This window comes from Myotis yumanensis, unplaced genomic scaffold (genome assembly GCF_028538775.1).
Source record: "Myotis yumanensis isolate MYYU_CA2020_CCGP unplaced genomic scaffold, mMyoYum1.0.hap1 SCAF_3, whole genome shotgun sequence".
In the NCBI taxonomy this organism is placed as follows: domain Eukaryota; kingdom Metazoa; phylum Chordata; class Mammalia; order Chiroptera; family Vespertilionidae; genus Myotis; species Myotis yumanensis.
In genome coordinates, this window is record NW_027223754.1 from 118,671,281 (window position 1) to 119,777,648 (window position 1,106,368).

The 1,106,368-nt window shown below is 45.6% G+C and overlaps 7 protein-coding genes, 1 non-coding gene and 3 pseudogenes across 20 annotated transcripts; 6 read left to right on the forward strand and 5 right to left on the reverse strand.

Annotated features, from left to right (window-relative positions):
- Positions 1 to 9,087: 9,087 nt before the first annotated feature.
- CACNA1C (calcium voltage-gated channel subunit alpha1 C) lies at positions 9,088 to 700,577 on the reverse strand. The gene is made up of 49 exons (XM_070409470.1): positions 700,166 to 700,577; positions 548,893 to 549,215; positions 543,935 to 544,039; positions 235,705 to 235,844; positions 227,721 to 227,860; positions 197,216 to 197,374; positions 189,805 to 190,001; positions 178,820 to 178,923; positions 171,219 to 171,391; positions 142,111 to 142,201; positions 134,719 to 134,745; positions 130,079 to 130,239; positions 128,330 to 128,555; positions 117,115 to 117,322; positions 116,047 to 116,167; positions 114,403 to 114,517; positions 113,527 to 113,647; positions 113,151 to 113,220; positions 109,050 to 109,182; positions 105,890 to 106,019; positions 104,649 to 104,708; positions 104,449 to 104,508; positions 100,515 to 100,621; positions 98,235 to 98,322; positions 97,570 to 97,677; positions 96,754 to 96,806; positions 96,290 to 96,436; positions 94,691 to 94,892; positions 92,973 to 93,131; positions 92,238 to 92,348; positions 74,396 to 74,479; positions 73,719 to 73,802; positions 59,842 to 59,874; positions 56,449 to 56,577; positions 54,530 to 54,595; positions 53,019 to 53,110; positions 40,323 to 40,488; positions 39,598 to 39,725; positions 38,836 to 38,932; positions 36,925 to 37,027; positions 30,893 to 30,994; positions 28,625 to 28,752; positions 28,065 to 28,199; positions 26,210 to 26,562; positions 23,207 to 23,335; positions 20,860 to 20,963; positions 20,432 to 20,535; positions 18,653 to 18,988; positions 9,088 to 16,647 (listed from the first exon to the last, which is right to left on the reverse strand). Exons 1-49 carry the CDS (start codon positions 700,302 to 700,304, stop codon positions 16,345 to 16,347), a joined length of 6,654 nt encoding a protein of 2,217 aa, XP_070265571.1. The 5' UTR covers positions 700,305 to 700,577; the 3' UTR covers positions 9,088 to 16,344.
- LOC139005175 (L-lactate dehydrogenase A chain-like) lies at positions 592,239 to 593,292 on the forward strand (annotated as a pseudogene).
- DCP1B (decapping mRNA 1B) lies at positions 672,168 to 725,993 on the forward strand. 7 transcript variants are annotated; one of them, XM_070409472.1, is made up of 9 exons: positions 672,173 to 672,375; positions 676,617 to 676,657; positions 680,954 to 681,081; positions 704,074 to 704,140; positions 708,213 to 708,348; positions 717,099 to 717,227; positions 719,627 to 720,475; positions 722,633 to 722,875; positions 725,048 to 725,967. In XM_070409472.1, the coding sequence occupies exons 1-9, from the start codon at positions 672,226 to 672,228 to the stop codon at positions 725,126 to 725,128; spliced, it is 1,824 nt and encodes a 607-aa protein (XP_070265573.1). In that variant the 5' UTR covers positions 672,173 to 672,225; the 3' UTR covers positions 725,129 to 725,967. The 7 variants fall into 7 exon arrangements, with proteins under 7 accessions (XP_070265575.1, XP_070265573.1, XP_070265579.1 ...); XM_070409473.1 differs by lacking the exon at positions 672,173 to 672,375 and adding an exon at positions 672,469 to 673,318; XM_070409475.1 differs by lacking the exon at positions 672,173 to 672,375 and adding an exon at positions 672,471 to 673,088.
- Positions 725,994 to 757,429: 31,436 nt separating this feature from the next.
- Positions 757,430 to 867,579, forward strand: CACNA2D4 (calcium voltage-gated channel auxiliary subunit alpha2delta 4). Its single transcript, XM_070408754.1, has 38 exons — positions 757,430 to 757,542; positions 760,579 to 760,660; positions 762,419 to 762,535; positions 764,940 to 764,999; positions 766,307 to 766,469; positions 766,834 to 766,965; positions 772,024 to 772,084; positions 772,701 to 772,851; positions 774,233 to 774,307; positions 775,161 to 775,250; positions 775,357 to 775,470; positions 775,868 to 775,946; positions 777,465 to 777,598; positions 779,188 to 779,265; positions 780,011 to 780,091; positions 780,854 to 780,928; positions 788,239 to 788,325; positions 788,866 to 788,937; positions 799,426 to 799,487; positions 800,192 to 800,259; positions 802,472 to 802,517; positions 802,618 to 802,715; positions 804,203 to 804,296; positions 815,454 to 815,549; positions 817,628 to 817,755; positions 821,358 to 821,438; positions 850,623 to 850,684; positions 851,774 to 851,818; positions 852,053 to 852,115; positions 860,352 to 860,422; positions 860,807 to 860,882; positions 861,309 to 861,361; positions 861,637 to 861,692; positions 862,005 to 862,025; positions 864,459 to 864,576; positions 866,250 to 866,362; positions 866,660 to 866,742; positions 867,475 to 867,579. Exons 1-38 carry the CDS (start codon positions 757,430 to 757,432, stop codon positions 867,577 to 867,579), a joined length of 3,303 nt encoding a protein of 1,100 aa, XP_070264855.1.
- LRTM2 (leucine rich repeats and transmembrane domains 2) lies at positions 824,903 to 841,327 on the reverse strand. 4 transcript variants are annotated; one of them, XM_070409480.1, is made up of 5 exons: positions 841,234 to 841,327; positions 840,785 to 841,015; positions 833,016 to 833,146; positions 829,974 to 830,564; positions 824,903 to 827,228 (listed from the first exon to the last, which is right to left on the reverse strand). In XM_070409480.1, exons 3-5 carry the CDS (start codon positions 833,080 to 833,082, stop codon positions 826,774 to 826,776), a joined length of 1,113 nt encoding a protein of 370 aa, XP_070265581.1. In that variant the 5' UTR covers positions 833,083 to 833,146; positions 840,785 to 841,015; positions 841,234 to 841,327; the 3' UTR covers positions 824,903 to 826,773. The 4 variants fall into 4 exon arrangements, with proteins under 4 accessions (XP_070265581.1, XP_070265580.1, XP_070265583.1 ...); XM_070409479.1 differs by lacking the exon at positions 841,234 to 841,327 and having other exon boundaries at positions 840,785 to 841,126; XM_070409482.1 differs by lacking the exons at positions 840,785 to 841,015; positions 841,234 to 841,327 and adding an exon at positions 833,636 to 833,707.
- Positions 867,580 to 872,380: 4,801 nt separating the features above from the next.
- ADIPOR2 (adiponectin receptor 2) lies at positions 872,381 to 934,359 on the reverse strand. The gene is made up of 8 exons (XM_070409483.1): positions 934,198 to 934,359; positions 908,064 to 908,320; positions 885,899 to 886,018; positions 884,431 to 884,602; positions 880,722 to 880,908; positions 880,084 to 880,271; positions 877,040 to 877,233; positions 872,381 to 875,224 (listed from the first exon to the last, which is right to left on the reverse strand). The coding sequence occupies exons 2-8, from the start codon at positions 908,232 to 908,234 to the stop codon at positions 875,096 to 875,098; spliced, it is 1,161 nt and encodes a 386-aa protein (XP_070265584.1). The 5' UTR covers positions 908,235 to 908,320; positions 934,198 to 934,359; the 3' UTR covers positions 872,381 to 875,095.
- Positions 922,602 to 929,608, forward strand: LOC139006309 (protein SDA1 homolog; annotated as a pseudogene).
- Positions 934,360 to 955,313: 20,954 nt separating the features above from the next.
- Positions 955,314 to 955,401, forward strand: LOC139007848 (small nucleolar RNA SNORD35). Its single transcript, XR_011470993.1, has one exon. It is a non-coding gene; the product is annotated as a small nucleolar RNA SNORD35 (small nucleolar RNA).
- A 44,528-nt stretch (positions 955,402 to 999,929) lies between these two features.
- On the reverse strand, positions 999,930 to 1,036,324 carry WNT5B (Wnt family member 5B). Of its 2 annotated transcripts, XR_011470648.1 has the most exons (5): positions 1,036,200 to 1,036,308; positions 1,034,098 to 1,034,345; positions 1,028,628 to 1,028,920; positions 1,001,929 to 1,003,428; positions 999,930 to 1,000,384 (listed from the first exon to the last, which is right to left on the reverse strand). XR_011470648.1 is itself a non-coding variant. In XM_070407552.1 (4 exons), exons 1-4 carry the CDS (start codon positions 1,036,274 to 1,036,276, stop codon positions 1,002,970 to 1,002,972), a joined length of 1,077 nt encoding a protein of 358 aa, XP_070263653.1. In that variant the 5' UTR covers positions 1,036,277 to 1,036,324; the 3' UTR covers positions 1,001,830 to 1,002,969. The 2 variants fall into 2 exon arrangements, 1 of the variants encoding a protein (XP_070263653.1); XM_070407552.1 differs by lacking the exon at positions 999,930 to 1,000,384 and having other exon boundaries at positions 1,001,830 to 1,003,428; positions 1,036,200 to 1,036,324.
- LOC139005243 (ADP/ATP translocase 2 pseudogene) lies at positions 1,015,061 to 1,015,969 on the reverse strand (annotated as a pseudogene).
- A 50,585-nt stretch (positions 1,036,325 to 1,086,909) lies between the features above and the next one.
- Positions 1,086,910 to 1,091,163, forward strand: FBXL14 (F-box and leucine rich repeat protein 14). 3 transcript variants are annotated; one of them, XM_070409484.1, is made up of 2 exons: positions 1,086,910 to 1,088,838; positions 1,090,187 to 1,091,163. In XM_070409484.1, the coding sequence occupies exons 1-2, from the start codon at positions 1,087,640 to 1,087,642 to the stop codon at positions 1,090,248 to 1,090,250; spliced, it is 1,263 nt and encodes a 420-aa protein (XP_070265585.1). In that variant the 5' UTR covers positions 1,086,910 to 1,087,639; the 3' UTR covers positions 1,090,251 to 1,091,163. The 3 variants fall into 3 exon arrangements, with proteins under 3 accessions (XP_070265585.1, XP_070265586.1, XP_070265587.1); XM_070409485.1 differs by having other exon boundaries at positions 1,086,910 to 1,088,833; XM_070409486.1 differs by having other exon boundaries at positions 1,086,910 to 1,088,791.
- Positions 1,091,164 to 1,106,368: the final 15,205 nt, after the last annotated feature.

The following is a 1,106,368-nucleotide window of genomic DNA, read 5'->3' on the forward strand; positions in this document are numbered from 1 at the left end:
CCATGCTGTACACCTGAAACTAATACAAAATAATATTGAATGTAAATGTAATTGAACAATAAAAGAAATTATCTAAATACTTTTTTCTATTATTTCCTCAGCAAACAGAAATGCAATGGTCATAACCATCTAACCCTAAGTCCATAAAATTGGGGGGGGGGGGCTGTTAATCCTCACCCAAGGACAGTAGTATTAGAGTTATAAACATGGGCAAGTTCTTTAACCTCTCAATATTTTCATTTATAAAATATGCATAATAAAAGCACCTTAATCATAACAAAACTGGAAATAATTGCCTAATGTTGTATAATAGCATCACAAGTAACAGCAAATCCTTATACTAACTGGCTCACTTAACACTCCGGTGTGGGGTGAATTTCCCGCCAAAATATAAGATGGCGCGGGCAATTATTTAGGTTTCCCGCGCAAAATCAGGGATTTTTATGATACCTATTACCCCAATGGGTATGAAACGGTTCGCATACGCAGGTAGGTATCTTTGTGAACGGCAAACAAACAAATATTTGGTAATACGCAGTTACAATCGGCCCGAGTTTACACGTTTCCCGCACTCCACCGCAAATCTATATGAACCGAGTTAAGACGGCTCCCGCGGAGTACGTGCAATTCACGCGAGCCGACTTAACTCGTTTCCCCCACTCCAAGTGTTAATAAAGGGAATTAACTGACACACACACCATTAATTGCTCATTCCTCTACAACTGTCTGGGTTCTACTCTGTCCCCCACCAACAGTCCACAGCAGCTGGGCTAGGCTAGGGACAGAGCAGGCTTTAAGCTGCTAAATTTAAGCTGTGAAGTATTGCTTTAAGATGCTAAATTTATGTGAATTTGTTACACAGCAGTAGACAACTCCCACACTGACTCCAGGGCCCCCACACGGTACAAGAGCCCACGGAAGCTGGGTGGTTTGAGCATCCAGAGACATGCTTTTCTTCTACCCCAGAAACAATTAGTTTTTGCTTTCTTCCAGCAGCTGATCCAGCCACAGTCTAAGGGGGTTGTACAAGTCTCAGCAGAGAGTACCAAAGGAGGCTACTGCTACTTTCCCCTTCTCCCCAGATAAGAAAGTGCTGGAATATGCTCACTGTCCTGAATGACCCATCCAGTTCTGCAGTGTTCTCAGCAAGGTGGGACCTGAGGTCCCAGAATCTTCATCTGCACATCCTATCTAATAAAAGAGTAATATGCAAATTAACCATCACTTCGTGACAAAGATGGTAGCGCCCATAGCCACAAAGATGGCAGAGCTGGCCAGAGCCACAGAGCCAGCGGACACACAAGCCCGCACGGGGGTCCGGACCCTAGCCTCAGCCCCACGGAGGCTGCGGCGCTGGGCTGCTGGGGCCAGAGCCAGCAGACACACCCTGCATCCCTAGGTCCCCTCCTCTCATTTCCAGGAAATAAAATGTCCGCTGTGTGCCCACCTTTTGGCACAGCCCCTGCCTGCCACAGGCGCCCCCTTCCCCAACAGGCTCCCGGGCACCCATCTTCCCATACCTTACATGGACAAATGAGTGCAGGCAAAGTCAGGAATTCGGGCCCCTGACGTCAGCTTCCAGGTCTCAGGGCACCGCATGGGAGACCAAGGGGAGGGGGTGGGGACAGTGGGAAGGAAGGAGGGGGAAAGGCACCAACCAGCAGTCTCTCCAGCCCTGCCAAAGTTTCACTTTTTGTCTGTGGGTTTGCTCCTGGGCCCCACACAAGCTTTCCCAGGATAATTAGCTTTAGCAAGCAGTGGGACAGCTGGGCGTTGCAAGGTAAGGGCTGGTTACACGGTCCGTGGCATGGAACACGCTGCAGGGCATGGGGCCAGGCCTTTCTTGGGCTGGGGACAATGGGAGGGGGAGTGCCTGGGCACCTCTTCCTACGCCTTAACCTCCGCCTCCAGCTGCCTCCGCCACTGCTGCTACCCTAGCTGCTCCTCCCAGAGGTATTGTTGCAAATCCTCCATCCTTCCCCCTCACCCTCCACCTGCGGGTGCCTCGGGAATCCCCAGCCTCCCTGGACGCGAGTGCCTCTGGGGTGGCAGCAGCGCGGGCGCAGGGTGTGGAGTGTGCACCCTGCCCAGGCGGAAGGGCCCGCGGTGTGGAAGTGCCAGCCGTGGTGCAATCACGGGGTACACGCCATTGAAGGGAGACCCTGAGTTTTTCGGGAAGCTCAGACTGTGGTCTGAGCAGGGTTGGAACCCTTCCCTGTGTGACCCCAGCCTGGGCCTTTCTGGGCACCCACGGGGCAGGGCCACACCCAGCTGCTTAGAGCTTTCGCAGAATCCCAGTTGGCACTGTGGAAGGGGGCTAAGAATCTAGTTATCCAAGCCCCCATTTTACAGTTGGGGCAACTGAGGTCCAGAGAGAAGGAGGGCCTCCCCAGAAGTCAGTCACTAAAGGCCCAACTGTAATGAAAATAAATGGCTCCCGATTCCTAATTTCTGTTCTCCAGCACTTCTCCAGTGCCCACAGGCCGTCGGGGTGGGGGTGGAGGGCGCAGTTGGGGGCAATCAGGCTGGCAGGTAGAGTGGTTAGGGGCGATCAGGCAGGCAGGCAGGTGAGCAGTTAGGAGCCAGCGGTCCTGAATTGCGAGAGGGATGCCCGACTGCTGGTGTGGGATCAGGCCTAACCAGCAGCCTGACATCCCCCAAGGGGACATGCTGGAAGCCAATCCACCCTGGCTGCTTGAGGCAGTCACTGCAGGGATGTTTCAAGGGACTTGGCATATATGGCATGCTGTTTTTGGTATGTTTGCTCCCCTTCTTAAGTGCTGTGTGTTTTAACCAAGGTCGCCTCTCCGAGAAAGGTTGTTTCCCCAGGTGAGGATTTTTATCAATAAACCCTTTAACTGAGTGTCAGAAGGGTGGTTGGTGGCTTTGATCTTTGCTTGGAGTGACCTCCTTCAGTTACTTCCTTGTAGCTTAGTGGAACAATAGAGTAAACTTTGAATGGAATTGGGAAGCCCCCTGGCCTTTTGTATAGAATGGATAGAACTGGGACCAAATAGTATATATACAGATGTTAGATGACAATAAAAAAAAGAGGAACCTGGCTATGACGATCACCTGAACATTGCCTCCGTGTCATTCCTTCTTCGCCGACTCCGTCCACACCTTTGGGAACCCCTGGACCCGCTGGGGCTGGACCCCAGCAGGGACAGATTGGAGAGGGTGCAGGCCAGGCTGAGGGACCCCCCCCCCCCACCTCCCCCCCCCCCCCCCCCCCAGTGCACGAATTTCGTGCACCAGGCCACTAGTACAATGATATGAATACATGACCTTGCTAGGCTCACACAACCCCCAGCAGGAACAAAGCCTGGCAATTGAAGCTGCTAGGTGTCACCTTTGACTCTCATTCTAGGCTGGGCATCTTCGGGCACACTGTGTGCAGGACCCTGTAAGGCCCCCTTTGAGCTTCAGCTGGGCTTATGGGGAGACCACACGCTGTGAGTGAGGCTTTATCTGGTGCATGTTTGAACTTGTGTAGAAGAGGTGTTACTCACCAGATCTGCTGGACACTTTAGGGGTAATCAGAGCCAATAGTTGCTGTGCACCCAGTGCCTAGAACAGTTTTTAGTACATAACAAGGTGCAACAAATACTTTTTGGGCAAATGGAATATGACCACGTGCTCCCAAAGACCCTCACTGATGTTTCTAGGGCTTGTGAGTGGTGATAGTCTTCTCAATCAAGTTCACAGTCAAAACTCAAGGTCTGGTTTATATCACAGTAAACATTTCTTTAAACAAATTTTTTTCAATTACAGTTGACATTCAATATTATATTAGTTTCAGGTGTAGAACATCTGAATGTAAGTGGTTAATGTGGACAACCTTGTATTGTTCCTGATATTAAGAAAAAAATGCATTTAGCTTTTCACTGCTCAGTATGATGTTAGCTGTTGGTTTGTCATACAAGATCTTTTTAATGAAGAGGTATGTTCAATTTATTCTCACTGTGCTCAGAGTTTTTATTATAAATGGGTGCTGGATTTTGTCAAATGATTTTTTCTGAATCTATTGATATAATGATATGATTTTATTCTTTATTTTGTTTATTTGGTGTATTATGTTAATTGATTTGTGGATATCAAGCCAATCTTGCATCCCAGGAATAAATCCCACTTGATTATGGTGTATGATTTTTTTAACGTATTGTTGAATTTAAATGCTAATATTTTGTGAGGATTTTTGCATCTATAATTTTCTTTTTTTGTAATGTCTTTGTTTGGTTTTGTAATCAGGGTAATGTTGGCTTTGTAAACTGAGGTTGGAGCCTTCCTGCGTCTATTTTTGGGAATAGTTTGAAAAGAATAGGTGTTAGTTCTTCTTTAAAGGTTTGGTGAAATTCACCTGTGAAGCTATATGGTCTACCTTGTGTCAGACAATTATGTGCTATCTCTTGGCCTCTGTTACTCCAAAATTCCATTAATGCCATTGAAATCAGAGTAGCATCCCCCATGGTCATATCTAGTCTGCAAATCAGAGCAACTACAGAGCTTTTAAAGGATGCAGTTACTCCTTCATTTACTTACTTCTAAAAATCTTAGTGATAAGAGGTGTTTTCTGAACCAGAAGATGTGGTTGGGGCATGGGTGTGCATATTACACATGATAAATCCACAGAAATATTTTTATCTTCCTAAACCTTTGGATTCCTTCTTCTACATCAGGCCATGGAAACTATGGAATTTCACCCTCACTAAGCAGAAGACATATTGAATACAAATGCCAATCAACTAAGTAATATCTTAGAGCCACTTCCATCTACATAACTTAAAAAATGAAATCTGGAATCTCTAGTAAGGACACACATATAAATTAATTTGGCCTGATATAGTGCTATATTCTACCCTCCTTGGTCTAACTCCCTTAGAATATATTCACACACACATACCCCAAGTTTTTGCCAACATATATATTAGAAAAAGTCTTGCAATTCTTTTAGTGTGTAAGCTGTTTCCTTCTGGGTCATACTGTTGTAGATAAGAACAGGTCTCTGTAATAAAGTTAAGTAAATGACCCCTCAGGCTGCTCTAACCACAAAGTCCTATCTGGGAAGGTCATGGTGGGTGGTCGGGCGCCAGGTCTATGGCCTCTTGAGTGAAAGGTTTAATCAGTGCTTGTCCGTTGTTTCTGTTAACACACCATTGAAATACATTTTTCTCTCTATCTATGAGTCTGTCTCTATTTTGCTTGCTCAGTTGTTCATTAGATTCCACATATGAATGAAATCATATGGTACTTGTCTTTCTCTGACTGGCTTATTTCACTGAGCATAATGTCCTCCAGGTCCTCCCATGCTGTCACAGAGAGAACAGGCTGACAGCTGTGGTGGTGGTGATGGTGGGAGGGGAGAGGGTGACCTGGGAGGGGTGATGGAGCAAAAAAGCTAAAAATGAAAGGAAAATAACTCATTGATGTGGACAATAGCATGGTGATTAGGAGGCGGGGGGGACAGGGGAGTAAGTGGAAGTGGAAGAGGGTATAGGGGATAATAAATGGTGATAAAAAATTAAAAGAAAATTGAAGATACTAAAAAAGAAGAAAAGGAACAAGAAACGCCTTTTTTTTCAACCTGCCCCCCCCCCCCCCCCCCGCCCCGCCTCAGAAGCATAATCACCCTCAAGAGAGCACCTAATCTTATTAACTGTCTTGTGATCCAATCATAGAGATTTCCCTGCCTTGCTTTATCCCTTGTTCATGTGATGTTCCTCAGGTTCTTTCCTTAATTCCAAATGTACAAGAAACTGCAAACTGTCATCAGGGAAGCATTTCCTGTCTGTTGGGATCTTGCTGCGAGGCATGTCTTCTGTTTGGCTCAACTAAACTCTAATAAACTCATAAAAATTTTCTACACATTTGGACCTTCTTACATTGACATGTGTATACGAGTCCTTGAAACATGCGGTAGTTGAGCAAGGTGTGGGTCTAGTGGCAACAAGAGGTGATAATAGTGGGTCTTGAGGAAGATGTGCATCTCTTTCAAGGCATCTGCCCAAGGTGAAGTTATGCAGGGTTTTCCAGCAAAAAGAAGGCTAGTCATTCTAGTACTGACCTACTTTCATTGTTAAGGGATGCTCAGAGTGGCTCATAGGTGTCAGATTCTCAATTTCATTGGAATCCTATCAGATTTCTCTATTCCATGTTTCAAAATGCCATTATTTTTCAATCAATGTCATAATTTTCACATAAAATTTGTAAAGACTGTGAATTCAACTGCTGTTGTAATTCAGCCACTTGTTTAGTTAAATTTTGTATTTAATGGTCAGAAATATTAGCCCTGTGGTTACAAGAAATAAGAGCTTATCATAGGACTTCCACAGAAGCTGATTTTCAGACTATAATCTTGAGCTTGTCTTTCTGTTAGTGGTTGCAATGTACTCAGGAAAGTTAATGACAACCATGTACAGCAGCCACTTGGGCTCCCAAGGCATTTGTTTTAATTAGCACTTCATCACAACCAACCATAATTAAGACTTCACTGTACATCATGGATAGTTGGCATCAAATTCCCTATTGGCAAGGAGCTCTGCTCTGCCCTCAGACCCAGACACAAGGCCAAATCCACTCTCAAATCCCACCTCTGAGTGTCTGTCTCTTCAGACTACTCCCAGTACCAGTTCTATATCAGGGTCCAATCAGGAGGCAGACACCACACCAGTAATTTGAACAGAAAAAAATTTAAAGAGTTGTAACTTATACTAGTAAACGGTGACTAACAAACTAGAAGTAGTAAGTAAAAAAGCAGTTACTACTTCTAGGGCCCAGGAAGAGGAAATTAGGAACTTAGAACTTAGAAAAGCTCCCCCCACCACTCACCTCAAGGCTGACTCAGACCTCCTTGGAGAGGCCTGGCTGCCACGGGAGCACGCATTGCTGTGTGCCTGTCGCTGCTAAGGAAACTTGCCAGAGGGCATGGGCCAGAGCTGGTCCATAAACATGGCCTGCGGGGCAGTGGGGAACTTGCTGGAGGGTGTCAGCAGCCTGGAGCTGGTCTGCAAGGGCTACTGAGATGAGCACTGTCTGGCCAGTGGAGCTGTATGTGAGAGGCCTCATTGAAGCACCTGGGCTAAATGGCCAACCTATTCAATGGGGTAATATGGGATTTTGATGCTATTTAAGCTATTCAAGAGTGCAAGTCCTGCTCTGCCTCTTCTCCCTATAGGATTCCCCAGGAAATCATATAAATGCAATTGTAGACCATTGGAAATACAAGTGCTATGTTATTGTTAGCTGGAATAATGTCTAACAATGTACAGCGTAGGGCTCTGTGAAGGCTGGTTTGGGGCCCATCACTTTGGCTCATAGTCAGTTTAGGGTCTTTTACTCCCCCGCTTCCTACAGCCAAAATTCTGGGGCTGATTGTCTTCAAATGTGTCTGTGAAGAGCAAGAGGTCAAGCGACTTCTGAGCCCAGGGAGCTGGCAAGCCATATGGAAGCAGGGAGAGAGAAGGAAAGAGGCAGAGATATAGAGAAAGAATCCTTTTTCTGCTTACTATAAAGAAGCAGGAAAAATAAAGTACAAGAGAGTGTCATGTATGTGTATTGACTTTCTGTTGTTAATCCCCACCAGAGAACATTTTTCCATTGATTGGAGAGAGTAGAAGGGAGAGACACACAGAGAGAAACATAGATGTGAGAATGACACATAGATTGGTTGCCTCCTGCATGCGCCCTGACAGGGGCTGAGGATTGAGCCTGCAACCAAGTACCTACGTACTTTTCAGTCTTTGGGCCAACACTCTAATCACTGAGCAAACCAGCTAGCACTATATACGGACTTTTTACCATGCAGTCATTCAGCCTATTAGTAACTGCGGCCCAATTAATATCTAATACTCAAGCCAATCAGATCAATTACCATGTTCCCCTTGAGGGGAGGAAGGAAGAAATGGTCAGAAGCAGACTTAATGTTGGGAGAGGGGGTGAAAGTCAGGCCAGACCTAAACAGTTAACACCAAATTATAAAGCAAAAGTGAGGCCCTACACACACCAGGGATGACTCCCTTGGTGACATGAGCCCTTGGTTTTGTTTAATTCTGCCCCCAGCTGTACCCCTCTCCTTTTACTGCCACTCAGGAAAGTATAGCCAAATCCAAGACAGAGTAACTTCATCCTAGGGTAGGTCTTGAACGTGTTATAGCTGATTACAAGTAAGATTTGCAAACTTTGGCACTTTAATAACTACTGGTAACAAATGACCTCTCACAATTGGCTGTGGTCCGACGATGGGTTGAAACCTGTGGGCAGGTCCCGGGGGAGCACCCCCAACCTGCTCCAGGAGCTGGGTGAGCAGCAGTTTAAAGGAGGCTGGTCCTCTGCTGCTTTCCCTCCAGCGCTTTCCCTCCTCTCTTCTTCTCATACAGCCCTAGACTCCAGAGCCCAGGGTCTGGGTCGTGGGCAGGGCAGAGGGAGGCTCTAGTGGAGAAGTGAGGAAGCTAAGGTCCTATAGTTCCCCTAAGGGACTGGTTATCCATGGCGGGGGGGGGGGGGGGGGGGGGGGGCGGGGAGTGTGTTTCTGTTCTTATAACTATAGACAACTAAGACACGTACTCTGGGGCAAATTATTTTTACACAGGGAATTATTCTGGAAGCTTTGTCTGAGTCAGTTTAATAACCAAAAAAAAAAAAAAAAAAAGAACTTACATTTTTATACTCTTCAAAGTGCTTTAATATATATTATCTTATCACCCCTCCCTCTTTTTCTCTCCCCATCCTTCCCTCCCTCCTCCCTTTTTTCTTTCATTCATTCAAAACCAATTTTGTGTCTTTCCAAATATTTGGGGGACACCTCTTCTATTTTGTGGATTATCCACTTAATCCCTCCATTTCATCTTCTTGACAACCTTTGAACATTTTTCTGTTAACCTTTTCATTGGAAGGAAGAGGTGGATAGTGAGATTCACCCAGAAATAAGGTTAGAGATTTCCACCATATTCTGGTTTCCCATGTTCTCCCCAACTCTTCTCCTCTTTGGAGAATAAGATGATAATTTGAGAGGTAAGTATATTTCGTGACCTCTAGGAAACAGGAGAAGAGAAGGAATATAGAAGAGGGGAGATACAATAAACCAATATAGACGTTGTTAAGAAATTTATTTGCAATTCTTATTTTTTTGTTTTTGTTTTTGCTTTTTTAAATAACATTATTCCTCAGATAAAAATGCAATCTTACAGGAATATACATAGCGTCTCACACAGAGATCACCACCCTGAAGCTCTTCTGGAAAGGCCGCCCCTTGTAGATTCCCTGGCCTTTCTCAAGGGCGAGAAGGCGCAGCAGGCGAGGCCTTTGACAACGGGATTATTTGATGATTACAAACTGTACAACAATATTTACAATAGTAAGACTGCAAATCCGTGGAGCCTGGAGGGGAAGGAGTGGGGTGTGCAGGTGTGTGGGGATGATGACAGGCATTGGGGTGACCATGGAGGCACTGTCCATCTTTCTACATCTCTCTGAGAACAAGCATGACACAGCTTGGTTTGGGGGTATGAAGGTCGGCCTGAGCAAGAGGATGGAGGAAGTGAGGAGAAGAGGGATGGATGGGCGGGCTGGACCTGGAGCCTCTTACATGAAGGGAAGTCTTGCTTGGTACCTCTGGGGTTAAAATAAAACCGGAAAATTATGAGAGTAATAGACATTCCAGTGCTTCACCAACTGGGGACCTGCCACCCTATTTCTTAATGAACGTGTGTGTTTTTCCACAGGTTGTTCTCACCGCTCCCATCCCAGGCTGTGAATCCTGTGCATGTCTTTGATATCCACAGCCTACTTCTGTGCTAGACCTTCTTCCCCCGGGCACGGGGAGACCAGCATATGCTCTGGGTGGTGCACAGCCTGGGTGGGGAGTCAAGAGATGGAGTCCAGGTGCGGGGGAATGGACGTGGCTGATGTGTGATGTGCGGTGTGAGGAGGCGGAGAGGTGCCCACAGCGTTGAGTTGCCTTCTGAAGGAGCCCTTTGCACGGGATTGTTGGCTTACAGCTGTCTACCCTTGGTTTTCAAGTTTTGTTTTCTCCTTTCAAGCCTCGGTATAGTTTCTCCATGTTGGGAGTCCTTGGGGGGAGGGGCTTGGGACAGGGCCCAGTGACCCATCCTCTACTTCCTGTGACTCTGCAGCAAGTGGCCTTCTCTTCTCTCCTCCCGGCTGCAGGCTCAGGAGGGACTTCCCGGGGCCTGGAAATGTGCAGCCCTCAGGCTCCTGTAGCAGCGCCACCGCCAAGGCTGATATCTGCTCACCTCTTTCCCTTACCCCCCTGCTTCTAAACTCAAAGGCTCTACAAACATCAGAGCAAGAGTTCTCAGGCCCAAACCGTGAACAGGAATTATTCTGTCCATTTCTGTATTTCCTTGCATAGAAATCACCTCTTACTACTTACCCACCAAGGACTTTGTCTGATTATGGCATTTTCCGATTTATGAGGTGTGTGCGAGTGACTTTTAGATGGTAGGTGTGTAGCAAATGACTGATTCATGGAAGATTAAGTGTCATGTACCCTTTCTAGGAGCCTGATACAAATCAGATGATTCAGGTCCTGAAAACTGGGAGCATGGGCTGCCCCACAGCGGGGAGCACACCTGTGAAAAGGCCAGCCTCCTTGGAGTGGAAGGTATTTGACTGGTGGTGTGAGACTTCAAGCTTTTGTTTAATTGTATGGTCTTGGCTGTGTCTTCCTTAATTTAGTAGAGAACACTCTCAACGCCGCCTCTGCTCTCAGTGGTGAGCGAGTGCCTTTAACTTAGCTGAGGAGAGTCTATTGGTCTCGAGTTCCCTTCCAGAGACAGAGTCCATGCTTCCCAATCCACCAGAAGGCAGAGGTCTTCCCCCGCATCTGATGGGGGCTGAGCCCCTTGAAATCATGTGAGGAAAAGGCCTTGACTTTAGGAGTAGTAGCATTTTCTTAGTGTAGATGAATTAAGATGTTTACTTAATTCCTAGTCATGATAGGTTCAGGCACTATTTCCACCCTCTCCCCAATCTCTGGCTATACAGTGCTCAGCCTTCTGGGCGGAGACAAAATCATTTGTCTAGAGCTCAGCCGTGGCACCAGCACTTGTCCCTCAAGGATGTTGGTGTGTGTGTGTGTGTGTGTGAGTGTATGTGTGTGTGAGTATATTTGTGTGTGTATGTGTATTTGTGTATGTGTGTGCACGTGTTGCTCAAGTGTCTTCCCAACAACGTGGAAACCTGGCAGATACCCGTTTACCTGTTGTATTGGTATCTGGCTCCACAAGGCAATGCTTCATTGCTTTGAAAAAATAAATAAATAAATAAATAAACAAACAAACAAACAAATAAAGTAAGAACCAGAAATGGCTTCACAAAAAACTATGTAAGAATTGCACATGGGACTCCTTTCATTCTCTCTCACTAGACTGGTGGGGAGGGGGGAGGGGACCTGGGGAGTTGGGGCAAGAGGCTGAAATAGAGAGAGCTGCTTAGGGAAGGGGACAGAGCCCCCAACAGTTGCAGGACACTTCCTTCCCTCATCGCCTTCCCTTATGTCTCCTCAGCTGTATTGCTGGAGAAGTTGGGCGGTGGTGACCTTGAGCCTCACCCCCTGCCTCTGACCGGGGCTCGCTTCAGTGGTGCGCTGGCTAACACGAGGGCGGGGTATCCGCAGAGAGGGAAGACAGGGTGACAGCACCCCACATCCAGCCAGATAACTTTGACTTGGTTGGGAAACAATGTGAGAAAAAATTTTACTTTTATCTTCTTCCACAGTAGATCCTCGAGACATGGGCCTCTCCACTGGCCATTGCGAGTGGTTGAACTGGACACTTTTTTCCATAACATGGGAACAGACACACAGGAAGTCAAAACATGCCCTTAAGCCCCTGTGCTTACACTCTCCCCAGACCAGAGCCATATCTTCAAAATCAGAACTGGCCTGGACTCTATCAGCAAGTTTTTAGCTTCCCTGGTGCTGAAAGAGGTCCTTCTAAAACCAGGTTGTCCTTTCTCTTGGTCTCTTTGCTAAACTGCTTCTAACTCTTAGATGATGATATTTCAATTCTTTGGGTTCTGTAGGGATGGAGAGGCCGTCATCTTCCTTAGCAGCAGGTATGATTCTGGTGTGATGAGGCTAAAACGCTGTCAGGGTTCTTTATGTCTCATTCAAGTTCTTGTTCTATTCCTTGGCCTTTAGGAGGGATGAGCCTCTATAAAACAACCATCACCCTTTGGACAACTTCCAAACTCCTCCTCTTTAGGTGCTTATTTCTCGGAAAGTCATTGCTTTGGCAGAGAGGCACATTTCTCCCCTGGTGGCCGGCTAAGCCGGTGCAGGCTAAGCAGGATTCCCGAGGAGATGGTGGTGTGCGAGTGACAGGCAGCTTCACTCCAAACAAGCTCCTGAAATTTGAGAGCAGGGCCCAGAGGAGAATAAGACTGAGTAAGGAAGTCTTGTTCCTTTGCCCTTGGATTGCCCAGTCAGAGGGATGTCTATCAGACTAGAAGCTGAGGAAGGGACTGGAACTAATAGCTTCTGAAGCAAAGCAGAGAAAAATTCATGAATCAAGCCCAAATCTAGGGGGAAAGTCTTCTCTTTTTACCTGAAGACCCAAAAGAATCTTCTAGGAACAGGCAGAAAGGAGACAGCTGGAAACCCCTCTGCTTCATGTAGCCATGCACACGAATAATTGGTAACAGACCAAGGTCTGGATATGAAAGAGGCTGGGCTCTTCGGAAGAAAATAAAAACAAAGTTCACCAAAACCCAGGACTTAAGCTGAACTTCTCCAAGTCCTTCTGGTCCTCACTCAGCACCGTCTGCTTTTCTCCTGCTGCCCCAAGGTTTTCAGAAGATTCGACCACTTTGCTTTTCAAGGTCATGGGGAAAGTTCTACATCACCCAGTACACGGTGGATGAGGCTCATTGATTTCACAACTGATTTTACTAGTCTGTGATGATGACAGGCATCAAATGTCCATCCTGCACGAGTCCAGCATGAGGTCAGGTTCAGAAAGACACTCGACTGGGCGCTGTCACGGAAGCTCCTTTCCTTCACAGCCACACCAGGCAAAGTGCCCTGGTCACAGCTGACACTGTTCTATGGGGCAGGGAGGACGGCTAGCTGGTCTTCTGGACAGAGTTGACTATAAAGGAGAAGGGAGCCTTTGGGAGTAAGTGGTGAAAAACAAGGGGGTCGTACTTAGGCAGGACCCTAGGAGTAGCTGGAACAAGCCAGCCTGTAGCCCATGCTGCTGGCCAATGAGATGTGGCGATGCCTATGAAAAGTCCAAAAGGAAAAAAATAGAACGCAGCATGAAAAGTGTGTGTGTGTGTGTGTGTGTGTGTATGTGTGTGTGGTAATTAAGATTCCAAATGTTATCTAGGGATCAAGTGTACAGCAAGAACCAGATATCAATCCAAAAGGGCTCCCCTCTCTATCATAACTAACATCTTAGTGGCACAGTGGCAGGCATTTTGGGAAACCAGACAAAGGGTAACCCCTAAACCTAGTGTCTAGAAGACCTTGATGGCACCGAGAAGGAGCCAAGAAAGCTTGGATGAGTTGGGCTCAGAGAAACAGGAAGAAATGCTTTTGTTAGTTTCTGGCCCATTTCTCCACATTTTCATGAATCAGTTCATGAAAATAAAACTCATCTTCACTGAGGAATGGACTTCCCCAATTTAAATTTCTAGTTTGCTTATATAAGTGCCAGGAAAGGCTGAGAGTGCATGGGACAGGGAGAGATCCAGTGGGTAAAATCCAGATGAACAGCTGGGTCCCATTTCCCCCAAGTGAGTCCCTTTTTGACCATCACTGCTGAAATCTATTCAAAGGGCAGCATCAGTAGGGTGATGCAAACGCATAAGAGAAGCTCCCACAAAATCTCTGGTTCCACCACCCCTGTGAACCCCCGATGCTGCGTCTCTTGCCCTGGTCCCCTTCACAGCTGCCACACACACCACGGGAGTCTGCGGGAAGTCCTGCCCAGAGTGGAGGAAAGATGGAGAGATGAGCAAGACAGAGCTGACTTTTGGATGGACAAGCATTTTACCTGGTTGCCCCTTTCTAGCCCCTGCTGTCTGAGTTTGGGTAGAGCAGCTGCCAGAGCCAGGATGTCCTTCCCCTCCTGCCAGCCCAACTCTCCTCCTATCCTCTTGGTCAGTGTATATTTTCCTGAAAAACCACTGAGCAAAACTTGTGCCGTGGAAGTGAAAAGTCGGCCACCTCTCCTCTCCTCCAGGGGACGCGGAGGCTAGCGCAGTGAGGAGAGAGGCCGGTCAGAATGCCTCACGACCCCTCACAGTAAGGGCTGTCCCTAGAGAAATACCCAAACAGAGAACTGGTGCAGAGTAGATGGAGTGACGATTGGAGTGAGCTATGGCCTGGTCTCTCAAATGAGATGTAGTACAAATATGTCTGTCATAGTTTTGGGAAAATTGAGGGAAACGGCAGCAAACACAAGATATGCAAAACAGTAATGTCCAAACCTGTCGGTGGGTAGCAGAATAACGATTTACACTGGTGATACCCTTGCTCATTGTACAAATTAAAAAAAAAGCCTCCCTTCCCCCAACCACATATAGAAAAGCACTTAAGAGTTCAAAGGTAAAGCTTGTCACACTCCAAATACAAAATGATTTACTTACATGCAGCAAAATATACAAGAGGTGAATTCAAAAACAAACTTAATTCATTATATTCGCTTGGCACAATTGCAATTCAATTTTAAAAAAATAATTGTAAAATACTGAAACTGACCTGAATTCAAGTATAACGGTTTCTTCAACAGAAACATTATCAATGCAATAAAACATTACACGGAATATATAGAAGCAAAACACCTTCTTGAGTTTTTCCTTAAATTTCTGTGTTTTTTTAAAATACAGTTTTAATGCCAACAAGACTCACAATTGTATTTTTAAAATGAATATTATTGCATTGTTTTTGCATATCTTGTGGGACAGAAAATGCAAAGTTACTGATTCCTGTTTCAGAAGCAGAGACAGTGATTTGTTTTTGCTCTCAAATGGCCCTGGATTCAGATCCCCCCAGTTAACCCAGAAATGGGGCGCTGCACACTCACTGGGCGCAGGGCCCCCGTGTGGGCGCACGTACACACGGCCGACACACGCAAACAGACAACCCACTACATGCGGATCACACTCAAAGACTCTCGAACACGCTTCCTCTCTTCCGGCCACCCATACACCCAGCGTGGGAGAGAACCCCTCAGTCACCCATCTGTGCAAGCCCCTGTGAAGTGCATTGCTGATTACCTTTAAATTATAAAACCAACCGAAAACCATGTTTACTACCTATGGAAACCATACAAATTACTGGGCATACACAACATCTGGTAAAACTCTCCCACAGGGACTGCAAGGACCCTCTGTAGGAAAAGGAAACCACACCCGTTTAATAACAGGATCAAACTGAATCCGATTTACATTTGCAAGAGTGAAAACAATAAGGTGGTGGCTACTGAACTTCGTAAACACTCCTCTTCCTCCCCTCCTCCTGGGAAAATAAAATAAAAAACCCCAAAATAACAAAATGAAAACTGCAACATGCTGTCAAGAGAAATGTCAAACCACAGAACAAAGGAGCGCTCAGCAGAACCCAGCTCCTCCTCGCGTTGTCCAGTGCTGGCTGCCCCTTCCTGCAGGACGCGCCGCTCCCCTCACCGCCTCTGCTGCAGGCTGGCCGGCTGCGGGCTGGGCTGCTGGGCTGGGGGCCATTGAGGGGAAGGTGATCCTGACATAGGCGGGCAGCAGGCGGCTGGAGGTGGGAGTGGGGCAGCTGCCTCTTGGCCAAGCGCCCTCCCTCCTGGCTCCCAGCTCCTGGCCTCCTGCTGCCTGCTATTCCCTCTCTGGTGGGGTGGGGGGTGGGAGTCATGCCTGCCTCCTTCTGCAGATCCACAGGGCCCTGGCTCTATGGGGACAGTGAGGCTCGTACACAATATGTGCAAAATGATTTTTGTACAAGCAAAGTTGAAAGACACCCGTTTGACAAAGGTCCTTTTCGGTGGGGGCTACCACAGGAAGCTGAGGGTCTCTTTTGTGCCCAAGGTGAAGGCTGGTTCCTGGCACAGGGCTTGCAAAACCACAGGAGAGCAGGCAGCCTTCTCTCGCTCCCTCCCTGACCCTTCCTCCTCCTCCTCACCACTCTCCCTCCTTGGACACAAACTGGGGTTGCTGCTTTTCTTCCCCCCAAAAAGCTGACTCTCCATACCACCCAACTCTGTGTCTTGTCCCAACGAAATGAATGAAGACGCTGTTCCGTTAACTCCAGGTCACGAGAACAGTGAGGCACTTCTGAAACGAACCCTTTAGGAACATTGAGACAAATAAAAAACCCATCATCTCCCAGCCCAGCTCCTACAGGCTGCTGACGTAGGCTCTGCTGTCCTGCAGCTCCTCCTCGCTCCTCTGCGGCTCCTGGCTGGGCCCACAGGGCCCGGGCTCCTCGCCCCCTGCTCTGTCCTGCCCCTGGTCCCTGCAGTTAACAAAAGGTAAGAGGGTGCCGTTGGGGCTCTGCTGGGCGCCCCCACTGAGGATGTTGTCTGCAGCGTTCTCCATCTCCTCGATGGTCATGTCGCAGGCGTCAGCCAGCTCCTGGGTTGTGACCTCGATAAACTTGGGATCTTGGGCAAACTGCCCCAGTCCTTCCGAAATCAAGACCTGAAGGGGGGAGGGCCATGAGGAAAAACCAAAGAGGAACATTATTCCTGCAGCTCAACTCTTCTGTTTAGGGTTAGAGCAAAGGACTTCTGACTGGAAACTTCAGGGTGTGTGCGTGCATCTGCGTGCGTGTGTGAGTGCATGAGTGTGTGGTGGGTGCTCAGAGGAAAGGAGTGAGATTCAGGATGTACAGGCTGGAGGAGAGAGCATGGGGCTGGGGTACTCAACAACTGTTACAAATACATGAAAACTTGGCTCACCGAGGGGCTGCAGGGGGTAGTCTCACAGGAGAGGGTTCTACCCTCTGCCCTTGTCTTTTCTCCTCCCTGGCATCCCATATCATTCTCTCCGAGAAACCTTCATTCTCTTTTGGTGGAACTGTTTTGCCCACTGCCCGTTGCCTGTCTGTGGATGCAGATCCTGAGTATGACGTGTGCGAGCACCGTGCTTGCCCCTGCTTCCTCTTCTGCCTCTGCTGGGAAGGGCCACCGGGCAAAGCCAAAGCTCCTCCCCCCTCCCTAGAGGCTGCTTCAGTGACCGGTGTGGGGAAGTCACCCCGTGGGCCAGTGGGCAGGGGAAGCAGTGGAGGGAAGCGCGGAACACTTTTCTCCAAGTTCTGTTAGTCCTCCTACCCCCCCTCCCCTTACTCTTTATCTTGTGTAATTTTTCTTCATCACTCCACCCTTCCCAGCATGCTTATTATCTGTCTGTCCTCACCACCATGTGAGCTCATCAGAGCAGAAACCCTATTCCTTACCTAGAACACAGTCTACACATGACAGGTGCTCAGTGGAGATGTGTGGACTGAATAAGAGGCAACAAAGGCCCTGGAAGCCAGGGTTTTAGAGGTAGAAGGCACTTGGGAAGTCATCTGGTTTCGTTCCCCACCTCCTGCCACAGCCTGACGACTGGACAGGCATCGTCTCTGCTTGCACATGTCAAGTGATGGGGGCTCCCTGTTTTATAGGAAAGCCCTCATTTTGGAAAGATCGCCTTGTGTTAGCTACAGTCTGCCTGTCAGGTTGGTCCAGGTGCTCCAGCCCTGCATTTAAGACCTCTTGTCCAGGACCCAGAAGCCTTACAGGATGGAGATGCATGTCATGGCTTCTTTATTTTAGTCCTCACCCGAGGATGCTTTTATTTTTAGAGTGAGTGGAAGGGAGGGAGAGAGAGAGAGAAACACTGATATGAGAGAGAAACATCAATTGATTGCCTCCCATATGCACCCTGACTGGGGAGTGAACCCACAGTCCTTTGATGTGTGGGACGGCGCGCCAACCGGCCAGCGCGGCATATCACGGCTTCGTTAGTCGTCACCACCTCTCTAGGTTTACTTTCCGAATTCCCTCAACCGGTTCTCATACAAAGTGGTTCCTAGGAACCTTGCCAACCCAGTCATCCTCCTTTGGGACTGTTCCAATTTGCCAGAGGTGCCCTGAGATATGGTGCCAGGGTAGCAATTGGCGGTCTGACCAGGGCAGAGCAGGGTGGGCCCGAAGGTGCTCTTGTTCTAGACTAGAGGCTCTCAACCCTGGCTGGGAATTAGAGTCATCTAATTAGAGTCATCTAAAGAGTTTTTAAAAATACCCATTTAACTGGTCATAGGTTTCCAACCCCCGCCGGTTATTCTATGAGCGACCAGGCTCGGGAGTCAGACCCGACTCTGTGCGCACAAGGCAGCCCACGCTCACGGCCGGGGCGGACAGCACGCCCGGTGTGTGGTGAACCCCGCAGCTTTCTCCGCTTCACTGGCCTGTGGTAGGGACGTGCGCTCAGTTTCTCCCTCCCTCTGCGTCAGCCCAGCCCCCACAGAAGTCCAGAATTGCCTGCCTGCCACGCCGTCCTGGTCCTGCTGCCGGCTCTGGCAGTGAGGGCCTTTCAGGCCAGGAGACTGACACCCGGTCCACTTGGGAGAGAGCTGGGTACCCCCTTCTTGATCTCCATGCAAAGTGCCCTCTGCCTCGGGCCTTTCCTCCCCCTGTCTGCCGTGCTCGGGGTCACTTACTGCTTCCACCAGACTGCTGGCACTGCCGTGGAACTGCCTGCCCCAGGCCCCGGCCTGGCTGGGCACAGTGAGGGACACCGGCCGGGCTCTCCGCGTGGCGCTGCTGCCCCCCTCGCAGGGTGTGGGCTCCCCCGACCAGGAGCTGCAGTGGACGGATGGGAAGCTGCTGTTGAGTTTCTCGGTGGACTCAGTTCCTTCCAGCCGAAGGGTGGGGATGGGCTGCGGGGGCCAGCCTCGGCTGCTGGGCATGGCCGGCGGGGTGGCACAGGGCCGGGGGAACGTGGTGGGAGAATGGCTTCTCTGGAGGAGGGGGCTCAGGCCCGCCACTGCCAATGCCTGTGGACACACAAGGAGCGCGGGTTACGGAAATGGTCAGGCCGGAGGCAGGCCTCTCGGCAGCGACTGCTTCCAGCTGGTCCCAGCTGCCTGGAGCTCATACGCCATCATGTCAATCGATCAGTCACTATGACGCATACTTCAGCGGCCAACCAGCCTCGATTGGCCCCTCCCCAACCTCCCGCGGCCCCTTCCACCCAGCCAACCCAGCCCCCGATTGGTCCTCACCATCATGATCGGGGGCAGGGCCAGTCAGCCAACCTTCTGCATCCCCTGGCCCCGCCAGCCCAGGCCCGACTGGTCCCTATCAGGGATGGATGGATGGACCCCACCCATGCATGAGTTCGTGCACTGGGCCTCTAGTCTATATAATAAAGCCTAAGCAACCGGTATGGTGGAACGACCAGAACGACCGGTTGCTATGATGTGCACTGACCACCAGGGGGCAGATGCTCAATGCAGGAGCCGCCCCCTGGTGGTCAGTGCACTCCCACAGGGGGAGCACCGCTCAGCCAGAAGCTGAGCTCATGGCTGGCAAGTGCAGCCTCTCCCGCCTCCGTGGCAGCACTAAGGAGCAGCGAGCTGAGTGGTAAGGAGCAGCAAGTAGGTGGGCGGTAAGGAGTGAGGGGTCCCAGACAGCAAGTGGGCGCAGGCCAGGCTGAGGGACCTCCCCGCTCAGTGCACGAATTTCATGGGCCTCTAGTGCAGATCATAAACTTTAATCAGCCGTTGAATGCCTTTGTAAAAAAAAAAAAAAAAAAAAAGGAAAACATATGCCAGTGGTAAGGGAGTGCATAATTAAAGAGGTAAAAAGTTTAGGAAACTGTAGGTTACAGCCTAATTTTTCTGGAGGTAAGAGACTGCCTTAGATAATTCTTTGAGGACTCCATTAGTTCTGAGATACTAAGAGCATTTTGGATGCTCTTTGGATTTTATACCACAGAGACATCCATGCTAAAAGAAAAAGGTCAACAGTCAACTCTCCCTGGACCGTTTTCCTGGGATATCACTCCCTACTTCTGACCATGTAGCTGGCTGGTTCTCTGATCATTTCTGTATTTCAGTGGACGGATTTTTGTGCCGCTCAATTTCTAGGTGTCTTGCAACTATAGGTAGAACCACATCTGCTTGAGTGCCCTATGGTGTAAGCTAATGTCTTGGGGGTGGGGGTGGGGGACACCTGTGCCACTGTAAGAAGAAAGCTCAGGTGGATCCTGGGACCGTGTGGGGAGCTCCTGCTCACCAGTATTTCCTAGGTCCCCACCTTGGGAAATGACAGACTTTGTTAAGGCTCTTATTTGGGTAGAAAAAGCCCCTCCCCTGGGGGCTGCTAGGCCAGGGGTGGGGATGCAGCAGTGGTCTGAGACAGGGAAGACTGGTGTCTTGGGGACTTTGTCTAGCCTACTGGGGGGTGGCCAGTGGCCTGTCCAAAGTGTGGGCTACCTGGTGATGAACCAGATGCAAGGGCAGGACTGTCTTCTGAGAGATGTCTCCCCCTTGATTCTTCTGTCGCTTCAGACACTCGAGGTGGAAGGAGGCCCTCCGACCTGCAGAGGAGCCAAAGAACCGGCATCAGAACTGGGAAAGGAGACGGGGCCTGTGCCGACTTGGGCCCAGGGAGGGAAGAGGTCTGGATACACCTCCTCTTTACGCTTCATCTTTCTCTGACACATACCACGCAGCTTAAGTCCAAGTCCGATGCCAGCAAGCCCTGCCCTTGGATTCCCCCTCGTCGCTTTGGAAATCTGCCCAGCCCGCTGTGTGGGGTTGTCAGAGCCAGGCCGCCATGGTTTCTGTCACCCTGAGTGCCTGACCAGTCATCGGAGGTGCCCACTGGCTGACACATCTGAGAGCGAGGCGCGTGGGCTTACCCAGGGAGGCCGAGCGGAGGAAGCCCCTCTTTGGAGATTGCCGGGTGTCCCTCCTGTCCTCTGGCGGTGCCAACTGTCGGCTTTCCTCATCCTGGTAGGAGAGCCTGGAAGAGAGAACTCCTGGGGCTTGCTCCTGGAGGCTGAGACATGCACCCCACAGGGACAGCTGCTACCCCCAGAAGGCAGTTTCCTTTGCTCCTCAGGGAAGGGAGCCCCCACTTTGTGCTCCCAGGAAGGTTTGGGGAGGGGCAGCAAGGATGCTCTGAGCCCCGCACCTCTGATCAGAGGCAGTGAGGGCGCTCTTGGGTCAAAGTTGTCGAGAAAATTGGGAAAAAATTCTAGGCCCACAAGGTTCTTTCCAGGCATGGCCCAGGCTCCTCTCTTCCACACGCTGATGCTCTTTACCAGGACTAGTCCCCACTTCACCCCAACTCCCCACCCCTTTCTCCCTGGCCTGCCCTCCCCTGCATCAGCACGGGCTCCACACAATCACCCCTACTTCTCCCTACTCCCTGGACCCGGGGCATCAAGTCAGTGGTTCCTAAGCCTTTCTGATGGGACTCACAGGCAGGCACACACACACACACACACACACACACACACACACACACACGACTGAACTAAACATCATGAACCACACTCACCATCATGCGCCGCACTCTGACACTTTCCATTCTACTTTAGTCCATTCTATTTCTTTTAAAATGTCAGTTGCAGTCCACTAAGTTGACTTCACTACCCCTGGTGGACACAACTGTCGCTCTAAGGTTGCATTCTAACCCCGTCCTCTTACAGAGGAGGCCACCGACTCTACTCCTCTGGGACTCGCGTCCTCGGAGGGCAGAGACCAAGTGCCTTTCTGCTCCTAGCCCCTGACTTCCAGCATCTGCAGATGTTCAGGAAAGTTTTTGAACCAAAACCTCTAAGCCAGTGGTTCTCAACCTTCCTAATGCCGCGACCCTTTAATACAGTTCCTCATGTTGTGGTGACCCCCAACCATAAAATTATTTTCGTTGCTACTTCATAACTGTAATTTTGCTACTGTTATGAATCGTAATGTAAATATCGGATATGCAGGATGTATTTTCATTGTTACAAATTGAACATAATTAAAGCATAGTGATTCATCACAAAAACAATATGTAATTATATATGTGTTTTCTGATGGTCTTAGACGACCCCTGTGAAAGGGTCGTTCGACCCCCAAAGGGGACGCGACCCACAGGTTGCTCTAAGCCTTTCCTCTTGTTCTCAGCTTGGTAAGCCCTCCCTATTATACTTCTTTTAAACAAATCGTACCCATTCTTGAGGACCCAGCTTCTGTTTGACCTTGTGCCTGGAACCTGTTATGGCCACCTTGACTTGGACCTTTTCAGAATGCCTGTACCCCTCACAGTTGTACCCTCTGTGAGCAATTAGTTAGAAAATCTCTGTGTCATTCTCCTCTTCGGAGATCATCTTAGCTCCCTAACGAGTTTGCAGACTCTTCTTGAATGCGGAAGCCAGTTTAACCATGATGTAGCAGAGCACTCTATAAGAGCCAAAACGGATGGAACATATGCTTTTCCCGATTTCCAAACTATGTGACCATGTACTGTATTAATTTGCATTCTCTAAAAATCTAAAGGCTAAAAGAGCTGGCCCTTCCTTTTTATAAAGTGCTTTCAGGAAAGCCTTAAAACAATGCATCTTAAACTTTTTGAATGCAACCCACACTCATAAATACATTTTATGGGACTCTGCAAACACATACGTTGGCAATTAAGCAAATGTTTCACAAAATGATACTTACCTTTGTGACATTGGATATGTTATTTTATGTCCTCTTATTTTATCCTAATCTGTGCTATCATGTGCTATGCTTTCTTTTAAAAGTGCTGATCATAACGAAGTAAATGTCACAACCTCCTAATTGGTCTATATCTGCAGTTAAAAACTCTTCTCTTAAAAAATTCCAGCGCTGACAAAAATCTCAGCCACCATTTGCCAACAGTGCCCTCTGCTGGCAGCTTTATTATAAGTAGTTTCACAAACATTTGTTTACTGGTCAAAATGTGTATGTGTGTAACTGAGTCTCACTATAAAATATATTTATTCGTTGTTTAGAAGTTTTTTTCTGAAAGCACTGTATTGTGAGGAAGGGCCAAGCTAACTAGGGGACTGTGTGTGTCTGTGTGGGTCTGGGGCTTCTGTCCCTAACGAGCTGACAGCTGCCTTGCGGGCACTCTTCTGACACGTGACCTCTTTCCTCTTCCAGATCTCTCCCAGAGGAGGGACCCCAGGGCCTGCCTTTCGCCCAGATCCCTCTACACACGCGGGCCCGCGGGGCAGAGGCCACAGGGCTCACTTGTCTGTGGAGACCAGGCTGGGCTCACTGCAGTACTCCGCGTCGTCACCCATCTGCACGTCGTAGGTCTCGTCCTGAGAAAACTCCTCCCGACACACCATGGCTATCTGGCTCTCCCGGGAGTGGCACCTAAAGTGTCCAAGATGGAGAAAAAATCAGAAACTGCCAGCCCCCTCCCCTTCCTCAGCAGCACGGCATCATACGCATGTGCACACGCGCTCACACACAGCAGCCAGGCCCCGCCTGCGACCCATCGCGGAGGAAGCACAGGACTGGGCTTGAGATTCCATGTGGGAAGAGGGTTAGGACCAGGGAGACCTGAGTTCTGACCCCATTCAATTACCCTCTGGCATAAGTGACTGAGGCCATCCCAAGCCTCAGGATCCCATCAATAAAACTGGAATAACATATGCCCTGCCTGACCCAGAGGCTTGTTGTGAAGAACAAATGAAGCAACACACGAGATGGTGCTTGGAAAGGAGAGGATCAGCCTTTAAGGAAGGGTCCTGGGCTGCACTGACGGAGAGGGGGTGGCCGATGAGCGTGCTGTCCCTTCCCTTCACTAGAGGCAGTGGGCCTTTGGGCATTTGTTGGGCAGAGCTGAGAGGTCCTGGTGTCATGTTTGGCATTGGCTCCCTGGAGTGCAGGCATGGAGAAGAAGGCTCAGAGAGCGGCTTTGTTCTTCTAAGCCAGTGATAGCGAACCTATGACATGCGTGTCAGAGGTGACACGCGAACTCATTTTTTTGGTTGATTTTTCTTTGTTAAATGGCATTTAAATATATAAAATAAATATCAAAAATATAAGTCTTTGTTTTACTATGGTTGCAAATATCAAAAAATTTCTCTATGTGACACGGCACCGGAGTTAAGTTAGGGTTTTTCAAAATGCTGACACACCCAGCTCAAAAGGTTCGCCATCACTGCTCTAAGCAGACGGGAGTGTGCCTGCGGCCCTGCTGAGCTGAGTCTCCATGGAGCTGGCAGCACACATCCCTGCCATGCCCACATGTGCCTGGGATTCTACCGCCTTCCCTGGGCCAGCCTTTTGCTCACCTGCTCACACCTTCCTTAGCTCCCTTTCCTGCCTGTGCAGGGTTCACTAGCCCCTCCATCATTCTTCCTCTAGACCCAGAAAGCCAGGGCCCGCATTATCCTCAGACTCATGAGGCGTCAGAGAAACATCCCCCTTCATCCTCAGAACTGAGTGCTGGGACTGAGCGCAGTTGTCTGGGGGAGGCCCTCACCGGTGGCTGCCCACCCCACGGTCCCAGGCTCGGAACGAGGCGGGAAGAGAGGGACAGGGAGAGCTTTGGTGAGGCACACGGGATGCGCTGGACACAGGGAATGGCAGCAGGCAGGCAACGCCACTCCTCGGAGGCCACTGTGTGCAAGTTGCGCTGGTCTGTCCCCAGCAAAAGCAAGGCCAGTGCCGGAGCCACCTCAGCCCTGAGCTGTGACACGAAGGACAAGGTCCCAGAGCTGGAACTTTGGTTAAGTTGTCCCTCTTCACAATTTGAAACTTACTGCCCTGACTGTTGTTTTTCCCAACTGTGATGGGAGGTAGGAGCTGAGATTTAGAGAGTGCTTACTATGTGCTAGGCGCTGTGATCCTGTTTCCCTAACAGATGGATCTGTGGGGAGAGGAAGAAATCCCCAATGTCCCTCCCTACCTCCTCTCTAAAGTGATTTTTACCTTCCTTACTTAATACAGAACAAAGTCTCATATGAAAATTCCCTTTGAAGGAGGGGTTAGTTTACACTGAGACAGTGGTGATGAACACAGCAAGCCTTCCTTGGAGGATAAGGGGAGCAGGGAGAAGATGGTACTAGGACTGAGTCCCTGAAAGGCATAGGAAGGGGGAAGGGTTGCAGAAAAGGGAGGGGCCGCCAAGACAGCTTGGGCCAGCCACCTGGATGTTGACATCCTTCTGTGCAAACCAGCCTTTCTGATCAGCACACCAAACCCAGGGCTCACGCATGGCCCTGCAGCTAGAAGGCATCAGTGTGAGTGGGCAGGACTCGCCAGCACTGCTTGGGTGGTGAGCCAGCTAATCTTAGGCAGCAATGTAGACGGATGGCCGGCTTGACTTGTCTGCCGTCAGTCACTGGTAAGTGGCCAGGCCATGTGGACGTACAAGGGTGCCACTGGCTCCTTGAAGGAAAGCAGCTCAGGACACGTGCCCATGGATTGAGAAAGACGCTGGGACATTTCAATTTTTCTGAGCTCAAGGGCAGAAAAGGAGACTGGCCCAAGAACCTGGCATGCTGGGATCTGCCGCCAGGCTCTGGGAGAGCAGTGTAGCTAAGGGTGAGGTGGCAAGGTGCAGATGTGCGGCCTCTCCCACCAGCCTGGGGAGCCAGAGCTGCCCACATAGGCAGGCAGACCCTCTAGGCCAGGCTGTGCTCCCGGAGGCCCAGAGCATGGCAGCAGGAAGCAGGCTATCCTAGCACTGCCCCCTGGAGCACCAGGGAGCAGAGAACAGGGAGAAAGAGCCGGTAAGGAGGTGGGAGGTGCAGTCAAGACCAGGAATGAGCTATCCTGGGACAGATGAGCAACTGCTACAGCGAAGGGCCTCCTGCCACCAAGAGGCCCTTCCCTGGAGGGGTGAGAAGGGTAGAAAGAGGAGACGGTAACTTCGTTCCCCTCCCACTTGGGGAACGGTGTCTGTAGTGTAGCCAGGATGCAAACATCTTGGGGCTGAGAGGCCAGGGCCTCTGCATGGGCGGGGCTGGGCCCAGAGCACAGAGCAGGCTCTGCCAGAGGCGTGCTCTTCAGGACGCTTGCTGGCAGTGGGGCCACACGCCTTCCCTGAGCATGACTGCCACCTGTAGTCAGGGCAGGACCTGGGAGGCGGCCTGCACCCTGCTCTCTCCCTGGATCACAGGGCAGCAGCGTCCACCCCAGTGTGAGGGGTGAATGCAGGCCAGGGGGCCAAACTCTCCTCCCCCGACCCCTCTGAGCTGGAGTGTGTGAGGCCCTGCAGGGCCCTGGCCTGCTTACCTCTTGGAGCTGAGCTTCCACGCTGCCTCCTGCACCCGGATGGCGGGAGACAAGGGGGGCCCATGGCCCTCCACGGCGCTGACGGAGCTGGGGTAGCGGGTGGGGCGGGGAAAGCGGCCCAGGGCAGTGTTGTTGGCGTTGTTGATGTTGGCATTGGAGCCAGTGGATGAGTAGCTGCTGGGGGTGAAGGTGGAGTCCACCAGTTTCTCATGGGACGGGGACTCGGTGTCGCCTGGGCTGTTCGTGGCCTTGTTGATGTGCAGCGGGCGCTGAGTGGTGAAGGTCTGGGGGAAGGTGCTCCGGCTGTCGCTTTGGTAGTAGCTGACGTGGTTGCCGAACAGGCCACCGGCCCTCTGCAGGCAAGACAGGAGGGGTGGGTGGAGGAGGACGCCTCCGGGGCAACCTCTCCTCCGCAGCCACCGCAAGGGGAGTTGTCCGCCCTCTGAGAGCGCAGCCACGTGGGGCAGCACGTGGTGGGGGATTCTTCACCCACGTGGCCTGGCAGCTGGAGTGGCAGGGACCCGTCAGTCCCCTCTGGAAGGGCTGGGGAATAGTGAGGGACACGACATCCTGTGGGAGCCAGCCAGGCTGGGCAGCCGCTGCCCGGGGAGTTTCTAATGAGCCTGCGGAAGACTGGGGTTGAGTTCAAGGATGAGTCTAGCGTGCCCAGCCTCCCCTGCACCTGAGAGGGGTGGCAGCTGAGGCGCTGCGAGGTCTGAGGGGCGGGGAAGGGCCAGAGGCTCCAACAAGATTTAAAAATGGAACTCCAACTGGCTCACTGGGCTAGAAACTGTGTTAGCCAAAGGCTTTGAAAATAAAGATGATGGATTTACTACCTCTATTATGGCCTCCTTTCCTGTGTGTGTGTTTGGGGGGGCGGTCGGGGGGGGGGGTGGTCTTAGAGATTTCAGATCTGGAATCGGGCTCATGCCCAGCATTCTTTCCTTGTCCTGGGCAAGTGGGCAAGTAGCTATTGGCAAGGTTGGTCGGCAGGGTCTGGGCAGGGCCATGTCAACCTGCTGCTGTGTCCCTGAGGCCATTCAGTAATGCACACTTCGCAGTGATGAGCATGAGGATGTGATGACAGGTCAGCTACAGGCAGGACCACTTCCTCTCGCCTCCCGGTGTTTCCACAGCCTGGGGACCCGGGCACGGGGCTGGGAGGGACAGGTGTGCGCTGGCCCTCTCTGGAGAAACACTTAGATAAATGTCTTCAGGATCAGGCAGGTACCACCAATGAATGGAGAGAGCTGGATGTAAGAGCCCAAGCGGTCCAGTCATGTTGTTTCTACTGTGAACACTGAAGCTCAGCCTCCGGCCCAGGGGAGGAGGGGCAAGGCTGGAGGGGCCCTGTGACCTGAAGAACACATGTCCCATCTAAGGGACAACTGCCACTGGGCTCCAGCCCTCTGCTGCCATGGGGGCCACAGCCTAACATCGACAGGGCTTCGCATGCTTTAAAGAGAAACCAGAAGTCTAGATTTTTATTTGAATGTGCCCAATTTTCAAATGTTGGCGAACTAAATGGGCCTGCATGTTAGCTGAGGCCCAAGGGCCATCACTTTGCAGCTTCTAATGTACTTTCTCCTTGGAAACATTTCCCTCGGAAAATGGGTCCCTCTTCCTCCTCCCAGAGCCCGCGATGCCCTCAGAGCTGCCATGTCCTGGGAGCCCTGGCTTGAGAGGGAGTTGGGCTTGGAAAAGAGGAGGGGGAGGAAATAGCTGGTGGGCAGAGCTGGAATCTGCCACAGAACTCGGGCCTTTCTCCCCGGGTTTTCTTGGCAGGACACCAGTCCACCCTCCTGCTTCAACTGAACTTGATTAAGGTGGGGAGTGCTCTGTAGCATCTGCCTACCCTGAAGATGTCGTCTTCAGAGGCGGCAGACACAGCCTCCTTCATGGCTTTGTCTAGTTCCTCCTCGGCTGTCAGGTCTCCGGAGATGGCCCGTCGGATCTCGGGCCCGATATCGTGCAGCGTGCGCAAGCCAGCCTGGAACCCAGAGGGACTCGTGAGCCCGGGGCCCCCGCCCAGCCACTCACCCGCGTGTCTCCCCAGGCAGGGAGCCCCCATAAGGCACCCTGTGTGTGTGAACCAGGGCGTCTCTGGGATCGCTCTGTCTGGCTCCGAGTGGAAGAACCCAGGCTCGTACCCAGGAGAGATGAAGGCACAGTAGGTGGCAGGGGCTGTCAGGGAACCTCAGCCCCGCTCCAGAGCCTGGGCACCGCGGAGCAGGCAGGGCCATGCGGGCAGTGTGTGTGGAGAGAACACGGAGGGAAAGGACTATGTTCCCTTCGCGCATCTACCTTCTGAAGGGACCTGGCTCCCGCCCACTGGTGAGAGACTTGGACCCTGGCCAGAGGTCAGAGGAAGGTGGCCAGGCCTTTCCTTGGGGTGTGGCCCCACTGGCCCCTCACCTGTAGGGACAAGGCGTTCCTCTGGGAGGGCTTGCCCACAAGGCCCTGCTCTTTGCGCTTCTTGAATTTCCGGAAGTACTCTTGGATCAGGAAAGTAGCATAAAACTTGCCGACCGTGACCTCATCATCTAACATTCAAAGAGAGAACAGGGAATTGGAGATGAACAAGGGGAATTCAGTTGGGCTTTATTAATTTATTTTTCAGCATCCAAACTTTAAAAATTTTTAAATTTATATTTTGAAGAGATAGTTGGTTCAAAAAGACAAAACTATATAAAAAATTATATAGTGAAAAGCCTCTCTCCCACAGTTCCCATCTGCCAGGTTACCACCTCCTAATAGATAAGCTTTTTATTCGTTTCTTGAATATTTTTGCAAAGATTCTTTATGCAAATGCTTTCCGTAAGTAAGCAATATATTCTTATTGTCCCCCCTTTTAAAGAAAAATACCATATTGTCAAAATTATTTCCCACCTTGCTCCGTTTACTGAACTGACATTGCTACGGTTCCCATTTGATTCCAAAGCTTCAGACCCCCAGCAACCAGTCCCCTAAGTGCAAACATAGTTCTGCTTAAAGACCAGCAGGAGGGGTGGTGGGAGGAGCCCCTTCCTCCTGTGTAAGTTTGGGTTTTTCTTTCAACCAGACAGATTGGGTTGGCTGGGTCCCCTGTCTTGGGAATGAACCATGTGATGGAGAAGCCAGGAAGTCTCCAACGAGAATATTTCATGCCCTATAGGTACCCCCTTTGCTCCACCTCCTAGGTCTCTGTGAAGGACAAGGCCATGGGCCTGGGAGTCAGCTGGTTGGGTCAGATCTAAGGGCTTGCGATGGTTCTCCTGCTTCTAATTGTCCTCAAAGAGGAGCCAAATCCACAGCAGCGATGGCCTTCCCCCTGGAAAGGCCTCATTCCCATTGGGAGGAAAGACCCTGAGCCCCTGTCCAGGGCAGTCGGGGAGGAAGTGTTGCAGGGGAAAGAGCTTGGCGCTCTGGCATCCCTCAGACCTGGGTTCGAATCCCAGATCTGCTAGGTCCTCACAGCGTAGCCTTGGGTCAGCTACTTAGTTTCTGGGAACTTTGATTCTTTGAGCAAGCGTCATAGAAGCGTTGTAAGGAGCAAATAAAATACTGTATGTAAGCCGTCAGGTGCTGCCTGTCCATCTCTGTGACTCCACTTAGTCCCAGGCCTGCCTTCCCTCTGGGAAGTGGTTCTCAACAGGGGTGGTGTCACCTTTTAAGAAGTGTTTTGAGGCTGGTGGGATGTTTTTAGTTGACATGGTGACTTGGGGTGCTACTGGTACTAAATGGCTCTCGGTGTGGCCCTTAAGCACAGACGTGTTTTGCACAATAAATAATAGCTTCGCACTCTTTCAAGTATTATGATAGGACATCTATGTGGGGGACAACCTGCTTATAATTATCCGAGCTAAGAACCTAACTTCATTTTACATAGTTTTAATATATCCAGAATTTTCCAGGAACATAACTGCTGTGTAAGTTGACAGAAGACTTTGTTTTACCTGCCCCGATGGAATCTGAGTCCCCACTGTCGTTGACCTGCCTGTCTCAGTCAGCATGTGTCCTTTGCATGTGCATGCATGTAGGTGTATGTATATATGTGTGTGTAAAGTTGTTTAAATATACTTAGGCCTTATACTTCAAAATGACAAAAACAAGATGTTGACAATATTCAATCATCTTACTTCCTTTAAACACTTACTTGTTATACGTGGGTGCATACAAGCATTCCTTCAGTTAGTTATAACTTTATATATTGAAAGCCATTAGATTTCAATACATTTTATATTAGTTAAAGCGTTATATTAATATTTTGGAAATTACATGTGTGGGAAGGCTGTTTTACCTATGACTCAGGACAGCGGTAGGGGTAGTGGGTGCACAGGGCTGAGCAACATGCCCTGGGAAGGACACACACAGCTCCCACCAGGAGGCGCTCTCAGGACCCATTTATGACAAGAGCCATCAGGCCAGGGGTTTATGGGGAAACTTAAAAGTTTACTTGAAGTTCTGCCAAACCTCAAGCTTTGAGAGGCCTTGCCTGACTTCATCTGCGAAATGCAGGACTGGACTCGATCTCCAACCCAACGGCCTGTATCTGAGTTTGTGGAGGGCGTGGCACCCTCGTCCCTTCTAACCAGGAGGTCCTTTCAGCCCACAGGCAGGGTCCGGGGAGAGCGGGCTTCCCACAAGCCTAGCAACTCAAGAACCAGGCAAGTGGCGAGTGTGCGGAGACCGGGAAGCACTTACCACCCGCCGGGGGCACCACTTGGTCCAGCAGCTTCATGCTGGTCCGCTTCCAGATCTTCTTGATTATGGCCCGCAGCTCCTCATTGGCTTGTTCCAGGTTCCCTGAGGGGAGGGAGACAGACACAAGGCTGAAAAGATCATCCGACTCTTGGAGGCCCCCCATGGGGTGTGCTCTCAGCATCAAGTGCCCCACAGATGGTCCTGATCCCTTGTTTCTCTCTTTCTCCCCTGTTTTGTGCTCTGTCCAGTGCCATTCCTTCTTGGCCTGCTACTCAGCCGGCCAAGGGCATCCCTTCACCTCACACACGGCTTTTCCTTGTGGGCGGCACTTAGGACTGACAAGGCTGCTGGTGCGGGACAGAGCTCAACAGCCATCTGGCGGAGAGCACAGGGGCTCTCCCTGGATGGCATTTCTCAGGCTCCTGTGGTTGCCAGGGAGACGTGGGTGATTGGAAGAAGAGCAATCTCCCCAGTGTCAAAGCCCTTTGCTGAGTCTCCTGTGGGGAGCAGGTGGCACAGCCTCAGTGTGGAGGCAGAAATTGAAGACACTGGATTCTCTGGGTCTACCTTCCCCACTGGTGAAACAGGCTAACGAGGTGCTCACCCCATGCGGCCTCTGGGATAATGGCCTTATTGCCATATGAGAGGAAAGCTGAGGCCTGCAGCTGTGAGACAGGATGTAAGATGCCCCCAACCTTCCTCCTACCACCACTGATATATGCACCCCTGCACAGTCCCTGGCCTGTGACCAGAACGGACTTCACCCTGTGAGTAGGTTATATTACATGGCACATATGACCCTGAGATGGGGAGGTTATCTAGGTGAGCCCCACCTAATCACATGAGCTCTTTAACAGTAGAGAGTTCTCAGGTACAAACTTCCAGTATAAAATAAGTAAGTCCTGGGAATATAATGCACAGCTTGGTGACTGTAGTTAGTACTGTATTGCAATTTAAAAGTTGCTAAGAGAGTAGATCTTAAAAGTTCTCATCACAAGTCCTGGATGGGTGGCTCAGTTAGTTGGAGCATCATCCTGTACACCAAAAGGTTGCGGGTTCAATTCCTGGTCAAGGAACATACCTAGGTTGCGGTTTGGTCTGTGGTTGGGGTGCTTACGGGAGGCAATCAATCAATGTTTCTCTCAATGTTTCTCTCAATGTTTCTCTCTCTCTCTCTCTCTCTCTCTCACCAATGAACATAGCCTCAGGTGAGGATTAAAAAAACAGTTATCATCACAAGAAAAATATAACTATACATGGTGATTAATGTTAACTAGCATTATTGTGGTGATCATTTTACAACATATACAAATAACAAATCACTAAATTGTATACCTGAAACTATTATAATGTTATATGTCAATTGTACCTCAATAAAAAACAAAACAAACAAAAAATAAACGTGTGAAGGGGGTCAGAAGGTGGAAGTAGAGAGTTCTCTCCAGCTGGGAGCAGGAGTGAGAGATGGTGGCGTGGGCCTGGAAGAAAGCACACACTGTGTTGTGAGCTGAGCTGAGAGAGGCAGCCTCTGGGGCTGAGTAGTCCCAGCAGAGAGCCAGCCCTGCAACTGCAAGAAGTGAATCCTGCCAACAACCTGAATGAGCTGGAAGTGGATTCTTCCCTGCAGACTCTGGGAGAGGACACATCCTGACCAATATCCTGTTGGCCTTGTAAAGCCCTGAGCACAGAACTCAGCTACCCCATGGCTCCACTCCTGACCTACAAAACTGGGAGCCAATACCTGGGTGTTGTTTCAAGACAAGAAATGTGTGGTAATTGGTTATATAGCAATAGGAAACCAATACTGGCAGACTTCTATGATATTCCATTTTAGACCACCGCAATAAAGCGAATGTTGCAATTAAGCCAGTCACAATTTTTTTTTGGTTTCCCAGTGCATATAAACATTATGTTTACACCATACTGTAGTTTATTAATTGTACAATAGCATTATCTATATATATAAAAGCCAAAGTGACTGTTACGACTGGATGACCGGATGACTGGCCAATAGCTATGATGCACACTGACCACCAGGGGGCAGACGCTCAATGCAGTAGCTGCCCCCTGGTGGTCAGTGAGCTTCCACAGCCAACCTCCCTCAGCCAGCCAACCTCCCGTGCTCCCTGCCCCCCGGACAGCCCCGATTGGGAGACGGCCCTGATTGGCCCGATCGCCAGCCAGGCCGAGGAACCCCACCCATGCACGAATTCGTGCACCAGGCCTCTAGTGTCTATATAAACAATGTAAATACCTTAACTGAAAAATATTGCTAAAAAATGGTAACCATCAGCTGAGCCTTCAGCAAGTCCTAATCCTTTTTCTGGTGGAGGGTCTTGCCCTATCTGCAAAGAGCAATAAAGTGAGGTCTGTGTGCTGAATCGCTTAGTGCTACTCCGCAGGGAGGCAGCACGGCCAGAGCTGGTCAGGCTGCCTGCGCTGGAATCCGCTCTGTGGCCCTGCCAGAATGGCTCCCTTTGAAGGAAGCCCAACAGGAGCAAGCAGAGGAGCAAGGGAGAGTGGCGGACACCTGAATCCCCTGTGGGAACGTCGATCCAAATAGCACCTGAGCCAAAGGGCAATCTTGGCATTCTAGTTGTGGAGGGAGTCCTTCGTGGTTATGCTCCCTTCCTGGGTAAGGCAGCTAGTGGTTTCTGACATATGCAGTGAAAGAGTCCAAATTAATACAATGCTCAAATATACTTATCTTATGTAGTGGGTTGAATAGTGTTCCCTCCAAATTCATGTCCACATGGAACCTTGGCATATGACCTTAGTTGGAAATAGAGTCTTTGTGGATGTGATTAGTTAAGATGAGCTTGTGGGCCCTAAATCCAGTGTGACTGGTGTCCTTATCAGATGAGGAGACATGTGGAGACACACAGGGAAGAAGGCCAGGAGAGGATGGAGGCAGAGACTGGAGTGAGGCAGCCACCAGGAGCCAGGAGAGAGGCAGGGAACAGAGCCGAAAGGGACCCCCACTGACACCTTGACTTTGGGCTTCTGGCCACCTGAACTGTGAGAGGAAACATTTCTGTCCCGTCTGCTACAGTCTGCTACATGGACTTAGGCAACAAATCCATCTTCCAAAAGAACTTTTAATTTTTTTCAGGCCTCAGTTTATTCTCACCATTAGCTGTGTACCTGGGGAACCTCACTAGCAGTTGTTGCACATCATCTAAGTATTTAAACATATCTTCCTTCTGCATCCCAAAGTTTTGTGTGGCTTGGGACTGGTTCTCTGAAGAAGGTGATAATTTCTGTCCAATTCTTTCCACACTCAAAAGTCTGAAGGGTGATGACTGGTGAAGACTTTATCCTCACAAGTTGAGATGCTTTCTCACATTTCTTTCCAGTGGCTTCTAAGAACTTGCCTTTGTCTTCTAGACTTAAGAGATTAACACTATGGGGGAGGGTTTGTCTCTGATAAAGGTTTGCCCCTGAGCTGGCACTGTGGGCCCTTTGGTAGCTATTCCTCCCCCCCCCCCCCCCCCCCAAATTTCATGTTATTCTGGTAAGAACACTTAACAGGAGATCTACCCACCAGACAGAATTTTAAGCATACAAGAAGTGCTGTGAGCCATAGGGACAATGCTATGCAGCAGATAAATGTCTTCGTGTTTCAAATTTCCTTTAATTGCTGACAGCAGTTCCCATGTGGCTGGCTTCTCCCGCCCCAGAGCGCTCATTTCCTGGAGCCTGGCCATGCGTCCTGGGTATTTCGAAGCAGCGCCTTGGGCACTGTCAGCAGCGGTTGGTATTCTTTAGCTGTGGCTTGGTTTGCACTGACTGCGCATCTTCAACAGTGAGGACTCGGGCCTCCGTGCACCAGTGCTATTCAGTCCTCCAAGGAATGAAAATGTGTTCCCTCAATTTACATCAAGCTGTAAGTCCTGCACAGTATTCCTTCTCGCCGTCATCACACCTTCTCCCTTAGAGAAGGAAACCTTTCCTCCTGGACATAACTGTAATAGTCATTGTAGAAATTTGGAAAGTAACAGAAGTAAAGGAAGAAGGTAAACATCACTGCTCATTCTACTACTCAGTGAGAATCATTTTAACATAATAAATGTCCTTCCAGTTTTTCTCCTTGCTATAATGTGTGTTCAGTTGTTCCCATGTGAAGAATAGGCCTACTACTTACATCCATTTCAGATTGAGCTATTGCATTGGCTACTGAGAGTATATTCGTTGTTTCTTTTTACTAGTAGCTTAGCAGCAGAACTTGAACCATTTTTAATTTTTTTAAAGATGAGCTCATTATTTTTGACATGTATTGTGATGGCCTGTTTTTGTTTTCTTTCATTTAGGATGTTTCTATTATTTTCTGGAAGGCTTTAACCGAGAGAAGGCACCTCTCTGGGATACTCACTGAAGTGACTCCCCTCGTATCAGCTCATTACCCCTCTTATTTGACGATGAAGAAGCTTAAGCAGAGAGAGGACACACAACTTGTCACAGATGTGATCCGAGTCAGGTCTCCCTCTCCCTGCCCAGCTCCTTCTGTTGCGCCCAGGACGTGTGGCTGGCAGCCCGCACCGCTCAGACTGAAGCATGAGAAGGGAAAGAAGACATACTGCTTCTCTCTGTGCTTTCTTTGTTCTCTAGATGAGGGTTTCAAACTTCACTTCCTGTCTGAATCCTAATGTGGCTGGTTGAACGTGCAGATTCCCGAGCCTGCTCTGAGCCTCAGATTTGGAGATCTGAGCTGGTGCGTGGGACTCAGTATTTTAAAGAAACTCCAATAGTTGAATCTGAGGCAGGTGGTCTTTTGATCACTCTCTGAGAAACACTATATAACAGGCTAGAAGGTCTTACAGCAAATACAACTCTTAGGTACATTTCATATAGCCTTTCCCACAGATGGTTCAGGAAAACATCAGTTACACAGACAGCCGATTACTGCAGCCAAAGCGGCTGCAGCCCGCAGGGTGCTTTTGTGCAAACTAGAAGGTGTCCCTCATGTGGACACGGGCCCAGGGAGCACGGCCTGCCTAGTGGAGCACAGCTGCGATCTTAACCCCTACCCGTGAGCTGGCAGAGCCCTTGTGCCACTGTATGTGATGACTTCGACCATTGTCACCGTTTGCCACTATGACCCTTTCCCCACACAGGACTTTTTTTGTAACCCTCACCTAAGGATATGTTTTTATTATTTTTTATATATTTTTTAGAGAGGGAGATAAGAAGATAAGAAAACTGGGGGGGGGGGGGGGAGAGGGGGGGGGGCGGAGAGAGAGAGTTGCCTCCCACACACGCCCCAAATGGGGATTGAACCATACAACCTAGGTATGTGCCCTGATTGTGATTCTTTTTAAAAATATATATTTTTATTAATTTCAGAGAGAGGAAGAGAGACAGGGAGAGGTAGAGGTAGAGGTAGAGAGAGAGAGAGAGAGAGAGAGAGAGAGAGAAACATCACTGATGAGAGAGAATCACCAATCGGCTGTCTCCTGCATGCCCCACACTGGGGATCGAGCTCGCAACCTGGGTATGTGCCCCAACCAGGAATCAAACTGTGATCTCCTGGTTCATGGGTTGATGCTCAACCACTGAGCCATGCCGGCCAGGCCCTTATTGACTCTTGTATGTGCCCTGACCGGGGATCGGACCCGCAATCTTCACCTATCAAGACAACTCTCTAACCAGCTGGGCTACCCATCCAGAGTCCACACAGATTTTTTAATTTAAAAAGAATGTTGAGCATTTGAGAGGCCCATTTGCAGACAATTCAATTTCATTTAGGTGAGGCTTGGTCTTGCTTCAGGTAACACTCACCTTTTTCTGCTTTTTGAACGATACCCTATGACTTCAAGATGGAAAGCTGGAGTTCAAAATAAATAAGCTAGAGGCCATTCAAGAGGCAGAGGGAACAGGACGAGGCCCCGTTTATAACCCCGAGGTGGGGTTATTGCTGAGCCACAGCTCCGCGCAGGACGGGAAGGTCCTGGGCCTCTGCAGGTGCCGACCGCCGCTAGCTGGTGTGCCAGGTCTTCCGGGCGCTCTTCCAGTGCCCTGTGGGCGATTCTTACCTTCTGTTTTGATCCTCAGGGCTGTCCGGACCAGGGCAAATAGGGTGGCATTGAACATGACCGTCCCATCACTGTTCAGAGGCATATTCATGGAGACCAGGCGCTGGAGGGGGAAGGGAGGCAGAGCTGGTGATTACAGCAAACGGTTCTCAAAGGACCCACGGAATCACCAGGGCAGGAGAACGCTGGGAGGGAGCCTCTGAACATGTGTGCATGTGTCTGGAGTGGGCGGGCGTGTAGAAGCAGGAGCCACTGAAATGTATTCAAAACCTGTTCTGGGCGAATCTTGGCTTTGCCACGGATACTCTCACCCAGCTGCACAGAGTGAGGGAGGGATGGAAGTTGTCCCTGTTAGACCCTTGCTTCCAACCCCTTCCCCGTTCAAATGCTGCTCATGCGTATGGGTGTGCTCTCTACTGGCAACAGAGAGCAGCTGTGCGCAGGCATTTGCTGGGAGCCACCTGCCAGCCCACATTCATCTAACGCCTGATAAGAGAGACAATAACGGGAGATGCTTGCAGGAGATGCATGTCCTTTTTTTTTCTGTATATTGAAAAATCTACCTCTACATCAGGCTGGATCAGAGGCTTGCTGACACCGGACAGGATTGGGTTGCCCTATCTCCTCCTTCCCCACCCCCTACCCCCCAACATTGCTGCCATGGCACTGTGCTCAGTGTGGGGCCCTCAGCATATACCAGGGTCATTGTGAGAAAAGGCACCATGAAATTCATTCCGGCATCTGCTCCCAGGATGTGGTCAAGGCTATTATTCGTTAGATCACATGGTGTCTCCTGTCAATCGTGGTGCCAAGAAGGGTTATAATTGCTCTGAGTGACTTTTCCAGCGGTCTCTGGGAAGTGCCAGCTCAATCGCAGCCTGTGCAGGCCCATCTGGAGGCCCCGATGGAACTGCAGCCTCACTCATCGCCACTCTTGTTTCCCACTATGCTTTCCCTGACGTTTCATTTGTGCTCTTTATTTCTCATATCTTTTGCACCCTGGGAAATCTTCTAAAATCTTTTTTTTTTTTTGGAATGAAGTGGAGGTACAAGTGAGGAAAAACTGAGTAAGACAGAGCACAAGTAGAAGGTTCTATATTCTGTCAATTCTCCATTTTCCATGAGTGGGTTATCCACAGAGCTGAATTTTTCTACTTGTGTTTCTTCCTCTGTACAGTTCTCTGACATCACTGCCCCCCAACCACTTTTCAACCTGTCACTATTCCAACATGGAAGTCAGAAGGGTGATCATGAGAATTAAAGAAAGAGGGGAGAGAGTGGCAACAAGACTCTTCAGCAAGTGCTGGGCTACATGGTTGGGATTACCGTGAGGCAAGAGAGGGCACAGACTTAAGGGAGCGCTCACTCTCAGGGTCATGCAAGGGCCACACAGGCAAGAGTTAGGTCTAACAGAACCTAGGATCTCTGTCCTAAACATCATGGACTCACTTGGAAATCTGATGAGCACGATGATTCTCTCCCTGGTACAATTTGTGAGTGTCTCAGTGACTTCATATACAATTTTAGGGCTTCGTGGATCCCTGAAGCTGATGCATGGACCTTCTATTGGCCCTGTGATCCTAGGAGAGCACCCTAATCCACCATCCTAGATGGAAGTCTGTGAGGTTGCCTAGGTAGCACAGCGTGCTCTGAACAAGGGCCTTTACTCAGGACTGGGCACAGGGCTCACTGGGACATGAGGCATTCACTTCGCTTTTCCTTTATAGAGGCTGAGAACTTATTGCTGGAAGGAACCTTAAAATATAACCTGGCTCAGGCTCATTTCTTTAGGCACATAAAATACTGTCTTCACTCCCTTAAAGCATTGGCCTGACCAAGGTTACAAGACAAACAGGCATCTTGCCTCCCATATTTTCTCTCTTGCTCCCATGAACCCAGGTTGTCTCTTACTTTGCAAGCCACACGGTGAGGGCACAGCTTCCCAAAACCCAGTGGGGGCTGAATCCTCCGGAGCAGGGTCACCACATCCAGGTGTTTGATACGACCCCTAGAAGAGGAAGAAGAGGAGGGAAAGGCCAGTCAGGAGCCATGGTTTTAGCCAGCGGGCCAGGACTCATGTTCCTGAGAGGTGGGGGCCCACCTATAGGAGGGACTCTCCATAGCTGGAGTCCTATTGGTCAAACTCAGTGCAGAGCTGCAGAATTTCATGGTAAAACTCCAAAACCAATATATACATGTTTAGGTTTTAGTGAGCCATCCAGTGGTGTATGTTCAAAATGGAAGGATTTAGTAGTGCAATGAAATTCTCAACATGTACTTGCTGCTTCAGTCAACTAACCACCTGACCAAAAGGTATTTATTGAGTGTTAACCAAATGTGATTGATTGAAAAGGGTATCCTTGGACTTGAGGCAGGAAAGGAGTTGAGATGTACCTGGTCCTATTTATCCTAACTTGAGTATCTACCAGTTATTCCAAACACTAGGATATTCTATCTTTCCATTCAACTGCAAATTGCAGATATGTTCATGACTTAATCAAAGTGCCTGGCTTCCTACTTCTGGTCCTTGATCCTGGACCCTGGGGTCGGGTACAATTCAGTGTTTCCAGTGGACCCACCCCACGCTAACCCATCTAGACCCTCTTCTATAGGTATGGTTGTGCAATCCTCCCTCTTGGCTTTGGGAATCAGAATTTCTGCCTGGGAACTTACTTGGCTTCAGGGTCATACTCTGCCCATATTCTTTTAAATTCGTCCAAATGGTGGGGACCAAGGATTGACCAGTCCCTTGTCAGGTAGTCAAAGTTGTCCATGATGACAGCTACGAAGAGGTTGATAATCTGCAGAGAACAGAGAGTATGATGAGTTACCTAAGAGGACCTTCTTACACACTTGCCACTTGAATCTACTTTGCCAGCATGGCAGAAGATGACATTTCTAAAGATCAGCCATATGTCACCATTTACACCACCAGTCCCTGAAACTTGGGCCTCTTGGATATGATCATAACACAGCTCCCCTCAGAATTGTGTGTGCTGAACCCACATGTGGGCTGGACAGCTTCCCTCCTAGGCTGCTGGGCAGGGCTGCCAAGAAGAGAGGGCAACTTTATCTACCACCTTTCCCTCATTCTCCAATCAAAGGGTCAAAAATGTCTTAAGTTGCTTTTAGGCCTCCACAGGCATCTCCTCTGTCCTCTGGGACAATGCCACCATGACAAGAGCCAAGAATGGACAAGAGAGATGCTGGCTGCGGTCACTCTGGCTCAGGCTTTCTGTCCTTGTCTCAGCGTGGTTGGACATTCCTACTAACTCAATCTTTCCGCGGCAGCTCTTCTGCTGGGGTCGCCCTTGCCATGAGCTGCGGAGATGGCAGGGTCAAGCTGCTCCGACCTGCTCGCTCATTCCCTGTGGCTATTTAGTCCAACTCCAGCTTACCAGGAAGGCACAGAGCATGTAGAAGCTGATGAAATAGAAGACGGCGAAGCTGCTGCCACAGGGCGCCTCCCCTTCCGTGCTGTTGTGGGGCTCAGACTCCGGGGCGCACTTCTTCCCTGGCATGCAGGCCAGCATGATGTCCTGCCACGCCTCCCCGGTGGCACACCTGGGGCAGAGAGGCGAGAGAACCCAACACCCATGGATTCAAGCCCACATCTCTGGCCCCTTCCCCGGCCCCTTGCAACACAGTATTGTCACTATAGTCACCATGTGTCACATCAGATCCTCAGACCTTATTCACCTTAAAATTGAAGGTTTGTACCCTTTTACCAACTTCTTCCTATTCCTCTCCTGGAAACCACTTTTGCATTCCATGTTTCTGCGTGTTTAGATTTTTCAATTCTATTAGTGAATTAAAAAAATGTTGCTCATGTGATGGGTATAAAACATTTCACTGCTGTTTTAATTTGGTTTTAAAATGACTAATGTGTTGAGATTTTTATTTCATCTTCTGTTGAAATTGTTCATATTCTTGTCTCATGGGCTATTTGTTGTGTTTGTTTTTAGGATTCTTTCTATATTTTTCATATTAATCTTTTTCAGTTATATGCATCACAAGACCTTCTTCCAGTCTGTGGCTTGCTTGTCTTTAACTTTATTTGTGGTATTTTTTGATGAATCTAAGTTTTAAATTTCAATGTGGCCAAATTTATAATTTTTTCTGATTTTTTGTTTTTAATAATTTTATATAGTTTTCCTCTATGGTTTTTTTGCATCTTGTTTAAAATATTCTTCTATATTATGGGTCATAAAAAAATTCTCCTCTGTTCTAAAAGTTGTAAAATTTTGTTTTTCATAATGACCCATGAATCTGAAATATATTTTTGTACTCTATATGAGGTAGAAATATGCTTTCTCTTTTTCTGTATAGATAACCAATTTTCTTAATACAATTTATTGAATAGTCCATCTTCATCTACTGATTTGAAATATCTTTTCTGATATAACTGTTTTCCCATACATGTGTAGGTCTCACACTAGCCATTTCATTCTATTCCTAGTAGACCACATTGTCTTGACCACTATGACTTTACAGTTAAGGCTTGCTGTCTCGGAGAATGACTCTAGCTTGTTGTTCTTGAAAACTGTCTTGGCTATTCATTTTCCTTTTCTATTCCACGGACATGGTATGGTCAGCTTATCAAGTTCCATGAATAATCCTGTTGAGCATTTCACTGAAATTGCATTAAAATATAGATTAAGTTGGGGAATTTGACATCTTTGTAATATTGTCTCTTAGCCAGGAATATGACACATGTCACCATTTATTTAGGTCCTATTTCATGCTTTTTAATAACATTTTATAATTTCACCAAAAACATCTTTGTTAGGCTATTTCTAGGTATCTTATTTAAAATAAACAAAGTATTCTATTATAAACGGTATATTTAAAAAGTTTTATTTTCTGTTTGCAGCTAATGTAGAGGAAATACAGTAAAACCTCGATATAATTGATTAATTCAAGTGGGGGGGGGGGTCTGTTAAAGCCGAAAGTCTGTTATATAATAAAGTAGGTTTTCCAAATGTGTTGTTAAAAAGTTGACAAATTAGCCCTATCCAGTTTGGCTCAATGGATAGAACATCAGCCTGCGGACTCGGGGGGTCCCGGGTTCGATTCCAGTCAAGGGCACATGCCTGGGTTGCGAGCTCGATCCCCAGTAGGGGGTGTGCAGGAGGCAGCCAATCAATGATTCTCTCTCATCATTGATGTTTCAATCTCTCTTTCCCTCTCCCTTCCTCTCTCTGAAATCAATAAAAATATATTTTTTAAAGTTGACAAATTAGTTTACCTGGTTTTATTTATGTAGACATATTTGTGTCATTAAAATTCAGTCTGTATGAAAAGTTTAATTTCAAAGAAAAGTTTTCTATATGTATTACTGTAATTTTAAGTATATACTGAGTAGGTCTAGTAAATGCATGCATTCACCAGTTACCGGGAGAGTAAACGAATGCACATGGCTGGGCGGGGCTTAGCGCAGGTCTGGACATCTGTTGGCACCAGTTAAAAGGGCTACAGAAAGTCATGGAATGCCTGTGTGACCTGGTGATCCCACTTCTAGGAATATATCCTAAGAAATCAGGTGCTTCTCTGTCTCTGAATCTATTTTTGTTCATCAGTTTATGTTGTTTGTTAGATTCCACGTATGAGTGAGACCATGTGGTATTTATCTTTCTCTGACTGGCTTATTTCACTTAGTATAATGCTCTCCAGGTCCATCCATGCTGTTGCAAATGGTAAGAGTTTTTCCTTTTTTTTTTTTTTTTTTATACAGCAGCATAGTATTCTATTGTATAAATGTATCACAGTTTTTTAATCCACTCATCTGTTGATGGGCACTTAGGCTATTTCCAAATCTTAGCTATTGTAAATTGCACTGCTGTGAACATGGGGGTGCATATATTTCTTACAGAAAAGCATCCACTTTATTTAGATTTTCAAATATATTGACATAAATTTGTAATAATATTCTCTTATTGGGATTGTCAGATTGAATTAATAAAAAATGTTCTTACTATGTGTTGTCTATAGGAGACACTTTTAGATTCAAAGGTACAAGTAGATTGAAAGTAAAAGAATGAATAAAAATCCCTCAAGTTAGAAGCAAATTTGTCAGACTATATTAAAATATAGGCTACTTAGAAGAGATATATATCTAAAATGTAAGAATATAGCAAGGTTTATGTTCAAGTGTGGAAAAAGTGTACCATATAAACACTAAAAACAAATAAACAAAAAGCTGGTATAGATGTATTAATATCACACAAAGTAGAATTTATAATAAAATTATTTGTAGGCGTACATATTTTATAAGGTTAAACGGCTCAAATTGCCCAGGTCAGTGTTGCTGAGTGGTTAAAGCGTTGGTCTGTGCACTGAAGGGTTGAGAGTCTGCTTCCACCCCTTGTTGTGTGCTGGAGGCAACCAGTCAATGTGTCCCTCTCACATCAATGTTTCTCTCTCTCTTCCTCTCTCACTCCCTTATACTCTCTCTGAAGAGCCATGGAAGAAATATCCTCAGGTGAGGATTAACAACAAAAGGCTCAAATCATCAAAAAGATATACAAATTTCAAATGCTAAAACAAAAGTTGTTTCTTTGAAAATATTTAATAATAATGCTAATAAACCCCTGGCAATACTGATTAAATGCTGAAAGAGAGAGAGGGAGAATGAGAGCATATAACCAGGGATGAAAAAAAGGACAACACCCCTATAGACATTAAAAGATAAAAGGGTATTATTTATGAATAACTGTACATCAATAACTTTGAAACTTTAAATGCAATAAAAAATTCTTAGAAAAATACAATTTATAAAAACTGACTCCAGAGTAAAAGAAAATTTGAATGGGTCTTTGATTGTTAAAATCATTAAATCCATAATTGAAAACCTCCTCAAAAATTAAATACCAGGCCCAGATCACCACATTGTCAAATTCTACAACATACTTAAGGAAGAAATAAAACCAGTGTTAAAACTCATTACAAAACTACATTAATTAACACAATGTGATATAGGTGTAGGATTTATACCAACAAATTAATGCAAAAGGAAAAGATCCATGCCTATATAGATACTTGATATGTGGAAGATTGGATTGCAGACAACTGAAGAAAGGATGGTATTTTCAAATGACTGGCCTTATGTCAACCACATATCCACATCCATATCGACAAAAATATTAAATTTGATCTTTATCTTATGCTATACATATTAATCACTTCCAAGTGGATGCAGATCCAAATGTAAATAAAAAATAAGAAAACTTGTGACAGATAGAGAAAAATATCTTCATTAACTTGGGAGTATGAAATTTAAACAAGACACAAGATAAAAAGAATGATTAAACTGCTCTAATAAAATTAAGAATTTCTGTTCATCAGCGACAGGAAACAGGAGAGGAAACAGGAAAGCCATACAGTGAGAAAAATATTTACAGCACATAGAGTGCACACAGGGCTCATAGTCAAACTATATAGAGAACTTCTACAATTAACTTCTGTTAAAAGAAAATGGAAAAAGAGACTACACAGGCACTTCATAAAACAAAAATTTATAAAAGATGCTAAACCTCTTCAGGCATTAGAAAAATACAAATTGAAACTACAATGAGAAACAACTACAAATTCCTCACATTAGCTAGCAAACTGAAAAGAGCAGTTTTCACGGAAAGCAAAGCAGGGGAATGCTCATAATTGCAACCACTTAGTACAACCACTTTGGACACCTATGTGGCAGTATTTACTAAATAATACATGTAACACCCATGGCCCCCAAATTCTACTCTTTCTAATAGAAATTAGTATACGAAGAGTATGAATAAGAATATTCACTAAATAAAAACACAAACTAAATGAACATCAACACAGGCTGAATTAATAAATTAAAGCACATCTATTCAGTAAGTTACATGCAATGACAATGAACTAATGACTGATACATTAAAAAACATGCTTGAGCACGGCCAGTGTGGCTCAATGGTTGAGCATCGACCTATGAACTAGGAAGTCACGGCTCCATTCCAGATCAGGGCACAAGCCTGGGTGTGGGATTGATCCCAATAGAGGGCATGCAGGAGGCAGTAAATCAATGATTCTCTCTCATTACTGATGTTTCTATCTCTCCCTCTCCCTTCCTCTCTGAAATCAATAATAATAATATATATTTTAAAATAATGCTTGAATCTCTCCAAAATAGTACTGAACAAAATAAGGCAACATAAAAAAAATACATTGTCTCCTTTCATTTCTATAAGCAAAGAGTAGTGGCTACTTTTGGGGAGGAGGAAGGGAAAAGTGACTAGGAGGAGATGTCTAAGGGGTTGGTAATGTTCTATTGCTTAATTTAGATCTGCGGTTCTCAACCTGTGGGTAGCAACCCCTTTGGGGGTCGAACGACCCTTTCACAGGGGTCGTCTAAGACCATCGGAAAAAACATCTATAATTACATATTGTTTTTGTGATTAATCACTACGCTTTAATTATGTTCAATTTGTAACAATGAAAATACATCCTGCATATCAGATATTTACATTATGATTCATAACAGTAACAAAATTACAGTTTATGAAGTAGCAACGAAAATAATTTTATGGTTGGGGGTCACCACAACATGAGGAACTGTATTAAAGGGTCGCGGCATTAGGAAGGTTGAGAACCACTGACTTAGATGAAAGCTACATAGATGTTTGCTTTGGAAAAATTCATTGAGAAGCATATTTTTGTTTTAAGCACCCTTCTATATATGCTACACTGCACAATAAAAATAATCAGAAAAAATAATGTTCTCTTATTTTAAAAATCACTTCCACATCTGTAATTATGTTGCTTTCTTGTTGTGTCTTTTTACAAAATTGGATTTGAGGGAGCATTTGACCTTGCTCCCTGGCACAGGTCATCAGCCTGGCTCAAATAAACCCATTAAAAAATCTCTTAGACGTTTCTTATGTCAACATTTACTTGGCATTGTCAGCAAGATTTCAAAGAAGCCCACCCAGGACCATCCTGCAGACCTGGACTCAGCGTTAGGTACAAGAAAGGGCCCATTATGCCCCACCAGCTCCCTACTTTGCATTGGGTGAACTTGGGTGAGTCTCTTGCAAAACCCCAGGCCTCCTTGCTTTAAGTAGCAGGCCATGACTTTATCAGAGCTGTTCTTAGAAAATTCTTTTTTTTTAAATATTTTTTATTGATTTTCTACAGAGAGGAAGGGAGAGGAATAGAGAGTTAGAAACATCGATGAGAGAGAAACATCAACCAGCTGCCTCCTGCACACCTCCCACCGGGGATGTGCCTGCAACCACGGTACATGCCCTTGACTGGAATCGAACTTGGGACCCTTCAGTCCGCAGGCGGACGCTCCATCCACTGAGCCAAACTGGTTTGGCGTCTTAGAAAATTCTTGAGGTAGATAAGGGTTGAGATAATCTAGGGAAAGGAAAAGAATAGGCTGCTGCTTTTAATTGGATTGCTTACTGAGAGTTCACAAAATCGTTGGTGGTTAAATGAGAGACTGAACTATGAAAGAGAAAGGACACTTGCTTCCCCAACCTGAATAGTCAATGGGGTAATGATAATAGTTCAGATCTCCGAATCCAGAGGGGCAGAGATGGGTGCTGGGAGTTGTCCAATGCAATAATGCAGCTAATCCTGGAGAAGATGGCAGGAGCCATGGGGAGAAGCAGAGGGCACCTGCAATGGGTTCACCCCAAAAGAGGAGCCCAAGAGAGGGGCCCAGGCCTTGGAAAGTGCCATGGCTCTGGCAGCACCCAGGAAGCTCTCAGAGGCTCTTGTTCAGGTATTGTTAGGTGACTAACAATCTTTGTTGCCTGACGAAAAATATCCATGCATTGGCTCATCTGGAGATGTGCACATAAGTGCTGGTTTTCCCTAGAAGTTTGTTCAGATTCTACAGATCTCAAAATTAACATGGGCAATAGGCCCCACAACAGTCAGCCTCCCATTCATAACTAAGATAGCCATCATGAGGACTCTTTGGTACTTCTAAATTGATCTTTTGCGTGCACAATTAGAAAAAGCCATCTATAAAATTAGGCAGAATGCATGGAAAACATACATATTGGTCTCTTGAAGCTTCAAAAAGAGGATTTATATAAATGGATCAACCTATGATATCATTCCAGGCAAGCTTGGAGGGGGTTGCCAGAGACACACAGGGAGAAACTCAGCTGTGTTGCTTAAGGTGAGGGCGTCTTCCTGCATGGCTGACAGGCACTACCTTTCCTGTGTTAAGCCCTCCCTCCATATGGCCAAATCTAAATCTGCTGTATCCCAATGGATTTACTAGCTCCACCCTGATGACTTCAAGACTCCACTCCACTGCCAAGTTTCACAGGCCCCAGGCTGATGGCTACTGGTCTTGGTGTACCCTGAGACTTTTGCTGAGTGGCCTCAAAGTGGTGCCAACTTTGAATCTGTATTAACATGGTGAACACCACTCGCCCCTACCTGGTGACTCCCTGAGAACCTGCCTCATGCAACTTGTGTACCACCAGTGGCTCTTTCAGTGGCTGAACCTAATGGGGGAAGCCAGAAGGTGACAGTGTGGCTCAGGGTGCCTTCAGCCTTTGCTGACCTGCCCCAGACCTGGCACAGACCCTACTGGGGAAAATTCCTCTTCATGGGGCCAGTCCCCACATAGCTTGTGGCCAATCTGTACACTAAGCCAGCCTGAGGGTCAACCCCACCCATTTTCATGCTATTAAGGCTCAACCAGACAGGAGGGCACACATAACCCATACAAGGAACACTCTTGGAGCACTCGACTTAGGGGATCAAGGAGACTGTGCCACTGGGCCCCAAAGGAAACAATTACATAAGGCCAACATACCAACACTGGGAGACATAGTAGATCTACCATATACATAGAAACTAACACAGAGAGACAGCTAAAATGGGAAGACAAAGAAACATGTCTCAAATGAAAGAACAGGAGATAGCCCCGGTGGGGGTAGGCGGGTGGAGGGGGATGGGGAACCTAAATAAAAGGAGGCAAGCAAACTTCCAGATACAGAGTTCAAAACAGTGATTATAAGGATGCTAAAGAAAACTTAGTGAGAACTTCAACAGCATTAAAAAACACACAGAAATAATGAAAAAGAACCAGTCAGAAATAAAGAATGTAGTAACTGGAATGAAGAATACACTAGAAGTAGTCAACAGCAGATTAGGAATCAACGTGCTGTATGGAAGTCTCCCACTGTGTGTGTGTTCGTTTTCCCTTTATGGTTCACTGAGAGGATCCAATCCGTGATTTGGAAGACCAAATAGCAAAAAACACCCAATAAGAGCAGCAAAAAGAAAAAAGAATAAAAAAATAAGAATAGTTTAAGGGACCTCTGGGACAACATCAAGTATAACATTTGTATCATGGGTGTACTAGAAGGAAAAGAGAGACAGTAAGGGATTAAAAACCTATTTGAAGATATAATGGCTAAAATCTTTCCTAACCTATTGAAGAAAAAAGGCACAGAAGTCCAGGAAGTGCAGAGAGTCCCAAACACGATTAATCCCAAAATGCCCATATTAAGACACATCATAATTAAAACAAGAAAAGCTAAAGACAAAGAGATAATCTTAAAAGCATCAAGAGAAAAACAGTTACCTAGAAGAAAGCTCCCATAAAACTTTAAGCTGATTTTTTAATAGAAACTTTTCAAGCCAGAAGTGAACAGTATGAAATATTCAAAGTGATGAAAAGCAAGGGCCTACAACCAAGACTACTCTACCCAGCAAAGCTATCATTTAAAATTGAAGGAGAAATAAAGATCTTCCCAGACAAGAAAAGCTAAAGATCTTCCAATAGCCAAGATATGGAAGCAACCCAAGTGCCCATCAATAGATGATTAGATAAAGATGTGGTACATATATACAATGGAATAATACTCGGCTATAATAAAGAATTAAATCTTACCATTTTTGACAGTATGGATGGACCTACTACTATAAGTAAAATAAAGTCAGACAGAAAAAGACAAATACCATATGATTTCATTTACATGCCAAATCTAAAATAAACAATCAAACAAAATAGAAACAGACTCATAGATACAGACTGAGGGTTGCCAGATCAGAGGGATGTTGGGGGCTAGGTCAAAAAAGGTGAAGGTGGTAAGAAGTAAAAATTGGTAGTTACAAAATAGTCAAGAGGATGTAAAGTACAGCATAGGGAATGTAGTCAATAATCCTATACAATAAAAGCCTAATATGCTAAGTGTCCAGTCAACCGGTCGGCTGTTCAACCAATCAAAGTGTAATATGCTAATGATATGCTAAGGCTGCTCAACCACTCGCTATGACATGCACTGACCACCGGGGGGCAGACAACCAGTAGGTTAGCTTGCTGCTGGAATCCAGCTGATTGGGACTGAGTGAGACGGGCCGGACATGCCCTGAAGCCCTCCCGTGGTCCCTCCCTGACTGGCTAACCTCCTGCGTCTCTCCCCCTAGCCACAATCGTGCACTGGTGGGGTTCCTTGGCCTGGCCTGTGCCCTCTCGCAATCCAGGACCCCTTAGGGGGATGTTGGAGGAGAGCGGGTTTTGGCCTGATCCCACAAGGGGTGCACTGCTCAGCCAGAAGCCAGGCTAATGGCTGGCGAGCGCAGTGGCAGTGGTGGGAGCCTCTCCCGCCTCCACAGCAGCGCTAAGGATGTCCAACTGCTGCCTTAGGCCCGCTCCCCCTAGGGAGCGGGCCTAAGCCATCAGTCAGACATTCCCTGAGGGCTCCCAGACTGTGAGAGGGTGCAGGCTGGGCTGAAGGATCCCTCTGAGTGCACAAATTCTGTGCACCAGGCCTCTAGTATTAGAATAACTATGTATGGTGCCAGGTGAGTGCTTGATATATTGGGAGGTTCACTTTATAAATTATATAATTTGATTGTCTAACCACTCTGCTGTACACATAAAACTAATATAAAATAATATTGAATTAAGCTGTAATTGAAAAGTAAATAAAAAAGAAAGCATGTAATCTAGTTAACAATCCTGTAATCCAATTCCTACCCTGCTTTTTCACACCTCTATGTAATCTTCTCTAAATTCCTTCTTTAATTTAAAATGAATAAAAGAAGCTGGAAAACTTGGGAGCATTAGAGATCTTGCTCCTTGGCATCTGTCATCAGTTTGGCTCAAATAAACTCTTGAAAAATTCTCAAAAAATTTGGATTTGATGAAAGTTTGTCTATTTACTGCTCTTTTCAAAGATTGTTTTAAGGTTTATTAATATATTTTAAAGATATTTTATTTATTTCTGCTTTTATTTTAATAAATGCATTCCTTCATCCTTTGGGGTAATATGGCTGTTCCTTTTCCATCTACTAGTTGAATTATTATAAACTTAAAAAAATAAATTAATCTTGGCTCCAAATTTTCCTTTTTCATTGATTAGTAAAGCTCATAAATTTAAGATATTATTCTCTCTCTCTCTCTCTCTCTCTCTCGCTCTCTCATTTCTAAGTAGTTTGTAGCTTCAGCTCTGAGTTATTTAGAACACAAGTGAATAGATTTTGGAGGGACTACTAATTTTACGGTTACTCTCTAATTTTTGCTGTATTGAAGTAAGAGAAATTTTATTTTTTTATTTTTTATTTTTTTTATATTTTATTGATTTTTCACAGAAAGGAGGGAAGAGGGATAGAGAGTTAGAAACATCGATGAGAGAGAAACATCCATCAGCTGCCTCTTGCACACCGCCTACTGGGGATGTGCCCGCAACCAAGGTACGTGCCCTTGACCGGAATCGAACCTGGGACCCTTGAGTCTGCAGGCTGACGCTCTATCCGCTGAGCCAAACCGGTTAGAGTGAAGTAAGAGAAATTTTAGAATTTATTGAAATTTTCTTTGTGACTTACATCTTGGCTAATTTTTGGAATGTTTCTGGGTGCTTAAAAAAGTAGTGTTGTTTTTTCTTGCTATTTATTGAGTACAGAGTTATTCAATTAGGTTTAATTATGTTATTTAGATGTCCTGTTTGGTCTGTCAGCTTCTATGTGCTGTATGGAAGTCTCCCCCTGTGTGTGTGTTCATTTTCTCTTTATGGTTCTATCAGTGTCTGATTGATATATTGCCAAATACATTGTTACATGCATGTGGTTTTATGATTGTTACATATTATTGATGGATTATATCTTTTATCAATATTGAATATCCTTCTTTCACCTGGAATTTTATTTCTTCTGATATTGCTTTTATTACATCTACATTTTTGGTAAGCATGGTCTGGTATTCTTTTTCTATTCCTTTATTTTTATTCTCTTTAGGTTATTTTATTTTACTCTACCTATTATAAACAGGCTAGAGCTAGACTTCTTAAAACCAACATTAGAATATCTATCTTTTAATAGAGAAATTTAATTTTTCGTTATTATTAATTTTTGTTCTTATTCCCACCATCTTAATTTATGTTCTAGTTTTCTTTCTCTTCTTTTCTTTCTTTTCCTTCCTTCCTTCCTTCCTTCCTTCCTTCCTTCCTTCCTTCCTTCCTTCTTTCTTTCTTTCTTTCTTTCTTTCTTTCTTTCTTTCTTTCTTTCTTTCTTTCTCTTGCACTCTCTTTCTCTCTCTCCCTCCCTTCCTTCCCTTCTTTGCATCTCTGTCCTTTTGCTAAGTTGCAATAGTTTATGTGTGTGCATCCATTTTCCCCTCTAGTGGTTTAGAATGTACATATTACATTTTTTTTCTTTGTAGTTGAATCCTATCTGCTTTCTTCTACTTAGGAAATTCTCAATATTTCTGGCTCACCAATAGCGCCCTTTCATGTTTGCTTTTCTTCTTCCTAGTACTGTTACAGTTTATTCTTTTAAAAATATCTCTGTCATCAAGGATTTGAGGAAAGGAGGGGAGATAGACCCATGTTCTTGCTCTGTCATCTGTGTCTAGTTCCCCTATTTAAATGTGGCATAGGCTTAAGTGTTGTTAAGTTGCAGTCGACAGTGGCCCTTGTGTTCTCATAGCCACAGTCTGAGGGAGGGCTCTGTCATTTGATTGAAGACATTTAAGCAATAATGATACTTAGGCTTGGTCATGAAGAAAGGATGCTCTAGAACAGTGGTTCTCAACCTGTGGGTCGCCAACCTGTGGGTCACGACCCCTTTGGGGGTCGAACGACCCTTTCACAGGGGTCGCCTAAGACCATCGGAAAACACATATATAATTACATATTGTTTTTGTGATTAATCACTATGCTTTAATTATGTTCAATTTGTAACAATGAAAATACATCCTGCTTATCAGATATTTACATTACGATTCATGACAGTAGCAAAATTACAGTTATGAAGTAGCAACGAAAATAATTTTATGGTTGGGGGTCACCACAACATGAGGAACTGTGTTAAAGGTCGAGGCATTAGGAAGTTTGAGAACCACTGCTCTAGAATATGGTGAAGGTGGGCTATCTGATAGAGAGAATCCCTGGATCTTCTGGAAAGGAACGCCAGGGCAATGACTAGAAATCATGTGGCCCAGGATAGGGTTAACAATTCTTACCTCCCAGCTCTGGACTAGGTGGGGTCCCAGGAAAGTGATAAGAACCAAGGGGGCTGACAGGGTGGCTAGGAGCCAGAGGAGGAGGAGAAGCAGGCTGCAAGTGGCAAAAACTCGCTCACTCACAGGCAGGCATGAGAACCCTGCCCTCCCCAGCTACACCCGAGGGTGGCTTTCTAAGAAGTAAAGGTGCGTGGCTGGCCTCACCGAGGAGGAACCAAGCACATGGACATACCCACCCAGCACAGCAATGGCACCGACATTGGCACCGGCATTTGTTTTATGAGGAAACTGAGGCTCAGAGAAGTTAGATTCTTACTCAGGGCCATAGAGCAAGTGTGTTGCAGGCTTGGCTTTGAGCCTGTTCAGCTCCCAAACCAGGGTGCTCTCAGAATTTGACTTTTGATCCCCTACTGTTTTCAGATGGTTACCAGCAGCTGTGCTATGTCCATGGGCTGCCTGACGGAAGGTTGTAAATAACAATGAAATGACTGCTTCCCAGTCCATGGAGGGAGACCCAGCACCAGTTCACCCCCTGCCCACTCTCCTGGAGAGAGTCACCTCTCGTTCTACATCCAGACTCTAGGGCGGCATCATGCTGCTGATTCTGTGTGCACGGTCCTCAGAGACCCACCTGAAGAGGAGCAGCACAGCTTGGGGGAAGGTCTGAAAGTTGTTGTTCCGGTTGATCTCTGTAGTGTCATTCAAGGCAATTTTCCCAAACACCTAAAAGGGGAGAGGAAAGGGATTCGGTGAAGCATGGACCAGGAGCACCCTAGTTCCCACCCATCACTCAAAGGTCTCCTCAGGGTCAGAGCTGACCCTGGGACAGGCTGGCCTATAAACTGAGCAGAGTCCCCTCATGCAACCTGGCTGGGCCTCAAGGAGGCAGGCACCTGCTTCTCTGTGTCAATCCTCCACACTGGACAGGTAGGAAGAGCCCATGGGCCCTCAGGAGAGGCCCGGTGGCCCGGTGGGCGCTGAGGCTGAGAACAGGCTCGCTGGTTTTCAGGGGGGAGGGAACTGCACATTCTTAAGAATATTTTCTCTTAAAAACTTTATTAAGGAATAACTAACAAATATAATTGTATATATTTAAAGTGTACAATGTGGTGGTGATTTGATGTACACACACACTATAGGATCATTACCAATATCAAGACAATTAGCATGCCTCATCTCACACAGTTAACAGCTTTTCGGTGTAAGAACGCTTACGATCTGTCAGCAATGTCAAGGCTACAAATCTGTATTATTATTAACTATCATCACCATTAGATCATCAGAACTTATTGATGCCTTTGCCATTTCAGCTCCATATGCCCAAGCACACTTCCAAATTTCGTTCTTGGACTCTGGAATGATATGGAATAAGCAATCTGGGGCTTCGACAAATTTAATGCATTCTTGAAATCAGAGGCCTCCTCACCCCATCCCCCAAACTTTTAAAGCGATGCTTATCTCAGAAACTGCCACCCTTGATCAATGGCAAGGTAGCTCTTTTCATCTCAAAGGTTTTGGCCTATGCACCTTAGGGTCTTTCTGCAATAAGCAAGCAGGAGAATCGTGCTCAAGGAGCTGCTGAGGAAAAGCTCCTGGCCAGGGTGCAGTGTGGGCTGGGTGCTCTTCGGGAGCCCCGAGGCGTGGCTGGAGAACTCGGGGCTTGGGGCAGGAGAAAGTGCAGTGGCACCTGTGGGGGGCCTGGAAACTGCTGTGTGTTTGATGGGGAGAGCCTGCCTCTCTCCCTCCCTCTCTCCTGAGCAACACTGATTGGGGATAGTCAGACCTGGGCTAAGGGAGGGATGCTGTCTGACGCACCCTTCCTGCGGTTTCCTGAGAAGGGCCCATATCTCTTGAGCCCAATGAATAATTTGGAAGTGTTTTTCTGAGCGCAGAACCCAGGCCTGGGAAAATGGGGAGAGAAACTCTCTGAACTGTGTATTCCACTCTGGGCCGTTCACCCTGCTACCTATAGGATACCATTTCGGGGGAAGTTCCAATTCCTGTGACACTTGGGCCTCAGAAGGTGAAAGAGGAGGGAGCGGGGTAGTCAGGAGCAGGGGGGAGGTGAGGAGGCAGAGGGCGTCAGGGAGTGTGGGGCTGGGAAGCAGGGGACAGAGGAGCCGAGCACCAGGGAGCCCCTACCTGCATCCCGATCACGGCATAGATGAAGAACAGCATCACGATCAGAAGGGCCACGTAGGGCAGGGCCTGGAGGAAGCAAAAGACTTCATGAGGCGGTGAAGACGCCGGGCTGGCTGGACCCCTTCCCAGGGCACGGCACCTGCCACCAGCAGCTGCCTGGCTTGGGGGGCATTTCCAGGAGCTCCATGGTTCTGGGCACCTGGGAGAAGGCCTGAGTGATGGCACTGGCCCTTCATTTTACTTGGTTTTAATCACCTGAGAAGCAGTGTAGTCTTGAGAAAAGCAGGTTGCAGAGTAAAGAACATAGTGTCATATTACTTAGTAAAAACAATGAAAAATGAGCAAAATGTCCTCCGAGGAGACATGTATCTTTGTTCAGCAAGGAGAAAGGCTCGGAGGACACACACCAAGGCTCCGCGGAAGGTGCACGTGGAGGCAGCTCCCTCCCTTGCTTTGTATGACTGTATGTTGTTCCACTAGTTGTGATAAAAACATCTACTAAGGGAAACTTAACTAAAAGAAACATGATGGTCTCAAATCCTATTTCTGCCACTCTCTAGCTATGAGAACTTGGGCATATTACTTAACCTCGCTGAGCCTCATTTTCTTCATCTGAAAAAATGAGAAGAGCAACATGACTTTGTGGGGCTTTTGTAGAGTTTAAATGATGGAAGGCTTACGAAATGTCTCGTGCATTGCCTTGCACTTGGGTTCCACACATTTTATTCACTCAAGGTATTATCTGCCCAGATGCGCAGACCACGGAATTTTCCAGAGCCCCTGCCACTTCTGGGGAGGCCCCTGGGGAAATGCCCGGCCAGGTGCCCACACACCACTAGATGGCACTTCGAGACCATGTGGACGCTAAGTGCCATCAGCGCTCCAGCTCCACAGTCCAGTGTCACTCTTCACAGGCCCGGGGCCTCTTCCCAGCCCAGGAAACATGGGAGGCCTATACGGTCACCCACAGCTGTGGGTCTCCAAAGGTGCCCGTTGGACAGGGTCAGCCCAGTCTGCTTTCCGAAGAATCCTCAGCTTCCCAGGGACTAAGAGTGGCTCAGGGTGGGTGGGGTGGCAGGGAGGGCCCTGCTCCTCCTGAGGTGGGCAGTCAGCCTGGGCTGGCTAGGAGTGCAGCCAGGCTGGAGCCCTCCCTGGGGCCCGTCTTGGGCGGGGATGCTGACGCAGGGCAGGAGGCTCTCTGTGGAGGTGTGTATGCCTTTGGGGTGGGTTCCAAAGCAAGCAGGTGCCTGATGGCAGCGCCACACCTGTCAGGGATTCAGTGACCTGACAGGGCTTTGCTTAAGCTAATATAAGCCTCACAGAGATGGCCAGAGGCAATCGTCATTCTGCTTTTACACATGGAAAATGATGGCTGAGCCAAGAGAATTGATTCTATGTTGGGCAACCCTGTGCTCATTTGAGGGGCCATCTCTCCTCGAGAGCAGTGACATGGGGTCCTGGAGAGTTTAGGCAAGTCCCTAAGTAGGAACAGCAGTCACTGCTGCAATGACAGAATTGGGAGGGTCTTGGGGGCCATGGTTTTCAAATTTGTTCCACCACAAAGTCCCTCTGTCTAATCAATTCTTGCAGAAAAATACCTAAGTGAGAGAAGAAAGCAGAGCCATTCAGCCCCCCTGGGCTTTCAGCCTTCCCCACTGGACCTCAGGGAAATCCGGGGACCCAGACATGCTTTTGAGAACCACAAACTGAGTCCAAGAGACTCATGTCAGACACGAGCAGCAGTGAGCAGCAGAGCGAGCCCCGTCTTGACTCCTGGATACTACTCATTCCTTGACTGTCTCCTCCCGCTCAGGGAGCCCGTGGGAGCTGGGGGGGGGGGGGGGGGGGTCCCGTGCAGCCCTGCAGCCCAGGAGAAGCGGAGGCCTCCTCCCGCCAGTGCTCAGGGCAGAGGTGGCTACCTGGAAGGACTTGATGAAGGTCCACAGCAGCGTCCGGATACCCTCCCCACGGCTCAGCAGCTTGACCAGGCGCATGACCCGGAAGAGGCGGAAGAAGGTGATGGAGATGCGGGAGTTCTCCTCTGCATTCTGGAATCCATTGGCAACAGGAGGTGGTAGTTAACACAGCAACACGGAGGGGTGGGCGAGAGCGGGGTGGGCCCTGCTCCAGCAACACAGCCCTTGGCTGGGACGGACCAGCTCAGGGCGGGGTTGGCTGCACTAGGTCTCTCCCTGGCCACCGAGGGAAGGCAGCGCCCACCTTTTCCAGGTGGACAACCCAACCCTGAGGTCTCTGCAGAGCCAAGCTGTGCCCAGGCCCTGAGCCCATGTCCTTTTTCCTATTCTCCTGCTTTACTTTCTTCCCGAGTCCTTGAGCGCCTGGGTGGGGCGACAGGAGAGTCCCTGAGGAATTTCCATAGGCCCTGTAATCAAGGCGGGGAGCCAGCCTCTGAGGGCGCCCGGCCTTGGCCACGTGCTGAGAAAGCAGCGGCCTCCCTCCCGCCTGGCGTGGCCGCGGGTCCTGCATCCTGAGGGGATGGGTTTGCAAGCGGCCGGTGGGTGTGGGCCCCTCCCAGCAGGGGGACGACTGCACTGGGGCCGGTGGGCAGGCAGTGGGCTGCCCACTGCAAGAGCTGGCTCTCGGGCTCCTCAGGACTCCAGCACTTCTGTGCGTCAACTCCCACTGCTCACAGCCCCCGTCCCACATGGCTCTGGTGTGGCTTAGTGCTGGGCGAGTGTCTGCTATAAAGCCCTTGCCTTTTCTGGGGCTCTAAATCTGCCCCCCCATCTCCTCCTCTCTGCCCTGGGCCTCTAGGAGGCACCCCCTTTCCAGGAGAGGTGGGGAAGGCAGTTGGAATGAGAGGACCAAGGGGTCCTGCTCAGGGCAGATCATCTCCTCAGGAGTCCTGGAGGGTGAGGGCAAGGGCAAGGGGAAGAAGAATGGAGCAGGCACTGCCGCTGAGGTGGGAATATGGCGCTGCGCTGCTGGGCTGCTGGCCGAGGGATCACTCGGCATCTTGGACCTGGAGGGTCCCAGGGCTTGGGCACAGGCCTGGGCAGGGCTCAGGGGGACAGGAAAGATTTCCCTGTCACCGTCTGCCTCCAGACCCAAGGCAAACATGGACTGACCCGCTGGCCCCTTCTCCTGCCACGTGGGCCTAAGAGCTGGGGTGGTGACCAAGCAGCCACTTGCCTGCTCCCAGAGCTAGTGCAGCTCACCCAGCCCTGTCGGCACCGGGAGAGAATGGACCCTGGGGCTTCCTGTTACTGTTCCCATCGCTGCCTCCCTCTGGGTCATCGCTGGGACCCTGCGTTGCCTCCCGGCTTCTCCACCCACATTTCCGGCTTGGTGCTTAGTCGTTTTCAGGTGGGAGCCCCTCTGGCCCTCTCCATCTCCACATCCCACCAACATGGTCGCCCTGCTCCCCCAGGCCCTGCGGCCTGTCCCGCTGTCACTGACGCGGCTGCTGGCTCCAGAGGCCAGAGTAACCCAGAGACAGCCTTTACCCGTCCTGGAGGGCTGCTCAGAAATCAGCAGGAAGTCCCTCTGGGTTTTGGACTCTCCATGCAGGGGAAGAGTCACAGTATTTCTCCTACATCCAAGCCAGAGTCCTCCCCAGTCTCCTTGGGCGCTTGTTCCCCTCAGGCAGGGCAGGCTGTGGGGGGAGGCGGGGAGGAGGGGCAGGCAGCGTCCTCGACTTGCCCCACGCTCTGCCCTGCGTGGATTCTGAAGTCTTTGATGCCCTTAACCTCTGCATTTCTATTACCTGTGTATCTACTTGAAATTCTATTTTCTTTCCTTAAAAGAGGAGTATGCAGCAGAGGCTCGGGGTTTACAACAGCTGTCAGTTCCCCATGTCGGGGAGGCGGACAGAAGAAAGAACAAGCTGAAGCGGGAACCTCAGCTGTGAGTGTCAAGAGTCTGGGAAGTTGTGCCACAGGGGCGTCTGGGTCTGACGGGTGAGGAAATGAAACCGAAGCCTGCAGTGTGGCTTCCAGCCTGGGACCAGGAGCCCCCCGGCTGCTGCAGTTTCCTGATGCTCTAGAGGGGAATACACACTCCGCGTGGACATGACCACTTCTTCTAATAAACCAAACGACACTGCAGTGAAGAAGCAGAGCCAGTGGCTGTCCCTGCAAAGTGGGGAGCAAGCCCAGGAGCAGCCCTGCCTCGGCCGCCTCCACCCGGCCTGGGGCGGCGTGTCAGGAAACACCACCAGCCCACCCAGCCTTGTCTCGTCTGCTGACTCGGGGTTCAGGGAATCACCCCACCACTAAATGTGTGACGATAGCTTTTCGGAGAAGGCTGTTCTAAGGAGACCTCAAAGTCACATCAAGTGGCATCTCTATCACTTGAGCCAAAGTGAACTGGAGTGGTCCAATCAACAGCCGAGCTTTTCTGCTTGCTGTGTGCTGCAGAAAAGTGGGTGGGGATAGCCCAATTTTATTTTGTTATTATTATTATTTTTTAAATATATTTTATTGATTTTTTTACAGAGAGGAAGGGAGAGGGACAGAGAGTTAGAAACATTGATGAGAGAGAAACACCGACCTGCTGCCTCCTGCACACTCCCCACTGGGGATGTGCCCGCAACCCAGGTACATGCCCTTGACCGGAATCGAACCTGGGACCCTTGAGTCCGCAGGCGGACGCTCTATCTACTGAGCCAAACAGGTTAGGGCGGGATAGCCCAATTTTAATGAGCTCAGGGATTTAGAAAATTCCACAGGTAACACAGTTGAAGCGACTGGAAATTCAGCCGCACTCTCAGTAACAAATCCCAGCTCAAACCTTCTGCTGTGGCCTTAAACTCAGCACAAAGGAGCCCAGTCCTTACAGAAACTCGATTAAGGAAGAAAGTAGTCGCCTGCCCTCTCACTTCCTGCTGGATCATCTCCCTCTTCTCTCTTTTCCAGGAGGCCTTACCATGGAGACCTTCAAGCGTCTGCCCACCCCATTACTGCTAAGAACACTGGGCAAGCGCTTGAAGGCGCCCTGTGCAACGTTCCCACCTCAGGTCAGGGCTAGAGGCTTAGCTAGCGGGTCTCAGGGTGTTTAACAGGAAATTGCCCTCGGGTCCAGTTCTCTCCCAGTGGCTCGTTAGACAGTCAAGATCACAGTGAATTATCACCCAAAGGGAAGTTCAGGGAGGGGGGAAGACACCATTACACAGACAGCACGTCACAGCTCCACGAGACCAGGCAGGCAAGGTGCAAGACGGACACGGTGGCCACATGCAGCAGGAGCCAGGCTGGGCTCTGAGAGACTCAGGGTCCAGTGGTAAGAGTGGGGGGGGGGGTGTTAGAGGAGGTCACAGAAGCTCAGAGCGTGGTCTGGAGGGTTGGTCTTACCATAGAGGGAGAGCATTGGGTATGTTCAGCTGGCTTTAAAGAAAGGCAGATAGAGATAAGCTGTAATGAGTCTCCAACGAAGAGATCGGCATTCTAGGTCTTGGCTAACACAGGAGCAACACAGTGGCAGGAGAGGGCAAAAGGAAACAAGTGACAGAAATACCAACCACAGGCCTGGCGGGTTCTGCACCGTGAGTGTGGGCTCTGCATAGCTGGGCCTCACGTCTACCATCTCCGTCATGTATTAAATAGCTCACACCCAGTGCAAATGAGATCTGGACTCTGGATGGAGGTCTTTCTCTGACTGGCTCATTTCACTTAGCAAAGCCCACCGCGTGTTCTAAGACAGCTTCGCTCACTCTAGCTCTACCCCAGCATTGCCGCAGAAGGAGCTGGCAAGCAATGGCCCCTCAGGTTTAGGGGGAGCCTGGGTTTTAATTCTCACTGTGGAGGGTCTAAAGAGGTGGCCCTCACCTCCCTCCATAGCAGGGGTTAGTCCTCAGGCTGAGGCTCAGGTGGGAGACGGTCCTGCTTAGCTACTAGTCTTCAGGTGTGAGAGCCTTGGCATGGCATGACCAATGTGTGGAGCTGTTTTTGAAGTTGGAAAGCTCTGCGCACAATTTAAGATATGGTTACTAACACCCAAGAAGCTGCTCTCATGGGCCTGACTGCTGAGCTCAGTTTGGGGCAGGTGCTGGGGAAAGCGGCATGTTGAGTGCCGCGCAGCTCTCTGCCCGGTTCCCCAGCCTGGATCCCGAAGACCCCCCACTCTCAGCAGGTAGAGCTGTGCGCCTGACTGATCTGACCTTCTGAGCTGTTAACTCTTTCTAGAAGGTCACGACTTTGCTTTTACCCTCCACTTACAGATGGCTGCTCTTGTGTTCCTGTTTTTAAGATATGAACAAACGTTGTAATGGATTTTTGAAGGATGAAAATGTGCACAACCAGACATTTGCTTGCAGACTTAAAACACTCCTTTGGCAACAAATTTGTCGGCAAGTTCCTTTTTCCCATAGCAGATTGGTGGGATGTTTTTTGGGGAAGGATGGAGATGCAGGGGGAGGCCAGGGAAGAATAGGGCAGGGGTGCTCTCCAGTCTTCTGCAGAACAGTCCCATCTCCATTCTGCTTCTGGAGGAGCACGAGCTGCCGGTCAGTCCACAGGCCTGGAAGCTGGGCTCACTAGAATTTGACTAGCAGGCTGCGATAGAACATGGAAACACACACACACACACACACACACACACACACGGAATTCAGGATGGTCAAGTGTTTGTGCACCTGTGTGAATGGTTCTGTGTTTCTGAGGCTTCAGTGAGCGAGTGTGAGGGTCATACAGAGGTCAATCTATTCTACACACTATGCCCAGGCATTAGGCAGAGTTCCCAGCAGGCTTGGGTCCACCCTGAAAACTCCTCCCACCCCATGACTGCTAAGAACCCTGGGCAAAGCTTGAAGGTCCTCTGGGTCAATCCCATCCCAAATAGGACCAGATTGAAAACAATTTAGAGAACTCACCTGAGTCACCTGGTCACATTGAATAACCCCAGCCATTAGCAAATTTAAACTACTTGTTTTATTGTATTTTACTTTTTACACATGCAGAATGCTTCATTTGGGATATTTAAAGGTCTTAACTGTCTTTTTTTTGGTTGATTTTTAGCCTTTTATAGCTCCTATTTAAGATCTATTCTATTTAAGTCATATTTTATTTCAAAATGTAGTTTTAGGTCTGTTCTAATCACCTTGATCCTGTCTTGTTATTTTAATAATATGTATTGATTTAAGAATCCTCATGATATGTCTCTGCAATAGGAGACAAGGAGTGGTCAGGGGAGCTGTGAGGGCAGCAGTGAGTGGGAGGACGGGGGCCTGGGGGCCTGCATTGGATCCCCCGTCCGGTTAATGAGACCGGCACTGTGGGAGAATCAGGAGACTCACAGATTAATCATTTTTCAAGCTTTAGGCCATGCTTTTCAAAGGGCACGTATGTCTCTTTTTGCTCAGTCCCTCCACCACCACCCCAACCCAGCCGCCCAACCACCTCCCACCCTGACAGCTATCATCCTGCTCTCTATGTGTCTGTCTCTACTTTGCTTGTTAGTTCATTAGAGTCCACATATAAGTGAAATCATAGAGTACTTGTCTTTCTCTGACGGGCTTATTCCACTTAGCATAATGCTCTCCAGGTCCCTCCGTGCTGTCTCAGATCCTTCTTTTTTACTGCTGCCTAGTATTCCATAGTGTAGATGTACCACGGCCTTTTTATCCACTCATCTACTGGTGGGCACTAGGGTCAGAGGGCACTTTTGACTTGCTGGGGCAGTGTTGCCTGTGAGCCTCTCACACAGCCTGTTCTATGTGCGGGGTTATGCTTACAAAGTGCACAGTCTCAAAAAAACAAACAAAACAAAACAAGACACATAAAACTAACCACTCATAATAAACTCTCAAAGCAATCACAGAATGATTCTCAGTGGAACCAACAGGAAGAAGCCTAACACACAGCCCTTGCTCTTGAGAACCCACAGTTCACGGACATACCGCCAGCCCCCGAAGGACATTCCTAGATGACCTGGTGTAGTCGGTCCTGTCTTTGGTCCCCTTGCCCAGCTGCAAATGGAACCCCCAGTGAGCTGGAAGGAAAGACTGGGCCAGTTGGACCCGGGCACCTGCACTTTCAGCCAACTGTTTGTTGGCTACTCTCTGTGAGTCCCGGTTCTCTTAAAAAAAACTACCTGGCGACGGTTCTACTTTTTGAGCTAAACTTAGAATCAGTTGGTAGCCTGGAGTACTTGTGCGATCCATCTCTGACCCTTTTCCAGAGTTGCTCCCAGTTCCTTGAGCTAGATGACAGTTTCTCCATCCACGGTCTCCTGGGGAAGAGGGGTAGGACTCCCTGAAGACGTATGCCCTGCGAGCCTGGAGACCCTACTGCTCCCCTTCCCCAAGAGCCAATGGAGCTGCACATCAGCCCTGAGCATTCAGGCTGAGCTTGCATTCTGCGCTGTACCCACTAATGGTAGGTGTGGAGTGAATGTCTGAGCAACCAATTTTTTCATCTTTGTTTTCTAATGATCCAGTAACTTTCAAGGCATTAAAGATATTAGGTCAATTAACTAAACTTGTTCATGCAATTTGTATACATTAACTCAGGTGATTATGCTGTAGTGAGGTAGAGGTGGGACATTTTCAGAAAGAGTCCTGGCTAGTGGTTCCAGCTAACATGTTAGCAGTGGTTCTCAACCTTCTGGCCCTTTAAATATAGTTCCTCATGTTGTGACCCAACCATAAAATTATTTTCGTTGCTACTTCATAACTGTAATGTTGTTACTGTTATGAATCATAATGTAAATATCTGATATGCAGGATGGTCTTAGGCGACCCCTGTGAAAGGGTCGTTCAACCGCCAAAGGGGTCGCGACCCACAGGTTGAGAACCGCTGGGTTAAGGGCAAATAGAGAGGAAAAGCCAGTTAACATACTGCAATTTACATGTGCAGATTAGCTTGGTTTGGTATAACTGGCTGGGACGATAGGGGTGACATGGGGCAGCTAGTAAGAGAGAGTCTCTGAGTGAAGTTTAGGATCAAATCAGAAGTGTTGCCTCAGTGGGTGAGTCAGTTTCTGGAATATACTCACTGCTCCTGCTCACTGCGGTACTATCTCCAGACCACACAGAGGCTGCTTAGGGAAACCCCGGGAACACAGGAGAGGCAAAGAGATTGTCCTAGTGGAGGGATTTCCCAGGAATATGACATCAGTGGCATGTGTTTCCCAGTTGTTAACATTACTTTGTCTCTCTGGAGAACTAAAAGTTGTTGAAAATAGCTCCTAACCATGTAAAAAGGGACGTTCTCCCTCCCCTGCCCCTCCTCCTTCTTGCACAGCCAGGAGGGGGATGATTACTAGGGATTTAGGGGCTAGGTGTAGATATCTAGGCTGGAATACCCAACAAAGTTGTCTTCCAGAATTCTCTTGAGATCAGTTGGTTAAAGAGAATTTTAAAGAGCTCAGAAGCCTCTGCTGCCCACTCCTGGCCATGTTGACCTTGAAAGGCACTGACTATCCTTGGGCTCCCTCCAGAGGAGGCTGGCTCCCCGCTGAGTCAGGAGCAGGGCCCACAGATGGGCTGCCAATTCCAATGGCTGCTGTTGAGGCGATGGCTATAACCTCATGGCCACTGAGGTTCCTCATTCCTCTGAATAGGAGGTGAGGGCAATGCCATGGGAGTATGTGAGTCTTTTACTGGGCACCCTGCTGAGGAACCTTGCTTTTCTTTTTTTAAAATTTTTTTGTCTAAAACTTAGGGAGTGGCTGTGATAGAAATTCCACTCCATCCACCTGAAGGGCAAGTTCCAGCTGGCATTGCCTACACCCCCACCGCATGCCAAGCTCTGCGTCTCTGCTTCTGCTGTCTCTACTCTCGTCTCAATTTGATCTGCAAGGCAGGATCGCTAGTTCAGTTGTGAGAGCACAGTGGTGTGGTGAAGGGCTGAGTGGCCGGGGCTTTGTTGGTGAAACCCCAGTGAATCTGTGGTGAGAGGACCATTATCAGGCTGGTACACACAGAGAAGACTGGGAGAGGCAGAGCCAGGGGCTTCTAGAAACATCTGACACCAGCGTCGTGGCCAGGAGCTAGCAAGTGTCAGTTAATTGGGAAGGGGGTGTCCTCATTATCATTTTACCTCCTCTTTCAACCAGGAGAAATGAGCACGCAGGGACTAGTGTGGCCTATAGATGTCAGGGAGTTGGGAGATGCTGCACCTTAGAGCCACCAGAGATGGCAGCAGGGAAAGGCACGTTTAAGAGACCAAAGTAAAATATGTTTTAACCTGTAACCTTCCAAAGTTGAATTAAGAGCTTCCTTGCTAAGGGGGATGCAAAGTTTAAAGAACCATAAGTCAACTGGGATACAGGAGATGTCAAAGGCTTTTAGATATAAGTGCAAATGAAGGAAATATGGGCACTTGCAAGTAATTCTTACACAGAATTTCCCTTTTGGTCTGGAATGAATGGGAGATGTAAACAGATCTGTGGAGGAGGAGTGGTAAGAAGAGGGAGATGGGGCATTATGAGGGAGGCAAAAACATTGGACAGAACAGAGCAGGGAAGAAATGAAGATAATAAGCCCAAAGATGACAAGGTGGAGAGTGGAAAGAGCAACACCCCCTCCCCCCATGTCCACCATGTTGAAAATTCCCTGCTGGCATCTGTTTCTCCAAGGAAAAATTCTAGCCAGAGGAGATGATCCCTCATGAATCTTTGTGGCTACAGGCACCCAGATGAAACACCCTTCAGAACCTCCCTCAAGGGGACTTTTGGCCCTGAGGGGACTGGTAGGAGGTGCAGGGCATGGGTACTGCTGTCACCTGCGAGGCACTCATGCTAAACGTGACTGATTATCATATTGCCAGGGCAGCTTTATCTTCCCTTGGGAAGGATGGCCCGTGCCCAGTCATGCAAACAAAAGAAACTCATAAAGAATAAATGGATGAAATCCATTGTCAGCCGTGCTAGCAGCATGAAAGAATTCCATAGGAGGGGAAGAGGGAGGGAGAGAGCATCCCAAAGGACAAAGAATAAGAGTGAAGACAGAGAGACCCATAAAGGAAACAAGAGGAAGCAGATGATTCCCAAGGAAGGACAGACATGAAGAGTAAATGGGTGTTAACAGAAGTGGCGATGCTTTGGGGGCACTTCTGGCATTTCTGAGCCCACCTGAGGCGTTGCTCTCTCACTCTCTCCACTAGCTCTGGAATACCCTAGGCCAGTGGTAGGCAAACTGCGGCCCCTTGAGTGTGGCTCTTCCACAAAATAGCACGTGCGGGCGCGCACGTACAGTGCGATTGAAACTTCGTGGCCACACTCAAGGGGCCAAAGAGCCGCATGTGGCTCACGAGCCGCAGTTTGCGGACCACTGCCCTAGGCCCATGGTCGGCAAACCGCAGCTCGCCAGCCACATGCGGCTCTTTGGCCCCTTGAGTGTGGTTCTTCCACAAAATACCACGTGCGGGCGCACACGTACAGTGTGATTGAAACTTTGTGGCCCATGCACGGAAGTCGGTATTTTTGTGAAAGAGCCAGTATTTTGTGGAAGAGCCACACTCAAGGGGCCAAAGGGCCGCATGTGGCTCGCGAGCCACGGTTTGCCGAGCCGCAGTTTGCCGACCACTGCCCTAGGCTCCTTTGCTTTAGAGGCGTCTGGCAAACACAGCAACAGGAACTTGCTCAGCCTGTGAGACCTGAAGTTGCAGACACTGGTCAGACCCAGGTGGCTGTCTGGCCAAACCAAAGAGTGCGTTGTGACAGCTTCCTCCCACTCTTCTGTTTTAGATGAAAGGAGAGGGTTGTATATGAATAGAAGAGAGAGAATAAAGAAGGGAAGAAAAATAGAGGAAAACAAAAGTGAAGGGGCCTTGGTCACAAGGCAGAGGACACGGGGAGCTAAACTGTCAGATGATCTGACAGCTGAATAAGAACCCAAACCGGGCTGTCCATCACAAACAAGCAAACAGGTTCCCACAGACCTTTCGGGCCAATCCTGCAGGCCTCGTCTCAAGGCACCAGCTTTGGGAAACTTGCTGGTACGGGGCTGCTTCGCCAGCCTGGCTGTCCCAGCACACTGCCTCCTGTGCTGCCCACCCAGCAGCCTCACCCTCCAGAGGCTTTTGCAGTGGCTCTTCCCTTTCCAGCTGGACTGCCTGCCGATGGCCACATGCTGCCTCCCTGCTGGGCAGAGCGGGCTCAGCCACGTCTCTCGAGGGCCAGCTCTATGCCCCAGCAGAGGAGGGAACTGTCGTGTCACACCGCTGGGGGCCAAGGCTGGGGAACAGCTTCCTCATTCGGTGTCATGTTCCCGAAAGCCTTACAGGAGACACACGAGATACTGTCCTTGGGGTGAGCGTTACCCTCTCTTCTTCAAAGGGGAGCTGATTGAGTCACCCCCACCTGAGTATGAATTAGTGTATTGGAAACAAGAGACCTTGGTCGCATTCGTTCTGTTGTGGGGATGGATGTCAAGAGGCTGGAAGCTCCGTCAGCGATAGAGGAGGTGTCCAGCAAAGGGAAATGGAGGTGTCAGGAGGTCCTCACCCAGCTGGGCCTGACACCACCCATCTTACTTTAATTTACCTTAGAAGCAGCCCATGCCACACTGACCACTGCCATTTAGACAACGTCTGGCAATGTCACTCTTTGAGCCCCTAACTAAACATGCCGGATTGCGCTCAGGCGCCAGGTTCTGGCTTGGCCTTGCTGTGAAATGCTGTGAGGATGAGCGAGTTGTTCCCTGTCTCTGCCTCCACCGTCCTTGTCTGTAAAACTGTGTATCTGGGGCTGCTACCCAGCAGGTGCTCGTGGAGTCCGTGGAGATGGGCTCCGGCTAGATGGGCTCCAAAGCTGCGTTCTCTCTAACGTTTTGGATGACCTCATTTTCTGCCTTTACCCTCCTCACACCTCTGGGGCACCCAGCCCTGCCTTTCTCACGCCATCTGGCCCCTTCTCTGCCATGGCGGGGTCAGGAAAAGGCAGACCAAGAGCCAGGCTGAGGGCCCACATAGGCATCCCGGCTGAAATGTGGAGGGAGGGTCGGCGCGTGCGGGCTGAGCGTTCTGACTCAGCCCTGGGGGTGGGTGTGCAGCAAACACTCTGTGACTCAATGGCTGCTTTCCCGTGATTCCAGGCCCTGAAGCCTGAGCAGGAGTCAAAGTTGCTTCATTATTTTTATGGGGAGCTGGTAAGGGACAGTGACTCAGAGCGGTGGTGGGAAAGTCCCACTGGCTCAGGGGCTGGGGGAGGGAGGATGTGGGGCCTCCATGTGCTCACCGCTGGACACTCCCCGGAACTGAGTCCCAGGCCCATCTTGTTCCCCCTCCCATTTTCTTCTCAAGTTCCAGCTGTCAGGTGGGCCTGCTTTACAATGGCTTTGCCCTTCTCTTCTGAGCCCCATTAACTAGGCGCATGAGCCCAGGGCAGCCTGGAATCCCTCGGTCGGGAATTGGCAGCATCAGCGGGCATAGAGAAGTTAGGTTAAGCCTCTGCCCCAGGCCGTGATGCTGGGAGTGCACTGAATGAGGTCCTGTGAGTGGCAGGGGCCCTTCGGTGATGCCATGCCCAGGCCAGACTGGCCCAGGGAGTTGGCTAATGGACTCTGTGGAAATGCAAGACTCAATTCTCCCACAGAAATGGATTTCAATCCCAGTCTTTCCACCTATTAGCTATAGGCAAACTGTTCATCCTGCATAAGCCTTGGTTTCCTTCTGCAGACACTACGCACCCGGAGGTGTTAATCTGACTGTGTGTGATGTCCTAGTAGGCTGCCTGGCACATGCTCATCCAAGAGAAGTTGTCATTTCCCTCTTCCCCTTCTGCTCCGTCCTCCTCCCTGACTCCCTTACTCTAATCAACTAAGATCATAGCCAGGACCAGCGTTACTTTGTTTTTCCACTCCGGTCACTTCAGTGGGCAAGTGTGTTGCCCACTCCTAAGCAAATCCTCCTGCTTTCACTCTCTCTGAACCTTCTGCAGGAGCTCTCCAGGCCTCACACAATCTCTGTCCTGCTCCTCAACCTGAAGATCCCTGCAGGCCTCCTCCGGGGAGAATTTCCACATGAGCCATCCCAAAGCCAGGAAGCAGATCCCCACGCAGCCCTGGAGCGCTATGAAAGGAAGTCCGCCTTAGAGCTGGAATCTGGCAGGGTAGTGAGAGGAAATGGAAATCTGCCTCCCACAACCAGAAAATGTCCCATTCAGAACCAAGGGGTGCTGGAGTCGCAAAGGCCCTCTGAGGCCGGCCATCTCCACCTGCCCCTGGCCCCTTTCACTTTCAAGGAAGTTGAGGACCAGAGAATGGGGTTAGTTGCTCTAAGTCACATGGCTTCACAGTGCCAGAGCTGGAAACAGAACACAGGCTTCTTGATTTGCAATTTGGGAATGTTGTCCTGTATCCATAATGCAAGAATCCAGGCCTCTCAGCACTCTCTATGGTGCAATAATCAGAATACAGAATGATAAAGAACAGTATTGGGAAAGGTGTTGAATGACCAGGGACCCAAATTGATTTCAACTTGGGATGTTAGGGAGTAGTTTCTGATGCTCCAGGAACTTACATTAACAATCACAGGGCCTATGTCTCAGGCTTTTCCCTCTGGAAAATATATTTCAGACCCAAGAAATAAAGGAAAACCAGAAGGCTTCCTTAGAGTGACAAGATGCTGCACTTGGACCTCCCAGGGGACACGGAGGGAGGAAGCCTCTGACTGAGAACGAGGTAAGGCCTCGGGAGGAGAAGAGCAGTGGAAGCAGGATCCAGTACAGCTCCACATGGTGGAGACTTCTGATCGCCCTCTGGGTACATTCTGCAGTGGTCAGAGGCATCTCCCAGAGGGAGCAGAAAGTGAACCTCAGACTGGCTCTGAGCGCAAAACGTCCTGCCCTCCTCTTGCTGGAGGCCCCGCCCCGCTCAGCCCTGGGAGCTCTTCACCACTGTCATGGCTTTGAATACTATCTATATGCTGACAACCCCAAGCCCCACCCTCAGACTATGTGTCTAACTGTCTACCTGCCATCCCCACTAAGGGGTGAAATAGACGCATCCCAGTGAGTTCCTCATGAAAACGTGCTCCACCTCCTGTCTTTCCCAGTTCATACCAGCTCCATCCTCCCACTGCTTAGGCCCAAACCTCACAGCCATCCTGGCCACCTCTTCCTCCTACTCCCACATCCAGTCTGTCAGGAGATACTGTTCATTCTATTTTCAAAACAGAATGAGAATTGGACCCTTTTCACCACCTCTATTATTGCGGCTTTGTTGCAGGCTACGGTCCCCTCCCACCTGGGTAATCACGTGCACCTTCTACATGGTGTTGTGCTTCCACCCTGACTCCTATAGACAGCCAATTGGCCTTCGGAAATGTAAGTCAGATTAGGGGACACCTCTTCTCAGAGGCACCAGTGTCTCCCCTTCTTGCTCAGCATAAAAGCCAAAATCTGCTCCCGCTCTCTGGTTCCCTCCCCTCTCTGTCTCCCCGGCTCATTCTGCACCAGTAACAGCTGTTCCTCCTGCCCCCAAAGCCCTCCTCCCAGGTATTTGCATGGGTAACTCCTCACTTCCATCTTATTTGAAATAGCACCTTCTTTCACTGCCTCTTAGCACCTCTGACCCCCTTACACGACACTATTCCTTTTCCAAAGCACTTACCAGCTTTCGATGGACTATGATTTCCTTGTTTTCTATACTCCTTGCATTGCTCACGGGCTTATTATCCTGACCCTAGACTGCCAGCTCATGAAAAGGGAGCTTTTGTTTGATGTACTCCAGGTGCCTACAATTGTACCCAGCACACAGAAGGGGAGACGATAAACATGGTGGAATGAGTGAATGCTGGCTCCTGGGATTGGTGGGAAACCCATTTCCCAGAGGGAGAGGTGCCATAGCCTTGTAAAGGCAAGGAGGAAAGAGAAGGCATTTATGGGGAGATGAGCTTCGATGTGAGGAATATTTGGAGGGCGGTTAGGATGAATATGGCAGTTAGGTGAGGGAAATGAGAGTCAATTTCTATAGGTGTAAGAGTCAAAGATGATGAGTTACAGGTGAAAAGCCCTCATGGATCCCTCTGAGGCCAAGTAGAACATATGTCTGCGAGTGAGTGTCTTGTGATGACAAGTAAGACGAGAAAATTCTGGGAAGGCCTGGAGCCGCCCCAGGGGACACCTGGAGCTGTAAACTGCTTGCACCAGGGAGTGTTCAGACCCAGGAGCTGCCAGTGGCCTGAGGCAGAACCTATGGGCAGAGGGACCCACCTCTGAGACTAAGCATTATTGCTTATACAAGTTGTCATCCACAATACTGACTGCTATGCAAGTGCAGGGCTACACCCAATGTGCTTGGGGAACAGCCCTGCCGAGGCCAGGGTATGGGCCGCGGTCAGTGAGCTGCACTGGCTTTGATCTGGCCCCACCTGTCAACCATCTCCAAGGATCTAATATATCTGGGAAACAAGGGCTCTAACAGTGCCTGTGGGCATAAGTTATAACTAAATATAATTGGCTAGAGCTATTCCAGCAGGGATTTAGGAAAAAATGTCATTTGCTTGGGTGCCAGTCTCTTCCATTCCACAGCACTTTATAGTTTACATAGAGTTTTAAAATAGATGCTCTTCAGTGAGCTTCAAAACACAGTCCCATAAGATAATCACATTCCTTTGACAGAGGAGGAAACGAAGTCTTCTTTTCCAGGAAAAAGAAGAAGCAAGACTCAGCCACTTGCCAGCTCTGACTTCACATCAACCCTCTCTCCTCTCTCCCACACCGCCCCTGCCTGGGGGTGTTACATTGGTTTTTCTGGTTCACAAGCCGTTCATCGGACAACGCCCCTTGCTCTCCATCGCACACACTGTCCCCATTTCGTCTCCAGACCACCCTTCAGTGTGACTCTTCACCTCGGTCTAGAGGAGGAAGAGCCCTGAGCATGGGGTAAGGGAGGCTGGTGAGAGGTTGCATCACAGCTCCGAGGGCGCTGATGCATCATCTTTTGTGTAGACTATCAAAACACGTAGGGTTATTTTGAATATAAATTACAGAACTTAAGGGCTGAACAAACCCTCGCTGGTGGAAGGACATGTGAGATGCATCTGTTTATCAAGGACATCATGGATTAGAGAGGGAACTCGGGCGGGGCCCAGGAGTGAGGGGCTGGCCTCAGCTGCACGGCACAAAAGGACTTCACCTCTCCACCAGCATCTTTAGCGGCAGCAAACTGGGGACGATAACTTCTGTCTGTCAAACTCGAAGGGCAGTTCAGTTCCATGAGACAAATGCAAGGGTGAATCGTCAGTAAAAAACCACGTATAAATGGAAGGGTCAGCATGGCGGCCTTACGCTCCTTCCTGTCCTGCACCCTCCCTCTCTACTGCCAACATAGCCACTTCTATAGAAATTTATGCCCTAAACGTTTCTTTTGCTTTGTCTTTCTTTTAGAAGCACTAACAGTTTGGGGGAAAACGGCAGGTTGAGTGTTGATGTGGGACTTGCCGACAGTGGGGAGCAGCTTGCTGTCACTGGCTGGCACTTTCCTGCTGTCTCTCAGGCTCCCGGTCCCTGGCACAGGCTTCACAAGGACCTGCACTGCTGTCTGAAACCTCCATCCTCAGAGGGCAGGGCCCACCGCTGCTCTCTGTCCCGTCCTCTCCTTGAGTTCGCCCTCAGTTCAGGGCACGGCACGGCACCAGCTCTGAGCTTGAAGCTCTGGCCTTTACGGACACATGACCAACTCATGGCTCTAAATAGCATCTGAGATACAACCTGGGCCATCCAGCCTGCAGAACTGGGAGTGAGCTCAGGAGGGGTGAGGCAGAGTATGAGGGGAGGGGGCACAAAGCATGTGTAGGAAGACTGTTTTTTTTAAAAAATATAATCTATCATTCACCGGAAGAAGTCAAGGGCAAGTGTACACACATACACACACATACACACATGAGACAAAGACAACTCGGGGGATCTGGGAGACAGAGAGGCAACCAAATCTGGAGCTACGGGTGAGTGGGGAGGGTGCTAGGGGCTGAGGGCGGGTATGGGAAGCGTGACAGCCTCCTTCAATGTCCATCTGTTGGGAGGGGGCAGACAGGGGCTTTCATCAGGGGAATCAGGCAGATAAAATGACAAGTCAGTTCAACTGATGGGGAGCAAAGTATGGAGGGAGAGGGGATGTGGAACACAGTGGGGAGATGGTGGCGGCTGGTAGGGCAGTTTTAAACATCTTTGATCAAAACTGGACAGCATCTGCTCCATGCTGTTATTCATGGTTCAGTGCATCAAAGATTTGTGCAAACATTACCAAGTCTCTTAATTAAGGAAAAATTATGACAAAAAATTAACACATGTTAAAGACTAACTGCAAGAGGGCTTGCCTATAGATAAAGAGAAGGTTTAAACATGCCAGGTAACAAAGAGACATGTGCAGGAACTGTAGGAGCTGTATAGGAGGAGGCAACTCTCAGGGAAGGCGGCAGGAGGCCTCGGAGTGCAGGGGCTGGCGTTCTGTCTGAGGCCAGGGAGCCAGGGCAGGGTGTGGGGGCGGGTACAAGAGTCCGTTCCCTGGGTGGGTTCCATGTGGGAGAGAGGTGCTGCTGCCCCAGCAAGAGGGAGGAAAGACCTCAGAAGAGCTCTCTCTCGGTGGGTCACCAGCCACCCGGCTCTTGGGCCACTCCAGGGAAGAGGGGTGCAAGCAGGGCAGGGCTCTGAACATGACCAGTTCTCTGCTTCTCTCCCAAATGGGCCTGGACGGGCCGGGCTGCCTGCATGGGCTGCTGATGTTAAATCGGTCAAAGCCCTTTCAGTGTGAATGTAATGGGCCGGGCCTTGGGCTGACAATGCAGGCAAAGACCAAGCCTTAATCCAGTGTCCCACTTGGAGAGAGCTCCTTTCCAGGATGCTGTGGGTGGAAAGGCGAGAGGGAGAGAGGCAGAGGTCTGGAGGTGAGGTGGAGTGAAAAGAGGTTTGGGTCCCTGCCCCAGCAGCTGCCCAGAAGTTGCAAATGTCCCTCGGTTTTCTCACTCCGTGGCTCCCCATAGCTGCATCCTCCTATACAGTGTGAGTCATGCCAGGCTGAGAGTAAAGGGAGAGAGAAAAGGATGCAGCAATCAAAACTTAAAGGAAAGGGAGGCCTAACTCGTTCCAAGGTTAAATAAATCATAAAAACATTTTCAAAATAAAGCAACAAGAAAAAATCCTTTAAACCAATATAAACAAACAAATGAAAACCAGGAAATGAAAATAAGGAGGCGGGGAGGAGAAAATAGGAAGAAAAACAATAAACTGGGGAAAGACAATGAGTATCAGAGCAGGCACGGACAGTCAGGTCCAGACGCCATGTACTTACGTTTACCTCGGTGATTGCTATATCAACAATGCTACCCACAACAATCAAGGCGTCAAACGTATTCCATGCATCACAGAAATAGTGCTGCATGGGGCAGAGAAGCCGAGGAAAGGAGAGAGAGAAGAAAAAAAAAAACAAACCAACAACAAAGGAGAAAAACAAAACAAAAAGGAAGAGGAAAAACAAAACAAAACAAAACAAAGCATGAAAGAAAGGAGAGAAGAGAAAAAAATGAGAAAAGAAAGAGGTTACGTGGGCATAGTAAATACTCTCTTACCACTCTACAGTCCTGGTGGCTCAAACCTGGGTCACCTGGTTTTCGCAGGGTGGAGAGGCCTGACAAAAGCTGGGTTAGTTCAAAGGTTACGCCGGGCTGTGGCCACTTGGGAGGGGAGATGGCGGCCTCCCACCGCCTGCTCCCTCCACTTGGCCAAGCCCCTGGGCCTGGCACACAGGGCTGAGCTGGGACTAGTGGAAAAAAAGGAGGAGAGGCTCCCACTTTTTTTCCCTCACAGGACGACGGCAGGTTCAATAAAAAGCATGACTGGAGGCGGGTAAAAACAGGAAATTAAAACAAATAAATAAAAGGAGGTAAAGAGAGAGAGAGAGGGAGAGGGAAAGAGTAGGCAGAAGAAGAGGAAGGAGAAGGTTCCTGGGGAGGGCAGAGTCATACTCACATTAGTTTCACTGAGAATGACGTCAATTATGCTGCCAATTACGATGAGGAAGTCAAAAACATTCCAGGGATCACTAAAGTAACCCTACATAAGGGAGGGGCAGGCAGGATGGGGATTAAAAAGGAATATTAGACAGACAAGAACAGAGCAACCATCACCATCAGAATCACCGTTCCGGCACCTCAGTGTTGCTGCTGGAGTTCCAAACACCCTCTCAGAGCCCTGGAGCCCAGGGGAAAAGGAAGTGCCAGGAGGCGACTAGTCCAATCCTCCTGCCCTGCCTCCCCATGGCCACACGGCTCCCCTTCCTCCAGACCATCCGCTTCACCACCCTCCTGCACAGAGGCCCTCTCTACTTCCCAGCAGGGCCTGGGGCAGGCAGCACAAGCTGCCACGGTGCAGGGATGTGGCCGGACTCTCTTTTCAGTCCACATTCAGCATCTCCCATGTCCCTGGTTCTCTTCATCAGAAGGGCCTGTCTGGAGGCAGGGAGGGACCACAGCTGGATGACCCCTTAGAGGAGAATGGGCTGTGGTCCCATGGGTGATCTGGGAGCTAAAGAGAAACGATCAGTGTGATCCAGAAGGGTGGCCAGGTCACCTGAGCTCAGAGGTGCCTCATGTAAAGTTCAGCAATGACAAGGGGACCACGTCATTAAAACAAAGTCTATAAAAAGCTGTACTTTATGCAGCTAGAATGAGGGTCACCTTGTTCCAGCTCTGGATGTGTCCAAGAATTTTCAGGGGCAGCTGTGTCATGGCAAAGGCTTTCCTGACTGAAAGGAGACATAGTGCAGGTAGGTCTCATAGTTGGGGAGCACAGGACATGGCCCTAGACAATGCTCTCCTAAGCAACACCTGCCCAGGCTCCTGTCCCAACACTGCCGTTCTGCTATAGGGTCCCGCTGAAATGCAGGTGCCACCAAAGTGAATGAAGTTTTCAAAGCCTTTCCTGAGAACTGGGTTGATAGGGGTGGTCTGGGTAGAAGGTATGGAAGGGAACAGGATTCTTAGGAAGGAGAGATTCTGGCACAGAAGAGGAAGGACAGTGTCCTGCTTTTACCACTTTACCCTGTACCTATGGAATTTCACCTCCACCATATTTAGAAAAGGAAAGAGATAAATTTTTTTGCAAGACTTTAAGGTACTTGGACAACTGGCCAACCAGGTGATAGGCAGTCCCAGGTTCCCTAGAGGATTCCAAGAGTCCCGGGTGGGCCATTTGCCTATCTGTGAGGTGAGGGATTTAGAGGGCAGTGCTGTGACCACAGGGACATCTGCTCATAGGTGAGGAAACCCTAGGAACAGGACAGCCACATTTCCCATGGAGTGGAAAGGAGCTAGTACTAAAGACACTTGTCTTCTTCAAAAAAGGACATTTGCTCTTTTAGTTTTTAAATAAATGTCTGCAAAGGGGACAAAACAGGACTGGAGCACATTTGCTGAGCAGGACCAGACCTTTCCTATTCTCTAGCCGCCAGTTGGGGCTTCCGGGAGATGGAATTCCAGAGCCTGGCGAGTGGGTCTGGAAGCACTAAAGTTCTCCTGAGAGTTTCCCAGGTCTCTCTCCCAGCCCTCTAGAAGGCTGCCAACTCTCCCTTTTTATTTTTTACTCACAAGAGCCATGAGTCTGTGTCTTCCATTTCCTCCTGGCTCTATCCAGCTCCCTTAACTTCCCCACTTCCCAGCCATGCCCTCTTTCCAGAGGGATCGCAAGACACGCTGTCCTAGGGCTGTTATTCTTAGTGTGGGAGGTCAGGTCACAGGGAAAGGGGCCTCTTGGTTCCCAGGCATTTCTGCCAAAAGAAAACAGAAGTGCCACTGTGGAGACTTTGCACAGCCAGGCTGGGGAAGCAGAGGTTGGCCAGGGCATGGGTTAGGTGAGGGTCAGCCTGAATACATGGCTCTCTTGTTGGCTTCCCAGAATATTTTTCTGATCATGCTAGACCCTTTGAGGCAGAGAGGGGCCTCTCTCTCTCATTTAAATCAGATGTTATGAGCAGGAAATAACCAATTCCCTCCCAGGTTCTCAGATGTCATTCTCAGGGCAAATGGAGAGGGCTGATTTTGAAGGGAGGAAGGTAAAGAGTGAAGGCCCCAAATGGACTATAAAGATGCATATGTTTTAAAATTAGAATTTGGAAAACATTGGGGGATATCTCTAGATAGGAACACCATCTTTGTGGTAGAGCTATTTCAGAAGGGAAGGGGAGAAGGTCAAGGGAGAGAAAGGAGAGAAACAGGAACAAGAGCAGAGTCCGGGATGTTCTGCATCCAGCCTAGAAAACGTGGTAACAAAACGCGATTTGGGAGTGGGGACAGGAGGAGAGGGAGGAAGGCAGAAGGCTCAGGGCTCAAGAAAGGAGGACGATTGGAGTCTTTTATCCACCAGAGACCTGAAACAAAATGGGTAAGTTGGCCTTGGTCTGCAACACCTCTGGGAGGAGAAAAGGGAAGGAAAGGAAGAGAGGCAGCGAATAGGCAAAGGCGAGGTTCACACACAGGTTAATCAGCTGGGAGCACCAGGGGCGGGGCCGAGACCTAAAGGGACCCTGTCAACCTCCTGGGTGTGCATCACTTGTCACCACGTCTCCTGGGTCTCTACGTGCGTATGCACATGGAAGGAAACACCACAGTCAATTCCTCCTGGACCACGGCTGCTTCCACAGCTTCATGGCTGCCTGCTACTGGGTTGGCTGGGCTCTGTGGAGATTCATGCCTCGTGCCTTGCCCTTGCCCTTGCCCTCAACAGGCTGTGCTGCTGGAGGCTTCTGAATGACTTCTCTGGTCTATGGCAAGCTACTTGGTGGGCCCAGTGTCTGGACCTCCACTGGCTGCAGAAACCAGCCATGCCCTTGTCGCCAAGGGTTCCAGGGGACCCAGCCCTGAGGAGAGTTTTTGCATGTAGCCAGAATGCATGGTCGGGGGACCATGTTTGTGGGAGGTTGTTGACAGGATCCCTTTAAGAGGCAGCTTTTAACCCTGACCCTTCCACCCACTTTCCCACCCCACTGTCCCACAGCCCATCAACCTTCCCAAGTGGACCCTGAAGACCCCTTCAGATCCAGCGTTTGGGTCAGCCTCCTCCTCCCACTCTTTCAGTTGTCCCTTCCTCCCACCCATTCCCACCCACTACCAGAAACAAGGCCCAACGCCCCCATTAGGTCAACAGGTGTCCAAGGGGGACACTGGCCAAACCCCTAAGCAGGCAGGGCCTGGGAGAATTACTTTTCCCCTAAACTCTCTGGAGTGTGAGAGCTTAGTGCTCTGTTATGCTCTCTTTCCCATTCTCCTATTCCCCCCTACCCCAACCCACCCCCGCACACCTGTTTTTGCCGACCTCCTTATTTGCTGGAAACCATTGGAAATGTGGATTTCGGGGGTATAATGGAAGAAAGAGGATGAAAACAAATTCATATGTGTTTTTTCTCTTATACCTGCCACTCCTTCTTTCCCTGGTGACAGGTCCCAAACGGCAGGGAAGACACCAGGGTTAGGGACAGGTTTTCCTGGCTCTCCCTGAATGGTAAACCAAACCTCTTCGTGTCCAGCTCCTCAGAGCCATGCAGGCCTGATCGCCCAGATGGGATGGTGCTTTCAGGGCTGGAAGTCTTTTCCTTGCAATCCTAGACCCTGCAGAATCAGTAGATGTCCCCTTTCGAGATGGGCTCTCCCCTGGCCATCCTCAGGAGGTCTCGTGCTCTCCCTCCAGGCTGAGCAGCAGCACCCCTGCGATTGCTCACACCCCAGGGGTAACCCATTCTCCTGAGTGCCGCTGGCCCTCCACTCAGGGGCTGACATGGGCTGAGGTAATGTAGAACAAATTGATGCAAAAGTATCATATGATGCATTTCATATGCACAAGAATTTTGGATTTTCCTCTCTTTTGGATTATCTGTGTCCTGATGCACCTCCTCCACTGGAGCTATTCCAAGTTGAAAGAGGCAGCGTGGTGGTTAGGGGTGGGGTGAGGTGTCTGGGTTCAAATCCTAACTCTGACACTTATTAGCTGGGTAACCTTGAACAAATGACATAACCTCCCATGCCTCAGTTTCCCCGCCTATAAAGTGGGATAACCATAGGGTCCTGGTGAGGAATAAACCAGAGGGGATCTGTTAGGTCGGATTCACAGGGTTAATCTTGGGGGTGGGACAGCAGAGGGGAAGGCAAAGCCCAGGTGTCTGTGGAAGGAGGAGGGAAGAGGCCGAAGTTTCTGGAATCCTGAGCTCACCTCTCATCTGTCTTTAAGGCCTTATCTGCCCATCTTGAGTTACTACTAAGTAGTGGGACTGTCTTGAGACTAAACTCTGGCTGGTACCATTTTGAGATTAGTGACAGTATGCAAGTTATCATGGCTAATTTTTGAGGCTCAAGTTCATCTAGACCAGTGGTCCTCAACCTTCCTAATGCCGCAACCCTTTAATACAGTTCCTCATGTTTTGGTGACCCCCACTTTCATTGTTACAAATTTAACATAAGTAAAGCATAGTGATTAATCACAAAAACAATATGTAATTATATATGTGATTTCCGATGGTCTTAGGCGACCCCTGTGAAAGGGTCGTTCGACCCCCAAAGGGGTTGCGACCCACAGGTTGAGAACCACTGATCTAGACAGTCAACTGCCATGTTCTTAGAAACCACTATTCCTACTAGGAAGGACTTCTGCTCCTCTGCCAGGAGGGCTGGGGAGCGAGGCCTGAGCAGCCGAGTGGGCCGTTTTCCAGTGCTGACCCCAGAGAGCTGCTGTGGGAGCGGTGGTAGGCTTGTGTCTTTGCCCTTGAATTCTGGATTCTTAGTTCCTTCGCTGCTCAGAGCAGAGTTCACCACTGTGATCTTCACGGAGGTAATACCAGCTTTAAAGCAAGGTGGTAAGAAGGAATCCATAGAGAATCTGCACACCTGGGATTGTGTTGTGTATTCTTAGTAATTTTGAGGCAAAAGTTGTTTCACTGCCATGACTTGTTTTTTTCTCTTCTCTATTCCTCTTGCCTATCGTCCGTGTGTATCTCTGCTGGTCCAGCAGAGAGAAGGTGAAGCGAAGGAGCACAGAGATGATGTGGCCCTGATAGGAAAGCGGACTCTGGACTTTCAGTCTGTCTGCGAGTCTCTCCCCAAAGACCGTTCCCTTCCAGGGACACGTGGGGTCTAAGAGTGTCGAAGTGGGATACCTGAGTTGAGATTAGAAATGGAGCTGCTGGAACTGAAGCGGAGAGCAGGAACAGATAGGAAAACTGACAGAGGAAGAGTGTCTGGGGGGTGGGAGGGAGCCTAACTGCCAAGAGATGGGGATGGCAGGGACGCGGAGGAATTACAGAAATCGTGTGAGAAGAACAGCTGAGAAGGGTATTGATGGGAAAGGTCACTCAGGTAGAAGGCAGTAGAGGAGAAGGAGGAAAAGAGGAAAGACCACACAGAGGGTCGAAAATGGGGAGAAGGTGGTGGGGAGAGAACAGGACAGAGAGAGGGAGAGAGACAGAATTGGAGAGGAGAGGAGGGGAGGGAAGAAGAGAGACAGGCAGGATGGAGAGATCCTAGAGTGGGCCCGGACCTCTGCAGTGACCATACAACTGGGACAGGAAAGCAGCGGGAATCCATGAAGCTGGAGGAAGGGGTCAGGGCCACCTGGGGAAGGCAGGACCTAAAATGCATTGGAGGGGGTAAAAAATGACTTGTACTTAACCCAGGGAAGGGGTTCCTGAAAGAGGGCAGAGCCCCACGTGAGTGAGCAAGCATCTGCATCAGGAGGCTGAGCGGAGGGGTTGGTGGTGGGTGGGAGGCAGTACCCAGGACCTGGACACACTGATCTCCCCTGGGCCCCAGGCTGTGGAGCGGAGGGATGGGCGGGGCTGAGGGGACAGGGAGAAGAGCTGCATGCAGCTGGGGGAGGCGCAGTGGCGAAGTCTCTACATTTGTGAAGAGTCAGTGCCAGGGAACATCCTGGAATACAATGGTAACTGACACCAAGCAGAGATAATATAAATTGTATTACATTAGGATGCCATTTAGGCATAACAGTAATCATGGAAATTAGCGGTGTCTCATGGAGAAGGCATAATGGGGCACACAGCTGCTCCCAGCCCTGGCCGCCTGGGAGGCAGCGAGGATCTCTGCCTTGTCTGTCGGCTCCCTCCCTGCGATGTATTCATTCAGAAATGCCTGAGGGCTCACACTGCACAGACAGCCTGGGGCAGCAGGGACAGAGGGCAGGAGCAGGGAGAGGGTGAGGTCAGGGCCTGGGGCCTTCTCTGGTGAGGGCCCAGGTGGTGGTGGTGATGGGGGCTGCTCTCAAAATTTTTATAGGAATGTAAACTCTGAACTGGACATCATCTGCTTCCATTTGCCTTTGGAATTAAGCTTTTCCCTCCCCAGGAAAGTTTTAAAGGCCCTCATTCATTTATCTCATCAATGAGTGCTTACAAGGTGCCTGGTGTGCCAGGTGTGGGCCTGCAGACATGGCCAAACCTGGCACTTTCGGTCTTCTCCTCTGGGAGCAGATGAAAACTGCTGGTTATGGACTAAGCATCTTTGGGAACCTTAGCAGGTTCATTCTCTGCCTCAGTCTGCACCGAGTAGGCTGCAGGTGCTCCATGCTAATGCCAGCCATGAGCTGATGTGTGCAAAGGACTCCTCCAGGATAGGGTGTTGCATGGACCTACCCCTGGGGTGGGCATGGCCAGCAGATGCACTGCAAGTACGCAGGCAACTTTACAGTCAAATGAACCGCATGACACTGTGGAGAGGCGGGGAAGGCAGAGACCAGGCATCCCTGGGAGTGGGAGGACGGGAGGAGCAGCCAACAAGCTTGGCCCGTGCAGCCTCTGTGGTCTGCCTGTCTCAAATCCTCTCCTGTCCAGTCCAGCTGCCCTTGACTCTGGGACAGTATTCCAAAGCCAGACCCGGCAGGCCCCATCTACCGTCTCCAGGCCCTTTCTGACCTGATGAGCAGACCCTTACTTAGCAAAGGCAGGTGTGACCCAACTGCGATCATGAGAGATGCAATCTGCACCCACTTTAGTGAACAAAATGTGAACGAAATGAGCAACTGTCCTCACTTCCAGAGGAGAGCCTTGAGTTGTGCAGGCATGTTACCACAACCTCTGCTTCCTTCCCGGCAGATGGAGGGACCACGGTGCACCCCCTCCGAGGGTTGTGCGGTGCCTGCTGGTGGCTGGGATTGTTCCTGTGACTGCTGCAGGGTTCGAGCCAGGCTGCCCGCCTGCATCCTAGATGGCCCCTCCCTTCCCCACAGCACTGGTGGGAGCACTGGCAGTGCCTCCGTTCTGGTGGGTCAGGGCTGCACACAGCTCCGCAGCTTTGGGGACCCCTCTTCTTCTCCCAGACTTGGTGTGGTCGGGTCTCTTTCTCAGCGGCAGGAATGGAGATGGAACCAGCGCACTTTCCCACCGGGCTTCTTTATACAGTGTGGATAATTTTCCACATTAAATAATTAAATGTAATAGCTAATACTACCCTTCCCACACAAGGCTTTATGCAAGTCATATAATTATTTTTTATTATTCATAGTGACTTTTAAGCTCTCAAGTGCCAGGCAAGAAGGAAACCTGTCATAGTGTTGCAACAATATGCAAATCCCTGGGTACGAGAGCAGGCGGGAGGCCCCATGACAAAGCCCACTTATGCCTGTCTGCCTGCGCTGCTCCAACAGGTACCCTGTGGGCACTCCACAAGTAAATAATAATCAGACTGATGCCCACTCACCAACCAGGCTGCTGAGAAACAGGCTGCCTGGCGCAGCACGCAGCTCCTCCCTCAGGCTGACACCCTTGCCGGGCTGGCTGACTGGCTCCCTGGCGTCCCCTTGCAGCCTCCCTTCCTCTCCTTCCCTTCCCTGCCGAGTTTCTGGGCTGAGAGGGTTCCATGGATGATAGGAGACACTGATTTCTTAAGAGCTGGGATAAAGAGGTTTCAAGGAAAACTAAATAAGAGGCTGAAGTCCTACCTTAGCCTAAAGCCGTGGTTCTGAGTGTGGGGAGTGCGTTGCCCTCTAGGGTAGCGGTTCTCAACCTGAGTTGTGACCCCTTTGGGGGTCGAACGACCCTTTTACAGGGGTCGTCTAAGACCATCGGAAAACACATATATAATTACGTATTGTTTTTGTGATTAATCACTATGCTTTAATTATATTCAATTTGTAACAATGAAATTGGGGGTCACCACAACATGAGGAACTGTATTAAAGGGTCGCGGCATTAGGAAGGTTGAGAACCACTGCTCTAGGGGGTGTTTGGGATCCTGCAGGGCACCACTATGATGCAGGGGGCAAAAGTGGCCTCTAGGAGTGAGGGGGTGGGGCCACCAGGGATGCCTCTGCAGAGGCTGGCTTGGCTTTGCTCATGCGGTGACATTTACAGACACCTGATGCTGCAGGTGCTACTGTGTTGGATCTAGAGGAACAGTAGGCTTGAACTGCTCCCCCGTCACCACACTCCCATTCTTCACCAGCACTCAGCACGCTGGTTCAAAACCACAATCAGATTGTACAATGCCCCACTTCAGGCCCCTGCTGCTGTGGTTTCTGAGGGCAGTGAGAGTACATCCACACCCCATACTAGTCCTGAAGGGCCTGCACACTCTGGCCCGACCCACACCTCCTCTTCACTCACTGCTTCAGGCCCCAGAAAAAGCTGAGCTCACCCCTGCCTCAGGGCCTTTGCTTTTCTCTCTGCCTGTAATGCTCTTCTCTGGTTCCTGTCCAACCTCCAGGACTTAGTTTAACCCAGCACCTTCCCGATCTCCTTCTCTCAAACAGTTGCCTCTTCCCCCACTGCTCTCCCTGTGGTAACTCATCCCCCAGCATGGCAATTGCCTATTCTGTAACCTCTTTTTTTATTGGTGTCATGACACCATGAGTCTTGTAAAGATGCTACCATGTCTCAACATCATCAAGAAGTGCTCAACAACTATAGAAAGGAAAGAAGGAAAAAGTAGTGCTAATGAGTGGAAATTACAGAGGCCGTTCAGTTCAGTGTAAAGGAGCATTCCCAACACAGCTGCCTCTAGAAACAGGAATGTGTAGAGATTTCTGTGGTGCAGAAAGATCCATGATCTTAATGGTGTTTTCTAACATTAATATTCTGACACTTTACCTTGTTCTTTAGTTCTATAATTCTCATTCATTCATTCACGCATGCGTTAAATGCTCACTGAATGCTTCTCATGGCACAAAAATGCATATGAAACAGTCTCTGCCTTCAAGAAACTCAACAACCTAATTTTTGTCTCTGCAATTTGAAAGTCTTCCACGGCAAGTGCATGTGTATATGCGTGTGCATGCATGCGTGTGTGCGTGCGTATGTGCATGTGTGTGCATACATACACGTGAATAGCAGGGCACATAAGGTTATTGTTTCACTCTCCTGAACCCACCTAATCAGGTGACTGTCCCATAGCCTCAAAGTACCTGTCACTTCATATTCGGAAAGGAAATCAGAAGGCAGAAGGCAAAGTTCCTTTGTTCTGAGTTAGAGAGCTGGGTGCAGACTCTCAGGCTGAGGGCTTGTGCATAGTACACACTCCATCCAGATGGCACTCTCCTCAGAAGCCTTAGTGACCTGCAGACACTGCTGCGGTCTGAATATTTGCTCCCCACCTCCCCACAAGGCACAGGCTGGGATCCTGACACCCAGAGGAGTTAGGAGGTGGGGCCTTTGGGAGGTGATTACTTCATGGGAGCAAAGCTTTCAAGAATGGGATTCATGCTCTTATAAAAGAGATTTCCCAGAGCTCTCTTGCCCCTTCTGCCACATGAGGGCCCAGCAAGAAGGCACCGGCTATCCAACTGGGAGAATGCGACCATGCTGGGGCCTTGATCTCTGGCTTCCTGCTTCCACAACATGAGAATACATTTTTGTTGTTTATACCTTACCCAGTGTGTGGTATTTGTTTATAGCAGCCTGAATGGACTAAGGCAGACATGACCTCACTGGTCTCACCATAGTCCGCTAAGCCAGTCTTCCTACTTTACAGAGAAACCGAGAACAGCGCATATAAGAACTATATGCCCTCCCTGCCCACCCCCAACTCATTCAAGGTGATGCTGAGGTAGGAGCTAGGCTTCCTGGTTCTCAATCTACCAGAATTTTCTCTCTTTGTGGAATTTGGGGCAGTAGATGATTAAGCAAATAAATGAAATAAAATTTTTGTTGTAAAAATATAAAGCCAGATAGCTCAGTTGGTTAGAACTTCGTCCCAATACACCGAAGTTACAGATTCAATCCCATCAGGGCACATACAATGAATGCATAAGTAAGTGAAACAACAAATTAGAGTTTCTCTCTCTAAAACTAAATCAATCATACATATGGCCTCACAAGAATTACTGCATCACTTAAAATTGTTAGAAGGGGGAATTTCTGTGAATGGTACAGTTAGAGCCAGAGGTGAAGTTGGAGAGAAAGTAGATTTTAGCAGGCGATGTCATTATCTGGTAAAAACACACCAAGACTCTAAAAGATTCTCAGCTTTCAACAAGAGCCAGTGGCCCCGGTTTGCATCCCTTCCTGCTAGTCATCTCCCTCTCTCCTTCCTTCTCCTGCTCTTCACTGGGCTCTAAGGGACATTTCTCTCAACAGCTCACGAGAGGGTGAGTGGGGATCAGCGTCTCCTGCCCGGTGGAGGGAGCCTGGCCTGGGGGAATCTTGTTGTGGTCTTCTTGGCACCTCAGCTGCTGTCCTGGTGCATTACAGGCACCCTGACCTGTGGTTCCTCTCAGTTGCCAGACCTCTCCGCTCTGCTGCTTAGTGGCTTGTCTAACACAGGGTAACGCATCCCTCTGTCCTGTGCCTCTGTTTCTGTCAGAGTTGGCAATACTTTGGGACCTATCCGCTGGTATGCTCCCCGCTGGCTTTCTTTGGGGGACAGAGGGCACACCTGATTTTGGAAGTTAATGAAAACCATGACTCCCTGGCCTGAGTAGGAAGGTGGGCTGGGCTCACAGTTGGTGCAGATGCTTAATATTTATTGGGTCAGATGAGTAGATCTGCCGCTGGACATGGGGTGGAGTCACCTGCCGAAGGGCTCTCCTGGTGAGTGTCAGCCCAGGTCCCTTCCCCAGGAACAGCTCGCTCGTGCAGGGTCAGAAAATGCCTTCTTGCCTGGATGACTTGGACCCTCAGCCTCAGGAGTGCCCTTCGCATCTGTACGGGGCATGGGTGTCCCAGAGAAAGAAGCCTGAGCTGGCTGGAGGGAGGGAAGGATGCCTTCAGGCTGTGCGAAGAAAGCTGTTTGCCAAAGGGAAGCCTGATGCTGGAGCTTTAAGGAAGGAGGTTCTAGGCATGGATAAAGCTGACAGAGCAGACCAAGAATTAAGCTGCAGAGTTTCTTTGCAGAAAAATGCACCCTCCCCGCTCCAGCTTTCCTGCTGCCTGTCCACGTGGGAAGTTGGACTGCCCTCACATGTCCCTTTTGCCACAAGCCCAGTGAAGAGGCAGCTGGTGAGGACTCCATACCTTGACCACACCCTCTGGAGGTCCCCACAGGCTCCTCACCTAAGCAGGGCAATAGGCCTTCCCTAAGAACAACACTGTATGCAGAGAAAAGATTACTCTGGGGCCACTGGGAACCATGGGATGCCCCGCACTCTGATAGGCACTAACATGCTAATTAGGAATAAGAAGAAGGCTGCCTTCATGCCCAGCTAGTCCAAGGCCAGCAACACTGTCTCTCAGGTTGAGACCTTCAAGATGCAGAGACTGGCCTTGGCTCAAGCACTCACAGTGCTGACCACTAGGAGGGCCACTCAAGAGCCTTTTCCTCCTCGAATCGCTGCTGCGCATGCCGGCGAGACCTGAGCTAGGCTGCGCCCTGTGCTGTGATGAGTGACCCCAACAAAGAGAAAGTGCTTGACCTCTGTAGTCCTGAGCAGCTGCTGCTGCCGCATCTCACTACCCACGCTCCTTCCAGCTATGGCTCAGCCCTTGCACCCAGCCAAGGGAAGCACCGAGGGGCTACCGATGGGCATCTCAGGGCAATAGTCTGAGGACAGGAAGAACAGGTTGTTTGTCAGCATCAGCCATTGCTGCCAACGCCACCTGCTTTCTGTCTCTGCTCTCCGAGGTTTCATGTCCTCATTCCTCAAAGATAGCAGGAGCTTCAAAAAAGCCTCTAAAGCTGAGAAAATAGGGTGTCAGCTGAATTACTACCCCACTGTTAGCTTGCATATAAAATGTTAGCCAAATCCCCCGTCTGAGCGCGGGTGGCAGGAGTCAGCCCATACAGTTTAGAAGGCATGCAGTGAGGCAGGCTGGAGCCTCCGGTGGAGGCCAGGCACAGTGGGCAGCACGGCTGGAAGTCGGAGCCCACTTTGGCAGTGGTGTCAAAGCTATCAGGCAGCAAGTCTCTGTCCAGCAATTGGGGTGTGCAAGGCCAGGCGCTGCATCCTGGGGAAGGGATGTGTAAGAACCGGGCAGGGGTGAGGGCTCACAGGTTTGAGTTTCACTGAGGCACTAAATGCTAATCAGAAACTCTGGTCAGAAGCCCAATGGCTGTGCTCACCAGGGACAGCCCTCTCCCCCATTCAGCCACAGCAGCAAGACCAACTCCAGACTACACCTGCCAGGGCACTCTGCCTTCCTCGGACCAGTTCAGGAACTGGGTGAGGAAGGGTCTGCAGAGGAACAGCCTCCACACTGACGAGGCCTGTGGGGATCCTGGGACAACTGGGAGCGTGGACGGACTCAGGAGAAAACCCGCACTGGGGACCCCAAGGCAAGAGGCTAGCTCGCCCTGTCAAGAGGGCTTCCACTATCATGAGTTGATTCCTGGTAGAAACTTACCAGCTGGGGAAAGAGTAGGGAGGGTGATAAAAACCATCAGCTTCCTGAAGCCAAAGCAGATGGGTTGAAGAAGCCAAGACGGACAGAGGGCAGCAGCTACAGAAGTGTCCTGGGCAGAAGCCATGTCCGAGCCGTGCTGCCCTGTACAGCAGCTGTCGGCCACGCGCAGCCCAAGAAATGTAAAGTAATTAAAGTGAACAAAATGAAAACATCCATTCCTCAGCTGCACTAGCCACATTTCAAGTGCTCACTAGGCACGGAAGGCTAGTGGCTATTTCGTGGCCAGGGCGTATGGGACGTTTTAATTACTGCACTACGCTCCATTACATAGTGCTGGCTTAGAGGCCTCACTCATCCCTCAGGTTGGAAATGCCCTTGGACCCTAATTTGTCCTACAACAGGAAGGTGAGTCCCGAGGTTCAGTTGCTCTTATTCAAGAAAATGGGGGGCCAGGAAGGTCAGTGAGTGCTTTCACTTTGGGCCCATTCACCTCTCCGGACTATTCTCAGGCTGGAAGAAAGCCAGAGAGACCAAGTCCTTGATGCCAGAGAGCTGCCAGGGTCAACTCCCCCCAGAGTCTTCCCCTTGGGGAGATGCTAGGAGGTAGTGAGAAGTGCATGCTCCTTGAGCGGACAGCAGCCACTGGGAATGAGGTAAGTCTCAGAAATAGCAGTTCCTGCCTGTCACCCCTCCATGACCACGGGCAGACCTGTGGGGGAGGAGAGTGGCTAGAAACTTTCTCTTTGGGTGGGCTTCTCCTTTCCTGGCAGGCGGACTTCTAGTGAAGAGGGGAAGGCAGAGCCCCATCCTGTGCTGCTCCTCACCCCCTCACCCTTGCTGAGTCATTGTCAACAGCAAATCCCAGGCAACGAAGTCGCAGCATCACTCTTGGTACTAAAACCCTGCTGACAGTGGAGTGTCGTGACTGGCACCGCTTCTGGAAGCAGGTTCCTGCCTCTCCTGATATCTGAGCGGCCCAACTGGATTGAAGCCTTGGGACCACCCACCCAAGGTCATCCGATTGGCCATAAAGCTCTTGTTGGGTGGCTCCCTTTCTCCTGCTATTCTCACCTTGGGTAAAGTTCAACCTGGAGCTTTAACTGGGATTGTGCTGTCTATGGATCAGTTTGAAGAAAACTGACATCTTTATAATATTAGGTTTTCCAATTCATGAACATGATATATTTCTCCATTTACTAAGTTTTCTTTAATTCATCTTTATGAAATTTTGTCGTTCTCTCTGTAGAGATTTGAGACGTATTTTGTTAGATTTATTCTTGGGCATTGTATATTTTTCAGTGCTTATCATAAAGTGTATCTTAAAAATATTTATCCATCATTTTTGACAAATTTCAGTTCATGATAGGAAAACAACCCAGCTATTTATTTATTTTCAGACCATGCTAACCAGTTTTTCATGCTGACCAACTTGGTCCTGCACAATCAAGTAGGACCAGGTGCTCTCTGCCCCAACCCAGGCATGCCTCCTGCTCTCAGGAGGGGATTTCCTCTGGCATGCCATTAGGTGTTCAAACCAATCCTACTGTCTCGGCTTCCCCACTCTTCCAGACATCAGCAGGCTCAGGCCCCTGAGGTTTGGTGGGGGGCTGAATTGCTCTAAACTGGTTTACATTCACCCATCGTTTTTGTGTATTTTTGGAACAAAGTGTGGATTTAAGGAGTGGGGCAGTTGAATTTGGGGCAGGGATTTACTTAAGTAATTCTTTTTCCATTGAGTGGTGTGAATAGATAGAAATGAAGAACTTGGGAACACCAATCGCCCTGAAGACAATGAAAGCAAGAGCACACACCAACCAACTGACTGACTGACCAACCAACCAATCACAGAGACAAAAAGGACAAGAAAAAGCAAGTAGTGGCAACTTGAGATCACTTCTCCCTGGCTGTGACCGTGTTGCTGCCTAACTGTCCTTTTACAGCGATTGCCCACAAGTGAAAACCCTTTCCTATCACACATAAACGATCATCCAGGGAGTGATAGGGTGCAACAGAATTCAACTAATGGGAATTAACTCCAGGTCACTGTCAGAAGCCCTGGTTTTTGGGCACATTCAACTCGATTTTTTCACCAGAGCTACAAGTTGTTTCTGGTTTGGTTTTCTGCCTGAAATGTTTGGGGAGGCTTTTCCTGGAGTCTATTCCTTAATGAAGAATATCACTTAGTAAGAATCCAGGGAGCCCTGCTTTCCCAATGCTCCTCCAAACTGGTCGACCTTCGCTGGCCAGCCAGTTCAGTGACCGGCACCCTCTCCTGCCAGGAGACACTTAGAGGCGTCCACAGGAAGGGTCCATTTCCTGTTCTCTTTACAGACTGACCCTGGCGGGTGAAATGCAAATGGCCCCAGGATGGTTCTCTTTCTTCTTTAGGAAAAGTCTCTCTTGTTTTTCCCATATTCTCACAATAGACAACTAGGGGTTGAGGAAACTAGGCAGCACTTTATGCTGTAGACCACAGCTGGCTACTTTTGGGAGGCTGGCTCATTCCTAGAGCTGCAGGATTTGGGCACAATGTCTTTCAGGTGGAGGCTCCTGCAGGTGTCAGTTTCATTTGCACCCTGGGGCAGGTTTGCTCAATACATCTCCCGTGCTCGTGAGACTGATTCAGGAAGTCCACTGCAGAGCCCTGCAGATTGCGTCAGGCATCATCAGAAACACATCTGAGTCAATTGTGAAATGACTCAAGGCTTTGAAATATTTAAACCATATGTCTCATGAAACTAGATGAAAGTGATGCCAGTTTCCCTACCTAGGGGCTGCCATCTGAGATTGAAGCTCAACTCGGCAATGATCCTGAATTCCTGGCCTTGCTCAGTAATATCGCTGTGGGCTGTGAACCTGTCAGTACTCCTGGCCCACAGGTGGGCAGAGGTACTGTGAGCCCTTCAGAAAGTGGCCAGGGATATTCAGTGGTCTTCTCTAGGCCAGGGCAAAAATTTATGTCCCTTAATGGGACTAGGATGGAAGAGAAAAGATTATAATTGCTGCCCTGGAGGAAGCAGGAAAACACCATTCTCATCACCAGATGACATTCATTAGGAGTCTAATTCTCTGAAAATCAGCCAAAACACCTAGGCATTCTTTGAGTGGAAAGAAAAATCAGCATTTTAAGAATATTGTCAGTCTTATTTTTGATGTATCTCAAAGGTTGTTTCCCTCTTTCTGAAATGTACCCAGCAGAACATTTGATGTGGAAAGATGCTAACAAGCTGATGTGGAAATACACTGACCTTAACTCAGAGGTGTTAGATTCTGTTCCCAGTTAAGCTAATTAGTACTGGTGTAATTAATATTACACCCAATTGCTCTGAACTTGACTTCCCTCTTCCCTAAAGTGGGGGTGCTAAGACTTATCGTATAGGGGCATTTTGAGGTTTACATGCAATGAGGTATGTGTAGCACATGGTAGGTTATCCAGAAATGCTGGTTGAATATTAATTCAAAAAAGATGATGGATAGCTTGTCAATGAACGTGGATCCAAGAGCCAAGGAGCACCCCCTGCCCCAGTTAGTCCTGGGACAAGTACACATTTGAATAGCAATAAAATACATGGCCAGGGACTCCTCCTTTTGGCCTTCTGTTGATCTGTGATGCATCTGGGGAAACTAACAAAGGAGGGGAAGAGAAGGAACAGAAAGCCAGAGAGTTTTCTCATGTCCGTATGGAACAATTCTCTCTGAACCAAATCTTTCCTTCTCATCGCTCTCCGACAGGAGTTAGGGAAGCCAGGAGAGCCACTGAGTTGTTACAGACCCTCCCTCAGAAGTAGCTGCCCATATTGTGAATCCCAGGTCAGTGGATGCCAGTGATTCTGGCTGGTCTTCAGGGCTGGAAGACAGAAGGTGCTGCTCAAACCAGCCTGCTTCTCCATTATCCAGGACAATGGGGTGGGGCTGGTTAAGGAGGGCACAGATAATCCAAGGTGATAGGTAATCCAGCTTTCCCTACCCTGCCTCATCCATCCAAGGGTTCTACTCTTGTCTCTCAAACTCTTTTTGAGGAGCTGCTTATAAGAAGCAAAGCATAGACATTTGCAGGTAACTGCCCTTCAGGTGCTGGAAGGTGCAAGGGAGCAATGATGTAGTCTCTGAGGTGGGGAACAGGAGGCTCCATGGGCTAGAACCATGGTCAGCAAACTGTGGCTCATGAGCCACATGCGGCTCTTTGGCGCCTTGAGTGTGGCTCTTCCTAAGCCTTAGGAGTACCCTAATTAAGTTAATAACAATGTACCTACCTATATAGTTTAAGTTTAAAAAATTTGACTCTCAAAAGAAATTTCAATCGTTGTACTGTTGATATTTGGCTCTGTTGACTAATGAGTTTGCCGACCACTGGGCTAGAATACTGAGCCCTGAGCAAATGCAGCCCTGGCTGGGCTTCTTACAATGGGGCTGGTGGTTGATGAAATGGGAGGAGGATAGAACAGAGGCCTGAGTGGATCTGGGGCACTGGGCCTGGAGAGGTTTGGTTTGCATAGTTTCTTCTAGATCATGTACTGGGGGATGGGCCAGAGACAAAGTGAGAAATGGGGAGGGAAGAGCATCATCTGCCTCCCCTGGATGGAAAGGCTCAGCTCAGGGGCGAATCTGTGTCCTGTCCATATCAGCCATGGTCCAGAGTCCAGGGGTCCTCAAACTTTTTAAACAGGGGGCCAGTTCACTGTCCCTCAGACTGTTGGAGGGCCGGACTATAGTTTTAAAAAAAAACTAAGAACAAATTCCTATGCACACTGCACATATCTTATTTTGAAGTAAAAAAACAAAACGGGAACAAATACAATATTTGTATTTGCATGTGGCCCGCGGGCCGTAGTTTGAGGACCCCTGGTCCAGACCATGAGCTGAGATTCTACTTCAAAGACTTGACCTGGTCCAATCTTGGAAGTTTAGGAGTTGGAGCATTTATCTATCATCAGAGAAGATATGGCCCTTCACTGATTATTTCTGCCCCTCACTCTCCTTCTTTTGACACTGGTACTCCATCCCTCTAGTCCCTGCACACCAGATGTCTTTTATTCAGAGGCTTACCTTGGGTTTAAAGGCAATGAGCTTCAGAATCATCTCCACAGTGAAGAGGCCAGTGAAGAGCATGTTGAGGATGTTCATGGCGATTTTAAACAGGCAGCTCTGACCGTAGTGCTGAGCGGAGGGAAGAACTGTGAAAATGAGGCAGGGATATCCCTACTCCTCACCACCCTCATCTCAACAGAGGTCTTCCTTGAACCATCCACTTCCTGGAAGGCCATCCAGTTCTCTGTGGGCAGTCAAGTGGATTCAGGAAATCTTACAAGTTCTTTCTTTTTCTGCCATCTCCGAAAACAGAAGTTGGCAGAGTTCTACGTTCCTGCTTTGATTGGTTATGACAACTTTATGGAGAATTCTGGCACTCAAAAGAGCACTAGCATGAGTTGATCTCCCCGAAGACAGGTAGATGTAGAATCAATTTCCACACACCATGTCTTATTGACCATAATGAACACTTCAAGCTCACCCTCTGTTCTCCATTTCCTCCACTTTCTCCATTTGTTCCAACCTAGGGGCCTATGGATTCCTAGGGTCCCAGAGAGGAGCCCATCCTTGAGAAAGAGAACTTGTCTTTCTCTACCTGGGAGAAGAGGACAGCTCTTCTGGTCTTTCAACCTCCTTTGGCCACCAGGGAGGTGACAAACCAGAGATGCCTGTGCAGCCCTTTTGCACTCCATTTCCTCCCATAGCACTCTCCCCCATGTAGGCATCAAGGGATCAAGGTCCCCCTGGACTAACCTGCATGGCCAAGCAGATGGTGTTGAGCAGGATGAGGACGAACATCAGGTACTCAAAGTAGGTGGAGTTGACCACATACCACACTTTGTACTGGTGCTGGTTCTTGGGTATGTACCTCCGCAGGGGTCGGGCCTTGAGGGCATATTCTACACACTGACGCTGGGAGGGAGGTAGTTGGTGGGGGGAGGTGGCGGAAATGGGGAGAGAGTGTGGTTAGTTACCTGGATATGTGCAGAGGAGGGTGGGATGTTGATGAAACTATATCCCTGGGGGGTAGTGTTCTCTGGGAATCTGAGAATAATTTATTGCTCTAGCTCATTTATAAGTTTGAGGTATTATTTGAACATTTTTTAGATTTTTCTCTCCCTTAATCAAGGAGATTATATCTTGTAGTTAATCTCTTTATTAGGCTTAGCTGAGGAGTATGTGTCTCCTTTCAACTCCCAATGCCTACTACACTGCTGCCACATAGTTGGCATTTTAGTTCCTATGCCACAGACTCTCTCTGGAGCACTTGTCTGCTCTATTTTTCTTTCTTGTCCTCAACCAATCTTCCTTATTACCAGTGTCCACAGATCAGAAGACCCAGATCATGGATGGTGATGAGATCTTGGGCTAACTAGGTTCTTGGGACTCCAGCAAAGTGCCTATCACTGGGCCCAGAATTTCTTAGCACTGTGCCCAAATTTCCAAGTCTGGAACCGGGGGGGTCACTCTAGCCTCTTCTCTTACACACACACCCGCCCCCATATCCAGTCTCTAAGCCTGATCCACCTTATTTCCTCCTAGTCTCTTCATCTCTACTATTGTTAACCTGGTAGTAGATGAGGGTCTAATCACCTTTCATATAAACTTTCTGACTGGTCTCCTTCTTCCCTGTCTTATTACCAACCCACAGTCCAAACAGCAGCCAGAATGATGAGTCTCAACCCAAGATGTTGACATCAAAATCTTTGAGGGGTTCAGCTTGCCTAACGGGTAGAGCTGAGTGTCTTGTGCCATGCTCCTTTCCATAAGCAGACCTGAAGTCACTCAGAGGGTTATATTACTGCATGGACTCTTCCCATGGGGGAACATGGCTGGGCACCTGACCTCGGTGACTGTACGCTGCAACCCACCCTAACAGCTTCATTCCTCACCAATTGCCAGTTCTTGTTCATAGGCTAAGAGAGTACAACATGGTACTGGGCATTACCACAGCACTCCTACTAAGCCTCTTTCCTGCCCCCACTTCATACACAGGCCTCTGGGTTTTACTTGAGAAACCATTTAATAGTGGTTTTTTAATACCATGCTCTTCCTAATCCTCAAAACTCTCAGTCCCTCACTGTTCTAGTTTCTTTCCTTTTTATCAATGGGACTAACCTACCATGGGCACTTTCTAATTTTCAGCTTCTAGACAGGGCACAAGGTTTTCACCCCCTCACACCCCCCTCCCCCAAGTCTATCACAGAGTCTCTTTAAGTAGATACTTAATGAATAATTGTTGGCTGAATGAATGCATTTGGTAGATCTGGGATTAGCATTTCTTTTGCTCAGTCTCCTCCAGAAGACTGGGGAGCCCCATTCTCATTTACAGGAGCAGACAGATGATCTTAGTATCCATATGGATCTCTCTCCTGACCACAGCCTCTCTTCTGGGAGGGCCAACTGCTGTCATTCCTCATGTGGCCCTACTTCCCCTCAATGCCTCGGTCCTCTCCTTCCTAGGAAGCTACCTGGTTCTTGTCCAGCTCACAGTTCTTGTATTCCTGCTCTCCCTGCTCCTGGAAGGTGACGATGACGAAACCCACGAAGATGTTCATCATGAAGAAGGCAATGATGATGATGTAGATGATGAAGAAGATGGAGATCTCCACGCGGTAGTTGTATATGGGGCCCTTGTCTTCCGTGTGGGAGTCGATGGAGCGGTACAGCAGCCTGGAAGAGGAGACAGGTCCCACAGAGGGAACTGGAGAAGCAGTGCCACCTCTGCGGAATGATGGCACTGCTGCTCCTAAGGAGTTCAGGGGTGCTGGAAACAGCTCTAGCCTGGAAGTCAGAAGATCTGGGTTCAAGTCCCAGCTATGCCACTTACTGGCCTTGTGACCTTGGGCAAATCACTTAATCTCTTTGAGCCTGAGATTCTTCATCTGTAAAATGAAAACAATAATTCCTGACTTTCCTAACTGGCAAAATAGTTGATATAATGTACATGAAGGTGTTCTGAAACTGTCAAAATTATTTTAATATTTTAATGTAATATGAATCATGGACATTGATTTCAAATACTATAAATGTTGGTAAATATTGAAATAGCTTTGCAAACTGACAGAGACTCGAGGATGTTACAATGAACATAAATCTATCAGAGATCAAACACCCATTTAGATAAAAAGAGTAGACAACAAAGGACCCAGGCTTATTCAGATCATCAGCAATGGTTTGGCTTTACACTTGGGGGTTTACATGTGTGTGTCATCCATCGGGGCCTGGGCTCCATGTCCATCATGCTTGTTCTCCTCTTCCCCTTCTTCTTACCCAGCATAGTACTTGGTTATCCTCCAGGTATTATCAATATTTTACCATATAATAATGGTGACTCTTATCTAAGATCATGTACCATTGTTGACTTAAAATGTGTAGAACTTTCTGACTGTTAGATAATTTCACTGGAATACAAAAGTGGGGGAGCAGGTGTCTGTATAAGATGTAGGGAGCACAAGATGGGCAAGCTGCCCGGTACAGGTGATACAGCATAAAGGCTGACCAGCTGGTGGTTTAGGCATGAAGACACTGCCTCTGCAGCGAAGTCTGGACCCACGCTTCCATCCCTTTCTTACTTTCCACTATAAATATCAACACACTTTCTCTACGGAGGCTGGGGTAGTCTCGTAAAACAGAGGCAGCTCTGCCATCTTCACCCGCACTGAGTGAACGCTGGGGGTGATGATCTTGAATCCTGTGGTGACTGAAGGGCCCACAGTGGAGAAACTTTCCCCAAACCCCCCACCCCATTCCCAGGTGTCATGAGGGTAACCACAGACCCCTATTGTTAGGGCCTCACTCTGAGGCTGGGAAGGAGAACTAAAAGGAGCTCATTTTTGGTTAGAGTTTCTGAAATGTTGACATCTCTAGAAAAAGAAAAGTGTATGTTTCAGCAGTGATGATGGCCTACAAATTGTTCTAGAAACACAGCCAGACTTCCTGGGTGGGTTGGTGGGGAGGCTCTGGTAAGTGACCTCTGGGAAGGAGTATGGGACAGTAATAAAACTTGGGGACTGTGTGTGAGGACCATGTCCTGGCCTCTGGTATCAGGCCTTGATTTGCATACTCACTCTGGCCACCCCTCAAAGGTGGAGACGGTGAAGAGAGCCATCATGGCTGCCAGGACATTGTCAAAGTCAAACTTGCTGTTCTCCCAGTTGCGGGGCTGGATGATGGGGTGGTCAACCTCCCCGTCCTTGTACGTGATGTAGTTTCCCCTGAGAAAGGAGAAAGTTAGTTGTGGGGGGGTCTCTCATCTCCTTTCACACCTGATCCACATGACTCTTGGCATGCTGGGTGGGAGGGAACTAGTTAGGTTTAACACCCTCAGTTCTAGCCATTGGCAGGACCTTCAGTGGGGAGAACCTGGTATGTTATGTCTGTGGGATCAGATTATCCCTGGGTAAAAGTCCAGCTCTACTGCTATCTGAGGAAGAATGGCTGTCCCTCCTCTCACACCAAGCCACCAACCTCCCGAGTCACCCAGCCTGGGCGCTGGCTCCCGCGCCCTCACTTGCATTCAGCCTGCACTCACTTGCATTCCGCCTCGGTCTGCTTGGAACTGTCTGAACAGGTGTAGAGCTTTCCCTGGAAGGCAGAAGAAAGAAGGGGTTGGAGATGTCCATTAATCAATGAATTAATCAGAAATGATCACCCCAGCACCATGCTAGGGAGGTTGGGACAACAAGTGTGAGGGGAGCAGAGTCTAGGTGGGCAGACCTGAGTCACAGATATAAAGTAGTCAGAGCCCGAGAACCAAATGCCTGGAATTCAAAAAAGGGAGCTCCAATTGCGAGTGCCGGACTCTGCAGGAGGTCTCGTGGGGAAGAGAGCGGTGGAGCTGGGCTTGGAGGGATGACTGGGTGGGAGGAAATCAGTGGAAGTTTAATTGGTGGGTAGGAGAGGGGGGAAGAATGCTTCCAATGGGAGAAGCACAGAGATAAAAGGATTATGGCAGAAAAGAATGGAAACCAAGGACACAGGGCTCCCTGGACCTGGGGGGCTTCTCAGGAAGCAGTGAGAGAGGACGTGGATAGAGGCAGGGCAGTTTGATGCCACTGCAGGTTTTACGCAGGTGCCTCACACGGAGGTTTCTGAGCATAGGAGTCTGTCTCCCTTTACTGCCAGAAGCAGGGGCAGGACCTGAAGGGCAGGCAGCACCTAGAGGCCAAAGGGTCTTCGCCTGGTGGGGCAATGCCCCCTTCCAAGCCTGTCCCTTTTCTGGTCTGGGAGCTGAGGGCAGGGTGACCTTCATCCCAAGCCTGACCCAGGCCACAGTCCTCTTCTGGCTGTATGTGCCAGGTCCCCTTCCTAGGAACGCTGACAGGAGAAGGAAGAGCCAAGGTCTTACCTTGAAGAGCTGGACCCCGATGCAGGCGAACATGAACTGAAGCAGCGTGGTGACAATCACGATGTTCCCGATGGTGCGGATGGCCACGAACACACACTGGACCACATGCTGCAGATGGAGAGAAGGCGGGCGGGGGAGTGGTGTCGGGAAATGCCTGTAGCCTGGGCTTCTTTGGCAAAGCACAGGCCCCTCTGAGGAGGCAGCACGGCAGCCCCTTGGCCACAGTGAGGAACTCAGACTCAAAGAGGCAAAGCACCTTCCCCTTCCCAGGGTCACATGGGAGGGAGCCCAGTGGCACACAAAGGCCCCTTTGGGCTCTAGGTAACCACAGGGACATAAGCCCCACTCTCTTTCTAATTCCTAGGGTAGGAATACAGGGACCTCATCACCATCTGGGCACTGGGTTTGTGTGTGGGTCTCCTTTTTGCAGAAGTGTTGCTGAGGAGTTCAGATTTTGAGTGGCTGCCTGTCATCGTTCTTAAAGGGGGAGTGGAGAAGCAGCAGGAGAGTGCAGGCTCCAACAGGGCAGCCACTGGAGCCCACACTACCTCCCCCCTGCAGCCCACCCCTCACCGCAGCTTAGCTCCCCGCTGCAGCCCACAGGCTGGCTGCTGCTTCGGGGGTGTGGGGGGGTGTTGGTGGCTCCCGCTCAGCCCCCCTCTCACCTTTAGCCCCTTGGCTCGGTTGATGGCTCTCAGGGGCCTGAGTACACGCAGAACTCGCAAGATCTTTACAACATTGATTGCACTGGACCTGGGAGAGAAGCAGGGCAGGGAGTGAGCTTCTTGTGTTTTTAGCAAAGCAGCAAAGAATGTGGTGAGGAGTGTCCTGGCAGGTAACCCAGCAAACCTGTTAATGTGACGGGGCTTTCTCATCCTGGGACCCTCTCTACTCTGTACTCCCGGCTCCCACCCCATGAGGACCTGAGGCGTGCCTGCCTGGACTGCCTGTGGGGGAGTAAGTAATATGAAAAGCAACTCACCAGGACTCACTAGCAACATCACCTGCCACCCAGGGGCCTTTAGAGCCATCGGAGACACAGCGCGGGCCCCGCAGCCCTGGGGTCTAACCCAGCTCTGCCACGCACCAGCCGTGCCACTGAGGCTCAATGCCCTAACTTTTCTGGGCCCTAGTTTTTTCACCTGTAAAATTGGGTAGTAATCACTTCGTAAGGTTGTTGCAAGGACTGAGTGAGGTGTGAGTGGTCTAGTGTATGAACTGAATACATGGCAGCTTTATTATGAGGGCTGAAGAAGACATGGCTGAACTTGAAGAAACACTGCACAAATGGCGGCGCTTCAGGTGAGTGGCAAGAGGTGGAGGGCGTGGGCAGGAGATACCATGCTCATCTCTAAACATGTCCTAGGTGACTGCCCCGTACACTTATATGTAAAACTTCTGGCTCATAGCAGTCAGGAGGAATGGGTTCTATCTAGCAGGTCCTGCACACCTTGAAGAACTTCAGGAGCCCCTGGTCACTGCTGTTCCCTAACGAATAGGAGGTCCCAGGGCCCCAGCCCCCACCAGCCCAGGTGGCCTGTTCACCACACCAGCTCATCAGCTCGGGGAGCAACTCTGAGGTGTGTTCTAACCCTCATACACTAACCACTAACCGTCTGATTGAGATAATCCCTCTGGCTTTGGAAAGCCTTAGACCCACCTTGGGACCTAAACAACCCATGAGGCAGGTAAGTGCTAACTTCATTCTTCAGGTGGTCAGGCTGATGTGCTCGCAGGGGGGTGGGAGGGGGGGCGGGGGGGGGGGCGGCAGAGAGAGCTGATTTCTCTGGTTCTCAGCTCTTTCATTCCAAAGGATTCAAAGGACATCCCTATCTATATGGTATCTGAGGGAGGGAGTTGGTTTGCACTGAATCACAACGGGAGGGATTTAAAGGTCAGATGGGAAAAGCACAGACTAAAGGAGGGAGTCCTTGATTCAAGGTTAAACGGTGACTTCGTGGTAGTGCTGGGTTAGAATCCAGCCCCGCAGGCTTGCAGACAGACGGTGGTAGGTCAGATAATTGGTGACCAGAGGGGAGAGTCTCATGCCTAACACCCCACTCCACGCTTTCTGGGCCAACCTTGAAAACCCCCGTGGGAGGGGAGACTCAGGGTCGTTTTCTTTGCCCTCAGTGATCTTGGGTATGTCTCACAATGTCCTGAACCTCAGTTTTGCTGTCTATAAACTGGGGGTAACAGCACTTGCCCTGCCCACCTTGTAGGTTTGTGTGGGGATCACAGGAGAATGTTGGTGAAAGTGCCTGGGAAGTTAAAGGGCAGGACTAGCACTATTAGCTGATACAATGTGAGAGAAACTTGTAATCAGATTCTTTTAAACCTGAGCAAGTTGGCAAACTTGGTTGTAGAGTGGAAACCCCTGGAGAGCTTTTAACAATCTTAAAGCCCAGGCTGAACCCCAGAACAGTTAAATAAAAAACTCTGGGGCACGTGTCTTTTTAAAAGTTACTTAGGTGATTCACTGTGTAGCCAAGATTGAGAACCCTCCCTTGATCCCTCCCTCTCTCTCTCACCAGGTGCTTTGACTGGAGAGGTGAGAGGAAGGGAGGGGGAATGGGCCGGAGACCAGGGCAGATCAGGGCAAAGACAGTCCCTTGGAGCTGAGGGCACCCAAAGGCCCTGGGCATATGGTGGAGGGACAGGAAGGCGCTGGAGCCTTTCTTCTCATTATAACGGGGCCTGGCCCTGCCTGCCACGGAAAGCTTCAGGCATTTATATGTGTTCTTTCAGGATCAACACACCACAAGTGTCACACCATGAGGACAGGACATGGGCACAAGAAATCAAAGCCGCCATGTTGTACAGTCAGAGGCCCCACCCCATTCACACCGCAGATCCATGGATGGGTGCGGGGGGCCCTGCAGACTCTTCATGTCCTGACATCCATTCCTAGTTGCATGCCCTCACGGCTGAGGGGTCCTACTCACTGGATGCCAAAGGAGATGAGGGACACGCTGACCACTAGCAGGTCCAAGATGTTGAAGTAGTTCCGGCAAAAGGAGCCCTTGTGCAAGAAAGCCCCATAAGCAGTCATCTGCAGGGAGGCACAGAGAAACACCCGCATGAGTGGTGCCCGTCCAAGCTCCAGAGACCCCCCCAACCCCCACCCTGCCCTCCCACAGCACCCCGAAGAGCAGTGAGGGGATAGAGGGCTGGGGGGTGGCAAGACTGGAGAAGGAGATACAGTGTCAAGAAAAGGGTTCTGCAACCATTTATACAACCACCAAAGAATCCCAAGCCCAGGGGCTATCAGTGTCCCCTACCTAGCAGGCAATGCCAGACTCTTCAATCCTATATTTGAAGCCCTTTCAAATCAGGCTGCCAGCCCTTTCCCATTTTCTACTGTTCCTCATCGCATAGCCGTGGCTCCAGCCCCGAGGGGCCCTTTGCTGATGCTATGCTGACCAGGTTTTCCAAACTTCTTTCAAAATTCCACTGACATCGGAACCAGCTTAGGACACTAGGCATCTGGGGGGAGGAGGTGTGTCCAGGAAGGTCACAACCATCCTGGTTCCCTGGGACTTCCCAGTTCAGTTCTGAAAGAATGGGTCCCTCAGTCTCAGGCAGATTGGAACAGGTGGGCCTCTACTGCCCAGTGAGAAGATCTGCCAACAGCTCTGGCACTGAGCCTCTCTCAAACTGCCTCTGATCTGGGCCACGCATTCTAAACTCAGTTGCCGTCTTGCTGCTAGACTGTGTGTTCTTCAAGGGCCAGAGCTGTGTCCAGAGGGGCTGTGTGGTGCGTGTTAAAGATCACAGGCTCTAAAGTCAGGCCACCTGGGTTTAAATCCCAACCCTATTGTATTTTATTTGTGAGGCCTGGGCAAGTTACTAACTATTCTGTGTTTCAGTTTCATCATCTAAGAAATGGGGAGACTGATAATATCTCCCCTATAGGGCTACAAGTTCCAGTTGAGCTATTGTATGTAAATCACTTAGAACAGTATCCTGCTGGTAGTCAGTGCTGTGTGCATGCTGGGCTCAGAGAGCTTGGATTTGAATTCTGGATTCTTTCTGCACAATGGAAGTTCAGTTTCCTCATCGATAAAGTGGGTGCACGATTCCCTGCCTCCCTGAGGCACACACTACGTACGGAAAACCACGTGAAACCAAAAGGGAACATGTGGACTGATGAGTATTATCAGTACTGGCTGTTATTACCTCTCTCAGAGCTTGGTATAAAGCCACTGTAGGTGCTCAGCAAATAGCCTTTCCAATTGTGTTGACCTGAATTAAGGGTTTCCAGGTGAAGGGCTGTGAAAGGCCACGGGCCACAAAACATCAGCCAAAGGGAAGCTTTGGAAGCTTCTGGCTGAGAGGCCGAGCGGCTCCCTGGACACTGGGTCTAGTTCATCCCTTTGGAGCAGAGCATGCCCAGGGCAGCACGTCTGCAGAGTGGTTCCAAGCAAACACAGGGGGAATGAGCAAAAATAGCTCTTGCAACCTAATTCTTTCCATTTATTTCTTGCCACAGGGGGTCACAGGGGATGCAGACACCTGTGTCCTGCAATCGTTTCTTGAAGTGGGCAGGTTATATAAAAGGTGGCAGGGGAATAGAGTCGGAGATCTCTCCCAGAGGCTACCATCTGGAGGGGCTCGCTGCCCCTCTCGGTGAGGATTTGGGACCTCAGAGAGCAGACTTGGGTGGCTCCCATGGTTCATGTTAACCAAAGTGCTCTGTGCCTACTGAAGGCTGAGCACCTCCCTAGCCACCCCCCTCTTATCTTAGAGAAGATGCTGGGTATTGTGAGGACGCTCTGAGCTCCAACGGAGCCATCTGCATCCAGGGGAAAGCATGCCTCCCTCTGGTGGATGCTGGGCTCAGAGCGCCAGCTCTGTCCTTTGATTTGGGTTCCAGTTTTGTCAGAGCCATTGCTTGGGAAAAGCCACTGATGGGCATTTTCAGCCCAAAGAGAGAAAAGCAGCGGGACACAGGGCCACTGACTCTGAGCTGGAAGGGCAGGAAGGCCCCTCTGTCCAGCCATGGGTGACCCACCACTTCTGGAGCCAGCAATTCTAGTTCCCAACTGCATCTCACCTTTTATAATTTCTGCTCATTTGTCCTGGTTCCAGCTCCTCCCTCCTCTATGTGACAGGCCTTTGCATCGTTCAGGCCAACTGTTGTGTCCTACAAGCCTTTTCTCTTTAAGGCCAAACCCCCCCAGTCTTTCACCTGCTCCTGGGACTAAATGTCCCTCCTGATGACTGTCATTATCTGTGCCAGTGGCAGGATGCCAGGCAGAGGCCAGGCAGAGGCCCGTGGAAGGCGGTGCAGGGAAGTGCGCTGGGGCTGGGATTTATATCTGCAAGCACACTGGGTAGACAGTAGAAGAGGTAGAGGGGAAGGCAAGGAAGGTCTTGCCATGACAATGCCTGTGCAGTGAGCTCTCACTCCTGTTTGTGAAATGTTTAGGCACAACAGTGCCACTGAAACCCCCAGGGAGGCTCTGCAGAGGGCGCTGAGAACTTCTGGTCACAGGAGAGGATTTGGGGATTTTGTGTGCCTCCCTGAGTCTGAAAATATCAGCTCTTCCCGGAAGGGGGCTCTGCAGCACCCCTCGGGCCCCTCTCCTCACCCCCAGAACCGGGACCTGGAGGATCCACTCTGCTGAGTAGAGAGAAAACCCCAGAAACAGTCTTGTTAGCTGGAACCAGGGACCGAAGCTGGGTCTGAACGGAAAAAAAAAAAAAGGAACAAAACTGCCCAACCCAAACTAATTGGAAAAGACAGAGCTTGTCCTGTATGTGACAGGCTGGGTCAGGCCGTGGGAGTTCCACCAGGAAGAGCAGGGGCTGGGGCTGCCCTCACAGGGCCAGGTTGGACGTTGGTTTGCACCAGCCACCTGAAGGGTGAAAAGGGAGCCTGGCCCCTTGGGAGGAGCATCCCTTGGGAGGCTTTGACCCTTCGGTGGGGGGCTGTTTGGGGTCAGGGTAAATCCCCTATGTCTCGGATGAACTGGAGTGGCGATGCATTGGTTAGAGGCTCAGAAGTATACTGGGTAAACTTAGGAATCAGAATAAAAGAAAACATAAGTAATCTATGAGTTATGTATTAATATAATTAATATAAATAATAAGAAAAAACTTGGAAATAATGTGCCTCATCCCAGTGCTTCGCGGAGGTGGGCTGTGGATTCTGCAGATGAGCTGCCTGCACCTGGGGCTGCTGGCGGCCTGAGCCCTCATTTCTGGGCCCTGGGGCCTGGGTGCTCCAGCTTCTTTCAGCACTTGGCTCTCACCCCTGCGCTTAGCTCTCCAGTATAACTCTCCCTCCTCAGGGCAAGGGGCATTGCCACAAAGCTTTCTGGCAGGTAACCGAGGCTGCAGGAGTGATCTAATCTAGAGTTGTCTATCAGAACTCATTGGAGAGTCTGGCCCCAAATCTTGTGTTGGGCCCACATGTCTGCTGCAAGTACTGAGGAGTTGATGATGGGCATCAGAGAAGGTAGCCAAAGCGACCCTGCCATGGCCCGGAGCTTCCCCACCACTGGAGTTTGTGTGGCATCTCCTCAGGGCAGGAGGAGGTCCAAGCAGGGTCAGTCATCAATTGCCCACAGACGGTGTGTGGGGCATGTGCAGGAGTGTGGGGGCACTGCTGGCGGGCACAGGGCCAGACCTGGTGACAGGACAGCCCAGTAGGTGACACTGGCAGCCAAATGCCAGGCCGGGAGGAGGCAGGTGTGGGAATGGGGGTGGGGTTCCTCTGGCTTCTGAGTCTTAGCAAGGCGCTAGCACAATGTCAGGGGCACTAATTCTTCTGAATTCAGGCTTGAGAGTAAAAGAAACAAGAGGAAAGAGGCAGGCAGGCAGGGCAAAGATAGAGAAAGAGACAGAGAGAATGCATTTCTCAGGTTGCATTACCTTAAGGATAATTTCTAATGTAAAGATACTAGTGAAGACATAGTCTGCATTGCCTAGGATCTGAAAAATAAGCACAATTGAATTAGTGGCTCAGAGAGGGAATGGACAGCAACAGGTGCACGTGTGTTAGAGACAGACAGTGGCAGAGAGCTAGTGCCCCGGAGGAGGACAGGAGGTGCAGGGGGAGGGGTGGGCTTTACCTTCAGAGCAATTTCAATGGTGAAAATGGTAGTAAAAACAATATCAAAATAATACAGAATCTGTAAAACAAAGAGAAATGGAGTGGGAACGGGGAGGGAAGGGAAAGGCAGGATGGGGGAGCGGTCAGTGGCTGTTCACCAGGAAAGGAATCGCTTCAAACCACGACAGACGCCGCGTGAGCCTTTCCACATGGAGACAAAGGCAAACAAGTTAGGAGCTGAGTGGCACACACACAGCACTGGACCCTGAAGCGGGCTGGCCTCAGGCAGCTGGTGGCTCTGGATAGAGGCCCCAGATGTGTGAAGGGAGCTCAGGGCAGGCCTCCGCTGGTCCCAAGTCTCTACAGCATCTTGATGCTTTTCTCATTAATCCAATCCTTACAAACCCAAATCAGTCCACTGAGACAACAACTTGTCAAAAGGACAGCAAATAGGGTTTGCTTGTTTGCTTTTGCAGGAAGATGCAAAGTGCTTAACTGATATTGGTGTGGCGTGGCCAGCTTTCCATGTTGGTGGGAGTGTGTCCTCTGGGCACAGGAGGTGCATCCTCCAGGGGAGGCCCACCCAGGCTGGGGCAGGCTGTATGGTTTCACGTTTTATTCCTTCTCAGTGGATCGGAGCGAGGCCCAATACCTTTCCCAGTAGAAATGCTCTGAACCAAGCAGGACCACCAAGTGGTTTGCGTGGACATGCCTTTAGATTGGTAGGCCCCTGTCTTCATGCCCACTTGGTTGGGATTTGTTTTGAGGCTTTGAGATACAGCAATGCTTATTTTCAATTTTAATGTTGTTCATCAGAGCCTTGAGTGGGCCTCCAAGTTTAGTTCTACTCCATAGGAGGCCACAGAAGCTCTCTTTTATTTAAGGTCAGCCTTATCATTGGCAGCTGTCTGCAGTGCTCCTGTCTCCCTCATGATTAGGACTGGTCAGAGTACCTTGGGAGCAAGTCAGGATCAGTGGATATTTCTTTATTAAGTTTACAGGAAACCAGGGGACATCCACAGGGCAATGAAAGTCCTGACCTTTGCCCATCAGGCCAGCCTGAGGTATCTGGGTACATGTTCTCTTACTTGTGGTCCTTATATGATTTCTACCAAAGCCTTAATCTCGTAAAGAACTGTTTATTTGACTATGAGATTTGGAGTTGGGCTCCTGACTGAACGATGAGGTCAGCGACAGAAGCTGTGGGCCCAGTCACGTTCCCGGGAGGAAGGGGTGCAGAGAACTAACGGGAATGCATACATGGTTCCTGAAGGAGGTGTGCTGGACCGGGTCCTCCGCAGCCAGGGAAATGCTGCTGAGCAGGATGAAGAAGAGGATCAGGTTGGTGAAGATCGAGTCATTGACAATGCGGTGGCACTGGAGGCGAAACCTGCATGGGGAGGAGAGAGAAGAGATGCATGTCAGGAGCCCCAGCTCCTCTCAGTGTGCAGAAGGTGCGCCAGTTGGGGGAGGGGGTTCTTCAGCCTGAAGTCTTACTCGCTGGGTGACGGCAGCCCCGGCACCCCCACCACGAGGCACGTCTGCACAGAGCGCTGCCTTCTAAAGCTCTTTCACTGATAGCAAGCTTTGACATTTTATAGGGTTACATCTGAGGCCTCTGTGAATTTCTAAACTTTCAAATACTGTTGTGACCTTAACAACTGGCTTTTGTTGGGAGACTTCTTTCCCCATCATTAAAAAAAACACACTCCACTTTGAGATCTACTTCATATTTTTATGTATAGGGAACAACAGAGCCACCCAGACACGTGAGAGGATGGCGGAACCTACACTCTACGGAGGCGATTTACTCTGTGTGATAGCTTCATGGTGTATTGTTCAATTCCACACCTCAGCACAATTACAAAGAACTACTACACACATGGATCTCTGGGCTCACACTGATAATACCACAAGTGCTAAAGCCTCCAATGCCAAGGGTGTTTTATGTACTATCTTATCGTGACGGTTTGAAAGGTGATATGGGGGATATCATCATTTTCATTTGGTAAATAAAAACAGTGCAACCCAAGAAGGAGAAGCTTGCCCAGAAATGTAACCTGTAGAGTGAGGGCTTGAAACCAGGCCTCAGACCTCGGCTCCTGGCTTGTGGTTGACTAAATGCTCTGAAAGACCTTACTGCTGCAGAAGCACCAAACGCTGGAAAGGACAAGTTCTTCGAGACAATTCTGGTTTCATGAGAGTTCAGAGGAGTATGCAATGACCATCCCCTTCAAACAAACAAACAAATCCTCCAATCTGGGGTCTGTGTGATAGGTAGGCAGGAGGGTAGAGCTGCCTGAGAATAGATGCCAGTAGCAGCACTGCTATCAGGAAGCTTCATTTCAAGCCAGAAATATCTGGAAAAAAGCTGCCCCAATAGTAATTAAGGTCACCAATTAATATGAGGTATTGAGATAACAATCAAGGATCATTAAACATATAAGATAAGCCACTAAGGTGGAAAATCAGAAAAAAGCAATAAATAAATAAGTGATTTAGACTCCCCCCTGCCAAAGACTTTGAATATTAAAAATATCAGAAACAAAATATAGGACAACTATATTTGAAATATTTAATGAAATAAAGGACTTGATCACAAAGATGATGAATTAATAGGTAAGTGTTAGATATAAACAGATGAATCTGTAAAATCAAGCAACAAATGGAACTGCTTGAAATAAAAAAAAAGAATATAACAGTCAATATAAAAACTAATTTAGCATAGACAAAGTTGAAGAGAGAATTAAGAAACTGGAAGATATAGCTGAAAAAATTATCAGCATACCAAAATAGAGATAAGGAGATGAAAGGTATGCAAGACTCATTAAGAGCTAGAGTAGGCAGATGAGAAGGTCTAACATACATCTAATTAGAGTACCAGAAGGAGAGGATAGAGAGAATGAGGACAGGCAATATTTAGAGTGATGGCTGCAATTTTTCAAGAATTAGCAATTATTATTTTAATCTTCAATATCATTCAAGAACTGAAGAAAAATATAAATCCATATACTTAGGAAGCATAACATATTCCAAGCAAGATAAGTAGAAAAAAGTCCATGTCTAGACACATGGTAGTAAATCTGCACATCAAAGGCAACAAACAGATGGTAAAAGCAGCTAGAAATAAGGGGAGATTACCTACAAAGAAATGATAGTAGGAATTAGGCATAACAGCTAATTATACAGTGGAATAATTCATCTAACATGCTGAGGGACAAAACCTGTCAATCTAAAATTGTGTACACAGCAAAACTATTTATAAGAGCAAAAAATGATAAAGACAATTATTACATGATCTCACTCAAATGTGGAATCAAATGAACAAAATAAACTGATGAACAATATAGATCCAGAGACATAGAAGCATGGAACAGACTGACTAATCTCAGAGGGAAGGGAGGAGAGGGGGCAGGAAGGGATTAACCAAAGAACTTATATGCATAACTCATACACACAGACAATACTGAGGTGAAGGCCTTCGGGGAGCAGGTACAAGGTGGAGGGGATCAATGGGGAAAAGATGGGGATATCTGTAACACTTTCAACAATAAAGATAAGTTTAAAAAAACCTGATTGATGAAAACTAACATGTGTACATGTCTAAATACATGGATGAAAACGGAAAACTTAAAGAATAAAATAAAATAAAAGAGTCAAATTTCAGTATAAAAAATGAAAACAATTACATATATAGATAAACAAAGGCCAAATGAATTTATCATACAGGAACTACAGGAACTTCTAAAGAATGTACTTTAGGACACCTGAAACTAATATAATATTATATGTCAACTGTAATTGAAAAGTAAAAAAAAAAAAGTGCAATTTAAAAAAAGAAGCAAAGAATGTACTTTAGGAAGAAAAAACATGATTGCAGAAGGATGGACTGGTAAGTTGTATGTAAATCCAAATATATACTGCCTATATAATAATACTGATACTGACAATAATGTCTAACTTCAGGATTAAATACTAATCAACAATAATACGTAAGGCAGGAGGGGTTGAGAGGAGTTAAAATAATTGAACTTCCTTTTATTTTGCAAGAAGTTAAGGATATCTGCACAAAGTTAAAGATCTTGTTAGCTTTAGAGTTTAAGTTAAATAGACTTACTAATTACCAAGAATAATCACTGAAATACTAGAAATAGGGTTTACGTATTTCAAAAAATGAAGAGAAATAAACACAGGCCTTCTGATTTGGAATCTAGAACTCTTTTCCCTAAAAAGAGATAAGGGGCAGATTACCTACAGTGAGTGTAGGAATGCCAGCTGACTGTACAGTGGAATAATATATTTAACATGCTGAATAAATATATTTAACAAAACCAGTCCCTCTCTTCACACAAGTTGTGTGAGCTGGTGGTCCTGGAGCCTGGAGAGAGCAGAGTCCACCTCCCCCACTATTCTCACACACCTGTTGCTGGGGCTGAAGATGAAAAATGCACTGGCTTCAGGCATGGGCACTGCCTTTTCCTTGAGGTGCAGCTCCGAGAGTGGGCGTGGGCGTGGGCCCACGGGCATCTCAGGCTCCTCCTCATCCTCCTCTCCTGAAAGAAAAAAAGCACCTTCTAAATAACTCCATTTACCTTCACCACTGTGCTGCCTACTTCAGATGCCTTCCTACTGACAAGAATCAAGACATCATTTGTATTTCTGAAAACAAAGTACAAACCAAGACAGACACTCCGCTTTCTCCCCGCGGGCACCGCTGGAATTCTTCTATGTTAGAGAAAGACTTTCCTGGCAGCACCTGATAAGGGGGGTGTAAGTAGGGTGACTGACTCATGCTGGTTTTCCCAGAACTGTACTGGTTTTTAAAATCATGATATTTACACATGAAATTAAAGTAAGGATTTTAAGTTTCTGCCTAGCTGCTTGTTTTCCTTTCACTTTTGCTCCAGATAATCCAACACTTTCTTATTCACGATAATTTGGTAACAGGTAATTTAATGATTATCTTAATCATTTGTGTTTATAGAAAAACATATTTACTAGCGTTGTGCTTTCCTAAGTTCCTCACGAGGAACTTCGCGTGCTCTTTCACCTGCAACAGTCCACCCGGGCACCGGCTCTGACCTGGCCCGGCCCCTTTGTTCTCTCTGCTACAGGCTCCTTCCAGCTCCTCCTCAGAAAAGCACATTCCACTTCAGAGATTCTGCACTTGCTAGACCCTCCACCTGGACAGCTCTTCCCTCTGATTTCCACATGTGTGGTTCGGGCTTCCCCATGATTTCTTCAGCTTCAGCTCACATGCTGCCTCCTCGAAGAGGTCTTCATGGGCCTAACAGCAAAGCAGCAGCCCCATTAACTCAAGCACAGCCCTCGGCTCTGGATCTGATGTTACCTTTCTGGCTGGCTTGTTTTTTTGCACATTGTCGGTCTCCCCACTGAAATGTGAGCTCCAGGAAAGCAGGAGTATCCGGTGCCTGCCACAGTCCCTGGCACACAGTAGGTGCTTGCTAAGTAGTTAATAGTGAATGAATGTCTCCAAGGTTTCTTCCAGCTTTGTGTCTTGACAATAGTGGTCCTGAAATAACTTCTTCCTTCTCCAGTTCTCTGAACTCAAAGCCCATTCAAGGCCACCCTTGCCCATGAAGCTTCCCTGGCATCCCCTACCTCAGTGCTCTCCTCAAACCCCTTGCAGCAATTTGAGTGACCCCCACATCTGGCCCTGAACTATACATCCCCTGATACCCTTCACATTTCTTCTTCATTGTCCTCATTAATTTTAAGTCCTTAGTGACTTTTAAGAACATGCGTATGTTCACGCAAGTAAATGAATCAATTGCATAAAAGCACAATCTTGGCACAATGCTTTCCTTCCTGGGCAAGTAGATATTTCTAACGTTGAGTGCATACGAAGCTGGGATGCTAAAACCACCCGGTGAGCTTTGGAGATTACACTGAGAGGGAAGGACTGACTGGCCACCTCTGGCCTCTGAGGCTGCTCTGAGGATTAGGAACAGGCCCCTCCTTTGGGTGTCCCCAAGAGGGCAGGGGCTGTGGCCAGCAGAGTGCAAGCTGCAGTTCAGCCTTACTCAGTGTCTCCAAACACACCTTTGGTGCAACTTGGACAAGTAAACAGAGCAGCCTACAGAGAGGGGTGATGGCAAAGGGAGCAGGAGGGGCAAGGAGGGAGGAGAGTGTAGGATTGCTCTCCAGCTCTGACCTTCCCCTCTGGAAGGCTGGTGGCAAGTGGGGCACAAGGACGCTCACCAGAGCTGCCTCCCAAGGGGCACAGCAGGGCCAGCTGCCCTAAAGCTGTGAAAGCAGAAGAGGCAGTGGTTGGGAGGACAACCGCAGATCAGAGGAGAAGCAGGCAGGAACAAGGCATTGACAAGAGCAGAGACAACAGGTCAAGTGACCTTGGAGGAGACATTGGGGTGTCTGCCGCACCTGGTACTAAGGGAGCCAGGAGCTGCTTGCCCAGGCAGGTAGGGGGAGCAGGAGCTGGGAAGCAGATGCTGAGTTAGCCTTGGAGGAGAGTGAGGGACTTAGGAGCTGCTTTCAAGGCCTGAACGGTGGTGGTGGGGAGCCGCAGAGGCAGCACAGCCTCAGCCTCAGTTATGGACCAGAGGTGGGAGAAGTGTGGGACCCAAAGAAACAAAGGCCTGGGTAGAAAAGAGGGTAGAGGAAGGTGGCCGCATGATCAGGGAAAAGAACAGATCCTAAAAACATCTAAAGACTCCTGAGGAGTCAGCAGTGTGGGAATAGCTTTTCAGTTTAAAAGCAAAACCGTTCCAAGAATCCTTAAAGCTGGTCAACAGAGACACTTCTTTGATGACTGATACCAGGACAATAGTATCCTTATTAGTCCTTTTCCCCTTGACCTGCTTCTTTTTTATTTCACTTCTTTTTTATTTAGAGCAACAGAGAAGAGAACAGCCATGAGTCTATTTAGAATGATGAATTTGTAGCTATTGTCCTAGGTTTGTGTCTGCCCCAGCCCTGAGGGAGAATGGCTGTGGGCAAAGCCTCCTGAAGGCTCAGGAAGGTGGGACAGACAGCTTAGGGCCCAGAGGTATTTGTTTTATTACTGTCTTTCCTTTTAAACGTTAAGAACAATAATCATCCTTATAATAATCCTATGAGTAGAGAGCCTTGCATGGTGGACCTCCATACCCAACTCCAACAACTATTGATAGTTTGCCCATCTTGTTTCATTTACTTCTGTTCCCATTTTTAAAAAATTGGATTATTTTAAAGCAACCTCTAAATATTTTAGACTCCAGCTATAAACACTTCAGCATTTAAAAATAGAATTATAATGATATCATTATATTAACAAGATTAACAAAAACTAAAATCATTTATTTCCCAGTCCATATTCAATTTCCCCTAATTAGCTAAAACAATGTCATTTCAAAGTTTATTTATTCATGCAGGATCAAGACAAAATCCTTCCATTGCGTTTGGCCAATATTTCTCTGTCTTTGAAATTCTGTGATGGTTTCCACCTAGAAGGGCTTTAAAACTTCCAAAAGCTCAGTGCCTGCACCTGGACACACCCTTCCGGCCCTCCTCCAAGGCCGGGAGCCCACCCTGCCCTATTTCCCTTGCAGAGGGAGGTGAGAGAAGGGAATGACCGCAGGGAGCCTGCTCCCAGGGACAACGTGGTTGTTGGTGCCCTTGCAGAGAATACAGCAGAGAACCAGGGGAGGGAAAGCAAAAGGAAAACCTAGCTTTGCTTATAAGTGCAGGAGGTTGTCAGCCACCTAAGGTGGCTACCAACCCAAATATAGCCTAGCCTACACAGAGCAGGAAATGTCAGTAAAATCAACAGTCCCTTATTGCATGTACTTGAGTGCAAGCTTGAAGCTGGTGGGAATATCTTTAATTGTAGGTAGGTAAAAGTGAGGCAAACCCAGGGCTGGTACAGGACGTGGGGTTGCAGGAGGTAGAGAATTGAATCCTGGAGGGAGGCGGAAGGAACTCTGACAACCCAAGCCTCCCAGCGGAGCCTGCCTGCCATGTACAGATCAGACAGAAGATGAGAAGACCGAGTGGTACTAGCTCTTTTTATAATAAGAGACCTGAAAGCGGTTTACAAAGCGACAAGTGGGACATCTGTGGTGGCAGCTGTCCTTGTACTCAGCACTGCCTCCTGAGTAAGGACAAGGCAGATTTGGAATTTACTATTATTATTTTGTGTGCATGATGCTGTGACATATGTTAGACTAATGAATTATATAATGTTAATAATGATTTTACAACGTAAGATATAATAAAACCTTAAATGTATACATAATCCATCTTCCAAAGGACATGACAGCACTGCTCAGACCTAATTTACTCAGTCTTATACCATTATTGTGAGCAAACCAGGAGCAGCGTTTCCCCCAGATGATCACTGGTAACGCTTCAGTGCAGAGACTGGAGATACTGAGCAACTCAAAGTCCTTGTAGAGGAAAACTGGAACCATTGGCCTCTAACACACGGTTATTTTCACATGGCTTTAGGTCTCCTCCATTCCCTTCCCCCCGACCCAACAGCTCCCCTCAGTGGCAGGCGTACCTGTCGCTTCCGGGTTGGGGTAGACACCCTTGTCCTCATTTTCATTGGGCTGGAGGTCATCCATGTTGATCTAGGCAGCCGAGGGAGAGAGAAGGAAGAATCCAGTCAGACATGGCCCAACTTTTAGAGGCTGCATTATAGTCAGTGGCTGAGCTGCTGACTCAAAAATATATCCTCATGACTTTGCATAGACCCTTGAGACATTAATAGAGGCTGGGATTCAATCACTCTGCCTGCTGTTCACATTCCTGCTCTCCTGCTCCGCCCTCACTGCCCTTATCCACCGGTCTCTTTCCCTCCTTGCTCTTTTCCGTGGGTGTCTGGCCTGGGAAGACGGTCCTTGCCCTCCCAGGTCCTGGAAGGAGATGGTGCAAACCTTGGTGGTGGGCGGGGACTCTCCGTCAGCTGTAATGGATTTCAGCTCAATTTTCTCCTCCTTGGTCTCCTCCACTGCTGGCTTCTCCACCACCTCCTGTTTCTTCTCTGGGCTGGCAGTCCTGGCCGGTCAGCAGGAGAAAACCATAAAGGGATGTTTACTGGAGTGACAGGGAACAGGGGTAGGGAACTGCCCTGAGGTCTGCTGGGGGCCAGTGGGAGCAGATTCCCGTGCCTGTGTCCATCTTCCTTCTCCAGGGCACAGGCAGGTGTAGTTCCATCACAAATGCTGCTGGGCTGGGCCCAGGATCCAGGCAGCTGGCCACACCTTGCTGTCTGTACTCAGTTGGCCTTTCCTAGCCTCCGTCTAAGTCAGAGAAAGGTTCTGGGATCTCATTCAGGATTGGCTCCTGAGAACTCGGCTCAGTACCCAGCAGATCTGTGGCCTAGGACAGTCCCATCTAGACAATGACAAGACAATGGAGGGCCCAATTTTGCCTTTAAAACAGTGAGGAGGAATCTCTCTTTCACCTGGAGTTACAATTCTTCACTGAGTGGTTGCTCCCACCTTCCCATCCTTTGCTCCCCTCACCTACGATGACCTCTTTTCTCAAAGGAGAAAACCACAACTTCCTACACAGGTGGGGGAATACAACGCCTTCACAGAGGCTGTAACTCATGCTGGTCCCCACTTTGGAGCAATGCCTAGGAATTAGGGGAGAGGCCCAACCTATTCTCGGAAGTCCCGAACCCAGTGCCCTTCTGGGAGGGACACAGGCCAGCAGAGGCCGTGCTCACACCTCTCTTTACCACCAATGGGAATGGCATTGCAGAACTGGGCCCTGGGGCCCTGGGCCTGGGCAGCTTAGAGGGTTACCTGGCCAGCTTCTTTCTCTCCTTCTCTTCTTCTTCCTCCTTCTGGGCAGATGTGAGGCTCTCAGCATCAGCCAGGTTGTCCACAGCAATGGCCAAGAACACATTCAGTAGGATATCTGTTTGTGTCCATTCTTAAAGAAAACGACCCTTGGCCTTGGGGTTTTTGGTGGGCATAGGGGGCCAGGGGGTGCAGGGCATGCAGGGATAGAGTTCCCCACAGAGGGAGCTCAACAGTGACTCAGGAGTGCTGAGCTCAGGGGTGTCCCTCCTCCATCTCTTTGCCTCCACATCACACTTCTAGCTACCTGGAGTTTTCTAAGGGGTGGAGAGTAGGCTGGCTTTCAGGCTAGAGCAGGGAGGGAGGAAGGCAGTGCTCTGCCTCGCTCTTTAATTGCTGGGCTTCATTATTGGTTCCCCCACAGAGACGGCTGGCTGTAATTGACATTATGAAGAGCATTGTCTCTAACAACGCAGAGGGCTCTTAAGGGCTGTTCATTACAGCTGGGCACTGAGGAGGTGGCCTGATATCCCTGCCAACTCTTAATGCGAGCCGCCCCTACAGAGGCCCTCAGGGGTCCAGTGGAGCTTGGCAAGTCCCGACTGAAGTGGCTGTTTGCCCTTGTCTTCTCCCTCTACCCCCAACTTTGAATGGAAACACTGGGTCAGAGAACTGTAGAAGCAAAGAAAGGATAGCTGAGCAGGGACTTAACATCTGTTAAGTCTGACCTCCTCCCCCAGACACGACAGTCATACCATTTCACACACAGGGAAATCACAACCGGGGGCAGGGGGTTTGTCCAAGAGGCTGCTGGGTACCTGCCCTTGGGCCTTACCCGTTGACCCTCACAAGGACCCACTGAGGAGCAGCTACTATCACTTTATCACCCCAGTATATCACCAGCAGTGGTTGCCCAGCCTATCTTTGGGGCCAGGGCCATGCTTTCTGAATTTCATTCATCTGTGATTTAGACCCCGGTCTACTTGGCCTCCCACCTCTGCACACAGCCTCACAGGTGACCACCGTGGGCAGAGAAGAGTGCCCACATGTGAGATCCTAAAATAACTGCCCGTGGACCTGCCTAGTGAGGTGTGCCCAGCTTTCCCCATGACCAAAGGCTGGCAGAGTGGCTTCAGAGGGAGGAGCACTGACCAGAAGGCAGGGGAAGAGATGACGGTCATGTCAAGGACGAGGTTCAGTCAACAAAGCCTCCCATCCCCATGAGGCCAGGGCAGCCAGGGCAGCTAAGGCGCTCACATCTAGGTGGCTCACATGGGAGTCTGTGTGAGCTCACATGGGGCTGCACACGATAACACAGGGGTGTTGGTCACCTGAACTAGGAGGAGGACACGTCTCCTGGAGTCGGGCAGCGCTGAGGCAGAACAGCACAGGAAGATGAACTTACATCCCGCCTCTGCCACAGCTCCTGGCTCCTTCCACCAAGTCCCTCCTCCAGCTAAGGTGGTCTGGGCTGGGAACTGCTTTCTCCCCCAGAACATGCCTTTTCCCACTTGCCTGGGGGCCCTGTGGGTGGGCAACCACAGTTTTCAACCCTGAGTGATGGCCTGCGGGCACACCTATTTGGCATCTGGCTGTAGGCTGAGGGAGGGTGAGTGGCAGGGGTGGGGAGGCAGGAGCAAAGGATACAGTTTCCACAGATGAAGAGGATGATGAAGTAAATACAGACTAACATCCCTGGAAAAGAGGGGCCGCCATAAGCCATGATCCCATCATACATCACCGAATTCCAGTCCTCCCCGGTCAGGATCTGAATGACACATTCCCACCAATAAGGGACACAGTGTTAGACCAACAGCAAACCCAAAACTCCCCTGCCCTGCCCCACTCTGCTAACAAGAACGCCTGAAATCTCCTTCCACCTCTGGCCCTTATGCCCCAGCTCTCCTCCCTGGGCCACTGAGCTGGACTTGGCAAGCTGACCCGTCCTCAAAGTGCATGGCCACCGGCACACTATTATTTGAGAAGTGACCCAAAGGGCTTCCTGGTCAAGGCACCTCCCACTGCCCACATATGCTGCATGGGATGGCCACCGCTAACCATTCCTTGGGTTAAGGCATCAGGGGCCCTTTTACAAATGTGAATGTGTCCATCGGGAGAATAACACACAACCCAGTTCTCTCCAAACATTAGTCATCTGGGTCCCAGCTTTAAGATTTTGGCAACATCCACATTGTTATTCATTTTTACCTGTAAATCATTCTACTTTTAAACTAAAACAAGTGCTACTTTAGCTTTTCCCTAAACCAAAATATCTATGGAAGCACAAATTTGATAGGCTAGCTATATATTTCTAGGGGCAAGCATGGTGGATAGACAGACAGAGCTCCATCCTCCCCTCCCACAACAGAGTAGTCTGCTTTTATTTGTTTATATTTTGGGCTTCCATGTAGAATTTATTTGAATAAAGGTCCCCAAGACTAGGAAGAGTTTTTAAACCTCTCAATTAGATCTTTTATCAATAGTCCACCCAACAGGGAAATTCCATGGGGGACTTCAGGTGGGGGAAACTATAGAAGAAACTCAAGGTTCCCCTGGCATGGACCCTCTGTGGCTGATCTAGCTGGCTTTGGCTGCCCATGCAAGGGTGAAGCTTCCCCCCACCTTGCCAGGCTCCTTCTTCCTGCTCCCCACTCCCCCCACCACTCGACCACCTCCACCCCTCAGGTCATAAGCCCAGCAGAGGAGAGTCCATACCTGAAACACGGTGAGGAGGGACTGGGGAAAGTTATCAAACGTGCTCCTCCGAGTCTGCATCTCATCAAAGTTGAACTTTCCTCCAAAGAGCTGCATCCCCAGAAGGGAGAAGATGATGATGAAGAGGAAGAGCAGTAGTAGCAGGGAGGCGATGGATCGCACGGAGTTCAGCAAGGATGCCACCAGGTTGCTTAAGGAGTTCCAGTACCTGAGGACCAAACGAGGAATCAACATCCTTCTCCTATGCTTTCCCAGACTTCATTCCTCGTTCACACACCCACTGGAGTTTAAGGTAAATTTCAGCTCCCTCCTCGTTTCCCCTTTACGTGGGGTGGTGTTCGGAATTGGGCTGGTAAGCTCCCAATTGGAATGTGCAGCTGGTTGATTCAAGGTCCCAGGATCGATGACGTGTAATGGAGAGGAGACGGAGTTCTGACCTAGCTCTGCCACTACTAGCGGTGTGTGCCTTTGGACAAGTCACTTAACTTCCTGTCCTTCTGCCTCCCGCTGAGGAAATAGAGACAATAACCCACACTTCAGTAAGTTATTGGGAGGATTACATGAGATATTAAAAAATAAAAATCTTCCAGTAGAGTGTCTGGTGCACAGTTGAAAAGGGTAGTTATATTGTTACCACTGTGGGCTTTAAATAGAAAAAACACTTTCCACTCCCCAGGAATGCTCCCCTCAGCCTCGCCTAGACAGCAGCTGTCCAGCAGGGGCAAGAGTTAGGTCACCCATGGGTAAGACAGGGTGTGTCACTTAGCAGTTTCCCAAGTGTACGCTGCCCAAAGAATTGTGTGTGTGTGTGTGTGTGTGTGTGTGTGTGTTTAAGCCTCTCTTCTGAAGCTCTTGATTTGATAGCTGTAATTTGAGGCTCAGACATCTGTATTTATTTTATTTTTTCATCACCACTTATTCCCATTATACTTTCTTTCACCTCCACCCACTCCTCTCCCCGACCCCCAACAATCATCACACGGTTGTCTGTGTCCATGAGTTCTTTTTCTTTCTTTTTTGCTCATCCCTCCACTCCGACAATACCCCCCTCTCACACCAGAGCTGTCTGCCTGCTCTCTACAAGTCTGTCTCCATTTGCTTGTTAGTTCAGTTTGTTCATTAAATTCCACATATGAGTGAAAACATGTGGTACTTGTCTTTCTCTGACTGGCTTATTTCACTTAGCTTAATGTTCTCCAGGTTCCATCCATGTTGTCACATGGCTGAGTATTATTCCATTGTGTAAATGTGCCACAGCTTTTTTATCCACTCATCTACTGATGGACACTTGGGCTGCTTCCAAATCTTGGCTATTGTAAATAACACTGCAATAAACATTGGGGTGCATATATTCTTTCAAATTAGTCTATTCAACAAATGGTGTTGTGAAAATTGGACAGATAATGTGCAAAGTAAATGAAACTAGACTACCTTCTTACACCACACAAGAATAAACTCAAAATGGATTAAAGACTTAAATGTTAGACTCAAAACCATAATTGTTAGACTCAAAATCATAAAACATAGTAAAATCTCAGACATTTCTCATAGCAATATTTTTCTAATATATCTCCTTGAGCAAGGGAAACAAAAAAATAAACAAATGGGACTACATCAAATTAAAGAGTTTTTGCCCAGTAAAGGAAACATCAACATAATGAAAAGACAACCCACTGAATTGGAGAACATATTCACCAATGATACATCCAATAAGGGGTTAATATCCAAAATATACAAAGAACTTATAAAACTCAACACCAAAAAACAACAACAATCCAATAAAAAAAAATGGGCAAAAGACTTGAATAGACATTCTCCAAAGAGAACATACAGATGGCCAATAGACATATGAAAAAATGCTCAACTCACTAATTACTAGAGAAATGCAAATTAAACTACAATGAGATATCACCTCACACCTATCAGAATGGCTATCACCAATAAATCAACAAACAAGTGTTGGGGAGGATGTGGAGAAAAGGGAACCGTCATGCACTGTTGGTGGGAATGCAGACTGGTGCAGTCACTGTGGAAAGCAGTATGGAGTTACCTCAAAATATTAAAAATGGAACTGCCTATGACCCAGTAATTCCACTTCTGGGAATTTGCTGAAGAAACCAGACACCTGTATTTTTAACAAGCATCCCAGAGGATTCTGATAAGCAGGCAAGTTTGAGAAAACCTGTTTCACTCACAGGGACAGTCTAGGCAGATGGGCTATGGGTGTGGTTCCTTATAGTCAACAACCTTCTCTTCACTGTAATTAAACACTGAGGTCCTGCATTATAGCTTGGGAAAATCCCTTTGGCTGCTGTAGTAGGCCTGGATACCCATGAGACGGTCAGTTTCAGAGAAGGAAATGCCCTGTAGCAAAAGGGAGGCAGCCTTAGTCAGCAGCACGTGTAACAACAGAGAAATCTTGTGTCCCCAAGCTCCGTGCTGGCTCTCTGCCTTCTTGGTCACCATCCAGATTTCCTCCACTTAAGACATTCCCAACTTATTAGCACATATACAGTGAAGTGGTTTCGCTACTTAAGAGAGTGACATACGAGTCACCCCCATGCAGCCTCACAACCACACCCTCAGCCTGACAGGTCTCTCCAGAGAACTGTTCCATAGGAAGTGACAGAGCAGGTGGGGCACCAGTTTGAATGTCAATATGAACTCCTTTAATGCTCCTTTCTCCTTCCAAATTGAGCCAGTCATTCTCCCTCTGTTTGCAGAACATCAGACACTTAGTTGTATCTGTTCTACAAACACTGTTGAGTGTTTTCATTGTGACAGTCTTGTCTCACCAGAATTGGCTCTGAGTTCTTGAGGGCAGGGACCAGAAGTTCTGTTCTCTTCATCGCTGTCCCCAGATAAAATCTGTGTAACCCAGTACGTGTGGCGGACTGCCTGGGGTCCCTATAGGCTAGAAGTTGTAGTCATTGTTTTGTTTAAACAAGAAGTGAGAGAACCTTTCTGGGGCTAGACTGCCCTTCCCGTTTACATCTGAGCAGTGTTCTCAAACGTGCTGGAGAAGAAACCACTGAGAACAGTGACCGTGTTTCCTAAATACTGATTTCCAGGACCCCCCGGAACCATGAAATCATAGTCTCTGGCTCTGGGCCTCGTGCGATTCTCACGTGACCACTCCAGCACTTGTCAGTCAACTAATGTTTAGAAACCAGCAACTTTAGAGCATATTTATAACGAGAATTCCCAGCTGTCAGAAGGGAGTATGTTGACACGTAGATTAAAGTGGGAAAGGCAGGGGGACAAGGTGTGCCTGGTCGGAACAGGTGGGGTGGTGGTGGGATTTCTCACATGCACATACTTGGCCCAACAGTGAGGAGTGGCAATTTGCACCTCCCCCACATCATTTCTTTCCCTAAATTCATGGGTTAAGTGTCTGAGATTCCTGACTGTTCCATTGCCAGATCTCATGTCAAATTGTAGGGTGTCCCCCAAAAATGTATACACATACTTTGAATAATTATAAAGTACATTTCACTTTCATTTAATAGGTATTGGCTATTAAAGTGTGCATATATTTTGGGGGGACACCCTGTATTATGCAGCAAGAGAAGAGACTGGTGGTTGCCAGAGGCAGGGGTGGGGAGATAGGTTGAATGAGTGAAGGAGAAGGAGTTCAAAAGGTTCAAATTTCCAGTTAATAAATAAATTGGTCATGGCTATGCAATCTACAGAATGGCTACTATCTACACTAATAAAAGAGAAAGATGCAAATTAACCATCACTCTGCCACTCCGCTACACCCACAAGCCACGCTCACCAGCTAATCAGGAGCCAGTATGCAAATTAACCCAACTAAGATGGCAACAGCCATGGAGCTGGAGTGAGCAGGAGGCTTGGGTTGCCCCTGGCGATGGAGGAAGCCAAGCTTCCTGCCTGCCCTGGCTGGCCCTGGGCTCCGCTCAAGGCTACAAAGTTTCAATTATAGAAGATAAATAAATCCCAGATACCTGCTTCCAGCCCTCCAAAAAAGAAAAGAAAAAAAGGAGAGGCTGGGAGCTTGGGTTGCCAGGGGGCGTGGCCAACCTGAAAACAGCCATCAGCCCCTCACCCAGGCTGGCCAGGCACCCCAGGGGACCCCCCCCGCACCATGAAGGGCAGCCTGAAAATGGCCCTCAGCCCCTCACCCAGGCTGGCCACACCCCCATGGGGTGAGGGTCCCCGCTGGGGGGCTTGGCCAGCCTGCAAACAGCCATCAGCCCCTCACCCAGACTGGCCAGGCACTCCAGTAGGGACCCCCACCCTGAAGGGGGTGTGGCCAGTCTGAAAACAGCCCTCAGTCCCTCACACAGGCTGGCTAGGCATCCCAGAGGGACCCCCACCCTGATCCGGGACACCTTTCAGGGCAAACCAGCTGGCCCCCACCCATGCACCAGGCCTCTATCCTATAAAATAAAAGGGTAATATGCAAACTGACCCTAACAGCAGAACAACTGGGAATGACTGGTCACTATGACACACACTGACCACCAGGGGGCAGACGCTCAATGCAGGACCTGCCCCCTGGTGGTCAGTACGCTCCCACAGGGGGAGCTCTGCTCAGCCACAAGCCAGGCTGATGGCTGCCAGCACAGCGGTGGTGGCGGGAGCCTCTCCTGCCTCCTCAGCAGCGCTAAGGATGTCCGACTGCAGCTTAGGTCTGCTCCCCACTGGCAAGTGGACATCCCCTGAGGGCTGCCGGGCTGCCAGAGGGATGTCAGACTGTTAGTTTAGGCCTAATCCCCTGGGGAGCAGGCCTAAGCCAGTAAGTGGGCATCCTCCGAGGGGTCTCAGACTGTGAGAGGGCATAGGCTGGGCTGAGGGCCCCCCCCCCCCCCGAGTGCACAAATTTTTGTGCATCGGGCCTCTAGTAATTAATAATACTGGGTTGCTCATTTGAGAGTTGCCAAGAGAGTTAAATCTTAAATATCCTCTTATCACAAAAGATATTTTTGGTAACTATGTGTGGTGACAGATGTCAACTAGACTTACTGTGGTGATCATTTCACAATACAGCAGTCCCCCCATCCACAGGGGGATACATTCCAAGACCCCGGTGGATGCCTGAAACCACAGATGGCACCGAGCCCCGTATATGCTGCTTTTCCTATGCATAAGTACCTTTACATCTTCTCTGGGGCATTTCTGAATTGCCAGCATCACTACTCTTGTGCCTGGGGTCATTATTAAGTATAATCAGGGTTGCTTGAACACAAGCACTGCGATACTGTGACCAGCTGATCAGTGGCATGGAGTGTGTATAGTGCTGGACTAAGGGATGATTCACATCCCAGGTGGGACAGAGCGGGACTGCACGAGATTTCATCACTGTCCTCAGAACAGTGTGCAATTTAAAACCTATGAACTGCTTATTTCTGGAATTTTCTATTTAATATTTGCAGACTGTGTTTGACCTCAGGCAACTGAAACAAAGAAACCGTGGATAAGGGGACTACTATATAGACACATCAGATCATTCTGTGGCCCACCTGGAACTAATATAATGTTATGTGTCATGATACCTCAATATAAAAACAAAGAAAGAAAGAAAAGAGCTATTATGTGCCCATTTGCCCTATAGAAAATTGGGCGGCTATGGTGTTGAGACCCTTGGCACAGGATCTCCAGAGCTCTGAGAACATGGGATTCCCTTTGGGAAGAACTCCATGCAAACCAAAGGCCGTGGGCTTGAGGGCACGAGGCAGCCTTTGTTTAAGAGCCAAACTGCAGCCAGGTTCACTGACACCACCGCCCTCCTCAAGAAAAACACCTGGCTGAACAGACGCCACGCTTTGAGCCAGTCACACAGATAAGATGCAGTTGAGGTCATGGTAGTTTGTGCTGTTTGCCTTCAAACCCCTGTTGCTTCCCATTCAACTCGGGCAGGGTGGGGGCCGCCCTCACTGGGCTGCCACCTGCACGTTTGTTCCTTCAAATATCATGAGGGTACCCAGCGTGTTGAACAGAAGCCTGTCTGTCCCTCATGTGCATGTGGGGGACACTAAGACTAAGACAAAGAGATTGCTAACGAGGCGCTGTGGCCAAGGACACCCAGGGCTCAGAGGGGAGGTGGAGTTGGGGCCAGACGTGCCTGAGCTGATAGCAGGTATGGTGTGGGGGTCTCCTCATCATTAATACCGATGAGATATGGAGGGGCCGGGCAGCCTCTGGGTAGGGTGGCATGAAATACCATTTAGGCAAAGTGGTGGGCAGCCCTTCCAGCTCCTCAGGCACTCTCCTTAGCGTCAGTCTGGCTCTTGATGGCCATTACAGCCATGGCCTGAGGTCTGGCGATGCACGGGTCTCGGAGGAACATTAGCTGGTGGTGAGCTAGAGAGGTTAATGGCATACTTGCAATCAACCGAGGCTTTTATCCTAATTCATTAAAACTATGAAACACACACTCACACCCCAAAAAAGAAAGAGCTTTGGAGAAAAGCAAGCAGCTGCAGAACCAAGTGTGAATGTCCCGGACCCTGGCGAGGAGCCCAGGAGAACTCAGCGCCCTCCCTGCAGAGCACCGCACACCTGTGTCCACATCCAGGTCGCGGGATGCAGCCCCGAAGCACACGCCACCCCATCCTCAGACACTCCATCTGCGCAGTCATCCTTGGGGTCAACTTTTCTTTTCAGTCCTTCGGGGGCTCTGAGTCACTGCCTCCAACGTGTGTCTTTGCCCACCCACCCCCGTCAGCCCAGCCCACTGCCTTCTCCTTAAAGCAGGTGCACGTCAGGGCTTTTGACCCGACCAGTTTCTTGGTTACCTCAATTCTCTCACTTGCCGACCCCGGCTTCACTTTTGTTACCTCCCCTGTGCCTCCCTGGGTTTAAGTTGCCGCCATCTGTTCAGGGGTACTTGTACCTCCGTCCCTCTCCTGCTCCGAGCCTGCTCTTGGTTTGAGTCCTGATGTCCCTGTGGCTGGTGCAGGAGAGGCAAGGGCAAGGCCGAGCTCCTCACCGATGAACCTGCTTCCCCAGGCTTTCTCACATGACCGAATCCTTTCCCCCTTGCCTGCCTCCGGCTCCCGTTCTTAGGGTGGTGTACAGAAGCCCACACTACACACTGAAATTTGCTTTATAAACATGCCACCAGCAATAGATCATTGCCACCAACACAAGGAGGTTTTCTTTTTCTTTCTTTTCTTATTTTTTTTTTTACTTCTCAGGACAAATTTAGTTACGGCCCTGTCTGAGACAGAGGGGAGGTAGGGTAGAGCGTTTGCAAAGCACCCAAAGCTATTGGTACTGTTACTGTGAAGGTCTTTCCCTTAGAGCAAGCGCAATGCTCTGCTCTGTACCTAGAATGAAAAGGTCCCAACCCTGAGCTATTTGAAGAAAAGGGTCGCTAGGTGAAAGTTCCAGTTCAAACAAGGCTCAGGTCACTTTCTGTCATTGGCGAGAAGGGAGAATTCCACAGGACTCAAGCCGGGGACAGGCTCAGAGCAGGAGAGGGACAGAGATACAAGTACCCTTAAAGGGATGGAGGCAACCAATTGATGTTTTTCTCTCACGTCAATGTTTCTCTCTCTCCCTCCCTCTCTTGCTAAAACCAATAAAAAGCATATCCTTGGGTAAGGGGAGGGGGGAAAGAAATCAAGGTTTCCAATTATATACAAAGGTTCACCTTTTAGGCAAAAAGTGGACAAAGGACAGCAGCAGAAAATTAGGCCAGTGTTTCTCAAAGCGAAGTCACTGGACCACCAGCACCGAACTGTCCACTGGCTGGTCAAGATCCCTAGAGGCGGGTCCTTAATGAGACCTACTAACAAGTCCAACTAAGTATGAGAATCGCAATCACCGGTTCAGAACACACTGTGGAACCGGTAGTGAGACATCGCAAAGTGTTCTCCGAGAGATTTTAACAGAATCTTGTTCGGTGGCAGGACCATGCACCGATGACCGACCCGCCTCAAGGCCCAGTGCCCACCCCAGGCCATGTCGCAGGCATTTTCTTGGTCTCTGGAGTGTACTGGGGACAAGGTTCAGAGGGAGCATGGGATTCCCCTGCATAGTTATTCTTTCTGTTGTTTTCCAAAAGCCCCCAGAGGGTTTGGAGACTGGAAAACAGGAAGATGATGGCCTCTGCCGAAGCTTCCAAATAGATAATGAAATTATTCTGTTTACAGGGTTTATAGAGATCTGAAAATAACACTAATCTTTCTCATGGAGGGACTATGGGAGGCTCTCCAATAAAGACAGAGTTAAAAAATAATTTCTTGGCAATAGTTCCAGATTATAAATAGATAAATCATTGATTAAAAATAGAATGAATGTTAAATCTCTTCAAGATGCTATGACGATATCTAAAAGCAAAGTTCTTTTATATAGGAATTAAAACAAAAAACAAAAACAAAACCCCCAAACACATGGACGTTGAGAATTATTTAAGAGGTTCTAGAAACTGCAAATTAAAAATAGCTATCACCAGACCCCAGAAGGAGAAAATAAAATCCACAATTATCTAACAAGCATCAGTATGCTAGTCCCTTAAGTTCTGTCTCAGGGACACAGACAACAAGACAGTTTAGCCATCAACTCCGAGTTTATGGTCATGAGCTGCACAGAACCAGAAGCCAGGCACACAGAGGTGCCTGTTTTTGGTTTTGTTAATCTTCACTTGAGGATATTTTTTCCCATTGATTTTTAGAAAAAGTGGAAGCGGGGAGGAAGGGGGGAAAGAGAAAGAGAGAAAGAGGGAGAGAAGAGAAACATCGATGTGAGAGAGACACTTCAATGGTTGCCCCCCACACGGGTTCTGACAGGGGGCAGGGAAGGAACCTGCAACTCAGGTGCCTGCCCTTGACCGGGCATTGAACCCATGACCCTCTGGTGCACAGGCCCAGCTTTGCCCCTGAGCAGTTCGTGTGGCCTTGGGAAAGTGACTTAACTCTAAGCCACAGTTTTCTCCTCTGCAAAATGGGAATAATGATCATAGTGGTGTATCCTCACCCTCTCTTACAGGTAATTGTGAGGATTAGTGGAGCAAATGCACTTGAGTTCGATCACACTGTCTGGCACAGAGCCAGCCTTGATGCACGTTAACAATGATTGTTACTATATTTCTGCTACTTTTAATCTAAACCAAGAATTTTCTGAAACGCTAAGATATTCAGGACATTCATAAAGAGCTCTTTTTTTGGGGGGGGAGGGGGGTAGGGGTTTGTTGCGCAGGAGTGTCAAACTTGTGGATTTCAATTCTGCATACACTTTAAGTCTATTGTCTGGTACTAAACCCTCCCCTCCTGTTCCCAGGTCCCCCAGCAGGGCTTGTCACAGTATTACATGGTAGAGAAATAAAAGTAAGAGAGTGTGTATGTGTAGGCCGTGTTCTCTGATAATAACAATTACAATTAGATTAATGATAAATGCTCTGGGTGTGTCTCCTCGGCCTGGCACTCTTCTGCCTGAAGTGAACACTTTAAATCATTTTCCCATTTGACCCCCGACAACACCGTAGCAGCAAGGTGTGCGAGGTGCTCGCTGAGAACCTAGGGGCGTTTTATGGGCCCCCGGCGACTCACTCAGTCACATTCAGAACACTCTGAGCAGGGTCTGCCTACCTCCAGGGCCCTGAATGGGAGATACCCACCCATCCCCTTCCTCTAACACAATCCCGATGATGGCCTCTACGCTCCTGCTGTCAGACCCCACAGCAGATTCTTCAGGAGAGGGGCTTGCTTCCTTCCAGGTGCTTCTGACATGGGCTGACCACAACCCACAGTAAGAAATATATATTATACTACAACTCAGACATATATCTCAAAGATTTTGATGAAAAAATGCATGCGTTCATGTGAGGCCTTCTGATGCTTCCTTATTCTATTTAGCTCTTTCATGAAAAGCGAGAATGTGGAGAAATTGGAACCTTTATACATCACTGATGGGAATGTAAAATGGCCTAGTTTCTGGAAAACAGTTTGGTGTTTCTTCAAAACCTTAAACACAGTTTCTAAATGACCCAAATAGTCCACTGCTAAGCACATATCCAAGAGAAATGGAAACATACATCCATACCAAAAACTAGAACATCAGTTATTCATAGCTGCATTATTCATAGTAGCCAAAAGGCAGATATAAACCAAATTTCCACCAAGTGAGGAATGAATACACAAATGAGGTACATATCCATACAATGGTACGTTATTCAGCCAAGAAAGGAATGGAGTATTATCCATCCTACCAAGTGGGGGAACCTGGAGACCATCATGCCAAGTGAAAGAAGCTAAACACCATGCACGGCCTGAGTCCACACAGGTCAATGCTCACAGTGGGCAGATCTAAGGGATAGAAAGTCAGTTAGTGTTGCTACTGGGAGCGGGGTGGGGAATGAGGAATGGGTCTGGGGTCTCTTTTTGGGGTGATGAAAATGGTCTAAAACCAGACAGTGCTGATGGTTGCAACGCTCTGAATACATATAAAAATGAACTGTATAAAGGGGTGAATTTATTCGTATGTTAATTACATCTCAAGAAAGCTGTTTAAAATGATGGTTGTGATCCAATAAACTGATTTCATCATTCCAAACGGGTCAAAATGCAGTTGAAAATGATTGTCCTAGAATATGCTTCCCACTCCCGACCCCTGCCCGGCTTGTCCTCTGCATGGGAATCACTGCAGAGCCTGGCAGATGGACAGACAGACAGAAGGGTGAGCGTGGGGAAGGAGGGATGAAAGCCCTCTGTGGCACAATATCCATGGCCCTTCTTCAGTTAAGGGACCTCAGAGCCAAGCCTGCACCTGCTAGGTCACGTTTCTGTCTCTCACAGCTGGGGGGTCATGAGACCAGAGGTGTGGGGAGATTTCCCGGGACAGCTGGCTCAGTGGGGTGGGTGTCCCCGTTGTTCCGCTCCTGCTTGCCTCAAATTCCAACAGGAAGGCTCAATCTCCAAGAGCCACCTTGTGACCTTGGGGTGGAAGGCAGGCCTAAGGCTGGCAAAGCGACCAGGAGACGGGGGTCCTGCTGCCATCTTGAAGCCACTGGGTCTTCCTTTATGTGGCTGAGCAAATCCCTAATTTGCTTACAGCACTGAGCTGAGTCACTGGTACTAGCAGTCAAAGGGACTTCTGAGTGATACGCCATGTAAGTGAATCAAAGCTCCCTCCCTGATGGAGCCGCCAGACCCCTCTGGGAACAGCAGCTGCTCTCCCGCCCAGGCCTTTCTGCCTCCCTGCCCTCCACGCCAACGTCTCCCCGAGTCCCGTGAGTGGAGGGCAATACCTGGTGATTTTAAATATCCTCAGGAGCCGAACACATCTCAGCACAGAGATGCCCAAGGGGGACATGACCTTGGTCTCCACCAGGATGGTCTCCAGGATGCCCCCGCACACAATGAAGCAGTCGAAGCGGTTGAAGAGGGACACGAAGTAGGCCTGCAGGCCCAGGCTGTACATCTTCAGCAGCATCTCCGCAGTAAACAGGGCCAGGAGCGCCTTGTTGGCCGTGTCTGGCAGGTTCAGGCGTGGGATGGGATCCAAACAGGTGTGAGAGGAGGGAACACGGGGAGGAGGAGAAAGAAAACACAGTAATAATCAGCACTGAAAAAAACTAATTCTCCCTTCCCAGCCAGGACACCTCTCCCATCCACAGCCACCAAAACAGATTAGGGGCAAATCAATGGGAAAGAGGCATCCATTTATCAAGTCCAGCAATCGCCCTTATCCATAGGAGATATAGTCCAAGACTCCCATTGGGTGCCTGAAACCGGAGATAGTACTGAACCCTACATTCACTGTTTTTCCTGTACATCCACACTTGAACAGTACAAGGCTTCACCATACTACTCAGAACAGTGTGCAATTTTATTACTTATTTATTTTTGTTAATCTATACCTGAGGATATTTTTCCATTGATTTTTATAGAGAGTGGAAGGGAAGGAGGGGGGCAGTAGGCGGGGGGAGAAAGAGAGAGAAACATCATTGTGAGAGAGACACATTGATTGGTTGCCTCCCACACATGCTATGACTGGGGCTGGGGATCCAACCTGCAACCCAGATGCCTGTCCTTGACCAGAAATCAAACCTGTGATCTTTCAGTGCATGGGGTGATGCTCTAACCACTGAACCACAATTATTTTTGGAATTTTCCATTTAATATTTTCAGATCATGATTGACCACAGGTAACTGAAATCCTAGAAAGTGAAACTGAGAATAAGTGTGTGTGGGGGGGCTATTATATCTACTACAAAAGCTTTGCAGCCTTATTTTCTTTCTCCTTACAGCAGCTCTGAGAAGTTAAGTATTATTGCCCATTTTCCAGATAAGAAGTGAGGTTCAGAGAGATGAGTACTCCACCCAAACCAATAAGCCAAGAGGCGAAGCCAGGCCACCTGAGTCTGGAGTGTACCCCTGTGTCTGCCTGATGCCTGGGGCAGTGCTGAGTGGCCAGTGAGGGCCTCTCCGAGGGGTCGCTCCGGGGAAGGGCCTGGGCACTACCTGCCGAGGAGGCTCCCCGTGTTCAGGCCACAGCTGCCCTCCCCCCTGCTTTTTTGCTCACCTCATCCTCACGTCTGCAGCCCACCTGGACTTACCGGCACGTATACCTGGAGGCAACAGGAAAGCTAAAGGATTGAAAACCCATTCTGGGAAGTCGGCGGCCAAGGGTCTGAGAGAGCCAAACTAGGTGCAGCATGTGTCCATGTCACCTGGGCGCAAGAGTGACTATTGGGGCAGGCAGATGGCATGGACCCAGCCAGGTGAGCCAGCTTGTTTATGATGAGGTATGCATTTTACTGTGGGACTTTCGAGCTGCCAGGCTCTTGGTGTCTCCAGCATGGCACCTGCCAAGAGCCACAGCCATGGATGCTTTCCTGTCCACCTTCTGCATGTGAGGGCTCACTCCCTGGGATTCAAGCATGTCAAACTTGTGGCCCGTGGGCCGCATGCTGTTTATTTGGCCCGTGTTAGCCTTTGAGTTTGACATGCTTGTGCTAGAGTAAACTAGGACAGCGCCAGGGGCTGCCTCTCACCTTGGACTTCTGTGAGCCAGTGCGGCTGGTTGTAATGCTCTGAGGCAATGGTGAGCGTGTTGAGGAACACCAGGAAAATCACGAGCCAGTAGAAGACATTGGACTTGACTGCAGCACGACACTTCCTTCTGCAGAACCGATTCCACCGGCGCCAGTAGCGACTGGAAAGGGGTGGGGTGGGGGGGGGGGGGTGAGGAGAGAAGGGTGGGAGGGAGATGGCTATGAAATTCAGATTTCCCCACATGATTCTACTGTGTAAGCATGACCGAGAACCACTACGCTAGATGAACCCAAGAAAACAAGTCACATCTCGTAATTCTATGGTGGCATGTTTAAAGCACACCCTTAATTTCATCCTTGCAATGCAGAGAAAATATGCAGCTGGATGTGTAACTCTGCTGACCAAACACTGAAACAAGTTCCTGTGCTGCAAAGGACAGAAGGCAGAGGAGGCCTGGGAGGCCATGCAGAGGGCCGCCCTAAGCACTTCGAGAGGGAGAATGATATGATGAGTTTTGATTTGAAAATAAAACAACCAACACAAACAACCACTCTGTCAACTTCTACTCGAGGAACAGTATGAAGAATGCTCTCTCGGCCATCCAGGTTGAAGAGGAGGAAGGCAGTAGCTTTATTCATGGAAAAGAGGACACTGAATTGATACCAATTTTGGAGGCAAAACCAATAGGCCTTTGAGCCTGCCTGGATGTGCAGGGTAAGAGAGAAAGGAATGGAGAAAGGTATGCAAGGGAGAGTGGAAATTTCTAGCTGGGGTGACTGGGAAGAGTGCTTCGTCTAACCGGTAAGGTACCCATACGGAGCTTGGGGAGCTCAGCTCAGGAAATCCATTTGAGGGGCTGGCAGGTCCCGTGGAGAAACCCAGCGGGCAGTTGAAGATGGGGAGAAATGAAGATGGTTTGGGTAATACAGAAGGCAGGTGAGAAACAGAGCAGAATTGTGGAGTAATGTCCATGAACATCTGTACTCACATCTGTATTCTAGGTTTCCAGGGAGGGAGACGTCTGCTGTTGATGATCCCTTCACTCATCCCAGATTACTTCTACCTACTGTCCCTGGATAATCCCTTTACCAAACACTGGTGCAACAAGATTAGAGAAGTGGGACATACATCTGGGAAGGGTGTGGTTTCCTCAGAACCACAGGGAGAACCTGGTTTTTTGGCTTGCAGAGCAGGGAGGGAAAAGCAGGGAGGGTTCATTGGGTCGTGTCCTGATCTGGCCCCTATTATCACTGTGGGTGCTGGAATGCCCTCTCCAGTGAGCACCACACCTTTGTGGGGGACACTTACCTGCTACCTAAAGAAAAGTCACTACACAGAGAAGAAATGCCTCGGGTCAGAAAATTATAGTTTCCAGATACACTTACTACCCTGGATAAGTGTGAGGATACGAGAGGGTGAACAAAGGGGTAAAGGAAGGGGACTGAGTCCCTGGTGGTTGGTCCTTAGTGAGCTGTGACTTTTGGAGGTGGCCAGACCTCGGTACAGAGGAGTCTTTCTCGCCTGGGCAGGACTCTGATTCTTCTATTATTATGGTTATTAATATTGTAGAGAAATTTGGTAACACAAATTTTTTTTCAGGAGAAATGAATTTTCAGGACAGTCATATCGGATCTTAATAGCTTACACTGTAGTTTCAAAAAATGTTTTAGATACAATGTCATGTTACAGAAGTCACTGATGCTTGTATTCAGAGTCCAAAGGAATCAAGTTTGCTTTCTTTTACGTGTTAGGAGCCTACTCGAAGTCAGTTTATGCCGAGAACTTAGATTAAGCTCCTCTTTCCCTGGGGTTTGCGGTTAGTGGCTGCAGGGGTGACATGGTCAGGCCTGTCCACGGGTCTGGAACTGCTCTGCTCGAACCCCTGAAGGAGAGGCTGTCACGGACAGGTGGTATCTCTAAGTTGTGCTGTTCCCCTGCACAGCCATTCACGAGAGTCACGTGGATTTGAACTGGGGTGGGGGTGGGGTAATTACTACCCCGAGAAAGTATTTAAAGATAATTATACACCTCCCACTCTTCAAAATATAGCTTTGCTTGACAACTGGTTTCCTGGCAACGCTTCCTACTGTATAATAAATGCAATGGTTTATTAGAATGTGTGAATTTATTTGTGTTTACATATGCATGGAGGATATAGAAATTAAATGATAAAACAGGGAGGAGAAATGTGCCTGCTGTTTAGTTCCCTTCACACTAACTGGGAAAGTCATCTTCTCTAGAAATAGAACTTTCCCCTGTAGACCTGGGAGAGAAGGATAGATATGACTGTGTCTAATCCACTTCTACTCCACTGCTTCCCCTAGGAAATTTCTGCTCACTCACCTCAGATCCTCCTCACGTCTTCCCAATATGGGCCCTGCGCTTGCCTTTCCACGTGGACTGTCCCCCGACTGTCAGATCCTCCCCTTCTACGTCCTATCCATCCCAGCTTCTCCCTGGAGTACTTTTCTAGTCTTCCAGGCTTAGAACTCCTGTCAGACTCATTGTCAGCATCATTGTTTAGTTATATATTCAAGAAGTACTTACTGAACACCTACGTGGGCCAGATACTAGATATTCAACAGTTAGCACGACAGACATAGCCTCTGTCTGCATAAAACCCACGTGGTGCACAGACCACTTAGCAAGCAATCGCAGAGCATGGTCAGTGCCAAGGTGGGTCAGCAGAGCACATACACGGGCATCCTAGCCAGTCACAGAGGAGCCAGAAATGGTTCCCAGAGGAAATGCCTTCCCAGTTATCTGGCACTGCACGTATCTCCAATTAGGGGAAGGGACTGTCTTGCACTTTGTGGTCGACTCACAGTACATGCCGTCCATTTCACGAGCTCTTACAGGCTGGAGACAAGCTCCTTGGAGACAAGCTTTGGGCCTCGGGGCTCTTGAGACCCAGGGAAGAGGGAGGGTGTGAGGAGAGGGCCGTGCTCCTGGGAGTTTGCTTGGCACATAATTTTTGACAGTCATCTCTAGAATATTAGACAACGTCAAAATATTGGACACTTCAGGCTCTTTCTAGTGGCTACAGAACTCAGAACAAGTAACACAGAAAATCATTAAATTTAATTATTTTATATCTAAGTAACTTAAAAATAGACTATTAGAGACAAGGGCAAATACGGGTGCCTTGTTGCTTATGAGACAGAAGAAGTGAAGGGAACATTGGAGGCACATTTCACTGAACATGGGGCAGATAGTTCTCCAAAATTCTAGAAACTCCATGGGACCCACTTCAGAACTCTAGAAAGTGGAGATCTGGAAGCCCCAACAGGTTATCTGATTAATCCATTCAGGTTGCGTAAGACTTTCTGAATCATTTGTTCCATCAATGTTTAAATCCTCTTCTGAACAGGAAGCCCCAAATGTTGCAAAGTTCCTCATTGTAACTAATTCTAATATTATAAGTCATTAATTTGCAGAATTTTTCCTAAAAGCTCTGCTCTAATATTTCTTTTAAATAAACTGTAACTTTGTATATTCAGTTTTGCAAATAGAGTAGGCCAGTTTTTAAGCTCAACTTCCATTATTTGTCATTGCTAAACTGAGTAAATGATCAGGAATGCTTTGATTTTTTTAAAACTCAAATTTTAGAGATTTTTTTTTTGAGTAAAACAGGCTCTTCACTGTCTACAAGGTTACTTCTGAGTTGCAAAAGTTATCTCTCCATCCCCCCCATGCCCCGTATTTCTTTGCTCTTCTATATTCTTCCATTCAGTCTTGGCTGCCACAATCAGACACCAGAAAGTGCGGACACATTTTTCTTGCATCTGTAGTGGAAACCTCAGTATACACATGTGCGAACAGCCTACCACTGGGCTGGCACTCAGCTATACTCTCTGGAACTAATACCTCTGGAGCATGCAGAACTTATTGAAGGCAACAGGCATGTGAGCCAATAACTGGTGTGTAGTATGGTAAGTGCTGTGATAGAGTTATGAGCAAAGCACTATGGGAATGGAAGAAGGCAGATAACTTCCCCTGGGGAGTTTGCAGACATTTTTGTAGTTTGTGACATTTGAGGCTCTTAACAAAAGTCTGAGTTCTCCAAATGAAGACATGGGGACACAGTGAATCAGGTAGAAGAGAGGCTCCAGGCAAAGGCCCTGATGTACGAGAGGACAGGGAACATTCCAGTAAATGCAAGTTCTATGGGTTGGAACAAAGGGTATGTGCAGGGGAGTGAGGAAGGTGAGACTGGAAAGGCAGAGGGGGCTGAAGACCATAGCCTCTGTGGAAAGTTCGGAGCCCAGCCGCGTGGTGATCCTGTGTGCTTCCCAAACCCTTGACACTCATATCTCACTGTGGCCCATGGACATGAAGCAGCAAACAACCATGTGGCAGTGATTTTAACTGGACTTCATCTTATAAGGGAGGGGGCACACTAGGCCTCACAGCCACCTTGGGATGGTGCTGCCCAAAAGACCGATGGATAAAGATAATTCAACACGTATCAACCTCTGGATTATTTGCTTGCTATAACCCCCAAACCTCTTCTTTCTAGCCATACAAAAGAGGGCAGTTCCCCCTTTGAAGAACACCCCTCCCTCTTCCACCCTCCTGGAAGGGCCCTGGATAGAGCTGGCGGGCAGAGGGAAGGAAGAGCCGCATGTCCTGCACTTACCTGAACTTTGACTTGGAGATCCGGTGGCTGAAAGAGAAAAGGGGGACGTTAGCAGATGACACATGTTCTCTTCCATTTCAAAGGTGTTCAGCCATGCCAGGGAAGTCGATGTCCCCTGCTGACTATCTGTGGGCACCCGATGGATGTGTGGTGTGACTTAGAACAACTCTGAAGAGAGAACCTATTTGTCAGCATCTTCTGGTGTGCTTGTGTGTTTCAATGTGGAGACTGAGGCCTGTCCCACTGACAAGTCTACAAATCCAGTGTCTTCTGAGTGGAGCGGGAGAGCCCGGTGCTCTCAGATAACCAGCATCTACCATGAGGTACGATGAGGTCAGGTTAGGCAGCGTGTTAAGAAGCTGCACCTTGAGAAGTGCCATACAGGACAGGGAGGCACCTTGGGAAGGGCCGTACAGGACAGGGAGGCACCTTGGGAAGGGCCTTACAGGACAGGGAGGCACCTTGGGAAGGGCCTTACAGGACAGGGAGGTCTCTCCAGCAGGTGGAGGGTCTCACCAGCCAGAGGCCGTGGCAGAAACACATCGGGGAGACTCCACTGCCATCTGAACAGGAGCCTGGCCAACGCTGGCTATGAATGAAGATGAGCACAAGAGCCAGCTGGGCACTGAAAGGCACTACAGTTCTGGTGAGGGCAGCAACCTGGGCCTGAAGGAAGCCATGGGTCCTGAGGAGAAAGCTAGCATGCTGGCAGCCAGGTGCAGCCTGGAAGCCCTGGGGGACTATGGCAGGAGCACCAGGCAGGTGTGCTGCTGGCTGATTCGAAGGGTTACTATATGGGGCGGGTCCACTGAAAGGTGAACCTTCAAGGAGGCCCTGAGACCACCTAGTTCACATAGGAGAGTCCAGGGGAGCTGGACGGAGGCAAGATGGGAGAAGATAGAGAGATAGAGGAAAGAAGAGAGGAAGGAAGGGAGATAAATATATGGAGAAAGAGAGAGAGAGAGAGAGAGAGAGAGAGAGAGAGAGAGAGAGAGAGAGAAACTTGAGACAGAAACTTGAAGGCAATGGGTCAGAAAGGCTTGATGTCCAGGGAGTAAACACTGGAGAGCTTGCAGGTGGATGCACAGAGAGATACAAAATCATCCAAGTTAGAGGTGGCAAAAGGGATGGAGAGAACAGTAGAGACAAAGAGATGCCAAGAGAAAACAGGAGCAGGGACCTGAGAGGCGACTGCTGCAAGCCTGTGTCATCCAGCTCAGCACAAAGCAAGCTCTGTTGCATAGCAAGAAAACAACCCCTCTCATTGTTTTTTATTTAAAAAAATTAAACCAGAAGATGTGGCAGGTGGCAAAGTCATCGAGCATGAGATAATTATATCTCTGGGGCACTGAGAATCTGAGCCAAGTGCCTTTACTGCTCTGAACCGTTAGCTAATAACCTTTTCCCGCCTCCAAAGACTGCCTGCCAGGGCTGGAGGGTTTAATCACATGTTAACAAAGCGTGTGGGAGGGGGAGAGGGAGCCAGGCAGCATTTTATTTAGAGTCACAGTTTAATGGGGAAACAAATGTTTTCCAGGTGCTAATTGGGTGGCGGGGAGTCCAGGGTGCTCTGTTCTCCAGCAGGGCTGGGCTGAGCATGGCACCTTCGGGCAGTTCTCACTCTTGCAGAAGCCAATGCAGATGACCATGATCTCCGAGGCTTTGTCCATAGAGCTTGGCCAGTCCTCGGCGTTCTTTCTGAAACGTCTCCATGACCCTCTCTGCAGTGCCCGTCAGTGCAGACCACAGCCCCTTCCCCACAAGGCTCTCTCTTGCAGTCCAAGGGAGTCAGAAGAAAATTGGGTTCTTAAATCCAACATATATGGAAACCGAAATCTGAATGTTCACATCTTCCAAGGAAGTCACTCGGGGAATTGGACACAGGGAAGGATTGGTGCTGGGTGACTTTGAAATGAGGGCCTGGCCTGAGTTTAGGCATGGTCATCAGCTATGGGTCCTCACATGGCATTCTGGCACATTCTGAGGAGGAGGAAAGGGAGCAGGACTTTCTTTTCCACTTAGTTGCATGTTCTGATGTATAACCCTGGACCACACTTTGAGACTGATTTTCGTGTTGTTGCTGTTTCAGGGATTGTGAGCTTAATTTCAGGCTTTCTGAGTCTGGAACATTCATCCCCTTCTAAGCACCATATTACTTAAGTGCTTGTACTTGGGAAGGGGAGAGTGCTGTTCAAGCGGCATGTGTCTGAGACCCAGGAAACCCAGCCCTTGGAGAGCTGAGGTTAGAAGTCTTGTAAAGCCCAAGTGCATTGATGCCTGCATTCTCCCTGACAGGTGTGAGAGGACAGTGGGACCCACTCCACAAAAACAGAGGACCCCATCACTCTGCAGCCTTTCACCTCCTGGGAGGTAACCACCGGCTTAGGGTTTGGAAAGCTGCTCGCACTGGTCCCCTGTGTGAGTAAGCCAGGTGGGGACTAGGTGGGTGCACTGCTCCATACCCTGGGCTGTTTCACGTGTGGCAAATGCCTCCTTCTACTGAACAGTAGAGCCTCCAGCTTCTCCAAACCCCAATGAGGCGCACACAGCTTGTTCAGAAGGCTTGATGGCTTTTTCCGTCATTCTATTCTATTCTATTCTATTCTATTCTATTCTATTCTATTCTATTCTATTCTATTCTATTCATTTCTATTCTATTCTATGCCATCCCATGTCATGCCATGCCATCCCATCCTATCCTAAAAACCCTATCTAGTGTTTTAAGTGGATTCTTAAAGAGTAGGGAGATGAGGAAAGTTAGAATTTAACACATAAGACCATCAGAACAGTTCCAATGGATTGGACCTGGGGTACATCTAATCCAAGATATTTTTTTCTGCCTAGGCCTCCAAGACAAACCTTCTAGGAAACTATGATTTTCTTTGATATTGAAGTTCAAAACTAGAGAAAACCCCAAAACTCTTTTTGTTTTGCTTCGTTACTCAATTTGCATTTGTCATTATTTGACAAATATTTGAACTTCTTGGAAGCCATTTATATTTTCAGCTTCTTTCCCCTTCTTAGAGTAATGAGCACCATATGTTTACTCCCTGTTGTGTGAAGTAGCATTTGCCAGAATTATCCCAATTTGCCTTTAACATAAATCAGAGGGCACTGGAGTCACCATCCAGGCTGACACACATCTGACTGCCTCCTCATCTCTATTGCTGCAACACCTCCCATGGCTGTTAGCACTGGAGCTACTAGGTACTGAAGGCAGTTGCTCCCCACCCCTGGCCAGAGTCTCCTTCTCTATTACCCCTCTTGCTCTTTCACTGAACCTACTTGGCCCTCACTGGATCTTCCCAACCACTCACTCTTCCAGAGCTCCCAGGCCAATGCACACATCACCTCCAGTTCTCAGATTGGCCCCATGGTCATGTCAGGGCTGCCCTCCACACCACACAGACTCCCCACTGCCTGGGCCTTCTACTGGGTCTGCTTGGCAAACCCCGCCCTGGTTCATGCCACTGTCGTGTTTTTAGTGCTGCCCTCAGGCCAAAGAGCCTACCAACAACCATGACACATAGTTCTGCAGGCCAATTGCACATTTACGATGTCAGTCTCCACGGTGGATTCGGATTCGCACTGCTCAGCAAGCTGTGTTCGATGTCCTAGTGACTCACTAGTTTGAATCTCCTGTCCTGAAGGTCCCTAGGACACCTAACCCTCCTCTGGGAGGAGCTGACAGATAATTTGCTATGACTCCTATCATATCTTCAGCAGAGCCTGTTTCTGATACTATATTCTTTATAGAACTTTTGGCTTTGAGAGCTGGATCTATGGTCCACAAATATCAAGTTACAGGGTGTTTTATTCCAGAAATCTTACATGGAAGCCCAATATGTGAAAGAGGTAAAAGTAGTCTCCTGTCCCAGCCCTGCAGCAGTTCCCAGGATCCCTGGCCTCTGCTGAGAGCACCTGAGGCACCATCAGGCCAGCCCTTCCTTCCCTAGAGGAGGAGACCGAGACTCAGAGCAGAAGTGCCAGCTGAGGTCCAGGGCGGATCAGTGCTGGACTGCAGGACTCCTGATGAAAGGTCTCTTCTCCCATCTCCTGGTGAGTCCCAGAGGTAAAGGAGCTCCTTCTTCCTGTGTGAATCCCGTGTCTCAAACTGTCTTTGAAGTCCACTCCCTCTTCTTAAGTAGTTCCTTCGTAGGCACTCCCATTTCCATCCCAGAGCCTTTAGCCCCTCCATTTTCACGGACTTCTATTTTTGCCTTAAAGATCATCTCTTTACTATGATGAAACAAGCCCCCTCTTTCTAGGATCCTACTCTCCTCTCTCCTTTCCATGGCCCCACTGGTGGAGTCAGCCCCTTGTGCTGGCTCATTTCCACCCCCTCTCCACTCTGAGACTCAGCTCCACCGCACAGAGCACAGAGTCCTCCACTCCTTTCCATCCTTTCCATCCCCACACGTGACTCTAGCCTGCACCTCCATCATCTCACCCAAACCACCAGGGAGGCCTCCGCACACGTGTGCTGCTTCCCCATTGGCCCCACCCTTAAACTTTCTTTTCTAAAGTGGTCTGTCAAGAATGCAAAACTAACCAAATCCACCAGCTCCTCATCCCATGACTTCTCACAGTCTTGTGACAAAGACCAAGGCCATCAAGGGGTCTCCCAGGCCCTGTCCCATCTCCAGCCTCGTCTCTGTCTTCACTCAGGCTGCACTGTCCAAGCTGGCCTTCTCTCAGTTCTTCCACTCCAGGGCCTTGACATGCACTGTTGCCTCTGACTGGAACATTCTTCCACACTCTTCACCTCAGTAATGTACTATTCTTCAACCCTTCAGTTCAGAGCTGAAATTTTATTTCTCCCCAGCAGTTGTTCCCAACCTGCCAGTCTAAGTCAAGTCCATCCCTGTCATTACGTGCATACTTCAGCTACTCTTCCTTCTTAACACTTACCCCAATTTTAACGACTTATTTACTTTGAATGTCAACTTCACACCAGATTATGAGCTCTAGTGAGAGGGTGTCAATTTGCTCTACTGACTGCTATGCGTCACCACCGCTAGCTCCACACCGGGCACACTACTGACTGAGTATACAGATGGATGGCTGTGTCTTGAAATTCTTCCTCCAGTGGTTTCCAAGCCACTGATGAGATCTGTACCCCTAACACCACTTCACCTGTTTCATTTACTTGTTCTTATTCTTTTACGTGTCTGTGTCCCAAGGTTCTGCCTCCATTCTCCTAAGAACAACCCTGGCCTATGACCTTAGAATAGTTTTTATACTGATAACCTCAAACGTGTGACTCCTCCCTGCCTGGAGCCGGAGCTGGACCTCGGACCTCCACATCCTGCTGCCTGCGTGGTCCCTTGGCTTGGTCTGCTTCACAGGGCACTTCAGCATCCTTATCATGTTCTGCCTCCAAACTTCGATGGCTCCTTCCTCTGCACACTTATCCTCCCTCCTTCCTTCTCCCCACAAATATCACATTGCAGGTCCTTTCTCTCTGCCGCTGCCCCACAGGAACCATTTTCATCCCAGCCTCTCACTACATATAAATCCTTACCCAGATCTCATCTTCCTTCACAACTAGCCTCTCACTGCCTCCCCCAACCACCACTCTCAGGCCCTGGCCTGTCCTCATGCTGCCTCTCCCACCAGGAAGTCTCCTCCCATCATTGTCTGAGGGGGGAAGGTGAGAGATGGGGAAAAACCGTAATTTATTAAGTACGTGTTATAATTCTGGCACCGTGACCAGGTATTTTACATGCACAGCGTAGGTATATGAATGTGGACCATTTCTACAGAGCTCTTGAAGGCTGCAGAGCCTGTCCTCAAGGCAATGACAGCTGCACCGGAGGGACTGCCAGCTCTCTCTGTGGGGGTCATCGTGTTCTTCCAACAGAGCTCAGCTCTCCAGTGGCCTCCTGCTGCCAGTCCCCGTACCTCCTGGCCTGTGCCTGGGCCATGCCCAACATCTAGAGATGCAGGGTCCTTAACCTTCTCTCCACTGCCTTGGGGTCAAGACCTCAAAAAGGCCTAGTACTGAGGGACTCCGAAGGCTTGCTCTCTGCCTTACTCTAGTGTGGCTGACTGGGCCCACCTTAGAAATGCAATTGCTTGTTTTGTATGCTTCCAAAAGAAGAGAAGGAAAAAAAGGCTTGGACTGCCGCTTAAAACATAATTAGCACCATATTTAACAACATTTGGATGAGAGTGCTCCCCAGCAATGCTGAGAAACCTGCAGTGCAGAGACGGAGGTCACAGGGCTGGCTTGTGCCTGGGCCTTCAGTCCTTTTTCCTTTGGCTCAGGGGTCATTCTTGTGTTTAGACTCACTAACTTCTTAAAAAGGATGGGTTCGCCCAGACCATTGCGCCACTTCAGAGAGGAAGGGTGATGGAGTGGTTTCATCAGAGGCAGGTCCTCCTCAGCGCCTTCTCTCGGTGCCTTTCAGTGTCCGGCGGAGCTGACAGTTCCTACGCCTCCCAGGCAGGAGGAAGCATCCCCACTTCCCACAGTGGAGCCCCTTCTGCCCAGAGGAGGCCTTGTGCTCACGGTCACTGCGACCCCGCAGCCTTTATCCTTTGAACTCCGCTTTCTAAGACACTGGTAATGAAGCCAGCAGTTTACTTGTTTTTAGCAGGTAAACCATTTTTCCCTTCTTCTTCTTCTTCTTCTTTTTTTTTTTGAGGGGCACATTGCCCAGGGACTACCGGTTTCCATTTTAAAGAGTGAACTAAGATGGGTGATGGCGATAATCCACCTGCGAGCTGTTCCCCTCACACCTGGCTCCGCTCCCTCCCAGGCCAAAGTCTGCTCTGGAAGCCAGGGCCTGGGCTTGACCAGGGGAGGGAAGTCCTGGACATGCAGGCTGGGGCTCCTGTTAGCGGAGCCAGTGTAGTCCAGGCTGAGCACAGGTGAGTTATGACTACAGTTTGCTTCCCTTCACTAGATGGATAACCTGGAGATGCCGACATAGACCATGCTTATCATCTCCTCATGTATTTTCTTATGCTTTCCTTCCAGGTCACTTTTATCAGAAGGAAAGAGAGGTGAGCGGCACCCAGGGGCCTATCACAACCATCTCTTGTGAAAGGGGTGGGAGGGGCTGGAAAGAGAGAGGCTTCAGAGCCACCCTCAACCCCTCACACTCTGTATTTCTCTGATGTGATGGAAAGGAGCTCAATATCCAACTGAGGAGTGGTCTCAATTTAAGACTCAATACCAGCCTAGGGCTGTACTCACCCCAGCCCTCTGCTCTGGCTCCCTGAGCAGGTTTTTGTTTCCTGCTGTGCTCTGACCTCTGCCCTCTCCCCCAGCCTCACCCCCTGCAGTAATGAGCTTCTCCCTCCCCATTCTGACTTAAGAACACAGCTTCCCTACCCGCCCTCAGAAAAGCCCAGCCCCTGTGCTCGCTGGAAGTGCCTACTCACGCCAGCCTTGCCCCACAGTTTTCTCCCTCGATGTCACCGCCAGCCACGTTCTCAGTGTTGACAGACTCCGTCTCACTTGTGGGCATGCTCACTGCAAAAGTCAAAGGGATGCAGAACAAGGCATGAGGGCGGGAGGAGAAGGGGAGAGAAGAGCATTAGTGTGCAGTACCCCAGTCTCAGGAGGAGGGTAGCCTGCAGTACCCGCTGGTGAGGGTGGGGGTGCTGCTGGGAGCAGGCTGAGGCCCTGCACTGCCCTGGCCAGGTCCAGGATTTCCATGAGGGAGTGACATGCCTGCTGCTTATCTAGGGTAGGTCATGTTGCTGAGGGCACTCTCAACAGTGGGAATGTGGAAGGGAACCTGGCGATCGGATGATTTACTCTATAGGAGACATAGTCAAACACTCACCATTGGACCTTTCTCCACCCTCAACTCTACACCCTCGGAGAAACTGTGCAAGCTTGTCCATTTGTATCCACTACTTACCATAAAAAGGGGATCTTTCCGGAAAATATTTTATTTCTCTTACCTTTTCCCACCCATTCTCAGGGGCTCCATTCCCAAACATAGGGTCCTGCTTATTTGTAGAAAAGGCATCTCCACCGCCTGCATGAACTACTAGATAGATTTAGCGGAAAGCCTCCTTTCTGTTGTGCATACGGGGTCCTGAGCCTGTTACATCTGGGACAATACCTGCCACCTAGAGCCTGCGCGGACCATGCACTGAGGCGCACACTGGCACTGCAGCCCGCAGGAAGGAGGAGTCGCCACACCTAGTTTACTGTGGCCTGACGCTCAACTGCAGGCACGCAGTCTCCCTTCCAGCAGCCAGGACATTCCCACCTCCACAGGCTGACCTGGGATATAAACTACCTATTTCCACTGGTGCTGACCTGCTGGCCATCTCCAGTCTCTCCCTGAGGTGGCGAGGGCTGAGCTTTGAAACCAGCAGGAGTTTTCACCTTGGAGCACATTTGATGGCTTAGAAGAAGCCATTTCTTTTATTATTATTTTTGATTCCAAGTAAGAATTTAATTCAAGAGATTTATTTTCTACCTTCTATTACCCTTTTAATATGACATATCAGTGAGTTCCTTGTCTGTGCCAACCTTTGTTCACAGCATGGGTCCTGGTTCAGCTCTCCTTGCAGGACACACTCCTCATGTGGGGAGAAAACCACTAGCCCTCAGCAGCCAGAGAATCTGCATCAGTGAGGGTGTGGCATCAGGTGATGTGGCACCATGTGACAAGTCCCCATGGGGCCACCACAGCCCAGGAAAAGACTTCTACTGGTTATATGGATTTCCCATTTCTTCTCTTGTGGATGAACACAAGATGGGCGAGTGGGAAGAGACTCATTTCAAGAACACCGAAGATACAAAGAGAAAGCCCATGACTTACCATGTGTTTGACTGTCACATCTGAGCAACCTGTCCACCTTGGGGTCATTTTCAATAAAGTTGGGTAATAAGAAATCTAGATGCCATTTTATAGACACTTGGAGCCGGATGGGACTTTAGACATTATCTAGCTCTAACTTGTCCCCTTCACCTCACAGGACAGGAAAACGAGGTCTAAGGAAGGGACAGATGCCCAAGGTCACACAGAGTTTGGGTGGAATTTGGATTGGAGCACAAGCGTCAGGACCCTCTGTACCATGCTCATTAGATTGTCCCCATGTTGACCAACTCCCTTTCCTACACTCTAGGACCAGATGAGGTTCTTAAAGCCAAATCAGGCTACATGGACATCATCAGAACATGGTAAATAGCCCAAGGACAGTGTTGAATTTTACAGCACTTACACTCTCCTTGCAGCCTAAGGTCTGAGGGAGCTGGGGAGCAAGACCAGACCTTAGGGATGGTTTTAGCCCTGGGAACTGGGAAGGTAAGACTTTCAGAATTCCTTAGTCCATCCACATTCATGAAGAAGTAATATAATAGAAGAGCTTTCAGTCTTTTAATCCATCTCTCTCCAGCGATTTCTGGCCGAGGTCCCTTTAATTCTTCCAACATCGTTATTTAAAGAGCTGAGTTGTGTACAGAAAGCTCTCTGACTTTCCATGACATGCTGCTCCCAGAGTGCCCCTTAGGTGTGGAGTGGTGTGATGATGGTGGTGCTGGGCATGGAAAGACAACCAAATTAGGAGTAGGCAGGCCTGGGCATTAGGAGGAACCATATTATCTTCTAAATCAAGGCACTGCCTGTACCAGTACCAAGATTACATTTACAGTGATCTTAATCTTGGCTGGCACTACTCAAAGGAAAGATTCCATCAAGGACTAGCTGCTGACTATTATGTCTGCTGACTTTATACAAAGAGATGACAAGGCAGTGGCTGTGAGTGAGACAGATTACCACCCCCTTACAAAAACACAAACATACATACAAATATATACACACACATATAAACACACACGACCACAGCATCACAAGCCATCAAGAAAAATACCCTCCCATCCAGTCCAGTATGTAGCAACACACATTAACACACAAAGCACAGGGAACGTTACCATGGGTTTCTGTGGAGTGACTAAACCAAGCAAACTTCCCTTTCTTCTGATCAAGCAAGCCTGCTGCAGCTCCTCCTTTCACAGACAAGATGGTCATTTTCAAGAACCAGGAACAAGACATCAATAGTGAGCATGCAGTCAGCCACGGGCAAAAGAAAGAAACAAAGAACTCAGCTTTCACAAAGAACATCCATTTCATCTCCAAAAATAAACTGAAAATTGTAAAAATCAATAAACCAAAACAAATAACACATAATAAAATAGAACCAAAACCCCAAATCACGTGAACTAATGACACAAAACAAATGACAGACATTGGGGAGAAGGAATTACTGCAGCAGAGGCTTCAGTCTACACTGGTGTGTCTGGTTAGTGGCTCTGAGGAGAGAGCTTCCAGGGAGGGGTCACCATGCATCCCTGCTGACTTCTGTGGGAGGTGCCCTTGAACAGGCTCCAGTGTAACTGCTAAAATCAAACCATAGCATTGGTGTCCTCCTTCACCCCCACCCAACAGCCACCTGACTGGACCCTCCCCCACCGGTATTAGGTTCAAAGGCTCCATCGCCACTTACAACCGAGACACTTGCAGGTAGAAAGCAACTGTGGATCTACCTGCCCCTTTGTCCAATTCAATCATTCAATGCCATTCAGTGAAGACCTACCAAGTGCCGCAGGCCTGATCACATCCCAAAGATATATGTATCAGTTTTTAATGGGTTTAAACAGCAAAGAAGTTGCTCAATTACTTGTCAATGGGTGGTCTTTTGAGGAGGTTTGTATATAAGAAAGAATTATGTGAGCTTCTCTTGGGCCTGGACTGTAGTTGAAGAGAGGGTGCTGGTGAGAGTGTGAAGACAATGATTGCTGCGAGTGGAACAGGGGGGGTTCTGTATTCTGCAATGGACTCTGAGATCTAGATATCAAATGCATTAGCAAATTCCCAAGAAAGACAGTTTTCCCACACCTCTGATAGAACTGGCATTAACTGTGCCATGGAGGGTGCTGAGGATGAGTGGGGAATGAGGCATAGTCACCGATGACTAGTGAGGTGGGAAACCCACAACTGCTCATGGACAGAAGCAGCGTCCTGATGAGGAATGGATGGGTGGCCCCATCAGTTCCAGGAAAGAGCATGAAGGGAAAGTCAATCCAAACTTTAGATGCTTCTTTATCTCATCCCCTTGCCCGAAAAGTCAGATGATGTTCAGTGAACATTCTTGAATGCTGTTTGTTAGTGAGAATGCTGAAGACTGGCTCATGATAGAAAAGGGTCAGGCTTATTTTAATCTAGGTGAAGGTCCATTTCCCAAACACATATTTAAAAGACAAAACTTGAAATAAGCAGAAACTTCACAAACTGTAGCATTTTAACTTTTGAAAAATCCTATTTGAAAAAAGCACTGAGAGTGAGGAGCTGACATGAATGACTTTTCTTCTGGAAAAGAAGATGTGTCTCAGTTTAGAATAACAGTCACTCAAGTGAACATCTCACGAGGGGTCTTCTATTCAGAGGGGATAAACATGAGGCTGCCATTCACCAAGTCTCTGTTCACACAGTTGTCTGGGGGTACAGGAACCCTGGCCAATGATGAAAAGCCAAAAACACTGTGACCGGTTATATGGAAGCATCATCCCATCCAACTTTTGGCTTTGGCATCAATATTGTCCTATCTTGTCCAACTTCAGAAATAACTGTATGATAATTTTCAAAACAAGAGATAAAGCTTGGTAAAATGATTGAATTTGACCAGGTTTGGTCCTTCATGCAGGCAAAGTTGGCAAGTGATTGGAAGAGCATCTAAATCATCTCCCTTGTCCAGCCAGGGTGGATCAGTGATCAAGTGTCAACCTATGAACCAGGAGGTCACGGTTCGATTCCGGGTCAGTGCATATGCCGGGGTTGCAGGCTCGATCCCCAGTGGGGAATGTACAAGAGGCAGCCAATTAATGATTCTCTCTCATTGCTGATGTTTGTATTTTTCTCTCTCTCCTTCCTCTCTGAAATCAATAAAAATATATTTAAAAATTAATCATCTCCCTCCACTAGACCTGCTATTTTAGGTGAAGTTATATCTGAAGGTTTCTTGCTGAAATGAAAATACCTCACCTGGAAGGAACAGTACAATAACATATTAGTGCCTATGATAGTTCACCCCATAAGCCTGTGAAGGAATAAGATGGGCGAGGAAGCAATTGTATTCCTATTACTAAGGGATTAGACAGCAGGATCATAGCTGCTTCTTGGAGGGACTTGCTACCCTAGAGAGATGGACTTGGATTCCTTCTTAGATTCACTAACAGTTGATAGTTGAGATTTATAAATACTGGACATGAATTCTGGGTATAAGATATACAACTTGACTCCTCCTTTGAACTGGTGGGAAATCAAGGCAGAAAGATGGCGATGAACCTAGCTAGGTGCCCAAGGACACTTCTCCTCTAAAGGCAGCCCTCTGCATGCCCTGAGAAGTGAAGCCTGAGCCTGCTCATCTGCAGACAATGTGATGATGATGTAGCCTCTGTGGAATGAAATGTGCATCATTGGATGGATTTAGGAAGAAGAATGCTGAGGAAGACCACTAGAGAGAAAGCTGGTTTTCTGACTTTCTAACTTCACTTTTATAGGTACTGTGGATCAAATCTGGGTCTCTGGGTTCTCCTGTCTCTTGGCTTCTGCTGAGAAGATTCCAGAAGAAAATGATATTTTCACGAAAGAGTAATTAACAGCTGTCATTGCAGGGGGTGGATACATAATTACATATTTGATAATATCACCAATGGCTACAATGAGTACAGACACCATCTTGCCCAAAACTGACTACATCTTGAATTAATGTCGTCTTTTCCCCAAACATCTACTCTTGTTGGCAACTCTTGCTTGAATGGTGCTTAGTAGGACAATTTCTGTGTCTCAAGGGAGGTGCACAGTTCTTGTCTCCCCTGATCTGCCTGGAGAACAGCTGTGTGGATACCAGAGGTATAATAAGCCACTTCTGAAAGGAGGTAATCTCCTGAAACCGGAAATCACATGACTCATACAGGGAGAGGAGCATAGGTCTAAACTGCTATGAAGATTGGTGTTTCCTGGTATATCTGGGTTTGCAAACCTTTTGAGGGTTTCTTCACTAAAATTTAGGAATCCTCCATTGAATACCAGGCAGTGCTTAGAAAACACGGCTGCATAGATCAGCTGGCCAGCCTTTCTGCTGCTGTGATCCACAGAGAAAGAACAGGTTCAGAGCACACGATCCTCCAGAAAACTAATGATTGTCTCCAGTCAGATCCTTCTGGGGTTTAAGACAAATCTCCAAGGAGTGGGTCTGCTCCAGGCTGTTGCTCCATGTTAACACTCATGCTTCCCATAAAAAGAAATTAGATCTCATTTAGCCATTTTAATGCAAACATGATGCAACATGTGCCCAAAGATGGCCAAACTCATTTACATGAATAAAAAGTGACTTCAGAAGGGCCCAAGGTTTGAGAGTAGGAGCACCTTCAGTATTGATAAAGACAATGCAAGTCACTAAGTTACTTAGCAATCAATCCACAGAGGACACGGAAGCAAAATCTTCTTAGGTATTCTGTCCTTTACTCTTTTTTCCTTCTCCTCTCCTTCCCTTCCTCCTATCTTTCCCATCCTCGAGGCTGGAGGAGACATGTAAAGAACCATCCACATGTAAAACATCTGGCCTTGCTTCTTGAGGCCTTCTGTCTCAGATCATTTTATGCATCATAACTGGCTGAGTGACGATAGAGCAAAACTCCATTGAGGGAATGAGGAATGAATGTGGGGAGAGATGGAGGAACCTGCCTCCTTCCGAAATCTTTGGTTATGCTAAACAGCTTTGACTTTGTCATGGGGATGGGGCTTTGCAGTGACCTGTTGTGACTGTCAGCAAGAATGGCTGGCCTCTCTTGTGATTTGCCATCTTCATCCTGGAACTCAGCTGGTAGCTTCATTAGCCAAGGTCAGAGAGCTCACTGACTGCTGTCAATAATTTATCTCCTCTTGTTGGAAGAGGGTTAGAGCATCAGGGCCAGACACCCAGGCAGTAGATGAAGGCATTTTCTGCCACCTTGTGCTGCTCTAGGGCTGTGGAGTGCTGTGTGGAGCCGAGGGGCTGAATCCTGGCCAGCCAGCCTGCTGGGACCCTCTGCCCAGGCTTCCCTGCACTCTTAGATGGGACTGAAGCACTTATTTTGCCATTTACTGGAAGATACCAATTTTATTATCTTTTTTGGCAGATGAGTGGTATAATAAGCATTCATTTCCTCAAAGTACTAATCAGAGATATATCTAACAAGCAAGAGGATTCCTAATTTCCTACCTTATTGACTCTAATCTGGAATCTAAAACTCCCTGAAATTTGGCTCCATCCTATCTGTGATGGCTGAAGGTGCCCCCTCAGAAATTCATGGCGATGTCCTAACTCCTGTACCTTGGAGCTGTATTTGGAGATAGAGTCTTTAAAGAGATAATTACCATTAAATTAAAATGAGGCCATGAGGTTTGGCTCTAATTTAATATGACTGGTGTCCTAATCAGAAGAAAACATTTGGGCACAGCCACTTACAGAGGGAAGACGATGTGCAGACATAGGAACAAGAGGGCCATCTACAAACTGTGGAAACACACCTGGGGCACATCCTCCCCACATGGCCCTCAGAAGGAACCAACCCTCCTGACACCTCAATCTTGAACTTTTGGTCTCCAGAACTGTTGAGAATAAATTCCTGTGGTTCTGTTGGTAGAGCTGCCCTTGCAACAGAACTACTAAAGTACTATCTATCCATTCTTGTTTCCTGTTACTTCCAGGAGAAACGCTCCCCGGAGTCAGGACGAGTGAGGCTGGGTGCGCACTCACCTGGTGCTTGCATGTGGGTTGGTGCAGATTACCCTGCTAATTGTCCCTGAATGTGCATCTTTATTCCAACCTCTGGGCTTTTATATATATACTAGAGGCTCAGTGCACAAAATTCGTGCACAGAGTGGGGGGTGGTCCCTCAGCCCAGCCTGCACCCTCTCCAATCTGGGACCCCTCAGGGGATGTCCGACTGCTGGTTTAGGCCAGATCCCTGCGGCAGCTGGACATCCCTCTCACAATCCAGGACCACTGGCTCCTAACCGCTCACCTGCCTGCCTGCCTGATTGCCCCTAACCACTCTGCCTGCCTGCCTGATGCCCCTAACTGCTCCCTTGCCTGCTTGATTGCCCCTAACTGCTCCCCCGCCTGCCAGCCTGATCACCCCTAACTGCCCTCCCCTGCCAGCCTGATAGCCCCTAACTGCCTCTGCCTCGGCCCCTGCCACTGTGGCTTTGTCCGGAAGGACGTCTGGTCTAATTAGCATATTACCTTTTTATTAGTATAGCTATGCTGTCCTATATCATATCCCCTCAAGAATTGCCTGCCTGTTTCCCCCACACTACAGCCCCTGGGCCAAACCCAGACTGCCACTTGCTCTGAAAACATAAAGTCTCGTGGAGTACAAGCACGCCCACCTGCATAAATGTGACCTGCGGCTGCTTTCACCCTCCAACCACGGAGTCAAATAGTTGCAGTAGCGGCTCTATGTGGCCTTAAAGCCTACAATACTTGCTAACAGATCCTTCAGACAAACAGCGTGCTGGCTCCTAAGCTAATCAAAATGGGCCCGTTCCTGGGGGCCCAGGTCCAGTGTGTGGGGCTTTCAGGACCACCAGCTGCCAAGTCCCCTCCTCTGAGCTCCATAAATATGGTGACCCCTGGGAATTACAAATAAAAGCCTGAATTCAAGGTTCAATCCCACCTCTCCCAGCTGTGTAACTCTGGGAAGCTATCTAATCTCTCTGAGGTCAGGTTTCCTATCTGTAAAAAGAAGATAACGATACTGTTCCTTTTGAGAGGTTCTGGCAAGAATTAAGTGAAACATCTATAAAATAACTTTGTACAATGATAAGTACTATGAGTATTTCCTAATATTACCAATTAATTTTAATCTGTTTTTATTATAGTTTGCTGAGTAAGTATTAGGCCTCTGTCCCTAACTAAATTTTAACTTCCTCAAGGCCGGAGACTTTATATCAGAATTTTCTGGATTTCCTTTCAGTTCTAGTGATACAGAATGTGAAGCTATAATAATAGCACTATATCTTCACAGAGTTTTAAGGGCAGTCCTGTATGCTGGACCTCACGAGGTTTGTCCTTCAGATGCACTCTCCATCTCTCTCCCCCACGCCCTGAATCCTGCAGGGAGCTTGTAAACTTCATCAGTGAGCTCTCTTTTGGGTTGGCCTTTGGAAGAACCAATAAGATGGACATCATTGAGGCCTGAGGTGAGTGAGGCTGGGTGCTCCCACCCCTGGTGCTTGCCTGCGGGTTGGTGCAGATTGGCTGCCTCTGTTGCCGAGGGCCACAGGTCTGCCATGTGACCCTTTTGTCATGACCACCTCTCAAACTTCTGAAAGCTGCTCTCTCCTCTTGTCCCTTCAGGCCTGTGGTGATAATAGCTCCCTCCGGGTGCTGCCCTCAGGGTCCTGCCTCCCTTGCTGACTCCTTAAGCCCTGCCTGCATTTTCATTAGCCGTTCCTAAAATCACCAGTTTCCACAGCTACCTGTGTGGGCAAGGTAGACAGTATTAGCCCACTGACAGGTGAAGGCTAGTCCCTAACAGTTGAAGGTGACTGCTAATAGCTAGTAATAGTAGAGAATGGCCATCCCGGAGCCCAGGCTTTCCCGGCTACATCAGGCAACCTCCAGAATAACTTGGCTTACATCCATATTTGCAGGTTGAATTACTGGTAAGAACTAGTGAGGTACGGTATTAGCACAGGGATTGCTTTAGCCCCATGGCAGGACAGATCAAACTTTCTGGTTACAGTCCCAGGAGACTCTCTTCAAAGGAACTTTATCACATTTCATCAAATTTAATTTTCTCTTGCTGAAAAACCAACTTGGGCAGTTATTCCTACTACTTTCCCACAGTTTGTTAGATCGAGCCCCTGGCCACGGGGAGTCCCAAGCTGCTGGTGAAGCTCTTTGCATGCCTTTATCCAGCTCAGAGTCTCGGGAATCTCCCTGTACTGGAGTCTAGTAAATGCCAGGTAGTCCGTTTTGGCCTTGCCAATAAATAGCTCCAAGTCACATGATGATTTGGGGTCTCATTTTCCTCATCTCTTATATAAATAAATTGAACTAGGTGATGAATTATAGATCTCTTAAAATGGAAAGAAAGAGATCAGGAAAGGAGAAAAGCAAATGCAGGGGGGAAAAGGAAAGAGATGATGAGAGAGAGAGCAAAACGGTTCCAGCCACGGCAGCCTGCCTGGATGGAAGGTCACAGAGAAAGGTGCCACCAGCCTCCAGAGCCGACTCAACAACTGCTGCAGCCCAGGCCCAGCGTGGTATCCTCCACATAAGCAATTAAAGCCTGGCTGATTTTAAGCCATCAGAAAGAAAATATAAAACAGGATTAAATATTAAGAAGCCAAACAAAGTGGCCTCATTAAAAAGGCACAATATAAGCATGATGTGCCATCACCATAATTATTATTACTGCTATAAACTGGGAGGAGGCGTGTGTGCCTGCCCTTGATCTGCAGCTATAAACCAGAGAAGATGAGGGTGGCTGTGCTCTCAGCAGGACATAAACATCCAGTGCTGGCTCCCAGGCAGAAAACATCTCTCCACAACTGTGGTGCCACTGAGTCAGGCCACCTCGGTTATTACTGGGGTCGAGGGGAAGTGGGCAGTGGCAGGAGGAGGCAGGGGAAGGAGGTTTGGCTGCATCAAATAACCAGCCCCTCGCCATCCCAACCTCACCTTCATTAGGGGCGACAGGGCAGCGTGGACATTCTCAGGCCCTTGGGACTAGGTGCAAACAGGACATCTAATCACACAGGAGGGTTGACACCTCCAAGGGAAAACAGCTCACCACATTCATTGGGGATATGACAGGGGCTTCTAGATGTAGATGATGGGGCCTCTATTTGTAGAATTCCTTTGGAAATCCAATTCTTTTAGGCACAAAACAACTTTTAGGTTGGAGAGAGGACATTATTCTGGTCTGCGAGGCCAGGGTTAGCAGTAGATGGTCACCCATGTGGTATGACATGAAAGGAACAGGAACGATTTGAGTCCCCAATCCCTCTCCAACTCAATCCAGTGATGTCTAGTGGTAACTCCTTCATTTTAGGGTCTTGTCCCTAAGTGTGCAAATATAGTCATTTCTATTTTAATAGCAACAACAGCTCAGTGTTGTGATCACTTGCTCCATGCCAGCTACTCTTCTGTGCACTTAACACATATTAACTGATTGAAGCCCCAAATCAACCCTGTGAGGGGTCATCTGTCCCCATTATATGTTCCCAATTTACAGATCAGAAAATGGAGACTTAGAGAATTGAGTTACTTACTCAACGTGAGCAACTAATGAGATCCAGCATTTGAACAGAGGTGGATGTTATGCCAAGTCAGCCCTCTCAGATACTACACATACTGGGTAAATTCATAAAAGCCTTTCCTAATCACAAGAGAGTCCTGCAGATGTGCTTGTACCTGCAGGGGGAGAAGAGAGGCAGAAGGTGCAGCTGGAGGTCCGGAGGGAAGCTGCTCATTTTATAATCCTGTCCAGGGCCTCCCTGCCAGGAAGGGGGAGGCAGGAAGCAGTGTGGTTAGGAGCAGGGGCTGGAGCCAGGTGGCCCAAATTTGAATCCTGGCTCTGCCACTTTGGATATGTTACATCACTCCTCTGTGGCTCAGGTTCCCCACTACAAAACAGATTTCCATTAAGCCTGCACTGCAGGGCTGGAAGGGATAGGTCAACCCTTCATTTTACAGGTAAGAATGTGAAGACCTAGAGAGGTTCAGTGACTGGTCCAGGGTCACACAGCTGGCTAGTGGTAGAGGTCCAGTCCTCTTTCCACCATCAATGATCCCTCCTTTTTTCATTTGTCACTAACTTACATCACGGAGAGGCGGAAAGCCCACCCTTGGTCATCAGGGCTGAGCATAGGTCCAGGGCTCCCTTGTCTGAAATTCAGAAGTTCCACAGTGGGTGAGTTGTTGACAACAGCTATATAGAGCTCACGGTCCACTCTTTTTCTTTTCTTTTTTTGGGGGGGTGGGTGGGTGTGGGGGTGTCCTCTGTCTTCTACTTCACTGCTTTCTGCTGCTCAAGATAATTTTGGCCCAGGTCACATTTCCAGCAAGGAGGTCCTACACGGCCCAGCACAGTCTCAAAGTACACACGGCGGGGAGCTATCTGGAGCAAGGAGCAGTACTTTCTTCAGCAGGGTCTCAGCCTTGCCCTCTCTTCCGGCACCCAAGTCAATTGCTGCCTTAAATTTTTAGGCTGCTTCCATTAATGGCTTTTATGTGAAGTGAGTCACGTTAGCTTCCAGCCCCATGGTGCCTCTTCCGCTCCATAGTTTCATGAATGAGTTTATGGGCAGCTGTCAGAATACCAATCAGCGTGTCCCCCTCTGCAGCAAGTCCTTTCCTGTCATTAATCTCCCAACTCTGCCTGCTGGATGCTTGCAGTTGTTATTTTCCTCCTTTTTCCCCTGGTTGCAAGACCAAGGATGCAGTGTGCCTGGTCTGTATCTTTCACTGGGCAGTCCTTAAGCTGGCAAATAAAGGCCAAACCTTGTTAGGACAGACAGTCACAGCTCAGGACTATGGTCAGAGAGGGGCAGCAGCCAGAGGCAGCATTTTGGGATGGTGAAGGGCTGTAAACCATGGTCTAGGAGCTGGAGAGGTTTAATTTAGATATGGTAGGCTGGGCGACCTCAGCACCATCTATCTTTCCACGAGGAAGGAAAGAGTAGTTCCACAAGGAATAGGCATTGAAGAATGAGAATTTTGCCTTAATATAAGAAACATTTCCAAATGGCCGAGCTGCCTTGAGAGACTAGGAGTTGCTCATTATTGAAAGGTTCCCAGCATTTGTTGGGGGTTTGAGAGGAGATGTCTAAGATTTTTTTTACCTTAGAAAACAAGGAAACTGAACATTATAAGCAAGGAGCTCCGCATGAGGAAACCCCAGATTGCTGATCGCTTGTGAGGGGCAGGGACTTGGCCCAGAGAGAAGCAGATCTTGAAGCTCTTACTGAATTCTCTCAGAGGATGGATGAGTCTCCCCTTAGCACTGTTTCTTCATATCACATCACTGTCACCGCACAGAATGCTCAGGCTTTCCCCCAAGGCCCTTTGAAATTCGGTTTCACTCTACCCATCCAACCTTTTCCCATTTCGACCCCAGCGTTCACCCTCTGGTCAGGCACTCAGCTCTACTCATGGCCTCCAGAACATGCCACACTTTGTCAGTGTTGGTTTGACCGCAGTTTGTGGAGGGCCTGACACGTGCATGGTGCTTGCCAAGGACTGTGCACCTCCCTCTGGTCTTTGCTTGGCTGGGAACTCCCCTGGGCTCCTCCGCAAGCCCAGTGTCTTCATGAAGCCTCTTAAACCACAGAGCCATCTTCTTCCAGAAACAGGCACCATTTGTGCCGTGAGGTGTAGAACTCTGCTGTGCACAGGGTTCTTCGCTCATTAGAAAAGGGTACAGCACTGTGTGGTTTAGAGCATGCTCAATAAGTTACTTCAGTTAATCTTCACAACCACCTGGTGAGACAGCCAGGAAGGTGTCTTCATTCACAAGTCGTAGAGGGGAAACAGGTCAAGGGAGCAGAGCCAGGACAAGGACACAGGTCCCACTCCTCTATTCCCTGTGGCTTCCCCAGCCACATGTGCCTCTGACTGTCGCTCAGGAATGGGTGGGAGAGTCAAGGCTCTCCTGGTCTCATCTCACCGACCCCTGCCCTTCTCTGCTCCACTCTCAGGCACCAAGCTGACCTCCCCGGGCAACCACATGGGAAGTGCTGACTTGTAACTTTCTGTTGGAGGCACAGGAGGTGTACCACATATTGGTGGGTACTCAGGCACACACACCTCATTCAGCTTTCTTCTACTCCTTCACCCTCAGAGTGGGGTAGGACTGCGCATGTCTGGGATGGGGCCAGGGTTAGTATTGTTTCATTCATTCACTGTTTCACCAGACCAGGCACTGGAATGCACACAGTCAGCCACCTCAAGGCTCCTTCCTCCCTCCTGTGCTGTTTAGTGGAAGGGCCAACATGTGACCATGGTGGGCAGTGGCTGCTCATGCCCACAGCAGCTGGGGTGACTCTGAACCAGGCACAGAGAAGGAGAAACCAACTCCAAATGAAATGTGCCAGAACAGGTGGATTTTAATGCAGGACAATGTCACTTTGAGTAGTAAAGTAATGAATTAAAACTTCCCGCAAATGCTCTTTTTTTGGCATGAAATTCGACATTTTTAAGTGTAAAAAATCTATGATGTTAACACCTTCAAAAAATTTGACATATGAAGTTTTGAAGCTTGTTGTCAATACAACAAAATAGCATACATATCAAATCGCATATATATCAACATATGTGTAACTCCATCTATTGAAAAAAATTCACATTATCAACCGGTACACCTAGTATTTCTCTACTGAGCAGCTCTCCCTCCAGATTCCTCCTCTCCAGACTGACTCTGAATCAAAGGTATTCATCACCCTCCACCCTCCCCTCCCTCTTTTCCTTAATCTTAGAACTCTTCCATAATGTCTCAGGAGGGTTGGGCTTGCTGGAGAGGCTGATTGTTCTATCTTTAGAAAAGAAAAGTTTTTTTGAAATATAGAGAATAGGGACCACAGTCTTCAACAAGCAAAAGGCCTGGAGGCACTGGCAGGAAGTGGGAATGCTAATGTTCCAGAAGTGACTGGGATGGGAGGCCGACCTTGGGTTCACCTGGGCCTCCTGCGGGGTGTAGGCTGCCTCTATATGACTGCTCCCCCTGATTCCTTGAGAGTCTATGAGGATTCTTGACCCAGGAAATCCAGAAGGAAGGAAAGGAACAGAGGCTGTGGTGAAGTAGGGTCTGGTCCTGGTGGGTGGGATACTGTACAGGCTTTTCCTGTGAGGAAGGGGACTGTTGGTTGCATGGACTGCATGATGGCAGGTGTGACTGTGTCTGTATAGCAGGGGCGTGGGGCCCTTGGGCAGATTTGAGCAACTCTATTCTTTGCTGTCAGCAGTGCAGGAGTAATCCTTATCTGATGGCTGAAAAGGTATGAAGACAAGGCCTTTGCCTGATTTAGGGAAAGCAGAAAGGAACAGTGGTCTTTTTCTAATTCCAATAATAAAGTGGGAGAGTGAGCCTCCTTGCAGATGGGAAGGACCAAGCACAGAGGTCAGCACCAGTGAGGAAAGGGGGCGGCATCACCAGGGGTTGGGGAGGAGAGAGGCAGGAGAGAGCTGGCCTGGAAGCTGTACTTTCCAGTCAGGACTCCCGAGTGGCAGGGCCCTGCTCAGTACTGACTCCATGTTTGGGAAGAACACACTGTTTTAACAGCTCAGTGCTTTCCTCCTGGGCTACTGGGAGGACCAATGAGAAGAAATGGGCAATGATCTCAAATGGGAATGTAAGACAGGAGGGAGAGCAGAGAGGAGAAGCAATTAGCAGGAGTCATTAGCCAAGCGAGGACACCGTTGCACCCATGACACCTCAGACCAGCTTGTGGAAGTTGAACAGCCCCAGGTATCAGCTCAGGAAAACAAAGAGTTTTCTAAGAACTGGAGTTGCACAAAAATGGGAGGGGTTTCTTGTGACCTGGTGAGTTCCTACCACAGAATGTTCAAGAAGGGGGTGGGCTGTAGAGGAGGGTCATGCATAATGGAGACCTGAGATGAGGAGAGATTCTACCATTCAGTGCTTTCCAGGCAAAGACAACGTTTTCAGGACACTGACTCTGGGAAAAAGGCAGAAGTGTCAGGGCATGAAGAGGCAGGCTGCTGGATGCTGGAGAGAGGCTGTCCAGAGTCCTTCCTTAGAGGACATTTTCTCTCTTGTCGCTACCTGCTGCCTGGCCAAGAGGAGAGAGCCAGTGTCTGCAAATGAGGACGAAGACATTCTCTCCCTGGCCCAGCCACACACCACTTCTGGACAAAGGCAGTGCCAGAGGGAGTCCCAGGATCAGACTGCTCAAGAATTTATAGAAAACCAGAGATTACCTGAGTATTATTCTTATATGTTAGAAAATTAAGGTCCAGAGAGGGAAGGGTTTGTTCGAGGTCACAGAGTATTAGAGCTGAGATGAGGAGCCAACCAGGTCTTCTGACTTCTTTTCCAGGTTCTTTTTCCCTCTCACCCCCATCTCACATTCCTATCAGCAGGTATTTTATGCTCACCTCTTTGCTGCCTTTATCATTAGATAGCCCTACTATTGGCTATCTGGCCTTGAACAAATGATTGGAACCTCATCTTTCTCATATAAAAAATGAAGCTAATAATTCTAATCTTGGAGGGTTAAAATTAAAGATTCTGTGAGTTAGAGGAGATGCTTAATAAGTGATAGCTGTCATCTGCAATATTCAAGAGTGTGTAGAATGCCTGGGAGATATATATATATATATATATATATATATATATATATATATATATTTCATTGGGGAATGAAAAAGCAAAACACAGGCCAAAGAGAAGACCCTCAGGATCACTTTTTGCATCTAAAAGATCATGTGGAATCTAAACAATTATTGGAGATGATCTATGTGTTCTCGAGGCCTATATGGCTAAGTCCACCATGTTCCTTGGGGGGCCATCAGGGTCCTGATGTCTTCATCGTTGTTGCCAGTCCTTTCATGAAATATTCATGAAGTTACTCATGTGTGCCCCGCAACTTACTGTGATATGGTCCCTGCTTAGCAACTTGTGAGAAGATAATTTGTAAAAATCTTTAATTAGGATTGATCATGAAAAACTATTTAAACACAACTCCCTTTTGTTGTGCTTAAATCAGCCTCCCTTTTGTGCCACTTTAATTCTTTCTATGAACCCTAAACTAAAAAAGGACCCATGAAAGATTGTGTTCCGGCCCCTTAACCTGCTCTCTGCCATCTCAGGAAAGGTCATTTGTGACCACAAGCTTGGCACCGTGGTGGTCCATCCAGCCTAACTCTGAATGGAATCAAGATGAAATCACATTCGGAGGGGCCCCTTCAGGATGGCCACTGCTACAGATTTCTACAGCTTTGCTTCTATGAACCAGTGACACTAGTAACAGAGCAATATGGGGCCTCAGTTCCATTCTGGTTTTAAATAGATTTTGGTCTAAACATGTTTTATAATATGCAATAATTGAGTTAGCCTCATGACAAATGTCATCCCTACCTTTGCCAGAGCAACATGCCATTTCCGTTAGGAATAATGTTTCCTGGCCAGAGTAAGGCATGGAAAATAATATGGGGTCATCAACAATTCCCTTCAGTTTCACTGATCAGATTAAACTTAGCAACGGAAAGAGGAATTTACAAATTAGATGCCATTCTCTATTTATTACCAAAACGGTTGCTTTCCACGACATCCAGGAGATACAGTTGAGATCTCATTAAGTCTCAGCTTGTGATAACATTTACGCTATAAATCTCCATTGCAGCCAGTGAATGAAATGAGCATTATGCCAAAGACCACATAATGAATGAAATCAAACCTCTGCCCCATAGAAGGCAGTTGACCTTTTCAAGACTTAAACGTGTGCAGCTTTCTGGTCCTACACAGCAGCTGGGGCTTTATTCTTGGTTCTCTCTTAACCATTTGCTGACTTTCATGCTGAGCTGGCTACTGGCCTCACTGAAAGAGACATAAAATAAGGATATTTCTGACATTTCTCTGGATGTATTTGAAGAAAAAAGGGGAGAAGAGGCGAGTACATGAAGTAAAACATCGTGAAATATTCCTGTCCTCTCTCAGAAGTTAGAAATTGCATTGACAGACAAGAAACAGAAGATGAAGAATTAACTTGTGTGTCTGATTCATTTTACACCCTCTGCTGGACCAGATCTGGCCCCATCTGATTTTAGTTCTGACACAGTGACAGGGCAGGCCCTCGTCATCTGTCCCAGGGGCAGAATTCCAAAGACTTCCAGGCCAAGAGCCCACTTTTCTCCCAGTTCCCGTTATGTTGCCTCTGAGCCCCTCCCATGCTCTGTCCTGAGACAGGGTTGAAACCTGCATGTACCCCTAAGAGCCAGTGAACCTGTAAAAACTGTGAGCAGGGCGGATCTGACCTTTTCTGTCTTCAGAAAACAAACCAGTTGACAGGGGACAGGGCCTGTAGAAACAGCCCCAGCAACCCTGACAGGGGCAAGGCAGGCCTGGAGGATATGAGGCTCTGCCCAGAGGCTGGGAAATAGACTCAGTGACCTGGGGATCCCTTTGTTCCAGGTTTCAGGGTGCCCTGATTCTCTGATTGTGATGGAGCCACCCGCTTGGCTACAGGGGAATCCAGGGCCCAGTTTAGGGATATGGAAAGATCATTGCAATGGACCGAATGTTTGTGTTGCCCCCAAATCCCCATGTTGAAACCCCAATCCTAATATGTAGTATTTGGAGATGGGCCTTTGGGAAGTCATTAGGTATGAGGTGGAGCTCTTACAAATGGGATCAGTGCCTTCTTAGATGAGGCCAGAGACTAGCTAGCACCCTTCCCACCGTGTGAGGACACTGCAAGGAGATGACTGGGAAGATGTGAACCAGGAAGACGGCCCACACCAAGGACCTGACCACGCTGCTTCTCACCTCCAGCCTCCAGAACTGGGAGAAACAAATGTCCGCTGTCTAAGCCACAAGGTCTGTGGTAATTTGTCAGAATAGCCAGGCTAAGACAGAAACAAATCTTAAATGAACCAGCCCTCCCCTGTCCAGCTTTCTCTCTTCTCGCTGCCTTCAGCCCAGCCTAACACTGACATTTTCCCTTCTGTTTTTAAGAATTCCATCTATCTCCCCAGGGGAGCCCCGTTCCATTAAGCAACTCCCTTTAGAAAACTCTGTTGTTCCTGACCAGGCTTCAGTCTGGCCGCCCCCCGCCCAACAATGAGGCTTACATACAAAGTGACCCGAATGCAGAACAGCCCAGTACTCAGGGCGGGCGCCAGGACTGTTAAGAGGACAGACTCTTTCCCATCACACGGGAGCATAAGCCTCCTCTGGAACCCTGTGGCTGTCACCAGAGGCACCATCTCTCCGTCCGCTCATGTAATCCTGAAGAGCAGAGCCCTCAAAGCCTCTGATTTGGGGCTGTTAACTCAACATTTTTTTTTTTTCATAAGCCACATCAGACAAGAATTAAAGGAGGCAGAGTTATTTGGAATTCTACAAGCGGTACCTTTCAGGGTGAAGGGATGGCTTGTTGGTGTGTTTATGGTCACAGACAGAAAACAGGCCTTTGAACAGCAAGGGACAAAGGGCATGACAGGGCTCCCACTGCTAAGCAGACAGGGCAAGCCAGCTCTCAGGAAGACAGGCCACTGCTGCAGCCAATCCACCAACCCTGACCTGGGGTGGCATGAGCTGCTGATCCCAAAGACGCCGGGGTCTGCCAGCCCAGGACTCTGTCTCAGTGGGAGCAGATGACCAAGAAGGATCTTGGCAATCCGTTCCTACGACTCTCATTTCAGCCCTGTCAGCCTCTGAAATGACTGATACGCCTGCTTCCAGCTTCGCCCTCCCTCCGACCGATTGTCCACAACCAGGGACACAGTGACCTTGTGACTGAACTTGTACCTCCACTTCAGTCTCTTCAGTGCCTCCTTCTTATCCAGAGGATCAAGTCCACCTCTGAGGCCCTTTGAGACTAGACCTCTGTCTTCCTCCTGCCTTGGTCTTTGCTTTCTTCCCTGTGCACCCTCCCCCGCAGCCCCTTCTTTCCTTCTTTGCTTCCTTCCAGCTCCTCCCCATTATTTGTTTCTATGCTTTACATATGGAGCTCCCTCAGCTTACAACGTCCTTTCTCATCCTCTTGGTCTGTAAACTGCTACCAACTGTAGGCAGCACTTCTACCCAGCTCAGTTGTGTTACCTCTGCCAACTGTTTCCCAGTCCTAGAAGCTAGGTGGAGCTGATAACTGTGCTCTGGCCAGTGGACTGTGGATGGGGGTGATGCCCACACTGCCAGGCCTGGCCTCCAAACCCTCCCGCATGCCCCATGCTCCCTCTCCCTTTCCCCTTCTGCTGGCCAGCTGCAGAGATCCTGGAAGACCTCTGCAGCCAGGAGGTGGTACAGACACTGGAGGGAAGGAGCCCAGGTCCCTGAAGATTGTGGAGGTGAACTTCCCCTCCTGCCAACACTGAACCCACAGTGAACTGTGGAGTAGAAGCAACCTCACTGCAACAAGTGAGCGAGATTTGATCTGGGGTTGCTATTACAACTGGCCTGTCCTGACTGTTTCCATCCTCAGAAATCACTCTCTGGGCGGGCAGCCCCTTCCACCTCCTTCTATTCTCTCTCCTCTGTATCTCTCCAGTGCCTTGTTCATGCCATCAGCTCATTGCTACAACCTGCTTATTTGCACCTTTGTCTCCTTAGCTAGGCGTAGGTCCCCTTAGGACACAGACTGTTATTTACCTTGGTATTCCCAGTGCCCAGTTGGTATTTAATATGTGTTGAGTGGGTGCACCAATGTCTCTCTCACACAAGCAGGACAGTGTAGCATGTAGACTCCAGAGGTCTCCCCACAATGGCCTCCTATTGAGGCCAGTGATCCCAGTTTCTCTGCTCTCCCCACTGGTTCCTGTGCACGCACCCCATGGCGGGACGCAGTCCATGGTGATCTTCTTCCATTACCAAATGATAACTTTCCACATTAGCAATGACAGAAGCAGGAGCTGTCACTCCTCCACTAACAGCCTCCGACAGATAATGTATCTTGATGTGACACGGGGCTTCTACCTCCTGTTTATGCGGGAGGGAGTGGAGGATGGTGGGAGCCCAGGGCAACTGTATCCTGGATGCTCTGTTTAGAGGCTGAGCACTTGTTACTGGAGGAAATGGATCAGAGGGAAATATAGGATGATTCATCTCCCCTTCACCCCCTCGGCTGAGCTACTCTCAGCTCTCAGGTGTGTTGATCTGTTTGCAAAGCACCAAATTAAAATCAAATCAGCACTTTTTGGGTGCTGACCTTGGGCGAGGCTGTGTGGGCAGATTGATTTGTCATAGGGGTTTGTGGCTTCAGGTAGGTGACAGGACTTCTCCCAAAACTACACAAATGAACTTCTCTCTGTGAGGCTGTCCCTGGCAGAGATCCCCTGCAGGGTCCCCTATGCCGGGTGCCTGGGAGCATCAGGGTCTCAGAGCCACTGCACTGTAGTGCCTCACACACCTGCATCAGCAAAGTCAGATCATACCACGTTCCGGGCAGTGAACTTGCCAAGGTGGGAGAGGGGATGGTCATTGAGCTGGAACAGCCTAGTCCTGAGCATGCTGGCTGACCACTGCACCCCTCTAATCAAGTTCAAAAGCAGCTGGAAACGAAAAGAAACTAACAGGTCACATGATTGATATGCCTCCTCCCGTGCAAGACTGTCTCTCAAACCATTCCAAATGGAGGTTTTAATCTGTTAAACATCTATTTTTTATTTTTATTTTTTTTGCTTTTATGCTTCAAGCATAGTTTTTATAATCATAAATCTTATCTTTTCTCTCTCCCCTTTTAAAAAACAAACAAATCTATACCTCTTTGTGTTCACATTTAAGGTCAGTTTTTAAAAGAAATATACATCCATGAACACTATTGCTTGATTTTATCTGTTATTGAAATTTATAGAAATGGATCCATAGAGTATGTGTGTGTGTATTTTCAAATCCTCACCCAAGGAAATGTTTTTATTGACTGTAAAGAGAGAGGAAGGGGGAGAGAGAAAAACATCAATGGGAGATAGAAGTATTGATTGATTGCCTCTCATACGAGCCCCAACCTGGAATCAAACCCACAACCTTGTGGTGTACGGGACAACGCTCCAACCAACTGAGCCACTCGGCCAGGGCTAAGGTCTGTTTTCCTACTTCTCTTCTCCTTACCTCCATCCATCTTGCTTTGCCTATTAAACTGAGGGTGATAAATGCCATAACAAGGGAGATGAAGAGGCTACTCTGGCTGAGGGATCAGAAGGATGCTCTTCCAGTTGCCCCCTGGCTGGAGGATAGTCAGAACGCTACAGAGGGAGGGACTGTGGTACAGGGAGTGTGCTACAGAGTCTGCAGAACTGAACTCACGGCCTACCTACCAGAGGTTAGGTGAAAATTTGAGCTGTGTTTCATGAACAAGTTAATTTCTCTGAACCCCAGTCTTCCCATCCTTAAAATGGGGATATTAGTACCCAAATGAGATGATCTTAACTGGAGGATTAAATGAGATCATCTGTATCTAGCTCAGTGATGGCGAACCTTTTGAGCTCGGCATGTCAGCATTTTGAAAAACCCCTAACTTAACTCTGGTGCCGTGTCACATATAGAAATTTTTTGATATTTGCAACCATAGTAAAACAAAGAATTATATTTTTGATATTTATTTTATATATTTAAATGCCATTTAAAAAAGAAAAATCAACCAAAAAAATGAGTTCACGTGTCACCTCTGACACGTGTGTCATAGGTTCGGCATCACTGTTCTAGCTCCTGCCCTAGTCCTGGCTCTGCCTTCTAGCCCAGGGGAGCCCACAGAGGCTGACATGTGCCCACTGTCCAACCTCAGAATCCAATAAGCAATTCCACACAGGTTATGGAATAATGGTTCCCCTCAAAGAGAGAATGCAAGAGCGAGCAAGGTCATGCCCCTTGTCCCACTGACCATTGAATGGATCTATTTCTACCTCCTTCCGGTTGTTCCTCTAGGCTCACTTTTTAAACTCTGAAATCATTTCTACCAACTCCACCAATGACAATACACTCTCCAAAGGCCTAGCATGAGTATAGTGAGAACAAGACAAAGGGGATTTGGCCAACTAGGTAGGAATCTATATATATAAAAGCCTAAGTGACTGGCCGACCGGCCGACCAGCCATCCGGTAGCTATGACGTGCAATGACCATCAGGGGTCAGATGCTCAACGCACAGGCATGGAAACATGGAACAGACTGATGAATCTCAGAGGTAAGGGGAGAGGGGGAGGGTGGGAATAGATTAACCAAAGATCTTGCATGCATAGTAGAGGCCCGGTGCACGGATTTTTGCATAGGTGGGGTCCCTTGGCCTGGCCTGTGGGGATTGGGCCGAAACAGGCTCTCCAACATCCCCTGAGGGGTCCCAGATTGTGAGAGGGCACAGGCCAGGCCAAGGGACCCCACTGGTGCATGAATCCGTGCACCAGGCCTCTATTGTAGAGATATAGAACCATAATTCTCTTGTTTCAAAGAGGATTCAATTTTCAACATTTTTTTGGAGAGGGAAGTCTATTAAATATAAATTGCTGTCCCGAATGCTGAGTGCGAGAGCATACTCTTCCTCCTGAGAGCTCTCTATATGACAACAGGGCTGGGCCATTCCCGCTCACACTGGTGCTCTGACCTGCCTGTGCTGAGAGTGGGGGTCTGGAAGGGCGTCAATGAAGACACACTCTCTGTATTGGGTTGGCAGGCTGAGTAGAAGAGGTAAAGGGTGTTCTAGGCAGGAGGGAGGAGGGATTTACAAAGGTCCAGAAACAGCACATTGCAGGCCTGTTTGGAAGGAGGAGCAGTCTGGTTTATTCCTTCTTATTGCTGAGTAGTACTCCATAGTGTGGATGTACCATTGTTTAAACATTTATCCATGGAAGTCTATTTTGATTGTTTGCAGTTTGGGGCTATTACAAATAAAGCTGCTATGAATAACTGTGCCCATATTTTTATGTGGTCATAGCTTTTCATTTTCTGGGGTAAATTGCTAAGAATGTAACTGCTAAGTAAGTATATATTTAGATTTTTAAAGAAATGGCCAGACTCTTTTCCAGAATGCCTGTACAATTCTCTGTTCCAACCAATAATGGATAAGTGATCCTGGTTCTTCACATCCTCACCCAAGTTTAGTGCTGTCATGAATTTTTATTTTATCTGTTCTTATAGGTGTCATGATGGTCTAAATTTGCATTTCCCTAATGACTAGTGATGTTGAACACATCTATGTAAAGACAAGAAGTTTATAATTGGTTTCAGAGTTTCTTTTGGCTAATTACCTTACTTTCTCCAAACCTCATTTTTTTCCCATCTGTAAAATGAGAGAATTTAACTATATGACCCCTGAACAAGTGTCCAGTTCTAAAATTCTGTGTACCACGGGATCCACCCTGGGGGAGTTTGTTTGCAAGGTGAGGAGCATTTAATTTTCCCATTATGCACCAGCTATTGCCATCTGCCAGGCTTTATTTTGTAGCTATGGAGAGACAGCCAAAGCTTTTGACAAGGGAATGACATGTCAACTCTAGGAAGACCGGCTGGCCTACATTGTACTAGATATGTGTGAGCAGTGCTGGGGAGCAGGGCAGGCAGGTGGCTGCTGGTCTAGGGGAACAGAGGTGGAGAGGAGAGCAGGGGGAAGGCAAGAGGGACTTTCTAGGAGGTCAATTGATAGACTTGGCAATTGATTGAATGTAGGAACTGATAACTATGGAGGGATCTATCTTATACTATAAGCTTTAGAGGGCTGGGGAAGCCTTTAAATTGTCTTAATGACATGAGCGAGAGGTTCCTATATGGATAGATGTTTAATAAATGCATTTTTTTTATCTTGAGGAGGAGGAAGAAAGAAAGAATTCCATCTTTATCTTTCTTCATGGCTGGCCTTCTCTCAGATGCGGCATTCGAGCCAGGAAATGGACCATGTGCCTTGCAACAGTGCTTCTCTGCTGATGACAATGACCTGTGCAGCAGCGACAGTTTTGTAGTTGGTGCCTTTAAAAGGGATGTTCATTGCTGCTCAGAGGGAGGGGAAAGACCTCTACATTATCCTGTCGAGCAGAGGGGTGTGGAGCCAAGACCCATGAGGCCGCCCACTCTGGAAGTGGCACAAAAGGCAACAGGGTACAAAAATGCCCCTTTTTGCCTCTTTTCTGTCTTTTTGGGCCCTAAAATGGCTCTTGAGTATCATCTTGTCCTATTCTCCATGGCTGTCTGTAACCAGCTGCATATTGGGCCTGATGAAGGGCTGAACGCTGACCCCTTAGGGTCCAGCTAGGCTGGGCCATGTGCTTCTCCTTTTCTGTCTGGAAACCCTCAGATGACTGGCTCCCAAAACAGGAGGTCTGCAGCGTGATGCCATCCTGAAAAGTCTCCAGACTCAAGACACTCATGAAATAGGACTCTGTTTGCCCTCAAGCTCTGGGCGTCACCGTGGCACCGAGCAGCTCTTGTCAAGGCACCAGTGACCCCACACTGCTAAGCCCAGTAATGAGTTCCCCGCGCCCACCATACTTGCCTCTCAGCAACACTGCCCTGGCCTTTCCTACCTCCTCTCTGCCATGCCCTTCTATCTTCTCTGCTGGCTCTTCCTTATACCCCAGCCTCCACACATCAGTAGAGGTGGGAAAGGCCGGGGCAGTGCTGGCCTCTCCCATTTCTCTCCATACTACTCCGCAAGTGATCTCATCCAGGCAAATAGGTTTAAATGCCTTCTATATGTTGTTGACTTCTCAAAATATAATTTGTCCCAGACCTCAGATGAATTCCCAACTGCCTACACACCATCTGCATTTGGATGTCAAATAGCCATTTCAAACGTCTGGGTGTGAGACTTTTCCTAATATTCCTGCCCTGACACCTATTCCTCTCGTAGCTCCCCTGGATCAGTACATGAGGATGCCATACTTTCTGCTGTTTAGACAATCACCTGGAAAACTTCTGGTTTTTTTTTTCTCTCTCTCTCATACACACATCTTATATCTGATACGCCAGCAAATTATGTCATTCTGGAGCCTTTCTGTATCACCTCATTGTTACCAGGGCAACATGGAGCCTCACTGTATCACCTCATTGTTACCAGGACAATGTGGAGCCCCACTGTATCACCTCATTGTTACCAGGACAACATGGAGCCTCACTGTGTCACCTCATTGTTACCAGGACAATGTGGGGCCTCACTGTATTACCTCACTGATACCAGGACAAGGTGTCATGGTCTCTTGAGGCAGGAGCCCCAACCCCTCCCCCGGCTCCCTGCTTCGCCCTTGCCCACCTCCATTCCATTCTGCAGATTGCACCCAGAGAGTTCCTGGTAAACGTGGGTCAAGTCATAGCACTTCTCAGCTAAAAACTCTCAGTGGCTTCCTAGCTCACTCCTCGGAAAAGCCCAAGTTCTTACAGTGAGTCTCATGGTCCACGTCCTGGTTACCTTGGACTTCATCACCTACCTCTCTCCCCCTTACTCACTGCCCTCTAGTCACATTAGCTTCCTCTCTGCTCCTCAAATACATCAGCTCTGCTTCTCCCTTGAGGCCTTTCCACAGGCTGCTCCCTCTGCCCAGAATGCTCTTTCCCCGAATATATATATATTTCCTTACTGCCTTCAAGTCTTCATTCAAATGCCACCTTCTCAGTGAGGTACTTCTGAGCACCCCACCTAAATTACAACCTCTCAGCACTTCTGTCTCCCTCTCGTATTTCACCTTCTCCATGGCACTTATCACTCTCTGACATACCATTTAATTGGTATGTCTCCCCACTAGGAGGTAAGTTCCATGAGGGCAGGGATTTTTTTACTGTTTTGCTCATTGCTATACCCCCTGCACCTGAAACAGTGTCTGGCACAGAGCAGACTTTAATGAGTGGATGGATGGGTGGAAGCATAAACTGGAACATGTTTTTTGGGTGTAGTTTACCAGCTACATCATTACTCTAATTACTTAGAAGTACCTCCTAACTGTGCCCTTGCTCTCTGTCTTCTCTACTACTGCTCTTCCTATTTCCTCCATGGTGTTTGTAGCTTTTCCTAGGAGAAGTGCATGATTGGGCTCCTGCAGGTATGCTTACTGTCCTGCCCTGGTGCCACCTCTCTGTCACCATGTCCTACTCCAGCAGCATCTGGCAGGTGCTGACCCGCCTTCTGCCCAGGGAAGAACAGAAGTTGCCAGAGCCGTTGATGAATAGTGATGATGCCTTTTTTCTTAAAAGACTACTTTGTTTTTGAGCTGAAAAGAACTGGCAGAGCTTACTATATTATAAATTTTTAGCAATTTCAAAGGCTAAGATACTACTTTAATTGAAACATACATATAAATTATAGCAGCATTTCTCCCCTTGTGTTTGCTTCAAAGGGCAAACTATGAAGTTTTGAAGACAAGAATATAGTTCCTGAGCCATACGCTTGCCTTTTCTGAAAATCTATTAGGTTGCCAATTCCCTAATAATTTAATCACTGCTTTTATTGGACTTCCCCAATAGACACAGTCCTTTGGACTGGTTTCCTGGCTCCATTACTACATCTCTCATATCCATTTCATTGCATGGGTCTATTTTACTCTTCATCTTGCTTTTTTATAGACTCATTTCCTTGCCCCACCCCAGTAGGACTGTTCTAGCACCATTTCAACAATTGAAGGTGGCAGGCTCCCGCTGTGTTCTCCCAGGACAAGGCTGGCTGAGGACCAGAAGCAGACAGCAAAGGCTCCTCCAGTCATCAGGAAGGAGTACATGGAGGGAGGGACAGCAGTCTCCAGAGTCTGATTTCATCCATATTCGGACTTCTGAAAATCTTGGCAGAGGTTCTGTCCACTGGATTAGGCAGTTCATCACGCTCATCCCAAAGCCTGGCCAGAAATGTCGGGGGACAGGCCTTGTCCACGTGATCTGGTCCAGCGGCAAAGAATTCTCCATGCTAGGAATGCCTTGGAATTTATTCATTTAATGGTCAGGACAGGGAAGCAGCACCCATCTAGGGAGCTCTTGCTTTAGGCAGAGAATAGAATAACTATGTGTGTCTGTGGACCACAACTGACTGCTAAGCAAGTAGTGGATGCTGCTCATTTTTAATAATATGCTAAGAAACTTGCTCATCAGCATTAATCATGACACTGGGCCTCTGCCCTGACTTAGGATGGAGAGGGGCCAAGATGCCAGTTTCTGTGTTTCAGAGGTAAGCTTCTCTGTGGTGCTTATCTACTGTACCACTCCGTGCCACAAACTAACTACACCACAGTTCCAGTAATAGTATAATAGAATCTGCCAAGCATTTTCCCAGAAAGACCCCAGTGGCACCATTGCTCACTATTACAATTCATTGAAAGCCTTGTCTTTCAACCTGCCTCCTTACGTTATTAAATTATGTCATTACCAGTCCCTGTTGTTTGTGTGTTTTAATTTTGAGTTTCCCCTTGAGCAGCGATCAGAAAGGGAGCATTGGTGGAGGGTTCTAGCGGTCTCTGCAGCTAAACCTTTGCTGGCTCCTTTCCCACTTCCTCCACTCGATCCTCCTCTAGATCCCCCATCAGGACTCAGGTGCTAATGAGCAGAAACTCACAGAAATCTGTCGGGAGTTTGAAAACATGGACATAACTCATGCCTACTATAAGGCCGAGAAACTGGACTCACTGTATTTACATGTATGTGCTAGGATATATATGTATACACATGTCTGCATACACAGGGATTTCACAGCTGATGGGAAGACCGTGCTTTTCTCAGGGCAGCTGGCCCGGCAGTCCTGCGCCTTCCTGGTTCCTTAAGGAGAGAAGCACCTGATCCATAGCAGCGTCCTGCTTCCCTCCATCAGCCTCCCTGAGACCCGGTGGGTACTGTCACCTCCCTTCCACTCAGGGAATGTTTCTGGCTGCCCACCTTACCTGCCTGTCTCCATACAGCAACCATCTTGCTGGCTTTTTAACCTGTTCGGTTCCTGACTACCCTAGATGCTCAAGGTTCAGGAGCATGTTTTCAAGTTATGCTGCTTGAGGAAGAAACACACCTATTCAAACATGCAAAATGAAAGGGAAAGAGTGCACCCAGAGAGAGGAGGCAAGTGCGTGGTCATCAGAGAGATGGAGGTCCAATGAAACAGGGAGAATAGTCGGACCTAACCCAGTGGTTCTCAAATGTACCCGGCAGCTCCATCATCTGCAGGCTGTTCAAACCAATTGCTGGGCCCCACCCCGGGATCTCTGAGCCAGCAGATCTGAAGTGCAGCCTGAGTTTGCATTTCTAGTAACTTCCCGGGTGCTGCAGGTCCAGGGACCACACTTTGAGATCCACTGGGCTAATCTGGTGAGAGCCTGCCCCGTGCAGCCCCAGAGGAAGGGATTTAGCTCAGTTTCTATAACCTGTCAAATGCCTCTAGGCTTCCTCAGTCTTCCCATTTAGTACTTTGAATCTAACCTCCTTTAAGAGAAACCTTTGGCTGCTTTTCCTGAGAAAGCACAATGGAGCTTGGAAATCTGCTCCAAAAGGGGTGAGGTTCCTGCTTTCTAGGGAGCTGCTTGGTGGAAAGCATTCTTTGAACAAGCCTGTGCAGGAGCCTGCCCTCTGCCCAAAGAGATGGAGCCCAGAGGAGGATGTCTGATTTAAAAATAAAGAGTACACCTTAGCAAAATCTAAACTGTCTTTAAGATCAAAGATCCTAAAAGAAAATGAGGCTTTACAGATCAATCACAGTTATTTCACTAACTTCTATGAGTAGCAAATGATTGCAAGCAATGAGACCAATGTTGTTCCAGGAGGACAACTGTAAAGAAAGGTTGGTGGTAAAAGGTTTCTGCTGTGCTCCCACCATCTCTTCCCTCTCCCAGAACCCAGCCAAGACAGAGGATGCTGCTCACTGTTTCGGGGTTTCTCCTCATCCATGCCTTCGTCCTCGTTCTCAGGGTCAATGTCTTCCGCCTGTGTGATCCAGTCCAGATAGCCTTTCAGGTCCTCTTCCAGTTGTTGCTTCTCTCGTAGCTTTTGGAAATCCCCCCGAGCCTTGGCCTTCTCCCTCTCTTTGGAGAACTCTCTGGAGAGAGAGTGGAGTGGGCAGGGCAGGGAGTGCATGGAAGGAGGGCGTGGGTGGGGCATGAAGGAGAGATGGAGACAAAGGGAAACAAAAGTGAGGATGGCTTTGCACTAGGAAGCCTGCCCACATGCCCCAACTTCCACAGATAGCTTTCTCTAGCCATCCCAGGTTATGTCTTGACTCTCACATAAATAGAAGGAGTCACTGAATGGGAGAGACAAAACCCATTTCCCTTTTTCCTGGATCATGATTACAGGCTCTGCCTTCAATAACAACTGTTCTCCAATGACCCGAAAACTCCTTCGAATAGTAACCAAAAAAACCTCCACAACAGTACAGAACATGCATTCGCCTTTCCCCGGCTTTGGACGGCAGGAGAAAAGTCTCAAGAGCCTCTGGGTGACAAAAGGTGTAGGAGCCTGGTGTGCTGAAGCCTGCTCAACCACAGTGGCTTCTGAGAGCCACCTGTACATGGCTCTTCCCAACTCTGGCTTCAGTGAGGCCTCTGTGGTGGCTTGAAATTGGCCATGGTGGGAATATTTACACCATGGGAATTGGCAAATGTTATAAACCAGGGCTTTCTCCCCTAAAGAGCCAATTGTTAAGTATGTATCAGTGCACCACTGATTTGAGACCCAGGGGAATGAACCCCCTCCTTCTCTATTCTTATGAATAGGGCTCTTCCTGCCTCTCTTAGCTGCCTGGGAGGATTTCTAATCTAGAGAAAGTGCTTTCTCACATGGAGACAATGAGGGTTCCAAACACAAGAAAATGTCCTGGGAGCTGCCTTTTAGGTTAAAAAAGAAATCTAATCATAATGGAAAAATACATAAAATCAAGATGATATAAAAGTTAAATGATGCGTTCAGTTTAAAGTAATAATGAGAAGAAATTGGAATTGAATTGGAGTTTGACAAAAGAAGGGCCTGCTGAAAAATTTGACAGAAGGGCTATTTATTTTCTATGATTCTGTCCTTATTTCTCTCTGATTTCAAATTCACTTTCCTAGCAAGGCAGGGCTGGCAGCAGAAGGCTGTGATCAGGAAGGCTAGTTCTTAACTTGCCAAGCAAGTTTGTGTCTTTTCTTCTCAAATTGTACACAGGAGCATTTCTCTGCTTGATACTCAGTCTATGGGGAATGGGGCCCTCAGTGGTGTGTGTGTGTGTGTGTGTTGCATTGGGCATCTTGTTTAATTCTTAGAAATATGATTCCTCCTTCTCTCACCAGTAAAGGTGTAGTTCATGGCAGGCGGCTGCAGAAACCACCTTGAAAGAATTCCTTGCATAAGCCAGACACTCTACAGAAGCACCTTGGAAGAAAGGACACACCAACAAACCATAGTGGGTACAGGCTCAGCCCCGGAATCCACTGGGTGACATTAGCTGGCTCTCTCACCACACCCACCGGCTGCTATGCGCATTTTGCTAGTGCTGCTTTGGAGAGCACGGGTGTTAGAGCTCACCATTTTTATGGTGAATGGGGTTGGGGCTGGAAGTGGTCTAGGGAACTTCTTAATTGGGAGATGTGGGAGCTCTCAAGCTAACGAGTTCTCTTCAACTGCTGCCTTAATGGTGCTCTGGTTTGGATGGAATTTTCTTCCTAAATTTGATTGAATTCTAATTGGACTGAACTTGTTTTTCATCGGGCTTCCTGCCAACTGGTGGGTACCTTCATTTCCTTCCCAGGGAGTTTAATGCCAAGGAAAAGGGGCCAGATTAACAGCTTGCAGTGACGATGGAGGCCTTGCTCTGCTTTGCCCAGCTGTCCTTTTGTTATTGAGGTGGACAAGGAAAGATACCAGCCACCTGCCTAGTCACACCTCTGTACCTAGTCACACTGCCCCAGGGTCGCGGGCCTGCTCTCTGGAGACAGTCACTTCATATAGAAGTTCCCTCCCTGTGAGAATCAGCTCCAAAACTATACTTCAAAGCCCCTCTCTCGGCTCTCTTTCTGCCCACACGCATTTGCACCTCCATCCCTCTCCCATGGAGTGGGTTTGAGTTGTAAGGTGACTAAATAGCTGAGGGTTTATTTAGGCTCTTTTGGGATATTTTGCAGAGGGTTCAAGTTCTAGTTCTAAAACAACTACCCATCCTTCTTCTAGGGTTGGGAGGATAGGACTGGGGCCCAACTGGAGTAGGGACAATTGACCCAGACCTATTACAGCATCTGCCCTGTGGAATAAAACTCACCATCGGTGGTACCCTCTGGGGACTCAAAGTAAACATCAAACATCCCTGTGATGAAAGAAAACTGAGCTGTGTGGGGGGTGTGAAGGGGATAGAAAAGTGGCAGGGTCAGATCGGAAGCCTGTGGCTCCCCTTGGCTTCCAGGGGTCATGGGACACAATCACACTACAGTCGAATGGAAGGTAAGCCAGGTTTCCCCCATCCAGACCCCATGCAGTAAGGGATTTTTCTGGGTGGCAGTGCCTGGCTCTCTTTTATCTCCTCGCCTGGATGCCAGCCAGGCACCTGCTCTGGGGACTGAGCTAATGAAGACATGAAGCCCCAGCCTGTCGGGCTGTGCTGGGCCCAGGGACCAAGTCGGCTAGACAATCAGTCACAGCTGTGGGATTTGTCATAGGCAGAAGCACTTCTCTGGCCAGCAAGGGCCAACATGAAAAATGAGGGTGGGGTGGAGAGCCAGAGGACCAGCACTCACTAATGTAAAGCGAGCACAGGGATGTGCAAGTGGAAAATCCTCAATACCGATGGCTGGTGCTCTAGGCCCTCTGTGATCCATACAGTCGAGCCTCATTATTCACAGATTCTGTATTTGCGAATTTGCCTACTTGCTAAACTTTATTTGCAACCCCAAGTCAATTACTCGTGTGCCTGTGAGGTCTTCTGCAGACATCTGTAAAATGGAAGAAAACTGAGTCACAGCCCCAGCTGAGGTCAGACAAGGTGACCCGTTGCCTTCTTGTTTCTGCTCTCAGACTGTGAACAGAGGTCTCCTTTTTATGGTCTGTTTATTGCCACAGTTTTTATGGTCTGCTCATTGCCACTTTTGTGTTTTTGTTGATGATTCTGCTGTTTAAATGGCCCCCAAGCATAGTGCTGAAGTGCTGTCCAGTGTCCTGAGTGCAAGAAGGCTGTGAGTTGCCTCCTGGAGAAAATACATATGCTAGATGAGCATTGTTCAGGCATGAGTTACAGTGCTGTTGGCCATAAGTTCAATGTTAATGAATCAACAATGTGTATTAAATAAAGTGTATTTAAAGAGAAACACACAAAATGCACAGTTATGTACTGATCACTTGATTAAAATGGTGTGATCAGAGACTAGCAGGAACCTCACCCTGTATCTCTCCTGAGACCAATGGTTCGGGATTGACACTCAGCATTTGTGGGGACACCACAGAATAATGAGAATCAACTGTCTATGCTGCCATCTCTTCTGCTTCCACCACAAGGCATGTTCACCCTGGCCTTTCTCCTGCTTCCACCCAGAGCTGGGTGTTGTGCCATGGTCCAATTATGCCTTCAGGTGGTAACATGCTTACCTACCCGGCTCTCTGCTTTGGGGGGAGAGAGACGTGCACATCTCCCCAGGGGAAAAGAACTGGATGCCTACCCACCTAGCGGTACTGGGCCCCTTGTCAACTGGAGGCACATGTCCGAAGCCCTCTGTTCACAATCACTTAAAAACAAAAAGTGACTGGATTCCAGAGTCCAGGGACTTGCAACTGATTACAGCATCCAGTGCAGTTTTGAGACTCTCACCGTCACTGCTGTTGTAATTCTGATAGGCTGGAGGGTGAGCCTTCTCAAGGGGAACACAAATATAACCTGATTCATATCTATAATACCAGGCCTGCGAGGACCAATAGGTAATGAACATGTAAATTCTTTCCACTGACACTACCCAGCCCTGTCAGGATATATGAGTATCCTAGATGAAGAACACCCAAAGGACCCTCTGAAGACCAACATTTCTGATTCCCACCTTTTAAATGGAAGCTTCATGGAGTGTCATCTTCCCTACCTTCATGAGCGGCAAGCTCCAAGCACACTTTAACCTTTTCTTGGTGCCAAGGGACATAATTTGAACGTGAGTTGCTCTTAACTGACAGCTGTAGGCTGATGCCCCCAGTCTCAGAATGCTCCAAGCCTGCAGTGCTGCTGAGTGGGGGCTGCTCTCTCTGAGGGACTGTTAGGACTTGCTGGCTGCCAGCCCCTATGCTGAACAGCCCTGCCCTGCTGCAGCCTCCGGCGCTGGCTCTCCACCTTCCTCCTGGGACTCTGCTCCCGCTGGCTGTTCCAGGAGCCTACCATGGACCAGGGCTGCTGCCTGCTCTCTCGCCCTTCCTCACGGCAGTTCCGCTCTTCATCTCTCTCCTTTTTTACTATAACTTCAGGACATAGGATTAACCAGCCAAACTGGTTGGGGGACAGTATAACATGGAGGTCAGGAATAGGGGTTATGGGTTCACATCGCTTAGATTTAACCTGGATCCTCCCCTTTAACCTGTCAGGAGTGAGGTAGGAATTCATGGAAAGCTCACTTTTCTTCTCTCTAACATGGAGGTGTGAACAGCACTAGCTTAGAGGGTTGTTGGGGGCACTGCATGAGTTAATCTACCTGATGCTCCCGGGACAGAGCCTGACAGAGAATGCTGGCTCCTGGTCATGCCTCATTGCTGCAGTGAGTTTCATGGGCTCTGAGACTTCCCTGAATGCTTCCGGCAGGTTGGCTTACCCAGGAGTCTGACTGATGAATAAGTGGGAGTTTGCTGCATTCCTGTGGTCCTGCCTAGACACTGATTCAAACCCAAACCTGCCACCACCAGCTAGTCAGGCAGCAGGAGCCTGAGTCCATGTCACTTCATGGACTCAGGGTGGCCCATTCAGGTTGGCTGGCTCTCTCGACAGGTTAGAAAGGGTTCCTTAACCCAGGAAGGGGAGCCACTCGCCCGCGAACATTTTTTTGTATCAGCAGAGGGTGTGCCCAGGGGCCCAGGAGGCCTTGGGCGAAGTTCTGTCAGATGTTGCGGAGCTCTGAGCAGCAGGCACTGCTCAGGGAAGGTCAGGGAGCAGGTGCGGGGAAGGTCTCCAGGACACCACTGCGGACCAAGGACGCAAGGTGCTCCTGTTCAGAGTCCACACACGCTCTGAGTGTTACTACTTGCCAGGCTTTGGGCTGGTGTTTTACACACCCTCTCACTGGGATGGAGCCAGGCCAGGTCTCCAACAGCTTTTCTCTCAGGTCAGCAGCTGCTGACAGCTGACATCTTTGCTCTGATACCACCAGGAAGATGATTTTTCTTGTGGGGCAAGGACTATGGGCAGGTTCTCTGCTTGAGGAGGGGTGTTTGTAGTCTAGTTCCCACTCTCCAAACCCGATTCCAGGGTGGGGTAGGCGTATTTCCCTTAGATTTGTTTCTAGTTTCTGGGGGAAGAAAATGGAATCATTAGAAATTTTTCTAGAGGTTCAGAGCTCTGGGTTGTATTTCAGTTCAAGGTCATTCAATGTGTACCCAATGGGCAATGATGGGAAGATGGGAGCCTTGTTCTGCTATTTACCAACCAAGTGACACCATGCAAGTCGCTTAACACCTCTGGGCTCACTTTCCTCATCTTTAAAATCTAACTTTTGATGATTCTAGTCACTAATTCCAGTTATGATAGTCACTAAGTAAGCAATAACCATTGTAATGGTAGCACTATTACTGAGCATTTACTATATGCTAAGTATTTCACATAAATGATCTTACTTTATCATCCCAACAACCTATTGTTATCTTGATGTTTTCTGATGGGGAACTAAAGCTTAAAGAGGTGACATCGCTCAACATAATGCTTCCAGCAAGTGCAGGGCTGGGATATCTAAATTTCTGTCTTCAGTGGGGGATGAAGCTGATTTCCATGCTTTCCTTGGTGATTTACATAGAAACCCAGGGGCATTTTCTCGTGTTGGAACACAAATATGTAAGCCCTTCCACCTTCCAGGCAGCTAATCAGAGGCTTCTCTTGTCCTCATCACTCTTACCCCTGAGGGAATACCCTCGTTTCCTGTGTGGTCTTACCTTGGCAGAGGCATGATGTCATCAAAGTCTCTAACAAGCCACCTACCAGGGGAAAGGGTGAGGGTGGAAGCAGAGTCCTTCCTTCACCCAGTTCCTAAGATTAAACCTGTTGCTCCTGCATCGCATTAGGCTGTGGCAGGAGGTGGGAGTAGCCATTCCTGGTTTATTACTGAGTAAAAATGAAGATCAATCTTTCTCCCTATCCCTGACTTTCCCCCAGAATTAATGTCCCTAGAGATCTAGGATAGGCTATTCAAAGCAGCTGACCTGTCTGGAGCAGAGCAGAAATAGACTGCACCCCTCCCTCCTAGCCAAGGCAGCAGAGCGTGACACCCAGGAGCAGGCTACCAGGAGCATTTAGGTGTTAGGCCTTGGCACGGCTGGGTGGGCTTATGAGGAAAGTGGACTGAGGAAATCCAGTGAGTCCCATGGCAAAGGCAGCCATCCCCAGGGCTCCTCGATACCCCGTACCTCTGCTGCTTCTACCACTTTCTAACTTCATCTGAGCAAAGGCCAAAATCAAGCAGGCTTTATACGTGGAGCCAAGTAGATAAACTGAAAGGAAACTACAGTGGGGCCTTGACTTACGAGTTTAATTCGTTCAGAGACTGAGCTTGTTAAGGAGCTCGTTAAGGAGCTAGTTAACTCAAATTACTCTGTCAACTCAATGCAAAAAATTGGCCGAGAGACAGCTGGTATTTCAAAAAACTCGTTAGTCGGGACACTCCTAAGTCAAGGCCCCATTGTACATTGCTTCTCCTCAGTTCTCAAATAATCTAGGGCTTCAAAGAGCTAAGTGCCCTTTTCATTCAGACATGGACTGCTCAGTCCATGAATTAGAATCAAAGGGAATTATATATTTAGTCTGCATTTGCTTATTTGTAGTTTAAATCAAACTCTTATTACCCTGGTTCAACACTGAAACTCTCATTACCCTGGCTCCCTCATCTTTACTGTGAGCCGGGCACACACTGGGACTGGCCCGATGGTCAGGCAAGGCCCCTCTGCAGGACTGCTGCATATGCTGAAGCACAGTCTGCGACTCTTCCCTCCAATTCCAGCTGCCAAAGCCTCCCCGGGCCACGGTGTCGCCATGCTGCTCCTCAGGTACAAGAAGCACCTGCCTACCCAAGCAGCTGCTTGAGAGAGGGAGGGGCTTGGATGAGTTGGCAGGAGACAGGTGGGCCACGGCATCTCCCGGTGGAGCCTGAACCAAAGAATTTATCATTTGTACATTTGACCCTCTGCCCAGCCAGGCCAAGGACATTCACTTCAAGGCTCCTGAGGTGGCCCCTTATCCCAGGTTCATCAGAGCCAGTAAAAGAATAAAGCCAGGAATAGCAGAAAGAGTAAATAAAATGGAAAAATCAAGACCTTTTTCCTTGGTCCTGCTTACCCGCTAAGGACACCGAGAACCAAGTTAAGTACAAAAAATGACCCTATGATGATTAGTGTAACAAAATAGATCCAGGGCCAGTCCCTTCCTACGGCATCATTGACCTGGAAGAACGGAATGATAGTTAGTGAGGTGCACACAGCAGTCGAGCATGGCCCAGCACCCATCGTTGGCTCCAGACACCGACCCATGCAACGCCAGGACCCCGGTCCTCTAGGTGAAAATCAGAGGCCAAACAGCCTGCCCGCCAATGGGTCAGAATTTGGGGTTTTCCCCTGGTTTTCCTGGGCCTCTTAGGGTCCCATCCCTGAGGATCCTGGCGATGGACAGAGTGGAACCTGGGACCTTGCTCGGCTGCATTGTAAGGAGGACATAGAAATGGTCAGCTTACCCGCTCAACACACCGAGAACCAGATTTAGAACGAAAAAGGATCCAAAGATGACCAGACTGACAAAATACACCCAGGGTAACTCATAGCCCATAGCGTCCTGCATCTGGAAAGATGAAGGAAAGTTAGGAAAGAGGGAAAGCAGAACTGAGTCAAAGCGAGGAGGCAGGTAGAGAGGCAGTGGAGAGAAACTGGAGGAGACGACTGGGGCTGACCTTGGTGTCTGTCTATGTGGGTCAGAGCCCATGGCTACCCCTGCATCACCGATATTCAGAATACTTATGGCCTTGACCTGAACTGTCAGGGACTTTTGCAGGCTCTGCCTTAAGAGAGATCTTGTCTGGTTCTCTCTGTTATTTTATTTTCTGGAACAAAAAAAAATTCCCCAATGTTTTCTATCCACTTGTCTAAGAAGGTGAGTTGCCTCAAAAAATAATTCCTTCAGCAAGGAATGATTTTAAATCACTTGGGTTTACGTGACATTAAATCTTCCACTGCATCCGAGCTTGGTGTTGGATGTGCCTCAGCTCTTACTGCTAGAGCCAGAGACCTGGAACCTTCCAGGATGTGGGGGAAGGAGACCTTCCCAATGGGGCCTGCCACCTGGACCTGAGCTGGGCCCAGCATTTAGAGCAGCGGTTCTCAACCTGTGGGTCACAACCCCTTTGGCGGTCGAACGACCCTTTCACAGGGGTCACCTAAGACCATCCTGCATGTCAGATATTTACATTACGATTCATAACAGTACCAACATTACAGTTATGAAGTAGCAAAGAAAATAATTTTATAGTTGGGTCACAACATGAGGAACTGTATTTAAAGGGCCAGAAGGTTGAGAACCACTGATTTCGAGAATTTAGAGAATTCAATGAGCCCATGTTAATCACCCAGGTGATCCTAAAGCAGGCTGAAGTTCGCTGACCACCGCCAGGTGTCTGAAATGAGCTCCAGGTGTGCTGGGACAGTGCTGCCCTCAGGGGCCCTGAGTATGAATGCTGGACAAATATGTTCTTTGCTTGCTGTGAATAAAAAGATTGACAAGTGACCTACCTAATCTGACTGGTAAAAGTGTTACCTACCAATATATTCTTTGCAAATCTATTAATATTTATCTGGGGTTACCATACTTTGGTTAGAGAAATCTACCAAATGTAGTCATGGTGCAAAGTACAAAAATTATGTCAAGGGTGTGGGGGTCATTTGTTAAACTGGGTCAGGGAGGAAAAGAAGAATTCTCAACAATGTCACTGAACCATGCCAAATTTAACTCAACTTAATACAAGTTTATTGATCATTCACACCTCCACACACCCTGCTGTTTTTTACATAGTGCTTATCACTTTCTAACTTATAATTTACGCATTTTTATTAACTTAATTAGGGTACTCCTAAGCTGGCCTTTGCTAAAAACGTCCTCAATCTGATTGAGGTACGTTCGCCGAGGTCGACCCCTTCCAACTCTCCCATCCACACTTGTCTTGTATACTTATTTCAGATAGGCGAGTGTGGATGGGAGAGTTGGAAGGGGTCGACCTCAGCAAATGTACCTCAAAACAATATACCTCCCCCGCGCTGTGTATCCCGCAGCCCGCCTGCACCGCGTCTCCTGTTGCCCGACCGACCGACACCCCCCACTTCTTCTAACGCCACTTCTTCAAAATAGACTCGCCCAGGCCGAAAACCGACTTCTGCGCATGGGCCACGAAGTTTCAATCGCACTGTACGTGTGCGCCCGCATGTGGTATTTTGTGGAAGAGCCACACTCAAGGGGCCAAAGAACCGCATGTGGCTCTCGAGCCGAGGTTTGCCGACCACTGGCCTAGAACAATGCCTTGCAGGCAGCAGGTGCTCAGTAAAGATTTGTTGAGTGAATGAATGAGCTTGATATGTGCCAGGCACTGTGCTGTCAGGAAGCCTGGGCTTGAAGGGGGAACAGATCAATAAAAGGCAACCACAATGCAAGGTGGTGAATGCAGTTGTAGAGGTAAACATGCAGGGTTATTGGAGCCCAAAAGGCAAGAGTGGCTTGTGAGGCATGAGAACAAGCAGGGCCAGGCTGGGCAAGGGAAGCAGAAGTAGGAGGGAGCCTGGAGGGCATATCATCCTGTGGTGGAAATGGGGCTTTCCTAGGAACTTGGCAGTTGTTGAAAATAGAGCCTACAACTGGACAGCCATCCTGGTTCTGGGATGGAGGCTTTTCCCAGTGGCTGAGCCATAAAATGTGCAACACAACAGCAGCAGTGAGGAGGCAGGGAGAGAGGTCCCCGTGAGTCAGAGCTGCCCCATTGCAGGGAGCTGGGAGCCTCCTTTAACCAGGTGACTTTCTGCACCAAGGCTGATAGGAAACCAAGCCAGCAGAAGGAAGTCCAGTAACATCTTCACTGCCAGGAGGAAAACAAAACTGCACTAATTCAAGCAGTGGCGGGGTTGGTGGAAGGAGATTAGGAAAGAGAAAAGCGTGAGAACCACAGTGAGCTGGTGGACCACAGGCCACATAATGATGGCAGTGATGGTCATGTGATACCAGCGTCTGTATGTCACATTTTCTTATGGGCATGGTGACATCATCCTTCTATTATTCTTGGTAGCAGTCTTGGTAAGAGTCCCTATTTGTTCAACAAGTATGTACCGAGTGCCTACCATGTGTAAGACATGTGTTCTGCGCCACAGTGAGAGCCACTGGGTTAGAAGCAGCCTGAGATGGGAGGGGGCATCTGTGAGGAGGCGTCTATGGACCCCGATGCAAGGTCAGGTGAAGTCTTGGGTGTCCCACCTTTCCTCTCTTAGATTAAGTCCTGCCGATGAAGGTCAGAGAGGTCCTTTCTTTTTCCTTAATTTAGTACATCTTTTCTCTTTTGGGAGGGTGGGGAGGTCAGAGAAGGCTGAAGAGAACTGTGGACTCTCACCAGAGAAAAGGCACATACACACAGCACACTACGTACAATCTCACGGCTGTTCTGACCGTGTGACTGACCAGCCAGCTTGTTCTGTGCTAACCCTAGGGCAGAGCTTCCCCAAGTGGGGGTAGGGGATCAAGGACTCTGTTCTGAAGAAGTTCCCTTGCTCCTCCTGAATCCCAGATCTCAGCTCCCTCAGAACAAGACCGCTGGGAACAGGCAGTTCCAGGAGGCAATGGCATGCTCACCAGTTCACCCTTATAGAGCTGCCTCTGGAGCCCGGGAGAAGGGTGAGTGGGAGGCAGGGCTGGTTGGCTCCTTGAAATGAAATCTCTCCTGACTGCTTCCTCATACTCCCTAAATTTTGTGACCACTTAACGGACAGAAAATAGTCTTCCAGGCCCCACAGCTCTGATGAGTCAACACACTCGTGAGCCTTGGAGATGTCCTTGGGCCCTTGTTTTTAGTTTGAATGTCTTGTCCTCTGTGCCATACACAAGGTAAGTGACTTTCAAAATCATTAATAACCTCAAGTGAATGGAGCTACAGACAACATCACCCATAGGTATTGCACAGATGCACTCAGGACCCATAGATTCCCCACAGCCAGGGCCACATCCTCTCCCCATTGCCCTATTTTCTGCTTTGTCTTCTTCCTCGGCTGTGGGAGAGTTCTTTCAGAGGTTCAGACGGAATAGTAGGTGAGGGGTAGGAGGACAAATGAGAGATTAGCGAGCTTCCAAGGTGGCCTTAGGAGCCCAGCACCCCCTTAGTGGGCAATGCTCAACAACCACAAGAGGGGTTCTCTGGTCGCCTGGCTCTGGCCAGAGAGAAGAGAGCTCCTTTGTTTCCCCTCTTACTTTCTCTTCTTTATTCTAGGCCACCTACTTTTGGGGCGGCCTGGGTAGAGCACTGACAATGCTGAGTGGCTCTGAAGTAGGGCAATGCTTGGAGATGAGATCGATGTCTTAAATCAGCTCTAATGGAGCTATTTAGAAGAGAGAATAAATACAGTCACGTTTTCAAAAAATGACCCAGATGGCTGACACCCTGATTTAGAGGTGAAAAAGGATAGATCCTTTCTAACCAAGAAAGCTAGTTGTTTCTTAGGCCTGCAACACAGCAGTGTTCTGACTTTCCTAGGGAAGGCGCGTGGAGAGACCTCCCGATGTGCACCGTCCACAGCATTGTGCCTCCAGGGCCAACAGCGACACGTGACCTGCCTTTGCTGAAACACACAGCTCACTAGTCCCAGAATCAGTGGACAAAGGCAATGCTGAATGAAAATACAGAAGACTTTTCTGAAACCATTCAATCTAATTCCTTGACAGGAATCCAACCTTAAATCAATGTATATTCCCCGCCCGCCCCCAAAAGAAAAAACAGCAGGAACACCTCTTGGCCACTACTCCCTCTAGGCCACTCTCAATATTAGCTGATTTCTCTGGGTTTTCAAGCAGTGTCTTTCTTCTGTAAGGCTTGGCATAGGCACCATGAATCTGAAGAGATTGACTGTTACAGCTAATGCCAAAAGAGGCTGTCACTTGCCAACAAAGGCAGGAGGTGTAAACCAATAAAAGTCACAGCACTTTATACAGTGTCATTAGAGGACAGGGTTTGCTGCTGCCAAAAATGCCAGGGCCCTGAGCAAAGACTCGATAAATCTGTGACTACTCGTGACCTTTGTCACCTTGTTTGCTGGGATATGGGGTATCCACCCACGGTCACTGAGAGAGCAGCATAGCAGATAACAGGTCTCACCTAACTCCTTTCTGCCCCCACGCCTGCTCATTGTTCTGCACAGAAAACCTGTTCGAGCCTCGGAGTGCAGTAAAAAGCCTGGTTTGCATGTTAAAGACACCCATGGGCTCCTAACACAGAGAAGGTAAGCCCTCCATCTACAATATCTTTTTTAAAATCCCTCAACTCAGATGGGATTGTGCACTGACTTCCCGGGGAAGGTCAGGAGCCGTGGAGAGGACAGAAGACATGTGTAGGGGGCAGAAGACATGCTTGTTGTCGCTGAGCAGCCACCAGGCCTGGGCCAAGTCTGATGCCTGTGACTAGACCCCCAATTGATACTTTAAACACTTGGTGATAGCACCTGGGCAGCAGAGCTATTTCTTGGGTCTGTTGAGAGAAGCTGAAACCCAGTTCTCTTCAATCTCCTGAACTGTTACAAAGTTTGTTCTCCCAGGCAGAGGAGCCCTCTTGCTCCTCATTCAGGCTCAAGGCCAACAAAATCCCACCTGTTCCTGGTCCCGATCCCCTTGCAATGCTCTCCCTGCTCTCTCTGTTGCCCTGCATTGTTAGGACAAATTTCTTTGTGTGGCCCCTGTGTCTCTAATTAGATCATAAACTCCTTGAGAGCAGGCCTTCTTCTCCCCACCAGCCCCACCCCAGGCCCTACTCAGGCCTTACTGAATAGTAAGGACTCACCTAACACCAGTGAAATGAATAAAATGAAACCCAATAAGTAAATAAATAATAACTTTGAGATAGGCTAATTCTCTTTCTTGATATGTTTATGAACCAACAGTTTACAGTTTAGATAACAGATTCTCTGTTTAAAGCTGGGTAAGTGGGTAACACTCTGAGACAGATTCCAAATTAAACACCACAGGGTCCTAAGTAGGACCTACCACCTTCTCTACTCTGGTACCTGTTAGAACCGAGAATACTGTTTATCGGTCACTGGAGGATTTTTTTCTCAACTCTTGACTTAGAATGACTGCTAGGTCATCAAGAGAATCCAGCTCCACCGTTCAGCTTTCCTGATGCCTTCAGAGACTCAGTTTCTATATTTAGTGAAAAGAGGTGGCCTTTTGAAGAAACCATGGAGGAGGGGAGAAAAACAGAGTAAAACCTGAGTTACAACCTGCCTGAATGCAAAAGGCCTTTGTCATAAACAAGGGGTGTTTCAGCAGCACTGAGACCAGAGATGAGATATCAGTAGGAATATCTTCCCAGCATGGGCAGACATGTACTGGAATGACAAGACAGAGTGCAGTGTCAACAACTGACTTGTGAAAAGTCAAAACGTGCTACTTGTTCCCAAGGTCTCCTGCTGAACCCAAACTAATCCAGACCCTACAGAAGACACTCTTTGTGATTCTAAAATATTTCCTTTACATGATTTCTCACTAAGTATTCTTTCTAATCTTATTTAAAAGCACAATTGCTAATATTTTTAAATCAGTGGAAGCACTGATCATGGAGAAACCAGTGGATGGGGCAATGGGTGGTGGGTAATGGTGACCCCAATGGTGGCAGGGTGGGGAGGAGCAGGAGTCTGGAAAACATAGACCAGAGTGTTTTCTACTGTGCCCACAGTCTGCCATATTCTTAGGGGCCCTAGATCAGAAGGGCTTTGGGGGAGCAGAAGTCAACATCATCCTCTTGATGAAGAATTATTCTGTAATCTTCTGTGGTGCGGGCTCTCACTGCTGCCTCCCTTTTGCACAATTCTCACACGTGACCTTCTCTGAGGGTTCCGAACTCCAGTTCAGTGGCCACGTTATTCTGTGTGCCATGAGCATGGATGGAGCTATTTCAAGTGCTGGGCACAAAGTCAGCACTGAGCAGATAACTGATTGATATTTATCTATTTAATCGTGACCTGGCTACAATGTGGAAGGGATAATGCTCAGAGTTTCAAATTGACCCTAATAGGAGAACCCTGCAGATCATCTTGATCTGGCAGCCTCTTATATCTTCAGGAAGGCACCTGGCTAAACCGTATAAGGAAAGTAGTCTTGAATTATATGTAGAAGGCTAGGGACATTAGGTTAAAAAAACCAAACACAGCTGGAAGTAGAATCAGAAACCAATGGTCATACCATACAACCCTAAATTCCTCCCTGCCGCACTTTTTATGTGATCACCGTCCTCTCCCCTCCCACCCAAGTTCATAAGAGGTGTGAACATTCTGGGAGAAAACGGAGAGGCTTTGGCTTAAGAAGCCATTGCCCAAGGAAACCATACCCCTAAACACACACCTGAGTTTTGTCTTAGTTTCCAAATCCCCATACCCAGCCATCTACAAATCTCTAGAACGGGCACTAGGCACAGGAAATGTTTTAAGCTAATTGTTCAGCTAGTTGGGGCCTTGACCTAGTGTATGGCCAAAGTTTAATAGCTGAGGAAATATTCAAGTTTGATCTTACTTTGAGTGCACTAACTCTTCAAAATCACAACAAGAAGATAAAATAATGAATGTTAGAGAAAAGGAGAAATAGACTCAGTATCTTCCATAGCAGAAGGCAGGTGCCTACTGTATGCTACTGGTGACCTTCTAACTCCCTTCTATCCAAGGTGGTATCTAGTGATTGAATCATTGGCTTCTTTAGTGCTGCAATGATCTAGTCTCTCCCTGCTGTTTGGTGGTTCAGAAGGAACCCAGCCCTGGGGTCTCCATTCACTGCCATACTTGAAAATCTGGATTGCTCCCTCCCATGTCCTCTAGACTTGTCCCTTGGACTTTAAGAGAAATTCATTCTTCTGAGTAGAGGTCCCTACTTCCCCAATTACTATGGAAACTATCTCCCTAGACTGGTTCAAATTCAGGGCACCAAAACAGCACCATTCAAATTCAATAGTTTAGACTTCTAGGGGTTTTCAAACTCCAGCTTGAGCATCAGAATCACACGGGGAGCTTTCAAAATGCAGATTCTTGGGTCTAACTTGGAGCTTCTAATCCAATGGCTTGAGGGAAGTCTTGGCATCTTTATTTTAGAAAGCTCCATGTTATACTAAAGCACATTGAGATTTGAGAGTCTGTGGGTTTAGAGATACAGACTAGAGGCAAGGAGGAGGAATGCTCAAGGGGAAGGAAGAAAGAGGGAAAAATAGGAAGAAGGAAGGAAGAAAGAAATGGCCATAGGAAGGTCAAAGCAATCAGAGAAATTATCTGAAAGCCAGGAGCTTTGGGCTGGGAGGTGCCTCCATCATGAATATCCAAGTACGAGGCTCTGTTTCAGCTTTAGGTATGTGTGTGTGTGTGTGTGTGTGTGTGTGTGTGTGTGTGTGTGTGTGTGACTGTGTGTGTGACCCCCACACAGTCACACACACACACACACACACACACATACACACACACATAACATGGCCATTTCAAAAAGGTGCTGGGAAAATCAGAGAGGCATGTCCCATGAGCCTGGGATTGTTTCTTCACCTCTGACACTTTTCCCATTTCCAGCCTGAGCTCTATCACACACACCCCAGGGGAGAAAGCACAACACAGCTGCTGAAAATTGGTAGTTGCATTTGTGTGCTTGTTCTCATTCCCTACTCGGTTGTCATCACGATAGTATTTCTTTGGGTCACATCTGGCTGGTGGGGTATCAGTGAGTTGTGGTTGGGGAGAGGGGGGAAGCAATGAAGGAAGATCACAAAAATACATCAGGGCCATTAGCAAAGTAAATTATACCTATTCCCCTCAACCCCACACTCACCCACCACTACCCTGCCCTCAAGTTGCTGCCATTAAAGGTGTTTCCATAGCAACTTAAGGCATGGATTTGAAGCTCCACCTGATGAGGCTCCAAGGCACCATTCCATACGCAGTTCCAAACTGCCCATCTGAAAAAGGATGCTTCTGTCCTTAGGACCACTTGGGAATTTGATCAACTTTGCTAAGTGAAATAAATTTGCCTAAGTATAATAAGTTCAATCCCTCTCTTTGTACAAATCATTTAAAATCAGTTTTTATTCAATATAGGCCTTAGAAAATATTTTCAAAGTTTCATTTTAGTTTGAGGAAGGGTTGATTTGGCTTTCATCTTCTTTTGAAAGTATGACAACACAGCAACTTTCCCAGCACGTGTTCTGGTTGTGTAGCCATCATTCAGTTGAAATTTAGTGTTTCCCTAGACCAGTGATGGCGAACCTATGACACGCGTGTCAGAGGTGACACGCGAACTCATTTTTTTGGTTGATTTTTCTTTGTTAAATGGCATTTAAGTATATAAAATAAATATCAAAAATATAAGTCTTTGTTTTACTCTGGTTGCAAATATCAAAAAATTTCTATATGTGACACGGCACCAGAGTTAAGTTAGGGTTTTCCAAAATGCTGGCACGCCGAGCTCAAAAGGTTCGCCATCACTGCCCTAGACTGAGCTTTTCAGTCTGAACTGGATGTTTTTCAGTCTGAATTCTCAGTCCGTAGGGGCACCCCTGGCATGCAAGGAATGCTCAGTAAATGTTTGCTGGGTACAAGGTGCTCAGGCAAGTTTCAAGTAGTCATTTGCAGAGAGGTGCAATTTCATAGCAACACTGGGTTTCAGCATGTCCACTACAACATAAAAACACTGGGGAAACGAGGTTTGAAATCAATAGAACATGATGCTTATAAAAAATTTAGAGGATACAATACCCTATATCACATCTCCATGTTGCTACAAACTTTTCTGATTCAGAAAGAGGTTAGCAACCCTCATGGCATTAGTTCCTGCCTGTCTGGCAGCTCTGCTTGATGGGGAGGCATCACCCCTCTTCCATGCTTTAGTGTGCAGACACTGTTCCTTAAGCAGGCTCTCACATGGCTTTCAGGATGGCCAAATACATATGACTGTTTGCAAAATGCTAGGTGAGATGGTTTTTTCAAGAATGGAACAAGCATTTTCACTCAAATGTTGGAGAACAACCCTGGATTCTGGTGAATCATTTCCTGCTAAAATAGGAGATACTATAAAGAATTATGTTTCCTGGAGTTTTTACAAATAATGGATTTAACTCTGCCAAATGGAGACCGCTCAGACATGATGTGTGTATTTGCCTGTGGGATAGGCTGCACCAAAATCCCTATCAGTGGCTCAAAGGTGGCAAAGTAGTGTTGGCTGATGGACAAGGAAAGGGGCAAAAGATTTTTAAAGATTTTAAAGATTTCCTGTCGACTGGCTGACACTTAAGAAGTATAGTTTCTAAATATGCATCACATAAGCACCAGCGTGTTTCGTTACCACTAAGAAAGCCAGCAATGTTTTTGTCTTGACTATTTTCATATGATAGGTAAGATTACTGTGAGAAATAAGAATATAATAGCATGCTGTAACGCTACACCATTCAATAAAAATGACTTCTGCCTGGCCGGTGTGGCTCAGTGACTGGGCGTTGACCAAGTCACGGTTTGATTCCTGGTCAGGGCACATGGCAGGGTTGTGGGCTCGATCCCCAGTGTAGGGTGTGCAGGAGGCCACCAATCAATGATTCTTTCTCATCATTGATGTTTTCATCTCTCTTTTCTCCCTTCCTCTCTGAAATCAATAAAAGTATATATTTTTTAAAATGGCTTCTTTTTAGAAGACCAGGCTTGATGTTTCTCTTTAATTATAAACGATCTGTCTAAAAATTATAAATGATGTATCTTTTGGGGACAGAGGCAAGACAATAGTAAGAAGAGAAAAACCCAATAGTGAGAGAGGAGTGAATGGGATCCTGTGTTACGCCTGCCATGTTTCTTACTAGAAAAGCGTAGCACACACTGAAAGGTGGCATTTCTCTGAGGCTGGTGGCAAAGAGAGTCTTGTCACAGGGAGTGTGAGTGTTTGCTTTGTCTCTCAGGAAAGGCCTGAAAGAAATCAAAGATATTCATCAGCCTCTCCATCAAAGTCGTGGGAGGTAAACAAGGGAGATGTCAAGGGAAGGGAACCTTGAAGTTTTCCGGACTCCCTGCCGCTGCCCATCGCAAGCTACGTACCCAGTATAGCACGTCTGTCCAGCCTTCCATGGTGATGCACTGGAACACCGTGAGCATGGCGAAGGCGAAGTTGTCGAAGTTGGTGATGCCGTGCCTGGGCCCATCCCACCCAGGCTTGCACACAGTGCCATTCTGACACTGCCGTCCATGGCCTGTCTCCAGAGCACAAGGGGAGGGATCATCTTCCGCTGGAACATCTCAAATGGCCAGGGGGAACACATAAAGGGCAGAGATGCACAGAGGGGAGGGGGATACACAATGCAGGGAGATGCACAGAGGGGGGAGATGCACAGAGGGGGGGAGATGCACAGAGCAGAGCGGGGAGATGCACAGAGAGGGGGAGATGCACAAAGGGGGGATGCAGAGAGGGGGGATGGACAGAGGGGGGGATGCATAGAGTGGAGGGGGATTCACAGAGCGTGGGATGTACAGAGGAGAGAGGGATGGATAGAGGGGGGGGGGGAGATGCACAGAGGGGAGGGGATGCACAGAGGGGGCACATAGAGGGGAGGGGGATGCATAAGGTGGGGACACATAGAGGGAGAGGAGATGGGCAGAAGGGAGGGAGAGATGGGCAGAGAAAAAAAATTGGCAAGTCAGAGAGGAAAGTTATAAGATAAGATTGATGGGATAGGTAAAACCACCACACAATGGTAATGGGAAAAAAAAGTTTTCATTTGTCCCCTGTATATGAATTAAAACACCATAAGGAACTAGGTATTCATTTAGGCTGTTGGTTTAGAACAGTGATGGCGAACCTTTTGGGCTCGGCGTGTCAGCATTTTGAAAAACCCTAACTTAACTCTGGTGCTGTGTCACATATAGAAATTTTTTGATATTTGCAACCAGAGTAAAACAAAGACTTTTATTTTTGATATTTATTTTATATACTTAAATGCCATTTAACAAAGAAAAATCAACCAAAAAAATGAGTTCGCGTGTCACCTCTGACACGCATGTCATAGGTTCGCCATCACTGGCTTAGAATGTTAGTACTTTCAACCAATTGTTGTAAAATGTCATTTTAAGCCCAGTAATCGATTTCAAAGACAGTAGGGACATGGCACATTCTGTTGTAGCACATCAGTATCATAGTCAAATGGTCAATCAAAAAATAATGATGATGGAACCACTCTGAGTGGAAGGTATCCTGGAAAATGAAGGAAGTCCATGTTTTCTTATTTTGGGGGTATTTCCATCGAAATAGCAGAGTTTCAAGTGAGAGCGTGTTGACTGGAAGACTATTCCACATAATTAGCCAACAGATCCCATCCCGTCGTACTTTGAGACTATAGGAGAGTCCATAGGTGTTACATGATGCATCAGCAGGGATGCAAGTCACTCTGTGGTGCAAGCCTTACCTCGGTGAAGGATAAGTGAACCCTGACTGCGGGGAGAGGACCGCCTGCAGCTGTCTTTATTATAACCTAAGTGCACCGCTGTGGCCTGTGTTTTACGCAGGTCAAGTGGAACCTTGCACCACTGCCCTTGCTCACCAGCATTCCTACCTTTCAGAAGAAAAGAATCGTTTTCTGACCTCTACTCAAGATAGAGGGGCAGTGGGTGACAGGGAGAATACTCAGTAGGTGTGGACAGGGCTTTTTCAGAAAACAGTTCAACATCTGTGGCTACAGATAATGCTTGGGCTAATTCCACATGCTGGGAACAGCTACTAAAAACCAATAAATTAAGACGAGGTTTATATTTTTGGTGCAGAAATCACTAGTCGTTTGAAATAAGACTTGATTTATTTAAGAATTTCTATTGTAGTAAAAGAATAGGGAAATGCTGAGAAAGGCTTGGCCCCAGCTGAGGAAGGTAATCGTGTGAACTTAAGGACATTGTCCCATGCTTGCAGAAAGTAACAGCAATAAGCATGGTAGACTTGACAACCAAATGATTGCTTCTGACAACAGGGAAAATATGGTCCCAGAGAGTGAATTTACTTGCAGTTCTTCATTTAGAGATTTCCATATGTATCAAAACAATCACAGTGTCTAGTACTTCAGTATTGAAGATGGCTGGTTTGTTGTTTCTTGGTTTGTGGCTTCAAATTAGAAATTTCACTCCCAAAAGGAAGACAGGAAGAGAATGGTAATCCATAACTAAGATAATTCTTAAGAGAATGGAGTTGAGCAGCATGGCTGGAAATATATGCTGGATTGTGTCTTCTTGGCTTTTTTTTCTTTTCTCCCTCTCTTTTTAGTTACTTTATTGAGATATAATTTACATTTCTTCCAGTCCATGAATGTAAATGCACAGCTCAATTATTTTTAGTAAATTTACATAGTTGTGCAGCCATCACCACAATTCATTTTAAAACACTTCCATCCTCCTCCAAAATTCCTGTGTGCCTGTTTGCAGTCAGTCCCTGCTCCTGCCCTACCAACCTGGTCTGCACTCCATCTCTATAGCTTGCCTCTCTAGAAATTGCATATACATGTTCATTTCACTGTCTGTTTATCCACTAGCTCCATGGACGGCAAACTGCGGCTCGAAAGCCACATGCAGCTCTTTGGCCTCTTGAGTGTGGCTCTTCCTAAGCCTTAGGAGCACCCTAATTAAGTTAATAACAATGTACCTACCTATATAGTTTAAGTTTAAAAAATTTGGTTTTCAAAAAAAATGTCAATCGTTGTATTGTTGATATTTGGCTCTGTTGACTAATGAGTTTGCCAACCACTGCTAGCTGATGGGCATTTGGATTGTTTCCAGGTTTGGGCTATTGTGAATAGTGCTACTTCTGGCTTATTCTTGGCCTGGTGCTTTAGGCTGTACGTGGGTGTCTGTGATATGACCCAGGTGAAGAGGCCTGCATCACTGGTCCCTGAGCTGTCTCAGAAAATGAGTGTCCTCATCATTTCCCACTCTGGACGCTGGCTCCCAAGGCGCTCTGTTCATACAGCTGAAATCCAGTCAATTTTTTGTGACTTCAAATTTCGAAATCCTTGGAGATTTGAATGTGAGCTTAAACAAGGGGAGACTATAAAAGGAGGAGAACTGAAAAGTGAATACCAAACCTGGAAAGTTAAAGAAAAAGTGGATAATACATATGTAAAAAAATGAGAGTTGAGAGACTGAATAGATCATAAACTCAGCTGTGTTCTTGCCCATGCTAGTGATGGCTTCCTAGAACATGTTCAGTCTCTGTTATGAAAGGGCTGGAATAATATGAGAGATGGGATGGAAAGAGAAGGGAACATAGAGGGAAATTTTGCATCTCCTTTTCCCGTTTTGCTTTTTAGTGCAATTAAGATAGTATTAATCTTTGCACTGTGGTTGCCAATCTGACAGCTTTTCTCAACCCCTGAAATAAGCAGAAATAAGGAAAGTGAGTTCTGAGTGTCCTCAAGAAAGAAAAACACAGTTCGGGGTTTTACAAATGTATGTTGAAAAGAAATAGCATGAAGGGGAAATGATCTCATTACTAAAAGAGAAAGGGCTGAGATTCAGAAAGATCATCTAAAAGCTCAAGGGCCACTCTGCTATTTTGATTTAAGTCTGTCTTGAACAACAGAAAAAAAAGAAAGAAAGATATGAGAACAATTAAGAAGCAGTGATGATCTGGTAAAAATAGATATCTATAAAAAGCAGTAAAGGGAGCACTTGAAAAATGTGAACACACAAATCAGCAGGTCCTGTGACATGCTCTGGAGGGTGAGGGGAAATGAGATCTAATGGGAAAATGTGTTGGTTTTCCTCTGGGGGGGTCATGAAGTCCCGGTGAGGGGGCGGTGGGCATGAGGGAGGAGGAAAAAACAAAGCAATGTGGGTGAAGCGTGGTAAAGTCATTCTGGAAAGTCCAAATTAAGTTCGAAGTAAACTAATGGAGGCCAGATTATGAGAGATTTAAAAAAAGCGGTTAATACCAACAGGAGCATGAAACCCTGGGACAGTGCCAGTTAGGGGTTCCAAGGAGAAATACCAGAGACAAAACCAATTACTTTTTTAGGCCCCAATTTTAATGAGTGAATAGAATGAAAATGATTTCATTTCTAGGTTTTAGCCAACCCATTCTTTGCCAGTCTCTGGGGTAATTATTGTGTTTGGGAGAGCCATTCAGAGTGACCTGGCTCAGAGCACCATCAAACAGATGGGACGCCAGAAACAAAAGGAGCCAGCATATGCTGGTGCACCTGCGGAGGAGCCTCGGGGGCGCCTGCCAGGTGCCTCAGGGACTGGAGGAACATTGTCTCTCTTGAGGCCACCTCTCCGGGGAACTGGTGGGGGCATCCTAGAGGGAGAATAACGGTTCACCTGGCCGGCTCCAGAGCTTCTTTATATATTTAGCTCAAAATCCAATGTATTCTAAAATTTACAAGCACATAAAATTCAGTCTGAAAAAGAAACTCAAAATGTATAAAGAAGAATTGGATGTAAATCCCATTAACAATTCTTTTTTCTTTTTTAAAGATATGTTTTTATTGATTTCAGAGAAAGGAAGGTAGAGGGAGAGAGATAGACACATCAATGATGAGAGAGAATCATTGATTGGCTGCCTCCTGCAACCCCACCCCTCCACCTGGGACTGAGCCCAATCCAGGCATATGCCTTGACTGGGAATGGAACTGTGACCCCCTGGTTCATGGGTCCATGCTAAACTACTGAGCCACACTGACCGGACCCATTAAATATTTTAACAAGGGCTCACAAACACTTCTGTATAATCTAAGTTTGCAGAAAACATGCTAATTCAATCCAAAGACCGGACTTTAAAAAAACACCCATTCCAAAGGTGGTATGAAACTCTCGAAAGCACATGAGATTGGTTTCAAAGACTGCAGGGTTGGTTTTCTCCTCTGGCAGCATCAAGTATGTCCAGATTCCTGTACATGTTCCCTCCTCATCAGGGTTCGTCACTATGGGTGAGAGAGGCCCTGAGGACAGCTGTGTCGTGTTCTGTTGGGAGAGATGGATGGAGTGGGTCCCAGGGTTTGTCATCAGACAGCAGGATCAGAAAGAGGAGGTGTGTGAGCTCTGATTGCAGTATTGGGAGGAAAGGCTCCTGCAGCCACCTGTCCTCTGTCCTCTCCCCAGCAGGAAGTCTGGCTCCACATGGAGAGCAAGGTCACCTTCCGGTGGAGCTCGCATGGCTCCCCTCTCAGAAGCGCTTCTTTGGTGTCTGTCCTCTGACAAACTGGCTCCCAGGGCTGATGGTCATTGCCGTGATGGGAGCTACCTTCCCTTGTGAACTTGGGGGTGAAGGTAAAACCCACCACATAAATAATCTGATGCATCCCTGGTAGGAAGTAGGCAATGTCTTGGGTACTTTTCCTGGTCCTGATTACTACTGAGGATGGACAATAATATGGCCCTAAATTGGCCACTGCAATTGGTGAGGCCAGTTCAGGTCTTTATCCTAAAAGCAAGGAGGCCACTAAAACTTTGAGCAGGCCTGAGGGGCTATTTCACTAGACTGTCCAGCTGCACGGGGCAGAGTATCCCATCCTGTCTCTCCCTGGTCTATCACGCCCACCATTTCCTGCCATGTGAGGCTACTGCAGGCCTCAACAAAGCCCAGTGACTTCCAACTAATATTCAGGGTTGCTTAGTAGCACAGGCCCTTACAGGACCCTGCCACCAGTAGAAAACACACTTTACCAGCAGGATGATAGGAGCCATGTGCAGTGTTGGGAACAGTGCCCTGTAGCTCAGCGGTACACAGGGCAGGACTGCCATCTTTGGCTTTTTGGCAGGACTTCACCATTTCACTCTTTCCCATTTGATATGTGGTTAGTGAGAGCCACACCAGCATCCACTGCTGAATTGATGGGGATCTTTGAGACTCAACATCCCAGTGACTGCCTGAGAAGTTTGGGCCAAACCGGTCATTGATCACTTCAATACTAGTACAAGTGCATAAACTTTAGACATACTACAGTAGCTCTTAAGTAGGACTCACAATGAGCTCTAACAAAGCCAGAGAATTAATATAAATTGACTGGCCTGGGGCTAGCTACAGATTAAACTGAACATAAGGAAGGATTTGAATTCAAGGGGAAAATATTATTCATTGCATTATTTGGTATTTCTTTAGGCAAGGCTGAAACCTCAGAATTTTAGCTAAAGGCAAGCCTGTTTGTTCCAATACTAAAGGGCTTCTGTGTTATTTAACATGACAGTTTATTTTATACAATTATGGTCCCAGTAATTTGGAAATTCTCTCTAGAGTGAAAAAATGGTCTCCTATTAAACACTCTCCATCAAAAAAGTAAAAACCATTGTGTGAGACTGTGCTTATGGGTTTATAGCTTTTTGTTTGTTTAGGGACTGTGGCCATATGGCAGCGACCTTGCAAATACCCAATATAGCCAATCAAATCAGATCATCCAGATTCTGCAACCCATTTCGGTTTCTGAATATGAATAATCCATTTTACTCCCTGTTGTAGGTCAGCCCCCAAAGCAAGAGGGGTCACACGGGATTAATTCTGGGCTGATAGAAATGAGGGGCAGTAGATTGAGAGACGTGCACAATCCTTTAATGCTTCAGACATGTTCCCCTTTCCTTATCAAGATGCCAAAAACTAAGATGAATGATGTTGTTATGAAAAAAATAACAAATCATGGAAGTTTAACACTACTAACTCCTTGGGGGTATTTTTCAACAAGTTCTTATGTTGAACTACTTTATATGTCTGTTAAAAAGCCTTGTCAATTTCTGTTTGAATGTTTTTTTAATGTCAAGTTGAGATTTTAGTAACTTAAGACAGTAGTTGTAGCATACTCCTCAGGCTGAAACTCTAGATCTACTCAAGGAAGTGCTTAATGAGCCAGCATTGCTGGTTAAATAGATTGATTTATGGAAGGAACACAAGAGCGAAGTTCTCAAAAAGGAAAGGACTACGAAGTCATGAGGTAGAGCGAAACCTTCTCCTGGAGGAAAAGAGGTTTCACCACTGGCCGACCTCCTCCCAGCATGAGACAGAGCCAGGGTTCTGCCTAGGAATGGAGAAGCAGAGGAGCCAGGATCAGCCCGAACACTCAACCTGCTGGTGACAGGCAACACCACTTTCCTGAAAGGACTTTTGATGGCCAGCAACACTGAAGAACTGACAGAGCATAGATTGACGTCCTTAGGTTAATTCTGATTCTTAAATTAAAATATTCAAGGTTGGCTAAGAGATGTTTCTCAAATCGCACAGCTCATTTAAACAGTGTTGAGTAGTGCTGCACAAAGCTTGCATTTAGCTATCTGTAATTGAGATCTATTTTAGTAAAAACAAAAATTATCAAGAGAAAAAGACAACCAATCTCTGCCTCTCCCTTAACCATGGTTTGGAAATGAGCCCTGGAATGGAGGCCTTCCTGGGCACTGCTGGTCAGGTGGAGGCCGTGTCCCTGGCTGAATGAAAAGTAGTGACAACACAGTAAAGTTTCTTGACAGCTGGCCAGTCAGCATCTTCCCTTACCTGCTATGCCCTCCTGGTTGTAGCAGGTCTTATGCATTTTCCCCATGAAGAGTTCCAGGCCAATGATAGCATAGATAATGATGACAAAGAGCACTAGCAGGGCGATGTGCAGCAGGGGAACCATGGCCTTGATGATGGAATTCAGAACCACCTGGAGACCTACAATGACAAATCACAGACGGTGACAATAGTGAGAACACCAGCTTCCATTATTGAATCATGTGCTGTCTTGGATGCCATACTGACATGATCTCATGCCATCTTCTTAGCATACTCCTTGCACCATGAGCCCCTTTTTTTAGATGAAGAAACTGAGTGACAGAGCAATGACACCCGGGTTGGCCTAACTCCAAATCTCTCTGGAGCTAAATCCAAATGAAAGGACTAGCAGGGCTATCCATCCAAGGGGAAGAACATGTTGTTTCACCCAGAACTATGCAGTTTCCTAACACCCCATCTTAGAGACAACCTACCCTCTTCATCTCCTGGAGCAGCGAATCCCTACAGGGAGGCTCACTTTGACTAGAGGCAGCCATGCAAGGACGTGGTGATCGCTCAAGAGACTATGGTTGACCCGTATGCTCTAAAACAGATTGGCCTGATAGTAGGGCATCAAGGGGGTGGGACTTCCTTTGCTGAAACTGATTCACACCCTGGGATACCTCTGGGCGGTGAGACCTCTGTGAGAGGGCTGAGGAAGTAGCTTTGAGGGCACCTTCTCTGGATTACATGGGTGGACTTCTCTTCCTACAGATTTCTCACCAGGCCACCTTCCCTTAGGACCCAAGTCTGAAGAACATTATAGCCTTTCATTCAAAAACCCCATTGAAAATCTGTGTTTAATGGGTATTGGATTTCAGTTTGAGAAAATGAAAAAAGTTCTAGGGATGGATGACGGTGGTGGTGGCTGCACAATGTTAATAGACTTAGTGTCACTGAACTGTACACTTAAAAATGGTTAAATGGTAAATTTATATCTATCTATCTATCTATCTATCTATCTATCTATCTATCACCACAATAAAAAAAAACAAAACTAAGGTACCCAGATCCCTTCAAGGAGAAGAGTAAATGGAAAACTATTTAGCACATGGGTCTTGTCAGTGCACCCCAAGGGCTATAGGTTTGTACTGTTATGGGGAGAAGGACCCCCTTACTTATAAGCTCAAGCATAAATAACATACCAAGAATGCTCCTTGTTTAAAGGGGATGTGGCAAGTTTTCATTTGCAAATGCCCAAGAGGTGGTCACCGGCAAGTCACCCCAGATTAGTCCTAGGAAAGCTTCTGCCAACATGAGCGCACCAAGTCTCCACATCCTAGGAAAGATGTGGGGGAAGGGCAGGCTCGCCTGCCTTACATCTAGGCCAGCTGTGCAGAAATCTTCTGTGGGCCGCCTCTCACACAGGTATGATAGGACCCCCACCTCTGAATCACACCCCAGTGTCGCTGTCTGACTTCCCCACTCACCATGGACATTGGACATCGCCCCACTTTTCTAAGCATTTGGAACTTCCCTCTGTATTCACCCATCGCCCTCCTCCCTGGGTGAACAAAGCCTAGGTCTCCCGCTCCCCAGACCGCAGCGGGTCACTGGCACTTTGTGATCTGGTGGATGTCTTCACAAGCCTAACTAAGGGAATTCTCCACAGCTACAGCCAAGCTGGGAGAGAAAAAATAAATAAAGGAAGAGAAAAGGTGGAATCATTTCACCTGGGAATTAATTTGCAGCCTCCCATTAGAACGAGATGTTTCAGATCCCAATGATTCCATTACTTAGCACGTTGTACACACATTAGTGATAAAGTATGCGAAGTCATGAGAAAGTTGAAAACTGAACTGCAAAGCAACTTTCAGGGATGTCTGCTGCAAGGAGGGGCCTTTGTTATCAGGCCTCCAGTGCCACGGCCTCAGGTGGCAAGAAAATTGTAGGAGACACAGGATGGGAAACTCTCTTCTGTGCCACAACCAGAGGGTCTGCTCTTAGAATAAATTCTGACATTCTTCTCATGCCCTATAAGGCCCCAGAGGGTCAACCGGCACACCTCTCCCCCCGCTTCCATCCCCTGCCACTCGCTCTTAGGACTCCTGGTTAGACAACTTTTCTTTTAGACTCAAACAAGCCATACTTCCTCCCACTACCGGGCGGCCACAAATGCTGCTTGTTCCCTCAGCTGGACCGCTTTTCCAATATTTCCTCCTACTTAACCCTTTGGCTCTCAGCCCAAGCGTCTCTCTTCCCAGGGATCCTTCCCCAATCTCCCAGACCAAAGACGTTTCCTTTCTTACATGTCCTCTTGGAAACACTTCCTTCCTTTGGAGCACTAGTCTCAGTTTGGAATCATCTGCTCATTAAATAATTTTTTAACATTTTTGTCTGTCTCTCATATCGGGTTGAGTTTTGTGAAGATGGCACTGTCCATTCTTTGACCATTTTATGACTAAGTCTAGCTTGGTGCTGAGCACACGGCAGCTCGGTAAGTGTCTACCAAGGAGTGACACACAGTCTAAGGAAACGCTGCCACTGTCATGGAGCTCTGGTGGGCTTGGCTGCAATGAGTCTGCCAGACAGGCAGGGATATGCATGGCCGGGAAGTTTCAGGTGTCACGGACCCAGGCAGAGACTACTGAGTGGGATGAGAAGAGGCCAAAAGGAAGTCACTGCAGCCCAGAATTCCTTTCAGCCACAGAGAAGCCACAGAATTCCTAAGAACCCCTGTTTGGGCTTGGTTGGTGGCCACCCTGCCCACCTGAGTATCCAGATCAGGAGACTGATCCCCCAGACTCCTCCTTCCATCAGTGATCAAGTCCTGCCAGTTTGATTCTGAACTATTTTAGACTAAATTATTTCTACTACATAAATAACATGTGCTCTATATAGAAAAAAATGGAAAATACTTATTATAGAGGAATTGGAAAACTCAGGGAAACAAAAAGGAGAAAGAAATCACCCATATCCCACCACCCAGACATAACCACTGTTAACCATTTGGTATAATTTTTGGACATTCTGGCCCATGACTCGTTTTCCTCCTCTCCATCCCCTTGGTGTTCATCATTTGGTTAACAATCTCCCTACATTCAGTTTTGCCCAATCTTCATGCCACAGTTAGAATAGTCTACTAAAGCACAAATTGGAACATGTTCCTCCCCTGCTGAAGTCTTCCAATGACTCCCACCACCTACAGGTGAAATTCACCTGCCTCATGCCACAGTTTGACCACATTTGATTCTAGTTTATACAGTAATTCCAATAATATACCAAACTGTCTGAACTTCTGTGGCTTCATGCCTCCCTATCTCAGCATATGTTGTTCCCCCTGCCTAGAATGCTATTCCCTGCCTAACTAAGAGCCCCCGGAGCCTCATCTAATATTTGTATCAGTGCACAGTTAGTGACTCAATGCACACGGAGTAAATCACATTTGTAAGGACAGGCTGCTTTCAGAAGACAGAAATGACAAAGGAATCCGAAACCATGACATTCAAAGGTCAGGAAAAGATAAGACTCATGGAATGGGAAAAAGCGTAGGTAGGGAGAGTGATGTCAATAATTTTTACATGATATAAACTGTGTTAGATAAATTCTGTATGACCATAGTGATGGAGCTAGGACCAACAAGGACGGATTCAGAATGGATTTAGATTCAACACAAATATGTTCAAGAAACAGACCTATGTGAAGGTGGTGTGGGATGCTTTAAGAGGTAGTAGGCATCCCATCCTTAGAGGCATTCAAACCTTGACTAAATAAGCTCTTGGAAGAGATGCATTGGTAGGGATTCAGCCATTGGGTAAAGGATTTCCCTGGCACACCAAAACCCCCTATACCCTCACTAACATGTTCTGAATACTTACCATGGGCCACGTGCAGTTTTCAACACTCTACTTGAATTATTCCATTCCCTCCTGGCAACAACTCTATGAAGTAGGTACTATTATTAATCACACTCTACAGTTGAGAAAAGTGAGTCCTAGAGAGGTTCAATGGCCTGTGCTTAGCTACATAGCTGGTGGCTGGTGGCATGGAGTTTAGTGCCAGGTGGCCTGGCTTCAGAGCCTATGGGCCTCACCACTGCTAAATGCCTCCTCATGCCCCAAGACACTGGTTCTCGGCCTCCATGATCTATGTCTATAGAGCAGTAACACATGCTTACAGCATCTTCCAACAAGGTGTGGGAGCCTAGTCCCTGCTTCCAGGAGAGCCTAGATGTTTCCAAAGCTAGTTCCAGGAAAGGCTTCTAATTTCTGCTGTTTTCTTCACAACCAGCCAGGCTGGTGTGGAAGGCATGGCGCCAGGACTCCTTCTCTCCAGTCCATCGTGAGAATTTGGCTCTCAAGGCCTGGATGCTTAATAGCTTCTTCTTGGAATTGGCTCACCACTGTCCCACAAACAGCTCCTCCAGCTCAAGTTCAAATTTGGAAAACATAGCAACATTTTTCCACCCAAGTGTTCTCCTCAGATAGATCATGCTTACGGCTGATAAGCAATTGCTAGGCCCTTCTTCAAGGTGGCCAATCATACTGGTGGAAGTAACTGAGCCCTTGATACGCCTGGTAAAGCAGCTGTTATAAGATGCCCTCTGAACACAAGATCATAAGGCTTACATTTATGATGACTCTCTTTCCTCACCAGAAATCAGGATATACGATCTGAGCACTTATGGATAGAATATTTGATGTGAAAAGTATACTGGAAAATGCAGTTCCACAGAGATTAACAAATAATCTATAAACCCAATCTCATGTTAGGTGACCTCTTCTGTGGATGAAAAAACTACCTACATGCCTGCCTGCCCAACCTCAGAGGGAGACGGGGCTCTGGGAAACAGCACCATTAAATGCTGGGATTAGGAAAAGGACAAAGATGGAGGTTAGCTAACACGTGTAACTTTACTTTTCCCCCCCTTAGAGTGCTGTAATGTATTCCTTCTGGTCAAATATATTCCAACTTGAAAATTCCAGGTTAGGAAAGGCTTCAAGGATCTGCATATATAAAATCATTCTGTTTTTCCTTAAAATATCAAGAGAAGCCACAAATTATGGAAAGCAAAACATGGCATTTTTCTGTAAGATAGTGTTGAGATTACCCTGGAAATGCCCAGATTGACTGAAGTTGGTGCTTACACACCTGTTACAGACAGTCCACCACTGGATGCATGGTCGAGGACACATTACATTCTTTTGTTTTATTACAGAGCATCCCACCAAGCCCTGCTTTTGCTGGTGGATTGTTCTATTCTAAGCCCCAGGGGAAATATCAGGAAGGAGTCCAAAAATTACTGTGTAAGAGCCTGAGAAATGAGGAGAATGAAAATTTACTGGCACTGAAAGGTAGCGTGCAGAAGTGTAGTCTGACCAAGCACTCTGTTCTCTTCATGCAAACTCTGCCTTCATAGTTTCCTCTTTTGAACTCAAGTTTTAAGCCATTCTGGTATAAAATGAGAGGGAAAAGGGGAGAAGTAATTGAAGACCTCAAATTGGAGATATTTGCTAATGTTAGCTTGATTCGCTGTTTGGATTCTATATTGACATAACTTTTTGTTGGTGGCTAGGAATGTACATTTCATGTTCCTAACTATTCAGACTCCATGGCTCCAGACAAGCATGAGGAAAGCAATAAAAATGATCAAGGAAGTCTGATCACAGAATCCATAAGGCAACAATACTGAGAATCACTGAACTAGGAAAAGAGAAGTTTGGGTGTTGGTGGTGAATACAAGCTTCTCATAGATGGACTCAAAGTTTGTCAAAACAGGAAGAGGACTTTGGAATCACCTAACTCAATTCCTTAATTTTCACTCCTTCAAAGGATATTTACTGAGCTGTGTACTATGGGCCTGCTATGTTAGGAATAGGGGATACAGTGGTGAATAAAAGGCCTTCAGGCCTCGCCCTCATAGAGTTTGTAATGTAAGCCAGACATTAGTCAAATAATCACAAAACTGACAGAGGATTACAAATTCTGCTAAGATCTTTCATGGAACAGAAGGGTATCATAAGGGTCCTCATTTAGCATGGAGAGTAGAGGAGGCTTCCCCAGGAAGGGAGGCTTGAGGTGAAGCTAAACAATGAAGATGAAGAGGACCTGGCCAAGTGAGTGGGCAGGAAGATGGGTCTAGGCAGAGGCCTCTGAAAGTTCCAAAAGAAGGTTGCCTGGCTGAGTGATTTTGGAGACTCATGGGAGACCCATAGCCTCCGTCTGTTGGCCTCGGGCTTTCCCCTGTTGTTTTTCTGCTTCTTTAAACAAGTGAAAGGAAATTTGGGAAACTAGTTTACCACTTCTGTCTGAAGTCTGAGGAAGCAGAAATCACACTGACTTTTAGAGAAAACAATTCAGGAAGCACATGAGAAGGGCTTTCCTGACAGCCTCCTTTGTGATATGGAGAAAATAATCCCCTATGCCACCGAGGGAGTGGAGGGAGGCAGAGAACTGGGCCAACAGCCCTCTACTATTCTGCTGGCTTCAGGGTCCCTTTATCACCAAGCTCTAGGCTGACTCAATCCAACTCAAGAGTGTGGCACCACCTAAAATGCTGCCAAACAGCAAGCCTAGATTTAAAGAGATGTCCTGCCAATCTCAAACCTGGAAAAAAGTCTTCTGAAATGGGACAGACCCCATTCCTAAAGCAGTCAGTTTTTCCGATGAAATTACTGTTGGTTTTGGTGTTGACTCAGGGCCGTGGTTAGGAAGACACATCTCGTCCAGGACTGGGGAGGATTCAGGACTGCCCTCACTAGGCCAGCAGTTTAGATAACTTCTTGATTTAAGTTGGCTGTCCTTTCCTCACAGAATGGCGGCCAGGAAAACACACTGCTTAATCCAGAGGTCTGATGAGCTGAATGATGATTAACTGAGAGGCTGGCCTCACCAAAGTGAGTTATGTCTTCAATATTAACCAAATTCAAACAAAATGGCAGTACATGGTGAGCCAACTCTAGGCTTCTTTACCAGCCCCTCCTGGGACGTGGATGCTCTCAGAAAGGAATGTATTCCCATTAAAACAGGCGCTCAAGTAAAGAGCATTGTCTTTACCATGTCTATTCTGCCCCCAGGCCTCCTTCACCTTGAACCTGGATGCTGACTTTAAGAAAGTGCATATGAAACACCAACCTCTCCTACGAGGGAAACCTAGAATGACTCTTTCCTTTGTCAGGTGCCTTCAGAGGAACTCCCCTGCCTAAAGGGAGAAGGTATACCCAGATGGTAGAAAGCTCTTCCTCAAAGTTCTAAGGTTTCCTTTCTCCAGCACCACAGACAGCTTTGCATCCCCACTTGGGAGCTTACTGAGCACCTAAGAAGTCCCCAGACAGTTGCCATGGGAGGTTGGGGAGGGAGGGCAGGGCAGTACAGTGGTTAAAGCACATGGGCCCCTGGAGCCAAATGACTGGGTTGAATCCTGGTTCTATCACTTCTCGGCCATGTGACCTTGGACAAGCTATTTGACCTCATCTTAAAGTGAGGAGGATGACAGTACCTACCTTATAAAGTTGATGTGGGGATTAAGCAAGTTAATTCATGTCAAGTGCTCAGAAAAATATCTGGCCCACAGTAAATGCCATTATTAGAAGTGTGGTGACACTATCAGTGGAAACTAAAGCAGTGATAATGCAGATGGGTTACCTGGGATTCTGTTAAAATGCACTTTGATTTGGTCCCTCTGGGGTGGGACCCGAGTTCTGCATTTCTGACCAGGCCCCAGATGATACCAAAGCTGCCGTTCCACTGACCAAACTTTGGGAAGCAAGGCCCAGAGCTCTGCAGTCATGCTGGGAGGCCACAATCTCAGCTGGCCGCCTGGGCCCCAGGCACCCTTAAGCAGTTCTGGCTTTTCACAGCTGGTGGTCCTTGTCACATCACTCTCCTCAGTAATGTGTGAACAGGTAAAGTAGGTGAACCCAATGCTGGCTACAGAAAATGCCTCGCTGTAACTAGTATGAGGGTCCTACAGGGTAATACACTAAATTTTTTTTATTTTATTTTTACTTTTTTAAAAAACACTTGATTATTGCAGAGGGCAAGACAGGGACATTAGCCTACACTGCGCCACTGGAGAGCAGGAGACATGTATGCTAGGGTCTCTCTTCCCAGCTACAACAGAGTTGTGGAAGGGGCTCTGCGACTGTGACTGATGGTAGCAGCGGGCTCGGCATCCCTTTCCCCTCTGGGCAGTGGGCCTGCATCATTACCACTCTTACCAAGCCTGCATCCCCAAATGCTCCTATGGCCTCCGACTGGCCAATCCATGCCTTCACATGGCCATCGATTATTAAACTCCCCTTGTCTCCATGACAGTGTACAATTTTAGTTTGCTCAACTCCATAATTAGTTCTTTGCCTCCTTTCCCGCCCTCCCTTCTCCACCTCTTTTAATCTGAGGAATATTACAAAGACAAAAGAGATGAAGTCCCTGCCCATGAGGAAATTTCAGCTACATGGAGAGGCAGACGTGAAAATAGCTAATTGCAGAAGGAGGTGATAATCTTCCTAAGAATTTGTCCAAAGAACTGTGAAAGCATAAAGGAAGGAGAGACTGCCCTAACCTGGGAGAGTAAGACAGACAAAGTGCCAGTGGGATGGACATGTGCGCTGTATATGTCGGGGGGTAAGCTTCTTTCTGCCATTTACTCACAGTTAATCTTTTATCCTTTTGTGTCTCTCTAAACTCCCCCTTTCTCAGGAAATTCATTCACTTCACTCTTTCCTAAAGGTTCAACAGTCACCATTATAAGTGAATCCAAATTTGCTATACATTTTCTTTGCCCTCTCTTTTGAGTTCAAGCCATGCATCTCCATAAACTACTAGATATTTCTACTGGGATATCCTACCATCTCCTTATACTCAATACATCTAAACCTGAACTCATAGCATTTCCCTGGTCCCCAGAAAGCTCAAAACTTGGCAGTCACCTTTGTTAACTTCTTCAGCAAATGCCAGCAATTCTTCACCAATAGCATCTGTCATATCTGCTCTTCCCACTGCAGCCACTGCTGTCCTTACTGTCTCCTGTCTGGATTGGTAGCCTGGGCTTCCTGCTTCTGGTTCCTGCCACTCAACCATTCTGCACCATTAGCCCATTATTCATCCTAAAATTGCCCTGCTCAGAAACCCCTTCTACATGATCTGCACATTGTAGGTACTCAAATTAATTTGTAAAAAGAATAAAACCAAGTTCCAAATATCAGGATAGTAGAAACACATGGGAAGGAGAGCAATCTGTTGAGGGAACCATTTTGAGATAAGCTGTGATGATTCCAGCCCAAGATGACCTGGGAAGGATCTCAGGACAAAAAAACCCTGATTTTCACTTTCCTCTCTCCTGCTGAGCTTCTGCTCTGCTCCCCATTTAATGAAACAAACTGGAAGCCAGAGTGCAAGGTAGCTTTTTAATGTAGTCTATATGGTTAGCCCCTTTGGCCAGAGAGCATAGTGGAGAAGGGTGGAGAGTGGATATGGTGGGGCAAATGGAACAATGTAGGGCAGACAGAACAATTAACTTACAGTAGTTGGCAAAGTATCATTGGCTTTCTATATGCCACCATCACCATTCCATTAAACTAGGAGGAATTACCCTATTTGTAGGGCTTCTGAGTTTTATGAGCAAGAAGTCCCCAATCTGGGAGGGTGATCAGATAAATGTCTAACTCACTAGCCAACTCCGGGTCCTCATCTTCCAAAGTCATACCTGGCTGGAATCTACAAATGAATTCTCTTATCAGCATGTGTGGTTGTGACTACCATCATTATCATCGTTGTTGTGATCATCATCATCACCATCATCAGATTATGACTACTGACTTACGCTTACTTCTGATATACAGGAACCAGTGTGGACTGGCTAGAAATTGGAATTAAGAAGAAATTCATGGATCATGTTTTGTATCTTCATTTGACTAATGGAGCAACATACACTTTTAATAGATTCATAGGCTTAATGACTTTCAAAAGAAAATAGACTATAACTACAAAGCAAGTAGGTCTCTCTTGGGTTAAAAGTAAGTTTGTCACATTGAGGGTCAAAGGTGCCTAAAACATTTTCTTACTGGAAGTCTCTCCATGAAGGGGAGAAGAATTCTTGCCTGATTGTGTTCCTGCAGTCTTAAGGTGTGTGTGTGTGTTTTAAAAAATCATGTTCTTATTAAAATGTCCTTATTCATTAGAGGTTTTCATTTATGCTTAATTGAACCTTTCCATGTTAATAAATTTCTGCATCCCACAAGTGGTTTGATGAACATTAAAGGAGGTTGTTGTCCCAGGAAAGAAATGGTGTATACTCTGTTGCCTAATAAATTCAAAACTATGAGAGTAATTAAAGTATCAACCTTCACATGGAATTATTACCTTTTTTTTGGTATTAGCAATATGGGTTGTGATGAGAAAAAATAAGAGACATCTTGATATTAGAAAAAAATAAATATGGCAAAATGGAGATAAGATGATCCAAAGCCAACAACAATAATGATAATACCAGCTACCTTTCTTAAGGACTCAGGATATGCTTTACATATATCATTTAACTTAATTAGTTGACTTTTAATAAAGATAAATGAACTGAGACTTAGGTAAGACAGATAACTTGTCCAAGATTACACACCTTGTAAATGCTGGAGCTGGAGTTAAAAGTTAAGAGAACCTTATTTTAAATCCTCCAATCTTAGCCACTGTCCAGGCAAAAATGGCAAATACATTCCACGACTTTCTGACCCTGTGCATGGCAGATACTGCTATTAATCATGGCCTCTCTCCTTCTGCTCCCATAAAGGGCTTCACGATTCTTTTCAACAGTGTATCTCCCATGACAACATGAATTCACTGGAAGCGATTAGATCATGATTTGGCACCCTGCGTGCCCCTTCCCTACTGGTGATAAACTGCATCTTTCAGCTAATGGCAAAATAGAAAGCAGACTTCTTTTGGTACCTGCAATGATATAGATGCCTAGACCGGAACCTTTCCTTCTTTTAAAAAACTTTGATAAAAGATGTGTGAGTTATGATATATACAGATGCATAAACCATATATTATACTTAAATAACAGGATAAAGTGTAATTCACCACATTAATAAAAATCCATGTATCTATCAATAGATTTAGAGAACATTTCATAAATTTCACCATTTATTTCCCAATCTTTTACTTCTTTTTTGTATTTCCCATTCTTTTGATTCTCTATGCTTGATTCTCAATAGCCTCCCCCCCCCCCCCCACCTCTATACAGGTCAATGATTCTATTTTCAGCTGTGCCAAGTCTTCTTTTAAATCCATTCACTGCATTTAAAAAATTATTATTGTATTCTTAACTTCCAAATTTTACATATGGCTCTTTTCCATATCTTCTGGTTCCTGTGGAACCCAGTGGTGCAGTCTCCCTGGCTGTCTGAGTTGGGTGTTCTATGGGTGTCCCTTGTGTGGGCTGTATGTGCTTTCCTGTTATAGTTGAGCCTTGATTGCTGTTGTCAAGTCAGTGGGAGGAATTTCCCCCTCAGGCTGACTGGCTATTAGAAATGGGCGTGAGTGACTACAGCAGACAAGCTACTGTGCAGGGTCTGACTCCATGAAGCTGGATTCTCTTTAGCAGAACTCTGGTGCCTGTTAAGTCCACCATTTGGATTTGTTGTTTGTGGAGCTGGTTGGGTGGTACTCTGGTGTGGTCTGAAGCCAGTCACCAGGTGTTTGTCCTGGGGCCTCTTGGGAGGGAGTCTGGTGCAGGCCAAGGTCAGCCACTGCCTGTGCCCAGTCAGGACCACCTGATAAAAGCTACAAAGTGATCTGTAGAAGGCTGCCACCTGTTCTGAGCTTGGAGGCCTGGGAGAGGCTGGCTGCTCCTAGTGTCAGGCTTAGGACTGCTTAGTAAGAGGTACAGGGCATGCTGAAGCCAGATGCTCTTGTTTGGAGTTTGTGAATCTTTAAGAGGTTTTCAGAAAGTGTTCGATGTGAGCCGAGACAAGCTGTGTAGAAAAGCTGCTGGAAGAGGTTCACACCAGCCTGGGAGCTGTGTGGGGCAGGTCCCAGGGAATCATCAGAGCAGAGTGAATGGTGTTAGTCAAGTTAACAGAAAGCTCTGATTTGCTGCCCACCTGTTCCTGCAAGCTGTGTGGGGTAAGGCTCAACAAAGGGAATGCTCCTTGATTGCCTGGCACTGGTGGCCAGGGGCGCTTGCATTCCGGGTTAGCACTATAACAATCAGAAAGGCAGTTCTCTGCAGGCTAGCAACCAGCCTCCCGCTCCGCTTCCCCCAGGGTACTACACAGGCAACAGACTAAAACCCACCCCCAGTCTTTCTGTGAGAAAGGCTATTTATTTGTTCTGGAGCTCCAGCCTGAGCAGCAGACTTCATGTTTGTTATGCATTTAGAGGACATGGATATGCTCTCAGGAAACATAGGCTGGTGGGTGCCATATTTGTGGTCTCCCTTGGCTCACTACAGCCATCTGGTACCTCCTCAAAAGGCGCTTATACACCAGTCTCAAGCTGCCCAGGGAACACCTCCAGATTGTCTGGTCTGGAGTCCAGCAGGTCTACCACTGTTTCCACAAGACTGTATATATTTGCATATTTTAAAAGCTAATGCCTGGGGGTCTGTCTTTCAATCTGCCGGAAACTAGGTGCTGCCTAAGATCGCTTCCTTTGGAATACTGAAAGATCTTGGTAGACCCTCAACAACTGGGACCTATTTAGAATAAATTAGGCTGCTTAAGCAATCACAAAAGTTTGAGAAACAACCAAAGCTAGGGCTAGGTTGAAAGATAAAAATGATCTCCTACACAATGATACTCCTTCAAGACTGGGAGGAGAGGTAGTTTTTTGCCTAATACATAGAAAAAACACACAAGAGACTCATGTCAAATAAGGAAGCAGGGGAATATGTTCCAAATGAAAGAACAAGATAAAAACTCAGAAAAATAAAAACCCTTACTGAATCAGAATAAGTAATTTATCTGATAAAAATGTTAAAGTGATGGTCATAAAGATGTTCCCTGAATTTGGGATAAGAATGGATGAACACAGTGATATTTTTAACAAAGAGACAGAAAATATAAGGAAGTAACAAAGAGAAGTAACAGAGCTGAAGAACTGAACTGAAATTTACACTAGAAAGTTTGACAGCAGACTCGATAAAGCAAAAGAAAGGATCATTGATATAGAAGCCAGAGCAGTGTACCTCATTCAAATAGTACAGTAGAAAGAAAAGATAATTTTTAAAAGCAGAGATAAATTAAGGGAGCTATGGGGCAACATCAAGAATAATAACATTTTAATTATATGGGTCCCAGAAGGAGAGAGAGAGAAAAGGTGGGAAAATGTATTTAAAGTAAAAATAACTGAAAACTTTCTTAACCTGAAAAAGGAAAAAGACATCCAGATTCAGGAAGCCCTGAAAGTTTCACATAAGATGATCCCCAAAATATCCACACCAAGACACATTATAATTAAAATGTCAAAAGTTAAATACAAAAAGAGAATCTTAAAATCAGCATGATACAATCAACTTGTTACATACAGGGAACTCCCATGTGACCATCAGGAGATTTTTCAAACCCACATGAGACTCCCAGGAGATTTTTCAGCAGAAACTTGGCAAGCTAGAAGGGAGTAGCATGATATTACTACTCATTCAAAGAGCTAAAAGAAAAAGTATCAACCAAGAATACTCTACCCAGCAGTTATTCAAAACTGAAGAAAAAAGAGTTACAAAAAAGCAAAAGCTGCCCAGGGGTATGGCTCAGTGGTTGAGCATCAAACTATGAACCAAGAGGTCACAGTTCGATTCGATTCCCGCACAGGGAACACGCCCAAGGTTGTGGGCTTGATCTCCAGTAGGGGGCATTTGGGAGGCAGCTGATCCATGATTCTCTCTCATCATTGATGTTTCTATCCCTCCCTCTCCCTTCCTTTCTGAAGTCAATAAAAATATATTTTAAAAAATAATAAACCAACCTTATAAGAAATGTTAACAAAACTTCTTTCAGCTATAAATAAAGGACATTAATTAGTAAAAATAAATAAATAAATAAATAAATAAATAAATTTAACTGCTAAAGATAAATATATATATATATGTATACATAGGGTATGGCAAAAATAGGTTTACAGTTGTGAGTACATAAGCACAGTTTATTCTTACATTATTTAAAACTATTCTATTATTTCCATAAGTGGATTAATTACTTATAAATCTAATATGAAGGCTAAAAGAAAAAAAGGAGTAAATATAACTGTAACTATAATAATCAGTTAAAGGGCACACAAAATAAAAAGAAGTAAAATGTGACATCAAAAACATAAAATGGGGAGCAAAATTTAGAGTTTTAGAATGCCTTCAAAGTTAAGATGCTATCAACTTAAAACAGACATATATATGCTGTTATATATGAGCCTTGTGGTAATCACACAAAGCAAAAATCTATAATAGAAACATAAAAGATAATGAGAGGACTCTAAGCATAATACTAAGGAAAGTAATCAAAGAACAAGGGAAGAAAGCAAAAGAAGAAACAGAGGAACTACAAAACAACCAAAAAACATGTTTTTAAATGGCAGCAAGTACATATCCATCAATAATTTAAAGAATATCAATAGACTAAATTCTCCAATCAAAAGACAAGGAGTGACTAAGTGGATTATAATAACAACACAAGATTCACCCATATGGGCCGAAACCGGTTTGGCTCAGTGGATAGAGCGTCGGCCTGCGGACTGAAAGGTCCCAGGTTCGATTCCGGTCAAGGGCATGTACCTGGGTTGCGGGCACATCCCCAGTAGGAGATGTGCAGGAGGCAGCTGATCGGTGTTTCTCTCTCATCGATATTTCTAACTCTCTATCTCTCTCCCTTCCTCTCTGTAAAAAATCAATAAAATATATTTTTTTTTAAAAAAAGATTCACCCATATGGTCACATTACCAAAAGCAATACACAGATTTCACGCAATCCCCATAAAAAATCCCATAGGCATTTTTAAAAGAAGTAGAACAAAAGGTCATCAAAATTTCCTGAGAAAAAAGGAACAAAGCTGGAGGTATCACACTCCCTGACCTCAAATTATACTACAAAGCTATTATAATCAAAACAGCATGGTATTGGTAGAAAAACAGACACACAGACCAATGAAACAGAATTAACAACCCAGAAATAAACCCTCATGTTTATGGACCACTAATTTTTTATGAAAAAGTCAAAAACATACAATGGAGAAAAGAAAGCCTCTTCAATAAATGGTGTTGGGAAAATTGGAAAACCACATTCAAAAGAATGAAACTAGACTGCTATTTGACACCATACACAAAATTAAATCAAAATGGATCAAAAACCTAAACACAGAAGTAAACAGCTATTAAACTTATGCATCTTGGTCGCAGAGAGAATTTTATGACCTTCATCCCAAAGGCAAGGGGAAGTAAAAGCAAAAATAAATGAATGGGACTATATCAAACTAAAAAGTTTCTGCACAGAAAAACAAACAAACAAATCAACAAAACAAAAAGGAAACCAACCAAATGTGTGGAGATATTTTCAAACAACACCTCTAATAAGGGTCTAATATCAAAAATATATAATAAACTCATACAACTCAACAACAAAACAAATAAGTAATCCTATTTAAAAATATCAGAGGACCTGAACAGGCACTTTTCCCAAGAGGACATACAAATGGTCACCAGATATATGAAAAGATGCTCAACTTTACTAGCTACAAGGAAAAATCAAATCAAAACTATAATGAGATACCAACTCACATCTGTTAAAATGTCTATTATCAAGAAGACAGTAAGTGCCGAAACCAGTTTGGCTCAGTGGATAGAGCATCGGCCTGCAGACTGAAGGGTCCTGGGTTCGATTCTGGTCAAGGGCATGTACCTGGGTTGCGGGCACATCCCCAGTGGGAGATGTGCAGGAGGCAGCTGGTCGATGTTTCTCTCTCATCGATGTTTCTAACTTTCTCTCTCCCTTCCTCTTTATAAAAAATCAATAAAATATATTAAAAAAAAAAAAGAAGACAGTAAGTAAGTGTTAGAAAGGAGAAAAAGAAACCCTCATACACTACTGGGGGAGATGAAAATTGGTACAGTCACTATGGAAAAAAGTATGGAGGTTCCTCAAAAAATTAAGACTAGAACTACCACATGACCCATCAATTCCTCGTCTGGGTATCTACCTGAAAATTTTGAAAACACTTATTTGTAAGGATATATGTAACCCTATGTTCATTGCAGGATTATACATGGTAGCCAAGACATGAAAACAACCTAAGTTTCCTTTGATGGATGACTGAATAAAGAAGATGTGATATACATCCTATCTAATAATAGACAAACATGGTAATTAACCGTACCTCCGACACGCTTCCCATTGGCTAATCAGGGCGATAATCAAATTAACTGCCAACCAAGATGGCGGCCGGCAGCCAGGCAGCTGAAGCGAACAGGAGTCTTGCTTGCTCCAGTGATGGAGGAAGCCAAGGTTCCCTGCCTGCTGCTGCTGGCCTCTGAGCTGCACTCTAAGAAACAATGTTGCAATTATAGAAGCTAAACAAACCCCAGAAACCTGCTTTCAGCCAGCTGGGCCTCAGAGCTGGAGCTGCAACAGTGTTTCAATTATAGAACCCAAACAAACCCAGATACCTGCTTTCAGCAGCCGAGGTCTCAGAGCTGGAGCCGAGACTCAGAGCTAAAGCCAGCTCTCAGTTCCAGTGACAGCTAGAGAAGGTAAATAAATCCCAGAATAAAAAGAAAAAAGAAAAAAAGGAGAGGTTGAGAGCTTCAGTCACCTGCCAGCCTGAAAACGGCCCTCAGCCCCTCACCCAGACTGGCCAGGCACCCCAGTGGGGACCCCCACCCTGAAGGGGGTGTGACCAGCTGCAAACAGCCATCATCCCCTCATCCAGGCTGGCCAGGCACCCAAGCGGGACCCCCACCCTGATTCGGGACACCCTTCAGGGCAAACCAGCCGGCCCTCACATGTGCACCAGGCCTCTATCCTATATAGTAAAAGGGTAATATGCAAACTGACCCTAACAGCAGAATGACTGGGAATGACTGGTCACTATGACACACACTGACCACCAGGGGGCAGACGCTCAATGCAGGAGCTGCCCTCTGGTGGTCAGGGCGCTCTCACATGGGAGGAGCTCTGCTCAGCCACAAGCCAGGCTGATGGCTGCTAGTACAGCAGTGGTGGTGGGAGCCTCTCCTGCCTCCTCAGCAGCGCTAAGGATGTCCAAGTGTAGTTTAGGCCTGCTCCCCGCTGGCAAGTGGACATCCCCTGAGGGCTGCCGGTCTGCCAGAAGGATGTCTGATTGCCATCTTAGGCCCAATCCCCCGGGGAGTGGGCCTAAGCCAGCAGGTGGTCATCCCCTGAGGGGTCCCAGACTGCGAGAGGGCACAGGCCGGGCTGAGGGACCCCCCCTTCTCCCCCTCCCCCCAGTGCACAAATTTTTGTGCACCAGGCCTCTAGTTTATATATATAAAAGCCTAAGTTACCGTTCGACTATTTGACTGTTCAACGGGTAGCTATGATGTGCACTGATCACCAGGGGGCAGATGCTCAATGCACAGGCATGGAAACATGGAACAGACTGATGAGTCTCAGAGTGAAGGGGGAGGAGGAAGGGTGGAAAGAGATTAATCAAAGATCTTATAAGCATACTAGAGGCCCGGTGCATGGATTTGTGCACCAGTGGGGTCCCTCGGCCTGGTCGTGGGGATTGGGCCGAATCCATGCACTGGGCCTCTGACATTCCCTGAGGGGTCCTGGATTGTGAGAGCGTGCAGGCCAGGCCCAGGAACCCCACCAGTGCATGAATCCTTGCACTGGGCCTCTAGTCTATATTGATAAAAGGGTAATATGCTAATTAGACTGGATAGACTGTACATCTTCTGTACGTCATTCAGTTGTCCTTCCTGACAAAGCTGGGGTCCGGGCAAAGCCGCCTGGGGTCCCAGGTGCCTGCCCAGGCAAAGCCGCCCAGGGTCCCAGGTGTCGGCCTGGGTGAAGCTGGCCCGGGTGTCTGTGGCCGGCCAGAGGGAGGGAAGCTCAGGTTCCGGGTGTGGGGACCAAGGCAGAGGCGGTTAGGGGTGATCAGGCAGGCAGGTGAACAGTTAGGGGTGATCAGGCAGGCAGGCAAGCTGTTAGGGGCTATCAGGCAGGCAGGTAAGTGGTTAGGGGTGATCAGGCAGGCAAGCAGAGGGATTAGGGGTGATCAGGCAGGCAGGAAGGTGAGCGGTTAGGAGCCAGTGGTCCCGGATTGCGAGAGGGATGTCCCACAGGGATCGGGCCTAAACCAGCAATCAGACATCCCCCGAGGTGGTCCTGGATTGCGAGAGGGTGCAGGCTGGACTGAGGGACTTCCCCCTTCCTGAATGAATTTCGGGCACCGGGCCTCTAGTAGATATATAATGGAATACTACTCAGTCATAAGAAAGGATGAAATACTCCCATTTGCAACAACATGGATAGATATTAGAGGACCATGCTAAGTGCAATAAGTCAGATGGAAAAGGACAAGCACCACATGATTTCACTTATATGTGGAATATAAAACAAATGAACAAACTCACAGACACAGACAATAGAATGGTGGTTACCAGAGGGAGAGGAGGTGTGGGGAGGATGAAGAAGGGTCAAATGTATGGTGATGAAAAGAGACTAGACTTTGAGTGGTAAGCTCACAACACAGATGATGTATTATAGAATTGTACACTTGAAATGTAGATAATGTTAACCAATGTCACTCCAATAAACAATAAAAATCTACTTCAAAAAGAGGATGGGATAAAGATATTTCCAGAGAAATGAAAGTTGAGATAATTCGTCAGACCTGTGTTATAGAAACACTAGGGGATGTGCTTCAGGTTGAGGGGCGATGATACCAGAAGGAAACCTGGATCTACAGAAAGGAATGGAGAGCACCAGAAATGGTGCATGAGTGAGTAAATATAAAACACTGCTTTATTTTTTTTTCATAATTTACTTTAAAGATAACTGACTGTTTAAGGCAAAAAATATTAACACTGTGGGGTAGGGTTTATAATACATGCATAAGTGAAAGATGTATAACCATCACACAGGAGGGGGCTGGGTAAATGAAATTATACTGCTGTAAGGTTATTAAAAATCCAACTATACAAGTAAAATTTGAACACTTAGTTGAATATGAATTATACTTCAATAAGGTTAATTTAAAAAAAAATCAAGGGTAAATGTCCCTCTTCCTCAGATCAGTTTAACTTGGAGCCTGGGGCAGGTAGAAAGGAAGTTGTACCCATAGGAATACTGACATCTTACATTTGCTGATGCTTCTAAGTGCTGAGCACAATTCTAAATGCTTCACAAGCACGTACTTATTTCATCCTCACAACAACTCCATGAGGTAATTGCAATTTTAACTTTGTTTTAAGGTCAGAAAACCAAGGCCCATAGCTAATAATTGGCTTTGGAATTGGAAACTAGCTAGTAGGACTCTGCTACCGATGTCCTCAACCACTAGTTGCCATGGATCACTGAGAGGGAATGAATCAAGACTAATAGGTGCATGAGGCTCATGTTCTGTGTATTGATCACTTCATGGGCCGCTGACCTCACTCTATCTTCACTTCCTCTCCCCTCGTTTCTCTCTCCAACATTTATAAAGCATGGATCACTGGTAAGCCTAAGTGGCCTTTATCATTACCATTATTTTAAATTAAATTACAGTGACCTTGCTGCTGGCTGTTTTTTCATGTTGGAGGGTCTCTAGGGAAGGGGGCATGAGGGAGAATCCAGCATGGAGCTTCCTGAGTTGAAGAAGCTCTCTCTCCCAGGGCCCAGGTGCATAGTCAGTGCTTAGTAAATATTACTGACTTACTGTGTGACATATTCTCCCACCTCTGGACTGACTGCTAGTGTATTGAGGTTCTGCAAGAGTGAAGGCATCTGTCCAAGGTCACACCCTAGCCTTGACTACATATAGAATTAGCGACTTAAGAAATTCTCAGTTCACTGCTATTCTCTGTTATTGGAGCACAGAATGACACTGCTGGGAAGAATTTTACGGCGAATACAGTTTAACCCTTTCATTTCCCAGATGAGGAAACTGAGGGCCAGAGGTCAAAAGGGAAGGTCACATTGCAGGCCAGACTTAGAGCCCTGGCCTCCTCACTGGCAAGCCTGGAGTGCCTCCGCCGTCATCACAAGTCCCTCAGGTGGCAGTAATACCATTCCTCTTCAGATCCTGTGGCAAAAAGGTTCATGAACCTTCAAAACATAAAGGAACCAACACTGGAACTATATCAACTGCCCTCACTCTTCAAAGCCAGGTGGGCATCCTGCTGAGAGAGTTATGTCCTCCTCCCAACAACAGGGGTGGGGATGCTGCAGGGGGTAAACCGGCTGGAAGAGTCTGAGCCCATTTGGATTACCCCGTTAGCCCATCTGCATTACTCTCGTCTAGAAGCACTGGCAACTGCATGTGCCCATCTATAAATTAGGGGTAATGTCTCTGTCTTCCTGCACTGTGGGGCCGATTAGTCAACCAATAAAGGTCTGAGAGCCTGGCACTGACACTGAATATGGCTTTTAATTGGTGATAACCCTAACATTTATCACCGCCACATTTCATTCTCAAATCAAAACGGGACCTTGTCATCGCTGGGGGAATGTCTGTGCACTTTGGTAAATTTGAGAAGTTACGGTGTGATTGGATGCATTCTTTGTTATCATCATATAGTAAGCTGCTGTATGTAGAGCACCACGTAATAGAGACTTTCCCAGGTTAGTCACATTCTGTTATTGTTAGTCAATAACTTCTCAGTAGAACTCCATGACGGCAGGAACTGGAACTTCTGAAATATGCCCATTGTTTACATTAACTTGCTTTGCTGCATTTGGGTGTCTTTCTTTTCTCACTACCTCATGCTGTGTCTCATCACAATCCATAACATCTCTCTTCAAGTGGAGGATAGAAGTTCATGACACTTCATAGGTGAAATCTTTTTCCTGTGTATACAATACCCATTATTAATCTCATTTTGTAGATAAACCTCGGCAAAGCACAAAGCAGAGGACAAAAAGGTTGCCAGCAGAGCTGGGACTATACCTGTGCCCCTGAAATCCAGTCTAGGGCCCCTTTGGAGGCACCTGGAAAGGGGGCAGGGGGACAACAGGTGGCGAATCAGTGGAGAGAGGGCTGCAGTGGAAGATGAGGAATCCCACTGGGTGAAGTGGGAGAGGGCGAGCACCACTAGGTGCAGGGAATATGAAAGGCATTGGGAGACTGGGGCAGGGAGTGTGGGGCCCTATTCTAAATTCTGTTCTGTGTCTGATAGGCAAGGCATGCCCACAACAGGGATCTAACTTCAGACTCTTCACAGTAAAACCAGCCAGCAACCTGTTTAGAGAGTTAAGAGGTCATGCTCTTCACCTCTGCCCCAGAGGGCTCTGTGGGGGCCTTAGGGAACACCAACCCAGGGCTGCCTAGGGCGGGAAGGTGGGAGGGAATATGACACTCCCAGGGCTTGCTTCCCTCTTGTCATGGCTGTAAACCAATGTGTACAAGGGAGCACTGCAACCTCCAAAGACTACAAAACCAGAGGGTCCCTTCGTGACTGCCATCAGTCTTCCACAGATGGTATAGGAATTGAGCCCTGCCTGCCTGCCACCTGTGTGACCTTGAGAAAGCTATTTAACTGGCTGGGCCGCAGCGCTCCTGTCTGTAGACAGGGAACTTGTTTGGACCAGATATCAGACATTCTACTTCAGGAACAGCACCATGAGATGAATGTAGGGAACAAGGTTTTATTACTTCCTGTGTCAGTGAAAGAAGTGGTAGAGAAGTGGGCCTAGAAGATGCGGCAGAAAGGATTTCTGGATGGGGTGTACAGTGGGAGTAGGCAGCCTGTGGCCCTCTGAGAAGTAGAGTGAGGGATGGATTTATGGGTGGCCCTCTGCTCATGTCCCTGTCCTTGCAAGTAGTCTTATAAGTGTCCCCTCATATTTGTCTCAGGTCCCCTGACATTTAAGACCTCTTTAGGGATGAAAAGGCACAGGAAGCAAAATAGGAAGCGTAGGGGAGAAGAAGGTCAGATTCAAGGAAATGAAAGGAGGTAAAGAGCAGAGGGTGGAGAGGCAAGAAGGCCTGCCAAAGGCAAGGGGTATTAGCTGCTGTGGAGAGGAGGATGTGGGGAAGGAAGACACGCAGAGCCAGCGAGTCCTGGCCCTTCAAGTCACAGATGCGGAACAGAGGTCCTGAGAGAGAACCTGCCCAAGGCCACTGAGCTGGCTGTGAGAAAAAGTAGGGCTGGGGTCGGAGTCTTCTGCCCTCTTCACTTACAGGCACTGTGCCACCTGCAGCATGTGGATGCTTCAGGGCGTTAGGTCACACTAACCAGGAATGAAGGCTGGCCTGAGAGGATGATGACAGAGGCCATGGAAAAAGCAGGGGTGAGGAAGGAAGCAGTGTGGATCCTCTCTGGGACTCAGTTTCCAAAGTGTGTCCATTTCGGGCGGTTGAGTTACTTGATTTCTGAGTATCAGCTCTAGGCAGACTGCTCCCCCTCCAACACACACCTCAAATCTGCATGGTGAGGTGTCTGTAGGTAAAGTGAGAGTGACGAACTGTTTCTGGGGACCATCTCTGGTGCTCAAGCCCTCCCAGCGGTGCAGGCTTCCCCCCGGGCCACAGGACACTGTCCTGGCAGCAGTAATGGTGACTGCGAATCCATGGTGGCCCAACTCACTGAAGAGCAAATTTTGGGCAGGATGGCATGACTACTTTTGAACTATCAAAGCGTGAAAACACTCAGAAAAGTTGCTTTTAGCAGCTCTAATATGCCCCCAATGGCAGTGTTAGCTAATCAGTGTGGCCAGTCTCACAGTTACTAGACCTGGGAGGGAGAACCCATTCTGGAGGAAAGCCTGCATGCAGGACAAGAGTGGGTCACCGGGGTACTTGGGCGAGTTTTTCCCTTTTGCAGCAGGAGGATCCACTCCCTCATGAACAATAAAGAGAGTGACAGGTATCCTGCAGCGTTGGAGCTAGCAGAGTGCTCCACGAGCAGGGTGTCCGGCCCCGCCCGGCCCACGGGGAGGAGTGCAGGGTGGGAGAGCATGGGCTGCTCTGGTCTGGCTCTGATTTAGCTTTGCTACCAGCTCACTGTATCCAGGGTGGATTAATGAATCTCCCTGGAATTCAAGATCCACTATCCATTCTGACACTCAGGGGATTTCTGAGACATTTAGCTATTTCTCTGCAGTGCAGTCTTTTAAATGTTTCTAATGAAGAGGGAACATCGGTAGCTGTTTAGAAAATTGCCTATTGGCTTGGAATTCTGGACCCACCAGTCTGTTCCCTGTTGACTTTTCTCATCTGGTTCTCACTTCTTCCTCCTCCATTGTCTTGGTTCATGCATAGCCTTATGTGCAGGCCTGGGCTGGCCTGTTTGGTGACACAAACAAAGGAGGTCTTTACCCCAATTGCCCTTCCACTTCCATCCCTACCTCTTCTACATAAGCCTCAAGGCTCATCTCAAATACTGACTCCTTCATAAGCATTTCTGGACTGCAACAGTCCCTGGGAAACTTGCCCTGTGAATCCATTTCATTTTCTATGCAAGTCAAATAGTCATGCACATGCCACTCTGGTATTTTTCTTGTCTCAGGTTGATATTTACTTCTTGATTATTCTTTACTAGAGGTCCAGTGCATGAAATTTGTGCACTCGGTGGGGGGGTCCCTCAGCCTGACCTGTGCCCTCTCGCAGTCCGGGAGCCCTCAGAGGATGTCAGTCGGACATCCTTAGCGCTGCTGAGAGGCTCCTGCCACCACCTCTGTGCTTGCCAGCCATGAGCCCGGCTTCTGGCTGAGCAGCGCTCCCCCTGTGGGAGCGCACTGACCAACAAGGGGGAGCTTCTGTGTTGAGCATCTGCCCCCTGGTGGTCAGTTCACATTGTAGCAACCTGTCGTTCTGCTGTTTGGTCGATTTACATATTAGCCTTTTATTATATAGGATGTTTGGTCTTGATAGTGATCTTGTCATATACTTCTATTTTACATGCATAATGTAATGGGATGTAACAGCCACCATTGAACTGAGTGCTCACCATATGCTAGGCAATGTTTGAGGGCCCCTGCGCCCCACCCCCCCCCCCCCGGGGGCTAGTAACTAATTAGCTAACACTGCCATTGCACTCATTTAGTTCTTCTAACAACATATGAAATAAGTTCTATTATTCCCATTTTAGATGAGGAAGCTAAGGCACAGAGAGGCTGAGTAACTTCTCCAAGGTCACAGAATAAGTCAGTGGCAGAAGCCAGGCAGTCTGATTCAAGAGCTCATGCTCACAACTGTCTTAAGTCTCTCCTGGTGCCTTCGATTGGTATCCACTCATCAGCTACTTGTCAATTGATCGGTGCTGATTTGTTGTCAGGAAACAGTCCTAATCTAAGCAAGGAAAACAGAAAAAAAAGAGTTTGACCCCTCTCCACACACAGTCCTCACTGCTCCTTCTCACTTTTCAATCAGGAAGCAAACCCTTGTATAATAACAAGCTGTTTTCTATTGTGTGTGCTTCCAGAAATAACACTTTTAACTGAGAAGGAGCTAACCTTAAACAAATTCATGTCATAGGAAAGCACGTATCCCATGAAAAACCCAAAGCATTCTAGTACCTGGACAGATGGGGATAGTATCCTATTAATCTCTGAGCCCCAGTGCCTTGCCTCGTGCTTGGCCCACAGAACATGCCCGATAAGTGTTCCTGGTGAGCGGATGGTGTTTGCCAAGGCTGGTGCTGGGTCTGCATAAAGGTAACTGATCCTTCAATCCCCTTCAGCGCTGGATCCAGTCTGGGCTGCTGTGCGTTTTGTCAGAGACCTCACAAAACCAAAAGACCCTTCCTCACCTCCCTCTGCCTGCCCCCTTTATTCAGCCCACTCCTGAGAGTCCTTCTCTGGAGGGCAGATGGGATTATATGAAAGGAGGAATGACCCCTTGCTTATTGCTCCACAAGCAAAGGCACTCCTTGTATACACAAGGCAAATATTTATTCACAACCTTCCATATTTATTGTTCATGTTCATTGTGTAGTGTTTATTGTTCCATATGGCTTGTCCTTTGGTGCCACCTGCGCTTACAGCACTGCGTGTGCACGAGTGGTGCTGCACAGGCGGCGGAGCTGATTTCCTTTATGCGGAAGAGTCTCGATGAAACAAAAGGGACAGATCTTGCAGTTACATAGAATTTCATTGAAAGAGTCAACTGACTTCTATATTACAGTGAAATCATCCCCTAAACCATGCAGCCTTACTGTGCACAAAACCAGGATCGCAGTCATGATTTCCTCGAATGCCCGAGAAGGAAAAACAAGTGAAGCAAGGGCACAACTAAGAAACAACAGTATTCCAAAAGCCTAGTGATCACAGTGGGTCAGAGATAAGCTGCCGATAGATCAAGCAAAACTGCACCAGACAAGTGATCACCAGACTCTGTAACATGGAAGTCACAGGGGCCTCAGCAGAGAGGTTTGGCGCAGTAGCGAGGGAGGAAGCCCGACTGTACTGGATTCAAGAGAGAATGGAAAGATGAGAATTGGAGATAACAGGTAAAGGCAACTGTGGTGTTTGTTTTTTTAAAAGAGTTTTGCTGAAGTATAAAAGGAGACAACCTTAAGTTATGAGAAATGGGAGAAGGAGGCATTTGTTTAGGTTTGTAGTATAAGAGATATTGCTGATATTTTCCTAGATGATATCAACTGAACTAGTACAGTGCACCTCTTCACCTTGGGCTACATACTTTCTCAAAAAGTCACACAGACACTATTCCATCGAGAAAGGGTGGAAGGCTGGATTGGCACTTTCTTTAAGCTCAAAAAAGATCCATTCTCTTTTTATTGGTGACGTACAGAAAACAAGACACAGTTGTTACTGCCATGCATAAGCATGGAGTCACCTGCAAGGCTGCCCACACTGCAAAACCATCTCAGTGTCATCATCTTTAATGACAAAAAATACCTCCCTGAACTGCATGACAGGTAAAACCAGGGCCTTGGATTTGAGGGGCTTTATCATGCCTTCATCTTCCTGATGAGAGAATTCCAAAAAGTCTTACCTCTTCCTGACCACAGTACAGTTCCACCATTATGCAAACGCAGGTGGAGACAAGACACCTTCATACGGAAGTTTCTTCTACAGTGGATCCCCCACTACTCTATCAAATTCTCCCTTTCCATGCACTAAAGCACGAGGGTTCTCAGCCATATGCATCTCTAATTACAAATCTCTGTACTAGAGTAATTAGTGTAACTATTTCTGTTAATAACACTCTCCTCAGTCCCTTTGTGACAGATTGTACTGCTTGTTCACAATTATTCCCCCATGCTTCTCTGTAAGTACGATATATTTCTTTGTCCCATTATCTTTAGGACAAAGATGGCCATGTAACCTGCTTTGGCTATGGGAATGTGAGCAGCTGTGATATAAGCCATATTTGAACAAAAACAAAATATGCTTGTGTGGTTTAGCTTCCTGCCCCCTCTGTGAGTGTCTATCTGCCCTCTGCCACGAGAACAACATGGCCTGCATGCTGGACGCTTCTTCAGGCTGGGCTGCAACCAGACGGCACGCAGAACCCGGTGAGCCCAGCAAAGCTCAGCTCAGCTGGCCAACATCCTTGCATACCACAAGCCAGGTACATGTGTTCCTTTATAAGTCACTGTGAGTTTGGGATTGTTTGTTCCTGCGGTAAAAGCTGACTGATATCCTCTTTATTAGACTACTAGAGGCCCTGTGCACAAAAATTTGTGCACTTGGGGGGGCGGGTCCCTCAGCCCGGCCTGTGCCCTCTCGCAGTCTGGGACCCCTCGGGAGATAACGACCTGCTGGCTTAGGCCTGCTCCCGGGTTACAGAGGACAGGCCCAATCCCTAGGTGCAGCCCCTGGTCGGGCTCAGAGCAGGGCCGATTGGGGAGTTGGGGCACCACCCCCTGTCATGCACAGAGCAGGGCGGATCGGGAGGTTGCAATGCCACCCTCAGTCATGCTCAGGGTAGGGCCGATTGGGAGGTTGGGGCACCGCCCCCTGTCACACTCAAGGCAGGGTTGATGGGGAGGTTGCGATGCCACCCCCTGCCACGCACAGAGCAGGGCCGATCAGGGGGTTGAGGAGCTCCCCCCTGTCACTCACAGAGCAGGGCGAATAGGGGAGTTGGGGCACCGCCCCCTGTCACACACAGAGCAGGGCGGATCAGGGGGTTGGGGCACCGCACTCTGTCACACTCAGGGCAGGGCTAATGGGGAGGTTATGGCTCTACCCTGTCACACACAGAGCAGGGCCCGTGGGGGGGAGGTTGGGGTGCTACACCCTGTCACACACAGAGCAGGGCCCGTGGGGGGAGGTTGGGGTGCTGCACCCTGTCACACAAAGAGCAGGGCCGATCAGGGGGTTGGGGAGCTCCCCCCTATCAGGCACAGAGCAGAGCTGATCAGGGGGTTGGGGCGCCTTCCCCTGTCATGAACAGAGCAGGGCAGATAGGGAGGTTGTGGCCCCGCCCCCTGTCACACACAGAGCCGCAGAGCGATCAGGGGGTTTGGGCGCTGCCCCCTGTCACGCTGATCCTGGTGCCGGGAGGCCTCACGGCTCCGCTGACCCCGGTGCTGGGATCATATTACCCTTTTACTATATAGGATAGAGGCCTGGTGCACGGGTGGGGGCCGGCTGGTTTGCCCTGAAGGGTGTCCTGGATCAGGGTGGGGGTCCCCACTGGGGTGCCTGGCCAGCCTGGATGAGGGGATGATGGCCGTTTGTAGCTGGTCACACCCCCTTCAGGGTGGGGGTCCCCACTGGGGTGGCTGGCCAGTCTGGGTGAGGGGCTGGGGGCTGTTTTCAGGCTGGCGGGTGACTGAAGCTCCCAACTGCTCCTTTTTTTCTTTATTTTTTATTCTGGGCCAGCTTTAGCTCTGAGGCTTGGCTCCAGCTCTTAGGCCTCGGCTGCTGAAAGCAGGTATCTGGTTTGTTTGGGTTCTATAATCAAAACACTGTTTCAACTCCAGTTCTGAGATCCTGGCTGGCTGAAAAAAGGTTTCTGGGGTTTTGTTTAGCTTCTATATTTGTTACAATGTTTCAAACTGCAAGCTCAGAGGCCAGCAGCCGCAGGTTGGGAATGTTGGAGTCCTCCGTCACTGAAGCAAGCAAGCCTCCTGTTAGCTTCAAGCTGCCTGGCTGCCGGCTGCCATCTTGGCTGGCAGTTAATTTGCATATTGCCCTGATTAGCCAATGGGAAGGGTAGCGGAGTGACACCAATTTGCATGTTTCTCTTTTATTAGTGTAGATCATATTCCTCAAGTGACAGAACCATATTTATTCTTTTGTTGTTGTTGTTTTTGTTAATCCTCAACCGAGGATATTTTTCCATTGATTTTTAGGGAGAGTGGGAGAGAGAGGGAAAGACAGAGAGAAACATTGATGTGAGAGAAACACATCGATTGGTTGCCTCCTGTATAAGCCCCAACCAGGGCTCAGGCCGAGGAGAAGCCTGCAACCAAGGTACATGCCCTTGACCAGAATTGAACTCCGGACCCTTTGGTCTGCAGGCCGATGCTCTATCCACTGAGCCAAACCAGCTAGGGCCATCTTTATTCTTTATGATATGTCCTCATACACACCACAATGCTCTGAAATTGTGGGCCCCTAATAAGCACATACACAACAGTGAGTCATTATGTCCATTTTAGCTTGTTTAGCTAAAGTTTGGAATCAATGCATGATTCATATCACTGACACGTTGGCTGCACCTTCATGATAAGCTCCTTAAAGTCATGTTCAAAGCCATTCTCACCCTGTCTTCTCACCCTTGATTTTGGTCTACTGAGATATGGCTGTTGACAAAGAAAACCTAAATAATTCAAGCTTCAGAAAAGGGGAACTGGGTCTTGGGCATCATATATAATGTTCTATCCCTACATGCCCCAGTGTTTAAGGCCACATAGAAAGAATCTGCTCTGCATGTGTTTGTGTGATTTAGCTCTATGTCCAGTTTAAGACAGGCCACAAGCCTTGCCCAGGGGGCCTCACTGCAAAGAAAACAGTCCAATTCTTGCTTCATTTACCAAGTAAACTGCCCTGCCTTGCACAGAGACTATTTAGACATTGTGCAGGAATCAGAGACAATATCAGGCACAGTTCTGGGCTTCAAGGGACTTATAATGTAATTGAAGAGACAGGATATATGTGTACAAGTCTAAGAAAATCAACAGTTAATGCTTTACCGGAGGTCTTGGGGTGTGGTAGGAAAGAGCTGGTTAGAAAGTTGGGAGACCTGGTCCTAGCCATGCTCTGCTGCTGGTTAAGTTACTTAGAGAGGATCTCTTCACTATTCTGTGCATGTACAAAAAGGACTGAACAAAAAAATAGAAAAAACAAACAAACAAACAAACAAACAAACAAAGGACTGAACAGGTTAATATGAGATCCTTCACATTTCCATGGTTTTATGACTCTAAGATATACCACAAGCAGCATAATGTCACCAAGTGCTCCGTCCCCGGGGTAGGTGGTAAAGGCTGGGTGTTCAGAGGACCTCTTTGTTTTGCTGACCCTGCCTCACCCCCAAACTAGTTTGCTTCCAGCTTGGTCATAGGGACCCCCTCTGCCTTAAGTCTTGAGCCAGATCTGATGGAGCTGACTTGAGAGTGTAAACTCTGCAAACAAGTCCAGAATTATGCTCAGATACCACAAAGCAAGCAAAGAGAAGAAGGAGAAGCTCCCCGAAAGCTGATTTAGCCCCTAGGAGCAACATGGGCTGGGTTTACTGGAACTGATGCAGGTGTCTGAAGCTGCTGTGTTCAGTGCCTGGGCCTCATCCCCAATGGGACAGAATTCTGGGGGCACCGTGGAGGGGGCTTTCCATGTGACTGGTGTCCTGATGGACGATATCTCCCTAACCACCCTCTGTTTGTTTGAGATTACTGAACACCCTCTACCCCTCAGGTGAAACCAGTTCTCATTACGACAGGCGGGGTCCATTAATAGGGCTTCTGAGGCCAGAGATGCCTCATTTGACATGAAAGGAGGAGGAACTGGAAGAAATGGAAAAATTAAACTTTTAGAACATCCACTGGTGCTTTTCTGATTGTTCTTTGGCAAAATACAGAGAGTAGAGTTAATCCCATTGGTTCAAATATCCTGTGAGCCTTGGGGATTAGCTGTCTCTGCTCACCTGGTGCTTTTGCCACAAATGTATTTAAATTCCCAGCCCAGAGCCTGGCAGGGCTGCTCAGCTGGCCACAAGACTCTTTGGTCTGTGCAGGCTTGTCCTCATTTGGCTGTGAGTGCTTTTGTTTTTTCCCCAAGTATTTACAGGAGCTGGACCACAGTGTGTTTTAATGGACTCACATCAGAGCTGGGTTTTTAAAAGCAAAGGATCTCATTTAGGCAAAACCTCCATTTATTGGGAAATCAGGTTCCTTTGCAAAGTGCTCTTGGCAATTTGCGAAGGAAAGTGGAGGGTGTTGACAACATAAGAAGAATGGCTCTACTTACTTGGAACTCCGGACACCAGCCGCAAGGGGCGCAGCACGCGGAACGCCCTCAGCGCCTTCACATCAAATCCAGCCCCTTTCCCTCCTAGAGCGTTTGCCCCATCAGCTTTGGTTGCTTGTTCTAAAATTGCACTAAAAAGCCTAAAAGAGAGGAAGGAGAGAAGGAACTGTCAGACAGTGCTTCTTTGCTCAGCTGGGCTCTGAATTCTCGGAAGGAGGCCTGGGAGAGCAGTTTGTGACCATCTCCACCTCAGGAGCAAGTGCTGAGGTGTGTGCCCAGGAGGGTCTGTGCCATCGGAAGGTGATAATGCATCATGTGGGTATACAGGGCATAGCCACTGCATAGAGAAGTCTGTGTGAGGCCACAGGCAGGCCCTTTGCCATCATAAAGCTGTGAAAACACATCTGGCTCTGTGAGCTGGGCAGCCCTAGACAGAGTGAAAAGCAAATGAAGTTTGCTGCCAGGCCCCCTGTCCCCTTGTGGTGCCCTTTGGTCCCTCCGTGATACCCTAGCTGCTGTCCTCATGTGGTCTGGAACCACATTCTTTCTCCTCCCCATCTATTTGATTTGTACCTGGGTGCAAATAAATGATCCCAAAGAAATCTACTTTGTGTGGGCACAACACATGCTCAAAGGAAATATGATGAACGAGTGAATAAATGATCAAATGAGTAAGTTTCCAGCAGGAGCAATACCACACAGTAAGGCATGTAACCAAGACATGGAAATTGCAGCCCTGCTGCTCTGTGTTTCTGCTTGTATGTCCATCCCTCCAACAAATGCGAACACCTATGCACCTGGTAATGTTCTAGACACCAAGGCCACAGCAAAATAGGCAGTCATTACCCCCTCTTGGAGCTTACATTCTAGTGAAGGAGTCAGACAATAAACCAAATAATCAATAAATGTATATCAGACTTACAGAGTGATAAATGCAGCAATGAAGGGGGGTCTGGAGGGGCCAGGGTGGGAGCCTTCCTGTTTGACATCAAAAGGCTAAGAAAGGAACTCGCTTCTAGGCTAACATGTGAGCAGAGACCTAAAGAAAGTGCAGGAGTGGACGCAGAGCTATGGGAAGAGGCAGAGGGACAGTCGGTGCAAAGGGCCTGAGGGAGCAGCATGGTAGTACGTTAGAGGGACAACAAGTGGCAGGGTGGCTGGTGCAAAGCAGGTAAATGGACACAGTGGAGATGAAGGCGGAGACGAAGCAGGGAGGCCTACTGGTTTTCTCTCTAAGTCAGAAGGCACTGGGAGGTTTTGATCAGGAGAGTGACATGATTTGACTAAGGTTTTAAAAGAATCACTCTAATGCTGTGGGAAGAATAGCCTGTAGTAGGACAAGGCCAGGGCAGGCTGCTGTGTTAATCCAGGTGGGGAGGCATAGACCAGGTGGTGGTGTTGGAGGTCATGAGAAATAGTCGGATTCTGTATTTATTTTAAGAAAGATGTGATGAGATGGGCTGATAAACCAGATGTGAATTGTGAGAAAAACAGAAGAATCAAGACCATTCCAACAGTTTGGGCCTGAGCAACTGGAAGGATGAGGTATGGGGGATGCACGTCTAGGGTTCTATTTTGAACTTTGTGCAGTTTGAGCTGCCGGTTGGACATCTGAATAGATGTCTTAGTAGGCTCTATTGGGTGTGGACTTCTTGGGGGTGGGGACTCCAGGCTGGAGACAAACACTTGATACTTGTGTCGACTGTATTAAAGTCAAATCCAACGAGATTGCCTAGGACAGTGGTCGGCAAACTTGAGGCTCGGCAAACCGCAGCTCACGAACCACATGCGGCTCTTTGGCCCCTTGAGTGCAACGGTATTTTGTGGAAGACCCACACTCAAGGGGCCAAAGAGCTGCATGTGGCTCACGAGCTGCGGTTTGCAGACCACGAGCCTAGGAGGCTAGTGTAGAAAGTGAAGATGTGATAGGACTGAACCCTGGGGCTCCAACACCGAGGGGTGAAGGAGAGGAGAAACCAATAAAAGAGACAATTAGATAGAATGGTGGACTGTGAAAGAACTGGTCATGAGAAGAGAGTGGTTAACCATCAAGTGCTACAGATACAAGGATGGACCACTGACCATGGAATTTAGTAATATGAAGACCAATGAGACCATGCAAACAGGTTTTGATAGAGTGATGGGGACAAAAACCTAATAGATATGAGAATAGGAGGAACACTAGAGACAGGGAGAATGGACAGCTCTGTCCAAAAGAAATATGATATAGGCCACAAATGTGAGCCACATATATAATTTAAATTTTCTAGTAGCCATATTAAAAAAGTAAAAAGAAACAGGTGAAATTAACTTTGGCAATATATTTATGTAACCCAATGTAACCAAAATATTTTATTTGTAATAAATATAAGTAAAGAATTTTAAATAAGATAGTTGTCACTCTATCTTTTATTCTAAATCTTTTAACTCTACTGTGTATTTTACATGTACAGCATATCTGAATTCAGATTAGCTACATTTCAGGTGCTGAATGGTCACATGTGCCTGGTGGCTACTGTACAACTCCTTTGAGGAATTTTGCTATAAAAGGGATTAGAGGAAAATGGTAGTTTTCAGAGGGGGTATGGAATCAAGTGTTTTGTTTTTAAATGAAGATTCGATAGCATTTTTAAATGTGATGGGACTCATCTAACAGAGATGGATAATTTGACGATGCAGACACAGAGGGGATAATTACTCAAAGGACCGATGTCCTTCAGTAGGCAGGATGGGACCTAATGCACACTTAGGGATGCTGGCCTTATATAGAGGTGGAGAGGTTTATCATGATTCAGGTTGGGAGGCACATTATAGGGCACAGATGTAGTTGTGAGAATGCATGAAAATTCTCTTTTGACTGCATCTGTGTTCCCAGGGGAACGGGTAGCTAAAAATGTGAAAGGGGAGGACGTATTAGAAGACTGAAGAGAAAGGCAAGGGCATTAAAGAATCATAGAGAAAGTGGAAGAGTGAGTAGGAACATGTAGCATGGTTGCCAGGAATCACCGTTGACCTATTCCAGGTTGGTGGTCATGAGTGTAAAGTGAGACCCATTAGCTTCACTTTGCATATGTCTCTCCCCCTTTCAATGGCACAGCTTCAGGTACCAAAAAATCTCCATCTAGTTGGATTTGATCAGGACTGGTGAGCAAGACAAATGAAGAGAGGAATAAAAGTTGAGAATAAATGCAAGTGAAGGATTACAGTGATGGGATGTGGCATCTAAGCCAGTTGGAAGGAGGAGTGCACATGATGGGAGGAGGAGCAGGCAGATGTGGCAGGACGAATGGATTGTTGGAGGTAAGTGCTAGAGGGAGTGAGCTGGAAAGATGGTGGTATCGCTTAGAGTAGAATGTTTGGTTTGAGATTATAGGGAGGGTGTAGTTATTAGGGAATGGCAGGGATATTGGTATAACCATGGGAGTGCGCAGCTGAAACAGGATGGAGTCTGGACCCTTAGGGAAGAAGCTCCCAGAGGGGGGAAGGTGGTGGCAGCAGCGGAGCAGTGAGTGCTGGAGAGTGGGAGGGAGCCAAGAGCTCACTCCTCAAGGAATGTGGAGTGACTCAAAGGTCTGTAAAGGACAATAGGAGATGTGGGCCACAGAAGTATCCGATGACACAAACATCAAAAGTGGAGGATTTTAATGGGAGGAACAGTGGTCGGAAGCAGAAAGAAGGGGAAATCAGAGCCACTCTCCTGACCTCTGGGCTGTGGAATGAAGCATCTGGGAGGGAAATGGGCCACCTCTAGAGACTGCAAGGGGAGCAGGACCCCCAGGTTAAAGCCAGGAAGTGAAAGGAGGGGTCAGAAGATAAAGTCTAACTGGAATTCGGCCACACCCTCCCCTTACATAATTGCTGTGTTCTCCTCACAGAGTTGAATAGCTGGGACAGAGACTGCAGGGCTCACGAAGCTGAAAAGCTGTTACCTGACTCTTTACAGAAATGTCTGCTGCCCCTGAGTGGAGATGGACTGTGGGGAACGGAGGGCACAGTGGGCACAGTGGGCAGGATTCAGGAGGGGGGTGGAGGGGAGAAGGGTGCAGATCAGAGGACACACAGCCTACATGGGATGGGAGACAGACTTTTTGTGGTAACCAAGAACAACAGGGAAAATTTCTGTCCTTTGTACCTTGAGATGACTACTGATTCACTGCCAGTGGAGAGTGTGCTGGGCCAGGGTCTGGGGTCAAGAAGGAAGTCCAGGTGTGAAAACTGGGTTCCCTTACCAGACAAGAACTCAGGGCCAGGGCAACATTGTTTTGAGGACTAGACTCAACCCTTAAATAACTCACGCCCACAGCAGTGGACCTGGAAATGGGAGGCTGTAGCTGCAGGCTTAACTTTGCAGAAGCTCAGATCCAGGCAGGGCCCAGCAATGATGAGATTGGTCTAGGTTAAGGATTTTCAAACTGTGCTCCATGGAACCTTGGGGGCATCTCCGGCAGGGAGGCCAGAGGTGAGTGACTGGGGTTCTGGATCCTTTCCCCATATATAACAGCGGGCTCCCTTTGATCTGTGTTTTGCATTGGGCCTCTGAGTAAGGCTTTGTTTAAAAATGAGTTCTGCAGCTAAAAGGAGTGAGATGACCCTGGCCAGACCACATCTAAAGTCTCTCTGTGCTCCATGATTCTTTCAGCTCGGCTTGGCAATCTGACGGCTTCACATGTTAGCTGGTGATGCCTGGAATCCCAGGCAGTGGTTTGCCAGGGTTGGGGAGCAGGCTCCTTTCTCCACAGAGAAATGTTCTTTCCACTGAAGTCTAGAGCATGGAAATGGAGACCTGCTCACAAGTTGGTCAGATAGCATTCCAAATCCAAACCAGATGTGGTTGCTAGTATTTCCGAAAAGAAAGCAATATGCTTATCGGAGTACAAGATGTTCACCATATATTATTCCGTGAAGGGAGCAGAGAGTAGACAATTTTCCTGTCTTTTAACCCCTGCTCCAACTTGATGCAGACTCTTTATTAAGTGTCTGTCTTTAGTTTTGAAGGGGTAGGAAATGCAGGAAATGCAGGGACAGGCCTGGGGGATGTTTGCCTTGGCCTGTGGGGACTGCTGTGTTTCTCCTCATTAGACACTGTAAAGGTGGGACCAGGCTTGGTGCCTACCTGTCCTAAGGGCTAGGTTCAGATGCTGATGCTTTGTGTGTGTGTATGGGGGGGTGGGGTGGGCGATTTCTGTAGGAGGTGTGTCCGGTGGTTCCTTAGCTGGACATTAGAGCTTTTAAAAGAACAGGGCATTGAGGCTCCAGAGGCCCCAGTGAGGCAGGACCAACATATGAGGAGGGAGACAGAAGCCTTTGTGGCTGCCGCAGCATGTCTGAAGCGGATGGAGCTACTGCGAGTCCCCAGTTCTCAGGGTAGGCTGGGGTCGGGGTAGCTCACAGAGGCCTCTGAAGTCCTCTCCATGTTCACTCAGCAGCAGCATCTCCCATCATACCAAGGAGCTAACCCCACTTTAGGATGGAAATGTGACAGGTCTGTGGGAGGAAGGAAATGCCTCATCACAGGCCACCGGAAAGGCAATTCAGAGGTGAGAGAGCAGCTCTCGACCTGGCCCTCCGGCAGCAGGCAGGTACTCCCCTCCCCGGGGGCACCCCCAGGCAGACTCTCCTGACCTGAAGGAGGCAGGAGAGACCTTCCCCTAAATAGCTGTGGGGGGGTGCCAAGGAGAGCAGATATTTACCAGGAGATGCAAGGGAAACAGGGATACCCATTTAATACTGTAAAGACAGTAGGAATGGGAGGCTCAGCTGAACAGAGGTGGTTGAGCTACACCTTCTATGGGGGGCGGGGGTGGGGGGATGTGCGCCATTTTTTGAGTCAGTAGGATTGGCTGAGATTTAGACTGGATGGAAAGCCCCCGGGACCAGTGCCCATGGAGAAGAGAAACTAGGTCCCAAACATGGCCACGTGTGATATTAATGGGGAAGAACTCAAAGGGTCACGCTGAACCACAAGGTGAGCAAAAGGCTTAGAGTCAACTAGAGGTGTCTTTTGGGAGAATGCCTGCCTTTCTCCATTGGGCTCATGGTCTAGACCCTAGGGAGATGTGACCAGAATCTAGATGACCCACAAAAAGTCCACCTTCTGTGGTTGTGAGAAGGAGAAGCAGTACAAGGGGTGCAGGGCAATCTAAACAAGCTGGAGATGAGCAGCGTTGCCCAGTGCGCAGGCGTGGCCAGCACCTGCTCCCCCATCCCAGGGCTCCTGTTGGATGCCTACCGGTGCTGCCTGTTCTCACCTCTTGTGCTCTAGTTAAGGCCGTGAATGGAGCACGGCGCTGTATCTGGTCAACTGTGATGCATTCATAAACATGAGGGAAAGCAGCATCCTTGCCTAAACAAGATTGGTCCCAGCAAGATACCTCGTCTCTCCATGGCTCCCAGAAGCACCCAAGCTCAGCCTGGGGCTCTTTTCCACACATGTATGAAAAGTTCCCAGGAGACTGAGGCCTTGCAAAAGATGCTGGATTTAAAAAGGATTCAGGGACATTTGGAACAACCCACCTTAAAGACCTCTGCTATGTTTTACTGAGTTAATTCAAGGCATTTGTGGAGTCACTTGTTGTGCATTCTGGCATGAAATTCTGGCAAAATCTCTTGTATAACTGCCTCCTCACTCCGAGTCCTCTGGAACCAGATATATTCCTGGCAAATAGTCTGATTTTAGCGCTCCTCAAGTCACCCAAATATCCCTGATGTTAATGTGGCCAAAGTGTGTCACTCATTGGTCAGGCAAAAAAGGCCAACAAAGTAAAAACTCTAAAACAGTTCCAAACCCTCACAAACCATCCAGATGGCCAGAGACAAGGACATAACTTCTAATTGACCTCGATTTGCCCCCGTGTTATTTCCTTCAGGAAAGACCAGACACTCCCATGAGATCACAAGCAGCGAGTGGTCTGGAGAAACTGTGAGGCCTTGGTCTTCACTGGGACAGCACAAAAGGATTCAGGAAAATAGTTTCTTGGGGTAAGAGCCAAATGACATATTGACCTTGACAATGAAGCCCGTCAGAACTCCAAGGCAGTGGAAACACAAGGTGGCTACAAGTTGACCACTCCATGGGCTCAAAGAAGCCAGCTAGTTCTTAAAGTGAAATCTTGCTGCAAAGGGACCCTCCCTTTAGAAGGAGTCGTAGGAACCTCAACCACTGTGTGCTAATAAGTTACATCTCACACAGCAGATGTAGGCATGTTAGGTAGAAACATTTCCTAGAGACTCATTCTGTGAAGTTACTAATTCCTCGATGACGAGATCACTTCTAAATTTTATTTAAGATTTTATACAATGCTTTTTTTTAAAAAAGCATATATTGACTTTGCCTCATCTGATACTAAAATCCAGCAGCATGTCAAGGGGAGGCTGTGTTTGATTTGGGTTTGGCTACTCATCATCTTGGTCCTTCATAGTTCCCTGTTTTCTTCTCACCCACCTGCCTTGAGCAGCCTGGTTCCTTGGCCACAGAACAAAGCTCACTGCAGAGGTGAGAGGGGGCATCCACAGCACTTGTGTGCCAACCCCAACCAGGCCCGGGGACTGCATGCTCACAGGCAAGCTGAACTAATCTGCTCAGTGATACAGCAGGGACATTGGTCAGAGGCGCTGTCAGGCCAGGTGTGGTTGGAGATGGAAGAAAACACCTTAAGCAGAGGACTCTCCTAAGTTGCATGAAGGACCCTGGGTTCCATCAAAAGCACTCACATTCAACTCATGCATGTGTGTGTGTGAGTGTGTGTGTGAGTGTGTGTGTGTGTGCATGTGGGAGTAGTGGTGAGGAGGTTCCTAGATAATGGCTCCTTTCTCTTTGGAGAAAGTCTGAATTCAAAGAAATATTTAGTAAGTCCTCTTGTTCTGCCTGAGCCCAGAGCCACTGTGACCAGATCAAAAGGAGATATAAACACAGAAGGGAAGAGAGATATGTATTGGTTGGCGGCAGGGGTGAGGGGAGGAAGTAGAGAAGGGTAGCTGTACTTACCCTACAACCACAATTATAAAATCTAGTAAATTCCACCCGTTGCGGAGGTAAGCGTTAGGGTGAAAGAGAAGTCCATAGGCTATTACTTTTAAAAATGCTTCCACAGTAAAAATGATGAGAAAGAGATATTCCACTCGTTCCTAGGAAACAAAAATAGAAGAGAGAGAAAAAGAAAATTGTTAGATTGGGGGTTTTATAAAGTTCTGCCCCATCAACTCTCACAAAAGGTGGAGGAGAATGCTATCCCCACCGCCATGGGAGGAATTAAGGGGACACTGGGTAGGACCCCCAAGACAAATTAGTAACTCCACAGTCTATTTCATGATTAGAATTCCAATGCACTGGGCATTAGGTTTTTTGTTTGTTTTTAAGTCTTTAAATATCTTCTGTTAAAGTGTAAATATTATAATGGTCAAAAATTACACATTTTGGGGGAAACATCTTACTTAATCAGTGAATATGTCATAATACCTTCTCAGGAGAGAACCCATCATGTCTTGATCTAAAGCAGTGGTTCTCAACCTTCTGGCCCTTTAAATACAGTTCCTCATGTTGTGACCCAATCATAAAATTATTTTCGTTGCTACTTCATAACTGTAATGTTTCTACTGTTATGAATCGTCATGTAAATATCTGATATGCAGGATGGTCTTAGGCGACCCCTGTGAAAGGGTTGTTGGACCGCCAAAGGGGTCACGACCCACAGGTTGAGAACCACTGAAAAGGGAAACAATGCCTGGACATAGGAGAGGGTGCTGAGAAAGGACCGCAGGAGAAGTGTGCCATGATTCAAGGTAACAAACCCCGGAGACAACACAGTCTTGGGAGAGTACCAGCCGAGCTCTCCAAAAGAGCAAGCACACAGCTGTGTTTGAGACACTGAAGATCTCTCAACAGCAGCTGAAACAGGCAAAACTGCTCACATACACATGTCCAAAAATTTGAACTCTCTCGAGAAAACAAAATTCTGTCCAAAGACATAGAGCAGGTTAGCAGTGAAAATCAGCATTTCCGGGATGGAGACAGGCACTGGGATGGGGATAGTGAATGGAAGAGGTTCATCTCTTTTCTCAGGGGCAGGAGGTAGGCAGTCATTTCTTCCCTCTGCCACCTCAAAGAAGGGCTTTGCATTTAAGGCTGCAGCTCCTGACCCTGGGAACCCACACTGAACAGGACAGACGCTTTGGCTGAATTAGAGCAAGCTGACTCCAGGCTGATTCGCAAGATTTCTGCACCACTAATTGCTTTCTCCCACAACCATCCCCAGTGCAGATCCTTAATGGCCCCCATCAAGCCACGGCTGCTGCCTGGTTCTTCACACTCCACTGCTCGCCTCTGCGGGACCCTCAGCCCATCTCTCACTGGAGCCACAAAAACAACAGTCCATGTGGCATTAGGCCACAGGTCCTCTAAGCAGGACAGGCCCGTCCACAACCTCCAGGAAGCATTCAACTCAGAACACCCAGACCTATTTTCCCATCTTCTACCAGGTCAGGTGGAACTCACTGAAGGTCTCCAGTCCCACCCACATTGTAGAGTGAGCATCACCCGGGAAGGCCCTCCTCCTTCCACCGAGCTGCTGGAGGGTGCTCCGAGATGGGGGCATTGGGAGCCTGATGGGTAGCTCTGCAGGAAGAGGTCTGTCCATGCATGTCCCTGTGCTCCCTTCATTCTTCCTGGATCCCCTACTGGCCTTACCCCTGGGGTGAAGCAGTTTAAGGATGCAAAGTTAAAAAAAATGCAGAATTCTAGGCCCCAACCAGACCTACTGAAGTAGATCTCCTGGTTATGCAGCCTGGAACTGTGCATTACAGACAATTTCCAGGTGTCTCTGAGGCATGTGAAGTTTAAGAACCACTGGCTTGTGTACAGATGCAGGCGCAGGTCAGGCAGCAATTGTGGGAAGGGAATGGAGAGATCGGATTGAATCAGCATCTCAGAGGCAGGCATCCATCCTTTACTTTCTACCCACTGGAGCATCATAAAGTTAGTCTGGGGATGAGACTGCCTAGGAGCTGTGACCCAGGTACAAATCACAATGTGTGGGAGCCTCCAATCTTCTAAAGTTAGGTTACTTTGTGTTAAAATGAACATCAGAGTAGTGTTGAAAAGGAAACAAAAGGGCATAGTGCAACCTGAGGAAACTTGTGGAAGGAGGGTGGGGGCTGTCAGACAGCCACACAGGCCCATCCCCATGATGGTCAGAGCTTTCATGTTTATGCCAGATGACAGACCACCTCCTCTGTATCCCAGAAACCTCCGTGGAAATCCACGGAGTTGGAGCTGGGATGAGAAGGGAAGACAAGGAAAGGGAAGTAAACATGAGCTGGGTACCCACTAGGTGCAAGGCATTTTCATATGTTCACATATGTGCTAATTACTTCTACATGTCCATCCGCCCACATCCATCCAGTCATTCATGGTCAGTGTGGAACAACCAGCCGAACTATCTTTTTTTTTTTTTTAATATATTTTATTGATTTTTTACAGAGAGGAAGGGAGAGAGATAGAGAGTTAGAAACATCGATGAGAGAGAAACATCGACCAGCTGCCTCCTGCACATCTCCCACTGGGGATGTGCCCGCAACCCAGGTACATGCCCTTGACCGGAATTGAACCTGGGACCTTTCAGTCCACAGGCCGATGCTCTATCCACTGAGCCAAACTGGTTTCGGCCAGCCGAACTATCTTAAAGTACCACTGCAGCTCCCTCTGGGGTGTCTAAACCTTCTGAGAGAGGCAGCACCCAAGCTTAGAGCACCTCTTCCCCAGGGAAGGGAGAACAGTAATATCCCAAAGGCTCTGAGGGCCCTATGTGCTGGGAAGCCAGCATTCCCAGACACCTCCTGTAAACAGCTGGCACCCCCAACCCAGACTGCCTGGCACCAAGCAGTCTATTTATTCCCTCATCTACAAGGCTGCTCTGCCTTGCTTGATTTCCCTATAAAAAGAGAAAAGCCAGGGGGCGGAGGGGTCCTGGTCCCCTCTGCTGCGATGCAGCCCCACACTGCAGACCAGTGGCTTCCTGGACCTAGCACACCTCTTTGTGAGGTGGGGGACTAAAGGGGGATATGTCTGTGGCTTCTCTTGTGACCTTTGGCCTTTTTAATTCTTCCAATAAAGTCTAAACTATGTGACACTTGTCCCACACCCTGGCACATAACACGTGGAGACTCAGAGGACCCATCTGACATGACAGTGACTCACTCAGACATTGACACACACATGTATGTGCTGGGTGGACTTCCCAATGGTCAGCATCTCCGAGACGAAGCTTGAAGGATGAGTGTTGTGCAGGTGCTCCACGTGGAGGGAGAACTAAGGAGGGGGGCAGTGTGGAGAGCTTCAGGAAAACCACTTCCTCATTGTGACACTTCTCTCCTAGGCAGAAGTTACAGGACCCTTCCTCAAACCAGGCGTGTAAGAGAGAAAGGGATCTTGGCAGTTATCCAATTAACCTCCTCATTTGAAAAATTAGGAGACTAATAGGATACCAAGGCCAGGGAGGCACAGGCCGAGAACAGGAAACCAGATTTCCTGACCCTCCATCCAAAGGTCACTTCATCTCACCTGGCCTCCCTGGTCACACTGCTCTTGCTAAGGACCTGGGATAGAAGTGAAAAGGGACCAGGGAGTCAGTAAGAAGAAGTGTGAACAAGAACCCAGAGGAGGGGCAGGTGCCCGTGGGTGCAAGATCTGGACACAGCCATCTGTGCTGACTGCCACTGGGAAAAGCACTGTATTCACTCTGACCTTAGGGGCATGAATGTCCTTACAGAATTAGTCTAAAAAACAAACAAAAACCAAACCAAAAAAAACCCTTAAATAAATGAAACAGCTTCAGTGATCCTTTGAAAATATGTGCTGTACTGCTATAGAAACATCTAAGGGTGAAAATGAATGGAGTAAAGAAAAATAAAACTTTGTCACAGGTTATTCTCTTGCTGTTGATACCCAGGTGTCTCCGGTCCTGTGAGGACACACTGTTGAGCAGCCCCCTCCTGAGGCCCGAGCTCCGTGTGCCCTCCTGAATCTGCAGGGGCTGCGGGGCTCTCAGAGAATGCACCCAACAGTCAGCATGTGAATGGCCCTTTCTGTGCTCTTGGGAACCAGGGAACTTTGGAAGCCAACCTGGAACAGACTAAGAGCCTCATTCCTACTATTCCGTGTTGAGGTTGGAAAGGGTGGAAGAGGTAGAAAAACTGCGAAAGAGAGAACAAACCATGGGACCAAGTCAGGGAAACACCAGACTCTCAAGGCTGCGAATGTGGGGACTGGATTCCCCAGGGCTCCTGGAGGAGCCCCTTCCTGGGGGCAGTGTGATGACCGGGCCCTGGCAGATGGTCCTGTCTTTCTTCTTCCTTTCTATCACGTCTCTTCCTCTCCAATGCTATATTCCTCCTACTGCTTCCTTTCATTTCCATGTTCTTCTCCCTTTCTTTCCTCTCTCCCTGCTCATTTCTTAAGGCTACCACTGGCGACCAGGGCCCATGGTCACACCCATGTTGGAAACATTTAGAAGAATTCAGTGGGGAGAGAGTTCAGTTCCCAAGAGTAATGACATCTTCTAAACACTCGTGGAGCTAATCAGACACTGATGAGTACTGGCTATCTTAGTTTTCCATTTATCTTTTCATGTGTACATATCCTTTTTAAACTTACAGAGGACAGAGACTCAATTATTTTTTCGACAGTAATAATCTTGATTTAGGCACCAACTGACTCTGTGTGTCTTTGGGCAAGTCATTTTACTTTTCTGGCTCTATTTTTTTTTTTATCTGTAAAAGAACTAGTTAAGCATTTTAAAAACATACAGTGCTGCAGAGAGCCCTTGGTTTCTACAGTGCTGTTTGGGAGCAGCTACAATTTAGGGGAAGACTGAGAAAGTGGGCCTTTGGCTGCCCATCCCTGAACCAGAGCAGTGCCATTTGAACCCACATGCTAAGTTGTCCAAAAGTCCTAACACAGTGGAATGCCATTCATTCAGGACAATTTGATGGGGGTGTAGACAGAGAATACGCACAAAAGGAAGTCGCCCCCTCTTCCTAACCAGGCTGGGAGGCTTTTATTTGGCTTTATATGCAGGGTTCTGCATAAGATTTTATTTCAGAAGAGGAATCACTGCTTTTTGCGTTTTTCTTGGAACACTGAACACCACTTCCAAAGTAGTAGATGACGTATAAATTCTCTCCAAAATTCTATGGCAAGTGAGGAGTGGGGATGCTGATGCCTGGTCTGCGTGCAGTTCTGCCTGAAGCACAGATTCCAAGACATGGAAAGGAACATGGAGTTCCTGTCCTCCTTGTCTGATGATCACCATGAATACAAATGGATTTTATAATAAAAAAATCCTTCATTAAAGAAATTAGTACTATTTGTCCTTGTGAGCAGGAGCCATGCCAAGGTAGAGCTCCTAGGACAAGGACAGCTGTAGAGAGCTTGTCTATTCATGGATGCACATTTCTGTGCGCGCGCGCACAAACACACACACACACACACACACACACACACACACACACACCACGGCACATCTTGGCAATGCCCACTGTCCATGTTGAACACTCTACAGCTTACATCTGCTATATAACAGACCAGGGTGTAAGAATTGGGACTAAGCCCATATGCACCCTCTTAAATTTAGGCAAGTGTATTTATTAAAGCTGCCAAGAATTCTACACCAAACAAGTTGATAAGAAGCCCAGTCATACAATTTCATCTCAGTACAAGGTGCAAAGACATTAAACACAATAATAACGCTTCAAGCAGCACCTTGGATTCCGGACTGTTTCATAACTTAAGTACCATTCAATCTGACCTCAAATTATAGCCGCCTGCCTATTCTCTAATGAAGGGGGGCAAAGAAACTGGAATACCATAGTTCCTCACTCTCCAATTCTTCTCTCATTCATTCATTCATTCATTCATTCATTCAAGTCACAGATATTTCCTGAGGGTCTGCTCCACCCCACCCCACTTGCCACATTGCCCTCTTAGGACACTGACGGACTTGTAGAAATAAGAAATAAGGACACACATTCCAAGCTCCTCATCATACAGAAGTAAGGGGACTTGTCCAAGGCCGAGCATCTACCCGATGTGATGGGCACTCAGGTTTCCTAACAGCTGGCTGGCGCACCTTCTGACACAGCAAAGCTCTTTCTGTCTGTGGACTGAATGAAACCCTGAATTATTGTACCCATCAGTCATTGGGCAGTAAAGGGCCATCTATATGGTATGGCTGGAAGGGTGGGTAGCAGGGTCCCAAAACCTCCTCCTGGGGGTCCCTACTGGTGCTTGAAGTGTAGCCATTAAGAAGCCTTCCTTCCATCAGTGGATGACTGATAAACACAATATGGTATATCCACACAGGATGGAATATTAGCCATAGAACAAATGGAATTCTGACACGTTCTACATGGATTAGCCTTGAAGACATTGTGCTACATGAAAAAAGCCTGACACAAAAGGACAAATACTGTATAATTTCATGTATGTGAAATACCTAGAATGAGCAAATCCAGAGACAGAACATAGATTAGAGGTTACCGGGAGCTGGAAGGAGGAACTGTTTCAGGGAATAAAAACCCTTGGAAATAGCGGTGATAGTTGCACGACATTGTGAGTATAATTAATGTCACTGAAGTGTACACTTAAAAATGGTTAGAAAGGAAAATTTTATGTTGTTTACTACAATGCAAAAAAAAACACATTCCTTTGGATCTTAAAGGTTTTCTAACTTTTAGTGGTCTCCATCTAAACTACCTGAGGTCATATTTAAACCTGTATCAGCTACCACCTTAAAAGGGACTGATTCATCAGAATGTTGACAGCATAGCTTTCATGGCGAGATCCTGGCCAGATGTCTGGGGTACCTGGATTGAGGAGAAGGGGGCTGGGCAGGGAGGTGGGAGCCCACTGAAGACAACTGCTTCGGTTTCTCAATTTTTGAGGGCAAGCCCTTCCCAAGGGTCTCATATAGAAGCCTATTTAGAAGGTGCCTGGTGGTTCAGATGGTGGTGGCCTTAAGACTCAATACTTCCTGTAAAGGAAGAAGGGAGGGGACAAACCATTTAATAGCCTAAAAGTAAAGCAGCCTTGAAAAGAATATTCACCTATTTATCGAGTCCAAATAGCAACTGAGGCTGAGTGAGTTGAAAAGTATGCCAGTGTTTTACAGTAGCTCAGTTTAGAAAAATAAAAACTGTCCTCCAACTGGTCTGTTTTCTTTGCACTTGCCCATGATACTAAGTTGAAGTGACTTATCCACTGATTAATTTCTCACATTCATGTCTTCTGCTCTAGATGCCGGACTAGCCTCAGCTGTCCCAGCCCGTTGGCACCAGCCTCAGATCCCAAGTGCACTGAGCATGCTGCCTGCCTACTCCTTCTGGGCCCTTCACTGCCCCTGTCCCTGAGATAGCATCTCTGTCATCCATGGAGCCCCCTCCTAGGCTCTATTTCTCAACTGTCAAGTCCCACAGGGCAGAGACTGGCCTGCTGAAGTTCTCTATCTGGAGTCCAGCTATGAGCGGTACAGAGGGGACAAGCAACCTTTGTCACATACTATTTGCATTGCTCTCTTGGATTCAAAAGAAGCCCAATGTTATACAACCAGCATCTGCCCACAGCAGGAGCTCTCGCCCTTGCTGGCCCCCACTTCAGAAGGTCACTTCCTTATATGGCTGCTTGTCCTGTCACTGGCAGCTCCACTGTCAGAGTATGGCCAGCCCCTTCCCTCCAAGGAGCTCTCTCTGGTTCAGGGACATTGCCTTTTCTTTTGGAGAAATGGAGTGGACAGGGTGACAGATATTACCAATCACCAGTCAGGCCTGAATTACTCCTGGGGACACTGGGACATTTGCTTAGTGACCTGTGGCTAGTGTGTAATTTCCCAAATAGAAGTAAGATGCAGCAGTGGCCTCAAAACTCTTTGAGGAGTAGACTAACACCTGACCCAGGGAAACAGCCCATCTTTTCTATCCGTCCCCACTGTCTGTCTCCTTCCTGGGCCCCCATCACTGGCTGTTTAGGTACCAAAGCAGCTTCCTAACTGGTTGCATTGACATCTAGGCTGTTTTACTTCTTTAAAACCTCCAAAGGCTCCTCTGCCTGGAAATGGAACCCAGCCTCCTGAGCCTGGCTCCCAGGTCTGCCACAGGCCGACCCCACCAGTCCCTCTGGCGTCATGCCTGGCCACCACCCTGCACCCCAGCCACACCAAATGTTCACCCACCTCACCCAAGCCAGACAGGTTGTCATGGCAACACTCTTCTTCATGCCCTGCCAAGCCCTACCCTTTCTCCTCAGGCTCCTGGACAGCACCCTGTCATCACCTTGTCACTGCCCAGCTACCCTGCCCCAGAAAGGACAGATTGGTTAGCACCTCCTCCCAGCTTCCGCCCCTCTCTTCAGATCACAGTGATAACACTTATCACACTGTGTTTTCTAGGGCTCCTCTCCCTCAGGACAGAGTGCCTGCAGGGCAGAAGCAAGTTTCTTCTTCACTTTTGGTTAAGAGGTGTCTTTAAATGAAAGGCAAAATGATAGAGGAAAGAGGGCTTTAGAGTCAGACACACCTGAGATCAAATTGTTTCCCAGTTGCCAGCTATGTAACCTCTCCAAACTCTGGTTTCTTCACCAGCAGACAGGGGATAGTTATACAAATTGACGGGTAATTTTGAGAATTAGAAATCACACAGTCATCACTCAAATGGCAGTTGCTGACATTACTGCAGCCCTAGCACCTGCATACAGTAGGTGTTCTGCCCATGTCTGAGGAGTGAACATCCCTGCTCCAGGTGGCTTTGTGTGTCCTCCCCAGAGGTCCTGGCTCTGTCTACTCCGTGGCGCCCCTCCTGGGCAGTGGAAGCCGTCAGCGGCACTAGCCCTGCTGCCTCTCTGTCTCCTCTGCTGCCCTAGCCACATCAGCTCTCCTGGCCTCTCAGCATATGGCTCAACTCACTTTTGTGCCTCTTTTGATCCTCTTGACATTAACAAAAACTAGAGACTTGAGGCCTCACATCTGTTATCAAAGAAAGACAAAATAAAAACTTCTCTGTATCCTATTTGCTGGGTTCCCTGTATTCTGAATGTCCTTGCCCCACATCCCTCCTATTCTTTAGATCTACAGTAATCGGTTCTATTCTGGCTTTAATAACCCCCAGGCCCAAAGCTGCGAGCATTTTCCTTGTGTCTCTGGGAACCTGCCAAACCTTTGCTCCCTGAAGTGATTTATTTCAGCTACAGTGGACAAGGGTGAAGGATGACAGTCAGTGCTCCCAGGAGCAGAGGACCCATGGATTGAGAAGGTTTGCTAACATGCAGTAACCCCCACAGTGCAACTCACTGGGAAGTACTCTACATTCACAGGGCACTTCCATACATTCAAATGTTGAGTCTCATGATCACTTGTAAAGCAGGAAGGGCAGATACATTTCTTTTCCTCATACTCCCACTTTCTTTTCCTTCTCACAAAACCACCATCGCCACTATTACCACCACCACTATCACCAATGAACACCTCCACCACCATCTCCACTGTTACCACTACTGTCATCACCACCACCACCACAATCACCATTATCATCATCATCACCATCTTCATCACCAACCACCACCATCAACACTACTGCCATCATCACCATCCTCTGGCTTCAGGAGAAGCATGTGACCCAAGCCTGGCACTGTAATCTTTTCTTTAGCTGGACATGCTCATGTCTATATAAATAAAGCCTGGATCCATGGCAACCATCATGAGATCTACATGCTGAGGGTGGCAACAAGAAAGGGTGAAAAGAACTGGCATCCTGGGTAAAGTTGTTGATTTAACTCAACCAACTTTGGTGCCATCCTAATTTGGGGCTTATTTTATGTGACATAAAACTTCCTTACTGTAGCAACCATTTCGAGGTAGTTTTCTTACACTTGCATCTGAAGGCATCCTTATTGATAGACTCTGTTTGCTATCTCTACACATCACTCCTCCTCCCGCCTCTACCCCACTCCTGCTCAGTGCTTCCACACCTTAGCAGCCATTTGGGCACATTAACACCAAGCTTAGTCTCATCAGCTGGGAAAAGCAGAAGCTCTCAAACACTATCAGACAAGTGCTCCTGTCTCCTGGTTAGCTTTCAGCCTGGGTGTGAGACGCTTATTTCAGATTACTATCTCAGACTAGATCTAGAGAGATCAGCCCAAATCCCAAGCAGAGGGTAGCCATGTAAGCTATGCTTAGCCTCCTGCTCCAGCACAGGGATGTTGAGACAAAGGGCATGGTTGCATGCGGCAGTAATGTTACTGTCCTAAGAGGTGGGTGGGAGGCACGGAGGAGCTCCTCCCATAGTCCAGTGGCAGAAGTCTGGAGATAAAGGACACAGATGCAGAACTGGTATTTCTCAGTGTGGTGTTGTGGGGTGGAGAGTCATAGACTCCTAGAGCAGGAGAAAGCAAACCCCAGTGTTGGAGCCCCTTCCCCCGAAATGCTAGAGCAGGTCTCCAGGTTGGCCATGTGAAAGGGTGATTAAGCTATTTTCACCCTCTAGACATTGATGGCAGCTGGCGCTGTGGTGAATACCAGGGCACCAGCCATGCAAAGATTCAAAGATAAGGTCTCTGCTCTGCAGGAACCCATGGTGCACTTCCTGCTCTGGGCAGTCAGGGAGTATATCCCTGAAGACTGCTCCTAGCTGCCCTGCTGAGCACAAGTCACCTAAAAAAGGGCTAACTCGCCTGTCCTCCAAATCAGGCTCGCTCCTCACACTTAAGCTCTTCTTGGAAACTGGCTGACGCCTATGCCGAAGGCAGATCTAATTTAATACGTGTTTCCTGCAAGCTGCAAACAGTCATAATTTTGGCTTTTTGTGGCTGTCTTCTTTCCCTTGTAAAAATGAGCTTGTTCTCCCTGCTGATCAGTTCAATTATAATGATATAAAACAGAGAGCAATAAAAAATGGGGACATGCCCTTAAAGGGGAGTGCGGTAAGAGTGATTCACAGTCTTACCCTTTGGGGACCCCGGCAGGGGTGAGTGAGGTAAGCTGTCTCTCCGTGTGAAGATGGATTTTGTGTAGGTGGGAAGGGGGATGGGAATCTCAGGATCCAAACACCAGAGGCCACGGGGCCCAGGGTCCTGCCTTCCTTCACCTGACACTCACCGAGCCCTGTTGGAAAGCGCTGACTGCACAGCAGCACAATGAAGCTGGACATAAGGCCTGCTGGCTCCTCCTGCCCTTTCGTGGCAGGCAGTGAAGTAACTGGACCTGAACAGCTCACAGTTCTTGTCACATGCCAGGTCCTGGGCACGGTACTTTCCAGAGGTTATCTCATAGCCATCATTATTCTCACAGCACAGGATGGGACCGTGGTCTGCCTGGCACCACGCTGGCTGTATGGACCCCTCAGCCTCCACCACACATGTGGACCCCTGGATTGCATACAGCCTTTTGTTGCTTTTTCTCCCTCTGAAAACTAAAGCAAGGGCACTGAGCACGCTGTGGCAGGGAGAGCACCATCCTGGGAGTCAGGAATCTTGGGCTCTAATTTTAGTTTAGCCATTATCAAGCGGGTGACTGTGGGAGGCTGCACAGCTTCTGTGAACCTGACTTTTTTCACCCACAATATCCTCCTAATGAAGAGGCTGGACTTTATCAGTGGATCCTGAATTTCAGTTCTCTGATAGCTACCTAGAAATGTCTTACACACTTGTTAAAAATATAGCCTCCTGGCCCCCATCCCAAATGGGCTGAATTAGAATATTCTGGGATGGGCCTAGGAATATGGATTCCTAACAGCCCCCACCTTCAATGTGATGCTCAATAAATATGTTCTTAAATGATCATCAAGGTGACATCACTGTTACGTGTTAACCACATTAAAAATTAAATTGCCTTGCTTCTCTCTGTAATCCACTTGGACAATCATGGGCCGAGTTCCTCATATCCTAGGCTGTGGGTGTTTAAATAATTCCTATAATTAAGCAATTTGGGGTCTTCTCTATGTAGATCAGCATTTCACCACATGGGGTTCAGGTGAGAAGAGGATGTGCTATTACAAATTCAGATTCCTGGCCCACACCCCAGACCTCCTGAATCTCTTGGGACAGAGCCAGAAATCTTCCCTTTAAATAAACCCACCTGGCATAGACTCTGTGGGTTTCTCAGCTTGGAATCCCTGAAGTGATGGGGCTGCTTGATCTGATAAAGAGTCACTAATATATTATAAACATTCCAAAGCAGACATTACTTTGCTTATAAAAACCTGCCTCTCAGAATGCTAGCCATTCTAGGACTAGTCATGACCCCCTCCCCGCCTCTGCTCAGGGACACCTTCCTCATTGTGTGGGTCTCTCCCTTCTGAGAATTCTTCACCTTAATCACTCACCAAGTGATTCCCAGGCTCTGTCAACATTTCATGGATCAGTAAAATAGCAAAAAAAAAAAAAAAATGTTAGGGACGGAAGTAGTGTTGCCAACTTTTTATCCTGCCAAGTAGAAATATTAAAAATAACAATGTCCATGTATTATAATTTCATAAAAGGAGGGAGAAACAACAGCAGAATAAAGGATGGTTAGCAACCCCACTGCCATCACTACACACACTGCACTCAGCTTCTTTTTCTCATCGGATGCAGCCAGCAAACCTTCACTGTAGGTCGGCCTGGGCGGCAGACTCGCATCAGAAGTGTAGGTCCTTCCTACTCTCCAGCTCACTGCATAAGTTCTGTGTCCTTCCTACTAAGGTGTTCTTTGCTCTGGCCCCCAAGGCCAAAGGATTTGGCTCTACCCAACCAATCTGTGGAAGATGGCAAAAAATGGCCACAATATTTTAAAGCTCTTCCTATCAAGAGTCAGAGTCTATTTTCCCATCTCTTGAATCTGTGCTAACTTGTCACTTGCGTTGACCAATAGAATACAGGGGCAGTGGCAGTGTGCAACCTCTGAGCCTAGGCCTCTGGAGGCCTCGCGGCCTTTCTCCCACCACATGAACAAGCCCCAAATAGCCTGCTTCAGAATGAGAGACCCTGTGCGGAAAGCGCCCAGTAGTACCAGCCGACCCAGCCACAGCCGTAATGAAGGACCCAGTTCTGGTAACCCAGCATCTGACTGCAGACACTTGAGCAAGTCTAACTCAGACCAACTGAGCCCTGCCAGGTCCAGCAGAACCACCCAATTGGGCTCAATCCACATTACTAACCTGCAGAAATGTGAGCTATGTGAATTGTTGTGGTTTAAAGTCACTAAATATTGAAGTTATTGTTATGCATTTGCATGGGTCTTCTATACCCTCTACTGCCTTTAAATACAATTTGGGATTCCCTAACTCTAAGAATTTGCCTAAATTGTTCCCCTCTAGGCTCAGGCCTGAAATATCTGTTTCCTTTCTCCTGATTTTACCCATTCTCCAAGATTCAGGTAAATTGCCTCTTCTTCAAATACTTCTCAGAACTGAAGTGCTCACTGTCTGTGCCACACCCTTAGCCCTTAATGACATACACATTACCTTGTGTCATGTCTTACATACTGTGTGTTAACTTTACACATGTTTTATATCTTACTTTCTTAATTAGATTGACAGTCCATCATGGGCAAAGGCTTGTCTTATATTTAGATTCAACTTTTAACCCAATGTCTTGTGCAGAAGTATATTTATTACTCATTGATTGATGAGACTTGGAAATTCAACGAGTATCTGAAAATAACCATGCTGAGTCAGTTTTTAGCAATGCACCTTCCATGCAACTCTAAGCTGGGTCCCCGATCCTCCTGCTTTTCCATGAGGTCTGAGCTCATGTTTTAGTCCCCCCACAGATGCTTTCTAGAACATGGAGTATGCCCACCCCCCACCCCATACCTTCTACACCAATAGCACAGAAAGTCAGCGAGCTGCCCCCAAACTGAAGTGAGCAAAACCCCCTTGACAAATTACTACTTGATTTTCCAAGTCTCCTGGGACCTTCTAGCGCTCTCCAGAAACTTTCCCTTCTCATTTCTGTGACCTTTCATTTGTCCCAGGCACTGGCATTAGATAATCTTGGCTTCCGGTGCCTTTCAACCTTCACTAAGTAAGGTCTTTAAAGGGAACTACAAAGCTTCCAGGGGGAAAAAAAAAAGATAAAAAGCTTAGCATTGCAAATGAGGACAGCATTAACCCAGGCTGGAAAAAAGGTAGGTGAATTCCGAGGAGCTCTAAAGACTGGCTGCTAAAGGTTAAACTGGGAAGGTAAAGGCCAAGGTTTCTCACTCCCCTGGTTCAGCCCTGTGGCTAGGGCTTCTCAGAGAGCCCAGGATACAGTCAGCAACTGTGCTTTGCTGTGCACCAGCTTCCTTCAGATGCTGCCTGCCCTGAGTCGGTGCCCCCTGCAGTTCCCCTACCTGAACCCCTGCCTTTCTGGTAATGTAGTTCACTTTATTTTCTAATAGCAAGTCATTTTAGAAATTTAAGAAAATTCTAAGGCAAAAAGGAAAATAAAAATGAGCAATGTCCTATTTCCTTTCTTTGTGTATATTGTTGTCTTTCCAAACTGTCATCATACTGTTTATATTATTTTACAATCTTTTTTATTTTTGCTTAACAATAGATTTTACATATCTAATAGGTTATCCAATTTTATTTCCACCATCACTTTCAATAACCTTATCACATTCTAGTAGCATGGATAGGTGCACTATTATTTATTTACCCAATTTTATGGGTTTGGTGCTTTATGTTTCTATGCCATATTCAATCTGGAGCAAGCCCCTCTTGGGGAGGTGGAGGGCCAGCAGCCTGCTTTAGCCCCAGGGCTGCTGATGAGCCCCCTTGGGCACTCGTCCCCCCAGAACAGAGTGCCCAGCTGAGTCCAGCACCCGCTTCCTTGTTGGCTGACAGGGTCTGGTTGTCCCTACAGGCAGCCCTTAGAGCTCCCTGAGGATCAAGCATTGCTGCTGGAAGGGATCTCAGTGAGCATCAAGTCTCCCATTTTACAGCTCAGGAAAATGAGGGTGAGACAGAGGAAATGACTTGTCTGGAGCCTCACCACTAGTTAGAGGCAGCAGACCTGGGACCAGGACTCCACATTCAGTGCCCTTTCCCCTCCATGCTCCTCCTCATGGATCCCAGCTGCACCCATGGCTCATAATCTCTTGGAACACTTGGAGCCCTCCTTCCATCCTTGCAGAGGTATCAGGGAGACCCCTTCCACACAGGGGTCCCTTTCTCCTTTTATGGAGAGGCTACCATGGAAAGTGGAGCCTTCCCCATCATGAGAACACACAATTTTCCAGGGACTTGGCTCTGGCTCCCAGGTGGACAGGGGTCTTTGTCACCATTCTCAGCAAGGCACAGGAACCTGCCCCACCTCCCTGTGAGCACAACTCCAGGCCTGAGCTTCCTGCAAAGTGTCACATTCCTCCCTGTCTCCGTCCCTAGGACACCATTCAGTTGACATACTTTTAGCCAAGACACCAAACATCTGAGAAAGAAGACTGGAATCTGTCTTGTGCTCGGTAAAGTAGCCTGTCCTCCCATCTCCTGTCCCCATGCAGGCGGGGTCTCCTTCTTCCGTTCTCCTTCTCCCTGCCTTACTGCCCGCTCTTCTTCACTTTTCCTCTCCCCTCTGCCTCTCTAGCTTGACTTTTCTTTCTCCCACCTATTCCTTCCATTCCCTTCTTCACTACTCTCAGATTTTCCTTCTCCACCTGAGGGATGGGCAGCTGTGCACATTCACCATTTGCTGAGTCACACAGGAGTTCAGCTAATTGAAGCATGTCTCATGAATTACTTAAAATTTGTGCAGACCTACTGAAAACAGAAAAACACAGCCGTGAACATTGGCTTGTGCCATTAACAAATCACCAGACACTGGTAGGTATGGGCTGAGGGAAAATTTCCTGACCAGTGTGGCACCACATAATGAACACAGGTTACTAAAGAAACACCACCTCTTACATACCCCTGCCCGAAGGCAAGGACGGCAGAGTGAGCTTGGTCCAATCACGGGACTACTGTGAGCCCACAGTGCAATGGCCTAACCAGCAACCCTCACCCTGCACCACTTCCTTTACTGGAATGATCTGAATTGAGGAAGGAGGAGTTGGAGCTCCCCAGCTGACATGCTCTCGTTGCTAGCTGAGTAAAGTATCCCCATTGTCTTCATTTTTCTTATCCTTACACTTTCCGCTTCTAACTTGTGACTGTCAATCCTAAGGCAGACAGTGGACAATGAATTCAGAGGCCCTATACGGGCCTGAGAAGAGTCCTGGTTATGCCATTAACTCGCTGGTCACCAACACCATCATCTCTACTGCTGTTACTGCCACCCCAGCCACCTACTGCTTCCATCAACTAATGTGATTGTGTGTGTTCTAAATCCCATCGGAGCCCAAGCGTCCTGCACCTGTTACTTCCTTTACTCCTCACAACAACATCATTATCCTACAGATGAGGAGATTGACACATGGAAAGATGATGTCAACTCACCCAAACCGAGCAGGTTGTAATTCTAAGGCAAGTGTTTGATCTCGGGCAGTCGGAGCCTAGAATGCCATTGCCTTTCCTTTCTTAGCTTTAATTTGTTCACATATAAGATGAGGATGGTAACAACCAAGCCTGCAGCACACTGACTAGCCATCTCCAGGGCTTTCTTTGCTGAGCAGCACTGGATCTCAGACCCCTTCTCAGCACAGCACTCTGGGCAGTCACTGTCAGCTGCCAGTGCCAACTCACTCACAAGGTGACACACACCCTCATTCTCTCCACGTGATACACAGGGCAACCATATAATTGATCATTCAAACAGGGACACTTCTGAGAGTAAAAGAGGCACTGTTAGTAATTACGTGGGGACACAGGTGTGAACTAGAAACTATGGGCACCCTAATTATACTGCAGTGAGTCTCCCAAAGCACCAGGACACCCCTCACTCCTTGCAGAGTAAAACTGCTATGGAACTGACTTGAGGGAATGATTGTTGGGAGCGACTTCCTCAAGATGGTGGGGAGGTGCCAAGGGGAAAGAAAAGATTCCTTTGGTAAGAAAGGACGAGAGCCTGCCTTTGGTTCATTGACTTGTTTATGGAAGCACCTCCACCATCATGGGCTTATCTTCCACTCCCCGCAACCTGCCCCGCCCCGAGATTCCATTGGCTCTGTGAATACTGCTGCTCCTCCCCCTTCCCTCCCTTTCCCCTCTGTATATTGAATAATTATTTCTATGGTACTTTAACTGGTCAATTATGAAAGTGTTCAGGTATCTTATGAAGGAAGACTCATTTAGTTTACTTGTTGGAAATTAAATGGGCTACATTTGATTTCTGTTTTGGGATATTTATGGGCATTTCATTTCTAGATGGCAATAAAACATGTATTATCTCATTATTGATGGATTTTTCCAAATAGAAAAACAGAGAAATATATTTCATTCATTGCCAAGTTCATTGTGTCTTAGCATGACCATAAGGGGTAGAGAATTACAATGATACTAAAGGCTGTTAAAGACAATCTAGGAGGGAGAAAAAGAAGTGCTGATGTTCAATAGAGAGAAGATCTTATTTGTAACAACACGGAATTAAACTCTTGGACTATCTAGTTGGGCTATGTGACCTTTTCCTTCTCAACCCCTGAAAGTTCCTCTCAGATAACTCTCTTTCCTATGATGAAACCCACTTGTTCCTCAAGAAAAGAAGTGTGTCTAAGAGATTTAATTAATAATATGAAACTTCAAGTGTGGAAGATTCTAATCAGATGTGGCCTATAGTTTGCTTTAGGACATCAACCAAGTAAGTCTTATTTTATTCTCATGTTTTCCTCATTTGTGAAGTAAAGTTTTCAAAAGTTATTAATTTATTGGGTTAATTGAGCAGATAAATGATTGCTAAGCCAGTTAACAGAAAATATTACAATTACAACATATTTTATAAATATTTATAAGTTTCCTGTTAGAGTGTTTTGCTAAGCTTTAAATTTCTGACTCTTTGGGTTGACAGTATGAGAAAAACAACTTGAGAATTGTATTTGAAGGCAAATAAAATAGTATCAACTGTGTTAGTCACCAGATACAGTATACCTCTGGCTATTGTTCCATTTTAATGTAACTCACAGGATCTGGCTGAAAGTGTGTTTCCTAACTTAGGTGAGAGGAAGGGACAGAGGGTTAGGGCTCCCGCTAGGACATCCTGGCTCCAGAACTGCACATGAGCTTCACACACAGAGCTCAACAACAGTAAGACCTGGGTGCATGCCCTCCAGGTAAGGAAAGCCGGCTCAGAAGGGTTAGTGGCTTGGGCGAGCCAGATTTTAGTCCAGCCCCGATTCCTGCCTAAGTCCTGGCTGTGTTCACACACTAAGCAGAGGTTCAATGTTGAACAGATTGTGTCTTCCCATCTCAAACGCATGCTCCAGTGTTTGAGATGATGTTCAAATTCACATGATGTTCTAGAAACCCTGTTTAGAGAGACAGTGGGTAGATAAAAAATCACATTTGTTCTCAGTTATAGGGTACACTGAAAGGGACTTGGGTGCCTTAGGTCCCAACAGTAACACTCTCCTCTCACCTTGGGCTCCCCCACCCCTGCTTCATGCCTGAGAGGAGCAATGATGCGCAGTGAGGGAGAGAAGTCGGTGGACACAGCTCAGCGGAGGCTTCTCCTTTAGCAGGATACCAGCTCTGTCTAATGAAGGTGGCCCCAATCAGCCCTCCCATCCCTCCCACTGCCTCCTCGGTACAGCCTGGGAGACACGGGTGGCATCTCCCTGGTCCAATCTCTCACATGAATTAACAGTGGCAGCTGAGAGAAAAGCCACTTCTCAGGGCGGAGGCAGAGGGGGCGATGAGGGAGGGGCAATTAGAGGGAGTGGTTCCATGTCCCTTTTGGCTCTTTAATCCTCTGGCACTCATTATTCCCCTTTACTACCACCCCCTGCCCCAAATGGTCGCTCACACACGGTTTTGCCTGACACTGGTTACCATGTCCAGCTGAATTCTCCTGGCACACAGAGGGGCAGAGCTATGGCCAAGTGGCCTCATCAGGAAAAGCTTGGCAGTGCCAGGGCAAGGCTGAGCAAGTGGTACGTAGGCCAGGCTGGAGCCAGACGGGAGGTGGTGGTGGAGGGAAAGACGCTGGCAGGGCAGTTTCAGACCAGCACCTGTGAGGGCATATCTCTGCTGCCCAGCTCAGCCAGCACCAGCTGCCCTCTCTCCAGCTTGGCTGAAGTTGGACTGCGGTCAGAGTCTCTTAAGAGGAGATGCAGTGTGCAGCCTTGAGAATACTATTTTCCTTCTTAACCACCCAATTGCTGTCATGGAGGCTCCCTGTGCACTGCACATGGGGCACGGGGCCTAGAGCTGCACTTGTGGAATACGTGGCCAGAAGGACGTCCACCCTGAAGGACCTCCTTGCCGTTCCTGTGCCCTTTGTCATAGGCCGGAGAGGTGGCCGCTTACAGGGGGAACTAACCCAGAGAAAACTCTCCTGCCCCAAACAACTGCCAGCCAGTTTCCTGACACCCCAGCATCCACAGAACTCAGCTAAGGGCCTTTTCAAGGAGATTTGAGTTTTAACTGAATTAGAACATGCTGCTACCTGGAATGGATGATCCATTAGCACGGATAAGTATCCGTGATTAACAGCATCGTCACCTCTCCCTTCGCATCTGCCTGACCTGGACAATTCTTCCCCATCTGAATGGCATGAGCTGAACACGATTTCATCATCAGACCATGTCACATCCTTGCCTGATGCCCATGGTTTACATGTGATAGAAATGACCGTGCTCCATATTTAGACAACTATAAACACACTTATGCCAAGTGTGTATGGAAGGAGAGCTTTCAAAACAGGGAGATGCATTCACTAATGTTGATGGAGTATCTCTCATGGGCAGCCGAATAGCAGGAGGAACACAGAGAACACTGGATTCGGAACCAAGAGTCCTGGGCGTGGGTCTGGCCCCCTTCTACTGGCTGTGTGACTGCAGCCAGCCCCTCAGGCTCTCCGATCCTCAGGGTCCTCATCTGTGAAAGGTGACGCTGCTAACACCCTTTTCAGGGGGTTGTGATGAAGATGAAGGTGAAGATGAAGATGAAGGAAATCCTGCATGTGGCCCTGACCCCCAGAGTAGGTGCCAAGTAAGAACGACCTTCCCTCCTGCTCCCGTGGACAAGTGCCCTAAAGTGCAGGAGGGGTCCCGAGTGCTGCCCGCCTTGTACATCTTACGTGAGACTCAGATCATGGTGGCTAAGAGCCCAGTCTCTGGTGTGAGACCTGGTGTGAGACTGCCTAGTTTTGAATCCAGGTGTTGCCACTTACTAGCAGTTTAACCTTGACCAAGTTCCCTAAATGTTGTGCCTCGGTTTCCTCATCTCTAAGGTGCGGTAATAGTAGCCACCCCATGATGCTGTTATGAAGATTCAGTGGGTTAATATTGTAAATTTTACAAATTATCCCTTTCTCCTTCCCTCCTTTTCTTTCTCCCCCTCATCCTTCCTTTTTTCTTTTCTTCCTTCCTCTCTTCCTCTCTCTCCTTCTTTCCTGCCTGTCCTTCTTCCTTCCTTTCCAAGGGGTTTCTCTAATGCGCCTGACACTGTCCCAGGCCCTGGGAATGTAGCGCTGAACAAGAAAAGAGAAAAGGTGGTGACCAAGAAGGAAAGCCCTGCTCTCGCACAGTCTGCATTCTGGGGAGAAGAGAAGACACTGGATGAGGGGGAAGAAGAATTTTTCATAGTGATGAGCTGTAAGCACAAACCCACAGAGGAAACAGGGATGGCTCTCTGAGCAGGAGGCACATGTGCGAGGACCAGAGGGACAGGAGGGAACAGGCTCTGTGCACTTGGAGGTGTCTGCCTCCCTGAAGCCCTGAGCCCAGGTAAGCCTGAGCCGGGGCTCCCCTGGGAGGACAGAGGGAAGGAAGGGGTAGAGAAAGGGGCAAGAGGAGGAGCTGACCTTGGACAGTGAAGACTCTAAGCTGCAGGGAAGGGTGGCAGGTACTGGGCTGGGATTGGGGAGCGGAGCGGGGGCGGGGGGGGGGGGGGGATCAGGAAACAGCAGTTGATGACACCAGAGAGGAATGCAGGCAAAGGGAGAAGCAGAGAAGAGCATCAGGGGAGAGTGGGGTTGAAGGGAGAAACAGCAGGGATGGAGGACCATTAGTTAAGCCACCATTCCTCAGTGAGAGCAGACATGCCAGCCTGACCATGGCGGGGACCCTAGTGCCCGGTCTGGGCCCCACACACTGAGGGCCGCCCTCTGATGCCCGAGGGATTGATCACATTGGAGGGTCTTGGGTTCCAGAGTCTGTTACCCATTGTCAATCTTATGGTGATTTTGTTGTTCCTGCTGCCTTTGTTGTTTTAAATTTTCATTGTCTGTGGGCTTGGAGAAAATAGTGCAAAGCATTTCTACGTGGAAGAAAAACAATATTTCATTTTCATGATCCCAGCTCAGGACAGCAGCTGCAGGACAGCAGGGGGACCGTCTGGGCCCCAGGAGGGGCGGAGAAGCCAGAGTCGAATTTGGAAACTTGGACAGAGTGTTAATGTGGCTCCCGGAGCATCAACAGGCAGGGGGTGAGTGTGCTCACTGAGGGAGAAAGAGAGGAGAGGTGAAAGACAGGTAAAAACTGCTAGAGAGGAAAATTGAAAAAGAAAATGGAGGATTAAAAGGCAGAACAGCCAGGAAGAGAAAACACATAAGAGCAAGGAAAACAATCGGAGTCTGTTTACCATCCAGAATGAACGTCCAGGGTTACGGTTTCCCCCGGTCACATTCACACACCCCAGGAGTGTCTGCCCAGCAGGAGGGGTGTGGGCATCTGTGTAACAGACACACAGCACACACAGGTACCATGCCCAACGTGCGCTGGAGAAAGAGCCTGATGGGCATGAATCCACATGTCCTTGTCCACCTGCCTCCAAGAGCCCACAGGTACCCTAACTGCAGGGGGAGGACCACTGTTTTGGCTCCTCTTGGTTAAGAGCTGGCCATTGTGCATCTTCTGTGGAGAAAGAAAGCCAGTGATCCCAGTGCCTCTGCCCATGGAAGCTAGGGTCCCCCGTAGATATCTGACTACCTTCTGGCTAGAAGTCACCCCTCTGGCCCGGGCTGGTCACCCTCAGTGAGAGGCCAGAGCACTAGCAGCATCTGCTCTAGGGCAAGCACCCACCTCCATGTCACTTTACCCCACTGCTGCTTCTGACTCCTGACTCTCCACTCCGTGGCCTGCGGAAATGGACTCCACGTGCCTGGCCAGTCTCAGACAGACTGCGGGTCAAGTCAGATGCCCAGGGGACTCGTGTGTTCATGATTCCAACAAACATCTATTGTCTCCATGTTCAGGGAACTATGCTGGGCACTGGCCCCACAGGTGAAGAGCAGTGCCTGCCTCCAGATGTCTAAGCCTGGACAAGGGTCTAGAGAGGGCGAGGCTGTTTCAACACGAGGAGGTGTGTGCCGAGGAGGGGTTCCCCAGGGAACTGGGGAACTGGAAGGCCCCCTTTCCCTAACACCATGAAGAAAGAGGGCAACATGCCTGACACTCACGGGACCACTGAATCCTTTTGTTTCTTGTTATCTCAGAACAGCCATTAACATCACAAATGACAGTGGCTTTCCTCTGAGAGCAGGTGGGAAGCTTGATCCAGGTGTAAGGCCTTGAGCTGAACTTGGTTAATACTTAAACCTCCTTAGAGTGAAGTTCCCGACCTTCACTCAGCACAGGCAACCAAATTCAGTCCTAGCAAAATGCGAGAGCTGGTGTCTTCCTCATCCTCCTCGCACCTCGCCATGCTGATCTCCCTGATGTGAGGCATTGCACTGAGCACAGGTCACACAGGTACGGGGGTGACCTAAGCATTTGTCAGGCAGGCTCAGCCTTTAAGGAGTTTATGGTCCAGCAGGAGAGCACATCATCTATGGTTGGCCCTTGAACAACGCAGTTGAAAATCCACATATTACTTCTGACTCCCCCCAAATTTAACTACTAATAGCCTATTGTTGACTGGGAACCTCGCCGAGAACATAAATAGTCGATTAACACATATTTTGTATGCAATATGTATTATATACTGTATTTTTATAAGTAAACTAGAGAAAAGATGTTATTAAGAAAATCATAACAAAGAGAAAATACATTCACAATGTTGATTGAAAAAAATCCATGTGTAAGTGGACCCTTGCAGTTCAAACTGTGTTATTCAAGGATCAACAGTATTCAAACGCTGACAGAACATGCAGTGTGGGAGGTGCCACAGAGTGAAAAATGAGAGCTCGTCTGTGGCTCAGGAGCAGGCAAGGCTGCACGGTGGCACCAGCAAGCGATCTGGGTCTTGAAGGACAGGTGGGGCTCTGATGGCCTAAATGGCAAGAGGGACTTTCAGGTGGAAGGAACACTGTGTTATGAAGGAGGCTCTGCGGACTCATGTAGCTCATCTCATATGAAGTTTATGAAGGGGGAAAGATGGCAGGATGGGGGCCACACCCAGCCAGAAGCAGCTATGAGGCCTCAAGCACAGCAGTTTTGCAGTGGCACAGTAAGTGGGCTTTGGAATGGCATGCAGGAGCATTTTATCAGAACTGTGTCGACACATGTCTGCTCCAATAAATTAACATTTCCATCTCAGCTGAATGCATTTGGCAGGAGCAATAAATTCATATGGTAATTGAAGCAGCAAACGGGAAGGGTAAAGGAGGGCATAGGGTTGGAAGATGAGTGGGAGTCATTCACAATTTATCAGATTGCTTTTATTTCTTCAATCATTCATTCATTCGCCAAGATTTATTTCATGAATTTCCCCTATAACAATTTTTTGGAGTTGGACATAACTACATGTTTTTTGGAGCCTTTCTCAGTGACTCCCATCTTACTTATTCTGCAATGCCTTCGTGTAGGACAGGGATGTTGGCAAGCATTCAACAGATGAGAAAAACCTGGGTTCAGGTACTGCCTTTTCTTCCAACACAGTAGTTTGAAAATGCATTAATCCCATTTTATAGGCATCTGTTAAATATCTACTTATTTACGTATGGGTGAAGATATTTATTTATTCCCTGGTTCAAAAAAAGTGAGATGATTTATTGAACACTTACTATGGACTGGAGAGGACTGAACCAAATTGAAATGAATTACTGGGAGGAAGAGAACCAGACCTCAGTTTTCTTTAAATAATCAGAGTCTCTAGGCCTGTGCTTGTCTCACCACCACACCCTGGTCTTTTATGCCTCTTACCTCACAGAGACCCATGTCTGAATAGCCAGGTCTGCTGGGCATTGCCCCCTGGTTCCTGATACCTCAAAAGACACAGAGAGGGCCTGAAAGGCATTTGTTGGAGTAACTCATCACAAAGAGGCTTTCTAACAGGTGCTGAGTGGAGGAGCCCCCTCTGCAGTACGTGTTACCCAAGGGACTCAGTTCCTGAGCCACAGCACATTCACTGAGGTGCTTCTGCCGCATCCCTTTCATGGCCTCCACTTCCGGGGCATTCTCCCCATTGTGTGACCAAGAACCAGGCTTCCAAAACCTTGTCACCACAAATTCGTCCCCTGGTGTCCACGGGGCACTGGGCAATGCTGTAGGTGATACATGTCAGGTAAGTATCTAAGGACAAATGCCAGCAGACACGGTGTATCTGTCTGTCCCCAGGACGCCAGGCTCTGAGGGGGAGTTGTGTGAGAGCAACTAGGAACGTTTTTTTCTTCCTTCCAGGCCCCCAAGCTGACTTGGTGGGATCCCCAGTGTTCCCTTGAACTGCATTAGACTGGGGTGGGTAGTGAGGATGCTGGGAAGCAAATGGGCCCGGCTGCTCTGGTTGTCAGATATGCCCTGTGTAGGCCCTAAGCTCATCTTCTCCCTGAAGCCGGCCCAGCCGCTGACAGGGCTATGTGAGGGTGGCCCCAGAGGAGCTGCTGTTGAATTTGGGTGGCCTTTAAAAACCTGGGCTCTGCCCATGTCCTGAGACAAAGACCCCTGACCTGATGGGGATGGGGGTGGGAGTGTCGCTGCTCAGCCCCCTGCCCAGGACAGCACTGTGCTGCTACAGCTATAAATCAGAGAAGGTGGTGATCCTTTCCACTGGGCATCCTTACCACCTGTCATCCTTCCTGGCACCTCTTCTAGCTGTGTCACCTTGGGCAAGGTACTTACCCTCTCTGAGTCTCAGTTTCTTAACTTGTAAAGAGAATAATTATAATAAGATAATAATGATGTTTACATTTTGCAGTTTTGTGTGAGCTACATGAGACATGTGCTGAGCTGACATTCATCTGGGATACTCAGCATAAGCACACAGGTCGTTTTGTCTGTTTATCTGTTCTGATTGGTCAGCGAGCTTCCCATGCTTGTTATATGTCTATCACTCCCTGAATGTATAAAAAAATGGTGTCCAATAAGAGCTCAATGAATGGTGATTACTGTTACTCCAAATGAAGAAAACGTCTCCCCGAAGTTTGTAACTTCACTGAGGACACAGAAAGTTAGTCACAGAAATGGATGAGAACCTAGGATCTCTGACTCCTGGCTCTTCCCTCTCTCCCACCTAAGCCCACAATTTATGGAGAATTTGTGGGGCTAGCTCAGGCTGACTCCTGTAGCAGTGGTTTGCTTGGATTCATTGCTAGCTGGGGAGGTGGATGTGGGCGGGGGTGGGCCAAGGCCACCAAACACCCCAAATGCCCCTGGGGGCCCTGGTCAGAAGCTGAGTCCCAGCCCCCCACACAGCACGTGTCAATACTTGAGCTGAGTTCTAGGTCCCCGCTAATCTTCTCAGACTGGGCCTGCCTTCCCCGCAGGGGCAGAGGAAGGCCTGGTGGGAGGTGCTCCAGGAGTCCAGCACTGGTCTTGGGCTGCAGCAAGGAGGGCAGAGGCACACAGCCTGAGCAGCCCATGCAGCTGAGAGGACCGAGGAGGGGCAGGCCGGTGGGGGTAAACCTGGTCATGGGGAGACAGGACCAAGTTTGATAAAGAAGATGGCTCTGGTCCACAAAAGAGCTTTTCCTGCCCCAAAATGAGAGCTCTGAGGGACCGCTGGGAGGGAGAGTCATGCAAGTTCAGAGGCCTGCACCTTTCACGGCCCCCAGGCTGCCCGGCTGAAAGGAGACACCTTCTACAGACCCTCAGGGTTCCACCACGGAAGGCAGGCAGGTGTTCTGCTTCTCCTCATAAGGAGTTAAAGGCACTATGGTGGAGAACACGGGAAGGAGCCTCAGGGGGAGTGGGAGGCTTGCTTGGTTGAAATACCCCCTCCTCTGTGCCAGGGGCTCTGCAGTCATTTTGTCATTGCAATGCATCTCAGCAAGATGGAGACCTCTGGGATCCCTGGTGGAGGTGAAGGGTAGCCAGGCCATCTAAGGGGCTAGTTTCCCTCATAGCTGGGTGGCCACAGCCAGTGCCCCAGCCACCCCAGGGCAGGCAGGGCTGGAAGAGTGCAGGGAAGTCCAATGCTCTGCATCTTCTGTAGGAATTATCTGTGGCCTATGAAGTGCCTTGTCCCCGAAGGCCCAGAGATCCCACTGCCTGTGAGCTGTGAGTTCTGAGGAGTTGCCCTTTCCATGCCGTCACTCCCACTTTGCTGTCAGTTCTACTGGGGTGGGGACTCGCACTGGGATGGGAATTCTGTTCTTTCCTTCTTCCCTCCTCCCAAGTGATGGAAACTCTTGACTATCCCATTGAGTTCAGTAGGTCAGGAGAGGTGGGCTCTGCTGGGGAAAGTTGTAAATACCCAACACACCCACCTGGGGGAAATCTGGTGTGTGGGGGGCACTGTAACAGAGACCCTTCCCAATCTGGCAGAAGTCTCTCCACAGAGTGACAGAGCCTAGCCTCATATGGACGGGGCTGGGGCTCTGCCCCGCAGAGGAGAGCAGGGAGAGAAAGACACTCCCCATTGAAGCACAGGCAGCAAGGAGGAATAAAGGGTGGGGAGCCATGTTCATAGCTTGTGTCATCTCCTGAAAAACATCTATGCTGAGCGCGCACACACACACACACACACACACACACACACACGGTCCAGGTGCTTTTTACTCCAGGCATGCTTATTCTCATTCACTTTAAATGTTTGGGTTTGACATCCTTTACACAAAACGGTCCATGGAAATCATGGTCCTTTGGAAATGAAAACAATATCATGCACCAAGTTCCTTGCAAGGGTCCATTTCTTGAAAAAGTTTTAAAACAATGCCTCAGAGATTTGGGGTGGGGCCTGGTTCTTGACATTCTTTCCCGTTGTGGACAATGGGAAGTCGGGCAACTGCTAAAACCCACCTGCGAGGAGCTAAGGTCATGTAGACTCTGCAGTCAACGTGGGCGTTTGTGACTGGCCGAGCCATGCTGCTCTCGAGAGTGGCCCTCTGTGGCCTATTTAATACCTTGTCCCCAGAGGCCCAGGGCTCCCACTGCCAGTCCCTCTGGAACAGGATGCCAAATGCAAGACTGGCAGCTAAAAACAACCTAGTCTGAGAGAAGAAGAGGCTGCCAGCTTGCTGAGGCCTGGCGGCTGGCAGGTGAGGATGATTCATCTCCACCCCATAGAAAATTCTCCTCTGTTTGCATTCCTGTCTCCCTGAGCCATCCACCCATTCATCTCGTCCTTCCGTTAGTTCTCCTGCATGCTTGTCTGTCCCTTCTGCCCCATTTTCTTCCTCACGCTATTTCTCCCTCTTGCCTGGAAGGGGTTCTGTGCATCATATGTGCACTGCTTCTGCCTCCCTTCGTGGGCAGCGGGCCCTGGGCTGGCTCTTCTTTCCTTCATTTGGTACAGAGCCATGGGAGGCATGGAGAAAACACAGGGGACCTACTTTGCTAAGGTGAGCACTTCCGCTTCAGAAAGGAAGGAATGAGAGAGGAATGCGAGAGACAGAATGGAAGCAAAAGAGAAAGAAGATGTGATTAAGGCACCTAACTTCAAAGGGGAAAATGGAAATCACTCATAATTTGGGTATTGCTCCAGGTGCAAGTGTCAATGAAAATAAAAAATTACAGTGACAAACCACAAACAGGAATCTTAATGGAAAGTCTACACAAACTGTCCATCAACTGCTGGCCCCTACCCATCAGCAATCAACCATCAGGGAGATCTGGCTATGGTGACACCTGTGTTTTCAAACATCCCCCTTCCCCGCCACCACATTCTGACAATGTCTTGGACTTTGTTAGAGGTGAGTAGCTCAAACATAAAGCTGGTTCATACAGGAAGTCCCCATAGGGATGACCCAATTTTCCTCCCCTCGTTTTAATGATAAAGAAATCTGAAGCTCAGGAAATAAAATGATCAGCTGGTTAATGGCAAAATGAGGACTAGTACCCAAATGTCCAAATTCAAACCCATTACTTTTACTGCAAAACCCATACAGGGTTTTTTATCCAATAAGTATTTTAAAAACTACAAGTTATGCCCTGGCTGGTGTGGTTCAGTTTGTTGGGCATCATCCAGGGCACTGAAAGGTTGCCAGTTTGATTCCCAGTCAGGGCACATGCCTGGGTTGCAGGCTTGATTCTGGGTAGGGGGTGAGGGGGCGTGCAGGAGGCAGCCAATCCAAGTGTCACTCTAACATTGATGTTTCTCCCCCCACCCCACCCCCGGCACCCTTCCTCTCTCTCTCTCAAAAAATCAATTTTAAAAAATCTTTAAGCCGAAACCGGTTTGGCTCAGTGGATAGAGCGTCGGCCTGCGGACTGAAAGGTCCCAGGTTCGATTCCGGTCAAGGGCATGTGCCTGGGTTGCGGGCACATCCCCAGTAGGAGATGTGCAGGAGGCAGCTGATCGATGTTTCTCTCTCATCGATGTTTCTAACTCTCTCTCTCTCCCTTCCTCTCTGTAAAAAATCAATAAAATATATTTAAAAAAAAAATCTTTAAAAAAACTGGCAGTTATGATGAGGACAAAAGGACAAGTCCAACCTAAGCATGTTGGATTACATATGCCAATAAAAAGTGTGAGAGGGCAGCTAACATAAGATTTCAGAAGTAGCAACCCTTGTTAAAGAATGTTTCAGCCATAGTTTTATACGCTAAATTGAAATAAAGGAGATTTCACTAACTACAGAAAGAAATGAAACTTGGACAGAACTCTTTCCATAAAGTGGTTTGGAGACTTCAGTTTCTGGAATGGTAGAGTAGACATATATTTTCTTATTCCTACCATGAAGTGTACCTAAAATTCATATCCTATATAATAAAGATGTAATATGCAAATGGTTGTTACGCCATGAAGTGTAATGACTGACTGCATCACGACTGGATCAGCAGGAGAGTGGGGCAGCGAGCTACAAGTGGGCGGCAAAGAGCTGCAGGAACGGGCAGGGCAGCAAGCTATGAGGTGGGTGGGGGAGCTACAGGAGAGCGGCAGCGAGCTACTGGTGCACGGATTCGTGCACAGGGCTACTAGTACACACACACACACAGATATACATGTCTATGTATGTATATAACATATATACTAGATATATACTAGATATATACTAGAGGCCCGGTGCACAAAAATTTGTGCACTCGGGAGGGGAGGGGGGTCCCCCAGCCCGGCCTGTGCCCTCTCGCAGTCTGGGACCCCTCAGGAGATAATGACCTGCTGGCTTAGGCCTGCTCCCGGGTGGCAGAGGGCAGACCCAATCCCTAGGTGCAGCCCCTGGTGGGGCTCAGAGCAGGGCCGATTGGGGAGTTGGGGCACCGCCCCGTCATGCACAGAGCAGGGCGGATCGGGAGGTTGCGATGCTACCCTCAGTCACGCTCAAGGTAGAGCCGATTGGGGGGTTGGGGCACCGCCCCCTGTCACACTCAAGGCAGGGTCGATGGGGAGGTTGCGGCGCCACCCCCTGTCACGCACAGAGCAGGGCCGATCAGGGGGTTGGGGCGCTGCCCCCTGTCACTCACAGAGCAGGGCTGATAAGGGGGTTGGGGCGCTGCCCCCTGTCACTCACAGAGCAGGGCCCATCAGGGGGTTGAGGAGCTCCCCCCTGTCATGCACAGAGCAGGGTCGATCAGGGGGTTGGGGAGCTCCCCCCTGTCATGCACAGAGCAGGGCCCATCAGGGGGTTGAGGAGCTCCCCCCTGTCATGCACAGAGCAGGGTCGATCAGGGATTGAGGAGCTCCCCCCTGTCATGCACAGAGCAGGGTCGATCAGGGGGTTGAGGAGCTCCCTCCTGTCACTCACAGAGTAGGGCCGATAGGGGAGTTGGGGCACCGCCCCCCGTCACACACAGAGCAGGGCGGATCAGGGAGTTGGGACGCTGCACCCTGTCACACTCAGGGCAAGGCCAATGGGGAGGTTATGGCTCTACCCTGTCACACACAGAGCAAGGCCCGTGGAGGGGGGTTGGGGCGCCACCCTCTATCACCCACAGAGCAGGGCCGATCAGGGGGTTGGGGCGCCACCACTGTCACACTCAGGGCAGGGCGGATGGAGAGGTTATGGCTCTACCCTGTCACACACAGAGCAGGGCCCGTGGGGGGGGGGGGGATTGGGGCGCCGCACCCTGTCACACACAGAGCAGGGCTGATCAGGGGGTTGGGGCGCTGCACCCTGACAAACACAGAGCCGCAGGGCGATCAGGGGGTTGCGGAGCTCCCCCGTCACACACAGAGCCGCAGAGTGATCAGGGGATTGGGGAGCTCCCCCCTATCAGGCACAGAGCAGGGCAGATAGGGAGGTTGTGGCCCTGCCCCCTGTCACTCACAGAGCCGCAGGGTGATCAGGGGGTTTGGGCCCTGCCCCCTGTCACGCTGATCCCGGTGTCGGGAGCCTTGCTGCTCTGCTGATCCCGGTGCTGGGAGGCATATTACCCTTTTACTATATAGAATAGAGGCCTGGTGCACAGGTGGGGGCTGGCTGGTTTGCCCTGAAGGGTGTCCTGGATAAGGGTGGGGGTCCCCACTGGGGTGCCTGGCCAGTCTGGGTGAGGGGCTGAGGGCCGTTTTCTGGCTGGCGGGTGACTACAGCTCCCAACAGCTCCTTTTTTTCTTTTTCTTTTTTAATTCTGGGTCAGCTTTAGCTCTGAGGCCTCTGCTGCTGAAAGCCGGTTTCTGGCCTTTGTTTTTCCTTCTGTATTTGATACAATGTTGCGGTCCGGCTGGCTGAACCTGGCTGACTGAAAGCCGGTTTCTGGGGTTTTGTTTAGCTTCGTATTTGCAACATAGCACACAGTTGCTTAGAGTTGCACCTGAGAGGCCGGCAACTCAGTTGGGGAACGTTAGAGTCAGCCGTCACTGGAGCAAGCAAGCCTCCCTGTTCGCTTCAGTGCATGGCTGCCGGCTGCCATCTTGGCTGACAGTTAATTTGCATAAGGATATGCTGATTAGCCAATGGGAAGGGTAGCGGTCGTATGCTAATTACCATGTTTCTCTTTTATTAGTGTAGATAGATATATACACACATACACACACACATATATCAAACATAAAAAGATTACATGATGGAGAGAAGAAGATAGACTGGCTAGGAATCCCAGGACCTGAGGAATGACACTAATGTGAGTTCCCTAGTTTCTGGGCAACCCAGAAATGCCAGTGGGTACAGACAGACAGACAAACTCCCAACTGAAGTCTGCTATCTTTAGCCAAAGGCCCACACTAGCAAGACAAAATCTTTTTTCAAAATCATAGTAAAATATACATAACATAAAATTTACCACTATAACCATTTTTAAATGTACAGTTCTGTGGCATAATACATTCACACTACTGTGCAACCATCACCACCATCCACCTCATGAGCTTTTTCATATTCTCCAACTGAAACCTTACCCATTAAATAATAACTTCCTCCACTCTCTCCCAGCCCCTGGTAATCACTATTCTCCTCTCTGTTTCTATTAATTTGATTATTCTAGGTACCTCCTAAAGTGGAATTATATAAAATTTGTCCTTTAGTGTCTGCCTTATTTTATTTTAAACGTTTTTTTTCAAGGTTCATCCATGTTGCAGATGTGTCAGAATTTCATTTCTTTTTAAGGCAGCATAATATTTCATGGTATGGATATACTACATTTTGTTTATCCATTCATCCACTGATGGACACTTGGGTTGTTTTCACGTTTTAGCTATTGTGAATAATGCTGCTATGAACATGGGTGAACAAATATTGGAAGTCCCTGCTTTCAATTCTAGGTATATTCCCAGAAGTGGAATTGCTAGATTCATATGGTAATTCTATGTTTAATTTTTAGAGGAACCATCATACTGTTTTCTATAGCAGCTATACCATTTTATATTCCCACCGACAATGCACAGGGGTTCCACCCTCTGCACATCCTTGCCAACACTTGTTATGTTCTGTTCTTTTGACAATATCCATTCTAGTACGTGTGAAGTGGTATCTCATTGTGGTTTTGATTTGCATTTCTCTCATAACCTGTAATGTTGAGCATCTTTTTATGTGCTAATTGGCCATTTTTATATCTTTGGAAAAATTTCTATTCGAATTCTTTGACCATTTTTAAATAAAGACAGAAAACTTCAGACAATAACCATTCTACTCCAGCTAAACACCCACCTCTTCTAGCAAAGGCCACATGGGGAGCCTAGATGTTCATCCTTGTCAGGCTATAATGAGGCACCCAATCCCCTTCTGGGGTGGTGTCAGACAAGGCCAAGCAGGGAGTAATGAGGCTCCAGTACCCCAATGGTATCAGTGGAGATCAGGTGGAGAGTCAGAAACTGAACTTCTACTCTGACTTGGCAGTAATGAAATGACATACACCTCCCTCTCCCTGCTGCATGGTGCCAGAGGAGCCCCCTGGAGAGGAGGACTTTCACACTGCCCGATGGTAATGAGCCCTCTCCCTACTATGATGTCCCCATTTGGTTGGTATCTGCTGAGCTCTTGGGAACTACCACCAGCAGCAATGAGGAGACCTTGCCCTGCTGGTTTCAGTGGAGGTCTGGTGAGGAACCTGGACATCCATTTCTGGGAATGCCATCTATAACAGAAGGTTTCAAAGAATATCCAGACTCTCATAACCCAGGATTTCCAGGTTTCAGTAAAAATAACTCATCATAACTAGATCCAGGAAAATGTCAACTTGAATGAGAAAAACAACTAACATACACCAACACTTAGATGGACAGATGTTAGGATAACTAACACCTTTCCTAGAGGGGGAGAGCAATTCCAAGGACAGCAGATTTCTCATTGGAAACCATGGATGTCAGCAGGAGGTGGCATACATTTTTCAACTGCTAAATGAAAAGAACTATCATCAACCCAGTGGAAATATCCTTGATGAATGAAGGGAAAATAAATGCATTTTCACAGATGAAGGAAAACTAATAATTTGTCACAGGCAGACTCACCTTTAGAATGGTTAAAGGAAGTTCTCTAAGCAGAAAAGAAATGATTTAAATAAACAAACAAAAAAGGAATTTTAGATCACCATAAAGAACAGGAAGAGCAAAAATGTGGGTGAGTACAATAGACTATTCTTCTCCTCTTTGTTTTCTCAATTATGTTTGATGGTTCAAGCAAAAGTTAGAACATTGATGTGTTCCTCATGTATGTACAGAAAATATCTAAGGCGATTATATTATCAACAGGGAGGGTAAGGAGAGATAAAGCATTGACACTTCATTTGAACTAGTAAAATATATTTACTAGTAAGCTGATAAATTGTGTATATATAATACAGACCCGAGAGCAACCATTAAATGAGCTATATGAAGAGATACACTACAAAAACTATTAAGTGTGGATAGTTTTTGTTGCCTCCCCTCCTCAAGCCCCAACAAAATAAGATCCCCTGTGCAATTTAGCAATGCTTTTATGGAAAATAAATAAAATGTTTGATAATCCACAGGAAGGCAACAAGAATTCATTCATACAACATTCTTAAAATGACAAAATTGGAGATGGGGTGGATGTGCTATAAAGGAGAGCATGAGGCAGGTCTCTGTGGTGGCGGAACAATTCTGTAACCTGACCGAGGTGGTGCTTACATGAATCTACACATGTGATAAAATGGCACAGAACTATATGCACATTGTGCCAACACCAGCTCCTGGTGTTGATATTGTACCATAGTTATGTAAGATGTAACCACTGGGGTACAGTGGAGCTCTCTGTACTACCTTTGTGTGGACCCCAAGAAGAAAGATTTGATGTGAACCACAAGAAGAAATTTATCTGCTGAAATAGACTCCCCATGGATAACTAAGGGCCCAAATTTTATAAATAGTAAGAGCCTAGCACCATGTGCTGACAAAGATTCTTAGATACTCTATACACTGGGAGGAACCTCAGACTGAACTCTTGACCTCCTGCACTGGGCCCTGCTGTCTATGCTGTCTGAGTCAACTGCCGCAAGAAAACCCTGGTCTCATCTTTCCACCAACAGACTGAGACCAGCCCTGTACAATCAGAACTAGACAAACTGCATCCTCATTTGCAGCTATACTGACCAATCAGGACTGCACTATTCAGACTAATCATAACTATAGAATTTGGATACCTCATTTATATAAAACAGACTTAATAGGGAACCTGGACAGGGACTTTCTGTATAAAAGACGGCCTCCCCTTTGTCTCAGAGGAGCACACTTTCGGTTTCTGTAAGAGGCTTCATCTCCCCGGTTTGAAAACTGTTACCTCAATAAAAGACTCTACATTTTCACTCCAATGCCTTTTGGATTTGTTTATATTTGAAAGCTCCTATAAATCTATAAGTATTAAAAAATAATAATAAAGTGACTTGGGTCAGTAGAACATATCCGTTTCTTCCCCCCTGCCCCAATTTTTCCCGATTTCCCTCAGGGAGTAGCTCAGTCCTCCTTCCAGGAATCCAAACCAGCAAGCTTTGGTTGTCAAGTGGGGAAACTGAGGCAGGAGGTGCCCCCACAACAAAATAAGATCCCCTGTGCAATTTAGCAATGCTTTTATGGGAACATCTATTTGTGTCCTGAGCACTGTGCTAGGCAATTGAGGGAAAACTAAGAATAAGTACCACATGGATCCCTCCTTATCATCCCAAAGCTCGTCTTTTTCTGGACTCCTTCTCAGTCTGTTACGCTTGGCTCTTTATAAAGAACACCCACAAAAAATATCGGCCACAAACTGTGTAATCTTTGAATGGGAATCTCCATTGCTTCATTTCTTCCCACACCAACAAGCAATCCCCCTGAAGCTGACAAGCTATGTTTATCCACTTAATCTCCTGGAAACCCAAGGTACTGCATTCATCAGGATGGGAGCTTGTCTTTCCTTTCCAGCGCCATGAGAAGAGCCCACACTGGGAGGGGCTCGCACAGTAGCCGGACCTCTGAGGTGAAACAGAATCTTGCCTTCCCACTCAACATCTAATTGTTCTGGGTTGTACATGCTTGAGTCCCTGATTTCATCTTGCTTATTAAATACTAATTATAAATACCTAGGGCACACCTCCCACGTGCAAATGCCTAGGATGTGGGCCCCATATGCTCTGGGTAGGGCATTCCTTCACCCTAAGGAAAGGAACACAGAATGTCATGCTGAGGAAGGGGAAACATGCTCTACCCAGAAGGAGAGGTCTCAGTGGACCCCTGTGAAGATTTCTGGTTGATATAAGGAAGAGGTGACAAGTTGCACTCTCCAGTGGCTTGGGACCCTGACAATTCTGAAGAGCTGAGGACAGATGCCCATATTTCCTGGGTGGTTTAGTGATGACCCTTGATACAGGCCTAGAAGTAGACTAGCAGTGATTCTCAACATTCTCACCCTTCTTCACAGAGAGCACACAGAGAAAATGACAGCATTTTCATAGCATCTGGGAGATGCCATGGATGAGGTGCTCCTGGCCAGCAGCAAGTAACCAGCCCAGGGACCTTGTGTCCCAGACCCAGCCTGGCTAGACTAAGCCCATGGTGTGCCCCTGAAACCAGCAAGGGCATTCTGACCAGAGAAGTTCTAAAGAAGCTGTCAAGACTGAGAATTTCGTGTTTCTCCAGGTAGCAATGGGCAGCTACAAGAAAACCCCAGGGGCATCAAGGCAGGGCTGTGGCTCCTGGGCAATGGCAGCCTTCCATAGGCTATCATCTTCATCATCTTGCAGTGGGGAAAGGCATCCCATGCTCCAGGGGTCCCTGAGTGACAGCAGCAGACATCTATCTACCTGGGGCTTGGTTATGAGATGTTATGAGATGGGAGGGAGGCCAGGGAGACCAGGGCGGGGGGGGTGTGGGGGGGGCTTCAGGTTGCTGACAGTCATTTTCTCATCTGTTATTTACTGTACTTGTCCTAATCATATAGTGTCAATGCATCTATAAATTATCTTGTCTCTCAGCAGCTGCCAGAAGTGATGAAAGCTGTCACTTAATCAAAAAAGTTTAAATTAATTAAAGGGAATAAAGGAAAGGAAAAGCAGCCTGGGAATGGCTGTCTGAGACGTGATGCCAGCGCAGGAGCTATGTGCTGCTGTCCCGTCACCAAGTGGTTCCAAATCCCACCTCTCATGTCCTTGCAAACACCACGCTCACTCTGCCTCTGACACCTTCACTCTGCAGCCCCACCCTCTCCCTCCACAGGAGCAAACCGAAACCTACCTAGCTGGTTAGCTGTGGGGCAAGACCACAGGTTAATAGTACAAGATGTATCTTTGGCCTGGAGTTATACCTGCTTCCGCTTGATTTAGGGGCTGAAAGACTGATCAGAAAGGAATGAAGAGCGTTGGAAAGAGGTAGACCGCTAGGAAGTTTTGAGAAGACTATGGCATGTCCTTTATTACTCCAGTGCTCCATCCTGGCTCCATGTGTCTCTGTGCTGCCACCTGGATACCCAAGTCCCTCTTTCCTGTCCCCTCAAGGCCAGTCTAATTCTCTTAACTCCAAGACCCTCATGATCTGGCTGTCCTTTTCAACTCTCACCCCTCTCAAAAAACCAAACAACCTTTCTCTTTGCAGGGGGGCAAATGGTGGGGCAAAATCTAATTAATTTATTATTCACATGGTATTATAGTAAGTGATAATGGCTTAAATCATGACCCAAAGAATAAATCCTTGGAGGCAGCAATGTTCTGGTGATGGTGGTGGTGCCAAAGAACCTTTTTGTGGCTGTGACCAGGCCACTGAGGCTCCCACTGACGCTGGAACCCACAAGGCTGATCGGTGACAGAAAGTCATTGCTAGCATACTGCTATTACCTCCAATTTAGAACAACGTCAGCATAGTGCTTAAGATTTGTAAATTTCACATGCGAAGTAGTCAGAGCCAGTATGAATATCCCCATTTCCCAGATAGGACCACTGAGACTCAGAGAGGGTAAGTGCCTTGCTTCAGGTCCACAGCAATAAGTTGCAGACTGAGGCCTGGGAAACCAATCTCCTTGTTTTCCACATCCACGCTGCCTCAATGCACCTCCTGCCTTCCTCTTCCAGGTGGCTGGCTCCTGTTCTCCAGAGCTCCACGTGGGGCCTGGTTCTGGCCCCTAGAAGCACATGGCATTCCCTCTTCAAACTGAGCTCTCCAGCCCAGGCTCCTAGCCAGCCATGTTGCACACGGCACTCTCCCCTCACTTCATTATCATCCTCAAAGTGCCAGGAACAAGAGGAGAGGTTTAACATTAAAAGCCTGGAGTGCTGCCAGCCAATAAGATAAACAGTCGGAAAGGTCAGGTACTGCTTGGATAATTATCTAGCTTTGGTGAAGTCACAGAACCAGGCTGGAAATCACGGTTTTCTCAAGCAGGATGTTCCCGCATGTGTAATTCACACTGGCATCTTATTATTGAGACATGGTAATTCAGCTCATGTTCCTGCTCTCTGCCCAGAGGCGCAGTCAAGTAATATTCACCCGTGATGCTTTAGGCAAGGGTTTCAAACCATGGGGTCTCATCCTCAGGAGGACTCCATATCTGGAGCCTCCTTTAATTAACAGAAAACTAAGGGACACTTTGTTCCCTTCCTTTTTATTATGGAGATGTTCAGAGGAACATAAGAGGAGAGGAACAGAGTATAAAGAACCCCATATACACATCAAGATTTGGGTTTTTATTGGACAAACATTCCATGCTTATTATACGCCAGGTACGTAAGTTAATACTTGCTTTCTAGATATTAATTCAGTTAATCCTCATAATAATCCTATAAGTAGTACCATACCCACTTTAAGATGAAAAACCTGAGGCATAGGGGAGTTCAACAACTTGTCAGGAAAACCAAATTAAAAAGTTGGCAGGCAGTCTGGCTCCATCACAGATGCATCACCCAGTCAGGGGCAGAAATTCTGGTTCAATCTGTCTGCTAGCTTTATCTTCATGCCTCAGTTTCCCCATATGTCAAAGGGAGACCTGACCTACTTATCAACCTCATAGGCTGGTTATGATGATCAGATGAGATCACAGACATGAAAATGTGTCTGTTATTACACATGTGTCTTACGGATATGAATATAATAAATTTTATGTCATTCATCTTTAAAAAGAGCTGAAGTCCTCATTGATGTGTCCGCTTTGGGATCTTAAATATGAAACTAATCAACATGTTTGTTAATCTCATTTGGTTCCACGCCTACCAGAGGACCATGTGTAGCCAAATAAATATTTTGGGATGCATGGTTAGATGGTGATGGAGCATGAAAAATAAAAAGGCAAATGTTAGCCCTTTCTTTAAACAAAACAGTTTAACACTCTTCCAACCTTGGTTATGAAGCTTCTAATAAGCAGGAAAGAAGCCAAAAGGTGATCACCCACAACCAGGTAACATGCTTTAAAATCGAGTTATAAGTGCCCCTATTTCCCATCCAACAGACTCGGTGCTCCTGGGGTTCGCCTCCCACTTGGCCTGGCACTAGGCCTGATGGCGGAGGCAGGAGAACACGTTCCCACCCCACACCCCACAGGAGGCCCAACAGACCCCAAAGGGCTGAAGAGACAAAAACACACATGTAGTAAGTAGTAAGAGCATAATTTTCTCCTATTCCGAACCCTGAGGTGTCACCAAGAGCACCCCAGTTGCTCTGAAAAGGTCATGGGGAAGCTACTAGGAGAAACCTAAGGAAGAAAGAGTGTGCAGAGTGTCCTCACTTTCCTGGGTGGGAAACCTGGAAGAAAAGGCTAAGGGGCGCGGCGTATCTGGCACGGTGGGCAGGGCTGGAGGGGAGGCATCAGGCTCAAGCAAAAAGCAGGGTTTCGGAGCAGCAGGGACAACAGCAATGATAGTTGTAGCTAATAGCCAGCCACCAAATATTTACTGACTTCTGACCAGGTGTCGGGCACTGAGTCAGCAGCTGGGGCTCAGCAGTGTGCAGGCCAGATGGGGCACCTGGTCTTCGGTAACTTGAGGTGGAGGCAAATGGACAAGAGGGAAGAGTGCCTCAAGTGGGAGCAGAGAATGCTGCAGGTGCATAATAGGGACCCTAAACTAATCTGGGTGGGCAGAGAGGAGACCATGCTGAGCACTTTATTTGCACTATTCTGTTCAATATTCAGAGCAGGCCTATGAGGGTTAGCATGTTACAGGCTCAGTGAGGCCAAGGTCATACAAATAGCAAGTGGGTGGTGGGGCAGGCTCTCAAACCCAGGTTCCTCTAACTCCAAATAGCATCCTTTTACCTCCGATGACAGCCTGTAGGTGATGGAGATAGTATGGAGCACTTAAATACCGGCTCCATAGAAACCATCTGAAGCCTGCTTCTCCGTGAACTGTTCCTCATTCTGGTTTAGCCTTTGGGTTAAGGCAATGGGACCTGGTTTCTAGTGTTAAGTAAGGCTGAGTTTGAATCCAACTCTAGCAGTGGTGCATTGTATCGGCAAGTTATTTAACTTTGCTGAGCCTCAGTTCTCACCGGTTAAATGGTTTTAACATTACCCATCTCACAGCACTGTAATGAGGAATAAATGAGATACTGCCCTTAACCCATGCTCAGTGATGCAGCTTAAGGAACCTAGCCCCTTTGCTTCCACCTTCAGGAGGTGAAATGTTAAGAAATGTTAAGAAATTGCCCAGCTGGTGTTGCTCAGTGGTTGGGCATCGACCTATGAACCAGGAGGTCACAGTTTGATTCCTGGTCCGGTCACATGCCTGGGTGGTAGGCTCGATCCCCAGTGTGGGGCGTTCAGGATGCAGCCAATCAATGATTCTCTCTCATCACTGATGTTTCTATCTCTCTCTCTCCCTCTCCCTTCTTCTCTGAAATCAATAAAAATATATTTAAAAAAGAAAAGAAATGAGCCATTGCTGCTGTAAGACTCATTGTCTAAATCTCCTAAATCCCTTGCAAGGGGGACCAAACCCCTGGTGCTGAAAGGCAGACATTTTTGCATTAACATTTCCAAGAGATAGGAAAGCCAGGGCTCAGATTCTGAAAAGTCAGCTTATTCCGAGTTCCTAATGATCTGAGGTCATGGTGAGCAGCTCTTTAATAAAACAGAGAGTAAACTCTGTTGGGGAGAAACATGGGTCAAATCATACAAAAAGCTCCGTTTTTTCAGGATGACATCTGAGTCGTTGCTGATTAATTTGGGAGCCTAAAAACCACTGGGCCTCCCTAATCCCCACGGGATGTTTGCCCATCTGATCCCTCCAATTGTCCTGGCTGAATTGAGATGCCAAGTAACTGTGCCCTGGTGACAAGAAGAGCCAGGGAAGTTCAGAGTGGATCCTGGAAGACCAATAGCCCACGGTGTTAGGAGAAGCTGTGGAGCAGGCTGGGGCTGGGCAACCTCCCCCAGGACATACCTCTCTGCTTTTGAGTTACAAACTCTGAAATGGTGGCTCCTAATAGGTTATTTCTGGGGCTAAATGTTTGGCTCTATGAGGCCTAATATTTTAAAGACAGAAAGGAATGAATTGCCTAATGATAAGGACTCTATCCATTCTATCCCTGAATCAGAGGGAAGGTCAGGGGCTAGGGTAAGCTGGTGGCTTCCCAGTTCTCAGTGAGGAGTCGGGGGGCCTCCTGCTTACTGCCAGTCCACAAAGCTCTCCACACTCATCTCCCTTGTCTTCTCAACCATCCCTTAGAGCCTCCATTTTCTCCTCAGTTAAAAGATCCCTGCAGAGAACAGACTGACAGCTGTCAGAGGAGAGGGGTGTTGGAGGCTGAGTGAAAAAGGTGAAGAAGTGATTAAGCAAAGAAAAAAATACTCATAAACACAGACAACAGTATGGTGATTACCAGAGAGAAAGTGGGGTAGGGGGCATTAATGGTGATGGAAGGAGACTTGACTTGGGGTGGTGAACACACAATACAATATGCAGATGATGTAGTATAGCATTGTGTACCTGATACCTCTATAATTTTATTAATCAATGTCACCCCAATAAATTCAATAATTTTTTTAAAAAGATCCTTGAAGGCCATTAAGGTTAAGCGACTTGTTCATGGTCAAACATCTGTGCTGTGAACCCTCCTAGGGCTAAGGAGCTCTCTGAGCCATAGTGCAGGCCTAGCACTTCCTGAAAAAGCAGTGGGGCTTCTGTCTTCAAAGCCACTTGCCCTCCCTGGCCAAAGTCGCCTCTCACCTTGCATGGCTGCAGGCCCTGCTGCCCACCCCCTGCTCCAGGCATATTTTCAGGGCCCGCTGCCAACTCCATGATTAATCCCCAATCTAATCGTCTTCAGCAGTGACATAACTCACCTCCCTGTGGGTGCTGGGATAATGTATTCAACATTACTAATAACCATCCTGCTTGGTGAGACAAGACTGGCTAAACACACCTCTGTTCTCCCATTTCCCCAAGACATTTCACTGCAGCAGCCTGTCCCCTGACTGTTTCCCTGATTTTCATGTTCTGTTCTTTGACAGGTCCTGGAGCCAAGTCACTCTTCTCTTTAGCTTCCTGTAAAAAAAACAAAACCTTCCCTTTGCCACCCTGTCTGCTCAGATCCCTGTGCAAGTTCTTCCCACTGAACCGATTCAGCCCCAAGCCTTTAAGCTTCGCGGGAGAAGAGCTGTGCTGAGACTGGAACAGTTTACTCCTGGGCTCTGTAGGCAAGTTGCTAGGGGACGGCCGAGGTTCTCCCAAGGGCTGGTTCCAACCAGCCGTCCTCTCGCTCTTCCTGAGCATGTCAGCAGGGAAGTGGGAGATAGAGCCAGCGATTAGAAATTGATGTCAGTTAATGGTTTATCAGGACAGAGGAGAGCCCACAATGATGATGGGTGAGAGTGACAGGATGGCGGGAGGCAGAGATGGCGAGGTTTAGAGGTCTCTCTGCCCCTTTGGTCGCAGGCACTAGCCCTAAGGCTCCTTCCAGCTCAGTCGATCCTTCACTTACTACATTCCTGCACCTTGTCTTCTCAACCATTCCTTGAGGGGTGCTGGGCCCACCTTGACAAGCCAAACCACTACTGTAGTATCCAGGGGCGTCAGGCTACAGGTTCCTGCTGACTTACTTAGACACTGAAGGTTGCTATGAGCCCCCAACCGCAAGACATGACCATTTGGCCTCAGAAGAGTAGAGGTTTGGAGATGGAAGCAAGACACAGACATCAGCCCAGAGCCCAGATCACAGGTGAGGCAAGGTAAGCAGTCAGCTGGTCAGGCTGCTTTCCCCGGCACTTCCTGCAAGTCAGACGCAGAGCTCAGAGCAGCAGTGCACCCACGTGGACCCTGCTAGGGACTCTGGTGCAGCCAGGATGCGTGCAGGAGAGCTCTGATCTGTGCTCACGAGAACAGCACCACCATGCAGGGTCAGGAGGGCCAGGAAGGCTTTCACCACAGGGTGGCATAGGAGCCACTCCCTCAAGGGTAGTGAGGAAGGGCCTTGGAGGCAGGGCACACAGTCTGTGCCGAGAGTCTGAGGGTGAGGAATGGCGGTGGTTTTGAATGGCTACAAGGTGCTTGCTGTGTACAGGCCAGTGGTTGAGCAAGCCAGCACTCCGAGGGCCTTGACTATGGTGCTCAGGAGCACAGACCTGTTCATTTAAGAAATCACAGGAAGGATTCTTAAGGGGAGACTGCACTATTAAATTTGTGTTTTAGAAAGACCCTATGAGTCAGACAGAGTACGGTTGGCCACACAATTACTGACACAGGCACCCAGAGCTGTCCAGCCTCTCTCCGGGAGTTTCTTCCCCTGCCTGCCCTCAGGATTACTCTTATGGCTTCACCACCACAACCCTCTCTGTTCTTAAGTTTCCGAGTGACAACAGGGCCCAGCCTGCTTCCTCCTCACTGTTTTCTGACCTGGTGGGCCTCTGCCAGTATCTGGCCCAGGACCTGCTCGGTGCGGCTCTAGAGCCTGCTCGCCCTTTTCCCTGGACCTGGCATATCCCTCTTTCTTTTTGCAGCTTTGGAACAGCCTAGGCAACTCTCTTCAGACCTGGAGTTCTGGAATGGCACATTTTAGTGTTTCCACAGACAGCATCTCCAGCCACGATGCCAACCTGGTGGAAGCTGGGGAGGACCCAAGCTGCCCAACTTGCATAGAAGGAGGCGTGGCTCACAGAGGCCACCTGGCGCCCAAGCGGCAGGTCTCCTAACTCACAACCCAGAGCACTGCCCCGTTTAGAGCCACCAACCTCATTGCCCTTCCATTTACAAAACCAAGACCATCTGTTTAGAAAACATCAATAGCAGTCAGACAACCCACCAAAATATTCATGAGCATCTAATGTTTGGACGAGGCTGGCAAAAGCAGCGACGTCACTCATATAGACAGTGGCAAACCAGCTGTGGCCACTTCTGCTCAGCTGAGGACAGGAGACACTGTGGGATAGAAAGAAAAGACTGAGTGTGCTCCCCACAATTAAACACAGTCAGGTCCCCACACTGACTCCCCAAGCCCTGCCATGCCCCTCCTCCCAGGCCCCTGTTTGCAGCCAAGCATCTCGGATGCTTGAAGGGAGGGATACATTCTTTCAGAGGCACCTATCCAAATACGGGCATGAAGTTTGGAAAAGCTTATTCAGTGTGATAACTTTATATGTACAGATGGAAAAAAAGCCTACTGCTTTTCTAATACAAACTTCATGAAGTCAAGCTCAGTATAGTTTTCTTGTCCCAGGGACTGGAGGTGTTGGGGGTCCTTGGGGGGAGGGGCCCTCAGAGCACTCAATAAGCTCTATTACTGGGGTTGGCCCGAGGGCCAGGGTACTCAGGAGATGCAAATATGATTTTAAAAGAGTGCATTCATATTTAGAGTACAAAAGTGAGAAGCCCTCTCCCACCCTTTGGAAAATGCCAAACAGCCTCTTCTCCTACCTGCCTCTCCAGCCTGTCTGAGTTTATCCCAACCCCGAGCCTGTCCTTGGGCCCGAGGTGGAGATTGAGGAATTGCAGGCTCAGAGACTGGTGCAGGAGGCCCCTGGAGCAGCCCTTAGAGTGTTCACACTCCAGAGCCCTTTCTGTCCCTCAAGGGCACCTGTTGCAGCTCATTTGGGGGACAAATCATGCCACCTGCCACAGCTAGCTGCCCAAACAGCTAACTATGCGTTCTTTCACTGTCCTCACCTCCCCCCAAATCGGAAGCTCTGAGGTGGGTGGTGGAGGGCAGTACATAAGATTTCTCAAAAAGCTCCTGGCTTGAGAAACCAGCAGGAAGCCAGCCTGAAGGGCATGTGTCATCTCCACCACCAAAAACCTCTGCTTGGATAGACATTAACACCGCTCACCTGGAACAGGGCGTGTCCTACCCCCACCATCTCTACCATTAGCCCTGTTTAGTTTACCGAGCTCCCACTTTGTGCCAGACACTTTATACAACTTAATCAGGCGTGGTACCACTTACAGGGTCAGAGGTTCTGGGTGTGCCCAGGATCACGGAGTCAACAGCAATCAGCATCTGAATGCAGCTGTGCCCCCTGCAAAGCTGTGTCTCCCTCAGTATCTGCCATTAGCACCAGCTGAAAGCGACTCCTTGCCCCATGCCTGTACCTGGCTTGCTCCCAGACATCTAAAGGACCTGTGGGCTCGGAACACTTGCCCGGAGTGACTCTGCTGGAGGGGCATGTCACTCAAATGAGCTCCCTTTCTTGCCTGTGAAGTCTGAGGTGATTCTTGTGGTTTAGGCCCCATTCTGCAACTCAAGGCCTTCTGGAATTTCAGAAACAAAAACCTATTTACTCTTCTCCATGAGATGACACCCCACAGTCCCCTGTGTCTAATCCTGGAAGCTGCCATTCAGCATAGGGGTTCTCAATGGGGACCCGGTTTTAGAGGGTGGCTTGTGAGCACCTTGTGATTCTAAGCAAAACGTTGCATTTCATGAGCATGGACCCTGCATTTTTCTGGGCAGAGAGTCCAAACCTTTCATCAGATATAAAAAGGGTTAGTGAACCCCAAATAGTTAAGAGCTGCTAACGGGCTAAATAACTCGGGAGAGACAGATGTATGGCAGAAGTATCCAGAAGAGGAAGGAGCTGAGATAATGCAGCAGCCCGCCCTGGGCCTCCAGCCTGCACTTCTAAGTGACCAGATTCCTGGGTTTGGGATCCTTCAACAGTTTGGTTTTATTAAGTGTTCACATACTTCCGAATGGCGCGGCCCAGCCAAGCTTGGACCCTTGCCTTTGGAAAACCACTAATGAAACATTAAATAATCAGAGAGGCCTAGCTTCATGCCAGAGTTCTTGGCCAGGAGGAGGCTGCTGTGTGGCCACAGGCCGGGGGCTGCTGGGTCCCCAGAAAATTTAATAGGTGGTGACAGGGCAAGTCCTGGTGACAACAACTCACCCTGTTCACATGGGCCTAGGTTTCAGGATCCTCAGCTAGTGTCTTGGAGGACCACAGGCCTGGGCAGCAAGCTCTGCTCAGCTGAATCAAAATTCAGCACATTCCCCAGGCCACAGGCCCCATCAGGCCTTCCCTAAGAACCTGGTTGGGCTGATCTGCCTTTCTGCCCCCCTCAACCACAGAAAAAACACACCAAAAGCCTCTGCTTGGATAGGCCTTTTTCTCCTCAGACTTGGAAATGGAGGGGGAACAGCTTTGCTATTGATACTCTCAGGAATAATCAAGCTGCAAATATTTCCACATTTCCTGGTGGGACCCATGTCTTTACCTCTTTCTCAGAAGCCTCAGAGAGCAGAGGCACATCACTACAACACACCCAACTGGCACAGGCCGAACCTCTGGGAATAACTCGGCCCCCTAAAATGTATCCTGCTTTGTAGAAGCTCTATTTATTCAACCAGGGTGTTGGACTCTATGGCTAAGACTGTACAAACATACCATTCACATGTGCTCCCTATGTCAGCTGCACCTCTTCAACTGGCCAGGGCTATCCACTGCTGAAGTTCAATGTCAGGAGAGCAGGCCATGGGGCTGGGCATTCAGGCTCCATTGAGTCAGACCAGTATCCACTCACTAAGTGATCTTGACAGATTAATCTTGCTAGCTTCAGTTTCTCCATTTGAAAACCGGGGACCCTAATACTTATTCCTGGCTTACAGTAAATGGCACATTCTAAGTTCTCAATTAAAGGCAGATATGAGTATGAGTAACTATTCACTTGGTTCAGATCTGGGCTGTACAAATGCAAAAGAGGTCCCTGTTCACTGCCTACCTTTTCTCAAAACATAGGACTCAGCGATGCACACAGAGGTCCTGCCTTGTAAGGTGTACCTGGTAAACTTCAGACAGGAAGAAAGAAACTGCTCCAGCCTAGAAAATCTGCTTTCTCCAGAACCTGCTCTTCTGGGGACTCTGGAGGAGGCTAGACACACTTTCCCGGTCATTACTGCCTATGGCCACTAGGGGCGCACTGATCCCCCTCTATCTTAAAGAAAGTCAAAAAACCTCCTTTATTTAGCTAAAACGAAGCTGGGAATTTTCATATGAAAATTTCACTAGAAAACTAAGAAAAAAGACAACAAATACAAACTACAAACATTTGGAATTAGACAAGTTGACAGTGAAGAACTTGGATCCTAACTGAAGTAAAGTCTAGCCTCAGACTGGCTTTGCAGATGCAGCTCACAGTATAGTTAGCCTAGTTATAAATGGGGAAAATGCCACTCAGATTTCTAACCAGAGGCAGACTGGGTGGGCACCACCTACTGTGTCTTCTCTGGGGGTGGGTTCCCATCCCCCTCCTGTACTTTTCCTGCTCGGCTGCCCTTTTCCCATTGTTTCTCCCTGGGGAGAAGCTTTCCAGAACCCCACCCTGGTTTTACAGTATTAAAAACACTTCACATTTACATATATAGTAAGTGAGATGATGTCATCTCCACAAAGGAGAGAAGATGTCCATTTTCTTCAGGCAGCAGGGAATCTGTTTATTTTATAAGTAAAAGATTTAATGTTTAAAGGTCTGCTTGGAGAGGGGAGGCCTCAGGTTTATCCTACCTCTTCCCTTTAAAATGAAGCCTCAAGAAATATATATTTCTTATTTTATTAGTCACTTTTCTTTGAGCCCTGATGTTCTGAAGCCTGAATTTATCATGGCTATGTCCAGGTTGACCTGGCAGTTAGGGCCTGGCTCCTGTGTTTATATAGCAGCGGTTCTCAACAATGAAAATACATCCTGCATATCAGATATTTACATTACGATTCATAACAGTAGCAAAATTACAGTTATAAAGTAGCAACGAAAATAATTTTATGGTTGGGGGTCACCACAACATGAGGAACTGTATTAAAGGGTTGTAGCATTAGGAAGGTTGAGAACCACTCAGAGAGAAGCCACAGTAGGGGCAGGGAGAGGCTAGCACTAGGCCACACAAACTGGTCTCCTCCCTGGCCCACCTGTGGCTTACCTGGGACCTTGAGCAAATTGTGTAGCTTCTTTCCCAGGCTCCCTTTTCAGTCTGATTTAGATGTAGGTACTACCCTGATGAGTTGTTGGAATGACAGAGTTTTAGACCTTATAACCTCTACAGGTTAAGAAAACTAGGACCCAACAAGGAATTTAACCTGAGAGAATAAGGGAAATTAATATTGACTGAGCATCAATTTTAGGCATCTGCTATACATCATTTAATCTCCACAACAACCCTGCAAAGTCAGTATTTCTATCATCTTTTACAGACTAAAAACAGAGGCTTAGAGAAGTTCAATAGTTTGCCCCAAACTGAATAGCCAGCAAAGGGTCCAATAAGGGATATAAGGCTCCAAAGCTCTTTCCACTCGTCACTTGTCTAAGGTCACACAGCTGGTTGACAACAGAGCCAGAACATGAAGAGCCAACAGTTGGAAGCCTGTATTCTACCTCTACCACTGGATGCCATGGTCTTGCCTGAGAAGCAGGTGTTGCAGGCCAGGCCAGCTGGGAGGAGCCCATTGTTGGGGTCTAGAGCTGGAAGTCACTCACACAATGCCTCACCCTGTGTTGCTCAGCTAGCAATCATGTAAAGAGGCCTCCTCAGCCCAGATTTCATGTTCTTCTGTTTGTCAGGCAGCCTCTGTTGTGACTTACTGGTCTGGGGGGTCTTGTCTCTCCCAGTGAGCCCAGATTTCTGGGGAAGATGAAGTTGCAACCTTAGTTTCTGGCTATGAAGCAAGGCAGTGCACTTTTATGGGCTGTTAAATCCAGGAGCAGCTACCAGGGTGAGGTTAGGCTGAAGGGCATGTGTCTATCTGGGGGCTTGAAGTGAGGGGCAGTACTTTGCTGTTAGGATGAAAATTAGAGGGTTAACAATAGCCATTGATGCAGTGTGTCTTATTAAATGTAAGGACTGCCCTAGGAGTTTAAGCAAACTAATGAAGGCCAGATGGACATAGAGTAAAGCTCCTTAGTTGCCACATTTCTGCTGAATGTGCCCATGAACACATCCATGTGGGGAGGGACTGACCTGAAAACATTCAGCCAATATGCTCTCCTCCCCAGGTGACGGCCACTGGGCAACTCCTCAGCTACAACCTTCTGTCTCCCACCTGGGCATCAGCAGCACTTCTCCAGCCTGTGTCCAAGTCCTCCACACATACAACAAGGAAAGGACCTTTCAAACACAAGCATCCTGGAGATGTAAAATTGCCCAAAGACAAATTCCTTTGAAGGATAAAAGGGAAAGTAGCTTAGGGAGAATGAGAAGTATGCTCTGGGCCTGTGCCCAGACACAGTGGTTTCTCAGAAATCTCTTACCATCTGATGCATACACCTATATAGCCAGCAAATTAGATGCTTTCAATGCCCACAGCTGAAGGTCTGCTCGAAGGTGCCCAGACAGGAGGAAAGTTAGCAGGGCCCTGTAGCTTCCTGGAAGGAAGAAGCTATGTTGCCATTTTTTTTTTAATGACCACACAACTGTAAAAAATATTAGAAAAAATTAAGTTACTGTGGATGAACAAAGGCTAATAATAATCAGATGGAAATAGTTTGATGGTAACTATGAAAAGGCTATAAATAGGTGTCACATAAAGAATAATCCACTTATTTACATTTCTCTCTCCCCCTCTCTTTTGTTTAACATCAAGAAATAATTTTTTATAGGTTAGTGTCAGGGATAAGGTTGACTTTAACATTATAACAATTCTTCAGCATATCAGATAAAAAAATCATCTGGCTTTCTTCACTTTAGAATTAGGTTTGGAAACCAGATAATACTGACAGCACACAGCATTCTAACAAGCAGGAGTGAGAAGATAAGCAAATGTGGTGACGTCTAGAGCAGTGCTGCCAACAGGACTTCCTAACGACGGACACATTCTGTACCTGTGCTGCCCAGTACAGCAGCCATGAACCATGTGCTTATTGAGCATTTGTTATGTGGCCAGTGAGATTGAGGAACTGAATTTTTTATGCTATTTAATTTTAACTGATTTACATTTACGTGGCCATACCTGGATAGTGGCTGATATATTGGACAGCACAGGTCTAGAGGGCAGAGTGAAGGCTTCATTATATCAAAGAGCCCAGAGTGGGTGTTCTTAAGAATTCTCTGTAAGAAGGAACTGCCTTAAGATTCCACTGACCTAGGTCACCCTCAAACTTCAATCTTTCTCCTTTGCCTCAACTCCAATGTTAAAGGAGCAGGCTACACTTTGTTATTACCTCCTCCCCATCTCCCACCCCACTTTAGCCATGGCTCCTGTCCAATCACTTTGTTAAAACTGTTCTTTTAAAGATCCCAAAATGAGAATCCAGTTCTGAGATGCAGCGGCCTCTCCTTGATCACCACGGAGTGTCCTTCTCTCCTGGCTTCCTTGACAGTCTTCCTCTTGGTTCTCTCCCACCTTGCTAGCTGTTCCCTCTGAAGAGCTTTTCATGGTTCCCTTTCCTTAGAGTTAGGCATTTCCCAAAGACCAATCCTGGGTTCCCAATTCCACACTTGTTTCATGCCTAACCTCATCTACCACCATGTCTTCAATCAGCCCACTGAGGAATCAGTATTTCCAGCACAAATCTGACCTCCCCAGCCCAGGCCAGAGATATAAGAGGCATCTCCTTGTGGATGCACTATAAGCGCCTAAACACAAGTCCCCCCACCCCTTTTTCACTCCATGTCTCAGTGAATGGAAGCCTTGTTTTTGTCCTCAAAGTAGACTCCTCACATCTTGGTGCCTTAGTGGTCCTCACCTTCCATAACAGGCACGAAGTCCTATCATTTCTACTGTCAAATTCTCCTCCTTTTTATCCTTCTTAACCCTGCCTTAGCTCAGGACCATGCCACCCCTTTTGCTGAGTGAAGAGTCTTCAAGCTGGCCTCCCCACCCCCAGTCACTCCCTATTCTGGCCTTTTCCACACCTTCACCTGATGTGTCTACTAACCTTCAGCATGCCACAGCCTTGTACTCATGCAAGGGATCACAAATGCATAGAATGAATGCCTCCAAAGGTTAAAACTCCTTAGCAGGGCCCCAGTTGTGTTTCCCAGCTTTATCTCCTGCCTCTGTCTTTTATACACACTCCTCTGGTCACACAGTCTTCACATCTTCACATTCCCCTCTCTCTGTAACCCTGCTCCCAGAGAAAACGTGACCAGTCACAAAGCCTGTCTTTTATGTCACCTCTTCTGACTCTTCAGCTCTGCCAACCTAGTCACTTCTTTTGCTGTGTTCCCAAAGCAATTAGTTTATAGAGTTATTCTTTATCAAAACTGAATTCAAAACTCATCAAACTGAATTATGCCAAAATGTGTCTGTGTTATCTCTTCCCCAACAATTTTTAAAGGCAAGGATTATATTTCATTCAACTTTGGCTCCAGTATCTATAACAATGCCTGTACTATAGTAGATGCTCAGCGACTATCTCCTAATGTTAAACATTAGCAAAAAAAGATTCCCTCAAGTTCTGTCCATCATGCTCATCATATGCAGGGCGACTGGATAACCTGGCTAGCCCAGGACAGTCACAATTTACCTCCGTTGTCCTGGTGTCCTATTTGGTGAGGGCCCCCTTTTGTTTGCATGTAAGTACCCGTGTTTGAATGCTAAATTATATGGTCACCTAATCATAAGGCCTAGGTTGTAATCTTTTACACAGAAATATTAAAGAAGAAGATCCATTTATAAAGTTAGAAAGTGAACTGCCTAGGAATAAGGGAATGGGTTAGATGACCTCTCAACCTCTACTCCAGTAATAAGGTTCTAGGATTCTGTGATTTCTAGAAGTGGTCTTGAGAGGAGCTGTAATGAAAATCATCCACTTTCATGTCCTTAGCCTGGGAATACGGGGCACCCTAAGCAGTGTTCTGTAAACTCTGATAAATGAGAAAGAAGTGAGGCAGGAATTACATGAGTACATTCTAACCCATTGGAACTCACCCAGAAAAGAAAGGAAGGAATGGAGTGACTCAGTGCCAGAGGGTTAAAGAGATGAGGATGGGTGGGCTGAGCAGAGCACAAATAGATGGAATTAATGATGCCCCCAAAAGGCTGGAGACAGGAGGCTTATTTAAATATCTGTCAAGAAAAAGAAAAATGAAGGCCCAAAGTGTGGACAATTAGAGGCAATGAAGAACCTGTAGAAGCAGTTATCAGTGAAATTAGGCCAAGCACGGAAATGTCTTTGACAATTCTAAGTGCCTATCAGGCAAACATGGGTAACACTGATCATATAAAAGATCACTCCCCTTTGTTTAGAGGACAGGTCACAGTCTTCCTTTTTATTCTAAATTTAGTCAGCTTGCTTATTCTATTTAAAAACAAGCTACAGCCCTAACCAGTTTGGCTCAGTGGATAGAGCGTTGGCCTGCGGACTCAAGGGTCCCTGGTTCGATTCCGGTCAAGGGCATGTACCTGGGTTGCGGGCACATCCCCAGTGGGGGGTGTGCAGGAGGCAGCTGATCTATGTTTCTCTCTCATCGATGTTTCTAACTCTCTATCCCTCTCCCTTCCTCTCTGTAAAAAATCAATAAAATATATTAAAAAAATAAAATAAAATAAAAACAAGCTACAAAACCAGAAAACTTTTCTAGATCCCACAGAATTCCCCTCCATAGACTGCCCTCTCTCACCCCTTTCTCCCAGGCCAGTCTTCTGAGTTCATCCACTTGTCTCCATCATCTCACCTCCCACCTACGCAATGCAGTATCCTGGCCTCTGCTCATCACTCCACCAATAGTCTTGCCAAGCTCACTAGTGACCAACATGTTCTGAATCCAATGGTCATGCTTCAGTCCTTAGCTTAGTGACCTTGCCTATCAGCAGGAGCATGCAACTGTGACCACTGACTCCACAAACATGTCTTCCCTGGCTCCCGTGGCCCCACACTTGCCTGGTGTTCTCTACACTTCTTACTCCATTCTTTCTATTCAACCATGGCCTTTGTGCCTGTGGTTCCAGTTACCATCTATTAGTTGATGACCCTCTGTCTGTATTTCTCTCCCACAGCTCTCCTCTAAGTTCCAGACCCAAAACATCTAACTGCCTCCTTGGTAATGACATTGAGTATGTCACAGACACTGCCAACACCACAAACCCAAAGCCGAGCCCATGAACTGATCAGCTCTCCCTGCCTCTCCAGCCAGACCCTTCACCCCCTCCTTCACCTCCACCACCACATCCTGTCACTATGCTCCATGATTCTGCTTCTTGAATCCATTCCCTCTATCCATCCCTATAGCCTCATCCCTTACTAAAGTCACAGTCTCCTATCCTGTTTGGTATCTCTTGGACCGCTATTGTGAGTGGGTCCACTACTGGTAGTGGGCTCCCTGCTGTGTGCTTCCAGTGGTATTCCACTATTTCAAAGACAGAATCCAGACCTCCCTGGTCCTGGCCCCTGATGGATTTTCCAACCTCAGCCATCACCATTCACCCCCTCGTATATTATGAGCCATCTTCTTTCAGTTCCTTAATCCTGCTAAGCTCTCTCTGGCCCTGGAGCATCTTTCCACCCTCCTCTTTCCTCAGGTGTCTGGCCAGATTTCACCCACTCCAGGAAGCTTTCGTGTAACCCACAGGCCAGGAGGTAAGCCTTCAGCCAGGCACTCTCCGTCTCGAGCACTTACCCAGTTAACAGAAAGAGCTTCCTTACTCCTCGGAGTCACCCTCAACTGGAGGTTTTGTGAGTCCCTCTAACCCTTGTGCACCACCAAATCCCAAGGCCCAGTGAACAATGAATGGAGAGAAATCCAAATCTAATTACACTCTATAAAACACATCTTATAATAAAAGAAAAAATGGGAGAAGCATCCTTGTACTGTGTGGCACAGCAGCAAGACAGAGCACAGTCTGGTCACAGATGTGGAGCCAGGAAAGGGCAGGTCAGCCGCAGTACTGGCTGGGCAGAGCCCTGCATGGGGCCGGAGACCTGGCCTCGTCCACCCATTCATTCACTCAACATGTGGCCTCACTCCCACTCAGCCTCAGACTGGGAGTCCTGGCCCTGCCCTCAAGGTGCTCACAGTCTAATGGAGGAGGAGGAGGAGAGACAAATGTCATGAGAGAGCATGACAAAATTCTCTAGGAACCATGATGGGAGTATGTACAGGTCACACAGGCAGGATGGTAGCCCTAGGGTGGGGGGAGGCACCAGGAAAGGTCTCCTACAGAACAAGATACTGAGCCGAGTTCTGAAAAGCCTAGAGGTGCTGGCCAGGCAGACAAGGAAGCAACAGGAGTTCCAGGCAGTATGTCAAGGAATAAAAACAAAAATGAGAAATAACATGACCTACTTGGGCCGCTACAAATGGTCGTATGAGGCTGGACAGAAGGAGTCTGGGGAGGGTGTCCTCTCAGAGATCAGACTGGAGAGGCAGTGCGGAGCCAGGTGCCTGCTGGGGTTCTCAACTCCGGCTGCTTGTGAGGATCAACTGGGGGAGCCTTGAAAAAATCCTGTCAATACCCAAACCCCACCAAGTTTTAGAAATGTTTTTACATTTCTAAATGTAAAATGCTACAAATCAGAGGGTCCTGATTTGTAGCATTCACCAATTAATCGTGGTGTGAACACTCCCATGGTGGCTGATTTCAAACTGCCAATGAGACGTCAGTGAAGGCAGAGTAGAGAGGAGGCACGCAGCATGCTGTTCTACAGGATTTCTATCCCAAGGTGCCATCAGTGTCAATGAGGAAAGGGGCCACATGCTAACCTGACTAATTCGGGGAAGGCCTGCGTGGTGGCCTTGCGAACTCAGAGACCTAAAGTAACCACAAAAAATGGTCTGAAATTAAAACATTTTTAAAATTAAAAAGCAGTTTATGGTAGGTAGTCATGTCCTAGGCCGGAATCTTCTCTAACAAAGGTCAATCTTTACTTTAACTGAGCCTATTGTCTTTTTGCATCTACGATAACATATCATTGGAATGTCTAAGTAATTTTCCTTTATTCAGACCCCTCAAAGCACAGGCACCGCTCTGCAGAGACCACAAATCTCCTCATTGTTATTGAGTTAATGGTTGACTATTAATGATCCTGCACCCACTTAAGTGAAAGACGTATGTGTCTATCATTTTACTTTTTATCAATCCCAGGGGTTTCCCCTCACTTGGCTTTTTCCTGCCTCCCTAATCTATCACCAATGGAGTTCATGTAACCCAGTTATCTCTCCTCTTTTGATTGTAATGTATAAAACAAGGTGCAAAACTGCCGTTCTCTGGAGCATTATCTCAATCTGTTCTGTTTCCCAGCAATTGTTGACAGTTTGGCGCAAATAGACTCAAAAAAAAAAATTCTTCACTGGTTTAAATGTTCCTTATGTTAACACAGGCAATGGTAACACAAAAAATATAATGAAATCATTAGGAAGTGATGAATTCTGAGTATTTATGACCTTTTTAACACATTGCGTACCGCATAGAAATCTCTAAGACATACACCAGGGACCGCACGTTTTTGGGCAAACTGCACGTTATTTAAATCATCATAATGCACTTTAGGTGTTGTTTTTCAATAATTTTAACATTTTTATTTACAAAAACAATTAAACAATTAAAGTTCCTAGTACTTTTTTAACGTATGGTACTGCGTAAAACATTTTCCTCTATGAAGAGGGACCAAACAAAATTTACATAAGTATCTAGATTCGCTCCTTTTTCCATGGGCGTGAAAAACGAGAACACTCATGAGCGGTCCTTAACAGATGGCTCGAGAAACACGAGAAAACTCCTGAGCGGTACGAAATGTGTTAAAATATGATGTTTTTACCTGTAAGCTATATTTCAATTTTTAATAACAGTTGTTATTAAAAAACCACTTGCAAAATTCCTGAAAATTTACCGAGTGGTTCTCCTGAGCCAGTGGCAGCACAGCACTGGCCGCCCGCTGGGATCCCCAGCGTGAGCCCAGGCCCAGGTGCTTTTTAAATCATCTGCAGGTAATGCTAACATGCACCGGGGCACGAACCACGGCTTTGGGGGCCATGTTAAGGAGTTTGATAGTTATCTTAAGGAAAAACTGGGGCCATCGAAGGATTTTAAAACTTTTAAGCAGAGAAGTAATTTTATCAAGATTGCATTTTAGAAAGGTAACTCTAGCTATAGAATGGCAGCTGAATTAAGGCTAGAGGGAGGCAGAGAGGCTGGTCAAGAGGCTGTTGCAATTTCCCAGGCAAAAGGAGGCTACGGTGGGAGGGTGAAGAGGGAGAGGCAGTGTGAGGGAAGCCAGGGAACACAGCTCCCAGGTTCCTGCTGCCCTGGGGAACAAGGTAAGAGTGGGTACAGGTGACTACTGAGAAAGTGGAGGAAGTTACTATCAAATAGACCAGGGGTGGGCAAACTTTTTGACTCGAGGGCCACAATGGGTTCTTAAACTGGACAGGAGGGCTGGAACAAAAGCATGGATGGAGTGTTTGTGTGAACTAATATAAATTCAAAGTAAACATCATTACATAAAAGGGTACGGTCTTTTTTTTTTTTTTTTTTACTTTTATTCACTTCAAACGGGCCGGATCCGGCCTGCGGGCCATAGTTTGCCCACGGCTGAAATAGACTCTCCCTTTTTTGTATCTGAAACAGGGAGGAGGTTCACTTCTCTCGGAGAGACAGAGGCGGGAACAGGACAGAAAACTCAGGCTAACAGTCCTGGTCCGGGTCCTGTGCTGTAACCAGCCCCGTGAGCCAGGCAGGCCAGCTTTCCAGTCTCTAAAGTGAGGAAGTTCAAGCAGATCTCTCTAAAGCAATGGTTCTCAACCTTGGTTGTACATTAGAATCACCTGAGAATCGTTTTAAAATCCTGATTTCTGGGCCTCATCCTAAGAAATTCTGTTTCTTTGTTACTAATGTTGTGGCCCCATCCCATAACAAAGAAACAGAATTTCCGGAGGATGAGGCCCAGAAATCAGGATTTTAAAAAGATTCCCAGGTGATTCTAATGTGCAGCCAAGGCTGAGAACTACTGCTCTAAAGTCTTTTCCAGCCTGCAGACGATGACTCCATCACATTGGTATTTGCTCATGCTTTCACTTTCTTAACTTCCTATCTGACTCAACCTACAACCTGTCAAGACGCTTTGCTCTGGGAATCCAGATGGTGACCTTGTAAGCCTTCGCACCTCAGAAGCGATTTCCAGCCCCAGGAATGAGCACTGGCTTGTCTCGTGCTCCATCTCATTTCTTTCCCCAGTTGGTTGGCTCCCAGGCCAGAAGCCGATCATTCCCTGACCCCTTTCCAGATGGCATCAAGCAGGGACTATTAAAGCCGAACAGGACACACACATGTCCTCTGAATAAATGCTTTGGCGGTAAGTTCCAAAGGATCAAGAAGTAGGAAGTATTTGCTAAGGTGAGGAGTGGGCTTTGTTCAGACTGCAAAGGAGTCTCTGCAGGCCTCAGAAACGCCCCTGCTCTGGAGAGTGCCCGTCTCCATAGTGCCCCTCACTGGCACCAGAGGATGCCAAGGTGAGAATTAAGTCTTCAAGAAGCTGGTAACCCAGGTTCAGATTGGCTATGTTGCTTACTTTTCCTTAGCTTCCCTGCTTAGATGAGGAACAGAGCAGGACTGTCTATCAAGAGAAGAAAAACAGAGGGCATGCACTCAACAGAAGAGAGGGAGACTGGGGTGGACAAAGGACTGTGTACCAGACAGGAGATCCATCCCCTTCTATTATACAACAAGGAGTGGTCAGCCTGGTGCTGGTAGACTGCCTGGAACTGTGCCCAGTGATTAGGGTCAGAAAGACGACTTGCCCAGACAAGGTGAGAGATGCACAGTTGTGCAGCTGGAGGAGAGATGGTGGGAATCAGACGTAATGACCAACTTTGAGAATATGAAGAACTCTTACAGAAAGGCTACCACCAATAGAAAAAGCAGAGGGCCGTAGGCAAGAGAACGTAAGCTGGGAAATTAAGTGTCCCTGGTGCTGCTGTTACCCTGTGTGGTGTGCCATCAAAAGAGGCCAAAAAAGTAGCTTATCTGAGAGTTTTACAAAGACTAGAGGTCCTTATCAGTTTGCTGGGGTTCAGCTGAGGTCCCCCAGGTAGGGGTGGCAACCCATGACCTCTTAAGGACCTTGCACCAAAGACCTGTGATGTCCCTGCTCATTAGCACCTGTGACAGAAAGAGAAGCCAGGAGGTGAAATGCTAATCAATTAGGTTTCCTGTGCATTAACAGCTCTTCTGAAGTGATTAAAGGAGGACATTAAAGCCAGTAGATAAATTCAGAACCTGGCTTCCTGTCTTCTGCTGCCCCTTAGGCCCGTTCCTTCTGCAGTGGGCTGTCTTGCTTCTGCGATGGCCACTGGGGCAAAGGGTACATCACTGTATTTTTGGTTCCTTGTTTTGACGTGGTTTGAGTATCTAACTCTCTCCCGGAAGGCATGGGAACAAGCCTCTTTTCCCTGCCCTGGCTCTGACACAAAATCCTTTCTTATGATGATGACTATTGCTATTAACATGATCACTACAGGCAAGGCAGTGACAATCCCCAACTTATTCTGATGCCTCATTGACTCCCCTCCTCTCTGTCTGGGAATTTGTGCCTTCTATTTATAACTCCATGGGTTTATTCCAGAGTCACAGCTGACCCCTCAGTCAACTGGACATGAAGGTACCATCCCTGGGAAACCAAGGACAAAGGGCACATTCCTGGTGTCTTGTCACCCAGGAGCTGTGATGATGAAATTGACAGTAAGAGCAGGTAAAAGCAAAGTTCCAAACTAAATGTTGCCACAAGACTCCCTGCTTCAGTCTCCACTGCTCCCCATCCACCCTTCTTTCCTGAGCCTTCCAAATGCTTCAGGAGATGCCCACTCTGACAGTGTGATAGCTGCATGTATTCAGTGCTCATGACAAGCCAGGCACAATTCAATGCCCAGCGTCCCATTCTGTGGGTGAGAAAGCTGAGGTACAAAGAGACTAAACAACTGGCCTAAGTCACAGAGAGTTAGTGATGGTGCTGGGACTTGCATCTCAGACTGGAAACTCATGAAAGCTGACCCTAGAGTTCATGATCTAACCATTAGAGACACTGCCCCCCCCACGCCCCCTACACACACACATCCTGGAGGCCTCTGGCAAGCCCTGCCTAACCCAGCACCCAGCTCTGTTGCAGGTGATGAGGACGGAGGCTCCCTGTCTCCGGTAGGATTAAGGAATAGATGAAAGGAGTTTAATGAGCTCTAAGTCAGTCCCACACTGATGCAAGTTCCTTTTCAATACTCATGGATTATTTTCTTATGAAAAAGGCGGTAAAGAGTGTCCAGGGCGAAATCATTCTGGGGTTTGCCGAGTTTGAAACCTTTCCTTGTAGGGTATATGGTCGGTTTCAATTCTTAGAACATACAAGGTTGGCTCCTAAGCGCCCCCTCCCTGAACTCTGTCTCTCCCATCCGACACTCATATAAGCTCAGGGTTCGACCCATCATATGAAGCAGACATAAGCAGCACAGGACTGAAAGTGAACTGTCCATTGGAACCTTTTGTGCTCTGGACGCCTTAAGCATCTCTTCTGAGAATACCATTTTTAAAAAGGAAATAAAGGATTGCAAAGAAAACCAATTATGTTGAAAACAGTTACCAAAAATATTTAAAAGACAAATTTGCAATCTGAAAATATATGTGCTTCTTTGTTAATGTATTAAATAAAAAAAATCTAGCAGGACACCAGAATTTCAAGGCAGTGGTGAGAGAAGCAACCCTTCCAAGGTATCTGCAACCACCTTGGAAAATACCCGTGGTTTTAGTGGTGGACAGTGTCACCGAACCTGCTGATATGACTGTGGCTTGTTACCTATATTCACAAAGAAATACCATTATACATTTCAGTAAGAAATCTGTGAAAATGAAGATCTGATTATTTCCTACCCAAATTCAAGGATTCTATCTACAACCCTTGGGCCCAGGTTAAAAACTTGTTTACAGCATGGGAGGGCCTGGGAAACAGAAGAGAAGGAACCTGTGTGCACTTGGCCGGAGGCAGAACTGAGATGGAAGAGAGAGCTGCTGAGTCTTGGAAAGTCCCTGGGAATCGGTCTCCCAGAATCTTCCCAGATGCTCCAATTCTCAAATAAAGTTGTTTCTATTTTCTCCCAGGGTACCTTCAAGTACTCTGGGAGGTTTTTCTCAAGCCTTCCCATAGTCAAACTCATTATTACTAATCTATTAGTAAAATTTCAAATGAGATATGTTGTCGATTGCTCTGCAGATGAGCCTACCTGAGAGAAAGCTGTAGGACAGGGGTGCTAGCGATGATGGAGGAATTAGGGTGGCGACCTTGGGGAGAAGGGCTTTGTTCTGTATTACAGGAAACCACTACTCTGCCCAACAGAGGAATCAGGGACCCCAGAATTGATACATGGTCCAGGAGGCTTGCATTGAGGATAACCTGGGAAGAGAAGCCAGCTTCCCAGAGTTGTTGGACACCAGAGCCACTCCATTTGGGGAGCATTACTGGGAGGCTACTTGGTCAATTGCTTTAAAGCAGTTAGTTTTGGGGCATTTGACCGAAGGGTCCATCACCCATCTCCATGACCCCGAGGCTTTAGGTCTGGAAGAATGAGATGAATCCTTGGGGAGTACCTCCTTCAGTGGCCCTTAACCTTTGGTTCAGGGGCCTCTTTGAGAATCAGATGCAAGCAATGGCCTTTTAATTCCTGAAAACTGTCCACATACATTCTCATTCTGCATATAGTTTTAAGAACTTCGAGGACTCTTTGAAGCCTGTCCAGGTTAAGGAATTTTTACCTACCTCACATTCCCTTATTCATACAGCACAGAGCTGGCACCAGAGAAGCTGGGGACCTTCCCACAGCCAGCGAGGGCTGTGGCTGCGTGGTCTGCACAGGCTCAGCATGGCAGATGGCCAAGTCACTGGAAATTGCTCCTCTTCGTCCACGTGCCTCAGCCCCCCTCCCCTCCTACACTCAGCCAGGAGAAAGCACAAATCCAAGGACACAGGCCTGTCTCTGAAGGAAGCTGCCCCTCCGCGAGGCTGTCCTTAGAAGATGCGCCACAGGCAGAGAACACCATCCATCTTACTTGCCGTAATGAGGACACTGCCTCCCTCCCCCCAGAGAGGGGCTCCCAGAGGCCAGCCCTGTTATTTAAGGCTTTATCTCTATACAAATAATAAATGCAGAGAGCATGGGTCTGGGCAACTTAATTAGTACTATTACGTCTTTAACTCTAAGGGTGTTCACTGGCAGAGCCCTTTCTTGCCAGCTTTCGGCCCAGAACAAACCTTTGTGATGCCCAGTCAGACAAATCCCTCTCCAGCAAGGGCTTTTCTTATAAGAAAAGGGGAAGTGTCTTTCCTTGGGGCTGATGAGCCTGGCAGGCGAGGCTGCTATGAGAGAGTTCCTCAGTGGGGGAGCCCCCTGAAGCCCACCCAAGGCGCTCAGTCAGATGGAATGATGAGGGCCTGAGAACAGGGTGTTCCACCTCATTGGAACAGGAGGATGTGTCAAAAGCTGCCCCAAATGGCTTGTGTATTAGTTCTGCGGGGATTAAAAGGGGAGGGGAAAACATCTGCAATCTCAGGAAGGGGCCAGTTTATTAGAAAAGTCTTCCAGGGAGGTGGAAAACTCAACTACTGTAACCAGATAGAGAATGAGTGCATGCCATCCTGGTTGGTTCCCTCAAGATGCACGGACTAAATGCTTGCATGCCCTCTCACGGTTGGTCCCATCTTTTGGAAACTATATTTGAATCACAAGACCATTTTCCAGGTCCTGCTTTTCAGCTGCCCAAATTGCACTGTACCTAGAAAGCAAGAGGCAGCTTCATGTGTAAGGCTTCAAAACCAAGTCCCCAAAGTGGCATGTACGTGCCAAGCCTGTTTTGCAGCAAGAAGGATTACACTACACAGATGCTACACACAGCAATTTACACAGAAAAAGAAATGACACCTGTTTCTATGAGTACACAATCTACCACCAAAACTCTGACATAGAAAAGTGTGCAAGGGATGCTCAACCATGCGGGCAGAGTTAAACACATGCTTAAACTGACTTGAGTACCAGGGGGAGGGGGCAGAGGACGGTATCAGGGACCCAAAGCCCACCGAAAGCATGGTGGTGTGGTGGGGGGTGCGTGGAGCTCAACCGCACCTCCAGATGGACCTGCCACAGATCTGCCATGTGACCTTGGGTACTTAACTTGGGGTTTGCTTGTCTTGGGGTTTGCTTGTTAGTAACCCTCTTGTGATCATTAGTTGTATTCCTTCTTTTGTCATCATCATTACTGAAAGCTCGCCAGTAAAATGAAGGGTGGACTGGACAATCTCTAGGACCCAGACAATCTCACACCCCTATGAAGCCAAGAAAAAGCATCCTAGCCTAGAGTGTCAGGATCCTCCCACCTCCTTACACTTTGAACAACACATCTTCTTCCTCACCCCCAGCCCCATGTGAGTAAAATTCTCAAGGTTAAAAGCTTTTTCCACTTATGCTAAAATGTGGAAGAGAAAACTGATAAGGGGATGTGAACGGTTACTTAAGATTTCTCTAAAAGCCTGAGGGAGCTAAATAAAGGGTCCGTGATTATGAGCCCAGGACAGCCTATCATCACTGTTACACGGACAAATTGTATTCTGTGTCAGAGCTCGTGGAAGACGCACAGTAATTTACCAGTCAGGACTGGCAAATTGTACAGTACAAGTACCTCTGCGGCACGGCGTCCCTGCTGCGCCGTCCCCCTCAGCGCTGCTTAAAGGGGCACTGCCAAGAGAAGCCCTGGATTTAGGCCTCGGTTAAAAAAAGCACTTTGCAAAAACCCAAAATGAATGGAAATATTTCTGTGACATTTATAAGTAAACAACAAAAGGAATAATGTAGTATTTTCCTTCCTGGCTCCCTCCACTCCTGGGGTTTCCCACCATTCGTGAGGTAGTTGCCTAAATACAACCACAAAAAACCTCAAATTGTGTAGTAAACAGGGGATTGACCAGGAAGACAAATGAAACAGACTGTTGTGGCCTGTTGGCTAAAATGAAACAAAACAAAACAAAACAACTCCGAGGACAACCAAACAGCTGACAGGGAAATGTAGATCCCAGAACACTCACAGGGGTGGTGGTGGGGATGCGCCGCATGCCCTGGGGGAGGGGTCTTTTATCACTGGTGTTGTTTAGCATTGCCAGGGCAGGATGGTAATAGAAAGCAGACCGACTTATGTCAGTTGTATTGTCATTTTAAAATTCTCCACAATGTGCCCACTCACTGCCCACCCAGGGCAGATAGCTCCCACCGCCTACCTTGGCATGTCCCTGGATACACTGGTTGACACAGATGTGCCTACATTTGATGGCTTGAAGGATCATGGGTAATAAAGATGGGTAGTTTTGTGGGAGGCATCGTCCAGCCCTGGGGGGGTTCTGATAAAGAAATAATTTTAAAAGCCTACAGGTTGGAGAGGCCATAGAGGTGGCTCACTCTGTCCACCAACCTGGGCACAATGCACTCAAACCACTCCTCACATGGGGCCCAGCCAGTCCTTGGGACACATCCCTCCTTGCAAGCTGACTTCTAGTTTCCCCACTTGCCTTCTTGAGGCTGTTTCTACCTCTGGAATCCATTCCCAAGACCCCCTGCTTCACTCATTCCCAAGCAGTTAGTAACCCTCTTGTGATCATCAGTTGTATTACTTCTTTTGCCACCATCATTACAGAAAGAAACTAAAATCCAAAAAAGGGCAAGTCACTCCAGCTGAGCAGAGGTTATACCAGCCCTGCGGAGGACGCCATCCCCCTGCCAGCCGCTGCTCGGTGGACACCAGTTCCTTGGCAAGTGCACTTCTCTCAGCTTTTAAGCTCGAAAGCCCATGTGGAGGCCTCAGGACGGCCTTCTTTCCCGGGATTTTCCACATGTGAAATTCTGCAATGTGATGCAGGGAGCTGCTGCCCTATCTGCGGGGCAGCACGCAGAAACAGAGAGGTCCAGGAGTCAGGCACACTCGAGTGTGCATCCTATCTCCTCCACAGTAACAGTGAATGTGGACCAGCCATGAGATGTCTGTGGCTCCCTTTACTCAGCTGTACAGGGGACAATACACACTGTCTTTCCAGGGTGCACTGCAGGTTACATGAGACAAAGACACAGGGCATGGTCAGCATACAGCATCTGTGGTTGATTTTGTCTATATTTCCTCGTTGTCTCCCCATGACCAAAATGTCAGTTTGAACAGTACTGACAGTAAACAAAATGAAACCCTAATTCACTCTGAATTCGGGGCCCACTACACATGCTGATGGCCTGGGGAGCACAGTCGGAGGGCACTGGGTGAGGCCTTGCTGGGAGGTAAGTTCCTGTGGGCTGGGCTGTGCAGGAGGCAGAAGTGGGTCTGCGGCTAGGGGAGGCTCATCTGTCTCCTGCCTTACTGTTTGTCCTCACACTGCATGGGACACCTTGAAAGCCCTGGTCCGGCTCCCTGAGCCTTGGGCACGACAGCATCATATCTCAGAGGCTCCAACCTCACTGGAATAAACTGTACTCACAAACAGGAGTGGGGGGGTGGCACCAAACCTTCACCAGGGCCCTGCTTCTCGGGTGAAGCCCTCAGCTCATGCTGAAGCTGAAATGCTAACTGTGGGTTCCCGGGACAGTCCATGTAATTTCTCCACTTATTGGCTGGGTCCCAGCAGCCCCCACTTCCCCAGCTGGGGAGCTGCCCCACCCCTAATTATTACCCTGGGTTGCCAAGATGCAGGCTCCACCATGCGCATGGCAGCAGCACGGAAGGTGACAACAGCAGCAGCAGTTGTGCCCCGCAGAAAAGGCCAGATTATCCTCTGTGATTACCGCCATCCATCTCCAGGCAGGCAGGCAGAGAGCATGCTCTGGGCTGGCTCCACGGCTCCGCTCTCGGCCGGCCCCTTCCACCCCTTCTCTGTCGAGCAGCCGGGGGCGGGTGCTATGCAAAAAGGTGTGACTACAACACACTCCTCTGGTGAGATGAAGGATCACTTACCCAGAGTAGCAGATCCCCAGGTAAAGCCTGGTGCCCAGTGTCTCTGGGCTGGGCCAGCCCTACCCACTTCTCCCAAAGGGAGATGGTCTTTGGGCAGAAATAGACAACAGGCACCTCCCCTGGCCTTTACAGAGAGACAAGAAAACCCTTTCAAGGAAAGTGAACTTTATCTTCTGCAGCTCCCAGAACATTCCTTGTCCATTTATCTGTCCATCTGTTCCTCCTTCTATTCATCTATCCACCACCCTTTTCTGTTGAGAACCTGGTAAGGGCTGGTCTGTGCCAGGTGGGGATGCAAAGGTGGGTAAGACCTCACCCCTGCTCTCTTTCCTCCCCCTTCCCAAGCTCAGGCACATTTTGTATGGACTTACAATAAATCTGAGAAGAAGGGGTGCTTGTCTTCACAAACCAAGGCTCAGAGTTCAATGACTTGCCCAAAGTCACGCATCAGGTCCAGAGCTGGGGCTCCAACCTGGACCGTTACAATCCAGAGCACTTTGGATGGCACCATGCCATCCAAATACCACTCACCCAAGGCCCAGACTTATGGGACTCAGCCTCTCCTCTCCCTGAGCAATCGGGAATTCAACTGATACTTATTCAATGCCCGTTAGTGCCAGGCCCAGGCACTGGAGTGTGGCACAGGGTCCTGCCTGCCTACCGCCCATTCCTTCTCATTTGCTTGCTTGGTGGTTTGGTTCTTCTCTGACAGTTTCTAGGCTGATTTACTCTTTCACAATCCTCCCATGTGAGAAGATCCTGATTGCTTTCACCCAGGAAGAGAAGACAGTTCTCAACTCCTGCGGTCCAGGGGGTCATCTCCCGCTGTGAACCGCAGTTAGCCTGGGGTCATTGATGGGCTTAAGCAGCACCAGGGGGCTATGGGTTCTGCACTAGTGAGGTCACCACTGTCAAAGAGTCACTGTCCCTGGCTTCACAGTAAAGCATACTAAGGCAAGGACCCAATTTAATAATAATAATAATTCTATATAATAAAAGCCTAATATACTAAGTGTCTGGTCATCCAGTCATCCATTCAATCAAAGCGTAATATGCTAATGATATGCTTAGGCTGCTCAACCGCTCACTATGACATGCACTGACTACCAGGGGGCAGACACTCTGACCAGTAGGTTAGCTTGCTACTGGGGTCTGGCCAATTGGGACTGAGCGAGATGGGCTAGACACACCCTGGAGCCCTCCCACAGTCCCTCCCCGGCTGGCCAACCTCCCATGTCCCTCCCCAGCCCCGATCGTGCACTGGTGGGGTCCCTCGGCCTGTCCTGCACCCTCTCACAATCCAGGACCCCCTCGGGAGATGTCGCAGAGCCAGTTTCGGCCTGATACCACTGGCCAGGCCAAGGGACCCCACTGGTGCATGAATTTGTGCACTGGGCCTCTAGTAATATTAATAAATAGCATCCTTACAGTGTGATGTACGGAGAGGAGAGACACAGGGGTGGGAAAAACCCAGAGGTGACAATTCATCCAAGAGGAAACATCTGATCATCACTGAAGAGCTTTCTAAATCGTAGAATATCAGTGCATGTGACTAGTCCAATTCTTTCACTTTGTAGTAAGAAAGCTGAGACTTAGTCTGTGTATGGCAGTTCCTTAAGATGCCTTGCTTAAGGAACTGTACAGACCCCAACCGAGGCCTGCCCGGTTGAGCCACAACATGGGGAGTCATTGTCATCAGGACTTCCCAAACTAAACCCTACCTAGGCCTGCTGAGGTGGCTCACAGGGGGGGACACTGTCCCTTCTTCTGCAGCCTCTCAGCTGGGCTATTTCCTAGCTGGCTGCTCAGCCCAGCTGTGGCCCAGAGCTCCCAGGAGGGCAGATGTGAGAAGTGAGCCTTGGAGCAGGTTTTCTTCAGCCAAGTGACCTGGGATGAATCATTTATTCTCTCTCAGTTGCAGTTACCCATCTGAAAAATGGAATAATAATCTTATGTTCAAAAGTTTTTGTAGAGATTGAAGCATATCTTGCCATTGAAAGCACTTTAATATTGTTATTGCCTGATTCCTAAACAATGCTGCACTCCTAGGCTCTCCTGCCTCAGGTCCCATGTGGAACCACTCAGTGCTCGAGGCCAGCTTCTGGTGGATAACTAAAGGAATCAGCTTAGAGACTAAAGGAATCAGCTTGGAGACTAAAGGAATCAGTTTCAACCTTGCTGTTTGCTTTCCCAACTGTGCTGGTTGGATGCAGCAGAGCTAACGTTGATGGGACGAGGAGGTTTGTGTGTCACCGAATGCTAATGTGTCATTCTCGCAGCTGTGGTTATTACCTATTATTACTATTGTCCAGGGGTGGGCAAACTTTTTGACTCAAGGGCCACAATGGGTTCTTAAACTGGACAGGAGGGCCAGAACAAAAGCATGGATGGAGTGTTTGTGTGAACTAATATAAATTCAAAGTAAACATCATTACATAAAAGGGTACGGTCTTTTTTTTTTTTTTTAGTTTTATTCATTTCAAACGGGCCGGATCCGGCCTGCGGGCTGTAGTTTGCCTACGGCTGCTATTGTCTGACTGCTAAATGGATGGCTAAGGAGTTCGCTCTGCAGTGGACCGAGGAGGGGGGAAGACAAACCGTGGGGGTGGGAAACTACATGTAGGTATGAGCTGGAGTGGGCTCTGACCATTCTGTCAAGGCCCAGGAGTGGGAAGACCAGCCCTGGCTGAATCCCCCACCATCCACCCTACAGCCACTCCAGATCAGACTGCAGGGTGTGGGCTGTGCTGTGCTACGGTGAGTGGCGGAGGGCCAGTTGCCTGGAAGGCCATGTCCCTGCAGTCTCCCTGGCACATGGGCCTGTTGCACAGAGTTAACAATGAACAAACAACAACACCCAGTTCCCAGTCAGGAAAATATGTGAGGCTCTGGAAGGCATGGCAAATTTAGGAGGACTCCAATGGGAGTCACAAATAACATGAAAGTAGAAAGGGGTAAAAACAATGACTGTTACCACAATAAAAAGCTCATATCACCAAAAATGATGGGCAAACTTCCCATATACTGCAATCAACATCCCAATTCCAGAAAGTTCTAGCACACTAAGGAAGAGCGGCAGGCCCTGGAGGAAGGTGGAGAAGACTAAGCAGAAAAGGAGAAAACAGACACAAGTGATACATGAACACACATGAGAAGGCTCTGCCCCCAGAGGCTCAGCCCTAACTAGCTGGGTATTGTTGGCCAGGCCCCTTTAGTCCCCTAGTGACTGAGGTTCCTTGTTTGTAATCTCTGAGGACCATGTTGGCTCCAGAATTCTGTGGAAAAGGAATTTAGGATGCCCCTGGAAGGCTGGCATAACAAAGTTTAGCATGCACAGGGAATAATGATGGGACTGAATTTATTGAGCCTGAATTTGACTCACAGATCATGTTCAAGCATATGGAGGACAGCAAGTGGCTTTTCTTCATTATCACCATTGGAAAGCAAGGAGATGGGCATCAAGAGCGTTAAGAGGCAGCTGAAGCAATTTTGAAAATGTGAATCTGATTCTGTCCCTGCTGCAATACTCTCAATGGTTCCCATAGGTTTCACTTAAATCCAATCTCTTCCCATGGCTGACGAACCCTACCCATGTGGTCCTTGGTTCCACTCCCACCACTCCTTGCTCTCCCTCCTTTCACAATCCTCCTTCAGTCTCTGCAGCTGTCCTAGGGCTCCTTCCTGCAATCAGATCTCAAGGTCATCTCCAAGGACCTCTGCCCGACCACTCAATTTGCAGCCCCCCTTTACTCTCTATCATATCACCCTATTTTATGTCCAGAATAGCACTTTTCACAATCCTGATATTTTCCTTTCTTTGTTTATGGTCTGTCTCCCCACTAGAATGTAGATGCCAAGAGAGAGGATACCTATTGGTGCTCTTCAAAGCTGTATCTCCATGTGTAGAACAGAACTGGGCATGTAGATGCTCAACGGTCATTTGCTGCATGAATGCATGGTGATATGCAAGTAATTGAAGTAGAAAAGCATGGAATGTTTTCCATAAACAAACCTGTAAGGCACTCAAATAAATGGTTGTGGGAAATCTTGGGCCCTCCTTCAATGAGGTCTTTAAAAGCCTGTGGACTTTTACTGTTAGAAATGAGCTGGGTAAACATCCCATGTTGCCTTCCACAGGCCCAGGTCATGAATGTTCCCCAGAACTGCGGGCCAGCTCCCTATTTAAAACACAGACTGGCTGACAACAGGTTTTTTCTTTGGAGATGAGGCAGGATGGTCTCTCCTGGGGCTGCTCCCCCATCGATTTGTTAATGTTGCTGATAAGCTTCTGGAGTGGAGAGAAGGCCTGCCCTTCATGCAGAAAAGGCCTGCCCTCTGAGGCCTGCTCAGAGCTGCCACCACCGACAGGACCCAGGCCAGGGCTCTCTATGGCTGAGAGGACATCTCCCCGACAGCCTGCAGGCCAGGTGGATAGGCTTAGAGGGACGGCAGGCTGATGGGTGGAAAAGGAAATTGGTCTTGAAAAGGGGGATAATAGGAATTGACCCTCCAAACTACACCTTAATCTGATAGACATTAAAGTAATACTTAGATTTATTTTTGTGGCTTAAGGGAAGGGTATGTGAAATTATTACTGTTATTAATTTTGGTGAAATGGGAGAGTGGAGGGCAGGCAGGAAGGACTAGGTGGATGGTAGGTAGGAAAATGGAACATTTTTCAGTACTACATATGCCCATCTCTCCCAGATGAACTGGAGATCAAATACCACTGCTTGAGATCTGTCTATGGCATAAGGTGAAACCAGTCAACCTGATGTTGCTATAGGAACCAGACTTCTCCCCAGCTCCATGGCAACTGACTCCAGAGTGTGTTAAGCTCACAGTCTGCTCACAGGCAGGAGGTTGGGAGAGGGTGGGGGGAAGGCAGTTTCTTCCTAAACCAATTAGCTAAAGATTCAAAGAAATGAGGATCACTTTGAATTGAGACAATCACAAGAAGTAGGCATCTTCATTAGAGTTACTCACACCGAGGGCATCATCAAAGTTTTGGGACCTGTCTTTGGTATTCTATGTCATAAACTACTGTAATCACAGCAAGGTGTTTAACTGAGGAAGGCTTCCTTCTAGGTCAAATAAAAGAACAAACAATAAACGGCCAACCCACCAACAAAAATACCACCCCCCCCAAAAAAAACAACTTTAATTGTGATCCATCTTAAAGCCCAAGACCAATACTATATTCCTTCATAAATGTCTGTGGCAATGATCTTCCCCACCTGCTTCCCTTGGAGACTTTTAATGATCAGCATCAATCTATTTGATCTGCTGATAGGGCTGTTCTATCATCAGGGTAGAAATGTGAGCGCATCCAGACCTCTGAACAGCCTGTAATTGAATTCCACAAATTTCAACAGTGTAGTCCAATGCCAGTAGTCAAGAAAGTCAGTTATTACTTAGCATGTGTCTGCCATATGCCATATATTGTTTCTGGGCTTTCTGTAGAAAGCAAACACAAACTGGGAAAATATCTGATGAGCTATAGGCTCAATAAAACCGCCATATTTGTTTCTATTGAACTAAATTAGTGGTTCTCAAAGTGTAGTCCCTGGGACAGCAGCAACAGCATCATCAGGAGCTTGTTAGAAATGCAGATTGTCAGGCCCACCTGCTGAATCAGAAACGGGGGTTGGAGCCCTGCAATCTCTTTGTTTGTTTTTCCCCCACAAGCTCATCAGGTGACTCTGTTGCACAGCAAATGCTGAGAAGCACAGGCCTAAGAATCTGTACAACCTTCATTTTTTCTGCCTAACTGCAGACTGTGACAGCGGGGTCTTCTGCCCGCCCCAGCAGCCTCTCATTATCTCTCCTCCACGGGGCCTCTCAGCCTCTGCTCTGTGTCCTGGTGAGACACCACTTTTCAAGATGAACCCTGGTTTGTTAACACATCTCATTGTTAGAAACCAAACCTTGCATGTTCTAAAGTCTGCCTCCTTTTACATCCTACCCAAGAACTAGTTCTGATCCTGAAGCCACTCAGACTTAGCCACATTTTTCTTCCTGGTGACAGCCCTTCAGGTCATTGAAATCGGCTAGTATGCTGCTGCCCCTACATTTTCTCCCTGCAGGTGAAACGTCCCTAGGTCCCACACAGGTCTTATATGACAGGGTTTTCAGATGGCTCCCCTGGCCTCCCTCACTAGATGTGACCAAGCTGAGATGAGGAGCCTCCTTGATCCCCTAGAAACATGCACAACAATGCCCAAGACGTGCTCTGACCTGCACGAGCACAGGGGACTGCTGCCTCCCCCGTGGACACCACAGACAACGGGAAGGCCACCCAGGGCTGCTTTGGTTACACTCACATCACCCAGCCTGTGGACAACTAAAGGCCCCTGGATTTTTAATAAAACGCAATAGTTAGGTCAGTCTTCTTCCATTTCTATTTTTGGCCTGAGCACAGAATTTTACACTTCTAATAATAAATTTATTCCATTAGATTGGGTCCAGAACTTTTTTTCATAGACTCTTGAATTTATTTTTATACTGTATAAAAAAATGTGATATTATGCCTATTTATTTTCCTTTTAAACTTTGTTATTATGCTGATTATATGTTTTATATCCTACTATTAACGTAAAATGAGCATTTTCACTTGAAGCTTCAAAAACATAAATTTTTTTAGCTCATCACATGAATTCTAATAATTTATTTAAACATTCTCCTTGATGTTAGCATATTTCTAAAGTTTTTTTGTTTGTTTTTTGCTGCTATACATAATATTGCCATGAACATCTTTGTAAATAAATATAAATCTTTACCTAATTATTTTCTTAGCCAGGATTCCTAGAAGAAAAATTATTGGTAAAATGGTATAAACATTTCAAAGACCTGATGCATATTACTAAATTGTTTCCAGAAAGGTTATATATTTTTCTATTTGACAATAGTATATGACAGCCCATATACCACACCTTTCACTAATGTATTATGTTTTTAAAATAAATATTTGTCAACTTAATAAGTGAAAATGGCATCTCCTTCCAATTTGCATTTCTCTTTCACTAGTGAGGCTTATTTTTAAAGTACATATTGACCAATGTTTAGTTTACCTTTTGTGAGGAAATCTGTTCATGTTCTTTGCCCAATTTTCTAATGGGGGTTGCCAGTGTCTCCCTTACTGATTTCTAAGATCTCTTTATCCAATAGAAATATTGATCCTGCGTCTGTCATTTTTAAAAACAAATATTTTCCCAGTTTATATTTGCCTTCTAAAGTTTCCTACAATTTTTCTGTGTGTAAAAATTTTATGTTTTTGCCCAGCCAGCGTGGCTCAGTGGTTGAGTGTCAACCTATGAACCAGGAGGTCATGGCTCAATTCCCAGTAAGGGCACGTGCCGCCCGGGGTTGTGGGCTCGATCTGAGGTGTGGGGTGTGCAGGAGGCAGCTGATCAATGATTCTCTCTCATCATTGGTGTTTCTATCTCTCTCTCTCCCTCTCTTCTCTGAAATTAATAAATATATATTTTTAAAAATTTTTTAAAAATGGCCCTAACCGGTTTGGCTCAGTGGATAGAGCATTGGCCTGTGGACTGAGGGGTCCCAGGTTCAATTCCAGTCAAGGGCATGTACCTTGGTTGCGGGCACATCCCCAGTAGGGAGTGTGCAGGAGGCAGCTGATCGATGCTTCTCTCTCATCAATATTCCTAACTCTCTATCCCTCTCTTTCCTCTCTGTAAAAAAATCAATAAAATATATTTTTTAAAAGGTGTTTTTTAAATAAATTCTATTTTTCTATTTTGTAACCACAGTTAACACAGTTATTTTTATTAATAATATTAACAGGATCAATAAGAGCTATAATATATGGGCACTTGCTATGTGTCAGGAATCACATCAAGCACTTTACCTACATTTATTTTACTTAATCATTATAGAAATCCCACTTTTCCAGTGAGGTTCAAAAAGGTTAAATAACTCCTGTGCAGTCCAATAATTAGTAAGAAGCAGAGCTGTGATTCATTTACTCATCTCTCTGATCCTGGGGCAGGTGCTCTTAACTATTATACCCGCGTTCTATTTAATTGGTTCCAAGTTCAGCATTGGTCCATTTTATACTGTCCCAGAGCCCTGGGTTTCAATGCATTCCAGTCACCTGGAACATTAGTGTTAATTGATTTACTGTCTCAGGAGGACAACTTGAATGGCTTATTGCTGAGCCCTTGCATATCTTAATATGTCTATTAAGACCTTTCTGTCTGAATTACATCTTATTTAACAATCCAGTTCATTGTGGGCTATCAGCTAGTAGCCATGTGGAATGCAGGCCAGGAATATGACTCTCAATCCATCATTCCATTTGTTCTTTGATGTATGCTCTTTACTGCTCCATAATTTATAATGTGATTGTCAACTTTAAACATGTTGTTATGTTTAAGGGTATTTTATTTGGAAGTTCTTAGGAAGCATATTAAATATGCTTGTTAAGTAAGAAGCTAAAATGAATTTTGTAAATATTGTTTTCTATTCATGACCTTAGTCATCTATCCCAACTTTGTGTCTTAAACAAATTTGCTAAGTTTCCTTTTTTCAGTTTCAATGGTAGACATGGTGAGCAGGCCTGAGCCCCATGGTATTGAAATGGAGACCTCTCTCCAAACTGACATCAACCTGTTAAGCCACATTCTTTGATCAGAGTTGGCCAATAAAAACCTCTTTCTCAATATTTGTCAGGAAGACATCATAGATGTTCCTACATGCCTTATTTAAATGAACACTGTCTTAAGTATACTTGTGAGATAAGCCTAGTAACCCCACAAAAAAAAAGAAAATTGAGTTAATTTGATGTTCCTAAAATTACTGATTTCTTTCTAAAGCACACAATGCCATCTTTTTAGGAATCTATTCTAAGAATTTGCCAGAGAGTAACATCAAGCTTACTCTTCTAGAGCCTCTGGACTTTAGAAAATCAGAATGTTTGATTTCTTTGGTCCCTATAAGTGTTCCATATTTCAGTGGAATCACTGTCAAAAGCTCTAAGAATATATTAGGAGGCTCTTCTCCTACTTCAGATAACATTAGTCAAGACTGACTTTCACCCTTAAAAATGGACAAATATTGTAAATACATTTGTTCAATTTGTCTGTCAGCATATTTGTTGTACTGAGTCTGGTCTGCAGGCCTCCCCCTTCTCCTTCTTGCCCTGGTCACTGCAGGAGCCCGCTGCCGTGTCAGCATTCTCCTCCGGCCTCTGCTCATCCTGCTCTCCCTGAACCAGCTTCCCTTTCAGAGACTCTCCTGGAATCACAAGACCGTGCTCTTCTCTGTACTTTCTGAAACATCTTTTCCTGACGTCAACGGGCTGTGTTACGTGCAGCAGTTTCTGCTTTTATGAGTAGGAACCCTAGGACTGGCCACTCTCCTCCACAGTGTCCTCCCTCCAGCTAGTCTTTCTCCTTGCTCAGAATCAGGTCCAGCATGGCGGTCTCTATGCTGCCCCCTTTCTTTCTGAGAGCTGGGACTCCCAGTAATCCATGGCAAGAGTATATTTAGATGCTCTGCTTTTGGCCCAATGAGACTCCTAGCAGAAAATGAGACTATTTTGCCTCTACAGCTATTTTATGGCCTCTGCTAAGAAATCATTATTCATACTTTTGTCTTTACAGGCGGTCTTGGTACATTTCCATATAACTTACGTTCTGCCTTCTTTTGATCCTTGCTAGGTCTGCACTAGGCCGCCATGCTCAGGTGACGGGTTTATGTAAGAAGGCAGCCCTCGCTGAAACATCCAGCGTCACTCCCAACCTCTTCCACTGCAGCTGCACCTCCCAAAGCTGTGCTCCATGACCACCACTGCCCAGTCTTGAATCATATACCCACCATCAGAGAAGTCTGTAAAAGTTGCATTTTCCCTTTTGCATGAACTTTTCTAATTATTTTCTTTATTCTTATATCCATTCACCTAGACACCTTCAGATTATACCAATTGTGGAAGAAAAAGCTAAAATGGGGGTGGGGTATCAGCTTTACTCTACTTTAGACTCACACTGAGGTCTGAAAACTCATACTAGAAGCATGGACGCTGGGGCTGGGACTGGGACAGCTGACTGATGAGTTAGGGCTGCCCTTGGAGGAGTCTGAGGACCCCTCCACATCTTTCGCTAATCCAGCACTCACTGCTCTGAGTCCTGGCCGTGGCCAGGCATGGAGCAGGTGGTGGCACTGGCCTCCTGGCTTCCAGGCATGCCACTAAGTTTGAGATCACACACAAACAATACTTCAATGGCAGTTCACATTTATCTCTGCCCCCCGCCCCCCGCCCCCCTGCAGAACCTGAGTACACACTTGTACTCTCACAAAGATGCTCAGGAAGATGAGGATTCTTGGCTGAAAAAAAATAAACTAGGTTATCGTCCTCAACCTCCAGCATATACCTCATGTCCACCCGCCCGTACAGAGAAGTCCCTTCAGAGGTAAGGAAGGAAGGGGGTGCTGGAAAACAGGAAGCTAGAGGGCAGCGAAGAGCCCATGCTGGGCTCCCAGTGAGCACTTGTAGTTACTTTTCCATTAACCGCCAGCAGACTGGAAAGAACTCAGAAGTGAGGAGAAGGAGCCGATAAGCCACACTCCTCTGACAGCTCTAACTGGTTTTGTTGGTATGGGTTAGTAAGTTATGTGAAATGGACTATGACATTAGTTGAGTCAGATCAAAATAATGTGGGATTTACAAAATGAGGAATATAGAAATAATACGAAACGGGGGGAGGAGGGGGGATCATTGTAGTGCTTTCCTTTTTTTTAAATTTCTTTTTTTAATATGTTTTTATTGATTTTTTACAGAGAGGAAGGGAGAGGGATAGAGAGTTAGAAACATCAATGAGAGAGAAACATTGACTAGCTGCCTCCTGCACACGTCCTACTGGGGATGTGCCCGCAACCAAGGTACATGCCCTTGACTGGAATTGAACCTGGGACCTTTCAGTCCGCAGGCCAACGCTCTATCCACTGAGCCAAACTGGTTTGGCTGTAGTGCTTTCCAAGACCTTCCCAGTGTATTATCAGATCAGCCAAGTTGGATTTCTAGAAGTGGAAGCCCGCCAAGGTGGCTTGTCTCCTGATCCTCACAAGTAATCCTGAGGACAGACAATGCTATGAGTCAGCCACAGAGAGGACATGACAAGGGGCAGAAGAGGCAGGGGTGGTTCCTGGGGTGAGGGCTGTGGTCCCTCTGAGAGCTGAGATGTGAATGTGTGGAATCTCATGAGTTCACTCCTGACAGAAGGAGACAGTTCATCGTGGCTGCCTGATGCCCACTCAGGCCAGTATGACATATAACTGACAGTGTGTTACAGGCACTGGGAGGGTTCTGATGAAGGAACTTCTTCATTTTTTTAAAGGTAGCATTTGTTAATGACATTACATATGTTTCAATTGTACAACATTATAATTCTACATCTGTATATGCATTCGTGTGTTCACCACCCGAAGTCTAGTTATCATCTATCACATGCATTTACCCATTTCATCTTCTCCCTACCCCATTTCCCCTCAGGTAACCTCTAATCTGCTGCATATGAGTTTGTTTTTGTTTTGTTTTGTTTCTTCAATTGTTTCATGTCCCACATATGAGTGAAATCATCAGCTTTTGTCCTTTTTCCATCTGACTTACTTCACTTAACGTAATACTCTGAAGATTCACCCATGTTGTCACAAATGGAAATATTTCATCTTTTGGCATTATCTACAATAGTATCATTGATGGATGAATGGAAAAGAAGATGTGGGATGTATATACAATGGAATAATACTCAGGAAGCTCTTTTATGTAGAGGTGTCCTTTGGGTGACAAACCACTTTGTTTTTTAGTGCTCATTTTACTTGTTTGTTTGTTTCTGTTTTATTCCACAGCACACCATCTGCTCACTGTATTGTGTGCTCAGGGTTCAGTTCACACCTGGGCAGGAGGAGGGCTCACCCAGGAGTGGCCAGCAATGTGTGCGCCTCTGACCCAAGCGTCCCTTGCTCTGCTTACTCTTTCCCTTTCTGCCTCGTTATATCATTTGCAGCCACAGGAGACAGAGAAGGACCATAGGCCTGGTAATCTCTCTCATGGAGGAAAAAATATACTTATCCTATAAAATTCTGCTTTTCAATAACAATACTGAGCATCTACCATATATTTCACATAAAAAAAATTATAAGATCTGGTCTCTGCCTTCAAAATTATAGTCCAGCTGGAGAGGATGCACACACACACATAAACACACACACACACACACACACAAGTAGCCACCACTTTTACATACAATGTGCTAGGTACTAAAGAAAATACCTTATAACTATGATATCTAATACTTATGAATAGCCTATAGGTATAAATTATTATTCTAATTTACAAATGAAGAAATTGACACTCGAGAGGATAACCTGTTGAAGGCCATGGTTAATTGGAGCAGGGATGTGACACCCAGGCTGACTTTAAAACCTGGGTCTATGCTGAGTCTAAAGTCCATGCTCAGAAGAATGCAGCTACGGCATCTGCTATCAAGGACGCTCTTTGACTTTTGCTCTCACCATCTAAGCCAGCTTGCCTGGAATCTCTATGTGACTGTTAATATTGGGTTCAGCTGCACAAATAAAACATAATAAATAGTGACTTTATTTTTCTCTCAAATAAAGCTGTCTGCAGGGAGATGGGCTGGGATGGCAGCTCCATATTCATTAGGACTCAGGCACTCATCTCTCTGCTTTGGCATCCTCAACACTTGGGTTCTATCTATAGTCCAATGTGGTTGCTGGAACTCCAGCCATTACAACGGAATTCCAGGAAGCAGAACGGAGTAAGAAAGGAAGAAAAAGGCTCATCCTTCCCCTTTAAGAAGGCTTCATTAAATTACAGCACACAGTAATTTAGTTTACATCTCTCATTGGCCAGAAATTGCCAATGGAGACTGGAAAATCTAGTCTTTAAAGTCTAGGTAGTAATGTGCCAAGCTGGAAATCAGGAGAAGGCTAGATTCGATGCTGGATTAGACAACTATAAATTTTTGTTATTTTAAAATTTCATTTCTTTTTTTTTAAGTACCAGGGTGTGGCTAGTCTCTGATAGCTCAGAAACAAAGTTAATAATTTCCATCAGAGCTGCTTCCTCTACCTCTTCCTCACCTCCTTCTCCTTTCCTCTACTCCCCCTCTTCTCCTTCTCCTTCTCACTCTTTTGATACACTGCAGCCTGGAACACATCAGGGATAAAGCAAATAAAGCTATGAAATAATGACACCCCCCCCCTCCCTGCAACATTCCTGTTCACCCACTCTTTGATTACAGGCTCCACATTTAAAACATACACAAACTGTTCCAAGGCCAAAGAACAGGATCTGTAGTTTGGTATGCTGCCACCAAGTGAAAGAAAGATCATCCATGTTCTCATGTGGTAAAGCAGCAAGCTCACACATGAACTGAGCTAACTGGACACAGGCAGAATAATATATTCTACCAAGACAAATGATGGAAACACAAAACAAAAAATCACTGAATTTAAAATGTTCCACTGTGGGCCTGGCCCACGTTGCTCAGTGGTTAAGCATCGACCTATGAACCAGGTGATGGTTTGATTCCCAGTCGGGGTACATCCCCAGGTTGTGGGCTTGATCCCCAGTGTGGGGCGTGCAGGAAGCAGCAGATCAATGATTCTCTCTCATCACTGATGTTTCTATCTCGTTCTCCTCTCCCTTCCTCTCTCTGAAATCAATAATTTTTTTTTTAAATGTTCCACTGTGAAATACTGCACTGCATCTGATTGTGTTATCTTCAAGATCTGTCAAGCACTGCAATCCTTCAAGCAGCCAGGAGAGGCAGAAAGTTGGAGCTGGAAGGAATTTAGAGATAATTTGTTCAGCCTCCTCTAATTCCAGGGAAGAAACTGCGACCAGAGAGATAAAAGGATCTGCTCACAAGCAAAAGAGACATGGGCTCTCAGCTTTCAGGCTCCTTCTACTCTAGCCCTCTGAGCCAGCAGTGGGGTTTGGGGGGACTTCTCAGTATTGGAAAACTCCACAAAGCTAGTACCAAAGACTTCAGATGGTGGCCAGTGAAGTCAATGAAGAGTGTGGAATGGGCGTGTTCTCCAGCACTTTTGTGCTTCTGCCTAAGGAGAGGCACAGGGTTTCTTCAGGGCTGCGGGCAGCTGTGACCCACGGGGGGCCAGTATGGACACTGGATGGAGCCACTTGGGCAGCTGTGGCCTGGGCTCTGGTGAAAGAGCTTGTGGACACTAAATGGAACAAGAGGCATTTGGGTAGCTATCTCCATACACCAGCCCTTGGTTCTCAATGAGCTAAGGAGTTAATGAGACTCCCCTGGGCAAACTGGTTAAGAACAGACTCCTGGACTTCCCTCCCAGAAATTCTGAACCAGGAGATCTGGTGGATCCAGCAAACTATTTTTAACAGGTGCCCTGGGGATGCTGCTGTCACCATCCAGGTACTAATGTGAGGACAGTGGTGGGATCCTCTGCACTGGAGGACTCATGGGCAAGCTCCTTCCCACTGCGGTGCCGTCTCACTGGGGGAGATGCTGTCTGGTGGGAGGTGCCTGACCCACTCCTCGCTGCATTTCCCACTCTGTGGTAAGAAGTCCCTCCTGCATTTCAGGCTCCCCTGCCTCCCACTTTAAGCATCTTTCCTTCTCTGGGGTAAGGGGGAGCCAGCTAATCACCAGCCTCCACATCCCAACCCTTCACACACTTGAAGCTGTTACTAGGTCACCTGTCAGCCTCTTCTCCTAGTTAAATAACCCCCCTTCCTCGCACCCTTCATCCGTGGTCCCATTTCCCAGCCCATCAATCATTTCCACGCTCTCTTCTAAATGCTCTCCAAGCTCCCTCTAGTCCTCCTGAGTTGTCTTTGTTCCCAGTTCTTCCCTTGAACAGTTTGTGTCTTGTGAGATTAAAAAAAAAAAATCCCTGCTCCAAAAGAATTCGAAGGCTATTTTGACAGGATTAATTTAAGAAACCTCCCTGCAGCACCACAGCAATCCAGAAAGAGGGCAGGTTGCATAAGACAGTCTAAGGAAGGGACTATAGGGAAGAAAGACTCCATCGTTTCCATGGCAACACACCCCAAAAGTTTCCTGGGTGCTTGCTGAAGCGGCAAGGTGCGTCCACAGGGCTGAAGGTCCACCAGATGGCCGGCCGGAAAGACAGGAGGGACTGCTGAGTTTTCCAGTTGATCCAAGTGAGGAAACTCGGGGCAGGCTGGGCTTCAGCAACAGAGCCAGTGGCAGAAACAGAATGGAATGTGGAGGCCAGAGAGTCAGCGAAGGGGTGTAAGAGGTGGGTGGGTCATCAGTAATCCCGGTGTGACATCATCTCCTCGTCATAAGCACAAGGTCACTTTGGGGAAGATTTTTAAGAGATGCATTTAAAATGTTCCACTGTGTATAATACAAACAGTCGGCAGGCGGGTAGGAAGGAGAAAGGGAAGCAACACAAAGAGTAGAATGCAAAAGGAGCAGCGTTCAGTGGTCCAAGCAGACCTACTGTTTCCAAAGATCAAGCAGAAAGGAAGCCGACAGCAGAGGGAAGAGGGGCAGCAGAGGCAGGGAAACGGAGAGAGTTTGCCTCTGCAGCCCTGGTGGCCAGGAAGAACCGCTGCATCACCCAGCAAGGAGGTGACCATGGAGCTTCACTGAGGGAGTTAGGAAGTGGCATGGGTTCTACATATTTCTTGAGAGGTGATCTCACAGGACAGCCAAGTGGGTGTGTGTGCTGCTCCCGCTCCCACGGCCACCCGCCGCTCCATGGTTAACCTGGATTGTGCAGCTCCCGAAGGCCAAGTGCACTTACAATCTCCTAATTTAGTACTCTTTTCTTTTTGAATCCTTTCCCAACAAAATTGGCATCTATTAGTGACAAATTCATGAGACTGTGAGCACTGCATGTGAGACCACAGTTAATTCCTGGTACTGCTACTTACTAGGCATGTCCCTGAGGAAGTCTGCAAGTCTTATATTCAATCTCTGGATTCAATAAATGGAAAGGGTTGTAATGGGATTTAAGAGGTGATGTAATTACATGCCAAGAAGTGTTAGTTGAATATGAATGCCTATATCCCTTTCTGGAGTGGATATATTGAAGTTTAGATAAGAAAAAAAAGAGTTGTTTTTTTTAGGGTGGAGAAAAAGCAGACTGAGGCCTTTTTCCTCCTTTGGCTCAATCCTAAACTATGGCCCAATAGCCAATTTTGTTTGTTAGCTTCTTTGTTCACTAGCTAGTGATTGTGAACAGCTGGAGAGGGATTGCTCACCTTGAGCAGAGGGAATTGTGTGCTCAAGCAAGATGTCATTTAGGGAGAAAAGTACCTCTCCAGTTACAAGATGAAACTAAACAGGCCCCAAATTAGATATATCTTTAAGAGGGCCAAGAAAAGAAAGCAAGCTTTATTTGCCTCCCATGTGGCCAATATGCCACCCCTGGATTCTGGGTAGTTCCATGCTCTCACATCTTACATCAGGAGACAAAAACACCAGCTGCCTGCAAGCAAGGTAATCTATACTAATAAAAGGTTAATATGCTAATTAGACCAGATGTCTTCCGACGTCCTTCTGGACAAACCTGCAACAGCTGCGAGGGCCAGGAAGGGCTGGTGGCTGGCAGTGGTAGCAGCAGCAGGGTGATGAGGGTGGCTCCTTCCCCTGATCGCCTGGTCGCTTCCCGCAGAGGGAGGCCAGACCAGCTTAGGCATCAGTAGGACATCCCCTGAGGACTCCCAGACTGTGAGAGGGGGCAGGCCAGGTTGAGGCACCCCCCACCCAGTGCATGAGTTTTCGTGCACCAGGCCTCTAGTTCTCTTATAATTTTAGATCTGCTTGAAACCAGTAGCTGGGGAACAGCAGGCTACTCTGGATGGAACAGAAAATTTAATCTTGAAAAAAAGGAAAAGCTCCAATTCTAACCCTGACAATTTTGGTTCTAGTCAGTGAGTGAAACAAAGAGCTCAGAAATCACTGTATATATTTCAAGAATGGTTTTAAAACACCTAGGCAGAATGGCCTTGTTTTCAAGACCCCATGAAGAGAATGGAAGGATGGGTAGAAGCTAAATTTTTGAGAAGTAGAAGGAAAGATTAAAGCAGTATCTAGAGTGGGCGAGGTGTGGAGTCTAGGTTTGGAACCAGGCCCTACCACGTTCTAGCTGTGTGACCTTGGGCAAGCAATGCAACCTCTCTATGCCTCATGGTCTCATCTGTGGAATGGTAATATTGATAGAGGAGTAAATGAAGCAATGCAAAGGGAACACTTAGTATATTTGGGGGAGGCACATAAAATCCAGCCCCTACCTCAAATCATTTGTATATAAGGGAACTAAGCCCACAGGTCACCAATGTAGCATGGATATGAACATTTTCTTTGTGGGTTACAATCTGGCAAGAATGCTGCTTTGCTCCACACCATACTACCCCTTAGTACAGATTTTTTGAGCTCATATTTTTTTTTAGAGAGAAAGAGGGAAAAAAAAAAAATATATATATATATATAGAGAGAGAGAGAGAGAGAGAGAAAGAAGGAAGGAAGGAAGGAAGGAAGGAAGGAAGGGGAGGGGAGGGGAGGGGAGGGGAGGGGAGGGAAACATCGATTAGTTGCCTCCCTCCCACAAGTGCCCTGACTGGGAACTGAACCCACAACCTGGGTATGTGCACTAACTGGAAATTGAACTCTCCACCTTTTGGTTTATGGGACAATGCTCCAACCAAATGAGCCACCCAGCCAGGGCTTGGTACAGATTTTGGCCAGTCTTGAACTTTTCCAAAGCCTCCTACATAATAGAATCAGGGCAGTGGTAGTTCTTAGCCCCATATTTTTTGAGGTGATGAGGTCACCAAGAGGCATGATAAATTAGGAGCTGAAACTACTCACTGTTACAGTTTATAAGCCTTTAAAGTCTTCACACTTGTCACTAAGCCCCCATGTCCACCTTCTCAGGGGCCTGGACTGGGGCTCCGAGATGGGCTTGACTGTGAAGCAGCAGAAACACTAAGCCACTGCGCAGGGTAACTGGTGTGTTTGCCTAATGATTGGCAGGGTAGCTTAGGTTCAATTCAATTTGATTCGATTTACCTAAATGAATTCAATTCAGTGCATTTATTGAGTGTCCAACTAAATGCGCAGGATTGCCCTGGTTCCTGAGGGTGGGGTAGGGAGGAGTGGGTTGGGCAGCAGTGTCCTGCCCACAAGGAGTCACAGGTAGGAGCTGGAAGACTAGGAGACACGGAGGTCTCTTTGGTGCAGGTTTCTCCACTCAGCACTCAAGCATGCTGGGCTCGATAATTTCTTGTTGTGGAGCTGCCCTGGGCACTGTAGCAGGGTGAGCAGCATTCCTGGCCTGCACCCACTAGATGCCAACAGGACCTGCCTCCAGCTGTGACAACAAAGAATGTCTCCAGACATTGTCAAATATCCCCTAGGGAGCACAACACCCCTGCTGTGAACCATTGTAGTAATCTGAGGTTAAAAATCATCACTTCTGTAAAAGAGGTATAAACCAAGGGTAATGTGGGTGATGAAGCAGGTGACTCGTTCTCTGACCAGGGAAGACTTCACAAAGTGACATTTGGGCTGTGCCTAATATAGCAACTGGGTTTTTATAAGGACAATTCTATCTTAATAAGGGAAAAATAAAGCAGCAGGAAATGTCAGGATCCAGTGTCAAGGAACTTTACATATCCTGCAGGCCGCAGAGAGCTTCTGAAAATATTTAACAACTAGTGTGGATCCACTGATTGGACAGGACCTGGGAATGGACAGCACCAGAGCCCTGCACAGCATCAACCTTTAGTTCAGCCGTGGGCAAACTACGGCCCGTTTGAAATGAATAAAACTAAAAAAAAAAAAAAAAGACCGTACCCTTTTATGTAATGATGTTTACTTTGAATTTATATTAGTTCACACAAACACTCCATCCATGCTTTTGTTCCGGCCCTCCAGTCCAGTTTAAGAACCCATTGTGGCCCTCGAGTCAAAAAGTTTGCCCACCCCTCCTTTAGTTGCTAAAATACGGGGAGGTGAGAGGGTCCTAGAAGGAGTACAGGGCCTTTGGGGGACTCAGGGCAGCTGAAAATTTCCAGAATTTAACAATTGCTATGGCCATGTTGGCACACATCAGCTGAGTGCCAGCTGCTTTCCCCTGCAGACCCCAAGCTTATTCCACTGTTGGTGTTAAATGAAGGCTTAAAACAGGCGTGGTCTGACAATGTTGAAAAGCCTCTTTCTAATTCAATAGTTCATGCTGATGGCACAGCCAACAGAAAGTCAATACTATAAATACTGGGGGAGGGCAAAGCTCATTTTGCTGCTGTAGTTTTAATACCCAACTTACAGAATGTTACAGCTCCTTGGCCAGTTCTCCCCCACACCCTCAGAGCCCCAAGCATCGGCTTCATTTCCTCCAGGCTCCTTAGGGAATGTGCCTCCGCGTGTTCCTTCCCCACCACTGAAGATTTGCAAATGTTCAAACCTGAGTTATGTGGAGTTCTTCACCAAAACAGAAGCTAAAACTGGACAAGCCAGATCTGAAATGCATACAAAGGGGGAGGGAAAACCAGAGAAAAGAGACTGAAGCAAAAGTCAAGGCCAGCCTCCTGTCTGGAGGGACAGTACAAGGGTGACAGAACAGCTATAATTCAGCACTCTCTTGCCATGCTCAGAAAAATTAAATTATAATCCATCCAGTGGGTAGGAGTGCCTGCTTTCGCTGCCAGCGAGAGGAAGAAGTGGATTCCATTTCTGGTCTCTTCCACATCACAGGCCTCTGTACCAATACTGGACCATTCCTGTGGCCCGGCAAGCGCGCGCGTGCGCACACACACACACACACACACACACACACAATCTGCAACACAGCCAGGGAGACAGTTCCCTCTCTGGATCCAGTTCAGCTATTAACTAGACTCAGTCCCTTTTTAAAGCAATCTCCCATCCCACCAGCGTTTCGGTGCTGGCCACACACTGGGGCAGCATGCCTGGCTAGCTGGTTTGTTTGCTCTTCTAAAGACTGATCTAGCTGATCAAAACGGCAAGCTGGTGGCTGAAGAATGACCCGGAGACCCTGGAGGGAACATATAGCCATGTGCCCGGTCTGCTGTTCTCCATTTCCTGTTCTGCACTGGCTGCGGCAACAGCTGAGGCCAGGGGCATAGGGGAGTGGGGTGCCACAGTTTGACGGGGGGACTGTCAGCTGCATGTGCAGAGCTGATATGGAAGGTGGGGCTTCCACCACTTTAGAAGTTTCTGGGAAATAGATTCCATCCATTTCTTCCTAACAACCCCTTCCTCATTCCCTCTCCAGCTGCAGTTCAGAAGCAAACCCCCAAGTCTGTCATCTTTGCTTGGCTCCTGGGACCAGAAATTATCACCTGATGGGTGTCTGTCTTCAGACTCTTTCCTCCACTCCTGTGAACACAGCTGCCAGATTAATCAGGTGAAAATATGCCCAGCATCATTTTATATCACCTTTCCCTCCTCACTCAGAAGAGCCTACTGTCTGCAGTGTGACATTGAAGCACTGTAATCTGACATTCAGAAGCTGGAAGGTATGGTTGCCCACCTGCCAGCCTCGCTCTCCACTTCTCTCCACAGTGCTCTGCTTAAACCATGCGGATCTAATCATAATCCCTCAGACAGGCCTTGTCCACCCCAGCCCCACCCCTGAACGTCCTTCCTTCAAATCCTGTCCACAGTTGAGACACAGTTCATGCTCCACTTCCCTCAGGAAGCCCTCCAAACCAGAGTGTGTTCCCTGACCCCCAGCACCATTGGGGGGCCTTTGGGCTTAGATTTGTTTAAAGTAGATTCTCCCATAACAAGCCCTCCCCGAGGTCAGGGTTAACCCTAAACTAGTTCTCTTTCCTGAACACTCAACTATCCATAGAATGTGTTTCCCTCAACAAATGCTCTGGTGCTGAGTCAGTGGTCCTTGGGGACAGCCAGCACGGCCCTCCAAGACAGGGCTTAAGGCTGGTACTGGCAAAAGCGGATAACACAGGGAGACAGGGAATTCACCTGGTTTGAAGGTCTTCAAACACTTTTTATCAACTCTTCCTGCAACCCACACACATCAAGTGCAGGCAGCTTGTTTTATATGACTGATGAAGACTCTTTTTTTAACATAAGAATTTAATTACAGGGGAACTGCATTCCCAGAGGGGCTGTGAATTGAGGACTCACCATATAGACCTTCTGACAACCTCAGGCAGCCAAGGAGACCTCATTAGCTGAGCAGGGAAGGGGAGAAGATGACAGAGCTGCATGGGGTGGCGTTCAGCAGGAGTCTCTTACTAAAGGCCCACCGTGGAGGTTCTGGGACATTAGGTGAGTGTCTAATCTAATGATGCCACACACTGCCCATCTTCTCACCGAGCTGCTGCCAAGTAAGGGCATGTGGCTCTGGGACACGGCAATTGTGTTGCTTAGGATGAAAGTCAGGCATTTCAGCCAACACATTACTAAGGCCACACGGAAGAGTGCAGGTGTCTTGGAACCCTGTTTCTGTTCTTAGGCCTTTCTGGAGATAGAGACCGTCTCTTTCTTGCTCCAGTTTCCCAGTTGGAGAATCTCTAAGCCCAGGGTGTGTGGGAGAGGAGGGGCTGTGGACTTGGGGCTGTGGTGGGGAAGGAACACTCTGAGGCAATGCAGAACTACCGAGCCTACTGTGAGGAAATGTGGTCTCCTGGAGCCAAGCCAGGACAGAAACGCTCACAACGTTCTCCACCCTCAGCACTGGACACACCGACCTGCATGAGATGATCACTGCAGAGAAATTGTGAGAGAGGATAAATGGGAAAGAAATAGAATCAACCTGGCCCCCATGACGGGCCTCTCTCGACCTCAGATTCACTGCATCCCTGGGAAGTCCTCACTCATCAAGCTACAGTAGCCTCCCTTGGGGATAGAAGGACAGAGGAGGCAGGGCAGGCCCAAGGAGTGAGTGACTCACCCATCCCACCTCCAACTCCCCACAGGGGCACTGAGGACACCAAACCACCTCGGGGCCAGGGAGCAGCCCTGCGGACTCCTGGCTGTCACCTGAAGCCAGAGGCAGCACATCAGCAGAGGCTGGATGGAAAGGTGGTTCTCTTTAGCCATGGGCATCAGAAGCTGGGGCGGGGGCCATTCTCTTAGCAGGTGGTGAGGCAGAATGAGAGCTGTGACTCTCAGCCAGGGAGGATCTGTCCTCCTTACCTCCAGGGGCCTTGAGCAGTATCTGAAGACATTTTTGTTGTCACAGTGGGGAGGAGTGGATGTCACTGGCATTTAGTGGGTGGAGGCCAGGGATGCTGCTAAACATCCTACAGGGTATAGGACAGCTCCTGGCAACAAAGCATTACCTGTCCCCAATTGTCAGTAAGGCCAAGGTGAGAAACCTTGGAGCGGTTCTCAACCTGTGGGTCGTGAACAATGAAAATACATCCTGCATATCAGATATTTACATTACGATTCATAACAGTAGCAAAATTGCAGTTATGAAGTAGCAACAAAAATAATTTTATGGTTGGGGGTCACCACAACATGAGGAACTGTATTAAAGGGTCGCGGCATTAGTGAAGGTTGAGAACCACTGGAGTAGAGTATCTGATAGCTCCTTCAGCAACTGCCTTCAAAAGGCCCTGAGGGGCAGACCAGAGGGCCTGCCTGACTAGCAGCTGAGCCAGGCAGCCTTTGGCTTGAGTTTATGTCCAAGAGCATTCTAATGATTAGATGGGCATTTGAAGGAGTCTCCATGATCCTAAGATGGTACCATAGGTCCTGCAAGAAAACTACAGAGAGACTACTGATTTGGGTGGAGAAAGAACTAGGTGACCTCCCTAGACCTTTCCAACTCAGAAGACTCTAGTGTCCAGCCATCAGGAGGCTCTGAGGCCAGGAGAGGATGAACAGGCTGGGAGGCCGACTGCCTGGTAGAGGGGGCAGAGTTCAGCTATCGCTCAGTGGAAAAGGGGGACCTCACAGTTCATTCAGGCTAACAACAGCTGAGCCTGCAGGGTGCATCTGTTACCCATTTAAAGGATTGTCCAGCTAACCGGTTTGGCTCAGTGGATAGAGCGTCGGCCTGCGGACTGAAGGGTCCCGGGTTCAATTCCAGTCAAGGGCATGTACCTTGGTTGCAGGCACATCCCCAGGTACATCTCATTGATGTTTCTAACTCTCTATCCCTCTCCCTTCCTCTCTGTAAAAAAATCAATAAAATATATTTTTAAAAAAATAATAAATAAATAAAGGGTTGTCCAGCCATTCAATAAACGATTTGGGTATTTGAGCATTTGGGCTACTCAGGTCCCTGAAATAACTGGCCATCAAATCCAGGGTACTTCCTTTTCCATTTACTATCCTGGTGAGGATATTCAGCCCCATTCTTCCCCCTTCATCTTTCTCTTTCTACTACTGAAAGGCAGTATTGCATAGTGGTTAAGAACACAGGCTTTAGAGCTATGTGCCTGGGTTCAAATCCTAGTACTGCCACTGACTATTTGTGTGACTTTGGGCAAGTTATATGACCTTTCTATTGCCTTAACATCCTCATCTCTAAAATGGGAGAATAATAGTGTCCTACCGCCTAAGACCGCTGTGAAGTATTCAGGACACTAGCTGACATAGCAATCACTCAATTAGTGTGGATTAGTATTCATACTGTCACAACCTATCCTTGAAGAAGGTCCAGTCAGGGACTTCTCTCAGCCTTGCATCCTTGGCTGATGGAGGCAAGGTGGGGTCTCTAGTCTCACTCAGTGGTGACAGAAGGCATATGCAGCAAGAAGGAATTCTTTATAAACCACACACACACACACACACACACACACACACACGGATGTTACTAGAAGAAAAGAGTCAATTCACTAGAGTTTCCATAATTACCCAAAAAGGAATTCTGAAATCTTTCTTGAACCCTGAGGCCATCCTCCCCCCCATTTTTTTTGGTCATTTCTTTCTTTGATCTTCTTGCAACCACTGTATCTACATACCCTGATTCATGGAAAATTACTCCTTAAGACCAAGCAAATAGCAAATTTCTAAGTTCCAATTCAGACTGCAGTATTTCCTGAGCACCTACTGTATGCAGAGCCCTTTCGAGGACACTGTGTGCGAGGCACTGTGCACACAGCCCTGTCCCCATTCTATGGAAGGGGATGGAAGGGGATGCAGGCTCAAGAAGTGCAATAGCTCCAGTCTCTGTATGGCAACTCAGCAGCAAGTCTGTGGTTTACAGACAGACCTGTGTGTGTGCAGAGAGTCCTTCCCAGCTGTCCACGTCCCTCCCTCCTGAGCCAGCTCCCACATGACATGTCCATGACCATGACCATGCCAAGCACGGGAGGAGGAAGAGAGCAGGGTGGAGGTGCGGGGCTCCTCTCCTCCCTTCGCATGATGCTCCTACTAAAATGCCCTGACCTGGCAGAGCCAGGCACTTGCCTGTACAAAATGTATCCCATGTGAGCTCTTCCATTTTCTCCTTAACCTTTTGAAAGATGGTTCCAATTGAGACTATGCTGGAGACACCCCCTGCTGAAATCCACAGATGGCTGAAACCCAGCCTGAACTGCTTCCCTATGTTGATGCTGTTACGGGCCACTTCCCAAACCAAGTTCTAGTTCATGCAGGACTCTTGAGCTGCATCTTGGTGACATCTCAATCCTTAAGGACGGCTTATTTCCTTTCCACCCTAGCAGTGATTTTACAATCTCTGGGAAAGAGCAAGCCAGTCCTGCAACCTAGAGCCTTGGCTCTGCTGCTGAAAGGCTACGTGACCTTGAACAGGTTACCATCCATCTTTGGGCTCAGTTTCCCTATCTATCAAATGAAGGGACTGGATAAGATTGCATGCAGTCCTTTCTTCAGCCACCATCCTTCAGTCCAATGTAGGTCAGGAGACAGCCCCTTCTTCACTGATCCTGGCTAACTAAACTCCACTCCAAAGCATAATCCTTGCAGTTAAGGCCCATCTGTCTCTGAGAAGACATCCATTACAGAGGCATTTGGGGATTGGGTGGACTTCAAAGAAGGCCTCTTCCTGATGGAATCTGAATGTTGACATTACTGGGTCACATCCACACACATCCCCATCTCACATCTGGGAAGTCCAGGAGAGGAGCAAGCTCCGGAATTACTTTCCTAACGTCCCCTGTTCCTGAGAAAGGAACCTTTCCCCGGAGACACTCCTAGCTCCTCCCAAGGGCACCCCACATTCCAGGTCCATCCGGGAAAAATCAGAGTGTGGCAAGCAGACGGAAGCACGAGTTTATATTCAGCATACCAAACATTCTCGGGAGGACTTCTAAACATAACCAGGCCTTAATATAGTGCCTCTTCTTGTGCCGACTACTCGCCTGAAATCCTGGCCCACCCGCTTGTGAGCCCCGCTCCCTCGGGGAAACTATTTGGGGCCCTCACCAGGTGCTGCTGCTCAGTGAGAAGACAACATACATGCCAGCAGGAAAGGGGCTCTTCAATATGCAAATCACCTCCAGTTTGGGTTGTCTGACTAAGCTGCTAAGAAGCTGCATGACTCAGCCATGGGCTGGAAAGCCCTGGAAGTCCCTGCACACTGGGTCTGAAGGGTCTGGCTCATTGTGGCCAGGACAAAGGCAGGCGGGGACTGCCTGCCTTTGTCCTGAGGCAGGAAGTGGGTCTGCAGACCTGCACTCCACCTGCGAGCAGCCTGGGGAGTCAGAACTTGCCTGGGCTTCAGGACCTAGGGCACCTCTGGCTTTGAACTTGGCCTCCCTCCCCCTTTTCCTGCAGGAGGAGAGGCTCCTTCCCAGTTGAGAGTGGGCCTGCAGAGTCACCTCACTGCTGTTTCTAGGACAAGCTGAGCTCCCTGGGACCTCACAAGAGATGGGGCTGGCATTGGCTCTTTTGCACATTCCAATGGCTGTTTCCAGTGGCCCTGAGACAACAGCCCTCACACTCCCAGCCCCTCCTCTGGAATCTGGTATGAGATCTGAGACATCACCCCACCATTCACACAGCGCCCCCTGCAGCAGGAGGGGATGGGGAAGGAGTGCAACCTGGGTCTGAGACCTGCTCCCAAGGTGAGAAGGGGCTGAGGAAACTATCCTGCTGCACAAGCTGACGAGAAATATCACCAGGCACATCTGGCCCAGGCCTGAACCAGGCACAGAGAGAATAGGCCTGACTGGGGTGCAGGCATCAGAATCCCAGAAGGTTAATGCACCCACACAGACAGGAGCTGTAAGGTTGGTCCTGCTCGCTCCTGGGTTCCTGTCCTCTGAGGTTCTCAGATCCTTGGAGTGGAAAACACCACTGACCAAGTCAGAGGAGTCCCTGAATTGCCAGCATATGGACGTCAAGCCCAGAGCCCGCTAACATTGGCAATTCTGAGCTGGCTGCATGCAGGACCTCTCCTGAGGCGTTTTACTAAAGCCACAAGTAAACATGTGGAGCCAGGCTGAATCCCTCCCTTCCTCCTTCCCTCCCTCCCTCCCTTTCTCCCTTCTTCCCTTCCTTCCTTCCTTCCTTCCTTCCTTCCTTCCTTCCTTCCTTCCTTCCTTCCTTCCTTCCTTCCTTCCTCCCTCTACCTCCAGAAAGTATAATCTTACACAGCTGGCCAATGCCCCACAGAGTTGCCTTGGATATGGAATGAAATAAGGAATTCTGTGAGTGTGCCCAGCACACAGCACCCAGATGTCAGCTAAACTGGAAATAAAAATGAAATTATCTGAAAGATAGGCAACCACAGTGTTGGTAAGTCTCAGTTCATTCCTCACTGATAAATGTGGTGAAAGTGCAGGGTTTGTGGGGAAGTGAGAGAGGGAGTGCTCATTCATTCATTTGGATATTAACTGCACACACAGGGCTGGCTGGCATCCCTAGAGAAAGAACTAGGAGCAAGGCATGGGAGAACTTAGGGCAACCAAGAATTACAACGAGGCAAGAGATGGCTAAAATAGGATATACTACTCACAAGGGCACCACTCTCACTGGGAGAGAGTCAGATGTCCTGAGTCCTAGAGGGCCTGTGGCACTAGCCAGAGGAACAGGGCTGCATGGGGGACTAGCAGGTCTGTGGAGGAATGAGGGGTGGCACAGACAAAATCCAGGAGTGAGAGATTCCTGGGGCACCTCTGGAATGAATGAGAAATCGAGATGACTGTCACATACACACTGTTTTGTATATATGTGTGTATATACCTATGAATTCCTATCATGGGGTGTATACAGAGTCCAGGTTTATCAGAAATAAACTTGATTTCTAAACGTTACCTTGTAAGGCCTCCCCACACACCCACTGAGACCCAGCAAACTGGTGTCTTGTCCTGTTGGAAGAGGCAAGGAGTCATTCTCAGGCTGGGAAGGTGTGACTGTGCCCTGCAGTGAGTGTGGGTGTAATGGGGGCATTCAGAGAAGCTGGGAGTGATAAGCTGAGCCACAGCCATCCTGACATAGCATCATCTCTTCCTGAGGCCTCGGATTTTAAAAATAGCAAGCCCTTTGTCCCAAATGAAAACATTTCCTCTAGGACCTGTGACATGTGAGATGCCTCAGCCTGGGGGCACACATGTGCACACATACACAGAACACACACACTCTTTACACACACACAATCACACACACAACCCTGCCTTCCTCAGCTCCACCCACAGATGGCCAGAGTATGGCCATCACCTTACAAGGGAAAAAGGTCTGTTTGCAGAGAGCCTGGGAGGGTGGGCTCCCCGAGACCCCTGAGACATCAGTGGTTCTGGATGGAGCACAGAGACAGGCTGGGCATCGTAAACGCTCTCTGAATCTCCTCTGATTGCTACCACATGGCCCGAGTTCCTTCACATACTTAGCAGGTGTTAGAGGTGATCAGTGGGGTTCCTATGCTGGGCAGGGTCCTGAGGGGTGAGCTAGATTTTCCCCTTTCCTCCAGGTCCTGGACCTTGGAATTTGGCATGGAAGACAGGAGAAGGGAACCCCATGAAAGTTCCCATACCTAAACATCATACCTTACTCTTTTTTAGGATCTCAGAGAGAGATGGCACTGTGACCCAACCTGGTCCATCGTCTCTATGTCACTGTTCTGAAATGAAAGACTTCTGGTGGCTAGCCCAATCAGCCTCCAGGGAGGGGCGCTGGCAGCTTGCATACAAAATCTCCTTGTAATTAAGAGCACAGTTTTTAAAAGGGGTTCAAATCCAGCTCTGCTACCTTCCAGCTGTGGGATCCTGGGGACGCGACTGGATGGCGCAACAGCATCATTATCTATGAAACTGCGATGTTAACACAGTCTAACTCCTAGAGTTATTTGTGAAGGTTAACTAAGTTTATATATTTAACTAAGTATGTAAACTATTAAGATAGTTCAGATCTGGTTGGTTAATAGCTACTGCCCTAAGTCCCCAAGAATCTCTCATCCCTGACCCTTCCTTGGGGTCCCAGGACTTCCATGATGTGGCTACTAAGGAGCTCACACTGGGCAGGCAGTGGGGGGGGGGGGGGGGGGGCGGGGGGAGGGAGGAGAGAGGGCCATGTCTGTGTTTGTGTCTGGGTCAAAGTGATGCTTGTGCCCAGCGTGGCTCCGTATTTTGGACGTCACCCCTGCTCCATAGACTCTGACTCCTCCTCTGCCTCTGTACACTCCACAAGTGCTCACAGCACCCCCTCACGGGGCTCTCAGTGGAAACAAGCCTTCTGTGAGCGCCAGCTGTTCCACAGTCCACTGGTGAGAAGGGCACTGCTGGGCTTTCTCCTGGTTCTGAGCACGCGGTTCCTCCCCAGATTGGGCAAATCCAGGGGCACGGGCTCACAGCCAGAGAGCTTGGCCTTGCGTGATGCCCAGCTTCATTTCTAAATGTTTGGAAAAGCTGGAATCAATGTCCACACTTCTGTGAAGCTAGGGAACCCCCAAGGCTAGTCTCTTGGAGCCACAGCACAGATTCATCAAAGTAAATATTTGTTAAAGAAATGGGAGTTCAATCTCCCATCACCACCATGCGCCATCCACCTCCCCTAGTTTGAAAGCACCGTCTGAACTGATGACAGGGCAGGTAACAAGTGCGACAGCAGAGTCAGAAGATGAGTGTTCGAATCTCAGTTTTGCTACTGATTAGCTGTGGGTCATGAGGCAAGTCCCGACTCCCTCAACTCCATACCCACGTCCCCTCTGGAGGGGCATACTGTGGAAGGAAGGGAGGGTGGAATGCTTGCCATGGGGGCAGGTGCCTAGTTGGTACCTAAAAACCTGGAGGGAGGAGGTTTGGACTGTGCACCTCCACGCTCATGTGGTGTAAGAAAATCACTCAAAATATTACTTGAATATAAATTTTAAATGGCAGTTGCTTGGTCCTGGAATCTGTAATGTAAACCACCCAAAAAGAAAAAGAGAGAGAGACTCAGTCAGGGCCTGAGGCACGTTCCTGCTCCCGTGAGTGCAAGAGAACCAGAGCTACCTTCGCAGACACGAGGCAAACACCGTGTGTGAAACACATGCAAAGACTGTCCTGCTAGATCTGACAGGCTGGCAATTTTCAACGAATCCCACAAACTTCCTTCACCTGGGCACTTCACAGGCAAATTCCCTCAGAGCAGGCAGCAAACAGCCTCCAAAGCAGGGCTCCTGAGATTTCAAGGAGACGTTGTTGGGAAAAATGATATCTGAGATTTTAAGAAATTGTGCACTGCTCGATGTCTTGAGTAACCTCATTCCATTTTCAAGGTAGGCTGCTCCTCACATTTACTTCCTGAGGGAAACAAAGATTTTCTAACAATCACCGTCAGATCAACTTGAGAATGCGGGGGAGAAGGCACGGTTTCCAACATTCCCAGTACAGGAACCAACTTTGGGTCATGACCTTAGGCAGGAGATGAAACACGGTTATACTCAAAAAGTAATTTACTTTGAGTCAACGTAAACTGACCCTTGTTTGGTTTGTGCACTTGTCTCTGGCCTCACCCCTCCCCAGTTTGCTGTTCTTTTTTCATGCGAGTGGCTCCTTCTCCAGCTGGCTGCCAAACCCTCTCCCTGCTGCCATGTAAACAGCAGTCCCAGCCCTCCTTCCCAGGAAGCACTATCTACGTCACACTATAGATTTTGCAACCCCAGCTTGCTTTCCCAGCCCCCCTCTTACTCAAGACCCTTCTGTCCTCTCTGTGCCGAGACCCAGCATGCAGCCAGAGCTCTGCTCTTGGGGCTGCAGATGAATACAGGCCACCCAGCTGGATTTGCGTTTCAAATAGACAAAAATAATTCTTTTTAAAACAAGTATGTCCCAAATATTACATAGGAAATATGTATACTTAAAAAACTGTCATTTGTCTGAAATCAAATTTAAGGGGGTATCTCAGGGGTTTTTTTTGTTTTATTTTGTTTTTGCTACATCTGACAACTCTATCTGCTATTCATCTTCCTTGCTTACACATCAGTGAAAAAGAAGGAAAGGGTCTGTGAACAGCCAATAAAAAGAGGTCATAAAGTCCATGCACTAAATCTCAAACACTCTCTGAGGGAGAGCCTCTTAAACCTTCACCCAGTCTTTTTACATCAATTTTAAATGAGGACTGTGGCAGGTCACCAGCACATGAGGAAGAAGGAGGCAGGATGCTGGCACAGAGGGAACCCCAGGCTGAGAAGCAGAAACCTGGTCCGGAGTCTCCTGACCCCCTTCTAGCCAGGGGATCTTTGACACACCACTTAACTCTTAGAAGTTTCAGGGTTTTTTTTCCCTCTTTTAATGAACAAATTGGCAACGATCCTACCTACCTTACAGAGTTGATATAAGGACTAAATAAAATAACGCATATAAAAAATGCTAAATAAGTATAAGATACTTGTTATCACAAAGAGACACTGACAGAATAAGTCGGCGTGGTTTGACACTGACTTATGAATCATGCAAGGAAGAAATTAAACCATAAAAATCAAACACAGAGCCACAAAGAGCACTCTGAACACATTTAATGCAGGCACAAAAAACCTGGACACCTCAGTAAAACAGTGCTGTCACTTCAGTCCACTAAGGCTCTGACGTTCAAAATAAGAACTTCGGGGCATCAAGAAAGATTAGTTATATTCAGTGTATTCTGTTTAAAAAGGCAGTGAAGGGTTTTACCCAGGCAAATCTATCTAGACCCAGGGGCTTCAGTATTTGACACGGCCCCTCAGGAACCATGAGAATTGCTTTCTTAAAAAAACATTTTATATATATATATATATAAATATATAAAATATATAAACTATATAGATATAGTTTACTATGTGCCAGGAATGCCCATATTCGAAAGCTTTGTTCAAATCAACTGGCTATTATCTCTCTAGTAAATACTAGTATTCACTGAATAAATGCAGAAGTGGATGGGTGAATTCCCAGGATGGATTTATAAAGTGCTGGAAACATCAAAAGGACTCAGGACATACCCATGCCTGGATTAACTCTCCTGATGTGCTGGTGACAGCACAGGGCAGGAAGAAGAAAAGGTAGCATATGCGACCAGGTGAGTACCCAAAAAGAACTCTGCTCCATCACCGAAGAGCACCCAGCGCGAGGTAGAAGGAGGTAATTGGCAATATAACTCACCAATTACATTTGTATTATAATTTGCCAGATTAGATGGGTTGATGGACCAAAGGGAAGACATTTCTGAAGATAATATTTAAGTGGTTAATATTTAATGAGTCATCCTATTTCTCTATAGTTAGAAATAATTTGTTTTGGTTTCCTAACAATGGATGCACCCCCTCACTACTCTCATGGTTCTAATCCCCTGTTGCTAGGCAGATAGAGACCTGCCTAGCAACAGGGGATTAACCCCTGGAAGGGTTCCCTTGAGCATTACATGCAACTCTAAGCTTAATGGGGATCTTGGGGCTGGGCAGATGGGCTGAAATAAGCCAATCCAGCAAGGCCAACCCATTCAAATAAATTCCCACCTGTCAAACTCCCTATTAAACAGTTATGCTTGAATGTGGTCATCAAGCAGGTGGCATGAGATTATGTGGGGCAGTGGGGGGGAAGAGTGTCAAAGAGGATGACTGAGAGGGGCTTGTCCTCAGGAAATTCATTTTCTAAACCAGACAACAAAACCCATGGAGGCAAAAAGATAACCACAAACTCTTGCTAAGGCAACACCTAGACCAGTGATGGCGAACCTTTTGAGCTCGGCATGTCAGCATTTTGAAAAACCCTAACTTAACTCTGGTGCCGTGTCACATATAGAAATTTTTTGATATTTGTAACCATAGTAAAACAAAGACATATTTTTGATATTTATTTTATATATTTAAATGCCATTTAACAAAGAAAAATCAACCACAAAAATGAGTTCAAAAGTCATAGGTTCGCCATCACTGACCTAGACAATGTCATTATAAAGGAGGACTGGGCAGGAGAATGCCTCAGGGTAGGGGTAAGGTTTGTGGCAACCTATGTGAAATGCAAACCCAGCAAAATATCATCTCCCTGAACAATGATTCTACAGCTACTCCAAAATATGCTGAAAAAGGCAGGATCTCACCTGTGCTGCCGTGAAATCCTAAGGAAATTGGATCTAAAGGGGTTCTTAGAGATCAGATCATTTAATCCCTCATTTGAACAAATGATAAAGTGAAAGGGCAAAAGGAGAATGATTATTAGGTGCCAGCTCTTAACATGTCCTCGCTTAATCCTCACAACAATGCCAGGAGGTACATAACATAATCGTTCACAGATCATTTGCCCGAAGTCAGAAGGCAGACAGCTCATAGGTAGTGAGGAACTCAGGACTGTTTAACAAATGCCCAAGCTCTTTCCTCCCTCCCTGCGCCAAACCTCCACCGGTGGGGACCAGAAGGGCAGTCCAAGGGTACAAGGTGCTGAGCAGCACAGCGGGCTAGGCCCAGGCCCTGACTGAGCCCAGTGCACTCTTCACTCCACACAGCCTCTCCTGACACAGTCTTGAAGGTGCCTACCCTGAATTCCATTCAAAGTCCAAAGAGGGCTGGGAAACCAAGGCCCCATGGCATCAATTAAACTATCAAACATTTACTAGTATCTTTTTTCCCAAGGACATTTCAGATATGGATCAAATCAATCCCATCTCACTACTTTTCTAGGAACTATCCAAAATTCCTTTGTTGTATCAGAATTTTGTTTGTCTTATCTATATAAGGATGCCCCTGGCTGGGGTCTAGCCATGTTTTGTTAAGGGGTAAATATAAAAATGACACTGTAGATTCATATTTAATGCCATAAAAGAATGGTATATAATTAAAGAAAAATAAGGTTACATAGAAGTAAGTGTCATAGGATTTTTAATTATATATTTCTGTGTTTGTATGATAAAGGCTGGAAAAATATATGCACGTAGTGTCTCTGAGGTCTGGGAATTTGAATGGACTTTTCTTTTTTACTTTTAAATGTCTTTTAATTTTTCTATAACGATTATGTATTACTTGTGTAATTATAAAATAAAAATTATTCTTTACATTAAAACAAAGGTTATTACTGAAATCTGGAAAAGAAAACAGGGAAGGAAGCATTTTTCCTGTAAACCAATATTGTAACTCTTAGTAAGATGATCAAGTTATCCCATACAATTTGTAAAACTGGTTTAAAGTGATCAATGTACTAGCTCTATTTGGGGGTTTGTTGGGGGAAGGGGATGGATTCCATGGGGGAAGGGACATGGAGAAGAGTCCTCTCATTTCCTCAGGCCCAGGACAAAGCCTTGACACCCCTATTCCACACCCAAGGACACACCTCTAAGGCATCCAAAATCCTCATGCTTCCTTGAACACTGGGTCACTCACTGGGCCCCACTGTCCAAGTTCCTGTCTGCTCCAAATTTACTCACTTTAAAGTCTCCTTCCCCACCAAAACCTATCCCCTCAGGTTTCATCCAGTCTCTGGGGAGCAGCAACAGGATGATTTCTGCCCAAAGAACAGCTTAGATGAGCCATCTGTGGTCACTGCCCACTAGCTGGAAGGAAGGTAGCCATGGCTCCAGCTACACAAAGTGCTATGAAGAACTCTGGCTTGCAGGCCACTAAACACACCCAGTCCTGCTGAAGGTACTGGCCCACTGGTCTCTGAACCAATGTTCCCCCTTTGCCCCTCAGCATCTATTTTTGCCAGTCCCTGCCCACAAGGGGCTCACCCTGGGGTCTCGTCTTGCTCTTGACTCCATAATGATGCTATTATGCCCACACAGATGCCCATTTCATTCATATTCTCTGACTTACTTAGGAGTAAGTACGGGGCTCATTAACCAGTCCCTTGTTAGACACCAAAGAGGCTACAAAAAAAGAAAGAAAGAAAAGAAAAAGAGTTGCCACCCTCTCACCTTACATATAAACAACAGTGGGGTCTGCAGCTGACCACGGCATGCTCCAGCAGTGGAGGAAAGCCCAGTCTGGCTGCAGAGCAAGTGGCTGGTGGCAGTGAGGGTGGGGTGTGCAGGGAGGGGACTCCAACATTGAGAGCTTGGACTTCATCCTCAGACAGTGAGTCTAGTGTTGAAGGAGGACAAGGGCACAATCAAGGAGAGTTTTGGGAAGATTTAACTGGTAGCAGTCTGTGCATATTGTAGCGACTAGAGGCAGAGACCAAATCAGGGGTCAGAGGAGGGGTGTGGTCACTGAAGCTTTCAGAGAGAGTGTCCAAGGGCCCAGATTCTGGCTCGGGACTCAGAGTCCTGCATCTGGCCTTTCTACTCATGGCCCTGCAGCATGGTCCTCAGCTCCTCTGGGCAGCTTTTTTCCATGGGTGACACCACATGACAACCTGACCTCAGATGGATCTCACAGGGCTGCTGGACAGAGCTTTGCTAAACTGTAGAGTGCTGTATCAATGTTAGCTATTATTATTAAATGGCCCAGACAGTATTTTGTCAGTGGCTTAGTTCTTCCCGGTTGAACACTACACTCTAAAATCTCACCAAATATCAAACAGGACTTTATTATTTAGGGAAGAGATTCAGAAGCTTTCATGGAACACTGGAAAATCTAAACAGCAGCTAAAAACACAACTATCCCAGCTTCCATGGAAAGCATCTTCACCGGATGGGGCTGGGAGCTCCTGATCGCTGGGACACCCCGCAGCCAGAGGAGCCTACACCCGGCCTGAGGGTGCTGAGCTCCAAAGAGGGGCCAGGGTCTGGGGAAAAAGTGTGAAGACAGAGGGTGCTCACATGGCCCCAGCCAATGATCCTGGCTTACTCTGGGTTTGCTTGTCTAGTGATTTACCCTGAGTGCTCATGTGCCTCTACAGGAGCAGAACCTAGTCTACAGAGACCACAGAAGTACCAGAGTTCCTGACTTGGAGTCATAGATCTTAGCCTTGGGAGGGCTTGTAGCAAGATTGCCTCTCTTCCTGTGTACCAGGTGTACCAGTTAATAATTCGGATTCTTTTCAATAGATGGAGTTACACATATGTTGATATATACTCGATTTGATATGTATGCTATTTTGTTGTATTGACAACAAGCTTTAAAACTTCATATGTCAAATTTTCTGAAGGTGTTAACATCATAGATATTTTTATGCTTAAAAATGTCGAATTTCCTGCCAAAAAAGAGCATCTGTGGGAAGTTTTAATTCATTATTTAATTTTGAAGAAAAGTGCTGCTGAAAGTTATGGTATACTTTGGGAAGCTTATGGTGAACATGCTCCATCTCAAGATACTTGTGAACACTGGTTTAAACGCTTTAAAAGTGATGATTTCGATATGAACATCCAGGTCAACCGAAAGTTTGAAGACCAACAATTACAAGCATTATTGAATGAAGATGTGTGTCAAATTCAAAAACAACTTGCAGAAAGATTAAATGTTTCTCAGCAAACCATTTCCAATCATTTACAAGCAATGGGAAAAATTTTAAAGGAAGAAAAATGGTTGCCACATCAACTGAATGAAAGACAAATGGAAAACCGAAAAGTCATCAGTAAAATGTTGCTTTAAGGGCACGAAAGAAAGTCTTTGCATCGAATTGTGACTGGCGATGAAAAGTGGATTTATTGCCAAAACCGGTTTGGCTCAGTGGATAGAGCGTCGGCCTGTGGATCGAAAGGTCCCGGGTTCGATTCCGGTCAAGGGCATGTAACTGGGTTGCGAGCACATCCCCAGTAGGAGATGTGCAGGAGGCAGCTGGTTGATGTTTCTCTCTCATCGATGTTTCTAACTCTCTATCTCTCTCCCTTCCTCTCTGTAAAAAATCAATAAAATATATATTAAAAAAAAAGAAAAGTGGATTTATTTTGAGAATCCCAAATGCACAAAATCATGGGTTGATCCAGGTCAACCCTCAACATCGACTGCAAGGCCACTTCGCTTTGGAAAGAAGACAATGCTCTGCGTTTGGTGGGATCAGGAAAGTGTGGTGCATTATGAGCTTCTAAAACCAGGTGAAACAGTTCATACTGATCATTACCGACAACAAATAACCAATTTTTTACCACACTTTGATCGTGAAACGACCAGAATGTGCCAGAAGACACAGCAAAGTCATTTTGCTTTATGATGACGCAACATCACACACTTCAAAACCAATTAAAGACACATTAAAAGATCTTGCCTGGGAAGTATTAACCTACCCGCCGTATTCACCAGAATTTGCTCCTTCAGATTACCACTTGTTCTGATCGATGGCACATGCACTTTCTGAGCAGCACTTCAAAACGTACGAAGAAGTGGAAAATTGGGTCTCTGAATGGTTTGCCTCAAAACAAGAAAAGTTCTATTGAGATGGTATCCACAAATTACCTGAATGATGGGGGAAATGTGTAGCTAGAGATGGACATTGCTTTGAATAAAGCACTTTTGATGTTTCTCTTGAAATTATCGTGTTTTCTTTGATTACAAAATCCACATTATTAACCGGTACATCTAGTATCTTTCACTAGGCTGTATCATTCCTTAGTATCTAGCAAAGGGCCCAGTACGTGGTATGCTTTCAATATAGATACTGGATGCTTGTATAACTAGATGCCTGGATGGAGAGATGGATGCATGGTGAATGAATAATTCTATTGCATTTCTGATCCAGTCTCTAATCAAGAAAATACCAACCTGCTGTTTCCCCTCTCACAGAGGAAGCCACCTTTTTCTTCCCGTTTCTCACTCTTAAAAAGAGAAAAACCTCCTCCCTGTGAGCCCCACCTGCCCCAATGGCTACACCCATCGGCTTCTTTCTTCCTTCATCTCTGCCTATGAGGAGGCTGTTCTGTGAACTCTTAGAGCTGCTGTGATCCAGAAACCTCCTCCCTGGACACCCTGGAGGCTCCTAAAGAGGAGAAAATGGCTAATGACTTGGCACGGGCTCTTCCCTGGGTGTGGGATGAGAACTTCCAGGGATGAGGAGAAAAACCCTCTGGGAGGTAATAGATTTCTATTTAAACATTATGTTTTCATTTACATTTTCACGAAGCACAAAGATTCCCTTTAAACCCTCATCTCTGATAAACAGACCATTCCTGCCCATCTGAGTCATACAACTCTGGGCAGCCAGTCTTCCTGACTCACTGGTATTGAAATCTCTTGATTCCCAATACCCCGGAGCTGCTAAAAATAGAAACCATGTACCTGGGCCGCCACATAGGACCAAGACAAATATGGCTCTTTAAAAACTGCTGCTCTGCCTGTACCATAAAAATCCAATGGGAACTATCATTGTCCTCTCTCATATGGTCTTCAATTTAATAAAGTCACCTCGAGTCCTTTGGGGATCAGCAGGCTATGTGGACAGATATAACAGACAGAAAAGCAGGACAAAGATGAAGTAATTATGCCTAATGCATCCTAGTTGTTTTTATTAGAAAATTCTAGATCTTTAAATTAGCACAGGGGCATTTTCACAGCAGTGGCAGGGAAATGAAACTTCTCCATCCATGCTGATGGTAGTTTCTCCCTTGAGAATCAATGTGGCTTAAAATAGTTTGGGAAATTGTCACTGAGAAACAAAGAGGGCGCTTGCAGGGGTTTTTTGGTGATGTTGTTTTTTTGAGTAGTTTTATACATCCTTTCAAGGCTTTTGAGATCTCCTTTTGTTAAAATCTTACAGCTTTTTCCACTCCTTACAAACTATTTGTACTTGGGTGGCCTTTGGACCCACCTTGATTTTATTTCAGCTTTACTTTTCTGGGCAAAGCCATCTACACCACTGTCATGTATTCTTTTGGGCAAAACTTGTGACAACTGACTTCATTCTGAGTCTCCACTCTGGAATTTACCACTGCTCTGCCTCACTGACCTCTCAACCACCTGGAAGGAGGTTGGGAGGTAGTCGTCACTCTGGTCAACAGCTGAGACTCTGATGCTGGAGGAGCAGATGCTGGGAGGGAGAGGTCACCCCTCAGCAAGTGGCAAAGTGGGTTCTAACCGAGTGTCCCACTGTGAGTCACGCTCAGGAGATGCATTTGGAAGAAGAGAAAAGAGCCGACCTGCTTTCCAGGGACGGGAGACATATGGATGTCACGCTCTGTCTGATAGGCTGTTAACCACAGAAAAATGCCTTTCCTCCTTCTACATCTCCATATCTTTTTACATTTCAGGTCACCTTTTAGCTAATGAGCTCAACGCACAGTAGGTGACCTAAAGAAAGTCACCTCTGGAGACTCTCTTCAAAAGGAAACAGCTCTTGACATAATAACTTGCAGCTGTTTGTTTTCATTTAATTCCCAATGACTTCCAACAGGTAGGAGGCTGTAGGCCCAGGCCCATTGGCCTAAATCGAGGCCACTTGTGCAGCAAGAACTGAAACTCTGGCAGCCAGGTGAGACTGCTGGGCGAGTGACAGCGATGACGGTAGTCACAGTCACACTCTGGCCTTTGGGAACTGACACACTATAACTGATAACCTCCAGACATCTCCAGATAAGGCTGGTCCATGCGTGGCCCCCACCAGCGTGGAGGCATGCGTAAGAGCCCTGAGTCGGGCTCTGGGTGCCACACCAGGGGCATCTTATAGACCTGTGGGGGTGCAGCTTGCAGAAAGGAGAGACAGAGGCCCTGGGAATGCAGCTTAGGACCTTTAAAAATGAATCATAGGCTTGTCTTTCTCAAACACACAACAGGAACCCTAAAATATAACATTTCCACTTAATTTAGGAGTGAAATAAAATTGATGAGAATAGATTGTGCTAGGCCTTTGGTATTTGCCATCTCATTAATCCTTGCAATCATACCACAGGTTAGTCAATTATTGCCTTCATTTTAAAGCTAAAGAAACTGAGATTCAATGAGGTTAAAGAATTTGCTGGAAGCCACACAGCTAAGTAGTGAAGCCATGAATCCTGACTTGTCAGATTTCAAAGTCCACTTTCATCTCATGATAGCACAATTCCTCTCAAAACATTCGCCCAATCTTCCAGGCGGAAGCTGAGTCATCCTAATGAACCAACCCCACTGTCTTTTCGAGCCTAGAGGGAGGTCTTCTGTCTCCCCCATTAGCTCTAGGCAGTTCAGCAGTGTTTGCGTGGGTTGACATGTGCTGTTATATTACTGAGACTCTGCCGTGTCTTCGTTTCAGGGTGGTCTCCTCTGGAATAGATCGGAGCAAGAGGGTCAGATCGGGACTTCTGCCCTCTCTCCCTTGATAAACCTTTTTGACTAGTTGGGGGCAACCTGCAAGAGAAAAGTGTGTAACCATGAAGAGCCCACCTACATGAGGTAAATTAGGATGTACCGGCAGGAGCAGTGCTGGAACAAATCTCCTCACCTTCCTGCCTGGGGTGGGCTGACTAGGATAACCCCTGGGGTAGAAGGAGTAAGGGTCTAGAGGCCATTGGACTGACCTAATCACCAATGACCCAAGGAATGTGACGTGATCTGTCTGAGTCTCTGTCCCTCCTCTAAGGGTAGTGATTCCTGCCCTGTCTTTCTCATGGCAGTCTTGTGGGAACTTCGGCGATAGTGCTTTGAATGCCAAAAAGAGATGCCCAAATGTGAGGCGTTTCTTATGAAGGCTCTCTGAAGAGAGTGCATGGTGTCGCTGTGTCATGTATTTCTGTTTATCCACTCTTTATAAAGTGCTCTGGATGCCAAACTCAACCTCTCCCTGCAATGTCCCCTACAGGTAAGCCCTCTGAGGTGACAGAGAACACGGGGTCAGCGCCATCCTAACAGCCCCGGCTCCTTGCTCCTGGAGGGCTCAGTAAATCACCTTTGGAAGTGGACTGGATGTTACGTTAATGCTCCTAACACTCAGGTCACTGTGGGATGAGAATTCCAGCAGAAAAAGAAGAAATACAGATGCTTGTTATTTAATAACAAGCCCGAGGAAACGAAGGCGGAGAGGAGGAAACAAGCAAGATGACAGGTCAGGATGGGAATGCAGGACCAGCAGCCTGACTTGCCCCTGCTGGTGAGGCCGGGGGCTGATCAGGTTGGGAAGAAGGAGCACATGTCTCGGAGTCATTAGACCTCACTTGGAACTCCAGGCAAAACTCATTAAGTGTTGGCCTGGGGTGATCATTTAATCTCTCAAAGACTCAGTTTCCTCATTCCCTGGGGGATGAAAGGAGATTCTGTAGTGCCCACCGTGAGGCATAGGAGGGCCGCCCTCCACATCGTCACCTGACATCAACAACCTGTCCTCTTCCCTCTCCATCTTCATCCCTTTCTCAAGAGGTGGGAGTGGGGCAAGTCCTAGGGGCTCAGGACTGCCCATGTGCTAGACTTTTCTCATGTGGCCACAGAAAGGCTCAAACTCTCATTGCTACTTTAATCGTTGTTGCTGTTGTTTTCTGACTTTAAAATATTTGCTCATGATAAAAAATGTGATTATTATTGAAAACTATTAAAAAGTAGGGGGAATACTGCACTGAGAAGCACACCCTTAAGATTTTGACTTATGTTATTCCAGATTTTTGAATTCATATTTTGAATGTAATTGAGATTCTACTGTATGTACATTATATTCTGGTATTTTGTAGGACATTGTAAGATAAGCATCTGGTAATATTGTTAAAAATTCTTCAGAGACATCCTTTAGTGTGGCACACCAGTCCCCATCTACAATAATAAAAGCGTAATATGCTAATTAGACTGGACGTCCTTCTGGATGACCTTCTGGACGAAGCCAGGGCTTCAAGGGAAGCCCGGGTCCCTGGTGCCAGTGGCCAGAGGGAAGCCCCCCCAGTGCACAAATTTCGTGCACTGGGCCTCTAGTATATGTATGTATGTATGTATGTGTGTGTGTGTGTGTGTGTGTATGTGTATATATATATATATATATATATATACATACATACAAACAGAAATATTTGTATAATTTTTTTTCTGAATCATCTAATACTAACAAAGGCAATGGCTCTTTCTAGCTAAATACTTCAGTGTGTATTTCATAAGAACAAAGTCATCCTCACATAGTGTGATTAGCAAATTCACAAAATTTACATCTATAAATACTGTATTTGATCTAGAGATCTTAAATTTCACCCAATGTCCTTTATAGCAGAAAAAAAAAAATCAAGTCCAGGATTCAAGATCATACCTCTTTAGTCTCCTCTAATATGGAACAGTTCTCTCAGCTTTTGTCTTCCATGACCTTGACATTATTTTAAAAGGACAAGCCAGGATATTTGTAGAATGTCCCTTAACTTTGGGTTTGTTTGATACGTGCTTATGGCTAGATTAAGGTCATGCATTTTAGGCATAAATACACAGTAGTGAAATTGTTTCCATTTTAGGGTGTCATATCAGGGAGTACATGATGTTGGTGTCTCTCATCAGCGGTGAGGTTAACCTTGACCACTTGGTTAAGGTGGTATCCAAGTTTCTCTTCTGTAAGGTTACTATTTAACCAACAAATAATTTATCGGGAGACACTTTGAGACTATGCAAATATCCTGGTTCTCATTAAAGGTCCACCTACTAGTTTTTGCACACCTTGATGACGCTTGTTTGAAGCTACAGGATGGTGGCCAGGTGGAGACTTTCTACTCCATCATTCCTTCCACATTTGTTAGTTAGCATTTTATTGCAAGAAAAGTTGTTCTCATTTATCCCCATTTACTTCCTCAGTAATTGACCTATATCAGTCTAGACTCATGGATTCCTATTTAATCTGTTAATGCCATTTATTTTGAAGCTCAAATTGTCTCAGATTTAGCCAGTGGAGTCCCTTCAAACTGGCTCCTGTGTCCTTTGGCATTCCCATTATTCTCTGAGCACTGCTCTCTGGCACCAGATGTTACAGGCTTCTCTTTTGGTTATTTTGCATTTCATTGCTTTTAGTTGAGAATAATATTTAGAGACCAAGATCTGGATGCTGGGTTTGTCAGTCCTACTGGGATGTCACTTCTAAGTGCTTCCAGCAGCTATAGAGCTAGGAAATATGTAATATGTGTATATTTCTATACTATAATATGTAGTATATATGTAATGTAATATATATTATACATAAAATGCATGCACATATATAATGATATTTATAATGATATTCACATGGAATTTATGTATAAATTAGAATTTTTTAAATTATTACTCAGGTCGAACATTTTCCAAGTGTTTATTAGGGCACTGTGTGAACTCTTAGCCCATTTCTCAATCAGAGTCTTTGTATTTCTTATTCCTTTAGACATATTATTTATTTTTTATTTATTTTTTATTCTTACTGGAGAATATTTTTCCATTGATTTTTAGAAAGTGGAAGAGAGAGAGAAAGACAGAGAGAAACACATCAATTGGTTGCCTCCTGCACAAGCCCCAGCCAGGGTCTGGACCAGGGAAGAGCCTGCAACTGATATATGTGTCCTTGACCCGAATCCAACCCGGGACCCTTTGGTCCATAGGCCAATGCTCTATCCAGCTAGGGCCTTTAGACATATTTTGAAAAATATGTACTAGGCAAAATATTACATTTGTAGTAATTACTTTCTGAAATTCATTGTTTGACTTTTTATTTCTGATTTATTGAAGTTAGAAGTATCATCAACTTTTGTAAATTGTTCCATTGTTTTGAGCTATTAAAGTTCTCCCCCAACCAGAGATTTGATGCTCACTTCTATTTTCTTCTTTTTCCATTAATTTATTTAATCAACTTGGAATATACTGTGGCAAACTGTATACGATGAGGATAGAAATTGCTTTGACATTTTTTTCCAAGTAGCTAAGCAATTGTCCTAGCACCATTTATTATATAATCCTTCCCTTCATCACTGATTTATCATTGTTGTTTTTAGAAATAGCTTTTTGTATCTCCATCTGGTCAAGTGGTTTTTAGAAAGGTTGCAGGGTAAGCTGTTTTTCTCTCCTAAGCTCACATAATTTAGAATCTTGGAAAAAGAGCATACTGGCTAAGCATTTGGGCTCTGCCTTATAGCCAGGCTTCCTGGACTCAAATTCAGGTCTACCACTTTCCCACCTGGAAAATGGTGATAATAACTACGTGAGTCAAAACACTTAAAGTGCTTAAAGCAGTAAATGTTAGTCATTTTTATTTTTATAATTATGTTGTTGTTTTTATGTTAACCCCTTTATGTCTTAGATGGGAAACTGAGGCTCAGAAATGTGTCCTGACTTTCCCAAGTCACACATCCAAGCCCTCTCATACTGAGGCATCTCCCACAAGAAAGCAAGAAAGACAGGTCCTCTCTCATCTCCCACTCTGGTAGAGTACCATCACCTGCTTATGCAAATTATATTCAGAGAGGAAGGGGGATGGAGACAAATGGGGAGAAGGGAGAATGCAATTCAAATAATGTGGGTGATACCATCTACCCCTACACTCAGCACAAGTGCACCCTCTGCAAGTAGGGAAGGTACCAGCTGTTGACCTAGTCTTCCTTAGCTCCAATGAACCTTTCCAGGAGATATCATCTCACCAAGTTGGGTGGGTTGCCAACATTAAATCTGTGTTTTCTTTTTAATCCTCACCTGAGGATATGTTTTTTCATTGATGAGAGGGAGGGAGGGAGGGAGAGAGAGAAAGAGAGAGAGAGAGAGAGAGAGAGAGAGAGGAAGGAAGGAAGAAGGAAGGAAGGAAGGAAGGAAGGAAGGAAGGAAGGAAGGAATGAAGGGAGGGAGGGAGGGAGGGAGGAAGGAAGGAAGGAACCTGCCCCAACCAGAGATTAAACCCACAACCTCAGTATGTGCTCTGACTGGCAATCAAACTCGAGATCCTTTGGTACATGGGATGACACTCTAATCATTTAGCCATATTGGCCAGGGCATAGAGATATGTATTTTTAGAAATATATGTATTTTTATTGATTTCAGAGAGGAAGGGAGAGAGAGAGGGAGATAGAAACATCAATGATGAAAGAGAATCATTGATTGACTGCCTCCTGCACACCCCCCACTGCAGATCAGGCCCACAACTTGGACATGTACCCTGACCAGGAATTGAACCTGCATAGGTCAATGCTCAACCACTGAGCCACGCCAGGTGGGCGAAGATATGTATTTTTAAAAACATCATGGCCTTAAATGCAAACCAACTACTGTACTTCCATCTGGCCCTCAACTGCCCAACAACAGACTTCTAATCTGTATGAAGCAAACCCAGCTGGTGGGCCTTATGGGGAAGTGGAAAGCCATTCTGCAGCCTGGCAGTGTCCTGTAGGATTTGTGGGGGACTTTTTGTTCACTACAAAGACCATGACAGTAATGCCATAGCCAACTAACTCGCACTTTTTTGTCTTATGTCTTGCTCCTGTCCAATTCTGTTCTCCAAAGTAAACTTCATAAAGTGCATGTGGGACATGCTTAAAACTTTCCCAAGGTTAAAACTTCTCACTGTGTCCTCACTTTCACACAGCCACACGGCTTCCACAGCTGGCAAACAAAAATGTTTTCTTGCCCTAACCGGTTTGGCACAGTGGATAGAGCGTCGGCCTGCGGACTCAAGGGTCTCAGGTTCGATTCCGGTCAAGGGCATGTACCTTGGTTGTGGGCACATCCCCAGTGGGGAGTGTGCAGGAGGCAGCTGATCAATGTTTCTCTATCATCGATGTTTCTAACTGTCTATCCCTCTCTCCCTTCCTCTCTGTAAAAAAATCAATAAAATATATTTTTTAAAAAATGTTTTCTTTTTGTTGATATACTAAACATAGATTTTTTTTTTGTTTAGAATCAGTCTGAGGTAACAAATCGGGATAGATTGTATGGCACATGCAGAACAGCACTGCTTACCTGATGCCAGGCCTGAAGGCACTGAGCCCATTCCTAAGGGTGGGTACAGTGGCCCACACCAACAGGTACAGAACCAGTGCGGCCCTGAGCCTTCCTTGTGAGTGAGTTTTCTTGCTTGACTTGAGTAGAGCAAACAGCTATCATACTATCAAGACGGAGGACCTGATTCTGGCTAATATACTATAGAGTTGCATGTGTTTAAAAAGTTAAACTAATTAACACTCCGGTGTGGGGTGAATTTCCCGCCAAAATATAAGATGGCGCGGGCAATTATTGGCAATTATTTAGGTTTCCCGCGCAAAATCAGGGATTTTTATGATACCTATTACCCCAATGGGTATGAAACGGTTCGCATACGCAGGTAGGTATCTTTGTGAACGGCAAACAAACAAATATTTGGTAATACGCAGTTACAATCGGCCCGAGTTTACACGTTTCCCGCACTCCACCACAAATCTATATGAACCGAGTTAAGACGGCTCCCGCGGAGTACGCGCAATTCACGCGAGCCGACTTAACTCGTTTCCCCCACTCCAAGTGTTAAACAGTAGAAAATGTTGATCCTATTATTCCACTAATCAAAACCATTGTGAAATTACATGAAAAGTACATGATTTTGGTAGAGAAAACACATGGAGACTAAAATGCAGTCATTAGAACAGCAGCACCTACCAGGGACCTTGGTGTCTGCACACCCACTAGACGGCCAAAGGGACCCAGAAGCCATTACACACCAACATCGCTATCAAGCACACTCTTCAGTTCTCTGTCACAAAACCAAAAGGTGCTCACAGCAAACTTTGCTCACACCCATACTGTTGTTGCTCCAGACAAAAATCCATCTGAGAGGTAAAAATAGAACAGCGTGTCCAGCAGGACTTATCTCACCTGGCTCGTACGCAGAGAGATCCCACTTGGTCCCAGGTGAGACACTGCACTGCTCTTGAGTCATTCTGGGAGTCTGCACTGATGGCCTTGTCTACCTGCACCGTTTTCAAAGTGTATGCTACAGTGACCAATGGCACAATAAAGAGGATGCAGTAACAATAACTAAAGTACTTTCTAATTGGGCTGACAATAAAACCCCCATCTAGTCATGGCTTTCTAGTCACAAGAGAATGGCAAGTAAGTGGCCTGAGAACAGACCCAGTGGTGTTCGTTCACTCAGTTCCCAACTTCTGTGAAAGTTATCAAGCTACATGCCCACTAGGTTCTCTGTACCAAAGAAGCTCACACTGGTCTGAAGAGTGCTGACCCACCGCACACAATGCACACATCTGACAATCTGGGCCTACCCACCATCTCCACCTTCAGCTCATTTCACCACCCATTCTGGGAGCAGAACTAAGTGACAACTTTGGACAATTTAAAAGAGAAAGAGATTTTTAAAAATACTAGAATTGTGGTGGATTTATTGCTATAATAACATCATGCCCCTTTGGGCAGACACTGTCCAACTAGGGTGGCTGAACATACCCAGGGACGTTCTGCTGCCCACGTACCAATAATAAGAATGAGCAGATCAGTCTGAGAGACCCATGCTACTTGTCTGAACCTTCAAAGGTCAGCGATCATTTTAGGGGCAACATATGTCACAGTAAGCACCCTCTGCGCCCTCCATGCTTGAAGAGAAAAGAAGCAAGCAGCCTTGCCCCTTTAATGGATCTAACAAGATTGCTCTTTTGGCTGAGTTTTTATCAAAATTCTCCTTTGCAAAGAACTGGTCCCCTGTCTAGCGCATATAAAAGATGTGTTCTCCTAAGAAGTAATTACATAATCTCATCTTTTGAATTAGATATTCAGGAAGACAGCCCACAGGTGAAGAAGGAAGATAAGGTGAGAGGAACCCTCTGTGAGTTTTCCCCCAAGGTGCCAGTTTTCAGGCATAACCTCACCTCCCAGGGCTTTCATGTCTTGCCCCTGTCCAATTCTGTGCTTCAAAGTAAACTTCATAGAGTGCATATAGGCCATGCTTAAAACTTTCCATGGTTAAAACTTCTCGCCATGAACTCACTTGTCACCAAGTCCAGTCATGTGTAATTTTTTTCTTCAGATTCCATCTTCATTTATGAGTACTTATAGTGAGGCAAATGAACTTTCATCTTGCTTTTGACAAGACAACCCTCCAATTCACTATCCTTCTTCCCACTAAACTGCTATATTGTCCCCCCAATTCCATCTCTTTCCTAGTCATGTTCCAACCAGCAGTGTCGCAAGGTGAGCTAACCAATCAAGTTCACGCATTCGGAACTCCTGTCTACACCACACAAACGCCTCGCAGAACTAAACTAAGGTCATCCTCATGGTACATTAGAAAGAGCTGGAGCATGGAGGTCCTCTGGTCAAAAACTGTCCTTCTACAGTGGACTGCGGTTAGCTCCACAGAGCTAGCTACTGACAGAATCGGGACTTCTGACTCTACCAATGAACTTCACCTTCTTTGTGTAGAAATGGAGGACAGTCACCTAATCAATCAATTGCTCAATCAGCCCAAGTCTTTGCTTGGTTCATTATATATGCCTGCAGTATGTTTCACTTTGTAAGATTTGCAAAGGAAGGATAAGCACAGTGGTTACCCCTCAAAAACTTCAGTGCTTCTCAAAGTGTGGTCTCCAAATATCTGCATCAAAATTGCTAGAAGAGTGTGTCAAAATGCAGATCCCTAAGCCCCAGAACAGACTTACTTAATCAGATTAAATTCTAGAATATGTATTACTTTTTTTAAGTTTGCAGTTTTAACAAAATTCCCAGGTGATATTTAATGAACATGAAACCAGTGTTCCCTCAGAAGAAAGGCAGGTCACATACCTAACTAACCTCCCCACTTCTAGTCTCTCTTCCCTCCTCTTTCTCCATTTTTCTTTCTCACTCCATGCTTTTCTTAGTCCTTCCCTCAAAATCCCTTCTTAAAAATTAGTAATGAAGAATAAAAATGTTCCTCCTCTGGTGAGGCCTGACTCCCCAATTGCTGCCCCAGAGCCTCTGAGAACCCTCACGTGTCCTTCCTCCACGATGACCAGCAGAGGGTGCAAGCAGGCTGGATGTCTACTCTAAATGGTGGGGAGGACCCTTGGGAAAAGCCAGGAGCAGATGCAGTGGGGGCCGATGTGGTGGTCCAAAGAAGATCCCACTTCAGTCCCCCTCTTCCTTCCTGCTCTAGAGAAAGCGCCTGCCACCGTAGAGCCAGCAGCCTGAGTGCCCCTACGTAAGAGGCTGAGGGCAATGCCATGCCATGCACGTGGCCAGAACTGGTCTTACTCAAGTGAAGTTGGCAGCTGTTATTGACTTGCAGGGAAAAACCTGCTTGCCTTCAAAAGGATAAAAGTGAAACTAACATGTCCTTGGGGTTTCTCTGTGTGCCAGGCTCCGTGCTGTATACTTTATGTGCATAATTTCACTTCTTCCCTGTGTTACAAATGATAGAGTGGACAGCCCAGAGAGTTTGTGTAATGCATCCAAGTTCACACAACTAGTGAGGGTCAGGATTTGGTATGTGACTCCAAGCCTATATTCCTTCCAATAAACCATATATCATGAGACAAAAAAAGAAAAAAATAATTCCACCATTAGGCAGTTACTTGTTAGGGACTGTCTCTAAGAGCCCTCTGTTAAAACAAATGTCCCTAAGGAAGTGCCCTATTAGTGAACTAATCTACCATTTCCTGACCAAATATTCATACTGTCCCAGCGAGTTCAGTGGATGATCTCTAATGTGAGAGGAGCTCAGGAGACTGGAGACTAGACGGTGCTAGTGGTGGGCAGCGATTGCTCAGGAAGGGCTGTAGGATGAGGGTGGTACCTCTGGACACCAAGTGGCACTGAAAGGAGAGAAGGAAGTTGGAGCAGGGCAGAGCACTTCACAGCACTGCGGAGGGTGCGCAGATGGCAAAGCTCTTTGGAAAGAGAGTCCACACTCAGGTAGAGCTTTGTAAACCGACCTGGGTTTCAATCCGTGTGACCTGGGGTCAGTCATTTAACTTCCCTGAGCCTCTGTTTACTCACCTGTAAAAATGGAGATGAAAGTGCCTTTCTCAGGGGGTTGTGGTGAGGATTAAATAACTAATGCAAAAGTGCTTTGTGCATAGTAGGTTCTCACAGCTTTTCCACTGGGTTCATCAGGTGGAGCACAGGACACAGGCAGGAGACAAGAGAGAGATCCACCTGCCCCCCAACACCCTGCCAGGCAGGCCTGTCCAGGAGCTGATTTATGGAGCCTGTTCATTTCCTTTTCACATTTTAGTGGCCTTTGGAGTCTAACACAGGCCTGCCCTATCCCCTGCTTCAGACAGGAGGGCAGAGCAGAAAGGCCACTGAAAGCATCAGGACCCTGGCACCACTCCTTCTCCAACAGGTGTGGGCTGCGGGCGTGTTTTCTCCTGGGCAGGCGGCCTGAGCAGCAGGGTGGGGGTGCTCCTCATGCACAAATGAAACTGTGGGGCAAAATGGGGGCAAATCCTGCATGCCATCCAGGCACAGGCTCAGATGCCATGGGGCAAGGATGTGCGCAGAAAGGTCATAGCTATTCCCTTCTTGACCCAAAGAAGAGAGAATACGAAACATTAAAAAACCTCCAAATAACAAAATGAATAAAGGAATGAACACTTGTCAGTGTCCACTGTCCTGTGAGATGCTTCACCTCTTATGCAAGGAGGTCCTGGGGTGACAACCCATCAGCCGCTCTGTTGAGGGAAACTGAGGCTAGGGTGAGTCACTTCTAAGCATCAGAACTGGGACTTGCACTTATATTTTTAGACTTGAAGGAAAAGACTGACAATTCTCTGGATATCTGGGTCATACATAGAGCCAAACTGGCTTGTTCTCAAATGGAAGTGTCCAGACTGACTATACAACCCAGACTCACCAGAGAAACGGAAAGGGTGACGGCCCTGGGGTTGGGCAGAAGGCCTCAAATTTCATTTGCTCAGTGTCCTTCCTTTACCACCACCCCTACCTACTCCAGCCCCTCATGCATCTTCCTCTGCTGGAAACAGGAGAGGTTCTGGTCCCAGAGAGACAGAAGGTCCACACACCCCTACCCCGCCCCCCCAGAGCGGGTCTGAAGGGGTCTTCCAAAAGCTTACCAAAACCAACTCCCTGCCCTCCATGCCCTCTGACCCCATTAAAGTCCCTCTTGAATCAGTGCAGTTTCCCCAAAGCCCCTGTTTCTAAGATACAACCTTTCCTAAGTACCCTGAGAGGTGAGCAGGTTGTCATTTAGCAGAGTCTGGTCCCCTGAGGGTTGGAAGGGGATAGGTGCAGGGCAGAACTGTCAGCCGTGGGGAACTGTGGGGCATGGCGAGCATGGGAGGGTGGTGGGTGGCCAGCCTGAGATCCTTCCTCCAGTGTGATTTCTATCCAATCCCATTCTGGATGGCCCACTCTCCATTCACTCACGTTGCCCAATCACGCCCCACCCCCATTCTGCCGGCACTTTCCTTTTCCACACAGAGAAGCCTGGACTCCTCCGCAGGGTCCTTACCAAGAGCAAGATGAAGGTGGTGAGAGCAAACCCACCTGGCCCTTTCTGGGAGAGCAGAGCCCAAGCACTTTACTGCCAACGAAGGCCACTCGGGTGTTTTGTAATTTTCTGATTGTGAGCATAAGAACAACTTCTAAACTTCAAACTTACGTAGAGATGGGATCTACCACATCAAGAAAGAGGGAACGAGTTCTGCTGGAAACGCTGCAGCTGTTAGTGCCTGGCTGTTTTTGTATGTATGTGGAGGTGAGATGAGAAGAGGAAGGGGATGGAGGCAAGCAGCAGACTTGAGGACAATACAGATCATGGTAGATAAATGGAGAGTCAAGAAGGACTTGGTTCAAAGTTGGGGGAATGTGGTGAGGGCCTTCAAACAGACATTCTTGTGGATGACAGTGTGGTGCAGGGAAGGGGCAGCCTGGCATATGATACAAGCGGGAAACGTTTACTGAGCGCTCACTATGGACCGAGCATTGCTCTAAGCACTTTACTTCCATCAACTCAGTTTCACAATTACTTCTGGAGACAGACACTCGTATAACTGCTAAACGATAGAGCTGAGGTTTGAGCCCAGGCTAGCTGGCTGGCACCAGCACCACACTCGTAACCACTATGCAATACTGCAGGTTCCCCAGGCACAACTCAGATGTCACAGGGAAGGGCTGGTGTGCAATTAGGTATGGCCATTACGCCTCGGCCCAGAGAAGAGAGATACTGCATGGTAAGCAGGTGCTCCAGAAAGGGTTTGGGATGACAGGAAGGAAGGAAGAAAGGAAGGGAGGGAGGGAGGGAGCAGGAGGGGAGGAATTCCTGAATGTGAGTCCCATCTCTACCTTGGACACCCAACTATGGCACTGTCTCACTTCTCTTATCTTCAAAATGGAGATGAACCCTCCTTTGCCTCTCACAGACTTGTTCTGAACTCAGGTGATGGGGTGCAGGTGAAAGTGATTTGAGACTGGACAGCTCCACATGCACAGCGGGCATCATGGCCATCAGGAGCCATGGGGCACTTCAAGGTGGTGGGAATACATAACCCCTGGAATTAATGTGACGGCCCCTCCCGGCCCCCAGTCAGTCCTCTAGCTCCTGCGTCTAGGAAAATCATTACTACTTTAATTAAAGACACCTTGATCTGAAGTGGCTCCTGAACCACCTGGGATCCACCTAGGCTTCAACCAGGTGAGAAAGTGTCCTTCCCAGGTTCCCAAGCACTGCTCCCTGTTCATCCAGAGCAGGCATATCTGCATGGCAAGTAACTCATTAAGGTAAAAAATATGCACACACAAGTGTAAGGCCACTCAGTTAACCAGAAGTAGATTAAATTAATTTCTTAAGATACCTCTGGCCAATCTGGGACACCTACACTGCCTTAACCAGGGGACAGAAGACAGAATCCATCATGTCATACCCAGGGGACAGAGTGGCCAAGGCTAGTACAGGCACCATCTCCTTCCCTCCTAGCCCATCACAGGTGGAGGTTCTCTGAATGTACATGTCCCAGTCGGGATTTAATGCAAACTTGAGCTGGACTATTCCTTTAAGGCAGGAACCAGTTACTAATACAACATAATCTAACTTTGTTCATTCCTGCCTCAAGGCCTTTACATTAGCTGTTTCCTCTGCCTAGAATGCTCTTCCTCCAGGTTCTTTTTCTTCATTCAGGTCCAGGTTCAAATGTCACTTTCTCAGCTACAACCCTGAATTATTTTACTTTCTTCACAGCACATACACTCTCTGAAATAACCTCGTTTATTTACTTGCTTGTCTGTTCCCTCCACTGCCTGCCAAACTCACACAAACCGCCAAATGAACGCTCTTTCTGCTTTATCCCTAGTACCTAGAGTTCATATCTGATACCCAGCAGGTGCTCAATATTTACTGAAGCACCAGAATTAACTAATTAACTAATGCCAACAACAGGCTAAGTGGTATTGCATTTAATCATCTCCTCTGTCTTATGAGATGGGTGTATGCCCCCATTTTACAGATGAGGAACCTAAGGTCCTGACTTGCTGATAATAGGACTCCATGCCTACACTGCCTTAACCAGGGGACAGAAGACAGAATCCATCATGTCATACCCAGGGGACAGAGTGGCCAAGGCTAGTACAGGCACCATCTCCTTCCCTCATCACACCCCTGGAAGCTGGCTAGAATGAGGTCCTCCTGGAAAGGTGGGAGGGTCTGAAGAGCCACCTGGGCTGAAGCCAGGTCAGCGGTGCCAGCTGAGCCCAAGCGGACAGGCCTCTGCTGGCTGGAGGACAAGGCTGTGTCTCACACACCTTTAATTTTCAATAACAAAGTGATTGTAAATATGTGATTAGGGGCTGCAGCCTCAGCCATCCGTAGCCTTAAACAGCTGCTGCTACAGTGGCCAAGGCCACTGAAGCCCTTCCTCTGATCCTAGGGCTGTGGGGGATCTAGCAGGTCTGGCTTTCGCCCAGCCATTAGTGGGGGGAAGGGTGTGGGTGCAGACAGCCTGAGGTTGCAAGCACGTCAGGAGCATCATTCTTCTTGCCTCCTGCTCCTGCCTGGCCTGCCTTTCCTCAATGCCTGGCTGAGGCTGCAAACCTCAGAGGCGTGTTATTAATACAGTCATTCTCTTGAGGGTTGCTGTGTCCTGAGGGTGGGTAACAGAAAAGCAGCCACAGAGGGAAGCTGTGGCAACCTAGAGAGATCCATGCACCCACCCACACCCCACACCCCACACCCCACACCCCACACTAGAAAAAAATGGCCCAGGGAACCAGCCCCCTTCTCCCTCCTCTGTGTCCCTTACAGTATCCATTAACGCCACAGGCATAGTAAGTGAGGGAGTGGGGGCCCAGGGGTGACTGAGCACGTGCACACTCCACTAATTGCCATTTAATGTTCTGTATTTCCTCAGACTGAGAGTGCATACGTGGCAATAGGATATATTGGTGTTTGGGTATTTGCTGCTTTCTCTTTTCTGTTATAAAAGAAATATAGATTCAACAAATACATAGGAAATAAATGAAAGCAAGGACAACAGACAGGCATAGAGGGCAGAGCCCCAGGCCGCTCCGGTTGCCTGGAATAAGGTCAAGGCTGCGAGCTGGGGAGAAGGAGGTTGCATCCCACAGGACCAGAGGCCAGGATTTGAGCGCAGGCTCACCACTGGAAATCCAATTTTTCTGCTCAGTTTGGAGCCAGAGGCCCAGGGGTCAGTAACAATGTGGCTGTCCTCAGGCAGGGGACACACCCGGTGGCTTGATCTCAGGGCCAGTTGGAAGTAGAATCCCCAGAGGGGCGGGTGGAGGGACTGGCTGACTGTGAAGGGAAAGGAAGTATGTGATGGCAGAGTTAAGAGACTGTCCTGCAGCAGAACCCCAAGGGGACGGGCGCTTTGGAGGGGTGGGAGTTGAGCCAAGACCAGAATAGCTCCTGGGGCTTCCTCAGCCCTGGGAAGCATTTGTATTTTCCCTGAAATGTCGAAATGACTCAAGCGTAAGGAATTGAAATGTCCGGTGGTCCCTCCCGTGTAAGGCGTGCCTTGCTGAGTTTTCTCAGGGTCTGGCCCCTTCCACCAAGTGCCCCTGTGGTATCCTTCTCAGAGAATGCTCAACCCAGCACAGAGCACCCCTATGAGCCCCCAATATCAGTAGGTGTATCAGATCAGACTAAAATTCACAGACACACAGAGTAAAGACAATGTCTGACGAGTGGAAGGAGAAGACGCCTGTGCCTGGAGGGAGTGCAGCTCTGTGTTGAGACCTCAGGAAATGAGCAGCAGCCATGCCCTCACCCCCAAGGCTCACCTCTAGGCTTAGCACGAGACCTTGGAGACCAGACAACCAGGCTGCCAGGCCCTCTTTCTGAGAAGCAAGGGAGTACAGGGCACAAGGTGTGTCAGGGGCCTGGGGCCGCGGAGGAGGGCCATCAGCTTCCTGACCTGCCGGTGGGAGGATGATCCACTCCTGTGTGGTTCGTGGCAGCTGCATATCGGCAGCTGGGGTGGCAAAGGGAGAGAGCCCATGAGGTCTCAGTAACCACAAGGGCACTGCCAGGCCAGGGCAGGCTACAGAGCCGTTGTTACACCCTGGGGTAAGCATACTTCTTTTCTAAAGAGGGGCCTGTGGAACTGGTACAGGAAAGAGCCGTGTAAGAGGCTTGTAAGCACCCTTTTGGAGTCAGGACTAGTCCTCTGGAAGATATCGCTACTGTCAGAAAGGAGCTCAGTTCTCAATTTCTCAGTCCTTGTTCTTGAGTAGCTCAGCGGAATAGGTCCGCCTGCATCCCTCCCTGCCTTCCTCTCTCCTTCTTTCCATCTCTCGATCTTTTGGCAAGTACCTCCCACCAGGCACTGTTCTAGGTGCGGCTGTATGAGTGCCTGCCTGCCATGGGGTATCTATAAACTTGACCAAGTCAAGTGTGCCCACCTGTTTCCAAGCAGCCACCTTGATTCCTTTGTTTCCTGGGACCCTCAGCAAAGACTTCCCTAGACTAAGAACCCCTGGAGGGCAGGAGCCATGTCTGCATAGACTATGTCGCCAGTGGCTAGCACACAGAGAAACTACCTGAAGAATGTGGCTGGTTGGTGGGAGGATGGGTTGTGCCTCTCTTTGGCCTGTGCTGCAATCCTGAGAATAAAGACTGGTTTAAGCTTCTGAGAATAAAATGTCTCCTCTGACTTGCAGCCCCTGTCAGGTCTGTAATTACAACTCACGGTTCTAACAAAACCTTTTCCAATTGTGTGAGTTCCAGCTCTGGAAGGAGAAAGACTCAACTGAGGGCCCAGGGATAATTCTTTGGACACCTCAAGAATTTGGTCAGGGAATGCCCACTGGCCAGTCAGGGCCAAGCCAGTGTTGGCCACCAGCATTACTCCCAACCGAGCAAACCTTCCAGTGCGTCTTAGGACCTCCAGCCCTTGTTGCTGCCGACCTGCCGCCTCTGAGGCACATGGAGGTGGCACATTTCCTCAAGCCTCAGCCTCCCTGAGCTCTGCCCGCTAATTACACCAGGATGTCAGTTATTTATTCCTTAGAATGAGTCCAAGTCGCTGCGTTCTCGCCTCTCCCAGGGCTGGTTCCAGTTTAATTATGAAATGAAAGGCTACCGTGATTGTCTCCCCGATCTCCTGAAATCTCCTGAGAGCACAAGGAACCTGAGGAGTGGCAGCCATCCCTCCAGAACCCACCTCTCTCCTCTGTGTCCCCCAATCCAGTCACCAGCCAGACCCTCCCGACTGCCCTGGCCTATGGTGATCACACACACCAAGATATTTCTCCTGTTAAGCTGGATTCAGATGCAGCAAATATTGATTTTTTGAGTTTCTTATATATTTTAAATGTTTTTAAATGGTGGTAAAAGACTCATAAATAAAAAATGTACCATCTTAACCATTTTAAGTGTACGGTTCAGTAGAGATAAGTACATTCACAGTGTTGGGCAACCATCACCACCATCCATCTCCAAACTCTTAATCCTGAAAAACCAACTTTGTACCCATTAAACAGCAACCCCTCCCCTTCCCCTGCCTCTGGCAACCACCATTCTACTTTCTGTCTCTATGACTGACTACTCTAGACATCTCATACAAATGAGATCATTCAGTATTTGTCCTTTTTGTGACTGGCTTATTCCATTTAGCATAATGTCCTCATTCACGTGGTAACACATGTCATAATTTCCTTCCTTTTTAAGGCTGAATAATATTCCACCATATGGATAACCTACATGTTGTTCATCCAGTCATCCACTGGGAACACTTTGATTGCCTCTACCCTTTGGCTATTTAAATTATGCCTCTGTGGTCATGGGTGTACAAATATTTCTTTGTATATTTTCAATTCTTTTGGATATACACAGAAGTAGAATTGCCAGATATGGTAGCTCTATTTTAAAATTTTGAGGAACTGCCGTACTGTTTCCCATGGAGGCTATATCACTTTACATTCCTATCAATAGTACCCAAGGGTTCAAATTTCTCCGCATCCTCACCAACACTTGTTACAATAGCCGACACTTCTGAATGTTCATCATGCACCCTGACCATTGCATTATTGACCGACTTAATCCTCGTAACCCAATGGAGTCGGTGTGATTGTCTCCATTTCACAGATGAGGCCTAGGAGGAACACAGGCACTTTTTCAAGGCCCTACAGCTAAGAGGTGGCAAAGCTGGGATCTGACCCCAGAGCCCAGGCTGTCAACTGCTCTGATCTGCCATCCTTCTGGATGTGTCCAGCTTTGAGGGCTACTCCCGATTAGTGGCAGGTGAACTGGCTCAGACCCAGTTCTCTTAGTGGAGCCAGTGGCCTCCTCGGTGGGAGCACAGGCCCCAGTCACCTGCTCTCTCCCCACAAAGCCCTGTCCTCTGTCAACAGCTTGTGAAGATTCTCACGCTCAGAGCTGGTTCTGTAGAGTGCAGGAGGACCTTTTATACAAAGAACTGTAATACTGCTCTTCGGTTGCTGCTGTTGTCCTTTTGCCTAATGAGATTTCCAGGGGTAGGGAACATTAAGGGACTTTGGCCAAAAACACTTATATACTTAGATCACTCTTACCTCTAGATCTAAGTAAAATCTCAGATTTCTGTTATGGGCAAGTGAGCAAAAGCTCTTTTCATTGAGTTTTAAAACTAATCCTTCATTCATTCATTTGATCAATCAACTGTATCCACATGCCTAAAATAATGCCCAGAACTAGTCTTTGCTAAACAAATATATTTTTCTTCCCTTTCCCAGGGCCCAAGTCCTTCTCAGGAAGTCGGAGGATGACTGGAGTGAGCCTGCAGCTCCGTGCTGGCACAGGGCACAAAGCTCTGCCTGCGTCTTTCCTTAATAAAACCACAGTGCATAAAGGACTGCTGGAGCCCACTCCCTCGCCTCAGTAGTCAAACACTGACAATACATCAAGAAAGGAGGGCAGCTGGAAGGAAAACCGCAAGTATGTGGCACGCTCACCTGGGCATCCATCAATCTCGCTGATGGAGGCTCATTTCTTGTCATGAATTCAATCTTAAGTAGACACTCATTTCTCTCTAGTTCCCATATCATTTGCAAAAAAAATGAAAAGCACATAGTTACAGATGAATCCATCAGGGCAGGGGCAGGGATTCATGCTTGCCCAAATCCTCCCAAAAATATAAGGAGAAAGTGACCACTGTGGTGTTTACTGTGTTTCAACATCTGGAGTCCCATCCAGGTACTGTGTGAAAAATTATCAATGCATAAGAATGGGATAGGGGAAAGTTTGTGGGTGATAAGGAGGCTGCATCCTTTTCCCTCACACCTATCAAAAGGAAGAGTCTTTTAGAGGGTAATGGAAAGGTTATCAGGTGAAAGGTCAAATGATCCGACCTTTCTGACTTTGAACAAGTCACACCTCTGTGTTTCCTTTTGTAAAAGCAGGATGGTGGGTGGGGGCTCAGGTAGAGCACTGTTCTTAGTTTTTTCTGCATTGGTAAAATTCCCAGTGGTACAACCATTTGCAAAACTGGCAATAATAAAGCTACACATACACACCCGATGACTCAGAAATCCCACCCCAGGAATTATGCTCAACTGAAGTACATGCATATGTTTACTACTTTAAAAAGCCAACTAATAGCCATCACCGCAGAATAGATAAAAACACTGTGGTCTATTCAAACAATGGAATACTATTGAGTGATAATTATGACCAAACAACAACTATAGGCAACAGCATGAATGAATCTCACACAAATAATTTAAATGAAAAAAGCTAGACCAAAAGTACTGTATGATTCCATGTATATAAAGTACCAAAAAAGGCAAAACTGATCTACACAGTAAGAAGTCAAAACAGTGGTCACAGGAGAGGGGGAGAAAGGCAGGAAGGTGACACATGGGGTGCCAACTCACCAAGCTGAACTACACAGTTTGCCATATAGACATTATACTTCAATAAAATTTATATTTAAAGGATTTATTTTAAAATATCAAATCATGGACCTGGGGAATTTTGAAATTAAGAAAACAACAAAACACCTCAGTAAGATAAACATGTGATCCTGAAGTAACCCTATTGGATCACAGTTTTAGGCATCCAAAGAGATGAGCAGCCCTGCTGGTCACAGGAATGAGCGGAGTGGGGGCTCCCAGCCTGGAGAGGCTGCTGAGCGAAGTGGGGGCTCCCAGCCTGGAGAGACTGCTGAGCGGAGTGGGGGCTCCCAGCCTGGAGAGGCTGCTGAGCGAAGTGGGGGCTCCCAGCCTGGAGATGCTGCTGAGCGAAGTGGGGGCTCCCAGCCTGGAGAGGCTGCTGAGCGAAGTGGGGGCTCACAGCCTGGAGAGGCTGCTGAGCGAAGTGGGGGCTCACAGCCTGGAGAGACTGCTGGCTCCTCAGAGAGAGCAGGTAACACGGCTATGGCTCCTAAAGGTGATAGGGTATAAAAATATGGCCACCGGCCCCAGAGAAACGAAGCAAGGGGAGAACAGAGCCAAAAGCGGAGGGAAGTCCTCCAGAAAGACAAACGGCATCCAAAGTTGGGCCCTGTGGCCTCAGAGCACGTGGGAGGCTGTTGGTTTTCTCCTCAGCCTCCTGACCACGAGATGCCTGGCATGGGATGGAGTTGCTTTGCTGGTAATTACATCCTGCTCAGACAGGGAGGTGATAGATCATCTCAGGGGAGGCTCCTTAATTGAAAAAGTGTCAATAGAGATAAAAGCTTCTTCAGCTGAAAGCCTGGCTTCCTTAGTTCTGTCTGCTTGCGTTTGGACCAACCTGCTAATGAGGCTCCCCCAGGAAGGGCCCTCTGGATCCTCTCTAGCTCCTGCCTGACAGGCTTGTCTCCTGAGGGAGCGGGAGCAAGCACGCGTCTCATGGCGGGGCAAGGCCTCCACCTCTCTCAGTCAGGAGAATCCACGCCCCAAATCGCGGAGTCAATGCTCTAAATGAGCCAGTGAATAACTGTCGTCCCAAACTGTGTTTCAGTTTATCCTCACTGGTTACAAGGATGATCTGGGGACATTCTAGGACAGGGGTAGGCAACCCCTGGCACGCATGCCAAACATGGCACGCCAGTAACTTTTGCTGGCACTCGAAACCCTCTCTTATAATCTTCCATTTACAATTTTTTTCTTAATATCGACTTTTTTATTTTTCAGATAAATTCAGTGTAGGTGCATCTTAGATAAAAAAATAATTTTACAGAACAAGTTATCTTAAAGACCATAGACATGAATTGACGAGAGAGGGGAGGAGCAATTTCTATGCCTCTGCCTTAACTCTCCCTGCCTTCCTAGATTCGACCAGTGTTTTGGTTTCATCCACATATGCTTGTGAATCTTTGTTCTCAGTGATGAATTTTGTTAAGTCTCATAATAGGAGTAGCCTGACGGATGAAAGTAGTAGCTTGTGCATATCTCTGAAGGTTACAAAATATAAACCTGATGTAAAATCTCTGTCATCAGTGATGTAGCAGCAAAAGTCCCACTAACAATATCAAACGGAGTCATAAAGTTTTCTGTCGGACTATCAGTGTACATGTATACATAAAAAATAAATGTATTTTTCATCATCATATACTGTGTTTTTGTCGCTCGAATGAATTTTATTATTTCTTCAAGGTTCTTCAGATACGTACACCTTAAGAGATATCAAGTAGGCATAACATGTTCTCAAAAAATTAGGGTTGGCACACGAAGAATTTTGAGTCAGAGATTTTGCTGGTTTTGGCACGCACTCACAAAAAGGTTGCCCACCCCTGTTCTAGGCCATTAGTCATGCATTACTTCTTTTTCCAAAGACCTGTGAGGTCGTTTCCTACCAGAGGGCACCAGGAGAAAACAACTCAAAGCCCCCACTTGACTCTGTGAGCAGTTTTGAAGATAGTCTTTTTGGGTGAAGAGGAAGTGGAGTCTGAATTATCACCTACCAAGAGGTTTGGGGATGCCCAGCATCTTCACTGATTAACTCACCCCACAGAATGTACTGGAATGTACTGGCCACCCACCTCCCACGTGCCAAGGACCGTGTTCACCTTTGAGCCTGCCTGGCTGACACAGAAGCACCTCCTTTAACCCGCCATTGCAAAGAGGCGCCATCAATCTTGGGAACAGAGTGGACAACCACAGACGGAATGATGGGGGCTACGTGGACGCAGAGCTGCTTTATCACACCCAGAGCAGTGACTCATGGTTCGCTGTAAATGGGAAAGGTGGTCTCTGCGCTTCCTGGCCAGTCCTGTGCAGCATTTCCATCAAAAGGTGATATGCAGAGTTAGGACTCAGATGAAGATACAGACATACCCAAAGCTAAGAAAAGAGAGTGAGTGAGGGAATCAGGGTTTAATCTCAATATCAATGGCCTGGTTCAACTTAATGAATTAAAATAAGATTTATGGTAAATTTCTAGGGTTAGGTTTAATAAATTTACCTAATTTCAAGATTGGGGAGCCCTTGTTCAACAGTCATTTATATAAAAAACTAGAGGCCCAATGCATGAAATTCGTGCAAGGGGCTCGGCCCTCGCAGCCCCAGCTTCGTCCAGAAGGTCCTTTGGCTGTCTGGTCTAATTAGCATATTATGCTTTTATTATTATAGATGGAAGGATTTAGGTAACCATAAGCTTTTTTTAAAAGGCAAAAAAATCATATGATGGTTAAAATGTAATATGTTGGACATATGGTGGTCAACAGAACAGATAATAAAATCCCTAGACCCTGTCTGAGAAGACCACTATTAGCATTGTGGCATCACTCTGAACAGCCACTGTGAGCCTAGAGGAAGTTGCCCAGGACAGTTGGGGGCTAGAAGCCATCTCTTATGAGCAGCATTTGAAAACTGAGGACCATCGGAGGAGGTTAAGACAGAAACAGAAAGTTCAAATTCCTTTTCAAATTCTAAAAGTATATTGGAAGAGGAATTGGCACTTTATTTTGTGAAACATAAGATGGTAGAAGGAGAGCCAATGAATAGATCACGGGATTTTATTTATTTATTTATTTATTTATTTATTCAATTTTTTTTTTTTAACAAAAGGAGGACTTTCCAACAATTAGAAACAACACTCAAGACACAGAGGAGATGTGAGGGACTGGCCTATTCCAGGGGCTTGGCTTCCTGATATTTCCATATATGCCCTAGAGACTCCCTGGCATTGTGTAAAACTGTCCCCAGGGAGCCACAGCCCCACCCTCTTATATCACATAGCCGGAGTGAGGGATAGTACAGGAACTCTCATAGTTTACATAATCCCAAAGAGCCTTTAAAGCCTGATCATCCATCCTGCTTTTTTATTTGGTGGGTAAAAACAATAAACATAAAAGTTGCCATTTCAACCATTTTTAAATATATAGTTCAGTAGTACTAAGTACATTCATATTGTTATGCACTACCACCACCATTCATCTCCAGAACTTTCATCCTACTTTTCTTTTTTTTTTTCTTGTTAATCCTCATCAGAGGATATTTTTTCCATTGCTTTTCAGAGAGAGTAGAAGGGAGTGTGTGTGTGTGTGTGTGGGAGAGAGAGAGAGAGAGAACCATCATGTGAGAGAGACACACCAATTGGTTGCCTCTCACGCGCACTGAACCAGGAGATGGGGAGGAACCCACATCCCAGGTATGTGCCCTTGACCAGGAATGAAACCCAAGACCCTTTGGTGCACGGGCCGACACTCTAACCACTGAGTCATACCAGCAAGGCTCATTCTACTTTTCAATGCCATCATGAAGTTAAAAAATTATTCCCAAAATCTGCTTCTAGTATTATCAGCCACATACTAGATGCCATGGCTTTCTCTGCAGGCCCACAAGGAGCATGAGTGTTCCTCTTTGTGCATACTTGCATTCCTAGTTAAACAAGCTTCTGACATCCATCTAGCAGGAAAGAGGGTCATGCCTGTCACCGGTTCCAGGTGAACATGTATTGACCACCACAGTCTGTCTTCTGTTTGCTTTGGTACAGAGGATGGCTTAAGAAACCTTTTTTTATGTCGGGACTGACAACCACCCCTGGGGAAACGGGTCAGCTTCGATCCAATTTCACTTTTCTCTGAAGGTAAAGGGGGAAAGTGATAATCAAGGGTTCCTGGAGTGTTCCAGTTGATCTGCCTGGCTCGGTGTTAATGTAAACAGTTAATTGCAGGCTTATATACCCTGGAGAATACAGGGCAGCTTTAATTAATTCCAGTACATGCCTTGCCATGTTTACATTCCAAATTACCTTCAAGTCAGAAGTATGTGGCCCAGAACCACAGTTTTGGGGCAATAAAATTCCACTGGCCGCTGCTTCTAGCATCTGGAAGTCATTTGCGAAAAGAGACAGAGTTTGCTATGTGGAAAAGTTAAATGTGCTTTGAGAGAGATGAGGTGACACTGGCTTTCCCCTAAGTTGCTGACATAAGGAAAGAACCAGGCTAGTTCCAGAGTAAAAGTGTGATGTCCGATGGCTTCTGAGCAGAGGGAGGAAACCCCACCATTTGCTGACATCAGCATGAAAGGAAGTCTAGGACAAGGGCCTGGGGGAAAGATGTTACTTATATCAGGATCCAATTTCTAGAAATTATTTCATGTTGGTACAGACACCAGCCCTGGGGTCTGCTAAAATTGGGGGTTATCTTCCTTTCCCCACTCCTTTTCTACCTCCCACCCAAGGGCCTCTTCCAGGATTCACAGAAAATTCCATCTGCATTAAGAAGGATTTCTGGAGACAATAGTTGGTTTTTCTGAACATTACAAGTGGTTGCACGATATCCCTAAAACACATGGGGCCCTAGGCACTTCTTACGTACTGAGAGCTGGAGCCCACTGAATGAAAGAATCCTGTGAGTAGAAGGCCCTTGCAAATTTAATCTAGTCCATTCCCCTGCCTTTAGGCTGAGCTAAATACAAGCCACTCTAGACTTTCAGCCACCTACCTTATTATTTCCCCCTTCAGATCTAAGAAAGGAGGGCTGGGTTATGAAAAATACTTTGCATCTGCTCCTTTGGAAGTCAAATTTCCAAATGAGTCAATAGCAGTAAAGGATTTACAATATTCCTCTAAACAAATCAAAACTTCATGCAAATCCTATTATCTGTCAATGTCATTTTGCCTCCCACTCATTCAAAACTCAAGTTAGATTTACTGGTGATACACTTAAGAGTTCTACATTATCTCCCTCTCCCTGTGAGGCGGGGGACAGGATGCTGTCCCATCTTCCCAGTTGCAGGAACTGAAGGGAATAAAAGTGGGCCGTGGAGTCAAACTGACCTGGATTGAGGCCCTGACTTGGGTTAACTTATTTAGCTTCTCTGAGTCTCTGTTTCTGTGTGTGTAAAGTGGAGATAATATGAAACTCCTCTGATGGGGTTGTTAAAGTATTAAATGAGTTGTAAAGGGCTTTGAGGCTAAGAACTCCCTGGATGGAGCCATCCTGACAGCTGAGTGGCTGCATGGCTCTGAGGACCATGCAGCACTCATAGGCTCCCAGACCAATGTATCTGACTGCAGGCGGCAGGGGTGCATCCAGATGCTCCCTCCTGGAAACTCCCAGACCTCAGCTGTCCCGTGAACCGTGTTGCTATCCGATCCGGCATTCCACTGCCAGTGCTGCTCCACTTCGTCATCCCTTCCTTCCTGTAAGTTGTCAAAAGGCAGGGACCACACCTGTGTAGATTATGGGGGCAGTATGGTGCTTACAATGCCACCTGCAATGTGATGCTCAGTAAATACGTTCTTAAATGATTATCAAGGTGACATCACTGTTATGTGTTAACCACATTAAAAATTAAATTGCCTTGCTTCTCTCTAATCCACTTGGACAATCATGGGCCAAGTTCCTCATATCCTAGGCTGTGGGTGTTTAAATAATTCCTATAATTAAGCAATTTGGGGTCTTCTCTATGTAGGTCAGCATTTCACCACATGGGGTTCAGGTGAGAAGAGGATGTGCTATTAAAAATTCAGATTCCTGCCAAACCAGTTTGGCTCAGTGGATAGAGCGTTGGCCTGCGGACTGAAGGGTCCTGGGTTCGATTCCGGTCAAGGGCATGTGCCTTGGTTGCGGGCACATCCCCAGTGGGAGGTGTGCAGGAGGCAGCTGGTCGATGTTTCTCTCTCATCGATGTTTCTAACTCTCTATCCCTCTCCCTTCCTCTCTGTAAAAAAAAATCAATAAAATATATTTTAAAAAAAATTCAGATTCCTGGCCCACACCCCAGACCTCCTGAATCTCTGGGGACAGAGCCAGAAATCTTCCCTTTAAATAAACCCACCTGGCATAGCCTCTGTGGTTCCAAGCGCTTCTGTTCCTACCCTGACCTTTTAGAATCTACCACAGTGGGCAGTTTTATTGTTCTTTGGGAATTCAGGGTGTGGCCAGTTAGTTACATATGTGGGCATAAGCCAGAGGAATTTGCATCTCCTGCCTGTCAAGAGAGTGTGCAAAATCAAGGCACCAGAGAGCAGGCAAAGTCTCTCAGGGCTCCAGAATGGGCAGTACAGACGGGGCACTCTGTCCAGAGCCTCAGAAGATGGAGCATCCTTCCCAGGCCACATCCCTGGGTGTGTCCTGCTTGGTGCTGATCCTTCTGGATGGATGGCTCTATAATTTTTATAAAGTAACCTAGGTGGTTGTTCTTCACAGTAAAATTGGAGAACCACAGTTTAAGGCTATGCGCCTCCACCCCCACTAGCTCTGTTGAGAGGCAGCACCGTGCAGAGAAAAGACCAAGGAACCCTGGGAAGCTGAGAGCTGGGCTCCAGTCCTGGCTCTGCTGTTCCCAAGGATCCGAGTGATCCTCCAAGATGCCCCTGAGCATCTTGGAGCCTTAACTTGTCTTAATTATTAAATAATGGAAGTCAAACTAAATCAGCAGCTTTTGGATTTTGTTTTAGCAATAAAATCCTTTGGAGAAGCAACCTTCCCAGTACCTGGATACAGAAAACAGGTTAAAGTGCAGAGACCGGCACCACCTGCAGCAGCCCTGGCGCTGTTCGGCAGGATCCTGGACTGTCCAGAACGCAGCTCTGAATCCTCTGGGCCACTTGATCTAACTAAGTTCCAGGTCTGACTTGTAGCTTTCACATCCCCAGACTCCACCCCAGGAATAGATGAGAGGGAAGACATCAGCACAACCACGAACAGGTGTGAATAGCTGGCAGGAGGATGTCTCATGGGTTCAGCCAGGTGTCCCACAGGTGGCTAAGAGCAGGCTCTGGGCAGCAGGTGGTGGTTTGGGAAATGAGGTCCAGTCCCCCCAAGTCTAGTCACAGCCTAATTCCCCTGACAGTAAGTGGCCTCTGTTTTGTTTCCTTTCACTGCCAAGCAGGAGCTGCTTCCAGAAAAATAGGCCTTGGAAACTCACTGTATATGAGACTTCCTCCAAAGCATGTTTGCATACTCAAGACCCCTTGTAAGTCTGGTGGCAAATCAACCTGTTTAGCATGTTTTTAAGCCATTAAGTTTCAAACTTTTATTGGCTGACAGACTCTTTTTACAAGTAAAATTTGTCCAACATTCTTTGGAAAATTGTCTGTGAAACACAGAGATATAGTTTCAGAAGTATTTGAGTGTGGGTTTGGGGAAAAAACTGACATTCTGCGAATTCAGAGGTGGGAAGAGGCAGAGATGGAATAATTTTTAGGGCTTTTGCCCCCTTTAAGTTTATATTCTACTAGTGGCCTGGTGCATGAAATTCATGCATGGGGGGCGGGGGTTCCCTCAGCCCAGCCTGCACCCTCTCCAATCGGGGACCCCTTGGGGGACACCCCCCTCTCAATCTGGGACTGCTGGCTCCTAACCGCTCACCTGCCTGCCTGCCTGATCTCACCCCCAACTGCCCTCCCCTGCTGGCCTGATTTTGCCCCCCAACTGCCCTCCCCTGCTGGCCTGGTTGCCCCAACTTCCCTCCCCTGCAGGCCTGATCTCACCCCTAACTGTTCTCCCCTGCTGGCCTGATCGGCCCTAACTGCCTCTGCCTGCCTGATCACCCCTAACTGCCCTCCCCTGCCAACCTGATCTCGCCCCCAACTGTCCTCCCCTGCAAGCCTAATCGCCCCTAACGGGCTGTGCCTCAGCCCCCATCACCATGGCTTTGTCCGGAAGGAAGTCGGACATCCGGAAGATGGCCAGTCAACCTGGTCTAATTAGCATATTACCCTTTTATTAGTATAGATAAATTATATGGGATAGAATTGCTTAAATGGGGGGAAGGGAGCCTTTTTCATCAGGAGGAGATGCTCTTGGCAGACAAAAACACATAATCCCTATATCTGGACTGATAGCCAGCCTTATGCACTATACTGCCAAACTGGTTATTAAAAAAATGAACTGCTTTCTTACACCTTATACCAAACAGCTGTTGCTCTTAAAACCCCTCCTCAGCCCCCACCTTAGGTTCTGCCTTCGCAGTTCACCCAGATTATTTTCTGATTGGTGGATTTTTATGCTAGTCAGTGTCAAAAGCTCCGCCTACTAGGCAGCCATTGGCTCCTTGTACTTCACCCAAATTTGGTTCTGTTTGGTCAGTTTCTATGCCAGTCAGCGTCAAAAGCTCCACCTCCCAGGCAGCCACTGGCTCCTTGCAGTTCACCCAGATTTGGTTCCGATTAGTTGGTTTCTATGCCAGTCAGCATCAAAAGCTCCACCTCCTAGACAGCCATTGGCTCCTCACACTTCACCAGATTTGGTTCTGATTGGTCAATTTCTATGCCAGTCAGCGTCAAAAGCTCCGCCTCTTAGGCAGCCATTGGCTCCTCACACTTCACCCAGATTTGGTTCTGATTGGTCAGTTTCTATGCCAATAAGTGTCTCCGGCCTATCAACGGGCTTGATCAGAGAGGCAGGGCTGATCAGCAGCCCTGGCAGAGGCCCAAGAGAAAGAGAGGTGCAGCTGCTGACCAGGCCCGGAGAGAGAGAGGCAAGTGCTGATCAATAGCTGCCATGGAGGCTATGGATCAGGCCCAGCTTCTCTCTCCTGGCCTCTCTCTGGGCCTGATCCGCAGCCACCCTGGCAGTCAGTGCTGGGTCACGGCACCTACAGCAATGGCAGTCAGTGCTGGGTCGCCATGGCAACCCAGCCCTGACTGCAGGACTGACTTCCAGTCGGCAGAGTCTTCAGTCATTTGGATGTTACATACCCTGGCTCTTTATATATATAGAGGATGAAAGACTACAGGACTTAACTTTATGAAGACTTAAGTCCTAAGACAAACTAGTTATCTGTGAGAAATCTGCAGGTCCCTCTAGTTCACATGCTCTCTCTGACAGAATCTCAGGAAAAGACAGCAGACATGACCAGGGCCATCAGCGCCTGCACCACTTTTTCCTAGAAGGCTGCCTGCTGGCCCTGCATGCAGCACCATGGGTGTTGGGCTGCAGAGTGCACAGGCTGGGGGTATGCTGTCAGCTTGTTCCATGCTTCCCACCATGGACCCAAGTCTGCAAAACAGCAATCTGCACAGCCAAACACAGCTTCTGGAAGTTTCCAAAGTCCTGTTCACATCTCAGCAGCCTATCACCCAGTAGGCTGAGTGACAAGTGGGCCTTTCTTCATAGGTGAGACAGGTACGGTTAAGAACACAGGATCTAGAGTAAGACTACATACCTGGGCTTAAATCCTGGCTCTACCACCTAGAGCAACATAACTGTGGGCAAGTTCCTTAACATAAGTTAACATAAGTAATAGACTTAAAACAGTGCAGTAAGCACTAGAAGGGTGTCTGCTGTTCTTAACATTATATCACAACTTGGCCTTACTGACAAACTGTTTTGGGGCAGTGAGAAAGGGACAGTCCAGCCTGAATGGTCTCTGAGCCTCTACAAATATGCAGAGCTGAAAGGAAGGCATGATGGTGGGGAGAACATCCAAGATAAAACAAATATGTTGTCCTGTAGGAAAGAAGCCCCAGAATGGGGGCCAGGAGAGCTGGCCTCCTCTTGAGGCTGCACCATGAACTGGCTTTGTGACTGTGGGCAAGTCTCTGAGCCTCTCTAAGCTTCAGCTTCCCCAGGAATGAAATAATGGGGTTGACAGAAGTGATCTCAGAGTTTCTCCCAGCTTTTAAATTCTAGGATCCAAGCCCAGGTACTGGGTACAGGAAGGGCTGGCAGTGGGGATGACAGAAAGAGCCCTACTGAGTAAAAAACTACCCCGTGGTGTGCATCTGTGGGCTGGACAGGAGCCAGGAAAATGGATGTCCAGACACTTTCTTCAGCCCTGCTGAGGAGTCTCCCCTGTCATCGTCCTCTAAGCAGCTCAGGATGGTGCTGGTGCCCAGGCAGATATGGTCCTGAAAACATTCCCACACAGCTGCCATCCAGCTCCCTAGAGCTGTTCCATAGGTGAGAAGGTAAAGTCATACTAAGAAGAAAGTTTGGTAACAATGTGAAGCTCATGAGTGCAGCTGCTCTCTTATTCACGTACTCAGTTCGCTGTGCCTGGCTTCTTTCCCCCTATCTACCTCCCTTCTTCGTGCCTAGGTGTTGACAAGGATCAAACCTCATCTTAGCTCAGTGTTTAGATGCAAAGAGGGTCTTTTTTCCTTTCAGTTTTATTTCGTACTAGAGGCCTGGTGCACAAAATTTGTGTACTGGCGGGGGGGATGTCCCTCAGCCCAGCCTGCACTCTCTCCAATCTGGGAATCCCTCTCACAATTTGGGACTGCTGGCTCCCAACCGCTCGCCTGCCTTCCTGCCTTATTGCCCCTAACCATTTCTACTTGCCAGCCTGATCACCCCCTAACCACTCCCCTGCCAGCCCGATTGCCCCCACTACCCTCTGTTGCAGGCCTGGTTGTCCCCCAACTGCCCTCCCCTGCAGGCCTGGTTGTCCCCCACTACCCTCCCCTGCTGGCCTGGTCACCCCCAACTGCCCTCCCCTGCTTGCCTGGTGGCCTCCAACTGCCCTCCCTTGTGGGCCTGGTTGCCCCTAAATGCACTCACCTGTGGGCCTGGTCACCCCTAACTGCCCTCCCCTACAGGCCTGGTCCCCCACAACTGCCCTCCCCTGCTGGCCTGTTTGTCCCCAAGTGCCCTTCCCTGCTGGCCTGACCGCCCACAACTGCCCTCCCCTGCCGGCCATCTTGTGGTGGCCATCTTGTGACCACATGGGCTCAGCCATCTTGTACGAGGGCATGACGGTCAATTTGCATATTACCTATTTATTATATAGGATTGGCTTCAGTTGTACAGCTTAGTGGTGAAACAATAGTATATTTTACATAGTGTTCCCTTGATATTTCCAGTACCCCAACTGGCACCATGCATAGTTATTACAATATTATCTACACTAATAAAAGAGAAACATGGTAATTGGCGTACGACCGCTACCCTTCCCATTGGCTAATCAGTGTATCCTTATGCAAATTAACTGTCAGCCAAGATGGCGGCCGGCAGCCATGCACTGAAGCGAGCAGGGAGGCTTGCTTCCTCCAGGAACTGCAGACTCCAACGTTCCCCGCCTCACTTGCCGGACTCTCAACTGCAACTCTAAGCAACTATTACTATGTTGCAAATAAGAAGCTAAACAAAACTGGCTTTCAGCCAGCCTGACCGCAACATTGTATCCATGTTTTCAGCAGCGAGGCCTCAGAGCTAAAGCTGGCCCAGAATAAAAAAAAAAAAAAGAAAACAAGGAGCGGTTGGGAGCTTTTAGTCAACTGCCAGCGGGAAAACAGCCCTCAGCCCCTCAGCCAGCCTGGCCAGGCACCCCAGTGGGGACCCCCACCCTGATCCAGGACACCCTTCAGGGCAAACCAGCCGGCCCCTACCCATGCACCAGGCCTCGATCCTATATAGTAAAAGGGTAATATGCCTCCCAGCACCGGGATCAGTGGAGCAGCGAGGCTCCCGGCACCAGGATCAGCGGAGCAGCGAGGCTCCCGGCACCGGGATCAGCGGAGCAGCGAGGCTCCCGGCACCGGGATCAGCATGCCAGGGGGCAGCACCCAAACCCCCTGATCAGCCCTGCTCTGTGCCTGATAGGGGGGAGCTCCCCAATCCCCCGATTGCCCTGCGGCTCTGTGTTTGACAGGGTGCAGCGCACCAACCCCCTGATCGGCCCTGCTCTGTGTGTGACAGGGTAGAACCATAACCTCTCCATCGGCCCTGCCCTGAGTGTGACAGTGGCGGTGCCCCAACCCCCTGATCGGCCCTGCTCTGTGTGTGATAGGGTGCGGTGCCCCAACTCCCCCCTCCACGGGCCTTGCTCTGTGTGTGACAGGGTAGAGCCATAACCTCCCCATTGGCCCTGCCTTGAGTGTGACAGGGTGCAGCACCCCAACCCCCTGATCTGCCCTGCTCTGTGTGTGACAGGGGGCGGTGCCCCAACTCCCCTATCGGCCCTACTCTGTGAGTGACAGGGGGGAGCTCCTCAACCCCCTGATGGGCCCTACTCTGTGAGTGACAGGGGGCAGTGCCCCAACCCCCCTGATGGACCCTGCTCTGTTAGTGACAGGGGGCAGCGCCCCAACCCCCTGATCAGCCCTGCTCTGTGAGTGACAGGGAGCAGCGCCCCAACCCCCTGTTCGACCCTGCTCTGTGCGTGACGGGGGTGGCACCGCAACCTCCCCATCGACCCTGCCTTGAGTGTAACAGGGGGCGGTGCCCCAACCCCCCAATCAGTCTACCCTGAGCATGACTGAGGGTGGCATTGCAACCTCCCGATCCGCCCTGCTCTGTGCATGACGGGGCGGCGCCCCAACTCCCCAATCGGCCCTGCTCTGAGCCTGACCAGGGGCTGCACTTAGGGATTGGGCCTGCCCTCTGCCACCCGGGAGCAGGCCTAAGCCAGCAGGTCGTTATCTCCTGAGGGGTCCCAGACTGTGAGAGGGCACAGGCCGGGCTGGGGAACCCCCCCGCCCCGAGTGCACAAATTTTTGTGCACCGGGCCTCTAGTTGACTATATAAGAAGTACAAATTGGCAGTTCCAAAATAGTCATGGGGACATAAATAGAGCATCTTTTGAATTTAAAAGCAACTGGCCATTCTCACAGGAACCTACATACCTGTGAAGTGTGAGAGGGCTCCTTCACTGGGAGGTGTGGACATGCTGAGCCCTCTGGGAATGCAGAGTGGCCTCCCCTGGACACTCACTCACTTGAGCAGGCACTATGCTTACAGCTTTATGGAGTCACTCTGGGTCTGCTCATGGGGGGTGCGGGGGGCGGGGAGACAAAGCATGTTACCATAGAGGTCATTTATGTGTTCAGAGAAACCTGGCACCAGGAGATCGACCAACAGTGCTGCCTCAGAACATCAAATGTGTTTCTCATTGCTGCCATTGCTTGCTTGGTGGGGACTGATTTGGAGTGGAGGGAAAGATGTGCAATTTCTTCTAAGGCTTACACCTTCTCAAATGCTCTGATGCAGGGTCTGTACTGATGCTGGTGACAGATTGGTAACTCACCAGAATCCACCTCTGATGTTCCACTTCCCACCACAGTTCAGAGCCCCTGACAGACATCCTCTTCTGAATTCTAGGAGCTCTGATAGAAGTGACACACACACCTACTCTCATCCTGCCTTCTACCAGCCCACATGCAGATCTTCTTGAGAAAGGACACCTCTCACCAGGACCTCGCAGGACCACCGCAAGCACCCCCTCCACAGCTCCTTCTCCACCCGCCTACGCAGACACAGTGCATGTGCCCTGTGAACAGGAAGGAATCGGATAAAAGTCCAATAAGACCTGTCTCTACCCCAAAGCAGCTCATTTTCCCCAAATACACTGGTTTTCAGGGCCACCACCAGTCCCTGGGTGCTCTGATGGGACTTATTAGACAAAGATGTTCACCCTGTGCACAACCTGCCAAGGCAGACTTGCCCATCCAGACATATCCACTGATGGGTTCTCTTACAGCTAAACGTGTCCCCCCAAATTCTCAAGCTGAAGTTCGAACCCCCAGTACCTCAGAATGTGACCACATTGCAAAGTGGGGTTTTCACAGAGGTAATTAAGTTAAAATAAGGTTATTGGCATTGACCGTAATCCAATTTGACTCGTGTCCTTATAAGAAGGGGAAGTTTGGACATGGACACATAGAGAGGGAAGTAACAGGGTGAGGACAAAGAGAGAAGAGAGCCATCTGCAAGACAAAGAGAGAAGCCTCTGAATGAAACTGACCTTGCCTCCACCTTGATCCTCGACTTCTGGCCTCCAGAAATGTAAGAAAATTAATTTCTGTTATTTAGGTCACCTAGCCCAAGGTACTTTGTTACAGCAGCCTTAGCAAACTCATACAGATCCCTTCACTCATTTTCCAATCTGTAAAATATTTGCATGGCTGAAAGCCACATTCATAGGCCAATAGAACTCTGGCTCCAACACTCAACCACAGTCTACTGGTTATTGCCCGAGCTCTACAGCATGGTGCTGGTCTCCATACTTGGCTAAAGAAGAAGATGCAGGGAGGTGAGGGTGGTGGCAGGTCAGAAGCAGGTGAGTCAAAAGAGGAAAGAGGGTCCAGAACAATGTTGCCACACAGCAGTGCCCACAGCACCCGGCTGCTGTCTCCCCGCAGCATGAGGGCCAGCTCTGCGTCTTGCTCTCCGGCCTCCCCTACGTGCAATGTGACTCATGCTCCACATTTACAAAGCCTCCAGGTACCACACATGCTCCTCACCAAAGCGAAGGCAGTGATACTCATCCAGGCACTCAGGCTGAAGGCCACCAACTCCGAGATGGAGCCAACATGCCCCCCAATCCTGAATTAGAACATGAAGGGCAGACAAACAAAACAGGCCAAAGTACCATTCTTCTAATGAGGAAGTGTTCACTGGATAGTTTATATATGAACAAACCTTATGTAAGAGTTAACATGTTCAAAGCACTAAAACTAGGTCCAAATACATTTTGATGAACAAGCTTTTGATGTATCTAACCCTTTTAAAGAAAGAGCATGTATGTGTGAGGGTAAGTGGCACTCCTTATCTATGTGCAGCCCACCCTGCCCCTAACCCTGGCTCACAATGGGCCATCGAAGGGGAGAGGACACAGACATAGGTAGGACAGCCCCTATCCAGCAAAGCAGTAAATTCCTCATAAAAAACCATAGAGTCACAAATACAAGAGAAGGAACTTCCAGGAATTGGTGGCTTCTAGAAACTCACCGTTGAAAGGCATGGAGAGTACATACGAGCCGAAGACCTCAGCAGCTCCCCTCCTGCCTCCTCTGGAAGATGAGCCTGCCATTTGTTCTCAGCAGTTGGGCCATCCTGGCACTCGTGAGATGGAGATGGAGGGAGGGCAACCACACAAAGCCTTATGTTCCTAATATCTTCCTCCACTCCTACCAAGACATAGGCCAGGCTTCTCCATCCCAATGGGCTAGTGGGGGAAGAGGCCCTCAACTGAGAGCCCAGGATGGTGGTGGAGGGCTGAGGATGGTAAATGGTTAAATCACTTCAGATGAGGACTCTGGGTAGAAATTCTCTGTGTGAGGTTCACAGAGTAGCCAATGTGGCCAGATTTTAGTTTGTAAACACTTGTCGGTCACAAAAGTCATCCAGTCTCAAAAGCTGTGTCCTTTCCAGAACCCATACACTTCTTCTTCTTCTTGTAAGTGAACCAAAGTTTTCAAAATTTTTCCTAAGAAATCAGTTGGATCATACGCCTTTTGTAAAATTACTGACCCAGAAACAAATCTAAAGTATTTTCAAAACAGTCTCCTAACCACACTGATAATTCATTCACTTGCAAAGCCTGCCTACAGTCTCCTCTCATTCTTACTTCCAGCTGGTTAACGGCTAAGGAACATTAAGTGGGAGCAGGACCTGAGCTCCCAACCACTGCACGGGCAGTTGGGCAATCTTGGGAAAACCTCTTCAGTGTCCAGGGCTTCTGCATGCCTTCCTTAGAAAATGATACCTGCTAGGCTCCTTCAGGCTCTGCTTTGCAGGACCTTATTATTCCAGTTTTTTCAAAGATTAGCTTAAGACATTCGTTTCTCAGAATGTTCATAAGTGCTGTCTGTGAAGAAGGGTTATGTGGTCCAGGCAGTTTAGATGTGACCTGGGTTCTTTGTTGCAACACTGCTCTGAACCTTGAAAATGCTAATGAGCACCTCAGTGACTCTCCAGGAGAACTAAGCCTGTAGCATTTCTGACATAAGAAATAAAAGCTAACCATTTTTTAAAGATTTCACAAGATTAGAAAGCCTTTAAGACTCACAGACAGGAAATCAGGATAGGCAGTTGTCCTTCTAGGACAGAAGGTTGGGTCGATGCCCCTTAAATGGTAGCCTAGATGGTGTTCTTGGGGCACACCACGCCGGGCCCACAATTGGCTGGGCAGACCCAGCCCTGAGGACCTGCTTAGGACAGGAAGTGGGTGCATGCCCACAGCCCACAGAGAGCTGTCCAGTGTTCACAGAGTAAAGTGACCCTGACTAGAAGTGGCCCTGTGGTTTGGGGATCTTAGGCAGGCCGGCAGCTGCACTTTCCTGACTCAGGCCCCTGGCCCCACTCCCTCAAGAGGCCTTCTCTAACCATCTTCAGGGCTCATTGAGTTCCTGCCCTTGAATCCTTTTGCCCTGGAGAGTCCAAATGACACAATTTAGCACTTAATTACACATCCTCTCATCTTGCTCCTGTTCTTCAAAGGGGGCTAATTATGCTTCCCAGACCAGATTGCAAAAGCCTGAAGGAAAGAATACTGTCCTATTTTATGTTATGCCACCAAGCACAAAGCTGAGCAAACAGTAGGCACTCAATAATGAGTGGTAACTATTTTGAGATGGTAATCAGGACCTGTTTCCCAATGATGGCTTTTATTCTTTATATATGTCTTGAGTGTGAACATATATAATCTTGCTTCAACCCTCCTCGTAGAGGTTCTTGGTTCAGGTACAAGTTCAACACCAATTTAGCCCCTAGAGCAGTGATGGCGAACCTTTTGAGCTCGGCATGTCAGCATTTTGAAAAACCCTAACTTAACTCTGGTGCCGTGTCACATATAGAAATTTTTTAATATTTGCAACCATAGTAAAACAAAGACTTACATTTTTGATATTTATTTTATATATTTAAATTCCATTTAACAAAGAAAAATCAACCAAAAAAATGAGTTTGCGTGTCACCTCTGACACACGTGTCATAGGTTCACCATCACTGCCCTAGGGGCATCACAAACGTCAGGGCCAGAATTTTTTGAGGTTATACTCTTTAAACTTTATAAATTTATCTTTTAGACTATAGCTTGTATTTGAGTTACAAAATGATGACGTTAATGATGATGGCAGTTAATTAAATATCTATGATGTGTCAAACACTTTAAGTGTATTAACTCAGTTAATCTTCCCAACACTTTCATGAAGTGCCTACCATTATGGTTTGAATTTTAGAGGTGAAGAAATGAGGCTCAGGGAGGCTGAGTACCTGTAGGTGCCCACAGCTCCTAAGGGTGTCTATCTAGTGGCCCCGAAGCCATCATGATCGAAAGGTAAGATATAAAGTTTCTTTCCTGGAAAATGAGGATTGAGCTTCCCTCCCAGTGGTTTCCAAATGTGGCTGATTATTAAAATCAAGTAATAATAAGAAAGACTCCTCATTCCCACTGTCAGAGATTCTGCTTCAGCAAATCTGATTAGGGCCCAGCAATGCATTTTCTCAGAGGTCATGTGGCGACTCTGACAATCTTTCAGGACTGAGAAGCATCAACTGTGCCTGTGCCCTTCCATCCACAGCATCTGAATTAAACCAGGACAGATGTCAGACAAGAAACCTCTGGGGAACACTTGCTGAACACCCACCAAGTGGGGAAACCCCTGGTTGGCACGCCAACCTCCCTCCTCCCTCACCCCCCTCACACACTGGGAAATGTATTTCGGTTGTCCAGTGGGCTGCAACCCTAGCTGCATGTTAGACTCACCTGGAGAACTTACAAAAATACAGATGTCTAGGGAAGGGGGGGGTGAGAGTGAAAAAGAGGTATGGCCCGGGGCACCCCACATTCATATCTTTAAAGTTTCCCTTGTGATTCTAATGTGTGGGTCATACACTTGTCTTTTTTAGGATGAAAGACTCTGCCTATTCAACTGTGGTCTCTGAAAGCTCCTTTCTTACATAAACAAAATGAAAGGGGGCACTCCTTAACAGTGCAACTGCTTTGAAAACTAATAACACTAAAATGTTTTAATAACCTCACTAGCTCAGCTCAGCCTCATTAGGAAGAGTAAATAAAAGAGAATATCTATCTTTCTTTCTCTCTCTCTCTCTCTCTCTCTCTCTCCCCCCGCCCCCCCTTAGAAAAGCAAGTGCCTAGGAGAGAGTAGCCACATCAGTGTCATTCTTTAAGTCAATTTTCAGCACACCGCCCTGCGCAATTGTAATTACTGGGCAGTAAAGGTTGGGGCTGGGGAGGGCTTCAGAGCCCCTCAATGAGCAAGCTGTGGTCCACAAGGAAAGTGACTTGCCTAGACCTGGTGGCAATCCTAGGACTGGAACCCAATTTTGTGGCCGCAGACAGCACCATGGCCCTGGTGCAGTCAGCCCAAGGCTTCCAGACTCTACTTTTCACTTTCCAAGTTCAGGGCAGAAATGAATAATATTGGTCATTGAGGCCTCAATGTCAGACACTGTCAGCAAAGGGACACTTTCATTTTAAACTCTAGTGCTAATCATCGCATGAGTGATTCTGTTCCTTGTCAATGAAACTTGAGACCCTTTTTGAGCACTTCTCACAGGGTAGGCGGGATTCATGTTCTCTACACGCACCTCCCTGAATTCAGCATCCTACAACTCATGAGCAGCAGGAAGGGCTGCATGCTCTTCAGACAGGGATGCTGAGCCTGGACCAGAGTCACACAGCACATCTGAGGATTTGCAGCACACTATCCAACTCCAAAGCCCTTGGCAGTAACCACTGGGAACACTGTCTCCTTCAGACAGGACAAGCCAGGAAGGAAGTATGTTTTGGAATAATTGCTAAGGGCCCTGAAAAAGAAAAGATGACCTCTATCAGATATTTTTCTTTCTCCTCTTTCCTTCTCTTTCTTTAAATATGTGGGGTTTGGTGTTTGTTTTTTGTTATTTTTCTGGCCATGGGTTGGAGTGCTGCAACACATCTATATATATCCAGCTGTTAGAGACAGATACAAGTATACACACATTACATACATATGTATATGCATAAGGTACGGAGAAATATTCAAATATAAAATATAGATGTGTATAGACACACACACATATATATATTTACATACATATATTCACACATATATGATTTTTGTTTGTTTGTTTTTGTTAATCCTTACCCAAGGATATTTTTTCCATTGATTTTTAGAGAGAGTGGAAGGGAAGGAGGAAGGGGAGGGGGAGAGAGACAGAGAGAGAGGGAGAGAGAGAGAAACATGGATGTGTGAGAGACATTGATCAGTTGACTCCTGCACGTGCCCCAACCAGGGCTGGAGACTGAACCCGCAACCCAGCTACCTGACCTTGACTGGGAATCGAACCCATGACTCTTCAGTGCACAGACTGATGCTCTAACCACTGAGAACACTAGCCACGGCCACAGATATATGTTTATATGTATATTCATACACATTATATATATATGACTGCACATATATATATATGACTGCAGACCAAGAAGAAGGAGAAGCAAAATTCTCAGAGATGCAACCTGAGTGATTTCCATGTTACAATATCACTCACAAAATTCACAAGCACACTGAGAGGCTTAGTGATGGGGGGAAATACAGCACCTGGGGTTCAAATTCTACAGAGAAGATTCCTTAGCATCTCTCTCCCATTGGTCTTTCCCCTTGGGAGCCAAAGGCAACAGCCCCTTTTCTCAAAACCTATTGTCTCTTGAGAAATCCTATATAATAAAAACCTAATACACTAAGTGTCTGGTCGGCCAGTCAGCTGTTCAACCAATCAAAGCGTAATGTGCTAATGAATGCTAAGGCTGCTCAACCGCTTGCTATTATTTTGGTTGTTATTTTTAATTAGAGGCCCAGTGCACGAATTTGTGCACCGGTGGGGTCCTTCAGCTTGGCCTGTGGGATCAGGCAAAACCGGCACTGACCACAAGGGGGCAGACAGTCAACCAGTCACTATGATGTGCACTGACCACCACGGGGCAGACGCTCCGACCAGTAGGTTAGCTTGCTGCTGGGGTCTGGCTGATCAGGACTGAGCAAGATGGGCTGGACATGCCCTAGAGAACCTCCTGCAGTCCCTCCCTGGCTGGCCAACTTCCTTTGTCCCTCCCCGGCCCCGATCGTGTACCAGTGGGGTCCTTTGGCCTGGCCTGCGCCCTCTCACTCCAGGACCCCTCGGGAAATGTTGAAGAGCCAGTTTCACCTGATCCTGCAGGCCAGGCTGAGGGACCCCACTGGTGCACAAATTCGTGCACTGGGCCTCTATTTTAAAATAACAACCAAAATAACAGCACTAATGAATCAAGCCAGTGTAGTTGTCCGCTAATGACAACCTACTGATTCTGCTGATGGTTTTCTATTGTCCTACCCTCCTGGTGCCAGCAGAATTTCTGTCTCAAAGCCCAGCCAATACTGTGGATGAAACAATCAGCCTTCAAACACTGCTGGTAAATGCTGTCAGTAAGGCAGTTTCAGCAGTGGCTGTCCCATGTTTCTGGGCTCTCTCTTTCTAGAAAGTAAATGAGGACAGAAATTTGGAGGGTCGGCTGAGGGGGTCACACTCAGGAAGCTTGGAGACATATGGGGGTTGGTTTTAGTATTGACTTCTTTGCTTCCTTTTTCTGAGCACATCCTTCCTCTGGCCATGGATATTTTCTCCCACAAACTAGCAGAGGGTTGTACCCGCAAGGCTGGACCCAGGCAAAGTGGAGACAAAGACAAAGTTCATTTCTAAGCCTGTCTCCATTTCCTCAGTCAGTTCTGTGGATTTATCTGATCTATGATGAACTAAGTGATTCTGATAAGAGTATTAGCAAGTTAAAGTTCTGTGTTTCCCTGGAGGATTATGAAATAATGGAAGCAAAGCAAAGCAATAATGATGACATTTCAGGCAGCAGGCATTTACAAGGAAAACACATTTCCACCCCATATAGATGGGTGTTTCCATATTGTTGGACCACATACCAACTGGGGCATTTTATACTATTTTATGTTCCTTATAACCCCTTTCCTCCCTCCATGGTAGAGAATTCAGATTGTCTCTGTTTGATGTAGGAGACCTCAGAGTGGGAGGCTGGGGACAGAGAGGCTGGCTGCAGTGTGGTGGTGGTGGTGGTGGTGGTGGTAGTGGTGGGCAGCAATGGTCTGGGTTGAGGATATTTGAACGCAGCTCCAAATATTTATTTGGGTTGACCTTAGAAGAGAAGGAAAAATGAGCTTGTATCTCTTTTGACCCCAGTAACCTTCCCCAGCCTTCTATCTATTCAAGGCTGCAAGTGGCCTTGAACTCCTTGAAGGTCCAGAGGCTTAAGAGCCAAATCCAGTATCATGTTTTCCTCAATAGCAACTGTCTTCACTGCCTATGCCTTGTCATTTGTCCTGTGAGGCTGGACCACTCTAGAAAAGCTTCAGCCCTTGTTTACAGTCAGGGATTTTGGTTCTCCTGTCTCTAGGGTGAAGATTCCTAGTGCTTCCTCATGACCATTAGAGCGGAGTGGCTATCATGTCCCCACCCCATTAGCATGGATAAACACTTGGTCTCACTTGTCATCTGTCAACATCACTTTTCTCCCCATTCCATTTTCATTTTTCCATCTTTACTCTAAGGCACAAGGCACAAGTCATCCATTTTTATGACACCTGCTGAGCAACCTCATTTTTCTGACCACTCTGGCATGTGACACTCCTTCCATTCTCCTCACTTCTCATCAAGGCTGCTCCCATATCCAAGAGGAGGGCAAAACCCAATCAAAGGGATAAAGAAGCAACATGCTCACAAAAACAAAACAATGAAAAAACCTATGCAATCTGCGATAGGAGACAGGACAGAGGGTGCGCACTGAGAGGGTAGGAGTGTGGGATTAGAAACAGACAGTTGTTCTACTTCCACATCTGCCACTTCCTAGCTGTGATCTTGAGCTTCCCGGAGTCTCAGCTTGCTCATCTGCAAGACAGAGGGAACGCCGACCCACATACAGTGATCACAATAATGAAATCATGTGATGACTGCAATGGGTCTAGCACTGTTACAGGGAAATGTAAGAAAACTCCCTGCCCTGGAAACAGCACACATGCACACTTGCCATGTGCCAAATGTGTGATGTGTACAGTAAGGGCTGCAGGACGTCAGAGGACTGCTGCACTGAACAAGGTTGGTTTGCATAAAATCTTGAAGGAGAGAGGTAGGCATCTTATGTAGAGGTGACCGGGGTGGGAAGCAGCATGGTATGAAGAAGAAATAAGGAATTAATCAGTTTGACCATTTAGGTAGATTCAGGAAGGAGAATAATGGTGAATACATTTGAGGGGGGTTGCTAAGGTCCACCAGTCAGATTAAAGATGTTTATTGTCTAGGTTTCAAAGAGCAAAAACAAACTTTTTCCAAAGGGGATTAAAGAGCAAAAGGAGTTTAGGGAGAAAACACTAGCAGAGGCATGCACAGAGAACTAAGTGGTATGAGGCTGCCTTCTTGGAGCCTGCTGGAAGGCTACTGCAATGATCCAGAAGACACGGCAGGCACGGCAGACGACACAATAGAAGAAACAGGAAGGAGGATAAGTTGGGAGACTAATGACAAACAAGCCCCTTCCCTGGGAAGAGCATTCCACAGAACTGTGCGCCCAGTTACTGCTTAACCAACCACGGAGATCTCACAACTGGGGCAGACATGACAGTCAGCATAGCAATTGCATACATGGACAGAGACTGCCTGGCCCACTCATGGCTCAGTTTCCTGCTTGATCAATGGTAAAAGTTGGCTTGACTGCTTGTCTGGGTCAATGTGACCATCACTGTGTCTGCAGTCCCAGCAGCCACCAGAGATGCTTCATAATACAGTGACGTATCATATATTAACTAGCAAAGCCACTGACACCAGCTGCTCCCCTGGACTTGTCTGGTTTGAATGGCATGAGCTCCACTCTCATTGGCCATCTTCTCCCTTTCTTGGTCCTGCTGGCATCCTTCAAACTCTATGATGTGCTCTAACAGCAGAGACCGAGTCTTCCCTGCCCCCACAGAACCACTTCTTTTTAGATCTGCTTTCTACCTAGATTCCCACTCTCACCACTGCCAGCCAGGTGCTCTTGACCTCTCTGACCTACCATGATGGCTTCTTGACCAGCCTCCCTATCCACTCTTCCTCCTCCCACCTGCTCTCCATGCCTCCAGAGGGGTCTTCCCAAGCCTCACTAGGCACTCCCCGACTGTCCACAGGAGCAGACCCAGTTCCTTCCCAGGATATTCAAGGCCTCCATGCTCTGGGCCCAGCCTATACCTCCAGCTTCCTCTGTCTCACTAAGCTCCCTCCTCAGGATTCCTCAAACACCAGCCAGACTCAGGGTTCAGGCCATGGGCCATGTACCCTTTTCTCTGCTGAGACCACTCTTGCTTCTTTCACTCCCCACTACTACCAACCTTTTTTCTGGCCAACTCCTATTTAGCTTCAAGATTCAAATCAAATATATCCTCCCTGGAATGCTCTCCTTTTACAGTAGGCAAAAAGCACTCCCTTCATTTTAAAGTACTAATACATACTCTATAATATTGTTAATTGATATTTAATTTTAAATTATAAAAAGACTATGTAGTTTATATCAGTTTGAATGTCTGTCTCCCCATGTAGATGGTGAATGCTCCACATGGCCAGGACTGTGCCTTGTCTTACCTTCAGTCACCAACACCTAACAATGCTGGTGCAAATAAATGGCTAAATTAATATAGTAGTGCATACAGTAGAAAACTTGATATTAGAGTTATTATAAGAGTTCCCTGTCACTTCAGGAATAAAGATAAATTAGAGGCACTGGCATAAACTAGAAGTGGCTGTAATCAAATGATCATTCAAACATTATTATTTACAACAATCAAGCACTATTCTAGGCTCTGGTAGAAATATGAATAAAAATGATAAATGTACTAGATAGTTTGGAAAATAAAGTGTGTATATATATATATATATATATATATGTAATAAGCCAAAGCAAGCTATTCTAAAGGTCAAATCATGAAAGATTCTAGGTTTAGAGGTATTCATGGAGTCACAGGATTGAAAAACACAAATTAGACCAACACTTATTAAGTGTTCTGCACATTCTGTTTATCCCACTGCCTACAGATAGGACCACACTTATATCATCATGTCACAGTCAAATCCCTCATATTTACCAAAAGCTTATTGTTAACAAGCAAAAGAGCATTTTATCTCTATCAGGAAAAAACTACTCATATCTTTTCTAGCACACCTATGCTATGGCTGGAGCCCCTATCTCTCCCTTTTGGTTTTCAGAGAAGATTTTAAAGCATTACTGTTTTGTGGTAAGACACCTTCACAGATGGGAGGACCACGTTTAGGGGATGAATGCTCATACATGAAGAAGAATCGAGATAACTGCTCAATGTGACACGCTAAACCATGGCTCCTGAGACTTCAGTGTCCAGATGCCTCCTTGCTTTCTCCCCTTCCACTCTTTTCCTCTCCCACCGCTGGTCCCAAAATGTACCACCAGGACTCCGATTTTACAAGAGCCCCATGAAAAACTGAATAATACACACAAGTATTTGTACCTGGGCATATTCCAAGGAAGGTATAAAGGAGCTACAGAGGGAAGTGGAATTTCCTGAGTTGCCAAGGGCTTTTCAAACTAATAAATACACCAGAAAATAAAAGAAAGGAAGCAATTATAGAGAGCTCCTTGGCAGTGCCCTGTAACCAGGCACACAGGTTCCCACCAGCACTCCAGTGGGCCTAGTGCCGCAGGGCACAGACAAAATGGAATGAGGAGAAATGCATTCCCACGTGGCCCTTCACTAGGGTCTGCCCATTTGGGGCAGAGATTTGGCTGAGAGCTAGAAGGTCCCCAGGCCACTTAGAAAAGGCAGTTGTGTTTAGATACTGCTCCCTGTCCTTCCCACCCTGCTCATCTACACCTGCGCATCCTTTACGCCTCTAGGTCACCTCAAGTCCTCTAGCTTGTCTGCTTTGGCCACCATAACACCCCAATGCCCTCGCAGTAGATACTCAATAAATGTTTGTTGATTGAATACATGAGACTGTAGAGAGGTTTAATAACTTGGTCAAGGTCACACAGCTAAGTGCTGAAGGTTTCAAACGTGGGAAGATTCCTGAAATAGTGCTCCTAACCTCCGTGCCATACCAGGTGGGAGTGAGAGAGCACAGTGAGTAGCAAAGGGTGCCCAGCCTTATCCTTCTCCAAATACCTTACAGCATCTACAACAACGATCTCTATACAGAGAAAGGACACGATAAGTGTACATGAAAATGAACCTCATCTTAGAGGTCAGGAACATCCTTCTGTAATCTTCCAGAAAAGAATGGACCTCTCTTATGGGACTCATCACCATTCACTTCACTGCTGTGAACTCACTTCCAGAGCTACCAGCTGGCTAAGGATAAGGGCAGGTCCTATACCTCTTTGCCTCCCCAAGAATCAGCATAAGGATTGGCACTTAGCAGTGCTTACTGGCTGTCTGTCAATTGATTTCCCCTTATTTCCAATCCTCTGGACACCCTCCTACTACATTACTGACGGAGCAGTCCCAGGTTGAGCAATAAGAAGCTGAAACCGCCCTCTCTCACCTCCTCATTGGAGAGATATTTCCAAATCAAAACTCAAAACGAAATGTGGCACGGCTCCCTAATTTGGATCTCTCCCTTCTTCTGGCTGAGGATTTCTGGAAATTTCTTCCTGTATATGTATCACTTTTCCTATGTAGTAAACAGAGGTGACATGAATAGCAAAGGAACCAACTCCAGGGGTTGGTTACACTTACCTCTTTTGTTTCTTAGAAGGAACAAACAGTCTGCTTGTGCTACCAGAAAAAGCACTTCCCAATGCTGCCACTCAGAAGTCACATCTAGCTCCTATCACAGCCAAATCCTGCGTTCTCCATTGCAGCATGCGGCTGTGACAAGTTTTAATAAAACTATATTTATGCCGAACAAAATCTCCAGACTCTAACATCTTATTTACAAACATCTCAATTTGAAGTAATCAAAACAGTTGCAAAACTACTAGCTACCTTCCTATCCCTCCCCCACCCCCCTCCCTGGTGTCCTACTCACCAGCAAGCCAAAGCCAGAAAGAGGTTGTAGTTTCAAGAAACTACCAGTAGGCAGTGCAAATTCTCCCCTTGGCTCAGGGCAGGGCTGGGAAGTAGGGAAGCAAGGGGCCCTGGACAAATACCCATCTGGGTTCCATTTTGGTTGTTTTGGCTGGTGTTTCTGGAGATTGAGGCTCCCTCATTAAAAAACTGCTCTATTTCCAAATAAATTTTTTTTGGCTTCAAAGGAAGGACCTTTTATTGTTTTGTTTTAATAAGGAGTACCATTTAAGTGCTTCCTATGACTCAGACACACTAGTAGGTGCTTTAGAGACTATTAATCCTATGATATATTGGTTATTACCTCATATTACAAAGGATCTAGGCCTCTGCAAGTTCAAGTGAACTGCCCACATGGTTGGCAACTAGTAGAACTGAGGGTTTAAAATCCAGTCAACATAACTTCAAAATCCATGCTGGAAACCACCATTTTCCCTCCATGCTGGTTCAGACAACCCATTTTGGAAAGCCAATGATGTGCTACCTTAGAGCAGTCAGGAAGTCACCCCTGTCCCAGAGATCCTATGACCAGAGCTGATGATACTGGCAACTTCTTTTCTGGGATTTCACTCCAGTCATATGCGTCTCAGATGCCTGTGAAAAGCATGACCTCTCCAGACAAAGGTAACATCTTACTCTGGTATGAGTCCTGGACTCCTTTCTCAGCACAGGGTTGACTCCTCATTCTCCATGACACTGAGTGGAGCAAGAGAGTCCAGCAAGAAAGCGCAGGTGGGAGCTATCTGATCACTTTTCATGGGCAGTGCCTGCCTTCTGGTCATCTTCCCTAGATCTGCATGGTTGGGAAAGGAAGTGCCTTGACATGCATAATTTCTTTCCCTCAAAGAGGGCATTTTCTCTGCCTGCAACCAGCACTTTCTCCTGCATTCTTATACTTATCCTCCAATATTTCACGCAAGGGACCACCACCCTGCAAGGCTTTCTAGAGGAATCATTAACATCCCTCTCTGGAAAGAGGCATCTGCTCTGCTGAGACCAGGGGACCAGAAGACAATGTCCCAGCATCATCATTTTCCCGATGCCCCAACCCCCAATTACCTTCACACCTGCTGAGGGCCAGGTGCTGGCCAGAAGGCTCTCTTTGATGTTGATTCTCCACCTGTCCACACCTTCCCACCTACAGACTTCAGCTCTGCTGTGCCAATTAAAACATTAACTCTTCAGAGTCGGAGCAGTTGGCCATAGTGCCCAAGAACTTCCCTGAATGGGCTTCGTTTTTGCAAAGGTGATAGAGTGAGGCAAAGTCAAAGGAACACTACGCTGGCAGTCAGCAAAGCAGATTTCCATCCAAGCTTTATTGCTAACTACCTGCATCATTTTGGGCAAGTTCCTTAACTTCTCTTGCTTCAGTATAGTGGGGCCTTGACTTACGAGTTTAATTCGTTCCGTGACGGAGCTCATAACTCAAATTACTCATATGTCAAATCAAAAGTGAACGAGTGAGACACGTGATGCTGAGCTGATGTGGCGTTTACTGTGATGTTCGCTGCGCCAACTAGCGGTGGGGTATCTGAAGCTGGCTCGTAACCCGAATTTTAGCTCGCAACTCAAAGCAAAAAATCGGCCCAGAGACGGCTCGTATCTTGAAAAACTCGTTAGTTCGGGACACTCATAAGTCAAGGCCCCACTGTATTCTCATGTTTAAAGTAGAAGGGGAGGGCTGGGTGACTTTCCAAGTGCAAATACTCAGTGATTCCACATGACCCGACACAAACTTCCTCTTATCAGTAGAAAAGGAACTTGAGCTGAGTGTGAGCATGTAAAAAGCAAAATAGGGAAGTTGTACTTTGTAAGCAAAACAAATAAATAATTATCTGGGTTAGAGCACTTAGGATCTTAAAAAGCCATTTCAGACCTAGGTGTCCACAGTGGGCAACTATAAGCACCTTTGAGCATGTAGCCCTGATGCATTTATCATGCACCTACCCTTTGATGTTCATAACCTCTAATGGTGCAGGAATCTCATTGAGGGCAGAGACCCAGTGCCTAGTAACATGCCAACACACTGTAAGAACTCAATAAATATTTGATGCACAGATGAATTTCCAGTGTACATAAATGATTTCCATACTATACCAGAGCCCAGGCAGCAAGCACACATTTCATAGATCTGTAGTTCTCTTCCATCCCTTCCCTGGAGGTTTCCATAGGCGATCATTCTAACAGTGAGCTTTGTCCCAGAGATTTGCCTCTGGAGATGGCTGGTTCCCCTCCTCTGACCCACTCCCTCCCAGGGGCTGCAACAAACTGGCTATGACTATTGGGCCAAGGCCTTGACCGTCACATCTCCTGGAACAGTGGTCGGCAAACTCATTAGTCAACAGAGCCAAATATCAACAGTACAACGATTGAAATTTCGGCAAACTGCAGTTCGAGAGCCACATGTGGCTCTTTGGCCCCTTGAGGATGGCTCTTCCTAAGCCTTACAAGTACCCTAATTAAGTTAATAACAATGCACCTACCTATATAGTTTAAGTTTAAAAAATTTGGCTCTCAGAAGAAATTTCAATCGTTGTACTGTTGATATTTGGCTCTGTTGACTAATGAGTTCGCCGACCACTGTCCTAGAAGATACACAATTTGGTGATGGGCCATGTACTCTTCTCCCACACAAAGCCCCGGCTTTTACAGCCTCCCTCTATGCTGCCTGCTCCTTTCATGTTGCATGAGAGGAAACCCAGCACTCCTCAGGCAGCTTTTGGTTCTGGAGGGCACACAGTCCCCAAATGGGATGCATTTGGTACACAATTACTCAAAGTCATCCAATTTCAATGAAGCTTTAGTTTTTACACTTAGTCCACTTTGCATGAGAAAACCCTCTTAAACTGACTGGCAGCCTGACAGGTTGGCATTGCTCTATCCTTACAGTCAGGCTGAGTTAGAGAACAGACTTTTAATTAAAATTTGTCTTTCTACACATGTGTTGCCCTGCCACTTACATTGCAATGTTCAGGTCCCACATACATATTAATGCTATTTTTTTGGTGATGGGCCATGCCAACAAAGACTACACTAAATAAAGAATCTGTTGACTGAGGTTCAGAGCCACTGGACATGGGCATCCTGCAGCATGGGGATTCATCCAGAGCCCAGGCAGCAAACACACATTTACTCACATGGTATAGATACAAGTGTGGGGCAGTGAGTGGTCCTGGGGAGACTGGGCCAAGGAGGCTCTGCCAAGGACAAAAACCACAGAACAGAAGCCTAGCACCAAACTGGGCAAAAGCAGTCATTCCTGAAGGCCTCAGGAAACACGGAGCCCAGCAAGGACACAAATCCAATACCAGAAGAGTGGCTCAAAGAGGAAAATGGAACTTCAAACACACTTGATGGGGAGAAGTGGAAAGGACACTTTTTGGGTGCAATCAACCTATTCCAGAGCAACTGATGATGTTTTCCAGATTGCCAGGGCCAACTGGCTGATTGGTGCCTGAACTGCCCAAGGGGCAGAATCTGCACAAGAGTCTTAACCTCCATTGTGAGGTAAACAGCGCATTATTATGTATTTGGCAAGAAATCATCAAACCTCAGAGGGGAGCTTTCTGGAGAAGGGAAGGAGGCTTAGGACAGATGGCATTGCTGTCAGCAGCCTGCTGCACCTTCACGCTCAGGAGAAAGGGACGGGAGGGCAGAGGTTAAATTCACTTCTCCAAAGGACAGAGCAAGCTGCCGGTGACCCTGGTCAGGGCTCTGTTCCCTTTGATGCTTCAGTCATGGGTGGCACTCCTAAAGATCTCTGCCACTTCAACACGGTGCCTGGTACACAATCAGACCATGAATGGTTATCAGATGATGTGATACACTAGGGATCTGAAACATTTTTAAGCCATGGCTGTACATTAGAGTCACCTGGGGAATCTGAAACATTTCGATGCCCAGGTCACACCAGCAGAGATTCTAGGCTGTCCCTGGGTTGTCCACACTAGTGATTCTCCAAGCGTGGTCCCCAACCACCAGCAGCAGCAGTTGATTACCAGATCATCAGGTTACACATTCCCTGTGATGTCTTTCCCACAGGGCCTATGGCTGATCCTTGGCATATACCTATAGACCAGTGATGGCGAACCTATGACATGCGTGTCAGAGGTGACAGGCGAACTCATTTTTTTGGTTGATTTTTCTTTGTTAAATGGAATTTAAATATATAAAATAAATATCAAAAATATTAATCTTTGTTTTACTATGGCTGCAAATATCAAAAAATTTCTATATGTGACACGGCACCAGAGTTAAGTTAGGGTTTTTCAAAATGCTGACACACCGAGCTCAAAAGGTTCGCCATCACTGCTATAGACACTGGCCCTTCAAATTTGGCTTCTGCCTAAGGCACATTTTCATCAGCTTGCTCCACCTCCAAAATATATATATTGGAGGTGAGAACCAAGGAAAATCAAGGTTCTTATTTCCTATTCCCTTTTCATGTAAACAACCAAACCTGGTTCTCAGGCCTGAGTTTTGAAATTAGCTCTATAAATGGAAAGTCAAACAGGCCAGTCTAGTTCCAAAGTTCTTTGCAAAGACAAAGAACAAGTAAAGACAGAAATGGCCAGATGCAGACAATGAGTATTTGGCTCTTGGTAACTGTTCCTTCTGACATCTCCAGCAGCTATCTCCAGTTCACATGGATGATGGCCCTTTCCACACTCAAGTGAGAAAACAGGCAAAGGGTCTGGGAGAGCTTACTTTTAGTTAGGGTTCAGCCATTGGGAACTTCTCTGCCTCAGCCTCCTTGCCTGTAAAATGAGGGCTAAAGATCTCTAGGTAACTTCCAACCCGCAATAGTGATGACTTAAAATACTACAAAGTCTGAAAAGCTATGCTATTTAAAAAGCATTTCCCTACCTGCAGTGTAGAATGACTGAACTTCACCATGAGTGTGGCATTCCTTGGACTTATAACTTTAATCCCTAATAAAATACCCTCACCCCCACCCCCAAATATACCTGGGTAGATATGCATTAATCTCTTTGAAAGAGCACACTGGCAACAAGTTGTTTTTTTTTAAAAAAAGTAGAAATGATGACAGGTAAGAAGACAAGGTTTGGGTTTAGGGCATGGTGGAAGGGGATGGAGAGGAGACTAGAAACACAGAAAATAGCAGTAAGTCTGTCTACTACTCAGCTTGGAGTTAGTCCAGCTATGTTCCACAGCGGAGGCCTCAAACAGAAGAACTGGATCAACACTCTGAGGGGAAAGAAGTGTCCAAAGAGAGTCCCAGAGAACAGAGATCCTAAGTTCAACCAAGCTGTTCAGTGGTGGCTGGCACTGGCGATGGGGAAGGAAGGAGGATTGCCTCTGCTACCTGGGCTCTCCTCATCTCTACATCACCTTCACAAGGGGTCATACCCAGAAGTATGCTGGTAAGTATTTAACAACCAGCTTCCTGGGGGATGGTAGGAGGGAAGCCTTGGTTGGTAGCATTTGCCAATTTCCATGGTGCAAAGCCCCTACTGTTGTCCATTTAGAGCTATCTATAATAATAAAAGCCTAAGCAAACATTGCAACCGAATGGAGGGGGCAGTTGGGGGCGACCAGGCCAGCAGGGGGGTTAGTGAGGGGCGACCAAACGACTGAGCAACAGGCTGCATGGGGTGACCAGGCCCGCAGGGGGGGCAGTTAGGGTGACCAGGCTGGTGGGGGGGGGGGCAGTGAGGGGTGACCAGGCCAGCATAGGGGGACAGTGAGGGGCAACCAGGCTGGTGGGGGGGGGGGGGCAGTTGTGGGCAACTAGGCCGGCAGGTGGGGCAGTTGGGGGTGACCAAGCCAGCGGGGGGGGGGGGGGGGGGGCATTTAGGGGAAATCAGGCAGGCAGGCAGGTGAGCAGTTAGGAGCCAGTGGTCCCGGATTGGAGAGGGTGCAGGCTGGGCTGAGGGGACTGCCCCGCCCCCCTGCACGAATTTCATGCACCAGGCCTCTAGTGAGTTTGATAACACTGAATGCAGAGTTCAGAACTATGAGTTCTCTCATGATCAACCTATCTGATCCAAGGAAGAGGAAATTCCCATCAGGTAAACATGCAGATGGAATAGAGACAGGAAGTATTTATCAAAAGGGAACAAGTTCTGAGAGACAAGCTGCTTCCAGCCTTTAGTGACCCCTTGCTCCCCAGGGAAGAAGCCAGGCACTACAAGAGGCCTAGCCAGGATCCTGCAGACCTGACCCCAAGATCACTGCTAGGAGTATTTTCACCAGAAGGTGAGGAAAGGAAAGGAGACATAGCTCTTGCCCAGCCCAGTATTATTATTATTTTTTAGTCAGGACCCAAGGATATGCTTTCTTCATTGATCAAAAGGGAAAGGGAGAGAAAGAGAGAGAGGGAGAGAGAGAGAGAGAGAGAGAGAGAGAGAGAGAGAGAGAGAGAGAGAGAGAGAAACATCTCTGTGAAAGAGAAACATCATTGATTGCCTCCTGTACATGCTCTGACCGGGAATCAAACCCACAACCCTTTGGTGTATCAGATGACACTTCAAACAACTGAGCCACACCAGCCAGGGCTGTCCAGGCCCATTCTGTACTTACCACGAAGGTAGCAGGGAGAAGGCCTGAGGCGTTGAGTACAATGAAGTTTGGGGATTGCCAGTAGAATTACTCCTGACCTTGGAGCAGCAAGCGTTGACTGCCGCCTCACATTTAAGGAAAGTTGAATTGAGAGCCTTATACCTGAGGGGCAGGAGAATTTTCTGGTCTGGCTGCCAATCAGTTAGGAAACTGAACAAAGCAAGACCCATAGACCACAAGACCCTGAATTATGGTAAATTACAAAGACACTATAATCATTTACATGTGAACGGGTCTTACAGTGTACACATCACTTTCACATACCACCCCACCCCCTTTTTATCCTTTTGATCATGGGAGAAAGATTGGTACAATCAGTTCTTTCTCTACAAATGTTGACAGCATAGAAGCTGAGAGTATGTCCCAACCAAGAACATTGCTTTGTGATGGCCTTGGGCTCTGTCCTGCTCACCCTCACCCTCAGCCCCTCTACCGCCTCTTTCTTCTGCAGCTCTTCTCATTCACTCCATCTTGGCAGCAGCCTCTTGTGTAACTGAAACCGCAATAAACTTTTTTGTTTGACTTTTAATTCAGAAGAAATTCCAGTAACTCAGTTCCTGCTACATAAAACAATTTTTTTTTTAATCCAAAGTTCTGCTATAGAGAATCGGCTTTCCCCCGGGCACAAATGTTCACACAAAAAATGTATTTCTCCCTCCTTCTTCCAGTATCCCCCACTGCCCTGCCTGAAGGCTACACTGTGCCAGGGAAGCTCAAACATCTAAAATGCAAGGGCCCCTCACAGCCACTGAGTCCCCAGCACTTCCGGAGGGTCAGGGATGAGACAGGGTGGAGTGTTCCTGTTTCATGGCTGGAGGCAAGCAAGTTAAGGGTTGTTGAAAGATTGGCTTGGCTTTTCCAGGTACGCTGCTCATGTTTCTTCGGGGCAAGCGTGGGCCCAGGGAAGCAAGAGATAAGATTTATAGGATATTAGGCTCCCTGAAAAAAGCACAGCCAGCGCCTCTCCTTACCACCCCCCCTCTAAAGTTTGACATCTAATATCTGCCAACATCCTTACATGAATGAAGGACAAGTGACCTCTGGTAAGTCTGGAAAAAGGACTTGACTCTGTATGTTCTTGGTCCTGTCTATTCAAAGTGGGGTCCAGGATCTGCAGCAGCACCATCACCTGCGAGCTTATTCAGAACACAGCATCTAGGATCTCCAAACTGGATGGACTGAATCAGAATCTGCACTTTGACAAGGTTCCCCTTGTTCAACTGGGCAAACTGTATACAGGCTACAGCTTGAGAATCACTATAGTAAGAAAATGCACTGTAACATTTCAGTTTAACAGACATTTTATTGGGCACTGCTGTGTGTTAGGCACTGTGCTTGGTGCTGGGGCAATGAGATTCTGTAAGTGGAATTCCTGCTCTGCGAAGTCGCTCACAGCCTGGCACACAGGACCACCCAGCTTGGGACAAAGGACACCCTGTCTTTGTGGGCTGGGTGTAGACATGTTACAAGCAGGTCTCTGGTCCTCCCTTGTGAACATAAAGGCTCTGACTTGTCCCAAGTCAACCTCGTGATTTCAGAAGCTTCTGTAGCCTGCATTTTCAGTAGAACTCTAGCTGGCGATTTCCTACCCAAACTCTCCCCTTCTCTCTTCTCTTTTGCCCCTTCCACTATAAAGATTGAAAAAGTGTTTTGTTAGCCTCCCTTGCAGCTAGCTCTAAGCATGTGACTGAATTCTGGAGAAGCAGTCTGGTACCTTGCCACTCAAAATGTGGTTTCCAACAGCATTAACATACCCCGGGATCTGGGTCAATATATGCAATTTCAGGCTCCCCCCAAAACTACAGTAGCCAAACCTGTGTTCTAACAAGATATTTATGCACATTAAAATTCAGGATGTATTACCCTAGGGGGCTTCTGGGAAAGCCTGTTTTCTGTGAAAAGGACAGTGTTACTGGCACCACACCTTCCTAATTGTCCATGCCTCAAATGTGGGTGTGATGCCTGGAGCTGCATCAATTATCTTGCAAGAATGCAAAATAAAGCCTGAGTATGAACAGGCTTAGTATGAGGAAGTGGAAAGAGATAAAGACACTTGGTCATTAGTGGCATCTTAAACTGCTGGACCAATCTTTAGGCTACTTCCAGACTTCTTAATATCCTATTACTGGAAGCTGAAAAATTCTTAATTCATGTACTCTAAGTCCTTGAGAATGAGGAAGAGTCTTAATGGAGTTGGCCACCCCTGAGAAAGCTGAATCTCCTATAGAGACCCGCCACAGCCAGACTGCAGGCCTCCCTGCCCTACTCCTTTTCTGATAGGAATTAATTGAGCCTCACCTACTCCAGCTCATTCAGTGGACCCAGTTGGTTCTGACATGTAAAGAGCATGCTTATTCCTCCTCCTCCTAAGCTCTTACATGGACCACCATTCTCCCCTCTGATGTGGTTGTTGGGGAAGAAGTGGTCATGATGACCTCCTCCTAAAGTCACTGTTTAAGGCCCTTCAGGGAAGCCTGTGTTTCTCCCAGGTATCTGACACTCAGCTTGCAGAGAGCTATCAGTCCTGCCTCACTCCTCAGACTGGATTCTTTCTTGTTGAGAAGGAAATCCAAGCATTAGGTTCTGAAATCCAGGAAGGCTTTCAGGCTGTCATATACCTTTTGGCTCACTTTGACTGGCCTTACTTTGGGGACAGGAAATAAAGAGAATGGGAAATCAGGAGAAACTGGATATATCCCAATCCAGGCTCCAAAGTGTGATGCCATGTAAAGTCCACCAAATCCCAGAAATGTCACCCTGGATTCCACCCCTCCAGAAACTTCAACTACTAGTCTGGTTTGGGAATAGAAGATATCTCAGCCTGCGCATTACAGATTGAAAAGTTTGGGTTTGTTTTAAAATAATAATCATTATCAAATTATTAGGTAAATCTACCTAGGTACTGCTAAAGGAAAGTGAGCGGCCGGAAGACAGGAGGGTGGAGGGGGCGTGAGACAACAGAGGGCAAAGGAGGAAGAAAGCATAAAAACTTAGGCTTGGTGCATGGAATTTGATCTTTTCTCCTAATAGCTATGGCTCTTTGGAACAATTACTCAGAAATCACTGAAAGGACCATGATAACATTCATGCAATGGAAAAATACTCAGCAATAAAAAAGGAATGAACAGCAGCAGATATATTCCATAACATGAATGACTTGCAAAAGCATTTTGCTAAACTGAAAGAATCCAGAGTCAAAATTCTATATGATCCAATTTATATAATATTCTGAAAAAAGAAAAGCTATAGGGATAGAAACAGATTAGTGGTTGCTAACTACTGGGAAAGAGGAGTTAAGTACAAAGAGGCATGAGAGAGCTTTTTGGGATGAGAGAAGCATTTTCTATCTAGACTGTGGTGGTGGTTATGTGATTACATGAATTTCACAAAATTCATAGAACTGAAGACTTCTGCTTCTGACCAAATAGGATAACAGGGCTAGATCTACACTCTCACCTGAAACTGTCAAAACAAACAAAACAAAAAAAAACAAAAACAGAAAACACACACATGTGAAACTATAGTTTTCAAGACACTGGACATCAGTAAACAAAGGACAATGCTTGAGATCCATGGAACATGGGAAACAAACAAGGTGAACTCTATGACTGCCCCAGCTTACTACCTTGTTAGAGTTTCCAAGCCACAGACTAAGTAGGGGAAACAATTTAATATTAAAAACATAAACTCATGGATTCATGAAAATTAATGAATTCTAAGCATGAGAAACATGAAAAAATTACACATCAAGGCACATGATAATCCAATTACTCAATATCAGTGATAAAGTGCAAACATTAATAAAAGTAGCCAAAGCATAAAGAAAAATTTATGTAGAGAAACAAAGACAAGGATGGTAGCACATTTCTTGTTGGATATCTTGTAAGCAAGAAGACAGTAGAATAACAGTTTTAAATTATTGAAAGAAAAAATTGTCAACTTAGAATTCTATACTAAGTGAAACTATCTCTCAAAAATAAAGGCGAAAAATAAAGACTTTTTCAGACATACCAGCATACTTGCACTATAAGAAATATTAAAGGAAGTCCTTTAAGCAGTAGAAAAGTGATACAAGATGGAAATGTGGATCTACATAAAGGAATGAAGAGTAACAGGAATGTATATGTAATTTTTTCTTTAAAAGACTGCTAAGCAAAAAGAGTAACAATGTACTGAGGTTCATAACAAAGGCATAAGTAGAGCATATGACAACAGCAAAAAGGTCATGAAGGAAAAAATGTAGGTATAGTATTGTAAGGTTCCTATACCATATATGAAGTGGTATAATAAGTCTTAAAGGTAGACCATAATGAACTAAGAATGTATAGTATAAATCCTCAAGCAACCATTACAATAACAAAACAAATAATTTTAGGTAAGAAACCAACAAAAGAAACAAAATGTAATTAAAAACTAATCCAAAAGGACACGGGAAAAGAGGGAAGAGGAAACAAAGAACACAAGGGACTAATGAAAAAAAAAATAGTGAGATGATAAACGTAACTACATGTCAATAATGATATTAAATTAAAATGGTCTGAATAATTCAACTAAATGTCAGACACAATTAGATTGAATAAAAGAGCAAAATCCAATTATATGCTGCTTATAAGATATCCACTTTAAATATAAAGACACAAATGGGTTAAAAGTAAAAGGATGGAAAAAGACACAATACTAACATGAATTTTAAAAAAAAAACTGGAGTGGCTAAATTAATATCAGGCAAAGCAGAATTCAGAGTGAAGATTATAACCAGGAATAAAGAAGGTGTGTTCACAACAACAAAAAGGTCAATTCTTCAAGGGGACATAGTAATCCTAAATCTTTACACACCTATTAACAGAGCTTCAAAATACATGAAACAAAAACTTTTTTGTAGAAATTGATAAGCAGATATTAAAAATAATATGGAAATGCAAAAAAACCTAGAATAGTTCAAACAACTGTTTTTTAAAAAAGAACAAAGTTCAAGAGGTAACTAACACTACCAAATTTCAAAGATTTATAAAGTTATAGTGATCAAAACAGTATGGTGTTGTTTTAAAGATAAACAAATGGGTCAATGGAACAGAATAGAGAACCCAGGTAGATCCACACGTATATAAAAACTGATTTCCAACAAAAATGAGAGAGAATAAAACAAGGCACAGACAAATAAAATATTTACAAGCACATATCTAATAAAGAATGAGTATCCAGAATATATAAAGAACTCTCAAAATGCAATTATAAGAACACAAAACAATTCTAAAAATGGGAAAAATATGTGAGCAGACACTTCACCAAAGAAGATATATGGATGGCAGATAAGCACGTGGAAATGCTCAATATCATTAGTCATTAGGAAACTGCAAATTGAAAACACAATGAATGAGAGACCACTTTCTACATATTCTAATGATTAAAATTTAAAATATTGACTATACCAAGTGTTCGTGAGGATGGAGAGGGACTGAAACTCACACACTACTGATGGAAGTACAAAACACTACAACCACTTTGGAAAATAGTTTGGCGACTTCTTAGACGTTAAACATACAATATTACATGAGGAAACCACTCCATTCTTTGATATTTACCCCTAAAAAAGCATTTCCAAACAAGATTTGTATACAAATGTTCATAGTGACTTTTGCCCCAAACTGGAAATAACCCAAATGTCCATCAGCAGTTGGACAAGTGTGGTATATGCATATAATGGAACATCACTCTGCAACAACAGAAAGGGATGAACTATCAATACATCCAACAACATGCATGAACCTCAAAGTAATTACACTGAATGAAAGAAGTCAAGGAGGGTACATACATAAAAGATTCCAGGCCTAGCCAGTTTGGCTCAGTGGATAGAGCATCGGCCCATGAACTGAAGAGTTGAGGGTTCAATTCCGGTCAAGGGCATGTACCTCAGTTGCAGGCTCGATCCCCAGCCCCGGTCAGGGAGTGTACAGGAGGCAACAAATTGATGTGTCTTTCTCACCATCGGTGTTTCTCTCTCTCTCCGTCTCTTCCCCTCCCTTCTATTCTCTCTAAAATGAAATCAATGGAAAAATATTCTTGGGTGACGATCAACAAAACAAACAAAAAATATTCCATTTATATAAAACTATAGGAAATATAAACTAACCTATAGTGACAGAAAAGAGATAGAGGAGAGTGGGGAGGATAGCTAGAGGGATTAACAAGAGGCAAGAGGAAACTTTTGGGGGTGACATATATGTTTACTATCTTATTGTGGCAATGGTTTCATGGGTGTATTCATATGTCAAAACTATTTAAAGTATATGCATAAAATATGTGTGGTCTGTTGTATGTTGATTATATTTCAGTAAAGCTAATTTTTTAAAAGTTCATAGAATTATAAACCTAAAATGAGATCATTTTACTCTATGAAAATTATACCTCAGTAAACAAAACCATCTTTAAAAATAAATGGCACATACAAAAGCCAGGATAAAACATCTGATATCTGGTGACTCCACTCAGTGTTCTGTTCCTACAGAATTTAAAATCAAGTATACTTTTATGCCCTGTGTAAATGACACCAGCAGCAGGAACAAAGTTTCTGGATCCATTCCCCCAGCACAAGCAGGGTGGGGAGTGAGGGTAGGTCTTTGCTGCAGACCTGAAGCATGCCAGGAATCAGGGTGCTGGGTGCTGGTGGCCAGGCCAGCCCCAGTCTTTGCTAAGAGTGCTAATAATATGTAATCCACCTCATATTAATGTAATGTAATACCTGAGGGCCCCTCTATTCTGCTGTCAGTGCAGGTATAATAGAATCGAGCCCAGGAATTAACTGTTAACATACAATAAAGAAGCATCAGAGAAAACAAAATAATGTATGGTAAGCAGTTGGAGTTGGAGGAAAATGGAGAAGACGGGAGCCACCTGTCTGCTAGGTAGAGGTGGCAAGAGAGAGAAGGCTCCCTCAGCTACCTGGGACACCACCTGGTCAAGACCCAGAGGTGAGGGACTCCAGCCATGCTGTGCTGGGATGATTGAGCTGAGAGTAGGGTTGGGAGGCACTACTGCCTGAAGATTTTTGGGTAGAGCTGGGGGTTCTGAAGATGGTTTTGTTGTTGTTATTAGAGAGCAAAGATAGAAAATTTATGTTGAGAAGCAAGATCTTTTTTCCTACCAATCCTCAGAGGAAAAAAGTGTGTTTTTCTGTCTGCTTGTCTACTGAAAGGAGAAAGAGACGAATAAAACTAAATGTTTGTAGGACATGAACTGATAAATATAACTGTTAGGAACAATTGTTAATGATGATGCTTCCAAACAATGGCTCATCCTGTGTTTCATCTGTAAAATGGGGATGATAATAATTATAGAGCCTCAGGTGGTTCTGGCAGAATCACCTAGTATGAGAGTCTTATAAAGTATCAAGTGCTGTGCAAATGTCAGTTTTCAATATTATTTGAGGGCATAGTCCTGATAGGAAAGCTTAATATTGTAATTTTTTCAATGATTTTGTGACCTGCTAAAGAAAATGTCAGCCGTGGCAGGGGTATCAGTGTTTGCATACTCTAGGCAATGTCATCGAGTAGCTAGATTTATGTTTGAGACTTTCTCCAGTCGCTCTGGTCCATGCACCCCTGATTCAGGCATCCAGCCTTTAGGCTCCCCTGTTTCTTGACCTACTCCACCCTGAACCCAAAGGCACCCCAGCTGAACTTGACCTCCCCATGCTGCAACCATTTCCTTCTCTTTCTAAGTATCTCTTTAATTCAAAAACAATCCTGTTGGGAACGCCATTCTTTCATAGCCATGGTCCCTGCTTTTAATTACTCTGACAAATAAACTCATGCTAAGATGTGGAAGCCATGAGTGTCTTCATCTATTCATATGCCCTGGTAACAGGGGCCTTAACTATCTTTTCACTATATTCCATGGAGCTGAAGGTTCTAGAGAAATGCCTAAGGGGCCTCCTTGGAGAATCAGGTTAGCTGAACAGGTGGGCTCTGGATCATCCCCACCTCCTCATGCACTTGAACCAGAGTGTCCCTGCTCTTTTCTGTTCTGTGTCACGTTTTGTCAGAAGAAAGGGTTCTTTAGCTATACAATGTTTTTAATCCCTGAAGTACTCCAAAAGGTGGTGCTAAAGTAGGAACCCCAGGGAGGAAATGGAAGACACCCCCCACCCCCGCCCCGGATACTAGCTTCCATCATGAAACCAGCCAGCCCACTTTTGGATAGAACACAACAGAGATCCAGGTGTCAGCCAGACACACTGCCAACTAGCTGCCTCCCTCAGGCCTCAGTTTTCTCTGCACAATGAAGTCATAGGCTCAATAACTGAGGCATTTCTTAAGCCTATGACTTCCTTATGCAGAGAAAACTCTTCTTTCTTGAGTGTTCACTATGGCGAGCCTCTCCAGAGAAGGTCTGAGGTGCACACCCACCCCTTGGGGGGACCGAGCCCCTCACCATTCTGCAGCATTGGCTCCCTTCTCCCCACCTAAGCTTCCATGATAGTGTGGTAGCTCCCTTCTCATTCTGTCCTGACCATATGAGAAAAGGCCACTACACCGTTTGACTGAGACTGGTCACCTTCCCATGGAGAGCGATGTGAAGGTCTGGTGGTGCTGTGGACTGAGGGATGTCAGGCCCAGCTCTCTTGGTTTCTATGAGTGAGTGCAGGCACCTGAAGCCGATGGTGGTGGTAGGTCAAGGGGAGAAACTGGGGCTATGTGGGGTCTGCTCATGAAATGGAAAGTGTGTGCCTGTGTGGTGGGGAAGAGTGGGAGCCAAAGAACAGGGGGAAAGATAGGGCAAAAGAGTTCAGGTTGGAGGTTCACTGGGCAATCCATGGGAGCATGAACCTTCTGAGAAGACACAGCCTACAAGAATGACCCCCTTTAGCATCATGGTGAGGAGCCAGGGTTCACAGACATCCCTTTCCCCTGGCTCTCAACATACACACACAAACTGCACAAATTGGGAAAAGGAGAGAAAAATCACGTTTACTGGGCTTACATTGCTGATGGTGACTACTCGCTATGACACGATTACATACCAAACTCACTGCAGCAACTAATTTTCAAACAAACCAAAATAAATCAGAAAACAAAACCATTCTGACAGCAGAGAACTGTGGAAACGTGTTAAGAGGTAATTACAGTCCTTTCCCCTTGTTTCACCCGCATTTCTCCTGCCACTGGTGCATGTGTTGAATCACAGCTGTCACTCCCTGTCAAGAGGCCTGTGCGTGCTGAAGGAATTGTGCAGGGTGTGCCGGGCCGGGAATGCTGCCAGCATGCCTGGCCGCCTGGGGACCAATGTCTACTGACAAAGACATCAGTCCAATGCCTGACGCCTCAGGATTGGGAGGAGCCCGCATCCCAGCCCAGCCAGGAGCTGCCATGCAGCCAGTCCTGCACTGCACCATCTGGTGCTCCTTGAAAGCAAACCCATCACCTCTCGCTCCAGAGTGCACCCTTGCAATAGCCAGAGAGAGCACAGCCTTGGAATCAGACTCAGGCTTGAATTCCAGCCCAACCACCCCCTAGCTAAGTGTCCTTAAGAAAGATATTGAAGCTTTATAAGCCTCAATTTCCCCATTAGGAAATAAGTTTTAGGAATGCCTACCTTTTGTAGTTGTTGTGAGAATCAGAAGTCATGCATGTACAACACCCCCAACTGGCATGCTCTACTCAGAGTCGCCATGTTCATCATGATTGTTATGGTCTTTCTCTCAAGTCTGAACTGACTGCCACCAACTGCTGAACCCTTTGATTCACCCAGTGAGGATGTGGGAGGCTTCCCGGTAGCTGGGGTGTCTCAGGACCTCTCCCAACTGAAGGGAATGCTCACAGTTCAGAGACCTCAATAGATACATCCCAGCTGAATGAATGAAGCCAGCAGTGGCTAAACCACTCAGGAGTATTAATATCTGGTGGAACCTGGGCTTCTCGGGGCTTTCTGAGGTGGCTGCTGGGTGTCCAGGTGAGAAATGGAATGGACTGAATGATGACTTGCTGCCAAGGAGAAAGCCATGTCGGAAGCAGCACAAGGCCTTAGATGACAATGACAATGCTGATGCTGGTCATCATCATCACTGGCTAAACTTCAGAGTGTAAATGTTACCCCTTAAAACCAGAACCAAGGTAATTCCTGCTGAGTGCTGCACAGAACCTAGCCCTGCCTACTAGAAGCTGCATGTAAAAACACATGTCCCTTGCACGGTACAATCAATAGCTCCCAGGGTCACCAGGGTCAAGGACAGAACTTGCATAAGGTGATGTCAGACACTGGTACTGAGAGAGTCCCCTTGCCCCGCAACCAGACCCTACCCTTTAGGTACAAGAGCCCATTTCATCTTTCAGTACAAACGCAGCTCTCCAGCCCCATTAGCACCCCCCCGCCCTTTCTGCCTTGTGATAGTTACTGCTATGGAGAATCTGAGTCCCGAAAAGCATGTGGATAACTGCTTCTCTCCTGCACCACTCAGAACCTAGCCAAGTTCCTGCAGTGATTCTCACGTAAACTTACGGGGAGTATGTTCCACTGAGCACTCCCACCTATGAGCTACACTTGCCTAAGCCAAAGATGGTTTCATTGATCATCATCTTTGCATCCTTCGCAGGGCTTGGAAAAAATATTTGTAGGATCCTCAGACCAAGCATCTAGTACCACCAAACCTGGATGAGGCAGCAAAGTAAAAGGGAATTGCTGAACTCACTTTAAGTCACTAGAATGTAGAACTTTCCTTTGACGAACCCTGAACACAGCAGTCCCCCCTTATAAGCAGGGTGTACATTCCAAGACCCCCAGAGGATGCCTGAAACTGCAGATAGTACCAAGCCCTATATATACTATGTTTTTCCCATACAAACACACCTATGATAAGTTAAGTGTATGTTAAGCACAGTAAGAAGTTAACAATAATAACTAATCATAAAATAGAACAATTATAACAATATACTATAATAAATTTATGTGAATATGGTCTCTCTCAAAATAACTTACTACACTGTACTCACCTTTCACTTAAAGGAAGCACTTTACGGCTTCTCTTTGGCATATCTGAATTGCTAGCATCACTACTCTTGCATTTTGGGGACATTACGGTATTTAGTAAAATAAAAGTTACTTGAACACAAGCACTGTGATACTGTGGCAGTCCACTTGATAACTGAGAAGGCCAAGTGACTAGCAGGTGGGGGCTGTATACAGTGTGTACATGCCAGACAAAAGGATGAGTCATGTCCTAGGCAGGATAGGGTGGGATGGTGCAAGATTTTATCATACTACTCAGAATGGCATTCAATTTAAAACTAAAGAATTTTTAATTATTGGAATTTTCCACTTAATATTTTCAGACCATGTTTAAACGCAAGTAATTGAAACCACATAAAGTGAAACTGCGAATAAGCAGTGACTACTGAAATAACAATAACAACTTCCTCAGTGCTTCACGTGTGTCAGGTTCTGTTCTAAGCAGGTAGCATGCCTTCACTCAGATAATCTTACACCAGCCCTCTGAGGTGGGCATTACTGTCATCACCATGTACAGACAAGAAAACTGGGACACAGAAAGGTACAGGAACTTGCTCAAGGTCACAGACAGGAAGTGGTGGAGCCAGCTTCCCAGGCAGGCAGGCTGGCTGCCGAGGTGACGCTGTGCGCTTCTCATGAGCCAGCCACCTCCTCAGGGACTCCCATTGGATGTGGGACTCTTCAACAGCCAGGGCGGTGGCCCTGTCCCTCTCTGCAGGCACACTCCCTACGCTGCCATTCAGATTTGCAAGTGTCCTCCTCTTAGCCCACAGAACAGCTTGCAGAGCTCCCCAAATACTCCTCTGTCTGCTTGGGCTTTATTTACCAAGTCACCTCAAGAAGTCTACATCCTTCTTCTGGTTCCATTTTGATTTAATTCCCAGGAAAGATCAAGGCTCTCTCCCCAGTTCTGAAAGAAACAGCATGTCCCCCTGGCTGCAGAGAGAAGCAGGTTTGGGGGGCCCAGGCTCTTCTCCACCAGCTCTATTTCTTTCCCTAATGACATTGATTCTCAACCTTCCTAATGCCGCGACCCTTTAATACAGTTCCTCATGTTGTGGTGACCCCCAACCATAAAATTATTTTCATTGCTACTTCATAACTGTAATTTTGCTACTGTTATGACTCGTAATGTAAATATCTGATATGCAGGATGTATTTTCATTGTTACAAACTGAACATAATTAAAGCATAGTGATTAATCACAAAAACAATATGTAATTATATATGTGTTTTCTGATGGTCTTAGGCGACCCCTGTGAAAGGGTCGTTCGACCCCCAAAGGGGTCGCGACCCACAGGTTGAGAACCGCTGCCTAAAGTCAATGTCATGGGGCCTGGCCTCTGGGTCACCACTTTGAGGTGCTGATGTTTAAAAAGTCATCTGGGCAAATAACCCTTAAGGATTAATCTATAATTAATAATCAAAGGTATCAATGAGACATTCTACTTCTGGTTGAGACAAAATTTAGTGTAATATATAATATGCATAGTTTCTTTTTAAGAGTCAACATCAAAGTCTTACTTGCTTATGAATTGATTCCTGTTAGCTGTGGACTTATTTTATTCAGGTTCTGGGCTTATGAACATGTGCTCAATAGGATAAGAACATTGCTACACTGCAGTACTGGCCATGTGGTAACCTGCCTCTGTTTCGGGAAATGATAGAGGCAGAGGTTGCAACCACTGCCCCTTGGTCATTATTGTTATTCTGCATTACAATAACTATGTATTGAGAGAAACAAGGAAGAAGCCACTGCCTGAGTATAGATACTCTCTATGAAAGCAATTGTGCCACTCTCTGTAATGCCAGGCCATAGGAGTAACATCCACCAAGTAGCTCCTTTCTCTGTATTCATAAGAAAGGCTCGAAATATAGAAGTAAAAGCAAATTTCTGATGGGAGCCCACTAAGATCTCCCTGGTGAGGCCGAGGTTTTGCAGTGAGGAGCAGGCAAGGTTGGGAGCCAGACTTCAGAGAGGATCCAGATTATATCTTCAAGCAAGCAGATGCACCAAAGGTTTCCCAATGGAAGAGAGGCTTGGGATGTTTTCCCCCTCAGGTCTCACAGATGCCCCATCTCCCCCCAGCCCCGCCCCCAGGGGGATGCCTTGCCCAGAAGGGTACACTTCATGATGACATCAGCAAACCTCAGCACTAAGTGCTGTTTGCCACACTATCCCCATCATCCCCATTTTACAGATCAGGCAACTGAGGAACTCAGATGTTAAATAATTTAACACCTGCTATGAACTGGCAACACAGAACGTGAACTCAGGCAGTCAAGCTCATGACCCTTAAGCTAGACTGCTTCTCAGGGGAGATTCTCTCTGGGTGCTTCTCCCAAGCACTGTCTCCACTATTGTCTCCATTTTTTGTTTTGTGTCAAAATACCAGCTCCATGGCTGAACCCTGAACTTAAATCTATTTTTTTTTTTTCCATTCAGGACAGAACTGGAAAAGAGAAACACATGTGTGGAAGAAAATTTGCATTTTGCCCAAACTGTGATTGGAAACCATGAACTTGGATTCCACACTCTACCCTACCCGGATCATTGCAGCCCGGCCTAAGCAGTGGCAGCCAGCCCCTCATAAAGGCTGTAGATGACAAAGCCTGCCTACCCCTGGAGGCCATGGAAAAACAATGCCCAGCAAGATTTGGAGAGCAAGAGACAGCCACATGAGGAAGAAGAGTGGTTGGCTGTTGTCCCTTACAGGTCCACTTTGTCCTCGGCAACGGGTGTGTCTGGTTCTCAGCTCACCTGGCACTCCACTCCCCAGCAGGGACTGACTGGCCCTAGGCCAGTGGTTCTCAACCTTCTGGCCCTTTAAATACAGTTCCTCATGTTGTGACCCAACCATAAAATTATTTTCGTTCCTACTTCATAAGTGTAATGTTGCTACTGTTATGAATCGTAATGTAAATATCTGATATGCAGGATGGTCTTAGGCGACCCCTGTGAAAGGGTTGTTCGACCACCAAAGGGGTCGCAACCCACAGGTTGAGAACCGCTGCACTAGGCTGACCCAGCCCCTTTCACCTGGCCAGGGAGTGCAATGACCATGTGGTCCTTCTGGATATGCTAATGACTTCACACGCCCCACCCTCCCTTAGATGGAGAAAAACCTCACCCCAAAGAATAATCTGCGTGGTGGCAGCACAGATACCATGAGCTCAGGTCAGCAGAGACAGGCCATGGCCAGCCTTAAGCCGAAGCACATTCCACAGTTTCCCACTTGGGTATCTTGGTTCCTGCCCTCCACTGCCATCTCAGGATGGTCTTTCCAGAATTGGCCAAACTAACCTAATATTACAAATAAGCTCTTGCTCCCTGCTGACACCCCCAGATCCACTCTCTACCCTCCCCATCTCTGCTCTGTGTCCTGGAAGGTGATATCTTGGACTGTGCCTCCCAGGCTCTCCTGCTCTCTGGCTTCTGGTTGGTTTGGCCAGTGAGAAGCACCAACAGGTCACTGGCAAACAGACAAAAAGACAAGGGAGGGCGTTTTCTTTCCATGGCCCCGGAGGTGGTGCCGTGGTCCTGGCAGAGGCCACATCCTTGCATGACCAGTTTCCAGCTCATGATTCCCCCACCGAAGCCCCATCCATCTCCCTCGGGGCTGCAGTAACACTATTTCCTCCCCTGGGACCTCAGGTAACAGGTGCCCTCTATCGCCAGCCCCAGGGGCCTCAACACCCTTGCAGGTTCCCTTGACCCTCTGTAAATATGCTCTTCTATAAGTCTTTTTAAATGAGCCATCAGTGTAAGCTTCCATTTCCTACTGTGATGCACACTGAACACATGATACCCATTCTCTGTGTTTAGTCAAGGGAAGTTTATGGAGAAAACGCAAAGCCTCCACTGTTAGAGGCTGATTCCTTCTCTCCAGAGGGATTGTAACCTAACCTGTTCTAATGAGTCCATCACCATTCTCCTTTCCAAATTCTACACAAGACAACCTTTCTGTTGTCTAGAGGGCAGCATGTGATTTCAAATGCAGAACCCACCACCCTCAACTTTGGTCAGACACTTTACTCCCACTCCCATCAATGGAGTCAAGACAGCTTTTCAAAGCAGATTGGCCCATCTCCTTCAGCACACACAGGAACGGCGATTTAGCCTGCTTGCTTGCTTTCAGCAGGCCTATAAATCAAGCAATAATCCCTATTACTGCTCCTGCTCCAGGATTAGCACTCCCTTCAGCCGCCATGGAATGTCTTTTGCATATTGAAGTCATTTTGCTCACTGCTCACCCTTCCCTGAGTAGATGCAAAGGCATTTTGTAACTGCCAGTGTTTTGACAAAGTATGAGTTTAATCATATGCCTGTTACACGCTTCCCCCATGACACAAGGTCTCACTGTACCTGCTGCCAGGGCAGGACAGTGGGCAAAGAGGGGGTGCTCCCCTACCCAGACCTGGGCAGGGTGGGGGTGAGCCAAGGAGGTGGGCTCCTTCCTTTATAAGATACCTGGTTTGCCCAGGACTGTGTTAGCCTTCGCTTCCACTTGAGGAAAGGACTTCTTGGCACGAGTGAACAGAACCAAGATTAACTAGGACAGAAAGGACCATCTCATTCTTTCCTTCCCTCTTCTGGATCTAGATCATCTTTAGCAGATGGTGTTTCTAGTTGTGGTCTCCCTAGGAAACCACCTCCAGTGCCTAGCAACCTTCAACACTGGAGGCCTAGCCTAATGCCCAGGACATGCCTGGCCTCAGGTATCCATACGCCTCTCTCCACCAGACACAGCAATTACTGGAAGAGGCCCTTGGAAGCTCCCTCACAAGAGTGTGGACACTACAAGTCCAATTGTTCCTGCCCAGGGAGCCCGGCCATCCCACCAATTAATGTGTGACCGCTACTCCCCTCCCCCCAACCCATAACCCCCAGTGCACCTGCCCAGGAGCATTTCCTCTGCAGCCACCTTCAAACTTCCCTTTCTTAAAAATATTGTTTCTGAAAAAGAAATAATTTTCCAAAGCGCAGGGAGTTAATCCATGAAATTGTCTGAACAAAAGCAGCTGGCCCGGGCCCTGGGTAAGTCGATCAACAAACATGCCAGAGCCCTGCATGGTTCAAAGTGTTCTTTGTTCCAGCCGACAGGCATGGGTCTCGCTGGTCCCGCCAGTGACCCTTGCTCCACAGAGCCTTACCTCGCCACTTCTCAGCCCCACTCGCAGCCTGCTCCTTGAAAGCTAAACTCTCTTCAGAGGGACCAAGTCATCATTTCCCCCGCAGTCTCTCCCTCTTTCAGTAAACACCCGATTAAAAATTTTTTGGAGAAAATCAAGGTTCAACAACCAATGAAAACAAAACTGGTCCCTTGCAAAGGGCACAGGCTGTTCAGTGTAACTGGAGGCCCCATATGGTTGTTATTCTCGGAGAGAACCAAAGACCCTCAAACCTGTTTCTTAGACAACAACAGGGAGTGAGAGTGGGGTAGGACAAAAATCCTGTTTTTAAATATTCATTCTTCATTTTACGTGAAATCATCCTGAACAGTGTCAGATGTTTGGCGGATACTCCAAGAAGACCAAAAGAACAGTCAGAGAAACAGGGCTGGCAAGACCAGCCAGACATCAAGATTTCCCAAGAATCACAGAGGGAGAATATCCTCGCCCAGATGTGCCACACAAAAGGAATTCTAACCCAGGCCTGCTTCTTTCTGCTCTCAGCAGTCAGACATTCCAACCCCTCTTCCTCCTAGGAGAGGGAGGAGCACAGTGCATGCAGGCTGCCACGAAGGGCTAAGGATCCAGCTCTGAGGTGAAAGAACTCAAGGGACATTCATTTCCTTCACTTGGACTCTTACAAGTCAGAACTGAGCAGGCCTTCAGGTTATTTCTCTATCTGGGCCTCCATTTCTCATCTGTAAAATGGGCATAATAAGACTATTTTATGGGCCATCATGAGGGATAAATGGTCTATCTTTGTGGGTGGTACCTGGTACATCCAGTGGGTGTCCAGTTGTTTCCTCCCTGCCCAGTCCTGTCCACACATCATTCCCAAACATCCAAGGGAGTTCCAACAAGTACTGTGAAATGGGGCTTACCTCATCAATTCCTAGCTATATGACTTTGGGCACATCTGGGCCTCATTTTACTTGTATGTAAAAATGGGCATAATAATCATATATACCTAATAGATTTGTTGTAGGAATCAAAGGAGAGATTGTGGGTGAAACCCTTAGTCTCTCTTTACTTCATGAACATTCTAAAGCACCTACTATGGGCCAGCACAAGGCTTGGCTTTGGAAACCCAGTGGTTGACAACATCCTTCAGAACCCCTGCTCTCATGCCACTTATTGTCTCTCCTCAGGGAGAAATCACCCAAGCCAATAAAAATCCACACAAGGTAATATGTGACTGCCAATCCTGCTATATTCTATGGCGGTGTTATGAATGAAAGAAACGAGTCCTGGCACATAAAAAGCAGTCTGCAAATAATAGCAGTTCTTGGCATTTTTAACAGTAACCAATCAGTGTAGTTTCAATATCCCTCAGTTTACAGATGAGTAAAGAAAAACTCTGAACAGTTAAGTATGTTTCCCCAAGTCGCACACCCAGAAGGGAAATGCCAGAATTCAAACCCAGGCCTTCCTAGCTCCAGAGGCCTTGCCCTTCCCTGGGTATGCCATGAGCTCCCACAGGACACTGTTTGATATGAACACTCCCTCTGAGCCTCCCTAAGTGCTTTCACATGATCTCCCCAGATCCTATGGCACTCCTGGAAGTGGAGGACCTCCTTAGGATCTCCTTTGCATTTACAGGCAGACCTCAGCAATATATTGTGGGCTGGTTCCAGACCACCACGATAAAGGGAGTCACAATAACTTCACTGAAGAAGGAACTTGCCTTCAATTTGTAAAACACAAGATATCTGTGCCCTGGCCTGTGCGGTTCAGTTCATTGGAGTGTCATCCCATAAACCAAAAGGTTGCCAGTTTGATTCCCAGTCAGGGCGCATAACTAGGTTACTGGTTCGATCCCTGGTGGGGGCATATATGGAAGGCAAACCTATTGATGTTTCTCATACATCAATGTTTCTCTCTTGCTCCCTCCCTCCCTTCTTCCCTCTCCCTCTCTCTAAAATCAGTAAAACATATCTATCCTCGGGTGAGGATAAAAACAAAAACACCAACATCTGTGAAGCATAGAGAATGAGGTGTGCCTGTATCGGAAAATTAAGGCCCAAGGTCACTCACTCAGCATGCCAGAGCCAGGTCTATTTAACTACAGCACCAAACCAGCTCTTACTTCTTTTGGAATCCAATGTGTCTTCCCAGCACCTGAGTCCATAAAGGGAGCAGAGGCACAAATGAATTACGCCAGCCCCAGCAGTGCCAACCTCAAGATTCCCAGGTTCCATCTAACAGGTGAATCTAAGCACGAGAGGGTCACTGCAGAAGGAGCATGACAGCAGGTGTCTGAGGCCCCTGTGCCATCCTGAATCAATATTCACAACTTAATTACTTTCAGAACCTGGCCAGTTACTAGCACATCCAACTTGGAGTTCTACACAGGAAAACAAGGCCATATGCTCCCAACACCAGCCCTCCCAACACATTTCAAAAGCCAAAAAGCTCAGAAGCATTATTCTGGAGGTACAGGAAGGGGAAAAGTAAGGTAGCTTTGGGGCTTTGGGGCAGAGAGAATGTGCTTTTGCCTAATGATGTGCACATGGCGATCTGCAGGCCTGCCTGTTCCTCCTTGGCAGCCTGTTTTCTGCGCTCTTTGATAGGGGGATAGGAGAATTGCTACCGTGTCCACAGAGCCCAAGCATGAGGCATTTATCTCATCAGATTGTTGAGATACAGTGTGGGTGTTTTGATGTCATTACTGCAGGGTGTGTGCAGTGGAGAGGAGCAGAGATACTGACACAGCACAAGATCCTTTAAAAATACTCTGAAAATGAGAAGACTACAGAGAACTGCAGAATGTCTGAACCAGAAGGGCCCGAGATTGCTGGTGGCCTGGCACCCCCTTCCTATAGGAGACTGCAATGCAGGGAGTGAAAGGACTTGTCAGGTAGACACCAAGAGGGAGATAGAGTACAGGCACACCCAGGCATCTTCCTCCTCATTTCCAGGCTCATTCCATAGCTCCATGGGTTTGAGCTTTGGAATCTACAACAGAGAAAAGACGATGGTAGAGAAGCAACCTCACCCTGTATTTGCAGGCAAGATGGTCTCCAGAGGTGCCATTCAATAACCAGAGAATGAAAATTGTCTCCATATCTATAAAGAAGGGATGTGGTGAAAGGAGAATGAGATACAGAAGTTCCTGATCCTTGCTCACATCCCACCTCCCCACTATCCAGCAAAGTGGAAGCAGAGGAGGACACAATGCAAGACAGAGGGAGAACCTTATCTCCTTGTCTTGGAATGAAGCATCAAGCACCCATAGGTTCAGAGAGGCCCTAGTGTAGGATTTCCACATGAAACAGGGGTGGAATAAAAGCCTCCATTTGCTGATTCCAGCTCTATAAGTTTCAAACCACTAGCTGGGGAAAGTGGGTCGGGGGCTCTTTCCCTAGAGAGGCAGATGTTCGTGGTTATGAGCCACTCCCTCCTAAAGGCTCAGGTGAAGGTCAGAGTCACTACCCACTTCCATAAGGGCCATGGGCCTCCCACCAGGCCAGCAAAGATGCTGATCTTCAAGCTCACTGCCCTGGAATCCCTGGTATTATTGCTCAATTCGCCAGGTCACTTGAGGGTAAGAATGACCTCAGCTCATCAGGCAGGCGTCCTGGAGCTGATATTTAAGGAGAAATCCAGAGGCTTAAGAGTAGTCAAGAAAAAGGCAGCTCAGACAATTGGAAGGATAGAGAGATTTGCGGAGAACAAAAGAGACTGATGTGGGATAGAACAGGCCAGAGAAAACAGCTCTGGGAAGGGGTGGGGTGGACTCTGGCAGATGAAGAACACCTTGGGCATGGAGAATAGAAAGGCAAAGGGGACACCATTGATTTTAAGAAAAGTATTTCTTGAGGAATTACTAACTACCAAGGAATTCATATTTTATCCGATTGGGTAGCTAAAAGGGCTGGGTGACCTCAGGGCTGCCAATTAGTCTCTGAACCCTGATCTGGCATCAAAACGCCCATGCAGAGGAGTGAAGGGGAACAAGAACTTGAGACCATAGCTAACTCTAAGCTAGTGCATTTGGGCAAGAGTTGAGTGATTTGCCCTTTATGACTTAGAAGTCCTAGGTCATGAAGCTTCTAACTTGGACAAGTCACCGTGCTCTCTCTGGAGTTCTGTCTGAAGAGAGGGTTGGACAAGATGCTCTCTTTGTCAATTCTGAAATTCTGCAGATCTAATCAAGAGCTTCTGATCTGCCAATTCCACCTCCCTGGATAACTGTAGTCATCTAAAGACAGGCCCAGGGGAGCCACAGTGCCAGAGGACCGGTCTGGGAAAAACAGAGCCTGATCCTCCTCAGAAAGCCCCCTGGGAGCCCTTGCAGAGGCAGCCCCAGTTTTAGGGAACACCATGACACACAGTGCGTCCATTCCAATCCCAGAAGGGACTCACCCTCCTGCCCTCTCCCTGGGAGTCAGCCCTCTTCAAAGTAAGACTTAGAGCACTGACTTCTGTAGCCCAGTAGGGAGCATCAACAGGGAGGAGGGAGAAGTGGCTGCTCTGAGGTGCATTTGGTCCCAAGGGTAGGGCTTGTCTTCACTGGAGCTGCTGTTGCTGGTTCTCTTTCTCATTGGCACCTCTCAGGTCATTTCCCTAATTCTCCCTGCCCCAGCCTGGCCCTCTCCAGTCATCTCCTTGATGTCTCCACTTGGAAATCTCAAACTAATATGTCCAAATCCCCATGCCTAAACTTTCCCCTACTCCCAACCCTCTCCTGTCCATCTCAGATAATGGCTGCTATCTTCAGAATTCCAACTGCTCAGGCCGGGACATTCAGAGTCAATATTTAGGTCTCTTTCTCCCATACCTAATGTTCGCTATGTCAGCAAACATTAAAAACCTAACAACTTTCCTCCACCTTCACCATCACCACCCTGGTCCAAGCTACTAACAGCTGCCTTCTGGGTTACTGATCTAGCCTCCTGACTGGTCTGCCTGCTTCTACCAGCCTCAACACCCTCGCCCTTCTGTTCCCTTTAAAAACATCATCAGACCATGTCACTCCTTTGTTTAAAACCCTTCACTAGGTCCACACTTCACTTGGAGGAAAAGCCGTAATCATCACAATGAACTCCAAGGCCCTAAGTATTCTTCCTTTATTCCTCATTGACCTCATCTCAAAGGACTTGCTGTACCCCAGGCATACCTGCCTCTTCCCTGCTCCTCAAACACACTCCCAGCTCAGGGCCTTTGCATCCACTGCTCCCTCTGCCCTTCCCCAGATACCTACAGGGCTACCTCCTCACCTCCTATGGGTCTTTGCTCAAATGTCATTTCTCAATGGAACCTTCTCTGACACCTCTATTTAAAATTATAACCCCATCCTGAAGCATCCTCTCTCCTTCCCTGCATTTTATTCCCCCTGTATATCTAATATATTTTACTATCTTTTTCTTTATTTTCTCCTTTCCATTATTTTCTTCCTCCCATGAAAGTATAAGTTCCTTGAGGGAGGGATTTTCTCCTTTTTGTTCACCAATGTAACAGCTGATGTATTGACAACGATGTCTGACACATAAAAGGCACTCAATAAATATCTTTTGTAGGTACTCAAAGGCAGGGCCACATCCACTTCCCAGATCTGCCATGTGTTTCTGATCTTCTATTCACTGTCACCTTTTCCTACCTCCACTAACTTTCTGGACTTTTACCACTTGTCCCACACTTTAGACATCCTCACCCCCACCTTGATCCTGTGAAGCATCACTCTGGTTCTTGGCCACCTCCTGGCCTTCTCCATCACCAGTCTCTGACTTGCTCTATCTCTGCCATCCACAGATGCTGATCTGTATGACAATGGGCATTGGTGTAGGTCAGCTTCCTGATCCCAACTCCAGCCCTTCAGCCTATGGCCACATACACTTATTGCTGATGCCAGAGATGCAGGCATTGGCCACAAGAAAGACTGTATATTACACTGATTGGTCAATGTTCCTTTATTCTTTCCCTTGGTGAGAGATGAGGGAAAAAATAGATTGGGGACTCAAAACACCAGGTGTCTAATAGATGGCTAAGTGAAAAGGATTTCCAAATTCCATGCAACACAGCAGCTTGCCACAGCATTCAGCCCACTGCTTGCTTCATAGCTTTCGGACTCAAAGAACGACCAAGGGAAAGGTGGTCGCGAGCGCCAGCTGACTGTCACGTGGCACGTAAATCTCCAGGTAGAAGGGCAAAGTCATGGGCTCAGCCCACATCTCCATCCACTGGGTAAGGCTAAGTTCTGTTTCCAGCCACTGAGTCCTGAAAGCACTACACTGTGCCCCCTGGCAGGCCCCTGCCAATCCCCCTCTTTCACTCCTTACCCTGACTTGGCTCTAAGTCCGGAAACACAGGGTCAAGTCTTGGCCCTGGCATTGACTCACCTTGGACCAGACTGACTCCCCATGGGGACACTGAGAACACAAACAAGATGATGGAAAGGAGATTGCTTTGTGACATCTTTAGGTTATGTTAACACCATTCCCGTACATTCCCATATTAGTACATGTGCACACACCCGAGCACTGGAGCCTGAAGCACCTTCCGGTGCTGTCAGGGCATGCACGGCCAGATGAGATGTCTCGGGGCTGCTCTGCAGCAGCAGCAGAAGCATCTGTGGGGTGTGTGGGTTGTGCAAGGGCCCTGCAGAAAGCAGAGCCAAGTTCTCTGCTAGAGCTCAGCCCATAGATGTGGAGAAACTGCCCAGCTAATGGTGGTGTTTGTAATCATAACTTACAATTCAGCACGTACTATGTATAAGGCAGTATACTAAACCCTTGTCATGATTTATTAACTCAGTGGTTCTCCAAGTGTGTTCCTATGAGGGCCCCTAAGATCCTTTCAATGTGTCTTGCAAGATCAAAACTATTTCCATATTAATTGTAAAATGGTATTTCCCTTATCACTCTAATGCTCTCACAGTATACAAGGGAGTTTCCCAGAGGCTATGTGACATGTGCTACCATAACATTTTGAGCCACAAGGCAGATATTAGAATCCAAGTGTCTTCTATTAAGCCAGATCTTAAAATTTTAGTAATGTAAAGCAGTATCACTTCTCACTAAATTTTATTTTTGTTTTGAAAAATAACTATTTAACATTTAAAAGATGTTATTTATATTAACATGCAATGGGTTTTCTTTTGTAATGAATTAAGTTTTAATTTGTAGTACAGTAACATAACCTACATAAATAAAAACTCTTTGGGGTCCTCATTAATTATTGAGAGTATAAAGGGGTCCTAAGACCAAAAAGGCTAAGTACTACTGCATTAACTCATTTAATTCTCAAAACAGTCCCACAAGGTATATATTACTATATATATTATTATTACCCCCATTTTATGATTGAGAATGTTGAGGATGAGAGAAGCAATGGTTTGTCTAAAATCCCATATTAACAAGTGGTTGAAACACAACCTGAGCCAGTTCCATGTGGATCCCAAGTGCACACTCAACCACTATGCCACACTGACTCCCAGTCGGGCCCGAAACCTCCCAGGCAGAAGCAAGTCCTTGCCTTTGAAGGGTTGGGCCATCTGCACTCCTCTTTTCTCCCCAGACTGTCACAAAGTGCCTATATCACGCACGTGTGCCCAGCACGGCGGGAGTAAGTGATCTTATGGAAGAGAGAATGCCTGCTTTCCTCTGGGCTGACTGAGGTTGCTGGACCAGTGCTTCTGAGGACAGTCGTTTCTCTTGGGCACTTGTGTGATATCTGGGGATGCCAGATGGGAAAAGGAGTTCTGTGAGTGTGACCATAAGAATACCCAAGAAAGCAGAAAATTTAACTAATGCTTTTTCTACTAAAAAAAAAAAATAAAAGCAAAGCCTAATTGACTAATTATTCATGTTAAAAACAATTTTATGTACAACTCTATATAAAGAAAATTTCAATCCAATACTGACAGGCTTTTGGTCATGGAATACAGGCTCCCCCACTTCTGCTCATCAAGAAGCCCTCAGAATGTCTCCTGCTCTTAACTCTCCCTCCATCACATGGGTCAAATTTTGCTTCTAAAAAAAAAATCCTAACAGGCAACTTACTTCAGGTCTTTAACCTCTAACTTATGAGGTGTTTTATTTTTGTTTGTTTGTTTTTAAGGACAAAGACATTAATTTTCCTCATTAGCATTTTTAATTTGTTTACAGAGATTTTAACTACCTTGTTCCTATCCAAATTAAGTGCCTTCTACTTGGCCTCACAGGCTGTTTTAAGCCAAAAGGTCACAAATGTCAGCGTGCAATAGAAAAGCCCGGTGTGCTTGCTGGAACGCTAACTGTTAATCCCTCCCCAGTGGGGGTTCTGTGATCTGAGATTCTGCATTTCCAATAGGCTCCTGGGTACTTTCTGATGTTGCTGGTTCTAAACCACATTTTAAGAACTGCTGCTTAAGCTACCTTTCCTGGCATCTTTGTGGCTCCAGATATTGTTTTCTTTCAGATGAAAAGGAAATATTGAGATAGCTGACTTTCCTCAGGCCCAAATAAAACTTTCAGTTAGGAAAAGCCATCATTGATCATCATGCTTACTCACAAGTGGAATTTAAAAGCGTATAAAAGTTCATTTATTCTTAATTTATAACATTATTTTATTAAATCATCTCTTAAATCTACTTTTTAAAAGTGCTTTTTGCCTCTTCCCATCTCTTCTGAAAACTTAAAAATTCATTTTAATGGAATAAAACTAACCAGAATTTGATAAAAAAAAAATATATAGTGACTTCCTTTTAAGGAGATAATGCTCATGCATCTATAATAACAAATAAAATAGAAAAGCATTTAAGTCTCTTCCAGTCTGAGAGGGAAGAGATTAAAGTGATGTGGGCTGTTTGGAAAGGCCACGCCCTAGAGAGGAAGGAACATTGGGGTGGGCCTGAGCCCTGCACCCAGGCCCAATTTGGTACCACACTGAACAGCTTTGAGGGCTTGGAAAAATCTTCTAAGTTTCATGGACCTCAGGTTCCACATATGTAAAACAAAGATAATAAAGTCTTCTTTAAAAGATTGTTATAATTAAATTTATTTTATATACCACATCATTTTTTTAAAGGACTTGAATCTCATATCTAAACAAACAAACAAAAATTTGAGCCTGGCTGGTGTGGCTCAGTGGTTGAGCATTGATGTATGAACCAGGAGGTCACGGTTCAATTCCTGGTTTGGGCACATGCTTGGATTGTGGGCTCAATCCCCAGTCGGGGGTGTGATTCTCTCTCATTGACTAGAGGCCCAGTGTAGGAGTTCGTACACCAGTGGGGTACCTCAGCCTGGACTGCGGGATCAGGCCAAAACCAGCTCTCCGACATCCCCCAAGGGGTCCTAATTGAGAGAGGGTGCAGGCCAGGCCTACGGACCCCATGGGTGTATGATCGGGGCCAGGGAGGGAAACAGGAGGTTGGCCAGCCAGGGAAGGACCGTAGGAGGGCTCCAGGGCTTATCCAGCCCATCTCCCTCAGTCCCTATCAGCCAGACCCCAGCAGCAAGCTAACCTACCAGTTGGAGAGTCTGACCCCTGGTGGTCAGTGTACATCATAGCGAGCAATGGAGCAGCCTTAGCATATCATTAGCATGTTATGCTTTGATTGGTTGAACAGCTGACCAGTGGACTGGACACTTAGCATATTAGGCTTTTATTATATAGGATGTTGCTATCTCTCCCTCTTCCTTCCTCTCTGAAATCAATAAAAATATATTTTTTTTAAAAAACTTGAGACAAAATGACAATTATCAAAAAGTAGTAAATGAAACATATTTTTTTAAAAAAACAAATATACTAACCGAAAGCACAGTGTAATTATTGTAACTTATCGCAAATGCAAGCCTAAGTTTCCTGGCAATAAAGCTAAAGAAGGAAATTATTATATAACTCTCATTACCTCATTAATTGAGAGTAAAAAACAAACCAATTCTTCAAAACAATTAAATGAGATAATATATGTGAAAGCTTTTAGCAAATAACAGAAGATGCCATTATTAAGATTCAAGGAAGAGGTGAGATATGAGCTCACTGTTATGGTGAGATAGGGCAGATTCAAACACATCGGGTAATAGGACTTAATGCAAAGAAATTGCCTACCTCTTCTCTCTCTTTCCTTTGGCTTGATTCTCAAAGAAATCTCTGCCTACTGGGCACTGGAAATGTACTCAACTGAAAGCAGATCCCAGGAGAAAACTGAGTGTGTAATATGCAACTGAACTACTTAAAAATGCCATTTTGTAGGGCAAAAAATATTAAACATCAATATGAAAACAATGCAATACAGTTTAGCCTAAGAGAAAGAGTAAATGAAGTGGAAGAAGAGGAAAAATGAGGGGAAGGAGGGACAGGTGTAAGAAATATACAATTTCAAGGACATCTTTGCAGTTCTGATAAGTATAAAGGCATTCTGAAGCCTAGAGAGGTGTAACCAGTTATGAACCTCACTGCTTGAGAGCCTGGGAAGATTTAGAGAAGGAGAGGCTGATGAAAATGCTTAAAGAGTTATGAAGGAAGGAATTGTGCTAGGGAATGTGGAAGAGCAAAGCTGGTTGTTCATGACACCCAGTTCCTGTTGCCCCTGGGTGCTCGGGTTGACTATATTTCCCAGCCTCCTTTGCCACACAAGTGACCTTTGGCCAATGGACATCAGTGGATTTGATCATCCCCACTTCCAGGCGTGGCCCGGAAGGACCACGATTATCCTCCCTGCTCATTCCTCTGGCTGACTGACTGCTAGGTGTCAACACCAGGGAGACTGTGGAAGCCACTTGTCCACAGTGGTAAAGCCTCCATCCCTCAATAAGTAAGGAGCAGAACCACGGAGCCCTTGATTGGGCTTACATGAATGATAAATAAACTATGTTAAGCCACTGTGGTTTCAGAGTTCAACTGCTATTCGAAGCTAGTGTAATAAAGGCATGGATAAAGGAACTGTGCCCAAAGAAGACAGAACTAAACTAAGTGGGGGAGGGGGGACCAACAACGCTTTTCACTATTTAAAAATATAGTATGCTGGTTTCCAAACCTGGAAACATAGAACCACCAGGGGAGTTTTTAAATAAGTACAGATTCCCCTAATCCCTACCCTCTTGAATTTTCCCAGCATATTTTTTTTTAACATCTATACCAGATTATGACTCTGGTCATCCAATTGGAATAAGAGGATGGCTGGACAGGATGTGGCTCCAGCTCTGCCCCCATCAATGTTTTCTTTTCTACATACCTGGGAGCTTCATCCACTCTACATCTTGGCCCTTCTTCTTACTCCATCTTCTGCTCATCTCTAAATGGTTACCTGGTATGTTTTATCAACCCAGGAACCCTGTAAGCTCATCATGGACCAAGATTATAGCTTTTATATTTCTTTTCTGAACAGCATGAGTTAGGCAGGTAATAAAAGCTTAATCAACACTTTTGTTCATTTGATTATGCAGTTATTTTCCATACAACCAGAATAAGAGGGGGGAAAGGACCTTTCTAGCAACCTCGACATAGGAGGCTAGACTAACAAAACCATTCCAAGTGTATATGTAATTCATTTTTCAGACACCACTGTGCTCAAGGAAGTGACTGATCATTCTTTGCTCTGATGGAGAGGCAATTAGTTCTCAAACTTTAATGTGCACAAGAATGAACTATAAAACTTCTTTAAAATGTAGGTTCCTGGATTTAATCCTTCAATGTTCTTTCTGATCTAGTAGTTCTGGGGTAGAAGTCAGGAATTTACATTTGTGACATCCCTCCTCCCACCCCATCCACAATTCCTATGCAAGTAGCAAGAAACAGTGGGTGTGGTTGTAATCTTGGTGAGGTGAGGTCAGGATCAGGTCTATCTTGTTTAATATTACATGCACAGGGCCTGGCTATACTGCCCAACTCACAGTACAGCTTGGTAACTACTTGTTGAATGATACTCATCTGTCAGACTTATCATAACTACAGCCCTTCCTCAAAGATAGGAAATGAAGTGGGGGGCCCCTCTGGTTCCCTGAAGGCCACCAGCTCACTGTCACACACTGAGTGAACTGGGAAGTGCCCCTCCTGACTGCCTCAGACCCATCTGCTCTGCGTTCTAATTGAGGAGCCCGACCTCCTTTGATTGGCACGTCCCTCTTGTTCTGCCAGAGACCATCTGTCCCCACCACCTCCCGACAGCTCAGACATCCCTTTCTCTCTGCCTGTGCAGTTGGGCAAGGGCACTCGGTAGCAGACTCAGACCTGGAATGAGAGCCTGCCTTTCACACTCTGGGATGACCTGCGCAGGTTCTCACAACTCCTTGCACCTGGGAAATGATACCTTCCTAATAAGCAGGTTTTTTTCTCAGAACCTCAGTAAGACCAGTAGGTAACAAGCGTCTGTGTCCACATTTTGCAGATGGCAAACAGAAAGGAAATCTAACTTGCCCAAGGTCACACAGCAGGTCACTGTGAAGCCAGAGAGGGCCTCCAAGCTCTCTGTATCCACAGCCACTGCTTCCCCACAACGTGCCTTTAGGTTTATGGGGTATCATGGCTGCTTTAACTCAAGGCTGGTGCTCCAGGTATTTTTTGTTGTTGCTGTGTTTTCTTTTCTGAGGAACAAAGCGTATGTTCTTCAGAAAAGAAATACCAAGCTAAGCTTTGTCTCCCCTCATTTAAAAGACCTTTGGGCTGAGTTTCTTTCAGACAGACCGTTCCTCAGTTGCCATCCCAGGTGAAGAGAGGAGAAAGGAATAATGCTAGATCTTTTCCATGACAGTGGAAGCAAACCTATGGGTCTCAAGAGGGGCAGGGGTAGTGGGACATAGAGACTCACATGAGAACTTTTCCAACACACATGTTCTCCCTTCCCCAGAGAGTCTGATGAGTCGACAAAACTGACTTCAACCCTGACTCCATAGCAAATAATAAAATGGAGCAGTCTTCCATCATTCTCTGGTAGGTACTAGCAGTCAAATGGAGAAAAGCTGAGCAGCAGAAGCCCTGACCCTGGACAATTGACAGTACAGGGTACTGCAGTAGGGATGGAACAGACACGCAACAGCCACAGGGGACCAGACAGGTCATCAAACTGGCTGTCTCAGATCCAAGAGATAGTCAGAAAGTGCAGGACCACAGACAGAGTTCACATCCAGAGCTAGGACAAAAGAGGCATGACACACTGTAAGAAAGCAATGAAATGACAGGGCTGCTCCAGGACCAGCATTACGAGACGAGACTTGGGCTCTGTCCTCAGAAAGCTTGCTGACATTCTGTGCAGCTATATGATGCTCTTTGGTGTTGGTATTCTCCTCCCTGTGAGCAACCGAGTATAGATATCTATATAGAGGCTCCACAGTGATGAGCACAGTGCTGGACATACACAGTCAAGTTCCAGAAAAATTGATTTTGCATTCCAAATTGTGGGAGAGAAAACTATATATTAACACTAGAGGCCCAGTGCATGAATTCGTGCATGGGTGGGGTCCCTTGGCCTGGCCAGCAATCGGGGCTGATCAGGGCCAGACAGCCAGGGGGAGGGACCGTGGGAGGTTGGCTGTGGGAGCACAGTGACCACCAGGGGGCAGCTCCTGCATTGAGCATCTGTCCCCCGGTGGTCAGTGTGCATCATGGCTACTGGCCCGTCATCTGGTCATAATGGTCACTTCGGCTTTTACATATAGATAGATAGATAGATAGATAGATAGATAGATAGATAGGATGCCTCCAGCAGCTTCTCCTGGACCTTGTTAATCTTACCTTTAAATAAGGCACAAACTCAAGAGTGCCCAGATGAGGTCAACCAATGGGTGTTCCAAGGCCCATCACCACATCTCACCTTATCTGATTACTTGCTGTTTCTTCGCCCACTTAGCACACATCCCTCACTTCAAAACTATTGGTTTTGAAGTTTTCTCTTTTCAAATGGTCCCATAAATCAAGTATACGGGGCATGGGGTTTTCTCATTATGTATGAAGCTTATAAACTTCATAAGCTTATAAAGTGCTCCCAATGAGATAAAATGACCTTCAATTGCAACAAGAAAGGTGTGTTTTAGACTTCAGAATGAACTGACAGCAAGCACTATTTAACCAAGGATAGGCAAGCAAGGAATGGGAGCGGCAGGCACTTATTGATGACCTACTATGTGCAAATGTGTGTTATTTCACTTAACCCTCAATGTCTTCCTGTCCGGCAAGTATTATTATTTCAGAGATAAAGAAAATAATAACATTTCTATAGCAGACATTCTCAAAAAACAGGAGCCATAGATTTAGGTTCTGATTAGTTCTAAATAGTACTGTGGGGGGAGAAAGGGGTCCACAGATGTTGCCTTGGCTCCATCATACCCAGAGCTGCTCAGACTGCCTTTTATGTGCATTAATCAATGAGCAAGGATGGAGTCTAAAGCTTTGGGCAGTGGCCAAAAAATAAGAATCCTCTCTTCCCTTATAAGTTCAGAGTCAATTAAGAAATAAGATATGGAGGCACACAGATTGAAATCAAGCTAAAAGCTTTATTCTGAGCAAATTCTAAATTGGAAGATATAATTTAGATGTGTGGTTATAAAGAGCTACCTAATATTTCACCCAAAATAAACTTACCCAACCAAAAAGTGGGCCATTGTAGACTTTCCCCAAGGCCAAAGTCAGCACCAGCAATTTGGTGAAAGCTTCTTTGGGAACAAGTAGATTCAAAAGAAAGTTTCAGAAGAGGCTACGCTAAACCCACAAATCAGATAAGTCACTTCTCCTTCCCTAGAGTCATGGGCATAGGAGACAGAAAGAAGTGGGAACTGTTCCTCCCATGCCTTCTCCTGGGAACCTGTGGTGACACAGGAGTAGGGAAGAAGTGGTAGTCCTCTGTGGAAGTCATTACACTGTTTAAGCTAGCTCAAATGCATAGGGAGGGTAAAAAGTAGTGTAATCCATGGACCAAGCAAAGGGACAGCCTCTAAGCCAGTGGTTCTCAACCTTCCTAATGCCGTAGCCCAGTTCCTCATGTTGTGGTGACCCCAATTTCATTGTTCCAAATTGAACATAATTAAAGCATAGTGATTAATCACAAAAACAATATGTAATTATATATGAGTTTTCCGATGGTCTTAGGCGACCCCTGTGAAAGGGTCGTTCGACCCCCAAAGGGGTAGCGACCCACAGGTTGAGAACCGCTGCTCTAAGTGGTAACACAGAGGTTGAGGAAAGACCCAAGAAGGTGCTGGGAAGTAAAATGTAAATGGGGAAGGGTAGAAGCTTAGAAAGAAGATGGGGCTTGGCCCAACTAGTCTGCAGTATAAAACACACACAGTCCAAGGACAGGTACCTTGATCCGATCAGGCATTTGCTCCAAGTAGAAACTGAATAATCTCCTGCACAAAGCAGGCCTCTACCACCTACAGAGACAACCTTGAGCTTCAGAGCTGATGAGCTCTTGTCCCTTCTTCTTGATATACAGTAAAGGCTGGACCTAAAGACAAGCCAGGAACCATAGCCATAGGCCTTGGGCCCGGCGTCAGTGCTTCCCAACCTCTCAGCTCTCAGCCGTCTGGTTCTCCCTCTCTGTCTCCTCCCACCTCCCACTCAGCACTCTGCCCACTCTCTTGCATCTTCCTTCCAGGTTATCCTAGAGACCCAAACATTTGTGAATAATATCAGAGCTGATGATTTGAAGAGGCCCTTGACTGTGGCCAGATCACAGAAGCCACTCTGAATAAACCAGCCCTTTTTTGGACTTTCTTCTTTAGGCAGACTGAATATTTACACACTGGGAGCAGGCCCCACAAGAGCTCCAGAGCAGATAATACATTCATGCAGGCAATCGTCTCTGGTGGAAAAATAATTATTAATTGGGGTTAGAGCACTCATTTTAACTGCAGCAGGAGCTGAGCTGACTCGATTTAGTGCTGTGCAGACTTTTTCTGAACTCTAGTGGATACTTCACAAATAACAATAAAAATGTTCATGGTAGGACAGATACGGAGTAGGCCACAGAGTTTCACTCAATAAACAGCCTCCATCTACCATGCGCAAGGATTCAAGCTGGTTATGTAGCTGGCCGCTTTGCCTGCTGAAGATGACAGAATCAATCTTCACAGCATAGAGTTGCAGGAAGAAACAGGTTTCATTGGCCTAGTTTAACAGATGTAGAAACCCAAGGCCGGAGAAAGGAAATGATTTAGGATCCTTCGAGGTGGTGCCAGGAGACCATCGAAGCCTCACCTCTCACCCCAGCCCTCGTGCTGCTTTGATTTCCAAAGTGTTTTCGCTTCATGGAGCCTAGTAAGATCCATTCTCTGGTGAACTGCAGGGCAACTGTTTCTGAGTCTTTGTCCAGGACAGACACACAACCAAAGGAGTATCTGAGTTATAAAGCAGTTTCTTATTCTGCCCACCAGGAGTTGTGTGTACCCATTCACAGGGGACGGGGGCTGGGTTCAGCTACACTGCAATGACGATGTCTAGAAGGACTCCTCTGAATCGGGAAGGTTAGTAATGGGGAACTCAGGGCTGTGACAGGTCCACATGGGTACACACCAGGGTATCTGGCTGCTACCTAATGGCCTTGCTGAGTCTCAACCTCCCTGCTTTGGAAGCTTCTGCCAGAAACCGCACAGGAGTTCTCCCCTGAGAGCGGAGCTTTTCGTTATGAAGGGGGTTTCAACCTGGTTCAGCAAGCCCTTCATCTTGTTGCAATCGCAAGCTGGGGGGAGGTCTGACTACCTGTCCACCTCTGTGCTGAACAGCAGTTCCCAGGTGACTGCTCAGATGAGCCACATTCTCTACTGTTAACTCAACTTCCCTTTACCCTTCACCCCCATGACCTTGTGATGGCTATAAATGTGTTCTATTTTCTCCTATGGTCTTCAGAAGCTTTCAGGAATTATTTTCCACTCCGTAGATAAAATAGAACTTAAATGATCAAAGGGTATTCACACACACATACACAACTTGGGGCTGATGAAATAGAAATTAAATGATCAAGGGGTATTCACACACACATACACAACTCGGGGCTTTCCTGAGTGACATGACTACTCTACCAAAGAGCTGAACTAATGCAGTACAAACAGTCCCCCTTCTGCCTTACATTGGAAGCTGCTCTGAGCGGGTGGGATAGTCTCTTTTTCCAGCAAACCCCTAACAACAGAAATGCTGGCCTAAACTCACTGGGCAGAGGACAACTTAAGGCTAAAGGTTGAAAAATAGAGTTATTATTTGGGTAGCTTCTCTTCATCTCTACTGAGAGCAGAAAAAGCTCCTGCAGCACAGAGAATGTCTGTTACAGCCCAAAAGAAGTATCAGGCTGCGAAGGTCATTAGACAATGGGATGAGTGCATGAAGGGTATGGTGCTGGCACGACCACAATGATCAAGTCAGGAGGCCCATTTTGGGAGGCGGGGGCGGGGGGGGGGGGGGCGGCTGGGGGAGAATAGCTGAATTGAGCTGGAAGACCAAGACTCCATTTCTGGCTCAGCCACGGAATTAACACATAGGCGTGGGTGAGGGTTCAGTCTCTCTCAGTTTCAGCTGTTGGCCACACCATCACTCATCTAGTCCTCCTGAGCTGATGCTGTGAGGATCAAATGAGATCACAACCCTAACAGTGCTCAGTGAGCCAGGTCAGCTATCACCAGCCACACCATGGCCCTGACAGAAAGTCTGAGGATGGGAGAGGGTCTGAGCTGTGCCTTGCCAGACTCCATGTTACACGCACAACTAGGGCAGTTCCTGCTGCTGTAATAAGGCAAGCCTCCCCTCACCCGCCCCCCCCCCCCCCCAATTCCAGCAGCCAGGGAGGTGAGCAGTCAGAGCTGCAAAAGTCTCTATATAGAGACCTCAGTGCTGGGGACTGGCAGGTGGGGGGAGGCATGAATTCAGCTGACATCACTGAGGCCAGCCCTGTGTGCACTGCCAGTGTATCGGGGAAGGGAAGATACAGATGGAAGCCATGGCCCTGGCTCTGGCCCTGAGGAATCCACAGAGAAGGCAAGGCAGATGACTCTGGTACTGTGCCACTAGCAGAGCGAGCCATGAACTGAATTTAGGGTCTGACCCCACCGTAAGCAGGTCACCTATGTCCTTTCAATCCCAGATCCCTCACTGGTAAGAAGGGAATGGCAGCTCATGTATACCTCCTTCACAGGATGAGAGTGAGGGTCTGCTGAGGCCACAAGCTAAAGGGACAACTGCAGTAATGACAGCAAGCACTTACCCAGCATTTACTCTGTGCCAGGTCCTGTTTAAACCTTTACAATCAGAAGTTAGCACACTTTCTCTGTGAAGGGCTAGAGAGGAACTATTTTAGGATCTATAGGCCAGACAGCCATCACAACTCCTCATCTGCTATAGGGGCAGAAGAGCAACCACAAACAACATGTATATGAGAGAGGGGCTCTGAGCCACTAAGACTTTGTTTTAAAAAAAACAGGCAGTGTTTTTGGCCTATTGGCCAGAGTTTGCCGACTCCTGCTTCACATGCATTCACTCACCATAACCCGGTGACATGTATCACTTACACTCTTTTGGCAGATGAGAAGGGTGAGGCCCAGAGATGTCGGTTAACTTGCTCAAGGTTGTACAGCTGGTAAGTGACAGAGCTGGGATCCAAAGAAAAACTGGTTCCAGAGTCTGTGCGCCTTACCTCTCTGCAGACAGCCTCCTCAGCACACTAATAATGAGCTGCAGTATTAGCCCCAGTGTTGGTAAACGCCACCGCCATATTGAAGCTGAGGCAGCCCACTCTGGGACAGTCCTCTTACCGCTCCCCAACCAGCCACCACAGCAGGAGGCTGCATCTGCTCCCTTCTCTGGTTCACCTCTCTCCCACTTGCTTTTGAAAATGGAGCTGCCCTAACCGGTTTGGTTTAGTGGATAGAGCATCGGCCTGCAGACTGAAGGGTCCTGGGTTTGATTCCGGTCAAGGGCACATGCCTTGGTTGCAAGCTCCTCCCTGGCCCAGGCCCTGGTCAGCAGGGCTCATGCAGGAGCCAATCAATCAATGTGTTTCTCTCACATCAATATTTCTCTCTTTCCCTCTCTCTTCCACTCTCTCTAAAAATCAATGGAAAGATATCCTCAGGTGAGGATTACAAGAAAATGGAGTTGGACGCTGTTCTCAAGAGGCTTTGGACACATGAGCCTCTGTGCACTGACGTGGGACTAACCACACCTGCCAAACCAGAGAGGAAGAAGGACCACTTTTGTTCCAAGGTGCAGCCATCCCTTCTCCAGCATCAGCTCTTGCTTGTCCTGGATGTCACCTAGCAACACACATCACCTGTCAGTTTCCTTGTACCATGGGCTAGAGTCTGCTAACTACAACTATGGGAAATGGAGGCCAGGGATGGGCCCAGCTCTTTCACAATGAAAGGATGTCCCCTCGGGTCCTTGGCGCAGCCATAGAGGAATGTTCCTTGGAAGGACATCATGAAGATTCCCAGCATTCCAGCTCTGACTCCAGATTCAGCCTGTCAGGAGTTGAGCAGGAAGAGACACTGATCACTGGTTGTATTTGTAAAGAAGACTCCATCTGCCAGGAAGTGGCACTTACGTGTCACAGTGTGAATGTTTGTGGTAGTATTTGGAGGTAATTAGGTTTAGATGAGGTCATGAGTGGTGGGATTAGGGACATTATCAGTAGAGAAAGAGACACCAGAGCTATTTCTCTCCACACACAGGCACCAGGAAAGGCCATGTGAGCACACAGCGGAAAGGAGGCTGTCTGCAAGCCAGGAATCTGGCTCTCACCAGAAACCAAATTTGCCGGCATCTTGGACTTCCAGCCTCCAGGAGAAGGAAATGTCTGCTGTCTAAGTCCCCCAGTTGGTGGTATTTTGTTATGGCAGCCGGAGCTGACTAAAACAGTGAGAGTGTACAGTATAAACAGAGCAGAGAAGACTTGCTTCTTAACTACTTTACAACAGACATCTGAGCTAAAACTTCGCAGGTTACCCAAGTTGTTGTGGTGTTATTTTTCCCTCAATAAAAAGAAACACACTCACACATGTATGTACATACACACATACATAGAACTTTTGAGTTAAAAAAAAAAAGGTTCTGAATAAAGGAAGATACCCAGTAATCCAGTTCAATTTTAGAAACAACTTTTGAGAATGGAAAGGGGAAAAAGAGTCTTTGTTCTTGGTCTACAAAGGTTCTCAATCATCTGTCCACCTTCTGTAGGGCTCACGGCACTTTTGCTCCTTTCCCCACATTGTGTTTTGTTCCGAAAATCCAAGTGGTCTTCCCCTCCCTTGCGGAGCAAAGAGAAAGAGCAGCAAGTGAAAAGAAAGGTACGTGGGGGTGAGAGAGAATTAAAGGAAGAAGGACAAATAGGCTTGGCAAGAATTTGGAATTTAAGAAGAAAAAAGAATGAGTGTTTAAAGACCTAAAACGTTTCTTTTGTTCCTTTGCAAAATCTTGCTATCCTCATCCACAGGGCACTGAGGAAGGACCAGGAAGTCTGGACCCCATTTCTGACTGCTCACCAGGGAGATCAGGAAGCCTGCAGCTCAGGGCAGGGACAAAGGACCCCTAGGAGGACGAACTTTGCAGTCACACTGCCCCGATAACTGCCACTCCATCACAATATGGCACCATCGGCTTTCTCCAACCCAGAATCCCTGAGGAACTTCCCAACAAAGCTGATCGCTCATTTGGCACATGTACACTTGGCTAACTAAAAGCCCATCCAGAAGATGGAGTCCAAGGACAAGAGGGCATTAGATTTATATATAAAATGGCCTCACTGGTGTTGACAGGGCAGAGGGGGTGCAGGGGATCCAAAAATGACCTGGGAAATGGGGGTGGGGGCGTGCCCCAACTTTCCTGGAATGTGTCACACCCATGTAAAGAAAGCAGGTTTAGCCTTAGCCAGTGCAAAAACAGTTAGAGCGTCAGCCCTCGGACTGAAGAGTCTCAGGTTCCATTCTGGTCAAGGGCACGTACCTTGGTTACAGGCTGGACCCCCTGTCCCAGTTCAGGCGCCTGCGTGGAGGCAACCAATCAATGTGTCTCTCACATCAATGTTTCTCTCTCTCTCTCTCTCTCTCTCTGTCTCTCCTCCTCCCTTCCACTCTCTCTAAAAATCAATGGAGAAAATATCTTCCGGTGAGGATTAACAACAACAAAAAGAAGGAAGGTTTATGAAAGGCCAGCCCCACCAGAGCACATTGTTAAGAAAGAATACAGCCGAAACCGGTTTGGCTCAGTGGATAGAGCGTCGGCCTGTGGACTGAAAGGTCCCAGGTTCGATTCCGGTCAAGGGCATGTATCTTGGTTGTGGGCACATCCCCAGTAGGAGATGTGCAGGAGACAGCTGATCGATGTTTCTCTCTCATTGATGTTTCTAACTCTCTATCCCTCTCTCTTCCTCTCTGTAAAAAAATCAATAAAATATATATTTAAAAAAAAAAGAAAGAAAGAATACAATTTATTTCTGGAATAATTAGGGTGAAAAATGGAAAGGGCAAACTCAGAATGAATTAAAGGAAACTATAGATTTTTATGAGGACTGAAGGAAGCAGAATTGAGTAGCCTTTCTTTTAGTCTCTTAGCTTTTCCTGATTTTGAAAGAATTTTAGTTCTATCTATCAGGGAGTTATCCCAGGGCACTTAATACAAAAAAAGTGAGTGCTTGAGGGGAGAAAGACCTGGGAGTGGGTAGAGAGGGGAAACAGGGAGTAGCCTCCAGGCATAAAGCTGTCAGCCAAAGGCACTGGTCTCCTTAAAAACATCAAATTACATGTCTTATTAACGGGGTCATAAACTTCAGGACATCACCCCACCCTTTGTCTAATGTGCCTTGGTCACCACCTGTCCTACTGCACCCCCTTCCACCACCCTCACATTTCCAAAGGAAGAGCAAAGTGCTCACTGAAATCAGTGGAGCTAATGGGTTACTCCACACCCAGGATGCAGTACTTTTATTTTTTTAAATATATTTTTTATTGATTTCAGAGAGGAAAGGAGAGGGAGAGAGAGAGAGAAACGTCAATGATAAGAGAGAATCATTGATCGGCTGCCTCCTGCACGCCCCACACTGGGGATCGAGCCCACAACCTGGGCATATGCCCTGACTGGGAATCGGTCGATGCTCCACCCTTGAGCCACACTGGCTGGGCCAGTGCTGATTTTTAACAGCTTCTCTTCTGGGGTATGTGGAAGAGTATGTTAAGGGAGTGGAGCAGGGAGCATTTAAAAGTACAGACTGCTGACTGGATTCTCATTACAGCCTCAATAGTCTATGCATGGGACCCAGGGCAACTGACCCACCCACCTAACTTCCGTGCCTCAGTTTCCTCATCTATAAAATGGGGATAATAGTATCTACTTCACAGAGTTGCTGGGTGTCAATTACCGAAAGCATTAAAAACAGGCCAATTACATAGAAAGTGCTATATCAGCGTCAGCTATTATTGTTCAAACACATTTCAGGAAAGGAACAAGGGAAGCCTGGAATTTAGGCTCTCACTCATTCTGGAGCCATCCAGAAAGCTCAGCAAAGCCCAACATTCAGCAGGTGATATCTCTGCTCAAAATTCCACGTCCACAGCACTGGGCCTGCTGGGCAGTCAAGGCCTCCAGAATCCGTCCCCCCTGCTCTCCTCCATCCCCACCACTTCCTGGTATGAACGCCGCCCTTCCTTGGATGTCCCGGATCCCGTGCTCACCCAGCTTCTGAGCCTGAGCTTCCTCCTGCCAGGGTCCCTCCCCCACTTTCTCTTCTTGCCTCGTTAGGGCCTATCCTTCCTTAGGATGCCCGCCTCTCATTAACAGCCCTGGCCCTGTCCTCCCAGCACTGACTGGACGCACCCGGCCTTAGCTGTCACCCACACACTGCCCTGGACTGATCGTCTGCACCAAACACCTTCTCTTTCTTTCTTTGTTGGCCCTTCCTCTCACCACCATATGGCAGGTGTCTAATGAAGACTCTGGACAGGTCACCGGGCTTCTATGACCACCTCACTACAGGCGCACAGCGTAGGCATGTCCAGATGCTGAGGTTTCCTGCTCACAGAGCGACGTGCTGCCAGTGCTCGCTGTGCACCGAGCTTTAGAGGGCCACAGTCCCTTACTCTTGGGGCCAAGTACACTTCAGAATTGAGAATGTCTCAGGTTCTAGAAAGGTATTTTGTGAAAATATTGTATGTAACAGGGTGAAGGAGCCCACAAGCCAACACGTTTCTGCCATGAATCATCTAGTCACTCTAAGCAGGTTAAATAAAGACTATAACCTCCCTGTGTCAGCATAGGTCCATTCTGGCTCCACCCAATTGTTGCTGGGTTTCAGAATTACAAAGAAAGGACTATGGATCTATAGTAGGCCCTAGAAATAAAAATAAATAGGCAATATAGCTGCTGCATTTAGGCGGCACAGTAAAATAAATACAGGCTCAGGCATGTTATAAATCACCATCTCTGAGCCTCGGTTGCTTCGTCTGTGAAATGGGATGGCACATACCTGACAAAGCGAGGTATATAAAAGCACCTGGCAAATTCTCGGCCAGAGATTCTATAAGGATTCTTCCCTTTACTAGCTGGCTATGGGAAACTTCTACATTGCTGAGTACACAGGGGTTGAAGGAATCCCTCAGGAGAACTAAGCAGAGAATTCATCTAAGAAGCTTCCTAGAGAAAACAGACTCAGCAAATCCTTATGCTTCAGTCTTGTTGTATACAAAATAGGAAAAATAGAACGCCATTAATTGAAGCACCTCTCTTAAAGGATGCAGAATGCCAAGTAATGCATATTGCATTTGCTCACAAATGGCATGGACCTCTGCACTTAGCCATGCAATCTCACCCTGTCTGCTCTTCAACACTTTTCTAAGACACTTTCATCTCTAAAGACTTCAAATACAAACACAATTAGACAATCACCTCAGCAGTAGAACCGAGTTTACAGGCCGTGAAAGAAATCAGTGGGAGCGGCAGGATAAGAAGACTGGATAAAGGCCCCGGACTTGAATCTGCGCTTACAGTTTACTCTGTTTGTTTTTGTTGATAAAAGTGAAGTCCTCGCCCCAAGTCCACTGTAAAGAGACTTCCTTTTTGTATAAATGAACCTAATCTCCCTGTTTATTAACATTAAGCTTGACATTTATAGCCCTAGAGCTTTACCGGCATTAACCAGTAATCCTCGGCGCATTCCTGTGGGGTAGTTCAATGGGAGGCTCGGAACTGCCCACCAAGAGCCCTTGCACATACCAAAGCAAGCACATGACTTTGCTCTCAGGGGGTAGGTGCTTACGGGACCTGCCCATGGCCGTACACTTCATGAGCCCTACACCCAGGACTCTGCATACCTTTCTGCCAGCTCCCAGGGAGAAACATGTATTGACTCGGCGACAGTGAGCACACAGTGGTTGGACAATCCTGAGCCACTGCTGAGACCTGGGGGCAGTTCCAGGAGGAGCGTCAGTTCACAGCAGAGTCCTGGCAGCCTGGCCATGCTGACAGATGGGAGGATGAGAGCTGTTTTCACCTGGGACTCCCCCTAAGGAAACAGCCTTCCCTGCTCGGTGAAGGACACAGGCTTGGAGTCTGAGTGCTTCTGGTTTAGAGCTGAAACCAGAGTCCACACCACCTCCACACTGTAATTCATGAAGCCACCGCGAAAGGATCTCAAACAGAAAAGGGGATCCTTGCAGAGAGCAGTTTAGATGATGGCTGCAGAGGATGGGTGGAGCCTCCCAGAGCAGCCAGAGACCATTTTCTTACTCACCCAGCTGAAGGCTTTAACTGGACTTAGAAAAGAGTAGCTGGAGTTTCATCATGTAGCCACAGTTGTGTACAATAGGCCTTAAGTTTAAGTAAATTGAAAATAGCTCTTTCCATTACATAGACCTAGTCATTTTCTTTAAAAATAAATTATGCCCAATCATCACTTTTTTTTCTTTTACAGAGGGAGGAAGGGAGAGATAGAGAAACATCCATGTGAGAGAGAAACATTGATGGATTCCCTCCCATACACGCCCCTACTGGGGGATCAAACTTGCAACCGAGATACGTGCCCTGACTGTGAATGGAACCTGTAACCTTCTGGTGCACAGGGCAATGCTCAACCAACCAAGCCACTCCGGCCTGGGCTCCATTTTTATTGTTTTCATAAAATCTCAAGTTTAAAAGCTCCTCCTGGTACTGTTTTAAAGAAATATTCGAATTGAATGAATCTCATATGACAGTTGCAGGGAAGAATTCAGTGCCCAGCATTGGCAAAAGCAGATAAACAGTGCTTCAATGAATATTGCTCTAACAAAGACATTTCTGACTGCTGTGCACTGCACTGAGCACCCTGTCTGTGCCACACACTGTGCAGATGCACTAGCCCTATGATGTTATTAGCCTTCTTCAGGTTCACTTGAGGTCAGCATTGTTATCCTCCTTGTGTGAAGAAACTAGACTCAACAGTTAGATTGCCCACAGCCAGGAATTAGTCAAACCCAGATCTGACCCCAAAATGCTACAGACATTCAGTCCTTCCCACCTCCCAATATGGTGGTCTTGATTGGTGGCATCTTCATGGCAGCTGCCACAGATGCTATGTTGTACATCTAACCATGGCTACCAGCAGACAGTGAAATGAGGGTTTAGAACAGAGTTGGGCAAACTTTTTGACTCAAGGGCCACAATACGTTCTTAAACTGGACCGGAGGGCCGGAACAAAAGCATGGATGGAGTGTTTGTGTGAACTAATATAAATTCAAAGTAAACATCATTACATAAAAGGGTACGGTCTCTTTTTTTTAGTTTTATTCATTTCAAACGGGCCGGATCCAGCCCGCGGGCCGCAGTTTCTTTCCTATTAAATTAAGAATAATAACACTTTCCAAACCTAATGCATAAGGTTCTTTTGAGGGTCAAATAAAATCATGCATATGAAAGCACTTTGAAATTATAAGCCAAGCACCTGAAAAGTTCAAATAGTATTACTCCCATTTACAAATGAGGAAACAGGTCAACAACAGAACCAGAACTAGAGAATAGGTCAATGGTCACTTCGCCAATGGTTTGTCCACTGCATGATGCTGGCTCTCAAGTTCTAAGGAGCACTTGGGAAAGGGAAGACCAGCTTGGCCTCAGTGATCTGGGAAGACTCTGGAGCAAAGTTTAAGCACAGTGACCAGCAGGTCCATGTGCCCCAAGGATATGTTTTATCTTCTCTGGCTGGCATAGCTGTTTTAAATTTTTTTTTGAGTCAACATTTCATAAGCAGTAGGTTTCACCTAAATTCTACATTTCCTGTCTTAAAAAAAATCAGGATTCTTAACAATAGGTGGGCATTCCCTCACAGTGGTAATCTGCTATAGCTGCACCTTCAGGGGACATGTGTTCTTGAGTTTGTCACAAGCCTCTCATTCCTTCCTATTTCTCCAACACAGAGGCCAAGTATCAGTAGCTCTATTTCATTATTCTTGCATTGCTGTTTTCATGCAACAATGGAATGAGCATACTTCTATGAAAGTGAACCGTCTTCCTATACGGACCCACTTCACTTAAGTAGCTTTTTTGCCCGGCTCCAGTAGGTATTTGATTTGCAACCTCTGACCTGAAGGACAAAGAGAATCCCAGAAGGTGGGGAGGCAGGACTGTGGCAAGAGCAAAGTGCAGCTTGGAAAATGGCATGGGAGTGTGGAAACCCTGAAGAAGCAGCCTGCCTGGAATGAGGGGCAATGCAGATGGGGATAGGGACAGCTGGAGGGCTGGGAAGACATTTGGGTAAAAAAAAAAAATGTAGTTGCATTATAGAGAGAGGATCATGAGTAATGATGGAGATGCCGATGGCCGGGAACTAGGAGAAATATTTTTCAAAGTCATTCATTCAACAAAATCTTACTGAGTATCCCCTGCATCCTAGGCACTGGGAGTACAAGAAAGGATAAAGCAATACAAAAGCCCTGCTTTCATGGCATGTATAGCCAAGTTGGGAGGGATCTTACCACAAACCCTCCTATTTTGTTCCCCATTAGCCAAGTGCCTTGGATGAGTGTTTTTGAGCAAGGAAGGACAGACAAATGGCAGAGTTGATGGTTTCCCCCCAGAGGACTGTTGAACAGATTGAGAGGAAGGTGATATGGGATTGAAAATGATCTGCCTGCCACTGCTCAGTCCATGAAAGCACAAAGCAGCTCAAAAACCCACTCATTAATCTTCTAGGATGTTGGACGAACTTCAGAATTACAGCACAGACACTGGGTCCTGTCATTCCTTTGACCTATTTTTCCAGGCTTCTCACATTGTGTGATTGATCACATACATATTCCCCTACACAGGGATCTCTTCAGCTCACCCACTGTAGTGCGTGCATGCGTGTGTGTGTGTGTGTGTGTGTGTGCGCGCGCGCGCATTGGTGTGTTGTAAAGTGTGTACCTGAAACCTGCATTCACACACACACACACACACACACACGTATCTTTTAGCTTTTTCAGATTATCTTGATACGATAATCTCATGTAAGGAGTATTCTGCAACTGGGAAAACACACAAGCACAGCTCATGGCACCTCATGACAATTTCTTTAGTTCCACTGGTGGAGGAGACAGAAAAAGTAATTATTGGGGCAAATAAGGAAACATGACCGAGTATTTCCATGTAAAGCAGAAGATGAAAGCTTTCTTCCACTGAAGAGTGGCCAAGAGAAATGCAGAGAGAAGTGTTCATAATATTTCTTCCTCTAAGTACACACATCCGCTAACTATATCCAACATGGACCAAACACTGTCTACTTGTTTTGCTCCCCAGTCTCTAGCAATCAATCACTACAGAGCTGAGAGGGGCACATAAAGAAGGAGCAGTTGCTGCAGTTGGTGATGTGGAGGAAAGGAATATGAATTGGGCATATGCAGTGAGGGAAGGCATTATAGGTTAATGCTTTCCATAAGTATGTACTGTATGATTGGCACTGTGCTGGCCACTAGGGCTTCTGTGATGATAAACAGAGTGGGAAAGGGTGGCCAAGGGCCAGAACATCTAAGATGGTAGCCTGACAGAGGATGGGCTGAGAAGGACAGAGAAGCTTGGAGAAGGAGAGCAGGATATGGAAGATAAAGAGGAGGTCTTGCAGATGAATTGAGCAGGAGAGTGATGGAGGAAAGGCTACTGAAGGCAGATATAGGAGAGTTAGAATCCACTGAGAGAAGTCATGTGTGCGCACACATGAGCATGTTATGTTGATGGGTAAGGAAAGAGGAAAATGAAAAAATGATGCATAATGCACAGATCTGAAATTGGAATAACTAGAAAGTGAACTCTAACTCTTCTACGTGATCTTGGGCAAGTTACTTAATTATTAAGTTTCTGTGTTCGCATAGTTAAAAAATGAGGGCAATACTCTGCACCTCAAAGTTTTGATGAGGGTAGATGACAACCTGTATGAAGGGACACAGCCAGTCCTGCACCAGGCACAGTGAGTCTGCAATAAATTCCATCCTTCTCACTGTGCCCCTCTCTCCCCAACTCATGGGAGGAGTTAGGCTTCTTCACCCATTTGTAAGACAGAAATGAAACTACTTAAACTTTCAAGGAAATGCCTGTCCTCTTTCCTCGGCACCTCAGATTGTTAGGAAAAACACAGTGAGACTGGTTGTGTGAGCTATCTCTCTGGCATTATTCATGAAATATTTGAAATCCCTTTGATCATAATTCCATTTGATTTATGACATATATACCCAATAACCCATTGTTAAAATGCAAACATAATCTCTGGGAGGGATCCCACACTGACCAAAATGCACACTTAGATGGTGGGATGAAGAGATGCCCACCATGGAAACCTGAGCTGCGTGGGCACATACCCAAAGGGTAGTCACTAGGAGAGAAATCTCAGAATAGACGCCACTGACCAAGACAGGCAACCTTGGTGAGTGCTACAGACAGGGCTTGGGGTTGCCAGAGGTTGGGGGTGGGGGAGGGGCAAGGAACGAGGGTAGAAGAGGAGGAACTGCGGAGGCCAGGCCAGTGTGGCCTACTTTACCATTTGCTAAGGACCAGTCATGGATGAAGGTATCCCATTCCTTTGACCAAAATCCATCAGTATCTGCCATGTGGAAAGGTCAATCTTGGGGGGACAGAAAGTGAACCCAAATCTGATATGGGCACCCAAGACCTTAAAAATGTCTTGCTCCTTTAGGAGTCACTCCAGGCGGCATAGGGCTCAGTCAGACCTGAGTGTCCAGGCTGTAACTAGCACCCCATTGCAGGCCCTGCCCTATATACTGCGCCCTGGTGAATAGTTTTTGTTGGGATTTTGCCGACTTCAGTAAAGTTGCAAATATAGCCTCACATATCATGGACCCCACTGGAAAATTTCCAAATGTAACCCAAATTCTTTTTCAACCTCCTTACTTGTCAAGATTGTTCATATCACTGACTTCAAGACGGGCTATGTTATGTCTTTTTTTCATAACAGGGAAAATTTCCAGAACCTCCACCCACCGTGAACTCCAACGAGAAAGCCAGTCATGGAGGGAACCCTATGAGGAGGCCGGGCAGTGCAGGCACAGTTCCACTGCATCTGGGCAGACTACAGATGGAGCAGAGCAACCCGTTATCATCCCGAACCATTTGTGCTTCATGTAATAATGCCTTAATGACTCAATTAGCATCGATTCTTCAGCGGCAACAATATTTTCTAACTGATCAAGCAATTTAACGCTCACTGATTGATACAATTTCTATGAGTAATAAAGCAGTGTGAAAGAAATTTGTTTAATTCTTCACAACTCACTTTTTAAAACATTTTAATTTTAACTTGATTTTCCTTTTCCTTTTTTTTTTCCACTGCTGCAGGTCATAAAGACCCTATACTCTCTCGCTGGGCACTCCTGCTGCTTTGGTCATCATGCAGCCAGGTACACCCTGCCCCTTGTCTGGGCATCTTCATCCTTCACCCCACCAACCCCTACCTACCCCGCAGATGCCTGGTGGCTGCAGCCAGAGGAACAGATGGGGCCCAATGGCTGAGGCTCTGTGAGTGGTACCCGGCATACAGCCATTGTGGAAATGGTCCAGGTGAGAGCCACTAAAGCAGGCTTTCTGAAAACCTGCCCTGGTAACACCGTTATATCTGGAAACAAGGCAGGGTGTATAGGAGGACAGGGTGGGAGGCTGGTGGGATAAAAGAGGGACAATCAAAAACAGAAAAGGGAGCTAAAAGAGACTGTTGGCAATAAAAACTATGCTTCCCAGGAAAGGAACTAAAAACCTAAGCTAGTGAGAGAAACACTAGGAATGAACAGTGTTTGTGAGGCAGGAACTGGGGAAAAGGGACAAAACCCTGTGGCTGTGGACCCCTCTGTAGGCTCCATGCTAACTCATTCTGATACTGTTTCCAAGCCCATCTCTTCCCACAGTTCTCCAGCTGTGGCTTCTACCAAGGGCCTTTTCCAGGATAAAATGTGTGTGGAAGAAAACGAATCTGTGAAAGGCAAGCCTCAGGGGCTGAGAGAGGTTGTGTTGTCCCAATCCTTGCTGTCACCTAGGGCAGCGGTCGCCAACCGGTGGCCCTCGGACCACGGGTGGTCCTTGAGGTTTGAAAGTTTGGTGACCGCTGACCTAGGAAACTCAGACACTACACAGTGGCCAGTGAACCCAAGGGGAATGGAAACAAACTGGGGTGTTCTGTAGGCAACTTCTCCTATACAGTTCTGCTGCTATTTTTGTACCAACTCTCATGTGTATATTTTGCTATCTACAGCTCCCTTCTCCTTGTCCCGATTGCACTTTCCCACTTGGACTATCATAATAGAACTACAAGTAGTAATAATAACTTCTAAAATTTCAAGAACTACTGTGTGATAGGCGTGACATTAGATAAATGACTCACATATTATATTATTTCATGTAATCATCTTAACAACCTTCTGGGAAAACATTATCCCCACTTTACAGATGAGAAAATAAAGGTTTAGGGTAGTTATGCAATTTGATCAAAGACATTAAATAAGCTGTGAAGCTAGCCTAGTCAAACTGAAGAACTCTGACCTCTTAAACAAATGACATAGGTTCCAGGATCCTGGATCATCAATCCCCACATTTCAGCCACAGCCAAGGAGATTTTCTCCTAACTTCCCCTCTTCTCCACTTCCTGCAAGTACAAGCCTTAGATTCTACTTCTCAAAAAGGATGAAGATGGACAACACCTTTTCAAACTCCCTTTGGACACAGTGAGTGACCTTTCATCCAAAGGACCAAGTAATCCAACCCTCCTCTGCCCACCCCCCCACACACACACCAGAGAATGACCAATCTCTTCCTCTCCTAGGTCACTTCACGGGTCCATTCCAAAGCCCATGTCATATTCACCTCATCCTTCAATGTCCTGTCAGAGCTATCTGTTGATTCTGACTCAGAATGACTGATTCCCTCCCAATTTTTCTATAAGATTGAATGTGATTGGCGTGGAATTCCTACCACAGCCTCCCATTTCCCAAGCCTTTCATCCTTCACCGCCCTCACAGCCAGAGAATGGGTTATTAAAACGTCTCGGTCTGCAGCCCAGACACCAGATTCAAGGGGGAGAGACACACTTTTGCTATGCTCAGATCTTTCAAAATTCAGTAAAAGTATATCTTTGCTCCAGTACCGTTATTTCTATAGGAAGATCATGTCAAAATTAACTAGTTTCCTGCCCTAACTGGTTTGGCTCAGTGGATAGAGCGTCAGCCTGCCGACTCAAGGGTCCCAGGTTCGATTCCGATCAAGGGCATGTACCTTGGTTGTGGGCACATCCCCAGTAGGGGGTGTGCAGGAGGCAGCTGACCGATGTTTCTCTCTCATCGATGTTTCTAACTCTCTATCCCTTTCCCTTCCTCTCTGTAAATAATCAATAAAATATACTAAAAAAGAAAAATTAACTAGTTCCCAGTTACTCATTCACAGGAAATACTGCTTGGTTTATATACACATCATGCTTACTATCTATACTGATTACTCTGCATAATGATTTCCCAGTTTCATGGGGATAAGCCTTGCTCCCAAACCTGATTCTGTTGGCTTTGATGAAGACTAGAACAAAGAGTCTCTGGAAGCAGCAGTATTGTTGGCTTTTAAATAAACCTACATAAAAGAGCACATGGACAGGAACAAAGTCATTCATTTTAGGTTTTTAACATTAAAACCAAAAATTGTCCCTTTTTTACCACTTGAAATGATCTGAGGTAAGAATATAAGAGTAAAATTTGGGAGAGCAAAGGTAAGCAATGTAGGGCTTAATTTAGACTGAGAGCAAATTTGTTAATTATTGCTCTAGCAAAGGATGTGCTTTCCTGAAGTTTGGCTTAGTGAAAACAGTGCTATTCACTAACACTGGTTTCTTGAAGCTTGGATATAAAAATTAAGAGTAAAGTGAATAAAATTAAAATCATTGGCTGTACCCATTTCATCCTCAGGTCACATCTTCATAAAGCAATATAATTAAAAATGAAATTCCACAGGAGTCAGGAAGGCTTTCCCAACTGATAATGTCCCAGGAGAGGTCACCCACTCACCACTGGAAATTGAGTGTTTGATTCCCATTGTGAATGCTCTAAAAACCCTTGGGGCTGAGATAAAATAGAACCAATGCTACTGACAGTATGACTTTGGTATAGCAGACTGGACTCTGACCCAGACTTCCAGGCCTCAACCCCTAGCTCCAGAAGCAAATGTTTGTGAGCAAATTTATTAACCTTTTATTGCCTTAGAGTTCCTATTCGTAAAACAGGGATAATAGTAATACCTACCTCAAAGGGTCCTGTGAGCATTAAATAAGTTAATACATGGACAACACTTAGAATACTACCAGTCACCAGTAAGCACTATATATGCTAAGCAGACAGATGATAGGATGGATATAAACTGAAACTGAAGAATAGACCTGGAAGTGGCTTCTGTATTTCCTATACAACTAATTTTCTCCATCTGGACTGACAGAGATAATTCTTTGCTACTTATTCATGTCCTACTCCTCCCCCATCTGACATGGTCCTTCTTTGCACCCTATTCCCGAGGAGTCATAGATAGAATCTGAAGAGTACCATACTTCATCTGGTCACAGCCCTAAGTAAACCCTCATCACCCGGAGATGGTCCAGGCATAGGAGCACTGTGAAGGCAGCATGTGGGAGAGGGCTGGCCCTTCCAGTGATCGTATAGCCTCCTGATCTCCTACCAGAAAATGAAGCTTTTAAATAAGCCAGAAATTTAAAAGATCTAATCCATGGTTTTCTGAGTGAAACAATTAGCCCTGAGTTGCTCCATCCCTTGGCATCCTCATACTGCAATGTCGAGGTTGGTGCAGTGCCCACCTGCAGAGCTGGGTGCGAAGGGGAAAGATGCATGCTGGATCCAGGCCAAATGGTTTTCCAAACTTGGTAGCTCCATATGTTAGCCCTTCATGTAGAGCAACTGAGTTAATTAGGAATTTGTGTGGAATCAGGTATCTAAGTGGTAGGAGAAAAATGGAAAACAGAAATGCAAGAATAGCTACCCTGTACTATGAACAGCATTTCCTCTCCACATCTTCCCTTAGGACCAGGATGGAGAGAGAGGGAGAGCACCACCCCTTCAGAAAATCACAGGTGCAGACAGCTGGAAATGAAAGAATGGGTGTTTGGAAAATTAAGGAATAATATACCAGAATCCTTCCCCTAAAAAGAATTAGCCTGCCCAATCCCAAGAAGATTGCAGATCCATAGCAAGGGATAGCAGAAGCCACCATCACAAGGAGTTCAGCCAAAGCAGGATGTCAAAGCATCCACGATGGCTATCAATTATGATTCCAACCCCCAACCTCTTGTCACTTCTGTTTTACCCAAGAGATCCTTTCCTCCCTGTCCTCCACCTCTTGCCAATCTATACTCTCTGTTACTTTTAATTGAAATAGTTAAACTACGTAGGTCAACTCATTTAAAATTATCAAGGGCAAACCATCACAGTACAAGCTGGATGGGGCTTACAAAGCTGCTCTCTAAACTGGATTTAATGTAAACACACACACACACACACACACACACACACACACACACACACACAGAAAATTTCTGTCAAAAGCACCAAATAAAAACTGAGACAGATACTGAAGTTCATGTCCATTATTCCCCACCCCACCCATGTCATCTCCAGGCTGAAGGTTGAAGGATCAGCCACCTTACATGATGACTCTACATGTTGAGAAACACGTACCTAGTTCTCCATCTTTGGCACCTCATGCAAATGGATTCTCAGATGCCTGGACCTTACATTGCTTTTCATGGCAAACGCATGTGGGATCCCTATTGCCCTCACATTTCTGACCAGAAGGCATGGCAGTCAACTTGACCACAGCTCCACTGTTTTGTTCCTCCCAAGAACAGGCAATAAGTTATATTGTGTATATACTTCACACGCTGAGAACACACATTTGTTCAGTGACATAAAAGACTCATAATTTAATAGACGCCAGAAAGGACCAACAGGAAGAGAGAACAGGGCTTAGCATGAGTTTTTTGTTTGTTAATCCTCACCCAAGGATATTTTTTCATTGAATTTTAGAGAGTGGAAGAGAGGGGGAGAGACAGAGAGAGAGAAAGAAACATTGATGTGAGAGAGACACATTGATTGATTGCCTCCGACCAGAGATGGAAATCGAGCATTCCACAGAGGTACGTGCCCTTGACTGGAATCAAACCTGTGACCATTCAGTCTGAGGGCCAACACTCTATCCACTGAGCCAAACCAGCTGGGCTGCTAGGGCATAACATGAGTTTTTAGCATTCGGATCTTTTCCAAAAGTAAAGAAGACCAACAGATATTTCCAGACAATTGACCTGAAAGGGTTGCATTTCTCACCAGCAGAATCCTCTTTGCCAGGGATTCTTTTCTGGGCCGTGAAAGTGATTCTTAGTCCATTTATGCTAAAAACAAAAACAAAAAAGTCAAAGGAAATACTAATAACCAGCCTAAATGAGAAGCATTGTAATAATGCCAGATTGTATTCAATCAGTTGGGAAGTATAAGAAGTGGGAATTAGGATAATGCATGTCCAAGCGACCTTAACTGACATCACTGTTAACCTCCTTCAACCAGAACCTAGATCCAACTTGATGTGTAGGTGAAGTAGATTAAAGTCAGCAACAGTCTCTTTGAAAACATACTTTGCTGAAGGGATCCTATTGGGGTCTGAGAGCAATTTGAAGGAGAATCCTAGCCCATACCCCAGCCTGGTGGGAGAGGGGAGTGCTGAAGATTGAGCCTGACTCTTGCAGCAAGCTTTTTCTCCTTCCTGCCAGCAGACTTTCTTTTACATGGTAGTTAGAGTGAGCAGTTAGATCCCAAAAGTCAAGGCATAGATCTCCAGTCTCCTTCAGGAGGCCAAAGAGAGTCAACCACCTATGTATCAGAATCAAGTTGTGAGCAAGGTTTTTAATGGCACCAAGAGGTGCTGCACTTAGAAATAGCCTCTTCATAGTCTAACAACTTCTGAATCTAAAATAAAAATTTTAAATCCTCTAGGCTAAACTTACAAGGTTTAGAATGCAGACTAATATGAAATGAGTTCTCATAATATTCAGTGACCAAGAAAAAGGAGTATTCTCTCCAGGATTTCATAGAAGATCCTATATAATAAAAGCGTAGTATGAAAATTGTCCCCTCGACTGGGAGTTTGACTAGGGAGCGGGGCCAGCTGGGGGAAGGGAGGGAGTACCCAGCCGCTGGCAGCCTCTAGCGACCCTACCAGTGCACGAATTTTGTGCACTAGGCCTCTAGTAATATTATAAGCTCCTCAGGAGCAGAACTTTACTCACCATTGTAAACCCAGCACCGACCACAAGGCCTAGTACATAGTATGTACTTAACATATATCTGCTTAATGCATGAGTGAAAGAATAACACTGATTCATGACTTTCATTTAATGGAATTTAAAATTACTACTAGATGGGTCATATGTACATGGTGACAGAACCACTGAGACTCAAAGTGGCAGGGTCACAAATTATGACTGGTCCATGACAAGATAAGGAGCTCATTCAAAATGTGAATCAAGGAACTATTGATATAAAAAACAACAAGTGTATGGCCATTAGCACACCTAGTGCCCAGATTTTGGTTTTTAAATACCATCCTATATAATAAAAGGCTAATATACAAATTGTCCCCTCAGGAGTTTGACTGGGAGTTCGATCGCTCACTATGATGTGTGCTGACCACCAGGGGGTGGCAGAGAACATGGCGGGCAACCAGCGGCAGCAGCGGGGCACTGAGGGAGCAAGGGAAGGAGGAGGTGGGGAGGCCAGGAGGCAAGGGAACCGCCTGGTAGTGGTGTGAAGGTGGTGAGGGAAGAAGGAGGCAGGGAGGTGGGGAACCTGATTGGCCCTGATCACCGGCCAGGCCTAGGGACCCTTCCCGTGCATGAATTTCATGCACTGGGCCTCTAGTTCTGCAATAAAAGGAACCAGGGCTCCTTGGAGAAGTGTTTGATTCCAGGGCTGGGGCAAGAAACATTCAAGATGATCCTGGAGCATCTCATGGTCCAAAGGCAAGAAAACACTTGAGAAAGGAGAGTCAGGTCAAAGGGTACAGGAGCCAGCCTGAAACAGCTCCCAATGGCCAAAGCTAGAATGATTTGAGCAACAAAATAAATAATATATTGGACTGTAATCCATAGAACAACATGGATTACAATCTGTGATGGTAACTAATAGTTGAATAAAGAGAGATGGGGAAGAAGGGAGCTCTTCCTGACAGAAATTTTCCAATTAAGGGAAAGAGGACAATAGGAAATCATCATTAGCTAGTAACTGTTATAAGCAAGATTCACAATACATGCTAAAATTATGAGCAAAAGTTTGAGAAGAAATGGGATATTTGCATATTCTCAAAATACCTCTTTCTGGATATCATTAATTAGAAATGGGGAAGTATCAGCTTTACAGTGAAGAAACTCAACAGAAACCACCTTCACCAAGTCATGAAGGCTAACAGCACTAGTAAAAAAACATGGCAACATTCTTTGCCCAAATAAGATAGAATGTGTAGGACACATCACTTCTGTAATATTCAGAAGTGATACATATATGCAGTACGCAAAAATGCATAACCTCAATCTAATAATAAGGAAGCATCTGACAACCCAAATTAAGGACCATTCTCCAAGATATGACACCTGTACTCTTCAATTCATGAAAAACGAGAACAGACTGAGGAACTAGCACAGATTGGAGGAGACAGAGGAGGCTTGATAAATGCAGTGTAGGATCCAGGATCAGATCCTGGACCAGAAAAAGAACATCGGTGGAAAAATTAGTGAAATTAAAATAAAGTCTGAGGCTTCATTAAAAGTATTGTACCAATGGTAATTTCCTAGTTTAAATAATCCTATATAATAAAAGGATAATATGCAAATTGACCCTAACAGCAGAACAACTGGGAATGACTGGTCACTATGACACACACTGACCACCAGGGGGCAGATGTTCAATGCAGGAGCTGTCCCCTGGTGGTCAGTGAGCTCCCACAGGGGGAGCTCTGCTCAGCCACAAGCCAGGCTGATGGCTGCCAGCACAGCGGTGGTGGCGGGTGCCTCTCCCACCTTCTCAGCAGCACAAAGGATGTCCGACTGCAGCTTAGGTCTGCTCCCTGCTGGTAAGTGGACATCCCCTGAGGGCTGCCGGGCTGCCAGAGGGATGTCTGACTGCCAGCTTGGGCCCGATCCTCCAGGGAGCAGGCCTAAGCCAGCAGGTGGACATCCTCCAAGGGGTCCCAGACTGCAAGAGGGCATAGGCTGGGCTGAGGGACACCCCCCCCCACCAAGTGCACAAATTTTTGTGCACCGGGCGTCTAGTTATATTATGTTTAAGCAAGATGTCAACAATAGAGGAAGCTGGGTGAAGAGTTAATGGGAACTCTTTGTATTATTTGTCAACTTTTATGTAAGCCTAAAATTATTTCAAAATAAAATGTAAAAAAGAAAAAAAATGTCAGGTGAACTAAGCAGTGTTTATAGATGTAGTTGATTTATATTCTGCCACAAGCTCATGATCTCGGCATGAATTCGTAACTGGCAACTGGTCTACCAGCTGGGGACCACATTTTCAGTAGCACTACACTAGATTGTCTGCAATTTTCCAGAAATTAAGGAATAAAAACACTATTGTTTATGCTGAATGAGTATGATTAGGTCCTGTGTTCAAGTTTTGTACCCCATAGGTATATGTATTTTGCTCACAAAATAGGAAATCAGGAGATTTGGGTTCTGATTTCTGCTCTGATTTAAAAGCTAAATTAAAAAAAAAAATTAAACAACAACCTGTTTGTGACCTTGGGTAGATCATTTGTTTCTATACTTGGTTTTCTCATAATTAAATTGGAAAAAAAACCTGTGCCATTCCCCATTACTTGGGTTGGCAGGAGGATGGAGTGAGATAAACTGTATGAAAGAGTTTTGAAAATCACAAAAACATTATTCAATTGTAACCATATTATGATTCACTTATTTAAATGTTCTCCTTTTCATTGTTTTCAGGAATGAATGGCTTAAGTGAGGATTGGTTACCAAATGCAACCATTCAACTTTAGAAATGATTTCATATTTAGTGAACATCTACTATGTTTAAGGTATTGGCTTATATACTATAGTAAATACAAAAAATGAATTCCACATGGACTCTGGCCTCAATTTAGTTTCCAGCCTTAAGAAGAGGGATAACATCCATGTCAATAAATTATAGCATAAAACAAGAAATAGGAATTGCCAGGCAGGTACCCCACATAGACATGGGGGAAAAGAAGCCAGCTTCTTTTTTCCTTTGGTGACCATACAATTCCTTTGTGTATATTTGTACAAATCATTCCCAAAAACTCCCTCACAAAATTTTACATGGTGAATAAGAAATAATAATGAGACTGACAAAGGAAAAAGAGATAAAGCTTCTGGAGTCAGAAGCATGATTTCAAATTGTGGTCCCAGCACTTATTAGCAAGGTCTTTGGACAAGGTCTTTAACCTCAGTTTCTCCCTCTGAAAAATGGGATAACAATGCTACCTATCTAGTAGGATTGTGCTGAATATTAAAGGAGCTAATACAAATCAAGTACTCAGAACTGCACTGAACACTACATAAGAGTCAGTTGTTGGTATTAGTACTTTCTTCTTATCTTGGGGAAATGTATTTATGGCTTATGACTGAAAGTGGGGAAAAACCCCACAAAATCAAAATAGAATAGAATTCTAGTTACAAAAGCCTTTGCTCTAGAAAGGCCCAGATCCCCTTGAGCAACCAGGAGAGAAGGAGGTCAAGTCAGCAGTTCCTGGTGCTGTTGATGATCAGGGTGGGTGTTGTGTAACGTCGTTCCCCACGTCCATCTGTCACCACTTAGCCTTTTGGACACTTTAGTTCGCACTCTCAGCTTTCCAGTTCTCAGATTTTTCTCGAGGAATTGGGGGAGATCCGAATACAACCCTTGTAATTTCTTGCTGCTCAGCCATTGTGCTTCCAGGTTCTCACCACCCCTCCTCTGCTGAGAACCCGCCTTCCTCCTTGTCAGACACAGCAGGAAAGCCATGGGTGACAGTCCCTCCTGCCTTCAGCACACCCTCGGTCTCCACCGTGCTCTTGTTTCTAACACACACCAGTGCAATGTGCCCTTCCCTGGCCCACTCAACCACAATCTGGATATGTTCAAGGCCCGACCCCGGACTGGTGGACAGGCCAACAGCCCCTTGCTTCCTGCTGCACGTTCCAAGCCCACAGTGATGAGAAACCATTCAGACAAAAAGCAAAAAAGGGCCAAACCCACAATGCAAACCATATTTCTCCAGGCTCCCCGCCTCCTTTTTTGGCCTTCTAACCCAAGGTAATCGCATTCCCAGCTGTGAACTATTGCTGAGATAAAAACACACGCATGTGCGCACGTGTTCACATAGTATCCTTCCCCCAAACATGATTTCTCCACATAGAAGCACACTCATCCTGTCATAACATGACAGACCATGGTACTCCTTTGCTCAAAATTTCCAGTGGCTCCTGCCTCATTTCAAGTAAAAGCTAATGTCCTTACTGTGCCTAAAAGGCCCTGCTCTGTCTGGCCTCTGGTCAGCCCTCTGTCCTCACCTCCAGTTGTGCTCGCCTTGTTCAGACCACACCAGAGGCACCAGTGCCAGGCTGCTCCCACCTCTGAACGTGGCTCTTGCAATTCTCTCTGCCTAGAATGCTTTTCTCCCAAATATCCACCTGGCTGGTTCCCTCAAACATCCCCTTGGGGAGAGTTCGCTAATCATTTTATTCACAATATAAACCTCCGCTCACACCCACAACCCCGTTTCCTGCTTGCTTTACTTCTTTTTCAATACCACTTATCACCATCCAACAAAGTATTTTAGTTATTTTATTTATGGTCTCTCCCTGCTAAAATATAAGTTCCCTGTGGGCAGGGATGGGGGGGCTGTTTTATTTACTGCTAAATCCCTGGCACCTAGAACAGGTGTTCAATAAATATTTGTTGAATAAATGAAAGAACTGTAAAATCTTCCTATATATATACAAACATATGTGCATATATTCCTATGCCCACATATTATAGCTGCTACTGACGGAGCACCAAGTAGACCCCAGCCACTGGATGAGGTCTGCATGAAGCACAGTACTTTAAATGAAGTCTAATTCATCCTTTCAATGAGCCTGCAAGAAAAATATACTTACCCACACTATAAAGATGAGGAAACTGAACTTGCCCAAGTGATCAGCAAGGAAAAGACAAAATTAGCTATACTTCAAAACTTCAAATCCTGTATTCTTTCCACCAACCAGCAAGGCCTCTCAGTTTTCACGACCGTTGGCTATGAATGATAATTGGCCAGTACATCCACTGCCTTTTCTACCCGTGTGACACTCCTGGAAGTCATGGCATTGTCTCCCCGTCTCTGTTTTTCCAGGACCTACATACAGAGTATGGTTCCTGGCACATAGTCGGTCTCAATTACTCACCACTGGAAATGCTAATTTTCTGTCCACCAGAGTTGATAGATTATCAAGCACTTAATCCTTTTTCCCTGGCAACTGGGGTGCATCTGACTCAAGGCAGAAGGAGAGATGCAACCTGCTGTTTTCACCACCCCCCCACCCTCCATCCACCCCCGTTTTGCCCAGGTAGGGGTCTGTTGCTGACACAATGAGAGAGGTAGAAAGATGACACCTAGTGATGCTGGAGGACAGGAGCTGACAACTCACTTGGGAAGGCTCACCATCTGGACTGTTTTCCTCCTTTCCATTCTCTCTTACCTGTATAGTCCCTAACCTACCGACCCCATGTCTTCAGCACATGGCATGCCAACTAGATTCTTAGTAAGCCAAGCTCAGATCCAGCTCCAATGTCGTTTTAGTCTTGCTGCTAGCTAAGGCAGGGTGGGAAGAATGCATTTAGCCAGCTCAGGCTGGGAAAGAGGAGCAGAACAGAGTGGTCCATTGGTCCACTGTGGACACTGGAGTTGGACACCTGAGTTCAAGGTCTAAGCAAGTGAGTTAACCCCTAAGCCTGTGTATCCTTGTCTGTAAGATAAAGATAAAGCGGTATCTACTTTATAGAGGTGTTGGACTAATAAAGAGACTTTATATATGTCAAGTGCGTACCCTAGTTCCGGATACACAGTGAGTGCTCACCAAGTGTTTGTCAAAAGCCTGACCTACATATTACCTGAGAGAGGATCTTCCTTTGAAAGGTGTTGGAAAGGCATTTGGGGGCCAAACAGACACAAAGCTGCTTCAAGCCACCTGAGCTCAAACGCAGAACGCAATCCTCAGTGCGGATTACCCCTATTCAAATGTGTCCCAGAAGCCCAGAAACTCCTCAGCTGCTCCTTCACCCAGACAGTAACCTGCCGCATGGACACTGGACAGGGGACCCAGACCAAAGAGCCTGGGAAGCGTTAGCATCAGGAGTCACCAGATCAAAGCAGTTGCTTGACACTTGAGAGGTTTTAAACTCATATTTTAAAAAATAGCTACTGTATTTCATCAAATCAAAAAAGTCATGGACTGTAAGACATACCCATTATTTTACATACCAATAAGAAAGAAAAATGCTACCAACCAAACTGTAATACAGCATCTATCATAAAATGCATCCCAATTTTAGAGGCAAGTGTATGTCTTAGAATTAACTGAATTAATAAAATACAGCATATCAAACCAAAATCAACTGACACCTGATGTTTATAGTCAGGTAGCAGAGACTACACCACCTATCTGGGAAACTCCTTTAATTCAATAGATTCCCCAATCAGCACCCAAATCATGAAATGCCAGTGTCCTTAGGAAAAATTGACACTGAAGTGCAAAAATAATTTTTCCAGAAAGCAGATCTTGTTGAGCAGGAAGAGGGAACCTGGAAGGAGGTCCTGGGCAAAGTCAGGGAGAGAGAATTTCAGAAAGGAGGTGATTAGCTCAAAGAGGAGGCCAGAGCATAGAGAGTGAACATTCAGCTGGGATCACCTCCCTCCACCATGGGCCACAGTCATAGCAGCAAGGGCAAAGCTTTGATAGAGCCCAGGACAGGTATATTTTTAAGTCTTAAGCAAGATTAGCATCTTCCACCAGGACATGAATCCAGAGGCAACTCATTTAGATTTACTGCTTACACAATGCATTCGTTAGAAAAGAATTGCACTATAATAGGTCATTTTTCAACAGACCTCCTCACACCAGTAGAATTCCTGAAACCTTTGCTGAGAAACAACAGAACTAGAGGAATATGGGAGTCAAGCTCCATGAATTTAATAGCTGCTGAAGTACATTGAAGGACAAGTTCCAGGATTGCTAGCTTTGATTTGGAGTCTCCTTGGAGGAAACAATGACACTATGTAATTATTAAAAGCAGCAAGTCAGCTTTTAGCCATACTGTGTGCTATGATGAGAAATAATAATCATTTTAAAATATGAGATGTTGAAAGGAAATCCAGATATCTACATGGGGCTTGAATTCTTTATATGGAAACTTTGTCATTGACAGGTGGCCTTTAAATACAGGTGGCTTTAATGCTGACAATCTTCAGGCACAGGGTGGAAGTAAATGTAGAGTTCAATGACCTGGTCTCCGTCTTAGATTTACACTGGCTCTGTGACCTTGGTCAAGTCATTTAACCTCTGAGTCTTACTGTCCTCATGTGTACAATGGTGATCATCAATAAAAGTGTCGCGTACCTTGAGAGTTAGCTTTTGGGGTCAAATGAGATCACACCAGCAAAAGGATGCTATAAACTATGAAGAGAAGCACAAATAATAGCTACTTTAATTAATTTCCTGGCAATCTCTCTATAAAGAAAACTGGTGTGTGTGTGTGTGTGTGTGTGTGTGTGTGTGTGTGTGTAAAGAGCATACCTTGGGGGTTTGGCTTCTCCAAGAAGCAGGGGATAATTTAGTGAGTCACCCAGAGATCATCACCTCCTCCTAGCACTGGGGAAGCAAATGGCATTCTTCGCTCTGGGGCTACTTTTCTATGTGTTTAATTGATGGGGAAGTCAGATGCATGCAGACTTGTGAAAGTTCCTCAGATGATTCACACACAGAAGATTCAGTGGATGCTTCTGTATGGCCACCTTGTTCTCCAGGGCTTCATCCAGCTTGATTTGGATCTCTTTTTCATGAAGGCCCATAACGTAGGACTACAATGTTCAGAAAATGAAATGGAAATTACCTACTGCCCCAGAGCACCCTCTATAAAGCACAGGCCTTTCTTCTTTCGGGATCTTAAGCCTTAATGTCTGAGCCTTAGTTGCATTGGGGGTAAAGAGACAGTGATAGAAACCTAAATACCAAAATCCTCCCCTTCTCTGGGTCCCAGTGGACAATGTTTGAGAATTTTATTACAGAAAGAAGGTTCCTGTAGGACTTAGTTCCAGATAGGCAAGAACTTCCCAGTCATGTTATCTACATAATTTTGACATGAGCTCCATCTTGATAACCAAATTTCTTTCCATATCAATTCTTCCTAATTATTTATACATTGTTATTTGTATTGCATGATACAATAATAGCTTTTAAATTATTGCTCCCCTTACCTTTTGAAGATCTCAGAATATAATTTAGCAGGCAAGGCAGAGACCTAGTCTTTACAATTCTTTTTTGCACAACACCACTTAAGTACTGAATACATGCTTTTTAACGACGCTGCAGCTGAAAAGGTTCCACACACATCTTATTCAGATTGAAGATATCCTGGCAACGTGAGCAATGTCTCACAGATGGAGAAACAAAGAAGCAGAGAGGTGCAATGCCTTGCATGAGCTCAGAAAGCCAATCAGAAACGACTCCACAGTCTTCACACTCTTCAGTTTAGAGTGCCCTTGTTTATTCATTCATTCTAAAAAGCCACAACTTACATATCCAAGTTCTCCAGGCCTGCAAATTCTGGGTGTAACAAAAAGCACTTTATAAATTAAAAAGCACTCTATTTTTTGTGCTAGAAAAAAAAATATCCCCCTAATAGTTGGCTCAGGTACATACTGTCTCCTTCAACTGAAACCACATTGTAAACAAATATTACATTATCATCCCCTCATGACAACAATGGCAACAGCACAGTGATGTTTATATGAGACCCCTCATCTTTGGACCCCAAGGTGCTTTACTGATCTGTTTGCTTATACTCAGCAAATTGATGGCAAATTATGCAACTGTCCAAGATCCCAAAGGGAGCCAACAAAAGATGTTGACCTCCAAAGTCACCTTTTAACACAGGACTTTAGACCAATCCTGTTACCATCATGAGGTGTCAAGCAGATCAGGTGGTTGGGAAGTGAGGAGCTCATGTTGAAGGGAGAATGAGGAAGTGATAAATTCTATTTTACACTTAAGTCTAATAAAATGCTTGGATAACCAAGTTTAGATGTACAGCCAGGTGTATTAGAAGTACAGGAGAGAATTCTAGAATAAAGAGAAAGTAGTGTGATCCACTCACATTCAGGTGATATGGAGGAAGAGATTAGAAATCATACTTCAGATGTCTTGAGACCAACCATGTTTATTATAATAAAACTCCATTTCTGAGTTCTCAGTTGTAAACATCATTGAGAAATGAAATTACAAAGAGAAACAAACCAGGGGCACAGGGGCCACATGCTGACCTGACAAGCTCAGAGACCTAAAGTAACCACAAAGGATGGTCTGAAATTAAACTTTAACTAAAAGCAGTTATGGTGAGTAGTTACATCCTAGGCCGGTATCTTCACTGACAAGGTCAACCTTTACTTTAACTAAGCCTATCTGTCTTTTTGCATCTATAATAACATACCCTTTGAAATGTCTAGGTAACTTGTAACTTGCCTTTTTCTGGACCCCTTGGAGCACAACCAAATGTGCTGGACGCCAGGACAAATACCACAAATTCCTTCATTATCATGTTAATTGTTCTTGTACCCACCTAAGTATGTGTCTATCATTTTACTTTTTATCCAATCCCAGGGGTGTCCCTGCTTTGCTTTCTCCCACCTCTCTAGTCCAGTAATGGCGAACCTATGACACACGTGTCAGAGGTGACACGCGAACTCATTTTGTTGGTTGATTTTTCTTTGTTAGATGGCATTTAAATACACAAAATAAATATCAAAAATATAAGTCTTTGTTTTACTATGGTTGCAAATACCAAAAAATTTCTATATGTGACACGGCACCAGAGTTAAGTTAGGGTTTTTCAAAATGCTGACACGCCGAGCTCAAAAGGTTCACCATCACTGCTCTAGTCTATCAACAATGGATTTCATGTAACCCATCTACATCCCTTTCCTTTGATTACAATGTATACTAGTAAATACAATCTCCGAAGCATTATCTCAATTCGTTGAGGTTCTGCTTCCCGGCATATGTCTACAGTTTGGCTCAAATAAACTCACAGAAATTCTTTACAGGTTTCAATGGTTTTTTTACGTTAACATTACTTGGCGTAGTCATGGCAGGATTCCAAAGAAACTCAGCCAGGACCATCCCTTGGACTTGGACTCAGTGCTAGGATCCAGCAAAGGGCCCATTGAGCCCACCAGTTCTCCACCCATTAGGTGAACTTGGGTGAGTTGTCTCTTGGATCCAGGACCTTCCCTTGCTTTGGTAGAGGGTCTGAATTTATTTGAGCTGTGTTTTAAAATCCTCGAGGTGGAACCAGGGTTGACAGAACCCAGGTTAAGGGTTGACAGAACCCACGCTAAGGTGGGACTGGAGGAAAAAATTGGTGGCTGGTTTTGATTTGGCTTTTCAGTTGGAATTGCTGAGAGTCTGAGCAAAAAACCTTCGCCGTATAAATGAGCTGGACTCATTCAGCTCTGAAGATAAAGGGGCACATCCTCCCTCCAGTCCAATTCTGGGGTGTTCTTAGGTGACTAAGAATCTTTGTGGAGGTGTCAGAAATGCAGGAGCCCCATAGGGAAATCCCAACGCAACTGTAATTAACTAAATGGCTCATCAAGGGGGCCACCATAAAGCTTGGTCTGCCTAGGCCCCGAATCTTTCCTATGGTTTTAGAAAGTCGGGAGAGAAACTGAGGCCACACTTGACCCGCTACATAACATGTCTAGAAAGTTTATTCAGACTACAGATATCCAAAAAAAAAAAAATTAACATGGGAAATTGTGCCTCCAAAGCCAGACGCTCTCAAAACCCCAGCCCTCATTTAATACTCCTGATAGGAAGCCTTTACTTGCAAGTACTTTACAGAAATGGGAAGATTTAACTAAAAAATATTAACTGAGAAATGGCCAAAATGCAGTTTGTTTTGGGTATCTAAATGCAGAAATTAGAAAATGCCAGCTCTGAAATTAAACTGAATGAGTATATGGGAAACATATCTTAATTTGGAAATTAGAAGCTCCTAAGGAAAAGCATAGAAAAAAAAAAACAATTCTTCCAAAAAGATGGAAATTAAAAAAGAATTTTAGAGACTGTCTCAGAACTATTCTGAAGTTAATAAATGCCTACACCCCGTTTTCCTCCCTGTAGGAAGCATGACTCTGATTTATCTCCATAGAAAAGAAACAGTAGGTAGCCAGGCCATTTACTGAATTTCCCCAGAGCAAACAGGATGTGGGGGTGGGGAGACACATGGCCAATGACACATGTCCTAGGAGACAAAGGGAGGTAGGGTTAACTAAAAAAGGCCCCAGCCCATTAATTACTAGGTTTCTTGGTGGTCCTGTAAAAAGGATGCCCGCTCTCGGGAGTGTTATTAAAAGTCTCATTTTCGCCATGTTTTTATTTTATTTCCCAGTCTGTCATTTGAAATTTGGCTAGATGAGACATTTCTCACAATTTAGGGGTGCTTCTGGGACTTCTATACCCATGTAGAGGGAAAGTCTAGTTTAAGGGGAAGGCGCCCCACCTGATTTTGGGTGGCCTCTCGGCCTATGCCCCATCTCTTCATGGATGCTATGGAATAAGCCCAAGACTGTTTTTCTTTGGAAGATAGCGAAAAATGACACAAGAAAAATATACAGGCTAGGTTTGGGAAACAAGGTTAGTGTTTCCATAATAGGCAGTTCTTGAATAATAATGGACCCCATTCCAAGGTTGACTCCCAGGTTCCGGGGTCACTCCTGTTTTTATAAAGAAAAATAAAATAATACTTTAACATTAAGACCACTGAAAACCAGTGAGTTATCTCTGTTACAGAATTTTCCAAGGATAATGCCTTGGGTAATAAAATTGGCTTTAAAATCTTAAAGTTGTTAAGGCAAAATATATATAACTAAAATGAAGAGTATATGGTAAAAAAATATTTTCCAGTAGTAATTATATATGACTAAACATAGTTTTTGAAAGTCTTTGGTAACTTAAAACTTTGAAGTTTGCTGAGTTAAATAATAAAAATTATTAAATATCTAGGTATTTTGAAATAACAGAATACTAAAATATTAATCTGAGTTTGCCTTGTATGAAAAATCTAGAGGATAGATTTGAATCTATTAATTAAATAAGTCTTGTATTTTATTTGAAATACTAGAGGCCCAGTGCACAGAATTCATGCACGGGGGGAGGGGGGTCCCTGAGCTCAGCCTGCACCCTCTCCAATCCGGGATCCCTCTTGCAATCCGTAACCACTGGCATCTAACCACTTACCTACCTGCTGGCCTGATGGCCCTAACTGCTCTCCCCTGCCGGCCTGATCACCCTAACTGCCTATCTGCACTCCCCTCCTGGCCTGATCGCCCTAACTGCCTAACTGCTATCCCCTCCTGGCCTGATCCCCTAACTGCCCTCCCCTGCCAGCCTGATCACCCTAACTGCCTATCTGCTCTCCCTTCCTCTCCACACCCTTCAGACCCCGGCCAGGCATGCTGAGAGCTCTCCGCCGCAGCCCCGCCCCCGTCCTGATTAGTCATTACATGACCATGTCCTGGCCAATTTGCATATCCCTCTATTATTAGTATAGATATCCTTAAAACCAAGAAAGTATTACTAATCTGAGAAATGCTAAGAATTTAACTTGCCACCTAAAAATTTAAGGCTTCTAAGAGTTAAAAGTTCAAACTAAGTTGGGAAAAATTATATGGTTGTGATAACAGAATGCATGAAGTATGGAAATTCATTTTTAAGGAATATAATTCTTGCATTCTCTCTGGAAAAAAATAATAGTTCAAAATATATTATAGTCTTTATGTTTATGTGTGCCTGTGTATTACATGTGGTAAAATTTCAACCTAGGATATAATATTTTATTGGCCTGAAAAAAGGGGGGGGGAATTAATTCTAGAGTCCAAACCAAATTTTTAATATTGAAACCGGTTTAAGCTTAATTAATGTATTTTAAATAATTACAAAGAGTGTGTGATATAATCTTTGGGTTGTGTATATATGACAGTCTACCCAAGTTAAATTTCAAGACTTTAACCAAGCGATAGCTTTGGGACATTTCAAGGGCCCTGGAATGACTCAAGGATTTATTCTCTCTTCTTAAAAGATATATTTTTGAACTAAATTAGGTCAATTTAATATACTTGAAATTACATGGGAAGCTTTGTCAAATAAAAATTAATAACTATGTTCTATTTGTATACATATATTTTGTTAAAATGAATGTTATAGAAATTTCAGTCTGCTTTAGAAAGGAACTTGCAAAGATTCAGAGCCAAGTTCAAACAGGAAACTTTCAGGGGGGTAGCATGTGTCCAGTCAGGGACACCAGGCAAGCCAAGAGTGATGATTCTCTGTGGGTGGTCTGCCAGTAATACTCTGGGTATTTGCATTTCACATATTGGAATTTTATAAATTATTTTTAATGCTCAATACACCGCTTGCAATAAGCCATGTACCTCATTTTAAAATCTTACCTATTATTTACTGTTTAAATGCCAAAATTATAATTGAATCTAAAAGTATACAAATTTTATATTATTCCCTATGTCATTTTATAGGAATTATTATTTACCAAGAAATTGTCATCTTGGAATGTTATATTTTATAGAAAAGCAAAGTTTTTTTTATCAAATCTATAACCATGCCACTTTTAAATTTTGTCATTCATGGACAGCCGTTGCTTTACTCTGATGCATTTGTAGGTATATTATATCTTTAGAAAAATCAATGAAAAGGACTCTGACTCTAAATTGCAGGCTTCTAAGCAGGATATATCTTTGAACTGGATGAAGATTTATAGAACTTCAAGGAATAACTGAATTCAAAAATTACTGGCAAATAATCAGAATAAACAAAAATAACTATGGGACTAAGTGAACTGAGAATAATTATTCTTATGACTCTGTTTAAAATATTGTTGACTTTTAAATCTTTTGTTTCCCAAATATAAGGAAAACTAAAAGCAGACATTCTGCATTGTAGGAAGTAACAAATTAGTAACATTCATTTCACAGTACTCCCAGGAGACAAAGATTCAAAGACTATGACAACCCGGAGATTTTTGTCCATTGGGAAATAGATTAATGAAAGACTCTCTCCAACAGTGTTAAGGGTACCTTACTTTATCAGGTACCTAACCACAAATGGACATTTGCCCCGTCTCTGACACTCACCTTCATCTCAAGGATGAGAAGCCACCGACTACGGAGGAGATACACAGCCATCCCAAGACATCAACAAGGCCTGTATACTCACAAATTGATGCTGCTTAAACCCTGTTCTTATATCACCTAATTGTTATTAATTGAATGTATATAAAAATGATTTTTATACTGCCATTATCCTCCTTATGGTTTCCTAGTGGAAACAATATCTGTCTCTCTAGACCCCTTTCCCTATTAGACATGAAAAATTTCCCACCTACTAGACCAGTGATGGCGAACCTTTTGAGCTCAGTGTGTCAGCATTTTGAAAAACCCTAACTTAACTCTGGTGCCGTGTCACATATAGAAATTTTTTGATATTTGCAACCATAGTAAAACAAAGACTTATATTTTTGATATTTATTTTGTATATTTAAATGCCATTTAACAAAGAAAAATCAACAACAAAATGAGTTTGCGTGTCACCTCTGACACGCATGTCATAGGTTCGCCATCACTGTACTAGACAGTGATATTCTGATTATCACCTATGATAATGAAGTTAATGTTTTTTGTTTTTAGGGGTTTTTGGGGCCACACACTGGTGGTCTTCTACTATCTATATAAGCTTTGGTACATTTTTAGGCTATATCTATTACAAAGGATCTACCTTGGACAAACCTCTCTAAAAACACTTTCCTAATAATTTCCCTGATAAAATAATATATAGATCTAATCTAGATGAATATTTTAGATGAATATTGTCTAAATATAGAAATGGACAAAATTAACTGCCAGGCAAACCATAAGAAAGGAGTTTCCTGAGCTGTGTGAGGCCCTCTAAATGGTGGGTGACCGCAGTCAGCACAGAGGTGCAGGGAGGTCTGAAGGGAAAGGGACAATGGGAGAGGTAAGGCAGTACGTAGGCTCCTTCTCCAGATCTCTGCGTGGCCCTCCACAGCACAGGGTGGTCCTCTACTGAGGGGAGAAGCATCCGACAGCCACCAGCTTATAGTGATCACAAAGGGTAAAGCAATTTTGAAAATGAAACTTCACCAGGTTGATTTTTTAAAACAAATAGATACCTACTTGCCGGATTAGTTCAATTTGGCACAGATGTAGACGCAACCCTTCCCCCTGCATGTCAAGCACACAAATGCACATCACTCCGTGCCAAGTGTCTTGTTTTACTGGAAAGGCATTTCCTAGACTAAAATATTGAGACATATACAACTCACACAGTGATGTTGAGGCTGCTAGACACTGGCTAGTCAACCTCTGGTCAGAAACTGCCAGTAGACTGTCAGTAGGATTAAAACCAGATTGAAATGATTAGCTTCCTATGTGCAATTTATAGCTGATATGAGGGCCTCCTTTCCCTCTTCCCCGTGTGTGTGTGTGTGTGTGTGTGTGTGTGTGTAATGTTTTTTTTCTGTTGTTCTAACAAAACAGAATTTCTTAAATATATTTCATGTATTGCAGTAGCCTGGACATCAAATATTTCCCAGACTGAAATTAAATATCGCATTTTATTTGGAACATGCCAGCCTAACTCAATTTTCCCTTCTGGCATTGCCACAGAGACCTTGCATTTGGCAGCTAAAAGATTTGCTCAGCTTTGAGATGGACTTACAACTTCTTTCCATGCTCTTGATAATCCATCTATTTCCTTTGTCCCAGACCAAGCACTTCAAGGTCATTAAGGGACAATCTGTCCTTGCACCTATGTACTGTTTTTAGGGGAAAATACCCCTCTCCTAAGAAGAACCTCTCCAAGCACCTTGCAAACACAACACTGCATCATTGGAAATGTAACTTCCTAGCAAAGGCCGATGAGTTGCCATGAAGCAGCCTGCCCTCTGCACAGGGAGTGGTTTATAAATGGATGCTGATGCATATTGTCTAACCTAATAGGATGGCAAGAGAGCTCTGGGAATCCATTGTCCATAAACATTACTGCAAACCCACTGAAGACTCTGCATCACCTCAGGGAAGGAAAGGTGACAGGAAAGCAAACAATGTCAGAACCACAAGACCCATCCACCAATGTGTTCACTTTATAGATGCAGCAACTGAGACCTAGGAAGGACAATGGGGCTCCCAGGGTCACAACATGGGCAGTGGCCACAGTGATTTCCTAAATCTCCGGTCGAACTCCCAAGGGGACACTTTGCATATTAGGTTTTCATATATATAGATTGTGCAATGGGCCAGCTTCTTTCCTGGAAGGAATGTTGATGTGGGTAAGCAGGTAGGGAAGTATTCTTAGGCCTATTCAGTCCTTGAGGTAATTATAATCTAGTCCTTGTATGGCAGCAAGGACAGGAAGAGGGACCAAAGACATGTCCCAGGCCCTCTCCAGGGCCAGAGGAGGCTGCTGAAGAGGTCCCTGGACTTGCTGGAGAAGAGAGGACCCGAGTCATCCTTGCACTGCTCCAACCCTGAAACCCCAGGCACTCTCACCCAAGACTCCCAGGCACTTATGAGGTGTGTCCTGGGGACACTGAAGTGGTGTTGTCCAGCTCTGAATTTGATCACCCTAGAACACAGCCATGCTCTCTGACTATGGAGTTCTCAACAGACAGTGCTGATGAAAGGGGAGCATGGTGGCTTCCCCAATAGCCTAAGCCTAAACATCTTTGTCAAAAACTTCACCATCAAGGTAGACATGACGACAGCAGCAGCAGCAGCAGCAGGACACACCCTAGGAACAGATTCTCTCTCTGCTGCTCCCCATACAGCCCTCCTCTTCTAGGGGACAGACATGGGACTCCAAGGCCCTTCACCTCACCTTGTGGCTCTTCTGTGTCTTTGGGGACAGCCCTCCAAACAGTATATTGGAAACCATTCATTCTACAGTCACAGCAGCAGCTCCACACTCCCAAGGACTGGCCCATTTGGGACCTGAGAAAGCACCCTTCCCTCTTCCAGGCCTGCCCGGGACATGCCCGAATCCTACCAGGCAGGTCAATTCTGTTCCCAGAGGCTCTCTGTCCATGTGAAATGCTCTCTGACCATGTGAAATGCTCATGTAATAGAATGTCAGGCTGTGTGGAGACAGGAGCATGCCAGCAGTCACAGGAGAGAAAGCATGTGAGCTAGAGGAATCATGGCAGCTACAGAGGAGGTAAGGTGTGGGGTGGCCCCCGTGGAGGGAGAGGAAGATGAAAAGGACATAGCCAGGCCTAGGAGAAGGGAAGAGGGCATTCAGCCCAGGGGACAGGACCAGTGTAGGTGTGGCTGGTATGAACCAGCCAGCTCTGAACTCTTCTCCTGTCCTCTCAGGCATGCTGGCCCCACAAAGCCATGAGTGATCAGATTAACAGGGCACCTGGCCAGATTCTATCCTAATAAGTGGGCAAGCTCATAAAAAAGGAAGGGAGGGGAAGTGTGAAGGATAAAGGAAAACGAAGACTGAAGCCCTGAATAACAGCAGAACACAACAAATAGCAGAGATTAAGCTAAAGCAGGGACCTCAGACTGGCATGCGTCTGACATTCTCTGAACAGGAAACCCAAAATATGCAGCCACACCTGGGTTTGTCTCTCCATCTAGTGTAGCAAATCCTTGGTGAGCATCTACTTATGAGCACTCATGTACTCTCAAAGCACCCTCTGGACTTTGTGCCACCTTCCTCCTGACTTCCCACCCACAGGTGCTCAGTCCTGATCAGAGGGCGCCCCTCTGCCACATCAGAGAGAGGAGGGAGAGGCAGCAGTGAGACGCTGAGCAGTATTTTTTATCTCTTCTTCAGCACCTTGTTAGGCGTGGGTGAGACAGTGCTGCACATTGTTATAGGTAAAGAAACAGAAGCACAGAATAGAAGGGATGGAATTCAAGCGAACCTCACACATCAGTAAGATTATGTTTGCGAACCAGAAGTTTCTGCCTTTGGACTGCCACTGGGCCTGCATGGAAGAGAGGAAAGAGAGCTGGGTGCCATGAGGCCAACACAAAATTAAAGTATTATGGTCACTCTTGGGCAGCTAACTCTCGCAGCCCTTGCCTATGGCTGAGACCCCTGTGTGAGCATATTTACATAAAAAAAGGGAGCATGGATGACTAAAAGGGCACAGGGATAAGAGCGCAGACGGACTTCTATTCAAACTGCAGCTCAGCGACATTTTTAGCTCTGACTTTGGACTTCAGCTTTATAATGGGTAATAAAACACTGGTTTAGGAATTACAAAAGAATTCTAGTATTATTATCCTGGTGATACTCAATAACAGATCACTATTACTATTACCTTATCGCCAGTACTAGGCTTTCTTAATAAGCGTATATCACAATTATTCACATACTTACTCACCTGGAATAAAAACTCAGTAACACTTTTAACTTGTCTGTTGAAAATGACAGAGACCACTCTCCTGATTGTGTGTGATAAGGAGCAGTTTCCCAGGTACAGAGGGGTGAACAACATAACGCAGGACAGAGTGCACTGTGTTCCTATCAGGAATGAAAAATCTATCTGTATGTCTGTTTGCGGAGGCACAGGTCTCTGCAGGGAGAGGCACTAGAAGGCGGGGCCAGGGAGAGGGCAGACTTTTCACTGCATATCTGTTTGTGTAACTTTTATTTCGTACCATATGAATGTTACCTTTTAAAAACTACATAGAATAATTTACTTAAAAAGAACTAAGCAGTTACAAGGAGCCGAAACTTTGGACAAGGCAGCGGAGTAAACGGTGATGTGCTTCCTCAGCCCAACGGAGAGGCAGCTGTCAGGGCCCCTGTGTCCTGAGCAGCAGTCCCGGCCTCGGCGCTTTAGGCAGTGTGACTCCATCACTCTACGCGGGCCTGCAGTCCAAACTCACAGTAATCCCAACAGTAAGAGCCACCTCCCGGGGGTGACATTTTATAGTGATTGTAACACTGGCCACAAGGCACCTTCTACCCAAGGAGTGCAAAGTGCTCATGCACATTCCTGAGGCCCCAAAGCCACCCCAGGAGAAGGGGGCAGCTCTGCAACTGTGAGGACCAGGAGCCGAGGGGTGTGGAGGAACACCATCACCAGGCTCACCAGGGCCCGGCCGCCGAGGTTTCTAGGGCTGCCTCTCTGGAGATGCTGGGCAACTGCTCCACTTGTCTATGCCTGGTTCCTTCTTTGTAATCTGAGCATTTAACAGTACTTACTTCACATGATCAGTGTGAAGATTAAATAATGACCAGATACGATAACAACTAATTTTATTGAACCATTATCTTATACCAGACACTGCTTTAAGCACTTGACACATATTTATCTGGCTATCATCCTTAATTTATAAGTGAGAAACTGAGTCACCAAGAGGTCCAGGAAGCTACCCCATACTGGTGAGCAGGAGCCTGGAGCACCACAGTCACACCTCAGCAGACAGACAGTGAGGACCATCAAGACTTCACACACACACACCACTTTAGAGGTGGAAAAACTGAGGTGAGAAGAGGCTGCAGCAGATTCCACCTGCTCTCCTTCCCATGTCACATGAGGCCACAATGGCAGCTTCTGCACAGATGTCAGAGAAAGCCAGGGGCCAGGGTACAAGCTGTCACTCCCGCTGGGAGCCCAGTTCCCTCCAAGACCAGCGGCAATCTCCCCTCTCTTCAGGACTAAGATTCAGAGGCTTGCTGACAAACTGCAGAAAGGGGCCATAAAACCTGCACAAATCCCAAGCTGTTGGCACATGAGAAAACTGGTTACTGTTCAGCAGCCTACGGCCGCCACCCACAAACCTAAAGGGAGTGGCCTGGTGGGAGGAGGGGCAGCATGTGAAGCCAGCAGGCCCATCAGTAAACACAGAATAAGTTAGGAATGTGTAAGCAGAACTATAAACCCCTCCTCGTCCCTGCCTCCATTCCCTTCCTTTGCCAACAGAGCCTGGGAGGCCTTGGGAGATGGAGACGAGGGGAGTCTAATGTTTAGCTTCTGATGGCCAGAGAGAGAGAGATCCACGCAGCCTGCTGTCACAGAGCACCGGGAAAACAGACACACTGAGAGCTTCACTCATTAACATTGGTGTTGCCATGACAATAAGCTGTTGCCAGGTAGCAGTGAACTAGGAGAAGAGTGAGAATTAGCAAAGCCTAAAAATAAAGCTGTTATGTTTCTTCCCCTGGTTTTGATGCCCATGTGTAATAGGCAATAATCCGGCCCCTCCTCACCCCAGCCCCTCTCCCAGGCCTGGAGGCCCACCCCACACCACAGCACCCTGCACAGAAGGGCAGGGGTCTCTTCTCTGAGGCAGCAAGGAAGAGGAACCTGAAGACACGCAATGGCTCATCTGAAGGCCATGCAACAAGCAGTACCAGAGAGAAGGACAGCGCAAAGGCTGCAAAAGGCTGCACGTTTCCTTCCCCCAGGGAGCTGCCTACCTGGGGGTCAACTGACACCTGGCTGGGGCCACTCCAGGCTCAAATACTTGCCCAACTCCCTAGCTCTGAGAGAATGAGAAGTGCTGTGCCTCTCCTAACTGACCACTTCTCTGTTGGAAAAATACCCAACCAGGCCCAGGCCCCAGAGGTGTCTGTGGGAGTCAGGCAGCATGAGCATTTGTGGTTTCTTTTATAAGTGTGACACCACCAGAAGCACTGTCAGTACACAATTCTAAAAGTAAGGTACTGTAACAGTAAAAATCATTGAGCAGTTCTTAAATATCTTCAGGGGGGTTGCCTTAGCTGGTTTGGCTCAGTGGATAGAGCGTCATCCTGTGGACTGAAAGGTCCCAGGTTTGATTCCAGTCAAGGGCATGTATCTCAGTTGCAGGCTCCTCCCTGGCCCAGGCCCTGGTCGGGGCACATGCAGGAGGCAACCAATCAATGTGTTTCTCTCATATCGATATTTCTCTCTTTCTCTCCCTCTCTCTTCCACTCTCCCTAAAAATCAATGAAAAAATATCCTCGGGTGAGGATTAAAAAACAAATAAAAACATCTTCAGGGGGCAGGCAATGGAGTTATTTACAGGGTCTTCTGGGTCAGTTCTGTTATCAGAGGAGAAAATGCATAGTGTCCAACAGTTGTACTAGTATGTTCCCTTGGTCGGTCCCTCTCACTAGACTCTAAGCTCCATGAAGGCCGAAAACACATCTAACTATTCACCCTCATAACTCTGTATCTGCTGTCATCCCAGACACATGGTCAGAGCATAGTAGACACTCTGAAGAAAAGGGGGAGAAGAAGGTAGGGGAGCAATTGACTCAAACATAACAGAGACAGCATTGTGGGTAAACAGCAAAGATAGTGACAGCAATAATATCTGACCTAGATACAATACCTCTCTTTCTAAAATTCTAAGCTCTGCATTCTAAAACAAAATCCTACTCCCTATCCAGGTCTCTAGTCTAAAAAAAATTATTTCTCATACATACAAGTATGTCATAAGCAGATCAGATAAATTACAATCTAGAATTTTGTTGGCAATAATTTTCCTTACAGGTAATCATAATAACATTTCCCTAAATGTATATCAGCCTAATTTTCTCAAAGTATAATTTGTTTAATTCAGATAGTATGTGATCACTTCAACTATATTTTGAGTAAAGCTGACAGCAATGACTGAATTCCTGCATTCTTTCCTTGTACTGTACTCACCCTTGGGTTCTCTCTCCCTAACTGGTTATGTGTGCTCAGCAAATGCAAACAGTAGCTAATTTAAAAATCTGTGCAAGAAGTACATACTTAAGAAACTAAAGTGATTATTCCTCTCACAATCACCTCAGAATAATAGATAATCCAGAACAAAATATTTCTTGGTTCTTTCACTGTTCTGGACTATCTAGCCATTAAACCTAATGCCCGTTCCTGCCTCAGGTCCCCCAGGCTTGTCGGGACCTGTACTGGAGGGGTCCTGAGTTCACAACAGCCGATGTTCTCATGGCCAGGCACAATCCGACCAATCCAATTATGCTACCAGCACATAGTTTCTATAAGTGTGAAAAAGTGGGGTGGCGTCCTGTAAACTACAGAATCCCAAAGTATATTTGACCCTGACCTGGCAGACATGGGAGGGTTCCTAATTCAGCAAGACCCAACTAACTTACTGCTCTCACCATTGAAGCTGAGGCCACCTGCATGCCAATTTCCACCTGGACCCCTGGGTTCCAGCAGGGCCTTCATTTAACAAAACAAATGCAAAAGTCAGGACAGACAATGACTACAGAATTGGGCTCTTTTGAAAGCTTTATGCTCCTTTCTGCTAACATGTGCCCCAAAAGACAGCTCTTACCATCGCTATATGACCATCTTGATACACAAAATCCCAGCTTTCCTCATTACCCATCTTTATGGTTCCTTCTTTCTCTATGGCAGGAAACACTGAGTTACAGCTGCAGATCCCATGGAAAGGAACTACTGGAAAGGAGGAGATGACATTGCACCTGGCTCCCATCCACCCCAAGCATAGCCTCCAGCACTATGCTGGGTACCTAACTGGTGATCAAGAAATATATATATATGGCTAATATGCCAAGTGTCCAACTGTCCAACCAGGGGGCAGATGCTCAACACAGGAGCTGCCATGACGTGCACTGGCCATTTACAGAGAAACAGCATCGCGGACCTGGTGTCCACAAAGCAGCACTCAGCTTCCCCTAAATGGGACACAGGCCCCACCACCACCCCACCAAACCACAGCTGATGCTGCCGAGACCCCATGGCGCAAAATACAGCCCACAGCCCAGCCCAGCCCAGACCAAAAATGGTGACTGTGGGCACCAGGTAATGATGTCACGTAGCAACACCCAGCTTCCTCTCCCTAGCAACTAGCCTCCTTGGGGTTTCTTCAGCCCAGGAACACGACTTGCTTTATAGCCAGGTGCAAACATTTTACACTTTAACCAAATGTCTGTGAAGCATTTTCCTGTGCCTCATCTCATTTGATGCTCACAGAAGTCCTAGAGTTGGTAGAAAAGAGAATCGGTGGGTGGAATCCTATTTTCTTTTTATTAGCAGGAAAAGGGAGATTTAGAAACTTGACCCAACTGAAAAGAAGTAAGAAATGGTGGACCTTGAAAATGATTTCAGGTTTTCTCACTGCGCAGAATACAGTCACACTGCTGCAGTTAAATATTTTACCCTTTGTTCTCCCTGCGTGATCTACAATAATAATCTGCTTCATTTTGATATTCACTGCTGTGTTGCTGACAATTACCTGAAAGAAGTTGGGGTGCTTCACTGGGCTGGATAAAGTTTAGCTAAATCAGAAAGCAGGTCTAATTAAGCAAGTTTAATCTAAATATATATATATATATATGGCTAAGTTGACTCGCGCATGCACAATACATATAAAGCTCTCGCTGGCGCCAATTGCATGCATGTGTTTCAGTCTGTCATTGTTGATTGTGAATCTGGTTGACACTTCTATTTTAGAGAAAGGGCAAATAGCAATACTAAAATATTTCTTCTAATTTCCTTTCAATGTGCATGAATCTGTGCACTGGGACACTAGTATTGAATAACTGAATGAATAAATGAAATATTAACATAATGATTTTTCTCTAACTCACTTGATTAATGGGGTGCTTTCAAACTTAGAAACTTGAAATTCCAGCTCTCTGAGATGCCACTAGTCCAAAGTTGATCAAGTTTGCCTTGTTACTGACTTTGAGATCATATACCAAAGGTCAATGTCAGCTCCATGAAAACAAGGCTGAAATCCCCTCTAACCCTGCGTCACCTAACCCTCCACCATACCCCAAATTTCCGAGTGAAGGCACCGTGCTTCTTCCTAAGAAAGAGGACCAAGGTGAGCTACCTGGATGCCTCAAATGAGAAGGCATAAATCCTAAAGCAGCACCATCATCACCCTCCCACTTGACACACCATTTCATATGTCATCACTGCATCCTACCCTACCCTCAACTCCCAACTTTGTAAAGAGTTCTTACTTCCCATCATGGTCCTGGTCAAATAAATCTCTAACTATGACCCTAATGAAGCAGCTGCAACATAGGCAGACCCCCAACTCTGCACTGGCCCCCCGATGTTCTGCTGCAAAAGCAGTATGACAAAAATAAATCACACCACGATGAAGAGTAGACGCCTCTCCCTGCCTTTCCTTCTTCCTGCAACAGATAAACTTGTTTTCTTACTTTGCAATTACCATTTTTAGAAAGTAAAATGCAAGCCTCTCCTGCAGAGAAGAATGAGATAGATCAGAATATCAGTGTCTCCCTCTCTCCCTCTCCTTTTTCTCTTTTCTCCTCTATCTCCTCTCTGGTGTGTGTTACTAAATAGCATGACTTGCTGCATTTCTGATACAAGCTGCTTATATACAACATAACAAGTCACACATTTTAAGAGTATGCAGCACTTAAAATAACTGGATTTTAACCCTTCTGATTTTAGTTGAGAATTTGATTGGGAGACAGGGTGGGTTTGGGTGCTTGAGAAAGCAAGGCAATTACTGTTTTAGAGAAATGCTGAGTAACTCTTTTAGAAGGCCATGGATTGAAATGCAGAAAAATCTAACTTGCTTTTTGCTCCACCAGACCCTCTTGGAAAGTGCAAATATCCTCCCATAGATGGTTTCCAGAGATGAGTTTTCTGAAGTTCAAGACATTTTAAACTTCAGCTCCTTAAATTGTATTTTTTAAATATAACTAGGGATTCTTTGTTCTTTAGAATATATCTTTATTGATTTCAGAGAAGAAGGGAGAGGAGAGAGAGAGAGATAGAAAGATCAATGATGAGAATCATTGACTGGCTGCCTCCTGCATGCCCCCTACTGAGGATCGAGTCTGCAACCCTGGCATGTGCCCTTGTCCGGAATCAAACCCGGGGCCCTTCAGTCCGTAGGCTGACGCTCTATCCACTGAGCAAAACCAGCTAGGGAGGGGTTCTTTATTCTTAACCAAACAACTACTTAATAGGGCACTATGTATATGACAGTTTAAGTCAGTTTATTTTATTTTATTTTATTTTATTTTTTCCATCACCATTTCAAACCAGTTTTAAAAACCTTATGAAAACCTTATGAAACAACCCCTAAACTACTGGCATGCACTTTCTCTTTCTCCCCCCTTCCACACCACCTCTCTCTCTCTCTCTCTCACACACACACACACACACACACACACACACACACAGATGGAAAGATGGAACATGATTTGACTTCTGAGAGCCATCAAATTTTAGGCACACGATGACCCATTCCAGTGATTTCATTACTACACCCATCAAATAGACCACTTCCGACTGTTGTGTTCATTTATTTGTTCATGAGGATTGTTAGTGTTTGTTTTCCTTTGGTTTTCTGCTGAACTGTACCGATATTTAGAGAGAGTAGGTGCTTACAAATTTTTTAAAGCTGCTCGATTAGTGTTTTTATTAAAACAATTCTAATAATAACACATCTTCCCAACACTAAGACTTTAGTGAGGTGTAGTATGACCGGTTGTTTTTACTAGGAGGAATGAACGCCAGGGGGTGGTATTTTGAATCACCCACCATCACCATGGACACCGCCAGCCAGAGAGCTGGCCCATCGTCTGGAGCCCTCTGCTCAGCGGGGCATAGATCTTCTTACTGGAAACAGGGAAGGTCCAGGGTTCCGGGCAGGGGCCAGGGTGGTGGGGGGCACTTGAATGGGTATGCATGCTCAGAGTGGTTGGAAAAGGTAACAGGTTTCTCCTTTATTTCTGTGTGGGTAGGTACTCAGGCCCTCAATTAGACCTTCGGGTTAAGCCAGGCCAAACAACCCTAGAGAAAATCAAGACCTTTTTTATGGGATAAAATACATTTTCTGGGATGGGGTGAGGGAGGGTAGATAACCTATACCCCTGGGTTCACTGGTTACCCACCCCCAGAAATTCTAATGTGAGCTGATTTTCAGCTACTATGTATGGTAAATATATACTGATCATTAAATACTAAGACACTTCTATATTGGTTAGGAAATAGCCATTACCCTGAGTTTCCCAAATGTGCCCTACTACCCAGTCCCCCTTCCTCAGGCCCCCTGGATCCTCCCTCCAATCCAGCAAGCAGAAGCTTTGTGCCTGACTGAAGAGGGCTCCAAACCCACATTAGCTCTCCGAGCCAGTGGCATTCATCTGATGAATACTGTAGAACCAGTCGTTAATAATATGTGTACCCTAGTCAATATCTTGGCTTGAGTCCATCTCAGCTAACACAACTATCTCAGCTAACACAATTATCCCAGCTAATGCCCTGGCAACCTCTCGGATACATGTATAACCCCCCTCTTCGGAAGAGTGCTTCATCTAACCATCCCTGTCTTCTGGCACGTTTCAACTTTTCAACTTTGAATTATGTTGTGGATTATTTTGTGTGTGTTTTTAATAAATGCACACGTCTTCTCATTCCTCTTAGACTTAAAAAGAAAGATTCAGGGCAGACATCAAACAATGTTTTTGGTGTTTGTTTTTTGCTCATTACTTTATACTTAACACAGCACCTGATATATTATAGTTATTAAGGAATGTTCATTTAACGAAACTTCTAAAGCCTGAAATTCAAACAGTCATGGCCTATAACAGTGATGGCGAACCTTTTGAGCTCGGCGTGTCAGCATTTTGAAAAACCCTAACTTAACTCTGGTGTCACATATAGAAATTTTTTGATATTTGCAACCATAGTAAAACAAAGATTTATATTTTTTATATTTATTTTATATATTTAAATGCCATTTAACAAAGAAAAATCAACCAAAAAAATGAGTTTGCGTGTCACCTCTAACACGCATATCATAGGTTCGCCATCACTGGCCTATAAGATGATTCCCATCCTTTCCAGACCCTGATGTTCTATAAGGCCCCCAGGGTCTTATCCCCTTCATGAAACCTTTCTGGATACCCCTTCCCAAAGTCATTCTGCTGTCCTAATCCCTACACAATCAAGATCATACTGCACACTCCAACACCTAACTTGACCATATGTCATCCTGTGTTATCTTCCTAACGCAACAGTTCAAGTCTTGCTGTTTGTCTTACTATCCCAATTAGACCATACATTCCTTGAAGATAGGGATCATGTGTATAAAAGCACATGTCAGTACTCCATTCCTGAAAGTCGGACGTTCTATGGGAAATGCTAGCATATTTCTCATTATTTTAAATAGGAAAAATTATAATGTGTTGTATTACATTAACCCAAAACCAATTTCCTAAAATGTAACCAAAATACATCATAAGGTAGTTCCTAAAATGTAACTAAAATACATGTATATTACATAGTGTAATTTAATACAATATAAACTATCACATTTTATCATATAAAATCACATAAACTATCACATTAGGAAATAAAGTGTTTAAATGAGCAGTTTCTGATCTCTCGGTTTAATGTGTAGAAGCCTGTCACCAGTTTCACCCAGCCCTTTAGAAGGACCCAAATGGATGACCTCCTCCAGGAGGGCTGGTGGCCAGCAAAAGAGAAGGGACAAGAATGTGTGCATGTTGTCAACTGGAAAAGCATGCTGGCTTCTCAACACATGTGGCCAAGACCCCCACCCCCAGAAAGAGATGAATGTTCTTTGAGACATGTGCCTATGTCTGTGAAATTTAAATATGCTTTCTGGGAGAAGTGTAACTGGTTCTGATTCATTCATAACTTACCAAATTGTTGTTTTCAAGGACTGTTTGATGTCCAAGAAGCTGCCATGCTTCCTTCACCCTGTGTCTCCCTTTGAAGTGATGGTTGTGCGATGTCACACACAGCCTGTGTGTGCATTGAAGAACAGGGCCCAGGCTCTGGGCCCTGAGGTTTGGCAAGAGGCAGACCTGCTGTGAAGATCTTTCAGGTCACAGTACCCTGAGCTGCCCCCTTGGGCACTGAATAGCAATCTCTTGGGTGTGAAAGTGCCTCCAGAACATGTAAGTTCAGTGGCCACGTGAACCTAGGAGAGAAATGCCCTCCTTCCCTAGATTCAGAAAACTGCCCTCAAAACAGAAGAAGTCAAGGGACAGATGACCCTTGACATATGACCAAGTGGAGCTTCTAAATTCTGGCTCTTAATGAACTGGCGTCTAAGGGACATTCCCACCCAGAAGCAGCACGCCGCCCCAGGAGGCAGTTAGCAGCCAGTGGGGTTCTTCTGGTTGTCACCATCCCTGGGTGGGGAAATGAATTGGGGTGAAAGCCATGGGTTCTAAACACCCTGTGATGGGTGGGATGGGCCCTGACAAAGAATGACTTGGCCACAGTGCTGGCTGCTCCCGAAGGAGAGCTACTGTACCAGAGAGAGAGCAGGGCCATCGCTGCTGCATACAGTGGTGGGGGGGACAGCACAAAGACAGGACAGGCAGACAAGGTCCTACACCATCTTAGTACAGCGGTTGCTCCTCTGACCTAACGGTCTGAACAGTTCAGAGGGACGGCCCTTTATGGGAAAAACTGCCTTTGTTTCATTTTAAACAACCCTCAGTGTGGACATCAAGTCACTTTCTAAATACTCAAGGGAACTGTCCCAGAATCTCCATGATGATTGTATTTGCATAAAAAAAGGAAAGTGCTTGAATACAAATCACCACTTCCCAGATTTCTATGATCATGCACTTAGGTTTCCAGAAACAAAGCCTCTTGTGGAGAAGTATCCTGGATTGTGGGCGTGGCAGATGGTCAGACAGACACCCTCATCTGGGCTTGGAGCATCCTAACAGCCTCAGCCTTCTCTCCACGGCCTCACCTCACCCACTGCTCACGGAGGACAAGACAGCAGAGCCCAGAATGGACTCACAAAACATTTTTCAGTTAAACAAAGGGTCTAAGGATGGTGTCAGACAGGTTGCCTTTTCCGAGGTGACCCAAGGTCCCTTTCTCTTCTCTGCTGTGGCTGTTGAGATGACCATGGTCGGACTTGACTTCAAAGAAAAAGGTAGAAGGGTGCCACCCAGAAGGTTTAATTCTAAAGGACCTAAAAGAGAATGGAAGGTCTCCTACCCCTCAAAATAATGCCCATGCCTGTTAGTAAATGCTTGAAATGATTCAAGGGAAGACATAAAATAGGAAATACCCGATATTCATGCTGGGCTATGAATGACTGCTACTTAGTTCTTATGCAGGTTTTCACAGATATTAAAACATACAAGTGCACAACAGCATTGATTACCTGAAGGGAAAGGGGGCCAAGCATCATGAAAGTAGAAAAAGGATACAAGATTAGAGACTTGTGGCACCGAAGGTAGGCTTCAGTGAACTAGCTACGAGACACCCTCAGCAACTTGAGCCTCAGTTTCCCTATTTGTAAAATAAAAGAGCTGGACATTCTTTAAGGCACTCCAAATCTAAAATCCTGTAAGTCAACCTAATTTATCAAAAGCAATGCCCTCAAATGATCATTTCTCTAATCATTATAACTTTTTTTAATCGTTATTGTTGAAAGTATTACAGATGTCCCTCTATTTCCCCCCCCCCCCCATTACCTCCCTCCACTGGTTCCGCTCCGCCCCAGGCCTTCACCACTCTATTGTCTGTGTCTATAGATAATGCACATATGCATATAAGACCTTTGGTTAATCTCTTCCCGCCCCCCTCCCCACTATCCTCTGAGATTCATCAGTCTGTTCCATGTTTCCAAGCCTCTGGTTCTATTTTGTTCATTAGGTTCCTGGTTTGTTTATTTTGATTTTTAGATTCAGTTGCTGATGGCTATGTATTTATTGCCATTTTATTGTTCACATTTTTTATCTTTTCTTCTTCTCCTCCTCCTTCTTCTTCTTCTTTAAGAATACCCTTCAGCCGAAACCAGTTTGGCTCAGTGGATAGAGCCTCGGCCTGAGGACTGAAGGGTCCCGGGTTCAATTCCGGTCAAGGGCATGTACGTTGGTTGCGGGCACATCCCCAGTGGGAGATGTGCAGGAGGCAGCTGGTCAATGTTTCTCTCTCATCGATGTTTCTAACTCTTTATCCCTCTCCCTTCCTCTCTGTAAAAAATCAATAAAATATATTTAAAAAAAAAAAAAGAATACCCTTCAACATTTCATGTACTACTGGTTTAGTGGTGATGAACTCCTTAGCTTTTTCTTGTTTGTGAAGCTCTTTATCTGACCTTCAATTCTAAATGATAGGTTTGTAGGTCCTTGCTATTCATCACTTTGAGTATTTCTTGCCACTTCCTTCTGGCCTGCAAAGTTTCTGTTGAAAAATCAGCTGACAGTCATATATAATTTTTTAAAAACCACATATTTTTGCACATGATGAAGGACTAGAAAAATATAAATGGTCAACATTCTCTAAACCCTGGCCAGAAAGAATAATGATAAAACTGGAATCTCTGCCTCCCTAGAAGCAATCCCTCCCTCTCCCTGGCTGGTAGGGCCTGGATTTTGTTTGGGTGTCCACCCCCTTCCAATGATGGAGGAAAATCCTAATTCATCTAAACCAGTGAAGATAATCATTCTTCTTACTAAAGGAACATCTGACTAACTTCTGGTCAATGAAACAAGCAGGTGTCTGCTGGATGGTTCTAGGAAAGGTTTCCTCATTCTTTCCTCAGGGAAGAGGTACCTCCTTTTCCTCTGGGTACTACTGTAGCTTCTTCCCGTGGTTTCCAAAATGGTGGTGGCCACCTTGGGATTTCAAGGAAGAGCTCTCTGAGGACAGAGCTGCCACACAGAAGATGGCAGAGCCCAGAAAGATCAGGGTGCCTCAAAGATGGCCAGAACACGATGGTCACCACGGACTAACTGAACAACTTGGAATATTCTTCCAAGGACAAAGGGACAAACTCGCAACAAGTATCCGGAGAGATGACCTATGGCAGCCAATACTTAACGTACAAAGGCTAAGTTACTTGCATCAGACACATTTTCTTCAGATAAGATTTATCGATATAAAGGGGACGAAAGTTTTACCATCCCAAAATATATCTGTTGGGATACTGATTTTAAGCAGGATATTAAGAAACAAAAGACTCAGAAAGAACCTTTGACACATCCTACGCTTTACCTGCCTAAAGGAATGCAGATAGGCAAACCTGCTTCAGGAAGGAAAGCTTAGCATGTTCGCCTTAGCTTGTGTGGATTAAGTGAGGCAGGCAGGGACAAATCTAGTAACCCTCTGTGTTGGACTCCTATTGCTCCTGGTGGTCCAGCAAGAACTTGTTTGCCACATGTTTGCTCCTTCTCATCTTCCTGTGAATTGCCTGCTTTCTCTTTGAAACTGCAGACCCCTACCCCCGCTTTTTAGTCCAGAATGGCATATGGCCCTCAACCGCCCAGTGCCTCCTTGGTCTCATATCCTTATGGCCACCCCCACATGTACATCCTAATAAACTTCAAACATTTCACCTATTACCTTGTCTCATGTTAATCTGATTATTAGTCCAACCAAGAGAATTTAGAAGGTGGAAGGAAAGTTATTTTTATGACCCCCCCCCCCCCCACACACACACAGATAACAGACAACAATATATGATTGAGATGAATTAAGAGTACATCAAAAATGCATCCCTCAGCTTGAGAACTAAAAATCACATAAAATAAATATACCACTCTGCACATCACCTCTTGATGACCCTGTCACAATGAATGCCGACCACAGAGCCCTGCACAACAGTGCTCCCGGGGTTGGTTCAATGCCTTTTGCCCTTAACACCAGGCAACCTAGTCTGACCCTCCCACCTCCCTCATCATCTCTCTGCCTGACCCTGGAATAACCTGCGAGCTACAGAGTAGAAAATGAAAAGATTTTCTTTCTATCAAAGACATTATGCCTTTTCCTCCAAACTTGGTTCAATTTTTGTTATGTTTTGTTTCTAAACTGAAGTCTTCACAATTGGGTAGAGTGGAGAAGTTCTCTAACATTGAGCAATACTGAGATTACACCCCCACACACATGCAGGGCCTACAGTATTGGACTGTAATGAATTGCTAAACAGTGAGTCAGCCTTATGGCCCAGGAACACATCTAAATAGCCTCCTAGGAATGTCTCAGCAGCCTCCTTAGAAGCCATTTACTTGGGGGGAAACAAAAGGGGTAGAGGGGTTAAGGGGAGAGGAAGCCGGGAAGGCAGCCCTAGGTGCTGGGCACCTGCTGCCTTCAGAGATGCTTTCGGCTGAACTGCCAGAGCAGGACATTTCATCATAAAGGGCAAAGGCACCAACAAGGACCTTCCTTCCTGAGGATATCCTTTGCTCCTGCCTCTAGGTAGCTGGAAGCCTAGAATGGGAACTCTGCAATCCTCTCCAAGCCAGGCCAGTGCTCTGTATTTCAAGACCATGTCACCCTAGGGGCAGGCAAATCACAGAATAATAGATCACTTCCACCACACAAAGGCTTTCCTCTGGCAGTAAAAACTCTGGAGGAAATACATTTGAATCGAATTTACTAGACCCAAAAAATGCAAATCAGGGCACATTCCTAAAGAAATTGAGGCTTCCTTTGGAAAGGATCTTAATGTTGCTTTATGAGACACAGGTTTATTTCTGCACTGTACTAGTTCACTGTGTGGTTATTTAAGAAGCCCCGGCTCCATTAAAGGGTCCTCAGATTTTCAGATTTTGAAATTAATAAAATTCATTTCAGTTTGGCATTTTTGGTTCAAAAATTAATTATCCTTCAGTTTGGTCCTATTCAATCACTGATTTAAACGTAGGAAAACCTTATCTGAATGTTTTTGGAGGAAGAGGAAGGAGGAAAGTTTTGTCTAAATTATTAAAAAATTCCAAACAGCTGATTTGTTAAAAATAAAATAAATAAAGGGTTCTAGTACTTGTAGTAATAAGCTAAGATTTAAATGAGTATTAATAAGTAAAATTAAGATAGTCACTGAAAAATTACAATCCATAATAGCCTTTTATGGCATAATAATGAATTACATTATATCACGAAGTCTTAATTTTTAAAATCAATAGAAAACGCAGACTGTATCAGATTTCCTGGGGTACAATTTGAATTTAAGTTACACAGCACTCAGGATTTAATTGGGCATTTTTAATGTCAGCGAGTGGCTTTATTGGATGCAAGCTACACAGTGAAGCTGGAGAAGAAGAGGAAAAGAAGGGGAGGAGGAAGGGGGAGAGAGGGTGGGGGAGAGGAAAGAAAGAAGGGAGGGAGGCATAGAGAAAAGGAGAGACCTACCCAGGGAAGTTTGGAATCTCAGTTCATATGCCTTATAGAGCAAAGGAGCAGCCAGGAGAGCCCTGGGATTTAAATTCCCTAAGGACCCAGGGTGCACAGTCTGGGAGATAGAGAGGGACCTTACTATAGTCTCCCTGTTCTGATAGCCAGATAGCTTTCGCTCCAAGTTAGAAAAGCAGGATGGAGCCCCCTTGAGGAAGGGATGCTGGGCCAGCCTGCACCTGGTAGAAAGCCACTTCTGGTGTAGCCCTGGACAGGGGACTGCTAACTAGAAAAGGCTAAAATATGCTTTGGTGGGCAGGTTCAAACCATCCATTCTGAGCCTGAAGGCAAGCTGCTAACAGGTTCTGCCCTGCGAAGAAATCTAGAAGCCTAGAGTCATCCCTCCCTCTACCCACCTTGCTCCTGGACCACTGGTTCATGTGATATTTGAAATACCCAGGAAAAAAAATGTTGACAGGAGACCATCAGGGCTGCATATAAGGACAGCCTTAAGATCCCTGGGTGCTTCCTGAGAACTGCAATGCAGAGATCCAGCTACCTCTTGTTCCTTCCTCATTTCCCTCTTATTAGAGGCAAGAGTAATCTGACATCCTCCTTTTACGCTTCAGCATAAATGTTTGTGTTCTGGTTGGAACTGCTAAAGGCCTTCCTCCAAAAATGGTTTGAGACGGAGTCAGTAACTAGAATTATATGTTGTTCATTTGCAAAAATATTATTTTCCATTATGACTCATAGCAACTATATAGTGTTTCAGCTATACTGTGAGTTAAACAGGTCGGCCTAGAAATCTAAATGCCATTTACAATTTTCTGTGTTTGAAATACCAACTTAACAATGAATTAAAGAGCAGTTCAAAAGTTGGGGATCATCTATAGTCTACTTTATGTGAAAAAACTCAAAAATCTTACCAATGGGACCTTGTTCAGACTTTCACTACACCTATGGTAGAAAATCTTGACTGGGCTTTAGCACCTGAGAAGTAGTGCCTGAATTCATTAATTCCACTAAAAGGTGGTTCACTGCAGAGTGAGCAGGCAATCCTCAGGTGTTCGGGTTAGATGGACAAGAGCTTCCTGAACCACGAAGCAGCTCCAGGCTCCTGTCCCAGGGACACTCAGTGAACCAGCCTGGCAGATGAACTTCTGCCCACTCCTTTTAAGTCAGCGGTTCTCAACCTGTGGGTCACGACCCCTTTGGCAGTCGAACGACCCTTTCACAGGGGTTGCCTAAGACCATCCTGCATATCAGATATTTACATTACGATTCATAACAGTAGCAACATTACAGTTATGAAGTAGCAATGAAAATAATTTTATGGTTGGGTCACAACACGAGAAACTGTATTTAAAGGGCCAGAAGGTTGAGAACCACTGTTTTAAGTACATGTCAGTCTCGAGAGTTTGCATCAGTTGCCCCATCATCTCCAAAGCAGAAGCTGCTGGAAGAGAAGCTGAAAGAGCCTTATCAGGTCCTCATTCCTACAGTCACCCTTACTCCACCAAGGCCCCTCTTAAAGATACACGTGTGGGCATGGCCTGCAATTGAGATTCCAAACTTCCACTGGCCATGCCCACTGGGTCTACAATCTTCTCTGTCAGGGCTCCTCTTGGAACTTGGACCATATGGCCTGGATGTGAACATCTCTTTCTTCCCAGGGCTGGGAGCTCCACTGATGTTGATATGAAATGAAGGGGTGGACTAAACAGTCACTGGGCTCCCCTTCCAGATCTGCCACGAGGATTCTGCGTTTGGGACTGAGAGGAAGAACCTGACCAGTTGGACATCTGCTATCTCCGGCAGGCTCACACTGCAGTGTACAGTCCAAGATGCATACTCTCGGCCCCAGAAACTCATTTCCCTATTCATTTGAGGATGCAAGCCCATCCGTGGCCCTCACCCGCATATGCACCCCTACTTCATGTAGAAATGGTTTTCTGTCTCTGGCACTAACTTCATTCACCTTGTCCAAGACCAGAAGACATTTGAATAGAAGGCAATATTTTTTCTTGTGACAGCACTATGTTCCAAAGGAACCTGTCTCTGAAATAACAAAGATGTCAAATCATAGGCTTGTAGAGCTGGAAACACTCTGAAGCACATCTAATCCAATCCTACCTTTACTGCAGGAGAAACGGAGGCCCAGAGGCTCAAGTAGCAGCAGCAGAGGCTCCCCTCCCTCCTGTCCTGCCTGTGGGAAACCATGACCTCCTGACCGGGAGTCCCTGCTTCCACAGGAGGTGGTTCCTGGAGTCTAACCCTGCAGGGGAGGCCTGCTAACCTCCTGCCCAAGGCTGTGGGACACTAACACCGCTCCCCACGACTTGTCATATGGATTAAATGCAAAGGTATGCAAAGAGAGAGCACAACCTGGCATTAATGACTGTCACTTCATCACTGCTGCTATTAGCAGGGATTTTAAAACCACACATGTCTCTTCTCCCATTAAGGAAAGTGTACTTGCAAGTGTCATTTGCAAGACAACACTAGACCCCAGCTGTGGTGGCTCAGTGGTTGAGCTTCCACCTATGAACCAGGAGGTCATGGTTCAATTCCCGATCAGGGCACATGCCCAGTTGCGGTCTCAATCCCCAGTAAGGGGCTTGCAGGAGGCACTTAATCAATGATTCTCTCTCATCATTGATGTTGCTATCTCTATCCCCCTCTCCCTTTCTCTCTCTGGAATGAATAACAACACATTTTTTTTAAAAGACAACATTAGGACATATTGTCTATTTTGGTAGGCCGAAACTTTTCTATCAGATCCCACTGTAGCCAAAAAGACATCCTGGTCTGTGTTTGCTCTTAGGAATAAAGTGTCCCCAGTGCCCTCACAGGACCTTACTTTGGAAAGCACTTATAGTTTCTACAGTGATCGGATTCTCAAATATTTCGGCGTAGCATGTAAGATAGATTCTTATGAACACTATGACACCTCCCCTCAGGTGCTCAATGGCAGGATCAGGACTCGGGGACAGTGTTCCTGAATGGGAAAATGGGATGGAGTCAGAGGAAACAGTGTTCACAGGGTAAGAAGCTCATCAAATAGTAAGACCAGAAACTACTCCAATCACTGAAACACTGTATTCATAGTGGGAAAGGGAACAAGAATGTCACAGAGCAGAAGGGGGAAGAAATAAAAATAGGAAATGGGACACAAAGAGGGCCAAGATGTGTCAATGAAAAACACTTAGTAGGAAATCTCCAAGGACAGGAGGAGAAACAAAGCTTGCCAGCAGCAGTATGTATGAAAAAGGACTGAGGAACGCGGGTGCCTGAAAGGTCAACATGAGCAAACAATGTAACATGGAAGGAGGAGGAGGGGCAGGGAGGAGCAGAAGAGGCAGAGAAAAAGGAGGGGGGGAGAAGAGGAGGAAGAGAAGGGAGCGGAGGGGAGAGGGGAGGGAGAGGAGGCGGGGGGGGGGGGGAGAAGGAGGGTAAAGGAGGAGAGAAGAAGGGAGAAGGAAGAGAAGAGGAGGAACAGGAGGAGAAGAAAAAGGGGGGAGAAGAGGAGGAAGAGGAAGGAAAAGGGGTAGAGTGGGAGGAGGGGTAGAGGGGGAGAAAAAGGGAAGAGGAAGGAGTAAAGGAGGGGAGGAGAGGAGGGCGAAGAGGGTGGGGAGGAAGAAAGGAGATAAGGAGGAGGGAGGAGAAGGAGGAGAGGAGGAAAAAGAGGAGGAGGAGGAGAAGGGGAGAAGATGTGGAGGGGAGAAGGAAGAAAAGGGGGAAGGAGGGTAGAGGAAGAAGGAAGGCTGCACCATTGGAAATGACAGGCTCCTAACAGAAACAATAGCCTCTCTTCCCTGGACCAGGTGGAGTTGAAATGTTGTAGGTCAAGGGCAAACACCAGAGTTCAGATAAGGTGGGCAGGACTGAGAAGAGAGGGTACAGAGATCAAGATGGTCACCCAATGGAAAACAATGAGGCCATGAATGCAATAAGGATACCATAAGGAAGAGGTAGTCCTTCCCCCTTCAGCTGGCAAATGAAGAGCAGCAGGTAGAAGATAAAGAAAGGCAGCTCTAGGAAACACCTTTCTCATGATTACAGATATCCCCCAACTAGTTTTCCATCCCTGGAGGTGCCACAACAGAGACTGGACAGTCCCAAACCTATCAAGGCTGCAGGAGAAGGCCGGCTCTGCTGGGTGACCCCAGGGCCCCTTCTAGCTCTGGGGGACCATGAAATGACAATGGCGGGAGAGAGGACAGTGTCGTCCAAGTGGCCCCTGCCCAATTCACACGACTGCTCACATTGGCTGAGGTCCTTTACCTCCTAAGGAGAAGTAAAAGTGAAGGGGTCCCCACACCAGAATCTGCAGGAGGAGCACCTGGCAACCTTTCAGCTGTGTCAGCCACTTCCCTCAGGATCCCTTAGGTCAGCGGTTCTCAACCTGTGCATCGCGACCCCTTTGGGGGTCAAACGACCCTTTCACAGGGGTCGCCTAAGACCATCGGAAAACACATATATAATTACATATTGTTTTTGTGATTAATCACTATGCTTTAATTATGTTCAATTTGTAAAAAATGAAATTGGGGGTCACCACAACATGAGGAACTGTATTAAAGGGTCGTGGCATTAGGAAGGTTGAGAACCACTGCCTTAGGTGAACCAGTGCCTCCAGTGACAAGTTCCCACCAGCTCTTCCAGGAGAAGCCCACCAAGCCCGGGCGGGAACCAATGCTGCTCCCCTAATTGCAAGTACAGAACGTTAGAGCCAGCTATTAACCAGCAAATTCAAACCTACATGGAGCCACACCTTGAATCTTCATCACAAATTTCTGCTGAGACAAAAGGTCTCCTCCCATTTATATCTGATGTGTTCTGTTCTGAGTTCTGAATGTGGAGGCTAAAGGCCTGTCTCCTTGGGAAAAAATATACAACATGAAGCTACGTGGCTCCAACATGCTCTGTAGCTCTATCTCTGGCTCACTCTTTTTGTCACACTCTCTATATACAGTAAGTCCCTGCATTTCTGACCACAGAGTACCATGCCTTCTAATGCCCTGTGACTGGGGTAGGGGACTGCCTTTTAATTGGCAGGCACCATTTTATACACTTTCATATATTATCTTAATTAATTCTCACAACAACCCTGCAACTTAGGTGGCAGCAGTCCCATCTGAACTTTAAGAAAATTAAGTACAAAAGGAAAAAAGTTACTTAAAACAAAAATTGACACCATTGGCTTCTGTCTTCACAGAAACAGCGAAACGACTCTCTCTTCTGCTCCTTTTCCCTTGTCGAAGGGGACACGTCAGACCCCAGTAGATGGCCCATCAAATGGGAGGCACACCAGTGGGCGTGAAGTAGAAGCTCTGGGCTGAGTTTAGGGGTAGGGATACAGAGCTGAACTGCCTTGCAAAACAGAAACTAGGGAAGGGGGTGTTCCAGTTGCCTGGGCAGCAAAGGAGGAGAAGTGGAGAGGGCAGGAAATATATTCAAATGCTGAAGCCCAGGTTGGCAAAAATGCCTGAGGGACTTTTTAAGCACAGTAATTTCAAACATTCAATATTCACATTACAATGATGCCAGGTCCCTGGATCTTTCCAAAACTTGAGTATAGACTGGTACACTTAAAAACACTTGGTGTCAGAGTGGGATGAGTGTGGGTGGGCATGTGTGGGTATGTGGATATAAAACAGAGAAAGGGGATCAGGTCCATGTCAGGGTTCATCCAGGACAGAGGGAAGGACAGAGCCAGAGAAGATGAACCTTGGTGAGACTGCAGCCAGTGGTGACTGGGTAGGCAAGTCCCCGGGTAACGCTTGCATCTTGGAGAGGGCATGAAATGAAGGGCTGAAGTTGGCACCTGGGACACATAAGGACTAGGCCCAAGGTCATGTTATCAGTAATAGTGGGCCAGTACTTAAATCCAGTTCTATCTGAAGACACACCCACGCTGTCTCCACTTCCTTTGCTCAGAATGCTCTTCACACACCTGCTGTCCAACCTTTACCTGACAGCCAGCACCTAAGGTCTCCACCAGGCCAATTCTCCCCACCCTCATGCTCACTTCTAATGGAGCCACTCCTGCCTTACCCAGGGTGAGCAAGTTGCTCCTTGTAGAGAAGACAATATGAATGCTCACCAAACTGCTTCTCTTCCACCTGAGCACACAGCTAGACCACATCTCCCAGTCTCCCCTACAGGAGGCAGGACCATAGACTGCACTCTAACTAGTGCGACATGCAGGAAATGATGAGCACCACTTCTAGGCCTGGACCCTAAAATCATGCTTGCTTTCTTGTTTCTTTTTTAAATCCTCACTGGAGAATATTTTTCCATTGACTTTTTTAGAGAAAGTGGAAAGGAGGGATGGATAGAGGGGAAGAGAGAGAGAGAGAGAGAGAGAGAGAGAGAGATTGGTTGCCTCCTGTATGCACCCCAACCAGGGCTGAGGATTGAACCTGCAACTCAGGTACATGCCCTTGACCAGGAATCGAACCCGAGACCCTTCAGTGCAAGGGCCCACACTCTAACCCACTGAGAACACTGGCCATGGCTCATGCTCGCTTTCTTAACCTTACTCTTAACCTTACTTATCTGCTAAATTCTGAGCATCCAGAGGAAAATTTACAGGTCCCAGGGAATGGCAGAGCCTCTAAATAGAAGAAGCCTGGGTCCCGGAATAACCCTTCTCACCACTCTACCATTTCAGGTTCATTCGATTGATGTGAGAAATAAACTTTTAGCCTATTAAGCCACCAACAGTTGGGGATTATTTGTTACAGCAGATGGGCTGCTCTGAGTAATGCACTCCTTCTCAAGGCTGTCATGAAAATTTGTTCATCTCCCTACCATCCTTCTTGCCTACCAGGTTGTATTTTGATTTTCCACAAAAACATCTGTTTTCTCACTGGGCTAACCTCAAGGAAAGGAACTATATTATATTCCTTCTACATCCTTAACATCTAGGATATATAGTTTGTGTGTCTTTGTTAAGTGTGTAACACATAAATGAATGAATGAATGAGCCCAGCAGACCCAAACATATGTCTATAATACCCTGTAAAAATTAATTATAAAAACAGCCTCAGGACTAGCTAAGCCCTGGATGAGGGAATGGAGGGGTCAGAAAACACAGCGGCGATTGAGCTGAACTGCCTTATGATGAGGAAAACATTCCCTCTTCTGCTGGGACCCCCTGCACCCGCACACCTTGAGATGGCAGAAACCTCACCCGAGGAGAATGCTGGCTGTCAGGAATGTTTCACCGTGCTTCACCCTACAGTATTTTGAAATCTTTTATTTAAATCGATTGGCAATGTTTAAACACACCATTTCACACGGAAGTACAAGATTACTAATTAGGCAATAAGGAATAAGACAGTGTCATTTATGGTAATGGCTCATGTACCAAAAAAATAAGAAAATCCCTCCCTCTTTCAAATAAATTTTAAAGGATTTCACATAATCTTCATTCATAGTGAAACAAGGGGATTCCATTCCTTTAACAAAGAGCAAGTTCTGGGTAAGTGTGCTGTTCCCCTAATGGAGAAACACCAGGCATAACCCAAAAGATACTTTTCTTGGGTTCGAGAAGTGACAGTGTCCAGCCTTAAAGATTCTGGCTCTTACCTTGATGGAAGGCAGCAACTTTAAGGGCCTCATTTGTTCTCTTACATCAGTGATCTTAAGGGATCTATATTTCCTTTTCCTGTAGTAACTATCCTCAGGTCTTTTTGTGAATTTTCTTCTTTCTTCTTTAAACATCACTAGCTATCATAGCTCTTTCTTATATTTATTTTATTTTTTCCATCACCATTTATCAGAGCTCTTAATGAGTATGTCACATTAAGGGGGCCTGCTATAATTTCACGCTGCTTTATTTTAGTTTTCCTATGTCAGGTAAGTCACAGTGGTTGAGGACAGCCAAGTGTTCCTTCCTGCCCCTCTTCCCCACAGGTTCTCACTCAGCTTGCTGACAACATTTGCCAGACGGTTACCAGCGCTCTCCTTTAAACTGCCCTTTAGAAGCTAGGCCTGGCCCCCTCATCTTGGACAGTGTAGCCAGGGCCCAGCTTCAGTCCCTAACTAGGAAGCCAGTATGTCCCCACATGGCAGAGCATCTTCCTGTTTCCAGGCACTGGACTTCCTGCATGTTGGGGTGAGCTAGGTCCCTTCGCCTGGAAGGGCATTCTCCAGCCTTCCTCTTCTCATGAGTACTCAGCTCTTATCACCCAAGTCAGTCAATTCTGCTTCGGTAGCACCTCAGAGCTCAATGTTTGCACACACAGCCCCTCACAACTGCATTCAGAGCCAGGCTCCTTATCGAGGGGGCGAAAAACCCAATGTCTACAGTATGCCTGAGCCACACAGAGTTTTAGTTGGAGGCTCAGGAAGACCCAACCCTCCCCCCATCTTTACCCTCCACTTCTGAAAATCTGAGCTATTTGATACAATCACATTTAAAATTTGTACCCAAACTTCTGCCAAAGGATTTGAGGTAACTGATTTGTTTGGAATACTTAGAAAGTTTCCACATTTCTTACTGAACACTATTTATATTTTAGTTACAAAAACAACACTGAAGAAGAGACTAGTATAATTTAGGCCAAGAAATGGAATTTTTTTCAGTTTTTTAAAAAATAACTGGAATTTATTTTTCAAAATAAATTTGCTAGACTAGTCTCTTTCTCTCTTTTTGGGGTGGGGGGTGGCAAGGGAGAAGATATTTTATTCATTAGGCACAAGAGGCTCAACACCTACACCCTACAAGTTTTCATTGTCCCACACAATCACTTAAAATTAAAACCAAAGCCCTGGCCAGGTGGCTCAGTTGGTTGGAGCATTGTCCCATAACCAAAAAGGTTGTGGGTCCAATTCCTAGTCAGGGCACATACCTAGGTTGCAGGTTCGATCCCAGCCAGGGCGTGGGAGGCAAATGGATCAATGTGTCTCTCTTCCTCTCCCTCTCTCTCTTCTCTCTCTAAAAATCAATAAAAGCATATCCTTGAGTGAGAATTTTTTTATAAAAGAAATTAAAAATAAAAACCAAATTAGATTGGGTCCAAAATATAAAATAAAACTGAAAATCAAAATGAATATTAACTCAATGTCTACAAAACTTAACATGTGTCACCTAGTCACATGCAGCTCAGCTCAACCCACAGAATTATCTATCAATATAACAGAGTAGGTTTCGAGACCAAAATCAATTATGTATTATTAATAAAACTCAACATTATTAAAAATGACCATTCTTTCTAATTTTGTTTTAGCAAAAATATTCCATTTGATGTGGTTTGTAGATATATTTGAAGATGTTGATATGCTGAACGGTAGAGATACCAGATCTCAGGCCTGGGGCCTAGAAGGTCTTAACCCTGGGGAAGACAGTGGTTGTTATACTATGTGGCCCCTTGGTATTGTGTTCATAGGTCTTTGGGTTTTTTTGCTTTAATTCTGAGTGGAAATACTTTTCCACAGGCTGCTTGTTCTGTCTGGGTGTTTGTATCTCTCTGACAGCCGCTCTTTCCTGAGGCCTGAGCCAGGTGTCAAGGCAAGGCTGCTGCTCCAGGTTGTTGCTGCTGCTTCCATGAGGGGAGGTGTCTCTGTGGGCGTCCTCCTCCTGCCACTGTGCAGATGGACCAGATGAGTCCCTGTGAGGGGTGAAGAGACTCGCCTCTCAGACCAGTACATCCCCAGCAGTCCTTTTGCTGCAACCACTCGGAACGTAACACCAGGAGGGGCCACAGGAGGGAAATCTGCTGTTGCTTTCCTAGCACTTCTCCTTAAAGAAGGGAATATAACACCACAGGCAGGTGTCCTCTCCACTGTGGACAGCTCCTGGTCCCTTTGACCTTGCCTGGTTCTCTCCATCTTGCCCCATCCTGTGGCTGCCAGTCACTGAAATGCTCCCTCTGAATGGTGGGTATCATCGTTAGACTTTGTTAGAGGGGAGACTTTTCAGGAACTCCCAGGATAAGCAAACTAACCCATGACTTGGACACTGGGCCTTGGGACAGAGGGCAGTTTCTATGTGCCCCTCTGCCCCTCTCTGCCTCTACATCTCGCCACCCACCACCAGCCCCATCTTGATTCCAAATGCAAATCATTTCCGGGTTTCCTGGCCATGCCTTTGGCTCAGGATGGAGTGGGTGTGGAGATCACTTCTCAGAGAGGTGACCACTCAGAGTAGAAAAGTGCTAGACTTGAACTCTGATACTGTGGACTTGCATCCTAGCTCCACCACATAAAAGCTGTGCAGTGCAACTTAATCTCTCTGAGCCTCTGTTTCCCCTTATATAAGATGTAGAAAATAATATCCACTCACAGAATGACTGCCTGGGAAAGGCTCTGAAAACATACAAGGGCACACAAATTTAAGGCACCCTTAACGGTGCATTTGTGTGCTTGACTTGCTGGCCGCAGGTAGGGAGATGAGAAAGGAGAGGGGTGTGCTCAGAACCAGTTTTGGAGGGAAAGATTCTCATGTGATAAAATGGATGGTACAGTCCTAAGAAAATAAGAAAAAAGTGCCATATATGTTTAAAATTATAAGCTTTAATCCACACAGACCTGAGTTCAGAATCCCAGGAAGTCAGATTTATAAATGATTTAGCATTGTACTTGGCATATAACACTCACTCAAGAAGTCCTGTTACTATAAAATGAAGAGCCACATTAAAACTATACTTCAGAAATCTGTACGTTTTCTCTCACTCTCCCTCATACCCCTTTCCCTCTTCCTCTTCCTGGCTCTCTCCCTCGCTGTACTTCTCTCTGGCTCTTTTATCCTGTTGTCTTCCTGCCTCCCTCTTTGTCCATTTCTCACTGTCTTTCTGTGTTTCTTTTTCTCTGACTCTCTTTTTGTCTCCATCTCTGTCTTGATCTCTCTCAGACTCTGACCTCTAGAGTTCTTAGGCTTTTTCTTTCTTCATACCTTAAAAAAAATAGTTAAAAAATGAAATCCAAGTTCTATTTGGGCAAAAGGCACATTTCTCACTGAAAGGTGTCCTCACTCATCAGCGGCCACCCTCCATGACCTGCTTCAGGACCCACTACACACACTGCCTGGCTTTCCTCCAGATGATCCTACCCAAAGCGGGGTGAAGTGTGGGCACCTAACCTTACCTGTGTTACCCAGTGACCTACACTCTAAACAGTAAGAGCCTGACTTTTGTCCTGTCTGGGTAACATGAGCTAAGCAGGCCTACCACACAACTGAAGAGAGTGACCAGAAGCCCAGGAAGGAAACCCACTATCTCGGGTGGCCAACATCAGCCACACCGGCTATATGCTCGGCCACGCTGTAGGGAAGGAAACAATTTATTGCAACCATTCATTCCAATCAGTCCTGAACCGGGCAGGTTTCCCATGGAGATGCTAGGTGTAAAAGGTGGCTCAGCAAAAACCACAGCCTGCAGAGGGAGCAGCTGCTGACATGAATCTGGCCACTGCCTCCTCAGAGGGGGGCAGAGGGGAGGTGCTCAAAAGAGGAGCCAGACTGTGGCTGGGAAGTGACTGGTGGCCTGGTGGGGAAAATCAGTCAGTCAGGCCACAGTGTTTGTTGGGCACTCCTCACATGAGGACCATAAAAATGGCTAATATATTGCAGGAAGTCTAGGCTGGTCTCAAGGATAAGATGAAGAAGACATGGTATATGAGACAAGGTCACCAAGGATACAGGGCAGCTTCTGCCCAGGGCCATACAGGGAGCAGATGAGCACCAAGAGATGGTCCCTGTAGATGGGCAGGCATGTCAGCCTTGAGGGGTTAGGACCAGGCCCTGAAGGCACAGTGGGGGGCCGGAGAGTAGAGTGAAGGAGGGCCTGCAGGGAAGATACTGTGGGCAGAGGAAGAGCTGCCTGCCCCCTCCCCTGCTGCAGGACTCCTCCTTCCCCTGCCTCTCAGTCTCACCTGCCAACCACACACTAAAATAGAGAGGAATCGGGGCCACTAGTAAAGTGGGAAGAAAACCAAAAAAGTAGAAACCCAAGAGAGACAACCTGTAGGGTGACAGTGAGGACATCCGTGCCCTCACATGGCTTGGCCATGGGCATGGTGAATGAGCTGCAGCCAGCAGGCAGCATGAGCTACTGCAGATGGAGAGTCCAGGGCTCCCCAAAAGGTTGGTTCCACAGCCCTTTACATAAGACTTTAACCCCAGTTTAAAAGCAAATACCCATGCTTAGAAAACAAGATTCTGCTTCATCACTTTGCCTGGTTGCTTGTTTCCTCTCAGGATGTAAGGTCCATGAGAGCAGGCCTTAGCTTCATCCTGCTCTGGACTCCCAGTGCCTCAGACTGTGCTGGGCATGGGTTAGACAAGCAAGAAGTATCTGTTGAGGATGAATGAACAGACAAATGAGCAACTATACAGAAAGACACGGAACTCGCTGATTGTTTCCTATTCCAGAGGCCGTCTCCTGGAAGGGGATTCTGTGTAAGGCAAACCACATTCTCAACTCCACGTGGTCTGTGATTCACTCTGACAGAGGCAACAAAGGAACAAGTGCCCTAAGTCAACATCACAGACTGCAAACTCACTGGAACTTAGCTCAAATGGTCAGGGAAGCGGGTCACCCACAGGAGCGGGAAGCAGCCAAGAACTTCTGCCCCTCAGTGGTGAGTATAAGGGCATTGCAGGGGGAGTCAGATTTCTACCCATAGCTATTGGAGCATCTTAGAGGAGACTTACCAAGAATACAGAAAACAAGAGAAAAGTCCAAGTCTCCCAACCTCGGAAGACATGTTGAAAAACAAGTTCCCTTAACCGCCAAGCCCAGAGCCAACATTCCCTTCCTGCCTGCTTTTACCATCACACACCTGAAAACCCTTCAGAATAACAACATCCCAGCTCTGGTGCCTGTCTGCCTTTGCCAGGAAATCAGATGCTTAGGACATGGGGGATGGGATGGAGAAAAGAGAGAAGGAGATACTTACAGAAAGGATTGGGCCAATTAGGAAAATTGCAAAAGCTTTTAGACCCCGGCGAGGCTGGCTCTCCTGCACGCACCAAATCTCTCTGTTTCTCTCTTTCACTCAGATGAATATAATTCATAACAGATTTCACATTTACAGGAACCAGACGGAAACATTTTCCATGCCAACTTTGCAGGCTGCTTACAACTTAAGTATATTAAGAACTTCTAGAGACAGAGTAATGAGATGTCCCAAGCCCCAACCGTGTACCTACCTGCCAGAGAGTCAGGTGACCAACCACGTGTTATTTCTCTGGGAAGCTCCCAGAGTAGAGGGCGAGGGAGAAGGGCCAAACAGTGCTACCCTTGGGGCAGCTTTCCTGTCCTGAGCCCATGTTCTCCAGACCCACTTTCTGTGCCCACTAGCACATAGCACACAAGAGCAGGTCATAATTTTTGTTGGATCATGAAGTACTTTAAGAATCTGATGATGAAAACCGGGGAGGGGGGTGCCTTCTTCAGAAAAATAGACAAACACAGAGACACACACACACTTTTGTATATATTTTCAGCAGGTCTCCAAACCTAGCTATGCCTCAGAATTACTTGGGGAACCTGTCAGATCCTGTGCAGCCCTTCCTACACTCACTAAACCAGACTCTCTAGGGGAGGTGCCCCGAGTCTATCTTTAAGAAAACATTCCTGCTCAGTAGAACATCCAGCTGGGCACCAATCTATGACCAGGAGTTTGGGGACCACTGCCAAAGGAGTCATGGACCTCAGGGTCAGGGTGTCTGTTCCCCCTACAGCCAGACACTATGCTAATGATTTCCCTAAATGAACTTATTTAACTTGATTTTCACAGAAATCATGTGAAGGAAGTAATATTATCCCCATTTAATAGGTGGAGGCCAGTGGTTCTGAGGGGTTAAGGAACTTGCCCATGATTACACAGCATGTAGTGGGTTGAGAACCGAAACTAAGGCCTGTTTGATTCCAAAGTCCTCTCTTCACAAAGACAACGCCATCAAAACCCACAAGGTAATATGTGGGTGAGTGTCCCTTCCCTGTGCTGCCACAGGCCCTGTGTGCCTTTGTCCCAATGCTCATCACACTGTGTCATCGCTGCATGCTTACCTCCCTATCTCCCCACCTGAATGATACACAGGGACACACCTTAGTCAGCTTTGAATGTCCTGCCCCAGCACAGTTCTGGTCCATAGGAGACCCTAGACCAGTGGTTCTCAACCTTCCTAATGCCGCGACCTTTTAATACAGTTCCTCATGTTGTGGTGACCCCCAATTTCATTGTTACAAATTGAACATAATTAAAACATAGTGATAAATCACAAAAACAATATGTAATTATATATGTGTTTTCTGATGGTCTTAGGTGACCCCTGTGAAAGGGTCATTCGGCTCCAAGGGGATTGCAACCCACAGGTTGAGAACCGCTGCCCTAGACAAAGATTTCCCAGATAAATTAGACAAAGGAAAGGAGGGAGTCTAGAGCTGATCTGACCACTTCTCCCTATAAAAACTTTAGCAGAAGCCATTTCCCCAGAATGACTTTAGATTTTGTGACCTCAATATTATATTACTAGAGGCCCAGTGCACAAAAATTTGTGCACTGGCGGAGGGTTGGGGGGGTGGGGGGGTGTCCCTCAGCCGGACCTGTCCCCTCTCACAGTCTGGGACCCCTCGGGAGATAACCACCTGCTGGCTTAGGCTGGCTCCCGGGGTGGCAGATGGCAGGCCCAGATCCCACGCTGGGTCACAGAGGGCAGGCCCTCTGCCACGCCGCCCCACCCCGCTGCCCGCCGCACACGACAGGTCTGGCGGGCGGTGGGGCAGGGTGGGCAGATTGTGATCGGCCCGGCGGGCAGCGGGGTGGGGCGCGGGGCAGGCGGATTGCACACGGACTGCAGGCTCGGCGGGTGGCGGGCCGTGCACACAGACTACAGGCCCCGCCAACCCCCGTGCCACGCACATGGATGGCAGACCCGGCGGGCAGCGGGGTGGGACTGGGTGCGGGGCAGGTGGATCGCGATCCGCCACGCCCCGGCCCGCCCCACCGGCTGCCGCTCCACGCACACAGAGAGCAGGCAGGCGGCTTCTGGGGTCGCACACGGGCGCCTGGATGGCATCTTGCGCTGGCGGCTCACACTGTCCCGCCCTGCCTGCAGTATGCAAATTAGCCGCCACCTTTGTTGGCAGTTAATTTGCATATCATGCTGATTAGCTGATGGGAGGCGTAGCGAAGGTATGGTCAATTACCATGTTTGTCTATTATTAGATAAGGCTAGGATAAGAGAGCAATGACCTCCACTTGGCTCACCAATAGGCAAGGAGACTGAAACCTCCACAAATATCAGGGGATTCCAATTAAAGGTAGAATGGGAGAAAGACTTGGGGAAGGCATGGGGAGAGGGGACTGTAGAGGCAGAAGCCCAGGACATCTATGAGAGCATGGGTCCTGTCACTGCTGTGCCCTCATCTCCCTCACATACAGGACACCGTGCTTGGGTTTGGCTTACATTAGGATTACCTCATTTGCTCATACAACTTTATTATTGATCTTGTTGGGTATGTTATTAAAGAAGAGTATGTGGGTTCAGGCAAGGGCCACTGCTACTTTTTTGTGGACAGAAACTCACACATCACCTGGCCAGTTCCATCCCAATGCCAGAACTCCCTCTCCCACATCTCAGACACTCCTCCAGCCTCTGCCTGAATGCTTTCAGGGATGCAGAACTTGTGGCCTCTCAACATGTTCTATTTCAAAATGCTCCTTACTGAAGCCACCGTGCTTGTGAGTTCTACAGGAACAAGCAACCCACAGTCAGTTTACTCCCTCTCTCCAGGACCCCCTAAAACACAGCTTCTTGCCTGGATCCTACAGCTGTTCCTTATGAGTCATGGCCAAAGATCCCTGTCAATCCATTACTTCACTTAAGCTCCAGTGCTTTCATCTATAAAATGGTAATAATAATAATATCTACCCATGGGCTTTTGTGGGGATTAAATAATCAGCTGTAAGTAAATGATTTCATGTATGTATACCTCTTGGCCTACAATAATTCCAAATTATTAGCTATTACTAATCTTACTTTTCTTCCCCCAGTCTAAACACTATTCATCATTCATCATTCACCTTTGGATGCAGCCTGGAATTGTGTCCTATTTTTAGCAGCCCACATCACACACACACACAAAAACTACCTCAAGTCTGCTCTCCCACATCACATGTTTGGGCAACTGAGTTTGGGAACCTAAATATTAGATGCAGTCTGTTGTGATCATGTTGATCTTCATTCCATCCTGCACTGAAGGCCTGAGGTTCTCTAAATAACTTGACCTCAAAAACTTCAGCCCAAGAGTGAAGGCTCAGGGACTTCCCATTTGGGATGGTTTTAATTCAGCTCCACGTTTTATCAATGAAGAAACTGAAGTGCAAAAGATAAATTGTCTTACAGGAAACGACAGAGATAATAATGATCATTGTAATCACTGTCATGTGCTGAGCTTCCATCTGGGTCACTAGGCAGATGGGTCCCCGCCACTGTGACCCTCCCAGAAGGGAGGGCCAGCACCTGCTACATTCACTGCCATGTGCTCAGCACCCAGCACTGTCCACACACACATTAGGTACTCAATAAATATGTGTGGGATAAACGAATAGGTGATCTCATTTGATACAACAGCCCTCATTTTTAAAATCATAAAAACTAGGCTTCAAGAGATTAACCATTCACTCAAGGTTCCAGGCTTCTTCTGGAAAGTGCTGTGATTAGAACCCAGTTTGCCTGGCTCCAAAGCCAGCCCTCTGAACCACTCATTTTACTACCACCCTATCAGCAAAAATGTTCTAGAATGCAGAACCCTGGACAGCCAGGGAAAAGCCTTCTGCATTATGTCTGAGAACTTAGCCACTGCAGTCACATGCCCCAAATTTATATCTAAACGAGAGAAGTGGGAGAAACCTACCAAGACCTAAAATATCTTTGAGCAGAGAAGATCCTTTAGCCTCTCCTCCCAAAGTGACTCACCCTCTGGTTCCATTCTCCCACTGACTCATCTCACTGGGACACTTCGCTTCCTCTGAAGGGAGAAGGGCTCCCTGCCAGGCTTGCCAGTGCTTGAATCCACAGCAAATGCTGGTTCCAGGGAGAGAGAAGAACTGGAGCCTCTGTATCCTCATGCTTTTCCTGCCAACCAGACCATCAGGTTGGTGTTCATAGCTCCCTAGGACCTTCACCTTCAGCCAGATAGCAGGGACGAGGAAAGTGCTTAGGGGTGTTGGTGTTTCTGCAAGTGCAGACATACTAGTATAGGTGTGTTCTTGTACCTGGATGCTTGTTTACTCAGAGTGCAGGCTATTTATTCACTCATCTACCATGTTCTCAGCCTTACGATAGATACTGATGGGGACTATAGGAACTAAAAAACATGCTTCTCATTCTAGCAAGCATGAGCAAGGAGTCAGAGTAAGGGAGTGGTCGGCAAATCGCGGCTCGTGAGCTACATGCGGCTTTTTAACCTCTTGAGTGTGGCTCTTCCACAAAATACCATGTGCAGGCGTGAAACTTTGTGGCCCATGCACAGAAGTCAGTATTTTGTGGAAGAGCCACACTCAAGGGGCCAAAGAGCCACATGTGGCTCTCGAGCTGCAGTTTGCCGAGCCACAGTTTGCCGACCACTGAAGTAAGGCCTGTCCAGGAGGTGGTGGGTGTACCCAGCTGACCAAAAAAAATGCTTGTATCAAAGGGTGTAGAAAGAAGGTTGAGCCTTGAAGACCAAGCATAAAAAATTCTTTGTCCAGTTAGACAAAGAAAAACTATGAAAGTTTCATTCATTGTAGTGAAAGAACATGGAAGCAGACAACTCTCAGGAGATAGGTCCAGCAGTGATGTGCACAATGGTTTATAGGGTAAATAAATCTAAGGCAGGAAGGTAAGAGCTCTTCCTGAAATAAGACTCATGTTAAATGATTGTAGAACCTGGATACTTTTTGTTTAATTATTCATTCATGATCATTATTATAGGACTTGATTGTTTCTTTTGAACCTACTGACTTACTCTTTGCTCACTGTGTCTACGTTCTAATTTTGCTAATGTCTGTTGCTTCTTCTGGACATTCTTGTTTCTGAATCTCTTCCAATCTGTGGATTCAAGTCTGGAGCCAATATTCTTGTGGCATTCAAGCAATTACAATAATATTCTATACCAACAATATGGGCCTGGGTCAATGTTCAGAATGCAGAGCCCAAAGTTTCTGCATCAATTACCAATCAAGCATTCAGTAGAGCAATGTGCTGGATGACCTCAAAGGCCTTCCAACTTTGAAAAATCTATGAGTCTAAGATACTGATCCCACTGACAGGCTTATACTTTTTCCATTTGTCAGACAGCTCACTTGACCAAGAACCTGGCCAAAACCATCAGTTCACTGACCTACCATCAGCAGGCCCAGGGAACACTTCATAACTCATTGGCAATGTACCACCCTTTTATTCTTGTGTTGTACCCCAGCTCCAACTGGCAGGATGCCTGTAATGGCTATGAGTGCTTGGAGATACAAGCACTCTTACTGTACTAAAAGATTTCAGATTCCAAGTATTCTAACATTCATTTTAATGCTTGTTTAATCCATTAAACAAGTCAGACTGTTCTAACCACAGGGGGGGAAAAAAACTCGTTGCTCCTATCTTTTCATTTTCCTCTTGGAGCCTGTGAAATTCATCTGAAAAAAGAGGACACCCACAGATCCTGCTAAGAATCTGTACACAAACAGCCCCAAAGGCTCCCTGGAGGGAAGCAGGTCATGAATGATGTTGCCTACGGGCTAGGAAAGGAGTGTTTTCCAGGGGCTGAAAAAATATTCACAGCCTTCTCTGGCAACCCTGGAAGGGTCTCAAACTCCAAGTCTTAGCACCCAGTTCCCCAAATATAGATGCCTTCACACCACAAGACAACTGCTTGGATTCCAACTCAGACCATTCATCAAGCCTTCCATGGATCCTGGATTGTCTGCAGAAAAAAAAAATCTCACATGCAGCATCAATTCTGAGATAGGTTCATCCAATGCAAAAAGCAAGGTTCATGCCTCCTTACAGGTATTTTGAAAAAAAAAAAACAAAAACAAAACAGCTAATGCTTCATTACCCCTTATAGACACTCAGTAAATTAGCGTAGCATTCCCTTCCTTCCAACCAGCCTCTGGCTCCTCCAGTATGAGGGCTCCATTTCCCGTCCTGCTACATTGATGGGTATTGACAGCTACCAAAAACTGTCATCATCTGACATGTTCTGCCACTCCTCCAGCAAGCAATATTCCTTTTAATAACAGGCAGGGAGCCCATTTCTAAGAATCCACTTCCCTCACCATGTCCCTTTTTCTCTGCAGGACCTGCAGTTTGAGAAGAATTGCTGCAGTGGGAAGAGGCCTGGCCTCTTCCAACCTCCTCACTTCTTTGGTGCACCTCACTTCATGTTGGCCTGTGGGAAAGAATCTCAGAAGGTTACACAGAAGCACCAGAAGTAATGACAAGGGATGACAGAAAGGGATGCTTACAAGGTTTCTTTGAGGCAAGATCTGCTTGAACTACATTTGGTTTAAATTTTTTATTTTAAAGTCACTGTTTGAGTTGAGGTTGAGTGTCTCTCTAGCCACTTTCATTGCATTTACAAGCCCAGATGAGAAAATGAGAGAGAGAAACAGCTACTTTACAGGAGTCCTCTCCTGGTTGCTAAGCACCAGAAAGCCATAGGCAGTCTATGATAGGTGGGAGTTACAGGCAAGACAGATGCTCATCTACAAAAAGGCTCTCTGAATGCTGAGAAGGCAGCATGGATGACAAGGTGGGCTCCAAGCCGACAAAGTCTGGATGGGAAGAAAAAGGGTATCCAGCTGATCTGCACCCTATGTCGTAAGGCACCTCTCAGTGATGCCAACCCTCGCGTGGTTAAAGTGGTGACCCTGGATAGATGGATGTTCCATGCCATCACAAATGCTGACCTAGCTCTAGAATCATCAGAAATCCCCACTAGATGTACCTGGTTAGCCATCACCAATTCTTTAGTAATGGTGAAGATATGTTCAACAGACTTGTAACCAAGCATAAAAAAAAGAAAACGAAAAAAGAAAGATGGGTAAAAGTGGTGACCTTTCCCCCTCATATCATACTGTTAGTATGGGACAGAATTCAATTTCTCTGGAATGATGAACATGTAATCGCTTTGTCTCTGAGTCTAGGGGAGGAAGGTTTCTGCCCTGGGTACTTATGTTATAAAAAGCTCAACAATGCCAGGGAAAAAACGAAACCTGGGAACTTTAAAGGATGGCTTAAGAGGGAAGCATTTCTTGTCCAATTTCCAGCCAGATGCCCCAGTTTCCCTCCAAACAAATGAAGTACCTTCCGTCCCCCTTTCCAGGCACCAGCTGACAGGAAGGAAGCATCTACTTTCAAGTCTAAACTCAGCTCTTCCCTTACCTAATTACTCCATCATAGGTCAGGTCATACAATACCTCTGCTCAAAGTCCTTCAGTGGCTGTCTGTGTCATTCAGATGAAAAAAAACTGAATGACAATGGTCCATAAGCCTTAGCCACACAGTCTTCCCCACTCCACCTCTCCGACCTCATCGCCTACTGACTCCCCCTTCACTCTCTGTAAACCAGCAATGCTGGCCTCCATTTTTCCTCACACACTCCAGGCATGCTCACACCTCAAGACCCTCTGCCTGGAATGCTCTTCTCCAACATATATATATAGCTCATTTTTCACCTTCTTCAGGTTTTTGATTCAATGTCCCCTTCTCATAACCCTTCCTGACCTTATTTGAAATTGCAAACCCAATTCCCACCCCTTTCAGGACTCTTTATGCCCCATCCTGCTTTATTTTTCTCCAAAGCCCTTGTCATCACCTAACAGAATATCAACCTATTGATCTGTTTATTATCTGTCTACCCCACTAGAATGTAAGTTCCAAAAAAGCAGCAATTTTGATCTGTTTTGTTCATTGCCAAACCAACAGATTTTAGAACCATGCATAACATATAGTAGGAACTCAATAAACATTTTTTAAATTAACTAATTAAAGATCGATCTTCCTTTGCTAAATCACCAACTCGTTTTTCTGAAAATTGATAAGTGATAGAAAAGCGCTTGTCCTACTTTTTCTGTCAAACTGTATTTTGGGATAACCAACAAGCTGGTGAGGGAATGTTCTTCTTTATAGGAGACTTCTAGCTAACAGGCAAAAGGAATGATGGAACTTTAAAAAAAAAAAAATGAACATTTTGACCCTGGCCAAGTAGTCAGCTGGTTAGAGCATCATCCTAATTTGCCAAGGTTGTGGGTTCGATCTCCAGTAAGGGCACATACAGAATCAACCAATGAATGCATAAGTAGGTGGAACAACAAATTGATCTCTCTTTCCTTCTCTCTCGCCTCTCTACCTCTCTCTTCCCCTCCCCCGCTCTAAAATCAATCAATAAATTTTTTTAAATGGACATTTCATCAGCCCTAATGAAATAATGGATCTGGGCAGCAATCATCAATGGATTCTAAGACCCGAGGTGAAAGGTTGGTGGGAACTCTGTGGCAGAGGACCAGCTGCCAGTCCTGAGCCCACGCACCAGTCTCAGCATCAGTAACATGCTTCCTGATGTGCTGCACCAGGGAGTACACACCCCAACCAGGAGATCCGGACCCTCCCTCCAAACAAAGGAACCCTGCATCTAACTTCTAGGTTACAGAAAACAAGGAGAATAAGGGGCAAAGTAAATGACAAAATGAGGAGGTAGTCAGCCAAATCAAAATGTGGGACATTCTACAGGACAACTGACGCAATTTCTTCAAGAAACAAATGTCATTCAAAATGGGAGGGGGAACAACAGCAGATAAAAAAGAGACTTGGGAGACATACAAGCACATGTAATGTGTGGACCTTATTAGGATCCTGATTCAAACCGGCCAGCTGTCAAAAGATATTTCTGAGATAATACAGGAACTTTAAATATAAACTGAGTAATAGTGGATATTAAGGATTTACAGGGTTAGCTGGTGTTATTTATTGTCAGGGCTGATACAGACATGTGGGTTTTTTTTAAGTCCTTGTCTATAGATGATGTATGAAGTATTTAAGGTGAAATTACATAATAACTATTATTTCCTTTCAAACATCTCATAAAAAAAAAACTTGAGAAAAACATAAAACTAAATTGGCAAGTGTTGCTGATTGTTGAAGCTGGAACTGGGAGATGGGTGCATGGGAACTCATCACACAAGTCTCTTTACTTTGATTGTTTGCCATTTTCCATTACAAAAACATTTTTAAAATGTAACTTCCTGTTTTATAGATGAACCTAATGAAGTAAAACAAAATTCAGAGTACCTAGAATAGTTCTGTGCTACTCTGGATGGAGATCAAACAGGAGAAGCAGAAGAACCGGTCATTTCCTGGCTGCAGATGTGCCCTCGTGCCTTGCCTCCATCGTCTAGAGAAAGCCCCTCCAGTTTTTATCCTGAGACAAAGGCCAGACACTCTCAGGACCTCTAGGATCTCTGTTACCTGAGAGTGCTGTGAAGACTAGCCATCCAGTTCTCAGATCTCTGCTTACCTTCTCCGTGTAAGGCCTCTCCCTGCCTATTTCCTTCCCTTGGGGCAACTCCCTTGTCCCTTCAGTGAGATGTTCTTGAACCACATATAAATATTATTAATAAATCTATGAACGCACCCTCTGATGTTTGCCTCTGACTCTAAGGAGGAAGAGGACTAACTTTTATTGAATTTCAGGCCCATAAAAGGTAGGCATTACTGTCTCTGTTTCCCAGATGAGGAAAGCTAAGAGCAGAGACTGGGGCCTGGACAATGTGGCTTAGACGTTAGCATCGATCTATGAATTAAAAGGTCACAGTTTAATTCCCAGTCAGGGCACATGCCATGGTTGTGGGCTTGATCCCTAGTGGGGACTGTGCAGGAGGCAGCCAATCAATGATGTTCTCTCTCATCATTGATGTTTCTGACTCTCTCACTCCCTCTCCCTTTCTTTCTGAAATCAATAAAAATATATAATAAATAAATAAATAAATAAATAAATAAATAAATAAATGGCAGAGATTGGGTAAGTCACCAGTTGTCAGAGAATTAAGCATAACAATAGCCAGTACATGTGTAGTGTTTACTTTGTGTCCTAGTGTAAATCTACCTTAAGTTACTCCATCCTCACTACAACCCTTCCGGGGAGGTACTATTGTTACCACCACTTTTACTGATCAGCAAACTAAGGCATAAAAAGGTTAAGTAACTTGCACAAACCTAGTGAGTGGGCAGAGTGGTTGTGGGGTGCGTGGGGGTAGGTCCCAACAACAAGGAGAATGGGCTCAAGTGGGAGGAGAGGAGCCCACTTCGAGCAGAAGATGGGTACACAAAGGTGGGAACATGCACTGTGCACACAGCAGGCATCTCATGGCACCCAGTTCTGAGTGGAGTGATGTGTCATAAGTGGGGTCAGGATATTTGTCCCAGTTTGCCTGAGCCAGTCTTCGTGTGCCTGTTGTATCCACATAATTATTAATAGTGCTCCCTTTCCTTTCTCAAATGCAGGATAAGAAAAGCACAGCAAAGCCAATTAATACCTCTTGAATAAAAGGTTAAGGAATTCTTTTAAGGTGATGGGACCTTCCTGGAAATGGAGAACTGATGAAGTAATGGTCTCCAAGATTTCCTTGGCAATTCTTTTGAATTGTGTAACTCATAACCCTTTCATAAGTACTCCTCTCAAATGTAAATACCCACTCTCCCCAATTCCCCTGGGTTACCCCACAGCATCTTGGGGTTCTGTGAAGAAGCAGATCTGGGTTAGAGCCAAACTCCGAACCTCCTGCACTTTTCCTTTGTCACTCCTAAGTAAGAGATGTCCCTGGCACATTCTCAATCCATCGTCTACCTCCTTCACATTAAACCCTGCTCTCTCTTACATCGATGCCAGTCTCTTGTCCTCAACTGCCCCTGCCACTCAGAACTCAGTACTTCTCCCCATGGACATGGGAAAAAGGGTAGTGAAGACCTAGGAGCAGGTAGGGGCTGGGAGGAAGGGGATAAAAGGGGGGGGGGAATGGGAGATATATATAATACTATCAATAAAAAATATTTTTTAAAAAAAGAACTCAATGCTTCTTGATAAATCCCTCTCTACTGGCCAAAGCTGGCTTGTTCCCTCCCCCATCCCCTGACCCCACCCTATATCCTCTCTCTATAGACCATTTCATCAGGGTAAGTCTGTTCTTATTTTATTTTCTCCAATCTTGGCAGTTTGTAATAGCCAATCCCTTATTTGTGTTTCATCTCCTTACTGTGACATTAAGATAATTCCACTTCCCTAATTCTATCACACTATTCTGGTTGATTGCTAGGGAAGATGAGCTATCTTTACAGAGATCTTCAAGTCTAAAGTCATTTTCCCAACTTCTCTGTGGGTCTGCAAAAGAAGATAATTTGGTCTTGATTCATTGCAACCATATGATACTTTAGGACAAAGACATTTATTGCTTAATTTTTGCTCCTGGTGATGTGAACAGGGTCTGGAAATGCTGCCTTTTGAACTGACATTAGAGCAGGAGAGAGCCTCTGACTCAGACTACAACAAGGCTGGCGATGAGCACCCATTTGGCTCTTCAATGCCTCCTGGTGCTGAGGTGATGATTGGCTTTCCTTTCCTGGCCTCAAGTCCCACATCTGCTTCAGGTCCTCTGCACTGCCAGGTACACTGGTTTACACTGCACTTGTCAGGGTGGCCCTAAGTGCTGTAACAAGTAAACACCAACCCTTAGGTGCTTAACACGACAGAAGTTTATTTCTTGCTCACAGTCCAAAGCATAACTGATTCTAGAGAAGCTTTCTTCCACTCCTGGGTTCAGAAGCCAGGCTCTGTCCCCGCCATCTGCACATTGGTCTTCCCCACATCAGGGCCACTGCTTTTGCCATTGCCTCTGTTTATAGTGACCTTTCTCCCAGAACTACAGTGAGGGGCTCCTCACCATGTCAAAGCTCAAACAGCATTACTTCAGGGAGGCCTTCCCCTGCAGCCCGTCCAGAGACATGGAAGCATGGAACAGAGTGCAGAATCTCAGAGGGAAGGCAGGGGAGGGTGGGTGGGTGGAAGGTAGGAAAAAAAAGCCACATTCCCCTGGCATGCTCCATCTCATGACCCTATTTTCTTCAAAATACTTACCAGTATTTGAAATAGTCTTACTTATTTAGTTGTGTACCTCATTTCTATTGCTCTCCTCCTACTAGAATATCAGTGTTGTCTATATAATTTTCCACTGCATGCTCATCACTTACGACCCCTGAGAGGCACTCAAAAAGTATTTGCGGAGAAAAGAAAAGGAGGGAAAGAAGGAGGAGCAGAAAGAAGGTTTAAGTGATGTCCAGAAGTGATGATCCAAGAAGGGGCAGAATCTGAACAGAGCTCCTCAGTCTGCACTCTTTTACTACAGACACTTCTTGGCAGACTTCTCAAGCAGGCGCTCAGCACAGCACAGCACAGGGTCGAGAACAAGCCTTCTGACTTGTTCCTCTCGTAGTGAGCCATGCCCACTCTCTCCTCAGCCTCCCATTTGCCAGTGGGCTGCAGTGGGGGACTCATGAGAACAAAGGGCAAGGGTCCAGGCTGTAAGGGGGCCAACTTGCTCAGTCTCAAGGACTTTTCTGTCCCATCAGAGACACCTCTGACTCTGGCCAAACAGCTATAGAACTTACTACCCTGACAGGACACGCTGCTCCTGCCCCACAACATATGTCAATTAGCTTTCAAGAGCCACATCCACCTCACTGTCTGAGGATACCCCAGTATTCCAGCCCAGCACCTTAACCGCATCTGTAAACTAGCCCCAGGGTACAAGTCCACCTCTCCCACCACAGGGCATTCTGCAGGCCGCACGATACCCTTCTTCCTGCCTCTGAGGGGAACACAGACCCTCTCAAAGAGTGGGGACCAGTCCTACTTCAATCTGGAAAGCCATACCCACCAACAACCCCTCAGAAGCTCCTGCAGGCCTGGCAAGCATCTCCACTTCAAGGGCCCAGAAGCAGTGCCAGCTGCATTCCTCTCTGCTCGGTGACTCCTCTACCTCTACTTGGCACATTTTATGCCATTTCAAGCTTGCACGCACACACTGTTTCTCTCATGTTCCTACCCCTTGGAGGTGGGAGGGAGAAAGCAGAAGCAAGGCAGCAGAAAAGAACGTGATCCCCTTCCATCTCCCACAGCTCACAGGCTTCGCACACAAGCCGCACTCCCCAGGGAGTGGAAACTAGGCGTCCTCTACCTCAGCTCTTTAACTCTGAAGTTGGAACATAATGTCTTTAAGATGGTGACTCACTAGAGCAGTGAAAAATGACTAATTATTTTGATCTTCTTGAAGCCACTTGCCTCATTAGTGGGTACTCTCCATCCTGGGCCAAGACCCAGTACCACAGTCAAACTTGGCTGACGCAGCCAGACCAGGATAGCAGGCCCCTCTCCTTTCCTTAGGTCATGCTTGAGCTCCCCGTCTCTCTCCTGTTCTAAAATGGACTTTTCCCTCTAAAAATGGGTCTGACCTAAATCCCAGCAGGTAAATCAAAGCAGAAGGCTGATCCTCACATTGGGAAAAACACCTCTTCCCTCACAATCCTGGTCATGATGAAGCTATGTTAAAGAGAATGAGACGAAGCAAAAATTCCACTATCCGAAAATGCAAAGAATCCTTTAATGACTCAATACTGGCAGGCTTAAACAAGGGCTGAGAATCACAGATCTAATTGTCAGCCAAGACTGGACCTGGGATTTTCATTTTCTGAGCATCTGCGACATACCAAATACTGGGCTAAGTGGTGGGGCTAAAAGAATGGGAAAAAAAATTCAGTCACAGTGTCTGCTCAAGCTCCAACAGGAAACTTCCTATTCCATGCTCTTTTGCTTCACTCTCAACCTCTGAAAGTCACCCTTACCTCCCACTCCTGCCATCCACAGTTCCCAGATGCAACATCATAATTAAGTCAACATGCTTCCTCCATCAACTCCTTCCAATATGATGGGCCCTATAAACAGGAGACCTCTGGAGACAATGCCTTAACCCATAATGACCCAGGGGGTAATCCATGATGATGCCATGAGTTATATCAGTGGCAGAGAGTTCAGGAATGGAGGCAAGGAAATAGGAGACAAATTTGGAGCAAACCTCATAACATCCTCCAATAATAGCACAGGAGTCTAAGCAAAGGCCTGATTACACCTGAACCAATAAAACAGAAGCTGGCAAAATGTCAAGTGTAATCTAACTTGAACATCCCATGCCACAAGCACATTTTCCCACTTCCTGGCATTTTCACCAAATTCAATTTAATGGCCACAATGTGACAGAAGAAAGAGAGCCACTATGGAACGGTTCATCATGTTTACAAACTCATTTTCCTAAGGAAAATTATATTAATCACTAGAATATTCCCAGGGCCAGCCCAGGTGCCTTATAAATATCTGAAGTGATGTACTCATACACTCCAGGCTGAGAACAGATAAGAGGAAATTATTAGAGTGATACAAGACAATATCAATTGGTCAACTCTGAGTTCAAAATGACATTCATCAAAATGAAAAGCCAGCACCCTAACCGGTTTGGCTCCGTGGATAGAGAGTCAGCCTGTGGACTGAAGAGTCCCAGGTTCGATTCTGGCTAAGGGAATGTACCTTGGTTGTGGGCACATCCCCAGTAGGAGATGTGCAGGAGGCAGCTGATCAATGTTTCTCTCCCATCAATGTTTCTAACTCTCTATCCCTCTCCCTTCCTCTCTGTAAAAAATCAATAAAATATATTTTTTTTAAATGAAAAGCCAAGAAGGGAATTCACCAATCACCACACCAAGCCTTGCAATCCCAGGAGGGAAACCTTGTTTATAGTTGCATGCAAGCAACAGCATTCAAGAATTATGTTGATGCTTCTGTAACTCCTAAAATTTAATGTTTTATTAACTTAACATAGGATTAATTTGCCAAGGGTGGTACATTTAACTATTTTTAACATTAAGAGGCCTGAGCTACTACTGAATAAAAATGTGTCATGCTGAAGGTGAACTACTGGACTCTTGACTGCCCTCCCCTGCGAGGACAAATGTTGGTTTTCAGCATGTTATCCTCAATCTCTGACCCAAAGGAGTTCTTTGCTGTCCAGGAAGCTTTAGAAGGTGCAGGGCAGCCTGAGGCTCAGGAATGCTTCACTTTCCTATTGGTTCAGAACCAGGAAAGGGTGACATTAACATGCCTATCACACTGCCCCCAGCATCTCCTGAGGACCTCAAGGGGCTTTAACGGAATATCTTTCCAACCTTCCCAATTTGGGTATCCCTGCTGCAATGGGTTCCTACTATGCATATCTGAAAACAATCAAATCCAGATTAATAGTAAACCATTTAAGATCACATGGAACAACCAAATACCTAGTGTGATACAGGAGGTCTGAAGGAAGAGCCAGAGAAATTCAAAGGATGTTAACTACTTATGTTGTATTCATGTGTATTGTTTTGTACCTTAATTGATTCATAGACCATAGAATAATACCACTAACTATATTTGTCTCTAATGGTATAATTTAAAGTCTGGGATCAAAGGGCTATGTACAGTGCGCTGCTAAACACACACCTACAAGGAGCTGCCAACTCCAGTAAGGCCAGTGAGGGCACTGACAGGAAGATCAGAATACTAGAGCTATGAGACGTTAATGATCAGCTAGTTCTACCTCTCATCTTACAGAGGAGAAAACTAAATTCTGTTTTACCCATCAGCCTCCTATGCTCCTACTTCTTTTGGCTCATCCCTCATACAGATGTTAAGCAATGTTTCTTTCACACAATTCCAATCATTTTATTCTTTTGATTAAAGCCCAAAGTCCTTAGTGTAACACAGGAAGCTCTTGATTATCTGGCCTCTACCTTTCTCTGAGCTATGTGCCTTTTCAATACCCTTCAAAACACACACACACACACACACACACACACACACACACTCCCTTCCCTCCAACTATAATGAACTTCAAGTTTTTGAAAAATCCATAATTGTGAATGTTTTACTTCCAATATCCTAAAGTAGCTTATACTGAACCAATCTTCTGTTCATAACAATAACCAATCAAAAATTAAAAATAACTACCTGTGTGTACAAGACAGCAACCAAAAGAAGGAAGAAACTGGGAGAAGAGAACACTAGATGAATCTTCTGGGTTTTAAAACTTTTTGCTTGAGAGAAAATCTCAATCAGTACCCTGTAGAGTACCTAGAAATCAGATAGAAATATGCTAAATCAGAAGATAGAGTTTGGGGCATTTGGAAAATGAAAAGAGAAATACCAAGAAGTTAAGAGCCTCAGAAAAGAGCTCCAAATTCTGCATATAAACTCCATTCAAATCTCTAGCTGAATCCTAAGCTATACATGCAGGGACAGATTCCAAGCACTCCAGCTAAGATTAATAGAACTGATCAAAGACTTCACCTTTGGCCCACCCACAGGAGAGATGAAGTTTGGTGTTTGAGGTCAGTCTAATTAAATGCCTGCTAAAAAAAATTAATACTCTTTAGAGGAACATAATATAATCTATATATATATATATAAAAGCCTAAGCAACCATTCAACTGTTCAACCATTCGGCTGGTAGCTATGATGCACACTGACCACCAGGGGGCAGATGCTCCCACAGGTAGGTTAGCTTGCTGCTGGGGTTCAGCAGATCGGGACTGGGCAGGATGGGCCGGACACACCCTGGAGCCCTCCCACAGTCCCTCTCTGGCCCAGATCGTGGACCAGTGGGGTCCCGGATTACAAGAGGCCTCTAGTCCATATATCATTGACAATGTCCAAAATACAATCCAAAATTACTTGACACAAGACAATGTGGCCCATACTTAAGAGAACAGCCAATCAATGGAGAATGATTGATATGACTCAGTTGTTGGAATTAGCAGACAAGGATTTGTCACACACAGTGCTTTGTCATCCATGCCTTTGCACATGCAGCATCCTCTGCCTGGAAAACCCTCTCCCCTTGCTAGATAACTCTCACTCATCTAATCTCGGGTATTAACTGCTCCCAGTGTACCACATTATTCCTGATCACTCAGAAATGTGTGGTCTTATTGTCTGGCTACTCACCTTCCTCTTCCTTCAGTTTTCTTAAGGGAAGAGAGTGGATCATTTTTACCTATAGCAACAATGTGCAGCAGAGGTTTTATAAATGTGGACCAAATGAATGAAGCAATGAATAAAGTAACTGAGAGTGATATTAAAAGTTTGAATACTATTGACTCATGGGTAGTACTTTTGTACCATGCTCACACAAGTCTTGAAACTGGGTGAGTCCTTTTTCTCTTTCTGTGTCTGATGTAGGTTATTTCTGTGGTAAGGATGGTATAGACACATAAGAACAGAAATGTGCTCACATCCTGCATATTTCCAAGCTCAGAAACCTTCTGGCCAGTCTTCTCCCTGATCTCTACTTCCCCCAATATGGATCTTTTTCCTTCTTAATATTAATTCCAAACATGCCTACTAACCTTTTCTCTTAACATAATTTTAGCTAACTTCTATGATGCCAGGCAGGCACAGTGCTAAGCATTTACCAAATACTAATTCATTTAATTCTCCTAACCATTCTATGAGGGAACCATTACTATTATTGCCTTTTACATGTTATAAAACTGAGACTGCGAGAGGGTTATTTACAAGGTTAGCAATTGGCAGACTCCATTGCCCACCATACTAAACAAACAGAAAGACTGAGAGAAGCAAATTTTCCTCCCATTTTTGACACTCCCTAGGTATCTCACTTCTCATTTAAAGAGGTATTTTGAATGAGGATAGTGTCTCTACCCATCACGAAAATCTTCCAACACCGTATGAAGAATTGGTCAACCAACCTAAAGATAACCTAAGCACATGCTGCCTCCCCATTCTGTTTGAGGTACTCTTGCCTTTCAAGGGGATAGAGTGAAAATCCCAAATGCTAACTATTGGGAGTGGAGGCATCTCTCTGCAGCTGACTGGGACTGGTGAGGAGGGGGACAAGCTGGAGGAATATGGTGAAACACTGCACAAAAGCACATCATCAAACAGTATAGTATATTTGCTGGACCTATTGGTATTGGTAAAATAGCTGGAGGGCTGATGTAACATAGTTCCCCAGAGATCAAGATTCACTGAAAAGTCACTGGAGCACTAATGGGATTAATGGGCAGAAAACACTTCTTTGAGGTCTCACCCTGTCCTGTTTTATCCAAAGCTATTTCTTCATTAGCCATATACCCCTGCAATATATGCTGTTCCATTATTTATTTTTGCTCTATGAGTATTTATTAAAATTTGGCTTTCTGGTTCTCCTTTACCTTCTAGAATTCTTTCTGACTCTGAGAGTCAATGTTGAAACTCAGTTAAACATAAATTATCAAGATAAGACATAAGAGATATGGAAGTGCTAAGTCTCACCCACTACTGGTGAAAAATCATTATTTTGATGAAACACTTTTCTGTTTCTTAAAGACACTGTGCTAGAAACCTCTACAAATACTTGAACTTCAAGCTGATGACAACACACACACACACACACACACACACACACACACACGCCTGGACTCTGTCCAAAAGTTATTTGAAAGGTAACACTCATTCAACATACATTCATTTCCCTTAACCAGAAAAGAATCATCTAACATTCTATCTCCTCATTAATACTCTCCAAAGCCAGGTTGTGTTCATCATGTCATCATGTCATTTCTGCAGTTGGTGAAATTGAGATATCCAGGGTTTGTAAGTGACCTTTCCAGCATCTCAGAGCAAGGTAGTGACAAAATTTTGATTCAGATGCAAAATCTTTGTTTAGTCTCCATTGTTTAGCTCACTGAGCCACCCTCCAACTTTAATACTTGAGAAGCTTCAATTACCTATGCCCTGAGCAGCTGGGGGGTGAAGGGAGGGAGAAGGAGAGAAAGCAAATATAGTAGCGGGTCTCTTGCTTTTGGTAGTTCAGTGACAAATTAGAGAGTCTCTTCTTAGCAAATCACCTCAAGAAGGTAATGCCTTATTAAAACAGTTTCTTATCATTGAATTTGTTCCATTTTTCATAATTTGGTTAAAAAGTAAAAGTTTACATTTGATTTATTTGCAATTGCCAGAAGAAAAAGTAGCCTGTTTGAACCACTCAGCAGAAATCTGAGACTCAGAGAGTCAAGCCATGTTTCTATAAGTCTCTCCCAATTCCATAAACTATGGAACTCTATTAAAATGCTATCATGTGCAGAATTAGTACTGCCAAGGTTCTCAGTTGAACTGAAATGATTTTCTTCAAATCATTACACTGATTATTAAAATGATAAAAGTATTATCTTAAAATATAACCAATAGTTTACATAATCAGAAAATGCTCACTGGATGATGACAAGGCATACCCTTTAGTTTCCCAATTACAATAATAATTGCCACCTCTATTTATTGAGCATTTACACTGTGTGTGCACCATACATGCTTCCCCTCACTTATTCCTTGATCACCTAGTGAAACTGGTATTATTAATTCCATATTTCTGATGATAAAAGTGGTGTTTAATGCAGTAACTTGCTCAAGATTACACACTAGTAAGTGGTGGGATTAGGACTTAAACCAGGTTTGTTTGACTCCAAGTCTCTGCTTCTAAACACTACTTGGTATTCCCTCATTCTCCCCTGTGACCTTCTGCTGAGACATGAAGGTAATTTTTTTTTTATTTTACATGCAGACAAATCATAGGTGCAGTTGGTAAGCCAAAAAAAAGTGGTTAACGGATGCAAATGGGAGTACACATAGACAGGTAGAAACAATGAGAATCTTTCTCAATTAACCTATAATTAGTCCTAGAACTTTAGATTTGGAATGGACCTTAGAGATCATCCAGTTCAACTCTCATTTTACAGATAAGAACAGAAACACAGAGATGTGAAGGGCTTTGTCCTGGGTAACAAAACCAGGTCTTTGTATTAGAGATTTCTACTTTTTCTATAACTCTGACTGTTTCACCAAATGAATCTGTCAGCATTCTCTTATACCCCGCACATCCAGGCACTCTAAGAGCAATCAGAAGGCAGGGATGTTTAATAAAGCACCAACTTGGGTGACAAACAACAGGGTCTCATGAATTCTGGAATGGAGACTCCATGGAGGAGGCAGGCCTAGCAGGCAAGTAGGATTCAGATAAACAAAGAGAAGGAAGAGGGATGGTCCAGGCTCAGCGGATGGAAGGAGAAGCTGAGTAGCCTGGTCAAATATGCATGGTAGTAGACAACTTGGCTTTTCAATTACTTAAACAAACCTAAAGACAAAGATGCTATACTTTTGATGTCTGCTACACACAGTGATATGAATATCTTGCTACAGCTGCTTACAGGCCTGAGCCTGAGAAGCCAGCCTCGCCTGCAGGTGGCTCCAGTTATGCTTTAAATCAACCACTAACAGCTTTGCTTTGTACTAGGGCCATGACCCTGACAAGCCATCATCATCACTGGAATGAATGCCTTCGAGGCCAAGAGAAATGCACGGAGCCGCCAGAGTCATTGCAACATCGATCTGAAATCCAGGGGGAGTGGGGAGAAGGGCCTGACTCAGCGATGGTGAACTCACTTGCCAAACTCTTCTGGCACCTGGACCAGACTTGAAGACATTTCTGGATCCCATTTTTCTGTAAACCTTCACCACAAGCTGAAAGCCATTTTCCTTTCCTTCTTAGAAAACAGAAAAGGCTATGCATGATGCCTCCTCCCATCAGGAGGTAGTAAGTAAAGGGACCAGTCTGGTTATGAGGAAGTGTGGAAGAAGCACTATGGATTACAGAAAGGAGCATGGGTCTCAGAGTCCAGAGACTTGCGTCCCCTCAGCCATAATCTTGCGTATGAACTTGGTATGGTGCTTGAGCCATTACAGCATCAGTGCCCTTATCTTTAAAGTGAGCAACTCATACCACCTACCTCACAAAGCTGTCATGAGGTTCAAATAACATGAGGAAATTAACTAAATTCTAAAGCATTCTGCAAATTTCAGTGGTCACATTTTTAGGTAGGAAAGGCATATCCCATGAGTTTTCCGGATGCTCAAGAAGGCCACTTGCTTTGTCTAGATTCTCAGTGGTCTACAAAAACACACTGACAGACATTTCATCTCAGCAAAGTTCTGGGTTTACATGCAGCATGGACATCAACTCTGGGAATGGCAAAACCACTACTAATAATAAGTTACCCTTTGGGAAGCCCTCCCATGGGCCAGGCAGTGTGCTAGGGGTTCTATATTCATCATCTCTAATTCTCCTTGTAAGGAAGGCAATTTCTCCCAGTCCTCTATTACTCTGTTATTAATTAAGGGCACTTGTATCCCTCTTTCCATCCCATTTTTAGGTCTCCTTATAGATGAATAGCTGTTCTAATTAGCTATGCCCAGGGATGTTCAATGGGCAGGGTTAATGTCCATCAAAAGCATGTCCTCCTCATTCACTCATTCATTTTTAAGGATGCTAAAGAAAGGACCATATCCCTCTGTGAACTTTCCTTGTTCATTTCTTCCAACTTCCTCTTCCATTCCCAGCCTCCATGTAGAAAGCAAACTGAGTGGGGGCTGGTCCCTCAACAGAGGTGAAATCATTACCCTCAATCCCCTGGACAAATGGGCCGTGATCTGCTGCTCAAAGCCAGCTGGTCTGGACTCAGTGGGAGGACACAAGGGTCCTCAATGGGGGGTGGTTATCAGGTGCTGGCCAAGCACTTCCAGAAAGCGGTCATGTCTCTCATTTGGTAGATCCTCTTGAAAGACCATAGGAAAGGGGAAAGGTGAATGGAAGGATTTGAACCAAAACTGAACCCCTGAACCCCTAGCAGTCACAGCAAAACGGCAAAATAGGCATTTTACAGATGAGAAGACTTAGGCTTACTATTAAATAAACTGTCCGCAACCTTACAAGCTCATAGGAAACAGAAAATTAAAACACATCAAAACAAACAGAGAACAAGTACCAAAGTCTGTGATAGCAGTTCTAAGTGCCACACAAGGTCAGGGTATATGTATCGAATGCCTCTGCTTCCAAACCTCACTCCTTCAAAGCAAAACAAAAACCAAAATCCCCCAAACCACTTCCACCCCTAGTCACCAACGAGGTAAAGGGGCTGGCAAAGTTTCATGTATAACCTCCAGCTTGGCTCTCTTTAGTCTGGGCTCAAAAGCCAGACCTGCTAGGGGCCAGAGCACGCCACTGTCTGCCAAACAACATCCTGGCATATCTCCACTCACACCTCTATTCCCCAGCGTGGAGCACTTTGGCCCTGCCCCAAAAAGTGCAAGTGACTTTTGCAAGGCAAGAAAGTAGGCCACGATCTCCATCATTGTTCACGGCTTGAGGTTCCTGTTCTCTCTGGATTCATTTGCCTCTGGGAGCACTTGTCTCTGCTGACACGAGGAGCCTGATTTGCAGGGAGACGGCATTTAAATTGCAGGAAGAGTTGACAAGCTAAGCAGCAGCACTGGCCTTCAGGCCAGCCATCAGCAAAGTGCTGAAGCAGGTCCGTGAGGCTGATCTTTGGGTCCCTCACACCAATCCTTGCACCTCCTCCTCTGCCCTCAGCCCAGCTCCCAACAAATCCCTACAAATGAGTAAGGTAACATTCAGTGTCCTCATCTCTTCACTCCCAAAGACCCTTTCATCTTCCACCACACCAACACATCCTTTAGCAAGGGTTTGCCAACAGAATAAACTGTACTGATAATTATTATCTCCCCCTGTCATTCCTATATTTATCGAAGACAGCTGGCTACTAATCAGAGCATCTAATCAGCAGGGGGAAACTAGAGCTACAATACCAAGTCGGTCTCTTTCAACTAAGAGCAAAGAACCTTGACATTTTAGTTACTCTTTATAGCCTCATCTTGAACAAATGGGCAGTTTCCATTAGGTGTTTTGAAATATTAAAAAGAGCTCTCTGGCCACCATTATGCCTTTTATGAGGCATTGGAGTGGGGAACTCCAGGTTGGAAATTACCATGATAATGGTTCATAGCATTTTTTAGAGGCATTTGTAATTTCTTAAATTCCAAATATACTTCAAGACAAAGTATTGAATCTCAAGAAATAAGATTTCAAAAAGCAAAAGATTAAATATTGGGGGTCTGGAGGGCTGAAGCAGAGCCTCCCTAATGGCCCCACTCTGCCCAAGCTAAGGGATGCTCTGGGGATGCAGTAAGGTGGATATTTGGTCCACCATGAGGAGGAGAGGCAGGAGAGAGGAAGCAGGCACATGTCAGAACCACCGTGGTCATCCACTGAGCGCTCGCCATGTGTCAGGCACTGTGCTAAGCAAATAAGCCACAGACTGTGCCCTCCAGGAATTGTGGCTACAGCACGCTCTTCCCTTTAGAAGAAAAAGCAAAAAGTATCATTCCTGACAACCTACCACTGGAGAGCATGAAGAAAGCATTACTGAGACCACATTAGAGCCACAGCCAGAAATCTAAGGAGCGAGTGTATCAGACAGGTGCTCACTACTTCCTTAAACTTAGGGTCCCAGCAGGAAGATCCAGAACAGGAGCGAAGAAGAAGGGCAAATGCTTAAAAAAAAAGAAACTGCCTAATGCCTAGCATCTAACAGATGCTCAAAAACAGATTTGTTGAACGAATAAATGGACAGCATAGGACTCTCATTTTATTTTTATGTGAGCTAATTCCAAAGAAAATAGCCACTTATCCACAATAAGCTATTTATTTTTTCCAATTTTTATTTTTATCTGTAATGAATCCACATAATTTAAGGAATCAAATAGTTCTAAAAGGCTCATTACAATCAATTAATCAATCAAATCTATAGTTCTCTTCCTTATCCCCCAGTTCCCCTTCCCTAACAACAACCACTTTCAATTCCTTTGTTTCTTTAGGTATTTCATTCCATATTTTAAAATAATATGCTTATATAGCTTCTTGCTGATTTTTAACTTTTTTTCTCACTACAGAAAGTGAAGATTTAAGACTTTTAACTCACATATCCTCCTCAATATCTATATCATAATTTAATTTAGATCAAAATTCTATGTCCATATCATGATGACTAAAGGGTTCCCTTTCCACATTCTTTTGCCTCTCTCCTATATTGGATCCCCTGTTTCCTGAATTCCATGTTTTCTTTGGTTTCCTTCCTCCTATGGTGAAGAAATTCCTCCAGTAGCTTCCTAAGAGAAGGTGCATAAAAGCAAAGTGATGTGTTGGTTGTTGTTTTGTGTGTGTGTGTGTGTGTGTGTGTGTGTGTGTGTATGTGTTTTATTTTTTTTGTGGGGGGGGTGGGTGTGGTTGGGACTTTTACAGACCTGAAGATGTCTTTGTTCTAACTTGTTGCTTGAGTGATAGTTTGGACGGATATGAAATTCTCAACTGGAAATCATGTTCCTTCAGAATTTTGAGGGCACTGGTTCATTGTCTTCTAGCTTCCCATGTTAAAACACTGAAACCAGGCTGATTCCTGATTCTTTGTAATATATTTTTTTCTTTCTAGAAACTTGTAAAATCATCCAATTGTCTCCATTGTTCTGATATTTCATAATAATGTACCCTTGGTATAGGCCTATCTCACCCATTTGTGTGCACTAAGTGAGCCCTTTCAACCTAGAAACTAATAGCATCTAGTTCTAGGAATTGTACCAGAGTTATCTCTGATGATTTCCTCCACATTGTTTTATCAGTTTTCTTTTTCTGGAACTCCTAATATTCAAATGTTGGACTTACACTGGTCTAATTGTCATATTTTTTTATCTAATTTCCATCTGCAATTTTGCCAACTTTCCTAAAGATTCATCAATTTTGTTTTTCAACCATTCAGAGCCCTCAGCTATCACATTTTTTATTTCCAATAGTTCTTTTTTGTTTCTTTAATGTTCCCTTTATATAGAAATCAGCTTCTGTTTCAGGGATGTAGTATCTTCTCATATTCTCTAAAGACAGGAAAGAATGGTGGTGGTGGTGGTGGTGGTGGTGGTATGTTTTAGTTTTGTTTTCTTCACCTTGCATGTTCCATTTTAAATATGTACCCTTTGCTTGTATGCTTTGATTTCTCTTTTCATTTTAAGGGGCTTCCTCAAATATAAAGGTATCCTTAATTGACTGATCATATTTTAGAGTGAAACAACAAAAAGACAACAGAACACTCTGAGAAGTAAGTGGGACTTGTCAAGTCGGCTTCCGTATAGAGATCTATGGCTGGATTGTTCTGTTTGGTAGACCATGGTGTATCTTCAGGGCTTTCTCCCTTAGGTTAGTCTACTCTTCATGAATGATGTTCAAATCTGCTGCCTAGAGAGATAGGCCTACCAGCCAGCACTGTGAGAGCCATGTGGGGAGAAAGCTCAGAAGTCTTAGTCACTATATTCACTCTTAGTATCCCCCGTAATTGAGCCAGCCTGCCCCCACTCCAAAGAGCTTCTACTTCACTCTCAGTAGAGAAAAACCTTCCAGTCTTCAACTGAAGTGGGAAAAGTATTGGCTGCTAGAATTGGAATGGGTATCTGGGATCTAAATATATTTTAAACACACCGTGACCCAATTCTCCAGGTTTTTAGCTCCATTTTCACCACCACTTCCAAACATGACTGATACCACTAATTCCCAAACTTTTGGGGGGTTGTGAGCTGAAAGTTTGTCTCAATTTTCCCCATTGCAGTATAGGATTCAGCAGATTGTATATGCAAAGTCAGTTACTATTTGCCCATCTGCTTTCCAGCTTTCAAACTACCTTTGCTGTCTTTCCCTGTGACACTGGGTTACATGGAGTCAGGGCCTCTCAGGTGAGTTCAGGATTCAACTCCAACCTTAAGCAACCACTGTGGCCAAGGAAGGCACTACTTCTTTGGGGGTGAAATTGACATTAACACTGCTTTAAAAGGGGTGCTTCTGAAATCGTGTGTGCCATACAACTGTGATGAGTCTATGTAGAAAAACCTGGTAGAAAAACTGTGCACTGAACACCTGATTAATTTAGTGGAGGTGGGTCATAACCAGAAACTAGAGGAATAGGTAGGCCTCTAGAAAGGCCTGTAAAGCAGTGGGTTGTAGTTGCATGGTTGTTAAGGACCATGGCAAATACTCTCAGGCCAAATACGTCATCCAAAAATATTTCAAATGCAAAAAATGAACAAATAAAAACTAAGCCCGTGTGTGTGTGTGTGTGTGTGTGTGGTTGCTGCTATCATCTTTTCCGTTCATTTTTGTCTTTATGGTTTATGCATTTTTTAAAGACTCTTTTACCATCATTTTAGTGTGGTTTTGTAAGAGAGCATTCAATCTGCCATATTTATCTGTAATTTCTAAACTACTGTGGGTGTATATTTTTCTGATTTCCACATCACCTTATTCTACTTTTGTAAAATACAGTATACATTCAGAAAAATGCCTAAAACATATTTTTTACAGATTAGTGGATAATTACAAAGCAAACTCCCATGTATCTACCATCCAGATCAAGAACCACACACTGCCAGCACCCGGAAGCCCTTTCCCATATGTCCCTCCCCGCATCGTGCCCCATCCCTCCTCCCAGTCAACATCACTTCCTAGACTTTTGCTGTAACTATTTCCTGACTTTTCTTTATGGTTTTAGCACTTATGTATATGCACCTTAAAAGATAGTTTTGTTCCACCTGGCTTTAGCCGTACATGAATGGAATTCTACCAAACATACTCTTTTGTATTGCTTCTTTCACTCAATCTGTGTTTGTCAGATCCATTCTTGTTATGTTTAGGCTATTGATTTTTTCTGCATCTTTACTCTTTATTGAAAAACACTTTATAACATTAGTGATAAAAATGAGAGGTGTTAGGGAGCTGTGGAGAAAGAGGAGTTAATAATTTCTCAAAGTTTAAGGTTCAGACTATTTCTTAAGTGTGGGACATAATTAGACTTTTCAAAGCAGGTATAAAGCTCCCCTAAAATGGCTTTTCGGGGATGTCTGGCTCATCCTCCCACCTCTGGGTAGGTGAAAACTAGTCTACATGCCCCTTTTTTCATTGGGAGACACCCTGGTTTTGACTTGATGATGTCTTCTCAGAGTTGGTCAGTATCTTCTTTTGGCAATCCAATATATTCCCATAGTGCTTTTAAGTCAGGACACATGAATCTCTATGACTAATATTTATATGAGGAAAATAGACTAAAGTCAGAAATTCCTTAACAAGCAATCCAGTTATTCTAGTCAGTTCTAAGAAGGCCAAAAAATGGTAAGAAAATGGCAATTAAAACTCATTTAGAATAGAATTTTAAAAATCTCCTTAAAGATCCTTTAGGATAATCCTATTTTTTCAGAGAAGGAAACTTGAAGCCCAAGTGAAATAAAATTATTTGTCTAAGTCGCAAAGCTTGTTGGCCTTTTCAGCTTTCTAAGCTGCAGTGTCTTCATCTGTGGAGGTGCTATACGTGACCTCTAAGGCCTGTTGTCCACAGGTAAATCAATTCCGCACCAAGGGACCTGTCAACAGAGAAAATGTATCTTCATGCTCTATGTCCTCCATGCAAAATGAGGCCCATTACACATCAGGGGTGTGACTGTGTGTGTGTGCATGCATGCATGTGTGTGTGTGTGCTTAAGTGATTGCAAGCAAAGAGAATTATGTCTGCATTAGGAGCATCTTGCCCTAGTTTGTTTGGCTCAGTGAATAGAGCATCAGCATGCGGACTGAAGGGTCCCGGGTTCGATTCTGGTCAATGGCACATGCCTGGGTTGCGGGCTTGATCCTCAGTAGGGGACGTGCAGGAGGCAGCCAATCAATGATTCTCTCTCATCTTTGATGTTTCTATCTCTCTTTCCCTCTCCCTTCCTCTCTGAAATCAATAAAGATATATTTTGGAATAAAAAACGGAGTATCTTCCCACAATGCCATAGGATTCACCAGCCAAAAGATCTTTCATTCCCCCTGTAACTCAATAAACAGGGAGATCACACCTACACCACAGGTCGGCAGGATGGGCTTCTTTAGTAACACAGAGCTGCTTCAGGAAACCAGTCCGGGGGAACACCCACTTCGGGGAGCTTTGTCAACATAAATACAGCCATCATGAAGCACCCACCTGCCCTCTGTCCTGTGGGAGCCTCATTGGCAAGCCAAGGCTGACACCTGAAATTGTGAGAAAACAGTACAGAGCAGTGTGCTAAACTCTGATCAGACAGTCTGTGCCTTTGGAATTGAGAGAAGGAAGGAAACGCCTGCGTAGAAATCCTAAGAGGATTTCTGCCCGTATAGAAAATTCCTTGGTGAGCCCTCAGTAACTTCTATCCTGGGGTCCTGGATTCTCTTCTCAGCAATTCCCACATCATTAGAGCTGCAGTTGCAAACACCATGGACTCCAAATGCAAACACAGGACTCTATGCTGGGAAACATGAGTCCCAATCCTGAGTGCTTAATAGGCCCACGCCGGCCTCGGCCTCAGTGAGAAGTCTCCCTTCCTCTAGCACCTCACTGTCCCTGTTTCTAAGTGGGCACCAAGATGCTAAATACAGCCGGCCATGACTGTGTGGATGAGGCAGGGGGCAGGAACACTCTAGCGTACATAGGAAGGAAGGAGCTCCATACATCTGAGGTGGTGTCCTTTAGACAATACAACAGATTTGGTTTTCTGATCGACCCCCTCTGTCTCACTGCCAGACCACCCCGAGTCTCAGAATGACCTTTTCAAGCCTATCAGCCCTCCCTGGCCGGTCTCAGCAACACAGCTGCAGTGGGATGTAAGGTTTCTCAGATTGTTTTCTAAGAAGCCTGTCACTGGGGGCAGTTGACAAAGCCCTTTTTTGTCAGGAAAAAAACACCAAGATTTTTAAATAGAGAACCTAATGGAAAAAAATCCTCTCAGAAGGCCTTCTGTTGATTTTCATATAGGAAATGCCCTGGTCAGAGAAGAGGCCTCAAGAGTATCACTGGGGAGAAAGATGAAATCTTACATTTTTCTTGAATTTAGAAGAACTTCTGCCCAGTATTTTGGAAGTTAGGGAACAGAGTCGGGGCAAGGGAAAAGAAACGTCTGAGGACAGCTGAAAGCGCAATTATAGCAGCAGAGCTCGGAGGGATTCTGTGATCATTTGGCTTTTCTGAGATAGGTAATATTTAATATTTTTCCAAGTACATTCCTACTGTCTTATTCATGATTCATGCCAGTGTGCCTCCAAATGAAGAAGGCAAACACCATTCTCTTCATCTCCCAGTAAGGAAAATTAAAAGATGAAATGATGGAAAATTAGCATAGGGCTGCTACCTCCAACTGGAGAAAAACAGCAGAAATACAGTTTGGAGTCTATATTCCCAATGAGCACAGTCCCAGGTCCCTTCCCACAAGAAAGGAATTCATCTCTCTCTCTCTCCACCTTAGTCAAAACTGCCTCCAGCCACAGAAAGACAAATGCTGTACAATTCCACTTCTATGAGGTACCTGCAATAATCATATCAGAAAGTAGAATGGTGGTTGTCAGACCTAAGGGGATGGGTGTGAGGGGGGAATGGAGAGTTAGTGTTTACTGCTTACAAAGTCTCAATTTGAAAAAATGAACAAGTTCTGGAGATGGGTGGTGGTGATGGCTGCACAACACGGTGAATGTATTTACTGCCACTGAATGTATTGCATGTACTTTAAATGATTAAAATGGTAAATTCTGTTATGTGTGTTTTACCCCAGTTAAAAAAGAAGGCTCCATCCTAAATAAAGAGGGAGTTATGCAAATAGAATGCTCACATATGAGGGTGCTGTCTCTCATTAGTCTCAAGAAGGGCCAGTTCCTCAGACAAGTTACAAAAGGAAATTTCAGGACAAAGAGACACCGGCAGGATTAAAGGGGGAACCAAGTACTCCATCAACTCCTTGGACATTAACATTCATTATTGAGGTAAGATCAGAAATGAGGCTCTCTCCTAGCCTTCATTCTGCTAGTCTGTGCCATGCTGATCATGATGGGCAGCCGAATGCGTCAAATTGCTTTTGCTGGAACTAACTTAACTCCCTGAGCCTTCACCTATCACCCAATATTAATTGTCTTCACCACTTCCAATCTGTAAGAGTATCCAAAGGTGGGTAACAGCCCTAGCATTACCCAGTGCAAGGCTTGCAATCTTTCCCAGAGAGCACACCAGCCTCTATGAGATGGGAACGAGGAAGGGAAGAATAGAAACAATGGGCTTCCACATTCTGGTTCTGAATCCTGCCTTTTTCATGGCACTTCAACTTGACTGTCTTCTATAACTGCTATCTTAAGTTTTATTTAGAACCCCAATAAGGAAGGTATAACTTAAATATGAATTAATCTGTAGTTGTCAGAGACTAAAATAACAGAAATTAGACATGAGAGTCATTAACTCCCACCTGGAAGCCCAGGTTGCTATGAGGGCTCTCCTCCACCGGTCATCAACAGTGCAGGCACCTTCTGCACGCTTGCTCCACCGTCCCTGAGGTGTGACTTTGGTCAGCAGGATCTGATAGGCTCATCACTGTGACTGCATTTATGCCGGCAGGAAGGAGGGGAGGGAAAAGGGTGGGCACACCTTTCCCTTTAAAAGTAAAACCTGGAAGCTACACACACACTTATGCTGACATCCCATTGGCTAAAACTTAGCCCCACAGCCTCACTAACCACAGGCAGGATGCAAACTGTAGTTCCTTGTTCCAGAAAGTCATGAACCCAGCTGAAAATTATATTACTATAAAAGATAGAGAGAATAGATATGGGTGAATATGAGTCCTTTTTTAAAAAATCCTCATCTAAGGACATGTTTTTTATTAATTTGAGAGAGAGAGAGGAAGGGTGAGAGAGAAACATCAATGTGAGACTCGGGGATTTGAGAGAGAGAGAGGAAGGGTGAGAGAGAAACATCAATGTGAGACTCGGGGATCAAACCCACAACCTAGGTATATGTCCTGATTGGGAATCGAAGCCACAACCTTTTGGTGTATGATACAACACTCCAGCCAACCGAACCACCCAGCCAGGGCTATGGGTCCTTTTTTGTCACTAATGGTGTCTGTGTCCTGTTTTGTATGAATAACCCCAACCATAATATGCATACCCTAATGTGGTCAACTGTGATGTGGCTAACTAGGGAACTGTACATCAGCTGTTATCCTCAAGCTAACTGACCAGGGTTATCAATGAAAGATTGAGTTCCAAACATCTCTAGTTGAGGCATGCACTAGAAACATGAGGGTTTAAAATCTGCCCACACAGTCCCCCACTGGTTGCCACACCACGGCTTAGTTCAGATCTGTCCGAGGCACGCTATGCCCTGGGGCAGTACAGGCTCAGCATATACTGGCAGGTAACAGCTATTGAAATGGACCTCTGCCCAATCTTTGGTTCATCCACTCATGTATCAGAAGGGATTCCTGAGAGTCCACTGGACTGTGTATTTGAAATTGAGGAAAACAAGCTTAGTATGTTTCCCCAAGTGGCCTGGTGTCATAGTTATTTTTCTGTAGCAATGTCATCATGATGGAGGCCAACACCAGGTATAAACCTCCCTTCTCCACCAACACAAAGCCATTTCTGCAAACCTGGCTCTGTGCCCAGCTTCACAGCACGTTCTATGACAAGTGCTTGTTCTCTGGCTGGGATGTATTGAGCCTCCTGGCCAGATCCCTTGGCCTGGATACTGAAAGGGGTGTGATAGGGACAGAGTCCAAAGCCAGTGACTCTTATGCAGAGTCGCTCCTGAAAAGGAAAAGAAGATTTGGGGTCCTGCTACTCCAAACCTATGCAAATGCCTTATAAACGAGGAGCAAGCTTTAAGTCTATAAAATGGGTCCTCAGTCAGACACCCACCCCTGCTATCCCAAACTCCATTTTCTAGCTAACACCTGTCAGCCAGCAGTGCATACAAATAACACTGGCTATGAAAAAGGTGACTTCAATCTTATTTAGACCTGAGAAAAAAATCTTACTTAGCCTCAGTTTCCTCACCTTGTAAAGTCAGGATTAGATTAGCTGACGTTCACGTTTTCTTTTCGTTCCAATGATCCATAGACCTTGGTTCCTCAAACAGCTACTTTTAGTTGTATCTACAGGAATCCCATGTCACTTGTAGAGGCTGTTGTGAACAATGCACATGAGTTCAATGGAACTCAATGAAATCTGTGACCGTTACTCACACTTCTCATAACTGTCAGAGACAGAGCAACAGTGAACTCAGCCATAGAAGCCAACCAACACAAAGGAAAGCACGTAGGACACAAAGCCGCGGGCTGCCTCAGGCCCTTGGCACCTGCCAGGGATAACATTAACACTGTGCTTCCCATATCATCTTCCTAAGAGGCATACCCACAGTGCTTTGAAAGGGATTGCTATTAGATCAAGTAAACAGAAGAGGCAGAGACAGGTCGCCTTTGAGAAGGAGATAAGCAAAGGAAACTGAAAAATCAAACTTGCGGGTTACATTTTAATTCTGTGTCATTGTCTTCAACACACCAATGTAAACAAGTATCCCTACATGCCAACCCATACACGTTTTTCACCAAACGCCCTTCTTTCCATCAGAACTCACAGAGGGAATGAGGTTGGCCTCACTATTTTAAAGCCTGACTTTTAGAGGGGAGGGGATGCACCGCTGTCACCAGTGCTGCTGTGTGACCTGCAGGCCCTCTTTGGAAATCTGAGGGCAGGCACCGAGATGGAACAGGCTCTTCTTCCTCGTTGGTGGGCATTTCTCAATGCCCTCTGCTCTGTGCCCTGGGAGAGGGGACATTAAGGTGGGAGGCTACCTTGTTCCTTTGCATTCTGTTGGTCAGTCAGTTAATAGACTCATGCCTTCTTCCATGCAGTGGTTCTTCTAGAGACCAAGGCCAAGGCCTTCCTTATTCCAGCTGGACCCTGATTCATCTCAACCTGCATACCCAAGTCAGCCAGACCTGGTACTAAGTGCCAGCTTCTCGGCAGTACGGAAAGGCCGTGGGCTAGTGTTGAGGCACCGGCCCCTTTATGGGGGCTGTTCCTCTCACCACCCAGACTCTGTCACATCTCAGCTCTCTGCTGCTCATTCTCCTATTGGATCCCTGGCTCCCACCATGTGATCTCTGTGCCCAATACCCATCACCAGTTGTCATATCCTCGATCTTTATCCTTGCTTCCTGCTGACTGCCCAGTTGTGACTCATAAAGCCAGTCTGGTTCCCTAAACTCTGCCTGCTATCCAGATTGCCCAGGCACTGGCTGCACCCCAGGCCCAGCCTCCCAGCTTTCCCAGCAGCCTGCTTTGGGATTTGCCCAGCCTGGACCCACACATGCCCTCTGAGTGTGGGGTTTCCTTATTTGGGCATTGGCTCTCCTAAGTCCGGGTCCACTTGCTGCCCTCAGCTGACACAAACCTCTCTCGCTGCACTTAAGGCCACCATCTCTTACTCAAGGGCAGTCCTGAACCAAAAATCCCTTTGGTATGTCAGACAGTTAATAGTCAGGAAAATTAACACACTGTTGAAGACCAAAAAAGACAGTAGCCTTCTCTCTACCACTGTAAGACTTCCTACAGCTGGGATTTTCCTAGTCTCCTGCTTTCCAAAGCACCATCAATAGGGATAATTCTTACAACTAAAATATTAAATGGGCCCTGGGCTTTTTAATGAGTCTAAGAGAAGGGACTATGACCTTTCCCATGATATCTTGTCAGGTCTGTCTCTCTTTCCTTTGGCTTTGAGCCTGGAATGGATGCAGACTCAGCCTGATTCTTCATAGTGGCCTGGCACAAGCTCAACATGTGCGTTTATCTGAGCGTTTCCAAAGGGTCACAAGAACAAAACACAAAATCCCAAGACTGGTCAAAGCTGCCCTTTCTTCCTCGGCCTCAAATGTTCAAGTGCCCTTTCTGAGTTCTCAGCTCCAGCAAACTCATCAGTTTCCTTATTAATTCCACATAAGCCCCAAATGGCATCTTGAAAGATTTCTTCTGCTGCTCAGGTGACCCCAAGCCTACATCTTCCCAGAGGCAAAACATCATTACCCAGATGACTCTGGGAAAATCAAATCCTATATGAAATCTCTACTAAAAAGGCCAGAAAAAAAGAAATTTCAGGGTTGGTCCAAACAGGATGCAAAACAATGAGTGCCACGGACACCCACTGCCTGCCCACGGGATGGCTTCTAGCAGTGTGCACGAGGAAGCACACGTCCAGGCCCGCCTCCAACCACTCGCTCGCTCCTGTGGTCTCTGACACCAGGCCCTCCCTTCTCCTCCAGGCGCCTTTGACACCATATCTGGGGTAGACATACTTGCAAACATTTAGTACACTGGAAAGAACAAGGGCTTAGAGCTACACAGAACTGGGCTCAAACCCTAGCCCCCATTTTCTAGCTGTGAGACCTTAGCTAGGTTACCTTGCCTCTAAACCTGCCCTCTCATTTGCAAACAAGAGCTGAAGACTCTAGAATTGCAGAATTGTTATGAAGGTTAAAGTTCCTGGCACATGGCACATGCTCTAGAATTATCTAGTAATCATTATTAGTAGATTAAAGGTGAATGGCAGCTAAGTAGGAGATGTGAACCAGAACTCCTGGACTGTAGTGCATTCCCAAATACCAGGAGCTATGGCCTGGCCATGGAAAGAGTTTGATTAAATAGACAAATGTGGACAGCAGACAATAACGTGGAATCTTTAAATAGTGGCTGGAAGACAGATTCAGATAGATACTTCCTTGCCCATAAGTGGGATCAATATCTCCATGGCAGGTCTTTTCAATGCAATCTTTTAATATGAAAAGCAGAGTCAGCATTTCCAAAGAGAACTGTCAGGAGGAGGGAGTTTATTTCACAGAAGATTTATGAGAGATTTCTGCGTTTGTGTAGATGATTGGTTTGCTGCAGAGTGATATATTTAGGCTTTTTTCCCCTCCTCCTTCTCTATTCTAAAGTCCCTTCAGAGATTTCTTTATGACTTTATAATGCTAATTCCTTCAAAAATATTTGAAAGATTTGACAGCTTTTATATGAGTACATGTCTGTATATATATGCACGTGAACATACAAACAATAAAAAGCTCTCGAAGTTGCATAAACATATTCCTGTTTCCAGCATCCTCCTAACTATTACCAGATGCACTGACGGTGAAGTGCTCTCCACTGGGACCCCACACAGCTGACAGTGGTAATCCAAGGATTATGAATCAAGAACATGCAAACCCAGTGTTAAGGGGTAACTTTCTCAAAATGATTTGCCTGGGAGAAAGCCTGCTGCCTGTTACCAAAAGAAGTCTCCCAAAAGGTTTGAGAGAGTAGAAAGAGGTCTCCTTTCACTTTATAACTCACATTTCCTCTCCTTCCAACTTGGTCATAGTATTTGCATGACTTCCTTTTACATATTATTGTCCTAAGAACATACTTTCTCTCCACTTCCCTCTTCATCTTCCCTGTTCCTCCAGTTAATTCCAAACTTCACTTGATCTTTTCTCTCTTCATTGCCTCACTGCTCTGCCTTCTCTATCAGTAAATGAGTTATTAGAAATTATCTAACATGTGTCATAAAGAAGCAACAGGCCCCAGGGAAGTATTTCATGGCAGATCATTTTGGTGAAGCCTCAACAGCAGTAAAGCTTTGCCCATATTTGGCATTTCACTCCCCAAGGCCGCCTGAGGAAGCTGTCAATGATCCTCACACTATATTAATGTCACACACAAACTTGCTTTCTGGAAGGGAGACTGGCCTGGCAACAGGAGAATAATTATCAACCCCTGCAGCACAGTTTCTAACTTGCCCTCCACTATGGTCGGCCCCATTTCTTGACATTTAACCTAAAGTGCTCAACTCCTTTCTTTGCAGCTTCTAAACACTAAACAAGCAAATCTCAACATTTTCCGGTTGCCACCTGTCTCAGTGACTTTTTTGATTTCTCTAAGGCCAGCCTCATCCTTAAAGCACTGAACTGTGTAGATATAGAGATAGGCATAAGGACAGAGCTAGGGACAGAGATATGCCTTACAGTGAAATGAATTTGCTTTGATAATTGAAGGGGCTGAAGTGTTCTTCAAGGGGACTTGTCTGTCCCTCTCTCATTTGCCCTCATAGGAGACCCAGGCTCCTCCCTGCTTCCATCCCTCTCCTCCTCCCCCACATCTAGCCCTTCTTGGGTCATATTAACCCTTAAACATTTGCCTTGAATGAATCAGGGCCTGAAATGTCAAAGGCAAATTACTACAAAACCCCTTCTGTGAAAGAGAGGAAATGCCGAAGAGGGCTCCATGAGTTGGCTTTTACGCTGATCTTCCTAAAGGGCAGGTAGACAAAACGAGGTATTGAGAGGAGACAGTGATCTCTTCATGCTGAATGGAAAAACAAATAATCCAATGCTATCAAAAAGAGAAACATGGTATGTCTCTGCAGATGGTTCTGCTTTTGTCTTAATCCTGCCCTTCCTCCCGGTCAAGGTTTCCTGCTTCTCAGTCTCCCTTCCTGGTGGCCTCCACCCAGGCTGTGCTCTCCTCTGGCTCCACAGTCTTGGCGCTCTCCTCACCTGGGCCCCAGTACTAGGAATTGCATACCACACACATCCTGATTCCCCAGCCAAACTGTACTGCTACTCAATGTCTTTATCTTGTTAATGATGACAGTAAGAAGGTGACTCTGATGCTGATGCTGATAACGGCCACGCTCAAACACCACTTTCCAAACGCAACCTTTCCTAAGGGTGACCAGAATCACAGGGAAATTCGCAAGCCCCCTCTCCCTTCTCTCAACTGCTAGTACAGGATTCTCTAACTGGTTCTTGTCACTGAATCCGATTCTAAACTCAAGGGCAGGACCCATTCTCTGGTCTCTTCTTGAAGCTCCTGTCCGCCACCCCCCCCGCCCCCCGCGCCCTCCCCCCTCCCCCCAGCAGAAATACAAAGGCAAGATGGATACCCAGCTCAGTGACACACAGCAAGTGTTGATAAGGCCCATCTCCTGCAGTCACCACCCTGGTGTGGAATTAGGCACTCAATAACAAGAATAACAATACTTTCCATTTGAATAATGTTGCACAATTTTCAAAGAGCTTTAAAACCATTACCTCTAATGAGATAATGCTCCCACAAAAAGCCTGTGAGTTAAGTAGGTATAATTAGCCCCAAGTAACAGATGGAAACTGAGGCTCAGAAAGATTAGGCAACTTGCCCAAGGGCAGAGAGCCAGGTTAGCATTTCTAGTCCCAGGTTAGCACTTTCTCTAAGGCAGTGGTTCTCAACCTTCCTAATGCCGCGACCCTTTAATACAGTTCCTCATGTTGTGGTGACCCCCAACCATAAAATTATGTTCGTTGCTACTTCATAACTGTAATTTTGCTGTTATGAATCGTAATGTAAACATCGGATATGCAGTATGTATTTTCATTGTTACAAATTGAACATAATTAAAGCATAGTGATTAATCACAAAAACAATATGTAATTATATATGTGTTTTCCGATGGTCTTAGGCGACCCCTGTGAAAGGGTCATTCGACCCCCAAAGGGGTCGCGACCCACAGGTTGAGAACCGCTGTCTAAGGCTACAGGGCCTCTCCAGACTCCTGAAATGCTAGGGCCGAACTGCCAGGATAATTCAGCAAGAAAGACAAACACCAGGAAAATGCATGCCTTCCACAAACCCCAGATTAATCTAGGGGTTTGATAACTGAAGGGGCTGAAGTGTTTCCCCCACATTCAATAACTGAATGCCCCTTGCCCAGGGCCTGGTGCATCAAAGGCACTCAATGAATGAGAGCTGAATGAGCAAAGGATGAAAAATAAAAGAACAAGCAAACAAGTGCATAAACCTACAACAAGAGGTACTGTCACTAGAAAGGTAACCAAGAGTAGGTTTTATATCTAAGGGAGAAAAGCTGATTTCAATTTATAGAATTTCAATTTATAGAATTACAAATGTTTGATATAAAACAGTTCTAACTATAAGCAAAGGTCCACCAGAATAAACACAGAATTTTATTAGTTAGCTCCAAAAGGCCAAATCCAAGAATCCTACATTGGAGAAAAGGAAAAGAAAAAACATTATTTGATTCAGGCAGAAAACTCTCCTGATCCCAAAAGGATAAAATGACTATAACAAAAAATTTTTTTTTTTCAAAAATAAACAAGCTTTATTAGAAATGGCTAGATACAGAGGGAAAAAGTGACTTTGGCAACCCAGAATTTCAAATCACCCTGTTGACAGCGGCAGCAGAGGCTCAGCATCTTCCCATAGTGAAAACACCCTTTAAATGCGAAAACTTTTTTTGCATGCTGATTGAGTTCCTGTGGAATAGTCTCCCCAGTGCAGTGCTGCCCTCCGGACTCTAAGATGGCAGAGAGCTAGAAACTGTTCAGGTCTTTCCCCTGAAATATGCTTCCTTTCCTTCTGGAATCTTCCCCTCTTACCTATGACAGATATGACCTTGCTTCAAACAACCACAATCTCTTCCTCCATAGAGATTTATATTTCCTCCTCACTATTCATCCCTTTAATTAAGCAACTCTCAAGTTTTATAATCTAGAAACCACTTTAGCATGATGGAAAATTCCACAACCTACCCTAAAATATTTTTAATCATAATTTAGGAGAAATGCATCTTTTTTTTAATATATTTTATTGATTTTTTACAGAGAGGAAGGGAGAGAGATAGAAACATCGATGAGAGAGAAACATCGATCAGCTGCCTCCTGCACATCTCCTACTGGGGATATGCCCGCAACCAAGGTACATGCCCTTGACTGGAATCAAACCTGGGGCCCTTCAATCCACAGGCCAACGCTCTATCCACTGAGCCAAACCGGTTTCGGCGAGAAATGCATCTTTATGATACAGCCCTCCTTTCCATATAATAAAATGATCAATATTAGTTCCAGTTTTATTTTTTCAATAGCTTAAGGAAAATATTAATTGAAAACAAATATAGTCACACCCAAACATTAACATTTTAGAGGGCTATTATATTTGAATAATTTGTTATTTAATTAGATGCTGAATACCTGTCTTCCTTGAATAGAATGATGTCCCATGAGGACAGGAAATGTACTTGTGTCTTAGCACTGCTTTGTCTTATACACAGCAGGTGCTCAATCTCTATTGATGAATGAATGCAGATCACCCCAAGAACATTCTGAGATTGAAGTTTGAGAACTCATGTTTCTATGTCAAAATTGTACCTCTTGCATGGAATTGTATCTCCTATTTTCTTACCTGGAATCCCTTCGCTCCTTCCATGGGTCAAGCCAATTCCTCCACAATCTTCTAAGCTTCACTCAAGCCCAATTTCTTCCCCAAAAACCTTTTCTTGCACTCCCCACTAATTAAGTCCCTTTTGGACTTATACTAGTCATATTACCACTGATCCTACAGATTAACCCCTAATTTTTCTGTGTCTTAGTTCTGCTTTCTCAATGCCCACACTGAGCCAACTACAGGTGACAGAGTAGGACTCGGTTCATCTTTGTTGGATGGACCAACCAACTAGCCTATAGTGGTTATTTTCTTCAAACACTGCTAATACCAGTGATTATAGATTTAAAGATACAACTTATAACATATAGATAGCATGTCCCATTGTGGAGGGTGAGGAGAGGAAAGTATTTTCTTGATTTGCCTTCTTTCTGATCAATTACTAAAAATAATTTTTTTCACTGATTATGCTATTATTTCCTCCCTTTGGAATGTGGACTTTGGTGCTGTCAATAGCTTATATTCTCCTGGGTTCATGAGAGGACTTCATATAACAGCATTGGAATTTAGAGATCATCTCACCACCCATCCTTCAGATGAGGAAACCAAGGCCAGCCAGCTGAAGCCACTTGCCAAAGCAGTAGAGGAGAGCCCAAGAGCATGAGCTCTGGGCTCTTAACTGTCTGGTGTAATCACCCAGGCAAGTCATCCACTTTTCTGGCCTGTCTGTTTCTTTGTCACAGGGGATAAAAGTACCTGCACTTCCTACAGCGGTGGAGGACTGAATGAGGTGATGCATGTAGGGCACAAAGCTGTGCAATAGAAGCGTTCATACACATCAGGAATCATCACAAGGGCACATGGCCAGGTGGTGGCTGTGCCTGAACCAGCACAGGGATTGCCCACCTCAGGGCTCACTCCTCACACCTGAGTCATGTGCTAACCTGGCAGCACTTCCCAGCCGAGAGACTAATGGACAGGAGTGGACACCCCTCTAACATTACTTCTCCAAATCTTGGACTTCTGGTTCATGAGATCCTCACATGGACTGGTGATCAGTTTATGTGAGGCTGCCTGTGCCCTCCTGACGAATGAGAGCCAAGTGCATTCCAGATATATGGAAATCAAGGCCATCCAGAATGCAGCAGTCCTTTTCCTCTGAGAGCAAAATGCTGTGAGGGCCAGACACCCTGGGGCAGCCTGCTGAGTACACTGACAGGCCCAAACCTCCCCAACCCACAGGAGACAAGGGCTTTCATACTACCCTCCTGGAAAGGCCAAAAAGGTCCCCCTTGTGAATCTGGATGTAGAGACGTTGCTAGGTAACTAAGGCTGGATCACTGAGACCACATTGCACAGAAATGTCAGGAAAACTGACTACAGAGGAGCCTGCCTCCATGTCCTGGAAGCATTCTGACAGGTCCCTGTGACATGTTTCTGTGACTTAGCACCTTCCAGGGCTTTCTTCTCTTGGTAAGACTGACCCAGGCCCAATGGCAACACATCCGTCACTGTTGAGATGCTAATGAATAGGCAGTAACCCTCACCTTTCTCTGTTGACCCCCTAACACTCTTCCAAATACTTCCTGCTCTTTTGGAGGCCTTTATGAGCTAACAGGACCTGCCGCCCCCATGCTTCGAATGAAACCTGAACGCCTCAGCATGGCCTAGGGGATCCAGGCCCTGTCCACCTCTCCACTCATCTCAGTACCTCCTTAGTTTGCTCTGTCCATACCCACCAGAACCACCTCCAGGGCCTTTGGCATAGGCTCCCTCCATAGGCTCCCTCATAAGCCTTCTAGTGTCCCTTCTCATCACCACATATCAGTTCAGGGACCACATCTCACAGAGACCCACCCTGCCTATACCCTCCCCCGAAATCTGTCTCATTAGCCTCGCATACATTCCTCTTCGTAGTGTTGATAATACTCTGAAATTATTTATTGATTTGCCTAGTTGTTTACTGACTGGCCTCACAGAAAGTAAGCTCCTCAAGGGCAGAAACCTTGTCAGTTTCTGCACACTCCGTGTTTCCAGCCCTAGCCTAGAGCACAGCAGGCACTCAGGAGTCAAATGTCTATTGATCAGGCAAAGCACCACAAATGTGAAAAATACAAAAGGATTATGAAAAATGAACAGAGGTCAGAGTAGTAAGGATGCTGCCAAAGGTCATCTCACTAGTGAGGAGCAGAGAAAGGTCTGGGATGCAAGGCTCCTGACTTCCTCTGGTGTTTCAGACCAGCGGTCGCCAACCTTTCAGACCTCACAGACCACTAGTGGTCCGCGGGCCACCGGTTGGTGACCGCTGTTTCAGACACACTACCCCTCTCCGGAACCCCCACCCACAAACAGATTCTCTTACTCACAAATTCACACAGTTATTTAATCAGCAAATTCTCACGGAGTGCATTATCTGTTTCAACAACTGGCCTCGGAGCAGAGTCCACATCAAGGTCCTGGCAGCCCCTTGTCTACATCCCCAAGAAATTGCCAGCCGCGGTGAACAGACCCCCTGCTGGGGGCTCTCGGGATTCCTCTGCCACCAAAGCTGCTATCCACCAGGCAGCTCTGCTATAACAGGGCAGCAGGAGCCCGCCCTGCCTGCACCCATGCCTTCACTGCACAGCCAGGCACTCAGCTGACAAGGGTTATGCTCCTATCGGTGGAGGCACTGTGCTGGGTGCTGGACAGACGTTGAGCCCTGCTCACATACAGCTTTCTGCTAGTGAGCTCTGTGGGTTGAAATGCATCCCCCCAAAAGGTCTGTTTTAAGTCCCAACCCTGTACCTCTAAATGTGACTCTATTTGGAAAAAGGGTCTTTGCAGATGCCATTGAGTAAAGATGAGGTTACACTGGATTAGGGAGGGTCCCAGTGCAATGACTGGTGTCCTTATAAGAGGAGGCTAATGGGACACAGAGAGACAGGCACCTGGGGGAGAAGGTGATGGGCAGGTGGGCAGCAGCTGGAGGGATGTGTCTGGAAGCCAGTGGATGCGAGCACTGCCAGCAACACCAGAAGCTGGGAGAGAGGATGCAACAGACACTGCCTCAGAGCGCCCAGAGGACCACCCCTGCCGACACCTCGATATGGACTTCTGACCGCCTGGCTGTGAGAGAAAATTCTGTTGCTTTAAGCCACCAAGTCTGTGGTCATTTGTTATGGCAGTCGTACCAAACGAGCACTGTCAGAGTCATATGCAGGCAAGCGGGAGGTTCACAGGGCTGAGACAGGGGATATCTAGAATGCCATAGAAACATGGAGGGCAGAGGGAGCTTCCTACAAAAAGTGATTCTAATCTGTGCCTGGAGGATGAATCATACTCAGTCAGGAGAACAAATATATGACGTTGCTTTCTGGGGGTCAGGGAAGGCTTCCAGAGAGCAATAACGAGGCCGAGACACTGACAACCAGTTGCATTTAGCTGGGCAAAGTGGAAGAAACCGTGAGCCAGAAGGAAACAATGTGGGCAGAAGCCCCAAAGTGAAGGGGCAAAGACCTGCCCAGCCCAGCGATTCTGGAGTGTAAGCACAAGAGGGAAGTGGAGAGAGGCGGTACATGGGTTTTCCACTGCTGCATGACAAATGAACACAAACTCAGTGGCTTGAAGCAAAGCCTTTGTTAGTTCACTGTCGGTCAGAGGCCAGCTGCTATTCACCATGTGCCAACTTTGGGAATGCTCCTCCAATGGATAGGGAAAGTGGGAGCCACCCCCAGCTGGTGGATAACTCACCACTGCCTAGGCCAGCCGTGGGCAAACTACGGCCCGCGGGCCGGATCCGGCCCATTTGAAATGAATAAAACTAAAAAAAAAAAAAAAGACCGTACCCTTTTATGTAATGATGTTTACTTTGAATTTATATTAGTTCACACAAACACTCCATCCATGCTTTTGTTCCGGCCCTCCGGTCCAGTTTAAGAACCCATTGTGGCCCTCGAGTCAAAAAGTTTGCCCACCCCTGGCCTAGGCCCTAGGTCATTCTCTCACCACCCTCTTTTGTTAGACTGGCGAGGGTGGGACTCAGAGTCGTATCTTGCTCTTCCATGCCTCTCTCCGTAAGGGCCATTGCCATAAACCCTGTCTGACTGCATGATCCGAACACAACTGTATTTCAAACAGTGTACATACCCAGCCTTCAACCATAATATCCACCCCTGCCGCCTGGCCTGCCCCACACGGCCAGAATCTGAGGTCTGTGCTCCCTGGTCCTGTGACAACCTAACCCCACCATGAATCCTACAGCACTATGGCCAGAACTGCCAAAGCCCCATACAGCTCATGAGGTCTGCTCGTGGACACAACATCCTTCCTGACCCTCAATGTCTGACCCTGATCCTAAGGGCTCAGACACACTGGGGAGAGAGCCTTTCCCAGGCCACATTTCAGCTACACTCAGCTGCGCCAGAGTTAAACTAGACAGAAGGAAAAAACAACCTGCTCCCTGAACTGGTCAGTTCCAGGCCTTCCCAAAGTCAAGGGCAGGACGGCTGTCCCCTCGCCTGGCTTTCCCAGGCTCCAGCAGCTCAGCTCAGCTCTCAGCAGCAAGCAGGGTATGGCCACACCACTCACCATCTAGCTCAGAAAGGTCAGGAACTAAATTTGGAGCTTGGATTTTAGTTCTTTTGCATCTCTGTTATCTTGAGAGGAGGCTGAGGGAGAAGGTTCACAGAGAAAGGAACATGCCAGAAAAAAAGGAGTAAACAAATCAGAGACAGAATATATCTGTCTACTTTTAACAACAGTAATAACAGTTATTGTGATGATGCAGCTACATTTATATGGCACTCTGTGCTTTCCAGAGCATTTATAAACATCCTCTCATTTGAACCTTTCTATGACTGTGAGATGGAACATATCTTCTTTTCACAGTCAAGAAACCTAATGTCTGGGGAAGCGGAGTGACAAGGCCAGGCCACGAGTCAGTGGCTGATTGGGTGCTAGCACCCAGAACCGTGGTCCCCGCCCAGGCTCTCTCGCTGCCCATCACACCACCCTGTGGTCTAGGCTAGGGCTCTACAATGTCTTCATGTAGCGTAGCAGCTAAAGGCACAGACATGGAACAGACGCCATGAGGCCTTACACCGAGAAAGGGATGTGGTTCTCGTCCAAGGCTGAGTTCCCACATCTGATGCTTCTGCCCCTGCCACTCGACTGTATTGACTAGGGTCCCAAAAGAGCCCCCAGTTCAAATGCAGACCCAGCTAGCTCCCAGGACCTGCCTCTAATGATTCAGTCCCAAGAAGGGTCCTACAGGCTACAAGGTTGTCTCAGGAAGTTAGGCTGATTCTGGGTCCCCCGCCCCAAACAAAGGTTATCATTTATTTAGGAGGAGACCTGGGCCTATTTGGTCAAAGATATTAGCTAATATGTATCACTGGTCCCTGGGAGAATAAGGGCCTCAAAACCAAGTCTCCCACTCAGGCAGTGATGGATAGAAATGAGCCTCTTCCTCACCCACCTCCCACACTTCCCAAATGGCCTTAGCGAGGGGCTCTGGGGCCACAACCCTAAGACTTTCACAAACACAAACATTCTGAGACCTTCATCCCCTAACTTCTTTGTGGCTAATCCTTTGGTGGCCCTTGGCAAGGAGATCATCACATGTTAAATACACATTAATTGAGATCCCAATAATTAAAGGGCCATATTCTAAACAAAATATTCCTCCCTTATACACCTTAGAAGGGTCACATAGCATAGCAGTTAAGGACACAGACTGAGGAGCCACACACCTGGGCTGGAACACTGGTTCTACCCTTCATAGCTGAGTGGCCTAGGGCAAGTCAACTCACTTCTCTGTGCTTCATTTTTCTCATCTTTAAAATGGGATGATTATAGTAATAATTCAGGACTCCTGGGTTATTGAGAGGACTAAATGAGTTAACACTGTGACACACTTAGAGTAGTACCAGCAATGTAAGTATAGGCGACATGAGGGCGGCTGTTAATGCTGCTATTTTCATTAGTTGGAAGGCACTAATCTAATTACTTCAATCATAGCAAAACCAGTAAGAACAAAGGGAATAAAGAGAAGGAAGGCTTCTGAGAAGCCAAAATCAATGTCATAAAATCCATAAATTAAAGCTAATGCACTTTATTCATAAGTGTGTCTCCTCAATCAGAATCTATTTACTCTTTTTTCTTTTTAGAATCTGTTTACTCTTGCTTTGCACATAATTATAATGGATTTGGTCACCTGGTTTCCAAGCCCACAGGAAAGAGGGAGCAGCAAATTAAAAGGGTCAGTACTGGCACAGGCAGACCACCCCAACCCCAGAGGTGGTGTATGACAATCATGTCCAAACAGTGTACCTGGACCATCTGGAGGTGTCTCCGCCCTCCCAATGGCCTCCCAGTATTACAGGAGTTTCGATGACTGAAATTTCTAATGACTGTGCACTCCCAGAAAAAGGATGAAATGTGTTCAGAATTTTTATTTTATGTGATTCAGGGATTTGTATTTTATATTCTAGAAAGATTTTCTTCAAATATACTCAAATTAAAAGGCATTTGGACATGAAAGGGTTTCCATTACAAGGAGTGTGACTATATATGAAACATTTCCCTCCAAAATTAGTACAGATGGGTACAAAGGGAGCAAGGGGAATCACCATATTTAGACTTCAAAGCATTGTCTCCTCTTGCCCACCTGCTGGCAAAGGCGGAGCAAACAATGTCTTCTCTGAAATATTTAATGAGGAAACACTGAGTCAAACCAATGCCCCAGGCCCTCATGGATTTATGCTGATTAGATGAAGCACAACTCTCACCAGGGAGTTTGCCTTCCCGTCTGGAACACCTGCTCCTGCAGGACCTGGTGGGCCTTGCTGGCCTCCTTTGCTACACTGGCCTTGCAACCTCTCCTGTCATACTCCCAGCTCTGTCCTCTGTCCTACGGCATCAGTCCTTGGGGCACAGGTTTTCTCCTCTGTCTGTGGCTGTAGCCCACTGTATTATTATAGCATATTTACCACAGTGTGTTCCAACGAACACCATTCCTCAAGCTGCCTGGGACAGGGAGGGCTGGAAAGGTGGCACACACCCTGCCTGGTCCAGAGAGCCCAGGCACTTTCACACACAGGAGGAAAAAAAAAAAGAAAAGAAAAAAAAGTATTTTATTTAATACCTGTGACAATGTGCTTAATTCTTTAAAACATTTTTTAGCCCTAACTGGTTTGGCTCAGTGGATAGAGCGTCGGCCTGCGGACTGAAGGGTCCCAGGTTCAATTCCGGTCAAGGGCATGTACCTTGGTTGCAGGCACATCCCCAGTAGGGGGTATGCAGGAGGCAGCTGATCGATGTTTCTCTCTCATCAATGTTTCAAACTCTCTATCCCTCTCCCTTCCTCTCTGAAAAAAAATCAGTAAAAAATCAATAAAATACATATTTAAAACATTTTTTACATCTACCTCATTCTATGCTATATACGCCAGAGAACAAAGCCAATAGCCCAAGTAAAGGCCCATACAATCCTGAGTTCAAATTACAGCTCTGTCACTCACTCACCAAGTCACTTTACTTCTCTGGGATACTGTAGCCTCATCTGAAATACAAGCTCACTACCTGGCAGGGTTCACTCACTCACCCATTAATTCACGCAACACATATGTACAAGAGCCTGGCATGTGCCAGTGACTGCTCAAGACCCTGCAACACAGCAGTGAACGAGAGGGGTAAGTTCTCTACCCTCAAGTAAACAAATAAAGAGATCATATGATTTATTGTCGTGGGCATTAGAAATATTGTAGGCAAGGCACTGGCACCTGGGAGTCACTCAATAAAGGTAATTATTATGACTAAGCAAGTTTTATTACTCCCACTTGCCAGAAGAAACACAGAAAGGTTAAGTGACTGACCTCAGACCACATATTTCTGGTCTTGCTTCCTAGGTCAGCCCCTGCCACCCTGGCTTCAGAATGGCTAAGACATACCCATGTCCAGGTCCCACTCGGGCAGTTCAATCAGAACCCCAGAGGGGAGATTTACTCAGTTTTCCCAATAGAAGGTTTCAACCTAATTCTCTCATCTAAAGACACACTCCACTGCTGCCTCCCTCTCCCCGTCACCCCACCTCTCACCATCAGCAGAGAGAATTAGCATATGATACAATAGCCATGTGGCTTATTATCTGCAATTATCTGTTAGTATATTTTATAACCTTAGTATTTCTGCACTGTGTGTGCCTGGTGCATTAAGGATAACACATACAAGAGAGTAATAATAAATCTCCTTTTGTTATGATCATTATTGTTGATGCATGAGAGCCCCACAAAGACTTCATGCTCTTAGGCAAACCTGATTATAAAAGAAATCACTGCTCACGGCAGGAAGATTAGGGATACCCCAACTGGCATTTTTATACACTTGTCAAGTAAAGGCTCTGACTTGGGCCTCATATCCTTCTCAGAGCCTGGTAGGAAGGCCTCAGACTCATCTCAGAACTCCTGGTGGTCTAAATTCAGGACCCCGTGGGAGCGTCTTCAATCCAGCACTGCCTGGGAGTGGGGGAACCTTCACAGTGCCCAGCTCCCTGCACTATGAGCAGGATTGTTCCACCTGTGGGGGAGAGGGTGGGGTCCCCACAGGCCACTCAGGGCTCTCCTTTTGCACTCATCTTTCGCCACAGATGCATGTCTGCTTCCCCCACTGCTGTGTAGTAGCGTGACAACAACGCTGAGGTGTGCACAGACACACCAGTCTTCCTGGATTAGTTGCCAGAAACAAGAGCTTTGGGGTCTCTTCTCCCACCCTTCCGAGGCAAAAGTCAGCTTGAAGTGCCACTGATCCTGACTTAACCTTAGGAACCAGGCAGAGGGGCTGGTCTTTGAGTTCTGAAAGAACACATATTTGCCTGTGCCAGGCATTTTTCTAAGCATTTTACCTCTGTCAACTCATTTAATCCTCACAACCTGATTACCATGCCACTCTTATTTACTGCCCCAATTTCACAGCAACAAAAAAGGGGGGGGGGAACCGGACACCCCACCTCCTTCCTAACCTAGCTTGAGCCCCTGATGAACTCATTACACTTGAGCTCTCTCTTTTCACATGCCTAAGGAGAAGAGAAGCCAGTCCCAAAACTAGTCCTTCCCTTCTGTTCTCCACCTCCGCTTAAAGCCTGGCTCTTGCTCAGAAAGTACACAGCACTGTTCTTTGCACAAGGTCAAATGCCAAATATATCCTCTTAATATTTCACTCAAGCCAAGCCTTTGTGGACTTTGGGGTTTGCAGAGAACTGGGAGTTTTCCACACACAATAAGGTTGCTCTGCTTACAGAGGTTGTTCAACAGACATCATACAATTTACCTCCTAGGTACCAGCTATTAGTAGAATGGGCTTACAGTTGCTATATTATAAATGATGTACTGCATAGTAAGTGTCATTGCCAATAACAAGACTGTGAGTAATAAAGAAAGAAACACCATGTCACAGGCCAGCTCAGGTTTCATTATGCTTCACTAGCATGAGGAAAAGAACAAAGATGATGGATTTGGGTGCAAAAGCATATGTTAGATAGAGCATAAAACGAACAGACTTTTATGTAAATAATGAGAAAAAGATCTTTAAAAATTCTATACTGAAATATTTTTCACCTCTTGGAAAGAGAAGAAAGCAAGCACTAGAAAAACACATGGGGGGGTTATATTAAGTAGGTGGAAGAAAGGAAAGTGCTGTGGGAAAAAGCATGAGCCAAGGTAAGGACAGATGTGAATTTGCAAGTGTGTGTAATTCCAACATGTGAGTGTGCTTTGCTGCATAGGTTATTCTTGAACTCAATACAGTGGGAAACCTCTGGGCAGGTGACACACCTCATCCTTCTCCTAGAGAGAGCGGTGGGTAGATGAGAGAAGACAGGAGAGTGTGAGGTGGAGGTGGATACGATGGCCACATCCTAGGTCACTACTCTCAAAGAGCAGTCCTTGATCCCGGCATCAAATGCACCAGGGGAACCTGTTAACAATGTGGACTCCAGGGCCCACTCCAGACTCGCAGAATGGAAAGCTCTGGGGACCGGGCCTGGGAGACTGCATTTAACCAAACTCTCCACATGATTCTTGTGCACTGAGGTTTGAGAACCACAGCTGTTGGTGCATCATCATCTCTCCTTCACTATTTCTCAGAGAAGGACTCTGCAATAGCAATTATTTTAAAAAATATAAAAGTATTATAAAAGCAATGGGGGAGTTCTCAAGCTTCATTTTAGGGGTACTTAAATGATTTGGGGACCACATTATGGCATGATAAGACAAATGTTTCAGTCACTGAAGCTCAATAAACAGTCATTATGCACCTACTATTCCAGGGCCTCAGCAAGGCTGCAAACGTCCTCTCATCCTACACCAAGCCCTGAGCCCAGCTGCTGCTCATAGTCAAGCCAGTCCTCTTGTAAGCACGTTGAGTTGTTATAAAGATGAGTTTGAACTAGCAACTAGTCCCTCTGTTATATTGTTAAACACTCGGTTCCCCTAGCTTCTAAGGGTCCTCTCTCTCAGATTTCCCCCTCCTACCTCTCAGGCCAGCCCTTCCTCACGCCCTCTACTGGCTCCTCTTCCTCCACCCACTCTGCACACATTGGTGCTTTTGGGGTTTCAGCCATGGAGGTCGCCTCTCTTACTCTCCACCCCGACACAGGTGCTCGGAGCCAGGTCTGTGACTCCTTCTCATCCACCCTCCTACTCCCCTAGTCTCTCTCTTTGGCATGAACGTCTCCTGAGCTCCTGACCTGTATCTACTGACTGTTGTACATTTCCATCTGCACACTCCACGGACTCCTCACTTAACAAATCACAAATTGTACCCCACCTTCCCTTCCCCTCAACTGTGACCTTTCACCTGAAGACATTCTCTTGGCTAATGGCACCTGGTTACGCACATCACCATCCTGGGAGTCAGCTCTCTCCTTTGTCAACAACATCCAACTGGTCACAAGTCCCGTCAAGTTTACCTCCTAAATCCACCACTCCCTCTCCATCCCTGTTGTCAGGATCGTCTGGACTTCTGCAGTTTCCTTTTCTCATCTCCTTCTGGGCCACCTCCCTCAAGCCGCACCCTTTCTACAGAGCACCCTTTCTAAAATATACCTCTGGACCCAGCACTCTCCTGCTCTGAACATCCCCAGGGTCTCCTCATCACCTGCAATTAAGTTTGACTGTTGGCATGAGCCATCATCTGGCTCTTTTCATTCACTGGAAACCGGTACCCCATCCTTTGGTCATCAAGGGCACAATAACTAGACCTCTGCACATGGGCAGACCCCTGCCCCTTTTGGTCTGGAAATCACCTCTTCTTGCAAGATGCAATTCACATGTATCTTCCCATGTGAAGTCTTCTCTTAGTCCCTTCCCAATAGAAAAAAAAAATCAGTGCCTTCTCCCTGACATTCGGACCTCTTATAAGACCATGTTTATCTTCCCTGTTAGATACAAGGTCTGCCTCTTTAAGTCTCCCAAACATCGTCCTGGCTCTTGGCATGGATGTTTGCAAGACATCCTGGCACTTACAACTGGGTACTTATGGTCACTGTCTGCCTTATACTCTTCCCCAGAACCCTGTGAAGGACTGTCCCCTCCATCTAACAGGCTGAGGAACTGAGGTCAAGAAAGACTAAAGAACTTCAGATTAAGATTCAGTTACAAAGGAGAGAAGCCAAGATTTGGACGGAGGCCTGCCCAACTCAAATTCTGCTCTATCCAACAGACCAGTAGCTCTCAAACCTGACTGATCATTAGCACCCACCCACACCCACCACCACCAATGAGGAATTTTTTAAAAGATTATTCCTAAGTCATGTCCCAGAACTACTAAATTTGAATCAGAGCTACCAAAGCATAGGAGTCCATATGGTTCAAGTTCTCCAGGTGGTTATAATAACCAAGCTGGTTTTAGGCATCACTGTACTGATCTTCAGGCCTCTCTGCTCTAGAAAAAACTGGTCTAGGCCTTTGGGAAGAGCTTGGAGTTGGAGACATAAGTCCAGGAACAACTTACCTAGAAAGGGAATATAAAATTGTGGAAGCAGCTGGGCTCACTAAGGGCAGAGTATAGAAAGAGAAAATAATGGGCCCAGAGAGAACCCTTGTAGAAGCTTCTGTAGAAGCAGGAGAGAAACTAGGAGAAACAGAAAAAAAAAGTGGTAAGAGAGACAGGAGGAGATTTAATATTAACTATGTACCGAAGCAGAGGGATCAAAGAATTTTGCAAAGAAACTTTTGATAACGTAAGATGCTGTGGAGAGAAAGAGGGAGTGGAAGGCCCAGACCAAAACACTGGTATTGATTATGTCCGTGGAGCAGAATAATACCCCAATCTATAAGCTGATGTGGATATTGCTTGGTTGTTTCAGGGGTTTCTAATACTCCTTGACCCCGTGGCCCCCCATCTAGTCAGTGGCCTTCACTGCCACAGGGAAGGTATGACACAGTGGAAGAGCAGAGAACAGGAGCCAGAATGTGACTTTGAAGTTCAAGTGTAGGTCAGGGCATTGATGACAGTCTGGAATAGACCACACGAGGAGTCTATTAGGCGACTCTCCCAAACAAAGGTCCCAAGATGGCAAACGGGGAAGCATCAGCAAGGAAACAAAAATGATTGAGACCCTGAGTATGTCCTTGCAAAAGGGCACTTGAAATCTCCCATATTCCCCGTTCCCACAGTCCCAGAAGCAACAGAGAGATCGAGAACTGGAGAGGCACTGTGCTGGGGAACAAGAGACCACACTGCCTGCACGGATCAAAGACCACGAAGGACAAGGCCATTCTAATAGTGTGGATTGACTGTGCCAAGAGCCTGCTGCAGGGCCCTAGAGCTGCCCTTGGGACTAAGCTACGACTCCAGGGAAGAGACCGAGAGCCCTGCATTACAGAGATGAGGCTGATGCCACCAGGCCAAATGAAGCCCCAAGTCAGACATTATGTTCAGTTATAGGAAAGTAACAAAAAAGTTACATTTCTTTCCCTGCTGAGTTTGCCAACTGAGATCCATCTCTATTACATTCCAGAGATGGGATGGAAGACAGTGAGCAAGGAGCTGAGGAGTGAGCAAAATTGAACTGGCAGCGATAACAAATGCAGCCTCTTCCTTAAAAAATAATGTTTTTAATTTGTATACATTCCCATCAAAGGAAGTTCAAGGATAGAGTTAGCAGAATTAGGGCAGTGTGTGTGTGTGTGTGTGTGTGTGTTTCAGATGGAGGAGACCTGAGCACACTTCCTTAATTTAGTAAATCGCTGCCTAACCCATGGTTTGAAAGAGGTGGGAACTGCCTTAGCAACTAGAAGCCCCTTTTCAACCCTCCTGCACTGTCTTCTGTCTTCTGCACCCCCAATTCCTAAAGCAACGTCACTGACAAAGTTCACTGGCTGCCTCCACCACCTCTCTCCCTCCACCTACCTAACCCTTCGTTTGGAAGGAATGGAGGAATAGAGAAGCCTGCCGCTGGGAGGCCTTGAGAAGCTTGGCCTTGCATGCTGGTGTTATTCTTTTTAAAAAACAAACAAAACAGCTTTATTGAGGTGTAATTTATATATCATAAAATTCACCCTTTGTAAATACACAACGCAATGATTTTTAATTACGTTTCTTTTCCTGCTTTAGTTACATGTTACACAGTTGTGCAACCATCTAGTTTTAGAGCACTTCCATCACTCTGGGATGTGATTTTAAAAACTGCGGTCCCTCAGCATTCTCTGTACCTGGCAACCTCATTCTAGCTCGAGTAATCCATCACGACCTTTGCTCTCCAGCTGTCCCCTCTGCTTCCAGAGGCAGGGGGTTCATGGATCTGCCAGCCCTGGTTCCCAGCTGGTGCAGCTCCCCAGGTGGCCCTGCTGATCCTCCTGTGAATTCTGTGGTGCAGGCTATTATGGGGCCATCTCTGGAGCCTGAGACAAAACCAAACTCCTCTACCTACTTTCAGCACTGCTTTGGCCTAGAGTAGACTCAAAGCTTCACTGGCTTCAGAACAGCACATGGATTCTTTTTTTTTTTCAAGTTGCAGGTTAAGTGCTCAGCTACAGGGTTTTTGGAGGACCATGGCGGGGGAAGGGGGCAGGGGTCTCGGGGGAGGGCATGCGCACACGGAAAAGAAGTTGTGCCGTGGATGGAAGGAGTGCCTGCCTTTCCAAGGGCCATCTGGGAGATGCTTTGCTTATATTTATTTTGACACAGTAATGATTTCTCAACTGTTAAGGGAAAGGTCACACCTCAGAAGGCTGCGTGGATTGCAGCTAATGCTCTGCCTGCTGACTCCGGCCGTGTCATCGCTCAGTGCTCGCTGGCCCGCTGTGCAACCTGTCCCAGCACAGCCCCAGCACAGCCCCAGCCAAGCCATACACACAGAGCCTGGCTCACTACGAACACCTTGCCCACTACGGAGTGGGGGCTAACCCTAAAACTGGGAAATGGCAGAGAAGTTTAAAGTGTGCATCAGATTTATTTGCTGAAGGGCTAAAAAAAAGTCAAAGGTGAAAAAGCAAAAGAATTACACTCATCATGTCATCAGTGCCAGCAACAATGGAAAGGAGAACTTTGAAACCCCGCAGCTTCTGTTAGAAACGATTGCATAGGACAGTCCAATCTCATTCATTAAGGGAAGGTGCTGGTGATGTGGGAAGATGGGAATCACAGACATGAGGTGTCTCTGCCGGGGAAGGAGAGACAGGATTTTCCTGCGCGCCTGTCTCGGAGGCATCCCCATGTGCCCCAGTTTTGCCAGCCGCATTCCAGAGCTCATTTCCTCCCATGCCCAGATGGAGCAAGGGCCTCTGTAATGACTTCATGCTCAGCCAAAAGTAAACACTCCCCATGCTTTTTCCATGGACAAATTCTAACCCCAAACCTCCAGCACTGGCCTCTCCACAGTCCAAATGGAAAGCTGCCTTTCCCAAGAAAATAAAACCCTTTTAACTAAATAATATATCTTGGCTGCAAAAGCAAACTTCCCTAAAAGCTTCCTAGAAATTATTTATCATGCGATACTACAGACCACCTGACCAAGCCCTACCAATGAACAGAGACACCTAAATACAACAAAAGATCAGAGAATAAAAGTTCACTCCACAAACACCTGCCCTATAACACATGCCGCATGTGGCAGCACGCAGAGGACCTGCTGTGAGCAAACCCGCATGCACACGCGCACTATCACCTAGCCGGAATATTCTTTCTAAACACAGGCTATGATAAGACAAGTGCTGCTTCCAATCAAGAGCAGAACAGCCCCAAGACCTCAGCACAGCAGTGCTACGTACACATCGCAGGCATGTCTCCCGCAAACCTCCCTGCTCTCCCACATTCCGACCTGAATCGGCGTGATCAAGTCGGTCCTCCACCAAGGAAGAGAAGCGCGGATTTGGGATGGTGGACTTACCAGGTTGGAATTGGTGGCGTTGGAGTCATCTTCTGGAAAGGGAATATAGATCGCTAAGGCCACACAATTGGCAAAAATAGTCAGTAAAATAATGATTTCAAATGGTCTGAGGAAGGGAGTTAAGGAAGTTACTGTTGCAGAAAGCACAAGTGAAACAAACATACATATATATTCTTAAATGAATCAAAGATTCATAAGAATTTTGTTTAAACAATACATTCCAAGCCCCTTGTATTTTGAAAAGAAACATATGCCTTTTTAAGTACTTCCAATGGGTCCCCGCCAAAATTTTTCCTAATATGTCAAAAGCAGTGGAGGCCTGTCGCGTGCCAGAGTAAACACAGATTTCTAAAAACTTTTTCTCCTTCTTTTATTTATTTAGATTGCATTGGACTTCATTTTCCCTCATGTGTGCTCAGGTTGCTTTTCAAGAGCAGGGCCTCTCCAGTCAGGACCTGTGATCCCACGACCCCTCTCCTTGTGGTTTCATGCTGCCACCCAGGGACTCAAGCTTGGGAGGGGAGAGGCAGACAGAGGGGGATTGAAGGCAGACACTACTAGACTTTAAGATTTTTCATTTGAAATTTGGAGATTTTATTTTTACTCTTTTAATTTGAAGTTCAGAATGCCTTTTTTTTTTTCTTCTCTCTTATTCTCTGATAACTTCTAGAGAACCTGAAGATGGCCAAGGACTCGGGACCCCCAAGAGCAGGGTAGCATGTGTACTGTGCTTCTAGGGTGGGAACTGCCTTTTCTTTAAGACACAGCTCCATGTAGAACCCTGCAGGGCCTGGCTTCCAGGGAAAAGGCTGACGTCCCAGGTCCTCTCCCCCTTCCCTTGGTATGTGCCGGGATCCAGCAGGACAAGCCAAGACCCACGCACCAGCAGCAGTGCACTCGGGGATCCTGTGCCTGGATTTATTTATCAACACATCAGGGCAGGACACAACCTCGGGAGGAAAATGAGCTCCAGTGATACTACCCCCACGTCTTGCACCCACAATTAATGGCCACAAGGGGGAGGCTTCAGAGGAAGCTCCTAGCTTCTGCTCTTCCAGCCCCACCTCCCCCAACCCCTGACACTGCCAAGTTTTCAGCCTAGTCCTGTGGTCGGTAAACTGCGGCTCTTTGGCTCCTTGAGCGTGGCTCTTCCTAAGCCTTAGGAGTACCCTAATTAAGTTAATAACAATGCACCTACCTATATAGTTTAAGTTTAAAAAATTTGGCTCTCAAAAGAAATTTCAATCGTTGCACTGTTGATATTTGGCTCTGTTGACTAATGAGTTTACCGACCACTGGCCTAGTCCATGGAGTCTGAGGAAGGAGGAAGGAGAGGATGGGACTTCCTGAGGAAAGGAACCAGCTTCTTCTCCCAGCACATGAAAGCTGTATTCATATCTTGAAGCAGGAAAAGACTTAAAAACCAGCTAGTCCAAACCTCTGAGGCCCAGAGAGCCTAAGAAACTTTCCCAGACCCCACAGCAGGTCCTGACCAGCCAGGACTAAAACCCAATTCCCTGACCTCTCAGTCCAGCGCACATTCCCTTGTCATAGATGGCCTCTAACTTCTGTTAACAGGTGACCCCGAGCCGGGAAGGCATCTTAGTGATAATCTAGTCCAGGCTTCCCAGCCAGTGTGCTCATTATTGATCCCCCTTGGCCATATGGGTGCAACTGGGGATGCATTTACCGAGCATACTTCATAAAGTTGCCATTTTCTGTGACTTGATGTAAAAAATAAAGCATGCACTCGGCCTGTCCAACCTCCCAGCTTGACAGACAGAGAAAATAAAACAACCTCTCCCAGACCCCAAGCTGGGAAATACCAGAGCCAGGATCAGAACCAGACCTACTGACTCATCTTTTCCAACACGCCTGCTGCTCCTTGAGTTGGCCAAGGAACAAGTGATGATGGTGGTGATGTTGATGATGACAATGGTGATGGCAACAGGAAGGACATAGCTAACATTTATTGGGAACTTACTCTGTACCAGGCACTGTTCTAACTGCTCTACATAAATATCCTGAGTGGAATGCACAATTATTATTCTCATTTCTAAGTGAAAGGTTAAAGGTTAACTTGTCCAAAGTCACAGAGGTCGTGGAAGGATGGCTTCAAACCCAGGAAGCCTGGCTCCAGGGTCTGGGTTTGTAAGGACAACTCTACACTGATCTATCCTGAAGTTACCCTGAAGCATTTAAGGAAGTTAGTTCTTTTAGCCCTCCTACACATTCCTCTTCCCTCCTAGCCTTTCCCCACCTGCTTAGGAGAGTGACATTCAGCCCAAAGGCTGGTCAGTTTGGTTCCCATCATCTAATCCTCTGTGCTCCTTCACTGCCCCCGGGGCAAGGGCACATTAACTCAACTAGGCCAGACCTCACACATCCAGCCCTCAGAATGTCAGCTTGGTCCCAGAGTGGGAGAGGGCTACATTTGGGGTGTTTCTTGCACTGTAAGTTCCACCTCCTGCCCATCCAGTTATCCATCCATCACCTTATGCTAAAAGTACTGGCTACAGCTGGGGAAGATTATGAGTAAAGAAACCAGTCAGGCAGATAAGAAAAGCTATTAGCTGTGGAGGACCAGGTAAGGCCTGGAAGTGTTCAGTGACCCAAGACACCCAGATCATTTTTTAAACTGCCTTCTCTTCTTAATGACAGCATCAAATTCCACTCTTTCAAGAGCACTGACTGGCTAGTACACCAAGCCATCTCCTTACCCATCAGCTACCCTTCAAAGGCTATCTGGAAATGCCACCAACCACCTACCAAGACTGGGTCTACTTCCTCTCCTGTGGATGGAGGACACATACCCATGGAGAGTGGCTGCAGCACCCCTCTGCCCAAGTATGTGGGGAGCAGTGCAATGAGGTGGCTGAGGCCCGCAGTTGGCATACTGGACCTGACCACTCTTCCCCCACCTACCCTGTATATTACTCTTGCCTCTCCTCTCTCCCCTTCTCCCCAGGCTTTGTATGGCACCAGCACCAGGGACCCATGCATCCCAGGAGGTTAACTAGCACTCATGAAACGTCTCCTAAGGTAGATTTTCTGAGCGTGCTTCCACACGCGCAGATTCTGCAGCCCTTGCTAACGTTTGGGAGGCGCAACTATGGTTATTGCATTAGAGATGATGAAACTGAAGCTCTGGGGATTCAGGTGGCAAGGCCATGATGGGCTGGGTGTTCAGGCCCCAGATCCAGGTCCCACTGTGTCCCAGTGGGGCTGGATGGCATCCCCTGAACATCCACCCTAGTACCTCTCTTCTGTGCTATGGGGTTGTGGGCTGTAGGAAGTGCATGGATTTGGGAATTGGGGAACCTGGATTTGAAACCCCACTGTCAGTTGCCAGCTGTGTGGTCTGGGAAAGTTCTGTGGCTTCTCCGGGCCCCAGTGCCCCCCATCTCTAGAGAAGCCTGACATTCAGGGCCCCCAGCCCTCCAACTCCACAATTCTGAGAGAGCAGCTTTGACAGTGGCCTGATGGGGCGAACAAAGCCGAGCCTCCTGCCCAGTCATCTGAGAACCAGATCCACACCTGGCCACTCAGGACAGACTGGCCAGCTGTGGAGCAGCCACTCAGCTTGAACTGCATCTCTTAAAGTTACTTTTTAGTTCAGGAGTTCAAACATTTGTAGAACTAACATTTGTAATTGCCTAAATACAAGCTTTCTTCTCTCCCTGAGTTATCTTCTTTGGCCTTTCAACCATACCCAAGACTTTTAAATTTTTCCATAGAAATTCATGAATGAAACCTAACACTCCCATCCTGAACCTTCAGAGCCACAGTAGCCCAGCCTGAATGACTTCTTATTATAAAAATGCCCAACAATACCAGGTTCTAGTCCTGTCTGTCACCAACCATATGACCCTGAGAGTCACTTTCGTGGGGCTCAATGTCATCACTAGGGAAAGTCAGGAGTGGACCTACTGATCTTTAAGGTCCTTTCCAGCTCCACCCACAATTCCCACGATGTCAAGGCGCCTGAGACTCTACAGTGAGAGCCCAACCTTTCAGAGAAAGCCATTTTCTCTCAAAGACCCGGTCACTAGTTTCCATACAGAGTGGTTCTGTGTTTAACACTGCAGGCCAGAATCTCCACTTTGACTGCACATTAGAATCATCTGGAGAATTTTAAAAATATGCTGGGTGAAGCTCAGGCACCTGTATTTTGTTAACAGCTTTCCAGGTGATGCTAAGGTGCAGCGAAGGTTGAGATTCACTGTCCAAGGCCTTGTACCAAGAGCTGCAATCCCTGACCACCACCGTCTTGCATTTCCTAGGCTCCTTCACCCTAGAGCAGCGGTTCTCAACCTGAGGGTCGCGACCCCTTTGGGGGTCGAATGACCCTTTCACAGGGGTCGCCTAAGACCATCGGAAAATACATATATAATTACATATTGTTTTTGTGATTAATCACTATGCTTTAATTATTTTCAATTTGTAACAATGAAATTGGGGGTCACCACAACATGAGGAACTGTATTAAAGGGCCGCAGCATTAGGAAGGTTGAGAACCACTGCCCTAGAGAGAGGGAGGTCATGAAACTATGCCAGCGCCATGACATGGTAGGAAAAGAAGGCTGTGGAGTAGCAGCATGAAACCACTTAACCTAACACATGGGTCCCTGGGCAAGCTCAGCTAGGTAAGATGATATGTCCTAATCTCATAGGCTCATTTTCTCAAATGTTGCTTATTATATGAAAAAACATACAGAGAAACAAACACCTGGGGAGCTTGTTATACAAGCAGATTCCAAGTCCTATCCCCAGAGATTCTGATTCATCAAGTCTGGAACTGCACCTGGAACTCTGCATTTTACAGTGCCCCAGTAGATAAAACAGGTCAGATAACACTTACAGGCTCAGCAGGGACAACACAGCCCACTGGCTGGTAGGTATTGGGGGGCTGGCCCTACTGGGGCACACACTCTGCCCAGACCAAGGCACAAAGGATATTTCCATTCGACAATGCTGATGCATGCCCTCCGGATGGGGTTCTTCAGAGTCAGGCAGAGCAGGGCACGAGGTGGGCGTGTGGCAGTGGTGCTGCCCTGCTTCTTGGGCTTCCCATACTGCTGCCGCTTCCGCTGAGTGGAGCTGACTGTGGAGATGGTCGCGTTGCCAGCGCTTCCCATCAACTTAGCTTGCCGGGCCGCATCAATGGCTGCCTGCCAAGACAGGGCCGCCCCTGGAGTGGGGATGTGCTCGGGGGCAAGCCCTGCCGCTGCATTGGCATTCATGTTGGCATGAGCTGGGCGTGGGCTCCCATAGTTGGAACCTGCAGAAGAGTAAAAAGGACAATAGTCACCAGGGAGAAAACAGTAGAGCTTGTGATATGCTCTGGATCCCAGATTCACAATTACTTAGAAACCTTATTTCAAATTATTGCAGTTTGGAAGGGGAACATGGAAACACAAGTGTGTGGTGCTGAGAAAAGAGAGTCCGGAAATCTGTTCTAGTCCTGGTTCAGCTGTGTGACCTTGCATTTGTCATTCCCCTTCTCTAGTCTCATTGCCTCATTTTGACAGACATGACATAAAGATGTGTATTATAACATATATGGATCTCAGAAACAGTGCGAGAGAAAGGCAGGATACAGAAAAAGGAAAATACACAATGCAATATATGTAAATTAAAATACATTTATATAAGAATAAATAAAATGATATTCATTAAAGAGAATGGCTGATTGTTTAAGGAAGGTGAGGAGGAAAATGGAAGTTGGATATGGAGATAAAAAGAAAAATGAATGAATGAAGTGAATAAGAGAGCTATTGCATGGATCAATGACAAATGCCCAAAGAATTGAAGAGTTTGATTCACTCAAATCTCTGCACTTGAGCTCAAAATAAATAAATAAATAAATAAATATATATATATATATATATCCTATCTAATAAAAGAGAAACATGGTAATTAGCCGTATGACCGCTACCATTCCCATTGGCTAATCACTGAGATATGCAAATTAATTGCCAACTAAGATGGCGGTTAACCGCCAACAAATATGGCGGCTAATTTGCATACTGCAGGCAAGATGGGACAGCGCCATCCGGCCTGCCCCTCTGCCATCCGTGCCTGCTATCTGTGACCTGGATGGTGGGCGACCCGTGTGCAACCCGACCCAGGGCTGGCTGGCGTGACAGCAGTGGTCCACCCGCAGTCGCCGTCCCCCAACCCGCTCTCCTGCCTGGACATCGGGGCTGGCTGCAATTCACCACCAGTCACGCCCCCAACTGGTCCTCCAGTGTTTGACCCAGGCTTCTGGGGACAGTGTGGCTGTCACCCCAGCTTCCTCATCACAGCTGAGGAAAGAGCAAATAGCAATATTAAAATATTTCCTCTAATTAATTCCCTTTCAATGTGCACGAATTTCGTGCACTGGGCCACTAGTGTGTGTATATATATATATATATATATATATATATATATATATATATAAACAAAATGAGGGGGCTGGACCAAAGTAAGGTTACATCCAGGTACCTTAAACCCATCAGGATATTGAGAGCTGGTTTAATAGGAGGGGGTAGGGGACTGTGATGGTTTTAAATCATGTCAGCCAATCTTTTGACATCTGCCTCCCATTGAGAAACAGGATCTATATATATACCCTTCTCCTGAAATGGGGTTGGCTTTTGGTGATTGTTTTGACCAACAATGTACAGCCAAAGTGACGATAACATTGCATCCACCCGACTCTCTCTGGATGCTCACCCTCAGGGAAGCCAAACACTCTGCAAGGTAGCCTGGTTGCTATGAGGAAGCCCACCAGACCTACATAGAGAGACCGCATGCAGAGGGACAGATTCCCAGCCAGCCTCCAACTGCTCTGGTCACCATCTGACTGCAACTACATGAGAGACTCCAAGCCAGAACCACCCAGCCAGCCCTTCCTGTGACAGGTTGGCAGGGTGGGGTAGAAGGGCACTGCAGGAAGGACACCTGAGTAGGAACCAGTGAAGTCCAGAGTAGGGACATCTGCAGTGCTCTGGAGCCTTCAAGACTGTCCCTAAGATACCACACATATTCTGGCTGGCCTGAGGCCTCCCCCAGAATCCTCCAAGGTTTGCCGAGTAATCAGCTCAGCCTGGGCCCAAACCTGAATGCCCCAGAACAGAAGCATGACCTTGAGATCTGTCAACTGGCCAGGTGCATCAGGATCAAGAGGGGCTGCAGGGAATGGGGTGCTACTGTGGGCAGAGAGCTGGGCATCTGGATGCCATGTCAGTTGCCTGGAAGACTGGGGCTGGAGCAGGCAGACCAGTTGCACATACATCACTTCCAGTCCCCCACCATAATCCTCCTCTCTGCTCAGTGCACATAAGGTCCTTCCAGGGAAGCTGCTGAGTCCAGAAACAGTTACCCAGTGGAGCCCTTACCTCTCCTCACTGCAACCTTCCAGGATTCAGATGAAAACTTGGTGCTCTGCCAATCACCTCTCCCCAGCTCTTATCAGGGGCTGATTCATCTACATTTGGCTTTAAGATAACTTTTGCTCCCAGTGTGACCTGCTATCTGGACCCTATCATCCCTACCACCAGCCCTGTCCACAGGGACCAGTTCAGAGATGAACACATGACCCAGCTCAGCCAGTGAGAACGTATTCACCCAGAGAACATCTATTCTAGAGACAGACTCTAACAACATCATTGGGCTCCTGCATCCAGCCTGATGCTAGCCTTACCTTAAGCTTTCTGGTTTTAGTACTTAAGTAACTTAGATTAAGCTAATTTGAATTGAGTTTCTGTCCCTGACAACCAAAAAACACCTGGCTAATATGTGTGCCCAGTGCCATAAGCTCAAACGTGGCTGGGGTGTCATTTCTGCCAGATTCCAAAGTCCAGGTCCTTTCCATCATCACCCCAGTTTCCACTCTGATGCCAATCACAGTCCAAAATGCTGTACCTAAAGGATTCTAAGACTGTTCTGAGCACAACAGGAGAGTATATCATGATAGATCAGTGATGTCTACAAGGGCACAAAGGGTAGGGAATGGTATTGCAGATGCCACATATTTGCCACCCTGTATGATACAAGATGAGCACATCAGGTCTTCTTTAGTGCCAACTGGTCTACTGACTTCTTGTCCCGACAGTTACCTCCTGCACTATTGCCATCTGGTCCCTGTAGTATTAGGGCCCCACTCCCAACCCCTAAAGACTAGAAAATTGTCTCTTTGCTATACTCAATCCATGGCTATATTCTCAACATGACAATGACTCCCTTTGCACAGTATATTCCCTTCACCCTCCGCCTTTCCTCTGCCCCAGCTGCTCCAGGCAGCTGCCATGCCCTCAGGGGTAAAGGATGTTAACCAGAATGTCAGAATCATGGAGAACCCAGCACTTCCTACAAGTCTTGTCTCTCGCATACTTCCCTGCACTTACCTCGTGGAGCTTAAGTATAGAGCTAGGAAGACCCCAATAAGGCTGTGCCTTCTCCTTTCTTATAAGATCCCAGAGGAAAAAATTAGAAGAGAGAATTGAAATTAATAAAGGCACCTGGAGCACGAGAACTGTTTTAACAACCAGCAAGCATGAATATCTCCATTTAACACATAAAAAAACAAAGGAGCGTATGACTCATTAAAGGTCACAAAGTGAGACAATGGAAGATTTCTGCAGCACACACAGGACTCACAGTTAAATGCTAGACTATCCTCCACCTCCTCAGATCTCATACACACAGTCCACACACATACCCACATGCGTGCTCACATATGTGGCCACAAACAAAGCACACACCTCCTACTGGTTTATGGGCCTTGAGGTTGAAGAGGTTGAATTTCTGATCCCAAGAACATCGTTTATATGATCTTCACAGAACAGCATCCACTACATGAACAGCCTATTAGTAACCCTGGGAACTTTGGGATGAATGAAAGTGCAAGGTGTCCCTGTTCCTATTTGCTGCATTGAAGTGACTGAGCCCAACTTCATCTCTTGTCTCACTGGGTTCACCAGACTGGGCTGCAATTCTGTGTCCGTTCAATCTGAGATCATCATTTTTCCTTCCTTCTCAGTTTGGTACTGACAATGCTTAATAGACTATTTTATTCCTGGACTGTCTTCTCGTCCCTCACCTAAGTAAAAGCAGCCATGTCCCAACCATCATTCTTCCCAGTCCTCCATTCTCTCTTCACACAAGCCCTCAACACTTCACACCGTCCTACTGTCTTCACACTCTAATCTTTGTACTCACCCCCAAGCATTATAAATCACCCTCTCTCACACCACCTGCCAGTCCCGAAAACCAAGGAGTATTTGGACAACGCTTGGAAAGAAGTCAGGAAGCACCAGCACGAAAGCATATCCATGGCCTTGGAAAGGCTGTGTGTGGGGTGTGGAGACCATGGCTAAATGGCCGTAACTCCAGAGAGCCGAGAGGGGTTCTGAAAGCCAAGCCTTGGTAGGCGGCTGCCTTGTGAGCCACCCCTCACCATGGGTGACCTCATTCACATTGTGAACCGTTCCCAGAGCACAAGGACCTCTCTGGAGCACACCATCTGGAGAAAGCACATACGAATAAGCCCGTGGGGAAAAATGGAATTTCAAGCTCTCCCCAGCTGGAAGACAAGAAAACAGCCTTCAGTATTTTGGTTCTGGCAGCTCTGAGCATTGCTGTAGCCCTGTGACATGATTAAGGACACTGCCACACAAAGCCACACACCAGGTGAGGCAGGCGGGGCCCCTCGAGGCTCCTCCACTAGGGCTATACTCCAAGTTCCAGCTTGGCTTCCTCTTCTCTAAGCAATTTCCCCGCCCCCCAGACTGGAGGCTCTATGAGTACCACCAGGTCCACCACAACAAGGGGCACAATTCTACAAGAATCCCAGAAATGAAAAAACTCCATCTCAGACTCAACATTTTTTAATCCAGAGCAGTGCCATGGATGAAAGGCAAGCAGTATTGTGTCCTTGATGGCTTTTGTTAGCACAAAATAAATCACCCAATGCAAAGAGATCAATTTTCAAATTATGAAGCTGATTCAAAGCTCTGAGTGCTGGTTGCCAGCTGAAAAGATGCCATGATTTAAGTCTGCTCTGGCGCCTGCCTTACCATACTATTTCCACTGATGCTCTTGTCCCTGAACGAGCCCCAGGGCAGCAGCTCAACAAATCAGGCCACACACAAACAGGTGGGTGCCCACAGCAGTGATCTCTTTCTCATACATAAGAAAATGACTCTCATTTGTCAAATAGCCAGGCTTGCCTGAAGATAGCAGCAGCTCCTTCCTCCTGCACACAGTAGCTTCTGCTTCTCCAACAGCATGGAGGCCCAGCCTAGAGCCTGTTCTCTCAACCTTTCCAATTACTTTCTAAGACCCCAGAATGAACTGGTCAGCTGCAGGTCATTCTGCTCTGCAAGGTCCACGGAGGAGTTCAAGTCAGGAGGCAGCGGCTTATGCTTCCTTGGTACCCACCCCTCCACCCCTGGGAAAAGGTGTGGTGCTGAGGACCTAGAAGGTGTTCAATGATAAAAAGGTTCATTTTTTTCCCCTTCAATCAATCTCTATCCATGAACCTGATCCAGGGCCATATCCCAGAAAATGCTCAATATCTGTTTGCTAACAAGTGTATTAACAGTGATGACATGATAAAGATGAAGGTGGACAACAGGTAGACTTCAGCAACACTGTTGGAGTCAGCCAGTCTATGCCCTAAGGAATGGGCTTAGTCAGGCCCTTCACTTACTTCCTGGAGGTGATAGTGGGGGAGACTATCTGAGGGAAGAGGTTGTGAGCAGGCCACTACCCATTTTTTTGCCCAGAATGTTGCAGTAGCCCCCTGACATTTCTTTCACTTCTCTTGCCTATCCCCAATCCAATCTCTATGCCAGAGTGACCTTTTAGAAATAGAAATCATAAATCAGGAACTGTCATTCTCCTATTTAAATCCCTTCAAAATCTGAACTCTACATAATTTATGAAGCCTGCATAGGTGGGCCTTGGCTCACTTCTCTGAGCTCATCTCACTCGTCTCTTGGCCTAGTCCCATGCACTCCTGACACACGGGCCTCACTTCACCCCTCAGACATGCTCAGCTCTTGTCTATCATGGTACCTCTGCACAAACCTAACTTGCTCCCTCTGCTCTTTGCTTGGTGATTCCTTCTCACATTTCAGGTTGGTGCTTAAGTGATTCTTTCTCAAAACCCCCACCCCTGATTCCCCAATCTCAACAAGGAGAGTTCAAACAGTGGGTGCCAGTGTGCTTCCCATTTCCCTGCCTCCACACTACTCTTCAATAGAGATTCCACACCCCCGGCATCATAAAGGGAACCCCAATTAGGCACCTGTGTGGAAAAAGGCACGGAGCTGCAGGCCTGCTTCAACAGCATGGCTTCCCTCTTCAGCCTCAGTTTCTCAGCCATGCACAAAGGAGGTCACTACTAAAGACCAGCCTTTGTGCATACAACTACAACCAATGTTGACATATGAAGAGCAAGAAACAACAGTTCATCCCTGGAAAGGAGAGAACTGTACATGCATTTCTCCTAAAGTCCTATCCTCTCACTTAGCAAAGGAAATGCTTTCACTCAAGCCAGGTGTCACCAAAGATCTTTGCAGAAGCCCATTTAGCTCTTACTGTCTGTCATCTCGTTGTAGTGACAAGAGGCCTGCATTTCCTTTAAGAGTGTGGCAGTCAACCTGAAACAGAAACTATGCTTTCTCTGCCCATTAAAGGCCAAATAACTAGAAAACAGGAGGTCATTAATCTTCCCTACCCAGTACATTACAAAGATAGCCAGGAAACTCAGATAGGGAAGATGCTAGTCTTGGTCTTAGAAGATAACCCAAGGCCCTGCCCACTTCAAGCCTAGCAGTGCTCATCCGGAGAAGAATCAGGTCTGGCTCAGCACCATGTGGCAGATGTAGTGGACTGGTGGACTAACGCAATAGCTCTCCCAACCTCCTTCTGCTGTGCCTTCCTGTCCTGCAAAGGCGGGAGAGCTAAAAACTAGTCTCCAGTCTCCCCTGTAGCTGGACTTCCTGATGTGACTAAGGGGTTGGCCAATTCAAGAACTGAATTGAAATTAAGTCAGGTGGGGAGTGTATCTGTTTCACCACTACAGGGCCAGCAAGGCACTGGCATGGCTTCCTGATCCCTGGATCCTACAGCCAGCTCTTGGCACAGCAACTTCCACATTCCCCAGCTTCCTAATTATCCCAGAGTCCCAGTCCTCTTAGCAGACCAGTTCTGCAGTATTGTTCTGGGAATCATTGCTGGAGGACCAGGCCAGAGCCTGTTCTCCCAACCCTTCCAATTACTTTCTAAGCCCTTATATCCCTGTATTAAGTATCTTTCCTATTAAAATGGCTACACTAGTGTCTGTTGTGGGTCTAAGCCATACAATCCACAGTCACACTGTGTAACAAAACGTCTATAATGATGAAAATGTCCTGTAATTCTGGTTTGTCTGATATGGCAGCCACCAGTCATTGTGGCTATTAAGCACTTGAAATGTAGCTAGTTCAATTGAGGAACTACATTTTAACTTTCATTTAATTTACATTTAAATAGCCACATGTGGCTACCATATTGGACAGCACAGGTCTATATTAAGAGGTAGTCATGATGGAAAGAGCATGATGAGGAATCAGGTGTGAGAAATGAAAAAAAGTACTAACAGAAGCACTTAATTCTAATCTGTAAAAAAAAAAAAAAGAAAAGAAAGAAAGAGAAAAAGAAACTTTAAAAAAAAAATAGCAATCAAGAACTGATTTAGATTCTGATGGGTGGGTGGATTTTCTGACCAGAAAATAACCACCTGTGCAAAGACATGTTTTCAAAGCATGAGATTCTAAGACCTAACAAACAACATAGAAACCAAAAGTCATTTTTCAGTAGTTAATGCTCTTGACAAGTGAATGAGAAACTAATTTTCCCAATGGGCAGCTGAGAAAGCTGACATTGTCCCCCAACCCAAGTTGGACTAAGAGAGCCCCAAGACATCCCAGCTGGGCTCTAAGCCCTCTCCCCACAGCAAGCACCCCAAGTGTCTCCTCAGCATTTCAACAACGGTGCTCTCCATCTGCCTCCTCTGTCTCCTATATGAGCTACCTTCACACTCTTTTCAACAGCACTCTCTTACTATCACTGTCTTCCTCATCTCTCATCCTGCTATCAACATAGTTCATGAGAGGTGCAGATGCTCAGAACAGGCCCATGACCATAAGTAGTCAAAGCTGCTCCAAAACAATGAGACAGTGAAGGACCAAGAACATCTATGACCATCTCACTGACTCAATTGATTGGTGCTGTCTTAAATGAAACTGTCTCTTTTCTATTCTATATCCCACCTCTTTCTGATGACTGGGGCCAAGGCAGAGAACTTGGAGCATTCCAGAAGCCCCATCCAACTGGAAGAGTGGTAAATCTACTGGTGCTCCCCTTCTAGTGATCCAGAAAACTAGGCCTTTTTTTCTGTTCTTCCTGGGGCAGCTAGTCAAAAGGAGGGAAAGAGAGGAAAAGGAATCCTAGGGCAGACTCCCAGAAGAAGTAAACTAGCTTCATCTGCAGAGGACTGGAGGCCAATAAATATTGCCTTGGCCAGAAGACCCTAATCATAAAGCCATTTCCCCCGTGGTACTCAGGTCATATTGACATCAGAGAGCAGAAGGAAGAAAAGCAAGATGAACACAAGTGAATAGATACGAACAGCTAAACCATACTTTCCAAACAAAGACAATAAATTGCAAATTAATAATAAAACACTTTTTTCATTTATTTCCAAGCGGGGAGAGGAGGGAAATCTCCTGCTATTTGAACTAAGGCACCTATCAATCACCCACCACCTTGGATGGAAAACCTAAATTACAGAACCTAGTGGAGGATCATTTCAAGTTTATCAAAAGTGAATATTTCGGCTTTTTAACTGTAATCACAGAGTAGATTTTGCACTGTAAAAACAGACCCAGCCCTGGCTGAGCTCAGACACTTATCTAGAAAAATGGGAAACCCTCAGGTTGCTGATGTCTGGGGGGTGGGGCATAGTGGGGGACAGGGACTATGGAAAACAGGAAAGAGTGCCACAGTAGCCTAGCACAGCACTGATGGGACCTAAACCCCACTCCTCCTCTCCTCTGCTTCAGCTGGTGAGTGCCTGAAAGAAGCTACACTCCAACCTTTGGGCCCTTCTCTTATTCTCTCAGTGATTCATAAGCTCCTTGACAGCAGGAACCAGCTTTGCAGCCTCAGAAATCCTAGCAGAGTAGTTGTCAGTAGATGTTCAAAACACATTTGCCACATGGATGTTCTTGTGCAGAATTTTCACTTAGCCTTCACAGATTTCTAGTGAAAAGTTTACAGAGATAATATTATTCGACTCTTTTAGATGATGTTTTCATATGTTATAGGGTTTATTATCATATGTTAAGTAGATGTTTCTTTCCCGCTCAGAAAGGAAGCCTCCAAAAGCAGGCACCTTTACCTATTTTGTTCACTGCTGTACGCCCAGAGCCCAGACAGCATGGAGCAGCCAACCTTTCAGACCTTACAGACCACCAGTGGTCCGTGGACCACCGGTTGGTGACCACTGCTCCAAAAGTTTCCTTAAACCAGCAGTTGCCAACCTTTCGGACCTCACAGACCACCAGTGGTCTGCAGACCACCGGTTGGCGACTGCTGGTGTAGAGCATGGTGTGTGTGCAATAGAGATGTGTTGAATGAATGAGTAGCTCAAATGTAATTGTACCAGCATAGTAATTATTTAGACTTCTGGCCCACATGATATTGACATTTTATTGCTTTGGCCCCATTTCACTGATAGGAAAACAGAGATACAGAGTGATGGCACCTTTCCCAATCACCAGAATTAGAACAAGTGAGGTAGTACTATATCGGGAGGACAGTTTTTGGTCTATTCAGTGGCCTCTACCTCCTTCCTTCTCACCATCTGGAAGGATGGGGTGACAGGAAGGCTTGGCCAAACCTGACCCTGCGTACTTACTATCACCCACTGAAGTGGGCAGGGCACCTTTGGGAACCAGGGCACCTTCTTCTCACTCCACTTCATGCCTGTGAATGCCCAGGCCTTGTCAATGGTCTGACTCAGGGGGATGGCAGAGCAGTCCTGCAGCAGAGATTTAACCCAGCTGAGGCCTGGAGCCCAGAGCTCACACATTCAGCCCCTCATAGCCATGACCCTTTCCGTTCTTCAGGAAAGAAGGTCTACCTGTGCCCGGGGCTCCTCCACTCCATCCAGAACCTGCCCAGGCCTCTTTGAACATGAGCTGATGAACTCTGTCAGAAAAGCAATTTAGCACTCCTAATCAGAGTTTTTAAGTACTTCTAACACTTGACCTCCCTTTTCAGAAGCTATCCTAAAGGACTAATTGAAGAATCTGGCAAGCAATGTGCCTACTTGGGTATTCACCACAGTGTGAATTATAGCAATACCAAATTGGAAATCACCTCTAAGAGCCCATCACTGGGGGACTGGCTAAATAAATCAATGCACATCCATATGAAAGAATTTTAGGAAGCCACAAAAATTATGATTTTGCAAAACAACGCAGAAAAAAATTCCACAACGTAATTTTAAGCAACAGAAACAGGGTATACACACACACACACACACACACACACACACACCCCAATTTGGCAAGGAACACTTTTTTTCATAGAAGAAAGACTTAAAAGAAGCACATCAAAATATTACTAGTGTCATGTTTAGGTGACAAGTTAGACTTGTTCCCAGGAAGGCAAATCCATGTACCACACAGGACCACAGACTCAGAATCCAGGCGCACTTTGCAAATTCTGGCTTTGCCGGTTACTGGCTGTTTGACTGGACCAGCCAGGACTCTCTGTACCTGAGACAGCCAATTTGTAAAATGGCAATCATTACAGTGGCCACCACACAGTATTGTTATGACAGTCAAATGAGTTATAAATGTAAAACTCAGAATACTGCTTGACATAACAACTTTATAAAGTACTAGCTATTTTTATTACATTAGCCACATTCTGTGAAATATATAATTCTTTGGTAGTCAGATAACAAATAGTTATCATTTTGTTTTGTTTTTTTAAGTATGCTTGCAAAATTTACTGTGGCCAAACCAGCCTCCGATGCTGACCACTCATGGGGAGGTGATACCCACAGACTCCACCTGGCAACTGGCTGCCCCCCTTCCTCACCTGCCTGGAATCCCCAACACCACAGAAAAATGAAAGCACCTGCCCAGCCACAGAGAAACAAGCCCCTGGGGACTCAGTACGCACCTCTATGCGGCCCTCTGTGGACCTGAATCTAAACCCTGGACAAAGGATAATTTGCACCCCATCTCTCCAGCTGTGACACAAAAGTAGGTTTAGGATAAAGTGAAATAGTTGATTTGAAAATTATTCGAGACACATGAGCATCTCAAATTTTTAACAACAATTCTATTTACTATCAGCTTGGCCCCCTGAGGATAAACAGGTGTGTGTTCATGAAGTGAAAGACACCAGGCCTGTGAGTCAGGGCCCCAGGCTGCAGCCTTTGGTCTGAGCCAGGCCATCTGCATAACCGAGAGCCTTGGAAGAAGGTCCAGCAGGACTGGACATCAGAGGGAGAGAGTGGCCTTCCTCCACCCGCCCAGCCTTGCAGTATCACAGCCCGGGTCCCTCACCCTGTGATTGTCGCTCACACCAGCAAGTACTAACATGTATGTTTCTCTGGGGCTCAATTTACTTATCTGTAGAACAGAAATAATAATGCCTTCCTTGCAGGACAATCGTAAAGACTCAATGAGATTATGTCTATGAAAGTACTATCTAAACTGAACATATTGCTTAATAAGAATCATTCCTCAGATGCCCACATATAAAGCCTCAGAGCACCAAAGAAGAGTAACTCATTTTCAGTGAAATAAAACTTGAAAGTGTTTGTTTGTTTTAATCTTTTTCCCAGAAGCACACCCTCCATGTTAAGCAATCACCTCTTAAAAGTTCCTATTTCTCACATACAACTAGTAATAGTGTTGATTGGGGAAAAGTGAATCTACCCAGAGAATTCAGAATACAGAGATTACAGAGACCCCTATAAACAGTTCTCATTTCCCACAGGTCCTTTATTAGTGAAAGACTCTGAAATACTTCCACTGTCATTAGGACTGCACTGTGTGAGGAATGGGTCACACGTATTTACACATGAAAAACATAACATGAATGCACCCGTACACAGACTATGTGTCCCACTCCTGGACGTCTCTAGTTCTAATTAAGGCAGAACAAAAGAAACACATTAGCTTACTCCTCTACACTCAGAGGCCATTTAATAACGATGCTTTGTATAAAGGATAATGCTTCTTTCATCTAGAAAAGGCAAAGCCATTTATCTCATTAATCCCCGCAAAACCGCTACCAGAGAGCAGGCAGACAAGAAGGTGGAAGGCAAGGAAAAATAAGCAAGTCCCCTGAGGCTGTTGCTTCCTGATAAATATTAAGCTTCAAATAGCTTTGAAGCCACCTCGACTCTTCCCTGAGTTGGTGGGAGGAGAGCCAGGCCAGAAATCAAGAGAGCTGAAGCCCAGTCCCAGCTCACCACCCATTTGTTCTGCACACTCAGGCAAATCACACTCCTTCTTTGGCTCTCAATTTTCTCTTCTTTAGAATGAAAAGTTTCAACCAAGCACCATTAGAGATCCTTTGAGCTCAGTATTCAGCTCCTATAGAACCCTTTGGTCCAGGCATCTCACTGCTCCCATCACCTTCCCCAACTGGTCAGAGCCCCACCAAGTCCTCCATGTCTGGATCTCCTTCCCACTCACCTCAAAGATCAGGGATGATAAAGTGCAGCTGGACATCCACCTTCTGCCATCCACAGGCTAGGTTCTTCACTAGAGAAGCGGCCTGAGAGAATATGTGCTCAGCTACCCTAACTGGCTGCCTCCAATTTGCCTGTGCTTACCAACGTAAGGGGTTGCTGTCCTAGGAAGGGTAGCACAGAGAATAAGCCCCCTCCAGCTGTCATTTCTTTTCTACTTTATTATCCCAGGGTTTTTCCAGGACTCCTGAGAGCTCAACATGGTTCACATGGAAGTCCACAAAGCGAGAGAGCATGTCATACCCATTAGGATAGTATTATCAAAAAATCATAAAATAAGTGTTGGCACAGACATGGAGAAATTGCAGCCCTTGTGCATGGCTGGTTGGGAATGTCCAAAATTATTCAACTGCTATGGGAAACTGTATGGTTTTCCTAAAAGATAGTAAATATAGAATCACCATATGATCCAGCAATTCCTCTTCTGGGTATATATCCAAAAGGATTGAAAGCAAGGACTCACACAAGTATTCTTACACCCATGTTCATAGAAATACTATTCTCAATAGCCAACATGTAGAAACAGCCCAGTGTCCATCAACAGATAAATGAATAAACAAAATGTGGTCTGGACACTCAATTGACTATTATTCAGTCTTAAAAAGGAAAGAAATTCTGACACATGCTACAACATGGATAAACCTTGAAAATATTATGCTCAGTGAAATAAGTCAGTCATAAAACAAATTCTGTATCATTCTACTTATATGAGCTACCTAGAGGAGTCATATCCATAGATACAGAGAGTAGAGTGATGTTTGCTAGGACTTGAGGGGAAGGGAGAATGTGGAGTTAGAATTTTAATGAGCACAGAGTTTCATTGGGAATATGAAAAAGTTCTGGAGATGGATTGCAATGTTGATTGCACAACAATATGAATATACTTAGTGCTATTAAACCATATACTTAAAAAAGGGTAAGATGATAGATTTTATGTTATGTAAATTTTACATAATATAAACATATAAAACATTTTAATTTTTTTTTTAAGCCAAAAGGATTGAGTGTTGGATTTAGAGCTTGGAAGAACATTCCAAGAGGAAAGAGATCTGGGAAGGGAGGGCTGCCTTGTCAGGAAAAGAAAGTCAGAAGGTGACGGCATTTGGAATGTATGCTAATCAGGAGTGAATTCAGAACAGTCCAGAGCAGCAGGACAGGTCTTTACCCCTACCCAGTGCCTCCCTGCACAGCCCTCTGCACAGGCCCTCAGCACATGATATAGGCCGGAGAAAGATGCAAAGAATCCTATCCTCCTATATAATAAAAGTGTAATATGCAAATTGACCGAAAAGTGGAACGATCAGTCGGCAGGGAGTGGGGGGCTGGCAAGCAGGCGGCACCAGGCCAGCCAAGGAGTGTGCCAGCAGGCAGAGGGAGGGAATAGTGATGGGGGAGGAGGGAGGGCCACCACCAGTGGTGGCAGAGGGGTGATTGGGGGGGGGGGGGCAGCACTGTCCCCTGATTGCCCATCCAGTCGCCTCCCACAGAGGGAGGCTGGGCAGTGGCAGCTGCAGGGTGATGGGGGTGGCGACTTCCCCCGATCAGCTGGCCCAGTCACCTCCCACAGAGGGAGGCCAGACTGCAGCTTAAGCCGTCAGTAGGACATCCCCTGAGGACTCTCGGACTGTGAGAGGGTGCAGCCTGGGCTAAGGGACCCCTCACCCCCCACCCAGTGCACAAATTTTTGTTCACCGGGCCTCTAGTTTGGGTCATAAATTGTTTTCAAATATCAAATAAATCACACCTGCACATACACAAACATGCCATCACAATGGAGTGAAAACAGACTCTACTGTGTTCTCCAGCACCAATGAATACCAGCAGGTGTCAGATCTATGGCTGGGAGAGATGGGTGAGCAGAACATTAGATTAATCCCTGCCTTTCCATGGTGCCGGTGTCATCCAAAAGCTCTGCTTTGACTTTCGAGCATGATGAGTATGTTAATTATTGAATGTGATGGTGGTTGTGATGGTTTCATGGGTATTTGCATATGCCCATTGTACATATGAAATGTCCACAGCTTACTCTATCAATTATAGCTCAATAAACTTTTTACATTTTAAAAAAAAAAAAAAAGCTCTGCTTTTGAGCACCAGGTGGATCTCCAGGGCAGGCCATGACTTGTTCATCTCTGCAGCTCTGGTGCCTAGCCCAGTGCTGAACATGCATCAGGTATAAAGGGAAGTGTTCGCTGAAGGAATGCAAGTACTCCTCAGAGTCCTGATAATTTTATGTGATGAGACAAAGCTCCTGATTCCCACTACTAATGATGGAGATAAGGCAGAGAGAAACACATGGCCCCCATCCAATGAAGCCCAGGCCAGGACTGACTTATCCACCCCTAAACCCTCCAATTATTCTGGCATCTTAAATCCTCAGTGCCTCTTGCACCCAGGAACTTCTTGAGCTCTCTCTCTCCACGTGTGTTTCTTCCCCGTCCTTCTTTTTATTATTATTAAATTTATTGGGGTGACATTGGTTAATAAAATTAGATATGTTTCACCTGGCTGGTGTTGCTCCATGGTTGAGCATTGACCCATGAACCAGGAGGTCACGGTTCAATTCCCGGTCAGGGCACATGCCCAATTGCACGCTTGATCCCCAATAGGGGACATGCAGGAGACAGCCAATCAATGGTTCTCTTTCATCATTGATATTTCTATCTCTCCCTCTCCCTTCCTCTCTTAAATCAATAAAAATATATTTTAAAAAATATTTAAAATTAGGTATGTTTTAAATGTACAATTCTACTGCATTGTGTGTTTAGCACTCAAAGTCAAGTCTTCTGTCACCATATATTTGACCCCCTTTACACTTTACTTGCCCATCTTCCTTGAGCCAAGCTTCCTTTTCTCTTCTTTCTGCTTGGGTTTTTCTGACACCTTCTAGACCATTAATATCTGACCCCTCCTGGCTCCTCTACTCCGTCTTTTTCTCCTTGGAAAACTGAGAAAACATCTGATGAGGAGGACCCTCCTTGTGTGAGGCAGAGACTCAGGGCAGTGACTGACACCTGGGTTGGGGGTCCTCGGAAATCCAAGTTCCCTACTTGGGCCAAGGGCATCCCCAAACTTCAATTGCATCTAAAGCCTAAGCCAAAAAAAGAGTGGAAGGGGAAAGTTGGCCAAGTCCATCTTGAAGAGCCCAAAAATAGAAGGCAGAGGTCAACAGCATTTTCATTTTTCACCTCAGAATGGAGTTACAACTCACAGAGCAGAAACCAGGGCTGTAAACATGTTGTAAAACTCTACAATTTCTAATTTTGTCACCCTGTTTACCTTATTCTCCTCTGACTATGTCCCCATAGTAATTAGGAGGGTTATAACCTTGAAGATAAATTGGATCTGGTACTGATCTATAAAAACAGTAAGGAAAGAGTAGGAATCAGAATGTGGGGTGTGGAAATACTGAGTGTTAGGGACAGACCACTAAGGAACTGAGTGGGTAATGGCAACCAAGAGAGAGCAGTAGAGTCTGAGGTTAAAAGCACAGATCTAGAGTCATGTGAGACCAAAGCTCATATTCTGTATAGCCACTTAAAGTTCTGAGAGCCTGGGCAAGTCATTTAATATATCTGAGACTTAGGTACCCCGCTGAGCTGTTTCAAAGATTTTTAAAAATTTATAAGCACTTAGCCTGGTGCAGCCTTTTACGAAGTTCTCAGTGGACAGTAGTCATTAATTAGAATTGCTTTAGTTGTTGATGTTATTAAAGTGAGCTGAGTCCCCAGGGCCTACAGCAATGAATGAGAGGAATGGGGACGCCACTGGTCTGAGGCACCACTGGCCTGAGGAGGGCCACGGGGCTTCACACCAGGAAGGGCTCTGCAGGCAACCCAACCCAGACCTTTCCCAGTGTGTCAGCAATTCACAACCTTCCCATGGCCACAGCCCTCACACTTCCTGGTCTGCTCTCCCCTACAGGCAAGAAGACCACGGATGAAGTACAGTAGGGAAGGATACATGGGTCCCCTCACTCTCCCACTAAAAAACTGTGTGACTCTGGGGAAGTTCACCCTCACCCCTCTGTTCCTCAGTGACCTAACCTATAAAATGAGGGTGTTCACCAAATGATATCTAAGGTCCTATATCAGTGATGGCGAACCTTTTGAGCTCGGCGTGTCAGCATTTTGAAAAACCCTAACTTAACTCTGGTGCCGTGTCACATATAGAAATTTTTTGATATTTGCAACCATAGTAAAACAAAGACTTATATTTTTGATATTTATTTTGTATATTTAAATGCCATTTAATAAAGAAAAATCAACCAAAAAAATGAGTTCTCATATCACCTCTGACACGCATGTCATAGGTTTGCCATCACTGTCCTATATACTGTTTTGATAGCCACTGATTCTAGAATTCACATGTGGGTGGCAGAAGAGTTTACCATTTGGAACATGCTGGCAAAAGAAACAGGCTTCCAAGATGGATCCTCAGAGCCCCCCACCTCATCCCTGAATTCCCTCCTTTAATGATAATAAATACTTGAATCTGAAAACCATCTACCTACTAAGGCAGTCACTGAAATAGGGCCATGATCCTGAGTCTCAACAAACACAGCTAATGCACGAGGATCGCTATGACTCCTTGAAAGAGGAACATGCATTGTTTGTACCTCCACAGTGCCCAACCCCGGCAATACCTACGGATCTACTGAGCTGCTCTCCCTGGCCCTCTCCAATGCACTCAAGATTTGCAGCATGATGCCGCTGGAATTACAACTACCTGCTTATTAGCTCCCCTTGAATGTCTGACTAACTTGGCAGCCTTCCTATAAGTGGTTTTCCTAATCTGTGAAATGGGGCTAATCATAACTAGTTAACAATGAATAAAAGCATGCATAGTGAATCTTTGGGGGGACATGAAGCATATTTCTAAAGAGGAGAGCTACCTAGTTTTCATACATGTAGAGAAGGTTATTGGGGCATTTGCTTTGGTCTGCTTGATGCATTCAGTATTCCACTGAAGAAAAGTGTCCTTTCAGTATACGACATAGATGGATTAAACATAGTTTGTTACTGGTAGACCCCTGGCAGCCTGCAACTGCAGACCCTGCTTGCTGAGCATCATAAGAAAAAGGCAGTGGTTTTTGTTTTATTTTGTTTCAATATATTTTTATTGACTTCAGAGAGAGGAAAGGAGAGGGAAAGAGAGATAGAAACATCAAAGAGGTAGAAACATCTATTGGCTGTCTCCTGCACATCACCTACTGAGGATCAAGCATGCAATCCGGGCATGTGTCCTGATCCAGAAATCAAACCAGCAACCTCCTGGTGCATGGGACTACGTGCAACCACTGAGCCACACCGGCCAGGCGGCAGTCTTTTTTTTTTTTTTTTTAAACAAACTACAGGCTTAAGGCTCTCATTCAGAATGGCAAAGGCCATTTTCAGTTCAGATCATCAGTGATAATATAATCATGTAAAGGGATCAGTGATCTGGGAAGGGAGAACAGCTGCTGCCTGCCCAGTTTAAGGTGTCTGGGAAAGCAAATCCCTCACATGACCATGGAGTCACTCTCAAGCACACACTCACACATGCACATACATACAAATACATGTGTGTCCCCAGTGTGTGACAGAATACCATCACCTTCCTCTGTGCTGCTCATGGCCTTTATCACTGCTTTCCTTCTATCTACATAAATGTTCTAGTGCCTCTTCCCCTGCTCAGACATAACCCTAGAGCAGAGCCTCTGTCTCAGTGCACTCTGCAGCCCCCACAGTGCCAAGCACTGGTGCGTGGTCAAGAATATCTGGGTGTGTGTTTCATGTGGCCCACTGGTGCAGGAGCTGTGGGGAACACAGGCGTGTAAGATACTCTCCCTGCCTCAACAAACCATCAGCCTCCTCAGGAAAGAGAGGCCACAGCTGCACATTCACCCACACAAACTTGCATACAAGCACTCCAGCAACACTGGCCCATCCAGGGACCTTGCTCTTTCAGAGTCTGTAACTAAATTTGGACCTGAAACCAGAGCAGCCAATGTGAAACTGGCCCAGAGATTAGCTCCAGTCTTGCCTCTGCCAGAGCACATGGTTTTGAGCTGTCACACTCTCCAGACTGCGGCTCAGTGCTCAGTAACTGAGACTCCGCCCGCCCCATCAGCCATGGCTCCCACACTCCACGTCCAAGGGCAACAGTTTTGGGTGAAGGAAAGAGTCCAGGAGATACAAAGTGCCGTAGTAAAAAGAAGAAGAGTTTCGGAATTTGACAAATCTTTGACTCTCAACTCCCACTTTTTAGCTGTGTGACATTTGCTAGTCAAGTTTGATCATCAGCTTGCTTAACAGTAAAATGGGTATCTACACTAATAAAAGAGAAACATGGTAATTAGCGTACGACCGCTACCCTTCCCATTGGCTAATCAGCATATCCTTATGCAAATTAACTGTCAGCCAAGATGGCAGCCGGCAGCCAGGCACTGAAGCGAACAGGGAGGCTTGCTTGCTCCAGTGACTGCAGACTCCAACGTTCCCCGCCTGACTTGCCAGCCTCTGAGCTGCAACTCTAAGCAACTATGTTGCCAATATAGAAGCTAAACAAAACCCCAGAAACCAGCTTTCAGTCAGCTGGCCTTCAGCCAGCCTGACCGCAACACTGTATCAAATACAGAAGGAAAAATAAAGGCCAGAAACCGGCTTTCAGCAGCCGAGGCCTCAGAGCTAAAGCTGGCCCAGAATTAAAAAAAAAAAAAAAAAGAAAGAAAGAAAGGAGTAGTTGGGAGCTTCAGTCACCTGAAAACGGCCCTCAGCCCCTCAGCCAGGCTGGCCAGGCACTCCAGTGGGGACCCCCACCCTGATCCAGGACACCCTTCAGGGCAAACCAGCCAGCCCCCACCCATGCACCAGGCCTCTATCCTATATAGTAAAAGGGTAATATGCCTCCCAGCTCCGGGATCAGCGGAGCAGCGAGGCTCCCGGCACTGGGATCAGCGTGACAGGGGGCAGCGCCCAAACCCCCTGATCGCCCTGCGGCTCTGTGTGTGACAGGGGGCGGGGCCACAACCTCCCTATCTGCCCTGCTCTGTTCGTGACAGGGGAAGGCGCCCCAACCCCCTGATCATCCCTGTTCTGTGCGTGATAGGGGGGAGCTCCCCAATCCCCTGATCGCCCTGCGGCTCTGTGTTTGACAGGGTGTGGTGCCCCAACCCCCTGCCCCCACCACGGGCCCTGCTCTGTGTGTGACAGGGTAGAGCCATAACCTCCCCATTGGCCCTGCCCTGAGTGTGACAGGGTGCAGCGCCCCAACCCCCTGATCCGCCCTGCTCTGTGTGTGACAGGGGGCGGTGCCCCAACTCCCCTATCGGCCCTACTCTGTGAGTCACAGGGGGGAGCTCCTCAACCCCCTGATCGGCCCTGCTCTGTGCGTGACAGGGGGGAGCTCCCCAACCCCCTGATGGGCCCTGCTCTGTGTGTGACAGGGTACGGAGCCCCAACCCCCCTGATGGGCCCTGCTCTGTGAGTGACAGGGGGCAGCGCCCCAACCCCCTGATCGGCCCTGCTCTCTGAGTGAAAGGGGGTGGCGCTGCAACCTCCCCATCGACCCTGCCTTGAGTGTGACAGGGGGCGGTGCCCCAACCCCCCAATCGGCCCTACCCTGAGCGTGACTGAGGGTGGCATCGCAACCTCCCGATCTGCCCTGCTCTGTGCATGACAGGGGGCGGTGCCCCAACTCCCCAATTGGCCCTACTCTGAGCCTGACCAGGGGCTGCACCTAGGGATTGGGCATGCCCTCTGCCACCCGGGAGCAGGCCTAAGCCAGCAGGTCATTATCTCCCGAGGGGTCCCAGACTGCGAGAGGGCACAGGCCGGGCTGGGGGACCCCCCTCCCCAAGTGCACAAATTTTTGTGCACCGGGCCTCTAGTAATATTATAAAGAAAATAGAATTCATCAATACAAATTAATGCTCCCTAGTATTGAAGCCAACACTTTCTCTTAAGTTGGCAATTATAAAGAGTGAGGTGAGACACAAGGCGTTAGAGCCCCTGCTGGCCACCAGAGATGGCGCTTGTCCTCCAGCCACTGGTCCCAGCCTGCTCCAGAACACAGCCGGACCACCTATCTCAAAGAGAACAAACAGCACCGAATGACATCTTGCCCCTCAAGGCCATGTCCAGAGTTGGCAAGACTCTCTCACTTCCTTGAAGACAACAGCCCAGACCAGTCACCACACAGATGGGGTTACACAACATCCGGGCTATTGGGAGATACAGATTCCATCTGGCTGGCAGTTTACAAATATTTGACCTTATCAGGCTTGAATTAGAAAAGAAGGATAATTGAAGTTTCATATGAAATTACTGTGCCTGTTATGTATGACCCAATTAGGCTTACATGGCATTTAGCATTTTAATTTGTTTCAAGGATACTTTATGTGGGGGCTGCAGAAAAGGGGCAGGAAATAAAGCTATGCCCTGTGCCCTTCATTTCTGCTATCTCTGGCTCCCTTTAATTAACTGGCACACAGGAGCCATTTTCACAAAGCCTCACATACCTGTCCTCTTACCCCCCTTCAGGACAGCATTGGTCTCTCCATGAGCTGATGGAAGAAAGCAGCATGAGAAAATGAAAGGACAAATGAGAGCTGGGTTAAGAAGGTGAACAGACTCAGCCATGGCAGAGCTGGACGGGCCCCAGAAACCCAAGCATCTCCTTCCATAAGTGAGGACACTCAGGCTCAGAGAAAGCAAGCTGCTTGCCCTAGTTTCTACAGCCAAGTCCAGGTCAAGCCAAAACTTCAGCCCAAGCCTCCAGGTTCCTATATGTTGTTTCTACTAGCCCAGGTTAAAGTCTGAAGCTGGAAAACACAGAAAAAGTAACTGAGCTACAAAAACTGTTCTAACCACTGCTTTTATCTAGCAGAGGCCCTGTTTTGTAGGCTGAATAATGCCACCACCACCCCCAAGATGTCCGTGTCCTAATCCCTGGAAATGGTGAACAAGGGTTCTTATCTATATAAAAGCCTAAGTGACTGTTACAACCAAATGACCAGAACAACCAGAATGACCGGTCAACCAGTCGCTATGATGCACACTGACCACCAGGGGGCAGACACTCAATGTTGGAGCTGCATCCTGGTGGTCAGTGTGCTCCAACAGCCAACCTCCTGTGGTCCCTCCTCCATCCCTCCCTCCAGCCAGCAGGCCCCAATCAGCCCGACCCCAATCGGCCCAGCCCCAATCAGGACTGGGCAAGATGGTCTGATTGGCCCTGATCACCAGCCAGGGCTAGGGACCCCACCCATGCACAAATTCATGCACCAGGCCTCTAGTAAGAGAGAAGCAGGAGAGTAAGAGAAAATGCCACATGGCTGGCTCTGCAGAGAGAGGAAGTGGCCATGAGCCAAGGAATGTAGGCAGCCTCTAGAACAGCCGTGGGCAAACTACGGCCCGCGGGCCAGATCCGGCCCGTTTGAAATGAATAAAACTAAAAAAAAAAAAAAGACCGTACCCTTTTATGTAATGATGTTTACTTTGAATTTATATTAGTTCACACAAACACTCCATCCATGCTTTTGTTCCGGCCCTCCAGTCCAGTTTAAGAACCCATTGTGGCTCTCGAGTCAAAAAGTTTGCCCACCCCTGCTCTAGAATCTAGAGAAGGCAAGCATATTCTTCCCATACAGCCTCCAGAAGAAATACAGCCCTGTGGACCCACTTTAGACCTCTGATCTCTAGAACTATATATATTTTTAAGCCGCCAAATTTCTGGTAATTTGCTATAGCAGCAATAAGAAACTAATACACCCAGAATTTTATATGAGGTACAAAAAGTAGAATAAAATAGAAAAGTGGTTACCAGGGATGGAGAAAGGGGAGAAAGGAGAGTTGTTGTTTAATAGGCACAGTTTCCATTTTTCAAGATAAAGAAGTGCTGAAGATCTGTTTCACAGCAATGTGAATATACTTAACACTACTGAACTCTTCACTTAAAGGTGGTGAAGATGGCAAATTTTGTTATGTGTTTTTACCACAATAAAAAAAACAAAAACAATAAAAGTATCTGAGTGTATGAGCCAACTGGGGCCCCAATGTATGAGCCAAAAGCAGACCATCCAGCCTCTTTATTATTCTCTTTTTTAGAATCACAGAATGGGAAAAGATTTTGAGCTTGCTCATCCACCTCCTGCCACCCAGCAGGTCACTTCTAAGGCACCTGGAATGGGCTCACCCACTCACAATATTTTCCCGGAAAGCACATGACTTAACTTCTCTAAGGAACCCACCCCCAGATCCAAAAATTCTGGATTCGTGAATTCTTTCTTCATTACCTAAAAATCCCACACTAAAATGTGAAATACTTTCTTCTTTTTTAGTGTAATGAAAGAATATCTACTCTAGCACCATCACTTTTAAAACCATTTTTAAACCAACTTTCTATATATCTATAATAATAAAAGCGTAGCATGCTAATTAGACTGGACAGCCAAAGGACCCTCTGGACATCCTTCCGGACAAAGCCGCTGCAGTGGGGGTTGAGGCAGAGGCAGTTAGGGGTGATCAGGCAGGCAGGTGAGCAGTTAGGGACGATTAGGCAGGTCAGCAGAATGGTTAGGGGCGATCAGGCAGGCAGGTGAGTAGTTAGGGGTGATCAGGCAGGCAGGTGAGTGGTTAGGGGCAATCAGGCAGGCAGGCAGAGGGGTTAGGGGAAATCAGGCAGGCAGGCAGAGTTGTTAGGGGTGATCAGGCAGGCAGGCAAGTAGTTAGGGACGATGAGGCAGGCTGCAGAGTGATTAGGGGCAGTCAGGCAGGTGAGCAGTTAGGAGCCAGTGGTCCCGGATTGCCAGAGGGATGTCCGACTGCCAGTTTAGGCCTGATCCCACAGTAAACCAGCAGTGGGACATCCCCCGAGGGGTACCGGATTGCAAGAGGGTACAGGCTGGGCTGAGGGACCACCCCCCCCCCCCCCACAACCCCATGCATGAACTTTGTGCACCAGGCCTCTAGTATATATATAAAGACTGACTCTTCCCTTCAGACTTGTCCCCTTCAAGATGCACAGCACTGATTTTTTTTTTTTTTTTTTTTTGGCTTTCCAAAGCTATATTTCCCAGTGCCTTATATTTTATGGCTCTTACTGCAACTCTTTACATTCTCTAACTAGAAGTAGAGTTCCAATCCAAACCCAGTACTACTCATAGGAAGGACTTCAAAGCACTGGACATGTTGAAAGGATTCTCCTCTGTCATGTTGGTACTTGGACTAAGATGGGCTCTCATCCAAGGAGCACACATTCGATGGCAGGCAGGTACCAAGGATGAGATGGTCCAGTCCCAGACACATGAGTAAGGCAAGGATTGCTAGGAAAACTGGAGAGATGAGTCAAATCCAGCCAAAAGCAAGTGAAGTGGAGTTAGGTAACAAGTGACAAGAGGATTGGAGCAAGGAGCAAAAACTCAGGTTGGGAGATAGAAGATCAAAGGGCTTGGGGCACAGAAAAAGCCCTGGATGAGAAGGCCTCTGGAATCCAGCCTGGGACACACAAGGTCAGAACCGAAGACTGAGTGCAAAGGCAGAAACTGCTAATGCTCACAATTATCTGTTCCCTTTCTCCTCTTGGGGTCACAGCCAGCCCACATTTTCCAGCCACCCTGGCAGTTGGACATGGTCTTATGACTAAGCTCTGGTCAATGAAATGTGAACAGAAGTGACTGGTGCTACATCCAGTTCTGGCCTGGGAGAACCTCCCACACAGTGTTTCTGCTCTCCCATCTGCAATCCTCTCTCTTTCTCCAGGCATCAGCCGAATGGAGAGGACTCTGAAGATCTAAGAGTGCTCAGCCACAGAATGAAAACAACCTGAGCCTCCTGTGGAAAGCCACTTGATGAGGAATACCTGTATTGCGACAACTGAAAAGTAAACTTCAATTGTGTCAAACCAGTGAGATTTGGGGCTGCTTGTTATGGTTGACAGCCTTCCCTTACTAATACAGGGTCCAAGAAACAAACATGTATTAAGCAGTAAAAAGGGAGTTTAACACTCCTAGAAGGGATGAGAAATCAGATGATTTGGAACACCTGTGGAGAAAAAACCTAATCAATACCAAAGTACCTCTTTTATTTTTTAAACTAGAGGCCTAGTGCATGAAATTCATGCACTGGTGGGGGGAGGGGAAGAGGGTGTCCCTCGCCCAGCCTCCACCCTCTCCAATCTGGGACCCCTCAGGGGATGTCCGACTGCCAGTTTAGGCCCGATCCCTGTGGCCCTGCCTGCCTACCTGATTGCCCCTAATCGCTTCTGCCTGCCAGCCTGATCACCCCCTAACCACTCCCCTGGCAGCCTGATCGATGCCTAACTGCTTCCCTGCCAGTCTGATTGCCCCCAACTGCCCTCCCCTGCAGGCCTGGTCCCCCCCCAACTTCCCTCCCCTGCAGGCCTGGTCCCCCCAAACTGCCCTCCCATGCTGACCTGGTCACCCTTAACTGCTCCCCCTTACCGGCCTGGTTGGCCACAACTACCCCCCGCCCCTGCTGGCCTGGTCATCCCTCACAGCCCCCCTGCCGGTCTGCTGTTCAGTTATTTGGTCGTCCCTCACTAACCCCCCTGCTGGCCTAGTCATAGGCAGCCATCTTGTGAGGGAGTGAGGGATAATTTGCATATTACCTCTTTATTATATAGGATAAGCAGATTACAGTGTGAGGGGTGGATTATGAAATATTAAGGAAGGAAAATTTCTAAGGCCAACTAACAAAATTAGCTATGGAATGGGAAGAAAACAAAGACACTAAGAATGGTTCCCAGGCATCTGAATTAACAAACATGGTAGTGCCATCACTGAAATAGTGATCACAGAAAGACAAAAAGGTTTTAGGGGGCAGAAAACAATAAATTAATTTTGAGACACTTGAAATATTCTAAAGATATCCAGCAGAAAAATAAAAATGTGAACTTGAGACAAATATGTGGACTGAAAAAGTAAATTTGAAAGTTATAATCATACCAATGCCGGGTTCAATAATGGGCATGGTTGACATTGCCTATAAAGAAAGATAAGTGGAGCCCTAGTTGGTTTGCTCAGTGGATATAGCATTGGCCTGTGGGTTCCAGGTTTGATTCCGGCCAAGGGCACAAGCCCGGGTTGCGGGTTTGATCCTCCCCAGTAGGGGGCATGCAGGAGGCAGCTAATCAATGATTCCCTCTCATCATTGATGTTTCTATCACTCTCCCTTTCTCTATGTAATCAGTGATGTCCCTATCATGTTGGTTAATTTTTAATAATAAAAATATATGTCTTAAAAACAGAAAAATAAGTAGAAGCGTCACAAACAGAATTCACATCACCAGGGTGGATAATAAATACACTTAGGTAGACCTGTAGCTGCTGATGGATGGATGCATTGATGATTGATGCACGTAGAGATGCACTGATTTTTGGTTCACAGATATATCTAAACTTGAAAGGTCTCTACTGTTGTGAACCAGGGTTCTGTCTTTGGCTCCAGTTTTTTTAACACTGAATCAAAACTCTGGATGAAGACAAATTTGTCAAATATGCTGCTGACACAAATCTAGGAGGAATTGTTAATAAGTTGGAAGGTTGCATCAGGATTCTAATGACCTCAATATGCTGAAACTCTGGTCCAAACTGACAAGATAAAATATAATAGCCATGAATCTAAAGTATTGCACTTAGATGAAAAAATATCACTGCCTAAACATAATGTAGGAGGAACCCTGGCTTATCAGCAATTTATATGACAAAGACCCCAGAGGATTTAGTAGACTGCAACTCAATATGAGTCAACAGTACAGCACAGCTGCCAAAAAGGCAAATGCAATCTTTACTCCCTTAATCTGCATTCAGAGCCCAGACTAAGGGAAGCAGCAGGCTGAGCATTCAGCATAGGTTAGTCTGCAGATAAAGCTTGTGTCCCTCTAAGCAGCAGGCTCCAAGACGGACACTGGAAAAGTGGCAGGTGACTGAAGAGGGTGAAGAATGAAGAATGAAGACATAGGAGAACTGGTTAAAGAATGTGGGGCCCTGGCCAGGTGGCTCAGTTGGTTGGAGCATCGACCCATACACGAAAAAGGTTGTGGCTTCAATTCCAAGTCAGGGCACATACCTAGGTGCAGATTTGATCCCAATCGGTGCATATGGGAGGCAACCAATTGATGTTTCTCTCCCACATCAATGTTTCTCTCTTTCTCCTCTCCTCTCCTCTTTCTCTCTCTCTCTCCTCCCCTCCCTCCCTCTCTCTCTCTAAAATCATTTTAAAAATAACATATCCTCAGGCAGGGATTTTTAAAAAGTGGGGATTAAACCCTACAAAACATGTTTAAAAATGGCTTGCTTCAAAAATCTGGATGGCTAAATCATATGGAGTAAAAATGCATTTTGTTGGCTCCAGATAGAAGGAGTAAGATTAATGGGCAGAAGTTATAGGATGTCAGATTTCAACTTTATCTTATTTCAGAAGATAAAGGCTATTCAAAACTGGAATGGAATGGCTGTTCTGTGAAGTTAGTGAGGCCCCCTTCCCTAGAATTATTAGAGTAGAAATGTGATGCCTACCTGGTGGGAATGCTAAAGAGCGTTCTTCATTGGGTGGGAGGTTGGGCTGCAATGGTTCCTAAGCTTTTGGATTTCAAGGACCAGTACACCTGTTTTTAATTTACTATGTGAAATTATTTTCAAAAATCAACTACCATCTACTATCATTACCATATCACAAAATATGACATTTAGCACTAAAGTGCATGGCAGACATCTTATCAGCATAAAGGACAATTCTTTTTTTAAAAAGGCTTTTAACCTTTTATTTTATTTATTTTTTAATATACATTTTATTGATATTTTACAGAGAGGAAGGGAGAGGGATAAAGAATTAGAAACATTGATGAGAGAGAAACACCAATCAGCTGCCCCCTGCATACCCGCTACTGGGGATGTGCCCACAACCAAGGTACATGCCCTTGACCAGAATTGAACCTGGGACCCTTCAGTCCGCAGGCCGATGCTCTATCCACTGAGCCAAACCAGTTAGGGCAAAGAACAATTCTTTATAAAGGATTGGGCAAAAGTAAGTTTATAGTTGTGAGTATGCGAAACAGAGTTTATTCTTGTATTATTATTAGTTATTGTATTATTTTCCATATGAACAACTGTAAAGCTATTTTTGCCCTACCCTGTATTAAATAAACTTAACTTTCTAGATAAAAACATACCATATATTTCTAATATCATGAGAAAACATTAATCATGATTCAATTGTCTTGTTCACTTGTATTCCCAGTGCACAGCATTTAGTAGGCACTCAATAAATATTTGCTCAATGAATGACTGAATGGATGCATGTATTTAATATATAAAGCCCTGGCTTCCACACTGAGCCCAACAGCTTCTCTACCTCATCATTAATCAATATTTATTGACAGCTCTCATCATTCTTGGCATTGAAATATGATACAGCAAGGGCCATTAACTCCTACAATCCATTCTCCAAGTACTAAGAGTAATAATGCCTTATATCTGTACTGTATTTTAAGGTTCACAAAGCATTTTCTCATGTTATCATTTCACTCAACTCTTTTACAACCTTGAATTTATGGCTAAAGAAACTGAGAATCAAAGGCTTTCCCAAGGCCACATCTGACATGGTGGAGTCAGGAATTCAGCAACTCCAACTGCAAGGTAGATGCTATTCCCACCTGCCTCAAGATGTCTCCCTAAGAAAGGTATAACCTGATCCTCTGGCCACTGTGGGGAAACTGGAATGCCTTGCGTTAACCACAAAACCACAGCACATGGGCCTCAACAACTGGTACAGATGGGACCTACGGTTAGGGCCTTTTGGGGGAATAGCAGAGAAATCAGAGGAACCCACAACCTCCATCAGCAGCAAACCAAGAGCCTTTGTTTGCCTTCAAGATACCATCTGTCCACCAGGCCTGCTAACTCTGGCAGTGTAAATCCCTCTGAGATGGATTTGATGTTAGTCTATCCAAATGCACCAAAAAAAAGGAAGTAATGCAGAAAAAAAAAAGACCCTCTAAGTCTAAAGGATGATGACACAGTGTGAGAAGCCAGCAATGGGAAGCTAAATACATTCCGTGTTCCCCTTTCATTCTATGTGCATCCCCATTCTATGATGTGGGACTACCTGACTGTTTTAGCCTGAAAGCAATTCAGGAAACCAAACAGTACAACCCATGATTAAACACACCAAGAGGCAAACAACAACAAAGTTATCTCACAGATTTAACCAGTTATTTTGAGATTAGATAGATGATAGATAATAGATCCTCTAGTGTGTGACTAGAACAGAGTCCAGGGTAGCTTAGCAACCCCAGGTGCTGGTTTTCTCACTGGTAATTCATTGATTAAAGAAATCCAAGGTTTGGGGTCCACAGTGAGGCATATGGTCAAGGTACTGAAGCAGCAGCAGCAGTATTGGGCATCCTGAACAGATGGTAAAGGCAGGTGTGTGCAGGGGGGAAGAGAGAGGGCACATGCTATAAATGCTATGATTATTATTGCATTTCCTAGCAACACAGTGCTAGCGATGTTGTCTGTGTACCACACAGAAACTGGGAGAGACAGGCTTGTGAAAACAAAACAAAGATCAAGAGACTGTTCATCTGTGTGACAGAGGGTGAAAACAAAGCCAGGACATCAAGTCTGAATGGACATGTCACACAGGACACCAAAGAATGCATGAGAGGGGGAAAGTGAGGCATCAGTTTCCCGGAAGTCACATACCCAGAGAAGTAAATAATGAGGGCAGAGCACCACAGAGAAGCAGGGACTGTAAGGTTAGACAGGTTGGAGTGAGAGCAGTGGTTTTATCACTTTTCTAATATTGTGACATGGGCAAAGTGTTGACTGCATTTTAACCTCAGCTCGGTTTGGATCACCCACATTTCCTGAACACATACTACTGTCGTATATTAATGTGAGTAATAGGAATACAAAGGTTAATATGTCCCCTGCTTTCTTACCTCTCAAAATGGGAACATGACCATTTTACTGTGGTTGCTGTGCGATTAAATGAAATAACATAAATGAAATACCTTGGCACAAATAAGAATTTAGTATATGTTGGTTGTTTTTCTAGTGGTAATGATGGATGTCCAAGGATCAACGTCTGGATATTTCTCTCTTTTGTTTTAAATTAGGAAATAATTTAAATAATACTTTCTTATTTCTCTGAAAAATATCAGGACCTTAGTATGCATTTAATCCTGATATTTTCACCCACCCCCACCTATCACTAATCTTCGACCTTATTGCTGTTCAATATTTAAAGCCTCCTTATTTTCAAATCACCCTAAATCTTAAATCTTAGTCTTCTAGAAAAAAAGGGAGAGAGAGAGAGAGGGGGGGGGGGGAGAGGAAGGAAGGAAGGAAGGAAGGAAGGAAGGAAGGAAGGAAGGAAGGAAGGAAGGAAGGAAGGAAGGAGAGAGAAGGAAACATCTTTATTAAATGTGTTGCTTGCTGAAAGAGTGCTTTAAAGGTAAGTGCTCTCAGTCTCTGTTGATATGAAAAAAATGTCTTTTCATCCTAACTCTTGCATGGCAATCTAGCTTTGTATAGAATTCTAGTTTGATATTCACTGAGCACTTTGAAGATATTTCATTGTCCACTGTCTATTGTGGTTGATGAAGTCTGCTGTTTGTAGACAGATGATGTCTTTTCTCCCTGCTTGCTTTTAAGGTTTTCTCATTTTCTTTAACAATTTAGCAGTTTTCTACATTGAGTGTCTTGCTGTAGCTATATTTTTAATTACCCTACTCAATACTCAGTGTGCTGCCACAATCTAAAAATCAATATCTTTCTTAAATTTTCGAATATTCTTGGCATTATCTTCTAAAATAATGCTTTTTCACGATTCTCTCTACTATTTCCTAGAACTCCATTTAGACATATATTGTAACTTTTCATTCTGTCCTTCAATTCTCTCAATTGCTCTTTCATAGATTCAATATTTTACCTCTCAGTGATAAATTCTGGGCAATTTCATCAGGTCTTAACTTCAAATCACAGATTTTATCTTCTACTATTTCTTACCTAATGTTTCACCCACTCATTAAGTTATTTATTTCAATGGCTGTGTTTTTCAGTTCTAGAATTATTAGGACCTTTTTTTCCAAATTTCCTTTTTCAGAGAGTACTATTCTTTTTTGTGCTTTCTATTTCTTTTTTATCTCTTTTAACTTTTTAAACAAATTATTTTATAGTCTCCTCAAATTGTCCTGTTACTTTAGTTCTTGGGGCACTAATCATCACGCCTGCTATATCTATTGGCTCTTCCTCATGCAAGTTTATTTTGTTATGAGGTTTATAATTTTTGCTGTTAGTTCCTCTTCAGCCGGGATTGCTTGTTTTATGAAAGTGTTGAGGGCCCTGAACTGTAGAACTCTGCTTTAGCATTGTTTGTGTTTACTTTTGAGGAGCATATGTGCATTAATTATTCTCCATCTAGGTTTTTTTATTGTGGTAAAAATGCCTACATAATAGTTACCATCCTAACCATTTTAAGTGTACAGTAGTGCCAACTATATGCACACTGCTATGCAGCAGACCTCTAGGACTTTTCATCTTACATGACTGAAACTCTAACCGAATGAACAACCCCCACCTCCTCCCCCAGCCCCTGGCAACCACCACTCTACTTTTTGCTTCTATGGGTTTGACTACTCTAGGTACCTCGTATAAGTGGAACCATGCAGTATTTGACTCTTTGTATCTGGCTTATTTCATTTAGTAAAACGTCCTCAAGGTTTATCCGTGTTGTAATATATGGCAGGATTTCCACCTTTTTAAGGCTGGATAACATTCCATTGTATATGTCTTAGTTGGCTTGGGCTGCCATAACAAAATACAATAGACTCGGTGACTTAAACAAAAGAAATTTATTTTCTCACAATTCTGGAGGCTAGAAGTCCAAAATCAAGGAGCCACCCTGATTGGTTTCTGGTGAGAGCTCTCTTCCTGGCTTGTAGCAGTCCTCACATAGCTCCACTGTCTTTTCTTACAAGGGCACTAATTCCATCATGGGAGCTCCACCATCATGATCTCATCTAAACCCAATCATCCCCCAAAGGTCCCATCTCCAGATACCATCACTTAGGGCTTCAATACAGAAATTGGGGAGGGGGGCACAATTTAATCCTTAACAGAATATGCCACATTTTTATGTCCAAAATATAGTTTTTAATGTCATTTTTTAACTCCTAAAGTTCCTGTGAAAGGTGCATAGCATGAAGTCAAACTCCATACCTGTGAGTGGTACAGACATAGAGTCTTTCTCTCTTAAGCCCCAGGACAGACAGCACACTTCCTTACTGTCTTCCAGACCAATAAGCAGGGCTTTTCTCTTCTCCCTTTCTTGTATAGAAAACTCTTTAAAGTTCTGGGCTTTGTGCAAGGGCTCAATTCCAGCTCCTCCAAATCTTTTTTTTTAAATATATTTTATTGATTTTTTACAGAGAGGAAGGGAGAGGGATAGAGAGTTAGAAACATCAATGAGAGAGAAACATCAATCAGCTGCCTCCCGCACACCCCCTACTGGGGATGTGCCCGCAACCAAGGTACATGCCCTTGACCGGAATCGAACCTGGAACCCTTCAGTCCGCAGGCCGACTCTCTATCCACTGAGCTAAACCAGTCAGGGCTCCTCCAAATCTTATGAGGCCATAATTCTCATTCATCATGGACTTAGCTATTTTGAATCTATTCTCTCTGTTGTGCAGTTAAAAGTACACATTATCTATGACACGGGACTGTTTCGAGACTTAAATTACACAATTCACATGAAGTTCCTGATATATGAACTAGCCCACACTGGAGAGTCAATGAATCATGGCTATTTTTATTTCTAGAACCCACTAAACCCCTCCAGTCAAAACCACACTCCTTCCTCTTAAAAAAGTAATAAAAATTAAAAAATGAAAATATATAACATTATGTACCTAAGACTACCCATACATAAATGTCTCCTCTTTCTCTTGAAAAAGGCAGAAGAAAAGTGAAATAAAAGAGGTATCTACAATTAATTGAAAAGCCTGAACCCCAATATCACTTTTATATATGACATATCCCCAATATGAAACACTTGCCTAGAAGGTTGAACAAAATTTAAATTTGTTCACATTTAAACAAAATGTGCAAAACTCTCACCAACCTAACACACACACACACACACACACACACACACACACACACTCACAGACAGACACACACACACACACACACACACACACAGCTATTAGTTGTACCTAAATTAAATTTCCCAATTGATCATAAAAGATACACATCCTAAATCTAAGTCCATTCACCCTTTGAGTGCGGGGCATGTTCGTGTTTTATTGAACACCTGTCAGCCTTGGTGCTAAAACATTAAACTTCAGCTAGTTCACACAGCCTAAACCTAGTTCAGAGTCTGTTCCAGATCAGGATAGGTCGTCTTTCCCCAGCAAGTACTTCTGTCCCTCTCCTCGATTCCATGGGTGGTTGACTAGATCTGGCACATGGGGAAAAGTGTGCCAATCCCTCTTTTAGGGGATTAGCTATAAATGTATTCTTCTATTTTACATAGCATTTACCCAAGTGAAATAAAAATATATGTCCATGTAAGGACCTATATAAGAAAATATATAGTAGCCTGATATATACAGCCTCAAAGTGGAGGCTGTTAGGAATCAGGCTCCATATTTTGATTTCCCTTTCAGTGAAAACTACATACTGTAGCGCACAGCCCTGTGTCCTTCAGACACAGCAGCGCGTGTACCAAGAACAGGTTTCCTGGGCCTTCCTAACAGATATCCCACTTAAGAAGTCCTATTATATAAAGCAGGAGCTCACTTTAAATGAATCATCTTCTAAAAATCAGCCTTGATCCCAATATCAGTGTATTTGACTCTAGAATAAATGTGAATCAAACTTGGAAGAAAGGCCAGAGGCAAATAACTTTATGACTGCAAAATATACGGTGCTAGAGCTATAATCTCTGTTGCCCTTTCCTACCTCTTAGAGAAATGTTTTGCCTATTGAATTAAAAATATAGTGGAAGGTCTGCCCAGCCAGTGTGGCTCCGTGGTTGTGTCCACTTATGAACCAGGAGGTTATGGTTTGATTTCCAGTTGGATCACATGCCCAGGTTGCAGGCTTGATCCCCAATGTAGGGTATGCAGGAGACAGCCAATTGATGACTCTCTCATCATTGATGTTTCTGTCTCTCTCTCCCTCTCCCTTCCTCTCTGAAATCAATAATATGTATACAGTGGAAGATTTAGAGGCATATCCATGTTGTTGAGTAAATGAGTCCTTCCTCGTTATTGAGTGATATTCCATTCTATGGATGCTCTACAATGTTTCCCCACTCACAATAGAAGAACATTTGGGTGATTTCCAGTTTGAAGCTGTTAGGAATCTGGCTACTATATATTTTTTAAATAGTTTCTTATGTGGACATATATTTTTATTTCTCCTGGGTAAATTCTATGTAAAATAGAAGAATACATTTCTAGCTGATCCCTTAAAAAAGGGATTGGAAAATTATTGCCCATGTGCCAAATCTAGGCCTGCCATTCACGCACATCAGTTATATACTACATGATTTAATTTATCATTTATTCATTCTGGGAAAGGCAAAATGTAAAGAAGCAAAATCAGATCAGTGATTGCCAAAGACCTTGGATGGAGAGAGTACTGAATAAATGAGGCATGAGGGATCTTTATAAATGATTTATAGCATGACTATTGTGTTATAGGACTGTCTATGTAAAAGGTGAACCTCACCATATGTAAAATATGCATCAAGAAACCTGATGTAAAAAAATATATAGTGGAAGGAAGGAAAGCAGGCAGGAGGGAGTGGGGAGGGAACAGTAAAGGAGGGGAGGAGATGGGAGAGGAGGGGAAAAAAGAAGGAAAAGAAATGTGGTTTATCCCCCATGAGCTCCTGCATGGATGTATGCACACTCCTTTATTTACTGTATCCTCTTGGAGTACATTCAAAGCAAGAACATTAAATATGAGTAATATCCAAAGTGAAAACAGCCCCTCTTGACATTGCTCTACAAATGTCTGCCCTAAATGAAACAGTGAATCAGAAAGTTACATCTGCGGGTGGGTTGGGGAGAGAAAACAGAGTCCCACGACATGTGTTAGGAAAAAACTAAAACTAAGGCAAGCCCGTGTGATGATGTTTTTCAAGTCAAGAAAGGCAGACCCAGGCTAGTCTTGTTTTACTGCAGTGCAGATAGCGACAATTCCAAACAGATAAAGAAGACTCTAAAATTGGCCCTATGCATCAGGCTGCCCTGTATCCCTGGGAAAGAGCCATTGTGTCAACTAGATGTCAATCCAAGTATTTTCTTACTGATCCACCTCCCTGGCTTTTATCTCTTGAGCATGTAGATAAACACATATGACAATCCCTAGAGATTATTTCTAAATATACCAATCCCTGTTTATACCAAAACAATTCCCTGCCAAGCACAAGCCCTGGCACAACCACTCCCAGGAGAAACCTGAAGCAGAGTGCAAACCAAGACTCTGGGACCCTGGTTCTCACTGGTCTAAATCTGAGATTGGGACCAGGCCATCATGCTGACACCACCTCCATGATGACACACATTCCTAACCCAAACTTTCCTCCTGCCAGAGGAGGGCTGCGCAGATCCACAGGCTTATTCTGCCAGCATGGGGGCTGCTATTTAAACTATCAAGAAAAATCTCAAAAATCCAACAGCAAACTATCCAAATTAGAAAGGAAACAATATAATCATGGCAGGGCTTTTTAAAAGCAAGGGCTCAGAAAGCAGGCTAAGTTCAAATTTCAGCTCTACCATTTATTAGCTGTGTGGTCTTAGACAAATTACCTAAGCTCAGTTTTCTTTCCTGTAAACTGATTAATAGCAGTTCCTACCTCATGAGTTGGAGGTGAGGATTAAATGAGATGGTTATGTAATATACTTAGCAAAATACCCACTGAAAGCAATAAGTGAGGGCAGAGAGAGTCTGCTTGCACCCATTGAGCAGAAACACTCTAGGAGGAAGGGCCTGATATACAATAGCTTATTATTCTTCAGAAAGGCCCCTTACCATGCCTTGCAATCATCAAAGTGTCGGATTGTAGAAACAAATCCAAATGGAGGTCTGTGCTAGGAAGGACCAAGATGAGAAGATGTTGGCTGTCAAGACACTAAACTGTTTATAACCAAAGGAATGCATTAGATACTCACGCTCGGAGAGCTGATTTATGTTAACTAAATAGCCCCACATCCCTTGGATGTCTCCACTTGAGCTCTCTCCACAGCCAGGCCATTTAAATGCACGGGGATCTGGGTCTCCACTTGGGTGTTGGCAGGTTGAAAGGCACTTCCAAAGCCAACAAGCTCTAGAAAGCCAAATATGGCCAAGACCACGGTAGGTGAATCTCAGGGAGCCCCACCCCCCAGCGAGTGCCAGATGATGGTGAGGGGTGACTCAGACAGTATCATCTGACAACTTCAGGGTATGAGTGACTATGGGCTATTTTCATTTCCAAACAAAATTTTCCATCCTATAAACCCCAAAGTATTTTATCGAAGCGGTGGGGTCTAATTTATCAACCTGCTGCTAAAAAGGCAACTTCTTAAGCAGAGCAAAGATGCTATTTTGAGTCATTTGCCAAAATACAGTCTCCTGCCCCTGAGAGAGGATATCAACAATAATTAAATTTCCTGGAGATCCCCGAGGAATCACAGAAAGTTCATGGTAAAAAGGAGGAAGGCCAAGGATCAGGGCCAATCCCTCACCTGCTCATGGCAAGTTTGGCAAGTCAAATCATCTTGAGCATCAGTTTCCCCATCCATGCACTAAAAACAAATTTCTCACAGGGATCAAGTGAGAATAACATGAGGTAATAAGAGTGAAATGTATTTTTTGTTTTTTTGGTCACTATAAATTGCTTTTATTCTGGCTATAGCAAGACATTTTTAAATTTTTTTAATTTTATTAAGTTATTACATGTGTCCTTATCTCCACGTTACCCCACACACACACACACACACTCATGCCCTCACCCCCCTGTTGTCTGTGTCCATTGGTTAGGCCTATATGCTTGCATATAAGTCCTTTGGTTGATCTCTCCCTCTTACCCCCACTCTCCCCTACCTTCCCTCTGAGGTTTTACTGAAATGTATTTTAAAATATTTAGAAAGACAGTGTGATGAAACTATAAGGTACTATCTAGTGACTCCTTCAGGAAAATTAGACAAGAAATTTAGAAGCTATTGGATTTAACTCAACTTTAAATATATGTATATGATGTACCAATCTAGCTGAATAAAAAGTGAAAAGCAGAATTTATAAGAGTTAAGTTTTTTCTTTTTTGTTTCTACATTATACCAAATACACATATCAACTGATTTTTTCCCACTAAATTAGCTGTTTGTTTACATACTGATTGAATCAGCTGGCTGAAATAAAAGACAACCTGGGCATCTGTCCATCTTTACAAGAAATGGCCATCCGGCCAGCATGGCTCAGTGGTTGAGCATCAACCTATGAACCAGGAGGTCATGGTTTGATTCCCGGTCAGGGCACATGCCTGATTTGTGGACTCGACCCCAGTGGTGGGCATGCAGGAGGCAGCCAATCAATGATTCTCTTTCATCACTGATGTCTCTATCTCTCTCCTCCCTTCCTCTCTGAAATCAATTTTTAAAAATGGTCAAAGGCCGAACCGGTTTGGCTCAGTGGATGGTGCGTCAGCCTGCGGACTCAAGGGTCCCAGGTTCGATTCCGGTCAAGGGCATGTACCTGAGTTGCGGGCACATCCCTACTGGGGGCTGTGCAGGAGGCAGCTGATCGATCTCTCTCATTGATGTTTCTAACTCTCTATCCCTCTCCCTTCTTCTCTGTAAAAATTCAATAAAATATATTAAAAAAAAAATGGTCAAAGTAGTAGGTGTGCTATACATTCCTCACCTCCATCCTAGTCAATAGAAGACATCACTAATCAATCACTGCACTCTTTCCCCTGAGCTTAGGCAATAGTTCAGAATCCTTTCAACATCAAACACTCCATTATCAGTCCTGAATCAGCACAGGACCTGAAACTTACTGTATTTGTCATCTTAGATGTGTGGACCCTGAGAAAGAAGATACCTATCAAGAAGGATTCCGGGTGGTTAACTGGGCTCAAATTTAAAAACAGAGTCCAGCAACCATCTCTAAACATGGGGCTCTAACACAAACCACACTTCAGGGAGAAGCCTGCACTGAACTACCTGCCTCCCACTGCTCTGTGTTCCCACCATCTGAGCGAGCCTAACAAAGGAGTTCCTGAAATTATATTTCAACCAACAGGACTGAGGTGTTCCCTGTCAAATCAGAGCTGCCTAGCTATATTTCCCATCAGCATCTTCATCAACCAATCAGAGAGGCTCCATTCTGACCAATCAGGGCAGTGCCTTTTGGACTAATCAAACTTCAAGGATTTGGACTCATTTCATAAGGACAAACCAATCAAGGTCCAAGGGTGGGGACTTCTGTTTATATAAGTCAGCTCCCCTCTGGCTTAGGGAGCACATTTTCCCTTTCTACCAAAGATTGAATATTGCACTTCCCTGGCTGGGCTAGAGCAGGGCCATCTCACAACAGTGCTTCTTCACAGCCATGCTGCTTCATAATTGAGCTATAACACTATTGAGCTGTTCATAGCTGTGCTGTTCTCATGGTCGTGCTGTATCACAATTGTGCTACTAATAAAGTGTCCTTCTCCACCACACCCCAAATTGGGGATTCCTGTTGGCACTGAATTGGTGCCAATGACTATCAATCAACAGATGTATCTTTTGCCTGATTTAATTGGAAACCACAAGCTTAGGAAAATCATCCATAGAATGTTTTTAGTCTTACTATTTCTTCCTAAACTTATTTGCTGATGACTAGAATTCCTGGGGAAAAGATCAAGTCTTTCATTTCACAATTAGACAAAAGCCTGAAAATGCAAATACTTCAGAGAGGAAATAAAATAAATTTATATAAAAATGTAAATAGTTGATTCTAGCCCCCCTTTGAGCAGGGTCCAGGTGACCCTACTCCTCCTGGAGAAACCATTGTCCTCCCACCCACTCAATGAAGTTGGCCTCCAGGGATATAGAGCCCACACAAAGTATGTCCATGACTGCCAGGATGAGCAGGACTGTGCTGTGCTGCATAGCTCTGTCAGGGATCTGAGCCTTTTATCTGTGGGTGTGCCTTCCCAGAGGGAAGGAAAGGTAAAAGCAAAAAGCCTTGGATCCCTGAGGATGATGTGAGAAAGCTCCACCGCAATGGGAAGGGTACAGAAAGGGGAGATGACAATCAGGGATAAACCTCAGTGCCACAGAGATAGCAACTCAAACCCACAGCATCATCTTTCACATACTGATTGACCCCCTTATTCCAAAAGCTGTTCAACTCCTAGCCTAGGGTTTCTTTTTATAAAAATTTGGTCCTTGATGGGATCAGGGTATCAGATCCATAAAAAACTAAACAAGACTTCCAGACCCTGGAGGATTCATTCATTTCTCAAGTGTGGTTGTAACAATGTACCATGTTACCACCACTGAGGAATTCAAATATAGCTCAGCCAGTGGCTCCAATGGAAGCTCCAGGAGGGCAGATGCGGGGCTATTTCATTCATCAGTGCATCTAGGAGTATGCCTGTCTGGGATCTACTACCTAATACATAGTTGCCAAAAATTGGTTTTGTTTGTTTATGCCCTCTGCCAAGGAGCTATTACACTGCCAAACTCACAATAAGCACTCACTTAACATCAACTGATTGATTGATGATTGATAGTCTGTCCTATCTTTGGTTCCTTAAGTGAAGGAAGGAGAATGAGTGACCCTGATGTACCTGGTATACACCTAATATACATAATTTATATAACAGCTACCTAATGTACCAAATATAGTTTTAATTAATATCTAATATATATTTCTAAGTCCAATGATATAAAAAAGGATAATGGACTAATATTCTGAAAGTTTAAAATATTCTAAATGAGTAAATCCAGAAAGATAGACTGGAAACCATTAGGTGTCATAAACTAGAGGTGATAGTTAGAGGAGGTAAACTATTGGACATCATCATGTCATGTCGGTTTGTGAGCATTTCCCCTTATAAATATAGTTTTACTAAATGACCAGTTCAAAGGATAATGGTTTAATAAACCAGACAAAGGTATATTTACAATAATCCCATCCTTGTAAATGTATCAATACTTTCAAAGCATGTTTACACGCAGGACCTTATGTATCCTGACAACATCCTTGTGATGGAAATAAAAGTACTGGTATTACTAGTGGTCTATACAGCACAGATGCAAATATTCAGCTCTGGCAACATGGCAGGCCAAGCTTAGACCACTAAAAAATGGGGAATTCGTTCTTTTTATGATGCAAAGAAATGCTGAACAATATGAGCTGAGCCCCAGGAAGGAAGAGAGAACTTAAAGCTGAGTAATGAGCTGGGGTATTAACATCTGGGATGGCTCTGGGGGATGTGGGGTTGAGAGGCCCACAGGTCAGGAGAGGAGTTTTAACCCCTAAACAAAACAGGAGACAGAGCTAGAGGACCCCACAAAACCAAAGGGTTGGCTGAGACCCTGGCATAAACCTGAACTATTGATCCTCGGTAAAAAAAAAAAAAAAAGGGGGGTCTAAAACCCCTACCCACATGCCCAAAAAAAGCTAAGAAAATATGGATCACAAGATGCTGATTGGGACTTTCCTTATCTCAGAATTCCAGCTGAAGCCCCAAACCTGAGAGCAATAAGTGAGAATTATCCCTCAAACAACAGAGGCACTGGATGCCAGGAATAACAGGCAGCCAAGCTGGTCCTTGATCCCTCCCTCCAGCACCCCACCCAGCCTATATAAGAAGAGGACTAGAAACACAGGCCTCCTGGAGGTAGTAAGGGGTGGGCTGAGGCACCGTGTGCTTCCCTCAACCCCCTCCCAAATCAAGTGAAGTGGGCACCAAGGAGAGCATCTCTGGACACTGCAGTGGAATAGAGAAACCAGCCTCTCATCGCCCCCCCGGCCCCCCTATTCCCCAACCCCCCTACCTCCGCCCGATGCCCACCCTGGAGTATCAGAGCAGAGCGCTATTCTTGGGAAAGCACTGACCATGCTGTTTAGAATCTGGAGGATACATACAAACTGAGGTTGGTGCCTGCTTCTTGCCTGGAAAATTCTCCAGATTTGGATCAGCTGTGCTGACAGGACAAGGAAAAAGGGCAACAATGGAAGACAGCCTGCAACTCCAACTTTTAACTAAATACAGCAGCCTCTACTGGGCTGAGCTGGTGATATGCAAGGTCGCTGGATTCAAGCTACTGTGAAAGTATTCCAAGAGGGCTGCCTCAGCAGAAAGAAGCTATGCAATTCACAGGAAGTCTTGCAGAGACCACATCACCCACATCATGTAACTATGAGGTATAAAGGACCCCAAGGGGACCTTAAAAGGGCCCACAAAGATGCCCAAAGACAGAGTCAGTATTGGGATGGCTACCATAGTAGAGAATGACGGCCAGCCAATGTCAGGCAAAGCAGCACCATGGAGGAAGACTTCAGCCCCGTTTCCATTAAGCCTCTCTCCTCTTTCCTAATCCTAGACCAGAAGGAGGGAAGGAGTGGAAGAACTAGAAGAAAGAAAAAAGTAGGTCATGACCCTCTTCCCCCAGATAAATCTGAAAGCCATGGGTAAGGCTTGAAGTAGCCTATGGACTTCTAATATTTGTAAAATGAGTCCTAATTATTGAAATGAGACTTTTCGAATAACTGAATGTGAGTGAAAAGCTAAAATAGGCCTGAGATGATGTGAACAAGAAAAAGGAAAGGAAGATCCAATAGAGCAGGTCTGAAGGCTGCAACGGTAGAAAAATAAAAATGTTCCCTGTTTGTATGAGTCAGCCCATACTATATACACGTTCCACTTGTCTCTGAGATTCTGGGTGTGAAAATTTTTTTTCATGAAATATTAAAGCACCGGTACACTGTGGACACTCCAAGTCAAGAAGCTATTATTAAAAATTGTTTATAGACCAGTGAAGCCACTAAAATTGCCCACTTGGGGCAAATGCAACACCTCTAAAATTCAGGATGCTTAGAACCTAGTCGGACAACAATTTCATAAAGAAGATGGGCTCACACTAAAAAATTTTATGTCACAGAAGGAAGTGATCAACCATCAGTGAAACTCAGCTGAAACAAGAAAAAGGATAACTATTCCTCAAGAGCTGAAACAGATAAAACTATCTAAAATAGACTATAAGTATTATAAATATACACACATATATATATATATATTTAAAATGATTAAAAATCTAAGAAACCATAAAGGGAAAAATACACTATTAAAAAAACAAATTTTAAAAAGAATGAAATATAACTTTTAGAAATAAAATAGTCATTGAAAATAAAAGCATTTAAAGTTTAAACAGCAGATTAGATACAAATGAAGAAAAAATGCTGAATAGGAAGATACAGCTAAAGACATTACCCAGAATGTAGCAAAGAAAGATAATGAAATACAGGATAGAAAAAGCATTTAAGAAAAAGGGTAAAATGAGAAAGACCAGTACATAGTTTAATAACTGAGTTTGAGAAGAATAAAATAGAAAGACTGATGGAGAGGCAATATTTTTAAATGACTAAGAATTTTCCAGAACTGGTGAACAATATGAATCCTTAGATTGAAGTATCCCACCAAGTCTCAAGCAAGATTTTTTTTAAATCTATGTATTAACACGACTTTGTAAAATGGCATAATGCAAAAGACAAAAAGAATATCTTTTTAAAATTCAGAATATTGATTTGGATTTATAGAAGATTTCTCATCAGCAACAGTAGAGTCCAGAAGATAATGGAATATCTTCAAATTACTGAAGGAAGATATTTGCTAACAGAATTATGTATCTGACTAAGCCATCACTGAAGGGGGGTGTGGAGGGGGCGGGAACAATTCAAAACAAAAACTGAGGAAATTTACCACAAAAGACCATTGCTAAAGAAATACCGAATATGTGCTACAGTATTTAGGGGGGGAAAACAGAAAGAGGGCACCGGAGCAGCTACCACCGGGTCTGGATCCAACACTATGTGCAACTGACGCCCACCTGCCATGCACTCAAATTTCTTTTGTTTCTAAGTCCAGTGTGGCAACTCTCAAGAAGCAGCTGTGAGTCCGCTTAAGGAAGAACAAAGTCCCCAGAATAAGACTACAGTCATTGGTCTGGTGCTGTTGGATGGCCTGAGCCATCAGTATCTAAATCAGTGGTTCTCAACCTTGGCTGCACATTAGAATCACCTGGGAATCTTTTTTAAATCCTGATTTCTGGGCCTCATCCTCCAGAAATTGTTTCTTTGTTACTAATGTTGTGGCCCCACCCCATAACAAAGAAACAGAATTTCCGGAGGATGAGGCCCAGAAATCAGGATTTTAAAAAGATTCCCAGGTGATTCTAATGTGCAGCCAAGGTTGAGAACCACTGCTCTAAATGAAGGACGTGGCAGATAAACTTGCTCTTGTTGATGTCACGGAAGACAAGCCGAAGGGAGAGATGATGGGTCTCCAGCATGGCAGCCTTTTCCTTAGAACCCCAAAAGAGACTATAGTGTGACTGCAGAGACTACAGTGAGACTGCAAACTCCAAGCTGGTTATTTCCACAGCTGGGGCACATCAACACGAGGGAGAATGCCATCATAATTTGGTCCAGCATTACATGAACATCTTTATTATTGGGGGGGGGGGGCGGGTTATTATCATGATTTATTATAGGAAAAGGATATAGATTCAAATCAGCTAAGGGAAGAAGCGTGTGAAGTGTCTAGCTGTCCTTTACCTGTGTAGCCAGGCCAGGATGAATATCTTTAACTTCTTCATTCCTAATGTTGTGAAATACACCCCAACTGCAATTTGCTTGTTGTTTCCAACCCAGTGGGTATCATGACCTATGTGGCTTGGAAGATAAGTGGCTTTCTAAAAAAACCATTTATTGGAAGTGGTTGCAATCTGGATTCAGCCTGGTTCCATTACCTAATGGGGGAGAGGCTGGGAGTTCACCCATTAAGCTGTCATGGGTGGGTATTTGGAGAGCATGGACATTCTAGTGACCCTGTGTGGAGTGGAGTGCATGTTGCTGGTGTCTCCCCAAAGGATCTGCACCCTGATTTAGGCAGTGATGCAGATGAGGAACAGTGGAAAGAAGTTCACAAACAGGTGGTTGAAAGTACCTATGATGTGATCAAACTGAAAGGCTACACACTCTGGGCCACTGGCCCGTCGGTGGCAAATTTGGCAGGAAGTATGATGAAGAATCTTAGGCGGGAGCATCCAATTTCCACCATGGTTAAGGGTCTCCATGGAATAAAAGAAGACGTCCTCCTTAGTGCTCCTTCCTCTGGGGACAGAGTGGAACCTCTGATGTTGTGAAGGTGACTCTGACACCTGAGGAAGAGCCCGTTTGAAGAAGCGAGCAGATAAACTTTGGGGGATCCAGAAAGAGCTACAGTTTTCAAGTCTTCTAATGTCCTACCACCTCACTGTCTAGGCTACAGCAGGATTTTAGTTGGAGATTGTGCATATTGTCCCTTATATCTGATCTGTGACTAAAAACATCACTTTCCGAAAGGTAGAAATAGTAATAGTTCATAAAACCCTGCATCTGTGTCCTGATGCTGGACCATCCTATCTTGTGTGAAATAGTTCCACCTCCTCCACGGCGCCACTGCCAATGCTGCATACTCTACAGTTGCCCTTCAAACTAGATGTATGTGTCCACTGGGTTATATAACTTGTGGTTCCTTTACCAAACATGCCTAGTCCAACATTTTTTCTCCAATCAATCACATCCTGGGATGCAATGTATAAATTTAATATTGCATGTCATGTGCATAACTGTTTTAAAGGATCTGATTTTGTGTACTGTATGTATCACACTCATGTACATTGCCATGTAATGTAAAAAAGAAACGTCCACATGTAAACAATGGAGCCAATTACCAAGTATCATACCAACTAGAACACCATGTAAACCTTTAAAAAAACAGAAGGAAAAGAATGAAAGATGCAATACAACTTCCTCACAAAGATTTCCTTGGGAGCAGGTGTGTCTTCTTAGTCACATGTACTGCATATAAGATAAAGCACCCCAATTCAAGATCCCCTCTCAATAGTTCCCTACACAGGACAACCCTGTGCCTCTGAAACCCAAAGCCTTTTCCTCTGGTACTGTTTTTGAAGTCATGCAGCAGGGTTGTTTTACACGCTTTCTGCCCCACTCCCAAGACATCTTTCTCTGCGAAAGCTTAGCTCAGAAATACTCTTTAAGCATTTGAGCCTCTACTACAATTTACCCATGTAGCTGAAAATACATAAAGGACCAGACACACAAAGCCTTCTTCTGCTGTATTTCAATAAATTCCTTTGCAATGTTCAAGCAATAGTCATTTATAAATGGAGTTGGAAGAATAAACAGATTTTTAATTGGGGGACTGAGGGAAGCAGATCCCCAGACATGCTGAGGTTAAAAGTCCCTCAAAATGCCAAAGCAAAAAGGTAGAGGTCATTCTAGGCACAGGTCTCCTTGTGCCCAGATATGCCTGCTCCTGTGACACATGCTATCTTTCAGGGTTTCAAGTAAGTCACACTCCTCCCCCTCCTCTCTGCTGCTTCCCTCTCACACACACACACATGCACTGGCCCACAAGTGTTAGAGGAATCTTTCCCTAAGAGCCTTGGGTTTTGAATTTACATTCATTTCCTTCTGAGCCTGAAAAACACAAGCTAGATGGCATTTATTGGCATTTTATCCTCTCCCTGTCAAACAGACCATGACCTAAATGTAACCATGTAGGAGGCACTGACCTGTGCCTGCCCATGGGCCAAGTGTGCCTGATGTGACTACACACTGTGATACCTGTGGATGTCTTGAAGAAGAGTCATGGCCGTTTCTCAGAGACACCAGGCCCATTCCATTGCTTCACCAAACCCAAGAACATTTTTCTTCCAGTCATTTTCTTCTTTGGTATCTTCTTTTCTCCTTTTTCATTCTATCAAAGTCAAATGCTAAAGAAATGCCTAAGACCAGTTGTCTGGAGAGTGACAGCAGGTGGCACTGAGAAAACCTGTCCATGTGGACCAAGCTCATTCCAAACTGAGACACTTGGAGGGAACAGTGCATTCTGACCAAGTCTCGCTGCAATAAGAAAAAGGGAAAAACCCACAGCTTTCTGACCAGGTCCCTCAAGAGATAGAGCTGGAGTCAGTGCTGCCCTTGAGTTACACCAGAATAAGGCCAGACGCTGCAGGTAGAGGCTAGACAGGGTGAAATGGTGGCCACAGGGTTGGCTATGACGATCCCCAGAGACTGTCACAACACACTGTTCCTGGGCAGGCAACTGGTACTACTTTCCTACCACCCTACATCAACTCTCCTAACGCTTCCATCATCCTCACCACTCAGGCTTACCATCTTCCTGTTCTCATGCAACCCAAAAAAGTCCACCCACCCCTTTGTACATCCATTCAGATCTCAAGGGGCCAACCACTATTCTGATGAATAACCTGTAAACAGGGGCAGGCTAGAGCAGTCAGACTTCCAACTCCTACTAAAATTATGAGTCCTGGGAACTTCATTCCCACCAGCCACCCCAAGTCTCCATATCAACTCTAATAGCTTCACTTATCTCCTTATAGAACTAGAGCTCTTTGCCCCCTTGGCCTATGTCACTTTGCCAAACTCAATTCTAGGGAGCCATTCTCAGGAATGCTAACCATTGCTGGCCCCTAACTCATGCCTCCTGACCTCAGCTGGATTCCCTCTCAGACTTAGGAACCATCAGTGATTTCTTTGGGATGTCCCTTGCATTTTTCTACTGACTGTTACCTCTTCCTGTCTTTGCAAACTCAAACTCCACTCCAAGCTGCCCTCCTCTCTCTCAGAATCCAGCTCTCCCCTCTCTGAGGCCACGAATATCTCCTTTTAAAGTGCTACCTGCCAAATACCACTCTATATTTCTCATCCTCTGCTACCTCATGTCTGTTTCTGAAGATATTATTCTACCTCCCTGCCTGTCCGTGACCCCACTGCCTACTGCCTTCTTCTATCAATATCCTCCTCCAATTTGCCTTTTCCAATCTCTCCTGTGCTAACAAATCCATTCCCTCTTTTTTCATTCACAGTCAAAACTCTTGAAAGAATGGTCCACATGAGCCCTGCCCCATTTCATGCCTACCACACCTCAGCACTGTGCAGTCTGCCTGCACAACAATCGTTCTGACCAGAGTCTACTGATTATACCCAAATCATCCAAGTAATGGGGTTTTCTCACTTCCCACCTTCCCTTTCCACTTCTCCATTCAACACTGGCCTCTCCCTGCCCTCTGGCCCCGCAGCAGCAAGGCTCTCCTCCCACTTTCCTGATCACTCCTGCTCTATCTCCTCTATTGTATCCCCTTCCTGTCACTTAAGGGCTCTGTCTTCAGCTTCTTCACCATTTCCTTTCATCCATTTCCACAGCTTCAAATATCACCTTTAAAAAACAACTCTAATTCTGTATGTATACTGGGTATCTTCTATTTGCCCTCCAAATCCACCCTCTCCCCTTCCCATCTAGATAACAGCAAAGGACTCTCTTACTCTCTTGCTTTTGTTGAGAAAAATCCCTTCTTCCCTCTCTTGCCTGGACTATGGCAAAAGCCTTAGAACTGTGCCTCTACCTGTGGCTTATCACCCTCACCTCATCCTCTGCCCTGCTACCTGACCAGCCTCTGATCACACCAGTCCCTCACTCACTTTCAATGGCCCTCCACTGCCTACCAAATGGGTTGCAAACTCCTCAGCCCAATATAAAGTCTCTCTACTTACCCCTTTCCTGCCATTCCAACCTTCTCTCCCACTTCTCCTGCACATTAACCTGTGCTCTAAGGAAACTCACTATTCCTTTAAAATCCAATGCATATGCCTATCAACACATTATTGACTGTACCTTCTTCATGTTGGGAATGTCCACCCTTCCTCACTGCCTTATTTCTGTCCATCCTTTCAAGGTTCATCTATGTAACCACCTTCATATATGTTTTCTCCATTTATTCCATGTGACTATACCACCCTCCTTTAAACCTGTGAGCCTCCCATCTTTACCTCCTGTAACATCAAGCATGTTCTAACTTTTATTACAGTGTGGGATCTAGGTGTCTGTGTATGTGAGTGTATATCTTACCTCCTATTAGATTATACACTTCCTAAAGGAAAAGATAATTGAGGTGTTGCAACCTTGAATCCAGGTTTCCTGGAATCCAGAGATCCTGTGAGCAAACTGCCTGCTTAGAGCAGATGCTCAGTAACTTTCTGTGGATGACTAACCATCCCAATTCTGGGAGGGAAACAAACAATTTAAGATTATTTCACCACAACTGGCATGAGATGCCCCATTTTCAGAGACATTTCACAGTCAATTTATCCTGGGAAAAGACTTCTTATCTCCTGGTCTTTCAGACAGCTAGACAAAGGTCAACATTTTGCCTTTCAAATAATTGAAAAACAGAGCCACAAGAGCCTATCCACTGCTGTCCAAATATGAAACCTGAGTCACTGCAATCCCATAGGATGTGGAGTCAGACCCCCAGGATGTCTTGGGCAGCCAGACATGGCAACAGAGGCTTTGACCTTAGGGAAACACTACGCAACGTTTCAGCTCCAGACAGTGGCCAACATACCCCTGTGAGCAGGACCAGGGAGGAGGTGTGAAGGCAGAGCCCACAAAGGAGGAATTTACCAATAGCTGGATTAGATTAAGTGGATCAGCCTTCGAAGTGCCTGACCTGCATTTCTTTCTTAGCATACTGAACTGTATTAATCTAAGAAAGAACATACACACACACACACACACACACACACACACACACCAGGTGAATTCACCCATCAGGGAACTGGGTATGGGTGAAAAGATGCATAGGCTCATACAGGTTCAGCATTTACGAGGCTTTGAAATCTGTATGTAAGTCAGGACACAGCGCCCTAACAGATGATAGAGTCAGGCTACAAAAAGAAGTTGAACCAGAGTCAAGAGATGGTGGCTCTAGCATATTATGTCACCAAAAGGCTGTTCAACTTTAACACAGTTCCTTTAAGGAATAAATGGAATAGCATATGTGAGGCCACCAAGGATAAACATACAATAAAGTCTAATATACAATATTCACTGAAAAAAATCTGACTAGGTTTTTCCCCCACTTCCCTAACCAGGCAAGTTGTTCAGATTCTCTAAGTCCAGGTTTCTTCATCTGAATAAATGGGAATAATAAAACTTGTCTCACTATTTTAACAGATTTTTTTAAGAATGGATAAAATAGTAGACATGAAAAGGATTTAAAAGGTATTTGGAACAGTCAAAATATAAGGTGATGTTATTACTTTTAGGTAAAACGATTACAAAAAAAATAGCCACCCCAAGATTGGAAAGGGGCTTTGTGAGTCACACACGGGGCCAACACAAACCCCACCAAGGGTTACAATTGCGCCTGCTCAGCCACGCTTCTCTCGTCCTCTCCTCCCTCTTTTCCTGATTCTCTCCATTGGCTGCTTCTTTTCTTTCTACATTTTGTCTCTCCTTTCCCTCCCTTTAAATGTCTGAGAAGCAGGCAAGGGCCCTGGGCTCTCCCTCAAAGCAGCTCCAAACCTGGGAGACAGGGACCCCTCACCAACCAGGCCATGCAGCCCCCCACCAGCACAGACACACAGCAGCCACTGAGGGGAACCGGACCGAACCACACGGCAGGGAGCAAGTCTCTGCCAGGGCCTTGACGAGTGCCAGACTGGACACCTCTGTCCACAGGCATGGGTGCTCCTGGACTAGTCAGACAGGCAGATGGAGAGACAGAAACAGACAGACTAAATAGCTTTGTCCTGTCAAACACCCATTTCCTGCCACGTTACAGAGCCCAGTTGGCACAGAGGTGAACACTGAACTGGATCGAGAGAACTTCATTATTTTTGGAATGGAGGCAGCATCAGTCACTCCTGAACAAAAGGCAGCTGTTAAATTGTTAAACACCTAATTAAAGTCAAACTGATAGAGGCACTGGGAGCCCAAAGAAAATAAGAGACCCTCATTACTGACATAGTAAAATTTCCTGATACTATGGTCTCAGCTACATAGGATTCAAACGTGGGGAGCCACACAAGGATATGGGCTCTTATAACTAAAAAGCCCTAATTCAGACCCAGAAATTCCATTACTAGATATATACCCAAAAGAATTGAAACCAAGGACCCAAACAGATACTTGAATGCTAATGTGTACAGCAGCATTATTCACAACAGCCAAAAGGTGAAACAGCCCAAGTGTCCATTGACTGATGAATGAATAAACAAAATGTAGTCTATACTTATAGTAGAATATTATTCAGCCAGGAAAAGGAATGGAGTTCTGATACATGCCATAACATGAATGGCTCTTGAAGACATTATGCTCAGTGAAATAAGTCAGACACAAAAGGACAAATACTGTGTGATTCTACTTCTATGAAATATCTAGGATAGGAAAACTCAGTAACAGAAAGTAGATTAGAGGTAAGTAGAGGCTGGAGAGAGGGAAGAATGGGAAGTTACTGCTTAGTGGTTATAGAGTTTTTATTTGGAGCAATGAAAGAGTTTTGTAAATAGATAGTAGCGGTAATTGTCCAACATTGTGAATATCATTAATGCCACTGAACTGTATATAATTATGAATGGTTAAAATGGAAAATGTTGTTATATATATATTTACCACAATAAAATAATGTTTAAAGGGTCATAATTCACATCATCTCCAACTATCAATAGATATGACTTAGAGACTTAGCTTTGCTGAAATAGTTAAAATAAATCTTAAAACCACATTTCATGTAACTGAAAGAAAGTGTTTAATCTCACCTACAAATGACACCAAGGTCCCTAACTAATCTCATATGCTTCCTTTTAACTCTATCATTTATCATGTAGATTGTCACAACATACCCAAACCTGAGAGGCATGAAATGTGCTGCCAACAGTTAGAATATACAGGTGAGCTGCAATTGTAGAATTATTATCACTGCCAATAATACATGAAAATCCATAGAAATAGAAAGTAAATTCATGGTTGTCAGAGGCTGGAGGGAGAGGGAATGGAGAGTGACTGCCAGTGAACAGAGGGTTTCTTTAGGGGGTGATGAAAATGTGCAGGAATTAGACAGTGGTGGTGATTGCATAACTCTGTAAAAATACTAAAAACCAATGAACTATACACTTTAAAGGGTGAATTTTATGGTATATGGATTATATCTCCAGAGATGTTATTTAAAAATCAATAACTAAATAACTAAATAAATAGGGCTTGCAGCCCAGGGAGCTCAGCTTGCAATGACGGTCCTCTGAACTCATGGGAATCTTGTTTGTGCTGGAAAGTGTCTATTTCCCCAGAGGAAATTCCTGAGAAGACACTATAAGAATGGATGGTGAAGCAAGGCCACCCCACAAAGTGGTCATCTCAAAGCCCAGGCCCACAGGTCTAGGTCTTCTGGTAAGGTCTACCAAGGAATCAGAACCAAAGAGGACCCAGGCAGAAACTATGAGATGAATGACTAGCCAGGGAAAGGGACTGCAGGGAGAGACACCTAAAGTGACCACCTAGCAGCCAGAACAGAAGAACAAGCATTCAGTGTTTGTCCACCACACATGACCAGGGGGCTCTGGCAGCAGAGTTTCCACAGAGCGATCCCAAGCAAAGTTCCATGAGGCTAACTCAAGGTAGTTTCTCCCAAAATGAACAGAGAGTGAGTTCCTCCTCCTCCTCTTCGCCTCATGAGAACAGAAAGAATATATGCTTTGAAAGTCTAAAAGACCTCAATTTAATTCCAGTTCCAATACTGTCAGGGTGACCTTGGCCATATTACTTAAGGTCTTTGGTTCTCAATTTCCCCACCTGAAAAATATTTTTAAGGATCACATGATACTAAGTGCATGAAGCACCAAAAACATTGCTGGAGACACGAGGCATTCAATAAGTGGTAGTTATCATTCCTACCCCATTCTATAAATATGAAGACATAGATATTATTCTTCAATATAGTTTATTTTTTTAATAAAAATGAAAACATGATGCCGAAACCGGTTTGGCTCAGTGGATAGAGCGTCGGCCTGAGGACTGAAGGGTCCCGGGTTCGATTCTGGTCAGGGGCATGTACCTGGGTTGTGGGCACATCCCCAGTGGGAGATGTGCAGAAGGCAGCTGATCGATGTTTCTCTCGCATCGATGTTTCTAGCTCTCTATCTCTCTCCCTTCCTCTCTGTAAAAAATCAATAAAATATATTTAAAAAAATGAAAACATGATGACTCCGTGGATCATAGGAGAAGGGGCTGGGAGAGGGAGGGGGTTGGTGTGGGGAGCAAGGCACACTTAATTACAAGTTTTCCAGGCCACTCATTGATGACAAGGTTATTTTTGCTTCAGGAAACTAAAAGCTAATCTGTCACTTAAGATGTGAAATTATAGTCCTTTTCTATTCTGATAAGTATCTCAAGATGCTATATGGAACCGTTACCTCCCTTTATCTATAAACCTCTAGAACTTCCTATATAATAAAAGGCTAATATGCAAATCAACCAAACGGCAGAAAGACCGGTTGCTATGACACACACTGACCACCAGGGGTCAGACACTCAACACAGGAGCTGCCCCCTGGTGGTTAGTGCACTCCCACAGGGGGAGCGCCGCTCAGCCAGAAGCCTGGCTCACAGCTAGCAAGTGCAGCGGCAGTGGCCATAGACTCTCCTGCCTCCATACCAGCACTAAAGATGTCCAACTGCCGGCTTAGGCCCACTCCCCAAGGACATCCCCTGAGGACTCCCGGAATGCAAGAGGGCACAGGCCAGACTGAGGGACCACCCCCCCACCCCCCTCCCCCCGCAAGTGCATGGATTTCATGCACAGGGCCTCTAGTTTGCTATATAAAAAAAATTAGTTTATTATTCAAAGTTGAGGTTTACATTTAAAGCAAAGTTTTATTTTCCAGGCAGTCTGTCCTTCTGTACTGAGGGGTTGTGTTTAGATTTGGGGAATTCATGTTGGAAAGCGGGGAGTTTATTTGCCCAGGTGGTGTCCTTCCTGCGCTCAGTGGCCCTATTTCCAGATATTCTAGGCTGAAGGCAGGGAGCCTTTGCCTCAGCTGAGAGAAGATGGCAGCATGGAGTGGGCAGCTGCTGGGCATAAGGAAACCCTGTATTCCAAATGGTCCCACAGTCCTAGGATCCTACTGGCCTGAGGAAGGCTGACAGTTGTCAAGAAAACCTATATGCCAGGACTCTTCACTGATTTTTCACTTCTCCCTTGATTCCTCTGGTATTAGCCAGAACACCTCAGATTCTGTTTCTCTTTGTTTTACATTTCCATCCTTGAAATTTTGAATGTCAGCCATCCAACAACATGTAAAAAGCTGTTTGAAATGCTTTGAAAGTTGTTCCATGGTGCTGCTTTTTCAAACTCTAGTGCTCTGCTCTTTGATAAGAATAACTGATATTTGCACAGTGATTCACACTTATTTTCCCATTCAGAGCCTCACAGATGCCCCAAGAATTTGACTGGATAAAGACTATTATCTCCATTTTATGGATTAAAAATATGAGACCTGATTCCTTCAAAACTCTCAAAGAAAGAGATCAAGACAGAGACTGTGAGTCCAGTTATAGCCTTATGTATTTCATCTTTTTTTCCTCTCTTTTGCTAACTAGTATCTTTGAAAGGTTGTAGCCCACCATGAATTATTTTGGAAGGAAATATGTGTATATGTGTATGGCTGAACATGACACAATGGTTACAAAGTAAATAGAGCTTAATTGAGTAATCAAGACAACATTTCTGCCCACAGGCAATACGGGAAGAACATTCATTTACTGTCTGGATTTTGGCTTGGTTCTCTAAAGGACAGGAGACAAGATTACTTTATTTCCCTTTTAGCTGGCTCAAGCGGGCAGCACCATGTGTAGCCGAGTGTATGAAAAGAAACAGAAACCCCTGTTGGCAAATTGGCAGCTTGAATATTTCATGAAATTATCGCAATACTATGTTTTGAAATGGTGGCATCCCCCAGGGATCTCAAAGGCCACATCTGTAAGCAAAGTCTGGCTCGTGCCTCTGTCGTAAAGCTAGAGACCAAAACCGCCTCAAAGGCCCCTCAGTTTCTGGGAGACAATGTGTGAACGTATCAACAAGTGAGCCCATGAACACTTCAAGGGTGATGGGAATGTCAGAGGCAGGTCCTAGATGAATTCCCTTCCATGTGCTGAATTTAGGCCACGACTCCTTATTTCAATGTCCCCTGGGAAGAAATAAGAATCGTCCTAGGAGACCAACCCTGAAAAGGAAGCAAGGAGAAGCCTTTGTTCTTCCAACTCAGAAAAATTCATGGCAGCCTGTCCTCGGGCCAGCTGCGACCTAAATGTCTCCACGGTTTTCATCCTGTAGTTAATCTATGTCTCCGTGCCTTGGCCAACAGCAGAGCTGGCCAGTCCACAAAGAACGCCCAACAGCTCGTCAAGGGAAGTCCTATAACACAGTCTGCTCTCATCACCCCACTCTCCCTAAGGGGCTGAAACAAGCCTAGATTTCGGCAGAAAGGAAGGGAGCAAATAAAAAAGGCTTGGAGGTAAATCCATTTGCAGACAAAATAGCGAACTGAATTATTCTGGAGTTCCTTATGGACATGTATGAACTTTACAGTCGAAAAAATTATTTTTAAACCCTTCCAATGATAGATACCCCTACCTACTCCCCATGCTGTTTCCAAATCTAACATCTCAGAAGTTATTTTAGCCAGTACAAAAGTAGGTTTGGGGGGGAGGGCAGGGAGGACATGGAAAGGTTAAGAGGTTTACTAACCAGAAACACTAAGCAATGCCTCCTCCTGGGTTTAACATACACCAAGGGTGGTCAAATAAAGCAGGTGGGAAAAGAGAATGAAGAATTTTTCTGTCACATCCCTGCCTGAGTGACTGACTCTCTAGGAGCCTCTGTTTTCTCAACTGGAAACGGAGTTTGCCCCTATAGGTCCTTTTACCCATAAGATGTTCTGATCCTAGAAAGTAAATTCCCAAAGAGACATTGCATTTATTCTATGTCTGTCTGACAAACCTTCAAAGCACGTAAGTTCACCCCATCTCTCTCTCTCACACACACACACACACACACACACACACTCACACACACATACATGGGACAGCACAAGAAGGCCATTTCAAAGTGAGTATGTTCTAGAGAGCATGGTTTGGAGGATTTTTAGAAGAGGGGGGAGCTGAGAGGTTTTGGCTTCTTGCCAGTTAACCGTCCCCATTCCTCATCCTCTGTTCAAAGCCAGATTAACTATTCCTCTACTTCCCTTGATCTCTGGAGAAGAGCTTATTTTCAACCTCTATTTGACTCCTGAGCTCCAAGCCCAAACTGCTCTCCTTATGTCCTTTAAATTCCATTTAAATTTAACTCAGTTCCATAAGTGGTAACTGTGCTCCCCAAATTACCCCACAGATACCCCCCGTCAGCTGGGCCTCTTCCTGTGTTGCTCCATCTCCCGCGGCCCTGCTCCCTGAAGTCCCAGGCATTTCACAGCTCAGCTCTGCTCCTCAAGGCGGCCCTCCTGGGCTCCACCCACACAGTGCACAAGGCTGGAACTGCAGCAAGGCTCTCAGGGTCCCAAGGTTCCTGGGAACCTGAGACTCCACTCCAGTTCCATTCTGGCCACAAGCAGCTGCCTCCAAGCACTCCTAAAGCCTGGCAGGAAACAGCAAGGAAGTCTGCTGACATGTGACGTTGGGCCAGGAGGCCTGGTCTTGAACAAATAAGCTGCCATCCAGAAATTAAGATGCAGAAGACCTCTTCCACAGGACCTAGGTTTTAGGTTCAAACAATCACATTGATTACTTCGGCCCTCCATTTTGCTTTTTCCGTGATAGGTTCCATTGAAGTCTCTGCACCTACCTTTCAAACAGCAGTGAAAAGCATTCCATTTTTGTGAAGGGATCCTGTCACATTTTTTATAGAGTATCTAACCTTGAGGTACATATAAACAGGTATTTACTAAATTATTTTAATAATGACAGTCATGGCTTGGAGTGTTGTTTCATTATCGGAATGTTTAACACTCAGGTCGCTAAATATTAGCACCTGATATTTTGCAGAACCATTCCCGTGCCTTTTTTGTCAGTCTTCTGCTCTCCTCCACTGTGCCCATCATTCACTAGGGCAACAATGAGGATGGACTCTAAAAACAGACTAAATCAGTGTGATTATTTTGCTAATTAGTCTCACCATTAAGTCTCCAGGTGTTTCCCAATCTATCAGCTTTCTTTAGTCCACATTAGGAAATAAAATTGTCCCCTGATTTTGAATGCTGAGCACTGATTCCAGAGTCCCGGAAGGAATGGTTGGGAGGACGCTGGCTGACCTGTGACTACCAAATAACAAACAGCTGTAACACCAGGCAGGGAGAATTACTGTAAAAGGAAGAAAGTGCTGTCAGCCTCTCTTAACACGGTGACAGGGGGTTTCTCAGACCTCATAGAACTTGCCACAACAACTAAGAAAGCCAAGTGAAGAAAGAGATAGAAAAGAAAACACCAGGAGTTGGAAAACATCACTGAAAATGAGAACAAATCTCAGTTATTTCCTAAGCTAGGTCTCCGAAGCTGTTCTGCCATTACCCCAGCAGGAGACCAGCCAGACTCATAAACAGAAATCAGCTGTGAAGTATACCCAGTTGTTTTTGTATTTTTCCTTAATAAAGTTAGGGAAATGTTTTCTTATCTTTGAGCTGACAAGTTTTATAACCCTATAGGTTAGGGTTTCCAGATCCCAATTTTTAGGTCGCCTCATGCTCCACTAGCCCCTCCGATTAAACCATCCATGGTAAATTAGGGAGAAAATTAATACACAGCCATAACAAATTCAGCTAATCACCCAAAAGGCGCCCTCAAGGCTCTGTAGGATGCTGTCTGTGCTAAAGGTAAACAGAAGTCTGAGGTAAGAGTGTGCAATAGAGTGAGAGAAATCCAAAGTGGGTTTTCATGGCCAGAGGGTGGCAAAGTCACCAAGGGACTCAGTCATACTGATATGTGTGTGTGGTGGCATGGGGACACACACTGGTCTTTGGAGTTCTCTGTACCGGGGGAGGTATGGGCATGATGAAAGAGGCACTGCAGACAGGAAATTCTCTCCAAACCCTTCTGACATCTTCCCCACCAAACCCAACAGGAGTGCCCCTGTGCTGACTCCTAAGCCCTGGAGCGCCACCTACTGGGTGAGGCAGAAACTACAGCCCCTTTAGGTCTTGCTGGGTGTGCATTCATTGGTTCATGCAGGCGGGCATTCATTCAGACATGTATTAAGGGCCTAAAATGAGCCAGGGCCTGTACTCGGAAGGGGGGATGAAAAGATGGGAAGGGCCTCAAAAGCCCCATTCAGTATGCTCCTCGGACTCCTTCAGTCTAGGCCTTACACACAGAAGAACCCACCTCGGGCAGTTACCTCAAAGAGAAAACTGAAGGAAGAGTCCTAAGTCATCACCAAGACTCAGAGATGGCTCCAGGGGCTACTGGGTCACCATTGCATTTGCAGAGTACTATACCTGCAGAGGAGCATCTACCTGTAGAGAACAATGCTCCACTTAATATGAGGTAGAAATGTCCAGTCTTAGGAGACTGCAATACCAATATTCTTCTGCAACACACTGGGTCCCCAAAGTGCACTAGGCTCTTGTGTAATTTACAATAGCTTTTCCCTATTGTGTTTGTGTGTGTGTGTGTGTGTGTGTGTGTGCAGTACGCACTGAACACTGTTAGCATGTGCTCTATTGAAATGATGAACTGATTCTTATAATCTTATATGTAGTATTCTGATATGCTGCAAAATATCTGAGCAATACAAGGAACAATAATTTGAACTTCAGTCGTCCTTTTTCTCCAGTTTCCTTCATGCAGTATCCAGAGAAAGAGAAGCTAATGTCATGCTTTCTTTAACCTGCACAAGCTGAGGTGCAAGCAACATTGTCCTTTGACCATTTATTTGTAAAGAGAGTTAACTATGATCATTATTATTCCTTTATTATAATTACTATTCTGCTGTGTTGCTGAGTAGTTAAAAAGAAAGCACACTGTGTCTTCCACTCCCAGAACATGTTTCTCCCCTCTTCCCTGCCTCCAGCAGATAAGGGACATACCAATGTTTTATTTCTTAAATGTTTGACGATTAAGAAACTCATTTGCTAGCTGTAGACCAAAATGGAAAATCAGCCCAGAAAAGTGGAAGACTAGGGTGGGACCAAGCAGAGAGGGCACTAGGGGTGAGGCCTACATGAGCCATTTCCAGCCTAAAACCCAGGGCCAGAAGCCAGTCCTTCAGGGAACTTCCAGGCTGTTCCCATGCACTGACCACCACCTCCATGCCTGGACTCTACACACACACACACACACACACACACACACACACACACACACACTAAAGAGAGAGAAGCTGGGAGAGAGGGGGCTGATGTGGTCAGCGCCTTTGAGCCTGTCAGGAAGAGGAGCCCCGCCACTGGCAACTTTTTCAGTTCTCTCTTCTTTGGTTCCTCATCATCACTGCTCTGAGGTAATCATTTGGTTTCTCCTCTCTCTCCTGAAATTCTAACCCCCAATTATGTTTCATTGCCCCTTTGGTTATTAAGTCACAACAACCCCTTCCTTGTAAATATTCATGCTCTTCCGAGTCTGCTTCTCTCCACCTTTGTCACCCTTCTCCTTTCTCCCCGAAATACACCTGGGCCATGCCAAAGAGGCAGAGAGAGGGGGTGGGAAATGGAGGGAGACAGGGATCCTGGTGCTCCTTCACCTGAAAGCCGCATCCAGGAATGGAGGCAAAATCACTCCTGTGAATTATATAATCACTGCAGCTTCTAGGGAGAGAACTGGAATCCAGGTTGCCATAGTGTTCGTAGGCATGTTGCTGGAAAGGCAGAGCTCCGGGCCCTGCCTGCTCGCTCCCTTCCCCTCCATCTTCGCACAAACCTCTCCAGGGTCAGCTTCTACTTTTAATGTCTGCTCCCTGCTTGTGTGTGTGAGGAGGGGGCTGCTGGGGGACAAAGGGGCAAAAGAAAGGAAAAGGGCTAAGAAGGGGTTTATCCTGCACTAAGAGGAGCGCTTGTGAACTATTTAAGGTTATCATTATGTGAATAATAATCATTACCACAGTACACTGCCATTGTTAGTGAGTAAGAACAATACTACTGAGCTCTCCTCTCCAAGGCTGCTTAAACTGAGCTGAGAACTTGGAGGGGAGAATACCACCCCTGCTCTTCACAAATATCACCCTTTCCTTTGTGTCTCCCATTCCCTCCCTCCTAATCCATCCACTACTCCAAGAGCTAGGAAAGGCACAGGGGAACAGGTGGGGGTTGGGACATGGGGTAGAGAAACCAAGGGACAGAGCTGCCTTTGTGACCCCAAAGCCCCAGCTTACCCTAGGACCCACGACTCTTGACAAAATTCTTTCTCCCAAAAGAGGCCAAAATCCCCACACTGCCACCCAAACTCGATAGCAGAGGGACAATTAGCTCCCAAATCAGTTTCGGGATGGACGATGGATAGAGACCAGGCAGGTAGGGTGCCTGGCAGCCTCTGTCTCTAAAGCAGGGATGGGGAACCTTTTTTTCTGCCAAGGGCCATTGGATATTTATAACATCATTCAGGGGCCATACAAAATTATCAACTTAAAAATTAGTCTGCTATATTTGGCCAAACATTTAATTAACTCACTCCTAAAGCCTTGGCAGGGCCAGACCAAATGATTTCGCGGGCCTTATAAGGCTGGCCCAACGTTCCCCACCCCTGCTCTAAGGGTAGGGCCACTGTCCCCAAATGGTGGAAATGGGGGCAAAAGAAAGAAGGAGGCTGGCAAAAAGAAACATGGAGACAGCTCCTCCCCCAGGCTGGTCCTCAGAGGATCACTTGAAGTACCCCAATAAGTAACAGGACCAACAGCGACAGGTATTCAGGAGGAAGAGGTGGAAAGGAAGAGTGTAAACAGGGAGGCTTGGGAAACTGGAAGAGAAAAAGGAGCGGCAACACCCAAAGAGACAGAGAAAGCCTTGGAAAACAGACAGGGAGAGAGCCGGAGGCTGCCACCCTGCAGCCAGACCACCCCTCTACGCTCCACCGTGACCTTAATTGCTGAGTGATGCCAAAAATAATAACTTGTTAATAAGGGGGGCGGGGGAGAAAGTTTCCAGGAAGTGGGGAGTTACTTGAAAGCCTTTCTCCCCTCACAGGGGGAGCTGGTGACACTTGATGCCCATGATAGAGATGCTTGGAGAACACTGGGCAACAGTGTGGAGCCCTGTGAGCTGGGCACACCTTTTAATTATGTCCTTAAGACATGAAAAAGCAAAGCCCACACACCTCCCGACTCTTACCGCTTCCATCCTCAGGTGCTAGCCTATATGTGGGTGCGAATAACACACGGGGCGTGGGCACCCTCAGGGTCAATGACAGTGGCGAGGCGGGTGGGTGTAGGTGAGCAGTGGGGGTGAGGCGCAGACTCACATCTGCATCCGCGGCTCCCTGAGCGCGCTGCCCAGAGCAGGGGCCCCTAGAAGCCAGTGGGACGCCGGGCGGCGGCCCGGGCGCGGGGCCGGCCTGGTGCGGGGTGCGCGCGTGCGCGCGCTCCCTGCCGCGCCCCGAGCGAAGCGAGGGACCCCAGCCGGCAGGGTTGGAGGACGGCGGCGCCCCTTTCCCTACGCGCGGCGGACCGGGCAGTTGGGCTTTCCAGGCAAACGTGAAAAAGCGAGGCAGAAGCAGACAGTTGGGGAACTTTTCCCCCTCGCCTGGAATTTCATAGGAAACACATGCGCCGAAGAAGCCGGCACGAGAGGGGGAGGGGCGGGAATTTTCCGCTCGGTCTCGCGGGGTGTGGGCCTGGGTCCCGGCGCTCGGGCGAGGCGGAGGCGACCCGGGCAACTCCGCAGGGACCGTCCCCCGCGGCGAGCCGGTGCCGGGCGGGGAGGTCCGGAGCCCGCGCCAGGGCCTTGGCCAGGCGGTGGGGCCAGCCTTACCTTGGTGGTTTTCCTCTGGGATGTACATCCTCGTGTTTTCATTGACCATCCACCAAAAATTGTTTTAAAAAGCGAAGAAGCCACAAAGAGGCAGAAATGTCAAAACACCCTCAGCGGGTCTGGATTAATCCCTCCTCCGAGGCTGGCGGCTTTCGTGCAAAATTCAAGGAAGCTGTGGAGCTGCGGTGTTTCTTCTTCCCTTCTGATGATTACCTGATTCCCATTATTGCATCAAACACCAAAAACTGCTCCTTTCCACTACTGCCTCCTTGAGTGAAATTGTAATGCATCCTCAGTACATCCGGGCCCCTTCCAAGAATTTAGCCCCGCACCTCTGGCGGCTTCAACGTTTGAAAAAATCAACCAAGGGAGGCGGCGCGAGAAGAGGCAGAGAAGAGGGGCGAGGGCAGCGATGGACCCCAGACCAGGAGGGCCCGAGGGGCAGAAGAGTCTCGCTACTCAGGCCAGACCCGAGGCCCCGGCTCGGCTCCGCTGTGTCAAGAAGCTCCCGCAACTCCGGAGGCGCGGAGGCAGGAAGAGGCTCCGCCGCTCCGGGCCGCTCCGCGCCGAGCGCCGTTCTGGCAGGAGCTGTTTCTGCAGAGGCAGAGAGAGGGAGACACGGGCACGCGAGAGCGCCGCGCTCACCGCCTCCAGCCCAGCCCGTCGCCGCGCCCGCGCCCGCGCCCTCCCCGCCCGCCCGGCGCGCTGGAGGCAGACGCGCTGAACGCTTCCAGATGTGGCGCGGCGGCGGCGCGCGGAGACCGGGCGCACGACGCAGGGCGCACGGCGAGGACCGAGCCCCTGGTGGAGCACAAGCTCGGCCCTCGGCCGCGCCGCCGACCAGCCCTGCTGCCCACATGACGTCAAAGGGCGCAGGCTAGGTGCGGGCCTGAAAGGGCGGCCGTGGGGGCTGCGCGCGGCGCCCCCCGGGGGCGGGGCGGGGCGTGGGCGGACGTGGGCGCGGGCGCGGGCGCCGCACGGACACCCGTCTTGCGCTCTGCCACCTCCAGCCACCCGCCCCAGTTATCCTGGGCAGCACAAGCGCATCCCTGAGCGGCCATCCAGGACGGGAAGGCCTCTGTGAGCGGAATTCCAACAGGGGGGACTACAATCTGCCCAACTACCAGTCTCTTTGCATATGGGGCCACTGAACAAAACTGCAAAATGAGCCGTGATTCCGTGATTCTGTCTGATCAATTATAATCGGAGCGGTTGTAGAAGTGACATATGAGGAGGAGAGGATGAGGGGAGGGGAGAGAGAAAGGGCAGGAGGGCGGAGCCACCTCCACAAGGCCATGGTGCCCAGATGTGTCAACAGATTAATGGACCCAGGTTCTCTAATTCCTTGGAGGCAATGGAGCACGTGCTCTAGGCCGAAGTGGTCGGCAAACTCATTAGTCAACAGAGCCAAATATCAACAGTACAACGATTGAAATTTCTTGTGAGAGCCAAATTTTTTAAACTTAAACTGTATAAGTAGGTACATTGTTATTAACTTAATTAGGGTACTCCTAAGGCTTAGGAAGAGCCACACTCAAGGGGCCAAAAGGCCACATGTGGCTCGAGAGCCGCAGTTTGTCGACCACGGCATCCTTACCTGCTTCTCTTAATTATTTTTGCCACTCTGGCAGTAATCTACTGAGCCCTCTCCTTCCAAAGAAGTGAACATTTCTCTCCACCTCTCATTTCTGCCACAGCAAGTTCCATGGCACCCCCTGCAGGCCCGGGCTCCTCTAGAGAGGGTTTCCTAAGCCCAGGCAGGGCAGCCTACAACTCCCGCTTGGGAGCACCTCCATCTTCCTGCCCTCTGACCTCCCCACCTCCTGTCCACACTCATTCCCTGGATGATCCTCTCCATCTCCATGAATTAAAGCAGCTGTCTATATCGAGTTTGTATCTCCAGCCCAGACCTCTCTTCCTGAATGCCAGGGTACACAGCCAACCTCAGGCTCCACTTGGGTGTCTAATACACAGGTCAGACCTAACATATCCAAACACCAAATCCCCTTTTCTTTGCAAAACCTGCACCTCACACTGCCTTCCCCATCGAATTTGATGGGGCCAAACGCCTGGAATCATTCTTGACTCCTTTCATCCTCCTTCATGTAATCCTTCAGGAAATCCTCTTGGTTCTACCTTCAGATAAATCCTCTTCTCCATGTCTCCCCTGCTGCCCCCAGGTCTGAGCCAATATTGTCCTTCATTGGGTTTATGCACAAGCTGCTCTCCCTGGTCTTCCCCACCCCCATGCCCACCCCTCCTGTGGTTTGTTCTCAATACAACTGAATAATCCACTTAAAATGTCACATCACAGCACTGCTCTGCTCAAAGCCCTCCAATGGTTCCCCATTCACTTAGGAAAAGCCAAGGTCCTTAGAGCAGCCTGCAAGGACCCACATAAACAGCCGTGCACAACTTCTCTTGTCTTTTCCTCTCCTATTGCTCTCCCACTTGTTTCAACCACACTGGCCTCCTTGCTGTTCCCCAAAGACTCCAGGAATCAATCAGTCTCAACCTCTCTCTTTCTCTCTCTCTCTCTCTCTCTCTTTCTCTCTCTCATCTTGAGCCCTTTCCTCTAGCTGTCCCCATTGCCCAGAACACTGTTTCCTCAGATAGTCGCTTGGTGAACTCCCTTACTTTCTTCAAGACTTTACCCAAATTTCATTTTCTCCATAGGCCTCACTCTGACCACCCTGTTTAGCACTGCAACATGCCCATCCTGCCCCCAGCACTTCCAATCTCACCCTGTCTCTATTTCTTACATGGCATTTAATTCCTGTCTAACATACAATATAGCCTAATTATTCATTAATTGTATTCTTTATTGTCTGTATTCCCCACTAAAATGTAAACCCATGAGGGCAGGGATCTCTGTCCATTTTGTTCACCAGTGTGTCCCAAGTGCATTGAACAAAGTCTAGCAAATAGTATGCACTTAATAAATATGTATTGAATAATGAATGAATAAATGAGTGAGTGAGATGGTTTCAGGAGTGCTGCAATTCACTGCATCAAAATGCTCCCCTATGTCCCCTGCTTGATATGTGAAACCTCACCACTCCAGCATCATGCCCTCTGGCCAAGGGCTTTGGCCACAGTTTAAAATGCAAATAAATGTCTCTGTGAGAGGCATTAAGCTTGTCAGTCATCTTCATTCTACTGTGAACAGCAGTTTAGATTTTGTTGGTTATAAGAGAAATCTGGCCTCTTTACCATTCTGGTGGCTTCATACTTAATTTTCAACCTAATAAAAAAAATAGAATGACACAAATCCAAATACCCTCTCCATTTAGCTTTAGGATGCATTATAGGCCTGTATTTCAGAGGCCCATATACTTGATTGTTTCAATTAACATTACAATTGGTTTGCATCACCTTTATCCACTGTAGGACAGGAATAAGAATAAGAATAACTAACACTATTGAGTGCTCTGTGCTGTGACAGGTGCTTTATAGGCATTACTCACTTAATCCTCATTGCAATCCTATAAGGTAGGAAGTATTATTATTAATCTTATTTTACATATGGGAAACTGAGAGTCAGAGACTCGAGTTACATGTCCAGGGTAACCCAGATGATAAACTGTGGAACCTGCACTTAGGCTGGGAGTGTCAGCCTCCAAACTCTCATTCATACCATGATCCCCCTTCTTGGAGGGAATGACCGACCGAGAGTGAGCTGGGTTGGGGGCAGGGAATGAACAGTTTAAAATGACTGCAAAATGTGCTGCAGAGAATTCACAAAGAGCCAGATAACTGAGAACAGAGTGCATGTGTTGGCGGGGAAGGGGGAGGGGGGCACATGCTGGATTTATAGCCAGCTTTTTCGAAAGGTAGGCACTGTATAAATCTAGCAAGTAGATATTACCTTCATGCTTCTTTAATTTCATTTTTCACTTCTCTTCTCAGCTGTGAAATGTGTTCTTTCCTTTCCAGAAAAAGGTATTTCCTAAATATTTGGTCTTGCAATGTAAGCCCATATCTCGGCTTCTAACTTTGGAACACAGCCCTTGGTGCTCTCTTTCAAGGTAACAAATTGTCAGCATGACAAACAGAAACCATTCTGGATTCTGAATTGGGGATTTGGGAAGTGGTGGGACTGAGGAAGAGAAGTCTTTCTTTCTCTTTTATTGCCTGATGCAATTCTCCAGCTGAAGGTACTCTCTATTCTCTCCTTTCCCATAGTTCTTTATTTGTCCCAGTCTATTGTTATATTTCTGCATAGTATTATATTTATATGTGAATGTGCCCTTTCTCTGCCCCCACTGCATTTTAAATGTCTTAAGGAAGAGAACTGTGTTCATTTTCCTTTGTGCTTAGCATAATGTTTTGTACACATGGACACTCGATGTATGTTGAGCACATGATTCACTCTAGAAAAGATTCCTTAATGTGACCACAAATGTTTCCTTTGGAAGCAGTTAACATTGAATTTGTTAATTGTAAGTGTACTTGTAAGAGTGAAAAGCTTGGAAACAATCTAAATATCCAAAAAAATGTTGGCTAAATAATAACATAGATTATTCACATATAAAAAGTTATTTACTCCTGTTGTTCTGAATAATGGCCCTCCGAGGGGAAGTACTATTATCCTCATTTACAGGTGAGGAAACTGAAGCACAGAAGGGTCAACTCACTTGCCCAAGCTTTCACAGCTAGTAAAGGCTGGAAGACCTGGGATTTGAACCCCAGCAGTCTATCTTCAGAGTCTATGCTATTAATCACTTCATAGATAAACTAGGGTGCATTCAAACAATGGAATCCTTACATGGATGTGAAAAATATTCTATATAATAAAAGCCCAGCGACCGAAACAGCAGAACAACCAGAATGACCAGAGACCAGTATGACCATGGTCCCTCACCCCAGCCGGCCTCACCCCCCCGAGCAGGGGGGACTCCCACCCTGATCCGGGGCCCTCATCAGGGCAGGCCGGCCGTCCCCCACCCATGCATCGGGCCTCTATCCTATCCTATATAATGAAAGGGTAATATGCAAATTGACCCTAATGGTGGAACTACCAGAACGACCACTCGACCAGTCACTATGAGGCGCACTGACCACCTCTCGGTTTCTTTCCCCGGCTGGCAGGCTTCTATCGCAAAATGGCAAACAGGGAACTGGTGGGGGGTGGCAGGGATGTGGATGGCGCCAGGCCAAGGGCCCTGCCCCACCAGTCGCTCCACACACAGAGGGCAACCTGCAGCAGGGGCGGGGCAGGCAAGCGGCGGGAACAGCCAACCTCTCGGTCCCTTCCCCTGGCCATCAGGCTCCAATCGCCTGATGGCGAACAGGGAACCAGGGGAGGGGGCGGCAGGGCCGGCTGTGGGCCACCGGAGAAGATGGCCCTGATCACAGGCCAGGCCTAGGGACCATACCTGTGCATGAATTTCATGCACCAGGCCTCTAGTTAAGGAATAATATTAATGACATGAAAAAATACTATTTACATTAAAATAAAAACAGGTTCTTTTATACAAAAATTACATAAACTATCATGTATGCATGGTCTTCCTTGTATGTTTTTATTAGTAAATAGTTAGTGCCTGGGACTAGGTGCTTCAGTATGTATTTGTTGAGTTCATACCATTTGCCATCATTTAATAACACTTAGTGAATGTCATTTACAATGGCATGAACTTTAACTGCCATTAAGAGCCTGGTTCTTCCTGCTATAAGCTGTGGTAACTTGTCACTTGACTTTACCTCTTAATGCCCAGTTTCTATAAAATGAAGCTAACAATGGTACCTACCTCCCTAGGGTGGTTGTGAGAATTAAATCATCCAGGGAAAGTATGTGAAATGAAAAAATGTGCTCATTTAATGTTAGCCGTTATCATCCTTCAATCCCATAAGAAAGATTTATCAAGTATCTTCTCTGTGTCCTAACGTCACTACAGTCCTGCCAAAGAGACTTACCACTCCCATTTAAAGGTAGCTAAGAGGTTAGTTTTTTTGCCCAAGTTTGCTTGGTCAGAAAGTGATAGGATTGGGATTTGAACCCAACCCTATGCAAATCCAGAAGCTGTGCACAGTCCACCCTACTGCACAAGGCATTTCAGGTGCTAGAACTAATATGAAGAGGAGAGGATGGCTTCAGGAAAACTGCCCCACAATTCAGAGAGCAGAGATGAAGAGGGTGCGGAGTGAGCCCTCCCTTCTTTTGAAAGACCCATAACACGGATGCCTTCACAATCCATGTCAGCATTTAAGAACCTCTCCTGGCATTGTTTTTTCCTATATCACATTGAAACCTCTCCTTCTCACCTACTTATCTAGAAGCCACAGGACAGACCAGTTCCCTACTAACTCGCTGGGCTGTCTTTATATATTGCATTTAAGGAGAACTCTCCTGGCAGCTCAGCCCTAATTTCAATCCCTAGGGGAGACCAGAGTGTTTGACATGTGAGGGGAATTCAATCATCATTCTACAGCAACCTCAAATTGCAGGGATAACAACATCGTAGTAAATGCCTACCCTTGTGATTTTCAGCAGCGCTGTACTTAACCACCAAATGTAGAAAAAGCCTGATCCTGAGACTGGCTCTCCTGGTGGGAGAACTCATACACCACGTGTGAATTCAAATTATGGCATTCTCTTTCTACCTCAGCAAGTCAATGGTCCATGTCACGTCACGTAAGCAGCCTGACACTCTCTTTGCTCACCTGTAAAATGGGGACGTGTGGCCTCATCTCCTATGGCTCTTTGCAAAGAAAAGCTGATACCAAAAGAAGAGCTAAATCATTAAAATGATTTTCTTAATCATTTATCAAGACCCTAAGAAAGTTAGTTTCAGATAGAAGACCTTCTGGCTCCCAGAAGGAACCCCTCAGCCAGGTGCAGACCCCACTCCAAAACTGTGTCCACTTTTGAAGTGTTCAAAAGGCCATCACAGCATGGAAGCCATTCCTACATGAATTAGTTTCCTAGGGCTACAATTAAAAATTACGATTAACTGGATGGTTTAAAACAACAGAAGTTTATTCTCTCACAGTTTTGGAGGCTAGAAGTCCAAAATCCAGCAGGGTTATGCTCCCTTCAGGGGCTTCAGGAGACAATCCAATCTTTGTCTCTTCCATCTTCTGGTGACTATTGGCATGCCTTGACTTGTGGCCACATCACTCCAACCTCTGTCTCCATGGTCACATGCTCTTCTCCTCTTGTGGCCATGAAATATCCCTCTGCCTCTCATTTATAAGGATGTGTCATTGCATTTAGGGCTCTCTAGATAATTCAGGATGATGTCGTCACCTCAAGATTTTTAAGTTAATTACATTGACAAAGACTGTTTGTCCAAATAAAGTAACATTAACAGGTTCTAGCGATTAGGATGTGGACCTATATTTCAAGGGGCTGCCATTCAACCCACCATACTACCTTAACTTATACTAATGCCCCTTCACCCATTCTCATTTAAATCTCAAGTCCAACATTCACTATTTACTGAAACTTTGGCAACCTCTCTCTCTCTTTCTGAGGCTCAGTTTCTTCATTTATAAAGTGGAAATTATGGGCATAAACAACTCCAGCAGAGTTGCTAGAGGGTATTCCTTTCCCTCAATATTCAATCTCACACTTAGAACAACTCTACAAGTTAAATATTATCCCCTATTTTTAAATTCGAGAAATTGAGTGCTTGGAGAAGTTAAGTAACTTGACCACACCAACTCAGCTAGGTAAGAATGGACCTGACTTTAAACATCAAAGCTCATTCTGCTAGCCAGCCTTCCTAATCCCTTTACCTTCTTAACAGTTCCAGGCCAATTCCAAAACTATTCACTGGCACTAGACAGAAAACGTTTTCTCAAAGTAAACTGGAAAATGCTCTCTTTAGTAGGCCCTCCAGAACGTTCCTCTTTTAACCAGCTTTATAAATGTTCTTTCTTCTCCTCTACCCTTCTTTGAATGCATTCTAAGTTCTCTGTTATCTTCAAAACATGATCCCGAGAGGAAACACCTTTCTCTGGCCATCAGAAATCAGCATTCAACTCTCTATTCACTTCACATCCCTCCTGTTAATATACCTCTTGGTAATTTCACCTTTCTTTTTTTTTAATCTTTATTATTGAAAGTATTACATATGTCCCCTTTTTTCTCCCATTGACCCCTTATAGCCCGCCCTCACCCCAGGCCTCCACCACCCTTATTATCTATGTCCACGGGTTATGCATATATGCATACAAGTTCCTTAGTTGATCTCTTCCCACCCACCCACCCCGGCCTTCAAAGGTAATTTCACCTTCAGTATTTCAGCTGGCATTGGATCTGTAATGTTTTCTTTCTCTGACCTCTGGTTCTTCTCCTTCTTACCCATGGATGATGAGTCAACTCATATTTGTGCTCTGGATTATTCTTTCCTGAATGATCATTTTGCATATATCTCTTTCAGAATTCCATGGTATTAATTGCTAGCTTGCTTTCCTGTAATATCAGAAATCATGTAGCCTTGAAAATTTCTGGTTCCTAGTCTAACCATAAGTCAAGTAACCTGTTTGCCTAATTGAGGCAAGGACATCTTATTAGAGAAAAAAATGGATATTTGTTCTATCAGCTCTCTTTTTTAAAAATGATCTTCTGTTCTGATTTCAGAGGCTAGGGATCTCATAGGAATACCCTTGGGTCAACCTGTAGCAGTCCCATCCTTGTATCAAACCTAGAAGAAGAATAAAATATGTTTCACAGACAGGAATAATTCCAAATATTCATATTCTCAGAAAGCAAACCATAATGCCCTATAATTAATTACACTTGATACTGATTCTGGCTTATTCACTCATTCTTCTAAGTTGTTGAAAGGTGATCTTCTAAGTCCCAGGTGCTGGAGAAATTACAGCTAAATATCTCCAGTGAGGTCAATGCCACATAATGCATTTCGATTACAACTTAAAGCAAAGACAAAGGGTTTACATGGCTCACAAAAGGACTATCTTCTTAGTGGTAACTATCATTAACTTGCCAAAGGACTTCAATTTAGCAGCCAGGTGGAGCCTGATGGAACCAAGAACTTGGCAGAGTTTTCAAGTGTGGTAGGGCACTTCCAATAATCTCTTCACATGATCCTATAGACCAGCGGTTCTCAACCTGTGGGTCGTGACCCCTTTAAGGGTCGAACGACCCTTTCACAGGGGTTGCCTAAGACCATCAGAAAATATATATAATTACATATTGTTTTTGTGATTAATCACTGTGCTTTAATTATGTTCAATTTGTAACAATGAAAATACATCCTGCATATCAGATATTTACATTATGATTCATAACAGTAGCAAAATTACAGTTATGAAGTAGCAACGAAAATAATTTTATGGTTGGGGGTTACCACAACATGAGGAACTGTATTAAAGGGTTGCAGCATTAGGAAGGTTGAGAACCACTGCTATAGACTAACTCTACCTATTTTCTACCCTTCATATGTACAGCCCTACCTCTATAATCATCTTTTGCCTTGACTATAACCTCATTATTTTGTTATTAATCAACCCTTGAAATCATTTTAATGCTACTTATAAGGTGACATCTATATTAAATTCTACTACAGGTTAGTTCCAAGAATATTCTGCCTCTCTCCCCTTTCTGGACACATGGAAAAGTGTACTTCTCAACCACTCTGTATTTGGGGGCACTATTGGAATCATTCTGACCAATGAAATATGAGTACAGATGACTGTGTTACTTCCCAGTTGAGGTGATGAAAGACCCATTGTGATGCTCCTATTTCTCTCATCTGGCACATAATTCATGTGGTGCAGCTACAAAATGAAAAAGCATCTCTCAACCTTATCCCTGAATGACTCTGTGAAGCAGAACCTCCCCTACGGACTCCTCTGAACATATAGGATAAGCAAGAAACGAACTTCTATTGGATGAAGCTCCAAGAATTTGGAAGTCATCACCAGCATGTAACATTGCCTATCCTGACAAACAGCCTAGTGTAAATCAACACCTCTATGCATGTGATCCATGTGTGATTAGGGATTTGACAAGTTCTGATTGGTGGAATTGGTGGAATTGGTATCCATTCCAATTGGCATCAAATCAGGCAATGATTCTAATTCATAAGAGGGCAGGTTGTAACCGTATGATCTTATGATGGAATAATATTGGGACATTTATAATTTATGTAGCATATAATAGTTTTTATTTGTTCTAGATAACTCAATGACAAGTACCCACTTCAACTGAGTCTACAGATGAAATACCCCAAACTTTGCTAAAGTGAAGGAATATGGATGCTGTATTTCTATTGAATAGTTTGTGCAAACTACTCTTGTATGGATGAATCAAGGACATATTAACAATATCCTAAGAGGGCTTGGGAAATGCTTGGAGTAATTTATGGCATCTTTAAACTGGTAATGAATAACCCTCATGGTAAATAGATGGTTTTAATGGAATAAGTTTCCAGATCCTCAACTTTCATATGTACTCAATCTTAACACTGATTGGAAGACAACCTGGGGCAGAGGTTGGAGGCTGCCTGCTACTTTTCCTTTCACTTCTGACCTTTCACAGCCATCCTTCTTCCACACTACAGATAAGAGGCATGCCTTTCATACTCCATCCCCACCACTTCCTTTCAATAGTCTATTTCCCTCTGGTGTGACTACCACCAGGGCATTAACAAAGGAGACATTTGAAATACTGTTGTCCAGAAGCTTCCTTTAATCAACCACCATTGCCTTCTAATCATCCATCTTTTTAAGAGATATATTTCTGCACAGCCAGTGTGGATCAGTGGTTGAGCATTGACCTATGAACCAGGTGGTCATGGTTCAATTTCTGGTCAGGGCACATGCCAGATTGTGGGCTTGATCCCAGTAGGAGGCATGCAGGAGGCAGCCAATCAATGATTCTCTCTCATCATTGATGTTTCTATCACTCCCTCCCACTCCCTTCCTCTTTCTGAAATAAAAAAAAGAGATTTCTAAAACCTTTTAAATTTTACATTAATGATCACTTTAAAAGCTCATAATGTAATTATGTTCTTGTGCTCAATTGTCTATATATATAAAACCCTAAGTGACCAGTCGACTGTTTGACCGGTCCTTATGATGTGCACTGACCACCAGGGGGCAGACACTCAACACAGGAGCTGCTCCCTGGTGGTCAGTGCACTCCCACAGCCATAGCAGTAGTGCTGCTCAGCTGACCAACAGGTGCCAGACGCTGGGCTCAAAGCTGGCAGCACGAGCCCCTCCCACCTCCGAGGCAGCACTACTGAGTGGCTGCGCCGCAGGTGCAGCAGGGCCAGGATGAGCCTCAGAAGCAGCGCTGGCACCACCCCAGACATGGGCTCCACCCTGGTGGCCTGCCACTTTGCACACTATTGCATCCCTTGGGGGATGTCGGACTGTGGGTTTCGGCCCCATCCAAAACCCACAGTCCAACATCCCCTGAGGGATCCCGAATTGCAAGAGGGTACAGGCCAGGCTGAGGGACCCAACTTGTGCATGAATCTGTGCATCAGACCTCTAGTATATTTATAATGATAATTCAACCCAGAAGAAATTTGTACACCAAGCCTTATAATCATGCGAATTTTTTAATTTAAATTTTTGTACCTCTTTTTGTTGTAGAGTAGTATGACAGTATGATCAATGAAAAAAATTCAAGCATTAAAATGTATTGTATAAGTGCAAAATTTTGTGGAAAAAATGAAATGGAATTATGTTTTCAAGGAGAAAAACTTATGCAAAATCTTTGTTTTAAAAGAGAGAACTTTTATATATTTTTGAGTGGATAATAGAAGGTTTTAAATAGCTAGGGTGTTTATATTTCATTGGAAACTTTTTAAAGAGTGATGCAACAATTTTGTTTTGTTTTAAACTGTCAAGATCTACAAAGCACTAGAGATTGCATCATTTACAACCATTTAAATGTATCATGAAAAATTTTGGATGTCAACTTGAAAATGTGTGATGAGGCACATACTTTTTCAAAATTCTTCCTGGGTAATATGCAAGCAAAGCAATGTGGAGACTCCTGATTCAGCACAAGCTGAGGCCCTGGGAGCCCCAAACTGGCAGCCCTGACTCTGAGCACCGGTGGGGGCTCTGCTCTTCAGAAGGAAGGACAGGCTACCGACAGCAGGTGTTTGGCGTATAAATGCATGTTTGTGAAACAAATAAATATCTCCGGTTTCTCATTCCCACTCTGTTCTCTACCCCCAGCATGATCTTGAACAATTTTTGCCTCCCTCCTCAAGATTTTTCATCTTCTTGAGGTTCTTAGAGGAAGAATGCAAAGTGTCATGTGGTCACATTGTCCCAGAGGGTACAGGGGACACCCTTAGGAGCATGGCAACCAAACCCTCCCGAGAAGTCTTTCTGACCCCAGATTATTTGTATGTTATTTTGTGGCAGAATCCTTCCTTTTTAAAGTATGTTTTTAATCCATAAAGACAGAACAGGGCAGACACTGGAACTTTACTGCCTGTATCCACCCTTTGATTGACTCGAAATTGAATATTTTTCAGCCACAGAAGAAATTCTCTCCATTCTGGCATTCAATCAAGATTTATTAGACAGATCTGAATCTGTTGTGTTTTCATTTACAGTCTATGAGCCAAAGAGTTGGGTATTAGAATGAACTCTGAGGTCAAACCTTGTATCTATGCTACCCAACTTTAGCCCTCTCTTGTGTTCTTATAGCATCAGTTCCCTCAACCATAAACTGAGAAAACCCCAAGGGGAGAGTTCTGAGTATAAAATGAAATATTTACTATGAAAATGAGTGGTAAGTAAAAGTATAGAAATAGCAGGGTATTTATTACTAGGAAGATAGACTTTTATATCACTTTTGATAATTTGTAGTAGCATCAAATAATCATTCCTGGTCCAACCTAAATCTCATTAACCACAATTCCAACCTTTTTCTTTTTGTCTTTTTTTTCCTCGTTGGAAAAAAGAGAACAGATGGATGCCATCCCTTATGTAAGAGTCCATTCTCTGTTTGAAGAGAAGATATTTGAAACCAATTATTCAGAAGTGGAAGTCAAGAGTATTCAACACCTCTGCATTACCCAGACTACACTTAGACTTTGTTAACCAAATTCTGCCAAATTTCTCAGGAAAGGCAAATTAAATTTTAACAATTTTATTCAAGTAACCATTTTCTACTTGCAAATTTCCCTTATAACTCTGACAGCAAATTCTGTAGGGGTAGTAGTTAGATTAACTAATTTACGGCTGTCAAGCCATGCATTTAGCTAGGGCCCCATCAAGATGAATCGTTCCACAGAGGACAAAGCAAGCTTCGTTTCCTGGGGCTGATCGATTGTACAGAGGTTTTGCTAAGCATGGGGATAACACATTTCCCATTATACAACGACCTCATTTAAGCCATCTTCAATGCCCAAATGCTCAATGTTAAAAAACAACAACACACAAATGGAGTTTTACTGTCCAACCTCAAAAATCTGCTGGTCAATCCTCTATTGCTGAAGTTATGGTGAGCCTCTGCTGATAGAAAATAGCACCCTGGTGGCAAAACATTAAATGAAGAGGGGATGGCTTGAAAGAAAAAATCTGGTCTGTCGTGCTTTAAACAGTAGCCAAGTAGACAATAATAGTCTCTGCCATCTCCATCTCTTTGTATAAACGCCCCCCATTCCCCCGCTCGAAGCACTCTGAACATTCGTAGGTGTCACACACCTACATGATGTAACATGGGAATCCAGGTCTGTAATCTTCTGCCCAGGCACAGGATGCTCCGTCTTACCCACAGAGCCCCATGGTCCAAAATCAACCCTTATTCTTTCTCTCCCACATGCAAGTTGTCAACCTCTATCCTTTGCATCTGTCTGGCCTTCTTTGCATCCTGTAAGACTTGGCTCAAGAGTCACATCCCGAAACCTCCCCAGACTGTCCCCCCTTGAGCCTTGTGATTATCTGTATCAAAGCACCAGTTACATTGCTTATTATCATTTGTGTATTTGTTTACCCCCTGTCTCCTTGACTAGACATTGACTCAAGGGCAAGAATCATGTTCTGCTGGCCTTTAAATTTCCTTTACCAAGAATTGCATTTGGCTCATAGTACATGCTTAAGAAACATTTGAAAAATGAGTGAATGATTGTTCTAGTAATCCCTGGAGGTGGCAGGGCGTTAACCCAAAGGAATATGATTGCTAATGGTGAAATTTCAGGCATGTTGGAGGCTGGAAGAAGAGATATTTTGGGACTAGAAGATGTGCCCTACTTCCCTCAATCATTTCACAAAAGAATCTACATGAAAGGCTGGCCTTGAGCTGGTAGCTAATGTTCCTGAAAAATCTCCCTGGTAGGTTACCCAGGGAGATTAGCAAGGTTGCTTCACTTGTCCTCTCATCATTATTTAGTGGACTGCCAAACTAAACAGACCCTGTGCTAAGGGGCTAGGGCTCTGCCTCAGAGTTTTGACCCTTACTTTTCTACTAAGAGGCCCACATAAAGTGCCAGGGGCTAACTGTTGGCCCCACAGACCATCGTTCTGTCTTTTGCAATTTCCTACCTATGAAAGCTGTGTTTACTTACATAACATTTGCAGTTCTTACATCTGGCAATGTCCCATCTGTAACACCTGGTTTTATGCATTTCCTTTTCCCAGCATCTGTCTTTTACAAGCTCTTATTGACAAAATCCAGGTTTAGGGATTTTGCCTCTGAAAACACCTGGGCCCAGGACACTCAGGGACTTGCTGTGATGTTGAAATGGATTTCTGCAAAGTAACTTGAATGAAAGAAAATCAGAGCAAGTAATAAAAAGGAGAAATACCGTGCAGGGCAGATCTATCCCTGCAATGACTGGGAAGGAAATGGACACTAAGGCAAAGCTGCCTGGCGAACCGCAGCACCCTATTCAGCACGGGCCCGCTAGCTCCCGGAATAGTTCCAGAGTCATATCTCAGCAATTCTCTTCTTTTATGTTTCTTTGGCTTATCAAAGACCCTTCTAAAATCCATTGCTTATTTTTAAAACTGGACTTTGTATCTTAAGTGGCCAAGAATATCAACAATGACATAGATATGAAAGAAGTATCTGAGACACAGCACTAAGAATTTAGTGTCTGTGAGCATAATGAGAACTTCCGAGTCTGAGAACTTTTAGGGTCACCCTTTCAGTAAGGGCCAGTCTGCTTTGTGATTAGAATAAGTGGTTGCCTACATAGTGTCAACTGAGTGATTAAGAAAGTCCTCATATCCCTCAGATAGCTATAGTCTGCATCAGATCAAAGTACCATGATCACTCAATTTCTATGAACAGAAATTTCATCTTTAGGTCAAACAGTCATTCATTAAGTACCCTACTTTAGAGTACAATACCCTGTGAGAAAGACCTCTTCAAGTCTCTAACTCACTAACACTTTAATAGGAAATACTTTCTCGTGTCTCTTTTCTCCTCTGTGTAAGGAACTTGGGCCATACTGAGTGTGAAGTCTTTGTTATTGTCTGTCATGGTTTGTTTTGGTTTTGGTTTTTTTGGGGGGATGAGAGTAAAAGGGAATGGAGAGAGAAATATGCTTAAATGAGAGAAAACAGTATCATAAAGTAGAGCGGTGTTCCCAAAGGAAAATGTTGCCTGCTTCATAATTTTGCCTAGGATCATGCAATCAAAAATCTACCTGAAAGGACTAGCCTAGTGCTCCTCAAACTTTAATGTGCATTCATGTCACCTGGGAATCTTGTCAAAATACATATTCTGATTCTGTAAATCTAGGATAGTGCCTGGAATTCTACATTTCTCTTCCAAGCTCCCCGGTGAGGCCCATGCTGCCAGTCCCCAGACTTTGAGAAGGGGGCAGTAACATAGAAACTCAAGGATCTTCCAAACTTTGTACGAGTCCTCATGTGGGACACAACTGAAAGCCTGAGCTTATTTAAATCCTCCCCTGACTGTCAAGAACTGGTTCTGTAGTGCCCTCCCTCTCCAATCTGCACACAGTGGGGAGCACTGCCCCCTCCCAGGAGACTGGAATTCAGGAGGGAGCACTCTGCTCTTTGTCACCCTTTCAGAGGCCCAAGGCAATTTTTGGTGTCCCCAACAACTTTTGTTGTTGTCGTTTTGTTTTGCTTTATTAAGACTTTATTTATTAGAACAGTCTTAGGTTTATAATAAAATTAAGAGAATGAAGCAGAGATTGCCCACATACCCGCTACCCCCACTCATGCAGTCTCCCCATTATCAACATCTCCCACCAGAGTGGTACAGTTTTTACTAAGGATGAACCTATATTGATGCTCATAATCACCCAAAGTGCATAGTTTACCTGAAAGCTCATTCTTAGCATTGTACATTCAGTAGGTTTAGACAAATGTATAATGACATATACCCATCATTACAATATCAAACAGTATTTTCACTGCCCTAAAAATCCTTTGTGCTCTACTTATTCATCTCCCCCACCCACCCTTGTCAACCACTGATATTTTTATTGTCTCCATAGTTTTGCCTTTTCCAGAATGTCATCTAGTTGGAATCATACAGCATGTAGCTTTCTCAGTACTCTATGACCTGTAACAAACTGTTGCTAGACCGAGTGGATCCTTAATACATTTTACCCACAGCTAACACTGTGGGTAACATAAGAATTAATATGAAATAATAATATAAGAATTGCTGTCAGTGGGCAGTGAGTCCAGTTTTTGATGACACCAGTAATAAAAGCAAGAAAAATCTACAATCTCATATTTACATGTGTAGATGATTAAAATTCCTCCCATGCCTACCCAACAATGAATTCTTTATTTCTGTCTCCTTTTAAAGAGCTTGAGGAGGTAAGAGTATACAAGTGAGTGGCAGGTTAATCTGTCTCATGATGTGATCCTGTCTTTGGCTGAAGCTGGAGTCACTGCTGTGTACAGATGAGGCTCGGGCAGCTTAGCTGGTGGAGCTTTGCCTCAGATGAATGCCCCCTGACAGCTCTCCCCTAAAGCGAGGTATCTAATGCAAGCTGGCTCCTTGGGACACGCATACCAAAGGCAGCAGCAGTGAATGTTTTGAAGAAACTGGAAATTAAGTAAACTTTGTCTTCAGCATCCTCTTGCTTCTTGTGGAGCTTTTGTCCCTGGCAAACCCCCATCTCCTGGCATCCTGAATCTTCTGTGCTAACCCCTCCTGCTGTGGACCCAGTAGCTACTCTGTGCCAGCTCCTTTCTTCTGATGTGAGTTAACAGCTCACTACTGAGTGATATGACAATGGCTATGGTATTAGCCTTCCCAGGACATTGGCTTTTTAAAATAGGGAAGGGCGCCCTAGCTGGTTTGGCTCAGTGGATAGAGCATCTGCCTGTGGACTGAAGGGTCCCAGGTTTGATTCCAGTCAAGGGCACATGCCCAGGTTGCAGGCTCCATCCCCAGTAGGGGACGTACAGGAGGCAGCCGATCAATGATTCTCTCTCATCATTGATGTTTCTATCCCTCTCTCCCTCTCCGTTCCTCTCCAAAATAAGCCAGTCAGAAAAAAGATAAATATCACATGATCTCACTCATTTGTGGAATATAATGAACAACATAAACTGATGAACAAAAACAGAGACAGAGAAGCATCGATCAGGTGCTCAAACCTCAGAGGGAAGATAGGGGAGGGTGGAGGTAAGGGGGAAATATCAACCAAAGGACTTGTATGCAGGCACATAAGCATAACCAATGGATGCAGACAACAGGGGGTGAGGGTGAGGGCAGGATTGGGGGTAGGGTGGGAGGGTAATGGGGAGATTAAGACACATTTGTAATACCTTAATCAAAAAAGGGAAAAAATAATAAAATAGGAAAGGGTGAGGAGGGTGAAAATCTAGCCTCCCATACAACAGCCCTCCTCTGGGTATTCACTTTCTCAGCTGTCAGGAGCTAGAGGCTGGGGCAGCAGCCACAAACTGAGACTATCCCTTCTCCATTCAATAGATGAGTAGGGTGTCTACCCTGCAGTGACTCTAAAGGGTCCAACTTTGAATGGCCACAGCCCCTCAGCTGTTTGTTCCTTTCTGCAGTCTCACTCTACACCACTAATGGAGACATGCCTTTCTGAGCTAGGTCTGTATGGCATTGTTTCAAATTTCAGCTACCAGCTCTTTATGCAACAAAGCATTAGTATTTCCATGGAGTATTAAATTGCCCAGGATACCTAGGCAGCACTTTTAATTTTGAGAAGTCACAGCTTTTAGAGCTAGAAGAGTATTTGACAATCTTCCTAACTCAACCCCCATGTTTACCAATGAAGGCAATAAACCCCAAAGAAGAGTGTTAAAAATAGATGATTCCCCAGGCTAGAAAATTAGGACCAGAATCCTCCCCTCGCCTGAAGCAGGAGATCCACAGCATTTACCTCAAAAAACAAGACTTACATCACAACTGAAGAGATTTAGATGTGACATAAAGAGGAACTCGCTGGTAATGGAGATGATTAAATACTAGAACAGACAGCCACAGGGAATTGTGAATCGTCCTCCCTGGAGATCTTTTAAAATAGGACTGTTAGCCATCTGTCTGAGATGGTTTAAGTACAGTCCTGCCTTGGAGGTAAGAAAATAATGAGATGATCCCCTCACCTGTCACATTGGGGGTTCTGAAATGACACCTGGATGTAGGTGCATTAGGGGGATCCCGGGCTGAATCTGGGTTGTGCCTCCACTGGGACTCAGATGTGTCTGAGTCGTTGAGAGCGTGGGAGGCCCACAGTGCTCTGGGTGGATACAGTGGGAAGATGTGTGCATGGAGGAGGTTTGTGCTGGGATTTTTTCTGGGGCGGGAAAGAAGGGAGATGAGAGAAGTGGAGATGTCTATTTGCCATGCCCCCTCCCCTACCTCTGGCCCCTTGTAACTCCATCCTACCCTCTCCCTGCCCTGTGAGTCTAATGGACTGCAGCTGATGCCTGCAGAACCAAGGGACACCACAGAGCACAGGGACTCCAGCAGCCCTGTTTGTTTCTCAGAGACAAAACATAAAACCCAGTGGAAGGAAGAACAGTCCCCCATTTCTTTTTTAAAAATCCAGCCCGGCTCTGGCCTAGTGAGCATTTCAGGGGAAAACCCTTCCAGGACTCTGACACGGTAGTTTTGGACACTGCTTTAGAGCAGACTTGTGCATCCTCAGGGAAGGCTCCGTACCTGGGGCCGGTAGGAAGGAGACCCAGCCCTGCAGGGGCGCTGAGTCTTTCTGCACCAGCTGGGGGTTCTCGCACCTGAAGTGAGCCACTGAGCTACTTGCCCTTCTCATCTTGGCCACAGTTTCTCAGGCCTCTAGGGCAGCGATTTTCCACTGGTGTGCTAGGGCACACTGGTGTGCCACAACGAATTTTAAAAACATGCAATACCTGACTATTTAGTCAGGGGCACTGACTTCTTTTACCTTAAATTGTCAAATAAAAAATGACAACAGCCAACACAATAGCCATCCCATGCAGGTGAATCAAACTTATTTTTTTGTTAGGTCGGCAAAAAAATATATTCCACAGAATTTCAGTATTAGTTTATGTGTGCCATGAGATGAAAAGGTTGGAAATCGCTGCTCTAGGGCTTTTACATGCTGTTGCCTCTGCCTAGACCTTTGTCCTCTTCACCCCTCACCATGCTAGCTCCCAAGTCTTTTCCCCTTTCCACAAAGTTGCGTTAGGTATCTCTTAGCATGCGATCCTCTCCTAATTATATCTACACGAAGAATTAAAACCGCCTGTTTACACATCTCTGCCTTTCTGATCCACAGACTTGTTGAGGACAGGAACTACGTGTTATTCAGCACTCTGCCTCCAGGGCCGGGCCTTTAGGAGGCACTCAGAAAAATATTTGTGGAATACATGAATGAATGAATGAATGAATGAATGAATGAGAAACCATAAGTTTTAATAACACTAGATGGCACAAGTAGCCCTTGTATTATTTCAAAGCAATTGGATGTTGGCACAGCATATTACATTGACCTCTATTTTAGATTGTGTGTGTTTTGGGGTTTACTTTGCAAAGAGAAATAAAACAGAAAAGATCATTAGAGTGTCATCTGCTAACTCCTCCTTATAATGTTAAATAACCGCCACTGCACCCTCAACATTAGCCTCTCAGCCTAGGCCTGAAGATGTCTGAGGAAATAGAAACACAGGGCCAGATAGGGTTATTCATTCCATCTCTGAACAACTCTGACTATGAGAAAGTTCTTCATTGTGTTAAGTTGAATCTGTTCTTTTGATGTCTTCCCTGTAGCTCTAATTTAGTTCTTTTCAAATACTAGGGAGACATGGGAGAAGGAACAAAACCTTTGGATCTAGAAGGACTTGGATGTGAATCTTCACTTTGACATTTACTGTGTGAGTTTGGGCAAGTCACTTAACTTCTCCAAACTTCATTTTCATCAACTGTTTAATGGAAATAATTATATGCACACAATTTTTGTTGTGAAGACCTAAAATGCGTTAATATATCCCAAAGGTCCAAGACATACCAGATATTCAGAATGTGATTGCTATTGTTAATAAATGTTATAATGAAGATAATATGTTAAAATAATATGTATAAAATCTTCCTCGCTTCTCCATGAATCTTTTCTTCTACGGACCAAAACATGAGCTACTTACACATCCTCTGCCACCCTCATCTTCTTCTTTATCAGTGTTCCTCTGAACGTGCTACCAGAACTGAGCTGTTCTCCCACGTGGGGTGACTAGAGCAGTACAAAAATCACCATCTTCATTTGGATGTTATACTTCTATTCGTGGTGCCTAAGGTTACTTTAGCTTTATTGACAGCTGCATCTTCTGTGGCCCTGGGCACTTTGGCCATGTTACTCTTATCTCTGTAGGGAGATGATTGCTGGAGATTTGTCTTATGGTTCAATGAGGGGGAGCTGGAATTTTGCTGTTTTTCTCATCTGTTTTAGCATAAGATTGCCAGAAAATCTTTGCCCTTAGGATTATAGTATGAATCATATTTAAGGTCCTGGAGATAGTGCTACTAACCCTACAAAGACAATATAAAACATTTAGCATGGAAGAATAGGGATGAAGATCAATTTTCCAAGAAAGAAGATAAAGTCAGACTTCTGTTTTGAAGGTGTAAAGTAGCCTGGATTTGGAGGAGAAGGGGATCAGTGTTCTGAGTCCCAGAGGTGTGTCAGATGCCTGAGCCCCCACACAGCATTCTAGGTTAGGTTTGCAGCCCAGACGTGTGAATGGGCTGAGGACCACTGAGAGTGGGCTTCGGGCAACTGTGTCAGGCGCCAGCAAGAGGACCCAGCTGGGCTCCACTTGCTGTGGGAAATGCTGCCCACATATTCCCCAGGGCTTCTTGTAAGTCAAGGACTGGGGAGGCCACACACCCCCCTCTAGAAGTGGACTAGGCCAGGGGGACACCCCCAGGGATGGTTCAGCTTATCACTGCAACAGATCTGATGCTCCTGCCAGTATCAAAGGGCTCTTTGGCATTTTCCTCCACCACCCCCATCTTCAGTTTAAAACCCTTTTGATCATATTGGCAAACCCTTAATTTTTCACAAAGAAGGCCCCCAAGAGCAAACACTGTGTGTGCGTGGGGCGGGGGGGGGGGGGGGGGGGGGGGGGGGCGCGGTTGTTATAGGGAAAAATATTTTCTCCCTCTGCAGATTTGTGTTGTTATTTCCAGCAGAAGGGCTTCAGCGATTGTTAAATCAGAACCTAGTTCTATAAATACTTCGGATTTTAAAAGCCACATTCACTTTCTCTACTTCAAAATCCAAGCCCGAGATGGCAGCAGCATCTCATGGATATGAAATGCATAGAAAACACAGCACAGTTGTTAGCACCACCTCCTGATGTTCTGAGCTGCCTGCTCAGAACCCAGAGGACAAGACAAGGTCACTAATAAACACCACAGAATGGTGTCTGCTTCCTGGGTTCTGCATAAAAATATTGCAGCCCAATGAATACCAAACGAGTGTAATGGATTGGCTTAATCCACATTTGAACACCCACAAACACAGCCGCCTAATAACTTTGCTGTTTCCAGCAGATTTTCATGCTTGTCAATTATTCAGACTCATCAGCTGTCCTAACTTTGACTTCAGTTAAAGTAAAGATGCATTTAATGTTTACTTAGTAAAGGAAGAAAAATCAAAATGTTAATCTATTTTTTAAATCCTTTTCAAGAGCAATAGTCCATTTGCAGTATGTGCCATCTGTAAGCACAGGATTGCACCTCTTTGCCAGAGAAGACCCCAAACGTGGAACCCTAATATGCAAATAGACCCAACAGCACAACCACTAAACAACCGGTCGCTATGATGTACGCTGACCACCAGGGGCTCAGGCAGAACATGGTGGGCATCGGCAACAGGCAGCAGAGCATGGAACATGGCAGGCATTGGCTGCGGTGGGATGGTGGAGCAGGTGAGCAAGGGTGCCAGACTAAAGCAGGGCACTAGTCACTGTCATCGGGGCAAGCCACTGGTGGTTACTGAAAATTCTTTGCTCCTGCATGCCATGGTTCCCACCGGGCACTCACACCCACTGCTGGCGCTTGCCCCAATTGCTCTGTGCTGTCAGGCGCCAGCAAGAGGCTGGCACTGTCAGTGCATGGGAGTGGTGGCAGGGCTGGATCAGGGCTGCTGGAAAACAGGGAACTGGGGCCTCGGTGGGAGGGGCCTAGCGGGGGCGTGGAGGATGGGCCAAGACCCGTGCCTGTAGCCACCGCAGCCTCATGGCCCACAGTTCCTTTCAAGGTGAACAATTCGTGCACTGGGCCACTGATCACAATAGAAACAGACAACCTAAATCTTGGAAAGAACTCAAGCAGAGATGGATGGGTATTTGGGTCCACAGGAACTTCCCAAGTGGTGCCCCAGAACATGTCCTCTATATGCAGGTGCAGGGACTCCAGCAGGTAGTGCCCCTCCCTATTCATGTCTGTGTCAAGCCTGTGCAGACCTTGCAGCATGGAGAGATTCTAGGTGGGAGTTTGTGGATACATCCTTTCTACCCCTACCTAACACACATACACACACTAACAGGAAGAGCAACCATTTGTCTCCAGGATGGGAAAATAGCAAATAAATGTAATTATTCTGTACATTCAATAAGATTAACCAGAAGTGTCTTCCATCTCCTGAGCCTACCATTATTCAGGAGGTGAATTCTCAGAGCATCTCAGGAAGGGTGGAGCAGGACTTGGAGAACTCTTCAAGGAAAAAAATTTTAAGACACCAAAGAAAGCCACTGGGCCATCTATATACCGAATAGTACCAAAGCTCTTCTTGCTGTTATAAGAAAATCCAAGGAGCCCTGGCTGGTGTGGCTCAGTTGGTTGGGTGTCATCCCATGCTGGTCCAATTCCCAGTCAGGCACATGCCCAGGTTGGGGGCTCAGTCCCCAGTAGGAAGCATGCAGGTGGCAGCAGATCAATGTTTCCCTCTCATATGGATGTTTATATATATCTCTCTCCCTCTCCCTCTCCCACTCCCTTCCTCTCTCTCTAAAAATATCAATAATATCATAATAAATAAATAAAAGGAAATCAAAGGAGATATTAAAGCTTGTATTTATCAGAGGTAGAATGAACTTCTACATATCTGGAACCATTCGAATATAAAAGAAAGTATGAGAGGGTAAAAGGTCAGCAGGAACTCTGTCTTTGATGAGTAAATTGACACTAAGACAAAAAAGAAACTACCAAGGGCTGAAGTTTATGTCCAATAAAGTTTTATGAATATGAATCCTATATAATAAATAGGCAATATACAAATTGACCCTCATGCCCTCGTGTCACAAGATGGCTGCCCCCATGTCATCACACAATAGCTGCCCCTACGTCATCACAAGATGGCTGCCACAAGATGGCCACCCCCACATCATCACAAGATGGCCATCCCCATGTTGTCACAAGATGGCCGGCAGGGGAGGGCAGTTGGGAGCGATCGGGCCGGCAGGGGAGTGGTTAGGAGGTGATCAGGCAGGCAGGTGAGTGGTTGGGAGCCAGCAGTCCCTGATTGTGAGCAGGATGTCCAACTGACGGTTTAGGCCTGATCCCAGGGATCGGGCCTTAAACCGGCAGTCAGATATCCCTTGAGGGGTCCCAGATTGGAGAGGGTACAGGCTGGGCTGAGAGACCCTGCCCCCCCCCCTGACCTCATGCATGAATTCCATGCACCAGGCCTCTAGTCATTCTATAACAGATAATATTTATTGAGCACCTCAATGGGTCAGTTGATCCTTTAAACCTTTTACAGACAATAACTCAAATGGATCCTCATAACCACCCCACAAGGCATGTGCAGCTATTAAGCCCCACATTATAGATGAGGAAACAGCACAGTAAGTGGCTGAGTCAGGATTTCAGCTTATCTAGGGCCAGAAGCCACGCTCCACCTGTTGGGCTGCCTCAGACACTAAACTGAACCTACAGTGAAGGCTGGTTTCCTGGTTATTCCAACCAGATGCCCATCAGATCCCTGACTGCTGCCCTCACCCCTTCCAGGCAGCGCTGCCCCACTATGGCCCAAGCATGTGCTCTGGAAAGATTAGCACAAATGGCCCCATCCACAAGACAGACACAGCTTCACAAGCACCTCAAAACCAAGACACAGGCCCCTGCACATGTACAAAAGGCAGACCCCATGAGCACCTGAGGACCAGGGAGAAGGGCAAAGCAGCACAGCTAGCCACGGTGGGGTCAGGGAAAGGAAGGTGCTGCTGTCCTCACCACAGCCCAAATAAACACTGAGCCCATAAAATTGATTCTGAAAGTATGTTTTTGGCAAAATGATCTATGAAGTTTTTCATTGATGAGAGTAAGGAAATTAAACCAAACAAAAAACAACTATGTTGGGCAATGTTCCTTTAACTGATGTAAAATGTGAAGGAATTGACTTAATTGATTCCAAGGAAAGATGCCAGAAATTCCTCAGCATTAGATCTGAGCTTAAAACAGGAATTATTGCGCCCAATTAGTATGGTGATTTTTAAAAAATCTCTCCTCTATAGTTCAGAGTTCATTTACAGACAGGAATTCACCCGTTAACAAATGGAACACCTCAACACCGTAAAATGACACCCAGGTATCGTCCTGGTGTCCCATGGCTCCCCTTTTAGGCTGGGGACATGTGACAACAAGCTGACGGAGGTGGCACTGATGAGGGGAGAGCCTCTCCACTGGCACGTGGCTTCTACACAAAACCCAGTGCCACCAGGGGCCGAGAGGTCCAGCCTCGGGCATCATGTCTTCTCCATCTACAGCTGCCAGCCCAGCCCTCCACGTTCACAAACGCCTGGGCACAAGCACATGTCTCAGTGATAGGTGGGGTGGGGCTAATGGAGTAAGCTCCGCAAGAATAGCAGGTAGCTGAGCTTTCTCTACCCTGAGAAACTAGGGACACGTGTGTAGTAAGAAATGGAACCACTGTGTAGCCCCCTATCAATGAGTCAAGTTTGGAGTGGGAGGAAAGAGAGAAACAGAAAACTGTATTACAGCCAGTCAGCCTCACTTCAAGAGGTAGTGGAGACAAAGGGGGAGAATGGAACTTTAACCAAAATGCAACATAAAAATCATTTTTTAAAAAAATGAAGTACTGATCCATGATACGATATGGCGGAAACTTGAAAACATTATGCTAAGTGAAGTAAACCAGAAACAAAAGTTCACATATTGTATGACTCCATTTATACAAAAAACCCAGAATACATAAAAGTATAAAGACAGAAAACAGATTAGTGGTTGGCATGGGCTAGGAGGAGGGCAAGTGGGGAGTGAATACTTAATGCAGCGGTTCTCAACCTGTGGGTCGCGACCCCTTTGGCAGTGGAATGACCCTTTCACAGGGGTCGCCTAAGACCATCCTGCATATCAGATAGTTACATTACGATTCATAACAGTAGCAACATTACAGTTATGAAGTAGCAACGAAAATAATTTTATGGTTGGGTCACAACATGAGGAACTGTATTTTAAGGGCCAGAAGGTTGAGAACCACTGGCTTAATGGGTACAGCGTTTCCTTTGGAAATGATGAAAATGAGCTGGATCTAGACCAGTGATGGCGAACCTATGACACGCGTGTCAGAGGTGACATGCGAACTCATTTTTTTGGTTGATTTTTCTTTGTTAAATGGCATTTAAATATATAAAATAAATATCAAAAATATAAATCTTTGTTTTACTATGGTTGCAAATATCAAAAATTTTCTATATGTGACACGGCACCAGAGTTAAGTTAGGGTTTTTCAAAATGCTGACACGCCGAGCTCAAAAGGTTCGCCATCACTGATCTGGACAGTCATGCAAATGTGCTTAATGACACTAATGTGTATACTGTGAACTGGTTAATTTTATGTTAAGCAAATTTCACCTCAATAAAAAAAATATTTGTAACTGCAATATAAACATATTGGTCCAACAAATAAGAAGTGGTTTTAGGATGGACTGCAGGCTTCCCAAAATTGTATCAGGTGTCTCTTCCTCTCTGCCCTCCATTTAGAAAATCCCATAAGACGGAGCAAGTCATTTTTATGGCTTTACAAATAGATATTTGTGAAGTTCTCCCTCGTTTATCTGTAACATACGTGCCCAGTTCAAGCAGCCTGTGGTCCCAGCACTCCTCCTGCTGCATGATCTTACCAGATGTGAGGGAACATGCTGGCCGTTCTCAGCACCAAACATAATGGGTTCAACAGGCTACCGTGCATCCAAGGGAAAGTTACAGAAAGCCCAGAATCCAAACGCCAAACTTTCAAATGCAAGCTAATGTTTATTGAGGATTTGGTACTTGCCACAGACTGCTGGCAGCATTTGGGTATGCCTCGACTTATTTCATCATCACAACAGTCATCATGCAAGTGAAGCAGCAGAACGCCCGGAAGGTTAAGTAGGATATGCAAGGTCATAGAGCTAATTAAGGTGAAGAAGAGATTTGAGCCCAGACAGTCCACATCCACAGCCTCCCTGTTTAATCTCTGTGCTTTACAGCCTCTGCATAGACAGGACCCATTTTCTTTAAAGTTCTATTTCAATTCTAAGGTTGGTGTAAATAGGCCCATGCTGGCCCTGGCGACAGTGAGGAATCCCAATCGTCACTGGGAAAAGTAAAGAGCACTAGACTGGTAGCCAAGAGATCAGTGTTCTAGACCCATCTTGGTTATTGGTATTGTGGCTTCGGGCAGATTATAAAACCTCTCCAGCCCTTAGTATCCTCTCTGTAGACATGAGAAGTTGGATTAGATTAATAGTTTTCCAATTATTTAAGCAGCAGGACTTATTCTTAAAATTAAACTTTATTTTGAAGCCTAATATACAAAACAGATAAAAGTGTGGAGCTATTCGGCATAAGGTGGAGGAGGAAGGATGCAGAACCTCTTTCCATGCCCCAAGTAGTTCCTAAGACACTTTCTTGGAACCCTGGTGACTCTGTGTAACACAATTTGAAAACCACTTGAATAGATATTTGTAAAGTTCTTCTGAAAATAAACCCTAGTCCTAGCCAGTTTGGCTCAGTGGATAGAGTGTTGGCCTGAGGACCAAAGGGTCCCGGGTTCGATTCCGGTCAAGGGCATGTACCTTGGTTCCAGGCTCCTCCCTGGCCTGGGCCCTGGTCAGGGCATGTGCAGGAGGCAACCAATCGATGTGTTTCTCTCACATCGATGTTTCACTCTGTCTTTCCCTCTCTCTTCCACTCTCCCAAAAAAAAAAAAATGGAAAAATATCCTCCAGTGAGAATTAACAACAACAAAAAAAAAAGAAAGAAAGAAAGAAAGAAAGAAAGAAAGAAAGAAAGAAAGAAAGAAAAGGAACCCTAAAAATCTTAATTTCAAATACTGCATCCTTAGGCATTCTTTAATACTGTGAGTGTGGGGTGGAGGTTTTGGGGGGGGGGGGGGCGGAGAGAATAGAATATTCTAGTCACTTTGCTCAAAGATACTTATAGTATTTGAATTGATGCCTTTTGAGAGTTGGTGAAGGTTTCAGGTAAGAAGTGCAAGTGGACCCCTCTGAGGACATAACCAAGAATCAATAAAAGGATGTGGAGAACCTAAGCCTTCCAAGGGGCTCAAATCACTCTGAATTAACTATTAAGTATTACTATCCCAACAGACTCCTCACAGGAGACCAGCTGTTCAATTCTGAATCTGTGTTTTTTTTTTAAAAAGTTCTAAAGTTACTAAGCTAGACTTTAACATCAATCAAGGTAGCGCCACTTCTTTCTCCACAAAACTTAGTGCTGATATCTTGCTGGATCCCTATATTCAACTTGGTCAATGAACAACTGGACAAGAAATGATAGGGAGAGCATGAGTCTCTCATACTAATTCTGGAAAGATCAACTGACAGAGACCTCCCAGGGAGGGAACTGCTCTTTTAAACATTGATGAGCAAGTCAACTCCATTCTCTCCTCTCACCCTGCAGGCATTTATAAAGTCCAGCTTGCTGCAGTGCTTGGAAGAGGTTATACAACTGTTATGATGCAATGTTCAAGGCAGACAGATACCCATAACTCAGAGGCCAAGGCAAACAAGAATATATTAATAGCAGCCATAACATAAAGATAATTTATTTTGAGTATCTGGGAGCTGAGGAGATCAGCAGATAGACTGTTAAGCATTTAGGCACTAAAGCAAGGGAGCTTAGCAAATAGGGAAAGAGCAGGAGAGAGGTGGAGGGAAGAAAGATTGATCTCCTTTGGAAACAATGGAGCATCTGAACTAATTAACTAACTAACAATTATGTGGTTATGGGCCGCACCAAACAAAGAGGAAAAGACATTCTCTTACACCCCCATTCTGCATTTGGGTGGCATATACCACCCAAGGGGCAAAGCATTTGTTTAGTCCTAGAAGAGAGATCATACGAAGAAACAGTTTCTTTTCTTTGTTCAGAATGCTGGCCAGATGGCAGTAAATAACAACAAAAAAATCACAGTTTGAAATTAGGAAAACATCACAGTACCTTTCTTTGGGGAATGGCAAGAAAGAATTAGAAAGCTATTTCTCTACTTTTTTTTTTTTAACCAATGAAAACTGAAGTAAAAGAATCACTTTGCAGTTTCAGTTTTTCTTTTAAAGCAGAGGAGAAAATACATTTTGATTGTGTATTCTCAGGATGTATGCTGTGCGCTCTCCCAAATGTCACAAACAGGGCTGAATAAAATCTCGGATACCAAGTCATCAGCTGATCCTCAACATTGCAAAATCTTTTAAAAAAAAAAAATCTCCCCCCAAAAAAGGAAACATTCAAAAATCTTGAACTCATGCAGTAAACTCTCAGGTGAAATGTTTCTAATCAACTTTAAAAAATAAGCCTTGCCAGTGGGGCTCAGTGGTTGAGTGTCAACCTATGAACCAGGAAGTCAGGGTTCGATTCCTGGTCAGGGGGCATGCAGGAGTCAGCTGATCAGTGATTCTCTCTCATCATTGATGTTTCTATCTCTCTCTCCCTTCCTCTCTGAAATCAATAAAAATACATTTTAAAAACTAATAAATATCAGTATTATCTAAATCCGAGAAGTTCATGTCAAAAATTAAAGGTCCATAAAAGTATATATCATTTGCACACAGTGTTGTTTGGAAATCAGCTGATACAAGGTAACACAGGGCCTAAAGCAGAAGAGTGAAGACTTTCTGCATCTGAAACTTCCTCCACATCCAATTCTTCAATATCACCAACTCTCAAATGTGCTTCTTTCTTTCATTCCTAGCCACTGTCAATGTTATAGTTCAGGCCCTCTCCTCGCCTCTCATCTTGCTAGTGTCATCACCTAAGAGGAATTTGTACCTAACTGACCAACTGTCTTGATTCTCACTCCCCAATCACAATCAATCTATTTTTCAGGCTGAATCCAACATCATCATTCTAAAACACAGATGTGATCATGTCACCCCATGTTTAAGAACTTTCAAGGCTCCCTATAATCTCCAGGATAATCCAAAAGCTTTAGCAGAGCCTAAAAGACTCACCATCTTGCCCACCTTACCCTTTCGGCCTTACCTCCTACTCATCTTCCTCTTTCCCCCACTCAGCAAGCACCTCCCTCCAACATTGAACATAGACATTTATACTCATGCTTCCCTCAGTTCCTACCTTTCCCTTCTATCTGTCAGGCCATTAAAAATGCCAGCTCCTCCATGAAACTTCCCAACATTTATAAGCAGCTGGTTTTCTTTTGGTCTTTCAGAGCATTCGCATGCATGTCCACTAATAGAATAATCATTTGTTCTGATCTTGTTGTTTCCAATAACTGCCTTCCCTCTTTAGTTATCTCAGGGAGAGAAAATATGTGTCTTTGTGTCACAATACCCAGCACAGAGCAGGCTTTGTAAATGGCTAGGTGGATAACAAGTAAATGACTGATAAATGCATGAATAAAAGAATTCAGGGGTTTACAACCCAAGTGAGAAAGGTAGTAAAAATATGTGAAGTTAAATACTTAACAGTCAAGATCAGTAATAGTTGAACTCAATGAATAAAAGAAATATGAGAGACAATCAAGTGTCTTAAGATCCTGAGACTGGTATCCAGGGAAGAACTTCTCCAAAGGCGGTACTTGAATCTTCAATGGATGAAGAGGATTTGAATTAGAACACAGAAGATGCAACTGCATTCCAGGAGGCTGGAATATGAAAGAGAAAAGGAAAGCAGAGCCCTGGTCAGGTGGTTCAGTTGGTTGGAGTGTCATCCCATACACCAAAACACTGTTACAGGTTTGATTCTCCATCAGGGCACATACCTAGGTTGCAGGTTAGATCTCTGGTCAAAGTGCATACAGGAGTCCACCAATTGATGTTTTCTCTCACATTGATGTTTCTTTCTCACTCTCTCTCTCTCTCTCTCTCTCTCTCTCTCTCAAATCAATGAAAAGAATCTCCTCAGGTGAGGATCAAAAAAATAATGAAGCAGGAAGGCCCAAGTCATGTTTGGAGGCTAAAAATAAAACAGTCCTAGAAGCATTATTTAGAGGCATAAGCTAGTCTTCAACAAGAAAATGCCTGCTCCCAGAAATTGAAAACCCATTTGAAAAAATAATGACAGAAAACTTCCCTAAGTTGGTGAAGGAAGTAGACATACAAGTTCAAGAAGTGCAGAGAGTCCCAAACAAGATGAACCCAAAGGGGCCCACACCAAGACATATAATTAAAATGCCAAAGGTTAAAGACAAAGAAAGGATCATAAAAGCAGCAAGAGAAAAGCAGTTAGTTACCTACAAGGGAGCTCCCATAAGACTGTCAGCTGATTTCTCAACAGAAACTTTGCAGACCAGAAGGAAGTGGCAAGAAATATTCAAAGAGATAAAAAGAAAGAACCTACAACCAAGATTACTCTACCTAGCAAAGCTATCATTTAGGATTGAAAGACAGATAATGAGCTTCCCAGACAAGAAAAGGTTAAAGGAGTTCATCACCACCAAACCAGTGTTATATGAAATGTTAAAGGGCCTTCTTTATGAAGAAGAAGAAGGGGAAAAGATATAAAATATGAATAGCAAAATGGGAATAAATACACATCTACCAACAATTGAATCTAAAAAACAAAATAAACAAATTAGCAGAACAGAAACAGACTCATAGTTACAGAGAATGATTTGATGGTTGCTAGATGGGAGGGGGTTAGGGGAATAGGTGAAAAAAGTCAGGGATTAATAAGTACAAATTGGTTGTTACAGAATAGTCATGGGGATGGAAAGTAGAGCATAAGGAATATAGTCAATAATATTCTAATAACTATGCATGGTGTCAGATGGGTGCAAGGTTTATCAGGATAATCACTGAATAAGTTATGTAATGCCTAACCACTGGGGTGTACACCTGAAACTAATATAATAATGTATGTCAACTGTAATTAAACATAAAAATGATTTTTAAAATTTATTAAAAAAATAAAATGCCTGATCCCTTCATTCTTCAGAAAGTGCAGAGCTAGGATGGGACCATAGTCACTGCTGGAATCCCTAATGTAACCCTCAATGCCCCCTGTTACTGGTCTACCAGATGTCAGCCTTGCTGGAATCAGACAGCTCTGCCCTAACTTTGCTGACACACCACTGCCTGGAATGAGCTCTCACAGATGCTGCATGGAACATGGGACCACAGAGCATGTTTTTATACAGCTAGAGATTATTTCTCTGCTCTGACTCAAAGTAGAAAATAACTCTTCCCACCAAAATAGGCTCCTTGCCTTCACTACAGTCACAGAAACGTGAATCCCACAAGGACATGCAGATAATTCACATTAGAGAACTGGAAGCTGTGGCATTTATAGAGGATACTGGAAGGAAATTGAGCTTGCCTTCCACAGAAATCAGTGCTTAGAGACTACACTTCGACAAGTACCTAAATGAAGCAAAAGACTGAGTAAGATGGATTGTAAAGAAAGACACTGACATTCCACAGCAGTCTAAACAAGAACCCTGAGGATGTTCAGAGGAGACTCAGACTGAGTCAGCATAGAGACCAGATTTGGCTAAGGGTTTGCACCCACTCCTCAGAGAATGGATGGATGGTCGGTGCCATAACCTGCTTTAGTCTTCCTAATTCATTGCATGTCAGTTTATATGCTAAAGTGCAGAGAGATCTCTGACAGATCAGAAGTACAGATGCTCCCAACAAACCTTTTGCTCATATTAATCAAATCCCAAGATTAAAACCACATGTCAGAGACTGCTACTTATCTGCCAGTATCTCCCAGCACATGTCCCACATAGCTGCCCAGAATAAAGAATACATTCCCTTCGTCCAACAGACTAAATTCTGGTGGTTGGGCTGGGAGGGAAAGTGAGGGTGCAGCTTACTTTCATCTCCCTTCTTTCATCCTTTTGCCGGGCCAGGCAGGTGAAGGCAACAGTCTAGGTATGGAGGAGGAACAAGATAGAAGGGGCCTGGGTGTCTGACCTTGGGAAACTCTGGGTTGCTTGAAAGAGAATTAATGTCTGTCTCAATTTAATTCACCGCTATTTGGGGGTTTCTTTTCTAGCAGCTGAATCTGTATCCCTCACTAAAGATGTCTTCTGCAATACCTGACCCAGATGGACCATGCCTGACAGTCAGAGCCAAGATTCCATGGCCCTGCGTGGGAAGCCAGGAAAGTACCCTTTTATGGAATTTTCTCATACCGAGCCTCCTGTTTGCCTGGACAGGCTACATATTACTCTGGTGCTGCACTCACAGCACAGAAAATAAAAAGGCCTCAGAAAATATATCTTTATCGATTAAAAGCCAATGCACTTTGAGCCAAAGCAAGGCAAAATTTGTCCATTTCCCAAATATGATGCCTTATAAAATTCCTGGGCTGGATATGAGGTATAGAACCTAGCAATGGCTTACTTCAAGCCCTCACTTATTGGGCAAGATAAAGCTACTTAGAAACCCAGCTTTCCTAACTCCCTGTCCAGTGGTCTTTCCGAGACACCGTACTGCCATTTTGAAGGCATCCACAATCCAAACGAAGACTGGTCAGCAGGGAAGCATCATAACAGGCGACTGATGCTATGAAGGTGTTGGGGGATGTGTGCTATTACGTGTTGTTTGTCCTTTTTCTTGTTAGCCATGGGCTGAGCCACATTTACTTAGAAAGGCACATTTTTGTTAAACTGGACATGCTAAGCCACTGAAAGCAGACATCCAAGGCGCTCTGCCGTGACCTCTCCCAGCTGACTTTTCCTGGAACAGTTCCTAAGAGATCCAGCTGCAGCTGCATATCACTCCTCGGCCAGCTCTTGTGAAGCCTGCATTCCCAACGTTTACAACAGGCTGAGGAAGAATGAGGAGAGCCAAGCTCCCCGTTAGCCAAAAGGAGGAAGCTCTCCCTTGGCAGGTGGAGGTTTCTTCCAGGGAAATCCTGGAGGCTCGTTGTTCCTGTCAAGCCCTATAATGTTCCCATAAATTTCATTTGACAAAAAACACAGTGTCAAAGGAGCAGAAAGTAACAAACCCCCCAAATGTAAAAGCTTCCCTGCCAGAGCTCAGCCTGTCCTCCACTCATGGCAGTGAAGATACAGGAAGGAAACCACTCACAATACTCCCTGCCCCCCGGCTACCATAGGTGCCCACTAGGGCTTTCCTGGTTGGGAGGTCAGGAGCCGCAGAATGAGGAGTAGGTTCCACAAATTGTGCCAAAACGTGTTAACTTTCAGAACCACAGAACACTAGATCACCATGACCCCCCAAAAAAGTTGGCTTGTTTGTCAGATTGATTGTTTTCAATGGTAGACCCAGAACCAGTTATAATTTTCAGGGCTCAGTGTAAAATGAAAATCCAGGGCTCCCTGTTAAAAATTTATTCAGAATTTGAAGATGGGGCTAACAGAACATTAAATCAAGCTTAGAGCCCTCCTAAACGGAGAACTGTATAACTTGCACATCCATGGAGCCAGCCCTGAGAAGGTCCTGCTTTCTATAGCACTCTCTTTATACCAGGTAGAATGGTTTATTTGTTAGCTCTGGATCCAAGCTGCCTGCATGCAAATTCCAACTCCTCTTTCTGTAATCTGGGTGAGCTTGAGCAAGTTATTTAAGCTCTCTGAGCCCCAGCTTCAACTGTAAGATAAATATGACAACATGGGAAATATTACATACAAAGCTCCTGGAATGTAGTAAACACCCATTCAGCTGTTATCAGTTATTATTATTACCTAATACAAAGACTAAGAAATGTACTGAAAATCAGTGATTAGGGAACTCAGTGCCTCGGAATAATTTTACTACTCGGGGAAAATAGTCCATATGTGGATATTTTTATATTTACCCTAGGAACTATTCTGTGAAAGACTTGTTGTGAATGGCCCCGAGAAATCAGTTCCTGGCCACTGAATAGAAGTTACTGGTAGGCAAATATGGGTTTCATACAGGAAAACTTTCTAATACACCATCTATTGACAGAATATAATGAGTTCTCCACCTTCAAGGGCATGAAAAAGGTGGAATAACCATCTTGTCAAGATGCAGAGCAAACTTATATACTAGGCAGATGGCATTCAAGTTCTCTTCTATTCCTGGGATGCAGTAGATTCCATGTAGTTTCAGTGCTTCTAATTCTGCAACTACAATGTCTAATTTTATTCCCTCCATGGCCTTTCACCGAATAATCCCTTCTGTCTCCCTTTCTTTCCATTCAATCACTTAATTGTAGCCAACTGTACTTATAGATTTGGTAAGTTTTAAAGCATCTTTTTTTTCTACTGTATTTGCTGTTGCTTAAGTAGTCCACCTTCTACCATTCCCCAGTACCTTCTATTTTTATTCCTTCATTCTGAAGTTAACTCCACTTAGATCTACTTCAGGAAATCTGTCCTGATTAAATTATGTGGAAAGGGAGGTACTAGAGCTAATGATTCAGAGCATTGGTCTGAAAACAAATAGCTGTAGGTACACATACCAGCTCTCCCACATACTATGAGTGACAGAGACAGAGAGACAGAGACAGAGCGAGAGAAACTCTTAAAGAACTGCATGCCATTTTATGTTTGACTTTAATACTATTTTAAGGATTGCCCACAGTTTTTATAGAATAAAGCCATAGAGTAAGAAACATAAAAGGAAATTTAACAAATGGTTCTGCTCTACTGAAAGTGTAAAAAAAAATGAAAAATAAATAAAAACATAAAACCATCTACCATTGATATCTTATTCAATCTTCCTGATCTTCATTATTTTGTGTGAAAAAATCTATATAATATTAACACTTACTTCTTAGAGTTATTCTGATATTTGAATGATACAATGCATATAAAGTGCTTAGAATGATATCTAGCACGTAAGTAGTCCTCAAACTTAGCAATTATTTTTATTGATATCCACCAAAGGTCATTTGCTGATGGGATCCTGTTCCTGCCTATTCGTCAGCTTCCAAGAAAAGTTGTGTGTGTGTGTGTGTGTGTGTGCCTGTGCACGCGTGTGTATGTGCATGTGTGTGTGAGAGAGAGAGAGACAGAGAGACAGAGAGAGAACTCTTAAAGAATTGTATGCCATTTTATGTTTGTCTTTAATACTATTTTGAAAACTGCCCACTGTGTTGATAGAACAAGCCTGTATAGTAAGAAACATAAAAAGAAATTTAACAACTGGCTCCTCTCTACTGAAAGTTAAAAAACATGAAAAATAAATAAAAACATAAAACCATCTACCACTGATATCTTAAGAATACCGCTAGTGGTACGTATTTCATATTAAATACTATTTAACATATTATGGATATTAAAAACTATCTGTGAGCAAATCAAATTAACACTATAGTTAACAGTTATCCCAAGATCCAAGATGTCAGTGGACTAGGTGGATGTTATATTCACCTCCTCCCAGACCAAACTGGAATTACAACTAAAATATAGATCAACCTGAATACCCAACTGAAGACCAGCTGAATGGAAGTCTTATAACCAAGGATTTACAAAGAAGCCACATTGAGACTGGTAAGAAGGCCAGAGATGCTAAAAGGGCTGGACCCACTGCCACAAGCTGTGACTGAGATTCTGGAGGGACATCTCAGCTGCAAAAATTCCTGCTGGGGGAGCATGGGATCTCAACCCCATGTTGGGCTCCCCATCCCAGAGCACCAGATCTGGGAAGAGGTGCCCACATAACATCTGGCTGCAAAAAAATCAGTGGGGATTCTGTCTGCCTGGGAGAGACAAGAGTCTGCTAGAGACACAGGTGTCCTTTGAAAGGGCCAATACACAAGATCTCATTTGCAGCCACTAACCCTGAGCTCTGTTAGAGAGAGGATGGAGCAGACTGCAGTTGTATGAGGAGAAATGGGGTTTGTGGCACTGGGAAGAGAGCCAAAGGGACAGCCACCAGAACCCTGTGCTGGGACACTCTCCTGACTGCAAATGCCATCTTTCCTCGGTGATGCACTGCTTATGGCATCAGCCTGGGGGAATGTAATAGCCCTACCTTCTGGACTCCCTATTGCCCCACCCATGTGAGGCTGAAGTCAGCTGCCTGAACAGTAGTGTATCAGTCTAGGCAGACTCAGGGGGTGTCAGTGAGTCTGGTTTTGGGGTAGGGACCATTTCCTCCCTACATTTTCCTATGAACCTGATTGGTGCCTCCCCCTCCTGGTGGATCTGCTAGCCCCACTCTCCAGGCCACCAGCGGCCCCACCCTCCCAATTCTTGGTGGCTCAGCACTGCCGAGATCTAGGCAGAATTTGGGACTGCTGAGTTGTGTGGCTCTAGGCTGCTCCCCCCCACCCTTCTCCCAAGCTTGACTCATACTTCTTCCTAATGGGAGATCCACTAGCCCCACCCACCTAGCTGAGATCAGGCTTCTGGCAGAATCTGGGACAGACTGAGTTGTGTCGCTCTAGGACGGGGACCATTTTTCCCTTGCACAACTGACCAGTACAGAGCCCTCCCTTCCCACAGCCTAATTGTGGTCTGTTTGGACCTGATAAACTGCTGCCCTCACCCTGATGACTCCTTAAGTCCTCCCCCATCCACAAAGATGTGCAAGCACTCAGCAGGTGACACCTAGACTTGTTATAACCTGGGACATTTGCTGAGTAGCCTCAGACCGAACACTGGCACTGAGTTTGAACCTATATCAATCTGGTGAGCACCACTCACCTCTACCTGGCAACTCCCTGAAAACCTACCTCAAGGAACTCGAGTATCACCAGAGGCTTGTTCAGTGACTGAGTCTAACAGGCAGCAAGCAGGCAGAGGCAGGCAGGAGTGAAACGGGCTGCCGTGGAACTTCTGCTAACCTGCCACCAGGCGAGGGCTGGTAAAGCCAGACTTGGTACGCAGCTTGGTCATTTTCACACACACCCAGGCCCAGCAGAGGCAGCCCAAACTGTAGATTGCTGTGAGTTTCAATTAGGTTTCTGAGGGCTAGTCACAGGCAGTGTCTGACATTGCCCTGCACAGAGCCCCTCTGAAGAGCCCCCAAAGTAAAATACTCAATGGCCAGCTTCAGACAACATCAGAGCAGGATCCAATAAGCTTGACAAGTGGCAAGTCCAAAGGGAGATCTAGGCAGGCACCAGATCCTGTTGAGCCAAATTCTGCTTCATGTGGTCAGCACCTGCACAGCAGCTCCTACACTGCAGTCAGGGTTGATCTTCACACTCAGCCAGCCTGAGGGTCAAGCCCACACACGAACAGTCCAATAGCAATCAAGACTCAATTACAATAGGAGGGCTCACATAACCCACATAAGGGTCATCCTGAAGCACCCCGCTCAGGTGACCAAGGAGACTGTGCCACAGGGTCCCACAGTAATCTGTTACATAAGGCCACCCTACCAAGACTGGGAATCATAACAGATCTACCTAACACATAGAAACAAATACAAAGGGGCAACCAAAATGCGAAAACATAGATATGTGCTCCCAGATGAAAGAACAGGAGAAATCTCCAGAAAAAGAGCTAAATAAAATGGAGACAAGCAATTTATCAGATATGGATTTTTTTTAAAAATGCTTATAAGGATGCTCAAGGAACTTAGTGGAACTACAACAGCATGAAAAAGCACATAGAAACCATAAAAATAACCAGTCAGAAATGAAGAATATAATATCTGAAATATAAAAAGTAGATTGGATGAAGCAGTGGACTGAATCAATGATTTGAAAGACGGCATAGAAAAAAAGCACCCAATCAGAACAGCAAAAAGAAAATATAATTTTTTTAAATGAGGATAGTTTAAGGGACTTTTGGGACAACATGAAGTGTAACAATACCCACATCTTTACAATATCAGAAGGAGAAGAGAGAGCAAGGGTTTAAGAACCTATTTAAAGAAATAATGACAGAAAACTTTCCTAGCTTGGTAAAGAAAAAAAGACACTCCAAAAGATGCAGAAAATCCCAAACAAAATTAACCCAAAAAGGCCTACACCAAGACACATCATAATTAAAATGCCAAAGGTTAAAGACAAAGAGAGAATATTAAAAGAAGCAAGAGAAAGATAGTTAGTTGCCTATGATGGAGTTCTCATGAGACTGTCAGCTGATTTCTCAACAGAAATATTTCAGGTCAGAAGGGTTTGGCATGAAATATTCAAAGTGATGAAAAGCAATGAGCTACAACCAAGATTACTTTACCAGCAAGGTTATCATTTAAAATAGAAGATCTAAAGAGCTTTCTACACGAGAAAAAGCTGAAGTAGTTTATTTCCACCAAACCAGTATTTCAAGAAATTATAAAGGGTCTTCTTTAAGAAGAAGAGGAAGACAAGGGGGGGGGGAGGAAACAGAGGAACGCAGTTAAAAGAATACAATAACAATAAATATGTACCTATGAATAAATACTACAAATGTAAATGGTTTAAATGTTCCAATCAAAAGACATAGGGTAGCTGAATGGATAAGAAAACAAGACCATATAAATACTATCTTCAAGAGACCACCTCAGAATGAAAGATACACACAGACTAAAAGTAAAGGGATGAAAAATGACATTTCATACAAAATGGAAATGAAAAAAGTATTGTTGAGGTAGCAGTACTTATATGTGACAAAATATACTTTAAAACAAAGGTTATAGTAAGAGACAAAGAAAGACACTACATAATGATAAAGGGACTAATCCAAAAAGAGGATATAACCCTTGTAAACATTTATACATCCAATATAGGAACACCTAAGTACATAAAGCAAATCTTGATGGACATAAAAGAGAGATTAACAACAATACAGTCATAGTAAGGGTTTTAAAACCCCATTGACATCAACAAGGAAAAAGCAGCCTTAAATGACACACCAGATCAGACAGATTTAATTGATATCTTCAGAGCATTTTACTCCAAAGCAGCAAAATATACATTCTTTTCAACTGTACATTGAACATGTTCTAGGATAGACCATATGTTAGAACACAAAACAAGTCTCAATAAATTTTAAAAGATCAAAATCATATCAAGTATATTCTCTGGCCATAATGGTACGAAACTAGAACTCAATCACAAGAAAAAAAAACTGAAAAACACACATAGACATGAAGCTAAATAATATGTTACTAAATAATGAGTGGGTTAACAATGAGATTTCCCTCCTCCCCCAAATCAAAATATATCTTGAAACAAATGAAAATGAGAGCACAGACTTGCCAGGGTGGCTCAGTGGTTGTGCATCACATGAATCCAGAGGTCACCGGTTCTGTTCACATGCCCAGGTTGCAGGCTCCATCTCTATTGGGGAGCATGCAGGAGGCAGCTAATCAATGATTCTCTCTGTCTCACTCTCTTTCCCTCTCTTTATGATCAATATAAAAATATATTTAAAAAAGAAAATGAGGACACAGCAACCCAAAATCTATGGGGCACAGCAAAAGCAGTCCTAAGAGGGAAACTCATAGCACTACAGGCCTACCACAAGAAAAATTTCAAGTAAACAATCTAACACTACACTTAAAAGAACAACAAATAAAGCACACAGCAAGAAGGATGGAAATAATAAAGATCAGAACAGAAATAAACAAAAATAGTCTAAAAACAAGACCTGGTTCTTTGAAAAGATAAACAAGATTGACAGACCTTTAACCAAACTTATCAAGAAAAAAAGAGAGAGAGAATCCAAATAAATAAAATCAGAAATGAAAAAGAAGTAACAACCAACACCAAAGAAATGCAAAAGATTGTAAGAAAATATTGTGAACAACTATATGCCAACAAATTGGACAATCTGGATGAAATGAATAAATTCCTAGAAGCATACAATCTTCCAAAACTGAGTCATGAAGAATCAAAAAGTCTGACTAGACAGATTACAACTAATTAAATTAAAGCAGTAATCAAAAAACTCCCAACAAACAAAAGTCCTGGACAAGATGGCTTCACAGGTGAATTTTACAAAACATTCAAAGAAGAACACCTATCCTTCTCAAACTATTCCCAAAAAAATCAAGAGGAAGGAAGACATCCAAACTCATTTTAAAAGGCTAGAATTATCCTAATTCCAAAACCAGAGAAAGACATGACACAGAAAGAATATTATAAGCCAATATCCCTGATGAACATAGATGCTAAAATTCTCAACAAAATATTAGCAAACCAGATCCAGCAATACATTAAAAGGATCATACACCATGATCAAGTGGCTTTTATTCTAGGGATGCAAGTTGGTACAATAGCCGCAAATCAATGCACATGATATACCACATAAACAAAATGAAGGATAAAAATCACATGAGCATACCAATAGATGCAGAAAGGGTATTTTATAAAATCCAGCACACATTTATGATAAAAACTCTCAGCAAAGTGGGAATAGAGGGGACATACCTCAACATGATAAAGGCCATATATGACAAACCCACAAATTCCACAGGGAATATCATACTCAATGGGAAAAACCTAAAAGCATTTCCCTTAAGATTAGGAACAAGACAAGGGTGTCTGCTTTCACCCTTATTATTCAACATAGAACTAGAAGTTCTAGCCAGAGCTATCAGACAACAACAGCAAGAAAATAAAAGGCATCCAAATTAGAAGTAAAACTGTCATTGTTTGCAGATGACCCAATACTGTATATAAAGAGTCCTAAACATTCCACCAAAAAACTACTAGAACTGATAAATGAATTCAGAAAAGTAGCAGGTTACAAAACATATATCCAGAAATCAGTTGCATTTTATCTACACTAATAAAAGAGAAACATGGTAATTAGCGTACAACCGCTACCCTTCCCATTGGCTAATCAGCATATCCTTATGCAAATTAACTGTCAGCCAAGATGGCGGCCGGCAGCCATGCACTGAAGCAAACAGGGAGGCTTGCTTGCTCCAGTGACTGCGGACTCCAACGTTCCCCGCCTCACTTGCCAGCCTCTCAGCTGCAACTCTAAGCAACTATGTTGCAAATATAGAAGCTAAACAAAACCCCAGAAACCTGTGTTAGTCAGCCAGGCTTCAGCCAGCCGGACCGCAACATTGTATCAAATACAGAAGGAAAAACAAAGGCCAGAATCCGCCTTTCAGCAGCCGAGGCCTCAGAGCTAAAGCTGGCCCTGAATAAAAAAGAAAAAGAAAAAAAGGAGCGGTTGGGAGCTTCAGTCAACCCACCAGCCTGAAAACAGCCCTCAGCCCCTCACCCAGACTGGCCAGGCACCCCAGTGGGGACCCCCACCCTGATCCAGGACACCCTTCAGGGCAAACCAGCTTGCCCCGACCCGTGCACCAGGCCTCTATTCTATATAGTAAAAGGGTAATATGCCTCCCAGCACCGGGATCAGCGGAGCCGCGAAGCCTCCCGGCACCGGGATCAGCGTGACAGGGGGCAGCGCCCAAACCCCCTGATCGCCCTGCGGCTCTGTGTGTGACAGGGGGCGGGGCCATAACCTCCCTATCTGCCCTGCTCTGTTTGTGACAAGGGAAGGCATCCCAACCCCATGATCAGCCCTGCTCTGTGCCTGATAGGGGGGAGCTCCCCAATCCCCATGATCGCCCTGCAGCTCTGTGTGTGACAGGGTGTGGCGCCCCAACTCTCCCCCCCCCCAATGGGCCATGCTCTGTGTGTGACAGAGTAGAGCCATAACCTCTCCATCGGCCCTGCCCTGAGTGTGACAGTGGCAGCACCCAAACCCCCGATCGGTCCTGCTCTTTGGGTGATAGAGGGCGGCGCCCCAACCCCCCTCCATGGGCCTTGCTCTGTGTGTAACGGGGTAGAACCATAACCTCCCCATTGGCCCTGCCCTGAGTGTGACAAGGTGCAGCTCCCCAACCCCCTGATCCGCCCTGCTCTGTGTGTGACAAGGGGCGGTGCCCCAACTCCCCTATCGGCCCTACTCTGTGCATGACAGGGTGGAGCTCCTCAACCCCCTGATGGGCCCTGCTCTGTGCGTGACAGGGGGGAGCTCCCCAAACCCCTGATTGACCCTGCTCTGTGTGTGACAGGGTACGGAGCCCCAACCCTCCTGATGGGCCCTGCTCTGTGAGTAACAGGGGGCAGCGCCCCAACCCCCTGATCAGCCCTGCTCTGTGAGTGACAGGGGGCAACGCCCCAACCCCCTGATCGGCCCTGCTCTGTGTGTGACGGGGTGGCGCCGCAACCTCCCCATCGACCCTGCCTTGAGTGTGACAGGGGGCGGTGCCCCAACCCCCCAATTGGCCCTACCCTGAGCATGACTGAGGGTGTCATCGCAACCTCCCGATCCGCCCTGCTCTGTGCATGACAGGGGGTGGCGCCCCAACTCCCCAATCAGCCCTGCTCTGATCCTGACCAGGGGCTGCACCTAGGGATTGGGCATGCCCTCTGCCACCCGGGAGCAGGCCTAAGCCAGCAGGTTGTTATCTCCCGAGGGGTCCCAGACTGCGAGAGGGCACAGGCCAGGCTGGGGGACCCCCCTGGCCCCCCGAGTGCACAAATTTTTGTGCACCGGGCCTCTAGTATACCAATAATGAACTGTCAGAAAGAGCAACTAAGAAAACAATTCCATTTATAAATGCATAAAAAATAACTTGAGTAAACTGAAGCAAAGATGTAAAATTATATGACACTGAAGAAAAAAAAATTTAAGGATACAAATAAGTGAAACCATATACCGTGTTCATAAATAGGAAGAATTAACATCATTAAAATGTCCACACTGCCTGGCCAGAGTGGTTCAGCATCAACCCATGAACCAAGAGATAACCCTTTCCATTCCCAGTCAAGGCACATGCCCAGGTTGCTGGTGCGATCCCCAGTAGGAGGCGTGCAGGAGGCAGCCAATTGATGTTTCTCTCTCATCCATGTTTCTATCTCTCTGTCCCTCTCCCTTCCCTTCTCTCTAAAATCAATAAAAACATATTTTAAAAAATATATCCACCCTACACAAAGCAGTCTATGGATTCAATGCTTATTAAAATACCAATGGCTTATTTCACAGAACTAGAATAACTATTTCAAAAATTTATATGAAACCACAAAAGGCCCTGAATAAACACTTCTCCAAAGAGGACACATATAGATGACCAATAGACATATGAAAAAATGCTCACTAACACTAATCATCAGAGAAACTCAAATTAAACCCATAATGCAATGTCACCTCACAGCTGTCAGAATGGCTATCATCAATAAATTAATAAATAGGTGTTGGTGAGGATGTGGAGAAAAGGGAATCTTCTTGCACTGTTGGTAGGAATGCAGATTGGTACAGCTACTGTGGAAAACAGTATGGAGTTTCCTCAAAATATTAAAAATGGTACTGCCTTATGACCCAGTGCTTCCACTTCTGGGAATATATCTGAAAACCCAGAAGCAGTGATTTGAAAGAATATATGCACCCCTATGTTCATTGCAGCTTTATTTATAATAGCCAAGATTTGGAAACAGCCCAAGTACCCATCAGTAGATGAGTAGATAAAAAAAGCTATGGTACATTTACACCATGGAATACTATTCAGTTGTAAAAAAAAAAAAAGGAAATCTTACCTTTTGCAACAGCATGAATGAACCTGGAAAGTATTATGCTAAGTGAAATAAGTCAGTAAGAGAAAGACAAATACCATATAATTTCACTTATATGTGGAATATAATGAACAAAATAAACTAACAAACAAAATAGAAACAGACTCATAGACACAGAAAACAGACTGACAGCTGTTAGAGGGGAGGGGGTTAGGGGTGACTAAGTGAAAAGGGTGAAGGGATTAAATAAACAAAAAAACTCATAGCCAGACATAACAGTATGGTGATTACCAGAGGGAAAGTCTTGTGGGGGAGGTAGAAAAGGGTAAAGGGGGATAAATGGCGATGGAAGGAGACTAAACTTTGGGTGGTGAACACACAATACAATATACAGATGATATATTATAGAATTATACACATGAAACTTATATAATTTTATTAACCAATGTCAACCCAATAAATTAAATAAAAATTTAATCCCCTGTGGGGGGAAAGTGAAAATAAAAAAAAAGTTTTATACACACACACACACACACACACACACATCCTATCTAATAATAGACAAACATGGTAATTAACCGTACCTCCAACACGCTTCCCATTGGCAAATCAGAGCGATATGCAAATTAACTGCCAACCAAAATGGTGGCCGGCAGCCAGGCAGCTGAAGTGAACAGGAGGCTTGCTTGCTCCAGTGATGGAGGAAGCCAAGGTTACCCGCCTGCTGCTGCCGGCCTCTGAGCTGCACTCTAAGAAACAATGTTGCAATTATAGAAGCTAAACAAACCCCAGAAACCTGCTTTCAGCCAGCCAGGCCTCAGAGCTGGAGCTGCAACAGTGTTTCAATTATAGAAGCCAAACAAACCCAGGTACCTGCTTTCAGCAGCCGAGGTCTCAGAGTTGGAGCCGAGCCTCAGAGCTAAAGCCGGCTCTCAGTTCCAGTGACAGCCATAGAAGGTAAATAAATCCCAGAATAAAAAAAAAAAAAAGAAAAAAAGGAGAGGTTGGGAACTTCAGTCACCTGCCAGCCTGAAAATGGCCCTCAGCCCCTCACCCAGACTGACCAGGCACCCCAGTGGGGACCCCTACCCTGAAGGAGGTGTGGCCAGCTGCAAACAGCCATCATCCCCTCATCCAGGCTGGCCAGGCACCAAAGCGGGACCCCCACCCTGATCTGGGACACCCTTCAGGGCAAACCAGCCGGCCCCAACCCGTGCACCAGGCCTCTATCCTATATAGTAAAAGGGTAATATGCAAACTGACCCTAACAGCAGAAGGACTGGGAATGACTGGTCACTATGACACACACTGACCACCAGGGGGCAGATGCTCAATGCAGGAGCTGCCCCCTGGTGGTCAGTGAGCTCTCACATGGGAGGAGCTCTGCTCAGCCACAAGCCAGGCTGATGGCTGCCAGCACAGCAGTGGTGGCGGGAGCCTCTTCTGCCTCTTCAGCAGCACTAAGGATGTCCGACTGCAGTTTAGGCCTGCTCCCCGCTGGCAAGTGGACATCCCCCGAGGGCTGCCAGGCTGCCAGAGGGATGTCTGATTGCCATCTTAGGCCCAATCCCCTGGGGAGCGGGCCTAAGCCAGCAGGTGGTCATCCCCTGAGGGGTCCCAGACTGCGAGAGGGCACAGGCTGGGTTGAGGGACCCCCCCCCCCCCCGAGTTCACAAATTTTTGTGCACCGGGCCTCTAGTCCTATATAATAAAAGCCTAATATACTAAGTGTCTGGTCATCTGGTTGTCCATTCAACCAATCAAAGCATAATATGCTCAACTGCTCACTATGATGTGCACTGACCACCAGGGGGCAGACTCTCCCACCTGTAGGTTAGCTTGCTGCTGGGGTCTGGCTGATTGGGACTGAGCTAGACGGGCCGGACATGCCCTGGAGCCTTCACGTGGTCCATCCCCAGCTGGCCAACCTCCCATGCTCCTTCCCTATCTTGCACCAGTGGGGTCCCTTGGCCTGGCCTGAGGGATCAGGCTGAAACTGACCCTCCGACATCCCCAGAGGAGTCCCGGAGTATCTCTCACAAAAATAACATGTTGCATTAGAGGCCATCCCAATTCCATTTCCCATCCTCATGCACCTCCACCTCTGCTTCTCTCTTTCCTCCTTCTTTCCTGCCAAGCCATGCATGCTGAACCATTCCAGGGCACTTACAGACACCTAGTTTAGAGCTGAAGCAGTGACTCAAGCCTCACCCAGTATTTCCCTTCAGTAGCATCCTTCAGAAATCCCATCTGTCAATGCAGTAAATTTTACTCCCTCATTGAGTAATGTTTGAGGGAGGGTTAAATATTTTTTAAATTAGGGACTTGGGACCATTGCATTAGCTGGTTTCAGTATATTTGCATGTTTGTCAGAGAGCTAAATTAGGTGGGGGCGGGGGGGAACAACATTATGGTAAGGGAAAAGCTCTGTCTTTTGTTTTACCATGATTGTTTTACATGTAAATTTGAGTATATTGAGTTTTTAAAATCAGGTTTACTATATATTAAGTCAAATTCTCTGTCCATGCCACATTTGGGTCAAACTGAACTGAGTTTTCTTCCCAATAAAATTGGTTGAATCATGCTTATTAAGATAGAGGGACCAAATTAGTTCTGTAACGTCACTACCATCTGTGCAATGCCCATACTTGCCTACATCTCTGTGTCCACAGCCATGAGCTTCATCTTTCCTCGCTGCTTCACTTTTACCCCACTGCCTCTCAACATTCTAATGTCCCTTCTCCTAGTGGTGGTGTATACTGGAGCCAGCTTGTACCAGCTTATGAGAGAAGATGGTTAAATTTTCAGAAATTATGTGAGCCAATTGTTAAATATCAGCTAGTGTTAAAATTAAATTATGTAAACTTTCAATTAAATAAATTACATTAAAAACAAAAGGGAAGAAATACTCAAAATCCACCACTTCCTAACTATTTTACTACATTTGAGCACCTTTGTTCTCGGAGTTATTAGGTCTATAGCCGTGGTTCCCAACCTTTTTTTGGCCATGCCCCACCTAAGCATTTCTAAAATCCTTATGCCTCCCCTGTGACATATAATACTTATTATTAAAAAAATGAACTCCTATCACATTGAAGAAGCCTAAAAGGCCATTAACTTGGTCTAAACAAGCTTCCAAAGAACATGGCATCCATGAAAGAAAAAAATAAAAGAACGAAAGGACAGTTGAAGTACTGAGGAAGAAATCACTAAGAAATTGTCAAAAAATAAAATAATAATATTAATATGAAGTGATATGAAAAAATAACAAATAAAGTATTGAAACATATAATAGATAACTGAAATGCATAAATATATCACAATATATATATTTTTTATACTGCATATGAGGCCCCTAGAACCATAAGAAATGCAAAAAAAAAATCACTGTTAATAACTCATTCTCGAATTGCCTTCCTTAAAAATCAAATTGCCCCCCTGTGAGGTGTGTGCCCCATGTTGGGAACCACTGGTGTATAGCATCTATACAGTGGAAATACTCTACACAGTACATCGTGTATTACTATGGTCTCTTCTCAACCCCACCTTCCCGACATGAAATAGACATGTTGCTCTTTGAAACCAAGTCATAATAAGAGTATTTACAGCAAGGAAATCAGCAAATGCTACACTACACATCAGCCGTTGGTGTGTTGTTTTAATTGTTTAGACCAGAGGTCTTCAAACTCTAGCCAGGAGCTTATTTTTGTATGACCCTTGAGGTAAAAATGGTTTTTATATTTTAGGATTGTAAAAAATTCACAGCCTCACTTTGGAAAAGACATTAATATTGTGTTATGTCAGTGTGGAAGGCAACCCATGGTTTTTCTAATTTGCTGTGCTCTGCCTTCCAACCAGGACATGTGCCTCCAACCAGGCTCTTCCTGCCTTCTTCTACCTCCTCACTGAGATGATAAGTCTGGCATTGGGACCCATCTGACAACTAAATTTGATGGAGCACAAGGCAGATGAATCCAATCATCTCCCTACCAGACTCAAATTAGCTCCAAAGACCCAACAATGGTAAAAATACGTTTTGATTAGTAGAAGCATTAAATAAGGCATCACCCTCAAACCAACAAACCCTATCATCAGATCACAACATTAAGCAGATATTTGGCAATTATTCAGGGAATTGGATCAATGTAAGTGGCCAGACCACCCCTTCTCTCTTCTATCCCTAAGAAAAAAAAAAAAAACTATTTAGAAGCTTAATGATTTACTTTGCCAAAATTATCTGGGTAATTACAAATGTGTCCTTTTTTTCTTTTAAGGTGACAACTCACCTCTGTATCATTCTCAAATCCATAAATGCTTGAGAGTTTTTTAAGGAACTTCCCTTTCTTAAAGACCAACCTATTAAGTATCAACTGAATTCTTTAAATATTTCCCAGAAAGGCAACAATTAAACCTCAAAACTGAAACTCAGCAGAAGCAAAACACTTTAGTTTCCTTACTTCTTATCTCTGCCCCTGTGGACCCAGGTTTCTGACCACACCCAGCATCAGAGTCCCACCATCCCAGTCTAATTCAGGCCCTTGATATCGTCTCTTCCCCCTAATGCAGTGGTCGGCAAACTCATTAGTCAACAGAGCCAAATATCAATAGTACAACTATTGAAATTTCTTTTGAGAGCCAAATTTTTTAAACTTAAACTATATAGGTAGGTACATTGTTATTAACTTAATTAGGGTAGTCCTAAGGCATAGGAAGAGCCACACTCAAGGGGCCAAAGAGCCGCATGTGGCTTGCAAGCCGCAGTTTGCCAACCACAGGTTACCCTGTCTGCAGCCCTACCCATTTCCTACATTGTAGCCAGAATTATCTTTCTGAAACTTAGATTCCACTTCTTTCTTTACAAATCTTCAGTTGGACACCATTGCCCAGAGAATAAATTCCAAATCCAAGCCAGGTCCCAGAAGCCTCCTAAGCAGCTAGCTCCAGTTTCTCTTTCCAGAGTTACATCCTTAATGAGCAGGAACTTCTAAATCACTGGTTCCCACTGTTGATGTACATTAAAATCACCTGGGAGCTTCCAAAAATCCTGATGCCAAGGTCACAGCCACATCAATCCAGTCAGTTCTTTGGGTGAAGCCTGCATCTGGAACCTTAGGCAATATCTCTCTATATAAAAGCCTAAGCAACCATTATGACGGACCGACCAGTCGCTATGATGTGCACTGACCACCAGGGGGAAGACACTCAATGCAGGAGTTGCCCCCAGCCCCCAAGCCCCGATCGCCGATGGGGCCTGCCAGCCAACCTCCTGATTCCTCCCCCTGGCAGGCAGGCCCTGATCGCCCGTTTGGGGCCAGGCCCCTGCGCTGGGACAGGAAACCGGGGGTGGGTAGTGGCAGACACGGCCCCTTTCCCAGGGGGGCTGAGGGCCAGCTCCCTCCTTGGGGCCAGCAGCCAACCTCCCAGATCCCTCCTTTTATCCCTCCCCCAATCGGCCTGCCACCCACCCACCATGGTGTCGGTTGGCCCTTCCCCCTGGCCAGCAGGTTCTGATCGCCCAATCGGGGCTGGGCCCTGGGCTGGGATGGGGAACCGAGGGTGGGTGGCAGCAGACGCAGGCTGTGAGGGAAGGAGAAGGCGGGGGAGCGGGGTGGTGGGGAACCTGATCAGCCCTGGTCACCGGCCAGGCCTAGGGACCCAACCTGTGCATGAATGTTGTGCACCAGGCCTCTAGTCAAATATATAATGGTATTTTGGTTACTCAGATTGTGTGGAGGACTAGAAACTGTTCTTAGAACTTTTTTCCCCAAACCTATTATCATAAATACATGCTACAATAATTTGTTTTAGTGTATCTCCTGTATTCAACTTTAAGGTCCTGGAAGTCAGGGTCTGTATTTAATATTTCTGTTATATATATATTTTTTTTTTTAATATTTATTTATTTTTTTTTTATTTTTTTTATTGCTTAAAGCATTACAAAGGGTATTATATATGTGTCCTTTTTTTTCCCCACCCTTGACAATACCCCGGCTTCCCCTACCCCCCAGTGTCTTATGTTCATCGGTTATGCTCATATGCATGCATACAAGTCCTTCAGTTGATCTCTTACCCCGCTCCCTCCTGCCCCCCAACCCTCCCCGGCCTTCCCGCTGCAGTTTGACAATCTGTGTGAGGCAGCTCTGCCTCTGTAACGATTATTGTTCAAAAGTTTATAATGGTCTCTATTATCCATGAATGAGTGAGATCATGTGGTATTTTTCCTTCATTGACTGGCTTATTTCACTTAGCATAATGCTCTCCAGCTCCATCCATGCCGTTGCAAATTGTAAGAGCTCCTTCTTTCTTACAGCAGCATAGTATTCCATCGTGTAGATGTACCACAGTTTTCTAATCCATTCATCTACTGATGGGCACTTAGGCTGTTTCCAGATCTTTGTATTTAATATTTCTGTTATATTGATAACTACAGGCCCGGTGCACATCCCTCAGCCTGCCCTGTGCCCTCTTGCAATCCGGGACCCCTCAGGGGATGTCGGACTGCCAAGGGATGGCCGGGCACCGCGCCGCTCCCACTCATCCTGGCCCCTCCGCACCTGCTGCCGCCACCACTCGGTAGCACTGCCGCGGGGGCAGGAAAGGCTTGTGCAGCTGCAGCTGTGCTTGCCAGCCATGAGCCCGGCATCTGGTGGCCGTCACCTGAGTGGCACTCCCACTATGGAAGCACAGTGACCACCAGGGGGCAGCTCCTGAGTTGAGCATCTGCCCCCTGGTGGTCAGTGCGCATCATAGTGACCAGTCAAATGGTTGACTGGTCAAACAGTCAACTGGTCGTTGAGGGTTTTATATCTATACTAGAGGCCCAGCGCATGAAATCGTTTGCAGTTAGGGTCCCTATGCCAAGCTGCGATCAGGGCCAGTCCTCCAACCCGCAACACTCCATGCCACCGCCCCACGATGCTTCTCTGCTTTGGTAGCCCCCACCCTGCAATGCTCCTCTGCCCCTGCCACCCCAAGCTCACAGCCACCCCCCACCTCTCCGCTACGCTCTGCACTTGCCACCACCGCCCCAGGACACTCCTCCACCTCCGTCACCCCTGCCCCACAATGTTCCTCTGCCTCCACTGCCCCATGCTCACAGCCACCCCCCACAAAACTCCACGCCACCACCACCCCCCAACGCTCTTCTGCCTCCGCCGCCAGCTCCCCATGATGCTCCACACTTGCTGCCGCTGCCCCGCAATGCTGGGCTCACGGCTGGCAAGGTCAGCGCTGATGGTGGTGCTGGTATCCAGCCTCAAGGACTCCCACCGCTTAGCCAGAACTTGCTGTAAGGCACATACCCCATAAGCCTACAGGTACAATCTCCGGGGAACGAATGAATCACGGACACTCAGAGTAATGGGGACAAGCCTGATATCACCGCCCTGAATGCTATTGAACAGGGCTCCTGGAACTCTGCCTCAGGCATCGAGATCAAATCTCATCCCTTACCGATTGCCCCAGAGCTACAGAGGAAGACAGCAATATAATAGTGGCCACAAGGTGGCGACTGAAAATCGGGGTAAAAGTCAGAGAGATGGATCTGAAGGGTGGGGGCGTGGGCGAGAGAGCACCCCCGGCCCTCCAAGATCCCCAACTTTGTATTGTTCACCTCAAAGCATCTCTTATCTGGCTCCAACCAGTGGAAAGCGTTCAGCATGGCCCAAGGTGTCCACTAGGGACCTCCTGGCTGGCAAGGCACAACCCTAGCCGCAGAAGGGACATTTGGAAATATTTTCTCAGGAAGCTGCAGGGAGGAAGACAGACTCCCCATGCAACTTCCCAGCGGCTCACGGGTTGTGGAAACTCCCTGGGCACGCAAGCACAGGCTCCCAATGTCCTTTCAATGTGCATGAATCTGTGCACCGGACCACTAGTATATAGGTATTTAGTAGTACTTGGCACCTAATAGGCATCCAGCAAATGTTTGTCAAGTAAAATAACAAATGAATGAACAAATAAATAAATGAAGTATATCAAACAGGACACTGAACTAGAGTGAAGTTTAAGAGGCCTTAAAAATAAGAAATCGTTTTTCTTATTAAAGAAACAAGGTCATTCCTTTCTTTCTTTTTTTTACAAAGGGAATCACTTTAAAGGACAAAGCATCACATTTTTCTACTGAACTGATCACCGTAGACCTTAAAAGTGATCATGGTGGGAAGAGCATTGCCTAGAAACCGGGAGACCCAAAGTTCAGTCCTTTTGTGCCATTACCAAAAACAATCTCCATAATTGTTTCTATGAAATGCTTGATATGTTTCAGGTGCTTAACTTTATTCTCTTATTTAATACTCAGCAACACTCCTACAATGTAGATATCATTAGTAACCTAATTTCATAGAAATGAAAATTAAGGTTTACACAGGATAATTACATTGCCCAAGTCCCCACACTAGCTGAGCCAGATTCAAGCCCAGTAAGCTTGTCTTTGGCACAGAGGCTGCCTGTCCCCCATCCTGGCTGCAGTTTGAATCACTTTGAGGAGACTTACCAGGGCCCATCCTCAGAGTCTGACTAACTCTGGTCATTGGTGCTTCTTGAACACTTCCCAGCCCTTGTAATATGCATCCAGGGTCGACGGCTCCCACTTCAGGCTCTTTCTACTCTCAGCTGATGTGTCCTCACAAAAGCCACTTCTCTAGCTTCGTTTTCTTCCACTAAGGTGGCTGAAACCAATTATCCTGGTGATAATTTGAGTTTGAATCTTGAGGAATGCATCCCTGCCCCATCTCCACTCCCAACACCGTGAAGAGGGTCTCACTAGTGAGTACACCTACCTGCTCTTTCAGTCCCAGGGAAAGGGACAGAGGGCACAGACGAGTCCACTGACTGGTAACTAACCCTGTCATAGACTGACATGGTTTCCTCTGCTTGCCTTAGTGACAGGTGTGAAAATATAGAAAGCCCAGCCTGTCCTTTTAGGAAGGGAACCCCAATGAGCAGGATAAGAGAGAGCTGAGCTGGTAGAACCTACTGGTGGTTCAAGGACATATTAGTCATGTAGGTAAATACCTGGGCCAAGACCTGGTAGTTCCCAAGGAGGAAAGGATTGCCCTTCGGGGGGGGGGGGGGGGGGGGCGGGGGTCTGTCTTAGCCCGCTATGCTCCAAGGTCAATGGGGATCAAAGTGGCTTTAGGATGATGCCGAGGGACAAGTCTCTAGCTCCTCTCTAAGACCAAAAGTTCAAACCACCCAAGAGAAGTCTTTTGGTCTAAAAATGATCAGGGCCAAGTCTCTAACTCTTAGGGCCATTCCACCCTGGTCTAGGCACAAATGTGGGATATACTGTGCCTTTATTTTTATTATATTTGGCTACTCATTTAAAGAAACTAACGCCTCTCTTGTGTCTCTGCCATGTGCTCAATAGCATCCCAAACTTTTCACATAGCACCAACCCCACTGCTGAAATCCCTGTTTCTGTGTCCATTTCTCCAGTTAGACTGTCAGCCGCAGGTGGGCATGGCATGCCTGTCTTGTTCACTGCAGTGTCCTCAGCTCCTAGCGCCTGTCTGTTCTTAAGAGCTTCATACATATTCACTGAGTGAACAAATGATTAAATGTTTATCTGACAAGTGAACACGGCAACACTTGCTACCTACTTCCCAGAGAAGTAGTGAGACATGAGCTGCTCTGTGTAAGGCAAGACACCCCTGGTCTAGGCTGCACATGGCTTCTTTGAGTTAAATAAAGGTGTTTGCTTTTCCAACAGTTTCCTGTTTTCTTATAAAGCCCATATAATTCTTACACTTAATAATTCTTAATTACAAAGCCAAACTATGGCTTCAGTGTTTGCAGTTGCTTAAAAATATATTGATATAAAAGCCACCAGAGGCAGCAGCCCTGTGCCGACCTGAGCAGGGCTGGCTGGAGTCACAGTCATTGCTCCTAGGAGTCTCATAACAGCAATAAAGGTCAAAGCCCTGTTTTCAGCAGGAAATGTAGAAAACACCTGCCCTTTCACCTTCACGTTACCACACAGAAAACAAAAGCAACATTATCAGCGGCTTCGAACACAGAGGAAGCAGAGCCTCTCTGGACGCTCAGATGCTGGTGGTTTTAAAGCCTCAGGTCTTATGATTACATCAAACCATTTAAAGTGTTTGTTTCAAAAAGCTCTTTCAGCAATACTCGCAATAGTCACAAAAATCAATGTTATTATCCCCTTGTTACAGATAAGGAAAATTGGTATGGTTTCTACATGACTTCCTCTATAACCACAGAAATGGGTGAAAACCTAGGGATATTGCGTGGCAATCCACAGGGCTGGTCCCACTGCCAACCTGCCTGACCTCTGGAGACAGTCGGTGCAGACCCTGAAAATGTTACATTCCTGTGTAGGTCTGTAATTGCATTTTTAAATATTTTGCTCCCCATTCCAAGGTGCTCAAGGACATAACACAAATCAGTTAGGGGCTTGGCAATGGGGACAATGTGAAAAATTAAGGATCACCACCAAATAATGGGGAGCCATAATTTTGTACTTAGCATTGCATATGAGTGCCTTTATAAACTACAAAGTACTCACTTTTGTTCTGGAAGTAAGTGTAACTCTCCTGTCCAGGACACAGATCATGCTGTTCTCAAGAGCAGCGGTCAATGACTAAACATTCAGGGAGCCCTATTTTTGTACCAAGCACTTTACATTCTAAGCACTGCACATGCATCACATTGTTTAGTTCTCACAACAACCCCAAGAGGTAGACAGTATCATTGTCCCTATTTTGTAGATAAACTGAGTTTTACAGAACTCTCCCCCACCCCAAGGTTACACAGTTGGGAGGAGATGGGGCCAAGATTTAGACCTGTGTCTCCTTGACTCCAAAGCTCACAGTCTTAATCATCTATATATATAAAAGCCTAAGTGACCGATCGACCGAACAACCAAACGACCGAACGACTGGAATGACCAGAACAACTGGTCGCTAAGACATGCACTGACCACCAGGGGGCAGACCCTCAATGCAGGAGCTGCCCCCTTGTGGTCAGTGCACTCCCACAGTGGGAGTGCTGCTCAGCTGGCCAACCCGTCCCAGAGGCCCACCAGCCCAATGGCAGCCACTCACTCCCTCAGTAGTCCCTTGGGTTCACTCTCCGAGAACGGGACAGGCACCAATGGACCAGCACCACCGGCATGATCCTGACAGTGCTGCTGGCCTCCTGGAAGTTGGCCTCAGGCACCGCGGCCTCTTCCCCTCCCTAGATGCTCCGCAAGGAAGAAACAATATAAAAGTGGCCACCACTTGGCTCCTGACAACCAGCACAAATGTCAGTGGGATGGATCCGGATCCCAGGCCAGCAAGGGCATCCCACTGCCCAGCCCCACCCCCACTTCCCTGGGGACCCCACTCATATCCCCACTCATGGGCCTCTAGCATACTATATTGTCTCCAAAAAAGGAAGACATTATGTAACTCTGGCTAGATTCAATTCCCTGTAGTTTAGGGATATTAAAGGAATCCCATGTCCCAGAAAAATCAGTTATCTAAAGTTACTCAGAAACATTTCTGGTCATTAAGGTATCTCCTAAGCCATAGGCCAAAAATATAAGGGACTTAAATGATACTAGAGTAGAAATACAGGTCAAATCCATTTACAGAGGATCTCAAGAGAGTGTCCAAGCTCTTAGCGAGTCCTGGAACTTTATTATATTAAATGCTAGAGGCCCAGTGCATGAAATTCCTGCATGGGTAGGGTCCCTAGGCCTGGCTGGCAATCAGGGTCAATTGGGGCCGTCTAACTGCTGGCCTTCCTTTGTTCCATGCCGCCCCCTGGTGGTCAGTGCACATCATAGTGAGCAATTGAACTCCCAGTCTCCTGGTCAAACTCCCAGGGGGACAATTTGCATATTAGGCTTTTATATAGGTAGGTAGGTAGATAGATAGATAGATAGATAGATAGATAGATAGATAGATTGCCTTCACCAACTGCTAGAGGACCCACTGATCCTCCTTCACATTCTCCAAATTCTGGTACTTGTCAATACATCACAGTTTAACTTTTGATTTTATATTTATCTTTTATTGTTCATCATATTTTCATGCCTGCTAAACTTTGTCTCCTCAACAAGATTTTTAATTCCCAAGACTACAAAGTAAGCTTCAGACTTTGTCCCCTTTCCAATCTATTGTGTGCTTACCATGTGCACAAGCTGGGTGCCTACTGAGCATGTAGAAGGTCCCCAATATAAATTATTTATTGACTTGTTTAAATAATATAGACTGGGGGTCAGCAAACTTTTCCTGTAAAGAACAAGATACTAAACATTTTAGGTTTTGCAGGTCATCTGGTTTCTGTTGCAGCTACTCAACTCTGCTGTTGTAGGGTGAAAGCAACCATAGACCATACATAATAAGTGTGACTGTGCCCTCATAAACTTCATTTACAAATCAGAAGAGGTCCTGATTTGGCCTGTGGTCTGTCGTTTGCCAGTACAATAGAGCCTACTTATGATAGACTTGGGGACTAGGTTGGGAAATGTCAAATCTTAGCATTATGACAGCAGATTCTGTATCTTCCTTCAGGACTCTTGCCCATGGAGTCCTACCTCCTGACCAAGCCAAATCACACCTTGGACTGAAGTTTAGTTCAGCACAGTATTTTACAGTTCATTTTCCTCTGGGGCTTCATATATCAGTTTAAATTCTTTTTACTAATTTACAATGAGAGAGAAAGAGAGAGAGAGAGAGAGAGAGAGAGAGAGAGAGAGAGATTTTTTCCATTTATTTTTGCATTAATGGGTTGATTCTTGTTTGTGCCCTGACTGTGGATTGAACCTGCAACCTTGGCATATGAGGATGACGCTCTAACCAACTGAGCTACTGGGTCAGGGCTTCATAAATCAGATTAAAAGGGTAAAAATCAGCCGAAGCCGGTTTGGCTCAGTGGATAGAGCGTCGGCCTGCGGACTCAAGGGTCCCAGGTTCGATTCCGGTCAAGGGCATGTACCTGGGTTGCGGGCACATCCCCAGTAGGAGATGTGCAGGAGGCAGCTGATCGATGTTTCTCTCTCATCGATGTTTCTAACTCTCTATCCCTCTCTCTTCCTCTCTGTAAAAAATCAATAAAATATATTTTTTAAAAAAAGGATAAAAATCAATCACAAAGTAAAGAGTTGTCATGGTAAGTTGTAACAATAATAAGCAATTAGAAAATTATTCAAAGTATTCCACCCAGGAGTCTCTGACACTTTTTCAGACTGCTTTTCTATAGATTGCCACTTAAAATATCCTAGATGATTTGAAATATGCATTTCACCTGAATTAAAAATCTGCAGAGAGCTGATCATCCCTAGCAGAAGGCCACCTAAAGGGTGGCAAAAATAGACATTTGTCCTCCCAAAGTGAGTGCTTTGCTCTGACAATGAAAGAACTCAACAAATGAAAAAAAGGACAAAAAATCCTTTCTCTTAATCAAACTATTCAACCCTCAGTTTTGATATAATATTAAAATGTCCTTAAGGGACTGCTACCTTGACCTCATTTTAATGCACATTAAACAGATTGTTCATTATTCTTTCTGGGCTGATCTACGTGTTTGTCAAGAGAGCTGCATTTGACCTGAATAGAGATGGTTCAACAGATTGCCACAAAATTTGAAATTGGGAAGCACCCTTCTAATTCAGTCCCTTTATTCTACAGAGAAGTGAAGTGACTTCAAAACAATAATCATAAAGCCATCCCTATATGACCTTAGTGCTCCTACCGTGAACCAGCCAGCTCCGCACACCTCTCACTGATGTAAGGGGCAACAGATTCCCTGATCTAAGGGGCAATCTACTAACAACCCCAAACCTCTGCTTGGCCCCAGGACAAAAACTCTTTTATATGCAATCAGCCATATTAAATAACAACTTCCTCATCTACGTGACACAGAGCTGCCTTGTTTTCAGAGATATGGCGGACACCGACTGCACAACTTCCACTGTTCCTTCCACAGTGCACTCATAAACTAGGAAGATTGTCTCCTGCTGTCTCAACTCACCTTTCCCCACCCTGCTCTCCCTCTTTAGTAACCAGGCGCTGATATTAGTGACCACAGCCAAGTATTTGCATTTTAAGTTTACTGTGACATTAAGGCACTTCCTCGTGTCTTAGCATGTTTGGGGCATTGGGAAGCAACTAAAAAGATGTTGTTATTATAGAGATCCTCGAGGCCCACCTGACCCCTGCCAATGACAGTCAAATGAAGAGATGTTATGGGGCTGGCAGAGAAAGGTAAAGAGAGAGAAAAGAGAATGTGCACGGATGACATCCCTACTCCAAAGAGCTCTGATCATCCAGGCCCTCTCCTGGTCAGATTAACAGAGGTTTAGCCCAGGCAGCTGCTGGACCTAGATTGAAAAGTTCTGACCCTTTTCATAGTGTCTAGTGAAGGCTCACTCAATAGGCCTCTTCCTCCCCCACATCTGCCCCTTCTCGATTTGCTCCAAGTCTCTCTGATGATTATTACAAATCTTAACCCCTTTGCAATCTTAAGAAACACAGAGCTCTATATCCTATATTATTTCTCCCTCTGATTGTGAAGTTTCTGATGAATATGTGTTAGCTCACATCTTCTATCTTATAAAAATATTGACAATGAACTGCTTTGGGAATGAATGTGTTCCTTGTCATTTATACAGAACTTTGTTGAGATGATTTGAACTTTGGCTAAGTAATTGCGCACGAAGGGTCCCTTCTGGACTTCTTGTTAGAAATAATGATATTCTTTAAAAAAGAATAGCTTTTTTCATTTGCAGAACATTTAACAGATTGCAAATTATTTTTCAGGTACATTTTCTCACTTGATCTCATTTACCCTGTGAAATTGGTAGGGCAGATATTATGATCCCCATGTTGCAGGTGAGGTCATCCCTTGAAAGTCACATAGATAAAAAGAGGTTAACTTGTTTCGCTTCCCAGGGGGTGACCTTTCCACTGTGCTCTGCTGCTTAAAAAAGAAATGAACCCTGCATTGAAAACAACTGATAACACACAGATTCAAGCTGTTTTCCTCCACTGAGAGGAAGAGGGCATTAATTCTTCACTTTTGTCTGTCGTTAGTGTGAAATTCCTAGCAAAAAGGGCAATTCATACAGGCAGCACAGGTCATTTTAGAATCACAAACTCTTAGGGGGCTTACAGGAAGCTCCTCTCCCCCCTGCACTCCAACACATTCTAATCTAGGACAAATGCGAAACACAGTAATGAAAAGAGTACTAATAGAGTAGACTGTGTATTTATGTTTTTAGATTATTATGCCATAAAGTCAGCTTATATTTTTATACAAATATTCATATGTGGCTATAAACATCCTTGTTCTTACAATTACCTTGATTGATTATATGGTGAATTTTATCTTGGTCTTTGCAGTGGTATAAAAATCCCAGACCCGGGCATATATTTTCTTTATCATACTACAAACTTGTTTTAAATTTTGATATACAACTTTATAATACCAAGTGTTAGCAGCAATTTTTATCTCATAATGACAATTATAAAATAATCATAAAACCCAAAGTTACCAATATTTATTCAAAGTATCATGAGAAGGCTTCTGGAAACACAGTAGAATTATGCCAGCACTGTGGAAGTCAATGGAAGCTGAAGTTATAAGGATTAAGAGAGGATTTGCCTATTTTAAATGGTCTTTTACTGATAAGGGCCTACAATGTAGTATATTTGAATAAGTGATGATGACCTGATTTTACAAACATGGATTATTCAAGTAGAAAGTAGACAGAAGTCTGTCTTCATCCTAGAAATTTAGAACTTTAAGAATTTGGGGGGGAAATGGTTAAAAAGAGAACAAAGCTATGCATTTTTTCTATGTGTGATTTTTAATCTTCAAGGCTTTCTCTTTACAATATGAAAAGGTGTATGTGTGTTTAAATATGTCTTTATTGATTTCAGAGAGGAATGGAGAGGGAAAGAGATAGAAACATCAATGATGAGAGAGAGTCATTGATTGGTTGCCTCCTGCACGTCCCCTACTGGGGATCAAGCCCACTACCCAGGCATGTGCCCTTGACCAGAATCGAACCTGGGACCCTTCAGTCCACAGGCTGATGCTCTATCCACTGAGGCAAACCAGCTAGGGCTACAATATCGAAAGTTTTTTTAAAAAAACTTCCCATTCTTTCCTATCTTTCTTAGAATGTGAACTCAAAAGATCAAGACCTGCTATTGTCTGTTCTTGTATTGTTGTTGTTGTTAATCCTCACCCGAGGACACTTTTTAAATTTACTTTTCAGAGAGAGGGAGAGAGAGAGAAAATTAATGTGGGAGAGACACATCAAATGGTTGGTTCCTGCAAGAGCCCTGACTGGGCAGGGGATTGAACCTGCAACCCAGGATGTGCCCTTAATGGGTAGTGAATTCTTGATCCTTCCTAGCATGCGAGAGGACACTCTAAGCATCCAGCCACACCAGCCAGGGTGCTATTGTATGTTCTTTTATCCCAACTTGAATTTCTATAAATCATGAGATTTTTTAAAATGCCGACATTTAATGAGTAAAAAATTCAACTAATTCATGGTTTCATTCAATAGGATAAGCATTTACTAAGTTTTCATTCAGCACAAGGCATTGGACCAACTGCTAGGGAGACAGCGAGGGAGTACTGATGCTCCCTGAAATGATTAGAAGGTAGATCTTGCCCAAAGGCCCCAAGCCTCAAAGATTCACGCCTTTACAAAAGAAATGTTAAAGGCTTATTGAAAATTTAAAAAAAAAAAAAAGGTACATTCTGTGATGCATATACCAGAGTGACAAATGTTTACCTTTCTCCCACGGTTTAAAGAGCAAATTCTTCATCACAGACTTTCCAGTGCCCACTGACTTCATCGGAAAAGACTTTTAAGTACCGAGAAGCTGTCAAGCTCATTCATGGCCATGGATATATGTTTTCTAAACTTATAATTCTCACTTGAAGGCTCAAAAATTACCATTGACAACAATAATTGCCCCTTGTTTTCCTGGAACTAGCAAGTACATGGTTATTTTTGAAAAAAACGTCTGTCAAATACCTGTCTGAATAACCATAGTTTGTCCATCGTTCTTTCAAGTCAAAAGCATGTTCAATGAAAATAAAAGTAAAAACACTAATTCAGCCTGCAATTCAAGCATGGAAGTGTTTTACTGGAGATAAATGTGGCACTTTGGTATTCAGCACACATGCTTTTTGCATACTTCCTATTTTTTCCACACAGAATTTAAAAAATGTACCAAAGGGTTGAACTTGAATAAATTTAATAATGTTTACCATATATATTATTAACTATATTCCCTGTGCTGTACATTACATCCCCATGACTTGTTTTTATTGTTGACACTCTTACAGAAGTCCCCCATTTCTCCTCTCTTTGCCCCCTCTACACCCAGCCCCCGCCCCACTCCAGGCCTTCACCACATTGTTGTCTGTGAATTTATGCATATAAATTCTTTAGCTAATCTCTTCCAGTCCCCCTCCCCACCCCCCCTCCCCTCTGAGATCATTTTTATTGCTTTATCAAGACCTCTTTCAAGTGACACTGGCTTTCACAGTTTGGTGCCTCTGCCTGATTCACGATGAGACAGACACCTGCACTTGTACCCACCATTTTTGCACCGTTGGTGCAAATGTCAATACAGAGAAAGAGTCAAATAAGTCTTAGCATTGTCATCAAAACGACTTTGACTTGGCAAACCCCTTGAAAGGGTCTCGGGAACCTCCAGGGGGCTCTGGGCCACACTAAAAACTGGGTGTTTGAGCAGACAGAAATCACAATTCTTTCTCTTCGTTTATTTAATGCTTGAGGCTTATTTATTGTTGTAGGTTTGAACACTGAGCGCCAAACGAAAGACAAGCCAAGGCGCTGAACCCATCCAAGAGATACATTCCATCGTGAGCAGCTCAAAGGCTCACTTAAGGAAGAAAACAGTTCTTGGCGGGGAGGTGGGGGGGGGGGGGGGGGCGGTGTCAGAACGCTGGCCCAGGCTTCTTGCAGTTGCCAGTGGCAACGATCGGCGGCGGAGGGAGCGCGGCCATCGATTAGTCGCGCCTCGCGGCTGGAGGGAGCCCTCCCGGAACCGGGTGCCGAGCGGGTGGCGGGAGCTCGCCGGTTCCGCGCTCCATTGGAGTGGCTGCCGCGGGCTCGGGCTCGGGCTGCGGACGGGCAGGGAGGGAAGATGGCGGCGGTAGCGGCGCGCGGCCCGGTGGGCAAGGGGCGCGACATCAGCCTGGCGGCCCTGCAGCGCCACGACCCCTACATCAACCGCATCGTAGACGTGGCCAGCCAGGTGGCTCTGTACACCTTCGGCCATCGGGCCAACGAGTGGGTGCGTGCGCACGCGGCGGGCAGTGCAGGCTGGCGGGGCGGGGACGGGGCGGGCTCGATCCCTCTACCGGGAGGGGACGCGACGCCCCGGAGGATGGAGGCGGACGCTGGTGGCTCGCGGGCTGCAGGCTGAAGTTGGGGGGGTTTGTGCCCAGGGGCCCCGGGGCTTGGGGGAGAGGGAGGCCGATCTGTGAAAAGATCTGAAACTGGGCAAGACTTACATGCAAATACCTGCCACCCGCGCGCCGGGAGGCCCGACGGACGGGGACGCCGCCCTGAGGACCGGGGGGAGAGAGGGCCGGGTGCCCCGAGGCCGGAGACCGTGCCGCGGCGGAGGCGGCGCGGGAGCCGCGACGGGAAAGGCGGCTGCAGAGGCGGCGGGAGGAGGCGAGTGCGGGGAGAGCTGCGGTGCGGGCACTTCAGTCTCCGCGGGACCGAGAGGACCGAACCTGAGAGCGGGAGACATCTGAAATGGCGAACTCGGGGACTGGACTCCGCCAAGGAAAGAGCAGACATCGGGGAATAGAAGACTACGTGGGCCTGGGTCCCACATAGGAGGAGGCAGACTGTGTCGGAAAGATTGTTACTCCACCGCGCATCAAGACCAGCAATGTGTTATTTGAGTCCATTTGGGAGCCGCAGTACTCCTGTCAAGCAAGAACCCCGATAAAGAGCAATAGAATGAAAGGCAGTTTTTCTCACAATTAGAATTGGGTAGGAGCATAAGACATCCGAGCCCTCCAGCGGGTTACCAGTGGATTTCGAATGTAGAGAGATGGATTTTTTCCCCCTCTTTTCCTCCTGGTGATTTTTGTCCAAATAATATTCATTTGTCAATTATATCACTATCCATCCATTACTTTCAAATAAGTTACAAAACAGTATGAAGCATTGAGCCTGGATGAATGGATTTCAGATTTGTAAAAAATGTATTCTCCAAGAAGGTATCAAAAATTTAAGCAATAAAACATCCATATTGAACAAATTCATATATTCTTAAACACATTCACCTGAAAATCACTAACAAAAATAAAAAAGTAAAAAGTTAAGTCTTAAAATGAGAGAGAAGAGCAGTTTTGCCCTGAATTCTTAACTAAGGAATGTTATTGAAATGGGCTTAGGGCTGCTTTCCAAATAGCCAAGACTAATAATAATAATAATAATAAATAAAGCATAGGAGCTCTTTAATATTGTTTTGTAATAGGAAATATATCACTTGTTCAGAAAATTCTGCCACCTGGGTCTTTATATAAAGGACATTGAGCAACGTAGTGGACAGTTTCATCAATGGCAACTTAAAAAATGCCAGAGGCATAATGTCATAATTCTGTCAACTTACAAAACATATTCTACACCTGGCTATTACACTGCTCTACAGAAAAATGCCAGAGGCATAATGTCATAATTCTATCAAGGTAATTCTACAGTACAGATAAGGATCAGGCATGCATAGTTCAGTAAACTGACTTGACACCAGGATTAGAGTCTGGAAAATCCTGAAACATAGAGGAGATCATTCCTCTTGAGTAACAATTGTTTCCTAGAGGCTTTTGAGACAAATACCTGTTAAAAAGAGTTACAGAGGTTTACTAGATACCCAGTGAGACCCTTATACTAAAGCTCCTGAAAAGGCAGAAGAGTCACAATGTATTTACAAGATTGTTTTCCTGCTTCCTGGACTTGTTACCTTCAGACAGGCCATAATTCATTCAGTAAAAGGTCATTCTTTCAAAGTACTAATCTTCAAGGCTGTGTTAGCCAGAAAAAAAAGAGACCCAGTTTAGCTGCAGAACAGTTGCTAGGAGTAAACAAATTATCACCATTGTCTCCATATCCCATCACTCAGGCCTTTTGGATGGGAGCCTTTTGAATACAAACCTAATAAACATGTAAAGAACATTCTTGAAAATGGAGGAGAAAGCATATGCAAGAAGAATGTGGTGTGTAAAGGAAGGGAGTTCTTATTACACTGAAAATAGATGAAGAATGAACTGGCATTCAGAGCAGGAAGAAGTAGGAAGGAAGAGGGAACAGAAGTGAGCTGCTTTAAGGAAGAATTAAGAAAGATATGTAATGACTGAAATGGAAATTTTAGAACTGGACCTACTTCCTACCATTAGGGAAGACTACTCCCCCCAAATACCTGTGTGTGGAGGAATATAACCCTGGTATTTCTCTCAGCCCTGAGAGCAGCAGTTCTTAAGGAGTTGATTTGACAGTGTCTGGAGAAAATTTTTGGCTGTCTTACTGAGAGTGAGGTGTTAGTGTCATCAAGAGGGTAGAGGCCAGCAATGCTGCTCAATAGCCTACACACGTGCTGAGCTTGAGAAACTGCCTTAGTGACTAGTGTCCTATTTTTTCTAGCTCGTAAGGTTTTCTGACTTCTGTGTTATCCCAATTTCTGGATATGAGGCCCAAGCATTTGATATTTGTTGATATTTTAGGCGATTTTGATGCTACATACATGACTGAGAAAGACAGGGTAAATAGAGACCTACTTTTTCATTTTAACAAAATAATCAGTAAGACACAGATTGCTTTGAGTTGTTTCAAAGGAGTCAAATAGTGTGCTGATTCCCAATAATTTGTAAACTAACACTTCTATTCCACTGTATTATTTCAAATTTTGAACTGCTTAAGTTTTAGCACTTGTTGAATTATTTTTATAATAAATAATAATATTAAATCATTAAATTGTTACTAAGTAATTTACTCTTGATAGCTATTTGCTCTTAAAAATCATTTTGATATCATTTGGACCATAGTGGATTTTGTTTTCATGACTCCTAATACAGTTCTGTGGACAGAGATTGTTATTGAATTAAGGCAGTGGTTCTCACATAGCATCATCAGAATCACCTGAAAGGCTTAATAAAAGAGACTGCTGGCATCAGCCCGAGTTTCTGATTCTATAGGTCTGGGGAGGGACCCAAGTATTTGCATTTGTAACAAATTCTCAGGTGATGCTGCTGCTGCTGATGTGGGGACCCACTGAACTAAATTTTGAGACCCACTGAACTACAGTGAAATTTCTTGAGCTTGTGAAAGGACCATGCTTCCAATTTTTTTGTGTGTGCCTTTCAGAAATTATCATTTGAACATTATACCTTTATTCTTAAAGAGTGTGGTTTTCACAAAAATTACAGAGCACTTGCACTTTAAATGATTTTGGTAATGGATATTAATAATAAAATACTGAGGTTAAATAGAATGCCGAAATTGAGCCATGTAAATAGCAAATGTACATTTAAAATTTTTAATTATAATAGTCCAATTATTAGTTAAACAAATGGGTACTTAAATATTTTTATCAGGGGATGAGATCCTGCCTTTGTTGAAATAGAAAAGAGCCTTTCTGAATGAACTAAAATGATATCATTTTAACTTTATCACTTCTCCCAGTTTTTCTTAGGCAGATTTCTTGAGTCCTAGTTTGGTAATGTTTCTAACATAATTTCAAAAATCAAAACTTGACTCTGGCCCAGCCAGCGAGGCTCACTGTCAACCTATGAACCAGGAAGTCACAGTTCAATTCTGGTCAGGACACATGCCTGGGTTGCAGGCTTGATCCTCAGTGAGGGGCATGTAGCGAGCAGCCAATCAGTGATTCTCTCTCATCATTGATGTTTCTATCTCTCTCCCTCTCCCTTCCTCTCTGAAATCAATAACATATTTAAAAACAAACAAACATGACTCTATTCCACACCCAGTAGGGCATTGAAAACTATGGCATTGTTGCTGTCTTCTATGTAGTTGTCAAAGTAGAATCATTGGCAGTTCATCTGCCCTCCTAGTAGAGCAAGAGAAAATGAACCCAGAAAACAAAGAGAAGGGTAATGAGATGCATTCATCAGTGATTCCTGCAGCTTGCCATATAACCTGTTCAGAGGGCAGAGGAAAGGCAACACACTTCTTATAACTTCTTTCTAATGAGATCCATGGAGCACTTTTATTGCTTCAGCTATCCCTGCATTTGGTAAAGGAAGATAATGATGGTTTATTTTGCAAGAGAAAAATTACTGCTTCCTGCTGCTTCCTCAGCAGAGCTACAGTCAGGCAGAGATCCTGCTTTTCTCCTTTCCTGGAGAAAAACCTCTTAAATTAGATGTTGCTTAGATTTGGTCCCACTTGAAACTGGGTAGAATTCCTGTTCTGTAAGAAGTTTATGTTCTTTAACCTCTGTGAATGTTTACTGTTAATGAAGAGAATCTACATATTTTGCTGTTTGTTTTTATGTTCTAGGAGAAGACCGATGTGGAAGGAACCTTATTTGTTTACACAAGGTAAGAGTACTTTTAGAAAGGAAATGACAGCCATTCTTTAATTGTAGTTTTATTTCAAAGACAAGTAAAAGAACTGAACCATAGTTTGAAGTTTTTAGTTGACACAAGGGAATACTGAATAATGTCACCTGGGATAGTGTGACATTATTTCAGAATAAAATTTTAGAATATAATTTAAATTTTTAGTATAGATGAACTTAAATCTTTATGTTTTCTAAAAGTAGTATTAAATGTTTATTCTTTAGTTCAAACAAATGGTACAAAGTTCTCGAATATAATACATTAGCAAACAGAAGTACACTATTAAGAATATTAGATTATTTAATCAATATTTAGAACGGGTCCAAATATTTATCTTTTCAGTTTTTATTTTTTAATTACAGTTTACATTCATTGTTATTTTGTATTAGTTTCAGATGTTCAGCATAGTGGTTAGATAATCATATGCTTTGCAAAGTGTTCCCCCCAATATTTCTAGTACCCAACAGGCACCATACATTGTTGTTACAGTATTATTGACTATATTCCCTATGCTGTTCTTTATACCCCTATGACTATTTTGTAACTACCAATTTGTACTTACTAATCCCTTCACCTTTTTCACCCAGTCCCCCAACCTCCCTCCCTTCTGGCAACCATCTGTCAGTTCTCTGTATCTATGAGTCTTCCTATTTTGTTTGTTCATTTATATTGTTCTTTAGATTCCAAATATAAGTGAAATTATATAGTATTTGTCTAAATATTTCACACCCAATAGGGTTTTATTGATGTCTCCCCTACCACCCTTGACTATTTAGAGAAGCATGATCCAAAACTAAAGATGTCTGAGTCCTCCATTATTTAGTTAATAGAATATGTTTCAGGATAGATTTAATACACTCTTTATTTTGATTGTGAATAAATTTAATAAGTTCATGTTATTAATAATTTATATCAAATATTGACAGTGGAAGGGAGGGGAGTAAAGAGAGAGAGAGAGAAACATCGATGTGAGAGAGACACATCCTTGCCTCCCGCACTCGCCCAACTGGGGTGGGGATCAAACCTGCAACCAAGGTATGAACCCTTGACCAGGAATTGAGCCTGCGACCCTTTGGTGCTCAGGCTGACACTCTAACCACCGAGCACACCAGTCAGGACTGTATTTTGTCTCAATAGCTGAACCTTTAATTCATATAAAGTGCCATAAAGTCCATCACCATTAATGAGGGTGCAAAGGTAAATACAAAGGCCTACTACTAATTCTTTCAGGGCTAACAGTTTCATTGGGGACACAGAAAATATACACATACAAGTATATATTTTTTACACATGCACTCACATTTAAAGATAAGCAATAATGTAGCTAGATTACCCTAAGTGCCAGTTGATAGGTTATAAGCAATGAATGGGCTGCTCAGGTTGTAGAAGGCTTTATGGAGTGGTGAGTCCTGAGTCAGCCTCACGAATAAAGATAGAACTTAACTTGTTTAGAGGAGAAAGGGAAGGGCAGTCTCAACAGCAAGAATGGCATAAGCAGAGGCATGAAACCTATAGTGATAAAGGGACAGTAAGGAAAATGACTCTGGTGCAGAGTTTACATTGGCTTATATTAGTTAGAAGTTAACAGTAAGGGTAAAGCAATTTTGCTGGCTTGGAATTTCAGACTAAGGATTTTGAAATTTATTTTCTTAGCAGTATGTAGCCATTGAAGGTTTATGAACAGAGGAGTAATAGAATTACAACCAAATGTGCGAGGAAAGTCAGTGTGTCAGCATTATGCGGATGCATCGGTTCTAGAATAAACTGGAGCAGGACATTGAGAAGATAATTGTGGTGGAGATGAGATGATGAGAGTGTGGACCAGAGGGATGGAAGTTGAAATGGAGAGGATTTATTGAAATAATGCATGTATAGAGGGAATGGTGATATTTAAAAAATAACATTAAGATTTTGGAATGGAAGACTGAGAGAATGACAATTATTGGTAGACTGGAAAAATAGATCAAGAATCTGGTTTGAGGAAAAAATTTAATTTTCTTTTGAAATAATGATTTTGAAGTGATAGCAGGGCATTCAGATAGAGATGTCCAGCCGCTCAAGTGGGATCAGGGCTGGAATACAGAGTTTGGAGTCATCTGCATTAATTTGGTCACTAAAACTATGAGAGAAAATAGGTTCTTTGAGGGAGAAAGTGGAAACTGAGGAAAACTAATGGTTGGGTTTAGAGCCAGCAGGATACAGAGAAGAGTCAGCCATAAAGGTAAAAGCAGAGTTAGAACAATACAAAGAGGCCAGTTGTGGGCATAGCCAGGAACAGTGTGAGTCTGTGTGTAGGTGGAAGCAGAAGTGGGAGTGGGAAGAAAGGCCTGGATGGCCAAGGCCATCCGAACAGGTAAGGAGGAGGTTAGTTTATTCAGTTTCAGAAAAACGGTGGGAGTGCTCAAGAGCCGTTGGCTATATTAGTTTACATTGTGTTCCAAAACATTCCAAAAGCATGGGAGCACACCACCAAGTGAGCTTGTTCAGGAAAGACTACTCTTGAGAATTCTGAAGAATGAAAAGAAAAGCAAGTGGTTAAACTTTACTGTGCCAAGCACACAATATGCATTCTCATTTATTTCTGAAAATATTTTACTTCTGAAAAGAAGTAAAACAAAATATATTAATATGCATTGATGGTTTTATTTTGGGAATTTTTAGTAGGGTTATTTTTTTTAGTGTACCCAAACCAAATGTAGGGTTGTTATTATAAGCACTTCTTAATTTGCTTTGAGTTCTTAGTGGATCTGTCAGTTAAAGAAAATATTAAATTGAGAAACAAATCCTTCCTTATATCTTTATATCTTAATCTCTTCCTCAAATATAACTCCTCATTAACAGGAGTCCCTTTTCCCTGCTGTCTTCCCCAAGATCCCCCCAACCTCCAATGCCAGATTCTGGGATGCTGAGGTCTTTCCTCTGCAGAGGATGACAGGAAGCTTGTAAAGATCAAAAGGGAGTTTTGGGTACAGGTGATGGAGCTGCCAGTGATATCTTTTGCTCTGTATCCATACTGAGAGGTTAATGAAATCCTTGAAGAGTCAAATCTGTTTATGTGTAAAAATACCTAATCCTATTTAAAAAATTTTTTGTCTTCTTTTTCTCTCATGTCTTCTTTTTTTAATAGAGTTCACAGAGAACCACTGGTGATTTCTGAACTTAACACTTCTAAAAGACTCTGTCAGAGATCTTTAGAAGTCAATTTTCATTCTTCCTCAGAATTTAAGTTGAAATGATTATCATGATTATGTCTGGTTTTGATTATATGCCTAATACCACTTTACCTCTCTGTAAAATGAATTAGACAAGGATTGGCTTCCATCAATTTTAAAATTGGAGGGCTCAAAAGGAAATGCTATAAGTGGTAATGTAGCTGTATTTTACTTCTTTATCAGTATTAAATCAGATATCAAGTTTATATCAAACTAAGACATAAATACCTTGTTGCTCATAACACTTCTGTGGGTTTGTTACCCTGGCGCCCTAGTTTAAAGTAAGTAAATAAATTCTGCTTTCACTTTCAGTTTGTAAGCATGTGGGGTTTCATTTGTCACAGAAGCTGCGTAGTTGAATTGCTATATGGCTGTCACCCAAGGGTAGATAAATGCAAATGTAGTTATTAGATTTTATACTCTGTATAATTTGGGGTTTTTCTGCCTGGCAGAGAGTAGGCACTAAAGGTTTATTAAATAAAAATAAAAAGTCACTAGCAGCCACATTTTTATGGAGAAAAACTTTATAATAGTTTATCTGTAAAGCTATTTGCTTTAAAGAAAAGATCGCTTTGTACATTAAATTATATAAACTTTTAATTATACTGTATTTCCTCACCAGTTTATTGACCAGAGTTGCATCATTTCTTTAAAAAGTTTCACAGCTTTTAATTTCAGACCAACACTAAGATTTTCTGTGAAAATTTTCTTTATGTAATTGTGACATACACTCTATATTAACTATCATGTAATTACCATCTCCTCCTTAAAGGAATTTATAATCTAGGTAGGGAAACAAGATATATATAGTTAAATAAATAGAATTTGATTTTACCAAAGGATTGGTAATGAGAGTCATGCTGCATGTGTTACATAAATTAATACATTAGTGCTATTAGCTACTAGTAAAGAATCATTGCTTTACATGTGTACAGTCTGCTTGCACAAAGCTGTATAGACTTACAAAAAGGTCAAAGGCACATTCAGAATGTAGTTATACTAAAAATATACTATACTGAACAACATGTCTTTTGATGTCCTCCCCATCCCTTGTGATTCTTAGGTCTGCTTCTCCAAAGTATGGGTTCACCATTATGAATAGGCTGAGCATGGAAAATAGGACAGAACCCATTACTAAAGACCTGGATTTCCAGCTCCAGGACCCTTTCCTTCTCTACAGAAATGCCAGATGTGAGTTTTTCTTAATGAATGGGTAGTTTTATTTCGGCAGTTTTTCCAAGTATTTAAAATTGTACAGTGTATGTCATTGGGCTTGTGTTTAGTGTCAGTGATTCTAGAGGTCAGGATTGGTTAGCTTGGGAAATGCATGCCCACTTTCTTCCTTGGGAAAGTTTACATGAAAACAGTATGACGATATGATGTAAGTATTCAAACCCTGTCTTCTGCAATGAGACCACTCTGCAGTGTGAACCCATTGGAGATTCTAAGCTTGATCAGTGCTGGGTGAGGAGTTTTTGGTCAGGAGACTACAGAGAGGCACATAGGTAGTGCTGTAGGACATAGAATGAATGATTCGGCTGGTGGAACTTTTTTATGTGTGAGCCTTCTGATATTATGTTTGGGGGAGAGGACTAATACAGTGGGGCCTTGACTTATGAGTTTAATTTGTTCCGTGACGGAGCTCGTAACTCAAATTACTCGTATGTCAAATCAGTTGTGAACGAGTGAGACACGTGATGCTGGGCTGATGTTGTGGCATTCACTGTGACGTTCGCTGTGCCAACTAGCGGTGGGGTATCTGAAGCTGGCTCGTAACCCGAATTTTAGCTCGCAACTCAAAGCAAAAAATCGGCCAAGAGATGGCTCGTATCTCGAAAAACTCGTTAGTCAGGACACTCGTAAGTCAAGGCCCCACTGTATTCTAGAATTGCTATCTTTTGAATATATAGCAAAGTCCAAAGAATTTTAGTCATTAAGAATTTCATAAGACTTTGTAATGTTGAAATCTTAGGTAACTATGTGGTCCTTGTCAGATTTGAAATGAGGTAGAAATTGCCTACCCAATATTCTGCTTATTTTACTCATGTGTCTTATCTGACCACTTGTGTTGGACTATTGGACAGCCCAGAGAAATATTGATGGAAAATATATACACTGCAAGAGCATCTATGTGTGTTTGTGCATGCACATGCTCTGTGCTTGTGGGTAACTTTCAGAAAGACCTTGCAGTTAAATATTTTTCATTCATTTTCCACCCTGCTCTTTGAGCTCAATATATAAGAATTTGCCTACTATATACTATTCAGTGTAATCTTAATAAGAAATTCAATACAAGTGATATTTGATGTTGTAACTCCAATGAATTGTTTTGAAATAAATATCCTTTTACTGCTATATTTACTTGTAATTATGTATGTATAATTAAGTTATTATGATAGGTGGTCATCCTATTATTTAGAGAATATGAGTAAATTTTCATTAGAAAAAAATGAAAGCTATTAATGACTTACTAATGATAGGTCCTGTGAGTGAAAAATTTAGTAAAATAGATAAATATTTTGTTTCCTATTTCTATTTCTTTGCTGGAAGGTATAGTTCCATCAGTTGTTAGCTTGTAGTTTGAGTTGTTTGTGTAGTAACATCAGGTTTTATTTTCCTTTTTGAGATTATTAGATTCTATGTCAAATAACATATAATTTAAATCCTAATAAAATATCCATATAAATAAATATAAAATAAATGAATATTAGTGACTTATAGTAATCATTTCGGTAGCTCTTACTTTGTATAAATACTTAGTCTAGTTAGTACAGATACTATTTTAAGTTCTTATTATAATATTACGTATCACATATTATGTACAAAAATATAAGAATCAACCACTCTTTAATGTGGTTGATTTTAAAATTGACTTTCGTAAGTCCCAGAGGATTTATCTGATAGGTAATACTATTTGAATCTAATAAATATATATTAAGCCTCACCTTGTTCCAGGCCAATGCTAATATGGTAGTCTAACTGCATGTGGCTGTTGAATACTTGAAATGTGGCTTAGTCTGAATAGAGCAGCGCTATGAGTGTAAAATACACATTGATTTTCAAAGACAATACAAAAAAATGTAAAAAAAAATCTCAATTTTATACTGATTTAACTGTTGAAATGATAATACTTTAAATATGTTGAGGTAAATAAAATGTTATTGAAATTGATTTCACCTGCTTTTTTTTAAATTTAAAATTACATATGTGGTTCACCTTACATTTCTATGGAATGGCAATGTCCTAATTATTTTTATTTCTTTTACTATATTTTATAATCATAACTTTATAGGGTAGACATTTTCACTGCCATTTTGCAGATAAGCAAACTGAGGTTCAGTGAGGTGACAGACCTGACAGATATTCACAGATTCTAATTTCTCATAACTTTTTCTTAGAAATACTAATGTTTTTGTTTTATAAAAATGAGAAACTGAGGTTAAAGAACTTAAGTAATTTATCATGGCCCATGACTATTTGAAGATGGAAACAGCATTGACCTGAGAAAGCCTAACTTTAAAAGCCCGGGCCCACCCAGCCAGTGTGGCTCAGTGCTGGAGTATTGACCCATGTACCAGGAGGTTGCTGGTTTTATTCCCAGTCAGGGCACATGCCTGGACTGGGGCGTTGATCCTCAGTAGGGGGTGTATGAAGCAGCCAATCAATGTTTCTCTTTCATTGATGTTTCTCTATCTCTCCCTTCTCCATCTCCCTTCTTTTTTCTCTAAAAATCAATAAAAATAAAAAACAAACAAACAAAATAAGCCCAGGCCCAAGCAGTGAAAAAGTACTAACACATGAATGATGTATTTGAGCAAGGTTTACTTCTCACAAAATACTTAATCTTTTTATTATACACTCCAATGTTGAAAAAGCAAGTTTCTTTTATAAAAAGTTGAGTATCTATTTTATCCCAGTTATTAGAGAGGAGACTATCAAATAAAAACAAATGTAACAAAAAGCTGAATTTGACCATTTCTTTCATATTATTCCTTTTAGTAACCTTTTACTATGTTTTCCATTTCATATCTAAGTAAGATTTTGGTATATGGAGATACATTTTAGAAATGTATTTTCCCAAATATCCTATCTAATAAAAGGCCAATATGCAAATCAACCGAACAGCGGAATGACCAGTCGCTATGATGCACACTGACCACCAGGGGGCAGATGCTCAATGCCGTGAGCTGCTCAGCCAGAAGCTGGCCTCACGGCTGGCGAGTGCAGCGGTGGTGGTGGGAGCTTCTCCTGCCTCCACAGCTGTCAGACATCTCTCGAGGGTTCCCGGACTGCGAGAGGGCACAGGCTGGGCTGAGGGACACCCTTTTCCCCCACCCCCCAGTGCATGAATTTCATGCACCGGGCCTCTAGTATAATAATATTTAAGATAAGTTACAGACAGCAATGACAGGTAGATTTCAGAGCTAGGCCAACAGCTTGAATATATCATTGTCTATGCTAAGAAGTTCTTTTGAGCTGCTTGATTTCATTGAAGACATAAGCCTGGAGCTTAGAGCAAATTATAAAAGGCAAAAATCAAGATATTTAGGATCAAAGCTGTTTTAGAAAATTCCTCAGCTTTAAAGTGAATTTATTTGGGTAGTTTTGTATTAAAAAAGAAATACAGTTTAAATTCTTTGTTGATATTTGTAGGATCTGGGGAAAGTTGCTAAATAATGGGAAATGGTACACTGAATGAAAGTGAGAGTTACTAACAGTTCTTATCTTTCAAATAAGCCATGGCCTAGAAGTTCCCTTTTAAAGTGATTGGTGGTATTTTAGTTATAGACAGCAGATTGAACACATTCCTGAAACTATAGAAATGACAGTAAATGGGAAAAAGATATAAACCTACAAGGGTGTTGGATGCATTTCATGAAAAAGATTGAGTAAACAAGGGAGAAGAAGACATGCTATGATAGCTTTATTGTTCATAATTATTAACTTGTCTCCTTGCAGAAGATCATATCTCTGTTCTGTTGTTGTCAGACTTGATTATATGCTTTCGTTCCCCCCCAACTCCTCCACCCACAGACCCCTCCAGAAGGATATTATATGGTCACCTGTTGAACTCAAATGTGAATAAATTGCTTTGACCAATGAATTGTGGGTAAGAGTGATATATGTCACTTATGAGCACATACTTTAAGAACTAGTTCATGATTCATCATGTCTCTTTTCCTTCTGCTATGATGACTAACAGTATTCTAGGCAGAGGCTGCTCTGTCAGCCTGAAATGAAAATAGCATGGTACAGAGGTAAAAGCAATCCATGATCAACATGTAATATGTATGAGAAATAAACCTTTGTCATTGTAAGCCATTGAGATTGTGGGGTTGTTTGTTACTGCAGCATAACTTGGGCTACTGTGACTGATGCACAAGCCATCGAAGAAAAAAGGGATCCAAACACAGAATGGAGGTAAAGGAATTCTGAGAACTATGATAAGAGGAATCCCATAACGACTCCTATGCGATTAAACTAAAGATCATTCAGCCTAAAAGTAAAAGGATAGAAGGCTTCAGGATGGGTATCCAAGGAAAAATTTATAACTGATAGTATGAATCTATTGAAACATTTACAGTTCCTTTTAAAGAAAGTTTGATGATAGAGGAACATTGAAAACTGAGGGGGTGGGAGGAACAGTAACAAAATGAAGCAATTCTTAATTCCTGGGAAAACAAAATATTGTATAAAAAAGGAAATATAATCATAGTATACCATATGGCTCTGCAGATCATAATACTTAATTAAATTATAAGCACTGAATGTGAAATTGTATTATACTAGAAGGATGTGTGTTTGTGAGAGTGTGTATATTGTCAGAGAACTAAATCCTGAATAGATTTTAAAAATCAAGAAGAAGTATATGCATGCTATATAGTAAAAGAGATTTAAATGTCAGAAGAAAAGTTGGATGAGAAATAAATGGAGAGCAGAAACAACCGTTATGGGTAGAATTAAGATTGTTTTGGAGGAACAGTAATTATGAATGTAATGGCTAGAGAAGAGTTCTCTGTTTTTGTAAACTGTATAGTTTTTGACTTTTAAAATTATGTGTGTGTATTATTTTGATAATGACAAAAATTAAAAATATAATTGGATATCAATGCATTCATAAAAGCAATGTTTTAATTGGTGGTTAGATTTTTAAGTCAACTCATAAGAGCCTTTCTAGCCCATTGTATACCTACCTAAAAGTAGCACACTAACATAATGATGTACCTATGAAATATACTGGTAGCACTAGTGTGTATAGCATTATTTCTATAGGAAAATTCATTCAAGAGTAAAACTTGTAGATCCCCAAAAGTATAACATCCTTAGCAGCAGGGCAGAGGACTTCTAGTGCCCATTTATAGTAACAGGTCATTTATAAAGCTAGATGTTCCTATAAATTATATGTTAGCACATGGTCATAGTAAAGTAAACTTTGAAGCCTTCACAGTCTGTTGCTAAGCCTTGGTTCTGTATTGGTTCTGCAGTTCTGTATTGCTCTCCTCTTTATTCCCACCTCCATTCTGGTTCAGGCTTTCATTACATATTACTTGGGGCATTTCACAACTCCTCATAATAAAAAGACATTAAGCTTCTGACACCAGCCAAGATAGAGAAAGTTCACTATAACATATCTATCCCACTGGTTATAACTAAAAGTTCTAGGCAGAATACACCCTTCCCCCAAGAAAAATCCTAATTGAGGATTCTGAAAATAAGCAATAACAGGCATATTGGGAAGAGAAGTAAAAACCTGAAGAACAACCAGTATGGTGGTGAGTTTCCTGATTTTATTCTTTACTTCTTTATCTCCTGGCTTTGACTCAAGAGTGGGTCAAGTCACAGAACTGTGGACAAGAACAAAAACAAGAGAAGCCCCACTTTCTAGTCTGGGGACTAGAGAAATCGACTCCCATGAGTTACAAAGTGTGGAGAGAATTGTCCCCTCTTCCCTTTTTTTTCCTGTCCTAGCCCTACTCTGAAGCCAGTTGCAGCTGAACTACCACTATGTCGGTGATGGTGGAGGTACACGCACATGAAGGTCCCAGGAAACAACCTGTCACTACCAGAGGAACTCAAACAAGGGCCCTTGTGGTCTGAAGAGTTTGGGGGAAATCCAATTACATATATTTCATCTTTGTTTTGCTTCACCTTGTGGGCATCCCAAGCTATGCAGTCTGTCTGACAGTATGAGAAGTTAACACTCTAAAAGAAACTCTAACTTTCTGGCTATAGGTCCCTGATTGCTAGAGTGTTGGGGAGACTAGATGAGAGAGCTGGATAAGGAGATTTCCTAATTCTGTACATAAACTGACACAAGTCCTAGTCTCACTTGTGAGCTTCATATACATGTAGTAGAGCCAAAGAAACATAGAAAGACTTTGAGAACTAACCTACAATATAAACCACCATCCAAGTTCCAGACACCACTCTGAAAATGAATCTGACATGCTAATCATTGCACACAAAAGGCAAGACAAAACTTCTTGTCTATACATAACCAAATTGATTGCATTCTCAAACAAAAAATCAGCATTCTCTGGAAAGTTTTAAGAGGACTCAAAAGTCTCACAATATTATCAAAATGTCCAAGAGACAACTATGAATGGTGCCAGGTGAATACTTGAAATATAAGAGTGACCATTTTGTAAAGTATATTATTGCCTAATCACTATGCTGTACTCCTAAAACTAAATACAAAATAATGAATGTAAATTTAATAATGAAAAACAACAAAATACACAAACCCCTGGGCTTCAGAAACCTTCAGGGCAATATCAGGTCTGAATTTGTGTCATTGAAGTCCCATAAAAGGAGAAAAAGACTGGTTTAGAAAAAAATATTTGAAGAAATATGGTTTACAACTTTCAAATTTGATTAGACAAATATATAGATTTAAAAACTCAGTAAACCACAAAGAGGATAAACACAAAGAAAGCCATGCCCATAAACATCATAATCAAACTGCTGAAAAACAGATTTTTTAAAAATCTTAAAGGCAACCAGAGGAAAACAATACATTACATATAGGGGAACAATATTTTGAATGACTACAGATTTCTCTTCAGAAAGCATGAAATCTGGGAGACAGTGGAGGAACATTTTAAAGTGCTGAAATAAAAGAACTGTCAAGTTAGAATTCTTATCTCTAGTGAAACTATCCCTCAAGAATGAAGGTGAAATAAAGATATTGCTGGATAAAAGAATATTGAAAGAATTCTTTATCAGTAGACCTGCTCTAAAATAAATGCTAAAAGAAGTTCTTCAGACTGAAGGGAAATATTAAAGGGAAAATGGGAGCTGCAGAATGAATAGCAACAGGAACAGTAAAAATATGGGTAAACAGACTAGATTTACTTTTTTTCTTTTCTCAAGTTTTTAAAAATACATATGACTGTTGAAAGCAAAAGTAATGTCAGGAGGGGTTTAATGTACATAGATGTAATACATGTGACAATTACAACATAAATGGGAGCATAAAGGGAGCTATCCTATATAATAAAGAGCTAATATGCTAATTAGACTGAACAGCAGAATGACCATCTGGATGACCTGGATGAAGGCGGGGCTGAGAGGGCCGGCCAAGGCCCTGACATTTATTAACCACTGTTTCATCTAACCTTTATTTCTTCTTCTAAGTTTATTAGACTGTTAAACCAGCTCTTCTCAAGTTTGTATCTTGGCTTTCTCAACCTGGAAATATAGCCATCCTTATTCTAAAATACATCTTTAGGACTTTAAACCAACATGACACCAAAGGCTTTCATGTAATAACTTCAACTGAAAGTTTTAAGTAATTTCAGGTGATGGAAATAGTTTAACTTAGTTCCAGATTATTAGAAAGGCTGTGCACCCTTCCTCTGGCTTGGGACGTCTGATCTTTCCATATGGTCAGAGGAGAAAGATTTCTTGTTGCTGAAAATATGAAAACCTGTACCACTTAATCTTTCTCCTGAGTAGACGGAATTAACTCTGCTTCCCTCTTAAGGGTCAATTTTTTTTAAGTGAGTTTTCTAGCAGAGATAATCCTTACCATCTATTCTGCAGTTCTTTTCCTAGAACAAAATGCATGGTAAACAACTAATTAGATTTTAAAATAGAATTATAGGTCTTTTCTTGATGGCTATTATAGAACACATTATAAGCTGTAACTTTAATTTATTCTAAAGCGCTAATTGAAATGTTCCTATATATACCATGATAAATAATAGCAGTAAGAGAGTCAAAACTGCAAACACAGATAGGTCATAATTTGGAAGCAACATTGCTCTCTAAGAATGCATTTTGTGAAATGTTTGCTCTGCCATTATATCACCATTAATTAGTTGAGAAAGCAGTGGCATGAGGGAATTACGGGCCCTGTGTGGACAGAGACTACATTTTATATCTTATTTGTATTCTGTGGTACCAAATAAACACAGAAAGCAAACAGATCTGGATAAGAAATAGATACATACAAGGTACTTAAAGTAATTCCCAAATCATTTATATTAATTCTAGAAGTGTTATATGTGTATACTAGAGGCCCAGTGCATGAAATCATGCACGGAAAGGGGGGTGTCCCTCAGCCTGGCCTGCACCCTCTCGCAATCAGGACCCCTCGGGTTGGATCCCTAGGCCTGGCCAGCAATCAGGGTCTATTGGGGCTTTCCTTACCCCGGCTGCCGCCCCCCACCACTGCCACTGCTTGCCATCTGTGCGGCGCTGCCCACACCTCTCTCGCCGCCAGTCGCCTCCCTCTGTGGGTGACAGGCATGGGGTGTGATTGCTTGGCTGGTCTGGGCCTCCCTCTTTGGAGCGATCATGTAGCTCCCCCGCCCTGCCTCGATCCATTGCCCCACCGGCCGGTGGCTTGGACCTCCCTCTTTGGAGCAATCAATTGTGGAGCCCCCCCCCATCGATCACCCCGCAGAGGGTGGCCTGGGCCTTCCTCTGCAGAGTGATCTTGGGGTGATGGCGGGGCCCCCCCGACCAATCGCACCCGCCTTGGTTGGCCTGAGGCCATTGCGTGTCATAGCATGGTTGTCTGGAAGGTCGTCCGGATGGTCTTTCTGCTGTTTGATTGTTTGGTCGATTTGCATATTATGCTTTTATTATTATAGATATGTCCGATGTTTTGTCCAATTTTGAAGGTACTCTGCTTGGGGTGATTGAGAAAGAGCCACAAAGTTGTCCAGTTTTTCAAAATTCTTCCCTATTCTCACTTGGCAGCAGAGATGGAAAATCCTACCTCTCAGCGAATACAAAGCAGTAAGGGAAGCTGTGCTGTGTGCTTCGCCCTTTACATGGCTGAAGATGCTAAGGAGCCTGTGCTTTGCAAGCCTCTCCTAGGCTTCAGGCCATGTGAGGAATAAAAGGTCTTCCAACTTAACAAATTCTAAGACCTCGAGACCTTGTTTTCTTAACCTTGGAATCAGCTCAGGCAATTATTACAAAAGCAACTTGAAAGGTTAAAAGTGAATGATGTGTAAATTTATTACTACGAGAATGAAAGCCACATTATCTGCCTACAGATAATTGAGAGTTTGTTTTTCTATTTTAAGATATTTATTGGTATATTGATAGCCTTAAATAGTAGTTAATTTTCTTTGAGTCACAAATCCCATTGAGAATCAAACGAATTTCCTTCATTCCTGCCTGCCTCCCTCAAATGTTTTCCATACTAGGCATTGTTCCAGGGCTCTATGCTTTGTACTTCCAGACTTCCAAGAGAACATCTGTTCGCATATATACACACCATTCTGCATACAATTTTAGATATTTTATTGAACTCCTGAAGCCCTCTAGAGTCAAGAAATATCTTTAAAGTAATTATATGGCTGAAAATATTTGACATTTTTACCAGGCAGAATTTAGTATTTGCAGGAATAACAATAGAATATCATTTAAAGTGAACTCATTCAAATCATGTGCAGTATGGAATGGGAGACAAGGAATCTGATATTTCATATTTAATCAGGCTGGGTAACCTATACAATCTTTAGGCTTTTTTACTGTGAGAGGAGTTGTTGGTTGCACTAGATAACCTTCAAAGACTCTTTCAACCAGCTAAGTCTATGCTTCTTAGGGAAAAAGAAAGAAGCCACTAAAATTAAAATATTATAGTGTGGTCATTCTGTGCCTATAAGCCTCCATTGTCATTCTAACGGAAAAAAATGGATCTATTTATTATGTGCCATTGCTCTGAGAGCTAATGTGTTTTAATATGGTTAAGGGTTACACATCTCCCATGACTTGAGTGATGAAACTTGTCACTCTGACCTTAAACCCAGAATTACATTTTTGTTCTCTCTGTCATTACCCACTTGTATGGAAAGGAAGAGATCTAAACTCTAAAGAATGCTGTTTACCTAGGAACTGGCATTCTATCATTTAAAGATGGCTCCGGAAAGCATCGTGTAAAGCAAAATGTCACTTTTGAATCCTGTGGTACCTTTTGGGTTTTATGTCTTTGTTTTACCATGTGTTGAGTTGTGATACTTGGTAGCTCCTTAAAACACATACAATATGGGTAAACAATACTTATCTAATTTACACAGTCTCTACACTTCCATAACTTATGATTAGGGGCTCACTGTGTATAGGATCTTCACATGAATTTAATGGGAAAATGTGTATGCATCTCTGAACTTAACAATCTGGCATGCTTAGATGAGGAAGAACCCATGTGGCAAAGTCATATATGGTTGGTGATGTACAGATACTATGTGAGAGTAACATACAGAGAGTAATATTGTGGCTTGGAGTGTATTTCCTATTTTGTTTTTGAGAACCCAGTTTGGCATGGTAGAAGTCTACATTTTGGCAGAGAAAAGCTGGATTAATGATTAATAGTGAAGGACCTTTTAGTTTTCCTACCCTAACATAGTACTTTGCATATAGTAAGTGCTCATTTTGGCTACATTGACTGTTCGTGTCTGTTCTTTTAGAGTCTATTTTTTATATTACTGACTTTTGTCCAAAAATCACTTAGAAAATAGTTTTAAGTAATCAAATTGAAACTTTTGAGTTAATTTACTTCTTAGCCCACAGAAGGAAAAATTATAATTTTTTTTCATGTTCTTAGGGGTATTTTTGGAGAAAGAAAATAATTTTAGTTAAGAATTGGTGTTAGACACCAGGAACGCCTGGAGATTTTGTCAGGTTGGGAGCCGCCGGCAGGGGACAGAGGGCCAAACTTCCTGTTTCCCCGGTAAGGCTGGGATGGCCCCGGTGAGGTCGGGATGGCCCCGGTGAGGTTGAAACGGCCCCCGTGAGGTAGGGACGACCCCGGTCAAGTCGAAACGACCCCGGTGTGGTAGGGACGACCCCAGTGAGGTTGAAACAGCCCCCGTGAGGTAGGGACGACCCCAGTCAGGTCGAAACGACCCCGGTGTGGTAGGGACGACCCCAGTCAGGTTGAAACAGCCCCGGTGTGGTAGGGACGACCCCGGTGAGGTTGAAACGGCCCCCGTGAGGTAGGGACGACCCTGGTCAGGTCGAAACGGCCCCGGTGTGGTAGGGACAACCCCAGTCAGGTTGAAACAGCCCCGGTGTGGTAGGGACAACCCCGGTCAGGTTGAAACGGCCCCCGTGAGGTAGGGACGACCCTGGTCAGGTCGAAACGGCCCCGGTGTGGTAGGGACAACCCCAGTCAGGTTGAAACAGCCCCGGTGTGGTAGGGACAACCCCGGTCAGGTTGAAACGGCCCCCGTGAGGTAGGGACGACCCCAGTCAGGTCGAAACGGCCCCGGTGTGGTAGGGACAACCCCGGTCAGGTTGAAACAGCCCCGGTGTGGTAGGGACGACCCCGGTGAGGTTGAAACGGCCCCCGTGAGGTAGGGACGACCCCAGTCAGGTCGAAACGGCCCCGGTGTGGTAGGGACAACCCCGGTCAGGTTGAAACAGCCCCGGTGTGGTAGGGACAACCCCAGTGAGGTTGAAACGGCCCCCGTGAGGTAGGGACGACCCCGGTGAGGTTGAAACGGCCCCCGTGAGGTAGGGACGACCCCGGTGAGGTTGAAACGGCCCCCGTGAGGTAGGGACGACCCCAGTCAGGTCGAAACGGCCCCGGTGTGGTAGGGACGACCCTGGCCAGGTCGAAACGGCCCCGGTGTGGTAGGGACAACCCCGGTGAGGTTGAAACGGCCCCCGTGAGGTAGGGACGACCCTGGTCAGGTCGAAACAGCCCCGGTGTGGTAGGGACAACCCCAGTCAGGTCGAAACAGCCCCCGTGAGGTAGGGACGACCCCGGTGAGGTTGAAACGGCCCCCGTGAGGTAGGGACGACTCCGGTGAGGTTGAAACGGCCCCCGTGAGGTAGGGACGACCCTGGCCAGGTCGAAACGGCCCCGGTGTGGTAGGGACAACCCCGGTCAGGTTGTAACGGCCCCCGTGAGGTAGGGACGACCCCGGTGAGTTTGAAACGGCCCCCGTGAGGTAGGGACGACCCCAGTCAGGTCGAAACAGCCCCGGTGTGGTAGGGACAACCCCGGTCAGGTTGAAACAGCCCCGGTGTGGTAGGGACAACCCCGGTCAGGTTGAAACGGCCCCGGTGTGGTAGGGACGACCCCGGTGAGGTTGAAACGGCCCCCGTGAGGTAGGGACGACCCCAGTCAGGTCGAAACGGCCCCGGTGTGGTAGGGACAACCCCGGTCAGGTTGAAACAGCCCCGGTGTGGTAGGGACAACCCCGGTGAGGTTGAAACGGCCCCCGTGAGGTAGGGACGACCCCGGTGAGGTTGAAACGGCCCCCGTGAGGTAGGGACGACTCCGGTGAGGTTGAAACGGCCCCCGTGAGGTAGGGACGACCCTGGTCAGGTCGAAACGGCCCCGGTGTGGTAGGGACAACCCCGGTCAGGTTGTAACGGCCCCCGTGAGGTAGGGACGACCCCAGTGAGTTTGAAACGGCCCCCGTGAGGTAGGGACGACCCCAGTCAGGTCGAAACAGCCCCGGTGTGGTAGGGACAACCCCGGTCAGGTTGAAACGGCCCCCGTGAGGTAGGGACGACCCCGGTGAGTTTGAAACGGCCCCCGTGAGGTAGGGACGACCCCGGTGAGTTTGAAACGGCCCCCGTGAGGTAGGGACGACCCCAGTCAGGTCGAAACAGCCCCGGTGTGGTAGGGACAACCCCGGTCAGGTTGAAACAGCCCCGGTGTGGTAGGGACAACCCCGGTGAGGTTGAAACGGCCCCCGTGAGGTAGGGACGACCCCGGTCAGGTCAAAGGCCCCGGTGTGGTAGGGACAACCCCGGTCAGGTTGAAACGGCCCCAGTGTGGTAGGGACGATCCCGGTGAGGTTGAAACGGCCCCCGTGAGGTAGGGACGGCCCCGGTGAAGTTGAAACGGCCCTGGTGAGGTTGAGACTACTCCAGTGAGGTTGGGACAAATAAAGGGGACCAGTATGGACTGATGAACAGGGGTAGATACAGAAGCAGAGCAACATTGAACAGAATGTTAAACTACAGTGGGAAGCCTGGGGAGGGTTGGGGGGGGGATTAAGAGACCAACTGAAGGACTTATATGCATGCGTATAAGATTAACCAATGGACACAAGACACGGGGCGGGGGGGGGGGGGCGGGGGGGTAGGGGCCGGGGGAATGTGAAGGGGGGGAATAAAAAAAAAAAAAAAAAAAAAAAAAAAAAAAAAAAAGAATTGGTGTTAGAATTATCCTACATACAACCTTAGAGCTCTTATTTAATAGTGGAACCCAAACATGATTTAACTGTTTATAACATAAAGGACTTGGGGAAAGTGGTATCTATTATATTCATAATTATAGATTAAGGTCAAAATGAAAAGAAGACAGAAACTCTGGCTCACTTTTCTTCAATTAAGAAGTAGTGTTAGTCTCCTTTTGCTAGAACACTACTATGTAAAATCTTAGAAAATTTTTAGTGATCATTTATGTTTTATAGTTAGGGTATTTTGGGGCAAAGCTTTTCTTATAATTATTAAACCCTTGATTAAATAATCTGATACAAATATGAGGAAGTTTGTTGCAGAACAAATTTTGACCTATAGAAATATTCTATTTTATATTTACCTTAAACATATCTTTCTCACAAACTGTAGTTTATATGCGATTGGACTCATTTTGCTACATTGAGATTTACATAAAATAGTACATTTTCAATACGTTCTTGGAATAACTGACATTGCACATAAATAGTATATTTTTAAGATAATTTATGTACTTGTAAATGTAAGCTTTAGATTACTACTGTGAGACATGACTGGAATATGAATATCTTATTTTTCTGCTAGATTAAAGTGCTATTAGTTACACCCTGAAAACAATGCATGTGATTTGGCAGATTGATTGCATTCTTTGAACTCTTAGGTGCCAGTGCCTGACAGGTATCAGGAAGACTGGTATATGGTAAAATTGTTGTATAATAAATACACATAAAATGAGTACATTATTGCCTACACAGTGCTGGATCAATTGAAATATACACTCTAAGGAGTTTATACCCTAAAGACAAATTCCCATCAGTACTACTTATGCCTAAAATTATTAAATGTTTAAAGCAAAATAAACTCTGAGTGAAGTTAGTAGGAGAACAGAAGGGGCGATGTGAAGAGAATCCACCCCTGCTGTGACCCTTGTCGGAGGTGTAATGTCCATACAGAGGATCTAGGCACATCTTGTCTGTGATGTCCTATGAAGCCAGAATAGTGAGAACTATTAATATGAGCAATTATAAGTAGTGTCGATGGTGTAAGATCTTTAAGACTTAGATTTCAAATGTTTTAGCAAACATTTGTTGAATGTGTACTCATGCTAGTCGTCATGCTGGGTGTATTAACCAAATCCTACCTTCCCAGAGCTCATAGTGTAGCAGAGGGAATGGTTGCATAGTACTTAATAATGGCATGTATTTCATTTTGTTTGTTTTAATCAAAGGATGTACAAATAACTGGGGGCAAAGAAGAAGTTAAGACTATTTATCCTGACGGATTATGAGAAAGATTGAGTCCTTAAGGCTGAGTAAGAGCTCAGGGAAAGGGGAAGACACTTTAGGGAACCCATGTTGTTATCTGTGTCCCAGGAGATTTTGAAATTAATCACCAAGATTATGAACAAAATGGAAATATAAATTTAAATGGCCAACGAAATAGAATAAGTCATCTGTACATATAAAGAGGTAATATGCTAATTGCTGTTATGCTGTTCCGCATAACGACCACTTTTCATATTGATGCGTGCACAGCAAGGGGTGGGCAGCTGGAGCCAAGTTCTCGGGGGTCTGAGGAGAGCACCTGACAGGAGCCCAACTGCAAAGAAGGAAGAGGAAGCGGCCACGGGGAGCTCTTCCAATCCCCCTGCACGGACACCCTACCCCAGCCCCCGGACCCTCGCAGGGACGGACGGACACCCTACCCCAGCCCCTGCACCCCTCGGGGGATGGGGAGGCTGACCAGACAAGGAGAAGACCCAGCCTCGTTAGTAACTGCAGCCCGCACCTCCGACTCCCGATCTCTTCCCCCGCTACCCCTGCCAGGGGCACCCACAACAGTAGCTCGCCAGCGACCACCGTCAGAGCCCCTGAGGAATCCGCCCCGTGATCGCCTCTGCCCGCCCCCTCCGCTGGGGCTGGGCACACCTCTTCTCTCTACAACTCCAGACCCGGGTGGAGGCAGGCCTGAGCAGCCTCTTCAGGGTCAGACTCTTCCCCCCACCCCACCTCCAACCCCCGACAGCAGCAGCGCTGTATCCTCAGTGGAAGTGTGCTGAACCTCGCTGGGGGCACAGCTAAACCTGCCCTCCTGGCCCCGCCCTGGCCCAGCCCCCACCCAGCTCCAGGAGATTGGAGCCCCGCCCTGAGCAGGTACAGCTGCAAAACAGCCACATACAATTTAAAGAATGGCGCCAAGTGGGAAGGTTTGACAGTTACTCCCCCTTCAGCCTCGCTGCCCCCCTAGTGCCCCCTAACTCCCTACCCCCCACCAGCACCTCCAGGGATGACCACCGCTATAGGGCTGCTGGCCAGAGCCTGCCCCTCCGAGGCCTGCGGAACCCTCTGCAAAGCTTGGTAACTGCAGCCACCGTCCCAGGAAACAATCCCAGGAAACAATCATGCCCTCCTCCCCTAATGAGCACCTGCTACCTGCTAGGATACCCTTGAGCTTAAAAATAACAATCCCTTCCCGTTTAGACATCACTTACTTGATGAAACATTTCTAGGTTTATTAGCTCAGAACCTCCTCATGACAACCCTGTGAGGTAGGCGGAGAAGAGATTACAATTCCCATGGTATATGTGTATGTATTCAGAATGAAGCTCAGAGAGGAAAAGTGTCAAGCCCACTGGTTCCCAAGGTGCAGCACACGCCCCACGGGGGGGGGGCAATTTGACTTTAAGGGGGGCAATTCGAGAATGAGTTAACAGTGAATTTTTTGCATTTCTTATGATTCTAGGGGGCCTCATCTATAGTGTATCCTACATAATAAAAGGCTAATATGCAAATGACCGAATGGTGGAATGACCGGTCACTATGATGCGCACTGACCACTGGGGGCAGACACTCAACGCAGGAGCTTCCCCCTGGTGGTCAGTGTGCTCCCACAGGGGGAGCACTGCTCAGCCAGAAGCTGGGCTCACGGCTGGCGAGCACAGCAGCAGTGGTGGGAGCCTCTCCCGCCTCCGTGACAATGCTAAGGATGTCCGACTGACAGCTTAGGCCCACTCAGCCATCAGTCGGACATCCTCCCAGGGCTCCCAGAATATGCTAGAGGGCGCAGGCCAGGCTGAGGAACACCCCCCCCCCCAAGTGCATGAATTTCGTGCACCGGGCCTCTAGTTCTTATTTATATTTATTATTACCTGTGGCTTTTTCTACTTCCTAATTTTTTTAAATGTTTATTTAGCCTGTTAAATTTCTTAGATTAAAGGAACTTTTCATAAAATAAATCAAATTAGGAAGTTAGTATTAATGAGGAAGATTCCATTTGACCTTTCATGAACCTGAGAGTAGGTAGTAGCAGACTTCAAGATTCCCACTTTGAGAGGATAATGACCTCTGTGGAGATTCAGAAGGTCTAATGACATAACATGCATTTGTTATAAAAGAAAACTTTAAAAAAGACAAATCTATCTTTTTCCTTGAAGATAATAAATTCTCATTTACAGTTTGAGATACATATTAATTTAATCCAAATTAGTATAATGCTTCAATTGAGAGGTTATTTTTTGTTATTGTTTTTATGACATTAACTTTCTAATGAAGGTAACTTATTTAGAAAGGAAAGGTTGTTTTACTTCACAGTATTTGTTTAGGTTTTCTACTGTTTCCCCCAAAATTTTCATGACCATTAGTCACCCATAAAAGAAGTTTCATCTACTGTAAACCTTCCAATATTCTGAGATCATGGGATCACTGATTTGTGAGGTGCAGTAAAACTATGTCATATGAAAAGAACCAGACCAAGGGCCAAAGATAACAGTGTTATGTAGACTCTCAGAGGCCAGCTAGAATTTTGTTTTATAAGATTGTGCCCGTGTTTGGTCAGTAAAGCTAAGGCAGAGGTGAATGAAAGAACATTATTTTAAAGGCATTAAAGAACCTGTCGAAATAAACATTTTTAGTGAAAAGCATTCCAAATGGGGAAGAAGTACAGAGCAGCCAAACACAGCCTATGTTTTCCATCTGTGCATGTAGTACACGGGCAACATGATTGTTGTTCGAGCATTTACTGCCATAAAAATACAGCCAGTACTAGAAATCTCAATTCCCTTTTCTTTTCTTCCTCTCTCTTTCCTCCACTCAACATTTCTCCCTTTCTCCCTTCCTTCCATCTTTTCTTTTTTTCCTTTTGAAAGTCCACATAAACTCACATAACCAAACCTACAAATCAATCAAACATAAAAATTGTTTTAATACTTTTCATTTCATTTGTAAGAATGGGGAAGGGCATATTTTAGAGAAAACAGATTGAACCAAGAAAAACGACTTTGGTTAAGTCATTTAGCCTTGTTAGGTAGATGATTGAACTGCACACTTCTTAGCTTACTTCCAACTCTAAAGTTTCATAGTTCTAATTTTCTAATTTGTTAACTATCTTGCAATCTTTCAGAAGGGTAATAGCTGAGTGTGTGGGCTAACTACCAGATGCCAGTAACAAGTCATCAATGTAGTCAAACTTATAAAAACCTGTAAATGGTACAGTGAATCAAGATATATTGTTTCCATCAAATACATGATTAGAAGTTCTTGGTCCTTACATTGGGATTATCAGTCCACTCTTTTGAGAAAGACTTCATGAAAGGAATGGGGTTTGAAGGAATTTTTTTAAATTTTGGTTTATCTTTAAGTGCCCAGAAGAGATCTGTATAATTTACAATGTCACTTTTTCATGACTTTTGTAGTAAAAAGAGAATTTAAATGACTTCTTGCTACATACTGACCAAGAAAAATATATTTTCCTATCATTTTGAGAGAAATTTGCAATTTAGAGAGAGAGAAGAGCATTACCACATAAGATATTCTTACTCTGTTTAAATCTTACCTATATAATTATTTATTATCTACTTACTACCTATATGGAAATATGCCGTATTTTAAACTTGCACAAATATTAGCATGAATCCTTGTTAAAAGGTTGTAAGCTACCATTTGTGATTTGGAATGTAAATATATTTGGGATAAAATATAAAACAAATGATAAATGTCTTAAAAGAACAGATTGTATAGAAATATTTATTAGGAACATAAACTAAATGAAGTAAATCCCCAAAGAGCATCCAGAATGAACTAATGCACCATGTTAATAAGCAAAAGGGGTTCTAAATGGATGTGCATTTAAGGATATTTGATATTGCCTCTAATGACCTCTGAAGTAGCCTCTTAAATTTGATCAGCTTTAGATTTTTCTGCTGAAGAAATTAAAAAAGAAGAAAATATCATTATGAAATAATCAGCTTACTCTCATCAAACATGAAAGCTAATATGGAAATTTTGCTTTCCTTAATCTTTCTTGCAGAATTAAAAGGCAAGTAGAAGACTGGTGTTTTAGCAGATAAGTAGAGGCAATGTTGCATTGCCTGTTGCCCCGAACACTGCTTTTCTTTTATCCAACTGAGAATTTCCAAATCATGACATAAACCAGGGCAGTGCAATTTTAGGCACAATTTCACAACTGTTCTGTTAAAGATCCTGTATTAAATATGAAGAGGACTGCCAAAAAGATGAGTCCTTAGAGTTGGGGAGTCACACATTCTAGGCATCGTTAAAGTATTTTAGAGTAAATTTCAACATGTTCTTTCTATTCTTTCCTCCACTTTTGGGTTTCTTACCTCCAGGAGGGGTGTAAAAACAGTTGAGTTGAGCTTCATGCACCAAAGTGCCCTTAAACTTCACCTCTGTTTCAGCAGACGGGTGACTGGGAAGCGGCTGGTATGCAGGCATAGCAGGCTGAACAAAGGCTCGAAGCATGGTGAATATCCAGATGCGTACTAATAGGTCAGATTTTTAAAATAAGCAAATATCCTGCTCGTGAGCTTTTCTCGTAATTTTTTAAAACCTAGAAATCATTCTCACAGTCACATTTCTGAGCTGCATAAGTTAATGCGGCCATATCACATCACTGCAAATTTAGGTGACAGGAATGACTTTAAGTTTTAGAATCCTAAAAACCACATCTCTTTTGTGGTTCTTCTCAACCTTGTCTTTTTCTTTCCTTCCTGCTGTGCTCACTGTCTACGTAAGGTGGCCTCTCCCCCAGTGGCTTTACAGGAAAACTGGGATTGAAATGTGAGGTTAATGGTTTCTGTCAGCCTGGCAGCTCATCACCTCCCAAGGCATGATGATCTCTGGTTTTTATTTGTCACCACGAGCTGCTCTGATACACTCTCTTGTGTAGAAGAGTGATAGGTTTGTCCAGGGGTCGGTGGACCTTGGGCCTAGGAAACAGAAAACTTCAGTTGGAATGTGCACTTTAATGTAATTCACTGCTGCCCCTTTCCCAGTGGAATGCAGCTCAAGTGGCAAAACTATTTTAGGGAGAAAAAAATTAGGCCCAGTTCTACATTTTATCTTGGTGCTACCTTTCCGTTGCCAGGACTGTTGGTAAATCTGTTCCCACCCCACCCCCACCCCCCACCCCCTTTGGCTTTTTAAATTTTGTGTTCAAACTAAATATTAACTGGAATGAAAAGAGCTATTCCAAAATGGTTCATTTTAATCTTAAAGTCAAGTTGCTTTATAGATAAATGGTCATGCCCTAAAGAAATCTCCACAATGTCTTATATAATCACTTTAAAACCCAGTCTTCCTTCATTCTTTGACATCTGAAAGATGTTTCTGTAGCATTTTCCTTCCCTAATTCTGCATTTCAGTTATCTCATGGTAATGGTATTGTCAAATTGTGTTTCTGTTTGTATCAACGGTTTACTTGGCATCCTACCCTTATGAAAATCTAGTTCCTTATGTCAAATGCCACAAATGTGTAACATCAAAAAAAATGATGCCCAAAATATTTCTACTAATATGTCCTACTGATGAGACCAAATGGCTGTTTTTCCTCTGCCATTGGGCCTCGAACGTTGTTAGCTATGCTGTTTGTCTCCCATGCAACCCCTTTTCTCCTTTGATAGTTTTGGAAGACTGTCTTCAAGGAAAAAAAAATGGGTAACCAAAAAATAAACCAGGTTCCTAGTTTTGTAACTAAGATTAAAACCACCAAAACACATAAACCTCTTAAATAGCCAAATGGCATGTACTTATTTACAAGAACATGAAAGTAGGTGGGTTAGTATGTAGGAATATGTGTAGGCAATCAGGGTAAAACAATTAATGTTGATGGACTGGAAATAACCTTGAATAAAAGTTTCAAGATACACATTTAATGATCTTGAGATGAAAGAATTTCTTTTTGACATAAAGGCTGTTACAGCCCATTAGCTTCAGAACTCAGATGTTCTTTTTCAAGAGATTGTCATTGTATTAAAGGCAAGATATGAAGTTCTAAGAAGATAAAATGGTCCTGTTCAAGGAAAAGCTGGTTTCTTCCACTTTTACCCCTTCATACATGTAGGTAGGTAAGATAAAGACTCCTGGTACACTAATCATACAAAAAGTTAAAAGCCCATTGCTACCTTTCGTCAAGTTAGTAATCCAGATTTATAAAGTTCCTTTTAAGATACCTGCTTAAAATTACACTAAAAAGACATTTCCTATACTTACTGACATCTGAATCATTATTGACAAGAAGCAGATATACACACCAAAGCATTGGTCTGGTGAGTGGGGGGAAATGTCGTGGTTACTGGTAAAACATCACAGCCTGGCTGGCATGGCTCAGTGGTTGAGTGTCAACCTATGAACCAGGAGATCACGGTTCGATTCCCAGTCAGGGTATATGCCCAGGTTGAAGGCTTGATCTCCACTGTGGGGTGTGCAGGATGCAGCCAATCAATGATTCTCTCTCATCATTGATGTTTCTCCCTCTCTCTTTTCTTCTCTGAAATCAACAATAATAATAATAAAACATCACAGCTTTTTTAATGACCAAATAATATTTATATAATTAAACTAGACGCCAGGCACATGAAATTTGTGCACGGGTACGGTCCCTAGGCCTGGCCTGCAATCAGGGCCATCTACCCCAGCTCCCCGCAGCCAGTCCTGCCTCCCACCACCACCCACCCCTGGTTCCCGTTCACCATCGGGTGATCGGTGCCTGATGGTCGGGGGAAGGGACCAAGAGGTTGGCTGTTTCCGCCCACTCGCTGGTCCCGCCCCTGCAGCAATTGGAGCCTGCCTGCCAGGGAAAGGGACCAAGAGGGGGTCAGTGCACCTCATAGTGACTGGCCCAGCGGTCATCTGGTCATTCTACTGTTAGAGTCAATTTGCATATTACCCTTTTATTATATAGGACTAGAGGCCCGGCACACGAAATCCCTGTGGGATTGGGCCTAAACCGGCAGTCAGACATCCCTCTCACAATCCGGGACTGCTGACTCCCAACCGTTCGCCTGCCTGCCCGCCCGATCGCCCCTAACTGCCCTCCCCTGTCGGCCTGGTCACCCCCAACTGCCCTCTTCTGCTGACCCGATCGCCCCCAACTGCCCTCCCCTGCAGGCCCAGTCACCCCCAACTGCCCTCCCCTGCCAACCTGATCACCCACAACTGCCCTCCCCTGCTGGCCTGATCACCCACAACTGCCGTCCCCTGCCAGCCATCTTGTGGCAGCCATCTTGTGCAAGGGTGTGATGGTCAATTTGCATACTGCCTCTTTATTATACAGGATGTTTTGAAAGTATAAATTATAAATGTTTTTCCTTTTAAAAAATATGTTTTGTTGGTTTTCATTGCCTTATAACATTACTGCTATTTTCAATGAAGATTTTAAAATGTATATGTAATGAGTGTATTATTTATGTGAGTAATACCACCAGGTCTTCAATTAGGTATTTATACATTGCTTGGAACTCTTTAGCTTTTGCTATAAAAATGATATAGATAGGCCCATACCAAAGTATACAACTTATTGGAAAATTGTTATATTGATCTATACCAGTTACTCATTCATTACTAAATGATAGTCACAGTTGTTTCTAAGCTATCAACAATTGTAAATTTTCTGTACAGACATTTTGAAGTCAGAGATTTATTATGGAATCTAATTTTTCCAGACCCTATCCTAACTTACATCTTACAGAGCCAATTTCTCAGTTAACGTTTACCTGGGAGAAGAAGAGAGAGGGGTTCCTAGACCTAATTTGTGCATCAGGTGTCTGAATACCTGAAAATAAAGATGAAATATGTGTGTGAAATGTGAAAATGGAATATGGAAACATTATGTTTCAAAGCCAGGAGTTTAGAATTCCAATTTCATTTTCAATCTCTAGTCATTCATTAAGAAGCATTTACCAAATGCTTATTATGTTCCAGTGCTATATTTTTAAGGACAACAGACTTATATTGGGTGTGTGTGCCTGTGTGTGTGTGCATAAGACCACTATAGATTTCTCTGTGGGCTTAAAAAATTCTAATGGGGGGATAAGGACACATATGTAATACCTTAATCAATAAAGAAAAATAAATAAATAAATAAAACTCTAGTGTTAGGTTTTCAAGCTTTAATTCCAATTATTGGTTTCATTTATTCAACAGTTGTGTGTTTCTTTCAAGATGGAGAGGGACTTTCTTTCCATTTTGTAGTTTTGAAGATGCTCATAATTTGTTTGATGTGTTTTTGCAGTGTCCATTTATGGAATTTGGTTTTATGATAAGGAAGAATGCCAAAGAATTGCAGAACTTATGAAAAAGTAAGTGCTGAAAGACTGTGTACTATTTTTCAGGACCTGGTGCTTTTGTTTGTATTCCTAAGTATGCGTAACTACACCATAACCTTGGCAGAATATATCTCTTACAGCAATTGTTTTCAAGTGGTTAGGAAAAACATTTACTATCCTATCTAATAAAAGAGAAACATGGTAATTAGCGTACGACCACTACCCTTCCCATTGGCTAATCAGGGCGATATGCAAATTAACTGCCAGCCAAGATGGTGGCCGGCAGCCAGGCAGCTGGAAGCAAACATGAGGCTTGCTTGCTTCAGTGAAGGAGGACTCCAACGTTCCCCGTCTGCCTTGCCGGCCTCTGAGCTGGCAGTTTGAAACATTGTAACAAATATAGAAGCTAAACAAAACCCCAGAAACCAGCTTTCAGCCAGCCGGGATCTCAGAGCTGGAGATGATACAGTGTTTCGATTATAGAACCCAAACAAACCAGATACCTGCTTTCAGCAGCAGAGGCCTTGGCCCAGAATTTAAAAAAAAAGAAAAAAAGGAGCGGTTGGGAGCTTCAGTCACCCGCCAGCCTGAAAACAGCCCTCAGCCCCTCACCCAGACTGGCCAGGCACCCCAGTGGGGACCCCCACCCTGAAGGGTGTGTGACCAGCTGCAAACAGCCATCATCCCCTCATCCAGGCTGGCCAGGCACCCCAGTGGGGACCCCCACCCTGATCCAGGACACCCTTCAGGGCAAACCAGCCGGCCCCCACCCATGCACCAGGCCTCTATCCTATATAGTAAAAGGATAATATGCCTCCAGCACCGGGATCAGCGGAGCCGCGAGGCCTCCCGGCACCGGGATCAGCGTGACAGGGGTCAGCGCCCAAACCCCCTGATCGCCCTGCGGCTCTGTGTGTGACAGGGGGCGGGGCCACAACCTCCCTATCTGCCCTGCTCTGTTCGTGACAGGGGAAGGCGCCCCAACCCCCTGATCAGCCCTGCTCTGTGCCTGATAAGGGGGAGCTCCCCAACCCCCTGATCGGCCCTGCGGCTCTGTGTGTGACAGGGTGCGGCGCCCCAATCCCCCCGCCCCCCACGGGCCCTGCTCTGTGTGTGACGGGGTAGAGCCATAACTTCCCCATCGGCCCTGCCCTGAGTGTGACAGTGGCGGCACCCCAACCCCCTGATCGGCCCTGCTCTGTGTGTGACAGGGGCCGGTGCCCCAACTCCCCTATCGGCCCTACTCTGTGCATGACAGGGGGGAGCTCCCCAACCCCCTGATGGGCCCTGCTCTGTGCGTGACAGGGGGGAGCTCCCCAACCCCCCTGATGGGCCCTGCTCTGTGCGTGACAGGGGGGAGCTCCCCAACCCCCTGATCGACCCTGCTCTGTGCGTAGCAGGGTATGGAGCCCCAACCCCCCTGATGGGCCCTGCTCTGTGCGTGACAGGGGGCAGCGCCCCAACCCCCTGATTGGCCCTGCCCTGTGCGTGACAGGGGGTGGCGCCGCAACCTCCCCATCGACCCTGCCTTGAGTGTGACAGGGGGCGGTGCCCCAACCCCCCAATCGGCCCTACCCTGAGCGTGACTGAGGGTGGCATTGCAACCTCCAGTCCACCCTGCTCTGTGCATGACAGGGGGCGGCGCCCCAACTCCCCAATCGGCCCTGCTCTGAGCCCGACCAAGGGCTGCACCTAGGGATTGGGCGTGCCCTCTGCCACCCGGGAGCAGGCCTAAGCCAGCAGGTCGTTATCTCCCGAGGGGTCCCAGACTGCGAGAGGGCACAGGCCGGGCTGAGGGACCCCCCCAAGTGCACAAATTTTTGTGCACCGGGCCTCTAGTTACTTTATAAGTGAAAAAGAGACATAAATACAACTTTTTACATTTTCACTAGGTAACATTTATCATGTGGAATGGCTCACCTCATTGTTTTCTGCATGTGTAAAATACCTGTAATATGAGTTGTTCCAGATGGCAATATTCCATAATATATTCCTTATTTGTCATTTGACAGTTTTTCTTTGAAAGTTATCAGTATGTCTATTAGTAGAAAGAACATTCAGAGACATCTGAAAGACTCCTCTAGATTCTCTTTATCTTTCATTTTCTTCCTGCCTAAATACTTTTCTTTAAATGCATACCCATAGTTGTAAAGGCTCAGGATTTCCCCACCCTCCAACACTGTGAGTACTTAGGATGGTCTTTGTTTTTTCTCTCTCTCTCTCTCCTCTCTCTCGTCTCTTTTTCTTCTAATCTCATGCTACCTTGTGATTTCTCCCATCTTTGAGCAATTCTTGAGCCCAGTGCTTGTGCTGTGAGGCAGTCACACTTCCCTGCTGTTTATGGGAATGGTTTAGAGCAGGGGTTGCCAACCAGTGGTCCTGGTGGTCCGTGATGTCCAAAAGGTTGGTGACCGCTGGTTTAGAGCCCAGAATGACATATTTCCCACTTGTGCTGTATCTCAGGTCATGACTGAACTCAGCTGAGCACATAGTGTAGCTGCTGCCCATATGAGTTGACAAAACAGCTCTATATGCTAAAGAAACATTTGCAATTTTAAATTTTGGGCAATGAAATTACTAAAAAGTGATTCCCAAAAACGAAACTTTGGAACCACCTTGATATACAGTAAATATAACTGATTTCTGAAAATCTAGCTTGTGATGATAGCTAATTTTAGGTAACTAGCTCAGGTTTCAGATTATGATTGTGTTCAAACTGGTATTTACCACTGTAACAACTAGTTCTTAGAACATTCATGTTATTGTCAACTGTGCAATGGATAATAATAGCAGGATTTCATGTAGATTAAAAATTACCCTGCAGCTCAACCAAGAAGCCATGTTAAAATCTCCAGCATTCTGCACTAATTACTTAAGGGCTGGGCAGGAAATGGATTGTTGACTAGCAATAGCAGCTGATATGTATGGATTCTAGCCCTTCCTCAGTTAGAATTAAACCTCTCAGTACATACTCAGATCTCTTTGACCAACTTCATGGCAATTATAAAAGAATTTGAGCTAAAAATCAAAGCACACAAAAGGAACAAGTGTTTTTATCAATGCCACCTAGCAGCATATAGGAGCATATGGTCTCCCTTCTGTATTGTTTTCGGGAAAACAGAAGACATGCCTTATTGCTCTGTTTTTTATATGCCCCTCTCCTAGAATGGAATCTTCACTGTTTCCAAACTTCCAGAGAACCACATGATTTGAGTACCTGGTATTAATCTTGCTTTGACTTTAAGGCACTTTGGAGGAAGGGGGAATTCTGACTTGCCATGCTATTTGCTTGGTTTTTGAGAACTCTAAAATATGGTTTCCTCAGCAATTAATGAGTCCTTTCAAATGCTCTTAATGAGGAGTTGGCAAAGATAATATTTTTTTGCAAGGTCACACTTACTCTGTCACAACTACTCAACTCTGCAGGCAGTCTGAGGCAGCAGCCTAAGGACAGGAGCTGTGTTTGTAACTCTACAAAAACCAGCAGTGGGAAGGATTTGGCCTGCAGGTTGGAGTTTGGCCACCTCTATTCTAGATTCATATATCTAGTCAGTGAACTCAGGACCTCCCTCAAATCTCATTTTCCTTCTTTTAATTCTTAAGCAGTCTTATTTTTAATACTAGAGGCCTGGTGCACAAAATTCATGCACTCGGAGTGGGGGGTCCCTCTGCTGGGCCTGTGCCCTCTTGCAGTCCAGGAGCCCTTGGGGGATGTCCAGCTGACAGCTTAGGCCCTCTCCCCGTGGGGAGTGGGCCTAAGCTGTCAGCTGGACATCCATAGTGCTGCCGCGGAGGCAGGAGAGGCTCCCACCACTGCCACTGTGCTTGCCAGCCGTGAGGCCAGCTTCTGGCTGAGCAGCACTACCCCTGTGGAAGCACACTGACCACCAGGGAGCAACTCCTGCATTGAGCATCTGCCCCCTGGTGGTCAGTGCGCATCATAGCAACTGGTCGTTCTGCTGTTCGGTCAATTTGCATATTAGCCTTTTATTATATGGTGTGATTATAACAGGATAAAAGCAACTGGGTGAGAATTGGATGGTTTTAAAAATCATATTTGTTGAATTGTTTTTCCTTGTATGGCTCTTCCCCTCTACTTTTCTAGCCTAACTCAGTATGAACAATTGAAAGCCCATCAAGAAGCTGGAGCAGGAATCTCTCCAATGATCCTCAGTTCAGGAGAGGGGAAGGAAGTAGATATCTTACGAATGCTCACCAAGGCCAAAGATGAATATACAAAGGTGAGTTTTTGTTTGCCCTTGTGATACATAGGTAATTCCCACAGTGGGAACACACGCATTAAGAAAGTCTTAACTGCTATTCCTTCCACCAAACAAAATTATATGAAAACTAAAATCTCTGCTTTTAAGAGACTATGAGTATTTGCTTTTAAATAGATTAAAAGGTAGCCTGAGAAATCAGTAACCTTCTTATGTACAAATAGTACACAGTCAGAAGACCCCCATAAAAATAGCAACAAACTGCCCTAACTGGTTTTGCTCAGTGATTAGAGCATTGACTTGGGGATTGAAGAGTCAAGGGTTTGATTCCGGTCATGGGCAGGTACCTTGAGGTTGCAGGCTCAATCCCTAGTCTTGGTTGGCGTGTGCGGGAGGCAACCAATCAATGTGTCTCTCACATTGGTGTTTCTCTCTGTCTGTCTGTCTCTTCCCCTCCCTTCCACTCTCTCTAAAAATCAATGAATAAAATATTCTCGGGTGAAATTAAAAAAAAATAGCAACAAACTAATATAAATTCTTTGGAATAAAATGATAAGAAACAAGCAAAACCTATATAAAGAAAACATTTAAACACTTCTGAAAGGTATAAAAATAGACTTGAACAAATGGAAATATATGTCCTGATCTTAGACAAGGAGATAAAACTTCAGGTTTTTCACTTCCCCATAAATAAATCTATACATTTAAGATGATTCCTAAACAAATACAAACTGATTTCTTTTTTTTTCTCTTCTGGGGTCAGACAAGTTGATAATAAAGTTTTTGTGGGAAAATATACAAGGAAGAATAACCAGGGGAAACCCTGGCAAAGAAAAGCCATTCTGGGTGGGAGAGAAGTGGGGAGCTTAGCTCTACCTACCTGATAGTAAGACATTAAAGCCTGAACACTTCAAACAGTGTGGTATTGGTGTTGCTGCATAAACAATCAGATAGACCAATGGGACAGATGAGAAAGTCCAAAATGAGACCCCAGTGTATATGAAATTTAGGATATGATAAAGATGAAAATTCCAAATCAGTTATTTTAATAGATTTTTAAATAAATGATGTTGGATAACTGGTAGCCATTTGGAAAAATGCAAAATTGGATCTCTTCCTCGTGCCATATGCAGGATAAATTCCAAATGTATTGCATTTATTTTTAAATGTAAAAATAAAACTATGCAAGTACCAGGAGAAAACTTGTATGGATTTCTTTGTAGTCTCGGAAAGGGGAAATCTTCCTAACCATGACTCAAAACCCAAAAGCAATTAATTCAATTACATGAAATTTTTTAAAAAATGTGTTTCATGGTTTAAAAAAACCACAAGCAAAGGGAAAAGGTACTGACAACTAAGAAGAAATGTTTACAGCTAAATAACAGAAAGAGGGTTAATTGTCCTATTTTATAAAGCGCTTTTATAAAAATCAAGAAGTAGAAGATTAACACTCTCTAGAAACATGGGCAAAGAATAAAATTAGAAAAGAAAATAAAACCTAGAATTTGAAAATTAGATGAAATAAATGTACATAATTAAATATATTATGACATAATTACTTAGAAAAAATTAGAGTGACTTCAGAACCCCTTATTTGAACTAAATACCCTTAGTGGATTATATTTTAAGGATAGAAAGAACTACAAAGAAATTATAAACTTCATTCAGTGTCTTTGTTAGCATTGTAATTTTTCAGCTATCATAAGATATAATAAATGAGTACAGTTGACCCTTTAACAATGCATGGGTTAGGGATACTGACCCCATACACAATTGAATATCCACATATAACTTTTTACTCCCCCAAGCACTTAACTAATAATCTAATATTGACCAGATGATTTACCAATAACATGAACAATAGATTAACACATATTTTGTATGTTATATGTAATATATTCTGTATTCTTACAATGAAAGGATAGAGAAAAGATGTTATTATGAACAAATCACAGGGAAGAGAAAATACATGTACTGTATTTTTTTGAAATATGTTTTTATTGATTTTTAGAAAGAGAGGAAGAGAGAGGGAAAGAGAGATAGAAACATTGATAAGAGAGAGAAAAACATTGATTGACTGCCTCCCGCACACCCCCTACTGGGGATCTAGCCTGCAACCCCGGCATGTGCCCTGACCAGGAATCAAACCTGTGACCTCTTGGTGCACGGGTCAATGCTCAACCACTGAGGTACATGTACTGTATTGAAAAAAATTGCATATAGGTGATCCACACAATTCAAATCCATGTTGTTCAAAGGTCAACTTTGTGGTCAGAATAAAACCTTTGGTGTAAGAGAAAAAATAAATTAATGTATAATGTTAAATTTTAAATGCAAATGTCTGAATTAGTTGACATTTTATTTCTTAAATATGTAGTTATTAACTTTTCCCCCTAAAAAGTCCTAGAAATAAGTGACAACCCAGTAGCAATAAATACCTCTAGCCCCCGGATTATTGTTTCTAAATACTATTTCCTCATAAAAGGTTTCCAGGCTCTTTAAAGAAATTCCTAATTCCAGGATATGAAAGTCAAACAAATAAGATCATGTGGAAGGGGCACAGTAGTCAGCTTGAAGGGACCACCAACCAAAGTAATGAATTTTAACATCAACAAGAATGACTACAGCCCTACCTGGTTTGGCTCAGTGAATAGAGCGTTGGCCTGCGGACTGAAGGGTCCTGGGTTTGATTCCAGTCAAGGGCACATGCCTGGGTTGCGGGCTCAATCCCCAGTAGGCAGCTGATCGATGATTCTCATCAATGATTCTCATCATTGATGTTTCTATCTCTCTATCCCTCCCCCTTCCTCTCTGAAATCAATAAAAATATTTAAAAAAAAAAAGAATGACTGCAGTGGATTGAAACCCACTGAATTTATAAAATCTATGAGTTCATAGAGATGAGAGAGAGCAAGCAACCAAAAATATAAAACAAAACAAAAATATAATTATTGGCTATCCTTGGAGATACTAGGACACCAGCTCCTTCCTCTGAAAATTAGTAGTTAATGAAAAATAATTAAGCATTTATTCTACCTGGCCAGTATGGACTATATTTCAGAGTAACCAAATAGTCCTTGTTGGTGAGGGGAAGTTCTTCTCTATTAAAGAATCCCAAGAATTCCCCTTCTTAATGTAGATAAAGTAATCGAACTTAAAAACACTCTAGTAAAATAATTGATTCAGGCAATGATCATCAGTAATGTTAATAATATGAGAAGAATTGATGAAAGGGTTTAGGGTGCCACCACCTGAACCCATTGATCAACATAATTAAAAATTGAATAACCAGACATTTTGTGCCTCCTACTGTGATATGATGTGAAACATATAGCACCACCTTGAAATATTCTTGCCAAAAGAGTTGATTCTGAATCTAAGCCTTGAGCTTGAACTTTCTAGTTTACAGAAAATGAAAGAGAGGAAGGAGTAAGGAGCAGATAGAAAACAAATGACACCACAAGGAAACAATCAGAAAAGTCCTGAATGAAGTGGAACATACTAAAGGACAATTGGCTGAGTTTCTTTAACATGCCTTTGACTTGATTGTTGACTCACCCTTTATTGTTAGACTGTGAGCTCCTTGAGTACAAAGAACATCCCTAGTCTTCTTCCAAGTTCCTGGCACAAGTGCCAAATAAATGTTTGTTGAATGAAGGAATGAATGTGAATACAAATATGAATAAATCAGAGTTTCATTATTCTATCATAGGGCTTGGACAGAGATGCTTTAATTCCAGCTTTAGTCAGTAATAACTATTTCTATATTGTTTATTTTATTTCTTAAAATCTTTAAAAGGTATCCTAATGACTTCACAACTAGTCAAATAATGATTTATACTTTATTAATTGTACTGTGTTAGGCACACTATAGATTAATCTTAAAAAGTAAAATTTTACCCCCCAGGAACTTCTATTCTATGTGGCCAGTAAATAATAAATGTAAATATTGAATGAGTACTTTTTCTCCCTCTCTCCTCTCAAAAAACACACACAGACACACACACTGTACTGTTTATATTTTATAACTAAGGGCCCAGTGCACGAAATTCATGCACAGGTAGGGTCCCCTAGGCCTGGCCAGCGATCAGGGCTGATCTGTGGGGCAACTGGTGGGACCCCCGCTGACACCAACCTTGGCCGGCCTGGCGCTGCCTGCTTGCCAGCCCCACCCCCCATCACTGCTGCTGGTTGCCTCCCTCTGTGGGGTGACTAGCGGGGCGATCAGGGGCCCCCACTGGCACCCACCTTGGCTGTCCTGGGGCCTGCGGGCTGGGGGCAGCTCCTGCGTTGAGCATCTGCCCCCTGGTGGTCAGTGTGTGTCATAGTGACTGGTCATTCTGCCAGTCAGTCGATTTGCATATTAGGCTTTTAATATATAGAATGTTTTGGCACCTTAACAATCTTCTAATTGGGGACAGACTGCACCTCCCTGAGCTTGCCAGTTCTTAGGGGAAACAAAGGACCCAACCAGAAACATGCCTTCGATATGCAAACTAATGATCCTGAGCCATCCCTCCACTGTCTGATCTGTGTACACCAGGAAGCAATATTCCTCTGCCTTACTCCTATCAGGGAGGGTCAGGCAGTTAGGGACCACCCCTACGGTTAATATCCTGCTGAAATGATTCAAAGGAGATAGTCCAAGGGGACAGAAACCCCAGCAAAAGGCTTTACCCTTGGTTTTCCCCTGCTCCTGTTCTCTCCCTCCGGACCACCGAGAGGATTCCCCATGTGGCCTGTGTGGTGGGCTGTGCCTCCTGCTTCTAGGACCTGTGAGTGTAATAAACTTTGTTCCCTGAGCCTCTCCAGTGCTGCCTCCTGTAGCTACACCTGAGTGTCTCATGAAATAACATGGAACTCACACACGCACTCGTGGCTTTGGAGACGTCTCTTTATACTGTACCTACAACTTGGAATGGTTTTCCCTCATTTTACTTGTCTTTCAGACTCTACATATCTTTCAAGTAAAATGCCACTTTTTACTTAGCGTTTTCCCAGATCACTTCATTTAAATTAATTATTCTTTCCATTGAACTCACCATTCATTAGTATTTAGAACTTACTTTGTTCTTTCTCAATTTTTACAGTTAAGTCAACTTCTCCCACAATAGTGTTAACTTGTTGAGGTCAAAACAATGTTCTGTTCATCATTATGCTCCCACAGATGGGTTCTTACAGTGTTGACAAGAAGTGCAGATATTCAATCAAATATGTTATAGACATAATGTCAATTGCTCCAACTGTGAGGTAAACAACAGAAGAAATTATTCTTTCTGCCATTAACAGCCAGATGATGTAATGTAACTTGTATGATCATGGTACTGCTCTGGCCTAAATCCTTGTTTTCTCATTGCCTAGTATCTATGAACCTGTAGACTCTTTTTAAAAAATATTTTTTATTGATTTCAGAGAGGGAGGGAGAGATAGAAACATCAATGATGAGATATGGAATTGAGCCCACAACCCAGGCAAGTGCCCTGACCAGGAATCCAACCACTGAGCCACAGCAGCTGGGCTCAGATGATTCTTCTAACCCAATACCTTCTACTCCCACTGCCCCCTACAAATATTTTAAACTCCTACCAAACAGAATAACAATCTTGCTTCCTAAAAGTGCCTTCATGCCTTTTCCCATGCTATTCCCTCTCATTCACCTATAAAATGTCATCAGTCTCTCAAGGCCCATTTCACATGTTCTTTGCCCATCGTGTTACTTCTGATCCACCCACCAGATGTTTGTGCTCCTCCGTTAACATCCATTGCATTTTTTTATTTACCTCAGAATTCTTGTTATGAGGAAGTGAATTTTCCATTATTGGAAGTATTCAAGAAGAGACTGAATGATTACATACTGGGGATAGTATAAAAAATTTTTTACTTCTCTGTGTGTTAAACTAAATAAATGACTTCTGAGATTTTTTCCAACTCAAAAACTTTTAAGTTCATGAAAATTCCAAAAAGGTTGAGGAGGAAACATTTTATGCTGTAGGTATATGATATTGATAAATGAAGCCTAGTGGTACCAGATACAACTTTTTATGTAAAGTTAATAAAATAATTTGAAACACTTCTTTGGGTTAATATTGTATGCTTTCTCCCTAAGAAATAACTTCCTATGAGTTTTCTGTAAAGTAGCAATGATATTAATTTGAGTGGCATCTCCTTTACCTCCTTCCTTCTTGTAGAGATGCAAATGAGCCATAAAATAACAAAGCTCAGGAAGAAAATGGACCAGACCAGACTTGTAAGCTACATAGTTAGGTCCTTACTACTCAAAAGCGGACTATTTTGAATTTTATGGTTTTAGGCAAGAATTAATTGTTCTCTTCTAGATATTTCTGAGATCTATTTATGAAATTAAAGAAATTATCAAGTATCTTTTGATGTTCAATGAAAAAATTCAGAAACAAAAAAGAAAATAACCCTGGCTGGTTAGCTCAGTCCATTAGTACATTATCCCAATATGTCAAGGTGGTGAGTTCAGTCCCTAGTCAGGGCACATATGAGAATCAATCAGTGAATGCCTAAATAAGTGGAACAACAAATTGATCTCTCTCTTTCTTTCCTCTCTCTCTAAATTCTATATATATAAAAGCCTAAGCGACCAGCCAACCGGCCATCCAGTAGGTATGATGCACACTGACCACCAAGGGGCAGAAACTCAATGCAGGAGCAGAAACCACAGGCATGGAAACATGGAACAGCCTGATGAATCTCAGAGGGAAGGGGGTGGGGGGAGGGCAGAAAGAAATTAACCAAAGATCTTATATGCATACTAGAGGCCCAGTGCACAGATTTGTGCACTGGTGGGGTCCCTCGGCCTGGTCTGTGGGGATCGGGCCGAAACCAGCTCTCCAACATCCCCTGAAGGGTCCCAGATTGCGAGAGGGCACAGGCCAGGCCGAGGGACCCCACCAGTGCACGCACAGGCTCTAGTAAATAAATAAAAATTTTAAAAGAAAAAAAATAAAAAGACCACCCTGTAAAGCCAAATACACTTTGGTTGTATTTCCTTTCAGACTCTTCTCTTGGCATAGATAATATGTTTGTGTTTGTATGTGATAAATTAGAATTATGTGACATAGTTTTTGTTCTCTGTGAAGAATCCATTATACACTTTTTATAAAACTGATTTTTTTCCAAGTATTTTAAAGTTATTTGGGTCGGAGAAGAATATAAAATTAAACAACTGGAAAATGAGCTACAAACTATTGAGGTGTATGATGTTTAATTCTGAGAAATTTTATAGAGAGCTATTTTCATATACAAGCAAGGATTCATAGATAGGTAGACAATTGCAGTAACATAGAAAGCAATTTTACCTAGAAAAGTCAATCTGGGGTTATGCAAGCAAAAGACAGAGATATGTGCATAGTGAAGGTGTGAAAAATCTGTTTTTTTTCTTAGTTTAAAATTCAAGGTCCCTGAACATAGAGAGAATGAAGGAGTACAGAAGGGTCATTTGGTGGAAGTAAGCTAAGCATCCACTTTTCTTTTAAACGCAAACAGAAGTTAAAGTCTTTCCGTGCTAAAATTTTGTAAGTGACTATATCTTAGGCTATACTCTTGTCTTGTGTTGCTTAGCCATACCTTGAAAAGCCAGTCCTGTTGGTCCATGCCACTAATCACCATCATTCACTTCAGAAGAATTAGAAATAACATTTTATGATTCATAAAGTATTTCACATCCCATTTAATACTAGTGCCAAATCCCAATTATTTACAGAATTCTTGAAAGAAAATAATTAGTCGTTCGTACAATTAATTTTATAAACCTAAGTGAACATGGTGGTAATTGACCCACACCTCTCTATCCTTGAATTAGAAAATACAATCCAATAACTGTAAGACACATTGGGAACCTTGGGTTTCTGAGGGACAGTATTGTATTTGTCACACATTCCAGTGTGAAATATTTCCTGACCCGGGGGCCTTGACTGTACAATTGAAACCAACAATGCTATAGAGAGTCTGTAGTACATAAGGGAGCGTTTTTATACTCAGTTTTATTTGTAACAAGTCAGATGCCAACATTGCTGCTGTGCTCTTTCTGTTTTGAATCCTACTATGTTGATAATTGCATGGTTGGTTAGATTGATGTATGATAATGATTCGGTATTTGAAATGATGAGGCATGTCTCGTCTCTTTCTCTGTGAAATTCTAATTTGTAGTGAGTGGCTCAGAACACTCAGATTTGAATTATTCTGTTTATCCAAAAAGTCACTTATTAAATAAAGATGATGTTAGTAATTTTTAAATCAGTAGTTTGAGTCAGCTTTACTTTTTGGTTTGTAGACCAAAAAGGGTTAGTTACTTTGATGTTGGAACTCTCCAACTTGAAATCAGTTGCTAACGGGTGAATAAAACCCTATTGCAATCCAGACATGGTATTTAAGGAATAGTTTGTATCATTATTTATCATTAAAAATCACTAGTTTCTATATTTTTAAACTATTACTTCTTAAGTATATAGATAGCCTTTAAAGTATCCAGGTATCTAGACCTTCTAGGTCTTGCAGGCTGATACTGTTAGTAATATTTTAGGGCACTGAATTGTGTAACTAAAAAAAAAAAATTTATTTATACTCAAATATAAGAGAGATTAAGAGATCTTGTTTTGTACATAAAACTCTACCAAAAAATAGCTACCAATTAAATAAAATAGAGAACAAGAAGGAAGGTATGTTCTTTTTAAAAGAATAAAGCTTCTTTTACACCAAAAAAAGCTTCTTTTACACCAAAAATACGGTTCTTTTTTCTATTTCAGTGTAAAACCTGTTCTGAGCCAAAACAGATAACCAGTTCATCTGCCATTTATGACAACCCCAATCTCATCAAACCCATTCCAGTGAAGCCCAGTGAAAACCAGCAGCAGTGCGTACCTCAGCCCAGCCAGGTACTCTGTTCTCTGCTTTTCATTTATGGTGTCTGTACAAGGTTCTTAACAAACTTTCACCCAGAGGATAGTCGAGGGAGGAGGGCCTGGTCCTGTTTGAGGATCCTTTAGGGTAAATTTTAAAAAAAGAGATTTCAAATTAGAGATTCTTTTATTATTAATAATTTACTTTTCCTCAAAAGGGTTTAATATTTTTACTTTTGGCATTTACCATAATCTCTTATGGACTTGAACTCCTTACAGGATAATGTGTTTTTTTAAAAAAACCACACAAAACAAACAAAAAAACAACAAAAACAAACTAATAACATCATCAGAGTTAACAGGAATATTACCCAAGAGGCCCATATTCTGCTGAGGTTCATGGTTGGTTTCCCAAAGCAGCCAAGACAACAAAATTCAGTTTAACAATTCTGAACACTTCCTTTGTACCAGGTATAATGCCAGGCCACTGTGTGTACAGAATGGGACTCCTGTCCTAAGGAATGGTTTAAAGTCCCTTTTAGACCTGATGATTTGTCATTGTATTTGCATCTCATTATGATAGCAGTTTTTGAATGAATATATACATATATGGATATATATTTCAGAATAGTAAAGCATTAACAAAATTGCTAATCTATGAGCCCCATTATTTTTTTTAAGATTTTTTAAAATTGGTTTTTGGGGAGAGTGGAAAGAAAGGGGGAGAAAGAGAAACATCATTAGCTACCCCCTGCACACACCCCACCAGGGATTGAGCTCATAACACAGCTTGTGCCCTTACTGGGAATCGAACTGGCAGCCTTGTGGTGCGTGGGATCATACCCCAGCTACTGAGCCACACGGGCCAGGGTATAAGTCCCATTTTTTATTGTAAATATAATGTGGCTGTTTCCATTTCTAGGTGTTATGCCTCATTAAAGGTTTTGGGTTTGTTTTTTTTTAAGGAATTGGTTTAAATTAATTTTAAAAATGAAATGGAACCAAAAGACAAAGATAAGCTAATGAAAGTCTCAAAGTCTCATATTGAATTTTTAAAAATAAGTCTTTTCTAATTATATTTTACTTGTATTGTTTGCTTTCCATGGAAATTTGTTATTTTAGTAGAGAAGTGAGAGTATGTTGTTTTGAGAATGAAGCTCCTGTTATCTTAGCCTAAGAATACAGAAAACAACAGAAAGAGGCAGAGATGATATAGAGCAGGAAGGAAGCAACTTTGTAAACTGGTGGGGCCAAGGTAGATTTTTTGATTTGACGGTTTTTTAAAGCTACTAATATATAGTTGTCAACCAATAGTAGTTTGTACCAATTCAGTGCGAACAGGAATCCTCAATTTGGGGTGCAGTGAAGAAGAAACTTTATTCAGTGCAGAATAGCCCAATTGTGGTACAGCATGGCTGTGAGGCAGCCCTGGGCCAGGCAGCACTGGGCCCAGAGCTGGACAACTCTGCTCTACTCTGTGCCAATCTGCTTTTTGCTGTGCTGGTCTGCTCTGCTCCTGTAAGACATCTTCAAGATTTTAACTCAGCAAGGGAAACAGAGTCTTGAGTCTCCCATGGAAGGAGGAAAGTGTGCTCCCAGAGCCAGAGGGGAGCTGGCTTGTGTAGACAGAAGTCCCTGCCCCTGGTCCCTGATTGGTCTGTCCTCATGCAAATGAGGACTCCAAATCCTTGAAATTTGATTGGTCCAAAAAGCACCAATAGTGCCACTCTGGTTGGTCAGAACTACACAGCTCTGATTGGATGGGGAAAGCCTCCATTTCATTGGTCGAAATAGGATTCCAGGAACTCCTTTATAAGGGCTAGTTCAGATGGCAGAAATAGAGTGCAGGCTTTACCATGAAGTGCTATTTGTGTCAGAGGCCCCTGGGTAGAAATGGCTTGTAGGCTCCTTTTAAAAAAAATTGAGCCCTGTTAGCTACTTAGGAGGTATCTTTCTTCTCAGAGTTCACACAGTTGAAAGGATCAAGTTAGACTAACTGACATATTTCTTTCTCACCCTAAATTTCTATAATTGTGCGAAAAGCTACCGGGAATTCTGAAATCCTCATGTTCCTGTGTATTCTCAATATGTTATACTTTGCAGGGTTAAATGGACTTCCTGTTGAAGAGATTATTTACCTTCTGGTGTATATAATTTTGTACCATAGTGGTTCCCAATCTATCAAAGCTCGCATCCTTATTTCATCATTCAACAGATACTAAAATGTAACAGCTATCTTGAAAGTAGTAGGGCAGAATGCTGTGAAAATTATTGGCATTAAGGTCTCAATTTTGTGAAGTTTATTATAATTAAGTTTTTTATACTCTCTAATCCTTTATAAATAGAAGAAACTATTGATTGGGTGAATTATGTTTCATAGCCCCCATATAATCAATTGTACGTAGATCCATTTTGAGACATTTTTATTTTTTCAGACCTTAGACCCTGAACCCCAACACTTGTCCTTGACAGCACTCTTTGGGAAGCAGGACAAAGCTACATGTCAGGAAACTGTGGGGCCTGCCCAGACCCTCCACCAGCAGCAGCAAGAGAAACTTCCAATTCGGCAGGGGGTTATCCGTTCCCTGTCCTATGAGGAACCCAAAGGACACTCACCCCCCACCGAGAAGCAGCTATGTCCAGCCATTCAGAAACTCCTGGTCAGGAGTGCAGACCTCCACCCATTGTCAGAGCTGCCTGAAAACCAGCCCTACAAAAATGGCAGCGAGCCTCCTGCTGGGGAGGACTTTACTGGACCTGTCCTCCTGGGGTCTCCCCAGAGCTTTGGGACGTCCCATCGAGTCCATGGTGCTTCCAGAACTCAGAACCTGCTGGAGAAGCTCCAGAGCACCCCAGGGGCAGTGAACAAGTACGACCCTAGTGCACCAGCACCTGCCGGCCCAGCAGCCCTGAGCTTCACAGCCCTCCCTGCTGCCACCCCTGCAGCTCCAGTAAAGGCGGTGGCTCAGCCGCCACTGGTACATTTCAATGGCTCCCTTCCACCTCAGGCACTAGGACATCAGGCTCATGAAAAAGATCAGTCCACGTGCCCAAGACAAATGCTCGCCCTTTCTGGCAGTCAGACCAGTGGTTCTGGAGTGATCTCCCCTCAAGAGTTACTGCAAAAGCTTCAGCTCGTGCAGCAGGAGCAGCAGCTGCACATGTCTAACCGGCCAGCCTTGGCAGCGAAGTTTCCTGTGCCTCAGAGCTCTGGAGCAGGGAAGCCCTGGGAACCCTGGGTTGACAAGACATCCAGCACGGAAAAGCAGACTCCCCTTTTCCAGGTAAATACCCACCGGGTGGGGGTTATTACTGTGATGCAGTGAAATGCAGAGTCAGCTTCTGTGCTCTAGGGACATAGCTGTCCTGAACAGTGTGGCAAAGCCACTTCTGTGCATCTTGTATCACCTTAACTTACTGCCTGGAAAGAGAATCTTTGCTTTGCTTAATCTGGGAGCTTCCCTCCTTTCAGATACTTTATTTGTAGAGTTAAATCTTTGCAGTTTATCAGGCCTGAAGATGTGGATGTGGGAAAGAACATAGACATGGTAGGGGATCCTAATCTTCATTCTGGGATAGGAAATGTCTGACCTCCTCTTGTTATTTTAGTCTAAGTAATTGTTGCTCATCCATTTATTTAGTAAATATTTCTGAGCATTGCTCCCTCCCAGGCACTGTGATACACATGGGTGCAGAGTGGTCAGGAGCACAGACGCTGCCTCTGCAGAGCCCCCAGGCCTGGGGCCGGGGAGACAATGGGAGAAACGTGCCATTACTCTGCCAAGGCTGCCTGTTTTAGTTTGCATCCTCTGCATAGCTTAATGAAGATGGAGAGAGGGATAAGTATGCCATGTGCCCGCCCCCCCCCCCCGCCCCCCCGACACACACACACATTTCCAGAGAGGGGAAAATATTGTAATTTTTAGAAATTGTTTATCCTTTAAGGAAGATGATCTCTGTGTTCATTAGTAACTTAGAACAGAGAAAACCACAAGCTGTTCCATTGCCCATGGGTAACATCTGGAGATTGGACTGTTTTCTCATTTGGATTGGTACAAATTCATTGAAAATTCAATAGGTTTAAAAATTAGGAAGTTCTCCCTATTACATATCTCATCATTGGTTGTTTGTCATGTTTTGGCAAGTAGCCATCAAAATCTTCCACTCTTTGAAAACCAAGATCATAAGCATGGAGCATAAGTCTTTGTGTCTGTGAGGCACTGAGTCACAGAGCTTGTGTTTATTTTTTATAAAATCTCAAATCTGAGTACCTATTTCTATGGAAACAGTATTTGTCACTCATCCTCGTTTCAGTGTAATCTTGTCCCCTTTTCTCTTTGATGGTTTAGATCTGACGCTAGGAAAATTGGGGTTGATACTTGGACATAAACGTCTGCACACACAATTCTCTTGGCTTTCCAGTGCTCACAGGTGTGGGGCCGAGGAGCAGAGTGCACACTGTCAGCCTCACGGTGCTGGCCATCCTCCTTCGGGAGCGTCCGCCTCAGGCACCCTCCTCAGAATAGCAGTGCGATAGGTAACAGCCTGCCTTCCTCAAGGCTGGTTTCTGCCCAAAAAGATACCAAGGGAACGATTATAAAATTACAGCAGCTTCATGATCACTGGCCTTTACACCCCTCCTCGAGTTCTTATGGAGCTTTAGGATGATAATAACATTTTCTCACCTGAGTTAGAAACAGATGAGAGAGAACTGTAGGCATCAGTGAGACAGGGATCAAAGTGTCACTTGCATAACTGCAAAAGCTGTTGGCATTGTGTTTGTTAGCCAAGTGAGGTAGACAGACTCGCCCAGACAGACAAGTCACTGGCAGTGCTGGCACGACCAGCCCCAGGACCTGCCCCAGCCACTTGAGCACGGAAAAGCAGGAAGTGTGTGCTCTCTGCAGGCAGGCAGATCCCATCAGGAAGGACCCAGGAGAGATGGACCCGGGAAGCATGCCTCCCTCCTGGTGAGAAGTAGTGAGGAGGGCCACTCGCACAGCACTTCCTCCATAGAGACATCGAGTGGAAACGTGTGTACCTCCAGCAACTCATGTATGTTGTTGGAGCTGTAGGTCAGAGTAGTAGACAACTAGCCCCGAGGAAAAGGCCAGCAGTCCTAAATGCATGTTGCCAAGGGATGACAGTAAAGCAGAAAAATAAAGTGTTGCTCAGAGGCCAAGCACTCTATGCAGAGGGAACAACAGCCACCAGAGCGGACTGTGCCGGAGCTGCTTAGGAAGGACAAGGGAAATATGTGGGGAACTGAACAGGAATCAGTTCTCCTTGAGCTTTTCCAATTTAGTGAAATTTTGAACAATTCGGATTTAAGTTCACCGATATCCACTCTTGCAAGCGAGTGGCCTCTTTGTCTCTGTACCCATTGTATCAACGAGTTGCTACTTACATCTGCCCTCTTTGTATGTGTTTGCTCTGAGCAGGTCATCTCACCCCAGTGCATCCGTGCTACAGTTGCTCCTTCTCTGCTCATGTCCCCCATGGTGTTCACACAACCCACCTGTAGCCCATCAAAGGAGAGGGACAGTGGGCTCTTGTCCCTGGGAAGCCAGAAACCAGCTGCCGCCTCCACCAGCCTCTTCCTGCCTCTGCAGAGCCCAGAGCCCTCTGTACTCAGCCCACTTACCAAGCTGCAGCTTCAGGAAGCACTGCTGTTCCTCATTCAGGTAGGAGGGCCATCGTCTCTCTTCTTACCTCTGCCAATCCTGCTCGCCAGCTGGTTGCCACTCTGAGATAAGGCCTCAGTTAGCAAGTGCCCACATAGAACTGCCCAGGAATAAGAGAGCGATGTAACAACTCACCCTAAACCACAGTGGCTCTGTACTTGGCTGGGTGAGATTCAGAATACTAACTGCAGCTTTAGGTGACTTGACGCCTTAAGGATTTTGTAATTTGGAGGAGGACTAAGTCCTCCAGTCTGTCACCTGTCAGAAGAGAAGGAAGCAGAAACTATAATTAAGGACCGTAGATGCTGTGGGCACCCAAACCGAGAGCTCACCTCTGGGAGTAGAGGTGATGCTGTCTGCGCAATCGCTGGTGTTTAGTGGAGAGCTCAAGCAGACTGAAGAGCAAGGAGCCGGCAGGTAGGGGAGCAAGTAATGGCTGTGATACTAGGGCTGTTTTACAAATAATTTGAAGCCTGCTAATTAGGACAGGATAGAGTGACGGGACTTCTTTGGCAGCCATGGGTTTTGTCTCTATGAGATAATAACAGCTGACACACAGAGCTGTGTCAGGCGCTGTTACAATGCGTTACTTTCATTAAGTCATTGAGTCCTTATACAGCAACACTATCATTTTTCCATTTTAGAGACAAGGAAACTGAGGTCACACAGCTAGTAAATAGCAGAGCTGGGCTCCAACCCCAGTCTGGCTCCAGAGCGCTCCTTCCTGCTGCCCGCAGTGGGGGCCGCAGTAGTAACTCAGCCTCTGGGCTGTCTGCCCAGCAAAGCACATCCACAAATAAGCGGCAGGCCTTGGAAAGCGGGGTGCTTTTCCCAGACTTCACACACCTCAGCTAACATCTTTAGGTACTTTTTTGATAGACAGTCTTTAAGAAAACTTTTGTGATATTTGGCTTAGAGAGCAGGCTTTTAGATGGCTTTTAGAGAGCAGGCTAGCACTTCTGCAGCTGTCTCATCTTAAGAAGAAAATGGTCTCTATTAGTAAAAACATTTTTTTAAGATGACATATTTTAGAGAGAATGGAAGGAATTGGGCTAGAAAGTGGAATACTATCTGTTAAAGAGGGGCAACAAATGATCATGCTTTACTAGGTCACGAATATCAGGATGCCAACAGTTTCCACCTTTTAAAGCCATTCATACGGACTTAGATAGAACATCTGAGAACAATAGAGTGAAAATATTTAAATGTTAAAGTTTCATATTTCTTCTGGCTCATTCCATTTAATCACATTGTTCCAAAGATCTCTGTGCAGGGGCCAAACTGAAAGCCTAGAGCAGTCCCTGTACAATGTTAGGCGCTATTTCCCCCACTCTCTGCGTACATCATACTTTTTCCACGTTTAGACATACTTTCCTGGTGAACTGTTAGAAGTCACTAAGCAGTTTGTTTTTAGTGTTTTCCTGTTGGTAGGACACAGTAGGGACTTTGTGGTCACTTTGTAAGAAAAACAGGGATATGTAGCTCTCCTTCATTGCGTGAGAATAATGCTAACTCTGTGTGTGGGTGCCAAGAGGGAATGTGCAATGTGGGTGAATTGCTAAAGCTTTAAAGGATTTGGGTGGGAAGCAGAAGTCTCCATCATTAAAAACAAAACCACTGATTAGACCCGTGATTCTCCATCAGCCCTTAGCCAGGCAGAAGAGCCCAGAGACTGCTGGTCTAACTGCTCTCCACTTGCCAAGGCCAGAAACTTTCCATAGCTAATGGAGAATTATACCGGCTTTGACATACCAAGGATGCACAGTGCAAGTAAAGTCTTAAGTAATGCCAAAAACAAAGTATTCGCTAGCAGTCTCCTAACCAAACATCGAGAACCACTGACTTGGGTCAAGTCCTTCCTATCCAGCCATCTGTTGGGGACCAACAAACCCAGGCTTCTCATGAGTGAGCCCTGTTCCATACACACATAGCTGGGCAGCCCGTCTGTGCTGTATGTGACATGCTGGCCATTGAAAAACAACAGCGGACTCATCTGGCCTGGCTTCAGCCCACTTACCATTCACATGTGCAGTTTAAACTGCCAGCTGTTAGACAGACAGGGAGAGATGAGCATCTTGGGCTCAAAGTGCCAGGCCAGCTCCAAGACAGGGCAAGCCTTTTGTTCCTGCCCCCCAATCACATTCCTTTGGGTCTTTTGGTTTTGTTTTCCAGAATGACGACAACTTCTTAAATATAATCTACGAAGCTTATCTCTTCAACATGACACAAGCAACCATGAAAAAGACTATGTGAAAGCAAAACATTTAAGAACTGATTCTCAAGGTCCTCTAGCTCAAGGTTTTTTCCTGTTAAGTGTTGTTACCCTAAATGTTTCTGCCTTTTTATAAAAAAAAGTATGTGTAATATGAAGTAAAATGTTTCCGACTTTTTTTCAGTCAAGCTTTAAAAAAAATAAAAAATATATGCTTCAGTACACCTGGCACTAAGAATTGAGTGGATAGAAAAAGTGCTTAGCTCATATCACACAGTAAATGCCAAGCTTAATTATTTCTTTTCTTACTATGGGCCATTTCTAGAAGAATTAGCCTCTCCATAGAGTGGGCTGTTCTGGAAACATGGTTTCTTTTTTAATAGTTCTGGCCATACTGTGAACAGAGAGAATGTGTAATGTTCCCATTGCTGAGCTCCGCGTGCTGCAGTGTGTGCCCACCACCAGGTGGCAGTGTCACCCCGCGGACTGACCTGCACAGCTCTTACCCAGCCTTTGGAAGTAATACTGGTTTGCTTGTACCAAACAAAATAAACCTTTCTTCTGTAAAAGTCCAATTGGCACGTTTTCCCTGGGCCTTTGAAGGGAAATTATTCCTAAAGATATCATAGCTATTTTCTAGAAGACAGTTGTTCGCTAGGAGTCCACAAACAGCCCAGGTTTCTAGTAACATCTCATTTATCCCAGCTCATGCTATTTCTTTTGGACCCAACCAGCAGAGTATGCCTACCTATGTTTCAAGATAAAAATTTTATAATTTTCAGAAAATCATGCTGAGAAGAAGGTCATAGAGGATTTTAAAGCTTTTTCTTAGCCTCTAAGGATAGCTAGTGGATGGTTCAGGGCATAATGATAAGGACTCTTCAAGCTAGGTAGCAGACTGATCTTTATGCTCAGAGTTGAGCTCAGTCTTGGGTAGAGTCAGAAGAGCCCTTGCCAGGTTTTTCAGGCCCAAAAGAGTAGGCCTGGGAATTACTCCCTGCCGAGTAATAGTAATAAATAAAACTTTGCCGTTCTATAGCCCTGTTTATTCTGGATCATAAAAACATCTCTGGATGACTGCACGGAAGGCAGGTTCTGTTCTCCTCTTGTAGGTCATAAAAGGAGGCATGGGGAAGGTAGGTGCTGAGACTGGGGCTCTGGCTTTAGACCTTTTTTCAGGCCATCAAGCAAAGGGTTTATCGCAAGACCACCTCCCCACTTCCGCAGGAGGGTTCTTCTCCTGAGGAGGAGAGGTGGGCGGAAAGGCAGTGACTCTTTAAAAAAAAAAAGAAATGTTTTTATTGACTTCAGAGAGAGGAAGGGAGAGGGAGAGAGGGATAGAAACATCAGTGATGAGAATCATTGATTGCATCAGCTGCCTCCTGCATGCCCCCTACTGGGGATCTAGCCCACAACACGGGCATGTGCCCTGACTGGGAAGCAAACCATGAGCTCCTGGTTCATGGGTCAGCACTCAAGCACTGAGCCACACCGGCCAGGCAAGCAGTGACTTACTGAAACCTGTTACGTGCCATACGCAAGGTGGAGGAGTCTACTGTCATCCTACGTTTGGGAAGGGACGGTTTCTTTTGTCTCTTTGACTTCCACAACCTCTAATACAGTGAAAAACCCATGTGACATTAACAAAATGTTTTGGATTGATAATTGCTTATATAATCTATACTAATAATAGCCTAATGCTGTCACAACTGGACAGACGACTGAACATCTGGGTCTCAGCAGCGGAGGCAGGCCTGGGTCCTGGTGGCAGCAGTGGCGGCGGCGGCGGCAGTGGCGCTGGCAGGAGTCAGGCCTGGGTCGCAGTGGTGGCAGCGGCGGGAGTCAGGCCGGGGTCCATCACCAGTTAGAAGGCATCACAGGGTGAGGACCATCACCTCAGCCAGAACTCAAGGTGGTCACCTGGCCTGGCCTGGCCCCTCCTCAGAGGCAGCCCCTTCCTCCATGGACACTGCAGAGGACAGACAGGGATGCCTAAGAGGCTGGGGCCATGGTGCCCCATCCCTACCCTACTCCCCTGGCCTCCTTCACCTGGGGCCCCCACAGAAGGGTACGTATGAGAGCCCTTCCTCTGCTACCTCTCACACTGTCTCCAGCCATCCCTCAGCACACAGGCATATCGGCTTTCAAACTTGCCCTACTCACTTCCTCTCACCCCCTTCCAGGGCCTCTGCTCTGGATGGGGCCTTTGGAATCCAGGGCTTTGGGGTTTTACAGCAGAGCTGGGGTGGGAAAGGGTAAACGGCACCAACGATGGCTGATATGGCACCCACCTCTGCCTCAGCTTGACCAATCAGTTCAGCCTCAGAACGTGGCACTCAGAGGGGATCCCTACTTCCCCAGCAACGGCTCTAGGGCCTCGGCCCCAGTGCCAACCTCCTCCCCCTCTTGGCCCTCCCCGCAGCTGGTGCTTGCTGCAGCTCCGTGTGCCTTACTTAACCACCCCTTCCTTCCCTGTTCCTACAAAGGAGGCTGCATCTTTGTATGTTATATTCATATAATCTTTGTGATGTTTGGGGGGAAAAAAACACAAAACAGTGACCAAGAGAATGCCGCAGTCAACGTCCGGAGTCCGGCTCCGGAGAATGGAGAATGAAGGGAGAATTCCATAAGGTGGCCGATGCCAAGATATTTCTGAGTGATTGCCTGGCGTGTGACAGGTGTGTGACCAGAGGAAGGAGTCCAAGTTTCTCAGCAGAACACCAAGGACTTCTTCTGTGTTCTGAACCTTTGCTTTGGTTTTCAGAATTCCCTGCTCCCCATCTGTTGGCTCCCTCCCTCTGAGGGGTGCTGTCATCGTCACATGGGTGCAACTGGAATATTGTATCTCGAGAGGATTGCCCCATGGTACGTATGCTTTTATCCGACGATGTAGAAATCCCAAAGAATAAGAATGGAGACAGACTACTGTCCTTTAGACTTAAAAAAAAAAAACCCGGAAGTGTCCTGCGAAGAGCTGAGACTTGGTTCTGTCTACGTGCCTCAGAGAGATTAGATGAGGAAATGGCCTGGTTTGGCCCTGACTTTACCCACTTATGTTACTCTTGAAGGTGTCTTTGCCACAATGTGAATAAACTGACACCTTTTGGAATAGGCGCTCACGAAAGTCTGCATTCCCAACTTTTCTTGAAACATCTATGTTCTGCAGCTGTGGCCACCGTCCTGAGACCAGGTCCTGTCGCTGGGAATCAGGGGGCACTGGAGTGGAGCCCCCCCCATGCCCTTTTACATTCAGGAATTGAGCTGAACTCACTTTGGGGGAGGCCTGGCAAGAGTGACAGGTGTCACAGACAGAAGGATGGAGAATGGAGAGGCAGACACCCTGCTCGGCCCCACCCTGGGTGGGGTCAGGCAGATGAAGGCCGGCCAGCCTGCCCCACAATTGGGTGAGATAGTGTCCTCTGTGTCCACCTCTCACCCCAAGGGCCCGACCACTCCTCTCAGCTCCGGGTGGCCCTCTGTGTTCCACAGCAGCACGCTCTGCCCTCAGATGCTGCTCGCCCTAAATGAGAAGGAAGAGAGCAGTTGGCCCACAGACAACTACACAGAAAGATAGGGCTCACGGCTGGCGAGTGCAGTGGTGGTGGCGGGAACCTCTCCTGCCTCCGTGGCAGCGCTAAGGAGCGGCGAGCCGAGTGTTAAGGAGCGGCGAGCAGGCAGGCGGTAAAGAGCAGGGGTCCCGAACTGTGAGAGGGATTTCCAACTGTCGGCTTGGAACAGGGGAGCGGGCCTAAGCAGACAGGTGGACACTCCCTGAGGGGTCCCAGACTGCGAGAGGGTGCAGGCCAGGCTGAGGGGGACCCCCCCCCCCCCCAGTGCACGAATTTTGTGCACTGGGCCTCTAGTATCTTAATATTCTTATATGAAGACTGGGGCAAGAAGAGAGATTAAATCAATGACTGCTCACTTCAGCAATACATACAGTAAACCTGGAACAAAGACAGTGATATACTTAACTGCTGGCCAACCTTTTTTAAAAAAACATCTCTTTGATCTTTATTACATGTTGAGAGTTGCTTCTCACTAAGAAGAAACGAATTCCTTTTTAAATGTTTCTAATATATGTGGGGTAGCAAATGGCTAACTACATGAAATATTTTTTTACCTCAGCATTAAATAAAAAAAAAAATCAATTGCAGCAGCTAATGAGAAAGATGCATGTGACGTATAAAGACATGAACCCCAGCCCAGCCCAGTCCAACCACACTGCAGGCCTCACTCAGGCCTTTGTAGGTCAATAACACAGCCATACATTCTGAAAGTAAGAAATTCTTCATCCTTCATTGAAGTGATAGACCCAATTCATTTGGACCAAAGACTATGTCACCTCTTAAAGGACGCTTGGTGATGGGTGCTTATTCTATATATGGTGAAGCAGATGAGAGCTTCTTTGTACAGGAGCTTTCTATACCGAGTACAAGAAATGGATTAAGGTTAGCTAAGGCACCCAAAATTAGACTTCATATATAAAGTAACTTCTTTTTCCCACTGCCACCCCAAAGTCTGAGACCATCATGGACCCCGCCCTTAGGTGTCAGTGGCTCCTGGCAGCAGTTTTAAGCTAATTGAATTTCAGATGGAGCCCTGAGGCTCTGTTGCTAAAGGCAGCCTTGTCCACGCAGTGGATTTCAGCCTTGTGAAGTTACAGAAGTCCTGCTGGTGTGGGGGCAGAACACATAGCTTTTGTCAGACAGACTTGCCCTTCGGTTCCTGAATAGGTGAACTTTTGGGACTGTTTTTTCACGTGTAGAATGAAAGCCACTCACAGGGTCCTTAGGAGGATTAAGGATGAGCTCCATATGTAACATGTCTCCTCCTGCTGTGCCCTCTGAGTTCGAGTTCCTGCCTGCTCCTCTGCCTTGTCTGTTGTGCCCAGTCCTCTGACACTGGGATGAGGCCAGCAGCTGCTGGACTGCCCTGCATTTGCCAGCTACCGTGGCCTGTGTTTAGTCTGATACTGATACATGTGTCTATGGTCACTGTGCTATACCCTCTTCTCCCCTTCATTTCATTGTCACTAAAATGAAAACAGTTACACTTATCCCTTCCTTCCAAAGGAAGTGCCATGAACTCTTAAGACAAAGATGCCAGTTTAGCCCAAGATAGTATTATTGTTACTGCCCTACATTTACGGGTAAAGTGCCATTTTAATTGCAAAGCCAGAAAAGGCGGTGCTGTTTGGTAGAATTTATGGTCCCTGAATGGTCTGAAAAGACACATGTTGCCCAGTCTCCCCACTTAGAATGCCGGGCATGGTGTAATTGCAGAGTGAGAAAATACTTTTTTAGCATCTTCAAGAAGTTCCTGGTGTGCAGACCCACTATTGCTGATACCCACAAATGGTTCTTCCAGCTTGTTCCAAAGGTAGGCCAGGGCAGCACATTCCCAGGCCCAGGCTCTCCCAGGAAGGCACACGTTGTTTCATCTGGTAACTTTCCTCTTCCCTCAAACACTATTAGCCCAACACTTTCTCGGACAGGCAGGACTCCACTTTCTTGCTCTTGAATGAGCAGGTGCAAATCAGAGAAGAAAGTGCCTTTCCCCCTAAAGAAACTTCAACTGTCGAATAACACTAGCCCTCTTTAGTTCTCTTGAGTGTTAAAGAGAAAACCCACAGTCAACACATGTGAAGGCTTATGTCCCTGGGTGTGTCATGCTAAAGATGGGAGGTGTCCATCAAAGACCAGGCCTCTGACACCAGGCTTCACCTCATATTCCAGTGCAGACACAAGGAAGGAAAGGAGAACAACTACAGAGAGAGTTCCTTGTCTGGCAGGGCTGGGTGGGGTGGGCTGGGCTGGGCTGGACTGGGTGGAGGGTGCAGTGTTAGGAGTGATGTCTCCAGACGCTATGGACAAATCAGCTGCTCGCGCCTCCTAGCCAGAGAGATGCCTTTTTTTCACAGTGCCTGCTCTGTTTAGACATGTGCCTCCTCGTTGTTCAGGGAAAGCAGCTTGCTTCCCAGGCTTTGGCATGCCGAGCCCTCTTTAAGGTTACATCTACCATTTGCAGCCAGCAGGTTGTGGCATCACTTCATCAAGTAAAGTTGCTTGGCTGCACAGACAGGTGGGGCTCACCAATGTTTTGCTGAATACTTGAGTTTTAGGTTTCAATTGCTCTCCATCTCCCTCCATCTTACAAATAGGAGCATGAGGGAGGCGCTTACAAATAGTTGGTAAATTTAACTCAACCTTGAGTATCCAGGTAGATTTCCACCAAATTAAATTGTGAGTAATGGCTTCCAACAGCTCAGAGCCCTGAGAAAAATACACAAATAAAAACTGTGTGTGCAGATTATGGTCTTAAAACACCAGGGGGGAGGTTGAAACCTGAGCACCAGCAGTAGCTTTTCCAGGGGCTGGGCAGTGCAGACGGACACTGTGGCTCTGAGCCAGCTAGCACCACACAAGCTATGCAGCCAGGTTTCTTGGACAATTAACTAAGCGCACAGCAAGAAAGAAGCAAAGAATGTTCCGCCCTAACCGGTTTGGCTCAGTGGATAGAGCGTTGGCCTGCGGACTGAAGGGTCCCAGGTTCGATTCCAGCCAAGGGCATGTACCCTGGTTGCGGGCACATCCCCAGTAGGAGGTGTGCAGGAGACAGCTGATAGGTGTTCCTCTCTCATCGATGTTTCTCTCTATCCCTCTCCCTTCCTCTCTGTGAAAAATCAATAAAATATATTTTAGAAGAAAAAGAATGTTCCAAATAGGCAAGAGAAAAGATGGGAGACCCTACAGTTGTAAGCCAAAATCAGAATTCCCTACAAGTCTGGGGATGAAGATGAAAGGCACTAAATATCAGTGAAAGTTGTAGAACATGCCACAGAGGTTGGCCGGCCTTGAAACAGACACTTAGGTGGAGGTGGAAGTGGCCGCCCTTCATGATGCTGAGCCACAAGAAGGCCATCAGCCTAGGAGACTAGATATTTGCTGGGGTCCCATGATGGAGGCTGCAAGTCCCATCCAGCTGGATCCACACACGGCTGTGGAAGACATTGCCTAGGCCAGCCGTGGGCAAACTGCGGCCCGCGGGCCGGATCTGGCCCGTTTGAAATGAATAAAACTAAAAAAAAAAAGAGACTGTACCCTTTTATGTAATGATGTTTACTTTGAATTTATATTAGTTCACACAAACACTCCATCCATGCTTTTGTTCCGGCCCTCCGGTCCAGTTTAAGAACCCATTGTGGCCCTCGAGTCAAAAAGTTTGCCCACCCCTGGCCTAGGCCCTAGGGAAAGGAGGCCCCAGCTCCTCCGAGAGACTTTTTCCCATTTCCTACCACCTGGCTGATATGTAACACCAATTATGACTTTTCTCAGCACAGCTAGAGTCTACATATCCATTTAGGAGCTCCAAAAACCAAGATGGCACTTCCAACATGGAGGTTGCTGTGAGCTCCTTATCAACCACATACTCTTAGAGTCAGAGAGATCTGGATTCTAATCCCACCACCTCCTGTCTCTTTCCTCAACCAAGTGAGTATCAGGGTGAAAAATTACTTTGTTTATGGTTATCATGCCCACATGGAAATTGGCACTTTAGATCAGAATGACCATCTGTTTTGTGCAGTGGTATAGTCTGTTGGACAGTGGCCTATCAAACATGCATGGGAGGAGCTTATTCTTCACTCCCATCAGCCTCAAGGGATGTGTGGCTCAGCTTCCCTGTATTGCCATTTATGGCTCTGTCATAAATCTGTCCAGAATTCTGTTTTATGCTTCTGTACTTTCTGCCCATAGCTCTTTCCAGGGTTATGCGTTTCTAAAGTTTTATTCCCTTCTTTGTACATAGTAGTTGACCAAGCGAGCCCAGGGACTAAGAAAATCCATGAATAACAGACCCTTACAGGATGGGGGACTCTGTCCTGCAGTGAAATGCCAGCCTGGGCGTGAATGTCCGTGTCTTGTCAGAGGCGTCTCTTGCCCCAGCTGGTGTGGCTCAGAGGTTGAACCAGGAGGTCATGGTTCAATTCCTGGTCAGGGCACATGCCCAGGTTGGGGGCGTGCAGGAGGCAGCCAATCGATTATTTTCTCTCATCATTGATGTTTCTATCATTCTCTCACTCTTCTCTGAAATCAATAAAAATATATTTTTTAAAAAGAAGCATCTGTCTTCCCTAGACCAAACTCAGTAATGTCAGCCAACAGGGCACTCAGGCAGCCTCCTGCGAGGGCAGGGTAAGGCTCAGGAGACCTGGGTTCTAGTTTACAGTTTGCTATTAACCTGCTACATGACTTCCTCTTCCCCCTCTCTGGACGTCAGCTTCTGTCTTTATAAAATAAGATTTGACAACGAAGAATCCTGCCTCGCATATGAGCTTTTGCAGTTCCAGATCCGGCCCCCTGTGAACCAGGCACCGCTGGCGCCGTTCCATGCACGAGGGCCTGCAACAACTGTTGGTCCAGTGGGACTGCCCTGATTTGGGGGAGGTTGGGGGCCTCTCTATAATCAGATGCTGGGGCACCTTCCTTTTTTCCATCACACCCACTCCACTAGGGAAGAGTGGAGGATGCAGCCCCACAGCACGACCTCAGCTGGGCCTGCAGCCTGCGCGAGGGATTTTGCAGTGGGCAGAGGTCCTTCCAGTTCGCACAGCCTAGGATTCTAGTGGTTCAAGCCCTCTTTCTTCTTTAGTGCCACCAATTGTCATCCATAGGATGGCCCATCTACATTAGGTTACTTCTGAGAATAAACTGTTAATAAGGACAGCAGATGGTGGGCATAAACCTGGAGCATTCTGGGCAAACGGGGACCAATGGTATGTGTCACTATGCACACCCTGCCAACATCCAGTCCTGAGGAACCGCTGGCTCTGCCATTCGGCTAGCATCGCCTTAGACTAAGCCTAAAAGAAGTCAGACTGCAAACAGCTACCTCTGAAGTCAGAAGGCAAGTTCTGGGCCAGCTCTGTCATTAATTTGCTGTATGTGACTAAAGCCAGGTCACATAAACGCTCAGAGCCACAGCTTCCTCTATCAAATGAAGGGTTTGAACAGAATGTGGTTTCTTCCAGCCTCAACACCCAGGCCTCTTTCTCCTTCTGGGTCCTTCCCTTTTGATTAAGATGTAAGTTCAGGGGAGGTCACTGCCAAAGGTGGCCTTTGGGCCTGAGTATAAACTGACCACCACATTCTTTGCCTCCACTACCACCTGGAGACGGCTCCTCCATGGCCAGGACAGGGATGCTTTAAAGCAGCGGTTCTCAACCTGTGGGTCGCGACCCCTTTGGGGGTCGAACGACCCTTTCACAGAGGTCGCCTAAGACCATCGGAAAACACATATATAATTACATATTGTTTTTGTGATTAATCACTATGCTTTAATTATGTTCAATTTGTAACAATGAAATTGGGGGGTCACCACAACATGAGGAACTGTATTAAAGGGTCGCGGCATTAGGAAGGTTGAGAACCACTGTTTTAAAGTATGGTGGGACAGCCTTGCAGCCCCATTTTGGCTCTGCCATTGACTCCTTCTGAGGCCCTGCAAGTTACAGACCGTTTCTAAGCCTCCATCAGCCGGTAGAGTGGGCCAGGCCTGCTTCTCTCGGGTGCCCTTTTGTGTGCAGCTTGAGACCCCCTGTGACCTTGGCCAGAGGCACTGGTTATAAAACGTGAGCATCAGGAGGATTTTGTGGGATGCCAATCCAACCCTTTCATTTCCTGATGAAGACACAGGCCCAGAGAGCAGTTCTGACCTGCCCGAGTTCGTGGCCCTGGCTCTGCACTGCGGCCTCTCCTCTGGGTGCAGTGGCCCCTGCCCCCAGCACAGCACAGCTCTCCCCAGGGGACTCAGGCTTTAGTCAGCCTTTAGAAGTCTGTGTGTATTTATAAAGTTGCTGTGTTTCTTCCAGCATCTGAAGCCTTTTACAGGCATTAATTAAGGAAGGTTCACAGCAAGCCCAAGAGGGAAGGAAGGAGAGAAGAGTTTGAAGGATTCTTTAAAGGACCAGTTTCTCCTGCTGGGGGCCTCTCCTGTTCTTTCTGTGACTTCTCAGTCTCCAGAACACACCCACCCACACATGCGCACACGTGTATACACGTGCATGCACGCGCACATGTACGCACATACACATGTGTGTGCACACACACATGCATGCACATACTGATGTGCGCACACATACCTATGCAAACAGATGCATACAAACATACACACACCCATGCGCACAGGCACATGCATACACACCAGCCCATCTCCAGTGGCCTGCTGCATCCTTCAACAAAGTCCTGCCAGCCCCATTGATGACTGCATCTCTGAGGCATCCCTGAGCCTTGTTCCCAGTAGTTTAATCCCAACCAGCAGTGCCCAGTGGATGTCCACCTCATACACCTCACCCTGTTCTCCCCTCTTCCAAAATCCCATTCCTGAATGTTCCACACACTTCAGCTCAAGTCATCTTCCATGCTGTGGAGAAATAATCCTTTATTTTTTCTCCTGTTAAGCTGGTAGAGGCTCACAGGGGAAGGCCAGGACCAGGAAGGCAGGTACCTCAGTGCCTGCTAGACCACTGTGTCAGGTTCCTGGAGCTGCCGTAATGAAGCACCATGCACTGGGGGCTTAGACCGCAGAAAAGAATTGTCCTACAGTTGTGAAGGCCGGAAGTCAAGGTGTCAGCAGGGTTGGTTCCTTCTGACCCCGAGGAAGAGTCCGTTCTGTGACCCTTGCTTATCTTCTGGTGGTTTGTTGCCAACCTTCAGTTCCTTGGCGTGTAGAAGCGTCACTCCGAGATCTCTCTTCATCTTCACATGGTGCTCTCCCCATGTGCGTGTCTGTCTAAATTTCCCCCTTTCATAAAAACACCAGTAGTATTGGATCAGGGTCCACCCTAATCCAGGATGGCCTCACCTTAACTAATTACATCTGCCATGACACTATAATTCCAAATAAGGTCACATTCTGAGGTACTGGGGTTAGGACTTCAACATTTGAATTTTTGGAGGACACAATTCAACCCAAACTACTATGTTACTGAAATTCCACAAATCAAGGGTCCTCCTAGGCTAATTAGCATCTGTCACTGGTGGCCTGAGTGACTCCCATGAGACATGTTCCTGCTCAGATACCAAGACCCACTGACCAGTGGCTGGGGTTTTCTAGCCAAAGAACCCAAGCATAGCTCTGTATGAGTTCCTTCCAAACCGACCGTGGTGTATATGGACGGGCTGCTAATTGCACAGCTCAGGTTTAGTCTGTCTTAATCGCCAGTGAGGACACTGGGCATGAGCACCTTCAACCCTGAGTGACCAGAGTCAGAACTCTGTCTTTCATCACTGTCTTAGATTCCATTCTTTACATTGATCAGACCAGGGTGGCCTGCTCTTGGCAATGGGCCTAGAAGGAGTTGCTAAAGCCTATGCTTTCTACCTCAACTCTGACTCCCCTAGGCTGCTGCTGGGGCTCTTTGTTTTCACTGCTTCTCTCTCTCTGCCTTGGGCATACACACAAAAATTGAATTATTCCTACTCCTTAGTATGGATAAACCTATATTATTGGTTTGGAAAAGAACCCTTTCTAATTTTATTAATTTCTTCCTTTCATGTCCAAACCCCTCTTTATTCCCTTCCTTCCCAACAATCGCCCACAACCATTCTATTAAATCCAGTGTGTTCCTTTTTGTCCATTTGAGTTCTTACAAAATGTGTGTTGTTTGGTGTTCATGAATTTAGTTTATATTGAGGATAAAATACACACATAAAGAATGCAGACTCAAGTGGACAACTCAATGAATTTTATAAGTAACTGTATATGTGAGGCTTGTGTCTGTGATACCCCACCATCCAGATTAAGATCTGAACATTTCCAATGCTCCTGAAGGTTGCTCATGCCCCTTCTCTGTCAAAACTAACTCCCAGAGATACCATCCTTCCACTCCCTACCATCATAGACCCCTTGTTCTGAATTTCAGATAAATGGAGTATATAGCATATAGTCTTTATTATCTTTTTACCGGGTTTCTTTTACTCATTATTATGTTCATTTTTATTGCTGTGTGGTATTCAGTTGTGTGAACCTTTGAATTGTTAGACCTGTTGATGGGCATTTGAGTATTTCCACATTTATGACTCTAATGAATAAAGCTACTATGAGTATTTTTGTACATGTCTTTTGGTTACCATCCAAGCTTATTTCTTCCAGGAATATGCCCAGGAACAGAAGTGTGGGTCCTAGGGCAGTAGGCGTTTCCCTGTCTCTAACACACTGCATGTGGTACTGACATTTCCTCCAGCAACACATGTGACTTCTCATGGATGCCATCCTTGCCAGCCGAAGGTGTGGTCAGCCTTCCATTGTTAGCCATTCTGGTGAGGGTGTGGCGTCTCACTGCGGTTTAGTCTGCATCTCCCTGAGAACTAAGGGTGTGGAGCACATATGCTGTAGATGTGGACATGGTTGTCTGTGAAGTGCCTGATCAAGTTTGATGTCCATTGTTTAACTGGCTATTTGCTTTTCCATATTGATTTGTCTTATTTTTAAATGAGCCATTTATTGCATGTAGAGAGAAATACCTTTTTCTGGTCCATTGTTGGCCTTTTTACTCTTTCAATGATGTCTTTTGACACAATTACAAATGTTCTTGATTTTAATGAAAACTAAGTTATTTCTTTTTCCTCTTATGATTGGTGTTTTCTGTGTTTTAAGGCGTCTTTGGCTAGCCCTGGCAAACTTTAAATTTATGTTTTTTCCACATCTTTTTTATTTATGTCAGTGTTATTGTGTCATAAATCCCATTTTTCCCACCAAGTGCTGTTTTTACTTTCCATCCTTGTTGCCGTCTGCACATCTAATCTACTTCTTCTAACTGTTCCCTTGGCCAGCGGCCCCCGTGGTCCTGCCCCTTCCCTGTGCCTTCACTCTTTATCACACGGATGGCACTGCTGGGGATGGGAAGGCGCTTGTGTTTGTCCTTCCCTTGATAACATGCAGATAGTTGTACAGAATCTCAGTCTCCCCACACTTCACTGACTCCGGGATGTGTTGATCTTCACTCCTGGTGCTTAAGTATCTCTGTCTCACAGCTGCACTTCCTTGTATCTATGCAGGAAAGCCAGGAGGGATGGCTCCCAAACTTCGGCCAGTGAACTGAAGTCACCTAAGGGACTTGGGTTCCCACACCTTGGGGATTTGGATTTAGTAGATGTAGAATGAGGTTTAGGAGCCTGCATTTCCCACAAACTCCCTAGGTGATACTGATATGCAACCAGGTTTTATCTACTCAAGAAGTATTTATTGAGCACTTACTATATGCAAGGCACTGAACCAAATGCTGTTGATAGAGCAGTGAACAGAGCAACAAATATTCCACCGTTGAGGAGAAGATGGATGATAAGGAAGAGAGACAAGAAAAATATGTAAGATGTTAGAGATAGAAATGCTAAGAAGGAAAATTAAACAGGGAAGGGAACTAGCAGGTGCCAAACTTATTTTTTATTGTAACTGAAAATTTGTATTTTATTATTACAGTTGACATATACTATTATATTAGTTTCAGGTGTACAACAGAGTAGTTAGACATTTATGTAAATTATGAAGTGATCCCCCCAATTAATCTTGCACCCATTTAGCACCATACATAGTTATTACAATATTGTTGACTTTTTCTGTATGCTCTACTCTACCTTCCTGTGACTTTTTATAACTATAACTACCAATTTGTACTTCTTAATCCCTTCACCTGTATGACTTAAGTTCCCATCTGGCAACCATCAGTTTGTTTTCTGTATCTATGAGTTTGTTTCTATTTTCTTTGTTCATTTACTTTGTTTTTATTTTTTTTCTTTATTGATTAAGGTATTACATATGTGTCCTTATCCCCCCATTGCCCTCCCACCCCCCCACTCATGCCCTCACCCCCCTGGTGTCTGTGTCCATTGGTTATGCTTATATGCATGCATACAAGTCCTTTGGTTGATCTCTCCCCCTTCCTCCTACCCTCCCCTACTTTCCCTCTGAGGTTTGATGGTCTGATTGATGCTTCTCTGTCTCTGGATCTGTTTTTGTTCATCAGTTTATGTTGTTCATTATATTCCATAAATGAGTGAGATCATGTGATATTTCTCTTTCTCTGACTGGTTTTTAGATTCCACATCTAAGTGAAATCACATGGCATTTGTCTTTCTCTGACCGACTTATTTCGCTGAGCATAATATCCTCTAGGTCAGTGGTCGGCAAACTCATTAGTCAACAGAGCCAAATATCAACAGTACAACGATTGGAATTTCTTTTGAGAGCCAAATTTTTTAAACTTAAACTATATAGGTAGGTACATTGTTATTAAGTTAATTAGGGTACTCCTAAGCTGGCCTTTGCTAAAAACATCCTCAATCTGATTGAGGTACGTTTGCTGAGGTTGACCCCTTCCAACTCTCCCATCCACACTCGTCTTGTATACTTGTTTCAGATAGACAAGTGTGGATGGGAGAGTTGGAAGGGGTCGACCTCAGCGAACGTACCTCAAAACAATGTATCTCCTGCTCTCATCCCCCTGTTGTCCATGTCCATTGGTTTGGCTTATATGCATGCATACAAGTCCTTTGGTTGAGCATGAGTGGGGGGAGGGGAAGATGGGGGTTAATGGAGGGGGGAATGAGGACACATTTGTAATTCCTTAACTAATAAAGAATTTAAAGATTAAAAAAAAATGTACCTCCCCCGCGCTGCGTCTCCCATCGCCCGACCTACTGACACCCCCCACTTCTTTAATGCCACTTCTTCAAAATAGACTCGCCCAGGCCGAAAACTGACTTCTGTGCATGGGCCATGAAGTTTCAATCGCACTGTACCTGCGCGCCTGCACATGGTATTTTGTGGAAGAGCCACACTCAAGGGGCCAAAGAGCCCCATGTGGTTTGCTGACCACTGCTCTAGGTCCATCCATGCTATCGCAAATGGCAAGGACGGCACCTCGTGGCTGGGTCCCAGGGAAGGTCTCGCTGAGAAGGAAACAATCGAGGAGAGACCTGAAGGAGCTTCGGGGGCCATGTGGGAATCCAGGGAAAGAACAGTCAGCAGAGGACCCAGCTGTCACCCCTCTCCTTGCTGAGGCTTTATTGCCTCTCACCCATGGGTTACACCTGGAGCATCGCTTTCTGTGCCCAAATATTCCTGAAACCTGTGAAGAGGACATCCACTAACTGGACACAGGTCCTGCTGCTCACATTCCAGGCACTGCAGACCGTGCTGGCTGGTCACAAACAACCATCCACCATCCCCTTCCTCCATTACATCAGACCTCAAGTTTGGGGTTTCCTTTGTGTGGCCACATTATTTTGGGGAGATGGGGCCCAGCACCAATCAAGAAGGGAATCATTTAAGTTAGTCACGATTAAGTCAGTCCCCATTCCCTTGCCCATGACACCTGCAGGCATGGGGATCAGATCGAATCTGGCTGTTGAAAAAAAAGGAAGTCTGCTGCATGATCTCTGCCATAAACATTCCTCGCAGCTAGGAGATGCACAAGTAAAGTCAGACCCTCTTTTCCTTCAAGACATTCTCATGTCTGAGTGTAATGTCTGGGACAATAGTTGCCATCTGTGGCCCTGAGGCGCGCTGACCCGAGGATCATCCACATACTGAGGATGACAGGAAGAGAGATGGTCTTTGGTGATATTGATGAGTTGCTGCATTAACCAACCCTGGAACCATCTAGACTTCTTATGTGAGGTATTATTTAAGTCAGTTGTGTAGGGGTTATCTATTACTTTCAGTCACAAGCACTAATTGATATGCACTCCATTCCTACCCCCTCAGCATGTTAGGACACTTTTCTGATAGTTCCCTGAAGAGAGGGGCTACGCAGAGTCAGCTCTGTACTCTCAGGACCTAAGGGACCACCGGGCATTCCAGATGTGCTCGGGCTTACTGCCACCTACTCTACTGTCACAGGCACAAAGCAAGTTGTGTGGAGCAAAGGGAGAGACCTAGGGCGAGTTAGCTGCTCCCACACTCACCTCTTGGGGTTTTCTGTGGCTGCCTCCTCAGCAGCCCATGAGCTTCCCCGGGGCAAGAAATTACCACCATCCCCGAGGCTCTGAGTCCTCAGGGCTCTGCATAATGCCAGGTGCAGAAGAGGTGCTCAACAGAGGTTTGCTGAGTGTGGGCAAGTGATGAAGAGTAATTGAGAAACAAGAGAAGAGGAGAGAGGAGAGGGGACTAGCAGAAGTGAATGGTGTTGGGGAGGGGAGAAAATGAGGAGGGAGGTTCCCGAGGATGGTTTTACAAAGAAAGTGTGGCTTCCTCAAGGGACCCAGTGAAATAGAAGGATGGAGCCCAGGGGCCCCAGAGGTCAGTGGTCACTCAGACAGACGAGGAGTCTGAGCAAACCATTATCAAGATGTCTATCTGGCTTGGAGGGATGAACCTCCAGTTGAATGTAGGTCCAGCCATGGTTCCAAAATCTGCTTTGAGGATTCATCCGATCCAATAACTTTGGTTTCCTAACTCCACCTCTCACTCGGCTGCTCCAGAATAGCTGCTGACGCACGTAGAGGGAAGGCTGCACAGATGTCGCCGCCCCCACCTCCAGGGCTGCGGCTGCAGACAGCCCTGTCTCGGGGTGACTGGTCCACGGTGTGGGGGTGCTGGCAGTGATGAGGAGAAGCACGATGGCCACAGTATTCGTGAGTGTGTCATGTTCCAGCAGTGTGAGGAACGTAATGGGCATCATCTCAGCTCCTGGCACCTGTGGGTATCACTGCCCTCCATTCTACTGAGGAGGAAACTGAGAGTCCAAAACAGAGAGCGACTCCAACTCTCATTTGCCACATGACCTGGGACTTTGTGTCCCAAGGTAGAGGCATGAGCCCCTTCCCCGATCCTCTGAGTGGATTGTGGACTGGAACCAAGGACTGTCCCTTGGAGGATGGCCAGCCAAGGGAAGGAGCATCCGCTGATGAGTGCCAGGGACCACTCCCGAAGTGCTGGTCCAGTTTCTTCACCAGAGGAAACCGACAGAGCATTGCATCACTCCTGCATTTCCCCTCAGCGGGGAGTAGAGGAGAGCTTCCTGAGGTCCGGGGGGGGGGGGGGGGGGGGGGGGGGGGTTCATTTGAGTTGCACATCAGTGAGGTTGGTAAGGCAGTGTTTTCCTCACAGATTGCTTCCAGAACACTCTGGCCAGCAGACCCGGCTCCTGCCAGGGCTCCTCGCTGTTCGCCCTGGTAATGCTGACCCTGGGAGTCAGCCACAGCCCTTCTGGCCTTCCTGGAATGCTGTCCCTGGGCAGCACTGAGCTGCAACTTCTAAGCAAGCTTCCAGCTGGACCAGGCTTCCTCACAGAACCTGGCCGGCTCTCCGAGGATGCAGTCTGCTCCCTGCCGGGCCAGCGCCTCTTGCTCCTAATTGCTTTCGCCCGCACTCCTCCAGCCCTCGGTGGCCTGCGGGGTTTAGCACCAGTGCTACTTGCTGAACATTGCTACGTTTCAGCACTGACTTCCAACACTTCATTCTAGCTGGCATGGGCCCCAGTATTTTTAACGACAGGGCCGGGTTTTGAGAACCACATTGCCAGGATACGGCTGGATGATTCTAAATTTAAGCTCATGTTATTTTTCAGACATGCGCAATGGTGTGGCCTGCAGGACTACTTCCACTCCAATCTTGGCTGCCTGGCCAGATGCTCATTCTGACATTCCTGGGTGGACACTAGACAAGCAGGCTGCCCCCAGCCTTCAGGGGTCTGACCTTTCATGGCTGCAGAGGAACAAGTTCAAGGTGAAGTAGACAGCTGATTTCTAAGGCCTTCCTCCTTCTCTGACCTCCTGGGGCACCCGGAGGTCTCTCCCTGGGGTGCCGCTCAGACCGGCTGCTTCCCCTGTTTTCCTCCTCAGGGCCTCAGGGCTCAGTCACAGCCTCCAGAGTGTCAGAAGGAGGTGGGACACTGGGAGTGACAGCGACTCAGAAGTAGTTTCTGTAGCGATGTGGTCCTCGCGGAGAGAGCCACCTCTAGAGGACATTGGGGGTGTTCCCAAGGGCAGTTGTCACAGTTTACACATTTCCACACCGAGAGAGAGCCCTGGGAACTCCCTGTTGGCCTGATGTGATGAGAATTGCCAAGACCCCTTTGCGAAGGCCGCCGACCTCAGCCCCAGCCCTGCCCGTGTCCTTTACAAGCCCTTTACACTGTGTGCCAGCGGGGCCCACTCTGGCGGACAATTTACATGTTTAATGTGTGGAATTTCCATTCACCGGCACTTGCTACATACATGTGTTTGAAGTGGGACCTGGCAGGGTGTGTGTGCATGTGCGTGTGCTTACTTCCCCACCCCAACCACTGTGCTCCCCGAGGTGGGCGCCTTGCTCCTTCCCACAGGACTTAAATGTCTTGCATTTGCATAGAACATCATGCCCTCACATCACCATCTTGTATGGTCCTGTCCTATAAGAACCATATACATTATTGCACACAGGTGACAAAATGAAGAGATGAAAGGCCCCCGTCATGCAGGGGATTAGTATCAGGTCTTCTGAGCCCTACCTGGGTGCGGCTCAAGCTAAGAAGGCCAGGAAAAGGCTCCCAGAAACCATGGGCCCTACAGTCGGGTCGTCTGAAGAAGAGAGCCATGCCTTTGCCAGCTCCCCTTAAAGTGTCCTGGGAGTAAAGGTTTGCCCATCAATCCTTATGTAGGAAGAGAATTTATATGCAAATAATATTAGAGAATGTTTTGGGTGCCACGTCCTGATTCTGTTTACACCCAGAATCTTATTTATTATTAGAGGGAGTGAGGCAAACCTGCTGCACACATAACACTAGTCTCTTGCTTGTCCTTTTTTTAATTATTATTATTGTCTAAAGTTTTACATATGTCTCCTTTTTCCCCGCTTGACCCCCCTCCCCAGCCATTCCCATCCCTGGCAAGCCCCCACCGCCCCAGTGTCTGTGCCCATTGGTTATGCTAATATGCATGCATACAAGTCCTTTGGTTGCTCTCTAACCCTAACCCTCCCCCTTACCCCCTGCCATTTGTCTCTGGATCTATTCTTGTTATTCAAATTATGTTGATCATTATATCCCACATATGAGTGAGATCATGTGATATTTATCTTTCTCTGACTGGCTTATTTCACTTAGCATAATGCTCTCCAGGTCCATCCATGCTGTTGCAAATGGTAAAAGTTCCTTTTTTTTTATAGCGGTGTAGAATTCCATTGTGTAGGTGTACCACCGTTTTTTAATCCATTCATCCGCTGATGGGCACTTAGGCTATTTCCAAATCTTAGCTATTGTAAATTGTGCTGCTATGAACATAGGGGTGCATGTATCCTTTCTGATTGGTGTTTCTGGTTTCTTGGGATATAGTCCTAGAAGTGGAATTACTGGGTCAAATGGGAGTTCCATTTTTAACCTTTTGAGGAAACTCCATACTATCTTCCACAGTGGCTGCACCAGTCTGCATTCCCACCAGCAGTGCAGGAGGGTTCCTTTTTCTCTGCATCCTCACCAGCACTTGTTGATTTGTTGATGATAGCCATTCTGACAGGTGTGAGATGGTATCTCATTGTTGTTTTGATTTTCATCTCTCGGATGATTAGTGACTTTGAGCATGTTTTCATATGTCTCTTGGCCTTCTGTATATCCTCTTTCAAAAAAGTGTCTATTTAGGTCCAACCCATTTTTGATTGGATCTTTTATCTTGCTTTTGTTAAGTTGTATGAGTTCTCTGTAAATTTTGGAGATTAAACCCTTATCGAAAATATCATTGACAAATATGTTCTCCCACGCAGTGGACTTTCTTGTTGTTTTGTTGATGGTTTCTTTTGCTGTGCAGAAGCTTTTTGTTTTGATATAGTCCCATTTGTTTATTTTCTCCTTAGTCTCCATTGCCCTAGGAGCTGTGTCTGTAAATATATTGCTACAACATATGTCTGCTGTTTTGCTGCCTATGGAGTATTGTAGGATTTTTATGGTTTCCCATCTTACATTTAAGTCCTTTAGCCATTTTGAGTTTGTTTTGTGTATAGTGTAAGTTTCATTTTTTTGCATGTATCTGACCAAATTTCCCCACACCATTTATTGAAGAGACTGTCTTTACTCCATCATATGCTCTTGCCTCCTTTGTCAAATATTAATTGAGCATAATGGCTTGGGTCGATTTCTGGATTGTCTGTTTTGTTCCATTGGTCTATATGTCTATTCTTGTACCAGTACCATGCAGTTTTGAGAACCGTGGCTTGGTAATACAGCTTGATATCTGGTATTGTGATCCCTCCAACTTTGTTCTTCTTTCTCAGGATTGCTGTGGCTATTCGGGATCTTTTTTTATCCCAGATAAATTTTTGGAGAGTTTGTTCTAGATCTTTGAAGTATGCTGTTGGTATTTTAAAGGGGATTGCATTGAATCTGTAGATTGCTTTGGGTAGTATGGACATTTTAATGATGTTGATTCTACCAATCCATGAACACGGTATGTTCTTCCATCTGTTTGTGTCTTCCTCTATCTCTTTTTCAATGTCCTGTTGTTTTCCGAGTCCAGGTCTTTTATCTCCTTAGTTAAGTTTATTCCTAGGTATCTTAATTTTTTGGTGCAATGATAAATGGGATTGTTTTTTCGTTTCTCTTTCTGTGAGTTCATTATTGGTGTATAAAAAGGCCATAGATTTCTGAGTGTTAATTTTGTATCCTGCTACATTGTTCCTGCTTGTCCTTGATAACAACCACCAGCCCCAGGCAGGACATCATGATTAGACCAGGTGGGATGTCCTTTCTACATTTTCCAGCCAATCTTGCAGCTCATGGGACAACATGGTCTACTCTGGCCAGAAACATAGGTTTGCTGGCAGAGGTGGTGAGTGAGTGGAGGCTGTACCTTCACTCTAAAAAAGAACAGAAGCATCGAGCATGGCCCTTCTCCTTTCCCCTACCTTGAACTCAGATGCAAAGTTTATTTTTTTATTTCAAGAAAAATTATTTTAAACATAATAATGTTACATGTAATAAACATTAATATTTCAAGAAAAAAGATTTTAAATATAATATTATTACCAAAACTGTACTAACATAGTATAATGTCATAGTAGTAGTTGGAAATATTAAAAATCTGCAAATAACAGGATTATTTCTATTATATTCTAAAATATTTTTTTCCTCTGGCTCTATTTTTGTTCATCAGTTTATATTGTTCATTATATTTCACAAATGAGGGAGATAAAGTGATATTTATCTTTCTCCGACTGACTTATTTCGCTTAGCATAATGCTCTCCAGGTCCATCCATGCTGTTGCAAATGGTTAGCATTCCTTCCTTTTTACAGCAGTGTAGTATTCCATTGTGTAGATGTACCACAGTTTTTAAATCCATTCGTCTACTGACGGGCACTTAGGCTGTTTCCAAATCTTAGCTATGGTGAATTGTGCTGCTATGAACATAGGGGTGCATATATCCTTTCTGATTGGTGTTTCTGGTTTCTTGGGATATATTCCTAGAAGTGGAATTACTGAGTCAAATGGAAGTTCCATTTTTAACTTTTTGAGGAAACTCCATACTATCTTCCACAGTGGCTGCACCAGTCTGCATTCCCACCAGCAGTGCACGAGGGTTCCTTTTTCTCCACATCGGATGCGAAGTTTAGAATGGCAGCAGCCATCCTGTGACAATGAGGTGACAGCATGCCAAGGAGGGAAGGGAAGAAAGAATGGGCACCTGGACCTCTGGGGCCTCATCGAGCTTTGAACCAAGACCAGCAACTGCTGACTCCAGGCCCTGTTAATTGGGTTTCCTGTTACTTGCAGCTGAGTGCCTGTCTGACACAGAGGTGGCATCACCCTATTTCACAGATAAGAAAACGAGATGCTTTGGACAACAGAGTAAGGAAGAAATCATACTAGAGTTCAAATCCAGAAATTTGGACACCACAGCTGAGCTCTCTTATTGCCTATAAAGAGTTTGTTAAGCAAATTACTCGTGTACTTGAGATTGCAAAGAGGACACTTACAGGCTTGTCTTCATATTAAATCAAGTGCAGTAGCCCCTGTTCCCTGAGCTGCTGGTATCCTCTCTCTGGCCCTAGTCACATGGACAGCCCCTCATAAGAGGATCGGGATTCTCCAGGGCTGAGACAGAGGCCATCTGCAGTGGGGCAAGAGGTCAAGGGCAGCCCGGTCCAAGTTAGCCCCTCCAGCCTACAATGAAGAAACAGGCCCAGAGAGGGAAGTACTTGGCCCAAAGTCACCTCCAGTTAGAGGCAGAGCTGAAACCCAATGCCAGGCCTCTTTCCCAGGTGGGCGCTCTGTCCTCCCCAGGAGTTTCTGGAGCTCCCCCCGACCCCACCCCGGTGCCACAGCTCCCAGCCCACATGGTTGAGACTTGGACCGGGTCTGAGAACAGAGTCTTTGTGTTCCTCGTCCAGGTCCCCAGTGAAGCTGCTGTCCCCGTAGATGTTGGTCAGCCTCTGGCATAGCCACTGTCAAATTGCCACACTGTCCCCATTTCCCTGTGTGTATGAGGGGCATTTCTAGGGCCAGGAGCACATGAACCTGGCTCACTTACTGGTCAAGTGGGGGGAATGACTGGCTTGTGGCTGGCACCTGTCAGCAGGCACTTCCTCTGGCCTTCTCTCTCAAAGCCAGTTCCTTGAAACTTGGATTTCCTCTTGAGGCTTCTCCACATTCCTCCTGGGCTGTGAGCTAGAGAGCGATGCAGACAGCTGTGCAAATTCACCAACTCCTTTACCCCTCCCTCGGCCTCCCCCAGCACCCAAACCCCTCAGAGCCTCCTCTTCCCTTTTCCCCCTGCCTCATGTCCACCCTCCCTTTCCTTACACACACACACACACACACACACACACACACACACTTCCTCTAACAAGTTATCCTCCAGGTATTTATAGACCCAGCAAGTCCCACAGGGCCCTCTTTGGGCAGCCAGTTGCCTGCCTGGCTGCCTCTAATTTCTGCCTGGGGCTTTGATGTGCCTCAGACTCTCCAGGCAGAAGGGACAAGTCAGGGGCCTTATGTCCCTCCAGCAACCGCGACCGCAAATCTAGGTTGACACTCAGCAGATGCCTGAGTTGTCACCTGTATCCAAGCTGTGTTTCTTTGTGGTTGGCGGGAGGGTGTATGCGTGGGGTTGGAGGCGGTGTGTGTGAGTTAGAACACAGCATTTTGCTCAGTGGCCTCATTTCTCCCTTCCTCTCCCTCGTTAAGAGGAAAACTTGTCTGAACCATGATTAAAGACATTCGGAATCTAAACCTTTCCTCTCCTTTTCAAACTCTGGAATCCATCCAGGACTGGGATTGTGTAGCAATGGAAGTTTTAAAAATGGGAGGCCACCTCTGGGAGACATAGCAGGGGTCCACACTCCTCTTCTTTTCCCCACTTTTTAAAAAATTTAAAAATTTACCATTAAACCTAAGTAGACAGTTCATTTCTGAGTGTAAAGTACATTCACATTGCTGTGCAACCAATCACCACAACCTTTTCATCTTCCCAAACTGATACTGTCCCCATTAAACACTAACTCCCCAGCCCCTGGCCACAACCATTCTACTTTCTGTTCCTATAAATTTGACTATTCTAGGCAACTCATATACGTAGAATCATGCAGTATTTGTCCTTTATTAACTGGCTTATTTCATAATGCCCCCGAGGTTTCTCCACATTGCAGCATGTGTCAGAATTCCCTCTTTTTAAGTCTTTTTAATAGACCCCATTCTGCTTATCCATTCAATGGCTCCTCCATGAGCAGTTGGTCTGCTCCCAGCTTTGGTTATTGTGCCTAGTGCTGCTTTGAACCTGTGTGCAAATATTGTGGATGCCCTTTGGGATGTCCTTTTTGTCATCTGAAGAGGAATGAGCCACCCAAGACACATTTGCAAAATGAAGGGGAAAGTAATGCCTTTGCATGGCTATGTGGTGATTTCCAGATTGAGTGCAGAGCCCTGGCAGACTGTCCAAAGGCCCTGGGAGGAGTGCGAACAGGTATGAGTTGGCCTGAGCCCCCACCCTCACCTCCAACCAGAGAGACTCCACCTTCAGCCAGTCGTCCATTCTACTTGTGCTGGGCACTGCTTTTGGAGGGAACCAATCAGGCCGTAGTCCCTGCCCTCACAGAAGTTACACTCTAGTGGAGGAGACGGGACATGAGCACACGACATAAGGAAAATACTGTATATGGTATGTTTGATGGCAACCACTAAGGGGAAAAAAGATGCTGGGAAGAGGGATGTGAAATGTTGAGGCCAGGTAAATTTTTAGATCCCACAGCCAGGCAAGTCTTCATCATTGAAACAGCAATGCTAAAAAAGCATTTTTAAAACATAGAAATGTGCCCTGGCCAGGTGGCTCTGTTAGTTGGAGCATTGTCCAGTACACCAAAAGGTTGTGGGTTTGATTCCCAAACAGGGCACATACCTAGGTTGTGGGTTTGATCTTGAGTCAGAGCATGTACAAGAGGCAACTAATCAATGTTTCTCTCTAATATCGATGTTTCTCTCTTTCTTCCTCCCTTCCTCTCTCTCTAAAAAAATCAATAAAAACATATCCTCAGATGTGGATTAAAAATAAATAAATAAATAAATCCTATCTAATGAAAGACAAAAAGGGTAATTAACCGTACCTCCGCTACGCTTCCCATTGGCTAATCAGGGCAATATGTAAATTAATTGCCAACAAAGATGGCGGCCAGCAACCACACAGCTGAAGCAAGCAGGCTTGCTTGCTCCAGTGATGGAGGAAGCCAAGGTTCCCTGCCTGCCACGGCCCGGCTCTGAGTTCCGAAAGCAACAGCTCCGAAAGCAACAGTTTCAATTATAGAAGCTAAACAAACCCCAGATACCTGCTTTCAGCCAGCCGCGGCCTCAGAGCTGGGAGCGCCAGTGAAGGCAACAGAGTTTCAATTATAGAAGGTAAATAAATCCCAGAATAAAAAAGAAAAAAGAGAAAAAGGAGAGGCTGGGAGCTTCAGTCGCAGGCCAGCCTGAAAACAGACCTCAGCCCCTCACCTAGACTGGCCAGGAACCCCAATGGGGACCCCCACCCTGAAGGGGGTGTGGCCAGCTTGAAAACAGCCATCAGCCCCTCATCCAGACTGGCCAGGCACCCCAGTGGGGACCCCCACCCTGAAGGGGGTGTGACCAGCTGCAAACAGCCATCATCCCCTCATCCAGGCTGGCCAGGCACCCAAGTGGGACCCCCACCCTGATCCGGGACACCCTTCAGAGCAAACCAGCCAGCCCCCACCCGTGCACCAGGCCTCTATCCTATATAGTAAAAGGGTAATATGCAAATTGACCCTAATAGCAGAAAGACTGGGAATGACTGGTCACTATGACACACACTGACCACCAGGGGGCAGATGCTCAATGCAGGAGCTGCCCTCTGGTGGTCAGTGCACTCCTACATGGGGGAGCTCTGCTCAGCCACAAGCCAGGCTGATGGCTGCCAGTACAGCAGTGATGGTGGGAGCCTCTTCTGCCTCCTCAGCAGTGCTAAGGATGTCCGACTGCAGCTTAGGTCTGCTCCCCGCTGGCAAGTGGACATCCCCCGAGGGCTGCCGGGCTGCCAGAGGGATGTCTGATTGCCATCTTAGGCCCAATCCCCCGGGGAGCAGGCCTAAGCCAGCAGGTGGTCATCCCCCGAGGGGTCCCAGACTGCGAGAGGGCACAGGCCGGGCTGAGGGACCCCCATCCCCCCGAGTGCACAAATTTTTGTGCACCGGGCCTCTAGTAAATAAATAAAAGATATGTGTGACTCACCACGTTCAAGTGTACAATGCAGTGCTTTTCAGTACATTCACAAAGTTGTGCGCCACCACTATCTAATTTCAGAGCATTTTCATCGTAAAAGGTGACTTTTTGGGTGAAGGTCTCATGCTGGATGTCCTCCATGTGCTCTCGAATTAGCTCTCTGCCCCCTCAGCCCGGGAGGTGACCCTGGGTGCTCCATCCATGGGCTTCTTCTCGCAGGCTCCGTGGCTTTAACAGATGTGAGCACCAGCAGGAGCTCAGAGAGAGGAGGAGGAGTGGGGACACAATCCTCCAGCCCACTCAGGGTGGGGTCGCCACCGGCTGGCGGCATTCCTGTGGGACAGCTCTCTCCAAACAGCTCCCTCTCTCCGGCCCCGTGACTTTCCCTTCCCCTGTTCTCTCAGGCCCAGGGTGACTCCTGCTGTTTCCAGCCAGGATACTGCTCTGTCCCTGTGGTTTCCCCAGATGCCCTGCCCATACCTCTGTAAATAGCCCCTTTATTAAACTTTCCTCAAGTCACCCAATTCAGGTGTACCTTCTCTTCCTGCTAGGGACCCTAATTGACAGAGACCTGGTGGAAATGTGGGAGCCAGCTACTCAGGGACAGCAGGGCAGGCAGAGCCACAGGAAACTGCCAGCTCAAAGGCCCTGAGGTGGGAGCAGGTCTAGGATGCTCAAGGAGCAGCAAGGAGCTGCTGTGGTGGGGGCAAGGGCAGGAGCAGGAGACAGGCAAGGGAGGAGCCAGGCCCTGATCGTGTTGAGCTTTGTGGACTGAGGTAGAAACTTTGGCTTTTACTCTAAGTAAGGTGGGCAGCCACTGTGGGCTTCCAAGCAGAGGAGTAACATGGTCTGACTTACATTTTAGTCTGCACTGTTTTAAGAATATACTGAAGGCCCTAGCCGGTTGCTCAGTGGTTAGAGCATTGGCTTGTAGACTGAAGGGTCTCAGGTTTGATTCCGGTCAAAAGCATACTTCAGTTGCAGGCTCAATTCCCAGTCCGGGGCCGGGGGGGGGGGGGGGGGGGGGGGAGGGGGGGGCGGGGCGGGGTGTGGGAGGCAACCAATCGATGTGTCTCTCTCACATCGATATTTCTCTTTGTCTCTCCCCTTCCTTTCTACTCTCTCTAAAAATCAATGGAAAAATATCCTTCAGTGAGGATTAACAACAACAACAAAAAGAAAGACTGAAGAGAGGCAGGAGCAGAGGCAGGGAGACCAGCTGGGAGACAGAGGTCCGGCAGGAAGTAAGTGGGACATTAAAGAAAAGCTTCTGTTCGAGAGATTAAAACTGGCGGCAGAGTAAAATTGGAAGCAAGATTGTTTCTCTGTTTGGTAGGAGTTTCAAATATTTGTAGGGGGCAGTGGGAGTAGAAGATATTAGACTAAAAGAATCGTCTGAGTCTGGCAGGTGTTCTCAGTGGTTGGATTCCCAGTCAGGGCACATGCCTGGGTTGTGGGTTCAATCCCAGTGCGGGGGTGTGCAGGAGGCAGCCGATCAATGTTTCTCTCATTATTGATATTTCTATGTCTCCCTCCCTCTCCCTTCCTCTCTAAAATATATATATTTTATTATTTTTTTTTTTAAAGAGTCTACAGGTTCATAGATACTAGGCAATGAGAAAATAAGAAGGATTTAGGCCAGAGCAGTACCATGATCATACAGGTTACATTACATCATAGGCTGTTAATGGCAAAAAGAATAATTTCTTCTGTTGTTTACCTCACAGTCGGAGCAATTGACATTATGTCTATAACATATTTGATTGAATATCTGCACTTCTTGTCAACATTGTAAGAACCCATCTGTGGGAGCATAATGATGAACAGAACATTGTTTCGACCTCAACAAGTTAACACTGTTGTGGGAGAAGTTGACTTAACTGTAAAAATTGAGAAAGAACAAAGTAAGTTCTAAATACTCTTAGATTGTGAGTTCAATGGAGAGAATAATTAATTTGAATGACGTGATCTGGGAAAATGCCACGTAAAAAGTGGCATTTTACTTGAAAGATATGTAGAGTCTGAAGGGCAAGTAAAATGAGGGAAAACCATTCCAAGTTGTAGGTACAGTATAAAGAGACGTCTCCAAAGCCATGAGTACGTGTGTGAGTTCCATGTTATTTCATGAGACACTCAGGTGTAGCTACAGGAGGCAGCACTGGAGAGGCTCAGGGAACAAAGTTTATTACACTCTCAGGTCCTAGCAGGAGGCACAGCCCACCACACAGGCCACATGGGGAATCCTCTCGGTGGTCCGGAGGGAGAGAACAGGAGCAGGGGAAAACCAAGGGTAAAGCCTTTTGCTGGGGTTTCTGTCCCCTAGGACTATCTCCTTTGAGTCATTTCAGCAGGATATTAACCGTAGGGGTGGTCCCTAGCTGCCTGACCCGCCCTGATAGGAGTAAGGCAGAGGAATATTGCTTCCTGGTGTACACAGATCAGACAGTGGAGGGATGGCTCAGGATCATTAGTTTGCATATGAAGGCATGTTTCTGGATGGGTCCTTTGTTCCCCCTAAGAACTGGCAAGCTCAGGGAGGTGCAGTCTGTCCCCAATTAGAAGATTGTCAAGGTGTCAAAACATTATAAAATAGAGGAGATTAAAAATGGCAGGGAACTACGTGGATGCTGCACGGACCAAACTAGAATTACAACTGAAATACTGAAAAAAAGGCCTGAATAATCAACAGAAGACTTGCTGGAGAGAACCCTGATAACTGAGGATGGAAAGTGGAGACCACATAGAGCAGTGGTTCTCAACCTTCCTAATGCCGCGACCCTTTAATACAGTTCCTCATGTTGTGGTGACCCCCAAACATAAAATTATTTTCATTGCTACCTCTAACTGTAATTTTGCTACTGTTATGAATCGTAATGTAATTATATATGTGTTTTCTGATGGCCTTAGGCGACCCCTGTGAAAGGGTCGTTTGACCCCCAAAGGGGTCGCTACCCACAGGTTGAGAACCGCTGTTCTAGTTACTCTAGGTTTTTCCTGTTGTTCTCTTTCTAGTTTTTTAAGTTGTAAAGTTAAATAGTTTCTTGTTGATTTTTCTTGTTTTTTGAGGTATGCCTGTAGTGCTATGAACTTCCCTCTAAGGACTGCTTTTGCTGTGTTGTAGAGATTTGCGGTTGTTGTGTATTCATTTTAATTTGTTCCCAGGAAGTTTTTGATTTCTTCTTGATCTCATTGGTAACCCATTCATTGTTTAATAACATGCTACTTAGTCTCCATGTGTTTGAATGTTTTGGGGTGTTTTTACTGTAGTTGATTTATAATTTCATTCCACTGTGATCTGAGAAGGTGCTTGATATGATTTCAAGCTTTTTGAACTTGTAGAGACTTGTTTTGTGTCCTAACATGTGGTCTATCTTTGTGAATCATCCATGTGCACTTGAGAAGTATATTCTACAGCTTTGTGGTAAAATGCTCTATAAATGTCAATTAAATCCATCTGATCCAGTGTGTCCTTTAGAGTCATTGTTTCCTTGCTATGTTTTTGTCTGGAAGATCTATCCAGGGAAGTCAGCATGGTTTTAAAGTCCCCTACTATGACTATATTGTTGTCTATCTGTTTCTTAAATCCTCTAGAATATATAAAGCCGTGACACTGAGCCTAGACTTAGTACCCGACCTAAGTACAGTTTCCACCTTCTCCAGGAACGTAATCTTAGTCAGAAACTTTCTGGTCTGTGCCAATGAGATAGTTGTCACTCTGTGAGCCCTCTCCATCCCCCAAAGGAAGCTAAGGAAACCTGCCTGATGAGACCCCCACCTACCCCTGAAACCTTGCCAGAAACAATCCTTTCTTCTCATTCACTAATAACTTTCTTGTCCCATCCAGCTTCTACCTATAAAAACCTTCCATTCTGTACAACTCCCGGAGATAGGATGCTGCCCAATTCATGAATCATTTAATAAAACCAATTAGATCTTCAAATTTACTTGATTGAATTTTTGCTCTTTAACAGTCTTTGAAAAGACATAATATTACTTTCCTCACCAATATGACATCAGCATTTTTCTTTACAAGAACTTTGAGGGCTTCCCAAGCAGATTTAAGGTGCTGGAGGGGTGGGGGAGGCGTGAAGGGGGACCCAGGCCACCTCTGTGTTTGTGAAATGAGTACAATGAGCATGTAGAGCTTCCTAAGCAGCTCCTGTGCTCAACACATTAGGGTAAGTCAGTGACTTCGATGAGCAGGCGCTACAACGAGGCACAGGGGCCAGGTTCTGTAGGGTCGGGAGCTTGCATTATTTGGAGGTGATCATCTATAAAAGAAAAAGAATACAACTTACAAATGCAAAAATAGATATAAATGAGAATGTTTAGAATGAAAAAAAAATCACTCTAAAACACAAATTTTAAGAAGATAAATACCACAAAAATCACAAAACCTAGAAAATTACATATTCTTATTAATTGCCCCACACAACTCTACAATACTTTTTCTAAATTTGGTATGACTTGTAATTCTGAAAAATATACAAAATCCATCTGAAATGGAGGCAATCGTAGGAAGAATTCAAACACACTTAAAAACCCCCGCCACGTGTACTGGCCCACCTACTAGTAATTGTGTGACAAGATGCCTCTAGTGCTACAACATGGGCTTCCCCATGAGTGTGTAGTTCTGTCACCGGCACACTCGCTCCTTCAGACATCTCTCTGTGTTGGTGGCAACTGTGCATGCCATTCTGCTGGAACCAGCAAGTTTTGCCAGGACCCGAGGCCTCTGATAGACTAAGAAGCACTGTCACATGAGATGCTTTACTGTGACATCGCCTACAGTGCTCGTGTGGTATTGTTACCAATCTGGACCCACAAACACAAGAATTTTGATTAAATTCCAGCTTGTGCAATTCCCACTGGGAGAGAAGACAATGTTTGGCATGTTCATAACTACACACATTCACTATCAGCTGCTTTCCTGACAGGAGAGAGCTGTTTTGCCAGCCTTGAGAGAACCAAGTCCTCTGCTGGCAATTTTATATATTTTCACTCTTCTTTTTTTTTTTTTTTAACGTATAGATTTGAGAGAGAGAGAGAGAATGTGAGAGAAAGAAACATTGATGTATTGCTCCACTTATTTATGCATTCATTGGTTGGTTCTTGTATGTGCCCTGACCGGGGATCAAACCAGCCACCTTGGCATATCGGACGACGCTCCAACCAACTTAGCTACCCAGCCAGGACCTGGCAATGTTACTTGTTTGATCTTTGGAAGGTTCTTCCCAACTAGCTTCTGGCTCAGTGTATTTCAAACCTTATTTTTCCTCCTCTCCCACGTGCTTCCAGCAGGGGGGCACTGTAAGACATTCACACCTGAGGAACTCATGCTGCAACTGTGTGTCCTGATGCAGGGCCAGTCAGCACTGTGGGTGAGAACAGTGTTCCTATCCAGTATGACTGGAGGTAACTTGTCTATGCAAGGAAGTAACTGTGAGCTACATAAGTAAATCCCACTAAATCCGAATTAAATGCTTCCCCAACTCATCTTCCTCTTAGCTGGATCCCCAAAATGCACACAGCCACCCAACTGAGGGGAAATCAGATAGAGAAGCGCTGGAATGGAAAGAGACAGAGGTCTTAACCAGCTGTGGTCAATGTTCCTTTTGCGTAGACCAGTGGTTCTCAACCTTGGCTGCACATTAGAATCACCTGGGAATCGTTTTAAAATCCTGATTTCTGGGCCTTATCCTCTGGAAATTCTGTTTCTTTCTTACTAATGTTGTGGCCCCACCCCATAACAAAGAAACAGAACATGTTGTAGACTACGAACATGTTGCTGCGCAGGGAGGGGCCCTGATGCTTCATCAGCTTCTTGGCAAATATGCCCCTAGACTGGAACCAGGAGCAGGTGCGTTCAATGTGTGTGGCGGGTGTAGGAGGCGGGGGGCAGGGAGGAAAGGGGCATAGGATGCTGGCATTGCCTCTGAACCAGCCAAAGGCAGCAGGCCTGGAGCCATGAGCCAGAGTTAGACTCAACCCTGTGCCCAAGCCTCCCTGACCTCACAGCCCTGAAAACAGGGAGGGGTGACACGGACCTGCCAGGACCGCTCTGCAGTTTAAAGGGAGGATTGGACAGCTCTTGGTAAATCGGAGCTCTGGGCAAACGCCAGCTGTTGCCCTGGGCCAGTGTCACAGTGCCCCCCTCCCCTTGGGTCCAGAAGGACTGCCTTTTTAAAGCAGGAGCGTGGGCTCTGACCCCTCATGGAATGGGCAAGGCCTGTCTTCTGAAATCAGAGTAATCCTTCGAGGTCACTCCTGCCAACTCCCCTCCCCCCCCCCGCCCCCCTCCCCCGCTGTCAGCCGGGGGATTAGAGGAGAGGCCAGAGGATTAAGGGGTTCATCTGTCACAGCCTCACTGCCACAGTCAGCCCCTCTCCTGGAAGCCTGCTGGTCAGGCAAGGCGAGGCTCCTCTGTCGCTGTTCTCTGCGGGACAGAGAGAAGCCCCTTCTCCCACTAGCATTGCAGACAAGACCAGACTGAAAGCTGGGAACCCCAGGCTTGCCAGAACCCAAAAAAGCAGAAGGCTTGGGGAGTCCCAAGGATCTGGCCAACAGGCAGAGCCCATCCTGACCACAGCAGGAGCACAGCCCGGACCTCCCAGCCCCACCCAGGCCCCCGCCCCACCGGCAGCAGGATGCCCCGCTGCCTGCGGCCCTCGCTGCGGAAGCCTGCAGTCATCCTGTGTCTGCTGCTGTCCAGCACCTCTCTGTCCCCCACGCGGGGGCAGGCCATGATTCCTCTGGAAACGTAAGCATCCAATTCAGCCCCTCCCCCATAAAACCCCTTTCCCCTTCTTCCTTTCCTTCCCCCGGGCAGACCTCAATCCTCTGCGCCTCCCACCTCCGGTCTCCCTCCGGCTCGCCCCTGGGGGCCACGCCCCCTTTCTGGCTGTGAAGACCTTTTCTCCACCCTCCTCTCTTCCATTTGGGAGTCCTGCCTGCCCCTCCCCAACCACCTGCCGGTATAAGCTGACCTGATGGCCAGGCTCACACTCACGGGGTGACAAGCAGCGTAGGGAACACCTGCAGGCGCGCTCCTTCCAGGATAATGGCTGCCATTAGGGGCCTGGGAGTGTGGGCTGTGCTGAGTTACATTATTGCCGCTCCCCAAGGATTTGTCAGGAAGTTGTTTTAACTTTCTGGAAGGGTAAGCAGTTCTAAATCAACCAAATGGCTCGTGCAACCAGGAACCAGGTCAAATTGGACTTTGGTGGTCTCGGTCTTCCCTTCCTATGCCTTTCTGCCTCCCTCCAGGCCCTGGCGCTACACCCTGTCATGAAGACCTGGTGTCAGTCATTTACACTTTGGTATACATTTAAATTACTATGCAACCCCTCTGGGAGTGTGTGTGTTTAGTCCTTGGCTCTGGTGTACCTATTAAGACATTTTCAATAAATGAGGGGAACAAAGCACTCTACTCTGCACCTGCCCACTCCCTTGGCGCCAGGTCTCCACCCAGGACCTTGACCCTCTCCTCTTTCCCACCCCAAAGCCCCTCTCTCTCCTATGAAGCTACACCATCCCTCCACTCAGCCCTCAGCCTCCAAAGCTTGCCCCTGCTTCTCCTGCCCTCCCAATTCTGTTCTCACCCAAGTCATCAAAGACCCTCACTGCCCAATCCAGTAGACATTTCTGGACTTCTCTCTTTGGACTCTTCGGACACTGGCTTCCCCCTTTTCCTTGAGTCTCCATGCCTCAGCTTTCATAACACTGTGCACACCTGGGCCTCCTTGGGCATCTGTTACCTCTGTCTTTCTCAGGTGCTCCTGCCCCTGAGATTGGTGTTGGTGTTCCCCAGGGTTTGTCAGCCACTCAGATCTTTTCATGCTACATCTTTTCATGCTCTTTCTCTCCTTGAGAGAGCCCATCTACGCTCAGAAGTTCAACCTCCATTCATGTAGTAATGACTCTTAGCCCTGCCTCTATCTGTTAGGCTCATATATCCATTGCCTGTGGACAGCTTTTCCTGGACATCATGTGAGGTTTTAAATTCAACTTTGTGTCTTTCAAGATACAAAATGATTGGTACTTCCTGGACAATGCACAACCTGCCCAACATCATTCTGCAACATAGCTCTGCAGCAGAAACCTCCCATTCTGCGTATCCCAGGCTACATTCATCATCTTCCACCCTCTCCCACTTACTTCCATGATCCTTCTGATATTCATTTTATTTAATAACACCTCATCAGCTCAACCGCCCAAGCTAGAAACCTAGAAATCACGTTTGTCTCCCCAAAACTCTTCTGTACTCTCATCCCAAATTCTCCCCAGCTTCTAACACTGAACTCAGATCCCACCTCCCCCAGGAAGCCTTCCCTGACCACCTCGGCTCCTCCCTAAGTCTCACTGGTGTCCCTTCAAACAAGTAGTGTACTATCTGTATATGAAGGGGCATCCCTCTAATGCAGTGGTTCTCAACCTGTGGGTCGTGACCCCTTTGGGGGTCAAACGACCCTTTCACAGGGGTCACCTAAGACCATCGGAAAACACATATATAATTACATATTGTTTTTGTGATTAATCACTATGCTTTAATTATGTTCAATTTGTAAAAAATGAAATTGGGGGTCACCACAACATGAGGAGCTGTATTAAAGGGTCGCGGCATTAGGAAGGTGGAGAACCACTGCTCTAATGGAGGGTCTCACAAAGGTGAAGACTGTGATGTGGCTCCAGGACTCTGCACAATGCCCGGGACGCAGGACATGAGTAGATGCTGGTTGAGTGGCTGAATACATGCTGATCTCGAAATGATCATGTGGGCAAACTCCATTTGCTCCATCTGGAGAGGCTCAGACTCAGCTTGTGCCTGCCCCCAGGCCCCTCCAGCCTGTGCAGATGGTGAGATCTCCATATCCTCTGGGGGCGGACAAAAGGTCAGGGTTTCTCCAGAGGCTGCCTGCATCAGGGTCAGGTGTGGCCTCTCCTGCCCTCACTGCCTGGCCCACCCTGTGCAGAAGCAGCTGGGAGCCTCCTCCTCTGCCCCTGCTCATCACGCTCCCTCCGAAGTTTCAGCAGGATGCAGAAGCCTGCAGCGACCTTGAGCAGGGGACATTGGAGGGGAGTGACTCAATGAGAAGCTGCAGCTGTGCCCAGGCAGTTCCTGTGTCTATCCTCAGGGTCCTCCCTGCCTGTCCTGGACCTGTCCACAGCCTCTCCCCTCCTCTGTTCTCCATTCCCGCCCACACAGCCCTTGGGGGCCTGAGGTCAGGCTTCGGTTCTGCCTCATTTGCCTCTGCCCTTCATCCCTCAGCCAAGGGCATTCAGCCCACTCTGGGCCTCTGTGGGTCCTCAGTCTCCTGCCCTGCCATATGTGTCCTTCTGGGTGTGTGTCAGTGTGTATGTGTTTGTGTGTACATGTGTGTTAGTGTGCGAGTCTCTGTGTATCATGTGTGTCTATGTATTTGTGCATGTGTGCCCCCAGACCCCTCCAGCCTGTGCAGATGGTGAGATCTCCATATCCTCTGGGGACGGACAAAAGGTCAGGGTTTCTCCAGAGGCTGCCTGCATCAGGGTCAGGTGTGGCCTCTCCTGCCCTCACTGCCTAGCCCACCCTCTGCAGAAGCAGCTGGGAGCCTCTTCCTCTGCCCCTGCATGGCACGCTCCCTCTGAAGTTTCAGCAGGATGCAGCAGCCTGCAGCGACCTTGAGCAGGGGACACTGGAGGGGAGTAGACACTTGTTTTTCTATGCATGTGTGTGTGCATATGCATCTATGTGTGTGTCTCCGTGTGTGTGTGTGTGTGTGTGTGTGTATACACATGTACTTTCATGGCCCGGCAGAGTGAAGCTGTGGGCAGACACCTTTGGCGGGAACCTGTATGACACCGTGACCAAATACTCAGGCTCTCTCTTGCTGCAGAAGGTGAGTAACACCTCCCAGGGAGCTCACAGGGCCTGCGGGCGGTCAGCCAGGGAGCCCTGCCAGGGAGCAGAGACCCAGAATCCCTGCATGTTCAGGCTGTGAGGGGTCTTAGCGATCATCTATCCAATCCCCTCATCTTCAGACACGGAAACTGAGCCCCGAGTCACAGAGCACGTCAGTGGGGTGGCCAGGAGCACAGTGTCAGCTCAGATCCCCGGGAAGCGGAGGTCAAGATGGAACCTGACAGAGGACAGGGATTTACTGAGGGAGGAGCTGTGAGGAGCAGAGGGGTGAGGGGGCAGAAACAGCAGGCTGGGGGCAGGCCTGGCTCCTGTGAAAGGGGCGGGGCAGAGGAGGAGGGGTGAGTCCTGCAGGCGCTGCTTGGGCAGCATGAGCGGGCCTGTGGCCTCTGTGCTGGGCGAGCTCCCTCTCCTCTGGTTCTCAGGGCTCCGGCCATGTCTGGGGGCTGCAGAGCCACAGGGGCCCCAGCACAGGTCTGGGCCGCGCCTGGCTCCTGGGCAGGACGCAGGGGCCGATGGAGAGGACGGGGCACCAGCAAGCCCCACTCCCCTGGTTAATTGCTTTGTGTGCAGATTGACACCTAGCCTGTCCTCTTATGAGATTATAAACAACTTCATTTCCCTCTGATATTTATAACTCCCAGAGCAGTTTTAATAATAGCTTGCCGTTCTCTATTATTACCATTTGCTGAGAGCTTTATATTCAGGGTCTTACTTTCACTACAATTCATGAGGTGACTACGACATTTGCCATTTTCTAAATGATGTTAAAAGCAGCTCTCAGGCTTTTATGCCAGCATGTAGCATGTGACCACCATGTAGCTCCTCCCTGTCTCCCCTTCCCACAGCCCACAGGAGGGAACAGGTGGAGCCAGGGTGCCCCGCCCCCATTCAGGGACCTCCACAGGCCACTATAACAACAACAGCTCAATCCCACTTCCCACTCACCTCCCTAGCACACTCCTACTCTGCAAAGCACCATTTTGTTCCGTGTTCTCATTTGTGCCCTCTAACCCCGGTGAGAAACATAGAGCAATCCTATGTGACTGGGGTAAAAACATTCTCTAAGTCTATGCATTCTAGAACATTCTCTAAACCATGCTAATGTCACATCTTGCAGATGAGGAAACTGACTGAGTAACTTGCCTCAGGTCCCGTGGTCAATAGGTTGCTGACCTGAGCCTTTAGACATTGCTGACACACACACACACTCCAGAAAAGATGGTCTCTCTTGGGCCCAGAGAGTGAATTTGAATCCAGCTCTCTGAACAGTTTGTCAGGCGGCGTCAATACCCATCACTGCTGAGCTTGGTCTGGACAGGATGCGCATCGTGGGCGTTGGTGGGGGGCGGGGGGGGGGGGGGCGGAGAAGAACTGATGCTCAGGGCAGCCCCAGTCCATGTGAGCCTCCCCAGGGAGGTGGCAGGCATGGCTGTACAGAAGTCTCAGAGACCTGGCTGTGTGACCTTGGTCAAGTTCATTGACCCCTCTGAGCCCCAGTCTACTCCCTCTTAAGGACATTAACTGAATGTGTCCAGAGCCCCTGGAACAGACAGGACATTTGATAAGAGGCAACCATTGTCCGTCGTGGGGAGATTACGTGAGGAGGAGGGGACCTGTCCTGCCTCCAGCTGAGTAAGCAAGGCCTCAGGGTGTGAATGAGCTGGTCGAGAGGACGGAGATACCAAACCTCCTGGTGCCGATGCAGGTGTCATCTCTCCCATGTTCCCCTCCACAGAAATACAAGGATGTGGAGCCCAATCTGAGGATCCAGGAGGTGGATGGCTTGGAGCTGGTGAAGAAGTTCTCAGAGGACATGGAGACCATGCTACGCAGGAAAGTGGAGGCTGTGAAGGTGCTCAGGCCCTGTGATCTGGGGGGAGGGGGACTCTGCCCAGCCCGTCACACCAAAATGACCCTCAAAATGATGCCATGGCCCTGCACCCTCTCACCCATATCATTCTTATCCTACCTCACGAGCATCAGCCTAGCATCCCCAGAAGCCAAAAGGACCTTGTAAAGGAGGAAACGATGGAAAGCAAGGGGGGAGGGAGAGCTGGGATTGGAGCTCTGCCTTAGAGAACAGCGTCCAGTGCAATAGGACCAACCTGCAGTGTTGGGGGGACTCTGTATCATGACGTTATATTCAGTGACTGGTGCAGAGCAGGAGTGGAATGAGGGCTGAGGAGCCGCTGGCTGGCTGGCTGGCTGGCTGGATGGATGGATGGATGAATAGATGGGTGGGTGGGTGGTAATTGGGTGGAGGATGGATGGGAGTATAGAGGGTTGGAGAGCATACAAAGTAAAGTTCCCTGCCTCCCCTTTCTCCTTTTCTCCTTCCCCTGCACTGCCCCCATCCTTTCCACTTCTGCCATACAGACCCACCCTTCATGGATCCCAAGTGCTCTGAGGGCTGCCCAGACAGCATAGGTGCTTATAGTGAGGGCCTCTGCTCAGGTGATCCCACCATGGCATATCCAGCATGCGCCACATCCTCTATCCAAAGGACCATCTGGGAGGCATCCTGTGTAAAACTGCTGGGGCCTTCTTTCCCACGTTACAAGTTGCAGCCTTTTTTCTCCAGGCTTAGGGGCAGGCATCTTAGCATCAGGAACCACTGAGAAGACACTTGGGGCCTGGAGATCCCATCCTGGTGGAAGCAGGGGGACACTGACCCACACAACCAGCACAGCAGGACCACCCACTGCCTTCAGTGCTGGGATGCAGGAGCGCACCACTGCGGGGCTGGTCCCCCTGGGCTCCCTGGCGCTCCAGATGTGCTGTGTCCTTCTCCCAGCTTCAGCCTCGGAAAACCAATCAAACCAGTGCTTGCTCTGCAGACCTTCTCCGAGCACCAGGCCCTGCTCCCTGCTGGGGGTCCCGTGGGGAGGACTCAGCCACGGGCCCTTCTATGGGAGTGTCCATGGGGACACTTGCTGCAAAGCAGCACTACAGTAACCTTGGCCCTGTGGAATTTCTTCATCACATCCTAGGAATTGGGGGTTGGGAGTAGGGAAGTTGGAGACTCTTCTACCCGATTTACAGTTCTATGGAGACCAGAGAGGCCTAGTGCCTGGCCCCGACAAAGCCAGAATAGGAGCTCAGCTCTTCTCCTCTTCCCCCCACATTTATTGAGGTTTACTTGACAAAAGCAAAACAAAACAAAACAAAACAAAAAACCTGTGTATATTTATATTCAGCAGCTGAAAGGTAGAAAAACCCGAATGTCCATCAACTGATAAATGGATAAACAAAATATGAGGTATCCATACAATGGAATGTTATTCAGCCATGAAAAGGAATGACTTCCTGCTATGTGTTAAAACACAGATGAATCTTAAAAACATCTCTGTGAAAGACTCCAGATATAAAAGGCCACCTACTGTGTGATTCCATTTGTGTGCAATATCCAGAATAGGAAAATCCATTGACGGGAAGCAGATTATGGTTGCCAGGAGCCAGGGAGAGGGGAAGGAGTGACTGCTTGGTGGTCACAGGGTTTCCGTTTGGGGGTGATGAGAAGTTCCGCAACTAGACAGTGGTGGTTGCACAATATTGGGAATGTACCTAATGCCACTGAATTGCACACTTTAACATGACTAAATGGTATACACACACACACACACACACACACACACACATTTAAACAGACTATTTAGAGCAGTTTTAGGTTCATAGCAAATTTGTGCAGAAAGTACAGAGAATTCTTATATAACCTCTGCCCCCACAAACATACAGACCCCCCAACTATCAGCAGCCCCACCAGAGTGGTACATTGGTTACAATAGATGAACCTACACGACACATCATAATCACGCAAAGTCCATAGTTTACATTAGGGTTCACTCCTGGTGGTGTACATTCTGTGGGTTTTGACAAATGTACAATGACATGTATCTACCATTATAGACCATGCAGAACAGGCACACGGCCCTAAAAACCCTCCATTTTACACCTATTCATCCCTCCCCCCATCACCAACCCCTGATGACCACTGATTTTTTTACTGTCTCCATTTTTGCCTTTTCTAGACGTCATTGGTTGGACTCATGCAGGAGGTAGCCTTTTCAGACAGGCTTCTTTCACTTGGAAATGTGCACTTATCTTTTGGCTATTGCGCTGCTGTGAACATTTACACACAAGTTGTTGTTTGAGTCCCTGCTTTCAGTTCTCTTTGGGTATATTCTTGGGAGTGGAATTGAGGACCCACTGGTCTCCTTCTGCCCATTCATTCTCCCCTCTGTGTTCCCATCCCTCAGAATGTGGTAGAGGCGGCTGAGGAAGCTGATCTGGACCATGAATTCAATGAATCGCTGGTGGTGAGTCCTCCTGTTCCTGGAGCTGCTGCTGAGAGGGTATTAGGGCCAATCTCCCGCCCCAGGATGGACAGTGTCCCCTGAGTGCAGGATGGGGAGGAGTGGGGGGAGCCGGGGGTCCAGCACTACCTTTTAATGTGCTCGGGATTTGTATGATCCTATAATAAGATTCTGAAATGCTCTGGAGTCTTTTGAGAAGGGATTTGTGGGCCAGGTAGGAGAGACAGCTACCAAAACCTGGGGTGGGGGTGCAAAATGGCAATCACTCTTCCACAGACTTCACCACCCAATGCTGTGTGCTAGCCTCTGCCCAAATGAACTCAAGAAGTTCACAGACCAAAAATCTCTAACATACGGCCCACAGCCTGCCCATGCACCTGGTACCATGTTCCCACAGTGCAGAAGGGAAGGGGGCGGTCAGAAAGCCCCCAGACAGAGTATCCTCGGCACCAGCCCATGCTGAGGGGGATTTGAGCAGCTGAGGGCATGAAGAGGGTGTTTCCAAGCTGAGGGAAAAGAAGTAAAAATACACAAGATTGAGGAAATTGCCAGTGGTCAGCTCTGTATGTCCAGGGGATGGTGAAGCAGAAAGTGACTGTGGTAAAGGTAGTACTCTGGCCTTTATTCAGCCCGCAAGTCACATATTGAAGGCTTTGAGCTTGGAGGGACACAGCAGATTTGTGGCAGCACTGCTGTGGCACGGGCAGGACATGGGCAGGACATGAGGGTGCTCTTCGGGTCTGAACCACGTGGTGTGGAGACAGTGGGGAAGAGGGTCTGGTTATGGCTGCAAGGTGGTAATCCAAGTGGATCCAGCGCTGTGTGTAAGAGCACAGAGCAGACTGCTGGCTCCCGGGGGTCACAGGGGACACAGGCTGCAGGCCTGTTAAAGAGAGAACCCTCACCTCTTGGGGCCCTGCCTGGGTCCCCGGGAGTGTCCGGCACTGAAGAAGCCGGTGGTGCTGGCAAGGCTGCCTTTACCTCTCCTGGAATCTGTCTGCTTGTCTTTGTCACCGTCTCTGGCTGTGTCCACACACGATAAATAAAGTGGAGAACTGAGCAATAATCCAGAAAATCTATGTCAAGCCCTACTTGAATCAACCACCTGCTCCAATGATCTGGATATGTATTTGCTCCAAATCCGAATCCTGTGGGTCATTGCCTGCACCCCCCACTTGGAGCTTGTGTGGACGCGGTCAGCCCGCCTGAGGTCTCTCACATCTGAGTCCTCTGATGGCACCGTTTCTCTTTCTCTCGCACTCGGCGGGTCTTTGTCCACCGGCCCCCGTCTGGCCCATCCTCTGCCCTAGTTTGACTATTACAACTCGGTCCTGATCAACGAGAAGGATTCGAGGGGCGGGTACGTGGAGCTGGGGGCTGAGTTTGTCCTGGAGCCCAACGCGCACTTCAGCAGCCTGAGGGTGAACACGTCCCTCAGCAGTGTGCAGCTGCCCACCAACGTGTACAACAAAGGTAGTCCCGCCCCGTGGCCCCGCGCGGTTGTGGGGTGGTGCTGGTGGAGGTTAACGATTTGGCCCCATTTTCCCGGGGAGCCCTCCTCCAGCCTCCCTGACTCAGCGTGGGGAAGCATTTCACAGGAGCCTGGACTGGAGAAAGCTCGGGGCTCCTGGCTTAGAGGGTGTGTGGCTCTCCCAGTGAGATGTAGAGGGAAGTGTGAACTGCATCACTGCCCGCTGTGTGTGTGGGTGTGCGCACGCGCGCACGTGTGCGTGTGCGTGCGTGTGCGTGTGCGTGTGTGTGTTCCCAGGTGAAGAATTGGTCACTGTTGCTCCTGATTGAGTGTCCCTGCAGTTCCTTCTACAATCTCGCCCTTTAGACCCAGATATTTTAAATGGAGTCTACATGTCCGAAGCCTTGAACCCTGTTTTTGTGGAGAACTTCCAGAGAGACCCGACACTGACCTGGCAATATTTTGGCAGCTCAACTGGATTCTTTAGGATCTACCCAGGTGAGGACATGGGAGGCATCGCCAAGATCCTCTCAGCTTCTTCTCTGGGAATAAGGCCACAAGGGTATCGCGGATGGACGCTGGCACTCAGACCCCTGGTGAATGGGGTTGGCCCTGACATCCAAAGGAACCTCCAACCCACATTTTGACACTCTTCACGCCATAATATGCACATTTCTAACAAATAGCTGCTGGATTAATTAATTAATTAATTAATTAAATACTATGGTAACCAGCCAGTCAATGCCCGCATTGAACTCTTGTCCTATGAAAAGCACTGTGGAAGATGCAAAGGGGGATAAAACAATTCTTGACCTTAAGATGTTCACATCTTAATTGGAGAAATGGGGCTTACTCACTTAACATGTTCAAGCGCAATGTAGAGATGTCCTGGGTCACTATGTAATCAGTGGCTGATCTAACAGACAATGGGGAAAGCTCCCTTGTCTACCACTAGAAATAGAAAACAAAATCTACCATAACATTTGCAAGAGTTCTGTTTTTTAACTTTCTATTTATAAAAAAATTCACCTCCGAACTTTACTCCAACCTACTTTTATATTTTAGCACACTGTTCAAAGTCTTAACGTTGCCCTGTTTTCCTGAGACAGATCCTTCAAATGCTCGAAGACAACTCTCAGGTCTCTCAAGTCTTCTCCAGGATAGAATTCCTGTAAATATTCTTGCTACATCAGGTCTTCCCAATAAGTCAATTTGTGTGCAAACAACACAATCCAGTGGCTTCTTTGTAAGCCATCGGTCTTAGTAGAGAGGGTGTTTCCCACACCCTCACCCACATTTATAGGTGCATATCAGCCCTCAGGTGGACAATATGGGGTTGGCTATAATCCTTGATCACAGTACACTATCCCCATGGGTCCTTGCAGGCCCACCGTTATCTATTTTACATTTTATTTATAACATAATAATGCTTGTATACACATCACCAACACAAAAATTAAATTACCAATAATTTCTATTTACATATGTGCTCCTCTATTTTGCCCCCTCTCCCCTCCACTTACCCTCCATTACCCCCCAAGTAATAGCTATCCTGAATTATGATCCTATCATTTTATTTGGATTTTTGGCATTCTGTTTGTTTAGTTATTTAGTTTTATCTTATGTTTACACACACACATATGCTTACACAATATATTATTTTGTTTTGTTTTGCTTGTTTTTGATTTCAGTCAAGGGCACGTACCTCACAGGCTCAATCCCCTGCCACCTGGAGGCAACCAATTGATGTGTCTCTCTCAATGGATGTTTCTCTCTTTCCTTCTTCCCCCCCACCCCCCCGCTGTCCCACTCTCTCTAAAAATTAATGAGGAAAAAAATCCTTGGGTGAGGATTAACAGCAATAATTTCTTTAAAAAACAAAGATATAGGGACTTTATCTTTTTATTATAAATTTCTAATTGAATTGCTTTGTAGACAGAGAACATGATATATGTGGTACTGATTTTGTGAAATTAGTTGAGGTTTCATTTAATAACCTAGTATGTCATCAAGTTTTATAAATATTCCATGTGTGTTTGAGAAGAATATGTGTGCTCTAATTGTGGCATGAAAAGCTCTGAATATGTCAGTAGCTCAAACTTGTTAATTATATTATTTACATTTTCTGTATCTTTGCTGGCTTTATGTCTACCTGACCCTTGTTAGCCTTTACTACACTTTGTTTTTAGTTCTATTTTGTCTGGTATTCATAAGAAATACCAATATGCCCTTCATTACCCTGACATATATTTTTTCATCATTTCCTCCAATCTTGTTCTAGTCATATCCCTTGAAAATAGTCTATAGCTTCTAAACTTTTATCCAAACTAGCAACCTCTTTTACTAGTTGGCAAGTTCAGCACATTTACATTTATTGTATTGATATATTTAAACATGCTTATCTTATTTTTTTAATTATTTTATTTTTCAATTTTCTATTTGTCCCTTCATTTTTTGTTTCACTTTCTCCTCTTATAACCTTTTTAAATAAGTAACTTTTAAAAAAGTCCCCTGTTATTTCTCTTTTTATTTCAGTTTAGAGTTTATTCCTCTGTTTTTATTCTTTCAATAATTACCCCTTACCAGTCATATTTAATAAGATATTAAAATTAAATCATATTTTTACCTTTTCTCAAGTCAAAAAAAGCTTTAGAGCTTCTCCACTTACATATCCTTCTCCCACCTTGATTTCCATTCCCTTGTCATCTAATATATTCTTTTTTATCCCAAGTTAGATACTATTTTGCTATTTGATGCAAACATTGCTTATCTGGTAAGAGCTACTTGTTTACCTTTTTTTTTGCCCACCACTCCTTCACACACCTCAAGCTGTCTTTCCAAGATCCTGTTCCTTCTTCAGGTGACTCCTCCACAAGTTCCCTTATCGTTCGCTCCGCGGTAAGCTGCTTCAGCTTGTGTTCATCTACACATGCTTTATTTTCTTCTCATTCTTTTTATTTGATTTTAAATTCATTCTTTTTTATTTTTGCAAGTTACACAAATCATTTCCTGTTGTCATCCTATTTCAGCAGAAAAGACCAAATCCTATTTCTTTTTTATTGGCGATAAGTGACTGACTAAGCCTCCCTTTGATGACACATCCTGAGAAATAGCTCCCAGTAAAGAACAGCAGCTCCGGGGAACTCAGTCCCCAAGTGGAATTCCGAAAGCAGCACCACAGTCTTCTATGCTCACGCTTGAGTGACAGTTCTGCTGGATACACTTCCGAGTTAGCAATTACTCTCTCTCAGCACCTTCCAACTCTTTCCCGCTGCCTTCTGGCTTCCACTGCTGTTGAGAAACTCTACTGTTGGCTTAACTGCTGTTCCTTTGAAAGTGAATGTTCTCGTTTTCTGGCTGCTTTAAGGTCTTTATTTATTTACTTGCCTTTGGAGTTCTGCAGTTTCACTATGATGTGTCTAGAAAGGGATGTCTTTTCATTTATCCCACTTGGGATATACCACGCTTCCTGGATCTCGGGACTCGCATTTTTGTCAGTTCTGGAACATTGGCATCGTTGTCTTTGCATCATGGTGTTTCCTTTGCCCTCCCTTTTCTCCTTCTACGTCTCCAGTCAGACATAGTTAGGGTGCCCCCCAAAAATGTATACACACACTTTGAATAATCATAAAGGCAGTGATAAAAAGTACATTTCATTTTCAAAACTGAGCTTTCAGCTGTTAAAGTGCATACATTTTTTGAGACACCCTGTATTAGACCTTCTCATTCTGGCTTCCACAGGATTCTGGAAAAATCCTTCAAATGCCTGAATTTTCTCTTTACCTGTGAATGACCCACATGCTGCTTTTTTTTTCAACTTAAACATCTTTTTTCAGTTACAAAAGGCCCATACTTTGAAGGCTGTTTGTTTGTTCCTAATCATTTTCTTGTTGTGTATTCTTCCTTGTGATTCCGCCAACATAGCTATCCTGTCATTTGTATTTGGCAGTTCCAACACCTGTAAGCCTTGAGAGGATACACCTGGTGGTTCTTGCTTCTGCTGCCTCTCACTCCTGGGGCCGTTTCCCGTGTATTTGGTAATCTTTGATCGTGGGGCCATGCCCCTTGTAATCTGTGGGAATCCTGCAGGCCTGACTGGGAAAAGCTTCCCTTCAAGAGGATGACTTCTGCTTCTGCTTGGAGTTGAGGATACCCCCACCCAGGACCACCAAAACCCTGGTGCAGAGCCAAGAACCCCTTGTTACTATTATAAGGTCAAACTCCCCACAACCATGCTGCTCTAGGAATATGGCCCTCACTTCCCCACTGCTCACTGCCGCTGCAGGTCCACGTCAGAGCCATGCTACCCAGGCTCCCACGACACCAGCTCGGCCCGTGGTTCTGTCCTGCTTCTCTCCAGGCCATGGGTCCTGACTGTTCTGGCCCCTGCCCCCCCTCCCCCTTGGAACTCTGCTCCCATTTGTTTGCTTTTGGGAGTAAGATCCCTGAAAACCTCTTCTCCTTTTGATGGACCAGCAATGCCTCAAGTATGTATCTCATCTGAAGTCTAACTGCTGTGGAACAGGAGTCCCTTATTGCTTCTAGACAGTCATGATATGGCCATGATATTTTTCTAGCCCAAACACAACATAATACAATTGCACCTCCTATTTTTAATTTCCATACTGTGAGCCCATTCTTTCCAATCTTTACAGTATTTTCAAATAGAGATTCCATCGTGGAGCATGCCAATGTTATCTTTGCTTTGTGTGCATTCATCCAAGTTTTTGATTCGATGAATAGGACAAAATCCACCCCAGCACCCTGCTGGTGGGTCAAGGCAAGATCTTTCATACTCATTCATTTGTTCTTTCATCCATATGACAAACATTTATTGAGCATCCAGCCTGCGAGGTGCTATGTCAAACACTGTGTCAGGTACAGGCAGTCCTGTACCACACCACCACAACAAAGTGAGCTTCTCAATAAGGCCAGTCCTAACCTTCTTGCTGGTGGAGGGCCTTGCTTTCAATTTAAAAACAAAACCCACAGCATCTTTGAAGTACCATAAAGCCACGAGCAATAAAATGGGGTATGCCTGTACTTGGATTCCCTGACCTCAAGGAGCTTATAGTCCTGTAGCCAATCATTTCTCCCAGCCAGCTAACAGGCAGGACCATGGCACTACAGGCAACCTGACCAGAGGCAGAGGGGCTAGAAGTCAGAGCACCTGGCTCTCCCTCACTCTGTCCATGCTTTTGCTGGATGGTAATGGATGTTAAAAGTCATGCCTTCTGGAAGCTTCCCCTTCCACAAATTGATGTGAGGTTTAGCTCACATGTGAGTTCCACACACAACATATAGGGGTCCTACTGTGAAACTCACCTCAACTCTGGGTCTGGGCAGTGTGGGTGATGAGTGTCCCTCCATCGAGTTGGCCTCCCCCCCTGCCTGTTGACTCAGTTTGCAGGGTGCTGTAGTGGCCCCTCACCCTGTTGTCCAGGTCCATGGCTGGCCCTTCCCTGGGGATCATGGCATTCTTGGATGTCAGCACCCAGCTGGGGCTCTGGAGCAGCCTCACTGAGCCAGTGAACGAGCCAGCCTTTGTTTCCCCAGGCATCAAATGGACACCTGACGAGAATGGAGTCATCACCTTTGACTGCCGAAACCGTGGCTGGTGAGCGCTCCCAGGGGAAAGGTGTCTGTGCTGGCTCCCTCTTCTAACCTTTGGGTTTTACCTAGTTCTTCTCCAGTCCCTGCCTCCAGGCCAAGGGTCTCAGGTGGGACACGAGAGTAGGAAGAAGCCTCCCTTCTCACCACAGCTGCCCTTGCTGCAGGGCTGATCACGTTTGTCTTTCCTGCCCCCAGCTCCTTGCAGGACAGTGAGCTGCTCCAAATCAACCCTCTGCCAGGCTCTCCTTCCCCCGACTCCCCTCCCCCATCGGCAGATTAGTAACAGAATCTGAGGGTGGAATCCAGTTCATCCTGCTGCCCATCCCTCCGGGACCCTGGCCGGTCTAAAACGAATAGGACAAGGTTACCACAAGACCTTGACCTTTCTCCCACCGGACAGGCTCATTAGATGGGCACATGCCCAGCTGTCGCCCCCTAAATGGCTTCAGAGCTATGCGAAGTGGTCATGGAACATGATACAACCTAGTCTCAATGGGGCAACTATCTGAACTTTGGATAAACTTGAGCCAGAATCCAAACAGAAATAATGGCACTAGGTTGGGTGGTTGCTCTGGCTTTGATTTTCCCATCCTTGACCTGTTCTTTTCTTTCTGCTAAAGGTACATACAAGCCGCTACTTCTCCCAAGGATGTTGTGATTGTGGTGGACACAAGCGGCAGCATGAAGGGGCTGCGGATGGCTATCGCCAAGCACACTATCTCCACCATCCTGGACACACTGGGAGAGAATGACTTTGTTAATATCATTGCTGTAAGTGTCCTTCCTTCCTAGAATAGCTCTCCCTTATCTAGAGAAACTTGCCTCTGCCTGCACTGGAATGACCTGTACCTACAACACAAAGCTTCCGAGTGATCTCTCTGAAGCTGGGCCTAACCCAGGTCCAAGGACGGACTGCAAGAGGTCCGCAGAGTTTCTGAAGTTATGTGTATGTCCATTTTTCTGAGTCCACAGAGTTTATTAATTCAGATGAGTCTGGGATAGAACAAAGATGAGAAGCTCTGACCCTGAGTAGACGCCTAACTTATCCCACCACGTGCTCTTGACTGGCGCCCATCACTGAGCAGCCTCTCCCTTCTGCTATAGGAAGAGAGATCCCTGGGCACCTGCTCTCCAACAATCCCAGTTCTCCCAGGCCCTTCACCCCAAATCCAGATGCATTGGGAGAAAGGAGAAAGTACGTGGGGGCGCCTAGACAGGGGCCAACAAACCCTGGTCCTGCCTTCAGAGCAGCTCTTCCCAAGGCTGGGCCTGCCCGTCCCAGGAAGGTGATAGTGTGAGAGGTGCAGCAGGACGAAAGGGAATGCTTTCAATGAAAGAGTGGGCCCACGCAGCCCTCCCCAGAGGCAGAGCTGACGGCCACCGGGGTGCCATTTTGAAGGCTACCTGATCTAAAACTTCCCTCCACCAGCCGCCACATTGCTGAAAATGCTTATCTTTAGTGCAATTTACTTCTCTGGTAAAGAAACACCAAAGCAAAATGGTCTAACTGCAAACCAGTCGTCCTGGGGTTATGCAAATGGCGCCTCCTCCCTGAGCTGCTTGCAAGGCCCATGCTCCCACCTCTCCACCTCCCCATCCCTGCCCCTGACCTGCAGCAGAGACAGGACAGCCGGAGCAGTTCCCACCACTTCACAAGAATGGGGTGTGCTCCTGCTCCTCTCACAGAGCCTGTTAGCAGCTGAAAGACTCTCTTCCTCAATGCAGAGCAGAGACAAAAAGAGCAAAGTTTTTCATCCCCGGACCCAGGCACTGGGGAGGGGTCTGCACTTGGAGGCTGTGGGATTCCCATGAAAGGCACTTCGTCTGGTCTTGGCGGCAGAGACCAGAGGGATTCTCTCAGTAACCTGCAGTTCCCTCTGTGCCCCAGGAGATGGGCAGGACTCGGCCACCCAAGAAAATGAGTCAAGACCAGAATTTGAGGGAGAGTGAAGGCCCTGCTGTTCTCTGTACTTCCTCCTCTCTACTCAGAAAAATTGCCAAAAGCATAGGGGACCCCAAGATAATGTGCACAGGTGCCCAGGTGACCCCGGCCTGGACCACGCTGTGAGTTGCCTGAGCTTCATCACTGGACCCTGACTTTCCAAATGGACCCTGTCTGTTCTCTCCTCCCCTCCTCCTGCTGCAACTGCAGTACAATGACTACATCCATTACATCGAGCCTTGTTTCAAAGGGATCCTTGTTCAGGCGGATCGAGACAACCGCGAGGTGAGTGTCCACGTCAGGCCAGGGCCGGATGCCTCTTAGCCCCTGTTCTGCCTAGAAGGGTGGGAGCCATCTGTGCAGCTGCCTGGCGGCCCTTTTACTCATCCCATGGCATTTGGAAAGGGGCAAAGCAGGTCTGCAGTTACCCACACAAATACACCCAGGAAATTGCCCCCATGAATCCGCTGCCTGTCTATCTCAGCAGTGAACAAAGAGAGACCTCCCCTGTGAGGAAAATCTCACTTCTTCGGGCCTGGTTTCTTGTTCTGTGGATTATCCAGGACTCGGTTTTCCCCTTTGCTTCCCCCTCGGCCTTTTCACTACGTCAGTTTTCATGAGGAGCTTCCCAAAAGGAGGGGAAATTCAAACCCACTGTGTTGAGTCCTTTCCGAAGGCCTAGGAGGAAAGGATGTGGCAACTTTGTTTAAAGGGAGTCTAGTGTCACAGACCCTCCCTCTGTGGCTGGGGAATTTGGGTTTGACTTCCTCTTGAATCCCAGCCTTGAGTCGGAGCCCCTGGCAGCCTCCATGGTTTCTCCTGTGAAATGCTCGCCATTGGGGTAAGAGCTGGGATGCTGAGGGCCTGGGAGGCTGGGCATTGGCCTGAGCTGGCCTCCTTGCTGGGGTTGAACTTACACTGGCATCTCCTTGCAGCAGGGGGGAAAGATTTGCACCCAGCCACTCACAACCTCTCAGTTTATCTTGGGGGTATTGGAGAAACATCTGCTGTGGGGGTCAGCTAGACCCTGGAGAGATGGGCAAATAGCTCTAAACAGCCTCTGAAATTAAGACCAAAGATGAAGGTTCCCTGGCCCACTCCATCCACTGACTCTCCTCTGGTTACTTATCCACTACAGCATTTCAAACAGCTGGTGAGCGAGCTGGTGGTTAAAGGTGTGGGGGTCGTGGACCAAGCCCTGAGGGAAGCCTTCCAGATCCTGAAGCGGGTACTGCACCTGGGGAAGCCGTGGGAGCGTGGAGGGATGGGAGACAGGCTGAGGTGGGGGGAAGGCGGCTCCCCGCTGCAGTTATGGAGCCCCCTCCCCTGCACAGTTCCAAGAGGCCAGGCAAGGAAGCCTCTGCAACCAGGCCATCATGCTGCTCACCGACGGGGCCGTGGAGGACTATGAGCCAGTGTTTGAGAAGTACAACCAGCTGGACCGCAAGGTTACTCCCTGGTGGTGGTCAAGGGGTAAAGGGAAGGGTGCCAAGGGGAGTGGTCTCCTACTGCCATGGTGGGATGGCCCAGAAAAGCCAGGCTGCCCTGAGTTCAAATAGTCTACCCATTAGCCCATCAGTAAACTCAATGTTCCAAAGCTATGGTGACTCTAGGCACAGAGGACTCGTGCAAGAGGAATCAGGTGAGAGACCTTGGGGGTGAGATGTGAAAAGTGTCCTGGCAAGTCCCGGTGCTGCCTGGGCCTGGGGCCCTTTCTGACCCAAAGGAGTGGGACTGGAGAAGTCGGCAAAGTGCTTGACAGACATCGAAGGCTCACATGCATTATGTTAGCATTGCTCCGGCCAGGAGTTAGGCTGCTGAGTCCATCTGTGTCTTGTGGATTAGGTTCGAGTTTTCACTTACCTGATTGGGAGAGAAGTCACTTTTGCTGACCGCATGAAGTGGATCGCGTGCAACAACAAAGGTAGGTGGCAGGTGGGCGGAGCACCTGGCAGGCTGTACCCGAGTGCAGGTGGAACAGCATTGCCCCGTCACCGTCACCGGGGTGCTGAGCGGTGGCTCCTGCATGGTGCCTTGCAGAGGAGCGGTGTCTTGTGGAAATGACAGTATCTGCCCCTCCTTCTCACTTGGAGAAAGCAAGACAAAATGCAAATTGCTCCATAAAGCCTTGATTACTCCTGCAGGGACTCTAAGTCATAAAGCCACTTGAAATGAAACTTAGAGGTCATCTATCCAATGTTTGCAGGAGAGAGAGAGCTGTCTTGCCTCATAGAAACCACAGTATAGACAGTGAGGCAGAGGCAGGACTGATGTTATAATGTAAGTTCTCTCTTGGGTCCAGCCTCCATTCTTCTTGCTGCAAATTAGGCCCATTTACACTGATTCTACCCCCAAACAAAAAGTAGGTGGTCATCATTTTATTTAGAATAGTGTTTTGTGAGCAAACAGTCCTCATCTATCTCTGGCCAGAACCTAAGACCTGGGCCTCAGGTTTGGACCTGGGTTTGGTTCAACCACAGTTTATTGAGCACCTACTGTGTGCCTGGCAAGCTTTCCAAATTGTGGTCAGTTTGAACTCAGTCTTGCTCTTGCAACTGTCCAGCTGGGGAGACAAAGCAGCGAACCATCAATGATAACATCATCTTGAATGCCCTGTGAGGATGGACGGGCACAGGCTGTACTGGGAGCTGGGGGACAGCGGTAGAGGCACTTCCCCCATGTGGAGGTGACAGGAAGGCTGTCACATAAAGAACTGGTAGGAGTTGGCTAGACCTAGAGAGCAGGGAAGGGGAGCCCAGACAGAGAGAATAGCATGTTCAAAGGGTGAGACAAGAGGCATGTTGGGATCTGAGAGCTGCTCCACTTTACCGGAGTGTGGAGTGAATGTTCTGTGGGCGGTGACGAGCAATGAGACCAGAGAGGTAAATACATGCTAAATCATTCATGGCCTTGTAAGCCGTTTGCTCTTATAATATCACTGTGGCTACAGGGAAGAGGCTATGGCTCCCTCTCCATAACTGAGGAGGGACAGTAGTCAGAGAAGGGAGGAGGCGGGGTTGTGACAGCTGTCATAGCCTGGGGTCCCTGAAAGCAGGCCCTGGGACAGAGCTGTGGAGGGGGGTAGTTTGGGGGAGTGGAAGGGAGGCTGTAAGAAGTGAGGAGGGCAGCCCTGCAAGAGGGAGAGGCAGACCCTGCTGAGGCCCTGCTGCTTCTGTGGCAGCGCTAGAGCTGGGGGTGGGGGTGGGGGGGAGGTCCACAGTTCCCCAAGTGGAGACAGGGCTGGGCCCAAGAGTTCCCATCATCAGCACTGCCCCCACCACACCCCTGAAAGAGGCACAGCCTTGGGAAAAGCAGTTCCCTGTGGCCCAGAGCAGTTCCCAGTGAGGGGCTAGCCAGCAGCCAGGGAGGGTGTGGGCCCTGCAGAGGGGTTCCACGTGGAGAAGCCAGCCTCCCACACCACATGGCCCCTCCTCTCCTCCAGGCTACTACACGCAGATCTCCACCCTGGCAGACGCCCAGGAGAATGTGATGGAGTACCTGCACGTGCTCAGCCGCCCCATGGTCATCAACCACGACCATGACATCATCTGGACCGAAGCTTACATGGACAGCAAGGTGGGCCCTGACCCCACCCCAGAGTGAGGGACCCCAGGGCATGAGCGGTGACTTCTTGGGTGAGAAATGGGGGAGGGGGAGGGGCAGATCACATCCTTGGGAAACATGAAGGGAGTGAGCGCTTCACCGACTAGCAGACCTTCGCCTGTATGCTGCCCCAGAGGCCCAGAAACCCAGGGAGGAGGCCTGTCCAGGGTTGCCCTTCTGCTCCAAACTTCTTCCTCCCTCCTTCCTGTTGTCCTCACCTCCTTCACTGTCCTCTCTCCCTCCTGTTACAGGAAAAAGGAGTCCAACCAGTAATTCAAGATCTTATAGCTTCATCAAGTGTCCCCTTCCCAGCCCTGCACTCACAAAGAGGCTGCCTGTGGGCAGCAATGACTTACATGAAGGAAGGTCAATATCAGATGAGATGTTGGGGGAATAGGGACCTTCTGGCATCTCTCAAATCACATCACAGACACCTGCTTCAATGCTGATGCACCAGGCTAGGATTAAGAGGGACCTGAAAATAGTTGCTTAAATAAAAGTGTATTTCACCCTCACGTAAAGTAAAAGATGTCTAGAGGTGGCTGGCCCAGAGGCTACCTATAAGGAGCTCCCTGGTCACAAGGACCCAGACCCCTTCCTGCTGTTGTCCCCTTAGTCTTCCCTACGGACCCCTCATTCTCAGTGGATAGTGCAACTCCAGTCAACAGAAACCACTCACTTTTAGGAAATCTTACTTCCAAACTCTAAACTGAAAAATCAGAGGAGGAAGGGGTAGAGGGCTTGATGGTTCAAAGTTCTTCATCCCCAAGGTCTACTGTGGACCTCCGTGGCCAGGCAGTCTCCGTTAGTTGGCCCTGAGGAAGGTCAGACTTATCAGACACGCCTGCGCACACCACTCCTCAGGGCCTGTCTTTGACGTAAAGTGGGGCACACGTGTGGAGACCCTTCTGAGGGAACTGGAGGAGCCAGCACAGAAGATGAGGAGGCGGACAGGAGGGCCATCTCGGAGGGCAGGAATGATGTGGTCCTGAGTGGAGAAGAGGCTGTGGGTTCATCCCGTGTGTGTGGGGTGGCCGGGGGTGGGGGGGCCGTGACAGGAGGCTACTAAACCCACACCATGGCCTGCTCTCACACTGTGGCCCTTCACTGCTCTTGTGTTTGCCTGTGTCTCTGTGTCAGTGTCCCTGTCCCTCTTAACTGGCCTGAGCTGTAGTTTGTGCCAACCTTGGGTCTATAGCAGAGAATTTTGGAAGAGTTCCTGCTGTGCTAAACCTCGTTGTTTCTGGGTGTGCCTGGGATGGGCCTGTTCCATGGACCCACGCTCATCCGAGACAAGGGGGCCTAGTGAGCCTGCTTGGGAGCTGGGACGTGGGCTCTGGGATTCTGAGACGCGCCCTGGCTAAGTGATGTCCGCCTGGTCCTTCTCCCCAGCCCACCGCTCTCCTCCAGCGTTTCTGCCAGCTCTCCCTTTGCAGAGAAGGGAAACCTCATTTGGGATTGCTTCCTCCGTTGGAAGGTGACACGACAGTTGACGCTGGTGGCGGTGGGTCCTCGCACTGTGGACTCTGAGCCCTCTGTCTTCTGCTCTTTCCTCCCTGCAGCTCTTCGCCTCACAGGCACAGAGCCTGGTGCTCCTCACCACCGTGGCCATGCCAGTCTTCAGCAGAAAGAATGAAACGGTGAGTGGCCGCTGCCTGAGAAGTGGCAGTGTCTTTAGACCAACAGTTCTCGGCATGGCGGCACCAGAGCCCGGTGGGAGAGCTGTGAATGCAGATTCCAGGCCTGTGCCCACCGAGCTACATCAGAGCCTCTTGGTCAGGAGGGGTGGGTGAGGGCTGGGGTTTGGTCCGACTTCCTAAAACTCCTTGGTGATTCTGCCCAGCCAACCTGGGGCTGTCCCACTGCTCTGCCCTTGGGACCACTGCCTGAGGGATGTAGGACTAATGGGGTTGCCTGCCAGAAAAACCACATTTAACCTACCGGTTTGGGCAGAATGTAACTTGTTTGTAAAGGCCTCTGGTGAGAACATTTCTAGAGCCTTCCACCCTCCACCTGGTCAGGAAATGTGTCCTTACAGGCACTGTGTGTTTCAGACCACTCGTACGTTAGGATCCCTGAGATCCGGACCCTTCAGCTTCTGCTATGAAGGTGAACATTTCATTCAACTTTATTTAATTTAAATATTACAACTTATTTATTAATGTTGGACATTAATCTTCCCAGCGGCTGAGATTACTCCTGGGACCTCTCTGCTAGGTTCTTGGTTTTATTCCAGGGAGCGCAGCCTAAACTCTAACTGCAGAGGAAGAACCGCATAAGGCCCAAGTGGCTTCCTCTCCCGGGCTCTGGGAAGGCTGGGGTCCAGTCTGGCCCTGGGTTCGGGGAAGCCGGATCTCCCGCTGACCCCGGTGTGTTTCCTTCCAGCGGTCCCACGGCATTCTGCTGGGGGTGGCGGGCTCTGATGTGGCCCTGAGAGAGCTGATGAAGCTGGCGCCCCGGTACAAGGTGAGCCTGGGCAGGTCCCTGAGTGGAGGTCCCAGGCTCCCCAGGAGCTGTCCCACCAGGCTCAGGAGCCTCTCTGCTGACAGGGCAGCCAAGCCTAGAGCTGGGATGGGGCCCTGCCTACGGCCCCCAGAGAAGTGCAGGCATTGAGCGTGGGAACAGTGGCTTAGACTCCTGGGGCCCTGTGTTACCACCAGATCGGACTTGCTCTGTGGCCTTTAGCAAGTGCGTTCCCTTGCTGGTGTCTCAGTTTCTCAATCTGCTCCTCCATGTTATCCAGTCCTGTTTGGGGACAAATGAGAGTATCATCAAAGCACCTAGAGCAGGGGTGGGGAACCTTTTTTCTGCCAAGGGCCATCTGGATCTTTATAACATCATTCCCAGGCCTTACAAAATTATCAACTTAAAAATTAGCCTGCTATATTTGGTCAAACATTTAGTTAACTTACCCCTAATGCCTGGGCAGGGCCAGACCAAATGATTTCATGGACCAGACATTTCCCACCCCTGATCTAGAGCATATGGTGAGAAAGAGGCCAGGTAATGATATACATTATTATAGATGCTAAAAACCATAGAATTGGGGGGGGGGGGGTGTTTAATATTAATGGCTGGGAGCATAGCACTGGCTCAGTTACATTCCCATCTGAAAACCTCACTGCTGTACGCTGCCATCTTTAGCATCCTGTGGCCCTGAACCCCTTCTCAGCTGCAGTGCTCCAACCCCAACAACAGCTCTGATGTCCCTCGACCCTGTCTTTGTAGCTCGGAGTACATGGATATGCCTTTTTGAACACTAACAATGGCTACATCCTCTCACATCCTGACCTCCGACCCCTGGTAGGTACAGATTTTATTTGTCTTAGGATCTTAGCCCTGTGGGATTTGGGTGCTTCATAAAACAGTTAAAACACTGAGCACATGCTGGGCTTCATCCGGGAACCCAGTGGGTAATATGTGGAAAAAAAACTAAGTCCTGTTTCAAACTGTTCATAATCTAGCAGAAGAGACAGGCAAAGATACATAACTAATCGATGAAGAGTCCAGTGAGCATGTGATGAAGTGTGCAGCTGTCCCTGCAGGACACAGCCAGCCATGCTCCCGTCACTGCTGCAGTAGCTCCACGCTCCCTCTTGGAGTCCGACAGTGGTATCAGTAGATCCTAAGGGGTGGGAATGTTGAGTTAACAATAAAAATGTCAGAGGAGCTGACTTGTGAGAGTGGGGAGCAGGAGAGCCGAGGCTCCCAGAATTTGTCTTGGGATGTGTTCCTGCGTGCTCCTGCCTGTTTCCTAGCCCCCTCCATCCTGATACAGGGACTGGGGGTGTTTTCACCTGCATTCAACTGAACAACAGGTGGCCAAGAGAGGAACTTCCATAATTTCATGTAAAACTTCTGCCTTCAGGGCCAGGGACTCCCTACTGCTCTACTACTGGTCATGGCACTTGGCCACTGTCCATGGCAATAATGGCCACATCTCTCAGTGTGATTGTTGAGGGCATTGAGGGGAAGGATGTTAAAGTCCTAGAGGAATCTTAACCCTTTCTCCTCTGCCAGTCTTACACTGAAGTGGGGTGACAGCTAAGGACAGGAACTAACAGAACACCTTCCTAAGAACTTACCCAGGTGCCATTTGGAGAGATCAGTCTAAGGCACATTCCATTCTATTTGATTCAGATAGTTACTGAGTATCCATAAGGCACCTGGTTGAGTTATTTAAGTCAAACTATAGGGGTTCAGAGTAGAAAGCAATCAGGGCACACTGAAACCCCCTATGTCTTCCCAATTCAGACTCTGTTGGACAAGCATATGAATCCATTATGGGCCACTAAGCTATACCAGTGGGTCCTGTAAGGGGCAGCCCCAGTGCTAATAAATAACTCACTAGGGAAATAACAAAAGTGTTGATCCTGGAGCTAACGTGTAGAATGAAGGGCACTGGTCAGAAATCCATCTATTATCACCTGTCTAATCTAGATAAATATAATACTTCAAACAATCAATTCATATAGTAGACCTATTATGTGCCTAATCTGATAATACTCTGAGAAGGCTTTAAACAAACATTTATAGTCTAATGAAAAGAATAGACCTTACACAAACAGACTTACACAAATGAAACAATTAGAGAACAACACCAGGTAGAACATCATTGCATAACAAAAGATATGGTAGAGCCAACTTCATGAGATTCCTAAGGAAGGCACTATTGATTTATGACAGGTATTAAGGAAAGCAATAGTTTGGTTTTTTAAAAGAAAAATGATAGAGGGTATGCTTAGTAATAAATTGAAAGAGTGTCAAGAGCCCAATGTATGGCTAATTAACAAAGTGAAATTCTGGTCCTAATCTGAGGAGCTAAAGATGCTCTCTCAGGGATCATCAGGAATTAGGAAGTGGCAATGAATGAGGAGTGTTGCAGCTTGCTCAAAAGAAGCAGATCCAGTGTTGAAGGTGGCAGGACAGTGCTGTTTGTCATGAGTGTAGACATCCATAAGGCCAAGAATGGAACATCATCCACGCAGGGACAAGGAGGAAAAGAGGAGAATAAAAAGAAGATGCTGTAGTGGCAGTTTTACTAAAGATCTCCTGCACAGGCAAGAAATAAAGATGAGGCTTTCTCGGGGGAAAAAACTGGCAGAAGCAACATGCACAGTGATAGGGGACTTCAACATTTAAGCATCTGCAGGGGGGTCTCATTCTGCTAAAAGTAAGCCCTCTTGCCCTGGCCTGGTGGCTAAGTTGGTTGGAGTGTCATCCCATACACCAAAAAGGTTGTGGGTTTGATTTCCAGTCAAAGCACATACCTAGGTTGTGGGTTTGATCTCTGGTTGTGGTGTGTATGGGAGGCAGTCAATTGATGTTGATGTTTCTCTCTCTCTCTCTCTCTCTCTCTCTCTCTCTCTCCCCCTCCCTCCTCCTCCCTCCCTCTCTCTAAAATTAATAAACATATCCTCAGATGAGGATAAATATATATAAACCTCTGATTAATTCTTAACTTATCCTAATGAGAAACTTTTCCCCTTTCTTTTTATTTTTAATTTAAATCATTTTTTTAAAAAATTTAATTACAGTTGACATACAATATTACATTAGTTTCAGGTGTACACCCCTCCTGCATGCTGCCTACTGGGGATCGAGCCCATAACCCGGGCATGTGCCCTGACCGGGAATCTAACCGGGACCTCCTGGTTCATAGGTCGACGCTCAACCACTGAGCCACGCCAGCTAGACAGTGATGAACTCCTTTAGCTTTTTCTTTTCTGGGAAGCTCTTTATATGTCCTTCAATTCTAAATGATAGCTTTGCTGGCTAGAGTAATCTTGGTTGTAGGTCATTGCTTTTCATCACTTTTTTTTATTGTTTTACTGCTTAAAGTATTACAAAGAGTATCATATATGTCTCCTTTTTTTTTCTCCCCTTGACCTTCCCCTAGCCTCCCATACCCCCCAGTGTTTTGTGTCCATTGATTATGCTTATATGCATGCATACAAGTCCTTCGGTTAATCTCTTACCCACCCCCCCAACCCTCTCTGGCCTTCCCGCTGTAGTTTGACAGTCTGTTCAAGGCAGCTCTGCCTCTGTATCTATTTTTGTTCATAAGTTTATAATGGTCTTTATTATCCATAAATGAGTGAGATCATGTGGTATTTTTCCTTCATTGACTGGCTTATTTCACTTAGCATAATGCTCTCCAGTTCCATCCATGCTGTTGCAAATGGTAAGAATTCCTTCTTTTTTACAGCAGCATAGTATTCCATCATGTAGATGTACCACAGTTTTATAATCCATTCATCTACTGATGGGCACTTAGGCTGTTTCCAGATCTTAGCTATGGTGAATTGTGCTGCTATGAACATAGGGGTGCATATACCCTTTCTGATTGGTGTTTCTGGTTTCTTGGGATATATTCCTAGAGGTGGGATCACTGGGTCAAATGGGAGTTCCATTTTTTGTTTTTTGAGGAAACTCCGTACTGTCTTCCATAGTGGCTGCACCAGTGTGCATTCCCACCAGCAGTGCAAGAGGGTTCCTTTTTTTCCACATCCTCTCCAGCACTTGTTTGTTGATTTGTTGATGATAGCCATTCTGACAGGTGTGAGATGGTACCTCATTGTTGTTTTGATTTGCATTTCTCGGATGATTAGTGACTTTGAGCATGTTTTCATATGTCTCTTGGCTTTCTGAATGTCCTCTTTTGAAAAGTGTCTATTTAGGTCCTTTGCCCATTTTTTGATTGGATTGTTTATCTTCCTTTTGTTAAGTTGTATGAGTTCCCTATAAATGTTGGAGATTAAACCCTTATCGGTGATAACATTGGCAAATATGTTCTTCCATGCAGTGGGCTTTCTTGTTGTTTCGTTAATGGTTTCTTTTGCTGAGAAGAAGCTTTTTATTTTGATGTAGTCCCATTTGTTTATTTTCTCTTTAGTTTCCAATTCCCTAGGAGCTGTATCGGTGAAGAAATTGCTTCAGCATATGTCTGAGATTTTGTTGCCTTTGGATTCCTCTAGTATTTTTATGGTTTCCCATCTTACATTTAAGTCCTTTATCCATTTTGAGTTTATTTTTGTGTATGGTGTAAGTTGGTGGTCTAGTTTCATTTTTTTGCATCTATCTGTCCAATTTTCCCAACACCATTTATTGGAGACTGTCTTGACTCCATTGTATGTTCTTGCCTCCTTTGTCAAATATTGAGCATCTTTTCATCACTCTGAATATTTCTTCCCAATTCCTTCTGGCCTGCAAAGTTTCTGTTAAGAAATCAGCTGACAGTCTTATGGGAGCTCCCTTGTAGGAAACTAAGTAACTACTTTTCTCTTACTGCTTTTAAGATTCTCTCTTTGTCTTTAACCTTTTGCATTTTAATCTGATGTGTCTTGGTGTGGGCTTCTTTAGGTTCATCTTGTTTGGGATTCTCTGCACTTCCTGAACTTGTATGTTTATTTCCTTCATCAAGTTAGTGAAGTTTTCTGTTATTATTTTTTCAAATAGATTTTCAATTTCTTGCTCTCTCTCATCTCCTTCCAGCACTCCCATGATGCAAATGTTGGTGTGCTTGAACTTGTTCCAAAGATTCCTTGCACTGTCTTCATTTCTAAAAATTTGTAGGAGGATGAGGGCATGTGCTGGGGGGTGTAAATGACTGGGGAGAGGTCAATGGGAGGAAAAGGAGACATATGTAATACTTTAAACAATACAAAATTAAAATAAATAAATAAATGACCTTAAAAAGAAAGAAAGAAGTTCAGGTCATAAAATAAGAAAAGAAAAAAATTCTTTTTTCTTTTTGCTGTTCTGATTGGGTGTTTTTTGCTTCCTTATATTCAAAAATTGCTCATTTGATTCTTAGCTTCATCTACTCTACTATTGGTTCCCTATAAATTATTCTTCATTTCAAATAGTATATCCATTTCTGACTGGTTCTTTTTTATGGTTTCCATGTTCTGTTTAAGGTTTCCCTGTCCTTTTTTATTCTGTTGAAGTTTTCTCTAAGTTCAACTACTCTTACCCTAAGTTAATTGAGCATTCTTATAATAGTGTTTGAACTCTGCATCTAGTAAATTGCTTATCTCCATTTTGTTTAGTTCTTTTTCTGTAGTTTTATACTATTCTTTCATTGAGGATATGTTTCTTTGTCTCCTCCTTTTGACTGCTTCCTTGTGTTAGTTTCTATGTATTAGGTAGAGCTGCTATATTTCCCCGGCTTGGTAGAGTGGCCTTATGTAGTAGGTGTTCTGTAGGGTCTAGTGGCACAACTTTCCCAATCACTGAAGCTGGGCACCCCCAACTTTTTGTATGGGCTATGTGCACCCTCCTGTTGTAGTTGAGTCTTGATTGCTGTTGGCATGTCATTGGGAGGGATTTACCCTCAGCCTAATTGGCTGCAAGGACTGGCTGAGACCATTGTCCACCGTGGGGGATCAGCTGTGCAGGGACCCACCCCACAGAGTAGGACTTACTTCATCAGGGTTCTGGAGCCCACTGAGTCCATCTCTCAAGTGTGTCAGGCTTCAACATGATCTAGAGCTGTCCACTGGGTACACTGACTCTGGGGCCTCCCTGGAGGTGCAGGCCAACTCCTCCTGCCTGTATTCTGCCTGGGGCAACCCAGCATGAGCTACAAAGTAATCTGCAGATGGCTGCTACTTGTGCTGGGCTTGAGGTAATTAGGAGAGGCCAAGCTTTGAACCAAGGCTGGCTACTGCTAGTGCCAGGCCTGAGGCCACTTAGCAAGAGGTACAGGACACACTACGGACAGATGCTGCTTGATTGAGAGATTTTAGGAAAGTCTAAAGCAGACCATTTGTATGGAAAAGCCACTGGAAGCAACTTGGATGGGCCTGCAAGTTTGGTGGGGCAGGTTCTCAGAGAATCACCAGAGCAGGATGAACAGTGATAACCAGGTTGATGGAGACTCAGATATGGTACCCACCTGCTGGCTCTGTGAGGGGAGAGCTCATCAAAGGAACAGTGGCCTCTGTCAGCAATTCTGTCTTAGAGAAAACTGCCCCAATGCTCTCACCTTGATGCCAGACTATTCAGTTCCTCCCTGGTGCCTTTTGAGGTGCTATCCCAGCTAAGGAGCTCCGATGGAATAAGTCAGAGTAATTCTGTGCACTGCCCTTTTATGAGGAATGCCTGGGACTCCAGCAGCCCTCAGCCTCAATTCCAGCTTGTTTTTACAGTCAGAAGTTATGGGGACTTCTCTTCCCAGCCCTGAAACCCTGGGTTTGGGTACCTGGTGTGGGACTGGGGCCCCTCGCTCCTCAGGGGGTACCTCCTGATTTTTATCTGTCACATGTGGGTGTGGGGACCAGCCAATTCTGTGTCTCTGCCCCGCCTACCAGTCTCGATGTGGCTTCTTCTTTAGTTACTTAGTTGTAGGACTTCCATTCAGGCGGTTCTGAGTGATGATTGTTCTGTAGTTTAGTGGTAATTTTGATGTGGTTGTGGGAGGATGGGAGTATTGCAATTACTTATGCTGCCATCTTGACTGGAAGTGTATTCTCTTCCTTTATTTGACCTATTACTAAACTAAACCTGGAAAGTAGTACACACCTAATAGCAGATAACTTCTTGGGGAGAGAGAGAAAGAGAGAGAGAGAGAGAGAGAGAGAGAGAGAGAGAGAGAGAGAGAGAGAGAGAAAAGAGTCATGGCCAGAAAATAATAATAACATTCAAAGAGTGTTAATTAATGGCTCTGTGTGTCAAGCTGGAAAGCGGTCTTTATTGGGCACTGCAGAATCTGTCTGTCCTTGGCTCTGACCACTCAAAAATTATATCAACAAAAGAGAACACAGAAAGATTCCACAAATTCTGGACGGTATGGCTAATACATTAAGCGAGAAAATTAGTATTCAGAAAGTATTTTTCTAAAACAATGGGCTGAAACTAACAAAAAGAAATATATTAGGGATGCCTGGAAATATCTGCAAATACTCAATGCTCAAGTGTAAGATTGTAAAGATGTAATTTAACAGTGTGTCTCATGAGAAAGGCCCAGGGGATTTAATGGAGTGAAAACTCTATTTGTGCTTTCAGACTCTCATGGCTGTCCTGGAAGTCAAGCAGAATCAGAGGCAGCAGTCAGAGCAGTGTGATATTTGGGCCACACACCACACTGGTCTGACCCCACCTGAAATACTGACTTTGTTCTAGGCACTCCATTCTGGGAGTAACACTGATATAGTAGAGCATATTGAGAGGGAGTTGAGGCATTTGCAAATTAGGAATGTGTGGCCTGGAGAAATGAAGTCTTAGGATGACAAGCATCTTCAGAAATCTCAAAGGTTCTCAAAGGGAAGATAGTCTGTGTAGCTCCAGGGAAAGAACTAAGACCAGTGGGTAAAAGCTACAGGGAGGCAGATTTCAGCTCTGTGTGAGAGCTGTCCACAACTATGACAAGCTGACTCAAAAAGAGGGAGCTCCTCCCATGGGAAATATACACTCAGAGACCATGAGACCATCTATCACAAATGTTGACAGGGAAGCTCTGCATTGGGTTAAAAGTTGGCCCAGATAACCTTAAGGAATCACTGAGATTCTTTGATCTTATAAATATAACCATAAGGCTTTGTTGAAGAGATGAAACTTGAGCAGGGCCTTAGGTTAACCTCATGTTTTTCTTTCTGACTTGTCCATTCTAGTACAGAGAGGGGAAGAAACTAAAACCCAAACCTAACTACAACAGTGTGGATCTCTCTGAAGTGGAATGGGAGGACCGAGCTGAAATCGTGAGTGGGGAAAGTGGGAAAAGGAGGAGTTGGTTGGGCTCTATGGCCAATACATGAGCCAGCTGCATGGCTGGAAGCTCTGAGGCCACTCTATACTTCTCTGTGGAGCCTTTTCAAGCCCAAACCAGAAATCATTTCTATAATGGGCAATTCTTTAAACAACTATAAAAATATCTTTCTGAATCACAAGGATTACTAAGGCTGCATAAGCTCATGTCTACAAGCTACAGAGTTGGAGTTGGAGTGATGTTTTAGTCTGGCTTTGGTGTCAGTAGCTCACCCTAGAGGAAATTATGTCTCAGTAATATGACACTATGTTCCTGCATATACCAGTCCACTTTGGAACATTAACTTAGTGAATTTCCAGAATTATAAGATAAATGGTACCTAGAAGCTAGTCTCTAGTCCCCCTCAGTATTCTGCTCAGAGGAAAAGGGGAAGAACCAAAAGTGTTTCTAAGGATCACCTCCAATCTGGTCAGTAAAGCTCCGCACTGCAGGGTGAGTCAAGGAACTAATTCTACTATCTTTCCTCTTAAAGCTGAGAACAGCCATGATCAATGGGGAAACAGGTTCTCTCTCTATGGATGTGAAGATTCCGTTGGACAAAGGGGTAAGGTGCTAGAGAGAAAGAGCCAGGCTCTGGTACCAAGAGGCAGCATTGCCATTAATTGAGGTTTGGGATGGTGACAAGGAACTTGGACTTAGATAAATGAGAGCTTAAGACTTGAGAGCTTGCTGTACCTAGAGGGCTTGATTAGCAAGCATATCCAAGGCATTGGCCCCAGAGAAGCATCTGGCCAGGAAACTGTCACTCACATCAAGGCTGGACTCTTAGGTGACTACTGAGCAAGGCAGTTGGTAGCCCAAGTTTTTACAACTCTTCTTTCTTCCTTATGCTGCCTGTTACTTAGCCCTTTTGCTGTCTGTGATGGAAAGAAGAAAAGTGACAGTTAATTTTGCAAATTGTTAGCAGCTCCTGTAAAACATGTTATATGGGAAGAGGTTAAAAATAATTGCTATTCTCCATAGCTGATTTTTATCCACTGTAACCACAGATGCTCAAGAATCGATACCCTCACTGACACTATTACTGTCTTCACAGACCCGCACATCATTTATAAAAGATCATTTCACCTTCTCACTTAAAAGGTTCCAATGCATTTTCGGTGAATTTTCATTGTCCCTTGACATATTTACAAATGTCACCTCCTCCCTCACAACCACTCCCACCTCCTCCTCCTGTTGCCCATCTGTCTCAGCTAAAAGAACACAGGCGTTTGTCTGCAACAATTAGACCCAAGTTCTTCTACAAACACAGACCTCCATGGAAGCCAAATAAGAAAGCACTGGGAAGGAAAAGCAATTCATTGTATTCCTTTGAGATGCACAGACTAACTCTCACTGGACCAATATCTGACTTCCGTGGAAGCTGCTTTTTTCATAGGTTCTGGGCAGGGAAGGGCCTCCTTTAGGCAGACTGGGCAGCACCAGTGGCGTGAGACCATCAATTGCAGCAGCTGCTTCTCCTGATCCAGAAAAACAGATGTTTCTTCAATGAGCCTCCACCTTAATCCCAGACTCCCACTCACATGCAGAAGGGCACAAGGGCGCTCTCACCGGCCCAACCCTGCCAGGGCATTAAGTAGGACTTGTTTTTATGCTACAATGAAAACGTTAACATGCCCATGGTACACGGCAGCTTTAGGACAGATCTGAGTGTGACTATACTATGTGGAATATAGACCAGCTTATGAAGTGGGTGTGGTTTGTCCACTGTCCTTTCTTTCTCATGCTGCCTTCCCACTTCTCAAAGCCACCAAGGGAGAGTCCTAACCAGATGCAGGCAGCCTGAGCTTCTCCAAAACCCCAGGCCCTCCCTTTGAAATGTGTCCATTGCTGCTAATAAATCATCCAAGTGACATTTGCAACTTAACAAAGTCTTCTTGACATAAAGAAGTAGGGTGATGATGATCATGGTCACAACCATGATGGAGATTTCGTAACATGGATGAGTTCGTGCCTTACTGCTGCTATTATTATTAATAATAAAATAATAGTAATAATGGCAGCTAACATTTATTAGAAACTGTACTAAGCACTTAATGTGTTCACTCAGTACTCACAACTTTATGAGGACAGAACCTCATAAGGTACTATCCTATCCCCATGTTACAGTTGAGGAGATTCAGAGGTTAAAGACTTGCCCAGGGTCCAATTCTAGACCCCACACTCTTGAGCACTACTGTATAAAGCCTTACTGTAGGAACTGTAGGACTGGCCCTGAATTCTCAGCTCACTCGCCCGCCTTAAAGATTCCTCAAGACTCTCTTTAGAATAGCATTGCTATTCTACCTTTACAATTCATTATCTTCTCCTCTCCCTCTACCCCATCATAGCAAAACTCTCCCCTTTAATCTTTCGTTTCTCTACTCTCATGCCAGAAGCTACTGCACCTGCACTGTGTGGGGGAGGGGGCATTTTGCTGGTATAAAGGCTACTGTGGTGGAGTCCAGCCTCTCACTGCTCTGGTTTACAATGATGCCATGCTTCCCAGTGGTGCTCCACTTGGTTCACTACCAACGGCTCGGTCTCTCCTGCATGTCCTCTCTTTGTCAGAGTCACAGGCAGTCTCATTGTTTTCCTGCCTGCCAGTCAGTCTATCCCAGTCCTCTCTCAGCTCAGGGGTGCATCTCACCTGCAAGCATGATCCTCAGTAGCAGCACTCCTCAGGTCTAGGCCAAGGGAAACTTTCTTAAAACACATGGGGTTATCTCTTTTCATTCAAGCCATCCTCCTGGCAGGTGATACCTTATTTTGCCATTTTCCCAGGGGATTTTTCATGCATCCTATTTCCCACAGATTCTTCAGACCTTTCTAAATCTCCCCTAAACTTCAGACAGGTGACCATGGTGACATGACCAAGGACAATAGTAGCAAACCCAGCATGGTTTAGAGCAGGACTCACAAACCCAAAAACCTATGGGGCCAAATAGGTCATGTTCAGAAATGTGAGTGAGAGAAGCAACAAGCTTCAATCCTGGGGGTGCTGGGAACTATGGAAAGCTGGAGAGTACATGTCACACACACACACACACACACACACACACACACACACACACACCAGCAGCTGGCACCGGCATTAGAGCAGCTTCACTGTATGTTCCTCTGCCTTCTAATCCCTATGCACTGGATTCAAGGAGACAGGATTAACGTGCCCTGTGGTATGTTCTCTCTCTCTCTCTCTCTCTCTCTCTCTCTCTCTCTCTCTCACACACACACACACACACACACACACACACACACACACTTTAATTTCCCAGCAAAGAGAGGCAATCTATTGGAAGAAGAGATTGCTATGACATCTCTTTACTTTCATCCTCCAAACCTCTCCAGCTCTCTCTTCGTTAACAGGATTCAGGAATACCCCACCCCCTCCTTCTCTTTTCCTTTAGCTTTAGTCTTAAAAGATAACTTCAAAGTTCTGATTTCGGTCGTGAGGGAGTAGCTTGCATTTAGACTAACCTTCCAGCAGAGGACAATTATAAATCTAGAAAATATATTAAAAAATAAACATGCAAAGGCACATGAAAGTGACTAAAAGCAGGCAGAAACTAAGGCTGAAGAGGATTCCAGCTGTCGCCTGTGGGAGTGGGGACAATTTGGAGTCGGAGTCACACTGAGGTGAAGAAGCTTAGTAACCACCACAGGATTTCCTTTACAAGCACAGAAGAGCTACACTTTAGGAGTGAAGACCATGTGTCAAGACCCAGGGATTCACCCTAAACCTAAAGACAAAGTTGAAACACATCCACCCTAAAATAAATGTAAATCCAAGCCTCCACAAGCTCAAGGAGACTTGCCAATGATTTATCTACTGATAAAATAAAAAACCAACACTCTTCAGAGGAAGACAATGTGCCTACAACCTATTCTTTACAACAGCAAGTATACAATAAAAATCATTACACATGTGAAGAAACAGGAAAATGTGACACATAGTTAAGAGAAAAAAAACAGTCTTAAAACTGACCCAGAAATGACCCAGCTGTTAGAATTAGAAGAACTTTAAAGCATATATGATAAATTTGCACAAGGAATTTTAAAACTATGGCCATAATGAGTGAATAGTTAGAGAATCTCAGCAGAGAAATGATAGAATTTGATTAAAGAGCAGAACCACTATAACTGAAATGAATATAGGGTTTTATTCTAGGGGTTAAACTTTATGAAATTGTGGGAGCTGGTGAAGAAGTCTACAGAAGGCTGTCGTGACCTTAAAGTCATCATAGGACAGCAGGGACCACAGTTTGGAAGGAAAGCTGGAAGCTATATGGGAAAAGCAAGAACAAACTGGAACCCATGAAGAGAAACAGGAACTTAGGAGGAAAAACTAAAATCTACCCACAGTGAAGTCAGTGACCTGCAAAAGAAGCTAGTGCCCTTCACATGGAGCTACACACTCACAGGGCTCAGGTCTCAGAGAAACAGAAGGAGATCCAGTGGCAGCTGAGGAAGCTTTAAGTGTGGCTGCTTACCCAGGCCAAGAAGGTAAGCCAACAGCTCAGAGCAAGCTATAAGTGCCTGATACTTTCCTTTAGTGTGTAAACTGGTTGCTGCTTCATGTCTGCCCAAAAATCTCTTGCAAACTTCTCTTTTGGCCAACTCAAACTTGGAATCATATAGGGAAGTGAATTTGGAAATGTAGTTCCAGCTTCGTTAATTTGACACAGCATGAAACGACCACAAGAACCAAATACAGTTTTTAGAACCAAATAGTACAGTATCTGAAATGAAATTTTTACTGGATGGGAATTCTGGTCAAGATGGTAGAGTAGATAAATGCTGTTCTCACCTCCCTCTATGACCACTTCAGAGTTACAACTACTTACAGAACACCCATCATTGAGAAATACCTGAAGACTAGCTGAACAGAAGTCCTACAACCAAGGATATAAAGAAAAGGCCATGTTGAGACTGTTAGGAGGGGTGGAGACACAGAAGAGGCTGTTCCCACATCCATGTGTGGTGGTACAGAATCAGGAAGGATATCTCAGTGCAGAGGTGCCCCATGAGGAGCCAGGGGTCCCATCTCCACACTGGACTCCCCAGCCCATGATTCCAGTACTGGGAATAGAAGTCACCATAATTCCTGGCTATGGAAAACAGTGGTGATTGCAACTGGGTGAGACAAGGGCTGCTGGAGTCCAGGCACTACAGGTCTTAAAGGGCCCATGCTCTGACTTACTCAAACTCACTCACTGGGGCAGCAGCTCAAAAAACAGCAGGGACAAAGGGGAGGACCTGAATTGTCTGGCTTCGGGGCTAGGGCTCAAGGGCAGCTGGTAGGTGCCATTGTTCCTTTGCTGAGCCTTCCCTCAACATAACCTGCAGGGATAGGCAGGCATCAAGCCTGAGTCCCAATCAACCTGTTTAATACTGTACTTCCATGCTGGTGATTCTGAGATCCTGTGCTACCCAACCTGCAGGCCCACTCAAGCCTCTCTGAGCAGCTTTTCCATACAAACAGCCTGTCTCGGCTCATGCTGTGGGTTTTCCTAAAATCTCTAAGGTCCACAAACTCCAAACAAGCAGCATTTGGCCTTGGCAGGCCCCATGCCTGCTGCTGAACAGTCCAAGCCTGGCACCAGTGACAGCCTCTCCCAGGCACCTCTAAGCCCAGCGCAAGCAGCAACAATTTGCAGATCACTTTGTAACTCATATCAACTGGCCCCAGACTGGGCATAGGTAGCAGCTGACCTTGGCCTGCACCAGATCTCTTCCCAAGAGTCCCCCAAACCAACACACTTAGTGGTGTGCTTAAGAATACAACAGAGCACCACCCAGACCCTCCACAAATGACATACCAAAGAGTGGACTCAGCAGGCATTAGAGCCCCAATAAAATGAATCCTGTTTGGTGGGGTAGGCCCCTACACAATAGCTTTTCAGCTATAAGCACAGCCATCGCTCACAGCCAATCAGCCTGAGAGTCAATCCCTCCCACTGATGTGCCAATAGCAATCAAGACTCAACTACAACAGGAGGGCACACACAACACACACAAGGGAGAGGCACCCAGCTCACGTGACCAGGAGATTGCACCATAGGGACCCACAGGACACCTTCTACATAAATTACTCTACCAAGACCAGGAGACATAGCAGATCTACCTAATACAGAGAAACAAACATGAGTCAGTCAAAATGAGAAGACAAAGAAACATGTCCCAAATGAAAGAACAGAACAAAACTCCAACAAAAGAACTAAACAATAGGAAACAAGCAATTTACCAAATGCAGAGTTCAAAACACTGGTTATGTCCTGACCAGTTTGGCTCAGTGGATAGAGCGTCGGCCTGCGGACTGAAGGGTCCCGGGTTCTATTCCGGTCAAGGGCATGTACCTTGGTTGCGGGCACACCCCCAGTAGGAGGTGTGCAGGAGGCAGCTGGTCGATGTTCCTCTCTCATCGATGTTTCTAACTCTCTATCCCTTCCCCTTCCTCTCTGTAAAAAATCAATAAAATATTTTTTTAAAAAAAACTGGTTATAAGGATGTTCAATTAACTTAGGAGAAGAGTAGATGAACTTGGTGAGACCTTGAACAAAGAGATAGGAAACATAAAAAAGAACCAGTCAGAAATGAAGTATACAGTAACTAAAATGAAGGATACTCTAGCAGCAGTTCTCAACCTGTGGGTCGCGACCCTTTCACAGGGGTCACCTACGACAATCGGAAAACACATATATAATTACATATTGTTTTTGTGATTAATCACTATGCTTTAATTATGTTCAATTTGTAATAATGAAATTGGGGGTCACCACAACATGAGGAACTGTATTAAAGGGTCGCGGCATTAGGAAGGTTGAGAACCACTGCGAGGGAATCAATAGTAAATTAGATGAAGCAGAGGATCAAATCAACAATTTTGAAGACGAGATAATGGAAAATACCCAATCAAAACAGAAAAAAGAAAAAATGAAACCACAAAATAAGGATAGTTTAAAGGGCCTCAGGGGTAAAATCAAGCGTACCAACATTCACATCAAAGTGGTACCAGAAGGAGAAGAATGAGAGCAAAGGATTGAAAACCTACTTGAAGAAATAATGATGGGATACTTTCCTAACCTGGCAAAGGAAATAGACATACAAGTCCAGGAAGTGCAGAGTCCCAAATAAAATGAGACCCAAATAAGAAGGGAGCTCCCATAGGTTTGTCAGCTAATTTCTCAACAGAAACTTTGCAGGTCAGAAAGGATTGGCACAAAATATTCAAAGTGATGGAAAACAAGAACCTACAACCAAGATCCCTCTACCCAGCAAGGCTATCATTAGAATAGAAAGACAGCTAAAGAGCTTCCCAGACAAAAAAAAAAAAAAAAAAAAAAAAAAAAAAGCTAAACCAGTATTATAAGAATTGTTAAAGGGACTTCAATAAAAAGAAAAGATCAGATATATGAATAATAAAGTGGCAATAATTACATATCTATCAATAATTATTTTAAATGAAAATGGATTAAATGCTCCAATCAAAAGACATAGGATGGCTGAATGGCTAAGAAAACAAGAACCATACATAATGCTGTCTACAAGAGACTCACTTCAGATTGAAAGACACACAGACTAAAAGTGAAGGGCTGGAAAAGATATTTCATGCAAATGAAAATGAAACAAAAGCTGTGTTAGCAATACTTACATCAGACAAAGTAGACTTTAAAATAAAGGCTGTAACAAGAGACAAAGAAAAACCCAGCAATTCCACTTTTGGGTATTTACTGAAGAAGTCCAAAACACTCATTTGAAAAGATATATGCATCCCTATGCTCACTGCAGAATTATTTACAACTAGTAGCCCAGTGCACAAAATTCATGTACATGAAAATAATATATAAATTTATTAATAAATAAACAGTAAAAAAAGGATATAACAACAACAGAGGCATGATATAAAAACTACAAAAACATGTTATGAAAACAACAAAAACAACAAAAACATGATATAAAAACAACAGTGATGCAAACAATGACTGATAAAGTGATTAAACTTATTCTAATATCTCCCTGTACACCACATTAAGAGTGAAAACACTTTCAGAATGCTTGACTAATTTCCCTTGTGCTGAAGTATTTACAACTTTAACTTGAACGTCACATGCTCTTCGAACTTGAGAGAAAGCAACATATAACTGACCATGTGTGAAAACAGGTTCAGGTAGGAATATGCCTACTCTGTCTAGAGTTTGTCCTTGTGATTTATTAATAGTCATCACAAATGCTGACATCACGGGAAACTGTCATTGAATCAATTTAAATGGGAGGCCAGTGTCAGATGAGGACAAATCAATTCTTGGAATCAGAACGACCTCTCCCTCTGCAGATCCTGTTAATACTTCAGCTTCGATAATGTTAGGTCATAATCTTTTGATAATAAATCTGGTACCATTACAAAAACTCCACTTACTATTAAGATTTCTCAATAGCATGATGATTGCACCCACTTTCAATTTTAATTTATGACACGGCATTCCTGAAGGAGTAATACTATTAAGAAATTCGATGGGAAAATTTTTCTTTTCAGCATCATCTGTGGAATCAATGGAATCATCACTCAAACATGTGTGAAAATCTCCATCGAGTATATCCACAATTTCTTCATTTACTTTTCGAACGTGCTCATTTTTTGGACAAAGAATTGCACACTTAGATATATTTTTAATATTATCTATAGATAAAGTATTTCCAAAGGTAGCTTCAATAATAGATCCATTACAAATCATTTCACAGGGGATTTCAATAATATTCATTCCTAAATGAAAACTGCTATCAAGTTTGCCATCTCCAAGTTTTACTAACCATTCACTATAAGCAGAATCCTCTAATCTCATATTTGTTGTAAGAGACAACTTTCTGAAACATCCCCAAACATTGCAGTACTTTAAACTCGTTTGTACTATCGCCGATTGCATAGCATGCCGTATAATACTGAGACATTGTCGAAAATCCCCCCCCCAAGAAGGAGAACTTTCCCACCAAATACAACATTCAAATTTCTCTTAGTAATCTGTCTATGGTGTTTATAGCATGACTGGATGGCATGGTGCATTCATCAATAATGAGAAGTTGGGCCTTTTTAATAGTTTTAGCAAATTCACTGTTTATATTGAGTCTAGAAATTGAAGTTTCATTTAGTGGAATGGGAATTTATATTGGGAATGAAAGGTGCTTCCACCGAGAAGTACATTTGCAGCAATTCCTGTAGACGCTGTGGGTAAAACAGTACCACCACAACCTCTAATATAATGTATTAAAACCTTATAAAGATATGCCTCCATGCTCCGAAGGCCAGTTCCTGCCTCAAACCTCGCTCTTCGGAGAAACAGCTAGGGGAGGGCGCAGCCCTTGGCAACTCGACCCAGGACTCAGTGCATCCACATTCCGAAAGCCGGTTCCTGCCTCAAACCTTGCCCTTACCAGAAACAGCTTGGGGAGGGCACAGCTGTGGCTAAGAGGACCCAGGACTCAGTGCGTCCATGCTCCAAGGGCGGGTTCCTGCCTGAAACCTGGCCGTCCTCGCAGGAAACAGCTCAGAGAGGGTGCAGCTGTTTACAAGACAACCCCTGCAGGACTGACTTCCTTCTGGTTAGTCAAGCCTCGGTTGTGATGTTACACCCAGGGTTTTTATATAAATAGATAGCCAATATATGGAAGTAGCTTAAGTGTCCATCAAGTGGATACATATATACAATGGAATATTACTCATCCATAAAAAATAATGAAATAAAATAATGAACGGACCTAGAGGGTACTATGCTAAATGAAATAAGTCAGACAGAGAAAGACAAATATTGTATGATTTCACTTACCTAAAAAAAATGAGCAAACAAACAAAACAGAAATAAACTCATAGATACAGAAAACAAATTGATGGTTGCCAGGTGGAAGAAGCATAGGGAGTAAGAGAGAGAAACATCAATGTGAGAGAGACACATCAATTGGTTGCCTCCCCTACCCATCCCAACCGGGGCTAGGGATCAAACCTGCAACCCTGGTATGTGCCCTTAACAGGTAATCGAGCCCGTGACTCTTTGGTGCTCCAGCCAATGTTCTAACCACAACAGAGCTCCCTTCCAACATCTTGCTCCAGTTTCCAAGGTGCAAGAAAAGCCAGAAAAAGGTGAGGGAAATAACAGCTCCTGAGCCAACTGGAACATGTGGCTTTCCTAAAGACAGAAACTTGAGTCTGTGGACCAGAAACTCTCTGGAACTTCAGAGCCCAGCGCAAATCCTGCTGTTCCCTGGACCGACTCCCATCTATTAAAAACATACAACCTCAGAGCAACCATAGGCAAGAGATGCTATGGTTAACCCCAATTTACAAATGTGAATTCTGATGCTTAGAAAAATGAAGTGATTTACTTCAGAGCACACAACTTAAATCCAGATCTGTCTGATTCACAGCGTCTGTATACACTACCTGATGCTCTAATTTATTCAAATGCAAGTGAAACCTGAGAGAAGCAGCTTTGAAAGGAAAAAAGAGTTGTAAAGAGTGACATGGCCTGGGAGAGGTTTAGTGGAGAGAATGGTGACCCCACTCCTTAGGCTGTATTCAAGAAAGGGAAGGGTTGTGGGTGGTTGGACAGAAGCTTTTAGCACCACCTAGATTTCCTCCAACTGCATAAATATTCCACTCTGGTCCCATATGAAGCCTAGAATCAGTCTACACCCACCCTGTCCAATACAATAGTCACTACCACATTGGTGATCTCAATTTAAATTTTCCTTAACTAAAGTCTGAAGATTCGTTTCCTTATTTGCACATATCAAGGTTCAGTACGATTCATTCCCTGGCCACTTTATGGGACAGCACAGGTCTAGCCCTTGGTCCTTCAGTCAGGCCACCCCCAAAGGCTGCTGGGCCTGCGATGATGAGTCTGCCTGTGGTGTCCAGAGATGAGGCATGCTGGTGCTGGTTAGGGAAGAGGTAAGGAGTGAGAGAAATGGCACAGAGCTGGTGAAACCCCAAGGGCTTTAGGTAAGGAGGTGGGTGGCATGGGGGCCACTCCTCTCCAGCAAACATCTTTGTTTTCTCTTTCAGAAGAGGGTTCTTTTCCTGACCAATGACTACTTCTTCACAGACATCAGTGACACACCTTTCAGGTGAGGACACACGTTTTGTTTGCGGAGTGGAAGGATGAGTAGAACATGAATATCAACAACACAGGGAAGAACTAGGTTTCCTCCAGCAGTATAAATATTTAACTCCAGGTAATATATAGATTAGGAAACAAATAGCCTTTATCTCTGAATTATCTCATTTCTCAATAAAGCATGGCTTCCAGCCCTGACTGCTCATTAGAATTCCTGAGGAATTTTATAAAATTGCCAATGTCCAGGCCCCATCCAAACCAATTTACTCAGAATTCCTAGGATGGGGCCCAGACACTAGTGTCTTTTAAAGCTCTCTCGGTGATTCAGATATTGGGCCAAGGTTCAAAAGCAATGTTCTGCCAGGAGAGAGATGAAGGCATCATGGGATTCACCAGTTGGGAAAGGACTCTTCTATGTGGGGAGCCCTGTGAGACCTAGAGACTTTTCCACATTTCAGCGGGTTCCCGAGAGGTTCAGGGTGTAACTTGATTAAAATGAGTGCTGAGGAGAATCTTTGGCCTGTAGGATTTCCTGGACCTTTTCAGGAAGAAAGGCTGATGTAAAAATAGAAGTGCTGCCTCAGTCCTGAGGGAAGCAAGGGGCTTGGATGTGGACAGCTCGTGCACTTAGAGCTGGTGAAGGGCAGGACATGGACCGAACGTTGACTTGCACTTGCTGTTGATGAGGACCTGGGTTCTCTGCTCTCCCCACAGCCTGGGAGTGGTGCTGTCCCAGGGCCACGGCGAACACATCCTCCTGGGGAACACATCTGTGGAAGAAGGTGGGTCGGCGCCACGTACAGATGACAGTTTAGAGGGGAAAGTGGATGCTCCTGGGATACTGAGCAGGACCAACTGGAGCCAGAGCTGGTCTGACAGGCTCCGGGTCCTGGTCTCGAGGGCAGACTATCAGAGCCGGGCTACAGGGAGGACGGTCTGTGTGTCCGGGCACCCTGGGTGAGCAGCATCTGCCAGTCGGCCATCAAAACCGACAGAGCCTCAGGTGTGCCAACTTCGCACTGCCAGGTCCTGGGAGGCGTTGCTGGGCCAGAGGGCCGAGCCTCCAAGGGATGTGTTTCTCTGAACAAAGCTGAATTTAACCTGTCGGAAGACTGCGGAAGGCATGAGAAAGGAGGCTGGGAAGAGTGAGGAAGCGAATCTGTAGCCATTTGCTTGGGCTGCTGTACAAAGTGCCACAAACTGGGTGGCCCCGACAACAGAAAGTATTCCCTCACAGTTCTGCCGGCCAGGCTGCCTCCAACGCCCCTTCCAGCTCCTGGTCCCCACGTCCTTGGCTTGCACTGCAGCTCTTCCATGTTTCCTCCATCATCACATGGCTTCTCCCCTGGTGTGTCTCTATTTTCCCTTCCTATGAGGACACCAGGCACCTCATTGTAACTTGAATACATCTGCCAAGACCCTATTGCCATATCAGATCACCTTCACAGGTATTGGGGGTTAAGACTTCAACATATCATTTTGAAGGACACAATGCAACCCATAAAGGGAGCTCATGGGAAGTGAACCTGACAAGAATGGCGGGAGATGGCGGGGAGTATGGCAGAGAAGGGCCCACCCTCTCTAACGCAACCTGCTCATGACTGGCAGCTGCCTGGGCACCTTGAGAGAACAAAACCCATATCCAGGGCTCAGGGCGTCCTTGAGAGATGTGGTCACAGCCCTATTCAAAGCCCATATTCTGTCCATTCCCCTTTACCATCCCTTGAATGTACCTGTCTCTCCTCTCTGCCACGGCAACTATCACCTCTCTCCCAGGTAGCCATAGCCGCCTCCAGCGGGTCTCCTGCCTCTTCCTTTCTTTGAACTTCTTTCCGCCAGAGGGAACTTTCTAGAAATGCCAAATTGGATTTTGTTGCTGCTAAAGGACCTTCCTTGGCCTTCTGCTTTTTCTCATTTCCCCACACACTAGGCTTCAAGTCTTCCCATCACTGCACTCTCCTCTGAAATGTTCTCCTCTCCAGCCCCACCCTCTGATCCCAGCTAACTCGGACCCACTCCTCAGGCCCAGTGCACACCTCACTTTCCCAGGAGCCTCCCAGGACCCCTATCCACACCCAGACTCCTCTGGATTCCAGGATCTACTGTATCACGGATATTGACCCCGACCAGCTGTGTGCTCCCACATCCCCTGAATTCGCCCTTTCACAGCCTGTGTCCTGACGCTGGAACACTCCTTCCGTTTTCCCCCCGGCCCCAAAACAAACTTCCCTGCCCGCGGTGTCTTCCTCCTCCCTGTTCTCTTCTTCCTCTCCCAGATATCCCATCTCACTGCTGTAGGGATGGGTGCCCTCCATCACCCACTGCAGTGGGTTAGACCAGCCAGTGATCCAGGGGCTTAAAGTCAACTGGGCTTCCTGTGGGGACAGGAGTGTCACCCTTTGACTGTTTGCCTGCGTCTATGTCAGCCTAGAACCTCTTTTAGTGAAGCCGCTCATGCCCCCTTGGTGTTGCCATCATCCTTGCATTCAATTTGACGAACCTCAATTTGAGCACCTATTTATTTTTGAGCACTGAGGGTGCTCAGTGGGGTGCTTTTCATTCATTCATTCAATCAACAAATGTATGGAGCCCATGTCAGTGTAGGTGCTGTGCTGGGCTGGGCACGAGGCTACAGAGATTACACAGAACAGACATGGCCCACCTCTGGGATCACCTTTTGACTGGCCATTTAGCTCAGTCGGGTACAATGAAGATGAAATCACTGATTTCAAAGTATTAGCTCCTTCAAGGGAGAAGTAATAGTTAGGATTTGGACATGAGGTAATGGGGAGAAAGAACATTTCAGGGAGTGGGGAGCAACACAGACAAAGGCATGGTCTGTGTAAACCCAGCCCAGCCCTATTCTGAGCTGAGAAAAGGAAAAGTAAACCCATCCCTTCCCTGAAGAAGCTTCCCAGCAGTTGTTTCTAAACAGTTCTGGTGCACGTCCTCACATGGGGTGAGCGTCCTACTGAGTGTGAGTTCTGGTTGCAGGCCTGCACGACCTGCTGCACCCAGACCTGACCCTGGCCAGCGACTGGTAGGTGGGGAAGTCAATGCACTTGAGGAGGAGAAGGCGGGAGGGAGGGAGGAAGAGGGGCAGGATTTTCTGAGGTAACTTTGACTCCTCTGGATTCCAGGATCTACTGTATCACGGATATTGACCCCGACCACCGGAAGCTCAGCCAGCGGAAGGCTATGGTCCGCTTTCTGACAGGGGAGGACCCAGACCTGGAGTGTGCGTGTTGCCCGCCCATGAGGGCTTCCCTCTGGGACCCTGCAGCTCAGGACTTTGCAGCAAGGGAGGGCTGGGGCTAGGGGAGGGCTGCCAGGTAGCTCTATCTGGGGAACTCACTGATGGCCTAGGAGGACAGGGAGACTTCCCAAGACAAAGCAGAGACAGCCTGATGATTAAGTGCTCCTGGAACGGGGCACATGAGCACATCCCCATGTCAGGGACTGGGATCTCTGCAAACCTCCTTCACCTGAGCACTGTAAGGCTCCGAAGGGACACTCCCACAGTGTAAAGGCATCCACCTAGCCATCAGATCTGTCTCCCCACCACCTAGCAGTGGGCCTGGGCCAGCAGCTGACACTCCGTCCTCATCTCTGCAGAGGAGAGCATTTGACCAGACAGCCTCTCACAGCCTGTGTCTGTGAGTGTTTTCTAGCACCTGGTTCTCAGACTAACCTTAAGTTCCCCTCCACTAACTCAACTGTGAAATTACACACCCTCAACATGGTACTTCTTCTTTCTCTTTGGAAGAAGGAGCAGGTCATTTTGTCACATGTCACCAGCAAGAGAAGACTCCCCTTTCTATGCTGTCCCAACATTCATTCCATGAACAATCTGTACTGAGCATGTCCTCTGTGCCAGGCCTGGAGCAGGCACTGAAGCTAGAGATGCCCCAACCAGGCAAGGCCCTTGCTCTCAGGGAGCTCATAATCTCGTGGGGAAACCACGCGATGAAGAAGCAAGCCTGCGTGTGTAGGTGTAGATTGTTACAGATTGTGCTGTACAGGAAAAGATGGGGCCTGCTGCAAACAAGGGGTCAGGGAGGGCCACCTCTGTCAGCCAGTGTCACTTACCACCCAAGTGGTTCATGGGTACAGGGCGATGGTGGTGCTGAAAATGCTGTGGGGCTAGACAGAGGTGATGGCTGCACATCAGTGTGAGTGTACAACGTGCCACTGAATTGCATACTTTAAATTCGTTGAGTTTATGTTACATGAATTCCGCCGCCATAAAAGTAAATACCAAAGAGAGTGAGGGAAAAGAGAGCCACCATGAAAGAGCATCCTGGCCAAGGGAAGAGCCTATGTGGAGACTCTCAGCAAATCCAAATTCACGGAACTGCCAAGGCCAGCGAGTGTGAGGGCAATGGCCAAGGAGCAGAGGGATGGGAGTTGAGATGGAGGGCGGGCTGCGCACCAACGAAGTCTGATGTCGCTGAGGGATTCCATAATTTCACAGAACATTAGAACTGGAAAGAGCCTTGGTGGTCGTTTGGTTCTACTCACATGTTGTCTGGGGTTGAGGAAATGAAGGCTGGGAGAGGTGCAGCGACTTCCTCAAATTCACGTAGGTAATTTTACACGCTCTGGACACATGTTTATGAGGCACATCTTGTTCCTTGAAGGTCAGGATTTTCAAAAGGGCAGGTGAGCTGTGCTTATAATCATGGGGGAAATAAGTACATTGGTCTCCTTTGATTTCGCATCCAGGTGACGAGGAGCTGGTGCGGGAGGTACTGTTTGATGCCGTGGTGACAGCCCCCATGGAAGCCTACTGGACAGCGCTGGCTCTCAATGCCTCTGAGTATGTACAGGCTGGGGCTGAGGGCTCCCACAAGGGAAAGAGGTCCTGGCCCCTGCGTTCCCTTGGCTGAGTCAGGGTCCCCCCACCCACCACCCACGAGCTGGCTGGCAGCTTAGCAGATCATCCAAGTCCTTTGGCCTACGATGAACTGTGATGAGGGTGGGAAGACAGGGAGACAGGGAGAGTGAGAGCAACATTCACACAGTCCTAGGTTATGTGGGGGCTTTACAGAGCTTCCGCACACCGCACACCCCTTGGGAGAAACACCCTGAGCAGGTCCCCGGTCACAGAACCAAACCCCCCAGTCCACACTGCAGAAGCCCCATTCTAAGAACCCCTGTCTCAGGGTTGGGATCTCCCTGTGAGAACCCACCACCAAAGTGCCCTGAGGGAGCAGGTCAACAAATCAGTGCCTTGTCTCCAGGAGCTGAGGTCAAGACACCATAAAGTACAAATTTCACCTCCGTGTGTCCCAGCGCCTTAGATTTCCTCACTGTCTCTGCTGACTTTTACCTGGTGCTATTGTGCTTAGCAGACAGATAGAAAGAAGAGATGAATGGTTTGTGTGTTTGGTGGCATGTGTATGTGCATTTGCATGCACATGTGTGTTCACGTGTATGTAAGAGCACATGAGTGTTGGGAGGGGGTAAGATAAGAGGTTAAAAACAGAGTGGGGCCCTGGCAGGGTGGCTCAGTTAGTTGGAACAATGACCTGTAAACCAAAAGGTTGCTGGTTTGATTACCTGTCAGGGCACCTACCTAGGTTGTGGAGTTGGATCCCCTGGTCCAGGGCGTAAGGGAGGCAGCCAATCAATGTATCTCTCATACATCCATGTTTCACTCTCTCTCTTTCTCTCTCTCTCTCTCTCTCTCCCTCCTGCCTCTCTCTCTAAAAAGCAATGAAAACATATCCTCGGGTGGGCCATACCTTGTTCCTGAATAGGAACGAAAATGTCCAATCTCCCTAGACTCTCGATAAATTAATTAATACTGCCCTACTGTAAATACTAATTTTATAGGAACAATCACTTACTTAGAAAAGCGAGATGCATTTTTTATATACCAATAACAAACTATTGAAAAGACAAATTAAGAGACAATCCCATTTATAGTTGCATCAAAAAGAACAAAATACTTAGGAACAAATTTAACCAAAGAGGTAAAAGACTTGCACTCAGAAAACTATATAGTGCTCATGGATTGGAAGAACTAATATCTTTAAACTGTCCATATTACCCAAAACAAGCTACAGATTCAATGCAGTTCCTATCAGAATACCAATGATATTTTTCACGAAACTAGAACAAATAATACTAAAGTTTATTATGGAACCACAAAAGACCCTGAATAGATTCAGCAATACTGAGAAAGAAGAACAAAGTTGGAGGTATCACACTACCCAATATCAAACTATACTACAAGGTTATAGTAATCAAAACATCATGGTACTGGCATAAAAACAGACTCATAAATTAATGGAACAGAATAGAGAGTCTAGAAATAAATTCACACATGTATAGTTAATTAGTCTATGATAAAGGAAGCATGAATAAACTAGTACAATGGTATAAAGACAGTCTCTTCAATAAATGATGTTGGGAAATCAGGACAGATACCTTACAAAAAAATTAAACGAGGCCACTTTCTTACACCATATAAAAAAATAAGCTCAAAGTGGATTAAAGTCTTAAATGTAAGACTTGAAATCATAAAACTCCTAGAAGAAAACATAGGCAATATTCTGACATCACTCTTAGTAATATTTTTTAATATGTTTCCTAGGCCAAAGACAAAACAAAAATAAATGAATGGGACTTACATTAAACTAAAAGGATTTTGCAGTACAAAGGAAAACATTAAAAAAAGAGACAGCCTACTGAATGAAAGAAGATATTTGCAAATGAAATATCTAATAATTAGTTGATATCCAAAATGTATAACAAACTCATACAGCTCAACATAAAAAATAAAATAAAATAAAGACCCAAACAATCCAATTAAAATATAGGCAAAGGCCTTAACTGGTTTGGCTCAGTGGATAGAGCATCAGCCTGCGGGCTGAAAGGTCCCAGGTTCAATTCTGGTCAAGGGCATGTACCTTGGTTGCAGGCACATCCCCAGTAGGAGGTGTGCAGGAGGCAGCTGATCGATGTTTCTAACTCTCTATCTCTCTCCCTTCCTCTCTGTGGAAAATCAATAAAATATATTTAAAAAAAAAAAACACATAGGCAAAGGACATGAATTTCTCCAAAGAGGACATACAGATGGCCAACCGCACATGAAAAGATGCTCAACATCACTAATCATCAGAGAAATGCAAATCAAAACTATAATGAATACTACCGCACACCTGTCAGAATGGCTGTTATCAATAAATCAACAATAACAAGTGTTGTCAAGGATATGGATAAAAGGGAACCCTGGTGTACTATTGGCAAGAGTGCAAACTGGTGCAGCAATCAATATGGAACTTCCTCAAAAAATTAAAAATAGAACTATCATATGACCCAACAATTCCACTTCTGGATGTTTATCCAAAGAAATTGAAAACACTAATTCTAAAAGATGTATACATCCATATATTTATTGCAGCATTTTTTAAAACAATCTGAATGATATTTTATCTTGCATGATTATACAGTATGAATAATTAGCTCACAATCCAAGATAGTTTTATAAGTTTTGTTCTTCAAAATGGTGTTAGTGTTATAGGGCAAAAACAATTACATTTAATTTAACAAAATCAAGAACGATATATTTGACTTGGAGAGTGGGACCCCGCAGATTACAAAGTGGCTCCAAGCAAGCCATTCCTCCACCTCTCCCAGCAAAGGAAATCAAGAGCTAAAAATACCCAGAACACTCAAATGGCACCTAACACACTTTTATGTAAAGGTCAAGCTTGTACATTATTCATCCATGATGCTCAAAAGTGAGAGAACTGAATAGAAAGCTAAAATCTGGAGAATCCTCATTTCCTCCTCTTTGTGGAATACAGTTTTTCTTCAAGTGGGACTGGGACAATCCCTTCACACTCCTTTACTTCCTGGGGCAGGGGTGTTTTACAATATTAAGCCTGATTACATCAATGTCTTGAGACAAGTGCTCCATCATGCTTTCAACAGTTGTTGGTGCATAAAAATCCACCAAGAAATACCCTCCTCTGTTGTGCCACTGGCTGTGGACAGAGATCCGATAGGGAAATGCCCACTCCCCCAGATTCTCCAAGTTCCTCACCATCACCCCGTCCATCAGGGCTTCTATCGTCCACTTCAACGCAGCAGCAGTCTCGAGCCACTATTGCAGCATTATTTATAACTAGAGGCCCATTGCATGAAATTCATGCACTGGTAGGGTCCCTAGCAGTTGCTGGCTGCTCCCTCCCTTCCCCCTGCCGGCCCCACCCCCTGGTCAAACTCCTAGATGAACTCCCAGTTGAGGGGACAATTTGCATACTACACTTTTATTATATAGGATAGTCGAGATATGGAAGCAATCTAGGTGTCCATTTATAGACTAATGGATAAAAAAGATGTGGTACATATATACAATGGAATATTATTCAGCCATAAAAAAGAATGAAAACTTGCCATTTGTGACAACATGGATGGACCTAGAAGGTATTATGCCAAGTGAAATAAGTCAGACAGAGAAAGACAAATATCATATGATTTCACTTATATGTAGGCCCTAAAAAATAAACAAAATGAAAATAAACTAATAGATACAGAGAACAAACTGATGATTGGCAGATAGGAGAGCAAATAGAGGGATGGGCAAAAGAAGTAAAAGGAATTAAGTACAAATTGCCAGTTATGAAAATAGTCATGGGGATGTAAAGTACAGCATAGGAAATATAGTCAGTAGCATTGTAATAACTATACATGGTTCCAGATGAGTACTAACTAGACTTATCGTGGCTACCAGACTTATATAATTCATGTGGTAAGTGAATGCCAAATCACTATGTTGTATATCTGAAGCTAACATAGTATACCAATATAATTGAAAAATAAATTGAAAATAAACATTTGAGCGAGGAAAATGAGAAATATTTCTATATACTCTTATGGAATGATCTTAACAATGGAGAAAAGCCTGTATAATACCCCCACTGTTTACCTAAAACAGGGAAATGCAAATATATTTTCATAGTTATAAACATTTATATACATATTTGTATGTATGTACATATATATATTTTTTAATTGAACAAAAAACAAGTCAAGAAAAAATATTACTTATAGGAAAAGTGAAAGAACAGGGGGATAGAGACAGAGACAGACTCTTCTGAATATGCCTTATTTTCCATATTTGACTTTGGAACTGTGTGAATGCTTTATATCATTATAAAACAAAATTAAATTTTAAAATATAAGCTATAAAAATTGAAAGCAAAGAAAATAAACTTAGCTGTGAATCAAATTCCTGAAATACCGGGTGTCAGCCACTGCAGGATGGTGGAGCAGGTGAACCAGGATGCCAGACCAAGGCAGGGCGCCAGTCACTGTCATCGGGGCAAGCCTCTGGTGGTTACTGAAAATTCTTTGTTCACGCGTGCCACAGTCCCACCCACTGCTCGAACCCTGTGCTGGTGCCCGATGCTGGCCCAGATTGCTCTGTGCCATCAGCGAGTGCGAGCAGCAGCTGCTGGCCCCAATCACCTCTAGGGCTTCTCCACCTTCCCCTGTTCCTGAGGGGTGATCAGGGCAGGCAGCTGTCTTGCACCTGCTGCTGGCGACAGCCCCACTCACTCGCATCTGCCGTCATCGGGGCCAGTGCCGTCAGCGCATGGGAGTGGCGGCAGCAAGAGCAGGGCTGCTGGCAGACAGGGGACAGGGACCACAGCAGGAGGGGTTAGGCGGGGGCACTGAGGATGGCCAGAGACCCACCCCTGTGCCTACCGCAGCCTCTCAGCCCACAGTTCCTTTCAAGGTGCATGAATTTGTGCACTGGTATTACATATATTGTGGAAGAAGCAGCAAAAGATTCACAGCATGAAAAAGGAGATGTATTCAGTGATTCAGGACCAGGGTCTATACCAGCGGTTCTCAACCTGTGGGTCGTGACCCCTTCAGGGGTCAAACTACCCTTTCACAGGGGTCGCCTAAATACATCCTGCATATCAGATATTTACATTATGATTCATAACAGTAGCAAAATTACAGTTATGAAGTAGCAACAAAAATAATTTTATGGTTGGGGGGTCACCACAACATGAGGAACTGTATTAAAGGGTCGCGGCATTAGGAAGGTTGAGAACCACTGGTCTATACTGTATGTATAAAATAAAAGTCTATTAAATTATATATAACTATTATTATTACATACAATAGAACTTATATCCTCAAATGTATATCTTTAAAAAAATTCCTGAAATAACCATACATAGGTGAGTTCTTTCAAGGGACTTGAAAACGTAGAGCTGTAAACACTAAATAAATAAAATCTTAAACTGTGTTCAATCACCATATTGCTAGAAACAATATTGACACTGTTAGTCACAAACTATATTAATTGATAAAGCAATATATAATGTTAATGTAATTAGAAACCAATATTTTCAGCAAAAGAGGAAAGACATACACCTTTTTTAAATCAAAGAAGTTAATATGTTCATGTTGACCAATGTCACCCCAATAAAATTTAATAAAAGTAAATTAAAAGAAGTTAAGTTTAGATGTGATGGAAAATATGAATTGAAAATGTCAGTGGGCTCATGATGTATTTTCTCTGAAAGAAACAAAAGGAGTATCCTAGCTCTGTCCCCTGAAAGGACCAACCTCAGTGAACTATTCAGATCTATATTGTGACCTTTCAATGTCCACATTAAAATGTCCTCATTAAAATGAGTGCGTGGTCCTTGGAGCAAAGTCAGGGCAGGAGCAGGAAATGTACAGAGTTAGCCAGGAGCACCTCCCCCTACCAGGAAGCAAGAAGTCACTGGAGGCTAATGAGGCTGTGCCAGCGGACCCAGCACCACCCTGAAGAGGCTCTCACTGGCCAAAGCAGGGACAATTCGAGCAGCAAAAGTCATAACAATGCAATGGATTAAAACACATTAGATATGTTTAAATTCCTGTGCTCATAATTACACTGGGGTGGGGGGAAGGCCTTATTGGTCATCATTGGAAGATGTAAGGAAACCAACTCATTATTCTAAAAACTGGTAAATACAAGGACTCAATTATTTATCCTGCCTTTCCTGTACAAATTATACCTCAGGATAATCAAATACTGAGGAGGACTATCCCTATTTTGCAACCTCTAGTCAATCAGATAGTGTCTATCTTGATGAAGAATACACCACCTGCCAAAACTTAAGCCAGAATCCAATCAGGCCCCAAGGTCCAATTGCTAGCTTATAAGAAATACAAGGAACAAGAAAACATGCTAAATAACAACGCAGATCACAATCAGCCAAATCCAGAATGCAAAGAACTCTACAGGGCAAATGACCTAGTCCAGCAAATTAATTGCAAGGAAAGAAAAGGAGAGAGGAAGAGAGGAGAGGAAACGTTTAAAGAAACTAAAGAGGACTGCTCATGGGTATGGGGTTTCTCTAGCGATGATGAAAATGTTCTAAAATTGACTGTGGTGAGGGTTCCACAAACCTGAATGCTAAAGAACATTCAATTTTACACTTTAATGAATTGTAATAGTGTGTGAATTACAGTTTAATAAATAACTAAATATCTAGAGAGAGCAAAGACATAACAACCATAGATCCTAGTCAGATTCTGATTTAAACAATTTTTAAAAATGCATGAGGCTATTGGATTATTTAATGGCATTAAAGAATTGTGAGGGGCCCTGACCGGTTTGGCTCAGTGGATAGAGCATCAGCCTGCGGACTGAAGGGTCCCAGGTTCGATTTCGATCAAGGGCATGTACCTTGTTTGCGGGCACATCCCCAGTTGGGGGTGTGCAGGAGGCAGCTGATCAATGTTTCTCTCTCATCAATGTTTCTAACTCTCTATCCCTCTCCCTTCCTCTCTGTAAAAAATCAATAAAATATATTTTTAAAAAAAGAATTGTGAGGAGGTTTTAGGTGAGATAATGGCATTGAGGATTTTTATTCCTTATATTTTAATGATAGAAATTATTTACCAATGAAATTATTTCTTGGATTTGCTTCAAAATAATCTAGTTGAGGGGCTTGGGAGGATGTACAAGAAACAAGATTGACATGGGTGTAATTGTTGAAGCTGAGTTATGGTGCAGAAGTCTCATCAGACTGTTCTCTCTACTTTTGAATAGATAAATGCATTGAGAAGCTTTTTAAAGATATACAGGTGCTTAGGCCTCACCCCCAGAGATTCTGGTCTCTACAATACTGGAGGGGATAGGCCCCATGTGCACCTCCAGACCCTTTCCTCAGAGCTTTTCCCGTGGAGACCAAGTGTTTTAATCCAGCACCAGGTATTATCAGGTGACAGTGTATGGTACAGCCTTCATCAAAGGATTCCATTAGGGAAACCCCAACAGCCACACAGCTGAGCTTTGATAAAAAAAAATATATATGCTTCCCCTTGTCAATGCTTTAGGTATTGTCTACCTGATACACTCACCAAAAACACTAATCCAGGCACAGAGAGAAATTGGGTAATAGTCTGCAATAAATTGGGTTAGGAGCAAAAATATTAATAAAGTTAGAAGTTATTAAATAAAGCCACACATGACATGCCCACAGCTAATAGCATATTTAAAGGTAAAAAGGTTTAAAAGTTAAAAGCTTTTCTTCTAAGATCAGACACATGACAAAGGTACCCACTCTCCCCACTTTTATTCAACATAGTAGTGGCAGTCCTACCAAACAATTAGGCAAGAAAAAGAAAAGAAAAGGCATTCAAATTGGAAAGGAGGAAGTAAAACTTACTCTATTTGCAGATGACATATTATATTTAGAAAGCCCTAAAGACTCCACACACAAAAACTGATAGAACTAATAAAAAAAAATCAGTAAAGTTTCAGGATATAATATCAACATTACAAAACTCAAATTTTTGGTACACTAATAACAAACTATGAGAAAGAGAAGTTCAGAAAACAATTCCTGCCTGGCTGTGGTAGCTCAGTGGATTAAGCATCATCCCCTGGACCAAAAGGTTCCCAGTTCAATTCCTGGTCAGGGCATATGCCTGGGTTGCAGGCTCGATCCCCAGTAGGGGGTGTGCAAGAGGCAACCGATCAATGATTTTCTCTCTCATCATTGATGTTGTCTCTCTCTCTCTCCCTCTCCCTTCCTCTCTGAAATCAATAAAAATATATTTTTTAAAAAAAAATAAAGCAATTCCATTCACAACTGCATCAAAAAATAAAATACTTACGGGAAAAAATTAACCAGGGAGGTGAAAGACCTGTACACTGAAAACTATAAAATATTGAAGAAAGAAATTAAAGACACAAATAAATGGAAAGATATTCCATATCCACGGATTGGAAGAATTTATATTGTTAAAATGTCCATACCAGTCAGAGCAATCTAAAGATTCCATGCAATATCTATCAAAATTCCAAGGGCATTTTTCACAGAAATGCATAGAATAAACAATCCTAAAATTTTGTATGAAACAACAAAAAACCTCAAATAGCCAAAGCAATCTTAAGAAAGAACAAAGCCAGAGACATCCCACTTTCTGATTTCAAATTATATTACAAAGCTATAGTAATCAAAACAGTATGATATTGGCATACAAACAAACACACAAATCAATGGAACAGACTAGAGAGCCCAGAAATGAGCCCATGCATATACAGTCAATTAATTTATGACAAAGGAGCCAAGAATATATAATGGGGAAAGGATGGTCTGTCTTTCAACAAATGGTGTTGGGAAAACTAGACAGCCACAAGCAAAAGAATGAAATCCGTTCACTATTTTACATCAATCACAAAAATCAACTCACAATGTATTAAACAGCTGTGGCCAGTGTGGCTTAATTGGTTGAGCATCAACCCATGCACGGAGAGGCCACAAGTACAGGAGGCAGCAAATTGATGTTTCTCTCTCTCCCTCTCCTTTCCTCTCTCTTTCTCAAATCAACAAAAGCACATTGTTTTAAAAATGCATTAAATATTTTGAACATAATATTTGAAACTGCAAAGCTCCTAGAGGAAAAGGATAGGGGGTAAATCCCTTGACATCAAGCAAAGGAAACGAAAGCAAAAATAAACAAGTGGAACTACATGCAACTAAAAAGCTTCTGCACAGCAAAGGAAACAATCACAAAATGAAAAGGTAACCCACTGAATGGAAGAACAAATATATCTGATGAGGGATTAATATGCAAAATAAAGAACTCACAAACTCAATAGCAAAAAAAATTTTTTTGATCTTTTTAAAAGGGCAGAAGATCTGAATAGACATCTTTCCAAAGTTGTACAAATGGCCAGTAGGTACATGAAAGATGCTCAACATCACTATTCATCAGGAAGAAGTCAACCAAAACCACATGAGGTATCACCTGTTAGAATGTCACCAAAAAGACAAGAGAGTGTTGGCATTGTTGATGGTGTAGACCAGTGATGGCGAACCTTTTGAGCTCGGCGTGTCAGCATTTTGAAAAACCCTAACTTAACTCTGGTGCCGTGTCACATATAGAAATTTTTTTATATTTGCAACCATAGTAAAACAAAGACTTATATTTTTGATATTTATTTTATATATTTAAGTGCCATTTAACAGAGAAAAATCAACCAAAAAAATGAGTTCGTGTGTCACCTCTGACACGCGTGTCATAGGTTCGCCATTACTGGTGTAGACCCTGAGAAAAGATACCTACAAGAAGGGCTCGTGGTGTGGTTAACTGGGCTCAAATTTTTAAAAAACACCAGACTAGCAGCTAAGTGAAATACGCCAGACACGTGCAATCTTTAGGGGAAAAGGGGGGGGGACTAAAACAGAGCAGAAAAGTGGTTGCTGAGCAGTGGGGAAACGGAGAGGTGGTGAAGTGTACCGATTTTCAGTTTTCAGGTGAACAAGGTCTGCGGATCTGGTGTGACACATGGTGACTACAGTGATGACACTGTGTTGTATAACTGAAATTTGCTAAGAGGGTAGAATTGAATGCTCTCTCACACACAGAATAGATAAATGTATGAGGTGATGGATGTGTTAGTTAACTGAGTGGGAGGGTCCTTTCACAATGCAGACATACAGCAAACCCAGACAATGTATGCTTAAAATGCCTTACAATTTTATGTCAATTATACCTCAGTAAGCTGAAATTAAATGAAGAAAGAGGTGATGACTGCCCCCTGGTGCATCGTCATAACGATATGGCTTTGAGACCATGAAAAAAATTAGTTCCACTCCAGCTGGCTAACGGATTTTTTCCAATCTGTTGGCAAGGTCATGAAGTCCAGCAGGATCACTTAGGTGAGGTAGTCAGAGTCCGCTACTCCTCCTTTCACATTTCATAATAAGGTGATTATGTGGAAAGGGCTTTGAAACAGTGAGGTGCTGTGTATGCGCTGGTCAGGAGAAGTTACTATCCCTTTGGTCCCAGGGCAAAAATCCCTCTTCCCAAGCTCCCTCTGGCTTCCAGAGCCAACTCCCCCAAAAGCTGAGTGGATGAATCAGGAGCTAGATCTGAAGAAGCAGAGGACAAGGGGACCCCATTATTAAAGGGGATGCGGGCCCTGGCTGGTGTCGCTCAGCGATTAGAGTGTCAGCCCGCACATGGAAGGGCCAGGCATTCGATTCCAAGTCAAGAGAATGTACCCGTGTTGTAGCTTCAACCCTGCCCTGGTTGGGATGCCAATCAATGTGTCTCTCTCACATTGATGTTTCTCTCTCTCTCTCTCTCTCCCTCCCTCCCTCCTTCCTTCCCTCCCTCCCCCCCTCGCCCCCACCCTTCCACTATTTCTAAAAATCAATAGAAAAAATATCCTCAGGTGAGGATTTAAAAAATTTTATAAATAAATAAATAAAGGGGCTGCCTCCCAGGAGAGCCCCACCCCCAGCCAGAAGGGCCAGGGGCGTGCTGCCTTACCCTTTCCAATGGCCTGTCAGAGACGTAGCAAATAACTCAGATGGACTGGACTGATAGGAACTGTGGGTTCACCCTGAGGCCTCTTCCTTGCTCCCCGTGCCCTCCTCCTGGACCTGCCACCCTGCTGCGTGTGGTGCCACCTGCTCTGTCTGCCTCACAGGGAGTCGGAGCGCGTGGCGGACATGGCCTTCCTGGGCACCCGGGCCGGCCTCCTCAGAAGCAGCTTGTTTGTGGGCTCGGAGAAGGTCTCCAACAAGTGAGTGTGCCGGGGCGGGAGTGGGGTCCCTGTAGGGTGCTCCCGGGCGTGTGTGCTAGCAGGGCACGTGTGAACTCCTGAAGTGAGAGGAGGGTGGAAGGTTGGGGCTTATGGAGTGGGAGGTCAGAAAAGTAACCCTTCCCCCCAGGCTCGGACTCATCCTGGAGGTGCCCCCGGAGAGGAGGGAGGGCAGCCCAGGGGGCAAGAGAGCCCCCGAGACTGTGAAGTAGGGAGGGTTAGTCAGAGGTTCGCTTCCACAGAAGGAAACCCAGAAATTGTTTTCCCCCTGGGGCAGGTCTCCGTGTGACAAGCTAACTCTTCTGGCTGCATCCCCTCCTTTCTTGACACTTCCCCATCCCCTAAGCCAGCAAGTCTCAACTGCAGGCAATTTGCACCCGCCCGACCCCAGGGCCGTTGGGTAATGTCTAGAGACCTTTGGGTTGCAGTAGCTGGAGGGGTGTTGTCACTGGCATCTAGTGGTGGAGGCCAGGGATGCTGCTAACCCTCCTGCAGAGCGCAGGGCAGCCCCTGGCAGCGTGTCAGTCGTGCTGAGGCTGGGAAGCCCTGCTCCAAGCAAAGCCCAGCTTTGCTGCCCAGGGACCGGCCAGCCCACTGTCCTCCCTGCCGAGTGCTGCAAAGGGGGAGTGGGAGCCCAGGGAGGGGTCTGGAAGGGAGGGGGCTGAGCAGAGCCACCTGAGCTCTGCAAACCACCAGGCTCAAGTAGGTAGGGGGGCCACCGGGCATCTGGAGGAGAAGAACCCAGGGGCTCCTGAGCAGACTTGACCCCGTCCTCACCTCCCACCCACTGGCTGTTCCTCTTGCTAAATCCAAGCGCACTCAGCTATGGCGCGCCATCTTGAGCCTCCTCCCGCGCTCTGTGTCAGGTCCCTGCTTGCCGGAAAGCTGAGGCTTTCTAGGAAAACAAATGAAGTTGCTCTCCCCTCTCCCCACCTCCCCTTACTCCCTCAGAAGTGGAAACAGAGGGAAGCATGCTGCCTTCTACCCTTTCCCATGGCTGTCAGAGACGTAGCAGATAACTCAGATGAAGGACTGATAGGTAAACTGTGGGTTCACTCTGAGGCCTCAAACAGCGTGGGAAACTTTCCTCCCCAAGCTTACTGCCCTCTCATACTTCCCCATCCCTTAAACTTCACCCCAATCGAAAATCACACAGGTCTTTGGCCAAGGTTGGACAAGTGAACCCTGTCCGACGGTGTGAAGGGAGAAAGCATCCTGGCACTTCCTGCGCCTCCTTCTACGTCTCCCGGGAATGGCAGGGGGAGACCTCACACAGAGAGGCCTTCCTGAGTGATGAGCCAGCCACCATGACCGGCCTCACATGCACTGCACAACCCCAGGGGCTCCCCGCACCCAAGCCGGGATGTGACTGGCAGCTAGGAATTGGGCAACAAGGCAGGTCTGCTTCTGGGACATGTGAGCCAGGCAGCCCTAAGGTCCACCTCAGCTCTCCACCTCACGGGTTAGCCACAATGACGTTTTTACACCCCACCGCTTCTCCCTGCCTCCCACTCTGCTTCTGGACCAGTGCTCCCTTCTGCTGGCTGGTGTGTGCTCAGGGAATGCTAAGCCATAATTAGCAAGATAAAGCTGCTCGAAAAGAGAAACCTCATAATGCATTCTAAAGCCTAGAGGCAAGAGCTTTGGAAGTAACCATTTTGGGGGAATTTATGCTCCTGCATTAGCTCAGCGATGAGGTGACTATACAATTTCCATTCAGAAACGCTAATTAGTCAGACAAAAAGAAATTAGACTATATCCAAAAGAAATAAACCCTGCAGGCAAGGCAGTTAAAATAAAAATGGAAAGTATTCTTTCAAAATACAAGCCTCATACCTCTTCTAGCTCCTAATGTGCCATCAGATACAACACATTTGACTCTGGAAGAGGCAAGAATTGCTGGAGACATCGTCTGGGACGCCACCAATTAGCTCGTATTTTCTACCATGAAAACAGAAGGGAGTTGCTCTCTTGGCCCAGCCAAGATAACTGTGTGTGAAAGGAAAGGGATAAACATGTTCCCAGGTATGAAGGGAGGAACCAAATCTCTCTCCTTGCAGGAAGTTCCTGACCCCTGAGGACAAGGCCAGCGTGTTCACCATGGACCACTTCCCCCTGTGGTACCGCCAGGCCGCTGAGCAGCCTGCTGGCAGCTTTGTCTTCAATCTCCGTACCCCAGAGGGGCCAGGTAATCCACACCCCATGCTCCCGGGCCAGGCGGGACCAGGGCATCCCACTCCCTCCTGTGATATAAAGCAGAATGCCCAGACTACCGGGTTCCTTCCTGTTTTCCTCCTGGTGCACAGTAGCGACTTGAGGAAGCTCGCTGGGCCTTGTCACACAGCTGGTCCCTGCGCTGTGTATAGGACGGGTCATCCCATTCTCTGACCAGCAGTCAAAGATGGTGGTTAAAAATCTAGCATGGAACAGAGGAAAGAGATTTGACCAAAAATCTAGAGGAGATGAATTTTAGCCCAAATTCCAAATAGAAGGGTATTGGATGAGTTTCTCTCTAAGATTCTTCTGTTTTTCTAAACATCTGAGTATCTTTGAAAATTCCTTAAACCTCCAGGTGAAAGTAGCACTTTACTTGCTGACGCCACTGCCCCCAAGGCTCTTCCCAAACAGGGAAAGCAGCCTGGGCTCCACTCCCTGGGGTCTCCCATGGCAGCAACACTGAGCTCCTGGCCTGCTCCTCAGAAACACCCCATAAAAGGGGGCGCCTCTCCCTGGCAGGCCACTGGGGGCTTGAAGGGTCGGAGTCAGGGCAGCCAAGGTTGGGCCCCATGGACCAAGCCAGCAACCCCCACTGGTCCAAGGACCAGGAAGGAGCTCAAAGCTGCAGGCACCCAACTCCACCCAGCCCCCACTCTGAAAAATGGCTGCAAAAGGAAAAATGAAGTGACTTTAACAGAGCACCAAGAAAATAGTAGAATGTCTCAACAGAAAGGGACATTGGAAGGCGCACAGCCTCACACTCTTGGTTTCCACGTGAGGAGACCGGCCTACAGAGGCAGAAGGACTGGTCCAGGGCTCCAAGAGCATGGGCAGAGCTAGCGCTCCACTGGGTCACCTCTGGAGCAGCCTAAGCCCAGTGGTGGAGCAAGAGGGCCTAGAAAAATCCACCTCCCCCCGCCCCCTCCAGGCCAGAGTGAGCCCATGAGGAGGGGCAACAGAAGGAGGAAGAGGGCAGAGGACGGAGACATCTGAAAGGAAGGGGCGGGCTGGGAGTCAGTTGGAATGAAGAGTTGCGTTTCCGCTTCAAGATGTCCCCCACCAAACCCTTCCAGCCACCACTTCCATTTCTGGTGGAGAAATGCTGAGGAGGCCCAGGTGCCCTCGGGCTTCCCTGGGTCTGTGCCCTCTGGATGGCATCCTCCCACCTGATGCATCACTACTGTGCTTTACAAACTGCTTCTCCACATGGAACACTCTTATCTGTACAGCCCTCTACAGTGAATGCTGTTAGCTCCTCCTGCCCAGCCTCCCCCTCCCCCCCCCCACCCACCCACACACACCCCTCCGCTCACACAGGGAGAAGCTGAGGCTCAGAAAGGTTCTGTGTCTTGCCGGGGAACACACAGCGCGGGAGCCACAGAGCCATCCTAAAACCAAGGTCTGCCCCGAATTCAGGGCCTCACACTGAGTGGAAGGCAGGAAGGGGAGCGTCAGGGAGTGCGGTCACTCCTGGTGAAAGCTCAGAGGGAGGTGCTCAAAGCCGAGGTGAAGTCCCTTCTCACTCTGTCCACTCAGAGCCGGAGTGAGCAGCTCTTCCTCTCTGGCACCAGCTGCAGCAGCACCGAGGGCTCCCAAGAAGGGGCTCCCACCCGAGGAGGTTCTCTGACCCCTGCCCCCAGCCCAGGAGGATGCTCCCTCCTGCCCGCATTGTCACTGGGACTTGCCTGCTGGTTGCTGGGGAGCTTTTTGTGGCGGTGAGGTAGGAGGTGGGTGGGTGGGAACTGAGCTGAAAGAAGAGGGGGAAGCTGGCAACCCAAAAAGAGGGAAGGCTGAGTTGGGAGGCAGGAACTCACTCCTTTTTCACACCCTCGCTCATGCATATGCTTAGAGACACATAGACACCTCTGCACACTCCCATTCTCCCCGAAGACAACAACAACAAATTTATTTTAAGGGGAAGGGGGAGTCTCAAGGAGGCAAAGGAGTCAGCTGCGGGGAGTGGAGGCTTCCCTCTGCCTCTCTGGCCTGACTCCGTTGCCCTTGGCCTGGGCCTAGGGGGCTGAGCTCTGCCCACAGCTCTGTCTTTTGTCAGCGCCCCAGAAACCCGCCAGCACAGAGCAGTCTCCCCGGTGCCCAGGCAGCTCTGGCCCGTCACTGGTCCTTCCACAGTCCACCTCTTCCTGGGCCAGCCCCAGGCCTGGCCCCCCTGCTCAGTCACCCCAGGGACTAGGTGACCCCAGAGCTGAAATTCCTGATGTCCCCAACGACTGTGTTATTAGGGCCCCCACACCTTCACTTGGGTGTTTCCCACAAGCCTATGGAGCGCACGTACAGTAGAAGGTCTGTCTGGGAAGCAGCCTGCGGCCCGGAGAAACCGCAGGGGGTCAGCCTCAGCAGCATCTTCCAGACATTCCTAGAAGGAAGGTGAGGAAGCCAACTTCTCTGTGGTCCCTGTGGCTTTATCATGGCAAATCCCTACAAATAAGGACAACCTCACCTATTGTAAGTTCCTAGAATCTGAGTAATTTTACATTTCTGTGGGTTATTTGATTACAGCAAGGTGGGATGGGTAATCTTAGCTAAATAGCAGGTGAGACAACCCAGTGTTCATTTAAGTACCATTTCCACTGTAATAACAATCACCACACAACAAGGTCCTCATGGCCCATTTGTTTCAACATGTCTTACAATGACGTTCTAATTAGAGAGCACGTGGTAAAATTTCCCCTTTCTTGGGATGTTTAATAATGGAACTTGACCCATAGATAAGAGCACTTTTGAAAGCTAAGCCAGGTCCATGGACGGATGAAAAATAAGAAGCCCAAGGTCATGCCTGCACCAGCTCAGAGCCAGACAGCTCTGTTCTAATGGAGAGCTGAAGCTGCCACCTGCATTCTGCACCTCTGGGGGCCTGGTTCCTAAAAGAGGTGGGAGAGCAACTCAAGGAAAGCCCTTGCCCTGCAGGAGCCTGGCAGAGTCCTAGAAGTGCAGTGACCGGCCACACAGCCAGTGAAGGGCATGGCTGATGATGGTGTGGTGGTGGGCGGGCCACCACGGCCAGGATTTATGGAGTGCCTCAGACCTCAGCCTCAGCCAGCCTTCTGTGCCCAGTGCAGCCCTGGTGTCTGGCTTCCTGGAAGGGCTGTCAAGGTCACTCTGACTCGTGTGACAGATGAAGGACAATTCAGGATCTGCAACCACCGAGTCCTGGAATGCAGCCTTCCTTCTGCTAGAAAGAATCATTTGATGCAACACAACTCTTCTGGGTGGAACGCGTGTCAAGAGGACGGTTGCAACAGGCTCCCTGAGTTCAAATGAGACTGCTCCTTAGTGACACTGACAGCACTGCATTGTCCAGGCGGCCAGGCCCATGAAGTATTACCTGGCAGGTTCGGGTCTGCACAGAAAGGGGCAGCGCCTGGGCCTCAGGAGGCGCTGTGCCCTGACCAGTGGTGGGTGGTAACAGCCTTCACAGCAACAACTTTCTCAAATACCCCCTCAGCTTTTCAAGGAATGTCCTCACCTGCTATTTATACTTGTCTTCTTGGTCTCCCCCAACCCCTGCTCTTCCCCAGCTGCTGAGAAAGTGACTTGCCATTTTTGTTTCCCCAGAAGGCCCGGGTGAGCCTGGAGTCGTGACAGTGAGCACAGCTGTAGCCGTGACAGTGGACGAGAAGACAGCCATTGCTGCAGGTAGGCGCTGCCCTTTGTGCCGCCGAGGCCGGGATGGTGTGAGTCGATGTCCCGAATAAGGCACACGGTAATAGCAGGAGGACCCCTGCCTATGCAGGGCCGCAGTCCTCGGCTGTGAGTTTCCCCAGTGACATGTGGAACTGAGGGTAGTGGAGTCTTCCCAGGCCATTTTATTTATCAAACAGTACCACCTTGAATCTTAAAGAATTTATGAAGTGAGTAAAATGAAGCCCAGAGAGGTTAAGAGATCTGCTGAAGGTCACACAGGACGGAGACTGCAACCCAGACATGCTTCCCACCCCTCGGCATGCTGCTTCCCTCTTCCACCACCGCGGGTCTAGTGTCCCTCTGAAGAGAAACGGGGCTGTGACTCAAATCCTAAAGTAAGAGCTCGCTGTGTGCTCGGCATGTGCCCAGCCCCTGGGAATCTGCTTCCCATGTGCACTCCCGTTCAGCCCTCAGGGTATCCAGTGAGACCAGGACTTTGGGCTCCATTTTACAGATCAGGAAACTGAGACACAGAAAAGTTATTTGCCCAAAGTCTCACAGCGAATAAATAACGAAGCTAGAACTTGAACTCAGATCACCTCTCTTTAAGGCCCAGGTTCACTATCCTGTGTTGCAATTTGCCTCAAATGTGATGAATGGCTCTCCCAAGCGCCCTTGACTTCGCAGTTTCTTAGTGCCTAAAAGAGCCCCAGGCACCTGTCTGGTTATCCAACAACCACCATGTCCTGGAACGCAGCCTGTGTTCAGCTTCCATGTCTCAACTTCAGCTGAGTTCTGAAAAGTTGCACGATCAGTGGCCACTCAAGCATCAGCCATCATGCCTCCTTGAATCAGGCACCTGTCCTGCTTCCCCGGGGACCCCTTAGCCACGAGGAAGCACTCAGCAGCTGCAGTGGGGTGAGGCAGGCAGGACCTGTGCCCCTTCTCCCCTCAGGCTGAATTCAGGGCAAAGGGGATGGAGGAGTAGGCTGGGGTCAGGCAGAGAAGGTCCAACCCTGTCTTCCTGGCTAAGGAGGGCACAGGTCAGGCTCCTGGCTGCTTTCCACCCTGGGACAAGGGGTGGGGAGAGTGACTTGGCCTGATGTAGTTCAGCACCCACGTTAGGAACTCTTGCATATGGACCATCTTTAGGATGCGCCAGCCCAGGGTTTGAAAGGCACCAGGCTGTCTCAGGCACCTCTTTTTTCTTAGTCCAAAGCTAATTCGAAATCCATTTCTAGGCCAAATTTTTACCCCAAACTTGTCTCCCTAAAGCAGTGGTTCTCAACCTTCTGGCCCTTTAAATACAGTTCCTCATGTTGTGACCCAACCATAAAATTATTTTCGTTGCTACTTCATAACTGTAATGTTGCTACTGTTATGAATCATAATGTAAATATCTGATATGCAGGATGGTCTTAGGCGACCCCTGTGAAAGGGTCGTTCGACCACCAAAGGAGTCGCGACCCACCGGTTGAGAACCGCTGCCCTAAAGACTGTTCTGTGGTCCCAGTTGAGTGTGCCTGTCCTGCTCCCTCCATATCCTGGGCCTTCTCCGCTCCTGCACACCTGGGAGCCGAGGAAAGAGAAGGGACACAGGGTCAGGCTGCTGGCTGGGCTCTCCTGCATTCTCCAATTATTTGAAATCATTTTTAACACAGAGCTGATTTGGAGCTGCGAGGGGTTGTCATAGAAACTGTGTCCTGGTGCCTCTGGCTTAACACACTGCAGGCAGTCGCTCTGACGCTCTGGGTGCCTAGATGTGACAGGAAAAGGATGAGGCTCTGGAGACCTTCAATTATCTGGGGCTCTTCTCTTTTAATTTCCTCTCCCTGGCTTATGGCTCCGCCTCCCTGATCCTGGGCCAGTGGGGGCCTCTAGCTCCAGGCAGGGTAGGCAGCTTGTTTGCTGACCTGGCAGTTTCATCCCTTGAAAACTGGTGGCAGTGTGTGATGTGAGCTCCAGGAAGGATGAGCATGTGTGGTCTGTGCCCTGGGAGAAGGGCACTCAGACCAGCCAAAGAGGCCAGCCCCGCGCCAGGCAAAGGTGTGTCTAATGCCACAGGTTCGTACAGAGGGCAGATGAATGAGGAGGGATTCTTTTCATCTCTAAGCAGGTGATTTAGCAACAGTTGTTGCAAAATTTCTATAAACCCAACTTTTTAGTCAGGATCTATTTTCAATTCTCCAAGCCCTAGTTAGGGAATATTGACAAACATAATGTGCCGGTGGGCACCATACTCTGCAAGTGTGTTTGTCTACCACACGTTCTGCAATACACACGTGCCCCTGACAGCCTGTGTGCTGGGCCTGCTGCCTGGAGCTGCACGAGGCTCCTCTCCTTAGGGTTCTGCCCACAGGTGAGTGGGCCTAACCAAAGACCTGTGCGCACTCAGGATGGGACTTGGATAATGCATCTACGCGTTGCCCAGACTTGCCCCACACTTGTGAGGGGCCCTGTCCTCACTGCTGCTGTGGGGCCCAGGGCTGCTACAAGCGTTATGGCTCCAGGAAGGAGGGAAACGCCCCACAATTATCACCACCTGAAAAAGGGAACAGCCCGGTTCTACCAGGAGTCCTGCTGAGCTCCAAAAATGGGGTCCTTGATGGTTCGCTTCTCCCTGGGGTTTGCTCCTGGCTCACTGGAGTAGCATCCAAAGGAAGGCTGGGAAGGAGAACATTCCATCTTGGTCTCTGAAGACTAATGAACCATGCAGTCCAGGCCCATTCAGCCAGAGGCCAGTCCAGGCCTAGATGAGGGTCACTCAGGCTTGGGATGGACGAGCAACCTCAGAGGACTCCCTCTCTCCCTCATCTCCTCTCCTGGTCCCCCATCCCAGCCCCCCAGTCCGTAATCCTGATTCCCTGCCTGCAGAGCCCTGTAAGCCCAGAGTATCATCTGCCTGCCCCTGAAGTCAGTCTTGAAAGTGCAAGATGGTATTAGGTGAAACGGGCTCCTCCTTCATGTCAGCAAACTTCACCAACTCACTGAAGCTGATAAAACCCAGTCAGCAAGAAGTCCTCTAACTGCTCTTAGGGAGCCCCTCACCTTCCATTACACAGTGGGGTCCTCTGGGCAGATGTATGCCTTCCTGCCACATGGGCCCATCTGCCCTGGACTCTCAGGGTGAGTTCACTCAAGCCAGGGTAGATGAGCACCCACAGGGCACGGAGCAGTGATGGGTCTCACTCCTTAAGCCGTGCTGCTGCCCCGTGAAACCAGCCTGAGGCTCATGCACCCTCCTGTCAGGCCAGCACATGGCTGAGCTTGCTGCACTTGGCCCCCACTCCTCCCGGTGCACCCCAAGGTGAGGCCATGGGAGGCTCCCACTGTCTGACAGCACTCTGGACATCAGGGTGATATCTGGCAGCACTTTGTGCAGCTGCTTGGGGGTGGGGGGCAGGAAGCCACTCTCCCAGCACTCACATCCCCTCCCCACCCAAAGAAACCAGGAAGTACATAGGAAAATACAGTCTTTATTGGTCTTCTGAAACAACAAACCAGAAATATAATTTTGCCTTTAAAAATCTTCTGTCTCAAGGTGAAGATACCACTATTGACAATGTCCACCCCTCCCCCATTCCCTTTAGGAAATCCCCACATCTGGTTTCAGCTGGCAAACCAAAAGAAGGAAGACCGTGCCCCACACGGGGGAGGGCATTTAGCAGCCTTGCTGGGGTGCCCTCAGCACCCCTGTGCTGGAGAATGGCCTTTCCAAAGGCAAGTGTGCCTCTCCCCCAAGCCCTCTCCCCTACTATGCTCTCCTATGAGATACAAGGGTTGAGGGGTGCAAGCTGAGCTGGGCCTGCCCTGGCCTTCCTCAAACCCTGGCCTCGTGTTCTGGCAACCTCTTCCTGGGCCACCACTGAGCGACCTGAACCCTACCCAGCCCTCTTCTCTGCCATTCCCACAGCTCTGCAAGCAGGCGTCTCTGCCCCTTTGGTGTAGGTTCAGGCAAGGAACCAACAGGAGCCCTGGCCCTTGCTCTGGTTTGGAGCCCAGTCCAGGTGCAATGGAGAACTCTGGGGAGCCAGACTGAGCAGACCAACCCATGGGAGAGGGAGCCCCATCACGGGAGCCTCTGAGCAGAATGCGGCAGTCTCTGTGTGGGAGATGTGAGCAGGCAGCGAGCTTCACGGAGGCCACCTGCTTTCCCAAGATGTCACCAGGCACAGAGCATGGCCCAGTCCCCACCTGAGGTCACGGGCCCAGAAGTGCTGAAGAAGGAGGGGAGGGGTGCAGAGCAATGGTTCTCCGGCTGCGGGCTGCAGGCTGCAGAAGGGGAATTGGTGGGTGTCCCCACGGGGCTGGCAGTGATGACGCACTTTGGCCCCCTGGGCTCTCAGGAGGCTGCCATCCACAGGCACTGCAGCCTCAAGGCCTCTGGGCTGCTTCCCTGGAAAACCCAGCAGGACAGGTGAGAGGGTTACCATGGTGATGGGCAGACTCATCCACTTGGCCCACTTTAGAGGATCTCAAAGGCATCCTGGGCTGTCAGTTTGGGTTTCTCTCCTTGTTGACTTGAGAAGATGGCGATAAGCAAGCGGCAGTTTCAGTGCTGAGGGCTAGACACCCAAGGGGAAGCACGCTCTGCTCCCCGAGTTCTCCTGACTCTGTCTCCATGTGACTGTGTGTGCACGTGTGTGGGATTTTTTCAGTTGATGTGATTTCGCTGGTGATGCTATGAGTTAGTGTGAGAGTAAATTAGTGAATCCAGGAGCAACGCGGTCGGCATGGTCTCTAGCAGATACAGGGGCATAATGGCTTCAGCTGAGGGAGTGTGTTGCAATCACAGCATGGTGTTTCTAAGTGCTAGATCCCGATGACAGGGCTAGTGGGCTTGCACATTAGTACCAGCTTTTGAAAGCTGGACCCAACTTTCACACTGAAGGGTGGTTAAGAATATCTTCCTGACTTCAAAGAGAGTCACAGAAATGAACCCCTTGCCCTCATATTACTTCCTCCCCAGCCCCTAATGCAGATGAGAGAGGTTGAGCAAGAGGAGAGTCACCTAGCTGTGGACTACACCCAGCGCAGGAAGGGCAAAGGGAGTGCTCAGTCCAGAAGCCTCCACTTGCACACATATTCCTTCTTCTCTACGACCAGAGGCTCAAGGAGATCCAAAGATTTGGTGGCCCCGGGAGGAGCATCAGCTGGAGCCTTCATATAATGGCAGCTTCCCCAGAGACTGGAAGTCCCCGCTGTGGCTGGTCTGCTGGAGGGCTGGGCTGGGACGGGGGAAGGAGTGGAGCTGGGGACTGTGGCAGAAAGAAGGGCCAGCTCTTCCAGAAGTAGTCTCCACACACTCTCCTTGCCCTTCCTACCTGAGCCAGGTAGGGCCGGGCTGTCATGCCACAGAGGAGATCTGCTTCTGGTCTTCATGCTCACCCTCCGGGTCCCCCATGAGCGGTTGGCGCTTCTTGAGCTCCCGGTGGTATTTAGCCATGAGGGAGGCATAGATGCAGCCGTAGGCAGCAGCCACCACCATCATGATGCAGACGATGCCACAGACCACCCCGGCGATGATCACTGTGCCGATGGCCCGGCGCACGCTCACAGGCCGGTACCTCTGCTTCTGGGGGCAGGCTGTACTGGACTCCGGCTCGGGCTCAGCCCCTGGCTTGGGCTTGGCAGGTTCTGGGCTGGCCTTGGTGCAGGGTGGCCCAGGACTATCCAGCCCAGCCGAGCTATTCTCGCCCTCCAATTGGGAGCAGTAGTTGAACATCTCCATGGGGACCATGCGCATGTCCTTCCCTCTCAGCTCCTTGGGTAGGGTGCAGGCAAGTTGATCCAGGCGCCCCCCTGCATTGGGTGAGAAAAAAGAAGGAGCTGACCAGGCATCCAGACGCTGGACTCCCTCACCCCATCCCCAGGTCCCAGAAACGGAAGGCCCAGAAGTTCTAGTTTCTATGAGCAATGTGGTCAGTCCTGGGATCATGTGGATAGGAGAGGAAGGGAAGAGGAAACTAGCATCTATTGAGCCAAGTACCATGGTCGGTGAGGCACATATATCGCATCATTCGATCCATGCAGAAGCCATGTAAAATGGGTATTGTCATGATTCCCGTTTTATGGAGAAGCACACAGCCATTTCAGTCATCTTACTTGCTCCAGAGTCCATCTGACCCACCAGGCAAGACAATGCTGATAGGTGGGGTGCTCAGGAAAGAGCTGTCAGTGCAAAGAGAGGGCCACGAGCCCTGCCAGACTGCAGTTCCACTCCCCTCCCTGAACCTGCCTGCCTCCCACCTGCTGTGAGCCCAGGGAACTGTGCTCAGCATGACATCCTCTCCCTCCGGGCCTCTTTCCTCACAAAAAGGACAAAAGCCAAAAGTCACTGCCAAAGCCGCCACTCTTCCATGCAGGACCTTTTGGTTGCCTAGGAGTGCCTCCTTGGAGTACAGAGAAAAAGGGGTTGGGCAAGAATGTTTCTCTTTTCCCCTTTAGAGCAATCTAATGGCCCATCAGCACCCCAACCTCAGCATCTCTGAGTGCGGAGGCATCTTGGGAGGAAATCCTGAAGACCTATGAGAGCAAAGGAGAGGGGCCGGTGCTAATGGGGCCGGGGGACGCGGGTTGGGGGGGGGGGCAGCGATGGGTGCACAGGTTCACCATGTCAATGGTGAAGCTGCTCCACCATGGGGAGATGGAGAAGCAGAACACAGAGAGGATGAGAGAGAGGGCAGCTAAGGAGAACGAGTTGCCCGGATATGCCCTGGGAGCCAGAGTCAGATCCAGTGAAATCTAGATGCAGGCAACAGTGCCTGTGCAAGGACTTGGCTGCTGCCACCCGCCACTGCCAGCTCCCTCTCCCAGCCCAGCTGCTGTGCACAATAGGCATCAATCTTTCCCCAGGATGCTGATGAAAACAACCCAGGATTTTTTTTTTTGAAGGAGTGCAACGTTGACAACTCTACTATTGAAAATTTCTGAAAATATACGTTCCCATTCCTTGCCCGTTTGTGCTGCGAGTTTAGTTCCTGATGACTGTGTGAAAGGGCAAGAATGTTCCCTAGGGACAGCACATTGGTCTGGGTCTGAAGACACTTGGCCTCTAGTCCCCACCCCCATCCCCGATGCTGACTGCCTGGGTGGCCTTAGCGAGTCTTCCATCCAGTGAATGTGTCCAGGGCAGCCTTTCTACAGGCAGGAGCTGGGTGCTGACAGGGGGCAACCTCATCTTCCTGCTCCAAAGACCTGAGGGCGAATCCAGCCTGTCATCTTGTACAATATAATGTATTTAATTGCTTATGAGTCTTACCTTTCTTGGCTATAAAATAAGGCCATCTCAATTAGATGTGAGGATTAAAATAGATAATGTACATGAAATGATGCTTGTAAACTAGGTACTATGCAAGGATTATTTCCCCAATCACAAAAATGGGAACTATTATCATAGTGACTAACATGTTATGGCACTTTACAGCATGTAAAATGTTTTTAATAATTAGCACATGAGAATGTCGTGCAAATAATTGAGATTGTGGCTGCGTATGAAATGAAGGAGTGAGACTTTGATGAAAAATGTTAGCATTCCTTTCACAAGATTTTTTATATTGATTCATTCATGTAGCAAATATTCATTGAGCTTCTACTTTGTGCTGGGCACCAAATTGTATCTTATTAAGTCCATTTAATATAATGACTACTACTAGCAAATGAACAAATACATACGTTTTATTGAGGACTTACTTTGTTTTTCAGACACTTTACATGTATTACCTATTTAATCCTCACAACAATTCTATGAGATAGACATGTTATTCACCCCCCATTTTACAGCTGAGTGCACTGACACAGAAATTAATCAACTTTCTCAAGATCATACAGCTTGTAAGTGGCAGAGCCACAAATCAAACCCAGATCTGGCACTTTTAGCCACTGTGCTTAATTCTTTGCCCTCTTATCCCATTCCATTTCATCATTTCATAGGTCATTATAGAACTTAATCAGTTAATGAAAGGGGGAAGGGAAAGAAAGTGAAACCATTTGGCTTCTTATTAAAGCTTTGATAACAAAAGTTCTTGGAAGAGAGAGTTGAGATCATCATCAAAACAAAAATTTGGTTTTATCTGTGGATTTACATTACATTCCACCATCCAGAAACGATGGATATTTAAGAGGTTGCTGTATTCAGAAAAGCAAGGGTGGTTTTCTTTCTCCTTCTACCATATTAGGGAATCCCAGAGCCATATCTAGTGGGATGCAGAGAAAAAGTATACTGTGTCTTTAAGTTCCCTCATGAAACTATGAAAGTAAGATCAAGTTACCATGAGTCAATCTAAAAGAAAAAGAGAAGAGAACGGCAGGGAGTGGGGAGGGGGGCACAGAGAAGAAGGGTGGCAGTGGGGGAGGAGGGAGAGCAGCACCCCAGCCTCCCTGCCCTGCTGATCTTTTGGAGCTGCGGCTGCTGGGACTTTCAGTGTGGCTGGTGAAGAGGCAGGGCCACCTCTTCTCCCCTGACCTTAGCCCAGCCTCCAGAAAATGCGTTGGATCAGGGGTGACCCTCCCAATTCCTCACACCCAGGCAGGGCTGGCTGTGCTCACCTCGGTAAGAGAACCACTCCATCCAGTGCTTGAAATCACGCAAGTTACAGTCACACTCCCAGGGGTTGTCCCCAACCTGCAATAGCTGCAGACTTGCTAGGGGTTCAAATGTCAGCCGATCCAGGTTCTGCAGGCGGTTGGAGCGCAGCGATAGGGAGCGCAGAGCAGGGAGTCCGTCAAAAAGGCCAGGGGGCAGCTGGGCCAGGCCGTTGATGGACAGGTCTAGGTGTCGGAGCAGGGGTGAGTGCTGCAGCAGGTCCCTGTCCAGGGTCCTGATGCTGTTATTGCGCAGCTGCAGCTCAGTCAGATTGGTCAGGTCCTCGAAAATGGAGCGGGGCAGCTGGTCCAGGAAGTTGTTGGATAGGTCCAACCGCTGCAGACTGGACAGATTGGCGAATGCCCAGCTTGGTAGGGCACTCAGCTTATTGTTCAAGAGCAAGAGAGTTCGGGTGGCAGCAGGCATGTCTGGGGGCACCATGGTGAGGCCTAGGCCACTGCAATCCACCTCCAGGCTGCGGGGGTCACACTTACAGGAGAAAGGGCAGGTGGGGAGGGCCTCCACAGCATACAGGGCGATCCAGCAGGTGAGCCCTGGTGGGGAAGCGGGGAGATGGGCGGACAGGGAGAAAGAAAGTGTCAGGTGGGAGTTACCTCCTCCTGCCTCTGTTCCCTCCCGACTAGTTTATACCACAATGGCCCAAGCCACAACCAATGCACAAACACTTACTGGCCACATAAAAAGATAATTTAAAAATCCAAAATACTTCCATGTTAATGGACTTCACGTGGTGTCAGCAGGGCTCCTTGCCCACAGCACATCTGGCCAAAGAATCCCTGCCATGCAGTATGACCCTGCAGAATGGCAGGCCTGAGTCCAGAGAGCAAGCAACGCTGGTCCACAAAGATGCCTCAGCTCATGTGGCCTCCCCCGGCTGATCTCCTGGGAGCTGGGGCCCACTGACACCACAGATGTTGACAAAATGAAGAACATAAGGATGCTTGAGAAACCTGCCCCCAGGTTCCTCTCCCAGAGTCACTGCCAGGAGAACGTTCTCTTTCCAAAAGAAAATGGCCACACTGCTGCTTCCTTCCCCCTCTGCACCGCACCCCCAACCTTCACTAGGCTAAGACATGCCACACAGAAGGGAGGGCACAAAGGAGTCCTCCAAGCCTGCCCCCAAAACCTCCTAGTGTGTCAGATCTGCATGAGTCCACATCCAAGACGGGGCCCGCAACTTAGCATGAGAACCAGCCAGGAGTCCAGCACACCCAGGGTCCACTCCAGAGACGGCTGTGCAAATGGCGAGGATACAATGTGCAGTCCCACTTCACACTGAGGAGTACGTGTGCCCAAGCCACTGAAAGTCATGGGGCCTAGGACAAGCTCCATATTTATTCTCGTTCTAAAGGCACCCGTGCCCAGAGCCTGAACTCCTGCCCCTAAGGGTTGCAGGGCAGCATTTCTGCAGAAAGGATCCATTAACATAATTCCTTTCGTGGTCCCATGTTTTGCCCAGGACCCCTCTGAGTAGCAAGCACAGGGCCCGGCCTGTGGAAAGGCTGGGGGGCCTCAGAGAACAATCACAACAGGGCAGGTCATTCCATTGTCCAGCAACCCTTTCTAAGAGTGACTGAAAAAACCCTTAACTGTCGTCCTGAATAGTCAGAGAAGTCTGCTCATTATAAAAGGAAAAAGGGATGAGCTCAAACTAGCTCAACCAAACTAAGTCAGCCCCAAGAAGCCCAGAGGAAAGGCCCAGCTGGAGAAGCGTTGGAGATGCCCAGACCCAGGCCATGGCCCAGTTGGCCCCACCTAGAGAAGCAGCAGCCACCCTGACCAGCGTGCCTGCATGGGGTGGTCTTGAGTCTGTGTCTGGTAGGTGTCTGGCTGTCTGGTTTTCCAAAGGTCAGACGTGGAAGGAACAGGATGGGGCTGTATCCCTCCCCTGCCTGGGGGATCAATGACAGCTGAGAGACACACTGCAAGGCTGACACCTGAGCCTCTTTGTTCCCGAGGGGAAGTGAGCACAGGCATGGCCATGGAAGCCAACTGGAGACCCTTCCTGGCCACATGGGGGCCCCTGCTGCTACCTCTCACCTTGTCACCCCTCTGAGCCCATCAGCCCCCACACACACTGCCCCACCGTGCCATGTAAAAATCTCCTTCCTCAGGCTTCACTTTCCCAACCCATTCAGCTTCCCTCTCAAAAGGTTCCACATACTCGGCAGCCACTGTTTCCCCACCCCCAAGAAATTCAGAGTGGCATGAACGTCCTGGTGACAAGAAAACGGGATCCTGTATTGTGAGGTGTTGAGTGATTCCAGAATGAGGCTGAAAGGGGAGCTGATGGCTCGGGGATCAGCCACGCGTGTGTAGTGAATAATTCAGGCTGCTGTGTGAGGCAGCTGCATGACAGGCTGGCCGTGCGAGAGGAGAAGTCTGGCAGTGTATGTCCTCAGGGCCTTCTCTTACCTCTCACCATGGGCAACCCAAACTTGTCCCTTTACCGCACCTGAAGAGAATTCTCGGGGCTTCTTGCACTCTGACAACTTTGTAAGTGTCCTTATGGGAAATAGAGGGCCTGTTTCCTTATACACAGGACCGGTCCCTAATGCCCTTTCCAGCACCACATTCCAAGAGCCCACTAGTCCCCCATTTCAGAGTTGGGAAGACTGAGGCATAAGAGGGTCTCCACGTTCACCCAGCAGGCGAGACAAGAGGGAGGCTCACATTAGAGCCTCGGGGCCACAGGAGCCGGAAACTCTGGGCATGGGGTGGACTTCCTGGTTCCGGAACAGACTGGCATGGGGAGACAGGACTCCAGCTCCTGATCCAACCACTGCGGCTCTCAGCAGCGACTCTTTCTTTAGCCCTCACAGATGCCAAAAGCATGGCAGGTTGCACACGGTGATTCCTGGGTTCCCGGAGCCAAGCCTTGGGCCTCCCGGAAAGAGATAGACCTCCAGGCAGTCCAAACGCATCACTACAGGCCATGCTAGCCCTGTGCCCAGCCCCCCCACCCCCACCCCCTCCATACTCACAGGAGACCTGCCTCCACGGCAGGGCCAGCCTGGTCCTCTGCTCGGAGCCACTGCCGGGGGCCAGCATGGTGACGCGGCTGCTCCCTGCACGGCTGGGACAGAGGATCCCTTGTAGGCACTACCTATCAGTCCTGAGAGAGAGAAAGAGGACGCGCTGAGCAGAGCAGGCACTTGAGGCCCAGGCCCATCCAGCCCAGGGGTTAGGGAGAGGGCCTGGTGTCTCTTTACACTGCGAGTCATTCCCTCTCCTGTTCCAGCTCTGATCCCTGGGTGGGGGAAGGAGAGGCCTGAGGGGCAGAGAAACCAGGAAAGCGTCAACCTCCCGGGGTGATCAGGGGTGGTGTGGGGGGCTCAGGCGGCCCAGGGGCCCTCCGTCTTAGGTGCAGTGCTGAGCTCTGGGCTGTGGGGCTCAGGAGCTGCCCAGGTTCTCCCCAGTGTCCCCTCCCCCAGCCTCTTCTTGCCGCCTCTCTGGTGTGTTGGTCTCTAAAATGTTGTCAGAGCCATACGGCCTCCTCGGTCTGGGCCTTCCGTGACACGAGCGTGGAAACTAAGGGACGTCTCTGCCAGGTGCAGAGGGAGGCCACAGGCAACACCGGTCACAGTCCCACTGCCACTCTTACCATGGCCCCGAGGAGGCAGAGAGCGGCCCCCGGAGCACCCTGCCGCTGCGTCAGGCGTGCGGGCCAGGTCCCCCTTTTGCTGCTGGGGGCGGGGGGGCCCTGCTTCCCCTCCACCTTCGCCTGGGAGGTGAGTCGCAGTGTGTGTCTTCCTCGCGGGCTATAATAAGACTCAGCGGCTCAGGGGTTCGTGCTGCTGCAGCAGCTGCTCCAGCAGGAGACAGGGACACAGAGACAGGGGCACGGAGACAGGGACACGGAGGAGAGGGTGAGATTGCGAACCAGAGGGAGCAGGGAGCAGGCTTCCCTTCCAGAGAGGACAGAAGAGGGCACTCACCCTTTCTAGGGTCTCAAGGGCCTGCCCTGCCCCCACCCAGTGACGCATAAAGCGGACACAGGCCCTCCGCTGGTCCCCACTTCCTTCGGGGTATGGCAAGGGCCCTGAGACAGAGCCTGGGCCTCCATGCCCCCAGCCCCATCAGGGTGGACACAGGACTGTGGTGGTTGCCACAACAGCACGCGCAGAGTGAGGTGGGAATGGGGTGGAGGGAGACTGCTGACAGCCCCACCTCCTGCTGCTCCCAAAGGCACAGCCCTGTCACCTATTGCCCTGGGTGCTCCTAGAGTTCGATCTTTCTTGGTTGCCAAGTTCATCCCTGGGTGATAGCTGGTTGCAATCCTCCCCCCCCCCCGACCCCCACCCCCACAGGCCTAGTTAATTCTGGGAGCCCGAGAAGCCAGTGGCAGAGCTAAGCAGACAGCTGAGGAGGTGGAGCGAGCTGCTGAGAAGCTGGCATGTTGAGCTCTGAAATCTTGGGTGAAGCAGAGTTTCCCTCAGGCACCTAGGGTCCTGCTGCAGCTCTTGGTGTCTCGTCGAGTCGAGCCTCTCCCCCACCCCCTGGGTTACAGCTGCCTCCTGGAGAGTGGCAGAACCCCCTTAGACACAGCGACCCTCACGGGGCCTTCAGCTGTGCTCCCAGCAAGGGCAGCCCTCTCAGGGGGGGAGGGGCCCCGCCCGCTCTTGCCTTTGTCTTTCCTCCCCCCTCTGCCACATCAGGAGGACTCAGGGTGTGAAGGCCTCACAGGGGCTGGCAGATTGCGTCTCAACAACTGGACAGTCCCAAGCTCCCGGGCTGAGGCGTGGGGTAGATGCTCAGGGCAGGGCCGGTGTTGTCCCCGGCAGGATCCTGGTTCGAATGCCCAGGCCAGGCAGGGCTCTGTTCAAACCCTTGCCAGGTCATTCCTTCGCTGCATAACCTTAAACCAACAGCAAAACTCTCTGGGCCTCAGTTATCTTAGCTCTAAAAGTGATGACAGTAGTACTCAATGGGTGGAATTTCCGTGAGGATCAATCTAATTAAGGGAGGAGAGTTAACAGTTACTCTATTTAACACAAAAATTACCTTAGAAGGTAATTCAGGTGAATGTTGAGCCCCTGACAGATGTGAAGAAGCCCCAGCAGCCGGCAGCAGGCCTATGAGACATCTCCTTCCTGAACCACCAACCTCACACGTGGCCCTGCTGCTCTACTCTGAGCACGTGCTGCATCCTGAGCCTGCGCCAGGCTGTGGCATCACGTGGTGCGCACTGCAGGGCGTGCTCACACACACACACACACACACACACACACACACACGGCGTTCGCACCCCTCCACCACAGACAGCAGGGCCACCCTCTCTCTGCCCCTCAGGCCCCGACCCTCAGAACAATCTCTTACTCCAGCAAGATCCCTCATAGAAAAAGCTCACAGCACCCACACATATTAAGCAGGCCAACGGCCCCTCAAGGCAAGAAGACAATAACCAACTTGCCCAAGGTCACACATTAGGTCAGGAATGGAGTTCCAGCTTCTGAGCCTGGCTGCTCAATCCACTGCCTGGTGCCTGTCACCTGGCATGGCCCCTGTGGGGAGACACTTAAGTGTGCTCAGAGGGGGGCGCACAGGCTCCCAGACACATGCTTGGAGCTCCCAGCACGTGGTACAAACACACACCCACAGAAAGCCGTGCAGTTAGGCATGTGCACACACACACACACACACACACACACACACACGTGTGGGCCCTGCCAGCAGCCCGTCTGCACTCCTCCTCATGCAGCATGCAGGCAGCGGAGTGAGATGCCTGGCGGCTCCTGAGATCCCCCAGCAGGCAGGTGTACAGGGACACCTCCGGCCTAGAAGTAAGGTCTAAAGCAAGCCCTAAGCCACAATGTGTTCTCTGCTCAGATCAACACAGGGATGGGGACCCAATCCAACCTTCTGCCCCCACTCTCTCCGGCTTCCTGCAGGGCAGCAAGTTGTGGAGAACCCCAGGCCCGATTTCCACAGGAGCCCGTCTCCTCCCTCTTTCTTTTGTTGTTGTTGTTTCTTAGGGTTTTTTACGTTAATCCTCACCCAAGGATGTTTTTCCCATTGACTTTTAGAGAGAATGGAAGGGAGGGGGAGAGACAGAGAGAAACATCGATCTAGAGAGACACATTGATTGGTTGCCTCCCAGGAGGGGCTGGAGATTAGGCCTGCAACCGAGGTACGTGCCCTTGACTGGAATTAAACACATAACCCTTCAGTCCATGGCTGACTCTCTAACCATTGAGTCAAACCAGCTAGGGCTCCTCTTTCAAGTAGACTCCCTTTCCTGTAGACTCCCCATCTACCCATCCCTGGTCTGTGTCCTCCCAGAAAGGAGCCCAGCAAGCACCACTCAGTGGAGATGGTGGCCTCGAGTGCAGGTTCTGCTGCCCCATCCCCAGAATGCTGTCCCCATACGAAGCAAGGCAGGCAGGTCTCCACAATGCGGACCCACAGGCGGTGTGTTGCAAGGCGGCAGGACACTGCTGACCCTTGTACTCTAGAGAAATGTGACGGGAATGTTCCCTGGGGAGCTGACCCTGCCTCCTTGGGCACCAGAGAAGTGACCCTTCAGGAAATATGGGCTTGAGCCCAGCACTTTCCAGCTCCTTGGCCCTCTGCCCATCGGCACACCTCCAACCTGCCTCCAAAAGTCTCCCCTGCCTCACTAGGAAGGGGTGGCCTACATTAGGAAGCTGGGGGAGCAGCCGCTGCAGCAAGCACGGCCAGCTGCTGGGTAAATTAATGCCATCCAGGAGGGCAGTCCCCACCCAGGGTGGAGAATGAGGGTGGAAAGCGTCAGGGGGTCCTGCCAGAAAGATCTCCTGCCTCCAAGTCCCACCGCCTTGGAGCTCTGGGTGCTGGACTTGCTCCCAGTCCTCATAGGACTTTCTGTCCCAGTCCCAAGACAAAGAGACCAGGGTCCTCCTTCACTGGGCTTTTCTGGGGGAACTTGGACTGAATGATAGGGTTTATGAGCTAAAAGCAGTCAAATGGGGAACTCCCTGAGAACACAGGCTGTGTGCTCCAACCCTTTGCTGCTCACAGTGTGGTCCATGGACCGGCAGCATGGGCTGACCTAGGAACTTCTTAGAAATGCAGAATCTCAGGCCCCACCCCAGGCCTGAATCAGCATTTTAATGTCTTGGCTGGTGTGGCTCGATGGCTAGAGTGTTGGCCCATGCACCAAAGAGTAGAGGGTTCAATTCTCAGTCAAGGGCACTTACCTGGGTTGCAGGTTTGATCCCTTGCCCCTGTTGGGGGTGTGTGGGGGAAGCAACCAATCAATGTGTCTCACATCGATATTTCTCTCTCTCTCTCTCTCCCTCCTTCCCTCCCTCCCTTCCACTCTCTCTAAAGATCAATAGAAAAAATATCCTCAGGTGAGGATTTTTTAAAAATCAGAATCAGCATTTTCACAAGATCCAGACAATTTGTATGCATATCTAAGTTTGAGAAGACTGGGCTCGATCACATCTCTCCCAGCCAATCCTGCACCTCCCAGGAGGTCATGCTGGTCAGTCTCTGGAAGCCAGTCACCAGGCAGGGAGTGGCAGGGACCTGGGCAGAGAGGTGAGGGTATTCACATTAGCACCTCCTTCCAGAAGCCTATGGATGGGGAGAAGCTATCACCATAGCTGCAAACGCCTGTGTTCTTAGTCCTCATAACAACTCCCTGAGGTTAGTAGTACTACTAACACCATGTTATAGAGGGGGAAACTGAGGCACGGGAAGTTAGGTAACTTCCCTCAGGTTAGGTAATGGAAGAATACAGCTTTGGGCCCGAGTGGCCGGTGGCAAAGCTCCTAACTCAGCTGCCTTTACAGGTCTGGGTCTGTTCTGCCCCTGACCTGCCCACACACCGAGGTTCCCGATGTAGGAAGGAAAGGGCAGGGCAGGGCAGGCGCAACCTTCCGCTTGTACAGAATCTCACAGTAACAGCGTCTTTTCATTTGCTCTCTCACTGGAGCTGAGGAGACATGGGTTCTTACCCCTCCTACTGAAGGAGACGCAAGCTCTGTGCCCTGCTGCACTGATATGCCACCGGGTCTCCCCCAGCTGCCCTCTGTCTGGAAATATCGCAGATGCAGCAGGGATAGCTCCAGGGGCCAAGATCTGGTCAAGGGAGTGGAGGGGGTTTCTAGAAACCCTTCCGGTGGAGGGTTGAGTGCTGAGGTGAGGAGGGTGAGCTGGGAGCTCAGGAAGCCAGGGCTGGGAAGGCAGCGATGGAACAGGAGGCAGCAGTGAGAGCAGGTTCCTTGTGCTCCTGCCGAGCTGAGTGAGTGTGGTGTCCCCTGGAGACGGGGGTGGGATCTGCTACCCCAGGGGTCACCTCACCTCAGCCCCATGGCGAGGAGCAGCCTGCCTCTCATTCCCTGCAGACACTCGGGTTAGGACTGGGAGCCTGACCTCTCGGTGCCTGGGCCCCAGCCATCTCTCCCCAGGTGGAGGTTAATCCTCCAAGTGGAGTGGGCTCAGACTCCAGCTGGAAACCACCAAGAAACCCACCACAGGCCTGGCATCCGTGCCCTTCCTCTGATGCTTCTGCCTGTCCATCCCCCCAAGTCAAGTGTCCAAACCACGCAGCCGACAAATGCTGATTGTGCCTGGACCTGGGGCTCCTGGTCCCTGAGACGGCCCGCTGGCCCTGCTGTGTGCACGCTGCCTGGTCTCTCCCTTTGGTCAAGGCTCCTAGACTCAGGTTAAGGGTCCCCCTCAGCACCAGACTCACTGAACCTAGAAGCAAAAGGGGCCTTTGCCGCCTCCTCTGCACCTCCTTTGTTCTGCAGAGAGGTGAAGGCCACCGGCTAGTGAGAGGCAGGGCCAGGGTTGGAGCCACTTCACAGTGTCCTCCCCACCCCAGGAGGGCAGAGACCTGGGTGGTGGGATGCCCCAGGCAGAGCCCTGTGTGGCAGGGGCCGTACAGAGCCGGGCTCTCCTCCTGCCGCCTCCACCCTGCGGTCAGGTCCTTTCAGGAAACATTCTCAATCTTTCCCTGCCGGTCATCCCCAAACACATGCTGCCAGCAGCACGGAAGCAGGCTTTACATCTCTATATTTGTACTTGGAACAGACAAACCCTCCTGGTTCATTTTCAAATGCACTCCCCCTTCTCACCCCTGGCTTCCTGCACCTGGTTTCCCTGTGCAACGTTCCCAATCCCAGATAGACCCTCGGGGAAGCGGAACAGAAAAACCCCTCGTCACTCCTCATGAATGAGCTACGTGCTCACTGAGGCCCTGGATCTGGGCTCAGGGCCGGGCTGGCAGGGCCAGAGGAGGCCTGATCTGGGAGTTAGGAGGGAGGCCCTGAGAGGGGAGAGACTGCCTCTGCTTACACTCCTTCTCCTCTCCCCACCCCAGAGGTCCCCAGATACCCCAACGTTACATAAATCCCTGCCCTTCAGCATGCTGCCCACCCAACCCAAAGCAGCCTCCCACCCAGGCTTTGGTACCTAGGAAATGGGACAGAGTTTGCCTATCTGAGCCCCAGACACAGCTTCCAGCCAAATCCCAAAGAAACCAGATCGGTTTCTTTAAAAACCTTCCTCCTTCTCCTGCCACCCCCAGCGGTTGGCTTTCCTGGTCTCCCTCTTTGGCAGCGCCAGGGACTGTGCCGATGGGGAGGTGGGGTGGGAAGCGCAGGAAGCTGCTGTGGGTTTCCCTTCAGGCTGGACTTCCCCCGCCCATCTCCACGTGCTCAGCTGCCCTCCCCTCCCCCAGCTGGTGTAGTTATCTAAGCTGCAGAGTGTCAATCTGAGTCACAGCGAGGTGATGCCCAACATGCCATGACAGCCAGGAGCCAGCCTCCCCACCATCACCCCTGAAACACAGACTGCACAGCTCAGGGAAGACAAAGCAGCCGACCTGGAACTGAGTGGGAGGTCGGGACTCCTAGTCAGGCCCCCAATCTCTGCATCATCAAAATGGGCCTCGGGGCTGCAGAGAGCATTCGTCCTGATCCCACTCAGGGACCCATGCCCCACTGGGTCGGGAAGCCAGGTCGGCATGCCTGGCTGCGGACCACCGACCCCCCTAAGCTAAGTCCACAGCCCCCACTAAGCCTCAGGGCCGCTAGGAGCCAGGCCTGGGGTTTGCCAGGGAAGAGCTGCAAGGCTCTTCTCCCCATCCACTCCCAGCCACGCCCCCACCAGGTGGCTTCCCCACAGTTCTATGGACCCATGTCCAGCTAGGGAAGGGCTCCTCCACAGCTTTGTCCAAGGACAGCTGCCTGAAGGCCCCAGCCCCACCCTGAGGGCGTCCTGAAAAGAGGCTGGGACCAGGAGGTCAATTCCTGTGCCCCAGACAGCACAGCGCTCCAGCCTGCCACCCCCATGCTGAGCCACCGCGCTCTGTCCCAGCCCTGCTGCCAGCACCTCCTTTCCCACAGAACCCAACTTCCTCAGGCCGTCTGCTGAGCCAGGCGTGCAGACGGCACAGGGCTCTTGGCTGTCTGTCCCCTTGCCGCAGGGACTGGTTTCTATGCCACACAGGCCTGTCATCTGGCACTGGCACTGCCCTCCTCACCCCTGCCTTTCCCTAGCTTCCCCCTCCCCAGCAGAATCCTAGCTCATGTCCTCAACACTGTGAGGTCAGTTCCCTGGGTCCTGTCTCTGTGGCCTGCCCAGATGCCCAAGCCTGAGCACTGCCCCAGCCCCAGCAACTGCCCCCAGGCAGGAGGCGGCGGCAGCTCTCCATGTGTGCAGGGCAGAGACCCAGCAAAGACAGGACCCGAGTCCCCATGCCCCAGCCACCCTGTACCCATGAATCCTTTATTTCTTCCCACCAGCGCACAGCACTCACCTTTCTCCACCCTGACCTCAAGCTCCTTAAACCAAGTAGCTGTGAGCCGTTCAATGAGCCCCTCCTGGGATTCCTGGAGAAATCCAGACAGCACAGCCAAGTGGAGCGCAGTGGGCACCGAGTCTCCAATCCACCGCGAGCCGGGACCTGGCACGCAGCAAACAGCCTGGGGAGGAGGAATGCCTGCCGCCGCTGCTGCCAAAGGGACGGGGCTGCTGGGTCAATAACAAACTGAGAGGGGAAGAGGGAGGGACAGAGGTAGACAGATCGAGAGGGGAAGCCAGGGGAGAGGAGGAGAGAGCACGCGCGAGCACAGAGACGGAGCAATGGAGTGACAGCTGGGGGTACATCTGTGATGACAGCGACAGTAGCACACACAGGCTAAGGCGCGCGCACACGGGCGCACACACACCACAGGCGCTCGCGGCGGCGGGGAGGGCAGCGCTCACCCTTGAAACGCTCACATTTCAGTGGAAAAAACGGCCTGTGGATTAATCGCTCCCAACTCCAGGGAGGAGAAAGCTGTTTTCCCGGGTACCTCCATCTTCCTTCCCCGAGCTGTCCCCACTCTCTCCACCCTTGGCCGCGCCCCTTCTCAGCCTTTCCCCCTCTCTCCCTTCCCCTTTGGTGAAAGGGTGTGGTCAGGACCCAGCGGCAGAGAGGTCCCTGGGAAGCTAGGTCTGTCTCAGGTCAGAGACAGGTGGGGCGGCATCTCCCTTCCTGCCTGCGGAGAAGGAAAAACCCTTCTCTAGGTCCAGGGGGCATTTATTTCAGGCAGGGTCATTGGAGGGCTCAGCGGGGGGCAACTGCCTGCTGTCCTCGGGAGGAGCCAGGAGCCTCCCAGCCAGGATCACATCGCCGGCTGGGATCACTGAGCTCAGCAACCACAGAGCCAGGCGGTTCAGTGGAGCAAGATGTCAGACCTGCTGGCGCGGTGGCAGGTGTCTGTGTGCCCTGGGGGAGGGAAGTGTGGTGTTCAGAGCTCAGCGGCCTCTTTACTAACCAGTCAGGACGATGCCGTTGGAGAAGCTGATATTCCAAGAGATGGCCAGTGTCCCGTCCAAAGGCCAAGGAAGCTGAGCCAGGGAGGAGCCTGGCCTGGGAACTGACCCCTAAATGACCCTTCTCTGCAGTTCTTAACACTGGCCTGACAAGCAGATGGCAGACAGTGTGGCACGTTGGCAATGCCAGGGGTATGCGAGTGTGCCTCTTCCATTCCGCGTGCTTTCCTGGGGGACTCGCCATCAGAACTGAGGGTGGGGCTGAGAAACGCCCCTTAACTCAGGACACTCCTGATAGGGCGCTTCTGCACCCTCCTTTCAGCCTGCTCTTCTGGGCAACGTGGCAGTGGGGGGCCGGGCTGCTGTTGCAGGAGGAGAGAGCATCTTTTACCTCCTGAGAAGTCCCCTCTCACCTACTCCGATGTCAGATGACTTCAAGTTAAACGCTCCCATCTACCCCTAAACAGCTTCCCGATTCACAGCCCCAGAAAGTGTTTCCTTCCCTGAGGCTGGAATGAACTCCTGAAAAACTCAACCTGAGCATGACCTCCTCTGTGAAGTGTCCCTGCTTAGTCCACAGCCTTGACCTTCTCCTCTGATCGCTGGCCTTTCTTTGGGCCACCCTGTCATTATCACAGAAAACGTATGGCAGCTTTCTGCGATTGGTTTGCCCACTTCCCCATGCTGTGAGCTGTTCTAGAAGAGAGCCTCTGCCTCACCCCGCCCAGAGCTGATGGGGGATGGAAGGGAAGAGCCCAAGCCCGGGTCCCAGAGGACGGGCACAGAGTCCAACTCCACTGCTCAGTAACTAGCTCAGGGGTTTTCAACCTTTTTCATGGCACACATTAACTACTAAAACAAACTAATTACTAAAACTCTGAGGCACACCAAAAAATATGGCTTTCATCGATCTGACCAAAAAATAGGTATAATTTTGATTCATTCATACTGGACAGCTACTGTTGTGTTGGCTGCCATCATTTTTTATTTGACAATCTAAGGGAAAATAGGCCAGTGCCCCTGACTAAACAGCCAGCTATTGCATGTTTTACATATTTTTGTAAAACACTGGTGGCACACTGGTTAAAAATGGCTGAACTGGCTAATAACTGGTTAATTAATTGACAGCCCTGGGCCTCAGTTTCCTGCCTATAGAATGGGAGCAGAGTGATTGAGATGTCTGGTTTCCCTTCTGGCAATGGCGCTCTATCATCCAAGATTTCACGGAGCAGCTGCAGACTTCCCAGCCTGTATCAGGAGAGGTGGCCCTCCTCACCCCAATGTCTGCAGGCTCGGTTATCTAGGCAGAGGAGAAGGGAGGACAAAATAGAAATGAGAGCTAGTGGGTAAAAGCTGAGTTTCTGACTCCTTGGGTGTTGGGCCCCTGACAGGGATCATTTGGGGGGGCGGGGTGCATGAGTGTGTGTGTGCACAGCTGTTTTGTTTTGCTCTCTGTGATGACAAAGCAGACCAAGGTGACAGCCAGGATAAAGAGCAAAGAGGTTCATCTTGATAAGCCTTCTGCCGTCTGTGGCCTTATTGAGGCTCTTTGTTAGGTTGTCTGCCAGCCAAGGGGATCTTAAAGAAATGCTGCTTTGGAACAGAGCAGGAGATTGTGGAGAAGCAGACGAGAGAAAGGAGGGAGAAGGGCAGGCTGGGCTAAGACGAGGAGAAAGTGGTCTGATTTCTCCTCTATCAGGGGATCAAGGTCAGGGTCTAAAGGCCCACATACAGAGGCATGAGGTGGGGTTGGTCTCTCTGTCTCTCTTTTTTTTAATCTTTATTGTTGAGAGTATTACAGATGTCCTCCTTCTTTCTCCCATTGTCCCCCTCCACCAGTTCCTGCCCCACCCCAGGTCTTCACCATCCTATTGTCTGTGTCCATAGGCAATGCATATATGCATATAAGATCCTTGTTTAATCTCTTCCCACCCCCTCACCCCTTCTTTCTGAGATTCATCCGTCTGTTCCATGTTTCCATGCCTCTGATTCTATTTTATTCATCCATTTATTCTGTTCAATAGATTTCTTATTCATTTATTTTTATTTTTAGATTCAATTGTTGATAGATATGTATTTATTGCCTTTTTATTGTTCATATTTTTTATCTTTTTTTCTTCTTCTTCTTCCTCTTCTTAAAGAATACCCTTCAACATTTCATGTAATACTGGTTTGATGGTGATGAACTCCTTTGGCTTTTTCTTATCTGTAAAGCTGACTCTCAATTCTAAATGATAACTGCTGGGTAGAGTAATCTTGGTTGTAGGTCCTTGCTATTCATCACTGAATGTTTCTTGCCACTCCCTTCTGGCCTGCATCGTTTCTGTTGAGAAATCAGCTGACAGTCGTATGGGTACTCCCTTGTAAATAACTAACTGCTTTTCTCTTGCTGCTTTTAAGATCTCTCTTTGTCTTTAGCTCTTGGCATTTTAATTATGATGTGTCTTGGTGTAGGCCTCTTTGGGTTCCTCTTGTTTGGGGCTCTCTGTGCTTCCTGGACTTATAAGTCTATGTCTTTCACCAGGTAGGGAAAGTTTTCTGTCATTATTTCTTTAAATAAGTTTTTAATATCTTGCTCTCTCTTCTTCTTCTTCTGGCACCCCCCACCCCCATAATGCAAATGTTGGTGCACTTGAAATTGTTCTAGAGCAGAGGTCCTCAAACTTTTTAAACAGGGGGCCAGTTCACTGTCCCTCAGACATTCCACACATGCGCACTGCGGGCCCGGGATGAGTCGGCTGCTAAGCAGGACAGGCAACGGCAGCAAAAACACCCGGCGGGCCGGATAAATGTTTTCGGCGGGCCATAGTTTGAGGACCCCTGTTCTAGAGGCTCCTTTAGTATAACTATCTTCATATTCTTGAATTCTTATTTCTTTTTGCTCTTCTGATTGGGTGTTTTTTGCTTTCTCATATTCCAAATCATTGATTTGATTCTCGGAATCCTCTGCTGTTGAATCCCTGTAAATTATTTTTTTAGTTAGTGTTTGCTTAATTTCTGAATCGTCCTTTTTCATGTCTTTGACATTCTCACTAAGATCCTTAAAAGTATCACTAAGTCCCTTGAAGCTCTCTTGAATCCCTTGAAGCTCTGATTAAGTCCCTTGAATCTCTCAGTAAGATCCTTGATTAACCTTATAACCATGTATTTGAACTCTGTATTCAATAGTTTGCTTGCTTCCATTTCTTTCATTGGTGACATGTTTCTTTTTCTCCTAATTTTGGCCGCTTACCTGTGTTTGTTTCTATGTATTAGGTAGAGCTGTTATGTCTCCTGGAATTGCTAAAGTGGCCTTGTGTAGTAGGTGTCCTGTAGGGCCCAGTGGCTCAGCCTCCCCATTAACCTGAGTTGGACACCCTAGGTGCGCTCCTATGTGGTCTGTGTGCATAGTCTTATTGCAGTTGAGTCTTTTTTTTAAAAAAAAAAATTTGTTTTATTGCTTAAAGTATTACAAAGAGTATTACATATGTCTCCTTTTGTAGTTTAGTCTTGATTGCTATTGGCATCACTGGGAGGAATTGATCTCCAGGCCAATTGGCTGTGAGGACCAGCTGCAACTACAGTGGAAGAACAGCTGTACAGGACATCCCTATGGAGCAGGACTTGCTTCAGTGGGGCTTTGGTGCTCACTGAGTCTGTCCTTGAGTGTGTTGCTTGTGGATGTGTAGAGTTGTAATCTGGTATGGTCTTAAGCTGTCCACCAGGTGCACTGGCTCTGAGGCCTCTTGGGAGTGCAAAGTCAGCCACTGCCTGGGGCTACCTGGTAGGAGCTACAGAGAGATCTAAAGATGGCTGCTACTTGTATTGGGCTAAGAAGTGCCCAGGTGAGGCCCAGCTGTGCAGCAAGGCAGGCCGGTGGTAGTGCCAGGTCATGAGCCTTTTATTGATAAGTTTGGGGCACACTGATACCAGATGCTGCTTGTTTGAGAAATTTTAGGAAAGTCTGAAGCATGAATCAGGACAGGCCATTCAGATGGCAAAGCCATTGCAAACAGCTTGTGTGGGGCTTCAAATTGGATGGGGCAAAATGAACAATGTGGGCCATGCTGGTGAAAACTCAGATATGGCTGCCAGTTAGCTCTATGCTCTATGATGGAGGAGGTCCCAGCACAGGAAGAATAACCCCTGTGAGCACCCCTGTCTGGGAGAAAGCCATCCCTGAGTTCCTGCCACATGCCAGACAGTCCAGTTCCTCCATATATCCCTGGATTCCTTCAAAGCCACCAGGCACTGGAGCTCAGAGGAAGTGGGCCTTTTAAGAGGGACACCTGGGTCTCCAGCAGCCTCCATGTCACTCAGCCACAGTGCCTGCTGGTTTTTACAGCCTGAAGTTATGAGGACTTCTCTTCCAAGCTCTGGGACCCTGGGCTGGGGGGCTGGTGTGGGGCTGGGACTCCCTGCTTCTCATGGTAGGCCTTGGAGATATCCCTCCTGATTAAAGAAACACCACACATGGGTGTCGGAACAGCCCGTTCTACAAATTCCATAGGTCTCAATGTGCTTTCTTCTTTACTTCTCTAGTTGTATGACTTCCATTCAGCCAGATTTCAGGTGATTCTGAATGATAGTTGTTCTGTATTTAGCTGTAATTTTGATGTGGTTGTGGAAGGCAGCGTGTACCAGCATTTAACTACGCCACCATCTTGGTTCTCTTGGGGGTGGTCTCTTAATAATCCATGAGGGTTAGGGGGAAGCCACCCTAAAAGGCTAAGTGCCACTCATTCCCTGTGCCCCTTTGCTTGGATTTGTCTCTTCACCATGAGTTAGTTCTGAGCCTGCCTGTGAACAGTGTCATGAGGTATTACCTCCTGCACACAGTAGGCTTATTAGGACGTGCTGTGAGGAGGGCAGCCAGCCTAGTGCTCCCCCAGGTGAAGGTCCACTGAGGCTCTGACAATAGCCAACCACCCAAGGTAGCAATCAAATGGACCATAACAAGAACCCAAGCTGCCCTGGTAAGTCTCCCAAGGGAGAAGGCTGGGCTTTCTCAGTGTCTGGGGTGGAAAAGCAGGATTCCTTCCGGATTTGAACAAAAGATTTGAAATGATTAAAGCCAAGGGCACAGCTGTTGGGCATGGAAGGACACAGTCTATTTGTTGTTAAGGATGTGCCCATGCTCATCCTTCACAACAGCTCAATCTCTAGGACCTCAAGCCCAGCATCTGTGAGAGGGCAAGGCTCGGTATGGCAAAAGGTTGTTCAGCAAGATCTTGAACCCCAGAGGCAAGGGACAAAGAGATCTCGTAGAATTTGCTTCCCATTCAAGTGGCTGACACATAGAATTCACAAGTATTTCTTTATTGCACCCCATTGTGTGCTAGGTACTATTTATTCTAGGTGCTAGGAATCAGATCTCAACCCCCTTGCCTGCTACTAAACATTCTAATGGTGTGAGACTGACAATAAATGAGAATATAAATAAACCATGTTGCTTAGAGTAGCCCTGGCTGGGTGGCTCAGTTGATTGGAGAGTCATGCCATACACCAAAAGATTGCATGTTCCACTCCTGGTCGAGGCACATACCTAGGTTTCAGATTTGATTCCCCAGTCAGGGCATGTAAAGGAGGCAACTGATCGATGTTTCTCTTTCACATCAATGTTTTCTTTCTCTTTCCCTTTCTCTCCTCCTCCTCTCTCAAATCAGTAAACATATCCTTGGGTGAAGATTTAAAAAAAGAAATAAAGAAAAAGAAAAAGAGTGATGAGGTAGAGAATGAATGGCCAAAGGGAGGAATGCTCTATCCTAGGAGGTCAGGGAAGGCCTCTCTAAGACATGATGTTTGGGCTGAGATCTGATGAAAGAAGGAACCAGCCATGTAAAGTTTTAGGGGAAGAGCATTCCAAGGAGACAGAACAGCTGATACAATGCCCCGAGTGGGACAAGCTTAGCATGTTTAAGGGAGAAGTGATTCCCATTGAAATCAGAGACATCAGCAGGACCAGCTTCTTAAGAGTCTTGTAGGCAATATCAGAGGAGTTTAGATATTGTTTAAAGAGCAGTGGGAAGGCATTGGAAGGTTTTAAGCAAGGGAGTGACATGATTTGATCTTCAGAAAGAGCACTCTAGTGACTTTGTGAAGAACAGATCATGAAGGAAGGGAAACCACTTAGGGGTTAATTACATTAATCCAAGTGAGAGAGATGATGGTTTGGCCCAGACTGGTAGCAGGGGAGGGGGAGAGAAATGGACAGACAGACTAAGGAAGTTTTGGAATAAGATCTGCAGAACTCAGATGGGATGGGGAAACATGGTAACAATCAGGTGGAGAATGTGCCCTCCAAATGGGGAAATCTCAAGGAGGGTCAAGTTTTAGGAGGAAACCCCAGACATGCAAAGTTTGAAGTGACTCCGGGGGAGATGTCAGGAGGTTGTTGGAATGTCCTAAATTCTGCCAAGGATACCCAAATGTGCAGGATCCAGAGCCTACCTTGGAGGAGGTTATGGTCCAGCTATGAGATGGAACTTAGTTGGGGAGAATCTGCCCTGTGTCCCACTCCTGCCTTTTTTACCCAAGAGCCTCAAATACCTGTTTCATTAGGGAAAAATTAACCCCACCCTCTGAGACTCCCTTTGTTAGAATCATGGAATTTCTTCCAGCTCAGAAATGTCATGATTCTATGAGACCTGGCACCGACCAATGGGTAGAGAGGCAGTCTCGTTCTAGGAATAGTCTGAGAGTTGTTTGACCACAAGGGCCAAGGGCCAGGGTAAATAAGCTTTCCTAAATCCCCCAGATCCTGTTATTCTAAGTATTAGGCACTCCCCTCTGAGAATTTTTAGAGGAGGTTCCTCTTTTTTCACTCAGCCTTTTTCTTCAGGTGAAAGAAAATCGATCTAAAATGAGTATCAAGAGTGGTCTTAAAAGGAAGAATAAGGGGGGGAGTGATTGAGGTCCACCTGCAGCCTCAAAGGAGAGAGAGATGTGAGAGGGAGGAGGGGCATGGCAACCAGGGCTGCTGATCACACCTGCTGTGTCTGTCCCTCTCATGAACCAGGAAGTGGGTCTACCATCCCCTTCATTTCTATGCCTTTCAACCACCTGGGCCTTGAAGCAACAAAGAAGCCCCCATAGAATTCAAATGTTCCCACATCATAGGACCTGGTCAAGCAGGCTGGCCAGAGCTCCAGCCTCAGAATTGCCATGGGAATTGCAGGGAGGGCAGGGGCTCACGGGGCTTGGTGGCTTCATCTGTAAACGCAGAGCCCTGGAATCTCACTGTCCAATATGATGGCCACCAGCTATGTAGCTATTTCAATTTAAATTAATTAAAGTTAAATAAAAATTTTAAGACTCAGGTCCTCAATCACGGTAGCCACATTTCAAGGGCTCAAAAGCCACATGTGACAAGTGGCTACTGTGTGGAACAATTCAGATCTAGAACAGCTTCATCATCTCCAAAAGTGCAGCCAGACAGTGATGGTTTACAACAGTGGTTCCCATGATACGGTCCCTGGGCAGCAGCAACAGTCCTGGGAGCACTTTAGAAATGCAAATGCTCAGGCACCACCCGAATGAGAGACTCTGGGGATGGGTTTTAACAAAACCTTCCAGGTAATTCTGATGCTGAAGCCAGAAAATCAAGGCTCCAGTGCAACCCAGGGCTGGAATCTGGCTCCTGACCCTTCCCTGCTCTCTCCCTTTCCCCCCGTCACATTTCTCCAGGATTATTTCATATTGAAAAAACAAAAGGATACGATTCTGTATATCTGTGCTATATTGGAAGTCCAGTCCACTTCAGAAGAGCCCCCTGAGTCTCCGGGGGTCAGAATGGTTGTAATGGAAAATCGCTCCAATGAATGGCACTGGGGTGACTGCAGAATGTCTCATGAAGACAGCCTATGGCTAGGAACCCAGGTGTGTTCCCATTTTACAGATGAGGGAACCGAAACCTCTCACTCTTCCCGACCACCGGGACTGAGTCAGGCCTAGGGAATATCGAGGTTAAGGGCCTCAGAGACAGACGTGTCCTGGTTCTGTACCTAGGGGCCAGGTGATTGGGTGAGCGTGTACTCTCTGTAAGCCTGTTTCCTCCACTGTGAAGCCTGAATAATAATAGAACTGGTCTGCCGTGCGGATGAAACAAGCTCACGGACATAAGCGTCCCTGGCACTCAACACGTTTTCGATATTATTATACCAGGCAGTAGGAAGTCGGCCTAGTTTTCAAATTCTTTTTCAATATAAGCTGCTTTTCTTCTATTCTGTGGCCCCGAATTTCTCTTAGGATGTGAGCACCAGCTTGTGTTCCCTACACCTATTTGGGAACCAAAGAGGCATGGTGTCCCTTGTAAGTGCATCATCAAAAGAGTAGTTTTTGCAGATTGGACGGTCTCTAACTTTCTGGGTACAAGAGAGGTTGTTAGGTCAGGCTGCAAACTAGGAGGCCCCGTGAGCTACCCAACCCACAGTGGCCCAGAGTTCCACCACTTTGGGTCACATGACCTGAGCCAATGGCTCAGTCTCTCAGCCTCTACCTTTCCATCTGTGGGAAAGGGGGAATGGTCTGCCCAGTGCACCTGCCCTGAGTCCCCGAGATCCGAGGATGAATGCCATCCTCACCGTGCTCTAGAACCCAGGCCTCATCTTTCTCTTAGACCGTTTTCTGGCATCGTCCTCTGTGGAGAGACAGAAGCCACCAGTCTCTTCCTTTCTCCCTCCCCCAAACCCAGGAACCTCAGTCCGCATGCTGCCGTCGGACTCAGCTCTCCCCACCCCTTCTCTGCCCTGGTGCTCCCTCTCCCCTCAGTTCCTGTGGATGCATCCCCTCTCTTTAACTGTAATCTATTTTTCCTCTCACTGCCTCTTCCCTCCTACTACCCCCTCCCCCCAAAACAGCGGTGGGCATCCAAATGAGGCTGGACTTCCTGCAGCGCACGTTCTGGGCAGCCACGCAGCAGGTGGGTGTGATGGAGGTCAGTTCAGGGTCAGAGGGCTCCCCAACATTTCCACGGTGATGAGGGGCTGGCACTGTCAGACCCACTCCCCGGGATGCCCCACTGCCTCTCAGCCCGCCTGCTAGGCCTCTGTCAGTCCTCCTAGATCTCTCCTTTGCCTTTCTCAGCTCCTGGAGCTCTGCCTGCAGCCTCAGTCTCTGGTCCAAGCCTCCCCGACCCAGTGCTCTCTATCAGCTTAGACCTGGGGCAAAGGGCAGGACACCGCATCCCCTGAACTGTCGGTCACTAGTCCCTGCTGCTCAGATCCCCCACACAGCAAAGTAAGGAAACTGCCCTCCTCAGTGCCCCCCCGCCAAGATCCAAAGCCCAGTCTGTGGCCCACCCGCTCTGAGCGGGGCCTTACCACAGCCCCTCCCACCCAACCCTTCCCCTCCTGCCTCTGCTCCCCCTGGGCTTCACAGGGCTCCTCACTATCCTCCACAAGCTCCTCCAGCCCCGAATCTGCCCCTGGCACTGAGCCTCCTCTGCTCCACGGCCCCCCTTCACTTGTTGCTGCGTTTCCACTTTGAGCAAGTGTAGGGACCAGAGAATGAAGGTGGAAGGAATGGGAGGGGGAAGGAGCACCAGCCCAGTAGCCTGGGGTCAGCCACCACATCGAGCAGGATGACAAAGAGCAGTAGGCGGCCACCCAGGAGGCCTCCAGCAATAGGGCCCCCCTTCTCCTCAGCCACAGCTGCAGGGCCATGGCTCCCTCCGGGAAGGCTGACCCAGCCAGCAAGGATCCTGCTTCAGTGCCCTGCCCACTACCGCACACGGCCACACACACACACACACACACACACACACACACACATCTAATACATGCACAATACACACACCACACATATACCACACATGGACACACCAAACATAGATACCATAGACACACATGTGCATGTACCACTAGGATACCGTAAACACACATTGGCCAGTCCCCACACATCAACACACAACACAGATGTACAACACACATAGCACTCCCACACTTACGCACCAAATGCCTACCACACACACACAAGGGCATACCGGACTGACAATTTCTCTTCCTTCCAGTGCAGTGCGGGGGATGGGCCGTGCCCTAAGAGCTGCCAGGACAGTGTAAGTTCTTCCAGTGTGAAGAGGGGGGAGTGGGAGCCATGGGCCCCGCACCCCAGTCCTCTGGATGAGCCAGCGCCCTCCCTCCCCAGTGCCCTTCTTTCCTGCAGTCCTGGGCTCCACGAGGGGACCTTCTCACTAGTCATGGCAGCCTGCCTTCCCTAATGCCAGGCCAGGCAGAGGACCCAGGGGGCCGGTGCAGGGCCAGAGCTCACCTCCCTCTGTGTTTCTCCTCAGGACCTGGACTGCTTCATCGTGGACAACAACGGGTTCATTCTGATCTCAGAGCGACCCCAGGAGGTAAGATGCTGGGAAGTGGGATAGGAGTAAGCCGAGTCCTCCAGTAGCCATGTCTTAGGAGAAAGGGTTGATGGCCCCAGGAAGCAATCTTGCTTTAGAGCCCATTAGAGTGAAAGGTCTGCAGAAAATGGGATCGTCTCTTGAACCCAAAGTTAACATAGCAAGATTACAAAATTCAGGCTCCCTTCAACTCAGATGGTCATAGGAAATATTCTTGATTTTGTAACGATTCAGGCCTTCTCCCGGAGTTGGTTGGAAATTGTCCACATAATGAGGAGAAGCTCAGCCCAGCTACCTCTGGGGCCGTGGCTGTCACTGAGGGCATGGCCTCAGAGGGGCCTCCTCCCAGAGTCCTATGCTCTCTCCTACTGCTCATTACTCACTCCTCTATCCCATTCTCCTCCCCCCTTGTCTACTCAGGCTGCTATAACAATTACAGGCTAGGGCTTATAAACAATGGGAACTTGCTGCTCACAGTCCTGGAGGCAGAAATCCGAGGTCAGGAGCCAGGATGGTTGAATGAGGGCCCTCGTCAGGTTTGAGAACTTCTCATCGCATCCTCATGTGGAAGAAGGGACAGGGGAGCTCTCTGGCTCTACTTCGTAGGGCACTGAAACCATTTCTGAGGGCTCTGCCCTCGTGGCCTGAGCGCCTCCCAAAGGTTCCACCTTTGACCATCACCTTGGAGGTTAGGTTTCAACATGTGAATTTGGGGGACACCTTCAGACTATAGACCCTTCCCTTCTACCTTCCTGGGGCCCAGAGGGCCAGATCTTCCCCATGTTGTGCTGTCTTCCTGCCTGGCCTTCCCTCGTGGACAGCTCTATTCCAGCCCTGCGCCTCGGTTTGCCAGCGGGAAACAGGAATGGAGGAGGCCCTTCTCGTGTCGCAGCCCGGCTCACACATATAACCTCCCCCGGCCTGTGATGGCTCCTCGGACCCCGCTCGTGCTCACAAAGGCGAAAGAGAAGGTGCAGTCATAATTTCGTTTTGCCAAGCCCAAAACTGGGCCCCAATATTAATTATGTAGCAGGAATCAAACTAAAAGGAAGCCTATTCAAACCTGAGCCCAACCTGAAGAGCTTCACATGAAATATTTCCTTGAAACAAGCCAGAAGCATTGAAAAATCCTCCAAGCTGAACCTCAATGGAAGGGAAATAGTATTGGGTCCAGAGTGAGCTTCGCCCCTGACTAGCTATGTGATTGGGTGAAGCGGCTTCCATTAGCCGTGCCTCAGTTTCCTCCTCTCTAAGATGAGGGGGCTGCACCACACGATGTCTAAGGCCCCAGACTCTCGGTGCCTGGGGTATCGGCAGAGCTGGGGAAGCAGGCGGGGGTGCCGAGGCCGTGGCCATGGCTGTGTCTGTGCTCTGGCCTCAGAGTCCAAAGAAGTTGTGAGAACATGGCAGGAACCAGGGCATAGGAAGGAGATGAGAGAAAGAGGGCAGCTGAGGAAGGGGCACCAGTGGGTGATGGAATCCAACTTCTTGAGGAGAGATTTTGAATGGCCCGCTCCTGCGGAGCCTGTCTCGGCAGCAGGAGTGAAGAAGCAGAGGGTTTTGTCCATGTTCCTCTTTCAGGAGTTGAGGGCCGGCTGACATCATGGCGTCTCTTGCCAGACGCGAACTGCCAACCATCCCTTGCACTGCCTTTCCTCCTGTCCCTTTCATGCCCCCTCTTGGCCTTGCCACTCTTCCCTGGACAGAGCCCAGTTTATTCAGTATTTCTCAATTGCTCTGAGGGGAATGGGTGATGACAGAAATGAAACCAGTGGTTGGAAAGACGCTTCGGGCCTAACTAGTGCTCTCAATCATTCATGCCCTGACCCCTGCGCCCTGGGGAACGGAGAGGGCACCCCTGCAGGTCCCCGTGGTGTTGGCTTTCAAGCGCCAGAGTTTCAGAGAGAGTGCGGAAGGCTGGACACTCGGGGAGGGGCAGCCACGCCCGAGAGGCCGGGCTCTGGGGCAGTTGAAAGCAATGGCTCCTGTGGGGCCAGAGAGTGCGGGTTAGGCGTTTTAGACCAGAGCACCACACTGCTCAGCGCCGCCTGTAGCATGGGCGCAGCTGCAGACAGCATGCAAGGGATGAGCGTGGCTTTGTTCCAATAAAGCTTAATTACAGATACTGAAATTCGAATTTCACATCATCTTCGCCTCTCATGAAGAATTATTAATCTTTTGATTTTTTTCCCCAACCATTTGAAAATAGAAACACATTCTTAGCTCAAGAGCCAGATTTGGCCTGCGGGCCATCATTTGCTGACCCAGCCTGAGAGGCAGCAGGACAAACTTGCAGGGAGTGGGGCCCGTGGCGCACACTCCCAAGGGGCCCTTGGTGTAACTCACGGCGGTCCCGTTGTACTCTCGCTCACAGGTCTTCTCCAATCACGACATCAGTGGGCACAACTGGATAATATGTGGTAGCAAACAGCTATTTAGACGCTTCTATTTTACTATAAAGGATGTGCTTACTTAGCTTATTCACCCCCATCTTCTCAACTATTGTATTATTTTATAACATTATCCTTTGTATAACGAAGCAGAGCACAAATGAGATCTTCATTAATAGGGTGTGACCTCTCGGAACTCCTCCAGAGCCCCAGCTCCCACTGTGCCTGGTCACCCTGGCTTCCCACAGCCCATGCTCCCCCTCCTCCTCTCCCAACACTGGGAGGCCCCAGGAAAGGAGAGGTGGGGGATGGGCGGGCGGTGGAGGGGAGATGGCTCTGGTGATGTTATTGGTTTCATTTTATACCAGAGGAAAACAGGCTCTGCGAGGTTTGGGAGGAAAGCCAAGCTGGAGAGCCTGGGTCCTGGAGGAAATGGAGGATTTGCTGGGCAAGGCGAGTGAGCCCAGGGAGAGCGGCCTTCTCCGGAGAGTGTGGCGGGCTGAGACCCGGGGCCGCTGAGCAGTCCCGCTGCCCAGTCCTACCCTCCCTCACTCTGTCCATGCTCAGGGCAGAGTTTATTCACTGAGTCAAACAGGTGTGAGTCTCACAGAATTAGGACCAATGCTCTAGGACCCTGAACTCCAGGCCAGGAATTCAGGCTCCTGGGTAAGTCCGAGGTTAGTGCCCAGGCTCTGGAAGCAGCAGCATCACGAAAAGGCTCCTCTTTCCTCACTCTGGACCTCTCTGCCCCGTGGCCTGCGCAGTGTCAGTGATAAGAGGGCACGAGGGAAATAGCACCCAAGCCAGCGACACCAATGATATAAGCAGCACTTGACAGGTATCTAGGCTCAGCCATCTATCCACCCATTTTTGGTTTTGTGGGTTTTTTATTAAATTCATTCATTCAATAACTCTGTAGCAGTTACCTATTGCTGCATAACAAATTATCCCAAAATAAATTGACTTAAAACCACAAGACTTACCATCTCCCAGTTTCTGGGGTAAGCATCTGGGTATGGCTAGGCGGAGTGAGTCTGGCCCAGGGTCTCTCATGGAGCTGAATTAAGGGATCAGCCAGGGCTGCTCCATTCAAGTCATTTCAAGCCTCAACTAGAGGAGGCTCAGCTTCCAAACTCACTCACATGGTTGCTGGCCAGATCGGTTGCCAGGTGGGCTTCTCCAGGGGGCAGCTCTCAACACGGCAGCTGGCTTCTTCAGAGCAAGAGAGCCAAGACGAGCAGAGAGAAGAGAGCAAGACAGAGGTCAAAATCTTGGGAACCTAATCTCAGAAGGGACATCTGGTCACTTAGACCTTATTCCATTCACTAGGAGCAAGTTACTAGGTCCAGCTTACACTCAAGGGGATAGGCTTACACAGGGCATAGCTCGAAGAGGCTAGAACCATTGTGACCATTTCAGGATCATTCCACCACACACTCCTACCCACCCACCCAAACCTGCCCCTCCCTAAGCACACCCCTTCCTAAGCACACCCAGGGGCCACCAAGGGCCACAAGCCTGGGCCCTCCCAACTCAACCCTCCCTCCTACCCCCTTTTATCCTTAGGCTTCACAGTGTGGTGGGAGAACCAGCAGCATCTGGGAGTTTGGTAGAAACACATGTTCCCAGGCCCCACTGCAGGCCAAGGGAATCCGCAGCTCTGGGGATGGCCCACCCTCTGTGCTGTTGCAAGCCCACCTGGTGACTCCGGTGTGTGGTGAAGCCTGAGGCCCGCTGCCTCGGCCTTCACGCCTGTTGCTGTGGATCTGGGTGTACTTCTGGGCTGGGCTCTGTGCCGAAAGGTCCAGGCCACTTCCTGTCCCTGCCAGGGTCCAGCAGGGGTCTGGGAGGGAAGCCTGTCACTGTACCAGGTGCAGGTTTCTTCCCAAAGTCCTCCCCAGCCCTTCCTCACGGGCCTCCTCCCCAGCAAACATCAGTGTAGACGCCCCAGGGCCCCCCTGTGCCTGCCAGAGGGAAGGGTGCTCGGCTCTCCTGGTCCTGGCCTTGTTCCAGCTCAAGGGTTAGATACTTGGCCCCATGGAGCCTCTCTTCCAGCTCAGGATTCCATCTTATAATAAAGACCCACAAAGGGCGGATCCCAGCCATCTATTTGGGGCCTAGAGAGAGAGAGCAGAGAGCAAGGGCATGGGAGTGACAACAGCTCTGTGTAACGTTTACAGTGGACCTGTCACCCTGGATCTGGGGACTCTGAGTCTTGCCATTTGCCTGTGGGTAGCACCCCCACACATGGGAGCTTCAGAATGGACCTCAAAGGGGCAGCAGAGCTATAGTCAGACACTCCATTGTGGTGTCTCCCTAAGGCTTAAGTCTCCCAGAAGCCATAGCACCTCCTCCCTCCCTGGCCACAGCCCTCAGAGCCAGTGTCTGCAAGGCCCTCTGACCAGGGCAACCCCTTCTGCCCTCACAGGGCCTCTGACAGGCCTGTCCTGGGCCTCGCTGTTTTCCTTGCTCCCTTCCTCCTTCCCTACCACATGGCAGGGCAGGCTTCAAGTCCCATTCTGCGGGTGCAGGGTGAAGTGGGCGCAGGAGAAACCTCGACTTCCCTGCTCTGCATGTGCTCCTGCACTTGCCTCTCCAGCCCCCCACTCCTCATCACCTGCCTCAGCATGTCTCTGGCTTCCCCAGGCTCAACCTTCTGGGGGCCAGGCACCCTCATTTGGGCAACTTGAGCGGGTCACCTGACCCGAGACAGCTGATGGCAGCAGAGCCCCCCAGGAGTGCAGAGCCCTGATCCCCACACTCTTCCCGGCCCACTGTGGGCCCAAGGCACCTGCCAAAAGACGGGGCAGCTCAGGGACTCAGGGGAGGCCATACAGTAGGAATGAAAGGATTGGTCCCCATGAGGAGCCGTGCACAGTGGCTTCACTCTGGTAATTCATGTTCTCCTCACATCCCTCAGAGGATGAACTTCCCATTTTTAGAGAAGAAGGAACTGAGGCTGTCCTAGGTGAGCAGGCCATATGACATTGCTCCATTCCAATACCAGAATGAATCTTTGCTTTAATTCACTCTCTGGTCCCCCTTCTCTCTGGGGACAGCAGACTCACACATGCATGCACATCAGCCCATGCCGAGGGGATGTTGCTGGCCAGGAGGATGCTCATCAGTTCTGGGTCCTTGGCTGCCACCTGCCCCATCTGCTTCCTGCTCCGGGCTCCTGGGTGTGCCTCACAGGACCTCACCTCACTCCCACCTCAGTACAGACTGGATACTCGGGAAGCCCCAGGCCCTTGGCTCAGCAGCCCAGTGGACGGCTGCTTGTGTGGGGGTATCCTCAGTGAAAGTGGAGCCTGCCCTGTGTCAGCACACCTCACCGGCAGGTAGGCCAGCTCCCCGAGCCCCTGCAGAGTGCCGTGGCTGTAAAGAAGCTATAGTCCCCCTGCCGTGCTGTGCTGGGTGCCCCCCCACCTTCAGTCTGAGGGTCCTAAACTGACAGGGTACCCAAAATGGAATGGTTGGCCTTGGCTTTGCTGATTTAGAAAATTCTATCAACTTACCTATTTGAGTCACTGATTCACTCTAAGTTCAAATGAAACTGTATCAGCTGGGAATTGCATTCTACTGTGAGGAATGGAGTCCCCACTACAGTGACTTAAGCAACTTAAACGCTTATTCTCTCATGTAAGGAGGAATGGCTGAAGGCAGCCCAGGCCTGGTGTGGTGGGTCACCAGGTGCCCCATCCTCAGCATCACCTGGATACAGGAGCTCCTGCCTACGTGTCCACTTTCCAGACAAGGGGGAGTGCAGCAGCCCTGGATGTGGTGCCCTTCTTGCAGAGTCATCTCCCTTTTAACAGATTCCTGGAAGTCCCACCAGGACTTTGCTCACATTTCATTGGCCAGCCCCAGACGCAGGGGAGTCTGGGAAATGTAGTCTTTTAGTTGAGGATATTACTCCCTACCAAAGAAGGGGAGGATGGTTAGTCTCTGCCAGAGTGGCATATCCTCCAAGTCAAGTTGCTTATTTACAGAGGAGGATACATTGGTTCCAGTGTCTAGTAGCTTGTCTTACTCTCATGGACCTCCCTTCTCAGAATCAAGTGTCTAAACAACAGGGTTTTGGGTAAATAAGCCTAGAATTACGAAGGAGAAGAGGAGCCTCAATCCCACCTCACTGCACTTTCCGGGGGAGCAGAAAACTCACACCAATGAAGGAAGATGCGAGGGAACAGACAGGGAAGGAAGGCACAGGCAGGATTGGAGGCCTCTCACCTCCCTGCTTGCCATCCTGTCCCTGGAATGCCCTCCGCTCCACGGTCTCCCCTGGCTGTCCGCTGCACTCTGCAGAGAAGCCTCTCAGGCCTCCCAGGCAGAGCACATGGGCCTTCCAGGCACAGAGAGAGCAGAGCTGACCCGCCTTCTCCGTTTCCCCTGTGAGCTTCTGTGGTGAGCCGGTCAGTGTCTCAGTCAGAGGAAGGAGGATTCATTCTGCTGGGAAAGTGAGAAACAGACTCCTGAGAGGAGGAGGAGAAGGAACGCTCCTTGGAGTGCGGCCTGGGGAAGGGTAGTCAAGGCAGGGAGGAGAGTCCTCGTGTCTCCTTGTCAGACTGGCCGCCACTTCCCCAGCACTTTCTGTGGGTGAGACACCTGGCAAGCATCATCCCCAATCTTCCTAACGGCCTGCCCATGGTCACACGGCAGGCAGGGGCAGAGCCAGGATTTGAATCAAAATCCAACCCCTCGGTCCCAGCGCTCTGCGCCCTGCTGAGGACCAGCAGCAGCAAAGGCAACGGGAGGGGTGCAACAATGAGGCTGGGGCAGGGGGCGGCACAGCAGGCGTGAAGGTGAGCTGACCTTGTTGGCTTGGAGGATGCCCAGCACACAGGTGCTCACCTCGTGTTGGTTGGTTGGGTGATGAAGGAGGGATGGCGAGAGGGGTGTCCTGTTTCAGGAAACAAAGAGAGTGACCAAACCCCAGCAGGGGCTGGGGACTGGGGAGCCCAGTTCCGAGGGCAAAGTGGCTTCGGAGAGGACACGGGTTTAGGTTAAGTAGCTATTCATGGAGTCGGGATGGTGAGTGACAGACCCACAGGAAACACTGATTAATTGGAAAAGAGGGGAGGGCGGGAGGGCGGGAAATCAAAGGCAGCTCCGGAGTTCTCAGACCTGGTTTAGCTGGTGATAAGGATGCCCTTCAACCTCTTGTGACCGTGACCCAAAGAAGCACATTTTGCATCTGACCCATCACACACACACACACACACACACACACGCAATCAAGTTTCACAAAACCCTGTTTAACCTGCTGCAGGTGATTCCCACTGATTTGTTCAAAGGAATTCTTTACCTTAAAAAATGTGATTGCGCCGTAGCCGGTTTGGCTCAGTGGATAGAGCGTCGGCCTGCGAACTGAAAGGTCCCAGGTTCGATTCCGGTCAAGGGCATGTACCTTGGTTACAGGCACATCCCCAGTGGGGAGTGTGCAGGAGGCAGCTGATCCATGTTTCTCTCTCATCGATGTTTCTAACTCTCTGTCCCTCTCCCTTCCTCTCTGTAAAAAATCAATAAAATATATTTTTTAAAAAATGTGATTGCAACCCCCAGATTAATTTCATAGATAATTAATAGATTACAACTTAGAGTTTTAAAAGCACTGAGATGAGACTATGGCGGGGGTGGGGGGGGGGAGGGGGGGCGCAGGAGTGCAAATTAAAGGGAGGGGGCGGTGTTATGGATCCCGCTGTGATTACGTTGAAGGGCATCTGCAGGGAAAACCCACATGGCAGCTAAAGTCTGGAGCTCAGAAATGAAAGTCCTCACCTCTCTCTCTCTCTCTCTCTCTCTCTCTCCCTCCCTCCCTTCCTCCATCCCTCCCTCCCTCCCAGATGGGAAGATTTCTAGGGGAGGTGGACGGTGCTCTCCTGACCCAGCTGCTCAGCATGGGGGTGTTCAGCCAGTAAGTGGGACCTGCTTCTCCCCCATCTGACAGAAAAGGCAGGATCTGATGCTAAATGGGCCAGACAGAGCCGATGGTCCTGACCTCAGAACCCATCGTGAGAGCCCCCACCTGCTCCAAAAGCAACCGTTCTGAAGCCCAGGACTTGAGAAGAGGCAGGGAGTAGCATAAGGAATGTGGGCCCCTAGAAGGAAAACCAAATTTACTATTTGTTTTCTTTAAAACAAAGTACAGAAAGGTAATTTGGGGCATGTCTCACTTCTGATCTGCCATCCTAACTCCTGAACTGTCAGGCATCTGGGTGAATGAAACTGCAGCGACTCCCTGGGGCAGAGCAGGGGCGGGCGGGGTCCGGACTCACCAGCTCCTGTCTCGGCCTTTCAGGGTGACCATGTACGACTACCAGGCCATGTGCAAACCCCCCAGTCACCACCACAGCGCCGCCCGGCCCCTGGTCAGCGTGAGTGTCACCCCAGACCTCCCCTCCGCCAGGTGGCAAGCCCTCTTGGTCCCTGGTCTCTCCAGCTTCAGGCATCTATCCCAGGGCCCCTCTTGACTCTGACCAAGAAGTCCTCCCTCACTTCTGCCTCACCCCCCCTGCCCCCCAGCCCTGCAGGGCTTGTCTGCGGGCCTCTGCGAGTAGTGTGGTCACACAGGCCATCAGGGACCCTGAAGCATCACCAAGAGGCTCATCAGGACGAGGCCCTGCCTGGCCTTCTTGATGGGCTTGTCGAACCCGCTGCCGGCCCTACACAGGAGTCTCTTGGATAACCAGCTTCCCAGGCTTCCCAGCTGGGAAAGAGCCGGTGGTGGCAGCAGGATGGGTGTTCCGAGGTGTGGTCTGTCCCCCAGCCCAGGGTTAACTGGTTGTCTCCCTTCTTCCCAGCCTATCTCAGCCCTCCTGACTGCAACCAGATGGCTGGTGAATGAGCTCTTGCTGTGAGTCGGGGTGGGTGGGGGGTGAGGTGGGGGGGCAGCTGGGGGACTTCATGCAGGTGTGTCTTCTGAGGGAGCCAGATGAGGGGGAAGGTCCGGGGAGGAACTGTCCTGTGTGTATGGGGCCTCCTCCCTGCTGCTGCCAGGGGCACCTTTCTGCTCATTTGGGGACCCTCAAGCAGGGAAGAGGATGTCCAGGAGAACAGGGCTGGGCCGGGGAGCAGCGGGGAGCGCCAGCGCCCCGGCCACTCAGTCGGATTTGGTGCCATGTCTGACAGATTCCTGCTGGAGTGGAGTGCCTGGGGCTCCCGGAGAGCCGGCCACGGGGCCCAGGGTGAGCACCTGTGACTGCCTGACCTTGTGTTTGCTACCAGTGCCATTTCAGTCAGCTAACTGGAAACCTCCCCCTCTGGGGGGTGACAGAGGGGAAGGGGCTCTGGGCAGCTCACTCTTCATATCTCATCCTGCTTGGCCCTCTCTCGTCACCTTCCCCTCCTGGCTCCCCACCTCTGTGTGACATCACACCATCTCTGGACACCACTGCTCCATGTGACATCACTCATCCCATGTGACATCACCACCTTGTGACATCCTGACCTCGTGTGACATTATGCCCACCCTGTGCTGGGCCTCATGTCCTGGGCAGCCAAAGCTGTCTTCCATCACTGTAAGTAGCACCCACCATGGAGCCGGGTGGGGGGAGCAGGAGGCAGCCTGGGGCTGCAAAGGGCCCCCTCAGCTCTCCCTTAAAGGAGTGCATTCATCCCGGGGCACCCCGACTCAGGATCTCCCCCAGTGTAAAGCCCCATGGCTTAGCCGGGGGTGCAGCCCAGACCTCATCCCACACAAGCACAGTCCGACCCGGGCGAGATGGGACCCAGCCGTCTCCTGGGGGAGGACATTGAGTTCCCAGAGGAAAGGGGGATATGGTCCAGTGGCTGCGGCCACATGCAGGTGAGCAGCCACCAGGTCACCCTGCGGCACGAAGAGTGCGGCCTCCGGCTCAGGGTTGCGGGGTGGCCGGCAGAGGCCTCATCTGATCACTGGGGCACTCCTGGGACAATGCAATTCCCAAAGGTCTGACCACAAATCAAAGCCATGTCCTGTCAGCCAGTTGGGACTCTGACCACATTCCCAGGAGGTTGAGGCTACCTGGTCTTTACCTGCAAAGGGACATGGACCGCTTTCACTCCCTGGGTGGCCCGGGCTCCTGTACCAGGCAACACTGTCGCACCTTAGCAGGTTTTGCTCCACCCCTGCTTGCTATAGAGCCTTTCCCTGGTGTTCTGCGACTTCTCCACCGTTGGGGCTGCACCCCTTCTTTTGCTTCCTGATGGAAAAACCACTCGCACTGCTGTCCCTGCCTGGCCTGCTTCACTCCCCCTCTGCCTGCTCTCACCACTGGCCTGCTGGTGTGACCGCCGACCCCCAGCTCACATGGCCAACCCCTGCCATGTTTCCAGACTCCTTTTGGAAATCACACCCGGCAGTCTTCACAGGACCGCCCGGGACATTCAGTCACGGGGTGTTTGTGACAGGAACCAGGAACCATGTGTCACCACCCATCTAGAAACAGGTCCCTCCTCCCGGCGGCTCGGGAACACAGGCGGGGCAGAGCGCCCCTCTGTCCTCTGCCAGCATCTGCGCCAACAAAGCTGAGCGTGAGCTCACTCATCCTGCTTGTCCAGAACTTCCCATCTCAGGCCGCTGTCCTGGGCTCCTTCCTCCCGCCCAGCAGGCCTGGCCCGGCCGGTCAGCCGTGTCCTCTGGGCTTGGAGTCCAAGGGCCTGGGCAGAGGGCAGCTGTGTGCCCTTGGGGAAGCCACTCGCCTATTGTTGTTGGCATGTGGCTCTTGTTATCCCCTGCGATGACCTACCACACAAGGTGGCTCAGCTGACAGGGGGGATAGGCCAGCCTGAGCCAGCCCCCTGGGTGTGAGGCCCATGCAACTGGGCCTGGAAGGAGAGGAGCGAGGCCCTGAGCCTCTGCAGGCTGCAGCCAGAGCACCCCCTCTTGAACCCCAGGGGCCGGAGCGCGGCGCTGCTCAGCAACACCCTTAGAGGTCAGTGTGGCCCTGGCTGACCCTCAGCAGGGCTTATGGGGACATTTCTGGGTCTGGGGGTTGAGGAGACCTGTAACTCCCTGTTGACCTTTGTGTGACCCTGCCATAGGTCATGTCTACACAATGGGGGAATGCGGCCTGTCCTGCCTATTTCACAGAGAGCTCTGAGAACAAAAGGAAAGGCGTGGAAAGTGGCGTGCAGAAAGAGGGGTACTGTAGCACTGAAACGACACTGCTATTTTGAACGAAAACAATGTCCCTCCGCCTGGGAGCTGGCCTTGTTTGCTTTTTGCTCACCTCAGGAGCGAGCATGGCTGTCCAGAGCAGGACGCCAGGGACCTACTCTCCCATGTGCTAAGTCCTTTCTGAATGACTCAAGTGCACCACAGACACACACTGAGGGCCCCTGCCCAGCCGTCCCCAGCCCCGCAGCCAGGCGCCAACCCTCACTGCTCTGCTCTCACCAGCAGCGGGGACGGAGGGCACACCTGGGGCTTGCCCAGGCCCTGCATCGCAGAGCGCCTCAGCTGGCTGAGGAGATGTCACCTGTCCATACTGAATTGGAAGGGTGGTGGGGTGAAGGGCTGAAGTCTCCCCGAGCCACCCCTGGGCACTCTGACCAGCTCTGCTTTCCTCTCAGACTCTGCACGTCAACACTGAAGGAGCCTTTGAGAAGGTGCTCTCCCCTTCCCAGCCCAGCTTACAGTAGGGAAGCAGGCTTCCACAGGCAGGAAGTGGCTTTCGCCAGGTCATGAGGCTAGTGTGTCAGTCACACACAACTGAACCCGAGGCACCCTGAGGCCCAGCCTGCTGCCCTGTCCACTGGGATCCACTCCACTGCGTTGATTCTGTTCCTTTGCCTTCCCCTTTTCTCCTGCCCTGCCCCTCCTTTGGGTGTTCTGAGAGCTTTCTGACAAAGGAGCCACCTGCAAATGGACTAGGGCCTGGAGGTGTTGAAGCTGAGATCCCTCCAGGCATGACTGAAGGCCCTTCCAATTCGATGATGCGCTTTCTCCCATCGCACCTGTCTCCCCACAGCCCACAAGCACAGGAAGCAGGACATGCTGCAGCCCTGCGACACGGAGTACCCCGTGTTTGTGCACCAGAGGGCCATCCAGGAGGCCAACGGGATCATCGATTGTGGGGCCTGCCAGAAGTAAGACCTGAGGCAGCTCTTTCTGACCCCCCGGCCTCGGGGCAGGGCTTGGTCACTCACAGGAAGGCGGGGGGGGGGGGGGGGGGGGGGGGGGCTGGGGGGGGCGCGTCTGTAAATGGGGAGGAAGGCGAGGGTGCTCTAAGTGAAAGGGCACGCTCCGGGGTCTTTGTTTCCCAGTCCCCTTAGTGAAGGAAACAGGCTGAGGCAGAAGGTGTGAGGGAGGAGGCCAGTTGGGGGCTAAGGAATGGTGGTCCCGAGGCCAGGTCCTTGTGAGCAAGTCACCTCCACGCCAGGCCCCAAAGCCATCCCAGACAGAAATGATCCCACAATTCAATGTCTAGCTCACTCACACTTGCATCAAAGCTCAGTGTCAGGGCCACACGAGCTGAACTCCATTGAGAGATCTTGGAAGGCAAGGGTAGATTTGAGGAAAGGACAAGCCAGCTCCCCCTTAGAAATCTGTCTGTGCAGAGAAAGGGGAAAGCATAAGGATGTTCTTAGGAGCGTGTGGGCCCAGTCTAGACTCAGCCTTCCCCCATGGAGAGTCCATTAGATCCAACTTGCTCTGCCAGCCTGGCCCAGGGAGGCCTGAATGAAAGTTCCCTCCTGCTGACCCCACCCCTGGCCTCAGGGGCCATGCTCCCTGGAACTTCTCTCCTGGCCCAGGAGGCTGAGATCCCTCCAGGATGTCCCCTTGGTCAGCCTTGCCATTCACCAAGGGCTTCCCAGGATGTCCTTGAGAGCCCCCAGACTTCTAGCGAATTCTTTCATAGTGTAGCGCCTCAGACTTCGGCGTCAGACAGTCAGGTTTCCATCTCTCACCCTTGTGTAATGCCAGTGGATTTTAACTTTACCACAGCGGTTCTCTTGGGACTATTGTTATTTGTGCACTTAGCTCAAAGGCTTGTTGTAAGGATGAAGTAAATGCTATGGTGCAAAGCCAAAACTTTAGGGTAGACAGACTTGAGTTTAAAAAGTGGCTCTGCTACTTCCTAGCTGTGTATCCTTGGGCAAGTTACTTAGCCAATTCTAGCCTCCATGTTCTCATCTACAAAAGGGAAATAATAACTTCATGTAGTGTGGTAAAGGTTATGTACGTGTGTGTGTGCGTGTGTGTGTGTACAAAACCCGGAGGAAATGGTCAGTAAGGGGCAGCTGTTATGTAATACACCAGGCCTTGTGCATAATAGGCTCTCCATAACCCTTTACTCCCTCCCTCTTCACAGGATTCCTGGGCAGTATGCAGGGGCACTGTGCCACCTCGTGGCCAAGGCTGAGCACTGCATCTTCCCCATATGGCCTGCCCCCACCACATTAAAGCAAGGAGAGCCACACATCCCTATTTGCTTGGTGCAGTCCTGATTTATACCTGTTGTTCTGCATATATTAATAATAACTTTAACTCTCATATATGTTCCATTTAAGACTTCCTCACCTTCTCCAATCTTCTAGGAAAGGAGCATTTGCAAAGGCTTGTGGGTAAAATAAACCAATAGGACTGAGTCAGTTGCCCAGGGCTGTTCTTATAGCTGCCCTGATCTGACCTGCCTCATGACTCCATTTCTTCCCCTGCCACCCTAACTCTACACTAGAAGTTTGGGGGTTTTCCCCCCTAGAAGCCCTATGTCAAGCCTTCCATGGATTCCAGGGCCCCGCCTCTCTCTTTGCTGCAGGATATTTGTGATGCAACAGATTCCCAATAGTAACCTTCTCCTCCTGGTGACAGACCCCACCTGTGACTGTAGCATCTTCCCACCAGTCCTTCAGGAGGCTACAGAAGTCAAATATATCCTTCTGATCTGCCAGGATGTGCGGAGTGAGAGAGGGGTGGCGGTGCAGGAGAGATTGAGGGGCATAGATTTTGAGGCTGAGGCCAGACTCCCTCACCACCACCATCCCAATCTCCCACACAGAGCATCATTATTGGTTCTCCAATCCTTCCCCCAGGCCCCTGGGTACTGCCTCCTGACCCTGGAAGCCACTTGTAAGGCAGTTGGTCCTATCAGGGGCAGGCTCTTCCAGAACTGAGTCTCCAGAATCAGCTCTTGTCATGAGGCGTTTGCCTTGACAGTGACTCCTGCACATAATGCCTCTATCAAGTGTGACAGAATGCGCTCCCAGAAGCTCCGCCGGCGACCGGATTCCTGTCATGCCTTCCACCCAGAGGTGGGCTGGAGGGGGTTCAGGGGTAGGGCTTGGACTTCATCCCCAAATCCTCAGCGCTGTGACTGTGGCTGTGCCTGCGCACGGAAGACATGAGTGCATCTGGACACAGGATGCAACTGCACGTGGAAACCTTCAGACACGTGCAGCAAATACTAAGTCAACCAGGATCCGAGGGGCCTTCTACAAATAGAGCCACACAGTTCCCAGGGTTTGGGCCCTCAGTGAATCAAAACACAGCATCCCCATATTGTCCTCATTGCTGCTGCACTTAGCTGCAAATGACCTAAGCAAACAGGAAATCATTATGTGCAAAACACTAATGGTGACCAACATGTATTGAGCACCCGCCCTGTGGCAGGCCCTGAGCTGGGTGCTTATACTCGGTATTGTCTTTGCTGGAAATGGCTGCCACAAATAAACCACATCAAAGATGCTCCCAGAGTCAATGGCTTCTCTGAAGTCATTCTAAGAGGATGACCCCACAGCTACTCCAAGAGGGGGCAAGCAGAGAATTCATGAGCCCAGTTCTGGGGCTGAGTGTACAGCCTCTACTTCCCCCTAAAAGGTAGGGGGTCTGAGAGAGGGGACAGTGCTTCCTCCACTTTCGGAAACCCCCCTCTTTCCCCAGGCTTTTGGATCCTATTAGTCCAGAGATCCCTGCCCTACTTCCTGCCTCCTCTGGCTGGTACGTCATCGTGAATGCTGCCCTTTCATCTCTGCTCTGCGTTCCAGGAGAATGCCCAGGACTGTGGCGGCACCTCGGAAACCTGCGCCTCGCTCCCCCTGCTCCTGCTGCCTCTGTGTGCCTGGCTGCTGCCACCCCAGCTGCTGCGGTGACACCCACCCAGTCTGACCTCTGTTTTGAAAGGTAGTCCTTCCAGAGACATTTTAAGCAGTCAGCAACTGACGGGGAACCCAGCTCACTACAGCTGGGTTATCACCCAGGTCAATGCTTATCTCAATGACCCTGCCTCCTGAAATTGCTGGGTGGAACCAGAAACCACTTCCCCAGGACCTTCCAGGGTGCCTGCAACCACCCAGGCCACCTCGAGGGGCATTCTCCCATCCTTCCTACCTCCTCTTCAGGAGCCTAGCATGAGCTCAACTTGGACCAAGACAAAAGGATTTCATTCCATCTATTCTCCAGAAGTCCAGACCCAGCCAAAAATAGGGTCAGCTGTTCTAATGAACCTGGCTGGTCTTCAGTAGAACCAAGGACTTAAAGATACTGCGAAAGAGAGGCAGAATGAGACCAACAATAGCAACAGCTGAAATGAGACAAGGGCAAGAACAATCCCCACAGGAAACATAGCTGCCTCAAAGTGAGATGCACGGTGGGGGCAGCTCAATTTCCTTCTGCTGCTCAAAAAATTCTAACTGAGAGAGAGAGAGAGAGAGAGAGAGAGAGAGAGAGAGAGAGAGAGAGAGAGAGAGAGAGAGAGAGAAAGAGAAGGGAAGGAAATAGTAATGGAAAAGACCCCAAATCCTTTTATCCAACATAGCTGCATGTGATGTCTGCAAACTATTGCTATTAAAAAAACTTCTAAAAACATCTTTGCAGTCCCACCAGTGTGGCTCAGTGGTTGAGTGTCAACCTATGAACCAGGAGGTCATGATTTGATTCCCAGTCTAGGCACATGCCTCGGTCGCAGGCTGATCCCCAGTAGGGGGTGTGCAGGAGGCAGCCAATCAATGATTCTCTCATCATTGATGTTTCTATCTCTCTCCCTCTCCCTTCCTCTCTGAAATCAATGAAAACATACATTTTAAAAAATCTTTGCAAAGCCCTGATGTAAAGGAACTTTTGCATCTAAGAAAAGCATGAGATGCCCAGCGGCCATGTTGGAAGATAATGGGGTTCAGCAGAGGCAGCAGGAGTGGCTGTAGTGGAACAAGGTCCCAAGGAAGAGCAGCCCTCACAGTGGCATGGGGAGAGTCTCCAGAGGGCTAGCTCCACACTCCCCAGGAGGTCCAGGCCCACTGATCTACAAAGAGACTACTTGGCTCTGTTCCTGGGGTTAGAACTTTGGGGAACATTTCAATTTGCCAGGCAGAGCCCACGGTAAGGGAGCTATGTTTGGGAATTCACTCTCCACATACACATTCCTCCAGTATCTTGAGGCCCTGGAATTCCTGCGGCCACCCTCTCAGACCTGGCTCCTAAGAGACAGCAATCTCCATTAAAAGCAGAACTGGGCGGGAATTCTGGAGTGACCTCATCTTTCCATTTAACCAACCTCCAATGAGGAGATCTAGCCACACCCCATAGTCATAGGCAACGACAGCGCACAGGGCCTTGGGGGGCCCTTCTCAGCCCTCCACTCTTCAAAGTACAAGTTTCCCACCAGTAATTGGCCCCCTTCTCTCTAAAGTAGGCCAACTCAAAAAAACACATTCATTATATTTGTAAAATGCCTTATGCTATCAATTATACAACGTTACTTTCATTACCACTTAAGTCTCACAACAATCCTGTGAGGTGAGCATTAACAGCCTGTTTACAGTTGAAGAAATCGAACCTCAGAGAAGATAAGGGATTCACTTAGCTAGTTTAAGTGGCAGAATAATGGTAGGAATAGCTAAGATTCATATGTACCAGATAAAAGCAGTTATTAACCCATTCAACCCTTGCAACATCCCTCTTAAGTAGGTACTAGTATTAACTCCACATCATAGACCAGGAAACTGAAACACAGAGTTGAAAACTGACTCCAAATTATTAGAATATTGTGAGGTTTGAATGCCATATTCGTAATAATGTGCCTAGCTACTATTACCTTGTTTCATGGAGGGACAGAGAAATTACAGTTTGGATGCCAGGGACAGTAGGTAAAGGTCACAGTTGCCTACCTGGTGCGGGTGGGTGAGAAGCAGCAGGGAGCCCTTTTTCCAACCCAGTGGCTAGCATGGCTCAGAGCTTCCCCATTACCATGTCGCAATGACCTCATTGTGATCAGCATGGCAGCATGAGCACTTCCTAGCCATGGGCCATGGCCACCCACATGCCTTTCTTCAACATTAGTCCTGGCCTCCAACAGCATCTGACCTCAACTACCGCCTCCCAGAAACAGACTGCCAGTCTCTCTATAGGAAAATTCAGTGTTGTCTTTTGAAAGGCTTATCTTCCCCACCCAACCAGAGACAACATTTTTAGGCAAATCTAACAACTATTTTAGCCATATAATTTTAAAACCAAGCTTAGGAAGTGCTGTGGCAGATCCTGGCCTCATTTTGTCCACTTAAACCCCATGCCGTGCCTGGCCTGCTGTGGACTTTAAGATCTGGAAATCTCTTTCAGAACCAATGATCAAAAGACCATTTCTGATCAACTAGTTTGCTCCTTACCTGGAAGAACAGAACATTCTCTTGAGTTTGCCTTTCTTCAGAGGTCAGAACTACTGTTCCTCTTTCTACTGTTAACAAAATCACTAAAGGACAGCAGGTGGCAACCTGGCTCAAGCTAAAGAGCCATCACCTTTATTTCAGAGGGACAAAGTTCAAACCAAAGTCATTTAATAAATGACAAGAGTCTGGGGTACAGAATCTTTTTTTTTTTTAAGATTTAACTTTTTGTGTGTGTTAACCCTCACCTGAGGATATTTTTCCATTGATTTTTTAGGGAGAGTTGGAAGAGAGAGGGAAAGACAAAGAAATATCGATGTGAGAGAAACACATCAATTGGTTGCCTCCTGCACATGCCCTGACCAGGGCCCAGGCCAGGGAGAAACCTGCAACCAAGGTACATGCCCTTGATCGGAATCGAACCCAGGGCCATTTGGCACACAGGCTGATGCTCTATCCACTGAGCCAAACCAGCTAGGGCTGGGGTACAGAATCTTGAAACCCTTTCCCTATAAATGCTGCACATCATTGGGGGACCCAGAATTCAAGGCTGCTGTGAGAGCCTCCTTCCTCAGTACAGAGATATATTAACTTCTAAATTCACTTAATAATTTTGTGTATTTTAATAGAAGTGCTTTCAGGTAAAATACTTCTATAGTCACTTAATGGTGCTAAGTGAAGTTTTGGTTCAGGAGAGCAAAGGAGTGGACATATCTTAGTCAGAAAAGTAAATATGGGGGAGTCACAGACCACAAAAGGGAGAAATTAGAGCAAGAGTTTGGCAGAAACGCCAGCCCATCACAATGGGAAATTAGAGAAATGTTGAAATGCGTGAGAGCACTTCACAGAAAGATGCAAAGGATGTTAGAAACCCCATTTTAACAGGTGAGAAAACAGGGCTGGGGAAATGACTTTTCACCTGTCACCTGGCAAATGGTAGAGCTGCACTCTGAACCTACAGCTGTTTCTAGGTCAGTGTAGCTAGCAGGGGTGGTGGGTGAGCAGTAATGAGAGGCTTTCGTGTTCATGTAGCTGGACCCCTGCTTCCTTGGGTCCCTGAGCCCCCTCCATGCCATCACAAGCAGAAGTTACAAGAGCCAGGCTGACTTTGTTTCACCAAATCAAATAGTTGAAAACAGGAAATGTTTGCACATTAGGATACAGGGAGTGGCAGTCCATAGTTCATGCCCATGAGAATACAGAATGTGCTATAACTGAAGCAAAATACTCAAGATGATATTATTTCTGGGGTAATTTTAAAGCAACAACGCCCAAAGGTTTCTCTAGACTACCCAGAGCCCTAGCAATCTATAGTCAAAATTCAAACTTGCCCTTATCTATTTGCTTTACAATATCCAGAGGATATTGAGGAGTATATACTAGTAGACAGCTTGGAAAAGGCTAGGAAAAAATGAAGTGAATTATTTGTAGGCTTCACCTTGTTTTTCAAGAGCAGAATGCAATCCAGTGTTCTCTATGCAGATAATATGGAAAACCTTTAACATTTATCTATACCTTAAAATGAAAACTCAGAGTGGACATATTATCCCAATACTGGAAATTCTCCTGCAAAACTAAATTTACCTAAGACAAAAGTTAAAAGTCTTCTTTAGTTACATACTAGTAAAAGGGTTAAAAATCCTCAAAACTTTTAAATCAATATACATAAAACTGTCTATCTGAATTTTCTTCTTAAAGAACACCAGCAGTCAGCCTTAGCTTTTCTGATTTAGTTTTTGCACCGATGTAATGTAAGCTGATCAGTTCAGAGGGTTGTAGTTGGGTTATGTGACATAGCAAGAGTCCTTTGCATAACGTGTTCATTCTATATTAGTTTCATAAACTTTAATAATTAAGGAGTTAGCCCTCTCCTCTATTCTAAACCTGGTCAAAGGTCAGAGTTCAATTCCCGGTCAGGACACATGCCCAGGTTGCAGGCTCAATCCCCTGTAGGGGACATGCAAGAGGCAGCCGATGGATGATTCTCTCATCATTGATGTTTCTCTTTCTCTCTCTCTCTCTCTCTCTCTCTCTCTCTCTCTTCTCTCTCTCTCTCTTCCCCCCCCCCCCCCTTCCTCTCTCTGCAATCAATAAAAACCTATTTTAAAAAATAAAATAAACTTGGTCAGAAAGGTTGAGAAGTGAGCTGGGTATGCGAACTTTGGTTTGTGAATTCAGATTAGAAAGTTTCTGAAAATTCCTTAAGCTTCAGTGTCGAAATTAACACTTCAAGTCAGAAATGCCAAAAGCTCTGGGGTGGTAAGCTGAGACAGTGAAAAAAAATACACAACCAAAGTTCATTTTCCACTTGGTTCCTTTTATTAGAAGTTGAGTATACAGCAAATAGGGAAATCCCATGGTGAATGAACCATCGCACAGATGCCTTTCTGAAACCCCAAACTCCTATGATCCCCAAAACATGTGCTTTGTGGCTTCAGCAATTTTTAAAGGGTAAGGAAAAAATACTGAAAAAGGCCACTATTTAATGGTGATAGTATGAAGCTGTAGAGGTCCTAATCAGCCTAGGGCCAAAAAAGAAAATTAAAAATCTGCACAGAGCAAGCAAGCCTCAGACTGCTGAGAGTAAGGCATTCAGGCGCCAACCTGGTGAGAGTTCTCAGCGAGCACTGTAAGACCAAGTGCAGTGAGGCTGTTGGTAGTCAGGTGCACAGACACACACTTATAAATGGGCACGCACACACCCACACACACCCTAAGGGGAGATTTTACTGGATTATACATCATTGATGTTAAATTTCATGTTTGCTAAGGGTTTGTGCTATGTTGAACCAGATTGGGCTCCTCTTTGGGGTGTGGGGTGACTGGGCCCAGAGACAGCTACCTCTGTTGGTGTTGTTTCAAGGCTGCATCTTGCACCCCGCACCTCAAAGAGCATGACCGAAGAGCAAGTCTGGCTTCTGATATGTGCTGTTGCTTCCACGGAGCTAAGTGAGCTTCCTTCCACATGGCACTGCCCTGCTGGACTGTCCCCTCAGAGGGAGTAATACTGCTCTTTATTCTGTCAGGCACTGAACTGGTTCACCCACTGAGTCTTTTGCTGGGTCCACCTAGCAACCAGGGTAGTGACCTTATCCAGAACCAAAATACTATTAAGTTCCTTCCAAGTTCTACAATGGATTCTTTCTTCCTGGATCCCAGCTTTTGCTGGAGATTGGAAGGGAGAGAGGAGAAAAAGAACCGAGAAAACCCCACACGGAATAAATAGGAGACCCTTCCCACATTTGCAAACACCCGGTGGAGGATGCCAGCCCCCATGCTTAGGGCCTCAGTATTTATTTTAATGCACACAATCCCAGGATGTAACGATCATCTGCAGCCTTGGATGACAGTAAGTAACCTAAGATTCTAGTGCTATCTGGGTGGTTTGCCTATGAGCCATGTGAGGATTATATGAACCAGAGCCTTCCCCCAACACTCTCCCTGATGCCATAACAGGGTAACCTTGAAGACATAAGTAATTTTTTTTTTTTACACGTCTGGCAACTCTTCAAAGATACAGCTTTCAAGATTCTCCCAGACTCTCAATTGCAATAACATACAATTTCCTTTTAAAACTTCCCACCACACTATCCCTTAAAATTGGGATTCAGAGACTGCTGCTATTCCATGGTGGGTATTAGACCCTGCTTACAAGAGTTCTAGTGGCTTTTTTGTTCAAGGAGGGCAGATATGTCTGCCACACCGAGGTTCACCAAGACAGTTACCAGGGGACACTCGTCTTTCCTAATCCTAAGGAAGCGGTCTCCCAACCTTGGTAAAGGAGCTCAAGAGGCACCTGGACAAGGCAGACTCTCTTGATTGGCTCCATGCCACGAATGATGATGCTGGGAAAAGGTCAATTTTTATTTCCAAGAGGAGGAAGGGTAGTTGGGGCAGGGATTTTATCAGAGGGACATTTCCAGGATATTCTAAAAGCTCTATAACAAGGATATGGAAAACTGTCACATCCCTGCAATCAGATGAAAATCACCCCAAAATGAACAGGATGCCAGGAAGCACCCAGACCAGCCCTGTGCTAACATTTCCAGAGCTCCTAGTCTCCTCTACCCTCCTGCAAGCATAACTGACTTTCTGCAGCAGTTGGCTCTGCTCCTTAGAAAGGATCATCAGCATAAAAAAGAAGTGGGTCTCTCAAAGGACACCTGAACTAGAGCTTTTAACTAACATCCTGTCAGCCATTCACTTGCTGCTTCCTTAGAAAACAAATACAACCTCCCTCTCCCTCAGGACTCCCCAAGGCTCTCAGGCATGAGAGTGGCAATGTGATAACTGGGCAGGGGCTGTGCTCTCTGCCCCACCAGGGTCCCGGGTATGACAGCCTTCAGAAGGCAGCATGGTGCACCAAGGCATTATACATTCTGGGGCTATCACCTGATCCTCCTCCGGTCACTTTGTGCAAAATTGAAACAGTGTGTGGTACTTGCATGTTTCATTCTATACAAAAATTCTCCCTCCCCTACCCCTATGTTTTAAACATTTATATAAATTCTTATTTAAACAGTAAGTTAGAAATCTTATTTACATTAACTTGTTTGTTCTCCTGAAAGAGCATCTAAAATCACATTCCCACCCCTTGACAGGATATAAATGTCCACCTAAATTGGTTTGAATTACTGTTTTAAGGAGAGAGAAAGGGAGAGAATGAACTGCCAGCTAAACTGTTTCCCCATCAAATAAATATGATATGGATCAGAAGCCAGTTTGCCAAGGGTCTTGCAGAGCCCTCAATCAGTACATCCCAACAATACATCAGGGTTTGGACCATTTCTCCTTTTCCCCAAATTGATGCACTCCATCCTTTGAGGTATGATTTATTTTTGTTTTTCTCTTCTCAGTCATGTGCCACATGGAGCCTCTGGTGTGTCACCAAGCGCACGAAGCTGTCAAAGTTTTGGGGCTCCTCTGGTACTGGCATCAATGGCCAGGAAGGGAAAAGCCTGCAGGTGCAGCAGGCCCTGGTTCAGGGTCCCAGCCCTGGTTACTGCAGGTGTCACAGTGCATCCTCTTCACTGCAGCCTCCGCCGATCATGAAGCGGAACTCCTGGAGGTTTGAGACTCCATGGAAGTGAACAAAAGCGCCAGCAACCACAAAGATGTGGAAGAGCTGATGAGAGTGAAACTGGAGGCAAAAAAGAGAGAGGGGGGTGGAGAAACCCATGCATTATTAAAAGTCTGCTAATGATTCTTAAGATCACTTATGCTGAGCAGAGGGCAAGGAATGGGTGCGACAGAGCTCAAATTCGAGATGCCCAGGGATGTTGGGATACACATTAGGCATATCATATTCTGCTAAACTGAAGGCCAGCTGTCCCCACAGAAATCAAGGTGCTGCTGCTAAGTTCTAGACATGAAACTCTGCACACTTAACAGGGGAGTATCTGGTGAACTCAGGGGCAAATGATGGGCAAAGACAGACCACAAAGGCCCCAAGAACCCCCTAATGCCTAGCAGTGGGCTCTGCATAGACAGAAGGGCATCTTCCTCATTGTTGATGGATATTTTTATAATGGACTAAAGCACTTGAGCTCTGGTCATTCAAATGTTACAAAAATGCTCTCTGTTAGAAAAACTAAAGGGATTTCCAGGATTGGGTACAAGGTCAAAACATATGGTGGCTAGAGTTTTCCAGCTTGAAGACTCTGGAATTACATGAATAACATACTATATCGAAAAGACTAGGAAAGCAGGGCCTTTTATTTCCTTCTCAAGTCAGAAGCTGGTCTACAAACATGTGATATTATTTCTGATTTAACCTGTTCTGTTGAATGCTCAAAAGGGATTATCAAATGTTCAGTGCACCAAAAATTACTTCAAAATTACACTATCCTCTCATTATAGTCTCAAAATTAAAAAGTACAGCAGAAAAAAAAAAACACAAAGAAAAAGTACAGCAGCAAAACAGTATTTATCAAGGGAAAGACACTGCTTTTAGAGTGTAAAGTAGATTTTTAAGTCACATCCATAGAGATTGTTTCCTAGGAAACCAAAGGGGACTCATTCTTCCCCAAAAGAAGGAAAGGGGGAAATCCCTATCAATGCCAAAATTATGAGGAGGCAATCTCAGAGAGATAAACTGGCTAATCTGAAGGTCAAAAGATTGCCTAAATTAGCATTATCTTCATTTTACAGATAGCTAAACTAAACTTTAAAGAGACTAGATGATCAACTTAGTCTAAAAAATTGACAGGTTAAGGAAAAGAATCCCAAAGGTCAGACTTCATATCAAACAACACTCTACTTCTGTACTGTTGAAAACATTTCAGGCCATCTTCTGTTTTAAAATTTTCCATCTATTGGTCTTTTATATTTTATTTGCCCTTCCTCTTTCCTCCATTAACTGCAATCTAGTTATCTCTATCTCCTGTTCCAACCAAATGTATATATATTCAATCTCTCATTACAAATCACTAAATTGGTGATCAAAGATGACCTAGGCAAAAATCTGGTCCATCATCCTCGTTTCATAAATGAGGAAGCTGCGACGAAGAACGACTAAAGGACTTGCCAGTACAGTGCAGTATACAGGAGCTCACACTCTGTTTTTAGGCTAGCCTGATTCCAATTCTACCCCTACCACTGAATAGCCAGGCACACTGGACAAGTTACTGAGCTCTCTAAACCTCATTTCCTAATCTTCAAAATGAAAACATTAGTAACAGTTGTTATACCTGATAGGACTAATATGTTAAATGAGGTCATCCATGTGAAGTGCTCACTCAGTCGTGTGCCAGGCATCCAGTAAGTACTCAATAAATACAGCTATTATTGTACTTATCATCCAGAGAAACATAACTGATGAGGGGGAGTTAGGCTTAGAGTACAGATCTGTTGGTTTTGAGTCTAAAACGTTTTCATTTATTTCACTTCCCAGTCTGCCAATAACCCACTAAGAGATAAGTATGTATACACAATAGCCACCTCTGATCACACTTACCCAGATGTCACACTTGCCAGGAAAGAAGCGTTCGGGAATGCGGGCAGCATACAGGGCAGCCCCCGTGATATAGAGACTGGCCATCAGCATCAACCAGCCGATCTGTCCTATGGTGGCAGCCTTCAGGAACCCCTCCGAGATGATATAGTGCAAGGCAGGAATGATTCCACTCAGGCCAAGTCCCAAAAACACTCCTAGAAATCACAAGAAAAAGGCAAAAATGCAGAAGAGAAATAAGGAACAAAAAATAAATATTATAAATTGAATACTTCAAAGTAGAATGCAACATTAGCTTCTTGTTTGAACAGAAGAAGAAGGTACTTCAAACTCGGATACTGCCACACGAGACGACACAGCTATGTTCTAAAAGACAGATCTATTTACAGATGCAAGGAGCCTCCTGCTGAAAGAGGCTTAGCTTAAGGACTCAGCAGTCCTCAAAGCACATTGCAAAGTGTTTTAGAAATAGACAGCTCTAGGAGTTGGTTTAAAATTCCCTAAATTCTGCCTCTTTATAGACACAGGTTGCAATACAAAGCAATTTTACATATTTTATCTTCACTTTAAAGCAACAGATATTCCTGAGATGGAAAGGGGAGGGGATGAGAGAGTAGAGGTGGAGGCGAGAAAAGAAAAGGCAATTATTGGTTCTGATGAATCCCCTAAGTATTTTTGGAAACCACACTAGAACTACACTCAGCTAGAGGTTCATCCCTCCAAGCCTAAGCCATGTGTTCATTTCCAAGATAGAGAGAGAGAGACAGAGACAGAGACACAGATGCTTCTGAAAGTTCTCAAGCCCAAAAGCACCAATCAGGTACAGAAGTCTACCGAAGTATCAGAACACTCCACCACGCCCCAATGCCTTCAAAATCATCTACAGCAGTGTTTTTCAAACTTCTGGATATGACCAACTAAGTTGAGTCTGGATCAGAATTTTTTTAAATGAACTAGGCTAAAATAACAAATATCAGACTGGGTCACAAGTGGAAAGTTAAAAGCTAGTTTATAAAAGTTTTGTAACTATTGTTTCTGTCAGTGTGTGTGTGTGTGTGTGTGTGTGTGTGTGTGTGTGTGTTCAGGGTTGTAAGAGAAAATGTCATGATCAAAAAAGTTTGAAGGAAACTGTTGTAAAACCACTTTGAAATCTGTGCGTCAACCAAGCACTACACGAATACTCCATACAAGAGTAGTAATTGTTTTACATTTTTGACACAAAGACTTAAGAATGAACCTTATAAAACAAATCATTTGGTAAGCTTTCTCAAAAGAAAGGGGCATACTGCTTGCTTAGGACATTACTATATAAGCTACTGGTATACAACAGTAGATGTAAGTACAATGCCTATTCCTACATAAAATGGACATCAACAGAGAAGAGGAAATGACAATGCTCATCTCAGAACAGAAATCAAGTAGGCCTAAATAAAAACTACTTCCTACCTCCTCTCCTCACTAAAAAAAAACAAACACCATGACCTTCTTTCACTTGTTCTTTGCCTCTACATGCTAAGCAAAGGCTGCCAATGGTCATGCCTGTCATTGTCTCAGTCAAAGGTCAGGAACTTGGTTCTTCTAATGTGTATAATAAGCAGGATGTACAGCTCTACTCAGCAAAGACATTCGTATTTTCTGTGCTCCCAAGCAGGCTTAACACCACAGTCAAGTACTACAGAAAGCCAACCCTGACCACTGCTCATTTGCTCACATAAACACTTAAAGAAGGAATAGGGTAGAGTGTTATAACATAAAGTTAATTTTAACTCCTAACCTTCTAGGTAACTGCAGATAAACCATGGCTTAAATGTTAATACCAAACAGTTGTTTTCTTTCAAAAAAATGTTTTAAAGGTTGAAAGGAAAAATACTTTTTCTTTTTCTTTTTTTAAATCCTCACCTGAGGATATTTTTCCATTGATTTTTAGAGAGAATGGAAGAGAGAGGGAAAGACACAGAGAAATATCTATGTGAGAGAAACACATAGATTGGTTGCCTCTTGCATGCTCCCCGACGAGAGCCCGGGCCAAGGAAGAGCCTGCAACCAAGGTACGTGCCCTTGACCAGAATCGAACCCAGGACCATTTGGTTCACAGGCCAATGCTCTAACCACTGAACAAACCGGCTAGGGCGGAAAAATACTCCTTTTAATACTTCTTGTTCATTCTCAGTGGGCAGTGGGTTTGATACTGGGAAGAGAAAATTCAAGACACAGTCTTGGCTATAAGGAGTTTCCAGTCCAGTGGGAGATAAAAACCTATCTCAGTTAACCTGTAACTTCTGTACGTCCTTGGTTGAGCCCTCCTCAGGAGAGGAGGGCTCAACCAAGGTACTCAAAGACTTCTGGCTTTCCATATGATCTCCAGCTCAACAGATATTACCCTAAAAATAAAAAGCCTCTTTAGCCGTAACCGGTTTGGCTCAGTGGATAGAGCATCAGCCTACGGACTGAAAGGTCCCAGGTTCGATTCCGGTCAAGGGCATGTACCTTGGTTGTGGGCACATCCCCAGTAGGGGGTGTGCAGGAGGCAGCTGATCAATGTTTCTCTCTCATCGATGTTTCTAACTCTCTATCCCTCTCCCTTCCTCTCTGTAAAAAATCAATAAAAAAATATATTTTAAAAAAAAAAGCCTCTTTATCTCTATATCAGAAGAGATGTATGATGCCTACAGTAATATATATAATACAATCAGTAGGCAGATTACATATTTTAAAATAAATATAAATAACAAAAATGATAACTACAAAAAGTACACTTCATACTGAGAGTAAGAGGAATTGTTTATTTTAAAAAAGTTACAGAGCCCCTGTCTTATCGACAGCATATGGCCATAAACTCAAGTAAACTACACTGCCCCAAGTACATCAGCTCACATAGCTAACCACTGTTCCTCAGCTCTAATGTAGACTACATTAAAAGCCCCTCAAACAGGAACTATGATTTATTCATCACAAGTACATAGCACAATGCTTTGACAATGGTAAGCCTTTAGTAAGTGGCTGACAAATAAGTAACTGTTCAATGTAAAACCTCCACATGCTCTTACCTGCTCGTACTCCTCGATACTGGGGGGTGGCAAACATGTCCCACTGGGAGACTATAATGGCTGCGATGCCCAGCACACAGATGATAATCAAGTAGATGAAGCAAGGTTGTGGGTTACAGTAGAACGAATAATAAAGCCAAGGAACAAAACTTCCCATAATCAGAAGAGCAATACCAGAGTAATCCAGTCTAGAATAGGAAAAGAAATGCATTTAATGTTAAAAATCACTGCTTACTGATGTTCACATTCATCCCCCATGACATGAGCTAGCAATGACAGCTAAGAGGCATACTGGAGTGCTTGCTTTAATATTTTTTAAAGTTCCTATGAGGTGGTATTAAGAATTCTGCCAGCTCTGCTAGATGTTTTTCACTAACCCACTGACTCTAAACCAGGGGTCCTCAAACTTTTTAAACAGGGGGCCAGTTCACTGTCCCTCAGACCGCTGGAGGGCTGGACTATAGTTTTAAAAAAAACTATGAACAAATTCCTATGCACACTGCACATATCTTATTTTGAAGTAAAAAAATAAAACAGGAACAAATACAATATTTGTATTTGCATGTGGCCCGTGGGCGGTAGTTTGAGGACCCCTACTCTAAACCATTGATCAAAATATGGACTTCACAGATACTTACTTAGAGAAGAGTCGGGAGACCCCTTCTGAGTGGCAGTAGACTGTGTGGAAGAGCCATGAAAAAGAAAGGCAGAGAATGGCCCCCAAGAAGAATAACCCAAAGACCACCTTTTCTTGCAGAGGGGCCACAAAGAAGATGTTTGGGCGAAACATATAAAAGATCCCCAGGCACAGGAAGAATACACAACCTAGGAAAAGAGTGCAGGGGAGAGAGAAAAGATTATCCTTTTGAAGACAAAAAATTATATGCTAATTATGTTTTCAAACCTTCACAATCACAATGATATCTGGATCGAAAGTTCCATAAGAAAAATGTTCTAAATAACTGAAGCCTAACCAAAATTTTGGCTACTTCAAACATTATTGGCATCATATACTTCTCAGCTTCATAAACTGAGTATACAAAATATTATCACTTATTTGTCTAAGAGCATAATCAAAAAATAAACCACACCATCCTGCTACTCTTTAGAAGACTACATCAGTCTACTTCTACCTCTAGATTTAGTATGAAATTCCATTTATACCATTTCGGGCACATTATGCTATTATCCAGCTTTCAAAGGTCCACTTTGCGTTTGCTTTGCAATAAATTCCAATACCTCCAAACCCTATCAAGAAATACAGCTTTCCTCCACCAATAGTTGTCAAGGAACACTATGCTTCTCTGGTCCTCTCCAATTGGTCCAATAGATTCAAGAATTAAGGACAGTAAATGCCTATTCAAGCTGTTTCATAACCAATTTTTGAATTGTTCTTCATCGTAAGATGTCATGTTCTTCCTGCTTAAGGAAGGGCCACTTAACAAAAGGAAGGCACAGATATTAAGAATTTAAACATTTGCTAAGTAATTCACTTTGATCCATTTAATAAAACATTTACCCTGGAGTTATAGACATCAGTAATGAACTTGATTTCATACTCTGTTCTATTCTCACTATACTAGCAAGGTAGGAACATGGGGACACAGTAGAAATAAAATGTGACAAGAAATGCAAGTCAAATGGGGAAAGGCCAGAAACTATTTAGTATATAATAGTTCCCCCATGTCTAGTTCTCTTTCCATGGTTCAGTTACCCATGGTCAACAGTGGTCTGAAACTATTAAATAAAAAATTCCAAAAGTAAACAATCCGTGTTTTGAATTGCACACCACTCTGAGTAGTGTGATGAAATCTCAAGCTATCCCGCCCCAGGTCATGAATCATCCCTTTGTCCAGAATGTATACATTTCCCAGCCCTTAGTCCCTTAGTAGCAGTCTCGGTTATCAGATTTATTACTGGGGGTGGCGGTGTCAGCACACAGATACCACATTCACATAACTTTCATTACAATATATTGTTATAATTGTTATATTTTATTGCTAGTTATTGTTGTTAATTCCTTACTGTGCCTAATTTTGCATAAATTAAACTTATCAGATAAGCCTGCGTAGGAATAAAAACATCCTATATAATAAAGAGGTAATATGCAAATTAACCCTCATGCCCTCACAAGATGGCTACCTACAACCAGGCCGGTGGGGGGTTAGTGAGGGACGACCAAACGACTGAACAAGCAGGCTGCGTGGGGCAACCAGGCCGACAAGGGGGTTAGTGAGTGACAACCAAAAGACTAAACAAGCAGGCTACGTGGGGTGGTCAGGCCGGCGGGGGGTTAGTGAGGGAAGACCAAACGACTGAACAGCAGGCTGCGTGGAGCAACCAGGCCAGCAGGAGGGCCGTGAGAGGTGACCAGGCCACTGGGGGGGGGGGGGGGGGGGGGGGGACAGTTGGGGGCGACCAGGCCGGCGGGGGGGGGGCGGGGGGGCGCACTGGCAGGGAGGGGGCTGTTGGGGGCAACTAGGCCAGCGGGGGGAGGGGGGGGCAGTTAGGGGCGATTAGGCCAGCATGCAGAGGCAGTTAGGGGTGGCCAGGTAGGCAGGCAATTGAGCAATTAGGAGCCAGTGGTCCAGGATTGTGAGAAGGATGTCCAACTGCTGGTTTAGGCCCTGGGGATCGGGCCTAAACCGGCAGTTGGACATCCCCCCAAGGAGTCCCAGATTGGAGAGGGTGCAGGCTGGGCTGAGGGGGACCCCCCCCCCGCGCATGAATTTCGTGCAATGGGCCTCTAGTAGTATATATAGAGTTTGGTCCAATCTGTGGTTTCAGGCATTCACTGGGAGTTTTGGAATGTATCTCCCTTGGATAACGGGACTGCTGTATTCACAAGGTTATGAAATTATCACTATTATTAACCCAAAAAGAAGTCCTATACCTGTTAGAGTCATAGCTCATTCCCAAATCCCAATCCCAGACAGCCCTAACCTACTTTCTGATTCTGGATTTTCCCATTCTAGGCATTTCATGTTTATGAATCACATAATAAGTGGCCTTTTATGTCTGGCTTCTTCCACTTAGCATGTTTTCAAGGCTCACTCGTGTTGTAGTATGTATCAATATCAAGTAATATTTCATTGTACGGATATACCACATTTTATTTATCCATTCATCAGTTGAAAGATTTGGGGCTGTTTCTACTTTTTAGCTATTTTGAATAATGTTGCTAAAAATATTCATGTCCTCATTGTTTTAACATGTTTTCAATTCTCTTGAGTATATGCCTAAGCAGTAGAATTTGTCGGTAACTCTGTTTAGCTATCTGTATTCCATAGAGGCTGCACCCTTCTTATATTCCCACCAGCAATATATGTGAGTTCTAATTTTTCTATATCCTTACCAGACTTGTTATTTCCCATTTTTTATTGCAGCTATTCTAGTAAGTATTTTATTGCATTTCTCAAAGTATTTGATTTGCATTCCCCAAAATGATGTTGAGCCTCTTTTTATGTGTTTGTTGGCCATTTTTAGAACTTATTGAAGAAATTACCACTCAGATGCTTTACTCATTTCTTAAACTGAGTTGACTTCCTATTGTTTAGTTGTAAGAGTTCTTTACTAGAGCAATCATCAGATATTTTACAAATATTTTCTCCTATTCTGTGGGTTTTTCACTTTCTTGATAATGTCCTTTGACATACAAGTTTTAATTATGATGAAGTCCAATTTATCCATTTTTTTCTTTAGTTGCGCATGCTTTAGGTACAATTCTAAGAAACTGTCACCTAACCCAAAGTCACAAAGATTTGCATCAATGTTTTCTCTTAATGATTTCATAGTTTCATGGTTAAGTCTTTAATCCATTTTGAGTTAATTTTTATATATGGTATGAAGTAGGGGTCCAGCTTTATTCTTAACATGTAGTTACACAGTTATCACCAATACCATTTTATTCCTTCTTTAATATACAATCATGATGGGAAAAAATATCATACATCACATTCTACTTTAAGACAAAATGAAATGTGAATATTCTAAGTAATGACTTTGAAAAACCAGGTTACTTTTATTCAATAACTAACTTCCTCTCAGTGTTCATTAAAATATTATACCACACTTTGTATAGTATCTTTCTCTTGGCATGGTTTGATTGGGGGGGCCAATTGGGAAAAAAGGAGTCATATGTAATACTTTAAACAATAAATATATATAACTTAGCTGTAATAAAATCATAGTGCAAACCCCAGAGCAAATCACTGCGAAACTGCATCATTAGAAATCCAGAAAACAAAATGGCAAATCCCAAATACATTTTTTAAGTTCCGTCCTTACCATCAAATAAATGAAAAAGAATAAAGATCACCAATTCATTACACCACTGATATTACATACCTAAGAGATGTGTCCAGATGTTGCCTGTCTCTGTGTGTATTCTGAAAATGCTCTTAAAACAGGCCCGGAAAGAAGGCATAGGGGGCCGGTGTCCATGTAAAAGGTAATCATTATCCTTGAGCCAGTCTGGTAGGACATCATGAGGGATTACTCGCCATCGACCTTCCCAAACCTGGAAGAAAAATATTATCAAATATTTTGGGGGGTTTTAATTGTAACTTTAGCAGCACTGATCCCAAATAACAATCTCTTACATTTCCTTATGAGAAAAATAACTTATTTTTAGAAAGACAAACACATTCAAATGAACAATGTCCTATATTCTGAGTTTCTAAAAAACTGATGAAAAAGATATTTTTTAAATGGAGCAGGAAGGCTTTTCTTAAGAAAGGGGAAGAGTAAATGCACTTATAGAATATGTCCTAAAGAGTGGTTACAAACTTTGTTTCAATATGGCTAAAAGTAGGATGAAGGGTCCAAAGTCCTACCCATACAGATTCCCCTCCATTCTCCACAATAGACTTTACCTCTGAGAAATCCCTGTGATACCCGGCCTGCGTCCCCTCGCAGTCCGGGAGCCCTCGGGGGATGTCCAATTGCCGATGGCCTAAGCCGTCAGTCGAACATCCTTAGCGCTGTCACGGAGGTGGGAGAGGCTCCCGCCACCACTACCGCCACTGCCGCTGCACTTGCCAGCCATAAGCCCAGCTCTGGCTGAGCAGAGATCCCCCTGTGGGAGCGCACTGACCACTAGGGGGCAGCTCCTGCGTTGAGCGGGATTGGGCTGAAACCAGCTCACATAGGCAACTGACTTAAGTTGACTTTTATCTGCCAGGGCCCTGATCGATCAGTATAGTCAGGTAGCTATAGATTTACCGATGTCCTTGACATATTTTCTCCAAGCAAGCAATCCCAATTCCAGTTACCATTTCAGGGAAAAAGAAAAAAAAAAAAAAAAAAAAAAAAAAGCCCCACAATAGGTCCTAATGAACCAGAAAGTGAATTGGAAGAAAAGCCTTAGAGAGACAATATACCAGTTAAACTGAAAACACTACATGTGTATGAAAACCAGGCAATTCCTATATAAAGAGTAGTTGATGACCCTAGAAATATCATACTTGCCATCACAGTCAACAGCATAAATAGATCAAGCGACTTGGAAATGGCACTTTAGAATCTCCAGGCATTAACCACCCCCAATTTTGCTTCATTCTGCCTCGTCTAAATTATCAATAACCTATATTAGGGAAAACTTTTTTACCAGTTAGATGTTCTAGTTTTCTCAAAACTTTATCATGGCTGCTGCAGGCAAATGTATTATGACTTGAACAGGCTTAAAGTCATGAGATTGCTTTTGTCCCTATTTTGCCAGAGATTATCCCTAATGCAAACCAAAGGGTAAGGTACTACCACTGTTTGGGAATGGCAGATCATATAACACGAAAATTACAAGAAATTGCCATCTTACCTTGCAAACAAACTCTTCCATTCTTTCCATAGCATGATGGGCTTGTAAGAGAGGGGACATGCCCATAAACCCCTCCTCTTCCTGAGAAGCTTCATCATTACACTCACGTTCCTCAGAGCTCTGCAAGGCAATCAGAAAAAATCAGGGACAGAGACCAGGAACCATTGAAACAATCAATATATTTTCCTTGAAGAATTACAGTGGGGCCTTGACTTACGAGTGTCTCGACTAACGAGTTTTTTGAGATACCCGCTGTCTCTCTGCTGATTTTTTGCATTGAGTTGACAGAGTAATTTGAGTTAATGAGCTCCTTAACGAGCTCGGTCTCAGAACGAATTAAACTCGTAAGTCAAGGCCTCACTGTATAATGAAATTCTCTAAGGGTCAAAACAAAGCCTCAGACAAGTAACAATACAGGAAGTAAAATCAGTTTATTATAGAATTATGAGTATTAAAAATGAAAAATAGTTACTCAAGTTTTCTCTGACAAATGAACTATAACAACAGCATTCCTGTTTGTTTCAGTAGCAGTTGTTGCTCCCACCCACCTTGAATATGGCAATATGTGGAGTCATTTTTACTTGTCAAAAGTGGGAAGGATGCTACTAGCATCTAGTAGGAAGGGCCAGGATGCTGTTAAACATCCTACAATGCAAAGGACAGCTCCCCACAACAACGAACTATCTGCCAAAATGTCAATAGTGTTTGAGAAACTGATCTAAAGAATATATGAGGGTCTATACACTTCAAATTATATATGCCACAGTCCAGTATTATGTGTTTATATCAGAAAAAAATATTTTATCAGATACTTCACTATGAAAAATGCTAATAGTAAGTGAGCTATTTACTAAATAAGTGGTTACTAGTGCCAAGGCCTAAACATCCATCCAAAATTTTTTAAAGTATTCATTGAGCAGCTACTATTTTACAGATGAGGAACCTGAGGTTAACTGACTCCTAAGTCACACACTTAGAAAATACCAGAGGAAGAGTTCAATTCAGGTCCATATAGTTCCAAAGTTCATACTTTATTATTTCCACTCGCAGTTTGTTATGACATTGCCTGATTTTGCAGGTAACAGACATTTGGCCAAAGGCCACAGGAGATACAGGCAGACCTTGCTTTGCATGATAGTGCAGGACAGTAAAAATGATTGCAAGCCAAAATCATGTAAAACAATTTTAATAGCCAATGGGAAAATGACTAGTCCATAAACTTAAAAAATTTTTTGTCAAAACATTAAAAACTATCAGTTTATTTCAAATGCTATACTTAAAACAGAAATATTGAGAATTTGTTTAAAACTTGCCAAGAATGGAACAGTGCCTTCTTGTGGTATAACTTACAACAAAGTGAGCATCTTTTCTATGCCTTGGCAAAATTGTCATACTCCATTCTAAGTTTGGATCGGCTTTCAGCATTTTATTCTTTGCACTTTGTCTCCTAAAATATCTTTAAGAGTTCCTTTAATTTGACTTTTTTGCCTATATCATTTCTCTGGACATCCTCATCCTTTTGGTCGCAAACACTTGACTCATTTATGTTGACAAGTTTGCCTTCACTAAGTTCCTCTTGCTGCCTATTTAAAATCTCTTAAGCAGTGGCAGTGTCAACATTACCACAGTCAGCTATTTCTTCTACAATCCATTTATGTTTGACTTTTACTTTCAGCATTATCATGTTCCTTTCTTTGCTTCACTTTTATCTTTGTTAGCCAATTCCCACTTCTGGTTTTCCATTTTTGTAAAAAGTCATCAATGTTTATCACTGGGAAGCAGCACAACTATACACTTGCCTGTCTTGTGCATTATGAGTTAACAGACGTCCAATAATCAGTCACTGACAGACTTCAAAGAAGTGACATGATTGGTCGCTGACCATGATACACATCTATTATTTGCATAGTTATCTGTTGACTGAAGAGCTATCAGAAACGTTTGTACTTTATGTAGTTACCCACGGTAAATATACTGTGATAACTAAAATTTGAAGCATATTGTTCAGGAGCTACTATTATTTAACTAACCCATGGTAACAAACTCAATTAATACATATTGGAAATTTTCAAAGCATTAGGGTTGCCTGTCATATTTTCCTGTCACATCTTTCATAACCATCCTTTCTTATCTGAAATGGTGCTTCTAAAAAGAGCTAATCTCAATTCAAGATAATGCATTATTACTGTTGGTAAGATTTCCATCAGTGGTCCAGTGTATGTTATTAGGCACAATGTGGTCAGAGGTAAGAAATACATATCACATTACTCCACCCCAACGTATCAGCAAGATTTTTACTAAAAAGTTTCCTTCAGAAGTGCAAAGTACTAATAAGTCTATTGATTTATCATGTATTATCCCCAATTCTCACTCTCCTACAAATAAATACTCACATATATATCCTCAAAAAATTTTTAAGTGCCAGATCATAGTTAGCTATTTATTGTATTCAAGCATTATGGAATTGCTAATTAGGGATGTGTAGAGTGGGTGATGGCAAATACAGTTTCCTGGGTTAGACAGAAGATAACAAGTAGGTATAAAGTGGTAGAGGCAAACATTGGCCAGAAAACAGAATTTTTTTAAAAAAAATGCTTTCTCTTAGGGTACATGGGCAAGTTTATAGCTATGCCACATGATAGTTGGGAAAGCCTACACCGGGCACTATATATAAAACAGTCTCTGTCTTCCAATATTAACTCTAAAGAACCACCTTGTCATGAGTGGAAATTACTTTTGATTTCCCATCTAGCAGCCACTAAACCACAGTACCCAAAGATCTCTCTTTCAACACTGAATTACAACTATATTAAAATATCACATACAAGTGTCAAATATATACTATGTTCTGTTCTGTGGTCATACCTCTAACCCTTTATCAAAATGAACTATGAAGAGAAACAGGACATTATGAAAGATTAAAGAATTAAAACCAGCCGAAACCGGTTTGGCTCAGTGGATAGAGCGTCGGCCTGCGGACTGAAGGGTCCCGGGTTCGATCCCGGTCAAGGGCATGTACCTGGGTTGCGGGCACATCCCCAGTAGGAGATGTGCAGGAGGCAGCTGATCGATGTTTCTCTCTCATCGATGTTTCTAACTCTCTATCTCTCTCCCTTCCTCTCTGTAAAAAATCAATAAAATATATTTAAAAAAAAAAAAAAAAAAAAAAAAAAAAAAAAAAAAAAAAAAAAAAAAAAAGAATTAAAACCAAAGCTGCCTAAAATTAAAGCATAAAACTTAATTCCCTAAGGCCTTCTACGAATAAGTCACTACATTTAAAGAGACGTCAATGCTATGAAGTGAGAATAAAAAAAAACACAATTTTAACATTTTTTTCCTGCTACATTCAGTGAAGTCCATCTGTGAGAAGACTGAGTTAAAGTTGGTTATATTTCAAAACAATGATATTTGCCCTAGCCAGTTTGGCTTAGTGCAGTGGTTCTCAACCTTCCTAATACCACGACCCTTTAATACAGTTCCTCATGTTGTGGTGACCCCCAACCATAAAATTATTTTCGTTGCTACTTCATAACGGTAATTTTGCTACTGTTATGAATCGTAATGTAAATATCTGATATGCAGGATGTATTTTCATTGTTACAAATTGAACATAATTAAAGCATAGTGATTAATCACAAAAACAATATGTAATTATATATGTGTTTTCCGATGGTCTTAGGCGACCCCTGTGAAAGGGTCATTCGACCCCCAAAGGGGTGGCAACCCACAGGTTGAGAACCACTGGCTTAGTGGCTAGAGCGTCAACCTGCAGACCTGAAGGGTTCCGGGTTCAATTCCAGTTAGGGGCACATGCCCAGGTTGTGGGTTCAATCCCCAGTGGGGGGCATGAAGGAGGCAGCCGATCAATGATTCTCTCTCATCATTGATGTTTCTATCTCTCTCTCCCTCTCCCTTCCTCTCTGAAATCAATAAAAATCTATTCTTACAAGAAGCAATTATATCTGACTCATGATCTACCCAAAGTACAAGCTAAAATGACAGTTTGCTAGAATATATTTTATCTTTGGAAAGACAGAATCATAGAGATAAAGATCAAAGGCCTTTAAGATCAGTCTAATAAGAAATAATTCATTAATCTACTGGACATTTATCTTTTTAGCCTGACTCAGTTCAATAGAGCAGTGATTTTCAACTGGTGTACCACAAGAATTTTTAAAACATGCAATACCTGACTATTTAGTCAGGGGCACATAAAAAAATGACAACAATCAACACAACATTAACTGTCTGGCGTGAATGAATCAAAATTATATCTTTTTTTTGTCAGATCGTCAAAATATATAACATACATTTTGGTGTGCCAAAGAATTTTAGTGATTAGTTTGTGCCATGAGATGAAAAATATTTGAAAATCACTGTAACACAAATATTTATTAAAAGGGTTTTTTAAAAGATGAGTAAAATGCAGTCTGTTTTCCATGGGCTTACAATCTAATAAGGGGCTGAATGAGTCACATAAATGACTATATAGAAATACGGTATAGCTAGTTTAAAGATAGAAAGTGTGGGACTCAGGAAAGATTGAATGAGGTACAGAATTTTGATAAGATGAAATGAACACAATAGTCAAGAGGGAAAAGGAAAAGCAAAAGTACCATTTTGAGGAACAGAAACTAGTTCAGTTCAACGGAAACTTAGGGTGCATTCAGGGATAAATTATACTGAAACCCTAATTGAAGTCAGCAAACAAAGTGTCACAGAGATCCATAATCATAATGCCATCTACAGTTAGAAGATTAAAGTCATGGAAACTGTAAAATACCCAGGGCTGGGAACAGTAAGTATTTAATTAAAATGTGTCTGCCTTTATAGATGTCATTGAGACCTTTTACATTCACATAACTTAATGATAAAGAAGAATCTAAAGCCCTTACATTAACATGACTTTATCAATTGTTCCAGGAAATTCCTGCCCAGCAAAATAAGGATAAAAACCAGTGTATAACTTCATTATTCGCTTTAGGAACTTCTCAAAAATTCATTTTAACTAAACAACAGGCTGCTCCACCAGCCCCTTAGTACAATAAATTGCTCAGCTAAGCAAACCTGCTCGCTTATCAAATATTTGCTCATCAAGACTTGCTCAACGAGTCCTAAACTATCCTATCACAAGTTTTGCCCAGTGCAAATATGTTCTCTGTGTTGAAAGACCTGCCTTGTCTGTGTCTATGAGGTTTTGAGGTTTTGGGGTGTGTGTGTGTGTGTGTGTGTTTTGTGGTGTGTGTGTTTTTCTTTGTTTGTTGTTTTGCTTAATTCCTTCACCTTTTTCAAAGACAACAGTATGGTGACTATCAGAGGGATAGGGAGGTGGGGGGAGGTAGAAGAGAGTAAAGGGGGTGATGGAAGGAGATTTGACTTGAGGTGGTAAACACACAATACAATATACAATGATGTATTATAGAACTGTACACCTGAAACCTATATAATTTTATTAACCAATGTCACCACCAATAAATTCAGTAAGAAGAAAAAAAAAGCCCTAACTGGTTTGGCTCAGTGGATAGAGCATCGGCCTGCGGACTGAGGGGTCCCAGGTTTGCTTCCGGTCAAGGGCATGTACCTTGGTTGCGGGCACATCCCGGTAGGGGTTGTGCAGGAGGCAGCTGATTGATGTTTCTCTCTCATCGATGTTTCTAACTCTATCCCTCTCCCTTCCTCTCTGTAAAAAAATCAATAAAATATTTATTTTTTAAAAAAGAAACAGAAAAAAGACGTGCCTTAAACCACTAGAACCAAGACACCAAAACCCTATAAATTCCATCCAGGACCTCTTCTTTCTAAAACACTATTGGAACTCTTTAGAGCAATGCTCACTCTCACTGCAGTAAGTATAAACTTGGCTTAGTTTGAGCACCGGGTTATTTTGATAGTCTTTTTAGAAAACTGACAGGTTAATCTAGTCTTAAATTTAGAGTTCTGAACTGTGTAGTAAAGGCATTAGCAAGCTGATATCGTTAGCAAATACAAACTCAAGGGTTAGTGGAAATTAAGATGTCTACAAAAAACAATAACTGAGGCCCAAGCCAGTTTTTCAGTGATTAGACCATCGGCCCTCAGACTAAAGAGTCGAGTGTTCAATTCTGGTCAAGGGCACATTCCTTGATTGCAGGCTCGATCCCTAGCCCTAATTGGAGTGCATGTGGGAGGAAATCAACCAATGTGTCTATCATCGATGTGTCTCTGTGTCTCCCCCCTCCCTTCCACTCTCCCAAAAAAAATAAAATAAATCAATGGAAAAGATAACCTCTGGTGAGGATTAATTTTTTAAAAAGTCCAGAACAGGCAAATCCAGAAAAGATATAAAGTAGATTGGAAGTGGCCTAGGTTAAGGGGATGGGGATAGGGAGTGACAGCTAATGGGTAAGAGGTTTCTTTTGGGGATGAAAAAATGTTCTAAAATTAGACTGTAGTGATGGTTGCACAATTCTGTAAATATAATAAAACCATGAATTGTACACTTTAAATTGGTGAATTTTATATGTGAATTATCTCAATTTTTTATGAGTCAACTATGAGTAAATGTGACATTTTCCTTTAACAAATAACAAATAAATAAATCTAACTTTATTTCCCAAATATTCTTTAGAGAACATGTAGAGATTTGTCTTTTTGTAAAGCATGTTCCTAAGAAGTTTTTAATACATTAACTGCTTAAATAAAATATAACTAATTACTTTAGGCACTTCTTTTTCAAACAATAGTGACATCTTCATCAGTTGTGAAGCTTTTTAAAAATACATACATCCAGCCTGGCCAGTGTGGCTCAGTGGCTGAGTGTCGACCTATGAACCAGGAGGTCACAGTTCGACTCCCAGTCAGGGCACATGCCTGGATTTTAGGCTCAATCCCCAGTAGAGCGCATGTAGGAGGCAGCCAATCAATTTTTCTCTCACCATAAATGTTTCTATCTCTCTTTCACTCTCCCTTCCTCTCTGAAATCAATAAAAATATATATTTTTAAATACATAAATCCAGGACCCAAGGATTCTGGTTCAATAGGTCTGGAATAAAATCCTGGCATTTGTATATTTATTTTCTTTAAAGAGCCACAAGAACTCCTAATAGACTTAAAGAAACCTGTTGGTAAATGCCTGTACAAAAAGACATATCACTCTGTAATGCATATAACTACCTTTAAACCTATTTGGGATTTCACTTAACTTGTTTGTAACTTTAACAAAAATCACCCTGTTGCTTTCCTATTACTCTTGTATCCTATAAACAATTGCCATTTAATGCAACGAGGGGGCCTAAGGGAAACAACCATATATTTTTTAAAATCTATGCAATCTAGTTAAATTCTACATCTTAAAAAGAGGGAAACAAATACTCAAAGAAAATGATGCAAAATCATTAGAAATATGAAGGACTGTACCATGATACATTTGGTTTATTTATTTTCAAAATAAACAGAAAAATCCATTAAAGGCTAGAATGCATTTAAGAAGCAAAATTAACCTGGTTTAACAGAAAATAAGGTGTGCAGCAACAATTTCAGCAAAAAAAAAAAAACAAGTACCAACCATTGAATCTAACCTCTGGGCTCAACATAAACACTCAGGGGTAGAGCTTGGAATTGAGAAACTCGAAGTCAACCTGGTGCCAGCTGTCACAAAGGCAGCTTTGTTCAACAGAAAGAGCAATCAGAAGACAGCACATGCTCTTTCAGCTATGTGACCTTGGGCAAATTACTCTAAGCTTTCTAAATCTTACTTTCATCCACTTTCAAAAAGAGATCATATCTGTTCTTCTACTTCAGAGTGCAGTTTTAAGAAGTAAATGAAATAACATGTATGGAAGTGCTACAGACAAATTTAAGGCATTATGAGAATTATGTAGGTCCGGCAGGTGTAGCGCAGCGGTTGAGCATGATCCATAAACCAAGATTCCCAGTCAGGGCACATGCCCGGGTTACCAGCTGAATCCCAAATAGGGGGCATGCTGGAGACAGCTGATAAATGTTTCTCTCTCATCAATATTTCTATCTCTTTTTATCCCTTTCCCTTCCTCTCTCTAAAATCAATAAAAACATATTTTTTAAAAGATTTAAAAGGATGCACTCTACTTGCTAACAGTTTATATAGTTCCACTTCAAAACTGGAAATTGTAAGAAATGAGTCCTTTCTCTAAAAAAAAAATCCAAAAAGTCAGTATATGGAACTCTTCAAGTCACTTGAAGATAGGAAGTTAATATTGTGTCTTTAATTTCAGTTCAAAGTTACAGTTTTTTGAACTGTAACTTATTTTCTAATTCCCATGATTATTCTACACTAATAACCCTGAAATTAGTAGCAAGGGACAGTACTACATGTAGATTAAATATAGGATAATGAATGGAGAGAAAGGGCCAAGGAAAGGCCAGAGAAAAAGAAGAGATTTCATTGCTTAAATGATCCAATAATTTTTCTACTGAAACCACCTCCCAAGTACCTAGCACAGGCAGTTGTACTGGTCTCTTCATAAACCACCTTCTGTTTTTTAGCAAAGAACGTCCTCCAAAGAGAAACAATACACAAAGAAGAATTTTCATCAGGAACAAAAACACAATTTCCTCATCGGTAAACTGAGATAAGTAAACAACAGGGTTTCAGAGAGCCTTTTCAGCTCTAACATTCTACAATCTATGGGTCAGATCCTCTCCTTGATTCCTCACAAAAAAATCTAGAAAGCAGATGGAAAGAAAGAAATGGTTCTTTTGTTCTGGCTTTTGGGTTAGCTCTAACATTAAAGGAAACTCAAATACAGGTTTTCAGGGCAATATGAGTTCATTCATATAAGGATGAAAAAAATCACATTCACTTGATTATTTGTTAGTGAAACAAAATAATATATACTTAAGAGGGCATTATGGCCGAAACCGGTTTGGCTCAGTGGATAGAGCGTCGGCCTGCGGCCTGAAAGATCCCAGGTTCGATTCCGGTCAAGGGCATGTACCTGGGTTGCGGGCACATCCCCAGTAGGAGATGTGCAGGAGGCAGCTGATCGATGTTTCTCTCTCATCGATGTTTCTAACTCTCTACTTCTCTCCCTTCCTCTCTGTAAAAAATCAATAAAATATATTTTTTTAAAAAAGAGGGCATTATCAAGTGAAAATGGCAAACAAAAATACACCGTATAACAAGAAATAGACAATGTGATTAACACAAAAGAGACTGGGTGTGCAAATTCTGAACAAAACATTTTACTATCTCATGTAGTAACTAATATTATAAACAGAACTTTTGCCATTTTTAATTCCAGTCAAATTGTTTAGCCTGAAATTCCTTGACGCTGCAAAATTCTTTAGATTCATGTCAGTTTTAAAAATAGTTAAAATCACTGTGATTTAGTTATTGCCTACTCAATATCTCTTCCAAGACAACGAATAAGAATCTCACATCTCACATTCCAAAACAGAACTCTTGATTTGCACCACCTTTAAACCTACTCCTCACTCTTGCCTTACAAATCTCAGTTTTAGCTCAATTTAAACATCCAGCAATCATCTTTAAATTCCTGTTTTCCTCACTCTCCACATCTAATCCATCAGGATGTCCTGCTAGCTTGACCTCCAAAATAATCAGAATCCATCCATTTCTCTCCATTTCTGCTGCTCCTACCACTGTTTCAAGCCAACATCATCTCTCACCTTGAACATTCTAACATACTTCTTTTTTCCTTCCATTCTGTCTTCTCACAATCCTCCACATTCAGATTGATCTTTTCAAAATCACCAATGTCTCCTACTGTTTAAACACACCAAAGGTTGCCTACTTTCCAGTGAATTTTATGATACAATCTAGTCCAGACGGCATGGCTCAGTGGTTGAGCATAGACCTATGAACCAGGAGGTCACAGTTCATGCTCGGGTTGTGGCCTTCACCACAATGTGGGGCGTGCAGAAGGCAGCTGATCAATGATTCTCTCTCATCATTGATGTATCTATCTCTCTCTCCTTCTCCCTTCCTCTCTGAAATCAATAAAAATATATATATATTTTTTTAAAAGATACAATCTAAACTCCTTCTGTACACCTATATGATCTGGTCCCTGCCTGGTCCACTGACTTCATCTCATTTCACTTTTCCCTCTCATTATACTCTAATTGCACTGGCTTCTTCCAGTCCTTTAAAAAAAGGGAGGGTTGAAAGGAAGAGGAAGAGGGGAAAAAAAAGAAAAGCTAATTCCTACCTTCAGATCTCTGTATTAGCCTGTTTCCTCTACCTGGAAACAGTCTTCCCCCAAGTCTTTGCATGGCTGGTTCCTTATCATTCAGGTCTTACCTCAAACATGCTCTTCCTTAGAGAGGCTTTCCTTTATCACTATACCTAAAAATTCAGGAGAGGAGAAGTAGGCAGAGTACAGGATTTTTATTTAGGGCAGTGAAATTACAGGATTTTTAGGGGATAGGCAGAGTACAGGATTTTTATTTAGGGCAGTGAAACTACAGGATTTTTAGGGGAAAGGCAGAGTACAGGATTTTTAGGGGATAGGCAGAGTACAGGATTTTTATTTAGGGCAGTGAAACTACTCTGTATAATAAGATAATGATGGATACATGTCATTATACGTACATTTGTCTAAACCAGCCGTGGGCAAACTACGGCCTGCGGGCCGGATCTGGCCTGTTTGAAATGAATAAAACTAAAAAGAAAAAAAGAAGACCGTACCCTTTTATGTAATGATGTTTACTTTGAATTTATATTAGTTCACACAAACACTCCATCCATGCTTTTGTTCCGGCCCTCCGGTCCAGTTTAAGAACCCATTGTGGCCCTCGAGTCAAAAAGTTTGCCCACCCCTGGTCTAAACCCATAGAGTGTGCAATCATCAAGAATGAACTGTAATGCAAACTACAGACTTTGGATAGTTTGAGGGCAAAGGTTATGTGGGAAATCTCTGTATTTTCCCCTCAATTTTTCTGTGAACCTAAAACTGCTCTAAAAAAATTAAGTCTTGCCCTAACTGGTTTGACTTGGTGGATAGAGCACTGGCCCACGGACTGAAGGGTCCCAGGTTCGATTCTGGTCAAGGGCATGTACCTTGATTGCGGGCACATCCCCAGTAGGAGGTGTGCAGGAGGCAGTTGATCGATGTTTCTAACTCTCTATCCCTCTCCCTTCCTCTCTATAAAAAAGTCAATAAAATGTATTTTTTTAAAAAATTAAGTCTTCTTGGCCAAAAGCTCTCCCTATAATGCTGCTCAACATACTCTTTTTGGTAAACTTAGCCTTTCTCCTCATTAGTCACTGGCCATCCTATGCATCTAGATGAAGGGACATAAGAACCTTACTAAAAAGAGACATTCTGAATAATTATTAACTAGCTTAAAGAAATTAATAACTGATTCATTTCATAGCATGCTCCTGTGAAATAAAGACTTCAAAAACCACGACTTACAACCAGATTTTGTCCATTGGAAAAGACATCAATTAAAGACTCTCTCCAATCTCATCAGAAGGAACCTTATCAGGTGCCTAATCAAGTCATCTGACTATCAAAGACTCCTCAATAATGAGAAGCCACTGCCATCATAGATAGCTATCTCGGGATATCAACAAGGCCTGAATACCTACAAATTAATGTTGAACCGAAAACACCATTTATTTGATTGTCTTTACCTGTCTGCTAGTAATGTTAGTCATAATAATAGTTATATCTGTTTTTTGGGCTTTTCTCAAACCTTGTGTATATATACCTTAACTGTTAATAACTGCTGAAGGTGTATAAGATAACTTTTGTATTATTATTAATACCCTTTTGAAATTTATAAAAAATATTATTGCAGAAGAAAGGAAAGGGGTATGTGGAGCTTTGTAGTTGTTTTTTTAAAAATGTGTTTTTATTGATTTTTAGAGAGAGGGGGTAAGAGAGAAACATCCATGTGAGAGTGAGACATTGATCGGCTGCCTCCTGCACGCCCCCTTCCCGTACTAGGGATGGAGCCAGAAATCCGGTCATATGCCCTAACCAAGTTTTGAACAGGTGACTTGGTGCATGGGATAATATTCAACCAACTGGCCAGGCAGGGTGTGTGGGTTTGTAAAAGAAGTTAAAAGGTAGTAGTTTGATTTAATAAGTTGGTTATTTCTGAATACCCTGCCGACCCCCTGTGGTGGAAACTTCCTCAGTTCATGTCCCCTCCCCTCACCCAACTGCAGTATTAAAAAAGCGCCCCCTCCCTGTTGGCGTGGATCCACATGCCCTGTCTTTGGGGTTCGTGGGTCGCCCGGGGACGCAGAATAAAACCTTTCCTTTTTTTTCTGATTAACTTGGCTCTCTTTATTTCCTATGCCACCTCCTGAGCCACCTAACCTAACATAGATAAATAAAATAACCTAGATCTTCCACTGCCAGTCTAGTATTTTGTGGTACAAACAGAAAATTTCTCTCTAGCATCAGATTCAGCACTGAAAATGTATTACATGAAGTACAATAACCTATGTAAATATCCTGGAGTAGAAAGAGAATGCTTCTTCTTCCTGTTAAAAATTGTGGCACTGGTTCCCCAAACAGTAATAGAATCCCCATCCCATTGTCTTTAGATCTGGCCATATGACTGTTTTGCCCAATGGAAGAAAAGCAGATGTAATATACATATGAGCAAAAACTTTAAGTGCAATCTGCCATGAGAACATGTCCCAAGAAGCCTCCCTCAGCCTGAGTCCCAGAATGAAAAGACACATGGAGCTGACCTGCAAGAGACTGGCAACCTAGAACAATCACACTTGACCTGCAGCCTTCATGGAACATGTGTACTTATTGTAAATTACTTAGCTTTTGGAGTATTCAATTCCTGCAGCAAAAGCTGAATTACACAGGAATATGGTTTTTCTGGTATATTAATATTTAAATATTTATGTAACTCTAATATGTGTATATGACTTTATAAGATATAATGTATATAAATACTATTTTATTTTCTGCTTTTTAAATTTAACATTATTTAGCTCTGGCTATGTGACACAATTGGTTGGAGTGTCGTCTCATACACCAAAAAGTTGGTGGTTCGATTCCCAGTCAGTGCACATACCAAGGTAGGCTGCAGGTTTGATCCCCAGTCCAGTCAGGGTGAGTGTGGAAGGCAACCAATCAATGTCTCTTTCTCTCTCTATCAAATCAATAAATAAAAATTGTTTAAAAGAAGGAATAAGCCAAAAATTAAAGGTTTTGTGTAATTCTAATTGTTATTTTTCTGCATGGAAAACCAAACATTTTTTAAATAATTTCAGCACACAGGAAACACACTTGGAAAAAAGTTCACTTGTTTGAAACACCTTTTTCCATGATAGAGAAAGAAGCTTACTACACATGCCATGAGTACTTATCACCTACTATTCACAATTTACCTTCTCCAGTGTCTGGCTTCTGTTCCCACCTCTCCAGCTCTTGTTAATTTCACCTATAAATACCATATTGCCAAAACCAATGGACACTTTTCCATTCTTTTCATCCTTGATCTCTTTAGCAGCACTAGACACAAACTACAGCTTCCTCCCCCTTCTTCTTGAAATGCTTTCTTACTCTTTGTGATTTTACATTTTCCTGGGTTTTCATTCTTTCTAACTCACAGGCTTCTCTTTCTTAGCTTCCTCTACTTGCTTTCTCTCCTTGAAATACCCTGTGAATGTTAGTGTTCCTGTCTGGGTCCTAGGGCCCTTCTCTTATCTATCTCTTTACTCTGCCCCTCTTAAGTAACCTTAACCATTTTCAATAGTTTTAAATATCACCTATATTGAGGCTACTTCCTAAATGATTATCTCTAGCACAGCTCTGGAATTCCACACTTCAAATTCATCCTCTATAGTCCTTCCCATTTCAGAATATATTATCATAACCCCAGCAATCCAATTACAGTCAAACCTCATTTCTGGAAGTCTCCATTCTAGAACAATTCAGTTCTGACCAAGTTCTTCACAGAAAAAATGTCTCAGTTGTCTAACCAAACTTTGGTTTTCAAACTGACAATCCTTTCAAGCTGATACCTCAGCATGACAAAAAGGATCTCTCAGGCAACAAACAAAGGAGAGAATGCTTTTGTTGCTGGGGAAGTCAACCATTAGCACAATTTTAATACATAAAGAGGCCATCAAGAATGCTAATGTTCCCCGGGACAGTTTGGCTCAATCAGTAGAGCATCAGCCCTCAGACTAGGGTCTCAGGTTCAATTCCAGTTGAGGGAGCAGGCAGGAGACAACCAATCCATGTGTGTCTCTCTCACATTGATGTTTCTCTCTCTCTGCTCTCTCCCTCCTTTCCACTGTCTAAAAATCAATGGAAAAATATCCTCAGTGTGTGAAAGAAACAATGATCACAGGCAACTGAAGAGGTAGAAGCTTTTATCCAGTGACAGCCATTTCAGAGGCAGTGATATATGAGCAAGTAAAGATGCTGCATGATGGCCTGAAAGACACCCTGAAACAAGTGCTGAAAGTGATTGATTTAAAGCTAGTAGGGGGTGGTTGGGTAAATTTAAGAAAAGAATTGTTTATTTATAGATTAAACAGTATCTCAGACATGTATTGTATATAAGAAAGTTAAGTGGATAGAGCGTAGGCTCCAGTCAAGGCACGTACTTTGGTTGCAGGCTACTTCCTAGCCGGTCCTGGTCAGGGCTTGTGCAGGAGGCAACTAATGGATGTGTTTTTCTTACATTGATGTTTCTCTCTATCTTTCCCTCTCTCTTCCACTTTCCCTAAAAAAATCAATGAAAGAATATCCTCGGGTGAGGATTAACCAAAAAGAAGAAGAGGAAGAGGAAGAGGAAGAGGAAGGAGGAGGAGGAGGAGGAGGAAAGGTTAAAACAGGGAATCATTTGGAGTCTGGAATGAATTAATTGAATTTACATTATTTCTAATGGGGAAAAAATTCCGTTTTTGAACAAATCACTTCTCAAACAGCCTTCCAAAATAATTAAGTTCAAGAACCGAGCCTCCACTGTATTCGTATCATACCTCAGAGTCATTCTGAAAGGGCGAGGGCTAGCCCCTCCACCTTGCCCCAGGGTAAAGGCTACGCCCTCCATCTTGCCCCAGGGTAAGGGCTACGTCCTCCATCTTACCTTGGCCTCGTGCTTGGCAAGGAGCTTCTTCCCGGAAGTCTAAGACTCTGCTAGCCACACCCAGGAACAAGACATCGACTTGCGCCTGGCCAATCGGCAGAGCACAGTCCTTTCTCCTCCCCTTACTCCAACCCCCCCTTTAAAACCCGTCTCTACGCGGGGTTTTCTCTCTCAGCCACTTGGTTTGCCGTTGTGTCGGTGAGTCTGGTGGACGGGGAGCTCAAGCTAGCTTGAAATACAGATTCTTATGCTTTTGCATCAGATTGGCTGGCTCCCTTATGTGGTTTCTTGGGAATCTTGAAATCTGGGCATAACAATTCTTGTCAATTCCTTCTCCCTTAACCATCACATCCAATCTACCAGCAAATTCTATCAACTCTACTTCCAAGCACAGCTCTAATATATCCCACCTTGCCAACTCAATTATCACCACCAACCCAGACTAAGCTACTTTCACAAATTTCTGTAGCAGCTTTCTAGGTTCATCTATAATTTTCTCTCCACCCCCCCGCCCCCAAAAAATGTAGCAATATGTCTTCACATGAAAGCCAAACATTAAATTTTTTAGAATGTAAATAAGATCTTATCACTCCTCTGCTTAAAATCTTCCAATGGCCTCCAACGCACTTTCTCCAATCACAGTTTACAGGAGTCCTTATCTGCATATTTTTTTACTTCATCTCTTACTATCCTCCCCCATCCACTCACCACACTTTTTAAATAGGCCAAGTTCTTTTCAGACTAAGAACCTTGCACACACTACTCCGGTTACTTGAAATGCCCTACACACACGCTCCCCTTCTTTCCTCTTCTCCACTTTCGATCAGCCTTTACTAAGCATTCAATTACACAGTCACTTCTAGAAACTGGCAGAAGTATTGTTTTATCACATCAGTTTTTTAAATTGGATGAGTATATTTCAGAACAATTCGCTGTGTATATTTGAAAACCTTTGAAAAAATTTCTTAATATCAAGAAATTGATAAAAATGTAGAATCTTATTTTTAACTGGAAAGGAACACATACGTCATCTACTGTTCTATGACATGTGAAAAAAACTAATTCCGAGAAATTAAATAACCTGCCTATTCTATAAGGCGAGATGATAGGTTTTCCAACCCTGTGTTAAATAACCTGGTCAACCCTCTTCTTTTTTTGTTTTTTTAATATATTTTTATTGACTTTAGAGAGGAAGGGAGAGGGATAGACAGAAACATCAATGATGAAAGAGAATTATTGATCGGTTGCCTCCCGCACGCCCCCCACTGGGGATCGAGCCAGCAACCCAGGTATGTGCCCTTGGCCGAAATCAACCTGGGACCCTTCATTCCGCGCAGGACGACACTCCATCCACTGAGCCAAACCGGCCAGGGCGACCTTCTTCTATTTCTGTTTATTCATTGCCACTTTCTTTAACCCCAGCCATAGAACAATCTTAAAATTTATATAAAATGAGAAAGGACCCCAAATAGTCATAAAGACTTGAGCAAGAATAACAAAGCTAGAGGCATTACAAGTCCTTACTTCAAAACATAATACAAAGCTACTGTAACAGTATGATACTGCCATAAAGACATAGAGCCCTAGCCAGTTTGGCTCAGTGGATAGAGTGTTGGCTTGCGGACTGAAGGGTCCCGGGTTTGATTCCAATCAAGGGCACATACCTAGGTTGTGGGCTGGATCCCCAGTAGGGGTGTGCAGGAGGCAGCCAATCAATGATTCTCTCTCATCACTGATGTTTCCATCTCGCTCTCTCCCTGTCCCTTACTCTCTAAAATCAATAAAAATACATTTAAAAAAAAAGACATACAGACCAATGGAAAAGAACAGCAAAAAAAAAATAAAAAGAGTGGCAAGACTACATAATAGGGAAAAGATAGTTTCTGCATTAAATGGTGTGTACATATACAAAAATCACTTCGTAATGATTTACTAAAATATATATATGATACATATATATTATATATATAATATAAGACCTGAAATTATAAATCTCCTAGAAGAAAACATGAAGGAAAAGCTTCAAAAAATTGGTCTTGGCAATGATTTCTTGGATATGATACCAAAAGCAAAATTAGACAAGTGGGACTACATTACATTAAAAAGCTCCTGCACAGCCCTAACCGGTTTGGCTCAGTGGATACAGCGTCAGCCTGCGGATTAAAAGGTCCCAGGTTCGATTCCTGTCAAGGGCATGTACCTTGGTTGTGGGCACATCCCCAATAGGGAGTGTGCAGGAGGCAGCTGATCGATGTTTCTCTCTCATCGATGTTTATAACTCTCTATCCCTCTCCCTTCCTCTCTGTAAAAAATCAATAAAATATATATTTTAAAAAAAATTCTTCCATCACTGGTTGAAAGTCACTGCTTTAAGGAAATAACATTAAAAAAAAAAAAAAAGCTCCTGCACAGGGTGAAAAAGTAATCTATGGAATAGAAGAAAATATTTGCAACCCACATATCCTATAAAGGGTTAATATCCAAAATATATAAGAAACTTCTAAACTCAATAGCAAAAAAATAAAATAACCTGCTTTAAAAATTGGCAAAGGACTTGAATACACATTTCTTCAAAGACATACAAGTGGCCAAAAGGTATATGAAAAAAATGCTTGCCCAGTCGGTGTGACTCAGTGGTTGAGCATTGACCTATGAACCAGGAAGCCAAGGTTTGATTCCAGGTCAGGGTACATGCTCGGGTTGCAGGCTCAATCTCTAGTAGTGGGAGTAAGTGCAGGAGGCAGGTAATCAAAGATTCTCTCTCATTTATGTTCCCCTGTCTCTCTCCCTTTCCCTTCTTCTCTGAAATCAATAAAAATATATGGTTTTTTTAAATGCTCAACATCACTAATCATCAGGGAAGTGCAAATCAAAGCTAGAATGAGATACCACGTCACATTTGTTAGGGTGGCCATATTCAAAAAAGAAAATAGTAAGTGTTGATGAGAATGTGGAGAAATTGGAACCTTTGGGCACTGTTGATGGGCATGTAAAATAATGCAGCTGCTATAGTAAGCAGTATAGAAGTTCCTCAAAAAAATTAAAAATAGAACTACCATATGACCAGTAATCCCATTTCTGGGTATTTATCCAAAAGAACTGAAGACAGTATCTTGAAGAAATATCTGCAGCATTATTCACAATAGCCGAAAGGTGGAAACAGCCTAAAAATCCATAGTGGAAGAATGGATAAAGACAATGTGTGGTACATATATATAATGTAATATAATTCACCCTTAAAAAAGAAGTCTTTAAATGGTGATGGAAGGCGATTTGACTTGGGGTGGTAAGCACACAACACAGAGTACAGATGATGTAGAACTGTTTACCTGAACCTGGTAATATTGTTAACCAGCGTCACCCCAATAAATTCAATAAAAAAGGAAAAATAAAAAAAGAAGTCTTGTCATATGCTAAAACACAGACAAACATATGTTGACATTATGTTGGGTGAAATAAGCCAGTCACAGGACAAATACTATATGATTCCACTTAGAGAGATATCTAAAGTAGTCAAACTTATAGAAGCAGAAAGTAGAATAGTGGTTGCCAGGGACTGAGGCATGGGGAGAATGAGGAGTTGCTATTCAATTGGTATAGTTTCAATCATGCAAGATGAATACGTATATTCTAGAGATCTGCTGTGCAACAATGTGCATCTACACTAAGTCCTTACTTGGTATCGATAAGTTCTCAGAAACTCCAACTTTAAATGAAACAACATCTAACAAAACCAATTTTAACATCGGCTAATTGATATAAGTAAGAATTAAGTTCCTACAGCAAAAGCGTTACCACTGGTCACAAAAAAACACTGCCAAACTTCTAAATAAAGACCCAAAACACTTCTAATAGTTTTTGTTGCTGTTTACCCTCACCCAAGGATATTTTTTCCATTGATTTTTACAGAGAGTAGAAGGGAATGGGGAGACAGAGAGAGAAATATCCATGTAAGAGAGACACATCAATTGGTTGCCTCCTGCTGGCACCGTGACCAGGGCCTGGGATCAAGCCTGCAACCGAGGTATATTCCCTTGACTAAAATCAGACCTGCAACCCTTCAGTTCATAGGCCAATGCTCTAACCACTGAGTAAAACCGGCTAGAGGAAAATACTTCTAATATTAAACAATGAAATAAATGTGAACTATACATACACCTGAGAACTATTAATAAAAACGAGTAAGAGAATGATTTTCCAAACACTTATGCCAGTTCAGGATCTCAGGTGGCCAGAGAATCTCCCAGCAGCTCAGGGCACAAGACAGGAATATACCCTGGAGAATACACCCGTCCAACACTGGCCTGTTCACCAGCCCCCGCCCACCTGAGCCTGCTGCACGCGCAGTCTGGCATTCGGTTGTCCCTTTGGTTGTTTTGGACGTTACGGACCCTGGCTCTTTAGATAGATAGATTGATTGATTGATTTTGACTTGTAATTTTTTAATGCAATTACTGCATGAATCCTTCTTCTAATTAATTGCCTTTCAATGTGCACGAATCCCTGCACCAGGCCAGTCATTACTATAAAGTGGCAACAAGAAAGCAAAGTCTTAAATGTAAAAGGAAGTTCTTGCCCAAGATATCCATCAAACTTCTTTTTAAACAATAATGCTAGTTTATAGGCCAAATTACACTTACAGTTGCAGTAGGCAAATAGGTTTTTTTTAATTCTATAAACTACTAATCTGCCTGTGTGTGTGCAGCACTTGCAAGCACATGCATGCAAATAATCAGTCATTGTAGCACAATCTATATATATAAAACCCTAATATGCAAACAGACCGAACAGCGGAACAACCGAACAACTGGTCACTATGACCTGTGCTGACCAGGGGACACACACGGAACATGGCAGGCGTCGGCAGCAGGCGGCAGAGCGTAGAACATGGCGGGCGTCGGCCACTGCGGGATGATGGAGCAGGTGAGCGGGGGCGCCAGACCAAGGAGGAGTGCCGATTGCTATCATTGGGGCGAACCTCTGGTGGTCACTGAATATTCTTTGCTACACTCGCTGTGGTCCTGCCTGGCGCTCCCACCTGCTGCAGGCACTGGCCCCGCTCGCACCCCAATTGCTTGGTGCTGTCAGTGGGTGCGAGTGGCAGCTGCTGGCCCCAATCGCCCCTCAAGGCTTCCCTACCTTCCCCTGCTCCTGAGGGGCGATCGGGGCCAGCAGCCGCCTCTTGCACCCATTGCCAGCGACGGCCCTGCTCGCACCCGCTGCCAGTGCCGGAGCCACTGTTCCCACCCACTGCTGGCGCTGGCCCCACTCGCACCCGCAGCCCTCGCCAGAGCTGCCGCTCACACCCACTGCTCACACCCACTTGCTGGCACCTGGAGTCAGTCCCGATTGCTCAGCACCCTCAGCAGGTGCAAGCGGCAGCTGCTGGCCCCGATTGCCCCTGAGGGCTTCTCCACCTCCCCCTGTTTCTGAGGGGCGATTGGGGCAGCAGCTGCCGCTCACACCCACTGCAGGTGCCAGCCTTAATCGCTCTGTGCCATCAGCGGGTGCGAGCGGGGCCGGCGCCGTCAGCGTGTGGGAGTGGTGGCGGCAAGAGCAGGGCTGCCAGGAGACAGGGGGCTGGGCAGGGGCACGGAGGATGGGCCGAGACCCACCCCTGTGCCCACCGCAGCCTCGCAACCCACAGTTCCTTTCAAGGTGCACGAATTCATACACTGGGCCCCTAGTCTAGTATAAAGTTACAAAGTAGTACCAAGAATAAAAGAAAAAGTGACCTCAAATTTCTTGCCACAATAGCCTATATTGCTACAAAGCCCTGGTGAAATTATTATAAAAAGATCTCAACAGACAAGACAACCCACTGGAGTTCAAACCAGCACCACTATTACCCACATAAGCATATCTCTTAGAATGGTAAAGATGCAGTTTCAAGAAGTCTTTCAAAACATTTTTAACTATGACTCACAGTAAGAAATGTATATATTATTCAAATACACACACACACACACACACACACACACACACACACTAGAGGCCTGATGCATAAAATTCATGCAAGAGTAGGCCTTCCTTCCCCCAGCTGCTGGCACCGGCTTCCCTCTGGCACCCGAGACCCGGGCTTCCCTCACAGACCCAGCTTCATCCAGAATGTCGTCTAGAAGGACATCTGGTCTAATTAGCATATTATGCTTTTACTATTATAGATATGCATATATATAAAGCTAAACAATTTCACCAAATAACAGTTTGTTTAAATGTATATTCCTGCATACGTGCAGCTCAATATTTATTCCAATTTGTTGTTTAATTTTTAAACACTGACTTTAGTACCAAAATTAATTTCATAAACTCTTAATGGGGACAACCTACAATTTGAGAAACACTGTACTAGAGCCAGAATATTTAATGCATGCTACATATTTCCAAGGTACCAAAGCACATAGCAATAACTTTCTAATGCTGTCTACAGATATTTCTACCTTTGTTCTTTCTAGGAATAGTTGCTTGAATAATTTAAAAGCTGTTCTTTTCTCTGGGAAGTGAAAGATCTGCCTTCTCTTCTCAGAACTCTACTGATTTCCAAGATATGCACTAGAGATAAACCATATCTGCAGAAGTATTTCTACCATGCAAACAAAATTTCTCCAAAAATATGCCCTAACCAGTTTGACTCAGTGAATAGAGCGTCGGCCTGTGGACTGAAAGGTCCCAGGTTTGATTCCGGTCAAGGGCATGTACCTTGGTTGCGGGCACATCCCCAGTAGGAGGTGTGCAGGAGGCAGCTGATCGATGTTTCTCTCTCATCGGTGTTTCTAGCTCTTTATCTCTCTCCCTTCCTCTCTGTAAAAAATCAATAAAATATTTTTTAAAAAATGTTCTCCAAAAATATAAACAATATGTTATCACTAAAGTACTACAGAACCCATTTCCTTTCTCAAACAAGATAAAGCAGATTATGATTTTAAGGGTCAACAGAAAAGGCATTACTATGAAATCAAGTAATACCTACCTGATTTAATAAGAGATTTCAAATTATTCTGAACAAAAACTTACAAATGTGCTCAAGGTTCCTTTTCAAAACCCCATCCTCTCTCCAGCCATATTTCCATAAATTTGTCTTACCGTCTTAACACATCAACTTACTTTTTTATGATGGGTAGAAAGAACAGATGCCTCTAAAACAGGCTCCAAATCTCCTTGGTGATTGTCATTATCACCTCTCCTTGTACCATCAAGTTGGAGTCCTTTTCTGAGCCGTATTTCTGGCTCTGGAGTCCTGATGTACTCCAATCCGTTTTTCGCTGTCTGGTTCATGGGATATACAAGGCTTTCTTACAAAGAGACCTTTCTTTCTGTCCCTTCTTCTTGGGAGGGTGGACTCTCAGGACAGTGTGTTGAGCCTAAAGAGAGGAAGATTTTAAATTTAACATATTTTAAACACATTAAACAAGTGCTGGGAGAAGAGACGGGTTATATTATTATATGTTCAAACAATGAAATACTCAGCAATCATTAATAATGATAAAACAATAATGTATATTTTAAAAATCTGTATTTGATGATAGGAAAGACTGCCCAAATCTACTTTTATTTTTTTAATGTATTTTTATTGATTTCAGAGAGGAAGGAGAGGGAGAGAGACAGAAACATCACTGAAGAGAATCATTGATCGGCTGCCTCCTGCATGCCCTACACAGGAGGTCGAGCATGCAACCCAGGCATATGCCCTGACTGGAAATCAAACTATGACTCCCTAGTTCATAGGTCGACACTCAACCACTGAGTCAAACTGGCTGGGCCAAAAACTACTTTTATGTGGAAAAAGCAGCCATAGCCAGTCTGGCTCAGTGGATAAGTGTGTCGGCCTACGGAGTTAAGGGTCCCGGGTTCAATTCCGGTCAACGGCACATACCTGGGTTGCAGGCTCGATCCCTGGCCCTGGTCAGGGCGTGTGTAGGAGGCAACCAATTGATGTGTCTCTCTCTCACACTGATGTTTCTCTCTGTCTTTCCCCTCCCTTCCACTCTCTCTAAAAACAAATGGAAAAATATCCTTGAGTGAGGAGAAGGAAGGAAGGAAGGAAGGAAGGAAGGAAGGAAGGAAGGAAGGAAGGAAGGAAAGGGGAAGAATTTGGGTCTTGAATGAGAAGATTTACTTTCCATTTTTGTTCTACTTGTATATTTTTGCCACATACTATACATTACTTTTTCAATGAAAAACATATAAAAGTGTAGAAAGAATATATGTGGATCCAGCCAGTGTGGCTCAGTGGTTGAGCACAGACCCATGAACCAGGAGGTCACGGTTCGATTCCCAGTCAGGGCACATGCCCAGGTTCTGGGCTCAATCTCCAGTAGGGAGCATGCAGGAGGCAGCCAATCAATGATGCTCTCTCATCACTGACGTTTCTATCTCCCTCTCCTTTCCTCTCTGAAATCAATAAAAATATATTTAACTATATATGTGGGTTATATGCATTATAGCTGGGTTTTACATATCTAACATCATATAGACATCATAATAACCAATTTCACAGTTAAGGAAACAAAAATTCGCCATACTTTGTAGAAAATTAATAGGACCAAATCTCTTATATAGCATATATTGGTGGTAATGGTTTGTATTTAACTTATTTAATGTCTGCATTTCAATATTTTCAGTTGTTTTTAACTATAGATTACCCTGGAAGAAAAGAAACTCAGGACCAGAGTATACTTTTATATCCCTGTGAGTTCTTAGAAAGTGCTATACACATGTTTGATGAATATTTGATAGATGATATTTAAATGTTCTTAAGTGTTTTTGTAAAAACACTTTCAGAAATCATCTCTCTCTCTCCAAACTGGATTGCAATAAATTTCCTAGAGTTCAATATTTCAAGTCCTTGACCCTCTTACCTCTTAATTCATACTACAAAAGTTTATTTTATTATTTTTTATTGATATTTAGAGAGGAAGGGAGAAAGAGAGAAAGAAACATCCATCAGTTGCCTCCCGTATACAACCAGACTGGGGATCAAACAGACTGGGTATGTGCCCTTACCAGGAATTGAACTCACCACTTTTTGGTGTATGGGACAACACTCTAACCAACTGAGCCACACTGGTGAGGGCAAAAGGCTTATTTTACACATTTAGTTACATATCCAAATAAGACGATTATCACAGGCAATCCAATTAGAAATACTAAAATAGGAAGGAGCCAGTGTACATGTTATGCTCATAAATCCCATGAGATTCAATGTTCTCACCAGGAGAAAGTAGGAGTAGGGCAAAGTGGGAGGGCCTGGATGCCATAAAAGGTGCATTTAATGTTCATATATGTGGGCACACAAGACTTAGTCCAAGAATTCTAATTAAACTAAGAATTACTCTGTTAGTTTCATAAATCATGACTTTGCTACAGAATTTCTCTAAGTGTTTTCAAAGTTTTGGGAACAATAACAAACATAAAACTTTAAGGATCACCAAACCTGGGCATGTGCCTATCACATAAAGGCCGTAGCAAGCATATTTGTAATGCTGAGATTATAAACTATGCTATTAATGCCCAATTCTGAAAGAGGAAACAATGTTAATGATTTATATTCATATACAGATGTGGAAAGTAGGCTCAGAGATTAGGTAACTTGTTCAAGGCCATTAGTCTATAAATAAAAAGCAGCTGGGATTTATATCTAGGTCGTTCTGGCCCTCATGAAGTTCATGTGCTATCTGCTACCCAAAAAAATTAAGACTAGGGGAAAAAAAGATAAGAACTTGAACCTGTGGACAAAAGAGGGTTCTGTAATAAAATAGCCAAGTCCAGTGATGGAAAGTGACCTCACAAAAGGATATGATCATAAATTCCTAACTGGACAGCCGAAACCGGTTTGGCTCAGTGGTTTGGCTCAGTGGATGGAGCGTCGGCCTGCGGACTGAAAGGTCCCAGGTTCAATTCCGGTCAAGGGCATGTACCTTGGTTGTGGGCACATCCCCAGTAGGAGATGTGCAGGAGGCAGCTGATCGATGTTTCTCTCTCATCGATGTTTCTAACTCTCTATCTCTCTCCCTTCCTCTCTGTAAAAAATAAATAAAATATATTTTTTAAAAAAAATTCCTAATTGGACAGGTCATAGTGAGTAGTCATGCTCCAGGCCTATAACCTCTTTAATGAAAGGTTTTTAAGCAAGTCCTGTCCATTAGTCTGATGCATCTAGGTTAACACACCTTTGAGATGCCAGAAGTAATCCTCTTTTCTAGACCTTTTAAGGAGTAAATAATCTTGTTAACTATCCTGTACCTTGATATCTCCCGCCTTCATAATCTCCTTTATGTTCCCTCCTTAATTCCAAAAGTATACCAGAAACTGCAGGCCAGGAAGCTCAGTTGTTTAAGCATCCTCCCCATACCCAAGATTGTGGGTTAGATCCCCAGTCAGGGCACATACAAGAATCAACCAATGAATGCATAAATAAGTGGATGCTTCTCTCTCTTTCTCTCTCTTCCTCTCTCTCTCTCTCTCTCATCAATAAATAATTTTTTTTTTAAGAAAGAAACTGCAAAACTGGCATTTTCCAGAGTTGCTTCCTGGCAACTGTCACCAGAATGGCTTAAATAAACTCATAAAAATTCTCTGCATGTTTGGACATTTCCTACATCGAAAAACCCTAAAGTCATTTCGTTTACATGGCAAGTAAACTAAAGAATCAAAATCTTTACTATCAAACGTAGAAAATAGAATAAAGCTTTCTGCAAAGCAGCCTTGAAATATGACCACACTGATCTTCTCATAAGCAGGAGTTATGTATAGAGGCATGTTGCTCATTTAGGAGAATATAAATGGAATGTTCTATTAGTTAGAATTGCTTTGTAATCTTCAACTCAGAAACAGAAAGCAAATGACAAGAAATAAGTTTTTCCAAAGAATCTGTAAGGATTCTCCTTAAAATAAAAAGACATTTAAAAAAATCAATTTCCAGGAAAGGGCTAAGATAAACACATAGTCCTATCAACAATGCTTTCTAAATTTATAAGTATAATAAAAGAAGAATGAACAAAATAAGACACTGTAAAATCTCCAATAAAAAAAAATTAGTTATATTTACCATTTTATATATGCTAAAGCAGAAAGGCCTACCAATATATTTTAGAGTTTGAACAATAGAATTGTTGAAAGAAAAAACATATATGTCAATGCTCAGGTTCCCAACGATTTAACAAAACGGTCCAATACAAGATCACTGGAGAGAACTGTAATCTACTACTATATGTTTTACTTTATTTGCATTCTCTCTAATGATAAAATGAAGTTCTACTAGGATGCAATACCTTGAAACCCAAAGCAATCAATTCTAAGACTCTAAAGGTAAAGTCAGAAGTAAGGTAAGGGTGTTGTCCTTTATCACCATTATTTAACTCTGTCCTGGAGGTTATAGACAACTAAACAAGAGGATAAAAATGAAGATTATAACTATTTACACACTATCACAGTTTAGCTATAAAACCCAAAAGAATCAACTGCAAAAAACCATTACAATAAGAAAACTCATCAAAGTGATTGGATATAAAATTACATCTACATATTAACAGCTTCCGTCCTAAAAGCCCACAATATTTGGTTATTATAGAAGAAACTAATACACACAATAGAAAGTGAAAGATAAAACACTTAAAAACAAAACTTAAAATGCTACTGAAGATCTACAGAAACTCCTAGGACTACTAAGTGAGTTCAGCAAGGTCAACAGAAAGAACATGAGCACTCATATATCAATCACATGTCTATATACTAACAATAAACATGTGGAAACTAAAATTTAAAACAATGTCATTTACAATTACTTCAAAGAAATTTAAATACTTAAGTATATGCTTAAAATATGTATAGGATCTGTTTACTGAAAATTACGAAATGCTAATGAAAGAAATCAAAGGTCTAAACAAATAGCAACACTTAATATTCATGAAGTGAAATATTAAATAGTAAAGATGTCAATTCTTCCCAAATTCTTCTATAGGTTTAATGCAATTCCTATCAAGACCCTAGCAAGGATTTTTGTAAAATTGATATGGAAGAAATAGGCCCAGAATAACTAAAACAAATAACGAAGTGGAAACAATCCCTTGGGCGAGGGGAGGGAGTGGGACCTTGATCTTAATAAACCTCACACCCTATGGAGCATGAACTTAAAATATAAAATGTGAAACTTTTATTAAAACACTAGAGGCCCAGTGCACAAAAATTTGTGCACTGGGGGGAGGGGGGGAGTGCCCCTCAGCCTGGCCTGCGTCCATCTGCAGTCCAGGACCCCTTGGGGGATGTCCACCTGTTGACTTAGGACCACTCCCCGGGAGATCAGGCCTAAGCTTGCAGTCAGACATCTTTCTGGCAGCCAGGGAGACCTCGGGGGATGTCCGACTAAAGGCTTAGGCTCCCAAGGGATCGGGCCTAAACCGTTAGTTGGACATTCTTAGTGATGCCACGGAGGTGGGAGAGGCTCCTGCCACCACCGCTGCACTGGCCAGCCATGAGCCAGCTTCTGGCTGAGTGGACTCCCCACATGGAAGTGCACTGACTACCAGGGGGCAGCTCCTGCATTGAGCATCTGCCCCCTGGTGGCCGGTGCGCATCATAGCAACCAGCCATTCTGCCGTTCAGTCAATTTGCATATTAGCCTTTTATTATTATATAGGATGTCCCTATTTCCCCCATTTGCCCCCTCCACCCAGCTCTTGCCCCCCCCCCCCCCCCACTTCTCTCTGGCCATCACCATACTGTTGTCTGTGTCCATGGGTTGTGCATATATTTTATTTGGCTAATTCTTTAAATTTTTATTTTCAGATAAGTGCTTATAACTGCACTATTATATATTTTCCATTATATCATTTAGAATTAAGATATTTTTTAATTGAACCCTTGTAAATTTTAGCACAACTTAATAAATTATGCTAGAAGCAATTAGGAGATTTTTCATGTAATGCAGATACATTTCAATTAATATTTTATTAATTTTTAACTTGTTAATATTTTAATTTGAAATCATCTCATACATGTAAAAAAAACTATAAAATAATACAGCATATTATATGTACCCTTCACCCAATTTCTTAGGTGTTAATAATTTAAACATAACCATTATACAACTAACAAAATCTGGAATATGTTTTTCTTATAATCTCTTTAATGTTACTTAATCCATTTACTTTGTTTTTGTTAATCTTCACCCAAGGATATTTTTCCATTGAATTTTAGAAAGAGTGAAGGGAAAGGGAGAGACACATTGATTGGTTGCCTCCTGCACATGCTTTGATAGGGACTGGGGATCAAGCCAGCAACTGAAGTACATGCCCTTGACTGAAATCTAACCTGGGACCCTTCAGTCCATGGGCTAATGCTCTATCCACTGAGCAAAACAGGCTGCAGCTTAATTCATTTACTTTTGATCTATATGTGTCTACAGCAAAAGAAACCATCAACAAAACAACAAGAAAACCCACCTCGTGGGAAAACATATTTGCCAACGTCATATCTGATAAGGGCTTAATCTCCAAAATTTATAGGAAACTCATACAACTTAACAAAAAGAAGATAAACAATCCAATCAAAAAATGGGCAAAGGATCTAAATAGACACCTTTCAAAAGAGGACATTCAGAAAGCCAAGAGACATATGAAAACATGCTCAAAGTCACTAATCATCAGAGAGATGCAAATCAAAACAACAATGAGGTACCATCTCACACCTGTCAGAATGGCCATCATCAACAAATCAACAAACGACAAGTGCTGGAGAGGATGTGGAGAAAAAGGAACACTTGTGCACTGCTGGTGGGAATGCAGACTGGTGCAGCCACTATGGAAGGCAGTATGGAGGTTCCTCAAAAAATTGGAAATGGAACTCCCATTTGACCCTGTGATCCCACTTCTAGGAATATATCCCAAGAAACCAGAAACACCAATCAGAAAGGATATATGCACCCAGATGTTCATAGCAGCACAATTCACCATAGCTAAGATCTGGAAACAGCCTAAGTGCCCATCAGTAGATGAATGGATTAGAAAACTGTGGTACATCTACACGATGGAATACTATGCTGCTGTTAAAAAGAAGGAACTCCTACCATTTGCAACATCATGGATGGAACTGGAGAGCATTATGCTAAGTGAAACAAGCCAGTCAATGAAGGAAAAATACCACATGATCTCACTCATTCATGGATAATAAAGACCATTACAAACTTTTGAACAATAATAGATACAGAGGCAGAGCTGCCTCAAACTGATTGTCAAACTGCAGTGGGAAGGCCAGAGAGAGTTGGGGGGCAGGAGGGAGGGGAGTAAGAGATCAACCGAAGGACTTGTATGCATGCATATAAGCATAACTAATGGACATAAGACACTGGGGGGTAAGGGAGGGTAGGGGTTTGTCAAGGGCGGGGGGGAAAAAAAGGACACTTATGTAATACCCTTTGTAATACTTTAAGCGAAAAATAAAAAAAAATAAAAAAATAAAAATAAAAAAAAAAATCTATATGTGTCTTTATATTTAAAGTGGGTTTTGTTTTTGATTCACCCTCATAATCTGTCTTTTAATTGGTGCATTTATGCCACTGACTTTCAGAGTGCTTACTGACAGAGTTACTGCCATATCTGGCGGCTTCTGGGGCTTCCGGGGCCCGCCTGCCTGCGGCCAGGGACCGGATCCGATCACGGGCGGCAGGCCGGCGGCTTCTGGGGTAGCCCACGGGGGCCTGCATGGCAGCTCGCGCTGGTGGCTCACGCTGTCCCGCCCTGCCTGCAGTATGCAAATTAGCCGCCATCTTTGTCGGCGGTTAATTTGCATATCTCGCTGATTAGCCAAAGGGAGGCATAGCGAAGGTATGGTTAATTACCATGTTTGTCTATTATTAGATAGGATAGGAGAAAATCTTCAGGATCTATAGCTATGCAAAGAGTATTGAGACTTGATGCCAAAAGCATGATTCATAATAGGGCAAACTATGGCCCGCGGGCCGGATCCGGCCAGTTTGAAATGAATAAAACTAAAAAAAAAAAAGACCGTACCCTTTTATGTAATGATGTTTACTTTGAATTTATATTAGTTCACACAAACACTCCATCCATGCTTTTGTTCCGGCCCTCCGGTCCAGTTTAAGAACCCATTGTGGCCCTCGAGTCAAAAAGTTTGCCCACCCCTGTACTAACCCGACTGTTCGCCCTGTGCGAAGAAGTCAAAATATTTTTCCAGCGGCAAAATAATCCAAAATTACAAGAACTCTTCTCTGACGATGAGTGGGTAGCCAAGCTTGCATACCTGGCAGATACTTTTTTCACTATTAATTGAACTAAACATATCCTTGCAAGGACAACTTAAGGACGTGTTCACACTACGAGGTAAAATGGATGCTTTTCAAAAGAAAATATTACTGTAGCAAACGAGAATGGCTGAAAAGATCTGCAAGTGTTTTCAAACTTTGATAAATATATGAGAGAGAAGGATGTCCACCAGCAGGTGGTAATCATTGTTCAACAGCACTTACAATCACAGAATCTTTTGGTCGATATTACCCAAAGAAAAAAGATCCTAGACATGGCAATATGTGGATAAAGATCCATTTGCAGCAAACATTGAAGATAGCAATTTAAGGATGAATGAAAAAGAAAGCCTCATCAATCTATCATACCACGACAGTCTCAAAGCTAAATTCCAGTCATCCTTATCAAAGACCTCATTTTTGGATCTCCATTAAAAGTGAATACCCATTGCCGAGTGAAAAAGCAATTAAAATTTTAATTCAATTTTCAACAACATTATTTGTGCGAAAAAACATTTTCATCTGTCACAGCAATTAAAACTCGGTACCAGTCAGCTTGAAATAAATACGGCTCTCTATCTTGCAGTAACGACACTGGAGCCAAAAATCCATAAACTTATTTCAAGCAAACAGGAGCAAATATCACACTCTAAAAATGTGTAAGAGCCCTGACCAGTTTGGCTCAGTGGATAGAGTGTCGGCCTGCGGACTGAAGGGTCCCAGGTTCGATTCCGGTCAAGGGCGTGTACCTTAGTTGCGGGCACATACCCTGTGGGGAGTGTGCAGGAGGCAGCTGATCGATGTTTCTCTCTCATCGATGTTTCTAACTCTCTATCCCTCTCCCTTCCTCTCTGTAAAAAATCAATAAAAATATATTTTTTTAAAAAAATGTGTAAGACTTAAATAAGCTTCAATTATTTCTTAAAAATTAAACTTTAATAAATGTGTTACAATTAAACTTTGAAGATTTTGTTATGATTAAGTATTTATAATGTTGTTATATTAAATAGGTGCATTTCATATTAAAATGGAAGTTCTCTGATCATTATTTTACAAATGTTTTATCTTTTTTAAAAAAAATAATCATATTAGTGCCCTAGCCGGTTTGGCTCAGTGGATAGAGCATCGACCTGCGGACTGAGGGGTCCCGGGTTCAATTCTGGTCAAGGGCATGTACCTTGGTTGTGGGCACATCCCCAGTGGGGGGTGTGCAGGAGGCAGCTGATCGATGTTTCTCTCTCATCGATGTTTCTGGCTCTCTATTCCTCTCTCTTCCTCTAAGAAAAAAAATACGTTTAAAAAAAATCATATTAGTGGTCCGCGGGATCTAAAATATGAATTTAGTGGTTCCAGGAGGTCTGAGGGGTTGGCAACCACTGCTTTAAAACACAATGCCAAATATTAATGAGGACTAGTACATTGCTGGTAGAAGATAAATTGACACAACCACTTTGAAAAATTGTTAACTTAAGAAACTTCCAAACACACTAACTATATGACTAAGCCATTCTACTAAAACTTAACCCAAAAGAAATAAAAATGTAAGACTCTGACAAGAAAAATTCTGAGATGTCCTAAATTAAATTACAGCAGGCTGAAGAGTAAAAAGAGATAAGAGTAAGTCTTTCTTCATTCTTTTTTCTAATAGTTTTATTGATTTTTAAAGAGAGAAGAGAGAAAAACATCAATGTGAGAGCAAAACATCAATCAGCTGCCCCCTGCATGCCTCCTACCAGGGATGGAAGCCAGCAACCCAGGCATGTGCCCTGACCGAGAATTGAACCAACACCCTTTCGGAATTCAGGATGACGCCAAACTAACTGAACTACACTGGCCAGGGCAGTTTTTATTCTTAAACTAAATGATTTATAGCGGCTTCTAACAAACATTTAAGACAGTTTAGGCTCAAACTTATATACATAATTCTCCTAAATTAAAAATTAAAAATCTTGCCCAGCTGGCATGGCTCAGTGGTTGAGCACTGACCTATGAACCAGGAGGTCACGGTACAATTTCTGGTCAGGGCACATGCCCAGCGGGCTCCATCCACAGCAGGGGGCATGCAGGAGGCAGCAGATCAATGATTCTCATCACTGATATTTCTATCTCTCTCTCCCTCTCCCATTCTCTCTGAAATCAGTAAAAATATATTTTTTAAAAGTCTCAAAGATCAGGACATATATATAACAGCAACTGGACGACTAAATACATTTAAGTATTCTGAAGTTTCAACTATCAAAATATCAATCCAATACATGCTTATCTAGTTTCCAAAGTCTGTGGATATTAACCAGCAATTTTGTTTTCCTCATAAAAATATATCCTCGAACTGTGTGCAACCCAGATTCAATTTAAAAAATGACATTTGGGTGAGGTCTACAAAATACAATCAAACCTCGTTTCTCCAACATCTCCCATTTCAAACAATTCAGTTCTAGGCCAACTTGTTCACAGACAAAAATGTCTGGGTTGTGGAACCAAACTTTGGTTTTCAAACTGACAACCCTTTCAAGCTGATACCTCAGCATGACAAAAAGGGTCTCTCTGGCAACAAAGGAGAAAATGCTTTTGTTGCCGGCCAAATCAACGATTAGCACAATTTTAAGACATAAAAGAGGCCATCAATATATCAGGACCAGCTAAACTTCGATATAATGTGTAAATAGTTATAATCTTCAGTGCTAATGTTGCTAAGGGTGTGAAAGAAACAATGATCACAGACTACTGAAGAGGTAGAAAAACTGTTGTTGATTTGGATAAATGAAAAGCAGTTAGCCAGTGACAGCCATTTCCCAAGTAGTGATATATGAGCAAACAAAGATGCTGCATATTGACTTAAAAGACAACCCTGGACCAAGTGTTCAAAGTGATTCATTTAAGGCTAGTAGGGGGTGGTTGGATAAACTTAAGAAAAGAAGCATTTATTCATAGATTAAACAGTACATTAGACATGAACTGTATATAAGAAAGGTTAAAACGAAATCATTTGGGGGTCTGAAACAGATTAATTCAACTTACATTACTTCTAATGGGAAAAAAATGATTCGGTTTTTTAGCAAATCACTTCTTGAACAGCCTCTGTAATGAATTAAGTTCAAGAACTGAGGTTCCACTGTACTGGAGTGGGCAAAAGTAGGTTTACAGTTGTTCGTATGGGAAAATATATCATCCTATCTAATAATAGACAAACAGGGTAATTGACCGTACCTTCGCTACACCTCCCATTGGCTAATCGGCACGATATGCAAATTAACCGCCAACAAAGATGGTGGTTAATTTGCATACGTAGGCTCCAAGCGGCGAAGACTGAAGGTGAGCCGGAGCTGTGAAGACGGAAGGCGGCTCCGGCCAGGGCCGCGAAGACGGAGGACGGAAGGCAGCTCCATCTGGGGCCGCAAAAAGGCGTCTCCAGCCGGAGCGAAGGCCTGGGTCCTGGGTGCCGGAGGAAAACCAGTGCCGGCAGCCACGAGAAGGGAAGGCCTATTGCATGAATCTCTTCGTGCAACAGGCCTCTAGTACAAGAATAAACTCTGTGTTTCACATACTCCAACTGTGAATGTATTTTTGCCCACCTCCTGTATGCTCTCTATCTATCTACATTCTGGGTTCTAGTTCTAGATCAAGTAATCAACCAATCACGTTACTTTAGCCCAGAAGTCACAAACTTGAACAAGTGAAGCAGCCTAATGAAAGAAAAAAAAAGGCTGTCCTAGCTGGTTTTGCAATGGTTAGAGCACCGCCCTACATATCGCAAGATCTCTGGTTCGGTTCCTGGTCAAGGGCACGTACCATGGTTCCGGCTCGATCCCTGGTCTGGGTTTGTGCGTGTTTGGGAAGCAACCAATGGATGTGTCTCTCACACATCGATGTTTCTTTCTCTCCTCCTCTCTCTTTCTCTCCCCACTTCCTCCCTCCCTTCCATTCTCTCTAAAAAATCAATGGAAGTATGTCCTCGGGTAAGGATTTTTTTAAAAAAGGCTGTTAGTGTACTGAACTGAAACTACTTAAGAGATTTACAACAACTTACATGCATAGGCATATAAAAACAGAAATATAAAAATATTAAATATTAACAGAAAGTATTAATATTAACTAACAAAAGTATTAAAATATTAACAGATTAAAAAATATTTAAAAATTTAATTTGCCTGGCCGTATGGCTCAGTGGTTGAGCATCTACCTATGAACCAGGAGGTCACAGTTTCAATTCCCGGTCAGGGCACATGCCCTGGTTGCAGGCTTCATCCCCAGTGTGGGACAGGCAGGAGGCAGCTGATCAATGATTCTCTCTCCTCACTGATGTTTCTCTTTCTCTCTTTCTCTTTCTCTTCTTCTCTCTCTCTTTCTCTCTCTCTCTCTCTCTCCCTCTTCTGCTCTGAAATCAATAAAAATATTTTTTAAATTAAATTAGATCCCTGCCTCACATCATATACCAAAAAAAAAAAAAAAAATCAGGCAAAATCAAGACCTAAATGTAAAAAAAAAAGTCTAAGACTTTTAGAAATACAAAAAAAATTAATAAGCCACAGAGACTAGAAGATATTTGCAATTCACTTAACAGACATAACCAGAATATAAAACTCCTAAAATCAATTTAAAAGACAACCCAATTGGGAGGGGAGGAAGAAGGAACAGCCATTCAAGAAAACCTGAATAGTTACTCAACATTTGAAAACATGCTCAATCTCATAATTAATTTAAAAAATCAGACAATTTGATATCATTTCATAATAATTTGATTTGTAAACATGTAAAAAATCTGACCGTGCCATGGATAAGAATTTGGAAAGAGTAAATTCTCACATTTTAATGAGAAAAAATGCAAAATAGGACAATTTTGGAGAACAATTTGGCAATTTCTCCATAACCTCCAACCCAATAATTCCACTTCTAAGTAATTTACCTTAGAGGACTTCAAATTTCATACCCACATACATACATACATAAACACACACACACACACACACACACACACACACACTGCACAAAACATTTATCCTTACTGCCTGCAATACAACCTGATACTTTTCCATCCTATTTGAATTCCTAACCTGATTTCCCAACCAAGTAATGGCTCTCAACAAGCAGTTTGAAAAACTTGCCCAAGATCTTAAATATGTGCACAAGCATTCATAATCAGGAATGTTCAATGTAATAACCAGAGAAAGATTCTGAGATGTCCTAAATTAAATTACAGCTGACTGGAGGGTTAACCAGTTTAACTGTGGGCCAACTAACAATAGACTGCTCACATTCCTGACTGCACCTTAGAGCTTTGAATAAACTTCTATAGAGACCACCAGATGCCCCAACATCTGCTTATGCATGAATTTTCCAAGATTTGTCCAGCACCAACCAATAGTAAATATTTCTTTCTTAAGGACTGTGCACCTATCCTAGAACTGCCTCCCCCCTTCACCTTTTCCCATCTCCCCTTATTTGTAGCCAATGTAAATTCTTTCAAAAACATAGTATGTGGTAGGCAAAGCAGATTTACAGTTGAGTATAAGCAACAGTTTACTCTTATATTACAATTATTTTTTAAGTCTTTTTTTTCATTGATTTTAGAGAGGGAGAAAGAGAAACATCAATGTAAGAGAGACACATCTATCAGTTGTTGCCCTTCCGTGCCCCAACTGGGGATAGAACTGCAACCTAGGTATGTGACCTGACAGGGACTTGAACCCACAATTTTTTGGTACACAGAATGACACCCAATCAACTGAACCACACCAGCCAAGGCTCTTGTATTTTATTATTTATTATTTATTATTTATTATTGCATTGTATTAACTATAAACCTGCTTTTGCCCACCCCTGTATTTAAAAGAGGCCATCTACTCCAGGACAGAGGACATGTTGCCTTCTTCATCTAGCGCCTGCTGCTGATGGTTTAGATTGCACGTCACAGGACCTGTCCTTTTCCAACTAGTATTTGGTTCAATAAACCCTTTATTTCCAAAAAACTTTCTGCTATGAAAATTTCACAAAATATATATCCTTATTACCTGCAGTACAACCTGATACTTTTCTATCTAGAATTTTAACAGTAGCATTGTTTTTAAAACAGGAAAAACAATAAACCTAAACACCTATCAACATGAAAATAAATTTAAACTGGTTTTCTAATAATAATATAACTATACAGCAGATAAACGTGATGACTATAATCAGGTTGAACCATATGAAAACAGCCATTTTTGTGGGTCAAAATGTTAATAAAATATCAACTTCCTATGAAACTAAAAAACATGTTTCATAAAAAAAGTAAGTTACAGAATAGGCAGAAAAGTGTCTACATAAAGTTTTAAATATGCAAAACAATAAGATGACCTGCTTATAAATATATTCCTTATGAAGTAATTACATAAAAACAGGCATTAGGAATGATCAACACCAACACCATTCAGGATAACTGTTACTTCTGGGAAGTAAAATATAATCCAAAAAGATGCTTCAACTGTATGTTTTCTTTCCATTTTTTTCTTTAAAAAATGGGAAAACATTAAGATTTGATATAGCTGTATGGTGGACATATGGATATTAATTATATTGACTCTGTGTTCTATATATGTTTGAAGTATTTTAAGGAAATAAAACACACATCTGCATCCTAAATTCAAACCAACCACCATACAAAATTAATTTTCTTGGTTTAAAATGTTAATGACTAGTCATCACCTTTTTTTAACCAGAACCTCTAGTCAACAACAAAAACAGCTTTTATATAATGCCCAATTTAAATATTTCCTTAAAATATGTCAAGAGAAGATTTATCCCTGGAAAACTGGTCTTGTTCCTCCTTCCAGTTTAGTGCTATGTATTTTACTGTATTTCCATTTTTCCCTTTGCTGCCAAGAAAATTCAAATCCAAATTTTATTCTTAGTCATTGAACTAAGCTGCCTCTTGGGAACAGAATATATGTTTCCTCCTTCTCATTTCTTTTTTTTAATATACATTTTATTACACTTCTGGATCTTTTAAGTAACTAGAAATTCTTTCTGGAATGAAATAGGATATAAATAAATCCCAAGAAAATAAAAAGTAACCCTTCAGTTCCACAATGCTAAAAAGTTTTCACTGCCACTACTTGTTCCCTGATCAAAGGAATGGGTGTGTAGATACAACTATGAATACATGTTCACTAAACTAAAATTTAAGGACATACGTATAGGACTAGTGTGAATATGCTGCCAGTGAAAAAATTAGCTAATATACACCAAAAACAAAATACAAAAGAAAAGACCTAGATGGCCAAATTTTAATAAGTTAATTATTTTTGTCTCTTCAAGACCATACTCTTTGTATGCTTTGTTTTCTAGTGCACGGATATTGTGGAAAATACAGTGTCCAATAATATGTAACACTTAAGTAAGCTATAAAGAAAATTGTATTTGTCTGTGGTCATCCATTAAAAAACTTAAAGTGTCCTTTCTCACAGGTATTTTCCCCATGCCTACAGATATTTTGGCAATTTCCAGAATTTAGCTTCCCTTTTCATTCTGTCAGAACTTACAATATATAATTAAGACAAACTATAATATCACTTAGCCAGCATATATCCCCTCTAACACAAGGTATACTGCAAAACAGAAAATTCAAAACCATGGGTTCTGTGAAATAACTCCCCTATTTAATCCATTCCTTAACTTCCAAAACTGAATACCAAAAGTATTTATTAAATAGGGTAGGTTGCACACTAGCCAGTGTGACTCAGTTGGTTGGAGCACCATCCCATGCACCAAGGGGGTACGGATTGGATTCCCATTTAGGGCACATACCAGGTTGTGAGCTCAAACACAGGTCTGGGCGAGTATAGGAGGCAACCAGTCAATGTTTCTCTCTCACATCCATGTTTCTCTCTCTCTGTCTCTCCCTCTCCCTTCCACTCTCTCTAAAAAAAAAAAAAAAAAAAAAAAAAATCAATGGAAAAATATTCTCTGGTGAGGATTAACAATATATATATGGTAAATTACTCTGACCAGGTAGCTCAGTTGGTTAGAGCATCAACACACCAAGACTGGTTTCGGTCCCCAGTCAGGGCATATACAAGAACCAACCAATGAATGGGAAGACAAGTGGAACAGAAAATCAATGTTTCTTTCTCTGTCTCTCTCTGTCTCTCTTTCTCTCTCAAAAAAAAAAAAAAAAAAATCAATAAATAAAAATTTAAAAAATAAATAGGGTAGGCTAATTATTACTAACAAATAGGTCCTACGACATCGATCAGTCTTAAATTTATCTCATTTAGAAATAAAGGATGAGCTGGAGAATATACACCAAGATGACAATTTTATACTGTAATTTTCCAAGTTTATATTTCACAAAGTCTTTGAAAAGGTTATTTTTAACAAAGTTAACATACTTTACTCATTAGTAATCCCAAAAGAACATGATCCAATTTAGGTTTTAAAAAGAACATTTACTCATATAAACCTGGGTTGCTATTTGATATGAAGAAAGCTATATACTCCTTACCCTCAAGAAATATAAAGCCTACTGGGAAGTCACCCAGATTCTTTTAACAGGGGAGACAAAATCCTGCTTTCAAAGACAAGTAGAGAATCTAAACAAGTAAGGAGCTCTCTTTAATGGAGTACTCAGAACAACCACTGAATGTAAGGCCCACTAAAGTAAGTCTAAATCATATCTCCCAGTGAGATAAATGAAATAAATACATTGCCAATTGGATAGTTTTTTTAAAAATCGTGGCAATGGCACAGAGACACAAGAACCTCACCACACCCACATTTTTGGTAAGTTTACATTGCTGTGACCTTTCTGGATGGCAGTCTGGTAATATACATCAAAATGAAAAACATATTTCCTTCAACCAGTAATTAGACTCAGAAAGTTACCCTAAAGAGTCATTAGCAGCAGGTTCTACCTTCTAGCCTGCCCACTCTACCTTTCAAAAGTTCATCTATTGCCAAAACCGGTTTGGCTCAGTGGATAGAGCGGTGGCCTGCGGACTGAAAGGTCCCGGGTTCGATTCCGGTCAAGGGCATGTACCTGGGTTGCGGGCACATCCCCAGTAGGAGGTGTGCAGGAGGCAGCTGATCGATGTTTCTCTCTCATCGATGTTTCTAACTCTCTATCTCTCTCCCTTCCTCTCTGTAAAAAAATCAATAAAAAATATATATAAAAAAAATGTATATATGATTTTACAGAGAGGAAGGGAGAGGGATAGAGAGTTAGAAACATCGCTGAGAGAGAAACATCGATCAGCTGCCTCCTGCACACCCCCTCCTGGGGATGTGCCCGCAACCAAGGTACATGCCCTTGACCAGAATCGAACCTGGGACCCTTCAGTCCACAGGCCGATGCTCTACCAATGAGCCAAACCGGTCAGGGCCTGATTTAAAAAAAAAAAAGTTCATCTATTGCTTTTCACTCTAATAACTCTTGCCATTATTGTTTTAAAAAAAAAGAGAGACAGTCATTATCATGAGACAACTGTACATACAAGGCACATGTACAATTTACAATAAACTTAAACAATCTAAATATCCAGCAATAGGAACACTATTAGATTATGGCAGAGAATCGAAATTGGCGGCATAGGTAAACACTGGAGATTGCCGCCGTAAACAACCACTTCAAAAATACAACTAAAAGTCGGAACGGACATCAACTAGAACCACAGGAAGGCTGGCTGAGGAGAGACTCTTCAACTAGAAGCAAAAACAACAGCATTCCGACGCTCAGAGGAGGCGTAGTGTGGAAAATTTAAAGGTACGGTGGTGCAGTGGTGAGGTGGTGCGCGCGCAAAGCGGGCTGGCGGCTGAGGGCGCGGTTGTCGTTTTCAATCAGGAGTGAGTCTCAGACTCTGGGCTACAGATCCGGGCGAGTCTCTAGGGACCCAGACTCAAACGGGAGAAGCGGGACTGTCTGGCTACGGCCCCTCCGAGGTTTGCAGCGGTTACTGGGACAGAGAGGCAGAGCCCCTGGGGACAGACTGAGAGCAGCCATAGCGGCTCCCTCCCCCCGCCCTGTTGATCCCGCCCGCCCAAGCCCTGCGCACAGCCATTTGCCGATCGCCTCAGGCAAAGGCCGGATTAGCGCCTCCCCAGAAGACAGACGTTTTCCGCAGAGCTGATTCCTACAGCCAGTCGGCCTGGTGGTCAAATCCCTCTAGTGTTAACTACAACAATTAAGGCTTGGCTAGAACAAGACTGCGCACAGAGACCACAAGGGGGTGCACCAAGAAAGCATAAAAGATGCGGAGACAAAAAACATGACAGAAATGGAGGATATGGAGCTAAGAATCGCAATTTTGAGGGCTTGCCATAAATTTGTGCAGAGCCTCACGAAAACTAATGAGACCCTCGATGCTACGATAAAGAAATTAGAAAGTAAGCATACACGGACTGAAATAAAGAATATTATACCCAATAGCAGACCAGAGGAGCTCAAGAATCAAACCAAAGATTCGACAAAAAACACCCAATTGGAAAAGCAAAATGAAAAAAGAATCCGAAAGTGTGAAGATAGTGTAAGGAGCCTCTGGGACAGCTTTAAGCGGACTAATATCAGAATTATTGGAGGGCCAGAAGATGAGAGACAGCAAGATATTGAAAACCTATTTCAAGAAATAATGGCAGAAAACTTCCCCCACCTGGAGAAAGAAATGGACTTACAGGTTCAAGAAGCGCAGAGAACCCCAAACAAAAGGAATCCAAAGAGGACCACACCAAGACACATCATCATTAAAATGCCAAGAGCAAAAGACAAAGAGAAAATCTTAAAAGCAGCAAGAGAAAGAGGCTCAATTACCTACAAGGGAATACCCATACGACTGTCAGCTGATTTCTCAACAGAAACTTTGCAGGCCAGAAGGGAATGGTAAGAAATATTCAAAGTGATGAATACCAAGAACCTACAACCAAGATTACTTTATCCAGCAAAGCTATCATTCAGAATTGAAGGTCAGATAAAGAGCTTCACAGATAAGGAAAAGCTAAAGGAGTTCACCACCGCCAAACCAGTATTATATGAAATGCTGAAAGGTATCCTTTAAGAAGAGGAAGAAGAAGAAAAAGGTAAAGATACAAATTATGAACAACAAATATGCATCTATCAACAAATGAATCTAAGAATCAAGTGAATAAATAACCTGATGTACAGAATGAACTGGTGATTATAATAGAATCAGGGACATAGAAAGGGAATGGACTGACTATTCTTGGGGGGAAAAGGGGTGTGGGAGATGCGGGAAGTGACTGGACAAAAATCATGCACCTATGGATGAACACAGTGGGTGGGGAGTGAGGGTGGAGGGTGGGGTGGGAGCTGGAAGGAGGGGAGTTATGGGGGGAAAAAAGAGGAACAAATGTAATAATCTGAACAATAAAGATTTAAAAAAAAAAGATTATGGCATACCCACCCAGTAAAATACTAAAGAACTACTTAAAAGAACAGAGTAGATGCAGATGTATTGACCTGGAAAGCTACCCAGGAATATTATTTTTTAAAGCACACTACTATGATCCAAGATGGTACCACCTGCTGAGCTCCCAAGGGCTGTTTCCCCACACCCAGAAGCATGATTCCAAGCCACGGCCAGAAGGGCTGGCGGGTGTCAGTGTGGTTTTCTGAAAACTGCTCACTGTTAGCCAGTATGCAGCCAACATGCCCAGCAGAAACAAACACAAGCTTCCCAGTAACCTGCAGTAGTTATAGAACTAATACAGTGGACCCTCTCACCTACACTGAGGAGTTTCTACAATAGTACATTTAGCTCACTATAAATCCAATATGGAGATTTTTAAATTGCAACCAAATATACCTTGCAAAGTACTGGCAAAGCTGATGATGTTTATGGCACAGATTGGTCACTGCTGCCCAGAACATGTATAACTGTCCTCAAGAGCTGAAAGATCTGCTCTCCTACAATTACACTGTCTTGAATCTAATCTTTCAATAACATTTTGCAAAGCTTTGATGTCACTGAGAAGAATCTAATCAATCTGTTTGCTAGAGCTCTTCTTTGTACTTCGACTAGTACATTGCCATAGTAGCACCTAAGATTTTATATACTCATTTTTGTACTGGTGAGAATACAAGCACAAAATACAAGAAGTAAATATAGTATCACAGAATTTCAAGTACACGTCAAGAAGCAGCAATGTAACTGCACTCCAAGATATCTTCTGGAAGTGGTAAGTGAACTCTACAGAAGAAATTATGCCAAAAACGTCAACATTATCACAACTGCATGTTTCTCTAAGGTTACCAAGATATTAGTTGTTGCCTATTCCTCTTGTTCATCTTTCTTCCTAAAGAAAGATGCTAGTGCAGTATGCCACAGGGAAGAAAGACTCCAAACACAAGAAAAGGTTAAAAGGTTATGAAAGTGCTTCAGAAACAAAAGGGGAAAACAGAGGTGTTTAACTTTTCAGCTTTTCATTTGATTCATAATCTCCAAGATTTTGCAAAAACAAAACAAAACTGCTAAAGTGGCTATAAGCCCTAAGGAGAGTTGAAGTGAAGATGATGCTCATGAACTTTATAACCAGACTAGAGGCCTGGTGCACGAAATTCATGCACAGGTAGGATCCCTAGGCCTGGCCGGCGATCAGGGCCGATCAGGGCCTTCTGGCTGCCGGCCGGGGCCTTTCTTCCCTGGCTGCCAACTGCCAGCGGGGGCCTTCCTTCATTCTGCACCGCCCCCTGGTGATCAGCATACATCACAGCAAGCAGCTGAACTCCAGTAGAACTCCCGAAGGGACACTTTGCATATTAGCCTTTTATATAGAGAGAAGATTGGTGGGAATTCATGAGCTTTTTCAAACTTCCATCCTCTTATGCAAAGGTTTCTACAATGGCACCAAGCCAAAGGGAAATAACAAGATCTGTTTGCTGCACAAACATCTCATCACCTGGTAGTCCCAAAGATCTTTCAATCATTGCTCATGACTGTGGCCTCCCATTTTGGTATGGACAAGAACTCTGGGGAAGTCATGGCAGTAGGAATCAGTGCTATGAAAAATAACAGCTCAATGACTTAAAAATTTCTTCAAGACCTGGCCCAGCATAAAAAAAAGATAAGAATGTGATGATGTCTGCTAGAATTGATCCAGTTTATCCAAACACTAAATCCTCAGATGTTGCATAAGAAATTCTGGGGTAAGGCTACAGAGGCCTTGAAAAAATCAAGAGCACAAGAATATGGATAATTAGCTGCTAAAGTTTGCATTCCAGGAACTTAAGTTCTGGAAGTTGAGGAAGAGAATGCTGAGAATGATAAAGATGGCTGAGGAAGTACCAGTCTCATTGAAGAGGAGGATGGTGGGTAAATGGGTTTATGTGCACCATTCTTCTTATGAACAAGAAATCTCCAAGAAGCTGAACAGCTTCATAGAAGAGCCAGGATGTTCAGTTAGAAAATAATCAGCATTACTTCAGAGAAAAGCAGTTGGCACTACAAGATAAACTTTTGAAAGAGAAAAGGAATGAAGTAACTCTCAAGTTTTCTACTCTCCAAGGAGAATGCTAAGTATATGTGATTAATCTGCAAATTAGTGAATCAAGAATGTTTATTTGCATCAAAAAATTCAGAAGCACTATTATTTTGAAAACCACCTACTAGTAAAAAGCACACTGCTAAACAATGACTGGTTTGATGCCACTTTTTAAAAAACAATTCTGCAACACCAAAAAGTAAGCCTAATATAAACTACATTTTATTTAATAGCAATGCAACAATATTGGTTCATCAATTATAACTAGAGACCCGGTGCACAAAATTCATGCACTGGGGGCGGTGGGGGGGGCGGGGGGGAGTCCCTCAGCCCAGCCTGCACCCTCTCAAAGTCCAGAAGCCCTGCAATCAATCACCCCAAAGAGGTAGGCCCCACCCACCCGGCCACGATAGATTGCCCCAGAGAGGCCCCACCCACCCGTCACAGCCTGCTGGCCAGTGGCCTGGGCCTCCCTCTTTGGGGCGATCAATTGCGAGCCCCCTAATCGATTGCCCTGCAGAGGGTGGCCTGGGTCTCCCTCTTTGGGGCAATTGCAGAACCCCCCACCTCCGATTGATCGCCCCACCGGCCAGTGGCATGGGCCTCCCTCTGCAGGGCAATCATGGGGCGATGACTGGGCCCCCCCAATCACATCGCAACCGCCTTGGCTGGCCTGGCACCAGTGCATGCCATAGCGTGGTGGTCAGGACGGTCATTCTGCTGTTCAGCCGTTCGGTCTATTTGCATATTACACTTTTATTATTATAGATATGTCACATTATGCAAAATACTATTAACAACGAAAAATGGGGGATGGACGATATGGGAACTTTCTGTACTAGCTGCATAAATTTCTGTAAATCTAAAACTGCTCTAAAAAATAAAGTATTGCCCTGGTCAGGTAGCTCAGTTGATCAGAGCGTTGTCCTGATATGCCAAGGTTGCAGGTTCAATTCCCTATCAGGGTACATACAAGAATCAACCAATAAATATATAAATAAGTGGAACATTGGTGGAGGGAGTTAATTGAGGGGGGAGGGGAGAAACACCTGTAATACTTTCAACAGTAACGATAAATTTTAATAAATAACTAAATAAAGTAGAACAAATAGGTGTTTCTGTATCTCTCTACCTCCTCCCTCTCTAAAATCAGTAAGTAAAAAAAATTAAAAATAACTTTAAAAGTACTAATTTTTTTAAAACCTGCAGATTTGCAAATCAACATCTGCAAATGAGGACAAAGAGCTGGAGAGTTCTATATCAAATTGTTAACAGTGGTTTTCTACAGAGTGAAATGGAAAGAGGAACACAAGGAGGAACTGTTACATAATATGCTCTGGACTGTCTAAACTTTCTTGACTGAACAGTTCTCTAAGGAGAGGCTCTGTAACATATTGAGGGTCTCAGTCCCAAAACCATATTGCATGGATTCAAATCCCAGCTCCACCATTAACTAGCTGATAAATTTGGGTACTTAATTTCTCTATGCCTCAGTTTTCTCATCTGTGAATAGCGATAATAGTATTGTGTCCCCACAGAACTGCTGGAGGTATTACATGACTTACTACATATAAAGTGTTGGAAAACTATCTAGTACACAGTAAGTGCTCAAAAAATGGTGTTCACCACCATCATCATCAAGTATATATTATTCAACATCAAGCATCTATTATTCCTAACTTTTTAAATCTTTGACTAATAAGACAAATCTGGAAAACTTGGTTCCTCAAGTGCAGAATCTTTGATGCAGAAAATACAAATGTATTCCATTGCAAATTAAAATAACCTAAGATTTTTTAAGCAAATTACAAATCAACACTTAATAATATGAACCAATTTATGTAAAGATATTCACTAACAAATTCTATAAAGATAATTACAAAAACAAACCCCTCTGAGTTATATGATTCTGGATAATTTTTACTTTCTCCTTTACATTTTCCTGAATAATTTTAATTTTCTACATGGAATGTTAATTTAAAAAAAGCAGGAGCCCTGGCCAGTGTGGCTCAGTTGCTTGGAACATGATCCCATACACTAAAAGGCTGCAGGTTCTTTTCCGGGGCACCTTACATACCTGGGTGCGGGTTCCATCCTCAGTCGGGGCACATATGGGAAGCAACTGATCAATGTTTCTCTTTCACATCATGTTTCTCTCTTTCTCTCCCCCCCGACTTCCTCTCTCAAAAATCAATAAAATATGGCCATGCACTTGGGTCCCCTCCCTGAAGCAGAAAGCTTTCTATAATAAAACACTGCTTTCGCTTAAAAATAAATAAAATATTAAAAATAAAATAAAGCAGGAGTCAGTTTACTTTTTCTATTAAGGAATAGATAATAAATATTTTAGGCTCTGCAGGACATACGGGTCTCTGTCCCAATTACTCAACTTACCAATGCACCACAAAGCAACCACAGACAATATCTAAACAAACGCATACATTATGTCCCAACAAAACATTTACAAAAACAGGCAGCCGGCAGAACTTGGCCCATAAGCTGTAAAGTTTGCTGACCCCTGAAATGAAGAATACAATTTTCATTTTGGAAAACAAAATGTGATTTATACCAAAGTGCATCAGCTATATTGATATTACTGATAGAGGGAAAATCCATTCACTTAGAAAAACACTCTGGAAATCCTCCTCTCATCCCTAGAACCCCAGTAATAAGAGAAAATTTGCCTAAAATCATACACTGGTGGGTGGGCAGTTAAAATAGAGGCTAAAAGAAATATGCCTTTCATATTTAAGTCAATTTGAAAGTTTTCAAAGTTCATAATAATTCACCACCAAGCAGCTGCTACCACATGTGTGGAAGTCCTGCATACTGATGAAATGATTTTAGTTATAGATCATCACAGTCACCACTCTGACAGATTTCTAAGAATTAAAACATCTATGACTAACAGCATCAAAAATGAAATTTCTATGAAATGAAAAATTTTAAAAATCTATGAAATGCTAACATAATAAATGTCAGAGCGTGGTAAAAGGAGAGACAGAAAGGTGGCCCTTGATATGAGGGCACTTCAAACTACATAAGTGACATATGATCTCCCCCCCCCCCCAAAAATAAAGCTTTGGCTTGAAGGAAATGAATTTTGACATTTCACTGAGAAGAGTTTTGTGATCAAATGATTTTAAATGTGACTAATTTCTTGGAGTTTCAAATGGTTTAGGGAGGGGCTGTTTTAGAAAAAGATATAATAGGACTAAGGTAAGGCTGAGAAGTCATGTCTAAAATAAAAATATTAAAAATCATTCTAGCCCTGGCCAGTGTGGCTCAGTTGGTTGGAGCACTGTCCCATCCATACACCAAAGGTGGTGGGTTTAATTTATGGTCTGGGCACATACCCAGGTTTTAGGTTTCCTACAGGAGGCAACCAATGGATGTTCTCTCTCTCTCTCTCTCTCTCTCTCTCTGAAATTAATATTTTTTCAAATCGTTCTACTGCCCTAGCCGGTTTGGCTCAGTGGTCGGAGCGTCAGCCTTCGGACTGCAGAGTCCCAGGTTCGATTCCAGACAGGGGCACTACCTCAGCTACAGGCTGGATTCCCGCTCCCCGGCCCCCGGGGTGCGGGAGGGAACCAACTGATGTCTGTCTCTCTCTCTCACATCTGTGTTTCTCTCTCGCTGTCTCTCACACGCTCTTCCACTCGGTCTAAAAAAAATCAACAGAAAAAATATCCTCGGATGAGGATTAACAGTTAATAAATAAATAAATAAATTATCCTACTAAAAAAAAAAAAAATCATCCTGTTTTAAAAAAATGTCAGCAGCCTGCAATGAAATCAAATCAACCACTAAAATCCCAGGTGGACATTTGAGTCTTTCTACCAAAATTCACTGCTGGGCTATCACGTTAAGTTGTCAAAATTCCAGAAGCAAACGTTTAAATAAGGTCAAAAGCCAGGAGGAGGGTTAAAGGACATATTAGTTTTCAATCCACAGTCTCTCGCTGACTTACACCCTGTTATCAACAGTTTTCAGAGCAGCACAGCTGAGAGCCGAGAAGCCCAATAGGACTTGGGAAAACGGAGCTCTGCCAAGTTGCTCTGCCAACCAGGTGGCCCGAAACGCCGCCTTGGAGAAGGTGAGGGACATTTCCCCGCTCCATACCCTGTCCAAGTAGCACTGAGCAGAACCCATTCGGCGCCGGCACCAAAGAAAGTACTAGAAGTGACAAAGGAGACGGAAATGCGAAAACGGAGGGCAGATTCTCTCCGCGGGGAGTGAGGGGAGGCAACTGCTGGCGGAGGGAGGAGAGCTAGAGGGTTCTGGACCCTCTACCCAGAGGGGCGCGGCGGGAGAGGTAGAAAGGAGGGCGGACCCAGGCCCCTCACCACACACGGTCCTGGGCGGGCGGATCAGGTGAAGAGGCCAAGTTCAGGGCGGGGACGAACGCACGCTCCCCGGCCCACACCCGGACACTCGTCCCCTCAGCCGTCACGTCCTCCCGACCCGAGCTCTACCGCTTCGCCCGGGAAAAGGCGCGCACACTCCAGAGACCCTCACCCGGAGCTTGTCGCCGCCTCGCCGCGCGTCTCGGACTCCTCGGGAACCACAGGTGAGGGGAGGGGGAGAAGGGGGGGCAGATGAGGGAAGGAGCCCAACTCGGTACAGCCGTGCCGCTGCCGCCGCCGCGATACCGAGTCTTAGATCGTCCGCCCGCCCCCACGGCCGCACGTCGCCGTGAGTCGCACGCGAGGCGGTGAGACCCAATAAGACCACACCTCGAGCGCAGCCGCACTGGCGAAAACCGGAAGCTGCTTCTTGGGCCGCAGAACCTGGGTGCATGCTGGGAATTGTGGTTCAGCCTGGGGTTCAATGAAAGCGGTGCTGCGCGTCCAGGGTCCAAGAGGAAACGCTCCACTGGCGCTCACATATATTCCCTTCGTTTGTTTCCCTCCCACCGATAAGGAAAGCGGTTTAGATCAGAAGAAGCGGGGGCCTTCCTAGTTCGTGGACGCTTTTCCCAGACTCTGTGGATACGGGTTACACACCTTGGGCAGAAGCCAAAATTTAGGGGTTTAGGCGAGATTGTGTGTTTCTGCCAACGGCCAATATATTGTTAGACGTCGTCTCTGAAAGCTTCGGAAATAAATCCGAAAGCATTAGCTGAATCTTTCCCAAAACAAAAGCGTTTGCCTGTTAAATACTGTGTCCACTTACCCAGAATGAGTGATTGTTTTCTACATGTGAGCTTTTAATTGAGCTCTAACTTAGAAAACAAGAGCAGGTTTGGTTACGTACTTATACTGGAAGAAAAGGAAGTACAATATAGGAGCTGGCATAGAAAAATGTTTTCACATTCAGTTCTAAGAGGAATTTATCATACTCTGAAGAGTCTTAACTGTCAACACTCTTGTTATTGACTAAATGAAATCCGTAGCTTTCAAGAACATCTAGGCCCATGGCTTGTGCTTCCATTGGACCACAGCAACAGAAAACAAAGGATGCCGAAGAAGCTTCACAGAAAAAGCTTCATATCAGTATAAGACCTTGAGTCTGATATGTGCGGAAAAAATAAAAATGGAGAACTCTTCAACCTAGAAATGTAAATTCTAAGAAGTTATTAAAGTTACTAAAATCACACACAAAAAACATGAATAATATGGTCTTAACACAGGTATTTGAGAGCTAAAGGCCACCCAGGTAAGCTTGAAAGATAAAATTAGTATAAGTAAAATTATAGAACTAAATTTAAAGGATCTAATTCCCTTCAAGTAGTAGTTTACATTGAAAATATTAATTATGTTTTTTAATTTCCATAATTTCTAAAGACATAACAATAATGTCATCTATTTTTCTAGATAAAAACAAACTTTTGAGATTGAAATCAAGACAACAATCAGAAACAGAATACAGTGTCTTTGAATAGAAAATTTGACCCAGTATGCAAACTCACATAGGGCAAAAATGAGAACAAGAACCTGAGGCTTAATAAGAGGTCTACTGAAGGTGACAGAGCTATATAAAAAAGACAATTAGAAAAGAAATCATTCAGGGATTTCAAATCTTTTCTGCATAGTTCTCTCAATCTTGCTTTGACAAAACAATGCCCTTTACTCAAAGAGCTTCCTCTGGAACACTCCATTGTATGCTAAAACATGTGAGAATGAGCCTTAATGTTTTCCCATCAAGATTTTACCTATCATTCTCTGTCACCTTGACCCCAACCCTTTTTCAGCTAATGAGGATGTTGCTACCATCCTTAACCTGAGGGACAGTCCCACATCCATGGCTTCCTTCACCATATCCCATACCTAAATGCCACCATTACGTGTTCCAAAGCAGATTTTTCTGGCTTCTCTCGGCTACTAATCTTTATATGCTGTCTTCTGACTAGAACCAAAGGGAATTTAGTAAAGTCTTATATCCTCCAGTGTCATCTGAGTATCCATTTTTATGGTGTCACACTTCTCCACAGGAAGTGGAGCACCTTGCTGCTACATCTTCTGCAGCACCAAGGAAAAGTCCCTTTCACCCTGCTCCCCATACTAGCCACCAGTGACCCAACAGTGCTCTGTGGCACAGCTAGTCTGATGTAGTCACCTCCACAATTATCAGATGTTGACAAGGCAAACGCATCACTGGGTGAGTAACATTCATAATCCAGTTGCAGATATCCCAGAATGAGACTTCAGCGACACTACAATATTTTGCTGAAATGATGATATTGGACTTGGTCTAGGGACAGACTTACCCTCCATTGTGATATGCAAGCCAATAGCCAATGAGAATTGGAGATATATCTAAAGCAGCAATTTTCAACAGTTATGCCAGAAGTATTAAAACATGCAATACCTAACTTTGGCAAGTCACTTTGGAGCAAAAAGGACAGGTAATTACTATCATTATTATTTTGTAAATCAATCAAAATTATACCTATTTTTTGTCAGATTGGCAAAAAAAATGTTTTTTTCAGTGTGCTGCAGAATTTTAGTAATTAATTTATGTGTGCCATGAGATGAAAAATGTTGAAACTTGCTCATCTAAAGCAACAAGCAAATGGAAGTGAAGCTTTCAAATTCTTAAAGGCAAAAAAAAATCCTAGACCCCACTGTGAATTTAACTTGAGATCATAACTGGTTTTTGTTGCTTCTCCCATAAAGAAAAGAAAAATGATTTCATTTATTATTTTTAACAAAATTACTATTTTAAGAAGAAAAAAAACACATTATTTGGCTAGTGAAAACCAAAATTAGTAATCTTCTTTGTGCTGTGTCTACAACTTTTCCAAAAAATATTACAAAGGGAAATTAACAGCTTCATAATTACAAAATACTAAAAACTAGCATGAAGGACAAAATGGAAGATGGACCATAAAAGAGGTAACCCCTGCCACCCAAAAAAGAGCAAGAACTGTCAAATCAATCTCTGTGATTGTCTCCTATGTATGTTGTAGTAGAGGAAAAACTTCCTTCCACCCTCTTAGAGTCTGTGGCTAACCTAAGAATTAAGCTGACATAAGACAGATTAACAGGAGAAAAACTTATGTATATTTAATATTTTTGTCTACACACGGGGGTCTTTAGATGGAAAACAAAGACCTGAAGAAGTAGTTAGACTCAACAGCTTATAAACCTTTTTACAAAAAGAATAGAAAATTGTGGGGATGTGACAAAGCAAAGGGACTTGGACTAAGGACAGTAAACTACGGGACAATGATTAGGAAATATACAGGAGAAACTAATGGGAGATTGAGGTTACTTTATTCTTTTATTTATTATTTTTTATTTTTATTGATTTTATTTATTTTTTAAACTCTTTATTGTTGAAAGTATTACAGATGTCCCACTTCTTCTCCCATTGCCCCCCTCCCCCCATTTCCACTCTGCCCCAGGCCTTCCCCCATTGTCTATGTCCATAGGTAATACATATCTATAGATATAAAAGCCTAAGCAACCAGCCGACTGGTAGCTATGATGCACATTGACCACCAAGGGGCAGATGCTCAATGCAGGAGCTGCCAAGCTGTGGTGACTTGGCAGCTGCGATTCTCGGGTGACACACCCAGAATCAGAAAGGAGGGAGCCTGATTCCAAGTTGCATCACCCGAGAACTTCCCTCTCGCAATCTGGGACCCCTCGGGGAATGTTGGAGAGCTGGTTTCAGCCAGATCCCCACAGGCCAGGCCAAGGGACCCCACCAGTGCACATGCACCAGGCCTCTAGCCCATTGGCTCCCCACTTCAGGTCTGACTCCCCACCGGGCCTGTAGCCCATTGCAGAGGTCATGGGTCTGGCCCTTACAGATACTTTTTGACTCAATTAGCTAAATGATGAGACACACAGGACCTACTGGCTGTGGCACCCGCTTAATATCGATTTCCAGTGGAGGCAGTGAATTTTCCCGCTACCACTCTCAGCTGGGAAACCGGCAGTGGCTTCCCTCCTTCCAGGCCGACAGCAGAGCCAGGGCAACCTCCGGGGAGGGAAGGCGGTGAAGGAACAGCTCAGGTGGGAAGAAGAAGGTTCCCGCCACCACAGGATTCTGCCTGGGTGGAAGGGCCTGGGTGGGAGCCTGACATTGAGCAGGGTCCTGCCCTAGGCCGACTAGCTTCCAGGCTAAGTAAATCATGTTTACTAAATAATTGCATTTTGCAGCTAAATGCCCACAAGTCGTCAGTTACTGCCAAACTTAGGGTAAAGTGAGATGAAAGAAGTGAGACAGATAAAAAGAGAAAGTGAGATAATATTGGGAAAAGAGAGGAGAGAGCCCAATTCTGGGGTGTGTCACCCGAGAACCACCTTCTCGCAATCTGGGACCCCTCGGGGGATGTCAGAGAGCTGGTTTCAGCCCAATCCCTGCAGGCCAAGCCGAGGGACCCCACCTGAATCTGTGCACTGGGCCTCTAGTCTATATATATGAAAGCCTAAGCAACCATCCAACTGTTCGACCGGTATCACACTGACCACCAGGGGGCAGATGTTCAACACACAGGCATGGAAACATGGGACAGACTGATGAATCTCAGAGGGAAGGGGGGAGCAGGGAGGGCGGGAAGAGATTAATCAAAGATCTTATATGCATACTAGAGGCCCAGTGCACAGATTCGTGTACTGGTGGGTTCCCTTGGCCTGGCCTGAGGGGATCGGGCCAAATCCAGCAGTCCGACATCCCACGAGAGGTCCCAGATTGCAAGAGGGTGCAGGCCAGGCTAAGGGACCCCACCAGTGCACAAATCCGTGCACCAGGCCTCTATTATGTATATAAGATATTTGGTTAATCTCTTCTTGTCCCTCTCCCCTCAACCCTCTGAGTTTCCTCAGTCTGTTCCTTGCTTCCATGCCTTTGATTCTATTTTATTCACCAGTTTATTTTATTCATTAGATTTCTTGTTCATTTATTTTGATTTTTAAATTTAATTGTTGATAAATATGTATTTGTTGCCATTTTATTGTTCATATTTTTTATTTCTTCTTCTTCTCCTTCTTCTTCATCTTCCTCTTCTTAAAGAATACCCTTCAACATTTCATGTAACACTGGTTTGGTGGTGATGAACTCCTTTAGCTTTTTCTTGTTTGTGAAGCTTTTTATCTGACTCTCAATTATAAGTGAGAGCTTTGCTGGATAGAATAATCTTGGTTGTAGGTCCTTACTATTCATCACTTTGAATATTTCTTGCCACTCGCTTCTGGCCTGCAAAGTTTATATTGAGAAATCAGCTGACAGTCATATAGGCACTCCCCTGCAGGTAACTAACTGCTTTTCTCTTGCTGCTTTTAAGATTCTCTTTTTGTCTTTAGCCCTTGGAATTTTAATTATGATGTGTCTTGGTGTGGTCCTCTTTAGGTTCCTCTTGTTTGGGACTCTCTGTGCTTCCTGGACTTGTAAGTCTATTTCTTTCACCAGGTACGGGAAGTTTTCTGTCATTATTTCTACAAGTAGGTTTTCAATATCTTGCTCTCTTTCTTCTTCTAGCACTCCCATAATGTGAATGTTGGTATTCTTGAAGTTGTTCCAGAGGCTCCTTACACTAGCTTCATATTTTTGGATTCATTTTTCGTTTTGCTCTTGCTTCCTCATATTCCAAATCATTTATTTTACTCTTACACTCCTCTGCTCTACTGTTGAATCCCTGTAAATTAACCTTTATTTCAGTTAGTGTATGCTTAATTTCTGACTGATCCTTTTTAATTTCTCTGATATTCTCACTAAGAACCTTGAAAGTCTCATGAAGATCCTTGAGTAACCTTATAACCATGGTGTTGAACTCTGTATCCAGTAGTTTGCTTGCTTCCATTTCTTTCATTTGTGACATGTTTCTTTGTCTCCTCATTTTTGACTGCTGCCCTGTGTTTGTTTCTATGTATTAGGTAGAGCTGCTATGTCTCCTATAATTGGTAGAGTGGCCTTGTGTAGTAGGTGTTGTAGGGCCTAGTGGCTCAGCCCCCCGAGTCACCTGAGCTGGGCACTCTAGATGTGTTCTTGTGTGGGCTGAGTGCACAGTCTTGTAGTTGAGCCTTGATTGCTGTTGTTGTCACTGGGAGGAGTTGACCTCCAGGCCAATTGGCTGGGAGAACCAGTTGGACTACAGTGGGAGAGTTGCTGTGCAGGAAACACCCCTATGGAACAGGACTTGCTTCAGTGAGGCTTTGGTACTCACTGAGTCTGCCCTTTGAGTGTGTCGCTTGTGGATGTGTAGAGTTATAATCTGATATGGTCTGAAGATGTCCACCAGGTGCACTAGCTCTAGAGCAGGGGTCCTCAAACTATGGCCTGTGGGCCACATGCAAATACAAATATTGTATTTGTTCCCGTTTTGTTTTTTTACTTCAAAATAAGATATGTGCAGTGTGCATAGGAATTTGTTCATAGTTTTTTTTTAAACTATAGTCCGGCCCTCCAACAGTCTGAGGGACAGTGAACTGGCCCCCTGTTTAAAAAGTCTGAGGACCCCTGCTCTAGAGCCTCCAGGGAGGTGCAAAGCCAGCCACTATCTGGGGCCACCTGGCAGGAGCTACAAAGGGATCTTCAGGTGGCTACTCTTTGCTATTTGTATTGGGCTTGGAGGTGCCCAGGCGAGGCCCAGTTGTGAAGCAAGGCAGGCTGGTGCTTGTGCTGGGTCTTGAGTCTTTTACTGATAGGTTTGGGGCATGCTGTCACCAGCTGCTGCTTGTTTGGGAGATTTTAGGAAAGTCTGAAGCCTGAGCCAGGACAAGCCATTCATATGGAAAAGCTGTTGCAAACAGCTTGGGTAGGGTTGCAAATTGGATGGGATGGGATCTCAGGGAATCACCAGGGAGGAGCAAACAGTGTACTCCAGGCTGGTGGAGACTTTGATACGGCTGCCAGTCAACCCTGCAATTGGGGCAGTGCCTGCACAGGAAAAATGACCCCTGTGAGCACCCCCATCTGGGAGAAAGCCACCCCCAAGTTCCTGCCCTGATGCCAGACAATCCAGTTCCTCTCCATATGTGTCTGGATCCTCCAATGTCGCCTGGTGCAGGGAGTCCAAGTAAGTTTGTGCGCCAGACCTTTAAATGGAACACCTGGGTCACCAGCAGCCTCTGTGTCCCTCAGCCAAAATCCCCACTGGTTTTTATAGCCTGTAGTTGCAGGGACTTCTCATTCCAGCTCTAGAACCCTGGGTTGGGGGTCTGGGGTGGAGCTGGCATCCCTTGCTCCTCACAGACAGCCTCTGCAGACACAATCTCCTTCCCAATTAAAAAATGGCACACATGGGTGTCAGACCAGCCCGTTCTGCTCCTCTGCCCCTCCTACCAGTCTCAAGGTGCTTTCTTCTGTACTTCTCTAGTTGTAGGACTTCCATTAAGCCAGCTTTTAGATAGTTCTGAATGATAGTTTTTTGTATTTTTGTTGTAATTTTGATGTGGTTGTGGGAGGCGGCAAGTACAGGTGGTTACCTATGCCACCATTTTGGTTCTCCTATTTTTATTGATTTTTAGAGAAATAGAGGAAGGGAGAGAAAGAGAAACATCAATTTGTTGTTCCAATTATTTATGCATTCATTAGTTGATTCTTTGTATGTGCCCTGACTGGGGATGGACTCACTATCTGGCATATCTGGGCAATGCTCTAACCAACTGAGCTACCTGGCCAGGGGCAGGGCCAGGGCTACTTTTAATAGGTTTCTTTGTACAGGTCCATTTGGCATCAACTCCCAGTCTCTCGTGATACTGTCAATAGAAAAACATCCAAACCTGTAGAGAATTTTTATAAATTTGTTTCAGCCAAGCAGAGGATACAAGAGGATCTTGGAAGCAAGATGTCAAGGGACTGAGCAAAGTGCTTCAGAAAATGCAATTTACAATTTCTTATATGCATTTGGAATTAAGGAAGGAACATATATAAGATTACGTGAAGGCAGGGGGAAAAGCAAGGCAGGGGGATGGAATTACAGTATTGTTAATGAGATTATGTGCTCTATTGAGGGTAGTCTCCCTTCTGAGGAATCTGAAAAAGAGGATTACTCTAGCATTTCAAAGATGTGTTAACCTAGATGCACAAGAATAGTGGAAAGGGCTTGCATAAGGCAAAAATAAACCTTTTACTAAAGAGGTTATATGCCTGGGGTGTGACTACCTACCATGGCCTGCCCAGATAGAAATTTATATTCAGATCACCCTGTGAGTTTATTTCAGTTAGACTTATTATAGTGCCCTTTTCATCCACAATAAGAATGTTCTTCTGAGGTGATGGGTGTGTTGAATGAACACAGAGTCTAAAGGCTATGGCTAGAAATAAATGATAAAGATTTATTCAAGGGTCTTAGGTTTTATAAATGAGAAACACAGTCAGGCAAAACCCCAGAAGTATTCCAAACAAGAAAGGAAGGTTAAGAGTTCTTATAGTAAAAAGTGCATTCTTGATAATAACAAATGATTCTTAGCCTTAGATTTGACCCAGGACAGTTATCAGTCAGATGTCAGTTGGTCTGGAGGATGTGTCACTGGAAAGGGACCAGGCCTGGAGCAGGCCTGCCCCTGGCTGGCCGGTAGTGTGTGGGTTCTTGACTTCATGAAGGAAAGATTTCACAACACAAGTCCAGGTGATTTTGAAGGTATGTTTATTAAAGCTGGAGACAGTAAAACAAAGGAAGGAGTTAGGGTAGAAGAAGCAGTGCTCTGCTTTGGCTCTCTAGAAACATTATAGGAAAAAATTGAGCCATGGTGTACAAGTCTAGCGGGGATCCTTAGACTTTAGAGAGAAAAGTAAAGATGCATGCCTGAAGGGGAAGAAAGGCATGAGCATGCTCTGGAGATAGGTGGGTCTTTGTCTTAAAGGTTCTTATCTGTTTTATAAAGGAAGGAATCTTAGGGGAGGTCTCAGGGGAGGATCTCAATAGAATATTCATCAGCTTTATGCTGCTGCACCAAAATGAGATTTATTCCCTAACTTCAACCTTCTTTGGGTATGGCTGACACATCTGCCACTAATTGGATTTTTGTTATCTATCCCCTGACTAGGGTGACTTATCCTTTGGTTGGGGAGAAGTGTAAACCATTTACTCTTTTAAAAAATGTTTTTATTGATTTTGAGAGAGAGAGAGAGAGAGAGATTGATTTGTTGTTCCACTTACTTATATATTTATTGGTTGATTCTTGTATGTATCCAGACAAGGGATCAAACCCACAGCCTTGGCATATCAACACAATTCTCTAACCAACTGAACTACCCAGCCAGGGCCTCCATTTACTCTTAAGTGTCCTTGGTTAGGGAAGATAGGATTTTTCAATTTACTACATGGCTGTAACTGCTTGGCCATTTGTCTGTCTCAGTTTCCCTAATCCACTGTTTCTGATTTACTAACCTGTGTCAGATGGACTCCAGGAAGTCTGGTCATGTTCACTGGGTGGTCTGGATATATGAACATTCTTTCTTTCTTTTTTACTTAATTCTTTAAGTATTACATATGTCTCCTTTTTCCCCCCATTGACCTATCCCCAGTCATTCCCACCTTTGGTTGATCCCTACCTTCCCTCTGAGGTTGGATGGTCTGTTAGATGCTTCTATGTCTCTGGATCTATTTTAGTTGATCAGTTTATGTTGTTTATTATATTCCACAAATGAGTGAGATCATGTGATATTTATCTTTCTCCAACTGGCTTATTTTGCTTAGCATAATGCTCTCCAGGTCCATCCATGCTGTTGCAAATGGTAAGAGTTTCTTCTTTTTTACAGCAGCATAGTATTCCTTTGTGCAGCTGTACCACAGTTTTCTAATCCACTCATCTGCTGATGGGCATTTAGGCTGTACCCAAATCTTAGCTATTGTAAATTGTGCTGCTATGAACATAGGGGTGCATATATCCTTTCTGATTGGTGTTTCTGGTTTCTGGGATATAGTCCTAGAAGTGGAATTACGGAGTCAAATGGAAGTTCCATTTTTAACTTTTTGAGGAAACTCCATACTGTCTTCCTCAGTGGCTGCACCAGTCTGCATTCCCACCAGCAGTGCATGAGGGTTCCTTTTTCTCCACATCCTCGCCAGCACTTGTCCTTTGTTGATTTGTTGGTGATAGCCATTCTGACAGGTGTGAGATGGTACTTCATTGTCTTTTTGATTTGCATCTTTCAGATGATTAGTGACTTTGAGCATGTTTTCATACATCTCTTGGAGTTCTGTATGTCCTCTTTTGAAAGAGGTCTATTTAGGTCCTTTGCCCATTTTTTGATAGGATTGTTTTTTTTGTTGTTGTTGTTGTTTTATATTTTATTGAATTTTTACAGAGAGGAAGGGAGAGAGCTAGAGAGTTAGAAACATCGATGAGAGAGAAACATCAATCAACTGCCTCCTGCACATTTCCCACTGGGGATGTGCCAGCAACCCAGGTACATGCCCTTGACCGGAATCGAACCTGGGACCCTTGAGTCCGCAGGCCGACGCTCTATCCACTGAGCCAAACCGGTTTCGGCTTGATAGGATTGTTTATCTTCCTTTTCTTAAGTTGTATGAGTTCCCTATAAATTTTGGAGATTAAACCCTTATCCTATATAACATTGGTAAATATGTTCTCCCATGCAGTGGGCTCTCTTGTTGTTTTGTTGATGGTTTCTTTTGCTGTGCAGAAGCTTTTTGTTTTGATGCAGTCTCATTTGTTTCCATTGCCTTAGGAGCTGTATTGGTAAAGATATTGCTATGACATATGTCTGAGATTTTGCTGCCTATGGATTCTTCTAAGATTTTTATGGTTTCCCATCTTATATTTAAGTCCTTTATCCATTTTGAGTTTATTTTTGTGAATGGTGTAAGTTGGCAGTCTAGTTGCATTTTTTTGCATGCATCTCTTCAATTTTCCCAACACCATTTATTGAAGAGACTGTCTTGAATCCATTGTATGCTCTTGCCTCCTTTGTCAAATATTAATTGAGCATAATGGCTTGGGTTGATTTCTGGGTTCTCTGTTCTGTTCCATTGGTTTATATGTCTGTTCTTGTGCCAGTACCAGGAAGTTTTGAGAACAGTGGCTTTGTAATATAGCTTGATATCTGGTATTGTGATTCCTCCAACTTTGTTCTTTTTTCTCAGGATTGCTGCAGCTATTCAGGTCTTTTTTTATTCCATATGAATTTTGGAGAGTTTGTTCCAGGTCTGTGAAATATGCCCTTGGTATTTTAATGGGGATTGCATTGAATCTATAGATTGCCTTGGGTGGTATGGACATTTTAATGATGTTGATTCTACCAATCTATGAGCACAGTATATTCTTCCATTTGTTTATATCTTCACCACTTTTTCTTTAGTCTTACAGAGGTCACCCCTGAGGAGCGAGGGGTCCCAGAACCCATCCCAGCCCTCCCCCTTCAACTCAGGGTTTCAGTCCCAAGAAAAGAAGTCCCCAAAACTTCTGGCTATAAAAACTAGTGTGGATTAAGGCTGAAGGAGTCCCAGGCAATTCCTTTTAAAGGCCCCATGCACAGGGCTTACTCCAACTCACTCCCTCTGAGCTCCAGTGCTGGGATAGCAGCTTGAGAGGCACCAGAGACATACAGGGAGGAACTGAATTATCTAGCACCAGAGAAAGAGCTGTGGGGCCCCAAAGAGCCCATGGGAAGGCATTATATCTGAGACTCCATCAGCCTGGCTCACACTTTGCTCTATCTTGAGGTCCTGGTCCACCCAACTTTCTGGCCCATCGAACCTGTTTCCAATGGCTTTTCCAAAGGATGGCCTGTCTTGACTCATACTTCAGATGTTCCTAAAATCTCTCAAATAAGTAGCATCTAGAATGCCCTATACCTCTCACTAAGTGGCCCTAAGCCTGGCACTAGCAATAGCCAGCTTTCATTTGAAGCTTGGTTTCACCTGGACACCTCCAAGCCCAGCACAAGTAGCAGTCATCTGCAAATCACTTTGTAGCTCATGCCACCTTGCCCCAGCAGAACACAGGTGGCAGCTGACCTTGGCCTTTTCCTCCCATACATGCCTAGACTGGGGCAGGGATTGAGCCTGCAATCAAGGTACTTACCCTTGACCAGAATCAAACCCACAACTCTTCAGCCCAAGGCAGAAACTATAACCAACAAGACAAATTGGCTAGGGTTGAACATTTTTTATATTTTATAAAGATCAGTTTTATTATAGTACTAGAGGCCCGATGCACTAAGATTCGTGCAAAAATAGGCCTTCCTTCCCCTGGCTGGCGGCACTGCCTTCGTTCCGGCTGGAGCCACCTTTCTGCCTTCACACACTGCCCAGAGGCCTGGAGTGGCTGGGGTGGTTTAGAACGCCCCTGGCTGCTCTATGTCTGCACACATGAACGCTGCCCACAGGCCCGCCATCTTTGTCAGGTTAATTTGCATATCCACTCCTGATTGGCTGTGGGCATCGTGAAGGGATGGTCAATTTACATATTTGTCTATTATTAGTATAAATACTTTACATATAATAAAATATTCCAATTTGTAGACAAAAAAGGAATTACATTGAAAGTAACCTCACATGGTAATCTGTTCATAAATTCCTATGTGGCCAGGTCATGGTGGATAGTCAAGTTCCAGGAATATAACCACTTTACTAGAAGGTTTATCTTTGCCTTAAGCAAGTCTGTCCATTGTTTTTATGCATTTAGACTAACACAACTTTGAAGTAAGTGTAACCACCCGCAAGGGAGCATAATCTTAACTATACTGTAATCCAGTCCCTGCCTTGTTTTCTCCCACCTTCATGGAATCTTTCTTCTTCTTTTTTATTTTATTTTATTTTTTAAATATATTTTATTGATTTTTTACAGAGAGGAAGGGAGAGGGACAGAGAGCCAGAAACATCGATCAGCTGCCTCCTGTACACCCCCGCACTGGGGATGTGCCCACAACCAAGGCACATGCCCTTGACTGGAATTGAACCATGGACTCTTCAGGCCACAGGCCGATGCTCTATCCACTGAGCCAAACCGGTTAGGTCGAGAAATTATATTTTTAGAAGGTGGGGAAATAGAGATGATTTGGGAAATTTAGGGGATTTGCTTAGTGTATGGGTATTTGGAAGGGGTAGTTAAATTGGGTCAGATAAGGGATATGAGGAATATTTGGGCAAAGAGTAAGTATGTCCTGGGAGTCTTGCAGTAATCAATAATATAGGGCAGAGGTCAGCAAAGTTTTCCTCTAAGGGACCAGCTAGTAAATATTTTAGATTTTGTGGGTCAAGAGTCAAAGTAAAAGATATTATGGGTGCTTAGATAAACTTTTAAAATGTAATCATTAAAATATATTTTAAAAACATTCTTAGCTCTCGGGACATACAAAGCTGGAAGGTGGGCTGCATTTTGGCAATTCCTGATATAGAGCATGACAGGATGGGGTCCTCCCATGGTTCTCAGGAATGTCAGCATGATCAGCATGTGATTACTTCTTAACATGTTCCCCCTGGGACTGATTCTGCTGCGGTGACGCTAACCTCCACTCCTACCTCCATTGACTATCACTGCCTCAGCACAATAAACAATACAGGACTAACATCATCGCTTCCCAATTTTCATTCCAAGTACTGCAAGCACTACCTACCATTTCTGAGTGCTTGCTTTTATTCTATGCTCTCCTAACTAGCGTAGAATCATTAGCTCATTTATAGTTTACCATAATCTTGTGAAGCTGGCAGTATTATTTTCCTCAAAGAGCTGAGAAAACTGAGACCTAGAAAAATTAAATTCCATTCTGGAGCCAAAGAGTTGGGACCCAAGCATGAGGCCGCCCCTCTGACTTCATGGTCTGCTTTAGCACCAGGACGGGGCACGGAGGTGCACAACTTTCTCAGATTGAGGGTCTGGTCCTTTGGATCAGGGACTCACACAAGGCTTCCAGGGCTGGCACTCGATAAGCCCAATGTTTATGATTTCAAAACCACATACAATCAGATGTACCATGGTCTCCTTAGGAAAGACAAAGAACTCTGTATGCAGAAAGGCATTTTGCACATGTGGGACAGAAGTAAGAGAATCAAGCTCCAGTCAGAAAGGTTCCCGAACTGCAAACGTCTGCTGGACCTGACCCTCACCTGTGAGCTGTGCCAGGACCTCCGGCCCACGGAGGACATGGAGAGCGAGATGGCCAGCTGCTGCGGGAGTTCCAGGAGAAGGGCCAGCGGCCAGGGCCTGAAACCGCCGTCTTGCGCGTCCTCTTGTTACTGCTTGTTCCTTCCTGACCCTTTTTCTGACTCTGAGGGCTGCAGCCGGTGGGGCCTGCCCCCTACATTTCTACATCTATGTAAATTCCTTTTTGATATGTAGGCTATTCATCGGAATCTTTCTTCTTAATGCATAAAAGAAATGGCAAACTTACTTTCCACAGCATTTGTGATCTTGCTTCCCAGAAATTGTCATCAGCTTAGGTCAAATAAATTCTTATAAAAATTTCCTACAAGTTTGCATATTTCTTACATCAATATTTCCTTGGTGCAGTTAACAAGACTCTGAATGTTGCCCTAGCTGGTTTGGCTCAGTGGATAGAGCATCAGCCTTGAAGCATCCCAAGTTCGATTCCGGTCAAGGGCTTGATCCCTGGCCCTGGGTAGGGTGCATACAGGAGGCAACCAATCGACGTATAACTCTCACATTGGTGTTTCTCTCTCTTTCTGTCTCTCCTCCTCCCTCCCACTCTCTAAAAATCAATAGGAAAATATCCTCCAGTGAGGATTAAAAACAACAAAAAAGACTTTGTACATTACTGGAAAGGGAAACTGACCCTTGGCAGGTCTGCCTAGCGCCAGTTGGTAGTATGTGGGTTCTTGACTTTGTGCAGGAAATATTTCACAACACGAGTCCAGATGAATTTTAGAGGACATTTATTAAAACTGGGAACTGAAACAATAAACAACTGGAGAAATGAGGCTAGGCTGGTCTGCTTTGGCTCACTAAGAAGTCAGAGAACCCCGCCTAGCATGGCTCAGTGGTTGACGGTCCACCTGTAAACCAGGAGTTTACAGTTGATTCCCGGTCAGGGCACATACCTGGGTTGTGGACTTGATCCCCAGTGTGGGGCGTGCAAGAGGCAGCCGATCAATGATTCTCTCTCATTATTGATGTTTCTATCTCTCTTTCCCTCTCCCTTCCTCTCTGGAACTAATAAAAATATTTTTTAAAAAAAGATTTTAAAAAGTCAGAGAAAAGGGGGCCTTATGTGACTTAGGGAGTTTGCCTGGGATGAACTGCTGCTGCCCATTGCTCCTCATTGCAAGCATTGTGGGCCCTTAGAGTTTAAGAGGTGTATCAGTATGCATGCCTGTGGGGAAAAAGGGGAGGGAAGGCTCAGGCATGTCCTTTCATTTTGAGGGGTTTTAAAGGCTGCACATTGCCCTGACCGGTTTGGCTCAGTGGATAGAGCGTCAGCCTGCGGACTGAAGGGTCCCGGGTTCGATTCCAGGCAAGGGCATGTACCTTGGTTGCGGGCACATCCCCAGTAGGAGGTGTGCAGGAGGCAGCTGATCGATGTTTCTCTCTCATCGATGTTTCTAACTCTCTATCCCTCTCCCTTCCTCTCTGTAAAAAAAATCAAATATATATATATATATAAAAGGCTGCACATTTAGGGGAGTTCTTAGGGGAGGATCTTAGAATATTCATCAGCTTTATGCTGATGTACCAAAATGAGGTTTAACTTCATCTGTCCTTGGGTGTGCTTGGCAAATGGAACTAATTGGATTTCTGCTATCTGTCTCCCTGAATAGGGTGATTTAAGCTATTTACCCTCTGGTTGGGGAAGTGCAAACAACTTGCTTTTAAGTGTCTCTGGTTTAGGGAAGATAGGATTTACTAGATGGCTGCGAACTGCTTGTTTAACTGTCTCCGTTTCCCTATTTTGCTTGTTCTGGCTTATTGGCCTGTCTCATGAGAAAACCCACCCAGAACCACCCTGCGGACTCAGAACTGGTGCTAGATACCAGCAAAGGCCCATTTTGCCCCACTGGCTCCCCGATTTGCATTAGGTGAACTCGAGTGAGTTTTTCCTCGGAATCCCAGACCTTCTTGCTTTAAGTAGCAGGTCCTAACTTTATTTGACGTATTCTTAGAAAATCATCAAGCCCTGGCAGGGTAGCTCAGTTGGTTAGAGCATCGCCCTGATACCACAATGTTGTGGGTTTGATGCCGGGTCAGAGCACATACAAGAAGAATCAACCAATGAATGCATAAATAAGTGGAACAACAAATCTATGTTTCTCTCTCTCTCTCTCTCTCCCCCTCAGTCTCTAAAATCAATTTTTTAAAATCATCAAAATGAATAAGGGTTGAGAATCTTTGCTGGTTAAATGAGAGACCCAATTCTTTTTAGCTCCAAAATAGATATGACACTTGCTTTCCCAGCCAGACTAGCCAATGGGGTGACAATAGTTGTTGCAGATTCTCGAATTCCAGTGGTGAGATGGGCTCCTTAAGGCATCCAGTACGGTAACACACTGAAACCTGAAAAGCCAGCAGAAGGGAGAGTTCTTCACGAGGGGCAAAATGCCCTGAGGGAAGGGTCTGCCTTGGGAAGCATCACAGTTCTGGTGGCATCCAGTAAATTCTCACTGGCCCTGGCTCAGGTATTCTTCGGTGAGTAAGAATTTTTGTGGGGTTCATAAGGAAAAATTTCCTCCAGGGCATGAAACAGTCCTACAGGGTGTAGACAGAAAGTAACCTCACAGGGTGATCTGATCATAAATTCCTGACGAGGCAGGACCGGGTGTGTAGTCATGCCCCACACCTATAAGTTCCTTAGGAAAGGCTTAAGCAAGCCTTGTCCATTGTTTCTGTGCATCTCGGTTAACATACCTTTGAAATGCCTCCTTTCAGACCTCTTCTAAAGCATGACCACATCTAGCGAGCACATAATCTTCTTGACTGTCCTGTAATTTGATCCTTGCCTTGCTTTCTCCCTCCTTCATGTAATCGTCCTTAGGTTCCCTTCTTAATTTCAAATGCATAGAAATGCTACAACCTTATTTCTTGGAAGGTTTATGTTTGTCTGTGGAGATCTTGTTTCTACGCATAGCCTCTGTGGCTCAGGTAGATTATTATAAAAATTCTCAACAAGCTAGGATGTACTTAGGTTTGACAAGGGATAGTCACTGCATTTGAATTATCTGGAGATGTGCACATACTGGTAAAGGCTGATTTTTCCTAGAACTTTGTTGAGACCCTACAGATCTCACAGGAAAATCATGCCTTTGAGCCGAAGGACAGTCAGTCTCCCATTAATACTAAGATGGCCAAGATAAGGACCCTTTGGTACTTCTAAATTAATATTTTGTGTGCACAATTAGAAAAAGCTTGCTATAAAATGGACCAACCTATGATGTCAGCCCAATTCTTTTAAGGTATTAACAACAGCTGTCCTTAATTTAAAGGGGGAAGGTAATTTGAAACTGGACTTGTTAAGGACAGATATAAACTGTAAATGCCTCCAAAACAATATTTAGATCCAACTAATCTTATATAAACTAGTGAGTTTCTTCCAAAACAGTTTTGATACAACTATTCATGGCTAGAATGTCTCTGCATCTATCTGCATGTATCTATCCATATTGTTAATGTGCCCTAGCTGATTTGGCTCAGTGGATAGAGCATCCGCCTGTGGACTGAAGGGTCCTGGGTTCAATTCCAGTTAAGGGCACTTGCCTGGGTTGTGGGCTTGGTCCCCAGTAGGGGGTGTGCAGGAGGCAGCCAATCAATGATTCTCTCTCATCATTGATGTTTCTATCCCCTCCCTTTTCCTTCCTCTCTGAAATCAATAAAAATATATTTAAAAATAAATAAATAAATAAATAAATATGAAATAACTTTTTACCTTCAGATGATATTATTAAAATTAATATAAAATCAGGCCCTTGTAAGCATTTTTAAAATTCTCGGAAATAAAAACTAACTAGTGCTTTTCAAGTTCACATGATCTAAGATTAATTCTTAGTAAACAAAAGCTAGTTTAAGTTTGGTGATTTAAGTAGAACAGACATTTATTTTTTATAAATATAAAAATATTTATATTTTACCCAGGTTTACAAAAATAAGTTCATATTAATAACTGACTTTGATGTCTGTGAAATATGTCTAGAGGTTATAAAATGTCTTCATAAATCTGCTAAGATAAAGAATGCTAATTGTTTACTTCTTGTTTTCATCTAGAAATTGAGAGGGTTTATTTTCTTTTTCATTGTTTTCTTAGAAATTGGGGTTTTAAGGATTAAAATCTCAATATATGTAATAACTTTAGGGTGTTCCAGAAGGGTCATTGGAGTACATAAAAAGATTTGTTTTTATGCTAAATTGCAAGGAAGCTTTGTAAAATAGGTGATTAAAAAAACTTCTATGGTATATTGTTTGGGGAAACAGTGGTTGTAAATTAAATAAATATCCCATAGGAAACCCAAGATGGAAGTTTGGTTCCTCCAGTCTCCCTTGAAAATCCCATTTTTTCAATTGTTTTGATGTTTAAGTCATGAGGGACCACATATACCATGGTGCTCCCATAAGATTATAATGGAACTAAAAAATTCCTATAACCTATTGAGGTCATAAATCATAGACCTCTTATTGTTGTATCACAATGCATTACACAAATACTTACCATTGTGATACAGTTGCCTATAGTATTTGGTATACTAACATGCTGTATGAGTTTGTGGCCTAGGAAATGTAGGGAAACAGAATTTGTCACCTCAAAATATGTCTTTTTGGGTTAGAATTCTTTTAGGCCAGTTAGTTTTTAAAAATTCTTTTAGGCCAGTTAGTTTGTTAATCCTCACCCGACAATATTTTTCCATTGATTGTAGAGAGAGTGGAAGGGAGGGGGAGAGACAGAGAGAGAGAGAGAAACATCGATATACTAGAAAGAGAGACACATCAATTGGTTGCCTCCTGCATGCACCCTGACAGGGGCTGGGGATCGAGCCTACAACCAAGGTAAGTGCCCTTGAATGGAATCGAATCCAAGACCTTTCAGTCCTCCAGCCAACACTCTATCCACTGAGCCAAACAGCTAGGACCAGGCCAGTTAATTTGAAGAAATAGCAGACATGTATGGCCAGCATGGCTCAGTGGTTGGGTGTCAACCTATGAACCAAGAGATCTGGGTTTGATTCCTGGTCTGGGCACAGGCCCGGTTACAGGCTCGATCCCCAGTAGGAGGCATGCAGGATGCAGCTGATCAATGATTCTTCTCATTTATGTTTTATCTCCCTCTCCCTCTCCCTTCCTCTCTGAAATCAATAAAAATATATTTAAAAAGAAACAGCAGACAAGCTCTAAAAACCAAGTAAAAGTTACACTGGTTCATAGGTCAATGCTCACCCACTGAGCCAAGCTGGCCAGGCCGATGTTGAAACTTTTTAATGTGCTTATTGACATTCTTATCTTTACTCTTGTGATATACCTGTTTAAATGTTTTGCCTATTTCAACAATTTGTGGTTTTTTTCCCCTCTGATTATTGAATTGTAAGAGTTCTGTGCATATTAAGTACTTTCCCCCCCAAAAAAACAAACAAAATTTTTTATTGATTTTGAGAGAGAGAAAGAAGGGAGAGGTAGAGGGAGAGAAACATAAAAAAGCTGCCTCCTGCACTACCCCTACCAGGGATGGAGCCCACACAACCTGAGCATGTGCCCTGACCAGGAATCAAACCGGCAATCTTTTGTTGCACAGGACAATGCCCAACCAACTGAACCACACCAGCCAGGGCAGAAAAAATATTTTTAAGAACTCCAGGGTTATATGATATTTCAAAGTTATAAAGGATTGTTTCCATTTAGTCTCTCACTTACTACAAGAATAGAAACAAAAAAGATTTTATTACTATAAAAATATAGAGTAATGAAGCTTTGGTGGGGAGAATAGGAAATAGGAATTAAAATCAGCCTGGCTGGTGTGGTTCAGTGGATTGAACATAATCCTATGCACCAAGAGGTCACTGGTTCGATTCCTGGTCAGGGCACTTGGCTGGGCTTCAGGCTCAATCCCCAGTAGGGGGTGTGAAGGAGGTAGATGATTGGTATTTACTTCTCAAAGGTTTTTTAAAATATATTTTTATTGATTTCAGAGATGAAGGAAGAGAGAGAGAAACATCAATGATAGAGAATCATTGATCTGCTGCCTCCCGCAGGCCCCCGCATGCCCCCACTGGGGATCGAGTCCGAAACCCAGGCATGTGCCCTGACCAGGAATGGAACCATGACCTGGTTCATAGGTTGACACTCAACACTGAGCCATGCCAGCCAGGCTCATCAATGTTTTTAATCTCCCTCTCCCTTCCTCTGTCTCTAAAATCAATAAAAACATATACTTTTAATAAAGTTAAAATCAATAAAGAAAAAGTTTTATAAGTAATTTCAAAGTACCTTTTAATTAAGGAAAAATTCAAGATAGCATTTGTTCTGCTTAGTGACTACTGAAGGAATAACTTACACACAGAAAACTGTGAGAAAAAGAGCATTTTTTTTAGCCAAACTTCAAAATCCATAACTTAATGAGGTTTATTAACCTTGAAATATCTTAATGATATACAGTTAAATTCAGAATTTACAACCAAGTGCTTAGGGTAACTTGATAAAAGTATTTCTTCACGTTACTCAGGATGAACTACTGAACCCTTGGTGTTGCAATTCGGTCAAGTGACAATTTGCAGAAATAAGTTCCAAGAACTGGCAGGCATTTAGTGTTGAGGAAACCGAACTGACCCAATGAATGTGACCAAATAGTCACTGAGGGTGAGACTGTGGAATTGGCATTGTTCGCATAGCTTTGTCTGATATCCCCCTACCCCCGCCCCCCCCCGCCCTTTTCTGTTGTGTTTGAAGGAAAAACAAACTGGTTTAGAAAAGGGGGCTCTGACAAAAATACATAATTCCTGTAGAAAAAGTGCCCAGATAATCGAAAGCCTTACTTCTTCCTCTTGAACTTTCTCTTTGTTAAATAATTTATATGCCTTGAGTATCATCAATCAAGTTTAACCATGCCTGGGGTACAGCTGACAGGTCCCAAACAAACACAGAATAGGAAAGGAAAGGGAAGAAAGAGTAATAAGAAGTGTGAGCCCTTAGCTTGGTTGGTTAGAGCATTGCCTTGATACACCAAGGTTGTGGGTTCAATCCCCCGTCAGGGCACATACAAGAATCAACCAATGAATGGATAAATAAGTGGAACAACAAATCGATGTTTCTCTCTCACTCCCTTTTTCTCCCTAAAATCAATAAATATGCAGGTGATGTCTATTTTCACGATGGTCTTCAGAGGCCTGTGACAGGCACTGCTGAGAAAGCCAATTGGAAGAACTGATGCCAGAAAAAAGAAAAAAGAAAAAAATTAATAAATAAAAATTTTAAAAAATATTTTTAAAGAATAAAGAGTGTGAAAGAGCAGAAAAGAAAGCTCTTGGTGCAAGGTAGATGCTCTCAGCTGCCTCCTATAGCTACCCAGGAAAGCAAACCAAATACTTTTAAAATACAGAATTGCTTTTTCCACTTCCCAAGCAAATGAAGAAAATAGGTTTTCAAACTTTTATGTACAAAATCAACCTCTGGGAATCTTGTTAAGATTGTCGGTTCCCAAACATTATCCCCAGAGATTCCAATTCATTAAACCTCTGGTCAGACCCAGAAATCAGGCCTTCACCAGTCAGATTTCAGAGATTCTGATGTTATGGGCTCCTCACAGGCTGGGCTTCATGGACCCACAGCCTGTGCAATTGCACAGGGCTCTGTACTCAAAAGGACCCTACACTAGGTTTAATGCTCTTTCATCGCAGACTTGAAGTTCTTAATAACTTTGAACAAGAGGCCCCTTGTTTATACGGGTCTTGCAAGTTACGTAGCTGGTCTTGTCCCATGGACCACATTTAAAAAATACACTGCAGCCCTAACTGGTTTGGCTCAGTGGATAGAGCATCGGCCTGCGGACTGAAGGGTCCCAGGTTCGACCCCGGTCAAGGGCATGTACCTTGGTTGCGGGCACATCCCCAGTAGGGGGTGTGCAGGAGGCAGCTGATCGATGTTTCTCTCTCATCAATGTTTCTAATTCTCTATCCCTCTCCCTTCCTCTCTGTAAAAAAATCAATAAAAATAAAAAATACACTGCAGCCCAGCCGGCATGACTCAGTGGTTGAGCATTGATCTATGAACCAGGAAGTCACGGTTTGATTCCTGGTCAGGGCACATGCCCAGGTTGTGGGCTATATCCTCAGTGTGGGGAGTGCAGGAGGCAGCCAATCAATGGTTCTGTCTAATCCGTGATGTTTCTATCTCTCTCTCTCCCTCTCCCTTCTTCTCTGAAATCAATAAAAAAAGATTTTAAAAAAAATACACTGTCTCACAGTGGTTAGAGCCTTGGCAGAAGGGTTGCAGATTTGATTCCTGGTCAAGGGCACGTACTTGGGTTGCAGGAGGCAACCAGTTGATGTGTCTCTCTCATCTCTTTCTCTCTCTCCCTCTCTCTCTCTTTCTCTCTCTCTCCCTTCTATTCTCTCTAAAAATCAATGGAAAAAATATCCTCGGTTGAGGATTAACAAAAAAATAAAAAACACACAGCAATAAGCATGTTCTCCCTCTTGGGAACATGCCCATGCTTTCCCGACCCCCCCCCCCCCCCCCCGCCCCCAAGGATGTCGTTACCTCTGCGTTTTTCTCTCCTAAACTACAAGGGCCTGTCTACTACCTCTAAATAAACTTTCTCTTATAATTAAAAAGAAGTATTAAATTAATTACACTGCCATAGGAGTTAGGCCTTAGGCTTCAGTCTTCCACTCTCGAAAAGATTCAAGCAATGATCTATAGATCTATTGGATTTTAAGTCTGCTAGACAGCCAGCATCTGAATAAAATAACTTGACACAATTTCTACTTGGCACTCTTGGGTGAGGAGTTCCCCAAGTGGCTCTGTTTCCAGAGGCAGAGCCCAGGGAGAGAAGCAGCCATGGTAGAAAGCAGGTTCCTAGGGGCAGTCATTGTGGGAATTGGCAGTTATTTGTGCAAGAAAGGGATAAAGAAAAATAGGGGGGAGGGGGGAGGAGAGACCTCAGAAATAATACATGGGGGAAAGAAATCATTCTCAGGCCTTTGAGAAGGCAAAATTGACCCAACAAAGGTAAACAGATAACCCTGAAATTCAATTATCTAAAGAAAGCTTTGGTCATGTAAAGCTAGGAAAAGTTAAAAACCTTTGGAACAAATTCTAACCTAATCTAATTCGACTAACCCTTTCAGCAGTGGAAGTCAGTATGTGGAAATGATGACTTAAGTAAATTGTTTCTCTAATTGTATGTGGTAGAACTGGGCGAGAGAAGCTTTAGGATAGCTAATCAAAAGTTAACATTTCCCCATTCATCGTTTATTACTGGTAGAGCATCAACAATGTGCATCTCATGGGATAAAATAAACCACAGAACCATGGTAATGAGTCAGTTCCATCCATGCTGAAAAATAGAATCAGTATACATTTTAGTGAAATTTAAAAAGCAAATTGTTTTTGCCACTCTGATTCAACCTAATTCATCTCAGAAGTCAAGTCAGATTCTCCAGGCTTAAGGGTCTGGCTGGCCTTAAATAGAACGAGAAGGAAAAAGCTGTCTTAGCAATACCTGGAATGGTCAGTTGGTTATTCAACATTCCTTGTAGTAGTTCATTTTCATTTACTCGTTAGTTAGTGTTTAGTGGCTTTAGGAAGGTTTGAGTCATCACAATTTTCACCATTATTATCATCAATGCCACAACTATGTAATAATTGTAATAACAATAGTTAATATAGAAAGAATACTATATGCTGAGCATTTTCTGAATTATACATGTACAATAGTACTATGTCATGGGGTTGTGGTGAGGATTACACACATATATATGGCATAGTACTGATGTTATCTCCATTTTACAGACGAGGAAACTGAAGCAGAGAGGTGAAGTTACTTGTTTAAGATCACACAGCTATTAAACAGCAGAGCCAGGACTCAAACAGAAGGACTATAACTATTAATTACCCAAGAACTTAACCACTAGACCAATAGCGACTCTGTAGTAAAGCAAACAGAGTCGCTATTAACATTGTCAGAAGAAATAAATATATACAACATATTTACTAGTTGCCAGAAGAATGCCCCTGCTCCTCTCACAGTGTACATTTATGTGTATGACTCAATCCCAGGTAAAGGATGCCTATTCCAGGCACTGGTTGCTTAAAATTGTAAACCAGCTATCACTATTAAAAATTTTATTTTTTCAATCTAATGGCTCTAGGAAGTGTAGACCTCAGAGCAATAATAAAACTGTAAGCCTTACACTTGCACCGTGTCATCAAATCCAAGAACTGGCACTATATATATATATATATGAAAGTTTTAAAATATATTTTTTATTGATTTCAGAGAGGAAGGAAGAGGGAGAGAGAGAGCGAAACATCAATAATGACAGAGAATCATTGCTCAGCTGCCTCCTGCAAACCCACCACTGGGGATAGAGGCCGCAACCCAGGAATGTACCCTGACCGGAAATCGAACCTCGACCTCCGGATTCATAGGTTGACGCTCAACCAGTGAGCTATGCTGGCCAGGCAAGAAGGCTTTATTTATAGTCACAGAGGTAGAAGAAGTGACCTGTAAGAGAAATTGGCTCAGGAAACAAGTTACAGAGGCAAAAGAAGGGCCTTTGGAGCTTAGGAGAAAGAGAGAAAAAGAACATACCTAGGGGGAGGGGGAGAGAGAAAGGCATGGGCATGCTCCATGGAGAGAACCGCAAAGAATAAGCAAGTCAGTGAAAGATAAATACCACGTGATCTCACTCATTTGTGGAATATAAAGAACATTTTAAACTGATGAACAAAAATAGATACAGAGGCAAAGCATCGAACAGACTGTCAAACTACAGCGGGAAGGCCGGGGAGGGTTCGGAGGGTAAGAGATCAATCGAAGGACCTGTATGCATGCATATAAGCATAACTAATGGACACAAGACCCTGGGTTGGGGGAGGCGGTGAAGGCATGTGCTGGAGGGTAGGGGAGGCCGGCGGGGAGGTCAATGGGAAAAACAGAAGACATATGTACTACTATTTGTAATACTTTAAACAATAAAATAAAATTTAAAAAAGAGAAAAAAAGAACTGGCTACTTTTAAATAACAAACATTACAGGTTTTCATCAACTGCCAAATTATTTCAAGGTGGAAGAGTAAATCACAGTAGTTTCCAGCATATAACATGGTGCTTGGCTTGTACTGAGTGCTCAATAAATGTTGATAGAGAGAAGGGAAGGTAGAAAAGGAAGGCAAAATTATCTTAAAGTCTTTTAGTAGTGTCTAAGTGTGACTTCAAAATATCATTCAACTTTTTTTAATAGCATTCACTCATTCATTCATTTAACAATATTTATTGAATATTTACTATGTAATAAGAACTATGCTAGACATCAAGGGTATGAATTTAAAAGTTACTATGGAATAAACACACCAAAAAATGTAAAATATATGAAAATCCAGTTGTCACATAATGAGTAAAACTAGCAATTAAAGAAGCACACAAAGGAATATGTAAAGGTTGAAAGCAAAATCAATATAGATATTGCAAATTTGGTGAGGGAACTGCATATTTGCCTTTACTTTCCAGATTCTTTCTTCCCTAATAACCCCCTCTCTCCACACCGACATCTTAATCACCCATTCTCAGAATCAAGTTATTCAAGTTCTGCAATAAATTTCTTAGCTTCATAGACCTACTGCTTTTCACTAGTTCACTCATTAAATAAATACTAAATGTGGCATCTCTAAATAGCTCATGTTTCTTTAAATTTAGCCAATTAAGAAACAAGTTATAACACAATCCACAACTATTTTGGGGAAGAGAAACTCACACACAGGAAACATGAAAATAACCTTAGAACATACCAGAGTTGTGTGAAAACAAGTGCAAATCAAGACAATATTTAATTTATATTGCCACCATGCCAATTGGATATGAAGCCCAGTAGGGAAAGGTGATTGAATTGGCCTATTAAGAAATTTGGAGGTGGGCCCTGGCAAGTTGCTCAGTGGTTAGAGCATTGGCCCTTAGACCAAAAGGTCTCGGGTTCAATTTCTGATCAAGGGCATGTACCTCCATTGCAGGCTCGATCCCCAGCCCCAGACGGGGTGCGAATAGGAGGCAACCAATCAATGTGTCTCTCTCACATTGATGTTTCTCTCTCTCTCTCTCTTCCCCACCTCTCTCCCCTCCACTCTCTTTAAAAAAAAAAAATAAATGGAAAAAATATCCTCAGGTAAGAATAAAAATTAATTAAAAAAAGAAATTTGGAGATGGAAAGTCCAAAGAAATGATTATAGAAGATCTTGTTAACAATAGAAGCAAACAGTAGAAGACTACTTAAAACTCTGCTGATGCTAAAAACAGTTGTTGGATCTCTCTGTTTTATTCTATTTTGCCTGTTTTAAAACCATTTTTCAAACCACACTGATACATGGTTTTCAAGCCTGGGTTTGGCCACAGGAGAGCTCCAGCTGGTTCAAGGCTAATTAGAAGACATTTTATAAATAGCATGTCTAAGAGTTTATAATGCCACTCCATTGGGAAGTGACTTAGCTCTAGAGAATGCGGTCACATGTTTATATTGGCTTCTTCTCTTAACCCCAGTTTGGTTAATTACTACAATTATGCTTTTGTCAATTTAACAGCTCTGAACCTTTGTCAGACATTACCCCTGTTATGTGCCTTCATACTTCCTTTTAAAAAAATATTTTTTATTGATTTCAGAGAGAGGAAGAGAGAGGGAGAGATAGAAACATCAATGAGGAGAAAGAATCATTGGTTGGCTGCCTCCTGCACACCCCACACTGAGGATGGAGCCCTCAACCTGGGGATGGAGCCCTCAACCATGTACCCTGACGGGGAATCGAACTGTGACCTCCTAGTTCATAGGTCGATGCTCAATCACTGAGCCACACAGGCCAGGCTAGAATATTATTGACTACATTCCCTAGATGTACTTTACATCCCCATGACTATTCTGTAACAACCAATTTGTACTTCTTAATTTCTTCACCTTTTTCATGCATCCACCTTCAACCCCCTTCACATCTGGCAACCAACAAAAAGTTCTCTGTATGTATGAGTCTGTTTCTGTTATACTGTCCACTTTGTTTGTAGATTCAATTGTTGATAGATATGTATTTATTGCCATTTTACTGTTCATCTTTCTTATCTTTTTTTCTCCTTCTTAAAGAAGACCCTTTAATATTTCATGTAATACTGCTTTGATGGTGATGAATTCCTTTAGCTTTTTCTTGTCTGGGAAGCTCTTTATCTGACCTTCAAATCTAAATGATAGTTTTGCAGAGTAGAGTAATCTTGGTTGCAGGTCCTTGCTTTTCATCACTTTGAATATTTCTTGCTACTCCCTTCTGGCCTACAAAGTTTCTGTTGAGATATCAGCTGCCAGTCATATGGGTCTTCCTTGTAGGTAACTAACTGCTTTTCTCTTGTAGCTTTTAAGATTCTGTTTGTCTTTAACCTTTTGCATTTTTAATTATGATGTGTCTTGGAGTGGGCCTCTTTGGGTTCACCTTGTTTGGGACTCTCTGTGCTTCCTGGACTTGTATGTCTGTTTCTTTCACCAGGTAAGGGAAGTTTTCTGTCATTTTTCCAAGTAGGTTTTCAATTTCCTGCTTCCTCTCTTCTCCTTACAGTACCCCTATGATGCAAATGTTGGTATGCTTGAAGTTGTCCCAGAGGATCCTTACACTATCCTTTTTTTATGGTTTTGGGGGATTCTTTTTTCTTTTTGCTGTTCTGATTGGGTATTTTTTGCTTCCTCATACTCCAAATTGCTGATTTGATTCTCTGTGTCCTCTACTCTACTGTTGAGTCCCTGTAATTATTCTTTATTTCAGTTAGTATAGCCCTAATTTCTAACTGGTTTTTTTTTTTTTTTTTTATGCTGTTGAGGTCCTCACTAAGTTCCTTGAGCATCTTTATAATCAGTATTTTTAACTCTACGTCTAGTAGATTGCTTATCTCCATTTTGTTTAGGTTTTTTGTTTTATTTTGTTTTGTTAATCCTTAACGGAGGATATTTTCCCATTGATTTTTAGGGAGAGTGGAAGAGAGAGAGAAAGACAGAGAGAAACATTGATGTGAGAGAAACACATTGATTGGTTGCCTCCTGCACAAGCCCCAACCAGGGCCTGGGCCAGGGAGGAGCCTGCAACCAAGATATGTGCCCTTGACTGGAATCAAACCTGGGACTCTTTGTTCCGCAGGCCAATGCTCTATCCACTGAGTGAAACTGGCTAGGTCTTGTATAGTGTTTTTTTTTAATGGAATTTTGATCTGTTGTTTCATTTGGCCCATGTTTCTTTGTCTCCTCATTTTGACTGCTTCCCTGTGTTTGTTTCTATTTATTAGGTAGAGCTGCTATGTCTCCCAGGCTTGGTAGCATGGCCTAATGTAGTAGGTGTCTTGTAGGGTCCAGTGGCATAACCTCCCTGATAGCCCCAGCTGGGCACTCAAAGTGTGCCCCCTGTGTGGGCTGCACACCATCCTGTTGTAGTTGAGTCTTGATTGCTGATGGCACATCAATCAGATCGGCTGCGAAGACTGGCTGTGACCACTGACCACCAACCTCCAACCACCTTGGAGGATCACCTGTGCAGGGACACACTGCACAGAGCGGGACTTATTTCAGCAGGGCTCTGGTTCCCACTGAGTCTTCCCTTGAGTGTGCTGCTTATGAAGGTGGTTGGGTGGTAGTGCTTTGACATGGTCTGAAGCTGTCTACTGGGTAAACTGGCTCAGGGGCCTCCCAGAACATGCAGGCCAAGATCAGCCACTGCCTGTGTTTTGCCCTGGGCCTCCAGGCATAAACTACAAAGCAATCTGCAGATGGCTGCTTCTTGTACTGAGCTTGGAGGTGCCTAGGCGAGGCCAAACTGTGAACCAAGGCTGGCTGCTACTAGTGCCAGGCTTGGGCCAATTTGCTAGAGGCCAGATGCTGCTCATTTGAGAGATTTTAGGAAAATCTGAAGCATGAGCCAAGACAGGCCATTCTTATGGAAATAGTGTGGTTAGGCCCAAAAGGTGGGTGGGGTGGGGTCTCAAGGAATCATCAGAGTGGGGCAAACAGTGTGAGCCAAGTTGATGGAGTCTCAGATATGGCACCTATCAGCTGGCTCTGGGGGGGAAGGCTCATCAAAGGAGCAATGGCCTCTGTCAGCACTTCTGTTTAGGAGAAAGCTTCCCCTCCACCTCTCACCCCGATGCCAGACAATTCAGTTCCTCCCTGTAGGTCTTTGGTGCCTTTTAAACTTCTGTCCCCATGCTGGAGCTCAGAGGGAGTGAGTCTGAGTAAGTCCATGTGCAAGCCCTTTAAGAGGAACTGCCTGGGACTCCAGCAGCCTCGGCCTCCCTCAGCCTCAATTCCCACTGGCTATTATAGCCAGAAGTTTTGGAGACTTCTCTTTTGGGGACTGGAACCCTAGGCATGGATGTCTGGTGTGGGACTGGGACTCCTTGCTCCTCTGGGGGGACCTCCACAGTCAAGGTATCCCTCCTTATTTTTATCTGCTATACATGGGTCATGGAACCAGCCCATTCCACACCTCTGCCCTTCCTACCAGTCTCAATGTGAATTCTTCTTTAATTTCATAGCTATAGGACTTCAGCTCAATTTCAGGTGGTTCTGAATGATGGCTGTTCTGTAGTATAGTTGTAATTTTGATGTGGTTCTGGGAAGTAGTGAATACTGCATTTACCTACTCCATCATCTTGACCAGAAGTCCACCATGTCTTCCTATATTTAAAAAAAGAAAGGAAGGAAGGAAGGAAGGAAGGAAGGAAGGAAGGAAGGAAGGAAGGAAGGAGAAAGAAAGAGAAAGAAAGAAAGAAAGAAAGAAAGAAAGAAAGAAAGAAAGAGAGAAAGAACATATATATCAATAGAATAGAATGAAAAGTCCAGAAATAAGCCCATACATCTACAGTCAATTGATTTCTGACAGGATGCCAAGATCAGTCAATGGAGAAAGAATAATCTTTCCAACAAGTGATAGTGGGACAACAGATATCCAGATGCAAAATAATGAATTTAGAACGCTATTTTACACCATGTACAAAAATGAACTCAAAATGGATTAAAGGCCCAGCCAGTATGGCTCAGTGTTTGAGCTTTGACCCATGGACCAGGAGGTCACTGGTTCTATTCCTGGTCAGGCCACATGTCTGGGTTGCAGGCTCGATCCCAGTCAGGGGTATGCAGGAGGCAGTCAATTGATGTTTCTCTCTCATTGATGTTTCCAGCTCTCTATCCCTCTTCCTTCCTCTCTGAAATCCATAATATATATATACATATTTGTACTACAACTAAAATTCTTAGAAAAAATATATGTATAATCTTTCTGTTTTCATATTAGGCAACAGTTTCTTATATATGATATCTAAAACACAAGGAACCAAAGAAAAATAGATAAATTGGACTTCATCAAAATTAAAGACTTTTGTGTATCAAAAAAGTTAAATGACAATGCAACAAAATGGGAGAAGATATTTGAAATCATATAGGGTGTCCCCCAAAAAAACATGTACACACATTTTGAATAATTAATAAAGGCAATGTTTATTAAAATACATTTCTTTTTTTAAATTTCTTTATTATTATTATTATTATTATTACTAGAGGCCCAATGTATGAAATTTGTGCAAGAGGCTCGGCCCTCGCAGCTGTGGTGGCTTGCCTCAGCCCTTGCAGCCGCAGCTTCGTCTGGAAGGTCATCCGGAAGGTCCAGTCTAATTAGCATATTATGCTTTTATTATTATAGATTATTTTTTTTAATCCTCACCTGAGGATTTTTCCCATTGATTTTTAGAGAGAGTGGAAGACAGAGGGAAAGGCAGAGAGAAATATCGATGTGAGAGAAACACGTCTATTTTTTGCCTCCTGCATGAGCCCAGACAAGGGCCTGGGCCGGGGAGAATCCTGCAACCAAAGTACGTGTCCTTGACCAGAATTGAACCTGGGACCCTTTGGTCCCCAGGCCGATGCTCTATCCACAGGGCCAAACTAGCTAGGGCTACATTTCATTTTTAAAATTGAGCTACCAGCTGTTAAAGTGTGTGTACATTTTTTTGAGACACCCTGTATATTTGATAAAGATCTAGTATACAGACTATATAAAGAAATCTTGGAACTATGCAATAAAAAGACAAATAGTTCAATTAAAAAAATGGGTAAAGGATTTGAATTAACATTTCTCCAAAGAAGATCTATAGATGTCCAATAAGCACATAAAAAGATGCTCAACTTCTTAGTCATTAGGGAAATGTAAGTCAAAACAACAATGAGATACCACTTTACACACAGTAGAATGACTATAATTAAAAAATGAAAACAAACATTCTGGTTAAGATGGCAGTGTAGGTAAATACGGCAATCGCATCCTCCCACAACCACATCAAAATTACAACTAAACCACAGAACAACCATCATTTAGGACTGCCTGAAATCTGGCTGAATGGAAGTCCTACAACTAAAGAATTAAAGAATAAGCCACATTGAGACTGGTAGGAGGTACGAAGGTGTGCAATGGGCTGAGACCCACATATGGTGGTTTTATTTTTTTCTTGGGTTTTGTGTGTGTGTGTTTTGCAGTTCTTTTTTTTAAATCAGGAGAGATATCTTGGCTGTGGAGGTCTACGTGAGGAGCCAGGGGTCCCAGCCTCACACCAGACTCCTCAGCCCAGGGTTCCAGCGCTGGGAAAAGAAGTCCCCACAACTTTGAGCAGAAAGAAACAGTGGGAATTGTGGCTGAGTGACATAGAGGCTGCTGGAGTCCCAAGTGTTCCTCTTAAAGGGCTGGCACAATGACTTACACACTCCCTCTGAGCTCCAGGGCTGGGGCAGCAGCTTGAAAGGGTTCATAGACATACGGGGAGGAACTGAATTGTCTGGCATCAGGACAGAACGGGGGGTGGGGGGGGCAGCTTTCTCCCAGACAAAAGTACTGGCAGAGGTCATTGTTTCTATGCTGAAACTTCCCCTGCCACAGAGGTGACTGGCAGGTACCATATCTGAGTCTCCATCAACCTGGCTCACACTGTTCACCTGGCCCTGGTGACTTCCTGAGAACCTGTCCCACCTAATTTGCAGCCCCACCCAAGTTGTTTGCAGTGGTCCTTCCATATGAATAGCCTGTCCTGGCTCAGGCTTCAGACTTTTCTAAAATCTTTCAAACAAGCAGCAGCTGGCCTCAGAGTGCCCCATACATATCAATGAGAGGCCCCATGCCAGGCACTAGCAGCAGCTTGCCTTGATTCACCATTTGGCCTCTCCTGGGCACCTCTAAGCCAACACAAGTAGCAGCCATCTGCAGATCACTCGGTAGCTTATGTCAGGTGGCTCCAGACAGGGCACAGGCAGTAGCTGACTATGAACCTCCTAGGAGGTCCCAGAGCCAGTGCACCTGGTGATCAGCTTCAGACCATGCCAGATTACAACCCTACTACATCCATGAGCAACACACTCAAAGGTCAGATTCGGAGAGTACCAAAGCCCCACTGAACCAAGTCCTGCTCCATAGGAGTGTCTCCTGCACATCAGCTCTTCCACTGTAGTCGCAGCTGGTCCACACAGCCAATTGGCCTGGAGGTCAATCCCTCCCAGTGATGCCAACAGAAAACAAGGCTCAATTATAACAAGACAGTGCATGCACCCCATATAACGGTGCACTTAGAGTACCCACTCAGGTGACTGGGGAGGCTGAGCCACTGGGTCCTACAGGACACTTACTACACAAGGCCACTCTACCAATTCCAGGGGTCATAGCAGCTCTACCTAATACATATAAACAAACACAGGGAAGCAGCCAAAATGTGGAGACAAAGAAATGTCACAAATGAAAGAACAAGAGAAATCTCCAGAAAAAAATGGAAGCAAGCAAACTAACAGATACAAAGTTCAAAACAATGGTTATAATGATGCTCAAGGATCTTAATGAGAGCTTCAAGGGACTTAGTGACTACTTTAAGGAACTTAGAGAGTAAGTCAATGTCATAAAAAGTACCATAAGACATCATAAAAAAGTCATAAATTAAGCATATACTAATTGAAATGAAGAATAATTTACAGGGAATCAACAGTAGAGAAGAAGACACAGAGAATCAAATCAGTAATTTGGAGTATGAGGAAGCATAAAACACCAATCAAAACAACAAAAAGCAAAAAGAATCCCCCAAAACCATAAAAAAAAAAAAGGATAGTGTAAGGATCCTCTGGGACAACTTCAAGCATACCAACATTTGCATCATAGGGATACTGTAAGGAGAAGAGAGGAAGCAGGAAATTGAAAACCTACTTGGAAAAATGACAGAAAACTTCCCTTACCTGGTGAAAGAAACAGACATACAAGTCCAGGAAGCACAGAGAGTCCCAAACAAGATGAACCCAAAGAGGCCCACTCCAAGACACATCATAATTAAAAATGCAAAAGGTTAAAGACAAACAGAATCTTAAAAGCTACAAGAGAAAAGCAGTTAGTTTCCTACAAGGAAAACCCATATGACTGGCAGCTGATATCTCAACAGAAACTTTGTAGGCCAGAAGGGAGTAGCAAGAAATATTCAAAGTGATGAAAAGCAAGGACCTGCAACCAAGATTACTCTACTCTGCAAAGCCATCATTTAGATTTGAAGGTCAGATAAAGAGCTTCCCAGACAAGAAAAAGCTAAAGGAATTCATCACCACCAAAGCAGTATTACATGAAATGTTAAAGGGTCTCCTTTAAGAAGAAGAAAAAGAAGAAAAGAAAAGATATGAACAATAAAATATCGATAAGTACATATCCATCAATAATTGAATCTAAAAATCAAAATAAATGAACAAGGAATCTAATGAACAAAATAAACTGATGAATACAATATAACTAGAGGCATGGAAACATAGAACAGATTGACTAATCTCAGAGGGACGGGGTCAGGGATGGGAAGAGATTAACCAAAGAACTTATATACATATATGCATGACCTATGAACACAAACAATAGGGTGGTCAAGGCCTGGGGTGGGGTGGGATCGGGTAGAGGGGCACAATGGGGGCAAAAATGGGGAGACATCTGTAAATCTCTCAACACCAAAATTTTTAAAATAGTGAAAACAAAAACATAAACTAGAAAATAACAAGTATTGGTGAGGATATGAAAATATTGGAACCCTAATGCATTGCTGGTAGTAATGTAAAATTATGCAGCCAATATGGAAAACAGTTCTGGCAGCTTCTCAAAAAGTTAATATGGTGTTGCCATATGACCTACCATTATCTCTAGGTTTAAAATAATTAAATTGATATGTTCACACAAAAACATATACAGGGAATCCCCCCCAAAATGTATACACACACTGAATAATTATAAAGTCAGTGTTTATTAAAATACTTTTCATTTTCAAAATCGAGCTACCAGCTCAATGTATATACATTTATAGGGATTTCTTGTATATGAGTGTTCATTGCAGTATTATTTGTAAGAGCCAAAAAGTATAAACAACTGAAATATTTATCAATTGATAAATGGGTAAACAAAATGAGGTATTGATACAAAGGAATATTATTTGGCCATAACAAGGGAATGAAATACTGATAAATGCTACAACATGAGTGAACCTTGAAAACATTTTGCTGAGTGAAAGAAGCCAGACATGGAAGGCTGCATATGGTATGATTCCATTTATAAGAAGTTTCCAGAACAGGTAAATCCATAGAGACTGAAAATAGATTAGTGGTTGCCAGAGACTGGGGAAGAAAAGAATGGTGAATGACTGCTAACGGGTATGGGATTCCTTTGGGGGGTAATGAACGTATTCTAGAATTAGATGGTGATGATGGTTGTATAACCTTGTGAATATACTAAGAACCACTGAATTGTACACTTTAAAATGGTGAATTATATCTCAAAAAACAAATATCAATAAAGTACAATAGAAATAAAAAAGAATATATCTCAATAAAAACAAATATTAACAAAAAATATTTGATATCTCTTACCATGTCAAAGCAGGAAAGGATCTTAAGTATCATTGGTCTACCTTGATCATTTTAGAGAGAAGGAAATTGAGGCCCAGAGGAAGGGAATGGCTTTTAAAAAGTGACACAGCTAGTCAGCTGCCAGTTGAATAAGGGGGTTCAGGATCTCTGCTACCAGTAGAGTACTTTCCCTTTTTTCTAAATTCTTTAACATGTATGAAAAATTTCAGTCGTATACAAAAATAGAGGAAGTAGCATACACTCCCTGCACCTATAACCCAATTTTAATTATTGTCAGTACACAGCCAATCTAATTTCACCTATGACCTCATCCACTTATGTCCCTCCTAGATTATTTTGAAATGTATCTTAGATATCATATTATCCACACATAAATAATGCAGTATGTGCATGTTGTCATGTATTTTTACTTACATGGTCTCTTTCCCACACACATATAAATGCATGCAAAAGAAAAAGTAAATGTCCCTGCCAAAGAACAAAAGAAAGATAGAAAGAATGGTGAACAAAGAAACTGGTAAAGCTTTAAGTAAATCTAAATATGGATTCACTTTGTGCCACAAGAATTTTAAAAAATATTTTTATTGAGTTTTAGGGAGAGAGGGAGGGAGAGGAAGAGAGAAAGAGAAACATAATGAGACTGAAATGTCGATCAGCTGCCTCCTGCACCTCCCCTACGATCCCCTATCAGGGATCCAGCCTGCAACCTGGGCATGTGCCCTGACTGGGAATCGAACTTGCAACCTTTTGGTGCACAGGACAATGCCCAACGAACTGAATCATACCTGCCAGGGCTGCAAGAATTTTTAAAACATACAACACCTGACTATTTAGTCAGGGGCACTGACCTCTTTTCCCTTAGATTGTCAAAATAAAAAATAAGAAAAAATGATAGCAGCCCAAACAACAATAGTTGTCCAGTGTGAATGAATCAAAATTATACTTTTTTTCAGATCGGCAAAAAATATAAGATAGTTTTTGGTGTGTTGCAGAATTTAATCTATAGTAATAAAAGCATAATATGCTAATTAGACCTGACGTCCTGCCGGACAACCTTCAGGATGAAGCCAGGGCTGTGAGGAAAGCCCAGGTCCCGGGTGCTGAGGGAAGCCAGTGCCGGCAGCCGGGGGAAGGAAGGCCTACTCTTGCACGAATTTCATGCATTGTGCCTCTAGTTAGTTTATGTTTGCCATGAAATGAAAAGGTTGAGAATTGCTACAGTAGATGAATGGATATGTAAAATATGGTATATGCATACATTGTAATATTGTGTCTCATTAAAACGAATAAACTAGATCTATGTGGATCAGTGTGCACAGATCTCAAACATAATGGACTAAAAACAAGTTGCAAAACAACATGAAAAACATTAACAGTAAAAAGACACTGATTCGAAATAGAAAGGAAAACATATCTGTTCATAGCATGAAGACAGAAAGAGAATAGGACCAAGAGTGGTGGTTAAAGGGATTTTTAGCTACATCCATAATGTTTTATTTCTTTGGAGAAGAAAAGAAGATGAGGCACATATGAGTGTAACCATTAGAAATCTTGGATTGGGAGGATAGAGACGTTGTGATATTATTTGTGTTTCTTATATTACCATATCTGTGCTTAAATTTTTATTTTTACTTTTTTTAGTTGATTTTTTTAGAAAAAGGAAAGGAGAGAAAGAGAGAAAGAGAGAGAAATATGTATGTGAGAGAGAAACATCAATAGGTTGCCTCCATATCACCCTGACTAGGGATCAAACCTGCAACCAGGGCATGTCTGGAAATCAAACTGGTGACTTTTCCATGCATGGGACAACACTCAACCAGCTGAGCCACACCAGCTGGGGCTTTACTTAAATTTTTAAAACTCATAAACATTTCTGAAAATTGTATGTGTATTGTATAAATATATATTAAGAAGAATTAAGGAGTCTGAAGAGCAACCTATAATTTTGGCCTAAGTCATCTATGTTATATAAATAGTCCCTGCTAGATATGAATTTTGTTTGTTAATCCTCACCCAAGGACATTTTTTCATTGATTTTTTAGAGAGTGTGGAAGGGAGGGGAAGAGACACAAAGAGAGAAACATCGATGTGAGAGAGACACATCGATTGGTTGCCTCCCACACAGGCCCTGACCCGGACTGGAGCTGGATCCTGCAACCGAGGTATGAGGTACATGCCCTTGGCTGGAATCAAACCCAGGACCATTCAGTCCATAGGCCAATGCTCTATCCACTGAGCCAAACTGGCCAGGGCTAAGATACAGATTTTACTGGCACTATGCACCTGCTCCAAGGAGGAACACCCACCATCTTTGCTCTCCATTCTTCCACTTCTAGATTTTGACAAAACTGATCCACATTTTCAGATTTTCCTGTCTTCATGATTTTAACTCCAGAATAGGATTCAGGTAGGTTAGAAAGAAACATTCCATTTGAAGTAAAGTCAAAGATGATATCCTAAATTAAGGAGAAATATTTATCTAGCATTTATTTATATTGATTTTAGAGAGGAATGGAGAGGGGAAGAGAGAGAGAGAGAGAGAGAAACATCAATGATGAGAGAGAATCATTGATCAGCTGCCTCCTGCACGCCCCACAATAGGGATTGAGGCTGCAACCTGGGCATGTGCCTGACCGGAAATTGAACCGTGACCTCCTGGTTCATAGGTCAACACTCAACCATGCCGACTGGGCTTTATCTAGCACTTATATTTTCATATTTATCATATTGACATTCTCACAGTAAGAATGGATTCTGTTTGAGATGTGTATGTTTGTGGGCAAGGGTGCGGCCAAATACTAAGTAGACCAAAGTAGCTGGAGAGACAGGCTCAGCCGCAGAGGCTGGACCTCAAAAGGGCGACATCCAGGGGTAACGGCAAGTTCAGCTACAGGCAGTGCAGAGGTCAGCCCTGAGGACAAGGGACAAGTGATTACAGGCAGTTGGAAACAGTAACTGGGTTAGGAGTGTTAGTTATTGAGTGAGATTAAAGGTAAGGCTGTGGCAACAGTATAATAGCTGATGATCTGACCGTTTGTGTCAGGATCTCATCTGGTATACAGAGCCAACATTGCGGGAGAGGGATTTGGTAATGATTTGTCAAGGTAATAGGACTATATCCTAGGAGCTTAGAAAAGATTTTTGCATTGGTGAGGACTTGTTTGGTTCCTAACAACAGAAACTCAATAATTGGGTGGCGTTGACTTCAGATGCAATGGGATCCAGAGGTTTAAATGATGCAGTCAGAACTGTTTTTCACTTACCATCTATGTTAGTCAGGTTTGCTATAATCATACTATGTAGCAAGTAACCCCTAAATCTCTATGCTATATAACATGTAACCTCAAAATTTCAATGGCCCATAACAACAAACATTTATTTCATGCTCATAGATCAACAGATTGGCTATGATTAAGCTAATATTGTATTGATTCAGCTTGGCTGGGCTCAACTGGAGTTCAGGCTTCAAGCAGAAGAATGAACAGTTTTCTAGGGCCTGTTCTCATGACAGAGAGTAGAAGATCCAAAATGGTTGGTGGAAACTCTTAAGGCCTCAGCTTAGACTGGGCACACTGGTCATTTCCATCCACAATCTGTTGGTCAAAGCAGGTCATATGGCTAAGTCCGAAGTTAATGGGAAGGGAAGTATATTCCATTTACTTAGTGGGAGGCACTACAAAGTCACATGGCAAAAGATTAGATAGATAATAGATGATAGATAATAGATAAATAGATCTCTCCTTTTATATAACTTCAGAAAGACAGTGAAAAGTTGAAAATAATAATATAATCCAAACACTATCTCTGAACTTTGCTCATCTCTGCTTGGCTTTACCCTGCTTGCAGGCTCTGTTGCCAAGGGCAAGATGGCTGCTAGCTGTCCCTGTTTCACTTTCTCCAAACTTAGCAGCCTTAATGAACAGAGACCAATCTTCCAGGTAGCTTAAGTTTAAAAAAAAGTCTAAGAAGGCTCTGATTTGTCTGCCATGGTCTCTATAGCTCTCCCTGAATCTGCTACCACAACCATGGGGGACAGAATCCTCTGACTGGCCAGGCTAGGTCACAGACTCACACTCTACCATCTGAGGATTAAGAGGGGGATGTGGTCAACCAGAATCACATAAAGCTAGTGAGGGGTGGCAAAAGGAATCAACACTGGGCAGACATAAGCACTACAGTCTCTAATCTCAGCAAGAAACTAGAAGCCTAGTTGGGGAAATCAAGTAAAAACCCAGCTCTAAGGTGTCAACATGAGAGAACTAGGGAGAGATCAGCAGAGCCCCAGAGAACCAGAGTGACAGCTGTCAATGATGTAAGAAACGTCCACATAAGCATAACCAATGGATGCAGACACCAGGGGGGTGAAGGCATGAACGTGAGTCGGGTGGGGGCAGAAATGGGGGGGATAAGGACACATGTAATCAATAAAGAAAGGAAGAAAGAAAAGAGAAACGTCCAAACCTGTACAAAATGTTTTGACTTTATCTGAGTCAAACAGGATATGCCTGGGAGCAAGGTCTCAATAGACTGAGAAAAATGCTTCTAAGAGATGACAGTTTGCAGCTTCTTTTATGCATTTGAAATGAAGGTGGAATGTAGAGAAGATTACATGAATGTAGGAGAAAACAAAGGAATCCAATTACAAGATAGTTAGCAAGATTGTGTTTTTTTGAAAGTGGTCACCTTTAGAAAGAGGGGTCTGCAAAGAAGCATTTTAAAGAGGTATTAACCTGGTTGCACAGAAACAATAGACAAGGCTTACTTACGGAAAAGATAGCCTTTTACTACTAACGAAGTTACACATATGCCTGGGACATGACTACACACTAAGACCCGCCCAGTTAGGAATTTATGATCAGATCATCCTGTGAGGTGACTTTCCCTAGAACCCCTTTTATTGTCCAGGCAGCAGTGGGACTTCGGGTGAAGTTTTTGTGTACTTCTTATTCCTACACTTGATCGTAGCCAAAAGCCCCAAAAGCGATGTACTTCTAATTCCTGTTGTGGATCTGGTAGGGGCCTAGTGGAGACATGGTGGAGACCTGGATCTCTAGGAACATCCACTTTTAGGATCTAGAAAACGTAACGGGAGGAAACAATGTCTTTTTAGCTATACTGGTAAACTTAAAATGTTTTTTATTTATTTGTTTAAAAATGTTTTTTAACAGGTGAAAAGCTAAGCACATCTGAATCTCAGGGAAAAGCTATGCTGCTCCAACTTCAAGATTAAGACATTGGTGCTGTGGTGGAGAACCACGGGGTAAAATGAGCTCTACACTTACCAGGACTACGTCATTACAGTGAGGGCAACATGGCTGACCTTTCACCAGGTGGCAGGTGTATTGGCCCTCTGTAGACTCATGAGTCAGAACACTGTACCAGGCTTCATCTGATAACACACCAACAACTTCATATTGAAAAAAAAAATGATAGCCTGGCTGATGTGGCTCAGTGGTTGAGCGTCAACCTATGAACCAGGAGGTCATGGTTCAACTCCATGATCAGGGCACATGCCTGGATTGCAGGCTTGATCCCCAGTAGGGAGTGTGCAGGAGGCAGCCAATCAATGATTCTCTCTCATCATCGATGTTTCTTTCTCTCCTTCTCCCTTCCTCTCTCTGAAATCAATAAAAACATATTTTTAGGAAAAAAATTATAACTTAGTTGAAGTCTTTTCAAATGAGATGTAAATGATATCATCTCTTACTTGAGGTGGTGAACACACAATACAATATACAGATGATGTGTTGTAGAATTGTATACCTAAAACCTATGCAATTTTATTAAACAATGCTACCCCAATAAATTAAACTTACAAATGATATTATCTCTTTGCTTTTTTAAAAATTTGTATTGATTTTTTTGAGAGAGAGGAAAAGAAGGGGAGAGAAAAACATCGATGGGCATGCCTCCTATCGAGCCTGCAACCCAGGCATGTGCCCTGACCTGGAATTGAACCAGGAACCTCTCGGTGCACAGGATGACGCCCAACCATCTGTGCCACACTGCCCAGGGGGGGGGGGGGGGGGAAGTTTAGTTAGGACACTGGTGAAAAGGTCAAAAAGCAGTGAAATGCCGTCCACCTGAATGCTAGCCAGGAGTGTAGCTTTGAGTGGAAGGAGTGTGTGTGGTGATGGGGTCGGGGGCAAGTGTGTCTCATAGTTGCAGCTTTTCTTCTGGCGGCCACTGCAGAAAATTTAATTCTTAAATTAATGGAACAAAGTCTAAACCTGTAGTGATTTTTAAAGTATGTGCTCTATAAATGCATGGTGACTGAATGATCAAATCATTGGGATTTCCTCCATTGACCATTTTTTTTGAAGCCCTATATATACTAAGGTGAAAAGGGGGAGGATAAAAATAGAGGGGAATAAATAACAGGGGAGGGTAGCAGTGTAGAGAACTGTATGCAGCAAAAAACATAGGCAGGCACTGATCAAGCTGAAAGTGAGTGAAGAGAAGGTGGTAACGTGGTTCTTCCAAGGTGAAGAATCTTTTGCCTCCAGACCATGTCTCCAAGGAAAACTGCAAAGGGCCCACGCAGGCCTATGGGCTCCCTTCCTGTCTTGGTTTATTCTCCCTCATTCGGGAGCTGGTTCCCTTCACTCTCAAATTCCCAGTACTCAGACGGAATGTGATATTAGCATTTGTCTCTTCAAGTTCTTCCAGAAGGAGAGTCAGATTCGAAGAAGCCCAATACCACTTCCGGCCTGTGTTTTTGGAGATGTGTAAGACTCCAGAACAAGCCCTGTTTTTTCTGTTAACACCAGAAAAATAAGATTTTTTTTTTTTCTGGTGAGGGGTTCTTTGGTCTGTGAAAGCAAGAGGTTGTGATGTTTCTGGCAATTTATTAGAGATTAGTTGTGGGTGATACAAGCAAAAAAAAATAACGCGTCAAGGATTCAAATTGTACCCAATTGTCATAGTTTACTTCTCCCTAATCCTCCCCCTAAGCCAGAGCTCCTATTTGCTAGCCAAATAAACTACAGCTGAAGTAAAAGTTCTTCTAGACAAGCATCAAGCCAGATTAGGAATATTTTAGCCAGGTTTCCCAATCAGTGTCTGGTATTTCCATTTCTCTGTCATCATCTGAGTCTGATGGCCATGACATTTTCATGACCTTAGACCTGGTGCTGATCCTGTGGCTTGAGGTCCAGAGGACAGGCCTCCTCTGGGCCCTCTCATTGATGGGGCCAGTAGGGGGACAGGCCACAGGGCACTTTGACTCACTCAGACTGTTAATTCAAAAGGAGACCAGAATCAAGAGGGCCGATCAGCACTGGGGCAAGCAGGGATTGGGCCATTGATGCAGAATGTTACAAAACCAGTGTTTGGTGGCATAAGGCAACAACAATATCTCTTCCAGATACTAGACTCCCTCTGCCCTAGTTCTGTTCAGAGTCCAAAGACCAGGACTCTCCCTACAGCCCAGAGCTTGAGATACACCACTCACATATTATGACACTGTCTTTGAAAAAAAAAAATAAAGGAGTTCAGTTAGGACACTGGTCCAAAGGTCAAAAAGCAGAGAAATGCCATCCACCTGAATGCTAGTGAGGGGTGTAGCTTTGCGTGGAAGGTGTGTGTGTGTGTGTGGGGGGGGGGGGGGGTGTTGGTGGTGTCTCATAGCTGCAGCTTTTCTCCTGGCGGCCATTCCAGAAAACAGACATGGTTTTATTGGATGTTTCCACCATGTGTGGAGGAAACCTGAGTAAGACTCCCTTCCTTCCTCTCTTAAGGGTTATTTTTAGTTTGATTTTGTTGTTGTGTTATGTATGTGTTATTAGTAATGTGTGTGTGTGTGTGTGTGTACATATATGTACATATATATATGAATGTTGAAGTTGTATTTCACACTCTTGGCAGAAAATTTATAGGAAAAAATAAAGGTGGGTTTGGTTAAACACCATAAGGCAATAATAAGACTGGTTAAGCACTATGCCTTAAAATGTCTAGTTAAAGGTTTTAGGCTTGTCAAAATTGTCAGTCAGCTTGTTGGGTAACTTTTAAAAAAATTAATGTAACAAAATTTACCATTTTAATAATTTTTAAGTATATAGTTCAGTGGCATTACGTACATTCACACTGCTGTGCAACCATTACCACCGTCCAGCTCCAGAACTTCATTTTCTCCAATGGAAACTGTCCCCATTAAACCTCCCCCACCCCACCCCCACCCCCAGTCCCTGGCCACCACCACTCTACTTTCTGTCTCTTTGAATTAGACTATTCTAGGCACCTCATAGAAGTGGAATCACATGGTATCTGTCCTTTTCTGATTGGTTTATTTCACTTAGCACAATGTCTTCAAGGTTCGCCCATGTTTGTTGTTAGATTTTTTCTAGTCTGTTTCCCATCAACTGAACTGTTTGTTTTTGTTTTCTTGCTGAGCACTCTGACTTTGAAAACAGGATAACCACCTGAAGGTTTGCCTGGCCCCCGGGCTCCCTTCTCACCACCCTGAAACAGACCTATCTTTGCCACACTGGATACTTCAGTGTTTTCTCCTGCCTTGTCCATTACATAATTGGTGTGTTGTTGGCTGCTCCCAGCTCTCAGCCTGCATGTCTCTCTCTAGCCCTCCACCCTGCCCCCCTGCAGCAAAGATTCAGAAAAACCAAAAGAAAAGCCCTTTCTTCTCCTAGGAACATGAGGTACTCCTGGCCTAGAGGGCTGGCCTGTACTAACCCTCCTCTCCAAACACAGCAGGCTCTTTCTCAATCCACGCTTTTTGTTTGCTCCTTATAATTATTATTTTTAAGTAGTACACTTCCTTGTTCCCCTTCCAGCAGTCAGCTACATGTAAACAAGCACCTGGCACCTTTTCCCACAAAAGAGCTGATCTTATACCACTGATTTGTACCGTGCCTTTTGGAAAAATACAGAAAGGCAAGAAGGTGATATACAAAGTTCCCACCATCCAGAGCTGATAAGAGCAGTTTAGCCATAGCTGTTTTGTTTCTGACCTGAAAGAAGTAAAAGTTACAGATAAAGTTCAAATACTCTGTGATCTTCACAGCCAATCCTATTCCCCTCCTGTCCTCAGAGGTGAACACTATCATGAATTTGTTATAGCTTTTCAGACCACATACATATACCAGTGTGTCTGAGAACAACCCATAGTATTATTATGTGTGATTTTTTAAACTTACATAATGGCCATGTTTAATATCCATTCCCCCTCTCCTGACAGGCATTTAGGTTCTATAAAAAAATTTTTTTTTAATTCATTGATTTTTAGAGAGAGAGAGAAGAAGGGAGAGATAAAGGGGGGGGGGGGCATCGATTTGTTGTTCCACTTATTTATGCATTCATTGGTTATTCTTGTATGTGCCCTGACCAAGGATCTAACCTGCAGCCTTGGCATATCGAGACTCGCTCTAATCAACTGAGCTATTCAGCCAGGGCTAGATTCTTTCAGACTTTTACTCTTTGATGATAATGCAGCAGGAAATTTCTTGCACATACACCTTTGTGCACACGAGTGAGCATATATATATATATATGATCATTTTGTAGAAGTGGGTTCATTGGATCAAAGGGCACACACAGTTTAAATTTTGATAGACTGTTCTAAAGAAGCGGTGCAGTTTTTTTTTTAAATCTTTATTATTGAAAGTACAGATGTCCCCCCTTTATCCCCATTGACCCCCTTCTAGCCTGCACCCACCACCCCCCCCCCAGGGCTTCACCACACTATTGCCTGTATCCATGGGTTATGCATATATGCATACAAGTTCTTTGATTAATCTCTTGTCACCCACCCCTGCCTTCCCTCAAAGATTCCTCAGTCTGTTCCATGCTTCTATGTCTCTGGATCTATTTTGTTCATCAGTTTATTTTGTTCTTTCGATTCCACATCTGAGTGAGATCATGTGATACTTGTCTTTCTCTCACTGGCTTATTTCACTTAGCATGATACTCTCCAGTCCCTCCATGCTGTCTCAAAGGGTGAGAGATCCTTTTTTACTGCTGCATAGTATTCTGTGGTATAAATGTACCAGAGTTTTTTATCCACTTATCTACTAATGGGTACTTGGGCCGTTTCCAGATCTTAGCTATTGTAAATTGCCCTGCTATAAATATAGGGGTGCATATATTCTTTCTGTGTTTCCAGTTTCTTAGGATATATTCCCAGAAGTGGAATCACTGGGTCAAATGGCAGTTCCATATTTAATTTTTCGAGGAAACTCCATACTGTTTTCCATAATGGCTGTACCAGTCTGCATTCCCACCAGCAGTGTACTAGGGTTCCTTTTTCACCAAACCCTCGCCAGCACTTGTCATTTGTTGATTTGTTGATGGTAGCCATTCTGACAGCTGTGAAGTGATCCCTCATTGTTGTTTTAATTTGCATCTCTCTGATGATCAGTGACTTTGAGCATTTTTTCATGTTTCTCTTGGCCTTCTCTATGTCTACTTTAGAGAAGTATCTATTTAGGTCCTTTGTCCATTTTTTAATTGGATTGTTGGTCTTCTTTCTGTTAAATTGTATGAGTCCCTTATATATTTGGGATATTAACCCTTTATCAGATGTATCATTGCCAAATATGTTCTCCCATACAGTGGGCTCCCTTTTCATCTTGTTGATGGTTTCTTTTGCCATGCAGAAGCTTTTTATTTTGATGTAGGCCCATTTGTTTATTTTCTCCTTAGTTTCCTTTGGCCTATGAGATTTATCTGTAAACATATTGCTACAAAAGATGTCTGAGATTTTTCTGCCTATGATTTCTTCTAGGATTTTTATGGTTTCATAAATCTCTTCTCCATTTTGAGTTTATTCTTGTATATGGTGTAAGTTGGTGGTCTAGTTTCTTTCTTTTTCTTTTGCATGTATCTGTCCAATTTCCCCAACACCATTTATTGAAAAGACTGTCTTGACTCTATTGCATGCTCTTGCCTCCTTTGGCAAATATTAATTGAGCATAATGGCTTGGGTCAATTTCTGGGTTCTCTATTCTATTCCATTGATCTATATGCCTGTTCTTGTGCCAGTACCAGGCTGTTTTGATTACAGTGGCTTTGTAGTATAACTTGATATCACAAAGTTGTGATCCCTCCAACTTTGTTCTTCTTTCTCAACATGGCTGTGGTTATTCAGGGTCTTTTTTGGTTCCATATAAACTTTTAGAGTATTTGTTCTAGATCTGTGAAATATGCTGTTGGTGTTTTAATAAGGATTGCATGGAATCTAATGATGTTAATTCTACCAGTCCATGAACACGGTATATTCTTCCACTTGTTTATATCTTCCTTTATCTCTATTTTCCACATGGTGCAGTTTTTACTCGCACTAGCAATGCATGGAGTACCTACTTCTCCATATCATCTCCCACATAGTAGTTTATCAAAATTGTTCATCTTTACTCACCTAATAGGTGAAAAATTATATCTCTTCTAGTTTAAATTTCGATTTCTTTTGTTAGAAATGGGGATGTGCACCTTTTTGTGTGTTTGAAAGTCATGCTTATTTCTTCTATGATATTTAAAAAGTCCTTGGCTCATTTTTCTTTTGAGTTGATGATCTTATTGACTTTAAGTGTACTTTGCATGCGATGAAGTCAGCTCTTCATCATGGGATGTGCTGCAAATATTTCCCCAGCTTATTGCTTATCTTCTTGCTCTTAGCTATTTTTGTCACATGGAAATTTTAAATGGGAATACAGTCAACTTTGTCAATTTTTATTAATGCTTTAAAGTGATGATACACTTGTTAAACTTTCTCTTTCTTCTCCTTCTCTCCTACTTTCCATTTCCCCCAGATATCAAAATTAATCTGATATTATTCTGACCCAGATCATATCTCATATTCTGGGTCTAGGGTCAAATCAACAGCTTGGAGTCACCTGGAGTTAATCCAGGTGAACCCTGGAGGTTCAATAAAACTACAAAGGCTCCAGGTGGCCTTGAATCAACTTTGCCCTGGTGTGTATCTATGGGGGTCCTAAATCACTACTGACAAGCACTGGCATTTCTGGGACTTCTTACACCCTGGGGGTAGCCCACAACCCAGCTGGTCTGCTCAGCCTCCCTCTGCCCTAGTTTGCCCTCCCCCTCAGAGGCATTGCAGCAGGGTTGGCACAGAGGAGCGAGGGCCGTGGTGACCTATCACTTCTTTTTTATTTTTTTCAGCTTTTTAAAGTACTCCCCACAGGAGCCAGGTTTCTCATTGTCAGAGAAGGAAAAGGGGGAAAACGAGAATGAACTTTACGGTGTCAAATTAGAAAATAAGCATCAATGTGAAGTCATGATTCCTAATACATAAAGATATACAGCTAAATACAGATGTACAGGTGTGTGTAAAATTTTGAATTTGCTCTTGTGAATTCTTTAAAGGTTTACACACACATCCTTCCCACCCTGTTCATGAGTCATCCTCCCGTGGCTGTAAGGGTAGGGCATGGTCAGTTGTTTCCTTTGCCCTCTCCACATCTCTTCCGCTACAAATACAAAGCTCTGCACAAGATATTACTGTGTAGGCACTGGAGATTAAAATATAAGACTGAGGGGGAAATAAAACAGGTCATTATTTGTTGTCACAGACTGATTGGTGCAATCCCTCATCTTTCTTGCCTTTCTAGGTCCTTCTCAGCAGTTTGACATTCTGCTCCTCTACCGGCCCTATACCCGTTTTACCCCCAAGCTCTTTCCTTCCTCCCTCCCCCGCTCCATCTCTCCCTCCCTTTCTCTCCATCCCTCTTCACATGAGTCAGTACTGTGCTTGCTCCTGGCAGTCCAGTGGTGAACTGGGGCTGCATCTGACAGACACAGGTGCTGCCTTTGGCAAGCATACAATTTAACCAACGTAATACAGTGAATCACTAAATAAACCAGGCCCTTCCTTCCAGTGCTGATCCCTCACCAGGACAGGGGTGCCGGGCAAGTCCAACTGTAGCCTGAAGGGGGGATCTCCCACTGAGGGAGAGGGAGAGAGAGCTTTAAATACTCTGATCCCCTTGCTGCTAGCATACTAATAAAAATTGAGCCCTGGCTGGTGTGGCTCAGTTGGTTGGAGCATCGTCCCATATACAGAAAGGTAATGGATTCGATTCTGCACCAGGGCACATATCCAGGTTGTGGGTTTGATCCCCAGTCAGGGTACCTGGGGGAGGCAACCAATCAACATTTCTTTCTCACATCGATGTTTCTCTCTCTCTCTCCCCCTTTCTTTCAAATTAATAAAACATATTCTCGGTGAGAATTTTTTAAAATTTGAGATTTTTGTGGTTTCACATGCATTGGCTCACTTGAGCCTCATGAGGGGAGAAGGAAGACATTCTGATCTGCATTTGACAGAGAGTGGTGGGTTGCCTGAGATGACAGAACATGTAGGTGCTGAGCTGGTGCTAGTGCAAAAAGAGACTGTCAGGGCAGGTGGAGAGTTTCAGGGCCATCTGTCCAGGCACCTGTTTGCTGCTTCAATTTCTTTCCCTGGTCTCCTGACCCTGTACTACTTTCCTGGACTCACGCTACTGCATTCCTCTGGCACTGCAAATGCACTCCTCTTCCGTACTTTGCTTTCTTAACTCAAAGGAGACTTCTGGTTCTTTATCTTCATCAGTAGGTTCACAGGGAAATAGATCAATGGGTCTACATGGGAAGGTAGACCGGGCCCTGGGCAATGCAAGGGTGAGGAAGAAGACACTTTTCCTACCTTTAAGGAGCTTGTGATTTTAAGAGGCTAAATGGATATGCAGACAACTCTACAGCTGTAGTGAGGGAATCTCACGGGGGTCTGAACAAAACACCACATCAGGAACCTCCTGGAATTCTCTCTTCCCTAAAGCGAAGGATCTCAGGGAGGGAGAGTGAAGTTACTGACAAGTTTGGAGCAAGAGGGGAGAGGAGGGGCAAAATTATGACACTTTCCATCAGCTGAGCAAGAGCAGAGCAGGGGCGGCAGGGAGGACCTCAGGGTGGGGGTCGGCGAGAAGGACCACAAAGGGGAAAGGGACACAGCTAAGGAGCAGGGTGGTGAAGACCACTGAGGTCAGGAAGCCTGAATATGTCATGGGGAGAACTGGCCCCATGTGTGACTTTTTCCAGGAAACTGCACAGGAGAAAAGAGGAGAGAGCAATTGGACAGCAGCCGGCCAAGGGGAGGCCACGCCCACTAAGCGCTTTGAGTATGCAAAAGCTGGGTGCATTCAGATGCCAGAGACTGCTATTACCCCGTGGGGGTTGGGGGTCAGAAGTCAGATTGCTTCATAGCTCAGAAGGCTGTTTCCCTGGGGGAGAAAGGAGAGTGTGCTTCCTAAGGGCTGGCTTCTGCCACCTTTACCCGAGTAACTCCCAGGCTGCTGGGCTCGGTGCTCTTCAACAGGAGGTCCAGGGGAAGAGGGAATTTGAGGTGCTAGCAGGGCGGGGTGGAAAGGACTGGGCAGTACAGGAGAAAAGAAAATGCAGATAGGAGAGGGTGAGCAGTTCAGGGAAAAGGGGTGAAGAGACCACAGGGCAGGCCTGAGGCATGCTGGCACAGCAGGGGTGGAGGGGTGGGGCTGGGGGTGGGGTGGGGTGGGGTTGGAGAGGTGATCTAGGCTTTGGAACTGCCACGTAATAAAGAAATGAGGGCTATGACAGGTTCCAAGGAGGTGGCCAGCTGTGACATGGCCTAGTTTGCTGGCATAAGATGGGACAAAAGGACATGGTAGCATGTGTCTCTGTCCCCAGTGCCTTTGCAGAGGGGCCCCAAAATGGCTGGAGGACAGCAACCAAAATGGGGAGAAGGTGGTCTGGCTCAGGGGCTTCCTGAGGAAGGTCCGTAACAGTGGTGAGAGAGCCCCACAGCATGGGGCTGGGAGGAGCCTTTACGCCAGAGGGTTTTTAACTAAATGACCTTGTCGGAAAAATCCAGAGCTCAGATCAAGGAGTGAGAGAGCTTTAGGGACAGCCATTGACAGCTCTGTGAGGTCACATCTACAGGGAATCTTCTGGATGCTCCCCCTGGAACCAGAGCTGGATCTTCCATGAACTGAATGCAGCAGAAGCTGCAGGCCTTGGAAGGCCCTGCCCATCACTGTGTGCGCGTGTCCTTTACCACATTCCCCATCCCTGGCTGTGCGACCTGCAGGCCCCAGAAGCTTACTCTGCCTCCCCTGGAACTCTACAAGTTGGGGGCCTGGGAGAGACTCGGGTTCTATGAAAAGTCCTGGGACGTGATGTACAGCACAATGACGACTGACAGCACTGCTGGACCACAGTTGTAGCACAGTGGATCCTAAAAATTCTCATCACGAGGAAAAATACATCTTTTTGTTTCTTTTCTAACTCTTGAAGTATGGTAGCAACCATCTCAGGTAGAAATTACAGTTTAACCTTAACCCTGCTGTTTGGCTTATGTACCTATTTGCTTTGTTTAACAATGGGCAGGTTATTTTGATTTTCTGAATTATATACATCATCCCATTCGATTAAATACCCTATTGATTATGTGAATATCCCATGGTTTGTGGTCATACTGGTCTTAGAAAGCACATTTTCCTTCACCTGGAAAGGACAGCACAGTTATCCCAAGGTCAGAGGGCTCTAGACCCAAAACTGTAATTTAGATAACATGCCTAAGTTTAACCCAGGTTACCCAAGGGCTCTAGATAATGTGTTTATAACATGCTGTTTAAACTGCTTTTTGCAAACTAGGTTCCTCATTCCAGACCCGAGGGCTCTAGATAATATATTTCTGTCAATTCAGTGACCCCGAGACCCAAAACTATAATTAGCATGCTTAATTCTGCTTCTGTAAACTGCTTTTTGCGAGCCAGGTTCCTCATTCCAAACCCTGGGATGTAATCAATAGCTTTGTGATTTTTTGCCTATATAACCTTGGAGCTGCGACCATCTTGTTACTATGAGATTTGGGGAATGGCCCCTCATAGTCCCGGATTGCAATAAATGTGACTCTTTAATTCGACTTCTTGAGGCGTCCTTCTGTGATTCGCGGGGTACATTACAACACTCTCTGAAGTTAACTGAACTTACTGTGGCAAGCATTTCACAGCAGACATAAGTCAGGTTGTTAAACTGTAACCTTGAACTCACAGGTGCTGTATATCAATTATATCTCAGCCACTGAAATAAAAATACAGAAAACAGTTCTCTACATGCATTGCAGCCCAAACCAAAACAAAAACCTCAGTATTTTGATTTCCAAACAATTTCCCTACCCCTGTATTATTAAAAGATAAGAACAATAAGTGCTTATTCACCTGGGAACAAAATTTAAAAATTTTTGGCCCTGATAATATCTGACGGTGTGTTACTAGGACCTTAGCAGAGGGACACACTTACCAAATCTCCTTTGGCTCAGAGTGAAGGTTAAGTGGCATTGCAGGACCTGTGACCGTCACATGCACAGGGTGTGTCCCTGGTGTGTCCCTAGAAAACACCAGGACTTGAATTTTGAAACACAATCCACTTTGTAGGGGTGACACCCTACCTCCTTCCTCTCCTGAGAACTATGACTGCCCAGTCAGCCATCACTAGGACAGAATGTCCCCAAACAATGAATGAGCATTGTTCTGAGAAAGAGATTTGTAAGTCCATTGTTTAGAACTAGAAGGCGCTTCCCCAGATAAACAAGGGTATGTGTAACCTTTCTTATTCAGAACAGCCTGAAAGAACTTCTTGTGTCCCTGAAATCAAGGACTGAATAGTGGTAGCAAAAACCCTACCCCAGGTGATGAACAGTGATCCCTCAGAAAATGCCTTCCAACTTCTAACTTGAGACCTGGGAATCTTTCCTGTCACGGACCCTCTGTGTGGCCTTCCCCAACTCTCACTCCTCAGTGTGGCTGCCGTGGTGTGGGCTGGAAGTCAGAGGAGGAGGAGCTGGGCGTGGGGTGGCCAGGCACCGTGGAGGGCAGAGCCAACCCCAGAAATCCTGTAGGATCTAGCTCCCTCCCTCCGCATCTCTGAGCTCCCTGGGGATAGGCCTGCTTCCTCATGCTTCTGATCGAGGTTTCTTTGATCTTCTGCAGCTTTCTGAGGTCTTTGTACCCTAAAAACAATGGCAAATGGACTGGAAGTTTTAAAACTGGCTCCCGTTTGAAGAAGAGTGGAATTTCTCATTAATTTTTCAGTTAGTGGCCCTCTCAGAAAAGACCAAGTTTGGACGTAGGGAAGAATGGTGGATTTCTGGGCATATAAAAGACCAACCCAATCTGGGTCAGAGTCCTTGCGTTTGTAGTTGGCTTTAATCCAGAGATGATTCCCAAGATTTTACATATCACAATCTTGCACTTAAAAAAAAAAAAATCATGTTTTCTTTGATCTTGCCTTAATACAAGCTCAATGTATCTATACCAATATTTCAATATTTTAAAGGTTTGTGTTTTACAAATCACTGTTATATCCATTATTTCATTGGAGGTAAAGATAATATGACCTGTTTTGTTGCTAAGGAATCTGCCTGAGTTGGCTGGTCTTCTGCGCACCAAATCTGTGTCCTTGTTGATGTTTTTCAGAGGTTGATTAACTCCCTACAGGGAGGCAGGACCCAGGGTCCTGGAGCTAAAATGAGTCTCCAGGGAACGTCTGGTGTGCTCCTGTCTCCAGACTTTACTAAATTATCTGAAACATTGAAATGCCTCTTTGTTCTTAATCTTCTCTAGGGAATAGAATCTGTAACTCTCAGTTACCTGTCCTGGTGACAAATAGCCTCTCTCTGATTAGAAAGACATCTTTATTTCCACCTTGGTTCTTTTGATTACAAAAAAAAAAAGTTTATTTGGCAGAGAAAGTGTTTTTACTACTTCGTTTAGAAAACACAATTAGGGACTTAAAAAAACCAGGAGCTAGCTGGTGATTACAGGGTCAGTTCACAACAGTCTGCAGCACAACTGAAATAATAACTAACGCAAGACCGGGATTGTGTGCATTTTCCATATTCCTTCCTCATCTTCCCTGGCAGCTAAGCCTCACAAAACCCCTGAGGGCGGTAGTGCTGGCCTCAGCGCCAGGGTGATAAGCAAACTAAAGCTTGGAAGCCTGATGTTTCATCCAAGGTTCTTGTGCAAATCAACACCAGAGCTGGACTAGATTCTGGTCTCTGACCCTGGAATTTAAAAGCCATGTCTCTGTGCTCACCGAGAACTCACATTGAGTTCTTAATTCAGTGCCCTGAATGCAGGACTGCTGCTGGCAGAAACAGAGACGCTCCCCAGGGACTTCGCTTACAGAGAACACGAAGCCCCAGTTGGCTTCTGCTGGCTGGTCCTGGGGCAGAGCCAGCCGGCTGTGCAACCGAGCAGTTGCTGGCTTTGCCCTGCTCAGGCCTGCCTGGGAACCAGCAATGCTCAGAGGCTTTTCTTGAGCTGTGGTCCATCAAGTCTGTCCAGACTTGCATGCAAACCATGTGACTTTGTACAATCTGAATGCAATGCCACTTTAAAAAAAAAAAATCCTCACCTGAGGATATGTTCTTTTATTGATTTTGGAGAGAGTGGAAGGGGGTGGGGGGAGAGAGAGAAAGAGAGAGAGAGATCGGCTGCCGCCTGCACGCTCCCTGCTGGGGATTGAGCCCAAAACCCAGGCATGTGCCCTGACTGAGAATCTAACCAGTGACCTCGTGGTGCGTAGGATGATGCCCAACCAACTGAGCTACACAATGCCACTTTGATGCACGGTGTCTTGTGCATTTGTCCAAAGTTAGAGAAGACAATAACAGGCCAAGCTTAGGGCTCAGGTGTGCCTGATAAAACTCCCCTCCTCACCTAATCATATAATGTGGTGCAGCTGACCCCAGTAAAGCTTAGAAACAGGCCCAGGAAATTATGTTTGCACATCTTATTTGGTGGAACTCGGCACAGACTGTACTGATTTTAATCTCCTGGGAAACTAATTCAGGACAGTTTACCATTCCCTCTCCCAGGTTCAATCTTGAGTGTGTAGATCAAGCATGTCAAACTCGCAGCCTGCCTCGATTAAATATGTAGTCCATTGGCCGCAAGTTTGACATGCTTGGTGTAGAACAGGGGTGGGCAAACTTTTTGACTCGAGGCCCACAATTGGTTCTTAAACTGGACCGGAGGGCCGGAACAAAAGCATGGATGGAGTGTTTGTGTGAACTAATATAAATTCAAAGTAAATATCATTACATAAAAGGGTACAGTCTTTTTTTTTTTTTAGTTTTATTCATTTCAAATGGGCCGGATCTGGCCTTCAGGCCGTAGTTTGCCCACGGCTGGTGTAGAGTGTAGTAGAGACTGTAGACATTGATAATTTACTCAGAATCCTCACCCTCAGACCTCTAACAGCCTGAGGCCCTGGTCACACCTCCCCTAAGCCCAACCCTTGCTGCAAACAGCCCTCTCACTGCCTGGAAGGTTTGCTGAGGTCAGCAATTCCCAAACCTCTTCTGAGCAGATTCACCCAAGGCATCGTTTAAAACACAGATTCCCAGGCCCCACCCCAGATTCATTCGATCAGCATCTGTACCTCTGGGTCTGGGAGTCTGAATTTAAAAATCTCACCAGGTGATTTTAATTCAGCTGGATCAAGGGCAAGCAATGAACTCCCTCCTTACCGGCCCACCAAAGGGGTGGGAAAATACCACTCTTGCCTTTTGCACACATTAAAACACCACTTCAGACTCAGCCCTAGCTGTAATCGAGCTCTGCTAAATGTCCACCTCAGCTTGCCTGCCCATACACATGAACACCTTCTTGCTTTGACCCGGACTCATTTCTCTTAGAGAATGAGGAGCCACAAGAGCTGTTCACCGAATCGCTTTCTTCTAACACCTACCCCGACCCCACTCTTGCTGTGAACCGAGAGCCCAGGCGAGAGCTCTGAGGCAGCAGCAGGAGCCGCTGGTTCTGCTCTTGCACGCTCCGTGGGCGCACCCTGGGCAGTGGGAGTCCTAGTACCTGCCTCCACTTCCTACCTTCTTGTCCCGGCCTCAGCTCCTCTCCAGCGCAACATGCAATTTCTATGCCTGACTGGACATTTCTGCCAGGAGAACTGGCTGCTTACTAACAGGGGGGAGATCATGGGGAGATATTCAACTGCTCCAAAGCCTTTGAGACACAAGGGAGTTTCAACAACTAGGGATTCGAAAGCTGGCATTCCCAGTCTTGCGAGCTCAGGTGACCTCTCCAGAGGGAAGAAAAGCTGCTCTGGCCCTGGTGGCTGAAGCCCTCGTCTCAAGGAACCGTGTGACCTCCTCTTCCTACCAGCCTGATTCCATTGTTTTCCTTTGTGCTCGGATCCTACAGGTCCCTGGAGGGGCAAGCAATTAGAAACCTGCTCTCCCACCTCAGACCTCTCCCTAATAATTGAAGGGGAGTATTTTGTCTTTTAAAATATATATATATATATGTTTTTATTGATTTCAGGGAGAGGGAGAGAGAGATAGAAACATCAGTCATGAGAGAGAATCATTGATTGGCTGCCTCCTGCATGCCCCACTCCCACCCCCACCCTAGGAATCAAGCATGAGCCCTGACCAGGAATCAAACCATGACTTCATGGTTCATAGGTCGACACTGAACCACTGAGCCACATTGGCTGGGCTATTTTGCCTTTTTGAGCACCAAGTTAAGGCTGGGAAGTCCATCCTTACACTTCGTATTGCTTAGGCCCTGACGTCTAAAACCTTCCCATAGCTCAGCCATGTGGCTCATTCCTTTCCTGCTAAGAGTCTATCTTACTGCCTCCTGCCGCTGCCTTGGTGCTTTCTCCAAGGGTCAACATGTCTTGCCTAACCTGCTGTGTAAGTTACATTGCCAAGAACAAATTCGAATGTTCAGAGAAAAAAACCTAAAAAACAAAACAATTCTCCTGTGTACAATGAACCATGAGGCAGCTCTTGAAATCATACTTGATTTGCGTGGAGTCACCCAGTTAGTTCCCTGGTCCCAGGCGTGGAACTCCCCAAGCTCAGCACTCCACCAGTTCTCCTTTTGTTTCAACATGTATGTCAATATACTCTCCTCACCCAGCCGGTGTGGCTCAGTGGTTGAGTGTCAACCTATGAACCAGGAGGTCATGTTTCGATGCCCGGGTTGCAGACTTGATCCCCAGGGACATGCAGAGGCAGCTGATCAGTGATTCTCATCATTGATATTTCTATCTCTCTCTTCCTCTCCCTTCCTCTCTGATATAAATAAAAAAATATTATATATATGTATTCTCTCTCTCTCTCTGTCAACTTGGTGCATAATTTTCTGTGTCACTGGCCCTGTATGCTTTATACTTTTACCTTCGATTTGGGATCGCCACGTTCCCTCTGCCGTGTATGTGCCCCTATCAAGAGAATTTCCCTAGTCACTCCTGATTAAAAATTCATGGCGGCAAGATGAGGAAGATTATTTACACACCTTGATGCTTAGAAGGAAATGGGCACCTCTTATTTCAGGTGACTAGATCCTGTAATTACCCAGAAACCCACTGAGAAAGAGCTCTGGAATCAGCATCAATTACCAGCTGTGTGAGTCAAATGACATTACTTAACCTCTGAGTCTTAGTTTTCCCATCTGTAACATGTGGATAATAATGCCTATATGCAGAGGTGCTGAGAGAATTATATAGTATAATATATGCAAAGCAGCTGGTATACAGTAAGCACTTGATAAATGGAGCTGTAATTATCCTCACCTCTACAAGGATAACCTTCAAGTATGCAAACTACCCGGCTTCCTGGAACTATTCAGGAGCAGGGAATAAACCATGGTGAATCATATACCTGTTACGCAGCCACTTCTGAAGCCCATGATCCATTGTCATCTTTGAGGTCTCGGTGGCCCAGCTGAGCAGTAGGCATTTCACTCTGCACTACCTTCGGCACTCAATCTTTAAAAAATAAGTAAAAAACACTGGCCTAACTCTTCCCAAATTTGTCCAAATGAAAAATATAAAACTTTGCTGCTGTCCAGATTCTGTTTCTGTTATCAATCCACAAGGACCCCACTGCCCCACTTTTGAACTGTGATGCGAGCCACAGACATTTGGCTATAATTTATGAAACAGCGACACCGTGTGGCCAGATAGAACTGCAGCCAAAACCAGACCAGCAGTCAGATGTAAGTTAGAAAATAAAATGAGGAAGGGAACACAGCACCTTCCAAGTGTGAGTGGAGTGGAGTTACTTCCTACTTTCCAAATGTGTCCGGCTTGTCCACAGCCCAAGGTTTGAAGGCTGGATGGCGTGTGCTCTCAGCTGGCCACAGGGCATATGTAAAGTTTCAATGTTTTCAGCATTGCTCCCCAGGAGCTGTGGAAAATGTACAGAAAAATCTTAGCAATCCTTAACCTACTCAGGTTTTTCTTGGCATGTGCTCAGACCTTGAAAAAATAGGAAAACCATGAAGGAAGCAATTAATACTGCCACAGGGAAGATATCTTTAAATCATTAACAGGAACCATCGGCCCTTCAAATAGAGCTCAATATTGAAAACTAGAGGCCCAGTGCATGGAATTCATGTAGAGGGGGATGTCCCTCAGCCCGGCCTGCACCCTCTCCATTCTGAGATCCCTCTTGCAATCCAGAACCACTGGCTCCTAAGCACTCACCTGCCTGCCTGCCTGATGCCCCTAACTGCTCCCCTGCCAGCCTGATGGCCCTAACTGCTCTCCCCTCCTGGCCTGATCCCCCTAACTGCCTATCTGTGCTCCCCTCCTGGCCTGATCCCCCTAACTGCCTATCTGCTCTCCCCTCCTGGCCTAAACCCCCTAACTGCCCATCTGCTCTCCCTTTCTCTCTGCGCCTTCAGACCCTGGCACAGGAGTGCTGAGAGCTCTCCGCTGAGGCCCTGCCCCTGTCCTGACACCCCACTTCCGGCCGGGCAGTGCAGCAGGCCTATGTGTGCTTCCGCTGGGGGGCCACTGCGGCCCATCCTGACACTGCCCTCTGGGCTGGGCAGCACAGCAGGCTTGCATGTGCTTCCTCTGGGGGGGGTGCTACTGCCCATCCTGATGGCCCCCTCCGGGCAGGCGGCACGGCGGGCCTGAGTGCACCTCCACTGGCAGCCTCATGGCCTGGTAGCACAAGTCCCCGCCTCCATCCCTGCCCACCAGCTCCTGTGCGCGCACAGCCTGTTGAACAGTCGTGACTGTGACACCATTAGGACCAATTAGCATATTACCTCTTTATACCTATAGACTAGAGGCCCAGTGCACAAATTCGTGCACGGTTTGGGTCCCTCTGGGTGGCCTCCAGGGATCAAGCCAAAACCTGCAGTCCAACACCACCTGCAGCTCCTACCTGCTGCTCCCACTCATCCCGGCCCCACTGTGCCTGCTGCAGGCTCGTGCCCAATCAGTCCCGATCAGGCAAGACTCGTGCTGCCACAGCAGTGCTCTCCAGCCATGAGCCCTGCATCTGGCGCTCTCCTAAGAGGAGTGGCCTGCGGGATCGGGCTGAAACCAGCTCTCCGACATCCCAGAGGGGTCCTGGATTGCGAGAAGGCGCAGGCCAGGCTGAGGAGCCCCACCAGTGCACCATCAGGCTGGGGAGGGATTCGGAGGGCTCCAGGGTATGTCCGGCCCATCTCACTCAGTCCTGATTGGTCGGACCCAGCAGCAAGCTAGCCTACTGGTCAGAGCATCTGCCCCCTGGTGGTCAGTGCATGTCATAGCAACTGGTCGACCAATTGACTGTCTGCCCCTTGGTGGTCAGTGCACATCATAGCGAGTGGTTGAACAGCCTTAGCATATCATTAGCATATTACGCTTTGATTGGTTGTTCGGTTGTTCTGCCATTCAGTCTATTTGCATATTACCCTTTTATTATATAGGATTATTAAATCTGTATGATGGAATGTCAGTCTGGGTGGTCCCTGGGTCTAGCCTAGTCATCTGCTTAGTAACTTGAGTCCCTTAATCTATCAGACAGACAAATGGATATTTATCTCATCTCTGAAGTTATTTAGGGAGCAGGAGGCTTCCTCTTCACAGTTCTGGGCCCAGGTATTTAACTCTTGAGTAAAGTCTCAGGATTTGTCCCATAATTATGCATTATGGGAAAATATTTAGGGGGTTTCCATGCACAACAACAAGCTGGATTAGGTGTTCTCTCATCTAACCTTCAGCAGAGAAATGGATGAGGATGGAGTGGCTCCTCGTACTTCCATGAATCCTTAAACTCCTCCACTTCATTGTCTTGGGATGGTGGAGAGAGCCCTGGCCTGGGAGCTAAGGGTCAGGAGAGATTCTGAGTCACTTCTCATGGCTAGAACTGCAGCTTGTTAACTCCGACACTGTTGGCTGACCTGTTCCCCCCACCCCCCAACCCCCGCCACCCCCTCCCCACCCCCACCCTCCATGAGGAGCAGAGGAAGCTGGTCTGCAGATCACACAGGGAAGCCAACCACGGGGCAGTGAGAGGAGGCACGGAGCAGCCAGAGGTGTCTGGGTCAGTTCCTGAAGACCCTGGGGTCCCTGAGACTCTCCTGAACCCGTATAATACCTCCCTCCTTTTAAGCTGGCTCAAACCGATTTCTGTTACTTGAAACTTTGAGAGAACAAACTACACAGTGACCTGGACAGTTAATCTCCTTATCCTGCAATTCCCTCATCTGTTCCGTGAGAATCATCATTCATTCAGCAAACATTTATTGAAAGTTTTCTCTATGCTAGGCACCATTTTAGGTTTTGGGAGACATACCTAGGAGCAAAAGAGACTTGAAAAAAATTCCTTCCTGTATGAAACTTCTACTAAAAAGGTCTCTGGAAATAAATAGACATATGAGAGAAGACACAAACTTCAAATCAGGTACCAGCCATAGAGCTGGTTGACCCAACAGAGCAAGAGCACAAGCCCCAAATCTTAGAAAACGTACAAGAGAGCCACTTAAAACACCAAGAGCCCATTTGGCTTTAAAATAAAATTAGATGAAAAGCTGGCCTTCCTGTGTCTTCCTTTTACATCTGGTGCAGCTGCTGAAGGCCCTTCTGATATTTGGCTGGGGCCCCACACTTAGAAGCTCTCCTCCCATTGCGGCTTCCTGCCTGCGGGGCTCTGGGCAGCTTTCAGTCTATTTTCAGTTATCAGGGAGAGCAACGGATAATGCACATAAGGGACAAATTACATCCACACATACTTTTAGAATCTAATTTTAGCCACCCCTCTCCCACTCAGTTATTTGTCAAAACTACTTAGGAAGCCCGAATTAACTGATTTGGTTCTGTCTTCTGTTGCTGCCTCTGATAGATTGCAAATGAACCAAGTGAAGACTAAAAGGCATGCAGCAGGGGGTAGAAAGCAAAGAATGTGAATAATCTGCTTGATGAACACCCAAACTCTCATACAATCTGGAAGATTAACTGTGTGAGGACTCAGTCTTCCATATTGTCTGACCCTCATATCTGGGCTAAAACCTTCTTATTTGGGGAAAATTACCCATAGTTCCTATGTAAAACCAGGAATGAGAGCACCCTTTACTTCCTTTACTTATTATATTAGTATAAATACAATGCAGAGATTCTTATACAATAAAGGACAAATCATAGTACTGAACACTCACAGCTCAGGTGGCCCTCTCAGCTCCTCAGTCTTCCTTCTATAGATATGAAACTTGTCATCACTAGCCAACCAGAGGGCAGGGATTTCCAATAAAATGGACAATTCAGATTCTGTAGCATCTCAGCCAGAAGGGGTGACAGTTATTTAAAAATTTTTACATATTCAAGTACTTCTCCATCTTCCCTCCAAAGTTAATGAAAAACTATTCCTGTTGCATGGGTGTGCACAAATGCGTGTGCACACACCCACACACCCACCCTCCATGCTCACACACACACACCCACATACCCACACACCCACACACCCACCCTCCATGCTCACACACACACACCCACATACCCACACACCCACACACCCACCCTCCATGCTCACACACACACACCCACATACCCACACACCCACACACCCACCCTCCATGCTCTCTCTCTCTCTCACACACACACACACACACACACACACACAGTCTCCCAAATACATGTAACCAGTTCAGTGGAGGCTGACAATGCATCAGAGTCTGTTTGTTTTTTCATTGATTTCAGAGAGGAAGGGAGAGGGAGAGATAGAAACATCATCAGTGATGAGAGAGCCTCCTGCACACCCCACACCAGGGATGGATCCCATAACCCAGGCCTGTGCCCTAACCAGGAATCCAACCATGACCTCCTGGTTTATAGGTTAATGCTCAACCACTGAGCCACACCCAAGGGGCAATCAGAGCCTGTTTGAAGACTGATCTGACTATTTTTTTCCACCCTTTCAGAATTGGTGTGGCTCTCTGCCCAAGAAATAGGCTTCTTTCTTGATAAACTACTCCTGCTGTAAGATCTCTAACTTGTGGAGCAATCTCAACCACAGACTTCTCACTAGTTCTTGGAACTCCAGGGGATGACAAAGCTTAAATAAGAAAATAATGGCTTGCCCCCGCTGGTTTGTCTCAGTGGATAGAGCGTTGGCCAGTGGACTGAAGGGTCCATGGTTTGATTCCCGGTCAGAGCACATGCCTGGGTTGTGGGCTTGACCCCCAATGGGGGTGTGCAGGAGGCAGCCGATCAATGATTCTCTCTCATCGTTGATGTTTCTCTCTCTCTCCCCTCTCCATTCTTCTCTGAAATCAATAAAATATATTTTAAAAAGAAAAGAAAAGAATGGCTCAATCAGTGTGGCTCAGCAGTTGAGCGTCGACCTATGAATGAGGAGGTCAGGGTTTGATTTCAGGTCAGGGCATATGCCCGGGTTGCAGGCTCGAGTCCCAGCGGGGGGCATGTAGGAGGTAGCTGATCAATGATTCCCTCTCATCATTGATGTCTCTCTCTTCTTCTTCCTTCTTCTCTGAAATCAATAAAAAGATTTTTTAAAAGAAAATAATGATTTAAGATAGGAGGCAGGGTAGAATTTCAGAAGCAGTAACTAATTTGGAGTTTTAATACAAGTAACAAGTTTTGTTTTTCACCTCAAAGATTGGAGAGTGGCTGACCACTGAATGAGTTCTGCAAGTCAGGATTTTCAATCCAAGTTCTTGAGACTTTGATCGGAATGCCTTTACAAACGGTTGCCTGCCCTGATCTTCACTCTGGCTGTGACTGCCTTCCTACCCTCCCATCTATTTTTAGATGGAGACAGTCAGGCATACCTTTCCCCTAATGATATCTTGAAGACAAGGTGAATACATGCAGACGAATGGCTAAGCAAATATTGACTTATATTCATCATGGATCTGAAGGCTGCCCCTACCAGTCCCAGGGAGAGGTCGGAGGTGGAACATCCCTGGGCAAGTCAGTTCTCTGTGCCAGATGCCCTTTCCCTCCTCAGAAGGCTGCCTGGAATGTCGAGGACTACTAGGTCCAGGCATTACATCCAATGCAATGACCTTCCAATTAGACTACATGTTAACAATAATACATGTCAGGGACTACGGATCCTGCACAGGGTGGCCCAGTGGGTTGGGAATCAGGACCGGAATGCCTGTCTCCTTGCTGATCTTGGGCTAGCTCTAATGACAATAGGTCCAGTGCAGTCTTGTGTGTTTTTTTTTAACTGTCAGGTTTTATTTTTTTTAATCTTTATTGTTGAAAGTATGACATATGTCCTCTTTTTCCCCCCACCCACACCCTCCAGCCCACCCACGCCCCCGCCCAAGCCCTCTTCACCCCACTGTCTGCGTCCATGGGTTATGCATATATGCATACAGGTAGTGTAGTCTTTGGACCATCAGCGTGTTATCTCAGGTCCTTGTTAAAGGTGCAGTCACCACCCCAGAGCAACTGAATAAAAATTTCTGGTGTTGGAGACGTAGGACTCTGCATTTTTAGAGCATCCTAAGATTTGGGACCTACTCAAGATTTGGAGCTCCTTATCTGAAACCCAGGAGCTAGAGATCTGACTGTCATGTTCCCTTCCTGCTCTAACATTCAGTGGTTCTGGGTAGAAGCTCATTTTTTTTAGGTTGGTCCCTATATTCTCCAGCCACATTCCTATGTCATTACTGGTCACTTAGCAGACAACTGCCAATTCACCAGGATTTAACAAGCATGTGACAGTAACTATAACTTCTTCCCAACCTATTTATTTGTTTTGTTATTGTTTGTGTGTGTGTTTGTTTGTTTGTTTGTTTAAATCCTCACCCGAGGATATTTTTCCATTGATTTTCATAGAGAGTGGAAGAAAGAGGGAAAGACAGAGAGAAATATTGATGTGAATGATACACATCCATTGGTTGGCTCCTGCATGTGCCCCAACCAGGGCCCAGGACAGGGAGGAGCCTGCAACCAAGATACGTGCCCTTGACCAGAATCAAACCCAGGACCCTTTGGTCCACAGGCCGATGCTCTATCCACTGAGCCAAACCAACTAGGGCTTCCCAACCTATTTTAAAAATCAAGTATTTCCTAACCCTGGTGGTCAGTGGATGCAACAGCAGTCACATTGGTATTTGAACACATGATTTGCTCTCCACAACAGAAAGAAACATTAACAATTTACTCCATTCTCTTGCCATAGGAAGACCTCAACACAATAAGATGGCCCATCTCCCTTAATGAGCATAGAAGTCACATTTTAGGATAGTAGACAAGTCACTCTCAACGAATTTCCTGTAGTTTCTAAGGATGAGTTGGATTTCAGCTCTTAAACACTTTGAGCACCCGGTATACGGTGACTCTCCATGCTCTCCACGTGGTGTGGCAAATAACAATAATGCCAGCCAGTGTTTCAAAACCCACATTATCACTGCTGATCTGTGTGGCCAGTTAGTTTATTTAGTTAAATGCCAACTAATGAAGCCAAGGACATGGATTTGGTCTTTTGTAGGCCAACTGACTTCAATCACTTTCTTTCGTGTACTCGTCTTGAAAATGTTGACCACAGGAGTCTGTGTAACAGTGTGAAAACCAGTTACTGGTAAAATAACCTACATCTCATAGTCTTTGATGTCAAGTCAGAAGGTTTCCCTTTAAATACTAAAGATACAAGTAGTAGATATAGCCATGGATACTCTCAGGCAGATATCTTTTAGATTGTTTTGCAGTATTATTATAACTCAAGTTAAAATTCCTTAATTCCATTATTTTCCAGGAAATACATTCTTCTAGAATAAAACAGGTATCTTTATGTGGTTACTGGCTCACCTGAAGCCTGGTCACCTAGTGCAGCCTGGGTCAATGTCTCTCCTAGTAATTCCTTCGTCCTTTTTAGGACATAATAGCTCCCTTCCTGGACCCCTGAGCTCTGCCTTACTCTTTCTCCTGGCCCCAGCCACTGGAGTCCAAAACGGGAGTTGACAATACACAGAATCCTGCAGAGAGCATCCCCACTGCCTGTGCTTTCCCAGTGACCCAGCGAACAAACCAGGTTAACTTGGTAGGCTGTAAATGGAGGGAGAAGGGAAAGGGGAAGTAAATGTGAGGTTTAAACTTAAATCTCTGAATCCTTTTTTTTTTTTTTTTTTTTTTTTTTTAAATTAAATCTTTATTGTTCAGATTATTACATTTGTTCCTCTTTTTTCCCCCCATAACTCCCCTCCTTCCAGCTCCCACCCCACCCTCCACCCTCACTCCCCACCCACTGTGTTCATCCATAGGTGCATGATTTTTGTCCAGTCACTTCCCGCATCTCCCACACCCCTTTTTCCCCCAAGAATAGTCAGTCTATTCCCTTTCTATGTCCCTGATTCTATTATAATCACCAGTTCATTCTGTACATCAGGTTATTTATTCACTTGATTCTTAGATTCATTTGTTGATAGATGCATGTTTGTTGCTCATAATTTGTATCTTTACCTTTTTCTTCTTCTTCCTCTTCTTAAAGGATACCTTTCAGCATTTCATATAATACTGGTTTGGCGGTGATGAACTCCTTTAGCTTTTCCTTATCTGTGAAGCTCTTTATCTGACCTTCAATTCTGAATGATAGCTTTGCTGGATAAAGTAATCTTGGTTGTAGGTTCTTGGTATTCAGCACTTTGAATATTTCTTGCCATTCCCTTCTGGCCTGCAAAGTTTCTGTTGAGAAATCAGCTGACAGTCGTATGGGTATTCCCTTGTAGGTAATTGAGCCTCTTTCTCTTGCTGCTTTTAAGATTTTCTCTTTGTCTTTTGCTCTTGGCATTTTAATGATGATGTGTCTTGGTGTGGTCCTCTTTGGATTCCTTTTGTTTGGGGTTCTCTGCGCTTCTTGGACCTGTAAGTCCATTTCTTTCACCAGGTGGGGGAAGTTTTCTGCCATTATTTCTTGAAATAGGTTTTCAATATCTTGCTGTCTCTCATCTTCTGGCACTCCAATGACTCTGATATTAGACCGCTTAAAGCTGTCCCAGAGGCTCCTTACACTATCTTCACACTTTCGGATTCTTTTTTCATTTTGCTTTTCCAATTGGGTGTTTTTTGTCGAATCTTTGGTTTGATTATTGTACTCCTCTGGTCTGCTATTGGGTATAATATTCTTTATTTCAGTCCGTGTATGCTTACTTTCTAATTTCTTTATCGTAGCATCGAGGGTCTCATTAGTTTTTGTGAGGCTCTGCAGAAATTTATGGCAAGCCCTCAAAATTGCGATTCTTAGCTCCATATCCTCCATTTCTGTCATGTTTTTTTGTCTCCGCATCTTTTATGCTTTCTTGGTGCACCCCCTTGTGGTCACTGTGCGCAGTCTTGTTCTAGCCAAGCCTTAATTGTTGTAGTTAACACTAGAGGGGTTTGACCACCAGGCCGGCTGGCTGTGGAAATCAGCTGTGTGGAAAACGTCTGCCTTCTGGGGAGGTGCTAATCCAGGCTTTGCCTGAGGCAATCGGCAAATGGCTGTGCGCAGGTTTTGGGCGGGGCGGGATCAACAGGGCGGGCGGATGGGAGCAGTTATGGCCACGCTCAGTCCCGTTCCCAGAGGCTCTGCTTCTCAGAACCCCGGTAGCCGCTGCAAACCTCGGAGAGAAAGCTGCCCTCAGGTCCCAACTGATGCCGGATAATCCCGCTTCTCCCGTTTGAGTCTGGGTCCCTAGAGACTCGCCCGGATCTGGAGCCCAGAGTCTGAGACTCACTCCCGGCAGAAAACGACAACCGCGCCCTCAGCCACCAGCCCGCTTTGCGCGCGCACCTCGGTACCTTTGTATTTTCCACACTGCGCCGCCTCTGAGCCTCGATTTGCTGTTCTCTTTCCTTCTAGTTGTGGAGTCTCTCTTCAGCCAGCCTTCCTGTGGTTCTGGGTGATGTCCGTTCAGTCTTTTAGTTGTATTTTTGAAATGGTTGTTTGCGGCAGCGGTCTCCGGTGTTTACCTACGCCGCCATCTTGGTCTCCTCCTCTCAAATCTCTGAATCCTTTTGCTGATAATCCTATCTAATAAAAGAGAAGCATGGTAATTAGCTGTAACTTCACTACCCTTCCCATTGGCTAATCAGGGTGATATGCAAATTAACTGCCAACTAAGATGGCGGCCGGCAGCCAGGCAGTGAAGTGAACAGGAGGCTTGCTTGCTCCATGATGGAGGAAGCCAAGGTTCCCCGCCTTCTGCTGCTGGGCTCTGAGCTGCAGTTTAAGAAACATTGTTGCAATTATAGAAGCAAAAAAAAAACCAACACCCAGATACCTGCTTTCAGCCGTCAGAGCTGGAGCGAGCAGGATCGAAACAGTGTTACAATTATAGAACCCAAACAAACCAGATACCTGCTTTCAGCAGCCGAGGGCTCAAGCTGGAGCCGGCCTCAGAGCTAAAGCCGGCTTTCAGCTCCAGTGACAGCCATAGAAGGTAAATAAATCCCAGAATAAAAAAGAAAAAGAAAAAAAGGACAGGTTGGAAGCTTCAGTCACCCACCAGCCTGAAAACGGCTCTCAGCCCCTCACCCAGACTGGCCAGGCACCCCAGTGGGGACCCCCACCCTGAAGGGGGTGTGACCAGCTGCAAACAGCCATCATCCCCTCATCCAGGCTGGCCAGGCACCCCAGTGGGGACCCCCACCCTGAAGGGGGTGTGACCAGCTGCAAACAGCCATCATCCCCTCATCCAGGCTGGCCAGGCACCCAAGCGGGACCCCCACCCTGATCCAGGACACCCTTTAGGGCAAACCAGCCGGCCCCCACCTGTGCACCAGGCCTCTATCCTATAAGAGTAAAAGGGTAATATGCCTCCCAGCACTGGGATCAGCGAAGCTGCAAGGCCTCCTGAACCCGGGATCAGCAGAGCCGCGAGGCCTCCCGAACCTGGGATCAGCGGAGCAGCGAGGCCTCACTGCCCCTGTGTCAAGCGGAGCCGCGAGGCCTCCCAGCACTGGGATCAGCAGAGCCATGAGGCCTCCTGGCCCCTGGAGCAGCATGACAGGGGGCAGCGCCCAAACCCCCTGATCACCCTGCAGCTCTGTGTGTGACAGGAGGCGGGGCCACAACCTCCCCATGGGCCCTGCCCTGAGTGTGACAGGGGGGAGTGTCCCAACCCCCTGATCGGCCCTGCTCTGTGGGTGACAGGGGCGGTGCCCCAACCTCCCCATCAACCCTGCCTTGAGTGTGACAGGGGGGCGGCGCCCCAACTGCCCAATCAGCCCTGCTCTGAGCCCGACCAGGAGCTGCGGGGCAGGCCCCTAGGGATTGGGCCTGCTCTTTGCCACCCGTGAGCAGGCCTAAGCCAGCAGGTCGTTATCTCCCGAGGGGTCCCAGACTGTGAGAGGGCACAAGTGGGGCTGAGGGACACACACCCCCCGCCAGTGCACAAATTTTTGTGCACTGGGCTTCTAGTAGTAATATGAATAGCTACCATTTATTGTTTTAAACTTTGTGTTAGTCCTTAGGAATAGCACTTAGATGCATGACCTTATTTAATTTTGATAACGTTCTCCTGTCCTTGTCTCTGATCACCACACTAGAACTCTAAAAAGTTTCCATTTCCTTACCCTCTTCCATATGTGCACCATGCAGTAGGGTTCTAAGGATTGGGTCAAAAATAAGAGGAGACTCATGAAAGATAATCGTGTGTCCAAATAAGGAAAGGGAGGAAAACTTCAATGAAGGGTATTTAATGTCAGAGAGAAACTGTACATCTGGGGCAGAGATGAAGAGACCATGCCAGGCCAGCGAGCCTGACCTAGCTACGCATCCTGTCGCTCATGAGGCCTCCGCTGTTGGAGGACTTGACAGCAGCAGCATCACAAGGTTCCTCTCCCTGGTGGGAGCACAGTGCAATGTTCACTCAGTACGGTTATGCACCCGGCTTTGTGCAGCTCAGGCACAAACATTCAGTCCATGTCCATGTCTTTCCTAACACGTCAGGCCAAAGGGCCCCTTTCCTCCTGGTGCAGGGAGCTTGTGGCAGGAGCTAGGGAACTGTGAGGAAGAGTCATTCTCACTGGAAAGAGGCCCAGGGAGGTGCGGGCCCCTTTGCAGTCCTGGGTCAGAGATGGCATGGGACGGCTCCTCGCTTTTGCAGGTCTGCACACAATGGAAAGGTAGGAAAGCAGTGGCCCTCTCACAGAACCCGTCAATATTCTGAGCAAGACCCTGCAGACTTCAAAGCCTAAGCTGAGCTCCTGCCGCCTCCCACAGGGCCTCTAGGCCCACAGGCTGGAGTCACAGGGCAGTCATGTACCCAACAGAGACTCCAGACTTCCAGACGAAGTCATCTTCTCCTACCCACCACCTCTCTCCTCAAGGCCATGGTGGATAGGCAGCAAATATTCCCCAGTCCCTACATCCTGAGAGTCCCCCCTGGAGGGAGGGGAAAAGCCCTTTGTCCCACCCACTGGGAGCTGAGAACCTGCAAAATCCGATCCTCAAAGACCTCTAGCATCTCTTAAATAAGCTTTTCCTTTCCATTTTCATCTTTTAATTATCATCCATCCATTCATTTATACAAATATAAAATATATTTATATAGATTTATATATATATAATCTTCTGTGAGGCAGAGTGGAGAGGAGGCCAGGACGTGGTCCCGGCTATTTGCAGACGTGCTGGTCGACGACCTCCGTGCACTTCCTGCACTTGACGAAGCAGCACCAGTGGAACTTGCAGTGGCAGCGCTCCACCTGGACGCTCTTAAACTGGTCGTAGCCGCGGCCGCAGCACATGAGCTCGCAGCCATCCATGCCCTCCGAGGTCTTGTTGCAGAGGCGGCCCTGGGTGCCCAGGGAGCCCGTGGTCTCGTTGCGCAGGCAGTAGTCAGGGCTGGGGTCCACATACACCAGGTCCTCCGGGGTGGGCTGGTTGAAGCGGCTGTTGACCAGCTCCAGCTTGCCTTTGCGGGTGATGCGCATGGCAGCGGCGCTGTCGTACTTCTCCTTCAGCTGGTCCCCCACCTTGCGGAACTCAGCCAGCTGGAGCCAGCAGGTCTTGAGGCTGCAGGACCCAGAGACGCCATGGCATTTGCAGGCTACATCTGCCATCTTATACACAGCCTGGGGGGAGGAGAAAGAAGGAAATAAGGAGAGTCCCTGACGGCAGATGTCAAGAGGGTGGCTAGCGTGGCCATAGGCCAAGTATAGAAGAGGGCAGATGGGGGGGAGGGGGAGTAGGAGTAGTCTTTCAATGTAAACAAAGATCTTTCCAGGACCCTAAGTTGCTCAGATTGACAGCAAATAAAGGGGCACTATGAAGAAACATGCCGGTGAGCATGCGGCTGTCTGACCCGTGGCAGGGGTAGCATGGGGCGCTTGCTACTTTATCCATTTTTTATTACTTGAAATTTGTCACAATAAATGTGTCAGGAAAAAAAGAGATATTTCTATCTTGATCTCAAAGAAACAAGTAAAAACCAACAAAATGTGTCCAGCTTTCATATGATGTGGAGCACCAGTGAGAAAACAGAATCCAGCCAAATTACAAACCGGTAACAGAAACTGCTGGCAGGCCCTGGCTAGCCAGAGCTTTCCCAATCCTGCCACAGCTCCTAAGAATCCAACAGTCACTAACTCCACAGAGTCATCAGGAGCCTCACCATAGGCCACGTCATATCTGATAGCCCTGGGAGAGGCAGTGACAGTGGAGGGAAAAGGGTGAGGCCGGTGCAGTGGGAGAGCAGGTCAGCAGAGGTCCATCTACGGGGGTGATTCATTTGAAATCAGATCCACCCTGGAAGTCACTGAACCACACAATGTGGAGCGGATTTGCACTTGGGCTATCCCAAATCAAAATGTAAAAGCAAAAGTAGACCAGAAAGCTGCTTACGAAGTGCTTTCCATGAAACCATACTGATGCATTGTGTTAAACCACCCTGGCAGCAGGCCCAGATTGCAGATGGCAGGATGAAAATGCATGCCCACTGCAGAACATTTTCTTATGCCACAGCTATTGTCACCAACTAAGTAAGGGCTCGTTTTTCCTCAGGTTTCTTTTCAAGAGGCCCCAGGTTATGTCTTTATTCAGTACTATGCAGGGACCATTGCAGGTACAAGGAACAACTTACCCATCAACATATTACTATCGTCCAAACTCTTCCTGATCTTTTTTCCTGGTATGGAATTATTCCCACTATTTTATAATGGAAAAATTGAAGTTCTAGAAATCCTCGGTAACCTGTTCAGGGCCACCCAGAAGGGGCTTAGAATGTCTAGCACTTCTGCTCTCCAGTCTTGGGGCTTAAAAACAGCTTAGGGTGAGAAGGAAGGAAGGCTCCTCCCCAAGGTTTAAGGCAGCCACTTGGCTGGCAGCTCCAGGCCCAGGGCATAAAGGAACCAATACCCCATTCCAACAGGCACTTCAAAGACAGGGCCTGCAATTATCCTTCTGGCACAAATCCCCATGTCTGAGCTGGAGGCTGACATTCCTCTGGAAATGGTCCTTAGACAGGGATGTCAGGCATCTGGCACTGCTGGGAGGAAGCATTAAGGGCCTAAAACTGTGTACCTTGCTGCTAAGTGACTAAGGAAACAGGATAAGCATCTGCATTGGGAACAAACACTTAGGGAGATTTGGGGAAAAAGAGTCAAAGCAAGACCTCAAAGAGTAAGGATAGGAATTTTAGTAAAACAAATTCACGAGAAAGAATGTCACTGATCCTAACTATTTAGACATTCATTCCATCCTTCTTCTAGAAAGACATTGTAGAGACAAAGTATTTGTATTTTAAAATATTTTACTATTGATAATATATAAGTTCCTCTTGTAGGAGAACGGCAGCGGGTGAGGGGGTAGAATCCCAATTCTTCCCCCCCGCCAACTGAAAAAACAATAAAATGTTTTTTAAAATGTTTTTAGTTCTGTATCTTGCCCCTGGCAAAGCCCTCTTTAAATCCTTCTTCACTTCTACCTGACTGAGCATGGTAAAGACAGGAATGTCACAAAGATTAGGCAGCTTTTATCTGGAAAATGCTTGGAAGCCCTTGAGTAACAAGGCAGTATCAACCCACTGCTCTTGCTATCAATGTCTGAAATGGAGTTACTAGAGAATCTTAAAGGGCAAGAGACATTTCTTGCAAATATTCCCAAGATTTACTCGGGGGTCAAGATGTCAAATCCTAGATATTCTGTGTTTGTTTGTTTGTTTGTTTGTTTGTTTTTTAAATCTGGTTGAAAAGCCCTGGCCGGTGAGTGCTGGTCCACTCACCAAAGGGTTACAGGTTCGATTCCTGGTTACAGGCATGTACTGGGTTGCGGGCTCCCCACATGCGGGATTCAATCAGCCAATGTGTCTCTCTCACATTGATGTTTTCTCTCTTTCCCTCTCTCTCCCTCCTTCCCTCCCTTTCACTCTTTCTGAAAAAGCAATGGAAAAAATATACTCAGGTGAGGATTAACAACAACAACAAAACTCTGGTTGTAAAATACTTGTTCAGGGAATTTTCCATCCCTGCCACCATTTAATCCTTCCTGTGGAACTTTTTTGTAACTTTTTTTTTTGTTTGTTTTGTTTTGTTAATCCTTATCAGAGGATATTTTTTTCCATTGATTTTTAAAATATATATATTTTATTGATTTCAGAGAGGAAGGGAGAGGGAGAGCGATAGAAACATCAATGGTGATAGAGAATCATTCATCAGCTGCCTCCTGCACACCCACTACTGGGGATCGAGCCCGAAACCTGGGCATGTGCCCAGAATCAAACCCAGGACCTTTCAGTCTACAGGCTGACACTCTATTCACTGAGCCAAACCAGCTAGGGCCATTGATTTTTAGAGAGAGTAGAAGGGAGAAACAGAGAGAGAAAGAGAGAAACATTGATGTGAGAGAGACACATCAATTGGTTGTCTCCTGCATGTGGGGTGCTCGAATCAAACCTGGGGCTCTTTGGTGCTCTGGCCAATCCTGTAACCACTGAGGCACACTGGCCAGGGCTTTTGGAACTTTTTTATGTAGGTGTGAGGAGATGGAAGGTGAATAACTTTCGCCTCAGATGATGATTAATGGCTGAGGCCTATTCCTTGAGAAAAGGGTAAAAAAGGGACAAGAATTCCCAACCTGGGGGATCCAAGATGGTGGCAGAGTAGGTGGATGTCACATTCACCTCCTCCCAGGACCAAACTGGAATTACAACAAAAATATAGAGCAAGAAACCTGAATCACCAACTGAAGACAAGCTGAAGAGAAGTCTTATAACAAGGATTACAGTAGAGGCCACAGTGAGACTGGTAGAAAGGGCAGAGGTGTGAAAAGGGCTGGCCCCCCTTCACGGGCAGTGGCTGAGATTTGAGAGGGATATCTAAGCTTTGGGGGGTTCCCCTGAGAAGCATGAGGTCTCAGTCCCAAGCCACGCTCCCCAGCCCAGAGCACTGGACTGGGAAGAGGTGCCCATATCACATTGGCTGTGAAAATCAGTGGGGATGCTGTCTGCCAGGGAGAGATGGGAGTCTGCTAAAACACAGGCACCCTCTTAAAGGGCCAAAGCACCAAATCTCACTGACAGCCACTTACCCTGTGCTCAGCAGAGGGAGGGTGGAGCAGGTTAGAGTTGTGTGAGGAGAGACTGGGATTTGTGACTCTGGGGAGGGAGCTAAAGGGACAGGATTCCTGTGCTAAGTCCCCCTCCGGCACTATAGACTCCATCTTTCTTGGATGGAGCATTCCCCTCTATACAACATCAGCCTAGGGAAAAGCAACAGCTCCACCCTTTGGACTCCCTCTCACCCTATCCTGGGAAGCTTATGCCATGCTGAGGAGTCAGCTGCCTGAGCTGGGGTGTAGAGGTCAAGCAGACTCAGGGGGCGTCAATGACTTAGTTCTATGGCTTTGGGTGGGGGCCATTCCCACCACTTTCCCATGAACCTGACTGGTGCCCCCCTCATGGGAGATACACTAGCCCGACTCTCTGGACTTGTGGAAGCCCCACCCTCCAGACTCCTGGTGGCTCCACTCTGCCAAGATCTGGGTAGAATCCAGGACTAACTGGGTTGTGTAACTCCGGGTCAGGAGGCCACTCCCCTCACCTACTCCCAAGTCTGACTGGCACCTCCCCCTCATGGAGAGCAACTAACCCCACTCTCCTGACTCCCAGGGGCCCCACGATGCTGATCGGGTTCCTGGCAGAATATGGGACAGACTGAGTTGTGTGGCTCTAGGACAGGGGCCATTTTTCCCTCGCATGTATGACCAGTGGGGAGCTCTCCATGCACGCAGCCAAATTTTGTATGTTTGGGCCTGATAAACTCTGCTGGCCTCATCCTGACAACTCCCTGAGACCCCACCACATAGGTGTGCCGGCACCCAGTAGGTGACAGCTAGACTTGGTATAGCCTGGGGCATTTGCTTAGTGGACTCAGACCCAGCGCTGGCACTGAGTTTGAACCTGTAATATCTGGTGAACACCACTTGCTCCTACTTGGTGACTCATTGAGAACCTACCTCATGGAACTCAAGTACCGCCAGAGGCTCTTTCAGGACTGAGATTAACAGGCAGCTGGCAGGAATAAGAAGTAGATCTCATGGTGCCTTGGGACTTTGTTGACCTGCCCCCAGCCCAGTGCTCATAAAAGCTGGACGTGGTGGGCAGCTTGGTCCTTCCCACGAACACACAGGCCAAGCAGAGGTAGCTATAAACTATGGGTTGCTTGGTAACTTCAAACAGGTTGCTCAGGACCAGTCACAGGCAGTGTCTGACATTGGCCTGCACCAGAGTCCCTCCCAAGAGGCCCCAGAACCAACACACCCAGTGGCCAGCTTCAGACAACATCAGAGCAGGAACCAATTAGCTTCACAAGTGGCATATCCAAAGGGAGATCTTAGCAAGCGCCAGGCCCTGCTGAGGTGAATTCTGCTCCATGTGGTCAGCATCTCCACAGCAGCTTGTACACTGTGTTTGGGGTTGATCCTTACAGTCAGCTAGCCTGAGGGTCTACCTCATGCATGAATAGGCCAATAGCAATGAAGAATTAATTAAAACAGGAGGGTCCACATAACCCATTCAAGGGACATTCCTAGGACACTCAGTGCAGATAATCAAGGTGACTGTATCACTGGGTCCCACAAAACTCTTATTACATAAGGTCACCCTACCAAGACTGGGAATCATAGCAGTAATAATTTTTATGTAACTAATACATAGAAACAAACACAAACAGGCAGCCAAACTGGGGAGATAAAAAAAAATGCCACAAATGAAAGCACAGAAAAAATCTTCAGCAAAAGACCTTAGAGAAATGGAAGCAAGCAATTTATCATAAATAGAGTTAAAAAATAATTGTTATAAGGAAGCTCAAAGAATTTAGTGAGAACTACTACAGCATGAGAAAGGACATAGAAACAATAAAAAAGAACCAGTCAAAAATGAAGAATACACTTAAAGGAATAAACAGTAGGTTGGGTGAAGCAGAGGATCAAATCAGTGATTTGGAAGACAAGGTAAATATAAACAACAATACCCAGTCAGAGGAGTAAAAAGAAAAAAGAAGTTTAATAAATGAGGATAGTTTAAGGGACTTGGGGGACAACATGAAGTGTAACAACATCTGCATCACTGGGGTATGAGAAGAAGTGAGAGAGCAAGGGATCAAGAACCTACTGATCAAGAACTTCCCTAACCTAGTGAAGGAAAATTACACACAAATCCAGGAAGCTCAGAGAGTTCTAAACAAGATGGACTCAACCCAAGACACAACATAATTAAAATGGCAAAGGTTAAAGACAAAGACAGAATCTTAAAAGCAGCAAGAGAAAGACAATTATCTACAAGGAATGTCTCATAAGACCTTCAACTGATTTCTCAACAGAAACATTTCAAGCCATAAAGTATGGGCATGAAATATTCAAAGTGATGAAAAGCAATGACCTACAACCAATGCTACTTTACTCATCAAGGCTATCATTTAAAAATGAAGAAGAAATAAAGAACTACTCAGACAAAAAAGCTAAAGGAGTTTGTTACCACCAAACCAGTATTACAAAATGTGTTAAAGGGTCTTCTTTAGAAGAAAAAACACACACACACACACACACATACACACCAAGGAATATAGCTAAAATAATAAAATGGCAATAAATATGTACCTATCAATATTCATTTAGCCTGGCCAGTATAATTCAGTGGTTGAGCATCAGCCTATGAACCAAGAGATCACAGTTTGATTCCTGGTCAGGGCACATGCCTTGGTTGTGGGCTCAATTCCCATAGGGGACATGCAGGAAGTGGTTGATCAATGATTCTCTTTCATCATTGATGTTTCTATCTCTCTCTCTCCCTCTCCCTTCCTCTCTGAAATCAATAAAGATATACTTACAAAAATAATACTAATCATTTTAAATGTAAACACTTAAATGTTCCAATCAAAAGACAAAGGGGATCTGAATGGACAAGAAAACAAGACCAATATATATGCTGTCTACAAAAGACCCATGATACATATAGACTAAAGAGATGGAAAAAGATATTTCATGCAAATGGAAAAGAAAAAGAAGCTGGGGTAGCAATACTTATATTTAACAAAATAGACTTTAAAACAAAGGCTATAGTAAGAGACAAAGAAGGACACTACATAATGATAAAGGGAACAATCCAACAAGAGGATACAACCCTTGTGAACATTTATGCACCCAACATAGGAGCACCTCAGTGTATAAAGCAAATCACCTGTCCCAGTGGTTGAACATTGACCCATGAATCAAGAGGACACCTGTTTAACTCTAGGTCAGGCACATTCCCGGGTTGCAGGCTCAATCTCCAGTATGGGACATGCAGGAGGCAGCCAATCAATGATGCTTGTCTCTCATTGAAGTTTCTGTCCCTCTATCCCTCCCCTTTCCTCTCTTTCTCTAAAAAATCAATGAACACACACACACACACACACGGAGAGATTGATAGTAATGCAGTCATACTAAGAGATTTTAACACCCTATTGAAATAAAAAAATGAACAAGGAAACAGTGGCTTTAAATGGCACACTATATCAGGTAGATTTAATTTATATATTCAGCGCATGTCATCCCAAAGCAGCAGAATATACATTATTTTCAAGTGTACATGGAACATTTTTTAGCATAGATCACACGTTAGGACACAAAACAAACCTCAATAAATTTAAGAAGATTGAAATGATATCAAGCATCTTCTCTGACCATAATGGTATAAAACTAGAAAGCAATCATAAGATAAAACTAGAAAACACACAAAGACATGGAGGCTAAATAACGTATCACTAAACAACAAATGGGTTAATAATGAGATCAAAGAAGAAATCCAAAGATACTTTGAAACAAATGAAAATCTATGGGACACAGCAAAAGCAGTCCTAAGAGAAAAATTCATAGCATTACATGCCTACCTCAGGAAACAAGAAAAATCTAAAATAAACAATCTAACATTACACTTAAAGTAACTAGAAAAAGAACAATAAACAAAGCCAAAGTGAGTAGAAGAAAGGAAATACCAAAGATCAGAGCAGAAACAAACAAAATAGAATCTAAAAAAAAACACACAATATAAAAGATCAATGAAACCATGAGCTGGTTCTTTGAAAAGATAAACAAGATTTATAAACTTTTAACCAGACTCATCAATTTAAAAAGAGAGAGAACCCAAATAAATAATATTAGAAGTGAAAAAGGAGAAGTAACAACTGACTCCACAGAAATACAAGTGATTGTAAGAAAATATTATGAACAATTATATGTCAACAAATTAGACAATCTAGATAAAATGAATAACTTCCTAGAAACATGTAATCTTCTAGAAGTAAATCCGGAAGAATCAGAAAATCTGAACAGACAGATTACAAGTAGTGAAATTGAAGGAGTAATAATAATAAAGACTCCCAACAAACAAAAGTCCTGGATGGGATGGCTTCACAGGTGAATATTATCAAACATTAAAAGGTGAACTAACATCTATACTCCTCAAGCTATTCCAAAAAATTCGAAAGGAAGGAAGACTCCTAAGCTCATTTTATGAGGCCAGCATCATCCTAAATAATAAGGAGCTAATACACTAATTAGACCAGATGGCAGAACAACCAAAATGACCAGTGGGTGAAGGGCGGGGCCACAAGGCAGCCAGGGCTGCAAGGGCTGAGGCAGTTGGGGCTGCAAGGGCCTACGCTTGCATGAATTTCATGCACCAGGCCTCTAGTCCTAATTATAAAACCAGATAAAGACACTACAAAGAATGAAAATTATAGGCCAATACCCCTGATGAACATAGACGCTAAAATCCTCAACAAAATATTAGCACACCAGATCCAACAATACAGCAAGAGGGATTTATTCTGGGGACACAAAGTTGGTATAATATCAGAAATCAATAAATGCGATACAGAACATAAACAAAATAAAGGATAAAAATCACAAAATCATATCAAAAGATGCCGAAACAGCATTTGATAAAATTCAGCACCATTTACAATAAAAACTCTCAGAAAAATAGAAACAGAGGAAACATATCTCAACATAATAAAAGCCTTATATGACAAACCCATAGCCAACATCATACTCAATGGGCTAAAACTAAAACCATTTCCCCTAAGAACAGGATCAAGACAGGGATGTCTGCTTTCACCACTCTTATTCAAAATAAGATAAGAAATTTATCTGATACAGAGTTCAGAATAATGATGGTAAGGATGCTCAACAGCATGAGAAAAGATATAATAACTATGAAAACAGAAACAAAAATGACATAGAACAAATAAAGGACACATTTGAAGGAATACACGGAAAATTAAGGGAAGCTGAGGATCCAATCAGTGAATTAGAAGACGGGGTTGAAAAGATCACTCAATCAGAGAATCAAAAAGAAAAACAATAAAAAATCAAGAGGACAGCTTAAGGAAGCTGTGGGACAATGTGAAACATAACAATATTCAAATAGCAGGAGTGCCAGGAGAGGCAGAAAGGGAGAAAGGGATAGAGAAAGTGTTTGAAGAAATAATGGCAGAAAATTTCCCTAACCTGGTAATGGAAAAAGTCACACAAGTTCAGAACATACAGAGAACTCCAAGCAAAAAGAACCTAAACAGGCCCACGCTCAGAAACATCATAATTAAAATGCCAAAAATTAAAGACAAAGAGAGAATCTTAAAGGCAGCAAGGGAAAAGCAAACTGTTACCTACAAAGGAGCTCCCATAAGGCTGACAACTGATTACTCATCAGAAACTCTACAGGCCAGAAGGAAATGGCATGAAGTCCTCAAGGTAATGGAAAGCAAGGATCTGAAAACAAACGGTCAAATAAAGAGCTTCCCAGGGGGAAAGAAAAAGGCTAAAGGAGTACATCACCACCAAGCCTGTATTACAAGAAATGCTAAAGGGACTGATGTAATGAGAAGAAATAGAGAGGGAAACCTAGGCATACAGAATTAAAATAGCAATAAATAAGTACCTCTCAATAATAACCCTAAATGTAAATGGATTAAATGCTCCAATCAAAAGACAAAGGGTAGCTGAATGGATATGAAAATATGTCCCAACAAAAGACTCACCTCAGAACAAAAGACTCACACAGGATGAGAGTAAAGAGATGGAAAAAAATTTTCCATGCAAATGGAAAAGAGAAAAAGGCTGGGGTAACAATATGTAAATCTGACAACATAGACTTCAAAATGAAGGCCATCACAAGAGACAACAAAGGTCACTACATAACACTAAAGGGGTCAATCCAACAAGAGAATATAATCCTGGTAAACATATGCACCCAATATAGGAGCACTTAAATACTTCTTTTTTAAAAAAATGTATTTTTATTGATTTCAGAGAGAGGAAGGGAGAGGGAGAAACATCAATGATGAGAGAGAATCATTCATCGGTTGCCTCCTGCACATCCCGTACTGGGGGATCGAGCCCGCAATGCAGGCATGTGTCCTTGATCAGAATTGAACCTTGGACCCTTCAGTCTGCAGGTGAACGTAGAAGCACCTAAATATATAAAAAACTTCTAGAGGACTTTAAGGGAGAGATCAACATTAATATAGTCATAATAGGGGCTTTAATACCCCACTGACTTCACTGGATAGATCTTCCAGACAAAAAATTAATAAAGTAACAGTGACTCTGAAGGACACACTGGATCAGATGGATTTAATTGACATTTATAGAACACTAGGGGCCCAGTGCACGAATTTGTGCACCTTGAAAGGAACTGTGCGCCGCTAGGCTGCAGTGGGCACAGGGGTGGGTCTTGGCCCATCCTTCGCACCCCCGCCTGGTCCCTCCTGCTGCAGTCCCTGGTACCCTGTCTGCCGACAGCCCTGCTCCTGCTGCCACCGCTCCCACATGTTGACAGCACCGGCCCCACTCGCACCCACTGACAGCATGGAGCAATTGGGGCCAGCATCAGCAGCGGGTGTGAGTGGCAGCTGCTGCTCCAATTGCCCCTCAGGAACAGGGGAAGGTGGAGAAGATCTTAGGGGCGATTGGGGCTGGCAGCCATCATTTGCACCCGTTGACAGTGCTGAGCGGTCGGGGCTGGTGCCAGGCGCCAGCAGCAGGTGCGAGTGGCGTATCTGGTGCCAGCAGCAGGTGCGAGTGCCGGGCAGGTCCGTAGCATGTGGGAGCAAAGAATTTTCAGTAACCACCAGAGGCTCACCCCAATGACAGCAACCGGCGCCCCACCTTGGTCTGGCACCCCCGCTCACCTGCTCCACCATCCTGCCACTGCCGATGCCCACCATGTTCCGCACTCTGATGCCTGCTACCGATGCCTGCCATGTCCTGCATGCACCCCCTGGTGGTCAGCGCACATCATAGCAACTGGTTGTTCAGTTGTTCCACTGTTCGGTCTATTTGCATATTATGGTCTTGTATGTATAGATTTCACCCCAAAGCTGCAGAATATACATTCTTCTCAAGTGCACATGGTCATTCATAAAGATAGACCACATGTTAAGACACAAAACAAGTCCCTACAAGTTCAAGAATACTGAAATCATACCAAACATCTTCTCAGATCACAGAGGAATGAAATTAGAAATCAACTACAGTAAAAACACCCCAAAACATTCAAACACATGGATGCTAAATAGCATGTTATTAAACAACTAGTGGCCCGGTGCACGGATCCATGCACATTGAATGGAAATTAATTAGAAGAAATATTTTAATATAGCTATTTGCCCTTTCTCTAAAATAGAAGTGTCAGAGATGAAATGAAATTAGTAAAATGTATAGGAAAATAATATACAAATTGATTAATAATCATGACTCCAGCTTCTTTCGGCTTCAGAGGTATGTTGTGCCAATAGTTGGTCTTCAGGCATATTCTGTCAATGACAGTGCTTTCTTTCAGCTTCAGAATGTCAACAAAAACAACCATATTCACGATTGACAATGACAGATTGAAACACAATCATGCGATTGGCACCAGCGAGAGCTTTATATGTATCGTGCATGCGTGAGTCAAAGTTTATTTTTATTTTTTTATTTTGTTTACTTCAGATATTTTTTATTTCTTCAAATTTGTTGTTTATCAGGAGTGACTGAAATAAAAAAATATAATTGAGTCTCATCATCATCATGGAAATGGCTTTAAGAGCAAACTGGTCAGATGAATATTATTGCTTCCCATTTTCAACCAGTAATAGTTGCCACTGATAAAACAGACAACCAAGTCTGTCAAGAATGCTCAAGATATGTGACATAATACAACATGCCTGTTCACAGGGGCTGGAAGAAGGAAGACTAGGAAATAATTTATGTGAACTTCTTGATTTCATCATACAAGAGAAGCACAAAAGCACCACCCATGCCTCTGAGAACATTGGACCATGCACCCTTGAAAAAAGCTTTGCCTCCTTCATCACGAGCAATCTTCCTCCAGCAGTCGAGTGTGCCTGTGTACATATCAGTTCCTTTGCACCCTGACTGCATCATCATGCGGCGACGAACAGTGTCAAATGGATAGGAAGTCAACCCAGCCACCGCTGTGACGGACTGTGCGATCATCCAGCTGATGAAGATGTGAGTATTCTTGGGATCTGGAAGCATTCCCTTTGCAGTGTCATAGACACCAAAGTAGGCAGCTCGGTAGGTGATAATACCCTGTACCAACACATTAAAGCATTGGTATAGGCCTCTAAGCCCATCAGATTTGTAGATCTTAACCAGGCAGTCACCGAGGCCTTTGAATTCCCTTTCAGCTCCAGCTTTGCCCACATCAGTTGCTAGACAGGTACGGGCAAAATCAAGAGGATACACAAAACACAAGTAGGTGGCCCCAGCAGCACCACCTGATGCCAGATTCCCCTCCAAGTATCGCCAAAACTGGGCTCTCTTGTCCACACCACCCGGGAAGATCTGCTTGTATCTATCTTTGAAGGCAAAGTTGAGAGCCTGGGTAGGGAAGTATCTGATGACATTGGCCAGGTTACCACGCCAGAAGGACAGGACTCCCTGCTCCTTGGGGATACGAACCATGCAGTCTATAATGACCTTGTATTGCTTATCTGCAATGATTTGCTTGCTGGCATGCTGCACCTGCAGCAGCAGCTTGACCCGCTCGATGGGTGCTACCGCTGTCTTGGAGATGGCTGCAGCCACTCCACCTGCCAGGAAGTCCTTGGCAAAGGACACAGCGGCATCTGTCATGTTGAAAAGAAGAAGCGGGTGACTGCTGGCCTGGGACTGTAACTGGCTGAACTCTGGGGCTCTCTCAACGTCTATTTTTAAATTGCCAGTGCCTGTCATATGTACCAGCTGGTCGATTGGTCGGATGGACCTATGGTTGGTCACTTAGCCTTTTATATATATAGATGAATGGTTACCAAGGAGATCAAGAATGATATCAAAAACTTCCTGGAAACCATTGAAAATGAACACACAACAACCCAAAACCTCTTGGGACACAGCAAAAGCAATCCTGAGAGGGAAGTTCATAGCACAACACACCTACCACAAAAAAACAAAAAAAACAAAAAAAACAAAACAAAACAAAAAAACAAGAAAAATTAATAATAAACGATTTAACCCTACAACTTAAAGAATTATAGAGAGAACAAGAAAAACCCAGAGTAACTAGAAGGAAGGAAATAGTAAAGATTAGAGTAGAAATAAATGACATAGAGACTAAAAACTATGAAAAAAAAATCAATGAAACCAAAAGCTGGTTCTTTGAAAAGATAAACAAGATTGATGAACCATTAGCTAGACTCATGAAGAAACAAAGAGAGAGGACTCAAATAAATAAATTCAGAAATGAAAGCAGAGAGGTAACCACTGACACCACAGAAATACAAAGAATTGTAAGAAAATACTATGAACAACTATATGCCAACAAGCTGGACAATGTCGATGAAATGGACAAATTCCTAGAAAAACCCTGTCTCCCAAAACTGAATCAGGAAGAATCAGAAAACCTGAACATGCCAGTAACAACTGAGAAAATAGAAGCAGTAATAAAAAACAAAAACAAAAACAAAAAAAACTCCTAGAAAACAAAAGCCCAGGTCCCAATGGCTTCACAGGGGAGTTTTACCAAACATTCAAAGAAGAAGTAACACCATACTCCTCAAACTATTCCAAAAAATCCAAGAGGAAAAAACATTTCCAAGCTCCTTTTATGAGGCCAGCATTAATCCTAATTCCAAAACCAGGCCAATCACAAGCCAATATCCCTGATGAATATAGATGCTGAAATCTTCAACAAAATATTAGCAAATCTGATCCAACAATATATTAAAAAGATCATAGACCATGACCAAGTGGGATTTATTCTGGGGGTACAAGACTGGTACAATATTCACAAATCAATAAATGTGATATATCACATAAACAAATTGAGGGACAAAAATCACATGATCATATCAATAGACGCATAAAAATCATTCAACAAAATCCAACACCCATTTTTAAAAATCTGTATCTTTTTCTCTTTCTTTACTGAGTTCTTTTTTTTTTCTTTTTCAAATAATTCTTTATTATTGAAAGTATTCTTCTATCTCATTTTTCAACATCCTGTAGTTTTCTGAGTACAGGTATTTTGCCTTTTTGGTTAATTTTATTCTTAAGAATCTTAATTTTTTGTTGAAATGCTAAATGGAATTGTCTGTTTAGTCTCTCTTTCTGAGAATTCATTATCCTATATAATAAAGAGTTAATATGCTAATTAGACCAAACAGCAGAATGACCGTCTGGACATCCTTCTGGATGACCGTCTGAACAACCTTCCAGATGAAGCCAGGGCTGCGAGGGCTGGCTGAGGCTGCAAGGGGCTGCGAGGGCCGGCCAAGGCAGCCAGGGCTGTGAGGGCTGGCTGAGGCAGCCGGGGCCGAGCCCCTTGCATGAATTTCGTGCATTGGGCCTCCAGTTGGTATATAAAAAGCCATCGATTTTTGGGTGTTAATTTTGTATCCTGTTACATTGCCAAATTCATTTATTAAATCTGGTAGTTTGTGATGGAAACTTTAGGGTTTTCTATGCACAATATCATGTCATCTGTGAATAATGAGTTTTACTTCCTCCTTTCCAATTTGGATGCCTTTTATTTCTTCTTCCTGTCTGATCACTGTGGCTAGGACTTCTAGCACTATGTTGAATAAGAGTGGTGAAAGCAGACATCCCTGTCTTGTTCCTGTTCTTAGGGGAAATGGTTTTAGTTTTTGTCCATTGAGTGTGATGTTCACTGTAGGTTTGTCATATATGGCCTTTATCTTGTTGAGATATGCTCCCTCCATTCCCACTTTGCTGAGAGTTTTTATCAGAAATGAGTGTTGGATTTTGTCAAATGCTTTTTATGCATCTATTGATATGATCATGTGATTTTTGTCTTTCAGTTTGTTTACGTGATGAATCACATTTATTGATTTGCGAATATTGTACCAGCCTTGCTTTCTGGGAATAAAACACACTTGGTCTTGGTGTATGATCTATCAATATATTGGTGGATCCAATTTGCTAATATTTTGTTGAAGATTTTAGCATCTATGTTCATCAGGGATATTGGCCTGTAATTCTCTTTCTTTGTAATGTCTTTATCTGGTTTTGGAATTAGGATAATGCTGGCCTCATAAAAAGAGTTTGTAAGTGTTCCTTTTTCTTGTATTTTTTGGAATAGTTTGAGGAGTATATGTGTTACTTCTTTGAATGTTTGGTAAAATTCCCTTGTGGAGCCATCCAGACCTGGGCTTTTGTTTGCTGGGGGGTTTTTATTACTGCTTCTATTTCATCAGTTGTTAATGGCCTATTCGGGTTTTCTGATCTTCCTGATTCAGTTTTGGAGACAGGGTTTTTCTAGGAATTTGTCCATTTCTTTGACATTGTCCAGCTTGTTGGCATATAGTTGTTCACAGTACTTTCTTATAATCCTTTGTATTTCTGTGGTGTCAGTGATTACTTCTCTGCTTTCGTTTCTGATTTTATTTGGGTCCTTTCTCTTTGTTTCTTGATGAATCTAGCTAACAGTTCATCAATTTTGTTTATCCTTTCAAAGAACCAGCTCTTGGTTTCATTGATTTTTTGTATTTCTTTTAGTTTTTATGTCATTTATTTCTACTCTAATCTTTATTATTTCCTTCCATCTACTTACTCTGGGCTTTTGTTGCTGTTCTCATTCTAATTCTTTAAGTTGTAGGGTTAGTTTATTGTTGATTTTTCTTTCTTTCTTTTTATTTTTTTCAGGTAGGCCTGTAATGCTATGAACTTCCCTCTCAGGACTGCTTTTGCTGTGTTCCAGAGATTTTGGGTTGTTGTCTGTTCATTTTCAATTGTTTCCAGGAAGTTTTTGATATTGTTCTTGATCTCATTGGTAACCCATTCATCCTATATAATAAAAGCCTAATATGCAAATTGACCAACTAGTGGAACAACTGATCGCTATAATGCACACTGACCACCAGGGGGCAGACGCTCAACACAGGAGCTGCCCCCAGCCTGCAGGCCCCAGGCCAGCCAAGGAGGGTGCCAGGGGGGCCTCCGATCACCCTGCCGGTCGCCCTGCAGAGGGAGGCGACCAGTGGCGGCAGTGTCAGGGGGCGGGCCGGCCAGCAAGCAGGCCGGCATCGCCCCCTGATCACCCCTCTGGTTGCCTCCAAGGGGGATGCCAGTGGGGGCCACCCCATTGCCCTGCTGGTCACTCCACAGAGGGTGGCGACCAATGGTGGCAGAGGCAGGAGGCGGGGCTGGCGAGTGGGTGGCACCAGGCCGGCCAAGGCAAGTGCCAGCGAGGGCCTCCCAATCGCCCTGCCAGTTGCCTCACAGATTGGCCCCGATTGCCGGCCAGGCCTAAGGACCCTATTTGTGCATGCACTTCGTTCATTGGGCCTCTAGTCTATATATATAGAAGCCTAAGTGACCGAAAAACCAGTCACTATAATGCACACTGACAACCAGGGAGCAGACGCTCAACACAAGAGCTGCCCCTGGTGGTCAGTGCGCTCCCATTCAGCTGACTGATGGGTGCCAGACGCAGGGCTCATGGCTGGCCATCGCAGACCAGAGACCGCAGCAGAGCGGCAGCAAGCCTACCGAGTGGAGGCAGGCACAGCTGGGCCAGGATGAACAGGAGCAGCCGACAGGAGCTGCAGGCGGCATTGGACTGCCGGTTTCAGCCCAATCCCCGCCATCTATGACAAGGGACCCCACCGGTGCACGAATGTGTGCACCAGGCCTCTAGTTGTTTAATAATATGCTATTTAGCCTTCATGTGTTGGAATGCTTTGGGGTGTTTTTACTGTAGTTGATTTCTAATTTCATTCCACTGTGATCTGAGAAGATGCTTGATATGATTTCAATCTTCTTGAACTTGTAGGGACTTGTTTTGTGTCTTAACATATGGTCTATCTTTATGAATGACCCATGTGCACCTGAGAAGAATGTATATTCTGCAGCTTTGGGGTGAAATGTTCTATAAATGTCAATTAAATCCATCTAATCCAGTGTGTCCTTTAGAGTCACTGTTTCCTTGTTAATTTTTTTTTTTGTCTGGAAGATCTATCCAGCGGAAGTCAATGGCAGTTAAAGTCCCCTACAATGACTGTATTGTTGTTGATCTCTCCCTTAAAGTCCTCTAGAAGTTTTTTGTTATATATTTAGATGCTCCTGTAATAGGTGCATATATGTTTGCCAGGGTCATATCCTCTTGTTGGAGTGACCCCTTTAGTGTTATGTAGTGACTTTTGTTGTCTCTTGTGATAGCCTTCATTTTGAAGTCTATGTTGTCGGATTTGCATATTGTTACCCCAGCCTTTTTCTCTTTTCCATTTGCATGGAAAATTTTTTTCCATCTCTTCACTCTCATCCTGTGTGTGTCTTTTATTCTGAGGTGGGTCTCTTGTAGACAGCATATAGTTGGGACATGTTTTCATATCCATTCAGCTACCCTTTGTATTTTGATTGGAGCATTTAATCCATTTACATTTAGGGTTATTATTGAGAGGTACTTATTTATTGCTATTTTAATTCTGTATGCCTAGGTTTCCCTCTCTATTTCTTCTTCTCATTACAGCAGTCCTTTAGCATTTCTTGTAATACAGGCTTGGTGGTGATGTACTTCTGGCCTGTAGAGTTTCTGATGGGTAATCAGGTGTCAGCCTTATGGAAGCTCCTTTGTAGGTAACAGTTTGCTTTTCCCTTGCTGCCTTTAAGATTCTCTGTCTTTAATTTTTGGCATTTTAATTATGATGTTTCTGAGTGTGGGCCTGTTTAGGTTCTTTTTGCTTCTAGTTCTCTGTATCTCCTGAACTTGTGTGATTTTTTCCATTACCAGGTTAGGGAAATTTTCTGCCATTATTTCTTCAAACACTTTCTCTATCCCTTTCTCCCTTTCTGTCTCTCCTGGCACTCCTGCTATTTGAATATTGTTATGTTTCACATTGTCCCACAGCTCCCTTAAGCTGTCCTCTTGGTTTTTTATTGTTTTTCTTTTTGATTCTCTGATTGAGTGATTTTTTCAACCCTGTCTTTTAATTCACTGATTGGATCCTCAGCTTCCCTTAATTTTCCGTGTATTCCTTCTAATGTGTCCTTTATTTGTTGTATGTCATTCTTTATTTCTGTTTTCATAGTTATTATATCTTTTCTCATGCTGTTGAGCATCTTTACCATCATTATTCTGAACTCTGTATCAGATAAATTTCTTATCTCTGTTTCATTTGTCTCTTCTGGAGAATTCTCTTGTTTTTTCATTTGTGGGTTGTTTCTTTGTCTCCTCATTATTGATGTCTGTTTGTGTTTGTGACTATGTATTAGGTATATTTGCTACATCTCTCAGTCTCTAGTGCAGGACAGTGTGAAACACTGTTTCTGTCTAACTACATCAGGCAAAGACTCAAAGCCTCCAGAGACCACCTCTGTCTCTACAGAGTAATAGGATTTTATCTTGAATTGCCCTCAGGCAATTATCCACAGGTGTGTTAAGTTTTTTTCAACAGTCTGTGGTAATTCTGCCTGAAGGCTAGTTGTTATTCTCAGTCTCTTATTGGGCCTCTCAGAAACTCCACACCAGGGGTCCTCAAACTTTTTAAACAGGGGGCCAGTTCACTGTCCCTCAGACCGTTGGAGGGCCGGACTATAGTTTAAAAAAAAACTATGAACAAATTCCTATGCACACTGCACATATCTTATTTTGAAGTAAAAAAACAAAACGGGAACAAATACAATATTTGTATCTGCATGTGGCCCGTGGGCCGTAGTTTGAGGACCCCTGCTCCACACCATGGGCCAAGGTGTTTTCCAATAGGGTGTGTCATCTGTCTTCCCCCCAGGCAAAGCTGCCTGTGTAGCTAATGCCTATGTGAGAAAGATGTCCTCTGCAGTGTGAGGGACTGACTCAGCACAGGAAACCGGGGTGTCTGCCTTCTGAGCTCTAACTGCTGAGTCCCGGATCCTGACTTCTGCTCACACAGCTCCAGTCCCCTCTCCCAGAGCACAAGGTGAGTGGCTCCTCAGTGAATTTTGTGCATTGGCCCTTTAAGAGGGTGCCTGCATTTCCAGCCATCTCTCCTTGGCAGGCAGCAACCCTTCTGCTTTTCTACAACCAGATGTTATGTCAGTACCCTTTTCAGTTCTGGTGCTTTCTGCTGGGGGGCCCAGCTTGGGGATTAGACCCCAAAGTTCTCAGTGGCAACCCCCACAGCTGAGATATCTCTCCAGGACTTCAATTGCTGTCTGAGAAAGCCCGGCCAGACCTTTCACACCTCAGCCCCTCCTACCAGTCTCTATGAGGTCTCCACTTTCTGTCCTGGGTGTCAGGGTTCTCTCCAGCGAGTCTTCCATTGATTATTCAGGAATTTTTCCTGTATTTTAGTTGTAATTCCAGTTTGGTCCTTGGAGCATGTCTGTGTAGCATCCACTTACTCAGCCGCCATTTTAATCTCTCAACACCCATTTTTGATAAAAACTTCCAGCAAAGTGGAATAGAGAGTATATCTCAATATGATAAAGGCCAAATATGACAAACCTACAGTGAACATCATACTCAATGGGCAAAAACTAAACCATTTCCCCTAAGAACAGAAATAAGACAGGATGTCTGCTTTCACCACTCCTATTCAACATAGTACCGGTAGTCCTAGCCACAGCGATCAGAGAGGAAGAAATAATAAAAGGCATCCAAATTGGAAAGGAAGAAATAAAACTCTCATTATTCATGGATGACATGATATTGGACATAGAAACCCTAAGGTCTCCACCAAAAAAACTACTAGATTCAATAAATGAATTTGGCAATGTAGCAGCATACAAAATCAGCACCCAAAAATCAATGGCTTTTTATACACCAATAATGAATTCTCAGAAAGAGAAACTAAACAAACAATCCCATTTACCATTGCAACAACAACAATAAAAAAATCAAGATACTTAGGAATAAACTTAACCAAGGAGGTAAAAGACTTATACTGGAAAACTACAGGACATTGAAAAAAGAGATAGAAGAAGATATAAACGTGTGAAAAAATATACTATGCTCATGGGTTGATAGAATTAATATAATTAAAATGTCCATTCTACTCAAGGCAATCTGCAGATTCAATGGAATACCTATTAAAATACCAACAGCATATTTCACAGATCTAGAGGAAATACTCTAAAGATTTATATAGAGCCAAAAAAGACCTTGAATAGCTGTAGCAATCTTGAGAAAGAAGAACAAAGTTGAAGGAGTCACAATACCAGATTTCAAGTTATGCTACAAAGCCACCATAATCAAAACAGCCTTGTACTAGCACAAGAACAGGCTTATAGTAGATCAATGGAACAGAACAGAGACCCCAGAAATCAACTCAAGCCATTATGCTCAATTAATATTTGACAAAGGAGGCAAGAACATATACATTGGAGTTAAGACAGTCTCTTCAATAAATGGTGTTTGCAAAATTGAAGAGATACATGCAAAAAAATAAAAAATGAAACTAGACCACCAACTTACACCCTACACAAAAATAAACTCAAAATGAATAAGACACTTAAATGTAAATCGTGAAACCATGAGATTCCTAGAAGAAACCATAGGCTGAAAAATCTCAGAAATCTCTTGTAGCAATATGTTTATGGATACATCTTCTAGGGCAAAGGAATCTAAGGAGAAAATAAACAAACGGGCCTACATCAAAATAAAAAGCTTGTGCACAGCAAAGGAATCTATCAACAAAACGAAATGGGAGCCCACTGTATGAAAGAACATATTTGGCAATGATACATCTGATAAAGGGTTAATATCCCAAATACATAAGGAATTCATACAACTTAACAAAAGGAAGACAAACAATCCAATTAAAAAATGGGCAAATGGCCAAAACCGGTTTGGCTCGGTGGATAGAGCGTCGGCCTGCGGACTGAAAGGTCCCAGGTTCGATTCCGGTCAAGGGCATGTACCTTGGTTGCGAGCACATCCCCAGTAGGAGGTGTGCAGGAGGCAGCTGGTCGATGTTTCTCTCTCATCGATGTTTCTAGCTTCTCTATCCCTCTCCCTTCCTCTCTGTAAAAAATCAATAAAAATATATTAAAAAAAAAAAAATGGGCAAATGACCTAAATAGACACCTCTCCAAAGAGGACATACAGATGGCCAAGAGACACATGAAAAAATGCTCAAAGTCACTGATCATCAGAAAAATGCAAATTAAAAGGACAATGAGGTATCACCTCACACCTGTCAGAATGACTAACATCAACAAATCAACAAATGACAAGTGCTGGAGAGGATATGGAGAAAAGGGAACCCTAGTACCCTGCTGGTGGGAATGCAGACTGGTGCAACCATTATGGAAAACAATATGGAGCTTCCTCAAAATATTAAATATGGAACTGCCATTTGATCCAGTTATCCCACTTCTATGACTATATCTAAGAAACCTGAAACATCAATCAGAAAAAATGTATGCACCCCTATGTTCATAGCAGCACAATTTACAATAGCTAAGATATGGAAACAGCCCAAGTACCCATCAGTAGACAAGTAGATAAAAAAAAGCTGTGGAACATTTATACCATGGAATACGATGCAGCAGTAAAAAGAAGAATCTCTTACCCTTTAGATAGCATGGAGGGACTGGGAGAGTATCATGCTAAGTGAAATAAGTAAGTCAGAGAAAGACAAATATCACGTGTTGTCACTCATATGTGGAATCTAAGTAACAAACTGATGAACAGAGTGGATCCAGAAACATGGAAGCATGGAACAGAGTGGGGAATCTCAGAGGGAAGGTGGGGATGGTGGGAAGTAATAAACCAAGCACCTTGTATACATACTAGAAGCCCAGTGCATGAACTCGTGCACTGGTGGGGTCCCCCAGCCTGTTCTACACCCTCTCATAATCCAGGACCCCACCAGTGCATGATTGGGACCGGGGATGTACCTCGGGAAGGCTCCAGGGCGTGTCCAGCTCCTGTTGCCCAGTCCCAATCGGCCGGACCCCAGCAGCAAGCTAACCTACCGGTCAGAGCGTTTGCCCCTGGTGGTCAGTGTGCGTAATAGCTACTGGTCAAACGGTCCAATGAACAGTGGGACACTTAGCATATTAGGCTTTTATTATATAGGATATGCATAACACATGGACACACAATAGGCTGGTGAAGGCCTGGGGTAGGGGGCGGGGGCAGGCTGGAGAGGGTCAATGGGGAAAAAGGGGGGACATATGTAATTCTTTCAACAATAAAGATAAAAAAAAAAACCCTCATTGCCACTGATTACCAAAGGGAAGTGGGCGTGGGGGAAGGTAGAAGAGGGTAAAGAGGGGATGAATGGTGATGGAAGGAGACTTGACTTTGGGTGGTGAAAACACAATGCAATATACAGATGATATATTATAGAATTGTATACCTCAAACCTGTATCATTTTATTAACCAATGTCATCCCAATAAATTCAATTAAAAGAGAAAAAGAATTCCCAACCTGGAGCAGATAGAGGCAAAGGGAGGGATAAAGCGCTATAAAAAAGGTGTAGAAGTGGAGGAAGGGGGCTAAAGACGGAGACAGACAGGGGAAGGTGTGTAAGTGACTGCAGATGAGGCAGATGGAAGGGAAGGGGCTGCCAAGATAAGGGCCTAGTACAAACAAACAGACAATTAAGGGCAATAAAATGAGGAGCCAGCAGAAGTGGGGTCAAGACTGTGACTGAAATGGGGCCCAGATTAGGATGAATGCCTAGCCACCTCCACATCTGTCACAAAGCCCCAGGGACAGCTCAGAGCAGAGACAGGAAACAGCCCTCCATGAATTTGACCCTTTGCTAGGAAGCAATATGGGAACTTTCATCTGCACATTCACATGCGCATACCTGGTGATCCTTGTCCTCAGAAACCTACAGGCCATGAGAGGAGGTAGAGAACGCCATACCCCAGGAAAAGTACAAATGCTATACTACAGTTCTGATGCAGAGCCTACTATCTGAGATCTTGACAAATGGATAAAATTTGGGCATTTGAGAGATAAAGTGAAGATCTTAACCTTTTCCCCCAATCTCTCTCCAGTCGTGGTTACACATGCAAGGACTGCCTAACAGACTGCTGAACAGAAAGGAAGTCCTGGAGACAGAGACAACCCCACAGATGCCTGCAGAACTGTCAGCACAAACTGTCACCTAAGACAGTTCTGGTCTCTCTGCCCCGGATTATACCATAACAAACACAGTTCAGAGCACTGACCACAACCTCTCACACCACCATGGATCAATGCCACCCCTCAGACACCCACATGTGGCTTAAGAAAATCGGCCTCGGGATATGCACTAAATATGCAAGACACTGGGCAAGTGGCCAATTCTAATTTCTATTTGACGTCTCACTATTGGTGATGCTCAGTACACAAGTGTACCATGTGCTACCAAGACAACATCACAAGATCCTGATTCATGTAAAACACATTCCCAATCCCATGTATTTGCTATTTTCTCCCATGAAACATGACTTATTTTTTAATTGAGATGTAAACACATTTTTAGAAATATATTCATATGCTGTTACCCAATCATCAATTAACCAACATTAAATTTCTGGATTTATTTCTTCTCAAGAAACTTCTTCTCTCTTCATTGCTGTTGTTGCTGCTGTTAAATGTATTTTTATTGATTTCAGAGTGGAAGGGACGGAGAGATAGAAACATCAATGATGAGAGAGAATAATTGATCGGCTGCCTCCTGCATGCCCCCTACTGGGAATGGAGCCCGCAACCCGGGCATGTGCCCTGACCGGGAATCAAACCGCTACCTCCTGGTTCATAGGTTGATGTTCAACCACTTAGCCGCACCGGCCAGGCCTCTGCTCTCATTTTTCAATTAGCTTATCCCTGCTCTAACTAAAGTTCTTGGCCTGGACATGGAGCCAGCCAACTTGGTATAGTCCTGAGTGTGGCCAACGCTCCCAGAAAGAAGTCTGTGAGAGGTCTGTGACCCCTGCCCCTATGTCAGAAGGGTGTCCCACCACCAGCACTCAGACCTGTCTACAGGGAGACCTGGATGCAAGTCCACACTCCTCCCACAATGGCTATATTGGGAGAGCCCTGCCCCCCCCCCCCCCCCCCACCCCGCTGTTTCCTGGGGCAGGGGCCTCACAGCACAGCACAGGAAAGAGCAATCCAGAGCATGTGCCCAGAGGTGGGGTGTTTATGAACAAGGTACAGGCAGAGCAGGCATGTACTCCCAGAACACCATAAAGACAATCTAATGCTGTTGCTCAATTAGGCTCTGCACATACAATAAAGCAAGCGCACCTCTAAACCTCCAGTTTAGTTTCTACTGAAACTGAGGCTCAGAGAATGTCATATCTTACAAGTGATTGGTGACACTATCTGCAAAGAATGGTTTGTCCTTCACACTTCCACTTACATGTAAAGCTCCCCTCACACAGGTATTTGCCATTAGACCTAAATGAGCTTTTGGACTGGGTTTCTGGATTATATGATGGCAGCTCTTAAGTCAGCTCTCTTTTACCTAAATCTTTAAGAAATCATAAACCCTAGCCCTGGCCAGTGTGACTCAGTTGGTTGGAGTGTGGTCATGTGCACCAAGGGGTGGTGAGTTCAATTCCTGTTTGGGGCACATACCCAGGTTTCGGGCTCAATCTCCTATTGGGACGTGTGTGGGAAGCAGCTGATCAATGTTTCTCTCTCACATTTCTCTCTTGCTCTCGTTCTCTCTCTCCTTTCCTTTCTCTCAAAAAAAAAAAAATCAATAAAATTAAAAAATCAAAAACCCTAGACTAAGTCTAACAGCCTAAACTTCCATTCATCCTATCTGTTCAAATTACAAGAGGGCCAGTCAAGACAAGAACTCCATTCCTTATGTCTGAAATGCTGATCATAAGATTGCAACTAAGCCCTATAGCAGTGATGGCGAACCTATGACACGCGTGTCAGAGGTGACACGCGAACTCATTTTTTTGGTTGATTTTTCTTTGTTAAATGGCATTTAAATATATAAAATAGATATCAAAAATATAAATCTTTGTTTTACTATGGTTGCAAATATAAAAAATTTTCTATATGTGACACGGCACCAGAATTAAGTTAGGGTTTTTCAAAATGCTGACACGCCGAGCTCAAAAGGTTCGCCATCACTGCCCTATAGGGACAGATGTACTGTGGAGAAATAAGGTTAAAAAAATGACAAGTGCATGTGCCAGTTGAGCAATGGACACTTTTGAAAGGGATTAGTTCAATAACGTGGGCATCTAGGTGGGCAGTTGTAAGAATCTCCCTAAGCAGGCCAACCCCTTCTCCCATGGCCAGGTCACAGCTCACAGCTCAGCCCAGGAACAGCCCAGTTGGTCTGCGGTGTGTGGGGAGGGGTGGGGATGGGGGACGAGGTCCAGCTCACCCTTCGACCCGCCTCGTTGTTCTGCAGGTTCATAAGCACCCGGCCCTGCTCCTCCGATCCCTTGGCAAAGTTCTTCTCCCGCTCCCGGGCATCCACAAACTCCTTAGCAAACCGGTAGCCGTACTCCACGTTGTCCCCACAGCCGCCCCACAGCCAGTCCCGGGGAAGGTCCTTGGGCCGCGCTGTCCTGCTGCAGCCACATGTGGACAGCTCGCCCTCTCGGCAGGCCCTGCTGATGGCGTTCACCACCCCTGCGGCACTCACAGCATAGGTGAAGGCCGTCTCCCGGCTCCCTGCAAGACAAGGCAAGACGGGGCGAAGGAGGTCAACTCTCCGGTGGAGGCTTTCTCCCCTCTGCCTCCTCGGGACCCATGCCACCACAGCCGCAGCCTAACACTCCCAGGGGTGGCCTTTCACTTCCCATGACTCTAATGGTTTGAAACTTCTCTTGATAATGAGCTGAAATTTACCTACTTTGCCCTACGATATACCAAATAGAGTGACTCCCCCGCAGCCCTTGGCTTACACTAACACCCATTTCAGAAGTTTACATGACCAGTAGGTTCCTAGGAGGCAGAACCCAATACAGGAGAGAGCGGACACTGAGGAATTTAGGAAACACCTGAGACCAAGAGAATGAGACTAAATAGAAATCATGGGACTAAGAACAGGACTCTATTCTCACAAACATCTCTCCCTTACAATGGCAATGTTTCACTCTATGAGCCACACATGTGTCTTTTATTGCTACCATTATCTAGGTGGACAGAGGCAGGGAGCAGGAGTAGAGAGTGAACTAGAATTACAACATCCAGAATCATCCACACTGCCTCCCAACTCCCAAGCACTGGGAACCACATCTATGGGACCCTCAGCAGGTCTCTCCCAATACCCAGATCATTTCTGGTAGAAAAGCCGAACTGTATTCCTCTATTGCTGTAGTGAACCACTTGAAAACTCACATGATATATGCTCTAATTCAATAAAAATGTTTACAAAAAATAATACTCAGCCACCAGGGAAATGCAAATCAAAATCACAATGAGACACCACTTCACACGCATGAGTATGGCTATCATCAATATGACAGCTAACAAGTTGGGGAGAATATAGAAAAACTGGAACCCTCATGTACTGCTGGTGGGAATGTTCAATGGTACAGCTGCTTTGGAAACAGTCTGGCAGCTCCTCAAACATAACATTACCACATGACCCTGCAATGCCACTCCTAAAATATATCCAAGATAAGGGAAAACATCTGTCTACATAAAAACTTATATATGAATGTTCACTGTAACATTATTCATAAAAGCCAAAATGTTAAACAAACAAACAAACTCATATTGTCCATCAGCAGGTAAATGGGTAAACAAAAGGTGGTCTTATCCATACAATGGGATATTATTTAGCCATAAAAAGTAGTAAGTACAGTCCTGGTTGGTATGGCTCAGTTGGTTATCATCCCATGCACCAAAGGGTTGCCAGTTCGATTCCTGGTCAGGGTACATGACCTGGTTGTGGGTTCAATACCCGGTTGTAGGTTCAATCCCTGGTTGGGGTGCATACATAAGGCAACCCATCGAAATTTCTCTCTCACATCGATGTTTCTCTCTCTCTCTCTCTTTCCTCTTTCTCCAAAAATCAGTGAAAACATATTTTAAAAGCATATTTTATTAAAAAATTAATTAAGTACAGGCAGAATATGGATGAACCTTGGAATTCTTATGCTAAGTGATCACTTAGCATTTTGTGTCCATGCTGAACCTCATATAAAAGGCCACATATTGTATGACCCCATTGATATGAAATGTTCATAATATGAAAATTCATAAAGACAGAAAGATTAGTGGTTACCTAGGGTTTGGGGAGAAGGGGAGAGAAATGAAGAGTGATCTCTAATGGGTATGCAATTTCTTTATAGGGTTCTGGAATTAGATAGTAGTGCTTATTGCACAATCTTGTGAATATACACTGAACTGTATATTACTTTATATTTCAATAAAGTTGTTATATAAGAAATAATATTTATATAGACTCAGTAATGGAAGGAAGAGAATGGCTTTTAGCAGGAAACTGAGATTCAATCCTGATCTCAGCTATTAAACCAGACAGAATTTCTGCTCTCCATGGTCAGAAGTAGACACACCACAATTCTGTCTTGGCAGGTGGAGAGGGAAGCAGTCTGTAACTAGTAGGTCTAGAGCAGCCGTGGGCAAACTACGGCCCGCGGGCCGGATCTGGCCCGTTTGAAATTAATAAAACTAAAAAAAAAAAAGACCGTACCCTTTTATGTAATGATGTTTACTTTGAATTTATATTAGTTCACACAAACACTCCATCCATGCTTTTGTTCCGGCCCCCCGGTCCAGTTTAAGAACCCATTGTGGCCCTCGAGTCAAAAAGTTTGCCCACCCCTGGTCTAGAGTGATCACCTTACTCTATGCTTTGATTATCTAGGCCAGTGGTCGGCAAACTCATTAGTCAACAGAGCCAAATATCAACAGTACAACGATTGAAATTTCTTTTGAGAGCCAAATTTTTTAAACTTAAACTATATAGGTAGGTACACTGTTATTAACTTAATTAGGGTACTCCTAAGGCTTAGGAAGAGCCACACTCAAGGGGCCAAAGAGCCGCATGTGGCTCACGAGCCGCAGTTTGCTGACCACGGATCTAGGCACAACACAGTGAAGTTTGCAACCAGACCACACTGGAAAATTCGTTTTTCTCAATTAACCAGGGGCCAGCTTCTGGTCAGGAGTAGCCCAAGTGGACTAGGAATAGCCCAAGTGGACTAGGAGTAGCCCAAGAAAACCCAGGGATGCAGGAAGTCACACCCATGACTCAGCGATCAGGCTTAACATCTGAATCAGCGCTGAACCACTGCCAGAGACCAGGGCCTATCCGGTCTGGGGGAGTCAGACTATGAGTGTGAGCTCCCAGGATGTAAGAGGCTCTTAGGAAGGAGGGAGTCATGCCTGAGAAGTCTTCCCAGAATGGGGCGTCAGCCCCGACCTGGCTCCTGGGGCAGGAAGGAGCCTCTGAAGCTGCAGTCCAGAGCCACATTCCACCCACTGTGAGCATTCTTTTTACAGCATTCCTCAGAGAGTGGGTTGGGATCTCAAAGCAACCCATTTCCCTTTCTGTAGTGACTCTAATCACCACAGCATTCTTATATTACACTGAACTAGGCTTCCTTATAACTTCTGCCTGCTGGAGAGGCACCATCTAATCCCTTTTCCATATGACAGCCCTTCAGTATTTGAAGACAACTAAGATGCCTTTTATGCATTCTCTTTTCCAAGCTACATATGTCTGATTTCTTCTTCCATTTTTTAGCAAACATGTTTTTTAGAGCTGAATCACCCCTCTCAGAATTGCCTTTTAAAATAGTGTACCTGAGGCTGAGCGTGATATTGCAGGCACTACGTGCTCTGAGGGCCCTCGCCTATCAGCATGGCTTGGGATCCTACCCTGTCCTGAGTGAATTAGCTGTCTCGTGCAGTCATTCTGCCTCTTTCGGCCGGGGCTTCATTAGGTCCTGAGTGCAGGTGGCTCTGCCTTCATGGGCAGCATTTGGGTCTCACGTAAGCTTGGTAAGTAAGGCTTCTAGTGCTCCTCTCAGAAAGCAAGAATGGGTAAGAGTGGGGGAAGGGTGTCTATATATGAAACAATTCAGAGTGGAAACTCAAATCATATCAAGGAAAAAGGCTATTAAACCAGCAGCTACTAAAGAGGCCTTACCCTAGTAGGACGACAGGAGACAGCAGGACAATACAATGCCCTCTCTGTTCCAACTGTCAGGAAGGTGCCTCCATGCTCCTCGCAGTGACAGGCCAAAAGCTCCCCCTGAGCTGCTCTGCAGCTGCTTCCAAGAAGGAAGGGCTCTTTGGAAGTCACACGCAAGACAGCAGTGAGCGGCCTCACCAGGGGAGGAATGGAGGACAGCTTCCCAGGTAGCATAAGCCTGCAGGGAAGCTACAAAAAGGAACGGTGAAAACAAGGCAGACAGGAGGTTCCATTTGTAATGGAATAGGGTCTATTTTCACAAGCCATTCCACCATGCAAACCTGTACCCAGCAGAGCTTCTACCCCAGCCAACACTTTTCTTTCTAAAGTAAAAAAGTAAAGCTCACTTTTTGGCCTTCACTCAAACAGAACAACACATGGAAAGGATCTGGCCAACATCAGGCATACATTAGGTTATTCCCTTCAAGTGATTAGGGGGTGCCTCTCTCTATGCTTGGGCCATCCTTGTGCCCTCACTGGAAACCCAGGACAGAGGGTGCTTCTGACCAAGATCTTTACCAGGGAGAAGGGACAGGTACTAAGTATATTTGAGAAGAATTGATAAATTATCACCAAATCTCACTTAACCCTCAAGTCCATTCTTTTGGGAAAGTTGCCCAGTAAGACTGTCATGAGAACATGAGCATACTCTTGTGAATCTCAAGTTGACACTGAAGGAAGAGAGAAGTGAGGTTCAAAGTGTACTTTCCCCTGGTCCTTACTTCTCAATATGTGGTAGGGGAGGGAGAGGAAAGAAGTCAAGGGATGGGGGTGGCGGGGCTGCCACTATCCAGAGGAATGGAATCTCAACTCCCTAACTCCCTGCTGCTAAAATCATTCTTTGGGAAAACTGCAGCCTTGGGTAACTCCAGAATGCCTTTTGAGGGGAAGCTGTTCTGAGAGAATGTGAGATAGGGACTTCAGGGCTCTAACACCTTCCTTTTATGGCCCTGGGGATAAGACCCAGTAGAATAAGGCCGGATTTCTCAATTTCTTGCCAGGGAGAGGAGAATTGCATTTCAAAAGGACCTAAAACAATTAGACCCCAGATCACACCTCCATCTAAGCAATAGGGCAGCAAAAGAATCCTAGACCAGGAGTGGGAGAGGGGAGAGAACAGAAATCTGGGGAGAGTGGCCCTCTCATCTTTCTTCTTCAGTCTGTCCCCTGCCTCCACTTTCACACACACCCCCTTTCAATGAAGAAGCCAGGACTGGATCTGGGTTGGATTAATGACAGCTATCACCAATTTGGCCCCAAGTTTCTATCTCTCTTAGAGTCCAAGTGAAAGAGGCAAAAAGCGTACAGATATCCAGGGCAAGGCTCTCAAAGGAGGCCCTTGTGCTGAGTGAGACAAAGGGCCCTGGTGGTGGGCGGTTTCCCAGTTCTAACTCAACTCAGATGCTCTGAGCCCTTCCCAGAGTGAGTCACGCTGGCTGCCCAGACAGGGTGAAGCTGGAAGAGAAGGTTAGCTGAGCATTGAGCTGTGCGGCTAACACATCCTCTGAGACACTGCTGTCTGCGTGCATCTCCCTCCCCGCTTGCAGGCCAATTCCAAGCCATGAGAAAACCCAGTTAGATACTCAAGTGGGCTTTCTCTGCCCCATCCTGAGAGAGCATGCTTGCACCCAGGCCAGGTGAGCACAGCTCCTTCAGCCAAGCCTTGTCTGTGGCTGCTTACCTATCTGCATGACCCTCCCAAAGACAGAGGTGTCGTCCACGGTGCTGCAGTTCCACCGCCTCTGCCGGAACTGGTGCTGGCACTCCTTGATGCCCATCTTGGCTCCCTCCCCTATGTAGGCCATGTGCTCCTGGTACAACTGGCACAGCTTTCTCTGGCCCGGGGAGAGCCCAGGAAGCTGGCTGCACACAGGCTGGGCACCGATGATGAACATCTCAGGTCTCTGCACCGGGTTCATAGCTAGCGACCTACAGCAGCAATTCAGAAAGAGGAAAGGAGTGAGCACACGCCTGCGTGCAGCAGTAAGTCATTCCTCCAACACATTACTGAGTGCTTTCTGTGAATAAGACCGTGCAATGAGGGCTGGGAAAAGGAAATTGAGGAGCCCTGGCCAATGTGGCTCCATTGGTTGAACTGTCATCCAGTACGCTTTAAGGTTCTGGGTTCAATTCCCATCAGGACACATACCTACGTTGTGGGTTCGATCCTTGGTCAGGGTGCCTACAGGAGACAACTGATTGAGGTGTCTCTCTCACACCAATGTTTCTCTTTCTCGCTTCTCTTTCTCCCTCACTAAAACCAATAAAGAAAATTGGGGAAACTGAGGCACAAACACAGGTGACATGTGAGATATCAGATGCCAAAGACAGACTTGAGCTTCTGGATCCAGAGTGATCAGATAGAGCCGTGGTCGTCAAACTGCGGCTCGCGAGCCACATGCAGCTCTTTGGCCCCTTGAGTGTGGCTCTTCCTACGCCTTAGGAGTACCCCAATTAAGTTAATAACAATGTACCTACCTGTATAGTTTAAGTTTAAAAAATTTGGCTCTCAAAAGAAATTTCAATCGTTGTACTGTTGATATTTGGCTCTGTTGACTAATGAGTTTGCTGACCACTGAGATAAAGGAAGAGTTCTTACAGCTGGGAGAGGAGCTTTTTAAAAAAATAATTATTTACTTTTAAATTTATATTTTTTAAATCCTCACTTACGGACATTTTCATTGATTTTTAGAGAGAGGGGAACGGAGGGAGAAAGAGAGAGAGAGAAACATCAATCAGTTGCCTCCTGCACGCACCCCGACTGAAGCCAGGGGTGAACCTGACAGGGAAACGAACCCAAGACCTTCCAATGTATGGGACAATGCTCCTACCACCTGAACCACCCAGCCTGGGCTGGGATGAGTTTTATAAGCAGATGGCTAGAGTGTGAGCTGGCTCTTAAAGTGTGTGGGGCAGGAGGAGAATGAGCCAGACAGGGCAGGCTATATTCATTTGAGGCAGAGGGCAAAAAGAGCCAACAGGAGAGCACGTGACTTATTCAAGGAGTAGGAGTGATTGGTTCACTTTGGCCTAAATGCAGGATGTGTGATAGAAAGCAATACATTCCCTTAAATAGAACTTCCCCTTATGCCTTTAAAATCTAATCCAATTTACATGCATTCCAATATATTCTAAATGTTTTCACTTCCCTATCTGACCCACACATCCCCTAATCCACTCTTTATCAGTTCAAGGGCTCTCCCTTCGGCTCATCATCCACCAGACACAATAAAGTGTTAAGTTAGATGAAAAGGCTGTACATTTGCCATCTGAGTAAAAATTTGAGCAGGGCACAGTCTGTGAAAAACAGGTGGTGAGTGCCTGCCATTTCCATGTTGACTTGGCAATGACAATAGTCTTTAAAAGACAAAAAGAAAGACACACATGATCCTACAAATCCCTCATCTTGTCATCAGACTTATAAAATAGAAATTCTACTCTCCTTGCCCCTACCAGCAAAAAATAAATAAAATAAAAATCATCCAATAGCAACAAAAGAGATATTTTCAACCACCCCTAGAAATGGTGGTAGAGCCAGGAACAGGGGAATGCAGACAGGATCAGAGAAAAAGCCAAATGAACTAATCCTTTATCCTGTGGAACCTTTACTTCCGGGGGCTTGAGAGAGAAAAAGGACTGTGCTAGATTTCCTGGGATAAAAGAGGGCCTTAGGATTTCTATGAATACAGGAATGATCACGACCCACCGTGACCACCTTCTCCACATTTCAATTACCAAAGGAGGCATAGGTTGTAGAGTAGGACTTCAGCCCCTCTCACTCACCACCAGGAGCTGGCTTCGGCTGGGAGCTGAGCCCAGCTGGAGAGCAGCGCAGCAGCGAGCAGCAGCAGGCCTGGCATGGTTGGCCTCAGCCCTCCCCAGTGGCCTGGGAAGACCCCTGGGACTACCAGCTTCCAAAACTGGGCTCCCTGAGAAAACAGAAATGGAAGGAGAATCAATGTGGAAATGCAACAGATAGGGGAGGACCAGGAGACAGGGAGTGAGCTCTGGGCTGGATCTAACATCACTTTCTCTATCCCAAAGAAATTCAGCCTCTTTCCAACCTCCAGTTCTTCTTACTGTTCATCTCACCATAGGGTTGCCTTGATGTCTCTTACCCCAAACTGTGAAGACCCCACTCGAGGCCTAATCGCAAAGGAAATACAAGCTGAGAAACTAGAAGAGAGAAATGAAAACACACTACTTCAAGAACAGAGCATGTGCTATGCAGCATTTATGCAATGCACATCTGCCCTTCCAGAAGCGAGAACCACCCATCGCCCTCCTCTTTACCTCTCACGCCTGCCAGAGGTGGATGTTTCTGGCCACCATGCTCTTTTGTGGCGCTAAAAAGAAATTGGTGAGTTGGCTTGACAGCCAAACAGGAGTATCCCTCTCAATCTGTAACCTTCTCACTCTAAACAAGTTTTCCAAATCCCAGAAATTGTTTACCAGGAATAACAGTAGGGAGAAGACAAGGACTTTTCACTTTCTCAGGGCAACCTCTCTGAGAAACGTAAAAGCCTACAGCAAGCCGAGGCCCTAAAGCTCTGGAGGCTGGGGCGTGCCTCCCTGGGTGGCCCTCATCCCTCCCCTGTGCTCAGGGGCCCTGTGTCCCATCAGCACCTACAGCAGAATGGGAGCACCTGCTGCTCCTCATCCGCAAGCCTTACCTCGAACATCTGTGGTGAGCAACAACCCCTTCCCTTGTGGCAGGAGAGCCTCCCGCATCTTTACCCTCCCGCAGCTTTTTGTAACTACCACCTATGCCTGTGTTCCCCGCAAACACCTTTCCTGGAGTCCTTGAAAACCTACAGAAAATCCAGCTTCTGGATCCTGAAGCAAGTCTGTAAAAACACGCCCCTCCAACTCACCCTCACCTCGTTTCCCCCGGAGCTTCCATCCAGGGCGTGACCCCTCAGTCCTAGCGAGTCTTCTTCCCACTACCCCTTAACACCTACAACCTTACACACACAAACACACGCTCCCAACGCCCCCACCCCCACCCCCACCCCCACCTCACCGCGCAGTTCTGGGTCGCCAGGCTCTCCGGGAGGGGGCGGCAGGTGCTTTGGGTCATCAGCCTGGCAGATATTTTTGTCCTGGGGCCACCAAGAAAGGAAGGTGGCCTGAGCTAGATCCAGGGAAGCTGGGCCACAGCCTATCCCCACCCCCTTTTGGTTTTTCTCCTTGGGGTCTTAGCTGGGGCCGGGGCATCAACAGGCAGGTGTGTGAGGTCGGCAGGGGGCAGATCAAAGCAAAAACTTGCTCCTTCCCCTTTGTCATGCAGAGCGAGCTCGGAAATGATCCTGTCTCTAGCCCAGCGGACTAACAGCTCCCCACACCCTACTTCCCAAACAGACCTTCCCCTCCTCTAAAGGATGCCCCCTCCCCCTCTAACCTCTACCACCCCCCCCCCCCCCCCCCCCCATAAATCCTCCCCGTCCCCGAGGGCAGAAGGTCTGTGAATGCACTGACTGGAACCAAGAGAGATGGAGCAGAGATAGGGCTGGCACCAGAAGCTAATGGCTTTATGGAGGGGAGGGGACCAGGTCCAGAGTAGGGAGGACAAGAGAAAAGCTTCAAAGAATCTCCTTGTCCAAACATCCTCAGCTCCACCTACCAGTCCTTCTTGGGGACTCAAGAGTCAGAGCTGCCCCTACTCCCTGTGGCCCTCCTCCCTGCCCACACCTCCCTCCCACCCACATGGCCAGCCCACCACCAAGCCTCCTGCAAAACCCCTACTCCCACCGACACACATCCTCACACATTTCCATCCAGATAGCTGAGCTCTTTCTCCAGCTGGTGACACTTCTTATCCCCACGGATTCCCCCTCACACCAGTGTCTCTCATTGTCACGCCCTTTCACCGGACCCCTGTGAAATCTCTGGCTCTGCAAGTCCTAGGTGCAGCCGAGGCCACACTGGGAGCCACTGTTTCTGAGCCAAGGACGGGAGTCAGTGCCAGCTAACAGTCGCTGTGGCTTTGACACCCCAGTGCCAGGCTGACAGGTGAGCTAAGGCCAAACTTCCAAGAGCTGCGAATCCCGCCCCTCCGTGCTTTATAAACACAAACTAAGACAGGCTCACTCCCAGCAGCCGCCTACCAACTTGTGCTTTCCATCAAACTCTCATTAAAAAAGATTTTTAAAACTTAAAAAAGAAAGAAAAAGACTCTAGCGTGTATGGTGGCCTCTTTCTCTGCCTTCCAGATGCGAGCCCCCGTCTGAGTGGTCACCCAACCACCGGCCTCGCCCACCCTCCTTTACAGTCTTCCATTTCCTCAGGCAGGGCTGGGAGAAGAAAGGTGGATACTGGTGACTGGTTTCACTAGTTGGGCAGAATGGAAACTTCTTGCCTCAGCGGGACTGGGGAGGAAGGAAAATGTGTGGGGACTGATGGTTTGGTCTTAATGAGTCGGACACATCAGAGGCCCTGTTTGTGGGCCACTGCTGAGTTTCACAGCAGGTCTCAACCAGGGGAGACTGTTCCTTGTGTGGGGGAATAGGTCTAGCAATTATCCAAAAGGCAGGGCGAATTCTTTTTGCCGCCTTTGTAATAACTAGAGTTTCCCCCCAAAACTAAATAGTTTCTCTTTCCTATGAGAGGTGTCATTTCAGAGCCACCAAACAGTTAAGTATGAGAGAATCCAGGGCCTCTCTTCTTTGGTAGTGACTGGGAGGTTGCAGGGATGGGGAGATGCAACATTCTCCGTCGTCAGGACCTCCACAGGGCCCGCATGGGCTGAGCAGACACATCTGCTCTGCTTCTTCATTCAGCCATTCATTTGTCCAATAAATTCATTAATCCAATATGCAGGAGGGGCCTCATGTGTTCCAGCTACTGCTCTAAGTGCCAGAGATAGGAATGAACAAGTAAATTCAGGCAGGGGATAGAGGCACCGACCCCCCACCCAGTCCAAAATCTGCGTATAACTTTTGACTCCCCTAAAAGTTAACTATTAGTAGCCTACTATTTACTGGAAATCTTACCAAGAACATAAATAGACGATTAACACATATCATGTATGTTACATGTATCATATACTATATTCTGATAATAAAATAAGCTAGAGAAAAGAAGATACTATTAAAATCATAAGGAAGAGAAAATACATTTACAGTATTTATTGAAAAAAATCTGCCCTAACCGGTTTGGCTCAGTGGATAGAGCATTGGCCTGCAGACTGAAGGGTCCCGGGTTCAATTCCGGCCAAGGGCATGTACCTTGGTTGCGGGCACATCCCCAGTGGGAGGTGTGCAGGAGGCAGCTGATTGATGTTTCTAGCTCTCTATCCCTCTCCCTTCCTCTCTGTGAAAAATCAATAAAATATATTTAAAAAAAATTTTTTTTAAAAATCTGTGTATAAGTGGACCTGCACAGTTCACACCCATATTTTTCATGGTTCAACTGTACATATATGTTAGGTTCTGTGAATATTATGAGAAAAACATCAAGCAGGGACTAGAATCAAGAATAAGGCATGATAAGCCAGTCAGAGACAGAAAAATACCATGTGATTTCACTTATGTGTTGAATCTAATGAGTAAAATAAACAAACAAACAAAATAGAAACAGACTCATAAATACAGAAAACAGGCTGGCAACTGTTAGAGAGAGTGGGGAAGGGGCTGGGTGAAAAAGGTGATGTGATTAAGCAAAAAAACAAAACAAAACACACACACAAAAAAACACCCCATCCACCCCACCCACACAAACTCATAGACACAGACAACAGTATGGGGATTACCAGAGGGAAATGGGGTTGGGGGGGGGGGGGGTAGAAGAGGGTAAAGGAGGGATAAATGGGATGGTGAACATACAAACAGATTATATATTATAGAATTGTGCACCTGAAACCTATATAATTTTATTAACCAACTAGAGGCCCCATGTACGAAAATTCATGCAAGAGTAGGCCTTTCTTCCCCCCGCTGCTGGCACCGGCTTCCCTCTGGCACCCGGGACCCAGGCTTCTCTCCCGCTGCTGCCTGCAGGCACCCGGGACCAGGGCTGCTTCCCTCCTCCGGCCCCTCTTGGTCAGGAAGGACGTCCAGAATGATGTCCAGTCTAATTAGCATATTAGCCTTTTATTATTATAGATCACCCCAATAAACTCAATAAAAAATTTTAAAAGAATTAAGGCATAAAAACTTACATTACTTAGGGTCCTTGGGGAAAGCACATTGGGAAGTATCTGCCCAAACCACTATGTAGATGGAAGGCAGCAGGGGACAGCCCTGCTGTACATCTCCAACCCCTGTGGTACTTCCCGGGCCCTGACTGAGACTGCACCACCTGCTCTACCAGCACCACAAAGGGCTGTGTATCTGAAAACAGGAACTCCAGGTTCTCATCCTTTTTCCGGTTGGACTCAGTTACCAATTTTCATTTCCTTAGGGGGCTGTGGTCATCGGCCCAGAGACAGGAGTCCAAGGAGAGAGACTTGGACAAGTGGGGCTGAGGCCCCAGCAAATCCGTCCTTGAAGAGGTATCTCTGTGCTTTCCACACACACTTCAGACTGTGCCTGTGATGAAAACCTCAGCCCCCAGGGCGAGGGCTTGGAAAGGTTATCAGCTGCTCTGCTCACAACACCACCACTGGGTGTTCAGCTTCGGAGTCACACAGAAAATGGTGTCCCATCCCACACCTGTCCCCCTGCCTCAGACAGGCACCCTCACACCTAGAAACTTACCAAGAAATAACCAAGATGCTGAATGGGAGCCTTCTCACGGTTGCCACTGGCTAACTGTTGCTGGGTGACCCAGTGAAGAGCTACTGGGTGCAACATTTAAAAACGCACTTGCTCTTTTGTTGACCTCTCTGGCACAGCGAGGTGAACAACCCTAGCAGTCTGGAAAGGGAACTTCCCTCTGTGAACTCCTGGCTGCACTGCCACAACGTACTTGCCTGTTGTTAAATGATCTCCATGGGGTAGGGGCGGGTAGAGGAGGTGCAGGAATGACAGCTGTCATCCCAGTCTCCTCTTTCCTTGGTCACTTCAACACCATAAAGAGGAGAAAAAGACCCTTTATGGGTCTTGACTAATACCTCCTGAGTGTACAGCACGTTCATGCATTTCCTTCCCTATTTCCAAGCAAGTGTTCGCCCTCCTTACCCCTCAACACCAGAACAGTTCTTTGTAGTCTAACCCAGATGGCTCCAACAGGTCTTCCTAAGATACGCATTGAACATCATAATATTCCCATTTGAAAATTTGCAGTGGTTCCCAGTTCTTTAACCATCCTAAACTTCCCAGCCCGGCCTCATTTTCCCTCATGGTCTTCTCCTGGATTTCCAAATGCGGGCCTCTTTTCGCACCTCCCCCTGCTCCTAGAACAACCCTGCTTTCCCCACAAGACCTCGTTCTGATCTCTTCCCAAGAGGCATTCTCCTCTCCAGCAATCCAAACCTTAAACTACTTCCAAGTCCATGCCCGTGGTTCACTTCCTCCATGAAACTGTCCTTGATTAATCCAACACCATGGAAATCTTTCCACTTGGGACTTCGTTAGCATCTATGAGTACAGGTATCTACTCAGCACCACCCTATCCCAGACATGCTGCCTTGGAGCTGTGTATATTTCTTACTTCTCCAACCATCAGAAGTTTCTTAAAGATACAAACTTACTTTTTCTACTTTCCATCTATGTCCCATGTGCCCAGTATAGTTATACTAGGCAGTAATAAATGTTTCTTGGTTAATAATCAGTGACATACCTGATATTAGTGAACATTTATTGAGCACCTCCTACATGCACTGAACCAAGTGTTTTACATCCACTTTTCTCATTTAATCTTCACCAAAATTCTATGTGGTATATGACACTATTATACCCTCACTTTGAATACAAGGAAACCAAGGTGTAAAGAGGTTAAGTAGCTTGCTCAGACAGCAATTGAATGGCAGACCCTGGCTTGGATTCCAGATCTTTCTACTCTTCCCCAACAGAGGTAACTACATCACATCCTTGATAGTTCTTCCCTGTCCCTGGAATATAACACTCCCTCTGCTTTTCTTTTCTTCTTTTCACTATTGCCCTATTGCTAAGGCTGTGAATAGCAGTCCAGTAAATCAGCCCTGACCAGGTGGCTCAGTTGGTTGGGCATTGTCTCCTACACCAAAAGGTGGCAAGTTTGATTCCCAGTCAGGGCACATAATCAGGTTGTGGGTTTGATCCCCGGTCAGGTGCCTGCAGGAGGCAACTGATCGATGTTTTGCTCGCTCTCCCTTCTTCTCTCTATAAATAAATTTTAAAAAACATGCAATACCTATTTAGTCAGGGGCACTGAAAAAAAAGGTAAATTAGATAACAACATCATAATTCATAGGAAGTAGCACAAAAAAAACGACGTTTATTTAAAAAAACAACAACCACCAGGCTGATTGTAAAGTTACTAGTATAAACACGTGCGCGGGCACGCGCACACACACACATACAGCCTTGTCGGTGGGGGAAGAAAGCCAGACTTCTCCCAATCAAAATGATGACAGGCTGCTTAAGGCTGGAGGAATTAAGATAGAATAACAGTTTTAGAGAGCTGGTGTTTATGTGTATCAAAGGTTCCCCATCTCCTAAAGGATGAAACCAAACACCATCACCACATTACACAAGTCCTTTCAAAATGTGACCTTGCCAACCTTTCCATCTTATTTTGGTTTGCACTTTGTGCTCCAGAAACCCCAAACTGCCAGCCTCTCCACACCTCCTTACCATCCCACACCTTTGTGCTTTGCTGACTTCTGGGAAGGGGTTGCCCTCTCTCTGTGCAGATCAGGCTCTTTGTCCTTGAGATCACACCCACAAAGATGTCTTCCTTGACCATTCAACCCAAAGCAGACCTCCACCTCCATCATTCTCTTTCTAGCTTAGTGCATGTTTTTGCCACATCTATACTAATAAAAGGCTAATATGCTAATTAGACTGGGAGACCTTCCTGACATCCTTCCAGACAAAGCCATGGTGGTGGGGCCAAGGCAGAGGCGGTTAGGATAGATCAGGCCAGAAGGGGAGGGCAGTTGGGGGAGAGCAGGCCGACGGGGGGGAGGGGGGGGCAGTTGGGGGCAAACAAGCCAGCAGGGGGGCGGGGGGCAGTTGGGGGCAAGCAGGCTGGCAAGGGGCAGCCAGTTGGGGGCGAACAAGCCAGCAGGGGGGCAGTTGGGGGCAAGAAGGCCGGTGGAGGGGGGAGCAGTTGGGGGTGAGCAGGCGGCAGACAGAGTGGTTAGGGGAGATCAGGCAGGCAGATAGGTGAGCGGTTAGGAGCCAGCGGTCCCAGATTATAAGAGGGATGTCCAACTGCCCGGCAGCCGGCAGTTGGACATCCCCCGAGGGGACCCAGATGGAGAGGGTGCAGTCCGGGCTGAGGGACACCCCCCTCATGCACAAATTTTGTGCACTGGGCCACTAGTTTAATATAATGTGGCATAATTTGGTATGTTTATTTGTATTTTTGTTTCTTTCCTCATAAGTTCTGCAAATGGTTTTATTCACTATTTTCTCCCAGTGGTTAGGATAGTGTCGAAGGGTACCTAGTATGTGCTCAATAAATATTTGTTGATTGAAAAAAGAGAATAGCCCTCTCCGGTTCCCCAGACACAGGCCACTGAGGTCAGCCTCTCATGGAGACAAAGGAGTCCTTTGGCTTCCATATGGCCCAGTCCATTGACCAGCAAAAAAACTGCTTCTACTGATGTATCCCCTTATTTGGGAATCTACTATCAGATGTTAGTTGAGATTTTGGAGATTCCAAGACCCAGCTCAGTCTCTACCTTGTCTTCAAAGACATGAGAACCCTTCAACTTCTAATCCTGCTTATTATGCAATAAAGTGAAAAGGCCAAAGACGTTGCTCCTAGAGGTGGTTTGGTCTAAAAGAGAAAACTTCACCCTGGCCAGGTGGCTCAGTTAGTTGGAGCGTCCTCCCATACACTGAAGGGTCGTATGTTCAATTCTCGATCAGGGCACACACCCTGGGTTGCAGGTTCAATCCTTGGTTGGGTACCTATGGGAGGAAACTGATTGATGTTGATCAATGTTTCTCTCCCATACAGATATCTTTTTTCTTTCTCTCTCTCTCTCTCTCCCTCACCTTTCCTCTCTCTCTAAACTCAATTTTTTTTTAAGTTAAACACACACACACACACACATTCTCTGGTGAGGATTTTTTTTAAAAGAGAGAAAATTTGAAGGATAGGAGAGATATTGCATTATGTGAAAAAGGATTTTGATAATTTTCAGTGTTCTCAGAATCATTCTTCTTTTTTGTTAATCTTTCTTGTTGAAAGTGTTACATATGTCCCCTTTTTTCATGTAGTCCCTCTAAATTCCTACTGAGCATTCAATATCAATTGTCTAGAAAAACCTCCCATGGTCATATGCTTCTAGTTTCTGGGGGCATCACTGCAGGAATGGGGCCATCGGCTTAGGGGATCAGTCATCTTTTGACCATGAAATGATGGCTGAGTAAATCTTCCTAGACAGCCAAGAAGTATAGAAATTCAGATGCTGATTGATTTTACTCTTTCCTCACAGTCCCACTTATTCTCTGTGCTCCAATTCTCTTCCTGATCCAGGACTAAAATCTTGGTGTCATATTTGACTCCTTCCTTTCCTTTACCCTCCATGTCAAATCAATTGCCAAGGCCTCTTCACTGTGTTTCCATAATATTTTAAAAATTTATTCACTACTCTCTATTCCTACTGTCATACTCTGAGCTATTACAAGAGTCTGCTAATTGGCCTCTTTTCCCTCCAACAAATTGTGTCTTTTGTCCCATTCTTATCTACTGAATGATTGAATGAATTCCTTCCATACTTGGTTCTCTAATTTCCAATGTAACAGCCAGCTACCAGGTTTCTCAAAGTATGGTCCCCAGACCAGTGGTCGGCAAACTCATTAGTCAACAGAGCCAAATATCAACAGTACAACGATTGAAATTTCTTTTGAGAGCCAAATTTTTTAAACTTAAACTATATAGGTAGTTACATCGTTATTAACTTAATTAGGGTACTCTTAAGCTGGCCTTTGCTAAAAACGTCCTCAATTTGAGGGGTCGACCTCAGCGAACGTACCCTCACTTCTTCTAACGCCACTTCTTCAAAATAGACTCGCCCAGGCCGAAAACTGACTTCTGCGCATGGACCACGAAGTTTCAATCGCACTGTACGTGCGCGCCTGCATGTGGTATTTTGTGGAAGAGCCACACTCAAGGGGCTGAAGAGCCGCATGTGGCTCGCGAGCCGTGGTTTGCTGATCCACTGCCCCGGACTAATAGTATCATTATCACTTGGAAACTGATTAGGTAAACAAATTCTCTAGGTCCACCCCGACCTACCGAATCTGAAACTTGGAGGGTGGTGCTTAGCAATCTGTTTTAACAAGCCTTCTAAATGATTCTGATGCCCAGGGAAATTTGAGAAACACTATCATAAAGCCATCTATAGAATATGTGATGAATTAAAGCACTAAATCTTTTAAGTATGTATATGTATGTTAATGGCAAATTTCTACATATCAATGCCTTAAACTAAAGACTTCTGGGAGCCATAGAACCACAGAACATATAGAAACCAAGCATCACCTCTAGGATGAATAAATATGTCCATCTACTTCTACTCTGATGGTCTACATGTATGTAGACCCTTGTAATAAATAAAATACTAATTCATTTAAAAGTGCTACTGATGATTGTGTGATGATTGCACAACTCTAAGACTACATTAAAAACCATTAAGGCCTTAGCTGGTTTGGCTCAGTGGATAGAGCATCAGCCTGTGGACTGAAGGGTCCTAGGTTCAATTCCAGTCAAGGGCACATACCTGGGCTGCAGGCTTGATCCCAGTAGGGGACGTGCAGGAGGCAGCCAATCAATGATTCTCTCTCATCATTGATGTTTCTATCTCTTTCTCCCTCTCTCTTCCTCTCTGAAATCAATAAAAATATATTTAAAAAATAAATAATAAAAATCCCATTCAGTTGTACACTTTAAACAAGTGAATTGAGCGGTATGTGAATTGTATCTCAAAGCTGTGAAATTTTTTTAACAGTGTTCGAAATGCTGCAGCCATTCTACTCTCCTGGAGAATCTGTTGTGTGCACCAGCATATACCAGAGCAGCAGCTGTCCACAGTCTCATACTGTAAACAACACACAGATCCGTCCACCATTGTGATATAGTAACACAATGAAACAGTGGGGAACTACAGTTACATGCAACAGCATGTATGACTCTTACAAACATGATGTTGAGGAAAGAAATCACTAAAGAATATATAAACTACTAGAGGCCAGGTGCACAGATTCGTACACCGGTGGGGTCCCTCGGCCTGGCCTATGGGGATCGGGCCGAAACCAGCTCTCCAACATTCCCTGAGGGGTCCTGGATTGCAAGAGGGTGCAGGTCAGGTCGAGGGACCCCACTGGTGCATGATCGGGGCCAGGGAGGCCCCGCGGGAGGGCTCCAGGGCATGTCTGGCCCATCTCGCCCAGTCCTGATCTGCCGGACCCCAGTAGCAAGCTAACCTACCAGTTGGAGCATCTGCCCCCCGCCCCTCCCAGTGGTCAGTGTGCATCATAGTGACTGGTCAAACAGTGGAACTAATGGTCAGACACTTAGCATATTCAGCTTTTAATTTATAGGATGATTCCATTTACGGCAAAACTATATTGTTTAGGAATCCATTTGTAGGTGGTTAAGTTATAAAGAATAGCAAAGAAATGATTACTGTAGATGTCAGGGGAGCCCGGCAGGTGTGGCTCAGTGGTTGAGCCTTGATCTATGAACCTGGAGGTCACAGTTCGATTCTCAATCAGGGCATATGCCCGGGTTGCAGGCTTGGTCTCCCGTAGGGGGCATGCAGAAGGCAGTCAATGGATGATTCTCTGTCATCATTGTTGTTTCTCTCTCTCTCTCTCCCTCTCCCTTTCTCTCTGAAATCAATAAAAAAAATTTTTTAAATGTCAGGAGAATGGTTTCCTCAAGGGTGGAAGAGGGCATTGCGGTGAGGACAGAGCAATAAAGGAATTTCTGGAGTGCCAGCAATGTTCTATTTCTTAATCTGGGTAATGGGTAAACTGGGGTTCACTTCAAAACAATTAAGATGTGCATATACGCCCTAACCAGTTTGGCTCAGGGGATAGAGTGTCGGGCTGCGGACTGAAAGGTCCCAGGTTCGATTCCGGTCAAGGGCATGTACCTTGGTTGCAGGCACATCCCCAGTAAGCGGTGTGCAGGAGGCAGCTGATCGATGTTTCTCTCTCATCAATGTTTCTAACTCTCTATCCCTCTCCCTCCCTCTCTGTAAAAAATCAATAAAATATATATTTTTAAAAAGATGTGCATATATGTTCTATGCAGTTTTCTGTATGTGTTACATTACCCAAGGAAAAACATCTTAAAATGAGAAAAAGTCTTATTCATACCTAACGGTTTGAGGGGATCTTTATATATCTCCTCAGTGTTAAGTACAGCTACAGTCTCATGGGGCACATGACCTTTGCAGGGGGCTGAAAAAAGGGCGCTCATATCTGAAAAGAAATCTCTGCTTTATACACATGATGGGAAATTTAGGTACAGAGACAGCCACACCCGAAAACTACCTGGGGGGCGGTGGGGGGCGGGAGGCTGGTGGGAAGCGCGGGGCTCACTGCAAACCACACAGGACTTGCCAGGAGCACGAGGCTAGATTAACTACACACGAAGAAGCAGCCGCCAGGACCATGCCAGGAGGCAGCTCAGCATTTTGCTTCTTCTCCTCTCATAGCAGGAAATGAGGACCTGGCAAAACCACCTTCTGCCTCTCTTTGTTTGTTTATTTTTGCTTGTTTATTTTTTGTTTTGTTTTGTTTTGTCAATTATTACTATTTTGTCCTGTAGCTAGCTGTTTCTCTTACATGAATTTTTTCATAGATACTATTCTCCTGTAAAACTACGTTTTTGAGTAGTGACCAAAGATTAACGCAATCATGTAGCAGAAAATTCCGTAACCTCTTAAAAGAATCCCCAGATGCTCACCTTTCTTCTCAGCTCAATTAACGTAGCCTTTCCCTGCCAGCCTTAATGATCTCTCCCAAGGGTTTTTCTCTGTCTCTAGGTCTCTCTGGTTCCTCCTTCCCCGCTTTGCTACATGAATCCTCTTAGCCTGAAGGCACAGCACTCTTCTGTGTGTTCTACTTTCTGACAGCTGGTGAAGATGAAAATTCAAAAGAGGGTTTTATGGAGGGAGTAGCCCAGCTTCCATACCACTCACTGTCAGCAGCCCTTTTCTCCCAAATACCTGGTGTCTTTTCTCCTTGTTTCTCAAGCTTGATGGAGGAATATTGCCTTGGGGGTGGGGATGAAGGAGTGATGAGATTTTAACTCTGGCTCTCAAGAAAGATGCAAAATTGTCCTTCCTCAGATACGTGTTTGCCGTTTACAGTGATAAATTCCCCACAATTTGGGGAGCATAGAGCAAAGCAAACCTAGTCACAGTGCAGGGTTTGAGGCACACAGAAATAGACCCTGAGGCCTCCACACTAAAATCTAGTTCTTAATGTTTCAGAGAAAAGTGAAAAGTAATGACACCTGGTTTTTTACTAGTATTTGGGGGGACACCAGTAACTCTAAGTTACCTGGGTCTCTATTTGCTCTCTCTAGCTGTTGTCCCTACATTTCAAATGGACCCTTACACTGTGCTGTGGAGGCGTCCCTAACCCTTCAGAGGGAAGGCATGCCAAGCAGCTTTCTCATGAAAACCATAAGCAGAAAGTCCATTCCTCTCAGGCACAGGCCCCCTTCCTTCCTCGCAGGTGAGAACATTCAAAGCCACGCTGGCTCCCTCTTTCCCTCTCTCCCACGTCAGTGCTAAGACACTCACATTTCCTTCATCAAAAACCAGTCACTGCCAGCAGCCTTCAGACCAGGTTTGTGGGTCTCACAGGTTCTGATCTGGAGGATTAAATAACTTCTGTGGCTGCTCAGGAAAAAGCATGATCACGAAATTCAGGCCTGGGCAGGTTTCAGAGGCGTTTGGTTCACCGCTGAGATTCTTTTGTCTCCTTTATGGTTCTGCCAGGCCTCTTCACAGCACTCCCAACCCTCTTGCTAAAGGGTTCCATGGCTGCCTGCCTTCCCGGTAAAGGCTGGAGGCAGGGATGGAGGCCAAGCCTGGCAGCCTGAGCTGCCTCAGTGAGGGCTCTTCGGAAAATGAAGCTAACACGCAGATGGCCCGGCGAGCATCTTGCGTTCAGCAGCCACTCAATAAATGTTAATGTTCATCATTTCACAATTATTTATTGTGGGCCTACTGAGCACCTAGCACAAGATGACAAAAATTAATAAGACGTTACTTTCCTAGGAATTCGGTGTCTCTCTGCTCTCCAGCATAATGGTAGCCACTGGCTGCATGTAGCTATTTAAGTTTAAAATGAACTAAAATTCAATACTCAGTTCCTCAGTAGCAGCAGCCACATTTTGAAAGCTCGGCTGCTACCTCTGTCCAGTGGCTATTGTTCTGGAGAACACAGATGATAAACATTTCCATCATCATAGAGCGTTTACAGATGGTGCGGGTCCAAAGTGGAAGCCAGGCAAGAAAACAAATCATCACTCAGACAAAACCAAAATCCATTGTTAAGTTTGGTGTAATAAGAGCTATAAGAGAGATAACATGCAAAATACTATAGGCACTTGGATTAGAGCAACTAACTCTGGAAGCCACAACCCAGGATAAACACCCCACCTATGGGCCAGGAAAATAACCTTTTTCTATTCCAATGACAACCTTAATTAGGCAAAGTAGACGCTGTGATGAAGTTGGGAGTAATTTCCCATTATCAGAACTAAATGGATAGCAATTTTGCAACTGCTACTCAGAAAAAAGGAAATTCAGACCCAGTGAAAATGCCAGAAAGTAATTTAAATGGAATTCTTTTTTTACTCTAATTCAAGTCAATAAATATTGTTGAGCATCTATTATGTCTTACTCAAAGTCAATTAAGAGGAATTCTTATAATCTTGTAAGAGTGAGGCACACGTATGAGATTACTATATTTAGCAGAGTGATATGTTATAATGAAGGTACCAATTGTTATCTTAAGAATTGTATCCAATTATTAGTACTAAGAAAGACTAATTCCAAAGGAGGGATGCTTCCTAATGAAGGTGGTATTTGAACTTGTCCTGAAGAAGACAGGCAAGATTCCCACCAAGGGAGATGGGAAAGTGAGGCCCTCTCGTAATCCAGGACTGCTGGCTCCTAACTGCTCACCCGACTGCCTGATCGCCCTAAGTGCACAGGCCTGAAAACACACAACTCATTTTGAGAATGACAAGAACATTATATAACAACTAGAGGCCCAGTGCACGAAAATTCGTGCATGGGGAGGGGGTTCCCTCAGCCCAGCCTGCACCCTCTCGCATTCCAGGACCCCTTGGGGGATGTCCGACTGCTGGTTTAGGCCCAATTCTGCAGGGAACCCTGAGGGATCGGGCCTAAACCAGCAGTTGGACATCCCTCTCATAATCCAGGACTGCTGGCTCCTAACTGCTCACCTCACTGCCTGATCGCCCTTAACCACTCTGCCTGCCTGCCTGATTGCCCCTAACCATGTGCCTGCCTGATCACCCCTAACTGCTCACCTGCCTGCCTGATCACCCCTAACTGCTCACCTGCCTGCCTGATTGCCCCTAACCGACTCTGCTACAGCCCCCACCACTGCAGCTTCGTCTGGAATGACGTCCGGAAGGTCATTTGGCTATCCAGTCTAATTAGCATATTACACTTTTATTATTATAGATCAATTTCATGTCCAAAATTCAACTACAAAACACACACACACACACACACACACACACACACAGAATAAAAGCCAAAATTCAAGGAAAAACAAAAGTCATTAATTCTGGGTGAAGTAGGACCTTCCTATGGGACCTCTTCAATGGGAGACCTTGAGGCCCCACCTAGGAATTTGGGCTTCATTCTGCAATCTGCAGGAACCATGCAAGGCATTAAAACAGGAGAGCCACGGTCAGATTTGCATTTACAAAATGCTGGTAATAATGATGATGGAGTGAGAGTCTACAGGCTGGAAACCCAGTTGGGAGAGCTAATCCAGCAGAAACGTGATAAGGGGCAGAACCAGAACACTGTCAACCTGAATGGAGAGGAGGGGAGGTGGTGTGGTCTGTGCATTGCACAGCCCTGGGAATGACAAATGCTAGCAGTCAGGCCCTCAGACCACTGGCCTTGGTCAATACTGAATGGAGATAAGGAATATTGATGGCAGTATATCTGCATGTGGCTTTGGGGAGAGCCCATTATTTTTGTGCTCATCTCCAAGGCTGCATTCAATAGTTGAAGCAGGTTTGTTCTTCATGGCCATCTTGCAAACATGTGCCATTGATCAGAAAGAGTTCCCACTACTGAGAAAAACAAACAGCTGGAAGTACATATACCATCTCAGATGAGTTCGCAGAAATACCTTTCTTCAAATTAACAAGTACAGTTAATAGCAGAAATAATGATTAATAGCTTCTGCATTCCTGAGTATATATGTATTTGTTCAAGAATTACTTCACCCTCATCTGATGTCTTTCCACTTTGGATCATCAAAGCTATTTGTGGCTGAGCTCACTCAATAGTCATTGCATTTTCCAGCCTCTCTGCACTAAGATGTGGTCCTGTGCATGAGATCTTCCTAATGGAATGTTAGGAGAAATGATGTCTGCAACTTCCAAGCCTGACCCATAAAAACCTCCAATAAGCAGTCACCCATGCTCCCTCTACATCTTTCAGTCTGATGCAGGTCAGGGTGGCAGCTTTCTTTCTTTTTAAATATATTTTTATTGATTCCAGAGAGGAAGGGAGAGGAAGAGATAGAAACATCAATGATGAGAGAGAATCATTGATCTGCTGCCTCCTGCACACCCCCTACTGGGGATCAAGCTCACAACCCGGGCATGTGCCCTGACCGGAATCAAACTGTAACCTCCTGATTCATAGGTCGACGCTCAACCACTGAGCCATGCCGGCCGGCCGGCAAGGGATGGCAGCTTTCAAAGTGAGGGCTAAAGATAGAGTCACACCGAAAAAGCCCAGGTCCCAGAATTACCACTTGGAGAACTGCCTGCCAATTGGGAACATACATTTCGGTTTATACATGGGCTAGTTTTAGAACCAATTTTACATTTGGGTGATTGTTTATTACTTAACTGGTATAAACTCTTACAATTCTTATTCTACTCTCTATTGCTCATCTGCATACTTAAAAAAATATAACTCTTTTAGACTGTAAGCACCCTAGTTTTATTTGTACTTGCTCAAAAAGTGGTTTCTAATTAAGACTATCAAAGGACTTCAATTGTGGCTGAATTACTATCTTCATTAAAAGTATATAGAGGTGTCCAGCCACTCAGTCATAGGAGGACAGACTGAATGAAGAAACAACTCGGAATTCCTGTTCTTTGAGGTCTATGACACTGTCTGTCTAGAGCAGTGGTTCTCAACCTTCCTAATGCCGCGACCCTTTAATACAGTTCCTCATGTTGTGGTGACCCCCAACCATAAAATTATGTTCGTTGCTACTTCATAACTGTAATTTTGCTACTGTTATGAATCATAATGTAAATATCTGATATGCAGGATGTATTTTCATTGTTACAAATTGATCATAATTAAAGCATAGTGATTAATCACAAAAACAATATGTAATTATATATGTGTTTTCTGATGGTCTTAGGTAACCCTTCTGAAAGGGTCGTTCGACCCCCGGAGGGGTCTCGACCCACAGGTTGAGAACCGCTGAGCTAGAAAGACAGTAAAGCTCAAATGCCTCGAGGTATTGAAAAAGAAAGTTCAATCCCATATTAAGCTATTTATCTACAGCAAGACCTAAACAACAGTACATCACATTCTACTGAAGCAGGCCAGCTCTTCACAACCGTGTGGCCTTAGATAAGTCACATAACTTCTGCAGGGCCCCGATTTCTCTAGTAATGAATGAAGGGCTGAACCATACAAGTTCTCTAGTCTTTTCAAGTCCTAACATCTCTGGCATCTATTGATTAGCCAACCAACCCAGGTGGCTCATTAAAGTTATTGAGTAATATATTACTCTTTTAAAATAAGTCATTTTTTTAAACTTTCCAACCCTTAATGAAAGTAAAGCCTACTAAAACACTAAACTAGATTTTAGTTTTACATGACAAAAGTTAAGATGTTTGGATAGTATCATTTTAAAAAGTCTTTTCTCATGATAGGTTTTATTTTAAACCACATTTCTTTGATCATTAGTAAGGGCACATACTTTTAGATGTTTATTAGCCATTTGTATTTCCCCTTTCATAGGTCATTTAGTTTTAAGGTTAGAACACTTGCAGTAGGACCACAGGAGGGGATAGTACTGCCTGCATCTTCAACCATTGGCAACTAAAGGGGCCAAAAGGTATCTTGCCCAGAACTGTCACTAGCTCTACCGACGGAACTGTAGGGTTCCTGCCACTGAGTCAGCTCCGTGCCTTCCAGAGTATGCCTGCCTTTCATCACGTGTTACATTCAATGGAATAAAAGTGGCTGCAAGCACAGCATGTGGGGTTCCACATTTAGTTTCTTTCTGTGACAGCCGCCTCTAATTTCCTCGGTTGAGAAGTCAAAGGGGTTACACCACCCAGGACCTGGAAATCCAGCGGGGCTGTTTGAGCCTCTCTCTACTTTTCCAAGGATAAAGGTTCTCCCGAGGGGCCCTAAACGAGCAGCGCTGCTGATGAGTGAGGCAGACAGGTCCTCAAGCTCAACTGGCCAGGATGGCCCTGGTTTTGCCTGGTTAACTCCAGCGCAAAAATTCGTTTTCACCCAAGAAAACCTGTAACTAGATATGCGCTGAAGTCACACAGAGAACAGGAGTGTTGAGACAGAAGGCATTTTTTGGCTCGGCTGCTTGTCCAAGCCTAACCGTGCTCTGTGGCCACACACTGTCCTGACTTTACCCTTCTGTCTAGGTGACAGGGCATGTGCAGCGATTCAAAAGTTGGAAAGAAACAAACTCTCTCCTGCCATCTGGGTTCTATCAGCAAAACAAAACAATACTGTTTGTTTCAAAAGCATTTAGAAATTTAGTTTAAAATTTTTTTAAAAAAACAACAAGGACATTTTAATGAGGATCCTCTGCAAAACATGCCCCACAGCCAGTGCCCCGACTTCAAATCAAGGAAACGCTGTTAGCAGGAGTGCGGCCAGACCTCAGCCACCGGCACAAGGAGAGGGAGGAGCACTCCTGATCTCCAGCAAACGGTTCATACGCTGTGGGGGCCACTGTCAGGGTGGCGAGGGCAGCTGGATCCGAAGCTCCGCTACACGGCAAACAACGTGAGTGGGTGGCACCGGCTTCGCCATGATTTCCTCGCCTCCCTGGCTGCACGGGAGACGCTGCATTTCCCCACGGCTACATAGCACAGCCTCTGCACCACAGAGCGCTCACGCTACAGGCGGCGCCCCCAGATGAAAGCAAGAACAGGAATGCAAAAACGCATCCTGATAACAATTTCCAGCTAACAGTGACCAGACTCCTAGGAAAATTTTGGTAGTAAAATGTATTCATGTTTGTGTTGAGAGAAACCACACACCCACCCCTAAAAGCCAGTATCAACAACCAAAAAGTCAGTGGAAAACAGCACAGCATTACACAGCAAGATAGTGTGACCTGACTTGGTCTGGTAGGAGCAGGATGGAATGGTGTGCACCAAATGATAACACTATTGCTCTTCTGCTTAGGAAAACACTCTCAAAAGCTGAGGCAAACACAGAAATGCCTGTGCTTTCTATCCCAGCTCCTGCCCAATCCCAGGCCGCTCCCATGACAGACTCACTGACCTTACATAGTCTTTAAAAGACCCCCTTTTCCCTTTCTCTCCCACTCTACTCCCACACCCAACACAGATGAACCTAAGAAAAATGATCAGAATGAAACTGCAGACTTATTGAGTGCTGACTGCATACACTATACCGAAGGATGGGGGAGAGCCGAGGCCTGGAGGTGAAGAGAAAGGCAAAATCCTCCCCCGAGCTCAGCAGTGAGAGCAGCCAGGCCAGGAAGGTCCAGGGAGGGAGTGGCCATCACAGGCCAGAGAGGGTGGCGGGGCTGAAGGGTGGGGCCAAGTTCCCATCCTTGTTACATTCTGGGCAGCAGCTCTGGCAGAATCTCTACCTGTTTGCTCAGCCTGTTGAATAAATAGAACTGTGATCATCTGTATGCATAGAGGTGAACTTTCCTTGACCCATCAACACCCTTCTGACTTAAACAAACAAACAACCTTTTTATTCAGAAAACACACAGGGTAAAACGCACAAATCTTAAACCCACGAAACCACCACCCAGATCAAGCACCATCTAACCATGAAACAAACCAAACTGATACACTGCAGAGAAAGGCAGGGATAGAATTTCTAATTGCCTTGGATCTCTAATATGCCTTTCAAAAGTTGTTTTATTGTTGTTGAGTTTATTTTGATGGGGTCCACTCAAGCAGGATCTCGGAAGCATTCTCCTAGCAGGCACACTCATTCAGGATAGATGTTTCTACCTGTTTAGGGATCTTTCAGGGTCCCTAACATTTAAGAAATGTTGAAGAAAACATTCAGGCTTCCACCTACTGTTGCTATAAATTTGCATTCTTATGTTTAGGAACAGGGGGTGAAGCAGTTTAACTTTTATTTTTATTTTTTAAATATATTTTATTGATTTTTCACAGAGAGGAAGGGAGAGAGATAGAGAGTTAGAAACATCGATGAGCGAGAAACATCGATCAGCTGCCTCCTGCACATCTCCCACTGGGGATGTGCCCGCAACCAAGGCACATGCCCCTGTCCGGAATCGAACTCAGGACCCTCCAGTCCGCAGGCTGACGCTCTATCCACTGAGCCAAACCGGCCCTGGCCAGTTTAACTTTTATATGTAATCGGGACACTTTGTCTTGCATAACATACCACAAACTTAACTCCCTCCAACTTGTTATTCTTTGTGAGCCATTTCTTTTCCATGGTAGGACATCAGTGGTAACTGTTATTTTTAGGTCTTCAAGTTTTCCTTTTCCAACTTTGTCTTAGAATGTAAATGAACAGGATAAAAAGATAAAACTTGGTTTTCTTTTTCAGCAGTGATTTTCAACTGGTGTGCCAAGGCACACTGGTGTGCCGCAAGGATTTTTAAGATATGCAATACCTGACTACTTAGTCAGAGGCACTGGTTTCTTTTACCTTAGATTGTCATTTAAAAATGACAACAGTAACCAACATAACAGTAGCTATCTGGTGTGAATGAATCAAAAATTATACCTATTTTTTTTGGCAGATCGGCAAAAAATATAATTTTTGGTGTGCTACAGAATTTTAGTAATTAGTTTATGTGTGCCAAACGATGAAAAAGATTGAAAATCATTGTTTTAAAGAAAAACAGGTCGATGGGGGCAGAGAGGGGACATATGTAATACTGTCAACAATAGAGATTTAAAAAAGAAAAGAAAAACAAAACAGCCCTGGCCGGTGTGGCTCAGTTGGTTAAGCATCCTCTCATGCACCAAAAGATCACTGGTTGGATTCCTGGTCAGGACACATGCCTGGGTTGAGGGTTCAATCCCCGGTAGGGAGCATGCAGGAGGCAGCTAAGTGATGTTTCTCACATTGATGTTTCTCTCTCTCTCTTCCTCTCCATTCTCCTCTCTTTAAAATCAATAAAAACATATTTAAAAAAAAAAAAAAAGAAAGAAAATAAAAACAAACAAAAATCCCCTGTTTGGAACATGATCCATGCAATGGAACTGAACAAACAGCTCTCTCCCAAAGCCACAGATAATTTAAGATGCTAATGTCAACCATGTAATTATTTTCGTTGGTCAAGGATTAAGAAATGCTCAATTTTAAGCACTTCCTATCTTCTACTACACAACACAGAGAAATATTAGTTAGCATATTGATTCATGTAGTAGTCACAACTTTCTGTCAGTTTCTGACACCTTACAGGGTGTTTTAATAAATACCATGCTGACACTGCACGGTATGATGGTCAGGATATTAAGTGTAGCATCAGGAAGCAAACGCGCACTTTCTATAGTGAAATGTTACCGACCAAGGCAGGCTGCCGATGAAATCACAATGCAGGTTCTGCCAGCTATGATATTTCCTTAGCTTATATATTATTTTTCAAAGTCCGCCTCCCTTTTTAAAGTTAGAGGTATAAAATCAGGAAAATAGAGAACTAAGACCCCATTTTGCAATGGATCCCAAAGATTGTGTTTTCCATTTTCCCACAGCACTTTCACCGTCACTAACATGCCTGGGTGCCACATAATCATGCTATTTAAGATGCCTATTCTCCTCTTTTAATGCAGTCATATTAATTACTAATCACTCAGTAGCATAAGTGATCAAACTTCTGCCAATGTCCGATTACCTTTCCAATTGCACCTGAGTTTTTTTGGAGCATCAAGTTCAATGGCAATCCTGATTGAGGGCATTCAGAGGTGCTCTGCAGGTCCCAGGAGAGCTGCACTCCATCTCCATTGTTGCCAGGACACTGAGAAAGTCACTTCTTTATTCTATGCCTTGTTTTCTTTATTTGCAAAAAAAACCCCAACAGCGTTATCATTAAATGTCTACACCAAGCTCTCAAAGCACTAAAGAGAAGGTGTCACCTAATTACTAAGTTTTGTTGTTATGCCAAAATGTTGAAAACTCCAGTTTAGGTTCTGTAACCAGTGAAATCAAGGATTCTTGATGGCTACAACACCAGGCATTGATTACTTACGTTATTTGAACTTTTTGGCCTTAAACAGTAACTGAAGTTTTAACATAAAAAGTAAACAACGGACAATCACAAAATGCTACATCTCCAGATTGAGACAAGTTGTTCCAACTTTAGAAAAAATGTGAACAGGGTTTTCATACTGTTTTTCTGTCCCTCCTACCAGGGAGAAAAGCTGGTGCTGGGTGTGTGCTATTGACATCTTTGGGATAACGGGTATTTAGGGAAGTAGCAGTATCACAACCTATAGAAATGGATTTTATTCATAACCATCTTTTCTGGGGTGTGAAGAGTTAACACTAGCAAGGCTGGGACTTTGCTTTTTCACCCCCTTGAGATTCTGGCTGGATTTTTTAAAAACCATTAACCCTGTTCTCTTGGCAGAAAAGGGGACCTGGCTGTGAACTCTGCCAACAGAGCCGGCCCTGACCCTCCCCTGAGCCTGCCATTATGTAAGAAATGTAAATGCTCAGTTCATCCAAGTGGGACTTGCCCACAGAGCCTGGTTCAGCGCCAGCACCTTTTCACAAAGGGAATAACCCAGCAAGGCCTCAGGCAGCAGAGCCCAGGCCTGATGTGGAGCTACAAACCAGTTCTCCGTAAGATTGACCCGATCCCCTCCTTGCCTTTTGAATATTTACCAAGATATGACAAACCTCTGAGGATTCCCCTAAAAATGCCCTTTACTGGCAGAGAGAACACCGCCTCCGGCCTTGGAGAAGCAGTCAAGTTAGCTGTCCACTCCGGGGTCGTGAAAGTTTGGAATTTAGTCAGCCTCTGTCAGTCACAGTCTGTGCCTACCTCCTTTGGAAAAGAGAATTGAAACTGGTTATAAGTTCCTTCTCCACTCCCATTTCAGCCTTCAGCACCGAAACTCTGGAAAGAGCTCCAATGTGCTGCTCACTGTCCCGTCCCACAGACATACGATGGCACTTGGTAAAAACTGATATGCAGGAGCCTCACTTGAAACATCTTCCTTCCTCCCCTCTTTCCAAATGTTCTGGCTTTTCTGCTTCCTTTTCTTCTCTGGCCAGGAGCAGACTAATCGTTATTTGTGGGAGCACTTTTCCCACTCCTCGGAACCTGCCACTCTCGCCTCGCCTTTGGCCAGACTCTTTTCCTAGCACTGCCCCTCCATGCCAACGTCTCCCTGAGCTTCTGCTCACTGAATCTCCTTTGAAGAGAGGCACTGACACCAAGAGTGGATTGTTTCAGGAATAAAGGGCTCACAGGGAAGTAACCACTAGAGGGTGACATAATTACACACAAGCGCATTCCTCTGGGACCAGGCAAGGCCAGAGTCAGCCAGGCATCCAGCTGTGGGCCTGGAGGCATAACATGAATTGGCAGCACAGGTACCCCCAGCTCGCACACTCACAAGACACTCTCCTACTTTCTCTTTCTCTACACGCACGCATGCTCACAAATACTGACCTACTTTGGCTAGCAAATCAACCAGGGCCTTCCAGTGTTTCAAATGAAAGCCACAGCTCGCCATGACCCAGTACTGCTCATAGTACAGTGCATCTCCTTCACTGTTACCTGGGGGGAAAGGTTTTTATTGTTGGTTTTTGAAGGGAATTTATCTTCCTCTTTTTTATTTTTTTCAATTACAACGGACATTCAGTATTGCTCCGGTGTGTAGCATAGTGGTTAGACATTTATATAACTTAGAAAGTGATCCCCCGATAAGTCTAGTATCACTGACAACATGCATGGTTACTACAATAGTATTGACTGTATTCCCTATGTACTTTATATCCGTGACTGTTTTGTAACTGCCAGTCTGTATTTCTTAATCCTTTCACCATTTTCACGCAGCCCCCCAACCCCCTCCCATCTGGCAACCATCTGTTTGTTCTCTGTATCTACGACTTTGTTTCTGTTTTGTTTGTTCTTTTTTTGTTGTTGTTTTCTAGACTCCACATATAAGTGAAACCATATGGTATTTGTCTTTCTCTGTCTTATTTATTTCACTTACCATAATACCCTCTAGGTCCACCCATGTTGTCACAAGTGGTAAGATTGCATTCTTTTTTTATGGCCGAGTAATATTCCATTGTATCTGTATACCACATCTTCTTGGTCCTATCATCTATTAGTGGACACGTAGGTTGTTTCCATATCTTAGCTGTTGTGAATGATGCTGCAATGAACACAGTTGGTGCATATATGTTTTTCAAATTAGTATTTTGGTTTTCTTCAGATAAATACCCAGAAGTGGAATTGCTAGGTATATGGTAGTTTTCTTTTTTAATTTTGGATGTCACTCCATACTGTTTTCCATAGTGGCAGCACCAATTTGTAATTCCACCAACAGTGTACGAGGGTTCCTTTTTCTCCACATCCTTGCCAATACTTGTTTGCTGATTTGCTGAAGATGGCCATCATGACAGGTATTACGGTGATATCTCATTGTGGTTTTCATTTGCATTTCTCTGATGATTAGTGACCTTAAGAATCTTTTCATATGTCTATTGGCCACCTGTATTGTATGTTCTTTTTGGAGAAATGTCTATTCAGGTCCTCTGCCCATTTTCCAATGGGATTTTTATTTTTATTTCTTTTGGTGTTAAGTTGTATGCGCTCTTTATATATTTTGGATGTTAACCCCTTATCTGATGTATCATTGGCAAATATGTTTTCCAATTCAGTAAGTTGTCTTTTTGTTTTGTTGATGGTTTTCTTGATGTGAAAAACTTTTTAGTTTAATATAATTCCATTTGTTAATTTTTTGTTTCCCTTGCTTGAGGAGACATTAAAAAAATAGTAATGAGAGTGATGTAAAAGAGTTTACTACCTATGTTCTCTTCTAGGAATTTTATGGTTTGGGGTCTTACATTTAAGTCTTTAGTCCATTTTGAGTTTATTCTTGTATATGGTATAAGAAAGGGACCTAGTTTGATTATTTTGCATGTATCTGTCCAATGTTCCCAATTCCATTTATTGAAGAAACTATCTTTACTCCATTGTATATTCTTACCTTCTTTGTCATAGATTAATTGATCATATAGGCATGGGTTTATTTCTGGGCTCTCTATTCTGTTCCATTGATCAATGTGCCTGTTTCTATGCCAGTACCATGCAGTTTTTATTATGGCCTTGTAGTATAGTTTTGTATCAGGTAGCTTGATACCTCCAACTTTATTCTTCTTTCCCAAAATTACTTTGGCTATAGGGGGTCTTTTGTGGTTCCATTTAAATTTTTGGATTATTTATTCTAGTTCTGTGACAAATACAGTAGGTATTTTAATAGGGTTTGCATTCAATCTTTAGATTGCTTTGGGTACTATGGACATTTTAATGATGCTAATTCTTCCTATCAATGAGCATGATACATGCTTCCATTTATTTTTATCTTCTTCACTCCCTTTCTTTAATGTCTTATAATTTGCTGAGTACAGGTCTTTCATCTCCTTGGTTAAATTCACTCCTTGACTTTTAGTTTATTTTTTGATGCAATTATAAATGGGATTGTTTTCTTAATTTCTCTTTCTGATAGTTCATTTTTGTTGTATAAAAATGCAACCAATTTCTTTTTCATTTTTTAGTGATTTCAGAGAGATGAAGGGAGCGAAAGAAAGAGATAGAAACATCAACGATGAGAATCATCTATTAGCTGCCTCCTGCATGCACCCCCTACTGGGGATCAAGTCCATAATCCAGGCAGGTACCCTGACCAGGAATCGAACCATGACCTCCTGGCTCATGGGTCAATGCTCAACCACTGAGCCACATCGACTGGGCCAAAAGACAACCAACTTCTGAATAGAAATTCTGAACTGTGCTACTGTACTACATTCATTTTATCAGTTGTAATAGCTTTTTGGTGGAATATTTGGGGTTCTCTCTATATGGTATCATGTCATATGCAAATAATGACAGCTTTACTTCTTTTTTCAATTTAGATGCTTTTTATTTCTTTTTCTTGTCTGATTGCTGTGGCTAGGACTTCCAATACTATGTTGAATAAATGTTGTGACAATAGACATCCCTTCTGGTTCCTGATCTTTTAACATTTCATCGAGTATGATGTTAGCTGTGTGTTTGTCATATACGTTCAGGTATGTTTCCTCTATTCTCACTATGCTTGGAGTTTTTAATAAAAAAATGGATGCATCCTAGCCAGTTTGCTCAGCAGATAGCACGTTGGCCTACAGACTGAAGGGTCCCGGTTTGATTCCGGTCAAGGGCATGTACCATGGTTGCAGGCTTCTCCCTGGCCTGGGCCCTAATCAGGGCTCGTGCAGGAGGCAATCAGTTGATGTTTTTCTCTCACATCAATATTTCTTTCTCTGTCTTCCTTCTCTCTTCCACTCTTTCTAAAAATCAATGGAAAAATATCCTCAGGTGAGGATTAAAAAAATAATTTAATATTTCAAAAAATTGGATGCTGTACTTTGTCAAATGCTTTTTCTGCATCTATTGATATGACACAATTTTTATCCTTCTTTTTATTCATGTGGTGTATCACATTTATTGATTTTTGGATAGTGTACAAACCTTGAATCCCTGAAATAAATCCCACTTGATCATGCTGTCTGATCTTTTTAATGTATTGCTGGACCTGGTGAGCTAATATTTTTTTAAATTAAATCTTTATTGTTCAGATTATTACAGTTGTTCCTCTTTTTTCCCCCCCATATCTCCCCTCCACCCGGTTCCCACCCCACCCTCTGCCCTTACCCCCTTCCCACTGTCCTCATCCATAGGTGTACGGTTTTTGTTCAGGCTCTTCCCGCACCCCCCACACCCTTCCCCCCCCCCCCCCCCGAGAATAGTCAGTCCACTCCCTTTCTATGCCCCTGATTCTATTATATTCACCAGTTTATTCTGTTCATTAGATTATTTATTCACTTGATTTTTAGATTCACTTATTGATAGATGTGTATTTGTTGTTCATAATTTGTATCTTTACCTTTTTCTTCTTCTTCCTCTTCTTAAAGGTTACCTTTCAGCATTTCATATAATACTGGTTTGGTGGTGATGAACTCCTTTAGCTTTTTCTTATCTGTGAAGCTCTTTATCTGACCTTCAATTCTGAATGATAGCTTTGCTGGGTAAAGTAATCTTGGTTGTAGGTTCTTGGCATTCATCACTTTGAATATTTCTTGCCACTCCCTTCTGGCCTGCATAGTTTCTGTTGAGAAATCAGCTGACAGTTGTATCGGTACTCCCTTGTAGGTAACTAACTGTTTTTCTCTTGCTGCTTTTAAGATTCTCTCTTTGTCTTTTGCTCTTGGCATTTTAATTATGATGTGTCTTGGTGTGGTCCTCTTTGGATTCCTCTTGTTTGTGGTTCTCTGCGCTTCCTGAACTTGTAAGTCCATTTCTTTCACCAGGTAGGGGAAGTTTTCTGTCATTATTTCTTCAAATAGGTTTTCAATATCTTGCTCTCTTTCTTCTTCTGGCACCCCCATAATTCGGATGTTGGTATGCTTGAAGTTGTCCCAGAGGCTCCTTACACTATCTTCATATTTTTGGATTCTTTTTTCTTTTTGCTTTTCCGGTTGGGTGGTTTTTGCTTCTTCGTATTTCAAATCTTTGACTTGATTCTTGCGATCCTCTAGTCTGCTGTTGGAACTCTGTATAATATTCTTTATTTCAGTCAGTGTATGCTTAATTTCTAGTTGGTCCTTTTTCATAACCTCAAGGGTCTCACTAGATTTCTTGAGGGTCTCACTAAATTTATTGGCGGTTTCTAGAAAATTCTTGAATGTGCTAATATTTTATTGAGGATTTTAGCACCTATTTTCATCAGGGATATTGATCTATAATTTTCTTTATAGAGTTTTTATCTGATTTTGAAATTAGGATGATGATGGCCTTGTAAAATTACTTTGGGAGTCTTCCCTCCTCTTGAATTTTTTTGGAATAGTTTAAGAAGGATAGGTGTGCGTGGCTAGTGTGGCTTAGTTTGTTGAGTGCACCAAGCAGTCCTGGTTCATTTCCTGTCAGAGCCTGGGTTGCCTGTTTGATCACTAGTAGGGGACATGCAGGAGGCAGTTGATTGATGTTTCTCTTGATGTTTCTCTCACTCTCTCCCTCTCCCTTCCACTCTCTCCTTCTCTCTAAAAAAATCAATAAAAAACGTATTAGCCCAGCCAGTGTAGCTCAGTGGTTGAGCATCAACCTATGGACCAGGAGGTCATGGTTTGATTCCTGGTCAGAACACATGCTCGATCCACAGTAGGAGGTGTGCAGGAGGTCGTCGATCAATGGTTCTCTCCCATCATTGATGTTTCAATCTCTCTCTCCTCCCTTCTTCTCTGAAATCAATTAAAAATATATTTAAAAAAACATATTAAAAACAAATCAACAAAAAGAATAGGTGTTAGTTCTTGGAATGTTTGGCAAAATTCACATGTGAAGGAGTTTTGATTATTGCTTCAATTTCACTAGTTGTAATCTGTCTATTCAGATTTTCTGAATCTTTCTGACTTAGTTTTGGAAGATTGTATGTTTCTAGGAATTTATCTATTTCATACAGATGGTCCAATTTTGGGGCACATAATTGTTTGTAATATTTTCTTACAATCCTTTGTAATTCTGTGGAGTCATTGTTACTTCTTTTTCATTTCTGATATTATTTATTTGGGCCCTCTCTCTTTTTTTCTTGATGAATCTGTTAAAGGTTTGTCAATCTTTTTATCTTTTCAAAGAACCAGCTCTTGGTTTCATTGATCTTTTGCAATTTTTTTCTGTTGTTAATCCTCACCCAAGGATATTTTTTCCCTTGATTTTTAGAGAAAGTGGAAGGGAGGAAGAGAAGGAATGGGGGAGGGGGGGAGGGAGGGAGGGAGGGGTAGAGAGAGAGGAAAACATCAGTAATGTGAGAGACACATCGATTGGTTGCCTCCCCTACCCATGCACCCTGACCAGGGCTGGGGATCAAACCTGCAACCCAGATATATGCCCTTGACCAGGAGTGAAACCCATGATCCTTCAGTGCACAGGCTGATGCTCTAATCACTGAGCCACACCTGCCAGGGCTTATGTTGTTTTTCTAGACTCTATTTCATTTATTTCTGCTCTGATTTTTATTTCCTTTCTTCTACTCACTTTGGGGTTTGCTGTCCTTTTAAAATTTGTTTTGTTTTGTTTGTTAATCCTCACCCGAGGGTATTTTTTCCATTGATTTTTAGAGAGAGTGGATGGGGGTTGGGGGTGTTGTTCTCTTTCAAGTTCTTTCAAGCATAAAGTTAGATTGTTATTTGAGTTTTTTCTTGTTTCTAGAAATAGGCCTGTAATGATATGAATTTCCCTCTTAGGACCTCTTTTACTCTGTCCCATAGATTTTGGCTTGTTGTGATCTCATTATCATTTGTTTCAAGGTATGTTTTGATTTCTTCCTTGAAAAAATCAAACGTTTAATAACGTTATTTAGCCTCCATATCTCTGTGTGTTTTTCAGTTTCTTTCTTGTGATTGATTTCAAGTTTCATAGCATTATGGTCAGAGAAGATGCTTGATATGGTTTCAGTATTTTTTAATATATTGAGACTTGTTTTATGTCCTAACATGGGTCTATCCTAGAAAATGTTCCATTTGGCCCTAGACGGTTTGGCTCATTTTGATAGAGCATTTGCCTGCAGACTGAGGGGTCCCAGATTTGATTGTGGTCAAGGGCACATGCCCGGGTTGCCAGCTCGATCCCCGGTGGGGGGTGTGCAAGAGACAGCCGATCAATGATTCTCTCTTATCATTGATGTTTCTATCTCTCTCTCCCTCCCCCTTTCTCTCTGAAATCAATAAAAATATATTTAAGAAAATGTTATATTTGCACTTTTAAAGAATGTATATTCTGCTGCTTTGGAATTAAATGCTCTGAAGATATCAATTAAATCCACCTAATCTAGTGTGTCATTTAAAGCTGCTGTTTCCTTGTTGATTTTCTGTTTGGAAGATCTATCTATTAATGTCGATGGGGTGTTAAAATCTTCTACTATGATTGTATTACTGTCACTCTCTCCCTTTATGTTCATCAAGATTTGCTTTATACATATATTGAGGTGCTACTATGTTGGGTGCATAAATGTTTACCAGGTTTATATCCTTTTGTTGGATTGCTCCCTTTATCATTAAGTAGTGTCCTTCTTTGTCTCTTAGTATAGCCTTTGCTTTAAAGTCTATTTTGTCAGGTACAAGTATTGCTATCCCAGCCTTCTTCTCCTTTCCATTTGCATAAAACATATTTTTTCATTCCTTTACCTTTAGTCTAAGGTGAATCTCTCATAGACAGCATATATATGTGTCTTATTTTCTTATCCTGCCATCTATCCTGACTTTTGATTAAAGTATTTAAGCCATTTTCATTTATTTTATTTTTTATTTTTTAAATATATTTTTATTGATTTCAGAGAGGAAGGGAGAGGGAGAGACAGCTAGAAACACTAATGATGAGAGAGAATCATTGATTGGCTGTTTCCTGCATGCCCCACACTGGGGATTGAGCCTGAAACCTGGGCATATGCCCTGACTGGGAATCGAACCGTGATTTCCTGGTTCATAGGTAGATGCTCAACCACTAAGCCATGCCTGCTGAGCTTCGTAAAGATTTTTAAAGGAATTTATACTTTTTTGATCAAGGAGTTTTAAAACTTTGGCGTCTTTGATTAAAGAAGCATGTTCCCAGGTAAATCCTAGATATCCAAGAGTTGAGAATTGTTGTTTTGATTTTTTTAAAAAAACAGAAACTTTATTGTTGAGAGTATTACAGATAGCCCCCTTTTTCCCCCCATTGCCCTCTTCCACCCAGTTCCCACCCTTCCCCAGGCCTTCACCACCCTATTGTCTGTGTCTGTAGGTAATGCAATCCTATATAATAAAAGCCTAATATGCAAATTGTCCCCTCAGGCAGTTGTTCAACCTGGAGTTCAACCACTTGCTATGATGTGCACTGACCACCAGAGGGCAGCGCAGAACATGATGGGCATCAGCGACGCACTGTGACCTCTCGCTGGCTACCTGGGGGTGGGGTGATGAGGACGGAAGTGCGGTGAGAATGTGAGTGTCCACCAAGCTCACTCTCACTCCCTCCTGCCCCCACCCTGCCACCTCCCCAGGACACAAGGGCTCCCTGGGTAAGCTGGGCTGCAGTCGCAGGAACCACAGTGGCTGGTCAGGCTCCCCGTGGAGAGAGTGCACTGCCCACCCAGCTTCCATGTGGCGCTGCTGGGTGGCCCAGAGGCCCACGCTGTGCCCCGGCCTGCAGCGTCCAGCCACGCTCACTGCATCTCCGCATGGGGACTTGGGCGCCATGACTCAGACAGAAGGGGCTGTGTAGGGGCCCAGGGGCCCAGGTGCTGCTCAGGTCCCAGAGGTCAGCTGGGACCTGCCCTTCCATGCTTCGATCGCTGGCCAGGCCTAGGGACTCACCCATGCATGAATTTCATGCACTGAGCCTCTAGTATGCATATAAGATCTTTGGTTCTTTTTAAAAGTTAATTGATTCTTTTTAAAAGTTATCTTTATTGTTGAAAGTATTATAGATGTCCCCTTTTCCCCCATTGACCTCTTCTAGCTCACACCTGCTCCCCCGCCCCTGGCCTTCACCTCACTATTGTCTGTGTCCATGGCTTATGCATATATGCATACGTTATTTGGTTAATCTCTTCCCACCTACCCACCCACCCCTGCCTTCCCTCTGAGATTCAACAATTTGTTTCATGCTTCTATGTCTCTGGATCTATTTTGTTCATCAGTTTATTTTGTTCTTTAGATTCCATATATGAGTGAGATCATGTGATACTTGTCTTTCTATGACTGGCTTATTTCACTTAGCATAATACTCTCCAGTCCCTCCATGCTGTCTCAAAGGGTAAGAGATCCTTCCTTTTTACTGCTGCATAGTATTCCATGGTGTGAATGTACCACAGCTTTTTTATCCACTCATCTACTGATGGGCACTTGGGCTGTTTTCAAATCTTAGCTACTGTGTTATAATTGAATCTTGATTGCTTTGGACCCATTCATGCATGGAATCAACCCTCAGTCTGGCTGACTGTGAGGCTCAGTCTGACCACAGCGTGTGAGCTTCTGTGCAGGTGCTGACCACATGAAGCAGAATTCACCTCAGCAGGGTTTGGTGCCTCCTGAGATCTCCCTTTGGATATGCTGCTTGTGAAGTTTATTGGGACCTGCTCTGATGTTGTTGTCTAAAGCTGGCCACTGGGTGTGTTGGTTCTGGGCCTCTTGGTAGGGACTCTGGCACAGGCCAATGTGAGACACTCCCTACAACTCGTCCTTGGCAATCTACTTGGAGCTACAAGCAATCCACCATTTGTGGCTGCTTCTGTTGAGCCTGCATGCATATGGGAAGGACCAAGGTGTGCACCAAGTCTGGACCAGGGGCCAGGTCCCAAAGCACTCCGACAAGATCCGCCTCCACCTGCCTCCACCTATCTCCACCCTTCAGATGCCTGTTAGGCTTAGTCCTTCTTCTTTTAATATTTGGTAAACTCCTGTGAAGGAATTTTTGGTGTGTGTTTTTTTTAATTACTGCTTCATATTTTTTGTTTCCTCTTAATTCAGTCTTGGAAGATTGTATGTTTCTAGGAATTTATCCATTTCTTCTAGGTTGACCAATTTGTTGGCATATAATTATTTGTAGTATTTTCTTAAAATCCTTTGCATTTCTGTGGTGTCAGTTGTCACTTCTCCTCTTTCATTTCCGGTTTTATTAATTTTAATCTGGTTAAAGATTTATCAATTTTGTTTCTCTTTTCAAAGAACCAGCTCTTGGTTTCATTGATCTTTTGTATTTTTTTTTACTCTGTATTGTTTATTTTCACTTTGATCTTTATTCTTTGTTTCTGCTGACTTTGGGCTTTGTTTTTGTTTGTTCATTTGTTTTTTTTGCTTAATCCTCACCCAAGGGTATTTTTCCATTGAATTTTAGAGAGAGAGGAAGGAACGGGGAAAGACAGAGAAAAAGAAACATCAGTGTGAGAGAGACACATCGATTGGTTGCCTCCTGCACCATGAGGCCCAACCAGAGCCAGGGATTGAGCCAGCAACTGAGATACGTGCCCTTGACCAGAATTGAACCCAGAATGCTTCAGTCCTTGGGCTGACACTCTATCCACTGAGCAAACCAGCTGGGGTTGTTCTTTTTCTAGTTCCTTTTGATATAGGGTTAGATTGCTGATTTGATATTTTTCTTGTTTTTTGAGGTAGGCCGTATTGCTATGAATTTCCTCTTAGAATTGCTTTGGCTGTGTCCCATAGATGGGCCGCTTTGTTTCCATTTTAATTTGTCTCAAGGTATCTGTTTATATTTCTTCCTTAATCTCATTGTTAACCTATTCATTGTTAGTAGCATGTTATTTAGTCTCCATATTTTTGTGTGTTTTTTGTTTTCTTCTTGTAATTAATTTCTAGTTTCATACCATTGTGATTGGTGAAATTTCTTGATATGATTTCAATATTCTTATATTTGAGATTTGTTTTGTGGTCTATCCTGGAAAATGTTCCATGTGCATTTGGAAATTAAATATATTCTGCTGCTTTTTAGTGAAATGTTCTAAAAATATCATTTAAATCATGTGGTTTAATGTCACTTAAGACCACTGTTTCCTTATTGGTTTTCTGTCTGAATAACCTATCCAGTATGTCAATGGGTTGTTAAAGTCCCTTATTTTACCATGTAATTGTTGATCTCTCCCTTTATGTCCATCAAAATTTGCTTTATATATTTAGGTGCTCCTACATTGCCTAAAAGTTCATAAGGGTTATATCCTCTTGTTGGATTGGACCCTTTATCATTTTTTTAATTAAATCTTTATTGTTCAGATTATTACAGTTGTTCCTCTTCCCCCCGCCCCCATAGCTCCCCTCCACCTGGTTCCCACCCCACTCTCTGCCCTTACCCCCCCACCACCACCACTGTCCTCATCATAGGTGTACAATTTTTGTTCAGTCTCTTCCAGCCCCCCCCACACCCCTTTCCCCCCGGAGAATAGTCAGTCCACTCTCTTTCTATGCTCCTGATTCTATTATATTCACCAGTTTATTCTGTTCATCAGATTATTTATTCACTTGATTTTTAGATTCACTTGTTGATAGATGTGTATTTGTTGTTCATAATTTGTATCTTTTCTTCTTCTTCCTCTTCTTAAAGGTTACCTTTCAGCATTTCATATAATATTGGTTTGGTGGTGATGAACTCCTTTAGCTTTTTCTTATCTGTGAAGCTCTTTATCTGACCTTCAATTCTGAATGATAGCTTTGCTGGGTAAAGTAATCTTGGTTGTAGGTTCTTGGCATTCATCACTTTGAATATTTCTTGCCACTCCCTTCTGGCCTGCATAGTTTCTGTTGAGAAATCAGCTGACAGTTGTATCGGTACTCCCTTGTAGGTAACTAACTGTTTTTCTCTTGCTGCTTTTAAGATTCTCTCTTTGTCTTTTGCTCTTGGCATTTTAATTATGATGTGTCTTGGTGTGGTCCTCTTTGGATTCCTCTTGTTTGGGGTTCTCTGCGCTTCCTGGACTTGTAAGTCTATTTCTTTCACCAGGTAGGGGAAGTTTTCTGTCATTATTTCTTCAAATAGGTTTTTAATATCTTGCTCTTTCTTCTTCTGGCACCCCCATAATTCGGATGTTGGTATGCTTGAAGTTGTCCCAGAGGCTCCTTACACTCTCTTCATATTTTTGGTTTCTTTTTGCTTTTCCGGTTGGGTGGTTTTTGCTTCTTCGTATTTCAAATCTTTGACTTGATTCTTGCGATCCTCTAGTCTGCTGTTGGAACTCTGTATAATATTCTTTATTTCAGTCAGTGTATGCTTAATTTCTAGTTGGTCCTTTTTCATAACCTCGAGGGTCTCACTAGATTTCTTGAGGGTCTCACTAAATTTATCAGTGGTCTCACTAGACTTATTGAGGGTCTTACTAAATTTATTGGCAGTTTCTAGAAAATTATTGAAAAATCTTATAAGTGTGGTTTTGAGCTCTATATCCAGTAGTTTGCTTTCCTCCACTTCTGTCATTTGTGACTTGTTTCTTTGTCTCTGCATTTTTTATGCTTCCCTGTGTTGATAGAGTGGCTTTCTATGCTAGGTGTCCTATAGGGCCCAGTGGCTCAGCCTCCCCAATTACCTGAGGTGGACACCCTTGGTGCACCCCTTTGTGGGCTGTGTGCACAGTCTTGTTGTAGTTAAGCCTTTATTGTTGTAGGTATCACTGGGAAGAATTGACCTCCAGGCCAATTGGCTGTGAGAATAAGCTGTCTCTGCAGTGGGAGAACTTCTGTGCTGGAGACACCCTTCTAGGGCAAGACTTGCTTCAGTGGGGCTTTGGTGCTCACTGAGTCTGCCCCCTGAGTGTGTCTCTTATGGATCTGAGGAGTTGTAATCTGGATGGTCCCACTCTGACCGCTGGGTACACTGGCCCTTGGATCTCTAAGGAGGTGCTAATTTAGCCTTTGCCTGAGGCTACCCAGCAGGAGCTATGGAGAGATCTGCAGATTCCTCTTCTTTGTTTGGGGTTTGGAGGTGCCCAGATGAGGCCCCGCTGTGAAGCAATGCAAGCTGCTGTGGGGCCTTGGGCCTTCTTTTGGAAGTTCTGGGTCTCTCTGACCCAGCTGCAGTTTGTTAAGTCATTTTCAGATTGCAAAGGGCAGGCCTTTCATATGCAAAAGCCTCTGCGCACAGCTTGGGTGGGGCAGGGTCTCAGGGAATCAACAGGGCGGAGCAAACAGCTATGGCTGATCCTCAGTCCTACCCTAAGAGGCCCCGAGTCTCAGTGTCCCGGTAATCGCTGCAAGCACCTCTGAGAGAAAGCCGCCCTCGAGTTCCGACCGATGCCAGACAGTCCAGTTTCTCCCCATATGAGTCTGGGTCCCCAGAGACTCGCCCGGAACTGGAGTTCAGAGCAGTCGGGAGCGTGAGACTCCCTCCCGATTGAAAAAGACAACTGTGTCCTCAGTTGCCAGCCCTTTCCATGTGCGCCTCTGTACCTCTGTACTTTACTTCCGCACCTCCTCTGAGTCTCAGTGTGCTTTTCTCTTTCCTTCTAGTTGTAGAATTTCCACTCAGCCAGCCTTCCTGTGGTTCTGGATGATGTCCGTTTTGTCTTTTAGTTGTATTTTTGAAGTGGTTGTTCGAGATAGCAATTTCCAGTGTTTACCTATGCCTCCATCTTGGTTTCTCCTCTGGACCTTTTATCATTATGAAATATCCTTTTTTGTCTCTTGTTAGAGTCTTTGTTTTAAAGTTTATTTTGTTTGATATATGTATTGCTACCCCTGTTTTTTCCCCCCTCATTCTCATGGAATTTCTTTTTCCATCCATCCTTTAGTTTTAGTGTGTGTGTGTGTGTGTGTGTGTGTGTGTGTGTTCAAATCTGAAGGGGGTCTCTTGTAGCATATATATGGGTCTTGTTTTCTTACTCATTCAGCCACTTGATGTCTTATGATTAAAGCATTTATTTTTTTATTGATTAAGTTATTACATATATGTCCTTATCCCCACATTACCCCCCCCCATTACTCCCACTCTTGCACTCACCCCCCCCTGTTGTCAGTGTCCATTGGTTAGGCCTATATGCTTGCATGTAAGTCCTTTGGTTGATCTCTCCCCCTTAACCCCACACTCCTCTGCCTTCCCTCTGAGGTTTGATGGTCTGATCGATGCTTCTCTGTCTCTGGATCTGTTTTTGTTCATCAGTTTATGTTGTTCATTATATTCCACAAATGAGTGAGATCATGTGATATTTGTCTTTCTCCAACTGGCTTATTTCACTTAGCATCATGCTTTCCAGTTCCATCCATGCTGTTGCAAAAGGCAAGAGTTCCTTCTTTTTTACTGCAGCGTAGTATTCCATTGTGTAGATGTACCACAGTTTTCTAATCCACTCATCTGCTGATGGGCACTTAGGCTATTTCCAAATCTTAGCTATGGTGAATTGTGCTGCTATGAACATAGGGGTGCATATATCTTTTCTAATTGGTGTTTCTAGTTTCTTGGGATATATTCCTAGAAGTGGGATCACTGGGTCAAATGAGAGTTCCATTTTTAGTTTTTTGAGGAAACTCCATACTGTTCTCCACAGTGGCTGCACCAGTCTGCATCCTCACCAGCACTTGTTGTTTGTTGATTTGTTGATGATAACCATTCTGACAGGTGTGAGATGGTGCCACATTGTCATTTTGATTTGCATCTCTCAGATGATTAGTGACTTTGAACATGTTTTCATAAATCTTTTGGCTTTTCTTCTGTCTTCTTTTGAAAAGTATCTATTTAGGTCCATTGTCCATTTTTTGATTGGGTTATGATTAAAGCATTTAAACCATTTACATTTAAAGTAATTATTGATAGGCATGTAGTTATTGCCATTTTATTATTCATATTTTTAATCTTTTTCTCCCTTCTTTTTCTTAAAGAATTCCCTTTAACATCCTATATAATAAAAGGGTAATATGCAAACTGACTCTAACAGCAGAACGACTGGGAATGACTGGTCATTATGACACACACTGACCACCAGGGGGCAGACACTCAATGCAGGAGCTGCCCCCTGGTGGTCAGTGTGCTCCCACAGGGGGAGCTCTGCTCAGCCACAAGCCAGGCTGATGGCTGCCAGTACAGCGGTAGTGGTGGGAGCCTCTCCCGCCTCCTCAGCAGAGCTAAGGATGTCTGACTGCGGCTTAGGCCTGCTCCCCGCTGGCAAGTGGACATCCCCTGAGGGCTCCTGGGCTGCCAGAGGGATGTCTGATTGCCAGCTTAGGCCCAATCCCCGAGGGAGCGGGCCTAAGCCAGCAGGTGGTCATCCCCCGAGGGGTCCCAGACTGCGAAAGAGCACAGGCCAGGCTCAGGGACCCCCGTCCGCCCAGAGTGCACAAATTGTTGTGCACCGGGCCTCTAGTTTCTTATAATGCTGGTTTGATAGTGATGTACTCCTTTAGCTTTTTCTTGTCTGGGAAGCTCTTTTTCTGTCCTTTAATTTTAAATGATAGCTTTGCTGGATAAAGTAAGTTGATTGTAGGTCCTTAATTTTCATCACCTTGAATGTTTTATGCCAATTCCTTCTGGCCTGCAAAGTTTTTATTGAGAAACCAATTGATAGTCTTATGGAAGCTCCCTGGTAGGTAACTAATGTTATTCTCTTGCTGCTTTTAAGATTGTTTCTTTGTTTTTAACCTTTAGCATTTTAACTATGATGTGTCTTGGTGTGGGCCTCTTTGAGTTTGCCTTGTTTGCGACTCTTTGTGGGGCCCGGACTTGTATGTCTATTTCCTCTCCCAGGGGAGGAAAGTTTTCAGTCATTATTTCTTCAAATAGGTTTTCAATTCCTTTTGCTCTCTCTTCTTCTTCTGGCACCCCTATGATGTGAATGTAGGTACAGTTGATGCCCTAGAGGTCCTTTAAATTACCTCACTTTTAAGTTGTTTTTTCTTTTTGCTGTTCCAGTTGTGTGTTTTCAGCTACCTTGTCTACTAAATCACTGATTCAACACTCTGCTTCTTATAATCTATTGTTGATCCCATCTAATGTATTCTTCATTTCAGTTATTGTATTCTTCATTTCTGAGTGATTTGTCTTTTTTATGGTTTCTCTCTTTTTGTGTAAGTTCTCAAGGGCTTCCTCTATTCTTCCCCTAAGTTCATTGAGCATTCATATAATCAGTGTTTTGAAGTCAGTATCTGGTAGCCTTCATTTTGTTTAGTTATTTTTCTGGAGTTTTTGTCCTGTTCTTTCAACTGGAACATGTTTCTTTTCTCCTCATTTTGGCTGCCTTCCTGTGTTTGCTTCTATGTATTAGGCAGATCGGTTATGTCTCTCAGTCTTGACATGGTTGGCTGCCTTATGTAGTAGGTGTCCTGTGGCATCCAGTGGCAGTCTCCCTGGCCACCTACTCCGGGTCTTCTAGGGGTGGCCCTTGTGTGGGTTGTGTGTGCTCTCCTGTTGTAGTTGATCTTTAGTTGCTGTTGACACATCAGGGGGTGGGACTGACCCTCAGGCTGACTATGAGTATTGCCTGTGACTATGGCAAACAAGCTGTTTTGTGGGAGCTGACCCCACGGAGCAAAATTTGCTTTAGAGCGGCTCTGCTACCTGCCAAGTCCACCCTTTGCTTGTGCCATTTGGAGAGCTAATTGGGTGGTGCTCTAGTGTGAAGCTGGCCACTGGGTGTGTTTGTTCTGTGGCCCCTTGGGAGGGGCCCTGGTAAAGGCCAAGGTCAACTGCTGCCTGTGCCCAGCCTGGGGCTACCTTGTAGGAGCTACAAAGTGATCTGTGGTTGGTAGCTGCATGTGCTGAGCTTGGAAATGCCTAGGAAAGGATATGCTGCAGACCATGGCCAGCTTCCAGTAGTGCAATGCTTGGGACCACTTAATAAGGGGTACAGGGCTCACTAAGGCCGGCAGCTGCTTGTTTGGGGTTTGTGGACATTGAAGAGATTTTATGAAAGTCCACAGCATGGGCTACGGCTGCTGCTTGTGTGTAACAGCTCCTGAAAGAGGTCTGGACGAGTGTGCTAGTTGGGTGGGGTGAGAGCTCAAAGAATCACAAAGGTGGGACAAACAGTGTTAGTCAGGTTATGTAGACTCAGATTTGGTAGCTCACCTGTACCTGTAGGCTGGGTGGGGGGAAAGCTCAACAAAGGTACAAAGTACCAGCCAGTACTTCCTTCCAGCAGTTACCAAATTGGCATTTTCTTGAAGTGATTCTATCAAATCTTGGCAATAGTATAAGATGTCTCCTTTCAATAATGTCAGCTCATAAGTTCCTTCTCTAAATTCAGCTTAAATGCACATTACTGCATGAAGGAATGCAAAAACTGAAAAATGGGGAGGCAGGGGGCAAGGAAGAACCAAGCTTATGATTCATGAAGGAATGCAAATACCAAAAAATGGGAGCAAGAGAGTAGGGAAGAACCAAGTGGCCGTCTTGGGTTTCCCATAGCCCCATCTATTCATTTAATTAACAACCACTGCTTACACATACAATATACCCTAGAAGTTTTCCTCACTTATTTTACAACCGTTTTCATGAAATTTCCAAATGTTTGAGGTATTCCAGGGGCCTTCAGATACATCGCAAAGTTATTCCTACATATATTGAGATTTTAACACTTAAAACCTCAATGTCTAATGAAAACATTTTTCATAAACATCAAAGTCAATTATTAACATGGACATATTTTTGTAAAATCCAGGTAAAATAAAGACATGTCTGTTTTACTTAAACCCACAAACATAAGCTAACTTTTAGTCACTGGCAATTAATCATAGATGAACTTGAAAAGCATTTCACTTAGCTTCTATATTTCTGAGAATTTTAAATAACCATTCCTTATAAGCACTTGCCTTTAAATTAATTTTAACAATACCATTTAGAGGTAGAAAATTATCTCACATTTACAACATACATATATAGACACACATAGACAGACACAAACAGGAAACAGTTGGATTCAAATTTTGTTTTGGAGGCACTTACAATTTATCTCTGTCCTTGACCAGTCTAGTTCCAAATGACCTTCCCCCCTTTAAAATAAGGACAGCTATTTTAATACCTGAAAAGTATTGGGTTAACATCTAAATGACATCATAGGTAGATTCATTTTTCCTCTTTTCCATTCATTCTGCCTACTTTTATAGCCGGCTTTCTGTAATTGTGCACATAAAAATTAATTTAAAAGTATTAGAGGATCCTCATCTCAACCATCTTAGTACTGATGGGAGGCTGACTGTTGTGGGGCTTTCTGCCTCAGTGGCATGATTGCCCATGTTAATTTTGAGATCTAAGCAAACTTCTAGGGAAAACCAGCCCTTTCATGTACATTTCCTTATGAGCCAAATGCAGTGACTATCCCTTTAGGACCGGAGGAAATTTCCTCAGGCAATCCTACAAAGACTCTCAGTTGCCTAAATACCCCAGCACTGCAACGCTTCCCACCATCTCAAGGATTTTCTAAGAACAGCTCAAAGCCATGGCCAGCTACTTATTGCAAGGAGGCTGGGGATTCTGAGGGAAACTCACCCAACTTCACACGATGCAAAGCAGGGAGTCCGTGGGGCACAATGGTCCCTTGTTTGTACCTAACATGGCGTCTGGGTCCACAGGGTGGTCCTGGGTGAGCTTCTCAGAATTCTTGCCAACTATTCCAAGTAAATATCAATGTAAGAAATGTACAAACCTATAGAGAATTGTTATAAGAGTTTATTTGAGCCAAACTGATGACATACGCTAGGGAGCAAGATCTCAAATGCTCCCTAAATTTATATTGTTAAGGCAGCAAAGCACAGTGGTTGAGAATGTGGTCTCTATCAGTGATGGCGAACCTTTTGAGCTTGGTGTATCAGCATTTTGAAAAACCCTAACTTAACTCTGTGCCATGTCACATATAGAAATTTTTTGATATTTGCAACCATAGTATAAAAAAGATTTATATTTTTTATATTTATTTTATATATTTAAATGCCATTTAACAAAGAAAAATCAACCAAAAAAATGAGATCGCGTGTCACCTCTGACATGCGTGTCATAGGTTCGCCATCACTGCTCTAGATGTAGACTATGGAGTTCAAATTCCAGTTCAGCCAGCCGTTTGTCTTTGAGTTCAAGTTACTTCTCTCTCTATGTCGCAATTTCCTCTTCTGTAAAATGGAGATAATAATGAAAACATATGCTGTGGAGATTAGTTGTGGTAAAGAATAAATGAAATCATATATGTGAAGACCTTGAAAGAATGTCTAATGCACAATAAATGCTCAGTAAATATTAGCTATTTTCATTATGGTGGGAATTGCACTAGGAGGTTACACACATTATCCCATTCAGTCCTAACAAAACTCACAAGATATGAAAACCACTAGTCCCATTTGACAAACAAGAAAACGAAGGCTCCAACTGGTTAAATAATTTATCCAAAGTCACAGAGCTAGTAAGTGATAGAGTCAAGATTTTACTTGAAAAAAATGAAGAAAATTTTTAAAAAGAAAAGAGAGAGAGAAAAAAAATTTTTTTTTTTTTTTTTGTTAAAGAGGAAGGGAGAGGGATAGAGAGTTCGAAACATCAATGAGAGAGAAACATCGATCAGCCGCCTCCTTCACACCTCCTACTGGGGATGTGCCCGCAACCAAGGTACATGCCCTTGACCGGAATCGAACCTGGGACCCTTGAGTCTGCAGGCTGACTCTCTATCCACTGAGCTAAACCGGTTAGGGCGAGAAAAAAATTTTTTAACCCAGAATCAGTCTGGCAAGAAACCTGTGTTCTTTTCAGTATATTACAAGGGGACAAAATTCAGTCTTCATACCAGAGGAGCTTACCTTCTAAAAGACAAAAGATGGGGGAGGGGCGATGGGGTAGAAAACATAGTGTTTTCTTTCTATGCTATTTTTACCAAAACGGGAAAGACTTAAAGTATAACTTAACAAAAGTTTTAAAGCAGGAGAAAGAAATGTGGGTAGGAGGAGGCTGCTCTAACCAGTGATTCTCAGTGCTGCGGTCCCAGGTCAGTAGTCAGCTTCACTTGTTACGAATGCAAATCCTGAAACCCAATCCCAAACTTTCTGACTGGGATGCCTTCGAAGCTGTTCAGATGCATCTGTACCTGGTAAGTTTGAGAATCCCTGCTCTGGAGCAAGGAAAGTGTGAGAGTTGGTAGTGAAAACGCAGGTCAAATGCAACGGGATGGATGTGTGTCTGGCAGGAGAGATTGGGACTATTTCTTGGTGCCTGAATGGGACGGGCTCCTCTTTCTGATGTACCGAGGAGAAAATGGGGGTGCAGAGAGGCCGATGGGCGGCTCTCAGTGAGAGATGACTTTCTTACACTCTTGCACTTTTGCTACATTTCCGCTCCTTTAACCTGCACATTTCTTAAAAACAGGAAATAACGTTTAAAAATGTTTAACTGTCAGAAAATGTATATTTGTACAACTTGGGGCACTTCTGTGTGGTGGTTTTTTCACAGCGCATTTATAAAAGAGAAAAACAAAATGACATTTATTAGGACCCTACTATGTACCAGGTTCTACATTTGGACCTTCCTTTCTTGAGGAATTTTTTTTCTCCATGAATTCTCATAACAAGAACTACTTTGATTTTATAGATGAGGAAATTGACGTTCGAAGACTTTAAGCCACTGTGCGGTAAGTCATGCAGCTATGATGGGAGATCTAGGGTTCCAATGCACAGCTTCAGCCCGGTGTGAATTCAGCTCACAGTGCTGCCTGGGAAACAGAGGTGTGCTAAGGAGCTTTCATGTCACAGGCACTCAAGGGAGACATGCATGGAAGCCACCCTGCACCTGGGCCTTCCCAGGGGTCAGGCAACCCGGAATGGCTCCTCTTCTCCATCCCTGCCTGGATGTAACACCAAACTCTACTGTCAGAGAAGGGTGAACTGAGCAAATGAGACAATATTTTTATTTTTAGTTTTTAAAAATACATTTTTATGAATTTCAGGAAGAGGGAGAGAGAGATAGAAATATCAATGATGAGAGAGAATCATTGATCGGCTGTCTCCTGCATGCCCCTCATTGAGAATCGAGCTCACAACCCCATCATGTGCTCTAAGAGGGAATCGAACCGTGACTGCCTGGTTCATAGGTCAATGTTCAACCACTGAGCCAAGCTGACCGGGCTAACCAACTATTTTTTTTTTTAAATCCTCACCTGAGGATATGTTTTCATTGACTTTAAAGAGAGAGGAAGGGAGAGAGAGAGAGAGAGGGAGAAACATTGATGTGAGAAAGAAAAAATGATCAGTTGCCTCCCCTATTTGCCCCAACTGGGGATCAAACCTGCAACCTGGGTATGTGCCCTGACCAGAAATCGTATCTAGACATTTTGGTGTATGGGACGATGCTCCAACCAACTGAGCCACACTGCCCAAGGCTCAAGCATTTTTAAGTGTACAATTCCATAGTGTTAAATATATTGGCAGCAGATCACCAAAACTTTTTCATCTTGCAAAACTGAAACTCTATACCAAATAAACAGCAACTCCCCATTTTCCCTCCCTCAGCCCCTGAGAGGTCACCATTCCACTTTCTGTTTCTATGAGATTAACTACTCTAGGCACCTCATATAAGTGGAATCATAAAGTATTTGTCTTTTTGTGACTGCATTATTTCACTTAACATAATTTCCTCAAGGTCCATTCCTGCTGTAGCATGTGACAGGAGTTCCTTGCTTTTAAAGGATAAATAATACACCACTGTACAGGATGGGCAAAAGTAGGTTAAATTACCAGCATCAAGGATACAAAATAATAATAACAATGACAAATACAAACAATAAATAAATAATAATACAAGAATAAACTCTGTTTTGTATACTCTACAACTGTAAACCTATTTTTGCCCACCCCTGTATATTCCACATTTGTTTATCTGTCCATCCATCAGTGGACATCTGAGTCGCTCCCGCCTTTTGGGCATTGTGAATAGTACTTCCATGAACATGGCGTACAAGTATCTCTTCAAGATTCTGCTTTCATTTATCTTGGGTATATACCCAGAAGCGGGATTGCTAGATCATCTGTAGTTCTCATTTTTTGAGGAACTGTCACACTGTTTTCCACAGTGGCTGCACCATTTTACACTCTTACCTATAGTTCACCAATGTTCCCATTTCTCTATAGTCTCATCAATCCTTGTTATTTTCTCTTTTATAAATAGTAGCCATCTTAATGGGTGTGAAGTTATATCTTATTGTGGTTTTGATTTGCATTTCCCTTGCAATTACTGATGTCAAGTATCTTTTCATTTGCTTGTTGGACATTTCTATAGTTTTTTGAAGAAACGTTTATTCAAGTCCTTTGCCCATTTCTAAATTAGATTATTGGAGGGTTTTGTTGCTGCTTCTATCTTCTACTAGGGGCCTGGTACACGAAGATTTGTGCATGGGTGGGGGGGGGCCCTCAGCCCGACCTGCACCCTCTCCAATCTGGGAGCCCTCAGGGGAGCCCTCTCCAATCCGGGAGTTTCTGTCTCTCTTTGCAATCATATGAACGAATTGTCTGAGACCCCCAATCCAGTTTGGTTTGTTGCTCACAGAATAATAGAGGCATTCTTTTTCTTTGCTTCATTGGTGGAGATTTCCTGGAAGTTTTAGGATATATTTCCTTTAATTTTTCCTAGACACTCTGATTTTACTTATGTCTCTCATCTTTGCTTTCCCTCCATCCCCCACTGCAACAGTAACTTGCTCCAGGCTCACTTTGCTCTAGTGTCTAGGACAGTGGTTCTCAAGCTTCCTAATGCCGCAACCCTTTAATACAGTTCCTCATGTTGTGGTGACCCCCAATTTCATTGTTACAAATTGAACATAATTAAAGCATAGAGATTATTCACAAAAACAATATGTAATTATATATGTTTTTTCCGATGGTCTTAGGCGACCCCTGTGAAAGGGTCGTTCGACCCCCAAAGGGGTCGCGACCCACAGGTTGAGAACTGCTGGTCTAGGAGCTCCATCTGCCACCAGAACTACGTTTCCCAGCATTCCTGGTGCTCCCCACGCTCTGGGCTTCCACTTCCGGTCCTGGGGCTGCCATCAGAACTACTATTCCCAGAATTTCTGGTGCTCCCCATGCTGGGAGCAACTGAGGGAGCCACGGCCCCCCGCAAGCCTCCGGCTCTCCTGCTTTGCTCTCCGCCCGCCGACCAAGGGAGCCATGTCCTCCCAAGGAAGTGACCGAGGGAGTGACCGAGGGAGCCACGTCCCCCCAAGCTGCCGGCTCTCCCGCTTCTGCTCTCCACCCACCATCTTTGTTGGGTTAATATGCATATTCACCCTAATTGGCTGGTGAGTGTAGAGAAGGGATGGTCAATTTACATGTTTCTCTTTTATTATATAGGATATGCAGTCAGTGGATCAAGTCCTCACCTCTCTTATCTTTAATATTTTCTAATCAAGAGATGCCTGACCTGATTGGATAGCTCATTTGGTTAGGGAGTCATCCTGATATGCCAAGGTTATGGGTTCAATCCCTGGTCAGGGCACATTAAGCAATCCTTGGTCAAGAATCAACCAATGAATGCATAAATAAGTGGAACAACAAACCTCTGTTTCTCTCTCTCTCTCTCTTCCTCTCTCTCCCCCTTCTTTTATCTTTCTCTAGTCAATAAAATTTAAAAAAGAAAAGAGATGCCCCAAGATACTCTCCTGTTTAGAAATACTAAGAATACAGAGAATTTTGCTCTAAAGAAATCTTGAAGTTGGAAAGGAACCATTTCATAAACTCCAGAACTCCTGGAGAAGTTTTGATATGTATGAAGTCTTTCATAAAGGTATTATATTAGTATTATTGTTCTCATTCACTTCAGTTGAACATTTACAGAGTATCTACTATATAGCAGACACTGTACCATGTATACTTTAGAGTTAATACAAAACACACAAATTTTAATTCCTATGATCCAACACCCACCAGGTAGACTCTGGGCCACTATTCTTGGATATACAATTTACCCTTAAACAATGTGGAGTTAGAAGCCATCTTCCACGTAGTAGAAAATCCACTTATACCTTTTGACTCCCCCCAAACCTGACTATAGTCCCTCAGTATCCACGGGGGAGGGGGTGGGGATTGGTTCCAGAACCCTCACGGATCCCAAAATCTGAGGATGTTCAAGTCCCTTATATAAAACCAGAGGCCCAGTGCACGAAATTCATGCACAGCCAGGGGAAGGGGGGGTCCTCTGAGCCCGACCTGCACCCTCTCCAATCCAGGACCCCTGCCTGCCTGATCACCCCTAACCGCATCTGCCTGCCAGCCTGATCCCCCTAACTGCTCTCCTGCCAGCCTGATCGCTCCTAACCACCTCTGCCGCAGCCCCTGCCGCTGTGGCTTTGTCCGGAAGGACATTGGGAAGGATGTCTGGAAGATGACCAGTCTAATTAGCATATTAGTATAGATGGTATAGAACAGTGGTCGGCAAACTCATTAGTCAACAGAGCCAAATATCAACAGTACAATGATTGAAATTTCTTTTGAGAGCCAAATTTTTTAAACTTAAACTATACAGGTAGGTCATTGTTATTAACTTAATTAGGGTACTCCTAAGCTGGCCTTTGCTAAAAACGTCCTCAATCTGATTGAGGTACGTTCGCTGAGGTCGACCCCTTCCAACTCTCCCATCCACACTCGTCTTGTATACTTGTTTCGTCTATCTCCTTTCGTTCATCCTCTCAATATGTCCAAACCATCTCAACATACCTTTCTCAGTCCTCGACACTACATCTTCTTTCACTCCACAACATTCCCTAAAATTAACTTAATGAACTTTACTTCTGTCACCTGCACACGATTTGCGGACGTAACTAGCACTAACCACTGCACAATGAGACTGCTGACTGACTGGCTCACTCAACTCGTGCATGAATCACGCGAGCGCCTCCCCTGCGCTGCGGATCCCTCGGCCCGCCTGTGCCGGTCTCCCGTCGCCCGACCGACCGACACCCCCCACTTCTTATAACACCACTTCTTCAAAATAGACTCGCCCAGGCCGAAAACCGACTTCTGCGCATGGGCCACGAAGTTTCAATCGCACTGTACTGCGCGCCCGCACGTGGTATTTTGTGGAAGAGCCACACTCAAGGGGCCAAAGAGCCGCATGTGGCTCGTGAGCCGCGGTTTGCCGACCACTGGTATAGAACAATGCACACAGTTGACATCATGTATTCCCAACCGCAGACTGAAAATACTGTTTTTGATCTGTGGTTGGTTGAATACTCTGATGCAAAACCCAGGGATTCCGAAGGCCAACTGTATATTTATTGAAAAAAAAATCCGAATATATGAGAATCCACACAGTTCAAACCCGAGTTATTCAAAGGTCAACTATATATATTTTTGAGTGAGGAGTTTAAAAAGTTACAGATCTCTTTTGAGCTTTTCTGCCAGATTGTCCCTCTCTGAATGAGGAAGTATACATCTTAAGGAATCATGATATTTGGGTTAGCCTCTCAATTTTCCCAGGCCTCTACCAGGTGAAAAACACACCCTATCTGAAAATCTAGCTTCTTCAAAATTCTTGGTAAAATTTTGGATTGACTTCCTACACAGGGCTATCCTTTCTGCTTCTAAACAGAAGTCTGTAGCTCATTCAGAGAAGAATTTTATTCTGGTTGCAAGTTGTTGAATCATATACAAAAATCTCAACCTGTCCTTAAAATATTCACAGCTATCCCCAGGACTTTCTACGTTGGTGTATATCTTTTCCAGACCATCGGTCTCAGGCCCATAATACCGTCTGTTTTTTGTGCCTCAAATCTGAGCCTAAACCAAAGCCCCCAAGAAGCTACTGCACAGGAAAACATTCCTAATCCCCAGCCAGCATTAGGAACAATGCATATTCCCAGGGTGGAGGCGACAGCAGGACTAAGACCCAGAAAGAAGAGTCATTTCCTCAATAAAGTACCAGGTCTCCAAAAAACATAGGACTCATTTGATGCCACACTTCTTTTTCCTCACTAACGTTCATTTTCTTAGATGCTTCCTGATGTTTGTTTTCCTATTTATTAAATGTGAAAATAACCATATTGCTGAAAATCCTTGTAATATATGCTTGAGTGCCTTAAATAAAAGGCTCTGTCGTAATACAATCTAGAGTTCAACTCTACATCTAGGACCGGGTGGCCAACTTCTTTCGAAAGTGCTTCCAGGGACCTCTAAATGACTCTTTAGACTTGAGAATAAGAGCCGTTCTAGTGAAGGAAAAACCGCTAAACTTCTCTTTAGGTCAGTGCCACTGGCCCCACCCCAAACCCCCTGGTAGTCTACCACTTTGTTTTGTGTTCAGTAGGATTAAGGTGTTTTGGATTAAGACCTTGACATAAACACAAACATAGCTACATATACACAACAACAAAAGTGACTTTCACGTAGAGTTCAAGGTAAAAGTTTTAGGCAGAAGTGATAGAGACAATAAGCCTAGATACGCTCTAGGAAAAGAGTATTTGCCCAGGTATAGCCCAGAATTGTGACACTTATGACACAGCACGTCTGGAATAATCTGAATGACTAACATTACAGTCTATTATTTCAGAAAAGTTATTTAAAAAAAAAACCTATGGCCTCACACCATGTGTAATGTGGGCGAGGTAGCAAACTTGTGAGAATGTTCACTTCTGCATTTCCTGATTGAGGGAGAGGTGGGTGGGGGTCTAAAATGTCCTATGCCTATTAGTAATTCTGTATGTGCTTGGTCTAATGCTGGTTTCTTGGGCAAAAGAGAAGTGGTCAAAAGTTATCAATCTGCCCTAGCCAGTTTGGCTTAGTGGATAGAGCGTCTGCCTATAGACCGAAGGGTCCCGGGTTCAATTCTGATCAAGGGCACATGTCCGGGGGCACATGTCTGGGGGCACATGTCCGGGTTTCGGGCTCGATCCCCATTGGGGGGCATGCAGGAAGCAGCCGATCAATGATTCTCTCATCATTGATGTTTCTGTCTTTCCCTCCCCCTTCCTCTCTGAAATAAGTAAATATATATATATATATATATATATATATATATATATATATATATATATAATGTTTTAAAAGTTATCAATCTTATATGCTGAGTACAGAACACATTCAAAATTTTGTTCAGGTCCTCAAAGAATCAATAAACCATTTTCCTTTTAGATAACTAAATCAGGTTGTCTTGTATCTTGAATCCATAAATTCATAAAAAATATAGAGGATCATTTTCTCTGATTCGAAAATTCTTGGTTCGGGGGTACTTAACACGAATCTCTGAAATCCTATCCTCTGTGTGGGCATTTAAGACCCAGGAGCCACATTTTAGAATAGAGCATTGTCCTGGTTCCACAAAACACAGTTTATAAACCAACAGACATTTGCTGGAGCACCTTAACCAAGCACAATAGTCACTCTAGTTTATAAAGAAGTAAATCTGTGTTAGCACATACAAATATATTGACTATCAGCATAATTGGGCCACACAGTTTATATACAGTTTAAGAGGCCAATGAGAAAGAAAAGCTCATAAAACAAGGCTGCTGCCTTCTGAGTACAAAGCCAGCCGAGCATGTGCCTGGGCATCGGTGGCTCTCCGACAGTCACAGCTCAGCAGCAGGAGCAGAAGTGCAGGGAAGTTTGCTGTGTAAAGCAGAAGGGAGTCTCTCACAGCGGCGCCTGGAAACGCCATGCTGTAAGGAAGCGGTAGTAAATAAGCTTAGAATGAGGACTGGAGAGGGCCGGTGTGGAGCTAAGGTATGAATAAATACAGCTGAGTTTCTCCATAATTTAGGGCAAAGACTAGAAAGAAAGGAATCGTAAACGACCCCATTGGGGAGAACTGAGAGTGTGATAACAGAGAGGTGCTAAGGGGCATTAGGGACAGTAAAAAAAAAAAAAAAGGGGAAGGAAAGTCGGGGTGCTGAGTATTGAGCAGCACTACTGGGAGGACTGTCCTGCCGGGATAATGAAGGGAGAGGGTGTAAAGTAGGGCCAGGCATTGTCGGGGGTAAACTCTGGGCAAGACTTTGGGGACGTCAGCAGCTAAGAAAAGAGAAGGCGCGGGGTCGGGGCGTGGCCCCGAGAGGGACCGGCTCCATAGCTGCTGCGGGGCGGCGACGAGAAGGGTGGGGAAGGCTCTGCCGACAGCCGCTCTCGGGCGGTGCCTACGGGGTTAACACTCGGGCCGCGACCAGCGGCAGAACTCGGTTTCCAGGGTAACGGCTCCGACAGTTCCGGCAGCGCAGGCCGTACCACTGCGCGGCGCGCGGGGGAGGCGGGGGAGGAGGCCCAGCGCCCGGCGGTGCCGCCGAGGTCCGTCCCGGGCGCTACCACCGCGCGGCCCGCCTGCTCGCTCGGGTCTGCGCCGAGCCGCGCTCCGGCCGCCGCGTCCTCCTTGCCGGGCCGGCAGCTCCCAAGTGCTCGCGGACGGCGGGGGGAAGGAACGTGCGCCCGGTGGCCCGGAGTGGCCTCCTGGTCCCCCCGCCTGGGCGGCGGAGTGCGGGCGGCCCGGGCTGGGAGCTTTGAAAAGCGGACGAGAGACAAAGGCAGCAGGAAGCCTCCCCGGCGCCCGGAGCCCAAGCGCGCAGCCCCCGGGCCCTGCGCGGCCGCCGGCCCGGAGCAGCGACGGCAGTGGCAGTGGCCGTGGCAGGAGGCGGAGGATGCGGCAGGGGGCGTGGGAGCGGAGGCGGCGCGGGCGGAGCGGCGTGGCCCCGGCGCGGCGTGGGTAGACCCCAGGCGGCGGCGCGGCGGCCCGGCCGGCTCGGGAGTGAGTGAGGGCGCCTTCCCCGCCCGGGATGTGAGGACCGAGCGGAGCCCGGGGCGGGGGGAGGGAAGGGAAGGGAGGCGAAGCCGACAGGAAGGAAGGAAGGACGGACGGACCAGGAGGAGGAGCGGCGGCGGAGGCCGGAGCCGGAAGGCGGGGAGGGGCCGTCCGTTGGGCCCCAGGCAGCAGCGGCGGCGGCGGCGGTCGGGGCGAACCGCTCTCGTCGCCTCCTCCCCCCGGCTCCGCGGAGGGGGGAGGAGGAAGATGGAGACCCACATCTCGTGCTTGTTCCCCGAGCTGCTGGCCATGATCTTCGGCTACCTGGACGTCCGGGACAAGGGGCGCGCGGCGCAGGTGTGCACGGCCTGGCGGGACGCCGCCTACCACAAGTCGGTGTGGCGGGGGGTGGAGGCCAAGCTGCACCTGCGCCGGGCCAACCCGTCGCTGTTCCCCAGCCTGCAGGCCCGGGGCATCCGCCGGGTGCAGATCCTGAGCCTCCGCCGCAGCCTCAGCTACGTGATCCAGGGCATGGCCAACATCGAGAGCCTCAACCTGAGTGGCTGCTACAACCTCACCGACAACGGACTGGGCCACGCGTTTGTGCAGGAGATCAGCTCCCTGCGCGCCCTGAACCTGAGCCTCTGCAAGCAGATCACCGACAGCAGCCTGGGCCGCATCGCCCAGTACCTCAAGGGCCTGGAGGTGCTGGAGCTGGGGGGCTGCAGCAACATCACCAACACCGGCCTGCTGCTCATCGCCTGGGGCCTGCAGCGCCTCAAGAGCCTTAATCTTCGCAGCTGCCGCCACCTCTCGGATGTGGGCATCGGGCACCTGGCCGGCATGACGCGCAGCGCGGCGGAGGGCTGCCTGGGCCTGGAGCAGCTCACGCTGCAGGACTGCCAGAAGCTCACGGATCTCTCTCTCAAGCACATCTCCCGGGGTCTGACGGGCCTGAGGCTCCTCAACCTCAGCTTCTGCGGAGGAATCTCCGACGCGGGCCTCCTGCACCTGTCGCACATGGGCAGCCTTCGCAGCCTTAACCTGCGCTCCTGCGACAACATCAGTGACACGGGCATCATGCATCTGGCCATGGGCAGCCTGCGCCTCTCGGGACTGGATGTGTCCTTCTGTGACAAGGTGGGGGACCAGAGTCTGGCTTACATAGCGCAGGGGCTGGACGGCCTCAAGTCTCTCTCCCTCTGCTCCTGCCATATCAGCGATGATGGCATCAACCGCATGGTGCGGCAGATGCACGGGCTGCGCACGCTCAATATAGGGCAGTGTGTGCGCATCACAGACAAGGGCCTGGAGCTGATTGCTGAGCACCTGAGCCAGCTCACTGGCATAGACCTGTATGGCTGTACCCGAATCACCAAGCGCGGCCTGGAGCGCATCACACAGCTGCCCTGCCTCAAGGTACTCAACCTGGGACTCTGGCAGATGACGGACAGTGAGAAGGTCAGGTGAGGGTGGCAGCATCAACTCCCCTTGTCCCGCCCTCTTCATCATCCTGTCACCACCACCCTCCCTGCACTCTCAACTCCACATGCACACTTATTCGTAGATCATTGCAGTGGATGAGATGGGGCAGTGACACGAAGCCTCAGGCTCATTTTCTCCTCCCTCCTCCAGCATCCCTGCCCGGTTACATGCCCATTCATTGCTTTTGGGGGTTCCTCTGCTACCCCTACCGTACTCCCCTCTCTTTTCCCTGAGGATGAAGAGAGGGACTCAGCTACTTACCTATCCACTTCTCTCTACTGGGGAATGGAGGGGCCGATTGAGCTACTGTATCCCCACTGCGCTGCATTTCAAAATGGGGGTGGGGGGGGGGAGTAACTAGTCCTTTGACCCTGGGGAGTTGAAGAAAATGTCTGCCTTCACTTAAGCTTTCATTTGAATACTGTGATCTGGTTTTTATTTTGAAATGTATGAAATCAAATCCAACTACAACGGCCTTTTCACCCTTCTTACACTTTGTAGCTAATCCCAGTCTCTTCTCATCATTTCTCTTTACAGTACTCTGCTATTCATGCTCATTTCATTTTTTTATTGTCCTTTTTTTTTCTTTTTTTAAGAGATTTGAAATCATGGTCCTTTTTTTCTGCTGAATATATTCTATATATTATATATATATAAATTTTATATATATATATGTCTGGCTACCTCGTTTTAGTTTACTTTTTTCTCTGAAGCCCTGGAATTCTACAAGAGAGATATTTTGAGACTAAAACATTTTTGTGCCTAGACTGGAAAGATGCCCATTGCGTTTGTGTCTTTTTTGTTTTGGCTTCTTCCCCACCCCATCCATTCAGTATGTCCCACTTCCACATTTTGGCTATGATTATTTTTCTCTTTGTCCATTGGGATTTGAGAGCCCAACGACGTTCCTAAATCTTGACTTAATTTATAGCACAAATGTGTGGGAGAAATGAGAGTTTGGACTGTTTTGTTTGAGATGCAGATTGTCTTGAAAATTATTATTATATATGCAAATTCTGCCCTACCCTCACCCTCTTCCAAGTTTCCTCACAAAAAAAGGTCATACAGTGAGGCTTCCTGTTGGAAGCAGAGGAGCAGAGTTGGCCTGCAGAGCCCCTGGGGCTATAATGTGAAGGGGAGGAGACTGAAATTCATGTCTTATCTCTGTTCTGTTAATAAAATGGGAGTTTATGGGTTTTAAAAATTCTGTTTCTAAATGGAGGAGTAGATGACTTTATTTTGGTGGGGGTTGGGACTTGTGGCTTTAAAAAAAATCGCTTTTCAGTAGGATGTATATTTTTGTTGGATTTTTTTGTTTGTTTTTTTTAGAATCCTCCACAGCAACATTCGAGACCATGGAGTTAAAAGAAACCCAGAGACCTTTATCAATTAATTGTACTGTTTGTGAATTTGTATAAATAATAACAAAGATCCTCTTAAAACGTTTATATTCTTACAGTAAAAGGTTAAACTGATATTTATATAATAAAAGAGGAAATATGAAGTATGTTTTTGAAAAAAAACACACAAAAAAACCCCTTGTATCTGTGAATTATTTTGAAGGCAGTGTGTTTGGGTACATGCCAAAGTCAGAGGTGCTGTTTGTGTGCTTTCAAGTAAAAGGAAATAAGACATAGACTTCGGTGTGTCCTATGTGCTATGAGTAAGCTCATGGTTAAAAATGTATCTGTATAAGGTTTACTACTGACATCTAAATGTTTTGTTTTTAGAAATATGGTGAGATTGGAGATTTATATAATTTGGTTTTCAACTGTCAACAAAATGGAAATTTACAGAAACTGAACAAAATGAAACTTTTTTAAAAACCAGATTTGTAAGAGTCACAGTTTCCTCAGAGTAGCCAATTTTTCTTTGGGTGGAAATCACATCTAGGGGTGATGTTCAAAAAACAGGTCGTGAGATATGGAAGTGGGGAAGAAAGATGGGTTTCTTTACACTGAGTGGGTGTGGGGAGGATGTGAAATGGTGAAGGCTGAAGGGAACTGAAGCCATTGTTCAGAAAAGTTAAAAGAGGGCTGTCCCTGCTTCCTTGCTCGCTGGCTCAGTCATGCATACTGAATCTCTCAGTGTGAGTGAGGGTCCTAGGGAGAGGAGGAGGGCAGTTCCACCCCTCTTTTTAACATTCTCCTCCAGGCCTGGCTGTATTTGAGCACTTTGCTGGGGGATGGGGAGGCTGGCCAGGAGTTCTTGCACATTTGCATTTTAAGCACTTCCAACGCTGAGGGTGAGGGTTCTTAAGACTGTATTTAGGGGCAGATAAATGAAAACCAACAATTTTAGCAAAGCGTTCCCTTTGATAGACAATAACTAAGTAATCTGACATTCTGTGGTTGGACTTTGGAGATGGAAGAGTATAAATGCTGCTCAAACAGCGAAGTAATTTATATTCCTGGTTCACATAGATCTTTCATAGTTGTTTCTGAAAAATTTTTTTAAATAAAAAGTACCGATCCCAGCAACAGCTGATAAGAGTGGTATAAAACTTTCCTGGATAAGCACCTCTTTCCAGGAAGAGAGCTAGAACCCGGTTTCTCTTGGATAAGATTGCTTTGTACAATGTCCAAGCCTTCTGCTTGAGCATATCACAAAAGCTGCATTGTTCCTTTTTGAAGAGCCTTCATAATTGGGTCTAATTGAGCCTGACACTAAATCCATCTTCCTTTTCTTTGGGGAAGGTGTGGCTCTCTCTCCCCTTTTAGGTTACAGTACTTACTGCCTGCAGGGGGGTGCAGGGGAGTGTGAACCCTAGTCAGAAGTAGGGATTTTGAGTTAGGATCAGTTTTCTAATTTAGCATTTGACACTACTATACATGAAGGTCACATAAACTGTAGGTTCTTCGACTGTTTTTCTTTTTCCAAGAGACTGCATGGCTGTACAGATTGTCAATAAAAATGTGGGCACCTCCTAAGTCCTAGGCTCTGTGCTCACAGTCTTCATTTTTTTTTTTAAATATATTTTATTGATTTTTTACAGAGAGGAAGGGAGAGGGATAGAGAGTTAGAAACATCGATGAGAGAGAAACATCGATCAGCTGCCTCCTGCACACCTCCTACTGGGGATGTGCCCGCAACCAAGGTACATGCCCTTGACCGGAATCGAACCCGGGACCCTTCAGTCCACAGGCTGACGCTCTATCCACTGAGCCAAACCGGTTACGGCCACAGTCTTTATTTTAATACCCCGAATAATCCTACCAACTGTAACTGGAAGGGTTTTATGCTTCTCTGTTTTGTTTGGTTTTTACTCTAAAGGTTAAATACAAGCTTGACAAAAGGTTGGTAAATTAATATTTGAAAGTTAAAGATCCTGAGCCTAGTGTCCTCATCCTGAACTAGGCATACTTAGTATATCTGCAGTGTCTCTGGGAAAGATGAATAAACCACTTTCATCAGTCAAGGTTAACTTATCTCTCAACCTTTTTGGATAGGAGAAAAGGAATATGTATTGAGAACCTGTAGTGTGCTTTGCATGGTACGTCTCCTTTTAGTCCTCAAAGCAACCTGCTGAAAGAGTTACGCTTTTCCAATGAAGTATACTATTCCCCTTAAGTTACCCCACTACTGGTTGAGGGGAGCCAGAACTCAAACCAGGTCCATTTCTGAAGTCCAGCTCCCTTCTACTCTATGAGGAGATTTAGTAATTATCATACCTTGGTTCCCAGTAAGGAAACCTCACAGGAGGGGAAGCTATTTAAGTAGTGTGGACATGCTTATGCTGCAGGACACTGGGGGTTTAATCTCCACCATACCTACAAGCATGGAACATGCTTTTAAAGAATAGATGCACTAAAGAAAATGAGTTGATACATATTTTGTGGGTGGTACAAAAGTTAAAAGTCAAGGGTAATTTTAAGAATAACAGAAAAAACCTGGTTCAGGTATTGGCTAAAACTTCAGAACTGAAAAACCAAAATAGGAGTCTGTAAACTTTATCTCTAAAATTAATAAACCTCAAGAGAAATTCCTTGGGTAGTAGTTAAGACAGGGTTCCACATACCTTTCTTTTCTAAGTCTTATCGGGCAGTAGCCCTGTAAGGTCTGTATTGAAAAGATTATTTATAAATGTAACTGTGGGGTTCAGACAGTTTCTCAGCCCCTAAGGACCATGGTGGGCCTCTAGCTAAGAGAGCTGGGCGTGTTACATAATTCTCTCAGCTATGGACTCCTTCCTGCTGAATTCCTCAGTCCTAAGGCGGGGGAGGGCCCACTTGATTGATTCCACATTTGCTAACAGGGACAAGGATGCTTGCCTAACTTACAGTACATCCTTAAATAGTTAAGGAAACTGAAACTGTTCATATTCTTTCATGATTTAAATCAACAACAAGGACCTGAAGAAGCAAATGTTCCTGTTAATGGAGTTTCTTTATAAAGGTAAGAACTGTCTTCAATAAGGACACATGATATATAAATTGAGACTGGCTTTTACCCAAATCCTGCTGCTTCCTGCAGTGGTTACTGGGTAGATGCTGGTCTTGGGATGGAAAACCTTTCACTTGGGCTTAGAGAATTCGAGCCCAGGTTATCAAAGGGGTAAGGGTAGGGGCCTCCAGGGACCACTGTTTCCCAAGTGTAAGAGTCTTTTGAGTAAAACATCAGATTAGTGAAACAAAACCAAGACCTCATGTAGCTTCTGACAACCAGCTTTTCCCAGTCCCTGAGAGCCCCTGGCTGCTCTGCTGTGGACGGGGCTGTAGAAAGCCATCTAGTTGTCCCCTCTGTTGCCTTTTCTCTTCCCTGCATCAAACACTGCTCCCTTTTAAATGTTAATTATATCCCTTTACTAGAGGGCAAGACCTAAATTTTGTGCCACTGTGAACCCCTGAGGAGTCAGGGGTAAGGCTTTTTATTATTAATGTGTATCATGTATAAAGCACAGGATTCGAAATTGCAAAAAAAAATTGGGGGGAAAAAAGGCTACAAACTTAAGCTGATGCTTAGACCACACATTTATCTCACTTTCATCCACGTATGTATTCAAATATTAGGTAGCAAATCTTTAGAAAACTGAATGTTGTGAAATATGAAACATTCATACTTGGATCAGTGCCAACTATTAATAATTTAGACCTTATCAAAGGTAAGTGCACACTCAGACTAAGACCATATGTATACTCTCAGTCTTGGGTAAAAAAGGGGTATTTCTAGACAACTGGCAAGTTTAAATGTCCACAGATGATCAGTTTCAGTCTTTTTCTCTTTTCCAAGGATTGCTCTGATTTCACCTGGTGGTGGTGCCTATGCCCACCCAGCACATTGGGTGCTAGGTAAAGCCAAGTCTTCTAGTCCAGGTGCATGAGAAAGTAAGCTTGAGGTCTCAACTGCGAAGCACTAGAGCTGGGGTATGTTTAGCATCCCCTCAAATAAAACCGAGTAGAAGTGGGATTCCCCTGCCTGCTGTTTGTTAACCCAAAAAAGTACTTTTTTTTTAAGGCAAGCTTTTATTATTGCACTACTTTTGCACTTGAATTGTTTGAAAGACAAATGCTACATATTCTTGTAAGTTTGCTTTTATTTGTGATAGTAGAAAATAGTCTCAATTACAAAGAAGAGAAGAGTGAGATCTCCAGTAGCAGCAAAGAAACCCAGGTGAGACTGTTAGGGATGTGAATGTGGTCTGCTGGAAGAATTTAGTCATAACACTAAATTCTCTGTCTCAAAGTTTCTGTTTTTCCAAATCTGGCAGGGATTGTACGTTTAATTTCATAAGTGGGGAAAGAGGCTTGGCAAGGGTGAAAAGATCCTGCCTAGGTGATATGAAGAGTCAATATCAGAACCAGGGCTGCTCCAGGCTTTAATGACCACATCCAAGAGTGATCGACATGCAGGTAGCTCTTTGATCTTTCCCTGAGACATTGCAAAGCGCTGTCCTGATCCCTTGCTTCAGAAAAATGGTGAACCAGAGCATATTTTCTTTGGGAGTAAAAAAAAAAAAAACACCAGAAAACTCCAAATGCTGAAAGTTACTACTATTAAATTATGCAAACACAGATATACATGTTTTGCAAGCATTATATATAGGGCTATTCAAGAAGCCAAAAACTAGTACAAGTTGGTAAATGGGCTATAGGGTATCCAAGTAGCTAGTAGTGTCAGATCTGTCACCTGTTATCCTCAGAGGTCTTGAACCAGTTTCTAAAACACTGCTTTGTGACAAACAGTAATGTGATGTACAAACACTGGAAGTCTGGGTTTGTAATAGCCTCAAAGCTAAGAACTTCCACACGTTTAAGACATTTACAAGTGTATGTCATGCAATCCTTTTATAAAGTAGAATTGAGTGTGGGAACACTATTTTCATGCAAGGATAAAAGGGCTTGACTTCACAGATGTTTTAGTTACAAATCCCTCTTGTCTAGTAAGAGTAAAAGGGTCTAATTTGTTAATATTAGGCAGCCTCTTATGTTTATTACTCCTCAATTTATGTAATCCACACTCCAGAAGGATCAGGTCTAGCACACAGCTGTCTGTCAATAATTATGACTCATCATGGATCCAAGTTAATGGAATTAGACTGTGGGAAAATAGATCTTTGAGACTAGATTAGTTTTTTTAATAAATAGTGTGGAATTACTCAATATGGCTTGGAAATCATTGTTTTCCTCATACAAAAAGGGTATGAAAATGTTTACCACAAACATCCATAATATTTATCTTTAGGAAATCTTTACCTCAGGAATAGCTGCCTCCTGCTTCCAGTTTGTTTTTTGAGAAGTGGTCTCTAAATGGGGGCGGGGGAGGAGGGCGAGTCCTGACATTCCTAAGAATCTAGTAAAATCACCGAGGCTAAATTTAGACAGATGGGTAAAATAAGAACAGGATTACAATAGTTAAACCCCTCAGATTTTTAATGTTCTTAGATGCCTTCAGTATTTTAAACCTTAGCTTCATAGCTCAAAAGCCCACTTTTGTGAACTACCCCCCCCCAAAAAAAAGGACTAGCAAACAATATGAAAATGACAAAATTAAAGTGACAATTTCCAATTCTTCTAGTTCATTTCAAGCGCACAAATTTAAACTGTTTTAGGAATCTGTAAAAACAGTACAGCCAGGTTCTGTGGTCTCCTGAGTTTCATGAAGCTTGTAGGAGGCCTTCACATTTTCTGAGCCTGGAAGAGATGACTGGTTCTCCCAAACTCTAGCTGGCGTCTGCACTTGAGCTCAGAGTCAAATGGCGACAATCAGAACAGCGTAACCCAAAGGAAGGCAGCTGGCCTTTTTTCCCATACATGCAGGTCTCATTCTCAGTGCAATCACAAGAGGAACTGCAGAAATTCACCACCGTAAGCCTGACACAGGGTTTCAGCACACAGCCTCATCACTGCTTACTTTAGAAATAAAAATGTGTACATGCAAGTTAGGATACAGAGGTCAAGCAATACACTTTATTGAGAGGCAGGGGTGGAAAATCATTTTTGTCTCCTGGATTGTTCCTTGACCTCTCCCATCGCCCCCCAAAACCAAAAAACGCCTCCCACCCACTCACACAATTCACCCTCCCACTGTGATGCAGCTATGAATTGTGCCCACATCAGTGTTAGGAGCTGGAAGTCCCACCCTGTATTTTTCTTTACCTCAAGGTTATTAAGACAATTTTAGGGTCCACTATGAGGAAGAAAATGTACAGTTAATGCAAAACTAAATGTTTGTTTCTCAATGTGGAAGATGGAAAGTGAAAAAATGAAATTTATTTATCCACAAAGTCTGCAAATCCTGTGTTTTGTCAGCAGGCGGCAGCATTGTCTGTGAGTTGGCTATTTCCAGTGGGGCGCTACAGCCTCCCTCTGACTAATGCCCGCTGGCCACCTTCAGTCCCCTGCCGCACATCCCCAAAAAGAATTTCCCCAGGGTGTAAGACTTAACAGAAGGGAATTTCATGTCGCCAAAAAGATGAAATGGAATTTTAAGACATCAGTGAAACTACTCAAAGGAACCTAGGTGCTGAGCACTTTGTTTTTTGGAGCAAGTTAACAGATGCAGCCCCTCATAAAGGTTCTGGGTTTAGCCAGCAGCTCTCTGCTTTGGGTAGCCATGGGAATGAGACATCAGCTCCTTTTTCTTAAAGACCATCTCATTCAAATCCTGTTAGATTGTCATATTTGGGAAGTATGAGGGAACAAATGGGGAAAATTTTTAGTCATACATGAAGATACCAATTTTAATAGCAAGAGCAAAAGTGCTAGTTTATTACAAAAAACAGAAAGTGTATTGTCTGTGATGAAAAATTCTAAAGATCTTTTGAGGAAAAACAAAAATATTTTTAAAATTTTAGGAGTATCTATTTTTTATTATTAAAATTAGTATCTTTATTTGCCCAGATGAAACAACCTTATAAAATCTAAGAGTATCTATGAAACTGAAAATGATCTAAGGGCCCTGATAAAGAAGTAAGTTTGCTCACTTTAAAGTCCTCCTATGGAACATAGACCTTAGGAAAAGGTAGCAGAAATTAAAGAGAAAAACTTCTGAGCCAACTTGGCCAGATTCCATAAAATACACAATGAGGGAAGAAAGGCCTTCGGGCTCTTACCCTCTTACAACTCAGTAGCCTAGCCTCAGGGAATCAAAGCATGAACCCAAAGGGCATTTGGGGCAAATATGGAATAAAAATGTGGAAGGTGGAAGACGGAAATCCCCTGTGGCAACTCCTACCAAGCTGTATTAGCTGGATGAGGCACAGCTCATTAGCTCCGTGATACAAAGATCAGTTCTGGTTAGAGAAGAAGAGAGGAAGGATGAGTTCCTGGAACTCAGGGCCCAGACATGAAGCAGATTGCCATTCCTGACACCATCCATGAAGGTCTTACAAAAGCAGACAAGTCCCTGGGTGCTTTATGGACACCCCAGCTGAACTATGCCATTGTTAGTGACCATACCAAATGAATACAGATTTGGGGAAAACAACCCCAATAAAGAAAAGAGGAGGTAGAGGAATGAAAAAGAGACCATGTATCTATCATTCCACATGAAGCAGAGGAGGAGGAAGCACAGGGCAGATGAGGAGCCAGGAGGATAAAGACACAGTACATGAAATTAAGTGAGGGAGAGTGGGAACCAGGAACCACCAGCCATGCCTAAAAGTGATCCTCAGGGTGAACTGGGAGGGCTGCTCTTCGATTTGCAGTCTCAAGATCAGCTCGCCTGGGCATGCACATGTTTCAAGATGACAGGCTCTTTCTTTCGTTGTCTGAATCTGACTTGAGACACAAATTTCAACCAATAGGCCGCCAGGCTGGCCAGAGGTGAACCTGTGATGAGGGAATAGGTGGGGGATGATGGCAGCACAGACCGAAATGTCCTGCTCAGACACTGCACCCGCCTCAGCCACCGGTGTTCCAATGTGCCCATGGCAGCCAGGATGAACGCTGTGTTTTACCTACTGTCCCGTTTTCACAGGGAACAAGCAAGGACGACAGTGTCTACAGGGAGGAACAGAAAGCAAGTGTTTCCAGGGCAGGCTCTGAGTGATGCCCTCACACAGGCCCTTCAGGCAGCAGTCTGCTCCGGTGACCGACACCACCCACCAACCCCACAACTCAGGCTCCCACACTCCACCCTGGCCCAGAAGGTATAACTGACGGCTCTTGTCATCCCAAGAAGACAGAGATTCTATTTTAGGTGACATTCCCCAAAGCCTCACCCGAGAGCACAGTCGCAAATCCACACCGCCTGGACGCTTATTTGCAGACTGGGCGGCCACTGCTGCTGTTTTCGTAACTTTCCTCTGTCTTCTCAGTCCCTCCCTCACAAAAACAAAGGTGCCCACACAGGCATCCATTTGCTCTTTAAAGTAACCAGCCACTTCTGGGGTTCTTGATTTCCTATTGCCGTCTGTGGAGAGTGAAGAGGGGCGCGGAGAGGGCTGTGGTGGGGGGATTCCAGGTGACATAGACACACATAACCTGTAATGGAGCAAGTCTTACGGCCTCTTACACACCACCAAACAGGACTCACATATTACCTTGCAATCCTCCCTGATTTGGTTGCCTTCCCCTTGATGGCCCAGAGTTTAAGCTGCCTGTGCCATTCCCAAGCCCCTTAGTTCCCACTCCTGTGTCCATTCGAACTTCGGTACCTGCCAGGAACCTGCAGAGAAACTAAGGCACTTGTGTGCAAGGGGCTACAAATACCTTCCCACCCTTCCACTAGTGCCCAAAGCAAACCTGCTAAGGCTAATCTCCCCCTCACTTGCAGCTCAACAGCTTTTCTCCTTTAAGCCCCTGATAATGGTTTTACTAAAATCCCCTTTTGATGGAAAAAAATCCCAGCTGGACATTTCAGGCCTCTGCACAATGTACAAGTCTGCAGGTCTTTCCCTACCTCACAAAGGCCTCTAATCAAGTGGAAAATGTGCTGGAGGCCAGAGGTTTGGGTCTGCAATTATTTTTTAAGGGATTACTAGAGAAGAATGGGGGGCAGCGAGGACCTCCCCCTGCTTTGTTTCCCATGTGGCCCTGCTTTGAGACATACTGAGCCAGCAGTAGCTGCCCAGATCTTCAGCACAAGAGCCTCATCTCTTCCTCCTCTGGTGGAAGGATGTCATCTTTGAACACCATCACTTCAAAAAGATTTAGAGAGTTTGGAAGCAACATGCAGGTCCTATTCTGACTCCATTTAAAGCTCTTTCTTAGAAACCCACTATGGAACAGGATCTCCTGTGTGGGGAGAGCACTCATTCATTAACCTCTAACCCTGCTCTGTATGCAGAGGGGAGAGTTCACACCGAGTCCATAAACTGCTAAGATTGAGGGCATTCAGTAAGCTTCCCAGGCTGTGGAGGGCAAAAGGTCATGTTCCCAATCTTGCCAGATATCCTTCGTCTTATTTGTACACATTGACCCTTCCCCTCAACACTGAGCAAATACCCATGAAACTCCTAATGTAAAACATGGATTAAAATATAAAATGCCAACCATTTTTATTACCCTATTTGGAATCTTTGTTTTAAAATGTGCACTATGGGAGAGAGTCTATCTCCTCTGTGTATCATGAAGGACCATCTTTGATGTCATCTATACACGAATGTTCATGAAGGATTAACTGATAAAGATGAACATTTCAGGTTGGCCCTAAGTTCTCATCATTCTCTTTCAGCACACAGACTGCTCATTCTTCTAAATCCACCTGGTTAGTGATGTATGCAAATACCCAGTAAAAAAGGAAATGATTACAAATTCCTAAACTCATTCTGTGTTGATCAAGGATTAGGCAGTTCAGCTCTGAAAGTTAGAAGTCAACATGTATTTCAAAATAAATACCAGGCTTTCTTCAAAGTCCCTAATATACCTTTGGTCAAAAACAAAACCAAACCAAAAAAACCTACAAAATTCCAAAACACCAACTCTAGTCTGCTTTCATCTGTACGAATACTTCATTGACATATTTTCCTTATTAAGTTTTCAGTTTTCCCTCAGAAGAACCCTATACAATTGAGAACTGGATGGAGAGAAGCACACTTATTACATTTAATATATTACATTTAATACTTAATGCAAATATCATGTTAGTATTTTATTATGTTGACCTTCATACTTCTTTTAGTGGGTGTTATTGGAGGAAGGGACTATATAGTTGCCCCCAAAAAAGCAAGTGAGGGTGGATCCCTGGAGTCCTCTTCCCAAATAATGGCAGAGAGGTTTGCTGAATCACTTCTGCTGTTTATCAAGATGTGGTGACAGCTTTCTCCAGGAGGGAATAAACTTCTTCCTACTTTAGCTGAAGATGTACTTCTTTAGAAAGATGAACTGAAACATTCAAGGGCATCAAAGGACACAGTGGACTACCTCTACTGGGGCCCGACTTGAGATAAGTCTGCCTTACAGGAGAGTTGCTCCAAGCTTCTCCCCGGACACACTTCCTGAGTCACTGCTCAGCTGCCTATTTATTTATCACCACTATTTTGGGGTTCATCAATATTCTAATACTTCTCTGCCCTTTTTACAAACTATATTGAACAAAATACCATTTGTTTCAGAAGTCATTCTTCCTACCAACAACAATTTAGGAAAGAGAAAAATAGTAATTTGGAAGCAATAATTGAATAGAATAGTGACAACAATGCATCTCAGATTTTTCAGGGCAGTGGGAAATTTTAGTACTTTGGAATGTAAACATCTTTCAGACTCTCATTGGATCATACAGGTTTCTAAAAACCAACTTAAGACCAACTTCCTTCATTTTCTATTCAAAAAACAAGATGAACATATTTAGAATTAAGAAGTATAAAGTATAAAGGGATAATTAAATTATATCTTGAGGTTGAAATGTTATCAGTTTTTAGTTCATTGTGTCCAACTGGCATACCTAAAATAGTTGGGAAATGCCCTTGAGTCCACAAAAAAGATATGCAATATTTTGTCTCCAGATTGCACAAAGTGCGGTCACCTACAGGGAGAAAGGGAGCCTCACTTCTCTGTAGTGCTTTTTCTAGCTCCTTCTTTCATGCTCTTGATAACCAAAGGCTACATCCAACTTCTTCTGCTCAAATTGCCTCTGTTGCATCACTGAGTGTTTCTGAAATTCTCTCTGTTCACTCATGCACGTACTTGTCTGGGTCACCTAACTCTAGACTGCCAACTCCATGCCTAACACCTGCAGGCTCTCCCAGGAATGGCTGCACTGCAGGGTCTGGCTCCCTGCTTCCCCCCGAGCTGCCCTCCAAATCCATCCCCAGTACTCCCAATCTTCCAAACTCACGGAGGCCAGATGAGTGATAACTGTCATTATTGTATTTGATTGGCAATCTCTACATCACAGTTTTTAAATATTTACTAAAATATGCCTGCCTATTTAAGGCTGTTCTTAAAAGTGATACATAAACCCTTATTTCAAAAAATTCTTATTAAAAACAATCATCCAGAATGGAAAGATTTGGATGACAAGGCAAAATTGCCTTTCAGTCCTCATGAAATACCACTTCCTTCCCTTGAGGTGCCTCAGGTGACAGAGTGGGCTGGGTCCATTTGGACCCAACTCCAGCTTTAAGTGGCTAACAGTGGTGACAAATGCCCCAAATGTGGGTCTGGTACAGAATCTTATAATGACTTGTATGGTATCTTGAAATTAAGCATTTGTCAGCATAAGTTAAGCTCCCAATGGATCTATGGTAATTGGGCAATATTAAAAATATCTCTCCCCAGGTCTCCTGCTTAAGAAATCTCTTCAAGTTTCTCTCTGGGAACCTTGTGAGTTTATCTACATAGTGCTGACAGTCAAGTGGCTGGACTGATAAGCTTGTACTTGGCTTTATCAGTTATAGAGTTAAAACTACTTTAGGAGCCTATAAAAAGGCTAACAAATAAATATTCCTTTTGACCAACACAATCAACCCTCGTTCACAATCACAAAATCCTGCTGGTTTATTGGGAATAATTGCTAACTAATAGTTAAAATGCTAGAGTTTATGAATGACTTTTTAAAAACTCAAATTAGTGTGGATTCAAGGCTGTCTTTCACTTAGTAAATATTTATTTGGCATCTATTACAGGCTGGAGTCCTGTGCCAGGGCTGCGATACAGAGGGACGTCTCACACTTACTTGTAGAGGTCTGCTTTCTTGAGTGGGAGAGAAAGAAGCAGAGTTTCACTGGGAACTGCTCCCAACCCACAGCCTGATTTATCTGCGCCGCAGCCTGTAATATAGATATGCCCATGGGAGTGTGTCCCATGTGTGTTTTAGAAAAAACAACAACAACACACACAAGACAAGTTGGGGTGGCTGTTTCACCAAGTTCTCAGTGCAGGAGGGAACCAGCCAGCGGTGGATAAGGAGGCAAAACCGAGGTTTATATAAACACAATACTAATCTCCCTCTCACTTCCCCAGAGGGTGACAGCCCCGCTCCTATTCCAAGCCTGAACGCTGGCCTCATGGTCTCTCCCCCACCTCCTCCAGGCTGCCCGAGATGTCAATTTCAACCTGATTCCACTGGTACAAAAATACTGAGTGAGGGGCTACACAGCCCAATGGCCGGCAGGTCTCCTCCCCCCACCCCCCTCCCCCACCCCCGAATCACTGAACTGCCAACCTGCCTTTAGCCGGCCAGTCAGCTTAGCCTGTCTGGACTTTATCAGCGTAGCACAAGCTAAAAAGTTTCCAAGGGAGGTCTATCTAGCGCCAAACCAGGTCCTTGACATAAATGACTACAGGGATGGGCAAAAGTAGGCTTACAGTTGTGAGTATGTGAAAGTTTATTCTTGTATTATTATTTATTAATTACTGTATTATTTAGTTGTATTCAACTATAAACCTACTTTTTGCCCATCCCTGTATTCAAATTATTTTCTGCTTCATGTCCAGTAATTTTGTTTTATTAGAAAAAGAGTCTGTGAGGAGAAAAGGAAATATTTAAGGTTTCCTCCTGCTGTTCAAAGCTAGTTAAATGTAAACAGAAAAAACCTGTTGGGCTGCGTATGATTTGTCATGTGCGTCTCAGCGCTGACACAAACACACACACCGGCAGGCTTCACAGCCAGGGAAGTCCCACCCCAGACAGGACCTTCTCCACCCAAGATCCTGCAAAGGGAGAAAGCCTGTGCCCAACCTGCAGACCACTCTGTAATGATTCCCCAGGACCTAAGCACAGACAGTTCCTCAAAGACGTGGCCACAGAGACGGTGACCCTCATCACTCTTCCTCTAACGTGCACATGAAAACCAGTCCCACACACTCCACTCACTGTCTGCCTCCTGAGAAGCCACCAGGTGCCTTCGTAAGCTCCCACGAATGTCAGCTCCAGACACTGAAACAGAGCATGGACCAGCGCCAACTGCCACTCCAGGGGCAAGGACTCAGTGCGCTGGGGTGGGGGGGCGGAGATCCTACTGAGCACTGATACACTGGAAGCTGTGAGTGCAATATTCTCAGTGACCAATGAGGAGGAGGACTTTTCCCCCAGGGGATTCTGAGAGCACAGTGTCAGCATTACTCAAAGTACCATTAACCCTAGCCATACACAAAGATCTATGCTTATGGCTGGAATATTCCGAGCCAGAGAAAGAGATAGAGGGAGGGAGGGAGGAGGGAAGGAAGGAAGGAAGGAAGGAAGGAAGGAAGGAAGGAAGGAAGGAAGGAAGGAAGGAAGGAAGGAAGGAATTTCTCTTTGTTCAACTCTTAATCAGCATCTCCTGAGAAACTGAACTTATATCTCAAAGTGAAATAAAGGAATCCCAGTGAGCAAAAGGAGGGTAAAGCTGTGGGGGATGTTTATTTTTATTTTAATAGTTTTTTCTCCCTTGGGGTTTTGCTTATCTGTCTATATATGTCCCTAGAAAATATTATTCTTAGAGTCCAGAGTCTGTTCACATTTGTTTGTACAGATTTTTAAAGGGCAAATAAAAGACAAGCCGAGATACTTTTGTTATGTACTGTTGTACTCAAATGATGAATTTAGACCTTTGCCATCCAGTTCAGGACCAATTTGTTTATCATTACTGGCCAAAAAGTACTTTTTTGAAATACACTATTAAGTGCATCAAAGATGATTTGTAAAAGAAGGCCCAACTTTCCCAATGAACTCCTATCAAAACCTTTCCAAGGGACTGTGACCAGACTCAGTCCCTAAGTAAAGCAGGACCCTGCTGACTGCACATGGCTATGTCCCTAAAGCTCTCTGCTTATATCCAACCTTTAGCTCAGGCACAAGGCGGGACTGCCAGGCCTCGTGTGGCTTCTTACCACCGATGCTCTGGGATCCTCGAGGCCCTGAACTGCAGATGCCTCAGAAGAAGGTTCTAAAGACTCCTTTGCTACCCAGGGGATGTGGCACTTCTCAGCTCTCAACTGCACTCACTGTCCCTGCCTCCGCAGGCACCTCCTCTGCCACCAGCTTTAACTTACCCAGCGCCTCATTCACACCACTGTTCCTTCAGATGGGTCTTGGATGGCCTGCGCAGGATTTACCTGTGTGCCTGCTAGAAATGCATTTTTCAAGGGGGTGGGATTCCCAAACTCTCTATCCCCAGAGATTCCTTCCTAAAAATGTAATCAGATCATATTGCTTGCTATCCTGCTTAAAAACCTCCACTAGCTTTTGCATAAACAACAAAGTCTCAACTACTTACAGTAGCGTACGCCTTCAATATCCCATTACCCCTCACTTTTTTGTGTCCTGTGCATGTTGTACTTCCAGGCCTATAATGTTCTTCCCTCCCTGTTTGATTGGAGAATTCTTCCTACCCTTCAAGGCCTGACTCAAATGAACTCCGAAAATCTTCTATTACTTTCTCCAGTGCGGCCCCGAAACAAGGTGTCTGAGGCTCTGGTATTAGCACTCCTGGTACTGCACTGTAAGCTTAATATATATATTTGAGAAAGGAAAAGAGAAGGAGTGAGAAAGACATCAATGTCAAAGCAAAACACCAATCAGCTGCTTCCTGCATGCCTCCTACTGGGGATCGAGCCCACAACCCAAGCATGTGCCCTGACTGAGAATTAAACTAGCAACCTTTTGGTGCACAGGACTATGCCCAACCAACTGAGCCACACCAGCCAGGGCTGCACTGTAGCCCTTTTTTGCATTACTCCCTCTCCCTATGGATCTCCTGGTCATGGGATGTCAGGATGGCATGCAACTGACAAGTATAAAAGTATGTATTGAGTTTCTACCAGGTGCCAGCTCTGTACTAGGGGCTGAGGATATAGCAGTGAATGAAACTTATTTCCAGTTTCCCAAAGTGTACAGCCTGTGGGAAAGAGAAACAATCACGAAATAATTTCCATAATATGTGATGAATATTTTGATAGTAGTGCCCGTACAGGTTGGGGGTGAGGAACCCAAGTAAGAGGACCTAAACTGGTCTAGGGTCAGAGGCCGCCTTCCTAGGACTATTGCTTGCACACTGGGGGGTTCTGAACAAATGTTCTTGAGTGAAGTGTCACTTAAATGCTGGTGATCCTTATATGTTCAACCCAGACCTCTGAACCCACAGGCCCAACTGTTAGACATCTGTACTCTCTGTCCCACCCAACACATTTAAAACGAAACACTTTTCCCCAAACCTACTCTACCTGCTCAAATAAGCTACAGCCTCTATAAAAGGCAACCCATGGTTGGCCAAACAATTAATCTGGGAGTTACATATGTCTGATTCCTCCCTTTGTCTCATTAAACCCATGCCCAACCAGCGCATCCCAGCCTGTCAATTCTGCTTTCTGGATTCCAAGTTCTTTATCTTCCTCTCCACCCTACCATTGCCCTAAGTCAATCCTCATCATCTGTAACTTCTAAGAGTGGTTTTCCTAATGTACCAATCTAACGTTAAATCACTGCCTTGGACACAATTCTTCCTGCGTCCGTGGTTCCTCCTGGCACCTTGGCCTGTACACACTGCGCCCTCCTCTGGGGATGGAGGCAGGACCCCTGGACCTGGTGGTCCAGTGTAAGGACTTCGTTAAGTACCAGATGGGCTGATACCTAAGAACAGTTGAGGGTGCCTGTTGCATCTTAGCAACCAAAATAGCCAAAAGTAGCTCGGCCGATGTGGCTCAGTGG

Coding starts and splice junctions, on each gene's coding strand:
- DCP1B (XM_070409472.1), top strand. CDS start 672,226: ATGGCGGCGGTAGCGGCGCGCGGCCCGGTGGGCAAGGGGCGCGACATC. Junction 672,376..676,616: donor GCCATCGGGCCAACGAGTGG/GTGCGTGCGCAC, acceptor TTTATGTTCTAG/GAGAAGACCGATGTGGAAGG. Junction 722,876..725,047: donor CACTGCTGTTCCTCATTCAG/GTAGGAGGGCCA, acceptor TTTGTTTTCCAG/AATGACGACAACTTCTTAAA.
- CACNA1C (XM_070409470.1), bottom strand. CDS start 700,304: ATGCTTCGAGCCTTTGTTCAGCCTGCTATGCCTGCATACCAGCCGCTT. Junction 30,995..36,924: donor CCTGAGGATCAAAACAGAAG/GTAAGAATCGCC, acceptor CCCTCCCCTCAG/GGAACCTGGAACAAGCCAAT. Junction 20,536..20,859: donor CCTCCGCTCGGCCTCCCTGG/GTAAGCCCACGC, acceptor GCTCCTCTGCAG/GTCGGAGGGCCTCCTTCCAC.
- CACNA2D4 (XM_070408754.1), top strand. CDS start 757,430: ATGCCCCGCTGCCTGCGGCCCTCGCTGCGGAAGCCTGCAGTCATCCTG. Junction 864,577..866,249: donor GATTGTGGGGCCTGCCAGAA/GTAAGACCTGAG, acceptor TCTTTGCTGCAG/GATATTTGTGATGCAACAGA. Junction 866,363..866,659: donor GGAGGCTACAGAAGTCAAAT/ATATCCTTCTGA, acceptor TGACTCCTGCAC/ATAATGCCTCTATCAAGTGT.
- LRTM2 (XM_070409480.1), bottom strand. CDS start 833,082: ATGCTGGCCCCCGGCAGTGGCTCCGAGCAGAGGACCAGGCTGGCCCTG. Junction 830,565..833,015: donor GCCGTGGAGGCAGGTCTCCT/GTGAGTATGGAG, acceptor CTTCCCCACCAG/GGCTCACCTGCTGGATCGCC. Junction 827,229..829,973: donor GGAGTGGTTCTCTTACCGAG/GTGAGCACAGCC, acceptor CACCCAATGCAG/GGGGGCGCCTGGATCAACTT.
- ADIPOR2 (XM_070409483.1), bottom strand. CDS start 908,234: ATGAACCAGACAGCGAAAAACGGATTGGAGTACATCAGGACTCCAGAG. Junction 886,019..908,063: donor TTTCTACCCATCATAAAAAA/GTAAGTTGATGT, acceptor ATTGCCTTGCAG/AGCTCTGAGGAACGTGAGTG. Junction 875,225..877,039: donor CTGGCAAGTGTGACATCTGG/GTAAGTGTGATC, acceptor TTTTGCCTCCAG/TTTCACTCTCATCAGCTCTT.
- WNT5B (XM_070407552.1), bottom strand. CDS start 1,036,276: ATGCCAGGCCTGCTGCTGCTCGCTGCTGCGCTGCTCTCCAGCTGGGCT. Junction 1,034,346..1,036,199: donor GCCGAAGCCAGCTCCTGGTG/GTGAGTGAGAGG, acceptor TTGCTGCTGTAG/GTCGCTAGCTATGAACCCGG. Junction 1,003,429..1,028,627: donor ACAACGAGGCGGGTCGAAGG/GTGAGCTGGACC, acceptor TCCTCCCCCCAG/GCTGTGTATAAGATGGCAGA.
- FBXL14 (XM_070409484.1), top strand. CDS start 1,087,640: ATGGAGACCCACATCTCGTGCTTGTTCCCCGAGCTGCTGGCCATGATC. Junction 1,088,839..1,090,186: donor ACGGACAGTGAGAAGGTCAG/GTGAGGGTGGCA, acceptor TGTTTTTTTTAG/AATCCTCCACAGCAACATTC.